The sequence below is a fragment of the Micromys minutus genome, assembly GCF_963924665.1.
Source record: "Micromys minutus genome assembly, chromosome: 11".
Lineage (NCBI taxonomy): Eukaryota > Metazoa > Chordata > Mammalia > Rodentia > Muridae > Micromys > Micromys minutus.
The window spans coordinates 1,342,366-2,495,798 of NC_137980.1; the positions used below are offsets into that span (position 1 = coordinate 1,342,366).

Here is a 1,153,433-nt window from a genome sequence, read left to right on the forward strand (position 1 = left end):
GCTTTGATCTTATGTTCAAAAAGTCACTGCTACAACTAATGTCTAGAAATTTCCAGAATATTTTCCAAGAGCAGGTTCTAATACAGGGAAAGCAAATGCTGGGAGATAGCAGGATTTATACTATCTAGGACTGTATAAATGGTATTAGTATAAAAAAAAAGCACATGAGCTACTTTATCGTGTATTCTGCATATGGTCCCAGAGTTCCAGTGCTCTAGCATTAGCCTGTGTTTGTGGGAAGAGGAGCTTCACATTTCTTAAATGATTAAGCAAAGCATTTGAATTGGAATAAGTTCTATGTCTCTGCCTCCTTGACCTTCTCCAAAAGGAAGCCCATTCATGCTGATAAAAGTTTTCAGTGAACTTAAGTGGAATAATGCAAGGGGAAAGAGGTCCAATCCTCCAGTGCCCTCTGAACAGAGGTTAAATTGTTGTGTAACCATCAAAGTTTCTTCAGCTTCAGAGTCCCTCATGAGTATGAGTCCTGGATGTGTCTTAACAAGGTTTTGGGGAGCTTATTGTGTGTAATAGAACAAGTTTGGAGTTGTAATTCTGCAGGGTCTGTGCATGATATAGAGTCAAGAGATGAAGGGAAGAGAGGAGAAGAGAATATTTAATAGATGCTTCCAAATTACCCTTAATTCAGGTAGTAGTTTATAGGCTCACACATGCTCAACAAGAGCTTTCCCTTCTTTCTCTCACATGTCTATGCAGTATTATTAACTAACTCATTGTGTGCCAACCTGAAGATGGTATCCAAGCCCCCTTGATTTTTTTGAGAGCAAAGTTGGACATTTTTCATCCTTCCATTGCTTATTATAGTTTTAGTTGCTTACCTAGTCATATCTGTGACCATTTTGAAAACAAAAATTTGAATATATCATTTTCTTGCTGATTTACAAACATTTGTGATTACATGGAGTATCAGATCTTAATCCTTAGCGTGACAATTGGTTACAAGAAGACACTTTTCTGTTTAAAACTCTTAAATCTACTATGAAATTCCCTCGCTACAGAACTAATGATGCCATGTATATACCAATAACAGTAAATAGAGATGTTTTACATGATTAAAAACTTAGCAAAGTAGGTGAAATATTTGGGTGTTAAAATTGCTTTATTATGGGAGAAATTGTTACTGTTTTTAGAAATCTATGAACTAATGCTAAATGAAAATTGTTAAAGGAGATGTTTTGCATTAATGGACAAAATTCATGTTAGCAACAAGTTTTAACCACATCGTGGCTGTTATTTTCAGACATCACCAGTCATCTAGTGGGTCTGCCATAAACCTGAACTTACTTTATTCATCTGGTACACGATACAGATTATGCTTTTCTTACTCGTGGGCAAGTAAAAATATAACAAAACATGCATGAAAACAAATTTCTCAATTTTTCATTAAGAAATTAAAGGCATCATGAAGCTTTTTGATTTATTGTGTGTTTCCCCCCTGAAATGTCAATTTCCTTTAAAGACAATAAGAAACACCAGAAGAAGTATCCTAAAGATACTAGTTTTCTTCTTCACAACTTTTCCCAACAAACCATTGCACCAGCCGCTGGAAAAGAAAGTGCCTTCAAAGTTACACTTCTTGGAGTTCCACTATTTTACGCTGTAATTTCTTTAGGTCTTTCTGTACTTTATATTTCTCTAAATCCATTTTTGTTTTCTGTATTTGTTGGAGAGAATTGAGGGAGTCATGGATTGATTTAAATCCTAGAAGAGGAAAGGAGAACAGATATACCAAAGCAATGCATTGGACCTCCCCCACCCACAAATGTGCTCTTCAGCAGTACTTCCATAATTGATCAACCTTTAATTCAAAGAACATTAAATTCCATTAAGACAAACCTAAAAATATACAGATGAATTAGCTCATAATAGCCTAACTGGATCTGACTTTATTAACTGGATCTTTCCCCTTTTTATAATCATACTAGCTAGTAAAACAATTCTTTCAGAACTTTAAAGTATTTTATTCTCTTTATAGGCTCTGAAAAAAGATTTGTGGGCTTCAAAAAAGGTTCTTGTTACCCCCTTAAACAAGTGAGCAGCTTGGAGGAGCTAAAGAGTGACTGCCTGCTCCCCTCATCCCTCTTGTTCCTCTTGGAGCTTCCTACCTGTTCTTATATCTTGTCCCTCATGGCCACAGGCCTGTCAGGCCATAAGCTCAGACCCTGCATCCTGAGGTCTTCCACATAGTTGCTTAACAACATCTTTTTATTCAAAGTATAAAGGAGTACTCATCTGTAGTCTCTCTTCCCTAGAACTCCCACTTAGCAAAGTTAAAACAAAGACTGAAAAATTCTCTTCAACTCATGCTAAGCAACAATGAGTATAATTGAATAGGAAATGGATACTGCAATGAAATAGGAAGAGGGTCCCTTGTTGGAGGAGTCATTTGAGTCTGGGATATGATTCCTGGTCACAGAGTTTAGTATTTTAACTTGGCTGTAGGAGGTAGGGGGTTACTCTCTGTAGGCAGCACATTCACTCATGTGCCAGGAACACTGGGTGGAAGGAGGCTTCTCCAGAGCATCTCTGTGGGGCCAACATTTTGTGGAATTTACACATTTTTCTAAGCCCTGGAGGACACAGCACAGAGTAGAGCTTTCTCTAATAAAGGAGTCTTGCATTGTGACTCAAGGCAGATGGCACTTCACATCCCCATTCCTTTTCCTTAGATGACTTAGATGAGTCTTTCAAATCAATTCTCTTTGAAGGCAGCTCAGCTGGATACTGCTGCCTTTAGCCTCTTAAGAAAAACAGTCATTACAAAGACTCTGCTAACTCATCTCTTCCTCACTTGTAAAGGTCAAGTTTATGTTGCCAGGCTGACATCTGTCCAGCACCACCATTTGACTTAGTCTCCTAAGTTCATAATGGAGCCACAAGTCAGGCTTTGTGAGCCCAAGAACTTGCCATCTGACAGATTTATGATCCAAAGATCTTAGAAAGTAAAAAGCATTTCGCACAATGGCAAGCATAAGACGTGGTCAAGTAGAAATGAAGAACATCTACTCACGTAGGTACCTTCAGTATTATTCTGACCTTCTGTAAGATCTTTCGTGCTGCCAGATTAAATGCATGATGATGTCACTAATGACCAGACCCGCTGAAAATTGACACTTGGGAATGGAAGGGGAGGGAAGGAAGGGAAGGGAGGGAAGGGAGGGAAGGGAGGGAAGGCTTGTATTCTTTGCTCACCTGTTTGATAGTCATTTTGTATTTTCTCTAGTTCCCCCCAGATCCGCTTCTCTATTTGGCTCATTTTTTTGGACACTTTATTTTCTATGGCCTTCACTTTATTTACTTCTTCCTCCTGTTTCTGGGAGTTAATAAAATTCTCCAACTTGCTTGAAAGTTGCAGCATTTTTTCTTCCATCTTATTCTCAGACATTTCCTTAAAAAGAAAAAAATATCGGGGAGGGGGGTATCATGTGATAACACTTCAGACAAGAGCAGCAGAATGGATTTATGATTCAGCTTAAAGAAAGCGTTGTTTTCCTCATGGAGAACATGAACACTGTATGTCTCTAACTGTGCTCCTAAGTATGAGAGCCAAATGCTTAGTTTGACTTCGTCGTTTCTTTTGTAACACGACACATTATGCAGAGGGACTGCTATTGATGATGTGCTTGGGAGGTTTGGAATTTTAGTCTGATGTTTAAAGAAGTACCACAAAGGAAGATAACAGACACTTTTTCCTCTAAGCTCCTTGGATGTGCTCCTAGGTGTTATAACTAATCTTTACTCTCTAGAACCTCACATTTCTATGTGGACCCCAATCAATAAAAATGGTGACTCTATACTCTGTTTTTTTTCGGGAGGGGTTGTTTGTTTTTTTAATATTCTAAGTCAAACCCTTCCCCTATGAATTCTAGTTTGATTGGTAGATGATGGAACTCAGGACTTAGTACAGTAGAATGCTCACCAAGTGATCCTAGGGCAAGTGTAGGTGCAGTGACAGCCTTAGATTTGTGGGCTTTCCACAGAGAATCAGGGAGGAGAGACTAGGCACAAATGTCATGTCTCCTGTGAGTCTATTTCCTGCTGCTTGCTTTAGGAATGGTGGCTTCAGTCTTTCTCTTCCTCCCATGATGGCCTAGGCTTGCCCACTACTGCTTATAAATGGTAGGAGGCTTTGAGTACTTAGGGAGTTGAAGAACTAGGAGGTTCACTTGGCAGCCATGGATCTAACTATACAGACTTTGATAGTCACAGCAAAATTAAAGCTGTTGTTTGTGCCCAGCTCTTGGCCTGTACCTCATTCAGTTATGTACAGATTCAGGTGTGGGCTAGAGACAATGTTTACTGTGTTGCTGGCAGTCCCACTGAATGAAGGTCTCAAGACATCTTAACTTGTACAATCTCTGCATGGCAGGAAGCCATGGGCTACCATCATGGCTGTAAGCTGCCCTTATTGGAAGACTTGGGGTCCCAGCAGCAATGAGAGAAGCAAGCCCACACATAGGTGTGTTTCTATATGCAGTGTCGCTCTGAAGACTTGAACTTGCTTCACATGGTGTGATCAAGAAAAGAGTTCTTAAAACTTTGGATCTATGCCAGGCATGGTGGCACACACCTTTGATTTCTGCACTTAGGAGGTAGAAACAGGCAGATCTCTGTAAACTCCAGGCCAGCCTGATCTACACAGCATGTTCCACAACAACCAGCTACACATAGTAGGAGCCTGTCTCAAAAACAAAGACAAACAATAACAAGGAACTCTGCATCTGGTAAGAGATCTCAAATAGGGCCATTTTCTTGTTTCCCAGAAGCTCTCGAACTGTCATGAGGTCAAGTGTCACCTAGCACACTCATCCAGAGCCTCAGATTCCTAACGGAGAACCCCAGAAAAGATTCTTCAGTTTGGGCCGAGAGTGCTTTGTTGTTGTTGTTGCTGCTGCTGCTCTTTTTCCTCCTCTTGAAAAAGAAAATTTCTTTAAATTATTTTGGTACAGGGAGAGCATATTCTAGGAAATGTAGGTTCCCACATCTGGAGAGGAGATTCCTGGACCAGAGGCAGGCACCTCTGGACCTCCTACAGAGGTGTAAAACACAAGCTCTCCCATGCCACAGAGATTGCTGTCACGCTGGGGCAGCCACCAGCAATGCTGTTAACCTCAGTAGCGCCTTACCAGCTTTTCCTGCACAACCTTCAGACACTCATTTACGTGGCCCAGGTGGTCTTTTCTGTACTTGATAAACTGGTTTTCTGTCCACTTTTGATTGTTTTCAACTTCTTCGTATATGTTTGTAGAAAGTGAGTTAAATCTAAGGAAAAACGTTTTGATGAATGAATTTTATAAATCTATAAATAAATAAATGTAAATGTAAATAAAGTTAATAAACTAAAAAATTTAGCATCAAAAAGATACAGTAGGATAATGTCCCAGGGTCTGAGCAGGTACTTATGAGGCATTTTGGAGATGTGGATCCTGCCCTAGGCTGGAGTCCAGGCCAGTCATGGTCAGTAGCCCTTTATGTACCTCAGAATGTAAACATACATGGTGGCAAGCATATGGTAAGCTTACTGATAACTTTATCATACAGAAATGCATGTTATCTATGTGGAAATCCCCCTCAAGGCTTGAGGTTCTCTGTGTGAGGGAAAGAAAGGCTCAAGTTACTTTACAGTGGAGACTGACACATTTTCTGTCAAGAGCCAGACTGTGAGTGTTTCAGGCCCCGTAGCTTGAATGCTTTTACTGTACCACACAAATGGTATAACTCTGCTCTGACCAAACTCTGAATACCCAGAGCTGAATTTACAAAAAATATTTACAGGCCATGTAGAATAATGTTTTTTTAAAAATTACTCAAAAGTATAAAATGCATCACCTTTGATCAGACTCAGCTGCTTGAGTTTGCTCGTCCTTGCTCTACAAGATCCATCTGAAGCAAGGAGAAGAGCAAAAGGGACAGACAATTCCATTATAGGGAGATGTGGGCAAGCCCCAAAATGTACCTCAGCAGAGCAATGTCTGAGGTTTGGCTTTGGGTAGTGTGTGCCCTGGGGAAATCATCATCAGAACCATCTCCTCTGCCACTGGTTGATCTGAGTGGATGAATGTACAGAAAGGAACTGCTGCTGTCACTATGAAGTATAAGATGGTTAAATAAATAAGAAGGTTTTTACAAATGGGAGTGAATGTTTTTAGAAGTTAAAAGCATTGTAAGCAGGCAGAATTAATAGAAAATGTCACCGTGGGGTGGCTCAGGGGCACAATGGGGGATTATATTTTAATTGACAGAGATGTAGATCTGAGGAGAGAGAGGAAGTGTGGAGGTATGTGAGTACTCCCTGAGATGGCAATTTAAAATTCTCGCTGGAACAGGCCAAAATATTAGACTGTCAGGGATGATATGTGCTGTCACTGTTGATAAAATCCTTCTCGATGAGTAGTGTTGAAGTAATAATTGCTCCAATATTCTTCTGACAAAGTTAGGTTCAGATTATGGTATTCTTTGAGATCACTTAAGATCTGAGGGACACATGGCACATATGTATATCTTTCTAGCTGCCATGAGAAGTATTTGGATTCATAATTGTAAAAATGGGAACGCCAGCTGAGTGCCTCAGCATACAACTAAAATGCTAGCACTTGCCTGTAGCTGCAGGATTGTTCACAAGGTCGAGGCAAGTCTGACCTACTGTAGACTAGGCAGGGTTGCAGACTGAGATGTTGTCTCAAAGCAAAAGAGAGAAGCAGGGTGGAAGGAAAAGAGGAAAGAAACAACAACCTCAAAACGGGTGCTATAAAATAATCACTATATAGTCCAGTGGCTGTGAACTACAGAGGATATTGGTGTCTGAAGACAATTTTCATAGTCAACACTTGGGGGCGCTATTGGCATTTAGTGCACAGAGACTATGGCTGCTACTGCGAATCCTCCTGAGGCATACAGCCAAGGTCATGCAACCAAACCATCAGTAATGTTAAAGGTGATGAACCCTGACTTGCATCACAAAGGCAAGGAACAGGGAAAGTATGTTAATTAAAGTCTGATCTTCATCACATATAATTTTTTCACATTAGTTTTTGACACTCACAGAAACTTATCTTGATTTAGCTGAGTTCCTTGGCATTGAAGGATATGAAACCAGTTTCTTTTCTTATTCTTAACAGTGTCATGATTCCCAAGCAGGCGTGCAAATGTCTGACTGCTGTTAGCTTCAGACAAATAGGTTCAATGAGAGTTGTGTGGACAGCACCATTTGGGCCAACAGTTTCCTCTTTGTGGATGGCTCCTTTGGTTGCTTCTACTTTTGACTCTCCAGACGTTCTTCTCTGTTAATAACACCCTTTTCACAGAAACCTCTTTTCTGATCACCCTGAGAAAGAAGATGCTTAACCTAAAGGGACATCCACTTGCTCTATGCCTTCACTGTTTTATTGTTATGAAAAGACACCATCCATGGCCAATACAAGTCTTATAAAATAAAGTATTAAATTGGGGGATTGCTTACAGGTTGAAAGGATTAGGCCATTATCATTACGCCAGGGGACATCATGGTGGCACACATGGTACTGGAGCAGTAGCTAAGAGTTACATCATGATTCATGGGCAAAGAGGGAGAGCGAGAACTTGGGCCTAGTGTGGGCTTTTGAAAACCTCAAAGCCCATGCCTAGTGACACACTTTCTCCAACAAATCCACACCTTCTAATCCTTCTCAAATAGTTCCACTAACTAGAGACCAAGTATTCAAACATTTGAGCTCTTGAGCCATCCTCATTCAAATGATCAGACTTTATTTGTCAATAATTAAGTGGGCATAGCTTTGCCATTTTATTTCTAGGTCCTATTTCTACTACAATGGTGCACTGGTCCATTTTTATATCAAAACCAAGCTGTCTTTATTGCTATAACTCTGTGTAGTATTATATGACGTCAGGTAGTGTAATCTCTCAAACATCGTTTTCATTCCTTAGGATAGCTTTGACTATTTGTGTTTGTGTGTGTGTGTGTGTGCATACGTGTGTGTATGTGTGTGTATTGTGTGGTTTTGTGGTTCCATATGAGTTTTTGTATTGATTTTCCTATACCTGTGAAACATGATGTGGAAGTTTTGAATTGAATATGTTTGATATTGATTTAGGTATTATAGATGTTTTTATAATATTAATAATTCTACCTACTCAGGAGCATGAAATAGTTTCTCATCATTTAGTAGATGCTGTGATCTCATTTTTTAATATCTTGACATTTTTTCTGTAAAAATCTTTTACTTCTTCAGTTATTTTTCTAAATACTTAATCTTTAGAGAAAATATTTTAAATTAAAAAAAAATCCCATACAATAAATCCTGACCATAGCATCCCCTCCCCCAACACCTTTCAAATAATCTCCACATTTTCATCCACCCAATTTCATGTCCTCCTCTCAAACAGGCATCAAACAAGCAAAACAAAACACAACAGCAACAACAACAAAACCCATAACCCTTCCATGCACAAGAAACACACACAAATTCCACAAAAACACAAATTTGGAAACCATATTACACAACCTAAAGTTCATGAGAACATAAATAAAACAAAATGTTCAAATAAAGCAATGTGGGACAAAATTCTAACACAGTGCCATTTTCTTGTTGACCTTCTACTGCTGGGCACAGGGCCTACTACACTTACATGTGGATAACAAATGCATCCAGGAAGTTTTCTCCAATGGAGAATAACTCACTTTTCCTTTGCAAGTGTATACTGGCTGGTTTTGTGTCAACTTGACACAAGCTGGAGTCATCACATAGAATGAAGCTTCCATTGAGGAAATGCCTCCATGAGATCCAGCTGTAAGGCATTTTCTTAACTAGTGATCAAGGGGTGAAGGGCCCAGTCCATTGTGGGTGGTACCATTCCTGGGCTGGTAGACCTGAGTTCTATAAGAAAGCAAGCTGAGCAAGCCAGGGAAAGCAAGCCAGTAAGTAACATCCCTCCATGGCCTCTGCATCAGCTCCTGCTTCCTGACCTGCTTGGGTTCAAGTCCTGGATTCCTTTGGTGATGAACAGTGATATGGAAGTGTAAGCTGAATAAACCCTTTCCTCCTCAACTTGCTTCTTGGTCATGATGCTTGTGCAGGAACAGAAACCCTGACTGAGGCAAAGTGCTAGTCAATTAGAGAAAACGTCTTGGTTAGGGATGGGAACTGTGTCTACTTTCCCTCTCAGTGCTGGGACCATGTCTGAATTGAACCTGTACAGGCCCTGTGTAGGTTGACATAGTATCTGTGAGTTAATATGTGTGTCATTCCTTTTGTATCTGGAAGATACTGTTTCCTAGTGTCTTCCATCCCCTCTGGCTCTTACAATCTTTCTACCTCTTCTTTTCCATGCTTTCCTGACCCCTGAGATGAAAGGTTTGATGAAGACATCCCATTTAGAACTGAGTGTGCCAAGGCCTCTCACTCTCTGTATATTACCCAGTTGTGGGTCTATGCATTTTCATCTTACTGAAGGAGAAAGGTCTGTGATGATGGCTGTCTGATGTACTGGCAGAGTAGCAGCAGATCATCCAGAGTCATTTTATTTCTATGTTCCTTTAGCAGAATTGTAGTATTTGGTTTATGGGGGGAAGCTATTTTCAATGGAACGTTTTCCCTAATTTCTTTTTCAGAGACTCATCTATTAGTATATATGAAGGGTCATTTTGTTTTGTTTTTAAAATACATACTGTTTCTGTATCCTGCAAGAACCTTACTATAAGTGTTTATTATAAGATCCCAAAATTTTCTAGTTGACTCAATAGGGTTTCCTCAGTAAAAGATGTCTCTGTAAATAGGGATATTTTGAATTCTTCCTTTATTATTAGTGTCTCTTTATTTCTCTTATCTAATTGCTGTAACTAAGACTTTGAGCACCATCTCAAACAAGAGAGGGGAGAGTGAATGAGCATTCTTGTATCGTTTCTGATCTTAGAGAAAATGTCCTTGACTTGTCTCCATTTAATATAATGTTGGCTGCTGGTTTGTAGCCTTTATTATTTGAGGTATGTTCCATATATTCCTGCCATATCCAGAACTTTTATCATAGAAGCATGTTGGACTTTGCCAAATGCCCTGTTTTTGTCTTGGGGGTTGTTTGCATGGTGTATTACATGCATTGACTTACATGTGTTTCTTGCTTTTCTGAAATGAGGCCCACTTGGCCATAGTGTGTAATTCCTGATATGTTCTTGAATTCTGTTTACAAATGTGTTGTTGAGAATTTTTGAATCTCTGTTCATCAAAGAAACTGGTCTGAACACTCTGCTAGCCCATGGCCTGCTCCTGCTAGAAAGACAAGTAGGCTGACTGTGGGTCTACATTCTCCTTTTGCTCCACCAGATCCATTGCCCCTCTTTCCTTCAGCTGTGTAGCAGAAAACTCTTTCCTTTCTGATCCCATCCTCACTGGATCACAAACACCTCCTCCAACTTTATTTCCTCAACTCATTCCAGAGTTTCAGTCTCTAATACCAGCTGGTACTCTCTTTGAACAGATCAATGAAGCAGCCAGGAAAAAAGGCAGCACACAGCCATCAGACTCTCTGAAAATTCTGATAGTAAATGAAAAGTAAAAAAATTTACCTACACAACAAACTCAAATCCAGAAACCATTAATTAGATCTATAATCATTTTAAACTTAGCTGCCTAGATGCCGATATAAGAAGATAGTCAATAATAGCCAGGGAAATAATTTATCTACTAGAGTCCAACCAAAGCAGGTTCTGAATACTCCAACACAGGTGAAATGCAAGAAAAAGATCTTACAACAAACTACATAAAGATGACAGAGGTCTTCAAGAAGGAAAGACTCTAAAATCCAGAAATGTGTTAATAGAAATGTTGCAGACTACAAGAGATCACAGATGGGAATTCAGATTACTATATGAAACAAAACTTTCAACCACCATAAATGGATAAAATAAGATATTCCATAATAAAATGAAATGTAAGCCATACTTATCTACAAATATATTCCTACAAAGGGTGCTAAAAGGAAAGCTCCAACCTAAGGAGGTTAAATACATCAATTAAAAATACAGGAAATAATCCCAGATATCCCAAATCAAAGGAAGACACACACACAAGCACCAGCATCACCAAAAATAAAAAATGAAAAACAGATATCATTTGTTATTGATAGTTCTCAATATTGATGGCTTCAATTCCCCCAATAAAAAGACATAGAATAAGAGAATGGATGTGAAAATATGACCCCATCCTTCTGCATCCAAAAAAAAAAAAAAAAACAAAAAAACAAAAAAACCAAAAAACAAAAAAACTCTCAACATCAAAGACAGACACTGACTGCATTAATAAATGACTGGAAAAGGATATTCTAAGCAAATAAGCCCGAGAAACCAGCTGCCATCTAACAAAATAGACTTCAAAACAAACCTAGCCAGAAGAGATAGGAAAGAACACTTCATAATCATCAAATGAAAAAATCAATCAAGATGACATTTTAATTTTTATCATTTATGCTCCAAGCACAAGGGCAGTGAATGAGATATTACTAATACTTAAATCACATGTGGATCCTCACACCCTGAGAGTGGTAGACTTTAATATCCAACTCTTAGCAATAGACAAAAACTAAACAATGAAATGTTGGCATTAATAGACACTATTAATCAAATAAACAATTCATAGTATAGAAGATCTCATACTAGCAACTTAACAGCACACCTAAAATCTCTAGACAAAAAAGAAATCACTCCCAAGAAGAGCAGACAGCAAGAAATAGTAGGCAGAAACTATAACAGAAATAAAGAGAATAATACAAAAAGTCAATGAAAAAAGAGTTGGTTCTTTGAAAAAAGAATTAAGATCAACAGAACCTTATCAAAATTAATTAAAAGACACAGAAAAAATATCCAAATTGACAAAATGACAAACAAAAAGGGGGACATAACAGCAGACACCAAGGACATCGAGAGAATCATAAGGACGTACTTTAAAAACCTGGACTCCACCAAAAATCTAAACAAAAAAATGGATAATTTCCTTGATAGATATCACTTGCCAAAGTTAAATCAAGAGCAGATCAACAATCTAAATAGACCTATAACCCTAATGAAATAGAAACAGCCATTAAAGATCTCTCAGTCTGGCCCAGGGCCAAATTGTTTAGCAGAGAATTCTATCAGACTTTCAAAAAAAGTTAATGCCAATCCTTCTCAAGTAAGTCCACAAAAATAGAAACAGGAGAAGTATTGCCCAATTCATTCTATGAGGCCACAGTTAACTGGCAGGAGCCGGCCTGGACCGGAGTGGTTTGAAGTAGGGCATAGAGTTGGACATAGAGGTAGCTTTAAAGACTGATGACCTCTGGCCTTCTAGCTCTCTAACTATACTGAATGCTTGCTGATAACTTCTTAAAAAAATCCCAAAAATGTTTTTGTTTATTCTATGGTTAAAAGCCACTGGCTTTGGTGACTAACACCTATTGCCTAGCAGCAGAGAACTAAGTAAAAAATTTATTGCTATCGCTTTCTTCTCTGTTTAAGCAACCAAAAGCCTTTCTGGCTAGGCTGGTTAATGCATTGTGAACCAGAGAGGAACAAAAGGGAAAGAATTAAGATGCTTTATTCAGGAAGATATGCACAGACACATATACATTCATTTACCCACACTGCTGGGCCCTACTATCTGTCTCAACTCCACAAGTATTCATGCATGCTTACATACATACCCATATACCTACACATATACATATATACAGACATATACATTTGGATGTATGGATAAAGCAGAGACCCCCCTCCAAGCCAAACCATCCAACCAACAATCTTATTTCTTTCCTCTAGACCTTTTATACCTTCTTAGTAAAAAAGTTCTTTAGGAAATTACCTCAGAGATACAATGTTACGTAAAATGGGAGTTACAAAAGGATGTTAATATTATTTTCAAAGCACTGTTTCATACTGTAAGCTATGAAACATAAAAGTTCAAAGGAAGTTTTTACACGGCCTTGCTTCATCATAGTTCACACCTATGGGTTTATCATTGGACTTAGATGTTTTCCCTTGGACATAAATTTGTCCCAAATTTATTTCTATTTTTAGTATAATTATGAAAGTTCATTGTATCTCTTCTTATGCCGCCTTTACTTAATATATGAGGAGTGGGCACACTATATTCTTGATTTTACTTTTATTACATCTTTCTAGCAAAAAAACTCAGACCATCTTAAAAAATTTCCTTCCTAAAATTATTTGAATTAAATCATGAATTTTATGAAATCATTAATTAATCTAAATAGTGTTAATTCATGAACGTTCATCTTTATGTTGATTTGTAGGAAATTTGATCAATGGGTTAATGCCCATGGATTATTATATTAATTTAATGATGACAGAAAAGGGATATCAGCTGTCAGCTGTAAGAAGCAATCCTGAGATGAAGTCTTTTTGAAACCCATTGTAGAACATGCAAAAATGGCAGGCCACCTCCAGGAAGGTCACCTGCTAGATTTAGATGGCTCCTGACAAGTTACCCTATGATACATTTTGGTGTCAAACAAAGACCCAACAAAAAGTAAGGAAATTACAGACCAATTTCCCTTATGAACATAGATGCAAAGACCCTGAGTAAAATACTTGCAAACCAAGTCTAAGACTATTTCAAAACAATGACCCACCATGATCAAGTAGGCTTTATTCCAGAGATGCAGGGATATACAGAAATCAATAAATATAATCTACCAAAAAAAGTGGATGAAAAATTACATAATCATCTTATTAGATGACAAAAAAGCCTTTTACAAAATCCAACACTGTTTTATGATATGGGAGTTAGAAACTCCTACAGCTGATAAACACTTTCAGCAAAGTACTTTGAGTTGAGTTTTGATATAATTATGTCTTGTGCACTAGTGATTGTATTACACCAGGAAACTGTTTTCCAAATTGTACTGTGTTTAAATAAATTGGCACTAAACTACCTGTCACCCAACTCCCAAAGTTTAATCCAGGCCAAGTCAGGCTGAACAGAGTTATTATTCTTACCTATTTGTGGATGTTTCCCTGCCTGTCATGACACCTGTAGGAACTGTTTCACAATGACACTTACTAAACCAGGTTTGTGCTGTTGTCTTCCTAAGAGCTAGCAGTTGAAAACAATCTATATGCCCCTCAACAGAAGAATGGATAACAAAAATGTGGTCCATTTCACAATGGAGTATTACTCAGATATTTAAGAAAAAAACCATGAAATTTGCAGGCAAATGGGTAGAACTAAAAAAAAAATCTTACTAAGTGAGATATACCAAACCCAGAAAGATAAATATGGCCTGTATCCACTTATATCTGGAAATTCACTATTAAATAAATAATAACTAAACTACAGTTCATAAACCCAGGGAGGATAAGCAGAGAGGAGAAGGCTAGGCCAGCATCTCTCCTGGAGATGAATAGATTTTATGGGTGAAATAGAGCCTTGAAGGAGGAGGATTGATAGGGACAAGAAAGGGAGGATCTCGTGAGAAGAGAGAGAGTATTGAGGAATGGACTGAGATGAAGGACATTTAAGAGGCTATATGGAAACCCAGTAACAATAAAATAACTCAATTATATTGTGCTATACTCATAAATTGGTGCTCTAAAATAAAGTTAAATTTTTTGCAGGAAGATTGATGAATTTAGAATGTATATTATTAAGCAAAGGTACACAATCTCTAAAGAAATAAACTGCATGTTCTCTCTCATATTTAGAATCTAGCCAATTATATATATATATATATATATATATATATATATATATATATATATATATATAAACAAACGTATATATGGGTACAGCACAATATAAAAAAAGAGCAAGAATGTAAATATACAGGGAATAAGGAAGAACAAACTGCAGGTATGAAAATAAATTTTGGTTTTGGTAGTAGATTAGTGCGTAAAATACATTCAACAATGAAAGTGCAAAAATTAATGCTTAGTCCTATAGTTTCCGTTCTGCTTGCCTATCCAACTGTGCTGCAGTCCACAGCTTCAGGTCCACTCACCTATCCTAACTGTGCTTCGATCCACAACTTCCGTTCTGCTCACCTATCCCAACTGTGCTATAGTCCACTTAGGGTCTGGTTAATTTTGGTGTGCTATACTTTTACTTATTTGCAAGTTCTTTTTAAAATAAGGATTATAAATTAAAAGGTAAAATACAAATGGTCAGTGAATGTCAAGCTATTTAAAAACCTAAGATTCTTTGACTTTTATCTCCTTTTTCTCCATGTCTGGGGAAGTATTGTTATGGCTTACGGAGACAGTAAGTCCCAGGTAATCTATAGCCTTCCAACTGAGAACTGAGACTTTAAGTTCACCTTTGCTTGTAATAAATGTGAGCATTTGTTCCCTTATCACATATATAGTATGAATGTCTTTCTGAACAAGAAAACACTAACTACGCCCAAATAACATCTTCTGGGAAGGTGTGTTGCTATTGAGTTTCAGAAATTAAAATAAAGTCAGAAACGAAATTACTACTGTAACCCTTTCATTACAAGACCAGTCTTCAATTAGAGAATGACTTTCTTTTATCATTGGAAATCAGACTTCATCTGCTGGTAATATATTAAAACAAAAAAAAATTTTTAAAAAGAATTTTTCTTCAAAGAAAAAATAAAATAAGATTGTGTAAATCTTTGCTTAGAATTCTCTCTATGATCATGGACATGATTCACCCTAATTCTGTAGATTATAGAACTAATAATTGAAAATCATAATATTAATTTATTTTATGCCATCTACAGTTTACTTACCAGATCATCAGGATAGGTGGGTAGGTAGATGATAGATAGATAGGTAGGTAGGTAGGTAGGTAGATAGATAGATAGATAGATAGATAGATAGATGATAGGTAGGTAGGTAGGTAGATAGGTAGATAGATAGATAGGTAGGTAGGTAGGTACGTAGATAGATAGATAGATAGATAGATAGATAGATAGATAGATAGATAGATAGATGATAGAGTGAGTGAGTGATGGCTTGTATATTCTCAGCTTAGGAAGTGGCACTATTAAAAGGTGTAGCCTTGTAGGACTGTGTCACTGTAGGCTTGGGCTTTAATGCCCTCTTTAGAGCTGCCTGGAAGCCAGTCTTCTTGCAGCCTTCAGATGAAGATGTAGAGCTCTCAGCTCTTCCTGCACCATGCCTGCCTAGATGCTGCTATGCTCCCACACTGATGATAATGGACTGAAACTTTGAACCAATAAGCCAGCCCTAATTAAATGTTGTCCTTTAAGGTTAAGGTTGCCTTGGTCTTGGTGTCTATTCACAGCAATAAAACCCTAACTAAGTCAGATAGATACCAAGCAGACAGACAATATGTAAGTAAGTTGGTAGACATTTAAAAAAATTTTTTTAAGACAAAAACCAGACTTTTCAGTTATGGTCAGAGTCTACAGTAGGACAATACAGGCTATTTATTCATTTCAGTTTTGTTTAATATTTTTAAATTGAACAACTTTATTTTAAAAAACAAAGATAAATGTACAGATTTTAAAAGCATTTTTGCATAATTGTATATGAATACATTTTTGTCAGTACTTGATTTTTTTAAAGGTTTGATAGTATGTCTTAAAATCTTACTAGTTACAATGAGCATAAAGTACATGTAAAACAAGATGTAACCTGGAAATAGTCAAAGATTTCTTGGTGTGTAAAGATTAAGCATAATGATTTTTCATTTTTTTGGTCTTTGTTTTTCTTGAACTTTATATATTCTATAAGTTGTTTCTGGGGTGTTCAGAGCTTTCTGGGGTTAGTATCCAATTATCAGTGACTGCATATTATGTCTGTTCTTTTGTGACTGGGTTATCTTGCTCAGGATGATATTCTCTAGATGCATTCATTTTATTAAGAATTTGGTTAAGTCGTTGTTTCTGGTGGCTGAGTAGTACTCCATTGTGTAAATATACCACAATTTTTGTATCCATTCACCTACTGAAGGACATCTTGGTTCTTTCCAGCTTCTGGCTATTAATAAATAGGCTATTAATAAACTATAATGTCATCTGCAAACAGTGATGTTTTTACTTCTTCCTTTCCAATTTGTATCCCTTTGATTTCCTTTTGCTGTCTAATTGCTTCAGCCAGGACTTTCAGTACTATGTTGAATAGGTAGGGGGAGAGTGAGCAGCCTTGTCTAGTCCCTGATTTTAGTGGGATTGCTTCAAGTTTCCCACTGTTAAGTTTGATGTTGGCTGTTGGTTTGCTGTATATTGCTTTTATTATGTTTAGGTATGGGCCTTGGATTCCTGTTCTTTCCAGGACTTTTAACATGAAGGGGTGTTGAATTTCGTCAAATGCTATCTCAGCATGTAGTGAGATGACCCTGTGGGTTTTTTTTTTTTTTTTTTTTTTTGAGTTTGTTTATATGGTGGATTACGTTGATGGATTTTCATATATTAAACCATCCCTGCATCCCAGATATGAAGCCTACTTGATCATGGTGAATGATTGTTTTGATGTGTTCTTGGATTCAGTTTGCAAGGATTTTGTTGAGTATTTTCACATCAATGATCATGAGTGAGATTGGTCTGAAGTTCTCTTTCCTTGCAGGGTCTTTGTGTGGTTTAGGAACGAGGGTTATTGTGGCCTTGAAAATGAGTTAGGTGTTGATCCATCTGACTCTATTTTGTGGAATAGTTTGGAGAGTATTGGTATTAGGTTGTCAATAAATGTCTGATAAAATTCTGCACTGAACCCATCTGGACCTGGGCTTTTTTTTGGTTGGGAGGCTTTTGATGACTGCTTCTATATCTTTAGGTGTTATGGGATTATTTAGATGGTTTACCTGGTCCTGGTTTAACTTTAGTATCTGGTATCTGTCTAGGAATTCTTCTATTTTCTCCAGATTTTCCAGCGTTGTTGAGTATAGACTTTTGTAGTAGGATCTGATGATTTCTTGAATTTCCTCAGTTTCAGTGGTTATTTCTCAACTTTCCTTTCTGATTTTGTTAATTTGGATACTCTCTCTTTGCTCTCTAGTTAGTTTGGCTAAGGGTTTATCAATCTTGCTAATTTTCTCAAATAACCAGCTCTTGGTTTTGTTGATTCTTTAAATGGTTCTTTTTGTTTCTATTTGGTCAATTTCTGCTCTGAGTTTGATTATTTCTTGCCATCTACCCCTCTTGGGTGTATCTGCTTCCTTTTGTTCTAGAGCTTTCAACTGTGCTTTCAAGTTGCTAGTGTATGCTCTCTCTAGTTTCTTTTTGGAAGCACTCAGAGCTATGAGTTTTCTTCTCAGTGCTGCTTTCATTGCATCCCATAGGTTTGGGTATGTTGTGTTTTCATTTTCATTAAATTCTAAGAAATTCTTCATTTCTTTCTTTATTTCTTCTTTGACCATGCTATTGTTTAATAGAGCATTGTTTAGTTTCCATGTGTATATGGGCTTTTTGTTGTCTTTGTTGTTATTAAAGACCAGCCTTACACCATGGTGATTTGATAGGATGCATGGGAGTATTTCAATCTTCTTATATTTATTGAGGCTTGTTCTGTGACTGATTATATGGTCAATTTTGGAGAAGGTCAGTGAGGTTCTGAGAAGAAAGTGTATTCTTTCATTTATTAAATGTTCTGTAGATGTCTGTTAATTCCAATTGGTTCATAACCTCTGCTAGTTTCACTGCGTCTTTGTTCAGTTTCTGTTTCCATGATCTGTCCATTGATGAGAGTGGGGTATTGAGGTCTCCCACTATTATTGTGTGGGGTGCAATGTATTTTTTGAGCTTTAGTAGGGTTTCTTTTATGAATATGGGTGCTCTTGTGTTTGGAGCATAGATGTTAAGAATTGAGAGTTCCTCCTGAAAAATTTTTCTTGTATTGAGTAAAAAGTGTCCTTCCTTATCTTTTTTGATAACTTTTGGTTGAAAATCTACTTTATTAGATATTAGAATGGCCACTCCAGCTTGCTTCTTGGGACCATTTGCTTAGAAGTTTTTTTTCCAACCTTTTACTCTGAGATAGTGTTTGTCTTTGTCTCTGAGATGAGTTTCCTGTATGCAGCAAAATGCTGGATTCTGTTTATGTATCCAATCTGATAGCCTATGTTTTTTTATTGGGGAATTGAGTCCATTTATGTTAACAGATATTAAGGAATAGTGGTTGCTGTTTCTTGCTATTTTTAGAGGTAGAATTATGCCTGTGTGTCTTTCTTCTTTTGCTTTTCTTGCTTAGGTATTTACTTGTTTTTACTAGGATGTAGCTTCTCTCCTTGTATTGGGTTTTGCACCTATAATTCGTTGTAGTGCTGAGTTTGTGGTCAGATATTGTGTAAATGTAGTTTTGTCCTGGAATATCTTGGTTTTTCCATCTCTGGTGATTGAGAGTTTTGCTGGGATTAGCAGCTTGGGCTGACAGTTTTGTTCTCTTAGGGTGTGCATGATGTCTGTCCAGGATCTTCTAGCTTTCAAAGTCTCTGTTGAGAAGTTGGGTGTGATTCTGATTGGCCTGCCTTTATATGTTACACGACCTTTCCCCCTTACTGCTTTTAGTATTCTTTCTTTGCTTTAGGCATTTGGCATTTTGACTATTATTTGTCAGGAGGACTTTCTTTTCTGGTCCACTCTATTTGGAATTCTGTAGGCTTCTTTTATGCTCATGGTCATCTCATTCCTAAGGGTAAGGACGCTTTCTTCTATGATTTTGTTGAAGATATTTACTGTGCCTCTCAGTTGATATTCGTTGCCCTCTTCTATTCCTAGTATCCTAGGTTTGGTCTTCTCATTGTGTTCTGGATCTCCTGGATATTTTGGGTTAGGAGATTTTTGGCTTTTGCATCTTCTCTGACTGTTTTGCCTATGTTTTCAATGTTCTCTTCGGCCCCTGAGATTCTCTTCCATCTCTTGTAGTCTGTTGGAGATGCTTGCATCTGTGACTCCTGATTTCTTTTTTAGGTTTTCTACCTCCAGGGTTGTCTCTTTTAGTCTTTTCTTTATTGTTTCCATTTCCATTTTAAATTCCTTCTTCAATTCCTTTATCTCTTTGGTTCTCTTTTCCTCTAGTTTTTTGATTTGAGTGTTTTTCTTGTTTCCTCTTTAAAAGCTTTCATTTCTTTATGCTTTTCCTCCTATTCTTGTTTAAGGATCTGTATCATCATTTTGAGGTATGATTTTGGGTCTGAGTCTTCTTTTTCTGGAGTGTTTGGCCTTCTGATTTTTGCTGTGATCAGATAGCTGGGTTCTGGTGTTGCCAGGTCGTCTTGGTTTCCATTGGATAAGTTTTTCTCTTTCCTCTTGCCATCTTGTTGTCTGTGTTTATATGTGGTCTTGTTGTCAGTGATTTGTTCCTGTCTCTCTCTTGTACCTTGCCTGTGTCCCTGGATCTCTGCTGTTCCTGGTGGCAGATGGCTTGAGCTTTTGGTCAGCAAGCATGGGCCCTCCCAGTGGAAACCGAGTCCCTTTGGCAGAGTTACTGCTCCCTTGAACCAATGGGGGGGGGTTGGGGAGGTGTGCTTTCTGCATGCTAGGCCCAGACCTCTCTGAGCCCTGGCTACTTGCAGTACAGTCTTATCAGGCCTGTGTACTTGGATCTCCACTGTTCCCGCTGGCAGTTGACCTGAGCATTTGGTCTTGTTTATTTTTTATATAGATGAAACAAGGCCAAATTTCACACCCAGGGAAATTCTAGGAAGACTTAATTGGAAACTGAAAGCACAGCAGAGGCTAGCACAGAGCTGTGGTGAGGGCTAATGCCTTCATAATGCAAATGGTGCAAATGCCTTGGTTGGCATACTTAAACAGCTCCATTCTAAATCAGTATTACTAGACCACTTATGACCCAAGTGCAATTGCATGTCCTAATTATTCAGTTTATGGTTTTAGAAGACTTAAAGATTTTTAACACTTAAGAATATGGCTTTGACAAATTGAATGTAAAAAAAAATTAAAAAATAAAAAGGAAAGGGAAGGAAAAATATCATGGATTGCCATGAACTTGTAAGTACATGAGATAATTTTATTTTTATAATAATGTTTTTGGTGCATATGGTAGATGATGTGCTTTTGGGGGCGGGTTGAGTCAGTTTTGAACCTCATGTCAAAAATGAGAAATTAATTCTAATATATTTTCTACTAACTTCATTCCTATGAGTTTTCTTAAATTAATTTATGTTAAGGAGTAGGGATGCATGAATAGAATATCCATCCAACATGTATCAATCCCTGGGTTTGATCTTCAGCACTGGACCAAATAAAAATGAATGAGTGTCTTAGAGGATGTATGGATAGTAACTACCTGAGCTACTCAAGCTTTCCAGTTAAGCATGCACTATTTGTGTGATTCAGGCAGATCATTTACTCACAATAATTTAAAAAATGCCCTGTCTTGTGTATAATGATAAGACTTGAGATGCAGGCCTCGCATCACTTTGAATCTTGAGGTCTCTAGGATTGTTAGGTATGTAGCTGCCATGTTTGTGTTTTTATTTCTGTCTGTGTCTGTTGAACAGTTTTACTCTTGCTTTATGTCTGTTTAGCTTCTTACTTACCTATGCTTTCTTTCCACTTGTTTGTGTTTAGGATAAGTGACATACATAAATTCTCAATGCTCACCCATTTACCAGCTCTTATTTGTGTTTGAATGTGTGGCATGCCAAGTATACAAAGATGGACACTTTTCTACCACGATAATCTTTTCAAAGCTAGGAAATAAGATTAGATTTTATACTTTTATGCCACTGACCTAACATCCTTTTTTCTTTTCTTATAAATAATTATCTGCTAAGCAGTACCAGCCATAGAAATATTTAGGTAGTAACATGGGCTGCCACTGTCAAACCTTTATTAAAAGATGGCTGGTTTTCATGATATAAATATTCTTACTATATGAGCATTACATGTTGACTTAGGATATCACTTAGCTGGCTAAAAAAAACCCCAGGAAGGTGGTGGCTCCATGGAGAACTCCAATGCACATGTGTGCTGTTTGGCCTAGTAATAGATGTCAAAACAGTAACTATCACACCACCACACAACATCAAGGTTTCCAAGTTCAATTAATGAACAGTGGCTAACTAAAGTCTTTAAATATGAAGATGCTTATTTTATTTATGTGAGTCCATGAAGATGTGAATTCTATACATAACTCACTTAAAATGTAAATTTATGTCTCAAAGTGCAAATATCAGCAGTAACATACTTTTGGAACATTGCAGAAATACTTAACTGTTGTTTAAAAGCAACTTTGATAAATGTTAAAACCTAATGTGCTAGGTTAAAGCATAGATACTCTGATATCAACCTACTCACTAGACTTTGTATTTATTCGAAATTCATTTTTAACATACATTTCATTCCAAAGATGAACAGCCTTAATGGAAAGAAATCCTACAATTGTTAAGAAAATGACTTTAATATTTGATACAAAGTTAGACAAATGATAAAGACTAGGCAAATCACAAAAAGGAAGGTAAAGTAGTGAAGTGAATGTAAATTACAACATGTCTGCTTTTCCATCTGGTAGGCTTCTAACATTATACAGGCTACATGCCCAGGTCTGGAAAGTCTATGTTGCTGATAAACTACAGACTTCTAAACTATTTAAGAAAGAACCTTACAAAAACCAACCAGTTAACCATGTAAAAGTTCATTTTATAGATATATAGACTTTAGGTCTGGTTAATTTTTCTGTGTGTCATTTTATTATTTACAAGTTCCTTAGAATAAATTAAAAATATGCTCTTTGACCTAGAAATTATTATCTTATGCTAATTAAAATGTAAAGTTGGCATGCAAAGTAATAATAGTCTTTGCTATGGCATTCTGATGCTCAAATTGGTCATTAGATTTTGTTCTTTTTGTTTTATTTCAAGACAGGGTTTCTCTTTGTAACACTGGTCAATCTGGAACTGGCTTATAAACCAAGCTGGACTTGAACTCAAGAGATCTGGCCTCAAACTCATATCCATCTGCTCTGCCCCCTCCCCTCTGCTTTCCTCCAGTGTGGGGGATTAAAGGTGTGTGTCCTTCACTCTTCTTTCTTCTCTATGGTCTCTTTCCTCCCGTGGATAGTCTTCTGCCTTTACATCACATGGAATCCACTGCCTTCTCTCTCTGTCCATATGGACATCTTTTTCTTCCTATTGTTACTTCCTTCTGACTTTCTGATCTGAACATATTACGTACACATGCACACCCACATGCACACATGCAAAAGCACACATACATTTAGGTTCCATACCCTTTGGTTGTGAGACCAGCCTTTAATGGCTGAATCACCTCTCAGCCCAAGATTCCACACATAACAGAAAACCTGAAATACTTGTCTTTCTGAGAGGTGTTTTATTTCACTTAACATAATCATTTCCAATTCCACTTTCTCATAAATTTCATGATTTCACCTTTTCTTTACGGGTGAAGGAAATTCCACCAAGTATGGCCTACATTTTCTTTACCCTTACATGTATTGATGGACATCTAATCTCATTGTATATTTTAGTTGTGAAGAAAACAGTGACATCACTGATGTGCATGTGTCTCTGTGATATCCTGACTGAGTATGCTTCCGACATATAGTCTCAAGAGTGCAATAGTAGGGTCATATGGTAGCTGTATGCTAACTTCCATGGTAGCTGCAAAAGCTTACAGTCTAAATTATATATCTTAAAATGTTTGCATTTTCACTTTCTCTTGGAATATTTTTGTCCTAAATATAAAAAATTGATATGTTTCCTTTACTTAAGAAATTCTTGTCTCCAAAATTTAGCAATGACATCATCTTTTGGGAAACATAAATTTTCCATTTTACTATGACTGAAGTATACATTATGTCATACTGTGGTTTGTGAGCTTAGTGTCTTTGAGGTACAAATATTATGGCGTCTTTAGTGGTCAGTGAGAATTCAGAAGAGGTGTGGAAAATGGAGAAAACATGGTTTTACCCAGGAGCTGGGGGACAGAGAGGGAAAAGAACAAGACACAAGGAATGCTAAGATCACAGTATCCTAGTGTCTTTGTGCTGTATTAAGTGGTCATTTAAACAAGAAAGGGAACCTTGAGAATGGTGGCAGTCATCCAAACATTTGTTCAATCCTCTTTATTACTTTCTCCTTCAGTAGGAAGAATCCAGTTTGGAAAGGTAAAGCCTTTCAGAAAGGGTAATGGAAAGCAGCATGGGCAAAGCTGCAGAGGAAGTAAACAAAAAATCTACTAACTTAACATTTTAAATTTGAATAATATAAATTATGTTCAAATTAGTATTCACATTTATTCCTTATGAACATTGTATAAATTACCTCAGTGTGAACTGTCCCCTGGATTGACTTGCTACTTTATGTTTTGTTCAGGCTCAAATGTCTGGAATAGGTTTTATTTATTGCCAGTGTTTTCATTATAAAAAAAACCTTTGACATTCACTTCACAAAATTAAAAATCATCTATTTACTTACTTGAATTCCAAGAGGTTCATTTCATGCCGATAATCTCCTTGGACCATCTTTAAATTTGAGGTGTGCTCAGAGGTGGAAGCCTCTATCTTTCCCAAGAGCTGCATTATCTAAAGGAAGTAAAAGTGTTCATGTGTGAGAGCAAAGCCTCTAGCATGTTTGCACTAAGACTTTATTTCTGAAGAAGACTAGAGAACTTCTGTAGGCTACCCTCAGACCTTCCTCATCCCTCTGTTATCCCAGACACAATTCTCATGGTTGCTTCTAACACTGGAACAGAACATGAAGGGCAGCTTTTCCCCACCCCTGCCTATAGCTCCTGTAATCATCCCTGCCTATACCTCCTGTACATCACCTCTGCCTATACCTCCTGTAATCACCCCTGCCTATACCTCCTGTACATCACCCCTGCCTATACCTCCTGTAATCACCCCTGCCTATACCTCCTGTATATCACCCCTGCCTATACCTCCTGTAATCACCCCTGCCTATAGCTCCTGTAATCATCCCTGCCTATACCTCCTGTAATCACTCCTGCCTAAACCTCCTGTACATCTTCCCTGCCTATAGCTCCTGTACATCTTCCCTGCCTATACCTCCTGTAATCACTCCTGCCTATAGCTCCTATACATCACCCCTGCCTATACCTCCTGTACATCTTCCCTGCCTATACTTCCTGTACATCTTCTTATTGTCTTCTCTTCCCATAGCTTCCAGTACCAGCAAGTATCCCTCCAGTCCTCACCACCATTCCTGTGAACAAACCAGCCTTACAGACAAGTAAAATAGGCAAAACTCAGCCAATAAATACACTATGAAAATGTAGAGAGAATACAGAAACCAGGGAATAAAAATGTCACACAACCAAGACAAACCCAAAAATCAACACCTAGACCTTTAAGCACCTTAACCCAGATGCCAAGACACCAGCATAGAAAACATAATAGCAGCCAGAACAATATCAGAGCCCAGCTATCCCTGGGTATGCAAACATAGCTGAAACCCAAGACAATGACCTTAAAACCAACTTTATGAAGTTACAATATCTTTCATGAAGAAATAAATAAATATAGAAATCTAGGAAAACACAACCAACAGTTGGAGGAAATGAATAAATCTCTTTTTAAAAAAAAGAGTAAAGAAAAAAAACAAATTAAGGAAACAAACAAACAAAAAACTGTTCACGACTTGAAAATGGACATAAAAGCAATAAAGAAAACAGAAACTGAGGGAATTCAAAAAATGAAAACTTTTAGGAATTTAAAGAGGAACTACAGAGGCAAGTTTCACCAACATAGTACAGGAACTAGAAGAGAGAATCTTTGTTATTGAAGATACCATAGAAGAAATAATACATCCATCAAAGAACATATTCAATCTGAAATATTCCTTACACAAAACATCCAGGAAACCTGGGAAACTATCAAAAGACCAATGCTACAAATAATAGGAATAAAAGAAGGTAAAGAATCTCAAAGGCCCAGAAATTATTTTCAACAAAATCATAGAAAAAAATTTCCTAACCTAGAAAATGAGGTGACTATAAAGAAACATGCAAACACCAAATACAATAGACTAAAAAAGAAAGTTCCATTGCCACATAATTATAAAAACACTAAACATACAGAACAAAGGACGGATATTAAAAACTATAAATAACCAAGGAACATATAAAGGCAAACCTATTAGAATTATATCTGACTTCTCAATGGGGACTCTAAAATCTAGATAGGTTTTGACAAATGTTGCAGATGCCAAGAGAGCACAGATAGGAGCCCAGATTATTATACCCAGCAAAAATTTCAATCACCATAAATGGAGAAAATAAGATATTCTATAGTAAAGTCAAATTTAAACAATATATATCTACAAATATGGTCCTACAGAAGGCACTATGAGAACAAATCCAAACCAAGAAGGTTATTTACATACACAAATATGCAGAAAATAATTTCACATCAGCAAAACCAAAGGAAGGAAAGTATAAACATAACACTACCACTACCACCACCACCAGCAGCAGCGGCAATAAAAAAACCCAGAAACCAATAATCATTACTTACTGAGATCTCTCCATATCAGTGGTCTTAATTCCCCAATAAAAAGACACAGACTAACAGAATAAATGAATACAAAACAGGATTCTGCTGCATATAGAAACACCTCAGCATCAAGAATAGATATAACCTTAGGGTAAAGTGATTGAAAAAGATATTCCAAGCAAATTGACCTGAGCAAACTGGTGTAGCTTTCTTATTATATAATAAAATTGACTTCAAACCAAAACTAACCAAAAGAGATGGGGAAGGACACAGCATATTCATCAAGGGAAAGATCTGCCAAGATGACATTTGAACTCTTAACATCTATATCCTCAAGGGGGTACTGGTTTATAAATAAACACTACTACATCTTAAGTCATACCCTAGCCCTCACACAATGATACTTGACAGATGAATGTACCAACTCATGATGTTCACAAACACTAGCACTGGCTCATTCTTTCCCAATCAGTGAATAAGCAAGTAATCACTGTGATCAGGGGGAATTTCAAACTGCCCCAAATGCAAGAAGAAAAGCACAGGCTATGTGTCTGAACTGTGCTAAGTGGAAATTGATAGAACAGAGTGTATATGAAGAAACCAAAGCCCAACTATTTGAATATTAGAAATGTTTTTTAATTCTAGTATCTCACATACCTCTGAGAGTTACTATGAGAGACATACTTGGCCCAAAGTCTCAACTACTGGGCTTAAAACCAGTAGTGCTGTGTGTGCCTTGAGCATCCTTCCCACCCCCTTGGTCCCAGCACAAGGAGTGCCATTCCTCACATGGGTACTTTTCATTCATGGAACTTAATAACATGTTCTTCATGGCATCCCACAGATGTCTGTCTTCCCTTCCTTCCCTATCTGTGTCACAGGAGTCTAGTTCTATTTCCCTGTCTCATCCAGCTCTCTGTCCACCATTCCTCACAGATGTGCCCTTGTGAGACTTTTGCTCATCTGATTTCCTTCATTATATTTGCCTCTCAAAGGTCTGGACTAATAACAAGTATCAGTGAGAAAACCCACTCTGCAAACAGTTTTCCCAGGAAACAAGGAACCACTGAAAGGACATGAACAAATCTAGTCTATTAGTGATTTGTAGGTAGCTCAGTATCACTGGGCCGAGAAGGTGAGTCCAGTTGCTCAGGTACTAGGCACGTCAATTAAAGAAGCAATGTTTATGATCCAGATCTAAGGGTGTTTATGCTTTTCATAAAAGATCCAACCCATCTCAGGGTTTAAATATATATATAACATTATCAGCAACATGAATGTTGGGTTTTAAGTAATACTGGCTCCCACGAGAACTGCTTGTGTGAGTGTGTGTGTGTAATCCTGGGCTCCACAGTGTTAAAGGGATTCAGAAAGTGAGCAAATACAGCAACGATGGAAGCAGCCCATGCTCATGGTGGAAGTCTATGCTGGGACACAAGAGGCACTCATTAAATGTCTGCTGGTTCAACCAACTGAACTAATGTATATGAATAAGCTTCGGGTTAAATATTTCAAGGCAAAGGTTTCTCTTTTTGGTGTAGGCCTTACTGCTGACAGTAGCTTATAATGCCCTACAAATCTTCTTTCCAGTTACCTTCACATCCAAGTTTTTGGAAATGGTTTCTAGTGCAGAAACGAGTTCTTGAACTGATTTCTCAATCTGTCGGCACTCATGCCTGATGAACTGGATGTCTCCAGAAAGCTTCACAATGCTTGAATCACATCTAGGGTCAAGATGGAAATCTGTGTGAGATTATCAGGCTCACAATTTGTAAAATCTACAGTAGGATCTAGGCATTCACTTAACATCAAGTTTCATGTTGGCAGATATGATAAGGGGCATGGAGAGACAGAGAAAGGCTAGCTTGGTCACAGTCACAGCACTGAGGTGCTGTGGGGACACCATGGTGAGTGGAAGGAAACTGCATTTCAGCTTCACAAAATTGTCTTTTCTTTCCCTCCCCCTCTCTCTCCCTCCCTTCCTCCCTTCTTTTCCATTCTTTCAGCTCTTTCTTCCTTCTTTTCTCTTCTCTTCTCTTCTCTTCTCTTCTTTTCTCTCCTCCTCCTCCTCCTCCTCCTCCTCCTCCTCCTCCTCCTCCTCCTCCTCCTCTTCTTCTCTCTCTCTCTCTCTCTCTCTCTCACACACACACACACACACACACACACACACACACAAATACACAAATATACAGTAAGATCTTACTGTGTACCTCTGACTGGACTGGAACTCAATGTGTAGAACTGGCTGGCCCTGAACTCACAGAGATATATACATGCCTTGTCTCCTCTGTGCTGAAATGTACTACCACACCTAGATAAGCAAAGTGACTTTTATTGATTTCAGTGCTTGGGTAATATATTCTGCTACCTATGATAATTATGATAATTTTTCCTTTCCTCTATCAAGTTCTGAATCTGCTTTCCTTTCTCAGCTGCCAACTGCCAATTTCCCATTTGGCTAAAAAAAAGTCATAATCAAACAAAATTTTCTACTCTATCCTCAAAAACCAATGTCCAATTCTCCTTGCTTCTAACTAAACTTCTCTTCCTGGACTGGTCTCAAATTTGTGTTGCCTCATGGGACAAAGGCAATTCACACTGCCACCTGAATGCACATTGGTCCTTAGGCAGCACTGAGTGTTTTAGGGAAAAATTCTGGTGAGAGAAAGGGTTTGGCAGAGAAGAAGACACAGAACCACCTACCTCTACATTGTGCCTCAAGCCTCTCTTGGAGATGCTACCTGCTGCCTTAAGGAACAATTTCAGCTGGTGCTCCTATTTGAATGAATGTGAGAAGAGAGCACCAAGGAATAGCCCTTCTATAAGACTGAGCTCCTAGAAACTCTCAAACATTTTCATTCTATAAAATAACTGCTTTTAATCACCATTAATAATAGGCACTTACTAGGAACTGCAATTTCATTTTTGTCACGCCAAATAACATAAATGTCTTAGGATTACTAATAGTTGGTAAACCACAGAACTACATTTTTTTTTAAGATTTGTGAAATCCTTCTGGTTTTCATCATACCCCTGAGATAACCCTGTGTGTGCTACAACTCTCCATACAAATCCTGCCTAAAGATAGCTGGTCTCCCAGGAGTGCTGACACACCTTAGATCACAGCTCTCCTCACCCCATTACCACACAGAGAGAGCTAGACCTCCAAAAGTGCTGACACACCTAAGATTACAGGCTCACAGGCTTACAGCAGGGACAAGCTTTAGTCAGAGACAGAAAGACCAGCTAACACCAGAAAGAACCAGATGATTAGAGGCAAGTACAAGAACCTAAGCAATAGAAATCAAAGCTACTTGCTATCAGCAGAACCCAGTTTTCGCACTATGTCAAGTCCTGGATATGCAACACACTGGAAAAGCAAGATTTTGATTTAAAATCACATCTCCTAATGATGATAAACTACTTTAGGAAGGACATAAATAAATCCCTTAAAGAATTACAGAAAAACACAATTAAACAGGTGAAGGAATTGAACAAAACCATCTAGGATCTAAAAATGGAAATGAAAACAATAAAAAATCACAAAGGGAGGCAACCCTGGAGACAGAATACCTAAGAAAGAGATCAGGAGTCACAGATGAAAGCATCACCAACAGAATACAAGAGATAGAAGAGAGTATCTCAGATGCAGAAGATACCATAGAAAACATTGAAACAACACTCAAAGAAAATACAAAATGCAAAAAGCTCCTAACCCAAAACATCCAGGAAATCCAGGGCACAATGAAAAAAATCAAACTTAAGAATAATAGGTATAGAATAGAGCAAAGATTCCTAACCTAAAGGGCCAGTAAATATCTTCAACAAAATTATAGAAGAAAACTTCCCCAACCTAAAGAAAGAGATGCCTATGAACATACAAGATGCCTGCAGAACCCCAAATACATTGGACCAGAACAGAACTTCTCATCATATAATAATAAAAACACCAAATGCACAAAAGAAAGAAAATATATTAAAAACAGTAAGGGGAAAGCATCAAATAACATGAAAAGGCAGACCTATCAGAATTACATGAGACTTCTCACCAGAGACTCTAAAATCCAAAAGATCCTGGGCAGAAATCCTAGAGACCTCAAGAGAACATAAATGCCAGCCTAGGCTATTATATTCCGCAAAACTCTCAATGACCATAAATTGAGAAACCAAGATATTCCATGGCAAAAAACAAACAACCCCCCAATTTACACAACATTTTCCCAAAAAATTCAGCCCTACAAAAGATAATAGATGGAATATTCCAATACACACCCTAGAAAAAGCAAGAAAATAATCTTCAGTCAACAAACCCAAAAGAAGGTAGCCACACAAGCATAAGTCTACCTCTAACCAAACCAAAATAAAACAAAGAACAGGAAGCAAGAATCACTGGTTCTTAATATTTCTTAACATCAATGGACTATGTAAACACTGCATATTATATTTCACAGAAGTACCACACATGGTGAATTTGTATCTTTATGAGGGTGTTTTGAGTATAAATGGTAGCATTTGGGCAGGAGAAGGCTGTAAAAACAAGACTCTGGTAACTTCCATTAGAAGAACAAAACAACTGGGCATTCTATGTAAGGGGCCATGGGATTGACAGTGAGCATCAGACTTTCAACTTTTTGAGACACTTGTCAACCACAGGTCACCCACTTAGCTTGATGTAAATTGATAGCTAGTTTTTTTTTTTAATATAAAATTCTTCTGGGAGATGTTCAGTAGCCAACAGCTAGCTGGCAAATGTGTGTTAAACATGCTTGTTCTCACCTGGCTACTCTTCCCCTAAGGTCTCCAACTCCTTGTAGGTGTTTGATGTTTAGATCCTGCACTGCAAAGTTAGTTCCTGTGGCCGCCTGGTCTCGGATTCTTATTTGGTCTTCTAGGAGCTGTAATTTTATCGTAAGACCATTATTAATTTCCAAATATTCACGATAAGAGAAAATCACTAAAATCTATATTAAACCGGTTAAACAGATGGGATGAGAGGGAGAAGGATAGAGAAAGAGAGATAAAAGATAGAGAGATAGATAGATAGATAGATAGAGAGAGAGAGAGAGAGAGAGAGAGAGAGAGAGAGAGAGAGAGAGAATTGAATTTTGCTTTTAGTGAGGGAAGCTGATGCAGTTTCAGATGAATACCAGGGACAAATGAGCTCCCAATAATTTTGAACACTAGCCATAATGCCAGGCTTTATGTGGAATATCTCAATTTAAAAATATTGGCATTTACTATGTAAGTAAGTACAGGCAGTTCATCAAGAAACTGGGAACATATCTACCTTAAGATCCAGTTGTACCAATCTTGGGCATGTACCCAAAAACTCTACATCTTACCACAGAGACACTTGCTCATTCACATTCATTGATCCTTAATTTATAATAGCAAGAAAAAGGGAACAGCCTAGATGTTAACCAACATATGAATGGGAAATGATTAAGTGATACCTTTACATAATGGAATATTGTTCAGGTATTAAATAAGAAACAAAATTTTGAAATTCTCATATACATAGATGGAGCCAACTCAGACCCCAAGAGAAATGTGTGTGCACTCTCTTATACATGGAGAGTAGCTTTTATATGTTCAGTAGGCATGTGGTAATCCATATAACCCAGTTTAGAAATAGAGAGAGTTTAGGGGGTTTGGGAAAATCTCTCAAGGAAGAGAAAGTTTATAGTTATGGAGAGATGTGACAGAGACAGGCACAGGAGTTTTAAATAGAAAAGAGGCAAGAGGGGTTAGAAAGGGAATATGGGGGAGGTGCAGATAATACTAAGGACCGATTGAGGGTCATAGGCACATTTAGTAACATGGGGGCTTCTTAAAACACATGCACATAAGAAAGAAGTATAAAAGGAGTTACCCAATAATGGAGGAGACAAAACCCAAACTAGACATCATTCTGAAGATCACTCTACATTTTATAGTGATTATAAAAGACTTGTGTCATATGTGCCTTCAGATTTTATCCTTATTAGTCACATCTCAGTTGAATCCTGGATTTCCCTATAGTACCAAGTTGGTGTGCCAGGAATAGTGGTTTGAAAAGTGTTTTACACCAATATGTAACTATTAACTTAAAAATGGAAAAAAAAGCCTAACTATTAAATGTAGATTTATGTTAATGTGATACATAGTTGGGCAGTGGAGAGATTGGTGGGGGAAGGTCGAAGAGCAGAAGTGGAGGTAGGAGGCAGAAGGGAGATTCTTGGAGGGATGAAGATGAAGCTCTAGAAGGAGGATCTAGATCCAGGTGGACTTAATTGGTGATAAATAGATATGGATATTTTTAAGGGATTCTATAGGTCTTTTGATCTCATATAGAAGGGCAGTTTGTATCTTTGTCCATTGGATGTAATCTTATTGTATAGAGGGCTTGTGGATTGAGAATTTAATATATAAACCTGCTTGAAAAGCTTCCAGGCTTCGGAGTCCTGTTTGTGCTGGGCAATGGAGAAATGGAACTTGCTGGGGGGGTTGTATCCACCTGGGACAGAAGCAACAGGGATGATGGAGTGAGCCATGGTGCCTGGTTCTTAGAGGTGCCCTGGAGTGCCAAGAGGTATGGGGACCGAAGGTGTGTGCTTGGCTCCATGCTGAAATGGCGTCCATGGGGGCTGATAAAAGGTTAAGCCATCCATTTAATTTTATCACAATTAAAAGTCATGTTTTAGTTGACAAACAACTTCCGTGTTTGCTGACAAACAAAACATTTAGCTGAGGAAACATGCACAGTACTTAGGGAAAAACAAACAAGTTTAGTGACATCTGAACAATGCCCGAACTGTGCTTAAATTTGATAAACTTTACAAATCAAAAGGAGTTTTTAAAAGAGTGAGTGCTAGAAATGAAAAAAGCCCATTATATACAGATTTTCCATATTTTTTAAGCTGATGGACTAGAACAATCTAGGAGCATGGAAAACCTGAACATCAGACACAGACTAGAGGAGGCCTCTGGAGGAGGATGGTCAGGTTTCTGTAAGGCTGTGGCCACCCCATGCCATTGAGTATCACAACTGGACTCAAATAGGGTTCAAACTTTTTAAAAAGGGTGTTGAAACATTGGGGTGGGATGAGTAATGGGAGTGATGTGGGATGATGTGTGTGGAGAAATGTGAATGAATTAAAATTGATTACACGTGTAAAACTGAAAATCTAATAAAATAGTGTGTATGTTTTCAAATGTAAGCATTAAAGCATAGTTTTGGAGTTGCCTTTTGCATTGCTTTTCTTTTAGTAAAGGCCAGAGTTGAGCCAGGTGTGGTGTGTAAACCTTTAATCCAGCATGGATCCCAGCACTCTGGAGGCAGAGGCAGGGAGATTTTTGTGAGTTTGAGGCCAGGTTGTTCTAGAACAGTCAGAGTGACATAGTGAAACTGTCTCAAAAAACAAACAAACAAACAAACAAACAAACCAACCACCACAGAGATGAAATAACTAGCCCTGCTCAGTATGGACTATTTTCCAGGACAAATCCAAGTAAATCAGTGTAACAATGACATATTGCAGACAATGCAACACCGTCCTGTGCTGTAACAGCGATGCATTGAAGATGTCTGTAACCCTCGGAAAGGGAAAGCTACACTAAGACATGAGTGTTCATGTGTGTGTACATATGTGTGTGCATGTGTGTGTGTGTGTGTGTGTGTGTGTGTGTGTGTGGAGAGGGAGAGAGAGAGAGAGAGAGAGAGAGAGAGAGAGAGAGAGAGAGAGAGAGAGGGAGGGAGGGAGGGAGAGAGAGAGAGAGAGAGAGAGAGAGAGAGAGAGAGAGAGAGAGAGTGAGAGAGAGAGAGAGAGAGGAGAGAAGTACACATTTGAGCAGAATCATGACTTTTTAGTTGCTATGCAGAATACTTAAGTGTTTAACTTTATATAAAACCATGTAAATGCACTTTAAAAACAATTAAGCTATAAAAGCACAAGGAGACATGACAGATGCCATTGCCAAGGGTTTCGATGATGTCATGAAGACAGCATGTGCCTCTGCAAGGATGGACTGCACAGGCCTTTCCATCTTTGTGTGTTGTAGCCCCTTAATGGTTGGTTGAAATCATAGTGAAAACACTAATAAAAATGTGGAGCCAAACCACAGGGGCATATAGGGAGCTTATTGTTAAATGTTTAGTAATGTGCCCCTGGCTGTCACTCTTAGTATATGAAATATCTTATCATATTGCACATAATTAAAAAGTGCTAAAAACCTCCAAAGATATATTAGCATATGGCAGAAGAAATATAAATTATCATAGGAAGATTAACAAGTGGATTCAACATCTTCAAGAAAAAAAACAGCACTTCATTTCTGTACATTAGCAATGATTGAAATAATAAATCTTGATGTTGGCGAAGGCTCAGTGTAAAACATATCATATAATACCAATGGAGTGTAAATTAGCGCAGAGCTTGTGAAGCCAATTTAGCAACATATATCAGGAGCTTTAATAGTGTCTACACCCTACTAATTCCATTTCTAAGAATATACGTTGTGGAAGTAACTCTATACTCAAGAATATTTCAATATTAAGAAAACAATTAATGATCTATATACACTTATGTAAAGAGATTTTAGTGATGTGAGTTTATTTTACACTAAAGATTGTGCTTGGATTGATAGTCTGTCTCCTAAGGGGAATGCTTGCAAGGATTGAGGAAGGTTTCTCTGGGTGTTTGTAGAGACAGCATTTGATGGTAGAATTTCGAGAATATTTTTCCAAGTTTCAACTTCTCTTCCTGAACTTTCAAATGAATTATGATGAAGAAACATTGCTTTTTCCTACAATAAGCCATAAACATTTCCTTTACTGAGTTAAAAATAAATTAATTTTGAAACTTACAGTGAATTCCTGGTTAAAAACCTTTTGTTTGTCTAGGTTTGGTGGTACAAGTCTGTAACTCTGGTATTTGGAATGCAAAGGCAAAAAGAATCACAGGTCAGCGATTCTTAAAGGCCAGTATCTATCTCTCTCTCTCTCTCTCTCTCTCTCTCTCTCTCTCTCTCTCTCTCTCTCTCTCTCTCTTTTATTTTTAAAAGGAACAAGCCACTCACTCTGCTGTTGCAATTGTGGTAAGATACCCTCCACCAATTCTTTCAAGGACTCGAGTTAAGCATTATTTCATATTTCAATATCTCTTTAGGTAAAAAATGCAAATGGGCTGGCTGAGTTGATGAATCCAGTTTCCTTTAAAATATTGGACTAGCAAATTTCATCCACTTCCCTATATAATGTTCTTTAACTAAGTTCTTTACCAATGCTAGCCTAGTAGTTTCTGCTTTGCAATGTTTAGATTCCCTTAAAACTTTGGATGCAGGTTTGTGGTCCTTGGAACAGTGTCAGGACTTGCATATGCTAGGCTAGGCTAATGTTTAACCACTGAACTGTGCCTTCAGCTTTTGATTTTGCAGTACAAGGCCTCACACAGATGGTCCTGGAGCACGTGATTTCCCTGAGTCTTGCCTCCAGCTGTTGAGGTTACAGGCATGTGTCAATATGCCCAGGAATGGAAACAGTGTTCACACATTCAGTTTTATGACTTCATGGAGAGTTTTACATTTTCTCCATCCTCTCAGTGGCATTGTAGAGTCCACTAGACCTACATGCAGACTTACAGGAGCTCATGAGCCACTTGTACTGAGTTTTCATGGGCATTGTCTGGTTTCTTTCTATTAAAAATAAATCTATTCCAGAATTTCACTGGTACTTGATGAGGGGAAGTGCAGAGCAGTACATTGTTGTCAGTTTTCATAGTTGTACAAGTTCAGAACTTTTGCCTGGACTATACTTTCTGGATCCCTTGCCCAAACACCATTTGTGTAGACTTATGATGTGTAAGCACCTTAGAACTCTTAAAAAGAAGGTCTGTAATTGAAAAGTGTTTTATTTAGTGTACAATTTTTATTTGACAAAAAATAAAAAATCATTTTTAGACAAAGCTTCACAGAGAAACCCTGTCTCAAACAAAACAGAAAGAACATTTTTTTTGGGGGGGGGTGTCTGGTGTGTGACTTCGTAGTGAACTAAACTAAATCTAAGCCTCGTGGAGATTATACTGTGGAAGGAAAACAAACATATAGTACCAGGCTAAGTTGTGAGAACTATGGATAAAAACAAAGTTTAAGAGAGGCTGTGACTGTTGCAGTGAGCATGGAATACTCTGGGGTGATGGAAGTGCTAACATACAGGGTGGCATTTGAGCAGAAACTTCAAGAAAATGCAGAACATTCATAGGGCTGTCTACAGAAAGATAGTTAGGCTGAAGTTAGCAGGAAGGTTGGCATGGGCAGAGATAAGAGAAGACTGGGCAGTGGACCATTGTTGGATTGTTAGTTGATGCACCCACAAAGCTCTACTTCAACTTATGTCAGCCTTATGGACTTAGACTAATAAAACCTATGAGCACAAAATTTGACATATTAAGTCTTTACTGTCTCATACGAGATATACAGTATTTTCTAAGGAAAGTTTTGCTTTCATTACTTTTTATCATAGCAAGCTGTCTAAAGTTTAACTCCTCTGCATCAATAGCTGCAGCACATTTCTAATTGAAAAAAATAATTTTGACGGTCAGTATTCTTTGTTGGGTGGTGATGGCAAGACATGGAAACAGATGTACCTCAATGTTTTTGTTGAGTTTCTTGACGATGCTGGTGATGGTCTGTATGTGACTTTCTAGTAACTTCCTGGCAAGTGATTCTTCTTTTCGAAAGCCCTGGCTTCCATGGAGGCAAGCAGTGATGTCCTCCTTGATGCGGAAGGCCTGCTCAAGGAGAAAGGCTATGGTGTGTTCCTGGTTATTCAGCCTGTCTTCTAGTTGACTTGTCTGTTTGCTTGGCATGGCAGGAAGAAAGGGTAAACCCCTAGTCAGAAGAAGGACACACCATAATGTTACTAGAGTGAACATGGTTTTGTCACAGTCATCATTCAATTGCTATGAAGAGGCACCTTGGCCAAGATGAGAAAAAGCCTTCTTCTGTGAATTATGACTTTATATACCCTTGTATACAATTCTATTTTAACCTAAAAATTCAAATTTTTATATACAACATTAAAAATACCAAATTGGGAACATAAGAGATCACCCAGTAGGTAAGATACTGGCCATGCAAACATGAGGACCCATGCTCATATCTTTAGAACACCCATACAAGACCAGACACAGTGGGATGCACCTGCGACTTTAGCCCTGGGGAGAATAGAGAAAGGCAGATCCCAGCCAGCTTAGCCAAATCTATGAGCTCCATATTCAGTGAGAGATTCTGTCTCAAAATATATGGGGGAAGATGACTGAGAAAGAGAACTTATACCCACACAGAGAGAGCTGGTCTCCCAGAAGTGCTGTCACTCTTAAATTCACAGGTGAGACGAATACTTTTGTTCCAATAACTAGACAAAGAAGGACCCACCAGGAGACCATAGGGCTCAGGAACCAAAAAGCAACTGGAAACAGGATCCTTCCAGCCTTCATATACTCCCCGGAGTTCACACTGTGGCACAGCTATCCAGACCCAAATCCTGCCCGGAGAGAGCTGGTCTCCCATGAGCACTGTCACTCCTAAGTTCACAGGCCCATGTAGATACAGACTCCAGTCAGAGATAGCAAGACCAACTAACACAAAAGATAAAGAGATGGTAAGAAGCAAGCACAAGAAACTAAGCAACAGAAACTAAGGCTATTTGGTGTCATTACAACCCAGTTTATCCACTACAGCAAGTCCTGGATACCCCAATACACTGGGAAAGCAAAGTTTTGATTTAATATAACATCTAATGATGATAATAAAGGACATTAAAAAGGACATAAATAACTCCCTTAAAGAAATACAGGAGAATACAGGTAAACAGATAGAAGCCCTTAAAGAGTAAACACAAAAATCCCTTAAAGAATTACAGGGAAACGCAACCAAATAGTTGAAGGAATTGAACAAAACCATCCAGCATTTAAAAATGGAAATACAAACAATAAAGAAACCACACAGAGAGATAGTCCTGGAGATAGAAAATCTAAGAAAGAAATCAGGAGTCATAGGTTCAAGCATCACCAACAGAATACAAGAGATAGAAGAAAAAAAATCTCATGTGCAGAAGATACCATAAAATACATTGAAACAACACTCAAAAGAAAATGCAAAATACAGAAAGCTCCTAATGCAAAACATCCAAGAAATCCAGTATACAATGAGAAGACCAAACCTAAGAATAATAGGTTTTGAAGAGAGCAAAGATTCCCAACCTAAAGGGCCAGTAAATATCTTCAACAAAATTATAGAAGAAAACTTTCTAAGCTAAAGAAAGAGATTCCATGAACATAAAAGAAGCCTACAGAACCCCAAATGGATTGGACCAGAACAAAAATTCTTCTCATCATATAATAATCAAAACACCAAATGCACAAAAGACAGAAAATACATTAAAAGCAGTTAGGGGAAAAGGTCAAGTAACATATAAGGGCAGACCTATCAGAATCACATGAGACTTCTAACCAGAGACTCTAAAAACCAGAACATCTTTGGCAGAAGTCCTAGAGACCCTAAAAGAACACAAATGCCAGCCCAGACTACTATACCCAGTAAAATTCTCAATGACCATAGGTTGAGAAACCAAGATATTTTGTGACAAAACCAAATTTATACAATATCTTTTCAAAAATAAAGCCCCACTAAGGATATAGATATCCTTTAGATAGAAATAGATAGAAAACTCCAACACAAGGAGGTAAACTATATCTTAGAAAAGGCAAGAAAGTAATCATCTTTTCAACAAACCAAAAACAAGATAGCCACACAAACATACTTCACCTCTGAGAACAAATATAACAGGGAGCAACAATTACTTTTCCTTAACATCTCTTAATATCAATGGACTCATTTTCCGAATAAAACACACAGACTAACAGACTGGATATGTAAACAGGACCCAGCATTTTGCTGTGTACAGGAAACACATTTCAGTGACAAAGACAGACACTGCCTCAGAGTCAGAAGAAGAAAAAAAATTCCCAGGAATTGGTCCCGATAAAAATGCTGGAGTAGCCATTCTAATATCGAATAAAATCGACTTTCAACAAAATGTTATCAAAAACACGAGGAAGGACATTTCATACTCATCAAAGCAAAAACCTATCAAGATATATTCTCAGTTATGAACATCTGTACTCCAAAGGCAAGGGACCCACATTCATAAAAGAAACTTTACTAAATCTCAAAGCATACATTGCACTACACACAGTAATAGTTGGAAACTTCAACACCCCACTCTCATCAACACATGGAAACACAAACTAAACAGAGACACAATGAAACTAACAAGTTATAAACCAAATAGATTTAACAGATATCTAAGAACATTTCATCTTAAAACAAAAGAATATACCTTCTTTTCAGCACCTAATGGTATCTTCTCCAAAACAGACTTAATACTATTACTTTTCAAACTACTCCACAAAATAGAAACAGAAGGAACAATACACAATTCCTTCTTTGAACCCACAATTGTGCTTTTACCTAAACCACACAAAGACCCAACAAAGAAAGAAAACTTCAGACAAATTTCCTTTATTAATATCATTTCAAAAATACTCAATAAAATTCTTGCAAACCAAATCTAACCATACATCAAAACAATCATTTATAATGATTGAGTAGGCTTTATCCCAGGGATGCAGGGATGGTTCAATATATGAAAAATCCATCAATATAACCCACTATATAAATAAACTAAAAAAAAAATCCACATAACCATCTCATTAGATGGTGAGAAAACGTTTGACCAAGAACAACACCCCTACATGCTAAAAGTCTTAAAAAGATCAGGAATTCAAGCTCATACACAAACATAGTAAAAGCAATATACTGCAAACCAGTAGCCAACATCAAACTAAATAAAGAAAAGCTGGAAGCAATCCCACTAAAATCAGGGACTAGACAATGCTGCTCATTCTCTCCCAATCTATTCAATATAGTACTGGAAGTCCTATCCAGAGAAATTAGACAACAAAAGGAGGTCAAAAAAATCTAAACTGGAAAGGAAGAAGTCAGAATATCACTATTAGCAGATGATATGATAGTATACTGGAGTGACCACAAAAATTTCACCAGATAACTCCTAAACCTAATAAACAACTTCAGCAAAGTGGCTGGATATAAAATCAATTCAAATAAATCAGTAGCCATCCTCTACTCAAAGGATAAACTTGCTGAAAAAGAAATTAGGGAAATAATACCCTTCACAATAGTAACAATGTAAAATACCTTGTTGTAATTCTAACCAAGCAAGTGATAGATCTGTCTTACAAGAACTTCAAGTCTCTAAAGAAAGAAATTGAAGAAGATCTCAGAAGATGGAAACATCTCCCATGCTCATGGATTGGAAGGATCAACATTGTAAAAATGGCCATCTTGCTGAAGGCAATCTACAGATTCAATTCTATCACCATCAAAATTCCAATCAATTCTTCATAGAGTTATAAGACCAATTTGCAAATTTATTTGGAATAACAAAAAAACCCTGGATATCAAAAATTATTCTCAACAGTAAAAGAATTTCTGGGCTCAAAAAGAGCTTCCCAACCTCAAGCTGTATTACAGAGCAATTGTAATAAAAAACTGCATGGTATTGGAACAGAGACAAGGGGGTATATCAGTGAAATAAAATTGAAGACACAGAAATGAACCCACACACCTATGGTCACTTGATCTTTGATAAAAGAGCTGCAAACATTTCAGTGGAAAAGAACAGTATTTTCAACAAATGGTGCTGGTTCAGAGGTCAGCATGCAGAAGGATGCAAATCCATTCTCATCTTCTTTTACAAAGATCAAGTCCAACTGGATCAAGGACTTCCATAAAACCAAGTACACTGAAACTAGTAGAAGAGAAAGTGGGGAAGAGCTTAGAACACATAGGCACAGGGGAAAATTTCTGAACAGAACACCAATAGTTTTTGCCCTAAGACCAACAATCAAACAATGGGATCTCATAAAATTGCAAAGCTTCTGTGAGGCAAAGGACACTGTCAATAGGACAAAACTGCAAACAACAAATTGGGAAAAGATCTTTACCAATACTATGTCTGATAGAGGGCTTATGTCTAATATATACAAAGAACTAAAAAAAAAACTGACTCTACAGAACCAAATAAGCCTATTTTAAAATATGGTATAGAGCTAAAGGAAGAATTTTTAACTGAGGAATACCGAATAGCTAAGAAACACCTAAAGAAATGTTCAACATCCTTAGACATCAGGGAAATGCCAATCAAAACAACCCTGAGGTCCCACCTCACACCAGTCAGAATGGCTAAGATTAAAAACTCAGATGACAGCAGATGCTGGCGGGGATGTGGAGAAACAGGAACACTCCTCCATTGCTGGTGAAATTGCAAGCTGGTACTAACACTCTGGAAATTAGTCTGGTAGCTCCTCAGAAAATTGGACATGGTACTACATGAGGACCCAGCTATACCACTCCTGAGTATATAAACAAATGATGCTCCAACAAATAACAAGGACACATGCTTCACTATGTTAATAGCCGCCTTATTTATAATAGCCAGAAAAATCCAGATGTCCTTCAACTGAGGAATGGTTATAGAAAGTGTGGTACATTTGCACAATGGAGTACTACTCAGCTTTAAAAAACAATGACTTCATAAAATTCTTAGGAAAATGGATAAAATTAGAAAATGTCATCCTGAGAGAGGTAACCCATTCACAAAAGAGCATTCATGGTATGTACTCACTGATAAGTGGAAATTAGTCCAAACCTGGGAATCCCTAAGATACAATTCACAGACCACATGAAGCTCAAGAAGCAGAAAAACCAATGTGTGTGTATGCTTCAGTCCTTCTTAGAAGGGGAACAACATACTCATAGGAGGAAATACTGAGAAAAAGTGTGGAGCAGAGACTGAAGGAAGGGCCATCCAGAGCCTGCCCCACCTGAGTATCCACCCCATATGCAGACCCCAAACCCAGACACTTGCAGATGCCAAGAAGTGCATGCTGACAGGAGCCTCATATAGCTGCTTCCTGAGAAACTCTGCCAGATCCTGACAAATACAGAGGCTGGTTCTGGCAGTCAACCATTGTACTGAGCATTGAGTCCCGAATGGAGAAGTTAGAGAAAGGACTGAAGGAGCTGAAGGGGTTTGCAACCCATAGGAAAAACAATATAACCAGCCAGACCCCTCAGAGCTCTCAGGAACTAAACCACCATTCACCGTGTACAGATGAGCTCATCTATGGCTCCAGCTGCATTTGTACCAGAAGATGGCCTTGTCAGTGGGAAAAGAGGTCCTTGGTCCTGAGAAAGCTTGATGCCCAAGTGTAAGGGAATCCCAGGTTAGTGAGGCAGGAGGGAGTGGTTGGATGTGGGGGGAGCACCCTCATAGAAGCAGGGGGAGTGAGGATAGGATAGGGTATTTGCAGACAGAAAACCAGGTAAGGGGAAAACACTGGAAATGCAAATAGATAAAATATCCAATTTAAAAAAGAGAGGGGAAAAAAAAAGAACAGAAATAATCATAAAGAGAGAGGGAGAAACAAACATTATGTCAACCTCTGTCCAACTCGTGCTCGAGCGTGCGCGCGCGCGCACACACACACACACACACACACACACACACACACACACACACACACACACACACACACTATCACACACACAGGAGTGTTTGCAGGGTTTCTATGAAGATCTGTTTTGTAATAGTAAGTAAAATGGCCACTACAAAAGAATCTTATATCCAAACAAAACTGTACAACATTGTATACAATGTCTTTCTCTTGGTGACTTACATCATTCTTTACCTTATTAGTGTTTAACAGTAGTATATTAACTTCACAGAAAAGGAAAACAGCTTATAGAGTAGGTAAACAATTGCCCAAAGTCATTCTGGACACGTGACTACCTCACTTGATTATTTTATTCCTGAGTACAGGTCACAGATTTCTGACCGTTATCTTTAAAGGCTACAATTTCATTAAATTTATTTAGTGGAATTATATTAACAGTTAGCTAGTCTGCAATGCTATTAAATTTCCTGGGGACTTTCATTATGCTGAAGTCCTGTAAGGGGGCCTTATGTTCCCTGGGTCTTTTGTTTAACACCCAGAGCTTCTTCAAGAGCACTCATTTAGAGGTGTATTTCAGTGTGAGCTTGGATGAGTTCTGAAGACTTCAAGTGTCAGTTAGTGTTGTATGCAGGTGTGCATAGTAAGTACTCCAAAGAATAACATAAGCAAATAGTGATTTGGGGCTATGTAAGCAGAAGTCTAGCAGGACTGGCCCAGCAGTGATATATTAGACCGAAAAGCTCTCAAAGAGGCAGGCTCCCTTGGAATACTTACCACCATGGAGTATACCTTGACCTGCAGCCTGAAGGTACTTGTACCACCTTGAACTGTGTTTATATTTCAAACAGAAGAAACAGAGGGCAAAAAATGAGGTGTTTACCACATGAACTTGTCTATCCTTCCTTCTTTAAAATGAGAACATCCTGGAGGACTCATCACGGCACCCTGTCTCTTTCACTGACTGAAACAATGACAAATGGACAGATTTTTGTGATTTAAAAATAGTTTATATGACTGTGAAAAGACTGATGAATCAGGCAGCCTGGAACTGAGGGGTTTCCCCAGGAATCCATTAGTGAGATTATGCATGTCAAGAGAGACTTCCCAGCCTTTGGATGATAATCAACTATATAACCTTGTACGACCACCTGAGCCTAAATCACCTAGAGAACCACTCTACACTGCCAGTCTGCAGAAACTGTGGGGAATTATTTGGTGTTTTATGCTACTGTATTTTGACAGACTTTGCTACATGGTAGTAGATAAGAAATAGAGACATCGATGTATCTGAAACACAAGATTAAGGTGGTGATTCTGGACACAAGGGGAGGACAGACATCATAGAGATTGATCACTTAGAAGATAGAAAGATTGGAAATGAGTTTTTGAAAGGCAGTTATTTTACAGGTTCTAATCTGTGTTTAATAAACAATGGTTTCTTTAATCAAAGTTGCAATTAAGAAAACACTAGATGTAGGAAAAATAATTGAGATAGTGAATATACACACACACACACACACACACACACACACACACACACACACAGAGAGAGAGAGAGAGAGAGAGAGAGAGAGAGAGAGAGAGAGAGAGAGTTGCCCATTGGTTAGACTGAGATGTATCTAGAATCTAGATATAGAGCATTAGATGTTATCTGAAAATTTGGCAATAGATGACTTAGGGAGGACAGTATGATTGGGTGACATGATGTGTGCCATGTATGTGCATGCACATGTGTCATGGGAAGAAGGCATTTTCAGCATTGCTGAGTTTGAGGAAGGGGCTAACAAGACCACAGTTCCCAGCAACCTTATAGATGCCAGATGCATATAGGCACTCCATTGGGATTGTCTGTCAGCTACAGACTTACAGTGTCTCAGTAGGTATCTATGAAAGAGGGAGAAGAACCTGTTACAGATTCTGTGGTCTGAGCAGGTTATAGGCTGACATTACATCTTCACAAGCATCACTTACATAGAAAAGAGCTGAATTATCCATCTTGGCTCTACTCTACCCTACAGTCCACCTGGGCCTCTATTTTATTTCATTATCATCCTCAGCTCTATCCAATCCCAGATGCCTCCTTGCCATTGACTAGATGCCCAGGGACTGGCATATAATACAGAGGAATCTGGTATTCTGGAACAGCCCTTGGTTTTATGGAATATATTTTCCCTATATTCCATAAAATATATTTTATGGAATATATTTTTATGGAATATATTTATGGAGTCCCAGTGACTGCAGAATCACTGCTGAGGCTGCCCCAAGACCATAGTAGCTCCAGATGGGGCTTCAGTGACCCAAACAGCTTTAGCCACCTTGAGAACTCGAGATTTTAAAAGAGAAAGAACCTGGAGAACTAATGTAACCACTGCCAGATCCAAAAGGAACCCCAATTCCCCTAAAGGCAGTGGCTCAACCCAAAATGACAATCTTTGCTCTGCCAAAGCTGGACTATATGAGCAACAATTCTTAGAAACCAGTAAAATGGGAGTCTACCTGCCAGAAAGAACCACTTCCCTTGGTTATACCTGTGGTTACAAATCAAAGCCCATGCTGGCCTCCAGACTCCTTCACTGTCTATTCACTGTGCCTGGTTTCAAAGTCCACACTAGAATTCTGACCCTTCTCACTGCCTCTTCTGCCCTAAACCAGTCCACAGGTTCCTCTCCTGTCAGCTACATCTTTCTGCTTCATTCTCTCCCTGCTCTGGACTCTCTCTGTCTCTCTCTCTGTCTCTGTGTCTCTGTCTCTGTGTCTCTGTCTGTCTGTCTCTCTCTGTGTGTGGGAGGGCGCATGTCAGTGGTTTTCTCTTGCAACCATGACAGCTGATCTACCTCTGCCTTGAAGAGACATGAATCAGCTGAGACAAACAGAGCCAAAGGACCTGAATGATTCAGGTCTCTGGGGTGGAATTTCTGGGTTGATAATAGTTTTGACAGAAATGCTGCATTAGCATGATTACCCTTTTCCCAACCTGAGAGAGTTCCTATAAGACCTGGAGAGAGAAGCACACATCCTATGAGAAACTCTGGAGCCGTGTGTGTGTGTGTGTGTCTGTGTGTGTGTCTGTGTGTGTGTCTGTGTGTGTGTGTGTGTGTGTGTGTGTGTTGTGTTTAAGGCAATGTGTGAGTTTGTAAGTACACTGATGTTATAATGTACCTGCCACTTGTTCTCTTGGGAAGAGTTTATTCCTGGGCTGGGAGGGCTTCCTGTAGGCAGCAGGTGGCCTGCTCTGGGACTTGCTTTAGTACACGAAGGCCTTGCTTTGCTCTAAATGGCTTTGGAAGGCCATGTCCAGTTCTTGGGAGATGTAACCTGAGTCAGAAGGTCTCAATGGCTTAGGGTGAGAGACAGCTCAGTGTGTATGGGAGAGTAAATAGGAAGCAAGCATTACCTGTGGCTTCTCTATTGTCCTGGGAACAAACTACTCATAAGGAACTTGGGACTCATGGGACCTTTGAGAGGAACCAAGCAGAGCTGAAGGCTTCTGTGAAGTGCTGAGTCACAATAACAAGAAACAGGAAGCACAGTGACTGAACAGTTTTCTTTATGGGGTTCCCCTGCAAACAGCTTAAAGCACAATGACTTTCAACTTGCTTCTTGCCAAGCATCAGAAAGTAAAGACCTGACAGAGGGTTCTTTGTATGTCTGAGAGAGGTTGCCTGTGCCTCCTACCTCCAGGCTCAGGGTGAGAGAGACATATGATAAGTGTATGAAGCATGTGGCAACCCTTTCTTACCAGGACTATATGTAGCAAACAAAGCTTGTCTGTGATATGTGAAGAGAAGGTAGATCATATGTAAACAATCTACAAAGGACCAGAATTCAGCAGGCACATGTGCCTTTTACCTTTTACTGTGGTGAATGCCATTTTCTCTTTCTCTTTCTATCATGCCCCACATGTCTAATTTATTGTTCAGGGACACAAGAAACTGAAAAATCTCATTAAGCATGTCTTAGAAGTGAACCCATAACAAACTTCCTTGGCTCAGTGTGCTCCAGCCCTAGGATCTCAGACTCTGTCACCACACCTGGCTTTTATTTGTCCTGGGTTCTGGGAATCTGAGCTCTGGGCCCCACTAGTTAATCTTCCCATCCCCTAGGGTGATTTTTGTCTAAACTGTAAATAACAGCACTTATCCACTTAAAATCCTCTCTGTCTTGACTTATCCATTCTGAGAGTAAGAACCCTGCTCATGGCCCCCTCCCCGTTCCTACCCTTTTCCATTTTCCTGGGTTTCCTTTGACACCAAGCTATTGCAGATCCTTCTGCTGCATGCGATTTTCTTATAGTGACTGAATGGCTGCCATTCAATAGGTCTCAAAGACAGTTTTCCCAGTTCAGACTCCTTTCTGCTTAGTTGCTATCATGAGACCACAGTTCATTCTCTCCAAAGAACTTTATAAACATATCTTACCTTGCATTGGGCTTAACTTCTTTCTTTTAAAACACAGATTATTATTATTATTATTGTTATTATCTTATGTGTATAGACATTTTTGCCTTCATGAATGTCTGTACATAATATGTATGTAGTGTTTGTGGAAGCCAGAAGAGTTGTTGGACGCTCTGGAACTGGAGTTACAGATGGTTGTTGGCTTTCATATGGGTGCTTGGAACTGAACGGGAATCCTCTGCAAAAGCAATAAGCTGTCTCTTCATCCACTTCATTTATTTTCTGTCCTCTGTCACTAGAAATGAATTCTCTCACTTTCCACAGTATCCTCAGCACCCAGAAGGGCACATGGTACATAGTAGGGTGTTAAGTAATTATAGTTGACTAATTTCCATGTTCTGTCAAAGTTCAGTAGAAAACTATAAAGTTGTAGGTCAGTCCAGAGCAAAATAAAACAACCTTGGTCCAGGCAGCATTGGTCCTTTCTATTGCTTGTACATCTAAGAAAAAGAAGAAGGCTGTGCTAAGTCAGATTCAGCCTACTACTCATTTGGCTCAAAATGTTCTCCTGGAAAGTTACCAAATGGAATATAAGCACATTCCTCTAAAACTGCAGCACACTGACAATGCTCCCCTGAATCAGGTGTGTGAGTCAGGGACAGAGTGGGAGAGGATGCCAGGCCTGCTGATGGGGATGTGTAGCCTAGCAATGACTTGCTCATTAGCTTCTTTGAGCTAATGCTTCTTGCGGTCACTAGGCAATCTGCTACCTGGGTTGCCAAGAACAAAAGGGGCTTTCTAGTGTTCAGTTCTAGACAGATGCTTATAAATGATATCAAGCCCCCTGCTAAGATTACTTTTTTGAAGGGGGTGTTTTCATTGTGGTGGACATTGTTAAAAGCATTCCTAAATTCCTAATGTCCCTTGTGTCCTCTATGTTAGCCTTTTTATTTGGGCTGAGGTATGTGAGGTTTGATAGAAATATGTGAAACAATTCTAGGGAAGAAAACTTGCTTCGAGGACCCCGGCCTCAAGAGGAAGGATGGCATGAAGAAACATCCTTTTCTTCTGTCGTTATGCTGTGTGGTACATAAAACTATTGAGCTTACCTTGTGAACACGAAGCAAAGGGGAGCTCTGGAAAGAGGACAGGAAATACCTGGGTACTTGATGGTTTTGTTAGGCCACCAAAGCAAGCAAACTCTAGATTTCATTGCTGTTGCTACTGTGTAAGCTAATTTGTGCCTTTATATTTAAGCTTTTTTTTTGACTGGGGTTTCTGTTGTGTGCAGGTAAAAGCAATGTTTATAGATCTAGTGACTTAAAGATTACATCATTATTAATTTATTTTGTGTGTGCATGTAAGTATGTGTATATGTATGTATTTGCATTTGGGAGTATGGGGGCTATAGCACATGTGTGAAAGTTCTAGGGATCCAAGTCAAGGATCACTGGTAGCCAATCCTTCTCTGCTGAACTCTCTAGCCAGCACCTATATTAGTGATTTACAAATAAGCATGTAGCACTTATTAAATATTTACTAAATTTTTATTCTGTGACTTAGTGGAATTTAGTGTTTCTCATAAAGACATTTGAATTGGTGATATGGGAAGCCAGGGAGATTATTGAAATAGATTTGTTGGTTCTATCACAGACCTGTTAAAATGTTGGAGTGGGTCAGGGGAGCCATCATGTATGTATAAAGAAAGCACTTACATGATTCAAATGTTTCCTGAAACCTGAGCACCACAGTGTTGGGGTTCGTGCCAGGAATAAGAGAAGTCAGGATATAAAATAAATTGCTGAAGTGTGAAATGTGAGCTCTCATGTTCTGTAGACATTCAGAAACATACTGGCAAGTCAGAAAACATGATAGTTTGAGGGTGAACTATCATGTTTGAGGCTGCTTCAAAATTGAGGGTTGCAGGGCCAACAGGCATGGTCTGCTGTTTGGTGATGGGTGGTGTGATAGTGAGAAGCAGCTGTTAGGCCAACCCACGACAGACTAGTGTGCTTCAGTCCTGGGCTATGAGGGGCCCAAAGTGCCCTCTTCTTGGGAGATACCATAAGCTGTGATCAAAACTGTTCCTACACAGAGCATGCAGAAGCAGCCCTTTCTCAGCCGAGGGAGCAGTAGAGCAGGGCTGCCCCTCACCTCACCTGTTTCTGGTCCTGTGTGTCAGAGCTGACCGAGTTGCATTTTTACTCTGTAAGGCATGTTACTGCAGCCTCTAAATACTACCGTGCAGATATGTTTGCTTGCACCATAGAGACTCCTAAGGGCGTATGCAAATGCACAACTACAGTCCTTCATTTCCTGTGGTTTTTAAGGCTTCTTTTAATGGTATTTTCTCTCTAGAGAGCTGTCTGGAAGGTTTTATGTCATGCCTAAGGCTTTCTCTCACCTAGACATAATTATCCTGCTTGTTAATAATGCTCACCGTTTGTTAGTTTTAGTCACAGGAGTCTCAGATGGCAAAGGCTTGCTTTCTCCTGCCATGCCCACTGCTATAAGGAAAGTTCTTTTCTTACTTGTGCACTAACCAGAAGAACAAATTTATGAATACTCTTAATGTAAAGGACATTCCTAATGGTACTTATTACTCAAACCACCAGGTTACTCCCAAAGGAGATATAATCTGAGAACTTTCACTGGCAAAGTCTGACTATCCTGGTTTTATAAATACAGAAACAAATAAACCAGCTAACTCTTAATAATATGCTACATTAATGGGATTTCGTTTTTAAATTTAACCTTTGAAGGGAAGAAATAACTGAATATTCCAGACATATCCAGATGGAGTTACTAACCACAGGATAAAGAAATCCTGGGGCCTCTCCAGAGAGGCTTAGCACACACCACTGACTGTAGCTGAATCTGAACAGATTTTCCTAAGACTCGGAGTTCTGCTTCCCTGCTAGCTGGTGTGACTTACAGCAGCTGTGCTGTGGCTGGCAGAGACTCTGGTACATGGGCCCTTGCTTTGCTGCCTATTCTGTCCCTGTGAAGAGAGCACTAAATTTACTTAGGAACTTCAGATAACCATTTTGGAAACATGTAAAAGCCAGAGACAAAAACACTAGAGCCTAAATCCTCTTCTGAACACAATAAAGCTACACTGAGAAGATTTTTCTACATTTTCACGAGATCAACTTTAAGGATTAGTTATATTCTGAGTTTATAGCATCCTGTAAGAAAATGTAATGTAAAAAATGTAGCCACTATTCTGATGGCTTACAAAAATAATTCTATGAGCATGTGGGAATGGTGAATTAGTAATAAGTATTTGGTGCAGTTTCTGCATTTCTTTTCTGCCCATAACCAACTATAGGCTTTCTATTGTTTGTCTATAACCACTCATCTGGTGGACTTGGGAGTTGTGGAAGCAAGCTTCTGTTGCAGAGTGTTCTGAGAGGGACACAGGCAACGCAAATGTGGGGTAGAGTCCAGACAAACAACCTGGGACTGAGCCTGCATGTGGATGTGACTGGAAGAGACAATTCTAAGTAGTGCAAAGATCCACAACTAAGAAGAGACTAGGGACACTGGTTGTGGATCTTTGCAGTGAAAAACTGTGCCCTAAGATGTGAATGTCTCATATTCAATTGCAAAATTAATACCATATAGTGCAATGGGCTCTTTTTTGTGAAACTATTAGAGTGGGTAAAGGTTCTAAGCAAAACCCATGTGTTTGTAGAAACAGGGTGGACATCTGGATTGCACATACAAATAAAATGTATGCCAGTAGCAACAGTGGCGGAGGATGCTTAGAGTTCACATAGAGTTTGTAGCACCATCAGGACATCTCTCACACATGTTATTTGTGAGTCTATGTGACTTTGGTATTAAAAATCATTATATATCAAAGTGAAAGACCTGAGCTTGAATTCTTGTAATTTTTGTGTAGCACAATGATCTGAACTGTGACCCACAAAATATATGTTGAAGTCTTGATGGCTATTATATCATAATGTGACCTCATTTGGAAGTAGGGACATTGCAAATATTGCTAAGATGAAGTCACAATGGGGAATCAGAGGCCTTGAGACAATATGGCTGCTATTCTTATTCTTACATAAAGATGGCCTTGTACTATGTTGAATAGGTAGGGGAGAGTGGGCAGCCTTGTCGAGTCCCTGATTTTAGTGGGATTGCTTCAAGTTTCCCACCATTAGGTTTGATGTTGGCTGTTGGTTTGCTGTATATTGCTTTTATTATGTTTAAGTATGGACCGTGGATTCCTGTTCTTTCCAGGACTTTTAACATGAAGGGGTGCTGAATTTTGTCAAATGCTTTCTCAGCATCTAGTGAGGTGACCATGTGATTTTGTTCTTTGAGTTTGTTTATATGGTGGATTATGTTGATGGATTTTCTTATATTAAACCATCCCTGCATCCCAGGGATGAAGCCTACTTGGTCATGATGAATGATCGTTTGGATGTGTTCTTGGATTCGGTTTGCAAGGATTTTGTTGACTATTTTTGCGTCAATGTTCATAAGTGAGATTGGTCTGAAGTTCTCTTTCCTTGTAGGGTCTTTGTGTGGTTTAGGTACGAGGGTTATTGTAGCCTCGAAAAATGAGTTAGGTAGTGTTCCATCTGATTCTATCTTTTGGAATAGTTCAGAGAGTATTGGTGTTATATCTGCAATAAATGTCTGATAAAATTCTGCACTGAACCCGTCTGGACCTGGGCTTTTTTTGGTTGGGAGGCTTTTGATGACTTCTTCTATTTCTTTAGGTGTTATAGGGTTATTTAGATGGTTTACTTGGTCCTGGTTTAACTTTGGGATCTTGTATCTGTCTAGGAATTCATCCATTTCCTCCAGATTTTCCAATTTTGTGGAGTATAAGTTTTTGTAGTAGGATCTGATGATTTCTTGAATTTCCTCAGTTTCAGTTGTTATGTCTCCACTTTCCTTTCTGATTTTGTTAATTTGTATACTCTCTCTTTGCCCTCTAGTTAGTTTGGCTAGGGGTTTATCAATCTTGTTGATTTTCTCAAAGAACCAACTCTTGGTTTTGTTGATTTTTTCAATGGTTCTTTTTGTTTTTATTTGGTCTATTTCTGCCCTAATTTTGATTATTTCTTGCTATCCTCTCTTCTTGGGTATATCTGCTTCTTTTTGTTCTAGGGCTTTTAGCTGTGCTGTCAGGTTGCTGATGTAAGCTCTCTCCAGTTTCTTTTTGGAAGCACTTAGGGCTATGAGTTTTCCTCTCAATACTGCTTTCATTGCATCCCATAGGTTTGGGTATGTTGTGTTTTCTTTTTTTTTTGAATTCTAGAAAGTCCTTAATTTCTTTCTTTATTTCTTCTTTGGCCCTGCTATCGTATAACAGAGCGTTGTTTAGTTTCTATATGTACGTAGGCTTTTGTTGTTTTTGTTGTTGTTAAAGACCAGGCGTAGACCATGGTGATCTGAGAGGAGGCATGGGAGTATTTCAATCTTCTTATATCGATTGAGGCTCATTCTGTGTCCAATTATGTGGTCAATTTTCGAGAAGGTGCCATGGGTGCTGAGAAGAAGGTGTATTCTTTTACTTTAGGATGATATGTTCTGTATATATCTATTAATTCTAGTTGGTTCAAAGTCTCTGCTAGTTTTGCAGTGTCCTTGTTCAGTTTCTGTTTCCATGATCTGTCCATTGGTGAGAGTGGGGTATTAAAGTCTCCCACTATTATTGTTTGGGGTGAAATGTATTTTTTGAGCTTTAGTAAGGTTTCTTTTATGAATGTGAGTGCTTTTTTATTTGGAGCATATATGTTAAGAATTGAGAGTTCCTCCTGACACATTTTCCCGGTAATGAGTAAAAAGTGTCCTTCCTTATCTTTTTTGATAACTTTTGGTTGGAAATTTACTTTATTTGATATTAGAATAGCCACTCCAGCTTGCTTCTTGGGGCTGTTTGCTTGGAAGTTTTTTTCCCACCCTTTTACTCTGAGATAGTGTCTGTCTTTGTCTCTGAGATGAGTTTCCTGTATGCAGCAAAAGGCTGCATAGTACTGGAAGTCCTAGCTGGAGCAATTAGACAGCAAAAGGAGATCAAGGGGATACAAATCAGAAAGGAAGAGATAAAAACATCACTCTTTGCCTATGACATGATAGTGTACTTAAGTGACCCCAAAAATTCCACCAGAGAACTCCTACAGCTGATAAACAAGTTCACCAAAGTGGCTGGATACAAAACCCACTCAAACAAATCAGTAGCCTTCCTATACTCAAAAAACAAACATGTGGAGAAAGAAATTAGGGAAAAGGTACCCTTCACAATCGTCACAAAAACTATGAAATACCTTGGTGTGACTCTAACTAAGCAAGTGAAGGACCTGTACGACAAGAACTTCAAACCTCTAAAGAAGGAAATTGAGGAGGATCTCAGAAAATGGAAAGATCTCCCATGCTCATGGATTGGAAAGATCAACATTTTAAAAATGGCAATCCTACCAAAAGCAATCTACAGATTCAATGCAATCCCCATCAAAATTCCAACACAGTTTTTCATGGAATTGGAAAGATCAATGTGCAATTTCATATGGAACAACAAAAGACCTAGAATAGTTAAATCCATCCTCAACAACAAGAAAACATCTGCGGGAATCACTATCCCTGACCTCAAGCTATACTACAAGGCAATTGTGCTGAAAACTGCATGGTACTGGTACAGAAATAGGCATGTGGATCAATGGAATAGAATAGAAGATCCAGAAATGAGCCCTCACATATATGGTCACCTGATTTTTGACAAAGAAGCAGTAAACATTCAATGGAAAAAGGACAGCCTATTCAACAAATGGTGCTGGTCCAACTGGCACTCAGCATGCAAAAGAATGAAAATAGACCCTTTCTTATCTCCTTGTACAAAGCTCAAGTGTAAGTGGATCAAAGATCTCCATATTAAACCAGATACACTGAAACTATTAGATGAGAAAGTAGGGAAAACTTTAGAACATATAGGCACAGGAGAAAATTTTCTGAACAAAACACCAATGGCTCAAGCTCTAAGTTCAAAGATTAACAAATGGGACTTAATGAGATTGCAAAATTTCTGTAAGGCTAAGGACATTGTCAAGAAAACAAAACGGCAGCTAACAGAATGGGAAAAGATTTTTACCCACTCCACATCAGATAGAGGCCTAATATCTAAGGTATACAAAGAACTCAAAAAGCTAGACTCCAGAGAATCAAATAACCCTATTAAAAATGGGGTACAGAGCTAAACAAAACATTCTCAGTTGAGGAATATCGAATGGCTGAGAAATATCTGAGGAAGTGCTGGACATCCTTAGCCATCAGGGAAATGCAAATCAAAATAACCCTGAGATTCCACCTCACACCAGTCAGATTGGCCAAGATCCAAAACTCAGAGGACAACAGATGCTGGCGAGGTTGCGGAGAAAGAGGAACCCTTCTCCACTGTTGGTGGGGTTGCAAACTAATACAACCACTCTGGAAGTCAGTCTGGCGTTATCTCAGAAAATTGGACATAATACTACCTGAAGACCCAGCTATTCCACTTCTGGGCATATACCCCAGAGACACCTTAGTACACAACAAAGATATATGCACCACAATGTTCATAGCAGCTCTATTTGTAATAGCCAGAAGCTGGAAAGAACCCAGATGCCCTTCAGAAGATGAATGGATACAAAAATTGTGGTACATTTACACAATGGAATACTACTCAGCCACCAGAAACAATGACTTGACCAAATTCTTAAGAAAATGGCTGCACCTAGAGAATATCATTCTGAGTGAGATAACCCAGTCACAAAAGAACAGACATAATATGCAGTCACTGATAGTGGGATGCTAACCCCAGAGGCTCGCACTACCCCTGAAACAACTCACAGACTCTATGAAGTCCAAGAAATAAAGAAAACAAAATAAAACAAAACAAAAAAATCTTTATACAAGAAAACTTTGACTATTTCCATGTTACATTTTTTTTACATGTACTTTATGCTCATTGTAACTATTAAGTTTTCAATGCATACTATCAAACCTTTAAAAATATCAAGTACTGACTAAAAATATATTTATACAGTTTTATGTAAAAATTATTTTAAAATCTGAAAAAAGTACTGACAAAAATGTGTTGTATAATTTTATGCAAAAATGCTTAAAATCTGTACATTTATCTTTGTTTTGTAAAATAAAGTTGTTAAAAAAAAGAGATGGCCTTGTAAAAGACACAGAGGAAATGTGTATGTGTGTATGTGTGTGTGTGTGTGTGAGAGAGAGAGAGGGCATCTATAAACCAGGAAATACCAAGATGCATGTGGAAAGCTTGCAACAGATCTGCCCTTGGCACTCACAGGAACCAAATCTGCTGACTCTGTGACTTTGACCTTTTAGCTTCCAAGGTTGTGAGATACACATTTTTTGTTTAGCATCAACAGAGTGCTGGTGACCATGGCAGTCCCGGAATGTTAACATCAATGGTAAGCTGTTCTTAGCAAGTAGACGTTAAGGAGTTGAATCAGTGTCATCTGATTTCTATATAGTCTTTAGAGATAGCACATCACTCATAGAACTATATTTTAATTTTATTTCAACTTCATAGTGACATTTGTCACATAAACGTTTCTGAGACTTGGAAGTTAATAGTATCTCAGCTGAGAACTATCTTGCCCTGCTTCATCATCTTTCCTCCCTTGCTGCAGCATTGTCTAGGTGTTTAAAGCCTCTAATGCCTTTGCACCACCCTCAGTGTGTGTGTGTGTATGTGCTCCATTGCACACTTCTGAGTGTGGACTTTGCCTCCAACATTGTGCAGATTTCTCCTGGTCACCTTTTACAGCTTGGCTCACAGCTCTTCCTGTTGAAGCCTCACTAAGTCTCTCTAGGAAACTGAGATTGACTTTAGTCTGTGCTCCAGTGGGGTCTTGGTATTTCTGAGACATGCCCCAAACTGAGAACCTCCTGAGGCAGAGATAACGGTTTCTTCTGAGCAGCCTTTCTCTGATGGGTTTCATGGTCTTTGTGAGTAGTACATGATGCCTGTGGCTGTTGCCCACTCATCACCAGAAAATTGCCCATCATAGGCAAAGGTGAATATGGGCAGATTACAGAGAACCAAAGACTGCCTGTACTTCATGACAGGCCAGTCTGCCATGCCCCATCCAAAACTTGGCAACAGAGCCTTGCCTTCCATTCTTATGTATCACAATGTGAGGAGTCTGTCTTCTTCACATGGTAACAAGCACAGAGAATCACATCATTAAAGAATGCTTGTCACAAAGGGGAGATGAAGCAGAAACTGAGCGAATGGCCAGCTAATAACTGGCCCAACTTAGGACCCATCCCATGGGCAAGAGCCAATCACTAACATTACTAATAATACTCTTATGCTTGTCGGCAGGAACCGGTTGTCCTCTGAGAGATGCTACCCAGCAGCTAACAAATGCAGACACCCACAACCAAACAGTAGATGGAGCTTGGGGGACTCACAAAAGAACAGGAGGAAGGATTGTGGGTCCTGGAGGACTTGGAAATTTATAGGAAGACCAACAGAGTCAACTAACTTGGCCCCTTGGGCCTCTCAGAATCTGAACCACCAAACCAAAGAGCATACACAGGCTGGACCTAGGCTTCCCTGAATATATGCAGGAAATGTGCAGCTTTGCCTTCATGAAGATCCCAAAACACTGTAGTGGGGGGCAGGGGAGCTGTCTGAAAGCTGTTGCCTGTATGTGGGATATGCTCTACTAGAAGGGCTGCCCTGTGTGGCCTCAGTGAGAGAAAGCACCTAGCTTCAAAGAGACTTAAAGTGTCAGGGTAGAAGGATTCCCAGGGGCTTCCCACCCACTCAGAGGAGAAAAGGAGAGGAAAGGGGAGGGGAGGTGCCCAAGAGGGGGCATTGAGTGGGACTTAAAGTGAATAAAAAAAAAAAAAAGACTGCTGTCCTAAGAAGACCTGGTAATGACCGTCTTTAGAACCTGAATACCACATTCTCACAAGCAGACATTATTCTTACTCCACAGTGACCTCATCTTAGCAATATTTTTAGTGACCCTACTTTCAAATGAGGTCACATTCTGATATAATGGCTATTAAGAATTCTTGTGAGAATATGGGAAACAGCATCTGAAGACAGTTATTACCAGGTCTTCTTAGGACAGTGACAGGTATTCTTTTGTGATTTTATATCCTTTATTGTCTTATTTAATTCATTAAACATTTTATTTATTTCAATTTTAAATACTGACTAGCATCCAGACACTCCTGTCTCCTCAAAATGTACCCTGAAGAGAGTTATTGGCATATACCGTGACTATAAGTCGGAGACTGCTCACTATCAACTTTGCTTCTCAGGCCTCCTTTTGATTTAGAATTTTCACCTTAGGGAAGACAGACTGGAGAGTCCATGTATCTGATAGTATCAACACATGTTTATATTTCTAGCCTTCTTATTCCAACCATCTTCACCCCATCTGTATCCTGACTGAAAAATTTTGTCCTTGTGTCTACCTGCCCATATCGTGGTCTGCTCAAATACTAACCTGTAAGCAGAAATTGTCCTGGCAAGCTTACTAGCAATCTGTGCCTCTTCCTTCTCTGGAATCAAAGGTACGTGAAGTGGAAATCTTTGTCTAATTTGCTCACTGGTGACTGTGTAAGTAAGTGCCTAGCCCAGAGCTTACAGATACTAGTAAGTAAGTAATAATCAGCTTCTAAAGGGTTAGAAGGGACCTCCTCAGAAAGCATTTGATTCCAAGTTGAGAACAAAAATTCTCCCCCTGTGGGATAGCCAATTAAATAAAAATAAGAGATTCATGAGCACAGTTTGTTTTCCATTCAAAATTAAATCCTGTGAGAGGATAATACATGTTCTAAAATTTCAACCACCTAGTTTATTACATAGGAAGATGTAGATGAAAAATCATGGGCATAATTAATTGAAAAGTATCAAGAGCTCATCTTTGATCACTTGAAATCCTAGTCTCTTACACAGAAGGCAGAAAATGACTAGAGAGGGGAAGGGGACTTTCTTGATTACAGCCAATTGAGCTGATGCAGACTCAAGGTTCTCTAAGGAAGCTCTGGACTCCACTAGTGTGCCTTCTACCAGCAGGAGAAAGGCAAGGAGAAACAAGACTTTGGTGCTCTTCAGTTCATTAAGTTTAAATAAGCATATGTACAGGGTCATAAAGTCAGCATATCTGCTAATTGTGGATTAGCAAACCAATATGCACACAAGAACTATTTGCTGCCTTTAAAAGAATGACACAGGGGAGGAGGGAGGGGAGTGGGAGGAGGGTATAACATTTGAACTGTAAATACAGAGAATAACCAATAAAATTGAAAAAAAGAAAGAATGACACTGTCACCATTGTCCTATAAATACTTTCAAACATTCTGCTACCACGCACATATATCATTAAAATGACCTAACATGGATAGATAATTATGTGCATTTTACTACAATTGGCAGGCCAAGAAAGACTCCATGAATAGTGAGTTGGCCAGCCTTGTCAGTATGCCTTTCTCTAAGCTGAACTTTTTTATAGGTTAGGTATGATTTATGTAGATAAATGTCTATGAGAATGAATCCCGAAGCTGTGAAACGCACATTAAGGTACTTTAGTGAGTGGGCAATGACCTTCATTTGTCAAAGTGCCTTATTTGCATCCAGCACAAATGTTACCAATTGGTGATGTAGAGGGTACAGTTATTTAAAGAAAGAAAAGTTGAGTTTGTTTTATTAAATATGTCAATTCAGAATTCTGCAGTGATAGTTGCAATGTCTGAATGTCATTTTGTTTTTTCTGCTAGTCAGCAGCCCATAAGCACTTTTATTAGTATAGCTCATCCAACTCAGTCCCCTGCCCCCACCACCTGCCTTCCTCTCCATTATATCTGTCAACTTCAGTTCATCAAAAATTGATAGTCGATGCACCATGATAGACTGCTGCAGGGTTATTAAAAAGCATAAGGTTCCAGAGCCCCAGTATTTGAGGCTACAGTGTGAGAGAATAGAAGTGAAGAACACCATAGATCTAACCATCTGAAGTAGTAAATAAAATAGGCACCCAACTTAGGCATTGAGAGTTAGGATTCTGAGTGTGGATTGAGGTAGAAAAGAATGCTGGAAATGGGCAATCTTTGTCTTAGCTTTGCTGAAATGCATCTGGAGGAGAAAACTAAGCACATAAAGGTGTTTTCTGCCAAGCCTGGTGACCTGGAACCCACACAGGCAAAGACAGAACCAAACTTCCAAAGGTTGTCCTCTGGCTTCTGCACCCACACAATGACACACCTGCTCACACACATATACATATCAAGCACATACATAAATAAATGTAATTAACCTTTTGTTGTGCTGAAATCCAAGATAATGTTTTAAAACTTAAGGTTGTTATCCTTCTCCAGGAGTTTAGTCTAGTATCTCCTGGAATTATCTCATGAGGTCAGAGCAATGACTTCTAATTTCTATTTTTCACATGCAGACAGGTGGAAACAACTCTCCCTTCTAATAGGCTGCTAAGGTTAGCTAATGGGTCCTTTAACTAATTTGGGGAATACTACATTCATTGTTTCTAGTTCACTTATCTTAATGGCACACTTTAAAACACTAAGAAAAATAATTTCTCCCGGTTTGGAGCCCTACCCTCCCAGACGGTAAATCCATACTCAATGTGAGCAATTGCATGTATGAAAAGCAAATAAGAACCGAAACTCCAGAGTGCTGAAATGAATGAAATTTGTTTGCTGAGAACAGGGAAATGCATAACTGTAAATAGTGCAGTAAAATCAGAGTTTAAAATTTTCATCATCAGAGATGTCCTCAAAAATCAGTCTACCATTTATGATGCTTTTTCTCCTAGAGTCATTTTGTTTATTAGGCCACATCTCTCCCGTGGTTAGGATGCATATTATAGAATTTGAATCATTTTAAAGCTGCAGCACACACCAGGAACTTCCCATTTTTGCAAATGAAAAGAAAGAACTGCATTTCCCAAGTCTAGAGCTGAGAGCCACAGTGCAAGGAAGGGCCAGGACAATCCTGCTTTGAAGCTCTTAGTGGGAGTCCAGACAAAAGCATTTCATGAAGAGAAGACAGCTCCAACCCGGATATGGTGCTTCTGAAACTCCATGCCCAAAACATAGAATTCTGAGGTAGTTTTGAACAATATGCATCTACTAATAGTTGTGTGCTAAGAACCAGAGCTGTCCAATTTTTGTGGACCACTACAATGTAAGTGGGAATGTAACAGAATTTGATATTTTTAAAAGTCAAAAAAAAATTCTGATAATTAAGATTTCTTACATTTCCTAGTTTTTGCTTTGTTTTACATTACGGTGTCAAGGAATCTGTTTGGCTTAATTCAAAAGTCATAGCTATTTATCTGTTGTGCTACACGTCACTTGCGACCCCAGTCAGATTATTTTCCCACAGGTAGCACCAAGTGTTTAGAGACAGTGAACTTGTCTGAGGGTTTTAAGCTTTTCTGAGAGCAGAGAGCTACTTACATGATTTCAAAGGTTTCTTTCAGCCGTTCTATTCTCTACTGAGTCATTAAATGTAGCTTATAGACTTACTTGTCAACATATTCAACTAGATCTGTAGAGTTCTTAGTTGACATTTTGGCTGGAGATAATCTTACCTAAAACAAAGGTGACAGATTCAAAATGTACCCTGTGATAACTATGATGGGCTATTCTTCAAAGACCTTGTCTTTAAATAAATGTTTTGATTTTTAAATAAAATATATACCATGGTTTACCTGTGCCATGTTTGCATAGATACTAACTGGGGCACTCCTAAAGAGCTTTGCTTCATAGGTCTGCTAACACATTAGGAAAGGTTTTACAAGTTAAAGCCATATATCGTTCCTAGATAAAAATTGCTAAATGAAAGCTCCAGTGATTACTGACCAGGTTTTGAAAAAAGGCCAATGACAATGAATTGTACCTAACATAGTAATTTCCTAGGGGAATGAGCTGATTTCCAAAACAGCCCCACACAAGAAAGTCAGTTTAAGTAATTTTATATTCTAAAAACCCTAGATGTCAGGTTATTATAGATGTGAAATAAAAGCATATGGCAGCTACAGGTATAACTTAGTAGCATGAAACTAGTTGGCTCTATGAACACTTAGCTGAAAATCTCCAGTTCACTGTTTAGCTACTTCTAGAAGGGCCTATTTCCTTCCAAATGCTGATAATTTGCTAACATTTCTAGGAGGAAAAGAGATACCAAATATATTCACTATTTCTGTGTATGGAAAACAACTGAAGGTCTAATGCATTTTTTTTTTAAGTTTAAAAACACAGCAAGTTTTATTCTAATTTTAATCGCCAACCACTGAACTGGATTCAGCAGAGGGGATTTCAGTGATATTCTTCTTCAGTTAACAGATAAAGCAAGATATGTTTCTTGGATACTTATAAAAAAGCAGAATAAAATATTAATAAATTATTCAGAGTTTAAGAAAATACACAGAAATTAGTTCTTTAGCCTGTTTAATGGAATCAACCATTTCCTGGGTTAAGACCAAGACACTTAATTGTAAATCCCCCTTCTCTAAAAAAAATTGAAAACCAGGCAACTCTATGATCAAATGGCCATGTTGGTTTGATTCAGCACATTTGTCAGGAGGCTGTCACAGGCTCTGAGCTGCTCAGGATGGGGCCAGTGAGCTTCCTAGAGAGTGCAGTACACATGAACATACTGTGAGTTAGGGTCTTCAGGAGATTAGATGTGCCACCACTCAGACTTCCCCTACAGCATTGTTTCTCAACCTGTGAGCCATGACTCCTTTGGGAGTAACATAGCAGATACCTTGTATTAAATATTTACATTACAATTTATAACTACCAAAATCATAGTTATGGGATTGCAGTGAAATAATTTTATGGCTGGATGTCACCAGGACATGAGAAACTCTAAGTAAGGTTTGCAGCATTAGGAAGGTTGAGAACCACTGCCCTAGAGAATACTCTGGTACTTATGCACACGCTTGTGCTCTGGATACCATCCATTATCCCTAGAGGACCTGGCCAGATTTCTAACCTAGCACAACTTCTCACTACTGTTTCCTACTGCAAATGCTCTGTCTTGAATGTATCATCAACTTCACACTAGATATGAACTACAACAAACCCCAAGGGCAGTGGGAGTTTGGTCTTAGTATTTCTTTATCAACTGATTGGTCTTTAACTTATGAATTTAATAACCAATGATGTTGGGTAAATATTTGTGGAATGAGTGTGTCCAAAGTAAATGAATTACTAGGATACTCTCATCACATCTACTTTGGGGCATAGTGTCTCTGTATGTGTATGATTTTTCAGTGTATTCTTAGATGCTAAGATTTGACTGTATGTAAAAATTATTTCACAAATAACTTTCTTATTGAGGGATTTTTGCATGAGCCAATTTTCATCTGTTCACAATGTATTTTAAAATATTGTAATTCTTACCCTATGGAATCCTTTCATATATAGTGATTTTGTTGTTCTAATAGCTCTATGAGATCAGCATTATTATTTTCATCATATGTGACAAAAATTCCTTTAGTTAATTTAAGATGAATCTTTTTATAGGTTAGTTTTTGAGGCTTGGGGAAGCAATGGATCATGTGATCATTATACACTGAAGCTGTCCCCTTCTGAATGCTTAAGAAGCTCATTGGAATGCACAAGGAAAGCAAGGCCTAACTAACCTATTTTCTCTAAGAGGAAATTGAGGTTAAGCAGTCATACAATCTAACACAGAGACTTAAAGCCAGTACTCAATGCCATGCTGGATTTTGGGAACCTTTTTATAAGAAGAGACTATATATACCATTCAGGTGTTATTAGACCTACCTAAGTCCCCAAACACAACTTGTTTTGCATGATGCTTATCATTAATGAAAGCACAAGAAGTACTGAAAAGGGAAACACAGCATATGACTATTCTTTTGCTTAAAGAATCTTTACCATAATAAATCATCATCATGTTAAAAAAAAAACTCAGCCCCATATTAAAAATCAGTCCAGCAAAGAGATTTAGGAAACTGAGATTATTATTTTTTATGGTAACCTCAGTGTGCTCTGTCACTTTATCAAGACAGAACAGCAGGAACTGCAGGAAAACAAACAGTCATTCTTCTGGGATTCCTTCAAGCTTAAACAACCCCCAGCTTCAGAACAACTGAACAAAGTACTCCACTCTTAATATGAATATCTGAAAGTACTTGCTTGCTTTTCTCTGTCACTGGCTGAGCCAGGAAGGGGGCCATCAGGTGGATCAGGCTGTTCTTCAGCAGGCAGAGAGGCACTTCTGTTTACATCGGTAACTAGGCAACCAGAATGCAGAATCAGATCAGGAACTATGGCAAGTGAATTTTTGCATTGGTGGTATTTTAAGATTTGAAGCTAGTTTCTAAATAGGTGTCAAAAGTTAAAAAGAGGCTTCCAACTTGTTGACATGTGACACCCCCTCCCCCAGTTCCCTCACCTGCCAGAATCACATTTCTAGCCCATGAACAGAACAGATTTCCACAGGTACTTCCAAACGATCTAGCTTTGTTGAGGTCAAATAGACCTAAAATATTGGGAGATACATCCAATTGTGTCCAAGATAAGAGGTGAAGGCATATGATTTTTCTTTTACTTTGTTTATATATAGTAAGAAATGTAAGAGGGAAATAGAAATGTAAAGACTGAGTTGTCCGTGGATAGATACCTGAACTCATAAAGTAGATTCCTCAGCTTTACCACTACTTTTTGTTGACTTGCTTAATTTTTTTTTTTTTTATTTTGAAAGGGAACAGAACTATGGCTTTCTTCTTAAAAAGCCAAAATACTAAGGATTCTTGACTACATCAAATTAAAATCTCCATGCTTCTGAAACATCTTTCCAAGGGCAGTTGAGGAGCATTGTGACTTGGAGGGATCTGTGATGTCAGTGGGGTCCCTCAAGTACTGAACTCTCTAGAATTTATGAGTTTTTTTTTTTTTTTTTTTAAATGAACTTGCCTCCAGTTCCATCTACTTGCCTGTGAATTTTATAATTTTGTTTTTCTTAATAGGTGACTAATATTCCACACTGTAAATGTACCATATTTTCATAACCCACTCATCAGTTGATGGACCTCTAAGCTGTTTTTCCTTCCTGACTGTGGGGAACGTACATCAGTAAACACAAATGATCAAGTTTTTCTGTAGTAGGAGATAGCCTTTTGGGACTGTGCCCAAGAGTACTATAGCTAGATCACATCGTAGAATATTTCTAGCATATTGAGCAATCTTTGTGCTGATTCCCACAGTGTTGGCCTCGGTTTCTACTCCCACTAGCAGTTGGTAGCATTTACCTTTCCCCACATCCATCAGTATGTCTTGTTATGTTTAAAAAAACAATCAGGAGTAAAATAAAAATCTCAAAGGAGCTTTAGTTTTTTGAGGCTCCTAATCCATGTGGACTTGAGGTTTTTGCTGGGTAAGAGTTAACAATATAGTCTCATTCTATACACAGCTAGCCAGTCTGATCAGCATTGGATTTCATTATTTTTTGTTTTTATTTTATTTATATTGTTTAAAAAAATAATGTGGTCTTTTACTGGTGTGTATTTTTGGTGTTTTTGTAACAACAACAACAACAACAAAAATGAAAATAGGTGGGTGTAGCTGCATGGAATTATATCCAGGTCTTCAATTACATCCCTTTTTATCAGTGTTTCTCTTTCTATGCCAATATTATGCTTTCTTTATCACTATAGCAAAACTTAAAATCAAGGATTTTATCTTATTGTTCAGGATTATTTTAGCTAGTCTTTGTGTGTGTGTGTGTGTGTGTGTGTGTGTGTGTGTGTGCACATGTGCATGTGTATGTGTATATGAGTCCACATAAAAGGTGAAGTTAGTTTTTAAACTTCTATGAATAATTGCATTGGAATTTTGATGGACATTTTGCTGAATATAAAAATTATTTTTTTGCAGAATGTATATTGTCACAATATTAATCCCATGGATCCCTGAACCTGAGGGGTATCTTCTTCAGTATTTTGCTTGAATTTTGTATAATTTAATTATGTAAATCTTTATCTTAGTTATATTTATTCCAAGCATCTGTCTATCTGCCTTTCTCTGCCTCTGTCTTTCTCATACACACACTCACATGAACATAAATTTGAGGCTATTGTGAACGGGATTATTGGTTCCTTATTTTTTTCTTGGTATGTTTGTCATTTGTATATAGGAATGCTACTAATTTGTGTTAATTTTAAACACTGCTATTTTGCTGCATATGTTTATAAACTATAGGAATTTTCTAATGGAGTCTTCAGTATATTTTAAGTGTTGTATCATATCATATCATCAGCAAGTAGAGATAATTTATATACCCTTATCCCCTTCATTTATCTTATCCCTGTAGTTAAGACTTTCCAAACTATATTGAACAGGAATGGGGAGAGTGAACATCCTTGTTTTGTTCCTGATATTAGTGGAAATGTTTCAAGTTCTTTTCTGTTTAGTAAAACGTTGGAGTAGGTTCCTTGTATACTATATTTATTGTGCCGTAATATGTTCACAAGGGGCAACCTGAGTAAACTGCACAATTTTACTTTTCAACTTACAAAGTCAGATAGTAGTATTTACTAATTTTTCAAATAATAATTCATAAAATAAAGTAATCCAGTATATGAAGTTCTTAGAAATAGTTCATTGACCATTAATAGTTAAAAAGCATTAGTTCATGCTCTCTTATGTCAAACTTGTCAATTTTTTGGGATTTTCTAGGTGTAGTTTCTTACATGGGGGCCTCAATATATATTAATTGAATGAATGAAAGAATTCATGTTTTAGAATTAAAGATTAGAGGGCTCAGAGGGCTCTTCTTGGTGGATTATCTCATAAATGCCCTAGACTATGTCTGAATAAGTGGGTATGGCCGATCTCTTCCACACAGATGTGATTCTCAGAACTTCTACCAAGTACCTTAGCACTCAGAGAACCCTCTTCGGCTTTTGGAATCATCTGTTTAGGATTTTGCATTTTAATGATTGTTCTGGGGTTAATGTACATACAAAAATAGAAAAAGGAAAGAAATCAGCTGTGATTTCAAGGTGATTCCAGGACAGCCACTACACAGAGAAACCCTGTTTCAAAGAACCAAAAGGAAAAAAAAAAAAAAAAAAAAAAAAAAAAAAAAAAAAAAAAGGAAGACTACTACTGGATGGGGTGGGTAGAAGAGACGGATGGCCCTTCTTCTCCTGGGATGATACAATTGAAATATATCATACACTTTCAAGAAATGTCTTTGACACTCATCTCTGCATAAAGTAAATACATAGTAACTAAAATAGGAGGACAGGTGCAGTAGAACACACTGGATCCCAGCCCTGAGGAGGAGGAAAAAGCCAAAGACTGGTCATGGAACTTAGCTACTTCAATAGCTTCTCATGGTGCTGTCAGCAAAGCATGGAGCTTTCCTATTCTCCACTACTCCACTACGTCTCCACTGTCTGTTCCCCTCAGCTCTGTCCCTAGTTTACTCTCCTTTAGCCACCATGGTCACCTCGTGACTCTGGACTATCCCAGCATGATCTTTAATCTTCACTTGCCTCTTAAATGAATTTTCCCTAGAAAAACTCTGCTAAGCTTTGGGCTTTCTTCTGGTTTGTATTACTTTCTTGGAGAGGGATTCTCTGGCTATCTAAAATTATAGTTTCCTCCACATAAACACTTTCTATTACTGTTTCGTGCTAGAAATGGTATTGATCTATCATCAATCTGTCTCTGTTTATTTTCTTTCTATCTATCTATCTATCTATCTATCTATCTATCTATCTATCATCTATCTATCTATCTATCTATCATCTATCTATCTATCTATCTATCTATCTATCTATCATCTATCTATCATCTATCTATCTATCTATCTATCATCTATCATCTATATCTATCTATCTATGTATCTATAATCTACGTACATCTATCTACCTATCATCTGTATCTGTCTGTGATCTATCTTTTTGTGTATACTGATTATTTACTGTGTAATAATCTAAGCTTCATAGAATACAATGTGTGTGTGTGTGTGTGTGTGTGTGTGTGTGTGTGTGTGTGTGTGTAAGCTTCTATTTAGTCAACTGCCTTGTGTTGGAGGCTAACAGTATCTGGCATATGGTAGGTGCTTCCTAAACATGTTACCCTAAATGATTATTTTGCAGTGCTGAGGGGGAAACCCAAAGACTTAGGCATACTCAATGATGTATTAAAATTAAATATACACACAGACTCTCAAAAAAGTTGAATAAATTAAGTCCAGAAGACAATGAGAGAATTCTACAGAGGAGTTACAAAGTTCGGGGAGCAGGTAATTGTGGTGTGATTTGTAAAAAGGTATGGCGTTTTAATTAAGTGAAAAATGACACAACATCTTCCATTAAAGACAATTAATAATCCTGCGAGGGAGAAAGTTCAGACCATTATTCAGAAGCATCATTATTTAATAGACAATGCTTGAAGTACAAGTGGTCATGGGATGCTGATGAACTATACATGTCTATTAGCTCAGAGAATCATGACTTTTATTTCATTTTTAAATTTCCATCATGTAATGACTAAATTGGTATTTTTGTCACTGTGTTTTAAGAAGTTTTTATGAGTTGACTTAAAAACTGTGTTAAATTAAAAACAAGAAACAAATATTGATTGACCTTTCTCTCCAACCAAACAAAGTAGTTCTAAGTTCTATGTGTGTCTGTGCAGCAAAGGCGGGGTGAGGGGGTTAGGGGTGCACTCTTTATTTATTATTAATTTTTTATTAGATATTCTCTTTATTTACATTTCAAATGTTATCCCCCTTTTCCCCCCAACTCCCCTCCCCCTCCCCCTCAACTTACTTCCATGAAGGGACTCCTTCTCCCAACCACCCTCTCTCACCCCAATGCCTTGGCATTCCCCTACACTGGGAAAATGTGTCTTCACTGGACCAAAGGCTTCCTCTTTCATTGATGCCAGACAATGCTGTCCTCTGATACATATGCAACTGGAGTCATGGGTCTTTCCATGTGTGCTCATTGATTGGTGTAGAGTCATAATACAGATACAGTTGAGGATGCTTGCAGCTAACCATCGGACTGAACATGGGGACCCAAATGAAAGATCTAGAGAAAGAACTGAAGGAGCTGAAAGGGTTTGCAATCCCATGAGAAGAACAACATTATCAACCAATCAAACCCTCCAGAAATCCCAGGGAAGGGTGCGCTCTTATTGCCTAGGCCCCTTCCACTGACAATTAGGGACAGAAAAGTCTTCTTTTTCCAACATCATCTTGCTTATCCCATTCTACTCCTGCGTGATTTTCTCCTGTTTGTCCATTAGAAAGTACCTTCAGCATAAACTTCTTAAACTACAGGGATGTAGATAACAGCTCAAGAGTTTTAACAGAAGCTTACTGTCAGAGATCTAAGAGCCACACACTGAAAACCTCAGGGGAGGAGCTTTCAACCCCATAGGAAGAACAACAACATCAATCAACCAGACCCCCCTTCCTAAGCTCCCAGAAACTAAACCACAAACCACCCCCAACCTGGAAGGACCCATGGCTCCAGCTGCAAATTTAGCAGAAGATGGTTTTATCAGGCATCAAGGAGAAAAGAGGCTCTTGGTCCTGTGAAGGCTCAATGCCCCAGTGTAGGGGAATGCCAGGGCAGGGAGATGGGAGGGAGAACACCCTCATAGAGGCAGGGGGAGGAGCAATAGGGGGATTCAAGAGGGGAAACCGAATAATGCATGTAAAGAAAAAATATATATGTGAGAATTGTATGACAAAGCCTGCAGAGAAGGTAACTTTGGTTCTGAGATGTCTAGTGTCTTTTCTTTCATTTTTGGGAGGGAGGGAACAAAAAATTTTTCTTCCAAACACTTGATTGTAGTCAAGCTACAATCCCCACAGTTCTCTCTGCTGACTCCAAGACTTGTTATTTGACTTTGACTATAACATCCGACAAATATTTTGATTAACCAGTGCACTGAAACATAGAACTTCCTGTGATAAAATAAAAATGCCAAAGGGAAAACCTTCTCAGTTTGTAGCTACATCTAGCAACTAGCGGCCACACAAATTTCCATTTGTGCACAGGATCAAACAAAAGTCTAGGAGTTAACAAATCCCACACAACAGGGAATGCCGTGCAAAGGTTTGGAAACTACAGAGTCACACCCTGACCACTGGAGCAGCGACTCTGCCATGGTCTGCAGGACCCATAGGCTTTTATTGGAGTGACAAGGAAGCCTGTGCTTCTTTGTAAGTTAGTTTATAACATCTCGATGACACTGGTGCAGGAGTGAGTACTGGAGTACTGAGTCCAGCTGAAAGGTCTTCTTAATTGAACAGGTTTCTTGCTGAATCAGAGGTGTGCCACACATACCTTTGGATCCAGTAGTCCACCTGAAAGTTCCCAGTCAATTTTCCTTGACAGTGGCAGCCCAAGGGACAAGCTGGAAGTGGGCAGCCCCTTCCAACTCGCTGGCCCCCAGGAACTTCAGGAACTTGTTTTTGTTGAATCATAAGACTGGTGGCTCAAACCATCGAGCTTTAATGCACACTTTTATTCAAGGTCAATGTAGAACCCTGTTTGAAAAGCATAAAAATAGATTCTAGTTTTGAAATCAATGAATGCACTTTTGGCCCCAGACTGCTGTACATTTAGCCAAATGGCTGTAGGACAGATTTTAATATTTTATGCACTGGTACTCTGTCTTACAAATAGAAAGTGCAGTAAATGCCCTGGGGAGTGTTCTTGTGCTATTGGAATACCCCTGTGTCTGTTATTAAAACTCATGAGATTGTATTCCTCATAAGATATATAACTCTATATAACCTCCTTTTCCCAAGGAATGCTGGTTTCAAGCCATACCTTTTTTTTTCATTTATCATGGACAATTTAATTTTAAAACAATGAGATAATAGCAAAAGAATAAAAAGCATAAAGAATTAAAAGGAGTAAAGGTTAAAAATAATCATGTATAATAAAATATGTTTATTATGACTCCATTGTTTCATTGTACATGCATATGAGGATGAACATATATAGAAGAATGCATATGCAACATGAAAAATGTGATGAGGAACAAGAATATGTCCTCATGACCTCTTAAATTATCTTATATATCTTTTTTGCCAATAGCATAAACATCTATGTTTATAAAATTGTTTAAGACAAACAATTATCAATGTTTTCCATATATTCCAATGTGACTGAAGAATCTGAATTTTCAAATACAATTTCCACTTTATTCAAGGTCTGTTAGATTTGTCAGGACATATCTTTATGGTTACAATTTCTCATCTTTTAAAAAGTATCTTTTTATTTTGTATATGATTATTCTATGTATACATCTGTCCACAGAGGCCAGAAGATTGTCTAAGACTCTCTGGAATAGGGTTCCAGGGGTTGTTATACACTAATCAAGCTGGCAACTGAACCCTGTCTCTCTGCACGAGCAACTCGAGCTGGTAGCCACTGAACCACCAGTGTCTTCAGCCCCATGTTCCTTACCCTGTATGAGTTTCAGCATATTACCTTTGTACGACTCTCAAATCAAAGTAAAAATAAAATTGCCAATGCATTTTCCCTAGAAATTTGATTGACTTTTTCTTAAACTATTAAAAAAAACATTTGGGGGGGTTCATTTGACATTTTTTACATATGTATACTTTGATTTCTATAGATATAAATGAAGCCACAAAGGACCATGGTTGAGAAAAGTGAAGTGTCTTGCTAAGTGCCTTCAATGTGCAAGGCATTGTGTGTGCACGTGTGCATTAGTGTGCTCATACATTAGAGCGATGCTTAAAAAGAGGCTTATGAGAACATGAACATGAGTGAATGCAGGGCATTTGTTTCTACTTCATGGTGGAGAACCACTGTTTTTCAACCTCAGCTAAAGATTAAATGAACTGCAAAAGTATAATCAGAGTAAAAAACTCAATTATGTGTATTTTCTGGTTGTATAAAACTGCCATTGTGTAACCTGCTTAAACTACCTACAGCTGAGGTTCTGGGGTAACAGCTCTGCTCAGGTGTCAGAGGGACATTTCTCTGAGTCACATGGTGGCTCTATTCTCGTAACACAAAAGTATCTTTTATGTTGAAAATAAATTGGACAGTAAAAGAAAATGTTACTTACTTGAAAATGACTTGGGGGAACTGAAACATAATTTTTATTGCATTTTAAATGTTATATACATTTTTGTTTATATGCATGCACATGTAATTTTACATGAATACATAATTGTGATATCATACAGCTTACAGAAAGATTGATATCTTGAACATGTAAAAAATTATACCAAGATATGAAGAAAGGGTTATGTGGAGTGATTGCTTTACACATTAAATATTTTATTAAATATTATTTATTCTCTGTGAATTTCATATATGCATACAATGTATTTCTGTTGTACTCACTCTTTTTTCCCTGCTCAGCTGTGTCAGATTCTCTCCAACCTTCCTCCTCATGTCCCCTCAACTTTATTTATTCTTATTGTTTTAACCCATTGAATTAAATTGTTACTACCCACATGTGAGCGGGTGTGGGCCCATCCCCTGGAGCATGGTCAGTCTACTAGAGACCACAACTCTAAAGAAAACTGACCTTCCCTTAACTATCAATTGTTAAGAGCTAGGGATGTGGCTAATATGTCCCTCCTCTATCCATGCGGGCATATTGATTGGCTTGATTTTGTACATGTCTTATGCAGGCAACCATAACTCCTGGGAGGTCATGGGTGTAGAGTCCTGCCAAGTCTGGAGGACACTGTTTCCCCCAGTCCTCCCTAACCTTTGCTGCTAAAAACTTTCTGCCCCCTCTTTTTTTCTGAGTGTTAGAGTGTGATCTCTTTTTTGTTTGTTTTTTTGTTTTTTTATTGCATATATCTTATTTATGCAATATTATATTCCAAATTTTATTCCGTTTCCTGAATTCCCTTCCATATCCCCAATTTCATCACCCCTCCCCCTGCTTCTATGAGGGTGTTCACCCACCCACTCACCCCCTCCATCCTCCCCACTCTGACATTCCCTGCACTGCAGAATCAAGCCTTGGCAGGACCAAGGGCTTTTCCACCCATTGGTGCCCCCTCTTTAATATTTTCTGAGTCTTTCAGGAAGGAGTGTGATCTTGGTATCCCACTCATTGCCAAGAACTCTGCTGACACCTATTCTCTGCACGTTGACTCATCCTGAGTCTCTGTATTGACTGTGATTCACTATACAAATTTGGTTCTCTGTTGTGAATCAAGGGCTGTGCTAATGTATGAGCATAGAGACACATATTTATAAAGCAGTTTGATAGTATGTCCGCTTGGCAAAACAGAAAGTTCACTCACAGGCCTATGGGTTCCTCACCTTCATATTCTCAGCCAGATTTACAACTCAAGGATTGAGTTGCCTCCTGTCCAGTGGGCTTTAAATCTATCCAGAAAGTTGATGGACACTATTTTACTCATGGTCATATCTGGCCAGACCAGGCATTATTGTAGTTTGCAGTGTACACAGCTGGGTCAAGCTGTTGATGATTGTTTTTCTTTCCCAATACTAGCATAGCACCTTTTGATAGTATGAAAGTTATCCAACAAAAAAGAAACATCTCGACTTCTTTATATCCTATGAATCAGTGCATGATGTATTCAGCAACAAGGTCTTACTAATAAGTTCTGATGGTCAACCAAGAACAGCAGCAATACGTTGCATTGTTTTGAAGTGATCTCCTTTGGAATAAACACCGTATGCAATAACTCTTAAAAATTATGAACTAATTTTTATTATACTATTTATTCTTTAAGAGTGTTACACATGAATGCAATTTGTTTCTCTTGTGTATCTGGGAACCTCTAACCAGCAACTTGAAAGCCCACATATGACACTGGGATTTTTATTTGACAACATACAACTTCATCATATAGCATATCACTAAGGTTAAGTGAAAAATTTCCAGGTGCAAAATGATCCAGAATGATATGTGTATGTATAATATATATGTATATTATATATGTGTATAATAATATATGTATATATATATATATATATATAACCTCAATGTGCATGTGCATGTGTACATACATAACACATACTTATAGAAAAAGGCTAGGAAGTAGCATAGCAGAATTGAAACTCTATAATGAAAATGTAGCACTTATACACAGTGGAATTCTATTTAGCTGTAAAGAAAAATAAAATTGGCAAGTAAATTTATAAAACTGTAAAATATTATACATTATACGTGTGAGGTCACTCAGACCCAGAAAGTCTCAGTAGGAAGTTTTCATTTAATGATTTCTTACTCAGATGTAGATACTAGTATTGAATTATTAGATGTGTGTCTTTATTAGGAGCAGCTGTAAATGATCAGATACCAGAAAGGGGCCATTTTGGGGAACATCTTAAGGGAAGCAGGGTAGTGGAAGTTGCACATATTTGACATATTTCTTACTAGCTTTTTTCTACAAACACACACACATACATATACGCATACTATAAGATATGTATACATATAATATGCATATATGCAATCAGGTTTGCATGTACAATATTCTGGCCTTTTGCCTGCAATCACATATTTTTAGAACTGTTACTTTAATGGTGGTTTTAAATATGTTCATTGATTAATATACTGTTTTTTAGCTACTTTTCTATTTTTCAGCATTTGAATTGTGGCCAATTTTTTGGTGGCAAGAAGAATGCTACAATAACAAACCATTTCACATGCTGCTTTCTAAGGAAATCATGGGCTTGTAAGGATATTTATACAGATTGCCATACTATCTGATAGAATTATATTTTTAAACAAAAGCTGTAAATATACAAGAGATGTACAAGTTTTATGTTCAAATTCATTAATTATCTAAGTAACATAGGGAACTATTTTTTATAGGGAAATAAATTTAACTGTATTAGTCACAGTGTTTAGTGAAAAATTGTGATAACCTCAATATTCAATAGTAGAGAATATTAAATGTATCACTTCAGTGTGACTTAATTCTGACAACTACTAATACTGTTTAATAATTGTAATATAAATATTTATGATATAAAAGATATAATTTCAATAGTAATATTGGAATATAAAATACCATATGCAGTTTATTGTATTTTATTAATGTATTAGTTAAGGTTTTACTGCTATGAACAGACACTATGACCAAGGCAAGTCTTAAAGTGATAATGTTTAATTGGGCTGGCTTACAGGTTTAGATGTTCAGTCCAGTATCAAAGCAAGAGTTTGGCAACATCCAGGCAAGCATGTTGCAGGAGGAGCTAAGAGTTCTACATCTTCATCTGAAGGCCTGCTAGGAGAAGACTGGCTTCTAGGCAGCTAAGATAAGGATCTTAAAGCCAATTCCCTTAGTGACACACCTACTCTAAGAAGGCCACACCTCCTATTAGTACCACCCCTGGGCCAAGAACATGCAAACCATCACATTCCACTTTTTGCCTACTATAAGCTTGTTCAAACGCATGAGTCTATGGGGGACAATACCTAGCCATAGAATAATGAAACAGATTAAGTCTAACTTCCTAAGTCCCCATAGTCTATAGCACTTTCAACAATATGAGTTTCTGCATCTGTTTCAGTTAGCTGCTAGGTAGAGCTTTTCAGTGGCCAGTCACCTTAGACTCCTGTTTGCAGGTATAACAGAGTATCATTAATAATGACAGAGATTGGTGATTTTTTAACATCATGGTTACTGTTTTCATCTCATCTTAAAATCCCATGGAGTACAAATGGCACAAGACTTTGCTGTTGCTGTCTTGAGGTGGATGGGCTGTAATTGCCTGATGTTTTGAAAACCCTCTTACAGATTCCACTGGACAAGAGACTTAGGGCTTAGGATCAGGAAATCTGTCTTGGCTTCTGACTCACAGCTTTCCCAGTTTGTTGCTTGCATTAGAGAGCAGTAACAGGGAATTCCTGTGCTGTGTTACTGGTCCGTAGAGACTGCAGAGGCCACACTCAGGGAGAGAACACCAACTTTACACTGGAAAAGTACTTTTCAAGTGAAATAAAACACATTTTAAGGAGGATTCAGTAAGTTCTTTTAAAAACTCAGCACCAAGGTGCCTATAATATTTGTGTTTTAAATTGTATATTCAACCTGTATGTAAATACGCAAATGCATATGTAACTTTATGAAAATGAACAAAAGGCACACATTTTTAGTGATCCCGCCCTTCTATTTTTGTTTCTTCATTCCCGAGCTCTCTCATTTTTGTTAATTATCTGCTCTTTCCCTTAGGAGGAGACCGTTCTACCCTCAGAATATGCCAGGCAGATTGAAACACCCCTTTCCCACTCACATGCCTGGGGGTGTCACGCTTCAAATGCTAGCCTGGAATGGAAACCCCATGGCAACAGATTCATTAGTGTGTCATTGTCTCATGTACTAATCATATCCTAGGGAAGTGGTACCTGCCTGTGTGTGAAGACTCAAGGACCTAAATGCCATTAAGTAACATGTTTTTATGAGAGTCACAGTTCACAGAAGGTGTTTATCAGCTATAGAAATTTCTGTTATAATTTTTAGAGTCTCTTATGTATACTCTCATACCATCTGCAAATAAAGATATGTTGATTCCTTCCTTTCCAATTTGTATCCCTTTGATCTCCTTTAGTTATGTTATTGCTCTAGCTAGAACTTTTACTATATTGATATATATGGAGAGAGTGGACAGCCCTGTTCCTGATTTTAGTGAAATCATTTCGAGTTTCTCTCTATTTCACTTAATGTTGCCTATTCACTTGTTCTGAATCACCTTTATTATGTTGAAGTATACAAAGATCCCTTATATCTTTGATGTCTCATGGCTTTTATCATTTAAGGGTGTTGGATTTTTTCAAATGTTTTAAAATGAGATGATCATGTTTTTCTTTCAGTTTGTTTATATGGTGGATTACATTGATAGATTTTCATATTTAGAACCCTTCTTGCATCTCTGGGATGAAGCCTACTTGATCATGGTGGATGATCTTTTTGATGTGTTTTTGGATTTATTTTGTGAGTATTTTATTGAGTATTTTTGCATCAATGTTGATGGGGAAAATTGGTCTGAAATTCTTTTTCTTTGTTGAGTCTTTGTGTGGTTTGGATATCAGGATAACTGTAGCCTTATAAAATGAATTTGATAATGTTCCTTCTGTTTCTTTTCTGTAGAATAATTTGAGGAGTATTTTTATTAGCTCTTCTTTCGAAATTTGGTAGAATTCAGCATTAAAACCATCTGATGCTGGGTCAGATTAGGAGATTTTTAATGACTTCTTCTATTTCACAGAGGGTTGCTTAACTGATCTTAATTAAACATTTGCAAGTGCTATCTACAAAGAATCTTCTTTATTTCTTTTAAATTTCATTTAGATGTTTGGTGAAGTATTGGTTTTTAAAGCATGTCCTTACGGTTCTCTCAGTGTCCTCAGTGTCTGCTGTTATGTCCCCCTTTTTGTTTCTCATTTTGTTAATTTGGATATTCTTGCTCTCTGCTTTCTAGTTAATTTGCATAAGATTCTGCTGATCTTATTGCTTTTCTCAAAGAACCAACTCTTTGTTTCATTGATTCTTTATATTGCTCTTTTCTTTATATTGATTCTTCTTGGATGTGATTTCTTCAGTTTGTTCTAGAGTTTTTAGGTGTGCTGTTGAGTTGCTAGTTGAGAGCTCTTCAAATTTTTATATAGGAACTTAGTGCTATGAATTTTTCTCTTATCATTGCTTTTAATGTGTCCATAAGTTTGGGGTTGTTGTGCATTCATTGATCATTGAGTTCTAGGAAGTCCAATTTCTTTCTTTCTGCTTTGACCCAGTGAGTAGAGAGTTGTTCAGTCTATGAGTTAGTAGGCTTTCTGTTGTTTTTGGTATTGAAATCCATCTTTAATCTATGGCCATCTGGTGAGTTTATAAGACAATATTTTTATTGACTTAAACTCTGAACACTTTTTTTCTTTTTTAGTGACAGCATTGTTATTCATCATCCCAGTATTCATTCAACCTAAGGACATGTAACTTGGATGATTTATGTTCCTGGCCCATTAGCACAGGAAACAGTAGCTTTGCAGGTCATAGGCTATGACACTCAAGAAAATGTCATGACAGATGCTTACATTATGCCTTCATTCTGCCACAGAAGTAGTTCTTTGCTCTTTCAGAAGCCTTTTCAAGGTGTTATCAAAAGACACAAAAGGAGGTAGTTCTTGATTAAGTGTCATGGTTATATGCTCAGTCTCTCATTCATTGTTTATTCCTCCCTCTCCCTTTGTCCCCCTCTCTTTCTTTCAATATTTTATTAAATGTAGATCAGGCAGAGGGATTGCTACAAGTTAATAAAAGAGAGTTAATTCTGATCTAATCAATTCTTTAATAGTCTCTAGGAAGATTTGGTCAGAACATAATTGGGCCTTTTATTCAGGTTACTTTAATCAAGGCAACCAACAAACTACACTTCCAGCAATGGTTAGACATTGCATATCATGTCAAAATAGTCTTAGTTAGAAAAAGTGAAATGTGAACTGCAAAATTAGCAATGCAGACAACTGCATTCTTTTCACCAACACAACATTTGGCCTTATGATTAACTGTTCTTGAAGCTGTATGCGTTTAGTAAGACCTTGCCCTCCAATGCATGGTAAAGGCAGCAATGCATCAGACCATGTGTGATCTTTATGTGATGAAACTAAGTAGCTGAGAATTTATGGTAATTCTGGCCCTTATTTATTCAGTCAAAGCAAAGAAGCTGTGAAATCCAGAAGCTATAAAAAGTGTTCAAAAGAGAATTGATCTGAAGATTGCAAGGGTGCTTGTTTGTGAGCATCTAGGTGTGTGATCAGCCCAGGGGGAAAAACTGTACTAGCCAACATTGTCCATCACTTCCTCTGGAACATTTACTTCCTAATTTCTTCTTTCTACTTATAGCTAAAAGTCTATTTTTGAGATTTATTAGATAAATGGGGAAATAGTATTCACTTTTGGAAAGAGTTAACAGCAGTTTGACTGTTCTGTATGAAGAATAACCTGCATGTTTTGAATGAGTGAGCTTACCAACTGTATAGGAAGTATTTTATTTACATTCTTGTTGTTACGATAAAATATATCAACAAAGCAACTTAATGGATAAAAAGCTTATTTTGGCTTATAGTTTCAGAGGGATATGGTGCATCATAGTGGGACGCATGGCAACACTTGAGGAAGGCATGTGGAACAAGCAGGAGCTGTCTTGAATTTCAAGGTCTGTTTAACTCTCAGCCACTCACTTTTCTCAGTAAGGCTTTCTCTTGTCAAAGTTCCACAATATTTATCAGTAGTGCTACTTGCTGGAGATCAAGTGTTCAAACACATGTGCCTATGAAGGGTAGTTCATACTCAAACAAAACCAACAAGCAAAATTACGAAGAACAGCCAGAAAGTATTGTATAGGTAGAAAGACAGTTGCACAATGAACCATCATCAAGTCAAATAATTAGAGTGTCTTGGAGGAATGCCCAGGGAGGCTCTGGTGATTTTGCCAAACTGAAGTTTCTTATGGAGAGATTTCCGGGCACAGGTGAGCTTTCGTCTCCTATTCCCATCCAGGCATTGAATTTTAAAGTTTATGTTTGCTCACTGCTTCAGAGATTCAAACCTATTATCAACGGTCTCTGTTGCTCTAGATTTGTCTTGAGGTTGTAGATTATGACACAGATATATACTGGAACACTCCTTTTATCCTGTGGCGATCAGGATACAAGAAGAGAAAGAAAAGGGATAAAGAAAGTAGGCAGATGGGCATGTTCCCAATGACCTGGATTCCTCGTACTAGATCCCACTTCCTAAAGATTATATCATGAAGTAGAAATTTCTGGTTGTGTCACATGATGCAGAATCATGTGGTGTTTTTCTGAAGTAGGCACTGTGAGAAGGCACATGATATTTGGAGAGAGCGTATAAGTAGGACTCAATAGATAGTAAAAGTTCACTTGCATCAGTCTTCACTGATCTTCTTTTTATTAAGAGAGGTATGGTAGGGATCTGTTGGCAATCAGGCTGGTTCTAGTCACTCTGCTGGCTCCTGCCATTCTGTGAATGCCTGGTGGTTTCTTCTGGTACCATGGCTGGTTCATGTTTTGTGACACTTTTGAACTAGATCTTGACACAACTGAACTGGACTGCTGGTAACCTGAGATTAGAATTGCCCCCAAAGAGCTACAGGGCTACATCCCCTTGTCCACTCTGCCATTTTTTTCTCCCCTATTTTTGGATGGGGGACTAGTAAGAGGGGGAGTCAAAGCATTTGAGAAGCCTTATTAAAGTAGGTTTTTAAAAATCTAAGCCTATAGGTAGTATCCAACATGACGGAGGCATAATCATAGTTTTGCTTTTAATGTGGTAAAAGAAAAGGCAGGTTATGAAGGGCTTAGCAATGTTCTTTAAGGATCTTGACAAAATAGTAGCTGCAGTTACTGGGTGGCCTCCTACCTTGTTTCTAGAGGGTGTTTTCTGGTTTTTCTTCATGGTCTTCATGTATACTATTTTGAAAAAGATTCAAGGGAAAGCTAACAATTCTCTTATGCTAGAGAAAATTGCAGAGTTGGATTGGCACATAGAGAATTTGCAGATAGAAGAAGTGCTTGGGAAGCAAAAGGAACCAGTGGGAGGAGAACAACAGGGGGTCAGGCTTGGTGTCTGAGACTGGAAACATATCACATGATAAAAAAAAGGGATGCAAAATAGGCCAGAAGGTAAACTTCTGCCTCACCCTGCTCCACACACTTTCACTGCCAGGTGCCCAGAGAATGACCATAAAACTAGGGGCTGGGAAGCACAGGAGATGGTACCAGTACAACAGGATAGTGTTCAGCCAACTGCACCAAGAAGATTTACTTGGGGCTACACAGGTACCTTCAGTCTTCCCAGGCTTTGTGCAGCATATGTTTGTAATGATGATGGTCCTACTGTCTTCCAAAATAAATGCTAGATTTAAAACATTTTAATAAGGTTATTATATTATATGGTGTACACTCTCCACTTGTTAAGGAAATGTTAAATACTTGGGCTATGCAGAATAGGGTTTCCCCCAAGATTGGAAGAGATTGGTGTCAGCTGTTCTAGAAACTGGACAACAATTACAATAGCTGTCATGGTGGAGGCACAAAGCCACAAAAATAGAACAACATAATATAGTAAGGGGGATAAATGTTACTAAAGACCAACTGCTTGGTGAAGCTGATTGACATGAACAAATCCTATCTGGTGATGGCATAATGGAAAAAATGTCATGTTGTGGCTTTAAGAACCTGGGATATGATTGAGAAGCCAGAGGGAAAAATCTACCTCATTTATAAAGGTAATATAGGGACCTGCAGAAACATTCACTGATTTCTTACAGAGGTGGGGTTTAGTGGTAAGTAGAGCTATAATAGACCCTAAAGGACAGTACTTAATAGAAATATTGACCTTTGAAAATGTAAATACTGAATGTAAGAGAGAAATCAGACCATTGTAAGCACGAGGAGCCCCAACAGAGGAATGGATAAGGGTAACAACCAGTATTGATTTCAGAAGCATTATACTAATATAGGGAAAGCTATAGCCACAAGTCTTAGAAATCAAAATGCCTGATGCTTTAATTGTGGTGAATATGGCCATTTCCAAAGGAAAATATAATATTTGTAAAAGAATAAGGAGGTTCTGGCTGCTATGAATCACAAAGATTTCCAGGGTATTGTAGCTGCTGTATGGTCCTTCACCCTCAGGAACAGTGGGAATAATCTTGGAAAGAAGTGGGTTAACTTCTCAAGAATTTATTGTGGATCTTGATATAGTAGATGGGGATTTCAAGGATGAATTAGAATTCGGGCATATGTGAGAAAGGAGATGCAAATTGATGCAGGAAATAGAATTGCTCAACTGTTGTTGTTTTCTTACATTAATGACAAGGCTGCTCCATGAGTAATGACAGGTGCTTTTGGGATTAATGAAAAATGTATGTTTTGGCAAACAATTGCTAATGATCAGAGACCCAAATTATTGGAGAAAAAAATGGGGTTGACATAGAAGATTTGGTAGATAGAGGAGCTGATGTTAATATACTTTTCCAAAGTCATGGAATCCGGATTAGCCACTTCTGAAGGCTTAAACACAGTTTATAGGAATCGGTAAATTATGAGAAATAAGATAAAGTGTTCAATGGATTAACTGTGTGGGACCAGAAGGGCAATCAGGGAAGTTGAAACTTTATATGACTGACATACCCAGAAATTTATGAAGGGATCTTTTACAACAATGGGGTACACAAATTAATATTTCTGCAATTCCAGGGACATCAAATGAGGAAATTAAGTGTGATATGGTAGATGCTCCTGGAGAAGGTATTGATACAGGTAATTCAGAAACATTACAAGCTGTGCCCATGATCAAAAAACATCACAGGAATCAATTTTCCAAATTTATGAAAGGTGTCACAACTGACATACCAACAGCCTTGCCCCTGAAATGGTTACCAAACAGACCTGTATAGCAAGAACAGTGGCCTATAACAAAAGAGAAACTGCATGTGTTTGGACAACTGGTGAAAGAACAGCTGAAGGCTCAATATATAGAAGAGTCTACCAGTCCATGGAATTTCCCAGTGTTGTTGTAAAAATGAAATCAGAAAAGTAGAGGATGATAATGGATTTAATAGCAGTTAACAAAGTAATTCCAATAATGGGTCCTTTACAGCCTGAATGCCATTTACCATCTTTGTTACTGAGATCATAGTCTATAATAATAATTGATTTAAAAGATTGCTTTTTCACAATACTCTTGCATGGATAGGGAAAGGTTTGCTTTCTCACACTTACTTTCTCTTACTTACTTTGAATGGTAGTCTTTCACTAAAATACCACTGGAAGGTGCTTCCACAGGGAGTATTAAGTAGTTCACTTTTATGTCAGTATTTTGTGCAACGACTACTAGAACTAATTCATAAGCAGTTCCTTCAATATATCACTTTCAATATATGGATCACATTTCATTGGCTGATTCTGACAAAGACTTTTTAGAGCATGTTTAAGGTAACACAAAGAATTCTGCCATGCTGGGTGTTACAGATTGCCCTAGGGGGAAAAATACAAAGAGGAGGTTTACTTAGTTATTTGGGTGATAAAATCTATCAACAAAAAATTTGACCACAAAAGGTGTAGGTCAATAGGGACTAATTTCAGACAGTTAAAAGTTTTTAAAAAATAATAAAAGATAATAACTGGCTGAGGCCTATAATTGGATTAGATATATATAAGTTGACTAATCTATTTCAAACATTTTAAGGAAACTCAAACTGAAACAGTCCAAGATGACTAACAGCTGAAGCAAAAAAGTCTTAGCTCTTGTAGAACAAAGACTGCAAGATGAATATATAGATCAAATTGATCCAAAATTTGACTGTATTTTGGTCATTTTGTCTTCAACTCATCTTCCTACTGAGATCATTTTGCAAAGGGAAGATAGTATCATGGAATGGATTTTTTTAGTTCACAAACAAAGTAAAAAATTGACACATACAGAAATGATTATATTATTCTGAATTTCTTAACATAATTACTGATTGTTTATATGCAGAAAGCATTGCTTTGTATATAGAGACTACTGAATTTGTATGTGATAACTGGGAATTAACCTTGGTATTTATATAATTGCAATAAGTAAAAACCATCCATGTTTTATTACTCATATTAGATCTGATACAGGCTTGCCATATCTATTAGCTCCAGGAACTGATTAAATTTATCAGTTACTAATAGGAAATGTGTTAGAAGCCCCAAATTTTTATAAGAAACATCATATTAATGGGTAAGGTTTAAGGAAAAATTTTATATTACTTGACAACAAGCCAAAGAAATAATAAAAAGAAATCTAACATGTTCTCTATATAACCAAATTCCATTACCTAGTGGTTGCAACCTTAGGGGTACCAAAATAAATGATATCTGGCAGAGATATATGTATCTCATACTATTGACATGTACTCAGGGTTCCAATAAGCAACTTCTTTAAGTTCTGAAAAGGCTAATTGTGTAATTACACAGTTAATGGAAATAATGGCAATTATGGGGATTCCTGTACAAATTAAAACTGACAATGGTCCTGCATATGTATTCAATAACATGAAGCAATTCTTTGTATATTACAATATAAAGCATGTTACTGCTATACCACATAATCTCATAAGAAAATCAGTTATAGAAAGAGCCAAAAATACATTAAAAGAGATGCTTATTAAACAAAAATAGAGTAACCCCTCCCCCACCCAGGGACAAACTAAATAATGCTTTGTTAACGCTAAGTTTTCTTAATGTTGGTGAAAAAGGAACCACAGCAACTGAAAGACACTGGTTTATTGAAAACAACTGAGGAACGAAGCCAACCAATGTACTCTAAGGATGTGTTGACATTAGCATGGAAACAGACAATGGTTTTAAGATGGGGAAGTGGTTATGTTTATGTATCTACAGAGAATGAGATAATATGGTCATCAACAAAACTTATAAAGATTAGATCTGACTAGGAAAAACCTCTTATCTGAGACATGAATTTCTTCATAAAGCAAATAAGCCTGGGTGATACACTTTCATATCCTGCTCAGCTACTAATTTTTTCAAAAATGCATGCACATCAACTTCAAAAGTGTTAGCCCAAATGATCAGTCACACAGAGACTGGACAACACATAGACTCGACAGACAGCAGAGTGATTTTATAAACACAGAGACAAGATCAAGATAGAAACTGGGCAGTAAATGCTATAGCTAGATTTGTTTTGTTTTGCTTTCTTTCTTTCAAATTAACTATCTCCCTCCCTCCTTCCCACTCCTCTTAGGCTCCAAACAAGAATTCTTCATGCCAACTCATCAGGTTGCAATTATAAGAAGTCTGTCATCCTGATCCTTTAAATTGGGATGGATGGTTTTGGTTGTGTTTTGGTTATCATTATCTAGGGTAGTAGGTTTAAATTATTGTATATTGATAGAAATTTAAGGCTGTTTTGTTTGAATTATTGTATTTTATTATATATATGTATATTAATATTATACAATATTAATTATATTGTATAATAGAAATATAAGGTTGTTTTGTTAGACTGTATTGTATATATGCTGTTTATTTATAGTATGATGTAAAGTTCTAGTTTTATGGTTTTTATAATTATTTTTATTGTCTGTAGATTGTTAATCTTAGGGAATAAGACAACTTTTAAACAAAAAGGAGGTATGACATGGAAATTTCATGTGATGCAGGCCATGTGGTGTTTTGCTGAAGCAAGACCCATGAGAGAACACATGATGTTTGGAGAGAGAATAAGTAGGACTCAACAGACAGTAATGGGGGAAATTTCATAGCTAGCTGTGTAACGATTTATTGATCTTCCATCTTTGCTGATCTTCACTTTATTGTGATGGGCACAGCAGAGAACTCCTGGTGTGACAGCTGGTTCTGTTGCTCTCACCGACTCATGGTGATTCCATGGAGGCCTGGCTTTTTCTGCTGGATCATGCTGCTGTTGCTGACTCATGTTTGGTGACAGCTTTTGAAGTAGATTGTTGGTATCGTGACACTACTGAACTGAACTGCGGTTATCCTGACAAGCAGAGATTGGAATTGCCCCAAAGAATTACTTCTAAACCGATTGACATCCCCTTGTCTATATACTATCTTTTCTCCCCTACCTATGGATGGTGGGCTTAAAGTGGAGTTGTGTTTGAGAATCCTTATTAAAATAGAATTTGAAAATTTTAAATCTATTAATTCTTTTTCATGAAAAGCCACCGATCTTGTCATTTTTACATCCCCATCTCCAAGCAGTGTTGGGATCTGAGCCTATTTCAATTTTTCCCTCTGGCAACTCTTCATAATGCTGAAAATTCTCCTTCTTGCTTACTGAAGAATTGTGACTTGTATTTTTGGATCCTTGCCCTTGCAGCACATCTGTTTTCTTGTGTAGGTCTTAGAAATTTTTCTAAAAATGTGAAAAAATTGATGGAGAGTAGTTGACATGTGTACATTCTGCTTTCTCTAGTCTGTAAATGCCTTTTGATAGAGCACATATATCTCTGCATAAGTGGGAAAGAATGGGCTCAGAAAGTTGTGAGCTGCACAGTTCCAGAATAATCTATACAGACCAAGAAGATTCACAAGCAGGTACATAATGGAAAGCCAGGTCTTATGGCTGTGAGCCGAACCTTATAAATTATCTAACTGGGATGACTCTATTCAGATTTTTGAAAATAGAGACTCTGGCTCACTCTCTGAATCACAATGAGAGGCTAATAAGGCATGATGAAGGACCTGCTAAGCCAAATGGTATATTTTGTAAGCAACACTCAATAGACATAGGGGATATATGGGAAGCCTTAGAGAGCAACAGAGAACAATAACCAGGTGGTTATTATAGATTCTGTTGAGAAAGGAACTTCCAAGCAGGAAATGTGTGAAAGAAAGTTTTATTATTGAAGATTTTAACTCTGCCCTTACTTACAAATGATATGGCCAAAGACAGTTTAATAAAGAACAAGGTTACCAGTCTTACTTTGCTTAGGACTTTCTAGTTCTTGCACCAATGGCTCAGAAAACCCATCAGTGGAACCCTCATCCTGAGGAATCTCATGTGGCATTGGTCACTAAAGACCTTAAGGAAAGTACGCTTATAAATACATATTTTTGACCATTGGCCCTTCAAAAAAAGTCAAGACAAACATAACTTCCATAGTAGGTTTAAGTTTCTCCCAGTTTCAGAGTGATTCAAAAAAAGAAAGAGTAGATTTTTTTTACTGAGGTTTCAGGTCATTTTTCCAATATTTCTCCATGGTAAATAATGTGTCAGGAGACCAACAGCCCTGAGGTCAGAGACAGAGATACAGGGATCAAGACTAGGCTTTTCAGTGGTGGAAGTAAAACTGAATTTCTAGAGGTGGTTTCTTTTAATCCTCTCCTCCTCCACCACAGCAAGAATAAATAAAATTGCAAATCATTATACAATTAATAAAAATATCTGATGAATCTTCTTCTGATTTTAAGTCACACTACATGTATAGGTTTATGTTAAGGTGATACATAATTGGTCAGTAGAGAGGTAGGCATGGAAAGGTCTAGGAAAGTGAAAGAGTGGAAGGCAATAGGTAGAGATTGATAGAGGAGGAGATGGAAGCAGATGTGTGTTTCTCATGACACATCTCTAGCTTGATGAGGTTGTCATGATTATTTCTAAGGGTTCCTATGAATATAATTTATCTCTTATAGATGGGCAGTTTATATCTTTGTCCATTGGTTGTAAGCTTATTGTATAAAGGGTTTGTGGATTGAGAATTTAACATATAAACCTGTTTGATAAGTTGGTGGATGTGGAACCATTTGATCTTTTTTGAAATTATACACACTCAGGTAATGTACTGAGAACGTTGTATTTGTGTGTGTGTGTGTGTGTGTGTGTGTGTGTGTGTGTGTGTGTGTGTAAAAACAACTAAAGAAACAGAGGTCATGAATTTAAAGAAAAATGCAACTGCACACGAAGGTTGTAAGGAGCAAAACGGAAGTGGGGAAATGATACAGTTTTATAAAAATAATAATGATAATGATAAGCATGTTGGAAAAACAAAAACCCTAGTGGCACCCAGCCAACTCAGCTGCCGAAAAGGCAGCTATGAAAAAGGTTTTGTCACTTCCCTTACTGTCAGTCACTGCCTCTGGAAGAGGGCTTCTGTGTTCCTTTTGGTTCTTTTCTCTTTTGGAAGTGGTTTGAGTAGTGTACAGTCTCATCTCACTGCTTAGTTTAGTTGTTTGCTATCCCTCCTGTGTGGGAATTGACTTGGCTTCATCTCTGTCTCTCCAGCTCATCAGAAAATACCTGGTAAAGAACTGATGTTGAAAATAGGTCATGGATATTCACAGATAGGATTTTTATCTTTAAGTAAAGATCAATAAACAAACTGCAACAGTAAGCAATGTGTGAGCAATCTCCTCTGCTCTCTGATCTCAGGCTTCCTTTGTTACCCAGGAACTCCTAGCATCTGGGCCTCCCTCAGCTCCAGTGTCTACAGATGCTGTGGTGCAACTTTATTCTTATTTTAAAAGAATGAGTGATCTATTTTTTTCATTTCTCTACCCAGCTATTTAAACAAATATATTTGAATAATATAAAGTATGATGGTGGAAATGAAATTGATCTATTTTTTTTATCATGATGAGCTGTGAGTGACTTACTTTTTAAAACATTGTTTTTTATCATAATATTGATATTTTAAAATGAAATATATTATTTCAGAAGTGCTCTCCAAGATGACTTCTGTGTTTTATAAAAAGGCAAGGAGAAAAGGAATATGTTTTGCTAGATGTATAGTCAGGTGTGGGTTCCCCAGGGGTCGCCTCTTTGGACCTATGCTGAGGGACCAGCCACATGAAGACAGTATAAGTATAGAATAGAAGAAGGCAGGAGAGAGTGGAGGGGGCAAGCAGTCTCTTTTATAGTCAGTCTGGCACACCTGGCTATTGCAAGGTAACTGTGGGGCAGAGCCTAGACAAAATCCTAACAATGATTGATGAAATTCAGTAAGTACTTGAACTATCTCTTGCTTTCTCTAACTTTATTCCACAGGTTTATCTGCTCCTGTACAAATAGTAAAAACTCATACTTGTGTTGCCAAAGCTCAGAACAGAACAGTAAACCTGGCTTCATTGGTAGTGCTCAGTGGCTGCTGGATGTGGGCAGCTTTTCCATCTGTGTGTATAGAGCACTTGGGGGCGGGGGTGAATCTGAATCCATTCCAGGGAGGAAAGAGAGAAAGGCATGTCAGGAGCCTGAGGTGATTCTGTTTTCAGATCCAGTCAAAACATTGCTGTTTGTCTTGCTTTGCCTAATAGAAATGTCACTTCACTGATCGAAGAATAAAGAACATGGTGGTCAGGACCTGATTTTTCTTCAGTCAAGACAGAATGAAGAGTTGTTCAGAAACTTCCAGTGAAGAATACTGCCATTTGTTAAATATGAATGGCTTCCTCGGGCCTTGAAGCAGCTCTTGTGTAGCTATAGTAACCTTTTCTGGGACCAGGAAACTGAACTGGAAGTTTTTGGCTAAACCTTTTGGTGACAGGTATCAGATCACAGTATGAGCTGTGAGATGCATATCCTATGTGAGTTCCCAAATAAATATCCAAGACACTTTATATATTCAAGAATCAATAGGGACTAGTCATTGGAAATCTAAGAGCATCTATGAAGATGACTTCATTGGAGACCTAAGTTGGGGCAAAGTTCATGGTGAAGTCAAAAGAATTGGACTTCAATGGGGGACCTTGGAGAAGATATGTGTCCCTAAATTACAAAACATAGGAATGATATCCGGCTTCTGTCTAGAAAAAATATTCAGGTTGATTACCTGACATGGTCTCATTGAGTCCATGAAAGGAACAAAGAGAGATATGTCAGCTTTGAACAGGAGGATGGTGATTTTTGAAGCAGAGATCTATGGGCTCCTTGTTGGTTAGTGGCAAGATGTGCCTTTCTTAGGAAGTAAAATATGAGAGGAAAGCACTGACTGAAGTACATCCATGACCCGGGAACAACAGCCATGTACAGTCTAAAGGTATAAACCAGGGCTGGGTGCTAAAGGCAGGATGGGACAATAGGGTAGCTAGACTGCTGTTATAAGCTGTGTTAAGATTCATTTGGAATATGCTAGAATTATGGCACTATTTACTTCTGTTTTGTATATAAGCATTTACATAATTAATAAGGTTTTGTTCTTTCCCAGACAAGAAAGCAATGCCCTCAAGTTGAAATTAACAAACAATCATGGTGTGCAAGCAAGTGGTTAGTTACTGGGGAAAACTCATGAGCAATTATGTATCATTAATGTTCAGGAGTTTGAAAGAGTACCAAGTAAGTTTGAGAACTGGTAATTATTTTGACCTGGGGTACGCCTACATCATAATTCAGCCTTATGTATAGGAATCATGACATTTGGTTGTAATCTTATAATTTTCTCTAAGTAGCCATATGTCTTGTCTCTAAATATTACTTGCTTTATGATGAAAACATCATCAGGAGAGTTTGACTCTCAGTCTATAAAATTAAATCAGCTTTGGTTAGAAAGTATAACAGAAATTGATAGATTTCTTAGCAATTATTCATGAAGAAACAAAGCCAGTGAGAATGACACATGGCATTTGTGCTAAAACTATGGCTGATGAGGTGATTCAGCAGGTAAAAGCACTGGCCACCAAGCTGGATAACTTGAATTTGGGGTCTGGAATACACACAGTAGAAGGAGAGAATCAATTCTCGCAAGTTATCCTGGGACTTCCACTCATATGCCAATGTATATGTACATGAATACTAACACACACACACACACACACACACACACACATAAGGAAACAAATAAATAAATGTAGTAAAAATTAAAGAAGACTTTCCTGAGCCTTAGAAAGGCTAGTGTAAATATTCGTTTATAACTAAGCACTAAACCATCGTTTATTCTAAGCATCTTAAGCAGCCATGTCTAATCATCTACTGCTCTCACTGCAAAGAGAAGCTTTTCTGATTAAGACTAAGAATAGCATTTACCTACTGCAGTTTGGGGCCATGTTAACTTATCTAAACCTCAGAAGTTTGATCCACCTAAGGTTATATAATAACCTTTGTTGTAGTTAGGGTTTCTTTGCTGTGATGAAACATCATGACCACAGACAGATAAAAGAAATTTAATTGGATTGACTTACAATTATTCATTATTAATGTAATGGATATAGTCCATTATTGTTATGGTGGGATACATGGTGGCATGCATGCAGACATGTTGCTGGAGAGGTAGCTGAGAGTCCTACATCTGTATCTGCAGGCAGCAGGAAGAGAACTACTGGGCTTAGCTTTGAGATTCTGAGACCTCAAAGCCCACTCCCTAGTAATACACTTCCTCCAAAAAATGCTATACCTACTCCAACAAGGCCACATCTAATAGTGTCACTCCCTATAAACCTACAGGGGCCATTTTTATTCAAACTACCACATTCTACTCCCTGGTCTTCATAGGCTTGTAGCCATATCATAAATGCAAAATGTGTTTAGTTCAACTTCAAAGTTCCTTCATCTATCACAGTATCTGCACTGTTTAAAAGTCTGAAGTTCAAATTCTCTTCTGAGATTCATGCAATCTCTTAACTACAATCCCTTATAAAGTCAAAATGAAACCACAGATTACATACGTCCCATATATAATAGCACAAGACAGACATGATTGTTCTAAAAGGGAAAAAAGGGAACATAATAAGGAAATAGTGGACCAAAGCAAGAGAGGAAACCATCTGGACAAACTCTAAATACTGCATATCCATGTCTAATGTCAAAGCACTTTTCAGATCTCCAACTTCTCTCATCTTTGTTGACAACAACTTATTCTTTCTTTTGGACTGTTTCCATTCCCTGTTAGCTTTCCTGGTCAGGTATTCCATAACTCTGGCATCTTCTATATCTTGGGGTCTCCAAGGCAATCTAGGCTTTACAGCTTCATACAATGGCCTCTCTAGGATCACTGCTCCTTTTATTTCCTTTAAGTTCTCCCATCCATACAGGGACATTCCTGACACATGCCTGGCCACAGCAGCTTTTCTTAGTCATGGAGAGGAATTCCATAATCTTTTTCTCCTATCTTGATTCTAAAGTTCAAAGCTGTCAAGTTCTGCTGCTTGCTGGGGCTGAAAGTTGGCCCCCTGTTCAGTTGCATCGTCACCAGCCTTCTGGTTTTTGATGATTTCTTTCATTGCCTAAGGTTGGCTGTTTTGGAACTTGATCTGTAGACCAGGCTGGTCTTGAACTTAGAGATTCATCGGCCTCTATCTTCTGAGTATCTGGGATTAAAGGCATGTCCCACTACAACTAGACCTATGCTGCTCTTTAATTCTTTTTCACAAGTTTAAAGTTTAGCTGGGTGGGAGGGATTTTGCACTGAAGTTACCACTTTATTCTATTTAACATCAAGATTTTCTTTAATCAGGTCATCTCCTTGAACACAGAATTTAGCTCTATCCTACTTTCTCATGCCAGCAGCAGTTAGTTTGCTCTATAAATAGCTGTAGCACTATTGTGCCAGTGGGTACATATTGCCCAAGCAGGTTGTCATTCATAGTTCATAGGGTTCACAGCTAGGCAAAGGTGCTGATGCTTTATCATACTCAGCAACCTGCACACTAACTCCTGCTATGATGAGAGGTTGCCAACAGGAAGGAAACTCCCAACTTAGTGCCAACTTGCTTTCTCTCTATCCAGTGACCAGGGTGTGTGGTGTTTGGGGCAATAGGGTCTTATCCTTTTGCTCTGGTGAACAATAGTTTGTGTTGTTTTGTGGGCATAGGCTTTTTAATTGATAGGTGATACATCCATACAGTATGCAAGATATTCTCACTACACTAATTCTTTTCCCTAAAAGCACTACCTCAACTAATAGCCCATTTCTAGTTTCTTGGCTTCGATAGGTGTTCCAAATTAAATAATAAAGTCTAAAACTTGAGGCTAATTACATGTGAGAGAGACCATGTGGTGTTTGTTTTTCTAGGCCTGGTAGACTTCACCCTTTGTACTGACTAATTTTATGTCAATTTGCCACGGGCTAGAGTAATCTGAGAGGGAACCCTGATTGAGAAAATGCCTCTATAAGAGTGGGCTGGAGGCAAGCCTTTAGAACTATTTTTTTGTGATTTATATGGGAGAACCCAGCCCACTGTGTGTGAAGCTCTTTCTGGGCTGGTGGTCCTGAGTTCTAAAAGACAGCAGGCAGAGGGATGCATGGCCTCTGCATCTGCTCTTGCCTTTATGTTCTTGTACTAGCTTCCTTCAGTGATGAACAGTGATATGGAAGTGTAAGCCACATTAGCCCTTTCCTTCTCAACTTGCTTTTTTTTGTCATGTTATTTCATCCCAGTAATAGTAATCCCACTGAAAACACCTCCTAAGACTCAGAGAATATTGCAGAAGAGAGAGCAGAATGCATGTAGGAGCTGAAAGGCATTATTAATGTGATAAAGGGACCTTAGAAAGGAGTGGGGTGACAGATTGGGGAAGAAATAAGAAAAGATGGAAGTGTGTTATGCATGTGTAGAATTGTCAAAAGACAAGTTAAATCAATGAAAGAGACTTGGATCAGCTATTACATGTTTAATAGACATGGCTGAGATGGCAGATAGTTTCATCATAGTTATTATAAAATTCAAACTTACTTTATATCCTGTCACCAACACCAACCACAGGTATGGTCTGAGCAAACCTTCTTTCTTTGTAAAGCACTCAGCCACTGGTGCTTTCTTCATAGCAACAGATCAAAGCAGATGGCCACTAGCAGCTGTGGTTTTTGTATTAAAAACTTCATAATCTCAGTGGCAAGAGAGTTCTTTTCCAATATCTATATTAAAGGGTCTGACCCTGTGTGAGTCCATCCCAACAATCAGTATTTTGGAGATATTCTATACTCCAGGCGCCAAATCTGAAGCCATGTCTCTCCTTCCTTGTTAATAAGAAGAGGAACTGTGACCCGAGGGAGTGGATCATGTCTCCATCACAGCTAGCAAGCACTGTCCTGTATGGTCCTTCTTATTCCCTTTTCCTTGGTGGAGTTATCAGTGTGCACAACTGTGTCCTCACACCATACGATACAATAGTCCTCTCTCTTCATTTCACCCTCAAACTCGAGCCCTCTAGCTTTGTAACCCTACCCAAGTTACATGGCACACTGTAAACTAATCAAAAGTAATAGCATGATGTGTGGATGAAGCATTCCGATTCAGTTGGTCTAAGGTGGAACCTTTTTAGCTATGTGTTATACAAGTTTCATAGGTGACTTTATTTATAAATAGGTTGAGATGGTTGTCTAAAGCTAAAGGAAGGGAAATTTTAAGTTATCTTCTCTGGGGAATGCTAGATTTCTTTTAAGTTAGCATTTTATCCATATGTAGCACATCAACTAAGGACTTGTATGCACGAGGAACAAGGCACTAATGGTGACATTCTAGACACTTGGCAGGAAAGAAAGCATCCAGAAGAGCCCTGAGACATATGATCGGTCACTCTTGAGACAGTATCTGCTGCAGTAGCTCACTGGACCATTGTGTAATTAACCTGGCCAAGGTGACATATGACATGGATGGTCACTGAGTTTTAGGAAAAGGAGATGTGTCAGCATACATATGTATGTCCTTTACCAAACAGTCATTTCTTAGGGGTGAAGGAGCCTTCTGTTCTATTGAGGTTTTAATACTGATTTTTAAAAAAATTTCCTTTATCACAGTAATGAATTGTCATTTCTTGGCTCTCAAAACCCAAGCTGTATATTTTCTGCTGCATGAATCATGATAAACAGCAGCTTTAGGAAGGCACTCTAGGCCAATAATTATACTGATGAGACAGAAAGACTGTACTCCAAGTGAGGTTAATTTTAGCAGAAGTCAGACAAAATTGTTGTCAACTCACAGCAACATGCTGGCAATACAGCAAGATCCCTGGCAGCAGTGGCTGGCTGGTGGAGTTAAGCAGTTCTCAGGGTCACTGCAGAGGAACACTGCAGAGGAGCACTGTAGAGGAGCACTCTGGAGGAGCATTGTGGAGGAGAACTGTGGAGGAGCACTGTGGAACACTGTGGAGGAGAACTGTGCAGGAGCACTGCAGAGGAGTACTGTGGAGGAGAACTGTAGAGGAGCACTGCAAAGGAGCACTGTAGAGGGTCATTGTAGAGGGTCACTGTAGAGGAACACTGCAGAGGAGCAGTGCAGAGGGTCACTGCAGAGGAACACTGCAGAGGAGCACTGTAGAGGAGCACTGTGGAGGAGCACTGTGGAGGAACACTGGTGGAGCACTGTAGAGGAGCACTGTAGAGTAGCACTGTGGAGGAGCACTGCAAAGGAGCACTGCGGGGGAGCACTGTGGAGGAGCACAAGTGAACTGCCTGGCAGACCCAAGTCACTTTACAGTTTCAAACAGTCATATTGACTTAATTATGGAATAACCCTGAAAAAGCACAAATGGAACAAGATTGTAAGTTAAAAATGTGCCCAACTGTTCTCAACAATAAAAGAACTTCTGGAGGAATCATCATTTCTGACCACAAGTTGTATTATAGAGCAATCTTGATAAAAAAAAAAAAATCTGCATGGTATTCGTACAGAGACAGGTAGGTAGATGAATGGAATATAACTGAAGACTCAGAAATGAACCCACACACCTATGGTCACTTGATCTTTGACAAAGGAGCTAAAACTGTCCAGTGGAAAAAGACAGTATTTTCAACAAATGGTGCTGGTCCAGCTGGAGGTCAGCATGTAGAGGAATAAAAGTTAATCCATTTTTATTGCCCAGTACTAAGCTCAAGTCCAAGTGGACCAAAGACCTCCACATAAAACCAGATACACTGAATCTAATAGAAGAGAAAGTAGGGGAAAGCCTCAAACACATGGGCATAGGGGAAAATTTCCTGAACAGAACACCAATGGATAATGCTCTAAGGTCAAGAATAGACAAATGGAACCTCATAAAATTGCAAAGCTTCTGTAGGGCAAAGGGCACTGTCAATAGGACAAAACAGCAGCCAACAGATTGGCAAAAGATATTTGCACTCCTACATCCTGTAGAGAACTAATATCTAATATATATAAAGAACCCAAGAAGTTATACTCCAGAGAACCAAATAACCCTATTTAAAAATGGGGTACAGAGCTAAGCAAAGAATTCTCAACTGAGGAATACTGAATGGCCAAGAAGCACCTAAAAAAAGTATCGTTAGTCATCAGGGAAATGCAAATCAAAACAACTCCAAGATTCCACCTCACACCAGTCAGAATGGCTAAGATCAAAAACTCAGGTGACAGCAGATGCTGGTGAGGATGTGAGAAAAGAGGAACACTCCTCCACTGTTGGTGGGGTTGTAAACTGGTCCAACCACTCTGGAAATCAGTCTTGTGTTTCCTTAGAAAATTTGACATTGTACTACTCGAATATCTAGCTATTCCACTCCTGGTCATATACCCAAAAGTTGTTCCAACATATAACAAGGACACATGCTTCACTATGTTTATAGCAGCCTTATTTATAATAGCCAGAAGCTGGACAGAACCCAAATGTCCTTCAACAAAGGACTGAATACAGAAAATGTGGTACATTTACACAATGGAGTACTACTCAGCTATTAAAAACAATGACTTCATAAAATTCACAGGCAAATGAATGGAACTAGAAAATATCATCCTGAGTGAGGTAACTCAGTCACAAAAGAATACACATGGTATACACTCACTGGTAAGTGGATATTAGCTCCAAAGCTTAAAATACCCTAGATACAATTCATAGATCATATGAAGCTCAAGAAGAAGGAAGACCAAAATGTGATTGCTACAGTCCTTTTTAGAAAGGGGAACAAAATGCTCACAGGAGGTAGATGGTAGGAGGGACTTCGGAAAGGAGGGGCAAGGGAAAAGGGAAGCAGGATCAGGGATGAGAGAGACAGGGATGATATACAGAGGGTTAGAAATTTGAGCAGTGGTGTGTAGCAATGGTGAATAGGGAACTGAGGGTAACCACTAGCAAATTCCAGATGTCAGGAAGGCAAGTGGCTTCCAGGCCCCAACAAGAAGAAGGTTAGTTAAAATGCCCAACAGAGGGGAGGGAGAACATATAGAGACCATATCCAGAGGTTAGGCAAGGCCACCAGTTGGCTGATGGGCCCACCCATCCTTCTTAAAATTTTAAACCAGAATTGTTCCCATCTAACAAAAATACAGGGACAAAGAATGGAGCAGAGACTGAAGGAAAGGCCATCCAGAAACTGCCCTACCTATATGCTCCATCCCATATGCAACCACCCAACCCAGTCACTATTGCTGATGCTGAGAAGTGATTGCTGGCAGAGTTCTAATAAGCATGTGTCTTGAGAAGCTCTGCCAGAGCCTTACTGATACAGATAAGGATGCCTGTAGCTAATCTGAGCACAGGGATTCTAATAGAGGAGCTAGAGAAAGGACCAAAGGAGATAAAGGGGTTTGCAACCCTATAGGGAGAACAACAATATCAACCAACTAGATGCTCCTCATCCCAGAGCTCCCAGGGACTAAGCAACCAATCAAAGAGTATATATGGAAGGACCCATGGCTCCAGCTGCATATGTAGCAGAGGATGGCATTGTCTGCATCAATAGGAGGAGAGACCCTTGGTCCTGTGAAGGCTCGTTTCTCCAGTGTAGGTGAATGCCAGGGTGAAAAGGTTGGAATGGGTGGGTGGGAGGGGGAGCATCCTCATAGAAATGGGGAGGGGGATGTGGGAAAGGGTATTTGAAATGTAAATACATAAAATATCCAATAAAAATGTAAAATGAGGAGTAACTCAGAAAAAAAAAAGTGTGACCAATAAACCATCTCTGTCTCTCTGTTTCTGTCTCTCTGTCTTTCTGTCTCTGTTTCTCTCTGTCTCTGTCTCTGTCTCTCTCTGTCTCTCTGTCTCTCTCTCTCTCTCTCTCTCTCTCTCTCTCTCTCTCTCTCTCTGTGTGTGTGTGTGTGTGTGTGTGTGTTAGGGTTTTGAAAACTCATGTAATTGAGAAATGGCTTAGAATATTTCTTTCTTTATGGGATTAAACTATTCTATAAAGACCATAAAACCACTGAATGGAAATTAAGAATTCTATAGAATTTTAAAAGTCGTTAAGTGCTCATAAGAAAAAGCCTTATGCTTAAATTTTATACGGAATTGTGCTTTGCAGGAAGAAAAGAACTCAGTTATATGGCCAGTTGTTGATGTATGCATGGGGACTAATGCACCTGCCCAAGATGCTGAGTTTGATGTCCAGAACCACAAAGAGAGAAAAGAGGATTTGGGGGTGTGCTTCAGCGTACTGAGTCTGCTGCTCCTGTAGATGGTGTTGGAAGCAAGAACAGTCTCTGGTGATTTTGCCCTGTCATTTGCGGGATCCAGGAGATGTCATAAAAACCCATCTGTCTTCTAAATGTAGTTCATAGAGTGCCTGTGGTACTTCTTTGATACAAAAAATATAAATATTTGTCTAGTTCAAAAATCATAAATGCCCCTAAGAGATTCTGCAAAGCAAGCCTTGTCTAGGGGAACAAAAAGGCAGTTCCTCAACAGAGAACAACTTTGTACCGACTTTGCTCAAGCATCCCTTATAGGTTCCCTGATTGCTTTCTGATGAGTGCAGTCCCATTTCTTTATGTACCAAATATTTCAGAATCTTTAGGCTGAAAGCACAGGAACAAATTAACCCATCCTGCGCCAGGCTGGCTGCTTGTCTGAGCTACGCCATCAGGTACCGCACTTACTGCTTGTCTGTACATTCAAGATAATTTGAGACTCCAAAGCCCCAGAGCCAAAAGGAAGACTTAGGCTGCTCCTTTTACAGGGCTTATGTGGGAATCTTTCTAGGCTGAATGGGGAGCTAGGCTTTTGAAAGGTAAGCAGATAAATAAGCTGAAATTTAAAATTATGATAATGTCAAAAATGGTAGCCGGAAGGGGACAACTAGAAGAGATGAGTTTGTGATGAGCAGGCTAGATGGAGGGCAGAAACAAAGCAGTCCCAGCTGCCTCGTGGACAAGGTCTGGGTGTTCGTGGGGCCTATGTCCGATAGAGTCAGCTGCTTTGTGTAAATCTCTGATATTCTCAGTTTGGAATTCTTTTTAAAATAGTTTTTGAGAATTTCATACACCAGTGTTTTATATACAGCATTCCCACCCATTTCAGTACCTCTCAAATGCATCAAAAGTCCACAAATTCTTCAATTAGTCCCCCCTGACACACAATCTGTTGAGTTCACTTTATGTTTTAGAATTTACCATTTGGGATTGGATAGCCTATGGAGTCTTGTGTTTAGAGATAACTGATCATTCTCAATCTCTGAGCAGCCACTGACTGCTTGTAGCTTTTCTTCTAGATGTTGGGTCTCGTGAAATTTCTCCATCCATGCTGGCATGTTAGCTGTGTTTGACTGATGTCATCATTAGGCAACCACGTGGTTGAAATGGGTGAAGCCTCCCTGTATCTTTCCTTCTGAACAAGAACGCCAGCGTTTTGCCATTGCTTCAATCTTTACAATGTATGTAGCTAGTTTAGTATAAGCATTCCAATTAGAAAAAAACAGCAGGTGCTCCAGAGCTTGGAAAAAATATGCTGTGTATGAAGAAGTGAAAGACAGCCAAGAAAGGGGAGACCAAAGAGTGAGGAGTAGATTGGCGAGAGGTGAAGTCGGAGAAACAGAGACTTTTTAGCACATGTGGAAGTAGCTCTCTGATGTTACCGTTCACTCACGTGATTCCTTTGACCTAAGACCAATCCTTGGGCAGATTCTCTGGCATGGGCTTTCTGATGATCATCAATGCACCAATGGCAAAGCCTTGGGTCAGGCCAAGAAGACTTATGAAACAGTTGGAAGATCACTAGCTTACTGGAAGCTTCTTGTTGATGCTGTCAGGAAACTGATGGCCCTAACAGTAGAGCCACGGGACCAGTGCTGACATGACTCCAGGCTCATTATTAGAGGCTGAGGAAAGTGTGCTCATCAATAAAAGCGATCTACAAATGCCTTGGTATTATTATTCCTACACCGATGCTTTAAAATAAAGTCTCAAGTTTCATGATCCTCCGTTGAAGAAAATCTGGCATTTTAGGAGAGCATTTCATGTGAAGAGTCGATTGATAAAGCCTGACAGCTGTTGCTAGGTTATGAATAGGAAATAGCGCCATCAAGTGGTGGGTATCTGAAATCATTTGGGATGCTTATTTACTGTGGGAAAGGAAGCTACTGCCTTTTCTGTCTCTCAAAGCTTGTAGTTGAGGAACAGAAATCTAGTGCGGGATCCTTATAAATTTAAGGGAAGGAGGGCTGTTTTTATTTCCAACCTAGAAATCTAGGGGAAGAGACACAGCAGTAAGAAGATAAAGTTAGTATCTGTTAAGTGTTTTCAAGACTGTGTAAAACTTGAGCACTCTGTTCTTAGACAGCAGACACGGGTGCTTGTTGGGAGGAACTGGTAGAAGACAACTCTCCTGGGTTGTTGGTCTTTTACCTGCCCTTCATGTCTGCCAGATCGCGTTAAGGACATGAAGTTATGTCACAGGTAGTTGCTTAGAGCATCTGCTAATTAAAATGAATAATCAAAGTGAAGACTTTCATTCACTTTGCATTTATTCTTTTACTCAATGCTCAAAAAAGGTAAGAAGTTATACCTCTTTCTACCCTTGCTTAAAGTGATGCTGGAGAAATTGCTTAGTTCACTAAGGACTGAGGTTTAAGTCCATGAACGGGGTCCCTGAAGTTAGAGACCCTGCCCAGGACTATTGTGTTCTTGCTTTGGGAGCCCCTCCCCCTTTCTGCCATAACACTCAGAGCTACAACCGCAGTCAGTATTCTGTCCTCTTCAGGTTGGCTTGTTCCCAGTGGCCCCGTGCTGTTAGGAAGCAGATGGAGCCCATGCTAGCATCCTGCTGAGCTCAAAAGACACAGTCCAGCACTGTTCTCTCGGTTTTTCTTCACTGCATTTTGGTTAGATAGTTTGAAATAGGATGAAAACCAGTCATAAAAAAGCAAATACTGGCATGACTTTGTTAAATGGACATGAAACTCGTGACTGTGTTGAAATCAAGATTAGTTTCCCTGTTCAGAGAGAGAGAGAGAGAGAGAGAGAGAGAGAGAGAGAGAGAGAGAGAGAGAGAGAGAACAATGTAGCCAGTTCTTCACAATGGGTTTCACTTTAAAGACCAGATTACTACAAATAGCCAGCCAGATTCGCCCTGGCATGATGGATGTGTTGGCAATAACATGGATATTTAAGGAAGTGTGTTAACTCTTTCTCATCAGTGGAGTGGTAGTTGATGCTTTCAATATGTTAAGTGTCACAAGGAATCTCTCAAGTTTCCCCAGTGTTAGTGACAGCCTAAGAGAAATGAAAACTCCCCAAGTACATGCAACAAAATCAGCCAGCCAGTATGAAAGTTGTTTAATAGTTTATTATCCAGTAAACTCAAATGATACTAGGTTCAAAACACGGGGTCTGAGATATTAAACACTGGGTCTAAGATATTAAGCCTCTGGATTGGGTTTAACTGTGATAGTAAGTGAAAACAGTGGTCTGGCCACCCTGGAATCCTTTCTGCAGCATGGAAGAACATTGTGTGGCCTCTGAATTTGTGCATGTGTGTTTTTCCTTCTGCCTAGAAGGACTTTGCAGTCCAGCTGAACAGTGTGTCCATCTTGTTCTCCAAGTTGATCACAGTGGTTGCAGCCCCAGAAAGTGCCTTCTCTGTGGCTGTCTGTAACTCTCCGTCTTTGACTCCTTGGACAGCATTTTTCACAACACCACATTCCTGTTGGTGGTCTATGTATTTGCAGCCACTGCCCACAGCCCCTGTAAGAGCAGGACTGAGTCTGTTTGCCTTAGTCTCACACCCCAACTCCTACCAGGTGTGCCCAGCCTGTGCTCTGTGAGCCATGCTAGTCCTTGGATAGCTATTCTTGAATTCTCCCCACCTCTTTGTAGATAGATCACTGTTTCATATCATAATGGCACAAGATTATTTACCTGTGTACCTAGATGTTATTGCCTGAAACTTAGAAAATCAGTATGTGCTTGTTAAAAAAATTAATGACCGAAATCATTGATATTTGACAATAACCTAAAGTGTTAACTCTCTCTCATAAAGGAAAAAAAAAAAAAAAAAAAACCCCAAATTTTGTCTATCTAATTAATAGTCCTCCCAATAATTGCAAATACATCATTTCCCAAACAGAAGTTTGACATGTGTATTATAAAGCATTCCAACTAGTAATTGGGTGTGTAGGAGTGTGGGTTTTTTTTCCTTTGAGGGGAAAAAATGACAGTATATTCTTACATGGAGATTTAGATTCATAAAGATGATTGCTGCTCCTCAGATTTGCTTAAAAGGGAAGAGACAAATAGTTCAGTGGCAAGATTAATCCACAAAGGTATTGAGAAGCCATCCTGAAGGATTTGGCTGATAGCAGCCAACAAAATAGCCTGCAACAGGGACTAGAGAGCCATAACATGACTTTTATAAGACCAGGACTTGAAAATTCTTCATTGTCCAATTATTTCTGAAAGACGTATGCTGGGTTGCACCTTAGGCAATTTTAACTAGATTGTTGGAAATGGGAAAGTAAATTCAGCTGTTATAATTAGAATACAGGAGAAAAATCTGTCTGACGGTTCAGGTCTTCCAAAGAATCTAGACAAATACTGAATTCTATAGGACTCAGACTGAAAGTCTGAGATATCATATTTATTGGAGCATTTAACTATTTTAGTATTACAAAGGAGAAGTTCCACAAGATTACAAAAGGAAGAGATCACAGCTTCGATAATCCTGAGTGCTGACTGTCTTTAAGCATTTGCTCATATGGATGAAGCTAAAAGTGCATAAAATATAAAAGATAGAAAAAAATAAAGTACCCCAGATTTATCTTACTTTTCCATTTAATTCTAATAAAGGGAGCTCATATTTTAAACCAATAAGTTTTCTGAACTCCCAGGATTTGACATCTGCATATAAATAAAAGCTCATTTATTTGAGATACGCTGTATGCCTGATTATCATTCACTTGCTTTCAATCTTTAAACTGCTTCACTGGGCACTGATACTTCTCTTGTGGCTTGTTATAAATGCTTCTGAGAAGTTAGGCAGCATCCTTGCAGCATGTACGTCCCTGCAGTTTAATTGTACCCAATAAAGATCATTATCCCACAGGTTTTCTGTTCTTTTGGACTCATGGATCCCGTCTCCTTCTTTCTGGACAACAGAACATGCACAGTTCTTTGGTGTGGCTTCTGGGTGTGACTGTAGCCTGTCTGTCTGCCTGTAATGTTCTACTGGATGTGGGCACCTCTCTCCTGCTCCCTGGACTTGGAGCTATGGCCATGCTAGGAAAGCATAACCACCATTAAGCATGAGCTGGCTGGAATAAGCAACGCAGAAGGGCTGGCCCGGCTAGCAACTCAAGAGAGGCCTGAGAACCCTGTCAGAGCATGAGAATCTGACTTGCCACTGACCTGACCGTAGAGCCATCTGAGGAAACGAATAACTTAACAAATCAGGAAGTGTGTGTGCTCTAAGTTATCTATTCAACAGGAAGCAGTATTCCTGTTTCTACAATTGTAGTCTTTGTGGATTTTTGATAATAAATTCGTTGTCCTTTGGGATATAAGATGGTAATTTTTAATGTCTGTATTTGGAGTATATCGAGAACTAATGGCTGCCATAGTACTCAAATATCAAATGGGTTAGCCCAATACATTGGTGTGTTCCTCTAGTAGAAGCTGAATTTTGATAGTGTTCCTTGTGTTCTGGGGGAACCAGAATCAGAATACTGAAGCCATGTGCTCCCCTAAATCCTTAATTCATTTCCATTTAGGAGTTAATCATAGAAAAAGAAGCTTGTGGGAGGGAGGTTTTTATTGGACAGGGCTGGAAGCGGATATTAATTTCTTCCTATTCCTGTTCTACTGCTAAAACCTGCCATGTGGCCAACTAACAGCACATGAGCTGGAAATACAGCATAGCTGTGTGCCCAGGAGGAAGGAGCTGGCGACAGATTAGCTGGTCCTGCCCACACTTGGCAAAATTAACTTTTCAGCCGTCTGTTTTAACTCCTTTTGTTCTTTGAAAACATAATAGCCCACAAAATAAAAATAATTTATAACTACTTATCTATGCTAACGTACCTATTCATTTATGAATAAAACAACTTTACAGCAGATAATATGACATGCTCAAGGCAGCAAAACTATAAAGTGGCACATTTCTGCTTAAATGAACTGAAGCTGGGGCACACAGGTTCTCAAAGCCTGTGTAATGTGGACATTAGTCATTCATGTAGTTCTTTTATTACCACTGGACTTGTTTCTCCATGGTTTTAAATCCTCCAGTATCTCAGAATCGGATCTTATTTGGAAACAGGCTCTTCAAGGGTAACCAATTTAAAATTGGATCATTAGTATAGGCTCTAATCTAATATAATTGCTGTCCTTATCAAGAGATCTTCTGGATACAGAGACAGTTGCATATTGAAAGAAGATAGCAGGGGACAGAGAAAATGATGAGGGGGAAGGCAAAGGAATGCCTGGGACGACCAGGAGCTAGGAGAGTGGCATAGAACAGATTCCTGCTCTCCATCAATATGTCCTTGGTTCTTGAACATACATGCGGAGCGTGTTAGAGCTTCCTTAGGAACCAGGGTGACATATGGAGCCCGCAGAAGCAGAAGTTGTTGTGTGGTCTTCCTTACTCCCTGTTGGAGTTAAGTGTGGTTTCTCTATGCATGGGTAGTTTCTCACTGTATGATATAAACTGTTTTTCCTTGCATTAACTGTAGTTGCCTTTCTAACATTACAAGGTCCACGGTTGGAAACATTGTCTTAGGCACACGGCACTTTGGAGAGTGCTGCTTGGATCTTCCATCCACTGTGCTTCCATTTACTGCCTCTTCCACCTTGGACATCCTTGACATCCAATAATGTTTATTCCTTTATGAAGCCTTCCCAGGTCAAACATGGCCACAGTAAATCTTGGTGACCCAGCTATTGTTCTTGCTCTTACACTGCATGTCCCACCTGTCACAGTTATCATTTCATGTTTTATTGGTTCATTGGTGCATCTTTATATCCTCATAAGTGTTTTTTATGATAACGCTGCACATGCGCTCACACACACACACACACACACACACACACACACACAGTTGGCAGGGTCTTACTATTCATCTGTGGTTGTCTTGGAACTTAGTATATAGACCAGGCTAGCCTCCAAGTCACAGAAATCTGTTTGCCTCTGCCTTCTGAATTATGGGATTCAATGTTCCTGCCATCTGTCACCATTCCAATATATTAAGACTTCAAATAAACTTCAAAATAGTTCAGGGGCTGTTCAGTGAAAACTGCTTTTTGATCTCTGAAACATAAAAGCCGAGGTTAGCAACACACACCAGGAATCCAGTACTGGAGGGATGTGGAGACAAGTAGATCCCTAGATGATGGCTGGGTAGGCTAGCCAAATTAAACTGGTGATGTCCTGGTTCAGTGGAAGGACCTTGTCCCAGTAAATATGGCAGACAATAATAGAAGACACCTATTGTCAGGTTCTGACTACTCACCTAACCCTAACCCTAACCCTAACCCTAACCCTAACCCTAACCCTAACCCTAACCCTGCAAACACATGTGAGAGCATGTGTATGAGCATGTATGCATGCATATATCTCCTCTTCCCCCCAAATAAAGTGGTTCAGGTAAGGTCACAGGAGAGATTAAAGAAGACATGTAGTAATGAAAGGAGATCACTTTAGTTACATAGAAAGTTTGAAATAAAATTAGAAGTGTAGTAGAGTCAAATTACTCTATCCATCTTCCCAACGATGGCATATTCAGTCATTCCTTGCTTGCCTCTCTCCTTTCCTGGAACGTTTTTTTCTCTTGGCACTGCAATAAAGACTTTCTTTTCACTACTCCAAGGTGGATAGTGGTCAGGGATAGTGAGAAGGCGGAAATCACAGGGCTCAGGTAGTGCAGGAGGGACTTTCGGCTTTTCCCTGTTGAGAAGCATGAAGGTGTTTCCAGCTTGTTCTCTCATTTCCTGTGTCCTTTAACCCACTTGGGATTTGAAATCAACCACTGTTTTGAGGACCAGAACCTACGGAGATAATTTATTCACTGGTAACAACAAGAAGTATGGATTTAAAAAGCTAGCAGATTTTCCACTTACCTTATTTCAATTATAAAATTGAATATTTGAAATGGATGGATAAAAGGCATGTGCACAGGGAAGGTAGGAAGTATACACAGGGAGGTGTAAGGAGAGGTCCAGGGCATGCACCAGGAGGGTGCTCCCACCACACTCCCCCTTAGACATCATTGGTAAATTACTTAATTGACTTCATTATCAATGCACACTAGAACTGAATCCCTTAAAAAAAACAAACAAACATAGGTGAGTGGTCATGTGCTCCTTAGTCTTCCATGTCTTGCTCTTCACTGAACCTTGAGAACTACTCTACAGACATACACAACAACCTCCTCACCATATAATAATCAAACTTTTGGCTATACAATGTATTCTTAAAAATAGTTTATCATTTTATTAAAGTCATTTATGAGCCTTTATAATTATAATTTTGTGATGGAAAAGCATCCATGTGTTGTAATTTCTTAATTATGAGACTCTCAGTGTAATACATTTCTTAGAGTGCAGTTGTTTGTTTAAAGTATATCCACTTTAGGAGACAGATGTGGCCATATATCCCTGCAGTAGTTTAATCTTTCAACAACCCAGTGGGGCTATGCTTGTTAGCCCCCTTTTGCAGGTAAATAAATTGAGGTCCAAAGAAATAAGTGTAATAGCAAGTCGAACCATAATAACAACCTGGACCCAGGCCTGTCTGCAAAGCCATCTTCCCTCTTTATTCCAACCAGGATATTTCTGTATTGTTTTTGTTGAATTAGAAACACACACCCTTTTATGAATGTTAATTGCAAAATTTACACACTTACAATAAGTAATTATACATTTGGTGATACCCAACCTTAGCACCTAGTTCCAGACTGTTTTCGTATATGATAGTATTACACACACACACACACACACACACACACACACACACACACACAAAGCCCAGAGAGATAGACAATATGTGGTGGACATTTTGACACGTTTCTTAAAAAGAATGTATTTAGTTTAATATTATTTTAAAGAAAGAATCTACATTCATAGGGTCATACAGTGAGTAAATAATGGATCTGGGTCTATGATCTTGCATTTTGACCATTTAACACTCTATTAGACATGAAGTCAGCAGTGGCTAACTGCCTTGATGTCAAGTATTAGAACCCTCCTCCTACCTCCCCCAGGGGTGGCACTGTCTTGTCTTTTTGGAGGTTTAAAAATCAGCTCATGCATATATATTCAAGCAATATATGGCTTGGCTTTTGAGAAAGTATCATACTTCTTAGGCTTCTTTAAAGACTATGAATTTTTAGAAAGAAAGTAAAAATGAATGGCAAGCAAGGATTCTTAATTCTGTCTCTTCTGCCCACTGCAGAAGCTAACAAAGCTGTAGAGCATTGCTACAGGCCGTTTCTTCAACAGCGCTCATAAACAGTATGTTATGAACATTGCTGCCAAGAGAATAGAAAAGGTTCTTTCTATTAATAACCATCAGTAGCATGCAGGTAGCATAGTTCAGACTAGTGCAAGGCTGTTGGTTTGTGGGAGGATCCTTAAACTAAAAATAAACGGACTATATATTTTATGCATTGAAATCTTTTTTTCTTCTGACATATTTTTAAAGAAAAGTGAAGTTCTTTACAATAATGGAAGATTGCAATGCTTTTATATTCTCTGAATAAAAAAGAGCCAGTTATACTGTAAGCATATTCAATATATTAAACACAATATAATTCTAAAAAGAGTGGAAAGCTTAGGAACCACTAAAATCTGTAATGGACCCCAGGCAAGTAGGGCCACTTTGCTATGGTGTGCTCATAAGCCTGCAAGACAAGCTGATCAGAGAATTAACTTTCATGCGGTGGCATCAAGAACTGAAATGACTGTGTTTATTTCAAGGTCCTGGTTTCAAATGCAAAGTCACCAGCCAGGAGCACTATAATTAAGTCTTCAAGAAGTAAGAAAATTCTCTTTAAGAACTGTGTTAGTACAGCTTGTTCTAGCGAGTTAAAAACAAGCAAGTCGAGTTAGCTGCTCAAGACTAAGACACAGCATCCTCAGAAGGTGACTGAGCAATCAGGATGTTAGCGTGCTCACTATGCATTTGTCTTGGGCTCCTCAAACTGAGAAGGGAAGAACAGATGTGCTTTACAGGTAAAAAAATATCCTGATAAAAACCAGAGATAAAATTAATAAATGTCAACGATGATGTCAAGACACTAATTGAACACTTATTGTACATCTTATTTATTTGGGGTTTAATTCTCATTTAATTCTCATTTATATCACTTTACTCTTTTCATCTTGAATACTAAACAGGAACAAAGAGGATAACTTTCCCAAAGTCCTATAGGATGATCAAGACTTAAACCTTGAAATCTATATTCATTTTCCCTCCCTCTTTATTACTTTTCTTTCTTCTCTCCTCCCTCCCTTCCCATCCTGCCTCCCCATTTATCTTGCTGTTGTTTGTTTTTTTGATTAAAGGGTCTTGCTATATTGGTCTTGAATTGGATTTCTTGTAGCTCCTTCGATTACATTCTGTAAGCTTAATCCAAAAAATTTACATCACTGTGGAACCTAAATCTGATTGATACAGATCCTACTGAATAAAAATAAAGAGCCAACAAGCCACATTCTTTCCTGGAGGCTGCAGGAGAGAACCCATTTCTTTGCTTTGCCTGGATTCTAGAGGCTGTCACTCTTCCAGGTTCTGAAGCTTCTCTCAGCCTCGGAGTCAGGGAAGATGGGTTAGCAGCTTTCCACAGCATGGCTCTAGCCTCTCCTGATTTCCTCTTTTTACTCATAAGGATCCATGCAATTGAATTGTCCTCACATGTGAGTCACTTCTGCCATGTGTCTTCTTCACACCTCCAAGAGACAACTGTGGGAGCCATGTTTTGTTTGAAGTAAAATTTAAGATCATCTTCAAACAGTTGTAATGGAATGAGAGAAGAAATTAAAAAGCAAGTAGTATGTATTGTTACAATCCATTGCTGAGAACAAACACCCAAATTTAGTTCCTGAGAAAAAAAAGCACTAGCATATTTTTATTCATGACTTCGACACCTAGTCTATGCTCGGTCGGGCTCCCTTGTAGAGCAGTGGTCTTAGAGGACTCCCTTTGTAGAGTCTTAGAAGACTCACATTGCATGCACAGTAGCTGCCTAACTACCAGGCCCAGAAGTGAGCAGAACCCTCCCTTGCTTTATTAGTGATGGTGAACATGATGGTCAAACTCTACTGTTGAAGACAGACCACATACTTGAGTCATAGAACATAGACAAAAAAAGCTGGTACCTGCCTAGAAGCTTCATCCTTATTGGCTAGCTTTTGTAGTGCTAGAAGGTACTGTGAACACATGCAGAGGAGAAAAGTAATCATCTGCCATACCTAGGTGTGAACCCTGCAAACAACAGTAATGGCAGGTCTTGAACGACATCTTCATTGGTGCTGTAGTGGCATAAACATCCTGGAATAGTCAGTTATCTTCTGATTTGATTTAAGTCATGATCCATAAGATTAAATCCATGCCTGGCACCATTATGCCAAAAAACCTATACCTAGACAGGTCATTGACTAAAGGGGAGATTCTGATACTATTTTACTAAATGAACATAGTACTAAACCAACTTCTAATGACTGATTATTACACCCCAATATGTGTCTCTCAACCTTCATCAGAGAAACTTCTATTTTCAGTAAAGGGTGATTAGTAGAGAGACCCACAATTGACCATGTTCTGATAGTATGAGGTTACAGAATACTCACCCCAAGGCTCAGTAATTGTTTCAGAAAAGGGACTGAAAAGAGTGTAGGAGCAAGACATAATAGGTGATACAGTGTCTTCTGGACAGAACGGGACAGCTAAATATGTAAACTTACAACAGTTAAATTAGTACACATAAAACCTGTGCAAATTCAAGCCAGGTCAAAGACCTGTGCAGAGATGGGTGGTGGGTAGGAAGTCCCACCTCTATTTGCAAAACCATTGGTGACTGTTATTTGCTGGAAGAGGTAAAGCCAGTTTTCTCCAAGCATACAGCCCCTCATAAGTCTACCATATTCAATGGAAGGGCAGACATCCAAGAATATATGGTCAGCACACATTAGACTTTATTTTCCTTAAAGATGATACGTTGGGGTCTGCCACATGATCTCTCCAAACTGTTGGCGCATTCATGTATTCTATGCCACATGTTAAGGATGTGGGGATCCCACACGCTTCACAATTTATGAGAATGAATTGGCCAAAGAGCAGTAGCAAAGCATGCTAAGGAACTCCTAGGAAAATGATAGTGTGAGGTTCTGAGTCAAGAGAGAGAATCTCTTTCCTGTGCTGCCCACGGTTGTTTTGTATCCATCAGTACCAAGTCCCACTCTGCTCTCTCTTACAAAGCTTTTATAGGGAATCTCAAAAACTGCTGCAAATTAAAGACTGGTGGGTTCCCATTATGCAATGTTTACTTCTCCATCAGTACTCTAATCGTTTTAAGGGGAAATAATAAACTGAGTAACACAAACAACTGAAATGTATTTCTTATTGTTCTAGAGGCTGTGAAATCCAGGATGAAGGCATTGGCAGGCACGGTGCCTTCTGGTTCATCAAGCAGTCCTCTCTCAGATTGCCATTACTTGCTAAAAGAGGCCAGCTTGCTGTTTGGGGTTTCACTTATAAAAGCACCAATCTGCCTTTCATTATACTCACCTCGAAGGGTCATATCTTTTAAACCTAATTTTTAGGTGTCTGTGGGGGAGACAGAAGGGGAAACATGAACATTCAGGTCCTATCAGTTAGTAATAACTACAAATTGTATGCAGTCTGGTGCAATCAGTTTTGAAACTCATGGACATTCCTGCCCCAGATCACACACATGAGGGATTCTACATTGCTGAGAGTTTGCTGTGAGTAGAGGACTGATGAACTTCACACACAGGAATGAAAGTTCTTTTGCTGGATCTGATGTGAACGCTTCTTACAATGAAATGTTCTCTTAAGAGGGAATTCAGAATTTGACAGATGTTTTGTGAGGCACACAAACACCAAAAATCAAAACCAACCAACCAAAACCAAACCAAACCAAACCAAACTAAATCAAATAAACCAAACCAAACCAAATCAAACCAAACCAAACCAAACCAAACCAAACCAAACCAAACCAAACCAAACCAAACTAAACCAAACCTCCACTAGTTTTCTATAAATCTTTGTCAAGGTGTGGCCAAGTTTCCTTTCCACTGGACTGAATTTTACAGATACTTCTAGATTAAGGGTCTGACATCCCTGCTCTTAAATCAGTGGTTCTCAACCTGTGGGTCTCAACCTCTTTGAGGGTCTCATATCAGACATCCTACTTATTAGATATTTACATTATTATTCATAATGGTGGAGAACTCAGAGTTGTTATGGAGCAATTATATAATTTTATGGTTGGGGTCACTACAAAATGAGGAACTGTATTAAAGTGTCGCAGCATTAGGAAGGTTGATATCTACTGACTTAGAGCCTTTACTTGAATCCCTGTAATTGCAGAATTTCCCTTAGTGTCCATGGGATATAAATCTTTCCTTTAAAAGTTCTTTACTTGTTTTGCAGCCAGGGTCACTTTTCTAGGAGATAGACTCCCAGTTGTCTGAATTCCTCTGTGTGTGTGCATGTGTGTGTGTGTGTGTGTGTGTGTGTGTGTGTGTGTGTGTGTGTACTTGAACGTACCAATCTAACTTCCTGGTGCCTCTGCACCAAGTTGCAAAACTGACTCTACTCAGGAAGGCCTGAGAAACTGCTCTGCCTGAAAGTGAGGTCTAGTCTAATCATCTGCCCCCGCTGGCCATGGATAACTGTCTTGCTCTATGTTTTCTCTTCTATTGCTGGTAACCCATCTAAATGGCATAAAATGTTGAGCTATCCTATTTTCTTGTCCTAACTAGATCTGCAGGAGTCTCCAGAGGGTCTATGTGAGACTCCCCCTGCTGTAGAGAAGAAGGCAGGGGGTAAGCTATGACTGGGTTATTTGTCTACAGCCATCGGTGAAGACCTGTACTTTGGAATCAAGCCAATCAAGTGCAAAGTGGCATAATTAGTTTTTTATTATAGAAGGGATGCTGTGTTAGATAATGGGTATAGTTGTTCTAGGAAGATGTGACTGGTGAGTCTTGAGAATAAAGGGGTAGATTTACTTAGAGGGATGGGAATTCAGGTCTTAATTGTTAATGACAGAAATCTGACTCTAAAGACCTTAGGTATAATAGGAAACTTAGTGGTTCAAGTAATTGCAACTCCAAAAGATAATTCTGTATCTAGGGCTTAAATGGCATGTTCAAGACAGCGTGACCAAGGCAACTTATTTTAAGGTAGACATTTAATTGGGACTGGCTTACATTTTCAGAGGTTCAGTCCATTATTGTCATGGCAGGAAGCATCTCAGCAGGTGAGCAGACATGGTACTTGAGTTGCCAAGAGTTCTATATCTTAGTCCAAAGGGAGCCAAGAGAAGACTCTCTTCCACAGTGGGAAGAGTTTGAGCATATAAAACCTCGAAGCCCACCCCCACAGTGACACACTTCCTCCAACAAGGCTACACCTATTTCAGAAAGGTCATACCTTCTAATAGTGCCACTCCCTGTGGGCTAAGCATTAAAGCACATTTGTCTATGGGCATCAAACCTATTCGAACTACCACACCAATTACTGCCTGTGTTTATACCATTGTTGGTGGCCTTGAGGATACAAAGACTTGTCAGTAAACTTTATAGTGTTTTGGGAACCACTACTTAGTTTAGTGCCACTGCAGTGAAGGCCTCATCTCATCGTATCAGGGGAGTTTCACTCCATAGTTGGTTTCTTCTACTGAAGATTTTTGCATGGGAATCCATCACATGCTAGTGGACAAAGTAACTGTAAGAGTCACACTCTCATATTACTACAGATTCAGTCTAGGCAGAAAGAGGAAAAAGCTTTTAAATAGCTCTAGAGAAATTACAGAGTTACTGAGACTAGTAAGCTCAAGTCACAGATCAGTCCCTGGACAATCACTAAGGTAAGCAAAGCAAGAGGCTGTGCTTTGGTTGGCCAGGTCTGGGCCACATGTTCCACCTCCAGCTCCTGGGATAGAGTCATCCAAGGTCATTTGGACTGGACAGAAGGTCTGGGTCCCTACTCCTAGAGCCCTCAACCAATTAAGTGGACATTAACAGGTACATAGTAAAATACTGTACACATAGCTCCTATGACAGTGAAGGGGTCAAAAGACAGAAACAGGAATCAGGTTGCCTTGGCTTGAAGTACATTGTGTACTAGTCGTGTGTTCCTGGTTATGGGATTTAAACTGCTTGTGTGCCAACTAACTCACTATTAAGTGATAATTGTTTGGAGGTGGTATGAATTGTTGGGAGTGCAGAGGTGAAGATGCCCAATAGGGTCTTCATCTGAAAGGAAGGGGGATGGGATTGTCTGAAAGGGGATAACACCTGAAATGTAAATACAGAGAATATCTAATAAAAAAAGAAAAAGAAAGTTATCAGTGACTAGATTTACTCATGTTATTAAAAATTTTTAATTGAATTTTAAAAATTAAAATACTACTATATCACTTCCCTCTTTTCTGTCCTACATTCACCTCCTTCCAAATTCTTTCTTTCTTTCTCTCAAGATGATGGTCTTTTCACTCTTATTGTTAGATCTACATACAAAAATATCAATATAACCATTGATTTTCTATTTCCCTTTAATTAAAATATTGTTTATAATTTTAGTTCAGTTTACAATGCTGTGTAGCTATCATTCTCATGCTTCAAAGTTGTCATTGTCCCTAAAAAATAAAATTATGCATTCATGGAACAAAATCCTCTGGTGTTAGCGTTTTTATTGCTGTGATAAAGCACCATGAGCAAAGCAACCTGGAGAAGAAGGGGTTTATTTCATCTTACACTTCCAGTAACATTGTGGCGTAAGTCAGGGCAGGAACTAAGCAGGCAGGAACTAAGGCAGAAGCTTTGGAGAAACCCTGCTTACTGTTTTGCTTCTTGTGGTTTGTTCAGTTTGTTTTCTTATACCATTCAGGATCACTAGCGCAGAAGTGGTGCTATTCCTCATGATTCAGAACCTCCCACATCAATTATTAATCAAGAAAACGAACTATAGACTTCCCCGCAGGCCAATTTTATACAGGCATTCTCTCATTTAAGAAACCCTCTTCCCAAATATGTCTATGTTTGTGTCAAGTTGAGCAAAACCAACAATTGTGCCTACTTTTTATTCCCTAAAGACCTTGGTATCGTCTTTTTACTTTTTGTGTATATGACCTTTCTAATCTTAAGCACTTCATTTGTGTAGAATCATAATATACAGTATATGTTCTTCTGTATCTGGCCTATTTTCCCTAAACATAACATAGTCTAGATTTATCCATGTTGAGTCATATAAAAATGAGATTATTTCCTTTTAAAAGCTGAATACTCCTTGTTTGTATGTATCATGTTTGATTATCTATGTTCAATATGTTAATTGTCACTTGGATTCTTTCTATCTTTTGTATACTAGGAAAGACAGATGAACATGAACTGTCTACAAATGTCTTTTCAACTCTGTGCTTTGCTGCCTTCTCTTGAACATATACTTAGGATCTGAATTGCTGGATAGTTCCATAAGCAACTCCTGAGAAACTGCCCAACTGCACCACTGTTCTCAGTGGTGGGGCCATTTCATAGTCTCAGCTGCAAAGCCCCAGAGTTCTGACTTCTCTGCGTCTTTGTGACACTTGCTATCTTCCACTTTTCAGTCTCACAAGCCTCCTTAAGTGGAATCACAAGGAGGTCAATTTTTGTCCCTTTTATGGCAGAAACATTCACTTTGTTCTTTTACTATGAACTAAGACATTTTAATGGCATGTAAGGGGAACTTTGGTTTCACTTGGCTAGAATTTACTTGTGAGGTAATTTACTTGTGAGAAACCAGTGGAAAATGGAGTGGCAGTGCCTCAACCTAGAGCCAGGTGGTACAGGACCTCAAACCCTAAACAGAGATGCTAACATAATGGAGTGTGGGAGATGGATTTTGCAGAGAAGGGAACTTTGTAATGGGAGCTGGGAGTATTTAATTGCCCGTGTATTGCCACATAGTCAATGTATAAGGTACTAAATCTGTCAAAATGATCATCATTGTTAATAGAGATGCTGCAGTATTCTGTTTATTGGAAAAAATTGTGATTTAGATGTTTCTGGGGATTAACCTGGGAACAGGAGTAGATCGACAGAGTCTGATTTGAGTTTACTTTGAGGTATTTCACTCTCCAGTTGTCTCTTAGAGAAAGATATTCCATTAATATTTACTCACTTGTCAGTTGAAGTGATTTCAGATTATCTATAGACCAATCTTTGCTTCTCTGGGAAATTAAGATCCTTGCAAAACTGACTGCAGTTTATTCTGAGCAGAAATATGGCAGGCGATGTATCAGAGGAGCGTGTAGCACATCGCTGGGCTCCTGTCCAGCTCTGTTCTCTCAGCAAGAACAAAGTAAACAACAGGAGCGAGAGAGATGGAAAACGCCATTTCTTACCGTTAGTGGAGGGATGCAGGGGGCGGAAAGAATATTTTTAGCTCTATGTGGGGATTTGCTTAATATTTCTACATTGTATTTGCCAGAGTGTGTGGCATCCGACAGAATCACGAAGAGAAGCTAAAGTACTGCACCCCCACTTTGGCCTGCTGACTCAGCTTCTGGCGTTAGACATTGGCTAACATTGTTTAATGGTGCCCTCATTAATTTTTTTTTCCAATACCAATGGCCTTTGATTAATAATAGCAACAGCTACCGTTTGGCTAGTGTTTTGCTGGGTTTTGCATTTAATCTTCAGAACAACCATGTGAGGGAGGTGAGAAAAATCAAGGCTCATAGAAACTAATGGGTGTGTTCACATTTCCTTATCTATTATCATAAAAAGGAATAAATGTTATTTAAAGGATTAGTATAGTCATTTCATTAAACATCCAAACAGCAATATTATCAATTTTTGGGAAAGAAAGCTGATTCTTTGTCATGTAAAAGAACTACAACTACTCCAGGAGACTTTGATTACTAAACTGCTTTTCATAAAAAAAAAATCACAGATTTCTTTTTTGGATGCCTGCAAATCACACAAGGAGTTCTGGAAATCAGAATAAAATGGAGACACTTGTAGAGACCAAGTAGGAAGGCCATCTGGTGGTACGTGGTTCAGGGATGTTTGAAAAACATCTTGTCTGAAAGAGGAGTGAATGGTTGTTCTTCCTTATAGTAAAACTTGGTGTTGTGTTCTGTCTGGGGAGGCTGTGTTTACGGCACTATGTTTGGGGTGAAATAAGCCAAAGAAAAAGCAGCAGAAGTAAGAACTGAGAGTCAATGGAGAACAGCGCTCAGGTCAATAAGAAGCAGGACACTTGTCCGCTTCTCCTTCTAAGACCTTGGAGACAACAGAGAGCATGTGCTGCCCTACAGGTCTTGTTGCTTTGCCTGGAAGAATGTAGTCACCCAACCCTGAGCATCTGAGCAATGTCTTCTCCCTTACCTCATGTACTCTTTCTTGCTTTTCACTAAACCTTCTACGGTCAGCATTCTCTCAAGCACCTTCCCTATGCCACAGGAATTTCTATCAGAGAATAGGCAACATTGAAATAAAAAATAGTTAGATATGCTGGTTAGTTTATGTCAGTTTGACACACGCTTGGGTCATTTTGGAAGTGGGAACTTCCATTGAGAAAATGCACCCACGAGATTGGCTTCTAGGTAAGTCCGTGGTAAAGGTTTTGATTGATGATTAGTTCGGTAGTGCCCAGCTCACTCTGGCCAGTGCCATCCCTGGACTGGTGGTCCTGAGTACAATTAGAAAGCAGGATGGGCAAGAGATACTACAACCAGAGAAATGGTCTCTGTGGTGCTCCCCATAGGCTCAAGGAATCCTCAGTCACTGGGAAGGAGCACTGTTTGACAGGATTAGGAGATGCAACCTTGTTGGAGGAAGATCACTAGGGGTGGGATTTGGGGTTTCAGAAGCCTATGCTAAAACCCTTTCTGTCTGTGGATCAGGATCAGGATGCAGCTGTCTCCAAAGCAGCAAGCACAGGACCTACACAGGTCTGCACCAGGTCTCCTGAATGTATACTATAGTTTTCAGTTAGTACTTTCATGGGACTCCTGGATGTGTAAATGAGCCTTCTCTTAGGGCTTATTTGTCTGTTGACTTGCTTGCATCATGTCTGCCATGCTTGTGTCCAGAATGGATCAAATCTCTGAAACGGTAAGCAAGTCCCCAGTTGCATGTTTTCCATTTTTAAGAGTTGTCTTTTTGTCTTGCTGTCTCTTCATAGCAAGGTGAAGCAACTGACTGACTTTGCAGTGACTAAGACAGTGTTTCCAGATAGGAAACACTGAGTTATTTGGAATTTATTTGCTTGTATGGCGTCTGACTGTGTAGTTTCCTCCTTGGAGAAAGAAACTATTAGATTTGTTTTGACCTTACAAGTTGTGAGGCGTTGAAAAGATATATTTTAGAGACTGTGGATATTTTAGAGAAAGTATGAAGCTGGAAAGAGATTTTAATTGTCTTAAAGAGACTAAAAATTTTTAAGTGTTTGGATTTGTAAAGGCTACAGGACATTTAAAATTGGTATAATTTATAGTGTCATATTAATAATAGCATGAGGTCTTGGAGGGTAAACACCAAAGAAAAGGTGAGGATTTAATGGTGATGTGTCTTTGTGTCAAGTTGATAAGGAGTCAATTGCACCAGCCAGTTTTTAGGTCAGTTTGACACAAGCTAGAGTCATTTTGGAAGAGAGAACCTGGGTTGAGGAAAATGCCCCCATCCGATTAGCCAGTAGGCAAACTTGTGATGCATTTTCTTGTTTTATGACTGGCGTGGGAGTGACAGCACACTGTGGCCAGAGGCTGGTGGTCCTCTGTGCTAGCAGAAAGCAGGCTAAGAAAACCACGAGGAGTAAGCCAGTAGGCAGTGTTTCTCCATGGCCTCTGCACCAGCTCCCACTTCCATGTTTCTGCCTTGAATTCCTGCCCTGACTTCCCTGGAAGACAGACTATCATAAGGAAGTGTAAGCAAAAATCAATCCTTTTCTGAACAGTTGCTTTGGTCATGATGTTTTAGCATAGCAACAAAACCCCCAGCTAAGACTGGCATTAACAATCACACTGCCTTCAGATCATTGAAATTAGGCTTATCAGCTAATGGCAGATTTAGTGCATGAGAGAAATCTACTACCTTCCAGCTGAGCCCATTTCACATTATTTATAGCTGGGGAACTCTATTTCAGTTAAACAGGAAATGACTCTGCACAGTATAAAGTGGGTGGTCCAGAGGATGGAGATGGCATTGTAGGTGAGAATACTGTGGCTAATGCATTGTCTCATAAAAATAATTGTGATGACAAATAGGTTGAGTTCTATTAATTAATACCCTTTCTTTATTTCCCTGATGTCTCTTACATATCAGCGTCTCTATGGAGATGGATTCTAATAATTCCTTTAGTTTTATACTTATGTCTTAGACTACACATTCTCTCTGTAACTACTACTGTTATTTCTTGCTCTCTCACACCTACCATTTTGAAGCCCAGCTGGAAGGCAGAAGAAAAAGCAAGTAAAGCAACTGATTTATAAAAGGATATATCACGAGTCTTTGACTGTCAGCCCACAGGAAACGTCTCTTATGTTGATTAAATGAAAACACGAATTTAAAAAGTCAGTTGATTTTAAACATGGTTCTAATAATCTTATCTACTTACATTTTCTGGCTACAGTTAATTAGATGAATTTAGATGGAATTAAAAAGATTTGTAGAATAAGGTTATTCATTACATACAGGTAAACAACTTGGGGTGAATAAGAGAAGGGACAACTGGGAGCCTGGTGTCAAAGAACAAGAAAATTCAGAAGCAAGATTTGGGAAAGGCTGGGTTGAGAGTATAGCCCTGTAAAACAGTGCATATGAAAGGCCCTGTGTTGAATTCTCAGCACTGCAAAAGAAGCAAGCTTGTTCTAAGAAGATGGGTCAGCTTGTGCTCATATAATAAGCATGAGGGTATGGGTTCAATCTTCAGAGCCCATGTTAAAAAAAAAAAGCTAGGCATGACAACATGCATTTGTGACCTCAGTGCCAGCACAGAATGGATATAGCTGGGTCCCTAGAGGCCACTGACCAGCTAGCTTAGCCTTCGTGGCCAGTGCAAGATCAATTAGAAATCTAGTATTAAAAAGAAAGTTTATAGTGCCCGAAGAACAACACCAGAGGTTTTCCTCTGGGTGAGTATGTGCGTACAGACACATGGACACACACACTCACATACACACAGACACATAGACACACACACAGACACACACACATACACACATATACACACAAACACATACAGATACATACACATACACACATACACACACAGATAAACACACACAGAGACACACACACACACAGACACAGAGCATCCTCTCCACATATACACAAGTGGAAGAGAGAAGGAAGGGAGGAAGACTGGAGGGATAGAGGGAGGGTTAGGGTCAGTGTCTCCCATGGAACACTGCTACCTGTGGGTCAGTGTCTCCTGTGGGTCAGCGTCCCCTGTGGGTCAGTGTCTCCAGTGGATCAGTGTCCCCTGTGGGTCAGTGTCTCCCACGTAACAGTGTCCCCCGTGGGTCAGTGTCCCCCATGGATCATTGTCCACTGTGGGTCAGTGTCCACTGTGGGTCAGTGTCCCCCATGGATCAGTGTCCCCCGTGGGTCAGTGTCCCCCATGGATCAGTGTCCCCCATGGATCAGTGTCCCCCATGGATCAGTGTCCCCCATGGATCAGTGTCCCCCATGGATCAGTGTCCCCTGTGGGTCAGTGTCCCCCATGGATCAGTGCTCCCTGTGGTCAGTGCTGCACATCTAACTTTGTTTTGCTGACACATGGTACATGATGAAATCACAAAAGATGGAAAACCATAAGCAGAGAAGAGCAGGTCACCTCAGTGCTCATTCTATTAAGTTGAATGCAGACGAGGAGAAAGGAAATCAGACCATACTTGCCAAAGATGAATCGAGAGAATACTTGGAAATACAATTAGTCAGTTAGCATGCTTTAAGAAATAGCTCTAATATCAGCACTGTTCATTTGCAAAAATATTATGCAACCTGGTTAAAACCCTTTAAACTAATGTGTTAAATTCTTACCATATGTGTCAAGCATTTGTTTTATGTTTATCATTAGCAGTGTAATGAAAGTTCTGTATAGTACTTTGCAAAGCTAAGTAATTTTAAAATTCTAATACTTTGAAATAGATACTGATATCAGTACCTTTCCTATTTTGTTATTGAGGAACAGAGTCCTGTAATGTTTCCTTGACTTATCCAAAGAGTACACAACACATTCTAGTGTAATTATCATTTTAAACAGCTTGACTTAAGTGTCCAGCCTCTGTCCTGTTTGCACTCTGTGAAGTCACTTAAGAGAAAAATGCACACAGCCCTGCCCTTTCTGTTTTAAAGTATGTTTTAAACTGTAAAAATTATTGCAGAACTACTTACTGTTGCCCTTTTAGACAGCAGCTTAACGTAAACCGCAAGTTTCACAGGAATTGTTTCACATTATGCATATTTCTACAAATCATGTGTCTGGGTTTCATGGGAAGTGCAGTGTGAACCCTGATATCAAAGACAAAACCTATCCCCTTAGAAGACAAAGGGAAATATCAATAGTTTCTAATTAAAGACCCAGGAGGGGGCTGAAGAGATGGCTAATTTTTTAGGGCACGGGCGCCCTTTCAGACAACATGAGTTTGATTCCCAGCAACACACGTGGTGCTTCACACCTGTCTGTAAGTCCAGTTTCAGGAGACAGAAAGCCACAGGCACCAGGCATGTGCAGACATACCTGAAGGTGAAACAACCACACACAGAAAACAAACAAACAAACAAACAAACAAGTTCAGGAAGTCCAAAGAGCAACCTGGTCTTTTTAAAAAGACCACGGCACTAATTTATTAAAGACAAGAAGCAAACCAGGGGACATTTAGTGATCCTGTCTAATACATCAGGTTTAAGTTATTTTATCTCACACTTAATTGAAGTAAAATCCGGTTAGTGTAGAATAAATGCCAAGGCGGCTATTGTGATACATATTTTGTTATCACTTCTATGGACCCTTCACACTGCCTTAAAATGCTTTTAAAAGCTTAGAAACACATGTTTTCTTTTAGCCACTTTAGATTAGTCAGATAAATTTAGCAGTTAATGCTATTTGCCAGGGTTTCCAGGAATAACAAAGGAAGAATAATCGTCTTTCAGTTGTGAAGGGGGCACTAATCATTACTAATAGTGTTTGGGACAGACAGGGAGAGAGGGAACAGTCTGGGAATATTTGTTGACTTAGATTGATGAAATTTACATTCCAAATGAAGGGACCACAATCCAAAGAATTAAGCTGATATAATTATCCTGTCTTCTGATATCCCAATAGTATACCCCAGAAACCCCAATCTTTTTTTAAATTTTACTTATATTTATTACATTACTGGGTAACATTTCATATATACACATGTGTACATATATGCACACATAATCTTGCAATTTCTTTACTAAATCAAAACCTACCTAGGTAGTTTGATATTTGCATTTTAACTAAGTGTCAGCCCCATTAGGGAAGAAGAGGGTATCTTCATGGTAAAATTCATACAAGGACTTAAGGAAAAGAAAATGGCAAAATGGTATTTCATTTAAATGCTCTAGTTTCCACACTGACATGTAGGTGTAGGAAAAGAACCCACGGGAACAACTGAGATATTCACGGACTTACATGCAGAAACCCCAATCTTGCAAGCTGAGAACACACCTTTAATCTCAGATATGGATTCCTTCATGAAGATACTTTGAGCATGATTTATTTTCATAAACTCTGGCTGAATTTTTTTAGCATGAACTTGACTTTACAGAATAAACTAGTGTAACACAAAACTTTATATCCAATAAATTGGCTTCTGACCTTCATCTACTTATATATAAATGTTTTACAATGCATTTAATTTTTTTATAAAGTATTGTATCTTATCATTGTAAGTGGCTATCATTTTGAAGAACACTTTAATGGTTTCACATAGCATGTCCTGTATTTCAAAGTTTCAAATGAATGTCATTATGTGTACATATCTCCATGTACAGTGTTATCATAGCTTATACTTTGCAACCCTGATGAAGATGTTGTGTTTCAGTAGTTGATATATTGTTAATTGCTTATCTACTTTCATCCATCCCATGCTGTGCAGGCTTGGAGTCGAGACTAACAACCATCATTGAAAAAATGCTACATTCTTATTTTTAATTATCAGAAAATTTTCTCTATGCTACCTTACCAATGTACAACAGTTTCATAGAGATGACTTTCAAGAGCAAATAGGATGCTACTAGGTGTTCCTTTAAACAGGAAAGGTATTGTTTTAAGTTCTGAAACATGAACATAGCAGTGGGTCATGTGGCACACAGAAAGAAATAGAGTCTGAGTACAGTAACACCTTTAGGAACTATTTCTCAGAAGGAAACCGTCACATGCTAATGCTTAAGAGGGGACTTGAATTTCTTTGGGTGAAATCTATAGATTTATGTTTTGGGGAGAGCAAAGAACATTGTTTGTCCTCTCTTAAGTACATTTGAAGCTCATGATGATCTGTAACAGTGAGGAACGTCTTCAGGGAAGATGAAACTATTGGGAAACTTTTACGACTAACAAATAAATCAAGACAAGAGTTGATTCATACTTTTGAACATTAGGTAGCTTTGTCTCATTATTTATTTTTATTTTACTATCTGTTGACTACTCTATTGCATTTCTGTGTAGATGGATAAAGCAGTGCCATATTAAATTATGGGAAAAGGACTACCTTGTATTTGAAAATATGATATCCCCCCAGGGTGCATAGGTAATATTTGGTGGCTGAAAATAGTAGTCATTACCAAGGCACCTCTCAGCTCTCTGAGCCAGGGAAAGTATAGATGATTCATTCTCTTTGAGCAGAGATATCTGGCATCCTACACATCAAAAGGCCAAGACGCAGCAAGGGGGCACTAGGGAGGATAGCATCATTCTTCTCTGTCACTGAAATTTTTTCATCATTTGATACTATCTTCCCAACTTATTCTTCTCTCAGCCCCTAGAAACCACATGGTAAAATAGTTTGTTTCTCTGAATTTAGCTCTCTGATCCACACATGGTACTTGTCTTTCTGTGACTTGCTTATTTCATAAGTATTAAGGTACAAGTATTCCATAGGAGTGATCCCGAGAAGAGTCAAGAAGTCATATTATGCAGGACCCTTGTCAGCCCTTCCTTGTAGAGACTTTAGAGTTCTGAGCAAAGGAATGACATGGGTACTTTATATGTTAATAAGAACATTTGACTGCTCTGCTGTGCTTAGCATCAGCCATATCATGTGTAACAGTCAGTTTAAGTGTTTGGATTAAGGACTATCCAGAGAGTTGGTAAAGCATTGCTTTTGACTGTAATTATGAGACTGTTCTCAGCAAAGATTAGTTTGTGAGTTGGAATTCTGAGTCAGGAAGACCTGGCCTTACTATGGATAAATATTATCCAATTGGCTGGCTTCCCGATTACAGAGAAATAACAGAGAGAATATGGTGGCTTCTTAAAGCTGGAACAGGCCCTTTCAGCCTCAGAACAGGCTGGGGTCATGCTGCAGTATTATCTAACCATCTCTTTCTTTTTTAATTCTTGCTCCACCACTGGAGAACCTCGTTGACTGACTGAGCGAGCTTGGTCAGGTTGCACCCCAATGTCTGGATCCAGTAAGGTGGATACAGTAAAAGACATCTCGGGAAAGGAAGCATGTGCAGAGGAAAGTTTGGAAAAGTTTGGGCCAGTGATGAGTAAACAGAATGGGGCTTGGGAATGGCAGAATGCCATTTGTATATATGCTTTAAAATGTGCTAAAGGTTAGAGGAGCGAAAATAAGTCAGAAACAAATTACTCAGTTTCTGATTTTTATAGGAGAAATCTGTCCTTGGTTCCCTGAGGAAGGTTCTGTAAGTTTTCAGACATGGGAGAAAGTAGGAGAAGGAATAAAGGGGTACAATAAAATGCATGGTCCTGAAAAAATTCCTGTAGAGGCTTTTAGCCTTTGGACCTTAGTTAGAGATACTTTAGATCCTAGACATGAGAGAGAATGGGTTTCAGAAAAGCAGTCCTCCCCAGATATCTGTGGATGTTTGGGAGAAAGAGAAGGAAAAAGAACATAAGTTGTTTCAGAGCTCTCCTAGGGACAGAAGGTCAGGAGCTGTCTTGCTTCCTATTGCAGGAATGCTTAGTTCTGGTTCTGAGTCCCTTAGGTAGGATATCTTGTTCTTTTTGGTGGGACTTCTCTACTTCTCTTCCCGGTCTGTCTATTGTCAGTCTCTGGTGCACCAATCTGTCCATGTCTGTCAGTTTATGTCTGCATTTTGTGCTTTGTTGCTTGAATGTTGTTCTGTGTTTCATGTTCAAAAGAAAAAAAAATGATTAAAAGTTTATTTGCTGGTTGTTTACCCCTTGATTTAGTTTTAACTCTTTTCAAAAAAAAAAAAAAAAAAAAAAAAAGTAAAATAAAAAGCAGTCCTAATTGGCCGCTGCAGGCCCAAACCTGTAGTTAGGAGTCTAGTGCAGCTGAAGCAACCCTGCTAGTGACTGACTGTCTGCACAAGTGCTCTTAGAGGTCGCAGTAACTTCTCAGCTTCTATGGTAACGAAGCTGATGGTTATTTCTCCTAGAAAAATCTCTGACTGTGATTATTGGGTTCAACAAGTGACAAGGTGCTCCTCTTGAAATTACAGCTAGAAAAGTAAGAATTTTGTCTGGTTTACATAAGTAAATGTGTGTAGCAACTTTATTTTTGTTTCAGACTGGTTTTAAGCATATAAATATGTTCTGCCTGTCTTTTCTGTTGGCTTAAGTTATTGGGTATGAGTAAAAATTTGTAACATTGGTAACATAAAATTGGCTTACTAGAAACCAGACTTATAAAAGAGGATTTAGGGCACTGTCTCTTTGGCGAGGTATTGGAGGCTGTACTGTTGTGTGTTCATGGGCAGGAATTGGCAGCCAGATTTTGTAGCACAGAGTTGATGCACTTGGTGTTGATTTTGGAGCGACAGGATTGTTTGTTGGAGGTTGAGTTTTGCTTTCCAAAGTTAAGGTTGTGCTCTGGTGTTGCAAGGAAAACTTGAAAACTTTAATTAAACTGCCAGTGTTCTATTGGCTGCAGTTTGCAATTGGATCACAGGCTCGGGATTTTAACACACACACACACACACACACACACACACACACACACACACACACACACACACATTTGTAATTAAGAAATGATTGGCAGGTGGAGATTGTTGCAGGGTTTTTGAAGGGTTGATGAGGCTGAGGAACTTGTGGGGTCATTGCAGCCTGGCTTGTTTATTCCAGCTTCCATTCCATGAAATGCACATAGAATTATTATGGATTTGGAGGATTGTTTGTATACTGTTCCTTTGCATCCTGGTGGTTGTAAAAGATTTGCATTTAGTGTGCCTGTTTATAATTTTAAAGAACCCATAAAGCAATATTATTGGAAGGTTTTTGCCTCAAGGAATGGCCCTAAATTAGGTAAAAATTGTTGTTGCTGCTTCAGTGCAAGAGGTTAGGATCTTGAATCCATCCATTCATAATATGGATACTTTATTAGCTTATCCCTCTGAAGGAGTTTTACTGAAAGCTTTTGCTCTTATACAGCTTGCTTTAAAGTCTTGGGGATTAGTTATTGCTCCTGAAAAGATTAAAAAACAATATCCTTTTCAGTATTTGGGTCATTTGTTATATCCTAAACAGATTGTGGCACAGAAAATTCAAATAAGAAAAGATAATTTACTTACTTTAAATGAATTTCAAAAGTTGTTAGGTGATATTAATTGCATAAGACCTCACCTTAAGCTTATCACAGTAGAGCTTAAACCTGTTTGATATTTTTAAGGGGGATGGAAATCCTAATTCTCTTCAACAATTAACTGATGAGGGATGAATAGCTTTGCAGGAAGTAAAGGAAGATATTAGTCAATAACAGATACAGTATGTAGACTATGATCAATTATTGGCTGTTTGTACCTACAGCAGTCCTTTGGCAAAAGGGATCCTTGATGTGGGTTCATCTCCAAGTAAAGCTTTAATACCTTATTATGAAGCTGTTGCTGTGTTAATACAGAAGTGTACAATATAATCATGAAAATATTTTGGGAAAGAACCTGATGAAATGTTTATTAATTATTTCAAACAACAATTAAATTGGTTATTGGAGAATGCTGATATGTGGCTTGTTGCATGTGCAATGTTTTCAGGCAAAATTGATAATCATTATCCTAAGGACAAGTTGTTACAATTCACCTCTATGCATGCTTTTGTATTTCCTGTAAATTTACGCATGCAGCTTATAGAAAATGCGCTTACTGTATTTACAGATGGCTCATCTAATGGGAAGGCAGCATGTGTAATTGGATCACATGTTCATTTTCCTGAGTTTCTCCCTGCTTTACTACAAATAACCGAATCACTTGATGTAGCTGTTGCTTTTGAAATACTGAAAAAAATCAAGCTTTTAACTTGTATTCTGATAGCCAATGTATAGCTCATGGCGTACAATTGATTGAAACTTCCTTTTTCAGATACTGACAATTCTAAAATTTTGCAATTGCTTATGCAAATACTACTCAATTTAAGAGAATTACTGCCCCTTATTTTGTAGGAAATTTAAGAGCTCATACTGAATTGCCCGGACCCCATAGCGAGGGATATGCCATGGTAGATTTGTCCAGACCCCACAGTGAGGATATGCCACGGCAGATTTGTATACCAGGCAGATGATAGGCATTACACAGAAACAATTCCCCAAACAATCTAATTTTTACATCATCAAAATACTAATAGCTTGAAACAACTATTTGGTATTTCTAGAGAATGCACTTCAAATCGTTAAGACTTGCCCTGAATGTCCTCAGTTTTTACCTGTACAGCATAATGGTGTTAATCCTTGAGGACTCGTACCTAATAAATATGGCAGATGGATGTTACTCATATATCTGATTTGGGGAAATTAAAATATGTACATGTAACAAGTGACACCTTTTCAGGCTTTCTGGTTCCAAACTGCTTTAACAGAAGAAGCAACTAAAAATATAATTAGTCATTGAGTACATTGTTTCTCTGTGCTTGGTGTTCAAAATCAGATTGAAACAGATAATGGAACTGGCTATTGCAGTAGAACATTTGAGACTTTCTGTCAACAATTTAGTATTATCCATATTACTGGGATTCCTTATAATCCTCAAGAACAATGCATTGTGGGACAGGCCCATGGAACTTTAAAACTATATCTTCATAAAATTAAAATAAAATAAAATAAAAGTTATGCTCATACACCATACATTTATTTAAATCATCTTCTTTTTATTTAAAAATTTTAAAATTTGGATGTCAAGGAACTATTTGAGTGTCTATGGCACCTACAACTAGGCATACATATGCCTAGGTGAAATGGAAAGATCCACTTCCTGGCATATGGCATGATCCCAATCAGGTATTTAATATGGGGAAGAGGGCATGTTTGTGTTTTGACCACAGATGCTGCAGGATTGTGCTAGCTGCTAGACTGGTAAGACATGCTGACGCTGGGACAAAGAGTGATGCTGACCTGTGAGCTTGCTGAGTGCCCTGACAATGGTGACAATAAAGCTGTATTGGACACATGTTCCTGACCCAGCTTTGCTTGCCTCTATCCCAGATTGGACACAGCTGCCTTGCTTCAAACTTTTAGACCTTGTGGGACAGAGAACATGGAGACTGGAAACTGCCTTCAAACATTTAATCATAAAGAGAAGTTATAATGACTTTTCTCTTTCCTTTAATGTGACAAGTTATTCTGACTCAACCATGGAAATCAATCCAATATTGGAAAGAAGGAAATGACAGACTTTATTGGAAGGCTGGTTCTGGATATTTTCAGAGACATTTTTGGAAGTTAGCTGCAGCTCTTTGTGAAGATATGTTAGCAATAGACAAAATTGGAACAGGATCTGGACTTTGAACAAGTGTTAGTGTATATGTTAAGGTTTCAAATCTTTTATTAATTGGTCATGTTAAAATTTCTTCTGTTTCTTCTACAATATTTAATGTGAGTCATATTGATTGTATACTATCTAATTGTGTAAGTGTGTTGAAATCTGGCACGTTTGTTAAGGTGGTCTATCAACCAGCCTTCGTTTTATTGCCTGTGAGTCTTACAGGACCTTGATATTCTGAAAAAGACTTTCGAGTAGTAGGAGAAATGAGTCAGACTTTACGAAGAAGCAAGAGGGTAGTGGCCTTGGTTATTGCTGGTATAGTAGCTTTAATCACATTAATAGCACCGCTGCATCTGTAATCACTTTGACACAAGAAGTGAAGGCAACTGCTTTTGTTACTCATTTGGCAAAAAAAAAATGTTACTAATGTTCTGAGTATCCAAGAGGACTGAACCTCTGAACCTATAGGCCAGCCCCAATTTAATGTTGTCCTTATAAGAGTTGCCTTGGTCATGGTGTCTGTTCATAATAGTAAAATCCTAACTAAAACAACCTCAATTTTTTATTAACTTCAATACAAAACTCTCATCAATAGGAAGATCATACAGACAAAAATTAAACAGAGAAATGCTATAGCTAATGGACCTAACAGATATTTATAGAACATCTTACCCAAACTTCTCAGCAGTTTGTGAAATTTCTCCAACACTGACAACATACTTTAACACAAAGCAAATCTCAACAGATACAAAAAATTGAAATAATATTCATCCTATCTGACCATAGATAGCAACAGGAACAACAGAAAGCTTACAAACTCAGAGAATCTGGACAGCTGTCTACTGAATAAAAAAATGAGTCAAGACAGAAATTAGAAAATAAGTTGAAGTCTTTTTAAAGATTTGAATGCAAACAAAAATATAACATTCCTAAACTAATGGGACACAATGAAGGCGGTTCTAAGAGGATATAATTACATAGCACAAGTCTCTACATAAAAATATTAGAGAGATCTCATACTAGTAACTTAATAGCACACCTGAACTCTTTAGAACAGCAAGAAGAAATAACAGCCTAAAAACAGAAAGATGTATTCAAATTCGAGACTTAAATCAATTAAGTAGAAACAAAGACAATACAGATAATCAATGAAACAAAGCTTTCATTCATTCTTTTATTTTTGTGCCACCCAGCTGTTTTATTAACATCTTTAAACTATTGCCTCACACATTTTGTAGGTTTTTTACATACCAATTTGCTATAAATGGCATTTGGATAATTTCTTTATTTCATTTTATTTTTTAAGAATTGGTTCTTTAAGGAAAATCCATAAAATTGACAAAGCCTTAACCAAAGGCTTTGAATAAAAAGACACACAGAGAGAGGATCCAAAGTAACAAAATTATAGATGCAAAGGGGATAAACAACAGAGAACAAACACTGATGAAATCTAGAGAATCCCAAGACCACACATGTGCCCACCAAACTGGAAAAGAAATAATTAATTTTCTTGTTATATACCACCTAAAAGTTACATTGAGATCAGATAAGTGATTTAAACATATCCATAACTCCTTGTGAAATAGAAGCAGTCATTGAAAGTTTCGAAAAGCAAAACAAACAAAAAACTAAAAACTTTAGCGCAGAATTCTATCACACTTTCTAAGAAAAGCTAATGCATTGCTCCTCAAATATCCCACAAAATAGAAACAGAAGGAACACTGCCCAATTGAATTTATGAGGCCACATTAGCCCTGATACCTAAACTACATACCCAACAAAAAAAGAATTACAGACCAAGTTTCCTATGAATGTAGATCCAAAGTGCTCAAGAGTATACTCAAAATCTAATCAAAGGATATCTTAAAAAGATCATCCATGATGGTGGCTCAACATATGCAAATCAAATCCTCAAGTATAGAGATACAGGAATGTAGTTCAACACAATAAAGGGAATTTACAGTAATCCCACAGCTGATGTTAAACTAAGGCGGGGGGGGGGGGGGCTCAAAGCATTTTCATTAAAATCAGGAACAATATAAGGTTATCAATCAACTCTCTTCATAGCTTCAATATGTATTGCTTCAAATCTTAGCTAGAGCAGTAAAACAACTAAAGGAGATCAAGAGGATATAAATTGGAAAGGAGAAAGTCATGTACAGACAATGGAGTCCCCATTAAAATTCCAACACAATTCTTAACAGAAACAGGAAACAACTATTCTCAGCTTCATTTGGAAAGAAAACCCCTAAGAGTGAAAAAAAAATCTTAACAGAACTGCTGAAGGTATCTCCATCCTGAATCTCAAAATGTACCATAATATAGTAATAAAAACAGGGTGATATTAGCATAAAAACATACATGTTAATCAATGAAATGAAATTGGAGGCTCAGAAATAAGCCCACATACCTATGGATTTTTTATAAAGAAGGCAGAAATGCACACTGGACAAAAAGACAGCATCTCTAACAAATGGTGCTGGTCAAATTGAATGTGTACATGTAGAAGAATACAAATAGCTCCATATTTATCACCCTGCATAAAACTCAATGGCAAATAGATCAAAATATAAGCATAAGGCCAGATATACCGAATCTGATTGAAGAAGCAGGGAATAGTTTTGAACTCACTGGCAAAAGAAAGGACTGTCTCTACAGAGCACTGATAGTCCAGACATTAAGAATAACAATTACTTAATAGAAACTTGTAAAACTTAAAAGCTCCTGCATAGCAAAACCCACCATCATTTGAACAAAGCTACAGGTTACAGAATGGGAAATTTTTTTTCCCCAAATATACACACAACAAAGGGTTAATATCTAAAATGTGAAGAACTAAAAAGCAAACCAAAATGAAACACACTGGTCATCAAGAAAACAAACAACCCAGTTAAAAGTGGGGTGCGGTTTTATAAATAGAATGTGAACAAAGATAAAATACAAATGGCTGAGAAGCACTTAAAGAAATGTTTTAACATGCTTAGTCTTCAGAGAAGTACAAATCAAAATTACTTTGAGACTTCATCTTATAGCATTCAGAAAGACCAAGGTTATTTTATTAATATATTTTTGAGCAGAACAGGAGTATTTGTTCTCTCCACTAGATCCCTAGCATATCTATTTTCAGGTTCTTGGTTACCTGAGCAGTATCCAGGATGGATTCTCTCTTATGGAGTGGGCTGCAATACAATCAAATAAAACCCATTCTGGATGCTGATCAGGTGACCAGTGATTGCTAATGACATTCTGCTATGCTCACAGATCAGTGTCTTGTTCAGAGAAGCTTCCTTCTGCCCTAGATGGTAACACATGTAGAGACTAACAACTTGACAATGAGTGGAGAATGAAGGGAAATTTCCATCAAATCCCTGCCCCAGCCCCAGGCTTAGGGAACCCTGTGAAAGAGGAGGTAGAAAGATTCTAAGAGCCAGAAAGGATACAAGGATACGGCACACAAAAACAAGGCCTTCTAAACAGCAGGGACAACTTGCAAATGAGCTCAGGAAGATTGTGGCAGTATGCATAGGGTGTTTAGACCTCTAAGCCAGGTATATTCCCAGTGCTGAGAGGGGAAGTGGACGCTTGCCCTCATCCCCAACCCAGAAGCTATCTCCAATTGATTACCACTAGCTAAGAAAAAATTAGTTTTCTTCAATGGAGTTTCCATGCCCAGGAGTAGATGGAAAACACAAAACAAACTCAACCACATTTTTAAAGGGTCTTTGTATCATAATGCTTTGTCTGGACTTAAAAAAAAATTCTTATGGAGCTGGAGGAATGGCTCAGTGGTTAAGAGCACTAACTGCTCATCCTGTGGTGGCTCACAATCACCTATAATGGGAACTGATGCCCTCTTCTGTCTGCAAGTCTACATGCAGATAGAGCACCCATACACATAAAAATGCATAAATAATTCCTTTAGAAATTCTTATGTGTCTTTTGCTTATATATAATGGTTTCTGGCTTTGTGTGTGTGTGTGTCTGTGTGTGTGTGTGTGTGTGTGTGTGTGTGTGTGTATATCTCCAAAAATACATACATACTATCTACTCAGTCTGTATAATGTTACTTGTATACATATTTTGAGTCTGGCCATTTGCCATTGAAGAACCAGTTTGTGTGCTTTTCTCGAGGAGGAATATTTTTCCCATTCTCTTGCATTTATTCCAATGTATTCTGTCCTACACTAAATTCCTTCTTTATTACTTGAAATATTAAAGCTTTTCAACCTATGCTTACAGTTTTAGCTAGAATAAAACAACCTTTCTTTCTTTTTTGCATAAAGCTGACAAATGGTTATTGCAATGTTGCAAATATTGGACGTAATAAGCCATTCAGCCTCTAGCAGGTATACTTCCTTCCAGAGCCTACACAAAGGTGTAAGGTGTGTGGCACACCTTGTATACTAGTTATGGCTCTGCTCTCTGAAAAGCACTAGTGTCTTGACTGGGATCACACTGATTTAATGGAGTCATTTAAGTAAAACTGAATGACATTAACTGAATGTTGAATCTCCCACCCAGGCATTTTCTGTTTATTTAAAACTTGTTGCATGCCACACTATAAGGTTTTTTTTTGTTTTGTAATTATGCATTTTACTTATTTTTATTAAAATTCTTCATATAACATATTTTGATCATATTCTTCCCCTCTCCCAGCTCCCTCCAGTTCCTTCCAGCTCCTCCCAGCTCCCTCCAGCTCCCTCCAGCTCCCTCTAGTTCCTCCCAGCTCCTTCCAGCTTCCTCCAGCTCCTCCCAGCTCCTTCCAACTCCCTCCAGCTCCTCCCAGCTCCTCCCAGCTCCCTCCAGTTCTTCCCAGCTCCTCCCAGCTCCCTCCAGTTCCCTCCAGCTCCCTCCAGCTCCCTCCAGCTCCTCCTAGTTCCTCCCAACTCCCTCCTAGATCCTCCTAGCTTCTCCCAGCTCCCCCAGCTTCTCTCTATTTCTCTACCAACCCAACATCAGGTTCTTTCTAACATACTATACAGTTTGTTTTAATTGAATAGGAATGCATTTTAAATTATGCTAATTGTTTCTTATTTTTGAGATTATAATAAAATTATAATTTCTCACTTCCTTCTCCTTTCTTCCATGTTACCCCTACACCCACTTTGTTTTGAATGCATAGCCTAGCTTTTTAAAAAAACAGCATACTTCTGTCTGTGTGTGTATACTCCTAAATACATAAATACAACTTGCTTAGTCTATATAATATTACATTTGTTAGCAAGTCTTTAATTATTATATATTTATTAATATGCTTTAATAGTATTCTAATTACTCTAGCTTTGTAATAAATTCTGTTTTTATTCAAACATTCTCTTTCAGTTTTTATATATATTTTTATCTTTCATAGGTTATTATTCTCTTTTAACAATCATCTTGTTAGGTTCAATGAATAAATCAGTACTTTTAAATTTTTTTAAAGTGCATCATACCATGTATCTGTTTGATAATAATTTATTTAACAATTATGGTGACTTGTATAAGAATGACTCCCATAGGCTCATATATCTGAATGTTTAGTTCCCAGCTGGTGGAGTTGGTAAGGATTAGGAGGTATGCTCTTTATCAGGAAGGTGTGTTACTGGAGGGGTTGTTGAGGTTTCAAAAGCCCATGACAGGCCCAATCACCTCTCCCTCTCTCACTCTCTCCCTCTCTCCATCTCTCCCTTATGCCTGGGATTCAGGATGTAAAGCTCTCAGCTCCTGCTCCAGGATGACTCAGCCTGCATACCACCATGATGCTAATAAATTAAGCCTTTGAAACTGTAAGCAAGCCCCCAATTAAATGCTTTCTTTTAAAGAATTGCCTTGGTAATGGTCTCTTCTCAAAGTGATAGACTAGTATAAGACTGTAATAGAGGACATAGCTTTATTCATTCATTTATTTATTCATTTAATGAGGTCTCTGAATTGTGCAGCTCTGGTTGTCCTGAAACGAGCTATATGTATGAAACCAGGTTGGTGTCAAAAATATCACAGAGATCTACCTCCTTTGGCCTCCTCAGTGCCAGACCAGTTTTCTTTTTGAAAAGGCTGAATACAAATTATCAAAGGTGCAGCATATTCTGTTTATTCTAATCACTGCTTATGTGCTTTCACATCAACCTTAGCCTTTTGTTTTTAGAAAAGTGAAAATGTGTGCACATAGTGAAAAATATGTACATGAATTAACTATAATATCTGAGAAATAATTTGCCAGGACAGCCCCAGAAGTAATGTGTCTGAAGATAGTTTGCCTCCCACTTTGCTGATAATTGTTTCATTTTTATACTCCCATTATTAATTACATTGACTATTAATACCTTACTTTTGGCAGTCTACTAGCAAAACATATCACTTAACTTTCCCCCTTTTTAAATATTTTAGAAATCATAAGAATAAAAACATGCATTAGCTTCTGTTTATGATATTTCTCTTGTTATTTATTTGTATTCTTTGATGTAGGGAGTTTTATATATGAAGGGCCAGGAACCTGCCACGATTGTTGAATCCAACACTGACTATATTAGCTTTCTTTGTGATAAATGATCATAAACTGAGCACCTTAAACAACAGCAATATATTTTCTCCTTGTTCATAAAAGAGAGAGAAATACCATCAGAGCCTCACTCCCTCTGGAGGCTCTTGAGGGAGACACTGTCACAGCTCCTAGCAGCTGATGGCTTGCAAGAATTTCTTCATTTTCCCATTGCTTTAGCCTCTGATTGAAGATGGCTCTATCAAAACCCATTTTTCCACCTCTAATATAGACATTTATTATGGGATATGATGCGTACCAGGTAACCCATGATAGTTTTCATCTCAAAATTTTTAACTAAGTTATATGTAAATTATACCTGAAAAAACTTTTTCTTTCAAATAAGACTTCTTGAAAAGAATCCATTTGCTCAAGAATTAAAGCCAATGATTGGCAAGTGGGACCAAATGAAACTTAAAAGCTTCTGCAGAGCTAAAGAAACCATCAACTGGGTGAAGAGGAAGGCCACCGAATGGAAGAGGACCTTGTCTGGCTACTTATATGACAGAGGTTTAATATTCAGAATATAAAAAAAATTCAAAAACAGAGTCAACAAAACCAAATGACCCATTCAAAAAATGAGTGAGACCTAAATAGAACATTGCTTTCTTTTTTTTTAAATAGAGCATTATTAAAGGAAGTAAAAAAGAATGAACACAAAATATCTCAAAAAATGTTCACATCCCTAGAAATTGGGCAAATGCAGTGAAAGAAACTTTGAAGCAGAATGACAAAGATCATGGGAACATCCAACAGCAAATGTTGGAGGGGATGCAGGGTGGGGTGGGGTAGGAGGTGGAGGAGCAAACACACAATCACTGTTGGTCGGATTGCAAACTAGTACAGCCATTGTGTAATTCAGTGTGGATAATTCTCAACAATGCTAAAAATAAATGTACCATTCTTTGGCATATCTCCAAAGGACTCAACATCATGCTTGCTTAGTGACATCATTGCTGCTGTATTCAAAATATAGCTAGGACATAGAAACAGCCTATATGTACTTCACCTAACGAATGGATAATGAGATGTGTTGCATGTACACGGTGGAATACTATGCAGCTCTGAAGAAAAGTGAAATGATGAACTTTGCAGGTAAATAGGTAAAACCAGAAACAATATTGACTGAGATACCTGCAATTCAAAACAAAACCCACACATTCTTTCTTACTGGAGGTGTCTAACTCCAAACCTTCAGATGTCAGTGCACAGTTTGTAGTAACTACAGAAAGCGCTAAAGTAAAACAGGCCATTGGCAGGACACGGAGATTGGGAAGCAATAGAGAGAGGAATAGTAAGGCACAAATTATGTAATAAGAGAAAAGAGGAAGGGGGCCCTTTAGGGAGCTGAGCTTCCTTCAAAAGTCAGACTGCTTAATAAAACCCCAATGAGAGATGAGAAGCCATTGTTTGAGTTGTTGGAAAAGGCTAATACCCCCCCCCCATCATACAGCCGATTACAATTTCCCTTGGTTATTTACCAGAGGTGGAAGGAAGCCCCTTATTGAGAAGATGCCCCTCCACAGACCTTAGAAACAGGACCCAAAGGTCGCTGAACAGAAATAACTTGAATGTCCACTTCCTGAGGACCAGTTTTCATGGTGCTAAAAGGCAAACTTCCTAAGGGGACAAGTGACCCATAGTTCTACAGAGCTGGGAAGATCATGCCAGTAGGTTCCCAGGTGCTAAACAGTTATGCCCAGAAAACATGCAAGTAACATGTATGGACTCAACAGGTCATATTAGAGGACACACACACACACACACACACACACACACACACACACACGTGCAAGTGTGTGCATTGCAAGAACAATTGAAGAACAAAGAGGCCATGCATTTGAAAGAGTCTGGGGAGGCTTTGAAGGGAAGAAAGGGAAAGGAGAAAGGTTTCAACAATATAAAAAATAAATAACAAGCAAAGAATTTATGCATGGACTGAGGAGGTAGATTTGTGTAATACTTGTCTGTCTTGTGTGAGGACTTGTGTTCAATTCTAAATCGCATACATACAAGTAATCAGTGCAATATCCAAATCAGGGTCTTCCAGTTTCAGAAAACAAGTTCTATCACAGATTTTAAATTACCTAAAATAGTTAAACTGAAACAAATATTTAATATTTAAACTGTAGATAACCACAGTTTTGTGCAAAGAAATCAAACATCACTGTAAAAATCTGTGTTATCTCTCACTCTGTATAAAAAGTCAATTCAAGTTAGACCAAAGTCCTTAATATAAGACCTGGCCCTTTGAGACTACTAGAGAAAACATAGGAGAAACAGTTCAAGAGCTACATATGTGTGAGATCTGACATGAGTAATATCTAGACATGTGTGATATCTACCACTAGATCACGGTATAAGAGCAAGAATTGAGAAATTAAATTGGATTTAAAAAAGTTCTGCTATGGCTGTGTTGGCATATGCCTTTCATCTCAACACTTGGGAGGCAGAGGCAGGCAGATCTCTGTGAGTTCTAGGCCAGCCAAGTCTACACAAAGAAACCCTGTCTCAAAAAACCAACCAACAAAACCAACCAAACAAAAACCCAACCAACTAACCACCACCACCACCAAAAAACCCAAAAACAAAACACCTGTACAGCAAATGGTACAATTAGCAGAATGCATTCACAAGCTTCAGAATAGCAAAAAATCATCTCCACCTATTTAGTGGAGATGGGATTAATATCCAGAATATAAATAATTTAAAAGTTACTAAAGGGCAAATAGTTTAATTGATAAGAGAGAAAATTAAGCAATTGGCAATTTTTTAATGAAAAAGTACAAATGCGCAATAAATACATGAGAAAGGCTAAGAATCTTACCCTCTTAAGGCAATGAAAATCAAAACTACAATGGGATCCCTTTCCAGCCCAATCAGAATGGATATCCATCACAAAAGCGGATGCAAGTGCTGGCAAGGTGCCCAACCTTGCTCACTACTGGCTGGAATGCAGTCTTGAACAGCTATGGTGGGCAGTGTGGAGGCTCTAAACTAGAGCTACCATGTCATTCAGTTACACTGTTTCTGGGCATATATCCAAAAGACTCCAAGCAAACCAGAGACACTTGCATAGCCATTTTTACTGCATTAGTCACAATAACAGAGTTTTGGAACAGCCTAGATTCCCATCTGGCCATCAGCAGATGAATGAGTAAACATACTGTGGTATAGCCCTGCTTAAAGAGAAATGACTGTATGTCACTGTCAGGAAGATGTGTGGGACTAGAGATTATCGTGTGAAATTAAATAAACCAGTCTCAGAAAGACAAACATCTCATGTCTTCTCTCATATGTGGAGACCACGGAGAAGTGAAGACATAAGAATAAAAGGGTTGCCAGTTAGGGATGTGGAAGAGCAAAGAGAGGGAAGGGAGGAAGAGGTGGGAGAGGAGGTATGGCCACAGTGCACTACATACAGTACACATGAGATGCCACTTTAGTTGTCCAGTTAATGTATACCATGAGGAGTTCATGGTATCACGTTGACAGTGATCAACAGGGGTTTCGAATATATAACTTGAGTTTCTCTTTTGCCTTCACAAGTACGACGCCGTTTGTCTATGGCTGCTGTGAGCCAGTGAAGGCCATTGTTATTGAAGAATCTAGAAGATCAAGGAAGAACAAGGGAGTTTTAGAAACTGGTATCAGACGAAGGTTTCCTTGGGGAGAAAATTGTCTTCCTAATAAGGCATTGAAGATGTTATGAAAATTGTTATCTTTTTTTCTTTAAAATGTCAAGAGCAGAGTCTGAAAAATCTTCATTAAATCCACTATGCTTTGTACTCTCTGGAAGTAAAATCGACGTCCGGACATAATAGCTTTGACCTTTGTGCTTGTGTCGGTATGGTTTGAGTCTAATATTAAGGATTCATGTGCTGGGAAGTAGTCTCCATTGTGAAGAAAAAAAAAAAACTTATTTCAACTGCGATGTTTAAGGGGCTCTTGGAGATGATTAGAAATGAGGTGAGGTTATTAGATGGAGTTTTACTGGCTTCACAAAGAGCAGGGGGAGAGAAAGAAAATGAGAATTATTTGTTCTCAGGTACAAAACCATTTAGGATACAGCCACACTAACCAAAACCTGATGGTGCTCTATTGTGGGGGCAGGTGGGCGGTGAAGAGTACTCTGGTTCTCGGTGGAGATTAGTGAAGCCACAGGAACAATAACTGAAATGGTAGGAAGCTTCCTAGTGTCCTGAGACACTAACCAAAACCAGGAATGTCTAAATAATTAAACCGTAATGAGCGTTAAGATTAAATTGGCTATTTCACTAATTTTTACCACTAACTGGTGGTTGAGTGGAGTTAATTTAAAGGAAAGCCATATTAATTATAAAAAAGCAACAAGCAGTTATTTTTCTGTACATGTGCACTAATCCTTGAGCCCAGTACACTCACATTTGCAACACAAAGTTGGTTCTGTTGGTCATCAGATCCCTTGGCATTTATCCAACCTCATTCATGGTCAGAGGTCTTGTTCATAGACAACAGTTTCTTAACCCAACTGAGGGTACTTGGGGGCTACTGTCCTGTGCCAGCCATTCAACTTCAGAGCTAATGGCCCTCATCTTTGGAGTGTGCAGTGTGCACTATCATAGACATAATTCATGATCTTGGTTAAATTGTTGTTGGATCTAATCTATTCGATTACAGAATCAGATAGAGAAGCAGTGTGGGAAAGATGATGCCCAAACCTAAAGTCCCCTAAAAGATGCTCCTGCTCATTTCACATCTGACTTTATGACACTTTATCTAAGTCCCCCTAATCCTTTTGTGTCTCAGTCACTGTCAAAAGCGTCAAGCAAAGCTGGGCTCTCACCATAGTTCCAGGACCAGATTTCAGAGGCTGAACTGTGGACAGCGCTGCATTAAAAAGCAAACCCTGAAGATGGATTACAGGATACTGAGCTCTGAGAAGCATATCTGAGCGAATAAGGTTTTACAGAAAGTAACTCTGAATAGAAGACATTTATACCTGGTTTTATTTCCCCAAGTTCCCACACTGGCTTCTGTGTAATTCATTGCTCTGTTCTAACATCCATTCCTGAACCAATCCCCATGGAAGTGGGGAAAGCATCCAAGAGCAAATCTCTGTGGGAATTACTTCTCCTGTTCATATTTTCTGGGCAGCTGTTATTTTTTTTTGGAGGGGGAGGGCAGGTATTTTCAGAAATAGGGCTTTCTAGAAGGCAGCTAACATTTTAAGTACTTCCTTGAAGACAATACAACAGGTATGTTTTTTTAACAAAATAATTTGTCATATTCAAAAGAGTTATATAATTTGTGGAGTTGAGTATGACATAACCCAAAAACTGATTATTTGTGGGGTTTCCAAAAGCTATAGCTTTGGGAGAAAATAAGGGAGCAGGGAGAATGTAATCAACAAATACACAGATTCGAAACAGCAGCAAACCAGAGAGGTCTGCACTGATTCTTAGGTCAGTCTATCTTTGTCCTTTTATCAACTAATATGGGCCTGCCTCAATACCATTACCATGCCACATTGAGCTGGTTCTGCCGGCTTCAATACCCCACAGTGAAAGACCCAACAGGGAGGTACATTCATTCTCAGCTTCTACCAGAATGTGTCAGTCAGGACCCTTTGGGGGATAAAGTCCTTGTGAAAAACAGAATTAAAAAAATGTGCTTCTGTTATGGGATGTTTTCTTGGGGATGTGCACAGAAAGGCCTATTTACATCAATAAAACAGACAGACCACAGAAGATGACTCCATCTAAGTTCAACAGGAACCAAAGGAATCACATCACAGGAGCATGTGTGATTTTCGAGCACCTTCTCCACTGAAATATCCCCAGAAGGATGATAGATGACCCATGAAAGTTCAATGGTGTACCCAACCTTAGTCATTCTTTTTTCTGTGTATGTAGCACTTTCCCCAAGATCACATGTATAACTACCATCTTGTAACCTGAAGTCTGGAATCTCAGGGTCACCACAGCTGCTCTGATTACAAGATGGCTGTTACATCACAACTGTCCATTTCTTTCTACTTATTCTGCTGTGCACTGGTGTTGGTACAGCTGAGAAGGACCTTTATGGCTGTGGCAGCTCCTTTAGATAATCAATCTAAACAGTATCCTGACTTGTCTCAGTAGTTGAAATAAAACTTCGTGAATCTAGATGAAGAGTCAGTGGGGGGGGGGGGAGAGCAAAAAGGTGTGCAGTCTGAAAGACTGGAGGTGTAACAAGGATTTAATCTACTTTACTGCTATCGATCCACTTTATTGCTATTGTCTACTTTATTGCTGTTGGTCTACTTACTGCTATTGGTCTACTTTATTGCTATTGGCTTTGAAGAAAGGAAGTCTAGACTTCGAACCAAAAGAATTCAGATGGTCTCAGGGTATTAGGAACAGAGTGTGGAATGGAGATGTTGGCCATGTAACTTAACAATCTGAGTGATCTTGGGACTAGACTCTGCCATACTTTCTGGAAGGGAGCATAGACCTGCCATCAGTTTGATTTCTGATTTTGGAGACTGATTCTGAGGAAGCAGTCAAATTATCCTTTGCCCAGACTTCTGATTCAGCCACTGTGAGCTAATAAGTGTATATTAAACGAAACTAAAAAAAAAAAAAAAAAAAAAGTACCCTGGGGTGAAAGGCACAGAGGATTCCTATAAAACTCTTTGTCTTAATGCATTCTTTCGATCACCATCACCAACCATGTCTACTATAATTTATGAACCTACACATCCCTATTATTTATCTAGTACTGGTGGGTTACATTAACATTTGCTCCTGGCACTATACATGGTATGAGCTCAGACATATGTATAATGACATGTATCTGATATTATAATGCCAGACACAGTAAATTTGTTGCTCAGGGCTATTGTTATATGCAGCTAAGTTTGTAGGACTATCTTAAGGCATTGGTAGAAATTAACACAAAGCTCAATTAAATCTGGTTTAAAATCTTTGTAAAATAATTTTTAAATGACAGTAAAGAGATATTGATATGATAATAGCATCAGGATTAAGAAAACCCTCCAAGTTGACTGATTCTGCAACATCATAATACCATTGAGAACTGATATTGTTCCTATCTCTCTTCTCATCTTGTGATGTGGGCTTCATCCCCAGTGTCACAAACAAGATGGCTGTCAGGACCCAGGCACTGCAGGAAACACTTAAATATGTATGCAAAGGAAAGAGATTGCTTCTTCTTTTGTCTTTTTTTTTTTTTTTTGAGTGAAAAAAACCCCTCAAATGACCACTTCTCTATTCCATAGTTGCTTTTTGTTCTTCATTATCTAGCCTTTTCTTCCTCAAAATCAAAACTCAAATTATTGGCTGACACACTTGGACAAATATGTTATTTAATTTATTTAAAAATCAAGGTACAACATGGCCATATGCCTAAATTCTAACTTCTGGGTTATTCTTGAGTTAGGGAGTAACTTTAAAGAAATGGGTTCACCCACTCTTTCTCCACCCCTTTCTTGCTTCTTTTCTTCCTTCCTTCCTTCCTTCCTTCCTTCCTTCCTTCCTTCCTTCCTTCCTTCCTTCCTTCATCCATACCTCTTTCCCTCCTTCCCTCTCTCTCTTTCATTGTTACCAGCCAGAAGGCGAATGTCATGGATGGATCCACAACGGCTCTTGGAGCATAAGTGTGGAGTAAATGTAGAGTTACTGACATGGTGGCACATACCTTTCCTCCCAGCACTCAGGATGCAGAAGCAGATGGATCTCTGAGTTTGAGGCTAGCCTGGTATACAAAGCAAATTCTAGAACAACCATGGTTACACAGGGAAAGCCCCATCTTGACAACAAACAAGCAAACAAAGTCATGATAGGTTTAGGTGATGGACTTTTATACTTTGTGAATAAACTTCTGGTTTAGAATTAATTGACAATCATTGAATTCAATTTCTATAAACCAGTACAGTGGGCCACATGTCTGTAACAGGGAGGCATGATTATTGTTAGTGGAGTTAATTTTTCAAAGGTAAAAAGGCTGAGATGTCCACCCTGGTTTTTATTCTTGGAGAGCAGTGGGAATAAATTATAGATTAGTAGTCTGATCTTCAAGGGGAAGAGTATTTTTTTCAGAGGCATGGGATGAACTTTGTATGGTTCCTTATAAGAGAATTATTTGATCTAAAGAAATCTTGCTGGAGAATATTACTTTTGCTTCCATAGAATGGTCAGTTTTGGAAAGTCATTAATTAGGGGTTGAAATATCTTTTTTTTTCATGTTCTCCAAGAAGCTTACTTAGTGGCAAGGATTCAAACATTAGGGATTGTGTAGGGAGAAGTCATAGGGAAGTGAGGCACCACAGGAAAGGAAGCTTTCAAAAGCCATGTTTTCAAGCTGAGTACCACAGGGGTTTAAATATAAAATGATAAACTTGAGGGAGACATGGAATTCCTGCCAGCAAGTGGTTTTCCTTGACCTATGTTGTCAGATGTGATAGAGAATCATTGATATACAGCTACCAGTACTTGTTAAGTGCTTCTCCAGAGATGAGGAAGGTAGGTTAAGACATGCATTCTTAAACTGTGGGTAAGGCCTGTGGAATAGGAGCAGTTGCCCAACAACTTCAGCACCATGGCCAACATCCCTAGACAAATGTTTACAAAGTTAGCACCTTGTACTAACTTTCTCTACATAGTACTGAAGTAGAAAATCAGACTAGGGACAAGTGTTCTAACTGAAAGGGACATTACAATTATAGTGCAGGTATTTTCTCAGAGTTAAAGCATTTCCCTTTGGTAGAAGAACTCATAAGATTCAGGAAGTACATGAAAATTACAAGATTCTAGAAAATTCAGAAAATTTCAAGCTTCACAGGGCTCCTGTCCAAGAATAGCAAAAGCAGCAAACACTTGTTAGAAAGGAACCCGGTGGTGCCAGGAGCCATAATAGGACAGGCTAATAACTAGCAGGTGGTCTTCCTGAGATGGTCTGCTTCAGATTATAATATAATCGGAAACAGATTCACTTTTATTAGGCAAGGCTATAAGAGAATTCATTTCAAGAAAGATTCCTGAATCTTTTTAATTAATAGTCTTTTTCTGATATTATTAAACATATATAACAATTACTGTGTATTAGCCTACCCCTTTTGAGTAGATCTCTGCAGATCTATAAAGATGTACTGTCTTCTAGTGATGCTATATAGACAAAAAATGACTTCTTAATTCTTAATGATGATTTTATGAGAATTCCTAAAATTATATCAGTGATTATTAAGCTCTTTTATAATGGGACTGCTATGAGGCCTTTTCTGATAGTCAAAACTAGTGAGAACTCTGTCAGTCTCTCAAGTGTCACCAGTTAGTTGTCTTTTAGTCCGTAACCAGACTTTCTCCTACTCAGAGAACATTCCAAGAGGTTGTAAAACAATTAACCAAAATTCATGTGAAGGGAACTAGTGATTTATTATAGGTGTTAGGACAAAAGATAAAATATTGACTGGATTTATCTATACACAACTTCACTAATAACTTAGTTATGGTTTTCAGCCTTCAGTGAACCTGTGGAGCTGTGATAGGTGATAGATGTTTAGCCAGATAATTACTCCTAAAGGATGTATATAAACATTCTCTGTTGTAAACTTGTATTTCAATTTATAACTTGATTTTTTGTGTGAACTTGTGATAAACTTTTTAACATGTGATCATGTATTTTGAAAGGTGTTTAAGTGCTGAGGACAAAGAGAAGAGTCAGAACTGAGCTGAAAAGAATTGAGATGTGAGAGAGAACTGAGCTGAGGAGAAGTTTTTAGACAGAACTGAACTCAAGAGGAACTTAGAAGTTTAGTCATAACATTGGGACAAAAGGCATTGAAAGTAAAAGCATTATCGTGACATCAGAGCAGGAACAGAGAGAAATATTGGAAGGAGAATAGAGTGGAATAAAATACAAACTATAGGTAACAAAATCTAGGCGAGCAATGTGCAGAATACAGAGGAAAATAGGAAAAAGGAAGCTGCAGCAAGCAGAAAGAGCAGGCAGGCTTCTCCTTACCATGGGTCAGAACAGGCCCTCTCTTAATAACAAGGCAGGCTTAGTCTTATTAAGAGGAGCAAAGCTTTGTTCTTATAAACTTGGGTTTAATTCATTTAGCATTAAAAGGGTATAAGCTTTTTCTTTCCCTATGCAATAAAGATCGAAGCTCACCTTTCATCCAGAATGAGTGAGTTGTTTATGCATCTGTTCTTGGTCTTTTGCTCCATAAGTATATGTAAGTGTGGATATGTGTGTGTGTAAGTATGTAACTGTGAGAATGCATGCAAGCTGAGCCCAACTGGTCTGAGTGAAAATGTATAAATGCGCATATGTGGATCTGTATATTAACTTATGTGAGTTTACGCATATTAGCCCATGTAAAAGTTTTCCTTCGGCGAGTGTTATTCTCTTCTCCTAGTTCAATAGAAGTTTATTGCTCTAAACTTTCCCCTAGTCCCACAAGCAACAGGCATCTGGACAAAAGGGAAGAGGCTTGTAGATTGTCCCAAAGCTGTTTGTATTTTAATGTGAATTCCATTTCCCCAAGAAGGGCTGCCTAGTTATGAGACTCTAACTGAACCTTCTCATTTTAATTAGTAAAATAAAGGAAAGCCAGTGACTTGGTGGGGCAAGTGGGTGGAGAGAAGGGAGATCTAAGAGGTCTCAGAATGAAGAGGTCAGAGGTCGGAGAGTCTGAGGAAGTGAGCAGACGGAGAGGGGCTTTGCAACATGGAGCTTCCCAAGGACCAGCTGGACCCAGGTGATATTGATTGGTGTTAAATAGCTATGAACATTAAGGATTTTATAGATCTAATATCTCATGTAGAAGGGCAGTTTGTATTTTTGTCTATTTGATGCAGTCTTGTTGTGTAGAGGGTTTGTGGATTGAGAGTTGAATATATAAGCCTGTATGAAAGCTATCGGGCTGTAGAGTTTTCTTTGTGGGATTTGGGGTATAGAAACACCCAGAACAGAGGCAGAGAATAGGTGATAGAAAATCGCCAGGGAAGGAAGTTGCATGGACAAGTTGGACCCTGGTGACGGCTTGGACTGGGCTTCAGAGGTACTTGGGGCTCTGAACTAAAACTGGGCCTGAGGAGTGAGACCTCAGGGCCAGCAAAGAGATAAACCGTTGTTATTTTTTAGTATTTAATATTTACTGCAACAGAGGCTCTAGTAATTAATTCTTTACTTATTCTTCTGCTATTTGAGGGTGAGGTACTAAGTGCCAGAGACTACAGTTTCTGGCCTCAGAAGAGCACAGAAGGCAGGTCAGCTACATTAGCACAGTAATTTAGACAAGTAAATGTTGTGTTACTATACAACAACCCTAAATATCTTGCAAGACCAAGTCTTACCCTCCATGGATGCTCTTCCCCTTCAGCTGCCTCAAGAGGAACTGACAAGAAAGAAGACCCCCCTCCGGGGCTACCCTCCCCACTGTCCCCGAATGGTGGTTTTTGTGAGTCAACACCTGTGTTGTGGTGGGTTTTCCAGCATGGCAGCTGCTTTTACATAAGTAACTCCAATAAAATCAACAAGTCACTAAGCTAGACTTGTAGGAATCATCTCTCTGCTCTGTTAGCCATACCCCATCAGATGAGTACACCTTTGGCACATCTCTCCAGGAAAAGTCACCCAATAAAGGTAAATAGTAAGTTTATGACTTAAAAACTATGAGGGCCCCAAGAACAGTCTGCAGTTACAGAATACTTGGTAGCAACGCAAAGGCAAACATTCATGTCTTCTGATCTCATGTAAAAGTCAGGTTGAGAGCAGAAGTGGGTGAGTTAGGTTTTAGTTAGCCCCTTCTTGAAACTGCACAATTCATTTTTTTCTTTAAAATTATGCAAATTCAATTTTAGTCCTTCCTACTTCTAACCAGATAGACATTCCAAAGAACTGCCTATATAAAATGTCAGTGTTTGTTATGTGTAGGACTCTGAAAATTGTTTTAAATGTCAGGTTAATCAAGAAGGAAAAGTAAATTGTTTTAGGTTAAATAGAAGATATAGAAATAGCTCTTCTGAGGTTAAACATTCGACTGCATTTGAGGCTTCTGCCGAGAAAAGTTCAATGGAAGGAAAAAGTAGAAACTAGTTTATATTGGGACATAAGTTCCTTTTGTTGAGTTATTGTATAGTTAGCAGCCATTTTCAAGTGCTAAATTGTAAGGCCTGAGTTATTGGTTTTGAGACATTAAAATGCATCTTTCTATAAGATGGTGTTTCCTCATGAGAAAAAGAACTATTCAGCCTGTCAGCTTTTTTTTTTTTTTTTTTTTTTGCTTATGGTCAGAAAGTGATTATCAAACGTCTCTTTTAGCAAGGCTTAGGCCCATCCAGAATACAGTTTATGGGCTGGAGACATAGCTCAGTCACTAAAGTCTAAGTCTCACATCAATAGTGAGAAGTGCTGGGGTAGGGAGGTGCTGAGATACTAGGATTGGAAATGGTGGTTTTAAAGGCATGGTGCCCAGTGATGGGTGCTGGGACCACAGCCAGGTCTCCTCTGACAAGATGGTTGCTTAAGTGCCATTTAAAGAGGCCCTAAACTCAATTAGCCTCAGACTGCTGTTCCTTATGCTCAGATTTATGTCTTTGGTCTTACTGAGTGTGTGATTGTGGCCTTGTTCACCTAGGACTAGGACAGGGCATGGGTCAATTTAATTTTTGATGCTTCCCTTTTTTTTTGTTTTGTTTTTGTTTTTGTTTTCATATATGCATGTGTCTTAAACTTCATCAAACCATGTGGCTTTGGAATCCCTTGGGCCTGGGGGTTTCTATTGTTGGGTTTGGTGCTCAGAGTAGCCTGCCAAGTCCCATGAAACACCCAGACTTTGATTCTTTAGCTATAAAATGGTATTGCTAGGGGAATTGTAGACAGTCAGTAATGCAAAATCATTCAGCATTATGCTTGGTTACCCCATGTCTAAACTGGAAAATCCTACCACATGCTTCTTAATATGCAACTAGAAGAGCATGTGGCATAAGTTTTTAGCTGCTCTGCTTTATGCTCCTGGAAGGTTGTGCATTTTCAGTCACCTGTCCAGCAGCTCTGCCCAGGATCCGAAAATTAAACACACACACACAAAACACACCTACACACACATAAACACACGCACATACATACACACACAAGCACACACACACACAAACACACACACACAAACACACACACACAAACACATACACACACACTAGCTTATTTAGAAATGCTGGGCACTTTTAATCGTCCTCCTGCTGACTTAGGACCAAGTGGGGAATTGGCCAGTGGCCACTTAGCGGAAATCTCACATGGCTGGTTGCTGCTATCTCCTGCAGCTAATACATACATCCCTCAAGTTATGGCGATTCCCACTCTCTTTTTTCCCAGTTCCTAGCCTGTGCAATTCTATAGGTCCCATCCTGTCTTTCTTTGCCCAGCCACTGGCTGCTGGCATCTCTATTGATCTATCAAAAACCCATTGGGCACAAGGACCTTTAGTGTTTGAGCACACAGATTCCTGATTAGAACCAATTCCAAACAGCAATGATTCCCAACCTTCCTAATGTTGGGACTCTTTAATACAGATCTTCATGTTGTGGTGACCCACAATCATAAAATTATTTTTGTTGCTACTTCATAATGGTAATTTTGCTACTGTTATGAACCATAATGTAAACATCTGTGTTTTTGACGCCCTTAGGCAAACCATGTGAAAGGGCTGACCCCTAGTGACTCTGATTCACGAGTTGAGAACCACTGCTCTAGATCATAACTGTGTTCACCTTCTTCTCCTCTACCTCAGTTGAGTCATCCTTGTCTTGTCTCATCTTGATGGTGCCCCAAGCCTCAACTCTACTGTCAGCCTCTTAAATGCAGTTGGCTTAGAGAGAAACTATTCAAAAGCCTATGACAGCTCCCGATTTTACCTTTACCCAAAGTGCTCATTGCTGCCTGGAGTCCTACACAGTTGAGCCTTGAGCCATTGCTACAGTATCTTCTCTTTCTAAAGATTCTACCTTAAGAGGAACATGTTTCTGCCTCAGCCTCTTTACAATGAATACTCTCTTCTTGGTGAGTGGTGGGGAGGGGTGCCTTTAAAATCTGTACTTGGATCTTAAAGTACATTCCAAGTTTCCCATCCAGACTGGATGATTATACTCATTTAATAATATTCTAGAACAAATGTCCTATCAACATTTAAAATGCACTAATTGCAACAATGAAATCAATATGAAATAGTCATTGAAGTTGTTGTTGTTGTTGTTGTTTTTTTTAATGCAGCCTATATTTTGCTGTTTTCTCCCCCTGAGGACAGTCTTTTCCTCTGAGTATTTTCTGACCTACTATAGATCATAGCTTAGATGAGGTCTCAGGTATGATATTAAACATCTTCTTTGAGTATTCAAAAGTTATTCTCTCCTCCCTTTACCCCTGTATTTAATTAATGGTCAATGTATACCATTCCTTTTCTATTGCATTGTTTGTGGTGTGTGTGTGTGTGTGTGTGTGTGTGTGTGTGTTTAGGTATCACTCACCTTTGCTTTCCACCTTCTAGAGTCTCTCACTGTAACAGAAGCTCACCGACTGGCAAGATTGCCTGGCTCTGTGATTACAGGTATTTATTGCCACACCAGGATTTTTCATGTGATTTTCTGGGGATCTGAATTCAGTCCTCGTGCTTGTTCAACAAGCACTCGATGTAAGGAACACCTCATTTTCTGTCGATGTTATTGAATGCTTTGCTAGTATCATCTCCTAAGTATAATAAGACATTGTATGACATTCAGGCTGTAGGACAGGGGCATTTTATAATCTGCTTCAGGGTCTTCAGAAACTCACACATACTCTTTCAAACCACGTGAAAGAATTTATATCTCTAGATAAGTGTTATTGAGAATATATATATTATATGAATTCAATCTTGAAGTATTTTAAAATATTATTTTAAATGTATCCTTTCAAAATTCCACATATTTATACAATGTATTTTAATCATAGTCCTCCACCTCCATCTCCTTCCAGCTCTCCCTGGTGCCTTCCACCATGTTGATATCCCAATTTCATGTTCTTAAAAATAAAAACTTATTAATAAGAACTCTGACTTAGGGTTTTACTGCTGTGAAGAGACACCATGACCAAGGCAAGTCTTGTAAAGGACAACATTTAATTGGGGATGGCTTATAGGTTTAGAGGTTCCATTCATTAGCAGCAAGTGGGAAAGTATAGCATCATCTAGGTAGGCATGGTGCAGACAGAGCTGAGAGTTCCATATCTTCATCTGAAGGCTGCTAGTGGAAAAATAACCTCCTGGCAGCTAGGAAGAACGTCTTAAAGCCTACAACTACAGTGACACACCTATTCCAACAAGGACAAACTTTCAAATAGTGCCATTCCCTGGACCAAGCATATACAAATCATCACAAACTTCCTAATCCCAGCTAATGCTATCCACATGTGTATAGGTGTAAGGCTAGCCGCTGAAGTATGGGCAACATACTGGTAACTGTTGGGGCCCAGGAATCACCTCACAAACCACACAAACACTGATCCCAATCAGACAGAGATAGTTTATTGAGCATGCTCTCAGAACTGATGGACCAGGGCCATGGTCCAGATTTGGGAACTGAACTGTGACTCTGAGTTAAGGTCCTGCAGGTCTTTTTAAACTGGAGATCTGCAAACATCTGTGTTGAGTTATTCTACTAACTGGGATTTAGGGATAGGGGAACTTTCTTAGCAACATGTCTTTGCTGTATAATTATCCTGCTCCCATTGGTTGGGGTATTCAGTGGTGGTAGGGAACTTGCCTTCTCTAATGTTCATGTCTTAACTTGTCTACCAAGATGGGCCTTGTCTAACATCCAGGTTTTATCTTGTCAGCCAGGATGCCAGTTGCCCACATACATGCTTTTTTTCTTTTCTGCTAGTTCTCAGGGAGGTCTTGGGAACTTAAAACTTTACTTGACTACTACTTAAAGTGGAAGTCTTATTCCAAATAGTTCCTTATATTGGTGAAGGTGTCTCTCTTATACTAGGATCCATCTCAGAGGCAGCTTATACCATAAAGGCTTATACATGGGTGCAGGGGTGCTGTTGGGGGGTTGGTTCGGGCCCAAGCTTTTTGTGAGTAACTATGCAAACAAGTTCTACTGACTTCTATCACAACTGGATTCCAAGGCATAGAACAGAATATGTAATCAACTTGGGCATGAGAAAGTTTCCTAGAAATAGCAAAAACATGAGAGAGTTTCCTTATAATGATGGGCTAGCCAGAAAATAGTCACCTAGGCTTAACAGTAACCATGTTCCCAAAGGAGAGTGACTCTGTCCCTCAGCAGCCAAGAACTGCCTAATCTTCTCCACTGTAGGTAAAGATAAAATTAGGTAGAAAAGGAAATAGGAAAAATTAACCATAACATCCAATTAAATGTATAATTTAAAGACCATCAATATAAAACAACCACTTTATATTGTAGAGTTGTCTGTGGGCTACAACATGACAATTGTATGGAGTTCTGTGTAAGTTGCAGCTACTGTTATCTTATTGTCATTATTGATTTCTCCTCCACTGCCTCCTCTCTACCTTTGTCTTTATCGCAATTTTAATGGTTTATCAAAGTATAAACAGTCCTAGCAGTAAAAACCCTTCACTTTTGACTCTTAATATATACTTTATATTTTGAAATACTCAGATGAAGTTTCACATGTTCCCTTGTAAACATCATAATGCTGTCATAGGACAAACCAAAACTAGGAAATTGCAGCTGTTAAAACTCACTAATTTCATTCAGATTTCACTAGTTTTTATGTGCACACACATGTATGTGAATGTAGCTGCATTCATTTCTATTTCACGTGGAGACTCATGTGGCCACTTACTCAGTACATAGGTGTGACCCATTAGTATTCAGTGGGAACTTCCTACACCTTCATTTGCTCAACTGATACCTCCAAAAAAACCGTTGTTTTGGCCTTTTCCCCAAAGCATGATGTTCATAAACTTTGAACACTAATCCAAACTATATACAGGGCACCAGGAAGTATAGTAAATCACTTTATTTCCATGTGTAAAAATACTCGAGCAGACATGTCCAGCCTCTTGACATTGGGACAAGACATTGTTACTTGCAAAGTTTATGCTAGGAATCATGCAATCAACTTTAAAAGTCTTTTAAGTTGGGCATATTTATAGCTATCCTGGAGTACATGTAGTCTGTAGACCGTACGTTGGATGCACCCAAATGGTTCCCAATTGAATTTATAGCCATTTCAAATTCCTCAATGGGATGAACCCTACAAAGACAGTGCATTTCCAAATGGATCAGCTCCTTCCATCTTTTTTCACTCTCTTTGGAACAACATCTGTCTCTCTGTGAGAAAGCCTCTTTAAGCTGTTCCTCCCTTGGGGCGTTGACTTCAGCTGTTTTTCTGCCTGGAACACTGTATTCAGTGTTCAGTGGCTGGCTCTTTGTCCCTCTATAGTATCACCTCAAACTTTGACTTCTCACAAAGACTTTTTGGTTTTTTTTACACTAAATACAATCTTGTTAGATTCAGAAAAAGTATAAGATACCTAGTAAAATAAGACTTTGGATAAAATAACAACTTTTGGTCTTTGCTCCCTGAAATATGTGGGGTGTGCATATTATAAAAAATTATTGTGATTTGTCTGAAACTCAGATTTAATGAGATGCTCTATATTATAGCAACCCAGATTTACTGCTCTTTTATTATCTCTCTGGGCTGTTCACTGTTAAAAATTCTATTTTCTTACTCCTCTGGACCCAACTCAAGCACCCCTACACGTTCACAACTGTTTCTCCAGTGCTAATCCCAGTGCCTGGCACATAGAATATGCTCACTAAATGTTAGCCAGACAAGAAAAATTAAATCAGATTGATCACATCTTCAGGACAAATCACTGACCAGAAAGAAAAGAGAATGCCTACTTTAGGTAATCGATTGTGGGAGGTGGAGGGAGAGAGGAGACAGGGAGGGAGAAAGAAGAAGTAGGAAATATGGGTGGCAGTGTTAGGAACTGGAGAAGATGTGAGATGTACAGAGGGTCAGGAAATTGAACAAAAATATTTAAGAGGGGGAATGAGGAACTGGGGATAGCCACCAGAGGTTCCCAGACACCAGGGAAATGTGAGACTCCCAGGACCCAACAGAGATGACTTTAGCTGAAATACACAAAGAAGGGGGAGATCGAACCTGTTTGAGACCACCTCCAGCAGATAGGCATGGCCCCCAGGTGAGGGATGGGGCCACCCACTCATCTCAAAGTGTTTAACCCAGAAATGTTCCTGTCCAAAGGAAGAACAGGGACAAAAGATGGAGCAGAGACTGAAGGAAGGGCCAACCAGGGACTGCTCCACCTGGGAATCCACCATGTCTGCAGACACCAAACCTGACACTGTTTCTGTGGTCAAGAGACACTTGCTGACAGGAACCTAGTATGGCAGTTCCCCAGGAAGTCAGGTAAGGAACTGACCAATGCAGGTGTGGATGCTTGGAGACAACTATCAGAATAAGCTCCAGAATCCCAGTGGGAAAGTTGGAAGAAGGTCTGGAGGAGCAGAGGGCGATTGCAACCCTATGGGAAGAACAACATAGGCTGCCCTGACCACCCAGTTCTCCCAGAGTTTAGACCACCAACCAAGGAGTGCACCTGGAGGGATCCAGGGTTCCAGATACACATGTAGCAGAGGACAGCCTTGCCTGACAGCAAGGGAGGGCAGGCCTTTGGTTGTGGGGGAGGCTTGATTCTCCCCTACTCCCCAGCAATGAGGGATGCTGAAGCACTGGGGCGGGAGAGTGTGGGTGGGTGGGAAGCACTCACATATAGGCAAAGGCAGAGGGCAGATGTAGGATGTGGGGTTGATGGAGGGTTAACCAGGAAGGGAGATATCATTGGATTGGGGTGTTGATGGAGGGGGTAACCAGGAAGTGGAACGTTATTTAAGATTTAAAAAAATGGGATGAATAATAAAAAATATAAATAAATACAAAACAAACAGTAATGTGCTGAAGGTTCTGGGAAAGGTACAGTGGTGGAGGGAGGGCCACAGTGTTACCTGCCTTTTAGGACAAACCTAGTGGAATCAGAAGATCTTAGATGCATAGATTTGGGCAGAAGCAAAATCTAGACAGACGACCCCTTTAACTGAAAGTAATAACTAATGAAAAATCTGTTTGAGTGAAAGGAACAAGTCCAAGCTCTGAATAAGGTCACAGGAAGTAATTTTCCCATCTCTGTCCAAGTGAAGCGCCCCTGAGACTTACTTTAAGGGTTAGCTTTATTACCAGGTTCTGGGAACTGTTCCCAATTATAAGAAAAGTCACCGCACACAAACAAAGAGCTTGGAGGGTGAATGGTAATGAAGTCAAGACAGAAGAAATCAGACTCTCCTCTTGAGCCCGGGATGTCCAACCGGATGAAGGCAGCCTAATTTGGCCTCAGCATTTGGAGAGGTTTGCAGCCCGTGAGACCTGTATACTCGGTTTCCAGAGGGACCCACCAGGGGCGCAGAGGTGCACTCCACTTCATCTGATCCGCTCAAGCAGGGTTTGTCCGTCCTAAAGCAAGCTGTGTGTGCGACTGTAGATCCACACAGGTCAAGCAGGCTCCCGGCCCGATGCTGCTGTACCCAGCTCTTGCCTGCCCTCCCACCTAAGAGCTGGAGGATGGTTCTGGGAGGTTTAGCCAAAGCTGCTGGTCCCCGACGTCTACGGCAGGACGCGCCCTGTCGTGTGAGCCGCGTGCGCGCCCAGTTTGGAGACGGCCGCCTCCGCCGCTGACAGGTGCTGGCCTGAGGGCGCGGGTGTGGTCCCCAGTGCAGCTGGAGCCCGCGCGGGCCGCGCGCAGCTTTCCGAGCTCCTGCCTTCACGGAGGGGAAGCCAGGGTGCGGCCTGGGGGCGCTCAGTGGTCGGGAACAGCAGAGTTTCGTGCTCCAAACTTTGCAGACGCCGCGGACGCTCGCTCGGTGGCGACGCCAGCCCGGCCTGGCAGGTGCAGCGGGTAGAGGCGGCGGCGCCCCACGGCGGGAGGGCCTCGGCCGCGGCCGCTTTGCTCCGGGCTGGGCTGAAGCCGCTGGACGCTCCGGGCTTGTGCTGCTGCGCTGGCCGCCGCCGCCTCCACGCTCCCGGAGGAGGCGCAGCCCGAGAGGGAGGAGGAGAAGCAGTAGGTGGGGAGAGGTGCCCCGGTTGGAGGATGGAGCCCCGGGCTGCCTTGGCTGGCGAGCCGGAGCCGGTCGCGTCCCCCTCCTTCCAGGCCCGGCTCTGGAAGAACCTGCAGCTGGGGGTGGGCAAGGGCAAGGGCGGCGGAGGCGGGCGCGCTGGGGGCCCCGAGCGCCGCACTGCGGCCACTCCGACCCCGTCCCCGCCGCCGCCGAGGACCACGCAGGACGCCCTGGCCGGTGTGGGGAGTACTGGCAGCAGGTGGAGCGGCTTCAAGAAGCGGAAGCAAGTGCTGGACCGAGTGTTCTCCTCCTCGCAGCCCAACCTATGCTGCTCCTCACCCGAGCCCCTGGAGCCAGGCGGAGCAGTCAGAGCCGAGCAGGGGTCCACGCTGCGCCGCCGCCTACGCGAACATCTGCTGCCCGTGGCTAAGGGGTCCTCGACAGCCGCGGGGACAGCCGGAGTGACGCCTCCTGGCGGACGGTCTCCCGACTCAGCTCCTTCTTCTTCCACCTCATCTTCCCTGTCTTCTTCACCCCAACCACCCCCGAGAGGGGACCGCGTCCCAGATGAAGGCACACGGCGTGCGGGCCCCGGAGTGCACCTGTGCCACCAAAAGAGCTCCTCTCTGCCCGGAACCGCGTGCCTGGAGCAGTTGCTGGAACCGGCTCCACCTCCTGCAGAACCGTCCGGGGGTCCTGCGGAGCCCCAGGTTCCGCAGAAGGGCGAAGAGCTTGGCTGCAGCCAGGTGAGTGCCAGGTGGCCAGTCGCCGGGCCCGCGAGCGTGCTGGCCACGCCTCCAGCTTCAGGTGTGTGTGTGTGTGTGTGTGTGTGTGTGTGTGTGTGTGTGTGTGTCAGTGTGTGTGTGTGTGGGGGGGGTTAGGATCTCGTAGTAACAGTTCAGACTTGTACCCTGACTTGCCTTTGATATAAATGACACCTGTGGCCAAAAGCACTTTGGGTAGCTTAATACACAGCTAAAGCTTCAAGGTAGCTTGGCTGTTTTTGGAGGTGTCCTGCAAGATGTCAAGAAGCATTCTCTTGGCAAAAGAAAAAGCTATGGTCCCACCAAATTTACGAAAGGAAATCGCAACTGTCTGAAAGGGCACGGTCTGAAGCAAAAGGCTATCAATGGGTATAGGAGTGTAGAGAGGTGAAGTTATGGCTTAAATGGGGATTTACTGAAGAGATTTGCTAACTTCTCGGTATTCTTTTCTTGAAACTTTCTACAGCAGGTCTCAGAGGGGGGATGAACAGGGGGAGGTTAGAGCGGCAGGATAGTAAAACAGATATGTTTCTATGGCTCTAACGTTAGTAGTCACCAGAAGCACGTGCTTCTGAAACATGCTACTTTACACATCCTACTGACTACTCAGACAAGCGTTTTCCTTTTTTCTTTTTCATTGTTTTAATAGAAGCTTTAAGTCATCAAGGGCTGTGCTTGCTCCTACTTTTAAGAGGGAATCTTTTTCTTTTATGAATGTCTATCATATTTCAAATATTCAGTTCTATGAGGGAGCTAAACTAATTGTTTTCTCTTAATGCTGCTCGGGCTATTACACGCTCATCTCTGTGGTTCTGATTGTTAAGGGAATGATACTATATTAAAACTTTAAGTAGAAAAATAGCTAGCCAGAAAAAAAATTCGACCATTTGCTGAAACCTTTACACCTCGGTGATATGAGACAAGAGCTCAGAAAAACTGTAGCGTTTCTCCTACTTTTTAAGTCTAGTTTCTGTGGGGGGAAAAGTAGGCCAGAAATCAGTCAATTAACTTTTTTGTCTAGCAAATACTTGATGTTTCAGACAAAGCTTGTCATATCAGATTAGGTAGACACCATTGACAGAGAAAGCCTGAACAACTTCACCCTTTATTGTCTTAAACAGACCCGAATAGAACACTTTCTTCTTTTTTTTTAAAAAAAAAAAAATTCAAAATCAAGTGGAAGTGTTTTTTACGGTGATTAAAAATTAAGTGTATGTATTCGACAGAACTTATAGAATGAATAAAGGGAATCAGATGGCTTACAGGCTGTGGTCCAGAACGTCCAACAATGGCTTCCTGTTAACAGAAGGTCCAAGAATCCAGTGGTTGTTCAATCCAAGTGTTTCAGCTGTCTACAGTATATGTCAGAATCCTAAGGAAACAGGCTCCTGTGCCAGTGAAGGAATGGGTTTGCTAGCAAGATCAAGCAGGCAAAAAGAGACCCAGCTTCCTTCTTCCTTGTCCTTATATGGTCTGCCTGGGGAAGGTTTGGTTCTGATTAAGGTCTATCTTCCCATGGGAAAGATCCAGATTAAAGGGTGGATCTTCCCACATCCAAGATCCCAACTCCAAGTGGGTTTTCCCACTTCAAAGGATTTAATCAAGACAAGACCCTCACGGGTGTGCCCAGTCATTTGGCATCCCGGTTTTAGTTAATTCCAGATGTGGTCAAATTGACAGCCAGGAATAGTCAGTCTACTAATACCTGGAGTTCCTATATAGTCCTAGTGCATGTTTATTTTAATGTTGAGAGATTGATTTGGTATTTTATCATTCCTAACTTTTAGAGCAAACACATAATAATAGAAATATTTTTGAAAGGTTATATATCATGTTATATATGATATGAAAGGTTATATATCATGTTATAGTGAAAGTTAATTTATGAAGTTATTTTGCAGCCCATTGAACTAAGTAAGATATTTTTTCACAGCAAAAAAAAAAAAAAAAAAAAAAAAAAAAAAAAAAAAAAAAAAAGCAGAGTGCAGAATTTATCTTTGTGTATGCCCCCTCTGCTTAAAAAAAACATTTTGAAACTATCAGCTTTTCTTTAAAACCACAAATATGACTTTTGTGTAGGAATGATCTAAGTTGTTTTGGAGACCATGATGTTACAATGTGTGGGCGCTTTCATCCCGTGCTGGGCACACCACATAAGACTCGCTGTGGTGCTGGAGAAGTTCCTGTCAGCTTATGGATTAGGAGCTAAAACCCAAATTTGTTAAGTGACTTTTCCAGGATAGTGTGTGTTAGTAATCAACACAGATAGGTGTGTGGTTGTCGGTGTTCAGAATCTTTTCCCAGGATTTTCACCATGTCTGTGAACTTCTAAACCTTAAGTTTTGGGATGACTTCAAGCTGTTTAATAGTAGAGGCATACAAGTATGCGTGTGTTGACCCCCCACACCCACACCACACCACAATGCTACAACAGATCATCTGTATTAATTTCTAATTTGGTCTCTGATGCATTGTTGCACATCTTACTACATTTGAAAGTCCCATGTTAATCATTTATATTTCTAAAGCTTTTCACTACAAGGAATCAGTATTTCAATATAGACCTTAGAGGAGTGCTTTAATATTTGAAGCAAAACTAGGAAAATCAATAGGTGGACAGTGGAAGGTAGGCAGAGCAAACAGCCCTAAGAGGATGGCAGGCATAAACGGGTCCCCAGCCTCTGCTCTTTGTGGGGTCTTGTTCTCTGAGCACTGGAAGACGATCCACTGAAATGGCATAGATATGGTTCATAAACCCTGTGATCAGTGAAGAAGAGAGTAGCCTATAGTCTTTTAAATACCCTTTTCTTCAACTTAAAGGAGCTGAACCTTCCTCCAAATTGGAAAGAGAAGAAAAGGAGTTGAAACCTGGAACTGAATTCATTAAGGTGCCCAAGGGCATGCTTTGGTTTGTTGCATCCTGACTTTCCAAATATGTCTGAGGTGGGGGGGGGGGGTTCTTGCCTCTCAGCTTCTCATCTCTAGGACGCCTGGGCACAGGGAACTTTGTTTACTGGTCACCAGTATAGAAGGGAGCACATAGTAGAGAACACACTGAAAGCAGTTAAAAAGCAGCATCCAGATTACCACAGTTCATTGTAAAACTCGGCAAATTCTTGAAAAATTGTCATCTTTTCTGCTTGTTCCTGGCATCAGCTATGTTCTACAACACACTCCCCACTTCTCCACCCCCAGCCCTACATGAGGCCCCCCAACAACATCTGCGCCTACATTCTGACACCACTTAGAGATGTTAAGCAAAAGTGAAAGAATTGTTTTGGACTTGGGGGGAAAGATTCAGCAGCCACATGCACCTGATGTGATGCGCCCCCAGTGAGCCGCCATCTCAGCTTTTCTATAACACTAACAGAGTTAACAGCACCTCCTCCTAAATTATTTCAGATGTTCTGCTTTGACACAAGAGGGAAAGAAAGAAAGAGAGGGAGGGAAGGAAGGAAGGAGGAAAGAAGGAAGGAAGGAAGGAAGGAAGGAAGGAAGGAAAGAAGGAAGGAAGATGAACCCTTTCTTTTCACTGATTCTTGTTCTCACTTTGGACCATAGTCATACCAGATGTCTTCCATTTTCTGTAACACAGTTGGGAAAGATGCTTTCTCAATTTGTGTGCCCATCGAAAATATGCCAATTTTGTGTATTCTGTCTTGATGAGTTACTAAAATTATATTTTGCTAGAATCAGAATGTCAGTATTTTGAGAAGAACCAAGGAGTGAGTATGTTGAAATTTTTAGTATCTAAGTGAAAGCATGCAGTGTTTATAAATGTTAAACCTTTATTTCTCTTTTTCTTTTTTAAAGTAAAATTTTATTGAAATTGCTTACATAGAGGAGAGATTTTATTTTGAAGGGAGGTGGGTAAACTGTTCAGTTTGTAGTAGAGATTATTTGAAGCACAGAAAGAGGAGTCTTCGTGCCTAATTTAAATGAAGGTCCAACACATGTCAGAGAACATTTTCACGTCTATAGGTAAAGCACATCTGGCTTTTGAATAGCTTATATTAAATATTACCTGGGTTAATGTTTCATCAGGTATCTTAAATATTGCTTCAATGAACGTAGCTTTATCTTGAGGGAAGACACAGATTTTAAAACCAGTAATTTCTAATATAGATGACCAACCCCACTAATAAATCTAATAATATTAAAAGTCATATGTGGGTAGCTGGAGTCCCTGGCAAATAGCTGGATGGAAACCTGCAAAGGAAAGTGTTTAGATATATGAGACTGGCCTGATGTGCAGCCAGGGATTGTGTTTGTGAGTAATGCTGAACAGCCTGAGGCTTGTGGGTACTGCTGTTGCAATAAATGTGTGGCAGAAAAAATAATTATTGGGGATTCACCAGTTCTTATCTAGTTTGATATGTATGGGAAGTATTTCACTCGCAATGATTAAAAACGAAACTCCAGATAACTGAGGTAGTACAACTCCAGTTAACCGAGGTAGTGCTGGTGATAACCACAATTAGTCATAAAGAACTTGTAAGTTTTAGCAAGTGTGTGATCATTATCATAGACCCATAACTGAGCATGTGAAGGAAGGAAACAGAATTCATATATTAATTTAAAAAAATACCATCCCCACTTTTTAAAGGATGAGAATAGGGGATCACTGTGCATACAAAAGTCCCAACACCTTTGCTACTCCAAGGGGACACAGTGTGAGACTTTCATAAACCCCAAATTAATAAAGAGTAAATAGTATCTCTAGGCACCAGTGTATTGAACTGTGGGTCAAAACATAACTGAACGTGAGGGTCATGGAAATCTCAGCAACAATAGAACATGCAGTGGCCAAAATGATCTTAAAGTGAAGTGCATTATGGTCTGAGATATTTCTGGTAGCTATTGTCCGAATGGCATGGCAGGACCATTGCGACCTGGCTTCTGAACACATAGTCAAAGTACTTTGTACCGAGTGTCATAGCTTCATGTCACCCAGCACCAGTGTTTGCACCTGAAACACCTCAGCTCAGATCCAAGATTAGCTCTAGATGCTTTTGACATCAGATACTATTTGTTTTGACTTTTTCACTGGTTACTGAGGCATACTTAATTTTCTTGGAAAGCCAATTATCCACATAAACCAAATTCGTGACAGAGGGATTCCTTAATAACTGAGGCTGATTACTTGGATACTGGTTTGGGGAATCTGTTTTATATGAGTGAAATAGATTTTAACATCAGACTTTACCTTCACAGAATTACAATAAACTGTATACAGTGTGGCTACACCTCTTTAAAGTTATCAAATGAGAATGAGATAATCTTTTTGTGATCTTTTGTTTACTTTGCAAACATTCTTGACTATTTTTTTATAATTTGTTGGTACCATGGAAAATTCTGTCTCATTTCCTGCATCACTGGCTTCACGTGCCACTTAAAGTCCCCTGCCACCGCTGACCTTTTCTTCTAACTCATATTGCTTTCCGTAAATCTAGTGTGGGAAGTGATTAGTCTCCTTCAACAAATTTAAGTTTCTACTCAAAGATGTTTTCTTCTTTGAATATATAGCAGTTTGTTTTCGTTAGGATATTTTGGAAATTGTGTGTGAGTGTGTATATGTATGTGTATGTGTGTAAGAGTGTGTGAGTGTGTGAGTGTGTGTGTGTGTGTAAGTGTGTGTTTGTGTGTGTGTGTGTGAGAGAGAGAGAGAGAGAGAGAGAGACAGTGAGAGAGAGAAACAGTGTGTGAGAGAGAGAGAGACAGTGTGTGTGTGTGTGTGTGTGTGTGTGTGAGAGAGAGAGAGAGACAGTGTGTGAGTGTGTGTGTGTGTGTGTGTGTGTGAGAGAGAGAGAGAGAGAGAGAGAGAGAGAGAGAGACAGTGGGTGTGTGTGTGTGTGCACTTATGTGTATGCATGCCTACGAAGGTACCTGTGTAATAGCATGTGCTTGGAGGTGAGAGGACAGTCTTAGGTGTCAGTTCCCTATTTCTGCCTTGTTTATAACAAAGTCTCTTGTTCAGTGCTGCACGTGCCAGGCTAGCTGGCCTTTGAGCTTGCAGAGATCTTCCTGTCTCCACCTCTCACAGCATTGTAGGAGTGCTGTGATTAGCGTCTGCTTTTAAATGGGTTCTAGAGGTCCAAATGCAGGTTGTGGAAAATGTTTTCCCAATGACCTCTCTCTCCAAACCCTATAGATTTTATTATAGAAAATTAACAGGTTACAATTTTCTTCATGTTTCCAATGATTTGTATTAGATTTTACTATAGGATGAAAAATTGTATTTTCAATATAATGAAACTAGGAGATCGGGCACTTTCTTTTAAGGGGGGCTTTTTTTTCAATTGTGAAATATCGGTTGAGATATTTTATGTTAGTTTTGTTTCTCATTCCTGTGTAAATGTAAACAATTGTAGTAGATGATTATTGTAAAGGTCCTTGGGATAGTTTAAAGGTCATGGCATCTTCCTCCTGTCGCTCGCTTTGGTCACCATCCTCTTTATTAGGAACAAACAGAATTTAGTTTGCTGAAGCCCTAACTACCTCCCATCCCCTCATTAGCGCCACCACAGGATAATTTGGCAGCTCTTAATGCATAAGGCTGGCCTATAAATTGATATTACACAACAGTCCAGGGGAACGATTTTCTGAATGAAGGGATTAATGGACAGGCTGGAGCCATTCAGTGATTAGGTCTCTGGCCAAACTTCAGGATTACTTTACTGTTTAATGGGTACTATCCTCTCTGAGGCCAAGTCCTTTTAAACATGGAAGATATACTGGACATTCCTCTCCTTCAGACGGTATCTGCTTTGCCTCAGCTTGAATGTTATGTTGGCCACGTTGTGGCTCAGGCAGCATCTCCGGGTGCTGTCCCTTCATGTCTACATTCCTGATTTCTGCTGCTCAGCCTTCAGCTATGCTCTGAACAGTGAGCTCTGCTCAGACCTGCTCACTTCTGTTATTCTTCCTGAAACTTTTTCTGGGCTTCCTGTCTACTTAAAAGTCTTCTCTAGTTTCCATTCTGTCCTCACCAGTAGAAAGCTGTCTCTCTTTTAGAAATCTACATCATTTTCAACTATAACTCAGAGTAAAATCTCAAATTTGACTGCCAGGCCTGTCCTTCCAGCCCACTCCGCTACCTTTTAAAGTGATGGATGCTTGATGCATAAAGTGGAGGTCATGTGGAATTCATGCTACCCACAGTATGCATTTGTGAACCTCACTACAGGACAGCAAAGCCTCCCTCCAAAAAGTCTGCAGCATTTAATGGTTTAAGAATTAATCCCATGCAGGGATGAAAGGAAGTGGTTGTGTGGGTACAAATAAACACGACATTGGAAGACTCTGTCACTGGAAAAGTGTTGTTTAATGGGCATCACTTGTTTGGGTTGATGAGGTAGAGCCTGTGGAGAGGCAGAGTTTGAACATAAAAGAGAAGGTGGGTATAACTGATTTAAGTTTGTCCTTAAGTCTATGGTTTGGTGTGGTTTTCACAGACTAGTAGGAGGTTTCCGCAGTCAGTCTCAAGCAGATGGATCCCTCTTCCACTGCAAATGGACAGAAACAGTATGGATGTAAGGAGACAGGGAGCTTGTAGGCTCGGTGATAGCATTTTGAAAATGGTCTACTGTGCCTTATTTTTCAGTGTGGTTGGAATTTGGACATGGGGAGATGGTGGAAGTATATCTGAAGGGGCACAGAAGAGCTGGAGCAGAGCTTGAGTGTTTCATATATACCAGAACTAGACCATGGATATAGAGATCTCTTAGATTAATAGTGGAGCCAGAGCTTGGGATAGGGAAGGAGGATGAAGGAAGAAAACTAGGCTGGCCGAATGTGGGGGTGGAGAAATGAGTTCTACAGCACATAGAGAGTCCTGGAGATGTTGTGCAGGGAAGGATGTGGGTCAAGATGAGCCTATGAAGAGTGAGTCTGGAGGAAGTGGAGACCTCAGTGAGAGCCTGGAGTTTTCCTAAGGATGGAATATGGGGAGATCTGAGAGAGCAAATGTCTGTTTGAGCTTCCAGGGCAGAAAGGACTAACATGCCAGCATATTTCCCACTTCTTTTGTCATTTTGCTTTGCATTGTTCTCCTTAGAAATGCTTGTAATGAAAAGCTTTTTGGAGAGGAGAAAGGGTTTTTAGTTTGCATTCATACAGAATGGCTGAGGAAGCCAGGCCTTGGGCACTAAGCAGTCTGCCATCTTGTACTATAATAGCTCCTACTCCTTTTGCTTGCTGAGGCAGTCTTACCATGTAGCTAGTGTGAGCTACCCAGGAACTTGCTTCAAAGATTAGAGGAATTTGTACCATGTCTGGCTAATAAGAGTGTTAAGCACCGAAAGCATATGTTGTTTACAAAATCAGGCAAAACAAGAAAAGTCTATAAATATTCTAGTCACTTGAATGCTTAAGGTGTCTCATGGACAGATTGGCAAAGTATTTGGGAAAAAACAGCCATAGTTAAGGAGTTTTGAATGCAAAAGCTCTCTTGGAAAAATCTTATTTTTAGTTATTGTGTGTGCATGACATATGCTAAAATAGCATCTCAGGTAAAAGGTAAATGGCCAATTTCTAAGGCTTACCAATAGGTTTTCTTTCAGCACAGTAATAGTATTTTTCTAGACCCTCAAGCCATACTTGGCTCTTGTTTCTGTACAAAGATGTAAAATAGCTTTTCATAAAGGAATAATTCAGCATTTTTATAACTGCCTTTGAATAGTGTTTTCAATGCACTAAATTAGAATTTTGACTGTTCTCCAAAATGTCTTTGGGAGATCAGAATAGATCTTGGAGACAAGTCCTGTGTCACCACTGAGCTCTTACCACGCTCATCACCCTCTGGGCCAGCGAGGCCGAGAGCAGGTGTGGGCTGCAGCTGGGTCCCACTCTTTTGTTGGCTTTTACTTTTCTGCATTTGTTTCATTTTCTTAATTATAACTGTTTCTTGTTTAAAATTTGATACAGTATATAATAATGGTATGTCTATCTATCTATCTATCTAGATCTATCTATGTATCTATCTATGTATCTATGTTTCTATCTATGTATCTATGTATTTATCTATGTATGTATATCTATGTATCTATGTTTCTATCTATGTATCTATGTATTTATCTATGTATGTATATCTATGTATCTGTCTGTCTATCCATCTGTCCGTCTATCTATCCATCTATTTATCCATTTATCTATCTATCTATCTATCTATCTATCTATCTATCTATCTATCTCTATCTATGATAGACGTTGATAAATGTGGAAGTAAACAATGTATAATGATTAAAACCATTAAGATGGCTCAGGTACCTGCTTCCAAGTCTGACCACTTTAATTCCATTCCTGGCATCCACGTTGTGAAGGGAATAACTTATTTCTACAAGTTGTCCTCTGACCTCCTCATACATGCTGTGTAACATGTGTACTTACACACATGCACAGAACAGTGTGAAATCCCCTCCAACAATGTATACTGATCAAAGCATAGCAATTAGCATGTCCAACACTGTGAGCATAGATTATAGCTTTGTGTTGGGAGCACATCTCTTTTAGGGTGTCAGGAGTTTATTCTAACTATAGTCAGTTGCCCCATTGACTATCTAAAGTCACCTCTATCTTCTTTCTCCATCACCCTTCTGTAGCCACCATGCTACTCTCAGTTCTGTGAGTTAACTCTTCTTAGACTCAACGTGTGAATGAGATCTGAAAGCAGCTCACTCGCCAGTGGTGGTGTGCAGCTCTCATCATGCAGAGTCCCATCTGTTTTACATATTCCTTTCTTTCTTTATGATTTTTGTGATGGTGAGCAAGTCTACATGTTATGATGAGATCTAGCCATGATGGTGACTTGGTCCAATCCTGGCCCATTGCATATACACACTGCAGTCATGGTGACTTGGCCCAATCCTGTCCTGCTTCCCATAGATGGCAAACTGATGTTTTTCTGATGTCTTCACTTCCTTTATGGAAATAAGTTGAGTAGGACTTTGGGGGAATTGGAGAGATGGGAAGGGACCAGAAGATGGCAGTTTCCAATGCCCCATGTGCAGTGACTGGTTTTTTTGAGGGAGATGGGGTTGGGTAAAGTATTTTGACTCATTTTTCCCTATCTGACATTCATCAAGCTTTTCCTAATAAATACTTGTCAGGAATGAGGAAGCTCTGTGGAGCTTCCTGTGAAGGGACCTTGGTATGTCCTGCCCGTCCCTCCAGGCTTACCCTACAAACTTCTTCCTTCCCTATCTTCCTGCAAGCTTGTCTGCCAGCTCTTTCACTTCTTTGCGCTTGAGAAACAGGCAGAGGAAGTAAGGCAAAGGCACTGAGGCTGCTTTCCTGGTGAAGTTTAAACAGCCGGCTCTGGTGACATTGCTCGTTGCCGTGACAAATGTTTGCACACACATGCATGTGCACACAGACGTGCTTTCACCAGGGGTGTCCTTGCAGTTGATCTTCTCTGTAGTTTCTAAAAGTACTAAGTTTCAAATGGTTTTCTGCTCTGAGTACAGCTACGTAGACTAGTTCATTTAAGGAGAAAAAAAATGTGTCTGCTTTTTAGTAGGGGTATTTTCACAAAGAAAATGAGAATTCTCTCTCCAACCATAAACTGATGTGTAAGGAAAGCCTTTTCTTCAGTAGTCGTCATGTGCCTGTGAGGGTGTGCATAGCCTCGTGGTGGAGAGCTTCTGGATTATTCTCCAAGCCTTTCAAACCCTGATGCCACAGAAATGAATATGTTCCCAACAGCATTTTCAGTCTGAATGTGGCTTTACCTCACAAAATTATTCTTATAGATAAAAAACAAGGATGTATTTTGGTGAGACCCTGTATTAATATATAATTAAAGGAAAGCTAGTAACTCTAGGATTATAAAAATCAATTCACGTATTATCGGAGGCTTCTCCCTCTGAGCCTGAAAGTGAGGGTCAGTGAAGCACTGACTTCAGGCAGAATGACATGTATTATTTGCATGTGTACTAGAAAGTTTTACATGAACTAATATTGCACGTGATCAATATGGGAGGGCCCAGTCTATTGTGGGCAGTGCATCCTGAGTAAAACCATGGAAAGGAAGCTATTTAGCATTATTCCTTCATGGCTTCTGATCTAGGTCCTGCCTACAGGGTCTAGTCTTGCTTGCAGGGTTCTGCCTATAGCTTCCTGTCTGCAGTTCCTGACTTCAGGTCCTGCCTGTATTTTCTTCCTTGAATTCCTCATGAGGAAGAGCTGTCAAGCAGCAGGACTTGGGCATTACTTGCCATCCCGTATCTACCAAAGCCATTGCCTCTAGGGATGCCAGTGCACTACAATCAGTGAGGCTGCTTTACTGCACCAGAACCAAGTTCTGAACTGTTTCCTAATCGGTTGTTCCTGGTAGAGCCTGACCTCTTTTAACAACAGCCTGGCCAAGAGTTCCATGTCTCACCACATTGTCTTGGAGACACAGTTTGGAGAATGGGACATTTGTTTGTTGGAGGAAAGTATCTAATAAATGAAGATGGGTTGATTTATTTCTTTTTCAGGGTCATTTAAGAGGCTCAAGGTTTCAGACCACTCTTGTGAGTTACAATTCTGTTGCTAAGCCCCTATGAGAATGAAGCCTCCAGTGTTGCAGTTTCCATCTCTAGACAAAAATAATGTATTTTTCTGAGCATCTAGTTCTTTCTTGAAGATTTGTAGTCACATAGAGAAGGATGTGTATGCAAGAGCTTTTAACTTCACTTCATATGAATCAGGGGAGAGAAAATTCCTCAAGCAATCCCAGCTTCTCAGGGCAGAGTGTGGATTTGAATTTAGGCAGCCAGTAACAAAACTCAGGAGTCTAGTTATTACACTGTGTGACTTTCTTCAGCATTGAGTAGCTGCTCAGACTGCTCATTAGCATTAGCACATAGCTACTTTCTTGATGTGTTGGAAATAGAAAAACAATTTATTTAAAACTTTCTATATTGTGGATTAGTCATGTGTGTGTGTGTGTGTGTGTGTGTGTGTGTGTGTGTGTGTGTATGTGTGTGTGTGTGTATGGAAGATTATTCAATCCAATAACAATGGTTTTAGCAACTCATCTTTTCCCCTTCTACAAATATTTATAAAATGTCTAACTGATGGTAGATATAGCATCTTGGTAATACTTTGCTAAGTATATAAGACTACCGTCTGCTCTTATAGAGCTTCGAAAATAGTAGAAGCATCTGATACATCTTAAAAATTATAAAAATCATTTCTAATTACAGGTGTGGTTACTCATTCTGAAGGCAAAACCTATACTGATATATTGTGGAAGGTCCCCGCAAAAGTCTTAAGAGAAGAAGGTTTTCCCAAATGAGGAGTGTTTTAGAGAAGTAAGATGTTTGAGTGAAATGCAGAGTGTGAACAGGCCTTTGCCAGATGTAGGGCCAGAGGAGAAATAAGTAATTGTGGTAGGAGGTTCTGGGTTGGGGAGCAGTGTAGACAACAGCTGAAGGTACTGCAGGATGGCCGGGCAGCTGGAATTTGGTGAACATGTATTGATTGGTAGATGGATAGGGTTGGCAGAGACCACAGCTCTTTCAGCTGTGGAGAGATTTTAGACTTTCACGGGCATTCAAGCACGGGGAGCCCTGTTTGGCTGGGGTTCAGGAACGCTCATGACCTTGGCTTGAGACTGGAGTCCTATTCACGGCCACTCTTCATGTAGAACTGTTTGGCAGAAGTAGGCTGGGCTGCTCTCCTAATTAGAGTCTGACACTTAGAACTTGTATAAAACAAATGGAAAATCTGTATGGAGAACAGGGAAGGGCAGAGAAGGCAATCTGATGCCTCATTGTCTGTGCCTAGGGGACAGACTCCCCTCAGACAGCAGCATATTTCATAGCCTAAGGGAGCTGGAGATCAGATTTAGTCAGTGATCCAAGTGTTAGAGCTGTGGAACATGCAAACTTTTTTTTTTTTTTTTTTTAATGTACTTTCAGCTTTTCTCCTGATGTTAGCATAAAGGAAAGAAAGAACTTTGGCAAACAGGTTCTGTGAGGGGGTTATATTTTAAAGTACTATTGTTTGGCATCTTTGGAGGGTCCTTGTCTCATAATGTCTTGTCATTTCTTATTTTTTAAATAAAATTTATCTTAATTAAGAATATATATTTATTTTTAAAATCTTTTTATTGGGTATTTTATGCATTTACATTTCAAATGATATCCCCTTTCCCCCTCTCCAATACCCCCTCCCTCTTCCCCTTGCTTCCATGAAGATGCTCCCACTCCCACCCACCCACTCCTGTCACGCGCCCACGCTTCCTGCCGATAGGAACAGGCGTGCAACAAACAAACAGATTCTTCTGTGAACAACCTTTATTGTACAATACTCTGAGCAGGGGATCTCCCTGAGCAGGGGACTTCTCCTTTGAGCAGGGGACTTCTCCTTTGAGCAGGGGACTTCTCCACGTGGGAGAGAAAAGCATTGCTTATATATGCCCAGGAGACTCGTGTCGCTACCTGATTGGTGCACCCTCCAGTAACTCAATAGTATGCCCCGAGAGCGGACTATGACGTATATGGCGCATGCGCATTAAGTCTCTTGGCTGGGCAACAGCTCTGTTTGCCGAGTTCTCGGCGGGAAGCCGGCACCATGTGTGGCACAAACGGCTCCCTACACACTCCCACCTCATCACCCTGGCATTCCCCTACACTGGGGAAACGAGCCTTCCCAGGACCAAAGGCTTCTTCTCCTATTGATGCCAGACAATGCCATCCTCTACTAGATATGCAACTCCAGCCATGGGTCTCTCCATGTGTACTCAATGGTTGGTGTGTTAGTCCCTGGGAGATCTGAGGGGTTTGGTTGGTTGATATTGCTGTTCTTCCCATGGGGTTGCAAACCCCTTCAGCTCCTTCAGTCCTTTCTCTGGTTTCTCCATTGGGGTTTCCATGCTCAGTCCAATGGCTAGCTGCAAGTATCCTCATCTGTAACAGTATGGCTCTGACACGCTCGCGCGCGCGCGCACACACACACACACACACACATGTATATATATATATTTCTTTTTCCTCTTTTTTACCCTACATATCCTTTGTGCATATATGGTTTAGTGTTTTTATGGGAGTCCTGTCTGTGAATAAATTGGTCTTCATTTCCTGTGCCTTCTCTTGGGCTTGCTTTCTTCTGTTTGTTTATTTTTTCCAATCCCAATTTAGTTTTATCTTATGTTTTATTTTATTATTATCATTCCATAGAAACCTGCTTGTTTTCTCGTGAGAGACAGGAGGGGAGTGGATCCAGAAAGGGGGGAGGTGGGGAGCAGCTAAAAGGAGTATTGGTAGAAAAACTGTTAATTCGGATATATCATGTGAGAAAAAAATATCTGTTTTCAATAAAAGGAAAACGCAAGTGTTATCCACATAATTTTGGAGTGATTGGGTAGAATGCTCATGGAAAGGCTCCAAAGCACAGTGAAGAAGATGGAGGTTTTATAGTCTGTCTGTTTTCTCAGACATAAGGGCTAACTTCTGTATTTTAAATGGGAGTATGGTTGACATTCTCACTTACGAACCTGATTTGCAGGAATATTCCAAACTAGAAAAGGAAACCTTGAAGTACATAGGAGCTCACAATCACATTTATTGCACAGTGCCACAGCAAGGGAAGAGGGGACATAACAATTTCTCGTAGAGATACAGATTGCAAAAACGACCAAACCATAAGCTGTCCTGCCCACCACTTTACAAATGCCCAGTGAATGCATTCCAGCGGGTTCTGTAAGTCTGACTGCTCACAAACTGTGTCAGCAATGCCCAGCCTTCTGGTCTGTGTGCGCTGTGCTCTTTATAGCCAGCCAGCAGTCAGAGAACACAGGCTCCCTAACACTCAGGCATGAATGCCATCTGGGGTAGGCAATGGCTTCTAGTAGAAAGTACCAATAAGGCCATGCCCAAGTTAATAGGGTGCTAATAACTTACATAAAAGGAAGGAGTTTGGGCTACTGCTTGGTGGTGGAGTCTTTGCTTAGCTTGTGTAAAACCTAGATTTCAACCACTAGTGCCCCAAACTAAAGTGTACTGGCTGGTTTTATGTCAACTTGACACAAGCTGGAGTTATCACAGAGAAAGGAGTCTCCCTTAAGGAAACGTCTCCATGAGATCCAGCTGTAAGGCATTTTCTCAACTAGTGATCAATTGGGGAGAGCCCAGTCCATTGTGCCATCCCTGGGCTGGTAGACCTGGTTCTATAAGAATGCAGGCTGAGCAAGCCAGGGGAAGCAAGCCAGTTAGTTAACACACTTCATGGCCTCTGCATCAGCTCCTGCTTCCAAGTTCCTGTCCTAACATCCTATGGTGATGAACAGGAACATGGAAGTGTAAGCTGGATAGACCCTTTCCTCCACAACATGCTTCTTGGTCATGATGTTTTGTGCAGGAATAGAAACTCTGACTTAGACATGAAGTAACTAATTAGGCAACAGTTACTCACACTTGATGGATTTGTCTTTACAAGGATATATGAACTAGCCTCTGAAGAAAACATGCAATGTGCCTACCAATCAGAAGGCATCCATCCACTGTACGTTTTATGGAAAAGAGCAACAGGTAGAGCCCTAGTTTCACCACAATAGGAGGTTTTGGGTTTTTGTTTTTTTTTTTTTTTTTTGTCTGTTTGTTTTAAATTGAGAGTTCTGTTTCCTAGAAGGTGACTCTTGCTTCTTTCTTATATATTTTTTTTTACATAAAGACTGTTTTGGGGAGTCTGAGGACAATACAAGTGAGATTCCTTTATCGGAGGATGAGACTTCTAAGAAGGCCTTGTCAGCAAGTCTTGCCAGGCAGCAACATTCGCTGAGAGTCACACACACAGTGAATTGCATCTTCAATGTCTTGTCTCCTACTTTCCAGAGACTGTTCATCTTAGACACAGGACAGATGCTCTGCTGATAGTAAAACCAGAAAGGTTCCCTTTTCTCAGGAGATAAATACAGCAGCTTAATTACATTGTTTTTAAACACCAGCTGGCCCAGCTCCTCTGGTTTGCAGTACCACTGCGATGGATTTTTCTCATACAGCTCTCTGCTCATTACTATTTCATAGACCTTTTAGAAGTAAATTGCTAGGAAATGTGGACGCTTGCATGTGTGAAAAGGGGCATCATGAAATGAAGAGTTTTCAAACTTGAGAGGCAGGATGATTTAGTAGGGTGTGGATCTGAGTGTCTGTGCTCTAGGCGCTGACAGAGGGAAATGTAATTACTTCCTCAAAACAAGTGAACTAACCCTTGGCTTAGTCAGGCCTAACATAAGCCTGGGTCTCTGCTTGGGGTAGCAGTCTAGGAGTCAGTCCCTGAGAGGAGATGAGTGCAGACCTGGAAAGAAATGCTTGGTATGCTGGAGCTAGCACACTGGCCTGTGGCTGGGGTTGGCTGCATGTGTCCTGCCAGCTGAATGGAGCTCAGGAATGGAGGAGGCACACTGCAATTTTTATTGTGATAAGGGGTACATTTGAGAAGTCTTGTTCAATGGGCGTATTAGAGCCCAGCTATCAAGAATGGCATCGTTAATACTCTTTGCAGACAATGGAGGTCCAGTCTTCCTGGATTGGGCTTCATGGGAGGATGTGATGGTGACTCAGATCTGGAGAGGACAGAAGACTGGGTCCAAGGCTCTTTGTTTTGTCCCTTCAACTCCTTTCTTTCCTGGGAATGCTCTAGGCAACTTTGCTCCCAGGTAGGCTGTTTCTACACCATGGTTCCTGTAGTTACCATTTGCAGTTGCTTCCTTGGGCAAATGAAACTGTGATGAGATAGCTTTCTAATTTGCCTTTCGACCCTCCCCAGTTCAGGAAGTCAGGGGCTGCCTGTGCTTCCTCGATAAGTTCTCCTTTGTGCAATTTCTCTGCATCACATCTCCAAGGGGAAAGGTCTCACAAGATTCACTTGTGGTTATTTCCTTTGCTTTCTGTGTGCCTTGTGCATGGTGGGTACTTTAAGAACGTGAAATCGAGTTGAATGCTATACAACTTTCTCATAATGAAGGAAAGGCCTTAATTTCCAGATTATCAGATACAGTTGAATGGTATGACATAAGGATGTCCTCATACTCAATTTTACGTATTTACCGAAGTGGTTTACTGTTTCATCTTGTTAAAAGGATATATTGGGAGCCTAATACAATTGTAGTTTTAAATATTTTGTGTGCTTGAGAATTTTTCGAAATGTTACAACTCCTTTACAGAAATATTACTTTTAAAGTCTTAAACAGATAGACTTAAATATAAATACAAATATTCTAATTCAGCTTATGATTGTTCTAGCTGCCAGCCATTCACACAGTCCTGCACTGGATTTTTGTGCTGAGTACTGACCAAGGAGTCTTAATGTACTTAATATTATTTATATTTTATAGTTAATTTTTCTTCACGTTGTAAAAACAAATTGGGAATATAAAAAATAAATGAGAATATTAGAGCCTTGAGTATCTTTTTTATTTGATTGTTTGTTTTGAGACAAGGTCTTATGTAGCCCAGGGTGGCCTTGAACTTGATATGTAGTTGAGGCTTTGGACTTTTGTTCTCCTGCCTCAACAGACCAACTTCTTGGGTCACCATGCTTAGCTTTCTTTGGGGCATCTTTAAAGGTTTGTGTGTTTTCCAGAATTTCTATTCTATAGGAAGGTAGATCTACAAATAGAAGGTTCTTCCAGTAGCCGTTTTTGGACCCAAAGTAAATTATGTGCTCTCTGAAGATTGGATCATAGCATTTTTCTCTAAGGGATATACTTCTCTCAAATAAGATGAACTTGTAAAGGCATAGACTTACAGAGACGTGACCTTCAGTAGGATGGTGGTTGGATGCTCTGTTCACTTCCTCTTGCCCTGGTTCATAACTACCTCTTGGCTCTTCGCTGCGGGTCATGGTGGCTTCACAGATATTATGCTTCCACAGGGAATTGCCATTGGCCACAGGAAACCATCTGAATTTGATCTCAGGAAATAGCTTTAACATAGCTGTGTCCTCCAAGGGCCAATAACTGCATGACAGGTTTATAAAGGCCTAATTCTCAGCCTCAGTTAGGAGCAACTGCAGTTTCACAAATGGAGGATCTCCATGTCTCTGGGAAATCTCACCTCCATACCCATAAACAGGTCACACCACATTGTAGGTAAATTCTGAAAGGTTGGGAACTCAGTCGCTGACAATGTTGTTGAATTTCTTACAGTAATCTGTGAGTTTGGGGAAGAAACAATGAAATGTCATGGAAACAGTGGCAACAGTTGTAAAGAGCTTGGTGACAGATGGACATTTTGAAACAATCAAGGGAAGTTTTGTTGTCAGGGTTACACCCAGGCTTGAAATAACATCCATGGGAGGGTAAAGAAACACAGATATGACAGAGAAATTGAGCATTAGGTGGCACCAGAGTACAGAGAAGTAAAATGTGGATTCACAATACTAACAAAAGAATCATTAAACAACAAGAATTTTTATATTAGTGTTGTTAATAAAAGATTTGTAGGTATAAAATAATTCATGTTGATTGTACATAATTTGGAACAGGAGAACAGAACATCCCCAAAACTTCACAATCCCCTATGTAACTCTTATAGATATTTCTTCAATTCCGAGCAAGCATTTTAAAAAAGCCACGGAACACTAGTGTGAGGAGAATCCTCTTTTCTTTCAGCTATGAGATCAAACTGTAGCTGGAGAATCAAGGCTGTGGCTGTCAGAGCACAGGAAGTAACTAAAGCTCCCCATGCACAGGAAGTAACTAAAACTCACCATGCACAGGAAGTAACTAAAACTCACCATGCAGAGGAAATAACTAAAACTCACCATAGCTCCTTATTTCATTCCCCATGCAATGAGCAGGAAATGACCTTCAGTTACCAAAAATGACTTCTGTGAATTAAGGGCATTGTGTTAACCTCTGTTCTTTTATTGTGACTAGACACCATATTCAACACAACTCTGATAAGAGGAAGCATGTAACTCTGGGCTTGCTTTACAGTTACAGAGGTTAATCCATAATCATTGGGGGTGGGTGGGGTGACACCATGCAAGACAGGTGCTGGAGCAGTCACTGAGAGCCATATCCTGATCTTCAAGCCAAGAAAGTGATAGCCAGACTTTGCTTGTCATGGGCTTTTAGAAGCTCAATGCTCACGCCTAGATACACACTTCCTCTAATGAGACCACACCTAGCCCAATGAAACCACACCTCCTAATCCTTCTAATCCTTTCAAGTGGTTGCACTCACTCATATATGAACCTACGGGGGCCATTCTCATCCATACCACCATAGGAGTGGTCAGTGTCCCCTATCAAGGGTGCCAATTGACTACGTGCCCCTTTAAGCAGCACCTCATCTGATGCCCAGCAGTTGCTCAGACATTTATTTATGAAATAAGTGAATAATGGGCAAGACAGGAAGATCAATAGAACTTCTTTTTTTCTTTCCATTACTTGTTTTTGTGTCCTTCCTGGAAATTTTTTCTTTCTATATATTTTCCTTAATGGAATTTACCTCAGGAAAATGTCCCCAGTATTTCTGAATTTCAGTGGCTTTGAGTTGGCTACTGTCAGTAAGCATGTTTCAACTTAAAAACAAAAAGAGAAGAAGGTAGAATGGGCTTCTGAGTATCTAGTGCAGGACATGATCACACATGCAATCTAAAACACCTGCAGAATCTTTCCATGCCTGGAAAACTATTCACTGGGAAATTGGGAAGTATTTAAATTTCTAATAACTAGAAATACTTAAATAATTATAATAAATATTCCATTTATCACCTCAGTAAATATTAACATGTATATTTGATCTGTAAACAGAAGTTTATATAATGGGAAGGAAAATGTGAAAAATGTAAAATTTTCATTAATTGATGAGTTTGGGACCTTTGGGGTTTTAATATTTTTCTGATTGTTTTAACCCTATAAAGATCTGAAAAAAAAAATTGGTTTTGGTTTCGTAAAAACCAAATCAATTTTCACTTGTTTTTATCACCTTTTCTAGAAAATTCTATTTGCATAGTTGATGTGTATGTGTATGTGTGTGTGTGTGTGAGGGGGGGGGGAGAATAGAATTTTACAGACTACGTTTTAAATTGCATGTTTATTGTTTGACTACTTTTATGCTCTGTGTTTTAATGCTGTATATTTATTCTATAAGATGATGGGCTTAATGGTGACGTTTTCATGCATACATAGTTTTTTAAAATTATATATGCTTCTCTCTGCTACTCATTCTTTCTCATCTCTCTCTCTCTCTCTCTCTCTCTCTCTCTCTCTCTCTCTCTCTCTCTCTGTGTGTGTGTGTGTGTGTGTAAAATCAAGTGTCCGTAGATTTATGATGAAGCTTTGTTTTATACTAATAGCATGCTGCTTTTACTACTATAACTCTGTAATAAAACTTGTTCTATTATTGAAGACTATTTTAGCTATCCCCCCCCCCCCCGTGTGTGTGTCTGTGTGTGTGTTTCCTTATGAAGTTTAAGAGTATATTGTCAATTTGGAATACTTTTGATGTGGATAACACTGAATCTGTAGATTGCTTTTGGCAAAAATGGCCATTTCCACAATATTAGTCTTACTGATGAATGTGCATAGGAGAACTTTTCACCTTCTGCCGTCTTTTTTAACATCTTAAAGTTTTTATTAAACCAATCATTCACTTGCTTTCAAGCTGTTATTCTTTGAAACTGCTGCGAATGGTGCTGTGTCCTGGATTTGTTCTCAGTCTTTTTGGTCATTTGTACAGAGGAAAGCCACTGATTTCAATTTGTAGCTGGATCCTTTGCTGAAAGTGAATTTCAACTGTAGAACTTTTCTGGTGAAGACAGTAGGGTCTTTCATATATAAAATAATATCATATGCAAAATAAAGATACATTCACTTCTCCCTCTCCTATTTGTATCCCCTTGTCTCCTTATTGTTCTAGGCCAGGCTTCAGGTATCATACTGAATACGTTTGGAGGAAGCAAGCTTCCTTAATTGGTTCCTGATGTAAGTGGGAAAGCGTTTTTCACGTCATGCAACCTAATCCTACTCATCTCCCACAGCGTGCCCACCCTCCCCCCTTGCAACCTCCAGCCCCAACAGAGAAAAGAAATCCCATTGTAGAAGCTGTACTGTGTCACAGTGTGTCCCACAGTATGGTCTCTTGTCTGCAATTCTTTGCTTGCAAATATTAATCACAAGGACTTGGTCTGGTATGGAGTCTCTGGCTCCTGTCACTCTACCAACACTGAAACCTCACCGGGGTTCCTCCCGGTTCTCTGTTATCATCGCCTTGTACTGCAGATGGCTGAAGGCAGGGCAGGCTCTCCCAGGATACCCAATCAAGGGGTGGGGTGGTTCTGCACAGCCCTCACACATCCCTGGGTCACAACCCAGACCAGAGATTTCCACCTGGTGGTCCTTTGGTGGTCGTAGACTGATATAGACCCACAGACCACCCTGGTTGTAGGACAGGACAGGACTCCACCATGGTATCACTAGCTTTTCACATCAGGCTGTTCTTTACTGCCCTTGACTCTCCAGTTCCCTTCATTGTGCCCACATCCTTCCGTTTCTCTTTCTTTTCCAGTTCTCCACCACCTATGTGCTCCTCTTAGTGGCATCTAGGGTCTCTGAGTGTCTGGGGTCTTCTCAGGACTGGTCTCAGGAGTGCTAAACCCATTCATGAACTATGGCAGTAGTTCATTTCCAGCATGGTCTGCTCTCCAGGCCTGCTGAGCACCCGGGTGGTCGTCTCAGGCTAGCACAGTTGCAAAAACAGTCTATGGTTTAAAGTCTCAGCTTTACAAGACCGACAGAATCGTGTTGGGTAGTGGTGGTTCGTACCTTTAATCTCAGCACTCTGGAGGCAGAGGCTGCTGGATTTCTGTGAGTTTGAAGCCAGCGTGGTCTATAGAGTGCGTTCCAAGACAGCCAGGGATGCACAGAGAAACCCTGTCTTGTAAAAAGAAAAAAAACCCACAAAGAAACAAACAGACCTTATGACACTTTTCATTACTTACTGTAACTCTTGTGGCAGCATCTTCATTGGTAATATCTGCCAGTGAAGCATACAGAGATCTCCGAAGACTTTCGGTGACTCGTTCAGTACGAAATGTTGAATCCAGATCAACATATCGTAACATAGCTGGAGCATCATATGCACCGGTGCAAACACTACGAACCTTTCCCCAAAAGACCAATCTCATGCTCCTTAAGAAATAAGCCAATTGGGTCATGTACACAATGTGCAGAAGTCGTTTCAAGAGGTTTGCAAAAATAAGACTCGGCTTTAAAGTCTCCATCATTGATACACCAACAGCCGTGAACACTTTGTAACGTCTGTAGACTCAGAGAGATGCTGGATTCTGAATATTGGAAGTGGAGCAGATTTAATTACCTGGATTACCTGATCAAGAATATCAGCAGACATGTCACCTACTCTTCTGTGAACAGTGTCATTAGATAAGGAAGCTGCACGCAGGGACATAACAAATTCACCTTAGAGCACCACCCAATATGAAACTTCTGTGGCTGCTGTGTTGTTTGTGACACTCACTACCAGTGTCAAGATTGGCTTTTTTGAATCTGTCAGCTTTGCTTCTAAAATAGTTGGTATGTATCTGTCTTGGTGAGGGTTTCTATTCCTGCACTAAAGGTCATGACCAAGAAGCAAGTTGAAGAGGAAAGGGTTAATTCAGCTTACACTTCCACATTGCTGTTCATTACCAAAGGAAGTCAGGACTAGAACTCAAGCAGGTCAGGATGCAGGAGCTGATGCAGAGGCCATGGAGGGATGTCACTTACTGACTTGCTTCTTCTGGTTTGCTCAGCCTGCTTTCTTATAGAACCCAGATATACCAGCCCAGGGATGGCACCATCCACAATGTACTGTACCCTCCCACCTTGATCACTAGTTGAGAAAATGCCTTACAGCTGGATCTCATGGAGACATTTCCTTAAGGGAGACTCCTTTTTCTGTGATAACTCCAGCTTGTAGCAAGTTGACACAAAACCAGCCAGTATAGTTTCCTTATCCACAGAGCTTGAATACTTGCTATGTTTTAGTTTGTGTGGCTTCATAGATTCTGCTTACAGAATCACAACAAATAACATATTGTGGTTTCACAACTGTTGGTATAATTATTGAGGAAAAAACATACTGTAAAAATACTATTTTTTTTAATGTTATCTACATGGTTCATTATCATGGGATTGTTTTCTAATGAAAATACTATAAAAATGATAGCTTTAATAATACAAGATAATACATAGCACAGTTCAACATAGTCCACTAAAGTTTCCTATGATTTATCATTCTATTTCAGACATACCTGTTATTAACACAAGGGGGTAGTATTCACATCAGCCACATCTGAATATAAAATGACCATTCAGCACCCAGATTGAGTTCCCATGCTGTACACACACACACACACACACACACACACACACACACACACACACACACTCAAGCACGCACATTCATGCATGCACGCACTCACACACAAATGCAATTTTTTGCAGTACTTGATGATTTTACAATACATGACTTTCCATTTACCCAGTAACTATAATCCACGACTTGTTATTTTTACCCTCCAAACTGCTCCTTTCAAGAGTAGTACTGCTCTCCTAGATGTGTGACTGTTCCCATGAGGACATTATGACTCAGAAGAGCTGAATTGGTAGGTAAGAATTTCTAAAATTTGATTTTATTATGAAATATTCTTCCATTGATTGTGATAGATAATTTTGCAGGTTTTGGGCTGGTGTCATCTCTTGGAGCTTTTGCAACATCTGCCCTGGGCTTTCTTCTGTTGTTTTGGCTTCCAGAGTCAATACAGGTATCATACTAATGGTCTGTGTGACTTGGACTTTTTGGCTTGTAGCTTTTTGTTGCTTTCTTTGTTCTGCACATTCAATGTTTGATTATTAGTGTTATGGGAAGTTTCATTTCTGGCCCTATGCTTTTTGGTGTCCTCTATATTTCTTATCCCTTGATAGACATCACTTTCTTTAGATTGGGAAAGTTTCTGCTATGCTTTTGTTAAAGTTTTCTCTGGGTCTTTGACCTGCATTCTTCTTCCTCTATACCTATGATATATAGGTTTGCTCTTTATATAGTGCCCACATTTTCTGGATATGTTGTGCCTGGAATTTTTGTTTGTTTTAACATTTTCTCTTACTGAGCTATATCCATTTCTTCTACCCTGTCTTCAAGATTTGAATTTGTCCCCACCTTGTCTTTGGCTCTGAGGTTAATCTCTTAGGTTTTTGTTTGATGTACCAAGACTTTCATTTCCATTTTATTCTTAGTTTGGGTTTTATTAGTGGTTATATTTCTTTGTTAAATTTTACTTACTGTCTTAGGTTTTTTATTTTATTGAACAATTTGTGTTTTGACAGTCTTCATTAAGGCATTTTTTTTTCATACCCTCTTTAAGGTTCTTGAACGTATAATAAATGTTATTTTGAAGTCCTTGTCCCATGCTTGTTAAGCTGCCTTTCTCAGGGCCTATTATAAGGTTGCTAGCTTCTGGAGGAGTCACATTGTTTTGACTGTTCATGATTGTGCTTTGGGGCTGGGATCTAGGCCTCTGGGGTTATCATGCGGGAAGTATTTCTTGGTACAGACATCTGTCCTTGTGTTTGTTGAGTGTTTCATTTTGTTTGCTGTTGTCTGGAACCTAAGAAAGTGTGGTGGCTGTAGGGCCACTGGTAGAGTGTTCCTACAGGTAGGTGGGTGGGACACAAAGGCATGGAGATGAATAGGAGGAAAGGCTAGTGAGACAGAGAGAATGGGGTAGGGTGACTCTTGGCTGAACCATCCCAAATTCACAGGGCTAGCTGGTTTGTAGTTCTCGCAAACCCACGCTTTGCCTCCCTAGCTTTCTTTCTGGAACCCGGCTGAGTCACTGTGTGAAGGAAAACATCACACAAACTTAGTTTAGAGTCAACAGGTAACACAGTCGCTGGGTACAGCAAGTAGCATCCTCATTTTGTAAGCCATTCTGAGTTAGTTCCTCCTGTGGCGAATTCTGGTGGATCTGCCATCTAAACAGGCAGCCTCTTAGCTACATTTTTCCTTCAAGCTCTCCTTGTCCAAAAGCAAGTCACTTTTCCTGTCTCCTCTCTTCCCCTCTCTGATCTGGAAGTCCTGCCTATTCCTCACCCAGTGATTAGTCCCCTGAAATCTTAATTCATTAGGGGAAGGTTCTGCCAAAGCTTGAGCAGAAAAGCTGATGTGGACCATAACTCTCAAGCCCTGGCCCTGTGCCTCAGTGCCTGCTAGCTTGACCCCATGTCCAAATAGCCCCACAGCTTATACAGCCAGTGCACAGCTGTGAACACATGAGCCAAAGGCTGGCATTTCATGTCAAACCACACACTAAGGTAATGGAACCCAGTTAGGAGGTCATGCAGCTAAGTGGGTATGAAATACTTGTTTTCTCCCCACCAATTTCAATCATTGGTCAGACTGTCACTGTCATCTGAGATGAATAAGGGGGAAAGCAAGTTGTGGATGTCCTGGGGAACAAGCCCAGACTAGAACACTGTCATGCCCTTCCACTAGCAGAGTGTAAATTCTTCCTCCCAGAACCTTATAGGGAATGCTTAGTACCTGCCAGGAAAGAAAAATTCACTTAATTTTATTCTATTATTTTCTCCTTCTTTCTTCATTAATTTCTCAAGAAATATGAAAGAATAAATCAAGGAAGAAGGTAGAAGAGGAACAATATGGAATGACGGACCAGGTCCTCTCCATGTGGCTTTTTGTGAACATGTCTGAACATCAGACTTCCAAGTGTTGCCTGGCTTTTTAAGAGCATCTTTGCTTCTGGTTAGACATCAGGGCCCTAGGCACCAAATGAACCACCTTTGCTTGTGCCGGCCTTTGACCAAATGCCAAATGCTGACCTGGAAGATCCCTGAGAAGTTCATGTTCTAGAAGGATGACTGGGAATTAGCTTTCTTTTCCAATTCCTAGTTCTCCTGACTCTCCTTTTAAAGTAAGATTTGTTCTTTTGTTCTCTATTCTGCCTTTTAAAACACAAAGCCTGAATCACAATTCCTAATTTTATGTTTTCTAAGTAAAAGATGACCTCGGTACGTGGGAGGCACATTTTCCTGTGCTCACACACAGGAGAACCAGGATGTTAAACAGTGTTATCTCTTCAAATGTTTTATTCCGAGAAGGCTAGGAGCAGACGGGGTTGAAAGCCCAGTAACCTTTGTGGGCTCTCTGTTCCTGAAACAGCACTGGTCCTCCTCCATACCCGTATTATGACGTTACCAATTTATAGATTCTATCTCTATGAAAGATGTCATATGTACGTTACAAAGAATTTTGGTGTAGTCATGTCTTAAGGTTTCTTGGGTGCATGAGATTGGGTAAATTATTATCAAGGGGGAAAAAGGGCTGAAGGGTTGGCTCAACAGTTAAGAGCACTGGCTACTCTTCCAAAGGTCCTGAGTTCAATTCCCAGAAACCACATGGATCACAACCATCTATCATGGGATTAGATGTCCTCTTCTAGTGTGTCTGAAGATAGCTATGCTGTACCCACATACATTAAATAAATAAATCTTTAAAAAAACATTTAAAAAAAAGAAAAGGAAAAAATTCACCCAATTGTACTTAAATACACCTACAATAAACTTCTCAGTGTCAAACTCTTGAAATTTGAACCAACACTGGCTATTTAGTCATGTTAAACCAAAGCTACTTTCTTGTCTTTTTTTGGACTGTCACTCTGGCCATGGTGGTCACAAACATCCCCTACTCAGGACATCTTAACTCATTCAGTGTGCCTTCCTAGCCTCAGGTTCACACCTATGACCTCATGAGGCACACAGGAGGCAGTGGGACAGTGAGGGTGGGGACTTTGGTTTGTAAGGCTATTTACTTCCTTTTGTCTAGAAAGTTTGTGTGTTTTTGCTTTCCAAGCCTTTTCTTTTTAATGGACAAGAAGTTGGAGAATAAATCCTAATAATCTTCTTTTGAAGTTATTCAAGTCCTACCAATTTTTTCTTTTTTAAATTATTTTATTGTATATTCTCTGTATTTACATTTCAAATGTTATCCCATTCCCCCACACACTCCCATCCCCCCCTCCCATTGCCTCTATGAAGGTGCTCCCTCTTCCAACCACCCTCTCCACCTCAGGGCCTTGGCATTCCCCTACACTGGGAAAACACACCTACAGTGGGCCAAAGGCCTCTTCTCCCATTGATACCAGACAATGCTGTCCTCTGCTACATATGCAACTGGTGTCATGGATCTCTCCATGTGTGCTCAGTGGTTGGTGTTTTAGTCTATGGGAGCTGTGGAAGGTTTGGTGGGTTGATAATGTTGTTCTTCTCATGAAGTGGCAAACCCTTTCAACTCTTTCAGCCTTTTCTCTAGCTCTTTCATTGGGGTCTCCATTTTCAGTCCGATGGTTAGCTGCAAGCATCTTCAACTGTATCAGTATGACTCTGGCATAGCCTCTGATAAGGCATCCATATCTGGTTCCTGCCAGTAAGCACTTCTTGGCATCAGCAATAGTGCATGGGTTTGGTGGCTGTATATGGGATGGATCCCCAGGTGAGGCAGTCTGTGAATGATCTTTTCTTCAATCCCTGCTCCTTCTACTTGATCTTGTATTTTCTTCCATGAGTGTTTTGTTCTTTCTTCTAAGAAGAACTGAGGCATCCACATTCTGGCTTTCCTTCTTTTTGAGCTTCATAAGGTCTGTGAATTGTTTTTTGGGTATTCAGAGCTTTTGAGGGCTAGTATCTGCTTATCAGTAAGTACCTACCACATGTGCTTTTTTGTTACTGTGTTACCTCATTCAGAATGATAGTCTCTAGTTTCATCCATTTGCCTAGGAATTTCATAGAGTCATTGTTTCTAATAGCTGAGTAGTACTCCCTTGTGTCAATATACCATATTTTCTGTATCCATTCCTCTGTTGAAGGACATCTGGGTTCTTTCCAGCTTCTGGCTATTTTAACTAAGGCTGCTGTGCACATGGTGGATATTTGTGTCCTGGTTATATATACCCACTTACCTGTGGGTATAAGGATAAATATTGAGAGTATAGTTAGAGATGATACTGGTTTAGTAAAGTGGCAGTTACAGATTCTCCTCTAAGTTCCATAACTTTACTATCTGTGAGTATGTGGCTAGTTTTCCCATTCCAGAGTTATGATTTCTGTCTAGTTGAAAGGGTCTTGAGCCTAATTATGGAGTTGTTGGTTATCACCAATGTATGTGTGCCACTAATATATCCTTAGGACAACAATAGCAGACATGCTAAAATGGAGGGGAAAAAGCCTACTAGGTCTCAACCCTACACAAAACATTCTAGACAACTGAGAATGTCAAGAGTGTGAGAAACAGTCTTCCCCAGGGAAGAGCACAACAATTAGCTATCCAATTCCAGATGGCCTGCTCTGAAAACACACACTTAAGTAACATTGTACAGACTGAATAGTCATACATATTGGTGACATCATAGAGACCGAGTAGGTTATGTTTAAAAATATATGTGCATGCCAACAATTAATGAAAAGAAAGACATAAATTTCAAAGGGAGCAAAGGGGGTATATAGGAGTGTTTGAAGGGAGGAAAGAGAAGGGAGAAATGTTACCATAGTAACAAAAATAAAAGAAATAATTGAAAAAATATTCCAGAACTGCTGAGTGCCAGAGCCCATGGCAGATCATCTCCTTTCTCCCTTTGGGATGCCGGTGCCAGCATAAAGGTCACTAATTTGGCATTTGTGGTGCTGTGAGTTTTGAACTGCATTTTTTATTGTCTTTATTTCTTATTAAAAACTCTACCTGTCCTCTGTGTCTGCTCATGTTCCACTTGTGGTTCATCATAAGAGATGAAATGCTTCTTGTGAGCTCTCATCAGGTTACTCTGAGGATTAAATGCTCTTAAGACAGTGGGTGGTATTTAGTAAACCCCTGGTAAGTATTTATGCTGAGATTATTGCTGTCAACATTATTCTCATCACTTCTGGCTAACTCTGCACTTAGCCAATGGAGAAATATCAGTGGAAACTGTAGAGCCATGGATGTGGTATTAATAAGAATACAGTAAGGGGGGGATATTTGGAGCCTTGTTAGTTTGTAATGAATGGAACACTTTGGTGTTGTGGTTTGGAATACTAAATAATTGACATTTTTATTGAATAGGTTTTTCAGCAGTAGTAAACTTACCTGAATTGCATTTTTAAAATTTAGGAATTCATTGCTGAGTCAATAAAAATTTAATATGATAGGTATTTTGTGGCCAGACAACAAGTATATTTAGCTGTCACAAAAGCTACCAACATGGGGCTGGAGAGAGGACTCAGCAGGTAAGAGCTGGCTGCTCTTCCAGAGGATGCAGGTGCAGTTCCCAGAACCCACATGGTAGCTCACAACTGTCTGTAACTTCAGTAACAGGGCATCTGACACCCTCATGCAGGCACATATGCTGGTAGAACACCAAAGAACATGAAATACAATAAAAAGTAAATTATATACAAATCTCTCTGCAAACTTCACAGTTGGTTATCTGCTACTACAGACTTGTGCTTTTAAGACTAGCAAGTGTGAAGTGTCCTCTGACACCCACTACCCATCCATCACAGTTTTTGTATGTAATAAAATGAAAATTCTTCTTTCCAGAGCATCCAGTTGTCCTTTATTTTCATGTTAGGATGGATTTGCATACTTTTTTCCTTAGTATTGATGCCTTTATTATATTCTATGCCATACTGTGCCAGGGGTTACATTTACAATTGATGCTCCATTAGTAATACTTTGCAAATACTTTGGGAGAAGCAGAGGTTTATTGCAGGAAGGGTATATACATAATGCTTGTATTTGCAGTGTATTGCTTAGTTGAACCACGGGCATTTTTTTTATTACTTGGCCGTGTAATGGGCCTTTTATTGTTTTGTGTGGGCTTATTAAACTTCTTGTAATCAGAGGTTACAAGATATAAATCTCCAAATTATACCAAGTAGTTACCTTCCTCTGGTAATAAGTTTACAAGTTTATGGATAAAGTTGTTATTCAGTGTATGAGTAAAGATGAATATTTTAGAAATAAAGTCTTGCATGTCCAAGTCAGTTATTGGGAAAATATGCAATCAAGAGATTTCACATTATGTGTATTCTCCCAGCCTTGGCTGTGAATATGCTCCACGGGCTCCTTTGTCATCTTCTGTGCATCCTGATTACATGCTGCAGGTTTTCATGTGCAATGTGGGCAAGGGATGCTTTCCCTGAAAGATTCATACACTCTAGTCAGGATTGGTCCCAGGTCACATATTTGTCAAAATAACTTTGAATGTACATAAGGTGACCTCATTCTGCATAGGTATGTTGTTTAGTAGGGAGATTGGCAAGTTACCATCAGAATCGAACTATATTTCCCACAGTATTGAGTTCTCAGAATTAAATTAGCCCTGTTGACATGTGGGATGCCACATTTAGGACTTTATCTAGGTCCTCACATCTATTTATTATCTGTCTAAACAAAGGTAGAAAGCCATGAGACTTAGGAATGTGATTGTATGTGTGGGCAAACAGGAATGGAGTTTCTGTAAAGGGAAAACATGAACATAGAAAGATGGATGGAGACCCAGCTGTAGATGCTCAGATCGAAGCTGGCATTGAGCTTGAAGCAAACAAACACAGGTATAAAGCAAGATTTCTGTACTTTGGTTTGCAGCAGATTTCTCTCTTCTGGTTGACAGGGAGCCTTTGTGTCCTTGGTTCCGTCAGCAGATGGTCTCTGGGAGCCTCACATTTGCAGTGTGGCTACAGGTCTGTGATAATTCCACAATGACAAGTGGCAGGCTCCTTTCCTCACCCCCTGAAGCTATGGCCTCTATTGTCACAGTCTCCTAGGCTTCCTGAGCTTTTGCGAATGCTGCCCCTGGAAGAGCAGAATTCTGAATTCACTTCACATGTATTCCTTCTTCTGGAATCAGATAACTGGGTTGTCTAATGTCCTGAGCTGAAACAATATCAACTCAGGTCTCATTTTTATAGTTATTTTTCCCTTGCTCAGTATTCTACTCACCTCATCCTTTCTTATCAGAGATTTCTTGTGTGTGTGACATATTCATTACTTAGGCTGTGTTTTATTAGAGACAGATGTCTAGCAAAGCCAGATTTCCCCCTACACTTACAACAAAAAGAAGACCAAGGTCCCCATTCTTTGTCTATGTTGTATTTTTTGCTTATTCACATATATCTAATAGAAATGATAATTTTTACAAGAAATTAAAGGCCTTCTTTTGGAGAGAGAGAGAGAGCGAGAGCAAGAAAGCGAGAGGGTGAGAGAGAGCAAGCCTACAGAGACCAGAAGTACCTATCAGATACCCTGGACCTGGAGTTATAGAACCACCTGATGTGGGTGCTGGAAACTAAACTTAGGTCTTTGGAAGAATAACAAATGTTCTTAACTGCTAAGCCACCTCTAAGCTCCATGGAGGTGTGATTGTATAAACAGTCAGATTATTTATTTTTTACTGACTTATTTTTATCTGTACAGGAGTTTTGTCAAAGAGAAAAGGCACCATGAGAGCTCCAGTCCTTGAAGATTTAGCTAGGATTATGGGAGTATTTTAGTGGTTAGCATCTTTGGAAAGTTGTTTTCTTAGCAAGAGTCTCCAGATTACTACATTGTGAGAAGCAGAAAGAATGTTCCACTAGAAGGAATATTTTTAAAATTCTGGTCCTGTTCACAATAACATAAAAGTTAAAACCACCCAGCAGCCATTATGAGACAAGACTATGAGTGAATTGGAGTGTACTGGAACACTGATCAGCAGTACAAAGGGATGACCTCTAAATGAATCTGAATCATTTCAGTGACTGAAGACATACAGGCTCTCCCGTTTTATATATATAATATTATGTATATTATACATGAATATATATACTCTGTATATATGCAATGTATTATTTCATATTTAATAAATCAAAAAAACATACCTCTTGGGGTTTGGAGATGAATCTGTTCATTGTTTAGGTAAGATTTGCCTGAGGTTGTGCATGTTAAATGTGCCAGGGCAGCTGCGTTTGGCTGAGCAAGGGATAGCTCTCCTCTGGGACTTCTTCCTCCCTCCCTCCCAACCTTGAAGTAGGCGTTTCAATTCATGGAGGTGCCTCTGCACTTCACATTTATACTCTGTCCATTTATTTTCTCTGCCTATTTTCACTCAGTGAGAGACAGTGGTTGAGTTTCCTTTTTGGGTAAGTTAGTAACTTCCTAGCTTTCCCACTGTTTGTCTGTAGAATTGCACTTTAATCTTTCCCAGAAAAGGAAGTGACTCATTTCTAGATGGTAGCATGTAGGTGAGGGATGACTACTGCTGCAAGGTAGAAAGGAACCGTAATTTGCCGTCCAAGTGGAGCCGTACAGCTACTAGAACAGGGGAGGATTTCGTGTTTCTTCAGAACTTAAAGTGAATGAGAAAATAATAGCTGTTGCTAAAGACTTTGTGTTGTAAGGGAGAGCTCTGAGCAAATTAAAACCTACACGTCGATGGTGTCTGTTTTGAGAGGCCCTGACATTGGCTTGGGATTGTTCTTAGAGGCTAGAGTGGGGTGGCACTGGGGCACAGAGCAGGCCTGATAGGAGAGATCACATAGATGTGTCTGTAAAACTCCTGACCTGTGCTTTCATAGAACTCTACAGGCCTCTGTATTCTTTAGCCTGCTGTAGTGTCAAGGAACTAGGAAATGAGTTGCACAGTTATCAGCATCTGCAGACTTCTTAATGCTCTAAAAATAGTGGTATTGTCCTCAGTTTGAAGACTGAAAGAGAGAGAGACAGAGAGAGAGAGACAGACAGACAGAGAGACAGAGACAGACAGAGATAGAGACAGACAGAGACAGAGAGACAGAAAAACAGAAAGGGAGACAGAGACACAGTCAGAGACAGAGATAGAGAGACAGATACAGAGACACAGAGAGACAGACAGAGACACAGAGACAGACAGATAGAGACAAACACAGACAGAGAGACAGAGACAGACACAGAGACAGACAGAGACAGAGAGGTGGGGGGAGAGGGAGGGAGGCTGAGTTGCAGTGCATATTACCCTGCAAGCAGCTGCCACACTGAAGCATAGGAACTTTTCTTCCTGGTGTGGTAAGACTGTTGCCAACACTGTAGGTACAATTTTCATAGTGATAATCTTATTAAGTTTGAAGGCTGGTGTTAAGTAGAAAATAGTTATATAATTGAAATTTCCGTTTACTGATAGAGCCAGATCTCATGGTTCATGGGAGTACATGGAAAAGCAGCTAATATTAATGCATATTTAATGACGTTTACCAGAAGAGTAAGTTACAAACTATGGGGTAATTTTTATTACATTTAATATGTATTTAATATGGGGTAAATGTTATTACATTTAAAATTCTTCCCTGAGGTATGATTGCAAAGCTGTCCATATTTTATGCCTTGTAGTTATTTAAGTATTTGTCTTTTGTATATGGCTGGGATTGAATCCCCCTTGCATTTGCTAGGTAAGTGCCATACCATTGTATTCCAACCCTGGATCTTGAATCTTACCGGTGAATGTAGGTAAACATTCTAAATATAATCTGAAATGAAAATATCCTTATGGTTTCATCTTGAACAATAAATGCCAAAAATTGTAAGTGAAAAGGGAATGGATGGACAAATTGGGCATATATTAGAGATGACATTTTGAGCTGACAACTTTAAGAAGAACATCATATGCTTTGGATACACATAACTATAAAGCTAAAAAGTTATTCAGGAAAAACAGGTCCAGAGAAGAGGAAGAATAAAACTGAGATGATAAAGTTTAGTCTGCAGAGTTCTTCTCGACATAGGACAGACGCTCCTTGGGGGAACACTTCACAGTAATAGCAGGATCTGGGAGCAGTCCCCTCACTGGGGAATGAAAAAGTACCTGCCAGGTGTGCAGAAAGAAGTGTTAGGAAAGTTAAGGTGCTGCAGAGCTTGAGCTCAAGTATCACAAGTGTTCTCAGGTAGCACTATGTCCAGTTTTCTGAGGAACTGCCAGACTGATTTCCAGAGCTGTGGTTCTAGCTTACAACCCTACCAACAATGGAGGAGTGTTCCTATTTCTCCGCATCCTCGGCAGCATCTGCTGTCATCTGAGTTTTTGTCCTTAGTCATTCTGACTGATGTGAGGTGGAATCTTAGGGTTGTTTTGATTTGCATTTCCCTGATGGCTAGGGATGTTGAACATTTCTTTGGGTGCTTCTCAGCTATTTGGGATTCCTCAGTTGAGAATTTTTGTCAAGTCTGTACCCCATTTTTAATAGGATTATTTGATTCTCTAAAGTCTAAATTCTTGAGTTTTTTGTATATATTGAATATTAACCCTCTGTGAGATATAGGATTGGTAAAGATCTTTTCCCAATCTGTTGGTTGCTGTTTTGTCCTATTGATAGTGTCCTGTGCCTTATATAAGTTTGCAATTTCATGAAGTTCTTTTTTGATTTCAATTTGTTGATTCTTGATGTTAGAGCATAAGCCATTGGTGTTTTGCTCAGGAAAATTTTCCCTGTGGCTATGTATTCTAAGCTCTGGTACCTCACTTTCTTTTCTAATTGTTTCAGTGTACCTGGTTTTATGTAGAGGTGTTTGATCCACTTGGATTTGAGTTTTGTACAAGGAGATAAGAATGGACCGATTTACATTCTTCTACGTGCTGACTCCCAGTTGAAACAGCACCATTTGTTGAAGAGGCTGTCCTTTTTCCATTGTTTGTTTTTAGCTCCTTTGATCAAGTGAGCATAGGTGTGTTTATTTCTGGGTCTTCAATTCTGTTTCATTGATTTACTTGCCTGTCTCTGTACCAATATCATGTGGTTTTTATCAAGATTTTCTTTTTCATCCTGGAAGGTGAGTGGAACTTCACATCAAAGGTGTGGTGATATAGAAGTTGGTCAGAATTCAAATGGTTCAGAGTATAGAGGATGAAGTTGGAACTTCAGGCAGCAAGACTGCACAGGAAATGGGCCATGTGTACTATTCTCTTTTGAGTATGAGGGAGATATAGCTGCTCAGTCTGTACCATTTAGTTGTGGGCAGGATGGCTGTCATGTACAACACAGTAGAGTATCAGGAGAAGCTACTGATAATGAAGAAGTAAGGAAACTCTGGGCAGGAGAGATGGCTCAGATGTTAAGAGCACTAGCTGCTCTTCTAGAAGTTCTGAGTTCAATTCCCAGAAACTACATTGTGGCCCATGACCATTTATAAGAGTATCTGTTGCCCTCTTCTGGCATATAGGTGTACATGCAGCAGAGTACTCATGTATTAAATAAATAATACATGATAATTATTACTAATAAATACTAAATAAATAAGTAAATGAAAATGTAAACATTAAAAAAATAAAACTCATATTGCAAAGTTAGTAATATTGATGATGATTCTATTTGAAGGGAGTCTAAGATGTTGCCTAAGCTTTCCTGTAGGAGCACTCTGTGGTGCACTTAGAAACAAATCTTCAGCTTTATGTTATTGAGTTTCACAGGGCTTGGGCTAGGAGCATGTGGCCAGTGAATGAGTGCTAGGGCATGTGTCAAGTATGGTCAGGCCAACATGGGAAGACAGATATAGAGACCATGACGGGACTAGGAACAAATGGTGGAGAATAGTCACAGGTGGTAAGAGTGCCCTTGGGGAGGTGGTAAGGAACGAGGAGAATGCTGGGGTTAGGAGAAGATTTTAAGCAAAGGTTGGTAGATGAAGAGAGTTTTTGAGAAACAAAGGAATTGAAGCACTAAGGCATTAGGATGCCCTTTCTGATGTCAAAAGAGATGTGCATGGAGCAGGAAGAGCCAGAACAACAGGCCTGGCAGCTAGCTAGAGATGCGCTTTCAGTAGGCCAGTGGACCTTGTGTGGGAGAATGAGTGGAGTGGATATTGAACAGGGCATGAGATTACAGGGACCATACTGGGCCTGAGCCAGGGCAAAGGAATTGCAGATTTTAGTGGTATCACAATGTCTTCTGGGCTGGGATTTGCTTGGGGAATGGAAAAATAATTTAAACAACAGACCAAAGAAAGGCTTTTCAGCAATCCATAAGGAGTGCCCACCCTTCTCTCCTGCTAGTTAGGAGGTCATTGTACATGTGGATTTGCTTCATCTTAGGTCCCCATGCACGCTGAACTGCTCTGTGAAGCATCCTTCACTTCCCCATGTGCTGTTTCCTAGATAATCCTCCTTTCAGTTCTGTCCTGACCACCTTTCCACCTACATTAGCTCCCCGCTGTTCTGACCTCTCCATGCCTCAGTGGTATTTTTTTCCTCTTTGCACCTTGTCTGCAAAGGCATGAAATGACACTGTCAACAATCTGTACATGAAATGACCAGGACATATAAAGAAGATCCCTGGGGAATCTAAAACCCAAATGTCTACTCTTTGGTCTTTATTGCAGATGTCTGGAAAAGCCTATTGTTTATTTTTTTCCCCACAATTCTGATAATGTACACAGAACTGTAATCACTAACCATGTCTTAGGGTACCACATTTAACTCAACTCCATTTTAAAATATATAAATATGAAAATAAACTGACCATAGAAAGTACTAAGTAGATTTGAAAAGGTTTTTCTAGTTTCCATGGCTTTAGCTCTTTAGGGTGCCTGGATATTTATAACATTTTCATAATTTTACCACTGGAGGGCTCAGTGGGCTTTCAAATGTCTTTTCTGGGGACCATATTTTACATTTATACAATAGTGGGACTTTGAGACCAAGATATCTTTCCTCTCCTGGTTTGTATAGGGTAAGGGATTGTCATGGTCTTGTCATAATCTCAGGGTGGTCTTTTGAACTCTGAGCCCAAAGGAAGTTTTTCCCAAAGCTATTCAGGTTTTAAAGATGTTGAAATTTACAGGTTTTTGTGAAGATAGCTTAATGTTCAATGAACAGAATTTGTTGTGTAAGTCGTCACTTCTCAAGGGAGAATAGATGTATGCCCTCATTAGAGGGAGGGGCAGGCAGGTTTACAAAACCAGAAATACCCAGATCAGTTTTACTCAGTTGTCACTCTCACATCAGAGACACTTTCTTATTATATTTCTTATCCCAATGTAGCCCAATGCTTTCTAAGTAAGCCTATTGATCATATTTAGCATTAAATCTTGCTGTTTTTCTTGTCTTTTAATGATGGAAATGGTTTTACTCTGCCATGTGCTTTTAGCATGAGAACTATCTTTCCACAGGCCTAAAGCAATGGCCAAACAGTCATGGTTTAGAAGTTCCAACCCTATGGGCCAAAACAAACCTTTCCTTTTTACAAGTTAATTATCTCAGATATTTTATGATAATTATTGTACTGGCTAGTTTTATGTTAGTTTGACACAAGATAGAGTCATCAGGGAGGAGGAAGCCTCAATTGAGAAAATGCATCCAGAAGACTAAGCATTTCTATAAGAAATCAGGATGAGCCAGTTAGGAAGAGCAAGACAGTAAGCCACATCCCTGCATAGTCTCTGCATCAGAGTCTGCCTCCAGGTTTCTGCCCTGACTTCCTGTGATGATATTTGTTATATGGATCTGTGAGTGAAATAAATTCTTTCTTCCCCTAGCTGCATTTGGTCATGGTGTTTCATCACAGCAATATTAACCCTAACAGAAATGATATAAAAATGACTAACAAAAACCAGTGAGAACTATTTTAAGAACTAATGGAAAAATCATATAGATGATATCAGAAGGTCAGTGTTCATGGATAGCTCCAGGATTTCTGTCACATGCTTTGTTCTAGATTATGGTGGTACTTTTTTTTCCCTCCCTGGACATGTAATATGTGTTTTTGGCCAAAATCTTAAAGAATGGCACTGAAACCTATAAGTGGCAACCTATAAGTGACAGATTTATCTCATTTGCATAACTTCTGTGATGTTTAGGAAGCACTTGGGATAACATCAAAATTTTATGTTTCTGAAGAAGCATATGGGAAAACACGGTTGTCTCTGATCTGAAAGTATAAAGCCAAAATCAGGGGCATGGGACTGTAAAATGCCTCCTGGAATTTAAGGGCAAATCAGTTATCTGCTTCATTTGCTTTATGATTTAATACAGTGTAAGTATAAACCAACAGAAGAGTCAACACCTTTAGTAATCAATACCATGCTAATCAGAGACTTGCTCAGTCTAGCACCTACATGTTGTTAGGACTGAGCCTGAGAAAGATGCTCTGGAAGGCCTGTATGGGAAATCTCCATAAGCTGACATGTAAACCACAGTTCCTGTGACTCCTCACACTGATGAATGTTGTTGCCTCCAATTTTTAGTCATGAGGAAATTTCTTTGCTTTAATCTTTTCTTCTTCCACTGTTTGGTTTGTAACGTGTGCTTTCTTACACTGTCTACTGCACAAAGTGTACTTACAACGCCAATGTGAGCCTTCAAATGTACATCCAACCATGGTTTTCTGATTAGTGCAGCATCACCAAGTGAGGTTTAGGTTAAGGCTCTGACCATGAATTGTGAACAAGGTTCTAGGACAGGGTGAGTTTCTAAAGCCAAGAAACTGCATTTGTAGGCTGCTTTCTGTCTTTCAGTGAGTCTGTCAAGTGAAGCTGTCTACTGTAAACCTTCTTCCCGAGCTCTGAATGGCTCAATAGTCCCTAGTGTAAAACAGAAGAAGTCTGGGACCAGCAAACTCTACTTTTCAAAAGGTGATTTTGAATGTTATAATTAGTAATCTTCTCATAATACTTTAGTAATGAGTCAAAGGAGCTAATAAACATTTCCTGTGAGCTTAACATTTACTTCTGTCCCTCTTGAATTCTACTTCAGTTTGCCAACAAATAAAACAACACTTCTCCCTCTTCAGAAATAATTTTTTCTTTTTGCTGTTAGAAAACACTACAGCCTTCAGCAAATGCTTTCCAAAGAAGCAGAGACCAGCCAGAAGGGAGCCCAGGAGTGGGGCTCCCTACCTCAGTCATGCCCAGAGGAGCAGAAACAATTACTTATGGCCACCCTTAGGTTATCTGACCATAGTTGTTATCTTCTAGGTAAGCTTTGGGGTAGTTAGAATCTATCCCACATCATGATTGGCCCATTTTCCAGCTACTCTCAGCAGATATTTAAGGAGAGCCTCAGTCTAATCGTTGTTGGTTCTGGGGAAACGATCAGAGATTGAGATATGGCAGGAACTCTTCCTGCAGACTGTCTGTGTCATAGATATGTCTAGACTTTCTATTTTTGGTCAGGTAGAAAGCTACTTAGTCAGTTTTGGGGATTATGGCTCAAGGAACAGGTTGCTATGAGTGAGGTGCCTGAGATAAGAGAAGAGAGCAAGGGCCATGAGTCAAGGCCTCCCCAGGGAAGAGCATGCCATCAGTGTCCAGTGCCAAAGTCAGCCTTGCAAACATACGCACAAGTCACATTGTACAGACTTAACAGCTTATATTTAGGAATATCTCTTCATATACATATATGCATAAAGTGACAGGGAAACAGAGGCCAAGGGTCTGAAGGAGAGTGGAAGTGGTATATGGGAGAATTTGAAAGGAGAAATTGTAATCTGAGAGAGATAAAGAGTGTGTGTGTGTGTGTGAGAGAGAGGGGGGGGGATAAATTTTGTAGAAATTTTAATTAATGAAAGTGACTTAGACTGTTTTGGTAAATAAAAAGTAAATATAGCATGCAGTTCCTGCTCGGTTCACTTCAGGCTGAGCCATGACGTCTGCCAGCCAGAGTCGTGAACCACTCACAGACCCCAGCTTCCCCTGACCTAGGCAGTCTACTCTACCTGTTCTGGCTGCTCCTGACTTGGATGGTCCATGACCGCCCTAGCATGCCGCTTTCACTCACTTTCCCTTGGCGGGTTGTTGCCACGCCTGGCACACACACATCCCAACTCTGTACTGGGCTTTGCGCATCCCACCACTACACCCTTCTTTGAATGCAATTGAGTATCCACATCAAAAACACACCAAAATACTCTGATCCAATTGGTATGATATAATTTGTCCACTTAGATAAGTCAGATCATCCTGTACAATTCCATCTCTTATAAAATATTTATTACAATTGGTATCCATATAGAGATGTTCACAGAGGAACATCTACCTCTGTCTCCATGTTGCTTTTCCTCCTTTCTCCTCCCTCCTGCCTTACAAAAACTTTGACCCCACCCTACTCTCTACTGTCCAATCATGTATCAACCTACATCAGACCACAGCTCTAAAACTGTTCATTAAAACCCCACAATTGAATTTGGAGATTGGGAAAAATTGGCAACAGCAAAAGGTTTTTGAGTACAGAGCATCCAAAAATTAATTTAAAGTCAATACATAATGAGTACAGGATGTTTTTGACAGTGCTAATTCATGTACAATTGTGCAACTTCACTGTATCCTTGGTGAGCACATAATACACATGTGCTCGCGCGTGCGCGCGCACACACACACACACACACACACACACACACACACACACACGGGGGGGGGGATTGCTACACAATGCCAAGAAAAACTACCTGAAACTTCTCACTTTAGATTTGAGAATATTTCATATTATGAATTAGATCTTTTAATGTAAGAAGTATAGAAACAATAATTTAATTGTGGAAAACAAAGATCCTTACAATATTCGTGTGAAGTAGTGTTCTCAACAGTAAATGAGTATAAGATCAAAATATTGGTCAAGTCTGAAAAATATTGAAGGTGCTCTACATTCTACAAAATCAAATATTTAGCCAAGATTAATTTTTTATGCAAAAAGGAACAAATGTATCCATCTGATTAGCATGCAAATTTGCTTTAATCTTTAATCAATGGCAAAATTATGTATACCAAGTAACTTTTGAAATGCAATTTAAATTTTTTATCAGTAAATTTGGATTCACATACCTGTTGGATAAGTATGTCAATTAGGAGTTGAGGAAATATTTTCTGGGCAGAAATAGCTTATGAGCAGAGAAGTATCAGAAGCCCTGGTTCAGACTGCAAAAACTTGTAGGAAGTATTGTAATGCTATGCAAATGGCTTCAGTAAGGCCACTTTAAGTCCAATGTTGGTGGCCCACATGTTTAATCCCAGCACTTGGGAGGCAGAGGCAGGCAGATCTCTGTGAGTTTTAGGCCAGCCTGATTTACAAAGAAAAATTTGGGACAGCCAGGGCTACCCTGTCTTAGGACAGGGAGAAAGGGGAAAGCCATTTTAAATCTTAAATAGTGAGGGATTTTTAAAAAGGAAAATATGATCACATTACTTTCCTTTTTCTCCCTCCAATCCCCTTCATGTTATCTTACAAATTCACGACCTCTGGTCATAAATATATATTAATATATTAATACAATCTGCTCAGTGCATATAACATGAGTTGTGTGTATATGATTGTAGGGATGCCCACTTAATATTCAGCAATCTATTGGGAGACTCTTTTCTTCCACTGTTAGAATTACTAGTTATTTATAGTTCTTGATCTAGGATTAAGTTTCCATGAGATTTTCCCCTTCTGTGTTAGCATGCCTACTGGTGTTACCTCTGTTCAGATAGCCATGTTATTGAGACTTTGTGAATGTAACTTTTCTTTCAGTTCTAGAAGATGCAATCTTACAGCATATATCCTAAACTTCCAGCTTTTATAGCTTTCTGACCCTTATAAAATGTTCCCCGAGCTGGATGTGTAGGAGGGCTAGGTATCACACATCACTTGTCTTTGGTATTTTGATCACTTATAGTTTTCTATAATGGTCTGTTCTGAGGGGTGGAAGCTACATACATCTATAAGTATAAGGATAAATACTTAGAATTAAATTCAGTTAGGAAGAATTCCTGTTTAGTAGAGCAGTATGTCACTCTATATTCTTACAGAAATAGAAATGGTACCATACCACCTGAGGAGAAAGGGATATTTTCCTTTCCTTCCTCCCTTCTTTCTCTTCCACTTCCATATCTGAGTCTACTGTCATAGGAAGTCAAGACTGGAACCTGGGGGCAAGAGCTGAAGCACAGTCCCAGAGGAATTGGGAGTAGTATGTTCTCTGAGGTCCATGACCTCATGCGTCCATGTGGTTGGCAAGGTTTCCAACCTACGCCCCCTCCTTGAGCTGTCCTTACATCCAACAAGAGAACTCATGCTTACTCCAAAGATATGGGTGCTATTGTACCCTTAGGGTTAAGTTATTGTGCCATGCATGTGTGTGTGTGTGTGTGTGTGTGTGTGCGCGCGCGCACGCACGCGTATGTGTGTGTTTTAGGAAGAAGATAAATGGTAGCTTTATAAATTTCCTTTTTTACTGAAAAGGGAAGTCCTTCTTTGATTGTTCAACAGTCTTCAGCCTTGGAGTTTTTGGTCATAACTAAATTAGATGCCATCCTTTTATCCAATTAGTAACAGACTACAAAGCAATCTCTATGTAGACCAACTACAGTTGACCTCTTGGGACTAGGCACTTCACTGCCAGCTATCCTTGAAGGTTGCTAAGTAGCAAAGCACAGCATAAGGTGCTTCACTGATAATTACATTTTTCCAAGGTATGAGAAGAGAAACCCAGGTAAAATGATGATGGTGCTTGGCTGATAATTATATTTTCTCAGATCTGAGATGAGAAATCTAACTTAAATCACATGAAAAAGAATTTAGAATTGTTTTTAGAATGTTCAGACAAGATTGTGGTATTGTGCACAGTTCTTCTTATTGACATGTTTTATGCATAAATTTATGCATAAATTCCCTAAAGCTCTGAGGGTAGAACCAGTTTATATGGGGAAGGAAAGGATCTGGAGGATAATTTAGCCTTGTCAGAAGGTAAGCAAAATGACATTCAGCCTTTCCTTCTTCATGTTGATAGCAAGAAAGGTTTTTACCATGGAATTATCTAAGAACTTTGCTCAAATGGTCACAAGCTTTGAGACATGCATGTTCAAAAGTACAGTCAATTTATCCCATTTTGTGACCACACTCTTATTACTTGATATAAAGTTAAATGGATGCTTTTTAATCATCTAAATAGCACTTTTTGGAGAGGTTTCTTCAGTATGTATATCAGTTTTCTGTAACTGAGTAATGATACTAAAACATAGTGGTATAAAACCGTGTGCACACATTACTTTACAGTCCCACAGTGAGACATGGCTCAGCTCAGCTCCCCAGGGAAGTCTAGGTTCACTGAAGTCTGTCAGTAGGGTCAGGAGTTGTTGTGAAGGCTCTCAGTACTAATATGTGTGCAAGCTCAATCTACTGGTGGTAGAACTGACTATCTAGAGGTGATGAGGATGAGAAGCCCTGTCTCGGTAGCTGTCAATCAAAGGCTACTCTGAGCCCTACAGGACACTCCCAGGGATTTTCAGCATGACCACTGAAACATCAGAATTCTCCTTCACATCCAATCCCTCCCATGTCAGATTCCTCTCATTTCCCTGGCTGCTCCTAGTTTGGGAAACTGCTTTTGGAGTGTGCATGTAATTAGGTTAGATGGCACTTGGATAATCTAAAAGCCAAGAGATTCATAAGCTTAATCACAATGAGAATCCCATTTGCAATTACCACATATTTTATTATAATAGTGGGAATAACATGAAGACCATGAGGTAGATATTGGAGGGACAGCTTAGCATTCTCAGTATAGTGATGTCTGGGGTAGAACACATGTATGTTCATCTTTAACAAATTCCTCTAAGATTTTGGCACAGTGCATAGATTGACAGAGCTGTGAACTGAATAGAATCCCTTCACATTGAAAGAAATATGAGGGAATGTGAAAAGTATAATTGTGTAGAGCTTCTGTGAATTAAGTAAGTGGCCATAGGTCAATATAGGTTTTGAGAAGGGCTTTATTTATTATCTCTGCTGGAGATTAACCCTAGGCCTTTGTCCTAAGTAAACTCAATATTGCTGGGTTACACCCTTAGCCCTACTTCTGTTTTTTAATTATACTTATTTTAGTCTTTAAATGGCATTTAGGAAATGTGGGAGTACCTACTATGTGCAAATATAAATAAAATGTCTGAGAGAACATCTTTTGTTATTGGTTGAGTTCTTTTAGAAGCAGCAGCCAGATTTCTATTCCCTATCCCAATTTCCCACAAACAATTTGAAAGTTTGCTTCTATTAAGCTCAACATTTCCAAGTGACATTAAATCCAAGATATGGTAAAAGTTTTTTCATCACGTGTCAATAAAAAGTTATGAAGATTAAATATAGAATTTCAGCTTAGAAAAAGGTGTGTGGGGATGTTCTTACAGCTGACACTGTCAGTTTGCATCAAGTTCACTCCTTAAGTAAAATTTAAGATTTTAAAAACTGTGGGTTTTTGTTTTTGCACATATGCTGATTAGGAGTGAGATTTGGGTACTTTTATGGCCAGGACCTGAAGCTTCTGGTACTGTGAGTCTATCTTCTTACCCTGGCTCTGTGATAGTTTGAATGAAACTGGAGCTCATAGCATTTGTTCACATGCTCAGTTCCCATTTGTGAACTGTTTGGAAGGATTAGGAGGTGTGGTGTTGTTAGAAGATGTGTGGCCTTCATGGAGTACTGTGATAGTTACGGAGTAACTCTGGAACTGTAAGCCAGATGCCACGTGTAGCTAAAAGCATGGCTCTGGAGTAAGATGCCTGGTTTCTTCTCAACCCTGAACCCTACAGACCTTGGGCAAGCTCTAGCTTCCTTTCTTCAACTGAGATATGGACTCCATAGTAAAACATCCTGTATTGTATAACCAACAGGCTTAGATATGTGTCCTGCACATTCTCACACATGCTGAACAGTGAAACGTTCCAGATAAGTGTATGGTAAATTTTAAAAGGGCCTCTGCCTGTCTATAAGCTGTTGTACAAGCCATTTGATTGTGTCCGCTGTCAGCAGTCTTGGAGCTGTGGCTCACATCTGCAGATCCTGTTGCTTTCCCTTTTAATGGCAGGGTGACACTGACTAGTGTGGTGATGAACAGAGCTGGGTGAATGCCCTGGCAGAGAGAGGGAGAAGGATATGCAGGAGCCACTTTCTGAGGGTTTTCTTCCCGGGGAAGCAAGCCATCCCAGGTGTTGACAGGCTTTCTGAAGGGCCACCAGTAACCCTGCCCAATTTTATGTCTTATCAGTGAGGCAAAATAAGACCCAGAGAAAGAACTTGCAAATGCTTTGAGATTTAGGTTAGAGGAGCAACTGCAGATAGACTGTCAGGGATTTTGGCTGAGAGCTGACCAATGACTGCACCATACAGAGTGTGTGACTCCTTAGTGTTCTAGGTAAGTGGCCGGCTCTCAACCCCACCATCACTTCATTCCCAAGACTACCTACAGCCAATCAGAGGAGGCCTAGACCCCAAGTGAGATGCCCAGAGCTCCACACTGAAGTGGATTATAGTTTTGTAAGTCTTTTTCTGTGCTCATGTTGGGAAAACTTGCCCGCCCTGTTATTTGTCAGCTCCTGATAGCCTCTAAATTTCCAGGGCTTCTTGGCTCCCGTTTTCTCGAAGCACATCAGCACCCCGAGCACGGTGTCTGTTTTCCACGTCTGCTCCCGCATCTCCAACACTCAGCTTGAGGTTTGTTTTTCAGCCCAATAAAAAGCTTACTGCCTGTTGTACTTTTCCTCTCCCTCCTCTTCTTCCTTCTAGATGTTCCATTAGGGACATTTTTAAAAATTGTGTTTATTTTTTAAAATTATGTTTAAATCTTTCCTATTGTTCAAAAAATGAGATAAAAATAATTTTCTTTCTTTTTTCTTAGTTTTTCTTTTTGGTGAATTTCATACACTATATTTTGATTATATTAGCCTACTCCTCCAGGTTCTAATAAAGTGTTGCCTAATAAAGTAGAATTCCCATATGAAAATAGACAGAATCAAGTTTTCTGAGATTGAACCCTCCAGTTTATAAAGTGTTAATTTCTCCTTTTTTCTAAACTAATTAAATGAATCTGGTTAAATTTGTTTTGCTGGATTCGAAGACATGAACTCAGTGTGTTTGCACAAGAGGCAAGCATGCACAGACAGGCAGATACAGGCTGGGAGGCATACACAGGAAGGCAGGAAGGCAGGTGCAGACAGGCACAGACAGGCAGACAGGCAAAGGAAGGCATAGGCAGGGGCAGGTTGGCACAGGCAGGCAGGCAGGTATAGACCCATGCAGGCAGGTACAGGAAGGTTGGCAGGCACAGGCTTTGACAGACAGGCAGGCACAGACACAGACAGGCACAGGCAGGCACAGGTACTTACAGACAGACACAGACACAGTCACTGACAGACAGACAGGCACAGACACAGGCACTGACAGACAGGCAGGCACAGACACAGACAGGCACAGACACTGACAGACAGACACAGACACAGGCACTGACAGGCAGGCACAAACACAGACAGACAGACACAGGCAGACAGGCACAGACACAGACACTGACAGACAGGCACTGACAGACAGACTGGCACAGACACAGGCATACAAACAGGCACAGACACAGGCACTGACAGGCACAGACACTGATAGACAGGCACAGACACAGGCACTGACAGACAGACAGGCAGGCACAGACACTGACAGACAGGCAGGCACAGGCACAGTTTGGTACAGGCAGGCACAGGCACAGTTTGGTACAGGCAGGCACAGACACAGACAGACAGGCAGGCACAGGCACTGACAGACAGACAGGCAGGCACAGACAATGACAGACAGACAGGCAGGCACAGACACTGACAGACAGGCAGGCACAGACACAATTTTGTACAGGCAGGCACAGGCAGGCACAGGCAGGCACAGGTACTGACACAATCGGGCAGACAGGGTGCTCTATCCCTTCTCCCCTGCATTTGCTAACCTCATCCATGAGTGACCTGAAATTTCATTATACTTTTTTAGTCTACTATTTATCTGAACTTTCATAGCTGCTTTGTCTTGGAGAATGAAATGTTCTTTTTTGTCCTTACTTCAAAAATGACATTATATTAGTTTTTCTTTTGTTTCAATATCATATTGATATGAGAATATCATGAGCTGTAACTACTATGCAAAAGCATGCTTTTAGATTGAAATTTTGTTCTGAAAAGGTATGTCTCTACTTTAAAAGTAAATGTTTTCACAGAAGAGAAAGAAAGCCTCTAATCTATAAAGGTTAATAAACCCCCATAGACACTAGACAATGTAACCCAGTGATTTATTCCTTTTTATATAAATTATTATTTAAAATTTTTATTGGATATTTTATTTATTTACATTTCAAATATTATTCCCCTTCCCAGTTTCCTTCCATAAGCCCGCTATGCTCCCTATCCCTGCCTCTAAGAAGGTGCTCCCCATCAACTCACCCACTCCTACCTCAGTGTCCTAGCATTTCCCTAAGTTGGGTCATCAAGCCTCCACAGGACAAGGAGCTCTCCTGCCACTGTTGCCAGACAAGGCCATCCTCTGCTACATATGCAGCCGAAGCCACGGGTCCCTCCTTGTGTAGTCTTTGGTTTGTGGTTTAGTACCTTGGAGCTTTGAGTGTGTGTGTGTGTGGGGGGGGGGGTTGATTGGTTGATATTGTTGTTCTTCTTATGGGGTTGCAAACCCCTTCAGCTCCTTCAGCTTCTTCAGTCCTTCTTCTAACTCCTCCTCCATTGGGGTCCCCACTCAGTCCAATGTTGCATGCATTCACATCTGTGTCTAAGAGAACCTCTCAGGGGACAGCTATACCACTCTCCTGTCAACAAGTGCTTCTTGGCATCAGCAATAGTATCTGAGTCTGGTGCCTGCAGATGGGATGGATCCCTATGTAGGGCAGTCTCTGGATGGCCTTTCCTCCAGTCTCTGCTCCACTCTTCGTCCCTGCATTTCCTTTTGACAGGAACAAAAGAAGAAAATCAAGGTTTTCTGCAGGAGTGGGAAAGTAGAAGATCACTCATCTCTAGAAATGCACTTTATAATCCACAGGGACAAGCTAGGGCTGGCTGCTGTCTTCTGAGTTTCCTTCCTGTGCACATAGGTTATAGTGGATGTTCAGCTTCCTCTTCATTAGAGTCTAATCTTGTAGCTTTTCTGCAGATGCAAAGCTGCCAGCTGACTTTCAACCCAAAGAATAAAATGTCTACATATGTCACACAAAGCTTCTCCTCATGTTATTTTGCCAATCAGATAACCCACAGGATATTCTTTGATGTTGTTTCAATGCAACACTTGTTTAAAACAAGAAGACACAAAAGAGAAAGGGTTGCTCTCATCAATTACATTCCTATTTAAATGATATAACTCTGATAACTGATTTTAAAAAGCAGAATTAAAAAAATAACAATAAAAACAAGGTTTTTATCAACACACATCCTAGGATCTAGAAGCCAGTCAAATCAGAGAGGTGAGGGGAGAAAAGGGGGAGAAGAGGAAAGGAAGAGAGATCAGGCTCTGACTAAGACAATGAAGAGGAAGCAGGGCCTCCACAAACTATGAACTCAGGAAGGACATTCAGAAAGCAGCAGCCAGCACTAGTCCCTGTGGAATCTAGCGTGAAGACAGAAGGGGATATAGTCCTCCCACTTGAACCTGGGACATTTATTACTTCTCCAAAGATTGACAAGTGACAGTTCATGTATATGAAACCACACATACAGAAATGCCCATCTATGCATGCATTGTACTTTAGAGCTTTTGCTGCTAGCTGTGGGAGGGTTAGCAGCTAACCCTCTTAGAGCTGGTACCATCAAGTTTCTTGGATGGTATCAAATCCCAGGTCCACAACCATCTCTACTTTGCCGCTGGGTGCCGATGTCACACTTGTCATAAAAATGTGTGGTGGGAAAGTGAATGAACTAACTACCCAAACCTCTACCTTTATTGCTGACTCCAAGAGCAGGCAATGAATAATCTGGTGGCTGCGCTGTGTTCCGAAGGCTTTAAAATATAGCCAATGAGTAGATTGGCAGTGCTATTAATAGTAGGTTGAGTCTACAGAGAAGACAGAGGGAATGTAGCATGCAAGAACTCATTATTCCTCTAGAATGAGACACCAGTCAGCTATTTTTGCACATTTATCTGGGAAACAAAGGCATCTTTCCTTTTTTATAAGTTCTCTAAGTGATGGGTTTAATTTTGAAGTTTAGTTGTTATTTCCACCAAAAGCCTGCAATTGCCTTTGCTGGCATTCAGGGACGGGTTGTGACGCATGTTCCATTCAGGAACAGGGTCTTTTGTATGTTCTATTCATGAACAGGTTCTGACATATGTTCCATCCAGGAGCAGATTCTGATGTATGTTCCATCCAGGAGGAGGGTCTGATGTATGTTTCATCCAGGAGCAGGGTCTGACATATGTTCTATCCAGGAACAAATTCTGACATATGTTCCATCCAGGAGCAGGGTCTGATGTATGTTCCATCCAGGAGCAGGGTCTGATCCATGTGATCACCATTTATTAGCTCTGTGAACTCGAACAAATCACTTAAACATTTTGGCCTAAAACAGAGGTAATAATTAGTTCCCATGAGATTGTCATGGGGGTTGATAGGTACCGCCTGGCTGGTGTAGATGTGGCTCGTCAAGGTGAATGAAGACAGACAGTGATCTGTACAGAGACTGTTCATATTATTATCGTCTCACCTGTGAATGGAAGGAAACAGCGTCTGTTTTCACACAAATGCATCCAAACATGGACTTACGTTTCAGACTAGATGCCATTGAATCTGACCTTCTGATAGCCCTGTTTTGTGATGTTTGCTCAGGAAACTAGTGTGAGGATAGAAAGGCAGGGTCTGAAAGAATGTGATTCTTGCGAGGGTGTGATTTGTGTCTTAGTCACCGTTCTTACGCTGTGAAGAAACACCATGACCAAGGAAAACTCTTATAGAATAAAGCATTTAATTGGGAGTTGGCATTTTAGGCTATATTATATAATATACGTATATATCTTTATATTTTAAAGGTATATAATTAATATATATAAACTATACTTTAATGCTGCAGATCACTTTATGTAAGTGGGTTCTTTTGACTCCAGCAAATTGCCCTCTGGCCTCCACACACTCATGACTTCTCTGAACACACATGCGCATGCGCATCTACACACACACACACACACACACACACACACACACATACACACACACACACACACACACACACACACACACACACACAAGTCCACAAAGTTAGAAATGTTTTGTTCTTATTTTATTTTTACTACATCATTTCTTGTATAGTTCTTCCTGTCTTTGGTGAAATGATTTCAACACTTTTCTGTCCAATGATGAATCAGCTTGCTATTTATTTCCTGGCTTGATCATTAGGGGACATGTGATGGCAATAATGCCTTATCTACATGACACTTTCCCAGTAAGCTAAAAGTGTATCTGCAGGAGTCACTGTATAAAATGTGACACACCCATATTGAGCATGGTTAGAGAGGATCTCAACATTAGTGTGGCTTCTCTTAAAGAACAAAGAGTCCAGGCTCCTGAACTTCAGCCTTGAGCTTGAAGCTAGTTGTCGTTGGTCTGAGTCATTATAGATCCTGGGGGCTGCGAGAGGGGACGTGGCTTTTAGCTGTTTCATTGTAATTAATACTGATGCATATTGGCTTTCTGCAATTTTCTCAATGATTAAAACACTAGAAGGAGAAAGAAAAGAATCAGATAAAGTGAATTATCAAGGAAGATTTACAAAGTTACCAGGGTCTCCCTTAAAAAGATGCAAAATTGATGGTTTTCTTAATGTCTGTGCATGTGTTCAGAGACCAGCAGACTAAACAATGAAGAGTAATTCATATTCATTACTAATTTGAATGTTTTACATTTTTTGGATATTGAGCATATTCTTTATTTGTATTTCAAATGTTATCCTCCTTTCCCAGCGCCCCCCCCCCAGAATCCTCCTATCCCATTCCACTATTCCCCCTGCCTCTATGAGAGTGCTCCCCCACCCACCCACCCACCCAATCCCTCCAGCCTCACTTCCCTGCCCTGGTATTCCCCTACACTGGGACATTAATCCTTCACAGGACCAAGGGTCTCTCCTCCCATTGATGAACCATAAGGGCATCCTCTGCTACATATGCAGCTGGAGCCATGGGTTGCTCCATGTGTAGTCTTTGATTGGTGGTTTAGTCCCTGTAAGCTGGGGGTGGAGAGCGTCTGGTTGTTTGATATTGTTGTTCTTCCCATAGGGTTGCAACACCCTTCAGCTCCTTCATTCTTCCTCTAACTCCTACATTAGGGACCCAGTTCTCAATCCAGTAGTTGTTTGAGAACATCCACCTCTGCATTTGTCAGGCTCTAGCAGAGTTTCTCAGGAGATATCTATATCAGGTTCCTGTCAGCAAACACTTCCTGGCGTTGACAATATTGTCTGAGTTTGGTGACTGTATATGGGATGGATTCCCAAGTAGGGCAGTATCTGGATGGCCTTTCCTTCAGTCTCTGTCTCCATATTTCCTACAATGAGTATTTTGTTCCCCCTTTGAAGAAGAACTGAAACACCCATACTTGGGTCTTCCTTTTTTTTGAGCTTCATGTGGTCTATAAATTGTATCTTGGGTATTCCAAGCTTTTGGGCTAATGTCCACTTATCAGTGAGTACATACCACATGTGTTCTTATTTGATTGGGTTACCTCTCTCAGGATGATATTTTCTAGTTCCATCTATTTGCCTAAGAATTTTATGAAGTCATTGAAGAATGTCAATAGTCATGAAGCTATTAAAAAATAGCTGAGCAGCACTCCATTGTATAAATGTGCCACATTTTTTGTGTCCATTCCTCTGTTGAAGGACATCTGGGTTCTTTCCAGCTTCTGGCTATTATAAATAAGGCTACTATGAACATGGTGGAACATGTGTCCATGTTATATGTTGGAGTATCTTTTGGGTATATGCCCAGGAGTTGTATAGATGGGTCCTTAGGTAGCATTATGTCCAATTTTCTGAGGAACCACCAGACTGATTTCCAGAGTGGTTATACAAGCTTACAACCTCACCAGCAATAGAGGAGTGTTCCTCTTTCTCCACATGCTCGCCAGCATCTGCTGTTACCTGAGTTTTTGATCTTAGTGTTGTACTGGGGCCCAGAGAGGTGGCTCCACAGGTAATGGTACTGTTGCTCTTACAAAGGACACAGGTTCTGTTCTGATCACCTACTTGGCAGATCACAGCTTCCTGTAACACCAGTTTCAGGGATTCTGAAGCTCATTTCTGATCTCTGCAGGCTCCTGTGTGCATACGTATGGTACACATATATCTACTCAGGCTTACATACATATACATCAATAAGTAAAAAAAAAATTTTTGCTGTAGCAATTAGGTGTGCTTTGTCAAACAGGATAAAACCCCCTTCTATAATCAGGTTTGCTGTCTACTCAGTGACATTTGTAGTTTGCAATTGATCAAGGAACTCCAGCTTCCCCAAAGCCCCCTTTCCTGGTTTGAATAAACATGGAACAGTTATAGGCATTTTCCTCAACAATTTTTTGATGGATTTGGGGAAAGTACACTGTTTATTTGCTTTTAAACTGCTGACCAGGAAACAGAAAACCATGAGGATTTTAGATATTGCCTCAGGTGACTGTTGTAGCTTCTGTACATGAACTTGTCTAGGGCACTGAACCTTAAGAAAGGGTGACAGCTGCTTCGGTCTCCACTGTCTGCACTGCACTGAATAACGGTGAGATCTTAGGATAGTGCAGCATGCTGGCTTGCAAGGCAAGAATAAGGATTCACATGCATATGCGTCTGTATGCATACGCACACATGTGTGTATGTGCATGAGCACTGTAGCCCTGAATGCATATGTACATGTGCCTGCTCACCCGTGTAGGCATATGTGTAGGCCAGAGAACACTGATTTTTTTCCCCCTTCACCACCTTCACATTATTTCTTCGAGCCCATGTCTCACTGAAAGCAGAACTTGGCATTTCAACTAGATGAGTTCTCCAGAGATTCTATCCTACCCAGCACTGTGACTTGTAGATGCAAGCCTCCATGCCTGGATTTTACATGGCTTCTGGGAATCTGAGCTCAGGCCCTCACACATGTGTAGTAAATACTACCTCCCTAGTTTCAATTATTAATATTTTTACACATACACATGAATCTTAATTATTGCACTCACTGATTTTCTTTTAGGTCAACTCAACTTTGTAATTTAAATAATTTAAAAAGGAGATTAGAAAATCGGTATCTTTTCCTAAAATAGAAGCTATAGAAATTGACAGGACAGAAGCCAAAAATGACACATAGCTTCAGATGCTACTGTTGCCTGGAGGTTCAGTACCCAGGGATTTATCTTCAATTTTAAATTCAAATTGAAAGAGCTTACTTAATAAATCATATCAAACTGAAATTCTTCTCTTTGTTATTAGAACTTCCAAATGAAAAACCCTTGTCACAACCTGATTTTAGAGACTTTATTAAATTTGTTTACTTGCAACTTTAAAATTATAATTACATTATTTCCCACTCTCTTTTTACCCCAGCTCCCTTGCTCCTCCTCAAATTCACAGACTACTTTAAAAGTTACTATTGTTACCTATGTGTACAAGCACACAAATGTGTAAGTATAACCTGATGAGCCTGTTTAGGGGCCACTTAGAATAGCCTATCAGTGGGCCTCTCTCTGGGGAAGACTGATTTTTCCCTCTCTCTGTACTCCTTAATTACCTAGAGTTCTTTGTTTGGGGTTAGAGTTCTCCTTTCCATGTAGCATGTTTATTGGTGTAGTCACTGTTCAGGACTTCCCTAGGCAAGCATTCTTGAGATGTCCTAGGATAGATAGTCTTTCTGCTGTTCCTAGGGAACACAGAAACAGATTCTTCTGGGCCTATGACTATTGTATTCTTTCTGTCCCCTCTTCTGCAAGGGTTCCTGAGTATTTAAGTGTGGAGGTTGTGTTGTAGATATATAAGTTAAGACTGGAACCCCAGATTCTAAAGTGTTTTTTGTGTAAAGTAACTATCTAAAATGATGTCCCAGACGATCTATTCTTTGAGAAATATTACAAAGAAAATGAAGAAAGAGAATCAGATAATTTATTTTGTCTTACTTCCATTTTTCTCTCTTCCCTGTCTATCTTACTATGTATCTGAAATAGACTATGCCATTTGGAATATAAAGTGAGTTCTAATCAACTTAGCTGTTGATCACAGACTTTGTTTTTCAACCTGTTTGGTCACACATCTATGGTCTCTGTTTTAGATGTGGTGGTGAATGGACTTGATAAACACATCAGACTAATGTCTCATGCAAGAGTGAGCATTATTTGCAGCATCAGACAACTTATATTTTGAGGGTTTAAAAAGAGTTTCATAAATAAAGTTCTTGTGGGTTCAAGCTGTACAGAATCACAAGGACAAGCCTGTGAGAGAAATAGGTTTTTCTACAGAGACATATAAACAAATAACAGTAAGTAGTTGTAATGAATAAAGAACACTCCTATCCACTACATCTGAGAAGGGCACAAAAACACATACCAGGGATAATTCTGTGTTTTTGAAGAAACTGAAGTTACAAGGCTCTTGTGTTGTTTTCTTGGAGTGTTCTTGAAAGCACTCAGAGTTCCCCTCACAGGGCTCCATGTTTGAATTATGTTCAACAATTCTCAGGATTGTGTCATCTTTACTTTCCTCTCTGTTTGTCCCAGGTCAGGGTAACTGTTAGGGACTAGAAACTCTTGGAATCACTGTCTCTCTGGACATCAGACTATTATCCCCTTTGCCTGTTGTCCACTTGTATTGAAGAGCTATCACGTACCTCTGTCCTCCAGGTCACTGTGTGAGAAATGGAGCCAGGGGTCCCATCTAATGTCCTAAACCCTGATCATTCTGTCCCTTGTTTGGCTGCCAATTAGTGGCCTGCCTGATTTGGATTCTAGAGTGTGGTATATGACCCCATCCATCCCCTCATGGCCTAGTAGAACTGCCCCACTGAATGTGGTTGCTGCAGAAGGCATTTCTTCACCACTACTGTTGGGTGTACTCAAAAGTACTTTTTAAGGTTTCCTTGTAAAACAGAGTCTATGACACTACTACCAAGCCTCACACCTTCTTCAGAGATAATCCCTGTGAACGCCCCTGTTCACAGATAATTGCTCCCATTAATCACAGATTTATTGTGACATGGTTTGTCTGAAGGTAGCAGAGATTGAATTACGGATCATGACCTCATGCCCCACAGTCAGCCAGGGCCAACTGCCTTGAGAGCTCTCAGTTATCTCTTTGTTTAGCAAATACAAACAATTATCCTAGTGGAACAGTGAACTCCCTGGGTGTATTTATGGTTCTGATTAGACTTTGGTTAAATTATATCCAATTCTCTAATGTGGACTTTACCTCCTTTGTTACCATTCTAAATTTAGAAATTATATTTTCTTCTCCATGGGGAAGAAAATTCATAGAAACTCTCATGAAAGCAAAGACATAAACAAAATTAAAAAATAATGTCAACATTAAATTCCAAAACAGAAAAATTGCTATTTACAGTACAGGCTATGAATGTTTTGGAAACAATACCAGGAAATATGAATGTGCTAGAGTGTGTGATTAATAAGTATTTTTAAAGTTTATACATAGCATTTGTGACTGTGCATTAGATGTCTCACTCTTGTTCCTTTACTGTACATGTCTCCCATGGATTCTAATAGGATGCTGGGTGACCTTCAGCATCTGCTGGAGTCATGTACCCTCTGGGTAGTAATAAAAATGACATCTGAATAGAGTTGAAACCTCCTTTCTACTTCATCTCTTTTTTCTAGAAGCAGCCCTGGGAGAGATGACACTAGCTATGCTCTTGTACATTGCTAATGATAGTAATTTTCAGATGACATCTTTGAGGAACTTGACATGCGAGTCAGGAGAGGGCAGTTTCACAGTTTAGATAGAAAGCACAGTATGTGTTTATTTGCTGCCAGATTGTACACACACACACACACACACACACACACACACACACACACACACACCATCTTGAAGGACCTTTGTAGGTATTCAACTAGATAGGACAGCATGCTTATAAAAAGCATTTAAATTCTGCCCTTTCACTGGGTGAGACCTTGTGTCTCTGATATGTGGCTGGTTTTGAAAGTGCTGTAGTATCTGATTTTTTAAAACCTTTTTTCATGGGTTCTTCTTAAACCTTAGATGGAATTCAAGTAAATGGGTCAGGAGTTACCTGTCAAGCTTAGGAGACTTTGCCCTCTGAGCTGGAGAAATGCCAACAGCACATGTAATTCAAGAAATAGTTTCAGGATGATATTCTTGTAATTCTTATTATTACCCTTAATAATTCTCTGGAAAGGCAGATGGAAAGTTTTCCATCCAGTTCCTTGGAGCAGAGCCCAGGCTTCCGTGGATACATCATAGCCGGAATTCCTGGCATTACTAGTAGCTCCTGGTTGAGCCAGAACACTTCAAGAGTCACCTGTAATAGGAAGGACATTGACACAAGGGTATTTACAACTTTCATGTGTGCTCAGTATAGTTCTTTCGTTACTGGAAAAGGAAACTGCTTATCACAGTCTCTGTCAGTTTACCATGACCAAGAGTTTATAACAAAAGGCACAGTACTAGAGTGATAGCAGTTAACTGAATTGGGGGAAAGGTCTTCTTTGGGGATTGATTTTGAGATTTAGCTATAATTTGGAGTAGAATGTGGCATATGAATTCCAAGCAAAAGGAATGATCGAATCAAAGCCCGAATAGAGAAACAATCATGTTCCATATGGGTTTGTGGTTATGGCTATGGGTGTGAGCTAAGACATTTGGATTTATTTAATAGCTATTTCTTTGCAAAGTATATTATAAAGAGGGACTGTGTTGGATACTTAAATTTGATTATTATATAGAATTTTTGGAGAAGCATGAAGAATCTACATTAAATCCAAGTTAAGCTTTATACTTTAGGCTAAGAAAATATATAGCAAAGAAATTTGTCTCAAGCATTTCCTTCAACCATAGCTATTTAATGTACTACCTCTATTTTGGTGTAGCCCATCCAATCTGAGGCAGTCTTGAACTCTCTAGGTTCTTAAGATGATTTATATTTAACTCTCACACCAGACACAGGACACCCTAGTGCATTTACAGAATCAGATTCCATTCCATTTGCTTTTCTCACTGATACTTGGGAGTGGCCTTTTCTCCTACCTCGCATGAAAAGATAAGACTTAAGCAGTCACATGAGTTCCTCAGGGCATCTCTCTCTCTTTTTCTACCCCAGGCCATCTTAGACAGAGCAAGCTCATTATAGAATCTGAATGTGATGCAAAATATATTTTCTCAATAATTTAAGTGAAATATTTTCAAGAGCAATTTAGCTGTCAGGAGCAAAACCACCAGCCTGTGTGAAAATGGGGCCATGGATAATGTTAAAGGCAAATCAAAGTGCTGGGTAGGGGAAGATGACCTCAATCCAGGAATAGTCTCCAGACCCATCCCTGGAAAGAAGTTTACAAAAAGGCTAATGGGAGGCACCACTCCAGAGGCATCTATGTTTCTGGTCCCCAGAAGTTTCAGTGGACCCGACTTTTCCTTCCAGGAAGACCTGCAATGTTTCCAGGGCTTATTCTTTAACTTCTTTGATCTATCAGAAATCTCTAACAAAAGAACTGGTGTATCTGCATATATGTGGAGGACTGACATTAATATCCAGAATCATCCTTGATTTTCTACATTATTCATTAAGGCAGGCTCTCTCAGTCAAACCCAGAGCTCACCAATAAGGTTAGTTTTGCTATCCAGTTTGCTGCAGGGATCCCTCCTCTCTGCCCTCTGAGCCTGGACTTACAGCCAGGCATTCCTTTGAGGTTGTGGGTATCTGAACTCTGGCCCTTGGCAAGTGCCTTATCTTCTGAGCAATTTTTCTAAACCTGAAATCATTTAAGATTGACATTTGCCATAACCTCTGACGTTATTGCAGGTTATCTTAGTCTGCTAAAACTTAGGTCTCATCAGGTATACCAGCTTACATATTCAAGATGCTTTAGTAACACGGGAGAGGAAAGACAGAAGTGCACATTTTGGTAAATCAGGGATCTTCTTTAGGGATTCTTCAGAAAGGCTTCTAGCTATGGGTACTATAACTACGTGTATGGTTTTTGGGTTTGTCACAAATAACACCATATTGCCTTCATCTGCTGGATGAGAAGAACGTGGGAGATAAACTTGGCCTTAGATGGTTTGCTGTAGTGGGCCCAGAGGTGCTGCAAAGCAAGTATAAACCACAGGAAGCTGTTGTTACCACAGTTAATTCAAGAAGTTTTCTAAGACAAACAGTGGAGGAGAGCCCCTGCAAATGTCAAAGGAAATTCCATCACCAAGGGCTTATAATTTCATATTATCTTATGAAGGTTCTCCCTGCAATGGGAACATAGATCATTCCCAGGAAAGGGCTTATTTAAATCTGAGCTGAGGATGACATTTTTCATCAGTCTTCAACATCTGTGTTTTAGTCATAGATCCTTGGAAAGGTGAGGTAGATGAGGTTCTCTCATGTGATTGTATGGTTTAGAACAGTGGTTTTGATCTATAGTGTAGAATAGTGGTTTTCATCCCGTGGGTTGAGACTCCTTTGAGGGTTGAACAACCCTTTTACAGGGGTTGCCAAAAACTATAGGAAAACACAGAGATTTACATTATGATTTACAATAGTAGCAAAATTTCAGTCATGAAGTAGCAATCAAAATAACTTTTTAGCTGTGGGCCACCACAAAATGAGGAAGTGTACTAAAGAGCCACAGCATTAGGAAGACTGAGAAGTCCTGACCTAGAATATTAATAGCGCTTTATGTTCTAGGTGAGAAGAAGGAGACAAGATGTGAGGGTGAGAGGCTCTGGGTAGCATCTGAAAGGCTAGAGCTTGACTGATGGAAATGGATGCAGAGCATGCTGTGTACTAAGGAGATGGGGACTTGTAGGATTAAGAGAATCCTCCTTTCTCACATAGTCACCTCACTAATTTCCTTCTACCATGTTCTGCTTATTTTATTAAAGAGCCGTAGTATAACTGTTTACTGAGCACTAGCTATAATCCAGGCTCCACACAGCCACCTTCAGATCAATCCACTCAATGATCCTGAGGTGATTTGATACTGCTTCCTGGTAATATGGTCCTTGGTAGTCATAGTCTAATTGGTATGGACTCTGAGTATTCTAATGGTCATGGAATCAGAAAGCACATCTATTATGAGGAGTTGATACAGCATATATAAAAGTTGCTATTTACTGCAGCTGGATACATCTGTTTTGATAGCATATTATTATTATTATTATTATTATTATTTTTCTCCAAGCATACTTTTTAAAAGAGGGAAAAAATGAAATTCAGAAAATCTGGTTGCTGGGGAAATATTCTGCTAATGAAAACTGTATGTTTCAGGTTTGGGAGCTTTACAAGAATTGTTAATTATATGCTGCAAGTGGTTCTCAGGCTACAGTTGTAGCATCTCTACATGAGGGCAATCTATTTTCTGCTTCCTGGAATCTTGGTTGTTGATTAATTTTCATGACAATTTTGCATCAAGATATATGTGGGCTACCTTTGCATGTAATACAAGTGGGTTGTTTGAATACAGAATGTAGTAGTTCTGTCCATTTTGCTTGGAGACCAGGGACTTTATCTCCTCTTGCCAAATGCTGGTCTAGCACTGTACCCAACTTATATATGTGTGTGTTTACAACCAGAAAGAATCTGAAAGTGGAGCTTGAGAGCTTTGGTTCAAGTTGAAATTTGCTATAATTTTCTAGGCACAAATTATCATATGATAATGCCCTTCTTTAGATACATGAGACATAAACAGTAGTTCACTATTTGTACTGTATGTGTTTTGTTTTGTTTATATGGTTTTTGTTTTAGCCAATGTTCTAAATGAGCTATGAAAGCATTAATGTACTTTGTTGCGAGATTTAAGAATCTAAGAAAAACATTTTATTAGTGAACAGAGATTCTAGTTGTATAATTAATATTAAGATACATTTATAAATAAAAAGGATCAGTAAGTTTGATTTTAAAATAACTGAATATAATACTTCCCTAAATTAATCCTTTAAATTACTATATAATATTGTATCTTGCTATGTTATGAACTATGTATTATTTGGAAAGTAGAAAATGGTTGACTGACATATCAAGCATATGTGAAACACTAAGGTCAAAGGTAAACTTAAAGGCAGTGGATTTCATGCCTTTAGAGGAAAATTTCTGTGAACATAATCAGCTTCACTGGAAACTCTCCTCCATAGCTCTCCTTCTTCTGGTTGTGAGTTATTAAAAGACATCATCCAAGATTTCATCGATTCGGAAGAAAGTCATGGAATGCATGCCAGTTATGCCTTGGCATTTAATGTTCGATGCTATGGATATACGTGTTATGTGTCTTCACATTTCTTAAAAATTATTTTATTGTATATTCTCTGTATTTACATTTTAAATGTTATCCCCTTTCTCATGCTCCCATCCCACTTCCCCTCCACTTGCTTGCACAGAGGTGCTCTCTCTCCCAACCACCCTCTCCACCTCTCCACCTTAGCATTCCTCTACTCTGGGAAAACACACCTTCATTAGACCAAAGGTCTCTTCTTCCATTGATGCCAGACAATGCTATCCTCTGCTACATATGCAACTGGAGCCATGGGTCTCTCCATGTGTGCTCATTGGTTGTCCATAGGAGTTCTGGAGAATTTGGTTGGTTGATAATGTTGTTCTTCCCATGGGGTTGCAAACCCTTTCAGCTCCTTCAGTCCTTTCTCCAGCTCCTTCATTGGAGTCCCTGTGCTCAGCCTGATGGTTAGCTGGAAGCATCTTCAATGGTATTTAGATGACTCTGGCAGAGCCTCTGATAAGGCATCCATATCTGGCTCCTGCCAGTAAGCACCTCTTGGCATCAGCAATAGTGCGTTGGTTTGGTGGCTGCATGTGGGGTGGATCACTAAGTGAGGCCGTCTCTGATTGATCGTTTTTTCAGTCCTGTTCCTCTATTTGACTTTGTATTTCCTCCCTTGAGTGTTTTGTTCTACCTTCTAAAAAGGACTGAATCATCCAGATTCTGGCCTACCTTCTTTTTGAGCTTCATAAAGTCTGTGAATTGTTTCTCAGGTATTCAGAGCTTTTTGGGCTAGTATCCACTTATCAGTGAGTGCATACTGTGTGTGTTCTTTTGTTACTGGGTTACCTCACCAAGGATAATAGTTTCTAGTTTCATCCATTAGCCTAGGAATTTCATAAAGTCATTGTTTCTAATAGCTGAGTAGTACTCCATTGTCAAAATGTACCACAGTTTCTGTATCCATTCCTCTGTTGAAGGACATCTGGGTTTTTTTTTTTTTTTTTTCCAGATTCTGGCTGTAAATAAGGCTGCTATGCACATGGTGGAGCATGTGTCCTTGTTATATGTTGGAACTTAAGTGTATATGCCCAGGAGTGGAATAGCTGAGTCTTCAGGTAGTACTATGTCCAATTTTCTGAGGAACTACCTGGCTGATTTCCAGAGTTGTTGTACCAGCTTGTGGTCCCACCAACAATGGAGTGTTCCTCTTTCTCCACATCTTCACCAGCATCTGCTATCACCTAAGGTTTTATCTTAGTCCTTCTGACTGGTGTGAGGTAGAATCTCAGGGTTGTTTTGATTTGCATTTTGCTGATGACTAGGGATGTTGAACATTTCTTTAGGTTTTTCTTAACCATTCGGTGTTCCTTAGTTGAGAATTTTTTGTTTAGCTCTGTATCCCATTTTTGATAGGATTATTTGATATTCTGGAGTCTGATTTCTTGAATTCTTTGTATTTATTGGATATTAGCCCTCTATCAGATATAGAATTGGTAAAGATCCTTTTCCAATCTGTTGGCTGCTATTGTGTCTTCTTGACATTGTGCTTAGCCTTACAGAAACATTGCAACGTTATGAGGTCCCATTTGTGGATTCTAGATCTTAGAGCATAAGCCATTGGTGTTCTGTTCAAGAAAAATTTCCCTGTGTCCATGTGTTTTAAGCTCTTCCCATTTTCTCTTCTAACAGTTTCTATGTACCTGATTTTATGTAGAGGTCTTTGATCCACTTGGACTTGAGCATTGTACAAGGAGATAAGAAGGGATCTATTTGCAATCTTCTGAGTGCTGACTACTAGTTGAATCAGCACCATTTGTTGAAGAGGCTGTTCTTTTTCCATTGAATGTTTTTGGCTCCTTTGTCAAAGATCAAGTGACCATAGGTGTGTGGGTTCATTTCTGGGTCTTCAGTTATGTTCCATTTATCTACCTGCCTGTCTCTGTACCAATACCATGCTGTTTTTTAGTCAGGATTGATCTATAATACAGCTTGAGGTTAGGGATGATGATTTCTCCAGAAGTTCTTTTTTTGTTGAGAATAGTTTTCACTCTCCTGGGTTTTTTGTTATTTCAAATGGAATTTTGATGGGGATTGCATACAATTTGTGGATTGCTTTTGGTAAGATGGCCATTTTTACCATGTTGATCCTTTTAATCCATGAGCATGGGAGATCTTTCTATCTTCTGAGATCTTCTTCAATTTCTTCTTCAGAGACTTGAAGTTCTTGTCATACAGATATTTCCCTTGCTTAGTTAGGGTCACACCAAGGTATTTAATATTGTTTGTGACTATTGTGAAGGGTGTAATTTCCCTAATTTCTTTCTCCGCATGTTTATCCTTTGAATTGAGGAAGGCTACTGATTTGTTTGAGTTCATTTTATATCCAGCCACTTTGCTGAAGTTGTTGGCAGAAGTTGATTTCTGTTGTAGAATTTTTGTTTTAAGTTTTCCTAAACAGTTCTTTAAAACATCACTGAGTAGCAGAGGGTTTTGGTTTTTTTGACTGAATCCATCCACAGGGAGCCTAGAAGCTTGCTGCTTCTCTAAACAAAGCTTACCTCATTTGCAAATCAAGCATTTCTGGGTAGAACATTTGTGTTTAATGTTTGTGCTTTCATTTTTATCTACTGTTGAGATGATTTCTTGCACTTTTGGGACAAAGGGAGAAATTAACTGCTTTTCTTTATCCTGTTTTGTTGTTTGTTTTTAAAATGTTCTTTTTAGCAGCAAAGTGGGTAAACCAGAAAGATCTAAATTCATGTTTACAGAGTCTGTGACAAGTTTAGAAAACAGCTCTCAGCATGTGGGTAAGAAGCTGCAGGGTGTTTAGGGATAGTGAATTGAGGCCAGTTGAGCTTCTAGATCATAATAATAACATTGATCAAGGGTCAGAACTGGACTGAGGCTCTTCCTTTGCCCCGGTAGCTTGTGAATGCTGTATTGATTCATGCTCACTCATCATTTGAATGTCTAGAAGTAGAACAGACAAAGTTATTTTGTGGTAATGTAATAAAACATGAAATAATTGCTTTGTTTATTCTATTTCTATAATTTAACCTTTAACATTTCTATTAAGATATGCTTGATTTCTTATAGCTTCTATGCTAAGCACATTATCTAGCAGCTATATATAAATTTTTTCTGAAGTCAATCTGATGTAGTATAGATTCCCTAAGACACCTGTTTATGTAATGTTTTACGTTTTAAATGTGAAATGCCCTTTAGTAGGTAATAGTAAGATGCATTAAATATTTGTGCTGTCTTTATATGCTAAAAACTGTGTGGAATAAAAAAGAGACTGTAATCTAGTGAGAATATTATACTATAAGATAAACAGGGCAATAGATGCAATAGTTTTACAAAAAAATTAAAAAAAGGGAAATAGCATAGATTTTCACTGGAGCATTGACAAAGCGGTGATGTTAGAGGAACATTTTAAAAAGAACAATGTGTAAAATAGAACCTGAAAAGACAGTTAAGACAAGAGTGGGGTTTTTCCAAGTGTGCGTATGTGATGGGATGGTCTCACAAAGATTAAAATGTAACCACTGTCAAAATTGTAGGTATTTGGGGAAGTAGAGGAGAGAAGGAATGATGTATGAAATTAACAACTGATAACAACAAAAAGGAAGCAGAAGAAAAAGAAGGAGAAAGGAAATACAGAAAGGCCACACTTGTAGAAGACACTGAGAGCCCAGAGATAATGGCCCAAGTTGAGATAGTTAGACTTGGTCTAGAGTAATACTGATGGATTCTGGTGATTGGCTAGGGAACAGGAAAAGGAGACCGTTGATGGCACCTTTTGCTATGTCATTTCTATTATTTGCTAGTAACTCCAAGGATAGCACTGCTGTAAACTAACACAGGAAATGCTGGTAGACAACACTGAATAAAACATTCACATATGGCCATGTTTTAGGAAGGCGGGAATTGGTGAGTTTTGTAGAACAATCAAATTCAAGAGCTATGGTCAAAATAATCACCATAAAGGCTAGCTATATGAAGCGTCTTCCTTAACTCAAATCAAATGGATGCATATGAAGTGATTACAAATGAAGAAAAGCAAGTGGAGCCAACAGAGGGCACAGGCATGAGAAAAAAGTGTAAACAAAGAAATGAGAGACAGAGCAGAATGTTACAGATGGGATAAAACAGATTTACCAACTTGGGGTTCATTGGGTTTAAATGAAAGGAGTAATGGCCACATTCAAGAATGTAATCACTAAATGGATGAACAAAACATCTCTGTTTTGTTCTTGGTTGTCAACTTGATAAACTTGGATGAAGGAACCTCCAATGAAGAAGTGCCTCCATCAGGTTGGCCAGTGGGCATGTTTGTGTGTGTGTGTGTGTGTGTGTGTGTGTGTGTGTGTGTGTGTGTGTGTGTGTGTGTGTATGTGTAACATTTTCTTGACTGCTAATGGATAGAGGAGGGCCCAGCCCACAGTGGTCAGTACCACTCCTGTGTGGGTGTTCCAGTTTTGTATGAGAAAACTATTTGAGCATGAGCCCAAAGAAGCAAACCAGTAAACACCATTCCTTCATGGTCTCTGTTTCAGTTATATCTCCAGGTTCCTATCTCAGTTTCCTGCCTTGGCTGCCTTCAGTGATAAACTGTAACCTGAAATTACATGATAAAATAAGAACTTCTTTTCTCAAGTTGCTTTTTGTCATAGCGACAAAAAATGTAACTAGAACTTTTCATTCAGAGAGAATCAAAATTAATAACTGTGTATGCCATAACCTTTTTGGCTGTCCTGGCAATGACTGAACAGGTCAAGCCAGGATCTTCCTCTGTAAGACATGTAGTCATGTTATAACCATCCAAAGAAAAACAGAACCATGTGGCAAATATGTGATAAGAAACACATTAGCACTTGGTAATTATATATTTAGCATTCAATCATACAGACATTTTAACAGCAGCATTTGTACAGTTTTTTAAACTTTATGATCTATGAAATCATCAAGCATGCAGGAGCTTTGTCAATAATCTCCGAAATATATAATGTACAAGTAACACAGTGAGAAAATTGGGTTTTAGAGGTTTAACTCACATGAGTAGTTACATGTACAGGAGGTGAAACTTAACCAGTCCTGTAACTGAATACTTTTGCATGACATTTCCAAAACAAACAAACAAAAGCAAAACAACAACAACAACAAAAAAAAAAAAAAAGAGTGGGACACAGGAAAAGTATCAAGCTTGTTTTCCAGATGTATGTCTGGTACCCAAAGGAGGTCAGATGAGGGCATTGGCTCCCTGGAACTGGAGTTACAGACAGTTCTGAGTCATGATATGGATGCTGAGCATCAAACTCGTTCTCTGAAGCCAGTACCCATAACTGCTGAGCCATCTGTCCAGCCCTAGCACTTAAATTTTGTCACCGAGTAATAATCCACATTTTATTTATTTTATCGGTTGAAAATTATTTGAGTTATTGCAAGTTTCCCAGTCATGAGCAATGCTGCTCCGAGCTTCTGTTATTTGTACATGTGCTTTACTTTCTCTTGGGTATTGAGTTAGCTTCTCTGCCTGTTTCTGCAACAAGAAGAAAAACCTGACAAGCACTTTGAGGCAGAGAGGGTTTATTCTGACAGACTTCCAGGGGGCCACTCTTTTGTGGCAGTGGAGATGGCAGGAAGTAGAGCCCAGCTGGCCACCTGTCATCTACACTCAGAAAGCAGACTACACTGAATAGTCTTGCTCAGCTAGCTTTCACCTTTGTGTAAAGTCCAATATTATACCCTAGGAAACAGTGTGCCCACTATTAGAATGGGTCCTCCCAGTTAACCTAATCAAGAAAATTCCTTTATAGAAATGGCCAGGTTCTACCTTAAGTCTACACAAAGCCCAGAGTCTTGGCTCTTTGATGCTTTCATATTGACAGTATTAACCACCACAGCTACATACCTACTAGTGGAATTTCTAGATAATGTAATTCTGTGTTTAAGGTTTTGTGGAACCCTCAGCTTATCTCTAAAGCAGACAAGCCATACTTCATCTTCACCTACAGTGAATGAACGATCTTGACAACACAATCACTTGTCTTCTTGATGACAGCATATTAATAAGTGTGAGAATCTCACTGAGTATTTATTTGCATTTCATGATGGAAATTAGCTTGTGTTTCTTTTCAGGTGATTTCAGCCAATTCCATGTCCTCTGAGAAATGCCTGTTTATATTTTTATTGGTTCATTTGTCTTTTGTTATTTACTTTTAATCATTCATTTATAAATATCCTTTACTCATTCTAGATGCAAGTCCTTTATAAAATATGATCTGTCTTATATCATGGGCCAGGCTTTTAAAACTCTGGTTTGTGGCAACCTGCATGACTTTGAGATTGATCTAATTGGGGTGATAGGGAAAGAGAAAATGGCTGACACATGCACAGAAGGTGAGCTTGGGGGGAGGAACTGTGTGCTCTGATGCTGATGCAGGGGTAGCCTGGAAATTCAGAGTGTTTATTATATGGCGGGGGTAGTTTACATGATCTTGACAGGTCTTTGTAGGGAATCGGTCTCAAGTTGTGTTTGATACTTTTACGTACAGTGTCAATGTCCCTGCACAGATCCAGGGAAGACCTTATCATTTGCAGGAGTTTGAGGTCCTGGGGTCTTTGACAAGACTGTGCTCATGTTACAAATGTTCATTCAAGGAAGGATACGCTTATTCCCAGACTAGTCACTCTAAACAGCCATATCCCAGAGCTAAGAGAAAGCTGACCACACTTCCTTCCTTCTACACCTCAGACCCCTCCTTTGCTCCTGTTGATTTCTGGGACAGAGAAAGGCTTCTCAGCTTCTTATTTATGGTCCTTTCAAGTACTTAGGTCCACAACACTCTTTGTGATAGAAATAATTCCAGACAAAGCCATGGTGTGTGAGAATTCCCTCTGTCCATGAGAGTATATAAAAGTCACCTGTTTTCCTTTGGTGATTTTTCTGAACCTTTCCACATGTCCTGCAGCTGTCATCCTGTTCAGACAGCCATCTTACTTTCACTTTTTTAAAAACTTTAACCCTCCCTCTTTCCTCCTTCCCTCCACTCCTCCATCCCCCCCTTCGGTTTTGTTTGTTTGTTCATTTTGTGAGATAAAATTTCTCTATGTAGCCCTGGTTGTCCTGGGACTCTCTCTGTAGACCAGGGTGGCCTTGAACTCTGAGATCTGCTTACCTCTGCCCCCTGAGTGCTGGAATTAAAGATTTGCACCACAACTGCCTGCCTAAGCTTTTGTTTTTAATCTTGTTCCTCTTAAAAATTTGAAGGAATTCATCTTTCATTCTGTCTGATTTGATCTATGTACTTTCTCTTTGTAATGTTCTCTCATCTCAAGACCCAGTCATGGCTCTCATAATAAAACTCATCCGTGAAGAGTAATTTTGTGTTATCCCCATTCCTGACCAGTATTTCTAACAATTTACATTTCTCCCTACCCAGTGAATTTTCTTCCCTTTCCTGATAGAATCTCTGGAGCACAAAGGATTTTGAATTGGATGAAGGTCAGATGTCATCTGTTTTGGGGTGTGTGGAGTTGTGTACCCTCAAAGTCACGAGGGCTTGTAGCTATGTTTTATTCTAACAATGGTTAGAGATGTTACTCTTAGAAGCACAAAACTGATTTTTAGTGTTTCTATTCAAAGCTTTACCTTTTTTGTTTTTTTGAAAAATATATTACAGGAAAGCTAGAAAACTATTTTTACATCATTTTCACCCCTTCTTCTTGCTACTCTAACTCCTTCCATGACTCCCGAACTTCCTCTCAGATTCATGACCTCTTCTTTAATTACTACACACACACACACACACACACACACACACACACAGCCTTTATATTTTGATATGCCTAAAACAGTTCAAAGGCTAGACTACTTCCTAACCTCCATGCAGCTAGTCCACCTGCCTCTGAGATTCCTGAGCTATTACTTACTAAATCCTATTTTTGATCTTGGCTGCCCTGAACCCAGATGTGCATTCCACTTGGGCTGCTATTCCCTGGCTTCTGCATGGCAGCTATGCTCTTTGTCCTGCAACTTCTCAGGCATGGCATTGTTCTTTTCCTAATCCAGGCATTGCAGATCTTCTTCCTTCTCCCTAAGTCCCTTGCCCAGGAATCCTAAAGTCTTGCCTCTGTCTGCCATTCCCAGGCATTGGCTTCCAGCAACTTTATTTATCAATAAGAACCAACCAGGGGGAGGGGTCACAATCCTTCCATGTCTTATGTGTGGACATGCAGATTCCAAAACAAGCAATTTGGGGGCCCAAATAAACATAATACAAGCAACCACACACACACACACACCTCCTGAGTTAGTTATATTAGTGTGTTTATGTGTTTTGGGCTGACCACTTTAGACTGTATCAGGGAGTGAGTCTCTGGAGAGAACTTCTCTCTCTCACACAGTGGCCATTAATTGCCTGTAGCTTTTGATGCACAAGTGGAGCTGTGTCAATCCATGTTGTCATATCAGCCTGTCCTGTCATTGTGTTGTCTTGTTTAGCCAACTGTCTTGTTGAGATATCATGGGTGCAGCTTCTTTGATGTGTCTAGAAATTGTTATCTAGCATCAGCTCATGCTGCTCCCATGTTTTTAGAGTTTTCTTCACCCTCTTATAAAATTTTTCTTAAGCTTTAGGTGTTGGTGTTGTATTGTAGATATATCATTTGAAAATAAGCACCAGAGTCGGTTACTCTCTGCATTTTGATGAGCTATAGATCACTATAATAATCTCCATCAGCTGCAAAAGCAGCTTCCTGATAAGAGGTATTTTAGTTAATGGTTATTGCTAAGTGTCTTATTACTGTGATAAAACATCATCAAAAACAAATTGGGATGGAAAGGGTTTATTTCATCTTATACTTCCATATCACATCCATCATCAGAGTAACTCAGAGCAAGAACTCGGGGCAGCACTTGGAGGAGGGAATTGATTGATGCTGAGGCCATGGAGGATCACTGTTTACTACTTGCTCTCCATGACTTGCTCAGCCTGCTTTCTAATACATCTCAAGACTACTTGCCCAGGATTGGCACTGCCCACAGTGAGCTTAGTTAATCTGCTTCTAGCCACCCAATAGAGCCTACTGGATTTGCAAATGAAAGACACATGCAACTCAGCTTAATTTTGATATACCTTGACTAGCTCAGTAGTTGAGCACTTCTAAAACTCCCCCTAGCATTCCTCACTGGCCATTGGCTCTTCATTGATCAATCAAAAACCAGTTGGGGACAGGGACCTTCAGCATTTGGACAAGAGGATTTCCAATTTTTATTTTGGGGACCAAATTAAGACAAAGCATTAGAACCAGTTTCCAACCTACCTCCACATCAATTATTAATCCAAGAAAATGCCCCACAGTTTTGCCTACAGGTGACATTTTCTTTTCTCAAATGATTATAACTTGTGTCAAGTTGACAAAATACTTGCCAGCATAATTAGTGAGAGGTATCCTTATCTGTTAGGTATAAATATTTATATTATGTGACATTAACAACATGTTTAAAAATTATATAGACCTTATAAAAGAGCCTGCAACTGTCATTTTCCTAAGCCAGTTTTAAAACTATACTTTAGAGTCATTGATTTTTTGTGGATAATTAGTTTTCCCAGGACTATAGTTAGAAAGACTACTTTTACCTTTGTATTTTTCTAAGATTCCAGTAAAAAAATTTAATTGGCCAAAAATGTGAGGATTTATTTATAGATTCTCAATTCTAAACTGCCATAATTATTAAATCTTTGTGATGAGTTTTTAATATGTGTGAAGTACAAGGACTTCAGATTTCTTCTTCTTTCTCTAAATTGTTTTTGGTATTTGTGTTCCTTATAGTTTCCACAGAAGGTTTAGGAATAGGATTTTGATAACGACTGTGCAGAAACAAGCTTGGGAATGATTCCATATCAATGGCATTAATGTTTCTGGCCCCTGAAGATGGGATATCTTGTTTATACACAATTTCTTTCAACAACATTGTACAGTTTTCAGAGTGTGCAATCTGTTTTTGTTTTGCTAAATTTTTATATATTTATTTTTAATTCCAGGCTCTCTTAGGTGTTCTTAATGTGACTATCTAGGAATCCAGTTGGATTTTATGTATTAGTGTTTTATCTGGCAATTTTGATGAACTTATTCATTCTAATTTTCTTGCAGCAAATTCTTTCAGATTGTCTGCCTTCAGTATCATGTCATTTGTAAACAGAGATGATCTAATTTATTTCCCATATGGGCACTTTATATTTCATTTTCCATTTGTGTCCGTGACAAAAGCCTACAGCTCAAAGCTGAATGGTAGGAAGAGGGCAGACATGTCCCCTCAGCTTTTCCTGACCATCTCTTTTAGTCTGACTCACTGGCTGTTTCTTTCCTGGCTCGATCTGGAGTGCCACCCCTTCTTTTCTACACAATGTGGGGGATCATCCTCTTTCTTTAAGACCAGTTTAAATGCCTGGTTCTCAATAGTAAATATGCGACATCCTGCCAACTGAGCAGGGAATGTGAATTCTCCCATGCAGTGAGATGAATCTTTTGTCAAGATGTCATGTTAAGTGAGAGCTGAGGATTGATGATTTTTTTGCATAGTTATTAAGTTACAATTTTGCCTAAGATTCTTGTCGGATAGTAAAACCATTAAATATTTTGCTTTATTCAGAGAATTTAACTATGCTTTACTACATTTTTTAATGATTTTTACTTATGCACTCATTTACATGGACTTTCTTAAATAATATGCATCTATGCTAATTTATAAGTACATAAGTAAAGTTGAATTCATGCATTTGAATATTTTAGAAAAAAATAATATGTTTTCTAGTTCAGATTGGAAGCCTGAGTATATCAGATTCTCTTCATTGCAACATACACACAGTAGTAACATACACAGAGTAGTAACACATGCACACAGTAGTAACATATAAACACAGTTGTAACATATACACACAGTAGTAACACACACACATTATGGACGTGTTAGAAAGCCATGTCATATTTTGGGGTTCTGAATGGGTATCTTTAGGGAGCCAGCATTCTGTTTACTATAGAAACACATCAATAGACTGGGAAGCTTGAGAGCAAATGAGGTTAAGGACCCAAAGCATAAATTCGGTGATCCAACAATTTCAGGATCCTTAGACAATGAATTGGAATGAGTTCAGATTTATCAAAATGTAAGCTATCTAGCCATGATCATGGGGCATTTGGTTTCCTTTTCTGTAAGTACAAAATATAGATTTGAAAACATTGTTTGGACAAAATTAACTTTAATTTCTCTATTCTTGGTTCGGGATAAATAATGAAATGCCAGCAGCTGGTATAACTAATATTATTATTTTAACACAGAGTATGAAAAAAACTCTTAATAAGACCAAGAAAGATTTAAGTGTTATTTTGTATAAAATGGAATCAAAGGTCTTTTATTTTTCAACACAGGGAATATGTAACTTGATTAGCTTGCAACTAGCTGTAGCTCTTTTAATTATTCAGCATAAACTTAGGAACTCGCTGCAAAGTAGAGCCCTGTTTCCAAGATATTTGTCTGCACAACTACTTAAGGTTTGGCAGAGGGTGTAGCACTTACTCTTAATTATGATGAAGATATCCAGGAATGAACTGGCATGCTGAGTTCAGTGGTCTCATGTTTGGCTCCATGTACAGATTTTAAGGTAGGAGGCCAAACATGGGGGAAATAATTAGACATTTCTGTACTACAGTGTCAAAGTGTCACAGCTAGCTTTATCTTCTTCAGAAAACGACCATTTAATAAAATAAGTTTACGAGGACATCTACAATCTGGAATATATTAGAGGAATGTATTTTAATTCTCTTTTGGGAATCAATATACATTCTACTGTCCAAGAATATACTTACTCTTTTCTCTGAGAGGTGCCCTAATGCTTTTGAATTCTGAATTGAGGAGTCATCATTTGCCTTTAGCCTAGCTGTTGATGAGCCCTCTCCCACGTTCACAGATTCTACACTGTTCCAGTGCTGTATCTGTGGACATTTGGATTCAAACCACAACTTTTTATAGTACCTGGCTGTCAGCTGATACCCAGTGTGCTGTCTGTTCCTCAAACCCTTTGTGCTCCCTCCCTTTTCTCTCAGTTTCAGGTGCATCATTTATTTTATGTTTTCCTGTGGAAAAGTACAGGCCCCCAGCATCTGCTCTGTGAACAGGGTCTGGAAAGCTCCAGTGTTTGTACTGCCATTGCCACTTGAACATGCGTCTTTTCATTTTAGTGCAACAGTGCTGCCCTCACTTCCCATTTGTCTTGCTACCTTCTTGCCTAACTTCCTTTTTAGAAATAGATGCGAAGTGTTGCTTCATTCCTTTGCAAGAAGAAACTTTTTCTATTTTTAATTAATTTTTAAAATTAAATATCATTACATATTTTCTACCTTCTTTTCCCCCTCCCTCCAATACCTTCAATGCCTCCCCTCAAATTTATAGCCTCTCTTTTTAACCTTATTTCCTGATCTATGTGTCATATCTATTGCTATTTTGCTCATCCAGCTCTTGTTTAGACAGTCATATTGTTGTGATATCCTCGGTGTAAGCTTCTGAGTCATCTCTAGGAGACACACAGTCTCCCAGCAGGCTTTCGGTTCTCTGGCTCCAATCTTTCTGATCCCCTTTCCAGTGTCTCTGGCTTCAATCTTTCTGATCCCCTTTCCAGTGTTCCCTGAGCCTTAGCTGCCTGAATTGTGTTGTAAATGTGTTCAACAGGAATGGGCACTCTAGGGTCAGTTGGTCTCTGCAGTTGAGCAATTGTAGGCTTCTGTAGTGGTCTGAATATTCTTTGATGATGTGTGAGAGCTACACACACACACACACACACACACACACACACACACACACACACACACGTGCGCACAAACACATGCACATAAGGAAACATATTTAGGAAGCAGTTAAAGAGTATGCTGGTTTAGTAAAGTGGAGGTAATCAGGAAACTTATTCTCACAACCCCCATGAGCCTCTGAGTGTGATAGCAAATATTGTGTGGTAAATTGCCTTTTAAGGTTAAGCTGACTCTGAACCAAATCTTGAGGCTGCTGTCTTTCCCAGAAACACCCTGAGTAAGGACCCAGTTCCTGCTACTAATCCCTCAGACTTCCTGGTATGTGCCTAAGGATGGGCTGTGAGAGGTTCTTCTGCCCCGTCCTGTGCTTGGCTGCCTGCCATCACCCATCTCAGGACAAAGGCCTTTTAGGATTGGCTGGATTCCATGTCTTTCTCCTTCTGGTGCCAAATCAACCAGCCCACCTTTGTCCCTTGATCTTTCTCTGAAAGTTCTCCAGAGGTTTCTCACTGCCAAGATGTCTGCCCTAATCTCAAAGCCTTCCAGGCACGCCTTTCTTTCCTTTCTAGGATTCAGGTCTTTTCCTTTCAGTATTCCCCTTGCAGACAAGACTGTTATTGTGGATGCTGTTCTATGTATTTGAAAGCTACCACTCCATACACCCCTTTCTGCTTCTGTCCTCAACCCAGGTTAGAGGAAGCTCTGGGTGGGGCTTCAGTTAAGATACCATTCCGGACATAAAGTTGTACTTTTTTTTTTTCATGTGACTGTCAGAGAGTCGTAGTTATCCCAATGATTTTAGAGGAAAACGAATATTTGCATCTCGTATATTTAAAAAAAAAAACACTTCTAAAATGGAATATTCTAATTGAGGAAAACCAGAGAGATTCAGTACTGGAAAGTGGCCTTTGATGTGGTTTTGTGTCACATTACTCCATCCAGGGCCCAGAAGATCATAGGCTGATCCCTCTCTGCCACCCCAGCTTCAATTTCCTGCTCCCCAGGAGTACGGCATGTGTAGGTCGGACTGCAGAGTGTGGGGCTTCATGCCTTCAATACTGTCTACAGTCCTTGCTGATGTTTCTTTCTTTCTGCTTCTTTCTCTTTGTTCTTTCTTTTCTGTTTTTTGTTTGTTCGTTTGTTTTTTGTGTCTTTTTGTTTTGTTTTTGGCTTTCAAGGCAGGGTTTCATATAAGGAAGCATTTCTTTGCTTGTCCTGGAACTTGCTTTGTAAAGCAAGTGGGCCTCAAACTCAGAGCTTCTATCCCCCCATTGTTGGGATTAAAGGCATAACCCACCAGTCTTTGGTTCCTGTGTTTCTGGTATAGCAAATGTACTTAATAATGGTTGCCATTACAGATTTTGTTTATTTAATAATTATATAAGTTAAAATTTATTTTACTGTCCTGAAAGAAAAAAATTATGAAGTCCATTCATCCACCATTGCTTTAATATAGCGGGGCTTCAAATTCAACGGACCATTTCTTTTTCTTATTGTTATAAATACTTATTATGTCGGGTTGTTTTTTTATTATTTAATTTTTATTATTTAATTTTCACATGAATTGGTAATTTGTGTGAGGTGGAGTTACAGAGAATGTGAGCTGCTATGTGGGTGCTGGTAATTCAACCCAGGTCCTCTGGAATAGCCAGTGCTCTTAACCGCTGAGCCACCTCTCCAGCCCCCACGTTATTTTTAATATGCTCCTTGTGTGCAGTCTAAACCAATGGTTCATAAGGAATACCAAATCAGAACATACTACCCATGCGTTACCTAATATTGAAAGCTTTACAGTGAGCTGCTGATAAAGGGGTTGGATCGCCATCAGACTAAATTCAGTTTTCTTAGTCATATGGGCTTTTCTGTTTGATCTGTCTGTTGTGTTTGTGTCATGCTTTTTAAAAATGGGACTGTAGTCTGTTCTCCTGAGACAAGGGTGCAGTAAGATAGAAATCCTTTGAGAACTATGAAGTACCATGCAAATACATTATACTAAGCCACAATGGGCTCACAAAATTCTACTTTTCTTCAGGTAGAAATAGGGTTGCTGAAATTAGAGATTCACACAGTAGGGAAAACCCAGAACAGTTGAAGTGGGGGAGCTTGTGTCTCTGGCTTGTTGACTACTGTGATTGTTTGATATTTCCTCGGGTCTTACTTCCCCCCCACTATTGTATCATAAGAATTTCCAAAAACATGTTTTGTTTAATGAAGCATGTATTTCTTGCTTAATAAGACGTTCCATAAGGACTTCATAGTTTGGAGAAGCCAGGTGAAATGTGATTCTTGCCTCAGGTAGCACATTTTGAACTTTCTTACCTGCTCCAACCAGAGTCTAGCTTTACAGCCAGATCTCATTGGTAGACAGCAGACATGCCCTGGAGGAGTTCCTGCTGGTGGAGAACCTGAGAACAACACACTGGAACTGCATGAGTCCTTTATAAATGTTCTCTGTAATATCAGCAGCTACTGTGCTATTAAATCCTCCAAAAGCCTTTACTTAAAACCCCCAAGAGAGGCCTCAAGGTGTAAACATTCGAAATACTATCTTATTTGATGGCAGGTGGTTTTAAATGTTTTTGTAAGTTGTATAAAATGTAAACTCCTGATAATTTTAATTAACATTAATGCTTACTCCTTTCATCCTAAATATATATGTGCTTTTATTTCCCACCGCCTACTCCATAAAATAATAGATTGGCAAAGGTTATGTTATATAGCCTATACATGATAAAAATGAATGAATTACTACCAGACACCATTACTCAAGAAAGAAATGAAAACAAATTTTATTTTTTTAAAGAGGCTAATTAAATTGTGTGATACCCTCATAAATTTGACTCAGCTTCCTGGCATCCAGGGGAAAATGAACGGGAAGTTTGAATTCTTTGCTGTATTTAAGAAATATAGTATGTACTCGCTCCTAGTGTATTCCATTTTATAAATTTATATTTTAATCACTTTCCTAAGGTAATTTGATACATACTTGCCTTCCACAAGTTTGTATGCTCTCTTTGTACCTTGGGTAGCAGCAGTGGTCGGAGGAGTTCTTTCATAGAGAAAAATGTTGAAACCTGTGGGTACATCTAAACTTTAAAATATTGGTGGTGCTTTTGGGACCCTGACTGTTGTATGGTTACTAGCTCTTAGGGGGCTTGGAGGTAAAACTGAAAAAATAATTCAGCTTTAATCTTAAAATATCTCTAGGAAAAGAGCACCTGCGTCTTTGATATTCATTCCCAGGGTTCAGATGTGTTTATGTCTTAGCTTAGGAAAGTGCTTTTGTTTTTTGTCTTTATGTACAAAGGGAAGAAGATAAATGGATTCTGGAGCAATGGTAGTAATGCAATTTACTAAAGGCTGACAATCTAGCCCTTGAGAAAGAATTACAGGGGGAAGGTCTTTGAACCAGTCAATGTGCTTATTTTCACCTCAGAAAGTGTGGAAATATGAAACACAGGATTGTAACTCCTCACACAGGAGGGTCCTGAGGTGAAGGATAGAAAATAATACAAAATTAACATGGCTTGCTTCTTTAGGAGAATCAAGACATTGACCAACAATGGTTCCTTAACTCGGCAGCAGCATTCTCAGACTTACCCAGGACATGTGTGAGCAGACACGGTTGTGCTTCTATCAGAGTTACTGAATCGTCCATTTTGACAATTTGGGTGTTTCAAAGCTTTAAATTTCAATCTAAATGTGAATATTTTCACTGTCATCCATAAACAGTTATTTGAGTAGAATTCTCTTCCTGTTTTATTTTACACATAGATTTTATTTATGATTTAATAGAATAAAATGGGAGAAATAAAAAGTATGTAGATGATAATTTGTATTTGTTTTTATCTATAATATAATTTGATTTCAGTATTGAATAACTTATGAAAAGTTCCTAAGAATTTATGTGCTGGGATGGAGTTATTTAGTTGAGTTAGGTATGTGTGTTTATGTGTGAGTGTGTATATGTGTACTGCATGTCTGTACTTTCCTACCATATAACAAAGTATGCAAATGCATATGCAGATTATCTTTTAACCCCACTGGAATGTCAAAGGTTTTACTTCCACAGAGCTACCTTACATAGCTTTGTTTTGTTGCTTTGTTGAAAAAAAAGTTAATTTTCAAGCTTTACCAAGTATCTACATAATAAATCTATCCCTTCAGTTACGTTTTTCCAAATACATGTCAAACGTTTGTGTATCATGTGTAGTTTTAGGTATGGTCATTAATTTATTTATTCTCCCAAACAGCTTTGTCAGAAGATAGAAAGAAAATATTTTTTACCCCATTTTTGCAGTAATGACCCTGGGAAACAAGCTAGTAATGTCAGTGGACTTCTGGTTCCTACACTTCAGCTGATTCTTGGGTTGCAAATGGAAATGAACCACTTAGTTGACTTATTGTCCTATCAGTGTGAGAGGAGACTCAAAAGTTAGTATGTCTGCAATGGAAGTGGTTAATAAGAGCTTAGTATATATGAGGAGTTGATATTTTTATATAATGGTTTTGATAGTGAAGAATTATTTCTTTAAATTATATAACTGACCCCAGAATATTAAATGCTATTTTTTAGGTTCTTCATCTAAAAGATCTTCCCCCACTTTCCTTCTTTTCCATATTAAGATGGTAGTATACATCTATGAGTTGACATCCTGCATTTGAAGTAAAGGGTCCCAGTGCATGGGCATCAGAATTTAATGTCATCTCAGAAACTATAAGCACAGGACCTATGTAAATCCTTACCAAATTTCCCCTTCAGGCTGGGGTGTGTGGGGTGTGTGCCTTAGAAACACTCTGGGTAGGGAGAGTATGAGAGAATGGGAAAGAGAGTGGAAATGGCGAGGCAGTTGAGAGCTAGAAGCAGGAGGAATACTGTAAACTTGAGGCCAGCCTCATCTATGTAGAGATTTGCAGGTAAATGGATGGGAATTAGAAAAGATCATATTGAGTGAGGTATCCTAGACCTAGAAAGACAAACATTGCATATTCTCATTCATCTAAAACTCCCATCTCAAAACTATCAGATGTGAGTATATATCCTGGAGTAACAGCAGAAATCAGAAAAATAAAAAGGAGCCATTGTTGGGGTATCAGGTAGGGTGAAGAGCAATGGAGAGGAGAATAGTGGAGTCTGACTTGACTGGGGGAATGAAAAAAATCAGGGTGGGGCTTTAATTAGCAAAAGGAAGGTGTAGGTAAATGCAGAATAAGGAGATGGTAAAATAATAACAATACCTCAAAAGGCCAGAATGAATCAGAACATTAACCATCTACTTAAAAATACCTATAATCCTCTATAGGTTTTAAAGAAAAGATACAACAGAAATGTCCAGTTAGTTTTCAAATATAAAAATGGCTCTAGCTGTCTAACAGTTTGGCTAACAATATTAGGTAAAGAAATTCCTTCTTTAACATTTGAAGTCTTTTTTTTTTTTTAATATTGTGAGACCAAAACCAAAACAAATACCTCACAGGTTTGTGTAAGACCAAACAGAATCAAATGCCTTGCAAATTAATGGAAAACCAAAGCAGAAAATATACCTTATAGGTCAAGAGTTCTGTTTACAGCTAATACAGTTAAAAAGAAGTTCCTGTTCTGTGCTAAATCCTAATCAATGGGCAAGTCCCTGTTTGTCCTGAGTTAAGTCCCAGCTGATTAATGCATCAATTTGCAATCAAGATAAGTTACTGGTCTGATATAAACTACTTGTAACTCCCATTCCAGATTCCTTGCCTTTGTTCTCCCCATTTCTTCAAGCGGTCAGTGGGGATTCTCTAAAACCAAACCAAAACAAAACAAACCCTGACACAGGGAGAGACAGCCAGTTGAGCAGTCCTGGGGGCATCCAAATACAGCTTGCTTAAATTTGGACAATCAAAGAGACTTTTTCTCCCCCTTCCCCCGATAATCTCAGGATTAACAGTATTTCTCTGAAACGTACACATCATTTTAATTTACTGTTGGGTTAGGATTTTGAAATTTTGTGATAAAGAATGGTCTGGTTTTGCTAGACATGTGATGAGCTCGTTTGGAAGCTCCGCAGTCTTTATTTTGGGGAGTGTTGGTTTTCTTCCCTTGCTCCTGTCATTACCACTGTGCTTTTGGGGACACTCACTGATTTATTCTGTAGTTGATTGTGTTGTCCCTTCCTCGAGGCTTCCTGACTGTGCTGACGGGTGCAGCAGTGAACAGAACATAACACAGTGTCCTGGAATCTAACAACAGGCTGCTTTTATGGAAGACTGCCTTGGCTTCATCTTTTAGTTTCCTAACTGATTTGATTTTAATTTCTGTCTCTTTTTCTTCTTAATCTCCTGCTATACTTCTCTGTGCTCTGATTATTCCCTTTTCTGGAATCTTGCCTTTGATTCTTTTCTCTCTCTTAAAAAAAATCCCACCTTTTAAACACTTTTTGTATTATTTGCATAATTGATATACACCATTTGCTTATTGTGAGTGAGACTTTGTCATGTTGTTAGCTCCCCTAAATGCTTGAAAATCCTCAGATGTGTATCTGTGTTTAAGCACTGAAATTCTGCTTAGATACCTGTCTGTGTATGTGAGTTTATATAAGCTGTTCTATAGGCCAGGTTCAGGGTAGGGGACAAAAGAGAGGACTGAGCACATGTTCATGTCTGAGACACGTCTTTTGTAGCCGCTCCCTTCAGGCTTGAGGTGGAAAGCTCCTGTTTTTATTTCATTGTCTGTTATGTCTTCGTTTTAAGATTCATTTCACTTTTCATGACTTTCATTTGTCTGTTGCTTCCACTTGCTATATTCATTGCTAATGTAATTTCACTTTTTGCTTTCTGAATATAAGCATCAAGCCATAGCTCTAGCTAGTTATTCTTGCACAGTTTTAGGGGTTGTTGAGTTCTAATATCTTGAAGTCATTTGTAGCTCCAAAATGAGTCACTTGATACTGTATATCTCTAAGTGTTGGTGGTGGTTATATCATTATCTTTTTCTCCTCTTCCTCCTCCTCCTCCTCCTCTGTCTTCATCTTTTTTTTTTTTTTTTTTTTTCTTGAGTAATACTGAGATTTTGACAAAGAGCACATGGAAGAGGTGACTCACATGAAATACTATAGCTCTCCTCCACTGCTTCCTCTTACACTCAGCAAGTGTGTGATCTGAGTGAATTATGAACCAAAAGCCTCTGAGCAAAAAGGAATGCTCTCCTCTTAGTAAATCTCTGCAATTCTCTGGATAGCACAGATGCTGGTGCCAAATAAATTCTCACTGTGAAGAAGGTGATCTGAGCCTGGGAGGGAGTCTAGAGTGAGGTTTTTTTTTTTTTTTTTTTTTTTTTTGTTTTGTTTTTTGTTTTTTGTTTTTTTTTGTTTTGTTTTGTTTTGTTTTGTTTTGGGAGTACAGAACACTATACTTTTAAGAACCCTGCCAATGCTGAAAAGAGTTTTAGAGTAATTGGAATTACTATTGATAAGAAAGCAAGAGTTACAGTGGAATGATGTAAGATGCTCTTGAATGTTTTCATGCAAAGCACTGGAATTCTTGCTGCTTTGCTGTGGGGAAGGGATGCTTTGATCTGAATACCTACATGTTTAAGCTTCTGTGTTGGGGTAGGGGGCATTTAAAGCCCTTGGAAAGGAGGAAAATAGGGAGGTGAAGAAAGAAGGAAACACTTTTAAGTCAATTTTCCCTGCGGGGGGGGGGGGGGAAGTGTGGAAAGCCAGATCTCTAGTTGTTTGAGCAATTTTCACCTGTGTGTGGGACTGCAGAAAATAAAAGGCAGTTTTCTGCCATTTCCAATGTGTCAAAAGAATGTTCTTAAAGCAGCCCTGGGAACCCAGGTGCCAATTCTGGCCACAGAGTATGTCAGCTCTCCCAGGGACTGAAGCAGGCTTGTAAAATGCTCACACTAGGTTATTGGAACCTTGATCAGGAGTGCAGTTACCACAGGAGGATGTGCTCCAAGGTTATCACAGGTCCTATGGGAAGAGGTAAACATAGCAGAAGGGCAAAGGCACAGTGCTGAAGATTGTGGTTTAATAGGCAGCTGTCCAAGATGGACAAACACAGGAGGCAAACTGACCAAACTCAGGATTTCAGAACGCTGACTTTTAACTCAGATCAGCTATATCCAAGAAAGCAAGGAGCTAGAAGCCTGGACGGTAACATAGACCATGATGTGTATCCCTTTCTCGCTGAAATTCATACAGGCTTCAGAGCTGTGACATTCCAGAGTAAAATTTTTCTCCTGGAGGTCTTCACAGCAGACTGGAAGATCCTCTGAAGAATGCCAAGTCATATGTGAATTTCAATTTTATATGTACCTAGCACATAGATTTTTCTTTTTTTAAAAAACATTTTATTTATTTATTATATATAAGTACACTGTAGCTGTCTTCAGACACACCAGAAGAGGGCATCAGATCTCATAACAGATGGTTATGAGCCACCATGTGGTTGCTGGGATTTGAACTCAGGACCTCTGGAAGAGCAGTTGGTGCTCTTAACCACTGAGCCATCTCTCCAGTCCTAGAGTTTTTAAAGAAGCTCATGTTTGTGAATTTTGTTCTCATGCTATAAATTTGATGTAAATTTGTTTGGATGCATTATGACAGGCTTTTATTACTACGAAAAAAATGAAGGGTAGCCTGGGCTAAGAGCCTGGTATTGCCAGATTCGCTGGATTATATAGGGAAGGACAGCTGAAGAAAGGTCCGTGCCTGGGCTGGAGAAGTTTAGGGCAGGGGATGGGTTATGTCAGCCAGAAGGGCCTGTAACTGAGGGATTCCGGGAAACCTGGCAGCCAGGTCTACTTTGATTTGTAAAAGTAGGAAACTAGGCCATTTGTCTCAAGGTTTGAGAACTAACAAATCCAGGAAGCAGAAAAGAGAAGAGGAAGGATGATTCTCCTGCATTTTCTTCTTGCTCCAGTGTCCCCTGCTCTAGTTTGGGGGTCATTGCTACCACCCTGGTGATCAAGTCTAACACATGAACCCATGGGAGTCATTCAAGACTCAAACTACAATATTTCTCTTTCTATTATCAGCTGGATGTAGGTGAGTCCTTCTAAAATCCCTTTGCAAAACATAAAAAGGATGGGCCTGAGTCTGTGGGTGAGTGTGGAAAATACAATTCTGTCCACTATCAGCACTCACATTGGTGACCAACACCGCCCTGACTGATTTCTTTTACGTAGAAGAATTAAGGGGGACAAAAGTTAAGCCACCAATAGTGTGAGATGCCTGGATGGATTTGAATTATAGATCAATAGCATATAATAAATCTACTAATCATTTACTATGATAGTATATTTTATTAAGACATTTTATATTTTTATCTGTGTGCATGTTTTCTCTTTAGTGACTTCTTTATTGCTGTGTCAAAGCACTGTCACAAGGCCACTTATAAATAAAAGCATTTACTGTGGACTTGATTAGAGTGGGGAGAGAGCATGGCAGTGGTCAGCTGGCATGGTGTTGGGAAGTTGTCACAACAACCCCAAGGCAGAGACCAGTGGGGAATGCTGGAAATGAAACCTCAAAGCAGCCAGTTTACATAACTGTAGACCAAGTTTCATGCATCTGAGCGTACGGAGCCATTCTCATCCAGATTGTCACTTGTGTGTCTGAACACCACATGTATGCCTAGTGCTACCATGGCCAGAGGAGGCATCAAGTTTCATGGAACTAGATCTACAGATGGCTGGGAGTCACAAATGTGGGTGCTTAGTAACAAATCCAGCTTCACTGCAAGAATGCCAAGTGCCCTTAACTCTGAGCCATCTCTCCAGCCCCAGTAGTACACATTAACATATTTGTTACTCATTAAGGATGATGGACCCTGATTGCTAGCCCATTTTTTAATTGAGTCATTTTTTTTGACTTTTTGTGTTTTGAGTTCTTTGTATATTCTGGATATTATTCCTTTTTCATATGTACAGTTGGCAAAGATTCTCTCCCAGTCTTTGGCTTCTTCAATTAATTGTTTTCATAGCCAGGAAGAAGGTTTTAGTTTTATGAGGTCCCATTTGTCAACAGTTCACCCTCCCTCCTTGGCAAGTGCATTCCATTCAGAATGTTCTCTTGTGAGTCTATTTTTTGTAGGGACTGCCAATGGTGGTCTAGGTTTCTCATTAGTCTAGAACCCATCAGAATAGCGTGTGCTGGCCATGAAGCATTGGGTATTTTTTCTGTCTCTGCCTTCTCAGTGCTGAGCCACTGTGCCCAACCTGTCTGCTTGTTTTTTAAATGGGCTCTAGGGGATCTAAATGAGGTCATAACTTTCAAGGCAAGTAATTCAAAATGGAGTATCTCCTTTATCACACATGAATACTTTCCCTAAGGAGCACAAGTGTTTTTTTTTTTTTTTTTTCTTTTTTGCTAAGTTAATGTCATGAAAATATATTGGTAAAAGATACAGCTATTTCCAAAGAAATTTTTACAGAACATGTGAACATCACAACTGTATTATACCATATCTGTGTAATACCTTAGTTACATTATGTCATACTGTATGCACAGCTATATTAGTTTATTATGTCATTGTTGTAATGTACCATAGCTATGGCTCCTCTTTCTCTGTATAACCACAAAATCATGTATGGACTCAGATGTCCAAGCAAGTGATAGATGAATGTGAAGAATCTCAAATACCAGGTGGAAAATGTCTGTGTGAACCGGCACTGTGGCATTTTAACTAAAGTTCCTTAAAAGATATCCCTTTTTAAAATGAAAGCATGTAATCATGAGCCATACTTAAATATATTTTAAAAACATCTGTGACTGTAGCTGACATTTTATTACATTCTTTTCCTTTAAAGAGAAAGCTAAGGCCCCCAATGTAATGAATGTGTCCCAACCATGTGAACTCCACCAATCCCGCTCACATGGATTTCTTACATTCACCTCTTTCCCATCAGAAAGATTCTTGTATTTATAGAAAACTGGAGAGGAAAAGAAATCAAAGTCAGTTTCATTATTAAAAGAACAAGATGGATACTTAATTGCCTTGAACAACAACAACAAAGGAAAGAATAGAGCTCCCCAAGGTTATGACCCATCTCTCTGCTGAGAGCCAAACCAGTGTTTCAAGTAACCAAACACCTTATAGACTGATGTGTTGTCACCATTGCTCGAAACTGTAGGAATTTGTCGTCACAAATGAACCAAAAGAAGGTTTACAATACTTTAATGACAAAGAATGGATTTTTAAATGTCAAACTCATGCCGAGCCACAAAACATTTAACAAACTTTATGTAGGTAACCCAAAAGGTCACAGACTATGTCACCGAGGTTGACACCTGGTCTTGTTCATCTAGTCTTTTCCTGGGAGGCAGGCATTACACCAGGACTTGGCATCAACTGGGCATCTAATTAAAAATTACCCTGTTTCACTGTGCTAAATAGGAAACTCCTCTAAATAAATACAAATTTCAGAAGTTTCAGTCAAAACACAGGTAAATATTTTAGATAAATTCACATATAAAGAAAATGCAACATTTAAATTTTAAACACATTTTTAAGTCCACAAAATAAGCACCCGGATCTCTTGATGATATGAACTTCTTCAAAGATCATATTTGAAGAATAATATTTGTTAATTTTAATTTTCTTCCCAGTTTAGAATATTTTAACAATTGGATATACACAACTCCCAACAACAACACTGTATCTTTGCCAAGAGCCAGAAAGCACTGACAGATGACGTTTTATGTAACTCCAAGGAAAAGCACCAGAGTTAGCGAAGTCTTTTGCTCACAGGCTAATGGTGTAGCTGACACAGATTCTGGCAGGTACAGTGAAGCGGGTCGTAACTAAAGCGGGGAGCAATCCACAATTCTTTGCCACCAAATACTTGTGTCTTCAGCTTCCACAATGCCATGATGCATCAGGCACTGTTTTGTTACTATGGGTGACATGTCTGCTTGCAATGCGTCTGCTTCGGAATAACCCTTTAAGCCTGTTGGACAGACTTACTGACATTAACAGCTTTTTTTTTTTTTTAAATAAATATGGCCATATAGGAGGCAGCTTGACTTTGTGCCTCCCAGCTTTTACAAACCTGGACTGACAGCACACTCCTCTCCTATTGTTATTAAGACCGGTGAAGGTGGGTGGGGAAATCTTGGTTAATTTGTTATTTTTTTTAAAGCTGCTTTATTATCTCTACCAAATGAAGAGGAAACTCCCTTCCCTGAAGGAATGAAATCTTGCTTACAATGAGATGCATACAAGCCTACAGTGTAATACAGTTTATATTGTGATTAATTAGAACACATGGTGAACACAATGAATTTCCTTTCTTCTGAAATATCTTCAATATGATTTTCGCCCACTTAAAACTATACCCATTCGTGTAAAGTATCTTCTTTATATAAGTAGTAGTAAACTACCTGCATCCTAATGACTTCCAGTCTTCAACCAGGTCTTCCATCTGTCTGCTTAGCCTCTCAAACTTAACACCATCTTAGAGAATCATTGTATATAGGAGGAATGAGTTAGCTCCTGTACCCTGACTGGAGGCCCATAATGGCTCATGCATGTGCAACAGCTCCATCTATGCCGGGAGCCAGCCCCGGTAGGGTCTTCTTTCTTGTTGGTTCTTCTTGAGGCAGTGGAGGGGGAAATGTGGTGGCAGAAAGTAAGACTTGGTCTTGGGAGATATAGGAGTAAGACTCTATTACTAGATATTTAGGGTTGCTGTATAGTGAAAGGTTTACTTACCTAAGTCTAAGTTACTGCACTACTATAGCTGACCTGCCTTCTGTGATCCTCGGAGGCCAGAAAACTGTAGTCTTCTACACTTAGCACCTCTTCCTGAAACAGCAAAGGATTAATTAAATAGCCATTGTACTATCTTATTAAGAACTTTCTGGCCCTAACTTTCAACCTACTAGTAGGGAGTTAAAGGAAGAAAAAGAAGCACTTTGAAAAGTGATTGTAGAGTTTAATACTAAGTTATTAAAAGTTTCCTATCAAAGCTATCTAAGGGAAAAAAGCAGAAAGATCCTAATCAGGGAAAGGGAAAAATTCTTCTAAGGGGGAAAAATTCTTCTCTATTCTCTTTGCCCTTGGTACTTATACATCTTTCAGAATACATGACCACATGTTACAATGTTCATCATAAGTTCATACAAAAAAATCAACTCATAAATTGAAATAGAAGTTTATAACAGAGAATATTTACATGCAAATCCACTAGGAGTAATTATCTGGCTAAACATCCATCACCTGTCTCAGCTCCACAGGTTCACTGAAGGTTTAAAACCATAACTAAGTTATTAGTGAAGTTTTCTATAGATAAACCCATTCAATATTTTATCTTCTGTCCTAGCACCTATAATAAATCATTAGTTTCTTTTATGTGATCTTTGGTTAATTGTTTTACAACCTCTTAGAATGTGCTCTGAGTAGGAGAAAGTCTGGTTACTATCTAAGAGCAATTAACTGGTGACACATGGGAGACTGACAGAGTTCTCATTTCAGTTTTGACTATTAGAAAAGGACCTAATAGCAGCCCCACTACAAAGGAGCTTAATAATCAGTGATATCATTTTAGGAATTCTTATAGAATCATCATTAAGTCTTAAGAAGTCATCTATTTGTCTATATAGCATCACTACAAGACAGCACATCTTCATAGATCTGCAGAGCTCTGCTCCAATGGAGTGGGCTAAAACCTTGTTATTGTTATACATGTTTAATTATAACAGGAAAAGCATATTAATAGTAGGAATCTTTCCTAAAACTAATTCTCTTACAGACTTGCATAATAAGAGCAAATCTATCACAGATTGTATAATAAAATCAGACCAACTCAGGAAGATCACCTGCTAGTATTCAGCTTGTCTCATTATGGCTCCTGACACATCCACATTTTATAACCTTAAGATCTGCCTGGCATATGGAGACAAATGACACACGATCAGAACAACCAATCAGATGGTGCTAGCTACATGGTCAAGATGTCACAGACCAATAGGACATGGGTGGAGGACATAAAGGCATACCCCAATCTTGCAATGAATGAGTTTGCTTCCAATTCTTACCTGACTCTCAGAATCTGTGTTCTTGATTATGCACCTTCTTACTCTCTACCCACAAAGACCATCTGTATGGGCTGAGAGACAGGGCAACAACTGTATTGTTCCTATTAGCTAAATGGACTCATTCTAAATTCAGTCCTACCTCCATATTTTTCTCTATATAACACTATAAAAGAGTCAATTAAGAGCACTGACTGTAAAACCAGACAGCCTGGGTTCAAGTCCCATCTCTGTCACTTTCTAATTTGTGATTCTGGGCAAGTGACTCAGCTTTCCACGCATGGAGTTTTAAATCTGCCTCTTGATGTTTGAGGATGGAATTTTGGATCTCACAGAACATGGTTAATGTCCTAGGAATGTAATTAACTTCCAGCAGGACTGGTATCTGGGTGAAACTAATAGTTCTGATTCATCACTCAAACAGGCTGTTGGTGGTTCTTATCAGGCTTTCTGATCTGTCTTTCCTCCCTGATCCCTGTTTTATTTTATGTTCTACTAATTCCTCAGGTAGACATAGTGTGTCTACCTGGTGCCATCCAACTCTCCCTCACTACTTACAGTTTTATGTAACCATCTTGTTCACTTAACCACAAAGCTCTCATATGCCTCAGAGACTAGAGGATAGTTTTCCAGGAGCTTGCACTACATCCCTCAGAGTCTGGCTTATTCTACCTGACTTTCCAACTTCACTCAGGGCGACTTTTCAAAGTGCTCTCTGTCCATGGCTTGGCTGCACCTCTTCAAACAGATCAGGCTATTCCTGTGATTTCATCTGCCTCTACACAGATCACCACTATATATGCTCATGTGTGCTGTGGTTGCTTAACATGTATTAACGCTTGTTATCAAGGCTGTATCATCAGTGCATGTCTTTCTGAGCTCTCCAGGCAGAACTTGATGTTTCTCTTTGGCTTTATTCTGGTCTACTGGTTCTTATGGACACATTTCCTCCAGGGAGTCTCCTTGTTACTCTTCACAGTGCTTTGTAATTTGCTAGTTGGAACTGGGGCAGTTTTAAATGTACTGATCTTGTCTCCATAAATTATGGTTAACTGGATCTGAATGGAACATAAACATCTTTATGGTCATAAAATACTAATACAAACTGGGCACATAATTTTAGAATATTCTTATTTTGTTGTTTTTTTATTTGTTTCGGTTTTTAGTAATCATTTTATTTGTTTACATTTCAAACGTTATCCCCATTCTGCATCTCCCCTCCATGACACACCCCCACCCCCTCCACCCCCCCTCTAAGAGAGTACTCCCTCCCACCCACCTACTCCTGCTTCATCCTTCTAATATTTACCTTCTCTGGGACATCAAGCCTTCACGGGAAAAGTGCTTCCCCTCCCACTGACGGTTGATGGAGCAGTCCTCTGCTACATGTATAGCAGGAGCTATGGACCTACCAATGTATACTCTTTGGTTGGTAGTTTAGTACCTGGGAGCTCTGAGGACTTCAATTAATTGATACTGTTGTTCTTTCTAGGGGCGTTGCAACTGCAATCCCATTCGGCGCCTTCAATTCTTCCCCCAACATTTCCATTGGGGTCCCTGGGCTCAGTGAGTGTACTGGATGGTTTTGTGTGTCAACTTGACATAAGCTAGAGTTATCACAGAGAAAGGACCCTCCCTTGAGAAAATGCCTCCATGAGATACAGCTGTAAGGTATTTTCTCTTTAGTGATTAAAGGTGTGAGGGCCCATTGTGGATGGTGCCATGCCTGGACTGGTAGTCCTGGGTTCTATAAGAAAGAAAGATGAGCAGTCAAGTGGAAACAATCTATTAAGCAGCACCCCTCCATGGCTTCTGCATCAGTTTCTGCCCCCAAGTTCCTGCCCTGTGTGAGTTCCTGTTTTTATTTCCTTTGATGATGAACAGTAATGTGGAAGTATAAGCTGAATAAACCCTTTTCTCCTCAACTTGCTTCTTGGTTATGATGTTTTTGTGCAGGAATAGAAACCCTGACTAAGACAGTGAGTATCTGCATCTGTCTTAGAGTCAGGTGCTGATAGAGACTCTCAGAGGACAGCCATACAAGGCTCCTGTCTGTAAGCATATCTTGGCATCAGCAATAGTGTCAGGATTTGGTTTCTGGATCGAATTGGTTGCATGGTGGGGCTGTCACTGGATGGCTTTTCCTTTAGTCTCTGCTCCATTTAGGTATCAGTATAACTGTGGCTTCATAGAATCAATTAGGTAGTATTCATTCTCTTTAAATTTTGTGAAATAGTTTGAAAAGTATTGGTATTAGGTCTTCTTTGAAGGTCTGATAAAATTCTGCACTAAAACCATCTGTCCCTAGACCTTTTTTGGTTGGGAGACTTTTAATGACTGCTTCTATCTTCCTGGGAGTTACAGGACTGTTTATATATTATATGGTCCTGATGTAACTTGGATTCCTGGTATCTGTCTAGAAAATCATTCATTTAATTTAGATTTTCCAGTTGTGTTGAGTATAGGCCTTTGTAGTAGGCTCTGATGATTTTATTTTAAATTTTTTTCTGTATCTGTTATTTTGTCTCCCTTTTCATTTCCAATTTTGTTAATTTGGATACTGTATCTGCATCATTTAGTTAGTTTAGCTAAAGGTTTATCTATCTTGTTGATTTTCCTCAAAGAAACAGCTCTTAGTTTTGTTAATTCTTTGTCTCATTCTATTTGTTTCTACTTGGCTGACTTCAGCCCTGAGTTTGATTATTTCCTGACTCTACATCTCTTGTGTGTATTTGCTTCTTTTGTTCTAGAATTTTCAGGTGTGTGTCAAGCTGCTAGTGTATGCTCTCTCCAATTATCTTATGAAGGCACTCAATGCTATGAATTTTCCTCTTAACACTGTCTTTTCATTGTGCCCCATAAGTTTGGGTATTCCATGCCTTCAGTTTGTTAACTTCTAGAAAGTCTTTAATTTCTTTATTTCTATTTCTGGTGAAATGTAGATTGAACAGATTATGTACTTGGTACAAAATAGGTCATTAGCAAGTGTACAATGTTTACACGTATCAATTAATGAATGAACACATAGTTGGTAGGATAACTAAATAAAAAGAGCTTAGGAAACATCTACAGTAAACATAATAACTAACAGATTCATGTTTGATACTGCACATGACATGCATTTATCTGGGCATTGAACATGCAGAATTCAAATTCCATTGCTGGTCTTTCTGAAGATGTATTTGAAGACCTGATATTGTTCTTTAGACTCTGTTCTAAATTAGTGAGTAATCTTATTTTTTTTTCTAGTTATAACATTCCTTAGGAAAAGAAAATCAGGTACTTAGCTTGAACTTTTCTCTAGGCACTGTGACATTTTATTTTTATATGATTTTGTAAAGAGGAATGAGTAGCTTTAGACTACTTTTGTTTTCTCAAATAATAACTCATTAAAAATATAAGTAAATGTTGACTGTAAACTCAAAGATTCAAGAAAAGTATTGATTAAACTCTCCTTTGAATTTAGTCATCAATCAAACATTACTTATGATTTTTAACCAAATTAAATTTTTTTGAAAAACTGTAGGACTAGTCTTGATAGTCTTTGCTCTTATTTATTTATTTATTTATTTGTCTATTTATTTATTTCTGGCTCTTTGGTGGTACTATCATTACATTTTACATGTTAGACTACTAATTTTTGCAAAGCTATGCTTGAAGTCTAAAAAGCTGACAGAGGTATTTATAATTCTATTGTTTTTTCAAGAATGATGGTGAATGTCTATAATCTAGCACTTGGGAACCTCAAGTAAGAAAATTGCCATTGATTTGATGTCAGTTTAGGCTACCCAGTGTGACCCTGTTTCCACATCATTTTGTTCTAACATTAATGTTGATTCTAGGTATGTGTAGTTTTTTTATATTTGTGTTTATATGTATAGTATGTATGTGAATATATATGTCCATATGTACGCATGGAAGCCAAAGGTCAATAGTGTGTCTTCTTCTATTGCTTCCACATTATGCTTAGAGAGAATGACTCCCTAAAACTGGAGTCTCTCAGCAAGGTGCAGGATCCTCCTGTCTCTGCCTACCCATGTTGGGATTATAGGTATAAGCTGCCATGCCTAGCTCATTTTCTGCATGGGGTGCTAGGGATCAGAACTCTGGTCCTTATACTTGAACTCTGTGTATCATATAGTTTTATAATGCTGTGCTTTATGAAAGCATAAAGGGAAGTGAAATGCCTCAAAATGGTCTGTAATTAAAATCTCACGTTAGTGTTTGTTACAGGAGAATAATGATGTAGTGACAAAAAAGCAGTGGAATGTATTTACATTTTCAAAACATTAATAAAGGTTGTCACAATCATGTTCAAATGAATGTATTTGTAGAACCAACTTCCAGGCTTACTGTACAGTAGTAGTTTTCCATCATCCATAGGTAGTAAGTACCAAGTTCTGTGGCTAATGCCTAAACCATGAGGAAATAATGGACCCTACATAGCGTATGTTTGCCTTTATTTACATACAGTTCATTTATTAATGAATATTTTTTCTTCATAGCTAAGTTATTATCCACCTCATGCAGCTTGAGGTGTGACCACAAAGTTGACATGATTTTCCCCTTCCTTCCTTACAACCTTATGAATAAGGATTCATTCTTACCATAGATTTTAGCAATATTAGCATATGACTTTTTTCTTCTTAAATTGAAACTATATTGAATTTTCCATTAAATGAAACACTGTAAATTTCCTCTTGGCCTATCCAAGTGCTGAGATTAGGACTGAGCCATGATGCCAAGGTACACAACTTTTATGTCTTGCATAAGCACTTACTATTGCAGGAGAAAGCTTAGATTTTCCATCTTGGAACCTACATGAAAAAATGTTCTACAGTGAATCATTTAATCCACTTTCTTTTCTTCTGAACACTTGCTGTGGTGGCCATGAAGAAAGCTAATGAAAATTTGAAAACCTTCTGTAAAGCATAACAGAATATTATGCTATTGAGCAAGACCAGTTTGTATTAGGAAACAAGAATTGTGGCTTATATCGAAGCTTATCCATCCATGGTGCATCTAGAACAATTAAAACCAGTAACAGAGGTTTCCCAAACAGTTAAAGACACCATGGAGACTGGGTGTTTGTGTGTCACAAGTTCTTTGTGCTGGGTAAGAAGTTGCCATCAACTAGTCACATCTCAGTGTTCAACGGTTGAGTCAGGCCCCTGTCTTTAGGACTCAGTTGCAGTAGGCCCTGATCCAGCCCCCATAATTCTCATCCACAGCACATGGCTCTCTTCCAAGCGCATTCACACCATTGGCAGAATTCAGTTCTTTGTGACTCTTTTCTTGTTAGTCATTGGCCTGTGGCTGCTCTCAGTTTCCAGGGGTACCTCAGGTCTGAGCCACAAGGTCAGCACATAGTATGACAGCTGACATCTTCAAAGCTGGTGAAAAGGTGCCCTTCAGTCTACATACGAAGAATCTAATGAGAGAGGGTAACTGGCTCACCTCTGCTGCCATGAAGTGGAACCTGAGCAAGCACCTGTCCTACCCTTGTTATAGGTCTCTCTCACACTCACAGGAAGAGTGTAAGCAACATGGATGATGATCTCCAGGGCAGGTTAGAATTCTGCCTGCTACCACAGTTATTGTCAGTGTTGATCTTCTATAGCTGCAAGGCTACGATGTTTGAGGGATTCTGAGTATCTGCTTTTTGGCTACTTTCTTTTTTGCCTTTTAAAAAATTGGATATTCTCTGCATTTACACTTCAAATGTTATTCCCTTCCCCCAAATCCCATCCCCCTACCTCTCCTCTTGCTTCCATGAAGGTGCTCCCTCTCCCAACCACCCTCTCCCACCTCAGCACCTTGGCATTCCCCTACACTGGGAAAATGAACCTTTGCTGGACCAAAGGCCTCTCCTCCTATTGATGCCAGAAGATGCCTCTGCTGCATATGCACCTGGGCCATGGGTCTCTCCATGTGAACTCGTTGGTTGGTGTTTTAGTCCTTGGCAGTGTTCAGTCCGATGGTTAGCTGCAAGCATTCTCCTCTGTATCAGTATGGCTCTGGCAGAGCCTCTGAGGAGGCATCCATATCAGATTCCTGCCAGTAAGCACTACTTGGCATCAGCAATAGTGCTTGGGTTTGGTGGCTGCATATGGGATGGATCCCCAGGTGAGGCAGTCTCTGGATGATCTTTTCTCCAATCCCTGCTCCTCTATTTGTCTCTTTATTTCCTTTCTTTGTATATGATATTGACAGCCTCTGTCTTTGTTATCAGTTCTGTTTGGGGCTCAACATTAAACACATTTAAGAACTAAGGAATCAGAATGTAATGAAGATTTTCCATCATATGTGTGTGTGTGTGTGTGTGTGTGTGTGTGTGTGTGTGTATGTGTGTATGTGTGTGTGTGTATGTGTGTATGTGTGTGTGTGTGTGTATAATATACTTCTAGAGGGTTTTGATATTCAGAGAGTGTAGGTAAATCGAAATCTGGGGATCTTGTGAAGAATCACTCTTAGTTTGTTGCAATATGTTTTAGTTTTAGTTTCTATGGATAAGTTCAGTTCTCTGCTTTTTGAATATTATAATATGCCCTACAGTATGCCTTTAGTATCAGCTCAACCTTTGTCTCCTTGTATCCTTATATACTACTAATTCAATATTTTCTAGTTGTTATAATCATTGTAATAAATGTATAGATTTTTAAATAACAACTTTCTTTCTGTTAAGAAAAAGGCCTAAAAACAGAATCTTGATTTCATCAGTAATAACTAGTGTATTCTACATTTCTACACTGTCTGCTTTGTCTCTGCTCATACTCATTTCCAATTACCCAGATTTCTATTAACAATAACATAGTCACCATGGACTCACATCTATCTCAACACTTAGGAAACAGAGGCAGGGGAATTGCCACAAGTTCAAGGCTTACCTGAGCTGTGCAGAATGATCCTATTTCAAACCAAGAACAAACAAAACAAACACAAAATGAGCAATCCAACACAGCAGCAGGAATGGCTGCTGAGAGTGGTACCTCTACATAGTTGTCACCTCTCAGCTGCACAGTTCTCATGCTCACACCCTGACTACCCTTTACGAAAGGATGGAAGAAAGACATTGCTCCAGTAGCACATCAGCTAAGAGGTACGCTTACAGATCATCAGGAAGACAAATCACTGTAAGGATTGTTCACCAATATCTTCTTGTTTTAGTATTTAGTATTCTAATTAAAGACACAAAAATTATTCTGTTTGGTTGGGTGGTTTTGTTTGTTTTGTCTCTGAGACGGGAGACAGAGTTTCTCCATGTAGCCCTGGCTGTCCTAATCCTTGTGTACCACCACTGCTAGCTGAAAAGACACATATCTTAAACAGCAGTTATGACATTTTAGTTGCACCACTTTATTGCTATTTCACTTATTTTAAAAAATAGATAGTCAAGAACTGTGCCAAAGTTTGCTGTAAGATTAATAAGCATGTGTTGTCACGCTACAGAACCTCTCAGTCCCCATCCTAGGGTGAGCTGAGATTCTATATTATTTCATTCTCAAAATGTTAGCCTGTTAGTCAGTTCAAGCCAAACCATTCTTAATTAGCCTGTAAATGTGCTGGCCACTATTGACCTTGTTGTCTGCTAGATTTTCTGTCTGTCCTGGCCCTCACCATTTATCTCTTTCCATTTCTTGACTTCACAAAGGAGGAATGTGTATGACAGGAGTTGAAAGCTAGCAGGAAAGACCAGGACCTGAGAGTGAGTGGTTGGCCTTGGGTATAGTTTGTCACAAAGTTTCATATTGATACTTGTGCACCTTGAATTTTTTTCTTTTTTTCCCTCTTTTTACTTGAATATTTTATTTCTTTACATTTCAAATGTTATCCCCTTTCCCAGTTTTCCCCCTATATTGTCCCTGTTGCTTCTATGAGGGTGCTCCCCTACCCACCCACCCACCTACCAACCCACGCACTCTTGCTTTACCTCCCTGGCATTTCCCCACATGGGGGCATAGATCTTTCACAGGGCCAAGGACCTCCCCTTCCATTAATGCCAGACAATGCCATCCTCTACTATATATGCAGCTGGAGCCATGAGTCTCTCCATGTATACTCATTGGTTGGTGGTTTAGTTCCTGGGAGCTCTAGGTGGGTCTGGTTGGTTGATATTGTTGTTCTTCCTATGGGGTTGCAATCACCTTCAGCTGCTTCAGTCCTTTCTCTAGCTCCTCCATTGGAGTCCCCGTGATTAGTCCAATGGTTGGCTGAGAGCATCCTCATCTGTACTGATAAGGTTCAGGTAGAGCCTCTCAGGAAACAGCTCCAGTTAGCAAGCACTCTTGGCATCAGCGACAGTGTCTGGGTTTTGTGGCTATATATGGGATGGATCACCAGCTGAGACACAGTCTCAGGATGGCCTTTGTTTCAGTCTGTGCTCCACTCTTTGTTCTTCTATTTTTTTTTTTTTAAGACAGGAGCAAATTCTGAGCTAAAATTTAGGATATGAATGAGTGGTACCTTGCATTTTTTATTGCATTTCTGTTTTTTAATTGAACAACTTTATTTAAAAAAAAAACAAAGATAAATGTACAGATTTTAAGCATTTTTGCATAAAAGTATACGAATACATTTTTGTCAGTGCTTAGTTTTTTTAAAGGTTTGATGGTGTGAATTAAGATCTTACTAGTTACAACAAGCATAAAGTACATGTAAAACAAGATGTAACCTGGAATTAGTCAAAGTTTTCTTGGAGTGTAAAGATTAAGCATAATGGTTTTTCATTTTCTTTCTTTTTTTTTTTTTCTTGAACTTCATATAGTCTGTGAGTTGTTTCTGGGGTGTTCAGAGCTTTCTGGGCTTAGTATCCAATTATCAGTGACTGCATATTATGTCTGTTCTTTTGTGACTGGTTTATCTCGCTCAGGATGATATTCTCTAGATGCAGCCATTTTCTTAAGAATTTCATAAAGTCATTGTTTCTGATAGCTAAGTAGTACTCCATTGTGTAAATATACCACAATTTTTGTATCCATTCATCTACTGAAGGACATCTGGGTTCTTCCCAGTATCTGGCTATTATTAATAGGGCTGCTATAAACATTGTGGTGCATGTGTCTTTGTTGTATGTTGGAGCTTCTCTAGGGTATATGCCCAGAAGTGGAATAACTGGGTCTTCAGGTAGTACTATGTCCAATTTTCTGAGGAATCGCCAGACTGATTTCCAGAGTGGTTGTACCAGTTTACAACCCCACCAACAGTGGCAAAGTGTTCCTCTTTTTCCTCATCCTCGCCAGAATCTGCTGTCATCTGAATTTTGGGTCTTCAGTGAGTATGACACAGCTCATCCCACAGCACACATGAGTTCACCACTGAGGCAGGACATGGACTTACCTATCTCATTTGTCAAGTTGTGAAGTACGATATGAGCATAAACATCACTGATGAAGGAAAGCAAAAGCAACATGACCACAGCCAAACACTCCACAGTTTTTGTCTACACACCATTGTTTGGATGTCAGGCTATGTATGGGTAAATGGGAGTTGTATTATATCATTGTGTAGGTATCATTTTATCAGAACAATTCTTACATTGTGCAAAATTGCTAGGCATTTCCTGAGGGCATGATATTGAGAGAAAAGAAATAAAAGTATGCCCTTTTATTATTTCATTTTTAGAAGTACCATAAAGGCATTTGATTCTAGATAATCACAGATACCTTTTGGGGTAGGAAAAACAAAATAAACCAATAAACCACCTCCCAAACAATACCAAACACTTACAAACAATGGTTATCCCAGGAGGCCTCACAGTTTGGCAGACATTTCTGGCACAGAAGAGTTTTGTTTCTTTTTATGCTAGAATCTTTTGGCTCATTGCCCCCCTTTTATCTCCTCAGAAACTTCACCCCAAAGAGATGTAAGGACTCAACCTCTTTATTTAAGATAGTCTATTTACACCACTACCTTGGCTTTCAGATGTTGTAGGTGGTAGGAACATTTTCTCACTCTCTCAGCAACACACAGATCTGAAGACCAATTTGAGAAGTGTCAGAATTACACACTCCACCCTACAGTGCACATATCTTCATTCATTGTACATTTGTACATTGTACATTGGCTGCACTGGTATTGGCTCATTTTGGGTTTATTGAATTTCTTGTATATCTATAATGACTAATACAATGAAATACTGTTGGTCAGGGAAAATGTTATTGTTTTCTTTTTCTCCTAAATCAAAATGGGATTTATAATAGCACATATAGATGCACCTACTCTATGTCCTTGTGCCTTTTAAGATAAGAAAGGTGTATTTTCTGTCTAGACAGGAGACCATTTTGAACCAAGTTGTTGTCTTTGGTGTCTATAGCCATGTACTGGGCAGATGAGCCAACCATTGACAAAGCATATGCTGGTATTTCTCCCTGTATTTAATTAACTATGTGTTCATTTTTCCTGCTTTGGCAAATGCCACACACATTATAAATAATCAAGCCAGCACTTATTTTTCCCTTATCTGTTCTGCTCTTCAAGAATGTTTGGTAATACATCAAACAAAGTGATAGAACTTAATAATGAGGATCACTCATGAAACTGAGTATGTCTGGACTCACTTTCTGGATCCAAAGCTATTTGGTTCAAAGAATTGATATTTGTTCCCTTATTTGTTACTATTTCCTAGGTTTTGAATAGGAGAATTACACTAGACATCTTTTGTATCCTTTGGTGAACTTGCAAAAGCAAACAATCTGAGAGTAAAGTCTCAGGTATAAGAGTGATTTAGCTCCAAGACACGTAATACTTTTCTTTGGTTGTTGATTTTTAGTTTGCAAATGCCTAAAGCTTCTTGCCCAACCTCATTTCCATTGCATGACAAATTGAAGATACAAAGATAGTGAAATAGAGTCTGGAATGATCCCAGTGATCAGATTTAAGTTAGGAATAGATCCAAATCATCTTATCTCTCAGTTCTAAATTTCCACTGATACATACCAGGGCCATGGTGGAGAACACATGTGACTTTTATGTGTAGCTCCACTTTTCCTTAGTTTCTAATTTGACTAAATTATTTCAAATTTGAAAGGCTGTTTAAAATTGGATTTGTAACACTACACTACACCACACCCCAATGTCCAGGCACTTTTAGCATACTGTTTAGTACAAAGGAAAGATAAATGATCACGTTTTTCCTTTGGCTATAACTCAGAATATTCAATGGTGAAGCTTACATGTGCACATTTAAAACTGCTGGCTATCTCTAGAGGAGGCCATAAGAATGTTGCTAGGCATGAGAGAGAACAGAGACAGAGACAGAGAATGGGGGGCAGAGAGGAGGAGAAGGAGGAGGAGAGAGGATTTGGGGATCCTGGTCAGACATGGTGCTGAAAATGTTGGCTTCTCTAGTATAACCAAATAGACTAGGTAGAAATAGAAAAGGAATGGTCACTACCTGTCTATGTTTAAGAATTTAAACAGATGAAAAGTGGTGGGTCCTTTTTGTCTTAGATGTCATGCCTGATGGAAAGGCCAGTAATAAGGAAGCCCATGTGTTAGAGTGGAGATCAGCATTGCACAGACCAAAGGCAGTGTTAGTGAGGCTGTGCTGGTTTGGATCATGACTAAATCCTTCTTTGCGTCCAATCTATGAATTAATGGTCCTTTCATCCTACTGCAATATTTGCTTAACATCAATGTATATGTGTGAGCACACATATACTTATATACATTCTCAAACATAGGAAATAGAACTTGAATTTGAATGTTCCTTTTATTTTATTATGAGATCTGCTAAATAATTCCATTTATGATACCCTTATGGTATTATAAAAGACAAGATAACCATATTTCCTATTAGAGATATATTTAAATAAAGATATTTAATTTATTTATAAGGTATAATTGTTCTTAGTTTTAAGACTATTTAATTCAAAAGTACCTGGGTGAATGATAGTATGGTATAAAATTGAGTTATCTTTCCCCAAGATGATCAAACTCACCAATTTATAAGAAAGGTAATTCTGCTAGAAGCTGGTTGAAATGATAATCTAATGGTAAACAGAAGTCATAGTTTAATGCCCAGAGAAAATAAAAAGGATGTGGAAAGTGGAGACATAATTTTAGCATTAAGGAATAAGATACAGATGCATTCTAACATTGTTTCTGTCAGCAAAAGGTGATTATAACAGCTTATATTGGTGAAAGTTTATTTTAGAAACTTCCATCATAAATTAATATGATAGAAATAATCATTTCTTGTGTTTTCTATGGAGCTAAGTTTCTGTTTCCTGGAAAACTTGTCTCTATGTGTTGCATAGTTCATTCTTTGTGTTGCAGGTTTCCTTCTACCACTTTGTAGCAATTGTGTTTCTAATAGGGGGACTTGAAACTTCTGGAAATCGAAAATTGTTTTGTTGTTGATTTGTTTGTTTTCTGTTAAAATCTCCATGTCTCTTTCTTTGAAAAATAAATACAAGGAGATTGAACTGCATCTCATCCCAAGTGATATGGTGGGTGGTGTTCTGAGGAAAGAGATAATCATACTTGACACACCATGCTCTCTAGCTGTAATATGAAACATAGACATGGATAACAACCCCTGCTGCATTGTAGCCATAGAATCAGACATGGCAGTCAATGGCAGCTTGGGGTAGGCTCCCACCATGGCCTCAGGTGTCAGGGCTGGCCACTCATAGCAGGCTAATCTTCTCCACCTTTGAGTTTCCAGTTCCATCTCTTCAAAATGCTCAAGACACAACACTTTTCTTCTCTCCCTTCTGACTGCCACATAGCTGTACACTGTGGTGACTCCTGCTGCAGGCTGGCCACGGGGCCTAGTGGACCTCCATCTGTGCCATGCACAGTCTGGGCTAGCATGGCAATTCATAGGTTTCTGTCTGTCTTCCTCCTCCTGCAATCTGCTGCCTGGATTTGATTATTATGGCCCACATATAAAAGAGCTTTGGTCATGAAGCCAGTCAGTCATCAAGCTAGGACGAACAAAGGACTGCCATCTTCTCTGCCCTTGACTGATACAAAAACACCACCACCAACAAGGTCTCTCTTGGCCCATTGCTGGGGGGGGAGGGTCCTTCTTTTTCTTCTTCTTCTTCTTCTTTTTTTTAAAAATTTTTTTATTGGATATATTTTATTTACATATCAAATGGTATACACTTTCCAGGTTTCCCCTCCATAAAACTCCTATACCATCTACCGTCCAGCTAATTCTATGGGGTTGCCCCCTACCAACCAACCCACTCACACTTCAGCGCCCTGACTTTCCCCTACACTGGAGCATCGAGTCTTGGCAGGACCAAGGGCTTCTCTTTTGTCTGATGAAAAACAAGGCCATCCTCTGCTACATAGGAAGCTGGAGCCATGGGTCCATTAATTTATACTATTTCGATAGTGGTTTAGTCCCTAGGAGCTCAGGCTGATTGATATTGTTGTTCTTAATGGGGTTGCAAACCCCTTCAGCTCCTTCAATCTTTTCTTTAATTCCTCCATTAGGGACCTAGTTCTTAGTTCAATGGTTGACTGTGAGCATCCTCCTCTATATTTGTCATGATCTGGCAGAGCCCCTCAGGAGACAGCTATATCAGGCTCCTATCAGCATCTACTTCTTGGCCTCAGCAATATGGTGTGGGTTTGGTGGTTGCATATGGGCTAGATCTCCATATGGTACAGTCTCTGGATGGCCTTTGCTTCAGTATCTGTTTAAAATTTATCTCCATATTTCCTACTGTGGTTGTTTCCCCTTCTAAGATGGACTAAAACATCTGCACTTTGGTTTTCCTTCTTCTTGAGCTTCATGTGGTATGTGAACTGTATCATGGGTAATAGAAGCTTTTGGGTAATATCCACTTATCAGTGAATGCATACCTTATGTATTTTTTTGTGACCGGGTTACCTCACTCAGGATGATATATTCTAGTTCCATCCATTTGCTTAAGAATTTCATGAAGTCATTGTTTTCAATAGCTGAGTAGTATTCCGTTGTGTAAATATGCCACATTTTCTTGAAGGACATTTGGGTTCTTTCCAGATTCTGGCTATTATAAATAAGGCTGCTATAATCATGGGGGATCTTGTGTCCTTGTTATATGTTGGAGCATCTTTTGGGTATATGCACAGGAGTGGTATAGCTGGGTCTTCAGGTAGTACTATGTTAAATTGGCTGCTATAAACATGGTGGAGCACATGTCCTTGTTATGTGTTGGAGAGACTTTTGAGTATAAGCTCAGGAGTGGAATAGCTGGGTCTTCAGGTAGTACTATGTCCAATTTTTGAGGAAGCAAATTAGTCTGGCAGTTCCTCAGAAAATTTACCCCATTTTTAACAGGGTTATGTGATTCTCTGGAGTCTCTTTGAGTTCTTTGTATATATTTAATATTACCCCTCTACTGGATGTAGGATCGACAAAGATATTTTCACATTCTGTTGGTTGCTGTTTTTTCCTAATGACAGTGTCTTTTGTCTTAAAGAAGCTTTGCAATTTTTATGAGGTTCCATTTGCTGATTCTTGATCTTAGAGCTTAAGCCATTGGTGTTCTGTTTGGGAAATTTTCCCCAGTGCTTATGTGTTCAAGGCTCTTCCCCAATTACTCTTCTTTAGTTTCAGTATATCTGGTTTTATGTGGAGGTCTTTGATTCATTTAGACTTGAGCTTTGTAAAGGAGATAAGAAAGGATCAATTTGCATTCTTCTACATTCTGATCTCTAGTTGAACAAGTACCATTTTTGAAAATACTGTCTTCCCCCCCCCCACTGGATAGTTTTTTTAGCTCCTTTGTCAAAGATGAAGTGACCATAGGTGTGTGGGTTCATTTCTGGATCTTCAATTTTATTCTATTGATCTCTCTTCCTGTCTCTGTATCAATAATATACAGTTGTTATCACTATTGCTCTATAATACAGCTTGAGGTAGGTGTTGGTGATTTTCCCAGAAATTCTTTTATTGTTGAGAATAATTTTCACTATCCTAGATTTTTTGTTACTCCAAATGAATTTTCTAACTGCTCTTTTTAACTCTAGGAAGAATTGGAATTTGTTGGGGATTGCATTGATTCTGTAGATTGCTTTTGGCAAGATGGCCATTTTTACTATATTAATCCTGCCAATCCTTGAGCATGGAAAATGTTTCCATCTTCTGAGGTCTTCTTTAAGTTTCTTTCTTCAGAGTCTTGAAGTTCTTGTTATATACATCTTTCACTTGCTTGGGTAGAGTCACACCAAGGTATTTTATATTATTTGTGACTATTGTGATAGTGTCATTTCCCTAATTTCTTTTTTAGCCCTTTTATCCTTTGAGTAGAAGAAGGCTACTGATTTGTTTGAGTTAATTTTATATCCAGCCACTTTGCTCAATTGGTTGGGAGACTTTTGATGATGGCTTTTATTTATTTAGGGGATATGGGACTGCTTGGATGGTTTGTATGATCCTAATTTTACTTTGGTACTTGGTATCTGTCTAGAAAATTGTCCATTTCATCCACATTTGTCTGCTTGTTGAGTATAAGCTTTGTAGTAGAATCTGATGTTTTTTTCTGCAGTTTCTGTTGTTATGTCTTCCCTTTAATTTCTGATTTTGTCAATTTCAATACTGTCTCTGTGTTCTCTAGTTTGTCTGGTGTACTGGCTGGTTGTCAACTTGACACAAACTGGAGTTTCACAGAGAAAGGAGCCTCAGTTCAAAAAATGCTGCCATGAGATCCAGCTATAAGGCATTTTTTTCTCAACTAGTGATCTCAGGGAAGGGACCCAGCCCATTGTAGTTGGTGCCACTGGGCTGGTAGACCTGGGTTCTATAAGAAAGCAAGCTGAACAAGCCAGAGGAAGCAAGTCAGTAAGTGACATCCCTCCATGGCCTCTGCATCAGCTCCTGCTTCCTGACCTGCTTAAATTCCAGTCCTGACTTCCTTTGGTAATAAACAGCCCTGTGGAAGTGTAAGCTGAATAAATCCTTTCCTTCCCAACTTGCTTCTTGGTCAAGATTTTGTGTAGGAATAGAACCCTGACTAAGACATCTGGCAAATTGTTTATCTATCTTACTGATTTTCTCAACAAAACAGCTCCTGGTTTTGTTGAATCTTTGTATAGTCCTTTTTGTTTCTACTTGGTTGATTTCAGCCCTTAGTTTGAGTATTTCCTGCCATCTACACCTCCTGGGTGCCATTGCTTCTTTTTGTTCTAGTGCTTTCAGATGTGCTGTCAAGCTGCTAGTGTATGCTCTCTCCAGTTTCTCTTTGCTGAAGCAGTCAGAGCTATGAGTTTTTCTCTTAGCACTGATTTCATTTTGTCCCATATGTTTGGGCATGTTGTGCCTTCATTTTGGTTAAATTCTAAAATATCCTTAATTTCTTTCTTGATTTCTTCTTTGACCAAGTTATCATTGAGCAGCGCATTGTTCAGCTTCCATTTGTATGTGGGTTTTCTTTTGTTTTTGTTATTAGTGAAGACCATCCTAAGTCCATGTGATCCGATAGGATGCATGGGTATATTTTAGTCTTCTTGTATCTGTTGAGGCTATTTCTGTGACTACTTTTATGGTTAATTTTGGTGAAGGTACCATGAGGTGCTAAGAGAGCATATTCTTTTGTTTAAGGATGAAATGTTCTATAAATATTTGTTAAATCTATTTGGTTCATAACATCTGTTAGTTTTACTGTGTCTCTGCTCAGTTTCTGTTTCCATGATCTGTCCGTTGATGTGAGTATAGTCTGGAAATCTCCCACTATTTTATGAGGTGCAATGTGTGCTTTGAGCTTTAGTCACATGTCTTTTATGATTATCTTGCTTTTTTTAGGGTGTAGTTTCTCTCTTGTATTGGAGTTTCCCATCTATTATCCTTTGTAGGGCTGGATTTTGTCGAAAGATACTGTGTAAATTTGGTTTTGTCATGGAATATCTTGTTTTCTCCACTATTTTTAATTGAGTGTTTTCTTGGATATAGTAGGCTAGGCTGGCATTTGTGTTCTGTAGGATCTGTATGAAATCTGCCTATGATAGTCTAGCTTTCATAATCTCTGTTGAGAAGTCTGGTATGATTTTGATAGTTCTGCTTTTATAGGTTACTTGATCTTTTTCCCTTACTGCTTTAATTATTTGTTTTGTGCATTTGATATTTTGACTATCATGTGACCAGAGGAATTTCTTTTGTGGTCCAATCTATTTGGGGTTCTGTAGGATTCTTGTATGTTTACGGGCATCTCTTTTATTGGGTTAGGGAAGCTTTCTTCTATAATTTTGTTGAAGATATTTACTGGCTTTTTAAGGCGGGAATCTTCACTCTCTTCTATACCTATTTTTTTCAGGTTTGATCTTCTCATTGTGTTCTGCATTTCCTAGATGTTTTGAGTTAGGAGTCTTTTTGCATTTTGCATTTTCTTTGACTGTTGTGTCAATGTTTTCTATGGTATCTTCTGCACCTGAAATTTTCTATCTTTTGTATTCTGTTGGTGATGCTTGCCTCTTTGACTTCTGATCTCTTTCCTAGTTTTAATATCTCCAGGGTTGTCTCCATTTGTGATTTCTTTATTGTTTCTATTTCCCTTTTTAGATCCTGGATTGTTTTTTTCAATTCTTTCACCTGTTTGGTTGATTATTGTTTTTTTGTCTGTAAGGGCTTCTTTCTACCTGCTTACCTGTGTTGTCCTGTATTTCTTTAAGGGAGTTATTTATGACCTTCTTAAAGTCCTCTACCATCATCATTAGATGTAATTTTAGATCTGAATTTTGCTTTTCAGGTGTGTTTGGGTATCCAGGACTTGCTGTGATGGGTGAACTGGGTTCTGATGAATCCAAGTGGCCTTGGTTTTTGTTGTTTAGGTTCTTGGGCTTGCCTCCTGCCATCTGCTTATCCCTGGTGTTAGCTGGTCTTGCTGATTTTGACAGTGGTTTGTCCCTTTTGTGCTCTCAGGTATGTCCCCACTTTTGGGGGAACCGTCTCTCTCTCATTAGGGTCTGGGTACAGAGAGTTCTGGCACCAGATAAACTCTGGCAGCAGGCAGAAACTGGAAGGATCCTGTCCCAGACCCCCAAACTAAAATCTTAAATTTCATTAATTGTTTGGACATGAAGCAGCTCTTTACAGTAGGAGCAAATTGAGTATCTGAAGTAAATGGATTCCTGCTTAGTTAAAATTTCAAATCCTCCTGCTCATACATTGAGACTTTTGATCTTCATACACCAAACAGTTTTATCTTAGACATTTACAGTCCAACTACCCCAACAATGTTCAGCTGTGAATGAGATGTCCAAGAATCTAGTAGTTGCTCAGTCATAGGAAGCTGGGTTTTTTTTGGCTGCTCTTCTTTACAAGTAGATCCATCAGATGTGCTGGCAAGGCAAAGAACCCTTATTTTTCTTTAAGTACTTTTTAGTGCTATCACATGTGCTACAATCTCATGAGATCCACAAAGGGATTAATGTGCATGTTCCACTGTAGCTGTGGTCAGAGGCCAATGAGGTCTTTTCAGCACTGCTGTTCTATGCTGATAGATGCTGAGAGGCATTGACATAAGATTTTGTTAAATTTTGTGCATTAAAGAAGGGTTTCACTTATAAGTTAACATTCATGACTAATTCTGGGTCTATACTGCCTGCCCTTAATGCATTTCTCTCCTTTTTTCCCCTCCCACTGTGACTGGAAGAATGGGAAACACAGAATTTTTAGCTTTCTGGGAATTGGACACTTCATTTGCATAGGTTGTCAGGGAAAGGGAAAGGTGACAGGGCTCAGACTGGAATGAAATGTTTGATCCTGCCAGGGAATTTTTCCTTCTGTAGAAGTCTTACGTTTTAAGTCCTAATTATAAACTCTATTGTAGAAGGTTATTATGTTTCCTGTTAGTTTCATTTCTTGGCTGCCAGTTTGAATTAGTAATAACAATGGAAATACACGGTAAGGCATGACTCTTGTTAACTTGGAAAATTAGGACAACCATGTGATGTCTTTCTAGGGACAGTGACTATGGTGAACTCTGTATTTGAGAATAATTGAAGTTAATTTTGTACACAGCTTTCGGGTTACCCAGGTAGTGATTTTAAACAGCCAATTGCACAACAAGAGGAAGTGATGAGGAAACTTGTGGTGGCGAATCAATCTGCACAAAGGACATATGTTAATACTCTGTAAGGAGGAGGGTTTTTCTTTCTATATAAATCCAGTGCTTTTTTCTGTGTAAGCATTTTAAAACATTTATGAAACGATTGGTCATTGTTGCTAGAAACCGAAGTTAGGTATAAAAGCTTAATGTACATATTTAATTTGTGTTTTGCTAGAGTCCTTATTAATAATTTTTAAGGGAATTACATTCTTTGGTGGGCAACTTATTTCCTAATATAGATCTCTGAGCTGCCTCGGTAAAAATTCTAATCTCTGCAAATGTACATTCTACATCAAAGCTGTTGCTGACATATTAAAAGGGAACCAAAGTAGGAAGGAAAGGAGAAACAGAGAAAGGAAATTAAAAAAAGGAACCACGTGGGACCCTGTGGAAACAGAGCTGAGCTCCCAGGATCTGGGCTTGAATTCATTCTTTAGACACTTAGACATCCAGTAGCAAATAGGCCCAAACACAATGAATACTTTTAGGCCTTTCTTCTAAAACTATGGCCAAACTCAGGTTGTTGCACACTAATCACAGAGATTTAAATTCAGCCAGAAGAGCTGGGTTTGGTAGTATCCTGATTAACTTTGCAGGGATTTAGCAGTTAGTTGATTTCTAAATCACTGTTAGAACAGATTGTTGTCTTGGGTATCTGGCATATTCCCATTGTGTCTATTTGACAATTTGTATTTGGTTGGTCAAATCTTTTTAAAAGTCTATGAAAATGCTCAGGTTAACTTTCTCATAATAAATCCCAAACTTGCAGGAAGCAAGTTAATGAGATTTCTTTCAACAGCACTTCAAAATGTGTTCATTTATCGTAGATGCCAGGCTGAGTGAATGAGTACAGAGGTGGGTTCGAAGCAGGTCAATCCTGTCTTGGAGGATTGTGCGAAAGAGAAATGGCATAGATACTTGCTGTGGCCTGACATGGAAGGCTAAGATGTCCTGGTCAGGGCAGAGACACTGAATGCCCTGGAGGGATTACATTTTTCTTCTTTGGAAAGCAGCTCTGTCTGACACTGCAAGCCCTGGAAGAAGCATGCAGTCTTTGCTGGTATATTTTCATTAAGGAATCACAAGAACCTGACAGTTCACTATCACTACTGTTAGCAGATTTCAAAACAGAATGTTGTCCCCTCAAATGTGAGATCTTCAAGATTCTATTGGGTTTTAAAAGTTACTACTACATAAAATAGTGTCCTATGTGATGAAAATATCCTCTATTCTCTCAAAGTTCAAAAGTGCTTTGTTTTGTTATAGTATTTTCCCCCTTGGATTTCCTTCAGAGAAGGAATAAAACCACCTCGTGCTGTCCTGGCATGAACAGCTATGTGTTCCATAATTCTGTATGCCTTGGCTTGTATTCCAGATAAGTAGCTAAACATAGAAACTAACCTCTCATGAATACTGCATATCTTCCTGTCCAGCAGGAGCTTCATTTATCCTTTTAAAATTAACTTTTAACAAGGTAATTAAAGGCTGAGAAGTTAAGGCCGGTTTTTCTGACTAAAATCATTTTGTATGAGAAGTCAGAATGAGAAAGGAAGACTCTTGTCCCTGACTTGAGAGGCACAAGGCCTGTCAGGCAAAGCTTGCTCTCACCTGTGCTCATTTGCATTCAGCATGATGCAGTGTTTAGATCTTTTCATTTTCTTAAGCAATTTGCATTTGTCAGAAAGAAAACCATGCAAATATCTGCAGATCTGCAACCTACTTCCTCATGCTGCCTATATTCGAACAAAGCCTTTTTGATTGCAGAGTCCTTGGAAATAATACAATTCATGCCTGAGCTCTTTGCTTTGAAAAGCAGAGGCTCTTGCTCTTAGCATTAATCTACCAATTAACATTGCCATTCCTAAGACTTGCAACTTTTTTTTTAACTAATTGATTTTAAGGACTGCTTGGAAGGCAACTCCAATTACCTGATATAGCTAAGACATATTTTGAAATTGGAAGCTCAAATCATACTGGCATCTATTCAGCTAGTCCATGTTTGTGTGTCTATGTAGTTATATTCAAATTGATACAAAATCGATACAAATGTGGACTCTTATCAGTCCAATGTATCAAAAACATTTATAACAAATAATCAGTGTCCAGATATATTGCTACTGGTTAATAATTGCCTGTCCAGTTATGTGCACAGTCTGCCTCATACTTTTGTGATTAAAATATAGAGAAGATGACAATAACCTGTGCTGAATCCAAGAAGTGACATCATGGGAGCAGCTAGTGGGGGTCAGGAGAAGATGCTCAGCTGCTCTGTTGTACTGCCAAACATTTCTGTGAAGAGTTGTTGCCTGCTTCTTGAACTGATAGTCCAGAAGGTGATTCCTTTGGCCAGAGGACCTTTAGAGACCCTGCCAGTTCGACAGGCTCTAGCTACACAAAGAGTGCATTTAAAGTGGTTTATCGAATAAGACATTTCAGAAAGGAAACCACTGAAAGTATGGAGCGTTCGTTCTCTGTTTATGTGGTAAGTTGGTGCTCTGCCATTATGAATACTGCTTCGCAGCAGCAGTCATGGTCTGAAAGCCCCCACCAGCCTAGGAACCAAGTAACTTCCAAGACTTCTGGTAATTGTGGTTCTTAGAAAATAACAAAGCTTCATGAAAAGTATAGTGACCAACAGGTTTCTCCCTAAAAGCTCCTGCAGCACATGGCTGGAGACCATTAGCTGGGAAATTCCAGAGAATGGTCCTGAACAAAATACATCTCTTGGTCAGTATTTAATATTTAATAAAGCTTGCTTTAAGTTTGGCCCAAAATGGTGGGACTGGCTTTCTTCAGCAAATCTCAGGACTAATACTTCCCTTTTTGATCTCATCCTGACTGGTCTTCCTGTAAGTGAGCATGAATGGTCCACGGCCTTGGGAAAGTGTGATACCTAATTTCATCTAGGATGTAGAAAGCCAACTCCTAGAAAAACAGTCCAAGGGCTAGCAGCAATTCCATAAAAGACAAAGTTCTGTCGCCAGACCCAGAGAGGTCACGTGTGCATTTGGGGATCTTAGCAAAGGGTGCTTAGAGCAAACATGTTTGGATCTGCTTGGAAAAGGAGGAAGGGATGTTGAGGCACAGAAATGATTGTCATCAAATGTGAAAGGCTTACCAGTGTGCCAAGACGGCAGCAAGGTATTTGGGGGACAGGCTTTTGGCACCCATTTTGATTTTATTCAGATGTAATCTAATTGTAAATTTCCAAGTGGAAGATCAAGTCTGTCTCTGAATACATATGTTCTTCTTTAGAGTTCTTGATACTTGATAAAATGGTTTGAAACAGTATCAGTGTATGATAGTGTGCTTTATTGAACCAGAGGGATTATAGTGTTCATTTTGGGTACCATGTTGAGTTCACATTACAAACAACAATCTGTAATTATCATTAACACATTTAAACTTGCCACCATAACGTATGTTTCTGTGCTCTGAATATTCCTAGTCTCTACATGAAAAACTGAGAAATGTCAGTATTAGTATCATTTCCTATATTTTCATAGTTACAGATCCTATCAGTATTTGTTTTATACATATATTTTCCTTCAGTTTCATTTCTCCCTCTGAATATAGAAACTATGTTTGATATAATGAAGTATTTATTCTCATACATCTCAGTGTCTGAGCCTGACCTTATTTTCTAATTTTGAATAGAAGAGAAATTATATTTTCTTGGCCATCAGCAGAGCTAAAGCGAAATCTTAGAAAAACGGTGCAACACAGAGGTTGAAATAAAACCCTAACTGTGGTCCAAAGATTGTCTTATCGGCTCAGCAGCACTGACTACGGTAGCACTTTGAAGCGAGGATGGCTGTTTTAATGAATTCATTGTGGTCTGTAGCAAATCATGATAGTAATAGCTTCCACTTAATCAAGCCCACTTAGCCAATGAGCCTGATCATATGCCTTGACCAATAGGCTAAGAACAAAGCATAGCACTGGCAAACACTTTAGCACAGGGGTTGTCCTGGCTGGATTCAGAACAAGTGTTTTTTGTAAAGAAACCTCCAGCTAACTGTGAGAGCCCCTCTGTTCAATACTATCCAACAATACATAGTGTGAACACTTCTTAGACCATCTGGCCATACCTGAAAGGCTACCAGCTTGAAAAGCTTGGATGAGATCAGGAATTAAACCACTCAACTGAACCCAGCCAAAATGGCCAACCCACTGGAGTCTGAGATAAGAAAAAAGGTCGTTGTTTAAACTACTAAGATGGCCTGGGTTATGTAATACTGATTCACCAAATGCTATTCTAGCACTTTATATATAATCTTTCTGAGAGGTTATTTCTCTGCCAGTGAAATGAGCCAATTCAAGCCATATTAGAATATATTAAAAAACTCAAGTGCAAGTGGATCAAAGATCTCCACATTAAACCGGGTACACTGAAACTATTAGAAGAGAAAGTAGGGAAAACCTTAGAACACATAGGCACAGGGAAAAATTTCCTGAACAGAACACCAATGGCTTGTGCTCTAAGACCAAGAATGGAGAAATGGGACTTAACAAGATTGCAAAGTTTCTGTAAGGCTAAGGACACTGTCAAGGAAACAAAATGGCAGCCAACAGATTGGGAAAAGATCTTTACCAACCGCACATCTGATAGAGGCCTAATATCCAATATATACAAAGAACTCAAGAAGTTAGACACTAGAGAATCAAACAATCCTATGAAAAAAACAGGGTACAGAGCTAAACAAAAAATTCTCAATTGAGGAATAATCTAATAGCTGAGAAGCATCTCAGGAAGTGCTCGACATCATTAGTCATCAGGGAAATGCAACTCAAAACAACCCTGAGATTCTACCTCACACCAGTCAGAATAGCTAAGATCAAAAACTCAGATGACAGCAGATTCTCGTGAGGATGTGGAGAAAAAGGAACACTCCTCCACTGTTGGTGGGGTTGTAAGGTGTTAAAACCACTCTGGAAATCAGTCTGGCGGTTCCTCAGAAAATTAGACATAATCTTATCTAAAGACCCACTTATCTAAAGTTATTCCACTTCTGGGCATATACCCCAGAGACACTCCAACATACAACAAAGACACATGCACCACAATGTTCATAGCAGCCATATTTATAATAGCCAGAAACTGGAAAGAACCCAGATGTCCTTCAGGAGATGAATAGATACAAAAATTGTGGTATATTTACATAATGGAGTACTCCTCAGGTATTAGAAACAATGACTTTATGAAATTCCTAGGAAAATGAATGCATCTAGAGAATATCATCCTGAGAGAGATAACCCAGTCACAAAAGAGCAGACACAATATGCAGTCACTGATAATTGGATATTTGCCCCAGAAAGCTCTGAATACCCCAGAAACAACTCAGAGGCCATATGAAGTTCAAGAAAAAACAAAGGCCAAAAATGAAAGCCTCAGTCCTTCTTAGGAAAAAAAAAAGTGTATTTACCTCTCAGATTGTGGTGCACCTGGACCTTAAATTGTTAATAATTCAAGAGCTAAGAATATAGCCTTGTGGCAAATTTTGTTATTTAAAAATCATTATGTTTAATCTATACACACCAAGAAAACTCTATTTCCATGTTACATTCTGTTCTACATGTACTTTATGCTTATGGTAACTAGTAAGATGTCAATGCATACTATCAAACCTCTAAAAAATTAAGTACTGATAAAAATATATTCATATAGTGTTATGCCAAAATGCCTTTAAAAACCTGTACATGTATCTTTCTTTTTAAAATAAAGTTGTAAGAGAAAAAGAAAGGATATATTAAAGGCAGGTTTATTGGGGAGCTGCTCTCATGCAAGTTCACTGGCCCCAAGGATTGAGGCCAGGGGAGTTGGCTGGCAAGAGTAGGGGGTGGTGGTGGAGAAAGGACATACACATAGAGAAGAGAGGAAAGAGGGGAAGGAGAAAGTGGAGGAAGAAGAGAAGGGTGGGAGGGAGGGAGAGAGACACACCCAGAGAGAGAGAGAGAGAGAGAGAGAGAGAGAGAGAGAGAGAGAGAGAGAGAGAGACAGAGAGAGAGAGACAGACAGAGAGAGAGAGACAGGGAGGGAGTATAAAAATGAATAAGTATATAAAAATGTCTAGATTATGTAGGAAATAGCCTCTAGGGGAATTGTATCCCTGGCCCTGGAGTAGAAAGTTCAGGGTTGTAGGCAGGGTGTACCAGGCAGGGACTGAAGGATGCTGGGAGAACCTGGAGGCCTGGTCTGCTCTGATATATAAAATATGCACCTCAGCTTCTTGTCCAGGAGTCCAAAATTTAACACTTGCTTTTAAAATGTTTCATTGTACATATCAGAACTGAAGGCAGTTTAAGTTTCAAATATCTTTAGTTATATATATTTAATAAGCTATTTTAAAAATTGGAGTTTTAAAAAGTATCAATTTTCAAAAATTATCCAAACATTTAACACTGGAAAAATATCTAATATCTAATTACAGTCTTATTTAATAAATAAATTCAAAGTATCTTATAGTATAGAAACATTCATACCTAATATAATTAAAATATGTAACAAAAATTGGTTCAAATAATTAGAAACAGATGAGTGAATGCCACATATACACCAATTTTGTTTCAAAGAAACACAACTTTAGCTTTACCTTCTTGGTAACTAACAAACTAGAAATCACAGATATTTATCTGAATGACTGACCACTTCTCTTCTTCTCCTAAGAGAAACTCACTATATAGACCTTAACTGCAGGCAACAGATGATTAACATATATTTTGTAAACACTACTAAATATGATATCCTAGTGAGCTTTTATTATATTGATTCTCCCATAAGAAACTTAAATCACAGAATCAAATTAAGTCAGCATGTTTTTTAGGGGGACTGAGTAACTACGTGTGGTGATTTTCATACAAATTCCACCAATAAAGAAGGAGCCTGGTCAAATTCCAGAAATATTAAGGGGTTGTTCCGGTGCAGAGCCTGCATCCTGGAAGCTCCAACAGACTAAGCTTGTACTCAGTAGCCAATGCAAGGAATAGAGTTTATTTGATACAACCACACTGGGCAGAGGAACAAAGAGGTCCATCTCCCCAGTGTGACAGAGGGTTTAGATTTAAATGAAAGCAAGAGGGATCTGTTGTTAGGGGGTCCTGATCGATGTGCGATATCAGCCATCATAGCTCATCAGTGTCTCAGATCCATTTGCTTTTGCTGTATGGTTAGACAAGTTCTTAGAATTATATATAAAAATCTTTTTTCCCAAGAGAAAAGTTCCTTCTCTGAGCATGAAACTACCACTATAAAATTTCAATAGTATGCTGGCCAAAGGGAAAAGTAAAATTTCTCTCCTTAGAATATCTTCTACTCCTTCCAAGATGGTTACACACATAAACACACACACACACACACACACACACACACACACACACAGGAGGGGGAGACAGGGAGAGAAATTGTGTGTGTGTGTGTGTGTGTGTGTGTGTGTGTATGTGTGTGCACGTGTTCTGGAAGGTGTTTTTCCATAACTTGGGAAGTGAATGACTCACGAGTCAGTGTATTGAGTGCTTCTTTATACAGGGCTCAGCAACTGAGCCTTGAAGAACTCTGGTGAGTGAAATGCCCAGTCCCTGCCCTCATGTTACTTGAAGTACAATGGAGACAAATATGAACCAATGGCCACCCAGTAAAGAGCCAATAGCTGTGATAAGTCCTACAGAATCAGACCTCAAGAGAAGGCATATCCCTAGGAAATTCTAAATAATTATATAACTAGAGAGAGTACAGTATTCCCTGGGGTGACAGTTAAAAATATACTTTATATAAATTCTAAAGTGTATGCTCAAGAATCCATTTAGATTTATGGAGACATATCCATTCTTTCACAACTCAAACATAGCCACTGAAACTCCACCATTATCGATATAATCAATAACTGTGAGGACCACCTAGCTAATGTCTTCAGTTACCTCCTGTGCCTTTGTGTGACTCCCCCACGGACCCCATGCAATTCGGCTGCCATCCAGACAGAAGAGTGTTTCTTTCATTTGTTTTCCTCACTTTCTTCTTTGTTTCATCTCTGCATTAATTAATTAATTTTTACTCCCTTACACGTATTAAGAACAAGGTATGTGTCAAAGCAAAACAAAACAAATGCTCATGTTATTGCATAAATCAACTCTGGTCTTTTAAAGAGGAAGATATGAGAGAGAGAGATAGAGAGAGAGAGAGAGAGAGAGAGAGAGAGAGAGAGAGAGAGAGAGAGAGAGAGAGAGAGAGAGAGAGGACAAGAAAAGAGAGAGAGAAAGATATTTATTTTTTTTAATTTTATTGCTTCTTTTAATTTTGGGGGATTATAATAAAAATCGCACCATTTCCTTTCTCCTTCTGCCCTCTAAGCCCTCCCACAAAAGTCTCTCATTCTCTTTCCAACTCACCCTCTTTTCATCAGTTGTTACATCCATACAGGCACGGCTTAACCTGTATAGCATTAGTTGTGTGTACATTTTCAGGGTTGCTGATATTTTATTGGCTAACCCAGTGGTATACTCTGTGTGTATATTATGTTTTCTGTGCTGTTTACTAACAAAGTCATTCATTATGGAAAGTGAAGGAACTCTGGCTAGCTCCATCTTGGTGAGCATGGCTCTGGCTTTGCCTTTCTCCCCGTTCCTCTCCACCCTCTGCCTTCCTAAAAACTCATTAGATTACATTCTTAAATCTAGTCACCGATGTCTATTCCCTCATTTGGCCACTGCCTCCTCCCAAGACCGACTACCAAGGCTTAGCTATCAAAGTATTGAAGTCCAGAAGTCAAATGGCTTCATTGGCTCACCTAATGAACATGCCCAAACTTAAATGAAATATTTCACCCTAACACAGGGTTTCCCCATTTACCTTAATGGGCATGGGCTTAATTCCTCTCTATCCAGAGGCAGTCCTTTGTCCCCCAGTATAAGTACCCCTGTCCACTTCCCTTGGTTTCCTCTTCCATCCAGTTTTTGTCTCTTATTCCTTGCCCTCTATCCCTCTGGGGCAAATAAATCTCCCTTTTGCTGAGAACTTGGTCCTTCTCAGAGCTGATACTGATTTTTTTTTTTTAACAGAGAGAAAGAAGCCATGAGGGGCAGAGTTCTAGGATTTGAATTTAGCCCACTCATGGTTTAAACACTCTAAGGGGAAGAATTGTTTTATTCTCTAATGTGGCTCTGATGCAATGTCCTAGTTTTATCTTTATGTGTACAATACTGAGATATGTCTTGGCATTTTATGATGTTTTGTTCTTTAACAATGGAAGCCTAGTGAACTGGGTCTTGAATCCTATAGCTGTTGAAGGACAGTCAAAAGTGGTTTTAGGGTTTAACTACAGTCTGCTTCATATAAAGTGCTGTCTGATGCCCAGATGAAAGCACTATTAAATTCTAACAAAAGAAAAATTTTAAAAAAGTACACAAAGATCAAAGTCATCCAGTAATGAATGTCAGAATCTTTGAGGTTTCTACTATAGTTCTACTGAGTACTTTGACTAAGTGTTTTAGTCATTACAGAACCTCTTAGAGTGTGTTTATTTAGTCATGGGAGTTTATATAGGATGCATAAGCTAAAAGCAGGAATTATACTTTTTCTTTCTCACACAGGCTATGATGCCACACTGCCTTCTGTAGGACTTTTGAAAAAGGAGACAAAAATATCAAAATGAAGGTGTTGTGGTAAATATTAAAAATAGATGGCTTATCTCTTTATGGTCCCCGAGGTCTCACTCCTCGGACGCTGCTTTTAGTATGGAGCCATGCACAGTCTCTGTCACTTGGTCCGCAAGCTGCCCTTTCCACGTTATTCCCTTCCCAGGTGGTTCAGTCTGCCTGCCCTACTTCCTCCATCCCAGGTGGAATTACCGCCCCAGCGTCTTCTTTCCTCCACTGCCGTCACAAACATCACTTCAAAGCCTGGTAACTTTTCAAATGGGTTTATATAATAGACTCTCAACCCCAAAACCCTCTACACAGTAAGATTACATCCAATAGACAAAGATATAGACTGACCTTCCATATGAGAGAAAGACCTATAGAATCCCTTTAAAGATTTATATCTACCTATGTTCGATTACAGCCACCAGGATCTAAGCCTGCTTTCTTCAGTTCATCTTGATTTTTTCAATCTCAGTCTCTCTTCTGTCTGTCTCTCTTGCCTTTTCACAGCCTACCTCTCCACTGTCCAATCCTATATCACCTTAACATAAATCTACATGCAGGACTACAACCTTTCATATAGTCAAGTGAGCATTGCATTTTAGAAGCTAAATCTAACAGGCATTTGTATTACAGTTCTTCCTAGAACCAAACCCAATAGATTTCTGTCTCTATGTTGGGGATTGGATCATCTGATCACAGCAGCCCACAGATGTAATCCCCTATCTCTGAAAGTTTGAGAACCAAGAGCTTTGATGTTCCAAGCTCCTGAAAAAAGAGAATTCACCTCCTTTGAGACCAGGTTTTCACTCTTGGTACTTTCTTCTCCAATCTCCCGTAACTTCTCTCCAGGCAACCATGTCTCCAAATACAGAGAAAATAACATTTATCTCTATGTTACCTCATATTGGCACTGTTCTCGTCTATCTCTTCAACTGATTCTCCGTTTCTTCCTGTGCAATGTTTCTTCATCTCATAGCCTCCAAGTTCAGCTCAAGTGGTGTTTTTATTTCTACTTCAGTAATTAATTGGCTAAGATTAAGATGATTATTTTGTCAAAATAAAAGGAAATATCAACTGCAACATTAAAAACCTCCCTGAATCTCAGCTCACTATGTCTCAAGCACTGTTTCAATTGCTTGGTATGTGACAAGTCCTTTAACTTTCACCATCACTGTATAAAGCACGTACTGTGAAAACACACATCGTACAAATAGGGAAACTAGAAAGTTAAATGACTCGAGCAAGTTCTCACAGCTGATGAGGGGCAGAGCCAGGGGAGTGACTGGGTTTTCTTTAGCTCCACTCTGTTTTTCCCCAGCACCTACTTGTCATCTCAGCAGCATGTAACATGGTGGGCTGAGCAACCTCATGGTCTAGGTCCCTGTGACCCAGGGAGAGTTTTAACTCTTATTGTAACCCACTGAGTAATTTTGAAGTTTTCTTTATTTTATGTGTATGAATGTTTGCCTGGGTGAATGATGTGATCGGTGTGTGTGTGCATGGAGCTCACAACAGTGGGAATAGGGCATCAGATGCCCCAGGACTTGACTTGCAGATGGTTGTGAGTAGCTGCATGTATGAAGACTTAACCTGAGTCCTCTGCAAAAGGAGCAAGTGCTTTCAATACTGTCAACTTTCTAGCCTAATAATTCATTTTAAATCATTGCTTTGTGGGCATTCTTTCTGAGTCTCATTTGTGTGTTGTGATCCTTTCACTGACCTACAAAGGTTGGGATTTCCCAGAACTATCAGCTCTCTTGACCAGAACAAAGGCACTGCTCTTTCTTCTACCCACTTCTGCATAAATCCTAGTCTTCTAGGTGTCAATTAACGACAGGCATATTTGTAACAGTGTCTTTAAATTGAACTGAATCCTCTTTGGAGTGCTAATTTGGGACTGCATGGTCAGTTTTTAACAAGTACCCAAACCCTTCTGGAAACAAGAGAGCTGGTGAACTGAGCACCTCTTCCAGCCAGCTGCATGGCACAGACGATGTGAAAATGGAATTTTGGCCTCAGCTTCACAGCAGGGTGTTAGGACTAGATGGTGAATCATAAGTCGAAAGTAGCTTTTAAGGTGACAGGAACATTTTGAGGCATCCATTTGAGGTTTTTGTTGAATCTATACACCTTTGAGTCAGATTTTTCCATTTTATAAAGTACTTTGCCAGTTTTGTGAAGATAGTCTGACAGACAGTGTGCACTTTCCCACACAGATCTGTCAGCTCCTGTTCCCCACCACACCCACCTGCAGTTCACATCAGAAACTCCTGAACAGAACACTAGTCACCTGGAACCTGCTGGGTGAAACTCAGAAGTATAAATTTGACTAAATCCTCATATATTTCTGAGATTCTAACAGTGCCATGGTTGCTGTTCTCCAGACAAGGTCTTTATCCTCCAGGGTCCTTGTGGCACCTCTAGGCTCACGGTTAGATATGCCAATGTCATCGTAGTTGAGCCTTTGTTCAGATTTTCCTATGCAGATGTCTCTTATGTGTATAAATATCCAAGAATGTCTCAGATGATACACTTATTTGTATATTACTCATGGTTTTGTTTTTAAAAGAAACCCCAATTTTATTAAAATCTAAATGCTTCCTTGAAACATGTAGATGAACAGCTTACTCTGAGTTTTACTCCTTTTCTCCTGAGGAACTCAGTGATTTCTGCAGCAAGAGAGGGCAATGGGCATTTGAAATGCAGAGGGAGAGATTCCTCTTTGTAAAACAGAGACAACAGAACCAGCAGTGTCATTGAGGGTTGCCCCAGTCACTATGTAGCCCTGGAGGATGACTGAATTTTGGGTCCTCTACTACTTGATCTGGGCTTCATGCTATGCTTGGGATTAAACCTGCGGGCATGATGCATGCTGTGCAAGCACTCTACTAATTAAGCTACATTCCTAGTTCCTAAGGGTTACATTTGTAAGCATATACATTATTGTGCTGTTTTAATAGTTAACTGCATAGGACTTGGTGAAAAAAATCACTGTATGTCTAAATGTACATTCTGCTTTTAAAATTAGATAATTTTATGTAATTGATTTTAATTGGAAGCAAGTGGACATCACAAAGCAAAATATCTGTCTTACATTTCTTTCATTACATCCCATAAAGCATTTAATGCATCTTTCATGTTCTCCAGCAGATATATTATTTCATTGATTCTATGTTGATTCTTTTTAATTTGCAGTTTAGCATTCTATAAATTATAAGCATCATACAGTGAACTTGCAATGGTTTTATATATATATATATATATATATATATATATATATATATATATATATATGGCTTGTATATGCTTGGCCAAAGGAGTGGCACTATTAGAAAGTGTGGCCTTGTTGGAATAGGTGTGACCTTGTGGGTGTGGGCTTTAATACTCTCATCCTACCTGCCTGGGAGCTAGTCTTCCACTGGCAGCCTTCAGATGATGATGTAGAACTCTCAGCTCTGCCTGCACTATGCCTGCCTAGATGCTGCCCTGCTGCTACTTTAATGATGATGGACTGAACCTCTGAACTTGTAAGCCAGCCCCAATTAAATGTTGTCCTATATAAGACTTGCCTTGGTCATGGTATCAGTTCACAGCAGCAAAACCCTAAGACACACACACACACACATTTATATATAAAATCTTATGACTCAGAATAAATGTTTCTTAGATTAACCAAAGTAAAATATTCTGGTTTTGGATTAGCTTTTAAAGTTATAGGAGAACTTAGAAGGTTGCTAGCTTTCTGCAGAGAACTTCAAAGAAATTTGGAAATATTTTAAGACTTATTTCCAAACATTTTTTTTTTAAAAGAAATTTTAGGCCACAGTGTGATATAGTTAACATTTTAAAGATATAATGTTCTGATTTCAAATGTCACTGCATGGTATGTGTGAGAAAACAGAGAAAGCTTAGGCATGGTGTTTGAACAGCCAGTTAATATTATATACTTTAAAATACCAGAATGTAGGTATTTGTTCTAGGCGTAATTCCACTGACATTAACTCGAGAGCTGACTTTGGGCACCATTCAGAGAAGAGTGGAGTTATTGGGAGAGGACCAGGAGAACATATGTGGCAGCTACGGTATTATACACAGTGGAGAGGTTGCATTATTCTTGATATCTGAATTTTATTCCCTCCAAAATATTATAAACAAGATCGCTGTGGATTATGTTCTATAGTATGTATGTGTTTCTTTTAAAATATTTGTTGTGTTTTTTTCTTCATTTATTTTCATGTTTTATATATATAGGAGGGATCAAAATAATTCTGAGAAAGTTTTGATCAGGTCTTTGTCGACAGAAGCAGGCAGAATATAAACATCTAGAAGAAAAGAACAAGGAGTGCCATAAGACACATGGAAGTCTTCACAAAGGATATATCCCTATGAAACTGATTTAAACTGGCAGCAGAAGAAATGAATTAGTATTTTGGTTCCAATCACCAAGAAAGAGCATTTTATTTGCTCTCTGTCATGGCTGGTTTTACGCCAACTTGATAGAAACCTCAATTGAGAAAATGTCTCCATGAGATCAGGATGTAGGTAAGCCCGTAGGACACTTTCTTAATTAATGATTTATGAGGGAGGCCCAGCCCATTGTGTGTAGTGTCATCCCTGGGCTGGTGGTCCTAGGTTTTATAAGAAAACAGGCCAGTAAGCAGCACCCCTCTATGACCTCTGCATCAGCTCCTGCATTTCAGTACTGTCTGAGATCCTGTCCTGACTTCCTTCTATGATAAACTGCAATGAGGAGATGTAACTGAAATAAACCCATTGCTCCCATTGCTTTTGGTCACTGTGTTTCATCATAGCAATAATGGTTTTTAGTGTGTGTGTGTGTGTGTGTGTGTGTGTGTGAGTGTGTGTGTGTTTGTGTGTGTGTGTGTGTGTGTGTGTATGCATTCAAGTGCGTGCTTGTGTACATGTAGGGCTTTAAATGAAGTTTTGTCTGCAGTGAGACAAGTTTTAGCACTCTAACTTTATTATTTAATGAATCTAATGAAAAATTAAGACGTTTTAAACATTTTATGAGTCAAAAACCCAAGCTATGGAAACAGCATCTGGTATTTCACCATAGGCTGTGCTGGAAATAGATTTTTTGGGGGGGAGAGCATGAAGATAGCGAACCTGACCATTCTGTCTGCCACAAGCTGTAAATTTTTAAAAGCAAACAAGCAGAACATAAAAGAAGCAAACAAACATGGGTGGGACTCTGTACTCCACATTTATTTCATGGCTATTCTTCAGGGGGCCAGTGAGGGATGTCTGCCTTACGTCACATCCCCCAGTACACTCTTGGGCTAAAAAATATGGCTGATTTCTTCTAGGTGTTTAATTGTGAGAAGCTACATTTTAAACAAATGTAATGTAGGTGCTGAACACAAACACTCTCTTAGAGGATGGTTCTGCTTTCTTGCTCTGACAGATTTGTAACGTGTATGAAGGTTGGTACTGCGACCACAGCTTTCAATCAGAGCCGTGGAAAGTAGACTGTGTTTGAGGTATTTCTTTATAGCAGATTGTAAAGTGTCTCCAGAACACTCACACTCATACTAAGATTTGATATTTTCTTTTCTGCCTTACAAAATAATGAGTTATTTCACAGGGAGCTTAATATTTAGAAAGAAGACTGTTTTGCTAGCATCTTAAGAAAAAGTGTCCCATGGAAATACCCTTGAATTTCATGGACTTGCAGGGATGTAATTTATGGCAGAAATAGAAAGTCAGGTACACCTGCAGTAAGTATTATTATCTGCAACAGTGGTAGAATATAATGTCCTTTTCTTCTTTTAAATATTTTTATTGGATCTTTAAATTTACATTTCAAATGTCATCCTCTCTCCTCTGCTTCTATGAGGGTCCTCCCCCACCCACCCTCCCACCCCCTCTTGATTTTCAATGTTTTCCTTGAGGACAACAAATCCTGAATGTTATCATGCTTAGTTCTGGCATAGGACAGGATTATGTCTTGGGAGCATGATAAACAGTGGAGAAATTTAGTTATAAAATTGATATATTATATGCCATATTTATTGGTATCACCATTTAGACAGCCAGGACACTTTGCATGTAGACAGAACTAATAAACTCAGGGTGTTAATTGGGGTCTTTTCTAATAGTGATAAAAAAAGATAAACCCAAACTTCTAGTGACTAATACAGTGCAGGTTTATTTTTTATATCACAGCCATCTCAAGTTAAATTTTCCTAGAATCTGAGTTCTTTAGGGATTGTGCAATCCACAGCAGCTCCTGCCGTCTTAGTTCTCAGAGAGAAAAAAAGAAAGACAAAGAATAGAGAAAGCATAGCTTCTGTTTGTCCGTCTTTGCTGGTAACTGACTAAATGTTAATAAGAAGTGGTGAAAATGGGCAGCCGTCTGGCAGCCGTGTTATGGCAAAGAGCCCTGATTTCTGTTAGAAATTATCTCTCTCTGCAGTGACAATTGATCATGCCAAATCAGAAAGTGTTGTGAAGAATCCTTATAATTTGTTTTGCAAATATGTAGTGCTTGGGGGAACGCATTTCATGCCTCTCAGCAGGGTGTTTGTAAATAACATGAGGGATAACAGGGATGTTGGAAAGGATGCTCACACGTTGGTTGCTTTTATTTTAGGCAAAGTCTGGGCATGGCTCTGTCCAGTGAGTCTGTGAATCCAGCCAATGTACCAACTCTTTTTAAATTTAATTTTGCATAGCCCTTCTAAAAGGAAATAGGGACTTATGCAAAAGTACTTCTGTTTTGCTTTTGTTTGCAAACATTAGGCTGATACAGTATTGGCATAGGGAAACTACCTTCTGATATGATTCATTTATAGCAGAAAGTGATTATGGAACTGTTAGGTTCAGGGCCGCAGGCCGCAGGGCTGGCATTTAGGAAAGCTCCTCTACTAGTCAGTAGGCTGTGTTCTGACCCCATTCTGTCTCTGGTTAACCCAAGGCGGGACCGCATTGTTCTCAGCTTTACTGTCCAGCTCTGGTTCTTTAGCGTTATAAAATCTTAGAAAGTCACTGTAGGACAGACTAGAGTTTGCATAGTTGTTTATTATGTAAGGAGTGGCATGAAAGTTGCTAACATAACAAGCACTTTACTTGTGACCAATATGTTTCCCTCTTTAGAGAGTTTATATTCTGAGACTGTATGTGTGAGATCCACATAAATCATAAATCATACAATGATTTCGAAATTATCTTCCAGCTTGGAGAATTTTCTTTCTCTCTTTTCTTCTGAACAGTTATACTGACTAGTTTATAGAGTTCTTATCATTACATAAATACTCTTCCAGACTGGTGCTTGAAAGGCACATTGTTCTGTAGTGTAAGGTTGTCTTGGTGTTGAGTGAACCCCTACTAATCAGCTCTGTGGAAATGTGTCTCTGATCTTCCTGCACAGACTTTGGGAAAACTTGTAAGTGCACTGAGTTCATCTCTGCTAGGTGTGCTCATGTGTCAGGGATTGCTGTCATTACAACAGAAGCAATCTTCCTGCTCCTTTATACCGTTTTTCTTTTGTCTTTTCTTTGAGTGACGTTAAATATTGCTTGAATTGAAATTTAGCACCTGGCATATAATAATGACTGAACATCAGATAGCTATCCATTGTACATTTATTTTTCTCTACATCTTCATCTTTTCAAGACTGTGTTAATTCTTTTGGATTTATTTTCAGTCTAGGTCCAGCCCTTGTTACAAATATTTATTGGCATCTATGAGATATGGTAGAGTTTTTGGGTATGCTGGCTAGTTTTAGCCAACTTTCCATAAGCTATAGTCATCTATGAGGAAGGAGCCTCAACTGAGAAACTAAAGATCAGACTGTTAGGCAAACCTGTAGAGCATTTCCTCAATTAGTGGTTGATGTGGAAGGGCCAAATTTATTGTGGATGGTGCTACTCCTGGGCCGGTAGTCCTAGGTTCTCTTATAAAAGCAGGCTGAACAAGTCAGGAGCAAACCAGTAAGTAAGGTTCCTGCCCTGTTCAAGGGGCTATTCTGATTCCCTTCAGTGTTGAGCATGATATTTCATCATAGGATAGTGAGTTCTGAAGAGTTTTACAGCACTTAGATAATAGTATGAGATGTTGCCACAAGGAAATGTATCCAAGGCAGGTGGTTTACTAATTGTTGGTAAGGCCTACTTCCTTATGGCAACTTCAGTAAATGCTAGGAAGATTTGATTTGGAAGACACAAGTTGCTTGATTGATGTTTTATAATAATATTTCAACACTTCTGTTTTGTAGTTACTGCTTTAAAGACATTTTATACTGGCTTATACATGAGCCTGGAACACACCACCACACTGGCTAGCAATCATTAACACCTGCTGAGAGTTGCTTTGCATGGTTGCATCTGGTCAGTTAAGAAGGTGTTTAAGGCCTGGGACCCAGCAGGAAGCTCAGCCCCCAGATTCAGCAGTTCTTGCTTTGATCTGGTCCTTTTAAATGGCTGGTTGCTCTTCTGACTTTACAGGGAAAAGCATTTGAAGACAGTGAGAACTTCTCTTCCTTTCAGGAAGCCTAGGTAAGCCATGCTCTTGTTGTTAGGAGAGTGTAGGAAGATGAAAATCCTGCTGCATAGAAGGAAAGGGAGCTCAGAGCACACAGATCTTACACTCAGGTACACTGAGGTCTACACTCAGGTACACTGTTGATGACCAAATCACCAAATTCCCTATTTTGTTCTTTCTATAGCCTTAGTATTCTACCAGCTTTATTGATTTATTTTTATTTATTTTTTTACTTTTTTACTTGGTTTAAGATAGGCTGTGTTGGAACTCATCATACAAACTCAAACTCAAACTCAAACTCACAGAGTTCCGTCTGCCTGTCTCCAATATCCTGGTATTAAAGGCATGTTGCACCTGCCAGGCAGGTTTTGTTTCCAAAATACTGTATACTAATTCTTATTTTATCCTTTAATTATGATGTGCTCTAATCATGTTTGTAATAAAATGTGCTTTAAAATACTCTCTTTTTTAATAGTGAATATTAATCATATTGTTTATTACAGTATTTCTACAAATATCTGTAAGGTATTTTGTATTATTTTTATGTGTAAATGGTGTAAGTGATGCTGATATGAGATTTGGGGAAAATACACGTTTTTGATGTTTCTCATAAAATGAAGGGTGATGTCATGCAGTTCCTTTTCCTTCTTGCTTCCCTTTTGGAGAAGGGTTTTCCCTCTGTGTAGCCTTAACTGTCCTGAAACTAACTCTAAAGACCAGACTGCCCTTGCTCACAGATCCACCTGCCTCTGCCTTCCTACTGCTGGATTAAAAGATACTCTGCCATCTCTGCCACCACCACCACTGGCCATTTCTTCCTTTACTAAGAGCAGATGCCCTCACACACCTAGGGTGCTCTCCACCCTGTCCCAAGTACCCGATTCACAGCATGAACTAAGAAAATGTTTCCATCTGGAAAGGTTGATCTGCTTCCTTGGGTATTTTCAGACTGAAGATTAGTGCTGACTAATGGCCTCAGGAGTACATTATTCAAGATCTGGAATTACCAAACTGCACTGTTCAATTATTTTTGCAGCGTTTCATGCTGTCTCTGAGTTCATTTGTTTATCTACATTATAATTAGTACTCAGCCAAATAAGCCATTAATTAATTTCCACATTGTTATTTTTGGGACAGTGGGTTCCGAGTAAAGCATTTGCTATCTGGAAAAAAACACTTTCCTTTTCATTGAATACGTTCTCAAAGGTAGTCTCTGAAAACATCCAGGTCACTCTGTTTTAAACATGCTTAGTAATGTGGTTCCCCTTCTTTAACCTTCACAGTGACTGTTCAGGGCCAGTGAATAGGGACCATGTGGACAGCCATGAGCTGTTTAAACTACAAGATGTGGCTAGCCTTGCTTTCGGCTTTCTATCATGTTCACAATTTCCAGGAGACCAGAAATGCTGTTTCATTCACCTTTGAATCTCCAGATCTCAGTATCATGTCTGGTTTCCACTAGTCTTCAACCAACAGCTCATAAATTGAGATGAACAAAAACCTAAGTGCACAGAGCCATAGTTCTTTGATTTTTTCAAGCAATAGGGTAAACAGCACAAACCAGCCCAAGTGGCCTTGTACCTTTGGACTACATTCTCTTTGCTGAACTCTCTTCTCCTGTGCAGTGGTGGAAGCTACCAGAGTCTATAGATTTAGTTACTTGGAGTTACCTTCTTCAGCAAAGTTACATGGTGGTAGCTCCTGGGTAAGTCTGTGTGAGCCTTTGCATCTCAGTGGCTGGCTCCAGTGACCCTGTCCTCCTTGAATCCATACCTTTGTGTGAAAAGAGCACTGTGTCCAGACCTCTGCCAGGAATATATCACCAATGGTTATGTCTACCCAAACCATATGCTTTATGAAGGAGAATGCTGGATCCCTACCCTGGGGCCACATCAGATCACAAATACAAAACTCTGATATTAGATTAGCGTTCCTCTGTACTGTTATTCCTGATAGACTAGGCATTTTCAAAGACCACTAAAAGGTTCAAGCTGCCAATTGGAGTTAGGTTAGGCCATAAGTGGTGAGAAAACTGTATAATGTATCCTTAGTGTAGAGAACCTTAGAAGGCTTCATCATTACATTTGATTTGGATGTTATGGCCTTTGGAAATTGAGTTTCTCTTATCTTAAAGATGAATTGTGTAAGAATGGAAATTTGCCAGCACAGGTTGTATCTTGCCTTCCTGTCCTTCCCCTAAGGTTTGGAAAGGGCATACCATGTTTGCCTCTCAACACACTGCCAGGAATCTGCCCTTTAGGCAGAAGCTTCCATAATATTCCATTCCTTTTGAGGATCCTTATAGATTGGAGATATTATGGAGATTATTTTTTAAATCCATGCTCAAGTTCCCAGGCTAAAAGCTAAAGTTTTTAGTTTCTTATTTAGTGTATGGAGTTTTGTGTTATAAATGTTCACATGCTAATTCATTCCTATAAGTAGTTTGGTAGACCCTAGGGTTCCTCCAGATAAGTTAAAGGGGGTGTAATAATAACCACTGTGTGTTGAGTAAGTCTGTTTTGCAGTCAGCTCAGTCTTCTTACAGCTGTTATTCCAGTTGTGTAAGGAGAAGCAGAAAAGTGCAGACACCATTGAAAATGCCATTTCCTCCTCTCTCTTCTGTATGAGATGTACAAAAACCTTCATGATTCTTACATACCTGATGATCATGCTGTCATTTCTCTAACATCTGGGGAAATCTAGGCATATTGTATATACAGTGACTGAATTTATCCAAAACTTATTAACTTGGAAAGTTTTGCATAGTAAGGTATAATACAATTTTAAGAAATATTCTAATAAGTCTGTTTTTGACTTATAAGTCTAATAAGTCTCTAAGTAGCTCAGGCTGGCCTGCAACTGTCTAAGTATCTGAGAATGGCTTTGAACTCCTGATTCTTCTGCTTCTTCTTCATGTGTACTGGTCCTATAGGCATAAACTTGCTTATATATTTAAATTTTAATTAAATGTTAATTTTCCAAATGTCCACATATTAATTTAAATAGTAACACATTGGGAAAAGTCTTTTCACCCAGCTGATTTAGTAATCAAGAACCTCAGGCTTTATACAAAATATTGTTTGCAAAGTATACATTGAAGCCTACATATTATCATTTAATTACATACATGGATTTATGAAGACAGAGCTAAAGATAATGAAAGACATTGAGTGTGTAATGTTGGATCTGGCTCCTAAGGAAGAAAAGTCTCACTATTCCTTAATACAATTTTATTTTATTATTGTTTAATTTTCAGAATATTTCCTTAAGGGATACTTGAGATTCTATAAAATTTCATCTGTATATTTCTTTTACTGTCTATGAAAGTTCCAATTCAGACCCCAATTTATGGACTTTATCTATGGTCATATTGCATCAAGATTTACCAAAGCAAAGCAAAGTGCCATAACAGACAAAAGGAAATACACAGCCCAGTCTCTTGTAAGTTTGACTGTCATTCCAGTTTGAAATATATTTTGAATGTATGTTTAAATAATGTTTCTTCTTTGGTTATATTTTTACCTATTGTATTTAAATTTTGTCATATTTATCTAATCTATATGGTATGACTCTATCATATAGAAATCAATTGTGGTTTTAATAGATACATATACATCTATCTATACATATACATATACCTATATATACATATATACATACATACATAATCAGACATTATAAATAATGATATAAGACACAGTGATCATTAGTATGTCTTTTAAGATCTCATGTTGCTGTGTGACCTTTTCTGGCATGTGATATGGTGTCTAAGAGAATTGCTTATAGAGACCAACTTTCAGGCTTTCAGGGTTCAAATCCCAGCTCTACAGTTTCCTAAGTAGCTCGAAACTGCTGACATAGCTCCCATTCAGAGGCCATCCCAAGTATGAGACTCATTCAGTACACAGATACCTGTGGATTGGTATAATCTACTCTTAGCATCATGTTAGCATGGTGAACATACCAAGAAGGGCATATAAAGTATATAGCCCTGAATGCATTTTATTGCAGTAACAAATATCTTTGGAGGTACTCAAGGGATTCCAGTCACCTGAGGAAGCATGACAATTTTGTGTTATTGTTGTTTATCTAAGTGTGTGGTTGAGGAGAGAGGCTCTTCACAAGTCAGGGAAGAGTGATGCTGAAGATGATGGGTAGGTTTTCTCAACCTAGCCTGGGATTTGATATCTCTAATGACTTCGTCCTTCTGCGTAAGAAATTTCATGGTACCCTTTACCATGGATGTTCTTAGGAGAGATGTTGATGGAGCAGTGACATTGAAGACACTCACAACAAGTGTGTGATGTGGTAAAGACTAAGCACAAATACACTTAATAAGCTTAATCACTCATGATAGCACCTATTAAAATTTTTGTGTTAGATTTTACTTCTTAAAAGTTTTTACCGGGAATATCTACGTTTCTTAAATTTCATCTTTTTAAATGAGGCCTCTAATGCATTACCTTGCATTGAATAAAACCTCAATTTTTGAGATTTGAGACAAATGAGGGTTTCATATCAGCCTGAATTGATTGTCTATCTCTTGGGTTTAGACAGATATATGTTTGGGCCGCAGTAGCAGTTGAGAAAATTTGTTAAGTTTCACTTCTGGGGCTGGAAAATGAGATTAGTCTAAGTAAGCATATGTTATTTATGATCTAATTTTGTTGGGGCCAGTTATGTAATTTAAATAACTATATTATTCCATTGATGATTAATACCTTAAGAGTTCATGTTGGTAGTTAGAAGCAATGATGGAGGAGTAGAAATGCGCTCTGCTGTGATGGAGAAAGAGAGCCAAAGAGAGACTAGAACAGGCAGAAATAGACAGACTGGATTGTCTTGTATTCAGTACACCACTCATATTTTACTTTTAAGTCTCTGTAACTTTCTCTCTATCTCCCAGCACCAATACTTCCAACACTTTACACCCATAGCTCTTGATCCTGTTCTCATATTTACCAGGAGCAATTCCTTTTCAGCACTGTCTTACACATTGACCTAGAAACCCCGGAGAGCAGAGCCTGAATCTTGTTGCTTGGTGTCCATTGCCTGATGCCCCTTAGATGCTGCTCTATGAAAGAAAGGGACTCAGAAATTATTGTTAAACAAGTGAACTGCTGTTACCTTACTCTACTTACAGAGGACTTTATATTTTCATAGTTTTCTAAGACTGCTTTACGTGTTAATTAAAGTTGGGGTTAGTTGTGGCTCCCACTGTCCTTGGGAAGAACTCCAAGCTCTTCACAGATGTGCTTCCACTCCATCATCTGTCACACCTTGTCCTTTGAACATTCATTTTGCACACATGTGCCACAGGACTTCACTCTGTCCTTGTCTGTGCTATTCCTTCTGCTTAGAACTACTTTATTTTCTTTACATTAAAAATATTTGGTTATGCACATGAACAGAACACAGAATGCAAGAACTCAGGCATAGAATTGTGCTTGTAAAGAAATAGAAGGGGGTGATATAAAACTATTGTAGTGAAACCCACTATCTTAAACAATTATTGTTCATGTTAAATAACCTTATAAAATAGAATTTGTGCTCTCTGCAAACATTATATATGAATACGTCTGCAGAAATGAAATGTTTTTCTGAGATCCATGTGGCTGCTAAATAGGACACTCCTCTGTTATTTTTTTTGTTTGTTTGTTTTTCTGTTCTAGTTTTATAAGTGGTTAATTTGTAGCCTTTATCTACATCTCTACTGGTGTGATAATTGCCATGACTGAAAGCAACAGCAGGCAGAAAAGGTTTTCTTTTAACCTTATAGCATTCAGTCATGAAGGGAAGTCAGGGTAGGAACCTAAGGTAGGACTGTGAAAGCAAGAACTGAGGCGAGACCATGGAGGTATTTGAGGGTAGTGGCAGTTGTCTAAGGGATTGACAGTTTTGTTCCCTGGCATGAAGATTAAATAGCTGGAAGTCTGTTAAATAGTGATGGCTTGCATGTTTTTTTTTTTTTTTTCAAGTAAGTGACTTTTATTTTTTTCTTTGACATTTCATGTTTTATAGACTCCCTTAGTCTTCCCCTTTCCCATCTAGATACCCACTCTTGTGCCTTTCTCCCATTTCTCCTTGCAGAGACTTTCTTCTATGCTCCTCTAGCCCTGCTCCAGAGGAATGCTGCTTACTGCTTGATTTTAATGGCTTGCTCAGTCTGCTACTGATATTACCAACAACTACCTGCGCAGGGGTAGTACACACAATAACAATCTGGGCCATCACACATCAACCATGAATCAAGAAAATGATCCACAGAGCTGTCTATAGTCTGATGGAGTCATTTGTCAATTTGAGACCTCTCTTCCCAAACCACCCCAGCTTCTGTCAAGCTGACAAAAGCTAACCAAGACACCTTCTGCACCTACCTTCCTCTAAGTATGTACAGCATACACTCCAAGCACTAGTATATCCGCTGGCAAATTTTGCTCAGTGTTTAAAGGACCTTACCATCTTATTTCTTCTGGAAGAATTCATCATCTCAGCCCTTATTCTGGGTCTTGATCATCTCTCACATTATTCTTAATAGTCCATTAGGGTTGTTACTGTGCTGAATGTGAATATCATATCATTGTTTGTCCCATTTGCTAACTCCATAGCTCCTTGGGAACAGAGGACAATAAATTATTTCTCTATCTCCATGTTTGGCAAAGCAGTTGCACAAAAAAGGAAAATTATTAGATAAATTAACCTCTTTAACAATGTATTTTTAAAACTTGTGATGTGTTTGTAACATCTAGGGATGGTGACATATCTGTTAGCTTTCTTAGTAAACCACTCCTAAACTTTACAGTTAGAAACAACAACCATTAGTTTACCATATAACATGTTAGATGTTGACATTGTGGCAGGGCTGAGCTGAGTGGCTCCCTTAGAGTTAGTTATCTGATGGCTTTGCTGGGGCTGGCTAGACTTGAACAGTCTTCATTGCTTGTTTCAGAGTCAAGTTGCTTCTCTTGCTCTAGCTGGGTAGCCCAGGCAAATTAAGATCGAAATTCAGAGGCTCTCGAGGCTGCACAGAGCATTTAGACAGGAACTACAAATCAAAAGAAATCACAAAGTCAGACTCATCAAGCAGTGGGAAGATAAATTCTACCTCTGTAGTTTTTACAGGAAGAGTGCAAGGTCATAGTGATTACCTTAGTGTGAATATCAAGAGGGATAAACATTGTAGCCATGAGTATAATTTGTTATGATTGATAAGGAAAGAAAACTGGACTTCCCACCTTTAGGAAGCACATGGTCGAGTGGATAAAGTGCAGTACTACTTATAAATCCACCCAGCTTTAGCATGTCACAGTTTAAATTTTTATCCAGCTTGTGAATTATTCAGTTTCTCCAGTTCTTTCACCTTGTAGAACCTATGGTCAGCAGAGTGTATTTCTGCACATGAGTCCTGGGAATGACAGAAAGAATACATCCCTTATTAATGCATCTTTTAGCACACTTCTGTACACCCTGTCCCCCTACCATGTTAGCCATACCCTGTGCCCAAAGAACGCTCAGTGCCTGCCATGTACAGTATCTAGAATACAAGTTCACAAAAGCCCCATGTCAGGAATATTATGGTTTGGATCTCACATATGCTCCCTACCTCTGTGTGCATGTGCTGAAGGTTTGATCCCCAAGCAACAATGCTCAGAGGCAGTGACTCGGCATGGGATTGGATCATGAGGGCTCTAATTCATCAATTAATTTAATTCATTGATTCTTAGCTTAACAGGCTATTTGGGGTAGCACAAACTGTGGGGTTTGGGGGAAGGGCCGTGGTGCAGGCATTAGATCATCAAAGATATGATTTTTATTTCTCACTCCTTCCTCTTGTTCTTTTTGCTTTCTGGACAATATGAGATAGCTTTTTTTTCCCCCACCATATTCTTCTGCAAGGTAGTCTACCTTATTTCAGGCCTAAAAACAACTGAACCAGTTGATCATGGACTGATACATAGAAACTTTGAGTTCAAATAAAATGTATTTTCTTGGTTTAATTTCTCTAGGCATTTTGTCACAACAGTAGAAAACTGACTTACTTAATGAATGCTTAATTTAGTCTCAAATGGGTTGGAAAGGAAAAATGTCTTGGTCACTATTTATGACTGTTTACCTAGGAAAGTACTATAGACAACAAAGAAAATGGTGATAAATTTCATCATATGAAAAATACATTTGTACATCAGAAAACACTGAAAATGGGGGATAAATGAAAAATCTAGATTATACAGAGATTAAGGATTAATACCCATAATGTGAAAAGAATTTTTAAGTCAATGAGAAAACTTAACTCTAATGATTAGCTTTAGTTGTCAATGTGACACAACCTTTGTTTGTGCGGACTTCCTTAATTAAGTAAATTTGTGTGGGAAGACCACAACCACTGTGGGTGGCACCATTCTCTAGGCAAGGTGTCCTGCTATTGGCAGTTGTCCCTGCTAGGGCAGGGACTGTCACTTTACTTTGGGAGGGGGCTCTCATAAGTTGTCCATACCTTAGTGGATAACTTTAAACCCATGCACAAATGGGTATAACTGATTGGACTTAGTTAATAAGTTAAATAATTAGTTAATCGATTTTAATTTAAAGTACATGAAATTGTGAGGGAATTGTATTGGGAAGGTCTTGAAGTGAGCTGGAGTGGAGGGAGGAATGGTCGCGTTACATTTTGTACATATATGATATCTTCAAAGAATAATTATTTTAAAGTTAGATTGGAGAAGTCAAGCTAATCTCAAGTAAGGAAACAAGTGGACACGTGTGCATTCAGTGCTCTTCTGCTCTTGACTTTGGGTGTGATGTGGCTAGGTGTCTCACATTGTTTTCACCTGACTTCCCTCCTATGGTGAATTGTACTATGGAATTATGAGCTAAGGTAAACCCTTTCTTCCCTAAGTTGACAAAGCATGGTGTTTCATTATAGCAATTAAACTAGAACAGAAGTTTCTATCATGGGAGGTGAGGTCATTGTTGTGATAAATCTGACCATATGGCTTTTAACTTTTGAACTGTTCTGTGAAAGAGTTTGGAACTTTGGTCTAGAAAGCATTTTAGTAATACGAAGAGAGCTTAATGGGCCATTCTTTAGGGAGTTGTTAATGGTATGAGAAATGAGGGCTGCAGAGGCTCAGCTTGTGATGTTTCTGAAAGCAACAAGGACTCTGTCAGGGACTGATTTAGAGGCTACTTTGTGCTCTTTTGGCTAAGAATCTGTGTGCTGATTAGGGTGCAGTGGCTGAAGCAGCCCATGTGATTGTCAGAGAGATGGACACCACTGAAGTAAATCCCCCTATACCTCAATGGGACAACAGGAAAGGCTCCTCAGGGTCAGCACACAAGAACTGATATACCTGTGGTTTAAGGGGATCATTGGACTACATCTCCAAGTGGGACAGAACTTGTCAATGGATGTCATCTACATTGTACTAGCTTTGAGGACATAAAGGATGCAATTACAATCTTTACCTGATCTGTCAGCAGAACTATAGTTCCACCCATTCTTTATTCCACAAACACAAGCTCACGTTGATCTGTTTCCTTCTTCATGTTTTTAGTATTTTCATCCATGTAGATGGATTTGTAAATTAAATTTACGTCACCATTACCCCAAGTTGTAGATGGAATTTATAATCCTAAGAAGTCTGTATCAAAGACATACAACCTGGTATTTCATTTACAAGTCATAGCTTAGATTGGGCCAGATGTAGAGCTACATTAACTTATTCTCTGGCTACTGATTCCCTTGTTATTTGCTGTTTCTCCTGGCCACATGGTTTTAGTCCATGGCAGTTTCTTCTTCTGTCTTCTTTTCCTCTTTTCTCCCTTTCTCTACCTGCAACCCCCTCACTCTAACCTCCAGTCCTGCCTTTCTCCCTCCACTGTCCAATCACAGGCTTTAGCCTTTTCTTGACCAATTAAACTGGGGAGAATGTTCACATGGTATAACTTCAAGTGCATGAGGATCTCATGCCCCTGGGGGCAACTTAATCTTGAAGAGTCAGTATTTAGCACTGGACTACAAGCAGCATCCGACCAAGCCCCTGCACCAAGTATTTTCTGAATCTCATTTCTTCTTAATTCATTCATTCCTGCAGCAATCTCTTCACAGGTACATTTGCCTTTGCTGTTGTGTTTTCTAGGATCCTGTCTGTGTATAGCATTGCTTTCTGGATGAAATCATGTGACCCCCTTTATGGGAAAACTGCCAAAATAAAATAAAAGCTTCTTCCTGTTGTCTCCAAGACCCCCCAGGGTCAGAGCATGTTCTTCTCTTCAATCTTTTTACTCACCTCTAAAAATGTTGGCCTTGCTTTTGTCTCTTTAACACCAAACACTGGCTTCCCTCCAGGCCTTGTGCGCTGAATGTTGTTGCTGACATGGTTGGGAGCTCTTCCCCTGGATTCTGCCACTGGCTTCCTTGTGATCTCTTGTGCCTCTGCTTAGTTCCTTTGTCACAGTGATAGCCCTCTATGGCAGCTCACAGCATGAGCCACTTCTCTCCATTTTATATCAACCTCGTTTATTTCCTTGGTAGAACTTTTTACTGTTTATTATTACTGTCTTCATAGATGTATTTTCTATCCATCCTTCTGTTATCTCTATTTTAAACAAGGATCTAGCACTCGGGATTGGTCACAAATACATATTAAGGATAAAAATATGCTAACATTAATTATTCGCTAAAGGTGATACAGCAAGCAGTATTTATTTTTCTGATCTGCATTTTAAAGAACTCTCATAATATATATTATTGGACACAAATTGCTGCCATTATCATAAAAATTATTGAAAATTATATGTCATGGTAAAGTATCAGCCACATGTGGCTACTGGAGAAATTATGTATAATACATTTACATATTATTAAATACGCATGTATATGTATGTATATATGTATAAAATACAATAGATTGAGCTTTTGTTTTAGTTAATCAGAACAATATTAAACACATTGTGTATATTTTAGGATAATGATTTTTGATGGGAAGACAATCCTCTTAGAAATCTGTTTATCATTAGCTGAAGCTATATTGATTATAAAAGTTTTATTTCTTTCATGACTATGTAACTGTATCAAATTGCAGAAGCCATGGAAGATTTCCTTACTGTCTGCCTGAGAATGAGAAAAGTTTCGGTTTTGCCCAGCAGTCTAATGAAGTCATTAATATCCACTTACTGCACATTAAGAATCCATTGAAATTCCTTGCCTTCCTGTCAAAAATTAATGACAAAGAGCCATTTGTTCCCTTACACAGTCTCTTCCTCTCTTTCACTTCTTCTAAGACTCTTTCAATAAAAAAAATAATTCCAATATGGAAGTTCTGGGATTTTTTTTTCTTCTCTATACAAAGCTCCTGAAAACATAAAGCCATGACACCTTTGTCTCCATGACTAGCACTGTAAAGCAGAACACAGTATGGAGTTAGTCATCTTCCAGCTTCCTGTGTTCTAACTGATCCTCACACAAACCAGGCCCTCCTGGCTCTGGTGCACGTCCTCTGGTTCTCCTCTTCTGGCCTTTCCCCCCCAATTGTCCTCTTCTCTTACAGTATGTAGAAATAGTTGTTGAAACAAATAATACCCCCACAAACCTCTGCATGCTAAGTACCTTAAAACCCTGGAAGAAAAGTCTGTAAGAAAGCTATGACACAAATGCCAGACTAGTCTGCCCTAAACACCAATATCACTAAAAGATATACAAAAAGTGAGAACATCATGTTTGTTCTGTTTTGTTTTGAGTTTTTCATTTGTTTTGGGTGGGGAGACATTTAGGAATTTTATACAATATGATCAATGAAGAAACATCCAGGAATAAGAGACAGATGACAGTATTTTAAGAGAAAACTTAGAAATTGCAGAAACTTATAATAGCCTGTGGCATTACTAGAATTGGGGAACTGCTTAGAATTCTATATCTTATAGAAGTGGCAAAACAGATTTATTTGCACTTTAAGAATCTGGAGGCCTTTGGTCTAGGGATGGCACGTTTTCCCAATGTAGGGAATGTCAAGGCACTGAGGTGGAGAGTGTGATTGGGAGCCAGTGAAACTTTGTGAAGGTAAGTAGAGGGGAGGGGGAATGGGAACAGCAAAGGGGATAACATTTCAAATATAAATACGGAAAGTGTCTTTAAAAAAAGAATCAGATGGTTAAGGTTCAGCCAAACAGTTCAGCCTTGGCTTCTGAGAAGGCTTGCTGCTTTCTCCACAGCATGGTCCCTTACTCAATGCAGTACGGATGAAACTTGTGAATACACTTTCAAATTTTGAAGAAAAATAAAAATCCCTTAAAGGAAAATCAGCAATATTATTAATTTAGTAGTACAGATTCACAGAATTCACATGTTATGAATTAAGATTCCACTGTGGATCCTGTTAAAATCCTAGGGACAATATACTTGATAACATCCTTAATGCATTTGAAATTGTTCACAAACTCAAGATACTGAAAAGTTTCGTGGTAGAGAGTCAATGGGGGGAGGAAAAGGTCTAGAATATAACTTGAGCAGATTTGTCTTCTAAAAATTCATGAGGAATGAAGAGAAATAGAAGGCAGGAGATGAGAAAATTGAGTAATATAGTCTACTGCTGCTGATACCCTAGCTGGGGAACTTGACAATACCAAACATTTATTTCGTTTTAGTCTGCTGGGGGACAGCTGGCCTCTTCTCCATTTAAGCCTATCCTCTTCAGAGTGGTCTGTTTCAGTCTCTTGCTAGTTGGTGCTGTTCACTAGCAAGTCTAAGCTTGTACCTTGGGCTGAGGTCCAGGTTCTTCATATACACTTTCACATGTACTCTTGAGTTCCTTGTGACCTGGCAGTTGAATTCTAAAAACAGCCACCAGGAGAAGCAGGTGAAGACTGTACTAGCCTTTGGAAATAGCTTCAAATTCATATAGTATCATTTTGCCATAGTGACAATCGTGACCCCCCCCACCTCTTAAAGAAAAGGAATACAGAGAACTTTTGACAAAATGAATCAGTTACATTGTGATAAAAATACATGATGTTGGAGACATTTTTGGTGCCCATCTTTGGAAATTACATCTTCTATAACTAATGATGAAGCTATAATTTAACACTTCTCATATATTAAACCTCATTCTGCAAACTCTAAACATATTGAAATCTAGTATTTAAAATCTACAATCCAAGGTTACTTGGGTACAGGATGTTGGGTTCAGCTCCTGAGGAACTGGTCAAGAGAGTTATTACCAGTCGGTCCTCTTCCATTCCCAACTCTCTGGGGCAAAGCATGCATGGGAACTGCTACCCCACAGTTCTGACTCCTAAGCTTAGCCTTTGCATCAGCCTTCCGTTCCACTTAAGAAGAACATGAGCACATTCCCAAGTGTGCTCCTAAATATCCTTCTCAGCCTCCTTACTCATAGCATATTATGTGTTTCTCCATTTTGTTCCATTTCTTCCTTAATGCGGTATGATGGTTCTTGCATCCCACTCCTTAACGGTTTTCTTATTTAAGAGATATTTAACTATTTCTTAAACGTTTTCTAAAATATCTAGTGGTATTTCTGTAAGTTTCCAGCCTCTAACACCCTTACAATGAGTCCTTTTTTACTTTAGAGACCTCAAGATTGAGATTTATTGTCAAGTTAATTAGATATCCTAGAGTTTAATCAAGGGAATTTGTGACACATATTCCTATGAATCTGGGGGGTGGGCATTGGGGAGAGTTTCTGCCAATGTAAATAATTAGAAGAGACACTGGCTTAGATTCTTCTTAGTAAAAAGCCTTAAGAATGGGTGGTTGAAATCTTTGTCTTAAGGATGTTTCTGATGTTAAGACTAGTTTGTTGTCTAAGGAGGCTGGCAGTAAAGAACTGTCTCTATGTGTTTTAAATCCGGCAACCTTGTTTTTTTAGCTTGTCTTTCCTCTTTTATTTCATAACAGACAGAAGTAAAAGAACCCAGAAACAACACATAAAACTGTCTTCAGACTGCAGTTCTTTAGGTAATTGTCACATGTTCCCACCAGGGAATATTGCCAGATATAATGAGGAACCCTTTCCTTCTAGTCTCCTGAGCTTTTTTATTACTTTCTTTTGAGCCCTGGCAATCCTTGGGAATATGCAACAAAGTCCTGCTAATATCTGCTGGCACTCCTGAAAAGCCTCTGTAAGCCCCCTCCCTGCCTGTTCCAAAATTAATGACATAAGTCCCCTGGTTTTCTGTTATGGTAGACCTCACCTCTGCTTTACTCCTACTGTTTCTTTTAGCAAATCACCTGTAATTTAGAGGCTCAAAGCTATGATTACACTTTGCACTGAATCCTGGGAACCAGGAGTATCTGAAAGCTTTGCCCAGGAAACCCTAGCTTATTGCTCTCCATACAATTGAATTCAGATGGAGGCTGGAGCTTGAATTTTGTGGGACAAGCTAGGAAAGTTCCTGATGGCCTGTCTAAAGTGCCTCTTGCACTCTCTGATCTCTGGGATCCTCCATAAAGGTCATTTCAGTGAACAAGGCAGTAGCTGCAGAGCATTGTAAGATCAAGCCCTGGGCAACACATAGCAGTGTTTCTGTCAACCTTTACCAGTCAGAAGAGGAACAGAATCCAACTCCGTTTCAAGGGGAAGGAAAAGACATTGACGTCATCTCTCCAGGAGCATCATAAAATACCAGACATGTTTGTAAAGTCTGTAGTCATTCATGAAGGAAATTACGTGTGGGGAAGTATGAAGGACCTAATGTGAGCCATGAGAGTTAGCGGGATCCAGCTCATGGAAAATACAAACCATGGTGACTGCTTAGGTTTCTGTGGTAAGAGAGTGCTCTGGGTTAATTCTATTTGATTTGGGCTTTCCATAGAAATAATGAATTCCAAGGTAAGTTTGTTAATAGTAGAGAACTGTGGAGTAGTGCTGCTGAAAAATATAATTCCAGCCAGGCCTAGCTTGAGACACGAGGAGTACCTTCATATAGAGATGGCTAGAAAATAGCTTAGAGCTTCTAAATCCACCTGGATAAAGAGAACAACTGTTTATTAGTAAACTTTGAATCCTTAATGCCCAGGTTAGAGGGCCCAGTGAGTTTAAATGTGTGTATAGATGTACTTCCTATTTGGGGTAGAGATAGAAATATGGGAGTACTAACAGGGTAGTAATCAATACTGTCATGGATAGAATTTCACTGAGAGAATACAAAGAAGATGTCAGTTTAGACGGAGCTGAGTATGGACAATCAAAATATTAGGCCATTATGTTTTTTAAATTTTTTAAATTGAACATTTTTATTTAAAAAAAAACAAAGATAAATGTACAGATTTTAAGGATTTTTGCATAAAATATACAAATACATTTTTGTCAGTACTTGGTTTTTTTGAAGTTTTGATAGTGTGCATTAAGATCTTACTACTTACAATGAGCATAAAGTACATGTAAAACAAGATGTAACCTGGAATTAGTCAAAGTTTTCGTGGTGTGTAAAGATTAAGCATAATGGTTTTTATTTTTTTTCCCTTGACCTTCATATAGTCTGTGAGTTTCTGGAGTGTTCTAAGCTTTCTGGAGTTAGTATCCAATTATCAGTGACTGCATATTATATCTGTTCTTTTGTGACTGGGTTATCTCACTCAGGATGATATTCTCTAGATGCATTCATTTTCTTAAGAATTTCATAAAGTCATTGTTTCTGATAGCTGAGTAGTACTTCATGGTATAAATATACCCCAATTTTTGTATCTATTCATCTACTGAAGGACATCTGGGTTCTTTCTAGCTTCTGGCTATTATAAATAGGGCTGCTATGAACATTGTGGTGCATGTGGTTTGTTGTATGTTGGAGCATCTCTGGGGTATATGCCCAGAAGTGGATTAACTAAGTCTTTAGGTAGTACTATGTCCAATTTTCTGAGGAAACTCCAGACTGATTTCCAGAGTGGTTGTACCAGTTTACAACCCCACCAACAGTGGAGAAGTGTTCATCTTTATCCACATCCTTACCAGCATCTGCTGTCATTTGAGTTTTTGATCTTAGCCATTCTGATTGATATAAGATGGGTTGTTTTGATTTGCATTTCCCTGATGGCTAATGATGTCTAGCACTTCCTTAGATGCTTCTCAGCCATTCGATATTCCTCAATTGAGAACTTTTTGTTTAGCTCTGTACCCCATTTTTGAATAGGGATGTTTGATTTTCTGGTGTCTAGATTCTTGAGTTATTTGTATACCTTGGATATTAGGCCCCTATCTGATGTGGAATTGGTAAAGATCTTTTCCCAATCTGTTAGCTGCTGTTTTGTTTCTTGACAGTGTCCTTAGCCTTACAAAAACTTTGCAGTCTCATTAAGTCCCATTTGTCAATATTTGACCTTAGAGCATGAGCCATTGTTATTCTGTTCAGGAAATCTTCTCCTGTGCCTATGTGTTCTAAGGTTTTTCCTACTTTCTTTTCTAATAATTTCAATGTACCTGGTTTAATGTGGAGATCTTTGCACTTGAGCTTTGTACAAGGAGATAAAGAGTCTATTTTCATTCTTCTGCATGCCAAGTGCCAGCTTGACCAACACCATTTGTTGAAGAGGATGTCCTTTTTCCATTGAATGTTACAGCTTCTTTGTCAAAAATCAAGTGACCATTTATTTGAGGGCTCATTTCTGGATCTTCTATTCTATTCCATTGATCCATGTCCCTATTTCTGTACCAGTACCATGCAGTTTTTAGGATAATTGCTTTGTAATATAGCTTGAGGTCAGGGATAGTGATTCCTGCAGATGTTTTCTTGTTTTTGAGGATGGATTCCACTATTCTAGGTCCTTTGTAATTCCAGAGGAAATTGCACATTGCTCTTTCCAACTCTATGAAGAATTGGGTTGGAATTTTGATGGGGATTGCATTGAATCTGTAGACTGCTTTTGGTAAGATGGCCATTTTTACAATGTTGATCCTTCCAATCCATGAGCATGGGAAATCTTTCCATTTTCTGAGATCTTCCTCAATTTCCTTCTTTAGAGATTCGAAGTTTTTGTCATATAGGTCCTTTACTTGTTTAGTTAGAGTCACACCAAGTTATTTCATATTGTTTGTGACTGTTGTGAAGGGTCTCTTTTCCCTAATTTCTTTCTCTGCATGTTTGTCCTTTGAGTAGAGGAAGGCTACTGATTTGTTTGAGTTAATTTTATATCCAGCCACTTTGCTGAACTTATTTATCAGCTGTAGAAGTTCTCTGGTGGAATTTTTGGGGTCACTTAAGTACACTATCATGTCATCTGCAAACAGTGATGTTTTTACTTCTTTCTTTCCGATTTATATCACTTTGATTTCCTTTTGCTGTCTAATTCCTCCAGCCAGGACTTCCAGTACTATGTTGAATAGGTAGGGGGAGAGTGGGCAGCCTTGTCGGGTCCCTGATTTTAGTGGGATTGTTTCAAATTTACCACCGTTAAGTTTGATGTTGGCTGTTGGTTTGCTGTATATTGCTTTTATTATGTTTAGGTATAGGCCTTGGATTCCTGTTCTTTCCAAGACTTTTAACATGAAGGGGTGTTGAATTTTGTCAAATGCTTTCTCAGCATCTAGTGAGAGGATCATGTGTTTTTTTTTTTTCTTTGAGTTTCTTTATATGGTGGATTACATTGATGGATTCTGTAAATTACACCATTCCTGCATCCCAGGGATGAAGCCTACTTGATCATGGTGAATGATCAATTTGATGTGTTCTTGAATTCGGTTTGCAAGGATTTTGTTGAGTATTTTTGCATCAATGTTCATGAGTGAGATTGGTCTGCAGTTCTCTTTCCTTGTAGGGTCTTTGTGTTGTTTAGGAACAAGGGTTATTGTGGCCTCAAAAAATGAGTTAGGTAGTGTTCCATATGATTCTATCTTGTGGAATAGTTTAGAGAGTATTGGTATTATGTCGTCAATAAATGTCTGATAAAATTCTGCACTGAACCCATCTGGACCTGGGCTTTATTTGGTTGGGAGGCTTTTTATGACTGCCTCTATTTCTTTAGGTGTTTTGGGATTATTTAGATGTTTTACCTGGTCTGGTTCAACTTTAATATCTGGTATCTGTCTAGGAATTCATCCATTGCTCAAAGATTTTTCAGCTTTGTTGAGTTAGGCTATTGTAGTAGGATCTGATGATTTCTTGAATTTCCTCAGTTTCAGTCGTTATTTCTCCACTTTCCTTTCTGATTTTGTTAATTTGGATACTCTCCCTTTGCCCTCTAGTTTGTCTGGCTAAAGGATTATCAATCGTGTTACTTTTCTCAAAGAACTAGCTCTTGGTTTTGTTGATTCTTTGAATGGCTCTTTTTGTTTCAATTTGTCAATTTCTGCTCTGAGTTTGATTATTTCTTGCCGTCTACTCCTCTTGGGTGTATATGCATTTTTTTCCTTTTGTTCTAGAGCTTTCAACTGTGCTGTCAAGTTGCTGATGTATGCTCTCTCCAGTTTCTTTTTGGAAGCACTCAGAGCTATGAGTTTTCCTCTCAGTACTGCTTTCATTGCATCCCATAGGTTTGAGTATGTTGTGTTTTCATTTTCATTAAATTCTAGAAAATCCTTAATTTCTTTCTTTATTTCTTCTTTGACCATGCTATCATTTAATAGAGCATTGTTTAGTTTCCATGTGTATATGGGCTTTTTGTTGTCTTTGTTGTTATTAAAGACCAGCCTTAGACCATGGATATCTGATAGGATGCACGGGAGTATTTCAATCTTCTTATATTTATTGAGGCTTGTTTTGTGACTGATTATATGGTCAATTTTGGACTAGGTGCCTTGAGGTGCTGAGAAGGTGTATTCTTTTGTTTTAGGATGATATGTTCTGTAGATATCTATTAATTCCAAGTGGTTCATAACCTCTGCTAGTTTTACTGTGTCCTTGTTCAGTTTTTGTTTCCATGATCTGTCCTTTGGTGAGAATGGGTTGTTGAGGTCTCTCTCTATTATTGTGTGTGTTACAGTGTATTTTTTGAGCTTTAATAGGGTTTATTTTATGAATATGGTTGCTCTTTTATTTACATGTTAAGGATTGAGAGTTCCTCCTGACAAATTTTCCCTGTAATGAGTAAAAAGTGTTCTTCTCTGCTGTTCCTGGTGGCATATGGCCTGAGCCTTGGCCATTATGTTTTAAAACAATTTACATGGTCTTTGCCAGTGAGAAAATTTGAACAAATGGAACTTGTAATCCCACTGAACAGATGAACAGAGTGCCCTCTGATAGGCAATTGACCATCCTCAGATGTGCCTCTTCTATGTTTTTGTCTCCTAAACACCTCATATAGAGCTTCAGATTTCCTGCTTTCTTGCAAGAGAAATTGTGCCTGAGATCTCAGCACATGGGGGGCAGGAGAACCTACACTGAGAGTGAGAAGGAGACCCCAGAGAATTAGTGTTAAATATAATAAAATTAAATATAGAATTAAATATAGTATTTATTTTACTTCTTAATTTATTCTTCTCTTCCAGGTCACATCCCAAACACAGTTTCTCCTTTCTCCTCTCTTTCAAGTCCCCCTACCCTCAATTCCTTCCTAATGGTTAGAAAAGGGCAGGCCTCCAAGGGCTCTCAACCAAACAAGTCACATCAAATTGCAATAGACTAAACACCTCTTCTATTAAGGCTGGTCAACACAACTCAGTAGGAGGAAAAGTGCCCCAAACACAGGCAAAAAAGTCAGAGACAGCCCAATTCGACTGTTAGTGGTCCCACAAGAAGACCAAACTACACAACTATAACATACATGCAGGGGGTATGTCAGCCCCATACAGACCCCTACTGTTTTTTTCCCTCTCTGTGAGCACCCACAGGCTCAGGTTAGGTGATTCTGCGGGTTTTCTTGTGGTGTCCTTAACTGTTCCAGCTCCTGCAATCCTCCATCTCCCTCTTCTGCTGAACTCCCCTTTTTCCACCAAATGTTTGGCTGTGGGTCTCGGCACACATTTACGTTAGTTGAAACATAAGCTTTATGACATCTAAACTGCTTTTCAATCTGAGAGGAATGAAAGGAAGGATGGGAGCAGTGTAGGGGATGGAAAGAAAGATGATTATGATAATAGACAAAGTTGGACCAAGAATAACACACACCAAGGAAAGTAACCTCTGCTTTGACAACCAGGCTAATTGTGATAAACACTAATGGGCTGCTTGTAGTGGGCAGGAAAAAAAAGCATGGTAGATGTTGTGATTTAAATTTTATATCTCCTTAGCAGTGTAAACCAAAATAAACTCCCTTTTGCATGAGTTACTTTTGTAAGGTATTCTCTCAAAGCACTGGAAATGTACAGCGACCGTGATCCTGTATTACCCACCTCTGAGGCAAGTTGTATTTCTAACAGAATGGTGTCTGGAAGCAGCTGATTCCCTAAGCCAAACTGAAGTGAAACAAGCAGGTGGAAGGTTTTTTGATTGTTTGTTTGTTTTTGTTTTTTTTAACATAGAAGATCTTAGGGACCCCACTCCCACCCTGCAGCCCCTGGTTAGACCTGACTGGGTGGTTTTAGTGACCTAGGAACCAGGAAGGGTTTCCTCACTGCATAAGTAGAAAAGTCCCCTTCACATTTAAGTTTGAGAGAGAAAGTGTCGCTTTTACCAAGCTAGTACCAAAGAATCTTTCTTTATAAAAGCCAAGAATATATTGCTTTGATAGTTGAAATTTAATAGAAAATTCGGCTTAAAGTAGGAGGTGCCCATATCTTTTATATTAAAGGCATTTTTACTGTGAGATTAAACTTTCTTGGTTTGTAGAAGAAAATTACTTTTAAATTACTGTGGAACTTTTGCTTCATTGTAGATTTTTCAAATGTATTCTAATCATTACAGAATAACAAAAATAAAAAAGTTCCTCTCCTTCTCGCTGGAGGAGTGAGGGAAAAGTGGTGCAGACATGGATTTATCATTCTCCTTAGATACATCCCCTGAGCACAATTGCCTCCAGGCCTGTGCTTGTTTTATGGTGGATATCCCCAGTTAATAAATCCAGAAGAATTACAGTTTTCCTAATGATGTATAATAAAGATATTTCTTTCCCCAGTGTTTCTATCTATCCTTCTGAACAATTACTTACAAAAGAACTGCAATTAATATTTAAAACGGCAACCATTGCACGTCTATATGGAGGAGCACAGCGAGCCTATCCTTCAGGGTCCAGGCCCTCACTATGCCATCTACTGTCTATAGAAGTGTAGACAAGTTATTTTTCTTCTTGCTTCAGCTTCCTTGTCAGAATGGGGGATCTGATTTCTTAACATTAGTGTGGGTAATCAAGACGACAAGATTAGCAAAATGCCTATAATAACCTTTGGCATTTAAGTACGAAGTGCATATTTGATGGTAAAAGAAAAAAAATAAAAGTGAAATAAAGTATGATAATACGGTGGTACAGACTGGGAGGGCTAAGACACTGGCCAATGAGATGGTGCAGACTTGGAGGCTCTGGCACTGGCCAATGAGGTGGTGCAGACTTGAAGGCCCTGACACTGGCCAATGAGATGGTGCAGACTTGGAGGCTCTGACACTGGCCAATGAGTTGGTGCAGAGTTGGAGGCTCTGACAATGGCCAATGAGGTGGTACAGACTGGGAGGGCTAAGACACTGGCCAATGAGATGGTGCAGACTTGAAGGCCCTGACACTGGCCAATGAGATGGTGCAGACTTGGAGGCTCTGACACTGGCCAATGAGGTGGTACAGAGTTGGAGGCTCTGACACTGACCAATGAGGTGGTGCAGAGTTGGAGGCTCTGACAATGGCCAATGAGGTGGTGCAGACTTGGAGGCTCTGACAATGGCCAATGAGGTGGTGCAGACTTGGAGGCTCTGACACTGGCCAATGAGGTGGTGCAGAGTTGGAGGCTCTGACACTGGCCAATGAGGTGGTTCAGAGTTGGAGGCTCTGACACTGGCCAATGAGATGGTGCAGAGTTGGAGGCTCTGACACTGGCCAATGAGGTGGTGAGTTGGAGGCTCTGACACTGGCCAATGAGATGGTGCAGACATGGACACTGCTTGTCCAGTGTGTTCCTTTCACTATCTTACCTAGCCTGTTTAGATGCCCATTTTCTTCCTATGAAACAGAATAACTGCTCCAAGTAATACAAGCTTTGCAGGTTCCCAGGAAGATTTGTAGGGCGGTCTCTGCTAAGCACATAGTAGCATGCTATTATTATAAATACACAATTTCTGTGAGTTTTGGGACTCTGTTCTTGGAGACTTAGGCTTAATTCTTAACTTTCCATATCCAGGTCATTTTTGGACATCTTGAAACTTGGCTAAGGCTCTTTTGAAATGTATGACCCTAGGCAGGTAGAATAGATGTAAAGTAGACAAGCAAGTCCACAATGGGCCTGTAGAATTACTTGCATTAGTAAGTTTTACACTAGCCACAACCAAGTTGGAGCTAAAACCACACAAATCATCACTCTTAAGAACACAGCTTTCTACTCAAGCTGGGCTCGAAGGAACAAAGTTGACAGTTTTCATGGTCAAAATCTGAATTCCAGAGTTTCCTTCAGTTCAGGTGTTCCACCTGTAGACATGTCTCTAACCAACCTGCCCTCTTCTTAATTCATAACGGGAGGTTGTAATGTTGTTCCTCAAGCCCCTTGAGTGTCAAGCAAACCCTGTTTGAAGGCATCATAGAGGAAATCCCAGTTTCTTATAATGAAGCATGCTTAGTCTGGGGTCAAAAGGGGTGTATTGTTTTTGGACTCATGAATATTAGATTTAGAAATGCAGGTTCACAATAAGAAGGGGATACTGCCAGACTTAAGTGTCCTGTTCAGTATTTGAACAGCATGTGCTTCTGAGACTGGTCTTTGTTACATCTTTGCCTACACAGCCTGTCCCTGCTTGATACGTAAGACAGCATGTGATTACCACCCCTAAGGTTACAGACTGCCTACGGATATATATGTTCTTTAAAAGCTTTTGTGTTATCTTATATTTTAGAGGGACTGTGTTTTAACAACCACAACTGTTTACATAACATATTTTTAGTCTTTTTATTTTTTGTAAGACTCCTCATTTGGGTCCTTCCTACATGAGGTTAGCCATGCAGAAACTGAGTTGATATTGTCTCCTTTAAATGAGACTTGATTCCTGCCATCTATTCAGGCTACCATGACCCCCTCTGGGTCTGGGCCCTCATCTGCATTAGCCCTTATTAGTGTGTGTGCCTCTAGGCACTTGAGTTTGTGTTTCTCTGACAAATGAAATTGCATCTATTTTTCCACACTTTGACCTATTATATTTTATTTCAATGCTTAATTCTCAAGCGTGAGACTTATTTTCTCATTTTTAGGTCTACTTCACTGTCACTGCCAAGTAGGGAAAACACATTTGAGTCTGTAAGTCCTTGAGGGTTACAGTGCTATGAAGGCTGAAGTGTAAACCTCATAGCTAGCTCAAATGTCCTTTCTTCCTCCAGAACAAAAAATGTTAAGGATTCTCATTTTCTTGACTTTTGGAGACTCCATAGTCTGCTCTAGAGAGTCCTATTGTTCACATCTGTATTTACAAGTGTTGTGGTGGATGCATTGTCTACAAACATATTTTATCACATGCTTTGTTTCAGTTAACAAGGGTCTATTTTTAACTTTGGCTGTGAATTATTAATAATATGATATAGCAGGGTATGTATAAATTCTTTGAGTCCTGAGAACTACAGTTTTTATGAAATACTGTTTTCACTAATGAACAGTTCACTAATGAACTTGCAGACAGCTGGAGAAGTGGTTCAGCAATTAGCATGTACTGCTATGGTAAAGGCCCCAAATTCAAGTCCTAGCATTCAGGTTAGGCTCACAATTCAACCATTTACCATTTATAACACCAGCACCAGGGGACACAAAGCCCTATTCTGGGATTCTGAACTCCCACACTCAGCTATACACACACACACACACACACACACACACACACACACACACACACAAAATTAAAAAACAAAATAAATTTTTATTTTTATACTTGTACCTCAGGGAAACAGTTTATTTTCAAACTAAAAACATGTCTTCCCCTTTATTTCCTATTAATCTTATTAATAATTTAGGACTTATTTTTGAGTGACACAGTAGGTCTCAGTAAGAAAATATTAATTTTTCCCAGGTCTAGTGTATCATATGTACCCAAGCTACATCAAATATGACATGTGGGGATCTAAGTTATATCACCTCTCTCTGTACCAAGAGCATATATCTATTTTTCATGTAAGAATATTCTCATTTTGTGAAGAGACCGAGAGCAAACGGTTATGTGGTTCCTTGCTGTTGTAGCTCTGGTGTCTCGGCATAGATCTGCACTAGGAGAGGCATCTCTTCTCTCTCCTTCCTCTTGTGAGATTTTTTTGATCTTCAGCTACATTTTTAGCTTTGTGAGAAACCTTATCATCAAAGGAGGTGGCTAGCAATGTTACCAACAAGACAGATCCTCAGTCCATGAATTTCCGTGTATTCTTTGGAAATCTCAACACTCTGGTGGTCAAGAAGTCTGATATGAGGCCATCTTTTCAAAGTGTGGCAAAATTATGGTTTGCTCTGTGCATAAGGGCTTTGCCTTTGTCCAGTATGTTAATGAAAGAAATGCCCGAGCTTCTGTAGCTGGAGAGGACGTCAGGATGATTGCGGGACAGGTTCTCCATGCCTGGCTGCAGAGCCACAGAGAACTGAGGAAAAGCAGGAGTGAAACCTCCTGCAGCAGAGATGTGGGGGTTCTCATTTGACTTCCACTATGACTTTCAATGGGATTATGACAGAATATATAGTTACCCAGCATATGTTCTTCCTCCTCCTCCTCCTCTTCTCCTTCCTCCAATTGCTCGAGTGGTGGTGCCTTCCAAACGCCAGCACATGTCGGGCACACTTCACCAAAAGGTAAAAGTGGATTCCATTCAAAGAGTGAACAATGGGGATCCTCTTCTAAGTCTGGAAAGTTGAAAGGTAATGATCTTCAGCCATTAAGAAGGAGCCGACCCAGATAAAACAAAAATTGGATTCTCTGCTGGAAGGCCTGGACAAAACTGAGTAGGAACAAAGCAAACAGGCAGTAGAGATAAAGAAGGAAAAGTCTGAAGAGCAGAGCAGCGCCTCTGTGAAGAAAGAGGAGATTGATGTGAAGGCAGGGTCTGAGGCAGGCACAGATGACTCTGCTGAGAAGGGGGAACCGCTGGATGACGAGGACAATGAAGATTGGGGATGACCAGCTGGAGTTGAAGGATGATGAAAAAGAGCCCGAGGAAGGAGAAGATGACAGAGACAGCGCCAATGGGGGGATGACTCTTAAGCACATAGTGGAGCTTAGAAATCTTATCCCATTACCTGTTTACCTAGGTGCTTGTGAGAGATCAAAGTAACACTGGCTCATCTCCCCAACCCATAGTATTATTTTGTTGCTACTTCATAACTGTAACTTTGCTATAGTTGTTAATTATAATGTAAATGTCTGATATGCAGAATATTTGATATGTGATTCCCTGTGAAAAGGTCATTCCGCCCCCAAAACGGTCAAGACCCAAAGGTTGAGATTGCTGCTATAGACTGTCAGACAATCTTGGCTAGCTATATGTCTAATAGAGGGTTATTTTTAGAATCTAAAAAGAACTTATATAAATAATGCAAATCACAGCAAACCAGTAGGTAACTAGGCTGATGAAATGAGCAAATAGATAAATGTGAAGATAGCCAGTAAGCATGCAATTATGTTCAACCTCACCAGAATTAGAGAAATGCAAAATAAGATTGCATTTGGTCATAGGGCATGGTGGTGAACATCTTAATACCAGCAAGTAGAAGGAGTTTTAAGGTAGTCAAATCTATACAGTAAAACACTGTCTCCACCAGGAGCAGCAAGCACAGCATTTTGGTAGAGATGGTTCGGTGGCTTACTGCACTTAAATAACTTTTCCAGGATCTTCATTTGTCTCCCAGAAACCACATCAGACAGATCACCACTGCCTTTAGCTTCAGTTTCTGGGGATGTCACCACTTTCTGGCCTCCTCAGACATCTGCAAGCATCCAGTGCACCATATATACATCCAGGCACACGCATAGATACGCATCAAAGATAATAAATAAGGTCTGAAAGCATAAAACTGCATTGAAATTGTATGTCATCCCAGGCAAATTGGCAGTCAGTAGAACACAAATATCCCCATCCTTGCCTGCAGGGATGGGGACAAAGTGTGGATGCAGGTGCTCTGGGAATAGTGGACATACGTGTTGATGAAGAAATAGATGAGCGAACCTGCATTTGCTGCGGGTGGAAAGATAAACCACTCAGGGCCTATAGGAATCTACTATTCCTGGGTATTTTCCCACAGGACTCCAAATCAGCATTTCCTAGTGATAAGTCTGCATATTTTATCATCTCCTTTGTAGTTCCTAGATTTTACATAGAGAACAGAAAATCGTATATGACACAAAAGAGGGCAAAGGTGCCTTGGTCAACCAAGGGGACTAAAGGGTCAGAGAGGTATGCGATCAGGGACAAGTATAGGAGAGGAAGCTGCAAGTGCATTGTATTCTTGTGTAAAATATCTGCATGTCCCTCTGCTTGTTTTCCACTATAATCCCTGAGCCTTGCGGCAAGACCTCCATTGCTGCCTCTTTTCTGCATGTTGACCAGTTTTGAGATTCTACATCAACCAAGGAAATTTCCATGAAGGGGTCTAAGAGAAACACTTAGCTATGTATACATAGATTGAAATTTAGGAAGTAGTTTGATCCTATGTCCATTTGGCAAAATAATACTAATCGGTTTACTTCTGCTGCCCATGGGTTCCCCATCATGAGTACTTAGCATGAGTTTCCACTTGTGGAGCACAGTTGGTTATCCCCATAACATTTGAGCCATTTATGTAGCATTATAATTCACAAGGTAAACAGCTAGGTAATGTTGCTGCTAATGCTCCTTCCCTGCTCAGCATTTATATTACCTACTAGAAGACAGTAAAGGTTAGCAAGCACGGATGAAAATTCCTGGTCAGTACCAACTTGACTTCTCTGTGTCCTGTGCTTTATAATCAAGTTCTAGTGGGTAACTAGAGGCAAACACAGTAAGCCTGTGTTGTTGGGGTGTGTCAAGGATACCTCCGATCAATAACTTGATGAGGCTATGTCACACTTGGTACTAGAATATTTATTTGACACAACCTATGGTTCCTGGGATATATAGAGCACTCTGTAGGATAACTGCAATTAAACATTTTTATACCCTGTTTACCCTACACACTAGTGTATACAGGCAGCACAGGTTGGACTTCATAGGATAGTAAGGGGTGGGGAGGGAGGGAAGGGACAGGAGAGAGACAGAGAGAACATAAACTTGGTGGTGAGCAGGTGGGGTAGATTCTGGAGAAGTTTGAGGAGCAGTGGGAATGAAAATGATCAAAAAACGGATATATATTATATAATAAATTGCATATATGAATATATGTATATGTATACATATATAAAGTATATATTATAAAGTCTCAAAGAATTATTAAAATATTATGTTTAAAATATAATTATGTAAACCATACTATGTATAAAGAATATATAAAAATGAAACTTAAAATATTTAAACAAAATGTGAAGAGCAGCCAATAAATGTGACACATACAATGTTATCAGTGACCTTTGCATTGTGGGGATCTCTATGGTGATTGAGACCCTGTGACGGAGAGTTGTAATAAAGTAAGAGGTAAGAAATGGGAGGCATGATTTCTTCCAATAACAATCTGAAGATCTCTAAGGGAAGAAAACAAGGACAGTACAGTGAATTAATTTCTGTGTTCCCACCCACCAAATTTCTATGTTGAAATCCAAACATGTATGGTGGGAGAGAATGAATGTTTAGGGGATAAATAGCATTCATAATAGGTTATGATGTCAGGACCATTGTCGTGGGATGATTTACACTCTAAGAAGAGAGAGATTGTTGGCTTTGTGCCATGTGTAGAAGTTTTGGTGTTTTATTGAATGTGAGGATGACCATAGGTAGGATGTATTCCAAAAAGCTTGGAAAATACATTTTGAACGTGATATGTTTGATCTGATAACACTATGACTTGCAAGTATAAAGCCATCTCTCCTGACGTGGACATTATCTTCTCAGGTACGAGATCCCAATTATCGAACACTGACCTTATCTCCTGAGCGTTTGGAGTCTATTCAGGAAGTCCTTCTATATCTTGAAGCAGTCTCTCTACTTTGCCCTCTGATACTTTCAAAAGAATGTTTCCTGTTGAGTAGACAGAAGGGAAAAACTATATAGGATGATGCACAGATTGAACACAGATCCATGGTATTTTACTTATCTCAGAAAGTCTGAACTAGGCATGTTGTCAATAATTTAGGTGGTGGCAGGAGAATATCCACAGCTTACATAGAAGATTTAAGCAGTTAGAAGTTCTTTAAGAATAAAACAGAACAATATTTATATCTTGTCAACTCTACAAACATTCATCCATTGCTGGTAAACCAAGCAAGCATGGTGTCACACACCTGCAATACCAGCACTCACAAGGCTGGGGCAAGGGGATTTGAGTTATAGGCTAATGTGGATTGTCTAATGAATTCCTGACCACTGTCCCCAACCCAGTAAGGCTCAGCTTCAAACAACACAGAATCAGTGGACATGGTGGCAGACATCTGGAAACTAAGTCTGTAGGAAATGTAAGGAGGATAAATAGGAACTTCCCAGTCTTGCCTAGAGCCAATTCAAGACCAGCCTGGGCTACAGAACACCCTGCTTCTAAAACAGACAAATATTTTATTTATTTATTTTTCCCAATAAAAATCATAAGGCCTTCTACTGCCTCTTTGCACTCTTAAGCATATTTGCTGTGTAAACTTTAATAAGGAGATATTGTAGACATCAGAGGAAGTGGAGAATGAAATTCTGTATATGTTCTCAAAGATATTTGAGTTCTAGAAAAAGCCCACACAGCCAACAAAGTGTTAAAGTTTATGTTAATTAGAAAAGCAATTGCTGCCTTCAATTCAGAAACCTAGAAAAAATTTTCCAAATTGCTTCTTATGCAATTTTATTAGTTCTAACCCAAGGAATACTAATGTAAGAGGTATCACTCTGGAGGCTGGACTGGGCTGTTCTTGTATTTACAGTTGACTTGATCCAAGCCACATTTTATTAAGCCAGTAAAATTGCTTACAGGAGGCCAACAGAAAAATCAAAGATGCTGGCCAATGTGGGCAGACACACTGGAGAGTATAGCCAGCTGTCTTTCTCTCGGTCCTGCTTTTGCCTCTGTTATGACTTTGGCTTACCCTTTAGCCAGATGGAAAAATCAGAGAAAACATAAACTGGGGCTCATAAAAATGGGGATTGGTACAGAGAAGAGATCTTTGGTTTATGATATATTGTTTTGAAAAATAACAAAGGAGGGCCCATTTAAAGTGGGTATAATGTTGCAATATATGTAAGTTACAGTATTAAATTACTTTTTAAAGTAACATGCTCTTCTCGTTACCTATAGAATATATGGATTCATTTTTTATTTTATATGACTTATTCAATAATAAAACACTAAGCATATGGATTGGATTTCTCCCAGCATCCCTATCTTTCCCTTTAAATCTCCTTTTTAGACATAGCTACCTGTTCATAATTGATGTGGAGTGCTGTCACAATGTCTATGAGTTTGCATATGAATTTGTCTTGTACCTGAAATGATGAATTTTGCTGTAGCTTGTTGATTTCATTTAACACTTAAAGGAGCTTTGCCTATAGTGTATCTATAAAGCCTGATTATTAAGAACAAAGTAAGTACATACTATTTCTTAGTAGGCAGTATTGCTCAGATTAGCTCCGCATCAATTTAATCATTTCACTGTTCATAACCCACAGCAAAGCCTTTTGTATTACAGACAGTTCCACCATGAATACTCTAGTATGTCCATCTTTGCAGCAGAGAGTGAACATGACCTAATACATGACAAGATCTGGGAAATGTGATGGCAGTGGTGGCAATGGTGATGGCGGTGACAGTGGTGCTATCAGAGATTTGTCCTTTATACATTTACCTTTGCTTTCTTTCTTTTGCTTGGCTTACTTTTAGACAGCATCATATATTTCTCCAAATATGACAACCAGAAGTTCTAGTCTTAGATTCTACAAAAATCATCCTCTTTCTTTGTATCAGCAAAAGGGGGAGGCTGGTTTTCATTGATAGGTCATGTACTCACCCTTGATTCTAGTGCTACAACTGTGTACATAGAACATGCTGACTTTATGCTTTTGCAGACAGAATAAATGGACATCCTAAAATGAAGATTATGCCACAGCGCCAAACTATGTTTAGTATTGATCTTGGACAGAGTAATAGAAACTATGGCAATGCATTTACATATAAATGTCTCTTGCATTCAGAGCAGCTGGTACTTTTTCTGGACCTCACAGACAATTAATTATACACATTGAGATCACTTAAGACTTAGGACTGTCATCCTACTGTGCACTCAGACTGTCCATTTAACCTGCCTTTAAGTGAACAATGTAACCAGCAACCTTACTAGCCTTGAATTTCTCGTGTAAGCAATTTAAGCTAATGCACACCTACAACCTTAAATTATACACTCTTCTATACACTTGATCTGAGTAGCACATTCATATTTGTACATGTGTGATGCATACTCATTTGCTGAAAACAGAAAATATTAGGTTGAAAGCTGTCTTACCAAATAAATAGCTATTATAAATGTTGAAGGCAACATGGATATTGCTTGGTAAAGAATAATATTTGTAGTAGTGTTTCTTATTTAGGTCAGTTGGATTCATCGACTTAGTCCCTTGTAAACCTCTAGTAATGATTTCTGCAAAGTGTATCCTTTATTACTTCCCCATGTGACATTTTCTGTCTTGTTCTATAAAAGAGCGAGTAGAGCCTTTTGTTAGAGACAGATACTCAGACATGGAGAGAGAGCCTCAGGCAAGCACAAATTCATACCCAACAAACAGACAGGGGTGATAGAAGAAACAGGGAGAACAAAGTAGAGAATTCAAATATGGGCTCATTTTTGGTCAAGTGACACCAAGAAGTGGGTTATTGATTTTTGGGTAATAAGGCACCCATACATTATTGGTGACTTGGGGTTTAGCATTAGTGCATTTAGGTTGTGTACGTTATGGTGCCTTGTGTGAAGAATATTAAATACATTACATTTATGCATATTAGAGTCTTATGTGAGGAACATGTGAGGCTGTGTGAGAAACTTTAATACATTAGTGAAGCATTTTGGAGCACTAAGAATGAGGGGAGAAGAGCTTGAACTCTTATTAGTATATGGGGAAGATCCCAGAGACTCAGACAGACATTCACCCAAGACAAACACAGGGACACTTTGGGACACATTCGCAGCACAGCATTCACACAGACACAGATCCAGACTCATATAGAGGACAGTGAAAGACATGGAAGGATCAAATCTGGGCTCCATCTTGGTCAAATGATACCACAAGAAGTACTTCATTGATTTCTGTTCTAAATGCAAAACTGACATGTTACTGGTGAGTTTGGGTATAATACTAATGCACACAAACTGACCACAAAAAACCATTATACTGTTCTATAATTATATGTATAATATGTATGTATATGTATATGTAAGTATATATACATATGTATTTCAGATTGCTAAGAACACACACACACACACATACACACACACACACACAACCTCTTTGGAGAATGTCAAGTTCACATATCTTTAATAACATTAAATCAGTTAACTGCAAAGAGCCACTAATTTTTTTTACCATGTGTTATATGATTCTCATTTTTTTCCCTATGGCTTTTGTCATGGAGAAGAGGTTGATCACACAAGGTAAATAAAAATATCGGTAGTTTATAAAAATTTTTGGTTCCCCACAAATGATGTTTGTTATGTAATCTGTACTAACAGTTTGCAAAGGGAAACTCCCCCCTTACTGACTTGAGAGTTGAGTCATATCCTGTGAATCTGAAGCAATGGGTGGTATTTAAACCTCACTGGTCCCTCCTACTTTCACTCTAAGTCTCTGCAGTTTAGAGCAGCAAGTGCTCAGTGCTGAGAGGCTGTTGCTCTTCCCTGGAGGTGAACAGACACTCGGGCTGTGTTCTGTGAAGAAAGCCAAGTCTGGAGACGCAGCTCTGCACAGGGTGAAAGATGATTTGTTCATTTCTCAAGCACTATGCTAGATAGCTACAGGCTGAAAAGTTTCTGCCATTCATCGCTCATTTGCTATAAGGTAAGTGCAAGCTTTGCATTTACTCTTCGGGTTGTTGCAGCTTTAAATGCTTGTGGCAGTTTCAGGATTGTGCCTCAGAAAAATGTCCTCTCTCTGAGTACTGAGTATGGTATTTATGAGTCTGATTTTTTATTTTGGACTTAGAATGCATCCCACCTATGAAAGACCTAATTTAAGAGATCAGTATCCTCTTGGAACTTGTTTATGAAAAAGGCAGAACCTTGGAAATGTTGAGACTGTGTTAGCTTTTACATCACTTTAGACTTTAAGAATTAGTTATTTCAGGATATCAGTTTGGGGGTCTTTTTTCATTTTGTTATCCTGTGGTGTCTATTAAAGGATGATATTAATATTAAATTAATATTTGAATAAATAAAGGCTTGCATTCTTTCCTAAATGATTATGGCTCTTTACTGACGTAAAAAGAAGGTCTCAGTAACTGAAAAGTTAAATGTGAGAAGGTAGAAAAGGCCTGCCATTTGTGGGCTTGCACCTGAGTGAGGGGCTATGGACTTAGGCACTTCAGGTTGAGCTGTTTGTTTTAAAATGCATATGATCTTATTTACTACAGCCTACTTTTTCAGTTGCGGTGAGGCAATCATGGTACAGGTTGGTGCATGGAGAAATCTGCATAGAAAATGACTGGCAGCTTTGTTTGCTAATTCATATAAGCTGAGAGGTTGGGATTAAAGATAACCATCCTTTTGAATCAGATAACTGACATCATAGAATTTAGGGCAGGTGTCTTGAATGATTTAACTTCAGATGCTTATATTTAAAGCCGTTAACTTCGTTTGACATGGAAGAAGTAGCTAATTTGATTTTGGGAGCTCTAGCTATAAATTCGTAGGATAGTGATGAGTTGAGTTCTTAATGTACTAATGACAGTTGGTATTATACTTTCTTCCTAATTGACTCACTGTCAGACTAAGGAATGCTTCATTTCTGTTCAAATTTATATACACTATTAAATTGCTGATTTCTAACTAAAACATAGAAGTTACTTTTCACTAGAAATATGGTCAATAATTAATATTTTTGCAAAGGTCAAAGGATTAATAAGTTGATGGAAGGAAAATGGCTTTCCTCTTCTTTAGAGGATGAATTAAATTTAACTTCCAAGTATATTTGAAGGAGTTTTCTGTACTTGAGAACAAAAGCTCTATTAGAGAATGGTACTACGATGAGAACATTCGGGACCTTACATGGTGAAAGAAAAGAAAAAGAAAAAACACATATTCTCAAATCCTGATACATGTGATAAATAGAATATCTTGGTGCTAGAATATACATTATGCTCTGTTGTGTTTGTTTTTAACCTGGGCATGGAGGGATTAATTCCAGTTTATCAAACATTATGCTGGAAGCAATTCAGTTAAAGGAGCTTAACAAAATTCACCACACTAAAGCAAAAGAATGTCTAATTAGTTGTGCTTTGCCTTGCTTCTGAGTTCTCATTGTGGATTACAGCAGCCAAACAAACCCTTGGTATGAATGGGAACAAAGTCTGATGCGATGTTATCAGATCCAGAGTTTATAATACGCTCCTCCCAGCAGTGTTTAATAGTTCGTGCCATTGCCTGCTGTGGCTGACCACAGAGGCATGGTGGTTCACCTCATCCTCTCTCTTATCCCAGTGTTTGGCTGTTTTCCTGGTTCCCTTCCTCTGCAGAGGGATGGGCTGGTGGTGTGAACAGCACACAGAAACAAGGTAGTATTTCATTTCCCAACCCACATGCTGATTTAGTTGAAGAGATGGATGAAAAAAAGATATGGGCAAAATGAGCCTGAAAGAACATGCGGGGTTCAGGTGCAAGGAATCTCTTGAATCTCTGAATAAACAATCCATGATTTCAAAAGGGTTGTTTTCATGTTTTACTACAGTAGAGGAGATTGATATGTCAAAAACAGTCAGCACTATACTTGAAATTCAGTATATTTCTTATTAGGAATGAAGGTCTCATTTCTTTCCAATTTTTAATAAATTTTTATTATTAATCTCCAAATTGTATAAAATGTTTTGCAAAGTTAAGCTACAGGGGACCAAAAGAGTTCCCAATTTTAAGTCCCAGTGGCTTTTCAAATTTCAAATAACATAAGAAAAGTCATTCTCAAAAAAATGTATATTGAATGGCAATTAAGTGTTTTGACTAAAATCAGTATATGCTTTGTCTCTACTGGAAACTAAGTCATTAGATGCAAAGCATGTTTTTCTTCTCTCACTTTTTTCTTTTAATAAGACTTTGAGATGTTCTTAATAAAGTACCAAAGCGTAGGAAAAAAATTTACAGCATAATCCTTCAGATTCTTGAAATTTGAATTCTTATAGATGACACATTAGATTCTACTGTCTCTACTGAATCCTGTTGAAGGACAACATATGGAGTGTCAAACATGAGTAATAATCTCCATTTTACCATGAAAATTATAGTAGGCATCACACAGAGCACCCTAAATTATACTCACATAGCATCAGCACAGAGAGTGCAGCCACATGCTTGGGAAGAAACTTTAACATCTCAAATTTCATTTCAGAAAGTGGGGGTTAATGTTAGTGAGGGTTGAGAAGGCACCGAGCATCATCTAATAAGGCTCTGAGCAAAGATGTAGTGCCTTTCTGTTTGCCTGATAAACAAGAAGGAGAGGAAAACACCAGGTGTTTCTTCTGTACACCATTGCTCTGACTGCCATGCTTTGCTGTGTTTTAGTTGCTGTTGAGCTACTGTCTAATTATGGAGTCCAGGCTGGTCTTGAACTTGTAGTCTTCTCATCTCAACCTGCAAAGGACTATTCAGATCAGCTTCTTAAAGTTAAAATAACAACAACCACAACAATATTCTCAAAACCCTGCTGATCATGCCTTTAAGAAGTCGTTCTTACAGGGCTTCAGAGAGCTCAGTGCTTTCTGTACATTCAAGTTTTGTGTACTGAGGACTCTCTTTGATCTGGTCTTACAAGGCCTGGATCTATGGGATGGTCATCAATTATCTCTTAGTGATTTCCATAGTACAGTGATTTCCAATATTTAGTCCATGAAAATAGATATACTTCACCAGTATTACTGTGTATTTTAACTTTTAGAATTGTGGTTGATACAGTAGGCTGTTTGCTGCTGCCTTTGTTGAAAATAGCTACACAGTGATATTTTCTCCAAAGTCTTGCCTTTGAAAAAAGAAACAAAGAAAACTCTCAATAATAAGTAAATAAATAAATAATAAACAACCAATACACTTCTAACCATTTCTGTTACAATGAATGTGGGTAGTTTATATTTATAGATGTCTACTCGTATTAAGGCAACAGGAAAATATGGCTTTCATAATTACAGACGTTATTGTCATTCACTGTACTAGTGAATGCATTAGGTTTTTTAAAAAGAAAATTTAGCTCTAAAAGTCTATTTATAAGATTAAAAAGCAGTTACTTGAGAATTTTATTTAAAGGTTACTTCATGCCTCAAAGAATTCAAAACACAAAGACCATTTCTTTCATGGAAAGTATAAGTTAATGAAAAGTGTGAGGTGTCCTCATGGACTGGCCAGATAATGTCGTAGCTTCAGGGGATGGACGGACTTGATTGTGATGATATCATGTCAATATGGCCTAGCGATGCTTTGCAACCAAGCTCATGTTTGCATTGATAAAACCTGTGTGAAGGAGCAGCTCTGTGGCCAGAAGAGAAAAGAAAAATAACGCCATGAAGCCTTACCTTTGTCATTTGCGTGCACTGAAAACCATGGGGTCTAAGGAGGGAGACCTCAAATAGAAGAAGGCAGAAGACAGAAAGGAGTCAGTACCTGTTTGCAAGGTTGACTCTTGTTTGCAGGAGACAATGAAGTACACACACACACACACACACACACACACACACACACACACACACACGGTATATTTTTACATGTTGCCCACTGCACCCCTCTGGTTCACACTTCCCACAACCCTTCCCCCATACTTCTTCCCCTTCTTCTCTGAGAGGGTAGGGCCCACCCTGGCATATCAAGTCTCTGTGAGGCTAGGCGCATCCTCTCCCACTATGGCCAGACAAAGCAGCTCGGCTAGAAGAACATATCCCACATCCAGGCAACAGCTTTCGTAATAGCCTCAAGTCCTCTTATTTTAAAATTTATTTTCTCACATGTATTGACTGTATTTACCAAATGTCGATTAGTAATCCAGAGAACTCCAGGGTCAGCAAAGCAATTTGATCATAATGTTCAGGTCCACAGACATCTTTGTTATAAGCACCAACATTGTCTTGAATGTTCATTTGCTATAAGCCTACATAAACTGGAGATGCCCTGCTGAGCTTTAATCCCATCTTAATTTGGTAGAGATAAATTATTTATCCATAGCATTTTTTAGGGCACTGAACACAGCCATGCAAGCTGTAAATTCTTTGATTTACAAGTGTTTCTTCTCAACGCAATGATGAGAACATTCATGATAGAAGCCTTTTACTAGTTGTCCAGTTTATTATAACTGCCTTATAATTGTGGGCACCATGATAATTTTACCCCCCTTTTATAGCTAGGAAAAGTGAAGAATATACAAATCGAGTCACTTGTCCCTAACATCATACAAAGGGTGGATCTGAGTCTGGGTAGTCAGAATTCAGAGCAAGATACCAGCTCAACTGTCTTGATGTTGGGGAATTTGAATTGTGTGCTAGAAAATGGCACAAGGATGTTAGTACGTTTGCGATGTGCACACCTTTCCTAGTGACAGGGAATCATAGGCAGGGGTAGGGTGAAGTTGTTTGGGAATTTATGTAAGATGTGGTTAGCATTAGTGACAATATGCTAGGAACTAGCAAAAGTAATCCATTCTTCTAAGCGACATGAAAATCTTTTTTGTTGTTGTGTGTTTAGGTGGGGGTTGGCAGAAACTGTAGAATCTGTTTAAGTCACCTGATCAGCTTGTTCGTTAGCTCTGAGGGGAAAATCCCTGTTTCGTCTACACACACAGTCTTGATCCTTTCAGCAAATGTTGGAATGGCATTGTTCAGGGACTTTTTGAACTCTGTCTTTTTTATCCATGTGGCACAGAAATTTCAAACCATGATTTAAAGCATTGGAAGGCCCTACAAACAAAAGCAGTTTGAGGAACAATCTTAAAAATCATTTTCGGTGACTGGCAAAAACAACATTTGTTTCAAAGTCTGAGAGCAGAAGCCTCCCTGCTCACAAATCTCACTGGAGCTTTACAATCACATTTATTTGGCACAACAGAACACTTTCCAAAACGATGATGGTGACTAAGGGCTCGAGCTAAGAAATTGTGCAGGTTTCAGTGAGAGTATTAAGAGACTTATTGTTTCAAGGTTTCTAAGGGATGGGGGAAAATAAAAATTTTCCTGTAAAAATATTTGACCAAGCACAACTAAATAGGTCCCAATGTAGACAATGGAAACTACTCTACTAGGAAAATCACACATTTGGCCTTCAACCAAGAAAGTATTAAAAACAAAAAGAAAAAAAAAAAGATCATTTCAATCAGCACGTAATCACTGGACTGGGTTTCTTTTCCTTGGTTATAAACAAAACAGCACACAGTTAATTTAGGAAGACATTTCCTTCCTTGGTGTGGAATACTTTGTGATATGGAAGTGTGCTTGTTTCCTGCAGCTTGTTGTTTTGTGGAAGCAATTTCTCTATCTTAGAAACAGTGTGTGCGTTCCTTTCAGTTGAATAAAATCCTATTGTGTATCTGCATTCCATTTTCATCATCCATTTGTCTGTTGATGGAAATCCAGACTGCTTCTACTTCTTAGCCTTTATGAATGTTGTGACAGTCAATAGGGAGATACAGGGATAAGACATGGGTTTAGGGAACTTACTCTAGCATGGTATGGTTGAGTCATATGGTTGTTCCTGTGTTTAGAGTGTTCGGACCCCTTCATGCCGATTTCCACAGTGAAAACATCAGTTTACAACCCCATCAGCAGTGGATGATTCTTCTTCTTCCCTTACATTCTCTCCCTTGTTTGCTTTGGCAGGATTAGTCATTCTTACTAGGGAGAGATGGAATCTCAGAGTGGTTTTAATTTGTATTTCCCTGATGGCTAAAGATGCTGAACATGTTTAAAAATATTTGGTTGTCATTTGTGTTTTTTGGAGACTAGTCTGTTCAGTTTTTGATTAGTCCATTTATTAATGGAAAGAATTTGGGGTGTGTTCAACTCTTGAAATTCTTATATATGTTCTAGATATTTTAGTTAGAACTGAAAAGTAACTCAAACTCAGGGAGATTGATAGGTTTTGTCATATGCAGAAGATCTTAGAGTAACTTCTATGTGCAGCTGTTACATGTGTGAGTGTAGCATAGACCATGAGACTAGAAAGGGGATGGATGTGCAAGAGGGAGGCAGGAATAAAAGCAAGAAGCTGATAAAGGTCATGTAGCAGGGAAGCTACTGGGGAGAAAGGGACCTACAGGAAGGGGGCAAAAGGACAGAGTAGAGAAGGGAGAGAGACAGACACAAAGTATGAAAATGTCTTGTTTCCTATAGCAAATAAAAACAAAGCTTTGATAAAAGAAGATAGAAGAAAAGAAGGGAAGGAGCAGATTGTAACTGAAGGCAAGGACCTTCCTGGCTCTGGGAAACCTGGCTTTAGGTTGAGACTTGGCTTCACATCCCTAATCAGCTAATTCCTCTCAAAATTGTGCTTGTCTTGTTTTCCCATTTCACCTTTCCCAAAATGTAGCTATTATTTTTGCACAATTTTGTGGAAATTTACAAGAGATTTTTGATTGTGGTTTTATGAACAAAAAAATAAGGAGAAAGTTAAATGGTAGTTATGGTGGCAGATGCCTGCAACAAGAGCAACAAGAAGTCACAGAGAAGGGGTAGTTCAAGGCCAATTCTGGCTACACTGTAAGATCAAGGCCAGGCTAGGCTACATGAGACATTGTTCCAACGTTAAAAAATAAAAAATAAACAAAAGGGAGACAAAAAAAGAGGAGGACATTAATGAAGGAAACCCAGAAATCAAAGTATGCTTTGTTTTAAAATAACCCAAAAAAGTGGTTCCAGTTCCCAAAGGTTAAGGCCTGGTGAGTAGGAGATCAGAGCAGAGATCTCTGCTGAGTGCACAAGGAAAGCATGCCCCTGCCCTGCCTGATCCAGGGACCAGGAACCCAGCATTGTGACCTCTGTTCCCACCCGGCTGCTTTGGGGCGCAGAACAGGGCTCTGGCCATCTGCCACCTGGACCAGTGAAGATCCAGGGACACACACCAGGTACAAGGGAAAGGCAAGAACATATCACTGACAACAAGATGGCAAGAGGAAAGCGAAAGAGTATATCCCAAGGAAACCAAGACAACCTGGCACAACCAGTACCCAGCTCTCCCATCACAGCAAACAGCGGAATGCCAAACACTCCAGAAAAAGAAGATGCAGACCTAAAATCATACCTCAAGACAATGATAAAGATCCTTAAACAAGAACGGGAGGAAAGCAAGAAGAATCAGAAGCTTTTAAAGAGAAAACAAGAAAAACACTCAAAGAACTCAAAGAACTAGAGGAAAACAGAACCAAAGAGATGAAGGAATGGAAGAAGGAATTTAAAACGGAAATTGACACAATAAAGAAAACACTAAAAGAGATAACCCTAGAGGTAGAACACCTAAAAAAGAAATCAGGAGTCACAGAAGCAAGCATTTCCAATAAACTACAAGAGATGGAAGAGAGAATCTCGGGGGCAGAAGACAACATTGTAAACATAGACAAAACAGCCAGAGAAGATGCAAAAACCAAAAAGCTCCTAACCCAAAATGTCCAGGAGATCCAGGACACAATGAGAAGACCAAACCTAAGGATAATAGGAATAGAAGAGGGAGAATGAAATTCAACTAAGGGGTATAGTAAATATCTTCAACAAAATTGTAGAAGAAAACTTCCCTACCCTTAAGAATGAGATGACCACAAGCATAAAAGAAGCCTTCAGAACTCCAAATAGGTTGGACCAGAAAAGAAATTACTCCCGACACATAATAGTCAAAACACCAAGTGTCCAAAGCAAAGAAAGAATACTAAAAGCAGTAAGGGAAAAAGGTCAGGTAACATATAAAGGCAGACCAATCAGAATCACACCCGATTTCTCAACAGAGACTATGAAAGCTAGAAGAGCCTGGACAGACATCATGCAGACCCTAAGAGAGCACAAGTGCCAGCCCAAGCTGCTATACCCAGCAAAACTATCAATCACCATAGATGGAGAGATGAAGATATTTCAAGACAAATCTAAATTTACACAATATCTGACCACAAACCCAGCACTACAACGAATTATAGGTGGAAAACCCAATACAATGAGGGGAACTACATCCTAGTAAAAACAAGAAGACTCCTAAGCAAGAAAACCATAAGAAGAAAGAGACACAGACACAACTCAACCTACAAAAGCAATAATAGCAGGAAACAGCAACCACTATTTCTTGATATCTATTAACATAAATGGACTCAACTCCCCAATAAAGAGACATAGGCTATCAGACTGGATACATAAACAAAACCCAGCATTTTGCTGCATACAGGAAACTCATCTCAGAGACAAAGACAGACACTATCTCAGAGTAAAAGGTTGGGAAAAAACCTTCCTAGCAAATGGCCCCAAGAAGCAAGCTGGAGTGGCTATTCTAATATCGAATGACAGCAGATTCTCGTGAGGATGTGGAGAAAGAGGAACACTCCTCTACTGTTGGTGGGGTTGAAAGGTGTTAAAACCACTCTGGAAATCAGTCTTGCGGTTCCTCAGAAAATTAGACATAATCTTATCTAAAGACGCAGTTATTCCACTTCTGGGCATATACCCTAGAGAAGCTCCAACATACAACAAAGACACATCTACCACAATGTTCATAGCAGCCCTATTTATAATAGCCAGAAGCTGGAAAGAACCCAGATATCCTTCATTAGATGAATGGATACAAAATTGTACATTTACACAATGGAGTACTACTCAGCCATCAGAAACAATGACTTAACCAAATCCTTAAGAAAATGTTTGCACCTAGAGAATATCATCCTGAGTGAGATAACCCAGTCACAAAAGAACAGACATAATATGCAGTCAGTGATAGTGGGATGCTAACCCTAGAGGCTCGGACCGCCCCGAAACAACTCACAGACTGTGTGAAGTTCAAGAAAAAAAGAAAAGAAAAAAACAAAACAAAACAAAACAAAAATGTCATGCTCAATCCTTACACACCAAGAAAACGTTGACTAATTCCGGGTTACATCCTGTTTTACATGTACTTTTTGCTCATTGTAACTAGTAAGACCTTAACGCAGAGTATCAAACCTTAAAAAAAAGAAAAAAAAAAAAAAAAGCCAAGCACTGATACAATTGTATTTGTATACATTTATGCGAAAATGTTTAAAATTTTTTTCTTTTATTTTTGATTTTTAAAATAAAGTTTAAAAAAAGTGGTTTCAAATATTAAACCAGCCATAAATATTCCATAATTTTAGCTGACCTGAATCGTGAGCAATGCATTCTCACAAAATTTTGAATTAAAAAAATTAAAGGTGCCCTGGAGAAAAGCTAGTCATGTTTTCTGATTTTGCAAGTGAAGGTTATTTTGCTGGGGCCAGTCAAATGAGCTTTTGAAGGCTCTGCGTCCAGTCCCCCAGAGCACAGCTAAATGCAGGGTTCTCAGCTGCACCTTGTGATTACTTTGCTCGGTCAGTCATTAAGACCAGCATCTTAAATTTAGCATTTAAGTGGTGCTCCAAAGTTTCACTTTTTACTACAGTGTTAATTGTCCACACCTTGGAGCAACTTCCTTTTAACCAATAAATAATTATTTTGTATTTTTTAGGGGGTGGAAAACTATATATTTTTAAAAGATTTATTTGCTTCATTTTTATTTGTAGGGGTGTTTTTATTTTCAGTATTCTGCCTGGTACCTGCAAAAGCCTGGACAAAACATCAGATCTTCTGGAACAATTATTTCAGAGGGTTGCGCAGCACTGAGATGTGGGTTCTTGGGATAGAATTTATGTCCTTTGCAAGAGCAACAAGTGAGGTATCTCTCCAGCCCTTAAAAAATATATCTGAAGTTCCACATAGAAATACTTTCCCATGCCTGAAAATGTCATTGGCTTATTTACTTAGCACCATGGACACATTTTTTCATCAAAACAGCTCGTGTTTCACTGTGTCTTATATTAAAGACGTGTTATGCTTCCTCACCTCTTCCAATTCTTCATATTCTAAAAAGTCAATGTACATTCAAACCGACAAAAAATTTCATAAATGCTGAAGTTCTGTTAGGAAGCGATGTGCACTCAACCCTTCAAGTCACCTCAGCAAATGAGTGGCAGCCGAGGCTAAGCAACACGTTGTCGTAATCAACCACAGTTATTGAGAAAGGGACAAAGCTTCCTCAGCCAACAGCACTGCTGTGACTCTGTGTCTCCACCCAGACTGCAGCACTTCAAGGAACAAGGCTCTGGTGGACTGTGCCTAGAGATTCCTTGTAAGGCAATTCTGCGGCTTGTTCCACTGTACAAGTTACCCTGTGAGGCTCCGTGTGCTCAAGCCTCTGGGATTTGGACCCACTGGGTTGCAAGTAGAGACCAAGGATACACTTTGTTACCCTGGGCTCACCACACAGCACTGACATCTCATTAACCTGGGGAACCACCCGAGGGTGAGCATGGGTGTTTAGGAAGATGATGAGCAGAGAAAGATTTCTACAGGAGGCTTCACAAAGCACTGCTTGCCATAGATGTGCTCAGCCATGTTTCCACTCAGCAACTAAGGGTAAGAATTGTGTGCATGTGGCAGAGGTGCAGGGGGTGGGAGGCAGAGGAGACGCAATAGGCAGCTTTGCCTCCAATGCCCTGAGCCTCAAAGTATCAGCATCAAATGGGAGTTGAGCTGCGAGTCGGGATGAAGTGAAAGTAGATGCAGGAGGAAACTGAGGTTGGACTGACAAGGAATAGCTTTGTCGTGTTTCTAGGTGAGGGAATGGTTCGGGGAGAATCAATACGGTCACAGAGGAAGCCTGAGCTGGTGGGAAAAGGCTGTGGGTGGGCCTTCATAGTGGGATTAAAGGAAGAGAAATCCATGTGGCATGGGCATTACTACAGTTCACATTCTCAGCTAGAAGCACTGGGCTTAAACCCAGACATACCCGGGATGTAACTAAACGTTAGACACCCTGTGGTGGATCTCCAGGGCAGTGGGGGTACGGAGGGAGAGTTCTTCCAAATCTCTAGTTCACACATGCTATGTGGCCTTAAGAAATATTGTTTTGTTGTATTTGTCTTGTGTGTTTGTTTTACACTAGTCTTCTCTATTCAAAGTGAGAATGTGAATCCTCTCTATGAGATAAACAGCAGGAGGCGTCATCAATACCCTTACTCTCTGCCCATGATTGTAATTCAAGTACTCCCTAGTCTAGCAGCCTGTGGTGCTGTCGATCCATGTCAGAGAGTCAGGAAAAGACAAAAGGAAAATCCGACAGGTGGAGTGATTTTGGAGTCTTGCTTACAAGAGCCTGTTTGTATCTCCGCCATCTCTGTACTCAATTTCTGGGGTGTTTATCCAGCCAGGGTTAGTAGGGTAGGGCGTGGGGTCCTGCAGAACTGACAGGATGTTGCTTAATCCTGGTTTTTCTAGGGAGCAGAAACAGCTTGGATGGTTTACTCCTGGACAGGAAGGATGAATCCAGAAAGAAAGCATTGATCTGCCAACTGATCTATCAGTAAGCACAACACACACACACACACTGACACACACATACACTCACACACATACCCCCACACACAGACAGACATACACCCAGATACACTCACACACACACACACTCATACACTCTCACTCACACACACACATACACTCACATACACTCACACACTTACCCACACTCACACACACACACATACACCCAGATACACTCACACACATACACACACACCCATACACATATACACTCACATGCATAGCATACACACTCATGCACATAAATCCACATAAACCCACATACACTTATATATACATACACACACACTCACACATTCACAACTCACACACATACATACAAACACACTCACACATATATACATACACACATACACAATCATACACATATATACCCACATACACCCACATACACTCACATAAACATACACTCACACATTCACATACACATACTCACATACACATATACTCACATGCATACACACTCACATATACTCATACACTACACACTCACACACATACATTCACACACACACACACTCACATACCCATACACTCACACACATACACACACACCCACATACACTCACACATACACACACATATACACACACACTCATACATATATACATACACACTCACACACACATTCACATACACGAATACACTCACATATACTCACACACATACACACTCACACACACACATGAGGGAGAGCAAGCACTATAAAAGATAGCTTCATCTCTTGGATTTATTGACATTTCTCTAGTTTTCTAACGTGTGAATTATGGAAAAGGGTACAAATAGAATGACTTCCATATGTACATATTTCTACCTTATAAGTTTCTCAGAAGCTCAGCAGAGGAGTAAAATATATAACCTCACCTCTGCGATGGCCAGATTTTAGTAAAGCTCTAGTCAGTGTTATTATGGCTTACTTAAGAAAAGCTCGTTTGCTTGGTCATGGTGGTGTAATTTTGCCATCCTGGCTTTTAGAAATACTGGTCTGCATTGGCTAAATTTCCAGAGAGCTTTGCTTTCTTTTGGTTCCTCTGCACATCCCTTTTCAGCCCTTTCCCCTGGTATTCACAGGTTCATAAATGTTTACTCAAGAGCTTATATGTTAGAACATACGAGTCCAGAGGTTGAACCCAGAATGGACACAGTACATGCTCACAAATAACAAAATGTAAGGTAGACTGGGTAACAACAGTAAGGGTCTGAAACAGACGCACATGATATGAGAGTCAAAGAACGTTTATTCTGCAAAAAGGATTAACCATTCTTTGAAATGGCCTTCTTACAGAGAACTCTTTAGAAGGAATAGGTAACCTAAAATTTCATTGGTGGGTGCTAGGGGGGGTCACAGGTAGTCAGTGGCCCGAACTCCCATGTCATGGACATTTAACCATAGAGTGAGACTGGTCTGCTCAGCACAGACAGCCCAATCTGAGATAAGGTATTTCCCCATTTTTGTGATTATCCCCAGGCTGTTCTTTGGAAAGGGGTTTTATGATCGTGTTCTGGATTTTATGGTCTGTCCCTGGAACTGATGTCTCAGGACTTTTGATCTGTTCCTGGAACTGGTTCTTTACTGTTTTGTTTTGTTTTGTTTGTTTGTTTTTTTCAAAATAGGCCTGGTCCTTAAATGGAGACAAATGGGGTTTATGTTGTCCTTTCAACATAGGACAAAGCAGAAGACAATCTGGGGTGTGATAGAGAAGCTAGTGGTCAGCTTCAGAGAACTCTTCTATGAGAAAGCATCTTTAAGCTGAGACCTAAGAAATACGTAGAGTTATTTTTGGTTTACCTATTATTTGGGAAATATTAAAAACGAAAGTTAAGGAAATGGACGTGATGTATCTAGCACATCACCTAGCACAGAAGACGCAGTGACTGGCACTGCCTCTAGCTCTGCCTCAGTGAGGTGTCGGTTCAGCTGAGGTTAACTGAGGACCATGGTGGATCTCTGCCTTTCTGGCTGGCTCTCACTGACTGTTCTCTGTACATGGGTTTCTCCTCATTCAGTATTTTTCCACAGAGATGCATATGTTGCGCCTCTCCTATCTTGTGCTCTAGTCCCCCTCTGTTTCGCTCTGGTTCCCTGCTTCCACTGGGAGTGTGTACATTCATCTGGAATTCCAGTTTATTAACTTTCTCTTGTACATGACATTCCTGCCTCCCCAGTGATGGGTCAGACTCTGCTTTGTCCCTTCCCAGGGCATCTTGACTAGTCATGCCTTGCCTACAAGGTCCCTAGCTAGGATCAAAATGAGTTTTGTCTTCTCCCAAGGCTTTGTCCTTCCTACTTTTTCATTTTCTCCTCCTATCTCAAACTCTGGGTTTTTTTTTTTTTTTGAGATAAAATCTTGCTGTGTAATCTAGGATGGTCTAGAATACATGATGTAGGCTAACTAGCCTCTCACGTATGTACATTCCTCCTTCCCCAGAACACCATTCAGTGCTGGGATGGAAGGTAGACATCACAACACTCATCTTTGTGGTTCCTACTTTGCGTGCTCACTCTCAGAGTCAACACCAGATGATTCCTCCAACTGTACTCCAACTTGGCCCTATCAGCAGCCTCTAACCTCTGGTGACCCTGCCTTGTGGGTTATCAATGAGATTACAGTCTCTTGCTCCCTGGTGAAGCAGGTGTTTCTTCTACCAAGCCACCCACTGGCCTGTGGGTAGCAGGAAGCAGGAAGCTGGTCCTTCTAGAATAACCCATCCCTCCTCAGGTGTGAAGCAGGCTGTAGTGTATGACAGTGAAGCCGCAGCAGTGCAGACGAGGCTTAAGTCTGTAGCCTCTTGGACCCTGCCTGAACCTTTGTCAGGGAGACGTGTAAGAAGTGAACTCTTACCTCCACTGAATACTGTGGTGTGGGTGAGAGGAGGGCACACACCATCACTGTGATAGGAGTCTTCCTCTCTGCTCTGTAGTTCCTAAGGTTTGGGGGTGGAGGGTATGCAGGCTGCTGGGAGCTCTGAGGGGAAAGATGATGTATTACTTGTCATGTTGCTGTGACAAAACTCATAAGAAGGAGCAGCTGAAGGGAGAAAAGGGCTGTGTCAGTGTTAGGGTGACTGGGTATGATGAAACACCATGACTAAAGCAGCCTGGGAGGAAAGGGTTTATTTGGCTTCCACCTTGCTGTTCTGTCACCAAAGGAAGTCAGGACAGGAAACTCAAACAGGGCAGGAACCTGGAGTCAGGAGCTGATGCAGAGCCCATGGTGAGGAGCTGGCCACACTGTTCACAGTGCAGAAACCTAAAGGGATGAACGCTGGTATTTAACTCACTTTCTCCATTGTACCCATTCTGCTGCTCCATCCTGTAGGACCCTCTCTTCCCCGGGGTGTGCATCTCAGATGATTCCAAATCAAGTCAACTGGAAAGTGAATATTAAATACCACAGGCCTGCTTTTCTCTTGAACACACCTTAAACAGTGAGGGGTCACAGAATAGGGTTTTTGGAAAAGTGCACTTTGGGAAAGGCGTCCTTATTGATCTGGCATGCTTTCAGATCTTAGGCACATAACTGACAAAATAGTAGCTCCTGCCTTGCAAGACTGTCACCTGGACTTCGTTATCAAAGTGTGGGGTGTTTCTATACATCCAACTGTTGTACTTTAATGCTGTTATGTTCTCAATGCCTCTGCATTGACACAGGAAGGTACTTGTCTATTATATTTAATATTTGCAGTGTGAGTAACTTTTGTCATGGAAGATCTCACAAGCCACTGAAAGAAAGATGTAATATTTTCCATGTTAGGAATAGATAAAAACAGTTACACTATCTAGACATGAAGTTTATCTTCTGAATAGTTTCTTATTGAGTTTCCATTTGCAGGCCTACTGAGAAGCTGACAGAGTTCTTGTTACTGTATTGTTGCACAGTATCACTTCTTCTTGGCTTTCTGAACAGTTATGGTGGGTGAGGAGAAAAATAGGGCACATCTGAGAGAAAATAGGTGACTGCACAAAAGACAAGCACATTTTTTTCTGCTGTCGAAATTAGCAATGAAAATGAGGATTGGGAACATCTGCTTTAATTATGCCAGTGGCACAGGCTGCTCTGTTGTTTTAAGATTTCTTCCAGAAAAAAGGAGAAAAGAGAGACCTGCCAGTCTATCACCAGCTTCTCCTGAAGCTGTCTAATTTGTTTTTATTTCTATGAAAAAAAAAACCCTATGGCTCATATTAAATAATGCTTTATGTGCAAATAGCCAGTGGAGTGTTTAGAATTTCTTTCTCAGAACCAGAACTGTGACTTGGGAAAGCACAGGCAAATTGCAGTAAACTTAAATTTCAAACAGAAATGATTACCCAAAATGTGCTAGCCCAATGCTTAATTAGATATGGGAGCCTTTTTTAACCCAGTGGAAATGCAGACACTAAGAAAGCTTCTGGCAAGAGCAGAGGAGATGGCATAGAACACAGGCAGATGAAGCCTTGAGAGACTTACCAAGTGTCTCAGGATGTTAGAATCTACAGAAAATTAGCCCATAAAACCCCGAGGGCTTTTTACATCTGCCATTCATCACTGGGAAGATTGGTATGGAGGTTAGATTTTTCCTTTTATCCTACTAAATAAATATCAATAAGAGGAAAGAAACAGGGCTTTTAAAAGTTAGATTGACTGAAAGGTGCTTCTTGTCAGTTTTTGTTCTATGTAACATGCACTGGTGACCTGCTGTCATAGGAGACCCCACAATTATAGGCAAATAAAAAATATAAACAAATCTAAGCTTTCTTTCTTTTCTTTTTATTGAAGAACTTTATTTTAAAAAAACAAAGATAAATGTACAAATTTTAAGCATTTTTACATAAAAGTATACGAATACATTTTTGTCATTGCTTTTTCTAATCAAATGTTTAAGAATAGAGGCCTAAAGAGACTGGTCAGTAGTAAGAGTACTGGCCACTTTTGCAGGGGACTCGAGTTCATTTCCAACACTCACGTGACAACTCACAGCTACCTTTACTTCCAGTTCCTGAGATCTGACCCCTCTGACCTCCTGGGGCACCAGATACATGCATGGTGCACATGCAGTCAAAACACACACACACACACACACACACACACACACACACACACACACACACATATATATATATAATTGAATAATTAAATCTTTGAAATGTTAAAAGTACATTAAACATATTTGGTAAATTAATAAATAAATGTCAGTTAATAAATATATACAATGAATATATACTGTACAGCAATTCTAACAAGTTATAATACTTTTATTTTGGATTTGTCATAGAATTGATCTGTTATTTAGATAAAATAATCAATGTTCATACTGTTGTATTTCATTTCGATCTTTCCTTAGTTTGTGACTTGTGAATCAAATTGAATTAAAGTCATGGAAGTGGATTGTCTTTCTCAAAACCAAAGGGAAATGTTTTAATGTTTATTATAAAATGTGGTATTCATTTAAGGCTTTTAGCATTATTGAGATCTCCTCTGTCCTTATCTCATTGTGTTTGTGTGATATTAATCACATTAATTTTTTGAATTTTTAATTAACTTACTATGATTATTTTGTATGTGTAATGTGTGTGTATGTGATGTCTATGTGTGATGTGTATATGCATTGCTTGTGTGTATATCTGTGGTGTGTATGTATGTGTGTATGTGAGAAAGAGAGATGTATATATGATATCTGTATGTGATATGTGTGTGTATATACAATGTGGGTGGGATGTGGGTGGCATGTGGGTGTGTGTTTTGTATGCTTGATGTGTGTGTACAACGTGCATTGATGTGTGTCTGTGAGATGTATTTGTTTTGTGTGCATGTCTGTGTAAAGTATATATATGTGATGTGTGTGTGATGTATCTGATGTGTCATGTTGTGTATAATATACATTTGCTATGTGTGTGATGTATGTGTATGATGTGTGTATGTGTGATGTGTGCTTGATGTGTGTGTTGGGGGGTGATACATGCATGCCATGATGTATATGTGCCGATTCAGTGGAAAGCTTTCATCAATTGGTTCTCTTTTCTCTCCTTCTTGAGACAAGTCTCTCATTTCTGCCGTACTGTGTACTTCAGGCCAGTTGGCCCATGAACATCTGAAAAGCCTTTTGTCACCAAAGAATTCACTGTAGATGTGTCAAGATTACAGATACAAGCCATACATCTGGCTTTCTGTGCATTCTAGAGATTGAACTCCAGTCAATAGGCCTAAGTGGTGAGTAAGTACTTTTACTCACTGAGCCATCTCTCCAGATTGCAGGTGACAATTTTAGTTCATTGGGTTTGTCATTTTTAGCTATAATTCTCTCTGTGTATGCAGAGAGTATGTGTCAGTGTGTGTTTGTGTGTGTACATGCTCATGTATGCATACATATTCATGTATATTTATGTTCACAGGCAAAAAATACAACCTCAATGATCATTATTTCTTAGGCTTCTAATTTGGGATTTTTTTCCTTTCTCATATTTCATTTCTATTCTTTTATTGAAAAAGAAATCACACAATTTACTCTGAATACATTTTCCCCTCTGCAAGCTCTTCCCTATCTTTTAGCTTACCCAACTGTATGCCCTTCCTTTTTCTTGTTACTTCTATTTATTGGATAGGTTATGTATTTACATTACAAATGTTATTCCATTTCCCAGTTATACCCTTTCCTATTCCCCCCACCCATTTTTCTGTCTATATATTCTACCTCAACACCCTGGTTTACCCTACACTGGGGAAACAAGCCTTTGCTTCACAGGACCAAGGGCTTCTCCTCCTATTGATGCCAGACAAAGCCATCCTCTGCTACGTGTGTAGCTGGAGCCATGGTTCCTCCCATGTGTACTATTTGGTTGATAGTGTAGTCCCTGAGAGCTCTGGGGTCTGTTTGGTTGATATTATTGTTCTTTTTATGAGGTTGCAAACCCCTTCAGCTCCTTCAGTCCTTTCTCTAATTCCTCCATCAGAGTCCCTGTGATCAGTCTAATGATTAGCTGCAAGCACCTTAAAGTGTATCAGTAAGGCTCTGGCAGAGACTCTCAGGAGACATATCAGGCTCCTGACAGCAAGCACTTCTTGGCATCTGCAATAGTGACTGGTTTGGTGACTGCATATGAGACAAATCCCGAGGTGGGGCAGTTTCTAGATGGCCTTTCCTTTAGTCTCTGCTCCACACTTTGTCCCTGTATTGCTTGATAATCATGAGTATTTTGTTGCCCCCTTTAAGGACTGAAGCATTCACTTTTTGGTCTTACTTCTTCTTGAGCTTCATTTGGTCTGTGAATTATATATTGGGTATTCTGAATTTTTGGACTAATATCCACTTATGAATGAGTACATACCATGTGTGTGTGTGTTTTTTTTTTTTTTTTTTTCTGTCTGGGTTACCTCACTCAGGATAATATTTTCTAGTTCCATCTATTTGTCTGGGAATTTCATGAAGTCATTGTTTTTAAGCTGAGTAGTACTCCATTGTGTAAAGATACCACATTTTCTGTGTTCATTCCTCTGTTGAAGGGCAGTTGGGTTCTTTCCAGCTTCTGACTATTATAAATAATGCTGCTATAAACATAGTGAGACATGTGTTTTTGTTATATGTTGGAGCATCATTCAGGTATATGTCCAGGAGTGGTATAGCTTGGTCCTCAGGTAGTACTATGTCCAATTTTCTGAGGAACCACCAGACTGATTTTCAGAGTGGTTGTACCAGCTTGCAATCCAACCAACAATGGAGGGGTGTTCCTCTTTCTTCACATCCTTGCCAGCATCTGCTGTCACCTGAGAATTAGATCTTATCCATTCTGACTGGTGTGATGTGGAATCTCAGGGTTATTTTGATTTGCATTTACTCAATGAATAAGGATGTTGACAATTTGTTGAGGATTTCTTCTTGGCCATTTGATATTCCTCAGCTGAGAATTCTTTGTTGAGCTCTTTGCCCCACCTTTAATAGGATTATTTGATTCTCTAGAATCTAACTTCTTGAGTTCTTTGTATATATTGAATATTTGCCCTCTATTGGATATAGGATTGTCAAAGATCTTCTCCAAATCTGTTGGTTGCTGTTTTGTCCTATTGACAGTGTCCTTTGCTTTATAAAAACTTGGGAATTTTATGAGGTATAATTTGTTGATTCTTGATCTTAGAGCCTGAGCCATTGGTATTGTGTTCAGGAAAATTTCCCCTGTGCCCATGTGTTCAAGGCTCCTCCCCAATTTCTCTTCTTTACCTTCAGTCTATCTAGTTTTATGTGAAGGTCTTTGATTCACCTTGTACAAGGAGATAAGAATTGTTCTATTTGCATTCTTTTACATGCTGACCTCCAGTTTAACCAGCATCATTTGTTGAAAATGCCTTTTTCCCCACTGGATGGTTTTAACTCCTTTGTCAAAAATCAAGTGACCATAGGTGTGTGGGTTCATTTCTGGGTCTTCAGTTTCATTCCATTGATCTACCTTCCAGTCTCCATACCAATACCATGTCATTTTTACCATGATTACTCTGTAATACAGCTGAGGTCAGGGATGGTGATTCCCTTAGAAGTTCTTTTATTGTTGAGAATAGTTTTCACTATTGTAGTTTTTTTGTTATTCCAAATGAATTTGAAAATTGTTCTTTCTAATTCTATAAAAAATTGAGTTGAAATTTTGGTGGGGATTGCATTGGATCTATAGATTGCTTCCAGCAAGATTACCCCTTTTCCTATATTAATCCTGCCAATCCATGAACAGGTGAGATCTTTCCTACTTATGAGGTCTTCTTTGATTTTTTTCCTTCAGAGACTTTAAGTTCTATTCATACAGGTCTTTCACCTGCTTGGTTATAGCACAAAACAAAGAAAGAATATTAAAAGCAGTAAAAGAAAAGGTCTAGTAACATTTAAAGACAAACCTATCAGAACTACAGTTCTCAACAGATACTATGAAAGCTAGAAGATTTTTCGCAGATGTCATACAGATGCTAAGAGAACACAAATGCTAGCCCAAGCTACTATATACAGCAAAAATCTTAATAACCATAGATGGAGAAAGCAGGATATTCCGTGACAAAATTAAATTTACACATATCTTTCCACAAATACAGCCATACAAAGGATAATAGATGGAAAACTCCAATACAAGGAGGAATAGTACACCCTAGAAACAGCAAGAAAATATTCTTCTTTCAACTAACCCAAAGGAATATAGCCACAAAAACATAATTTCACCTCTAACAGCAAAAATAACAGGAAACAACAATCACTTTTACCTAATATCTCTTAACATCAATGAACCCAATTCCCCAATATAAAGATATAGACTAACTGATTGGATACATAAACAGGGCCCAGCATTTTGCTGCATACAGAAAATTCACTTCAGTGACAAAGACAGACATGACCTCAGAGTAAAAGGCTGGAAAACAACTTTTTAAAGAAAATGGTCTCAATTAACAAGCTGGAGTAGCCATTCTAATATTTTAAAAATTTTACTTTCAACCAAAAGTTGTCAAAAAAGATAAGGAAGGACACTTCATACTAGTCAAAGGAAAAATCTACCAAAAAGAACTCTCAATTCTGAACATCTATGCTCCAATGCAAGGGCACCCACATTCACACAAGAAACTTTACTAAAGCTCAAAAAAAGCACACATTGTACTACACACAATAATAGTGGGATACTTCAACACCCCATTCTCATCAATGGACAGATCATAAAAACAGGAACTAAACAGTGTAACTAATAGAGGTTATAAACCAAATGAATTTAACAGATCTCTACAGATATTTTACTCTAAAACAAAAGAATATATCTTCTTCTCAGCACCTCATTGTACCTTCTTCAAAACTGACCATATAATTCATCACAAAACAGGCCTCCACAGATACAAGAATGTAGGTAGATATCTATATGCTGGTGAGGGCTGGCACTACTTAGGTCAAGGAGATACATGATTAGAGAGTAGAGGATGAGTGGGTGGGTGGTGAGCACCCTCATAGAGGTAGGGAAGGGAATAGGGGAATTCCAGAGGGGCAACCATGAAAGAGGATAATATTTTAAATGTAAATAAATATTTTTAAAAAAAATCTAAAACCAGAAAAAAAAAGCCAAGGACCAGATGGGTTTAGTGCAGAATTCTATCAGACCTTCAAAGAAGACCTAATACCAATACTCTTCAAACTATTCCACAAAAACCTAGAAGAAACACTACCCAATTAATCCTTTGAAGCCACAATTACCTTTGCAAATAGAATACACAAAGACCCAACAAAGACAGAGAACTTCATACCAATTTCCCTTATGATTATTGATGCAAGAATACTCAATAAAATTCTTCCAAACCAAATCCAAGAACATAACTATCATTCACCACAATCAAGTAGCCTTCATCCCAGGGATACAGGGATAGTTCAATATATGGACACTCATCAATATAATCCACTATAGAAACAAACTCAAAGAAATCCACATGATCATCTCGTAGATGCTGAAAACGTATTTAACAATATTTAATACCCCTTCATGATAAAAGTTTTAGAAAAATTAGGGATTCAAGGCCCATACCTAAACATAGTAAAGGCAATATATAACAAACCAGTAGCCAACATCAAACTAAATGGAGACGAACTTGAAGCAATCCCACTAAAATCAGAGACTAGACAAGGATGCCCACACTCTCCCTACCTATTTGATATAGTAGTTGAAGTCCTAGATAGAGCAATTAGATAACAAAAGGAGATCCAAGGGATATAAATTGGAAAGGAAGAAGTCAAAATATCCCTCTTTGCAGATGATATGATAGTATACCTATGTGACCCCAAAAATTCCACTAGAGAACTTTTGCACCTGATAAACAACTTCAGCAAAGTGGCCGGATATAAAATTAACTCAAATCAGTAGCCTTCCCCTAATCAAAGGATAAAGTGGCTGAGAAATAAATTAGGGAACTGAAACCCTTCACAATAGTCACAAATAACATAAAATACCTGCATGTCCTTTCTTCCCCTTTCCCTTTAGAAAACAAACTATCTTGTTTTGTGAGAGAGGCTCTAACTGTAACTTAGAATTCCTTGATTCATGTAGGGTATCTGATTGTGAGATCCAGGGATTAACCAGTCTCAATCTCTCCCAATTCTGAGATTACAAGATTATCAATGAGCCAGGCTTGTAATGAAGTTCTGGGATCACACACTTCCCTCATCCTTGCTACAAACTTTATATGTGAACATATCTTCTCAGCCCCTGGTTGTTCTTATATAAACCACCATCAGTTGTAATTTACCCTCAATTTCATTTATTTTGGGTTGTCTGGTTAGCCCTGGAGTCTATAAAATGCATATACTTGGTGTTTTCATCCTTCCAATTTAACAAATAGACTTTATAATTAACATAGGTGCTGAAATGTGGAAATGATCTACTCAGGCGCTCAGATACCTGGCAGATATACTCACAATTTGATTTCACTCTGATGTTTTCCTATAATGGTATTCTTCATCATCCTCCCAAGAGGCATGTGGTCAGTGTGGTAGTTTGTATTGTTGTCTTTGCCCCGAGCAACACATGTATCTTAAGAGAATATAACGTAAATATTCCATGCTAAAATCTGCAATGACCATGAGTGAACATCCTGTATTAAACAAGTTGATCTTCTCTAAAAACAGGCTAAATAAATGTTTACTACACACTATCTTGAAACATGAGGCTTGTCATGGAATTAGCTGGTCAAGTGTTGTCATCTTTCAACTTGCACAGAGAAGCTAGGACTCTGAAATTTTAAACCTTTCTTCTTCTTTTTAAAAATTTTTGTTTTTGAGATAGTTCTCTCTATATATTCCCGTGACTTACTCTGTAGACCAGGCTGAACTCAAACCCACAGTGATCTACCTGCCCCTGCCTCCCAAGTGCTGGGATTAAAGGTGCGCCCCAGCACACCCAGCTAAAATTTCTTTTGAAAAAGGAAATGATGGTATCACCTGTACAGATTTGCTAATATTTAACTGCAACAGAAACATTTCACAGGACAGAGACCTCAACTAAGGTCTATATTAGAGGAAGAGAGACTTGCAGGAGCCCTGAGCTGAGACCTTTAAGGGTGGATGGTTCCAGATTCTTTTATGAGCCATACATCATGGAGTCAGCTTCCCTTTTTATCTGTAGAAGAATTCATCTCTCTGTGGATACTGGAGAGTCCTTTTTCAATGATCAGTTGCTAGGAGCTAGAGAGATTGCTCAGGAAGTGAGTGTGCCTGCTACCAAGCCTGAGGGGCCGAGGTCTATCCCCAGGACCCAAATAATGGAAGGAGGAAGGAACTTTCACTGATTGTACCTTCACATGTATTCCATGGCACTCACAGATTCAAACACTCAAAACAAGTAAAATATAACAAAATAGAGATAAATATCAGTTACTGGGTCTGTATTATAAGGAAGCACTGGAGCACATGGTGAATGGTGAACAGTAGACATTTGGATGGTATCTGAAGTCCTCTGGAAAGTGAGTATACAGGAGGAAAGTTTCTCAATGCAACTTTAATTGGCTCTGACCCCTAAAGGCAAGTACTGCCAGCCAAGAGTTGAGAATCACTACATATTAGGACCTAAATAACCCATTACCATATTAACATGTCTTTTTTCCTTGCCATGTTGTTGACTCTAGAAAAATAGTTTCAGATTATAAACATAAAAACATTTCTAGATTATAAATAAATGACATACATAATTACATACATAAACACAATTTAAATTTCATCAGAGGGTGAAACAAATCAGCCATAAATCAACTGTAAAAAGTAGCTAAGGAAGGGTCTTCTTCAAATTCTGCTTTAATAGTTGCTAGGTAGACCCACAAACTTCCAAATAGAGCAAAAGTAATTTAATTAGAGCAGAGGGGGAAGGGTGGAGGGAGGGAGGGAGGGAGGGAGGGAGGGAGGGAGGGAGGAAGGGAGAGAGCACCTCTTGATTGTTTTATTTAATTTTTTAAGCTTTAGTGCACCTACATAAGTGGCTAGTCATTAATTTTTTTCATTATCACATATAAGAATAATGTTCTGAAAAAATGTTTACTAGATACTAGGGATGTATTTTTATTAGAAATAGTAGCACAGAATATGTACAGTGTCCTATGAGACTCATAAATTTGTTTGAGAAAGCAATTACCAAGCATACTTGTAAGCCACCAAGAACCAGTTACTCAGAGGGTGAGACAAGTCCTGTATAGAGGGTGGTCCAATGTTTTTCACTTTCCTCAGTAGTAGGAATAGTAAGTACCTGGGGGAGCTATTCCAAAAAAAAGATTGTAATCTCATTTTGAAATTAAAGGTAAGATGGCTATTGCTCAAGAGATTGTGGAGCTAAATGTAGAGAACTAAAGAGCATCTGGAAGTGGGAGAAGGTCAGGGCCTTCAGGATCTGTTATCTGCTAAACGCACTCCACACTTGAAGAGATTCTCTGTCTCTTTTCTGTTTCACCAGGACTGTCTGGGTTTACCTTCCCCCTCTCTTTTTCCAGTGGCCTAATTGGTTGCTTCTTGATAAGCTTTCTTCTCACCAGGGTTCACAGAATAGAATAGTATCTCGTTTCCTTATTTCCCTTGCCTTGGAAACTAGTCCCTCATGAGAAGGTGTGAAAAGTTTGACTCCCAGGGAAGATAGAAAGCTGCCTAGAAGTATAAAGCATCTTCACAATGCTTAATTTCCCTCCCCTGAGTATCATTACTAGTCATAAGTTGACCTTTTCCAGATTGCCCCTTCTTTCCACTCTGATCTGGGAAACATTAAACTTTCTATGATATAATTTTTTGTAAAATGGATACAGTGGAGACTTCTCCATCTCCTTGTTTCAAGGAATAGTATTCATTCAAGCCCTGCACACATATGCTGTCACCAGCAGGGCTACAGCTTCTCAAACCTCTAGAATTCTGTGGCGGGTGTAAAGCCCTGGTGCACAGATAGGATGAGTTGCATTGTTGACTAGCACTGTGCCAGAAGCTACGGATTCTTACATTACTTGTCTCATCTCCTGGAAACCCAGTTTGGGGTTATTCTTTGTATAAGAGCAAAGCAAGGAAAAGAAAATATTGTGGGTGGTAGGAAGATCTGTAGCCGGAGACACAGGGAGAAGATACTCACAATCTTTCTAATGGAAATCTTTCTTCTCAGCCTTTGTGTTTATTTTTATTTCGGTCTGTGTTAGTGTAGTGTGATTTAAGTTTGAGAGGAGCTAACAGCTCAGAAGTGATTTTCCAAATAGTGTCTCCTGTGACCTCATCACAGCTGTGGAAAGTAGGCAGAGGATTTATAGGACTCTTTCTTTTATTGATTCAGAGGATGCCCTAGAAGGACTGACTTGACAAAGGTTGCAAGAGAGTGTCTGCAAGACTGAAATCCAATCATTGATCTTATCTACTGTATGCTGGTGTCTTTACTCAAGGGATTATATATATATTATACACACACACACACACACACACACACACATATATATGTATATATATACATATATATGTATATATATATAATACAGTAAGCCTTAAACATTTATATTCCTTGACAATTTCACACATGTAATATAGTGTATTTTGATCATATGTAACCCTCCATTACACTTTCCTATAACCTCTTCTCCCATTGAACACCATTTTCTTCCCAACAAATTTGCTCTCACTTCCATTGTGTCTTACTGGATTATATGAGGTTGCTATCATGACCATGGGTCTGCGCTATTTACCAGAGAATGTGGCAAATATAATTTAACTTTCAGTTTGCCACAGTATCTAGAATTGCCTTGGAAAGTAATCTCACTAACACATTATGCAGTCTATTGGCCCATGGGTTCCTATGGGGGGATGTGAATTAAGGTGGAGACCCACCCTGGAAGTGGGTAGCACCATCTTGGGCTGGACCCTGAACTGTGGGAGTAAAGAAACTGAACTGAGCATAAGCAAGTGGGCACAGTGTGTTTGTTTCTCTCTGTTCTTGATTGTGGACACCATGCAATTAGTTCCTGCCTTGACTTCCCTCAATGGTGGACGATAGTATTTTAAGCCAAAATAAATCCCTAAGTGACTTCTTATCAGAGTAATTATCACAGCAATAGAAGTGAAAATAAAACTCTGACTGCTGTGGTGCTAAATGCTTCTATTATTACACCACAAGGCAGTCCAAGGTGGATTTTTTCAAAACACAAACCTTTTTCTCAATTAGTTTTGACCTTTTATTTATTGTTTTTAAAATTCCTGTGTTTAAAGTGTTATATTTTTACCATTGCAGACATAATTTTAGCATAATATAAAAGTTTATTATTTTAATCTTATTATTGTTAATATTGGTATTATTTTTCTTTTAAGACTTTAACAAACCTTCTTATTAGTGTTTTCTTTTGTGAATTTCATATCATGCACCTCAATCCCATTTACCGCTTCCTCTCCTTGTACCCACCATCTGTGCTTGTAACCTCCCTTCCAACAGAGAAAAAACTTTCCTTATGGAAACTAGAGTGTGTCACAGTGTATCCCACACTGGATCATTTCGTCCATACCACCTGCAGGCTCTCCCTCTCATGCCCTCTGGTCCAGCTTCAGGTGCCGAGCAGGGAGGGAGAAGAGGGCATCTCTTTCTGTGCATGCCACCACACAGCAGAGCCATCTTTCCCACACTCACATCCACAGTGTGTGGGAGCTGACCTCCTCAGTGCTCCCTTGCTGCCATGCTCCCAGAGCCAGCTCTCTCATGACACCAAGCAAGGACTGGGACCAGTTCTGCATAACTGTCAGACATCAGTATGTTCCAGGCCAGCAGTCCAGACCGGGGACATCTGCCTGGCCTTTGGTGGTAATAAATTCCCACTGCTGCAGTGCCACAAGTGTGGCTCCCAGGGGCAGCACAGGCCAGGACTCCACCATGGTCCCAGGTGGCATAATTAGCTTCTCACATCAGGCTGTTCCTTACCTTCCTTGATCCTCCCGTTCTCTTCACTGTGCCCACATCCTTCTGCTTCTCTTTCTCTTCCAGCTCTCCATCACTTACTTACTTCTCTGAGTGATGCTTGAAACTTCTGTGTGTCTGGAGTGAACACCTCAGGAATGCTTTGACGTTAGGACACTAGGCAGGGGTCATCTCAGGCATGGTCTGCACCAAGCCCCCAGGATTGCACAGAGCCGAAATAGGGGTCATCTCGGGCTTCTTCTCTGTCCAGGCCCTCTAATGTTGGAGTGACAATTGACTATGGCTTGCTTTTTTCAGGGAGTGTCAGGCTACTTTTTGTTTAGATATTCAGAGGTCAGAACACTGAGTGTAGACATGGTGTCTCTCCTTTCTGCTACCTACTGATGCACGTGTGACACAGCAGCCACACCTGCAATGCATCTAGGTGCAGTACTCGATGACACTTTTAAAGTACAGAAAGTATTAAAAAATCGAAAACAACACATTTCTCTCCTTTCTGCACAGTTAGAATGGCCACAAACCTAACATTTTCCAATCTCTTTGTAATATCTTATGTAAGTGTGTGTGTATCTACATATTAGTATTATACATTTTTACTTAAAGTGAAATAATATAATCAGTTTATCTGGAATTTGTTTTTTTCATACTGTTACTTCTTTAGGACTGGTTAATAATGTGCATGTTTGTATGAGTGTGTGTGTGTGTGTGTGTGTGTGTGTGTGTGTGTGTGTGTGGTTTCCTTCCTAGTGTCTGCACTAGAGTAAGAAGATGGGGATTTAGAAAGGTCACTAAAATAGGAAGTTATTACTATCAAGGCAATATTTAGAACCTGGAGCCCGTGTTGGGATTTCAATGCCAGTTGTCAACAACAATTCAAAAGTTCAGAAAAGACCAGCTTCTATGCTGCCTCGTGCCCACTTCTTCCTGGGGTAGCCAAACCCATTGCACACAGAGCTGGACTGGAGGGAAGGAAGCTTAACCTAGTGTGGATGGGCTTGGGGCAGGATCTCATTTGGCAGTGAGTCCAGAGGTGGTGCTCACACCTGGAAACTGCTTTGGAGAACTGGTTCCTTTATTGGGGGAGAGAAAGGGATATCTATGACCTGGGAAGGTGGCCAGGGTCTCTGGGACAAGGTTTATATGGACATGCACCATTGGCCAGGAGCTGCAGGATTGGGGGTGGAGCTTATACCGTCAAACAAGGAAGCTTGATACCTGTCAGGGTAATACATTTTTTTCTGGCGTTGATGTTGGGAGAGCTGACTTTATGATGCCAGGTTTGGTGTGGAGAGGGGAGTGGAGAGGTAGCCAACTCTTGCCGTCCTTATGTTTGATTGTGTTTAAGGTATCAGCATTAAAGTTCCCCCTGCCCCTCCTCTGAAACCCTGTGCCATTATGGTTGTAAGTGGTGGCAATTAAGGAATTAAGAACAGAAATGCTAAGGAGAAAAAGAATACCTGTTATGAGTAAAGAAAGCTTTAATAGTTAAATTTGAAAGCTATCACATTCATTTTTCCTATTTTGAAATATGGCTGTGAGATGTCACAGTGACCCAGGTTTCATGTGTGTAAGTCTTATGGTGTAGGTGAAGAACCTGTGAGATTTAATTTTCAGGTCACTGACTGCTGTGATCTGGTTGTCCACAGTATTTTCTTCTTAAACATGTTCATAGCCACAAATATCTCTGAAGATAGTGAAATGTGCTTGCACTGAGAACATCTCGAAAGATGCATTGATAAGATTTTAATTAAAAGCATTCTTCAAGAGAATGCATTGAGTCAGTACTTTCCTCTAGCTGGATTGTGTCAGTCCAACTTCACAGCTTGGAGAAGTGGAGCCTGATGTTTTAAGTATCTGCAAGCACACTAGGATGTGATCAAAGAAAGACTCATGTGCACATCAGTCATATCTCAGAGCCAGCACACTGCCAAGCCATGCTACTTAGAAATACACAGAGGCTCAGTAGAGTGGCACTTGGAAAGCACTTTTAGTCAGATTTTATGGGCTCAAACACAAACTTAATTTTTTATTGACCTGAAAGAGGTTATTTATTTTTCTTACCTTGGTATAGAGATATTTATAAAGATTAAATTAGGCCACATTTTAGAAACTTATTACTACTGTGAACTATTTTTTTCAATATTTAATTCTTCTGGAGTTATTAAGGTCTTTTATATTGCTGAAGGCATAAACAAATAATTAACCATTTATTAATATATTACACGAAATAAAAGCTAGTAATATTGTTTAATTCAAAAGTACAATTACAAAAAGGGTTCAGTAAATTAAGTTAAAAATATTCACAAAATATGGAGTCTCCATTGTAAATTTAATTCTTCAAACCAACAGAAAATAACACCCTGATACCCATAGGCTTTTGTATCATTTGGAAACCACTTATTTGAACACATCAAAAGAAACACTGTCCTGTAGTTTATATTGTTGCTTGCGTCTACAGTGGAGCAAACATACAATGACGGCACAGAGTCGATGCTAATGACTGTACTTGGCTCACAGTCTGTTCTTTTAAACATTTCCTATAAGGTACTATTCCTGATTTCTATTCTCTTCTTCAAGGTGGTTTTGTGTTGTTCTATAGCTTTGACATACTGAGTCCAGGTCCTGGAGAAATGGAAGCAATTCTTCCTTGACTATTAAACATCACAAGCTAGCCACCCCCAACCCCCTGGTTTTGGGGACCTTCACGTTTTGTTTTTTATTCTACTGTGTTGTATTTTTTTGAGACTTTTATAGAATAAAGAAGATCACACCAAGCTTTTATATTTCTAAATTTCTCCAAAGCAAAGCAAAATAAAACCCAATATCCTCTGACCTTGTATATCAGAATGATCCAAATCTCAAAGGCTGATAGAGTTGCTTGCTGGGAAACATATGCTCTTTCAAAAATGCCTTCCTGCTGGAAAATTTAATCCTGGGTGTAAAGGACAGTTGACTTCTAGTCACTGCCTCATAGCACTTTTAGTCTTCAGTTCAATCAGTCTTGTTTTAAAAATGTTTGTGATCCTGGATGATCTTCAGTCTTTTGAGTTGATGGGCACAGCTGAACTGTATCATGTATCAGTCTAAAAGACTATACTGAGATTTGTGAGACAAGCCCATCCTGTACTGCTTGGTAACTAGCTGGTTCTCATTAAGCTCTACTGTGTTTTTTCTTTCATTTCTAATTTTTTTCTGGCACAAAAATATGAAGCTATGAGGATATCCTGGTGCTTAACCTCAGCCCACACAGCAGAGCTGGGTCGTCAATGTTTTCTGTGGGCTTGGGTTGGAACAGGAGTTAGTGACTCTGGGTGGGAATGTTTGCTCAGTCCTCATTGCTAGCCTAGGAGAACACTGAAGTTCATGACCTTTGTCTAGCCATAGTCGTCTATTTCTATGTGAACACACATTCTGTGCTATTACCATATCTTAACCTCTTTGATTTAGTGTCTGCTTTGAAGTACATGACTTCTTAGAAACTGAAAAGCTTTTCCTTTTGATTTAAGAGTCTAGAAGTTTGCTTATTCCAATCTATGAAGAAAAGTTCTTGCTTTATACATGCTTGGTAATTATATATATATATATATATATATATATATATATATATATATATATATATATATATATAATTTATATATAAAATTTCTAGCTTTGATCCTCATATCTCCAAAGTATTGTTTTACTTCATTGGTATGCATCTAAAACATGGAACATTCACAATATTGCTTTGTGCTTGAAAATAACTCCATTATAAAATAATGAATAATTTAGCACTGAAAGTATTTCTTTGGCATATTTTACTGTATTGTAATAGATTTCAAAGGTAAGCAAGCAAAGAGATATGAAATGATTTCTTGCTGAAATATTAGTTTTTAAATCAAGTGTTAAATGGAAGAATCTAAGAAAAGATGCACATTCACAGGAGTTCTTTTTCTTTAACTACTAAAACTAAAATTTAACAGGACATCGTTCTCTTGTTTTCTTTTATTAAACGAACACAGCTAAATTCTCTGCATTTATAAATCATATGTTAGAACTGCAGCCTGCCACCATAAATTTAACTTGGGGCTCTCAGCAAACTGGCTGCAGTCATCCTTCGTGTATCGGGAGCCTAACTCTTCACTCTGCTGCTCCAGACCTGCTGGAGGCAGGTGAAGGTTGACATGAATAAAGAAAGTCAGATTTGCATCTTGAGGTTGGGACCAGAATCTTGTGAAAATACATGGAAAGATTAATGGAAGATTATTTGGAGTTTTAGTCAACTACCAAAGTATTTAAATCACATAAAAATTGAGATTTTAATATAATACAATATAATATTATATATATATATATATATATATATATATATATCGCTGAGAAGGCTTGAGTTCACTACCAAATATGAATTACTTGGGAGCTCTAAGTTAAAGCCCAAGACAATGATTTGGAAACAATTTAAGTAAACCTTTTAAAAGCCACATTAAAATATAACTTATTTAAATAATTTAGAAGGAATCAGACTCTACAGTGAGGCTTACCCATAAATTGCCATTTTGTATTACAGCAACATCACAGGATGGTACTGAAACTTTTTTTCTCAATTTTCCCAAATTTCAGACAAAATTTACCTCAGCATTACATGCCAACACCTTGTCTATAGGCTAATCCTGTTTATTTATAAGACACATCGAGTCATTTGGGCAAGGGTAAGAGGTGGCTAAGAGTACTAGCTCATACACCATCCTTCATATATAAAAGCTCATGACAACTTTGGTAATCGGAGTTGGAGGGTACTTTATCCTGGCTCAAGAAGAGGCTCCTGGAAGAATGCTAGCATGGATGTCCTGAGATAGTAGACAGAATCATTGCCAGAGGATTAGCAACAGATGTTTCCCCCTTGGGTTTATGAGCTTTGCTGAAGCCTATAATAACTAGGACCCATGTCCAAGGGTACGGGGTAGTGAGAAGGTACAGAGCCTCTGGATTGATGGGCTGGGGTAAGACAGATGGGGATATATCAGGCCTTTGTCAAATAATTGGCCCAGGGTTCAATTCCATAGGCACTGAAAAACTAGTTTAAATAAGTGTATACAAAATAATGACAAGACAATGTTGGCTTGGTAAGCACAGCAGTCTCCTGGAACTGACCCAATAACATATCACAGATGAAGTGGTCTGAAAAATAGAAGTGTATACTCTTACTGATTTCAGACTGGAAGCATAATGCCTAAGTGGTCAGGGCAGTGTTCTGATGGATGCTGGGCTGGTTCTGCCCCATGCCTTTCCCAGCTTCTGTAGTTCAGAGGCTCGTGACAGCACATCTCTCACATCCACATGGTATCCTTCGTGTGAGCATGTCCTGGTATCCAGACTTCCCCATTCTTATCAAGACAGAAGTCTTCCAGGATTAAGGGGTGTCTTACTCCAGTGTGATCTTAGTTTAGCTACAAATTCATTTTTACCAAAAAAGAAACCCATTTAACTAGGGACTAGATTGTCACTTTCCTCAGAATGAAGTTCTTTCATAACTGCTATTTTTTTTTCAGTTCAACTTCTTTTTTTTTTTTTACAGATTTTAAGCATTGTTTGCATAAAATTATACAATACATTTTTGTCAGTACTTTTTTTTCAGATTTTAAAATAATTTTTACATAAAACTGTATGAATATATTTTTGTCAGTACTTGATTTTTTAAAGGTTTGATACTATGCATTGAAAACTTAATAGTTACAATGAGCATAAAGTACATGTAAAACAAAATGTAACATGGAAATAGTCAAAGTTTTCTTGTTATATAGAGATTTTGTTTTGTTTTGTTTTGTTTTGTTTCTTTATTTCTTGGACTTCATACAGTCTGTGAGTTGTTTCTGGGGCAGTGTGAGCCTCTGGGGTTAGCATCCCATTATCAGTGACTGCATATTAAATCTGTTCTTTTGTGACTGGGTTATCTCACTCAGAATGATATTCTCTAGATGCAGCCATTTTCTTAAGAATTTGGTCAAGTCATTGTTTCTGGGGGCTGAGTAGTATTCCATTGTGTAAATGTACCACAATTTTTGTATCCATTCATCTTCTGAAGGACATCTGGGTTCTTTCCAGCTTCTGGCTATTATAAATAGAGCTGCTATGAACATTGTGGTGCATATATCTTTGTTGTGTACTAAGGTATCTCTGGGGTATATGCCCAGAAGTGGAATAGCTGGGTCTTCAGGTAGTATTATGTCCAATTTTCTGAGGTATCGCCAGACTGATTTCCAGAGTGGTTGTATTAGTTTGCAACCCCACCAACAGTGGAGAAGGGTTCCTCTTTCTCTGCAACCTCGCCAGTATCTGTTGTCTGAGTTTTGGATCTTGGCCAATCTGACTGGTGTGAGGTGAAATCTCAGGGTTGTTTTGATTTGCATTTCCCTGATGGCTAAAGATATCGAGTACTTCCTCAGATATTTCTCAGCCATTTGATATTCCTCAACTGAGAACTTATTGTTTAGCTCTGTACCCGATTTTTTAATAGGGTTATTTGATTCTTTGGTGTCTAGCTTTTTGAGTTCTTTGTATACCTTAGATATTAGGCCTCTATCTGATGTGGAGTTGGTAAAAATCTTTTCCCATTCTGTTGGCTGCCGTTTTGTTTTCTTGACAATGTCCTTAGCCTTACAGAAACTTTGCAATCTCATTAAGTCCCATTTGTTAATCTTTGACCTTAGAGCTTGAGCCATTGGCGTTTTGTTCAGAAAATTTTCTCCTGTGCCTATATGTTCTAAAGTTTTCCGTACTTTCTCATCTAATAGTTTCAGTGTATCTGGTTTAATGTAGAGATCTTTGATCCACTTACACTTGAGCTTTGTCCAAGGAGATAAGAAAGGGTCTATTTTCATTCTTTTGCATGCTGAGTGCCAGTTGGACCAGCACCATTTGTTGAATAGGCTGTCCTTTTTCCATTGAATGTTTGCGGCTTCTTTGTCAAAAATCAGGTGACCATATATGTGAGGGCTCATTTCTGGATCTTCTATTTTATTCCATTGATCCACATGCCTATTTCTGTACCAGTACCATGCAGTTTTCAGCACAATTGCCTTGTAATATAGCTTGAGGTCAGGGATAGTGATTCCCGCAGATGTTTTCTTGTTGTTGAGGATGGATTTTGCTATTCTAGGTCATTTGTTGTTCCATATGAAATTGCACATTGATCTTTCCAATTCCATGAAGAACTGTGTTGGAATTTTTATGGGGATTGCGTTGAATATGTGGATTGCTTTTGGTAGGATGGCCATTTTTAAAATGTTGATCTTTCCAATCCATGAGCATGGGAGATCTTTCCATTTTCTGAGATCCTCCTCAATTTCCTTCTTTAGAGGTTTGAGGTTCTTGTCGTACAGGTCCTTCACTTCCTTAGTTAGAGTCACACCAAGGTATTTCAGAGGTTTTGTGACAATTGTGAAGGGTACCTTTTCCCTAATTTCTTTCTCCACATGTTTGTTCTTTGAGTATAGGAAGGCTACTGATTTGTTTGAGTGATTTTGTATCCAGCCACTTTGTTGAACTTGTTTATCAGCTGTAGGAGTTCTCTGGTGGAGTATTTGGGGTCACTTAAGTACAGTATCATGTCTTTGGCAAAGAGTGATGTTTTTATCTCTTCCTTTCCGATTTGTATCCCCTTGATCTCCTTTTGCTGTCTAATTGCTCCAGCCAGGACTTCCAGTACTATGTTGAATAGGTAGGGGGAGAGTGGGCAGCCTTGTCAAGTCCTGATTTTACTGAGTTTGCTTCAAGTTTCCCACCCTTAAGTTTTATGTTGGCTGTTGGTTTGCTGTATATTGCTTTTATTATGTTTAAGTATGGACCTTAAATTCCTGTTCTTTCCAGGACTTTTAACATGAAGTGGTGTTGAATTTTGTCAAGTGCTTTCTCAGCATCTAGTGAGATGACCATGTGATTTTGGTCTTTGAGTTTGTTTATATGGTGGATTACATTGATGGATTTCCTTATATTAAACCATCCCTGCATCCCAGGGATCAAGCCTACTTGGTCATGATGAATGATCGTTTGGATGTGTTCTTAGATTCGGTTTGCAAGGATTTTGTTGAGTATATTTGCGTCAATGTTCATAAGTGAGATTGGTCTGAAGTTCTCTTTCCTTGTAGGGTCTTTGTGTAGTTTAGGTACGAGGGTTATTTTAGCCTCAAAAAATGAGCTGGGTAGCATTCCATCTGATTCTATCTTTTAGAATAGTTTGGAGAGTATTGGTGTTATATCCGCAATAAATGTCTGATAATATTCTGCACTGAACCCGTGTGGACCTGGGCTTTTTTTGGTTGGGAGGCTTTTGATGACTTCTTCTGTTTCTTTAGGTGTTATAGGGTTATTTAGATGGTTTATTTGGTCCTGGTTTAACTTTGGGATCTTGTATCTGTCTAGGAATTCATCCATTTACTCCAGATTTTCCAATTTTGTGGAGTATAAGTTTTTGTAGTAGGATCTGATGATTTCTTGAATTTCCTCAGTTTCAGTTGTTATGTCACCACTTTCCTTTCTGATTTTGTTAATTTGGATACTCTCTCTTTGCCCTCTAGTTAGTCTAGCTAGGGGTTTATCAATCTTGTTGATTTTCTCAAAGAACCAACTCTTGGTTTTGTTGATTTTTTCAATAGTTCTTTTTGTTTCTATTTGGTCTATTTCTGCCCTAATTTTGATTATTTCTTGCCGTCTACTTTTCTTGGGTATATCTGCTTCCTTTTGTTCTAGGGCTTTTAGCTGTGCTGTCAGGTTGCTGATGTAAGCTCTCTCCAGTTTCTTTTTGGAAGCACTTAGGGCTATGAGTTTTCCTCTCAGTACTGTTTTCATTGCATCCCATAGGTTTGGGTATGTTGTGTTTTCGTTTTCGTTGAATTCTAGAAAATCCTTAATTTCTTTCTTATTTCTTTTTTGAGCCCGCTATCATTTAACAGAGCGTTGTTTAGTTTCCATGTGTATGTGGGCTTTTTGTTGTCTTTGTTGTTGTTAAAGACCAGCTGTAGACCATGGTGATCTGAGAGGATGCATGGGAGTATTTCAATCTTCTTATATCGATTGAGGCTCATTCTGTGTCCAATCATGTGGTCAATTTTCGAGAAGGTGCCATGGGGTGCTGAGAAGAAGGTGTATTCTTTTACTTTAGGATGATATGTTCTGTATATATCTATTAATTCTACTTGGTTCAAAGTCTCTGCTAGCTTTGCAGTGTCCTTGTTCAGTTTCTGTTCCATTGGTGAGAGTGGGGTATTAAACTCTCCCACTATTATTGTGTGGGGTGAAATGTATTTTTTGAGCTTTAGTAGGGTTTCTTTTATGAATGTGGGTGCTTTATTTTTGGAGCATATATGTTAAGAATTGAGAGTTCCTCCTGACAGATTTCCCCGGTAATAAGTAAAAAGTGTCCTTCCTTATCTTTTTTGATAACTTTTGGTTGGAAATTTACTTTATTCAATATTAGAATAGCCACTCCAGCTTGCTTCTTGGGGCTGTTTGCTTGGAAGTTTTTTTCCCACCCTTTTACTCTGAGATAGTGTCTGTCTTTGTCTCTGAGATGAGTTTCCTGTATGCAGCAAAAGGCTGGATTTTGTTTATGTATCCAGTCTGATAGCCTATGTCTCTTTATTGGGGAGTTGAGTCCATTTATGTTAATAGATATCAAGGAATAGTTGTTTCTGTTTCCTGCCATTATTGCTTTTGTGGGTTGAGTTGTGTCTGTGTCTTTTTCTTTTTTTAGTTTTTTTGTTTAGGAGTTTTCTTGTTTTTACGAGGCTGTATTTTCCCTCATTGTATTGGGTTTTCCACCTATAATTCGTTGTAGTGCTGGGTTTGTGTTCAGGTATTGTGTAAATTTTGATTTTTCTTGAAATATCTTCATCTCTCCATCTATGGTGATTGATAGTTTTGCTGGGTATAGCAGATTGGGCTGGCACTTGTGCTCTCTTAGGGTCTGCATGATGTCTGTCCAGGCTCTTCTAGCTTTCATAGTCTCTGTTGAGAAATTGGGTGTGATTCTGATTGGCCTGCCTTTATATGTTACCTGACCTTTTTCCCTTACTGCTTTTAGTATTCTTTCTTTGCTTTGGGCACTTGGTGTTTTGACTATTATGTGTCGGGAGGTATTTCTTTTCTGGTCCAACCTATTTGGAGTTCTGAAGGCTTCTTTTATGCTTGTGGTCATCTCATTCTTAAGGGTAGGGAAGTTTTCTTCTACAATTTTGTTGAAGATATTTACTGTGCCTCTTAGTTGATACTCTTCTCCCTCTTCTATTCCTATTATCCTTAGGTTCGGTCTTCTCATTGTGTCTTGGATTTCCTGGACATTTTGGGTTAGGAGCTTTTTGTTTTTTGCATCTTCTCTGGCTGTTTTGTCTATGTTTGCAATGTTGTCTTCTGCCCCCAAGATTCTCTCTTCGATCTCTTGTAATCTATTGGAAATGCTTGCTTCTGTGACTCCTGATTTCTTTTTTTGGTTTCTGCCTCTAGGGTTATCTCTTTTAGTGTTTTCTTTATTGTGTCAATTTCCGTTTTAATTTCTCTCTTCCATTCCTTTATTTCTTTGGTTCTGTTTTCCTCTAGTTCTTTGAGTTCTTTGAGTGTTTTTCTTGTTTCCTCTTTAAAAGCTTCTGAATCTTTTTGCTTTTCCTCCCATTCTTGTTTAACTATCTCTATCAGCATCTTGAGGTATGATTTCAGGTCTGGGTCTTCTTTTCCTGGAGTGTTTGGAATTCCGATGTTTGCTGTTTTGGGAGGGCTGGGTTCTGGTGTTGCCAGGTTGTCTTGGTTTCCTTGGGATGTACTCTTTCGCTTTCCTAATGCTATTTTGTTGTAAGTGATATGTTCTCACCTTTCCCTTGTATCTTGTCTGTGTCCCTGGATCTCCACTGGTCTAGGTGGCAGATGGGCCCAGCCCTCTTCTATGTCTCAGGGTCGCCGGGTGGGAACAGATGTTCCAAAGTTCTGTTCCTGGTCCCTGGATCTGGCAGGTCGGAGGGCACGCTCCGCATGCGCACTCCACAGAGATCTCTCTGCTCCCTGGCCGCCCAGATCTCCCACTCACCAGTTTCTCAACCCCCTCAGTTCAACTTTTTAGTTTTGTGACTTTTTAATCTCCGGATATTTTAGCCTTCACAACAGTCCAGATTTGGATTTGCTCATCTCAGGCCTCTTCTTTCTCCAACTCTGCTCTTATTGGTGGGCAATAATTCAAACTCCTGGAAATGATTTTGACATTAAACTGGAGGTTATCTTCTTTGAAAGAGAGCTGCTCCTAAGGAAGAGCATGCTGGGCGACTCATGGTAGGTGCTGAACCAAGTTTGCTTTCCTGGCACTTATTCTGTTTTATAGAGAAATGAGCAGCACCTTGAGGTAATGGGCTTGATGCTGATCAAGGAAGTAAAACCGGAGATTCAAATGTATCACTCTTTAATTAAAGAAGGTTCTATTAAATAAATGATGAGAGAGCACAATACCAATGCCACAACTTTGGAGCCTTGAATTCCAGTCTTTTGGAATCCAATGTACCTCATGCACTCAGTCTTCCCATGAGTGTTAAGATCTTGGCTGCATTCTTCTCTTTCTGATTGATGACTCTAGTGATATTTTTTGGAAGTCAAAGGAGCCCTCAGCAGGAATTCTTTGCATAGTGCTTGATACTGCTTTGCCTTTGTTCTCACTGTAAGGAGGAAAATGATCTTACTGGGCACAGTCCACCCCTTTAGAAAACGCTAAGCAGAGCTCAGAAGTCCATTTGTTATATTTGCTGAGTATTCTTCTTACTTACAAGATTTGTCCCATCTTAGCGCCCATGGGAATTGCCAACTTAGCAAGTCTAAACCTTGTGCTTGGTACTCCAGGTTTTTTGTTTGATTTTTTGTTTGTTTGTTTGTTTGTTTGTTGTTGAGGGTTTTTTTTTGGAGGGATTGTACTGCTAGTTTCTTTCTTTTTTGTTTGTTTGTTTGGTTGGTTTTTTTATGGTTTTTTTTTATTGGATATTCTCTGTATTTACATTTCAAATGTTATCCCCTTCCCCCCCCACTCTCATTCCTCCTCCCCCTCAACTTTTTTCAATGAAGATGCTCTCACACCCACCAAAAATGGAGGAGTGTCTCTCTTTCTCCATATACTTGCCAGCATCTGTTGTCACTGGAGTTTTTGATCTCAGCCATTCTGACTGGTGTGAGGTGAAATCTGAGGGTTGTTTTGATTTGCATTTTCCTGATTACTAGGGATGTTGAACATTTCTTTAGGTGCTTCTCAGTCATTCAGTATTCCTCAATTGAGAATTCTTTGTTTAGCTCTGTACCCCGTTTTTAATAGAATTATTTGATTCTCTGAAGTCTAACTTCTTTAGTTCTTTCTATATATTGGGTATTAGCCCTCTATCAGATGTAGGATTGGTAAAGATCCTTTTCCAATCTGTTGGTTGTCATTTTAGTCTTTTGACAGTGTCCTTTCCTTATAGATGCTTTGCAATTTTATGAGATCCCATTTGTTGATTCTTTATCTTAAAGCATAAGCCATTGGTGTTTTGTTCAGGAAATCCCTCCACCTCTGTACCTATGTGTTCTAAGCTTTTCTCCACTTTCTCTTCTCTTAGTTTCAGTGTACCTGGTTTTATGTAGAGGTCTTTGATCCAGTTAAACTTGAGCGTTGTACAAGGAGATAAGAATGGGTCTGTTTTCATTTTTCTGCATGCTGACTGCCAGTTGAATCAGCACCATTTGTTGAAGAGGCTGTCCTTTTTCTGTTGAATGTTTTCAGCTCCTTTGTCACAGATCAAGCGACTGTAGGTGTGTGGGTTCATTTCTGGGACTATAATTCTGTTCAATTGATTTACCTGCCTGCCTCTGTACCAATACCATGTGGTTTTTATCACCATTGATCTGTAATACAACTTAAGGTCAGTGATGGTGATTCCCCCAGAAGTTTTTATTGTTGAGAATAGTTTTTCCTCTCCTGAGTTTTTTGCTATTCCAAATGAATTGGCAAATTGCTCTAACTCTGTAAAGAATTGAGTCAAATTTTGATGGGTATTGCATTGAACCTGTAGATTGTTTTTGGGAAGATGGCCATTTTTACTATGTTGATCCTTCCAATGCATGAGCATGGGAGACCTTTCCACCTTCTGAGATCTTCTTCGATTTCCTTCCTCAGATACTTGAAGTTCTTGTTATACAGATCTTTCATTTCCTTAGTTAGGGTCATACCAAGGTATTTTATATTCTTTGTGACTATTGTGAAGGATGTTGATATCCTAATTTCTTTCTCAGCCTGTTTATCCTTTGACTAGAGAAAAACTACTGACTTATTTGAGTTAATCTTATATCCAGCAACTTTGCTAAAGTTGTTTATCAGGTTCAGTTCCCTAGTGGAGTTTTTGGGTCACTTAAGTACTATTATGTCATCTTCAAATAGTGATGTTTTGACTTCTTTTCCACCTTCTATCCCTTTGACATCCTTTTGCTGTCTAATTGCTCTACCTAGGATTTCCTATATTGAATAGGTAGGAGAAGAGTGGGTAGCTTTGTCTAGTCCTTGATTTTAGTGGGATTGCTTCAAGTTTCTCCCCATTTAGTTTGATGTTGGAGACTAGTTTGTTTAAGTATGGGCCTTGAATTCCTGATCTTTCCAAGACTTTTAACATGAAAGAGTGTTGAATTTTGTCAAATGCTTTATCAGCATCTAATGAGATGATCATTTAGGATTTTTTTTATTTCAGTTTGTCTATATAGTGTATTACATTGATAATTTTTCATATATTGAACCATCCCTGCTCCCTGGGATGAAGCCTACTTGATCATGGTGTATGTTTGTTTTGATATGTTTATGGATTCAGTTTGCAAGAATTTTGAGTATTTTTGCATCGATGTTCATGAGAGAAATTGACCTAAAGTTCTTTTTCACTGTAGGGCCTTTGTGTGGTTCAGGTATGAACATAATTGTGGCTTCAATGAATGAGTTGGGTAGTGTTCTCTCTGTTTCTATTTTTTGGAATAGTTTGGACAGTATTGGTATTAGGTCTTCTGTGAAGGTATGAAAGAATTTTGCACTAAACCCATCTGGTCCTGGGCTCTTTTGGTTGGGAGGCTTTTGATGACTACTTCTATTTCTTTGAGTTATGGAACTTTTCAGTTGGTTTATCTGATCCTCATTTAACTTTGGTACCCAGTATCTGTTTAGAAAATTGTTCATTTCCTCTAGATTTTCCAGTTTGGTTGAATATAGGATTTTGTAGGAGGATCTAATAATTTCTTAAATTTCCTCAATTTCTGTTGTTATGTCTCCACTTTCTTTTCTGATTTTGTTTATTTGTATTCTCTCTCTTTGTCCTCTAGCTAGTCTAGCTAAGGGTTTATCAATCTTGTTGATTTCTCAAAGAACCAGATCCTTATTTTGTTGATTCTTTCTATAGCTCTTTTTGTTTCTACTTGGTTGATTTCAGCTCCAAGTTTGATTATTTCCTGCTGTCTACTCCTCTTGGGTGGGTATACCTGCTTCTTTTTGTTCTAGAGCTTTTATGTGTGCTGTCAAGCTGTTAGTGTATGATCTCTCCAGTTTCTTTTTGGAGGCACTCAGAGCTATGAGTTTTTCTCTTAGTACTGCTTTCATTGCATCCCATAGATTTATGTGTTTCCTTTTCATTAAATTCTAAAATGTCTTGATGATCTGATAGGATAAATGGGATTATTTCAATTTTCTTATATCTGTTGAGGCTTGTTGTGTGACCTACTATATGGTCAGTTTTGGAGAAGGTTACTGTGAGGTGCTGAGAAGAAGGTGTATTCTTTTGTTTTAGGATGAAATGTTCTATAGATGTCTGTTAAATCCATTTGGTTCATAACTTCTGTTAGTTTCACTGTCTCTGTTCAGTTTCTGCTTCCAAGATCTATCCATTGATGATGTGGTGTTAAAATTTCCCACTATTATTGTGCATGGAGTAATATATGCTCTGAGCTTTAGTAGAGTTTCTTTTATGAATGTGGGTGTCCTTATATTTGGATCATAGAGCTTCAGGATTGGGAATTCATTCTGATAGATTTTTCCTTTGATAAGTAAAAAGTGTCTTTCCTAATCCTTTCTGATAACTTCTGGTTGAAAATCTATTTTATTTGATATTAGAATGGTAACTTCAGCTTGCTTCTTGGGATCATTTGCTTGGAAAATTTTTTCCCAGCCATTTACTTTGAGGTAGTATCTGTCTTTGTTGCTAAGATGAGTTTCCTCTATGCAGCAAAAAATGCTGGATCCTGTTTATATATCCAGTCTGATAGTCTATGTCTTTTTTATTGGGGAATTGAGTCCATTAGTGATTGTTGTTTCCTGTTTTTTTTTTTTTTTTTTTTTTTTTTTTTTTTTTTTTTTTTTTTTTTTTTGAGATAGAATTATCTTTTTGTCCTTTTTTTCTTTTGGTTTTGTTGCAAGAGGATTATTTTCTGGCTTTTAGTAGGGTGTAGTTTCCCTTCTTGTGCTGGAGTTTTCTAACTATTATCCTCTGTAGGGCTGGATTTGTGGACAGATACTGAGTAAATTTGGTCTTGTCCTGGAATATCTTGGTTTCCCTATCTATAGTAACTGAGAGCTTTGCTGGATATAGTAACCTGGGCTTGCATTTATGTTCACTTAGGGTCTGTATGATATCTTTCCAGGATCTTCTAGCTTTCATATTTTCTTTGACAAGTCTGGTGTAATTCTGATCAGTCTGTTGTTATATGTTAATTGTCTGTTTTCTCTTACTGATTTTAGTATACTTTGTTTTGAACATTTGATGTCTTGACTATTATGTGTCAGAAGGAATTTCTTTTTGATCCAATCATTTGCAGTCCTGTAGGTTTCTTGTATTTTCATAGTTAGCTCTTTTTTTTTTATTTTATTTTTATTTTTATTTTTTTTTTTAGGTTAAGGAAGTTTTATAATTTTGTTGAAGATGTTTACTGGGCCTTTTAGTTGGGAGTCTTTGCTCTCTTTTAGATCTATTATTCTTAGGTTTGGCCTTCTCATTCTGTCTTGGATTTCCTGGATATTTTGGGTTAGGAGCTTTTTAATTTTTGCATTTTCTCTGACTGATGTGTAAATGTTTCTTATGGTATCTTCTGCTCCTGAGATTCTCTCTTCTGTCTCTTGTATTATGTTGCTGATGCTTGTGTCTATGACTCCTGACCTCTCTCCTATGTTTTCTACCTCCAGGGTTGTCTCCCTTTGCGTCTTCTTTATTGTTTCCCCTTCTGTTTTTAGATCCTGGATGTTTAATTCCTTCACAAGTTTGCTTGTGTTTTCCTGTGTTTCTCTAAGGGTTTGTACTTACTTATCTGTGTTCTCCTGTATTTCTTTAAGGAGTTATTCATGTGATTCTCGAGGTCCTCCATCATCAACATGAGGCATGATTTTAAGTCCAAATCTTGTTTTTCTGGTGTTTTGAGATATATACTACTTGCTGTGGTCAGAGAGCTTTGTTCTAATATTGCCATGTTGTCTTGGTTTCTGCTGCATAGATTCTTGCCTCTTGCCATCTTCTTATTTTTGATGTTAGTTGATGTTGTTGTCTTTTAATGGAGCTTGTCTGTCCTGTGCATCTGTGGGTATGTGGGCTCCAGAGGGAGATCGGTCCTGGATGTTCAGCTCTCTGTAGGCTGTGAGTTTCAATGGCATTGGGCTGGCTCCAACGCTGGGTGCAGATGGAGGACTAAAGGGTACAGACCCAAGTGGTACCATGTTATCTGTGCCCTGAGAGTTCCTGGAGGTCTCTCCCCAGATAGTGAGTCTCTCCACAGTGGAGTGAGTGTGTGGGCTCTGGGCTGGGGAGGGGGGAGAGTGCTCCTGTGTCTTCTCTGGGTACTCAGCTCTCTGTGGTCAGGCTATGAGTCCAGTCCTGTTAGTTTCTCAATAAATTGAAAGACAGAATGTGTTTTGTATGGTGGCCAACTCTCCTGAAAATGATTTATGTAGATTAGAAGCTTCCTGTTCATAGTCAAAAGAGATACATGATGTTTTGACAAGAGTCTGTAATATTTACCAGAGTTACTTGGTGTTTTGGATGTCAATAGTGGACATATATATTCTTTGTGAAATTAATTTGGGTATCAATGAAATTCTCAATACAGTTCTCTACATTATACCTTTGGGCACAAATTCTAGAATATAATCAGTTAAAACAATACTTTTCTTGTAAAAATTTTATCTAATCCAATTTATTTTTGTTATCTTTAGTTAGGGAGAGCAATTATAACTAATGGCAGGTAAAGACTAAAGTATATTAGTAAATTATTCACATCATGACTCCCGAATATGTTGTTTAAAGCAACAATTCTATCCCTTTGTCTGATACTTTAGGGGAAATAACACTTATGTTCCCTGTTAGGGTCATCAGTTTGTTATCAATGCCCAAGTAGATAAGCTTTCTGTATTTCAAATGTTGTCATGAAAGCCAGAAGGTGATTGCCACGGTCCTTCTGAGAGAACAAAACACTCGTGGGAGGAAATAATGGGACAAATGGAGGAGCAAGGACTGGAGAAACGATCATCCACAGATTGCCTCACCTAGGGATCCATATCATATGCAGCCACTAAACCCACACACTATTGCTGATACCAAGTAGTGCTTACTGGCAGGAATCTGATATGGATGCCTCCTCAGAGGCTCTGCCAGAGACATACTGATACAGAGGAGGATGCTTGCAGCTAACCATTTGACTGAATAAGGGAACCCCAAAGAGGGAGTTAGAGAAAGGACTGAAGGAGCTGAAAAGGCCTGTAACCCCAGGGGAAGAAAAAATTATTTACTAACCAAACAAATCACAGCTCCCAGGGCCTAAAACAGCAATCAATTGAGTTCACAGGGAGAGACCCATGGCTCCAGGTACATATGCAGCAGAGGATAGCATTTTCTGGCATCAATGAGAGAAGAGGACTTTGGTCCAATGAAGTCTCATTTTCTCAGTGTAGGGGAATGCCAAGGAGCTGAGGTGGGAGGGGAAGGTTTGGAGAGGGAGCACCTTCATGAAGGCAATGGTAGGGGGAGGGGTATGGTATTGGTGGACAGGGGATAACACCTGAAATGTAAATACAGAGAATATACAATAAAAAAGAGTGTTAAAAAAAAAAAGAGTGTTTCTTTTGAAGTTATTGTCTAATTAAACAATATCTTCTTAGACATAGCTCCAGATTTATGAAATCCAGCATGGGTGGTGGGCACATCTTTATTCATGTTGGCTTATTCACTTTCTAGCCCAATACAAGGGCTAATACAGTAAGTAATCTGATGGTGAATGAAAGAGATGATTTATTGATAGATGAAAAACAGTTAAAAGATAGAGAAAAGGAAAATAGAGGATGGATAGACATGCAGATACTCAGAATGTAGTTATCTGATAATAATATTATGAATAGCTTGATCATATTTAGATTATTTAAAAGTCACCACTTTAACTTCATAGGATGAATCTGAAAATGTTATTCATAGGACGGAAGGACATAATGTAGTGCCTTCTTGATTTCTTTATACTTAGAAACGTGTGTTATATCATTGAGTTATAAGAGTTTCTACGGTTTATTCAAAGAGCCACATTACTAGCATTGCTCATTCTTATTAATGTGGTCACATGTTTTAGTCATTGTCATGTAGCTATGTCATAACAATTGCTACAAGTAAGAGGTTCAAGGAAGTGACTTGACATCACAGTACAAACCAGGAAACAATGAGAGTCAGCCAGGGAAACAGTGCCATGAGCCTGAATAGTGCCCCATGGAACACTGAACTGTGGTGATGTGAGGCCTTGCAAAGACACATGTCACAGTGGTCACCATGGTCACTTTGTAACCACATTAGACATATTTTCTGCAGAATGAAAATCAGCTCTGTAGCTGGTCTTTCAATAGTAATATTTAAGTTCTTTTATTCAGTTCATTTGGACTGTTGAAGAGGTCCTCATCAAAAGGATCATGATGCATGAGTTAATTCTCTACTCTTATGGGGTATTCGTGAATAGTGTGAGAAGAGAAAGTTATGCCACCTGTGCCTCCTCTATAACTACAAGACATCATCCTATGGGCTTAGTTGAAGGCTAGCATTGGTCTGTCCTTCAGGCTTGAGAACTGAAAATAAGTCAAGGCTGAAAACACTGTGTGCTTCTGAATTTTAACAGTCTGTGCAGGCACATTTCAGCAGGTACTTATATCTGTTCCCATGTGCACAGGGAGATGGAGACTAGCATTCATAGGAAAAGCAACCAGCCTACAAAGGTATCATCTATAGAACAACATTTTTGTTTCACTCTCAGGCCTTTAGGATTCAGGGAACATGAACATCTTTGGTTATGTATATATTCTTTATTTATTCATGTAATAGTTCTGTGTACCTAGCATGCATGTTTCTAGAAACACAGTTTTGTGGGTTGCCCTGGTGCTGCTTGTATTCTGATGTTAATTCTGCATTCTCAAGAGGGCCTGCCCTGATGAGGAGTGAACTGTGTACTCAGGTGATTTCACATGAACCTTCTCCCCATTTTAACTGGTCAAATAAAGGCTAGTGCCTGTGATTGGGTAATGGAAAGGAAATGTGGCCTGGAGGTTTTAGAGAGTGGGGAAAGAGAGGAAGATGGGGAAGATGGAGGAAGACAGAGAAAGAGAGGAGGTAAAGGAAGATGGAACAAAACCATGTGTCCTGGAGAACCCACATACCCTGTGTGTGTGTGTGTGTGTATCGATTCTATCTATCTATCTATCTATCTATCTATCTATCTATCTATCTATCTATCATCTATCTATCTATCTATCTATCATCTATCTATCATCTATCTATCTATCTATCTGTATGCATGTATGTATGTATGTATGTATGTATGTTTGATTCATGTAACAACAACTAATGAATAAAGTGCCATGATTTGGAAGATAGCAATGAGAGATATTGGGGCATATTTGGAGGGAATAAAGAGAAGCATAAATTATCTATTTATATTATAATCTCAAAAAATTAGAAAAAAAGGAATTTGAATCATTTTCTTAGGGTCTCAAAGCTGGAACATGTCAGACACAGGATTCAAAATCTGACTTGAGTAGTATTTTAAACCATTATACTTTTTCTGAAATAGGTAGTAAATAATCTAACATCAGGTTTTGAGAACTTTAAGTTTTACTATAATTTAATTTATAATTATGTCCCATGCAATCATATTTTTACAGTTACATATGTGTTTGAATATTAATCATAAATCCCATATCTGTGGTAAGGCCATCCTAGCCTTTGACTCTATTTGGCCTTTATATAAATGTTTTTCCTAGACCTCTTTTATTGATGCTGTTGCAGACACCTGACTCAAGCTCCAAGTCATGAATTCCTGAGTCTCTTTACCACACACTGAGACTTCTGAGCTTTTCTTGAGTATTTTCACCTCTCCTTAAGGGGTACTTATGTAATGCTCACTGAATCACAGCCTAGTCTGTGTTCATACAGAAGTTCACTGGAAGCAAGAGTTACACAAATGCACCACAAAGACATAAAGTCTAAAAACATGGTTAACTCATAGAGAATGTATTTTCAAACCATGAGGAGTTACATAAAGAAAACGGCAGATTACTATGTTACTTACTGGCTGGTATTAAGAATTTGATGGTAATAATGGGTGGTTTCTCGGAGAGGCAACAGAAGCTTACAGCTGAAGACTGGAAAGAGCCTACCCATCCAAATGCCCTGGAAAAGGAGGAAGCAAATAAACTATTAGCTATGAAATCTTCTATGGAATGAGAGTTTAACACACTCAGGAAACTTACACAAGGCCAGCAGAGCTAGTGTGCAAGGAGAGTGGGGGTGGGGGTAAATGGAAGAACTTTACTTACTGTCCCAGGCTTTGCAAACTGTGATAAGGGAATTTCAGTGCATAGAAAGCCACTTATGATTCTAAGCAGGGGAGTCACAGTCACTTCCGACTGATAACACATGATATCAGTTGCTTCGGAGAGCATGAGTTGTAGAGAAGCAGGGACAAAATGAAAGCAGAAGACCATTGTCATCATGCAGGTCAGAGATGATCCATGCTGTGACTCAGGAAGTGGCGACAGGCTTGTAAAAAATGAGGTTGGTGCATGCCTTGGGAGAGTCCCAGGGGATTTGTGGTTGGGTCTCATGGGAAGTTTCGGGGAAAGGAAGAGCAAACCCGATGCTGTGCTGCTCGGGGTACTCTGTGCTTCTCTTGAGTTAAAGTAGAAGGTCTGAGTGGAAGGGGTCTTGGAGACAAAAACAGAGAGATCACATGTGTACAAGATCTGGACATTTAACTTGACCATGAAGCATCTGAGCAGAGAGGTCAGATAAACAGCTTGCCGTGTGGTTTAGAAGTCAGGCCACCTGCAGACACAGAGAGTGGGTGTCACCAACACTGTATGAATTTATACACTAAGACCATGTCAAAGCACGGAGATCAGTGAGATCATGCTCTTCTTGATTCCTGAAGGGAGCTCATTCTCTGTTACCTGTGGCAAGGATGGAAATAGTTTCTCTTTGTTCCAGAGGCAGCATATGGCAGAACACTGGCTGTGTTCTCCATATGGCAGAAATCCATCCCTCTGTTTCCCCTCAGCCCTCTCTCCTGAGAGTATAACTTTCCCTCATTGTGACTACACTTTTGAGTGAAATAAATGCCTTTTATTCCTGAAACTCACTCTACAGTGTGTCCTCTCACCAATGAGAATAAAATACTTTGATTAGCACTGCCTCTCCTATAGAATAAACTAGCAACCCATTTGCAAAGAAAGAACATCACTGCACCACACTCTTTGGGAGAGCAGTAGACTCTGCTTTGCCATACTAGGAAGATCTACCGAACTGCTGTAGGAGAGAGACATTCGGATGCACATGTGACATGAATTGCAGTGAGAAAGTCCTAGAGGTTATAGAGATGGGCTTCCTGGTATCTGCTTCCAGCCACACAAGCCGCATCCTGTAACACATTCCTTGCTGATTCCCAAAGAGCAAATGCCAGCCAGTTAAACTAAAAGTGAGTCAATATTATGTATATGCAGTTCCTTAGAAATGTGTTAATAGGCAATAATCTCCTAACAAACATGTAAACACAGAAATTGCTCATTTCCAATTTTGTGATAGATCAACAATATTGAAAGTATAGCTTATAATTCCTTACCTGACACTGTAACATTTCCATGCCCAGTTTCTCTCTCTTCCTTAGCTACAAAAATGAAAATGACAAAAGCTACATGGAATGGTGGAGTAAGTGTTAGAATCTGAGTGGGGAGGGAGACTCAGTTCTTTGCCTGCAGGTGTGAGAACACTCATAGTGGAAAAAGAAATAGTGCTTCGTAGAGATGCTGAGTGAGAAGATCCGGGATGGGTCAGTGCAGAGACAATCTGGACAGAGAGAAGCAATTTTGATTAATGTTAAGAAGAGTGGTAATTTAAATTATTAAGGTAATTTAAAATTTGCTTGAGAAGTAAACATAAATAAATAATAAAACTTCCAAAACTGGGCATATTTGCACATGACCTCTGCAAAAGGTCAACTTACTGGAACTGCTTGATAGCATCTGTTCTCGGTGGTCAGAGACATGAAATATGACCAACCAACTACTGAAAGTTATAAACAAATGGCTGGTTAGAACTTTAAAATACTTTTTAACTACAACCACCACTACCATTTTCTTGTAAGGTTTTAGATAGTTAACTGTTAGAATTAAGGTTTTGGGGCATGAAAATAAAAACATGGTTTCAAATGTGTAATTCACTTAGCGATTTCCATTTTAACCTGTCAGAATTTCACCATACAATCTAAAAGTGTGAATTTTTGTGAAGGGATAGTTTATATTTTCTATTTTTATCTAATTTTTAGTTTCAAAATGTCTATAGATTAGAGTAGAATAAATAAACATTTCTTAGGTTGCTTTGTGCATGTGTATATGTGTGTTTTGAGGACAGAGGAGGATGTTGAGGTTCCTGGTCTATTATTTTCAAAGATTATTTTTATTTTAATTTTAAAATGATTTAGTTTTATTGTTTGTGTGTTTGTGTGTGAGTATATAGTACCTTGTACATGCAGGCACTAGAAGAGGCTAGAAGAGAGCATCGGATCCCATTAAAGATTGTAAGCCACCATGTGGTTGCTGGGAATTGAACTCAGGACCTTTGAAAGAGCACTCAGTGCTCTTAACCGCTGAGCCATTTCTCTAGCCCCCCACTCCTACCCCCATCCCTTCTTGGTAAGCTAATGGAAATTTAAAAATTCAATACTTAATCTCAGAGATGAACTCTCAGGCTGCAGTAAGCTTTGGCACTAGGAGAGTTAGATGTATGGTTAACTGGAGGCTAAATTATTAGTCAGCAGATCCATTCGTCCTAGCTTACCTCCCAGTTCTGTTAATTCCCTCTTGTACTAGATGACTTTTAATAACTGAGTGTAAAGTTTGAGCTTGACAATTCCTTCTCTTTATACTTTCTGGCCTGTTAGAATCCCATCACTCGCTAGAGCAGTAAGACCTTTCTTCAGTAAGACTGGCCATTCACAGGTGACTAGCTATTTCACCATCTCATCTTTTGTGACCCATTTTAAATACTAACCAGAAGATGCAGATGAGCTGAAGAGCTGTTGTTTGCATCTGCTTCCACCACTTGCTGATTTTTGTTGGGTTATAGAACATAATTCATTGCAGTCCATGTAAGCAGACAGGCAGGACAGGAGAACCAGCTTTGTATAGGAAGAAGCTCTAAAGGATCTGAGCCACACTGAACCTCTGCAGCTTCCATACCTACTTCTGATAAAAGGGACTGTAAACAGACTCTGTCATGGCTTTCCTGGAAGGAACCAGATTCTTTCACCATTTTGTGCTGTCAGAGGACAGCAGTGCTTGTTTGTGAGTGTAAAAATAAATATTTACTAAATAATAAAAAGACCTAATGTACACAACACAATCCTGGCAATGAAGAAAACTGGACAATAGAGATCTGAGTGTTACAATCACTCTGCTGAAAGGGCATTGGAATGCACTGAAGGAGACAACATTTTTCTCTTTGTTCAAAACTCTAATGCCAGTAAATAATTGAAGTAGATGGATTCAACTAAAGAAGAGAAATCAATCCCATAAAGTAACTCATGTCATCTCTAGCTTATCTGCTGGATGTGTCTTCTGGAACCCAGAAATCTAATTTTGAGAATTAAAAATAATTAAAGAGTGAGATAGCAGAAGGATCAACCAATGTCTTAGTTATAGATAAGTGAATTAGGAAATACTGTGGCTTAGGTGTGGTTTTTCCTCACACAAACTCATGTTGAAATTTTATTGCCAATGCAGTGGATGTGAGAAGTGGATTCTTTTAGGAACAATATTCCTCTCGTGAGTAAATTTTGCTTTTATGCAAGTGCACTGTTACTGAGAGACTAGCATGTTCCAAAGAGGTGACCTCCCTAAAGAGCTGAGCAGAAACCAGTGTTTTTCCAGGTTCCAGAACCATTAAACAAAACAAACCACTTTCCTTTATAAATTTTATACCCTGAGCTATTTTATTATAATGTTGGAGAACATACTCAATGGGTAGCATTTGTATGCATAGAAGACTTAATTTCTTTTTATTACAGGTTATTAATTGTAAAACCTAGGAGTCTGGATATGAGTTTTTAAATACAAAAATTCTTCTCATTGTAACTATTAGGTTTTCAATGCATACTGTCAAGCCCATGAAAAAATCAAGTACTGACTAAAAAATATATTCACATAGTTTTATGTAAAAATTATTTTAATATCTGAAAAAACAGTACTGACAAAAATGTATAATTTTAAGCAAAAAATGTTTAAAATCTGTACATTTATCTTTGTTTTGTAAAATAAAGTCATTTAAAAAAATTCTTGATTTTATTTATGTAATAATTTAAGAGGGAACAATGGGGGAGTTCTTTTTAGCTATTATCATCCTCCTGGTAACAAGTTCCAGCTACTTCTCATCAGAAACTCTTTTGTTGTTGTTGTTGTTTTTTATTAGATACTCTGTATTTACATTTGAGTTGTTATCCCTTTACTGGGGCACAGTGTCCAAAGGGGTTTTTCTGTTACCACTCTTCCTTAGTGTCCCCGAGCCTTAGATCCCGAAGGTGTATTATAGATGTACACAGTGTATGCGTATGTGGATGAATAACCACAATCAATTGTTCTCTGTACTTAGACTTGTGGTTTTCTGTTGCAAACAGGTTTCCTTCATGAGAGGTGAGTGCTTCATTTACCTGGCTGCATCCTGCCTAATGCAAAAGCATAAGCAGTTATTAAAAAATAAGTTATAAGAAAACACAAACAAATCCTTCCCTAATCATCCTGACAGCCTTAAAACTAGTGTACAAGCTTGTAGGGTAGTGCCTTTCTAGATCCACTGGAGCTTCTAATGTTCTTCTTTCACAGGGATGGTGAAATATGTGATCTAGGCCTGATGTGGTGGCCTAGATCAATCATGTTCCTTCCTTGACTTCTCTCTTTCACCACTCTATTCCATCCTTTCAGGAACTCAGCCCAGACTTCTGCATGACTCATCCATCTGCTTTCCACATCTGCCACATCGTGTCAGTTGGCAAGTTCAGCTGACTTCCTCTTCTCCATATCTCTCAGATCTATCTTTGTTTCTCTGAACATTGACCAGATCATGCTTCTGTGACTTCAACTGCACCCTTATAAACATATTAAAATAATTTCTATATCCACAGAATAACTTCACTTTCATCTATCCTTTTCTCCCTATTAAGGGTAAAAGCTGGAGGTTTCTTCATCTCCATAATCTAAGTATTTAGCTAAGAGCACAGATCAGGAAGTAATAAATGCTAAATTTTTGGTAAACGTGGTCAGTAGGTGTGGGTTCTCTCTCCAAAATTTCATCAAGGATTCTTCTTACTAAAGGGCTGGAATTCTTAGTGTGGCATCTCTGTACTCTAGAACTTCTACTATGTATTTATGAAGTTTTTAATCATTCAGCCATAGGATCAGGTATATTCTGTTCATTCTTCCAGTCATTTGTCCAAATTCTCCCTATCATTTTAGCTCCTGAACCTATTGTCTCTATGAGGCTTCTTCAGATTGTCTTCCCCTTTGTCCTGGTCTAAAGGCTGTGTGTCTCCATGTCTCAATCTTCTTTCCATATAGTTCCTTGACGAATTAACTTACATTTTTCACCAAGTATAAAACTACCCAAAGCACTGTACTAGGAAGAATTGTAAGGTCATAGTTAAGTTCCTTATGGAAAAATACATTAAGCCAGATATCACAGAGAAAAGAGAAAGCAAGCAAACTGCCCTGTGGGTTAGCTAACTTGGTTGCAGATATACATGTTTCTCTAAACCCAGCTTGATGCTGTGTCCTTGAAAAATATACCCCAAAACTACCATTGATATTCAGGCTCAGTTTATCCTTTACCACTTCAGATCTTTATATTAGAATTTCACAATCTAAGAATGATAAAATAGGTTTTTAAGATACCATATAACAATGGAAGATAAACATGTAAGTCCTAATCTATTACATAAAAATACTCCAGAATTTGTGAACGATAACAGTCAAAGGCACATTTACAAAGCCAGCTAGACTTATAATGTAGAGGCTGGGAATGCTTGATTAAGACTAGTGATTACATGCAAGTATGCTGGGTAAAGCCCATGATTTTGAATATAACTACAACTGTGTCAAAAAGAAGAAACAATGACAAGGGCAAGTAGAGTTTATCCTTCTAATATAGTGATGGTTCAATATTAGAAAAATTACAAACCAAAAGTTTGGTGTAAATCTATTGTAAAATTAATCAGTCAATTTTAAAAGCCCAAGAAAATTAAAAGTAGAATAAAAAGCTTAAATTTAGTGAGCACCATGTTATCGAAAGCTTGCTAGAAATCTATGAAAGACTAGAGGGAGGGAAATGGAGGAGAAATGATATGGTATTATAACCTAAAACATTTTGAAATTATTTTTAAAATCAGAAGCAATTCAGAAGTGCCCAAAATTTCTATTCTAAACAGCATTTTAGAAAAGCAACAATATTTAAAAAAATAAACAACTAAAATTTTACAAAAGAATAAAACACATATTGCATTACATATATAATATTATTTGTGCACTGATAACCCAAAACATGAGTTACAGAATAAAAGAATATAAAAATCATTGTGCAAAATACCATGTGTTCATTAGATAAGAAATAACCTGATAAAAATAGAAATTGAAAAAAAAATCATTTTATTTATAATAGTGAGGAAATGTTCTGTGAACATTTAAGAATAAAATTAGATAGAGGTAGAACCAATATGAAGAAAATAACATTGTATTACTACAGGTCACAAAACAGGACCTAAAAGACCTGGGAACTTATATTTCCTTCAAGAGTATGTAATTCATGAAAGTATAAACCTTTCTCATCTTGATATAGAAATTCAATGCATGTTATCAGAATATCAGGCTTTTATTTCACATGTAAAATTAATAAACTCAATGTCTTTGAGCGATTACTATATGTCAGATACCATTTTTAACATTTTTATGGGTATTCGAACTCACAATGTATTGTTATTAATGTAGTCTTATTACCTAAACAAGAAAGCCGAAGTAAAGGCACGTCACAAGGCTTGTAAGTGACAGAAGAAAGAAGTTGTATAGTCAGCCCCAGCCAGCCTGGTCCAGCAAACACAGAAAGAGTGAAAATACAACAATTATTCAGAAACATTTAGACAACAAAGGTGAAGACACATCCTAACAAGTATTAGAAGTCAAAGTCCTTTATGGAAATGATTTGAAATGAACACAGAAACAAACATTAGAGGGGATTGCATGAAGATCCAAGAGTACCAGGGGACTTATGGAAATTTACCATGCTCAGGTGGATGTCCCTATACCCAAGAGTACATGGGCAGCACATATTGTACTTAGTGAAGTATTTAAAAAGGATGGAGCATGGAAATGGAGGGATGAGGAGGTAAAGAGTGGGTCTGGGAGTTAGATGGTAAGTAGCAGGTGAATGTTTTCAAAGGAGATCATATAAGATTATCCAGTAGTCAGTAAGATATTATGTTTAAAAGAGAAAAACTTCCATTTCATAGAGTGTGTTTAAATTTTAATTTCGATAGCTTAAAGAACTACATAAAATAAAAATTGTAAGAATATATGAAAATAATTATGATGGTATGAAGAAAAGTAAAAAATTAGGATATGCAGAAACTACAGACAGACTAAAACAACTTTCACTGTTCAGTAGTCTAATGTCACATACAACACGTGCAAAGACCAAAGACAGAAGGCACACCCAGAGGAAATAAATATTCACAACAAAAAATGATTGCCATGTGCAGGGTTGAAAGGGGGGAAAGTTAACCAAAGCATAAAAAACCTTCAGTTATTAGAGGGATGTGTGTGTGTGTGTGTGTGTGTGTGTGTGTGTGTGTGTGTGTTTGTGTGTGTGTGTGTGTGTAGAAACAATGACTATGTAGCTTGATGGTAATACTGAATTATAATTTGAAATTTTATTATATGTTTTTACACAAAATAAAATATGTAAAACGATAAAAGATGAAGTGAGAACTGTAAGGACTGACTTAATTTCAATAATAAATACATGAAGATCAAATCATTGTGTGTCAGAAAGTAATAGGATTTTCTTTATTAATTACACATCAAGACATTGAGAAGGGGTATGAATGAGTGAGCACAGAAGGGAAAGGGAGAAAGGGAAATATGAGAAGGGAGGGGAAGGGAGAGGGAGCAGAGAGAAAGAGGGAAGAGATAAATATTAATTGATTGGTCAAAAAGTACCTGTAATATTTTTTCTTGAATAAACTATGAATAATAAAAAACTTATGCTAACATTGTTCAAGTTGGGAACTAAACCTGACACATATATGAATCACATGTGTCTTTGTGCATACTTGAGTAAGGCTTGGAAGAGTAGGAAAGGTTATTTTCCACACTGGTAAGGTGGTTCATCACTGGTTTGCTGTTTGAAGACTGGGCTTGATACTGGCTTGTAGGAATCGCAGGAAAGGCATCTGGATGATACAGAAGAACTCGAGAAATTAGGCAGCTATTTGGGTGTGAGTAGGAGGCAATGAAGAAGTCAAAGACAGCTCAAAATTTCCAGCCTGGGGACCTGGGGACTGTAGCTACCCTTTATGGAGGCACGGATATTATGGGAACAGAATGAATTCTTTTCATTGTTACCAGAGAGATGATGAGTTCAGGTGTCAATCAAAGCAACAGTGTGCCTTTTAAGTGATAATTGTTCCAAAATGAAAGCTTTCTACCCAGATCTTAAAACCTCAAATAAAGCATCGATTGGATTAAAGGATGACTTTGCAGTATGTGAATTATAGCTCAGTAAAGTTTTTTTGACACTGCTTATAATTGCCCTTCCTGTGAATTGTGGTACTGGGAGCCAAACTGCTCACTAATGTTCTTTCTTACCCATGCACGTTTTAAAATTAAAGCACATCCCTTTTTTAATCAGGAAAAAAAATATGAGGATCTTAAATAATCTCAAACCTGGGAAGAAAGTAAGTTCTTCAGTGGTATACAAACTAGTTGAGACTACAAAATATGAAGTGTACAATTTTTGTTAAGCATTGCTGTTTAACATATTCTATTAGGCAACTCTACTAAAATCTCCAAATCTATAAATAGTATGCACACTTTGATTCCAAAGAAAGAAGCATTAGAAATTGAGCTCCATTGAGAATTTGTTTCTTGCAAATGCTGTAAAAATGCTAGGGGAGTCTTATTTCCATATAATTGCATCATATTTTACATTGGATCTATGATAGAAGTATATAATCCACCAGCAAGAGACCTCTTGCATAAATGAATGAGCCAATACAATCACTGTAGTAAATTCTTTAAATTTTGTTTTCAGCTATGTATAAGTCAACATCTTTTGCACATCTTCATTTTCCATTCATCATTCATTGTACTTTTTACTTTACACACTATTTCTAGTTAATTTTCCTTAGCTGAATTATATAATCTTCCACAGGCAATGTTTTTCATACTGAAATTGCTATAGCTGTAAACAGTTAAAATTGGACATTTATGTTACTGTTGTGCTTTCATTTTGAGTCTAAAGACATTCATGAATTTTATATCCTTTAGACAACTGTGTGTGATTTGATTTTTATTTTCCAAATCTCATAATTTTGTTTTAAACTTTATGCAGTCTCCCATTGTTAGAACAAAGAAAATAAGCTTAGTACTTTGTGTATTTCTTATTTTCCAGAAGAAAAGTACAGTTGGAACCAGTAATGCAGATGTCCCTTTGGCTGATCCCGGAATGTACCAGTTGGACATCACACTGAGAAGGGGTCAAAGTTTAGCTGCCCGGGATCGAGGAGGTAAAAAGTTAAAAACAGTATTGTTCAAAGCTTTCTCTATGTGCTTCTGACAGAGTTTGCTTTCTTCATGATTGCCTATGTTTTAAAAACTTAACTGTAATACAGTTTCTAGAAATTTGGGACTCAGAGATACACTTTAATATGTCACTGACTCCTGACATGAGGATATGGGCTCCAATTTCTGACCCAGTTAGTGAGGCACCTGCCAAGTCTTAAACAATATAGATTCCACAGGCATGGCATCAGTAACAGGTGAGACATACATTCACATATTCAGGTATACATATACCTAGGGGAGCATACATTCAAATAGGTGAGATATACATAGGCATAAGTAAGCTTACATTCACATAAGGAAGATATGCATGTGCATAGGAGGGCATACAAAGAAAATGGTTGCATTAACATGGTTAAGGTATGCATTTACATAATTCATGCACACTTGCATAGAGAAATATAAATTTATACAAGTGAAACATAGTCTTACATAAGTAAGGCATACATTTACATAGGTAAGACACACATACATTGATGATCATACATTTACATAGGTTGATATATTTACATATGTGATTATACATTTACATAGGTAAGACATACAATTACATCAGTAATGACTATATTAACATGAGTGAAGCAGGCATCATTTACATGGACAAGGCGTACATTTATATGGGTAGGATGTACTTTTACACAGATGAAACAGACTTATTTTAGTCTACATTTATATAGGTTTATATACATGTTAGTGTAGATTGTATTATAATTATACATAATATGTCCTATACATAATATATGTATTTACATATAGTTTATATATATTCTCTCTCTATATATATATATTGTTTAAGTGACCATTTATACAAATAAGGCATTTATTTGCATAAGCCAGACATATATTTACATAGGTGAACATACATGTACATACATGAGGTATACAATTACATAGGTGACCATATGTTTACATTAAAAGCTGTGTCAAAAGTTAGCTTTTGGTAGAACAGTTGCTTAGTTCAATCTGCTATGAGGGTAAGATTTAAAACATCTGAAAATTTGAAAGCCTTAATCAGCAGCAGTCTGAAGCTCAGCTGGATTTCTTCTGGTGGAGTATACAGAAATTTGTAGCAACACTAAGGGAAAGTACTCTTTAGTTCTGAGATTCCAAATTCCCCTGAAATTTTTTGATGAATTAGTCTGGGGTACACAAGAGCTTCCTAGCCCCAGAATAGGGGTAGAATTATGGAAAGAGACTGGGTAGCATCCTGAGATAATGTTCCACACCTCCAATGCAGAATTACAGACTCCAGAGGTCTGGGAGCCCCACCCACACTTGTCGAAAACTAAGTTGAGATGTAACAGTGCGCATCATGGGGAAGGCATAATCCCTAAGCCTGTGCTCGCTCACCGTAAGGTGACAGAGAGGCTCCTGATGGTATGACACTTTTGCTTGTGTGCCTCAATTGATATCTACACATAGAAAGTCGAAGAAACACAGGCTTTCATTGCTATTCCTCGACTCTGAATGACAATTTATTTAATGTCATAATTAGTTTTCATAACTAGACACCATAAAATGGATTCAGTTTTAAATACAAACAAATATCATCACATTTTTTGATAATTGAACAGCGAGAAAGGTGTTAAAATGTAAGTGGATAAGGGAAACTTTCTTAGAATTAAATGTCTGCTCTCAAAGCTAAAGAAAAATGTCTATTGAATCAAAATAATAATCGCAGCAGTTACACTCAAGATCGAGAAACAAACTAAGATAAACACAATTAGCATCCTCTCACAGGTCATTTTTTATATTTAAAGTGATCTCAAGTTAAATTGAGTCGTTTCATCTAAAATAGAATTAGTCCAGAAAATACTATCAATCTTTTAATTCCAGGTCTGGTTCTTACATTGTTAAACACATAGACACATAACTATATACTGTAGAATTTACAGTTATGTAATTATTAAAACAAGATTAAAACCCACAAGAAAGTGACTAGAGAAACTATAGATCATCCTCACAAGAAGATAGCCTGTAATTGTGTGTGTGTGTGTTTGTATGCGTGTGCATGTGCACACACATGTGAGAGAAAGTTAATGTAGAATTTTTACAAGATAAATTGTTAAGTTTGTGTAACAAAACTTAAAGAGTGTCATTAGAATGCAATATTTCTTGTGAGAAATAAAGAACAATAAGAAATTAGGGATAGTTTACTAATTTGCGCAAAAGAAATACAGGAAGAAAAAGTCAGACACTAATGAGGTTGGTAAGAGTCCCACTGTACGTGAGAACAGGTAGCAAGAACGGGGACAAGAGCAAATAGGTGAGGAGAAAGGAACATTTCTCCAAGTAAATTCTTCTTCCAGTACAGTTCTCCCTAGACTGCAAACCAAAGCAGCAAGGTCAAGAGGAAGGACTATGCAGAAACATGCTTCAGAGCATGGCTGTCAATTTTGGCAGTGTGCTAAGTCGGCTATGTGTAAGTATGCTACAGGCCAGCTGGTAAATAAGTATCCCGGAGATGCTGAGACCTAAATATCTCACTGTTGAAAAATGATGTTTACATATAGAAAAGGAAAACGCTAGACTAAATCTTCATATGCCATGGATACCAATTTGCATTGTTATGTGTGTGTGCTGAGATACATAGAAATACAAATAAAAAATGTGTATAGGTGTGTTCTGTATGTCTGCTAAGGAGGCCTAGAAACAATGGCAGGTGTAACAAAAACATGTAATTAACACACCAAATGTCCAAATCTTTACTTCTAAATACAATTCTTCTAATGCAACTGATCAGGGCTTTTTGAGAAATGATTGATTACAGGTCTGGGTAGGAAAATTGTAACATTTTGGAACATTTTGCATTGACAAAAAGTAAAGATGCATTTTGTTTAAAAAAAATTGCTAGCAGGCTGATGTTTACAGGAGCCACTTCAAAGAAACCAGTGATGGCCACAGGTAAGACTATTTCAGAGAGTGTTGGTGCTGCTGATAGCATTTGAACGTAGGAGGAAGTTTATCTGCTACAGCAGCACATCAATGAATGAGTGCATAGTAGGGGGCTGAATTAGACCGCTTTCCTAAAGGTAGGATTGGGGTAGACGAGTGTAGGGTTAAAGATGCAAATAGTGAGCCACCATTTAAGAGCGTCACTGTCACAGCATTTCCTGGTAGAAACTATCAGTGGATACTGAAATTGTGTGCTAAAGTGTGAGTACTTCCAGCTATAACTGTGGAGAAGGCTTCTTGGCCAAGCTACGGTGTACAGGTAGTTGCCATTGGCAGTGAGCAGATATGTAGGCAGTGCTTGATTCAGATAAGATGCACCAAGAGATGCACATCATGTCTGTGGACATTTGTGTCAAAGGGCTCAACATACGTATAAATGTACAGCCTTGGAAAACTTTCATCATAGTTTGCCATCTGTTTGAGCATAATGGCCCCTGTCCTTAAGACTCTGTGTAGTCTTCCTCCTATCCCTCTTTTAAGAATGATTAATGTATATTAATTATACAGAGTGATAGATTTCATTATTATATTTTCAAAAGTGTATCATGTATACTAGCATTGCCCTTTATTAACTTATAAAATATACTAAATACATATTTAAATCTAGATTCTCTGTCCTACCAGACCCTGTTTCACTGTGGTTCCCAGTCCAGATTTCATGTGTCCATAGTACTGTCCTTAGAGTATCAGATTGTTTTCAGAAAGAAGCATGAAACAAGGTTTAAGAGAATGGTAATGCTTTGTATTGAAGGACACATTGCTTACCAGGGAAGAAGAACATACCATACCATATATTTTAAATGTTAATTTCAATTTAGCCCAGTCAGCTTTCTGTACTTTATTTAGAAACCATTTAAGTGTGTGTATACATGTGTGTGTAAGCAAGCACACCTTTGTGTTCATGTGCTTGCTTGTTTATGTCTATGTGGCATCTTATTTATATGCGTGAGTTGTATGTGTGTGTGTGTGTGTGTGTGTGTGTTTGTAAGTGTGTTTGTGTGTGTGTGTGTGGTTTGAAAGTCCATGAAGGTGATTATAGATTCAGAGAGAGTATCAGATTCCTGGTAGCTGTAATTAGGCAGTGTAGAGGTTTGATGTGGGTTCCAGGGATTGAACTATAGTTATGTGTAGTAGTAGCAAGTTCTCATAAATGTTATCCTATTTGCAGTCTATTACTATGACTAAAAGAAATTGGGAGAAGAAAGGGTTTATTTGATGTTCATGACTCAAACACATCCCACCTCTGAGAAAAGTCAAGGCAGGAGTTTAAACAGGGAAAGAACCTTAAAGCATGAACTGAAGCAGAGATCTTGGAGGACTGCTGCTTACTGCCTTGCTGTCCATAGTTTGCTGAACCTGTATTCTTACACAACCCAGGACCTGGTACTGCCACTCAGTGACCGAGAGAGTATACTATAGACTTGCCTACAGTTCAGTTTTATGAAAGCATGAATCTCAATTGAGATCCTCTTCTCAAATTGTCCCTATGTTGTGTCAAGTTGACCAAAACTAACCATCGAAATAGCTGAACTGAGCTACCATCAGATAAGATGCCCTCCCCCCACTTAGGTAGAAGAAAAACCTTAGCTAGGTTTATGATTGACTGTCTTAGGTAACAGATAATTCGACATTTGAATGGGCAGTGTCAAGTTACATTAGATTTGTAATATAATAATGTGTTTACTTGGATGGGCAACTAAATGTGGAGAACTTAAAGTGAGAGGGCAGCGAGAAGTACCACCGTGGAGGGAGATGGTTTAGATTAAGGACTTGGATTTTTTTTTATGTATTTGGGTGATTTGCTTGCCTATATATGTGTGCATTACATACTTGCAGTATCTCAGTAGACCAAATGAGGGCATCGAACCCTCATAGAATTAGAGTTACAAACTATCATTACCTGGCATGTGGGTGCTGGAAATCAAATCCTGGTTCTCTAGAAAAACAGTCAGTGCCCCTAACCACTGTGCTGTTTCTTAAGCTCTTTGAACTTGGATTTTAAGTGTGAAAACAAAAAAGAGGAATATGAGAGTAGGGTTCGAGGAATACCAACAATGGCATGGAATGTTTTGAAATATAGAGCAGAGTACAGGAGAAAAAGGAAGGGAGAAGAATTGTGGGCATCTTAAGGCACACCATGGCACTCATGGTGCCTGGGAGCCATGCAGAGATTGAAAAGGATGGTTATAGACACTTGTGTCACTGCTGGAATTAACAGAAATCATGCTTTATCAGTTATTACAATGTTGCCTTTATATACTGCCCAGAAAGACCCAGATGCATATATTCTCTGAACCTTACATCACTTATTCATAGAGTAAAAGAAAGAAAAGAATTGCACGTTCTCCATCACAGTCAGCATCCCCATAATGTTCGGACTTCATTTCTGTAGGATCCTTCACATGTGTCAGTCATTGAGGTAGGCTGGGTACTCTTGAGCTGGTCATTGTTCTTCCTTTTATTATCCCTGTTTCTCACCATAACCAGATGACCTTGGTAAACACTCCTTCCTTTTCCTGAGTTTTGTTATCTCTTCCTTGGGTGCCCTGATGAACTATAAATAGTGTGATCTTGAGACTCTTACACTTTAGCTGGATTTTGCTACTTTGTGGTTCTTTTCCCCTACCATTTACCCACATTTACTCCTAACACTACATAGGATAGAGGGGGAAGAGAGAGAGAGAGAGAGAGAGAGAGAGAGAGAGAGAGAGAGAGAGAGAGAGAGAGAGAGAGAGAGAGAGAGACCCCTGAATCAAATTTCTTTTCTTCTGTTTCTTTTTAGACCATGGCTACTAACAAACCATAGCTAACCTCCCTAAATGACCAATAACTACCCTACACACACACCTGTCAGGGCTCTAGCATTTATATACCCTCAGCAAAGTTCCTAGCAATCCAAATGTCACACAGTTGCAGAAACTATCAGCGACTGGCAACACCGCGCTTCTGTTAAAGATGAGGCAAATCATATCTAACTACTACAGTCTGAAGCAGCCCGAAGCCCTACACCTAGGGTTAAAACAAAAGCACATTCTCATACTATTTCTGTGGTTTTCTCTAAGAAGCCAATTCAAGACTTTTTCACCACATGCCATTCCCTTCTGCTTGAAGCCACTATGTAAACTGGGTACAGTAGGAAATTATAAACAGAGACATTCTTAATGAACTAAGTGCTTTTTGGGTCAGCAGCCAACATTTTCAGGAGAGCTCGCCTGCTGAATTCTAATCTTTATTAGTTTTGATGGTGTCCACAGATTTTGATTTCTGGTAGAAATATAAAAAAGTATGAATCCCCAATACAAAACTTTCAATGGCTTATACTCTATTAATATATCCTTATAATTCTACATTTTTATTATAACCCAGGTTCTCTCAGATGCTGTTGTTTCTTGATGGAAACAGCTCATAATTTTTGCTGCAAGGCCCTGAATCAGGCCCCTAAGGCCTTTTCTCACTGGGAAAGATTACCTTGAATATCTATTTGGGATTGGCACTTCTGAACCCACTGCTGGCCTTTGCTGAATTCTGTGCACACCCTGGGAAGCCAAGGAATTATTCCCTTTTAATAATCAGGGAAGCTTGCCTCTAGAAATGGTTCATTCGTTGTTTATCATGGAAAATGGGTGCATATGCCTTACTAAGTATGGACCAGAGATTAAATACCTTTTGCAGAAGGAAAAGTTTATTGGCTAAACCCTCTGGGGTGTCCTATATAGACAACTCATTGGCATAGCGAATTCTGTGCTATGTCACTTGTGGTCATGATTTTCCCATGGGGTTGTGACCATGTGACCCAGGAAAAGAGCCTGGGTCTGGTATAGGTGAAATTCTTACTGCCCTCATGTCTGTTGCCATTTCTGAACTTACTCAACCTCCCCAGTTTTTGTCAAGTGATATGGTTCCAGTTGCCCTGGTTGTCTTGGAACTCACTCTGTAGACTAGGGTGGCCTCAGGTGTACCTGCCTCTGCCTCTCAGGGGCTTGGATCAAAGGCATATGCCACCATCACCTAGATATTTCTGTGATTTTTAGAGATGTGAAGGTCAGTTGGCACAGTATCTCAAATCAGAATGAATCAACATTTTCGTATGAGTGTGTGATACAGCCAAACTTAAGTATCGATTAAGATTATTTTAAGAGAAAGTACTAATTTAGTCTAAATTTAGGGCTAATAATAAAGCCAAAACAAGCAAACAATAGGCTTTATTATGTGTTTTTTTAGGCAAACAACTGAAGCACAATATTTGAAACTAACCCCAGTGAGATGTGTCTTCACTGTCACAGACAGGTTTCTTTTTTGCTGGCCTTTCATAAAGTCATTTGCTCTTGAACACCGTTGCTCAAACTTCAGTTCACATTTAGAAAGTGTACTGGTTGCCTCCTCAACAGCCTTTTCATGAAGCTTTGAGACTGTTTGCTTCCAATGAGAACACTGTCCGTTTCCTGCACACATCAGCAAGAGCCTCTAAGCAGACAGTGAGGTGGGACTGAAAGCTGCTGTTGGTGACTGACTCCTAGTTGCATCATTACTGACAGAATGAAGAAGAACCACATTTCCCAGTGGAATTGGACACACAGGCAAACATCTGTAAATGAGGTGATGACAACCCTGAGGGAGGCATACGCTAGGGCAAGTGAAGACACTAACAGATGCCCAACGCTTTCTAGTCACTGCTGCAATGCGTGCCAAAGCCATCTCCACTTGATTGTAAAACCAAATCGAAAAATCTGCTAAGAAGTGAATTCCATGAGATCATTCTGCCACTTCTGTGGTGAAGGCGAGCATTCTTCATCTTACTCCAGTTAGAGCGGGCAGGATAGCAAAGATCACAGGCTTCCTATACAAGTGTCAGAATAAACTGGACGTTTCATTAGCTTTTACTTTTGCACAATCCATAAAGCAATATTTCATAGATCATACAGAGTCAGGATCCATCTAGCATAGACTAAGACTAGCAGATAGCTTTCCTGAAGATAACCCATCATCTTTGTGTGATCTGCAATGGGTAAGCTATATGAGGCAAGGTCCAAAAGAGATTTCATCTCAGGATTGCTCCTTGCAGCTGAGATAACTTTCCTGCCATTATTAAGTTAATATAATAATCCCTGGGTATTAGTTCACCACCCTTTTGATCAGATTTCCTGTGGATCAGTAGAAAGATGAGCTTTCATGAATTAATGCTGTTTAGATGAATTATTGATTTTACAGAATACCTGGTTTGGGGTCACTACAGCATGAGGAACTATATTAAAGGAACTGCATTAGGAAGGTTGAAAACCACTGGTATGTGTGAACATAAAGACATGTGTATAAAATAATGATAAATAGTACATTTTAAAATAAATGCATGACAGCTTTACTTCATAGATATTTAGCTTTATAACTTGAATATTTATTTACATTGTAAATATTCACTAGATTTCTAAATACACAAAGAGTACTTGGCAAATTCTAATATAAGCTGAGGACTTTCCTGATTAGGAAATGCCAAGGTAGATTTCATTAGCTATCACACATGTCATTTTTAGGGGTGAATTATAGTGGGGGAGCTTGTGTGTTTGGCAAAGTGGGTGTATATAGCTCTCCTTTCTGATCAGCTTTGCTACAAACCAACAACATTCACAGTAAAGTAAACCTATGAAAGAACACATATGTAACCAGCAGGTGTCTTTACTTTGTCACTACTTTAGTTAAAATACCAAACACACATTCCACACTAATTACTTTAAACCTCAGAGTTAGTTGTGAATCACAGAAAGAAAATTAGTTTTTACAGGCAAGAGAACCCCAGTTGGTATCAAATACTGTGTTATTTAGAGTAACAGTGCTCTAAAGTTTTTCTCAGAAAATCCAATCTAGCACCTTACTGCCTGATTATGAAATAACTTTACTTTGAAAAATTAAAGGTACAATTTCTTGTGTTCTACATGTTTCCATCCATCCATTCTTAAATTCGTAGTGTAACTGGTGATCCCTTACCTCCTATATAAAACAAATGTACTTTATTTTTTTTTTCTGAACAGTTAGTGCCAAACTCAGCATAACTTAGTCCTAGAATCCTGACTGGGGCAAAGAGGGAATAAATAAAAGACAGACACACCGATAGAAATACAGAAAACTTGGATGGGTGGGCACCAACTTCAATAGCAACGGTAGCCCAGAAACTTGTCACAGTCAAGGAGATGGTGTCAGTACACAGGTGATTCCACTGGCCAGCCTGCTCTCAGGACCCGGCATCGGCTTAAACTATCACCTCTGTCAGCAGCAGCAGGTGTGCACTGTGGATTAGAGGCCTCCTAGCCACCCCAGATTTCTCTCTCTGCCCTTGTGTCTCTCTCTGCCTTTTAGGTGACCTAACTGCACCTGAAAGGTAATTCATAATTAATGTTAATTAGCCATTGTAATGACGCCTTTCAATCTGGATCTACAGTTTTAAAAGGATCTCTTGAGGACAGATTATTAGCATATCTTTTGTCCTTCACCTTATCTTAGTAACCTAGACAGTAATTAAATGATACTATTCCCCTTTAAAGCATGTTTCCCTATGCTTGTAAGTGTGTGTGCGCGTGCGCCTGCGCGCATTTGTGCATGCATAGCTCTCTATTCTAAATTTATATGCACCTATCAATCTCAGGACCAACCAAAGCATGAACTTTGTTCCATTTGAGAGAGTATATAATCTTGTCAGCTTCCCTCTGTAATCAAGAAGTAAACTTTGTCAAGAAGTAAAATCTCAGTATAGTTTAAGGTCAGTTCTTTTAGCATAGCTTAGAACAGCTCCCTCTTAGCATAATTTAGGAATCATATTCAATCTTCTTTGTTTTTTAAAAGTAGATTTTACTCATTTAATTGGCTGCTTTATAAAATACATACTGACCCTATATTCAGTGAGCTCTCTGAGGAAAGTTGTCCCACATAGCAATCATTTTCAGTTCAGTAAAACTTACAAATTTGAGGTTTCTACCCCAGAACCATGAAATCATACTCTCCGGGGGGAAAAAGTACCATTCATCTGTATTTTAAAACCATCTAGCTGATTCTGATGCATTTTAAAGCTTGGGAATCAATGATGAAAAGGTTTTCCAAGATCCATACTCACACCTCCAGATAAACACACCACACAGTAAACAAAGGCTTACGGCCACTTGTGGACAAGCAAAGAGCCATTAGCCATGTCAGCTCTAACTGGTGAATAAATAAAACCATGGAAACAAAGCACAGGTAAATGAGGAAAAGCTCATGGGTAGCCAGAGGAGCTTTAGTGAAAGATTACCTGCTCCCCTAGACTTGATTTCCTAGAGTGGCTTACTGTACAGTAAGGCAGTGAACATGTTCCGCAAATATAGCACAAGCCACAGAATTTCTTGGGTCTAGAATAACCTATAAATGTATACAGTCAACCTTGGCTCCCCAGAATACCAAGTTCCTCTGCCTCTCGCTTGGGTCTTAGATCTAATTCACTCCCCACCCACAGGTCTAAGATCAAATGAAAAGACAAACCATAGAACATGAGTCCTTTTAGATGTCCTGTAGACTGACATGACAGTTCTGAACTCATGAGCGCCATCTGGCATGCCTTTAAAGTCTGCTGGCTCATATTATATCTATGTAAGTACATGTATTTTGTATGTTTGGGAGCACACTTGAGTGTTGGGAACTGAACTCATGTCCTCTGCAGGGGGAGCTGGCATTCTTATTCACTGACGACCCATTTCTACAGTTTGGGTTGCATGGTTCTGAATTGGGAGGGAAAAAATAAGAAAATGAAAGAAATTTCAAGTGTTCTTTTGTAGTTTGAGTAACCAATAGCCAACTGTCATCTTCTTAGCTTTGGTGTTCCTTGTAAAACACACAGTCCCTGAAGCTTCTAAAAGAATTGTTGCAAACAGTTGGCTTAGTTATCAGCATGTGTCAGAAGTTGATTGTATAGATTAAAAGGGTCCCTCTAGATTAAATGAAAAATTGAACCCCAAAAATATTTTATTGATACCTTTATATCTAATTTTCTTATTTCCCTTAATTGCAACTGTGGGCTTGGTTTCCAGATGAAAGAACAAGCATTGTTATTTCTAGTGTCAATATCACAGGCCCACTCTCTCCTCCCCTGATGGAGATGTTGGAAGCTGATGTCAGCTGCATTTACAGAGAGCCACACTACAGAGGAGGGTCAGTGTGTGTCTGGAACAAGTGCTTCACAGAAGAGTCACTTTTCCTCTGTTGAGAAAGGGAGAGAAATGTTGTCTTCCTAATGAACAGAAATTGTATCTTTAGGATAGAGAACAGGTTTCTAGGTGTTAATTACCCTTTAGAAATAAGGTTGTGGTTCAGAGCTCTCAACCTTAGAGGGAACTGGTTGAGACAAAGGGTTATCCTCAGTCTCCAGAGCTTGTAACTCCTTATGTACTCCCCAACACACTGTTCTCAATTGCTGCCAGACATGGATTCTGTGCATTGTTAATGTGTGACAATACTCTACAATTGTAAATTGAAGCAAAAAATCTCTTTATATTGGAGAATGACAAATTTGCTCTCCATAAAGATCTTTAAGATGAAGCCAAGTGGTTTAGAATTCTGAATATTATTATAGCAAAATGTAGCTAGAGGCAACAACTACAAAATTGTGCATGTGATCTTTCTCAAGTTCTTCTGCACCAAGAACTTACCACTTATTGAATAAGGTTAGTAGAGAAGAATTGCTGGTTAACTGGAAAGCCTTTGCTCCTCTTTATTAAAGAATGTGAGTGTAATTATAAAAGTAAAATAAATGGCCTTTTCAAGGAGTACTGGGAATCCTGAAATTTTGATTGGTTTTAATACTTTATTACTGTCATAGAAGAAAGTAATCACTTTTTACGCCCTAGGAAAAGAAACCCTGCTGTGGGAATGTGAGTTTCTTTGGCAGACAATTCCAGGAAGTCATGGTAAAGATAAGGAGGAAACTGGGAAGGGACAGATAGGCTTCAGTGTGAGTAAATGAAGGCACAGCTGACCTCTAGTGGTGGGTGCTCTTGGATTGTATAGACTTTATTCAGAATTTCTCTGAGAGGAATCAAGAGCACTTCCCAGTTTCTTTCAACTAAATGCTGCTACTATGGCCTGGCTCAGGCATAAGGCCCAGCAAGTTCTGGCTACAAAGCATTAGCAGCATGAGAGAAAGGAAGGGATGAAGAAAGCCTTCGGTGTTTAGTGGAGCAAGTCTGCCACAACACAGATTAGTCATCCGAGAGACAAGGTCTAAATCCCATCTGCAAACTGGGCATCACAAAAATATGGCCCTCCTAGGAACAAGCTGTTTAGGGAGTAAATGGGACCCTGCTTGTAAGGTCTTATGCAATATGCCAAGTAAACCCTTCTATTAGACCTTCCTTCTCCTCTATCTCCTTCTCTTTCTCTTCCTTCTGTTCCTCCTCTTCCTCTTCCTCCTCCTCTTCTTTCTTCTATTTTGGTTTTTCAAGACAGGGTTTCTCTGTGTTGCCTTGGCTATCCTGGAACTCATAGAGTTCTGCCTACCCCTGTCTCCTGAATGCTAAGATGAAAGGTGTGTACCACCACTGCCTGGCAACATTATTATTTTAGATTGACTAAAAAATGACAAGTAATTATCTGAATGGCAGCTCCAAGGGTCTTTTCTTTCCCATTGTTTTTAGTGTGATTTATAGATTCTAACAAGCTCTGGCATTTTCTTTTCTGTGTGCTTCTTTGGCATATCTCTGTTTTAGCCCTAACAGGTGACTGATGTTGTTGACACCCTTCTCATTGTGTCTCTGTACTGTGTACTCCAACGCACCAGCCCATCTTCTTATAGAGAAAGAAAAGTAGGATGCTGAAGGCTGGGGGGGAAAGCTACTATTCTTCTGATTTAAAGACAATGCCTACAGTTTTTAACCTGACTGCTTAAAGCATAAAGCTCCTATTTTCTTTAAATAGCATGTTAATCATCTGTGAATAATTTCAGAGTTGATCTTTGGTATAGTTTGTATTTCTGAAAAGAAATCAGTTTCGGGTCTCAAGCCTGCCAGAGAAGTAAAGCTACGTAAAACAATTAGGACTTCGGGGTATTTTAAGTGACTGGAAATTGCCTTCTTTTTCTGCTCCGTATTTTGCTATTTTGATACAATAATATTGATAAACACAGATATTCTTTGCTGTTACAAATGATAGATTCTACAGCAAAAGTCAGTGGCTTCTGCTTTTTTCTCAATCACAAGTCCAAAAAGTCAATAAAGTGAAAAGACAATATCTCAAGTCATCTGCTGTTGCTCCAACATAGGATATGCAGAAAACTGGAGTATTTAATTTTTTCACAAGAAAATAATGAACTGTTTTAAAAATTATGAGCAAAGGCAAAACATTTTAGATATATTGTGGTTGAAGAGTACATACTATAACCACACAGGGTTTAAATGTATGAGGCTTTTCTTTCTATGCTATTGATTTATAATTATGCATTAGATGTCAAAGCCCCAGGAAGAAAACACTCTGCACATTTTTATTAAGTTCAGTGTAATTGAAGAAAATGTGGTAGGAAATGTTCTGAGAAATCTCTACGGAGAGAGGCCTGGGCAAACCAACATAATTCTTTGATTATCTGTGGCCTGAGCGTCTACCTGGGGACCCTGTATTGAGGTCTAGAAGATAATGTAATAAATCACCCAGATAAAAGTGGATTTAGGACTTGCGGTGTAGGCAGAATTATAAAATGATTCCTAATGACCCAGGCCCTCATATCCTAAACCCTCAGAGAAAACTGATGGAATTGTGAGGATGTCACTCTGGTGGTGGCTGTGCTGCTTTTATACATGCAGTGCCCCCAAGACAGTCAAAAGATGGTGACCTTTGGTGGACCTTATTTAATCAGGTGAACCCTTGAAAGGCTCAAACTTCCAGCAACAAGACTAAATAGGGGTATTAAGAATATTTTTATTAAAAAATTAATTGGGAAAGCAAAACCTAAGTTGTTTCCTTTACACCTGTAGTGGACATGGATTGGGATAACCAAGGCATTTTATAGACAGGACAGTTCAGGGGAGAACCAGTTAGTGCTCCCAGATTGTTTAAAGCCATAAACCTATTACCCTGAGCAAGTAAGCTAGAGATGGCATGCGTGGTAAGGGTTAGCTCTGGTTAAGGAATGTGACACTGGCCTTTTCACTGGCTGACAGCTCCCTCTCTCTTCTCTGCCCTCTAGCCTTTGTCGTTAAATTTTGGGACAGCCCAGAGTCTAAGTGGTCAGGGAGAAAAGCACAGGGGAATGTCGCCTTTCTCTCCAGATTGTCCAGTGGTCTCAAACACTCTACACAGTGCTTTTAAAGTTTGCTTTCCGAGATATTAGACTGAACTGATAAAACCTTATGTTTTAACTGTGCCAAACTATAGGATAGCAAGTGAAACTGTGTAGGAGGGATTTCAGAATCCAAACTGTTTTCTCAAACCCACTTCACATTTAGACAAGCTGGCACAGTTACAGTCTTAGAAGTGGGAGGTTGCAAGTTCCAGGCTAGCCTGGGCTGATTTGTAAAACCCCACCCTCTTCCCTCCCCCAAAGGAAAAGAAATTAAAATTGAGAACAAAAAGTCAAGTCCCAAAAGTCACCATTTATGAATCAAATGAACAAGATTGCTAAGAAATGCTTTTTATGTCATTTAAACTTTTGGATGTGGAAACAGTCACCATTTCATGAAGTTTCAGTCTTGGGGTAAAACAGAAACAAGGCCTGCCATTTATAACTGGGAATGGAGACATTAAGCTGGATGGTAATGGCTCTCTGATGGCATGGAGCTGTTCTGAGGAGCCAAATAATCCATCCCAGCATAAAAAATGCCATTAACTCTGACAGGAAGGTGTTTTTAAAAATAGCTACGTTTATCTAAAGAGTAAACATCATCATGAACTTTCAATGCTTTTAGAATCCCCCAAAACTTGATTTTCTTCAGCTTTAATAAGTTCATAATGGCACATTAAAGAAAGCAAACTGAAATGTAAGCGTAAATGTCTCCTTGGCTTCAGGGGATGTGAGAGTTTGAAAAGTGAGCATGCTTTTTCCGCTTCCATAGAGCTTATTCACAAAGCCTGGGATGCTTGCTGACAGGATCGATATCTCTAATGGCAACGTGGAAGATATAAGACATTTGTGCTTTCTAGAGTTTACATAATTTTATGGAGGGAATATAAATTGTATGTGGAGGGTTAAAGCTAATAGAATGAACATGTAAAATTTCACCCAACACTAAGCAATCCAAGTCATGACATGGGTGTTAGATTCCTCAGGGTTATCAAGGACTGACTGGTTGAGAAACCTGTGTTCTCCAACAGCACACATCGATGGAGTAGAGCTCTTTCTGTGTTTGCACATTCAGCTGTCAGGTGATGCTGGAAGCGGAAGATGGTATTTGAGGAAATCTCAAGGTCCAAACTAAATCACCTTATTATCAAGTTCCTTCTAGTAGTGTTTTGCCTTGAAATGTTCACACTGTGCCAACTAAACCATCTCACACTTTTCCATTTGTATTCTTTTCAAAAGCTATAGCTTTGCCTCTCCTAACTTGTTGTTTTATATAAGACACAGAAATTTAAAATACCAGACATGTAAAAAGAAGCACAAGAAACCATGAAGAAAATAATTTTCTTTGTGCATCTACTTAGCATTTATTCTGTAATGTCTACCATATGGCTGATTGCAAAGAGACCCTAACACACATGGAGTGTTGGAAAACATCAGTGTAACAAAGCCCATGGTTGATAACAATTCTGATGGCAATGATGCTAATAATTCTGAGTATAAAACCTCACAGAATAGTGTGATATAGAATAATACAATAATAGAATAAAATCCTAGTTTGGTGAGGTATGTAAACTGACCAGCATATTGCCTAGCCTGAGTTAGCTACTTGAATAAAGTAATAGCCACAAATACACCTGAGTACATTTTGGTAGTGCACTCACATGAGACAAAAGAACGATGATAAGCCAGTATATGCACTTTGCTTCAAAGAGTAGAAAAGAGGATAGTAGTTATTTTATGACTGAGGACAGAAGAGATACAAGCAGATCATTATTTCGGGAAATATTTTTAAAAAGGCAACTGGTTCCTCCATGCCACACTGCCCCCAGGTTCTCTCTGACCCCTCTCCCAGGTTAATGCCGGGCCATGTGGAGCTAGCATTAATTCATCTCAGCTTCACCTGAGGGCCATACAGAACTGCCATAATATTTATCCCAGCGGCAGCCATTCCCCTCTGCCATCTCTCACCTGGCAGAGGGAAAACCACAAATTCTACCCACACTCCAACCAACCTGAAAAAGTCAAAACTCCAGAAACTTGTAACTTAATGGTGGCTTTCTCTCAGATTGACTCAGTAAATTTTACACTCCACAAAACATCCACACTAGAAACTCAGAGCCAAATGATATAATTTGCCCATCTAGACAAGACAAATCATCTGGTATAAACCCATCTCTTATAAAATACTCATAACAACCTGTATCCATGCAGAGAAATGCAGAGGGTCATTCTCCTCTTCCTGCATCTTGCCTCCTCTCTCTTTCAGACTTTTCCTCTCTTCCTTTCTAAAACTTTGTTCCTGCCTACCCTTCATGCTTGTCCATTGACAGGCCTTGTGCCTGCCCTCTTTTAACTTCAGCCACGGACCATCCTTGTAGGTAGGTGAGGGAGCAAAAGGCAACCATAGTAACAGTGATAGTCACATCCTGTACCTCTGTGTAAACCAGTTTTACTTTTGTACTTAAAGTTTTCATTCTAGCTATAGGGATTTATAAATGGCAGACCTACCCTACCTGCTTTAGATTAGAACATAACTTGGAAAATAACTTGGTCACATTCAGAAATTGGAAAATAGGACTTGGGAGTGGGTTTTGTTGTTGTTGTTGTTGTTGTTGTTGTTTTTGTTTTAGAAAAAATAAGAAACTTGAGAACTAGAGGCATTCCTAATGAACTGGTCACCCTTGAAAGGGAGACTGGTGGTTGCCATATTTCTGAGCAGGCCCCTTGATCCTCTGACTGTACTTCCAAACAGACCTTACAGGTGTGAATATTCAAACAAAAGAAGATGCAAATGTAGACTTTCATTTTGAGAAAGAAGTTAAGTTTAAAGTGTTATTGATTAGGACATCAAACCATGTGTTCCAGTCAGCAGTGCTGTGCCATTTGTATTCTCTGAAAACGGCACTGAGAAAAGTAAATGGTAAGCATTAACTATTAAAGGCTCTTCCTAGCTTGTGTCACTAAGGAGTGGTATATTTCTCAGTGTTTAAGCGTGAGGGCATTGCTCTAGCCATTTAACGGACTTTTCTGGTACCTGAATTATAGGCTCTCACAAGCACTGAAGACAACAGCTTTTCAGAAATGGCCACAACCAAAATCTTCCCATTAATACTTCCATTATTAGGAGAATTTGGAAATATTTTATTAGTCATTTTATTTGTCTACATTTCAAATGTTATCCCCTTCCTAGTCTCCTCCCACCCCATTCTGATCCCCTTTGCCTCTAAGAGGATGCTCTCCCACCTACCCACACACTCCCCCCTCACCCCTCTAGCATCCCTATCTCTGGGGCATCAAGCCTCCACAGGACCAAGTGCTTCCCCTCCTCTGATGCCAGATGAGTCATGGACTCATATGTAGCTGGAGTCATGGACTGGTTTGGTTGGTGGTTTGGTCCCTGAGAGCTCTGAAGGGTCTCGTTAATTGATACTGTTGTTCCTTCTATTGGGTTGCAATCCCCTTCAGCTCCTTAGGTCCTTTCCCTAACTCTTCCATTGGAGTCCCTGGGGCTCAGCCCAATCATCGGCTATGAGTTTCTGCATCTGTCTTAGTCAGGTGCTAGCAGAGCCTCTTAAAGAACAGTTATAACAGGCTTGTGTCTGTCAGCATATCTTGACATCAGCAATAGTGTTGGAGTTTGGTGTCTGTTGATGGAGTGGATCAGAAAATGGGCTGCTCCTTTTATGTCCCTGCATTTCCTCAGATAGAGACAATTCTGTGTTAAAATTATTTAAATGGGTGGGTGGCTCCATCTCTCCATGAGGGGGCCATGTTTATTTACTGGAGGTTGTCTCTAGGTTCTATCTTCCCGCTGCTGGGTATTTCAGCTAATGTCATTCCCATTGGGTACTGGGAGGCTTTTGAATTCCTGGCTTCTGGGTCTTTCTAGTGGTTCCTCGAGTTTTCCAACCCTCACTGCCTCTTATTTCTATTCATTTCCCTAGCCATCTGGACTGCTCTCCTGTCTCTTCCCATATGTGGTCCTGCTCCCCTTTTTTCTTCTCCCTCTCCCTCCCCTGTCCCACCCAGATATCTTCCTCCCTCTGCCTCCCATGATTATTTTGTTCCCCTCTCTAATTGGATTTGAAGCATTTAAACTATGGCCTTCCTTCTTGTTAAGTATCATATGGTCTTGAGTTATATAATTGGTATTCTGAGCTTTTGGGCTAATATTCACTTATCATTGAGTACATACCATGTATGTACTTTTGAGTTTTGTAACCTCACTCAGGATAATATTCTTTAGTACCATCCATTTACAGGCAAAATTCATGAACTTGTCATTTTTATTAGCTAAGTAGTATTTCATTGTGTAAAGGTACACATTTTCTGTATCCATTTTTCAACTGAGGGACATCTGAGTTGTTTCCAGCTTCTGGCTATTATAAATAACACTGTGTCTGGAGAGACTCTGCCAGAGCCTTACTGATTCAGATTAAGATGCTTGCAGCTAACCATCAGACTGAGTTCAGGGACCCCAATTGAGGAGTTAGAGAAAGGACTGAAGGACATGAAGGGGTTTGCAACCCCATAGAAAAACAACAATATCATCCCAGCAAACCCCCCAGTGTTCCCAGGGACTAAGCCTCCAACCAAAGGGTACATGTGGGGGGACTCATGGCTCCAGCTGCATATGTAGCAGAGGATGGCACTGTCTGGTATCAATAGAAGGAGAAGCCCTTGGTCCTGTGAAGGTTCACTTTCCCAGTGTAGGGGAATACCAGAATGGTTAGGTGGGAATAGGTGGGAGGGAGGGGGAGCATCATCATACAAGCAGGGGGAGGGGATGGGAGAAGGGGCAACCGGGAAAGGGGATAGCATTTGAAATATAAATATATAAACTATCCAATTAAAAATTAAAAAATAACACTGCTATGAACATAGTGGAGCATGTGTCCTTGCTATATATTGCGGCATCTTTTGGGTAAATACCCACGAATGGAATAGTTGGGTTTTCAGGTAGATCTAAACCAATTTACTTATTTCCACAGTGGTTGTACCACCTTGTAATTCCACCAGCAATGGAGGAGTGTTCCTCTTTCTCCACATCTTCACCAGTATCTGCTGTCCCTTGAGTCTTTGATCTTAGCCATTCTGATCGGTGTGAGGTGGGATCTCAGGGTAGTTTTAATTTGAATTTCCGTGATTGGTAAAAGTGTTGAACATTTCTTAAGGTACTTCTCAGCCACTGGAGGAAGATTCTTCAATTGAAAATTCTTTGTTTAACTTTGTACCCCATTTTAAAATGGGTTATTTGGTTTTCTGGACTCTAACTTTGTGAGTTCTTTATATCTTTTAGGATATACGCTCTGTATTGGATATAGGGTTGGTAAAGATCTTTTCTCAATCTGTAGGCTGCCATTTTGTCCTATTGACAGTGTCTGTTGCCTTACAGAGCTTTTCTGTTTCATAAGGGCCCATTTGTCAATTTTTTTTTTATCTTAGAGCCTGAGTCATTGGTGTTCAGCTCAGGAAAATATCCTCCTGTGCTGATGTCTTTGAGGCTCTTTCCCACTTTTTCTTCTATTAGATTGAGTGTATCTGGTTTTATGTGGAGGTTCCTGATTTACTTGAAATTTAGCTTTGTACATAGAGATAAAAAATGGATCAATTTGCATTATTCTACATGGTAGAAACTTGGGGTTCACTTACATATGCTACCATATCTTCTGCAAATAGTGATACTTTGACTTTCTCCTTTCCAATTTGTATCCCTTTGATCTCCTTTTGTTATCTAAATGCCCTACCTAGAATTTTGAGTACTGTATTGAACAAATAGAGAGAAAGTATACAGCCTTGTCTTGTCCCTGATTTTAGTGGGATTGCTACAAATTTGTCTCCATTTAATTTGATATTGGCTGTTGATTTGCTTTTATTATATATAGGTATGTGCCTTGAATTTCTGATCATTCCAAGACTTTAACATGAAGAGGTGTTACATTTTCTTAAAGGCTTTTGACATCTAATGAGATGATAATGAGATTTTTCTTTGAGATTGCTTATATAATACAAGACCATGGGTACCCATGGGACCACATGTATGCATCTGACCATGTGTATTCATAATTTACTTTTTGATGTCTAATGTAACAAAGGAAATTTTAGCTTTCATTGTAGGTTTCATATTTCCACTTACATCACTTCCTTTGTGTTGATTTGGTTACTCCACAAATCTTCAGTCTGACAGACTCCATATGCTCTGCTGAGTAATTTAATTTTCAGTCACAAGACACATTATCTACTTTAGTCAATACTGTTTTCATAACTGTCCTTCTGCTTGAGTGTATGTAAGCTCAACTGAGTGTATTAAGCTCTTTCCCCTGTTTCTTTGTCTTTGTTTATTTCTTTCTCCTTCCTTCCTTCTTTCCTTCTCTCCTCTTCCTTTTTTGAGATAGAATCTTACTATACTGCTGGCCTTCAAATCCTTAATCTTCTTGTCTCTGTTTCCTGTGTACTCAGAACAAAGGGTTGTGTTTCCACAACTACCTCAGTTCTCCACTTTAAATAAGCTGTTTACTTCTCGCTGAATAGTATTTCATTGATGAGTATGAACTTTATTGAAAATCAAGGGTTCTATAACAGTACAGAATGAGTCCAGACCAAATAAGGAAGCATGAAAAAATATAGAGACAACTTGGGCAAGGGTGAAGGCTATACCAAATATGCCAGGAAGTTCTGGAATATATTGGTAACCTGATCTAAGTATTTGGGAGACTTTTAAGTAGATGAGGATTCCTTTTTTTTGCTCCATGTCTAGAGTATAGGAGTAAGTATAGGTCCAGTTTGAAAGAGGTTTTATGAAAGACACACTCTGTGAAGCAATTAAATATTCTTGACATAAAATATTCTAAGCTCTGTTAAGTTTTGCCAGAGGCCAACCAATTGTATGCCCATGCGCTTATCTTTCAGAGCAAGGGCTAAATACCATAGATACACAGCATGGTAGACTTGTTTTTTTGGATCTGAGATGCCTGCTTCTGTACAGCTTTGCTATAAACCACAGTATTTTCTTAATTGTTTGGTAAGGGATCCTAGACAGATTCCTAACCAAGACTCTGTTGACTTTCATAAGAATTCTCTTATACTAAGATCCTTTCCTGCTTCTTTTCTTATTTTTCCAACTAAACCATTTTTAGGTAAGTTATTAGTATCATGTTCCTTTATGACAAACTTTCAGGAACAGAACAGCTTCGGACAATAATTTAATGGCTCATGGTCTATAACAACTGTGAATGTGGGCACAGTTGAGCAGGATTTTCTGCTTTGGACACAGTATTGTCTAGGATAAGCTTACCTGAATCCCAGGGTTCTCATCTTCTCATCCATATCCATTTGATATTTCCAGATTTTATTTTTGCTTTAGTTACCATGATAGATACCTCAATAAAAGGAAGTTAATGTACAAAGCATATATTTTAGCCCATCATTCATGGTTCCAGTCTGTCTGTAAAGAAGTTTCAGCAGTAGAAATTTGAGGTTGACATTTTTCACATTTTATTCATAATAAGCAGAGAACTAAGTTCTGTACTCAGCTAGTTTTGCCCATTTTATTCAGTCTAGCCCAGAGAATGGAACCACCCATAGTGGGCAGGTCAATCCAACTCAATTAATCTAATCAAAATAATTCCCCATAGGCATGCCAGGGGTCTGTCATTCAGATGATTGTAGATCCCATCAAGGTGACAACCATTACAGTGTCTTTATTGATATTATGAATATTATGAATATTTGTTGATATTCTGAAGGTGTTATGTTCTTGCTGCTGTCAGACAAGGGTTAATTTAAGCTCCCATCAGTTAGTCTGGGATTCATCGCATTGGTCCTTTTCAATCTTAAAGTCTTCATCAGCCTTTTAGACTACCTCATGCTTCAAGTCTTACCTTTTCTGTCAGATGCCTGGTAGAAAAATATCTCTGCTTTTTGAAGAAGTTGGATTTCATAAGAACCACCCTTTCCACATTTTTAAAGAGTTTATTTTTACTTCAGGTTAATGCTTTATCTTCATGAGTTTGTAAACAGTGTGTATTAAGTACCTGCAGGAGCCAGAACAGGGGTTCAGATCTCTTGAAACTGAAGTTAGAGATGATTGTGAGCCATTATGTGGGAGCTGGTAACCAAAACCCAACTTGTCTGCAAGAGTATCCAGTTCTCCTAACCACTGAGTCATTTCTCCAGATTGATTCTTGGGACCATTTGCTTGGAAGATATTTTTCCATCCCTTTACTCTAAGATAGTGTCTGTCTTTGTTATTGATGTGCTGGCTCTTGTTTGCATATCCAGTCTGTTAGCTTTTGTCTTTTTATAGGTGATTTGAGTCCATTAATATTGAGAGATATTAAAGACAGATGACTGTTCCTGGTTTTTGTTGTTGTTGTTTTTTTTTGGTTTTTTTTTTTTTTTTTTTTTTTTTTTTTTTTTTTTTTTTTTTTTGTAGGTGGCATTATATTGTTGTGGTTCTCTCCTTTTGGCTTTGTTGTGAGATTCTTACTACCTTTTCTTTGGAGTAGGTGCCTTTCATGTGTTAGAGTTTTCCTTCTAGGGACCTCTATAGGGCTGGATTGGTAGATAGATAGTTTGAATTTGGTTTTGTCCTGAATTTGGCTTTGTCCTGGAATATTCCTCCATCTATGTTGATTGAGAGTTTTGCTGGGTATAGTAGCCTGGGCTGGCATTTGTGTTCTCTTAGAGTCTGACCAGGCTCTTCTGACTTTCATTAGTCTCTGTTGAGAAGTCTGGTATAATTCTGATAGTATCAAAAAGTATCTACTTTTTGAGTGATACTTGGCCTTTTTCCGTTACAACTTTTAATACTTTTTCTTTGTTCTGTGTGTTTAGTGTTTTGATTATTATGTGACAAGAGGTTTTCTTTTCCGGTCCCATGTGTTTGGTGTCCTATAGGCTTCTTGAACCATTATAGCTATCTCTTTCTTTAGGTTGGGGAAGTTTTCTTCTATGATTTTCTTGAAGACATTTTAAGGTCTTTTGAGCTGGGAATCTTCATTCTCCTCTATTCCAATTATTCTTAGATTTGGTCTTTGCATTGTGTTCTAACTTTCCTGGATGTTTTGGGTGAAGGCTTTTTTATGTTTTGAATTTTCTTTGGCAGTTGTGTCAATCTCTTCTAAGTTATCTTCTACACTTGAGATTCTCTCTTCTATCTCTTGTATTGTGTTGGTGATATTTACATGTGTAAATCCTGACCTCTTTCCTAGGTTTTCCATTTCCAAGTTTGCCTCAATTTGTATTTTGTTTTTGTTGTTTTGACTTCCACTTTTAGGTCTTGGACCATTTGATGCAATTTCTTTACTTGTTTGATTGTGTTTTCTTGTATTTCGTTAAGGGATGTATTTGTTACCTGTTTATGGACTTCTACCTGTTTAACTGTGTTTTCCTGTATTTCTTTCTATGAGTTATCTATGCCCTCCTTAAAGGACTCTATTATCTTCATGAGATATGAATTTAGGTCAGCTTTCTGATTTTCATGGCTTTTGGAATATTCAGGGTTTGCTGTGGTGGGAGAACTGGGTTCTGAAGATGCCTGCATATATTGGTTTCTGTTGCTTATGGTCTTGCACTTGCCTCTTGCCATCTGGTTGTCTTTGGGTTTTTCTATTCTGGGTGACTCTGTCTGGAGTCTGCCTCTTTTGTCCCTGGGTTGCTTCAGGTCTACTGATAAACCTGCAACCTTGGCTCTAGCAGAACTCCTATGGGGCCTTCCAACTGGAGGATCTTCAGAGGGCAGTTTAGCTGCTGATCTGTTGTCTTGGCTGCAGTAGATCTCCTGGGAGGCCTCCAGACTGTTGGCTCTTCAGAGGAGCAGTCAAGCTGTTGTCCAGTGTGAAACTGTTCTCCATGGGGTCCTATGAACTGTGGTTTCTGTTTCCCTAAGTACAGCAGAACCCCAGGAGGCTTTTAATCTTTTTGGTCAGTTACCCTGAATGCCAGAGCCCCTGTGAGGTCTTCAGACTGTAGTGTTGGTGACCCAGTTGCCATACATACAGAAGAACTCCTGCGATGCCTTCAAGCTGTGGTGTCCTGGGTGCAGTGGATCTCCTGGGATGCCTCTGGAAATGGTGTCTTCAGGGGAGCAGACTACCTAGCAGTCTGTCCCAACAGGAAGGGCTGGATGGAAGGGGAGTGGTATGGATGGATGGTAAGGGGGTTGGGAGATAGTGGGTCCCCAAGTTCACTGGACTCCCAGCTGCACCTGTGGGACTTCTGGAGTGTTCTTACAAAATGATCTGAGTGGACCAAACACTCAGGCCATCTGCCACCAGGAACAGCGGAGATACAGGAACTCAGGCCTGGTGATACTGCACTGCGAGTAGCCAGGGCACAGAGAGGGCTGGGCCTAACCCACGGAAAATGCTCCCCCAACCCCCATTGGATCAGAGGAGAAGGAACTCTGCCATAAGGACTCAGTTTTCGCCCGGAAGGCCTGTGCATGCAGAACAAACACTCAAGCCATCTGCCACCAGAAAGAGCAGAGATCCAGGGACACAGGCAAGGTACACAGGAGAGACAGGAAGCAATCACTGACAAGAAGATGGCAAGAGGAAAGTGAAAGAACTTACCCAAAGGAAACCAAGACAACCTGGCAACAGCAGAACCCAGCTTTTCCATCACAGAAAATAACGGAATGCCAAACACTCCAGAAAAAGAAGACTCAGACCCAAAATCATACCTCAAGATGATGATAGAGAACCTTAAACAAGAACGGGAGGAAAAGCAAAAAAAAAAAAAAAAAAAAAAAAAAAAGAAGAAGAAGCAAGAAAAACACTCAAAGAAATCAAAGAACTAGAGAAAAACAGAACCAAAGAGATGAAGGAATTGAAGGAGAAATTTAAGAGGAAAACAATAAAGAAAACACTAAAAGAAACAACCCTAGAGGTATAAAACCTAAAAAAAAAAGAAATCAGGAGTCACAGATGCAAGCATATCCAACAGACTACAAGAGATGGAAGAGAGAATATCAGGGGCCAAGGACAACATGGAAACCAGACAAAACAGTCAGTGAAGATGTAAAATCCAAACAGCTCCTAACCCAAAATATCCAGGAGATGCATGACACAATGAGAAGACCAAATGTAAGGATAATAGGAATAGAAGAGGGCAAAGGATATCAACTAAGAAGCACAGTAAATATCTTCAACAAAATCGCAGAAGAAAACATTCCTACCCTTAAGAATAAGATGACCATGAGCATAAAAGAAGCCTACAGAACTCCAAATAGAGTGGATCAGAAAAGAAATTCTTCTCCATCCATAATAGTCAAAACACCAAGTACCCAAAGCAAAGAAAGAACACTAAAAACAGTAAGGGAAAAAAAAGGTCATGTAATATATAAAGGCAGACCAATCAGAATCACACCCAACTTCTCAACAGAGACTATGAAAACTAGAAGATCCTGGACAGACATCATGCAAACCCCAACAGAACAAAAGTGTCAGCCCAAGCTGCTGTACCCAGCAAAACTCTCAATCACTATAGATGGAGAAACCAAGATATTTCAGGAAAAACTAAATTTACACAATATCTGACCACAAACCCAGCACTACAACGAATTATAGGTGGAAAACCCAATACAAGGAGAGAAACTACGTCCTAGTAAAAACAAGAAAATACCTAAGCAAGAAAACCAAAAGAAGAAAGACACACAGGCACAATTCTACCTCCAAAAGCAATAATAGCAGGAAACAGCATCCACTTAATATCTTAATTATCTGTTAACATAAATGGACTCAATTCCCCAATACAAAGATATAGGCTATCAGACTGCATACATAAACAAAACCCAGTATTTTCCTGCATACGGGAAACTCATCTCAGACACAAAGACAGACAATATCTCAGAGTAAAAGGTTGGGAAAAAACCTTCCAAGCAAACGGCCCCAAGAAGCAAGCTGGAGTAGCCATCCTAAAGTCGAATGAAGTAGATTTTCAACCAAAAGTTATCAAAAAAGACAAAAAAGGACACTTTTTCCTCATTACAGAGAAAACTTGTCAGGTGGAACTCAATCCTTAACATATATGCTCCAAATACAAGAGTACCCATATTCATTAAAAAAAAACCCTACTAAAGCTCAAAATATACATTTCACCCCCCACAATAATAGTGGGAGACCTCAAGACCCCACACTCATCAATGGACAGATCATGGAAACAGAAACTGAACAAGGACACAGTGAAACTAGCAGAGGGTATAAACCAATTGGAATTAATAGACATCTACAGAACATTTCATCCTAAAACAAAAGAATATACCTTCTTAGCACCTCACGGCACCTTCTCCAAAATTGACCATGTAATCAGTCACAAAACAAGTCTTAATAGATATAAGAAGATTGAAATACTCCCATGCATCCTATCAAATCACCATGGTCTAAGACTGTTTTTTAATAACAACAAAGACAACAAAAAGTCCATATACACATGGAAATTAAACAATGCTCTATCAAACGATAGCATGGTCAAAGAAGAAATAAAGAAAGAAATTAAGGATTTTCTAGAATTTAATGAAAATGAAAACACAACATACAGAAACCTATGGGAAGCAATGAAAGCAGCACTGAAAGGAAAACTCATAGTTCTGAGTGCTTCCAAAAAAAAAAACTGGAGAGAGCATTCACTAGCAACTTTACAGCACAGATGAAAGCTCTAGAACAAAAGGAAGCAGATACACCCAAGAGGAGTAAACAGCAAGAAATCATCAAACTCCGAGCAGAAATAGACCAAATACAAACAAAAAGAACCATTGAAAGAATCAACAAAATTAAGAGTTGGTTCTTTGAGAAAAGTAACAAGATTGATAAACTTAGCCAGACTAACTAGAGGGAAGAGAGAGAGTACCCAAATTAACAAAATCAGAAAGGAAAGTGGGGACATAACAACTGAAAGTGAGGAAATTCAAGAAATCATCAGATCCTACTACAAAAGCCTATACTTAACAAAGCTGGAAATCTGGAGGAAATGGATGAATTCCTAGACAGATACAAGTTACCAAAGTTAAACCAGGACCAGGAAAACCATCTAAATAATCCAATAACACCTAAAGATATAGAAGCAGTCATCAAAAGCCTCCCAACCAAAAAAAGCCCCGGCCCAGATGGGTTCAGTGCAGAATTCTATCAGACATTTATTGATGACCTAATAACAATACTATCAAAACTATTCCACAAAATAGTCAGATGGAACACTACCTGACTCATTTTCGAGGCCACAATAACCATCATTAATAAACCACACTAAGACCCTACAAGGAAAGAGAACTTCAGACCAATCTCACTTATGAACATTGATGCAAAAATACTCAACAAAATCCTTGCAAACCAAGAACACCTCAAAATGATCATTCACAATGATCAAGTAGACTTCATCCCTGGGATGCAGAGATGGTTTAATATACAGAAATTTATCAACGTAATCCACCATATAAACAAACTCAAAGAAAAAAAACCACATGGTTATCTCACTAGATGCTGAGAAAGCATTTGACAAAATTCAACACCTTCATGTTAAAAGTCTTGGAAAGAATGGGAATCCAAGGCCCTTACCTAAACATATTAAAAGCAATATACAGCAAACCAATAGCCAACATCAAACTTAATGGTGAAAAACTTGAAGCAATCCCACTAAAATCAGGGACTCGACAAGGCTGCCCACTCTTCCCCTACCTATTCAACATAGTACTAGAAGTTCTGGCCAGAGCAATTAGACAGCAAAAGGAAATCAAAAGGATACAAATTGGAAAGGAAGAAGTAAAACCATCACTGTTTGCAGATGACATGATAGTGTATGTAAGTGACCCCAAAAGTTTCACCAGAGAACTCCTACAGCTGATAAACAAGTTCAGCAAAGTGGCTGGGTATAAAATGATCTCAAACAAATCAGTAGCCTTCCTCTACTCAAAGGACAATCATGCAGAGAAAGAAATTAGAGAAAATATACCCTTCACAATAGTCACAAACAATATGAAATACCTTGGTGTGACTCTAACTAAGCAAGTGAAGAACCTGTATGACAAGAACTTCAAATCTCTAAAGAAGGAAATCAAGGAAGATCTCAGAAAATGGTACTGGTACAGAGATCGGCATGTGGATCAATGGAATAGAATAGAAAATCCAGAAATGAGCCCTCACATATATGGTCACTTGATTTTTGAAAAAGGAGCTGTAAACATTCAATGGAAAATGGACATCCTCTTCAACAAATGGTGTTGGTCCAACTGGCACTCAGCATGCAGAAGAATGAAAATAGACCATTTATCTCCTTGTACAAAGCTCAAGTGCAAGTGGATCAAAGATCTTCACATTAAACCAGGTATACTGGAATTATTAGAAGAGAAAGTAGGGAAAACCTTAGAACACATAGGCACAAGGAAATTTTTCCTAAACAGAACACCAATGGATCATGCTCCAAGAACAAATATTGACAAATGGGACTTAATGAGATTGCAGTGTTTCTGTAAGGCTAAGGACACTGGTAAGAAAACAAAAGGCAACCAACAGATTAGGAAAAGATCTTTACCAACCCCATATCTGATAGGGGCCTAATATTCAAAGTATACAAAGAACTCAAGAAGTTAGACACCAGAGAATCAAACAACCCTATTAAAAATGGGGTACAGAGCTAAACAAAAAGTTCTCAATTGAGGAATATCGATTGACTGAGAAACATCTAAGGAAGTGCTTGACATCCTTAGCCATCAGGGAAGTGCAAATCAAAACAACCCTGAGATTCCATCTCACACCAGTCAGAATGGCTAAGATCAGAATTTCAGATGACAGCAGATGCTGGCTAGGATGCGGAGAAAGAGGAACACTTCTCCACTGTTGGTGGGATTGTAAACTGGTACAACCACTCTGGAAATCAGTCTGGCAATTCCTCAGAAAATTGGACATAGTACTACCTAAAGACCCAGTTATTCCACTTCTGGGCATATACCCTAGAGAAGCTTACAACAAAGACACATGCACCACAATGTTTATAGCAGCTCTATTTATAAGAGCCAGATGCTGGAAAGAACCCAGATGTCCTTCAGTAGATGAATGGATACAAAAATTGTGGTATATTTACTCAGCTATCAGAAACAATGACTTTATGAAATTCTTAAGAAAATGGATGCATCTAGAGAATATCATCCTGAGTGAGATAACCCAGTCACAAAAGAACAGACATAATATGCAGACACTAATAATTGGATAGTAACCCCCAAAAGCTCTGAACACCCCAGAAACAACTTACAGACTATATGTAGTTCAAGAAAAACAAAGGCCAAAAAAAAATGAAAAATAATTATGTTTAATCTTTTCACGCCAAGAAAACTTTGAATATTTTCAGGTTACATCTTGTTTTACATGTACTTTATGCTCATTGTAACTAATAAGATTTTAAGGCATACTATCAAACCTTAAAAAAAAATCAAGTACTGAAAAAAATGTATTCATATACTGTTATGCAAAAATGCCTTTAAAATCTGTACATTTATCTTTGTTTTTAAAAATAAAGTTGTTCAATTAAAAAATTATCTGAGTGCAGTGGATCTTCTTGGATGCCTACAGACATGGTGTCTTCTGGAGAGCAGACGAGCTACTGGTCTGTCACAGCAGAAAGGACTAGGTAGAAGGTTCAGAAAGGGCATTCTTTAAAATGCTTTTAAAATTATTCACTTTCTCTTCTGTTTTAATTCACTGGAATCAAACAACCCATATTGTTACTGAATAAAAATCCACACCATGATCTGTTGGCCTACAGAACTCTGCCTTCATCTCTTGCAACTCACCTGGCAGTCTTTCAGAGTTTGAAATTTCATATCTCTGTCAGGAATGCTCCTTCTTCCTCTTTGCTTTTGTTCCTCTTTTATTTCTTTCTCTTTACATTATTTATTCACTTTACATCCTGATAGCAGCCCCCCTCACATAATCCCCTCACACAGCCCTTCCTTTCATACCTCCATCCCCTTCCCCTCTGAGAAGTGGGAGGCTTGTTGGGTACCAACCCCCCTGGCACATTAAGTCACTGTAGGACTATGCACATTTTCTACAACTGAGGCCAGACAATGCAACCAAGTTAGGGGGAAAGGATCCACATGTAGGCGACAGAGTCAGAAATATCCCATTTGTTGTGGGACTTTCATAGAACCAAGCCGCATATCTGGTACATATGTGCAGGTGACCTAGGTCCAGGCAATGTATGCTCTGTGATTGGTGGTTTGGCCTCTGGGAGACTCTATGGGTCTAGATTAGTTGATTCTATTGGTCTTTTTATGGAGACCCTATTCCTCTGGGTCCCTCAATCCTTCCCCAACTTCCACAAAACTCTCCATGCTCTGCTAATGTTTGTTTGTGGATCTCTGTATCTGTTTCAGTCAGCTGTTTCATGGAGTCTCTCGGAGGACAGTTATGCTAGTTAGTTCCCCATTTAATATTTACCTAGAATCAAGGCACTCCTTCCTATCTGTACCCCTCCCCCATTTATACCAACACCAGTTCTCCTTTGCCAGACAGTATGTTACATCATGTCGCTACCAACACACAGCATATTAAATGCTAATATGTTTTTTGTTACCTAGTCCTCTCCACTGAAATGAAGGCTCCATAGGAACAAAAGTCTGGCTTTATATACTGCTAAATTCTCAGTGCCTAACATTTAATTGGCATCCAGTAAATATTGCTAGATACATGAATGTGTTTCAGAAAATGGAAATTCTGCCAGCTGGAGACTTCATTCACTGGGAAAACTAGAACAGATATTGTAAGAGGTGAGAGCTTTGTCTTCCTTGACAACATAATAAACCATCCACAGCAGAAGATGAGAGAGTGAGATAGCTGGGAGATGTAGCATTTAGGTTCGTTTTGCAGCTTTTTATCAAGCTTATAGATGCAGACTCATTCAACCACCAGCAGCAGGTTACAGGCAATACTGTGTTGGAGTAGAGAACAAGGACTCACAACACCTACCACTATACTATATCTGCCAGGAAGACATACCCTTTAGCAAGATAATTGCAAGTTTTGAAGTCACTTGTCACATTAAACACTTATTAACTGTTTTTAGCATGAGGGGTGAAGTTTGTTTCTTTTTTTTCATTGTTCTTCAAGTATTTTGGTTACACTGTAGGTGTTACATTTGCTTTTCTTGTCTACTTTCTTGATTATAAAATGTATATAACCTTTGACTATATCAAATTATCATTGAAGGGTCTATAATTAGTCATTGGGGAACCTAGAGGTGTTTCTAACCATCCTCTTTAAATTTGAATTTAAAAATAAAAACAAGTTTTCCCTCAGTTTTTATCTGTAATACTTTTAATTGGCACATATTAATTTACATGTTTAGGTACAGGTGATATTTCACTATATGTATGTAATAGATAATGATCATATCAGGAGAATTAGTATGTGTATTTGAAGTTCAGGTGTAAATGTCTTCTGTGATTGACTATTCAGCCCCAGATGCTGGTGCCGTTTTTGCTAGGATGTAGGACCTTTAAGGTGAGGCCTCATAGGAGGAAACAAGTCATAGGAGTCAGCCTTGTGTTTCATTCTGACTCTACTCTTCAGTTTCTGCCAAGATATAACAGCCTCTTTCCCAAACTCCTCTCACCAGATGTATAGCTTTCTTCATGTGATAAAATATAGCCCTTAAACCCTCAGCCCATCACAGCAATTAGGAACTTAACTAATACATCTTCATTCGAGCCATTGGTATTTCATTTGTTTTTCAGGTTTCTTGATAAGTTTTGTGATCAAACATTCATGTTAGACAAGCAGTCTGCTCTTGAAAGAAACTTCTAGTCCTATTAGAGTTTTATATTGGAAACATTCAAAGTCTTTCCTATAACATGCTATTCATTATGGCTTTCTTACTATATAAAACGTTAGTGAGCTCATACTATTTATTTATACCTTTGTACCTATCAACTGTACTTAATTCATCTGCTATCTCCCTATAATAACCTTTGCTCACTATTATTCTATATTCTACTTCTATGATACCAACTTCTTTAACTCCTACACATAAATATGAATATGCTATAAAAGTAACTTTAATTCCAATGAAGTAATTGTTGTTACCGAAGCTTACTTCCTCCATCTGCTAGCATAGGCGTAGTACTGGAAACTTCTAGCTTTGGTCCAATCTAATCTAGGCCTAGAATGTTTTCAGTCTCTGAGACTTACTGCTGAATAAGCTCACCCTTTCTTGTTCTTTCTGAGCTCTGACTGGCTGATTCAACTCAGCTATGTTCTGACTCAAACTCCTCTCCTAGATGACTGATTGAACCTGAATTCTCTCATTTTCTTACTGAATTGGTGTGCTTGGACTTTTACTTACTTTGGCAATCTGTTCTAATATTCTGGCTCTTTCTCATTCTCGGGCTAGTTCTGTCTTTTCCTGTGTTTAGCTTATCCACTCTTCAACCTGTCTCTGTACAACGATCCTGGTAAAACTGCCTGCTTTGTTCTCTGTCTCTGTCTCTGTCTCTGTCTCTGTCTCTGTCTCTCCTCTCTCTCTCTCTCTCTCTCTCTCTCTCTCTCTCTCCCCCCCCTCTCTCCTCCCCCTCTCCCCCCTCTCTCCCCCTGCCGTGTGTGTGTGTGTGTGTGTGTGTGTGTGTGTGTGTGTGTTCTGCTTTCTCTTCCTCTTCTTCTCTCTTCCTGTGAGAGTTGGGCATATCCTATTCTGTCAAATCTTTCTCTGATTTATTACTTTGTCACTCAAACAACCCATCAGTAAATGATCTGGTTTTTAAATGGAAAAATTATCTAAATAGATGTTTCCCAAAGGTGGATGGGCTCTATATCTCTTATCATCAGAGAAATGCAAATCTGAACAATAAGATGTCTTATTCCAGTTGAAATGGATTTCCTTTTTTAAAAAGACAAAATTTGTATCAAGATCCTGGAGAGGAGGGGACTGTCACAGATTATTACTGATATATAATTATTACTTTGTAAAAGAGCAAGAAGAGTCTTCACAAGTAATTTCTCCCTTTAATTGCTGATTTGCAGAAGTGAATTGTTAATAATTTCCTCATTGGAAATCAGTAAGTATGGAAGTATATAGCACTCATTTTTCACAGCCTCAGGTGTATAATTGTACTACTGTTTAAGTATATTTAGGATTGCACATATTTGGAAGGGTAACTAGCTTCCTTTTCAAAAATCTAAAGATTCATAGGAGGTAGATTAGCTAGATAAACATATACTCTAGCACAGACATATCCAGAATCAAAATACACCACAGCATTTAGCATATGGGCTCATCAAATATTGGATTTAATTACGAAGTGATTATTTGGAAGGATTCAAGCTGCATCTATATTCTGTGTGGCCATCTGTCATAGAGCACCAAGTTTAATAGTTGGAATCTTTATATTAGTTTTCCATATCTTTTTGTTTCTGTATGATCATTCAGACAGTATTAAGTTTTGCTGGATGTGAGGATGAGTAATACACATTATTAGACTTTTTATTTTGGAACTGTTATTAATTAAAGTACATGAAATAACCAAGAGTCTATCTGAAAGACATCTCAATACTGCTCTAAATGTGCTGAATTCCAGTGACAACATAAGCATGGTTCTAAGCCCTTAGAATTGTAGTTTCAGTGAAGAAGTAATTTAAATAATCTTGACCACCTTGTGGATTTTAAAAATTGGTCTTGAAAGCAGTTTTAGAACTAAATATTAACAAAGTTTCCTTGTTAAGGACTTTAAATATTATTTTTCACAAAACAGAGAAATCTGTGTTTTGATTTAATTTTATATTTGTGACCGTAAACAACTAAGCACAGAAGCCCTGGGAGTAAGAGACTGAGCAGAAGAAAGGCTGCACCCTGCTCTTTCCAGTGCAGTGTGTGTTGGGTGGGAGGAGGCCAGCTTTGATCCACAGTCATAAAAAGAAGTTATTTTTATGACTTCCACTTACATGCCTGTTATTGGCTACCAACTGGGGTCCAACTGTTAAAATGCTGTAGACTATAAGAAATGTCTAGTTTAGACCACCACAGGGTCCACAGATAACCACAGCTTCCGTCGGCTCATGGTGGTTCACTCTGCAGAGGACACTTTCACAGCAATCCTCTTCCAACACCTGAGATCTGTTGTGCTGCTCCTGCATGCCATTACCTGAACCTGTCAGAAAAAATTAATCAACTAACTATAGCAGTTTGTAACCTTGTGAATTACAAGTGTGCCTGCTGCCTTACCAATGAATGTGGAAACATTGGAGATAGAGCTGTTAGAACAGTTACTTATCCATCACAGCCCTGGGGTGCCAGCACTACTTGGGAAGAGTCAAGTTACTCCTTAGTCATGTTCTACAGGACAGTGTCTGAATTTTATAGATGTTGCTCTTCTCAGAGTTTGAAAGCTTTTGTATTTCCACTACCCATGTGAGGTCAAGAGCTCACTGAACTAAGTCTGTGCAATCAAAATCTCAAGAGGCTTCCATGTGCTGAAAAACACATCCAGTGTTCCTTTATTTTGACATCTGTTGTGGTGGTGAAAGTACCTAATGTGAGTTTTACTCTCTTACCAAATCTCTAAGTGCACATACATTCTCATAATTATATACACACTGCACCACAGTATACTCAACACATTCTGATTACAAAACCCAACTTCTGCTGCCAATCCTTAGGACACAGCTGATCCAGTGAGGTTACTTAATAGTAACTATCTCATATTCAAGAACTGTGTGAAAACATGTTTCCAGTTTGCCCTTTAAAAGTCTAAATAATATAATATTACAAGTACATACTACGTTTCTTTCTCCACTCAACTCTCATTACACTTCTAGGTGTTTTCATATCTTGGCTATGGGATGTAGTACTGTAATAACCATGGGTAGATATTTCTTTAATTACTCACTTTCAGTTATTCCAAGTGAGATTGCTAGGCCATATTTTTATATTGTCTCCTTCTCTTGTTTCTTTCCCTCCTCCTATATCATTTCTTCTTCCTCCTATTTCTTCTGTTGTTTTACATAGTACTACACCATTTTCATTCCTTCCCTCAGAGTTCTGGGGTTTCAGGCAGTAGTTGATAGCTACCCTGACAATTGTTATGTAGTTCTTCATTGTGCTTTAGATTTATGGTTTTCTGCTGATTAATAATGTTTGAGTTGGTATATAACTTTGCACATTTGTGTTGTCTTATTTGGAAATATTTCTATTTACATATTTAGCTGATTAAAAAATCAGATTGTTAGTGTTTGTCATCAAGTGGCAGAAACTCCTTATTTCTTAAAATACTTCCTCCTTATCTAATATACAGTTTACAAATGTCCTTTTCAATTCTATAGACTTTTTATTCTATTTATTGTATTTCTTGAGGTTCAGAAAATGCTTCAGTTTAATAAAGTTCCTCTGAATATTTTGGCTTTTATTGTCTGTGCTAGGACAACATTGTCAGGACCAAGAATATAATACCTTTTATCTTCTTCCCTAGACATCTTAGTATCTGTCTTGAGAGTCTAAGCCTTGAGTCAGTTTTAGTCTTTTTTATGTATGGCATAGGATAAAGTTTGACCACAGAATAGGAAGAGTCAAGTTAAAAAAAATGAAGGAGTGGAAGGACAATAAGAGAGGGAAACTGGGGCAAACCTGCACATAGCATTGTATACATGTATGAAATTGCCACATTTTAACATTTATTTGAAACAGAAGTCCCTAAAATCTTAGAGAACGGTGTAGAAACATGTCTTTATGGCCTTCTGTGTACCTAAAACAACAAAAATAAAACAAAAGCATTTTTTAAAGGTTGACTTCTCTTCTTTTGTATGGGAACATTGAGTTTCCAGAGCATCATTTGTTGAACTCCTTTCCCCATCTTATATCCATGAGCCCTTGTTAAAAATGGGCTCTCCATTCATCCCTGGGTTGATTTCTGTGTTTCCCCTCTGTTCCACTTGACTGTGTATCTGCTTCTACAACAGAATTGCGCTGTTTTAATTACTGTACTTGTAACTTACTGAAATAAGAATGTAACTTCCAGCTTTGTTTTTCAGAATTGCTTTGGCAATTGAGTCTTGGTGGCTCCATTTGGGTTTTAGATTATTTTTTTATTTCTGCTATAGAAATTTTGGTACAATTAGCATAGAATCAATTTATTACCTTAAGCAGCATAGTCATATTCTTATTGAAATCTTATTGAAATAAGATCAATTATTTCAATCTATCAACACAAAATACCTTTCCATTTGTATGCTCTTCAATTTTTTTTATTTGTGTTTTGTAGTTTCGCAGAGAAGTGATTTTAGTTTTCTTAGGCAAGCTTAAGCCTAAGTATTTTAATATTTGGCAATATTGGAAAAGGATTAATTTCTTATTTTCCTTTCAGATAATTAATTCTTAGTTATTCATAAAATGGTTAATGTAGAAATGCTTTTGAAATATGTATCTTGATTTTGTATCCTGTGGTGTTATTCAATTTAATGGTTATCTTTACTAGTGTTTTCATGGACCTTTGGGTTTTCTATGCACAAGATAATGCCATTCGTAGGGACAATTGCTTCTTGAGGAAGGGCTCTGAGTAGAGCTGCATTACTATGATGGATGAGGGTGATAAGAGGCAGCAGCACCCCTTTGTTCCTCAGGACATCTTCAAAACATCTGTGATTTTCTTTTATGCTAAAGCCATCATTCCTAATTAAGACTTTGGTCTCTTCATAAAAGACATTTTGTAAAATGCTTGTGAGATGATCATGCTGATGTAATGGGCAAGAATACACACATTCAGTTATTAGTGTGCTAACATATTTAAATTTCACCCATGAGAAGTCAATGAAAAGTAAAAGTGAAAAATAACAATAGATATTTTTTTGTCTGATAAGATGCTTAGGCATAAGATTTTAGAGAATGAAATAGGGAAGATGGGGACAGATCTAGTTTCCTTGCTTTTGTTTATTTGCTTGTTGTATATCTTTTTTAAAAATCAAATATGTGACTATTTAAAGAAATTACTTTTTTAAGAAATTATGGCTATTCATGGTATATTTGAGTTATATAATTGCTTTCAAATTATTCCAGCTAAAAATATCAAGCAATCATCATAGACTATTGACATTGTTATTAATTGATAAAAAGTTTATTTTCTTTCTAGGGTAATACTTTTGGTTTTGGTGTATGTGTTCTATAGTTCTTAGGTATTTTTCTATTTTTTAACATTTATTTATTGTGTGTGCTAGCGTGCCACTGCACATACATGGAGGTCAGAGGTCAACTTACAGGAGTCAGTTCTCTCTACCATGTGGGTCCCAGGGATTGAGCTTAAGTTATCCAACTTGGTAGAAAGTGCTCTTATCTACAGAGCTATCTCACTACCCCTGCAATTGTGAGCTTTTCTAATGGCACATTTTAGGATGCTTTTTCTATACTTGGAATTATTTATATATTGTTTATACTTAGTCAAAGATGTTCAATGCTTTAACTAATCCAGTAGAATTATTATCTCTATATAGCAAGAAGAGAAATACCTCAAAAATAATTTGCTAAGTATTTATATATACCTAAAAGATTAAAGGCAGTAGATAAATAGTAACTATCCCCCCCCAAAAAATAATTACTCAACATTCAAAATAAGAGTTTTGCTATTTTGTTGTGTTTGTTTTTTTTTAACTTCAGTTTAATTATATTGGCTCAGGCTTTTTCAAAATAATATAATATGTTTAATAAGACTGAGTAAGAATAATTGCTGGTTGAATATTTGCGTTGAGAACTATGGAACATACTTTATATGTAATTGAACTATCCCAATGACTTTAGTGGAAGGTATACGGTTTTTCACTAAGTCAAATGCTTTGTTCAAGTCTACTTTTGTACTAAGTACTAGAGCTGAGTCTAGTGCCATGTTCTCTAACTAGGAAGTTTATCCTTTATAACAACTTATAACAGAAAGAATGTAATTGGGGGCTTGTCTACAGTTTCAGAGGGCTAGTCCATGACTGTTATGCCAGAGAGGATGATGGCAGGCAAGCTTGGTACTGGAGTAGTAATCTGATGCATAGGCTTCAGGGAGATGAGTGCAGTAGAGGGCAGACAGATGGGCCTGCAACCTCAAAGGCCAGGCACACTGACATACCTGTCCCTCAACGCCATGCCTCCTAATCCTTCTAAAACACCTCCACTCACTGGGCACCAAGCATTCAAATATGTAAGCCTCATCCAAACCACCATACTGAACACCTGCTTTGGAGCAGCTTCTCAGATGCCTAAGTCATCTCTACCCTGGTGTTATTTTCAGTGAAGACAAAAACCTAAATAAATCTCGTCCAGTATACGTGAGCTTTTCTAGCACAGACTGTCTAGGCTAATGGTTTAAAATTAATCATTGTCACATGGACAATTATCAAATCTGCCACCTCCTGAAAACTTATCTCTAATGAGAGTTATCAGGAAATGTACTACGTAGGCTGAGCTCAGAAATAATAGTTTGAGTGATTAGCACAAGTCAATTTATTTGAAAAGCTGTAGGAGTTGGGTGCCATGCTACAGTGGAGTGAATTTGGAATTTAAACTCAAATATATCTGATATTATGATCTGCCATTGAGTAGTCATAAAGACAGGCTGTGAGCCTAAACTCTCTGAAGCAGTTTACTAATGTAAAATATTATATATAATGTAAAATATTATATATATATATTATATGTATATAGCTATGGGTATAAGTAAAGCCTCTAGTAACCAAACTCATTATTGCCTTTTAACTACTGGAGATTGAACCCAAGGCCCCACCACATTGTGATGATTTGATTATATATCCTGATAAAACTCATGAATGTATTTCTGAAATAAAACGTGGGAAATGGGTTTTGAATTAAGACTGGAAGCCCTTACAGTAGATATATGAAATGGTACACATGTAATGCTGTTAGGGCAAAATTTCTTGGACAGAGGGAAGCTTTAAAACCACTGGCTGCTCTTCCAAAACCCTGGGTTAAATTCCCAGCACCTACATGGCATCTTATTAATGTAACTTTAATTACAGGGTTTCTGACACCCTTATACAGACATACAGGGAGTCAAAACACAAATGTGTATAAAATAAAAATAAATTATGAAAACTGACTCTGAGCTAGAGTTATGGGACCTGAGTGTGCCCACCCAAGCACTTTTAGATATGGGATACAAAGGAGAGTCCAGTCCAAAAGAGCAAAGTATCCTGGCTTGAATGTGTTGTAGATGATTCTAGTAGCTTTTGGAGAATTTATTTAAAGAAATACTTAATCTGGTAAAGACTGAGAGGTTATGATAGTAAAAATGTATTTTAGAGGTATTGTATGAATTACAATTGAAGAAGCCAGGCCCATTATCAAGTGTTATAATAATTAGATTCCACAGGCTTTAAGGATATACAGTGATTAAGATGAGTTGAATTGGGAGCATAAACAGATTCCTTAATATTTAATGATTTAAGAGTAATACAAGTTTATTTCTCAAGCAGGTATTCTGGTTGGCAGGAGGGGGGTTGGGGCTCAGGCTTTTTCTGTCTCAAACCATTTTTATCTTGTATGTTAAGAATTACATTTTATTCTGTGGAAAACATAGTATCAGAACTAATGATTCCACTAAGTTTGTAAACTAGAGAGTATGAATAAAAAAAACCTAGTACATAATTATATTATAGAAATATCAATGAAGGAGTCTATGTGACATAAAAATATCTAATCTCTCAAAATAATCTGTTGGAAATTTAAGAAATAAATATTTTTTTCAAATTGTGTTTGTTTTCTAAGAGTTAACTTATTTTTAGTATAGGTTTGATGACATTTCCAAGATGAACATGTTGGACAAATAATGTTCTCCCCAATTAAAAGGACAAAAACAAAACAAAAAAGCCAACTGCATGTGTTATTAAAAGAGAAAGTGTAGTGAATTTTACAGTTTTTTCAAGTATTTTAATAATTGTTATAGAAAATTTTCATCCTAATCTGGGGTTTGTACCCCACCTTTGACCATTTAGTTCCTGGATAAAACACAAACAGCTTTTATATTTACAATAAGCCTTAAACAGCACAAGAGCTGGGCAGACATCTACCCTTTATGCTACTTCTATTGATAACCTTAAGTTCTTACTTACTATGTTTTATCTGGGCTGTTTTTAACTCCAATTGACCAGCCTTCGAGGCCAAGTTTTCATGACTAACCTAAGCCATGGAGGCTTCTCCACCATCCCTCACCTTCATCTTTCCATCATGGTCTCCTCAAACCCTCAAGCCCAGGAACCCTAAACTCTGCTTATGTAGCTTCTGCCCAGCTATTGGCTGTCATTGTTTTTATTTACCAATCAGAAATAAGTGGAGGGCAAGGTCACATCGCTCTCTTGGGTCTGTGTGCAACTTTCTCATCTTGGGGGCCATACTTAGCATTACAGTAACAGTAAAAGACCAAACCTCAACATTTCTCTCTTTTTAGTCCAAAAAATGCTTTTTATCTCAGATATAAAATGAATACAACTATAATAACTATGTATATTATAAGGTATGATGTACACTTATAAAGTCCAAGCTATTTCAAAATTTAGATAATTTTATCACCTATCCTGACTTAATGAGCTTATAATTTTATACCTAAATTGCCTTCTATTTTACCTTGTATTATTATCTTAAAATAATGTTTAGACCTAGCACATCTTTTAAAACCCAAACAACTTAAGTTTTATTGTGAGACTATAATTATCTAGGTGCTAACCCCCATCAGAGATTTGAGGAGGAATAAATATTTGAGTATGCAAGACGTGCAGGAATGCAGCTTCCAAAATTTGGCAGAGACAATTGGCAGAGCCAGATAACTGCCTAGATAGTCCCCAATATTTTCCATAATGTTGGAGAATCTAACTTCAGACTTTAGGCCCAGAGAATCTTAAGTGAAGCAGGAATTATAAAGAACTAGCTTACCCTGCCTTGGCAGATCTTAGCAGTCAGCTATCACACATCTGTTTGTTCTTTTTAAACAACATTTTGTTGCAGATAAAATTAGAGCATTTCTTGTCTAGTGGTTAACTTGCCATAATTGAAGCAACTGCCCATGGATGTATTGATGCTCATCTCTTAAAAGCAGAGTCAAAAGATCTTATAATAATGAAAGAACCTTACATGTAACATTCTGTGGATCTCTATCTCTTTTGAAGACCATCTATTCACAGCAAATCTGAACAAGCAAAGAATCCCTGCCTCCAGCTACCTATGTATTATCTGTACAACCCAGGTGTATATTTCTGTGATAATCCAGACCAGTATATACCATGACTATGAGTTTGACGACTTGCATTACTCAATCATCCTAAACAGTTTGTAATAGCAGCCATTAAAAGGAATAGGACTAACCCGTGTTTTCCAAATGAGCTGCAGAGCTACAATACATATCTAAGAATAACAAAATTCATCCTAAATGTTGTATCAGCATTTATAGTATGAAAACCTTAAACTTGAATCAGTATACAAAAAATAACCTTAACTCTTCATTACACTATGAAGATCTTTACCAATATAACATTATGGCTATAAAATGCTTTTGTTTAAAGATAAATTTGATAATCCATCCCTATTTGTCTGATTTCTTATAGTATTATTATATTCTTTTTCTCTTTAACCCTCTTCTCTTTACCTAAGAAAGAGGGGAAAGGAAAGATAGAAAGCCCTGAGTCTAAGCTCTCTATTTAGTTTCCTCCCTGGCCAAATCTATAATTATTTCTAAATTATCTCTTAAAATTACAACATATCTATAATTTATAAAATAACTAAAACCACTCATTCCAATTTAGTGGATTAGAATAATGGTTTTCTTATAATTGCTTTATGCTGAATTGGGTAGAAGAATTTTGGTTTGAGGCCCAAAAGGAAATTTGAAAGATGGTTAAGTCAAAATAAAGCAAGCTGCCATTTTTTTTTTTGTCCAAGTGGAGAAAGTTTAGAGCTTAGCTGAAGTCCTGATTGGAAATGCTGTATGAACTGAGGTTTTTTAGCATTATCATCCCTTTCTAAAGCTGTTCTGAAAGCATGTCTCTGGAAACAGAATTAGTTGAGGCAGGATGGTAGAACAGCAGGTCATTTTAGCTTCCCGGGGAGGAATCTTGTCAGAGCTGTACTTTTGGTGTTTTATCTGTAACATATAAACCTTACAGCCCATAATTAGTTTTATAAAGGTATTTCTATGGAATGTGCAAGGTATACAGCTCACTTAAAGATGAATGTTTTTCTTTGAGCAGGTAGAAGAAAATTGTCTTTTTTATGAGCTGGTTTGATCAATATCAAATTGTATATAAATTGTCATTCCTGTCATATGAAAGGATGGCATGTTGAATTTAAGGACTATGTAGCTAACAAGATTCATTGGGTATGTATAGCTGAAGGTTTGGCTAGAGACAATTTTAAGTTTTAACCAGTTCATGTTACCTGTCCCTTTTGGTCTTTGATTTTTTTTCCTTCCTATGTGCAGTCAAGATCTTCATGGGGGTCTTTCTCTGTTGCTGAAATTTTCAACCCCAATAAGCCCATATAAAAATACACAACACAGTTATTATAATTATAGGCTATGTTCCTTGATTTGGGCAGATCTAATACTATACTAATTTATTCTCTAGCTATAAGATCCTTTGCTACTTGCGGTTTCTCCTGGCTATGTAGTTCTGCTCCATCATGGCTTCTTCCTTGTCTTCTTTTATCTTCTCCCTTCTCTTCTCATTCTCCTCTTTCTACCTCCCCCATCTCAAAGACCTTCTATCCCACCTTTTTCCTCCACTGCCCAATCACAGGTTCTAGCCTTTATTGACCAGTATAAACTTGAAAGAAGGTTCACATGAGATCACCTAAGTAAGTGATTGATTGCTGGTCAGGGCAGCCACTCTTGAGGAAACATCATTAACATCAGCATACAGACAGCACCAGGACAACCCACATTTTTCCATCAGATCCTTATTACTTTGGAAGGAATCCAGAGCCTTTTTTTTTTTCTGTTAACACAAATACAAAGCCTCTCTCCCAAAATAGCATGTTCTTAGTCCAGCAACTCGAAGTCATCAAAAGTATAGATTGATTAAATTTAGCTGCCTCTTTTTTTTTTTAATTTAGGTTCACTCTATTTTGACTTCTCAAATAGAGAATTTGTAATATCATTATAACCATTGAACTTATAGCTACCATCATTTTAACAATTAAAATATTTAAAACACTTAAAAACAATTATTATTTATTGAGATAGAGTTTTCTTGTAACCTGAGGTGGCCCAGATTTACTTATAAATGAGATTGGCTTTGGACTCAAAAAAAAAAACTTAACTACCCTTGCCTTTTTCTCCTAAGCATTGAAAATGAAGGCCTGGATTTATTCATCCCTATATCCTTAAAACATTTATATCAGTTTTCACTTATTTTTCTTTTATCCTTAAAAACATTTATATAAATTTCAATTTTTTCTACTTTTCTTGGAGATTAATATCTCTGAGGATAAGTATACTTATATCCCCTTTCTTTGTATATATGTTAAATTAATATCCTTTTTTAAAAAAAATTTAACTTCAAGTCCCTTCTATTTATTGTATAAGCCTATTTTCAAGCCAACATATATGTGTTGTGTGTTAGGCCAAGCAGTCCCAGTATTTCCATGGATCCCATGTTGAAAGAAACCAGTTGCTTAAGATAGAGTTGACATATTAATTTACTTTATTTTCTATAATTGTTTTGATTGTGAGAAGCATAAAACCTTGCTTTTTTGCCTCTGAGCAGTAGGCCTTTGTTTCACTGCATAGCCAGGGCTTTTACATCTGTGCGATGAAGCTGATGACTCTCTAAAGCAGGAAAGCGCAACATTTCAGAAGACCCTGGCTGGAGTCTGAACTTGTTGCTTGGGGTGTTGTTTGGGGCTAGGTGCAGCTGTGTCTTAGTTTATGTTATGAACCCCAGAATTATGCATGCCAAATTAGCACACATATTTTGCCCTAGTTTGGAACCCAGAGCCGCTTGGGGGAAAACCTGCATGGCTAAGAAACAAATTTTTTTTTTATATCTTCATCTTAAAGAGAGTGCACGTGTTTTTTTCATTTGGAAAGCTATAATTAATTTAATTTTTTAAAGGGAGTTTTTGCCTCAGTTGGGCACTAACATGTTGTAGACATTTTTTAATCCCAATCCGGGGTTTCTATCCTACCTTTGACAACTTAGTTCCCAGATAAAAGACATACACAACCTATATATTTACAATAAGCACATGAGCTGGGCACATATCTACCCTCTATGCTATTAGAATCCACTTTCCTATTGATAACCCCGGGTTATTACTTACTATGTTTCATCTGGGCTGCTCTTAACTCCAATTGGTCAGCCCTCAGAGCCACATTTTCTTGACTCACCTAACTCATGAAGCTTCTCTTTCATTCTTCACCTTCTCCCATCATGGTTCACCTCTGACCCCCAAGCTTAGGAACCCTAAACCTCACCTATGTCTCTTCTGCCCAGCTACTGATTGTCAGCATCATTATTCATTAATCCGAAATATCTTGGGGCAAGGTCTCATAGCTCAGTAGGGTCTACATGCAGATTTCTCTCATCTTGGGGGCCACACTTAGCATTACAATACACAGTAGAAGACCGAACCTTCAACAATACTACTTCTTCATGTTTGGCACTGTAATCTTTGGTTTTCTAGGAAGCACGGAATGGCTGCTGTACTGTCACGGGCATGCATCAGAGAGCCTTGCCTCTTTTGGGGGTGCATGAGAAACATTCTCATTTTGTATATAAAGAACTATAGAGAAGAGAGGTGGAAAGACCTAGCTTGCACAGCTTATAACAAACAAACTTGGGACCTCAACCAATATCCTTCAACCTCAAGAGCACTGTAACTGGTGTTGTGGAATTTAGGAACGAAGCCTGGGGAGTCAGGATAACAACCTCTCACTGAGGCTCATACGTAGTTGTAGTTTCATTGGGTTAGTTTGTGACCATCACGGTGAAGAAGTGGCAGCAGGCAGGCATAGTGCTGGAGCAGTAGCTAAGAGACTTTTATTTTTATTTTTTAATTTTAATGGAAGCAGAGAGGGAGGGAGAGGGAGATAGAGAGAGGGGAAGGCTAGCTTGGGCTTTTGAAACCTTAAAGCAGTTAAGGCATACCTCCTCCAAGACTCCCATTCTTTTTTAAACAGAACATCATCTGGGAAACGAACATTCAAATATACCCACCTATGAGGGCCAATCTCATTAAAGCAAGCACAACAAGGAAACACCACTGGAATTGGATAATCTTAAGAAAGAAATGGGGCAGAAGAGATGGCTCAGCCGTCAAGAGCACAGGCTGCTCCTTCACAGGACCCCAGTTTGAGTCACAACCCCCACACAGTGGTTTGCAACCATCTGTGACTCCACTTCCCCTCCTCTGGGCTCTGTGATCATGACACAGTTGTGGTGGACAAATGTACATGCCAGCAAACCACCAGTGCATAGAGGTAAAAAGATTTTTATAGAACTTTTAAAACTCTTCTGTGACACATTATAAAACTATTTCAGAAAATATTGAGGTAATGAAGTAAAAAGAGGTGAGGAAGACAGACACTTGGAGTATTGCTTTATTAAATTTTCTATTTTTTATAATAAGAGAACAAGGGTACCTTTAAAAACTATTTATAATTTGTTTTATATATTTGATTATTTTTTGTCAAAATGGACCATGTTTAAAAATTCTAGAGAAAATGGTTTCCCTTAGGGTAAAAATGATTAATTTGTTATATTTTAGGAATCAATGTATTAATTCCTAGGCATAGGGGGACTGTCTGAGGCACCAGAGGTCATGGTGTTTGGGAAAATGACTTCTGGGACACCACTGCGGTTGTTTTTATGTCACAGATAATCTACAACTTGAATTTAGTATTAAAGCAATATTTGTCCAAAGCAATGTGGAAAAAAAACTATATCTCACCTCAAATATTTTAGTTTACTTAAATAATCTGAAGTTACCTTTAGATACTACCCACTGCTTATGCTAGATCTGCTCTACCTATTCAGGTATAGCAAGAGAATCCTGTGTGTATCCCGATTCTTTACTGAATAGGGACATTAAGCCTAAAAGTCTACTCTTAGAAAAATCATTTATGATTTTTCATATGATCTGTTTGACTTTCTTCTTCTCTTCAAAGAAAGAACTGTGTTTATCTCAGCTCTTTACTGAATTGTACTGAAGTACAATGTCCAACATGTCTCATCGTGATCTCTATACTTTTAAATTTTAAGTCTTAGCAATATTTATGCTCCTCTAAAGTTCTAATATCAAGGTTGGAGAGATAGCTCAGAGGGTCAGAGCACTGGATGCTCTTGCACAGGACCTGAGTTTGGTGCACAGCATCCACATGGTAGTTCACAATTGTCTGTCACATGTGGTCTGGGGGCTCTGACATCCTCCTAGGGCTCTGCAAGGCTCTTGCTGAAATATGATATACTCACATGGATGCCAGCACCCATACATGTGAAATAAAAACCAGCAAGTCTTTAGAAAAAGTTAATGTGCTGTATTTTTTTACTTTTCCACCCACTTTGTCACCCATGTGTTAGGCAGAGAATGGGCTGTAAGATGTTCAAGTGGGCATGGTATCATTAAATCTTTATGGGTCCCCAGAGTATGAGGAGCGCTTTATATTTTATTACATACTAAGTTTGAAATGATAATGATTTAAACTTGTTAACCAGAAATCTCATTTGTCCCTGAGAATAAAAGCCAGGGCTGTTGTGATTAGATACTGCTTAAAATTTAAATGCCTTTAAATACTGTTTTTGGGGAAGAGAGTGTGCCTTCTTGTGCCTGGCGATTTTATTGCTACATAAATGTAAATGTCCTCTGAGAGCAAATTAATTTTGTGTTTAAACTTAAAATACTTCGAACTGTCAATAATTTAAAAAATATTGTTTTCATCAGTGTTCTGGATCTTAGAAGGATGGAGGGTGTGTGCTTCTCTTTATAATGAGAAATCCTAGATAGAAACTATCCATTGTCTGTCTTTAAAAGAAACAATTGGATCCTGGAGTTAAGAAAAAAACACTAGGTATTCTCTAGGTCTAGACTATGCTGCACCTTTCAAAGTATATATCTGTAATTTTAAAATAAAATTAATGTTTCTAAAAGCAAACCCCTGAAACAAAAGCTTTGACAGCAGTATGCTATTTCCTATTAGAGTGGATGTAATAGGAAAGGCAGTCTGCTATTTCCTATTAGAGTGGATTTAATAGGAAAGGCAGTCTGGATTTAGTCTCCATATTCTCTGCCACTGTCGTTTCATCAACACTGTAAGCTGTCTTATACAAATAATAATAATTAAGCATATTTTGCTACCAAAAAAAAAAAAAAAAAAAAAAGCCTGGGAACTTCAGAAGCGTGGAGCACACAGCAGCACTTGCTTTTAACAGTAGACCGGACACAAATTTGGTAAATATGACTGCCACCTTGTGGTTTAATGAAATATTACAATGAAATTACACTCAGGCTTTAGTCATTTCCTGAGATTTAAAACACTGCTGTTATTATTGTCGCTTTAGTCATCATCATCACCAACACCATCACCACCATATCCATTTGCATTTTCTCAAGAGTTCTCCAATCATCATGAGTTCCAAAAGGTGCATCCCAGAAAAATTAAGTCCCGTCACTTCCCTTTTGACAGCACAAATCCTAAGGGCCCAAGCCTTGCAGACTAGGACATGATGTTCTCTTCTAATTGAGCATTTTTACATGTACCTGACTGTAGAGCTTATCTGAAAACTATAGTAGCTATTGATATTTCTAACAGCGTTTTGCTGAGTTAAGCCTCATCTAAACTTCCAAACACAGCCAATGAGCACGTTGTGTGTGAGTATTTTACTGAACTGAGCTAGAGAACGTAAGAAACCCCATTCTGCATATTGAACTCACAAGCAGTGAAGGTCTTGAACTATTGATACCTATCAATCACTTAAGGATCAACTAGATTATGGTCACAACCAAAAGATGAAGAGGTGATGCTCAGTGGTTGCTGAGATTATACATGGCATAATACTGTGGCTAAACATACTGTTGTAGGCCACCATGTGGATGCTAGGATTTTCTGCATCCAAACAGTGTTCTTAACAACTGAGACACCTCTCCAGATCCTAGTTAACTATATTTTAACAGTTCTTAAAACAGATTTTAATAGTCGTGGATTTTAGTAGTCTTTCAAATATTTGTTGCAGTGCCTCTCTGGGTACTCAGTACATAATTAGGATCTATCATATTAGTAATATCCATTTTAGCTTTTAACATTTTATTGCATTGACTTTTTCTAAAGAATATAGTTTAATATACTATACCAATATTTACATTACAAAAACAAAGGATTATATCTGGGGGTCAAATACAAATATAAACCAATAATTTACAGCTGTGATTACATGACGTTAAAATGCTCACATCAGAAAAGATTATCCAGAGACTGCCTCACCTGGCGATCCATCCCATATTCAGCTACTAAACCCATGCACTATTGCTGATGCCAAGTAGTGTTAACTGGCAGGAACCTGACATGGATGCCTTCTCAGAGGTTCTGCCAGAGCCATACTGATGCAGAGGAGGATGCTTACAGCTAACCATCGAACTGAACACATGTACCCCAGTGAAAGAGTTAGAGAAAGGACTGAAGGAGCTGAAAGGGTCTGTAACCCCATGGGAAGAAGAAAATTCTTAGTAACCAAACCACCACAGCTCCCAGGAACTAAAACACCAAGCATTGAGTATACATGGAGAGACACATGACTACAGGTACATATGTATCAGAGGATGACATCCTCTGGCATCAATGAGAGGAAAGGACTTTGATCCAGGGGAACGCTAAGGCACTGAGGTGGGAGAGGGGGGTTGGGACAGGGAGCACCTTCATAGAGGCAATAGAAGGGGGAGGGGCAATGGGATTGGCAGAAAGGAGATAACATCTGAAATGTAAATATAGACAATATCTAATAAAAAGAGAGAGAAAAATAAATAAAATGTTCACATCGGAGGGACAAGTAAATAATGAAGAGGCTGCCTGTAAATTGAGAGGAAAATCTTTGCTACCTACATATGTAATAGGCTTGATTCCAGATTGTGTGTGTGTGTGTGTGTGTGTGTGTGTGTGTGTGTGTATGTATGTATAGATAGATAGATAGATGATAGATAGATAGATAGATAGATAGATAGATAGATAGATAGAGTGGGGTGGGGTACCACACAACAAAATACCACAAAGAAACAAAAATCAACCCAATCAGTAAATGAGTTTTAATGAAAAGGGTAGAAAACTCTGAACAATTCAACTGCAACTGTAAATATATGGGAAAAGGTGTTCAGCATTCTTAGCCATGGCAGTTAGGGGAGTGTAAATTTAAAGTATGGTGAATCTTTTATCTTACCAAAGTGAGGTAGATGCCTATCAACTCCTGCTGTCAAATGAAAATTAGTTATGCCACCAGAAAGCAACCCAGTTCCTAAAACGCCAGGGCAAGTTTGCAGGGTTGTGCTTGAAAGGTAAAGTAGTAACATGGTGATGGTTTAGTCTTACTTCAATACTTAGAAAAGTTCCCCTCCCTTTCCTGTGCAGTAGATAGGTCTTTATTCATTTCTTTCCCCTTAAATTCCTCTGGTATTGAATTAACATCTTACTTCCATAGAAAGTCATGGCTGATGTGGATCGTGTGTCTCTTCAACAGGGACAAGTGATCCATATGTAAAGTTTAAAATTGGAAGAAAAGAAGTGTATAGAAGTAAAATTATCCACAAGAACCTCAATCCTGTGTGGGAGGAAAAAACTTGCGTGTTTGTCGACCATCTTAGAGAGCCACTGTATATCAAGGTGAGCCATTACTTTGCTTTTCCGCTATGATATCCAACACATACAGAAATCTTTATTTGATAATGGTTGTTTCTCATGTCTCTGAAGAGACTTTTCTCCAATGACTACTGCTAACGGTGGTTTTCATGCAAGATAAGAAGGGACAGTAAGGGGCAGGGGCACTGATTTGGAACATTTCTGTGGGTAGATATTTAGGAAGACTTGAAACCTTCCTCCTGATTTGTTTTGTCAACTGACCTATTATAGTTTCGAAGCACAGGAAAATATGTTTCCAAAAATAATCTCACAGAAAGGAAATCAGCATTTTTGTTTGTTTTATCTGCCTTTTTGTTTAATTGTGGTATTTAAGGTTTTCTGGTGGGAGCCACAGGTTATGAGGGCTGTGGCTTTCTCTTCTCACCACAGGCTACATTCACCCACTAGTATAATTTTTTTGCACTGACCAAAATCTAGCAGTGTTGGCATCTGACATCTTCTCTGTGTGCCAGCCCTGGCCTAGCGTTCATGGCTGTATCTAAAGGCCATTATCCTAAGAAAGTTCCCAAGGCTCCTTTGGTGGTAAATGATAAATGATAAAGCACCAGCCCCCATAAAAAGTCAGAAGTAGCTATATGCATTCTTAACTTAGTACATGGGGATGGAGACAGGCAGATCTCCAGAGCTCACAAGCCAGCCAGTGTAGCCAAGTCATCAAGCTTCAGGTGCAATGGAAAAACTATATCTCAAATACATACATAGATACATGATGAGGATGAACAGAATAAATACCTATGCATGTGCATGCATACATACATACATACATACATGCAGTAGAGAGATATGGAATAAGATATTCCTTGATGTCACCTTTGGCCTCTACAGGTACAAATATGGGCATGTGCACTCCATACACATACACACATGAGCAGTTACACATCCAATAGAATAGTAAAATACTAAAATAATAAAATAAATACATTCAAATTAATAAAAATGAAAAAGGAAAGAAACTTAAGGTCTGTAATGGTATCACAAAGGCCTATGCCTTCCAACAAATGAGATCTGGCAGGGACAGAATGAGGAATCCTCGTCTGCTCCAGTTCAGAGGACCATGTATGACCTACAATAAAGGTAATAGAATCACTAGCCCTTAGAAACATTCCTGGGATTTTTCTGCTTCATGTAAACAAACAATAATTTGAACCTGCTCATAGGGACGGCTCTGCATTAGACATGAAACCACTTGCCATAGGCTAAGTGAATTATGTAACACTTGGTACAGAATAATTTCCTTCGTGGTGACAAAACCTTCCCATGCTCACAATGTTCAATATAGACTTCAACTGAGTTTCAAAACAATCAAAGATCTCTCTACACACCACACAAGAAGACTTGCTGCAGAATCCTGGTGAAGAATGTACTTGTAAGCTTAGATTTTTTTTTTAAAAAAACCTACTTTTAATAAGGGGTTTTCAATGCTTTAATACCCTTGTTTCAGCTCTCTCTCTCTCTCACCCAGTACCATTTTCACCTCTATCCTGAGTGGTCACACACTTCTTTTTCTGTCTTTCCTATCTCTCCATCATATATTTGATCATCACAGTGGCTTCTTTTTATAGTAAAAAGAAGATTTTTATCTCATCTGATTGAGTTATAGAAAGTCAAAAAATTAAAGATGTTCTTAAGGAGCTTAAAGAATCACAATCTCAGCCATGAAAAGTCCGTGTTTCCTTGTTTCATTTTGGTACCTAGATTCCCTTTAGTCTATCTCTAGATGCACTTTTTTTTGCTGTGCATGTGTTATGCATGTCTATTTGGTATGCAATCTTTTCTCTGCTTTTGCCATGAGAGCTCACAAACCATTCTTTTCTCTAAATTGTCATGCCACATAAACTCTTAGTCTCATATAGTTGCTTAGTAGGTACCCGTTTTCCTCCCTCCCAGATATTTAATGTTGAATTAAATTATTAATTAATTAACTAATAATTAATGAAGGCTTCCAGTTGAATTCCTCCATGTCAGATTCACATCATCTAGCAATACCTGGGAAGAGGAAACCACAGCTAAGATGTTCCCCAATCAGATTGTTAGTGTTTATAAGGGATTGTCTGGATAAATGATTGTATTGAGAAGACCTGACCCACTCTGGGTAGCATTAAGTGCAGCAGGTTGGTCTGTGTACAGGAGAGAGCAGAGAACGAGTCACTGAGTGACTTCCTTCTATAAATTCTGCTTCAGTTCAGACCTGACCTCCCTAAACAACAAACTCTGATATAGAAAACTAGCTGAAATAAAGCTTCTTTCTCCCAGAATGTGGTCATGGTGTAATCACATAACAAAAACTAGAACACAGGAGAATATACAAGAATACCCCCATGGAGAGGAAACATAAGTAAACAAGATGTTATTAAAATACCAGTAACTTTATATAGCAGATGTGCGACTCAGTATTCATGAGGATCCCCTAAAAACTGGAGCAGGGCTATTCCTAAACTGTTTGTTGCCTGTATATGGAATACTCTCCCCTAACTGGGTTTCCTTGTCTGGCATCAGTGGGAGAGGGTGTACCTAGAGCTGCAGAGATTTGATGTGCCAGGGTGGGAGGATACACAGGAGTCTTCCACCCTCTTAGAGGAGAAAGGGACGGGGATGGGGGAAGAACTGTGTGACAGGGGAACTGGGTGATTGAGATGTAAAGTGAATAAATTAATTAATTAAAATGCTAGTAATTTAGTTTATGGTAGCAAAGAAAGGAAAACCATCAAAAGCTTAAAATCAATAGGTTCCTAGAATCCTTCATGAGGAAAATAGACATATTTTTGCATAAGAAAATGTCTGAAGTGGACACTGGTGAAAGAAAATCAGTGAAATAGAATTAGCAAGCTATGTCTTAACACACAGTTTATGGTGACAGAGTACTCATTACAGAGATGGCAGCCTTGCTCCACCTGCGGGGAAGCCCAACCTCCATTGTCAGAGGTGTGTCTCTCTCTCTGTTCCTCACTCTCCCCAGAGCAGGGAGAGATCATAGCTTTCATTATAAAGAGATAGAGGATGGTTGGGTTGTAAAGAGGTCCTGCTCTGAGGGAGTAGTGAGGGGTGATTGTGAAGAATGTAGTAGGGAAGGAAAGACCACGATGTGCGTCCTCACATTAATGTCACTGCAAATAAAAAGACAGCAAGGGAATCTATTTTAATTACTTCAGCAATACACTTATATTCCTTAATATGATAGTGTCAGTAACAATCATATAGGTCTCCAGTTGACATAAAGCCAAAAATGGATTTAGCAAAAGTATATTAGATGTGGGTTTTCTGTTCTTTGTGCTCAAGGAAGAGTACTTCCTATACATCCAAGCAAAATCAATTGTGAAAGGTCATATTTTAAAATGAATATGCTATTAAGCTCAAAGGAAGACAATAAATAATCCATCTCAACTATTCAGAAAAAAATGGTATAAAATTATTTTGGTTTGAGATGATTGGAACCTATACACAGGGCTGCTCTTCCAGAGGACATGAGTTTGCATCCACAAGATATTTTGCAACCAGATCCAGAGTATCCAATGTCCTCCTCTTGACCCTGTAGGCCCCGGGAATGCAGGTGGTATACATTTGGCAAAACTAAATAGAGAAATATTGGAGCTAGCAGACATTATTAAGCACATGGACCTAACAGATATGTACAGAACATCTCATTCAAACACAAAAGAATACACCTTCTTCTTAGCACCTCATAGATCATCCTCCACAATCACCTTGGTTACAAACTTGATTTGTTAAAAATCATACTTGGTTACAAAGCAAATTTTAACAGATACAAAAAATACGAAATAGCTCCCTGCATCCTATGAGACTACCATGGATGAAAGCTGTATTTCAATAACAACAGAAATAACTAAAGAACTACGAATTTCTAGGATACAAAAAAAGGGGGGAGGGTCAAGAAAGACATAAATAAATTAAAGAACAAAAAACTTTTTCCAGTTCAATAAAGATTACTACTCAACATACCCAAACCTAAAGGATAACATAAAAACAGTATTAAGAGGAAAGTTCATAGCACTAAGTGCCTTCATTAAACAATTTGAGAACTTTCTTGCTAGCAACCTAACAACATACCTGAAATCTTCAGAACAAAAAGAAGAAAGCACACCTAAAAGTAGTAAATGGCAGGAAATAATAAAATTGAGGGCTAAAAATCAATAAAATAGAAACAAAGAATCAATGAAACAAAGAGTTGGTTCTTTGAAAAAAATCAACAAGGTAGTCAAACCCTTATCCAAACTGACTAAAATGCAGAGACAGTATCCATTTAAAAAAAAATCAGAAAGGAAAAGGAGGACATAACAACAGAGACAGGAAATCCAGAGAACCATTACATGGTACTTCAGAAATATGTACTAGAATATGTAGAATATGTGTGGCTTCTGCCTGAACCTGGAGCTGAGCCTGTGCTATAGCTCTCTATATCCAGACCAGGCTGGGAGAGAGCTGGTCCCACAAAAGTGCTGAAACACCTGAGAGCACAGGTAAAATCATCATTTCTACTCTGTGGATCCCATCTGCAGTCCTCAGTACACAGGAACTGAGGAGCAGTCTGGGAAGGGATCCTTCCAGCTTGCACCTGCTCCTGGTGCTGATCTGGTGCCAGAGCACTCAAAACCAAGACCCTGCTGGGAGAGAGCTGATCTCATAGGAGTGCTGAAACATCTGAGAACACAGTTGAAACTACCAGCTCTGCTCAAATTTCTGGCCCAAGGAGAATACTTTTGGAGCCCTCAGGACACAGGAATCTAGAAACACTCTGGGATAGGATCTTTACAGTTTCTGTGTGTACCCTGTGCTGACCCTGTGCTACAGCTCTTTATACCCATACCCAGCTAGAAGTGAGATAGCCCCACAAGTAGTGCTGACACACAGGCTTACAGAAGAGTCAAGCCACTGTCAGAATCAGCAGGACTAGGTAACACCAGAAATAAGCAGATGGTAAGAGGCAAGTCAAAGAACCTAAGCAACAAAGAAACCAAGGCCACTTGACATCAGAACCCAGTTCCCCAACCACAGCAAGTGCTGGATACCCTAACATACCAGAAAAGCAAGATTCTGATTTAAAATCACAACTCATGATGATGTTAGAGGACATTAAGAAGATCATAAATAACTTCCATAAAGAAATAGAAGACAACACAGATAAACAGGTAGAAGCCCTTAAAGAGAACACACACCCCCACACACCCCACACACAAATTCTTTAGATAATTACAGGAAGATACAAGAAAACAAGTGAAGGAATTGAAAAAAAACCATCCAGGATCTAAAAATGGAAATAGAAACAATAAAGAAACCACAAAGGGAGACAGCCCTAAATATAGAAAAACTAGGAAAGAGATCAGAAGTTCATAGACACAAGCATCAACAAAAGAATACAAGAGATGGAAGGGAGAATCTCAGGGGCAGAAGATACCATAGAAAACATTGAAACAACAGTCAAAGAAAATGTGAAATGTAAAAAGGTCCTAACCCAAAACATCTAGGAAACCCAGGACACAATGAGAAGTTTAACCCTGAGAATAATGGGTGTGAAAGAGAGCAAAAATTCCAAACTTAAAGGCCCAGTAAATATCTTTAACAAAATTATAGAAGAAAACTTCCCTAACCTAACGAAAGATGCCCAAAACATACAAGAAGCCTACAGAACTCTAAATAGATTGGACCAGAAAAGAAATTTCTTCTGTCACATAATAGTCAAAAGACCAAATATACAAAACAAAGAATGAATATTAAAAACAATAAGGGGAAAAGGCCAAGTAGCATACAAAGGCAGACCTATCAGAATCACACTAGACTTTTCAATAGGGACTATGATCCTGAGTAGATGTCATATGGACCCTAAGAGTACACAAATGCCAGCACAGTCTACTATATTCAGCAAAACTCTCAATTAACATATATGAAGAAACCAAGATACTCCATGACAAAACCAAATTTAAACAATATCTTTCCACAAATCCAGCCCTACAAAGGATAATAGATGGAAAATTTCAACACAAAGAGGAAAACCATACCCTAGAAAAAGCAAGAAAGTAATATTTTTTCAACTAACCCAAAAGAAGACAGCCACAGAAACATAATTCCACATCTAATAACAAAAATAACAGGAAACAGCAATCACTGGTCACTGTATCTCTCAATATTAATATGCTCAATTCTCTATAAATAGACATAGACTAACAAACTGGATACATTGGAGGACCCAAAATTTTGCTGCATACAGGAAAAACACCTCAGTGACAAAGTCAGACACTACCTGAGAGTAAATGGCTAGAAAACAATTTTCCAAGCAAATGATCCCAAGAAACAAGCTGGAGTAGCATTTCTAATATCAAATAAACTCTGTATTCAACTTAAAGTTATAGAAAAGATAAGGAAGGACACTCAAAGGAAAAATCCACCAGGATGAAATCTCAATTCTGAATATCTATGCTCCAAATGCAAAAGCACCTACATTCATAAAAGAAACCTGACTAAAGCTCAAAGCACACATTGTACTTCATACAACAATAGTAGGAGATTTCAAAACTGTACTCACATCAATGGACAGATCATGGAAACAGAAACTAAACAGAGACACAGTAAAACTAACAGAAGTTATGAACCAAGTGGATTTAACAGATATCTATAGAATATTTCATCCTAAGACAAAACAATATACCTTCTTCTCAGCACCTTCTCCAAAACTGACCAAATATTTGGTCACAAAACTGGTCTCAATAGATACAAGAAGACAGAAAACATCCCATGCTTCCTATCACATCACCATGGACTAAGACTGGTCTTCAATAACAACAACAACAAAATGACAGCCCACATACACATGGAAGCTGAATAATGTTCTACTCAATAAGGAAGAAATACAGAAAGAAATTAAAGACTTTTAAAAATTTAATGAAAATTAAGGTACAACATACCCAAACTTATGGAACACAGTGAAAGCAGTGCTAAGAGGAAAACTCATAGCTCTGAGTGCCTCCAAAAAGAAACTGTGGAGGGAATACACTAGCAGTTTTACAGCACACCTAAAAGCTCTAGAACAAAAAGAAGCAAATGCAGCCAAGAGGTATAGGTAGCAGAAAATAATCAAACTCGGGGCCAAAATCAACCAAGTAAAAACAAAAAGAACTATAAAGAGAATCATCAAAACCAGGAGTTGGTTCTTTGAGAAAAATCAACAAGATTGATAAAGCTTTAGCCAGACTAACCATAGGGCACAGAGACAGTATTCAAATTAACAAAATCAGAAATGAAAAGGGAGACATAACTACAAAATCAAAGAAATCATATTCTACTACAAAAGCCTGTACCCAACAAAACTAGAAAATCTGGATGAAATGGACAATTTTCTAAACATATACCAGGTACCAAAGTTAAATCAGGATCAGATAAACCATCTAAACACTCCTATAACCCCTAAAGAAATAGATGTTGTCATCAAAACTCTCCCAACCAAATAATGCCCAGGACCAGATAGGTTTAATGCATAATTTTATTAGATTTTTATAGAGGACCTAATACCAATACTCTCTAAACTATCCCACAAAATACAAACAGAAGGAACACTACTCAATTCCTTCTATGAATCCACAATTATGCTTATACTTAAACCACATAGAGACCCAACAACGAAAGAAACCAGATCAATTTCCCTAATAATATTGATGCAAAAATAGTGAATAAAATTCTCCCAAGCAGAATTCAAATTACATCAAAACCATCATGCCAGGGCTTCATCCCAGGGATGCAGGGATGTTTCAATATACAGAACTTTATCAATTTAATTCACTATGTAAACAAATTCAAAGAAACAAACCACATGATCATCTCATTAGAGGTGAGAGATCATTTGACAACATTCAACACTGCTTCATGTTACAAGTCTTGAAAAGATCAGGAATTCAAGGCCCATACCTAACCATAGTAAATGCAATATGCAGCAAAAACAGTAGCTAACATCAAAAAAATGGAGAGATACTTGTAGCAGTCCCACTAAAATTAGGATGAGACAAGGATGCACAATCTTTCCCTACCTATTCAATGTAGTAATAGAAGTCCTAAACAGAGCAATTAGACAACAAAATGATGTCAGAGGGATACAAATTGGAAATGAAGAAGTCAAAACATCACTATTTGCAGATGATACAATAGTATACTTAAGTGACCCCAAAAATTGAACCAGAGAACTCCTATAGCTGATAAACAACTTCAGCAAGGTGGCTAAATATAAAATTAACTCAAACAATTAAGTAGCCTTTCTCTACTCAAAAGATAAACAGGCTGAAAAAAATAGAGAAATAACACCCTTAACAATAGTCACAAACAATATAAAATAGCTTGGTGTGACTTTACCCAAGCAAGTGAAAGAAAGATCTGTATGACAAGAACTTCAAGTCTTCAAAGAAAGAAATTGAAGAAAATCTCAAAAGATGAAAATGCTCATGGATTGGCAGGATTAATATAGTAAAAATTGCCATCTTGCTGAAAGCAATCTACAGATTCAATGCAATCCCCATTAAAATTATCTGGCCCTTTGAATTGGGAATCTTCACTCTTTACTCTTGCTATTATTCTTAGGTTCGGTCTTTTTGTTGTGTCCTAAATTTCCTAGAAGTTTTGGGTTACGAGCTTTTGCCCTTTTATTTATTTATTTATTTATTTATTTATTTATTTATTTATTTATTTATTTATTTTGGACTGTAGTGTCAATATCTTCTATGGTATCTTTTATGGTATCTTCTATGCCTGAGATTCTCTTTTTCTTCTTTTTTTAACCTTTGGGTGAAACTTTATTATATAAATAATCTATATTTCTTTTTAAATTTTATTTAATCTTTTTTTTAAAGTCCAGATTTTATTCCCTCCTGGTCCACCCTCTGAATGTTCCACATCCCATACCTCCTTCCCCAAATCTCCATAAGAATGTCCCCACTTTTCCAACCTACCAGTTCTCCCCACATCCTGGGGTCTCCAGTGTCTTAAGTGTTAGGAACTCTGACTAAGTTCATACCTAGCAGTCCTCTGCTCTATACTTGTTGGGGGCCTCATATCAGCTGGTATATGCTGCCTGGCTGGTGGCAATATCTAAGAGTTCTTGGGGATCCAAGTTAGTTAAGACTGCTTGTCCTCCTACAGGGTTGACCTCCTCTTCAGCTTCTTTCAGCTTTTCCCTAATAACACCACAGGGGCCAGCAGCTTCTGTCCATTGGTTGGGTATAAATATCTGCATCTGACTCTTTCAGCCACTTGTTGGCCCTTTCATGGGGATAGACCTCTTTTTGTGAGCACACCATAGCATCAGTAATAGTGTCAGACCTTGGGGGCCTCTTCCTGAGCTGCATCCAAATTTGGGCATGTGTCTTGATCTCCTTTTCCTCAAGCTTTTCTCCATTTTTGTTCCTGCAGTTCTTTCAGAGAAAAACAATTATGGGTTAGAGTTTTTGACTGTGTAATGTCAACCCCTTCCCTAACTTGAGTCTGTCTTTCTGCTGAAGGTGGGCTTTACAAGTTCCCTTTCCCCCACTGTAGGGATTTTATCTAAGGGCCCTCCCTTTGAGTCCTGAGAGTATCTTACCACCCAGGTCTCTGATACATTCTGGAGCACCCCCTGCCCCACCTCTTACCTCCCAAGTTTGCCGGTTTCCATTCTTTATTCTGGTCCTCAGGGCTTCAGTCCTGTCTCCCCCCCCCCCTCCAATACCAGATCATGTTCTCTAATTTTCTGTTGGTGATACTTTCATCTCTAACTCTTGATCTCTTTCCTAGATTTTCCATCTCCAGGGTTGCATCCCTTTGTGCTATTTTTATTGTTTCTATTTCCATTTTTATATCCCAAATTGTTTTATTCAATTTCTTCACGTGTTTGATTTTGTTTTTCTGTGTTTCTTTAAAGGATTAATGTGTTTCCTCTTTGCAGGCTTCTACCTGTTTACTTATATTCTCCTGTATTTCTTAAAGTGAGTTACTTATGTCCTCTTTAAGATTCTCTATCACTTTCATGAGATGGAATTTTAGGTCAGAATCTTGACTTTTGGGTGTGATATGGTATCCAGGGCTGACCTTGGTCAGAGAACCGTATTTTGATGGTGCCAAGTGGCATTAGTTTCTATTGTTTATATTCTTATTCTTGCCTCTCACAGGGTTATCCCTGCTGTTAACTGGCCTTGCTGTCTCTGACTGGAGGCAGTGCCTCTTATACACCTGGTTATGATGGGCTTCCTGGGAGGCAAGCTGTCTCTGTATAGGGCTGGGCACCCAATCTACCCCAAGGCACAGTTTTGGACCAGAAGTAAAATCTGTTGCTGGCCTGGCAGATAGATTTTGTGTTGGCTGGGCCCCATAGGAGTCCAATTTAGGCCAGGTATTAGGGTGTGGGTGACTTATCTGTGTGACAGGTTGTGAACCTCCTGGGAGTGAAGCTGTGTCTAAGTGTGGAGGGGATCTGAAGTACTGTTGCTTGTTTTGTGAAATTTTTGTTTCATTTTGTTTTGTTTGAGCTTTTTGTTGTTGCCTAATTGGTCTTCTCCATGTTTGTTTCAATTTCTGTGTGCTTTTATTATTTTATTTTATTGATAAAGAACAATAACTTGCATGGGTACAAGGTGGGGACGATCTGTGGGGAGCTGAGGAGGGGAAACATGACCCAAATACATTATATTTTAAAAAACTATTTAATAATTTAATGTTTAAAGAATGAATCCAGCACAGAACACAGGTTAGCCTTTTACTCAGTTCTGGGTCTTCAGTCAAGAACAGGCATGGGATGTGTGCTTCCCATCTATATGTAAACAGGCATGGGGCATGTGCTTCCCCATCTGTATGCACTGGGGATTCTTGGTGAGAATAAATTATAAAACAACTCATGCTTGCACACTGACTGGATATGAGTAAAGAATCATTCAACTCTGTAGCTCCTAGGAGGAGGTTCAGATCACAAGATTATTAACCCTTAGAAGCAACTCACATCTAGAGGTTTTGAAGGTAACTGGAAAATAGAGGAATTTTAGCCATGTACCTTTGGTTTGGTTATTTGCCATCCATTATGAAACCTTCCCAGGATACCACTACCTGAGCTCTCTTGCTCCTTTACTTGGTAATACTAGATACACATAGTTATTACATGTTTCATTAATCGTTTCACCACGACAGAAGCTTCTAGAAGTCAAAGATTTGCTTTCACTGCTACATACATTTTTCCTTTTTTTAAAAAATTGGATATTCTCTGCATTTACATTTCAGATATTATCTCCTTTCCCCAATCTTATCCCCCATCCCCTTCCCATTGCCTCCATGAAGGTGCTCCCTCTCCCAACCACCCTTTTCCACCTCAGCACATACACTGGGAAAACAAGCCTTCACTGGACCAAAGGCCTCTCCTCACACTTATTTATTTTTGAAAAGCTACTGAGTGAATTACTACCAGGTTCTGTTTAGGTACTTGAAATGTATGTATCAAGAGAGTGGGCAGCTTTGTCTAGTCCCTGATTCTAGTCCTTGAAGTAGGATTGTTTCAAGTTTCTCACCATTTAGTTTGATGTTGGCTACTCGTTTGCTGTATATTGCTTTTACTATGTTTAAGTATGAGCCTTGAATTCTTCACCTTTCCAAGACTTTTAACATGAAGAAAGGGGTGATGAATTTTGTCAAATGCTTTCTCAGCATCTAAAGAGATAATCATGTGGGTTTTTTTTTCTTTGAGTTTGTTTATATAGTGGATTACATTGATGGATTTCTGGATATTGAGCCATCCTTGCATCCCTGGGATGAAGCCTACTTGATCATGGTGAATGATTTTTTTTTGATGTGTTCTTGGATTTGGTTTGCAAGAATTTTATTGAGTATTTTTGCATCAATGTTCATGAGAGAAATAGGTCTAAAGTTCTCTTTCTTTCTAGGGTCTTTGTGTGGTTTAGGAATGAGCATAATTGTGGCTTTGAAGAATGAGATGGGTAGTATTCCCTCTGTTTCTATTTTGTGGGATAGTTTGGAGAATATTGGTATTAGGTCTTCCATGAAGGTCTGATAGAATTCTGCTCTAAACCTATCAGTTTCTGGGCTTTTCTTGGGTTGCCTGCCCAAGTTATACATGTTAAGTGTAAATACATTCTAGTTTTCAAACTCAAACAAGATTTGAATTTTGTTTTATCGTAGTCCTTAAATTTTATAATAAATATTTTTAATATCTTGCTAACTGGAATGTGCAATTTGCTTAAAAATTTTAAATCAATGCATTTAAAACATGATGTAACTCCAGTAATTACAGAGTAAACATTAATTATTCTTGATAATGCTGTACTGGGACATGCTTTTTCTACTTTATTCTATCTTTTAAGATACACACTCTGACAAATAAAATGCTACTTCTGACAAACAAATTTGTAGAACTTAGAACAAGTAGCAAAGCTAATAATTTCAATAATAAATGTTTTCATTTTTCCCATGTTTATGTCTTATTTGACTTATATAGAACTAATAATTGAAGCAAATATTTAATATTCCAATAGTAAAGAGACTGACATTGGAGTAAAGAGAGTTTGGATGTTGGGAGAAAGCCTATTAATCAAGTCACTGATATATATATCAAGGATGTTCTAACCAGTTAAATAAATTCCCCTGTGACTCTTCGAGTTTGAGAAGCCTTTTGTAATGCAAAGTATTTATCTTTTTGTTTAAAAATAAATTTCTTGCACATTTGGTGTGTGTGTGTGTGTGTGTGTGTGTGTGTGTGTTTTGTTGTTGTTGTTGTTGTTGTTGAAGCACATATGTACTAGGTGAAAAGACCAATAGACCCAAGACTCAGCTCCCCTTTACTAGGCTACTAATCCTCTCTGCCTCACAGTCTCATATTCTAAAACTGGGTCATCCATTCATAGACTTGTCCTTTTGTATTTATTCCAGTGCTCAAATGTTTCCTATTTAAAAAAGATTAGGCAACATAACTCTAAACTTCTCTGAGTAGCTTTATGGCTTATTTCATTTCACATGCTTTCCTCGATTTCCCATGTTGTTATTGTTGTTGCCTTGTTTAAAGCACATGAAAATATATAGTCACAAATCACCTGTATGTTTTCTTGCTAAACATTTGTCTCCCTCACTAAACTGTCAGTATCAATGATGTTATTTTTGCTTACCAGTGCCCTTCCCTCAGTGTTCTTCATATTGCCTGGCACACTGAACTGTACAGTGAGTATCAGCCGAGAATAAAGACCTAGAAAGTCACTAATTGGTCAGAATTTAGGCTCTTCTCCTTTACATAGTTTTTTATAGAAGGGTCTTAACTGACTGTGCATTGAGATATCTAACTATCTACTTCCCAGCTGTCCCATACTGACTTAATGGCATTGGCTTCTTGCTGATCATTAAACACTTTAGTCTGTCTCTTGTTGTTTTCTCTGACTGGAGAGTCTTTCCTTTATCAGTGTGACATTTGTTTTTTCTTTTCAATCAGGTCTATACATAAAACACCTCCTTAGAGACTGTTCTGGTCTTCTTTGATACAGTAGCCACACATGCCCTCTTAACTTCTGAGATTGTCTATTAATGCTCACCATTGAACTGTACCTATCTATGTATTTATTGACCATCTGAGCAATTTTTTCCTATGGAAGACTCGGTTTAATACTAGAAATGCATCCCTGCTGCATGCCTGCAATCTGAGTGTAGTAGTGTACCTTGAAATATGGTGATATGAGAAGCAGCAACAAGATCAAAAGCTTGGCATTAACCTAGGTCACATGATGAGTTCCTAAAGACAAGTCCAAGGCACAAGACACAACTGTCTCAAGCCTTTGTGCAAGACTGAGCAGACACTGAGGCAGGTTTGCAGATTTGTGGGACCAGCCTGGGCTCTACAGAGTCTCTATCCCTACCATACATTTCCAGCTGGGAATGCCAATGTGTAAAGTATGTGACTCACTAGTATGCACACAGCATACTAGTTGAATGTCCAGCACTGCACATGGTGATGCACTTCAGCACATAGGAAATGATGGCCCAAGGACCAGTCAAGCCCATTAACATTGAGCTAAGGAGAGATGAGGAGTTTGTGGGAGCCATGCTCTTCCTGGGGAGCTACTACTGGCAGTCAATGACCGCTAGAGCATGGAGAGCCATCAGCAGTAGTTTAGTTGCTGGTGAGCTGTCTGTGCACTGGTGAATAGTGCTGTATTCATGTCAGTGTGGGTGGCCCTGGAGGAGGGATCGGTGGGGCTACATCTTCAATAAGAGAAGACAGGGATGATGAGTGTGATCAGAGGGGGAAATGTCACATAATACATTTTTTAAAATTAAAATATTCAAGGCCAGCTTGTGCTACAAGAGACCATGTCTTGAATATACAAAAACAACAAAGTATCCACCAGTGTAGCATCAATTTATAAGGCCATCATGGACAATGGAATCTCGACATTAAAAAGAAAAAGAGAATCAATCAAGGACATGTATATTTCTCACATGCATATTGCTAGGTAGAAGCCAATCTGAATGGTAGCATAATACATAATTTCAAATGTATGACACTATAGATACACCTAAAGATTGTTTAGCAAAACCAATGAACTTTGTACTGTATTCTAGGCCACTAGAGTTAATACATGATAAAGCCTTAATCAAGAAAAAAAAACTTAGAAATAGTACTTTCTGCTTTCCTAATTTGAAACTGTTCCCAACCCCCTCCCCCAAAATAATCTATTAAAAAATTACAGCAAAACAAACCCACTAAAATAATATCATTCTCAGATAGCTAGGCATTAAGCAAAGCCAGCACAAAGCCATGAGGAGATGCCACAGATGTTAAGCTTCAGCAGGGTGTTATTAGAGTTATTATGCTGATTTGTCTGCAGACTCTCCATTCTGCTGGAAGAGAAAGGAGGAGGGGCTTCTGAAGACTGATGTTCAGGGGTTTTAGCCATTATAGGAATCACAGAATATTTTTCTTTGCTTCCATTCCCTTCAGATCAGATCAAAACCTTGATGTTGTGTAAGGCATCATATTGGGGGTAGGGCATTTTTCTTTGCTCAGCTTCTAATTTTAAAGCTCTTCATGATCTTCGTGTTGCTGTGAACACATTCAGAACATAGCAAATTATCTTCCACCCCTAGTTCCTGGATAATACAGGCTGGTAGCAGGAAGAGAAAATTCATCCTTTGGGGAGTGTCTGGAACCCAGGTCAGACCAGAATGAAATTGCAGGTGAACCCAGCCTTTCCTATCTGCAGGGCACTGCCTACCATGGACAACACCATCTGAGTCCAGTGGCTTGTGGCAGAAAGGCCTCTGCACAAGGGGGAGGAGGACAAGGATTTACAGACACTGGCTGAGCAGCAATCATACCAATTCTTTCCCAGGCTGCAAATGTGGACCCCTTAGTTAGAATTTCAGTACACCACTCTCCTGATTGCTACTTTGGCAGCTGCCTGGAGGCCTGAGCCCTCAGAAGACTATCTTGGGTTGCTTGGGACCCAGCTTCATTCTGGCCTCATGTGTTGGGAATATAAGATTCTTGTTTAGAATATGCATGTCTCCAAAGTTTCAGATAAGCCTCGACTTTCGTTCCATCCACATACATACAAGTTATGATAGTGACACCACTCCTGAAGAGAGTTCCAGGGACACATTATTAATAGGAGGCAAGGTGCCAGAGGACAGGTACTTGTTGTGGTTCTTGTTGGGTGTTTGATTCCCACACACCTCACCAGAGAACAGACTGGTGGTTTGCTGTTTATGGTTGAAGAAACATTTGATTCTGTAGAATATTCTGTGGTAAATGGGACCTCATCAGTAAATAGCTCCTCAGTAAAGGAGACCAGTGTTAAAAACCACTTTCTTGATCCAAGTCTTCCTCAGATTGGTTCTTGTTGTAAATCTCCTGGCGTATGACAGGAGTAAGTATGACATTTTCAGGCAGGCTTAGGAGAAGACAAAGGCAGCGATTGAATGGATGCTGACTTCTTTTATAGGGAAAGGCCTATCTTAGCATTTAAGTATATGACTTGTATGGACAGAGAACATTCTCTTTCTTTCTTTTTCATTTTAATTTTTTATTAGAATTGTCTCAAATAAGTATTTGCAAAATTAAAAGGTTAATTTGATATATCCTTAATATAACTTTACAAAATGTTTTAACCATAATATCTGTATCCTTATTTATTATAATATAAAAATTATCTTTAATGACCTTAAAGTATATTGTTACACCTTCTCTAAAACTTCTGTTGCCAATACAAATAAGATGAAATAATAAATAATATTAAATAAAAATGTAGTTTATTTGAATATTTTATGACTCTAATATTACAAAGGATCACAAATTTAAATATATATATATATATGTAAATCAGTTGTTTGGGTAGAAGAGATAACCAGTTTTTATAATAAGAATGCTTCATTTAAATATTTTCCAAAATTATTGTGAAATGCTTTGTCTCTTTGGCCCCTTAGGTATTTGATTATGATTTTGGACTGCAAGATGACTTTATGGGCTCAGCCTTTCTCGATCTCACACAGTTGGAGCTAAACAGGTAACTCTCAGATACTGTACTGTCACTGTGCTTCACTGTAGAGCTGGTGGTGTGAAGTAGACAACACCAGTCAGTACAGAGTCCTGCTGATAGCATGTTGTTGCCAGCTGGGTATCTTCTATCACACCATCCTGTTTCCTCAGCTCTATTTTTGAAAAATGTTTTCTTTTTTAAGTGTATGCCTTTTCTGTCTTTGCCAACTGAAGTTATGTGTATTCATGTTCATGCTTTCAGTTTAGTTCTATTGATCTACATTCTGAGAGCAATGTCATGTTGCTTTTTATTCCTATGGCTCTGTAGTTTATCTTAAGATCTGGAATTGCAATCACTTCAGCAATAAAATTTTTGAAAGAATTATTTGTTATATATTTTTTGTATATGAGTACACTGTAGCTGTCTTCAGACACACAAGAAGAGGACATTAGATCCTATTACATGTGGTTGCTGAGAATTGAACTCAGGATCTCTGGAAGAGCAGTCATTGCTCTTAACCACTAAGCCATGGCTCCAGCCCCTAAAATTTTTAAAATCAATTTGAAATATATTCTCTAAGGAAATTCCTTAATTCTCATTCTTATTTATTTATATGTAAAGATTAAACTAGTCTATAGTATTAAAGAAATTCATTAAAGGAATCCAATCAAATTACAACACCAAATGTGTATATACTGCACTGATACAATATGATGCCAAATACACATTTATTTAGAAAGAAAAGTTGATGTTGGGATATGGCTCAAGCAGTAAAGTGCTCATTGTACAAGCATAAAGGCCCCAATACTGATCTCTAGAATCTATAAAACAAGCTGGGGACAATGGTGTACAGCTGTAATCCCAGCACTTGAGAACTGGAAACGTGTAGATGGATTCCTGGTGCTAGTTGGCCAGCCAACCAAACTGTTGAGAGACCTCATTAGTGGTCCTGTGAGAAAACTTGGCACAAATAATTAGGTAGGAAAGTGATACCTAACATCTGCCCATAGCCTCTACTACATTCACAATAGTATTCCAGTAACCACCACCATCATCCTGCTAATACTGATGAACACAAACACACCTATATGCACATATATATGCAGAGATGAGTAAAAAATCATCGGTAGCTAACAAGTTTTAATGATTGCTAATAGCTAAATTAATGGTGAAAACAATTTGAGGACAGATGGTTCAATTAGATGTCTGACACTACAAAGAGGTTCACATTTTAACTTATCACACCTAAATATATTAAAATTATGTTATAAAATTTTTGCTACCATGGTGTTCAGATTAAAAACTACCTATGTTTTAATCTGGGGTGTGTGAAAAAAACATTTGGTAGAAAACTTCAGACACACAGACTTTTAATCTGCACCTTCATTCACAGAATCTTCTGAGGTGAATTTTAAGAATATGTACATACACACACACACAGCACTCATGCACACACACACACACACACACACACACATACATGCACTCATGCATGCACACAAACAAGAAACATGATAGGCAGAAAGGACTGAAAATTTTCACTTGGGTCATTCTTTACCCAAATGTCTCTTCAGAGTACCAGAACTAAACTGTAGCAAAATTGAAATTCTGTGGACACAGGAATCCCCTTGGTTTTGTTCTCTGGTTTTTATGAGAAACCTGCACATTGGTTTAATATGTTTTAGTACTCTCGTTTTAAATGCAAGACACAAGTAAAAGAATGAGTAAACAAGAAAAGATGCTTTGTTGTGAAGCATCCCACAATTTCTTTGTTTGGTGCTCCATGGTCTACAGAAACTGATTTGTGTTGGTTTTTAATAATCCTTTTCAATATTAATTAAAATAGGTAAGCAAGATGTTACCTATGCATTCTAACTTAAAAGATTATTTACTTTATTTCTTAAAAGTGATTGTGTATAATACTAAATTCTTTATCCTCTCTTCTTCAGAAATGCTGATCTATTCCAAACCTAAATCTAATGTAAATCTAAATCTAAATTCTCATTGTCCAATTCTAAGTAATGTTTCTATGTATTTCAAATTTAGAGACTGTTTTGGCAATAGGTTTGCACAACCCCAAACTGAAATCATTATTTTGAATATCAGCTGTTCTTTTAATTATTAGATTGCCTTAATATATGTCTATAAAATATGAGACAAATTGTCAGGAGCCATCTAGGAAAGACTAAGACTAGCAGGTGATTTTCCAGAGATGGTTTGCTATGGAACTGCAATAAATGAGTCCTTGGAGGCAAGGCCCAAAGAACAAATAGCAGAGTTTATTTCTGCTATTGGTCTGCTTTTCTGGTAATTATTAAATTAATCTAACAATTGCTGGGCATTAGCCCAACCTATTTAACATATTTTCTGTAGCTCAACAAAGATGTGCTATCTTATAGATGTTATACAGACAAATAGATTATTTCTTAATTCCTAATAATGATTCTATAAGAATCCCTTAAATTATTCTAATAATTATTAAGCCCTTTATAATGAGGACTGCAATTAGAGCTTTCTGTGATATGAAAGCTATAATTGGGACTTTGTAATTCTTCATGTGCAACAAGCTAATTGCCCTAGATAGAAACCAGGCATAAAAATCTACTATTTAGGAATATATTCTTTATGCCATAAAACAGTTAGTAAAATGCTGTAAAAAGGACAAATGATTTATTGTAGGTGCAAGGAGAGAAGATAAAATATTGACTAGGTTTATCTAAACAAAACTCCAATGTTAACTTAGACATAAGAATTATAGTTTTAGACTTTCAATGAACCTACTGATCTAGTGACAGATAATGAATGTCTAGCTAGATAACTAGTCTTAATGGAAACACATGTAAATATCTCTGCTGTAAACTTCTTCACTTTATGATTTGAATGTATGATTACTTTAAGTAAGTAGAACACAATGCAGAAAAAAAACTAGAAACGAAGTCAGAAGGTAGAGGGCAGAAGAAGAATGGAGAAAGTAGAAGCAAGACAGAAGCTTTACAGAAGCAGAACAGATAAAGAGAGAAAAGGGATAGAGTGGAATTAAGTAGGCAGGAAGAGAAAAGAGGCTGAGAAAAAGCTCCAGGGAGAGCAGAAGGCAGCAGGCAGGCTTTTATTATAACGAAACAGATTTCTTAATAAATTTAGCAATGAAAGGTAAGAAGTTTTACTTTATGCAATAAGGGCTGAAGATTATTTTTATCTAGAATAAGTACATTTTTATGTGCTGGTGCTTGTTCCATGAAACCTGCTCATGGAGGCTTTTGCTCTTTCTTACCAGTTTTATATGTAAGTATAGATATGTGTGTTTAAGTATATAAGTTACGTAAGTTTGATATAAGTAACTAAGCACAAGAGTGTATGAAGATTTATGAGTGGGTACATGAATGTATTTGTGTTTCTGCATATTTGCCTATGTAAAAGTTTTTTTCTTTTGCTAGTGTGTCTCTCTTCTCCTGGTTCCATAAAAGTTTTGTTGCTTCAGGCATCCCTCTCTCCAGGCCACTGAGGCTTCCAAAGAGAAAAAGAAGCTTCTTTCCTTTACTTAACCCACTGCATAAGCAACAGGTGTTAGTTCTCCAGACACCTGCAGCTTCTGCTTAGAGTAATTTAGAGCTGAGGTAGAGAACTGAAGTAGGGATTAAGTTTTCTAGCCCTCAATAAACACAGAGAATTAAAGTGAGACTTAAGTTTATAATGCTGACAAAGATTTGTGAAGTAAGCAAGAGTTGAGTTTTCTAGTGCTACTCCAGTACAGACATTTATAAAATAAATAATAGAGAGATACAGTTGAGCTTCCTCAGCACTTAGTGAAGCACAGAACAATAAGAAAGTTAAGTTTTTAGCACTGAACAGTAAGATTGAGTTAAGCAGTAACATAAAGCATAGAAGTAAAAGAGAAAAGAAGCCAGCGGTTATCAGCCACAAAATAAGCAAGAGATTCTAAGTCTCCAGAAGCCAGCACATGTTTGTTTGAAGACAGCACAGCTTTGGCATCCAGCACAGTTAAGTTACAATAGTTAAAAGTCAGAGATCATCAATATTTTTGGTTGCACCTGTCCAATATCTTTGTCCACTTTAGCTCCTTTCCCTATTGCCGGGCAAAGGACAACCAGCAGCAAAACACACTTTATATGTTTTCTCTTCTCACACCTTCCTATTCATTTTAAACAATATCCCTGCTCAATAAGAAGCTATAATACTAAGACCTTCATTCAGTTTCTGGGTTTAGATATATGGAAAACCAGCTAGACTTCACCCTGTGAGCTTACAGACCATGGAAGTGGGTTCAGAGATCATTGAATAGGGTTATTTCTTTCAGCAACTCTCTAGAAGCTCATAACGTGAAATTTATCCAGTGAACTCAAGCATCTCCATGGGCATGCAGGTTATTGAATGAATCCTACAATGGTAGTATTTTGATAGCAACAAAAACTGTACTACTACGAAATCAAAAGCGTAGAAAATTTCTTAAAGAATTATTGATTAAAATAATTTTGGAGTTATGCACTCAATGACTATTCCCAATTAAACATTTTATATCACAGGCCCACAGATGTCACCTTAACTCTGAAAGATCCCCATTATCCAGACCATGACCTTGGAATCATCTTGCTGTCAGTCATCCTTACGCCTAAGGAAGGTGAACCCAGGGATGTGGTAAGTCTCCCAGATTCCTGGGCACAGTAAAATCTCTTCTTGCTCTTACTTGCTCATGTGCTCAGAGTCCCCTTGGGATACAGAAGTGACAATAAAGAGCAGATGCACTTGAAATTCTAACCTGTTTTCATAAGTATCCTGTGTATCACCCATACGTGCTCATTGTGTCTGATTTCAAATTTCCTGACCCATGCTTCAGATCAGAACCTCTTGTTGCAAATAAATAGGTTTATGCCCCTTTATAATTTTAGTAACCAATTCGAGACATGTTATATTGTAGGCAAATATTAGTTTTCTCTTGGGAAATATGTTGATTAGTGAATTTGAATATTTGAAAGTTCATGTTGGGATATCCAAGACTCTACTCTCTTGACTGTATCACCAAATAGGCCATGGCAAGGAAAATAAGGTGAAATTATAAGAGTTTCTGCTCTCTGGTGGTTGTTTACTGGATAAGTGCAGCCTCTTCGTGTTTTCAATGGGTTTCCATAGTGATACATTCCATATCTCTACATAGCGATTTGTACTTCCTTGTACACCATGCTACTATGAGAAATAAATGAGGGCTGCAGAGGGAGCTGTGACTTCCACACTATTGAGGGAACCTGAGCAAGTGTCCGGTATGATCCATGTCAGTATTCTTGGCAGTGTACTTTCTCGCACAACCGGCCAGTGATGGTTTGTAGGCTCAATATTCAATTATACACCTGGAAAATACTATAGCTTGAATGCATTTTTATAGTAGATAAAATTTTTAGAAGTTACCAAAACACTCTTTCTGTAATACTTATATTCCTGTTTTAAAATAATGTATTATTCAAGTTAGTATAAATTATCTATTAAAAGATATTTTGACATTTTGATCAAGACTATAGGTTAAAAGAAAAAAAAAAACAAAACACAGAAAAATAAATCCCCAAAACTTCAAAACTGAAGGTTGTTTTTCCTAAACTCACCCCCCCAAATTCACTACTTTAAGGAGAATTCCTTTACATCCTTAAAAATTAAACAGTGGTTATATAAGTTTATGTGTCTTACTTAAAAAACCTTATTTATAGGAAAATCTTACTACGTAGTACCTGCTGTGAGAACTCAGTGTGGCTGAGTGTACCTAGTACCCACTCTATGTAGGGTGTGGCATGGTGCAGCTGAGTACACATGTGCATTTAGAGAGGCAGCTAAGGAAAAGCTTGTTCAAAGAATACTATCAATTATAGAACAAGCCCATCAGTTAGAAGTTACCGGTAGCACAAATCAAGAAGTAAATTCTATATTTCTAGTCCATAATTAGGAGTGCATTTAAAATTTTTATCTTGTACTTTATTAAAATAATTCAAGTGTTCACCAGAAGCCTATGGTAAGGCAACTCCTGTGCTGGTATTTAGGACACATTTGAAATTGTGTCCAGTGATTCACAGAGAGAAACAAAAGATGACAACTAATCAAGTGTGATGAAAGAAAGATACATTTACAAGAAAACAAAAACAGGAAATGTGTTTCTATTTGTGTGGGTCTGGGATTCTCTAAGGAAGTCAAGTCAATGCTGAGGTAAGAAATAAAATAAGAACTAAAAACCCAGAAGGAGAAATACGTAAGGTAGAGGAAGGAGCACACGAAAAGACCCCATGACCAAAGAAGCAGAGAGAGAGAGCCATGCTGCATGCTACAGAGGGAAAGACAGATGCCTATACTGTGGAGGGCCTGTTGTCCATGGTAAGATTCGTGAACTTTATTCAAACAGCAATGAGGAATTATGGCAAGTTCTGCAAAGGGAAAATGACATGATTGTATTTGCCTGTTTAAAAAAGTATCTCTGCTCATACATAGTAGAAAATTCATTAAAGTGATTTGGATGGCTACAAGGACACAAGTTACAAGACTGTTGAAAACTCTATTGAAAGATGATAAGGCTCTAAATAGGAGTCCTCAGAGGTAAAGGTAGGAGATTGGCAGGTTTGCCTGTAAGAGGTTAAATACAAGTCAGGAGAGTTCGGTGATACACTAATCCTGTGTTGGTTTTCTTTTCTAATTTAATTCAGGGCAGTACTTCATAAATGAAAATAACTAGCCCAATGTCCTATGTGTCCCCAGACCACCCACCTGCAGTATTATCAAACACTTAGATGCTGTGGCAGCTCTTCTGCTTATTTGGGAGTTTTGATAATGGATAGTCTAGAGAAAAGGCATTTGAAAGATCCTAGCATCAACCAGAGAGCTTAAGGGATGGAATTAGTTATCTAGATAATAAAGGAACTATTGAGATCCTCTGACTGAGAGGAAAGTGCGAGGTGAGCAGTGACAAAGATGCTTCTCACATTACTTATTTTCATCAGTCCTTTAAAAGACCTCCCAACCAGCTCAAATTTACATCATAGGCACAATGTATTTCTAAATAATTATATATATATATATATATATGTGTGTGTGTGTGTATATATATATATATATATATATATATATATATATATATATATATATATATATAGCGACCAAGAGGTGACCATCAGTGACTTCTTACATATGAATAAGGAGGTAACCAAATGAAAAAGTTATTCATCAAAATACCATTTAATTTGTCTCCTTTTCCTTCTTCTTCTTTGTTTATCTCCAGTCATATTCACCTTTTGACACAAAGATCTTTCTCCTAAAAGCTGCCATGCTATTGCCATAACTCAAATTACTTTGACTGTGTTTCAAGGATGTCCTTGCTGCCTGGTGTTCCTCATTCACATCCCTACTTCATGCCTTCTATTTTCAGAGTCTCCATCTGTGCTAGGTTATTCTGTTGCCCATGTAGGAGATGGTACATCCTTCCATGCTGTTATCAATTCCCTTTAGTCCCTCTTCTCCCCAGAGAAACAGATGACTCAGGCAGAGCTGAGCAAAGCCTCTAGAGCTGACCAGAACAGTCCTGGCTAGGAGCACTCCTGGACTTCTCATCCTAACCTTGGTCACACCCAAAGAAGGAGAGAGAAGAGTCACCCCCAGAGGCCATCCACATGGTTGTAGTCAGCATCAAGGTGCTTGGCAGTAGAGGAGCAAGTTTGGATAGACAGCAAGCTAAAATAGAGAAATGGAAAAGTCTACTAGGAGCTAGCGTTTCAGCTATTCTAATATCCTATATTATATAGAAATGTGAAATTCTAAGTATACCTATAAATGTAGAAAAGTTAGAAATTTTCGCTTTTTATTTGGACTAAAGAACTGTTCTGCTGATACCTTTTCAAACTATATCAGTCGTATTTATCAATAGTACTTTCTAAAATTTCAGATACTGAACAAAACCACAAGTAAACATTTATTTTTTAAAAGAATTACAATGGAATAAGTAGTCAGTTCCAAATAGCATCTTTTATAGCAATACAGGTGGAACTAGACAGTAAATTAGATAAGGAACACATAATCAATCAACAAAGTTCATCTCATAGAACTGGAGGGGAGATTGCTGATTGCATGAAACTGGAACCAACTAATGGGAGAAAGGAATGGGAAAAATACTGTTCAATGTGTAAGTTACAGTGTGAAGCAAATACTTCTGATGTGCTAGTACATAGTAGGGAGCCTATAGAAACTAATAATGTGCTAGTTATTTTAGAGGGCTAAGAAAAGGAATTTTACATATTTCCAATGGTAAATGTTTCCAGAGATAAATATGCTGATTTGAGCAACAATGTATACATGTTATATAAACATCCCAGCGCTTATAAATGTATGTAAATATAAGAATTTAAAAGAAAAATGCTTTTTCTATCTCCCAAAGTTCTGTAAGTCCCTTATATCGTTAGTTCAGCAATTTGCATCTATTCCTATAATACTTACAAACCAATGAGCAGAGTCCAACAAACATCATATATTCTCTCACTTGTGACTTCCCATCATATAAACTTCTCCACAGTTTACCTTTCAAGCCCAACCTATCACCAGGGTCATTTGTATTGCTGAGAGAAGGCTTTTATTTCAGCTAACCTCGAACCTATATGCTTTCCTCATGAAGAAAAGTATATGCACATGGGACATTTATTGTAATATATTTAATAGTACATTTGTAGGTCTGCATTCTATACCTAGTGGATGTTCCATGTCTTATAAGGAGGAAGTATTCTCATGTTGATTTTATTCTAGCTTTAACATTGAAATCCTTGAAGTTGCTACAAATACCATTATATCACAATTAAATAATGATCTAACTTTCTTTGGTAGATTCTTAAAATCAGTGTCTTAATTATTGGCTATATTGTTCTCCTCAGAGACTTCTAACTACAATGGATAGACATAGCATTTTCTTTTCGTCCTTGGGCAATACATCTAGTATTAGCAAAGTATGGTCTAGGACACATTAGACATTTCCTATCTAAGAACAATCAGAGATTCATTATATCTTCTTCCTCAATTTTCCTATTTTAAATATAGTTTCTACCACTAATGTAAAGATGGAGTACTGAATTTTTATAAATTGCCCAGGAACAACTCTTACTCAGAAAAAAATTGAAGCTAAAATATAAGTGATGCGGTGGTCCTTAGTCTCTGTCAGTGTGACTGATGTATAGTGAGGAAATTAGGATGAGGTTGCTCCTCCACACAGAACAGTATGAGAGGACATTTTCTGTTCTCTCTGCTTACTAGCTCAGAAATAATTTATTTTGGACTTTTGGGATTCAGACTTTAGGTCAACAACCACACAATCCTTATCTTTTTAAAATTTTTTTCTTACAACATTATTTTTTTAAAAATCAGAGATACATGTACAGATTATTAAAAGCATTTTAGCATAAAACTATATAAATATAATTTTGTCAGTACTTGATTTTTTAAAGGTTTGATAGTATGCATTGAAATCTTAGTATTTACAATGATCATAAAGTATATGTAAAACAAAATATAACATGGAAATAGTCATTTTCTTGGTGTGTAATTCTTTTTATTTATAAAACTTTGCTAAATATTTTACATGAATTAAAAGAAAACTGATGAGTTTCCAAAACCGTAGCTAGTGTGTCCTAATAATCAAGCAGGAAATAGAATATTAACAGTAATAAAGTGTGATGAAACTAGGAACAGAACTGGACCACACGGGACTTAGTAGTACAAAGCACTAAGTTTCCAGCTACTTTGTGATTTCCATATTCACCCCTAAATAGTGACGATGCACTCCATGAATAATGCACTTGTGTTGCAGTAAATATTAAAACATAGAAATCATTTATCTTTTTACTGGCCCTGAGTTCTCACTTCTCAGGCCCGGTTTTAGTTCGGAGCGCCATGCTTCTCTGGCGCCCGGTTCAAGCTCCCAACACGGCCCAACTTGTCCAAGCAACTTCCTTCCCTGGGCGGTTTTCTACCGCCTGTTCTCTGCCTCTGTCCTGGGGTATTTCTGTACCCCAAATCCCGCACAAACACAACTCTACAGCCCGATAGCTTTTTATACAGGTTTATATGTTTAACTCTCAATCCACAAACCCCCTACACAACAAGATTACATCAAATAGACAAAGATACAAACTGCCCTTCATATAAGATGCTAGATCTATAAAAATCCCTACTGTTCATAGCTATTTAATGCCAATTAATGTCACCTGGGTCCAGCTGGTCCTTGGGAACCTCCATGTTACCACAACCTCTCACCTCTCACCTCTCACCTCCATCCTCTCCCCTCTCTGCCTCTCCAACATCTGACCTCTCTAGTCCTTTGACCTCTTAGACCTCCCTTCCTTCCACCCCCTCGCCCCACCCAGTCACTGGCTTCCCTTTATTTTACTAATTAAAATGGGAAGGTTCAGTTGGAGTCAGGTGACTAGCCAGCCCTTCTTGGGAAAGTGGAATTAACATTAAAATACAAGCAGCTTCGGGACAATCTACATTTCTGCCTTTTTGTCCAGTTAAAAAGTTTGTTTTTAACTATAAGATGAATATAAGTATTACTATTTTACAATCTATAAAGTATAAGACAGCCTTAACATCTAGCCTACCAATTTTGTCTATTAAATAAAGCACCCTTTGGTCTATCTTGAAAGACTATAGTTTTATATTTGACTTATATCTTGGTTTTAGATTGTATGTCATCTGAGATAAGTTTTTTCTTATATGGATAGCTCTTCTAGAAATCAGCCAGATATTAAAATCTGCATTGGATATATGATTATATTTTAAAATGTTCAGATGTGAACATATGTATGTACTTCTATTTGTGAGTCCCCAACATTGTGTGTACAAGAAACCAAAGCTTCTGTGGCAACATGTGGCTATTCTGCATGTCACAACTGTTATTTCTGTTTTGACTGCATGTCCTCTCTTGAATCTAAAAAATTATGTAATGCATACATGTGTGTCCCATGGTATTTTTGTTTGACAGTGTGAGTTCTTTCTGGTTCTTTTTCTAGCCAAGTTCAATACACAGCTTTCTTCATTGGAGAATTTGTGACATAAAAGTGAGTTAATTTGTGTTACATACTCTCTTAGACAACATAGATCTACAGATTGCTTGGATAAGGTTGAAAATTGGAAAATCTCCAGAAACATATGAATTGATACTATGTGGCTTTATATGAGTTATAAACAACTTTTATACTTTGATTTAATTATGATCTGTCTTCTAACTTTTATACAATATTTAAAGACATATCTAATTGTGAAGTGTTGAATGTGTGTGTTTTATAAGTTGTGTATACTATCTGTTCTGTGCTTTTTCTATATGTATATCAGCAGGATAAACTATTAAAAGTATAACAACAAAAGAAATGATATTTTAAACCTTTTTAAAACAATTTCTTCTACAGTTCTATCATTGATTATATTCTTATACCACTTATCCTTTTGTTGGCTTCAAGGAAGGTTGACTTGGGAACAAAGAACCAGGATGGTGCTATGGCTATAGACTGACACCCTCAAACCCTAACTCGTATGTTTTTTAGCTAAAACCACAGCTACTGAACAGAATTTAAGCCATGTATTTCTAGAATGTACTTGGTCTTTTATCTTCAACATTACCCAACAGCTGTCTTCTTTATTAGTTTGTAAAGATGGCAATGCCAACAGTTAGTCTATTAAGTTCATTTGTGTTTTTTTTTTCACTTTCTACTGAATTACTGTAATTGAGGTTTCTTTTTTAACCCAAGTCTACCCTTCTCAACATTCCCACACCCTTGTTAGCCTAACACTTCTTTCAGAATGATTTTATAGGATTCCATAGATGTTTAATGATGCTGACAAATAACCACTAGTTAAGATATTTTAAACTTTTTTCTTTATTCTAATTGATTTCACTTGTTTTGACTCAAAATTTTGTCTACAAAAATTGCCATGTTCAAATGCATTGAAACTATTTTCTGAGAAAGTTGAATCTTTGTTACTGGAGTCTTGATTGAGGAACTCTTGTGGATATGCCTAACTACTGAAGAATTTTGTTGCAGATGACCTTTGATAATATGAAGTTAGTGATCATCAGGTGCAGATAATAGTCACTCATCTACCATCAATAGCAAGTGTCTATTTGGTGTCTATGATGTCTGTCTCTCCAACCCAGTGGTTAAATGTGTTGCTTCAAAATGAATTGTACCTTAGCACTTAGAAAATATTAACTCTCTTGTAGTATTGATAACAGTATTTTGCTGTTTCCTGGTTCTATTTGAAAACCAATGAGTAGGATTTTTATAACATTTGGAAATCTGTTACTCTTTCATGTTTTGGTCAATGGACTTTATGAAGACAAAAAATTTTAAAATTTTGCAAGGTCTTTGGGAATGTCACAATTTTTCTATTTTCTATTCTAAAGTTGCTGCATAATTCCATTCCCAACTTCCATTCCCTCTGTATTAGGTCAAAGATGGCATGGTCTTGTGTGAAAATACTTTCTATCCTCTATTTTATGAGGAATGAGTGCTTTCTAGAATGGGCTGTCTTCATAAGGATAAAAGTGATAGAGCTCTTGACATTGATGCAGTTCCCTAACACAGACAGAGCAAGCTTTTCCCTAAATATTCCCCACTTTCCTTGTCATCCATCTTAAAGACTACCTTAAGACACAGTAGGACAAAGAGGAAGGGTTATATCTATGTACTTAAGGGAAATGCTTACTAGTAAATAGAAGAATTATTTAAATTTGAGGGAGGCTTTATACTTTATGCAAAAGCAAGAGACCAAGTTTAAGCACTTATAACAACTCTCCAGAAGGTTAAGTAAAGCACTGAGCCAGACTGAGCCCTCACAGTGACTTAAACAGCATATTACAGAGGATGTATTTTAGTTAAAAAAAAAAAGAATTAACTAACCTTTTGCTGTGTTAGAAACATTATAGACAACAATAGAGTTAATAACTAACTAAATGCATAAGTGTTTCAAAAATGTGGCCTAAGCAACAGCTTTTGGTATAGATTGAAGGAAAAAAAAATGTTATATACCCAATTAAGTAAAGTGAATCCTTAACACTCACCTCCAAATGGACAATTTCATGCAACTCAATTTGTATTTCTGATTCACAATTGACTAATTCCAATTACATTATATTTAAAATGCACTGTCTCATTTTTTCATAGAAAGAATAATACAAGTGAACTGTCACCAGAAAGACTTCTTGAATGTTAAAGTTCTCTATTACATGCATGTATGTGTGTGCACGTGCGCTTGTGTGCCTGTGTGTGTGTGTGTGTGTGTGTGTGTGTGTGTGTAAAGCAGTTATTAAAAGGACCAATTAATGTTACACTTCCCCTCAAAAACAGTGGCTGCCCTCTTCGGTACTGGATAAAAGATAATGTAATACTTTATTTCATTTACAGACAATGCTAATGAGGAAGAGTTGGAAAAGATCCAGTAAGGTAATTCTTAGCATGTGATCTTCAGCTTTCCTTGTTGAGAAGACTCTTAGCTGCTTTTCCAAATTCCTTCCATACCCTTCCAAGCTCTATCACAAAATTTCATCATTGCCGGTTACTCTTTTTTTCTTCCCCATAATCTTTAATCAAATCATGCAGCACTTCCTAAGTCAGTAGGAACCTCACTGGTCCAGAGCACTCACACCATTCTCCTGCTGCTCTCCAATCGCTCTCCAGCCTCATTCGCAGCATCCAGTCTCTACTATGTGCACAACAGGGTCTACAAAATCACTCTTCTCCAAGATGGAAGTGATGGACTGGGGCAGGGGTAACTCCAGACAAAGGGGCCATGAAACATTCTTTCATGTCATAGAAAATTGAGTATGGGTTTTATAAACTCACAAGTCCTTGTGTCATGGCACCTTGAGGACAGTTTTCCTCAAGTACCTCACCTCACTTCCAGAACAAGAGCCATGGATGCTCCAGGAATGTCCTGAGCTTTCCATATACCTCTTAAAATATGTAAGGAACATACTAAGCTTTCTAGTACCTTTGGTGATGACACAGCTCTTGAACATAAATATCAAGATGAAACTGAACTTTTAGATGACTGTGCTTTGAAACAAAGCAGATTTTCTTGGTAAAAATGATGTTTACTCAAATTTTTTTTTACTTAGAAGATCAATATTGCTTTTAATAGTTCTGATTTTTTTAGACCCTGGAACATTTGCAATCTTTCTTCTTCCATTCTGATAAAATCATCCTTAATTTAATTTGTTATTCTATTTCATAACTTTCCTTTTCCTTGTGATTTAAGAAAAATGTATAATAAGTATCAATTTATGTTTGTTATGATGTCTTAATCTGTTTTATAAAGAACTTATGTACCGTTGGCCACTTTCTAGTTCTTACTGAACTTCTTGCTGGTGAGCAAGAGATAATACTCAAAAAGCACATATTAGAGAAAGTCACTGAATATTTTTGAGAGTTCATTGTGGTCTCAATAAACAAAATAAAGCTTCGAATACTTTTAAAGAAATGTTGTATTGTTTGTCTTTGTAACTGTGCTTTAGAATTAATAGTATATTGAAAGCATTTGATTTTAAAATATACATAAGACTTTCCTCATTCTATGTTTTTATGATGATATATTTATGTAAAACCTTTTAACCCACAAATAATAGCATTATCTCTCTCAAATAAGTTTAACTAGGACTGGATATTATATAGTATTTGGCATTAGTTAGTATCAGTAACCTATTTTATTGAAATATGAAAGAGAGAAGTGTTGTTTTGGACTGTGTATAATGATAGGCCCTGAGATCTCAGCACTTAAGAAGCTGAAAAAAGAAAATAAAAGGCCAGCATGGGCTTGAGAGAAAGACCCATTCTAACACATATTCAGATAGATGGGTAGGTAGGTAGGTAGGTAGATAGATAGATAGATAGATAGATAGATAGATAGATAGATAGATAGATAGATAGATGATAGAGTATAAGACATTTAATTTATTTAAAATAAACTTAATGATAAAGTAAAAATAAATCCACATAATTTTCTTTAATCTATAAAAATTTAAATGAATAACAAATATATTATTTCCATTATTTTATATTTAAAATTCTTAGTGCTTTATAATTAATTATTAATTTAAACTTTGGAAGTTTGCCTCTGTCTAATTCAGGACTCTCTTGAGTGCCTGACAGGTTATATTTTGTACAAGTGTTAATATTAGACTAAGGGGTTTTTTAACTTGGTACATTTTTGTAGAAATTTAAAATGCAAACAGAATCAGTTCACTCATTTTGGGTTTTTTTTTCTATGAGAATATAATGAGTACTTGGTAATTCATTCAAATTTTTACTATGCCCTAAAACACATTTCATGTTCACCAGACACAGTGTTATATTTTAAAAGCCCATGAAAAACATCTTGTTTGTAATTATTACTTCCTTCACTGGTCTTCACACACCCCCAGATTGATACTGTTACTGAATCCTTTCCTCTAGGCAGCTGCTTCTGAGAGCTAGGGGTAAGTGTGCAGGGTAGATGGGCTTAGAATATGTTGCTGCTTTACCCTCCTAACTCTTCACCTTAAAAGCTATGTGTTAGTAAGGAGAATTCTCCTTTTGTTGTTTAAGAGAATGTCTTTGAGCTATACTCAATATATACAAATACAAGTATTGATTTTATCATAGTTATTTTCATATTTTGCAACTATGCTCACCATTGTATTGTCCTAAAGGAAAAAAATATTTTTCTTTTCTGGAGTCTCAGTTTACATGAACAAAATCTCTCCTTCTCAGGCCAGTCTTTAATATGAAGCTTGTCTTTGAGCACTGACTGAGGGTGCAAAAAAATCTGAGAGTCAATGCTTCTCAGTAAAGATTTGCACATAGCCAGACGTTGTTATTTATAGTTATCTGTGGCTTGGAGCATTTCTGTCTTGTCTTGGTTTCTTTCAGAAGTAATTTAAATACAGATGCAGACAGGAGAGTACTAAGGTGGTCGCCCTTTTGTCAGACAAATGTCTTCCTTGTGTATGAGGTGAAATACTTGTAGAATTTCCCATCACCTAAATACCTGCTGGTCATTTCAATATCTCCATTTTATGTGATGAGTTTTTAATTGATATTCAGCTGACACGGGTCTGCCAGTACCAAAATCTCTCATGGGATATTTTGCTACTCACATGCTGTGAAACAGTATTTACTATTGAGGAGGACATGGGGCAGCATACATGTTATTCAAGACAAATTTCTCTATCATTGTGGGTACAGCTGTTAAGACATTATAACAAGTACGGGAAATGCAGCTACATGGCATGTGCAGAGCAAGATGAGAAATATGGGTTAGATTTTAATTACATGCAAATCAGTAAATAATAAATCCTGCAATACCTCCTTTTCTGTAGAGACATCCACCACTACACTCAGTATGTCTACCAAATCTACTTTCTACCAGGCAGTTTAAATTGTCTCTCACACATATCTGGGATAGAAGTGTTATCTGAAGAAGAAAAGAAAATCAGTGTCTTCCTAAACTCCGACAAGTAGGTAATTATCCAGGTCAAAGAGCTACATTTATGTGACAAAATACGTTTCGACAGAGAAAAGGTAGCACTTTGAGTTGCTTCAATACTTTATTTTTTTGAGAAGAAGCCTATCATTGATCATTTATTTATGGTTAAATTAATTCATCAAGAATATTCCATGAGCTTATAACATATATATATATACATTTTATATGGTCAAACCAATAAAATGGAAATGAAATAGTAAAATAACTGTCTCTCTCAAGCGGCTTGCAGTTTATTCAGCTCTGCATGTGCCCGTGTTCTAACCCAGAAGAGAAAGTTTATAGTTTAACTGTGGTTAGGATGAATAATAAATAAGCAAGGCACTACTAAGCATGTTTGTGGATGACGTAGAATCACTGTTTTCATTCGGCCCATACTACATAGGAAGACCTTATCCTTCTCTTAAACAAAACAAAACAAAAAACAAAGTATGTGTTCTCAATAAAGTACTTCAATTATCTAAAAACATTATGGCAGGGGCCACACCTCTAGCTGACTTTATAATGACAGTTGATGGCTTCTGAATAAGATTCACTTTTTTTTTGTGCATGTGGCTTCTGATAGGTTGCCCATACCCTAGTGAATGGCCACACCCTTGCTCATATGGCCAACAGTAATTGGAGTTTGTAAGCTATTAGGTAAGCAAACAAACAAACAAAATAAGCAGGACAGTTAGTTGGGAGGGATATATATGTGTTGGTGGGTTCTGGGAAGGAGCTGGAAGTAGGTAGATGGTACGGTTGGTAATGATCAAACTTTTCAAAATAATAAAACAAAACATTATTTAAAAGAAGAGAAAAAGCTAATCGTCAAAATCTTAACTGTAACAAATTTTAATTTTTTTCTTTAAAATTGAGTTATTTTGGGTGATATAGTGTAGGTTATTGTGGTGGTATCTCATTACTAGATCTGTTCTTTGACATCCTACATCTCTTTTAGCAATATATCTTTTCATAAAGATTTTATTATAATCACTTAGCATGATTTTAATGAAATATGAAACACTTTACCCATTGGTTGAATGAAGCAGTTTTAATAAGACTTCTGGCAAAGATATCATTAATTTAAACTAGGGAACACTGAGCTCTGTAAGACTCCAGGGCATAGTTAAACTGGCACCTTGCAAGACATATTAAAAATGCATCAGTGACTTGAAATTCTTTAAGTGAGGGGACAGAAACAGATTTTTAAACACATTTTTAAGTATCACACATAGATATAATAAAAAAGGTATTAGTTAATTATTATTGGGTTGGTTCTTCTAAGACCTCATATTCCAATAAACAGGTGGTTTTTAAGTAAGAGAACTGAGCTGTGAAATGAAGACCATGGTAGGAGTTTCTCACCTGTGAGCGATCACAGTACCTTTACTTCAGCATATCACTTACAGTTCTTGGTTATGTCTTCAGATACAATGTTTTTAAGGAAGCAAACAATTAAAATTTCTTACCTTGGAAAGATTTTTATGCCCAACTATTTTTAGAAAAACTATGAAGTAATACTCAGAATTGAATGTTCTGAGATTCTAAAACGCAGCAGTAAACAAATGGAGAAGAGTAAAACAGCAAAGAGAAGTTCTGTCACACAGCATGTATTTGGAGCTGGTTAGATTTACTGCTTGTGTATTTTATAAATATACACTAACATGACTTTGTTCATTCTTCCAACTACATAGATCCATGGTTAGTTCTTATATTGAAATGATTTCTGTGATGTCTTTACAATATTTCCCCATAGACATGAAATTAGATTTTATGTACTTTAATTCATAATGATAGAGATTTGCTATCATCATAACATTACATTTGAGTGCTTTTGTAGCTCTCTCTGGAGCAAACATGGATGATCTGATATAAAGTCAAGGGATAAAATATAATCCTGAGTACAATATGGACCCCACCAAGCTTGCATCCCAAGACTAAGATGTTTATTGCATGATTGCCAATTGACCTTTGCTTCGTGGATGTGTCAACCGAACATCAAAGGGTTTCTCCATGATTCTTCCTGAGCTGATTAGAAAGGGGAAACTAATATATCAGTGATGGGCTGACAGGTAGGTAGGTAGATGAATGGAGAGACAGATAATAGAAAGATAGATTTATTCATTTTAAGTATTTTAAATACTCAAGTAAAAATAAACAATTTATATTTTATAAGGACTTTATTTACAAAAGCCTATTTGGCATGGTTACTCAAAGACTTAATCAATATTCTAACTTTTTTCCCCTAAGAGGGAAGTATCCCATGATCCTGATTTTCATGAACAATGATTTTCTGACCAGGAAACTTTGTGCAGCTGATTTGCATATGAAATATTTCTTTCAATTACTTAAATACCCAAAATAGCACCTTTAAGAAGAAATTGTGCTCATAGATATTAAAACTGGTTCAAGTAATCTAGACAACTGACTTGATTCTAACCCTTGAATTTTAGGGTTACAAACTCAAATTTTTTCTGTTATGATTATTTTGATTTTTGAAGGTTTCCCACATTATAATAAATAAATTTATGTCTTTTTTAAAGTTTTGTTTGTTTGTTTGTTTGTTTACTTATTTATGTATGAGTCCACTGTAGCTGTCTTCAAACACACCAGAAGAGGGCATCTGATCCCCTTACCAATGCCCTCATTGTGAACCACCATGTGGTTGATGGGAATTGAACTCAGGACCTATCTAAAGGCAGCCAGTGCTTTCAACTGCTGAGCCATTTCACCAGCCCCATGAGTTAGGTCTTAAAATCTGTATATTGATCCAATTTTAAAATATTATTTTAAATAAAAGGTTGATTATTAATCCTCATTCTGATAACAAAGTCTTAAAAGATTTTATGATTTATTTTATATACAGTTTGAAAATTAGCATCATAGGTATTGTTTAAGGAAAACATGCACTTCACTTTTATTTTTATTAAAAAACTTCTATATTTTTCATTTTAAAAATATGATTAAGTTTTAGATTTGCAGTTTTATTTTTCATCTTTGAGTAGAAATTTACTTACAGTGAAAAAATACTTTGAAGGCAAAAATGGACCTATTTGTATTTTACCAATGGCTCTTGATTTAAGATGATAAATTAGAAATCTCAATAGAAGCAGTTCAGTCATTCATTATTTAGGATAATTCTGATGATTGTCTTCTAGTGTTTGTTCAGTTTTCTTTAAATGTAAATTTATAATTTAGTACTTTCCTACAGCTTGATTTCCCTTACTCTGCTCTCTTGGCTTGGTGAACACCCAAGTGGTACTTACTGTGTACATGATGATTTGACCCAAGGCTTCTTCAGAACTCACAAATTAAAATCAGTACTTTTATTTAGAACTCGTCATCACCACAGCGTCTTCTTGTTACTGAGGTCATGCTTATTGTTCTGATTGTTGTTACTTTTTATTGTTACACTTATAGTCTTTATTATTGTTGCTTTTTATTGTTGCACTTACAGTTTTTAATGTTATTGTTGGTTTTATAGTTTATTTTATAGTTTATTAGTGTTGATGATTATTTTTGTTGCTATTAATGTTGCTATATTTTGGTGGGGTTTTTGTTGGTACTGTTGTTACCATTATTATTAACTACCTCTGGGTTGGTCTAATGTAAAATTCATATTAATTCAGAGCAATAAATGGCACTAAAAGCCACGTGAAAATTAAACTGCTTAACTTGAAATAAAGGCCTAAACTTACAAAAGAATGTGGTTGCACACTGAACTACAAATTGTAGCTGATGAGTGATAGAAATAATTAGACATGGCATAAAAGGTACCAGCTGATGACTAGGCTGGGTCTTATATATTGGGTAGATTTGTTTTTCAAACCCACATCTTTGGCATTTAACCACCCCAACCATAAAATTTATGAATATCTTTTTTTAATACTAAGCCAATAACAATTAAGTAAATACCTCTGTTCAATCTTAGTACAGCTTCAGCAGGTCACATGGCACTATATGAAACTATACATGAGTTAAAGCTACTTTGAAATATTTTCTTTCTGCTGTATTTAAGAGTAAATGTTTTGTCTCCATCTAAGATTGAAACTTACTTGAATATACAAATTTTGATACTACCTCAACTTATATAAATTATGTATATAAACCACTTATACCATTAGGGTCCCAGACTTAATTATTTAAATATGAAATTGCAACGTGATATTTAAAATGTCTTTCACATGCTACTAAGCTAATCATTGTCTTAAAATATTTATATATCAAAATAAAGAAAAATAATTAAAAATAAAGCATTCAACATCTCTAAAATACAAAAGATTCTTTAGGTTAAAGAAAAATATAATGAGCAAAAGGGACGGTTCATTGGATAAAGGCACTTTGCTATAGACCTTATGACCAGATATCAATTCCCAGATCAGTAAGATGACAGGAAAATAATGACTCCTGACATAAGAACACACACACACACACTAAATCAATAAAGAAAGAAAGAAGAATTGATATGCAACATAAGATTTATTGTGATCTTTTTTAAAAAATATGGTATCAAGAAAGATGACAGTTAAAATGTAAATGTACTTTTTTAAAGGACTCTTTGGTTAATTAGATTCTACTATGATATTGTGTCACATGAAAACTATAAAATGTAAATATAAGCAAATAGTCCTTTATAACGAATCACATGCTATCGTATATGGAAAATCTGGTTTTGGTGATTTCTACCATGAGCAGTGCAACTTGGCAAATCATAACTGGTTGCATTCGGAATATATGTGTGAAGCATCTCTGTCTAGTTTAAGATTGTTCACTTTGAAACATACTCAAAAACGTGTTTGGTAAATATTATTTTCTACTTTATCTTTTTCTGTTTGGTGAAAACTAAGGCTTTAACCAAATATTACTTATTTAACAAAACTTAACGAGTATTTATTATGCCTTGGAAATAAATAGAAGATGCTGTGCCACTATAATCTTAGTTGTTGTCACAAAATGGCGGGAAAATAGCATTGTGAGATTGCTCCCTCTTCATGATAATGTCCGAACTGAACAGTCCTAAAACTCTTAACAGTACCCCATGACTTCATTATAACTGATACTACAGGACAAAACATAAAACTTTGTAGTCCAAAGTAAATGTAACATAAACCCGTTTAAAATGTAATTAGGGCTGAGGGTGTAGCTCAGAGCTCAAATTAATGCAATCAATTGTATTACATTTATTGTAAAATACTGGGACACTTAAGAAATTTTGAACAGACTTTAACTAGATACATGTTCTATTAGTAAGATTTCTGCTTTTGTGTCTTAAAACAATCTCATAAACTATGGTTAGCACAATTGCTCTATAAAAGAAGCAATGTTACCTTCTTGACCTTAAATCTTTCAATGTGTTTAACTACTTATATTTTCTGACTGAGAGATATGAATGAGTATTAAGAGCACAGAGGTAAGTGTGCTTTGAAATACAGAAGCCTCATCTACTTCACCCTCACTGCTGTAGGCAACGAAGACAGAGTCATCTAGTCAGAGAAGAACCTATAGTTTCCAATACATACCATGTCTGGTTGTATAACTCTTGCCTTTCAGTTTACTTTGATTTGTTTTGTTTTGATTTTGATAATCATTAAGCATTGTCAAAAAAGCATCTCAAAAGTTAGCTAAATGTTTGTTTGTTTTTAGGAACTCTCAGAAAATGAAGTGTTTGGATCTCACTGCTCTGTGCAATCTTTCTTTTGGAGGGTAATATTGAAATACTTTAATATTAATATTCATGAGTTTTCCATTTGGGATAGTTACTTAGAAAATTGAATGTGAACTAAGAATGCTTGCTCTTAAATCTGCATCGCAGATAGATGTTTTCGTTTTCCTTCTCTACTGACTTAATTTGAAGACATCTCAACAAGTCTTTTATGCCTTCACTTTAAAAATACTGAGACTCTTATACTTTTGAAAGCATGCCTTTAAAGCTTTTCTTTGCAGAGACAAGTTTCTTCAGGTTTTAAGCACTGCAGTTCCAGATCCTCTTCCAGAAATAGATGGTTCCTATAGGAGATGTACAAAGGTTCTTTGTCCCACTCTAGAAGATGGGATTCTTTTCTGCTCCATTTCCACTCATAAAATGTTTACTCTTATTAAAGTGACCATAAGCAACATTTGCAGGAGATATGCAGTCATTGCTGTTTATTTTATAACAGAGATCACAAGCAACATGTCTAGCATGTCTACAGCAAATATCCATTGGTATTTCTTTGAAAAACATGAGATTTTTATTGTTAACTGTGCTTTTGATGTAAATGAAAAAAATATACAATTTCCACAGGATTTGCTTTAAATAGCATCATAATTTGATCTAATCTTTGGTGACTTCATCGTGAGCTCTGTCATCCACTTGTGTCTCTTCTGTAGCTGTGCATTATACACAACATTTAGTTACTAGTTTAATGTCAGTACCCTCTAATGCTATCCCTTTAAGACTGTTCTTGAAGCATCAACATGAAACTTCTAGAAGCTTTTCTCCTATGTCCGGGAACACCTGTGGGTTACTCAACCTGGGTTATGTCTCATCTCAATGAGATGTTTTTATCTCCCTATACTGTTATTCCTGAACCTCTAGGTTTCATTTCTATCTTCTCTTCTCCATCTTTAACTCTGAACTGATTAGCTATATCTTTTCTATTGCTATTTAAGTGGATCTTCCAAAAAAAATCACAAAACAAGACTTCATTTTCCCACTCACAAAGAACCATACACAACATGCAGTCACTGATAATTGGATACTAGCCCCAGAAAGCTCTGAACACCCAAGAAACAACTCTCAGACCATATGAAGCTCAAAAAGAAGGAAGGCCAAAATGTGCAAGCATCAGTCCTTCTTAGAAAAGAAAAAGAAAAAGGAAAAGGAAATAAATTGTGTATTCATCATATATTATTATGTAACAAATTTTGTGAGCTATAATTTTATAAAATAAAAAAAGACAAAAGCTATAATAGTCAAAGAAAAGACTCCATTTTCACCTTTGATATTAACTCTCCATTATGTTGTACCTAAGCCCCAGACACTGTTTAACTTACACATCAGACTGTATCACCTCACTGACCTGGGACAAGGATCCAAATCAGTGTGTGAGGAGGGCTATACATCTTTGGGAGACTGTTTTCTCCCGGCTTTTGCAGCTTTATGATGGTGATACCATCATTCTAGGCTTCACATAGCATTCTCTTTATGTGTTCATCTCTGGGTCTAAGTTTTTATTTTCATAAAATAACCAACAAAACCACATTTAGCCTATGATTTTTTTTTGTAGCAGTAGACATTGCAGTGAACTTGTTACATTGTTAAATCTTTGCAATTTTCCTTTCTTGGGTTCAAAGCATTGATATTAAGGAAGTACATTTTTCCCTTCAAAATTTTTTAAATTTGTGGAAGTGTCTCTTCAGAAGCTGTCAAGTGCCATGTTAACTTAGGCAAAGAGCCACTGAGTCACATCTACTCATTCTTGCCTGCTCCAACACACACCTCTTTTTGCAGCCTTGTATTGTTATGAGCTTGTATGAATGACTGTAGTGTGCTGACTCCATATATTATTATCAAGAAGCAATGAGAGAAAATTTGAGGATGAATCCCAGAAGTTCCTCTGAGGTTTACAGTAGCTGTTAACCATCTTCAAAAGCAGTATTTGGATCTATATTATCAGGAAGACACTTTGTACCAGGTTACAAAGCTCACTAGAGGCTTTGATCAGATGATGACTACAGAACCAATCTGTTTGTTGGCTGCAATTCACTGGAATAAACTCTTTAGGAAGAGGCAAGGATCAAGCATGTACCCGAGTCTGGGGTTGAGGTGATAATTCCCCCACTCCCTAGTTTTTGCAACATGAGACAGTCATCCTAGGTTGGCCTTATCTTTTCTTTATTGTGGCCTGTGGACCATGTGATTAAATGAAAGCATGTGCTGGAAATAGAGAAAAGAGATGACTCTACACAAGACTCATCTAAACATACAAGCCGTATCTTTCTCTCCAGTCTTGCAGGGTCTGGGTCTCATTTGGAAGGATTAAGATTTACACACAGGTAACTCGATCAAGGTGAAAAAAAAAAAGCCAATGGTCATTTGTACGTGCCAGAGAGCAGATTGGACTGTTTGCTCAGTCATAAGCTACCTCTGCACAGATCAGGTTTGATTTTATTTTATTTCATTTGTCAGTCTGGATATAGACGAGGAGGATATTTCCTGGTACTATTTGGTATTTTAAGTACTGTAATTTGTAACTCTTATTAAATAGAGTGAGAATTTTTATATGTATGCAGTTTGTACAGTAGAGCTTTAGAGGACAATACAATACGCACATTACTGAAAATATTCATCTGCTTTACTGAATAATGTGTACTAAAGTGCCAGATAACTTCTTTCCTTTAATCTTCTAATTGGCCTTTCTCAACAGCCAGATTATATTCCATGTAACTGAAACCCAAAGCAAACTGGAAACCTGTAACAATAAGTCCTTTTGTATTATAAACGTTTTAGGGTCCGTCTTTAGAGGGTGAAGGAAGGAGGCAGGGAGGGAGAAGGCGAGGAAGGCAGGTGAGCAATTTCTAATTAAAATCTCAGACTTGGCAATCTCTACACATTTGGTATTTAGGTCCATGTGTTCTTCAGTTATTTTACCTTCAAAGAGATACACGTCATGAAAAACAGGGCATGAGACCCCAGCACCCGTAGGTGTTCACTGAGCTTGCTTTTCAATGTGATCTAACCGAGGTTTCAGACTGTCCTGATCGGATCCTTCCGGCGGTGAAATACCTAAGCTCCCCTCTCTTCACTCGCTGTTGCTCAGAAACCCGTCCAAGCAATCGTTGAAACCTTAAATGTCTCCCGGCTGCCCCACCCTCCCACGCCTGAATCGCCCTTCATCGGCCCTCTCTAGACCTGCTTTCTATTTTCTGCCCACGGTGTCATGAGAAAGTGATCTCTGTGACCCTTTTGTTTCCTTTGGCTGCTTTTGTGAATGTCAAAGCACAAAAATAAGTGGAGCAGACCTCCGCTTTTTTTTTTTTTTTTTTTTTTTTTTAGGTTTAGCACAGATATGAAAGCAAAATTAATTATTGGTGTCCATGGAACGTTTATTTTTCTTGAATCTGCCTCTGTTTTTAAATAGAAAAAAAAATCTCTAAAGTTTTATGGCAGCAGATTTGGGGTTGGGGGGTGTCTTTCTGATACACCTATTCATAAAACACTAAAACCATTAAACAGGCTCCATCTCCTTGTAATTCTTGCCAGGCAGAAGCACCGTACTTAAAACAAGTCACACACTCCACATTGGACTGGTGCTCATCTTCCCTGCACTACAAGAAAGGGTCTAGGAATTGCAGAGATTTAAGGAGATAGGTTTTGCAAGCTGGTTGTACATGCTGTTCAAAACAAGAGTTTTAGACCTCAGGCCATTTGTTCCCATCTAGATGTGCAACAGCCCAATCTCCCTTCCTGTACTTCTGCAAACAGAGCTCCAGAGGCCTTATTGTCAAAATGCACATGTGAGCTCCACAGATCATTTCCCAGGCTTGCTCTCATCTTCGACGAAGTTTGTATTCTGAGGCTGAGGTCCTGTACTGAGCACCACTTCCAATCCAAACATTTTAGACACATCAAAGGGAATTATATTCTTGATATTTCAAAAAAGTAAAGCAATATTATCTTTAAAGGGCCAACTAATTCATCTTAAATTCTTACTGAAGCTATTATTAACAAATTCCTTCACACTTTAAAATTCAGTGTTTTCTGACAAATTGATAGTCTATATTAGTTCTAAAATTAAATGAGTGTATCTGATGAGAATGGTCCTCAGATAGTGATAGGTAGGAGAATCACATGGAGGTACTTTTGATAAAAACTCAGTTCTTTAACACCCCTCAGAAACTAAATTATATCCATTTAGGATCAGGCAGGCAAGTTTAAATAATTTTACTGGTAAAACTTACAATCTAGTGCCTTAAAAGCTGAAGGATTATTTCCTTCATTAATTGTAGATGTTGGGTTTCCATCTGCATTACATCATCTCATTTTCCTCCTATTTTCTCTCTCTGCCAAATATAATTCTGATTTAACTAGTACTTATCAGAGAACTATAAATAGCCAGCTTCCCAGTGTAACCTGGTGAGGGCAACCATTCATCGCCTCTTTCCATTATTTTCTCAGTGGTTTTGGTTAAATGGTTGTTAGTACTTCGATAAGTTTGTATTATATTTAGATCATTATTGTCTTTAAGCACGTAAGACTGTCTCTATCCTAAACACTTATTTTGGAAAAACATCAAAATTATAACCCAGAGATTCAGGATTCTAGTCCTATATCTTCCATTTAGTAGTTCAACAATCTGTGCCTCAATTACACATCAGTGAACAGGGGCTGAGGCCTGGCATTTATGTGCATTTTGAGTTGAAGCCAAATGCTACAGTGGCCATAAGCACTTTTCAAACGTGAGGCTCTGTGTGAACCAGCAGCTATTGGCGCATGTTCTTTACTAACAAGATTGCCTTTTTACTTGTTCTCCACCTTCACCAATCATGCTTTTCAGCAAAGCCTTCATAGCCAAAGTTTAGAATGGGTTCTAATTGCACCATCTCAGTATCAACTGTCCCATCAATCACAAGCCAGTGACAGGGCAGTTCTGTGGTAGAATGCTTAGCAACAGGTCCCAGGTTCAATCCTCAACACCACTACAGCTCATCAGTTAACAGTAATACCTGAAGCAAACAAACAAATGGAAATCCTCAGCCATTGTTTGGTAAAATGAATTCTAAACAATTGATTTAAGAAATGCTTTGCTCAAACAAAATCCAGTGTAGAAACCCAGTATGGATGGAGGCAGAGTTCTGTGGAACTCGATGCATTTTCTGAGTCTTCTCTTAGCCTTCTGGAGTCACGGAAACACTGCTCTTGAGGCTCACTGGTCAAGTGTATGTTGATGTTAATAAGGCAGAGACAGCATCATGCCTGAAAGTTGCTGTTAAATAAGTATACCATATTATTTATGAGGATTTCAGTTGAAATAACATCCACACTAGAACTGTTGTCTTTTGAAGAACTTAAGTTTTTATTTTCCTGATAAATGCACCTTGAAATACATGACTTCTTATGATCACATGTAAAAATGGCATTAGCAGGATAGAATAGCTCTACAGGTCAGAATGGGAGGCAAGTGGACGAGGCGGGCTATAAGCTCATCAAGGTGATATAGATGGGATTCAACATCAAATAATGCTAGCCTATAACTTACATGTGGAGAGATGAATTTCTTCATGAAGCAGCTGTAAGCAGGACAAACACACTTAACAACAGAAGCAGTAACTCTGTGGTCTCTCTCCATGCTGACTCCAGTCGAACATGTTACTGTTACTATGCTTTCCCAGATTGTAAGTCATGTAAATATTGTAGTAGAGCTGATAACTTAAAAACATTTGAAGTTGCTCACTGGCCTGAGTCATGTGACTTAGAACTGAGCATATTAGAAATGACTAACAAGAGCGTGTTTGTGCCACAGAATGCAGGAAACATTTGGAGGCATACCAATATAAATTACATATTAGCTTAAAAATAATTGTAAATATTCATGATGTAAGTTTAACAGAAGAGCAAGGTTTCTGGTGAGCTGAAGTTTTGTGCTCTGTAGCTCCTTGGGTGGTTCTCTAGAAAGTCATTTATCGCCTAAGATAAAAAGACAGCTTTAAATTTTTCTAATGCTTACTTTCAACTAACCTTTTAGCTTAAAGCCATAAGAAGAACACATTTTAAACATAGAAAAATAACTCCTAAAAATTAAAACATTAAAAATTAAATAGTGGTCTCATTTCTCTTGTCTTGTTTTGACACAGGCATATATCTCTATCTTAATTTGAGGGTGTGAGAGGTTGCAGTGCTTGGGCACTCCTCGACATCACAGGAGCTGATAATTCATGACCTGTTAATAATTTTATAATTAATACATAACACTCCATAATTTTTTTAACCATAATAATTGACTAACTTCTATTCTTTGGAAAACTATGTACCAGGAAAAAGAGTGAGGCCAACTCGGAGATTACAGTTTAAAACACGATAAGCTAACTTATTTCTTCTTTGCCAAAGTTTCAGACCCAAAGTTTACGTCTGTCAGAGCAGCACAGGAAGTCACAGCTGTGGAGAGGAATAGTCAGTATCACCTTGATTGAGGGTCGAGACCTCAAAGCAATGGACTCCAATGGGTTGAGTGATCCATATGTGAAGTTCCGGCTTGGCCATCAGAAGTACAAGAGCAAGGTAAGCCTCCATCCATCATTGGTCCGACCTCTGCTGGGAAGGTTCTGACCAGAGACTAGCAAGACTTTAGGAGATGTGAATGATGGATGCCTTCTGAACTGAGAAATTTGGGACATGTCCGAAAGCAACGCTGGCTGATGGTCTGGGCACCAGGGGTCCTGGAGTGAACCACTCTTGTCTTTTCTCTCAGTGTCTTCTTCTCATACACAGAAGCCAGTGCTCAGCACGTTTGTGAGAGTTAAGAGAGAGAGACAGAAACAAACAAACAATAATATCTCAGAAAAAGCATAGCATACCTGTGCACAGAAAAGACTGAGGTATAGACATAGATTAGCTCTGATACATGCATTATTTCACATACAATGAAAGTCTTTCAAATTACTCTGAGTCATTTTATCCAATCTGAATTTGACCCTAAGAGACCAGAGGAGTTTTTAAAATTTTTTTAAATTTGTTTAGCATTTTATTTAATTATATTATACCTTCTTACTGGATATTTTATTTATTTACATTTCAAATGTTATCACTTTTCCCAGTTCCCCCTCTGGAAACTTCCTCTCCCACCCTTCCTACCCCTGCTTCTATGAGGGTGTTCCCCCACCCACCCACCTGCCTCCTCACTCTGGTATTCCCCTACACTGGGACATCGAGCCTTGTCACTACCAAGACTATCCTCTGCTACATATGCAGCTGGAGCCATGGGTCACTCCATGTGTGCCCTTTAGTTTAGTCCCTGGGAGCTCTGGGAGGATGGTTGTTGTTCCTACGAGTTACAGACACCTTCAGGTCCTTCAGTCCTTTCACTTAACTCCTCCATTGGGGACTCCATGTTCAGTCCAGTGGTTGGCTGTGAGTATCCACCTCTATATTTGTCAGGCTCTGGCTGAGCCTCTCAGGAGATAGCTACTTTTAAATTTTATATCATAGTTGGATAAAAATGAACTGCAATTAAAATTCACTTCTCTTCTTCCCCCCTCCCACTCCTGCCAACCATTTATTCCTTCCAAATTGACCCTTGACCCCCTGCCTACCATGTGTTCATGATTGCAAACTCCATGCCATAGCCAGGAGGTTTAGATGCTTCGAGGAAGCAAAGGTCCAAACCCCTGCTGCTGCTATGAGGCCTGGGCAGTAGCACTGCAGACATAGCGCTAAAATGATGCCTGCCTAAGCAAGCTGTTGAAGAGATTAAATGAATGTGTGACAGGCACAGAAAAGGCTTGGACTACTGCTGTGAGTGTAAGTACCCAGTACCTGCTAAAGGCAGGAGGAAGATTAGTGGCAGTAGTAATATTTGTAGAGCAACATTTTTATTTCCTTACTAGTAATATATTAGGTATTATTTTATATATAAGTAGTAATGTATTGAGCAGAAGCATGTTCTTTATCAAGCTAATGATAATGTCAAAGACTGTTGGCCACCTGGAACAATAGAGATCCAGGGACGCAGGCCTGGTTTGAGCGCACAGAAAGTGCCCCCCCCCCCGCATCTATTTGGTTCAGGGGAGCAGGAACTCTGCCAGAGGGACTCGTTTTTCACTTGAAAGGTTCTTGTGTGTGAACCAAATGCTCAGGCCATCTGCCACCGGGAACAGCAGAGATCCAGGGACACAGACCAGGTACATGGAAGAGACAAGAACCAATCACTGACAACAAGACCACATATAATCACAGACAACAAGATAGAAAGAGGAAATCAAAAGAATTTACCCAATGGAAACCAAGACAACCTGGCACAATCAGAACCGAGCTCTCCCATCACAGCAAACAGCTGAATGCCAAACAATCCAGAAAAAGAAGACTCAGAGCTAAAATCAAACCTCAAAATGCTGATGGAGATCTTTAAACAAGAACGGGAGAAAAAACATAAAGTAGAAGCTTTTAAAGAGGAAACATGAAAAACACTCGAAGAAATAAAAGAACTAGAGGAAAAAAAGAACCAAAGATATGAAGAAATTGAAGAAGGAATTTAAAATGGAAATAGAAACAATAAAGAAAACACTAAAAGAGACAACCCTGGATGTAGGAAACCTAAAAAAGAAATCAGTAGTCACAGATGTAAGCATATCCAACAGACTACAAGAGATGGAAGAGAGAATCTCAGGGGCCCAAGACAACATTGAAAACATAGACAAAACATTCAGAGAAGATGCAAAAGCCAAAAAGCTACTAGCCCAAAATATCCAAGAGATCAAGGACACAATGAGAAGACCAATCCTAAGAATAATAGGAATAGAAGAGGATGAAGAATATCAATTAAGAGGCACAGTAAATATCCTCAACAAAACTGTAGAAGAAAACTTCCCTACCATTAAGAATGAGGTGACGAGGAGCATAAAAGAAGCCTACAGAACTCCAAACATAGTGGACGAGAAAAGAAATTCCTCCCAACACATAATAGTCAAAACACCAAGTGCCCAAAGCAAAGAAAGAATACTAAAAGCAGTAAGGGAAAAAGGTCATGTAACATATAAAGGAATACCAATCAGAAACACACCCAACTTCTCAACAGAGACTATGGAAGTTAGAAGATCCTGGAGAGACATCATGCAGACCCTAAGAGAACACAAGTGCCAGCCCAAGCTGCTATACCAAACAAAACTTTCAATCACCATAGATGGAGAGACCAAGATATTCCAAGACAAAACTAAATTTACACAACATCTGACCACAAACCCAGCACTACAACGACTTATAGGTGGAAAACCCAATAAAAGGAGAGAAACCATATCCTAGTAAAAACAAGAAAATACATAAGCAAGAAAACCAAAAGAAGAAAGACACACAGGCACAATTCTACCTCTAATAGCAAAAATAGCAGGAAGCAGCAACCATTATTCCTTAATATCTGTTAACATAAATAGACCCAATTCCCCAATAAAAAGACAAAGGATATCAGACTGGATACATAAACAGAATCCAGCATTTTGCTGCATACAGGAAACTCATCTCAGAGACAAAGACAGACACTATCTAGGAGTAAAAGGTTGGGAAAAAAAACTTCCAAGCAAACAGCCCCAAGAAGCAAGCTGGAGTGGCTATTCTAATATTGAATAAAGTAAATTTCCAACCAAAAGTTATCAAAAAAGATAAGGAAGGACACTTTTTACTCATTACCGGGGAAATCTGTCAGGAGGAACTCTCAATCCTTAACATATATGCTCCAAATACAAAAGCACCCACATTCATATAAGAAACTCTACTAAAGCTCAAAAAATATATTGTACCCCACACAATAATAGTGGGAGACCTCAACACCCCACTCTCATCAATGGAAAGATCATGGAAACAGAAACTGAACAAGGACACTGTGAAACTAGCAGAGGTTATTAACCAATTGGAATTAATAGTCATTTACAGAACATTTCATCCTAAAACAAAAGAATACAGCTTCTTCTCAGCACCTCATGGCAACTTCTCCAAAATTGACCATATAATCAGTCACAGAACAAGCCTCAATCGATATAAGAAGATTGAAATACTCCCATGCATCCTCTCAGATCACCATGGTCTAAGGCTGGTCTTTAATAACAACAAAGACAACAAAAAACCCATATACACATGGAAACTAAACAGTGCTCTATTAAAAAAAATAACATGGTCAAAGAATAAATAAAGAAATTTAGGATTTTCTATAATTTAATGAAAACAAAAACACAACATTTCCAAACCTATAGGATGCAATGAAAGCAGTACTGAGAGGAAAACTCATAGCTCTGAGTGCTTCCAAAAAGAAACTGGAGAGAGCATACACTAGAAACTTGACAGCACGGTTGAAAGCTCTAGAACAAAAGGAAGCAGATACACACAAGAGGAGTGGTCGGCAAGAAATAATCAAACTCAGAGCAGAAATTGACAAAATGGAAAGAAAAAGAACCATTCAAAGAATCAACAAAACCGAGAGCTGGTTCATTGAGAAAATTAACAAGACTGATAAACCCTTAGTCAGACTGACTAGAGGGCAAAGAGAGAGTGTCCAAATTAACAAAATCAGAAAGGAAAGTGGAGACATAACAACTGAAACTGAGGATATTCAAGAAATCATCAGATTCTGCTACAAAAGCCTATATTCAACAAAGCTGGGAAATCTGGAGGAAATAAATGAATTCCTAGACAGACACCAGATACTAAAGTTAAACCAGGACCAGGTAAAACATCTAAATAATCCCATAACATCTAAAGAAATAGAAGAAGTCATCAAAAGCCTCCCAACCAAAAACAGCCCAGGTCCAGATGGGTTCAGTACAGAATTCTATCAGACATTTATGAACGACCTAATACCAATACTCTCCAAACTATTCCATAAAATAGAGTCAGATAGAACTCTACCTAACTCATTTTTCGAGGCTACAATAACTCTCTTTCCTAAACCACACAAAAACCCTACAAGGAAAGAGAACTTCAGACCAATCTCATTTATGAACATTGATGCAAAAATACTCATCAAAATCCTTCCAAACTGAATCCAAGAACACATCAAAATGATCATTCACCATGATCAAGTAGGCTTCACCCCTGGGATGCAGAGATGTTTTATTATATGGAAATCCATCAACATAATCCACCATATAAACAAACTCAAAGAAAAAAACCACATGGTTGCGGCGCGCTCTTCGACCAGCAAGGAAAGACGACCACCACCAGAATTCTTCTCAGATCACACTTTATTGTGGGAGCCTCTTGATTGAAGGGGAGAGCAGGAAGCGAGAGGCCCGAACTATCTTAGCTGTCCGCTTATATAGGGAAAAGCGCATACGGGCTTGTCATGATTGGTTGTCACCAGTCTGCTGACACCAGAGGCCTCAGGATTGGCCGGAGATAGGTTATGTACTGCGCATGAGCAGGGTGCAGCACCTTAGCTGACAAGAGCATTACTATATATAAAGTTGTTTACCTCAAACCGTGAGGGAGCCAGCGCCATCTTGTAATGGCGTCCACATTCGGCTCCCCACACATGGTCATCTCACTAGATGCTGAGAAAGCATTTGACAAAATTCAACACCTCTTCATGTTAAAAGTCTTGGAAAGAACAGGAATCCAAGGCCCATACCTAAATATAATATAGGCAATATACAGCAAACCTATAGCCAACATCAAACTGAACGATGGGAAACTTGTAGCAATCCCACTAAAATCAGGGACTAAACAAGGCTGCCCACTCTCCCCCTAGCTATTCAACATAGTACTGGAAGTCCTCACCAGAGCAATTAGACAGCAAAAGGAAATCAAAGGGATATAAATTGGAAAGGAAGAGGTAAAAACAACAGTGTTTGCAGATGACATGTTAGTGTTCGTAAGTGACCCCAAAAATTCCACCACAAATCTTCTACAGCTCATAAACAAGTTCAGCAAAGTGGCTGAATATAAAATTAACTCAAACAAATCAGTAGCCTTCCTCTACTCTAAGGACAAACATGTGGAGAAAGAAATTAGGGAAAAGATACCCTTCACAATAATCACAAACAATATTGTGTGACTCTAACTAAGCAAGTTAACGAGCTGTATGACACGAATGTCAAAACTCTGAAGAAGGAAATCAAGGAAGATCTCACTCAGAAAATGGAAAGATCTACCATGCTCATGGATTGGAAGGATCAACATTGTAAAATTGGCCATCTTACCAAAAGCAATCTACAGATTCAATGCAATCCCCATCAAAATTCAAACCAAATTCTTCATAGAGTTGGAAAAAGCAATGTGCAATTTCATATGGAATAACAAAAGACCTAGAATAGCTAAATCCATCCTCAACAACAAAAAAAATATCTGCGGGAATCACCATCCCTGACCTCAAGCTATATTACAAGGCAATTGTGCTGAAAACTGCATGGTACAGGTACAGACATAGGCATGTGGATCAATGGAATAGAATAGAAGATCCAGAAATGAGCCCTCACATATATGGTCACTTGATTTTTGACAAATGAGCTGTAAACATTCAATGGAAAAAGGACAGCCTCTTCAATAAATGGTGTTGGTCCAACTGGCACTTAGCATGTAGAAGAGTGAAATTAGACCCTTTCTTATCTCCTTGTACAAAGCTTAAGTACAAGTAGATCAAAGGTCTCCACATTAAACCAGGTACACTGAAACTATTAAAAGAGAAAGTAGGAAAAACCTTAGAGCACATAGGCACAGGAGAAAATTTCCTGAACAAAACACCAATGGCACAAGCTCTAAGGTCAAATATTAACAAATGGGACTTAATGAGATTGCAAAGTTTCTGTAAGGCTAAGCACACTGTCAAGAAAACAAAATGACAGCCAACAGATTGGGAAAATATCTTTACCAACCTCACATCTGATAGAGGCCCAATATCCAAGGTATACAAACTACTCAAGAAGTTAGACATCAAAGAATCAAACAATCCTATTAAAAATGGGGTTCAAAGCTAAACAAAAAGTTCTCAATTGAGGAATATCAAATGGCTGAGAAGCATCTAAGGAAGTGTTCGACATCCTTAGTCATCAGTGAAATGGAAATCAAAACAATCCTCAGATTTTACCTCACACCAGTCAGAATGGCTAATGTCAAAAATTCAGATGACAGCAGATGCTGGTGAGGATGTGGAAAAGGAGGAACATTTCTCCACTGTTGGTGGGGTTGTAAACTGGTATAACCACACTGGAAATTAGTCTGGTGGTTCCACAGAAAATTGGACATTGTACTACTTGAAGACCCAATTATTCCACTCCTGAGCATATACCCCAGAGATTCTCCAACATACAACAAAGTCACATGCACCACAATGTTCATAGCAGCCTTATTTATAATAGCCAGAACCTGGAAAAACCCAGATGTCCTTCAGTAGATGAATGGATACAAAAATTGTAGTATATTTACACAATGGAGTACTACTCAGCTATCAAAAACAATGACTTTATGAAATTCTTAAGAAAAATGTATGCATCTAGAGAATATCATCCTGAGTGAGGTAACCCAGTCACAAAAGAACAGACATAATATTCCGTCACTGATAATTGGATACTAACCCCAGAAAGCTCTGAACACCCCAGAAACAACTCACAGGCCATATGAAGTTCAAGAAAAACAAAGGCCAAAAAAAAAATGAAAAATCATTATGCTTAATTTTTACACACCAAGGAAACTTTGACTAATTCTGGGTTACATCTTGTTTTACATGTACTTTATGCTCATCATAACCAGTAAGATTTTAATGCGTACTATCAACCCTTTAAAAAAATCAAGTACTGACAAAAATGTATTCATATACTTCTATGCAAAAAATGCTTTTAAAATCTGTGCATTTATCTTTGTTTTTTTAAATAAAGCTAATTTAAAAAAAAAGACTTACTGTCCAGAGCTATGTCTTATTGTGTGTAATTTTAACAACTTTTCTACAGATAGCATTTATAGACAGCTTCAGGTGAGGGCTCCCAGCCATCCTGAATTACATAAAGATCACATTCCATGTTCATTTTTTAAAAAAATGCCTTTAGGGGACTCATTTGCATAAACATTTTGGGGGTCAACAAATGGTTCCCTTCTCGCACAGAAAATCTTCATCAGTATTTAAGTTAATTCAAAAACATCACAACATTGACTAGTTTACAGGCAGTGAGTATTGCTCCCAGACTGCCTGGTAATCTTCCAGAGGCCCACATGAAAGTTTTAGATATAACTTTTAACTGGAAGATTATGGGAAAGACAATCCTAATATCAAACACTGAAAAGTTAATCTGTTTATGATCAGATTTTTAAAAATGGACTACATTCCAAACTGCTATGAAAGTTCATCCAAGCTGACATTTGAATTACCACAGGCCCCATCTACAGCCATCTATGTTTGTCACCAGGAACTTAAGAACAAACTTTAAAACAGCTTCTATTTCCAAAGATAGGTATCTATGACCACTTCTGGTTTCTCTTAACACAATTCGCATGCTCTGCTAGACTTAGTTTTATAATTCTGCTCTTTACATATGAAATACGTACCTCACTATGGACATGTGTCTCTATTTGATCTTTTTCTCCTTGATTTACTGAAGATTAACTTCAGATTATGAACTTTAAAGTTGTCGGTCATTTGCATCACCTTTGCATACACGTACATCATTGCTTTGAAACTCTTCACATTTAAAGGTCTGTCTGCCGTATATTAAAAAAAGGAAAGGCCAGTAGGTTTGACCTTTTAAAAAGAAAGATGACAAAAGGAACAAATATGAGTTCAACCTAACCAAATGCTAAATGGAATGTGTAGAGGTTTAATATCGATAGCTTAGTTCATTGGTTTACTAGGTGTCTTCTCTGAATTTTTGAAATCACAAAATTTCAGTCTAGGTGTCCTGTTGTTGATGCAACATGAAGAACACACACATGTGTCATTTCCCTGTGCATGACGTGAAATAGCAATATCAAATACTAAAGGGGCAATATGTGTGGAGCTGCCCCAAGTCTACCCCCCTCCCAGACAGCCCACTGCCTGCTTTTCCTGCACTTTAGATATCCATCTGCATGAGAGCAACGGGAAACAGGAACTCTGGGAATTTTCATTTTCTTTTATTGTGAGGTTGCTGACTCTGTGTGCCTCCTCCACAATTCAGAAACTGTGACTGAATAAATGCCAGTATCTGAATGAGTTACCTCACAGACGGGTTACCTTTTCTTTGTATTTCATATTTTGTGTATGTTGGATAAATCGGCCAAGGGCTTACTTCTGATTTCTCTGGACATGTCCATAAAAGTCCACTGAGCAGCAAAGATGGTTTACTGACTGACATGCATGTACACCCGCAAGCTTCAGTTAAATGAACTACTGGCCTTAACAAGTCTTTGTATAGTGTCTCAAATTGGTTCTTAAATGCTGCGAATGATACAATAACTCCTTTGCTCTCCAGATTATGCCCAAAACTCTGAACCCTCAGTGGAGGGAGCAATTCGATTTCCATCTCTATGAAGAAAGAGGCGGGGTTATAGACATCACTGCCTGGGACAAAGATGCTGGGAAAAGAGATGACTTCATTGGAAGGTTTGTGCCAACTGCTGTTTCACTTACCTTAGAGATAGCAAGTTTCATTGAAAAAAAAAATGTTTTCTTTAAATTTGGTTGTTGTCAATGACGTTTTCAGTCTCAAAAGAAGGAAGCTATTTTTTTTCTAGAATTATTTTATTTTTGATAGGGTGTGGATTGACAGAAACCCGAAGGCTAGCATTTGATACCTTCTTCCTTCAACTGCAGAAGGGCACATCAAATAAAGGAGTGGGGTCTCCTTCCCAGCACGTTTCCTGGCAGTGTTGGGTACAGAAAGGACTTGATATTTTAATAACAACGTCATCCACAACTATTTTGTAATACTTCTCAAGATGGAGAAGGGTTTGGAACAATGGGGAAACATGACAATCACCAGCTACAACCATTACAGCACCACCTAGAACTGAAAAACTTAGATTCAAAGAATGACCAGTAGGTGGCAGCTTTGCCTAGTTGATGGACAGGCAAATTGATATCCAGAAATTTTCTCCAGATGTCAGAATTATTGTGCACAAAAGTTATGGGAGTTGAGAAAGAGGAATTTCATCTGATATGAGACACTTAGAGGAACAAAGAACACATTCAAGACTGGAAAGTAATCTATGATAATGTTTGTTTTTACAAAGCATATTGTGACCATGAAATGCATTATTTTCTACAACTCCCTACAAGGACCCTTGTACTCTCTTAGGAGTTCATAGCTCTGTAAGGGGTTTCAGAATTTTAAAAAAAGGAAGAACGCAACTGAGGCAGATCCATGTTAATCTGATAACACAGCAAACCGAATTCTGAAGCTCTATGACATTTCTCTACCAAGTTAAGGTTATTTGGGTCGACCACTTGAATGATAGAAATTGTGTTCTGATTACAAAGCCTATTTTCATGGTTTTTTGACAGTTGCATATGTGCATTGCAGCAAAATGTGTGGAAACTTGCCAGCACTGAAAACAGCAGAGTGTGCAGAGACTCTGTTGTTTTAAAGAATCTTCCTTCACTGTTGTTCACAGGCATTCCAAGTCACTGAATTTACAATCCAAAGAGAATTTATAACATTCCCAGAGTAAAGTGAATTTTAGTCTAAAAGTAAAAACAGGAATCTGACCCAACATACTATGCTCTTCACTTTTATTCAAATGATTCTGACAAACCCATTTAAGCAATAGTTTTCACCTTATGCTTGTAAAATGGAAGATGGGACTGAGTTTCTGTTCACCCTTAATACGTTCTGTATAAACAAAGGTAGTGGGCAGGGGACACCACTGTGGTCTAGGAATTGCATTAAATACTTCAATCCATTTGAAAGCAGGGACCTTTGTTGCACTGTGCCCTCAGAAAAATAGTACCGTCAGAGTTTGCTCAAAGTTGTTTTGTTCGCTTTGGTGCCCCGCTCCCCCACCACCACCACCACCGCTGCCAGCTTATGTCATGTGTATGCCTCGGAGTCTCAGAATCACTCCACTGTGGCTGTGTATTTGTAGTAATTTCCTTCGGCTGTGTTCTCATTCAGGAAGTTAGAATCTAGCTGCTACACTCAGTTCTTTTCATAGCTTCCAGAAACAGTTCTTGTCTCGGTAATCAGATAATCGAAGTGGAACCTGCTCATTCTCCTCCCCCTAGAATGAAGGGGCTGTGCTCTAAAACCCACTGACTGCTGTTCTGGCTGCATGGGATTCTTCTTTGCCACTTTCCTTTTGAAGTTATCAATTATGCATTTCTTTCTTTGGGAAGAATTTCCAACTTTGAATATTGTAAAAAAAAAAAAAAAAAAAAAAAAAAAAAAAAAAAAAAGTCACAGGCCGTCCTGTGCTATTCTCTCCGTTTCTAGAAAGCAGATATGGCAGAGAGGAGGCCAAGTCTCTACCCCCCCCCCTTCTGGGCTTGGGCTGCTCTGTGGTTTCTTTGCTGTGTCGTTTCAATGCTAGGCCACATACTTTTGAAACTGTTTTATAAATGTAAACTCAATAGTAAGTCTAGTTTGATCATGATGAAAGCAAGGCTGACTATCAATTCAAGCCTGGGGATGGTGAAGCATAAATATTTTAGCAGTGAAAACTTCCTCCCCCCCCCCCCCTGGAATCCATGAGGTCAGGCTTCTGCCCCAACAGCTGCTGCTATCAGACCATCTGTAAATGTCATGCAGCCCATTGGCCACAGTGCCCTGCCCAGCAGCAGAGCAGCAAGGAGCTGATTGCTTCCATACCTAGAGGCTCTCTGCCAGAGCCATACTGATACAGATGAGGAAGCTTGCAGCTAACCAGTGGACTCAGCATGGGGACCATAATGAAGGAGTTAGAGAAAGGACTGAGGGAGCTGAAAGGGTTTGCAAGCCCATAGAAAGAACAATAATATCAACCAACCAGATCTACCCCCCCCCAGAGCTCCCAGGGACTAAACCACCAATAAACGAGTATACCTGAGAAACCCATGGCCCAAGTTGCATATGTAGCAGAGGGTAGTATTGTTTGGCATCAATGGGGAAAGAGGCCTTTGGTCCAGCAGAGGCTCATTTTCCCAGTGTAGGGGAATGTCAAGGTGGTTGGGAGAGGGAGCAGTTTCATGGAAGCAAGGGAAAGGGGAAGGGGGAGGAGAGTGGGGGAAAGGGAATAACATTTGAAATGTAAATACAGAGAATATTCAATAAAAATGAAAGGAAGGAAAGATGGAAGGAAGGAAGGAAGGAAGGTAGGAAGGAAGGAAGGAAGGAAGGAAGGAAGGAAGGAAGAAAAGAAGGAAGAAACATACTTTTCACCTGACTCCCAACACACTATATCTCCTCCTGCTCTGGACACTCTCTCGAACCATAGTTCTAGAGTAAACAAGTCAGAATTTATCCCTCAGGCTCTGTCTCTGCCTGCACTTGCTCCTCCAGTGAGTGTATTTCTTCCTGTGCATCCTGTGCCACCTACAAGCTGAGAACTACAAGGTGCTAGTCACTCTGGTCTTCTTCAGCCCCAGATTCTCATAGCCAGCTGACTACTGTTACTATGTGGATAATTAAGTCCTCGATTCAGTGTAGACACCAGCAAGTTAGCCCCTTACTCCCAATGCCCGAGATCTTTTCTTTCAGGATTTTCCTTTATTCCTTGCTAACTCTGAAAATACCAGTCACCTTTTTATCTTCTTTTCCCTCACATTCATCAAACATACCCACAGTTCAGTCTTTGAAATGTAAAGTCTGTTGAACCTGTTTCTGCCTCTAAACCACTTAAGCTATGGTGTGAAATCCATTTGCTAAGTTATTTACTAAGGAGCTCCTGAAGGGCTGCCTTAGCTACCTAAACCTTCAGGTTCTTGGAATCCATAACTGGGGTTACAGTCAGACACTTCCTGGAACTCTAATAAAAGTATAATAGTATGATCAGATAAACAAGGTTGTTGGACTTGGCCCAACTCTGCCTTCTAGTCACTTCCTTCTAGACTTCCATGTGGGTGTTTTTCCCTTATCCCACTTTTCCATGTCTTCCTTCATGTTGTTGTGGTTATTGTTGTTAGCTGTTTTGTCAAGGCTCAAAGAGTGGTAGAGACTCTACTGCAACTTCAGTAAGATGTTGGTTATAAAGAGATTTAAAGTTTTATTTAATAAATTTGTATGCATGTTGTGTGGTGTGGGGTTACGTTTGCACATAGGCCACAGCACACAAGTCACATTCAGAGGACAACACTCTGAGATCTGTTCTCTTCCTCCATCTTCACATGTGTTCCAGGGCTTCCAGTTGGGTCCCCAGATGCACAGCAAACATCTTTACTTTTTGAACCATCTCTCTAGTCCCAAGAGGGGAAAAAACATAAATAAAATAACTTAACTCCTCTATTCCGAGCTCTTCAGTTGTCTCCTATGTCTGGGAGGAAGCAAAGTCCTTCTGTGAACTGCAGTGCTCTGTTCGATGTGGTCCCTTATCCTCCCATGAGAATGGACACTAGGCTAATCCCAAAGCGCACCAGACATTTCCTTATCTGTGACACCCTTTCCTTAAGCCATGTTCTTGCCTTGCTTCTCTACTGTAGTAGGTTTGATAAACTGTTTTCCTAATATCCCCTTTCTCCTAATCTGCTGATGTTTTATAGATGTAACCACCATACTGTGTATATTCCTTATTCTACTTGATCATTCACTTTGCTGTACCAGAATGTAAATTCCATGACAAGAGGGATATTTTAATGTCTGTTTACTGTGGCATCCTTAGAAAGTGTGTAGCACATACATATGCTCAGTAATTTTTTTAAATTTGAATACAAACAACTGAAGCTTGATTTAATATTGAAAATTATAATTACTCATTCTTTAAATAAAGAATGATATGATACCCACTGATACTATATTGTCACTATGAGCATAACTTGGTGGAAGGCACAAACAATATAATTGTGATAAGAGGTATTTTATTATGCAAAAGAGAAAATTCACTGAGTTAGAGTATAGTTGTGTATGATAATGCTCACACTTAAATGCTAAGCTCATAGGTTTAGAAGAAAAACATTTATCAAGATTCTTTCACTACAATATTTTTAATTGACAAGGTTGTACATATTTTATGGTATCATGTGGTATTTAAGTTATATCTAGTGCAATACTTAAATTAAGGTAAACATGTTTAATCCTCATGCATTTATGGTTAATAGAAGCATTCACTATCCTTTCATGTAGCATTATAAACACAGGCACACCCAACAGTGTCACCTAAAGTCACACTATTCTGCCACAGCACACCAGATTGTAACCTCTATCATCTGAGTCTTATACTGACCAGTCAGCCTTCCTCATCAGCCCTCCCTCTGATCCTCTGAGCCTCTCTAATCCTCTAATCTACTTGCAGCTTTTGTGAAGTCAGCCTTTTTGGACCATGGCACTAACTACTTTTTATGTGTAGATTAGTTTACTCAGTGTAATGATCTCTGCATACCCATAAATGATAGATTCCATATTTCTTGACTTTTGGTATTAAAAACAGAATTTCATTATTTCAGGAAAAATAAGATTCTACTGTTAGTATGTAGTATTTGTTGTTTATCTATGGATGGATGGACACTTTTTGGGTCTACTTAATGAATGCTGTATAAAACACTGCATTAAACATGACAGTAAAGAATCTGAGTATTTGTGTGTTTATTTTCTCTGGATGGTTTTGTAGTTTTAGGTCTTCTGTTAAAGTCTTTACTCTGTTTTGAGTTGGTTGGTACAGTGGGAGAGATCATGGTCTGGTTTCTGCAAGTGGACATTCAGTTTTCCTGAGACAATTCCTTAAAGAGTCTACCTATGCTCTGCTCCATATTTCTAGCACATTTGCTGAACACCCTTGGTTGTGAATATCTTGCTTTAGCTCTAGGCTCTGAATTCCAGTCCATTTGTCTAGGTGTCATTCATTGGTATATTTGGAAGTCAGGTAGTATAGTGAGTTTGGCTGTTTGTTTGCTTAAGAATGCTAGTTGGGGAATGTTGTTTGACTAGCTATTGACTTCGTCTATACCTGTTGTGTTCATAATTTTCATCTTTGTGATATGTGGAAGTTTCCATATTTTCTTGATTTTTGTTTACATAAGAGTGCATTCACAAAGAACAGGAATTAGCAACGGCAAGCATGTTAAAGCATGTAGGTCATCATTACATGCAGCTCAACATGAGGGCATAGAAAGAAATTTGTATCATGCCAATTCTGCTGATACAGAGAGTGAAGCCGAAGTATGTTCAGAGGCTTCTCAATAATAATCCTGGTGGAGTGACTGCTCCAGGGTACAAATCCTACTCTCCTGATTCTAAAGCTCACCTTCAGATTACCACAGTTTGTATTCAGCATGTCTTTTGGAAGCCTTAAACTCCTCAATAAAATAACAGGTAGTCAGTAAACCAGTTTAGATGATGCTCATCATATTGCAAGTTTGAACAACAAATCTTACCAAATTTCAGGTGAGGATGAAATGTTACTCCACATGTCATTTGTTAACTTTTCAATCACTTGCATTTTGGCAGGCAAGACAGACTTCCACCTTTACAGTAATCAGCTAATAAGTCCTCATGATTGTTACATTTTTATGCAGAGCATTGATCTGAACAAATTGGTTGCTGACAGCTGAAGTAAATTACCAAGAACAAGGGCTGTCAGAAAGCAACTTGCTTATATGTATGTAGAATAAGTAAGTCCTATAGCTTCCAAGTTTATTCAGTTGGAGTTACCTGTGGTCCAATATGGTAAAATCTATGGTATGATTTACTAGTGTGCTGAATGCCTTCATATATTTAAAGTGTCATTGGTTTGGGGATATGTTTATTTTGAGATTGTTGAATTGTTAGTTATCCATTGAGTGTTATAAGGATGTTGGTGTTGGTGCTCCCTTGTACAACAAAGAGTTGCCAATATAAGCTTGAATAGAAAGTTCTAAAAAGCTTTATTAAATGATATATAATAGCCAGAAGCTGGAAAGAACCCAGATGTCCTTCAGTAGATGAATGGATACAAAAATTATGGTACATTTACACAATGGAGTACTACTCAGCTATCAGAAACAATGACTTAACAAAATTCTTAAGAAAATGGTTGCATCTAGGGAATATCATCCTGAGTGAGATAACCCAGTCACAAAAGAACAGACATAATATGCAGTCACTGATAATGGGATACTAACCCCAGAAAGCTCTGAACACCCCAGAAACAACTCACAGACTGTGTGAAGTTCAAGAAAAAAAAAAAAGAAAAAGAAAAAACCATTATGCTCAATCCTTACACATCAAGAAAACTTTGACTAATTATGGGTTACATCCTGTTTTACATGTACTTTATGCTCATTGTAACTAGTAAGACCTTAATGCACACTATCAAACCTTTGGGGGAAAAAAAAGCCAAGCACTGACAAAAATTTATCCGTATACTTTTATGCAAAAATGCTTAAAATTTGTACATTTATCTTTGTTTTCTAAAATAAAGTTGTTCAAAAAATTATATATGATGGAATACTGACTCTAGATTGGCAAGTTCTAGAAAAAGAATGGTTTATATAACATGAAACAACTCTATAATTTTGGGCAGGATAAAACTGGAATATGAAATAAACAAGTGTGTCAGACTTTGACCTTGAATTGTCAGATCAGCATTTTTGCATATTCAACATACTATGATTCTGATTGGGGCATTTATTTGTGACAGCAAAAACTACAGTGGCCCTGGCTTCCTACACAACCTAGGCAAGGATGAACCACACTGCATTGTTAACAGGAAATCGGAGAGATGGAGAGACCAAAAATTGTAAAATAGTTATTTTTTTATTGCATGTTTACTGATTTCCTAACTGAGGGTTTATATAATAAAATGTTTCCTTAGGATGACAGCATTTTGATTTTAATTTTTTGTTGATGAGCTGTTGTTTTCTTTGGAAAGTTTTGAATTTTTGCTCATTTCAACATTTCCTAAGTAATGGGTCAAGTTTCCAGGATCATTTCTGGGTACCACAGAGTGAAGCTATATATACATACTGATTCTATATGTCAATAGTTTACCTTCAGGCCACAAATAAAGAAGATTGCAAATTTACAGAAGTGTGCTCTAATAGAAAAATCTCCCCAACACAGCTGAATTCTTGTAACCTTGGATAACAGAAATTCAGCCATGTTATCTCTCACTTAATGTCAGCACTTGAGATAACTCAAGCACATCAGTGACTGCATGCTGAACTCTCTCCATTACAAACGTCCCTTCCTTTTTAATATATTTTTATTTTTCTAATTTATTTTATAAAATATTATTATAGCTCACAACATTTGTTACACAATACTATATGATGAATACACTTTTTTTTCTGTTTCTTTTTTCGTTTTCTATGAAAGACAAAGGCTTCCACATTTTGGCCTTTTTTCTTTTTGAGCTTCATAAGGTTTGTGAGTTGTGGCTTTCTGGGGCTAGTATCAATTATTAGTGACTGTATACCATGTGTGTTCTTTTGTGAGTGGGTTACCTCACTCAGGATGATATTCTCTAGTTCCATCCATTTGCCTAGGAATTTCATAAAGTCATTGTTTCTGATAGCTCCATTGTATAAATATAGCACAATTTCTGTATCCATTCATCTGTTGAAGGACATCAGGGTTCTTTCCAGCTTCTGGCTATTATAAATATGGCAGCTATGAATGTGGTGTAACATGTGTCCTTGTTATATGTTGGAGCATCTTTTGGGTATATGCCCAGAAGTGGTATAGCTGGGTCTTCAGGTAGTACTATGTCCAATTTTCTGAGGAACTGCCAGACTGATTTCCAGAGTGCTTGTACCAGCTTACAACCCCACCAACAGTGAAGGAGTGTTCCTCTTTCTCCACATCCTTGCCAGCATCTGCTGTCATCTGAGTTTTTAATCTTAGCCATTCTGACTGGTATGAGGTAGAATCTCAGGGTTGTTTTGGTTTGCATTTTCATGATGACTAGGGATGTTGAGCATTTCTTTAGGTGCTTCTCAGCTGTTTGGTATTTTTCAGTTGAGAATTCTTTGTTTAGTTCTGTGCCCCATTTCTGAATAAAATTGTTTGACACTCTGTAGTCTAACTTCTTGATTTCTTTGTATATATTAGATATTAGACCTCTATCAGATGTGGGATTGGTAAAGATCCTTTCCCAGTCTACTGGCTGCCATTTTGTTTTCATGACAGTGTCCTTAGCCTTACAGAAACTTTGCAATCTCATTAAGTCCCATTTGTTGATATTTGACCTTAGAGCTTGAGCCATTGGTGTTCTGTTCAGGAAAATTTCCCCTGTGCCTATGTATTCTAAACTTTCCCCCACTTTCTCTTCTAATAGTTTCAGTGTACCTGGTTTTATATGGAAATCTTTGATCTACTTGCACTTGAGCTTTGTACAAGGAGATAAGAAAGGATTGATTTGCAGTCTTCTGCATGCTGACTACAGAAGTATGATCTATACTGATTCATACTAAAAGAATTTGTAGTATTTTATGGGCTGTTGATTATAGTAATATAAAATGGTTCTTGTATAGTAGGACATTTTTTAAAGCTTTCTATACCCTTACTGTAAATTGGGTTTTTCAAAAAGTGGACAAAATTGTTGTTGTTGTTGTTGTTGTTGTTGTTGTTGTTGTTTATCACATACGTTCCCCCCCCACCCCAAAGGAGATCCTAGATCTTTCTCTTCATCTTCTCCAGGTTCATTTTTAAGTATCTTACTAATTATGATGGCTTCATAATATCTAGTCAATACTTAAGGTTGTAGTCTACACTTTGAAATTCATTGTTAAAAAGCTGATAGAAATTTCTCTTGCAAATGTTCTACCTGATAAGTCAGATTGTTTTGGCTGAGTCTTTAAAAGGGCTGACTACACCCACAGTGATTCATGACTCACACTGCGTCTAACACCGACTGACTATAAGTAGGAGAAATGTCCTCACTCCAGGTTTCTGTCATAGATGTTCTCTTGTGCATGCTCAGTTAGCATTATCTTCAGTTCACAGTTATTTACAGGGGATTTTTAAACCACTTGTGTATTTTGTGAGGATTAGTTTAGTTAAAGCTAGATTATATAGTTCTTAACTCCCCTTTCCAGGGTCTGTATGAACTGGTTGGTGTTCAGTGTGCATAAGCATCACTGTCTGGTGCCTTCCACGTCTTCTCCCACTACCATTTGTCGAGGCCACCAGGGTCAGAGAATCCTGTGCTCTTGTATTTTAGTAAAAAGTGACTTGAAATAGCTCCAACACCTGCTTCTTGTATCCCTGGAGACTCATTCCAACACACCAAGGATGTGAAACAATCACAGGATTGTTTCATCTGGGGAGAAATCTTCATCAATTCAAGGGCAGCAGAGGCAAGACAAGAAAACGTGCCATGAGCCCAGTATCATCCTTCACGTCTCAGGGAAAATATTATTTCATTAAGATGACTAATCATTCTCTCATATGTTAAACAAATCTAAATGTATATATGTTACATATTCAAGTTCTGATATACATGGTAGGAAACTTGATCTCAGCTCTGTGATCTCTGAACCCCAATGTTCTCATTTTTTTAATGTGGCAATCTGTCTCTGAAGTCTCTGTCAGCGTTAATTCTGCTTTGACTATTATATTAATTGATTGACTGAATAATTGGTGAGTTGGGCTTGGGTACAGATAGTTCAGAGTGCAAAGTAAAGTGAAGGTAATAGTGTAATAAGAAAGCAATTATAACTTCTCAAAGTATCTGTGATTTTTTTTGCTCTCACAACTCTAGCTAAGAGAAGGCATTTTCCCTCGAATTTCTGTTTGATAAGTAAGGCTGAGCTGGGTGTGGTGGTGCTTACCTTACCCTAGCATTCTCTCAGTACACAAAAGCTGGTAGATCTCTGTGAGTTTGAGTCAGCTTGGTCTATATATCAAGTTCTAGGCTACCCAGAACTACACATAGAGACCCTGTCTCAAAATAAAATAATAAAATTTAAAAGTAAAGTAAATATAAAGCACAAAGAGCTTAAGTCATAATGCAGAAGGGTTTTTCAGTTCTGCATTCTGAACCCTCAGTAATATACTCTCAAGTCTAATAACCTTGCTTACTCTGACCAAATTGGTGCTATTCAGTGTTCTAAAGTAAATATACAAAAACTTAGTTTTAATATAGGCAACCCCTAGAAATCTAAGAGGATTGACCCACGGACACTCTGCAATGAGTCAGTGTGTGAGTGAGTAAAATGACTGGGGAAAATAAATCACAAAAAGAAAGTGGGAGAGAGGAAGGGGGAAGTAGAAGGGGAGGAGGAAGGGGAAGGGAGAAAGACAGGTAAGAAATAATATTTCATTATTTACAAACATGCCCTTTTTAGTTGTAGATTGTAGAATTGCAAAGCAGAAAAGACTCAAGTGTAAACATGGAGTAGAGTTATCACAAATCCTGAGATTGGGGACTCTGAAAATTGAGAGTTCATCAGTTCAATTAGCTCACAGCTGCTGATGAGAAAAGTGAAAATCAAGAGGGAAAGTTGTCTTGGAAAAGGTCATACAACTAATTAGTGGAGAAACAAGGCTGGAAGTAAGGAACTGTGACTCTGGCCTCTTCGTCTCTGTCAAAGTATTTTTAGAGTTCATGAATTTATATCAGTGCTTTTCTTAAAAAATAATTTTGCATTTTCAGTTTTGGTAACTATTTTTTCATGCCTGGGTCCCCTGGATAATCACTTCCTTCTATAGTTTGTCAATGATGAATCCTTCCTTTGTGAGGGGCACATCAATAGAGGTGAGACAAATACAGGCACTTCATCCCACACCAATTAGTACAATATTCACAGGGCAGTAGACTATGTCACAAGGGCTCTGTCTTTCTACATATTTGTTCAAAAGCTGAAAGGAAATGGAAGATTCTTTTGCTATACCCGATCCCAGCAGTCACTTGATTGGATACTCAGCAATGAAACTGTAATGCAAACTTTATCTTCAAGTTAACAAGACAACTTGGTAAAGTTTTAGCAAAATTGACAGTTAAAGAGAGGTCATGTTGCTGGGCAAATTTTTAGATTAATAGGAAGCCCAACAGGCACAGTGAACACCTGGGAACCACTTAACACTGTATGTCCAGAATATTGTTGTTCTTTATATTAAATTAGGACACTCAAAATGCTGAAGCAGCACACATGAACACTTAACTCTTCTTATGTGCATATTCAGTATTGACGTTTTAGTTGATGCAGAAAACAAATGTATTTCTCTAAATTTATCTTGTTTAAATTTTACTAGTGTCATGGTTTTTTCAATTTAAATTTGTGAAATGATCTTGTCTTGTTAGAACTTAGCTCATAGCTTGTTTCCCTAATTTATATATGTAGTTGAAAACATTGAAATAGGAACAACACATTGCTATACTTAGAAACTGAGATGTTTTCTAGAACCAAAATGTCTGGCCATCTCTGAGAAACACTGCTAACTGCACACACTTCACTCCAAGAATGTGGTTATTTGGTGACAGTTTTGTAGAGGAGAATGGTTGGATCATCATTCCAGGGGTCCAGGGACTGGTTCTGGCTCTGAGCATAAATGCATGTGTCCCTTTACGTCATGCAGCCCCGCCCCTGCCTCTCAGTTTTTCATTGGCAAATAGCAGGTTGTAGGACTCACACATCCTTACTACCTACTGGGATAAGGAGAGTAAGTAAATGGCTTACCAACAGGCAGAATTGGTGACATTTGCTAAATCAGGGAATATTTGTCCTGTATTAAAAAATTATTACAGTTAAATTTAAACTTTTTATTTGACATAACACACACACACACACACACACACACACACACACACACAACAAAACTACCGGGTCTGATTCCATGTGAAAGTTGCCGGTGTGTGATTTCTAGTGCAGATTATCTGCACCACTTTCCCCAACTCAGAGAGGAAGCATCACCTTCATGCAGCATGTGCATGGTTCTGAGCTTGAAAGGGGACTGTGCAGGAGGCTTTGTGTTCCCATGCCTTTCTGTGTATGGCAGTACTGAGTCCCTTGCAAAACTAAGGGAAGGACAGGCCTGGGAAGTACTTGATTAAACTGAGCTGGGGACTGGTTGGGGGACAAAATGACATAGAGTGAATGAAAGAGCCTTCTTGGTCCCAAGTGCACTCAGCCAACGTTCTGTCCTGATCACTGACTGCACGTGGTAAGGAACTATGGGCTAGGCGGTGTGCCCAGTGCTGGAGAGATCACTAACATTATTTTCCCTTCTCATTTTGATTACTTTTCCAAGTGATTATTTTTTACTGATGTGTTTTAGCTATTCAAGTTACTCTAAATAGTATTGAGAACTTCACTGTTATTATAATTAGAGTGATATATAAGGCATTTGATATGTTTTCAGGCTTTATTTTTTTTATTTTTATTTTTATATTTTTTACCATTGGGGAGAGTTAGTAATATTACTTTGAATTGAATGCTATATTACCAGAATCAGTGAGGTTTCTGGCACCTATTCTAGCATTTGGAAGGTGTCTTCCCAGAAATGTTACAAGCTAATTATGACCTCTCTTAATAATAACATTTAGCCTATAGCTTCTGTCTAGTCATAATCATTGTTAATGACTGTATACACACACACACACACACACACACACAAACTGTCAGACTTTGATGTTGTAAAATCTTTTAAGAGACACATTTGAATTCAGGTACAATCTCTGAAAACTTTAAATACTGTTGTACTGTTTTTTAAAAACAACTTTAAAACAAAAAATAGATGCTGTAGTAAAGAATGAAAAGAAATAATAATTTTATAATTTTACCTGTCCTTGATTTATACCTCTTTCTCATTCCATTCATGATATATTGAGAACATTGCTTTGATAATTGGCTATTTCTTAATGTCCAGTGCATTTTCTGGTATGTGTCACAGCACATGAGTTAAAGGATAATTTGTGTGAATTGGGTCACTCCTTCTACCATGTACATCCCAGAGTTTGGAACTCAGATGTCCAAGCTTAGCAGTCAGCAACTGCACCTACTGAGCAATCCTACCAGCCCTGTTTCTTGTCTGAAATGTCTTTTCTTTTTTCCCTGCCACCCCCATTCTCTCAGGTTAGTAGGCTTATAACCAGTTTATTACCTGCCTCCTCAGAACCAATTGACATGTTTATGAAAGAATGCAAGGTATTTAACTTGAAGACTAGTACATGCAGCATGTCTTGCCACATGATGGGAGGACACACTTAAGTTTAGTGAGTGTACTATCAATATGATTTGCAAAATGGAAAACTTCACCTCTTTATAGTAAATGCTCTATTTGCTTTTCATTGGCATTCAGGAATTGGGAGGAGGATCAGCCATAATGGAAACGGTGGCGTAGAAACCCAGGTTCTTGGTAATTTGCTTCAGCTTGCATTGGTCTGAGTAATTCCACCAACTAGTGAATCGGGTACCAGAGGATATTATAACTCAACTTCACCTAAGTCCGTACCTTACAGGAAATAAGAAGTTAACAGCCCTATAATAACCAAAGTCAGAATTTCGTGAAGAAAATCAGTTGAGTTTCTTCCACTGGCCCAGATGGTAATTCTATTGCTTTACCTTTCGCAGGACTCCCAACAAACCCCATTTCTGTTTGATGTGGTGAAAAATGCCACTTGCTAATTCAAAACATTTGTTTCTAGGTGCCAGGTTGACCTGTCGTCCCTCAGTAGGGAGCAAACGCACAAGCTGGAGTTACAGCTGGAAGAGGGTGAGGGCCACCTGGTTCTGCTTGTCACTTTGACAGCCTCGGCCACAGTCAGTATCTCTGACCTCTCTGTCAACTCCTGGGAGGACCAGAAGGAACGGGAAGAGATATTAAAGAGATATGTACGTATAAATGATCTTCCTTCCAGACCCAGTGTGACTACATGAGGTCATAAGCAGAGGACCCAGATAGATAAGATTACAGCGGAGGAGTTTGAGGGGCAGAAGGCAGGCCCTTGCAGATCCTTACTACTCTGCAGGGGCTAAAGTGGGCATTGCCCATTGATGTCTAAGCTTGGTCATGGCCAGAATCTATTGCAGAGTATATTATGGATTCTAAGGTTCTACTTTGTGATTTTTATCATATATATGTATATATTATGTGATAGATAGGTAGATAGATAGATAGATTGATTGATTGATTGATTGATAGATTGATATGATATGATAAAACTTTCCATAAAGGAAACTCAAATTTATACATCCCTTTAAGATTAATCCTTGATTCTGTGTAATTGCAAAGAAGACTTGTCTTTCTAAATCTAAAATGAGGTTATTGGCATGCTGAGAGGTTTGGGAGCTGGAGAATGTTTACAAGAAAAACCTGGCTTCACCCCTTCAATGTAAAAAGTCACTGTGAAATGCAATTAAAAAGGCAGCCTCCTTCCCTCTGATTGAGGGTGGGGTGGAAGGGTGGGATAGGGAACCAAGAAATAATTGCTTTCCTCAGATTTTGTTCCCTTCAAATTTTCAGTCCTGTCTTTTACTTCCCTGGGAACTTTCAGGATGCATTTTTTACCATGCAGTTGCCTTGAATCACCAGAGAGGGGAGCGCTTGCTCCACCATTGTTTCTCAATGAAGGCTTCTGTGCTGGGGAAGCTAGGGAAAAGCTTCCCCACTTAAAATCACAAAGCTTGCATTGTGCTGCACTGCCAGGTGTTTAGACTGCTCCTCTAGACACTCAGCCATGAAACCAAGCTCCGACTCACAAAGAATGGCTTTTTAAAAAATATTCCTATTTGCTGACTGACATCCTTTCAATAACTGAATTTAATAAAGATGTACCTTATCAGGCTGTGCAGATAACATGAAGTGCTGGTACTAATGCTGTACAATATTCTTCAAACAGATTAGCAGGATGTCCGCCTCAGCAAATTTATTCTGGCTATCTCCACCGAATCAGCTGTCTGCTAATGCTTGTACAACTCATCCAGCAATAGTGTTATCATAAACAGTTTAATAGAGGTGACTTCGCAGGGCTAAATAGTGTATATTTTTAAACCACCTAGAAGCCTAAGTTTTGTGTGTGTGTGTGTGTGTGTGTAGTATCTTCTAATATATAATTGCAATTATGAAATTTGTTTCACATTTTGATACTCCACTAAAATATATTCTTTAGTTCTGGGGAATGAGCCATCTGAATTAAAACTACTCTGAAGGAATTAATTGGCATATTAACATGAAAATTCATCTGGGCATTTCCAGTCTGTGGTTACTGGATCACTATTTGATACCATCCCATGTATGAAAATGATAGTGCTGTCTGCATAATTACAAGTAATCTACCTGTTATTGATTGTTTTGTTGTTGTCATTGAATAGCTTTACTTTAATCATCTATTTCCCTTCACAATGTGAATACTTTGTTTTCCATCTTTTCCAAAATGCTACTTGAAAGAATGAAATGTAAAATGTTTGACAGCCCAACTAATTCTCATGTTATACTCTGCCCAGTGCTTTATAAGGTAAATCCTGGTTAGATATGCTTTTTTGTAACCTCAGATTCCAGGCACAGGTCTTCCTCTCCCTCTAGAGACACTCGCTAAGAGGCGATAATGCAGAGGAGCGCATGCGCTATATTAGCGTTAACTCGCCACACTACAAGGACAAAGAAATGTCTTGGCAGCTTTTAAGGCTTTTATACTTTATGTATTATGAAATAAATGGATTTTGTATGAGGTCTAAAAAATCCCTTATTTTGAGCAAACATGTAGAGGAGATCACTTATTCAGTGTATTATTTCTGCATTTTTCATTAAAAAATGCAGTGTGTGTGTGTGTGTGTGTGTGTGTGTATTCATGCATGGTGCATGTATATTTAAAGTTGAGGTTAAACTTAAGAATTTGACTTCATTTAGATTTGGTACTGGTCAGGGTAGAGAAAGGAATGAATTGCCCCACTCTGATATTCAGTGGTTCTAGAGAATCTTGTCATTGCTCAGCAGGGAAACCCCACAAATTAAACAGACATTCCTGTGTGTGCTACTATTTGATCAGCACATTCTGAAAAGGTGGCTAATTCCATTTTCTTGTTCTTTTCGCCTTTGCAGGGAGGGGAAGAGGGAAGGTCAGCAGGGGTGGGTAGTAATGGGTAGTAGTCCAAGAGCTGCTGTTTGACCTTTTCAGCACGGGTTTGCTGAACCCCTGCTCCTCCTTGTCACAGTTTAAAAACCAGAGGAGCTGGTTTAGAGAAGAAGTTGTTAGCATTCCATTTTTATTATGACATTTCACAGTCATCTGATTTAATGTCCCTTGACCGGATTGTCCACCGTGAGACGCTGGGCTTGAAATGTTATTTAGAACGTTGATAAAAGGTGAACGGCTCTAAGATGACAGCAAGTCATAAGGCTGGTGCTGTGACATTAATTTTCTCCATAACAGAGATGGAATAAGACGTCATGGTGACAAGCTGTCAATCAGCTCTGGCCCCTCAGAGCATCTCTGTGCCATAGGATGGGGTATTGCCTCTCCTGTAATAGAGCCGAACCGCGATGCTCTCTCTGACAGCTGCTGCAGCCATAGAGAAAATATATTATACAGCCTTTCATTAAAAAAATAAAGAGGCTCCTCTCCAGAGCATTTCAATCTTTTCCCATCTATTGAGGGCTGAAAGGATTCACAGCAAATCATGGATTTCTGTGCTATGGAAATTTCTAGCTTCAAAAGCCGTACAGGTTTTGAGGCCTCCTAAAATATCCATAAATAACTATGTGGGAATAACCCTTTATAAAGCTTTTCATAAAATTAATTTTTAAAACTAATATTTATTTGCTTCTTCTTTGAGTTCTTGTTATGATCTATATGTTACTGGCCTAAACAGGAATTTCATAAATTGTCAAATGTCAGGTGACTTGGAGAATGAAACCTTCAGACTCCAATCCCTCCCCCTCCTCCCTCTCAGTGTGAACCTGGGACTAAGAGCTGAAGGCCCAGTCGGTGTGGCTATGACTGTCCCATCAGCATCACAGAGCAAAACGACTCTGGCTGCTGACATTTGTTTTAGTCACAATGAAATTTGGTTTGAATCACCCCTGGAAAAATTAAAGTGCCAAACCTGTCCAATGACACTATTTCCCATCTTTAGGGAAGAATCCTTACAGGGTTTAATATATTAAGTGAACTCTGAGATAAGATCCTGGCCAACTTTATCAGTGCTGTGGGACTTAGTGTTTCCTGGAAACCTCAGTCCTGCTACCTCAAGTCCCCATTGATAAACATTTGGTTTTTAGGGACTTAGAGAGACACAAGTGTATATGAACTAAATCTAGCCAAATGAGCCTTTTAAACACAGTTTTGGTGATAAACAGTTGTTTATAACAGAGATTGAGGTAATCTTTGTACTTAGCACTGTTTTTAGAAAGACATGCTATGAGATTACACATTTATCTGTCTTTCTTCCTCTCAGATACCAAGGGCATAGCTTCAACGTAAATAGTGACTGGCCATCCAGGACTGATTAAGTTTGTATTATAGAAGCTTTGGTGTGTGTGTGCCCTACATGAACAATACATTAATGAGACTGCTTTTATACTAGCAACATTTGATCTATACGTATTTATGCAAAAGCATACTAAACTGTGTACTGGTAAAACATTTTCAAGGAGGTGAGGAATTGAGTATCTTTAACATGCTCATTAGAGGCAGTAGCCTTACCAAAGGAAATGCAAACAAGATGTGTGCCAGTGTTTGGGAATTCTGTTGCGTTTACTCATTCTTTAGAGTTCTAGGTCATTTTATGATAGCTTTCCTCCTTAGGTCCCTACAGGCATTATGCTTACTAAGATATCGTAGCCAATTTTTGAAGTGAAATAGCTTTAACCATCTGGTTCTATCAAAACTTTCACAGTTCTATACATTACAGCAACTACAAATATAAACTTAAGAAAAGTTCCTCATCACCTTTGAATTTATTTTTTAACTTGGTTTATTTTTAAAAGTTCTTCCTTAAAAGTTTTAGAAAGCTATGTATCTTTGAAATAACTATTAGCAGCCTTTGCATAATTTGTCCCTCATCTAAACACTAAGAATAAAATAATAGAAAAAAATAATTTTAGTATTAACTTTCCCAATAACTCCCCATGTCTGAAAAGTGCCATGTAACCAAGCAGTTAAAAGTTCATATTACTTATTATAATCTTCAAACTATCAAATCTATAGATGAAAGGGTTTTTCTGAGGTGCTTTAATAAAAGAAATTGAGAGAAGCCATTGGAAAGATCTGCTTCGTAACTCATTGCTCAGCATCTACTGAGTGCTATTTATAGGTAGTACTTGTCATATTTTTGTTATTTATCACTAATTACATGATTGTGTGTGTGTGTCCTCAGGTACACATGATATGTGCACATTCCTGACACAGAAACTATAATTTGCTTTGGAAAAACACAAATGAGTCTTTGACTCCTGAGACAGCATGCTTAGAAAACATAGTGTTTTCTAAACATATTTTTGAGGCTTCTTTTTTTTCCCCCTAATGCCCATGCTTGTGTTTTTCAGAGCCCACTGAGGATATTTAGCAACCTTAAAGATGTGGGATTTCTCCAGGTGAAAGTCATCAGAGCAGAAGGTTTGATGGCTGCAGATGTCACAGGTAGGAAATGATGTAATTATCTTATTGTATATACCAAAAAGTGGGCTGTGTCTGTGCAGCCGAATAATCCAGCTCTGATTTTTATCTGCAAGAATCATTGAAGTCAATGGTTTAAGTAGGTTCAGAGTTGATCTCACAAAAGACTTGATAATCAATCCTCAGTTCCCTACACAGTTCTATATTTCAAACAGTGTGATACACTAAAAATAAACAACAAAAGTCAAAATAACTTCTGAACTGTTGCCCTTCCAAAGTTTAATCAATGTAGCAGGATTGCTATGTCCAGGGATTCTTATTTCTGCACACTGAACAACACAGACCCGTCTCCTGCCGGTTGTCACTAGCTTCTCTCAGAGCACAAACACTTGTATGTCAAACACACATGGAATCTGTTGCATCACTCACTGAAAAGGTCAGTGATGGAGTTCTCAGTAATTACTATGAATGTCTCTTATTTGGGTTGCTGCTACAATCTTCCAGTTGCACAAACTCTTTAGCACAATACAAAAATAATTATGTATCTAAACTTGGCCTATATGTTAGTTTTTCACCCAGAACATAGATGTGGAAAAACAGTAAACCAGTCTTAAGTCTTCTCTATCACTGTGTGTTCAACATAGTAACAAATGAGACCATGGCTCATGTAGCTGCAGTTAAGTACTTTGTGGCTGTGGTCGCTGGTCTGTCATGTGATTCAGTAAGGATCTGAGAGATGTTCATGGGACTATTGAGTTATCTATCTTACATCAGATTGTATGATAGAACTGACTTATCAGTTCCGTGGAAACTTCACTGTGCTAGAAAACAGTGGCTTATTATGTGTAGTAATAAGCACACGATTCTAAATGATAAGTACAATGACCCCTATAGACTTATTTGAGCAAACACTATACTCCTCTTACCATCCAACTGTCTGCAAATCTCTGCCCTTCTTTAATTCATTCAGTAGAACTGAATACAGATAAAAAGATAATTCCTTTGAAATTAAGCAGCAGAGGTTTGTTCCAAAATAGCAATATTTAAAATTGTAATATTCGTATATCATCAAATGAGTATACTATGTGGCAGGAATAAATAAAAATTTATCATTTCTTTGCAAAGGTGATCCTCAACTCATCTTTTTGAAAACAAAAGCACTTTAAAAAACATGAATGGAAGGCTGAGAATACTGGGACTAGGGGAGCTATAATCTCCGAGTGTGAGCTACCTTGACTGTTAGTAGTAAACAACTTGTGAATAGCGAGTTTATTCGTGTTCTTTCTTAAAACTTGGTTTCTGTATAGTTATCAGGGAATTAATCTGCACAATAATTTCTTATGGCGTGATTCATATTCCCTCTATTTCCAATGCTTACTGCCTGGCATTATTCAAGCTGAATGCAGTTGTATGAGTTTGCCTCCTCTTAGAAGATGTCATTGATTTTAAAGCCTCATGAATATGCAAACTAGGTTAACCTACTTGGCCTGTATGCCACTATGGAAGTTAAAGTACATGTACTTTCAAAGTTGGAAAAAATAGAGATATTTCTTTCCTAATGGTTCTGTATAAGTCAATGTGAGTAACAATAGCCTTTCCACTGGAGATTCAATGAAATATAATTTTATTTGATAAAGTGAACATTAATTTGAGGACTCCTGAATAACTGAATCTCAATTTTTTTCTTTCAGTTTTAAGGATATAAATCTAACGATTGCTCATTCCATGCTGACCTTATAATCTAATGGTCTCTGGATTGAGCAAGAGAGATGTTGAACTATTCAGGGGCAAATGGATAATTTAGTCTTTGACCTTGTTCACCCTTTGACCTTCTGTGGTTTTTATGACATTTGTGATGGTGACAAAAATTACGGGCCTTTTGTTTAAGTAAAAAAAAAAATCTGGATGCACTATAAATTAAAATAATCTTGATTTTGAAAGTATAAACAATTTTGGGTGCAAACAAGCTCTTCATGTGATTTGTCTTTTATATATAGAATTTTGAAAAGTTGAGGTCCATCTTAGTTCACAGCCAGGCTCTTCCTAATGTGAAACAAAAGTAAAGAGACAGGATTAAATGGTTTTTTTCCATCTTCAAGTCTTCAGCAGAGCATTCATTTAGAGCAGTGGTTCTCAACCTTCCTAATTTTAGGACCCTTTAGTGCAATTCTTTATGCTATGGTAACCCCCAACTATAAAATTATTTTCATTCCTACTTTATAACTATGATTTTCCTACTCTTATGAATTCTAATATAAATATTTTTGGAGATAGAGGTTTGCCAAGGGGATTGTGACCCATAGGTTGAGAATGGCTGGTCTACAATATTGTATGAGGATTTTAAAACCATGAGTAACTCTCTGTGCTAAGCCAGTAATGTTTTCTGACCTGCCACAAATAAAGCTGTAGCTAGAAGACATTTGTATTCTTTTTGAACAAACCTAACAAGACAAACTTACACACTATCATCCCTCATATGTTTTTTATTTGCTTTTAATTATTACAACACACAGTCGCATAACTTACATGCAATTTTAATTAGTATTCCAACATTAAATGAGCACAGGAAAGAAAGATTCTGTAATCTTTTAAAGTAGCCATCAATCTTACTACAATTACAAAGAATTTTTTTCCTTTCAAAATGTAAAATTTTTCTTTTGTTACAACACATTCATTGAGAAACATCGTAATACTGTATTAACTCTGTGCGAATAAAGAACAATTGAGACTCTCTTTGAATGAGTGAGTAAAAAGCACAAATTACTTTTTAATGAAACTCTCAATTCCTTCCCTTTCCACAAAAAGCCTATACTCTTGTTCAGCAGAACAGGACTACAGTAGGTCACTTCAGTTAAGCCCCTAATAAACTATTGATAGTCACGGGGAGTTTTTTCTTCTGTCTCAATAGCCCAGTGTTGGCCAGTGCACTTCAAATCATTAAGGTTAATACAGATTTAAGAAAGAGATTAACTCTGGTGGTTAAGGCCTCAATTTACAACTCCCACACATATGCACATTGAACACAGCACAAGAGTGGATTGAAATTTCAGTCAAATTGTGAACAGGCTTTTCACAGCCTGAGAAAGTGGCACTAGGATTTGAAACCTTGGTACACTAAATTCCTTTCAGCAAAAAAGTTTGAGTAACTGAAAATACTTCTAAGTACAATGTACTCACCATCAGCTACCCAGTGAGAGGTTACTGTATCTCTGTATCATCAAAGCAAAACTAGAAGCTGCCTGGTCCTGTTCACTGGAGAATAATCTTTCCAACAGGAAATCTCATGTTTCCTAAAACTGGCTAGATTATGAGACCAGAAAGGCCAACTGAAGAGTGTGTGTGTGTGTGTGTGTGTGTGTGTGTGTGTGTGTGTGTGTGTGTGTGTGTGTGTGTGTGAAAGGGGGGAGGGATAAATGAAATAGTACTTTTCTAACTATTGATTATTCTTTGTCCTAAGTAGGGCCTAATTTCTACTTGCAACAGAGCATTTCATGTCTTCTGTATTGAGTGGTGCTTTCTTTAAAGGAGATTTAGTGATCTGGTGATGAGTTCTTTCAAGTTTCAAAGCCCTTCCTCCTCCTACATGTTCCAGGTTGTGAGTTCTGCTCAGTAGCCCTTCTCTCTGCTTTGCCCTGGGCTGTGATGGTTCCTCACCCCCTCCTCATTTTACCAGGGTTGTAGGAGTTTTGGATATTATAGTCTGTGGGTTTTTTTTTTTTTTTTTTTTCTGTGTCTTGTTTTTCTCCTGAGGAAGAGGTCACAGCCTCTCTAGGGAGACCAGCCGGTCAGCTTTAGAAATGGTGATATGGGAGAACTATGAACCTTTGAGAAGCTGCTCAACCTTGCCACTATGTTAAAGCGTGCCCACACAAAACTGTCCTATCCCAGGTGAACTGATTTTGCAAATGAATGTACCATCTTTTTCAAGAAGTAATAGAAGGAGGAGAATGAGAGAGGATTTATGATTCATAGTCGGTGAAATCATCCCATTAATTGAACATTTCCCCCTAAACTAAACTATTCATAAAAGACTTGTAGCATGTCAGCCTCGTAGAAAACAAGTAGTTATTAAAGAGAAATGTTTAGTGCCCCCTGTATTTGCATAGACTTTTTTCATGTTTTCCTTTTGGAAAACTGTCTTCATTGTTGAAAAATATTTAAGTAACAGAACAGCAGAAAAAGACATGCTACAGTTTTTTTTTTTTTTTATCAGCCTCTGTGATGAGAGTCTTATTATCTTACAAAATAACAGTGAGCAACTCAGATTCATTAGCAGAGCTAAATTTAAGCCCCATTTGACAGGCTGCCTAGAAAACATTTTGTTTTGCTGTCTGTGGGCTTTAATTAAGATGTGTTCAATTGCAGTCCTCTTCAGTCTAGCCCCCACCCCCAGCTTGCTGTGTCACAGACTGGCGATCAGACACTTTTAGATGGTCCGGCCCATGACTTTGACCTTCTGCACAGCCCTGCGTTCCCTGGGGAACCGTTCAACTCATGAGGTCTGATTTCACACTTCCTGGATGCCTCCGCTCTCTTAACAATGACAGGGAGACAAAGCCCTTTAGAGCAGGCCACATGGGGACTTGTTTAAATTGGAAACCAGAGAGGAGTCAAGGAACAAGGTTAGGGGCTACAGAATAGTGCTTTTAATAAAGAGCTCACAGCTCTGGCTCAGCTCAAAGAGGTCTACCTCTGTACAATTAATTGAGCCATTTATCTGGAGCATCTTAGGCCTCTACTTTCTCACAGAATTGCGTGGTAAATATCAGCTAAGAAGCAAATGAGATATGCATGAAATGAATTTTAACACTTTGATTACTGTGCCTCCAGTCTTCATTAAAAGTAAATTTATTTGTATTTCTGACCTCATTATCAGTGGCTGCCTGCATTTTTATTGGTTCCTGTGATTTCCAGCTTGAGTGTGTCATGAAGGTATATTTTATGTAGAGATTGGGATTTATTATTCTTGGTATTTTCCCTGAACATTATGGGTCTATTCCAAAAAAGAAAATAAAAAGCAGGCTGTAGAGAAGAAAAAGCAAGTCAGTTTCTGGGAAGTGTTATGAAGAGTTGGAGAAATAGTAGCATGTGGGTGTACATATTTATAATGTACAAGTTGGAGAAATAGTACTATGCAGGTATATACAATGTATATAATATGCATATATTATATATACTAGACTGTCTTTAAATACTATACTCTCCTTAAAAATAACTTGTGAGTTTGTTTAGCAAATTGTACAAAACATATGTAGTTGTTGCACTAAATGCCTTTCTAAATCCTGTTGTCTTGTTGAAAGGAGGAGCCAGGTTGCTTCTTCTGTGGCATGGGAGCAGCATGTACCAGTAGTTACTATTGTCATGTAATAATACTGAGGGTTTCCCATAAGCATAATCTTATATTTTATGACCATTAGTTAAAATCTGTGTTGGAAGAAGAGAAAATATGCAGCCTTTAAAATCTACATCATTCCATTGAATGGACCAGATAAAAGGCTAGAGTAAAATAGCTCACAGCTAAAGGAAGATACATGAAGGCATTGGCAATATTTACTATTTTAAGATTATATCTGTTGAAACAAAAAATAAATATCACTAAAAAACGAACTGTTCCCAAAGTATGCTTTATCTCAATGATATAAGTTAAGGTCTCCATTTGCTTTTTAATATAACATATAAGTTTTTAGCAGTATACTTCGATTAAATATTTATGTAGTTCATAAAGCATCTAAAATTGGCATTCTTGTTATGATAATATGCATAATTTAGAGAATATCCATATGTGCAAACTCACGTGAGATAAATGCATTAATGTCCTTCAGATATTTGCTAAGAATGAAACTAGTCAACAAAAGCTTCACAGAGACAGCAGCTGCTTGGCCTTTCACACCCCTTTATGTTACACATTTACCCACCAGAAAACTTGCTCTCTTTTACTATTGTATTTTTAAAAATTCGGGTTGTAAATGCAGAAATTGGAAAATACTCCTTAACCACTCATCCATTCTTATCAAATATGTTAAAAACATAAAGGAAAGGCATAATTCAGCATGAATGCTGGACTAGCCTGTGTCTAAACCAGTGTTTCAGATGAATTAGAGAAATCATGTGTGATTCATATGCTGGTCACGTGGTTAAGAGAGTCTGCTCTGAAAGAATAGGTGTGATCACAAAGAGATTAATAATTGGGTTTGATATGCTCTAGAGGTGAACGACTCTGTGCTGAGAAAGTGGTGGTGGTCCCCTATCAATGGAAAAGGAAGGAAAGAGAAATACTATAAAATAATTAATCCAGTTCTGTGCAACCAAGATTACAAAATGATCCTTTGAGAAAAAAAAAAAAAAAAAAAAAAAAGCCTCAGGATCTCCCTCAGTGCTGAGCAAGTCTGTAGATGCTGCGATCATTTTAAATTAAACTAGTCTTTACATTTCTGTTACTCTAAGCTATATGAATAAGACATTCACTTCTTAGAACAATGGGTCTAAGAAACACTGCAGAGAAGATCTGAATTTATGAGAGTTTCTGAGGGTGGGAGAACCATTTACTATAGAAACACTTGAGATGTATAATCCTATAGTTAGAATCCTAAATCACTGAAAAGTCGAGCCCAAGAGAGTGATTTAAGGATTGATGTTAGTGGGGTACTGTGAGGAGAATCCATCTCTCTGTCTTAGGTCCACACTGTTTATTTACTAATAACTTTGACGACATAATTGACTGCTTGCTTATCAAACTTGCTAGAAGAGCATGTTGATTCATTTATATAAGACTAAAATACATATACAAAAAATATAAATATTTTAAGTGTCTCTCTGTGTATATATGTATATATACATATTTGTATAAATATTTTATGTCTCTCTCTCTGTATATATATATATATATATATTTGAATATATACACATATATGTTGCTATATTACTTTATATTGTTAATGTTTGTGGTATGTGTATGTATTTACAGACTGAAATAATATAGTTTACTCAATAAAATAAATATCAAAATATAACTCTAATGTCTTACATGGTTAAAAATGGAGATTTTTTTTTTGCTTTATGGTAGAAAATACAAAAAAATACTTGAGGCTTAGAGCTGGGTTTAAGCACTAGAAAAATGAATTATACATTTATTATTCCTTGTTATTGTGAATGAAAGTCAAATGTTGAGAACAATACTTGTCAAAGCTACTCGTCACAAAGAACATTGACAGACTGACTACGATGCATTTTCAGCTGAAATATACTTTAATCTTGGGATTTATATTGATGTAAATTGATTCAAGATAATGATACTAATAGCAATAATACTAACTAAAATTTTTGAGGCTCTATCATGTAAGATTTGTATTATCGTGTAAGATTTGAATTTGGCATAAAGGTTATAAGAATGAATCTCACAATAACATGAATAAAATTATTGCTACCCCAGGTTTTTATAATTTCGAAAACTGAACAGTAGAGAGATTGTAAAAGTAGCTAATTAATTCTCTCTGCTCTATCTCTGTTTCTTTGTCTGATTCTCCCTCCCTCCCTCCCCCCCCTCTCACACACACACACACACACACACACACACACACACACACACACACATACCCCCCACACACACCACACATACATGCACTCACACACACACATACATACACACTACACCACTACCACTACCACCACCACCCCACACACACTCCAGCTCATAAACAGAAGAGCAACCATGTACATCTGGGTCCTTATGTTAAGGCCAGTAGATAACTACACTACAGAAGACAGACACTGGTGGGCAGAGTGGGGGCAGGAGTGGGGGCATGAGAAATCTCATTGTTTTATAATTCAAAGCTCTATCCTGGGGAAAATATAGACAGAAGCTAGCCAAGTAGTAGCTGCCAAGGTTCATGTCCAAAGAACCTTCTTTCTGGTAAATCTCTTTTATTTTATTAAAAACAGATTTGTTTTATTACAGTACATTGTAATTAAGGTTTCTGTCCTCCAAATTCTCCTAGATTCCCATACCCACCAAGCCTGTACTCTTTTCTTTTTTTCTTTTTGTTTTTTCTTTTCTTTTCTTCCTTCCTTCCCTCCATTCTTTCTTCTTTCTCTCATTAGAAAACAAACATGCATCGATGATGATGATGATGATACAAAGACACCTGAATAGGATAAAACAAACAGAAAAAAAGAGCAAAAGAAAAAGCAAAATAAAACATAGACACTGACATACATTCACACATATAGAAAACTCATAAAATGAAATAGAAAACCATAATATATAAGCAAAATTTAATCAGAAGGGGATTTAATTTAGAGCATTAAGTGAGTCAGAGAGACTTAGCAGGGCAGAAAGGACCTCAGAACACAGACTCTGTTCTTGTTCTGTAGAGATTAGGATTGATGTCTTATGGAAGAGTGAGAAGTGATTTCTCCTACCACATTAACAAGTTTCAAAGAAACTGATAAGGGTTAATTTCACTCATACCTATTGTTCTCAAAAATAAGATGAACTCTACATGGTTACGGTTAACTGAGTTCTAGTAGCCAATCTTAGTTATGTACACATGATTCACACAACATAATCACACACACATAGACATATGTATATGCGTATATATGTATATATACATGTATGTATGTATGTATACATATGTATGTATCTCTAGCTTCAAGAGAGCCTAGGAATATCACTCTGGGCTTCAAGGCCTCTGTGTACTTCAGGAATAGAGTCTACAAAATGGTTAGAATTCATGCTCAGTGGTACAACCACTCTGAAAATTAGTCTGGCGGTTCCTCAGAAAATTGGACATAGCACTACCTGAAAACCCAGCTATTCCACTCCTGGGCATATACCCCAAAGATGCTCTAACATGTAACCAGGACACATGCTCCACCATATTCATAATAGCCTTATTTATAATAGCCAGAAACTGGAAACAACACAGATGTCCTTCAACAGAGGAATGAATACAGAAAGTGTGGTACATTTACACAGTGGAGTACTACCCAACTATTAGAAACAATGACTTTATAAAATTCCCAGGCAAATGGATAGAACTAGAGACTATCATCCTGAGTGAGGTAACCCAGTCACAAAGGAACACACGTGGTATGTAGTCACTGATAAGCAGATATTAGCCCAAGAAATCCCTGAATATCAAAGAAACAATTCACAGACTTTATGAAGCTCAAAAAGAAGGAAGGCCAAATGTGGATGCCTCAGTCCTTCTTAGAAGGGAGAACAAAACACTCATGGGAGGAAATACAAGGTCAAATAGAGAGAAGCAGGGATTGAAGAAAAGATCATTTAGAGGCTGCCTCACCTTGGGATCAACCCCGTATGCAGCCACCAAGGCCAAGCACTATTGCTGATGCCAAGAACTGCTTACTGTCAGGAACCAGATATGGATGTCTCCTCAGAGGATCTGCCAGAGTCATACAGACACAGTTAAGTATGCTTGCAGCTAACTGTGAGACTGAACACAGGATCCCCAATGAAGGAGCTAGAGAAAGAACTGAAGAAGCTGAAAGGGTGTGCAACCTCATGGACAGAACATTATCAACCAACCAAACCCTCCACAACTACCAGGGACTAAAACACCAACCATTGAGCACACATTGAGAGACCTATGGCTCCAGTTGCATATGTAGCAGAAGATAGCAGTGTCTGATATCAATGTGAGAAGAGGCCTTTGGTCTAGTGAGAGCAGTTTCCTAATGTAGGGGAATGCCAAGATGGAGAGGGAGATCGGGAGTGAGTGCACCTTCTTGGAGACAAGTGGAGGGGGAGGGGTGATGAGAGTAGGGTGGGGGAAAGGGATAACATTTCAAATGTAAATACAGAGAGTATCTGTTTAAAAAAAGAAAAAAATCATGCTCAGCCAGCCATATATCCATTTATCACCTATTGCCTGACAAAGGGTGTGCCCTTATTTTATACCTATCATTTTAACTGAATTTTTAAATTACTTCAAAGATAAATACAAGAGTCACTGATTCATAATTTTATTCTCAACATAAACATTTTCCAAAAATTACAATTCTAAAATGAGAAATTCCAGTTAAAAAAAAAATTCTCTATCATCGAAACTATTGAAACAGAGTCTGGCTGACTCCTGGTTACCAGGATGAGCTTTGTGACTTTTCCATACAGTGCCATTGAACCATCAGATTCTGAGGTAACAGTTACAAGCTAAATAACAGTACCGAATGAGCTTTTATCAGAATACAAAAAAAAAAAAAAAAAATCATTGTTAGAGCAGAGGCTTGACAGTGATAATTTTCATCTGTGTTTCCTTTGATTGAGAGAGAGGGTTTTTAAAAGCTTAATCTCCTAATACTATGCTAATTTTTAAGTTTAAAGGGTTTTATTGCATTATGAAAGGTCTCTGTAGCTAATTAATTTACTTATAGAGAAGCTAATCTGAAATGCCATAATTTCTACAGGAGAGTCTAATTAAGTACTAGAGGTCCTGAGATGTTTAGGAAGGCTGCAACGAGGAGTTTAATGTGTTTTCTACTAATTATAGATGGAGTAACTTACATGACTATATGCTTGTAAGATAAACATCATGCATATACTGTTATATCAAAATGCATTTTAAAATGAAAGTTTTCTGTGTAATGTAAGGTTGTAAGTACCCATGCATAATTTTCTGTAGGCTTTTTTAATTTTATAGATTCATGGCCGTCCTTGTCTTTGTGTTCCTGTTTTTCACGTTTCCCTTGCTGGTCTTTGGTTATAAATCCCAAACTTCTGGCGTCTATCAAAATGGCTCAGTTTTAGGATTCATCCATGCTTCTAGCTCCATGATGTCCCACTCCTCTCCATCTTGTTCTGGATGGCAAGGGGGATTACAGGGTTAAAAGCAACATAGCATATGTGTCCACTACTCTTAGTTTTGTCTAAAGTATGGTCTGGGAATTTCTAGAAATCTCCAAGATGCTGTCAAAGATGTATGGAGACCCTTTCTTTAACAGTGCTAACAGGTCACTCAGCTTTACAATCTTCTCCCCACCCCACCCTGGTCATCACACAGTATACCCTTCTAAAGTCTGCATTAAGGTTTGCCCCCTCTCCTGCTTATATCCTGTAGGCATATTTGTCATCCACATTGAGTTCATAACCTTTTATCATCTTCTAAATCTCTAAAACAATAATTTTAATGGTTATGCCATTCCTTAAAAATCTTTTGAGATCTTCAATAATTTTGAAAAAAATTTATGGCCAAATTATATAAGAACCACTACCAAAGGGCCATGCTTCCCAATTGATAAGAGGGTGATACTGTCCTGTGAGTGTTCATGTCACTGTTAAAGGAATTTCATTGGAAGCAAATTTGGGGAGCACTTTTGATGTTTAGGAGCTTGGAGCTGAAAATGCTGAACAACTTACAAAAAAATTCCACATGCTTATATAATAAACATTGTTCCATGTCTTGCATTATTTGTATTTAGTTTAAAAAACATGATTTAATCAAGCTTTGGAATGGCTGCCATCACATAATGCTGATGACCTGGTGTTCATGATTGCTGTTATCAATTACTTGACATCTTATATTAACCGTGCCATAAACTCATAGTGCAGCAAGCTTTTATTTTAGAAGCTTCTACATTCGAGACAACTTTTCTCATATGTCTACTTGACTTTTTTCCAATTCTTTCAATTCTTTACCCAAACTTCATCTTCATAGTCTTACTACAAACACTGAATTCAGTCTATAAATTGTGGTTCTCTTCCATACCCTTCTAACACAGCGTTCTTTATTTTTCTGTTTCCATGAACTTGTATCATTCTTTAACACATCACACACAACACAGCCTTCTAATTACTTATATTCACTATTTACCTCCACTGCCCCATCCTTTATACAATTAGATTAAGAAAAAGAACTCCCTGTCCCCTGGTTGTACGTTTTGGCACATAGTAGTCATTCAATAAATATTTGTTTAATAGCTCAGTGTATGGTTTTATTGTGAACCAAATTCTGTTTATTCTTCTTTTGTAATAGTTAAATTTCAAGATCATATTGCTCCACTTTTATTTTATTATAGTATAAAGAGCATTATAAAATTCAGTATTTTATAAAATTATAAAATTAAAAGTGTATTATGTCTAATGGATTGACAACATAACTCTAGATAGTAAATTTCTTTACCACGATGAAAAGTTGCTTGCTTCATAACTTAGAAAGGAAAAACCATGTTATTAATACGCAGTTCCAGATGAAGCCCCATAGGGATGTAGTAAAGAGTGTCAGTTAATGTAATTCTACCAATCAGATGCTTAAAATATGTTTAGGTCAGTTGATGAGAAAGCCTAGGGTCAAAGCTCCATTTCCAGTGGTAAGAAAAAGATTGGCAGAAATCTCAACATACGTTGCTTTTTGTTCTAAGAGACCCTGTGGAATTCCCTCAGCTATGACACTGTTACATGTCACAATTGAAATTCAAGTTTGCAGAAAGGACAGATGGCAACTTGATTATATATTTTAAGATTAAAATATACTCATTGCAACATGTGGCAACTGAGGAAATTAATCCAAAGTGCTTAATAAATGCAAGGGAGGTGCAAAATGAAGGCTCCCTCCCCATGGGCATGAATTGCTTTCCATGCTACTAAAAGCCTTCTGTGTTTTCAAAGACATGACTACAAAGAGATGGTCACTAGCTCCTCCCCACCCCCACATTTTTTTGTGACACACTACATCTAGCAAACTATGCCACTTGTCAGCAGTTAAATGACCCTGGACAAAGCCCACCACTGATGGATCAAGATTCCTGCCCTGCTCAGTAAGCAAGAATATCTTTCAGTATCATTTGGTGACTTTAATACTCAGACTACTGGTTTCAACAAACTGAAGTAACAATGTGACACAAAACAGCAGCTGAACAGTGCCCTGTGTAGACTTTCCCACAATTATTTACCAGTGTGTCAGGATTATGACCCTCAGGAGTAAGGACAAAAGTGAAAATTAGCCATTGAAGTCACTTTATTAATCCATGGTGTGGTTTTGAAGATTCCCAGGAAAGATGCCTACTGGAGCCAACCCTGAATCTCTTTTTTGTCATTGTTATAAAATGGATTTATTTTTTAAAAGAATGAAGTAATAGAATATGTGCTTTGAAGTCTGTTGCCAATTTAGTTTTATGATAAGGGGTAAAAGACACCCTAGTGTTAATTCACTTGGGAGATTCCTTTTCTTATTAAAATTCCATAGGAAAAGAAATGGCTTTTAGCATTTAACTAGATTATAGACAACTATCCAAGCATACTAGTTTAAAGTGTCTCTTTATGAGTTATGTTATTCATTTGTAGGTTTTTATGTAATAGAGACATTATTAAAGAGATATGTGAATCAATTTAAATGACATGTTACTGATTATAAATTGTCATGAAGTTCACTTTTGTGATGGTTCTTTACTTTTAAAGAAGCTGGTGGCAAACCTGCCCAATCATCACAGATTACGAGGTCTGCTCCCCAAGGAAAATGCCGCTTCCTCTTCCTCTTCCTGTCCCATAATTACGAATAATGTGCTTCCTTCTCATCGCTCCTTCTGCGCTCTTCACTCACCTTCATTACAGCGCTTGGAATGCTGCATAATAATTATGTATTTGCACGTTTATCATATCTGTGGACCTGTGCATGCCTTGAGAGCTCGGCTATGTCTTAACCATACTTATAATTCTGGGGTGAGCAGAGCAGCCACTCAATAAGTAATGAATACTTCAGAAGGCATTCACAGTTCTCTTTAGAAAGTTGTCAACATTGGAAATTGCCATGTTCTCAAGGAAGGCAAGATTCTGTTCTAGCTGTCGCTGCAGCTAAAGCAATCAACACCACATCTACCACACAGCACTGCTACAATTCCTGCCTCCCATCAATTCCAAGGTCTTCCATTTGTTACATTTCTAAGCAATGCGATTGGTATTTTTGTCACCAAAATATTAGAAGTTAATATTTTGGAAAAGACTATTGGTAGTTCACAGGTCTGCCTTGGGCACAGGACAAAAGTGAATAAGAGGTATGTAAGAGATTCTATGATCTATACATTAAGATTTTTTGGTTAGTAAAAAGTCAGAAGTAAAATTACATTTCAACGTTGGCTACTGAGTGCATGCTTCTAGCCATGTGTCATTGAAGAACAACATGCACTTTGCAGAATATTGTGTACATCCGTCCTGTGTCCAGAGGCAACCCACTCGGGTACTCTCAGCAAGCAAAGAAATGCTTTGCAGAGGCAAAATGGAATGATAAAAAGATTAAAGGAGTGAATCATTTTTAGATAATTGATTATGTGGTTCACCTCTGGTGTTTCTCACACTCTTTCCACTTGCTTAATTGTCAATAAACAAGCCTGAGCAGCTAAGGAGTCAAAAAGCCAGCATTTTAAAGCAGCATTCAGCAAGCAAAATCAACACACTACTTGCAACTACTTCTTTAGAAATAAAACAGTAATGCATGCTTATTCATGGATAGAATTTGGAACTGTACTTTGCTGTCATTGAAACTGATGGTAGTTTATTCTTGACCTTGAACACACAGCATTAGAAGGGTACTTTCTGAGTCAATGAAAATTAATAGTGGTCCAAGACTTAATATTACATCAATTTCTTATTAACATTTTATCAAATCCTCATATTATAAATGATACCTAAATAGAGCCTACTCAGTCTATACAATTCTATTCAGATACATGATCGGTTGGTATCAGACAATCGGGACGCTCTTTCTTGGGGAAGACTATTTCTCCCACTCAACATTCCTTGGTTGGTTGTAGTTATTTAAACAGACTTTCTTCTCTCTTCTTTCCCAGATTCTAGAGACAGAGAGACAAGAAATAAGACTTGTTGGTGTCTGTTTATCCACCCACAATCCCAAATAAAATGTGACTGGACTAAGCTTAGTGAACTGTTTTCCATCTGCAAGTATTACCATTTTGGCTATTATATTGCTATTACATTAGATAGGCGTATTAGAGTGTTCAGTTCTAACATTGATAAGGTTATGATGCCTCAGCGTCCAGTCACGATTTAGCACCTGGATCACTGGACTGGCTCCCACTGCTCTCCCCAGTGCTCCACCTTATTCTTCAGATAACATCGGCTCATGCCATCCCTCAACTCAAATTTCTCCTGAGCCTCTCCTGTAGAGTGCGTGGAACACTGCTGAGAGGCCACTCTCCTGCCTGTCATCTAGTGCACACGTTCCAATCTACGTCCTCAGTCACTCTGCTTTCCTGGGTGTTGCCAGCAAAGTGTTTCAGTAACTGTTCCTCTAGGCCAACACAGCCCCTTCCTCTATTACCTCTCCCATTACGTCATTTTTCCAGCAAGACATATTTTTCGGTACCCCAAGTTTCTGTTTTTATCACCCAAAACACACTGGAATTAAGTCATCTTCTTCAATTCAAAATCCATGAGCACAGGTTTCTCTAGCAAATACAATACTGATCACAACAGAAGAAATGAAGATTTGTCAACTATGTGAATCTATAATCAAACTTACATAAATCATCCTGTTTGTAATCTGGTGATGACTAAGGTGTGGCATTATTATTGGAGAAAATCTTACCTAGATGCTTGCATATAAACATTTTTCAAAAGCTTTTTGTGGATGCCTTTTTATGCTGGCATCAGAATTGTATGAAAGAAAAATGTTATTGCAGTGCCAAATGAAAACGATTATGATGTGTTTTAATGAACAAAATGTTTTCAACACTGTCTCCAACGGTGAGCAGGAGTTGGAGAAGAAGGCAGTGGAGGTAAGAGCCAGGATCTATAAACCAGGCAGCGGGAAACAAAGCGTGTAGTACAGTTTTTACTGGACCTTAAAGAAAACCAGTTCTCTACTCTTTGCTGAAAAGCATCCTGAAGACACCAAATTGACAAAACTACCATGATGTTAAATTGTGCCATTATGTTGGGTTATAAGAGACTACTGATTTAACACACACATACTAAATCTTTTTCAATATAAAATTAATAAATTAAAGGTGAGTTAAATCTGTACCTCTCGTTTATGTATCATCCTGTGAAAAATGAATATATTTCTCTGTGGGAATACATAGCTTCTCTGTCCCGGATAGCTAATAAATCCCTTTCCAAGGCAAAATTAATTGCAAATCTTGGATGGTATTTAAGCTTTCACACAGGTGTAAACTACTGTGGCTTCAGTTCACAATGCATTTAAAACAATTGTTCTTTATCGTTAAAGTTAATAATATGCACATTAACCTCTATGTAGTCTAAATCAATACTGTAGTTTAAGAGATATGACCTGTGGCTAGCATTGTGTAAATATTGACCCCATTTGTCATTTGTATAATGTATCAAACACATCACATGCCGCTTCAACACTGTTCTCACCCCTCACACAGGGCCAATCACTCTGTGACGTTATAACACAAGACGAGGTATGACAGAAATATCAAGGACACCCCAAGATGTAACTGTGGGGTGCATGATTTTAGTATGACAGAGCAGAGTGGTAAGAATGGATACCTTTCAAGTTCTTTATTTACAGAGAACATTAAAAAAGAAGAACGCGGCTCTTTAGCATGCAGATTGCCTGTTGATATTAAGTTCCAAACAACAGACATATTCAGCCTCATGGGCTCTAATTTACCTTATTGTGAATCCCACAGGTCTCTCAGGGGAAAGTAACCCAGCCAGAGACTTTAAAGTGGTATCATTTGGCAATATAGCCATTTTTTCCCACAATAAACATGTTTGGAAATCCTTTTGATGAGTTACTAGAAAATCAGATAAGTTCAAAAGTGTTACTGTAAAATTAAGTTGACTAAATAGTTAAAGTGATCATAATAGCCCCAAAGAACACATATAGGGCAGGCATGCCACACTCCCTCGTAACAGCCGTCACAGGAGAGTTTTGTTAAAAACACTGAAGATCGAACGTCAAGCTATTTACTTTGCTCTCAAGTTCTAAATCACCATAAATCATAGCAATTGCTAATATCTGGTGACACCTGTTTCAATGAGATTGCTTTTTAACTTGTAAGCTTTTTCCTTTTTTGTTCATGATAAGACGTTTTGGCGAGGATTGGGATCATAACAGATATGATCATGCTACCATCCATGCAGGGGCTTTCAGTGTTTTTACATGCACTCCAAATCTCTTGCAGGTAAAAGCGATCCATTTTGTGTGGTTGAACTGAACAACGACAGGCTGCGGACACACACCGTGTACAAGCACCTTAGTCCTCAGTGGAACAAAGTATTCACGTTGTAAGTGACTGTTACTATGTGCTTTGTTTAGAACTGGTATGAAAATATAGTTCACCCTAAGACATGTGTGTGTGAGTGTGCATGTGTGTGTATGTATGTGTGTGAGTGTGTGTATGTGTGTGTGCATGTGTAAGTATATGTGTATGTGTATGTGAGTATGTGTATGTGTGTGTGTGTGTTGTGTGTGTGTGTGTGTGTTCTCTGTTTCACAACTTGACACATCTGCCATGCCTTTGCTAATTATGGATTTTCAAACTCCCTGCCTCTGGAGAATGAAACTTGGGAAAGGGGGGGAAGGGATGTCCTTTTCTATGTTTTCACAGGACTATTTTCAACTGTGCTTTTTATGTGGCCTGACTAAGGTTTTGCTCCCGTCTCTGAATCTGCATACTGCTTCTTCCTTTTATTCTTTCTATTGAAAATCTTCCCAATTGCATTGACACCGAGAAGAACAAAGCTCTGTTTGTTCCATCTCTGAAATCAGCAAACAATCCAGTCAGGAACTTGACAGATGCTTAGATTGGGCTTGTCTCATTTCAGCACAATAAGGACATTAGCCATTGTCCGAGATCTCAAAACAACCTCTGAGTTAATTTCCCTTTTGTTTTAAAAAGTTTGTAAATCTTTTCCACTGTGTAAAAGCTGTGCCTGCTGCACTGTAGTATCCTCTGTGTCCCCTTTTAAAGGCTGGACTGTAGAGAACAGACTACACAAAAGAAAGCTCTCCAAACAGAAGTACTTAACAGATTTCCAACATGGTTTTATGTCTTGTACATGAAAAACTGCTAAATTCCTCATTAATTCCTTATAATGTCTCTGCTTAAGAGCCAGTAACTAATCAGCTTCAATTATCTGACCAATTTATTTTTAAGGAATTCCACATTTTTATGAGATGAAAGCCCAGGCAGTAGAGGAGGCTGACACTGCTAAGAGGGTTATAGAGAGTGTTTTCTCTGGAACGCATAATTGAATGAATAGGTTTGATTATTATCAAAGCGATTAATTGATTGTAGCCTGATAAAGCCTCTTTGCAAGTGTGGTAGTGGTGTTTCAATGATGAATATATTCTTTTTTTGTTTTCTTTTAACTCATATTTTCTTGGTAAACAATTTGATCAAAAAATAAATGCTGCCAACAATTGACACTTATTTTTCTTGAAACAAAAATAAGAACAACTCACATAGTCTTTGATTATCATTGTCTTTGGAATTTACTGGAATATTACTTCATTTCTAAATCCAAGGATAGTATTATACTTATGAATGTTACATTGTTCTCTATTCTGTTTTCTGTGTTTTGCTATGAAATTAACAGAAACTTAGTATATTAGTGAGAACTTTAAAAAATAGACATGTCATATTATTGTAAAAACAATAATAGTTCAAAAATCTATTGTGATACCTACTGTTATCAAACCTTGTAATGTTTTGTGTAGGAGTTATGAAATTGCATGATTTACTCCTGTAATGAGAAGAGACAAAAAAGCCTAAAGATTATTAGGGGTACTTAGCCATTTTTTTCTGTAATCTATTATTTTACATATTCAGATAAAAAAATAAGTCCTTAAGAATATAACTGAAAGTTGCAATAGCCTTCAAAGTTCCAGATGATATATGACTGTTGGTGTTATCATCTCAGATGTATTGTGGGAAATTCTATCAGCCTCTACTTTGTCCGGGATATGTCTGTCTACATGCAAACAATCCACGTGAAAATAGAGACACAAAACAACTGGTACTATTTCAAATTTCAAGAAGATCTAGCTTTGCTTCATACTAATGGAGTCTCCTTTTCTCCTTGGGTGTTTTTATTATGCAGCAACATTAAAGACATTCATTCAGTTCTTGAAGTGACAGTTTATGATGAAGATCGTGACCGGAGCGCCGACTTTCTGGGCAGAGTTGCTATACCATTGCTGTCTGTAAGTTTTATTCACCTGGCACACTCTTCTGTGTTGCTTTTGCTCAAGGGGAAAAAAAACTCAGCTCTGTGTCTGTCATCTCTCAACCAGGGTCTGTAATAAGAACACTAAAAATTTTTAACATACTCAATGCACGGCCATGTTGAATCCCATGATAGTTAATTTTTCTTGACAGACTTGATCCTGGTAATGAACAGGTACTTGTCAGAATTGCCACAGTTGTTTTGGGTTCTCTGTCAGTTTCAGCAGCTGGGGGTCAAAGGTCATTGGGGGAGTGTATTCAGTGGAGACCACGAGACAGACGGCTGTCATGTCCTTTTCCCGCAGATTCAAAATGGTGAACAGAAAGCCTACGTCTTGAAAAACAAGCAGCTGACAGGGCCAACAAAGGGGGTCATCTATCTTGAAATAGATGTGATTTTTAATGCTGTAAGTCTTAACTTTGGCTTTTTTGTACTGCTAAAGAGTTCAGTTTCATGAAAGCTTTTGTTCGTGATTTGTAGAGAATTTCTGTCATTCCTCATTTTCTCTAAACCTTGATGTATCCTGGAGAATATGCTTCTGGCACTGCCTGGCACACCCACGCTTTCTGTTAGAGTGGGTCCTGCTGCTGTTGCTGCTGCCGCCGCTACTGTGTGCTTGGCTGCTGCTTGCTTGCCTGCTTGAGAGAGGGACGTGCATGCATATGCAACTGTATACATTTATATTTTATGAGCACAGCAGCCAGGACTTTGAAACTTTAGAAATTATTGCAAATTGAACTGCGTGCAAAACTTGTAAACAGTTGTAATATATGAACCCATAACAGATACATGTGTTGATGCATAGGTGAAAGCCAGCTTACGAACATTAATACCCAAAGAACGGAAGTACATTGAAGAGGAAAACAGACTCTCTAAACAGGTAAAACCCAAAGAAAGATAAATCCCTCTGGGAAGAACTGATTGTATCTGTAAAACATCTAAGTAAATTCAAATAAACCTTGGAGGTCTGGAGTGGGGGAAGTCCGTGGAAATTTTCACCATCTACACATTGAAAGTGGCTTTTTAAAAATGACTATTATTCTTTCTTTTCCTCCCTTCTTTTCTTAAAAGGTTCAAGTAAGGGTAAAACCAAAATACTACATTAAGTGGGGGTGGTGAAAAAGAAGAGATACTGTAAGTCTAGCATCTGATGGACATGTGCTTATGAATTAGCCAGGGAATGATCATTTGGCACATAAACCACAATTTGATTGTCATGGAGTGTGTGACAGAGACCAAGAAGCCTGAGGTTCAGATATACACACAGACCACCCACAGGTATGATGCAGGTGTGCGGAGCATACAAAGCACTTCCCTCTAACTCAGTGAGGTGGCCATCTTTTAATTAGACTTTAACAACAATCAGCTAGAGGTTTTACTGACATCTTCTATGAACAGAAAGATCAGGAACTCGGGTATTTCCTTTATGAAGCTGTTTTTAACATAAGCTTGGTATCGATCAATAGTAACTTTAAATTTACTTTAATATCAACTCAAAAAGTAATACCTAGCCTTTTTTAAAAAAATGTGTAAGACACTTTACAGAACTAAGAAAGCAAAGGTACTTATTATGGCTACGACGTTACTAATCTTACTTTTACTGTGAAATATTTGCTAATATTCTGTGCCATGAGAAACTGTAGTCTTTCTATTTTTAATCTAATGAATTTGCCACAAAATGAGACTTTTGGTGTTCAATAATGTGTGTTTAAAATGTGCTGCCTATCTAAATATAGAACAGTATTATATTTCCCTATCATTATGGATAAAGATAATAAAAACTGTTCTTTAGAAAAGTGCTAGTAACCGAGAAGGAAAACTCACAAGCAGACTCTGCCTGAAGAGAATTTCAGTTTTAGAAATGCACTATAACTACCTTTCCAATGCACACATACCTTTTACATGTGTGTTTTACACTTATATAAAAATATATTGCCTTCTGAACTCAGTTAATTTTACCGAGCTGTTTCCTTAAAATACCAGATTGATACTGCAATGTATTTAGGATAGCAATATATTAATTTTCAGACATAGGATTAATTTATGTTTCAGTGTGCAGTTTTGTGATACTATTGTCAAATTTGTGAGCATTCTTTTTCCTGTTAAACTGTAGTTTCTGTTGTTTTAAATTCCATCCGTTATCATAAATACTTTTTAATAAGAGATTTTTCCAACATAGTTGGTTACTATAAAAGTTTTCTAAGTCTAAAATCATAGAAAAATAATGAAAAATGTAGAGTGGATTTAATATGTAGGAAGGGGTGATTCTAAGACAGAAGCAATCCTACTAAATGGTAAAAAAAACTTTTAAAATCATGGTGTTTTCTACAATGAGCAACATTAAGCAAGCTTTTCCCTAAGATTAAATAAAAACATTCCAAAGTATCCAATTTACTTCAAAACATCTTGAAATTTAAATATTTAGTTGACCTTAAAACAAAGAGTTCAAAATAAATAAAGTTCTGTGTTTTGTAAGTAGACGATTTTTGTGTTACAATCAAACATAGGCTTACTTGAAAACATTATTTTTAAATACATACTTAGCTACAAAATTTTTGTATCCCCTCTGGTCTTTCCACACTTGCTATTGACACTTTGTTTCTTTTTAACTGGTGAGCCAAATAGCTTGGTGGGTCTCTGTGACCTTCTTCCCTCTCAGGATCCTTTCTGAACCACTATGAGCTCGAAGAATCATATAGCACATCTGATCATTTTCTGTCTTACAAATTCTAATACTCTTTTTGTTTCCCTTACAGCTGCTTCTAAGAAACTTTATCAGAACAAAACGTTGTGTCATGGTGCTCGTAAACACTGCATACTACGTTAATAGTTGCTTTGATTGGGATTCGCCCCCCAGGAGTCTTGCTGCTTTTGTGGTATGATCATACTGCACTGCTTGTCCGTTGTTATGTTGTTATACGTCAGATTCGGTGATCCTAGCTCCCAGTCTCTGTGGCTTTAGTAGCAGTTATGTCGACAGAACCATTTTTTTTAAAAAAAAAGAACCTCCTATTTTGAGACTTGACTGGACAGATTTGCTGTGGGCAGGAACCTGATGGATTTGTTCAAGGTCTGAATCCAAGAATATATTCCTCAGATTTCCGGAACACAAGACATCTTAGCCAAACCATAATTTTTTTCTGACACTTACAAAGTAAAATGTTGCATATTGTGCAATTCCAGATCCCAATAGAAGAGCCAAAAAGAAAAAAAGAAGTAGTTCTGTGTGTAAAATCGTGGCAGTGGGAACAGCCTTGACCATCCTCATTTTGACTTTATTCATTCTTTGAGTATCTTGTCAGAATAAGAGCATCTCTCACTGTGGAGTGCGGGGTGGTAAGACTCCACTATGTGAGTCAGGCAGAAAGGGATGTGACCTACTTAAAAGATGATTCTCGGTTTCTATTTTTTAAAAAAGTCATAGTGGTAATGTAATCGACCCAAATACTCTCCTCACAAGGTTCACACCATACCCTTTACTCCGATTGTTTAATAAGAACTGAAGGCAGGACCCACTTGGCAGAGGCAGAAAAAGCTAAAAAGGCACTTCCTCTCCACCTAGCCAGGGCTGTCTACTCTCACGCTGTCCCTGTGTGCTCAGTGTTTCCACTCAGGTCTCTGTGGAGCCCATCTTCTGAGATTCTTTATTTTATTTTGCGACTGCTAGCAAGTAAGTGCCTTATGCTTCCTCGCCGCTGCCAGTTTTATATGACATTAGTGTAAGGCCTTACAGGATGGCTTTCATTGGGGGGGGGGGGGGTCGCGTTTTTTAGTGTTGCCATTGAAGTGAATGTATGTCTTCCTTATGGCCCCGGTATGGAACTCCCATTAATGTAAGAACACAGGAACAAAGACTGCATATGTCCCTTTGTGATGTAAGTTACCAGAAAGTTAGCAGCACAGACTTCCCATAGACACTTTGTTACCTCCTTAAAGAAAGTGGCTGCCATCATCATTGTTTAAAAACAAAAACAAAAACAGAACATCTTCTCTCCATGCTCTTCTAACACTGCTCACATAATAGACATACTGGGATATTCTAATTTTTCATTAGCACAGAGGCATTATGATTTTAAGTAAAATGATAGAAAATTTCTACACATACTTTAAATCATTCATTTCAGGCTCTATAAGGCTGTATAATAACAATAAAACCTTACTGGAAATGTCTGCTGCCATTTTTGATCAAGTGTCTTTAACACTACTCTCCAGGGCTGTTTGTGAAATTTGAAAACATTTTTTAAAAAGTATATATATATATAATTTATTCAGGAGCACGCTGTGAATTTTTTGGCATTACAGCATATTTTGTGAGTCTTCATAAACTTTTTCTAGGTTCCAAAGGTCATTTGTAAAATTAATTCAAGATGGTATCCCTTTTTCACAATCTTCTTTTGCTTCCTAAGAAAGAAGCCACTGAAACTCCGAGAGACAGGCACCTGCATGTAACCTTACTCCGGTGACCGAACTGGAAGGAAACAATGCTGTGCCGGAAATGAAGTGTCTGCCCTGGCCAGCAACTAGTTTGTAACAGATTGAGTCCTAGGAAACACTAGTGGGATAATAAAGGTAGGAAACAAGCTGGAGCCAAGGACGAGCATGGAGGCAGGAACAGAATAGTAGCCATTTCACTGGCGAAAGAAAAGGGAGTTGTACTTTAATGGAGTGTAACTGAAGTAATGAATCAGGAAACCACACTTCTTTGCGTAGACTCCAATTGGGTGTCCACAGAGCTGAGAATGAGCAGCCTTCGTGGGTTCTCCCGTCACCTGAAGACAGCTCAGCAGCTAGTGAGCTTCCAGTATTAACAGCCAACTAAATCTTTTCAATGAGGCCGCCAATCTGAGCATTTTTCTTGTGGGGAGAAACTCCAAATAAATAAGGGTTTTGCTATAATAAATATAGTTATTAAATTATGATAAGAGCATGTTAAAACCATCAAACTAATTTTCCTATAATTTCTTTATGAACCCAAAACTCTTATCAGTTACTTCTATTAATAATCTTCTTAAGCACAGATTGAATTGTAATATAAAAAGATTCATATGAATAAAACTTAATATTTTAGGTACTCTCTATGTGCCAAGTAATTGTTTACATATACACACACATAAAAATGCTCTTTTCTAAGAATTTAATGTTTTCAACAACTCCATAATGTAGATTCTACTATTCTCCTAGTATATAGAAGAAACTGAGTCATATAAAAAGTACCTTGCCTTATGTGGCATGGTAGACATTCTTTACTGTAAAAGACTTTGAGATGTATATCTTATACTTGTAATATAATGCAGAAAAAAATACCTTGTAAAAGACTTTTAGCCATCTTATAGAGAGTAAATTGGGTATTTATAAACAAAATGTTTCAAAGTTGTCATTGCATGTGCAAGTCCTTATTAGGACAATTTGTTGAAAAGAACCAGTTTGCATTAGATGAACACATAAGCAGGCCCACTGTTACAGATTCTCCCTCCCATTGCGCCCTGTTGACAGATCATGGGTCTGTTATAATAATTTTGGTTCCATTTGGCCCATTTCTTTTTCTAACTTCAGCTGCCTCATGGAGGGCATGAACTTGTATCATTAGGTACCTTAGTTTTAGACCCAGATCAGAATGCTTTTTGATGTTTAAATATTTTTCCTATTTAATTTTGGTTTCCTCTTCTAACTAAGTTCTCCAGTAAAAACAAACAACAGCAGAACAGAAAGGAAATGATATTTGGCATCTCAGTGTCAAGCAGCCTGCAAATACGGACAATAGTCACAGCTCCCAGCACTGCCTGTATTGTTGGGTTGCAGGCAACAGTGATGAAATCGGAGGGGAAGGACAGGGAAGGAATGGCAGAAGGAAAGCACACAGGCTTCTGGGAACAGCCTTGTTTTTGAGGGGCCATGAGTTAGGTTTTTAAATTGTCTGAAAAATGGTGTAGAAGACACTGCTTAAACTTAGGAATCCACTATTGTAGACCTGGAAATATCTCATAAGTTGGACTAATTTTCAACAGTCTCTTGACCAGATGTTTGTGTTCTTATAGATTTCAGTGAGTACAAAATGGAAAAGGGGGGAGGGAATGAGGGAGGGAGAGACAGACAGGAAGAAAGGGAGGGAGGGAATACACTGGTTCTTTTCAGTACTGCCATTTCTCACTGTAATGAGCACAAAAGTAATTGGAAGACTGAGCTATCAGTAGAAGGACACACTTGAGTGTGTGTCAGAGAACTGTTTTACAGGACAAACTTTCATCTCTAAATGCGATTGTAGATAATTTGTGGTACCATCTGTCCATTTGGAATTGTTTTAGCCTTTTCTGCCGTTATGGAGTAAGTGCGGCTGTGTTTAACATTAACATTTGATATTTTACACATTTAATTTCTGTTCGGCTGTGTGGTCCCTGGGGAATGAACCCCTGGTGCTCCACGGGAGAGACAAAGTATTGATCAGTTAACATTTCAGCTACATTTATGTATGTCGCAAAATTAATGAAAATGCCAGACCAAAAAATGTCAGAGTGCACAAAAAGGTAGAATTTAAATTTGCGACTTTAATGAAAAGTCTTAAGATGTGCATTATCAAAAATGTCCTCTTGCCTTTAAAGTACAATTTCACACAGAATAACTAACAGGAAACACATATTTTACTTAGAGGAACAATGAGCGTGAATTATGACAAGATATTGGCTTCTTATAGCACTTATACTGTGAAGTGTCATGTTTGAATGCATAACCACTGGCCATAAAATACATTTGTTTCTGTTCATATCTGAGGAGCTATTAGTTTTGATTTTTTCCTGACCAACCCCAGGCAGGCTTTCTAGTAAGAATCTAGATCTGGATCTCTCTCTCTCTCTCTCTCTCTCTCTCTCTCTCTCTCTCTCTCTCTCTCTCTCTCTCTCTCTCTCTCCCTCCCTCCCTCCCTCCCTCCCTCCCTCCCTCCCTTCCTCTTTTCTTCTCTCTCCTCTTCCTCCCGTGTGTGTGTGTGTGTGTGTGTGTGTGTGTGTTTGTAAATAAAATTCTATCTATACTAACTCACTGAAGACACTGGATCATTATGCATTCCTTTCTGGCATCTTTAAATGCCTGCTCCCCTTTGCTTCTAGACAATTTGTATTTCATCTTCAGTCAATCCCTGTTTTTGTAAAGCGGCATTGTGGGAGGTTTCCTCGGAGACCCTGGGCCATTGTGGAGGTAGAGAGAACAAACAGGGGTGATGCATGTGCAGAAATGAAGAATCCAAGAGCCAAGAGGACATGTACTTGTCTTCAGTAGCCTGAAGACAAGAGGCTGTCAGCAAGCTTCACTACCTGCTTCCTGTAGAGAAAGTCTATGGGTTGCCAACAACTTAAACGTTTTTCCAACAGTATTTACAGGCCATAAAAGCTTTAGAAGTGGCTTTCATGGTTAAGAACTGGAGAGGCCACATTAATCAAGGGGAAACGTGAACGTGAAAACACAGGTATCGGCTATCACTTGAGGTCCAAGTCTCAGCAGACACAGACGATGGTGCAGGATCACTCAGTGGATCTAGTGAAAACCACTTCACACTTACAGCTGAAATTTCCATTCGTGGACTATAACAGGCACCAGGAGTTCCACACCAGCAGAATTATGCAATTTTCAATTTATTTTTATAGAAGCACTATTGTTACTACAAATATTTTTTTAGAGAAAGAAAAAAAAATTAGAAATGTTCCAGGCACACATTTTGTTACTTTCGCCACAACAAAAAAGAAGAAGCCCTGAAAAGTGAAGAGGCATCACTTAGCATAATACACTGTGGGTGCAGCTGCCTCTGTGTGTGTGTGTATGTGCTAATTGATACTATGAGTACTGCTGCTGCTGCTGCTGCTGTGTGTGTGTGTGTGTGTGTGTGTGTGTGTGTGCTCATGAACTCAGTGGGTGCTGCTGTGTGTGTGTGTGTGTGTGTGTGTGTGTGTGTGCTCATGAACTCAGTGGGTGCTGCTGTGTGTGTGTGTGCTCATGAACTCAGTGGGTGCTGCTGTGTGTGTGTGTGTGTGTGTGTGTGTGTGTGTGTGTGTGTGTGTGTAGGTGTGCCCATGAACTCTATGGATGTTGCTGCTGCTGCTGCTGCTGTGTGTGTGTGTGTGTGTGTGTTTGCTCATGAACTCAGTGGGTGATTCTCTGTGTGTGTGTGTGTGTGTGTGTGTGTGTGTAAGTGTGTATGTGTGTGCTCATGAACACTGCAGGTGCTGCTGTCTGTGTGCTCATAAAGTTTTTGTAAATTATATATCTAAATTTTTAAGCCATTTCACCCACCATTCATAGCATATGTTCCTCCTGCAGTATATTTATACAATTTAGAAAATAATACCTATAATTTATATAAATGTTAAGTTATGTTAAACTTTCCTTCACTAATGTGTGAAGAAAAACACTTGCATAGAATTTCATTGGTTTAGGGAATTATATATATCTACAGCTAATTAAATTTCCTTTTGTAGAGTCAAAAATATTGACAGTAAGAAATTTCTAACATAAAAGAAGCCCTTGGTCCTGCCGAGGCTTGATGCTCCAGTGTAGGGGAATGTCAGGGTGGGGGAGAGGGAGGGTGGCTGGGTGGGTGGGTAGGGGAGCACCCTTAGAGAAGCAGGGGAAGGGGATAAAGTGTTTATGGAGGGGAAAACAGGAAAAGGGATCACATATGAAATGTAAATAAAATATATCCAATTTTAAAAAGGAATTTTTAACAGACCAAAAGCAAAATTCATATGGAAAATTGACATTCAAAATATACATCCCACCTTCCCCTTAACCTTATCTCAATTCCTGGCAAGAATTCTTCTTCAATTATTGCCCTTGATCATACAAAAAGTTACAAGTCAGGTGTATAAATTTCTACAGTTGCAAGAGCATCCTGGAAAAAGCAATCATGTAGAATATGTAGAGTTTCCGGATTGGCCATCATTGGCTAAAGCTCAGCCTAAGGTTTAAGAAGCTAGGAAACCAGTAATACAGGAAGAGGGCCCATCTTCGGATGCGGTGTGAGGAAGCAGACCCATCCATACACAGTCACTAACCCTTTGTTTTGGAGTATTGTGTATTATATATGGCCCAGCACTTGGTCAGAGCCATGCCTTCTTCCTTTTGAATGGGACTAGTACCCTTTCATCGCTTAAACCTTGGGTCTGCTGTGCTTTGAAAAGTATCTATCTCCTAAATGTAGTTTTATCTTTACAATGGCCAGAACTGAACTGTATGGAGAATTATCCGCAGGCTTTTCAGTCCGCTCTGCCTCCTTTATCCTACAACGTGAGCATCTGCTGTCATCTCGGAACGCTTTATTTTACGGGTAGGAATGGTAAAACCATGCCACTTTTGCCAAAGCACATATTGCTATTCTGTAAGTAAGCAATAACTACAAATTACCAGCAGAGGCAGGAGACTTTAGTAAGTACATGAGTTCTCTCCCCGAGAGCCTTAGGGTTGGGGTGGTGGAACACAGATGCCAAGACTCTCTCAGTGTGCTTTGTTCCTGTTTGGTGTTGTCCCATTTCACCTTGTATTAATTAGGAGATCCTTTAAAACTACTTATAACTGAGCTGACTACCAATCACAAAATATTTTAAATAATTAATTTTCAAAAAGTCTGTTTCCAGATTCCTAAATCAACATTTTTTTCCTTTAAGAATTTCTGCGTGCCTTCAAGTTAAATTAAATTGAGGGGCACTGTTGTTGAGGAAATCAGAAGTCCATTTGCATGGCAGTCCATTATTATTTAAAATGTTTCTCAAAGAAAAATGTTTAAAATAATAAACTAATTATAGGAGTTACTCCGCTTGATAAAACAACAGTAATACCTCTTCCACATGGAGGTAATATTACAGCCGAGAAAGATTCTAATTCACTTTAGTCAGTAAGTTAACTCTCCCTGTGGTTCCAGAACCCTTTTACATTAAGCAAACATTAGCAAATTAAAGCTCGATACCTTCCCCTACTTCTCTTCTCTGACCACTCGAGAGGGCATGCCTAAGAATTTGGAGCACATCATTTACTAAGGGAGGACCACGCATAAAATATGGCGGGTGAGCTTGTGCCTATTTTGTCATCCCTGCTTTTGCCATTATTTGACCACCTTTGAACGTAGCAAGAACTGAGCAGCCTTTGCCACAGCAGAGATGTGAGTTGAGGCTGCATTGCACTATCGCTGCTATTCTGATGGCAGAGTCCCTCCACTCCGCAAGGGGTAACATTTAGAGATCACTAGGATAGGAAAGGAAGGGTGTTCACACCAGTCATCAGAATCTCTAAGGGAACAAATCAGAGGATGAAGAAGGTAACACAGGAAGCAGATGAAATCTTAAATTGGTATTTAACTATAAGGGAAATATATAAAATATATAAAATATATAAAATAAGGGAAGTCAACCCTTATTTTAAGGGAAGGAATAAAAACTAGATGGCAAAACTTGGCTTTTATTTGGTCTCGAGCGCTTTACCTTTTTCATATCATCTTAAAGAGATTAAGCAAGAAAAATCAAAGGTAAAGTCCAAATTTGTCAGAGTACTGACCTTTAGAAATACTAAGATTGTTCCAGCCCTACCGAGAACAGTTGTGCATCCTCATAGGAACAGTGTTCCCTGAGATGCTCAAACAGGGCTTCAAGAATTTAGCTTCTGTGGGACCCGGGGTCAATACTCACTGCCTTTCTTAGCTTCCTTCTTTAACTGTGGTTACTTTTTCAGTGTTGACAATGAAGCCTTATTTGCTTCCTATAGTTTACAATATATTAGAGTTCATTTCACAGGAAGCTTTGTTTCATTTTGAAAAATGGGTTCCTGCCCTTAGACAAACTCACACAGGACTTTCTTCTACATCCAGCCCTACCCACTCTTTACTGAGTTCCATCAGCAGGGAGAAGTCTGTGAACATTATTCTGTCTCAAGTAGCATGGCCTTGCTCATGGAGGAAGTACCATGGGCTTTATCCACAGGTTGCATTATATTAGTAGCCATTGTCTTTCTTAGTTCCTCTCCACATTATTTTTGAGGTACGAGCTTTTGTTGAACCTGGAGCTCACCTATTGGCTAAATTGACATTTCAGAGAGCTCTAATGATCCACCTTTTCCAGCCACCACCATATTGGAGTTACAGATGTTCTCTGCTTCCAAAACTCTGTATGATTTTAGGCCGTCAAGCTTCTGCAATACCTATACCTACTGAGCCCTCTGTGTTCTTAAGAGATTTTAAAAGCAGATTTCATTATGTTCTCCCATGTAAAGGTGGGGAGGAAAGGTGAAGGAAATGAAAAATCATTTAAAAATAATTAGGATAGTTTTCTCTGGCATATATATATATATATAATTTTTTATTTCATGTCACTAAGCACAAATCATACTCTATTTTCTATAGTTAGTGTACTGTATAGCTCTTTCAAGGGAACTTAAGTCTTAAGCGGGTCTTAAGTGTTTGAAGAATATTTCATGCAGTTGTGCTATAAAATGCAAATTTAACAATCTCTCATAGTCAGTAGGAGAAAGGTTTTGAATAGAGGTTACTAGGGATAAATGTAACCCACTAGTTATCCACAAATTAGTGCAGCAAAAGTTTATCAAGAAAATTATATATTTTGAAGTTATAGTAATAGCTGATTCTCAGGGGAATCTGTTCCATTTATGTGGCCACATTTACATTTTCTAGGTGGGCAGGAAATATTGAGAGTGTTGAATTGATGAATGCCTTTCTCACATCTTCCACACAGAGTTTGGCTTTTCCAGTACAATGTTCTACAGTGCATCTCAGCCAAGTATATTGTATTTAGAGTATTTCTAACCTACTAACTGGGTTCATACCATCTCTCCACTCTTTCAAACACACAGATCATAAGCATCCTAGATCTTAGCTGATATAAATGCCTTTAATGTAGGCTTCCCAATTCCAAACAGAAAAGAGTATTCTGTGAGACAGGTCCTTACCCCTTGGAACACGTGTCTCCATTAAGGCAATGCCACAGATAATGACACAGTACTGAGCAAGTTCACTGATCCCTTCGAGGAATGGAGGCAACACATGGAGACAGTAGGGACTCATGCCTCTGTGCAGAAGGCGCCAGGGACACATCCCGTCCGATTCCACGCTGGATGGTGGAATTCCACCAGAATGGTATGCTGCATCATGGCAAGGGACTTTCAAAAGTAAAGAGTACGTGGACTCTCAGCAGTGTTATGAAGCCACCAAATGATCCATATGGCAGGGGACTTGGAGATGATTTCACAGTGCAGAAGCTGATTTACAGGCAAATCGGCAGTGGCAAAGCTCCTCGCTGCCAGTAATGGTAGTTTCACAGATAGCAGCAATAAAAAGATAAAAAGTGAAGTTGACAAGAGAAGTTGTCCTTGATTGAGGACAAACAGGAATTTGGCATTATCCTCTGGAAGTCTTGGGGTATAAAACTGGACCACAGACTTTGGAATTTGCTGTAAAGGAATGTGTTGGGTGGGACTAAATTCTTGATGTAGTAAATGAGCACTTGGTGTAGGTTATGTGTGAATTCATCCTCTGGTGAACATTTTAACTAATTGAGCTCACATGACACCTGAAGTCTGAGTAAGGGTATACATACAATAACAAATAACCCTGGGAGTTTACTCTGTGTTTCAGGTACAGTGGAGTTAGAACTATTATTATTTTGTCTCTAAGTATTAGGAAAGACAGACAGACAGACAGAAGAGATGGAGGGAGGGAGAAAAGAAAAGACGCATGCTAAACTTTCTTTCCATTGTTTCAAGTATGAATTATCTTTGAGTTAAGTACATAGCTCCAAGTATCTATACTGACAAACCTTGTCAATAATGGTGGTTAAAATAAAACTTACCATGGCTTAACTTTGCATTAGACATAATAAATGCTAGGAAAGAGCTGTGAATATTTTAATACCTTGAATAATCCAACGCCCTGGAGACCTTTAGTGCTTCATGTTTGCCCAGCATGTACAAGGTCCTGGTTCTGAATCAACAACAAAAGTCGACACTTGTAATTATAACAAAAATATTTCACACAATGTTAAACAGTATAACGTAACATTATAGTTCCTTATGCATTAGTAGCAGAACTGAAAGAAAACTCTGGGTACATTTTTAAGATCTGTGCTGTAGAGTGTGTGAAGCAGTGTTTGTTATAAACTTGGTGTGCTAAGTTATTGGAGTCACTGAAGTGAATACAGCTAAATTAAAGCTTTGAAGTTCTTAAGTAGAGGGACCCATGTATAAATTAGACTCGGATACCATTCATGGGCACAACACAGGTTTTTGTTTCTGGGGCCTATAGTATTACAAAATTTGTATCAGTATGGAAAAGTAATTAATAAAATGATATGAGAAAGTTTCCTACACTGGCCCTAAAATTAGGGACGATCGTCCGTCCCACCCTGCTTGCCCATGGCTTGGCTTGTCCTACAAAAAAAAAAAAAGAAATAGGATCAGTGGTGTATTTAAGACTTTTATTTATAGTTGACAAAGCACAATAAAGCTATGTGGGAGGACTGGCTCGGGTGACACTAGTGACAAACTTGAAGTTAAAGCTGTAGCAGCATAAGAGGAGGACCCATCAGATCAGATAAACTGAGGAAGAGTCAGTATGGCCAGCATCACAGGGGGATGGGGACATCTCTCTTTGTCTTAACTATCAGAAGGGGAGTGTGCCAGAATTCCTCCTCCTTTCTCTGACTTTGCTTTTCTCAGAGGGCAGAGTTGTTGAGTGAACTGCATGTAAAAGGATACATTCAAGTTTTCTCCGTGTCCTCTCTCCTCCCCCGCTCCCATCCTCTCATCCTCTCTGCCTCTGTTTCAATCTCTCTTCCTCTCCTCCTTTACCTCCTTTCTTTTCTCCTCCCTCTCTCTTACATGTTCTTTCTCTGTTTTGTTTTGTTTTACAGACTGTATTATCTCCTGTGTTTACCAAGGTGGGAGAATGGGGTCCTGGGAAGGAAAAGAGAAAACAGCTTCTTCTAGGGAAACAAAGTGCTCGTACCTGAGTGTTGAGTCAGCTCGTTACTCTCCTTGTCAAATCTGTTACCTCGACTAGTTTTGTTCACAGTTTTCTTAAGCCAGAATCTGTTCATGTATCAGGAAAACTCATGTCCAGCCTCAAACTAAAAAAGGTAAACTAGGCAGGGGGCCAATTTCTGGTGCCTCTCTTATCTACAAAAAACATTTTCAAATCTGTCAGGAAGCAGTCCCGTTACAATTAAATTTGCTAATAGATATTTTATAATGTTTTTATATTACAAACTCTCTTAATCTTAACTGTAAAAAGCAGAAATTGTAGGTGATGGTCTTACACACAGGCAGACTGGGTTTCGCTTTCATTGTAGGAGCTCCGGTGTTCCCTTTAACATGATTGAAGAATTTTAAAGTAGGCATTTTTAATATTTGCTGCCTTCTTAATTATTACTTGTTTGGTGCAGCACTGTTAGCACAGGGATTATGAGTTAATAAAAATGTCATAGTATTAGTGTATAAAACACTATATAATTTTCCCCAGGTAATGATTAATGGCATAAGGATAGATTAACAATACTCTTAGTGTATTGCCCCTAAATATATTTAATTCTCCTGTTTAGAAAGTAATTTATATTGAAATTCAGTAAGGACATATTTGAAGAATTTAGTTAAACAGTTTAAACCAATGGTCTTTGGGACATGGATATTTTCCAGTATTTTGTATTACGTTGGTAGACCAAATAGTCTACCTAAAAACTGATGTTGAATTTTAAATTTTAAATACTGTTTTTATACTTGCCAGCATGACATTATTGAGATTCATATCCATCACCCAGATCACTAACACAGCTGAAAAATAAAATTAATAAGCCATTAAGTTTTTATTACATAATAGTTTTTGTTCACATAGATAAAAATGGGTTCCTTTGGAAATGTCTCTCTGGCTTTGTTCTGTGGCGACTGCAGGCTGTTAGTGTGTATCTTTATACCATCCAAATGAATGAGAGGTATCTGTATAAATTATTGATTCACTTGAGCCTACCTCAGTAATTCAGAGCCGAAAACTCTGGCAGCTTATCTGATAAAATGCTATAACTAGCAGACTGGAGTTACCTACCACAGCAACAATCGCCCGTCGGGAGGTCAAATGCCCTTTTACCTTTAGACCTGAACACCTGCAAATTGAGCTGTATCCCATTCAGAATTTTAAGAACAGGTCCATTGTCACAGGAAGTAGAGTTTGTTTCTTGAGGAAAAATTACGCCGGTTCTGGTTCTGAATGAAAGACAAGGCTTTTATTACTCAGGGGATATTAGGGCTGACTGCTTTTTTGAGAAAACAAATTTGCTGTAACTTTATCTGTAATTTAGTCCTGAATGGGGGCAAATAGACAACACATTGTATGGGGCAGAAAGAAGAAAATGGGGGTTTGTTAAAGCTATACAGGGCCCGTGTAACTGTTATACTTCCAAGGGCAGACTTATCTGAATATTTTGGTTACAACGTTAGCACCAAGCACCTGTTTTGAATTTTAGCTCTACCAATACTGGGAAGTGAGGGGAATGACTAATCTTTCAGATGATAACATACCAATGCTTTCTGAAATTACTGTATAGAAGTTAGAGACTGGACCTGTCCAAAAACCATAGGAATAGGAGCATTTCTCATAAGACTGAACCCTGGACACAGCCCTAGTTGGAGCGTGTTGGCTGTTTCAGTTGTACAAGACAGTCAGATTCATAACCTTAGACTCATCTCAAGAGTCTGCTTTAACTCTACCAGAGCTAAGAGTAAAATGAATGTTATAAGTATGGGATGGGAAGGCATGTTTCTACTGCTGTGCCTCCAGGACACACAGTACAGAATACAGAAACAGGGTGAGACTCATTTCTCAAGCTGATCACTTGAGGTTCCTGATGATAACTCTCATGGAAATGCCCAGTTTTACAGTTTTGCAGTTGACCATGGGCATCAGACAGAATGAGGCTTTCAACCATTTTTAGTCATTTATGTATTCCAAGTTCCAACTTAGTCAGTCAACTGGCACATTTTCTGTTGATGTAAGAACGTGTAGCTTCTATGATTCAAGAGGTTATCTCAGTTTTCCCCTTCTTCATCCTTATTTTCAGCTCTTTTCCTTATCCAAATATCAAAGTGTATTCATAAGGCTTGCCTCCTGCAAGGTGTGATTTCTTCTCCCAAAACAAACTTGGAAAATTATTAGGGGTTCATTACTTAATTGCCCTTGCTATGTTTTAGCTTATACAAGTAGATATAAGCAGCCCTTTGTCTCTCTCTCTTTTCTGTTTGTTACCCAATGTCTGTGTATATGGTGGAAGGAAGTGAAATCTCTTGACAGGACACATGCAGCCCATGAGATGCTTCTCTAGCATGTGCCTGCCTCTCAGCCATAAGTGTCCTCTTGTTCTCTCAGCACCCACTGGATAGTCACCTGACATGCCAATCATATTAGCCAGTTGTCTGCATTGTGGTCCTAGCTACCTCGACTTGTATCTGCCACATGTCACTAAAGCTGACTTGTGTTCAGTACCCTTGAACTTTTCCATTGTAACAAACCCTCAAGGTTTCATCAAGATATCTGCTGATCCAATCTGTTGTCTAAGGATAGGAATATGATCATCCTTAAATAAATAACACACATCTATCGGTGGTGTGGTGGATAATGGGCTTCTGATTTTCTTAGACATCTGAGCGATTTTATACAAAGGTGCAAAGAAATCTATAATGAGATACTAGAGAGCAGAAAAAGTAATGGGGTTCCCTCAGATAACACCAGGCAAGAACTTTCTGGACCTAATACTCTCAGGGGTGCTCATGTTGGTGAAAATTATACACTTTTTTCATTTAGAAAATGATTAATATGAAATAATATTTCATATTATAAAATATGAATAACATCTAGAAAATATTTAGAAAATGATTAATATGATTAACATGAAATAACAGGGAAATGAATTGATTATAAAGGTAAAAAGCCTCATTGTGCTATTCTCTCTGTGAGGTGAACTAAGCAAACAGAGCCACCTTACCACAGTGGTCCTGTAGATATGTAGATGGCCAGTGCTGAGGCTTCTCTGCATAAGGAGGCCCCACAGGAGCAAACTTTAGCCATCAGAAAGATACCCAAGGGAGGAGGGCAGCATCTGAGCCACGCTAACCTTCCTGTTGTGCTCTTCCTAAAATGCAATCGAGCACATTCTTGGGGCACCGACCTTGTGGACCAAGTTTCTGAACCTGAGACATGTATGCTGGCTTTGATGTAAAACGATCAGTTATTTGAGCATGACTGAATACATATGGTTTTTCCCTCCCAAGTCCCCATGTTCACCTTTATAACCATTTTTTCAAACAGTAATGTGGTTTAAAAATCATTTTAAGTTCCCTAATATAAATGATAAAAATCAAATATTGGATTTACAAACAATAGCCTTTATTGGTTTGTGACAAGTGACCCATCTTTTTATTTTAGTAAAGCTTTCTGAACCAGATTGTTTTTCATAATTCATGATTTGTGAGTCATATATTTATTATCTGTTTTTTAGGCTCTAAAAAGAGTGAGTGATGCCAAAGATGCACCTTTGCAATGAGTGGATCTAATGCAGTTTATTGAGAGCATGTCGTTAGTAAGCTTTACAGAGACTGTAAGGTAAATTAAAAGTACCCCTAGCTGCAGAGAGGGAAGACAGATCTCCATCATAGACAGATCATGCCACTAACATGAATTTAGTTTTAGAAGTTTTTCTTTGTAGCATGAAAAGATAAAATATAGCAAATGAAAAGAGAGTATCAAGTAGAATTCTGTAAGCTGAGAAAAAATGGTATTGTTACACTCATGGACCATTTTCCTAGACACAGTCTATGTTTGGATGACAGTGTACCAGGCTACCAACATTTCCAGAACACTGTTCAGTGACTGACCATTTCACTTGATTTGGTAGCCTTAACATAAAAACTACCAATTATAAAATAGTTTTCATTATTCTGATTTGCATCTTGTTGGAAAGCCTCCCACTGTGAGATAGGAAGGCCTTTATCAGGGCTTTTACTTGAGTTTTGGAGAACTGAGTCTCTATACACTCATTTATATGAACCAGGTAAGATAAGAGGACCTTAAACACCTAGCTTGCCTAACAGAACAATATTAAAAAAAATGCTTAAACTTTTAATTACTAATTCACATGTCCTGAATAGTCTTAGAAAGTCTACCCTCAGTTGTACTAAATGAACACATTATGAATCAGTTGCAGGAGTAACAATCAAATTTAGAGATCTATTCAAGAAGAAAAGTATTTTTAGGTGCATTAAATATTCATTTCCAAGAAAACTTGTTAAGAATCTGCTTTTGAAAATGATAACACTGTCCTCAGTTTTATAAAATTTCTCTTGAACAATGTAATTATAGCGACCTACTTCTAATAAAAAATTAGCTATTTCATTAAAATAAAATTGAGATCATTTACTGATTTCATAATTATAGTATCGGTTATGATTATATACAATTAAATACCATATTGCAGCATTTACTCTTTAGGAAGCCTGATATGGGGTGGGATAGTGCAAATTAACCCTTTGTTGCTCATGCCTGTATAGACTGTCTCATACATTCCCCCATATAACAACTTGGAATTTATGCTTCAGCAGAAGGAAATGCTGAACACCATACATGCCTGCACATCGGAACAAACTAGAGTGCTTATTTTATTAGCTAATTAATCTTCCTGGACTCTTTTTCTTATTTGTTTGAGCTCTTACCAAGTGAATTTTGCCTAAGATTATTACTTATAAGTATTTCAAAGATATGTTGTACATTAGCATTGTAGCACTCAAAATGGGATCAAGTGTTCACGATGTACTCTTTAATACAACTTGCATATGTTCCAAATTGTGTTTAAAATTAAGGCTGTGTAGAACTTTCTTGGTAGACCAGCAAGCAGGAAGTGAGCTTTAGAAATAGAAGTAATATGATACACGGACTTTTCCAACTTACACCGATAATGTCATGTGGCATCTCTAACACTTCAGGAGGATTCACTCCACCTTTCACATGTTTTATAACATGTGGAGTGACATCAGCATATGTTTATTTGTACATATGGGTAACAGAATGTTGATGTGTTTTAACCATAATATTCATAATTAATCCATTCTGAAATAGACTTGAAATTCTTCATAATTGAAGGGAAGCACTTTTAAATACATTTCTAATAATCTGATGTATAGATCTGTATTTCTAAACCATTTTCTGCATTTCAGAAAAATGTCACATTTCCAAAATTTTCCTGAGAATGCAGTGTTAATCTGATATATTTTCCCGTGAAATACCAGATTTTTTTATTTCAAAACAGATGACTACCTGAGCGCTTTAGAATCAAAACAGTTGTCAGTTTTCTAAAACATAAATGCAGCTTAAAATAAAAATTGAATTATTCTAAGTATTATATATGATATATTGCACATAATTGAGCGAATCTGTTTTAAAGTCTTCACAGAGGGAGTTTAGTATGACTCACCCTTTTCTCACCTCTGCCACCGCATGAGGTTGCCTCAAACCATTAACCGTTGTGATCACTGCACCAAAGAGAAGATTATTAATATGGATTTTCTATGGAATCCATGTAAGTAATCCATACAGATTGGTAGTGTTACAGTACGTTACTGAGAATGTTTTCTCTATCAGAAAAGCAATTCACATTTGACTGAAGATAAAACTTGTCTGAAGGAAATGATGTAAAACCCTAAGACTCCATTCTAGCTTTAAATAAGAAAGTACCTTGCAAACCCCCATGTGCGTTATGAAATCTTTACATGCTTCTGAGCTTGCCTTCTGCTAGCAAATAATTTTCGTACCGTTCCATTAAATTGTTTACTTCGTCTGCCTCCAACAAATTGTCGTTCATGTCATTCTGCAGAATGGCCTGTAGGGAGCAGTCTTGCACCACAAAAAGCCCTTCAGCGACTCATTTAGTTCAGGCAGAAAAACTTGCTCCACTATAGACCTGTTAAAGACAGGCAGAGTGATTTCCATAAATCCCAGACTTCGGCGAAGGTCTGTAGTCTTGAAACCGTGACCTGTAGGTTTAGTATCCAATTGTTTGGCCTGAACGTTCAGGTTCTTATAAGGAAGTGGTTTTATTTTGCACCATGACCCCACGTGGACTGGAGACAGCTGAGAGGCTGGGAACATAACCTGGAGTCTTGGAAATCTGAAAGCCTGGGCATGAAATGTGGATCTTCCAAGTGATAGCAGAACACCGTAGTACTTAACAGAAAAGGCCTGAAGAGTGTTCCTAATGTCACACACTTTCTTCCATATGATGAAACTGTGCTGTTCTTGTGGCTATGAACGACTGAGACCTGTTCAACCACTTCTATAAAGAACAGTCAGAGATCAAAAGACACGCATCACTACCATGCTCGTCTCTTACATAGCTAATATAAAGTACAAGTACATATAAAGTACATATGTGTTTGTAAGGATAAGTAATTAGCTATGAGTAAGGATGCATGTCAAATACGTATGCAAGGACATCCATTGCCTTCTCTTTGAAGCAGCATTTGAGAATAATTGAGAGGTACATTAATTCAAGCACTGTGAAGCATGTGTTCTGTGCCAAAAGTGCACCTTTACTCCTAATTCGTGAGTTGAAAACAGTATATGATATTTTTAGAATCGCAGCTTTTGGTTTATTTTAGAATCATACAGGAAGCAGCTTCATTCCCTTCTCAGTGTATTGGCTGTGTCCACTGTGGTAACAACTCTGCTCTAAATTGGGATTCGAATTGATATGACCAGATCATGTAAAGCAGAAACAGAAGTAGGTTCCATAGAACAGGAGACAAGTGAGTTGGGTTTTACAGTCTAAGTAGGAGTTTGATGATCAATGAAGGCAAGAGAAAGATCTCAGATGAACAGGACTAATAAACATGTCTATAAACAACGCTACAAAACATTTCCTTAACTCTCAAACTTGTTAGCATCTGTTCCAGAATATTTCTATCTCATATGATTGCTATTCAAATGTTTACCAAGGAAGTACTAATAGAGATTTTACATTTCATCTCTTAATGAGAAAGAAAATTGATTTTTATTGGATATATTTTATTTACATCTCAAATGTTATCCCCTTTCCTGGTTTCCCCTCCATAAACCCCCTATCCCATCCCATCTTCCACTGCTTCTGTGAGTGTGTCCCATGCCCCACACCCGCTTCCACTCTCTGCTCTGATACTCCCTTACTCTGGGGCATTGAGCCCTGGCAGGATCAAGGGCTTTTTTTCCCATTGATGCCCAACAAGGCCATCCTCTGCTACATATGCAGCTGGAGCCATGGGTCAGTCATTTGTACACAAAACTCTTATTAAACAAGTATGCCTCACATTCATGAAGATCCATTCCTGTGTACCAAAGGACCTGTTGGTTCCATAGAGGGAAGCTTGGCTTCATTCCTCACTGAAAATGTTTTTGAATAGGGAAACCATTCTTAAGTGAAGAGAATGGCGGTTGCCTGTAAACTGTGTGCTGAGTTTCAGTTTAGGTGGTAAGCACAAGAGCAGTGTGTAGTTCTGATTTTGTAGAAATCATCCTTTATTTCTAGGGGTGGTACGGCATTAACTTCTATATTAGTTGATAAAACTGCAACCACTTTTTTGAAACATTAAAATAATGTAGTTACCACAGACACCTCATAATGATGGGCTGCATCTTAACCCTCATGCTCATGTCTGATGTCAAAGTCACAGAGTGTGGCTTTCAGAACAGGGACATTTCCCAACTGTGGTGGGGAACCTCTATTCTCAGGGATCAGTGTTACCTGAGCTGACTGAAGCCAACATGCCTCAGTGTTTGTAGCATAGAGAACCCCAGGGCTGTGGAAAAGGAGAGTATGGAACAGAAGCTAGACACACTTCTTAACTGCATGCTGTGTGTGTTACATGCATATTTTCCCAAGACTTTCAGGCTGGAAGATTCAATGACCTACCCCCTTTAAGGATAATTGATGTAGTGTTGGTGATAAGTAGTTTCAGGCATGGTTTTAAATATTTTTAATGTAATCTCTTCAACTTTGAAGGGTATTACTTCTTGCTACAAATACAGATTGTCTTTGTTTATATAGATACATACAGGTTTTCCCTCCACCCTCTCACCAACCCTTCCTGTAACCAATGTCAATACTAAGATGCCACAGTGGATGACCTGTGGTTCCATGAGTCTGGTTTTATCTGAGCTAATGACTCTGAAGTTGTAAAAGGGGAGAGCAGGTGCTTGAGTAGGTGGGCTGTGGTTTTTTGTAACCTGGCTCTCATGGAGCTAGACTGACTGACTGTAGGAAGCAGCAGCTACCTCTGTTACAGCCACATCTGGGGCATCTGCACAACAAGAACTGACTCTGAGCAGTGATAAACTTGACCTCCTAGGATGATATTTCTCTTTCTCCCTAATGTACCCCAGCTCAGTGTATACAGATGCACACATTGCTGCCTCTTTGTGGTGGTCAATAATGTTTTTTTCTTTACTTTTTTTAAACCCAAAAACCTCTTCATGTGTGTTTTTAAAAAAATGGGAAAAAAGCAAAGAATCTCTTATTGTTTTCTAGCAATCCCTAGACATTCTATATCCTGAGGAACGCCAAAGATATAAATTTGAACTAAAGAGAATGTTAAAACTTTACCCTTTATTTTTTAAATTTTCTCTGGAGATGAGAAAATATTAAAATAGATATTAAAATATAGAAATATATCTAGAGCTGGCAGACATCCCATAGGAAAATCAACTTTATCTTATAACACCTATAAAGATAAGTGGAGTTGGCTTTTGAAAAATGAACAATTACATTGTTGATTATTAAGGTCATTAAAGGTCATTTAATTGGCCAGTACACAGAATTTTGTATTAGTTTATAGAGAAGTGCTCAACAGCATTTGTTGTGTCTTACTAGGGATCATTCTCAAGCCAGGTTGACTCAATCCCGAAAGTACATTTCCCAGGTGAAGTTGATGGACCAAGAGTACAAAGATGCTGATTATGTAAAACCTAGGTTCTTACCTGGTGTATTTTGGGATCATGTGAAAGTTTCTTAAAACCTAGTAATCTGGGCTTTCCTGCTCAATTCTTGGTATTATTGAGAAAATATCAAAACTAAAAAAATTTGTGTATCTGGCCATTTGCGAAGTTGTGTGATTTGTGGTTATCTTAGGACCAAAATTTAAAAACCACAGATCTGCCGTCTGCTCTACTGCATATTTGTTAAAATTACTGACAGATAGACAGAGAGGGAGAGAGAGAGAGAGAGAGAGAGAGAGAGAGAGAGAGAGAGAGAAGCACATTGGTTCTGCCCCTTAATAATTTGTTTATGGGTCTTGGATAGGGCATTGGTGTGGGAAATAAAATCTAACTTCTCTCTTGTTATGTTAATGTGGACAGAGCCCACAAAAGGATTCCTTCCACAAAAAAACCCATAACAAATTTTAATAGGAGGAAATAAATTAAAACTAAGACCATATTCATAAAAGAAACCCTACTAAAGCTCAAAAAATACATTGCACCCCACACAATAATAGTGGGAGACCTCAAAACCCCACTCTCATCAATGAACAGATCATAAAAACAGAAATTGAACAAGGAAACAGTGAAACTAGCAGAGGTTATTAACTAATTGGAATGAATAGACATCTACAGAACATATCATCCTAAAACAAAATAATACACCTTCTTCTCAGCACCTTCCGACACCTTCTCCAAAATTGACAATATAATCAGTCACAAAACCAGCCTCACTAGATATAAGAAGATTGAAATACTCCCATGCATCCTATCAGATCACCATGGTCTAAGGCTGGTCTTTAATAACAACAAAGACAACAAAAAGCCCGTATACACATGGAAACTAAACAGTGCTCTATTAAATGATAGCAGGGTCAAAGAAGAAATAAAGAAATTAAGGATTTTCTAGAATTTAATGAAAATGAAAACACAACATACCCAAACCTATGGGATGCAATGAAAGCAGGACTGAGAGGAAAACTCATAGCTCTGAGTGCTTCCAAAAAGCAACTGGAGAGAGCATACACTAGCAACTCGATAGCACAGTTGAAAGCTCTAGAAAAAAAGAAAGCAAATACACCCAAGAGGAGTAGACAGCAAGAAATAATCAAACTCAGAGCAGAAATTGACCAAATAGAAACAAAAAGAACCACTGAAAGAATCAACAAAACCAAGAGCTGGTTCTTTGAGAAAATTAACAAGATTTATAAACCCTTAGCAAAATTAACTGGAAGACAAAGAGAGAGTATCCAAATTAACAAAACCAGAAAGGAAAGTCGAGACATAACAACTAAAACTGAGGAAATTCAAGAAATCATCAGATCCTACTACAAAAGCCTAAACTCAACAAAGCTGGAAAATCTGGAGGGAATGGATGAATTTCTAGACAGATACCAGATACTAAAGTTGAACCAGGACCAGGTAAACCATGTAAATAATCTGATAACACCTAAAGAAATAGAGGCAGTCATCAAAAGCCTCCCAACCAAAAAAGCCCAGATCCAGATGAGTTCAGTGCAGAATTCTATCAGACATTTATTGACAACCTAATGCCAATACTCTCCAAACTATTCCACAAAATAGAGTCAGATGGAACACTACGTAACTCATTTTTTCTAGGCCACAATAACTCTCATTCCTAAACCACACAAAGACCCTACAAGGAAAGAGAACTTCAGACCAATCTCACTTATGAACATTGATGCAAAAACAATCAACAAAATTCTTGCAAACCAAATCCAAGAACACATCAAAATGATCATTCACCATGATTAAGTAGGCTTCATCCCTGTAATGCAAGGATGGTTTAATATACAGAAATCCATCAACATAATCCACCATATAAACAAACTCAAAGATAAAACCACATGGTCATCTCACTAGATGCTGAGAAAGCATTTGAAAAAATTCAGCTCCCCTTTATGTTAAAAGTCTTGGAAAGAACAGGAATCCAAGGCCCATACCTAAACATAATAAAAGCAATATACAGCAAACCAATAGCCAACATCAAATTTAATGGTGAGAAACTTGAAGCAATTCCACTAAAATCAGGGACTAGACAAGGCTGCCCACTATTCCCCTACCTGTTCAACATAGTACTGGAAGTCCTGGCCAGAGCAATTAGACAGCAAAAGAAAATCAAAGGGATACAAATTAAAAAGGTAGAAAAAACATCACTGGTTGCAGATGACAGGATAGTGTATGTAAGTAACCCCAAGAATTTTACCAGAGAACTTCTACAGCTCATAAACAAGTTCAGCAAAGTGGCTGGATATAAAATTAACTCAAACAAATCAGAAGCCTTCCTCTACTCAAAGGACAAACATGTGGAGAACTAAATTAGGGAAAAGATACCCTTTACAATTGTCACAAACAATATAAAATACCTCTGTGTGACTCTAACTAAGCAAGTGAAGGACCTGTGTGACAAGAACTTCAAATCTCTAGAGAAGGAAATCGAGGAAGATCTCAGAAAATGGAAAGATCTCCCATGCTCATGGATTGGGAGGATTAACATTGTAAAAATGGCCATCCTACCAAAAGCAATCTGCAGATTCAATGCAATCCTCATCAAAATTCTAACCCAATTCTTTATAGAATTGGGAAGAGCAATGTGCAATTTCATCTGGAATAATAAAAGACCTATAATAGTGATATCCATCCTCAACAACAAGAAAACAACTGCAGGAATCACCTGACCTCAAGCTATATTACAAGGCAATTGTGCTGAAAACTGCATGGTACTGGTACAGAGATAGGCACGTGGATCAATGGAATAGAATAGAAGAACCAGAAATGAGCCCTCACATATATGGTCACTTGATTTTTGACAAAGGAGCTGTAAACATTCAATGGAAAAAAGACAGCCTCTTCAACAAATGGTGTTGGTCCAACTGGCACTCAGCATACAGAATGAAAATAGACCCTTACTTATCTCCTTGTACAAAGCTCAAGTGCAAGTGGATCAAAGATCTCCGCATTCAACCTGGTACACTGAAATTATTAGTAGAAAAAGCAAGGAAAACCTTAGAACACATAGGCACAGGAGAAAATTTTCTGAACAGAACATCAATGGCTCATGCTCTAAGGTCAAATATTGACAAATAAGACTTAATGAGATTTCAAGTTTCTGTAAGGCGAAGGACACTGTCAAGAAAACAAAAGGCAGCCAACAGATTGGGAAAAGATCTTTATCAACCCCACATCTGATAGTGGCCTAATATCCAAGGTGTACAAAGAACTCAAGAAGGTAGACACCAGAGAATCAAACAGCCCTATTCAAAAAATGGGGTACAGAGCTAAACAAAATGTTCTCAATTGAGGAATATCGAATGGTTGAGAAGCATCTAAGGAAGTGCTCTACATCATTAGCCATCAGGGAAATGCAAATCAAAACAACCCTGAGATTCCACCTCACACCAACCAGAATGGCTAAGATAAAAAATTCAGATGACAGCAAATGCTTAGGAGGATGCGGAGAAAGAGAAACACTTCTCCACTGTTGGTGGGGTTGTAAACTGGCACAACCACTCTGGAAATCAGTCTTGCAGTTCCTCAGAAAATTGGACATAGTACTACCTGAAGACCCAGTTATTCCACTTCTGGGCATATACCCCAGAGAAGCTCCAACATACAACAAATACACATGTACCACAATGTTCATATCAGCCCTATTTATAATAGCCAGAACCTGGAAAGAACCCAGATGTCCTTCAGTTAATGAATGGATACAAAAATTGTGGTATATTTACACAATGGAGTATTACTCAGCTATCAGAAACAATGATTTTATGGAATTCTTAAGAAAATGGATGCATCTAGAAAATATCATTCTGAGTGAGATAACCCAGTCACAAAAGAACAGACATAATATGCAGTCACTGATAACTGGATACTAACCCCAGAAAGCTCTGAACACCCCAGAAACAACTCACAGACTATATGAAGTTCAAGAAAAAACAAAGGCCAAAAAAAAAAAAAAGAAAGAAAATGAAAAACCATTATGCTTAATCTTTACACACCAAGAAAACTTTGACTAATACCAGGTTACATCTTGTTTTACATGTACTTTATGCTCATTGTAACTAGCAAGATCTTAATGCACACTATCAAATCTTTAAAAAAAAATCAAGTACTGACAAAAATGTATTCGTATACTTTTATGCAAAATTCGTAAAATCTGTACATTTATCTTTGTTTTTAAAATAAAGTTGTTCAATTTATTAAAAAAAAAAAAAAAAAACTAAGAGGGAGAAGGAGCTTGGACTTAAAAAAATGGGAAGGCCCCAGCAGTCAGTATGGAGGAAGGTAAGACTCCCTATTTTTCCATTGTGTAAAGTGAAGCCCGTGAGTGAAGGCAGTTCATAAAGTGCTCTGGGAAGCTGCCAGGATTTTGCTGCAGCTGACATCCTGACACCCTTCAATCCATCTCCTGCATGCTTCTTAGCTCCCTTAGACCCGGAAGGGAACGAAGGCTCTCAGCCCAGATAAGGGCAGCTGTAGACATTAATGAAATGGAGGAATATAAAACATCATGCTCATTTTCAAAACGTTGTTGCAATTTTTGAACCTTTTCTTTTCTTTCCAAACCTTTCCTTAAGAACAGATGCTGGCCTGTCCAAAACCTCGCCAGTAACAGTGTTGACAGGGAGCTATCAGGACGCAGTCTGGAGCAGGGTATAGGAGCAGGACTGTGATTGTTCACAACCACTCTTGGTATTTACTGTATTTTATTTATAATAGAATGATCAACTGCTCCCGGATAACATTCTGTGTTTAATACTAGGCTTTATTTTTGCAAGAGATTGACTTCTGCCTCCACCTAATAAGTCAGTTGGCTGGCTGCATCCAGATGCTGAGATTGGATTGCAAATTCTCAGAAGCCACAATCTCTTCTCTCCCATTCTATTGAGTTCAAGCCAATCTGTTGCTTTGTACCTACATGGCTCTACTAAACATCTGTAGCTTACATTTTACTATTGAATGTTTTTTTGGAGTTCTTACTTTTTACAGATTCCAATGTAAAACCTACTTAAGGAAGTGCAACAAAATGGCCTCAAATCTTTTAAGGATATCAAAATCCTCAGTGAGGATCAATGCTGGGAGAGCATGCAACTCCAGCCTGTCATCTGGACCTTACTTTTCTCTGTGGAGTATTTCCTTCACTCACGGTACATCTCACTTTCTAGGTCAGAACTAGCAATGCCTACACCCTACTACCTCTGATGCCTTGTGTCATGGCAGACATTAAAGATGGATTATAGTGTTTTGTCTGCATACCCATATAATTCTCAGCAAAGCACAAGTGTCAATCATTGAGCAATTAATCTTCTTGTTATTCTTGTTTGTCCTCACTGTTTTGCTTCAAGAGTTTACATCTAAGAAGATGCAGACCAGCTTTCCACGGTGATTTCATGTGGTAGACAGCTTCTATACACAGTAGGTGCTTTTTTTTTTTACACAGTAGGTGCTCAGTGTCAACGCATTTTGTGCATCTTATTTTCTGGCTAATATAAACATAAAAATTAATTCACAGAATATTTTTGCATATAGGACTGTTTATGTAGTATTAGGGTTGAGGTCAGGACTTTATGCATGCAAAACAAACACTGCAGCACTGAATTACATGCCTAGCAATTTTTTTTTTTTTTTTTTTTTTTTTGAGATAGTCTCCTACCAAGTTGCCCGGTTTGGCCTCAAACTTACAATTCTGATGTTTGAGCCTCCCATATGTCTGGTTCTACAAGTCTGCACTACTAAGCCTTGCTTATTTAATAAGCACTATGTCTGTTGAGAGAAGTTTCTGCAACCCTTTTTATGCTGTTATAATTTACTATACTCTCTTATAAGGAAAAGTAATTCTAACTCAAGTTTCTTTTACAAAGTCTGACTTAAAAGAGGTTTTTTTTTCTTACTAATCTTTTTTTTTTTCTTGTTTCAAAATCCAGTAATGAAAATAAATACTTATTAAAAGCATTATTTAACAAGTTTGATCTTCTATTATAGAGTATTATAAATAGTTCTTACTCATAAAATAGCCTCCATAATGTTTGCCTTTTCTAAACAGGCTTGTCCTACCTTCATTGTTTACAAAAGTGCTTAAAAGGAATTATATGAAGTCTTTTCTTCATTAATGACCTCCCCCTGATGTTATTAATCAGAAAGATTAATCAGAAAGGTAAACTGAGGCATGGACATGAAGCCCTAGTTGCTGTTTTAAGGTAGTATAAATCCATATGCTAGCATTTTGAGGAGAATATGTTGTTTATGAAGTAAAATGTGCCCTTCTTTGAGGCACAGTTATAGACCTTGTATGAGAGCATTCTTTTGATAGAAAAGGAAACATAATCGAGAGGCTCTCTTTCGCAGGACCCCAGTGCTTCCTCGGTGTGCTCCCTAACATTTTTGGGGATGGGACCTGGCACCTTTGGATTCTGCCGCTGATTTTACACTTTCATTTTCTTCTTCTTTCCCTCCTACACTCAACACCAAAACCTCTGGTCCCTTTTAAGCACCGCAACAACTAAATCAGCCCTGAGTGGCAACCACTTGTAATGGTGCTGGATGTGGTTGTGTGTTAATTAGCTCCAGTAGATTATCCCCGAGTGTACAATGGGGTGGTGGTGGGAACTCTCCGATGTGCAGAGAGTCTGAATTCCATGTTTATTTTCTTGTACTGAGGCAAATTCTCAGTATGTCTTCAAATTATCTCCTTGGGGGTGTTTTTCCTGAGCTAATCCTGACAGAATCTTCCTGTCAGATATGCCCATCATCAAGAACAGTAGAACGGTGCACATGCAGGAACCTCTGTGCTCGGGGCTGTATGCAAATTTAATGGCCAGTGTATTTCTGCTTCTCTTACATGGATGACAGACATTTTAACAATGTGTTCCACATTTCCTCTGGGAATCCAGTTAGATTCCTATATGAATAAGAGTATATATATAAATATATATATGCATATTTGGAATGTATCTTTGAATATAGTACAGGAACATATATGCATAAAATGTGTTTATATATATATTTATACATGTAAACACATTTATTATAAGAAGTATGTATATTGGGATGCATGTGTGAAGACAAGAAAGAGCTAAGCAGCTCTTGATAAGAGATGTGTCTACATCCCAGGGAGACTAATCAGCTGCTGAAAAATAGATGGGGGAAAGACCTGATAAACAAATCTATACCGCATCCAATTTCACAGCATTGTGGTGGGGGTTATGCCACTGTGAGATGATGCATAGCAACAGCATAGAAAATCAGTATTGTTTCTCGGCTATTTTTTAATGGGAAAAATACATCTCCTAAGAACTTTCCAATCTAAGTGCCAATCTCTATAGGCGACCATCAATTTGTGATTGACATTATCATTTGCCATTATTATATCTGAGGCTGCCTATACATTAAGACTTTTCTTTGCATGCTGCCCCCCCAACCCCAGTCCCAGTGGCATCTGGAGTTGTGTCTTTGAACCCCCATGCCCTTCTGAACTTAGTTGCCAATATTAAAAGGACAAAAGTGAAGATGGTCTACTACTTGTCATTAAGCCTAGGATATAGGCCAGGCATCCATCTCTGAATATTACCGTCCCTTGTGGTTCTCCCATGTCAAAGATACTTCTCATTATGGGTACCTACTCTATGCCAGGTATTTAGCTGTTTTATGTGAAATGGGCCAAACTAAAGGTGGTACTCCCCACCAACAATTCCTCCCAATCAAAAACAAAAACAAAAACCATACAAAAAAAAAAAAAACCAAAACCACCTTAAATAAATACAGATGCTCTGTTTAAAGCATCTTGCTTAATATTCAGATGCAACTTGAATCCTTCAGGCACCGCTCCTGATAGGTGAGCACTGCTGCAGCATTAGTAGCTACTTGTTTGTTAGCAGGGTACCTTCACAGCAGATTGTGTGACTATGGTGGGATTCCTTCCTGGGTATGGAATCCAAGCCCTGGGAACTGAAATCACTCACTAGCTCTCAAAAACCACTGTCAGTCCAGTTGCTAGAACAGAACACGATGCTGTTTTTCTTTCCTAACACAAAACTAGAGATGAGGAGAAGGCACAGATGTTGTGTTGGGTGGACAATGGTGGGGGGAATCAATGGAGGAGGCTAAAGGTCCCAACTCAGGGGTCGCAGGAGCTGTGTCTTTCTAGAGCCTTCAAGGCCTCTGTGTTGCAGCACCAGAGTGAGAAGCAAGAAGGGAAGGCGATCATTCCCTTCTGTCCCTCACTACACATTTCAGTCTTCCTAATTTTGTTGGTTCCCATCCTCATTTTCCTCTTCCATCATCAGACTTGTGAGGGTCCATGCATTTTTTCCTTCCTCTGAGACGTAGACAAAGCAGAATTTCCTGTCAGCGACACCATCTGAACTTCACATGGGTGTCACCTTGTACGTCTATAGCAGGTAGGATTCCAGGATAGCTTTGAAGGCTTCAGCTCTGTGTCCCCTGTGGTCTCACAAGCAGTCAGTTCTATTGCTTGCCTGAGGTCATAATTCTAGGTCTCCATCACTACCAGAGGACATAATTAGATAGAGTTGAGGACATGAAAAGCTTACAATAGTATTTGTGAATTCATTTCTTGCAATTAAGGGGAATGAATATTTATTGAATATATATATATGACGACCATATATTAGATACCAGGCAGTTCAAATGTTATTATGTGACCTTTGTAACCATTTTTAAGTTACTTTTATTTTTAGTATTCTTTTCAGAAGCAGAAGTCAAAAATCTGAAGAGATTATAAGGTTCAGCAGTGCCAGGCCTTGGCTTGAATTCATTGGTGGGTGGTGGTGTTCATATTTCCCTGGTAGCCCATCTTCAGTGGTAAATAAATCCCCAGAGGGGGAGGCTGGATGCGCTTCTTCGGTTGGGGAAGGTCATTCTGAAGGGAACTGTGGTGGGCAAGACATTTATTTTATATTCCCCTGTATTATTTTAAGATATCTCTGTGTCAGCTGTTATGTTCTGAAATTTTTTACACATCTCTTACAATCTTTTAACATCACTACAAAAACACAGCATTCCTAGTGCTATTCAGCTTTATCGCTATATGCCCTTGGCAAACTGCAGCCCTGAGTGCTGTTTATACTCGGTTCCTGGAAAATACTTTGTGGAGGATAGATGTCCATTGTTCTCTGGGTTAACATGAAAACCACATCTAAAGGTAATGTGATGTTTTTCGAAGTATGTAGCATTAGTTGCTTATACATTTTCTAGATTCCCTACTGTGATAGTTTTAACTAGACATATTCATTATAAAAGATCACAATTGTAAAAAAAAAGAAAGAAAGAAAGAAAGAAAAGGCCAGGACACATTTCAGAAAGTTGAGTTTTGAGCCTTTGCTGTTCAATTTTGTTTTGATTTTTATGCTTATTGACCTATACATTCATTTGCTTCATTTGTGTCCATGTGTGTATAGGTGTGTGTGCCATGGTATTCATGTGGAGTTCAGATATAAGAATAGCTTATATGATTTGTTTCTCTCCTTCCACCGTGTGGGTCCCAGAGGTCAAGCTCAGGTGATTGGGCTTAGCAACAAGTATCCTATTCCCCTAAGACATATTGTTAACTCCGAGGCTTTGCATCTCAGTGGAAGTTTCCTGCCTGTACAAATGGCATCTGAAGAAACTATCTGTCTCCGTGTCCTAGCATTTAGTGCTTGGCCTGTTGGTCAGATAATTCCTGAGTCTGTTGGTTTATAAAGTAAAAAAATACAAAAAAACAAACAAACAAACAAAAAAACATACATCTACACAACATTCTAGCCTAGATAATTTCAGAAACATTAGACGTGAGGTAATAGTAATATGAAGGTTTACGTAGAACCACCCTTTACTAGTTAGCGAATTTAACACCAATACCTGTCAGGATTCTTCTCAGTCCAGCCTGTCTAAGTCTCCCTCCAACCCACCACCCTCCCTGCTCTAAAACATCTTGCTTTTCTATATTCAGTCCAATACATCTGCTCCACACATCTATACTGCAGAACCCTGAGCTGCAAAAGATAATCATGCGTTTAATATTTTTGCTGATAACTTTATATATCTGACATAATACAGGATGCCAAGGAAAAGATATGGTTAAACTGATAGAGAACTTTGAGTTCAGATGTGCGAAGGCTGCTGGCCGTGTGCGGAAATTCCCTCATTGCTCAGGCACCTTGCATTCTACAGAATTTTCAGGAAATAACATCTCGGCCATTTTCCTGCCTTTCTAGAGCAGTGAGCGTGGTAGTTCATAAGGCTTCTCAAAGACCTGCCTTACCAGTTTGGACTTTGACGGCTCTGCGTGTGCTATTGTGAACCTGTAACAGACATCAAAGAACTCTTCTGCAGCTTGTCACAGCAAAGGGAGCCATCACACAGCAGCTAGGACTGCCCCTCTGCAGTTAGGGTGAACGTCTCTGCCTTAATGAAACTTTTATGACTTACATAACATTTTGGCAGGAGAGAAGCCGGGTAAGTGCAAAGTCTGATGATGGCTGCTGTTGCTTCTGTGGCATTTGGACAACTTAGACCATATGGCCTAGATGCAACTCTAGATAAGCGGATAATTTTAGGTTGATCTTGTTTCAGAGCACTCGGAGGTCTGTTTGATTTAGGAGCCAAACCAAATCCCAGAAACAGGTGTATTTCCAAAAAAAGGAAGGGGATATGTGTTGCTTATGACCCAGTTCCCAAACCACTGCCTTCCAGCACGTGGTGGCGTATAAGGGAATGTTTGAATACCATTGCCAAAGACCTGTCCAAGAGCTGAGCCCAGGATGTCGGCTTCTCTGACTCCTCAGAAGCTTAAAGTTGTATGTATATATATAAAGAAATGCTCAGTCTTCCATGAACATTAAGAGGAATCTTACTTGGGAGCCCCTGAGAAGGCTCATTCTGTTCCAAGAAGGAACAAAGGCCCCAGCCACTCGTCCACCTTTAACCCAGAGGGCTTTAGATTTCAGATTTCCCCCCTTTTCTCCCTCTGACATGAGAAACACTTAAGGAGAACCAGCTCCAGAGATCAGCTCTGCAAAGATCCCATTTGAACCCTTGGTTTCATCCTTGAACAATTGTTCCACCTATACTTGGCCTGATGCTACAGGCTGCAAATGGTTACCAACTCACCCCATGACTGTTTCACATCATAGCTGCTCTGTCTTCACCCCACAGATGAAGAGACCATGGAACAGAGAGGTACGGCAACCCCCTGAGGACTGTAACTCCTAGATGGTAGATCATGGGTTCCTACTCATGCAAGCTGTGCCGGTTCACTGTGTTTCTAACCTTTGTGCCTGACTTTCCATCTCCCACCCCCACCGTGGATCAGTCACTCCTATAAACCCGTAGAAAGTCAGGATTCAATAACAAAGTTTGCTGCTAGAGAGAAGATTGGCATGCTAATGATTCTGGGTGCAGCAGAACATGTTCTCAATCAAACCTCTTTTCCTTCTGGGATTCAAATGGCCTGGCAATTTTTAAGTCTGTGATTCTCTTTTTTTTTTTTTTTTTTTTTTTTTGAAACTACAGAGCAGAATCCAGTAATTACCTTCCTTATCTTACCCTTTTGTCTAAGAAAAGCAAAGATGGTATAAATGGGAAATTGCAAATTTTATCAGCTCCAGTCTTTATAAGAACTAATGTTGCTACTGAGGACAAAACCATGAGCAGTCGGGTGGGTCTTTTAAATCTATTCCAAAGACAAAGGCCCAGCCTGTGAAATCCTAAAATTACCAAGAAAAAAAGTGTCTCACAGTATAAACCTTCCCGCATTAACTCTCAACCCAGTGTCTTTATAAAGAGTCTGAGTTGATTTCAGCCTCCATAGTAACCAGAACTGCACAAGCAAGAAGGGTAAAGGAGCACTACAGCACACCATTGTGCTTTATGTATTCAATTGGTCCTATGTGTGTGTTTTCTTTTCCCAGCTAGTAAGTAAGCCCTCGGGGATCGGCTAGTCTGTATTCTGCAGCAGGTCTCCCTGACAAAATGCAGACATGCACTGACCTTCAGCAGCCTCCTTCTCTGGAATGGGGAAGCTAATACCTACCTACGTTGCATGACTTGGAAAGAATAAATAAATAAACCTAAGGGGAGAGTGGGCTGGGAATGAAGCTCAGGGAGAGAGTTTGCCTTGCAAAGATCAGGCCAGATGGCTATCCTGAGCATCATCACAAACAAGCACAAAAGGAAGCTATCACCAAACCAGCTCAGCTGGTAACCACCAACACAACAATAGCCATGTAGCTTCTCTATCAAAATTCCTGTCCGGCACTGAATTCAAGTCTGAGTACTCACAAATGCCTAGACAAGCAAGTTAGTGAAGAAAACCTACTCTTCACCCAGGCAGTAAATGGCTACTGAGAACAGACATGGTAATGATGTGGGAAGAGACCCCATTTACGAGTCCCCTCCACACAGCCCCCACCTCAGCTGTTAACTGCCTCCTGAGTGCCATGCAGTCTTATCTCTCATGCCAAGGGTTGATGTTTCCGGTTATTGCTTCCTTGTCCGCACATTAATTCACCTTGGCTTGCAGATTTTATAAACAAAGAGTCCTTAAAGAGTCTTAGTGTGTTGAAGTTGTCAGAAACTTTATGCGTGTTTACAGTAACACAAACGGTTCATTTTACCTTGACACTCAGAAACAGTGGTTTAACATCTGTCTGAATATTATGCAAAGAAATAGTCCTATGTACATATTGAAAGGGACAGCTTGGTCATGGGGAATGTTGTTTAAATAACAGGAAATGTCTTAGTCTTTGCTCTGTTTCTCTGAAGTTAGCCTGCATGCCTTCTTCATTGGGGAATTAAAGAGGCTGAGGACAAAAGCTTGCTAGGTTTGCAGAGGTAGAACACCACTGCCTAGTACCTGCATTTCTTCCTTTTACAAACTTGTCACAAACTTTTGCTACAGTGTCCAAGTCTCCCTCCACCCCCACCCATGAAGATTGTGCAAAGAGAAAAATCAAAATTCTTGCACAGCTTTAATGATGACATCAGTGGTGAGAAAGAGATTATGCACGCACATACACAAATCCAGCTGGTGCCTGAGCACAAATAACAGTTTGGTGACAGCGGAGACGTATTGACGTCTTTCAAATTTGATGTCTTTCCCTGAAGAAATTTGCTGATTTGCTGTGTTGAATGTAGGAGAGTTCTCTCTTTTCTTGATAAATCTATTTTTTTTCTCACTTCCTTAAGTTATTATGCATTTGGAAACTGCATCTTGAAAGAGCATTGCTTGTCATCGCCCACCCCAGTTGTTCTGGAGATGATCTGGGGAACTTTGAAACCTCTATTTTGGCACTTGATGAGCAGCAAAGATATTAATACACGACACAAATGGGAAAAGTAACTTTTAGGAAAGGAAAGTTTTGATAACAGAACTGGAGTAGTAATACTGACAATAATTTAGGAGCATACATACATTAGTAAGCCTCTCATTGAATACCTAATTATCTTTGTTTTCATTCTTAAAAACAAATTTCCCCCATTAAAAATAAAAATAGTTCCACCTTCTAGCAACTCCTTCATTAAAACTATGAGAATAATTAAAACAAAGAAATAAACCCATAATTGGGCCATATTAAACATAATGATTATACCTTTCCAAGTCTTTCGATGATGCCATTTATTTGTATAAATAATTTTCATAGTACTTCGGTGTTGTATAAGGAAGACACAGCCAGCGTTTAGGATGAAAGAAGCAGTGTGACTGTTTGATGAGGTGTTGACATTGCCTTTATTATTATAGCTACACAGGTTGATTAGCATCATAACATTAGAATAAATCTGCATACAATTAAAGGGAAATATATTGGGGAAGAAAAACACAGAGAACAATTGTCCTTATTCAATTTCTAGATGAAATTTTGTTTCTAAAAAACTGTTCACAGCTCTCTGTCTTTTATTCTATTTTGGGGGATTTGTTTTCTTTGGCTGTTCTCTTTACCTTTCTGAAAGGTATTTATATCTCTCTGGGGCGCAGCATTCCTGCTGAGATAACTGTGTTCTTAGATGCTTGAAGACTAAGATGAACAACTCACTTGTGGTATGTGGTTATCTCATTATCTCTCCCCACCCTGTTGCAGGGTACTGCGTGAGCTGCAATGAACTGTTTGCCCTGCTGGCAAACAAGCCCCTTGCAGCTCATGACACATGTTTTAGCTGTTATTTAGGCGTGTTCTTCTCAGTGAGCCTGAATGTGCCCTTAGGCTCCCAATGAAAAGGGAGCTTAATGGTGTGTCAAAAATTGCACTACAAGGGCCTACAATAAATCCAGGCTTAGTAAGTATGCGGACCAACAGGACAGCTTAAACTTAAGGTGTTGTTCAGAATGAGACCACTTATCATGAAGTCATTCTGAAGGAGAGGGAAAGGGAGGGGTAGGGAGAGAGGGGGAAAGGAAGAGAGAGAGAAGAGTTCAAATAGTCCAAAGCAAGATTTTTGAAAAAGCCTATCTCAAATCACTGAAGAAGAGTCAAGGATAAATTGTGAACAGAAAGTCAAATTAGTCAAATGCACTCTTATAAAGCAGTTCATGGAGGGAGATCTAAATGCTTGTCAGTCAAACAAATTGCAGACATATTTCCCCAGCAAAAACAACCTTAGGAGGAAATGGGGCTTATGAAGTCAAGGAGGGTTTAGCTCTGTCTTCATGCTGAGAAGGTGAGAATGATATGCAAACCTGCCTTTTCTTGTCATTTCTTTCTTCCCTCCTCCCTTTCTTCTTCTTTTTAAGAATTTAGCCTATTGAATCTGTCATATATATGATACAATTTGCTGGAACGTTTTACGTCAACTTAACACAAACTCATTTGAAAGGAGAGAACCTCAATTAAGAAAACACCCCCATACCGTGGAGATCTAGGCAAGCTTGTAAGGCATTTTCTTAATTAGTGATTGACAGAGGAAGGCCTAGCCCATTTGGGGTGGTGCCATCTTCTAGGCTGGTAGATCTAGATTTTATAAGAAAATAGGCTAAGGAATCCATGAGGAACAAGCCAGTAAGCAACGTCCCTCCATGGCCTCTGCACCCCCTTCTGCCTCCAGGCTACTCCCCCATTTAAGATCCTGTCCTGACTTCCTTCAGTGATGAACTACATGGAAGTGTAAGTCAAATAAACCCTTTCTGCCCTGCTTGCTTATAGTTCTGGAGGTTCATCACGGTAGTGAAACGTCTAACTAAAAAAAGATCAACCAAAACTAAGACATTGGAATTCGACAAAAGAAACAGATAGAAGGAACAGATTCTGAGGGAATGGAGGCTCACTCATTCACACCCACTGAAACACTGAACTGGAAGCCTAAGGACCTGGTGAAGACCTGTACAGGTCCTGTGCATACTGCTCAGTCTCTGTGAGTTCACATGATCATATTGATCTGTTGATCACACTGATTTAGTGGGCCTTGTTTCCTAATGTACTCCATCCCCTCTGGCTCTCAAACTCTTCCTGCTTTTTTTTCTTCAGTATGTTCCCTGGTCCCTAAGGGGAAAGATTTGATGGAGACATGCCATTTTGGTCTTTCATTCTCTGTATAGTGTCTGTCTCTGTCTCTGTGTCTCTGTATTTGTTCTCATCTGATGCAGGATCTCTTCTCTGATGGTTGCTGAACAAGACACAGATGCATGTAAGAGTGTAACAGGATGTCATTAAGTCATTTTATTGTTTATAGTACTGTTTGTTTTTACGTGAGGTCCACAGGATTTCTAGTCTCAGGTTCTTGGTCACTCAAGCAGTGTCAATTATGTGCTCTGTCTTGTGATGTGAGCCTCAAAGACAAATTAGAAGGCATATATTGGTAATGGTCACTCCCATAAGTTTTATGATACTGTTAAGTGGCATATCTTGAAGGTAGGATAATATAACTGATCCAAGTGTTTGTGGCTAGATGTAGATGTTTACAAATGCTAGCTGTAGAGGTGACAGCTCTTTCTCTCTATGTTTGGTGAGTTGTGGAGGGCACAATCTTCAGCAACAGGGCCTTGCTTTGAGTTTGTAGAGAGCAGCCTATAGTCTTGACAACAAAATGGGCTGTTTGGGACTCCCATGGAATCCTTTGGACAACAACTCTACTCAATGTAACCCAGTCCTAGTAGTAGAAGCTTATTTGATGGTTTGAGATGGCTCGCTGGACCTCTGTTCCATTATTTGATGATTTCATTTAGATTGGCATTGTACTTGTAGATATTTTAGGAAGCCTCTACTGAATTAGGTTTCCATACTATCCCTAAAATGACCCTTAATTTTAGCTGTCACCCCTCCCATACTCCATCCCTCATCCTTGTCTTCTCCTCATCCATACTTGATCCTCCTGTTGCAGACCCCATTCATCCATAACTATTTATTCTATTTTCCTTTCCTATGATTCTGTCTTCTCTAGTCCTTGACTCTATACCTAACCTCTGTGGATTTACAGATTATAGATTGGTTATTATAGACATAACTGCTAATATCTACTTATGAGGGAATGCATGCTATATTTGTTTTTCTGTGTGTGAGGTGTCTTATTCTGGACAATGTTTTTCTAATTCCACCTATTTGCCTGCAAAGTTTATAATTTCACTTTTAAAAAATGGCTGTGTAAATTGTGCAAATGTTACCTTATTTTTTATTAATTTTCCTGTTGGTAGACTTCTAGATTATTTTCCATTTCTGACTATTATAAACAGAATAGCAATAAACATGATTGAGCAAGTGTCTCTGTAGTAGGAGGAAGCATCCTTTGGGTATATGCCAAAGAGTGGTGCAGCTGAATCTTGAGGTAAATGGATTCCCAATTCTGAGATACTGCTATATAAGTTTTCATAGTGACTATACAAGTTTGTACTCCCATCACCAATGGAGGAGTGTTCCCCTTACTCCACATCCTCACCAGCATAAGCTGTCATTTGCTTTATTGATCTTAGCCATTCTGACAGGTAGATGATGAAATCTTGAAACAGTTTGATTTTCATTTCAGTGATGACTAAACATCTAAGGATGTTGAACATTTCTTTAAATGTTCCTCAGCCATTTGAATTTTCTCTTCTGAGAATTCTGTTTAGATCTGTACTCAAGTTTTAATTTTTGACATCTAGTTTTTTTTTTTTTAAAAAAAAACTCTTTATATATTTTGGATATTAGCACACTATCAAATATATTGTTGGTAAAAATCTTTTCCCATTGAGTTTCCTCTTTTGAGAATAGTTTAAACTGGTACTACAGTTATAAATTGTTTTTTTTTCCCCTTGTCATTTAGTTGTTTATATAGTTTGGATATTAGCTTCTACTGGATGTGTAGTTAGTAAAAATTTTTCTCATTTTATAGGTTACTGTTTTGTCCAAATAACACTGTTCTTTCTTTAGGGTCTAACTTCTCAGCTTTATGAGGTCCCATTTGTTAATTGTTAATCTTAATTCCTATTGGCATTCTCTCTAGAAAGTCTTCTTGTGTGCCAATGCATTCAAGGCCATCTCTTCCCTCAGGTTCAGTGTATCTGATTTTATGTTGAGATCTTCGGTGCATTTGGAGGTGAGTTTTATGAAAGGTGCTAAGTATGGACATGGATCCATACAGTTTGACGAGCATCATTTGTGGAAGATACTGCTTTCTTTCTTTCTTTCTTTTTTTTTTTACTACTGTGTATTTCTAGCTTCTTTATCAAAACAAGTTCTTCTCCTCCTCCTTCTTTGTTGTTTTTGTCCTCCTCCTCCTCTTTCTTTCTTTCTTTTAAAAAATCTTTTAAAGCAAAATGGCAGGCTTTTTTTTTTTTTTTTTTTTTTTTTTTACAACAAAGAAACAAAGGTAAACTGGAGAATTTTTTTCAAACTTCTTTGACAATGGAAGTAGCTTTTCATTGTATTTTATTTAATCTAGTTCAGAGCAAATGGCTTATATGAGGAGCAATTGCAGTATCAAACAGCTCTCAAGCATTCTTGTAGAGAGATGCAGGACTTTTATTTTCATACAGCAGCTGTCAAATAGTGATCTCAACATGAAGTTAATTAGGGACACCACAGAAACTGTAGAACCCTTGGGACTGCTCCATTTTTTTAGACATATCTAATACTCTAATCAAGCATCAGCTGGTTCATTAAAGAAGCTTATTCTGTGATCAGTAAAGACTTCATAAACAGAAATATTTCTTCTTCAGAATTTGCATTTTACGTCTTTCTGGCTTGAATATTATTGGTAGTAAGAAGTTTCTTCTCATATTTTATTAATATCTGAAAGAATAAACAAAATATTTTAAGTGAGAAAAATGTATGAATCCAGACTAAACAGTTCTCAAGATTTATTTATTTTCATTTTATATGCATGAGTGTTTTGTCTGCATGTATGTATGAATATCACATGCATGCTTGGTGCCTGTAAAGGCCAGATAGTATATCAGATCCTCCAAAGCAGAGTCACAGATAATTGTTAGTCACTGTGTGTATGCTGGGAACCTATCCCTGGACCTCTGAAAGAGCAGAAAGTGCTCTTTAACCACACAGTCATTCTCTTCCCAAGACTTAATAACTCTTAAAACACAAGAGTCTAAAATTTTACACTTGCCTCAGAAATATATAAACACTACATTCCCATAAAAAAGTCACTGTAGAACTGTATACTCTTTATCATGTTCATTCCAGTTTAATTTGTAAAGAACATTGCATGTAAAATTCATTATTATTTAAGCACCCCAAGGAAAAAACTCCCAAGAACAGAGTGTTGTAAACATGATGGAACACTGTGTTTAGTGGTTTAGATGCCAGGTGTCTGTCATCTAGGAGAAGAAAAATTTGTGTATGTCCTTAAAGGACTTTCAAAGATTATTTCTGACATTTGCATTTTACCTCTAAAACTCACAAATGTAAAACTTTTTTGTAAACATGTTTGTATATGGCTCCAAAGGCAAGACAAATGTCTTACAGCTTGTTGCAGTTGGAATCACATAGCAGTGGACTGTAAGTTCCTGGTGGATACCTAGTGACAGATAATTGGACACACTTAAATAAGTAATAGGTTAGCCCATGTTTTTACTTTCAAGGAATAGCTTTAACTTGATATCATGCATTGGTAGCTAATCAGACAAAGTATCTGTAACTGTTCCTGTTATTCCTGTCTGGATTTAAACATGTCTCCAATCTACTGCAGTGCTAATTTAATGTTGCTGTTAAGTTCTTGGTGTGACCACATCAGCTGCTGATACTTTAACGAAACCATTGATGGCACCCTGGGCTCTGAAAATGCTAAAGTCCTCCATTGAATGGCATCTAATTGTCATGAGTAGAAGGACAACTAAAAGTCTCATTCATCTTGACTGGTAGACCTAGATCTGATCCTCATTGTCTGGAATTCTCTAGTACTATACCATTTATAATGCTGATGTCCTTGTTGGGTTTCTACTATTATGAAAAGGACAATTATTAAAAGTAACCTGGGGAGGAAGGGTTTATTTCAGTTTACAAAGTACAGTCCATGGGAACTCAGAGCAGTACCTCTAGACAGGAACCTGGGGGCAGGAAGTGAGGCAAAGATCTTGGAGGAACAGTAACTGCCAACTCACTGCTCAAGGCTTGCTCAGCTTTCTTATGCAAACGAGGACCACTTGACCAAACTAGTAACAACTCTCAATGGAGTGGGCCCTCTGGCATCTCTTTTTAGTCAAGAAAACGCCCCATAGAAATGCTTATAGGCCAATTTTTCTAAGGCATTTTTCTCAGTTGTGATTTCCAGTTCCCAGATGATCCTAGCTTGTGTCAAGGTAATAAAAACTTAAACAGCTGATGAAGTTTAACCAGCAGTCTGCACCTGGTCTTCCAAGGAAAGAGGAATAACTAAAGTAAGAAGCCTATGAACTATAAAGTAGCATCCCCAAATAGAAATATAAAGACTATTTACTCCCAAATAAGAGTTTTTGCCATGAGGAACTTCATAAAAAAAAGATTTATTCATTCTAAAATATAGAAACCTCAAAGGAAATTCTTTGATTTGGGTTGTTGTGTTGAAAAGGACTTACAAATAGAAGAAATTCTTTCAAAAACCATTGGTATGACACATGTAAATTCTCAAGGTATTTCCAGTTGGTAAATTGATCAGCTCTCTCAATAGTTTCACGGTGAACTTTAAATTTCAAACCATTCCTTACTCTATAGCAAAGCCTTGACGTGTTAATGGACAAAGAAACTTTTTTATTGTTAGACAGTAAATTTAAAAGTAGCAAAGACTACATAAAAGTTTTTCAAAAAGTAATTATAAATTCTACATTCACGGAATATATATGTATTTGTATATACACACATACATACATATATACACACATATACACATACACACATACATATACACACACATACATACACATACACACACACAAACACACCTACACACATACACACACACCTACACACATACACACACATACACACATATACACATACACACACATACACACAAACACACACACATACACACATATACACATACACACACACACATACACACACACATTTGTATTCACCACTTGGTCCTCATGTGTGAAGATAATCCTAAAATGTGGTTGTTTTGGTCTGATGACAGTAAAGGAAATATTCCTTTTAAAGTTATATTACTTGCAGTGTCTTTATTCTTACTTCTATGGTTACAGGTATTTTTTTTAAGTTAAAAAAGAAGAAGAAAAAAATGTGGTCTTTCCCTTAAGTTCACATAAAGTATAATAATGAAAACAGTCTGCCATATTAGATGTTATCAAGAATGACCCGTATTTTCCGTTGGGCAGTAGAAGTACTAGAACTCAAATACAGAATAAGATGAACAGCCTACAAGCAACATGGAGTGGTGAAAGCCTTGGGGAAAGGGTACTTGTGAGTGCAGGTCACCTGTGCCCAGTCCCCAGTTCTCCTCTATCTTTCAAGCCCTTCCATCTATTCCTGCTCCCGTCCTTCCGGTTAGGATTCTCCCTGTCTTCTTGCCAGGTCTTCTTTATTTCTGTCCTATCACACCTGCCTGCTTCTGTTAAATGATACAACATGAAAAGACAGTTAAGAGCTGAGGTTCTGGGGCCAGCCAGAAGGCTAGTTCTGCTGCATGACTTTGAGCTAACATACAAGTTTCTCAGAACACCACTTTCAACTATTACAAATTATAATTATTTTTTTAAAGAAAATTTAGTATTGTGCCTTTGAACATAGTTTCTCCAACACATTCCATGTTTAATATGTATAGAGTTTGTATTTGGCTTTTCTTGATAATGGGAACGATTACAAAGACATATAGAGTTACATGTGTAAGTGGAAGAGTAACACCGAGGTTAGAGAATGGGCAGGTAGTGGTCATAATCATATCATGGAACAGTGAATGAAGAGAGAAGCTATGGGAAGCATTGATAAACATCTCATTAGTTTTTTTTTTATATCGAGCTCATTGTCTGCTAAATATAAACTCAATGATTCCCTACTTAAAAATCACAAAATCTCTTGTTCAAGTGCTTTCACAACCTCATACTGTACACTGTGATCTGTGTCCAGAGTTTACTGCCATGTGCTTTTCACAGAAGGCTTTCTTTGACTTCCCCAATAAGAGACTAAGGCTCTAACACCAAAATGCAGCTCACAAGGAAATAAAGGTGACTCCAGCTCCACACACAGAATTTAGAGCCAGACACATTTTAATCTGAACTGTCATTCTCTGGGGCCTTAAGGTGATACTATGATGACATGAAGTGTTCTGATCTGTAGGACAGATGCATTAACCCTTTATGTGCATGGCCACTGTAAATACTGTCACTCAGATTATGTACAACCTCTGTTTCAATGCTTGGTAAATAGCCACAGCAATCATTTATTCTAAGGTGACAAAGTTTTTCTTAAATGGTTTGGCCGGAACTCCCAAATAAACTTGAGAATATCTAAAAAAGAATGTATTTCCTTCAGGCAATATTCCATAAATATCACCCCCCCCCCAGTGATGCTTGATAGGCAGTCAGTGGGACCCTCCTTTGGCAAGTACTTGGAATGATCACAGTCTGTTGCCAACTAGGGACAGGCCATCCATGCCTTAAGCCTCGGCTGGGGTGGAAATACGGTTGACAACTCTTTTAAACGTTGAGAAGCCTAACGAAAACAGAAGTCTGTAACACGCCACCTCGCCTCCACATGGACATTGGCTGAGCAAACAGGAGCAAGATTTACTTTCCAGACTTCTAACTTCTATGCCAATGAGCATTAGTGTGATTATTTTAGCCTGCAGAAGTCTTAAAGGAAGGGGGCATCGTGAAGCTCTCACTGTGATGACAGCGATTAAGGTCTCTTTAGTGCAAACAAGAAATCAGCAACCTTATGCTTTCCAGGGTGTCCCCCAACCAGAAAGTGCCAATACCCGGTGACTATAGGTCAGGGGAGGGTATCAGCACCACCATCTACAATGATTGATCTTCGTTGTCTTTATGTTCTAATACTTTTTAAGCAGTAAAATGGTTGCTGTTTTTTTTTTTTTTTTTTTTTTTTTTTTTTTTTAATTGCACCTACTTTGTGAGAATAAAGCCTCTGTGTTAACTCACAAAGGAGTGTTTTTGGTTTTGTTTTTTATGTTCTCTTTGGCAAGCTTACAGCTCAGTCAATAGTGACAAGTCATTAAGGTACAAGTAAAAGAAGAAGTGTGGGACTATGTGAAACCAGTGGGGATTCTCATCCATCTAAAGAACTTTCCCACAAACTCCAAATGCAAGAGACACAACAAACAGGTGCTATGGGAGCCTCAACTAACAAACTCCAGAGAATACCAGGGAATGGCAGCTGTCCCAGACCTGTCCTGTTCGAAAGGCTCCAGAATGAACTATCTCTAAGCATGCTCTTTGTATGTCCGTTTTCTTCTTGTAGAGGCACAAAAATTAGTGATAAAACACTATGGCTTCATTCCATTTGCCCCTTGCACAGAATTGGGGCTTGAAAAGGCTCACTTGCTATTGGGGAAAACTAACTCAGATTGCCTTGTGATGTGGTAAGATTGGTGACTTCAGTTTACAGTCATGTCTGAGGAAGAGGGCAGGAAGCATGGATATACTTTATACTATCAGTGAGTTCCTAGATGAGGGGATAGCTATATGGTTTAGTGAGTGCACTTGCTATCAAGCTGTTTAACCCAAGTTCAACACCAAAGTCCTACAACCTACATAGTGCAAAGAGCGAAATCACTTATGCAGGTTGCCCTATGATCTACACACACACACACACACACACACACACACACACACACTTGAACACATACACACATACACATACAAGTACACACATGCAACATAATTTAAAAATTATAACAATAATTTACAATAGATAAACATCACTATTAGGAATAAAGTCTGCCCCTAGGTAGATGTGATAGCAGGGACATCTTTCTGGAGTTTTTTTGTTATTGCAGAAGTTTACTGAGTAACTGCCTCCTTGGGAGGAGCCTCCAGGGAGCCAACTGTGAACATAGAATAGTGAACTTGGAGGAGATTCTCACACTTCCTAAAACTGAGGAAGGGTGGGGACCCTGACCTGAATCACTCCACTTGAAGAACTTGGTTTCAGTTATCAGTTCTGACGAGGGCCATTGTGGAATCGGTGGTGTAGTTCACATACATCTCCAGAGCTTCCCAAATGACAGTCTATCAAGGCAGCATGGTGGGCATCACCCCTACCCATTTTTCATAAAGAAAAGGAGTCAGACATCGTGTCTGAAAGTAAGCCCATTTCTTAAATTTTAATGTGTAACAGCTCTGTTATGTCTGTGTGGTTTACTTGAATGCTCTAAGATGACACGGTTATTGAATTTAGGGAGAACTTGAGTGTTCTGTTCAATATTTAATTTTATCTAGTCATTGAGCTGACTGGCCCTACAAACACACATACTGGGAAAGGCATCCTGAGTTTTTCTAAATACACATGGGGTAAACGACAGTTTTAAAGTGCCAGGAGGGTATTAAAGAGGAACAAAGGAGAAGACTTCCTTTCATTGAAGTCTTTCACACATAATTGAAATAGCTCTTCCTACTCCCATCTATTTTTAAAAATTCTAGTTCTAGAGATTGAAGCCAGCAATTATTTGCAGATTCTAGGCAACTGTCTACCACAGAGCTACATCTCCAGTTTTTTTGCATTTTTGTTGTTGTTGAGACATGATCTTGTTAATTTGCACAGGCTGACCACAAACTTTCAATCCTCCTACGTCATTCTATCAAGTAGATGGAATATGTCACCATGCCTGGCATCTGTCCTTTCTTAAACACAGGGTAGAAGGGTTACCATCCATGTTGCTTCTATAGACTTCAGTATAAAGCCTATCCTGTGTGAACTGTACCACCACAGAGGATGATGTTGTAAAGTGTGAAAACCTTTGGTGCCTACTCACAATGGTCTCCCGTAGTATTTGATCACTAGCAACTCCAAAGGAGTAGGTAAACTACAGATTCCAGGACTCTGCCAGAGATTCTAAGTGTATCTGGTAGAGGACGAGGGTAGCTGGCAAACTTTATAGTTTTCAAAAGCCTAAGGTTTACACTGAAATGTTTAAATTGTCTTGTTACTATCTATAATATAGGTCAAAATATATTCATGCCTGTCTGGTTCTGAAGGCTCAATGATTCCACCATAATTTGGTTTATTGGAATGTTTTACTTCCACAATAGCATTGACTTTAGATTTCCATAACTAACACTGGACACCCATCAGGATTCTATTCTTCTTGCTGTTGATGAGATAAAATGCAGAGATAATAGTAATACCAAAGATGAATAGTTTAACCTGGTTTCCTGGCTTGCCCTTTCTTGAACCCACACTCTTGTTAGCCAGGCCAAGGTCTATGTTCTACCTAGCAGGAGCCAAAGGCAAAACCAGCTACACCAGACACAGTTACTGAAAAGGCTGAAGGATTTAGAGAGAGAAAATCAGAAAGAGACTATTATGGTTGGTATATGCTTGGCCCAGTGAGTGGCACTATTAGGAGGTGTGGCCTTGTTGGAGTAGGTATATCACTATTGGTGTGGGCTTTAAGACACTCATTCTAGCTGCCTGGAGGGCAGTCTTTGCCTAGCAGCCTTCAGATGAAGATGTAGAACTCAGCTCCTCCAGCACCATGCCTGCCTAGATGCTGCCATGTCCCACCTTGATGATAATGGACTGAATCTCTGAAACCTGTAAGCCAGCCCCAATTAAATGTCTTTATAAGACTTGCCTTGGTCATGGTGTCTGTTCACAGAAATAAAACCCTAACTAAGACAGAAACCAACAAAAAAGACTACTGCAAATTGGTGAATCAGTGGTTCTTAGGAAGAGCAGTGGATACAATGTATTTTTGGTCAAAAATTATATAAGAATAACAATAATGAAGTAATGGGCAGAATTTCTGTTGTGTAACTCCACTCACTACATTGCTGTGAATGTTCTGGTGTGACAGATCACATCAGACACATGTGACTGGAGTTTGCCTAGAATTGAAATGTAAGCCTTTAAAAATTGAACTAGACACTGTACTTGTAATCCAATGACACTAGAGAAAGGCTGAGACAAGAGAATCAGGAGATTGAGGACAGCCTGGCAAACTTAGTGAGCTCCGTATAAAATAAAATTTCAAAAAGCTCGGGGGAGGGGAAAAGATGTGTAAGAGGCTGGCTTCAATATGCTGTAGTGAAAAAAAACTGAAAAGGATAAAAAAACAAAGGAATAACTAAAAATACCTCAAAAATTAGCATTGTGCTATTTTGGAAAATTATCATGAGCTAAGAAGTTTTTAACTGTTACAAGATAACTAGGTATAATATTGCAAGTTTCAATCAATTTTGTGGAATCTTTGAGAAACATTTTGGTTTATGCCAACATGCTGAGTCTTGAGGATTTGAGAAGATTAAGGTTTTTAGTAAGATGCAGAAGTCATCAATAACATGTCTATTATAACATTTAATTCTTTGAGAATTTTATACATATATACAATAAAATATGATCTTACCCATCTTTTATTTGTCCCTGCAACCCACCTTGTGAGACCTTCCTATCAGTGAGACCCTTCTTTCAGCTCTACATCATCTCTTTCTAACTTTGATATTCCCTAAGTCCAGTTTGTGCTGTGGATATGTGCATGGGTGTGCAGCCATCCACTGGAGCATGGGCAACCTACTAGTGATCACCTTCGAAGAACAATGGTTCTCCCTCTCATAAGAACATGTCTTAACGTTGACACCTTTTATCTTTGACAAGAGCTTTGAATGAACAAAGAGATATTCTTATAACCAATTAATAAAATGATACCCTTAAATCATATAATAATATTCTTTTAAATTTTACAATCCTTATAATATATACTTAGTATCTTCCCACACAATCTGGATGAAAGAGCATAAATGTTGTTTAAAATAGTGTCTCTTTTAAACCACCTTATTTTTGGAATTAATACTTGGAAGTAGAGAAGTAGAATATTGTAAAACACCATTTTAAACTCAGGTTTTCCTGGCTGTAACATGGGAAGAAAAGTATACCAAAAGTTGACAAAAAGAATAAAATCGAATTGTCCACTAGAACGTAGAAAGAAATATAATTATTTCTCTATAATAATAACTTTGATTAAGATAATTTCAAGTGGCTGTGGGTTAAGAGACAGCTCAGTGGTGAAGAGACATACTTCTCTTGCAAAGGACTCGAGTATGGGTCTCAGCACCCACCTCCAACAGCTCACACTTTTATCACTGGCGCTAGAGGTTACATTGCTTCCTGGAAGCTTTGGCCCATCTACACACACCGACACAGATACAAACAAGAAGGAAAAGAATAAATCTGCAAGAAAACCATAACATTAAGATTATTCAAATTCAGCTTCATATTTAAACCTGATTTCCATTTTCCATTAATAAGATTCATTAAATATATTAATAATATTAGTATTGATCCTATATACAGTTATAAAATTGTTTCCCTGGAAATGAGACAAGCTAATCATCAGTAATACTTTTTGAACTTTTTTTTATCATAATTGAGTTGATATTTCCTCTCTACAATTAAAGGAATCTGTCCCATAGGTAATTATTTAGTGTTTATAAATATGTACATCCTATAAAATAGTTAATTAAAAGTTTGTACAGATTTGGTATTGTAGATTTATGTTAAGCCAATACATGAAGGACAGTGGAGAGGTAGGCAGGGAAAAGGTAGGAAAATGGAAGAGGCACAGATTTGAGAAGAGATCAAGATGGAGCTGGAGAAAGCAGACTTAGATCCTGGTGAGCATAATTGGCGATAGGTAGATATAAAAACATAGGTCTTTTATCTCATATAGTTTGTGTCTTTGTCCATTAGATGTAATCTTATTGAATAGAGGGTTTGTGGCTTGAGAATTGAATATATAAACCTACACAAAAAGCTAGCAGGCCATAGAATTATGTTTGTGCTGGGCGGTGGGGTAAAGAAACATGGAGGAGGGGAGCTGGGATAGGCCGGGTGAACTGTCTCGGGAAGGAACCTCATGTAGAGTGCAGCTCATGGAGCCAGTGACAGAGTCTGTGTGTTTGGCTCCAAACTAGAGCAGCATCTGCGGAGTGAAACCACAAAGGCCGATAAAGAGATAGCCATTCCATTTTAATATTTGCTGCAATATGGTATACATATGATTTATACCCATGCTAACATATCTAGGAGTGCACCTAGTAAATATATTTGCACATACCTATATAACCAGAAATGGGTCTATTGTCATTGATGAATTTTTCTATATGAGAAAGAACAGATTGGCTCCATGCCATTGCTCGATGTGATGAGTTATAGAAAATATCTCGCAGCTTGTTTACGTCATCTTTCGCCTGCATCCGTTTTAGGCTCCTCCTCCCAATTTGTGTCAGTTGCCTTATTTCTAAAACAAACCATACAAAATTCATTTCCTTTTTCTCTGATTTCAACTGATGCCAAGGTGAAGGCAAGACTTGGAGCCAGTGTTATTTTGATATTTAAGAGCCAGGCATCCTTCTATGCCTCCCCAGGACTGAAGTAAACCCAGAGAACAAACAACCACAGAATCTGGTTGCCTTCTGGTTGCCTTCGTTGGAGTAAAAGGGGTGGCCACCTTTCACATAGATGTTGACCTAATGCAAGCAGCGAAGTGTTCCCTCAGCATGGAGCTGGCTACAGGGAAGCTGATTCTTCCTTACAGGACAAAGCCCACTCGTCTTCGAAAACACGAATATTTCCATGTAAATTGATAGTGGCACACAAGAGCCCATGTAGATTGTAGCCACTGATAGAGAAAAATGGATGTGGAAACAATGGGAAATCTGCCAGGCTCACCTTGCTTTTCTACGCTTGATGTTTAGTTAACTTATAAATACACGTAGTACGCTCTATGGTGGGGTGCGGGAGCTGCAAGAAACACATTCCAGTTGTTATTGGAAAATGCAGGATTATCTTAGGTTTAGAAGTGCTCACATGAAAACGGTTGGAAACAGTTCTCAGATTCGTTTCACTCGCCCTGCTGTGTTCAGCGGTTTTCATTTCTATTTTTCTTGATGCAATATATTGAGAAAAACAAGTCCAGCCAACCGAAGGGAGTTGCTGACTGTTGCTGACCAGAAAAATAAAACAAATCCCTTCTAACAGTTTTTTCCACTCTATTTGTGGGTGGATATAGGGGGCAAATTTTATTTCCTTATAGGTGGTACTCTCAGTGACTTGGTAATTGAGATCACAGAGGACTGCAAAGAAATTCCAACTCTAGACTCAAAACCCAGCATGTAAGAAAACATCACATTGCCACCACAGTCACTGGAGTGCTGGCTTCACAGGAAAAGGGACCTTGCTAGCCTGTTGTGTAGGAGCTGCGGTCCTTTTGCCTTCTTTGACCTATTTTCTTCCAGGATGTTAAGTCAAGCGATCCTTCTTTATTTTTCTGATTCTTTTCACATTTCAGGCAAAATTTCCCCAGTCAGTTTTGTGGTGGTGGTATTTACAGCTCCCAGCTATGAATGGAGAAAGCTCACTGGGTTGTGTTGTTTTGTTTGTTCAAAGTTGATCACATTTTGCATGGAGTGAGTAGGCAGCCAAACACATTTCACCTGCCATGGAAGCACTGTATTGATACTTTTCCTCACCTGCCTATAGAATTTGGTTTTCAGGTTAAAATTAGCAAGACTGATATTGATACTTGTTTAGCTGTTCTTTCTGATAGTCCTCTGAACTCAAATGAGAAGCAAGGCCCCCAAGAATCATAAAAAAAGTAGTGTTATCAACTAGCATTTTAGACTTTATGAGACCACACACTCAGCTTTGTGGTCTTTTGTTACCTCAGCCTCCATTCTCTTAATTATGTATTGAGATTTAGCTGTATGAGATGTATAGTTTCGAGAAGCTGTAGACATGGCTCATCAGTTATGAGCATTTGCTTCTCTTTTGGAAAACTGGGTTCAGTTTCCACTCCCACAGTTTGCTCACAATGTTCTATAATGCTAGTTCCAGAGAGCCAATAACTGCCCTCTTTGGCCCTCATGGGTACCACACACACACACACACTAACATACATACACAGAGTACATATACCCACATGCAGGCAAACATTCATACACATAAAATAGAAATATATAATTAAAAATTTTCACATCAAAAAGATACATCTTATCTGATTACAGTTACTCTGTTCCCACCTCCAGTGCCTACCAACTGTTTTCTTTTTGTTTCTATCTAAAGTACTTTGCCTTTTCTGAACATTTTAAACAACTGGCTCATGTGTTCTTATCTGACTTAGTTTACTTAGCATATGTCTCTGGGTTCCTGACATTGAAGGAGCTAGTGCATGTTCGTTCATGTAATCATGGACCAGTTGGCTGTGTGTGGTGTGTGCATTTCTGACTACACATTTACCATGATAATCATCTTCACTGTTTCTGTTTGGAGACTGTTATAAATTATGCTGCTGTGAACCGTCATGGGCAAATCCAAGGCCTGATACACTCAGGTTTCAAGGACAGATACATAAGGGTTTTTTGGTTCATCTTGTAAATTTACATTTTAAGAAATTGCCAAATTGTTTCCACAGTGCCTGACAATTATACATCTCTATCAACAAGGTACAAAGGTTCTAGTTTCTTCATATCCTCACCAAATACTTTATAATTTTGTTTGATTATACACAAATTAATGGTCATGAATAGCATCTCATTGTATATTTCTTTAGTGATTAATGATGAACTACATTTATGTGCTTATGCATATACTTTCTTTGGTAACATGTTTAAAACATATATAATAATATATAATATATACATATTATAATATATACTATATATACACATCTTAAATATTAAATATGTGCATATATATGTTTATATATGGATATAAGAGAAAAGAGGGAGATGAAGAGAAGTGAATAAAGACAGAGAAATTATTTTAGATGCTGGGTCTGTGCATTCTTTCCTGCTTTAGGAACTATGTCTATAAATTCTTGTCTGCCCCAAGTATTTTCTTTTAGAAGTTTATTTCCATCATCTACTTTATTGACTTTAGAATATAGTGATTTATGATTTTTAAATATAGACTTATTTATGCCCCCTACCCATTCCTTCATGTAAATGTTCCCATTTCTCTGGGTAAGGCTAAAGGGCATGAAGCAGAAAATAACAGTCTTTTTATGACCTAACAGTTTCATGCTGTACTACTTGCTGGTTAGGATCTATACTCAGTTTTTAAAATAGTCACCTATTTGCTAACCACCTGTATTTTTCCATGAGATGATGTTGGGTACTGATGTGCTATAAAACTTTTCTTATGGCTAAAGATTAAGTAGGGCGGTCTCCAAGTCTAACAATGTATATCCAAAGTAAATCACCAGCAAGACACTGATGATTGTTATACAAGAGCTTAGTACCCAAGATACCCCCTCCCAAATAATACTGATCAATCTTGTTTAATATTCTGCAATTTTTAATCATTGAGGAAAGTTCATCATAGTAATATACTTATTGTAAGAGTCTGAAGCCTGAATGTTGGCTGAGAATCATATACCTGCACTGTGTATCTGAGGGAATAAGTCTGATCATGACAGGCCAGTTATAGAAATGAGATTGTCCAGGCAACCAACTACAACAACATAAATGCCTGAAAGATAGTGTGTGTCAGCATCTTCATGTCAGAGAAGTGAAATCTTCCCCCAAAACGCAGTGGCCTTCTCTTAGAACTATGAGATGTACAGCTCTAAGTGATTACAGGAACTATTTTGGCTGGAAATGACAGGAAAGATTTTTCTTTTATATAAGTTTTATTACACGGCAAATCACTTTTGTATTTCTAGCAGTTTGACAAGAGCTAATTACAATGCGCTCATCTGCTTGGCAAACAAAAATGAGCCATCGGGCATCAACACCAGGGCCATACAGAGCACGGTGAATGATACCCATGCTTCCTTTGCTCCAAAAATTTGTACTTTGCTATAAAAGAAAACAGATTTGGACAGCCCTGAAAAAAGTCGAGTTGGGTTTGAAGAAAACATTTCAGAATTACATTAGAGCTGGCCTACAAGAGAACTAAAAATACCTGCTCATCTCAGTGCTCTTGGCCGTGGGCCTCTCCTTAACTGTAAAAGTCAGGCTGTTTGAACAGTTGGAGTTCAGCTTGCTTGCTGTCTAAACTAGTGTTCTCTGATAACTTCTGTTACCACTGAAACACAAGCACCATTGCATTTAAGAAAATGTTCAGAGGTGTGGAAAATAGCCCAAAGAGATGTGTTCATAGTGTTCAAACCTTTAGGCTTCCCACGTGGTAACAAGAACACTAGGATCTGTTAAGCAGTAAGAGAAAGACATTCATCGGTAAACATTACACAGCAAGGCTAAAAAGATGGAATGGAGTAAAGAAGCCTGTTAGAGTCAGCCGAGGAGGATTATTTGAATTGCAAAGAGAGATGTTCAGACATAGCTGGAGCTGCTAAACATAACTCTTGAAGTTTTTCCAGAACAGAAAGATTGGGGGAATGAGACCAGTGAAGGAGAAAATTAGAAAATTATAAGACAGAATGGGAGATGAAGCTTTAGAAGCTGGTAAGATAGCTGGAATATATGATATTATTAGGTCTTAAATCTATTTAAGAGGGTGAGAATTTAAAAGCACGTTTCCCCCTGGCTTTGGCTGTGTAATTTTAGGAGTGGAATGAAGACATTAAGCGTGGACAGTGAATAATTAACAATAACTGCAAGCTGTAAGTGGAAAGGTTTAGAAAGAGAGATCAGAAACTGGTAGACGAGGAAAGATCACCATGATAAGCTAGATAAATTGGAGTGAAATCACTTGAGTAGAAATGAGTCAGAATGGCACAGAACCTGGCAGTGTGCTCCCCTTTGCAATCAGCTACAGCAGGGGCTACCACAGCCTGCTGTTCTAAAGGCATCCCTGTTCAGTGAGTTAGAAATAAGAAGGTAAAGACTGCAGGTTTAATTTTTAAGGGACCATGGATCACAGGCTTTATGAACACGTGTTTGGCTCGTTAGCACAGCATCCTACTTCCTGGCACGGTGTATCGAACAGAGGGAGTTTCCTTCCATGAGCAACTGAAGTGCCAGCTGTTGCCTTAAATATTGTACCTGTTCACGACAGAGATAGCTCCAGAGCCAAATCTTGAGCATAGGATAGACTGAACATTTTGTACATCAGCAAACATTGGTATAGAATGTACATACCTAGACACAGCATTTACATACACAAGAAGGGGGGTTGACCAACAACACGCTTCACAGAGGGCGATGGTAGCAAATTCATTTCCTTAAACCTTTAAAATATAACTGTGTGTAATTGAGTACTGCGGGACTTCACAGCACTTCTGAAACCTTAGAAACACAGAGGGAGGTAAACTGTAAACTAGATTGAGTTTATTCTTAAGTTCATGTTCACATTTAGGACAATTATGTCGTTTGCTAGTAGGCTAGTAACTTACAGGGTAAGAAGTGTTCTCAGAACATGATTTAATCAGTTGATTATCATGAAGACAAAATGACAGTTTCCCCGGCATGGGAGATATAAAAGTACAGCTAGAAAATGCTCAACTAAATCAAAACCAAATTCGAGAATGACAAAGAGAGAGCAGCGGATCTAAAGCTCATGTGTCTGGGATATGCCAGATCTCTGGATCCAACTACGTCTCCGAGGACCCATGAAAACCTTTAAGGCGTGGATAAGGACTATTTCAGATTTAACCCTTTATTTTTAGGTAAAGCCCGTTTCTGTTTTAACATTGATTCTCAATTTGCTTTAGTGTTTGGAGTAACTGATTCAATACCATAAGCCTTCAGGTGTGAAATAAGGTGTGCTTCCTTAGTTATCTATGATTGATTATTTTAAACTATGTTCATGGACATACCACCAGCTTCCCATAGCCTGGGACTGAGTGTCAAACTTCTGTGGCCAACACGAGTGAAAACCAGTGTTTGATGCTGTGGCAGACCTCATGAACCAGAAACTGGGATACTAACTCTCGTGAACAGGACCTCCAAGGATCAATATTACCCAGGAAACTATGAGCATTTGTCACTTCCATTCCACATCCATACTTTGACTAACATTAAATGTGCAAGGCTATCAATTGTGCATATATGATTAATGTGATGTTCAAATTGGACATACTCCCCGGCTTACCCATTGGAGTTGTTAGCATTCTCAAAGCAGAGCCAGGGATGTTCATCTTGGCCTTTGATAAAATTATAAAAACATTAGTTTGACTTATGGGAAAATCTTAAATAATAACCATCTAAACCTTCTATTGGTGTAATATCTCCATCCAGAAGCAGTGTACCCTTCAGTTGATACTCTTACTGAGGCTGCTTGGGTTCCTTCCGTTATAGACTTTTTCTATGGTTTTTATGTGACACATCTTTGGATGAGAGTCCTATCCAGATATCACATTTTAAAAGGGAGGAGGGAGGTGTTATCCAGTGACCTAAGCTTTAGAAAGACAGCCCTCCCTCCCTCCTTTCCTCTTTTTGGTTGCAAGAGCTGAAGGAGGCAACTAATGGGCCAGCTCACAAACATAACCCTTTCTAGCTACACCATTTCATCAAACTTCTAAACCACGAATTTTTATCCCTTAGCAAACCTGGTTAAAGTTATTTCAAAAAGAAAATCGAAGTGTTTTAGAAGTCACTTTACATCTGTCTGTAATGTTTTGTGTTTAAGTCAGGTTTTGCTGGTAGAGATGAAATAGTTTTGGGGTTTTTTGTTTTTGTTTTTGTTTTTTTAGTTTATCATTGGTTTTAAAAATAGACCTAAATATATGTATGAGACTCAAAAAAAAAAAAAAACACCTTCCAATATTTCTTTTCTGAGGTTCCTCTCACATGAGGGAATATTATCATCATGTCAAAAGTTGTCCGATAAAACAAAAAGAGTTGTCTGGGTTAATTCTTAAAAGCTTATAGGCATTTTGCAAGGTTCACATTCTTGCCTTCTGTATTCTTAAGTACTGAGAAAAGCCTTCAAAGATGAAGATGAGGTGGAGGTGGGCTATTACTGTAAAGACCTAAGTGTTAATGTATGTTTAGTTAGGAAGAAAAGTGAATTAAAGTTAGAGAGAAAGGATTTTCTAGAAAGGACCTGAGATAATTAATTGTTTTGTTGGAGACAGCCATTCCATATAGGCAGAATAATTTCTCCCACTTCTTTCTGAAGAGATAGTCAAATAGAGAATCTCATCTCTTAATTAGAAAGAAAAATACTCATCAAAAACATCCCATCATGGGAGAGCTAATGATCCACAGCTGTTAGTCTGAAAGGGCAAGCATTCTTCCTGAACAGTAGGAAGTGTTAATCATTTTGGATGAGATTTCTTTTTAAAATATACTGTAGTTTGCAAAAGAATAGGATATTCAATATTCCAACTTAAATGAATTTTTTGAAGTGGGCTCCCCCAGGGGTACTGTCATGTGTGGCGCTGAATGATCTTGGAACACGAGCTTCAATGCAGGCATCAATTGATAACATGGTGTGATGGCTCGGTCCGGCTCAAAGAAATAAAAATCAGACACATCAGATCTTCTGTAGAAACGGTGTTGCTATAAAATCCTAATATTCCGAATCATTCACTTGACTTGATATAATTTGCCTTGTTTAATATAAGGAGGTGCTTTGCCCTGCCTTCAGCTGGGGTTTCAGTAAAGCAGAGTTTTCATTTGTTTAATCTTCATGTAGAAAAGGGAGCATTTTCTTTCCTTTTTTTTGTCGCTAAAATGTAATTGACTCATTCAATTTCCAGTATTTGCCATTGCTGCCACCTTGCTAACCTTCTCTAAATATTTTGGACAGACAAAAATCCCTTTAATAGAAACATCATGATTATTTAGATCTGTAGGAGTGTGGGAAGGAAGGGGAGGATGGACCGTGCTCATGTGCTCCCTTCCTCATTTCCACCAGTAGTTTTTGACCCGTTTGCCTTACCAAACCTTTTCCACAGCACGTAAGAACTGTCTCTCTCTTTCTTCATGCTGATGCAAAAAGGTGGTTTTCCCAGAACAAAGGAGAGAGGAGGAACAGCATACAGAGTCTACACTGCACGGTTGATGTCTTCAAAGCCTTCGTCCTTCTCTTCCCCAAAGTCTGTTGGGCTTTGTGGTAAAGTTCTGGGTTGGCAGTCAGAATTCTTGGCTCTGCCATACAGTAGTAGGTGCCTCCTGTCAGACCTCAAAGGCCTGAGCTTCCGATTCCGCTTATGTAAATAATCTTTGCAACCTACAATTCATGGCATTGCTATAAAGTTCATTCCACATAACATCATACAGAGTACCTGTCAGGACAAATTACTTTTCTTTCAGTAAATTAAAAAATAAAGCTATTCTGAATATTTATGAGTAATATTTAGAATCCTTCTAAATTCTGACCCAAGTAGATACTGGGGATGAGTGATGCTGATATTGTAGACTGGAAACCATGGTTTAGATAAATGATGTTTAAATTTACAAATGAAAATGCAATATAGACATAGGTTAATATTCATACAATTGTTAGCTCAAACCAAGGTCTTTAATAAGAGAGGCATGAAGTTATTAAAAACTGTTAGAAATTTAGACTAGTAAGATGGCTCATTAGCTAAAGGAGCTTACTGCCAAGCCTCGTTTCCCAAGGTTTATCACTAGAATCCTCAGAATGGAAGAGAACAAATTCCCCCAAGTTGTACTCTAACCTCTACATGTTCATGTTCACACATCACACATACATACTCACTTACACACACGGGTGCACATGTACATATGCACACATACACTCACACATACATACATGCATGTATACATAAATATATACGCACATATAAACACACTTAGAGAAACATTCACACATGCACTCATAAATACATGCATACATACACACTCATACACACATTCATGGACACACATGCACATGGACATATATGCATACATAAGTGTATGCACACATATCACATATACACACATACTACATGCACACACATACATATTCACAGTCACACACAATGCACATACACATATTAACATATACATACATACACATGAACATTCATACATATACAAAATAAAGTAAAAATATTTAAAACCTATTTATTTTCATCTAAGTGAAATGTGAAAATAGGAAGTGTGTGCTATGTGATTTACTAGTAAAAACTTGTGTATCAGCTCTATATTTTTCTTAGAATACTAGTAAAAATTTGTAATATCTGTTTAATAAAAGAAACGCCTTCCCACACAATACAAACACCCTCTAAGAAACACCTCCTATTTGAAACAATTTCCTCTCTGAAATTTAGCTCTTAATGTGGTGATTCATACCTCTCCTCATTGGTGAGGGTGGTTTTCGTTGTTGTTGTTTTGGTTTTGTTTGTTTGTTTGTTTAGGTGTGTGGAATAATTTAAATGTAAAAGCATTGAGCAGATTAAGCTAGTAATACTTACATTTATACACTGTACTAATTAGTTTTCCTGATGCTATGTCAAAATACCAGACCAGAAGCAATGGTGTGGAGAAAACATTTGTCTTAGCTCACAGTTTAGAGAGATGGCTTTCTTATTTACTGGTAAATGCCTGGCAGCAGGCTGTCCATGAGGTATAAAGATCTACCTGCATGTGGGGTACACTCTACAGAGCCTGGGAGCCTGGCCTGAATCAAAAGGAGAAAGTGAACCTCATGTAAAGGTTTCTGAAATTCCCTCATAGACACACTCAGAGGATTGTCTTCAAGGTGGTTCTGAATTGTGCCAAGTTGACAATCAAGGTTATTACACATACTGTCTTAGGGTTTTACTGCTATGAACAGACACCATGACCAGGGCAACTCTTATAAGGATGGCATTTAATTGGGCTGGCTTACAGGTTCAGTGGTTCTGTCAAGGCAGGAACATGGCAACATCTAAGCAGGCATGGTGCAGAGGAGCTCTTAGATGCCTCTGGGTCTGATATGAATATCTGTGCGGTTTCTGTTTCCTCTCATATCTGTCCTCACTCCTCGGACATATGGTAGCCATAATGAAAGTACAAGGACGGGTGGGAAAGAACTTCTAGCATACTTACTACATACAGGGATTCTCGGTTTGCCAGTTTTGAGACAGGTTCTCATGTAGTCCAGGCTAGCCTCAAACTTGTTATGTAGCTAGAGGATAACACCCAACTCCTGATCCTCCTGCCTTTGGTTTCCAAGTGCTACAATTATAGGCATGCTGCCTAGATTTAGTACCCTTTTCTGCCTATGGAGGTTATAGGTGCTGTTATGATTTCGACTAATATCTCATTAAGATATTCTACTATGGAATTTTAATTATAAACCACAACCTTTTTTTTAAACCTATAGTTTAAAAGAAGAAAATCAAATACTTGAAACATCTTCAGTTTCTAATGAGCAGGGATAGTTAATGTTGTTGGATTTGGTGTCCTGTGTATAAATGGAGGCACAGATTCTAAGGATGTGAAATACCAAAGGCCCATGTTAAAATGTAGGCTCTGGGAATAAGATCTGGGGATGAAAAGGAAATGCTGCAAACTGGGAGATGGGGAAAGAGACTGGAAAAGTATTGTGACGTAATGGAATGGAATAATGTTAAATACTACATACCTTTCATTTTGGTCTGAGGTAATATTGAAACGTAGGACCTCCTCATTCTATGTCCTATAAAAGAAAGGGCAGTTCTAGAGTGAGATCAGGGCATGCCCAATACCATATGAGTTATATTTACAATTTGCGTGTGTTGGTTAAGTGGTTTTTATCCATTAATTTTTTCTTCCGTCTCATTATTGTATTGCTTTTACCCACTCTGAAACCTGTGGAAAAACTGTAGTAAGGACCAAGGACAGAGTCAGTGTCAGCTTGTCTTTGGGTTTTCCCAGGAGCCTTCTTTCTCCTAAGACCTTACTGGCACTGGAGGTGGTACCAGTGGCCCAGAGAAGATGGAGGAAACTGTAATGCAGAGAGAATGAGTTAAAAGTATTCTTCCACTCTGGGTCCTTTTTACTAGATGACCTTCACTGTCCTGTAAGAACTAGAATAACCAGTCATATTCTACTAGGTGATTGCTTTTTTTAAGTCATTCTTAGCTTCCTGAGGCCAAAAAGTATTTTATCCTACTTTTGAACACTTAGAAAAGTTTTAAGACTGTTTTTTGTTAAGGTATGTTCAATAGGGTTTTTGTTTTGTTTTGTTTTTGAAATTTTTATTTGAATGCTGAAAAAGAAAATGTTAATGATTTTTCATTTGGGGTTCATATGAAGTTCTATCATTTTCTTCTTTTAAAGATGCTTTCTTTAAAACACACGAGCTGCCTTCTCATTTTCACAAGTAGCTTTCCAATGCACAGACTGTAAGAAAGAAGACAAATCTTCTATTGTAAGCATCTCTAAAGTGAATATAATTTCTTTCTTGGTTTTTATTTTCTCTGCCTTCCCCTGACCCTTGCTCTGGTGACCATATACATGGAATACATCAGACCATATAAGTGTATAAGAAGTGTTATGCTGGTTTTGAGTGCTGTATTTTAAGAAAAATGAGTTTGTCTGCATATGAGAAGAGAAAGATGTTTATAGATAAAAATTATGTACAAAGAACATCATATTACAAACACTTGACACAACTGGTGATGTTGGAAGACTACAACAGTGTTGAAAGAAACTTCAAGCAACACAGTCACTGTGATATCAATGATCAGACGTTACAAAACAGAATATGTCTCCTCGTCAGCTTGACACTATCCTCGTAGAGAATATTTAGCAACAAAATGATCTGAATCCCAGACATAAGGGCTGTCTTAATTAGGGTTTTACTGCTGTGAACAGGCATCATGACCAAAGCAAATCTTATAAATGACAACATTTAATTGGGGTTGCTTCACAGGTTCAGAGGTTCAGTCCATTATCATCAAGGTGGGAGCATGGCAGCATCCAGGCAGGCATGGTGCAGGAGGAGCTGAGAGTTCTACATCTTCATCTGAAGGCTGCTAGCAGAATACTGACTTCCAGTCCGCTTAGATGAGGGTCTTATAGCCACACCCACAGTGACAGGCTCAGTCTAACATGGCCACACCATCTAATAATGCCACTCCCTGGGCATTATACAAACTATCACAGGGGTAGAAGCAGCTGAAGGGAGTGATTGTCCTCTGAAAAAGTGTGAGGAGGTCTAAAGGGAAAGACCAAGGCCCCACAACAGTACACCTCACCAGCACAGCAGGATGGAAGGGGAGTCTTCTCTGGGAGAAATGATAAAGACATATTTGCCAAAGAGAGAAGTCTCTAGAAGCATCCCACTTTATAACTGTGGGTGTGTTTTCCCCATGATGGCTAGTTTCTAACAATGGCTCTACAGTACTTTTATGATTACAAATAATTAAATTGCTGAATAAGTTGGGGGTGGTCTTGGAACCATTTACTCTAACTGGGAGTAAATGTTTAGGCACTGAACACTTACTTTGCCCCACTTCATGTTTTAAGTTCCAGATACAAAACAGTGAGCAAAAGAAAATGTTTACCCTTAAGTGGCTTGCATTCCAGTAATTATCTGAATGTTAAAATAAATGTATCAAGAATTTACATTGACTCTAATCAAAAGTAATTTTTCCTTTACATGTAGTTGTTACCTATCAAATTTATCTCACTTTTATTTCCTGAAAAAAATTATCTTGAAAAAAGCACATTTAATAATCCTAGGCATTGGGCCTGGAGAGATGGCTCAGTGGTTAAGAACACTGACTGCTCTTCCAGAGGTCCTGAGTTCAATTCCCAGCAGCCACATGGTGGCTCACAACCATCTGTAATGAAATCTGAAGCACAGGACAATGGACTCACATAAATTAAATAAATTAATCTGTTTTTTTAAAGTTCTAAACCTTCATTGTATGATCTTTGTACACATTTATAAATTCAAAAAATTAAATGGAAAGATTTTCCTTTTTTTTTCCCTAGAACTCTTCCTACATTTCTGTTGGAAATAAAAACTATCTCCTGTTTTATGCATTGAAGTATAATATTTGGAATAGTCCTTATTCTGAAATTCAAATCTATGTTATGTAACAATCACCAAAATGCCATTCTCAAGTTTCTGAGCGTTTATTTATGCTTCTTGGTGTCCATTTGAGCTATGTCTATCAGAAATGTAATAAAATACACAATTCTCAAAATATTGTACAATTTTGATAGAGTGTCTTATAGAATTTTGGTCATATTCCCCCTCTCCCTTCCAGTCCCAGACCTTACTCACCAAACTTTGTGTACTAAAAAGGCCCAAAACCTTCAAGACCTATTGACACTTCCCAATGTGTGCTCTTCCACTGGAGTCTGGTTGACCCACCCAGTGCTGTACTCTTTGAGAAAGCTGTCTCTCCCTCTTTCAGCTCCTAACCATTGCCAGCAGCCCACAGTCAGGGGTGGGATTTCATGCCCAGCTCACCATTCCTAGATGAGATTTGGTCTTCCCTCTGCTTGCACAGGTACATGTTGCAACCACTGTGAGTTCGTGTGTGCAGAGGACCTTCCAGAAGCCACTGGTTCACTATACTCAGCCACTGAAGTAGTATCACAAGGTCATCTAGATCTTAGAACAGGGATGTTAGAGGTGATTGTGTTTATAGACCCTGCTTTTAGATGTGAAACCAGAGGCAAAGTCACCTCTTAAGGCCTAGAGCCTGAGTTGGCTCACAGGTGGGTGTTCCTGTCTGCTATTTCGGTAAGGCCTGAGCAGATATTGACTAGGAAGGCCTCAAGTAGCACTGTTCCTGACATGAGTCTCATATGACTTTCCTAATTCTTGGTCTATGAAATACAGGCTGTGTGTGTTGCCCTGACCATTGGACTGAAATGCCCACTTACACTACTGCTCACCTACATTTTGTAGGCAGATGATGTTCTGATTTTCCAGCCAAAAATTAGCTAATTTTCTGAGCATCGGTTGCATGGGCACAGTAAAGGTAAGCAAGTGTATCTGCCCACATTCCAAGCACTGCTAATTACACCATTCTCACAACTCTAAAGTGAGACTTCATTGTTCTGATTTTATGGAAGAAGACATTAAAAACATGATATTGGCATTACAGAAAGGTTACACAGCTTCTCAGCATTACAGTTTAGGTAGGAATCCTGCTCTCCATCTGACCTACTATAAGGTGACCTTAGTCTGATGGAGGAGCCACAGGCCCAAAAGATCTAGATAGTCTGTTGACAACCTAAGTCTGGTGAGGAGGTAGCTGAGTCACAGTTGTGTCTCAAATCCTGTTGCTTTACAATGTAGCTGTACATAGAATGGCTCCGTCTGTCACCCCCAAGTTCTTTCTCTGACATTTGTCTTACAGTTAAAAATAGTTTGTTTGGTTTTCTTTTCCTTCCCCCCCCCCCAAATAAGTCGTGTTAAAAACTAATATGAGCAGGAATGTTGAATTTCTCTTTGCCAAAACTGCTCTTCACTTTCCTTTGCAAACCTTTGACTTTCTGGGTAATACAGAATGATAAGCCAACTTCTTTTAACACTCGTTGGAAGCAGGGCCTTTTTCCTAATGTGAAATCTTTGGAGTCCTGAGGTGTCAGCATGGTCTTTTCATCTGCCTATTGTATGTGTTCAATTGTGTTATCCAAGTGAGATTTGTGAAAATAACCCTGATGCTAAAATGGTGATTCATTCTTTGTGACTAAGACAGACAGGCCAGGCTATTCTGACAACACGGTGAAGCTCATTTAGCTGCCTAAAAAAAGCATGAAAGAAAAGAAAAAAAAAGGAATGAAAAACTTTATTTTGTCTAATCTTGCAATAATTTCAGCAGAGGAAGAAAAATAAAATTGCTTTGGACAAAATAATAACATTGAGTTTGCTTCTGCAGAAATTAAGCAAAGCAAACGTTTTGCTAGTGAGTTTCTGGGAGTTGGATGTGCCGTTAGCAAAATGCTTAATAAGTCCGTAGGGCTTTGTTTTCCTGTTCCGAAGCATTCAGTCTGTATCAAGTGAATGTGGATGATAATCTACCCAAGGAAATTCAGAGCTGACTCTTGCCTCTTTTTTCTCTCTCCCTCCTCCAGCTCTTCCTCCTAGTTGTCTGGAACTTTGAGCTCTACCTGATACCGCTGCTGCTTTTGTTACTATTGGCGTGGAACTACTTCCTGATAATATCTGGGAAAGACAACAGGCAAGGGGACACAGTAAGTCTCTGCATTCTCCCTGTGTTGGTCCTCTTCCCAGGCTCTCTGATGAGATGACGTTGAGTGTAGTTTTACAAACCAGAAACCCACCTGTAAACAGTCAACTCTGGAGAAAGGTTTCGGACAATCAAACCTAACAACTCTTTGCTCTTAACACAGTGCGTGGTATCCTCCTGTTTCTGGAATGATCGGTTTAGTAGAAACAAGGATGGGGAGCATAGGAACTGAGCTGAGATGTAAAGTTACTAATGCTGTGACTCCAAACCTTTATTACTTCCATCCTCCTGCTCATCCTTTGTCTCAGGAAATCCTGAATTAAGAGATGATGTCACAGGCTTGTTAATCATCAGACCGAGTTAATGTTCTCTATTTAAGATAGTTCTCTGTGTAAACTTTGTTGGAAGGGAATGTTGATGGTTGATGGTTCTTAGTCTGACATGTATATTAAATACCTTAATTCAGTGGCTCTTCACTAACACCCACAGTATGTGTTTGCAAGTCAGGTATATTATGGTACTGACTCACCCACTTAACCCAGGCTCACTAAGTCACTGCCTCACCTGCATGGGACATGTCATGTGACACAAGGAGCAGTGGCCTGGCAAGAGCTTTGTGCTTTGCCTCTCGTCATGTTCACATATAAAGTGACGGAGCACCTTCTCAGCATCTTCTCGGAGCTCAATATGTGTTTGTGGAACCTGAAGTGCAGCTGTTGAGAGAATTTAAAAGAAGATGAAAATCTACTTTCTAGTTACATTCCTTTCTACTATTCAAGTTTTGGATCTATTTGATTTATAATCAGGATTTTTTAAGGTAATTTTGAGATAGAGTTTTACAATTGGGAATATTTTTCCAATGACTATGTTCATAACAAAGAACAGTTATTTGGTCATCAATTAAGAATGTGATAGTATCATGCAAGACTTCATTGTGATGATAAATAGCAAATGAAATCACCATCACCGACTTACCTGTGACAAAAAAAAGTTCCTTCAAAATAACTTCCTTTATCATTAGAATAAATGTAAATACTCATATACAGCCACCAAATACATGATAGAGTTGTTTGCTTTCCTAATATATTGCTGTCTCTCTCACTAGATTGATTACAATAAGTTTGAAGAAACAAATTCTTTGCTGACCAGTTTTGAGCATATACCTCACAGATTAGAAGTGTTCCAAGTCTCTGTTGCCTACTTATTGACTATGTGGATTCATGCCCTGTGCCTGTGTATCTGGAGGCCAGAGGAGTAAGCCAGCTTCTTGCTCTGTTGCTGTAGGTTTCTTGCCCCGCGATGTGGTCTGTCACCATTTCCACTACCCTTTCTAGAAGAAAGAGAGTTCTCTGCATTCACCCATCTCTATACCCCAATCCTGGGGTGCCAGGAACACATATCCATACCCTGATTTTGCAGGGGCTGGGGATTCACAATCAGATCCCCAGCACATATAGCAAATGTTCTTAGCCCCTGAGCCATCTCTCTGGGCCATAAAACATTTTTTGTACACTCTGATAGAGGTACTGATAGAGATCTTAATGGTTAAGCAATATCAATAGACAAGAAGTAATTTTTATTGTTAAGTATATACATTTAAATTGCACACTAAGAGACAGGCCCCAAATGCTATAGGCATTACTGTTTGGGGGACCAGTAGATATTTTTGTCAATTAATCCTAATTGTTTTTTTTTAAAAGAAAATAGTACTATCTCAGACAATTATTATTATTTTTGTTCTGTTTATCTCGGGAGATCATTGAAAGAGAATACGTTTCATCGGTTGTCTTGAGGCATATTTGCAAACAAGATTATTTGCAAATAAGAAAAGTAGTACTATAGTTTTAGTTTCTACATCCTATGGGAGGAATTACAGTTATCTTAAAGAGTTAGTCATTGATTTGATAATTCTTTGTGGAAAAAAAAAACTTAAATTGCAGACTCCATTATTTTTTTTGTAGAGCATACTTGCCCTGTGTGGGAAAAGTCTAATGCTAGATGGAAATTTTTAATATATAATTTTGGTACTTAAAATTATCTAAAACTTTTATAAGCCTATAGAACAGTTATGTAATAGATCATTTAAATTGCATAATGTGCTTTTAAACTGCCCTTTATCTTTTATAAAATACAACTCTAAAGGGATCTTTCCTGATCTTCCTTCCCAGCACATCCATTCTTATAGTTTCTCTCTTTTAGTCCTGGACAACATCCTATTCCCCAGACAGCCCACTGTCAGACATTCTGTAGCTTAACCCATTTGAGATGTCAGCTACACTCTGTAACACCCAGTAATTACCTTTTATTTGCCCAGAACACACATATCCACATGTTCTATTCTTCCGAGGCACTGAGGGAGCAGTCACATAGTTCCTTTCAGCTTCTCATTCACTGGCTCCATCGAGGCCTTACATAACTCTTAAATCCAATTTGTCTAATTATGTGTTTTCTGGCATACCCAGCTGTGCATTTTGACTGCTTTATCCTTTTGAAAAATGACTTTTTCTGGTTACAGATTGTGTGTGTGTGTGTGCATGTCTGTGTATGTGTGAAGGACAAGGGCTTGTAGGCCTTGCTGTGCTGTGACCCACTGTTCCATGTGGTTTGGGAAGAATGGCATTTCACCCTGAGTCCTTACTGCTATCTAAAAAAAAAAAAAAAAAAAAAAAAAAAAAAAAAAAAAAAAAAGACCTTAGACCTCTGGGGTGAATTAATTGCAATGTTGGCTGGCTTCAAACCCAGAAACTTTCTAGAGAGAATGAGGGAGGGAGGGACAGAGGAGGAGAGAGAGAAAGGAGGAAAGGAGGGAGGGAGGAAGGGAGGGAAGAAGAGAGGAAGGGAGGTAGGGAAAGATTGATGAAGAAGAAATCTTATGAAATTTAATTAGGATGAAGACTAAAAAAAAACCAAGTTCAATGATTTTTACATCTATGTCAGAAAGAAACAAAGGTAAATGATAATTTCATAACATATGAAGTACATAGATGGGGAATAGTTTTCTCTTCAACATGCTGGCTGGTAGTTGATATTGTTATCCAACAGGAAAGGGCAGCCTCACATGTTTATTATTTGTTAAGCCTTAGCCAAAACCAAGCCGCTACCTTCTTCCCAACTAGTGCTTAAACAAGAGAGGAGACCTGACCTGACCTAGTACATTTAATATTTATTTGATAAGCAAAGTCTGTTAAGGGCTGGATGAGCAGGCAGCCATTTGTGAGGGTGGATCTGTGGCCTTAGAGGGAGCCCATGAGAAGAGGTGTGCTAGAAATGGTGTCTTTCCTGTGCCGTTTCCCAGTCAGGGTTGTTAAAAATAAACAGCCTTGCATCTGAATCTACCCAGTCTGGGACCATGATATGAAAATCTCCAGTAGAATTGCTAAGCTTTTCTAGAGGAGCTGATTTAATACATGCTTCCTTCAGAAATGCCCCTGGCATGAAAGAATATAAAGATAGAACTGCCACCCTCTTTTTGGTTTAAGCTGTCACTCCAAACGCTGAGGAAAACTTCTCCCCCACTGCCTATTGGCCTGGTCCCACGTTTCCAAACTACAGGCAATGCAGACAAAAAATGTCATCAGTTGAAGAGCTGACACCAGACAATACTTTTTATTTGGAATTTTAAAAATACCGAGCCTTTATTGCACCCCCAAATGCCATGTGAATCCTTCATAGGTGCTGTCTTACTGAGTCATCTCTCTGGAGAATAAGCTGATTTGGTTGGGTCTTCCTGAATCCTTCATCTGTAACAATGAAGGGGAAATGCACAGCTGCATGAGCCCTCCTCAGGAAAAGGGACCAGGCCCCAGAGAGTAAAGGAAATGAGTATATCGTGGGATCAAATGTTTATGATGCTCTATGGGCACCATTATTTCTATTTTACCCACAGGGAAACAGTTAAATAACTCACCTAAAGGCACACATCATTTGTGTTCTGAACCATAATCATGCTTCCTTTTTAGGCTGAATTTTGGTCTATTTCACTCTTCCCTGGGCAGTTTCTCTCCTGAGTTCTAACAGGGATAGTAGGACTAACTCTTTCTCAAAGCACACACACTCAGAGAACATTCATCGGCTCCCACTGCACAGCTAATTGGAGAAGTGGAACTCACTGCTAATCAGAGAAGTGGAACAGATATTTATTAAGCAAATTTTATGCATCAGGTATTCCAGTAAGCCTTTTGGAGACATTGCCTCTCATTCTCTATGAAAATTATATTAGATGAATTGTTCTCAATGTGTTTGTCACTAATCTACAAGTAAGGAAATGGAAAGGCAAGACAAACCATGAACTCTACAGAGTCAGTGTGTTGTGAAACCAAAGCTGCCATCTTCTAAAGCCTGGGCTGCTTTCGCAGTGTGTACTTGGGCATATCTTCCTCCAGGGGACCTCTTTTAGGTATCCAGGACATAACACAAAACCCCTGATTTATCAGGATTTCTGTGACTTCTCAAGGGACAATGCCAGTCATCTGCTCTAGTCCGAATGCTATCATTAATGTCAAATGTGCTTGTGGCCCGAGGTGTGACTTTCTAGTCACTTGTATGAGCATGGGGAAGACTAAGTAAAGCTGTGCATCCTCCACAGTTGGGTAAAGTCTTGAGATTTATTGGCATATGGACAGTCTTCCAGCAGGATTTTTTAATTACACTTTAAAAGAACATTCATCTCCACTGTCATGATATTCCTCCCACATAGCAGTCTCAGTTGCTAATCAATGGTGGCATGAAAAGCCGAAGAGTGGGGCAGATCGGTGCAATCACTCTGACTCATTGTATGATTGCATAAATTGAGACAAAGTCTGCCTTGTTAAAACACTAGTAAATACTGAAATGTTCAGTTAATTCCTCCCAATGACAAGGCATCAGATTCTCCTTCTCCCTTCTAGAATAGTACTGGGTTTGTTTTCAGATCTGCTTAAAACCAGAATACTTACTCCTTGTAAGCATGTAAGCTTGTAAGGAAAGAACTGCTGTCATACTGTTTGAAAATTTGGAATGGTCACCACAGAAATGTTTGGTCTGTCCTGAATCCCTGTCAGCCAAACACATTTATTATGTTTTCTGCCAGTGCCCTTGTCTGGAAGAACAGCCCTTTGTGGACCACTTGGATATGTGGAATAGTGAATAAGGGAGGCCAAGAGCATCTAAGGGGGGTCGTCCAAAGCCAAGCTGAGAGAGGAGAGGGCCTTTGTGTATACCCTTATATTCTACTTCAATAGGGTTTCATCGTTCACCAAAACTAATATAGACCACAAGTCTTCTGTGTTTGCGTCTAAGTACCAAAAAAGACCACATATTCAGTGCTCTTAAAAGAAGCAGCTCTGAGTCATGCAGCCTCTAAACACATCTAAAAATGGATGATCACTCTTTTTTCTTCTTTTGTGCTTATTTCAACCACAATTTCTCAACTTTTTCAGAAAGTTAGCAGCTTGCAAAAATACGAGGAGAACCACGAAAAGATCAGACCTCTAGTTCCTAAAGCAATACAGAGCATAAGGAGGTTAAAAGTAATGGCTACTTAGATGCCCTGTAAAACTGCCCCCCCCCCACCTTTAGAGACATCTGCCGGCTGTGTAGAGCTGTACTGTAACTCCTGATGTTTATTACACTTTCTACTCATTCCCGCTACCCACCTTGGCTACCACCATCACCATATCATCATTCCCCTTTCTCAGAAAATGACTAGACCTTCTCTTGGGCATATTTGCCTCACATTCTAGCCCTGAGGCCCAAAAGATTTATCCCAGAGTCACAAGTGATACATTTAGTAAATAAAAATACCCATGACCTGGGCTGGAGAGATGGTTCAGTGGTTAAGAGCACTTACTATTCATGCCGGAGACCAGGACTCAGTCACAACTACTAGCAACTTCAATTCCATGGGAACCGACACCATTTTCTGCCCTCCTCATATTCTTGCATACATACGGTGCACATAAAGGCACATAGGCATACACCCATACACAGAAATAGATAAGCCTTAAAAAGTCACAAATCAATCAACTCAGAATTTCGGGCAACAATAAAGTGTCTAGTAAAATTCCAACTTGTCAAAATGCCCTATAATCATCTGGCAACTATAACCAGATTGCACCATGTATTTTTACTTGAAGACCAGGAGGAAGGATATCATCCAAGGTGAAAATCTAATTGTGACAATACCGTATTGGTGGCCCCCCTAATGTCATAAAGAATGGCTTGGAAGTCTCCTCATGAGATGGATTTGTCTAGACCATAGATTTGTCTAGGCCATAGCTTCAGGCTTTTCTTCTGTTTATTTCTATAGGACTGCTTGCTTGGGTTTTGTCTCTGTTGCTTGTACAGCTGCTAGGTCTCCAGGACACAGATAGAAAAGCAGGAAGAAGGGTTAAAGAGGTGGCCCAGAGGCTGTATAAAGTATTACCATGCAGCCATGAGTCCCAGGCTTTGGGTCCTCAGAATTGATGTAAAATCCAGTGTGGGCATGTGTGACTGCAGTGCTCTTACAGTGAGATGGGTCATGCAACTAGAGAAGGTCCAGAAGCTGGCAGGCCAGCAAGCTGGCTGTACCCAGTGAACATTGAAGAAACCCTCCCTCACACATGCTGGAGACCAAGCTCTAAGACCAGAGATGTTCCCTTGAACTTTGCACATGTGCCCTGGAATATGCGGTACCCCCTCCCCCACACCGTAGTAACCTTTAAAGAAACAAGGGAAGAGAGGGAAATGAATAATGCTTTCTTCTTTGGTAGGTGAGGAAGCAGAGGCAAAACAAAATGGTAACTTCAGCAGAGCTGGTATACTTTGGTGGGATGTTCTATGTGGAAGATGTTCAAAGCACATAAATGCACATAAATGTGGTACCATCCACTTGGAGTCCAGGGAGCCATGTAGACCCCTTGTACTGATGTGTAGCCTTCTTGGAACACTGTGACTCATTGCCACAAAAGTCCACTATGCACTATGGCTTGGAAGCCAGAGGGAGTGGCACATACCCCGACATCTTAGCACAACCCAGCTCCTTTGCTCTGAGGCTACCCCTTGACTGTCTCTGTTGCAAAGCAACAAGTAGGGTGGAGCCCCTGACAGCAGGTGGGGTTTGGGGAGTAAAAGAACTTGGAGAAATGATGGGTCAATGTCCTCTTAAGACCAAGACCATGAGTCCACCATGTCTGTAGTATCCAAATCCCCAAGTACTATAGATAATGGCTCATTCTTTTCTGTAATATATGCACATTCTGTAAACATGTGCAAATTTTTGTTCTTCATCCTACATATTTTAAGTCATGTCAACTCTACTCTTAGTTCATCCACATTTACATTCTGCAGGATAGCTAGAATCATTCTTTCTACTGCTAGGAAGCCTTCTAACAAACACATGAATTTTAATATCAGCGTAATTTTTGTTGTGAAAATAAGAAACTTTTTTTTAAATTAAACACTTTTTAAAACTGTATTAGCTTCGATTTTTTTTAACATCTCAATGTAAGAAGATACCTACATGTGGATATTTGGGCAGTACCTTCTGGGAAAGTCCTCAAAGAATCCCTGGCTCAAAATAGATTCATTTTGAAGGCTTTTTGTATTTGATGTAACTTGTCGGCTGCTAAATTACTAACATCTTGCATATATGCTTCTGTACACATTCTGTATATCTGCCCATTCTCTAGGATATCCATGCTGACCTTTCACTCTTCCCCTTACTACCAGAACATTCTCCACTGTAACTAAGTGTGACTGAGACAGTGCGTCTGAGCTACCATACCTGTCACAAATTCTTCTGATAGACTTGCTGTCCAGCCCTCTCCTTTCAGACTGAAACCAAGTTATTTAAAACTCAGTGGTAGTTTTCAATAGAGCCCACTTGCTACTCATCCGTCTGCTGACCCTGAACCCAACATACCCCACAGCTGCTGACCAAATAAAACATAATAGTCAACACCAGAGTCAAACAAGTTCAACTGTTGCCAGTGGCTTCTTTAACCCATGAATAATTGCTTAACAAACAGATCATTGCCCCACCTCTGTCTGAGTGTCCTGTGGCTCTGGGTTGCTCAATTTCTTCTTAGTGCCTCTGATGTCCCTGAAACCTTAGGTAGAAATTTCTTCTGTTTTATGAATTTTATCTAACCCTATCAATGTGTCCACCTGATGATACATCTGAGCCTTACATGCATCCTGGACATGTGTGTGTCTACGTGTCTTCCCCCAGGATAGTTCTTCTAATGAGTACCTTTGGCTTGTGACTTCTGGCTACTCTTGTAGACCTCAAGACCAAACCATAAAACAACACAATGAGAAAAAAGAAACATCTCACCATTTGTAATGGTTGGTCCACTGTGAGTCTCTCTCACCACTCTGTGATGTTTGATATAATACTGTCACACAGGAAGACCTTTCAGACAGCAACACAATAGTTGCTCAAAAAAAAAAGTTGATGATTTCCAGATTATATAAATTTACACAATTTTTTTTAAAAAATTTTTTTTCAGGCATTAACTATCAAAGATGATTATGTTGTGTCCCTCTCCCGAGATAGTTTGTGGCATACTGTGTGAGCAACCAGCTAAATCAAACACTTGAATATTTCAAGCGTGTGTGAGAAGAATATTCAATAATGCAGGATGAATGTGTGTGAGGACATGGGGCTAGCGGTCTGTGTCTCTGCGGTCCTCCCTGCTCCCGCTCCTGAGCTGTCCTCATTGTTCCCTGACTCCGTGTTTACCTTTAATACTTCTTCCACTTATAGCCTGCTCTTTTCCTCGATCCTCCAACTGCAGCTGAACTTAAAATTGGAAAGACAAAACTGCAGAATGCTGGTATATGAGTGTTATCTGTACGTGACATGTACGTTCATCCAGAAAAAGATGTTAAGGAAATACTTCTATTTTTAAAAGGCAATTTTCTAAAGCTCTCCTTGCTGGAAAGCACGGTTCTTGCGTTAAATCTGTCTGACTCGGCCGAGATTTAAGAGTTTAAAGTCAGTGGGAGTTGTCTAAAAGATATCAAGATATCGTTGGTGTGATGTTTTAGCCTTTCCCACCTACCTGGCTGTTCTGCCTGCTGTGCTTCCGATGACAATAAGGATATAATAAGGCAGATGCGCTTACTTTTTTAAGAGAACAAATTCTTCCCTGAAACCCAGCTCTGGCTTTGACAAAGTGTGTTGACCCAGAAGGACAGCTGAAAACATTGCCTCAGTAAAGGGCAGGAGCCCTAGACAGTGCCTGGAGTACCAGGTCTCCAGAGCCACTCAGACCCTCTCAGGGGCAGAAAGAAGCGGCACTTCAGTGGTTCTTTTGTGTCTCACTCCATGTTTTGTTTTGTTTTGTTTTGTTTTGTTCTCATGTAAGCTAATTTAAAAAAATACCTGCACTTCAAAAGGCCTGTTTTCCAACTTTTGTCTTCTTTAATTGAGGAATGGAATGCCAGAGAAAAGAACAAAGGACACTGACTGGTTTCTCAGGTCTCAGGATGGATCACCTTGTCCTATTAGCCTTTCTCATTGTTTCTGGATGATTTTTTCCCTCGTTCTTTTCCTGAACACCAGACTGTATTATGATAAAGGAGGTGAGATGGAGACCACTTGCTCACTCCTGTTCTGTGGTTACTTCCCACTCTATGACACTCGACTCCTTACTACAGCCTGTAGTAGGAGGGATGGTCTTTAGAGAGAAGGGGAAGAGTGTGGGAGAGGGGATGGGAGGGTGGGATTGAGGGGAGAAGAGGGAGTAAGATGGTGAACAGAATGTAAAGTGAATAAGTAAATTAATGCAAAAACTATGCCTATGGGTCCTGCTTCCCTAACTGGCCTGCCTTGTCTAGCCTCAGTGGGAGAGAATGTACCTAGTCCTGCAGTGACTTGAGGTGCCAGGGTGGGTTGGTTCCCCAGGAGGGACCAGGAAGGGATCTTGTGAGGGGGGAGGGGAGCTGTGATCAGGATGTAAACTAAATAAGTAAATTTTTTTTTCTAGAACCATTAGGAGTTATACCTTTATTCACATAAACTGCTTTAAGAGCATTGTCTATAAGCAACTGATGAAAACATCCAGTATAACCCAGGTAGTGACATAAATATATTGCCAAACAGGATGAACTGTGTGATCACAATTCTGTAACATATATTACAATGTACACAAAAAGTAAAGAGAAATGTAACCCAAGGTTAGTCATAACCCAAAGGATAGTAGAGTCGGTTGCAGAGTGGCACAGCTGTGGGCAACTTCCTTTCTATTTTCCACTCTTTTATGATGACTTATCATAAACTTCTAATTTGTGTTAACTTGCAGATCACATTAATGCATAAGACATTTAAGATAGTTTGTAAAGCCCATGTGTCTTATCCTAACTTCTTTACAAATCCTTAAGGACTCAGATTCCATCTTGGGATTTTTGTCCCCTCTTCCTACATACCCTTGATCAACAAGTCTTTTCCCATATAACTAGTAATCAGCTTTGTCTTTCTCCAAACCCATTCTGTTCTCTTTTTTTCTCATTAATTTATTTATTCACTTTACATCCCAATATTGCTTCCTACCCCCATTCCTCCTCTCCTTCTTCTCTGAGCGGGGGGAGGTCCCCACTGGGTATCACCCAACCCTTGCATATCAAGTCACTACAGATCTAAGTACAACCACCAGGGCAGGATGTAAAGTAAATGAATAAATAAATGGGGGAAAAAAAGTTGGGTGGTCTTTGTGGAAAAGTTCATTTATATCAACGGTTACTTTTTGGTGGTATGTTGTGTGTGAAGTTGAGTTTGGTGTATGCCATGTACATATGTGGGTGGTTATGTGCATATGTGTGAGAGGACCACAAACTAACATGGGTTGCTCTCTGCCTTTATTTTTTCAGACATGCTCTCTCATAGAACTTGAAGCTCATATATTCAATGTGACTAGCTAGCCAATGAGCTTCAGGGATCCTCTTGTCTCTCTTCTCTATCCCTGTCCATAGGCACTGGGGACACGGCTGTGTCCCACATCACTCAGCTTTCACATGCTAAACTGGGGAGTCTAAACTGGGGTCCTCAGGCTGTGCAGTGGGTGTCTTAGCAACTGAGCCATGTGCTGTTAGATGCCCATTGCCTCTGATTCAGAAAGGTGCCAAGAACTTGAACACTTTCATTACAAAAGCAAAGGTGAACAACCAATGGTATGTCTATTAGCTTGTAGAAGATGCTTATGAATGAGCAATATTACTAGGACTCTAATCGCCTCAAATCCTTGCATTTGTTAAGTTTTGTGTGAGGCACATTTGTCAAGAACATACAACTTATAAGATTTTCTACCCTCTCATATATGGATTGTGAATAGTATTGATAGGAGCCAAAAAAAGGGACACTTTCAGTCAGTTGTTACTTAATATATGATAAGTATAATATAATATAATATACTTAATCATTATAAGAAAAGGAGAATAACACTTACATATCATCACTTCAAAAAGAGTTGAGTCTTCTGCTACTGTTGCTTTTATGAGAAGACAGTTTATTATACACTATTTCCAAATAATGTGTTATTTATATTATCAATGGCTAAACAAACAAAAAAATTTAAGAATTAAATTCCACACTCTCTACTTCTCAGCTACACAAATTTATTCAAAATTGTTCTACACTTTTTCTCTCCCAGGGCAATGAGAACAATAGCTACATTGTTGCTCTTCTAGAGATTGCTGCCAACACAATGTGTCAAGCACATAGTAAGGACTGAGAAAAAGTCCACTGTCACTTTGCCTTGTATATAACAGAATAAATCATTGTGATTATCAAGGGTGGTTTACACACTATAGGAGCCACAACCTTCTTGAAATGTTACCTTCTAAGTTCTATGGAAAAGGGTGGTTTTCACTGGAAATGGAAGTACATAACTGCACTCCCAGAACTATCCTAAGTTTAAGGCTATCTTTGGGTAGTTTGTAAATTTCATGTCAGCCAAGATATATGATAAGACTTTCTTAAAAAATACCTTTTCCACAGAGTTATTACACAAATTTTAGTTTCGAATGTGTAGGCAATGTAAAACCTCCTGTGTGCCAATCAACCTTTTGTGTGTGTGTGTGTGTGTGTGTGTGTGTGTGTGTGTGTGTGTGTGTGTGTGTTTGTGTTCGGGGTGCTTCAAAGATAAAAAAGTATATATCAATAAAAAGCATCAAATGATAAAAATTAGAAAATATGATGAAATTTGGCCAAAGAAAACTCCAGCAGATTAAAGGTTCTTAGAAATAGATTTCCATAGAGGACTATAAATGTATGGCCATGTTTCTGGTTATGTCAGAAAGAACTGTCTTCTGATGATTGTATGTCCATCTGCACTGTGCACAGACAAAGGCAGACACACCACAAGCTAACATGGGACATCCCTGAAAGCACAGTAGATCCACTAACATCCTAACAACCTCACACAGGGCATCTCGAGTAAGAGACTAGAAAAGGTACTATACCATGCCTGGAGACAGAAACAATTTCAATAAATCAGAATGGGACATGAAAATGTCAACTTAATCAAGCATTTAAATTTTATTAATCAAGCCTAATTTTTATGAGTGCAAATAATCACTGAAGCTGGACAAATTTGTTCTCGATTGCATCAGAAACATAATTTTAATATTTAATGGACTGATGAATTTAAATGGAGAATTATCTTTATGAAACATGCTCTTCATAATTTGCCATTAAATGAGAAATAAAAAAATCCACATAAATCTTACAAAAAGGTTATTTAACTAAATGTTGGTACTATAAATATTACAAATGCACTGTGCACTAATTTAGCAATCACATAGTACATGACATAAGCAGAAATGATGGGAGCACCAGGCAGGCTCAGCAAGGCTACCGAGCAAGCTCTGACTTACTGAGGGAGCTCGTGAGTATTAACAGGTAGCATGCGATTCTTTATACTCCAGCTTTTACACTGTAGTTTGTCATTCACTACCCATATTCTTTCCAATCCAAAAGCCCCGCTAAAGCTTTCTCCCGTGAAGATAATTCTTTTTGCACAAAGAAACATTAAAAATATTTTATCATTACTCATAGAAAAATAAATAAGCTAAAGACTTAGGACTGTGATTTATACACTGATATGATTCATTTTTAAAGTTGAATATTCTGACATAACGTTCTCAAGTTTTTAGAACATTGTAGGTGAAAATCATTAAAAAGAAAAACTCAGACTCTGACTCCTTTCCTGAATGCACAACCCATCCCACCTGCTCCACCCATGACTCAATGTATTCCTTAAAACAGAACACTCCCCTAAGAGTTCAGTAGATCCAAAACGCTGGCAATATTAATCCCTAAGAGAAATGCTTTATTTGCAAATGTTTTTCTTATAAAGCACAAATGTTTCAAAGGTGAAGTATTTATCTGTGATACTGTGTGTGAAATTACGCATTTACTACAAATAGGAATGGCCTCGAGTAGTTTTAGTGTTCTGGAGCATATCTGAATGAGTTAGAGCAAGGGAGATTCCTGTGAACAGGTCAAGGCATTCCCTGTAGCAGGCATCGTGCAAACCTCTCTTCTTCATTGCAGAGATTTTAAAGAGCACAGAGGAGCTTGCATGAGGCAGTCCAAAGGCATAAAAATTAGTAAGGTTGTTTTCAAATCCAAAAATTTCAGATTATATCTTTCTTTTTGTTTTTCCTTTTTTCTTTCTTGACAAGTGTCTAAAATCGATTTATTCCATGGCAATGGGAAACAAACCCATACTGGGTTTATATATATATATATGTATATGTATATGTGTATGTGTATGTATATGTGTATGTATATGTGTATGTATATATAATATATATTATTGTTTATAACAATATATATTATTGTTATCCCCTTTTCTGTTTTCTCCTCCATAAACCCACTATCCCATGTCCCCTCCCCTGCTTCTGTGAGGGTGCACTCCACCTCCCCACCCTGACATTCCCCTACACTGGGACATCAAGCCTTGGCAGGACCAAGGGCTTCTCCTCCCGTTGATGCCCAACAAGGCCATCTTCTGCTACATATGCATCTGGAGCCATGGTTCCATCCATGTGTACTTTTTGGATAGTGGTTTAGTCCCTGGGAGCTCTAGCTGGTTGGTATTGTTGTTCTTATGAGGCTGCGAACCCTTTCAACTTGTTCAATTCTTTCTCTAACTCCTCCATTAAGGACCCCTTTCTCAGTTAAATGTTTGGCTGTGAGTATCTGCCTCTTTCTTATATTTGCCATGCTCTGGCAGAGCCTCTCAGGAGACAGTTATATTAGGCTCCTGTCAGCATGCACTTTTTTGCATCAGCAATATTGTCTGGGTTTGGGGGCTGTGTATGGAATGGATCCCCAGGTGGGGCAGTCTCTGGATGGCCTTTCCTTCTGTCTCTGCTCCAAACAGAATATTTTTTGTTCCTCCTTATAAGAAGGACTGAAGCATCTGCACTTTGGTCTTCCTTCTTCTTGGACTTCATGTGGTCTGTGAATTATATTTTGGGTAGTCTGAGTTTTTAGACTAATATCTCCTTATCAGTGAGTGCATACCATGTGTCTTCTTTTGTGACTGGGTTACCTCATTCAGGATGATATTTTCTAGTTCTATCTATTTGCCTAAGAATTTCATAAAGTCATTGTTTCTGATAGCTGAGTAGCACTCCATTGTGTAAATGCACCACATATTTTGTATCCCTTCCTCTGTTGAAGGACATCTGGGTTTTTTCCAGCTTCTGGCGATTATGAGTGTGTCCTTATTGTATGTTAGAATATCTTTTGGGTATATGCCCAAGAGTAGTATAACTGTGTCCTCAGGTAGCACTATGTCCAATTTCCTGAGGAAGCACCAGACTGATTTCCAGAGTGGTTTGATCAGCTTGCAATCCCACCAGCAGTGGAGGAGTGTTGCTCTTTCTCCACATCCTCTTTCTTGTTAGAGTGGTATGGTTATGGAATGAAACTTTGGATTTTAATATTAAGATTTAATAAAACGACTCTTTTATATGAAGTCTATTACTTATGAACAAAATATTTTACTTCAAAAATGCTGTTTTTAAAAATAGATTTTTAATGAGCCCAATTTTATTTTTACTTGAAAGCCACATAAAACAATTAAAAACGCTTGGCCTTTTTATACATTACTATAATTTGGCAAATAATAATACTTTCAAGAAAATAACATTTTAAATGGTGTATTATACGTTAATGATAACCCTGTGATCCTGCTCAGCTGAATTAACACACAATATCGTAACAACACCAAATTTATTTTTTTACAAGCAAAAACTACAGTACACTGTGAGTCCCTTAGATGGAGACATACTTCAAATTCTCACAGTGCTTTGTGTAAATAAGGATGAACATTTAAGAAACCAAGAATGAATTATGAAGAAAAATTTGTTTAAGATGTTTATGTTGAATATAGAATTTGTATTCATTATTGTTTAGCATTTCTCGGTGGAAATGTTTTTCTGTATATTAAGTTAAAGCGACACTTAAGGAAATGAAAGGTTACATCTTTCTGGACAGTCAAGTAAATTTACTGTCCTTGTGCCTGCCAGCAAAGCGTATTATACTGCAAATAAGGATGGTGCAGAGCACAGGCTGTGAATCAGTGGCATGAATCAACAGCCATCTGATGGCCGCATTAAAGCCACACTTCCTATTAAGAACCAGACTAAATTACAACATGGCACTTCCCAAAATGAGCCACGGAAATGCATTCTCTGTGAACTAATTGTTTTTGAGTCTCTATTGAAAATCAGGAAGTCTTTTTAGCAATGAGTGCTTATGCTGTTCTTCCTAAGTTTGCCTTATTTTGTATTGCAATCCATTCAGCTACACTGGCAACCTACCACACCAATTATTATTACATCTACTGCCCCAGTTATCCTAATAACTACTGTAGGTGAAATGCTTCAAGGTCAAATTCATAATAACATGATCCAAACTAGGAGGTCATCATACATCCCTGTGCTTTGAGAAGTACTCCAGTGAAACACCTGCTTGTGAATATTACTATTTTTACAAACAAGTAATACATTATATAGGTAGTTTACTCTTGCATTCATTCTGTAAATGTTTCTTCTCAAAATGTTTGGAAGAGGCAGGTCCATCAGTGAAAGACATTCTGCCCAAGCACATCTATACTGTTCTTACTGATGACAGAAATCTTCAGCCAGAATTCTGGTGCTCCCGAGTTCAAAATCATTTGGGTGGTTCTATGCCTTCTCTCAATCCCTAGGCATCCCATAATTTCCTATTGCCTTAAACCTGTGATAAATCCAGACAGAGAAGTGATGACTCAGCTGGGTTTACTCATTTGTTTGATCTGAACACAATGTAGGCATGGTGAAGCCTTCTACTCTCTCGTAGTGTATGCACTAGAAACAGGCATGTGCTCTGGATGTTTCCAAAGACAAGAATCTGTACCCACGGGTCGTTTCAAATATGGCATGACATTCAAAACTTCTGACATTTTCATAAACCACTCCTTTGATTCAAAGATTGTCTTTAAGGAAACATAAACAAGCAAGAAACTGGTTTTTGCCAGCATTGACTTTGAGGGCAATTCAGGGTTCTATGTGTCTAACACTACTAAGGTTAATATAAGCCAGTTTCTGTTTTTTTTTTTTTTTTTTTTTTTTTTTTTTTTTTTTTTTTTTTTTTTTTTTTTTTTTATGTAAAGGGTTTTAAGTAAGGGAAAGACGTTATTCCTTTAAAAAATCGTAATTTCCTTGTTTCATAATTTTTAAGGGACTTTACATGTCCTTCTAATTGCCTTGGTTGTATGCACACACCCTAAGTTGGTTTTATAAAGTAATATTAGTAACTGCCTGCCCATGATGATTTTAATAATGGAGTTACCAAATCCACTGCTTTCTAGCCTTTCTCCAAATGCTTCAGAACTTCTACATGAACTCTTATTCTTGTTACCATGATCCTTAACAATTCAGCCAGATGAAATTTTATTTCCTTTCATTTTTTTAAACATCCCACTGGACTGTGTCACAGTGGCAAGCACAGGCTCTAAAGAACGCCTTTTCAACTACTTCAGTATAGATTCCATAGACACAACTTGGCTCCCTTCTGAAAAGAGACTTTTTACAAATTTACAGCCATATATTAAATTTTATATGCTAATGACCAATGTTTAGCAAACATTGGATTTGGAAGAAGAAATACATGTTACTAATAATGATATCTATGTGTTCTGTGGCTGTAATGTAGCCGGCACACTATGTTTGAGGCTGCCTAGATATGTCTTTTAAAATGTCATCTTTATTAGTATTACATTCAAGGAACAGTAGTGAGCATCAGTTTCTTTCCAGATCTTCCCCCAGTGTGTGGCTTATAAGTCTGTGCCAAGAGACATTACAGGAGGCCATGTCACTTCTAACTGCTTGTATTACAACTTTCTGATTTCCCTGGTGCCCTTCCTTTGTTTGATTAATACTACTTGCTATCACACAAGGTATCAGAAAGCATGATTTGGAAAAAAGAATTCCACAGCCTATCTTAGAAAATCCCCTTTTTAAAAAATGGGGAAAATCAACTTATCAAATGTGTTTTTTTCTGGTTTTCCCTTTTTCCCCTAAAGGAGTCTCTCTCTCTCTCTCTCTCTCTCTCTCTCTCTCTCTCTCTCTCTCTCTCTCTCTCTCTCTCTGTCTCTGTCTCTGTCTCTCCCTCCCTCCCTCCCCCCTCCCTTTCCCTTTCCCTCCTCCATCCTTCCTATAGCCCTACCTGTGTGTGTGTGTGTATTTAGTGACTAAATTATTGCTGACAAATTTTGTGCTACTAAACTTTAAATACATAAACAATGAACTATGGAACACTTACTTGGGTTTCTTTGAAGAAGACAGAGCTGGCATTTGAAGCAAGGGTTCCTGTTTTTTGTCTTCCTTAGTTAAGTGTTAAACTCCTACACTCCTTTGGCATAGCAGGTGTTGTCTGAAATCTCCAGGAAAGCTAAACTTTAGCATCATCATTAAATGTACTTCCATGGTATGGCTCATTTTTTAGCTAGACTTGGTGTTTCTGTGCTCCTTATGTTAGGCAGAGTGTGTCTCATAGCACGGCCCTGCTTATAGGCTGCATGCTGTCCATTTGTTTCCCTGAATCATTAATGCCTGCAGATCAGTCGTGAAACCACCATTGTCTCGATTCAGAGTCTTCATCTATGCCCATCCTATGCCTAATGTGTGTTTCTTAGGGTCAGTGAAGACACCAGAGAGAACTTTATGTCAATAAGAATATAGGGAGAAAGGGGTATAATTCAATTTTCAGAGTTAATGTTAAAAACACATTGACATTTTGTTTTTGTTATTAGCTAACATTTTTGAGAACTTATTTTGGTATAGGTGTTGCAGGATCTCAGTAGGTCCCCAACCAGTGCTGTGGGATGGGGTTCTTTTCAATATTTGTTTCCAAAGCATTTTAAGTTTCACCTGAAATACTGGTGGGGTACATTCTGGAGTGATATATAAAAATCAGTAGGAAGCCATCGTTTGTGTGATCAACCCTTGTGTGTGCATCAATCCTGTGATGTAGCAATCAAAAGGCAAACAGAAGATCAGGAAGGCCTCAATAGTGCACAGCACAAAGGCCTCTCTCAACACGATACTCTTCTGCCAAATTTAGAAGCAAATGGTTGTGTTGGGGAGATCTGGCTGCACATTTGTAGAGTAATTGCATGTAGCCAATTACCCACTCAGGCAGGGTAATAACAGTTTGGGTTTCTCAAGAGAAGAGCTCAATTCTGTAGGTCTCCTCAAGTCACACTTGAACATAATATTATTTGTAAAATGTATAAATTAGCCAAGTGGTTTGTTTTAGAGTTCAACTACATTTTAAAATTTTGGAAGTCAACTTGACAGCAAGGATCCCAGAGTCCTTACAGTTAGAAGCAGAGGCATGCCTTCTCCAAGCTCTTCCAAACGTTTCGATCACTTGCCTTTATTCACTTACATCACTGGTTAGAAATAACTCCTTCGTGGGAGCGAGGTCAGCGCTGTGAAATAAAGGACAGGTGCTACACTGCAGGGTTTATCCAACCATTTGAAGACCGAGAGACAGGAGCACTGAGATGCACTGTGTAATTCCAGTACTTGGGAGGCCAAGGCAGGAAAGATACTACAAAAACGAAAACAAGCCAAAGGGTATGACAGCCAGATGATGAATTTATCTATTTATCTGACCAGAAATATTTCTTGAACAACTGCTATGTAGCGTGCAATATGCAAAGCATAATTTGTCACATTTGCCTTGTGGGAGTGAGGCGGGATGGTGAGTGTTTCAGAGATGTGACACAAGAGACAGCTTGTATCTGGTGCTGACTACTGAATATTGGGTCACACACGCTAAGCAACCAATCTCAACCCTACAATCCGTTTTAATTGTTACTAGCTCATATATTTTTTGAGTTTATTTCCTTTTATATTTCATATGACTCTTCAAGGCCAACTTCAGCAAAACAGAAAGAAAGAAAAAAGTCCTTTATTTACATCTAAATTTTTGTAAGATAATCTTATACTTTTATTTGTAGTATAACGTTATCTTTTAAAAAAGAAAAAAAAAAAAAACTCTCCTGAGGATCAGTGACTTCTTTTGATGAAACCTAATCTGTATCACCAATAATCAATCAGTTCGAATGTCCTGTCATACTTCACCACAATTGTCACTGTTGTGTTCATATGCATAATGTGAATGCTTTAAATGGGTGAAAACTCAAAAGTCTGCTTGAAGGCTTATCTGATAGCCCTTCCTTTACTCCTATGGGATTCACATGAACACTGATGGAGTCTCCCTGTGCTACCTCATCTTTGTATTCAGACATCACCTATACTGTCCACCTTGGGCCAGGCGTTTATGACAAATACTTAGGAGCTGTTTGAGTATAGTTAGACTATAACAAGCACAGATTCCTTGCAGAAGCTGGTTGATTGCATGTTCCCAGCAACAGACTTTCTTAACACATATCATAAGCAGCACATTGTGTTCTGGGGCCCTTCTAGTGCACTCACTGTTCAGGGAATCCACAAGTCCTACTTTTCAACAAAAGATATGAAGTGTGACAATAAGTTAGGAACAGTTTTGTGATTCTTTAGATGTTCTTCATTATACACTGGTTCATAAAAACTGGAAATTGGTATTTGCATTATTCGTTAAAGTCACAGAAGGCTTTTAGAACACTTGATAAAAGTAACTGGGAATAGCACAGTGTCTCAGTTCACACAGTTCTCCAGCATAGTCTGGATTATTGGCATTTCCACCAGAATCTATTTCTGTTTGTATGAAAGAGTGCACAAAAGAAGGACTTGGTGCTGCCATCATCAAAACTTGGTGAGAGAGGCTTCAAAGTACCTGATAACTGCTTCAGCTAGTTCTATTTTGAGATATTCAGACTCTATTTTAAAAAGCAGCATAAGAATTAGAAATGATAAAGAATGTACATTCTATATAATTATTGTTCTCTGAAGCCTACCTGGAAAATAACTCATGGGTTTCTATTTTTAGTTTCTACAGAGGGCACACACATGGGCATGTTATTGTGGGTAAACTATTTATTTGAGATGTGAAATTCTAGTTTGCTTGTTTGTTAAGGCAGAGACTCTCCCTGTAACCCAGGCAGACCAGGAATTTACTGCATAACCTTACAGTTTCCAAACCCTCTGCGGGCCATCTGCCTCATGAAGCTACATTTATTAAGTCTATAATTATATATTGAGGAAAGGAAATAAAAATTGCTTGTCAAATCCAAAATAACTTTCCCACTTAAAAGTGTGTATATTGGGGCTGGAGAAATGGCTTAGAAGTCAAGAGCACTGGATGTTTTTCCAAAGACCCAGATCTGGTCCCCAACACCACATGGCAGCTCATAATCATCTATAACTCTATTTCCAGGGGATCTGAAACTCTCTTCTGGCCTCCAAGGGCACCAGGCATGCAAGTGGTAGATATATGTATATATATATATATATATATATATATATATATATATATATATATATATATATATATGTGTGTGTGTGTGTGTGCGTGTGTGTGTGTTAAACACCTATACAATACAATAAAATAAACATAAAATTTTAAAGTATGCATATTTACCAGTGTAATTTTTATTTACTATTCATATTTAATTATAGAATATATTTATAATTGGAATATATATTTATGATTCTTGCATGAAAAAATCACAAAGAATTAAAAGGGCTATTTCAGGTAAGCCACAAAATCGAAAAGCAGGGCTCAGAGCAAATCACTTGAGTTGATTTGATACATCAGAATTAAAATTAGGCACATTAAAGACATTTATTGTTGGTTTTATGCCAGAGACCACCAGTGTGCATCAATTAAATAAGTTTTTATCTTATAGTTGGGCGAAACTGTGAATTAGAAATAGAGGAGCTGCTTCTTGCTTAGTTATCCTGCTCTGTCTTTAAAATGCTTGAATAGAAACAGGCATCGGAAGAACTAGAAAGGAAATTTCATAATGCACAGCGACCTGCAGATGCATGCTATTTCACCTTCTGCATACTTCAAATTCTTTGACAACAAACCTTCCTTCCAGGAGGGTAGATTTCTCTTCACCCAGTTCCTCTTCCCCAGCTTTGATCAATGAAAAGCTGAGCACTTGCATAATCTTCCACTCTAGATAGAGCTTTGGCTCACCCAGCCTGTGCTTCAAATGTTAATAAAGTTTTCAATGGGTTCAGAAACAGAACAAAATCCCCTCTCCTCTAAGAGCAGAAAAACAACATGTGTGCATTTCTGTCTGCAGGTAGTGGAGGACATGCTGGAGGACGAGGAGGAAGAAGATGACAGAGATGACAAGGTAATTATCTTTCCTAGCGCTGGGCACCTGGGTGTGGGAGTTGCAGACGTGACACTGTTTTCACGGACAGTTACAAAAAAGGAGTTGAAGTGTTTTGAGTCCAAAAAAAATTGGACAGTGCTGTTTATCATCCTAACAATACCACTGCATGCAGCAAAGAAGAAGAGACAGCTATAAATCCTCTCTGCTTTTGTCCGGAGCTGGGTCAAATATTCTTCTGCCAGGAAAAAAAAATCAGCTTGTCTGGAACTTGATAGCTATTGTGAAGATCATGGCAGTGACAACTGTTTTTGAAGGGCAAAAATGTGTCCTATCTCGAATGTTACAAATCAGACTATGCTTTGGAGGAAGGAGGTGGGTATGAAAAAGTAGTAGCCTTCCTGAGTTGGACATGGGTATTATCATATATAGTTTGCAAAGAACATGTGTATGATGTGCTTACAGGGACATTTAAATAGCCCTGAACTCACTGTAATGCCCAGATCTATAATGGCCCATGTCTCCTTCATCAGCAAAGTCCTTTGGAGAAATTTGCATTTTGTTTGCTTGTTGGCTTGTGGATGGAGATCACAGTAAACAGCAGCTAATTTCTAGATTGTTTAGGTTGGTGGTTCCTGAGAGAAAGGGAGGAATTAGCATGACCTAGTACCACCACAGCAGTAGCTCGGTTTGGGAGAACAGCTCTCTCCAGCAAGTAGGATCCAACCCTGTGATTTCTGGGCATTTGTAGATCTAAAACTTAACATATTTTAAGATACGACCAGGAGGAGGCAAGGGAGAAAATATGAACTACTTGCACATTGTTTGGTCCATAAAACCAGATTTTGATCTCCACCCAAAACTGACCACTGTTACATAAAGAAACAATGTTTTCTGAAGAAAAACAAACAAACAAACATTGCATCTTAGTATGTGCCCTTGACCTTTTGAGTCCATAAAAGATGTACAGTTACATGTGGGGTAAGAATTTGTGTTGGAAGTAAGCATGGCAAGTGTCCACAGTAGAAAAAGTCACACTGAAAACTTTACCTCATGAATGATCATTGTTTCCTGACTGACTGATGTTTGCAGGAGAAGGAAAATACACATGCTTACACCCTGCTTCACTCTCAGGCTGCTTCAACTGCTTTTACGTTGATAGAGCTTTTATGTAGAATTTTTTATCTTGCACACCATTTAGTCATCAGCATCATGATCAAGATGAAGCTACAAAGTCTTGTCTGTAAACATACATGGGTGTGTTCACACATACTCACACACACACATGAACACACACCCCTGGCAATAGCTCATCAGATTTATTGTTAAGGTCAGTTGTAGAGCTATGGAGAGTCTGCACTTTAGCCATGCCAGCTCTGAGCCACCACTTCTCTGTTGATGAAGACTGAGCTGCCATCCATTTATGGCCACTCTCCCTAGCTTGTTGCTGCTTTATTAAAGTCATCATAAAGATCCATCCAAGCAGCCGGCATTTCCCTAGAAACACTAATAAATAGAAACTCCGGTGACATGGTGACATACTTCCATATCCCCCAGCTGAGAGCCAACCCCATGTATTTTCAGACAGTTGGTTGGTGTTGTCTGTCTCTCCTTTTTCTTGTTCATTTTTTTTTTTAAATAAAGATCTTAGGGGTAGTCAACAAATAGACATACCTGGTTAACCAGCTTACCAAAACACAGATGACTAAACACATGTGATTGGAAGGACCATCCATAGGCGCTGTTATGTACAGTGAGCTCATGTTGGCTTCCACAATTGACACCCTCGTTCTCCCACACTTTCAGATCCGTTACCAAAGTAGACTGAAAGTGAGGGCTTTGGTTTCTGTGTGAGTTCAGTTGAATTTGTCTGTAGCTGATCCAGGCAAGTAGTGTGTTTTTATTATGAGCTGGCTATTGCTCATAACCCAGCCCTTTATTTGAATGGTATATAAGGGTGAGGTCCTTCCCCCTTTCTTTCCACTGTAGAGAAATTGATAACATGGCTGTCATGTCTGAACCTAAAAGAACCTAAAACCCTGATTGTAGTTATTTGGAGTAGATCTCTAAGGCAAGGCATCTTGAAACATAAAGCCTTTGTTATGAAAGGAGTAGACGGATGGGCAGACAGATGCTGCAAGTATTCATTCACTTGCTTCTGTCCTTCAGCTTGGCTCTCACAGCAGTACAAACTGCAAGTTTAGCTATCAGTGTGTCTGAATGGGAAAAAATAGTCTTTTCCTATTCTAAAATTCTCATTGGTTCCTTCACTTAAAAGTTTGTGTGTCAAGTCACGCATAATGGAATTTCATGAGAAAACAAATGTGTTTTTCACTGTCTGAACAGGTACTGGCCTGTAAGTCTCATTAGTTCTGTGTTTTCTCATATGGCATAATAGTGGGGTCAGGTCAGTGGGTCCTCTTATAGGATAAAAGCAAAAAAATTAATAAATGTGCCAAAGCCTCACTTTAATTGAACCTGAAGCATATGTTGCGAGTATGTAAAATATGTCCCAGATGTTTCTCCAGGGCCAGTGTCTTGCTTTCCTGAATACCACAAGGCAGCCATTAGTCCTGTAACCTTTGGACTTGGGGGTAAATGGGGTATTACGTGGCACAGAGTGTGAGCACCTGCTTCCCATTCAGCAGAGACCCCTGGCAGGCTTCGCCTAAGTCTGTGCACATGCTTTCACTTAGCGGATTGTTGGGTGATTATGAAAAGTGTCTTTCTTTAGAACAGCAGTGACATTGCTCACTCACAGTGAAAGGGCAAGCCATTGGCTACTCAGCAAGATCCCGTGGCCATACGCCGAAGTCTTTTATCTCACTTGGGCATGTAGTCTTTTCCCTCAGCATAGAAAATACATAGCTCACATACACACATAGAAAAGATATAGCTCAAAAAGTTGAAACCTATATTATATATCACATACATATATATGAGGTACACTATGTGAAGTAATGTGTAACCTGTGCAATGGTTCTTCTTTAGTGTTGACTTTAGTACCTGGAAAGACATTGATAAAAATTAGTAGAAGCTCAATTGTAGTTCACCTGGATCATCAAATTTTGAAGCTTTTCCAGATTATGTCCTTTTAAATTTTGGTTGTTGTACTAGCTTTTTATTGAAAAGTTGTTCCTTATTCAGCAGAAAACTATGGTCCCACACTAACTCTTATTATAAAGGCCATTTGTCTACATTTCATCAAAATCTAGACTTAATTAACTCTCTCTTAACCCAGTTCCATGTTTTCACAAATGCAGAAAATACCAGTTTTAAATGGTGAACCTGACATGTGAGCGCTGCCTTCCAATATTTTTACGTGGCTGTGTGGTGTTAGAGCACTGTTGAGCTGTACTAGGGACAATATTATTTTCTGAATTAACCATGAAACATACTACAGTTCCTTTTCCATAGGGCATTCTTTCAACCCTCAACCACAAAGTTCCAGTCTTATATGTTTTTTTTTTTAACTTAACACCAACTCCTTTCTTTAATAGACTAAAAAATCAAAATGAGGTTTAACTAAATTTCCTAGGTGTTGCTATCAACAGGCATATAATAGTGTTCACACCACATCACATGCAATCATACAGTGGCCGATCTACATAACCCAGGCATCCAATTAACCAAGGTCAATCCTCTTTTGTACTTTAAAGTTTCAGCATGCTTCCCACAGTGTACCTTGCACCAGTAATAAGATCCAGCTGCAGCATCCTAAGCAGAAGTCAGAGTGCTGGGTTCCCCGAGCAAAGCGAGAATTCAAATGCATTACATTCTAGTAATGTTTATTGATAAAAGATATGAAAGTGTTTAGGCATTTATGCCTACACAGCTTTTCCCTTTTCTTCAGCTGTTTTGTCATGGCTCCTTGTTTTCAGATAGATAGACGCAATGAATGAAACATATTTGAGTCACTTCAACATGTACAGATTGTCGCTTTAATTCCTGAAATCTGTATCTTCTGGTTTGATTCTCCAACCCAAACATGTGTATACTGTACCCAAGATTCATACATCTCAGCATCTTAAACCAGCAGTGAGGGAGGAAAGAAAGAGATAATTCTAAATGATATGAGAGGAGATTTTAATCTGACAAAATTGCATTTTCCAGTTACATTCAGTGAAATATCTGCCTGGTGAGGAAGGCAGTCGAGGCTGTGGAGAAAGGCAGAAGGAGAGGAGGCAAGAAAATTCTTTTTTACAAAATCCTGAATCACATTCAACCGGGATACAATTATAATCCATTATTCATTTTCCGTTTCTGTTATATCAAAGTACCACAAACTTTAAGGCATAAAGACAATTTGCGGTTGTTGTATTTGGTATGTCGAATTCCAGGTATAGTCAACTGGCTTCTCTGCTCACAGTCAGACCGCGTTGTTGTCTGTTGCTTAGGAGAGAATCCACATCAAAGGATAATTTAGCCTGTTGGTAGAATCAGTTCCTTAGAGCTGTATCACCGAAATCCTTGCTTTGTTGATTTTTCTCTCTGATCCTATGAGCCAGCTTCCTTTAAATGCATCACAGAGAATCTCCTTTGGGTTCCCCACACTTCTGACCTATTTAAAGGCTCACACATTTATATCAGGTCCACCAAAGATAACTTCCTGTTCTTAAAGAAAACCATATCATGAAATATGACTTAATTGTGCAAATAATAACTATTTCATCTTACTCGTTAGCCACCACCATCCCTAAACAAAGTGGGGATTAAACTTGGAATATTGACTAGAAGGTGGGAACTGCGGCTTCGGTCTTCAAATCTGGTTCTGACAGCTCAGTAGACCTGCCCATGGTCTATAGTAAATGTGAAACAATGTCAGTATTCATTGACGAGATCTACTGCCAATTTGGGCAGCAGCTGCCACAGAATAATAAACAAGGGGAGCTATCAGACTAGACCTGTACTCGAAAAGGTTATAGGAATATAAAGTATTATAGAATGTGCATTTATTATAAAAATAGAGTGCAATGTGTCCAGCTTGCTGGTTATCTAATTCAATTTGTAGTAGTTCACTGGGCAGGCAGAGGGTTTCTCGTAGGCCACCTTTCTTCCTTTTCTTCTACTTCTTGGGAAGCAAAAAAAAAAAAAAAGACCAAAATGTTGGAAAGGCTACTTTGGGGTTTGGGGGGACCTTGGGGGCTATAGCCCCACTGGGCTGATGACCTCAACTAGAACCATAGTGACATTAAACTTCAAGGGTAACTAAGAAATAACCTAGTTCAATCTTCTTGTTTCCTAATACTGGGGGCTGGCTTACTATAATTCTGATGGAGTACTTGTCTAGTGTGCAAAAGGCCCCAGGCCTGAACTCCAGCATTATAAAATACATTATAAAAAAAAAAAAACAGTTAAAACAGAGCTGAGGAAAGGGACTTGGCCAACCCTAAGTGAGAGACACAGGCGACTCAGGAAGCAAACAGCGCTGTCAGGACTGATGGACAGGTTGTTTCCTCCTGTCCCAACTCTGGCACCCACACCCTGCTTTACAACCTGACTTTCCCAGGGAAGAGACAGGATTAAAGGTCTGGTCGGTTACAGATGAGCTGAGATTTCCTCTTCCAGTCCTTATATAGAACAATGAGGGATATACTGCTGCAGATTGCCGCTATTTGGTTCGAGACCGCCACCTCTTGGTGCTGCATAGGCAGCTCTTCCTCACTGCCCTGGCAGAGCTGATAGGGGTGGGTGGATATGGGAAGGTAGGTGGAACAAGACAAAGCATGTTCTTCATGCCAAACCCCCGAAAAGTATGGATGTGAGCACCACACAACATAAGGGAATGATTATAACAGATAAACCTGCCGATCACTTTACCTTCAAGGGGTGAGATTACCTATCCTCAGGATTTGAGTAGACTCCATATAATCACAGAGGTGCTCAAAGGTGGAAGAGGGCTTCAGAGCAAATGGCAAGTGGCAGCTATTGTACAGCTGTGGCCAAGCTCAAGGCTCAAGACCTTCACAGCAAGAAGAAAGCTGTGGTTGGCACAGATGGAGCATTTGAAGATTGGGTTTCCCCAGCAGTGTGACAGGTGGCCTGGGATCCAAGGTCTTCTAAAGCCAAGCTGGGCCAGTCTCTGTTCTCAGTGCCACTGAGAAGACTTGAAAGCAAGTTTCACAGGGGCAGACTCTGGGTCTACAACCAAACGGTATGCTGCTGTGGTGCATAATGAGCCAGCAGGAGGAGACTCTGTGAGCCATAGAGAAGCAAGTGCTTCCCCCTGGGGAACAAGGGCCAAAGACCTGAGCATTGAATCCATAAAACACATATTGGCTGTGGCAGAGCAGAGCACTTCAGTGGCTGCCCTTGAGTTTGAGATGGAAACACAAGCCAAGAAGCTCAGCGAGGAAGTGCAGGGACCATCCCCCAGCGCCTTACCCACATCTTCATTTTTTTGACCCATTCTGGACTTTTGAACTACATATAAATGGGGATAAATTTGTTTTCAGCTACTAAGTTTATGATAATTGTAGCTATTACAGCTACTCTAACTGTGTTTTCTCTACTTCAGTATAGATACTATATTGTAAAAGCAAAAAAATGCAAGTTTTTAGCTTTTCTTTATTGACTTGGTCAATGAGACTGTTGGGTTATTTATTCAATATGGAAATGAGAAAGAATTTTTAAAAAGCCCACCATTTTTAACCAAAATGCCTTAAGTTTTATTTCACACACACACAAAAAAAAATTACCAAACAACAGTGAGTCATTTTTCAGTTGTAGAGTATTGCTCCTACTTAGGACCTTATATATTAAACTGGTGAAGAAATGGGGTTTTTTTTTTTTTTCTTTGAGAATTTCATACATGTATACAATGATACTCATCCCTCATTTCTTCCCCTCCATATTTTTAACACATCTCCTTCGAAGCTTCATGTCTTTTGCTTTTATAACCCCTTAAGTCAGTTGGTGCTGCTCATGTGACTGTGAGGCATGGGAGTCCACCAGTGGTCACATCCTCAGAAAAGAGCAGCCATCATTCCCCAGCAACTACCCAACTACCCACAGCTTTTTCTAACAGGATTTCCCTCCTTAAAATAGTTTATCCTAGAGAGCACTGTGGCAGTGGACAATGCCCACATTTAGGTAACAAGACCTTTGAGATTAATAAGCAAAATATAGACTTATTCTCCAGAAAGAGAGAGAGGTATTTGACATCATTTTGAAACCATGGAAATGATGTTATTTCATAGAAACTAAATTTTCTTATCAATTCCTAACTCCTCACAAATTTCCTCTTAATATTCATGTCTGTTTCTTAACTATATAAGAAAATACAAGATTTTAAGTAAAATTCTAATTATATTCAGTTCAAGTTTCTGTTGAAAGGGCATTATTGCTGCAGGTGTTCACTTTAACTATGGCCTTTTCAGGTTTGTGGCCGTAAGTTATAGAACCCAGATGTCCTTCAGTAGATGAATGGATACAAAAATTGTGGTACATTTACACAATGGAATAGTACTCAGCTATCAGAAACAATGACTTTATGAAATTCTTAAGAAAATGGATGCATCTAGAGAATATCATCCTGAGTGAGGTAACCCAGTCACAAAAGAACAGACATAATATGCAGTCACTGATAGTGGGATACTAACCCCAGAAAGCTCTGAACACCCCATAAACAACTCACAGACTATATGAAGTTCAAGGGGAAAAAAAGCTGAAAAAAAAGAAAGAAAATGAAAAACCATTATGTTTAATCTTTACACACCAAGAAAACTTTGACTATTTCCAGGTAACATCTTGTTTTACATGTACTTTATGCTCTTGGTAACTAGTAAGATTTTAATGCATACTATCAAACTTTAAAAAAATCAAGTACTGACAAGAATGTATCTATATACTTTTATGCAAAAATGCTTTGAAAATCAGTACATTTATCTCTGTTCTTTGAAATAAAGTTGTTTAATTAAAAAAAAATAAACATGTAAATACAATGAAACATACATAATTTCAAGTATTATGTACTTGATCTTTTTGAGGATAGTTTCTCAATGCAATACTAAAAGTTGAAAAAAAATAATGAAATAGTTAATTGTGGGGGGGTGCTAATGTCACAAAACGGAAACAGTGACAAACAGAACAGGAGCTCCTGTGGCTTCAGTCTGGGAGGATTAGGGACAATTAGAGTTCTTAGAATTTGCCAGATTTCTGTGGAATTCATACCGTGTTCAACACCCTCACCTTCAGAAAAGCATTGTTTAGTAGAAGGATCCGAGGGGTTATACCCTTGGAGGTGGAAATGGAGGCCCAGGAGTTACCTATAAACTCCAGTTGTCAGACTCCCATGTGCAAACATGCTGGCTACCAGGCTAATTCTTCTTCAGGTTTGCTGATTTAAGACCTGAAGGGTTTGCATAGTTAGCTGGCCCTGATGTGCCTTTAAAGTGGCAGGTAAGTCACAATGAGTAAAGCAGAAATTTTTGCCTAGAAAATTTGGTAAGGATACTTATGCAGTCAACTATGAATGGGACTGTTTCCAGTCTCTGATCAGTGGATTTCTTTTGCTTCAGAAAAGCAGAACTTTCACTGGAAGGCCAATCCATACTTTAAGGCAGGTCCTCAGGAAAGTTAGCTAACTTCTGTATTGTAGCAACGAACTTCCTCTTCCACTCCTATTTCTTGACAAAAAAAAAAAAAAAAAAAAAAAATCTTAAAATAGCAGTGTGTCAGCCCTGGCTCTCAGGAGGTTGACAGTATACAGAGAAACAGACATGATTTTTTGGGACTGCTGGCAGAGTCGTTGACACCGGCTGACACCACTGCCTGTTGAGATGAGAAGAATGTCTCCTCACCAAAGCATAGAACCAGATGTGTTGCCAAGCATCACAGATGCTCCAACTGAGCCCATGGTGCCAAGGTTTTTTATTCTGCCTCAAAGTTTGTTTGGCAAAGAAATTCTCTACCTCGTTAAAGACATTGACTCTGCAAATTCTAAAAAGAGTTTACAAAGTAAGAACTCTTCCTTGACGGTAAGAACTTGCCCATAAGCATTACCTATACAAATACCTCTGCAAGCACCCATTGCCATGGAAACATTAGAAAGGAACTATTAATGAAAAGCTCAAGATTCAGAAGTACTGGGGGGTATTTGATGACCACACAGCTTAAGGAAATGAACAGTGACACAAAAAAAAAAATTCAGTAACATATCAGTTGTTTTTTTTTGGCCGTAGCATTACACACACAAAAAAGAGTTCATTACTTGTCTTTTTTTTCTCAAGGCATGTATCCAAAGCTAGGTAAATTCACAGTCTCTAAAGATTGACTTGCCTGATACTGTTGATGTGTCTCAGTTGGTGAAGTGCTTGCCTCACATGTAGGAAACTGAATTTATTCTTCAGAATCACAGACGAAAATACTAAAATTAAAATTAAAAAAAAAAACAGCATAGTGGCATGTGTCTGTAATCTCAGAGTTTCAGAAGTGGAGTCAGAAGGATTAGGGGATTAAGCTCTTCACCTACATAGTGTGCTGTGGGTCATCCTGTTACAAGAAAACCTATCTTAAAAAAAAAAAAAAGACTTGCTTTATATGAAGGAAATGATATTTTCTATTTAATACATTTTTAAAGTAGGCAGTTGAAGCTATTCCAGCTGATTAATTCTGTGCAGAATTCTGCTGCACAAAAGATACACTACCAGTTTTGTATATGTAAACTCCATGATTAATAGCAAATAAGTAAATATGAAATATTAGGGCTTTCGGGGTGCACAACAGGCACTTGGAACATCCCCACCAGGAAAAGCAGTGACCTAAACAACACAGGACTGGCGAGAACCGGGTGAGAAGGGATTCCAAATGTCAGGGGACAAAGAGATATCAGCAGAGCACACGGAAAGTGTGCACCTGCCCGCCCAGCGTGATCCAGGGATCCAGGAACCCAGCTGCATCAGGCCCTCTGTTCCCAGCTGACGGCTTCCTGGGTGCAAAACAGGAACTCACACCATCCACCACCAGGAACAGTAGAGATCCAGGGACACAGGCCAGGTACAAGGGAAAGGTGAGAACCAATGACTAACAACAAGATGGCAAGAGGAAAGCAAAAGAACGTACACAAGGGAAACCAAGACAACCTGGCAACACTAGAACCCAGCTCTCCCATCACAAAAAACAGCGGAATCCTAAACACTCCAGAAAAAGAAGACTCAGACGCGAAATCCTACCTCAAGACGATGATAGAGATCTTTAAACAAGAATGGGAGGAAAAGCATAACGAATTAGAAGCTTTTAAAGAAGAAACAAAAGTAAATAAATAAATAAATAAAACACTCAAAGAACTAGAAGAAAACAGAACCAAAAAGATGAAGGAATGGAAAAAGGAATTTAAAACAGAAATAGGCATAATAAAGAAAACACTAAAAGAGACAACCCTAGAGGTAGAAAGCCTAAAAAAGAAATCAAGAGTCACAGATGCAAGCATTTCCAACAGACTACAAGAGATGGAAGAGAGAATCTCGGGGGCCAAAGACAACATTGAAAACATAGACAAAACAGTCAGAGAAGATGCAAAAACCAAACAGCTCCTAACCCAAAATGTCCAGGAGATCCAGGACACAATGAGAAGACTAAACCTAAGGATAATAGGAATAGAAGAGGGCAAAGAATACTAAGAGGTACAGTAAATATCTTCAACAAAATCCTGGAGGAAAACTTCCCTACCCTTAAAAATGAGATGACCATGAGCATAAAAGAAGCCTACAGAACTCCAAATAGGTTGGACCAGAAAAGAAATTTCTCCCGACACATAATAGTCAAAACACCAAATGCCCAAAGCAAAGAAAGAATACTAAAAGCAGTAAGGGGAAATGGTCATGTAACATATAAAGGCAAACCGATCAGAATCACACCCGATTTCTCAACAGAGACTATGAAAGCTAGAAGAGCCTGGACAGACATCATGCAGACCCTAAGAGAGCACAAGTGCCAGCCCAAGCTGCTATACCCAGCAAAACTATCAATCTCCAAAGATGGCGAGACGAAGATATTCCAAGACAAAACTAAATTCACACAATATATTACCACAAACCCAGCACTACAACGAATTATAGGTGGAAAACCCAATACAATGAGGGGAACCACCTCATAATAAAAACAAGAAAACTCCTAAGGAAGAAAACCAAAATAAGAACGACACACAGGCACAATTCAACCTACCAAAGCAACAATAGAAGGAAACAGCACTATTTCTTGATATCTATTAACATAAATGGACTCAACTCCCCAATAAAAAGATATAGGCTATCAGACTGGATACATAAACAAAACCCAGCATTTTGCTGCATACAGGAAACTCATATCAGAGAAAAAGACAGACACTATCTCAGAATAAAAGGTTAGGAAAAAACCTTCCAAGCAAATGGCCCCAAGAAGCAAGCTGGAGTGGCCATTCTAATATCAAATAAAGTAGATTTTCAACCAAAAGTTATCAAAAAAGATAAGGAAAAACACTTTTTACTCATTACAGGGGACATCTGTCAGGAGGAACTCTCAATCCTTAACATATATGCTCCAAATACAAAAGTACCCATATTCATAAAAGAAACCCTACTAAAGCTCAAAAAATACATTTTACCCCACACAATAATAGTGGGAGACTTTAATACCCCACTGTCACCAATGGACAGATCATGGAAACAGAAACTGAACAAGGACACTGTAAAACTAACAGAGACTATGAACCAACAGGAATTAATAGATATCTTTAGAACATATCATCCTAAAACTAAAGAATACACCTCTTCTCAGCACCTCAAGGCACCTTCTCAAAAATTGACCACGTAATTGGACATAGAACGAGCCTCAATACAAGAAGATCAAAATACTCCCATGCATCCTCTCAGATCACCATGGTCTACGGCTGGTCTTTAATAACAACAAAGACAACAAAAAGCCCACATACACATGGAAACTAAACAATGCTCTATGAAACAATAGCAAGTTCAAAGAAGAAATAAAGAAAAAAATTAGAAATTTTCTAGAATTCAATGAAATTGAAAACACAACATACCCACACCTATGGGATGCAATGAAAGCAGTACTGAGAGGAAAACTCATAGCTCTGAGTGCTTCCAAAAAGAAACTGGAGAGAGCATACACTAGCATCCTGACAGAACAGTTGAAAGCTCTAGAACAAAAGGAAGCAGATACACCCAAGAGGAGTAGACAGCAAGAACTAATCAAACTTAGGGCAGAAATTGACAAAATGGAAAAAAAAAGAACCATTCAAAGAATCAACAAAACCAAGAGGTAGTTCTTTGAGAAAATTAACAAGATTGATAAACCCTTAGCCAAACTAACTAGAGGGTAAAGGGAGAGTATACAAATTAACAAAATCAGAAAGAAAAATGGAGAAATAACGACTGAAACTGAGGAAATTCAAGAAATCATCAGATCCTACTACAAAAGCCTAAACTCAACAAAGCTGGAAAATCTGGAGGAAATGGACGAATTCCTAGAAAGATACAAGATACCAAAGTTAAACAAGGACCAGGTAAACCAGATAAATAATCCCATAACACCGAAAGAAATAGAAGCCGTCATCAAAAGCCTCCCAACCAAAAAAAGCCCAGGTCCAGATGGGTTCAGTGCAGAGTTTTATCAGACATTTATTGATGACATAATACCAATACTCTCCAAACTATTCCACAAAATAGAATCCGAGGGAACACTACCTAACTCATTTTTTGAGGCTACAATAACCCTCGATCCTAAACCACACAAAGACCCTACAAGGAAAGAGAAAGTCAGACCAATCTCACTTATGAACACTGATGCAAAAATACTCAACAAAATCCTCGCAAACAGAATCCAAGAACACATCAAAATGATCATTCACCATGATCAAGTAGGCTTCATCCCTGGGATGCAGGGATGGTTTAATATAAGAAAATCCATCAACGTAATCCACCATATAAAGAAACTCAAAGAAAAATACCACATGGTTATCTCACTAGATGCTGAGAAAGCATTTGACAAAATCCAACACCACTTCATGTTAAAAGTCCTGGAAAGAACAGGAATCCCAGGCCCATTCCTAAACATAATAAAAGCAATACACAGCAAACCAACAGCCAACATCAAACTTAACAGTGGGAAACTTGAAGCAATCCCACTAATATCAGGGACTCCACAAGGCTGCCTACTCTCCCCCTACCTATTCAACATAGTACTGGAAGTCCTGGCCGAAGCAATTAGAAAACAAAAGGAAATCAAAGGGATACAAATTGGAAAGGAAGAAGTAAAAACATCACTTTTTTCAGATGACATGATAGTGTACTTAAGCAACCCTACAACTTCCACCAGAGAACTCCTACAGCTGATAAACAAGTTCAGCAAAGTGGCTGGATATAAAATTAACACAAACAAATCAGTAGCCTTTCTATATTCACAGGACAAATGTGGAGAAAGAAATTAGGGAAAAGATACCCTTCACAATCGTCACAAAAACTATGAAATACCTTGGTGTGACTCTAACTAAGCAAGTGAGGGACGTGTATGACAAGAACTTCAAACCTCTAAAGAAAGAAATCGAGGAAGATCTCAGAAAATGGAAAGATCTCCCATGCTCATGGATTGGAAAGATCAACATTTTACAAAGGGCCATCTTACCAATAGCAATCTACAGATTCAATGCAATCCCCATCAAAATTCCAACCCAGTTCTTCATTGAGTTGGAAAGAGCAATGTGCAATTTCATCTGGAATAACAAAAGACCTAGGATAGCGAAATCCATCCTCAACAAACAAGAAAACATTTGTGGGAATCACTATCCCTGACCTCAAGCTATATTACAAGGCTATTGTGCTGAAAACTGCATGGTACTGGTACAGAAATAGGCATGTGGATCAATTCAGAATAGAAGATCCAGAAATGAGCCCTCATGTATATGGTCACCTGATTTTTGACAAAGGATCTGTAAACATTCAATGGAAAAAGGATAGCCTATTCAACAAATGGTGTTGGTCCAATTGGCACTCAGCATGCAGAAGAAAAATAGACCCTTTCTTATCTCCTTTTACAAAGCTCAAGTGTAAGTGGATCAAAGATCTCCACATTAAACCAGGTACACTGAAACTATTAGATGAGAAAGTAGGGAAAACCTTAGAACTCATAGGCACAGGAGAAAATTTCCTGAACAGAACACCAATGGTTCGAGCTCTAAGGTCAAAGATTAACAAATGGGACTTAATGAGATTGCAAAGTTTCTGTAGGGCTAAAGACACTGTCAAGAAAACAAAACGGCAGCCAACAGAATGGGAAAAGATCTTTACCAACACCAGAACAGATAGAGGCCTAATATCCAAGGTATACAAAGAACTCAAAAAGCTAGACACCAGAGAATCAAACAACCCTATTAAAAAATGGGGTACAGAGCTAAACAAAATGTTCTCAATTGAGGAATATCGAATGGCTGAGAAACATCTAAGGAAGTGCTCCACATCCTTAGCCATCAGGGAAATGCAAATCAAAACAACCCTGAGATTCTACCTCACACCAGTCAGATTGGCCAAGATCCAAAACTCAGATGACAGCAGATGCTGGGTAGGATGTAGAGAAAGTGGAACACTTCTCCACTGCTGGTGGGGTTGTAAACTGATACAACCACTCTGGAAATCAGTCTGGCAGTTCCTCAGAAAAATGGACATAGTACTACCTGAAGACCCAGTTATTCCACTTCTGGGCATTTACCCCAGAGACGCTCCAACACACAACAAAGATACATGCACCACAATGTTCATTGCAGCTCTATTTATAATAGCCAGAAGCTGGAAGGAACTCAGATGTCCTTCAGAAGATGAATGGATACAAAAATTGTGGTACATATACACAATGGAATACTACTCAGCCACCAGAAACAATGACCTAACCAAATTCTTAAGAAAATGGCTGCATCTACAGAATATCATCCTGAGTGAGGTAACCCAGTCACAAAAGAACAGACATAATATGCAGTCACTGATAATGTGATACTAACCCCAGAACGCTCTGAACACCCCAGAAACAAGTTACAGACTGTTTGAATCTCAACAACAAAAATATTAATATATATATTTTCTAATTAAAATAGAACTGTATCCCCCTTTCCTCCCTACAGCCCTTCCTAGTCTCTCTCCTAACCCCTCAAATTAATAGCCTCTTTTCCTATATTATTGTTACATATATATGTGTGTGTATGTGTGTGTGTGTGTATGTACCCACAAATACTTAATTACAACCTTAAAAAATGTATCCAAAATAAATTTAAAAAAAGAAAACACTTTTAAAAATATTAAAGGTTCTGTTTTGTTTGTTTGTTTGTTTTCTTAGAGTTTTTCAACTTAAGGTCAGAGTAAATAGAGATACAGGACAGATGCTCATGCATAAGTAGGCGTTTTTCTAGAGACTGATCAATAAACTATTAGAGAGACCTTACTGGTTGTAATGCTCTCAGGTGTATTCCTGCATTCAGTAGCACCTCTGGTAGATTGCATCATGCTTACACTTTAAATCCCCATGCACTGGTGTCAGGCTTGGCCGCATGACTCATTATGGCTGACACATGCCATACTTGAAGCTGCCATCTTCTTTTCATTCTGCAATAAAGGTGAAACTCACACGATGGATGCTACTCTTTTCGTCCAAGTCAAGGAATAAAGAAAAGAAGCCATTCCTGATAGACAGGTCGTAGACAGGCAATGGACAGATTGTGGAAAGGTGATATACATATTATGGACAGGTGCTGGAAATGTGATGGACAGTTAGGTGTTAAACAGGTGGTGAAAGGTAGTGGACAGGTGGTAGAGAGGTGGGTTTCGTGCAACAAATAACCTTGCTTTCATAAGCCTGTAAGTCTTGTGAGGTTTTTGTTACAGCAACTTACTCTAAGTAGCAAACCAAACATCCCATCTTGTATAAGACCAAACATCCCATCTTGTGTGTGTGTGTGTGTGTGTGTGTGTGTGTGTCTATGACTTCATAATCCAGTTTGAAGTAGAACATGGAATTCATGGGTGGTGCATGCATGCAAATATGTAGGAAGTAGACAGATGTGTGCTGGTATACAGATAGATGCCCAAAGTTGATGGTAGGCATCTGCCTCACTCTCCCCACTTTACCTACTGTGGTAGAATCTTGTAACCCTGGAGCTTACTGATTCTTCCTACTCCACATAGACAGCTTGTCCCAGAGATCACCTGTGTTAGGATTAAGGTGGCACTATACATTTCTGGCTTTTATATGAGTTCTGAGACTCCAAACTCTGGTGTTTATGATTGCACATCAAGAAATTTGTCCACTGAGCCATTTCTCCAACCCTACAACATGGAATTTTAAAAATGGTAAGTCTCATAAGGGAAGTTAAATGTTTTTCCTCGTAAGTACACAGACCAACCTTTTCTCTTTACCAAACTTCTAAATACAACTTTAGGTACAGATAGAACTTTGAGGGTGTGCATATGTGTACTTTTGTCTGTGTACATGTGTATGTGCATAGATGCATGTGGAGAGAGAGGGAGACACACACACACACACACACACACACACACACAGAGAGAGAGAGAGAGAGAGAGAGAGAGAGAGAGAGAGCGCACATGACTAGGAGGACAAGATATCTGGCATAATATGAGCCCTTGTGGAGCCACTTAATATGGGATCTAAGCAAAATAATTACTCTTATACAATAAGAAAAATGTTACAGTAAAATTACAAGCAATGTTAGTGATAAAAGAGGGTAACTCCCCAAAATTGTTAGCACATGGTAGTATTTATTTATGTCTCAAAGATGCACTCAAATGCACTAGAAGATGTGGCAGAAAAATTAAGGTCTATGTAGTATAACAAAATATGAATTCAGTTCATGATACTAGCAATGTGCATTTTAGGTTCTGGAGGGTTTGGTCATCATCTATAGAGTTTGGAAACTATCTGCCAAGTAATTGTCCTTAAAGACAATTTTAAACTTGGGATTTTGTATTAAATTTATGCTTTAAAAAGAGATCTTTGTACCCATTAATCTTCCCAGCAAGGAATGAAGAAGAATTCTGACGCTGAGGATAAATTTACTTTAGCATCAAAATTATATTATTCAAAGTAATTAAGTCAGGAAACTATTTTTAAATGTTTTCATCAAGTAAATGAAAAGTGTCCAAGATGATGCAAAAATATAAGCATCGAAATCCATCACTACACCATGTCTAAGGGTTCCATAGCATCACCGTGTGCACCATAAAGATGTACAATCAGTCAGGCATACTGTCATGGACCTGTAATTAAGCACTTAAAAGACTGAACTTGAGAATGAGACAAGATTGAGGCCAGCTTTGGTCACAGAGTGAGTTTTGTACCTGTCTGCTACAGACTCAAGACCCTGTCTCAAAGCAAACAAAAGGCAGGACCTTGTTATACCAAGTATAAGGTTAAATATATCCAAGATTGAACAAATAGTTGGTGAAAATTTACTTATATAGCACAGTATGGTAGACAACAAAAATTAGCAGCAAATTAAAAGTGCTCATTAATATATATATATATATATATGAGAGAGAGAGAGAGAGAGAGAGAGAGAGAGAGAGAGAGAGAGAGAGAGAGAGAGAGAAAGAGAGAGAGGAAAGAAAGAGGTCTGATTCTTTGGAAACATGGCCACTGGTAGGTTGACCAATTTGGTCTCTCAATAACAAATACATAAGAGCCTGTGAGATGGGGGAGAGTGTATAAGAGAGTGGAAGATAAAAAACAAACCATAATTTTCAAGCAATCGAGTCCAATTGATATTCTACTTGGAGACTCATTGTCTAGAAAGAGTTTAGGTTCTCTCCAGAACACAAACAATGCACTTCAAATAAGTGAGCAAGAATCCTCAAGCCTTTTCATCTCACATATGTTTCTATTTCAGACTGGCTTACAAGCACTAGCTAAATATTCACTGAATTATCGCTTTCCTGTTCTCCACTAAAATACTGAAGGGACATCTAGCCTGTAGACAGGATCTCAAGCAAATACTCTCTTTCTAGTTGACATCTTACTCAAATTCAGTCGCTAGTTATGAATTATGAATTACAAAGAATTGGTCTTTTTTTTTTAACAGGTCTTCTGTATAACCTTAAACAGTCAATGTCCTCTACTGATAAAGTAGGATTGCCAGTATGCAATCCTGTAAGCCAGGATTTACCTAACTGGATTGGCTGCCAAAAAAAAAAAAAAAAAAAAAAAAAATACAGTGCCAAAGAAGAAAAGGAGATTGTAGAATCTTCCTTCTTTCAAAAACTGTGGTTTCTAATTCTTAGAGAAATGCAATTTGGGGCTGGCAAGATAGCTCTGCATGTGTCCCCAAGTCTAATGACCCAAGTTCAATCCCCAAGACCCATGAAGTAGAAGCTGAAAACTGATTTCATCTAGTTGTCTTCTGACCTCTGCCCATGCACACAATAATTATTTTAATTTCTTTTGTAAAAGGAAGAAAATATAATTTGAAACTTAAATCCATTTATATCTGGCTCTTTACTAATTTGTTCAAGAACAATTCACGGAGGACTGCAACAATTACAATATACCTGAAACCTTTGCTGTCAGAGGAATGCACAGCTCCACCAAGGCTCCTTTAAATGCCATTAACTACTAGTAAGCACTATCTGTACTGGCATTTAATGAGTGCTGGAATTACTACGTCTTTGCTGTAGGAAGGCACTATCATATTGACATTAAGACATTTTATATGTTACGAAGCATAAATGTCTACGTTGGCTCTAGTGTCATGGCCAAGTATGATCAGTGGTGTTTTGGGAATGAGGATATAGTACCTATACTCTCTGTTTCCACATGTGAATAGTTTGGAAACTACAGGCAATGTTATAACCAAATATACAGGTAGGTAAGTCCAATAATGTAAGAGTTCATTGACTAACCATCCACCGAGTAAACACCCAGGCATTAGCTTTGCTTGTCACAGCCTTCAGGGACTAGGGTAGTTGAGGACTCGTTTTTACATCTAGCTATCCTCAAAGTCAAACATTTCTAAATCAAGGTCTTCAGGTTTTATGCTTGGTGATTCCTTTCCATTCTAATGGGGTATATTATAGAAAATGTGTCAGCTTGTGCACCATGTAATACCAAATCAGATCAGAATTCATGCACAATTAATGTCTCTGGAAAGTAGTAGAGGCTGGCTTATCTCTAAATAACACATGGAAAATAAACTTCTACAACTGACAGATTTACTAGATTTTTTTTCAAGATAAGTTATTTGTAAGCAGTTGAGCTAAAGAATGAAACTGGATTATTTTTCATGTCAGTTTAAAAAACTTCAATAGTTAAATGCATTCTGTGTTTTTAACTTTTTAACTCCCCCCACAGTCCTTTCGCCAAAGTTTCTGGGTAATAAATGCAAAAAGAGATTTTTTGCACCAGCTACATTTATTAGAACTAAATCCTTTAAGGAAACAAAATTTACATAAGATGAGAAAATAGCATTCACTAGTAGTTAATGGCATTTAAGTAGCACAGGTTATGTGGTAGTTTCCCTGGGAATGGTATTAGCTGCCTAAAAAGCATTTGTGTTTCTCTTTAAAATGAGACAGAGCCAAAGCCCAGCTTTAATCTGAAGCCTTCTTGAGACCAATTAAAATAATTTCAGATAACTTTGTACTGCAAATGTGCTTTTTAAGTGTTTTAGATTTAGGGTATCTCAATGATGTTGTAACCCCTTTTAATGTGACTATTTATATAACTACCTTGTGTATAGTATTAAACCTTTAATGTACTGTATTAGCTGTCACTTGAAATTAAGTGCAGGCATGTTTTTTGTTGGCCTTCAATTTCTCCTACATTAAGTGGTTAAATACTGACATACTTAAAAGTGTAGGTAGTGTCTCTCAGTGGAAGCCAACTTCAGAATTTTGTGGGATTGATTTTGGGTTTCTTCATGAAAGATATCACAAAATTAGAATCTTGAGCCCACTTGGTATTGAGAACTCCACTTGATGTTTTTTTCTTGGGGGATTAGTAATAGTAAGCACATTTGAGAAATAGGCCTTATCTGTAGAAATTTGATAATTTTATCAGAATTTCTGCGTAGTTTTTGTGGTTTTTGTATGAGTAATCTCTACACAAACATTTTAAATCTGTGTGGTCAGAGCTACGTACTGAAATACATGATGCGTTACACTACACAAAAATTACATATTGTATCATGTAATAAATGAATAATAGTGACTCAGACTTCTCTGTCTTATATGTTAATCACAACTACCTTGTCGCACGGTGGCTCATATGCAGCAAAAGAGAGTTGTCTTTCAAATGATCTTCACTCTGCCACAGTTGTTATACTATTCTTTTAGCATGTATATACCTGTCCTAACTGTAATTGTTCCCCACAACTGCTGGGAGGTAAAACCTGCAGCACTGTATTCCCTGTAACAAACATTCCTATTCCACCTCATTAGTGAAGTTAGCCTACCAATGCCCATGTTAGGTAATGTTCTTAAGAGAGACAACAGTTCCAAATAGGGATAGATTTTAGAGGTGAAGAAAATTACTTTGGTTTCTTATATGTTGAGTTCAAAATGTCACCAGGCCATCAAATTTCGTATGCTTCTAGATGTTAGAAATAGAAATCAGTAGTTTAAAGAATGGGTTTTAGCTGTAGACTTAAATTTCTAGAAAATTTAAATTTTAAATTTAAAAAGAAAATTACTGGAGCAGAGTGTGTTGAGATTAAAAGAAGAAGAGAGCCCAGCAAATGTGTGTGAAGAAGAGGGCCTCGGACAAGTGTGTGGGAAAGGGAAGCCAGGGCAAGTGCATGGTGAAGAGATCCAGGACAGGTGTGTGGAGGAGAGAGCCCAGGACAGGTGTGTGGAGGAGAGAGCCCAGGACAGGTGTGTGGATAAGAGGGCCTGGGACAGGTCTGTGGTGAATCCTCTTTGAAGGAACTAAAAGGAGAATGATGGAACGTGCTGTAGAAGAGAAACCTTCAAATAAGGGAAGAATAAGAAAGATTCCCTGGTATAGAAATAAAGAGCTTTGAGAGATTTCACCAGAATTAAACATGGTCATGGAAGATGGCACTGAGATAAAAATGTCATGAATGTCACTCATAGTGAGATTGTCTGTGGCCATAAGGGCTTGTTTCCTAGCACACAGAGAACAGAATGGCAAACCAGAGGCAGCTGTTAGGCACAACAGCCTGACTCTGAGTGGGTCAGAGAAGGGAAGGAAGGAGCATAAAGAAGGATTTGGGACCTGCTTCAGAGACAGAGAGCTCATACAAGTTTAGCAGACACCAGTGGAGAAGGGAGCATTTAGATCTTGGAAAGAAAGGGGTAAAGGTGAAGATTTCAGAAGAAGTGAGAGGGGATGGAAGGGAGAATGTAAAGGGTGGCACCGTGAGGATGCTGGGTATCGAGAAAGCACTACCAAGGGGTGGGGAGGGAAGGGATGGCCTCTTGATGCAGGTCTCTTGAGAAAGGTGGAGAATTCAAAGAATAATAAAAAAAAGTGATAGCACAAGATGAACATAGAAATCTTAAAGCAGTTGTGACAGACTCGTCTGGGCTGGTTTCATAGAACAGGAGGCTGTAATTGGCAAAACCAGTGCAGCCCATGCAGTTAACCCCCTAAGTACAACACACAGAGACAACAGAGGACAGGTCCACTGGAACCTGTGCACCGCAACAAAAGAGGATGGAATGTTCCGTGTGTGTCTGCTGGGTCTATCAGGTTAGCGTAGCTTTATGAAATGTTTCTTTGTTGGTTTTTGGTGTGCATGCTTTGTCTGTGATTGAGAGTGAGCACCCAGTTCTTTGGCTTTTCCTGTATTGGTATCTATCTTCTCCTTTATAGATACTTGCTTTATCTATTTGGGAGGTTTGGTGTTGAGTACATAAATATATCTAATTTCGTGTGCTCTTGATGAATCCATCCCTTTATTGTCAGAAAATTCTCTTTAAAATATTTGTATATATTCATTGGCACTTCTACAATTATATACACTAGATGTTGATAATATCTACCTCAAAGTCTCTCCTCCAATTCCCCCTGCTCTTGTCAGTACATGACCCACACACTGCTCTGCTACCTTCTAGTTAACGCACTGAGTACAATTAGTGCTGTGTAGCCATACTGCCAAAAAAAAAAAAAAAAAAAAAAAAAAAAAAAAAAGCAGTCCCTCCCACTCCCCAGCGGCCATCACTTACCAATACTTCCTCAGCTAGAGGTGAAGCCTCATGTGACCGTGTTCTATCCATGTCAAACTTATTGATTGGACTGATCTCATGGAAGTCTGAAGGTCTTGCACAGGTACTCATGGCTGATTTTAGTTTGTAGGTGCAACTATCATGGTAGGTCAGACATTACCTGCACTCCTGACCAGCCTCTGCCTCTTACATTCTTTCTGCCCTCTCTTCAGTGAAGTTCTCTGAGCATTGTAGGAGTTAGTGTAGATACGCATTTAGGGCTGTTGTTCAGCAGCTACTTATTCACCCTTGCATTGACTGCTGCCCACTACACAAAGAAGCTTCTCTAACTAAGAATGACAGCATCACTCATACACTGATATCAAAAATCGGATGGGTATCTTACCTGGCAGGTTGGTATGGCGGCCTGCCAAGTCCATCACTGGTAAGTCATGATGATCATTCTACTCCAGTAACTAGCATAACCCTTTTCACCACTATGAAGCTAACTAGCAGGAAAGAAGTTTGTAGATAGGCTTCAGCCTGTTTTGTCTATATGATGCAAGCAAATATACCTTGAGCAACAGTCTTCTTGCCATCTCGTTTATGAGGACAGAGACCAACAGCAATAGCTTATGTCATTCGGAGAACCAAGGGACTCTCTCTTACCAACAACTTGTAGGGATGCAAACCACACCTGGCACAGAAATATTCATTTAATAATATTTAAGCAGGGCACCTGCATTCAATTTTATTTTAAGACTTAAAAAAAATTGCTTACCAGGTAGTAGGCTGCCACAGGCTTCTTAGTTTCAGTTAACCTGCCTTCTGTCCTGCCATTAGCTATTCCCTGACTCACATTCACACTAAATCTTTAAGCCAAGTATGACTCATCTACTTTCAGTCACATGTGTTTATCTGTCCCCTTCTGCTAAAGAATGCTCCCCATCATTTCTACCATGGGCCCTTCCTAGCTTCCTGGTAATGATAGATGCTTCACATTAAACATGCACATCTTGAAATTCAAAGCTAGCATGTCTTTTTACAATTTTATTTGAGTCTATTAAAACTAGTCAAAAAGGCAAATGAATCCTGGAGTTATTAATTTCCACTTACAATGAATAACCTTTCTATCTTTTCACTTTTATATCCATTTACATCCTTAGAAAGTTGTACACTTCTCTTTGTACATACATATGTATAGAAGCATGTATGTGTGTGTATACCTCACTGTGTAGCTCTTACTGGCTTAGAACTCACAGAGAGCCACCTAACCCTGAGTGTGAAGATTAGAGGGGTGTGTCATCACACTTGCTTCATATATAGTTGTATATAACCAGAGCATACAGTTGATGTGAAATTGAATTAATAAGCTTGGAGGATAATGTACTGGGATGTTTCTCAATCAGCGGGATAGGGGAGAATTCAAACCAAACCAAATATAAGAGATATAGCTATGAAATTGATGCTACTGACTTCAATTTTCTGTGTCTTCCTCACTTTTATTGTTTAGCTGTAGAAAAAAATCTACATATATATGAAAAATGGAAAGATACTTTAATGTTAATTTTACTTATAGAATATCTGAAAGTATCAGACTAGGAAGGAAAGCTGCGTTTTGTTTCTCCATGGGATTTTTTTTTTTAATCTCTCTTTTTAAAAATGTTTTAAAACTGTGGCAATCATTTTATTTTTTATTGGATATATTATATTTACATTTCAAATGTAATCCTCTTTCCCAGTTTCCCCTCCATAAACCCCCTATTCCATTTTCCCTTCCCCTCTTCTATGAGGGTGCTCCCCCACAAATTCCCTCCCACCTACCCACCCTGACATTCCCCTACACTGAAGCATTGAGTCTTCACAGGATCAAGGGCCTCTCCTCCCATTGATGCCCCAAAAGGCCATCCTCTGCTACATATGCAGCTGGAGCCATGAGTCCAGCCACATGTACTCTTTGGATAGGGTTTAGTCCCTGGGAGCTCTGGTTGGCTGGTATTGTTCTTATGGGGTTGCAAACCCCTTCAGCTCCTTCAATCCTTTCTCTTAACTCCTCCATTGGAGTCCCTGTTCTAAGTTCAATGGTTGGCTGTAGTCATGCTCTCTGTATTAGTCATGATCTGGAAGAGCCTCTCAGGAGACAGCTATATCAGGCTCCTGTCAGCATGCACGTCTTGGCCTCAGCAATGTCTGGGTTTGGTGGTTGTATATGGTCTAGATCTCCAGGTGGGGCAGTCTCGAGATGGCCTTTGCTTCAAATTTTGTCTTGTGAATATTTTGGTTTCCCCTTCTAAGAAGGGCTGACGCATCTGTATTTTGGTGTCCATCTTTTTTAATGTCTCACCTTTAGGTGACATATATTTAAAAAAAAAAAAAAAAAAAAAAAAAAAAACGTGGAAGGCAAAAAAATGTGAAAAGAGTTGTAAGCTGGAGAATGACGTTTACCACGTGGCTTCTCTGCACTAATATTGCTTACCATTCTGCTTTTTAAAAATAACAGTTATTGAGATTTAAAATCCCATGAATGCAGAATATATTTTGAAAATAAGACTCTTGATTATGCATAACCAATTACAGTCCACTGAGAAAATGATGTATCTTTCAATACATTTTTATTATGTGCTTAGCTGATGGACCTGACCAGCTTCTTGATAGGCACTCCCCTCCACCAACAGCTGTGGATAATACACTGCTTAGGAATCTACTTAAATTTGTCTTTACCTGTGAGGGTAGATTGGCTCCAGAGAACACAGTCCTCCTTTCCTTTAGTAAATTATACATATTTTAGAAAACTATCTAAAAGCATATTTATCTCATACAGAATTCTGCTCTCTGGGGTAATTAAGACCAGTTTTTGAAAGCATAGCCAATACGCCTTAACTCTCTCAGGTAACTAAGATGTATTTTATAATCATCTAAGACTGATTTCTTTCCCCTCCTTCTCTTCTCCTTCCCCTGTAGTCATTGCTATAGTCTTTTCAAACACATATTTAGTAATTATTTCAGTGTTCCCTTTGATGATGCTCTTCACTTGAGAGCCTGCACACCAGTGACAGTGCTCTTCCACCTCACGCACAGCATCCATACACAGAAGCAGCAGAGGCCTCCACACAGAATTTTCAGTAGAGAAGCTCCTTTGTGGAGATCTAGGTTCTTCTGTATGAACATGCTCACCTGCCTTCACATGTTCAGAAGACAATTCCAAGTGTTTAGGATTTTACAAAGCTGAGAGCATCTGTGTGTGTTCATCACTTAAGTGAACACTGTTCCTGGGATTGTACAAGAATGGAAGGCTACCTGACACTGAACAACACACAGTAAACACCACTGAACCTGTGTGCAACAGCACCATTGAGCCACAGGCATCCTTAGAGAGAAATACAATCTGCTGGGAGCCCTTTCTAACCACTGAGCTACCACACACAAACACTCTTTACATATGGATTTCATTGCATGCACTGAGTAGTAAACATGTATAACCAATTCTCCTCTGCTCAACAAGGATCGTGGAGCCTCCTCACTCGTCCAGAAGAAAGCAGCAGAAAACTGTATAGTACTAATCAGTAGTAGTTTATACAGACTACGGGAGGATAGAGCTCACAGCTTGTAGAATGGGTGTTTTCCAAAAACTGGAGGGTAAGGAGCAAACTAAACTTTGATTATTTGCCATGCTCCTGGTCTTTGAGAAGTAGTGTTGTATGTAAAGGGGCTCTGTAGCTGCTGTGGATAAATATCACCATTGTGTATTCTTCTTCCATGAGGTCACTTCTAGTCAAGTAATTGTGACTAATACTTCAACCGTGTCTACCCACACAGTGAGTCTCTCAACCAAAAATTCTATGGGCTCAAGGCTCATAAAACATTCCCTGTGCCGAAATATTCATAGCAACTACCAGGCTTTAAGGTTGGATGAGCATTTTCTACTGGAATGGTGATGTAAGTCCTAAACAACTTTCCAGCCCATAATATTACAGAAAGAACATGGGTGAGCACAGTTCCTAGTTTGAAGTATAAACCAAGGTTATGCTTATTATCTGGTTGAAATTGTTAATAGCATGACATCTGACATTCTACCTCAGTATGGAGAAAAAAAAATAAATGAAGTTACCTCTTTGCTTTATGGCCTGTTTTGCTTTGTTGGAGATTTTTGTATTGTCATTTTTATAGTTATGAAGGGCTATATTTTTTTACCTACTCAGATAAGGTTTAAAAAATTAAAAACAAACAGCAGCAAAGAAAACAACGAGCAAACAAAAACAGGTATGTAGGGAATGCCTATAATGCCAGTACTTAGGAGATCTAGGCAAAAAAAAAAAAAAAAAAAAAAAGAAAGGTAGTTCGTGGTCAGCTTTAAATAAGGCTGTGTGAACTACCTGAGATTGTCTCGGAGAAACAGGAAACACATACACACATCCCACCACGTTAAAGTTCATATTCCTTATCCCATGGCTTATGTACAGCAGGAAAGAATCAGGCTACAGATATTGTTTTAACCTGGTAAGTCTTCGGGTTTGTAGAGTAGCCTGTCTCCTTGACCGACCTCAGAACTGATGTGCACATGAGGAACATATCTGTTCCAGGGTCTGAACACAGGCTCAAGCAGTGTTCTCACTGTGTGGGACTAGCAGGATAGGCTACGTCTGCTGCAAAACAGAAGTACCACTTCCCAAGAAAGCCCAGAGTCTTCACCTTACACTCTTGCCATCACTGGAACCCTGACAGCATTTTTGAATAAAATTCAATCAAAACAATGATTCATAAAGTCTTCAGCCAGGCCCACAGGTGTTACTTCGTCCAGGTGGATTATTTCAGGAAGCCATTTTGAATATTTTATAAAGATAGCTGTGAAGTCAGTTGTGGTTTATTTTATTTGGGAAACAGATCCTAGAAGAAATGACAAATCGTCAAGTGATTCTGCTCAACCCTCTCCCTTCCTCATCGAAGCTTTGTGCACGGTCAAGGACACATGACACTGAGTAGCAGCTCTGCCTTGCTAACCCTCTCAGGCATTCTTTCCTCCTCAGCTATAAGAGCTCCACAATGTGTGCATTCCTTCAGGGCACTTGATCCTCCCATTCCACCAAGCTGGAGCGACAGGCACCTGAAGAAAAGGAAGCAGGGGCTATCGGCATCTTGAAGTTCAGGGCTGTCAGCCCAGGTCATGTCTATTAGTCTTTCAAGGGTCCCTGCATTTAAGCTTTCTTGGTTTTTCCTCAGCCTTCCATCTTTCTTTGTCCTTCTCCCTTACACTGCTGCACACACATAGGCTCTGTAGATTGTAGTTAGATTTGGTATGCTGTTACCTGAACTACAAACTACAATTTGCAACATGATTAAGTCATCACTATCATGGACTCCAGTCTCTTTCTGTTTAAGTCTGCATCACTCACTTTGAGCAGTGCTAGAAGGAGGAAGGTAAAGGAAATAAACACCCTTGGATGCTCTATTCACCTTTTTCATATCCATCAGGAAGTTAAAATATTACAATCTGGCTAAAGGCTTCCATTTTACCAAAGTAGTCAAAATGTCTAAATTGTTCTGAAGGTATTTAGACTCCTGTCTAGGAGCATGTGGCAAGGTCAGGGGCTTCTGGGATGCTCAGAGTAAGTTGAGTTGGTTACAAGCACCTGCTTCAGAGACTCCTAACCAGCCCTGTGTCTAGTTCTTTTAGAAACACTGGGGTATTTCCTGTCATCTGGCCGCCCGGCATCTTCATCGTCTTCTGCTGCAGTCACCATACCAGTGCTTGAACTGTGTGTGAAAACAAGCCATTCAGGATAGGCTAGGTTGCTGTAAAAATAACTGCAAAATCATGAGGGCTTAAAACCAGAGCGACTTCCTGTCCGTGAGATAGGGTCTTGTAGCTGGGCTGCCTTGACCGGTCTCGGAGGGAGAGGATGGGTGCAGCCCAGCAGAGGCCTAAAGTGGCAGGGTTGAGGAATACCCGGAGTATCAGAGGAGATACCGTCTGATACAAAGGGTCTGCACCCTGATACAGTGGCAGCAGGTAGAGAGAGGAAGAGGGACACACAGAGACAGAGACAGACAGAGACTAGGCCTGCCTTGGGCTTTGAAAACTTAAACATATCTTCTCTAACAAGAACACCTACCCCAACAAGGACATACCTCCTAATCCTTCCAAATAGTTCATCAGTAGGAAACTAAGGCATGCAAATATATTAGCATATTGCGTGTGGGGGTGGAGGTAAGAGTCATTTCCACTCAAATAACTGAAATGAATATCAAATTAGGAAAGGACAGAATTTCTTTTGTCCCCAGATAACTGACTCAAACCTCTAAGATGCAGGGTTTAATCTCTGCTTAAGTGGCATTACATTAGAAACAAATAGACTTTGGTAACTGTCTTAGTCAGAGTTTCTATTCCTGCACAAACATCATGACCAAGAAGCAAGTTGGGGAGGAAAGGGTTTATTCAGCTTACACTTCCATATCGCTGTTCATCACCAAAGGAAGTCAGGACTGGAACTCAAGCAGGTCAGGAAGCAGGAGCTGATGCAGAGGCCATGGAGAGATGTGACTTACTGGCTTGCTTCCCCTGGCTTGCTCAGCCTGCTTTCTTATAGAACCCAGGTTTACCAGCCAAGGGATGGCAACACCCACAATGGGCTGGGCCCTCCCCCCTTGATCACTAGTTGAAAAAAGCCTTACAGCTGGATCTCATGGAGGCATTTCCCCAACTAAGGCTCCTTTCTCTGTGATAACTCCAGATTGTGACAAGTTGACACAAAACCAGCCAGTACAGTAACTCTTGAGAAGAACACAGATGACATCCAGTGAAGGGCGGTTGTGGCTGGCACCATCCCAATAAGTGCTCTGTCGTAGACAATGATACCAGGTATCAGTGATCTGCAGGACAGATGACCGGAATATGATATTTCTCATGTCTTCCTTCTCACATAGTATATTTTCTACTAAATATAAAGGTTTTGGTATTTGTTGGTTTTATGAAGTTACTACAGTAGCTGTCTTCTTCAGCATAGTTTCCTGCTCCATCATTTGCTAGCTAAATGGTTGTGAATGGCGTCCCTGCTCCACAGCTAGTTTTCTTAACTGTATGCTGGACAGGCTGCCAGAACCGCCTACATGGCACAGATATGATGTGCTGAGAACTTGTGGTCTAAAGCATCTTCGTTACACTCAGCAGCAGATCACCTGATGCCTTTTTGTTCCCTTTAATCTAAATATTAAAGATTTCCAAATCTGAAGAAACAAGCTCTTATCTCATTACCTAACTATTTTTTGTCATGCAAATTTTAGGGCATGGGTGACAAGTGTCTGAAATTCTAAGCAGTAAGATACCCACCTACCCACAGCAAGTCATACTTTTGTTTCCTTGATGAAGATTAGACTACCAAAAATGTACAGGCTAGTAAGGATTCTGCTCTTCTCTCAAAGTTGATCTAAGTGTTTAGCTAGAACATGCATTGCCTAAATAACACGAATGCTCATATTCCAAATATAACCCTGGGTCAGAACATGTGTCAAGGATGAGAATACCCTGGGGCCACAATGGCAGCTGATATGAAAACTAACAATATTTCTTGACCTTTAAGCATTGGCTCATCTTTCAGCCTTCTGATTTTATGGAGCACTAATACCCAGGCTGACCAGCCTTCAGAGGTTTGTCCAGTGTGTACAGTGAAGGAAACAACACTTTCTTTTTACCCAGAAGGCTAAAATATATTAGGTCTAATTTGCCTCTCTGATTTTTTCTATTTGTTTCAGTACCTAAAGGAGAGCTGGGAATGTGCTACAGTACATCTAGCTTAAATTGGTCTTGACATTCATAGAATCCATGGAGTCCAGAGATACAGAAAGCTTAGAGTGCGGATAACAATGCTCATGATGTAAATGTGTGTGGGAAGGTTGGCTACACTTCCCTTGGCTCCCAGGGCTATTAATAGAAGGAACGACATCATTCAATACCAGCTTGCCCTGCAGAATTTCATCCTATTCAAAATTTTAGATCAACAACGCCTTTTTTTTTCCTTTGCAGAGCACAATCTAAATGGTCTAATAACCACAGGTCTTTGTCCAGTGACTATAAAGGGAGTAGCCTAGGTAAAACAGCAGGCCACTTCAGAAACCTGGCAGGACATCATATGTAGTCACAACTAGCCCAAGCAATCCTGCTGAAGTTCTATGGCCCTGATAACATGTTGGTAGTTTTGTGACATGAACCCTCTTTTAACGAGCACTGAGTGTTCATTATACATGTAGTCCTGGTATGTGTTTGACCAGTCCTCAAAATGCTCATCAGGAAGGAAGGAAGGAAACTAACTTCAAAAGTCCGTGAGCTGGGAAATATACTGAATTGAGTAACCCAGACCCACAAAGACAAACATCACATTTTCTTAAAGCTCCAAATTCTTAGATTTGAGTATATAACACAGAATAACTACAAAAGCCAGGAAATTAGAAAGGGTCCGTGGCAGAAAGAGAAAGGAGGTGCCCTAGAGAGAAGGTGAAGATTGAAAGAGAGAAAATGGGGTGAAGGGGACTAATTAGAACAGGGGAAGGTGGTAAAGAGAGAGAGGGTGAATAAATAATATTAAGGCTATTTGAAAAAGCTATAGGGAGACACGAGCTTGGAAGCTCACACATTAATGCATACTACTGCATAGTATAGCATATATACTTTATAATGTAATATATACTATTAAAACTCCACTTACTTCAGATCAATTGAATAGAATGAAACCCACAGTAAATCCCATGACTCTAGTCATCTGGGCTGAAATGGCATCATTCATGAAGCGTCTCATCACCACCTTTAGTTTGAAAAGCTCGTTAATTACAGAGAAATTGTCCCAATTCAGTAAGCAGTTAAATACCATCAACAGTCAGTTTGAAGACGTGGATTCTAGATCTGCCTTGGTTGCCATGGTTGGACCGTGTAGCTTAGCCTCTCATGAGCAACCTATGAACAAAGGTCAAAAACCTATTGTTCATGAGCCAAGCTATGCTTGTGTTTTGGCAAATCGGGTTTTAGAAGATAACTACACCTGATTTGTAAACATTTTCATTATAGTTTGTTTGCAGTGTGTACTGTATATGTGTGTGTGTGTGTGTATGTGTGTGTGTGTTTGTGTGTAGGTGAGAGAACAAATTGAGGGAGTCATTATCTCCTACCACTTTGAAGATTTCAGAAATCAAACTCGGGTCATCATGTTAGGCAGCAATTTTATCCCTTGAGCTGTCTCGCTGGTCTGATCCCAGTTTCTCATTTAGGACCTGGGACTGGTTTCATGCTTTGTGGCAGGACTACTTCCTGCAGAAACTGTATGGCCAAGGGAGCCTAACACATAAAGTAGGTATCCTTGTATCCCTGCACCCCCCAACATCACTGACTCCTGGATTGGCAACTTTCTAAAAAGGCAGATTTCCCACGTTATCTCACATGCAAAAATGTGAAAGTAAATATTACTCTGGGAAATAATAAGGACAGCTCTAAGTTCTTATCTAGTCAATGTTAGAAAGCATGTATATAGTGTTAACTAAAGAATGAGTGTGATCACCAGTCCAGATCTCACAGGCTTCCTCTCAGTTCACCACCGAGCGTGGCAGCCAGAGCAGTGCACCACTAGGTATGATATTGCAGGGGATGGAAAGAATGGCTGCTCACCCTGGGACCCAGGGACAGCTGGAGTAATTCACAATGCTAGCAGACAGTATGACACAGGCAAACCTTGGTTCCAGTTAATAATACTGCGCACCACGTAATCTGGTTTATAACTGAGCCAGCATTAGAAACTTAAGCCAAATCCACATCCACATATCCAGACAAGTAAAGAGCTGAGTACTCTGGGCCAAGGGGTAGATAATGAGAGAGAGACATTGAAGGGACAGTGAGCAGAATTTTCCAGAGAAAGAAGTTCTTATTTAAGATGGGAAGGTTGGTTTCTTGGTGCACCCCTGGAATCCCAGAACTCAGAGGACTAGGGTAGAAGAAGAGCATGCTCTGGAAAACCCAGGCAACACAGGAGTAATGTTTCTCAAAAGAAAAAATGTGAGTTGGAACCAAGTTGTATGATGACTTTTCTGGCCTGGTACAAGGAAGACAGAAAGTTTGTCAGCTTTGAAACTTACTATCGGTAAGATAATATACATGTCTCTGATGCAAAATATCCTAGAGGCCAAAGAAATAGAAAATCAGCTGCACTTTATGTATGTAAATTTTAGTCTTACCTGTGCTGCTACTACAGTTATGAAAATGTTTCCAGGCTATTGTTTGTACTTGTTCTGATTCCCTCATGAAACGTCTGAAGTCGACTTTACCTGATGTATATGACATCGAGTAAATGTAAAAGTGAGCTACTGTTTTTTTCTCCTTAACTACCTTAAAAGCATCATTTTACATATACTTTAAGAATTACAGTATTGTTAAGATGTACAATAACACCTATTGAGGGACCATGTGGAAAAGATAGGGGAAATGAGAAAAAAAAAAAATGAGTTTTGCATGTAATCTGAATGGGAAATGGAAAGCTAGTAAACGAATACAAAGCTGAGAGTGATTTATATATGTAGACAGAGAGTCGCACATCCAAACATGTGGCTGGAACTGCTAATTAATTCCCATTTATCCTTTAAAATGTTTTTCCCTGCCTTGGCAATAGAAGACTGACTTTGTACGTGATAGTGACAATCCTGGCCTAAAAATTCATCTTTAAAAGTTTCATAGTGTCTGAGGATGGCCAACCAGTATAATTCTGACTGAAATGTTGAAAGAGTACTTTCCCAAGAGGATTCTGCAAAATAAAAAAAATCTTTACTGTCTGGGTAAAAGGAGAACAGATCTGGCTGGTTCCATTCTTCCTCTTTGTAATCTTTTCCTTCCTTCTTCCCCTTCCCTCTTCTCCCCTTCCACGATCCTCCCTCCACTTCCTCCTCTTCCTCCTCCTCCCCCTCTCCTTCCTCCTCCTCCCCCTCTCCTTCCTCCTCCTCCCCCTCCTCTTTCTCCTCCTCTTCCTCCAACTCCCCTTCCACCCTCCTCCTCCCCTTTCACCCTCCTCCTCCCCTTCCACTCTCCTCCCCTCCTCCTTTTATTCCTCCTCCTCCTCCTCTTCCTCTTCTCTTAATGTAATGCCTCCAGCTGGTACAGCCATATCCCTACCAAAGCAAGCAAACAAAAGTCTTATAGAAAAATAGAAATATTTAGAGTACAAATGAAATCTTAAATATCACTTTTAACTTTTAAGCTTTTAAACTTCCTACTACATGGAAAGACTCTGCTAACTAAATTATTGTGGATAGAACCATTGTTGCTAATAGCAAAATGTCTTGTGTCCCTGATAGCCCCTTACTGGCATGTCCTCATAGAACATTTTTCATATTCATTTATCATCTTTCTCCTTACTAAGCTTGCAAGTTTGTTCTCTCTTAATTCTGTTGCCTCTGCTGTGTTTTCTCTCTTCTTAGCATGAAATCCATGCTTGGCATATTACAGAATCTCCACTGTAGTTCGGCTGAATTGGATGCCATTAAATTTATAAGCTTTTGAATACAGTCAACATTTAATAAATACTTCACCAAATCCAGATTTACAATTACTTTTAGTATAGTCATTTGTAACTTAGTCCTATTCATAGACAAGCCAGAATGAGGAACTATTGGATGAACAGCTCCCCCCCCCCCCCCCGTTTTCTTTTGGCATCAAATTGCATTGTTTCTGTTTGATGTCCCTGTTTCAGTACATTGGAAAATCATTTTTTCTCGCCTTTTCCCCAGTTAGTCCCCTCCCTGTCCCTCTCAGCCTCTACTATAGAATTTACCAGATAGTGTCCTAAGAATTTGTTTACCATCCTGATCCCCTGATGGGAGGGGCATCACTAATCTTCGTACCTCTTCAGTCTAGCCTCCTAGCTGAACAACTGGTGTTCACTTTGACTTCAGTGACTGGAGTGTTGCCTAAAGTAGGTATGCCCTAAAGGAATAAAGAGGAAGTATGATGCCCTCAAATCAGTCAGTGGTACAGGTGGTCTCATATATTTTTCTTTACGTTTTTTTTCTGGTTAAAAACTGAGTGTTAAATTTAAACAGCTCAGTCAGAAATGTTCTGCTGCCAGAACACTGGCAATACCAAGAGGTTTTGGCAGCTCCTAGCGCTTTCTTCTTTTGAACAGAATTCACGGGCAGAGATTCGATTCCTAGCTCACAATTCTTTTCCTACCCCCATCCCTGGTGAGCTTTACAATCCCACAGAGAGGTCCTGAGTGTGACCCAAGACTGAACTATCCAAGCCCCCAGTTCAATGCTAATGCTTCTTAAAGAAAACAGGAGGCAAGTATTGCTAAGCTCCAAATGGGAAGAAAATCTGTAGAATGTTAAAACTGTTGGGAGAACAGGGCAGGCTGCCTCTCTTTTCTCTGTTATTTTCTGTTGCTAACCTGTAGCAAATTAATTTCTTCCCGTAGTGTCCTCTTTGTGGAAAATTTGTTCTTACATTTGCCTTAGTGATAGTCAAGATGTGATCTTAATTTTCAAGGCTCTTTTGATGTCATTGGAACATGAAATAGGGCCCACATTTATTAAATATGTCTCTGGACCAAATACTGGGGTAGACATTGTAACAGAATCATGCATCTGAGCCTTACAATATCCCTGAGCCACAGGGTTTACTACTAATGGTGATCTTACTGAATAATCAGACTCAGGGAGGACAGACTCATTCAGAGTCACAGGAGGAAACCTCAGGGAAGTTCAAGTTCAAGTTAAATGCATGTGAGTATTCACCACTCCAATGTCCTGCTTTACTGATCATGCAGATAGTGTTTAGAAATTCCCATCTTCCCTAGAGCAGCAGGTTCCAGACCTTGTGCTGTTGACTTGCTCTCACTTCTCAGCTGTCATCAAAGCCCTGAAGAGGAAGCTAGATGCACATTAATGTTAAGTAGTGCACGGAAGGAGCCATCATGTATGGGCCGGTTATCATGGAATATCCCTTCCTGACCTTAGCATAACTGTTTGTATAATGAAAACACTGAATGGTCGTACTTATCAGAAGCAGGCATGTCTAAACACTGGAAATCAAAGTGTCTCCAAGCAATTCATAAGCCAGGTCCACCGCACAGTCACACTGTGATGGTTCATCATTTCCTTAACTTGAGAATTTTACTATTTTATTATCTTTTATTGGTTATTTTATTTATTTACATTTCAAATGTTATCCCCTTTCCAGGTTTCCCCTCTGAAAACCCCCTATCCCACCCACTGCTTTACACTGATTCTGTGTAAAGTGGTCTGGAAAAGCCACATATTGTTTGTAACATGTCTATAGAATTCTATGTTTGGCACCCCATCCTCGCACAGTGACTTGTGTGTTCTCACCTCCAGGATTCTCCTTTATTGACCCTGACACTCACGCCAATGGCTCCTTTGGTCAAAGTCTCTTCTACATTAGCAAATTCAAGTGTTGTATGTTTATGCAGATGTTTTAGGTGGGGTCTGTTAAATAACTCCAGGGTACAGACATCTTCTGAAACATTGTACACATAGTGAGAACAGTCCAGCATGTCCTCTGGATCACTGTACACATAGTAGGTACTAACTGGATAAATAAACAGAAGCAGAAGCTCTCCGAATGAAGCCCTGCACACCTCATATAGAATTGTCATGGTGTGGAGAATAGCATTTCCATTCATATTAAAATTATGAAACCTAACAGACAGAGGCCCTATTGCTTTATAACTCCACCAGATTTATTCCCGGGGCAGCTTGTTCCCTGGGAAACCCTGACTCAGCGGGTTTAAATTACTCCTTTTGAGCCACTTAACTTCTAAATTTTCTCATTCGGTGGCTTAAACTTGACTTTAATATTGCCTGCACTCAAAACATTTGCATTTAATTGCAACAGTAGTATGCTTTCCTGTTGGCATCTGAAACATATTCATTACCAGTGTCAGGTTTACACTGAGTTTGGTTATTTGTATCCAAAAAATCAAATTCAACAAAGATAACTGAAGGCATGTAAGTAGCTTTTTACTACTTTATATTGTAAGAATATGCAGCCTGTAGATACAGAAATTCAAATCCTTGGCAAATCATATTCTCACTGGCTATTTGTCTCGAGATAAATGGACATGTGAGGAGAAAGTTATTTTTAAGAATGATAAGTCAACACAATTTTTCTGGAAATGTGTTTGTATATATACTTTGAATATATGTACAACTCAAGGAAATATTGTGTCTGGTAATGTAGTTGCTGTAGTAGTTTACATGATGAAGATTTGAGCCTTCTACAAATTTATTTCCAACCATCTTAAATCCTATTCCAAATTAGAGAACATTAAGATCTCAGAGGCTTGCAACTACAGGGTTACAACAGATGTTTGAGACGCCCACTGCCATGTATGCATTCCTTGGTCATTCATCTTATTAAGACCAGCATGTGTCCTTATCACAACATCACGCCATTGAGGACTCAAGTGGGTAACTTAATACCTAGGCACACAAGTTATTGCTGCCGTAGTTTTAATCAGAATCAGAGAAATGGCATCTCTGTGAGCAAACATTGATTTCATGAACGTGTGCCTCTGTTGATCCAATCACATTCTTGTCCAGTGTGTTTATAAAGCATGGTTTCCATCTTCAGAGTAGAAGGTGACCAACTTAGGACTGGTGTGTTCTGAGGATGGATAGTGGTGACCTCCAAAAGGCATTCATTAATCACAACTGACCTGCAAAACTGAACTGAATGAACCAGACAAACCTTTGCTAAACTGTAACCCCAATTTTCACCTAAAATACTTAGGCAATCAAAGAGAACTGTTCTTTTGACCTAAATCACTAGAAAACACCAAGCTGCTTCTCCTCCTCACTGATTATGCAGATACGTGAACACGAAGCTATAACTTCTGTTTGAGAAGATCATGTGTGTTGTCAGTTGGGAGAGATAGCATGGTGATCAGAAACCACATGTAAGACATCTGCCAAGGATAAAAGTTAGGAGATGCTCACAGGGGCTGGACCGTGCCTGCACCTGCAAGGACATCTGTAATCTGTGTTCTTCTCTGAGTTGAGATCAGTGAAGAAAGAAGGGGCAGTTTTAAATATGTAAGGACAAGAATTATCCTTAGAGGTTTTCCCACACTCCCTCTTTGTCTCACAGAGAGATCATCTGCTAGTCTGTAAACACAATGGACCAATTAAGAGGACAATCAGATTATCCAGGAAACTGTCTTGGGCTACTGTCATTTTTGGAACTGAACACAAGGAAAAGATGAATCAGCTAATAGTCAGGGGGAGGATTCTTATGTGCAACCGGCTTGAAGAAGGGGCAAGAATTATGCCATGCTGGTGACAGGGTAGCAGCAGGGGACATCTGGTAGAGACCACCACAGGCCTAGAACCTGCAAAGTGTTCTCAGAGCTGATCACACCCGGCTCCTTGTCAGTCTCCAGCATGTTCAACTAATTCTAGAGGAAGCATTTGCATTTGCATCAGGTTCATGTATTCTTCCATATGTGTCATAAACAAACTTCCTCCATATTTCTTAGATAGAAGAATGGCATACATTTCAGTGTTATACAGGTATTCGAGAATCCAGTCAGGCAAGTACCACAGTGGCCAGATACAGTAGATGCTATCTGATCTAAACAGAACAGTAGGAATTGAAAGGGAATAGCAGGAGATACTAAACACCACAAATTATTTAGGTAATTGAAACTTCCATAAATCTTCTGGTGTTATCTATGAATTAAATTATCAGAATATACTGTAATGTACCCGCAGTTTACCACAAGTGCCACTAGGTGGGGAACGTGCATTATTCACAGCTTGAAATTGCCAGTTTCTCTCCTAGTGTTCACATTCTAATTAAATCAAATTAGATTTTCTGTTAGTGAAATATAACCTTATACCTTATAACTCTAGTTAGTAAAAGAAACTGCAATGTTACTCATCGGAAATTTCAACCATAAAAGGACCTGTGTGCAAAATTGGAGCTAACTAAATAAAACTCCTATGGGAGTGTCTATGTTATTGTTTTCTGGACAACTTGGTATTAACTAGTAACAAGTGTCTTTGCTAATAAATGACACCAAATCATTTGGAAGCTTGCATTTGAAAATGATGTTTTATTATACTATCTCTGGGTTAGAGCCCATTACTCCTAGCTCTCTGATCTCTCTGGCTGGAAATGTAGGTAATAGCAATCAGACATTACTCTCATCTGCCTTCATTTGCTGCTAGGCATCCCAACAAAGCCGTGCTGTTTGCACTGTTTGGCTCTGCACATCACAGAAGCAGGTTCCGTGCGCATTGTGCTTAGATTACTGTGCCACTGTGCCTGTTAAACTACCAAACAAGAAATTAGTCCACAGTTTCTGCTCATCAAAAACTAACTCAGTCTCCTTATGTAGGCTCTGCACACCAGTTATGACTGTTCTTTAAAAATCAAACAATCGGAGTTTACCCCATTACATCCTGAGACTGATTCAAGGAATTAGAGAGCTTTCACATCTGCTTTATTGTCATATTTCATTGAAAACATGTGTGTATGCCAGGGTGTCTGTGTTTGTGCACACATGCATGTGTGCAAGCATGTTTGCATGTGTGTCTGAGTGTTCAAGAGGCATTGAAATTTGGCATTAATCTTTCTACATTCAACCAGATTATAATTTATATTATGCTAAATTTTAGAAATAACCTGTGTTTGTATTGCTTAGACTTATCTAAATAAACATGGTTGGTTATGCATCTAACTTATAATTACACAGGTTACTTGAATTTGGAATAGTGCTGTCATAGAGACAGTATAAATGTTAGTAATTATTACATTCAGTTTAATCTTTCCAATAACCAAGTTCTCTAATCAAAACTTATAAATAAAAAAGCTTATGCTCAGTTTGGGGAGATGACGCTTGGGAGGTGACACTTGGTGATGTACAATTGGCCTATAGTTTACCATTGGCCTATAACCCTGGGTTCAAACACCTGCCCTTGAAGGAGAAAAGGAAGCTACACTTCAGATGATCTAAGCAAGGCAGTAAAGAGCACACAGATAGCAAGGTTGACACGGTCTGAACACCAGGCACCTGACTGATGCGTGTGTGCTTCAGTGGAAAGCCCCACTGCCTTCTAATTTTTGAAAACGTCCTACTTGAGAATACATTCAAAGTAAGAAAATGGGACTATGTGTTTAAGCACTTTTACAGAGTGGGACCTTCTGCACAGCAGTCTTGCTGAAAACTGCCAGTGAACAGGGGAAATTCTGGTCTATTAAGAGTTTAGAAATCACTGTGTAATGTTCAAAAGTTTTGTCCATTTCTCTATAGTGAGAGTCAGACTATCTGCCTCTCTAAAATTAGTGCATAACCAACGTACAGCAGAACAAGGAGAAAATGCAGTCAGAAGTCTAAAATCTGACCCTTAAGGTTTCCTAAACAGCTAGTGTGAGTCTCCAAGTCTTACTAAAAATACATGGCAGATAGGACACACATCCATGGTGTAGCCTGGCATGTCACCCAGCAGGGGTGGAAACTGTATAATCCCTCTTGGAAGGCAACTTGGCAATGTGCACAGAAACTACAAAAACAAATCCTTTGGCCAAGCAATTCCACTCACAAATAGTTTATCCTACAGATACAGATAGCCTACAGATGCCCATGTGCTAGCCCTTCATAAGCCCAGGATCCTTTCTTATTTTTGTAATCATAAAAAATTATTAAAGAACTTAAAGACTCAACACAAGAAAACTGACTGATTGAATCTTGGGACAACTATACCACCAGCCACTGTGCAACTGAAAGAACAGGTACATTTTTGACATTAATGTTGGAAAATGACATAGCAATGCTAAAATGTGTTGTCTGTGCCTTCTCAGGGAAAGAAAAAAAGTGAAATAAAACAACACACTTGTATTTCTAAGCATCTGTATCCGTGAGACTGTGTTAAAAAACTAGCTGTAAGAATATATTACAGCATTGGGCAGCAGTCATTGTGTCCAGGAGAGAAACAAACTTCTGGAAACCTGGGAGGAAAAGAGAGGCTTTTCTATTCCAACCTGAGCATGGATTATCTATGTTCTTAAACCCTAGCTTTTACTTTTAAACTTTTTCAAACATGTAAATCCTTTAGTCCTTCATTTTCAGTTCTCAATCTTTGGCTTGTAGTCACTATGAAAGAAATGCCAGGTGCTCTCGCTCAAAGATGTTCTTTGCAGTGTTTTTTAATGATATTTAATGACAAAGAAGGAAATCAATAGAATTTTCAACATTTGGTAGCTAACAGCAAGCAATGTGGGCACTTGTGTATTATCTGTATATTTGTGTGTGTATTATTTGTATATTTGTATATTAGTAAATGTAGCAAGTGTATAAAGGCCCAGTTCTTCACTGAATTCCAGTCTCTGACATTGTCCTTGACATATAGCCACTGCTTGATTAAAACTTAGAGAAAAATTAGTAAGTAGACAAGACATGATAGAATCAGAGGCATTAGCAGCAGACACAACATTGTTGATTTTTTCCTTGGGTATTTTTTTTATTTCCATTTTCAACAATAACATTGCTGTTTCACAGTGGGAAAGCATTACCAGCGAAAAAAGACTGCATCCTGAAAGATGCATAGCCTTCGAGCCAGGCTTGTCTAGAGAGGGACGAATAGCTATTTTAATGAGTACCAGTGAGTATTGCATCTGATCAGTGTTGCTCACGGAAATTCTGGGATGGATGGTTGTATGTAAGTGCCAACTGGTATGTCTAGTGAACATTGGAGAATAATTTGAATGCTGATTACAATATCACTCTGAAGATTGAAGAAATCGCAGAACATGGTTTTGAATTGTTTGAGAGGGCAGTTATATAACAGTCAAGATATTTTCTGAAACATTTGAACTGATCTTGTTTTGTATCTGAGGTGCTGACTATGGTCAGTTTCTTCCTTGCTCAGCCATCTCCACAGCCCTCGGCGACTGTGTATGCAAAGTTAAGGCTGAAAGGACATGTCCCTAACACACACAAAGGGTTAAAGCCTCTAGTGGCTATCAGGGTGGCTTGCTCATCTTTCTGTTTCTCCCACATGTATCACTGTATCCTGAGTATGAAGGGAAATATTGGTTTAGAAATTGGGAAAGGGCTTATTCTGTAATCAAGCACGAAACTTAATCATACTAATGTTTCCTTTTGTACGGAGTCTTTCCCGAACGGTTCTCCACGCGCCTGCCACTCAGCAATTAGCATCTACACTTACGCCAATGAGACAAAATGAGCACATTCAGCTCTGCTTTGTCAACCTTGGAATTTTGTTCTAAGCTAAGAAAGGTCCTGTTTCTATGCCTAAGAAAACTTAACACATTAAGATGGGTTTGGATATTTGTATGAAGTCACTAGCTTTTTTATATTCACTTTCTATTTTTAGAAATCGCCTCAAAATTTACAAAGCAGGTACATGAGAGAAAGATGCACTTTTGACAGGAAGTTCTTGGTCCTTCCTTGTTCTCTAGATGATTTTATAATTTCCCGACATGTAGTCTAAACAGCCTAACAACCAGCTTCCACGTGTAACAAAGTAGATGGAAAATGATCATATTCATCCCATTTAGAATAAGGAAATAACTATGAAAATTTTAATTTTAAATTATGTGTGCATGATATTTTACACATATAAATAACTTTCTAGCTGGGAACCATTCTATGGTCCTGTAATCATAGCATTTCAGAAGCTGAAATAGAAATACTATGAACTGAAGCTTGGGTTATACAGACTTTGTCTCAAAAATTCTTCTAAGACACACTTGGATTATTTGTCTAATTTTTGAAAATTCTTGGTTCGTTGGGCTGTTATGACAGAATTTTATCTCTCACGGTCCTGGAGATTTTCAGGAATCCCAAGATCAAAATAGATGCCTGAAAATTCAGTATGTGATAAGAGCTTGTCATGTTGTGTTGTATCTTGATATGATGCTCTGGAGTGGGAGCTCTGGAGATCTCTTATGAAGATGCTAATCCCCTTCATATAGGAAGAATTAGCATGAGCCACTCAACTCCTAAACAATGCCCCACAAATATTTTCTCACTGGTGATTAGATTTTGATGTGTATTCCCAGTAGGGGAATATGCATGTTTAGTCTATAGTGAGACATCTGAATGATTTGAGTAAAGTCAGTTAAATTACCAAACCAATGGAGCAGTAAGAAGGGTAAGATGAAAATCATACCATTCAGTAACATTAAAACATATTCTGTGATGTTAAATCCCTCCAACACTGTGACAATAGTGTCCTTTAATATTACTTAGGAACCTAAAAGAGTGACTACATTCTCTTACAGGGGACCCATAGTAAAATTTGCCAAGGAGTGGATCTTCACAAGATGACCTTACATGATGTTATATTTTAAAATGAATTTTGGGAAGCATCTCTGATAAATTGGAAGAAATATTTAAATGATTCTTAAACAGAGAAATAAAAATTAAAATCCAAGGGCTGTAGAGCTAGTATAGTGGTTAAGGGCATTTGTTGGTCCTCACAGAGTTTAGTTCCCAACACCTGTCAGGGGATGCACAACTCCAGTGCCAGGAAAGGTACACACATACCTACATTTTAAAGAAACAACAAAATATTGCAGAAGTAGAATAATAATTCTGATATTTGGTTTAATGTAATAAGTTTAAAATGTCAATTTGTAGCACTGTCTTTGTTTCCCCATGTGATGGCTCCGCCTAGAGAATACGGCTTTTACTTGTAATTCTGCACAGCAGCAGTCTGACTCAGATAAAATATGACATTCCCAAAGTCACACAAACCAGAAGGTTCAAAACAACTTCAATCACTCTGAGTGGTGAGGGAGAGAAGGTTGTCACGATTTTCAAGCTTACAATCAGGTATCATCATAAACGAGCATTAAACGCTTGTGTGTATTTGGCATCATCGCTGCATCAAAAATCAGGTAAGAAAGCTCAGTATTTGTTGTAGTCCTTCTTCTAGTACTCAGTGACAACTCCGTAACAACACTACTCATGAGATGGCAGTAAGCAACAGTTCCAGACCTTACTCTAAGCCACATGGTGGGCTCCTTTTTAACAATCCTACTAGTCCACCAGATTAGCTTCAAGGTAATCTTGAACAGCTCCAAGTCTACAAATGATTAACTCCGCAAGACAGGATACCAAAAAAGCTCGTCTTTTTCTTTCTGGAATATGTTCTCAAATGGAAGGACTAGAAAACCATTGTCTCTGGTTGTTACATGAGTTCCCGGAATCTCTTTAGAGGGGGTCAATTTTGCTTTTGTAATATAGACATGCGACTTTATATTAGTTACCTTCCTTCAGTTTTCAAGTAAGGTGCCTCATTGTTTATATAGCTCAAGAGCATCTAACTTTTTTTTTTCTGATAAATTTTTATGTAACCCAAAGCACATAAGTATATAAAATATGCATAAAAATAAAAACTAAACATTCACCGGTAATAAATGTCGATGAAATATATCTTAAAACAAGTCTTTGGTATATTCATAATTTTATCATTTATTAAAAGACTATAGGAAATTTGCAAAATGATAAGATTGATATGCTTATTTAACATAAAGAATTAAATCTTGGCTGAATATTTGATACTGCGGGATGTAGGGAGCCTTAGAAATGTTACTTGACACAAATATATAGTATAATGGCAAGAGTGTGTTGGGAATTCTCTCATAATACCAAGTAAGATAATCATTTAATAATTTTTGTGAGTCTGGAGTCAGAACCTCGTTATTTTATTTTAGTTTTGGCCATTGTATCCAGGCTGGCCTAGAACTAGATGTGTAGCCAGGGATGACCTTGAGCTGCAACTCCCTACCCTCCATCTACTGAGCAAGAGAGTTACAGGTGTACGCTGCCATTCTTGGCTTGCCTGATAGAGGTGATCAAACTCAGGGGCTCCTGTATGGAAGATAAGCACTCTACTAAATAAATAATAGTCCTAGCCTACCAAACAGCAAGTTCTAAAACTAAACATCCTAATTGTTATCATAATCCAAAGGTATGTCAACTTCATGTTTACATTTATAATAATGACAAGAAGAAAGGAATTTTTTATTTTGTCCCAAATGCTGCCCCTACCTGTGGGTCCTTCCCTCACACAACCCCTCCCCTTCTCCTTTGACAGGGTAGTGCCCTTCCTGCGGATACCCCTACCCTGGCACATCAAGTCTCTTTAGGCCTAGCTGCATCCTCTCCCACTGAGACTATACACATCAGTCCTGTTGGAGAATGGATTCCACAGGTAGGCAACAGCTTTGAGGAAAGCCCCCACTCCAGTTGTTGGGGGACCCAACTGGAAATTGAGCTGCACATCTGCTTCATATGTGCCTGGGTCCTGTGAATGCTCTTTGGTTGGTGGTTCAGTCTCTGAGTGTTCCCAAGAATCCAGGCTGGTTGACTCTGGAGTTCCTATCCCCTTTAGAGCCTTCGATTCTCCCCTTAGCTTCTCCCTGACCTCTGTTGTCTGTGGATCTCTGCATCTGTTTCAGTCAGCTGCTGGGTGAAGCCTTTCAGAGGACAGCCATGCTAGGCTCTTATCTGCAAGCATAACAGAGTATCATTAATAGTGTCAGGTTGGAGGCCCCCTCCCCGCACCATGGGATAGGACTGAAGCCAGGCCAGTCATTGGTTGACCATTCCCTCAACTTCTACTCCATTTGTGAACCTAAATCTCTTTTAGACAGGAAAAATTTGGGGTTAAAAGGTTTGGGGGTAGGTTGGTGTCCCTGTGCTCTACTGGGGGTTTTGACTGGCTACAGGAGATTGTGTCTTCTGGTTTTAAAAACAAAGACACCATAAACTTTGTAGGCAAATGGATGAAACTAAAAAATATCATCCTGAATGAAGTAACCCAGACCCAAAAAAGACATGCATGGGTATGTGCTTATTGATAAGTGGATATTGGCCCAAAAGCTCAGATACACTCCATAGAGCCCAAAAAGCTAAACAAGAAGGGAGACCCAAGAGAGGATGCTTCAGTCTCATTTAGTAGGGAGAATAAAATAGTCATGGAGGCAGATGGAGAGTGAGCTTTGTGGGAGAGGTAGGAAATGGGGGTCAGAATCTGGGAGGGAGGGCTGGAAGGCTAGTAGAATGAATGGAAATCTGCAGCTGCTAGAGGTTGGGGAGGTGGAGGAAGTCTTTAGAGACCTGGGATGAAGAAGCCAATGCTGGTTTTGGTGACCTTAGCCAAGACACATAACAGTGGGGGTATGAACATGAAGAAAATTGTTTATACTTTAATAATTTTGTATAATGTGTTTAGACCATAGTTGTCCCCTCTTCCCGATCTACCTATACATTGTGTCTGCAGTGCTGTCTTGCAGTAAATGTTCTTTCTGCTCCCATGGCTCTTACCACCTTCCTCCTGCCCCCTATTTTATGATATTTCTTAAGCCTTAGGCAGAATTTGTATTGTAATTGTATTCACTGACCAATTGCTCACCTTTTCTCTGTATTTTGAGCAGTTATGTTCTCTGTGTATTGCAAAATGAAAATGTTTTGATGATGGGTGAAAGATACACTTATCTGTGAAAGTAAAGACTTTAAGTTAGGAATGATACTTTCTTGGGAAATTGGCAGTAGTAGGGCCTTCTCTAGGTTCTGTGGCTTTTTCATCTGGCTAACTAGGTTTGAATTCATTCCTGCTGTGTAGGCCAGAGTTCAGTTAGGTTACCACTAGGATATAAGTGCCTCAGTTGTACCTTTTGGAATAGCTTGCCATTCTGGCCATTGTGGTCTGTATGCATAACAGCTAGATGGAACTATCAAATGCTGTTCTACCGTTGCTTCCATATTTCCTGATAACATGAGAGCTAGCCCTTAGGAGAAGGTTTCTATACCAATTCCAGCTTGATTCCTCCAGGTCCTGTGTCCATTATGTGTGGTGTCTTCAGCAATAGGATCTTACCTTCAAGCTCTGAGAAGTAACCAAAGCCAATAGTAATAACCTATCTTGTTTTGAGAGACTCTTGGATTCCCAAGACTAGTAACTTGATAGTACCCAGGTCCAGTACTGGGGCTTTTGGTAGGTAGGTAGACAATGGTTTCATTGGGAGAAGCATTATCACTTCAGCTGGAGCAACTTTAAACTAATTTACTGTCTTTCTTTCTTTTTAAACACAGAATCATATGACTCCCTGTAGTTTTTCCAAACATCTTTAGTGTTATTTATCCTTCCTACCATCTGTCTTGCTCTCTCTCCTCCCTCTTCAGGTAAGTCTGTCCTATCTATCTCTCCACTAGAACTAGAAAATACTAAACTGAATGAGGTAACCTAGACCTCTGAGTAGGGCCTTGTCTATCATCAACCCTTTCCAACTTCTTAGAAAACAGCCTGTTTTCTGGATTGAATGCTAAGATCTGCTACATGATCAAGACTAGGGTATGAGGCTCACACAGTGCACACACCCGAGAGATGTTTATTTGAAGAGCTACAACCAAGAAAACATACTTTACTAAACCAAGTTCCTTGAGACTAGACCACAGTCATCTTTCCCATTCCTTATGACCATTTGTTCCAGAACTCTACAGAGACCCTTCACAGCAACAGCAACTTAATTTTTAGACATGAATCCAGCCTCTTACCTCAGAAACTGATTTTCTACAGAATAATGAAACAAATTAAAGTCATCTGTGCCCTGGCCAAGTTCTAGATTGTTTATTCAGTTAGTTAGAAATAGTTTTGTTCTTCTCGGAAAAAAGAGCCAGGAATAGAAAGAAATAAAATGTTAAGAAAGGAGAAAATATAGAGCCCTACTTTCATGTTCTTTTTAAATTTTTTTAACTTAAATTTATTTTTTATGTATTCACTTTATATCACGCTCACTGTCCCCATTTTCATCACTTCCTCATCCCCCTACCCCCTCTCCTGTGAGCAGAACCAATGGGTGTCTCCCCTACCTGGCACTTTCAAGTTCCTGCGAGGGTAGATGTTCCTTCTCCCACTAAGTTCAGACAAGGCAGCCCATCTAGAAGAATATATCCCACACACAGAGACAATAGCTTTTGGAATAGCCCTCCACTTCAGTTGTTCAGGACCCACATGAAGATCAAACTGCACACCTGCTACATATATGTGAAGAGGCCTAGGTCCAGCCAATGCTTGTTCTTTGGTTAGTAATTCAGTCTCTGAGAGCCCCCAAGGGTCCAGATTAGTTGACTCTGTTGGTCTTCCTCTTCGGGGCTGCAATCTTTCCTTCTATTCTTCCCTAAGGCTCCCTAAGCTCTATCTAATGTTTGTCTCTAGGTGTATGTATCTGTCTGAGTCAGCTGCTGAGTGGAGCCTCTCAGAAGACAACATACTCCTGTCTGCAAGTATGGCAGAGTATCATTAATAGTTTTAGAGATTGATGCTTGCCCATGGGATGGGACTCAAGTTGGGCGGGTTATTAGTTGGCCATTCCTTCCGTCTCTGCTCCATCCCTGGTCTCTGCATTTCTTGTAGACAGAATACATTTTGAGTTGAAAGTTTTGTGGGTGGGTTGGTGTCTCTATTGCTTCCACGGAGTTCCTGTCTGGCTATAGGAGATGGGCTCTTCAGGTTGCATATCCCCAGTGTGGTGAGTCTCAGTGAAAGTCACCTCCATTGATTCTTGGACACCTCTCTTATCCCCAGGTCTCTGTCTTATCCTGAAGATCTTCCCACCTCCTCATCCCTGTCAGTTACAGATTCTATTCATTTTCATGGTCATCTAGCCACCTCTCCTGTCCTACCTGACACCTAATTATGAACACCCCACCATTCTCTTCCTCCATCTGTCTCTGATGACTATTTTAGGATTTCTTATGGTTATAGACATATACCACCAGTTTTCTTTGTGTTTTAGCCAATAATAGTTTTCTATAATAATCTACATCTGTTGCAGAAAAGTTTTTTTGATGACAGCTACACTTAAGTTTTATTTATTATGTATACAGTGTTCTGTCTGAATGCCAGAAGAGGGCACAGGGTATCATTATACATGATTATGAGCCATCATGTGGTTGCTGGGAATTGAACTCAGGAGTACTAGAAGAGCAGCTAGTGCTCTTAGTTCTAAGTCATCTCTTCAGCCCTGCTTTCTTGGTCTTATGTGATGTCTGCTAGATGTTTGGCGAGGGTATCTCTGAACTTCTGGAACAGGGTAGCAAAACATAGGGAATCTTCATTGAGAAAGGTTTTCTTTTCTCCATGTGGGAGCAATTCCTTGTCTGTTGAACCCAACACTCATTTAGACGTTTTTTTTTAACAACTTTATTTTACAAAACAAAGATAAGTGTACAGATTTTAAGCATTGTTTGCATAAAATTATACAATACATTTTAGTCAGTACTTTTTTTCAGATTTTAAAATAATTTTTACATAAAACTGTATGAATATATTTTTTAGTCAGTACTTGATTTTTTTAAAGGTTTGATAGTATGCATTGAAAACTTAATAGTTACAATGAGCATAAAGTACATGTAAAACAAAATGTAACATGGAAATAGTCAAAGTTTTCTTGTTGTATAGAGATTTTTTTTGTTTTGTTTTGTTTTTTTTTTTTCTTTATTTCTTGGACTTCATACAGTCTGTGAGTTGTTTCTGGGGCAGTGCGAGCCACTGGGGTTAGAATCCCATTATCAGTGACTGCATATTATGTCTGTTCTTTTGTGACTGGGTTATCTCACTCAGAATGATATTCTCTAGATGCAGCCATTTTCTTAAGAATTTGGTCAAGTCATTGTTTCTGGTGGCTGAGTAGTATTCCATTGTGTAAATGTACCACAATTTTTGTATCTTCTGAAGGACATCTGGGTTCTTTCCAGCTTCTGGCTATTATAAATAGAGCTGCTATGAACATTGTGGTGCATATGTCTTTGTTGTGTACTAAGGTGTCTCTGGGGTATATGCCCAGAAGTGGAATAGCTGGGTCTTCAGGTAGTATTATGTCCAATTTTCTGAGGTATCGCCAGACTGATTTCCAGGGTGGTTGTATTAGTTTGCAACCCCACCAACAGTGGAGAAGGGTTCCTCTTTCTCCACAACCTCACCAGCATCTGTTGTCATCTGAGTTTTGGATCTTGGCCAATCTGACTGGTGTGAAGTGGAATCTCAGGGTTGTTTTGATTTGCGTTTCCCTGATGGCTAAGGATGTCCAGCACTTCCTCAGATATTTCTCAGCCATTCGATATTCCTCAACTGAGAACGTTTTGTTTAGCTCTGTACCCCATTTTTAATAGGGTTATTTGATTCTCTGGTGTCTAGCTTTTTGAGTTCTTTGTATACCTTGGATATTAGGCCTCTATCTAATGTGGAGTTGGTAAAGATCTTTTTCCATTCTGTTGGCTGCCGTTTTGTTTTCTTGACAATGTCCTTAGCCTTACAGAAACTTTGCAATCTCATTAAGTCCCATTTGTTAATCTTTGACCTTAGAGCTTGAGCCATTGGTGTTTTGTTCAGAAAATTTTCTCCTGTGCCTATATATTCTAAAGTTTTACCTACTTTCTCATCTAATAGTTTCAGTGTATCTGGTTTAATGTGGAGATCTTTGATCCACTTACACTTGAGCTTTGTACAAGGAGATAAGAAAGGGTCTATTTTCATTCTTTTGCATGTTGAGTGCCAGTTGGACCAGCACCATTTGTTGAATAGGCTGTCCTTTTTCCATTGAATGTTTACTGCTCCTTTGTCAAAAATCAGGTGACCATATATGTGAGGGCTCATTTCTGGATCTTCTATTCTATTCCATTGATCCACATGCCTATTTCTGTACCAGTACCATGCAGTTTTCAGCACAATTGCCTTGTAATATAGCTTGAGGTCAGGGATAGTGATTCCCGCAGATGTTTTGTTTTTGTTGAGGATGGATTTCGCTATTCTAGGTCTTTTGTTGTTCCATATGAAATTGCACATTGATCTTTCCAATTCCATGAAGGACTGTGTTGGAATTTTGATGGGGATAGCATTGAATCTGTAGATTGCTTTTGGTAGGATGGTCATTTTTAAAATGTTGATCTTTCCAATCCATGAGCATGGGAGATCTTTCCATTTTCTGAGATCCTCCTCAATTTCCTTCTTTAGAGGTTTGAAGTTCTTGTCATACAGGTCCTTCACTTGCTTAGTTAGAGTCACACCAAGGTATTTCATAGTTTTTGTGACAATTGTGAAGGGTACGTTTTCCCTAATTTCTTTCTCCACATGTTTGTCTTTTGAGTATAGGAAGGCTACTGATTTGTTTGAGTTGATTTTGTATCCAGCCACTTTGCTGAACTTGTTTATCAGCTGTAGGAGTTCTCTGGTGGAGTTTTTGGGGTCACTTAAGTACACTATCATGTCATCGGCAAAGAGTGATGTTTTTATCTCCTCCTTTCCGATTTGTATCCCCTTGATCTCCTTTTGCTGTCTAATTGCTCCAGCCAGGACTTCCAGTACTATGTTGAATAGGTAGCGGAAGAGTCGGCAGCCTTGTCGAGTCCCTGATTTTTGTGGGATTGCTTCAAGTTTCCCACCGTTAAGTTTGATGTTGGCTGTTGGTTTGCTGTATATTGCTTTTATTTTGTTTAAGTATGGACCTTGGATTCCTGTTCTTTCCAGGACTTTTAACAGGAAGTGGTGTTGAATTTTGTCAAATGCTTTCTCAGCATCTAGTGAGATGACTATGTGATTTTGTTCTTTGAGTTTGTTTATATGGTGGATTACATTGATGGATTTCCTTATATTAAACCATCCCTGCAATCCAGGGATGAAGGCTACTTGGTAATGATGAATGATCGTTTTGATGTGTTCTTGGATTTGGTTTGCAAGGATTTTGTTGAGTATTTTTGCGTCAATGTTCATAAGTGAGATTGGTCTGAAGTTCTCTTTCCTTGTAGAATCTTTGTGTAGTTTAGGTACGAGGGTTATTGTAGCCTCAAAAAATGAGTTGGGTAGCATTCCATCTGATTCTTTCTTTTGAAATAGTTTGGAGAGTATTGGTGTTATATCCGCAATAAATGTCTGTTAAAATTCTGCACTTAGACTTTTAACAATAAAGCACTTGATACCTTTTAAGCTTTATGAAATGTGGTTTAAATGACAGACTGGTTAGGTAAGATTAATAAAACTTAATATCATGGCATCAGAAGACACTCAAAATGCAAAATCAATAATGCCTTCTAACTTCAAAGCCGGCCTGGATCCTGCTAATGATTTTTCCCTTCCATATTACTGAGAAAATTAGAAGCAATTAGAATTTCCAAGTTATAGTGTCATCCTGTCATTAAGAATAAGACCTACTTTATAAGGTCTGTTTTCTTCTCTTCTCACTGGTCACTGAGCAAGATGCATCCTTACTTCTTTTCTTTTTCCCAGCAATTTGCAAACATATCAGGGCTTATGCTTTTCCGTTACCTATCTTCTTCCCTATGCTAGATCATTCCAGCATCATATAAATGTGCTCTAGATGGGCCTATGCAAAACTTAATGATGTGAATCTCAAAGTGTTAAGATAGATCAGTGTCTTGGATACTTCCCACTATTTCAGAGAGACAGAAAGATGGACTCTGTATATGCTGTGCAAGTGCACTCTGAGAGTGATAGTCCCAGTGTTTTTTGACCATTTTTTATCTTAAAAAAGAAAACCTGTCTGGACTCCATAAAAATACCCTCAAACTGTCCTCATTTCTTGGCAACTCTTCTGAGCCAAACTGTTTGAGAAGACTCTACAGTGAGTGTGTCTTCTTTGGGTGTCTACAGTGAATGTGCCTATTTTAGGTGTCTGCAGTGAGTGTGTCTACTTTGTACTTTCATACATCCCATAATCCAAAGTTTCTTTCCCACCACTGGGTTGGAATTACTCTTGTTAAGATCACACAGCCTATGTGCCAGATCTATGGACACCTTTCTCAAGGCTATTCTTCATTTTCTTCATTTGCTTTCTTATGGTTTACTAGTGGTTTTTCCTAATTTTTCTTCTTCATCTCTGGTTTCATTCCATCCATTCCCATAATACTGTGGTTCTTAAATAGCATGGACTCTTCAAAAGTATACCTTCTGTCCTGATACATGTCTGTCAACATGGTATCAAACCCTACCTGTCCAACAGGTATCTTACTACTTCTTCATGATCCAAATACAACTCTTTGTCTGCCCTCTCTCCAACTATAATCTTTCTCTTCTTTGACTTCATAAAATCTTCTTCCTTTATCCATTTGCCTAAGACAAATAATGTAGGTATGTTGCAGTAAATATTAAATAGATCTGGCTTATTACTTTACTGGCCCCCCACGGTCTTACTCTGCTCTAGTGCAGAGCCAAACACACAGACTCTATCACTTGGTCCATGAGCCACACTCTCTATGAGATTCCCTTCCCAGGAAGTTCACTCTGCCCACCCTGGTACTTCTGCCCCAGGTGGAATTACCACCCCGGAGTTTTCTTTCTTCCACTGCCTGTCACAAACAGGCAATTGCTCTTTATGCAGGTTTACATATTATATTCTCAATCCATAAACCCTCTATACCATAAAATTACATCCAATAGACAAAGACCCAAACTCCCTTGTATATGAGATAAAATGACCTACAGAAACTCTTAAAATATTCATATCTACTTATTGCAGATTATATCTACCTGAATCTAGGTCTGTTTTCTACAGCTCCATCTTGCCTTCTCTCAATCTCTGTTCCTCTTCTGTTTTCCTACTTTTTGTCTGTCTACCTCTCCACTGTCCAATCATGTATCACCTTAACATCAATCCACATAGGTAACTCTTAGATTTAATTTCTAACCACCCAGATAATACTGTGTCTATTTCTAAACTATGAATCTATATACTTGGTTCTTAAGATCACACATCTGCAGAGTACTGTAAAATCTGGTTGATCTTTCCTTTCTAATATATTCTGTCTTAAGTGGACTATTTTTTCTAGTATAAAACAGCTCTTAGATTATGAAATTCTTCTTGTTGAAACACTCCACTGTATCACACTGTAGACAGTCCCCTATTTATCTGGCTTCCAGGGTCCTCAGTGTAGCATAGCTATTTCCTTGGCACCTTTATAAGCTGTTCTTACTTGACCTGTGACCAGCTCAGCCAGAGGAGCTGTATCACTGAGTGTACTCACAGCTTCCTGATAGGATTAATTAGTTCCCTGGTGAATTGAGCCTCATGGTATATGCTGTCTGCTTCCAAGATGGCCCTTACCACTCTTCTGCAAACACAAGGAGAAAAGAAGGAGGGAATGAGAAATAAGGGACCCTCCCACATCTTTCTCTATGCTGCCCCATGTCGCATTTCTTGAGAGTGACCAGGTTTCTGGGTCTTCTGATGTTCAACTGTTCACCGGACAGGTCCCTCCATCACCTCTAGTTCTGACATTACCTTTGTTTCACAGTGGTTTCTTACACTACTAACACCTTCTATATCCCATGATTCTAGGGTTTTCCCTCACTGTTGTACAGTTTCTTCTATTTAAATTCATGTTCATTAAACTACCTAGGATAGCTTTTGTTTTTCTGAACATAGATAGTCTCAACTGTAAAGCTAATAATCTTTGAAGCAGACACACTGACCATCAAGCCTCTTGATGGTACCTGCACAGACCTCTTTATTTCTTGCTTGTTTTCTTGCTTATTCGTGGGTTTGTTTGGAGCTATCCTACCTATCACTCTCTCCCTAGAATCTAGCATACTCAGGGACTATGACACTGACTGATACTCGTTAATAATCAACATTGATCAAGTTGATAAAGGGAGGAGACTTAGATAAATGAGTACTTCTTAAATGGAGAGGTGACACGAATTACAGGAACAATAAATATGGCTCCCATAGAAATTCTCAGAAAAAGACAAAATAAAAAGAAGTAGAAAAGCATACTAGTTTGGAAGAAAGGCAATTTACTGTTTATAAGAAAACCAATATTCATATAATGTATACTAATGGACCAGTTACTTTATACCCGATTTAATTGTCAACAACTAACATGATAGGCATTGCTAGTGATAAAGAAACAGTGTCTGAGAGCTTAATGTAACCTATAGAGAAGTCCACAGGGTTTGTAGTAGGATTCAAGTTTACAACACTCATCTGCCTGATAAGAATGGGCCCAGAAAAGTACATTAGAGCCTCAATCCACCCATGCTCATCGGACTTTAATTTTAAGAACAGATACATCAACTCCTGTTTCTGTGCTATAGTCTTATAACTGTGGAAAGATTTATTTTGATTCATGGTTCAGTGGTTCTAGTCCATTGTCAGCTGCTTCTGTTGTTTCTGATCCAGGATAAGGCAGGAAATTAAAGCAGAAGAATATGACAAAACAGAGTTGCTCATATCCCCCCAACAGTGAGGAAGGAGGGAGAGAGACAGAAATAGGGATGGATTCTGGCAAGATTAGTTTCCTTTGACCAGATAGTACTTTTCTCCACCTGCCTCAAATGCCAATAACATTTGCAGACTTTGTGAATGAAAACACTTTTCAATAACTGGACCCATCAGCTGAAGACCAGGCCTTCAACACATGAAATTGTTGGGGGATATTTGATTTTTAAACCAAAATAATTCCTAAAGAATATACTTTATAGTCTTAAACCATCAGCTGTCCCTGTGAGAGACTTTTTCAAATTGATTCCCATGTTATTTTTTCTGCCCTACTCTTTCCCATTCATCCAACCCTTAACTACCTGAAAGTGTATTATTCTGACCCCTAATCAACTAAAGACCATATCTATCAAAGTGAGGAAACAAAAAATGTTGCTGTCAAGTGAACAATGTGAGCCTTCAGTGTTCTCTGAATTCCAAGCACAGAATGTGCCTGGTGCTGTGATTTACTGGGCAATAAGAAAAAGTTCGAGGAGTAGGGCCCGCCCCATCTATCAGCAGCAAGTGATAGAGCTCTAGGCTGTTACTTGGGTATGTGCTCCATATGGCTCAAGAGAGAAAGACAGCCCAGCCTCCCCAGATCTGCCAACTGCTTTGTCCACCACTGTTGTGTCTGTTTTGTGGCAGATCACTGGATATCACTGTGATCTAAAGAATGATCAATCCCGTTTCTAACTTCCCACATTATACCACTAAAGATGCTTTTGGAGAATTGGAGAGGGAAAGGCCTAGAGCCCTACACAGAGAAAAATCACTGTGGATCCATGTCAGCCCATTAACACTACATCAACATTGCCTCCTTCCTGTTTTTTCTTAAGACTTTCCCTACCCCTGGACATCATATTCTCAGAACACTGAAAACATACAGGAAAAAAAATCATGGAAATGAAATAGCAATAAGGCTGTTGTTGGCTTCATTTTAAAAATATTATCCAGTATTTAAATGGCAATTATTTCCAGAAACTTGGCAATTGTAACCGTACAAATGATAAAATTGATTCCAGTCTCAGTCCATCTTTGTTTGGAAAGGAAATACCAATGGTGTTTGAAAAATGGTTTCTTAAAGACCTTGGTTTGCTGAAGATGGCTCATGTTCTATTTGCTAACATAGCATCTTGTTGGGCAAAAATAATAAGTGCTGCTTTTCTTTACCCCATATTATTTTCACTATGGATCTTTAGAGCAGGAAATAAAAAGCAGCTAATAGCTCATGGGGCATGTGGAATTAGTTTGTGCAAAGCCAGTTCCTCTCCTGCTGACTGCCTCCTCTTTCCTGTGCTGTTTTGTCTGTGCTGGCCTTACAACATGTCAACAAATCTCTTTTGAGCTCAGATGGGAGGAATGATGGTGGCTCTCTCTCTCTTTCTAAAAGGCAGTAATTTGTAACAGATGTGCTTTTTCAAAAAGGTACAAGTTTGTCTTGTAAAATATTTGTAAAAAAAAATATCCTCTGGATTTCACAAAATAACTCTTATTTATGTTTAGAGGTGTCTCCAAGAACATTGTTTTTACAACACTAACAGGGTTCCTTGTCACATAATTTCATTATAATTTGAGATTAGTTTTAAGGAACAGCAGAATTTAAACATCTCAAACAATATACCATATGTCCCTTGGCTTTTTAACATCGGCCCGAAGGAAGCCCAGTTTGAATTGAGACATTGCTAGAGATTATTGTCAACTAATAGTGATAGCTTAGCTTCTTTCACCTCTTTCACTGTCAGTGTCCTTATCTGTAAGTCAGAACAAACACCTGCTGTCTTAAGTGGGAAGATGAATTTAAATGCTTTAGAAGTTATAAAGTCTTGAAAATACGATTGTTTTCAAAAGTTAGCTGACATCAAGTATCTCCCTCCTTCTGTGTATATATGTCTGCCTTTTACCTGTTGAAAGGAAAAACCTTCTCTTACCAAACAAAACAAACAAACCAAAAACTGTGCTAAAAGGCTGGGGCCGTAGCCAGTGAGAGACTTCCTGTGTAGCATGCACGAAGCCCTGGTTCCATTACCAGCAGCACATAAAGGAAACCAAAGAAAACAAAAATAATACAGAGTAGATTGCTAACAGAGCTTATGCTGCTCAAGATTAAATAATTCTGTTCCCAATTCAGCCACTAGGCCTGTCGAACAAATTACTGGCTCTCACAATATCTGCCTTGCATTAGCACTGACAGATAAAATCATGTGATACACATGATAAATGGTGTGTGTCTTGCATGAGTATGACCAGTGGTCTATGGAAGACATACAACTTTCAGCAGGCAAGGAATATTGTAAACAGATGAACTTTCCATCCAGATGCCATTTTTCAAACCCTAAATCTCAGGTGAAAAGAAATGCATCTGGACAACTGAAGGCTGTAGTGAGGTAAGACTTCAATAACAGAACTTCAACCTGAGAGTAGAAATGGGAAAAATTTGTTACCATGGGTGACTATGATTAAGGAAAACCGGAAGTCTATAAGCTACAACATATAGTGTCTTCTAAGAGGAAAAACAGGCGTTCTTTTTATGAAAATTTGACATTTGAGTATGTGTATGTGTTAGGGGAAGGATGAAGAGAGTGGGGGGCATATGGCCCATGGAGGTGCAGCGAGGCCTGAGGGCAAGGGAGATGCCTCTGAGGGGTCCATGTTGGGAATCCCTTCCCTGAGGGACCAGCCACACAACAGTATAGTACGGAATAGAGTTTATTCAGGTCATGGGAGAGTTAAGAGGGTGGTAGAGGCAGAGAGAGAGAAGTAGAGGAGTAGAGGCCGGCCATGAGCACGTGGGAGAGAGGGGGGAAGGGAAATGGGAGAGCAAGGCTGCAAGAGCACAAGGGCAGGAGAGGCCAAGAGAGAGAGGAGGGGTCAAGCAGCTCCTTTTATAGTGTCAGGTCACTGGGGCAGAGCATACCTGGCCACTGCTGGGTAATTGAGGGGTGGGGTATACCTGGCTGTTGCTAGGTAACTGAGGGGTGGGGTTTACAGAATCCCAACAGTATGAGTATATGTGTGGGTGTAAGTATGTGTCTGAGTGTGTTTGTATGGGAATGTGTGTGAGTCAGTGTATATGAATGAATGTACATGTATATGTGAGTGTAAATTTGTGTCTGGGTGTATTTGTGAGTGTATGTGAGTTGTTTATATGTGAATGTGTATGTAGGTGTGCTTATGAGTGTGTATATGAATGTGTGTGTGTGCTTGTTAGTTTTGTGTGTGTGTGTGTGAGTGTATATGTGTTGTAGGTTAGAGCAGAACTTTATTTTTTTAGCAGAACTTTGGTTTCTTGCTCTGTCAGTCACCACCTTATTCCTTATTGAGAAAGGATCTCTTTCTAAACCTGGAACTAGGCTGATGGCCAACAAGCTCCACCCCTAACCCCCAACATAGGTAGGGTCACGGGCACATTGTACAGCCATACCCAGCATTTTATGTGGCTCCAGGCTCTATCTAAACCCAGGTTCTCATGCTCATGGAGCAAATGCTTTTCACCCACTGAGACATCTCTTCAGCCCCATATTTAATTTTGTAATAATTTCTTTGAAATCTCCTTAAATTATTAATATTACTGACTATATTTAGAAAATACCTTGGTTGTATTACAGATGTCTGAGGTAAATGCTTCAACAAATTAACTGATTTTACTTTAAAATAATAATCACAAATTACATCCCATTATTATCTTAATTTTACAGATGAAGTCAATGATTTCGTGTAGATCCTATAGCTAAGGCAATATTGGAGGCAGCATTAGAACCAAACTTAGAAACACCTAGTTATTTAGAATATAGCCATCTTTTAATAAGATTATGACCATCAGGATGAATAGATAGTTCTACATCTGAACTCTTGCACACATTTGGAAACAAAACAAATAATGTTGAAAGAAGTTTTGTTCCCTATATAAACACACACGCATTTATAACTTTCCAGTAGGTCAGATATAAGATTTCATCCACTTTTACAATGCTAGAAGGCACTGGGCTGGAGAGAAAAGTAAGTAACAGTCAGGCCCAACTGAACCCTGTGAGTTAACAGTAGTAAGTGGTCCGGCAAGATAAAGCTCAGTGGTGCAATAGTCACACAAATATTATGAAACACAGAACTACTTTTTGATTGTATTTATGATCCAGTCCACAAGAGCTCATGAACTAATGTGTAGTACTGTTGGTGGGATAGGTCACAGGCTCCGGGTGGGGCATGGGGGGCTGCTTCCATCATTCTGCCAAACAGATGCAGTGCCTAACATTAAACACACATCTGGAGCATCTCTGCTGTTTCCTCAGAGACGCTTCTTTATGCAGCTTAACACAGAGGTGCAACTGGTCAACTTACAGACAGACAGCGAGGGGGCCGCAGAGTGTTCATCTCTAAATGGGAGGTCCATACCACACTCCCCACTCCCACAGCTCAGGAGTCACTGCAGATGAGTGGTAGAAAAACCCTCAGAGCTATTGGTAGTGGATGACTATCAGAAAGTGTTTTCTGCACAGGGCACCTCCACTCACAGTGTGTACTCACAGTGACTGCATGCACAAGACACGCCCAAGGTGAAGCCAACCTCAGAGAAGGACTCAGGAAGCACCACCCCTAGTTGAAGAAGCTGGTGGCTTCTTGAAGAGGAAGTGTGAGGTTTTTCCAGGAATGTGGCTCTGGAGACAATACTCAGGCACATCTGGGCAGCAGGGAGAGTAGTCAGTGGGTTTTAAAAGAAAGTGGCAGGACACATGGAGCTGCAAGGGAAAAATGATGTGGAAGTAGGGAGGGATTTTCGGGAGGAAAATACTGGTATATTTGATAAAAACATACTATTTGCATTATTAAAGGCCGAATCAATTAAAAAATAGGAAGAGCAGGACAGTTTTCATCTAACAGCAGCCTTCTCTGAGTTTCAAGTGACTGTAAATGACAAAGGCCAATAACCTTAGCACTCTTACTATTTAAGAGAATTTACTATTCCCTAACTTTGGGGAGGGAGGCTTGGGGATTGAACCCTGAGCCTCGGGTATTATAAGTATTCTTCCAATGAGTTATATCTCCCAACCTTCCCTATCTTATCTTTAAAATGTCAATGTGCAAGCCAAAGGACTTTTACAATTCTCTCTCTCTCTCTCTCTCTCTCTCTCTCTCTCTCTCTCTCTCTCTCTCTCTCTGTCACAGCCCCTGTGTTTTCAAATTCTCAAGTTTTCCCCAGTCTGTCCATTTGAACTGTATACAAAGCCCCATGGGTGACAGAGATTCTTACTTCAGCACACGGGTAAAAGTAGCCTTTGATACTTCTTTCCCACTTGGTTATTTGGGGCCTGTCAAAGTTGGCCTAGATACAGACCCTTTCTGTTCATTCCAAGTCTTGAAGGCAGGACTTGTGCTAAAGTCCCATTCCAGCTGAGATGGAGGTTTGATAAAGGAAGGAGTGCATCCTGTCTGCTGGCAAGGAGAAGAAATGCAAGGATTTGATATCATATGTAGTCCTTAAAACACTTTTGAGTGCCTGTGAGCACGCAAAACGAGATTTTCTTAAATCATCAGGGTTAGGGCTGTTTACATCAACCTCAGGGTCTCTGTGATAAAGGAGGCCAAGCTGCAAGAAGTTTGGCTTCAGGTGTTCACCCTGTGTAGTTTCTGTCAGTTTTACCTTCGTTTATCTAAAGACTTTAAGTGCAGACTTTCATAAATAGTTTAATTGGGTGTGTGTGTGAAAATGGAAGATCACATGTTACTCATTGACAAAGCACTTGCTTACAATGCCTTTGGTTTGCTTTTTTCCTCTGCCACAGTAAATATCTGTCCTTAGCTGTTGCTAATTCCTCTGACACAAATTATCTCTATGCTTTCCAGTACAATGTGAAATACTATGGCTGTCAGCTTGCACAAGAAACTAAAGATTATTGTAAGCAACAAGAATTCAGACAAGAACATCACTTGGGCCACACAATTTGAAGTGGACATGTAGATATCAGACAGTAATCTAAACTTCATGATGGAAGCCAGGAGGGAACGAAAGAAGAGGGAAAGGGAGAAGGATGGTAATAGTGATATGTTCTGTAATGCCAGCCATGATGCAGCAGGAGGGGGTGCCTTATTGGGAACATGAGGAGGTACCCCCCACCCCGAGGTACCAGCCATATAAAGCTTATGTGGGCATAAGAAGGGAGTGGAGGCAGAAAAGGGGGACTGAAAAGGACAGAAAGCGGGAGGAGAGAGAAAGGGGGAAAGAGAGAGAGGAGGAGGCAGGGAGAGGCCAAACAGTTATTTTCTAGCAAGCCAGACTCACACCTTACTGTTGCTAGGTAACTGTTGGGCAGAGCGTAAAAAGAACGCTAACAAACAGAATAAAAAGGGATGGAAAGGACATTAAACTAAGTGATTAAGGAGAAGAATTTGGAGAACAAGACCCAGGAAGCTGTGGTCAGAAGTGAAATTAATTAATTAGTTATATAAAAAGTAAATCCAAAGCCAAACAGAAGACTCATTCAAATCAGAATGAAAAGAAATTATCTTCTCAATGTAGAATTGCAAAGAATCATTTTTAAAGAACCATTTAGTGAACTGTGACCTGGAACAGATCTTAGGAACTTCTGTTCCCACCCGAAGACGACTTCAGGACGCAGAGCAGAGCCTGGCCCAACTGCCAGCCGGAAAGGCGGCTCGTACAGGCTGAGCAACTGGTGAGTGGGAGACCTAGGCTACTGGGGAGCAGAGGGATCTCTGCGGAGTGCACACGGAAAGGGCACCCCCTGCCCTGACCTGCCCTGTCCTCCCCAATCCAGTGACCAGGAACAGATCTTAGGAACTTCTGTTCCCACCCGGAGACGACTTCAGGACGCAGAGCGGAGCCTGGCCCACCTGCCAGCTGGAAAGGCAGCTCTGAGAGGCTGAGCATCTGTGACCAGGAACAGATCTTAGGAACGTCTGTTCCCACCCGGAGGCGACTTCAGGACGCAGAGCGGAGCCTGGCCCAGCTGCCACCCGGAACCTGGGCTGCCGGGGAGTAGAGAGATGTCTGCGGAGTGCACACGGAAAGTGTACCAGGGACACAGACCAGATACAAGGGAAAGGCAAGAACATATCACTGACAACAAAATGGCAAAAGGAAAGAGAAAGAGTATATCCCAAGGAAACCAAGACAATCTAGCAACACCAGAACCCAGCTCTCCGATAGTAGCAAACATCGGAATTCCAAACACTCCAGAGAAAGAAGACACAGACCTGAAATCATGCCTCAAGACGCTGATAGAGTTACTTAAACAAGAAAGGAAGAAAAAGCAAAAAGATTCAGAAGCTTTTAAAGAAGAAACAAGAAAAACACTCAAAGAACTCAAAGAACGAGAGGAAAACAGAACCAAAAAAATAAAGGAATGGAAGAGGGAAATTAAAACAGAAATTGACACAATAAAGAAAGCGCTAAAAGAGTCAGAACACCAAAAAAAGAAATCAAGAGTCACAGAAGCAAGCATTTCCAACAGATTACAAGAGATCGAGGAGAGAATCTCGGGGGCAGAAGACAACATTGCAAACATAGACAAAACAGCCAGAGAAGATGCAAAAAACAAAAAGCTCCTAACCCAAAATGTCCAGGAAATCCAAGACACAATGAGAAGACCGAACCTAAGGATAATAAGAATAGAAGAGGGAGAAGAGTATCAACTAAGAGGCACAGTAAATATCTTCAACAAAATCATAAAAGAAAACTTCCCTACCCTCAAGAATGAGATGACCACAAGCATAAAAGAAGCCTTCAGAACTCCAAATAGGTTGGACCAGAAAAGAAATACCTCCCGACACATAATAGTAAAAACATCAAGTGCCCAAAGTAAAGAAAGAATACTAAAAGCAGTAAGGGAAAAAGGTCAGGTAACATATAAAGGCAGACCAATCAGACTCACACCCGATCTCTCAACAGAGACTATGAAAGCTAGAAGAGCCTGGACAGACATCATGCACTCCTTAAGAGAGCACAAGTGCCAGCCCAAGCTGCTATACCCAGCAAAACTATCAATCACCATAGATGGAGAGATGAAGATATTTCAAGACAAATCAAAATTTACACAATATCTGACCACAAACCCAACACTACAACGAATTATAGGTGGAAAACCCAATACAAGGAGGGAAAATACAGCCTAGTAAAAACAAGAAAACTCCTAAACAAGAAAACTAAAAGAAGAAAAAAACACAGACACAACTCAACCCAAAAAAGCAAAAATGGCAGGAAACAGAAACAATTATTCCTTGATATCTATTAACATAAATGGTCTCAACTCCCCAATAAAGAGACATAGACTATCAGACTGGATACATAAACAAAATCCAGCCTTTTGCTGCATACAGGAAACTCATCTCAGAGACAGAGACAGACACTATCTCAGAGTAAAAGGGTGGGAAAAAAACTTCCAAGTAAACAGCTCCAAGAAGCAAGCTGGAGTGGCTATTCTAATATCGAATAAAGTAAATTTCCAACCAAAAGTTATCAAAAAAGATAAAGAAGGACACTTTTTACTCATTACCGGGGAAATCTGTCAGGAGGAACTCTCAATCCTTAACATATATGCTCCAAATAAAAAATCACCCACATTCATAAAAGAAACCCTACTAAAGCTCAAAAAATACATTTCACCCCACACAATAATAGTGGGAGACTTTAATACCCCACTCTCACCAATGGACAGATCAGGGAAACAGAACCTGAACAAGGACACTGCAAAACTAGCAGAGACTTTGAAACAACTAGAATTAATAGATATATACAGAACATACTACCCTAAAGTAAAAGAATACACCTTCTTCTCACCACCCCATGGCACCTTCTCGAAAATTGACCACATAATTGGACACAGAACGAGCCTTCATCGATATAAGAAGATTGAAATACTCCCATGCATCCTCTCAGATCACCATGGTCTACGGCTGGTCTTTAACAACAACAAAGACAACAAAATGCCCACATACACATGGAAACTAAACAACGCTCTGTTAAAGGATAGCAGGGTCAAAGAAGAAATAAAGAAAGAAATTAAGGACTTTCTAGAATTCAACGAAAACGATAACACAACATACCCAAACCTATGGGATGCAATGAAAGCAGTATTGAGAGGAAAACTCATATTCCTAAGTGCTTCCAAAAAGAAACTGGAGAGAGCTCACATCAGCAACCTGACAGCACAGCTAAAAGCCCTAGAACAAAAGGAAGCAGATATGCCCAAGAAGAGTAGACGGCAAGAAATAATCAAAATTAGGGCAGAAATAGACCAAATAGAAACAAAAAGAACCATTGAAAAAAATCACAAAACAAAGAGTTGGTTCTTTGAGAAAATCAACAAGATTGATAAACCCCTAGCCAGACTAACTAAAGGACAAAGAGAGAGTATCCAAATTAACAAAATCAGAAAGGAAAGTGGTGACATAACAACTGAAACTAAGGAAATTCAAGAAACCATCAGATCCTACTACAAAAACTTATACTCCACAAAATTGGAAAATCTGGAGGAAATGGACGAATTCCTAGACAGATACAAGGTCCCAAAGTTAAACCAGGACCAAGTAAACCATCTAAATAACCCTATAACACCTAAAGAAATAGAAGAAGTCATCAAAAGCCTCCCAACCAAAAAAGCCCAGGTCCAGACAGGTTCAGTGCAGAATTTTATCAGACATTTATTGGGGATATAACACCAATATTCGCCAAACTATTCCAAAAGATAGAATCAGATGGAATATTACCCAACTCATTTTTTGAGGCTACAATAACCCTTGTATCTAAGCCACACAAAGACCCTACAAGAAAAGAGAACTTCAGACCAATCTCACTTATGAACATTGATGCAAAAATACTCAACAAAATCCTTGCAAACCGAATCCAAGAACACATCAAAACCATCATTCATCATGACCAAGTAGGCTTCATCCCTGGGATGCAGGGATGGTTTAAAATAAGGAAATCCATCAATGTAATCCACCATATAAACAAACTTAAAGACCAAAATCACATGGTCATCTCACTAGACGCTGAGAAAGCATTCGACAAAATCCAACACCCCTTCATGTTAAAAGTCCTGGAAAGAACAGGAATCCAAGGCCCATATTTAAACATAATAAAAGCAATATACACCAAACCAACAGCCAACATCAAAATTAATGGCGAGAAACTTGAAGCAATTCCACTAAAATCAGGGACTCGACAAGGCTGCCCACTCTCTCCCTACCTATTCAACATAGTACTGGAAGTCCTGGCTGGAGCAATTAGACAGCAAAAGGAGATCAAGGGGATACAAATCGGAAAGGAAGAGATAAAAACATCACTCTTTGCCGATGACATGATAGTGTACTTGAGTGACCCCAAAAATTCCACCAGAGAACTCCTACAGCAGATAAACAAGTTCAGCAAAGTGGCTGGATACAAAATTAACTCAAACAAATCAGTAGCCTTCCTATACTCAAAGGACAAACATGTGGAGAAAGAAATTAGGGAAAAGGTACCCTTCACAATTGTCACAAAAACTATGAAATACCTTGGTGTGACTCTAACTAAGCAAGTGAAGGACCTGTATGACAAGAACTTCAAACCTCTAAAGAAAGAAATTGAGGAGGATCTCAGAAAATGGAAAGATCTCCCATGCTCATGGATTGGAAAGATCAACATCTTAAAAATGGCCATCCTACCAAAAGCAATCTACAGATTCAATGCTATCCCCATCAAAATTCCAACCCAGTTCTTCATGGAATTAGAAAGATCAATGTGCAATTTCATATGGAATAACAAAAGACCTAGAATAGCGAAATCCATCCTCAACAACAAAAAAACATCTGCGCGAATGACCTCAAGCTATATTACAAGGAAATTGTGCTGAAAACTGCATGGTACTGGTACAAAAATAGGCAAGTGGATCAATGGAATAGAATAGAAGATCCAGAAATGAGCCCTCATGTATATGGTCACCTAATTTTTGACAAAGGAGCAGTAAACATTCAATGGAAAAAGGACAGCCTATTCAACAAATGGTGCTGGTCCAACTGGCACTCAACATGCAAAAGAATGAAAATAGACCCGTTCTTATCTCCTCGTACAAAGCTCAAGTGTAAGTGGATTAAAGATCTCCACATTAAACCAGATACACTGAAACTATTAGATCAGAAAGTAGGTAAAACTTTAGAATATATAGGCACAGGAGAAAATTTTCTGAACAAAACACCAATGGCTCAAGCTCTAAGGTCAAAGATTAACAAATGGGACTTAATGAGATTGCAAAGTTTCTGTAAGGCTAAGGACATCGTCAAGAAAACAAAACTGCAGCCAACAGAATAGGAAAAGATCTTTACCAACACCACATCAGATAGAGGCCTAATATCCAAGGTGTACAAGGAACTCAAAAAGCTAAACACCAGAGAATCAAATAACCCTATTAAAAAATGGGGTACAGAGCTAAACAAATCATTTTCAGTTGAGGAACACCGAATGGCCGAGAAACATCTGAGGAAGTGCTCGACATCCTTAGCCATCAGGGAAATGCAAATCAAAACAACCCTAAGATTCCACCTCACACCAGTCAGATTGGCCAAGATCCAAAACTCAGATGACAGCAGATGCTGGCGAGGCTGCGGAGAAATAGGAACACTTCTCCACTGTTGGTGGGGTTGCAAGCTAATACAACCACTCTGGAAATCTGTCTGGCGATACCTCAGAAAATTGGATATAGTACTACCTGAAGACCCAGCTATTCCACTTCTGGGCATATACCCCAGAGACACTTTAATACACAACAAAGATATATGCATCACAATGTTCATAGTGGCTCTATTTATAATAGCCAGAAGCTGGAAGGAACACTGATGTCCTTCAGAAGATGAATGGATACAAAAATTGTGGTACATATACACAATGGAATACTACTCAGCCACCAGAAACAATGACTTAACCAAATTCTTAAGAAAATGGCTGCATCTAGAGAAGATCATCCTGAGTGAGATAACCCAGTCACAAAAGAACAGACATAATATGCCGTCACTGATAGTGGGATGCTAACCCCAGAGGCTTGCACTCCCCCAGAAACAACTCACAGACTGTATGAAGTCCAAGAAATAAAGAAAACAAAAAATATACATATATTCACAAAACAAGAAGACTTTGACTATTTCCATGTTGCGTTTTGTTTTGCATGTACTTTATGCTTATTGCAACTAGTACGTTTTCAACGGCATACTGCCAAGCCGTTGAAAAAAATCAAGTACTGACTAAAAAACATATTCACATGGTTTTATGTAAAATTTATTTTAATGTCTGAAAAAACAGTACTGACAAAAATGTATAATTTTAAGCAAAAAATGTTTAAAATCTGTACATTTATCTTTGTTTTGCAAAATAAAGTCATTTAAAAAAAACCATTTAGTGGCATAATTTTATTGGCTGGGGAGACTAAGTGAATATCAAATTTTCCCTAATTTTATATTTCTTATTCACCTTACATACATCCCGATTACAGTCCCCTCCTCTCTCTTTTTTTCTCAGTTCCACCCTTACAAATTCTTCTCCCTATTACTCTCTTTTCCTCAGAGAAAAAGGAGCCTCCCCTTGGATACTACCCCACTCTGGGGCATCTAGACCCAGCAGGACTAGGCACATTCTCTCCCACTGAGATCTAAACATACAGTTCAAGTAGGGGGAGGGGACCCAATGACAGGGAACAGAGACTGAGACAGCCCCTGCTCCACTTGCTATGGGACCCATTGCAGGACGACATTTGCTATGAATGTGTCTCCTTGAGCCCTCCAACTTCATTTTTATTATTGCACATATGATGGGAAAGACAAATTTTGGTTTGAAGGTTTTGTGGGTGGACTGATGTTCCCATTCCTCCTCTGGAAGTCCAACTTGGCTCTCAGAGGTAGCCACCTCAATCTCTGTATCTCCCTCTGGTAGGAATCCCAGCTAGATTCCTGTTTCCCTCCAGTCCCATAGATGCCCATGCCCATCAGTGTTTATTCTCAACCTGAGCCTTCTCCGACTCCACCTCTCTCCATACCTGATTGTCCTCCCATATCCTCTTCCCTTCCTCTGATGACTATTTAGTTTCCCCTTCTGAGTGAGTGAGTGACTTGCATGTCTTCCCTTGGAGCCTCCCTATTATCCAGTTTTTTAGTATCTGTGGATTGTAGCATGGTTATCCTGTGCTTTATAGCTAAATAAAGATACATACCATATGTATCTTTCTGGCTCTGGGGTACCTCACTCAAGATGATATTCTCAAGTTTCATCCTACAAAATTCATGATGTCTTTGTTTTTAATAAATGAGTAATATTCCATTGTGTAGATGAACCATATTTACTTTATCCATTCTTCTGTTGAAAGACATCTAGGTTGTTTCTCACTATTGTGAATACAGGTGCTATGAACATAGTTGAGCAAGTATCCTTATTGTATAGTGGGGCATCTATATCCAGCTGTGGTATAGCTGAGTCTGGAGGTAAAACTATTCCCAGTTTTCTTAGAAACTGCCAGATTGATTTTCAGAGTGGTTGTACATGCTTGCAATCCACCATTAATGGAGGAGTGTTCCCCTTGTTCCACATCCTCTCCAGCATGTGCTGTCACTTGAGTTCTTAATCTTAGCTATTCTGATGGATGTAAGATAGAATCTCAGGGTTGTTTTGATTTGCATTTCCCTGATGGCTAAGGACTTTAAACATTTATTCAAGTGCTTCTCAATCATTTGAGATTCCTCTGTTGAGAAGTTTGTGTTTAGCTATGAACCCCATTTTTAATTGGATTATTTGGTTTGTTGCTGTCTAACATCTCGAGTTCTTTATATATTTGGGCTATTAGCCTTCTGTCAGATGTAAAAGACCTGTAGGGTGAAGTTATGTCCTACTGATAGTGCTTACAGAAGCTTTCCAGTTTCATGAGGCTCCATTTATTAATTGTTGATCTTTGAGCCTTAGTCATTGGTGATTTTTGTTCAGGATTTTGTCTCCTGTATCAATACATTAAAGGCTATTCCCCACTTTCTCTTCTATTAGACTGAGTGTATCTGATTTTATATTGAGATATTTTATCTACTTGGGCTTTTTACAAGGTGATAAATATGGATCTATTTGCATTTTCCTACATGAAGTCAGCCAATTAAGCGCCATTTGTTGAAGATGCTCTTCCTTTTCCATTGTATGGTTTTAGCTTCTTTGTCCAAAAATCAAGTGTCCATGGGTGTGTGGGTTTATTTCTGGGTCTTTGGTTTGAAACATAATCTTCTGACATGACATATGCAGGCAAAGAATAAGTTACCCAGAAAAATAAATAGATAAATACCACTGCATCCAGGAATTTTCTGTAACAATTTAATCTTTTAAACCCATAACAAAGGAAACAATTCATAGCACTACAAATATTAGTATTTATAGATAGTTTATTTCTGGCAGGATTGTACTAGGACCTTTATATGGAGTATCATATTTAATTAGTTCTCCATAAAACTCTGAAATACAATTTTTTTTTTACAACTGATATATTTTGGAGGCTTTAAGAAAAATGCTTAACGAGCACACTTTAAGGAGTAGTGGCCTGAACAGGAATCAGAATAGTGCCCACTTGCTGTTTATTTTAAGGAGAAAAGAAAATAGTGTCATGTAAAATCGTCTCCAGTCGCCCTCCTAACCTTAAATAAGCCTTAGATCACCTCAGTGTCTCAACAGAGAGCTCCTGGCTGTAAATAGAAAATATTCAGGCACAAGTAAACCTGGTGAAATGTGCTGTAGTAGGAGCTGAGGAAGACACTTAACTAAGATTTGGTCGCCAAGGGGCTTCGAGTTGCCAAGCTGTTCTCTGTGAACATTGCAGCATTCTAGATTTTGGGCTGAAACATGGTTTTCCACATCTAAAAATGAAGGAGATGTTGGCAGGGAAAAAGTATATGATCCCTTCTTTGTGTGCCCCTAACCAATGTTTATGTCCCACCCAATATAGTTTCCACAGGTTAAAGGTACAGACCTGAATAGTATCTTACAGTATTAACTGTGGAAAGTGAGGGACCAAACTCTCCTTAGCATAGAATATGGAGCAAGCAAAACATGACACACATTCTAAATGCTCAGACCCACGCTTGTCTAAAGAGTTTTATGGCAAACTAGTTATATCTTGGCGAACGTCAGCATTTTCGATGTCTTTTTGCCATAGCAATATAGCAAAACTTGAAAAGAGAAGGGGGGAAAAGTTAATTAAAACCAGTTTTTTGAGAAGGTATTCCTAATCTACATACTTTTTTTCAAAAAAACCAGTGTGACCATATGCCCTTGTGTGGGGCAGAGTTCTGTCTTAAGTTTGCTACCCAACATAAGACTCCCTTCCATCTTCCTCCTTTTTAATCTCTTCTCAATTTCCCCCTTCCTATTCTTGGTTCTATTAACACCCCCTTTTCTTCCTTTCTCTCCTGGCTTCCATCATAAAGCTTACATCACTAAATATCTAAAAGTCCATTTCATGTTGCACAGCTCTTGCCCGAGTTGTTGCTTTACAATAATCTTCACCATCATGTTCACATGCACAACAGTATTGTTTCAAATCGCACTAGAAATCATAAGGTTACTCTGCATCAAAGAAATGAGAAACAGCAAGGAAGAACAGATATTTATTCTGGAAGGGTGAAAATATAAATCAAAATCTCTTCCATTTTAAGACAGACACTTTTTCAAGTCTAGAAAGCTAAGTATCGTCAGTATTGTAATATTTGAAATATTTTACTTCTGCTGTGTTAAAGGACGGCATGAGCGGGCATCTGCCAGATTTATGTTCTATGATGTCAGTGAGGTTGATGATGACTATGTGGGCAAATCCCTTGATGCATTAGTGACTGGGGCAAATTGTAAGTCAGTATAAAGAGTGAGACCCAGAGTTCCTATCCCTGATGCCCATGACTTTGGCTTCCTGTCCTCATCCAGAGCAAGACCAGTGGAAGGGGAGCGTAACCTGTCATTGCACATGCCAGTCATGAGTGTGATTTGCCACATAGTTCAGTGCTACTGTTGAGTCTTTGGTTGGCCTTCCAGGTTTTCCTAAGTTCTCAAAACTAAGAAGTAGCTACTTTTTGAGAGAATCAAGATTCAAGTTTTACAATCATTGATGTTTTATGGGTCTGATAAACAAATATTGAAAATTACCCCATTACAGCCCATATACAGCCACCAAACAGACAATACTGCTGATGCCAGGTACATGCTGACAGGAGCCTGATATAGCTGTATCCTGAGAGGCTCTGCCAGAGCCTTAGAAATACAGTCAGATGCTCTCAACCAACCACAGAACTGAGAACAGGGTCTTCAAAGGAGGAGTTAGAAGAAGCTGAAGGGGTTTGCAACCCCATAAGAACCACAATACCAACCAACCAGAGGTCTCAGGGACTAAACCATTCTCCAAAGAGCACACATGGACAGACCCATGGCTCCAGCTTTTTATGTAGCAGAGGATGGCCTTGTTGGGCATCAATGGGAAGAGAAGCCCTTGGTCCTGCCAAGGCTCAATGCCCCAGTGTAGGGGAATGTCAGGGCAGGGAGGTAGGGGGGCACCCTCATATAAGCAGGGGGAGGTGGCATGAGATAGGAGGGTTATGGAGGGGAAACTGGGAAAGGGGATAACATTTGAAATGTAAATAAAATATGTCCAATAAAAATAAAAATATATAGAATCAGAAATAGTTAATGCAATTTAAATCACATTCTCAGATTTACAGGTATAACTGTTTTCTTTCTTATTATTTTAATTTAATTTATTTTGTAGCCTGACTGCAGTTTTCCCTTATTTCCCCATTCTCTCCCCTACCCTGCCTCATCCATTCTTCTTCTATTTCTCTTCAGAAAAGTGTCACCACCATGAATATCAACCATCAATGGCATATCAAATTGCAGTAAGATGGGGCACCTCCTCTTCTATTAAGGCTAGAAAAGGCAGCCCAGTCAGAGGAAAGGAAGCCAGTGACAGACACAGAGTCAGCTCCTGCTCCCACTCTTAGGACTCCCACAAGAAGGCCAAGTTAAACACTGTAGCATATTGTGAAGGGCCTAGGCCAGGCTCCGGGAGGCTTTCTGGTCGACAGTTCAGCCTCTGTGATCCCCTATTGGACCAGGTTAGTCGATTCTGTAGGTTTTCTTCTAGTGTCCTTGATCCTGCTGGCTCCTACAAGTCCCCAAGCTCTATCAGTTGCTGGGTGAAGCCTCTCTGATGTCGATGGGGTGAGGCACCAATGTAGGAGATTGGTAGAACATCACTGGGAGTCATTTCATTGACTTTTTTTTCCATCTGTGTTTTGTTCTTTCATGGTTCTCTGGGCTATACAACCTTTAGGTCCTGACCCTTCGGGAAGTATAAGGGGTGGGCTCTCTCTCACGGCACGGGTCCCAAGCTGGACCAGTTATTGATTGGCTATTTCCACAATTTCTGCACTGCCTATGCACTAACACATCTCATAGGCAGGAACAATTGTAGGTCAAAGGTTTTGTGCCTAGGTTGGTATCCTAGTCCCTCTACTGCAAGTCTTGTATGGTTACAGGTGATGGCCAGTTCAGACTCCATATCCTCCATTGCTAGGAGTCTCAACGAGGATTACTTTTTGATTTCTGGGAGTTTCCGTTGCCTTAGGTGTTGAGCTTGCTCCAGAGATGCCCTCACATTCCAGTTGTCTTTGCCAGTGTTTTCTCCCTCCATCTCCTGACACCTGATGCCTCCTATCTTATTCTCTCTCCCCAACTCTCCATGATGTCTATATTCTTTCTTCTTTTCAATGAGATTTTTGTGTTCCCCCTTTGAGCCTTCCTTGTCACTTTGCTTCATTGGGTCTGTGTATTGTAGCATGATTATCCTTTTATTGCTAATATCCACTTGTAAGTGAGGACATAACATATTTATCTTTCTGAGTCTGGGTTACATGCATCAGAATGATCTTTTCTAGTTCCACCCATTTGCTAGCAAATTTCATGATGTCATTGTTTTAATAGTTGAGTAATACTCTATTGTGTGAATATTTTCTTTACCTATTTTTTTTGAGGGACATCTAGGTTGTTTCCAGTTTCTGCTTTTTACAGATATGTTATGAACATAGTTGAATAAATGCTCTTGTGGTATGGTGGAGCATCCTTTGGGTATATGCTCAGAAGTGGTATAGTTGGGTCTTGAGATACCCAATTTTCTGATAGATTGCCATGTTGTTTTCCAAAATGGCTGTCCAAATTTGCGCTCCTATCAGCAGTAAAGGAGTTTTCCCTTGCTCCACATCCTCACCAGCATGAGCTGTCACTTGTGTCTTTGACCTCAGCCATTTTGATAGCTATAAGATGGAATCTCAGAGTAGTTTTGATTTGAATTTCTTTGATAGATAAGGATGTTGAACATTTTTTTTAAGTGCTTCTCAGCCATTTGAGGTTCCTCTGTTGAGAATTTTCTGCTTAGGTCTGTACCTCAGTTTTTAATAGGATAATTTGGTTTGTTAATATCTAGTTTCTTGAGTTTTTTAAAAAAATATATTTTGGATATCAGCCCTCTGCCAGATGTGGAGCTGGTAAAGATCTTCTCCCATTTTGTAGGCTGCCATTTTGTACTTTTGATGGTGTCCTTTGCCTTACAGAGCCTTTTAGTTTCATGGGGTTGTTAATTGTTGCTCTTTTTGCCTACATAATTGGTGTTGTCTTTAAGAAGTTGTCGTCTGTGCCAAAACATTCAAGAGTATTCCCCACTTTCTCTTCTATCAGGTTCATGTTTACTATGGGTAAGCTTTTTTTTTTTTTTACAGGTTGGAAAGAAATATTAATCATTCTTTAAACCAATGTCACTACTGAGCCTTTGGATGATTAACTACTCTGTGGTATTTCTTCCATCTAAAATGGCATATAAAAGAAAGCAAAAATGACAATAAAAGAAATGTGCCAATTTATTCCCTACTAATAAAGTATTGAACATTAGGGGGAATGTGTGAAATATTGGAATGCAACATAGAGCAATTCCATTACCCATTGCAGTTTTGGGTCATATACTGTATATAAAGAGTAATTACTTCATTGGCTGGAGACCACAGCGAAGGAATATAGAACCTGATGAAAGAGATTTTGCGATAAAGATTTTACCACAATGTATTTGCTTTCAAAAACTTTACCAACCTATGGCAAGCCCATTTTATTTTGTCTTCTGGTGGCAGGGTATGGGAGCAGCAGTGTGTTCAAAGTGCTACGAAAAGAAAGAAAACTGTGTGAGCTGCTTTTAAAGAATCTTAACTAAAAACTACACATCACCATTTGAATTTTTAAATTAACTATTTAAAATTGCCTCTTTTGTGGCCTAAATGATAATTGTATTGTTGTAGATCATGTTAATCCTCATATTCCTAACACGCTTTCACTTCTTAACCTTGAATGAGGCTTCTGCATTTCACTTTATTCCTGAAGAATTTAACTCTATGATGAGTCTCAAGGCTGGGTTATGGGTTCTATGAGTAAAAATTTCCTTTTCCCCTTTTACTTTTCCTACCAAGGTGTTGGAGAAGAATTGAAATCTCCCTCCTAGGATAAAGAAGCCATACAATGTATCATGGAGAGAAGACATTGAAGCTGGCTTGTTAGTCCAGCCAAAGTGCTGCCAGTTTTCTCAGCCTCAATTTCTATATATTATATACTGTATACTGCATACTATATACTATAGGATGGTTCTGAGCATTGACCTGGGGGTATGAGAACATTGTATAATATACCACTCACTGGACATGCATCTATATTTTTTCTTAAAATTAAAGCTTATTAAAATACAAAATATAGAAAAATCAAATTAAAATTATGCCATAACTCCTTCCTTTCTTCTTTCCTCTCTCTTCAATGTTGGGCAGGAATTTTAGTTTCATTGAAAGAATTAGGATTTATGTATCATATTAGTTTTTAAACAGAAAAATTCCAAACTTTTTAGTGTCAAAATTATAACCAAGTGTCTTCTGATTCTTCCCAGTGTGTTTGGTAAGAGCTGTGACCCTGTCGTAGGTATTTCTCCTCCTGCCTCTTTTGACAGAGAAGTGGTTTTAGGGGTTGGTTTGAGGGAACAGGTATCTGTCCTACCATGCTGCCTCTTGTTGATATTGCTTGTGTGATTCAGAGAATGGAGCAGTTACATTGTGTCTATTGTTGGGAATATTAAAATATTAAAAAGTAGTTCTAGCACTAAAAGAAATAGATCATATGCATTTCATTATTAAAAACTAAATGATTTCCAGAATAGTCCCATCCCATGTGTTAATGATTTTTTTGTTGTTAAATTTATAACAAAACTTCAGTGAAAATATTTATAGGATGTTATTGGGTGAGTACATTGGGAACATTAGCCCATAATTTCAAATATTTGTTGCTATTTTTTTAACCTAGCAAGTCTTTAAAAGCTCTTTTTGGTAGTGGTAGCTCAAAGGCCAGAGATTCGTGTGTGTTTAGACACAGATAGCACCAGCTGTATCCCAGCCTGAAAGTTTTAAATTTATGGTGACTTTTGATAGAGTTTTTATTTTTATAAAATCACTGTTATCACAATATTTTTCTGGGGACTAAAAAAATGCTTGCCTTTAGGAAATCCTTTCCTATCAATGTAAGTATATATCTATATTGTCTTTATATAATTTATATATAGCCTAAAGTTTTATAAATCAGTTTAGGATATTTAGAGCTATTTGATGTAGACTTGGACTATCTAATAGAATTGAGGATTTTATCATAGGGCTAAACATAGTTTTCACTAGGTATCATTGACAACCAACTTGTTCATTCAAAAGTTCCTTTTATATGTTGAAATTCTATTCCACTTTTTTGAGACAGCACTTTAAAATAGCCCAGACTGGCCTTGAACTCTTATGTCATCCTGCCTCCACTTCCTGAGTGCTGGGACTACAGGCATGCACCCAATATATAAAACATTCTCTCAATAGCTGTGTTTCATTTTAATAATTTGACCTAAAATGCTTTCTCATTATTTTCTTCCTTTATCGAAATATCTTGACTGCAGTCACATTTACTTTTCAAGCAAATTTAGTGACAGTTTATCAAATTCCCTCAATTTCTGTCTATTCTAAGCATATGGGTTAGGTTGAGCTTGCAAAAAATTAGTACATTCAACCTGTCTTAGTTAGGGCTTTACTTCTGTAAATAGACACCATGACCAAAGCAACTCTTATGAGGACAACATTTATTTGGGGCTGGCTTACAGGTTCAGAGGTTCAGTCCATTATCATCAAGGTGGGAGCATGGCAGCATCTAGGCAGGTATGGTACAGGCAGACCTGAGAGGTTTACATCTTCATCTGAAGGCCGCTAGTGGAAGACTGACTTACAGACAGCTATGGTGAGGGTCTTAAGCCCACACCCACAGTGCCACACCTACTCCAACCTCCTAGTAGTACTACTCCCTGGGACAAGCATATATAAGCCATCACACATCTGCTTCCAATATTCTACATTATAATACTGACATGCTTATATCAAAGTACTTTATTGTTACCTTGAACAGGAACCTTGTACTCAGTGGACTTTTCACTATGAAACAGTGCACTTCAACTTCCTTATTTCTCTTTCGTGTTGGAAATGGAAGCTATGGATATGTGTATGTTAAAAAAATTCAGTTAACCACTGACACATACCGCCACCCAGTCTTGCAAAGTTTTGTTTTTATAAGAACACTTTGCTACATGACATAAAAGACTTTAGCTGGTACTTTGAGAAGAACACTGTGGGTCAGGCCAACTTTGCAGCTTTGAAAACAACAGGAAGAACCACTCCTGGTTTACTTTATGTAAAGTGTACAATTACATAAGTTTGCATAGGTGAACTAAATGCTTTGTTTTGTTGAATGAAAAGGGAGAAAATATAATAAATTGTTGCCTTTCAGTGTGTCAGTGCCAGTGAAGGATGACTTTTGAATACAGTGGAGAATTATGCTGGGTATTGAATTGCTTCCCATATTATAAGGCTTTGAGTATCCTTTATCTACTTCTTTTGATAATCTTTTTGGCATGAGGTGACTAATGTAGAATATTTCTTCTATTGAAATTATATTTAAAAAAGAACTCTGATTGGTATCTACAATTATGATAAGTTATAAAATTGGTCTATATGGCCTTGGTCCCAGAGTACTGTGGAGTCCTTTGCACCTGTGATCCACTTGTCCTTGGTTTCTAGGCGTCAGCATAGCAGAACATCGGCCCTGGCCAAGCATTCACACTCCAGTGTTTGGACTCTTCTAAAATGGAAGTCACTATGTAAATGTGCAACATGACATTATTATCCTAGTTCCCTGGCTGCTTTCAGCAAGCACTAACTGCCACATGAGGTCTCAAGTGTTCTGGCATAGTACACAAGTGTTCAAGAGAAGTTAAAGTAATAAAATTGGATCTATATTTCCATAGACATTCAAGTTGGCATGGAGAAATGGAGTCATGGAATCAGGGTTGGATGGTCTCCACCAAACAACCTAGGCAAGTGTTTGTGATGGTAGGCTACTAAGCTGAATTCCATCGTGAAAGGCCACCACTATTTCTTCCTCTGGATCTAAAATTACAAAACTATGCACATTTCCCTAGGTTCACACCATGCACAGGACGTGTTATGCTTAATCCCCTCCCACCTGTTCCCTGGTATACAAGCATTGCTTGATTACAAGATTCAAGTTGAAGTATGTACAAAAAAAGGATGTGTTAGAACTTTGTCTATCAGTATATATGACTGTAGCCTATGTAAGCATTATTTTGAAGATTAGTGTGTGTCATATTTAGGAATGACCAGTTAATGCATCTTAGTACTTCTAGTTATTAATTGTTCAGTTACTGTCCCTAGGTATTCTTGTTCGTGTCCAGTAGTTTATGCCATTGAAGTATTTGTTTGGTCAAGTTTAGAGATATAGTTCTGTGGTAGAATTCTTCAGAGCACCCTTGGTTCAACAGAAAATAGAAAACATGTTCCTCATGTCACTTTTTTTCCCTGAGACTTTCAGGAGCTCTAAATATCCCGTTGTGTAAGCATGTAGATAAAGTTTACCTAACATTACAAATATGAGAGAGACAGTCCAAAGAATAAAGCAGGAACCAATATATACCTTTTACTTATTCAGAATTTCTTTTTTATTCCATTTTAGGACAATGAAAAGAAAGGATTTATCAATAAAATTTATGCCATCCAGGAAGTCTGTGTCAGTGTCCAGAACATCCTAGATGAGGTGGCTTCCCTTGGCGAAAGGATAAAGAAGTAAGTGGTGTTCGTTGGCACGAACAGCCTGGTCTTTTATGGGAGGGTCTCTTTGTCTCTCAGAATGACATGCTATAGTCTGTCAGGCACAAGTCTCTGTTAGGGTTCACTGTAACTTATTTTGTTTTCCCAAGTCTTTGTGTTTATGATAGTCCTATCAATTTCCTGTCTGAAATTTTGAACATATTGATTAGAAAGAAATCATGCTTGTAGCTTTGAAGAAATGACATGAGACTGGTCAGGTTCCACCTGTGCTCAGAGCCACAGGAGAGCAGGCAAACTGCCATCAGGACTCACTACCTGCCGGTAGATAACTGAGCACCTAGAAGAGATGCAGGATCGCTCTCCCTACTGAGCCCATGCGTGAGCTCACACTATCTCTCCACCGATTATCTGGGTAGGGACCTCCAGGAACTCTTAGGACTACTGCTTGGGTCTGTGCCCTACAAAAGATAATAGATGGAAAACTCCAACCTAGAAAAAGCAAGAAAATAATACTCTTGCAACAAAACTAAAAGAAGAAAGGCACACAAACATAATTCTACTTCTAACAACAAAAATAACAGGAAACAACAATCTTTATTCCTTAATATCTTTTAACATCAATGTACTCAATTCCCCAATAAAATGACAGACTATCAGACTGGAAACGTAAACAGGATCCAACATTTTGCTTTATACAGGAAACTCATCTCAGAGATAAAGACAGACACTACCTCAGAGTAAAAGGTTGGGAAAAAAACTTTCCAAGCAATGGTCCTAAGAAACAAGCTGGAGTAGCCATCCTAGTATCAAATAAAATAGATTTTCAACCAAAAGTTATCAAAAAAGGGGGGGCATTTTTTACTCATCAGTGGTAAAATCTATCAAGATAAATTCTCAATCCTGAATATCCATGCTCCACATTCATAAAAGAAACTCTACTAAAGCTCAGAGTGGGAGACTTCAACACTATCTCATCAATGGACAGATCATGAAAGCAGAAACTGAACAGAGACACAATGAAACTAACAGAAGTTATGAACAAATGGATTTAACAGACATCTACAGAATATTTCATCCTAAAACAAATTATACCTTATTCTCAGCACCTCATGGCACCTTCTCCAAAACTGACCATATAGTCAGTCACAAAACAAGCCTCAACAGATACATAAAGTCCACATACACATGGAAACTGAACAATACTCTACTTAACAATAGCTTGGTGAAGGAAGAAATAAAGAAAAAAATGAAATACTTTTTAGAATTTAAGCAAAATAAAGGCACAACATATCTAGACTTATGGGATACAATGAAAGCAGTGCTAAGATGAAACTCACAGCTCTGGGTGCCTCTAAAAAACAAAAAACAAAAACAAAAACAAAAAAAACTGTAGAGAGCACACACTAGCAGTCTGACAGCATACCTGAAAATTCTAGAACAAAAAGAAGTAGATATATCCAAGAGGAGTAGATGGCAGGAAATAATCAAACTCAGAGTTAAAATCAACCAAATAAAAATAAAAATAACTATGCAAAGAATCAACAAAACCAGGAGCTGGTTCTTTGAGAAAAATCAATAAGATTGATAAACCCTTAGCCAGACTAATGAGAGGGCACAAATTAACAAAGTCAGAAATGAAAGGGGAGACGTAACAGAAACTGAAGAAATTCAAGAGGTCATCAGACACTAATACAAAAGCCTATACTCATCAAAACTGGAAATTCTAGAGGAAATGGATAATTTTATAGACAGATACCAGGTACCAAAGTCAAATCAGGATCAAATAAACCATCTAAACAGTCCCATAACCTTTAAAGAAGTAGAAACAGTCATGAAAAGCCTCCCAACAACAAACAAACAAAAAAAGCCCAGAACCAGATGGGTTTAGTGCTGAATTCTATCAGACCTAATACCAATACTCTCTAAACTATTCACAAAATAGAAACAGAGGGAACTCTACCCAACTCATTCTTTGAAGCCATCATTACATGCATTCCTAAACCACACAAAGACTCTACAAAGAAAGAAAACTTCAGACCAATTTCCCTCATTAACATTGACACAAAAATACTCAATAATTCTTGCAAACTGAATCCAAGACCATTTCAAAGTGATCATTTACCATGATCAAGTAGGCTTCATTCCAGGAATGCAAGGATGGTTCAATATTCAGAAATTCTAAAAACAATGTTAATAAATAGGAAGAAAATAGAAATGTTGTGTGACCTGTAAAAGTATTTGTCAAAACAAATGGTTAAAGCAGCTGAGAATGCACTATGCTACATTAATATATTGTAAGATTAGTAGATTATAGAAGTAAAATGTGTAACCTTATCCATCCATTGAGATTCATATTCATTCAGATCCATAACTGAAAGATTAATTGTAAAATTAAAGGCTTCTCATAAACTGTGTTAAAAAAATACTCCATAAAATTCTTGCAAACCGAATCCAAGACCACATCAAAACAATCACCAACCATGATAAGTGGGCTTCATTCCAGAGATGCAAAGATCATCCAATACACAGAAATTTATCAACGTAGTCCACTATATAAACAAACTCAAAGGAAAAATGATCATCTCTTGAGATGCTGAGAAAGCATTTGACAAAATTCAACACCCCTTCATGTTAAAAGTCCTGGAAAGATCAGGAATTCAAGGTCCATACTTAAATATAGTAAAATCAATACACAGCAAACCAGTAGCCAACATTAAGCTAAATGTAGATAAACCTGAAGCGATCCAACTAAAATCAGAGACTAGACAAAGCTGCTCACTCTCTCCCTACCCATTCAATATAGTACTGGAAGTACTAGCCAGAGCAATTAGACAGCAAACAGAGGTCAAAGGGATATAAATCGGAAAGGAAGAAGTCAAAATATCACTCTTTGCAGATGATATGGTAGTATACTTTAAGTGACCCCAAAATTCTACCAGAGAACTTCTACAGCTGATAAACAACTTCAGCAAAGTGGCTGGATATAAAATTTACTCAAATCAGTAGTCTTCCTTTACTCAAAGGACAAACAGGCTGAGAAAGAAATTAGAGTATTGACACCCTTCACAATAGTAACAAAGAATACAAAATACATTGGTGTGACCTTAACCAAGCAAGTGAAGGACCTGTATGACAAGAACTTCAAGTCTCTGAAGAAGGAAATTGAAAAAGACCTCAGAATGTAGAAAGATCTCTCATGCTCATGGATTGGAAGGATCAACATAGTAAAAATGGCCATCTTGCCTAAAGCAATCTACAGGTTCAATGCAATCCCCATCAAAATACCAACTCAATTCTTCATAGAGGTAGAAAGAGCAAATTCATTTGGAATAATAAAAAACCTAGGATAGCAAAAACCATTCTCAACAACAACTAAAAAAAAAAAAAAAAAAAAAAAAAAAAAAATCAAAAAAAAACTTCTGGGGAAATCACCATCCCTGACCTCAAGCTGTATTACAGATCAATCGTGATAAAAACTGCATGGTATTGGTACAGAGCCAGGCAGGTAGATCAATGGAATAGAATTGAAGACCCAGAAATGAACTACAGTCACGTGATCTTTGACAAAGGAGCTGAAAACATCCAATGGAAAAAGGACAGCCTCTTCAACAAATGGTGTTGGTTCATCTGGCAGTCAGCATGCAGAAGAATGCAAATCGATCCTTTCTTATCTCCTTGTACAAAGCTCAAGTCCAAGTGGATCAAAGACCTCCACATAAAACCTGGTACATTGAATCTAATAGAACAGAAAGTGGGGAAAAGTTTAGAACACATAGGTACATGGGAAATTTTCCTGAACAGAACACCAATGGCTTATATTCTATGATCAAGAATCGACAAACGAGACTTCATGAAATTGCAAAGCTTCTATAAGGCAAAGGACACTGTCAAAAGGACAAAACAACAACTAACAGATTGGGAAAAAATCTTTACCAATCCTACATCTGATAGAAGGCTAGTATTCAATATATACAAAGAACTCAAGAAGTTAGACTCCAGAGAACCAAATTATCCTATGAAAAAATGGGGTATAGACCTAAACAAAGAAATCTCAACTGAGGATCATCAAATGGCTGAGAAGCACCTACAGAAGTGTTCAACATTCTTAGTCATCAGAGAAATGTAAATCAAAACAACCCTGAGATTCCACCTCAGACCAGTCAGAATGGCTAAGATCAAAAACTCAGGTGACAGCAGATTCTGGCAAGAATGTTAAGAGGGATACTCTGCCATTGTTGTAAGCTGGTACAACCACTCTGGAAATCAGTCTGGCAATTACTGAGAAAATTGGACATAGTACTACCTGAGGATCTAGCTATACCACTCCTGGACATATACCCAATAGAAGCTCCAACATATAACAAGGATGTTCATAGCAGCCTTATTTATAAGACAAAAGCTGGACAGAACCCAGATATCCTTCAACAGAGGAATGGATAAAGAAATTGTGGTACATTTACACAATGGAGTATTACTCAGCTATTAAAAACAATGACTTTGTTAAATTCTTAGGCAAATGGATGAAACTTGAAGCTCTCATCCTGAGTGAGGTAACCCAGTCACAAAAGAAAACTCATGGTTCATCCTCACCGATAAGCAGATACTAGCCCAAAAAGCTTGGAATAACCAAGAAACAATTTTCAGAAATTATGAAGCTCAAAGAGAAGGCAGGCCAGAAAGTGGATGCCTCAGTCCATCTTAGAACAGAGAACAAAACACTCATGAGAGGAAATAATTGGACAGGTAAGAGGAGCAGAGATTGAAGAAAAGATCATCCAGAGACAGCCTCACCTGAGGATCCACCCCTTATGCAGCCACTAAACCCAAGCACTACTGTTGATGCCAAGTAGTGCTTCCTTGCAGGAATCTGAGATGGATGCCTCCCCAGAGGGTCTGCCAGAGCCATACTGATACAGAGGAGGATGCTTGCAGCTAACCATCATACTGAACATGGGGACCCCTATGAAGGAGCTAGAGAAAGAACTGAAGGAGCTGAAAGGATCTGCAACCCCATGGAAAGAACAAAATTAACTAATCAAACCTACCACAGCTCCCAGGAACTAAAACACCACCCAATGAGCACACATGGAGAGACCCATGGTCCCAGGTGCATAGGCAGCAGAGAATAGCATTCTCTGGCATCAAGGAGAGGAGAGACCTTTGATCCAGAGAAGGCTCATTTTCCCAGTGTAGGGGAATACCAAGGCTCTGAGGTGGGAGACTGAGCACCTTCATGGAGGCAATGGGAGGGGGAGGGAGGATAGAATCAGAAGAAAGGAGATAATACCTGAAATGTAAATAAAGAAAATCCAATTACAAAGAAAAAGAAATGACACTGTCCTAATTTTAGCATGCCCTTTTCATACTAACTTTATTCTAAAGAGAATATGTAGTCATGATTTAAGAAAAAACAAACAAAAAAACCCCAACAATATGACGTAATCGACCTGTACTGTACGGGTCTAATTATATTTTTTACCAAGTTTAAAATCAAGAAATATCCACATTTTGTTACTTAAGAAATCATAAAAATTTTGAATTGTAGAATTATTTTAAATTAAAACTACTTTAAAATTTTATTTATTGTATGTGCCCATGGAGGTCCTGGGGGGCATTGGAACCCCTGGGACTGGAGTTGCAGCTGGTTATGATCCATCATGTGGGTGCTAAGGATGGAAACTGGATCCTTGGCAAGAACAAATGCTCTTTACCACTAAGCCAATGATTCAGCCACATTTATGCTTTGTTTGGTAGATTGGTTTTGTTTGTATGTGTTTTTTTCATTTTAGACAATATCTCACTGTGTGGCTCTGGCTGGCTTGGGAGTCAGAGAACCTCTGTCCCCAAAGTGCTGGGATGAAAGGCGTGTACCACCACACCTACCATTTGATGAAAAAATGAATTTCATTGACACAATGTACAATTAAGGAACACCCCACCACACACAAGGAACCAGATTTTTTGTTTTGTTTTGTTTTTAGTCAGGGTCTTACTGTGTAGCTCTGGCTGTCCTAGAACTATGTAGATCAGGGTAGCCTTGAACTCACAGAAATCCACTTACCTCTGTTTCTCCCATGCTAAGATTAAAGGTGTGAGCTATTATGCCCAGATAGCATTTATATTCTTAATCTTACATGATTATTTTAGATAATTTTATTTATTAATACTTTGTTTTTTTTCCCTTTTGGGAGTGTCTCATCTCAGGTTTGCCTTGAACTTACAATGTAACAAGGATGACCTAGAATTCCTTATTCTCCAGTCCCTATCTCAAAGAATGAGTTGAATTTATTGTGAGCTATGTATTGAGAGCCCCTCTCAACAAAAACAAATTTTTAAAATACCTGACTCCCAGAACAATCAGGTTAATTCAAGATTGGGTTTCCTATTAGAAAAAAATAATTTTTAGAAACAAAAAGGAGATCTGGGAACGTGGGCATGCACCACCATACTTGGCTCATAACACACCTTCTGAAGGAAATACTTTTTAAAAAAATACGTGAGTGTATTGATGGCAACTGATTGTTAGATCAAGATGTACCACGGCCTCATACTAGTCATCTATTTGATGACTGGCCTATAAAAATTTTAATAACTATTGAGAAAGGCTGATCTTACCAGTACAAGCCTGTACATTGAGTTTCATATCTACTCTTTATTATTCTTGACCAATAGTATTCTGCAGACCTATATCCTTGGACACAGAATTTAAAAGACAAATTATTTAACCAACAGTTTGAGTCATCATCTGACCTGTTCATGTTGCAAAGAGTAATGCATTTTACTTTGTTTATGTTTTTATTTAATGAATTTCCACTTATGCATTGGTGCTGAGTTTCATCTTTTCAATATATACTGGACAAAGCATCTCCTTTTCACCTCTGAATGGATCTCTATACAACTGTCTCAGAATTCTAAAGACTAAGTCATATCCATTTCTCTCCTCCAGTCTGTTATCTCTTAATCTTCCCATTTCCTATCATTGAAGTGCTGAATGAAGCCATACACTTGGGGCATAGTGTTATGAGTGTATGCCACAATGTACGTTGATACATGTGAACACCTCATCTGCACCAGAGTCTGCTCTCTTCTCACTCTTTATTAGCTTGCCGGTCTCCCAGAGTGAATATGGCAAATCAGTTCTTGTAAGTCCTGCACACTGCTCCAGAGTCTGTTTCTGTCAGCATCATATAGCCAATGCTGTTTTCTATGTTCTGTGCCCCAACCCTTCCTGTTATCAGTCAGCAGCAGCATGGTGACAATGAAGACACGTTAGCTCGGTCCTGCTATTATCTGCTTCCGGGTTGGACTCCTTCATAGCTCATCCCACAGAGTCACTACTGAATGTGCTTTCTTGTGCTAGAGGCACCAAGAGAAGAAAGAGCAGGCAGGCAGCACTGGCTTTATTTCTTAATCCCCCGTATATTTCTAAGTGAGGGCAGTGATAGCAAATGACATTTCATAAAAGCAGTTTGTCTTATGATTCCCAGTTCCATTTAAACAAAGCTGAGCAGAAGTTGAGTCTTCCTGAAAAGATTTGTAAAATTCATGTCTCACAGTGTTCTAAGGGTTGCACCTACAGACAGTTACTGTAAGCATCTAATCTCACATGGGAATATGGACTTTTTAGGAGGATGAATGGTGGGCCCTGAAACAACCTATCATATAAACATTAAAAAAAGACGCAAGTATTAGTTTTAATGGAAGAATAATACTTGTATTATATAGAAAGGTACCCAAGACTGTGAAATCCCTTGACAAGCTGGTGAGGCTGCTGGCAAGACCCTTTCCCTGGGCCCTGTGTTTGTGAGTTCAACAGGCTATGAGTACCCTATGTCCTCTGTTAGTCTAGACCACATTTCTTTTCGCCACTGTTTAGAAATGTGAAGTGTTCACATTACTGATTTCTTGCTTCTCCATTCAGTACTTTCAACTGGACTGTCCCGTTCTTAAGCTGGCTGGCCATTGTGGCTCTCTGTGTGTTCACGGCCATTCTGTACTTCATCCCACTGAGATACATTGTTCTTGTCTGGGGTAAGTAAAGCTTTTAAGCAACAACAACCACAAACATCTGTTCAGCAGCTTAAACTGTTTTTAAGAGGTGAGTTATATTGTCAGGAGTTCTCTGTATTTATGGTCATATAGCTACTCCATGATGAAAAGAGACAGTCAGTTAAAAATCACAGCAGCATAGAGATTTAGGTCCACCTGGAAAATGCATTTTTCTTATCTGTCACCATAGCCACCATCATATTATAAACATGAACTGGTAAAGATTCTTCATGTATCAAAGTGTAACTTTGTCTAGATATCTAGATTTATGTGATTTATTTTCACCATGTAAATACCAACAGAGATACTTTAAACCATGTGGTACTTTCTTTGACAATATATTTTTTGCTGTGGTATTTATCTTGTGGAAGTATCTGTAAACAAGTTACTAGATGCCTGTTTAAAATGTCACTTTTAGAACTCAGGAAAAGAGTTACTTGCATTTACAGGCTCCTTAGGAATGACAACAAAAGCTTGCTGAGTAAGAAAGCTTTTAGAAAAGTCTGCTGTAAAGGGATTTCCTCTTAATATTTATGTAACTTTGCTTCCAACAGTCCCTTTGACTCTAGAACCCACTCAGGAGTTCAGCATCCACTCAGGGTCACGATTGTGTAGAACTGAAACTGAACTTTCCTTTTCTTTTTTTCCTTTCTTGGTGAAATTTTTGGTTTAGAAAACCCACTCTTCAGTTCTTATAATTCACCACCATGTAGGAATATTTTCTATCTGTCCCTCATTAATGTACACACAAATCAAAGAATGCTAAACTTAAAAAAAATTACAAAGACTAAACATGAGCCTTACATTAAAAAAATGCTTATCTTGTAAGTAAAAATAACCAAGCATCATCATAGTCATGTGACTTGTAAACATTTAGCTTGCTCTATGACAGCAGCACCTTCTTCGACTAGAATACATACCTTTGGAAAAGAGGAAATCAATAAATTACCTAACAATCTCAATCCATAAATGTGAACAGAAAAGTCTCATTCTGGCTAAAGCTCAAAAGCAAATCTAGGGACTTTAACGCTAAGAATCTGGTAAAGCAGGACACTTAGTTCCTTCTAGGTACCCCTATTTATTTTCCCCAAATCTCCCTTACTGGAAGGAAGCCAATACAGTGTAAAGACAAAAAGCAAGCAGCAATTCAGTTGGGAAAGTTGAAGGAAGGTGGTGTACTAGGCCATCCCGTCAACGGTAAGGATTCGCATGTGGTTAATGCTTAAATCACTGTAATACTTTCTCCAGAAATGTGCTTTGACTAACTCCACACTCAATAATGAACTCAACGTTTAAAATATTTTTTTAGGAATCAATAAATTTACAAAAAAGCTTCGGAGTCCATATGCAATTGATAACAATGAACTGCTTGACTTCCTTTCCAGAGTTCCTTCAGATGTACAAGTGGTAAGTAAGACTCACTATTGTTCACTACAGTTTTCTTAGGTAAGCATGGCACTGGGTTTCAATGTTTAAACTCTTAGAGTCAAGTTAATAAAGCCCATTGTCGATTTTGGCAAGACTTTAGCCAACTTGGCATTAGTCTAGAAAAGCCTATAAAGAATGGAAAACAGGAGACTGAAAGTCATTTCACAAGGAACCCCTGTGGCTTTCAAAGAGAACCCCAACCCAAGTCCAGTTGCGTTTGTGAAGTGACGTGGGGAATTTTAGGTGTAGATGATGGTAGCAAAATGGGTGGTTAAACTATTTGTGTATATTGCATGCAGTCAATACATTTTAAAGATAAATGTTAATGTGCATTTTAGACGAGGGAGAAATGCCTACATTTGAAATATAACATGTCACACATTGTTTGGGGTTAATATGTGCTAAATGAATTGTTTCAAAGTGAAATTAGAAAGGTTTTAATCACAGTCTTGAAGACAGGTTTTGGTAACAGCAATTTACATTAGTTTCAGTTGCGTTTTTTATTTCATATATACAATGGGCTAGGTCAGTGGTTTTCAACCTTCCTCATACTTTTTACCCCCAACCATAAAAGTTACCTTGTTGCTACTTTGTAAATGTAATTTTGCTACCACTATGAATTGTAAAATAAATGTCTGATATGCAGGGTATCTGATATATCTGTGAAAAGGCTGTTAGATCCCTGCTCCCCCCAAGAGGTCACAACCCACAGGTTGAGAACTTCTTGGCTTCATAAGAATTAAGACTGTTTAATAAACAAACAAAAACTGCGAAGAACCATTTTTCAGCTCTTCAAAAATATAGATTTTTCTTTCATCATATTGTTATAGTCAGTAACAGTCATAGTTCATTAGCAAAGTTCACACTTTGCTTCAGGCAACTTCTGGCAGGATTTCCCTTCTGACTCTAGCCCTAGTCCAGGGTTGTTATGAACACCAGCTGGAGCTTCTTGCCCTTGGCTTCTAGAGCAGCCCTTTCCCCAGCCCCGAAGCAGTCTCTAATTCCTTAGCTTTTCCTTCTCTTGCCAGGAAGTGGCCACCTGACTGTTCTTTGTCTGAACTGTTTAAACAGGTGCAATACCAAGAGCTGAAACCCGACCATTCTCATAGCCCATATAAAAGGAAGAAAAACAACCCTGGCTAGCCAGCTCCCTGTACCGAGGAGACCAGTGTGTTTGGGAAGATAAAAGAATCATCAGCCTCTGAAGCACTTCTTCTCTTTCTGCTTTTTATTTATATTCCCCTTTTATCATGGTTGAGAACATTTGTAAATAGTGTAAAAAAGGCACATGTCTTTGAAAATATACTTCTATGTACAGACTCGACTTGATAAGGGACTTTAGCTAGTGGAGTGTGAAAGCCTTCTTAGCTGCAGATAATAATATAATGAAGTGAAATAAAATATGGTTATAAAACTGGAAGATATACATTTCTCCAATCACAAAAGAACCAGAATATCAGATTAAATGCTCAATTGTGCTCTGGTTAACCCCTCCATAAAACCTAAATGCTGATTTGATCTTTGGGATTTTTTTGTAATGTAACTATTTATCTAAAAAGTAATTCATTAGTGTTTTTCTTTTTATGTTTATACATTTCAAAAGGGGGAAACTCCAAAGTTTGAATAATGGAAATGTTGCACTTCAATTTAACATTCGCCTCAACTTTCACTCTTGTGTAAATAAATTATGTATGGCTAAGGCTGATTGTAAGCTACAGGTACATTCATATCTTTTCCTGTCTGCACACACACAATCCCTTAAGAGAATCTGAGACTCTGAATAAGACTTTTAAGCCTTCTATCATTCCATCTAAAACCTTAAACTCTCTCCAGAACTATATTAAATAAATACTGCCAGGTTTATAAATGATTTGAGTATCAGGATTTTTATACTTATCACTGTGCTTAGCAAATTATCAAGCCAATTGTCAAAAAAATACTAGCAAACTAAATCCCTACTGCATTTGGTGTCAAATTATGCCCTTGTGCATTTAAAAATGTAATATTTAAGTGTCCTCTACTGATACACTTAATGCATACTATGAGTTTTGTCTTGAGTTGTAATGGAGAATGCAGTTGGCCAAGTGAAAGGCCAGTGTTTGCATCACACCATTTATGAAGGAGAATCATTGGTAATGTGTGAAAACCTGTTTTGTAAAATAAACCGCTTAAAGGTGGTTTCCATTAAAAACGTTTCACTAACCCACATCCTATACTTCAAATTGCATTCCAAAAACTAACTCCAGGGTCTATCAAGGGACACACCTAAAAATAACTCCAGGGTCTATCAAGGGAACACACCTCTGCAGAGATAGTTTGGTTGGTGAGAATGTCTTCACTGACTTGTCAGAGGAATCAGACTCAAAAATTGCTGCAGACCATGTTTTGCACTATTTTATTAATTGCTATTAATTGATAACCAGGGTGAGGTGAAGGTGGGGTTGTACTGGAAAAACGTAGAAAAGCAGAAATATATATTTGAATTTAAAGAAAAATTCTTTAAATTTCATCAAAGTTGATTTTTAAAGTATTTTTATTTTAGAAATATGTTGTTAAATAGTATTTCTTACAATAGAACTATTTTGATGTTTATACACTATGCTTGGAAGAATGTTAACTAAATTCCCTTTCTACAGAGTTTGACCTCAATATGCTCTATTTAGTGTATCATGTTTAAAATGACATGCCTGCATTCCATCACTGTTTGTTGCAGAAACATACTTTATGAAGCTGACATAATACAGTTTATTGATGAGATCATTAGTTTGGTATAAATTCTGATTACACTTGTGAGATTTATGTTCTGTGCTGACAATATCTATTCAAATGCCTATAAGGCTGACATTCTATAACCTCAGTGTACCTAGTGGATGTAATCATTAACAGATGACTAATTTCTGTTTATTTCATTGTGTAAGATTTCAGATGTTTAGTCCAATAGTAATGTTGGCTACATATTCACTGCATTAAATACAAAAGAAAATAATCTTTTTTTTAATGTATAATCGTGCTTTTTTTCTGAGTTAAGGGATACATGATGGGGTCCTGGGTACATATACCCATTAATGACACTACACTTGGGGAATGTGTATGCACACACGTGTTTGTGTGTGTGCAGGTGCGCTTGTGCAAGCATGTGTGAGTGTATGAACACGTCTATTCACGAAACCCTAATTATGGTACAAACTGAGTACCTTTGACACGGTTGAGCATCCAATTCTTATCTAGAAGCATTTTTAGTGTATGCCTTGGTTTTCAGAGATTTTTGAAGGAACTATTCCAAGTTTGTAAGAAAAAAGCTTGGCTCAACATCTATTTGCACTGCTAAATATAAAATATTATATTTATGAATGATATTTATAGTTACATTCTAAATTACAGCCATTGTTGAATGCTGTCCTATGGGGAAAAGGCCTGCTATCTTCCTCAGATCAGGAAAAAGATCTTGAAAAAGACCATCACACTCATGCTTGTTGTTGACTGACATCCCTTCATGGAAGAAAAGGGTATAGATGGAGTCTGGGCTTGCTATTCCAGCATCTGGATGCAATTCTGCCCTCAACCAGGTGCTAGAGTTTATAGGTGGTGCAGGTTACTTGCAAAGGATCTGTATCCTTGCAGCCATGGGCCATGATTCATACTGACAAAGGCTTCCCAGAGCAGTTGCTCTTGTAGGCGATCCTTAGCCCATGCTCCCTGAGTACGCCAGCAGGATGTCCAGTGCACTCAAGTTTGCTCAGAACCAATTTAACATTTTCTAAGAAGTTTAGCACCTGATAATTTCTAAACCTGTATCAGAAAGTAAGAAAATATATCTTCCTCATGCAATTCATTTTAACCTGCAAGTTAGATTTCCTGATAACTATTAAATATAATAAATCAGATTATGTTAACTATTCCATGTCTAGTTCTCACACAAACTGGCACTTTCCAATAACGCTGCAACTGACCTTTCTAACTCAATCCACATTTGATTAAAACAAAAATCATTCTGGGTTTTTCAGGGTCCATCTCAGTATGCGATACAGTTGGTGAGGAAGCTGACTAGTAAATGCTGGAGGCAGTAAGTTCGTCATGCCAGTCAATCAAGACACCTTCCGGCCAACCAAGAGGCAGCACTGACACCTCCTACCTAGTTCCCACCAGCACATGGCTATGTGACCCCCAGTGACTCATTTTCACATAAAGCTATTCCTTTTCCTATAACCCTATCAAGAAAAGTACACATTTTCTAGAATCTATGGAAGTTTTCTAGCATTAATGTATTTATATTTCTCTAAGAATGAGCAGTAAATCTTCAAAAGCCCATCCACTGACTATTCGGAAATAAACGGTCACAGTAATACTTATCAAATGATTATATACATACTATCAAACACTGTATTTCAGTTTAAAAAGTAGGGTACACTAAAAATTCCAGAAACATACAAAACTAATTTTCTTCCCACAGCATCTAAGAAAACACCTCAGAATGTGTTTAATTCTAATTTACCTTCTCAATATGATAATCTTTTTCTCATTTGCTGTAGTCAGCCCTTGGGAAGTACACCGCTTACTAGTTTTTCAAAAAGTGTTGAATTCAAAACAGTATTTGCCATTGTTTTACACTAGAAGAACCAACTTTGTCTGGTCATTCTGTAGTAAACTACAGAAAATATATACACAGCACACTTTATTCTGTATAGTGGAACTAAAATTAAGAACACAAACTTCAAAAAGTTTTCTCCTAACAACTGCCAATAAACCACACTGAGGAAAGCCAAATCATAACTCAGTAAATTCTCTGATTTTTATAGCTACTATAGATGGGCTCTGGTTTTGTTTTTCTCTTCAGCAATCCCATGGAGCTGAGGTATCTACTCAGGAAGGACACAGGGAAGGATGGCAGAACTCAGCATTGCTTGCAGCTGCAACTTTGAAAAATCTATCACATGATCATCTCATTAGATGCTGAAAAAGCATTTGACAAAATACAACACCCATTCATATAAAAAGTATTGGAGAGATCAGGAAATCAAAGGTTATATCTAAACCTAGTAAAAAAGTAATATATATTAAATTAAATGGAGAGATACTTGAAGCAATTCCACTAAAATCAGGGACAAGACAAGGCTACCCACTGTTCCTGTATCTTTTCAATATGGTACTCAAAGTTCTAGCTAGAGCAAAAGACAACAGAAAGATATCAAGGGGATACAAATTAACAGAAAGATATCAAGGGGATACAAATTAGCAAAGAAGTAAAGGTGTCACTATTTGCTTATGATATGACAGTATACATAAGTAACCACAAAAATTCTACCAAAAAACTTCTAAGCTGATAAACAACTTCAGCAAAGTAACTGGATATAAAATTCAAACAAGCCATTGGATGTCCGGGCTGACTAGCCGGAGGGGAGGGGTGCAGGGAAGCTTCAGGAGAGATCTTCCCAAGGGACAGTGTTACAGCTCTTATGACAGAAGCTCTCAGGTGATGGAGTAATTACTGCACACCTTGAATCCTGGATAGGATTCTTAGATACAATTTTGTGATGGGTCAGGGCCTCACCACAGGTACTTCCAATTGGCTTGGCCTGATTGCTTGAGAATAACTCATCTACATATTTGGAGGTGTGGTCCTGCTTCTAAGTGACTGGTCTGTCAATGAGCCTACATCACATCCTTACCTGAAGGAGGGAATTGGGGCATGGCCTACAGGACTCAAACCTCTCCAGGGGGCTGTGGAGGGCTGCAGCACACGAGAGGGGCCTGATCTCTCTGGAGACTAGGAAGCTTAGGGTTCCCGGGGTTACAACATATCTCAACTGGGAATCAGGGTACCTTCCACAGGCCACAGCCCCACACCCATCACAATTTCAACACAGTTCATACACATGGAAAGAGCAATTCTCAATTTCATATGAAAACAAAAAAACAAACAAAAAAAAAAAACAAAAACAAAACAAACAAACAAACAAAAAAAGCCAGGACAGTGAAAACCATTCTTAACAGTAACTTCTGGAGAAACAAATTTCCAATTTAAAGTTAATACTCAGGACTTTAAGTCTTTAGAACTTCTTCCTTTTTGACCTTTAAGATAGGTTTAAGGTAACACCAATTTTTTAAAATAAAAATACAAGAAACAAAAGAATAAATACTGGAATGCTGAAGTGCTTCACTGTAAGTTAGAATGTACATAGGCTAGTCCCTCAGCATGGAACATAGTGCCCTGTGCTTGGGAAACAAACTGTTTTACAAGAATACACCTAGTAGGCATCTATCTCAGTGTGTTTCAGGACATTGCATCATAAATATTGCTTGATGAATATATACTTCCGTTTGATATATAAGAAAGTAAAAACAGAAAAAAGTTAAGGAAAAGTTGTTTGTGAGCAAACTTTGTTTGTAATTTGGTTAAACCAAACTAGCCAAAGATCAACATAGCCCGAGTCTTAGCCCCATTGTCTTAGGGTTTCTATTCCTGTACCAATATCATGACCAGGAATCAAGTTGGGGAGGAAAGGGTTCATTCAGCTTACAATTTCCACATTGCTGTTCATCACCAAAGGAAGTCAGGACTGGAACCCAAGCAGGTCAGGGAGCAGGAGCTGATGCAGAGGCCATGGAGAATTGTTACTTACTGATTTGCTTCCCCTGGCTTGCTCAGCTTGCTTTCTTATAGAACCCAGGCCCAGGTAATTGCACCACCCACAATGGGCTGGGCCCTCTCACCTTGATCACTAGTTGAGAAAATGCCTTACAGCTGGATCTCATGGAGGCATTTTCTCAACTGAGGCTCCTTTCTTTGTTATAACTCCAGCTTGTGTCATGGTGACACAAAACCAGCCAAAACAATTGACCCCTTGTCAACTTAACACACAAACACATCACTATTAAGCCTCAACCCTTACTTTCTTGTTCATCCCCAAGATCTAATAACTTTAAGAGTCCCACAGTCTTTATAAATTCTTACATATTAAAATTGCAACACCTTTAAAATATCCAGTCTCTTAAAAATCAAAGTCTTTATACAATGCAAAGTCTCTTAACTGTGGGTTCCACTTCTTCCTTCAAGAGGGAAAAATATCAGGGCACAGTCACAACCAAAAGCAAAATCAATCTCTAACCAACCAATATCTAGGAATCCACTTACGAACTTCTGGGCTCCTCCAAGGGCTTGGGTCACTTCTCCAGCTCTGCCCTTTGCAGCACACACCTTGTCTTCTAGGCTCTAGCTGGCCATTCTCCAATGGTACTGCTGTTCTTGGTGGTCATCTCAAGGTACTGGCATCTCCAAAACACTGCTGTCCTGGGGCATTAATTACAACTGAGGCTGTACCTTCACCAGTGGCCTTCTATGGCTTCTCAGTGCCAAACCTCACCTGCTCTCTATGATCCCTTCATTTCTTCAAAACCAGTACTACCTGGGTGACTCTTACACATTATCTAGTCAAGCCACAGCACCAGGTATAACCTTGGCTATCTCTTGAACACAGCCTGTTTTGTGCTCTCAGAAAGCAGTTCTCAGATTTCACCACAATGATGCTGGTCTCTTCTTAATCGCCACTACTTTCTTAGGTCCAGCTGACCAGCATCAATAGTCCCAGTAATGCAAAGGTTTTGCTTTAGTAGTTCTGGTATCTTATTAATCACAGCTGATTATTCAGCTCCAGCAAACCAAAAACCACAGAATCATTATAATCAAAATATCAACAGCCCTGATAAGAGTCTAATAAGAGTCTTTAATCTTCACTCTGAAATTTCACAAGCCAAGCCTCCATCTTTTGCACTGTTCTTAATTGTATCTTCCAAGCTCCTACAGAACATCCCACAGAACTCTTAATATCCCAATGGCTCTTCTAGCTCAAAGTTCCAAAGTCCTTCCACAGTCCTCCCCAAAGCATGGTCAGGTTGTCACAGGAATACATCACTATGCTGGTACTAATTTGTCTTAGTCAGGGTTTGTATTCCTGCAAAAAACACCATGAACAAGAAGGAAGTTGGGGAGGAAAGGGTTTATTCAGCTTACACTTCCATATCACTGTTCATCACCAAAGAAAGTCAGGACTGGAACCCGAGCATGTCAAGAAGCAGGAGCTGATGCAGAGGCCATGGAGAGTTGTTACTTCCCTGGAGAGAAGGTTTGCTTCCCATGGCATTCTCAGCCTGCTTTCTTATAGAACCCAGGTCTACAAGCCCAGGGATGGCACCACCCACAATAGGCTGGGCCCTCCCACCTTGATCATTAGTTGAGAAAAAGCCTTACAGCTGGATCCCATGGAGACATTTTCTTAGCTGAGACTCCTTTGTCTGTGATAACTCCAGCTTGTATCAAGTTGACACAAAACCAGTCAGTACAGCCATGCTCAGGTTTGTGTTAGTTTACTCATGTACATGCCTGTATATGTGAGATTAAATGGCTATTCCTGGTTCCTTTCTTTGCTCTCCCCTCCTTCCAGTTTGCCTCTTCTATGTCCTTTTTCTTTCTCTTGGCAGGGTCATAGTATAGTCTCGTCTGGCTACAAACTCAGCCACTCCCCAACTCAGCCTCCCAAGTGATTAACAACTCATGTTTTCTGATACTTTGGCAGATTAAGTAAATAACAAAAGCAAGGTTTTATGCAATTTCTTACAATATATATAAAATCATACAAAAGAATCTTAATTTTTATTAGAGTGAAAGAAATTAAGGCAGTTAATTTTTTATTTGGATTACAATAAATACAGTAACAAGATACTGAACATCTCTATCTTGTTGAAAGATCCTTTTGTGAAACAAACCTGTGCCTCCGTAACAGACTGATTGCTGTTAGATCAGTAATTATATTATATAACATCTAAATGTAAGTTGTAATATTTCCTCATGTGTAACACAATGTAACTTACTCCCCAGAGAAGGAACTACAATTTAAGTGGTTAATATTCACATTCTGTCTTTTAAGTTATAAACTAGTAGTTTCTATAAAAAATTACCTTATATTATATTAAAATTAGTTTATATTTAAAAACCAATACTATTCCAGAAATTCATACTGTATATCAAAATTTCAAATGCCTCTGATGTATTATTTCACTGCCAACTTAATAGTAAATTTTAATTATAATAGTTAGTAAAACTTAATATATGGCAAAATGTTCCCACCAATAGATTAAGTGAACAGAAACCTGTTTCATGCATGCTCTGCTAAAATACAACAGATAACAGACCTGAACTGTTAGACTGTGTAGTTCATTTAGCATTTAAAAAGTAAAGACTATGAAACATAATTTAAAGTTCTAGAAAGATTTATTTAGAAACACATAAAAGCAAATACACATTTAACACTGGCCTATAAAGAAGTAACCTTTACAAGTATACAGATGCACATTTGAGCGAATGTCCTTGCCATGATTTTAAGATCTACAGCACTCAGAGGAAAGGGCATTTGATTTGAAAAAAATACTTAAATTTTCTACATACACAATATAAATAAATATTTAAAGAATATTTTTTTTAAAAAAATTAGTGAGGCATTTTATATCTAACAAAACTACTTCATTTTATTATTGTATTTATCTGAGTGAAATCCTGAGCCTGCATTTTAGATCTGTAGATGTTTAAGTGCTGTGAGAATTTGCTGTCAGTGAATAACTTGACTTAGTATTTTCCATAAGTTATGGATATATTAAGTGACAAAGCATGTTGCATGTTTGGAAAGCTCTGATCCATACTTTCTGGCATCATGACACCTCTGTGACTGACTGACACATCATTTCCAGTGTCACCAATAAGGCCTCAGTATGAACTCCAGGACACACGTTTAGATTCTCAGGCAGTTCCTTCAGAACACTTGGGAGCTTCTTTAGTGTCTTTAGATTCCTGGCATAAAGATCCAGTAACCAGTCAGTATGTGTACTGGTAGGTTCTGCATCACTACTGCATGCCATAAGCAACTCATTTAGATGACTTAACCCTTTGAAAGCTAGGATGAATTCTGAAGATAAATCAAATATTGAACAAAAACTAATCAGCATCCTACTAAGTAAAAATGAACCAAATTCAAGCTGTTGGTGATAAAAATGTTTGTGTGTCTTAGCATGAAAGTTGTCCAGTGTATCGTCTATATTTGTAATAGCAAATAGTTCTTCCTTGTCTTTAGGGGATAGCACATAATCCAAGGGCAACTCCCCCTTAGAGTTCCTCTGCTGTAGAAGCTCTGGGCCTGTGAAAAAGAAAATGTAAAATGTTAAGAGCAAAAGACTTTTATTTTGCCATGTTAACTGCTGCTTTCTTCCCCCACACCAGAAAACTAAAGCCTCCCAGGACTGTTTATCATCATATTTGCTACTGATTAGCTGCCCACATATACTGTGACTGCCCATACAGACCAATAAAGGTGTGTTTACAAACTGAAAATTCTAGTCAACTGTCTAATGGAATTTTCTTAAACTTAGTCTATATGATTAGTAAAAACAGCTTTTAAAACTGTCCCTGCTGCCAATTAAGAACAAGAATTGCAGTACTCTGAGAAGACATTAATAAAAATGCATTAGACAGAAGCTTAGGAAAAGAAAAAAAAAAGTCTCTTTTCCATTACTGACTAACCACCTGGCAATGTAAAAACTATAAAGACCCTGCACAGATACATTACAGTTTTCATTTCATGCTTCTAATGTTTGTTGTCCATAAAGGCAAGGGAGTCATATAAACTTCAAAGTTAACTTTCTAAATCAAACTCAAACCAAAACCGAAAAGGCCTGACTATAGCTGGAGTCAGTGCTTGAGGAAGTACTGGAATGCTCAGGACTCAAGGTCACCACTGACAGCTGGAGGTGAGTGACAAGTTATAGGAGTGGTCTGCACTCCTGTGAAGCACAGCCTGGAGTCCCTTATGTAGTCACTCATGAAGATGTAAAAGGGATATGAAAGCATAGGAGACATATTGTACCACCAGAAAGATTAAGTGCTAAAACTCTTAATGATGACTATAAAAACACATATAAAGGAAGGATTACATGGCTAATGTATATAATTTGTGGGAAAAAAATTCCAAATGAAAATTGTATTATCTATAATTTTGTTTACATCTCGGGGGGGGGGGGGAAGTAAACTAGTTTAACTTATTTCTCCTTGGAAAACATTACAAGTGCCTGAAGTAAAAAAGTGTTAGCAAGGTATACTCTTGAAATTACTGCTTACGAGACTGGACGTCTTGAAATGAACAGATTATATAGCTTTCACAGTGATGTCAAACCCAGCATCTGACTGGGTACATCAGCAAATCAAACCCAACACAAACAACAACATAGATGTAATTTAGCTGATGAACCTTGACAAATCTAAGTACAAGTGGGTTTTCTCTCAGACCGGACACTAACTCCCACACCACTTCACTTTGTTAGCTACATCAGCACAGCTGACCTAATTCCACAAACCAGTCAGCTGCATTCCATTAAACAATACTTACACCACGTGTATCATTTGATACAGAAACAAATAGTAGCTTGCATGTCAGATTAAATCTTTGAGAAGAAAAATGAGAATACTTAACAGAAAAACCGTTGGGTTTATAAAACTAGTAGTATTTAAAAGGGAAGGTAGAAAAACTAAAACCACATCAATTATGAAAGAGTGTTTGTAAAACAGACACACTTGGGCCTTTAGGGGGCAGGAGAAGACTGTAAATGCCCAGGTCTCTCAAGCCATCACGCACACACCCATGTTTCCTTATATATTCTCATACACACACACACACACACACACACACACACACACACACACACACACACACACACACAAAATGCCTTTTGGTTTTATGCAGAATGAAATGCTTTATTTATAACATAAAACACATCAAACTCTAAGTTAAAATTAAACAAAACCAATAGGTTCACACAAATATATTTTTCATATTATAAGCTAGTTATCAGGGTTTCTTTTTTAAAAATACAAATTAGAGTATTCTGAAACAAAATTTTGTAATAGCTCAGATGCAGTAATGTTACTTAAAAGGGAGTTGCTGAAGATAAAACTGGAAGAAACAGAATTAGAAAAAGCAGTAAATAGGCATGGAGCTTAAGTTATGCACTTCACAAAAGCCTTGGACTTTAACAACACCTCAAAATCCAGCTTCGTTGATGGTACATATGAATGCAAATATCCTAGGCTATCTTTTCCACACTCTATAAAGAAATGTCTTATAAAGACAATATTACCTTAGTCAGTTATACATATACACACACACACACATACACACACACACACACACACACACACACACACACACACACATACATAGTACATGTGTATATAATAAAAAGAATGGAAAACGGAAGTGGTCACAAGAAGCACTGAATCCACTATAACAAGCTTTAAGAAATTATCAGTTCACAAAGATATCATATACGTTAAGTTAAAGGACTATTTAAAACCAACACCTTCAACTGCAAAACTATACTTTCATACATAAACCTTAAGAAATTTTAATAGTATATATTTGTATACATAGTATAAAATGATTCTTACAATAACTAATACAAATTGGCTATATTTTACGAGATTTTTTGTCTTTAATTTTTCATTATATTTTATATAAAATAGAAGCATCTTTCCTTACAGATTTTAAAATATAAAGCATTATCTGCCTCCGAGGGATTCATCAAAAGCCTAGATAATTTATCAAAACCCATTTAACACAAACACACTCACCCCCATGCTGTAGAAGCAGCTTGCCAATTTCTACATGTCCGTTTGACAGTGCATCATGCAAAGGAGTCACCCCATCCACTTGAGTGAGCAGATCTACCTCTGGACAGCGTTGCAAAATTTCCTTGACACACACTGTGTTGCCATAGTTACAGGCTTCATGCAAAGGCGTCCAGCCAGCATTGTCTAAATTAGAAATCAAGACAAGTTTTAAAACAGCAGAAGTAGTACCGCTGGTTGCAAAGTATTGATATTCCACAAGTCCCATCCAATTACTCTGTAGGAGCTTCATATATAAAAAATAGCATCGGTGAACGTGAACTCAGTATAGTCATATTTCTACTTAAAAATAAAAATAAGAAGCAATTTTAAAACATTAACTTTGGGAGATGACCAGAAAATTGCTACTAAAGTATTTTTTATTATTAACTCTAAATTATGACATAATGAATTATATCAGTTAGGCTGGAAACTATTTTTAAAGTATGTTTGGTAAATTTACTTAAATGATTTTTCTTAATATGATACTAAAAACTATTTTGTATAACAAATTGTAAGATGCTAAATGAAAGCACAAAGACTTAGTGAACTTACCTTTAACATTGATGTCTATTCCTGGCAAAGAGAGAAGAATAATCAATTTTTCCACTTGGTTTTTTATGCAAACTCTATGCAGAGCTGTTTCTCCTGCCATAAAAAATTAATAGATTATTCCAGAGAAGACAAGATAACAACTAAAGGAAATAAAGGCCATGAAGTAGAAGGTCTGGACCCATGCCAGACAGTCATTTACAGGGTTTCCCTTCCAACTGTTTTAAACATCGCTTGAGTTATAAAAAAGAAAAAAAAAAGTATAAGAGGTGGGGTGGGCAGAGCACCAGTGATCCAGAGCTTCTCTTCTGTCAGCAGTTCGGCAATGAAATTCTACAACGGAAAACACAGGCATTGTCTCTCCAAGTTCAAGGTTTAAAGCTTCAATTCTGCTATTAAATAAAACCCCAGATGATCAGAGAACACCAATACTTGGTTTTGTAGCAATAAAAGTTTTAAAGTGCAACTGCCCTCTTAAATTTATTCATGAATCTACACTGAAATGTATGGCTTTCTTATACAGCATTTATAGCTTAATCCAAATGGATGTTTCTGGCTAAGCACAAGTGCCTCTACAACTCAAGTATAATTCAGAACTTCACATCCATTAACAGATGGCTTGCTGCTTCTCAATAGGCTGTCTGGCTTGGCTACAGCCACACAGAGGGAGAAATGGAAGAATCTTAATATAAACACCAGACACACACACACACACACACACACACACACACACACACACGCTCACACACATACCCACATGCACACACATACCCACATGCACACACACACACACACACACACACACACACACACAGAATGGCAGTTTTTGCTTGGAGGAATGTAAGGAGTTGCTACTGGTCAAAATTATCTACTCCCAATTGCTCCATGAACTAAGATTAATAACATGTAAGTCATAATTTGACATGAAGAAAAGTGGTTTAAATACTTGTCAATGACTACATAGAAAACAAAATGCATCAGGGGCATTATTTGTTCCTAGTATACAAAATACTGAATAGCATATTTTTATTCTATTCAAACTTACAGATTATCTCTGCAACTTCTACTGAATATTTCTTCTACATGACTTCTATATGACTTCTATGACTTCTACAGTCTCTTCAAGTTTTTCCTCCATTTCTCAGTTTTCTTTCTCTCTCAACTCCTGCCTTTTAGCCTAAAGTCATTCATATTCATTTTACTTCTGAACAATAAAACAAAACAATAAATAGACACTAATCTTTGAAGTGAATATCTGAAGTTTCATCTAATAGTCATCATATTTTGAGCTAAGTGGGCTCAAAATATAGATGTCTGCCCCATGCAACAATTATAAAAGCTTTACTGTCACTGTTTTCAAGAGCTAATCCATACCATGAGTCAATACACATGGTATACTTTATAAACAGAGTAACTTATAAATCTAACAATTTAGTTTATCTAAGTAGAGATCCTTTGTAGATAACATATTTTCAGGTTATAAGACATCTAAGTAAAACGGGCACTAGAGAAAATTATTACAGCACTATTCTTATAATACCATCCATTAGGTACTTAGGCTCCAGTACAGTTAGAACCAAAAGCCAAACACATTTCAGTCTGGGCTCCGTGCCTAGAAGAAAAGAGCCCATATGCTTAACACAGCAATGTAACATAGCCTACTCCTCATTCTTTGTTCACAAAATGTGTATGACTGAAAAGAGAGGAAGAATAAATTATACTTTCAAATCAGAAGACACTGATTCTAAGCAGCACAGGTTGATGTGGAATTGCAAAGTAAGGAAGGCAAGTCTGGAAGGAGCTCAGTGAGCACCACTTAGCATCTGGAAAGGCAGGGTGAGAAAGGAAGGATTACTCTATGACATCAGCTACTAAATGACCACTTCTTCCATATACATAAGAGTTCAAGAGAATATTACATTGTCCATTAAGGTATTTCCTGGACCTAGTCCAATATTTAAGCTCAAACATTCATTAGAGCAAATGTGTGAGATTTCCAAGTACTACAAGTATGAAACATTCTTAGTATAAGTTAAGTCAGATACTTGAGGTACCTTTCAGATTAGTTTTATGAAAATTCATCTTTGTAACCAAAGAGGGGCAATTCTCCTTGGAACATGACAATTCTCCTTCTGACTTCTTTTTCAATTTTTTCAATGAAGAGGAACATTTAGCACGACTTAACTCTCTGAAAAGAAAGAAAACCAAGAAAAGCTTGTTTTTCAGTAAGTCATGCCAGCATACATAAGATAGTATTTTTTTCTCCTTTAAAATGTATCCTGCTTTGAACTTAAACCCACTTACTCATTCAATCACACTTCTTTCCAATTTTTAAAATGATGTCAACTACATGAGAACAAATTCTGATGCATTAATTTTTACTTTACTAGTCTATATCTCCAACTGCTCAGTAAAAAGGTAGTGAGTATAGAATGTTGGGCAAGGAGGAAACCAAGTCAATCAGATTTGTAGAGGAAATAAAGTTGAAAGTTATATTAGAGTGCAGGCCTCTAGAGTCATTCAAGAATTCTCTCATTTTGAGAAAGTATAGCATCTCATATGCATCTAAAACCTTATTTATATTATCTATAAAAAAGTAGTACTTTCTGTTTCAGAGCAACATTCTTATGAAACAGACATGATTAATAGTTTTATTTCTTTCAGGAAGCACTTAGTAGAAAGAATGTTTTTTGCATTACAGTAAAAGTGCTGACCTTATGTATTTATAGGTTCAAAATTGAGTTTCCTTTCAATCAACATATGCAGACAATACCCCAGACAGCCTAAAGTACCAGGAATTTCAGAGAAAAGACCACATTCCAAAACAAAGTGCAGCTGTAGAAACAGCACTACTCACAGGAGCTCTGGCCGACCGTCTGCTTGTTTCTGTTTTGCACCGTTCAGCATTAGTAACGCTCTTTGAGACTCTATGCAAGGCCGCTGGCAGATTTTTTTTGGCATTTGTATCTTTCCAGCCCCATGTATGTCCATTTTCCCCAAAACTGGCAAATAGGAATCTATCTGTTGCAAAACAATACTATATCATTATCACAACTACAAAGGCAGTAAGTAAAAGGAATTACTTCATCATTTTGAGGTTAAGTCTGGTTTTATTTTCTTGATTTCACAACTAGGTTGCTCCATAATCTTCCCCAAACATGACTAAATATTAATGTTGTCAGTTTTGTGTAATTATCTCTGTAATTATTTTGTCAATATCTTGTAGATGATGATATCTATTAGAAACTAATTAACTTTCCAGTTCACTTAATACTCATTTAGGGAAGTTCTTTTGGTTAAGTCTCATCCAATTTTTGATGATTTGCACACTTTTTACTTAAAACGACCTAATAGTGAAAAATGTTTTGTTATTTCTATTTTGCTAATGGTTTTCTTCGGTGTAGAATAAATAGGAGGAGGAGTGAGCTATTCTTCTACCGTCCTGTTACAAAGCAGTTTGCCAGCATTTCCATAAACAATGGACTTGGCATTTGCTGAAGAATCGGTAGGGCATTAGATCTTCGTAGCTAGCAAAGCCAACACATGCGAGAATGACAACAAATGCAGTTCATACATATACAAATATGTACCTATATATTCATACGTAGGATACAGCGTTCCAGGTTTTCCTTTTTAAATACCAAATCCAGAAAAATTCTGGATGTAGTTTTAAAATATATATTATGGCAAAAGTCAAACATCTTTTTAAAAATATTTATTCCCTCAAATAATTAAATCTATTTCTGAAAAGGTTTTATTTTTTATTTATTTAGAGTGTGTGTGAGAGTGTATGTATGTGTTTAGGGAGTAGAGGAACTGAAATTGGGTCCTCTGGAAGAACAGTAAGTGATTTAACCATGGAGCCATCTCTTTATTGCCTCACTAATGTATTTTTGAGGAAAACAAAAACAAAAACAAGAAACAACAACAAAGTACCCTAAAATGGTTCTTTAGTGTATTAAAAGATTTATGAGCTATTGTCTACTTATAAGAAATAACTAAGAATTAAAACTGAACTCATGAACTAACATCTTAGAGAAAGAAACAAAGCAAACAAACTGGAGTGGGGCAGGGCTTACTATTTTCTGGAGAGAGAGAGGCTCAGTGCACACACTAGTGGGGCCCTGTAGGCACAGCTTCTTAAAGATGGCTTCTGCAACAAACATCTGAAGCCAGGAAGATGAGAAGGAACAAATGAAGATCTCTAGTTCTTTTGAAGAAAAGTCTATAAAAACAAGTAAACAGTTATTGCTACATCATACACTTTTCTCCAGATCTTCACTGGGGATTATGTTCAGTTGACATCTTAAGCCAATAAACTTTAGTTATAATTTTAAACCACTACAGATGGTTTTATATAAACATATTATATGAAACACTTAACATTATAAATATATACTTATATATTATATATCATATACATCCACTACTCTTTATTTTTCAAGGGAAACTTTTACGGTACATACGCCAGCATTTGAAAAATAAACTATCTTTCTCAGGTAGCTGATTCCCATGCCATCCACACAGTGACACTAATTTTCAGCATACATTCAGAAGAAAAAGCCCTCCATCTCACCTAGGCAGCACAGTAGAGTTGCTCCCTAGTGGGGAAAATGGCCTACCCCTTGCTGGTGAGGAAGTACTGGCCTCAAGGGTGTGAGAGCAGATCTGGGTCCCTAGCAGGAGCAGTGCTGCAAAGCTGGCCCAGAGTGTTTGAGCTCAGGAGGTGGTAGAGTCAGTCCTGCCTTTGCTAGCAGCCACAAGCCTGAGAGCTGATGGGGTGAACAAGGCACAGCCACCACGAGGCTGTAAGTTAGCCTGCCCTAACATGGGCCCCGGCTATGAACTGCTGGAATGTATGAAGGGGCTGCTCTTCAGAACCTAAGCTGTAGGATTTTCATTGACACAGGGCAACAAGAGGATATCGAGAGGAGCCCAGGTGAGGACCCAGTATTGATAGTGTCAGAGGCCTCGAACCATATCCGTAATTCACTGTACTAAAGTAAAGCTGATGGGCAAACCTGTGTGACATACTGCCACCAGATTTTTTAAAATAGTAATTAATTAATTTACTTATTTATTTTTTGTTTTCTTTGGCAGGGGTGGTTAAAGGTCAGAAGGCAGATATGGAGGGATGGGTAGATAAGTGGGATTGAGGTGTATGAGGTGAAATACACAACCAACCAATAAAAAAGTTAAAACATAGTAACATAAATAACACAATGCAACGTCCAAGAATGAGAGCAACCAATAAGATACTAAAAAAGCTAACATTAAATAACAAGACATGATATAAAAAAGTTGTGATACATAGATCAGTGGAATATAAAAAGGCCCAGAAAGAAGTTCAGGCTTGTACAGTCAACTGGTATGTGACATAGATGCCCTCAAAAGCTGGTACCAGGAAAAATAAATACATACATGTAAAAGGATGAAATTAGATTCTTATCTTACATCAAACACCAACTCCAAATGAACATATACCTTAATGAAAGATTTGAAACTCTCAACTGTTAGGAGAAAAAAATTGACGATACAGGCCCAGGAAGACTTTCTGTGTACAACTCCTCTGCTCAGGAGATAAAGGCAACAAGTGACAAATGGAACCTCATGACATTAAAGGCTTCTGTACAGCACAGTGAAAAGATAGTCTCTCCTGACTGAGAGACAACTCATTCAAACTACTCCCTGGAAAGTCCTAAAAAATACTAGGCCATTTCTTTGTGTGTATGCTTCTCTATTATATAAAAACTGTGTACTTGAATTTCTGCTATAATATAAATAAAAATTTGTTGGGTGGTTGAATAAAATAAAAATATTCTAACTAAAATAATTAGTAAATATAAAAATTATTTAAGAAGTTTGAATTATTAAAAAATAGAGGAAAATAAAAACATAAAACATTAAAAAAGCAAAACATTAAAAAATATCAGGAAAATATATTGCCATATCTAAAAAGGGTACAAGGTTTATTAAGGGCTTCCTGTGATATAAAAGTTTAAGTTGTGATGTAAATTCACATATTTCAGTAATTCAGTTGGTTTTTGTCAATCTCATGTATATATAGAATGCATATTCTCCTTATTCCTAGTTCCCTCCTAGCTCTACTAGCTACTTCCTATCTATAAGTCACCATGGTTTTTGTTTTGTTTTTTTTGCATCCACTAATTTAACCAGGGCCGTCTGTATAACCCTGAGATTATTGGGATGACATGTTTTCTATTCCATCAAAACCATAAGAAATTGGTTTAACTCAAAGGTCAGCAATGGAATATGATCAAAATGTTATTGAAACACTGCCATTATATATAATTTATTTGTGTAAGGTTGTTTTCTTACTACAATTTCTTAGGCCTATAGAGCAAGAGATATTTAGATATTTTACATAAACGGGAAATCTAATCCCCAGTTAATGCTAGTCTCTCAAGAATTTCAATCACGATAAAAATTAAATTTCAGATAGCTGTCTGAAGTGTTATGAAAAAACAATACTATAGCTTTGAAGTGGAACTGACGGGCATGAGACCTAATGAAAAGAAGAAAGGATTATACCTGACTTTTGAAATATATACTGCCTTAATTCTCATAAAACAACTATAACCTTCAGCAATTATACTAAATGTGAATGTAAGGTGGGTGTGATGGTTTGTATATGCTTGGCCCAGGGAGTGGCACTATTAGAAGGTGTGGCTTTGTTGAAGGAAGTGTGTTACTCTGGGGGAGGACTTGGAGACACTCCTCCTAGCTGCCTGAGGATGCCCAGTCTGTTCCTGGCTTCCTTTGGATGAAGATGTATAACTCTCAGCTCCTCCTGCACCATGCCTGTCTGGATGCTGCCGTGCTCTCATCTTGATGGTAATGGACTGAACCTCTGAACCTGTAAGCCAGCCCCAATTAAATGTTGTCATTTATAAGACGTGCCTTGGTTATGGTGTCTGTTCACAGCAGTAAAACCCTAACAAAGACAGTGCATTAATATCTTAAAATGACATAATACAATGGCCAAATCATTTACCTTTACTAATGAGTCAGAAAATACAAATAAAGTATTTGAATTATAGAACAATGCAAAGAAATGTAGAAAACAAAACAAACCCAAAGAAAACAGGTAGGAATAACCAGAGAGAAATAACCATCAACAGTAATAAAAGAAACTGGGAAGCAATGATGTTCAAAAAGATTCTTCATAAAGATTTAAACAGAAGGACATTACTAAAATACATGGAAAATTCTGTTGTTCTAAAATCTTTATGATAAATACTTCAATTATATTTTGAATACAGAAAAGCTGCTTCTCTTGAGATTAAACCATTCACTTTATTCCTGTCTCTGGACAAATAGTAAACTAAACACTAAGCTCTCTTGAGCAAAAACCTAGGAAAACACTAACTTGGATAATTTTTAATATATATAAACCTTTAAGGTGGTGGTTTGAATAGGAATGGCCCCATAGATTCATTATATGTGACTGCTTGGTCCACAGGGAATGATACTCTTAGGAGGTGTAGCCTTGCTGAAGTAGTGGGTGTGGTGTTGTTGAAAGGTGGTTTTGAGGTCTCCTATGCTTAAGCTGAATCCAGTGTGGCATTCACTCTCTTACTATAATGTGGATCAAGATGTAGAACTCTCAGCTCCTTCTTTAGCACCATGTTTATTTGCACGTTGCTGTTTCCTTCCATGACAATGTTAGACTCAATCTCTAAAATTGTATGGAAGCCCCAATTAGATTTTTTTTTTTTTTTTAATAAGAATTGAGCTATGGTCACAGTGTCTCTTCACAACAATAAAACCCTAAATAAGCCAATACCTTACCCATTAGAGTCTGGATTACATAATATCTCTCTCTCTCTCTCTCTCTCTCTCTCTCTCTCTCTCTCTCACACACACACACACACACACACACACACACACACATTCGAATCTATGGATTATTTCATAAAACTTGTTTTCTTCTACCACGTGGATCTCAAGAATGAAACTCGGGTTATTTTGCAGAGTGAGCTGGTGTGTACACTGAGAAGAGTAAGGAAATTCTCTTCAAACAATGGCATCATTTCAACTTCATTTAGAGTTGTAAATTGGTGTATAGAGATGGAGATGGGTCCCTGTCACCAAATTAATGATTATGACCATAGTATTAAAAGTACCACCAAGGTTACATTATGGGTTAAATATGTCATGTGAGAACAGAGCAAATGCCCACCTCTGGAGTGAACAGACAGCAGAATAGGAGTAAAGAGACCACCTAAGCAGAGGCACTCAGATTTCCATTAATACAAGGGTTATTATTTCAGTCATTTGTCTAAAGTATAACTCACACTTCATTAAAGGCAAGTATCACACATAGGGAACAACACAAATGCTGACTAAAACTTTCCCTGAAACTTAAGGAGGTTTTGTTATTAGATGAAAACAAGGAATTATTAGCTAGTTTTGGCACTCTTCCTATTATGGCAAATTTGTGATTTTTTAAAAACCACTAACCTATCTAGTAGAAATGAGTGGAATGATAGAGGTTCTAAGGAAGAAGTAAATTTGCACTAAGCAATGTTTAAAAGTCACTCAACAAAAGACAGCTATCCTTAAAAAGGACAGCAATCACGCTCTAAACTAAATGAAAGAGAAACAGGAAAAATATGATAAAAATCTAACTTTAGTAGTATAAAAAAACCTCTCTTTGTAGAAGTTATTGAATAAACTGTAAACCTGTATTCCTATTACAGAATTGTTTTAAAGGAGTTAACATGATTAACAGTAGATTCAAGAACTTTTTCTTAAGAAAAAAAAAAAAACTAAAAACAAGATGCAGTGGAAAAATGTGTAAAATTATTTTCTTGGAAGTTCAAACCGTAGATGATTTGGTACGTAAGAAAACATGCTCTTGACTGTGAGATCACAAAAGTTCAGGCAGTTTAAGAGGTTAGAAATGTACCACCACAGGCATGAAGAAGGGAGCAAAGGAACATCTAGGTGTTCTGAAGCTGCTTACACAGGCAGGAAATGTCAGTCTCAGGGAAGCCTTCTCAGTTTGCAAACTGGGAAGATTAGATCAGATCTGATGAGAACATTTCCTGAGGTGCTTGCTGAAAAGAGTTCTTTTGGCAAACTGCCTAAATAATATCTTTCTTCCATTTATTTCACAAAACTTTAAAGCAAAAAGTAAATGATAGGGAACAGGAAGAATGTAGAAATTATGTATAATATTGTAGAGAATAGACCCAAAATAAGAGGTTGTTTTAAAATGCATATTAGGACAATTTCAAAAGTAATTAATACATGAGCAAATCTAATAACCAGTGAGGAAAAGTTATAATCAATGAGATAAGCCAAATTAATGTATGGATACAAGAAGCTATATGGTAAACATTCTAGCTCAGTGAATTTCATTTTAAATTCCATTAAGTCTTGATACACAAAAAGACCTTTAATAGATTCTACTCTCTTTGAATGGTAAGAAATGTTAAGGATATTGAAAACTCTTTTGATCATGTAAGATTCCGGTCTGTTTTTGTTACTATTGTTCTTTTTGAGTCCCTACCTCAACTACATCTAAGCGGTTTCCTCTGAAGACTTGCTTGCAGGATTTTTCAGAACAGCTAGCTCACTTGGTCCAGCCTTTGTTCCAATCATGGCTTCATTTAAGCCTGCACTTTCTCAGCATACAGACTGGACAACAAATGCTATACAGCTAGCTTTCTTAAGACTAACCATTTTTCAAATTTATTGGTACCCCCCAAAGGAATTTTTCATGCTAATTCAGCAGGAAGCAGTTGGCCACTGTTCCCAGTCCCTTAAGTTGGGGTGAATGGTTTTGGTCATTTTATGAATTATAGATATGTCATTTTAAGGGATGATTACGAAATAATTATGGTCTTTGACAGGGAGGAAACAAAATAGGGAGTTTAGACTCAGATATACATCCATCCATCCGTCCGTCCGTCCGTCCGTCCACCTACCCACCCACCCACCCACTCACCCTTTCTTTCTAAGGTAAGGAAAAGCAGGAATATAGAAATATTATAAGAAATTAGACAAATAGGGGTAGACCACTCTTATACCCAAAAACATTTTATAGCCATAATCTTACATTAGTACAGAATTTTGTATATTAATACAAAAATAAGGCTACACTTTGTAACAATGGTACATAATTTTGTATACTGATACTGGTTTAAGGTTTTCATTGGCATAAATCTTTGTATATTGATGCAAAATTTAAGATTATTTTTGTTACAACATAATACATGTATGTTTCAACTTTTAGATAGGCATTGTGCATAAGCAACTCATTTAAAAATACAAGGTTTAGTCCTAGCCCCTTTAATAGCTGTGATTACAAACTGTTTAGGATAATTAAGTAATGCAACAGTCAGTCAATCAAACTCATGGTCCATCTCCCCTCATGGCAACTTTCTCCTCCCTTCCAGTTCTTTCTTCTCCTCTCTCTTCTTTATCCCTAACCAAGTAACTCAAACACCACCTACCTCTAATCCCTCAAGAAATTGGCTGTAGCCAATTTTATTTAATAGTTTTAAATTAAAGAACAAGGTTTGTACAACAAAAGCTTGTAAGTAAGAGAGTTCACTTGTAGGCCTAGACCTTCAGGTATGGAATTTTGCATTGCAATATATAGCAACAGCCCAAACCTCAAGAATATTCAAAACACCTATCTTTATATCCACTGGTAAGAGTAGCTTTCACCCAGTGAGAACACCAGTTGTCATCCCAGGATGGATGGGAGAAATCTCATGAGATCCCACCCCTACATGAAGAAACTAATGGCTGCTAAGAAAGTCTTCTCCAAGATCCACTTGGATATGAGCTTTGTACAAGGTGAAAAATATGGATTTATTTTCTTTTTTCCATTGTATAATTTTGGCTTCTTTGTAAAAGATCAAGTGTCCATACATGTCTTCAATTCTATTCTATTGATTAACCTGTCTGTCTCTGTATCGATACCATACAGTTTTTTTTTTTTTAATAACTATTGCTCTATAGTACAGTTTGATGTCAGGAATGGTGATTCCTCTAGAACTTTGTTTATTGTTAAGAACTGCTTTCACTATCCTCCACATCTATAAAGAATTGAGTTAAAATTTTGATGGGATTGTATCCAATCTGTAGATTGCTTTTGGTAGGATGGCCATTTTTATTATATTAATCCTACCAATCCATAAGCATGGGAGATCACTCCTTTTTTGAAGTCTTCTTCAATTTCTTTCTTGAGAGACTTAAGTTGTTGTCATACAGATCTTTTACTTGTTTGGTTAGAGCCAAGATATATATTATATTATTTGTGACTATTGTGAAGGGTGTTGTTTTCCTATTTTCTTTCTCAGCACATTTGTCATTTGATGAGCCGTGATTTAACCCCAAGTGGCCATCCTAAATACACATATATATGAATAACATTAAATAAACTTAGCAAGTTGTATTTATAAATACATATGTGTGCATATATTTATAATGTATGTGTGCATATATTTATAACATGTGTGCTCACACATATATACATACATATGTAATAATAACAGAGAAAATAAATAAAGTGGGAGTGTGTGGGACTGAAATGGAATAAAATCAGTACCCATGAAATTTTCAAAAAAAAATGTTTAAAACTTTTAATGTAGTGCAAGTTCAACTATGTACAAATGCTTAGACATTATCAGTTTTTTGAAGCACTCTGTATGGGAACATCATAGAAAAATTTCCCATTCCTTTTTATATTGTCTCTGTGTATTATTTCAAAGAAAACTTTATATAAAATATATACTGAAAAATAGATCCCTTAAAGGTACTTGAAACTAATGTTCAGAATTAGTGATAAAAATATATCCATAACAAAAATATACTTACCATCACAGCAAAGGGAAATATAACTTCCTAAGTCTTCAGACATGTGTCGGATCACATTTCTACCCATCTGAATACCAAGGAAGATCCAATAATCTACTGCTGTGCCAAGAATTCCAGTCAATAAGTAAGACAGTTCATGTTTGAAGACCTAGCATCAAGATGGGAAAATGTTATTGAAACATTAAAAATACATTTTTTTTTTTCAATTTTTAATGCTTACGTTCACTATTTTTTTGAGAGGTCAATGACTAAAAATACAGGGTATATTAGTAGTGGAAATTTACTAACAAAATACCCCTTTCTCCATGTACCCTATGCCTCTCATTGTTAATATTAAAATATTTTTAAAGGTCTGGAGAGATGGCTCAGTGGTTAAGAGCACTGGCTGCTCTTACAGAGGTCCCGAGTTTAATTCCTAGAAACCATGTAGTGACTCACAATCATCTTCTGGAATTACTTCTAAACTTTTAATTAATATTATTGTATGTGTAAATATGGTGTGTGTGTGCATTCCACTTATGCACACGTAGATGTCAGTGGACAACTCTGTAGAGTCAGTTTTCTCATTCCCCTATGGAAGAATGCAGATGTCCTTCAACAGAGATGTGATATTAAAAACAATGACTTCATGAAATTCATAGGCAAATGGATGGAACTAGAAAATATCATCCTGAGTGAGGTAACCCAGTCACAAAAGAACACACATGGTATGTACTTACTGAGAAGCGGATACTAGCCCATAAGCTGGGAATACCCAAGAAACAACTCACAGACCATATGAAACTCAAAAAGAAGGAAGGCAAAAATGCAGATGCTTCAGTCCTTCTAAGAAGGAAGAACAAAATACTTACAAGAGGAAATACAGGGACAAATAGTGGAGCGGGAATTGAACAAAAGGCCATCCAGATACTGCCTTACCTGCGGATCCATCCCATATGCAGCCACCAAACCCAGTCATGGATGTCTCCTCAGAGGCTCTGCCAGAGCCATACTGATACAAATGAGGATGCTTGCAGCTAACCATCAGACTGAGCACAGGGACTCCAATAGGAATTAGAGAAAGGAATGAAGAAGCTGAAAGGGTTTGCACCCCAATGAAAAGAACAGTATCAACCACCCCCCCCCCAGAGCTTCCAGAAACTAAAACACCAACCAATGAGTACACATGGAGAGACCCATGGCTCCAGCTGCATATGTAGCAGAGGATGGCATTGTCTGGCATCAATAATAGGAGGAGAGGCCTTTGATCCTGTAAAGGCTCATTTCCCTAGTGTACAAGAATGCCAGGGTGATGAGGTAGGAGTGGGTGGGTGGGAACATCAACATAGAAGCAAGGGGAGGGAGTAGGGGGATATGAAAGAGGGGGGAAGGGATAACATTTAAAATGTAAATCCATAAAATATCCAATAAGAAAATATTAAAAAAATATTTTATGTATACAAGTGCTCCACTTTCATGTACACCAGAAGATAGAATTATTTAATTATAGATGATTGTGAGCCATTATGTGGTTGCTGGGAATTAAACTCAGGACCTCTGTAAGAACAGCCAGTGGTCTTAACCACTGAGCCATCTCTCCAGGCCTTTAAAAATATTTTAATATAAACACTTTTCGAAAATGATATTAAAACTAGTTGAAATGCCTATATTTCCTAGACAAGTTACATGTGTAAAAGTATCACTAAGTTACAGCTGGATAAGGCACAGAAATACCCTTTTTTCAATGTTACATTTGAATAGATTATAACTGCTGGGTTTAGTCATTACATTATGCCTAATAAGTTAGAGCCCTATGCATTTTGAGCCCTCAGTGAATTATGGACTTAGTTCTCCTGCCCTTGCAAACAAATTTCTTCTAAGTATAGAAGGCATTTTATTAGGAAACCATTTCTTAGCTTACATGAACACCAACCAAGCCACAAAACATTTGATCTACTGCCTGCTCTACTTGAAGATGTGCTGGGGCAATAGCAGCACAGAACATGTGGAAGAGGCCACTAATGTCTGATTGACTTGATGTACTCCACAAGAGGAAGCCCATGCCCAACACTGCTTGGGGGGCAGGAGCCAAAGACTAGACAGCAAAGAGACCTATTGTAGAACCAAACACAACTGGTCCAAAAGTATGAAACAAACAAACAAACAAAAAAACCCAACCAACCAATTAAACAAACAAAAAACCCAAACAAACAGAAAAGTCCAACACCAAAAACCAAACAAAAAAAACCCAAAACTAATTAACAACAACAACAAAAAAAATGATGTGATTTCTAACGATAGCCATGGATCAGTGCCTCATTTCTAACTATAGTCATCCTCAGAGTCTTCCTTTCATAGCAGATGGGAGCAGACACTATAGATTCACAGCTAGATATTATGAACAGCCAGATATTAAATGTGAGGTCTTCATTGGGTGCTGCCAATAGGAGTTCAGAGAATGCCATGGAAGAGGAGACAGAAAGATGGTAGAAGTCAGAAAGGATGGAGAATAGGAGGAGAACAAAGCCCAGTGAATCAATTAATCATTCAAGTTAGCAAAAGGATATGAAATTGGTCATGTTCATAGACATATAAGATGTTACTTCAACCACAATAATTTTCTGAATACTAGTAATGACAATACACAGAAGAAAAGGGAGGAAGCAGTGTATTTTGATATGTAAAATAGTAATTCAGGATCATGAGCCCCCAGATTCTAAAACTATTGAGTAAAAAATGTTTGTCTATGTAGTTAAGCTCCTATAGAAATCACAATCTAGCACTCTATCAATAATTAAAAAATACCAACTAGTTGAGACTTTCTTTTAATTTTACGTAAATCAACAAATACCTATATTTGAAACCTCAATTTAAAGTTAGTATTTCTCTATCTTATTTATTATTTTTACTCATATGAGTGTTTGCTTGTATGTAGATAAGTGCACCATGTGCATGCTTGGTGCCTGTGGAAGTCAGAAGACAGCACTAATCCCCTGTGACTGGAGTTATAGACAGTTCTGAACCCATGAGGCTGCTGTGAATTGAACCTGAGTTCCAGACAAAAGTAACAAGTACTCTTAACTGACGACTTAATGACTTAACCCTCCAGCCCTAAAGTTAATACTTTTAATGTAAAATTTACCTTAACACTAATAAAGATGGGTGAAGATCTCTAGCACAGACTTTGAGGAATAATTTCTGTAATTATTTTACTCTGTGCCAGTTGAATATGGCAATTTTGTATCCAAGATGGTAAAATTCTATACAAATTGACACTCTGAAGTCTGGACTTGGGTTCTTTCATACTATTTTTTTTTTAATGTGCATATTCATAAAGCAACATGGCCAAGAACAAGCAGGGCAGTGTAATACAATGCAACTTTTTTTCCCTTAATGCATTTAAAATTACATATATTAAATGCTTTTATTGTGTGTGGAGAAAGGGCACAGGCATGCCCAGAAAATGTGGTGTTGCCAGAGGACAACTTCCAAGAGCTGATTCTCTTTCTACCATTTGGGTACCGGAGACGGAATTCAGGTCATAGGCTTGTCGGTAAATGCCTCTACCTACTGAGTCATCTTGCTAATCCCAGTGCTACTGTTTTCTGGACTATGTATGTTTTGGAAATGGATTGAATTTTACTTAGAAGGGGAAATAAAATAGGAGGAATATGGAGGGAGGGAACTGGGTGGGAGAGGAGTGGGGAGGGGAATAGGAGGTTCAGGATTAGGTATGGGAAGAGACAAGAGAGGGAGGGGAGAATGTTTAGAAATCTGCAGTTGGCAGGGGTGAGGGACATCTTGAGGATATGCCAGAGATGTGGGATGGGGGAAGCTCGAAGGAATCAATGGGGGTAACCTTAGCTAAGGCTGACAGCAGTGGGGATATGGAACCTGAATATGCTACTTCCTATAGCTAGGCAGGACCCCCAGTGGAGTGATAGGGACACCAACCCACCCATAACTTTCCACCAAACATTCAGCCAATCTACAAGAAGTTCAGGGAAGGGAATGGAGCAGAGACTAAGGGAATGGCTAACCAATAACCAGCCCAACTTGAAATCCATCCCATGGGTGAACACCAACCTGACACTATTAATGCTACTCTGTTGTGCTTGCAGACTATCCTCTGAGAGGCTCCACTTGGCAACTGACTGAAATAGATTCAGAGACGCACAGCCAAATATTGGAAGGAGCTTTTATAGAAGAGTTGAGGAAAGGACTGAGGGCCTAGATGGGAATAAGAACTCCATAGGAAGACCATCAAAGTCAACTAATCTGGACCCTTGGGGGGTCTCAGAGACTGAACTACCAACCAAAGATCAAGCACGGGCTGCTCCAGGCCTCCGCATACATATGTATCAGATGTGCAACTTGGTTTTCCTGTGGGTACACCAACAACTGCAGCAGGTTCTCTCCCTAAAGCTGTTGCTTGTCTGTGGAATGGGCTGCCTTGTCTGGCTTTAGTGGGAGAGAATGTGCATAGCCCTACAGAGACTTGATGAGCCAGCTTCGGTGTTTAGGAGGGAGATAGTGTGTGTGTGTGGGGGGGAATCCAACCTCCCAAAAAAAAGGAGGAGTATGAGATGGGGGAAGGGGCCATGGGAGAGGATGACTTGGAGGATGGGGCCATGGGAGAGGATCCCTTGACAATAAGGATGAAAAGTAAATAAATTAAAAAAAAAAAAAAAAAAAAAAAAAGGACAAGAGGTAAGTAGACCATCAAAGCAGGATGCGGGGGTGTGGGAGAAGGCCAGTTTCAAATGTTGAAATGTTTGTAAAAGCTAAAAGACTGAATTATCCCAAGAACCAGCAAAGAAACAAAGACATGATTTATATTATACATCCACATACCCTTAGAATGTCTTTCTAACATGTAAAATTCTATTACTGTATATTATGTCAATACAATTCTCCTCTGTTAGAAGCAATCTGTTTATAAAACTTCACAATCTACTAAAGCTGATTAGTCTGTAACAAAGAACAAAGTACCAACTTGGCCTTTGGCTCTCTCTGACTTCTATTGCTATTTGTGATAAACTACTCTGCTGAAAAGATGCAAGCAGAATGTATGCATTTCTTTTTTTATACTCTGGCATTAGAAATATAAGAAAGCCTGTTGAAATAAACTTGGCCTGTAATGAAGGCTTGCCCTAACAGGCTAGGATATTGTCAGTAAGTTACTTAAAACTTTAACTTCAAACCAGTCATCTCTAAATACAAACTAACATACACTTCTACATAAATTGTAGGGTTATACTTAAATAGCAATTAAGGACATTGCAAAGAAAACTGGGACTATCTAACCCCCAAAGCTTTAGAAAACATGCATCTCATCCCTAAACTTGACTTGGCTCACCTCTGCTCTCTGCCAAGGAAAGCCCAAAGCTTTCTCAGATTAGTGACAATAAAATTCACTGCCATTTTGTCACTCTGCAATACTTGCTGACTGACATTATGACAAAACAGTATTAGCATAACCTGAGGACTTCTGTTTAGCTAATGACTTAACTTGAATGCTTCAATTCAGCAAATCAAGAAACAAATGCTTTATAGTACAGAAAACGATGTCTGTGAACATGCACAGATTTTTTGAAACTGGAAATTGCTAAAGATTATTTAATTAAGTATAAGAATGAATTCTAACAGTAAGGTATTACAATAAAAAATAAGTTAGCTCAAGAAATTTAAATGTTAAATAATAATGTACAAAATTTAAAACCAGTTTTTTTTAGAAGTGATGCCACTATAATTTGTTAAAGATTGCTTCTCAAATGTGTTGCATTTACTTATAAATTTGAACAAAAACTTTAAGTATGTACAAATTTATTTCTATTTCCTTATATGTTTGCTGAGTAATTTCTTATGTGTAGTGACTAGTGCTTTAGTAAAAATGTGAAAATGTTAGTTTCATTGTTTTCAGTCTTGAATAAAAAATATCATTTATGTAATCAAATGAATAAAAAGAAGCAGTTCTATAAGGAATATTTCCTATCCTAAATAATTATAGTGAATAAAAAGTAAACCAAACGACAAATTAATTGATAAGAATAAGCTTAAGATTACACATCCTTACTAAATTATCAGTAAGGTGTATACTATCGTGTACTTGGGCCAGTGACATTGCTTAGTGGATAGACATCTACTCCTAGCCTAACAATCTGACATTGTCCCCATTTCTACAATGCAGAAAAGGAAAACAAATTCTGACCTCCATGTGTGTGCTGTGGCATGTGCATACACATATACATCATGTACACAATATAAAGAAAACGTGGTAAATTAAAAATAGCTACAGTCACATAATAGGATTACTTGGTTACCATGAAATCTAGTTATACCTATAAAACTGTAGGACAAAAATAATTAATGTAAGTTTAACAAACTTAAATAATACTTAAACAAATCTAGTTGGTGACAAACTACTGGTTGGTCACTACAAACAGAACTAGTAGGTGACAGAGAATACTGTAAAAGTATAATAAAATCACATCCTTTCAACTTGATATCCTTTAGGGCCAAAAAAAAAAAAAAAATCACCAATAAATTCTGTAAATCAGAAAAGCACAATATTTCACTATAACTTACTATTAGGAATTATTAGACAAGCAGTCAACCAAACACTCCTAATATGTTACCATCCATTTGCAAATTGTAGAACACATGTCACTGGAGGACTGGTGAGATTGCCTGCTGTAAGACTGCTTGGCTTGCATAAAAAGAAGCCAATACCTAAACACAGTACAATCAACATACAGCAAACCAGTAGCCAACATCAAACAAAACGGTGAGAAACTCAAAGCAGTCCCACTAGACAAGGCTGTCCACTCTCCCTCTACCTATTCAATGTAGTACTGAAGTCCCAGCCAGAGCAATTAATCAGCAAACGGAATTCACAGGAATACAAATCGAAAAGGAAGAAGTCAAATATCACTATTTGTAGATGACAGGATAGTATACGTAAGTGATCCCAAAAATTCCATCAAAGAACTTCTACAGCTGATAAACAATTTCAACAAAGTGGCTGGATATAAAATTAATTCAAACAAATCAGTAGCCTTCTTTCACTCAAAGGATAAACAAGGTTAGAAAAAAATTAGGGAAAGGACAACCTTCACAATAGTTACAAATATATAAAATACCTTGGTGCTATCCCAACCAAACAAGTGAAAGACTTGTATGACAAGAACTTCAAGTCTCTGAAGAAGTTCAGAGGAAGACCTCAGAATGTGGATAGATCTCCCATGCTCATGGACTAGAAGGATCAACATAGTCAGGGTTTCTATTCCTGCACAAAATATCATGACCAAGAATCAAGTTGGGGAGGAAAGGGTTTATTCAGCTTATACTTCCACATTGCTGTTCATCACCAGAGGAAGTCAGGACTGGAACTCAAGCAGGTCAGGAAGCAGGAGCTGATGCAGAGGCCATGGAGGGATGTCATTTACTACTGCCTTGCTTCCCACTGACTTTAATCACAGGACATGGTAGTACTAAGAGACGCCCTAAGGGATCTCCTGCACTCCAGACATAATCCTTCTTACCTCCATTGTGGAGAGGCAATCCAATTTCTCCATGGTAATCTGGATCTATCACCCCTCCTAACAGTGTTATTCCCTTCTTAGCCTGTTGGTTTAATGGCATTAGAAGCCCAAAATGACCAGGGGGAAGTCTGAGCTTCCAATTCAATGAAATTTTTGTTCTAATAATTCAATGCAATCCCCATCAAAAATCCCAACTCAATTCTTCATAAAATTAGAGCAATTTGCAAATTCATTTGGAGTAACAAAAAAAAAAAAAAAAAAAAAAAAAAAAAACCCGAAAACAAACAAACAAACAAAAACAAAAAACCCAGAATAGTGAAAACTATTATTCTCAACAATAAAAGAACTTCAGTAGGAATCACCATCCCTGACCCCAAACTGTATTACAGATCAATCGTGATAAAACCACATGGTATCGTTACAGAAATAGGTAGGTAGATCAATGTAACAGAATTCAAGATGCAGAAATAAACCCACACATCTATGGTCACTTGATGTTTGACAAAGGAGCTAAAAACATTCAGTGGAAAAAGGACAGCCAATTCAACAAATCATGTTGGTTCATTTGGCAGTCAGCACGCAGAAGAAAGTTCAAGTTCAAGTGGATCCAAGATCTCTACATAAAACCAGGTACAATGAAACTAATAGGGGAGAAAGTCGGGAAGAGCTTAGAACACATAGGCACAGAAAAAAAATTCCTGAACAGAACACCAATGGCTTATGCTCGAAGATCTAGAATCAACAAATGGGACCTCATGAAATTGCAAAGTTTCTGTAAGGCAAAAAACACTGTCAAGAAGACAAAACGACAACCAATAGATTGGGAAAGGATCTTTACTTTTGATCGAGATACATTTGATCGAGAACTAATATCCAATATATACAAAGAGTTAGACTCCAGAGAATCAAACAATCCTATTAAAAAATGAGGTACAGAGCTAAACAAAGAATTCTCAACTGAGGAATATTGAATGGCTCAGAAACACCTAAAGAAATGCTAAACATCCTTAATCATCTGGGAAATGCAAATCAAAAGAATCCTGAGATTCCACCTCACACCAGTCAGAATGGCTAAGATCAAAAACTCAGGTGACAGCAGATTCTCACAAGGATGTGGAAAAAGAGGAACACTCCTCCATTGTTGGTGTGACGGCATGCTGGAACAACTACTCTGGAAATCAGTCTGGCAGTTCCTCAGAAAACTGGACATAGTACTACCTGAAGACCCAGCTATTCAACTACTGGGCATATACCAAAAAGAAGCTCCAACATATAACAAGAACACATGCTCAACCATGCTCATATCATCCTTATTTATAATAGTCAGAAGCTGGAAAGAACCCAGATGTCCTTCAACAGAGGAATGGATACAGAAATTGTGATTTATTTACAGCTATTAAAAACAATAACTTCATGAAATTTCTAGGCAAATGGATGGAAGTAGAAGCTATTACCCTGAGAGAGGTAACCCAGTCACAAAAGAACAGACATGGTATGCACTCACTGATAAGCGGATACTAGCACCAAAAAGCTCAGAATACCCAAGAAACCATTCACAGACCTTATGAAGCACAAAAAAGAAAGAACGGCAGGATGTAGCTGCCTCAGTCCTTCTTAGAAGAGAAATAGAACACCCAGGGAAGGAAAAAGAGGGAGAAATAGGGGAGCAGGGATGGAATAAAAGATCATTCGGAGACTACCTCACCTGGGGATCCAACCCATAGGCAGTCACCAAACCCAAGCACTATTGCTGATGCTAATAAGTGCTTACTGGCAGGAGCCTGATATGGATGCCTCCTCATAGGCTCTGCCGGAGTCATACAGATATACAGTTGAGGATGCTTGCAGCTATCAGCTGAAGGAGCTGAAAGGGTCTGCAATCCCATGGGAAGAACAACATTATCAACCAACCAAACTCTCCAGAACTCTTATGGACTAAAACACTAACTAATGAGCACACATGGAGAGACTCATGGCTATAGTTGCATATGTAGAAGAGGACAGCATTGTCTGGCATCAATGGGAGAAGAGGCCTTTGGTCACTGTAGGGGAATGCCAAGGTGCTGAGTTAGAGCATGTGGTTAGGAGAGGGAGCACCTTCATGGAAAGAAGTAGAGGGGGAGGGGGTATGAGATTCACGGAAAGGGGATAACATTTGAAATGTAAATACAAAGACTATCCAAAAAAAAAAAAAAAGCTCCTGGGTTCAATCCTTAGTACTATATATGAAAGGAAAAATCAAACTTAAAAAAAAAAATGAAACAGTATTTAAAGACCACTCACACACAATATTAAAGTATTAAATATATGAAAGGAAGGTCAATTGTATTCCAAAAAGTAATTTCTACTAAATATAAGTACTTGAAACCGAGACTAATAAGAAAATGATACAAGAATTAGAGAAGATAGATGAAAGAACAAAAGAAATGATTAAAAAGTATAAAATTATTGACATATTAAAATAACAGGCAATAAGGCACCAAAGGCAGATTATTCGGAAACACAATTGATGTTTTCTATGATGCACTCAAAATATAATCTTTTTTTTCTTTATATCCTCATATAATTGTTCTACACAAAATATTCGGCAATTTTCTTCCTCAATTGATCTCAGATAACAGTATATAATTAGTTCTCTAAATTCATCTACCAGTATCTGCGCCTTGGATTGCCTCCAGTATACATACCACAGATTTCAAAACGTACAGTTCCCCAAATCAATGGATGTTCGAGACTCTTATGTTCAATATTGTTTTTGGGGTACATTGTGTGAAGGCACATCTCTGCATATTCAATGTTAATTCTGTACCAGCTGGGAGCTAGCTGATGGCAGGATCTTGGTATTATTCCTTACTCTCTTGCCTAAGCAATGTAGATTTGTATCTGGCTGTGATAAAAGGGCTGACAGCCAATAGCTGGGCAGGAAGTGAAGGGTAGAACTTCTGGGGAGAAAGAGGGAGGCTGAGAGTATGTTTGACAGAGGGCATGAAGATGAAGGGAGAGACCAGAGCAGGAAGCTAGAACTAGACATATGGCAGAATATAGGCTAGTTAATCAGGCTAAGTTAGAGCAGCTGGGAGACTGCCCTAGCTAAAAGGCCTAAGCTATAAAATATTAAAAAGCCATCAGGTATGCATACTATAAACTGTGATGCCTACATATACTTCCCACCCTCCCATATGCTTCAAGTCCTCTATACATCACTTGCAGTAACTAATTTAATCTGAATGTTAAGTGCATTATTACCACAGCAAACTGTTGAGTTAGTAATGACAAGAAATTTGTTCATGTTCAGTAGAGATAAAACCTTTCCTGAACATTTTTATACGCACTCGATAAATCTGTATCTGTGAAACATACAGCCAATGAGAGCTATGTTTTTCCCATAAATTGTATTCTTCTGTATATAAATCCTACTTACATCATTAGACTTGAATTTTTCCTTGTGAGAATATATAGTCCATTCCAAAAGCATATTTACTGGTTTTGTCAAAAGTCCTGAAGTTTCACTTCCTGACCAAAAGATTTCATGAAGAATTGCCTTTTCTGCTACTTTTAGATTCTGAGAATCTGACCAGTCACATAACCTAATGAAAACATACACAAATATTAAATTATAAGGCCAATTTAAACATGGGAGCTATTAGACTTTTTTTGATAGGACCATATACTAATTGTTGAGAAAGGTGATAATATATAATGAACATGGCATAACACATGACTAAAATATTAAAAATGGCCTCATGGGCTGGGTATATCAATTTAAGCAGGCATTGTGGAGGCCACTTAGAGTCTCAGTGCTAGAAAGGAGAGGCAGGCAAGTCCTTAGGGCTTATTGGTCACTACTCTGTGAGCCCCAGGACAATGAAAGACCCCTGCCTCAATAAACAATATGGACTACTGAGAAATGACTCTCAAGATTGAACCTTTGGTTTCCATATGAATGTATGTGCACATATCAATAAAAAATGGTCTAAGCTAAATAAAACTCAGTAATATATACTCAAATGCCACACTTCAGTTTTAAGTACATTAAAATATATATAAATTCCCCAAAATATATATTTTATCAAATGAAGAGTAATAAAAATATGAATTGAAGAGAAAGAAAAACAACGTATTAGTAAACCTTCATAGCCACTGGGTTGTGTCTGAAAATGAAAACAAAATCTCTATAAAAACAAAGTAGGAGATTTCTCATATATATTTATCATAAAATCATAAAATAGCAAAACTGTAGAAAGGCATTTATAATTAATACTTACTTTTGACTCAAATGCCGCACTTCGCTTTCAAGTAAATTAAAGAAAAACTTGAGCAATGTGAGATGGACCACCTTAGAACCAATATTTTCTGATATTTGATGGCAGAAACCTTCATTGAAAAGACAAGACCTGAAAAGTATGAACCCAATAATGGATTTCATAAAAATAGTCACTGAATAATTTGTGGACAAGATTTTTCTTTTTTCAGACTACTTTTAAAATTTGAATGAGACCTTCAACAAAGTTAAAACTAAGTTCAAGAAAATTTTAAAGTATGCCAAATTTAAAAGATTTTGTTCTTAACACAGCAATAGTTTTTCTGGTCTCAATGTAAAATTTAACACCTACCAGTATTCTCTGCCCTTTCACAGATAAGAACGATGACTCTGGACTTTTATCAAGTCCTTTTGATGCAAATTATGAGCTATAACTTCAGTTTATCATACCAGTTACAGTATCCGATATCCATGATTATTTCATTTCTACTACGTAATAATGGAGGGTAATGGCTTCATAGTTTAGAGTTTTCAAAATTCAGTATTTTATTTGCATCACACACAACAAAACTTCAAAGATAATTGCTATGTTCTACTATACAGCTGAATTTGGCTTGTGCAGTTGAGTTGGTTAGCATAGTTCTATGATAAATGCATGCATGTACTTATTAAATAAACACATTTCTTAAATGTACGTGTGTGTGTTTCTGCCTGCATATATGCCTGTGCAACCATCTGTGTATTTGGTGCCCATGGAGGACAGAAGGTAAGGGCACTGGATCCCCTAGCAGTGAAGTCAGAGAAGATTGTGAGTCAAGTGCCTGAACTCATGGGCTATCATCTCTCTAGCTCCTGTAGTATGTACATATATTTATTTATCACTATTATTTATTAAAGTAAAGTCATTGCTCCCATCCTGGTCCTTCCTCCCACAATTCTTTTTGCCATTCTTCCTCCACTGACTCTAAGAGGATGCCCGATCCCCTGGCCCTGCCCTCCATGCGTCTTCACTCCCTAGGTTTTAAAGTCTCTCAAGGGTTAGGTACATCTTCTCTGAGTCCAGACCAGGCAGTAAACTGCTGTATATGTATCAGGGGCCTCATATCAGCTGGTATAAGCTGCCTGACTGGTAGCTCAGTGTCTGAGAGATCTCAGGGGTCCAGGTTAGTTGAGACTGCTGGTCTTCCTTTGGGGTCGCCCTCCTCAGCTTCTTCCAACTTTTCCCTAATTCAATCACGAGAACCCAATTTCAGTCCAAAAGCTGGTATCTGCTTTTGTCTCACTCAGCTGCTTGTTGGGCCTCCCAGAGAACCCACCATGCTAGGCTCCTGTCTGTAAGCACACCATAGCATCAGTAATAGTGTCAGGCCTTGCAGCCTCCTCATGAGCTGGATCCCAAGTTAGTCCAGTAACTGGACCCCCTCTTCCTCAATCTCTTTCCCATTTTTGTCCATGCAGTGCTTTTAAACAGGAACAATTCTGGGTCAGAATTTTGACTGTGGGATTACAACCCTATCTCTAGACTGATACCCTGTCTTTCTACTGGAGATTGACTCTTAAGTTCTCTTTCTGCACTGTTGGGCATTTCATCCTTGGTCCCCCCTTTAAGTCCCAAGAGTCTCTCATCTCCTAGGTCTCTGGTACTTTCTACAGGGTCCTCCTACCTCCCAAAACTTCATATTTCCATTTATTCTGCAGGCACTCAGGGCTTCACTCCTGTTCCCCTGCCCAATACCTAACCATGTTCCCCTTTTCACCTACCCCTGTTCCTCCCCTCTCTTACTTTCTCTGCCCTCTGCTTTCTTCTATCTCCCAAGTGGGACTGAGGCATCCTCACTTGGGTCCTTTATCTCATTAACTTTCTTGAGATCCGTAGATTGATTCCTGGGTATTCTGTATGTACTATTTTGGCTAATATCAACTTGTTAGTGTGTACATACCATGCATGTCCTGTTGGGTGAGAGAAACCTTCCTCAGTATATTTTCTAGTTCTATTCATTTGCCTGCAAAACTCATGATGTCCTAGTTCTTAATAGCTAAATAGTATTTCATTCTGTAAACGAACCTCATTTTCTGTATCCAATCTTCTGTCATGGGACATCTGTTGTTTCCTCTTTCTGGCTAAAAGGCTGATATGAAAATAGTGGAGAATGTCACCCTGTGTTATGATGGGAAATCTTTTGGGTATATGCCAAAAAATGGTAATCTACTTCCAATTATCTGAGGAACCTCAAGATTGATTTCCTGAATGGTTGTACAAGTTTGCAATGCCACCAGTTTTCTGGTGTTTTTGTTTTTGTTGTTTTTTTTTTTTTTTTTTTGGTCCATGCAGTACTTTTAAACAGGAACAAAACATATAGTTTTTCTTTCTACACATCCTTGCCAACATGTTACCTGAATTTTTTATTTTATCCAGTCTGATTGGGGTAGGGTGGCATCAAAGTGTCATTTGATTTGCATTTCCCTGATGAACGAGGAAAGAGAACATTTCTTTAAGTGCTTTCATCCATTCACGATTCCTCTGTTGTGAATTCTGTTTAGTTCTATATACCATTTTTTGATTTTCTTTTTTTGAGGCTAGCTTCTTGAGTTCTTTATATATTTAGGTTATTAGTCCTCTTCTGAATGTGGGGTTAGTGAAGATTTTTTTTCCCAATCTATAGGATGCCAATTTGTCCTATTGAGAATGTCTTTTGTTTTAAAGAAGCCTTTCAGCATCATGAGGTCCCATTTATCAATTCTTCATCTTAGAGCCTGAGTCAATTGGAGGTCTGTTTAGGAAATTCCCCCCTTACCTTCCCCTCCCCTCCACTGTCAATGAGTTCAAGACTCTTTCACACTTTATCCTCTGTTAGATACAGTGTCTTAGATTTTATGTTGAGGAACATTATCTACTTGAAATTGAACTTTGCGAAAGATGAGAAATATGAATCTACTTTCATTTTTCTACATACAGACTGCCAGTAAAGCTAGCAACATTTACTGAAGAACCTTGTTTTTGTCGACTGTATATTTTTGGCTTCTCTGTCAAAGATCAAGTGTGCATAAGTGTGTGGGTTTACTTCTGGGTCTTCAATTCTATTCCAATGATCAACCTGTCTGTCTCTGTACCAATACCATGCAGTTTTTTTTTTTTTTAAATCACTATTGCTCTGTAGTATACCTTGAGGTCAGAGATGGTGATTCCCTAGAAGTTCTTTTATTATTAAGAATTGTTTTCACTATCCTGGATTTTTTTGTTTTACCATATGAAATTGAGAATCGTTCTTTCCACTTCTGTAAAGAATTGTGTTGGGATTTTGATGGGAATTGTGTTGAAGCCATAGATTACTTTTGGTAGGATGGCTATTTTTACTATGTTAATCCTACCAATTCATGAGCATGGGAGATCTTTCCATTTTTTGAGGTCTTCTTCAATTTCTTTCTTGAGAGATTTGAAATTCTTGTCTTACAGATCTTTCACTTGTTTGGTTAGAATTACACCAAAATATTTTATATTAACTGTGACTGTTGTGAAGGGTATTGTTTCACTATTTTCTTCCTCAGCCCATTTATCATTTGTATAATGTATTGCTTGAATTAAGCTTGTATCTGGCCACTTTGCTGAAGTTGTTTATCAGCTGTAGAAGCTCTTTTGTAGAATTTTTGGGGTCGTTTATGTACACTATCATATCATTTGCAAATAGTGATATCTTTATTTCTTTGCCAATTTGTATGAAATAACTCTTTTTGTTGTCTTAACGCTCTAGCTAGAACTTTGAGTACTATATTGAATAGATATGAGTAGAGTGGACAGTCTTGTCCCTGATTTTAGTGGGATTGCTTCAAGCATTTTTCCATTTAATTTGTCACAAGCTTTTGGTTTGCTGTATATTGCTTTTATTATATTTAGGTATGGGCCTTGAATTCCTGATCTCTCCAACAGTTTTAACACAGAGGAGTATTATATTTTGTCAAATGCCTTTTCAGCATCCAATAAGATGAAAATGTAAAGTTTTTCCTTTGAGTTTGTTTAAATAGTGGATTACATTAATGATTTTCATACAGTGAACCAACCTTGCATCCCTGGGATGAAGCCTACTTGATCATGGTGACTGACAGTTTTGATGTATTCTTGGATTTGGTTTGCTAAAATTTTATTGAATAATTTTGCATTGATATTCATAAAGGAAGTTGGTCTGAGGCTCTCTCTCTCTCTCTCTCTCTCTCTCTCTCTCTCTCTCTCTCTCTCTCTCTCTCTCTCTCTCTCTCTCTCTCTGTTGAATCTTTGTGTGATTTATGTATCAGAGTAATTGTGGCTCCACACAATGAGTCTTCCTTCTGTTTCTATTTTATGAAATAGTTTAAGGAGTATGGGTATTAGTTCTCTTCTTTAAAGGTCTAGTAAAACTGCACTAGAGCCATCTGGCCTGGGACTTTTTTTGGGTGGGAAGTTTTAAATAACGTCTATGTCTACAGGGGATATGGGTCTGTTTAGACAGTTTATCTGCTCTTGATTTAACTTTGGTACAAGGTGTCTGTCTTGAAAATTATCTATTTCATCTAGATTTTCTAGTTTGTTGAGTATAGGCTTTTGAAGTAGGATCTGATAATTTTTGAATTTCCTCAGTTTCTGTAGTTATGCCTCCCTTTTCATTTCTGATTTTGTTAATTTGCATACTATCTATGTGCCCTTTAGTTATTTTCTCTAGGGGTTTATCAATCTTTTTGTTTCTATTTGGTCGATTTCAGCCCTGAGTTTGATTATTTCCTGCCTTCTACTTCTTTTTGTTCTAGGCTTTCACCATGTGTGCTGTTATGTTGCTAGTGTAGGATATTTCCAGTTCTTTATGAGGGCACTTAGCACTCTGAGTTTTCCTCTTACCACTGCTTTCATTGTGCCCTATAAGTTTGGGTATGTTGTGTCTTTGTCTTCATTGAATTTTAGAAAGTCTTTGAAATCTTTATTTCCTCCCTGACCAAGTTATTGACTGCAGAGTTGTTCAGTTTCCAGAAGTATGTAGGCGTTCTGTTTGTTTTGTTATTATTGAAATGTAGCCTTAGTGGTGATCTAATAGGATGCATGGGATTATTCCAATCTTCTCATATCTACTGAGGCTTGTTTTGTAACTGATTATATGGTCCATTTTGGAGAAGGTACCATGAGGTGCTGATAAGATGGTATATTTTTTTGTTTTAGGGTGAAATGTTCTGTATATGTCTGTTAAATCCATTTGGTTCATAACTTCTATTAGCTTCATTGTGTCTCTGTTTAGTTTCTGTTTCAGTGACCCATCTCTTGGTGAGAGCGGGATCTCCCATTATTACTGTGTGGGGTTCAATGTGTGTTTTGAACTTAGTAAAATTTCTTTTATGAATGTGTGTGTCCTTGCATTTGAGGCATAAATGTTCAGAATTGAGCCTTTCTCTTGGTTGATTTTTCCTTTGGCTAATATTAAGTTTCCTTCTACACCCTGGTTAATAACTTTGGGTTGAAAGTCTACTTTATTGGAAATTAGAATGGCAACTCCTGTTTGTTTCTTGGCACCAGTTGTTTGATACACTTTTTTTTCCATCTTTTTACTGAGTTTGTGTGCGTGCAGAGGTTAGAGGTCAATGTTGGGCATCTTCTTCAATCATTTACAACCGTAATTTTTAATATGGAGACTATTAATGAATCTAGAACTCACTGACGCAGTAAGACTAGCTGGTTAGCAAGTTTCAGTGATTCTCCAGTCTCTGCCTAACTAGGATTATCAGGAATCCAGCTTCTTTTTTTATTCTACACAAGGTTTGTCTGTGTAGCTTTGGCCATCCGAAACTCATTCTGCAGAACAGGCTGGACTCAGACTCAGAAATCTGCCTACCTCTGCCTCTGCCTCTGGAGAGCTAGGGTTAAAGCCATGCACTACCACTCTCTGGCCATAGCAGCATTTTAAAACTTAAGTTCAGTGGACTGAACACAGGACATTCTGCTCTTGTGAGAAGCACTTTGCTGACTCAGGGTCATCAAGTGTTTATAGCAAAAGGATTAATATTTAGATTATCTATACTCATTACTCTTTGAGATACTCTTCCCAATTATTTTGTAACAAAACCTGGGTGTGTTCTCAAGAAATTTACAAAGACCTAACCTTTAACTATCTTTTCTTTTCTCCCTTATAGAAAAGAAATTTGTGGATACATAAACAAAAAAGTTGTCCCAATAAATGACTACCAACTAAAGTTATGGTGGAAGTCATAAAATAATGAGTTTTGCTAGAGAAAATGAAATACAAAGAGTCCGGGAAACACTCAGAAACAAAGGAAGGCCTAGAGAGGTGACGTGTAGAATAAAGACATATCAGGAAAACAACAGGTCCTGGTTAAATAATCAAATGTCCATTTACAATAAAATAAACCCCTAAATAGATATTTTATATAATGATAAATATCTATGCTTTCATGACTAAACTTTGATACATATACTTAATAAATGTTCTTTGAAAAATATTCAGATTCAGGATTTTGGAAAAAGTTTAAAATTTGTTGTTAATTGGAGTCTATTTCATATACTTAGTATATTTAAAAAATATTATCAAACATGCTCAACATAATTTGTCCTGTTAATAAGTTTACACTACAAACCTAAGTATTCATAGTTTTCTAAAAGTATGAAAACAATTTTTAAAATTAATATCTATACTACAGTAAAGCACTTATTAGACAAAATGTCTTCCTATGAAATGGCATACCTGATGAGCACCTCCACAAGAGCCCAGGCTCCCTTCATACAAACTGGACACTGAAATAGCTCTAAGTAGTATCTTAACATGGCTGGTGACTTCCAAGGAGGATGCAGATGAAGAAGAGCTGATAATATGTGAAAGTATCGACCAGAAAATGTATCTATGTTATCCTATTATTTAAAATAAATAAAAATAAAATAATGTAGTTAATACAGTTTTATCAGTTAATTTATTTTATAACTAGAGCAGTATTTCTAGTCTAGCCTTGTGATCTACACATCAGAAAATCTTAACTGTTAGGATAGCACATATAAATTTCACATCATGATAACAATGATGACAGATCCCAAAGATCATGTTAAAATCAAAGTGGAAACTCCTTATATACCAGCTTTGCTCACCTTCAAAAATTTCTGCAGCATAGTTTATAGCTGCTGTGGTATAGGCCAGTGTCCTGCTGAGCATGACAGAAAGCCTCTTCTCCTTAGCTGCCACTAAGTACTCCTACAAACTAAGAGTCATTTAGCCTGTATACCACAAGTCGAATGACTCTTACTACAAGTATTTCTGATCACCACAATCCAGCATTTGTTACTTTATAGTAACAGAAAATAAGATCAGGTAACATTTATTTTTCTTTTTTATTGAACAATATCTTTTTAATACACTATATTCTAACCATTTGTTTTTCCTTTTATTTTTTTCCAAGAGAAAGGTTGCTTGGACATTTTGAGTCAATAATAAGGTAAGTCACACAGTGTTGTAATTGAATATAGTTAAAAATATAGAATGGAAAAAATGGGTGGAAAAAACATAAAATGTTCACAGTTTAGCATTCTTTGAAAAAAAAAAAAAGATCCTAAGCGTACAAGGTATCCTTACCTGCAAAACATTCTCTAGAAGGGCATGGAGAAGGCATACAGGAGGGACATAATGGGCTTGCAAAGAGGAAAGCTCTTCAATGGCTTCTTTAAAGAACTGTCCCTCTATGAGGCTTTCAATTAAGTTTAATATTCCTCTGGGGAACTCTGCATTTTTAACCTAAGGAAAAATAATTGTATGTCTGAAAGAAGAAAAGTTGAACTCTGAGATCAGATCTTGACCAAATAAAAGACTCTCAGTTCCTTATCTGTAATATAGATGACTCTTGTCCTTACTACTACTTGACAGGTTGAGTGACTTTAAAGTTTGCTGGTCCAAAACAAATAATATGCATCACTGTATTTTTAACTAGAAAACATGCAAAAATGTTATTAGCTGTTACATAATTTTTCAGTAAGACAAAATAGTCGTCTTTAAAAAAAATTCTTAAAGATCAAGTGCTTGCCTTCTATACTTCAGGATGTAAGTTTGATAACTGGAACACATATTAAAACAAATATTAAAACAAACAAACAAACAAACAAACCCAGAGTGGTTCATGTTTTTGGTTCTAGTGCTAGGTGTGTAGAGGTACATAGATTGTTGAAGTTCAATTAGCCAGAACATACGTTACAAGCTCAAAGCCACCAAAAAACCCTATACCAAATATATAATATAGATCTGGATATAGTAACAATTATGAAAGAATCACAAAACAATTCTATAGATTCATATAAATGTAACTCAAGTGTTTGAAAACACATTCTTCCTTGGCCAAAATATTTCTAACAATGGAAATAACTAAAGCTAGTAGCTTGTATATGTAACTGTGGAGCTTTAAAAAAGTTACAATGTTTAAATGTCATAATGACTCTTAAGTTTCAAAATTAAAGGTTAAAAATTTCCAAACACAATACGGAATAGAACAATCCATCTAGAAAAATGAATAGTAATAAAGAAAATAAGGTATTTTGAAAGTGTTAGAATAAGGAATTTACCGTAAAAGTAGTATTTATAAAAGTTATAAAACATAAAAAAAGAATATATGTTTTACCTGTCATGAACATCATGTACATTTTCATTTCTCAATACTATTGACAGCTATGTTGAAAATATTTGCAATAGTATAATGCTTCCTGACCCCATTTCTGATTATGAGCAATAAATTACCATTTCTGTTCTGCCTCAATCACAGTCCAACTCCAAGTCCCTTACCTCTGTATTGTATACAGGCTGTTTATCTACTCTGATGCAGTTGTATCGGACAGCCTACAAAACAACCATATAATTAAATTTGAACAGTTTAAGTTGAATATATATTCCTGCTTACAAAGCACAAAACCTTAGACAAACATTCAAAATAGATTCAAGAACAGATTAATAGCTATAATTAATCTGATACTCATTTTGACTCAAATTAGTAACTTTCATCATTTCAGAATAATAGCATTCTCAGAAATGGAAGAGTTCTATTGACTCCTTAATTAAAATAACTTCACATCATTTTTACCTTAAAAATCTGAAGTTTCTGTTTCCTGGAGCTGAGGCTGTCCTCATATCCAAGTCCTGCACAGAGAGAGCTGGTTTCTAATAAGTGTTCTCACTCCTAAGCCTACAGGAGAGACCCCTTTCGCTCCAGTGACTGTGAAAGAGTCCTGCCAGGAGCACACAGGCCATAGGAGCAGCAGAGCAACGTGGGACAGGATCCTCCCTATCTCCATCTGCACCCTGGAGCTGAGGCTGTCCTAAGGCCCTCTGTACCCAAGTCCTGACGGAGAAAGCTGATTTCCCAGGACTACTCTCACTCCTAAGATTGTGGGCTCACAGGTTCATAGGAGGGACGAGATCCAATCAGAGACAGCAAGACCAACTAACACCAGAGATAATTGAATGGCGGGAGGCAAAAGCAAGAGAACCTATTCAACAGAAACCCAGGCTACTTGGCATCATCAGAAACCAGTTCTCTCACCATAGAAAGTCCTGGATACCCCAACACACAGGGAAAACAAGATTTGGATTTAAAAATCATGATGATGTTAGAGGACTTTAAGAAGGACATAAATAATTCCTTAAAGAAACACAGGAAAACACTGGTAAATAGGTAGATGCCCTTAAAGAAAAGAACACAAAAATCCACTAAAGAATTACAAAAAACCACAACCAAACAGGTGATAGAACAGAACAAAGCCATCTAGGATCTAAAACTGGAAATAGAAACAATAAAAAACTCACAGAGACAAGCCTGGAGATAGAAAACCTAGAAAAATGATCAAGAGTCATAGGTGCATCACCTACAGAATATAAGCAATAGAAGAGACCTCAGGGGCAGAAGATACAGACACAATAGTCAAAGAAAATGCAAAATGCAAAAAGTTCCTAATGCAAAACATCCAGGACACACGAGAAGACCAAACCTAAGGATAACAGTTATAAAAGAGAGCAAAGATAAACAACTTAGAGGACCAGTAAATATCTTTAACAAAAGAAAACTTCCCTAACCTAAAGAAAGAGATGCCCATGAACACACAAGAAGCCTGTAGAAAACTCCAAAAAAATTAAACCAGAAAAGAAATTCCTCCCATCACACAATAGTCAAAACACCAGATGCACAAAACAAAGAAAAAATAATAAAAGCTATAAGAGAAAAAGGTCAAGTAACATATAAAGGCAGATGTATTGGAATTATAACAGACTTCTCAACAGGGACTATGAAAGCTAGAAGATCCTAGGTAGATGTTACACAGACCCTAAGAGAACACAAATGCCAGCCCTATCCTGGCTACTATATCTAGCAGAAAAGTAGAAAAAGAGGGGTGCCTACTTTAACACGAAAATGTACATCGTCTATTTTTAAATCCTTTTATTAACTCATCACAGATGAGTGCTGTAGTGCAGCAAACTAGACTGTCACAGATATCAGACTACAAGTATCCAATCTCACATCACAGCAGTTGCTAGACACCAAGTTTCTGATATAAAACAACCCTTCATTCAAACATACATACCAGTCACTTACATCTTAAAGAAAGCGTATTCATGTAATAAGCTTTACCTGAGCTCTAAATATGTCTCTGTATATCTGCTTCTTTAAAGCATTTTTTACTTCAATGAGATCCACATTTGTCTTGACAACCCGGGTCTCTGATTCTTTGGCACAATCAATTTTGGCATAATCAGTAAGAAGAGAATTCTTCATTTCTTTCTGCATAAGTAAAGAACTTTAGACACTGTACTAAAAACAGTAATACACATAAAAATCCAAGACTACAGAAAACCCACTTAAGTTTTGCAAAATATTACTTGCTATTTACATGTATGATTTCTTTGTGTGGTTTTTGTTCTCAGGACCTGAAGCATGTCAGAGGGCTGGACCAATGAGCTACATCTTAAGAACCTAAAAGAATCTTTCATTTGAAAAAACCCAAGATGAAACTCAACATTATGTTCTTTATACTTTTTATATACATAACCAAAGGTAACTTTATACACTTAAGTATGCCTAGCATGTTTTCCTTGACCCATAACATGAGGCATAGTTTTCTGCTGTGTATCAGAAGTTTTCAACATTACGTGTCACCAAGAAGCATTTGATTCTCAAGAATTTCAGGCTTTTGATTTTTGGATTTAGAAGGTTCAATCTATATACACATATTTTGGGTTGAAATATAAAGTGAAGTTATGTTTTAGAAAAACCTTATACTTTTATAATAAATGGTTCTGCATTCCACAGAAAAGAACAAGAGTAGAACAACATTCACATTTGGAGAGATTTTATAAACCTTGTACAGATGTAGTTTAAGGTAGTGTTTTTCATTTTAAAAAACAGCCACAATAGTGCTCCTCCAAGAGCCTGCAGATACCCAACAAAAACCCCAATTCAGACCTCTTCTGAGTTGATGGTCAGGGCTGTTCCAGAGATTTCCAAAACATACAACCTACTACTATTGCCCTTGGTCATCTGTACCCTCCAAGAGATGGATGGTAAGTCCCTATTGTTGAAGACATCATACACTTCAAAAATTCTATGATAGCTTCAAAAGGAGGGAGAAAATCAATAGTCCTGTCCAGCTACGAGGCCTATGAACTCCACCAATGAACAGCATCAGCATGGCACAATAATCTTAAGGATGCAGTAGTGGCACAAATATTATGGTGTGAACCAACAATTCTCTAATTGGACTTAAGATATCATTCAACAAGAGGAATATTGTGCCCAGTCCTAGAAACCTACATAACTACTCAGTGCTAGTGAAACCAGGGTAATTAGAGGAGAATCTAAACCTTTAATTTACTAAGTCAGCATAACTCCTACAGCAATTTTATAGCCTCAGACAGGAGTAGTTTTCACCCCTTATCAAGAAAAATTCTTTGTAACAGACAGGGACCACTGAAGAAAACCAAATATAACCAACATGAAGAGCTGTAGAGTCCAATCCCAATAGACACACCTATAAAACACTCAGAGAAGAGGGGTGGAAAGGGATTGTGTGAGACTGTCTCCTAGTGGGATCAGTAGCCATGCCCTCAGAGTCTCACCAACATGACTGGACAAGGAAGACACCAACAGATATGTCAAACTGGATGGGGGAGAGCTTCCCCAGGCAAATCACACATCGTCCAGTGACGAAATGTCAGTCCTAAAAGCATGTATGTAGTAAGTAAGATTATATGGAAGAGGTTCCATTTAGGAATATATACTATATATGTGCAATAATTAGTGAAAAGGGGGTTGTGAACCTGAAGCAGAATGGGTAGAGGCAAATGACAGGGTTTGGAGGCAGAAAAAGAAAGGAAAAAGGTACTTATTTCAAAATTATTTAAAATGTTAAAAAGGAAATTCACCCCTCTTCCAGTTATTTCTTTTCCTTTTGTTTAATTTATTAAAAAAAAAAAGCTTAATTTGAGAATCACGATTAACTCAAGTTTCCTTATATATTCATATAAAGACAATTTTACTATAAGTACAGTCAATTATAAATACTAAGTGTAAATCCTAAACTAAATCGAATTGTTCCTAAGTATATATACTTTAATACAGCAAGCAACTTTACTAATCAGATTACCTGCCTAGGTTATGAAGAAAAGTGAAAGCCACATACCCCAGTCTCACCTGGTCTCTGTAACGCACTCGCTTTTTTAACGTACTTCTAATTGTATCATGAGCATCATCAGTTTTGTAATAACCTTCTTTTTTGCTCTTTTTCCTCAAAATGTAACTCCTTTGGATATTTTTATCTTTTTTCTTAGTTTCTTTCTGTATTTTGACCACAATTAAACAAACCAGAATAAAATTATATGTTACAAAATCCAAGTAGGTTAAAACCAGAGCTGGGAAGACTACAACATAAGTACCATTATAACATGTTAATGATATATGCCCTGTGCAACAGGAAAAGCCTGTCCACTTGTAAGTGTGTATACAATAGCAAAAAACAAACAAACAAACAAACAAACAAACAAACAAAAACATTTGGGAAACCAGCTAAGCATCATGGATAACAGGTGACACACACTATCCTATGATCAATAACTTCATTCCTAAGAATACATTCTCACCTAGAGAAATCCCTGAACTTTGTACCAAGAGTCATACAAGAGAATATTCACTGCTCACAACAGAACTGCTTAATAATTTCAAAGTAGTCAATCAAATAAAAAAAATAAAACAAAACAAAAAGAAATCCAAATGCTTATGAACACAAAACTGGATGGAGTTTAATAGTATAACAGTCAAACAACATAACATGTCTGTAAGGGAAATGTCCATGAATAACTGACCTACATATATTCATTAAGTCATAGCTAACTACTGTTTGGCATTCACCTAATTGGGAAAGCTAAAATGAGAAACAAAGTAAAATAATACAAATTCTAAAGTAAGGGATACTCCTGGGAAAAATGAAAAATAAATAGTTAGGAAGTGACACAGAGCTGGCTTAGAAGTTGCTAAGACTGATTCTTCCAGGCTACATGAGTTCATAAACAGACATTCTTTCCTTTAAAAGCACACTGTATAAATTTTATACCTTTTTGGTACATGTATATTGTAAGAAATTTCATGACTCACATTGTACTTGGTGAATTTAGAAAGGATCTATAAGATAAAATGAATATTTCAATTTGTGAAATTTTACCTGATTTTCATGTACATGTCTTCTGAATGTATTTGTCTTTTTAACAGATTTCATATCTTTTCTGAAGTCTCTGAATTTTTTTTTGTGATGTGAACTCAGAACAAATCTATCATTGACATTTTCATTATGATTTTCCATTTTATTCTGCATGTGTATAAAAATAATTATACTCTGGGTTAAATACAGCTCCAACACAACTAATGGAGGTCACTATAAAAAATTCATGAAAGCAGGCTTATAAAACACACATGAGATTAAATTTAAAATGTAAGGTGAGTTTTAATAACAAACAGGCCATAAAACATATGCACAAATTTGCTACATTTTATAAGTAGTAGGTTACCAGATATACTTAGTAAACCTACTTATTTAATTCAGAGTGGAGAATTATAATTTTGTTTGAGATATGAGAAATTTATATTACTTTTATTTATATTCTAAATTTATCTTAATTATCTCTTTATCTTTTATAAAAAATGACCTATTTTCTTTTTTTGTTCAATAAATCAGAATCTTGATTAACTTCATTGGTTTACATGCTTAGCTAAATGTAAAAACTGCTCATATGAATTAAGAATGCATATTTCAGACACATCAATTTAAAAAGCCTCTTATGACACTTCCAAACATGATCACAGAAGAGAGTCTAAAAGGGCACACAAATACCACCATCTTCAGGAAGAGGAGACTAACATTTGAAATGTAAATAAATAAAATATCCAATTCAACAAACAGACAACAACAAAAAAAGAAACTGCAGAATTAAAAACTTTGAAATTTCCTAGCATGAATACAGTGAGTTTCTATTTACACATATAAATCTGTCAGTTTAGACTAGTAATTATTGAGTTATTGATTTGATAAAATAACCAAATAGACCTATTAGACATAGTATGAAATGAACATTTGCTTTTCTACAGAAGAACCAAAAATGCTTTGATACTGCTGCTTATCACTTATGTCTGAAACACTGGACAAGAGCTGCAGTCTTCCTGGTTTCTTGTTGTTGTCTGGTTTCCCATGTTAATCAAAAAATAATTTGTTTTAAACTTCTTGTTTCATGCATGCAAGTTCTACACTTGACTTTATATTGCTTATGAATACTGTTCACAGCTGAGAAAACATTTTATAAAGCATGTGCTATGTTAAGCACACAAAAATGTAAATAATTTGCATGTGCTAAGAATATATCATATTTGAGGAATTCTTTATTTTTATAGGCACATATGCATTATTTCAAAGAGTCCTAAAACATAGACCTACACAATTTTCCAACATGCTCAATTTATAGGCTAAAAATATAGGTTGACATGCTAGGTTTTAGACCTCAAAATTGTTACTAAGAACATGCTCTCTTCTATAATTCTTTAGGAAAAAAAAAAATCAGAGAATGTACAGCTCACAAAATTTTACCTGAGTTCTATACATGTTCTCTCCAGCACCTTTCATTTCAAAAAATCCTACGTCTTTCTTCAGATCTTTGCTTTTTTGTTGATTATTGTATTTGGTACAACCAGAATTGATTTGGGAATCTTCATCATTCTGAATTTCTTTCTGTATGTGATAAAATAACTTTTCTTAGGCCATTAAGTAAGTGTAATAATATTATTATGCATATCTCTTGTATATCATATGTAGACTTCAACTTAATATATAGTTGCATATTACTTTTTTAGTCAAACAAATTGTCCTAAAACAAAGGTTGTTAAACACTGGTAAAATATTGCAAGAGGCCAATACTTACAGCAAACTTTCCAAATATTGGTAATTTATATGTCATAAAAAGAAATAAACACTCCTCCCCTCAAAGAATACTTAGTCTACTAACTGGTATTTATTTAGAAATCAAGGGCAAAATATTTTATATACTTTGTAAACATTAAGATTATAACTCAGGTGTTAAAAACCACCCATTTATGAAGAGAATGTCTTGTCTAGTAACAATCCTATCTATGAATTGTCAAGAATGAACACAATTTACACAGTCCGGTGCTAGTTATAGTTACAATTCAGGGCTGGTAAGAAGTCAGTAACCTCTTGGGCATTTAAACATAGAGACCTGGATCCCATCCCTAGAACGCAGACATATGAAATAGCTTTGTCTGTTGACATACACACACAATCCCAGCACTGGAGAGGTGGAGAAAGACAGGTTCCTGGGGCTGACTGACTACTTGGCATTATTTTCTTGGCAAGGTCAAGAAATCCTGTCTCAAGTAACAAAAATCAAAGCAAAAAAGAACAGAAATAAAATAAAACAAAATCAACAAGGCTGGAGAGATGGCTCGGTGGCTAAGAGTACTCTCCAAGAGGTCCTGATTTCAAATCCCAGCAACCACATGGTAGCTCACAACCATCTTTAATAATATCTGATGCCCTCTTCTGGTGTGTCTGAAGACAGCTACAATATACTTAGATATAATAAACGAATAAATAAATCTTTAAAAAATAAACAAAACCCATAAAATAGACAAAAAAATAAAGTGGATGGTTCCTAAGAATTGTTATCCAAGTTTTTACAGCTAGCCCCGCCCCCCATACTCACAAGCTGTCCTTGACATTTGAAAGTGGACCTATGTGTACTTACTCATATAAGTAAGGTGCACTCTAAACTTTTCTGTGTCCTGTGTCCATCAGTCTGCCATTCTTTTGCTCCCCCAATGTCTATAGTGAGGTCCAAATCCCTGGAGCCATGCATAGATATGGCTTTCCAAGGGACAACACCTGAAGATAATCTCTTGCCCACACACATACACATACAACACACACACACACACACACACACACAAACACACACTCAGGCATATATGTGAATGTGTAGACCCAAGACCTGTCAAGCTCAAGCCAGACAATTATCCCAATACTGGGGTAGGCGTGGACATATAGTTCCCAAGCTTAGCTGAAGAACTAATAGTAATTATTAGCTGCTGATTAAAAAAGAGTAAGTTTTCTGCTATATCAACTCCATGGTAAGCCCAACACCAAGAGTAAATAGCCAACAAAATAGACCCAAGGGGTTGAAAGCGAGAGGAAGGAAAGAAAGAAGGGGTAAAAAGAGAGGGGGGCAGTGACATAAAGGATGGTGGTAGGGTGGGTAGAGAATGAAGCTGAGAGAAGTTGAAGATGTGAAGATGATCAATATACACCTTACAAAGCAAAAGCAGAATATCATTACAAGTTTATTCTTAAATGTAAAAGAAAAGATTTGATGTTAGTATGATGTTAGAAAAAAAAATGAGCAGAAGTTTGACTCCAGAAATATATGAAATAGAATTGAAAAAACTTAGCAAGGACTGGATACTAGAAAATTAGAGAAGGAAGGCTTTAAAATGATGCTGGGTCTCTGGCATTCTGTATAATTGACAAGGAATGGTACCCACTTAAGTGCTGATCATGAATTCCCCAAGTCCATGCTAATCCTGAGTCAGTCATGCATTTTCCACTTATCTACTAGGAGTTCTCTCTGGAGTTTGTTTCCTGTTCAAAAACTTGAGAACTGGTATTACATGACAAAGAAGGAAGAAGGAGGAACAGGAAAAAAATTATTTCTAAATCTTAGAAAAACTTCTCTTTCCCAAAAGAGACAGTTACCTCAAATTTATGATATGCATTTGATGCTACTTATTATAGTGTGACACTAAAAGAGTTAAAACTATTTTTAGTATACATCACTAAAGCATTTATGGGAAAGCAAACACTGAAATAAAACAAGTTTACACCTAAGCTTTCAAATCTACAACCACAGTTTTGGCTATTTAAGAAACTGAGAATAAATGACTTAAAACATACCATTCTCATATTTCTAATTATTACATTTTCAAAAACAGAATTCAGTTTTAATATAGTTAGTCCTTTATTTCTCTAAGTTCTAAATCCATGGATTCAACATAATGATTTTATCAGATCTCGACTAAACATGTTCAGACTTGTAGGTATTATGAAAAAAAAAAAGGCTAATAATTTCCCACCAGCCTCAGGGTGCTGAGTGACCCCTCCCTTCCAAGAGGTAGTGTTCCAGTCTTATCTGATCACAGTTCCTGGAGTACCTCCAATCCCCTCATCCCGTAAGAGGTATCCCAACCTTCCTGGTGTGGCCCAGTTGGCAGCAGCCAATCACCTTAAAAGCCAAATGCTTTTATGCCTAATTATCATTACTGTAAACCACCCTCTACAAAAATGTATAAAATTAACATATCACCCACCAATGGTTGTATGCCTAATCACCATCACTGTAAACCAACCTCTACAAAATGTATAAAAATTGAACCAACAGGGAGTTCGGGGCTGCCTCTCCTCTCAATGTAGGTCAGCCATAGCATGCTGGAACAATAAACTACTTGCATTTGATCATCTCATTCAAGCGAGCCTCCCAGTAGTTAAGGCTCTATTCGAGTCTTACATTATACCATATAGTGCAAAACCTGGTTATGAATATTTAATCTCTGCAGGCATTGTAATGATATAGAGATAATTTAACATATACAAAAAGATGTATATAGATGTCATGAGAATCCCATGCCATTTTACATAAAGGGTTTGAGAGTACAGAATCTGTGAACTTGTATCCAAGGAGGAGCTAGAACCTATCCCCTGGGACCTCTTCATTTGGTAGTCATTTCATAAAAAGAAACTAAAAAATGTCTAATACTTATTTTACTTACCTCTAAGAGAAAATCCCCTAAATACTGAATTGGATAGAATGGAGCCTTAAAGTTTTCTTGTTCTCTCTCAGCACTGATTCTTGCATTACTGGCAATCACATGGGTTATATCACTTGGAGAACTTTTTGGTAAAATGACATTTGCCTTTCCAGCCTCCAAAACTCTAAATAAAAATGTAGAAAGTTAAAAAAAAAAAAAAAAAAAAAAAAAAAAAAAAAAAAAGAAAAAGAAAAAAGAAAGGAGAAAAGCAAAGCATTAGAAAAATTGAGTTTATTCAGTCAATTACCAATTACTTCCTTAAGGGTAGGAATAAAATTTCTTGGATAAAAAGGTTATTCTTTAGGTCACTGAGAACAATGAAGAGTTATTACCTATAATAATTTCTTAAAACCTGAGATGTCTAGAACAAACATTTAAGAATCTCACTGTTCTTACTTTTTTAAAAAATGAAACATGAATATTGAAGTAGTTGACATAAACAAGTCACAGCAATAAACTAAAACATCAATGAAAACATTTAAGAAAACAGCCACCCAGGAAGGCAAAATGCACCTCCAAGGAGGTACACACACACACACACACACACACACACACACACACACACACACACACACACACACACACGATACCAAGACACTACTAAAAGTCTTTAAATGCCTAGTCTTTGGCTACAGTTTGTGGCATCTACTAGAATCACAGAATTTGAAGAGGCAGAGGCAGAAGAAGCTTAAATTTGAATTCACCCTGAGGTGTAAGGAATACATTTTAAGCTAATCTGGGATACAACTGAGATCCTATTTCACTATTCAAAACAAAATATAAAGATTACAATTTTACTTTTGCATAATAAAATAAAAACAAAAAAGAACAGAAGAAAAGAAAACAATGAGTTAAGTTTTAAATAAATTTAATGGCAAAGTATAGCTAGCCTGACAGTTCATTACACTGGCAAATTGTCACAGAAAATGTCTTCACTTGCATATTCTTAGTCACTGGTCTTACAAGAAAAAGGTAAATTCCAATAAAGGGTAAGTTAAAATCAAAGAGAAACTTCCTAGGTGAGTGTAGTGGGCCAGGGACTACTGTATGCCACTAAAATATAGGCACACACACACAAATCTCATTAAAAAAATGGCACTAATACCTCTAGAGTATGGAGAATGATAAAGCTTCTGCTTGTAGTCAGATGGAAAAAATAGTCTGCTTTTCTATGAAGAGTAGAAAGAAAACCCACTTGTTTTTAAAGAATTGGTAGAAACACCTATTGCTATGCACCCTGATAAAAGAGCCCATGATTTTAAAAACCAAGTAGAAGCTAGGAGGAACCAAAATCACTTGGTTCAGGATCTCACACCAATGTACGAGCAGCAATGTACTATTTCAGGGAACAACAGAGGGTAGAAGACAGAATCTGACTCATGTAAGCAATGGCAGGAGGATGAACCTGATGCTCCAACAACAGGAGTCAGCAATTTAGACATTCTCACCACTGAAGACTAACCAGCACAATGAAGAATTTACCCTTCCAGAGTAGTGATCTATAATAACGCAGGAGAAAAGTATGAAAGGGAATCTTTCTATGATGTGGTAGCAACTAAGTGACTGCTTAGAGCAGTGGTTCTAGGAGGCTGAACAGTTCTTTCAGTCATTCCATATTAGATACCCTGCATATCAGATATTTATATTACAATTGATAACACTAGCAAAATTACAGTTAGGAAGTAGCAACAAAATAATTCTATGGTTGGGGTCACCCCCCCCCCCCACACACACAACTGTATAAAAGGGTCACAGAATTAGGAAGGTTGAGAACCACTTACTTAGAGGCTAAAGTTTATTATATACAGCACTATAAAATCTACACCCTGTTCAACAACTGAAGAGATCATCGAAATCACACATACTAATGGGCTTACAGAAGATGTAGACTCACTTTAGGATTATAGTCACACGCAAACACATATAACTAAGGGGAGCTACTATTCACATAATAAGTGGGATAAAACAAAGTGCAGTTCCCTCTCTGTTTTCATTATCTGGGGACTCTGTCTTTTGGTTTAGATACAACTTAGTTCTTTCTTTTGGACACTCTCAGCCAAACATTTTATTTTTAATCAGAAACCACAAATTCCCCCATAGGACTGGGACTCAGGTGTTTTTCACTATCCTTTTTGTCCTCTATTTTGATCTCTTCAGCCTCACCTGCAGTCCTGTAGCAGCCTGTTGCCGGTACATCTCCTATCTGTCCAACTTAATTCAATGGAGACATAACCTCTTGGTATAGACCCAGTGTCTTAGGGTTTTAAAGGTATGAACAGACACTATGACCAAGGCAAGTCTTATAAAAGACAAATTTAATTGGGGCTGTCTTATGGATTCAGAAACAGTCCAGTATCATCAAGGTGGGAGCATGGCAGCATCCAGGCAGGCATACATAATACATGAGGAGCTGAGAATTCGATATCTTTATCTGAAGGCTACTAGCAGAATACTGGCTTCCAGGCAGCTAGAATGAGGTTCTTAAAGACCACACCCGCCATGCCACACCTACTCCAACAAGGCCATACCTTCTAATAGTGTCACTCCCTGAGCTGAGCAAATATAAACCATCACACCCAGGGTCTCCTTACCTCCAATATCCCTTCATTTATATCATACAACAGGAGCCCCTCCTCCTATCAGCCTCCCACTACTTGGATACTCAGCCACGCCTCTTGATATGGACCAGATCCTTAGCTCTTTTTCAGCAGTCCATGGCTGTCTTTTCTCCTAGCCCATTACTTTTCCTCCTCTGCCACACACTGGCAAACAGAATCTTACTCTACCAGTGACCCCAGATCTATAACTGCCTAAGATCCATCTTTCTGATGTATCCAAAACTCACATCTAACTAACATAATACTGACATCCAAACATAGTGACAGTACGTTACTTCTGTACTTCACTCTCCCCAATAGTTTCACTCCCCATCCAGACAAAAGTTAGACAGCGATATGCTGGAGCTAGATGACACCATAAATCAAATAGAACTAGCAAATATCCACATAACATTTTAAGCAAACACAAAAGAATACACCTTCTGAGGAGCTCATGAAACTTTTTCCAAAACTGACTATATATTTGACACAAAGTAAATCTCAAGATAACAAGAAGGTTGAAATAACAACCTTCATCCTGTCTGACTACCATGGACGAAAGCTGCGTGTATCAACACCAGAAATCATATAAATTCATGGAAACTGAATTCACTACTGAATGAAAAGTGGGCTAAGAAGCAACTCAAGAAGAAATTTTAAAACTTTCTAGAACTAAATTAAAATAAAAAGACAACAAACTTAAATTCATGAAAAACAATGAAGGGGTTCTAAAACACAAGTTCATAGATTAAAAAGACTGATAAGGTTTCATTAGCAACTTAATGCCACACCTGAAGCTTAGATACCAGATGGATTTCTTGATGTTCTGAAAAAAAATATAATATTATATATCTTATATATAATATCTTATATATAATATATAATAAGTACATAAATAAAAAATATAAAAAAATTATCAACATGAAAAATTAACTCGAGCTCTCAAAAGATGAAATACAAATGGCTGAGAAACAAGAAATGAAATTAAAATTACTCTTGAGGTTTTATCTCATACCAGTCAGAATTGCTACCAGGTGTAATCTTCAGGGTCTGCAATGGGATTTATTTAGTTAAGTCATTGGCCAAAGGAGCAAGGAAGTCCCTGGATATTTAAAGGTACTGCTGAGATTGTTGAATTTCTTCCCAAACTGATAGTAAGGCCCTGCTGCTGAAGATAATACTTATGTATCTCACAGAACATCAATATGTCCAGCTGGTATCTAAACTTTACCCCTACTGACTAGTATTCATGGTACAGGAAGGTATTCCTCATACAACCCAAAGTGAGAAATACCAACCTGGCTACAAACCCTGTGATGTCCAAATACAACTTGCCTGCAAGACAAGTTAGCACAGGAGTGGTATAAATGCAACAGTAACCAACTACTATGTGGTAGGGTGATCAAGAACCTGAGAGTAGATAGGCTATGGGGCAGTAGGGTAGGGGAAACAAATAAATACTATGTTTGTTAAAGAAGCAGTGAAATAAATTAACTCCTAATCATATTCTGCTATACTCATAGATTAGTGCCTCACTAAGACATCAATTTCGAAGCTTTTTCTTGTAGTAGATGAGAACACAGAAACCAACACGTAAACAACACGCAGAAAGTTAAGAGATTGTGGAATTAGCACTCCCGTTTTAAATGGGATCTCTGCATCAAATACCCCCTTAAGGGCTGAGGGATATGATATGAAAGAGGCAGCAGAATGGATAACTCAGAGCCAGAGGGAATGGATAACTCCAAGTACACAGTGATTTCAAGACACAGCAAAACTGACAGACATATTAACTGAGACTGTTATGCAGCACACATAAAGCCTGTACAGGTTTAAGCCATAGGAGATCCCAGTCCTAAAAGAGAAAAGTGGAAAAGAGGTCTCACACTTAATCAAGACACTTCCTATCACTGATTGATACCCATCTGCAAAGGTGAAATTTGTTTTCTCTGACAAGTGTCTCATAGGGCATAGTAACCACTCACTTCAGGGTAGGCCTCATGTCCAGTAAGTATTACAGAACATATCCTTTTAGGTTTTAGTTAACAGAGGGTTCATTACATAAATATTAGTATGTTCTTAACTACCATTGATAAGCTGCAATATATAAGGGAGGAACTTCTTAGTAGAATGAACACAACTGAAAAAAAAAATCACTAAAGTGAAGATAGATTAAAATACAAAAAAAATAATATTCTACAATACATATAAGGAAATTCCAGTGGAACAACATAGAAGGAAAAATATAAATGATAATCACTAGTAAAAACAAGTATCCACAAGCAAAATAACCAACATTACCCCACTCCCAACCACTGATTCAAACTGTTATAGCCAAGAGGAAAATCTTGAAGGAAAGCAGATAAAACATATAAAAATAAGCAAAGAATGACAATAGACTTCTCAAAACCATAGGAGACAGGAAAGAATAGATCAGAGCGCTAATTAACCACTGAAAGCCTGGGAGAGAGGGAGAGGGCAGGGAGGGAATCTCTGCATTTGCTCCCCAATAATTGCTCCTTGCCATGTGGGTCATGAACTAATTCTCTGAAACTGTAAGCAAGTCCCCAATAAATGCTTGTTTAAATTTTTTTTTCTTGGTTATGATGTTTCATCACAGCAATAGAATGGTAACTAAAAGATAAGGACCACACAAAGTGGATAAGCTTCCTGAGGTCTGAAATCTCTATCTGTGGAATGTGATGTTCTTATCAAATAAAGGTACCAAAGTAGTGTTTGCTGCTGCACAACTCTTGCTTACTCACTAGCAATCTCCATTCAGTCCAAGAGCACTGAGGCTTTATGCTTTGATTATTGTGGAGCAATGCAGGGTTGATGCATGAAGTTCTCAAAAAAATTAATTAACTAAAAATAAATGTCTCAGCTCTAAGAATAACTTTAAGCATCTCACTTTAATAATTGAGCATACCTATTAAAAGGTATTCATAGAAGCAAGATTCATTCACTGCTTCAGATTTAGGAAATCCATCCTACCTTACAAGAGCGTCACTCCGCTTATCTGCCCTAACAAGGAGGACAACTTTCCATCTGTGGAAGGCCCCAGGAGCACCAGTCCGTTTCAGCTCTTCACGCCATCTTTTAGGTGCAGATTGCATTTGAGGTGAATAATGGGAGTCTTTTTCAATTTTATATCCCCATTCATAAGTTGTTTCATCAAGCCATCTGCCACTTTTGGCACTATGAATTATGTAATCCTTTGTTAATACCCATTTTCCTAGAAAGCAAATGAATTGTCACAAAAGAATTGTAATTCTGCTAAATGATAAATAGAGATCAAATAATAACTAAAAGACATCCTTTTGGTACATAAGATTATAATAGACTGCCAAAATTATTTTTAAAATAAATAAATTTTAAGAGGCCTTCAATATCATTGAGCATTGTGTGTGTGTGTGTGTGTGTGTGTATGTATATATATATATATATACATATATATATATATATATATATATAATCTTTTCTATGATACACTACCATAATACTAAGTAGTATTAAGTGAACTATGAAGTTTTAAATAAAATTTAACATTACTTGAACTATTATTACTATTTTAACTTCCTAATTTAAATAACACTCACAGTATTGTCATATTAAATTTATTGAGTTGGTGAATTTTATAGGAAGCATATATATTATGTTTTTTTATCTGGGCACCAATGATCTTTTAAATATCGGAACAATGCATAGTTTTGTTTGTAAAGGTTAGTGATGAATCCAAATGTTTCTTTGGTAAGAAACAATTATCAATCACCACAGAAGAAAGCTATGTGTGTATCAGTGGTGAGAAAAGGTGAGATGAATAAACCAAATCTCAACTTGGGTATCTGAGAAAAATAAAGTAGATGACACTGCTTCCCAGCATAGTCAGAGGGAGAGCAGCCGTGAAGAAAAAACCATGCTTATCTGTAACAAGATATAGGGAAACAAAGGGGCTACAGGGCTGAGGTCTATTAACCTTTTAAAGTTTGGGCATTTTGTTCCAATCTTTTTGTTAAGATATATTTTTATACAAAACATCTAAACTAGAACTTAATCTTGAATAAGCTAATTTTTCTTTGTATTTAATAATTTTATGAGTTGGAAAATTTTAATCAGAATAAAGCAGAAATTAAACATATTTCTAAAAATAAGACATGCATCTGATATTATAAACATAATATATTTCTAGAGACTTAAAATGCTTCTTTTTCTAACATGAAGTCTTTCATGAGTTAGAGAAAAGGAAGGTCTACTTACCTGCAGCACAAGCTGCTAAAAACTTCTCACTCTTGCACAGGCGTTCAGCTATAAGATGTGTACAATTTTTATATTTCTGGGGGGGGGGAAGAACCCACATGAATCAATGTTACTACAGAGAGAATTTCTTAATAAAAACTTTTATTCTTACATTATCAAAGGGCATTTTATGGTTCTTAAGTCAATTTTAATTCTAGTAAATTCTATGTTGAACATTTTTGTAGGTTTCTATACTCACCTCACTCTTAATAAAAGTGCAATCTAGTTTTAAAAGCAGTTTGACTAGTGCTTCCTTCTCCTCCATCTTAAACCCTGTCATTTGGATGATGTGTTTTGTGGCACCATCTTCCATCTAGCACAGACACACACAGAAGACAGCAGATGTTACACATTATACATAAGGTTGCCTTACTTTTTCTTCATTGTGAGTCCTAAAAAGAAACTAAAATCACGAAACATTATGAATAAAACATTAAACTGTCCTTGTAAACAATGTTAAATATAGTTAATAGAATAAAAACCACTTTCAAGTTAATTTCTCAAAACCTTAAAAGTGAATTTTTGTTGTTTCACCACTGAAACCCTCCAGTATAATATAATTTCCATTAAAAACACACCATTGAATATGATTATTTATACAATAGAGGCCCTATGTAAATATGAGCACAATTACTGACAGACCCGTATTTCTACGGTAGTTATATTAAATAATTTAAGAGATGGGCACAAAGACTCCAACTCTTGTTCCCGATCTACATTTCTAATTTCTTCCTCTTTCCTCACCCTCCACAGTCTCCCTCATATGAGTGTGTGTATGTTCAATATACCACAATGTATCTCTGATGCATGTATTAATTTTATCAAAAGGTAAACAGAAAAACCACATGGTATTAACTTCATTTTCATGGGACCTCAACTCCTATGAAATATACAATTCACAAAGCACTCTGTGTTTTAAGGTGTTATCTAGTTCAGAGATCTAATTAGAACATGTTTGTTTGTTTAGTTAGGCCTGAAGGATAGACAGCACCTTGAGAAAATTGTTTGCTCTGGAGACAAGAACAGCATATAAACGGAATTCCAGTAACTTTCATTTCTCTGACATTTTTGTTGTAATATCTGCAGAATAGGATCTCAAATGATAGTTGGAACAAATATAGTTGCTATTCTCAACATTCAAAGGAACAATTGTTCCTCACAAAAATCAAAGTTACCTTTAATTATTGAGCATAGTATATTTACTAAGTAAGAATATGGCTCTGGATTCAATCAATGTACATCAGAAAAAAATGTTTTAAATGTAGTAACAAAGGCATAAGAAGGTACAGAATTTTATTTTGAAGGACTAAAACAAGGCCTTTCATACCCAAGAGTTCCATACCTGTAGAACAATTTGAGGGAAAAATCCCTGAATTTGAACTAATATTTGAAGGTTTTTTCTTCCCAACAATATTTCATAATCAAAATAGAGTAATAACTATTTACACAGTATACACACTACTTTAGTAATTTTAAGATGAGATGATTTAAAGTATGAAAGGGGATATATGTTTAGATGATCAAATTTTGGTACCTGAGGAGAGTCCTGGAACCAAAGCTCTGTAACACCTAATAGTGACTGTGTACATACATACACACACACACACACACACACACACACAGAGTTCAAAGACACATGTATGCACATTTACGTGTGTGCACACACACATTCATACACATACATCTACACACACACAACCCCCCCCAAACCCCCCAGGTTAAAATTCATTCTGGCCTAAGGCTGAAAGTTCCACTATAAACCATTTATGTTTAAAGTATTATGCAGGGTTAGGACTGAACTCTCTCTTTCCATGCTTAAGCTCCTAAGTGCAGAAAGGGTAAAACAATTACAGTTCCTCATTCTAACATTTCTCATGGCTGGAAGAAGCTCCTAGAGCATATGTGTATATCTGGGAAACAGCTCGTATTAATGAAGTCTTGAATTGCATGGACAGAAGAGTTCACAAGTCATATGATAAAGAGCACAGTAGAGCTGCACATCAAAGTCACCTCTCAAACCCATTCTCAGTCAACAAAAGAAGCTAGTACCAGGACCTCAACATAACCCTCTTCAATATTTGCCAACTGACTCCAAAAGAGGCAACAGGCTTACAGTGTCAGCCTCTAAAATACTGAAACCCAGATGCAAAACAAAGTATCTTAAAGAGTGAGTCTTTCAAATAAAGTTAATGCTTTAATATAAGTTTTAGGGTACTAATCTGGCTAGGACACAATTATAAAACATACATTGATGTGCATGTATTTCATGAAAAAATGTTTATAAAATTCTATTATCAATAAATAAGACAAATATTTCCTTGAGCAAGAGTCTTTTTACTGTGTTAATTTTAAAAATTATTTAAGGTTATTATAGGTAATGCTTGAATGACAATATCAAATGATGCAGACTAGCAATATAGATGAATATTACAAAGAATATTACTGTAGTTTATGAGAAAACGCTGTTTAATTAAAAAGTATCTAAACTCACACAGTGCACGTGTATTATAAAGCATATGCCTGTAACTAGGGAAGAAAGTTGCTTTCATTAATTCAAAGAAATTATTTAAGTAAATCTTTTTTTAGGCTTATTTATTTAATGTGTATGAGCATGCTGTCACTGTTTTCAGACACACCAGAAGAGTGTATCGGATCCCATAACAGATAGCTATGAGCCACCATGTGGTTGCTGGGAATTGAACTCAGGATCTCTGGAAGAGCAGTCATTTCTCCAGTCCTTAAGTAAATCTTTTAATAATTTTTGTTTAGAAAATGATACATTGTTTTAGAAATAACCAAGTAAAACTCAATGTATCTAAAACAATTGTTTTGGAATTTGATCAGTGTTTTTTTAGAGATCTCAAAAGCCAGTTATGAGAAAGAGCTATGATTTTTCAAAATAATGTTTTCCAAATTGTATTTTTAATCTATGTACTTGTAAGTAAAATTTTTCAAAACTGTTAGCAGGCTGTTTTTTTAAAAAGTATGAAAAGGAGAAGAGTCAGAGTAGTTTTTAGAACTTAAAATCTTACCTATTGAAAACATGAGGCATTAAAACTGTTATGGAATAACTGTGATTGGGATAGGAAAAGAGTGAAGCTTAGGATTCAAGCACTTGCCTACTATGAAGGGGACACTGCAGTCAATTCCCATGTCTTCCTATCCCAATAATCAAAATAGAGTAAAAATAAAATTGCTGTAACACTATTACCAACAAGTTGCTTTTAAATATTGCATTATTGCTTTATGAAAATTACATGTTACATAAAAAATAAGAATCTATCATACTCTTCTCTTTTCATATCAGCAATTCTACTTTAAATTTTGAATTAAGTGACATTTTAATATATTTAGTTTTGAGGTATAAATTGTTAAAGTATTTGATTGTATTGAAATTATATATATGTATATAAAATGCAGTTTTTACCATAAATCTTGTCTTTATAGTATACCTTTTGATGGCAATAATCACTTCCACATATTTAGAAACATTTTCTGCTAAATACTGTCTCATAATAATGGAAATAAGATCAACAGCAGCAGAAAAAACCAAAGTATTTTTAAAGTAATTTCCTTATTTTGAAAATAATATGAAACAGAAACTTTTCTTGTAAACCAGGAAAAGAAACTAAAATGATAAAACACAATATCCCGATTCAAGCAGTATAAACACATACATGTTTAAAAATAAATCAGAAAGCAAGACATTTATTTATGAGTTTATCACAAAAACAGGAAGTGTGTTAGTTAACTTTCAGAGAACTATAAACCTTGGACATACACAAAGTTAGCAGTTTTTAGAAAGGTAAGACAAATTTAATTGCCTTTTGTAACTGTGTTATTAACCTGAGGTATATCATAGCAACATTTTTAATATTATGACAAAGATTGATTGCCTATGACATTAAATATACATGGGACACTTAATGTATCCATAAACATGGCAATATAGACTATGGATGTATTTTATATATGAGTTCTAGTTTTCTAGTTCTTCTATATCCTGTAAGATTAAGAGAACAGTAAACAACAACCTGATATGTCAAAGAATTAAAAGAAAACACTACAAACATGTCCTTAGTGCAAGATACATTTGTATTATATAGTATATGCCTGTAAATAGGAAAGCCACTTTGCATAAACTCAAAGGAATTACTTATGTAAACCCTTTAATAATTTTATTTAGAAAATGATACATTGTTTTAGAAATAACCAAGTAAAACCCAATGTATCTATAAATACTGTCTTCATATTTAACCAGTGTTTTTCATAGATCTCAAGTCAGTTTTGAGAGTAAGCCAAAATTTTAAACTCTGTGTGTGTGTGTGTGTGTGTGTGTGTGTGTGTGTGTGTCTCAATAAGCAAGTCAATTGAAGTAGGATTAAATTTTATGTAGGTGATATGTTCTGAAGAATGTAGGACTGAAAGCTTACTTCTAAAGATCTTTGAATCAGGAAAGAACAAACATTCCATAACACAGTTAATGCCAGCAGCATTTCTAGAAAGATTACATATCTTTCCAGCTGAGGTGGGGGTAAGAGAGTAGGAGATATGAACCTTCAAGCACCAACACAGACGACAATATCACATAAAAGAGGAGAAGAGACCATTCACTTTTAGTAACTAAATGTTTATCTTTATAGTAATTTACATCACTACATTTCTAGTTATAAAAAGTTCTTTGCAGTAATATTTTGAAAACTTCCCACTAATAATTCTTTAAAATGTACTTACCCTGAATCATACAAAACACAGAACTAAGGAGACAGTGCCTGTGAACACAGCTGCCCTTTATACATAGTAAGCAACTGTCGCTGTGGTGTGGACTTTCTTAAAATATCTCTCACTATGGCCTATCCTTGATGCCTGAAATTCTTTGACAGTTGGTGTCAGCCAGAAGCACCAAGAAACCTACAGTTCTCATTACTGTGATCATGTTTATTCTATCCTAAGTTTTAAAATAGAACATTTGAATTCTTTACAATATGCCAACACTGGAACATGTTTGAAGAATGGAGCTACAATATGTTAAAAAGAAAATTTAGAAAGAAAAGTAGAGACAGTCAGCCATGGTGGAGTACACCTTTAATCCCAGCACCTGAGCGGCAGAGGCAGGTGGGTCTCTAATTTAATCCAGCTTGGTTGGTCTACATTGTGAGTTCCAGGCCAACAGCAGCTACAGTGAGATTCTGTCTCAAAACCACCACCACCACCACCACCACCAAAACCCTCAAAACCCAAAACATCAACAACAACAAAAAATCAAGGCAGGAATATAGGTAATAAAACAAAGGTTTCAGGCTGAGGCAGAACAATGACTACAAGACACAGGTCAACATGGAAACAGAGTGAGACCCTATGGACCAGGATAGGCAAGTGGAGTGAGTGAGACAGTACAATCAACAGTTAGCTAAAAAATTGTTTCAGAAAAGAGAAGCCAGGGTGCCTAACAAAGTCCTTGGAACAAGTGAAGACAAACCTTTCCTGCTATGCATTATGATGTTTTATAAACATACTTATGTATAAATACGTGTATATATGTACATATATAAGAACTAAATTTTTACTTCTAAAATTATCTTTACCAATTTTTTAAAATTTCAACAAATACTGACTATAGAACATTTCAAAGTACTACAAGCATATAGCAATTTAAATAATCTCTTAATTACTTTATAAAACTACTGTATTAGTTTTATGTGTGTATAAAAACAAGAATATAACAAAATTTGAATATATACTTTAATTTTAGATTAATTTTTCATTGTTTTAAGAACTCATGTTGAAAATTAGCAGTCTCTTTGTTTTCATTATAACAGGATAATATTTTGACCTAAAACCTTTTACTGGAGATTATTTGAACAGTCTTTTACAAAGCATATACAAGTCTCCTGGACAGTTAATTTCACTGCTTTGAATTCAAAATTTGAAAGATTTAACTGAAAAAATCAAATTTAAATTTAAAATTTTACAATGAAATAGCATATGACTAGAGCTCTGAATTTCTACTTGATAATATTACAAAGCATACACTCCTATCTTAGCACTCACACTATGTGAGCAATATTCTGCTGGTTCTGAATTAATTTTAGGGGGAGTGTTGGAATCCTGGTCTAGGAAATAGACCTTTGTTCTAATATCAGTCTATAGGTCTTTGTAATTTGTTTTAAAAAGTGTTTCTTTTTTTTTGTTTTTTGTTTTGTTTTTTGTTTTAGTGGCAAGGAAATGGCTCAGCAGGTAGCAGCTTTTGCCACCAAGCTTAAAGACCCAATTTAGCTCAAATACCCAGTGGAACATATATTCACATGCACACACAAAATAAATATGAAAAGAGGTCATTTTACTTCCTGTCCCACCTTTCTACAATATGACTAATTATTTAACCCAGGTCTGAAGGGATTGGGGATGGAGCTCAATGCTACAGTATCTATGCAGAATGTGTAAGACTGTAGGTTCAATCTATAAGCAACACACAAAAGATAAATCAAAACAAAAAACCCAAATTTCTATTGATAAGATTTCTGAAATATTCTTGAATCTAGGAAAAGGAGTAGTCATTAATTCCTTTAATGGAGAATTTGACAACAGAGAATTAACAAAATGTGATTGTGCTAAGAAAAAACATAGGAAACTGAAGAAAAATGTAGAAATATTCCCATCTATCTAACTTTATACATGGTGCTGGCTGGACTAAAACTTTTAATTTAGGATTAAAGGAGTCCTTAGGGAAGCAAACCGCACAAAGACAGCTTTCTGCAAGAAAAGCACAAGTCTAAGATTAATTTATTAAGATGATTGATTTAATTCTTATTAAGGACCTAGTGTGGTCTACAAGTCTACACATTTCATCTATTTATTTACTAAATCTACCTAAATATTGGTGAGAATACAAGATACTGGTAAAATGCTGAAAATTACACCTAATTTAAGCTAGATAAGGAAACAAACACTCAGTCAATCCCTAGTACTAAGGGCAGAGAAAGTCAGGGGACAGCAGATGCTGACTAAGATGTGGAGAAAGAACTTTCTTCCATTGCTGGTGTGACTGCAAGCTGATACAACCACTCTGGAAATCAGTCTGGTGATTCCTCAGAAAATTGGACATAGTACTACCTGAGGACTCCTGGGCATATACCCAAAAGATGGTCCACAATACAACAAGGATACATGCTCCACTATGTTCATAGCAGCCTTATTTATAATAGCCAGAAGCTGGAAAAAACCCAGAGGTCCTTCAACAGAGGAATGGATACAGAAAATATGTTACATTTACACAATGGAGTATTACTCAGCTATTAAAAACAATGATTTCATGAAATTCTTAGGCAAATGGATGGAACTAGAAAATATCCTGAGTGAAGTAACCCAATCACAAAAGAAGGCACATGGTATACACTCACTGATAAGTGGATATTAGCCCAAAAGCTCAGAATACCTAAGATAAAATTCACACCACATGAAGCCCAAGAAGAAGGAAGAGCAAAGTGTGAATGCTTCAGTTCTTCTTAGAAGGGGGTGGGGGGTGGGGGAGCAAAATACTCACAGGATGAAATAAGGAAACAAAGTGTGGAGCAGAGACTAAAGGAAAGGCCATCCAGAGACTACTTTACCTGGGGACAATATTGTGGATGCCAAGAAGTGCATGCTGACAGAAGCCTGATACAGCTGTCTCCTGAGAGGCTATGCCAGAGCCTGACAAATACAGAAGGGATTTTGTACTAAGAAGGGGTCCCTAATTTTGGAGTTAGAGAAAGGACTTAACCTTTTTGGTTTGCAATCCCATAATAACAACAATTCAACTAACCAGACCCCCAAGAGCTCCCAGGGACTAATCTATCATCCAAAGAGCACACATAGAGGAGCTCAAGGCTCCAGGGGTATATGTACCAGAAGAAGGCCTTGTCTGGCATCAATGGGAAAAGAGGCCCTTGGTCCTGTCAAGGCTTGAAGCGCCAGTATAGGGGAATGACAAGGGGGGGAGGAAGCAGGGGGGAGGGGGGATGGGATAGAAGGTTTCTGAAGGAGAAACCAGGAAAGGGGATTAACATCCAAAATGTAAATTAAAAAATATTCAAAACCAAAACAAAACCAAAAAATAAAACCTACCTTGATGATTCACATCTTTGCATGAACAGTGAAATCAAGACTCACAGATAAGCTTGTTACTTTGCGTTTTCTACAATGCCAACCTGGTTAAACTTCTAGTTTTAACCTACTTCTCTTAAACAATTTTATGAGGCAATTTTACAAAGCAATGTATTTTCTATCAGTACAACAGGAAGGTAATACCACATAAAAAGAGTCTATTATGTGGGCAAGGAGACAGAGAAACAAAATTTAAAAAAATTAAACAATTATTGTTTTCAAAAACATAATACCCATATTTAAACTAGTTACATATTTCTAGGAATATTCTGAAGAGTACTATTAACTTTTCTTTTGGCAAAAGTTTCTATTATTTTCATTCAAAACAGATTTGGATCAATTACTGAAAAATTTCATACATATTTTATTATTAAAAATAATGTATTTTGAATTTCAAAATAATCTTGCTATGATCGATTAAAAGAACAGGTGATGTTCTAATATAGTTCTGAAAGATTCTTCAGTCTCCTTTTACTTTATTATTTTATATTTTAACCTTACAGAGAACTGAAATGTATTCTTAACAGTTTTTAAAACAGTGGAAAGATTTGTAGACTATGGCCAAGAAACAAACTGAAAATACTATTTAATTAGTAAAGGTATACTACTAGTTTCCTAAAATCAAAAGAGGAATCCATGGAAATTGCAAATGCATGAAATGGAATTTTAACTGCTATTAATTTTGATTATGAAAAGGAATTAAAACAGACTACTATTTCATACGCGACCACGATCTAAGCTTTCTATTTTACAAAAGCAAAAATCCTCTAAATAATATAACTGATCTTCACCTAAGTCGATGAAGCATGAGAAAATCTCGATTTAGAAAACAGGTCTAATAGAAGTTTAGTTGCTTAGTGAAGAGTGTCTCACACTAGGACATATCTAAACATTTGAGTGTTTTAATACCCTACTCGTGAAAAGAAATTCTTAATTATTTTTAACAAATACTGAAATTTCTTCTTACACAAATCTACCCGAATGATCAGCTATGCTCTGAACACAGGGAATAAACAAGAAACATTCAATTCACAGGAATAGCTTGAAAACCAACACAAGACCTGGGTCGTGACAGAGAAATGAACATATGTTAACTGTGAATCCAGTTCAAAGAAATTTATTTTTCCTTTTTTTTTTTTTCCCTCTGTAGAGGATAGTAGTCATTTGTCACAAAAGAGCTTGGGGAATTTTAAATCAAGTTCCACCGAACACAAGTTCCAAATCCCGATTTGGAGTATTAAGGCAAATCAGTATCTGTCAACTTAGCCAGACCTTGGAAGTGGAATACATTTCTGCATGATCACTTAACAGTTGTCCTGGTGCTCTGGCAGCAGACAGAACCCCAGAAGCACAGACACTCCCTTTAGGAAAGGTGTGCGAGCGCTGTTGTTCAAAGCCTATATACAGTACTGCTGAGATAAAAGCTCATTTCTTTTCCGCGTGGAAAAACAATTCTACTGGAGAGAAAGAAAGTCTGGATTTTCCTCTTACTGGAAGGCAGGCCCTGGGAATCCCTGCCACCTTCAGAGGCTAAGGTTTGAAGGCATCCAAGAACTGGGACCGGGGTGAGGCATCCTAGGCGGTTCTATGGAAACGGGAGACGCGGGCGGCCTAGCGCCCGGAGCCCCGGCAGCAGGCAGCGGCCAGAGCGCGCTGCGGAGGTCGCCAGGAACCCGTCTGCCTGGCGGGGCCGAGCAGGCCGAGATCGGAGGCCCAGGCCACCGGCGCGGGCACCGGCCCCGAGTTCACCTTGAAGGAACCGAGGCTGTGGAAAGCGCGAGCCCCAAGCGCCTCCGCGGCCCAGCGAGGACGGCGGGGATGTCAGAGGCTCGGCCTGAGAACGCGGTAAATGGCGTCTTCAGGGCTGAGGCGCTTTACCTTCCCGGCCGACGGAAGCTTCTGGGCTGTTTTCTTTCGTCCGGCGCTGCCGGTAGCGGCGATAGGGGCGACGACTACCACCGTAGCACTCGCTGCTCCAGTAATCTGGGGACTAGGAAATAATTTCCCGCCGCGCGCTCCGCGTCACCGGAAGCAGTTAAGCACTTCCGGGTGGTTGTCAGTGACGCTCTCGAGCGGTCGCCAGGACTGTCTGAGCTGTGGACTACTTGGTTCTGGCCAGCGCATCAGGCCATTGCAGGATCCGCGCCTCAGACAGAGACTGGTAAGTGACTTTTCCCACTCTTCTTTTCGGCCTGCCAGCTACCTGCTGCATGCTGGTAGGAGCAAGAAGTGAACAGACGGGGGTTGAGCCCCTAAATCCCCATGCGTTCCTGTGGTGCCTGATCCTCCCTGAGGTTGGAGAAGGCCCTGGGATCCTGCCTACTTACTGTCTTCATTCCCTTGACCTATCTCCAACGTTGAAGTCAATCTTGAGTCCCCACATATTCCTAGGCGAGGCCGAAGATAACTGGTTCTGTGCCAGTGATCCAGCAGTGTTTCTACTGTCTCCCATTCCCAGGGTTTGAACACCTGGTTTCCCTTAACTGAACTCTGCTGAAATAGTTGGGGGTTCACTTGGAGTGCAAGCAGGCAGCTGAAGATGGTGTCTTCTGCATACATTCAGAACTGGGACATTTCCGATGTAAAATTATTTGAACTTTTCTCCTTCAGTTTTAATTTAAAAATGTTTTTGTTATGGGTGTGCATTACTGAAACGATACCATACCTATAATCCTACGCATCAGCTTTAGATACACGTTCCACTTTTTGGAAATTATTGATCCAGAATCAGGTATACTTTCAGAAAGGAATGGCTTGACTTTATTCAAACTCTTTCACTATAAATAATTCAGGACCATTTTGGATGGAGATTTGGAGTTACTCAGAGAAGTTGTGAATAGAAATTGCTTCTGACAAATGTCTAGTTTGAGAAAAGATGCTCATTTATTCAAAGACCCAAAAAGTGTCACATAATGAATCTTAAAAGTGTTACTCTTTCTTGACTGATGGAGTTTCCTCAGGGGAAACTCATCACCTTGTTATTTGTGGATCACTTTTTTCCCTATTTTTCCAAATAAGTCAATCCCCAAAGAGGTCTAGAGTCTGCCATAAAGAAAAATACAATATTGGGGCTAGAGAGATGGTATAGTGATTAAAGGGCACCTTGCTCTTCCAGACGTCACAAGTTCAATTCCCAGCACCCACATGGCAGCTATAAAAGTAGTAACATGGGATTCAATGACCTCTTCTGGTAAACAGGCAGACAAAACACCATATACGTAAACTACATGCTTAACAAATCTTTCAAAAGGAACAAACGCCATATATTCAACTAGAAGACCCTGAAGCATCAGACAAGTGCCCTTTTTAAGTCCCCGTTCTTATTTGTGACTCACATTCATATGGCACTTCATAAATGCTCATAGGTGTCTGTTCTCTGCCAAGCAGTTTATATCCACAGTCTAATGTGTACAAAAGAAAAATCCTCTTTGGGTACATTTCATATTGCAACTGAGAGGTTGTAACATATACATATGAAACTGTATACCTGACTCTGGAACTTGGCTCTGTTTGCAGTGTTTCAAAGATGGGAGCAGGAGCATTCGAAGTTCAAGGTCAATAGGTCACATCTTAGACTCTCAAGACCAGTTAGGGTCTTGAGGTATATCTTACCATTCTCAAAACCAGAAAAAAAAAAACAAGACAGAAAAAGCAAACAACAAAACCGGCAGTAGAGATGGAAGAGTTCTTGATATTCATTTAGAATTCTGGAGTTGTTTCTCTATACCCACATCTGGTGGCTTACAATGGCTCTAACTCCAACTCCAGGGAATCCAATGTCATCTTCTGGCTTTTGCTGGTATCTGCATATGTGATGAGTGTTAACTCTTTTATTTCTCTCTCTATTTCTCTCTCTCCTTATTTCTCTCTGTCCCTGTCTCTCTGTCTCTGTCTCTCTCCCCCACTCCTCTCTCTCACATACACACAGAGACAGAGAGACAGAGATACAGGAAGACACACATAGAGATATCTTTCAAAGAACACAGATGAAAAATCATTCACCTCTGTGTTGGGTACAATAAAACATTATATTAGAAGTCAATTAATGTGTACTTTAACATAATTAAACATGGTAAACTTTTGGGGATTACAAGATTTAAAGTGCATTTTTAGCTGTGAATAATATATCTGCTGATCCTTGGCCAATTTTATCATTTTAACCCAAACGTATATGAATTCTGGAGGGCCAGCTAACTCTAAAGGCAGCTATTCAGACATACATTTTTATATGTTTACGTATAAATGTCAGTTATTTATGGTTGCCTACTGTCTCCTATGCAATGAGATCTTTAGTCCTCACAGGACTAGGGTTGTTAAGCTTCTTTTACAGATGTTAGAGCTGAGGCAAGAGTAGCTTTGTACATTCTCAAAGTTCACAGGCAGTTATTAAGTACCAGACCTATGGTTTGAACCATTATCTCCAGGCTGTAATCTTCACAAAATTGTCATATTACCTCCAGTTAGTTTTTAATCCCTGCATAGCTCTGATGCTTATGTTTACTTAGTTTCAGAGAATGATCTATGATAGCTGTACTTTCAGATTTCAACGAATAGGTTTATTATTTATCAACCTAAACTAAAAGAATATACACAAGAGATACATTTGTAGCAAAATATCATCACACTAAGTCTTCAAAACATCTAAGCAAAGCTTACTGGGAAAGGCCTTTTAAGGCAGTCACTGGAGTTCCTGTTCCCCACTCCTTGAGTAAGTCTTCTAAGTAAAGCAACAAGTAGTAGCAGATAGAGAAGATCAGCAATGTGGGTTCTCACAGCATGCAGTGGGACCCACTGGAGAAGTCAAGGCAGTCAGCTGCTTCCAAGGATGAGCTTTCCAGGGCTAACCTTGTGGCTTCTCTTTCCCACTGTTACTGTTCTATATCATGAAACAAACGATAACATCTTTTGAAACCTGGAAGGGGAATAACATTTGAGATGTAAATAAATAAAATAAGGAGAGGGAGAGAGAGAGAGAGAGAGAGAGAGAGAGAGAGAGAGAGAGAGAAGAGGAGAGAGAGAGAGAGAGAGAGAGAGAGAGAGAGAGAGAGAGAGAGAGAGAGAAATTAAATAGTTTGCCTTCTATCTGTTCTTAAAGGCAATCTGTTGTTAATTTTAGGCCAAAAGGAATGTGGGTAATGAGCTTAAATTGCACATGACAGTTTTCCAATATAATATATATTATTGTATATAAAGGGGTTTTACACCCTCGTTGGATAGATAATATATTACTTGATAGCAGTTGTAGTGTACTAGAAAACCTTGGTCATTGGAGCTGACCTTGGTCTTGTGTGTACCATGTCATTCCCTGAGGAGCAACATGGACTCCTGGTTTTGTAATGAAACCGACAAGATTCAAGTTTTGGTCATTTTGGATTTTAAGTATGAGCCTCTTTATCTTTTTAAAACAGCTTCTACACAAGTAGTTAGGGGACCTTTGTGAGCTTCTGCTTCTGTGTGGTGGAGCCACAAGAATGCTTCAAAAATCCTGCGAGTTAGTGTATCTAAAGGCTCACTCACCCTGACTCACGGTAGACTTTCAAACAATAGAGATTTTTGTGTTCTCCCTTTGTCTTTTAGGGATTTAAGGTTGATGTAGGTGCTGGAGGACCTGGGCTTGGTTTCCACCACCCTTTACATCTTGTGATTTCTAAGTTTAAATATGATTAAATCTAATTACATTTAAATTATACAAAATTAGGTATGAGTGAAGTAGAAAGAGGCTAACATCTTATTACATATCCCTTTCAATTGTCTGACTTTAAAATTTTAAATATAATTAGTAAAAATTAATAATTTGATACTGTTTACTATATAAGTCATATTTATACATGACTCATGTCATCATTTATCATTTCTCTTTATTTAATTTGTTACAAGTGAATAGATATAAAATACAAAAAATTATTACAAAACATTTTGTAATAATTTTATATGGAATCAGATTTAATTATATTCAAACTTAAAAATCAGAAGATGTAAAGGGTACTGTATTAGTCTCTTTATACTCTTCTTATCCTCCCTAAAACAAACCTAAATAGTACCTTGTATAAATGAAAAAAGCACATTGTATACACAATGCAGTTTTAACTTTTTAGATGTGTTATTTGCTGAATGGATGGTATTTTTATAAGAGATGAGAAAAGGCAGGTGTTCTTGTACTGTGGTATGTGGTAGAGGGCACATGGCTAAACAACCAGAATATGAGTTTGAGCTCAACCCCTACTTTCCCCCTTTTTGGTCTACTTCTGCATACCTCATAGAGTCACCTGACCATGGTGGGTTTTTTCCCATAAACACCCAGTATGGCCAGTATTTTGTTTTTGAACCATTCAAAGAGATGAGGCAGCTATTTGTTAATCCATTTCTTCAGCTAAGCATCTTTCATCATGAAGTGTGCATTTGTGGGGTGTGTGTGTGTGTGTGTGTGTGTGTGTGTGTGTGTATAAATGCATGTATGTGGGTAGACTTAAGCTCATGAGTAATTGTTAACCTTCATGCTCTTCTAGAACATATGTGTTTAAAAAGAAAAAGGAGTGAAGTCAAGCAAGACTATGGAGCATTTGGCAAGCTTCCCTCAATACATATAAGCGGGACAGCCATCTTGGCTTTCTAGAGTCTTTTAATCTCCTACACAGTTCTGTGGGTTGACTGAAACAACTCATATGCACACTGTAGTTAGTTGGTAGTGAGGTGCAAAGGCTCAGCCAAGTGCCAGATGAGCTTCTAGGTCAGATGAGCATCATCACTGCTTACAGGTAACCTCCTACTCACACACATCAACTTACTGCTCACACCCATATCATTCCAACAATATGTTCAAGTAGCTATTTTACTGTTTGGTTTACAAAGGCTAGCACCAAAGCAAAATACAGAGACCAAGTACTACACTACAGTACTATATACTGTACCTCAGTGTACTACATAAAAGAAGTACTGGTATTTGTCTCTTTAATTAGGCCACACAGTATAATAGAGCTGATTTCAGGGAAACCCGAGTAATAATACATTAAATTCATTAAATTATTATCTAAAAGTGTTACTTAAGCTCCCTGAGAGCTTTCTCCATCTATCAAATAGTAATAAAATGGCCCTTTTATGGATTTTCTCAGTTAAATGTGATAATATATAAAATATACCAATCACCCTAAAAGTTTTTATTGGGGAGTCTATATGATTCTGCTTTTTAAAAACTAAAGTTACTGTTTTAAAGTGAGACAAATAATTGAAGTCATGGATTCTGATTCAAATCCTAACACTTATTTTCTTTTTGCTTGTCATCCTCATTCATAAAATGGAGATAACAGTGATGTATTCATACCAACCTTTGTGGAGGTTAAAAAAATGATGCACATGCAGAATTTACTATGGTGGCTGGTGGTGCAGGCACATTGTTGGAATTTACCTAGAAGCAGATGACAAGAAGGGTAACGAATTGTGACCTCAATTTCTGTATTTAAGTAGTCAAAAAAAATTCTTTTTTAGCCAGAGATGCTTCTCATACCTGTAATCTCAGGTTGTAGAGAATGAAGCAGGAGTCACAGGTTTGAAGCTAGCACAGAGGGTGTGGTGAGACTCTTCTCTCAAATGCAAAGCAATGAAATTGCTACAGAAAACTTTAATAGGAAAGTAATCAATTTCCATCATCTGAATAATAGTAGTATGCACATTACACATTTACTCCTGTACCCAGAGTAACATTTGCTAAAAATATAAAAATTACTATAGTTTTCTAGCTCTTGTCATTTTTTAAAGAAAGTAGTTGTGGAGCTGCAGCAGCACATGCTTTTTACATAGTAATTTATAACTGTTGCCTCAGAGAAGGGTAGCCTTTTGTCTTAGGTGAGTGTGTCTTCACAACTTAAGATGTGTTACTTCGAATCATGATGCACAGAGCTAGGGATTTATAGGAACCTCTTTATCTTTAGGAGGAACTGAAGAGATTCAGCCTGTTGGTTTTCTCTGGACCTGTAGCTGAAACAACACTAGCTCTTCTAAGTGAACATGTAGAACTCTGCTGGTTTACAATGTGCTTTCTGGAAGAGGCTTCTTATTTTTCCTAAGTGGTACACACCAGTTTGTGGGCATGACAAGCACTCCCCTGGAGGCCTGCATCATTCCAAAGAATTCTTCCCTCACCCTGGCCTCTGGGTGTCAGAGACACTGTAGATGTGCTTGTTCCTCCTAGTTGGTACCTTCCACCTGAGTCTTTCTGTTTTTCTCTCAGGGAGGCACAGCTAATCTAACTGTGCAAATCCAGAGTTCACCTATTTCTAAATGATTAGCTTTAGGACATTTTCAGGCTTGTTATGCTGAGGTCTAAATTTTTAGTAATATGGGTCTTTTGAATGATATGGTATGGTATTTATTTTGTAATTAATCATGTTATGACATTTCTTTACCTAATTTTCTTGCTTTACTTTTAACCTTAGCTCATCATACATTTTTACTTTTAGAATACAAGGTTTGCTTAATCACATAATACATTCTTTTAAATGTTGTAGATATGTTGTTGTTTCTTTCTCTAGTGTGTATTCATTCATGTTTGTCTGTTATATCTGTGAGGGATGCCATTGTTGCTTAAAGTAAGCTAATCTGTCTTCTGCAACTTGGGAAAGAGCTCCAATGTGGGCTGGTTGTGCAGGGGCACCACAATGCTTTGTTCCTGCAATGCCTTTTGAGCCCTGGTCTTCTGGCATGCCTGTGTTCATTCTTCTGATTAGCATCTCTTGATCCTGTCCTGGGACTTTGTCAGTTGTTAACCTAGCACAGCATATTGTTGTTGTTGGTGGGGTCACTTGTACTCAAGAATTACTAAAACCTTCAGAGAATGTTTTTTTGTTGTTTTATTTTTTGTTACTTTTTTGTAGTTATGCAGATATGCCTGTAAGAGGGTAGGTGAGGGTGTGTTTGTATGACGCACTTGTGCATGTGGCTGTGATGGAACATGTGGAAGCCATAGGTCAATGTTAGGTGTCTTTCTCAGTTTTCCTGTGGCCTCTCTCCCCCATAGGCTCAGTCTCTGAGTCTGGCACTTACTGATTTAGCTGACCTGATTGGCCTGCAAGCTCTAGGCATCTGCTTGTCCCTGCATTGTAACCCAGCACTGTGGTTACAGAAGTGAACCCTCAACTGTTCACCTGGTGTAAACTCAGGCCCACATACTCCTGTGACAGGCTCTTCTATTTCCCCAGCCCTGTTGTGTTACTCTTTAATGTAAGTTGACCTTTTTTAATACTCTTGTATTGACCTCTAAAGCCTGTCTTTTTAAAGTTTCTTTTTACTGAATCTTAGCTACATATTTATTGTAATATAATTTAAAAATAAATATGAAAACATTTTCAGTACCACATCATTAATGCAATATCCTTTAAAAGAAAACTTGTATTTTCTAAAACAAACAAAATGAATGTGTTCAGTGTCTGTCCTAATAGAAGGGGTTGAATCTCAGACCTGCTCCCATTCTCTGTGTGCTTTGATATGTAGCTTCAGCTAAAAGAAGTGAGCAGACTGTAGCCTTATATTCACTGGCAGTCGATCAAGTATTCTAAGAATCTGCGCATATAATTGTGGCTATTATGCATTGACCCTGCACCAAAATTTAGCAAACAAGTAGTAGCTTCTTACTGTAGCATGGAGACACATCAGCTCACAGCTTCCCACTGTTACTGTAAACTTGCTCTGTCTTATGCTTTTACTGATCATTTTATAGACATAAAATAAGGATTTTATTAAACAGACTTGGCATTAATATTTTTTCCAAATGTGGTGCTGAAGAAACAAGTCCAGTGAGTACCCTGGAAAACAGGGTGGGATTCTTCCTGGAACCTGGAACTACTTTATGGTATATTGCAAACAGAAAATTAAGTCCAAATGAAATTAAAGTTGCCAATCATTTTCCCTTACACAGTGGATATTTTCTGGGTTATATAGGTAAACTAAGTGCAGTGGTAAAGCTTTTCAGAAGTAGACCGACTAATAGAAGGAGAATTCTGAGTGATCAGTGTGGTGGAGGTGGAAGAGGTGGACCTCAAGCCAGGAGTGTGACGTTCACCTCTTACTGTCCTATTTCTGTAGTTAATACAGGCTATGTAGTCACTTCTGAAGATTAGGACTAGGAGCCTCCAATGAGAGAGACTTTGTGAAGTTTGTCTTTCTGTGTCTGGATTGCCTTACTCAATATGGTCTTTTCTAGTTCCACCCCTTGAACCAGGAAGTTCATGATTTCATTTTTCTTTATAGCTGTTTAGTATTGTACAGTGTACCTATAACATAGTTTGATTACTCATTTGTCTGTTGTAGGACATTTAGGTTGATTTCATGTTTTTTCACTGTTAGGAATATAGTGTTGAGTTCTTTTGGGTACATGCCTAGAAGTAGTGCAGCTGGTTTTGAGAATTCTTCATTCTCCACAGTTATTTCCATAGTGGCTACACCAATTTGAAGTTCCACCAACAGTGAATGAAAATCATCTTTCTTGTCCTGGTCTGTTTGTTTGTGTGGGTGCATGTGTATGTGTGTGTGTGTGTGTGCGTCTCCTATTCCATACCCTCTCTAGCATTTATTGTCAGTTTCTTCGTTGATCTTTGTTATTCTGACTAGGGTAAGATAAAATCTTAGTTGTTTTGATTTGCATTTCCCTAATTTCTAGGCACTATGGCTCTTCTTTTCCTTTTCCTTCTCCTTCTCCTTTTCCTTTTTCTCTTCTTCTTCCTCCTTTTCTTGTCTCTTCCTCCACCCCCTTGTCCCTTCCTCCTCCTTTCTTGTTTTGCTCTTCCTCCTCCTTCTCCTTTTATAATTATCTATTTATATCCCTGGTACATTTTATGAACAAGTCATTTGTTTCTATTCTTTGTGTTTTGAATTCTTTATATATTCTGTATATCAATCCTCTGTCAGATGGTAGCTGGCAAAGATTCCCTTCCTTTCTGTGGAATTCCTCTTCACTTGACAGATTGTTTCTTTAGCTGTGCAGAAGCTTGTTAGTTTTATGAAGTCCCATTTGTCAATTGTTGGCCTTAATATTTGGATATATCCAGTCCTATTTAGGAAGTCCATTCCAACTCCTGTGTAATGTAGGATACTGTGCATGCTTTCTTGTAGCAATTTTAGTGTTTCAGGTTTCAAGTCTAGGTCTTTGATCTATTTAGAATTTTTGTGCAAGGTGATAAATGTGAGTTTACTTTGTTTTTTCTATATGTAGACATCCAGTTTTCCCAGTGCCATATAGAGAAATGCTTTCATTTTCCAGCTCATGTTTTTGATGTCTTTGTCAAGTATTAAGTGGCTGAAGTTAGGTATGCTCATGCTTGGGTCTTCAGTTCAGCTTTGTTTCATGGTTTGCATGCTTGTTTTTGTGTCAGTGTGTCTGAGACCAGTTGGCTCAGACAAACAGGTTCCCGGAACCAGAGCGAGGATTTAAAGAAAAAAAAAAAAGGTTAGTCAAAATTGCAACATGACTTGGCCAGACTTGAGGCCGAAGCCTCTAGGCTGAAGCAAAGCCTGGTTTATTGAATCCTCTTTTAAACCACTTTAATTACATGCAGAAAGATAACATTAGTTGTGCATCTGGGAACAAGCAAGTTAACAACCAAAGATCCCCCGTAAACATTTTTCTGGAGGCCAGGTGTAAAGGTCAGGGACAAAAATGGGGTCCAAGGAGGCTGCTACACTGACATTCATGGAATCTGCCCGGCCCTGAGCTACATTCTTAAAGGTACTACAAATGTACTTCCTTCTAGGCTACATTCCTAAGGGTTCTGCCTTGAGCTACAGCTGCAAATGTAATTTCTTATAGCACTGAGGCCAGGTTCCTGCCTTTGGCCAGCTTCAGAATGTCCTGGTAAAGTAAGATTATCCACCATCAACTGTCCAGAGGTGCCAAAAATGCTCCCCACATCAGTGCTATATGGTTTTTATTACTATGGTCATATATTGTATCTTAAGATAGAAGTGAAGTCTCGCCAACTTTGTTTTTACTCAGAATTGTTTTAGCTATTCAGGATTTTTGGCAGTTTCATATGAATTTTTATATTTTTTTATTTTTGCAAAGAACAAGATGGGCATTTTGATTAGGATTACATTAACTATTAATAGATTTTGGTAGAATGCCCATGTTTGCCATTTGATTTTACCAATCCATGAGCATGGGATGTCCTTCTATTTTCTAGTTTCTGTCTCTAACTCCTTCTTCCAATGTTTACGTTTTTGCTGTAGAGGTTCTTCAATTACTTATTTAAGTTTATTCTTAGATATTTTGTTTTCTTTGAGGCTATTATGAATGGGAGTGTTTCCATGATCCTTTCTTTGTATGTTTGCTGTTTGGTATATAGAAAAACTACTGATTTGTGCAATTTGACTTTATATACTTCTACCCTGGTGAATTTATTGTTTCTAGAACTTTTCTGGTATAATTTTGGAATACTCTAAAGTATAATATTATGTCATCTGCAGATATGGATAGTTTACTTAAATTTCTTTAATTTCTTTCTCTTCCTTATTAATTCAGTTTAAAGAGCAATATTGAAAAGGACTGGGGATAGTGGACATCCGTAAATGTGAATTTAAGACCATCTGGCTCCCTCTCCCTCTCACACGCAGAGGAGACATGACCAAGGAGACAGCTAATGACTACATCTAAGTGTAAAAAACTGTGCCTTAGGCAGAGGCATCTCCAGAGTGTTTCTGCTCTTTTCATTCTGCGTTTGCTGCTCACTGGTTTGCCATGGAGACTGTGATTTCCTGGGGCTGGGGATTGAGTTTTAAATTCCATGTTTTTATATTCTGAATTGTCTTAGCTGTAAGATATGGTCAATAAAGGTACAAATACTAAATTATATAAAAAAAAGACCATCTGGAAGAATATCAGGTTCCTCTCCAGAGTCTGTAGACCATGTTCAGCAATCTCATTTTCACTTCATTTTTAGTGAGTTTGGCTGTCTGTCAGTCAGTCAGTCTGTCTGTCTCTGTCTCTGTCTCTCCGTCTCCGTCTCCGTCTCCCTCTCCCCCCCCCCTTCATTTCATTCATTCAGCTGTTTGTTTATAGTGACTTGTCACTATAAATGTCCTCCCAAGTATGTGCCATGATGCTGTAATCGTTTCTAGAATTCCTCTGAACATTTTATTTATATATCAGTACTATTTTTTTTCTTATTTTCCTAACTTAGTAACCCAAGTCTCTCTCTCTTTTTGTCCCCCTTATATTCCTTTTTTCTTCTAAAGGTCTGTTGATTTTGCTTTCTTTAAAGCATGTAGTTGAGTTCTGGCTGGTGACAGTTCAGTGGCAAAGCACTTCACAAAGAATTGTGACAACTGTATGTTTGATCCATGGCATTGAAAATAAGATTTGATTTGGTTTATTAATTTTTGTTATTTTAAAATGCTTAGCTTAGCCTTTATTGTTTCTCCTCTCTGTTTAATGTTTAACTTGGACTGGGCTTCTTTATCAAGCTTCTGGAAGTGGGAATTTTGCATATTGGTTTTAGTTCTTTTTCAGTAAGGAAGTTTCTCTCTCTCTCTCTCTCTCTCTCTCTCTCTCTCTCTCTCTCTCTCTCTCTAAAACGTTAGGATTTAAAATAATGATAATATTGTCATCATAAAATGACCTAGGAAGGTTTCTTATAATTCTTATAATCCTCTCGAGAGGCAGAGCATTAAAGCTTCACCGCAGAAGAATCCTATTTCGTGTGCCGCGTTGTTCTTGCTGGCGAGACGGCTGCGCGGGACAGTTGAGCTGCTGTTCTTGTTCTTAAAGCCTTGGATTGCAGACCTGTACTACTGAGCCAGCTTCATACATTTGTTAACATTGACCCCCAAATCTTACTAGTTCCAGAACACTTAGCCTCTGTTATGTGTCGCTGTTACTTGTTAGCGCCATTTTCTTTAGTATTTCCTTTGAAGCAAGGCTGCTAGCAGCTGTTTTTCACTCTTTATTTAGGATTATTACAAGGGCAATGATTACATTTTGCCTTCAGTTTGCCAATGGTTATTCTAGATTCAGAATGCTTGATACTTTTCTTTTGAAAGCTTTGAATTTTTCCTAGTATGGAGTTCTTGTTTTTATCAGATGAAGTTAGAGATTAATGATATTGATGTTCACCTTAGGTCATAGTTTTCCCAGTGTAGGTGAATGCCAAGGTGCTGAGGTGGAGAGGGAGGTTGGGTGAGGGAGCACCTTCATGGAAGTAAGGGGAGGGGGAGTGTGGATGGGATTGGGGGTAATTTGACATGTAAATACAGAGAATAGCCAATAAAAATACCTTATAAATTGAAAAAAATGTTCTTTTTGTTTTTGTGTAGCTTGATTATATCTTGCTATGAGTGTCTTTATCCTGCTTTGATGCTGAAGCTGCTTTGATAGATAAGTTAATGTTTATCATGAAGTTTCTTATTTTTTTAATCTATTATGGCCTCACATATTATCACATTATCTGTATTCCTTGTTAGAATTCCTTTTATTTATTTTTTTATATGCTTGCTTTTAATATTTGTGATTTCCTACATGTCCGAATCTTTGTTCATACTTTAAAAATTCTTATTTCTTTCTCTTATTAAGGTTGGGTAACTTATATTCATTCATCTTAAAGTATTATTTCTTTAGTCATATACTGACAAAGGCTTATAATGAACTGTTTTTGCAGATTCAAATTTAAAATTTCTGTGGTTGATATGCAGGGAAAGGCAGGCACAAAATAAGGCAAGGCCTGTGATTGGACAGTGAAAAAGCAAGACAGGGAGAGATGGGGAGGAGGGAGAAAGAAGCCAAGATAGAGAAGCAGAGGATGATCCACCCCCTTGTGGCTTTAAACAGCCACAGATAGATATGAATATTTTATAAGGGATGAATAATTACAAGACAATTTATCTTATCTAGGTGGGCAGTTTGTGTCAATATCAATTGGCTCTAAGTTTATTGTGTGGACATTTTGTGGACTGAGAATTTACTGATATAAATCTTATTGATAAAGAGCATGCTTCTAGAGTTCTGATTTTACTGGGTTGATGGGAATGTAAATAGAATATGCAGCTAGGAACTACAGGAGGGTGGCCGCTGCTGGGACCAGAAAGTAGCCAGCAGCTGACTGGGATGGAAATTTGGAACTTAGCAAGTCCGGTGGAGAACTTTTGCTGATTGAGATGAAAATACCCCACAGATGCCTTGTGGCCCTAAGGTGCTGGCAAGGGTTGGCGCTTCCCTTTTTAATATTTAATGCAACAAATTTCCATTTGGTGATTTCTATATTTTTATTGTTCATTCTTTGCTCATACTGACTGAGAACTTGCCATCCTCCTGCCTCTTCCGCCCAAGGAGCTGGTTTACAGGTGTCTATAAACATACCTGCCTGTTTACCATCTGTTTTCTATTGAATAATGCATATTATTAAAATTTTGAAATAGGGCCTAACTCTGAAGCCCTGGCTTTCCTGGAATTCACTGTGTAAAGAAGTCACTGCTGACCCTAAATTAGCAGAGATACGTCTGCCTCTGCCTCCCAAGTGTAAGGATTAAAGGTATATGCCATCATGCCCACCTAGAACATATTTTTAATATCTACTTTAAAGTCTTTATTTTAAGCCAGCAATATGAGTGTGTAGCCCATTGGTCTTAGCTTTTTTATTTTTTTCCTGTCTTTATATGTGTCTTTCTATGTTATTAAAAACTGACCATTTTAGGTCATATATTATAACAACACTAGATTCTGGGTTTTTATTGTTGTTGTTTTTTTTTTTTTCCACCTTAAGGTTTTAATGCCACTTTATTTTTTAAATTAATTTCTATAATAAATATAGTCTTATTTTTAGTTTTACATTTGGTTCCTAGGACGCACCCTGTGTCTGTGGAGTTTGATAGTGCCTGTGTTTAGAAGCTGTGATTAAGCTAAGTCAGTTATTATAATATCTAAGTCATGGTGCATCTCTCATGACAGAGGAGTGCTGTGTAAGACAGACTGGATTTTACTTCCTGCTGCCTCCGTGGCTGTCTTCTCTTCCCACATCCTAGCTCTGTGCTTCTCTGGTCTCCTTTTTCATGCTGTCCAACTCGGCCAAGCCCAGGCACATCCGTTCCAGTTCTAGCTGTGACCCGGAACTAGACTATGGCTGTCGCTGCCTGCACTTGCCCCCTTCCAGCATCTTTACTTCTACTGACAGCACGGTTGTGCTGAATGAATTCTCTTTGGCCAGTGCAGAGATAAACATGTGCACTGACTATACTGATGGCAATAAACATAGCTAGAATGTTGTTATCCACAAGTTATATTTTAATTTAAAAATAATTTAAAATATTGAATATTAAATGCTAAGATATAGTTAGCTTTAATATGAATATAACAAAGAAATGAAATGTATACTATAAACATGAGCTAAATAAATTCAGTAAACAAGATGTAATCTAGTTGAGCTGATGAAATTATGGTCCATGCCTTTAATCCTAGCACTCAGGAGGCAGAGGCAGGTGGATCTCTATGAGTCGGAGGCCAGCCTGGCCTACAGAGACTATTTCAGGACAGCCAAGGTTACTCAGAGAAACCCTGTGTTGAAAATCCAAAACTAAATGAAAAGGTTCAGAACCCTATTTGAACCTTCACGTCATTACAAGTAAAGCCTAAGCCGAGCTGCTCGCTGTTCCTCAGGTCTGCAAGGAGAGTATTTGTGAGTCATTCTTAACCACAGTGGGAGTCCTGCTTCTGGTCTTGCTTCATGGATACACTGTTTCTTCTCTTATTTTCCTAGTTTGATGGAAAATGTGCATGCTCTATTAATTATGATCTCTTGGTAATTTTTTATTTTGTCTAAATATGAAAGGTAGAGTTTTTTTCTCCAGAAAAAAAATAAGTACTTGGTGATGAATTAAAAAACTAACTTCTGCCTTTATGCTTGACCTTTTTCATTTCAGAAGTCATGATAAAGGGAAAAAAAGAGAGGTTTTTGGAAATATTTCAAATTAACTTGTGTTTGATGACCATGGGGGTGGAGGATGTTTTATTCTGGATAAACACACCATCACACAAATACATAAAATAATTATAACATTCAAAATGTAAAGTACATATAAATAAATCTAACAATCAATGGATACATGAAACACCCATGGGAAAAATAATAAAGCATTATTACATGAAAGTAATACCATGAAATGACATGTGGCACACATAGTTTAGAAAACAATGTGGCTGGGCAATGGTGGCACATTCCTCCAATACCATCACTCAGGAGGCAGAGGCAGGAAGATCTTTGTGAGTTCAAGGCCATTCTGGTCTTGTTCCAGGATAGCCAGGTCTGCAAAGAGAAACCCTGTCTTGGAAAAACAAACAAAAAACCCAAAACAAACCAAACACCAACTTACCCCTCCTCCCCCAAACCAAAACCAAACTCAAAACCCCTCAGTGTCATGGTCTGGAGTTATTGTTTAATAGATGGGTGCTTGCCTAGCATGCTGAATGTCCTAGGTTCAATCCCATGGAGAAAATCTCAGTGCTGTCCTGTTGCTCAATTTGACCAATGCAATCTCACCAGATTCCTTAGTATTTACTTTTGAATTATATGTGAGAACAAAAACTCCCTAGGCAAAAATAACATAATGTATTCATTGCAGACAAGACAGACTCACTGGTGATAACTTACTAGTGGAATTGTAATCATGGACCAGAGTCTCATGGATAGCCATAAATCAACTTAATCAGGATCCTTTAAAAAGGAATCCCAATTTTCTTGAGTATCTTTAACAGAGATAGACACTTATTAAAAATTGCTTATATTAGAGAACAGTTAAATAATATTGCAACACAAATATCAAATGACGGTGACAGGGCTTGTTTTTAACAGGACTGCCTAGTAAAGGGAGGCAAAGGTGGCTCTGCTAAGCTGCCTGGAACAATGGGTAACTAAACCGAAATAACAGTTGGGCTGAGTCACGTTGTCTGTTTTCCAAGGTTCAAACCAAAGATATCCTAAAGAGAAATAAATACTTGCTTCTCCTTTTAACATCACTACTTCAACAAACTACTGAGACCTTGAATGATTAAAATTTTCCCCTAGGAGAAGGAAAGGCTGAGGCCAGGTGCTTGTCAGTCTCCAGGAAAAAGACTTCGTGCAGTCTGACAGTTCTGTCAGACGGCCTTTCAAGAGAGATGGAGCTGGGACATGGATGGTCAGAGATGGATGGCCTCACATCTTGACCCGGACTGCTGGCTTGTGCTTACCTCTTGCTTTCTGTTTTATCCTAAACGTACTCTCAGGACCAGTGAAGATGGATTTGGGGTGGAGGGTCACTGGACTGCATTGTTTCTCATCCGAATTTGACCACAGTGAACACATCATTCTCTGCTTTTCACTAATTCTCTTTGAGCTATTGAAGATATTGAAGATGAGGGGCAGAACCTGACTCCTTGGGATGCTGGTGCCCAGGCTCTGACCCTAACAGCCCCAGGAATATCACTGGAACTTAATCTCTTTGAGCTGAAGTTTTTGAGGAATGATCAGTATTTAGAAAGTAAAGTTTTAAGTGCCTAAGTGCCACTGTTAATGATGTACCTACACTCTCTGGTCCTTTTTCAGTAGCCCATACTGCCATGCTGTTATTTACCCCAACACAACTCATTCAGCACTCAAACCTATAGGCATAACACCAAATTAGAAATTTTACTATCAGAGTACAGGGCTTGTGCTCGAATGTGCTCTCCTCCCCATGGTGTCAGCTATGGAGCGTTGTCTAACTCTTTTCTAGATTTGGAAAAGACTGCTAAAGAAGCCTTTCTGTTAACAACTCACAAGGAAATCTTTTTTTATGTGCTTAGGATTAGAAGACCAGCTTATTCTTAGAGTCTTCTGAAATAAAATCATGTAAGCAATGCTTTTCCTCATATTTTGAATAATTTCTATTCTGCCTACTCAGTTGCTTCAAGGTTTCTATAATTGTATTGCTGTGGCCTCTTGCAGAATACAGTTAGTGTATTTCTTTAGGAAGTTAGCATGCCAGCCAGCTGTCAGCCTTATGATATACCTGGTGTCTGATGTCAGGGGAAGCACAATTCAATTTTAAACCAAGTTTTCTGCATGACAGTGCAGATGGGCTGCCACAGTCTCTCTTATTGCTGCTTTCTTTGAAATTCCCCACTCTACAAGGTCTATTTTTATTTTTCAATCTTTTGTGTGAGATGAAACCATCACTAACTGACTTTGTCTTTAGTTAAAAATCAATGCATTGAGTGAAATAGTCTGTGCTTGCATTGCCCCTTCTCATTTTTACAGATAAAATACCACTGCCTGTGTAGCTTGTGACTTGTCTAAACATGTTGAAAGCATTCACTATACGGCATAACACTCAGGCTCTGAGAGAGAACTCTGACAAGTTCACTCAAAGGGAAAAGAGGAATAATTGATAAAAGGCACTGCAGATAATGATGCCAGCCAGTGATTGGAAATGCATCATCCCACCTTTTAATGAATTAGATTTGTCAACAGCCAATGTTTTATGCACTACTTCTAATAAAAGTGGCACATGAGGAATTGCAGTTCTTTGAGGGTGGCTTCTTCAAAGCTTTAGGGTATCTTCAATTTGAAGATATTTTTAAATAATAGATATTTAAAAGTATGTTTAAATAATATTAAGGTTATGACACAAACGCCAAATGACAAGATCTGGGAGTTTCAAAGCAGCAGCTGACATGCTGTCACTGCCTCACGGAGAACTGTGTTTAAATTAGAGGGTAGCAGGCTGATTTGGGGGTTTTCTGTCAGTTTAACTTTAAGTTCTCCTGTTGTTTTGGTTGGTGTCACAACCTTAATGTCAACTTTTCAAATAGATCTCTACATTTCCTTTAGTTTGGGGTCATTAAAAAATGCATCTGATAAATCTAAGTGGCATAAATAGGTCACACTGAAGTGAAGGTTCTTGCTTCCTGGAACTGAGTGACAGCTAATACCTACCATGTCAAGGAAAAAGTTAGCTCAGGAGTCTTTGTAAGTTTTGTTTTGCAGATGCATTTGCTTTAGAAAAACATGAAACCAAATAACAAGATATGATGTTGGTATAGTTTGGCATACTCTGTTTTCATTGCATTCCTAATCCTAGTGGTTTAATATTGGCAATTTTTGCTTCTGTTATTATTACTAAACATGAAACAGCAGGTGATCATGGAAGAGAGAAAGGTCTGGTGATTGAGAGATGCTAAGATATTTTTTCAGGTTGGAATTTTATCTTTATTTCTGTCTTAATTTACTATTTTTGACCCACTGGCTCTTGCCATTTATCATTTTTAAATCACCACAATTCTGAAGTTGTTTTTTTTTTCCTTAACCACAGTACTTAAAACATCAAGAGAGAATTTTAATTTTAAAGCAAATATAGATATTTCTAAATTTAGAGGAAGCTTTTCAATAAGTCAATTGGAACACACTGTGTACCTCCATTACATAAAATGTCTTCTGATATGGAAACGAATTGTGGTCTTTTAAATAGCTGAGACCCAGCTAGCTTTGTGCAAATTCATTCATACAAGTCTCAGAGGTATGTATTTAATAAAGACATGTAGTGCATCTCACTTACATATTTAATGTCCTTCGGTGTCAAATGATGTTCTGGTGACTGCTTGTGGAAGAATGATAGCATTGCCTTTGGTGTTTCTGTTAGATCATTTGATTCCAGAAATAGCTTTCTAATGGGATACAATATATACTTTAATATTTGTTCAATAATACCAAGGGATAATACTCACTGAGTTGTTTCTATATGCTATAGTCTTCAAAGTGCAATCTGTGGATTTTCTTGTGTGATCTTGATAGAAATGCTAGAGAGAAGTTTACATAGCTCCTGCGTACCTCAGATGGACTCAGACAGAAACACCACTTCAGGGTTCGGCCAGACCCACAGGGTTCATGCTGCTTTGGAATTTATTAGAAAGACAGAACCTTGGAACTACTGAATATCTGCATTGTTAACAATAATGACTGAAATCAGATAAATGATTTTAAGCTGTGCTGCATTTTTATGTAGAATATTAGCTATCTTTTAAAACAATTTTGAAGTTTAAGTATGGTAAGTACGATACTCACATTCTGTCTTTATGCTGATTGGGGGATTTGCTGTCATTGTAGTGCAGAGTTAAACACAGCAGAGACAGCCTAGGCCACAAGGATCTTGAACGGAATTGGATGAAGAACAGAATAAAATCTTCCAGAACACAAACAGTCCTTTCCTTCCATCCAGGTAAAATTTTTAGCATTTACAACTTCATTGAGTTGTTTCTAGAAGCAATCAGCCTGAGTTTATTCTTACCTCTGATTTCTAGTTTCAGGAAACTTATAACTCAATACCTTAGATTTCTTATCCAGAAGATAAAGGGTAAAGCCCGTACGTTACAGGTCGTAGGATAAATACATGCAGGTATATGAAAGATTCACTTCTCTCTTTTGTAATTAACTGGTATTTTCTTAGTTGTGGTTCCCATCTTTATGTGTGGGGGTGTCTACATTTACATGTACAGATGCACCTGCATGTGTGTGCATGTGGTAGTCATGGGTCAACATTCCAGTGCCCTTCCTTAAGATTGATTGCTCTTTATCTTTGTTTTTCCAGACAGATTGAACCTGGAGCTCTTTGATTCGGGGGTTTGTAGCTAGCTGTCTCAGCTGAGTTTCTATTGCTGTGATAAAGACCTCGAGTAAAAGCAACTTTGATTTATGTCAGTTTGTCATTGAAAGATGTCAAGGCAGGAAGCCCAAAAGTAGAAACTAAGGCAAATTCCATGGTAAAATGCTTCTTAATAGTTTTCTTTCCCTGGTCTTCTCATCCTGCTTTCTTATGCCTTTGGAGACCCCCTGCCTAAGGGTGGCACTGTGGGTTGGGCCCTACCATTTATTGTTAATCAATATAATGTTTTGCAGACTTGCCTAGGGGCCATCTGATGGCAGTCTTCCAGCTAAAGGCACCCTCCTCCCAGATGGTGTCACTGGTGTCAAGTTGACAAAAACAACCAGCACACCAGCCAGTGAGCTTTATTTATATTTACCTGTGTACATACCTGCATCCTGAACTGAAGCCCTCATGTATGTATGGAAGAAACTTTTCTGAGTAATCTCCCTACCACCTGTCTCCAGCTAATTTTTTTTTAAATGGCATTTTACTCTAGCTAGCCTCCCCACACATTTGTGCTCCTCCTGTGTCCACTTCCTGAGTGCTGTGTGTCACCACAGCCAGCTGTGTCCCACCCCTGAATATATTCACACTTCATACATGTTCTTTCCACTCTGTGATAAGTTATCAAATACTTTTTGTTAGAAAAGCTCACCACAAACCCCACAAACTGAGATATTTTCTGTTTGAGTCCAAACCACAAACTTTTGTTTTTGGGTTCTCTACAGTTATCTTCCTGTGCCAGCCTTGGCCCTGCATCCCAGTAGATGCCACGTAGATTGTATGATGTTTAACCTGCATGGTTTCAAATGAAAGTGAAGTAAGTGTGTTAATGTCATATTGCAGTTTTCAACTCCTGTGCTTCAGTGCACTGCCTCCCGCCACCACTGCCACCGTCCTGTAATCTCAGCTCCCCAGGAAGATAACAACTAAAGTCAGCCAGAATAGGACTATTTTTCAAAACTGCATAAAGATAATGTGATGTGAGGCCATTTGAAAAACCTCTTCCAATAAGCAATACAGAAAAATTAGGTGCGTAGAGCATGTTTGTTTAAATGCTAGAAGCTCAAGAACCTGGTTTGTTTCCTTCTGTGTGAACATAATTTAGACATAATTACCTGCGTCCTTGGAGGAATAGTGGCTTGGTATGCAAATGCACTTAACAATGAATGTTTCAGAAGCACATCTACAGTGGGAGGTTGGGAGTAACACTTTGCATGCTTACCTGTAAAAGGCATCAGGATAAAAATGCTTAGTGAGAAGAATACCCAGGGGAGCATTTATGCTTCCAGAATGGGTTCCTAAACTGAAAGCATTTAATTTGCCACATCTGGGGTGGCCCAGGTGTTTAGGTATTTAGCAAGTGTCTCCAGCCATTCACTTTTAGTTGGCTTTGAACTGTGCTTTTTAAAAAGCTTTGTAACAGGCAAGTAGTACTGGGTAGGAAAAAGGGGAGGGGGGGCAGGGAGAGGGGCTTCTGTTGGTTTATCTTTTGTAATATTGTGCTCTTTAATAATTTTTCGGCCTCTGAGCCTGCCTTGTTTACATTCTATGGCTTGTTGCCATGCCTACCAGTGCACCCCAGGCAAATCCTTACTCTTCTGCTTTTTGTTTTGTGTTTTTATTTTTCATCTTGTCTTAAAGGACCCGTTTTCTAAATCAATCAGTCTGTATATTTATAGGTAATCCTACAAAATGATCAAAAAATTCTCTTTTCAACAAAAACCTTAAACTAAAGCTAGGGGTTGAAGTTCATTTAGAATCTGTAGACAATATTTAAGAAAAAGGAAAATTACTAGGAAAGAGTAAAATAGGAAGTAGAAAGTATCAGTGTTGTGTTTATAAAAATGTGTGTTTATTAAAAATGCTCATTATACTATATTTGCAAATCTCAAAGTTATTTTAGCTACTTTTCTTACCTTAATGCTTTCAGCTTTGGAGGGAGATAATTATATTCCCTCCCTAAAGGATTAATATAAAACCTTCCTAAGTGGTTTACAAAAGGAGTTAAACAGGAATCCTCACAGATTAAGGCAAGAAGACAAAACAAAGTTAAGACAGACAAGCCAAACTTTTGTCCCTTTGGTGACCCACAGTGCACCTCTAGCCCCAAGAGAACAGCCAGTGTTTTTATTAACAGTAACTTCTAAGGCTGTCTTACAGTGTTCAAGATAGAGTTAGGGAAGCATGGATTGCCATTGGGAGAACAGTCAGAATCTGTCCTAGTCCTTTGTGTTTGTTCACCTTCAGGTGAATTCAGAAGTAGTTGGAGATCAAAGGGTGAAGTGAGGGTTTTTTTTATTTTCTCTACTTTATCTTCTGAGACAGAGCTCTCCCTAACTTGGAGCTTGCCAATTCTTCCAAAAAGACTTTTAATTTTTTGTCTGTTGATGTTTGGTCTGTTGCTATGTATTGTAATGCTAAATTCTGTGTGCGAGTCTAGGCTGTGAGTGTCTGATTTACTAGTCTTTGTTGTCTACACCTCGCTACTTAATTTAAAACAGTTGAGGGGTTGAGGATTGGTCCTTTGCTGTGTATTGTAATGCTAAATACTGGCCTGGTTGCCTCCGTCAGGAGGAGATCCTTACTTACACCAAGTACTGTTATGTAACCCTGCCTACCCCACCCCCTATGTTATCCCTGCTTGGTCACTAAAGATACCTACAGCCTATAGCTGGGCAGAAGTGAGATAGGTGGGGTTTCAGTTCCTGGGCTTGGGGTCTGAGTCAGGAGACCATGGGAGGAAAAAAAGATGGTGGGAATACTATGGGGTACGTGCATCATGAAAACATGGTTATGTGGGCTAGCCAATTGGGGCAGGAGTGGTCCAAGAGGAACTTGACAAATTGCAACAGGATTATTGATAGCAACTTAGATACTTAGATACTTAAGATAGCTTAGAGTGTAGATATTTGCTCAACTCTAGTGCTTTAAATGCTTATCATAAGTATAAAGATTGTGTGTCTTTTTATCTGGGAAATAAATTATCTAAGGCTGCTTTGACCCCCCAGATAAAATACTTACCATGACATGCTTTGTATGAATTTAGTTTAACCATCAGTGAATTAATTATTTTTTTTACTGAACTGTAGAATTAAAACATAAATTTCAAGGCTGTAGAACAAAATATTAAATATCAAGACAGTAGTTCTACAATTAAAAGCACTCACTATGGATGATCCTGTCTTCATTTTGCAGCTTGGAGGTGACAGGCATGTACCACCTCATCCCTCAGAAGCCCCTCAGCCCTTCATTTTTCACATTGATGCTGAATAGGTTCTGGGAAGTGCTTTACCCACTGAGCCATTTCCCTAGCTTCTATGTGATAATGTTTACTATGATTTTTTTTAAATGTATTTTTTACTGAGTATATAAGGCATGTTGATTATTAAAGAATGGCATTTTGCTAGGTTATCAAGGATGGTTTTCTGTAGTTATCAAGTAAAAGTTTTCTTGTAAGTTGACTTTTAGGTGCAGTCTCTCCTGAAGCAATTATTATTATTGTTATTTGTGGTGGTCCATTTGTTTTGCCCTGCTGGGGACTGAACTCAAGGCATAATGTATCTTAGGCAAACACTCTACCACTGAGATCTAGCCTAGTCCTCCAAAATGATTAGTCAAAGTTCTTTACTTCTTCCAAGTTTAGTTGTTATGGTTACATTTCAAAAACCTGTCAAGAATATGTTAGGTACATTTACTCTTCATTTAATAATTAAAGGCCCTAATATAGGAATCTCTACACACAACTCGTATATTTTATGTTCTTTAAGCTTTGGTGTGTGATTTCTCTCCCAGCAGATAAATACTGGGTGTAGAGCTTTCATCCCAGTTACAGTCATTGGTCTGGTAATCCTGTGAGTCAATCTACACAAAACAAGAAGCTCATATCAAACTCCTGGCAGGTTTAGTTCAAATTAAAATGCATGTTCAACTGTAGAGATTGTCAAGTGTGGAAATAATATTTGTCCAGCTGGACAGCTTTCTTTTGTAGTTGCTAAATGAAAGTTGAGATTCTGTCTGCTCTTTGAAAGCTTCTGTGTCAGGAACATAATTTGGACGGTTTGTGGTTTGACAGGGATTATTAAAATCAGATGAAGTGAAGGGAAGCAAGTCTGAGAGGGCGAAATTGACACTGACACTCCTATTATGTGCAGCTTGCATCGTGATGACTCTGTTGATAGGACGGAGTCACTACTGGGATATGTTGCACAGCCAATAAAGTAAAAAGCAAGTTTACTGAAGGATTTTGGATTTAACATGAAGACATCCAACACTTATTTCTCTGATTGCTTTTTAAATAGACTTTCAAGTTGCTTCTTATGAATTTGTTTTAACCATCAGCGAGTCATCCTGCCACTGAACTATACATTTAATAGTATAGTAGCAAGACTGTGTAACAGAATATTAATATTGAAGAAGCAGATTACATAATTAAAACCATAGAATTTTCAAATCAGACAAGTCCTTAAAGTTATTTCTTTCTAATTTCTAAAGAGGTATTACACTTAATTTTATTTGAGAGCTTAAGTCTTAAAATTTGACTTTTTATTATAGGTATATTTAAGAAAATAATGTTTAAAAATTTTTCTAGAGCTATCCGAATACTTTATTCACAATTGTAGGTAGCCCTTTCCTGTTAAAACTCAATACACAAATTTGTTACTATAATTATATGTTTTCTTTAAATGATATCTACATGGTAGGATAAATACCTTTTATAGATATAATTCTCTACTCAAAGTATCCTTATTATAAGTGGTCCAAGCAAGGAGACTGTTTTAAGGTATCAAATTGAGTTACAGTTGAAAAAATATCAATAAATATCCAGCAAAGCAAAGAAACTGGTCATGTTGCATATTGTTTGAAACCCCCAGGATAGTGAAACCACCAGATAAATTGTAAAATAAGAATCCAAGTGCCCATATGCAAAGTAGACTCAAATCAGGTGTCCTGCATTTCACTTCACTTTCATTCTAACATCAACTGCCTGAAGTTCAGCATGTGTCTTTAAGACTTTCCTTCTTGTTACTTCTAGGAGACACAGTCTCAAGCTGATTTCCTGGTCCTCAGCCTCTTATAATCTTGCCCTTCAGAGATGTTCCTTGAACTTCAGGTGCAGGATTTGTATTGTTATGGATATATAACAACTCAGCTGGTGCTGAGTATGACCAGTTTGTGTTTTAACCAATAATGGTTTTCTATAATGATCTACATCTGTTGCAGAGAAGTTTCTTTGATGACAGGTAATATACTTATCTGTGGGTAAATATATAAAATGCAACTAGGAATAATGCTGATTTAGTAAATTGGTTGAAATGGGTTCTCCTTTAAAATTGATAACCTCATTAATGCCAAGTAACTGGGTAGATTTCCAGTACCAGACATGATCTCCAGTCTGTTTACTGAGACAATTAGATAGCTGTTGGTTTTCACTAAGTTATGAGTACCACTGTTGTACCTGTAGGGATATCCTACCATGTGGGTCTTTTCTTCTTTTAAGTTTGTATGTGTAAAGGTGGTAGGACTACTGGCTTTTTTCTTCCTTTGGAAGCTTGTGTTGCACCTTCTGATCCTATGAAAACTAGTGATGGGGAAAATGCTTCCAGGCCAGATCCAACACAGATCCTCTAGTTCTGTCTTCAAAGTGTGTGGTATCTCCAGCAACCATGACTTTCCTCCAATATCTGAGAGCTAGATAAGGGCAATGGCAATTAGCCTATTAGTCCAGGAGTTTCTTGGACTTCCCTGCCCAATAACTTGAAAGGGAGTTCCTCAGACCTTGTTCTGGAGGGATTTTTGTTGTTGTTGTTGTTTTGTTTTATTTTTTTATAGCTCTTATGGGGAATCATGATTAGCACAAGTGACATAACTATTTAACTATGTATGTGTATGTATACACATACCCATTTTAATTTAACAGTGTGGCTGCCTAAACAAGACCCTAACAAGCACAACACATGCTAACATGAATGGTGGAAATCTCAGAAAGACTTACCTCTAAACAAAGTACTACAGTGAATAAAGGAAAAATAGTCTTCTCCCGGGATGAGCCCTCTAATTGGATTAGCGGATACTAATTGGTCAGCCCTGAAATCATATTCATCTAAGTAATACTAAATGGAGTAAATATGTTGTACTTATATATTTCTGCATATATAAATAAATATGTGTGTGTGTGTGTGTGTGTGTGTGTGTAGTGTGTGTGTGTGTGTAGCAGCAACAAAAAATGCTCAGTAATTTGAGAGAAGTCTCATGGCGGGGTGGATAATGAAAAGCAAAGGAGGGATGTGATGCAATTATATTTTAACTTAAAAAATACTTCCCTAATTTCAGTTGTTATCTTCAGGTTGTCTTTTCAAATTGCCTGTACCTCTGCACAGCTGTGGTGGTTTCAATATGCTTAGGTCCATTGGAAGTGGCATTATTAGGATGTGTTGTAGAGAGAACATCTTGTATATTGTATAGATGTATCATCTGTCAATTAAAAAAAAAAAAACACCTATGGCCTATGGCTTAGGTAGGAAATAGAAAGTTGGGGGGACATCAGGAGGAGAAAGAATTTGGGGAAAGAAGGAGAGCAGGAGATTCACCAGGCAGATGTGATGAGCAGCACCCATCCTACCAGGGCACAAGGAACCAGCTATGTGGCAGAATCTATGCTAGAATAAAGGGGTTATTCAAGTTATGTGTAGTCAAAGGAGAACCTAGCTATATGGCCAAGGGACTTGTAAATATATTTTGAATCTGACTTTTATTTCTGGAAATGTGGGACTAGGAGGAAGAACCATATTTTCCACAAAGTATGGCATTACTGGAGACCAAGTGGCCCTGTTAGAGGAAGCGTGTCACTGTAGGGGTGAGCTTTGAGGCTCCTATGCTCAAGCTCTGCCCAGTGTTGTTGAGATCCTCCTCCTGGCTGCCTTTGGATCAAAATGTAGACCTCTTAGCTCCTTCTCCATTACCAAGTCTGCCTAGATGCTGCCATGCTTCTTACCATGATAATAACAGACTGAACCTCTGAAACTGTAAGCCAGCCCTAATTAACTGTTTCTTTATAAGAGTTGCCTTGGTCGTGGTGTCTCTTCATGGCAATGGAAACTCCAAGACAACAGCCAAACTGATGCAGAAGATTTTATAATGCTTTCTCAAACGGAATGAGAAAATGTCTCATGAATGAACAAAGAGACACACATCAGGGTGTGTCTGTGATATCATTTCTGGAGAGATTTAATTGAATATGGAAGAACCAACTCAAATGTTCAGATACTCTCTATGAATGGGAACTGGAGACTGAATAACAGTAGACATAGCTGAGAACCAGCATTCATCTCTCTCTGCTTTCCAGGGATGAATGCAGTGTCCCGCTGCTTCATGTTCCAGCCTCTAGTCCTTCCTCACCATGATGAGCCATATTTCCTCGATCAAAAGTAAAGATTTCCTTCCCCTAAGGTGTGTTTATAAGATAATTTTTTGTATCACTGAGAAAAGTAACTAATTATTCAAAAGGATACAATGCTGGAATGGGCAGCTGAAAAGGGTATAGCCATGATAAATAAAGATGGGAATTGTGTTACAGTTTCTATGTGCTTTCTAGGTGTGCTACCTTCTCAAGACATGGAAGTCTTATTCACCTTGACAGCTCCCTGAACATCTATGCCACTATATAGGCATGGTTGATTAAATCCTTGGCTATGGGTGACTGAACTCAGTATATAATGGATTTATCTACATTGGAGATTGAAGAGAATATGAGAAAATGGGAACTGAATGTAGCAACCCACTTGTTTCTCTGCTGGAAAGTTCCCATTCAGAAAACTGCTATCAAGAATCAATCACCTTGTTGGAAGAAATTCAGGCACAAATAGCAAAAGACTCTTGGGAGACCCTCAGTATTTGAGCTCTGTGCCTGAAAGAAAAAGGAGAACAAAACCCAAATAATTGTGTGTTCTATCTAGAAGTATGAATCAGTGATGCCAGATGTGAAGTCCTTCCCTAGTTTTCAGCATGAAATAGCTGCTGGTATTTCTTTATTTATTTTATGTATAAAAGTACAATATAGCTGTTTTCAGACACACCAGAAAAGGGCATCAGATTTCATTACAGATGGTTGTGAGCCACCAAGTGGTTGCTGTGGATTGAGCTCAGGACCTCTGGAAGAGCACTCAGTGCTCTTATCCACTGATCCATCTCTCCAGCCCAGCAGCTGGTATTTTTATCACTGGAAGGAAATTAAGGGATTAAGTAATGAAGCCTTTGTTCTATCTCTGCAGGAACTGCTCAGCTCCCAACTTTCAGCCCTTTCAGACTGCTAGTTGAATTTGCAGGGGAAAAAAAGGTCCACTTTGAAAAGTGATTGAGGTGACCTATGAAAATGGTTCACTACTTTCTTGACCCAGAAAACTGCACAAAAATATCATGCAAATCAAGAGGTTCAAATCTTCATGTTCACTTTAAGAACACTCAGAAAACTTCCCAGGGCATCAAGAGTATGCATATGTGCAAAGCCACCAAGATTCTGAGGAATGTCTATATGCCATTCCAGAGATATAATGGTAAAGTCAGTAGGTGTGCCCAGGTCAAACAGAGAGGCTGGACACAGAGATGGTGGTCAAGAAAGAATGCTGGATTTTTGCTGCACATGCTTAACAATGCAGATTGTAATGCTGAAGTTAAGGGTTTAGGTGTAGATTCTATAGTCATTACACATCCAGGTAAACAAGGCTTCTAAGATGCACTGATGAATCTACAAAACTAATGGCTGCATTAACTCATACATCACCTCTCCCTGCCACACTGAGATGTTCCTCACTAAGAAGAAAGAGATTGTGCCAAAACCAGAAGAGGAGGCTGTGCCAAAGAAAAAGTTGTCCCAGAAGAAACTGAAGAGACAAAACTCATGGCACATGAATAATTCAGCATAAAATAAATGCAGATAAAACTTAAAAAAGAAAGAAAAAACAAAGAAAAGTGATTTTAGCATTTATTTCTAAGTTCTAAATAGATTCCTATGAAAGCTCTCTAAGAAAAAGGGAAAGGGTCTTATAAGAAAAATGGGCTAAGGAGTGCCAAGAAAAGGTGTATGAAGAGGATGTTCTCCTCTCTTTGTCCTCAGCACTTACACATCTTTCAGAACACATGATCACATAATAAAGTCCATCACAAGTTTACACATAAAATCAAATCATAAATGGAATAAGAAGTTTACAACAGAGAATGTTTATCCATTATGAGTAATTATCTGGCTAAATATTCATCACCTGTCACCAGCTCTGCAGGTTCATGAAGAATTTAAAAACATAATTCCTGTGACCAAGGTATTAGTGAAGTTTTGTATAGATAAACCGAGTCAATATTTTATCTTCTTTCCTAGCACCTATAGTAAACAGTTAGTTCCTTTTTTATGACCTTTGTTAATTGTTTTACAAGCTCTAGGAATGTGCTCTGACTAGTAGTTGCCTGCTTGCTATCCCAGAAGCAATTAACTTGTGATACTAAAGACTGATAGAGTTCTACATGCAGCTTTGAGTGTCAGAGAGAATCTAATAGCAGTCCCACTATAAGAGAGTGTAATAATCATACATATAATTTTAGGAATTATTATAGCATCATCATTAAGTATTAAGAAATCTTCTATTTGTCTATATAGCATCAGTTCAAGACAGTAAATACACCTTCATTGTTCTGCAGAGATGTGCTTAAAAGGGTGGGCTACAAGACTGATCACGAGGACCCCAATGAAGGAGGTAGAGAAAGGACTGAAGAAGATGAAAGGGTCTACAACCCATGGGAAGAACAAAATTATCAACTAATCAAACCCACCACAGCTCCCAGGGACTAAAACACTACCCAATGAGTTCTTATGGAGAGACCCATGGCTCCAGGTGCATATGCAGCAGAGGGTAGCATTCTCTGGCATCAATGGAAGGAGAGGCCTTTGGTCCAGTTAAGGATCATTTTCCAAGTGTAAAGGAATGACAATGTGCTGAGGTGGGAGAGAGTGGTTTGAGGGGGGAGAGTGGTTGGGAGAGGGAGCACCTTCTTGGAGGCAATGGAAGGGGGAAGGGGATGGGACTGGGGAAGGGAAATGAAAATGCAGAGAATATCCAATAAAAAAGAGGAAAAAAAGGGTGGACTAATACCTACTGATTGTTATATATATTTAATAATATCAGGAAAAGCATATTAATAGCAGGAATTTTTCTTTAAGTGGATTTCTCCTGGCCTTGCCTCCCAGAGCAAATCCATGGTAGACTTTCTTACAAGACAGACCCATCTCAGGAAGATCACCTGCTAATTTTTAGCTTGTCCCTGAATAGTTCCTGACAATTTCTCATATTTGCCTTTATTCCAAGCTTTGAAATTTCTTTACCAAAGGTATGATGGCCTGACACTGAAGCATTTGGTTACGAGTAGGAAGCTATTGGTAGCCAGCTATTCAAAGTGATGCTCCTTTCAGGAACTTGTGAAACAATGCCGTAATAGAGGAGAAGAGATGTAGGAGGGCACAGTGTTTAGCACTCTGAAGAGAAAAGACTCTTCCATTAAAGGAGTAGCCATTAGTGCCAAATAGATTAAGTATGGTAAGAACTGAAGCATATGTTGTCATTTTTGTTGTAAAAGTAGAAGCAGAAAACAGATTGCTCTGGGTTTAGAATGGAAAAAATAAAGGGTTTGGAAATGCTGATTTCTGGTTAAAAAAAAAAAATGAATGTGAAAAGAAAGGAGTCCCAAAGAGGAGTATGTTTGTTTCTTTGTTTGTTTCTAAAAGGCAAAGGATCTTGAACATCTTTATAATCAATTCAAAGGAGATTCAATGAAATCTCCTGGTGATAATTCATGAATCAAAGCTCTAGAAACCAGGAATGTATACTCACATCAGTAGATCTTTTTCATCAAACTAATTCTAAGCTAATTATTACTTATTATAAAATTATTAAAGCACTAGTGTTTTAATATTACCATTCTGAATAGCTAGATAATTAATATTATAAATAATTTAAGAAGAAAAATTCTGAATGGCTAGCTAATTAATGTTATTAATAATTGAAGTGAAAGCTTAAACCCTTAGAACCTATATAAGGTCCTACATCCTTTAGAAGTACTCATTTTGATACAAAGTATGTACTAAGTTCAAATCCCTGTTATTTAATTATTGAAACAAAATTCCTTTAAGACATAATGAATGTCTCAGAAGCTGATTTTGATTATTCCCAGTCATTCATGATACAACTGCTTTTTAAAGGTGCCCTGACTTAAGTTTTATATTAATTCAGATATACTTTTCTAAATTAATTTTATTGTACTTGAAGCAAATTCATTATTTCTATACTTCGTAACACTATTGGTCCTAATCATAAAATATATGACTTTAAAATTATGAGTGATTAAGAATGATAAAATTTAAATACATTTTTATATTATTTTGGCTAACTGTTCTTTTAAACCCAGAAAGAGCTGGAATTGCATATTGAAGAGTATAAAGAGCTTTAAAATAAAAATATTTTCTAAGAAGTACATTGAAAAATATCCAGCAATTTCCATTTTGGTGACTATGTCATATGACAATTAATTCTTTTTACAAAACTGCAGTGTATTTTTTGATAGGCCCTGTCCATTTCTCCTTCATATACATGTGCTGCCATTCCTGGCTTCTTGTCCTTTTTCTTTCTTTTTTTCTTTTTTAACACTGAAATGTCTTATATGGTTGTAGTATATTAACATGAATACTTCACCAGTTTTATATTGACATTTTAGATCATATATAATGATCAGCATTTCTTTAATTGTTATCAGAGCACATAACAACAGTTTGTGAAGGAAAATCTAATGTGTAGATAAGAATCGAGCAAGTTCTATTTATACATTTAGTAATATCTGTGTATATGCATATGTATGTATGTATATATATATACATGCATATATATGTAAGACAACATTTATATGTATGTAACAACAACTAATGAAAACAGGTGGGAATGGATTTGAAAGAGCAATGAGGAGGTGTACGGGAGGCTTTGGAGCAAGGATAAGGAAAAAATGATGTAATTATTTTATCAAAAGGTAATTTTTTTAAATGACAAAATAATTTGAATAGAATAATGAGTTATTTATTTTCTAATATAAGATTCCAATATATACAATGTAGATTTATGTTAAGTCAATATGTATTTGGTCACTGGAGAGGTAGGTGGAGAAAAGGTAGGAAAACGGAAGAGGAACAGGGATGGAGAAAAATCAAGATGGAGCCGGGGAGAGCAGACTTAGATCCTGGTGGCTGTAATCAGATAGGTAGACATAAATATTTAAAGAGATTCCATAGGTCTTTATCTCATATGAAAGGGCAGTTTGTATCTTTGTCTATTGGGTGTGATCTTATTGTGTAGAGGGTTTGTAAAATGAGAATCTATTATATAAATTCGTTTGAACAGTTACCGGGCGTTGAAGTGATGTTTGTGACGGGCAGTGGAGAAAAGAACATGCCTGGGTGGTAATTCCACCTGGGATGGAGGAAGTAGGGCAGCCGGAGTGAACTGCCAGGGAAGGGAATATTGTGGAGAGTGTAGCTTGTGGACCAAGTGACAGAGTATGTGTGCACGGCTCCACACTAGACTGTACTGTAACAATAAAGTGTTTCAAATGATTCAACACATTGATGACCACCTTAATCCTCTTTTAATGTTCCAAGGAGTTATAACATCAGAAATATCAACTCACACTTGTTAAAGAAAGGAAAGGAACTATGCTTTTTTTATGGGATTCTGACCTTTAAAGCATTTTGTTGTTGTTTTATGATTTTTATTTTAAATTTGATATTTTATAGTATAATAAAGAACATTTATGATAGTTAAAATTAAAAAAAAAATACCAAAATAAAAGCCTGTTTCAGGTTTAGGCATAATAACCTGGTCAAAGTTTAATTTTTCTATTTTATCAACCCAGCAATTCAACTAAATCAGTAAAAGAAAGAATGATATGCAGAGATTAGATCAAAGGTACACTATGGCTTCTTCAGACATGATGCTGTGAGTCACCCGTTTCTGTAGATAAACCTGCCAAAAGCCAATTGACTTCAGACAGGTCTGCCAAGTTAGAGTAAATCTGACTTGGGTTACTATACAGAATATTTGGAGAACTGAAGTTTTGGATGGTATAGATATTGTGCCTAGTTAGGTGAAGGTCTGTCTTGCTCCTCACAGTCCTTCTCACCCATTATTGTTTTTTAAGCCACAGTCCTATTACAGGTTTCTATGGCTAGGAAAGGAGGAAAAGAACTACTTGAAATGGCTATCAGGGAACAATAATAAATTCCTGAAGCTTCATCTCCTCTAGCTAAGGCACAAGGGTCATGTAAGCACAGGAGGTGGCAGCCTAGGCCTAGGCTAAACTTAGGCTAGGTAATCACTGGCCAGAAATTGCCTGTTTCATCTACAGACAACATACTGTTCAGAAAAGGACACATTTAGCAGAATAGGTGACTGATAATCTCTGACAAGTCAGAGTAATCAGTCATTCAAAATTCTCTGTTACAAAGGTCTGTCAGATGATCCTAGGCCAAAAGACTGAAGACTAATGCTCCTCTGTGTTGCTAATGGGATTATATTGTTAGGCAGCTGTCTCTATAACTTGTCTCAGTTCTGGAAGCCATATTAAGCTTCCTATATTTTCAGACAGTATTGGTCATTCTCAGATTTCTGATGGGGTTAAAGACTAGTTATAGTGTTATAGACTACCCATTCTGTTTGTCATTGAGAAAACATATTTAATTAGATAGTTTTCAGATAGTATACAAGCTTGCCAGGACATAACATATAGAGTTTAAGCCTTTCTTAAGGTAGGATAGGTAACAGAATATTCTATTTAATTAACAAAAATGGTGGACTGGGTATTAGGTGTATTTTTTACTCTGTAAATTACAGAAAGGTAATAGTTGTGCTTGGCTTATATTTGGGAGAAAAGTTCTTTTTTTAGTTAGAAAGGGTGAAATATGGGTTGGTATCTATATGCAAGTGAGGGCAGGTACAAGATAAGGCAAGGCCTATGGTTGGGCAGTGAGAAAGAATGGTGGGTGCAGCGTTTTTGAGAGGCACAGGAGAGAGAGAGAGAAGAAGAGAAGAAACCAAGATGGAGGAAGAGAAGAACAACAGGATCTCTGAAATAGCCACAGGTAGCTATGAATGTCTTATAAGGGATGGCTTATTACAGAACAATTTTTCTTATCTGGGCAGGAGTTTGTATTAATTGGCTCTGAGTTTATTGTGTGGACATTTTGTGGGGTGACAATTTACCGATATAAATCTGATTGATAAATTACAAGCCTCTAGAGTTTTGATTTTACTGGGTTACTGGGAATTATGACTATGACCACAGGGGGCAGATACTGTTAATGTAATCTGAGTCTACAACTAGAGAGCCGTGAGATAGACTAGCCATGGAGAAAGAGAGAGAGAGAGAGAGAGAGAGAGAGAGAGAGAGAGAGAGAGAGAGAGAGAGAGAGAGAGAGAGAGAGAGAGAGAGAGAAAAGAAAGAAAAGAGAAAAAATTCAAGGTGTACTGGCTGGTTTTGTGTCAACTTGACACAAGTTGGAGCTATCTCAGAGAAAGAAGCTTCAGTTGAGGAAATGCCCCCATGAGATCTAGCTGCAAGGCATTTTCTCAACTAATGATCAAGGGGCCAGGGCCCACTGTGGGTGGTGGTCTACAAGAAAGCAAGCTGAGTAAGCCTGAGGAAACAAGCCAGTAACATCCCTCCATGGCCTCTGCATCAGCTCCTGCTTCCTGCCTGAGTTCCAGTCCTGACTTCCTTTGGTGATGAACAGCAGTGTGGAAGTGTGAGCTGAACAAACCCTTTTCTCCCCAACTTGCTTCTTGGTCATGATGTTTGTGCAGGAATAGAAACCTTGACTAAGACACAAGGGGAAATGCTATTAAACAACCAAGCATTCAGGTCTATTGAAAGAATTGATTTGGGAAATTCAAAAATGTCTACTTTCTCCAATTACTAGTAGAATAAAGTAATTTCTTACCTAGAAGCCTTACAGTCTCCAAAACCTATGTATGTCATTTTAGAAGAAAGACCATGAACACTTCGCTTTTCAGAGATGAATGACATGTCACGTGGAAATGGGCTGTATCAGGATAAAATCTACTGATGTTGGTTTAATGATATTCTAAATTAGAATAATGCATCATGTGATACTCCTTCCATATCTATGGAACAGTTATTTTCAATTAATCACTGTACATTACCCTGCCATGTTCATTAACAATCTTTATTCTGTTTTAGACATGGCCACTGACGTGGTAGACATGGTAGGATTTTATGTCAGTCATAGACTGTGGGTACATTTGTTTGGTACTCTGACAACGGATCTGTAAATTTTGTCACTGCTTTTTCACAGAGGAATGGTTACAAGGCTGCTGTGCTTCTTTTCCTTCCTAGTTTGAGCCTGACTCTGTCCAGTGCTCTGCTTTTCTGTCCTCTTCCCTTCTGTACCCTCTACTGATATGTCCTAGGAGAACTGTGTGCTGGTGTTTAGAAGAGAACAGAAGAGAAAGGTAAAATAGTAATTCATGTCATCCTATAAGTTAAGAGAAAAATACTGTAGCCCAGAACAGTAGTTATTAAAGCCCAGTGAAGGACACATGGGACTCACCACTGTGTGAGCCTCTTCTAGGAAGTGTATGGCATGTCCTACTGTTTTATTACAGCACGCTGGCTGCTCATAGTCCCTGGGGAGCTGTTAGAACTCTTCCAGAACTAAAGCTTGTTCTGCACATACTGGCTTAGTCATTTGTCTTCAAGCATAACTCTAATAATTTAAACAGTAACAATTAATATAAAGTGACTATTAATTTTTGTTTGAAATAATATTCATTGCTATTTTAACTTAAAAGAAGAAAGGCCATGTTAGATGAAATTTGAAAGTAGTATATAGAATGGCAGTTCACAAAGTTGGTACACTTTGAAAGGTATGCTTTCCATTTCGGACTCATCTCTGACCAGCATAAGATGTTTTATCCTTCTTATATCAAAGTACTGTTTTTTCAGTGACAAGCCAGTAAGAATAGGCAAAGAAACATGGACATGGCTTGGTATGTATGATATATTATGCGTACAGATAATAACCTCCATCATAGTCTGTAGATGCACTCCCGTCCGTTTTTCCTCCTAAATCATAAAGCGATATGGGAATGTTCAACATACAATATGAAGCTGTATGAAGAATCATAAATAAATTCATTAAAAATAGTAATTTTAAAAACGAAGAAGATGGGGGCTGTTGAGATGGCTTGGTGGTTAAGAGCAGTGAATGTTCTTCGAGAGGACCTGAGTTCAATTCCTAGCACCCACATGGTGTTTCATAACCATCTGTAGTGCGACCCGATGCCCTTTTCTTGCATGGCTGAAGAGAGGCTCAGCGTACTCACATATATTTATTATATAAATAAATAAATATTTATTTATAAATGAATAGTGTTCATTTTGGAATAAATATTTTTATTTAGAATGACTTTTTCTTTATATAAAGTAGAATCCTTCTTATGTTAAACAAATAATTGTGGCTAAATGACTCAATATTTCTACTTTCTTTTTTTTTTAATTTATAAATATATATATATTTTAAACAACTTTATTTTACAAAACAAAGATAAATGTACAGATTTTAAGCATTTTTTGCGTAAAATTATACAATACATTTTTGCCAGTACTTTTTTTTCAGATTTTAAAATAATTTTTACATAAAACTATATGAATATATTTTTTTAGTCAGTACTTGATGTTTTTAAAGGTTTGATAGTATGCATTAAAAACTTAATAGTTGCACTGAGCATAAAGTGCATGTAAAACAAAATGTAACATGGAGATAGTCAAAGTTATCTTGTTGTGTAAAGATTTTTTTGTTTTGTTTTGTTTTGTTTTCTTTATTTCTTGGACTTCATACAGTCTGTGAGTGGTTTCTGGGGGAGTGCAAGCCTCTGGGGTTAGCATCCCACTATCAGTGACTGCATATTATGTCTGTTCTTTTGTGACTGGGTTATCTCACTCAGAATGATATTCTCTAGATGCAGCCATTTTCTTAAGAATTTGGTCAAGTCATATTTCTGGTGACTGAGTAGTATTCCATTGTGTAAATGTACCATAATTTTTGTATCCATTCATCTTCTGAAGGACATCTGGGTTCTTTCCAGCTTCTGGCTATTATAAATAGAGCTGCTATGAACATTGTGGTGCATATATCTTTGTTGTGTACTAAGGTGTCTCTGGGGTATATGCCCAGAAGTGGAATAGCTGGGTCTTCGGTTAGTATTATGTCCAATTTTCTGAGGTATCACCAGACTGATTTCCAGAGTGGTTGTATTAGTTGGCAACCCCACCAACAGTGGAGAAGTGTTCCTCTTTCTCCGCAACCTCGCCAGCATCTGTTGTCATCTGAGTTTTGGATCTTGGCTAATCTGACTGGTGTGAGGTGGAATCTCAGGGTTGTTTTGATTTGCATTTCTCTGATGGCTAAGGATGTCCAGCACTTCCTCAGATATTTCTCAACCATTTGATATTCCTCAACTGAGAACTTTTTTTTAGCTCTGTACCCCATTTTTTAATAGGGTTATTTGATTCTCTGGTATCTGGCTTTTTGAGTTCTTTGTATACCTTAGATATTGGGCCTCTATCTGATGTGGAGTTGGGAAAGATCTTTTCCCATTCTGTTGGCTGCCGTTTTGTTTTCTTGACAATGTCCTTGGCCTTACAAAAACTTTGCAATCTCATTAAGTTCCATTTGTTAATCTTTGACCTTAGAGCTTGAGCCATTGGTGTTTTGTTCAGAAAATTTTCTCCTGTGCCTATATGTTCTAAAGTTTTGCCTACTTTCTCATCTAATAGTTTCAGTGTATCTGGTTTAATGTGGAGATCTTTGATCCACTTACACTTGAGCTTTGTACAAGGAGATAAGAAAGGGTCTATTTTCATTCTTTTGCATGTTGAGTGCCAGTTGGACCAGCACCATTTGTTGAATAGGCTGTCCTTTTTCCATTGAATGTTTACTGCTCCTTTGTCAAATATCAGGTGACCATATACATGAGGTCTCATTTCTAGATCTTCTATTCTATTCCATTGATCCACATGCCTATTTCTGTACCAGTACCATGCAGTTTTCAGCACAATTGCCTTGTAATATAGCTTGAGGTCAGGGATAGTGATTCCCACAGATGTTTTGTTGTTGTTGAGGATGGATTTCGCTATTTTAGGTCTTTTGTTGTTCCATATGAAATTGCACATTGATCTTTCCAATTCCATGAAGAACTGTGTTGGAATTTTGATGGGGATTGCGTTGAATCTGTAGATTGCTTTTGGTAGGATAGCCATTTTTAAAATGTTGATCTTTCCAATCCATGAGCAAGGGAGGGAGACCTTTCCATTTTCTGAGATCCTCCTCAATTTCCTTCTTTAGAGGTTTGAAGTTCTTGTCATACAGGTCCTTCACTTGCTTAGTTAGAGTCACACCAAGGTATTTCATAGTTTTTGTGACAATTGTGAAGGGTACCTTTTCCCTAATTTCTTTCTCCACATGTTTGTCCTTTGAGTATAGGAAGGCTACTGATTTGTTTGAGTTGATTTTATATCCAGCCACTTTGCTGAACTTTTTTATCAGCTGTAGGAGTTCTCTGGTGGAATTTTTGGGGTCACTTAAGTACACTATCATGTCATCAGCAAAGAGTGATGTTTTTATCTCTTCCTTTCCGATTTGTATCCCCTTGATCTCCTTTTGCTGTCTAATTGCTCCAGCCAGGACTTCCAGTACTATGTTGAATAGGTAGAGGGAGAGTGGGCAGCCTTGTCGAGTCCCTGATTTTAGTGGGATTGCTTCAAGTTTCCCACCATTAAGTTTGATGTTGGCTGCTGGTTTGCTGTATATTGCTTTTATTATGTTTAAGTATGGACCTTGGATTCCTGTTCTTTCCAGGACTTTTAACATGAAGGGGTGTTGAATTTTGTCAAATGCTTTCTCAGCATCTAGTGAGATGACCATGTGATTTTGTTCTTTGAGTTTGTTTATATGGTGCATTACATTGATGGATTTTCTTATATTAAACCATCCCTGCATCCCAGGGATAAAGCCTACTTGATCATGATGAATGATGGTTTTGATGTGTTCTTGGATTCGGTTTGCGAGGATTTTGTTGAGTATTTTTGCATCAATGTTCATAAGTGAGATTGGTCTGAAGTTCTCTTTCCTTGTCGGGTCTTTGTGTGCTTTATGTAAGAGGGTTATTGTAGCCTCAAAAAATGAGTTGGGTAATATTCCATCTGATTCTATCTTTTGGAATATTTTGGCGAGTATTGGTGTTATATCCCCAATAAATGTCTGATAAAATTCTGCACTGAACCTGTCTGGACCTGGGCTTTTTTTGGTTGGGAGGCTTTTGATGACTTCTTCTATTTCTTCAGGTGTTATAGGGTTATTTAGATGGTTTACTTGGTCCTGCTTTAACTTTGGGATCTTGTATCTGTCTAGTAATTCGTCCATTTCCTCCAGATTTTCCAATTTTGTGGAGTATAAGTTTTTGTAGTAGGATCTGATGGTTTCTTGAATTTCCTCAGTTTCAGTTGTTATGTCTCCACTTTCCTTTCTGATTTTGTTAATTTGTATACTCTCTCTTTGCCCTCTAGTTGGTCTGGCTAGGGGTTTATCAATCTTGCTGATTTTCTCAAAGAACCAACTCTTGGTTTTGTTGATTTTTTTCAATGGTTCTCTTTATTTCTATTTGGTTTATTTCTGCCCTAATTTTGATTATTTCTTGCCGTCTACTCTTCTTGGGTATATCTGCTTCCTTTTGTTCTAGGGCTTTTAGCTGTGCTGTCAGGTTGCTGATGTAAGCTCTCTCCAGTTTCTTTTTGGAAGCACTTAGGGCTATGAGTTTTCCTCTCAGTACTGCTTTCATTGCATTCCATAGGTTTGGGTATGTTGTGTTTTCGTTTTCGTTGAATTGTAGAAAATCCTTAATTTCTTTCTTTATTTCTTCTTTGACTCTGCTATCGTTTAACAGAGCGTTGTTTAGTTTCCATGTGTATGTGGGCTTTTCGTTGTCTTTGTTGTTGTTAAAGACCAGCTGTAGACCATGGTGATCTGAGAGGATGCATGGGAGTATTTCAATCTTCTTATATCGATTGAGGCTTGTTCTGTGTCCAATTATGTGGTCAATTTTCGAAAAGGTGCCATGGGATGCTGAGAAGAAGGTGTATTCATTTACTTTAGGATGATATGTTCTGTATATATCTATTAATTCTAGTTGGTTTAAAGTCTCTGCTAGTTTTGCAGTGTCCTTGTTCAGTTTCTGTTTCCATGATCTGTCCATTGGTGAGAGTGGGGTATTAAAGTCTCCCACTATTATTGTGTGGGGTGAAATGTATTTTTTGAGCTTTAGTAGGGTTTCTTTTATGAATGTGGGTGCTTTTTTATTTGGAGCATATATGTTAAGAATTGAGAGTTCTTCCTGACAGATTTCCCCTGTAATGAATAAAAAGTGTCCTTCCTTATCTTTTTTGATAACTTTTGGTTGGAAATTTACTTTATTCGATATTAGAATAGCCACTCCAGCTTGCTTCTTGGGGCTGTTTGCTTGGAAGTTTTTTTCCCACCCTTTTACTCTGAGGCTGGATTTTGTTTATGTATCCAGTCTGATAGCCTATGTCTTTTTATTGGGGAGTTGAGTCCATTTATGTTAATAGATATCAAGGAACAGTTGTTTCTGTTTCTTGCCATTATTGCTTTTGTGGGTTGAGTTGTGTCTGTGTCTTTTTCTTCTTTTTGTTTTCTTGTTTAGGAGTTTTCTTGTTTTTACTAGGCTGTATTTTCCCTCATTGTATTGGGTTTTCCACCTATAATTCGTTGTAGTGTTGGGCTTGTGGTCAGATATTGTGTAAATTTTGATTTGTCTTGAAATATCTTCATCTCTCCATCTATGGTGATTGATAGTTTTGCTGGGTATAGCAGCTTGGGCTGGCACTTGTGCTCTCTTAAGGAGTGCATGATGTCTGTCCAGGCTCTTCTAGCTTTCATAGTCTCTGTTGAGAAATCGGGTGTGATTCTGATTGGCCTGCCTTTATATGTTACCTGACCTTTTTCCCTTACTGCTTTTAGTATTCTTTCTTTGCTTTGGACACTTGGTGTTTTTACTATTATGTGTCGGGAGGTATTTCTTTTCTGGTCCAACCTATCTGGAGTTCTGAAGGCTTCTTTTATGCTCCCGTTCATCTCATTCTTGAGGGTAGGGAAGTTTTCTTCTACGATTTTGTTGAAGATATTTACTGTGCCTCTTAGTTGATACTCTTCTCCCTCTTCTATTTCTATTATCCTTGGGTTAGGTCTTCTCATTGTGTCCTGGATTTCCTGGACATTTTGGGTTAGGAGCCTTTTGTTTTTTGAATCTTCTCTGGCTGTTTTGTCTATGTTTACAATGTTGTCTTCTGCCCCTGGGATTCTCTCTTCCATCTCTTGTAATCTATTGGAAATGCTTGCTTCTGTGACTCCTGATTTCTTTTCTAGGTGTTCTACCTCTAGGGTTATCTCTTTTAGTGTTTTCTTTATTGTGTCAATTTCCGTTTTAAATTCCCTCTTCCATTCCTCCCTCTCTTTGGTTGTGCTTTCCACTAGTTCTTTGAGTTCTTTGAGTGTTTTCCTTGTTTCCTCTTTAAAAGCTTCTGAATCTTTTTGCTTTTCTTCTTGTTCTTGTTTAAGTATCTCTATCAGCATCTTGAAGTATGATTTCAGGTCTACGTCTTCTTTTTCTAGAGTGTTTGGCATTCCGATGTTTGCTGTTATGGGAGAGCTGGGTTCTGTTGTTGCCAGTTTTCTTGGTTTCCTTGGGATATACTCTTTCGCTTTCCTCTTGCCATTTTGTTGTCAGTGATAATTTCTTGCGTTTTCCTTGTATCTGGTCTGTGTTCCTGGATCTCCACTGGTCCAGGTGGCAGATGGGCCCAGCCCTGTTCTATGCCTCAGAGTCGCCTGGTGGGAACTGAGGTTCCAAAGTTCTGTTCCTGGTCCCCAGATCAGGCAGGTAGGAGGGTGTGCCCCGTGTGAGCACTCCGCAGAGATCTCTCTGCTCCCCGGCCGCCCAGATCCCCCACTCACCAGTTTTTCACCCTTAGGAGCTGGTGGTCCGCGTGGTAGATGGGCCGGGCTCTGCTCCGCTTCCTGAAGTCGCTGCTGGGTGGAAACAGAAGTTCCAAATTTCTGTTCCTGGTCCCAGTTTTTCAGCCCTAAGAGCTGGTGGACTGCGCGGCAGATGGGCCAGGCTCTGTTTCGCGCCCTGAAGTTGCAGCTGGGTGGAAACAGTAGTTCCAAAGTTCCGTTCGTGGTTCCTGGATCAGGTAGGTCGGAGGGTGCGCCCTGCATGCACACTTGGCAGAGATCTCTCTGCTCCCTGGCTGCCCAGATCCCCCACTCACCAGTTTTTCACCCTTAGGAGCTGGCGGTCCGCGTGGCAGATATATTTCTACTTTCAAATGCAAGACAACTAAGACCAATTTTCAAAATTAAGTCCTCCCTTAAAATATTTGGTCTCATTTGTTATGAAGAATCACTGTTTTCATAGGACTAATGTAGCACATTGAATTATTTTTAAAAGTATTCTGGCCTTACATGATGGTACATGCCACCTCTCAGAATACTAGAGTTTTTCAGGAGGATTGCAAGACCAGCTTGAGCTACATAGCATGTTCCAAGGAACCTGTGCTACAGTGTAAACACCTATGCCTAAAAGGTAACAAAACCAATCTGCTATTAATCTATCAAAATTATAGAAGTGTATTCAATCCTTTTTTAGACTCCCCATTATTAAATGTGCCACATAAGATATTATAATCACCATGTTTATATTGTATTAAAAAACAAATTTGCCAACATTTAAATATATTTTATTATTATTTATTTATTATTTTATTTGTTGGGCTTGAATTTATACCTATGCACTGCCTTCATACTTGTTGCCTTTAAAAGCCAGAAAAGGGTGTGAGGTCTCTTAGGATTTATGAATGGGTACAAGCCATCATGTGGGTTCTGGATACTATGGAAGAAGAGCCTGTGTTCTAAACTGATGGGCCTAAACATTTAAAATGGGTATACTTAAATACATAGAAAATCTTCTCTCCTAATTTCAATAGACTACATATAAAATTTTAAGTAACCTCTTCATAACATTATTAATTCCATAATCATTAACCTCTCTGCTCATTTGTTTTTCTGAAAAATCTTGATTAGAACTAAAAAATCTCTCTTTCTATTCTTAGTCTATACTGATGTCAGAAATCCAAGTCCTCTTTTTTTGTTGTTGTTTTTAGAAGAATCTTGTTTTGGGGTTTTGCTGTATGTTTGGCAGGTTTTGTGGTCTAGAATAAACATTCCTTTAACTGCGGTGAATCCTAGAGCATAGCAGGAGAACAAAGCTGGGTGGGGACAGAGGCTTTATGTGTATATAAGGTTAGAAAAGTGATGTTCAAAATTAGATCTATTAGTCTCTATTAAGTACATAAATATTTTCAATCTAAAATAGGTTTTAGACTCTTTATGTCCTATAAATTCAATGTAGATTAAAGTTAATAGTTTAATACAACAAAGAAATAAATAAAACAGATTAGATCTAAGTAACATGCATGCTCAATATATGTTTTATTGACTGTAGCATTAATCTTTGTTAATTGGGCTTATGATTTCATATTATTTAATTTTAAATTTACCTTTCTGTCATAAGCATTTTAAAGTTTATGTCAAGTAACAACTTTGTTTATTACTAATTAACCCAATGCTATGTAGAAAGACTGCAATGGTTGTATTTTGTTTTGTTTTAGAGTTCTGGGGGCACTACTTTTTCCCCCTTTATTTACATCCACCATTGTACTCATAACTTTCAATATACTGATGCCATTGAACCTCCCAATCTTTCTCTTGCCTTGTATTCTTTCTGCTCTCCTACCCTTTGTCTCCCAAATATTTCCTCTTCTGTTTGATTGCCTGCTTAAAAATGCAGTCTTTGCATACCAGAGACCTGGGATGGAGCAGGCTCCCAGAAGTCAATGTGGGTGACCTTAGCTGAGACTCATAGCAGTAAGAATATGGAACCTGAAGAGGCCACCTCTTGTAGCCAGACAGGACAGGACTCCCAGAGCAGGGATTCCTACCCACAAACCCACAATCTACCCACAAAATTTTCAACATAAAATTTGCACAGGAGATGGAGCAGAGACGAAGGGAATGGCCATCCAATAACCAGCACAACTTGAGATCTATTCCATCAGCTACCACCAATTCTTGACACTATTAATAATAGTCCATTATGCTTGCAGACAGGAGCCTAGCACAACTGTCCTCTGAGAGGCTCCATCCAGCAGCGGACTGAAACAGATGCAGAGACCCACAGAGAAACATTGCTCAGGGACTCGTATGGAAGAGTTGGGGGAAGGATTGAGGGCTCTGGCAGCTTCACAGGACCTTTAACTAACCTGGACCCTTGTAGATTCTCAGAGAATGAACCAACAACTAAAGAGTGTACATGGACCTACCCTACCCTATATGGCAGATGTACAGCTGGGTCTTCATGTGGGTCCTCTAGCAGTGGCTATCCCTAAAGCTGGGGGTGGGTTGAGGTGAGAGAGGAACTATGTGAGAGAGGATTGGGAAGGAAGGAGCTGTGATGTAGAGCTAAAGTAAATAAATAGAAAAGAAATACAGTTCATGGACTTTAAAGTTAAATTTTATTTGTTTTGCATAACAGAGGTAATTAGTCATTGCAAGTTCTACCCATATTTTTTCAAATGCCATAATCTTCTTCTGTACAGCTAAATGAGTCTCCAATGTGCTTTATGTCTTATGGATAATCTCCTGATGAGCATCTCAGCTAGCTTTATATCTTGAGGATTCTGAATCTCACTTCAATACTAACTTAGATTCCTATACGTATACGTGTAGGATTTGACTTAACTGGCTAACATAAGCATATAATCTCACATAAATATAGAGTACAAAATGGCAGTACTGTGTTTTTGGTACCTTTGAAACTGTTTTAAATTTTGTCCTAATTCCAAGCCAAATTTCATTTGACAAATTTTTATAAAATTCAAGTCAGCAAGTGTATAGTTTTTATTATTGTTTTTATACTTATTTAGTGTGTGTGTGTATGTATGTATGTTGTGTGTGTGTGTGTGTGTGTGTGTGTGTGTGTGTGTGATAGCAGGAATGTGAAGGTCAAAAGTCAGCTTGTAGGAGTTGTTCCTCTCCTTTCACCACATGGATCCTGAGAATGTAGCGCAGCTCAGCAGACTAGGCTCTGCATGCATTTTCTTACTGAGACAACTTTCTGTGTCTTAAACATCAATTTGTAAAAATAAAAAATCGTACCACAGTACAGTTCAACGATTTGGTGATTTGTATATGCTAAGGAAGAGCAGTAGGAAAGAACTAATTTTTTTTTTTTTTTTGTAAGTAAGTTGTTTAGTTTCTGTAAGAGGAGAAAACTTTGTATACACAGCAGAGTCACTGCAGTTCACAACATACGGTAGTCTCTCATCTGAGCTGAAGTTTCAGGGAGTGCTCATTTCCTGGGTGCTGTGATGGAAAGCATGGAGTAAAGAGAATTGTAGTTCCAGCCCAGAGTGGCTCCGCACAGCCAACGCTGCCAGAAAGATCCTGGGTCTTTAGCCATTTGAGTTTAAGTCCCTGCTTGTTCACTTCGTGTTCAAAATCCTTTTACTGCTACCAGTTTTTCAAGATTCAGTGCTTTCAGTTGTATGGCCTGACGTTTAAGATGCTGGGATTTGGAAACAACAAATATAAAAGTATTGAAATGAACCAACGGAACTACCCTGACAGAAGGCCAGGTGACAAAGCTTGATGATCTCCATCTGCTTGTCAACTTTGACTGACTGTGACAGAGTTCTTGGTTAGACAAGTTAGGAGGAAAAGTTACTTTGGTCTACGGTTTTACTCTTTTAGCTGGCTCTATTGATTTGGGGCCTGAATCGCAGTGGGTACCATGTCAGTGAAGCAAAGCCATCCGCTGTATGGCATGTGGGAAGCAATGATAAAGTAATGTTGGTGTTTAGTGGTGACTCTATTTTCCCTTTTTGTGGCATACCTACAATGACCTAAATTCCTCCCACTGTGTCTCAACCCACATTCCACCACCTTCAAATCTTACTGCAGTCTTGCAAACAAGTCTTTAGCATGTGTGCCTTGGGAATGGCATTCAAGATCAAAACCACATCATCCATAGTTAAAGAGTCTCCTGGTGGGAGCTCCACAGCTAAGTGAGCCAAGTAACTGCAGTTCTTAGCCATATTGCCTCCAAGTTGGGTCATGTGACTCATTTTCATCAGAGAAATCTAACCAGATGTGATTGGATACTTTTTGAGCAAAATACTTAAGAAACTAATTTGTCTTTTCTTCTCTCCTCTTGCTTTTTCCACAGTTTCTTCAGTTTGTTCCTTTGTTTTTTTCTTTTAGACATGGGCCACTCCTTTAGAAATATGCAGTGATATTCTCAATTAAAAGAGCCCACAATTTATCTAGCTCTGCCTTTAATCTCACCATGCTAATATTTACATGAACTATAGCACTTCTTATAATGTAATCTTTTAAGAAATATTTCTTTGTGTTAAAATGAAAATTATTTTTCTTGCTAAAATGAAAATTCCTTAAGTGCAAGGACAATAACATATCCCATCTACATTCCACTGCATGTCACCCATCAGACATTTGATGACTGCATGTAGAATCAGTGAATGGTTAAAATGTTGATAGTCAGAACATGGGTTTTTTTTTCATACAATATATCTGGATTAGTTTTCCTTACCCCACTCATCCCAGATCCTCTCCACCTCCTCACTCATTCAAATCCACTCTCTTTGTCTCTAATTTAAAAAAAAAAGCAAGCATCTAAAAAATAAAAACAAGATAAAATGGGGGAAAAAAGACCAAATAGGACAAAACAAAGACACAAACCAAAGAGTGAAAGAAAAAGCACAAGCAGCACATACAGATGCAGATACACCCGGATTTGTACACAGAAAAGTCACATAAACATAAAACTAGAACCACAATATATATGCAAAAGGCAGGTGAGCTTACCAAAAATAAATAAATAAATAAATACAGCTGGGTTTGCTTTGTATTGACTACTGCTGGGCATGAGTCCTAACGAGACTCTGTTGGAGAGAACTAATTTTCCTTTGTAAACTGGATCAATGCTAGGTAGGAGTGCTCCAGGAAAATTTACATTTGTTTTCCCACATAGAAGTAAACCCAAGGTAGATGAAACCTCTAAAGGGTGGTATGCAGCTTGCAGGTCTGTGGTTAGATCCCTGGTTGCAGCTATGTAACCATTCTTACAAGTGGTTGCTATGGCTGTGGTTTCTTCTGTAGCTTGAGATAAACAACAGGATATTTAAGCTGTCTGTGGCCTGATGCAGTTTTCAGCTTTCAAACCACACACAAGTTTGAAAATTTATGACATTTAAGTATTAAAACTGAATGAGCTTTATAATACACCAGTTCTCAAACTCCTTTATTTCACTGAGTCTGATGTATGAAAATCATTGGTTTTCATATAGTATCAACTTGGGGGCGGTGTATCTGTTCCAGTACCCTGTTCTTCATTTTGTCATCACTTGTTTTTTTCTTGTTTCACAGAATGGATACATTACAGGAATATTCCCATAATTCATTTGACCTGCAATGTCTTTTAAATTCATTTCCTGGAGATTTGGAGTCTAAGCAGATTTTCAGTGACATTGGGGAACAGATGGAACAAAATGCTGCAAGGTGACTATTACTACTGTTTAAGTTAAGGTGCTTCCAGGGCAAGTGTTACTACTGTTTAAGTTAAGGTGTTTCTAAGGTAACTATTGCTACTACTTAAGTTAAAGTGTTTTCAAAGTAACTATTGCTACTGTTTAAGTTAAGGTGTTTCCAAGGTAATTATTGCTACTGTTTAAGTTAAGGTGTTTTCCAAACACTCCTGCTAGTGTTTAAGTTATTTCCATGTTTTCTTCACACAACAATTATCTAGTGTGGGTTTTGGACCAACTCTTATATAGTCATGTTTTATTACTATTAACTTCTTAAAAGACTGTATTCTCAAAATTGAACAAATTGTCTTCATCTGGTTAATTACTCTTGTGCACCTAAAGCTTCTCATTTCTACTATATTTGCTGGCCATAATCCCCCAGAATCTATCCATTTATCTTCTCCCCAAGTCCCAAACTCTAGGATTACAGATGTGTTCTACAATGCCCAAATTTGACATGTTTGCTGTAGTCTGAACACAGGTACTTTCTGAGCCATCTCAAGCCCCTGAGTACCTTTAAGAAGTTATAAAATATAAGCACTACTAGATGGATTCCACTTATTACACTGTTATTAATTCTTTTTAGAAATTTCGGTATCATCGATTTAAGTTTTTTCTGGGGTGGCAGGTGGTGACAGTGTTCTGAGGCAGGGTTTTCTTTTGGAGGTCTGGCTGTTCTACTTACTCTGCAGACCAGGATGGTTTTGAACTCAGAGATCTGCTTGCCTCTGCCTCTCAAGGTCTGAGATTAAAAGTTTGAGGCACCGGGCCCGGCTCCAGATTTTCATTAGTTCATTTGTAAGTTAACATTCTTGGCTTGTATGAAAAGGGCAAAAATTTAAATATGACTCTAAAGTGTAAAATAAAACAATGGTATGAGGTCACGATTGCTGAAAACAAAGCCTAAAAATATCAATTATTTTGGAGCAAGGGATGTACATACCTGTTATCCCAGCACAATTGAGGGAGAGGCAGGAAGTCCAGGGGCTAAACAGTGAACAGGGAGACCCTGATACAAAACAAGGCTAAAAATAAATACATATAATTGGCTTTCATGACCAATGCTTTATGAAAAAGGAAAACAGGGAAATATATATACACACACACACATTCCCACATATACATATGTGAAATATAAAATATGTTTTATATATGTAAACATACACTGTTAATTATGTTGAATATCAAGTAACTATAAGAATTTAATGAAATTTGTTTATGTAACATTTGTGTTATATTTTATATGATAACGTTTTCAACCTAAATAAATGAAAAGAACATAAAATAGATTAACAAATTACTTATGTAAATTGCAGAGTTAGTTATATTTTTAATAGAAATATTTTTCCTTTGTTTTGGCCCCATCAAAACAAAGTAAGACACTGAATAATGTTTTTGTTATATATTACTTTATTACTTGCTAAATCTCTCTCTCTATTTAGTTTCCTTCTCCCACTTGGTCAATAAAATCATATTTAAGAGTATCATAATGGTTAAATTTTTGCATTTATAAATTATTATTTAGGTTGAAATTTGATGTTGATTTTATAAGAAAGTATAGTATGGAAAACAATTCTTATATTATAAGCCTTTTATTGCCCATATATTACAAATGAACCTATAGCCTCAAGTGACCATTGATCTTCTCCAGGGATAGAAGAAGGGGGTAACTCTATGTACTGCATTCTACATTTAGAATCAAGTCTATTTTTCATCAAATTCAATTATGTTTTTATTATACTCTAGAGAATAAACATATATTTTCAAAAATAAAATACTGAATAATAACTATGATTCGCAGGAGTATAAATCATTTATGCACTCCTGTACTGCCTTCTAACAGAACAGGTGTTAGAAATCGTACGTTGAGAGCCCATTATGCCACTCGTGCTCTTCAGCAGTGAATTACCACCCTTGGCATTCCGTGTGTTAGTGCTTGTATTCATCTCCTGATGGTCCACATTGAATGAGTAATGAGCATCTGTGTGATGTGGGTTTCCCACATTACTTTTAGAAGAAAAAAGACATTAGCAATTCTCTCTTAAATACAGTATTTTTTCATATACTTGAATTATCCTAGCTGTATTTCTTACAGCGACCCTGACAACTTAAGTGTGAGTTCCTTTTCTCTCTTCCTCATTTCATCAAGTTTTATGAGCCACAGGGTCTTTCACCTTCCCACAGCAGTGATTCACCAGAATGGACCAGTATGCCCAGGTCACTGACCTTTGACCTGTCAAGAGGGCCAAGTATTCTCTCCGGCCATTCTCACGGGAAGTTCCTCATTTCCACTCAAGCTGAGCTGTGTGACATGTAGTTTTGAGGAGAGAACTCAGGGCAATGGTTACCTACTTCAAACACACACTATAACTGATAATAAAAGTGTAAATAACCCATTGTGGGTGAGTACTATGACTTGTACTCACAGTGAAATAAGTTGCATAAAGCCTTTGAAATGATTTTCGAGCTGACGGAAACTTATTAGTTTAATAAGGTTGGGGGTACAGAATTCCTTTGGGGCTTATAGTATGGCATGCAATGATTTCTGCCCCCACTTAAACGCATACTGTTATATTGTAAAACCTTATTTTATTCTTCTGTTTTCAAATTATAGACAACTTGTTTGTAGTTCATGGATCAAATTTTGCTGACAGTGATTAAATTTCTACTCTTTTCATCTCTGGGAATCAGCAGTGTTACCTGGGAAATCACCATGTCTTAGTCCAAGAGATGAGAGCTGTGACGGGCCGTGGTTGTGAGCGAGCATTGTATACATGCATCACATAATTTCACATGAGAGGGTAGAGATCCCATAAACTCACTTAAATTCCACATTGCTAATATTTTCACTTGCAAATTTTTCATGCGAGTTCCTTACATGCTACTTTACAGGACTTTAAATAGTCTACAAGCCTTGGGATTGTCATAAAAATCAATCTGATGATTTGCAAACACACGCAATTTGCATGTTTTGTCACCGTGACAAGTTGCATCATCTGAAATCATTTCAAGACATGCTGTATTGTATTATAGCTCTATAATTAACTGTAATTGTAATTAATAATGTCAAGAAGATAAAATTAGTACTTGCTTATTTTTTTAACTATGTGTGCAGTCTGGTTGGACTTTATACTCCATATAATACAGTCCCTGTTATGCCTCCCAGTGTACTCGCAGGACCAGGCTACAGGAAGAGAAAACAGAAAAGGCCTTGGCTTTGATTATCACTAAAACTCTTCAGACCTCACAAAGCCATATTGTCCTTATTCCTGAGCAGGCCAATTCTAGCACTGCTCTCCTGACACAGATGCTGGGCCTAAACAATGCAGTCAGCTAAACTTCCTCTGACCAAATTTATAATTCCTACTTTTTAATTTTGCCAGTTATCCTAGTGTTGCCTAGTGCATGGGGCATGGGGAGTTTTGGAGGGAGTGCTGGTTAGAAAGAGAGGGTAAGCATGAAACAATTTAAATTTTAAAAGTATTAAAAATACACAATAAAAATGAATAAATAAAGTTTTGTTTGAGCTTGCTAAATGTCTTCTACAGGATTTATGAAATAAAAGTTTCAAAAATATCCTAACATTCTGTGTTAATTGGCATCACCTGCAAAAAATATGTTTCTCTGGTGCGGTAACAGGTACCGTAAATTAGAAGTATAACAATGACTCATTAAAGGTTAGTTTAGTACTATGGCTACTTAACAGAGCTTCAGTAGTAGGTTCTCCTTTAGAGCCTATAACCACAGGATCTTGACCCCAAGGATACTGAAGGTATGGGCTTTGTCTTAAGGAGAGTAGGCCTCAACCCTAACAGCAAGTGGTTGGTTCCTCCCATGACATTCATACCACTGTTATACCTTACCTCTTACCACTTATCTCTTGCCTGGATTATAATTGGGTAATACTGGTGATTGCTTTTGTCCTTGCTAAGATTGCATAGCACCTTCTAGTACTATGGAAGCTATCCAGGAAAGCTGTGGCTCCCAGATAGGTTTATTTCTCAGGAAACAGTGTTTTCTGGACAAGGAAGCCTGTTGCACACATAATCTCACAGTGGTTATGACAACCTGCATAAGCCAGATGCAATCCCAGCATGGACCATTTGGAGGAGGTAAGAACAACATTCATCTTTTGCTAGCGAGCTATTGGCAATTGGTGGCTACTAAGAGAATGAGAGACAGTTTTCTTTAAAGGTCCTAGTAGGTTGACAATATTTTAGTGAAGTATATCAACAACACAAAATGTGCTTTATATGTTTAAAACAACAACAAAACACATACACAGGATCCTGGTAGGTTGACAACATTCCAGTGAAGTATACCAACAACACAAAATGTGCTTTTTGTGTTTTTCCCCCTTTTTTTTAAGAAGACATAAAGTGGGTGTGTAGGAAGGGTGGGGGTATATATGATTAAAATACATTGTATAAAAATCTCAAATAGCTAGTTAAACAGAAAAAATATTCTAAAAACTAATGAAATATGTATTCATGTGTTTTTAGCCATATGTCTGAAAGATTCTTTTCATAAGTGTTGCTTTCCTTTTTTTTAAAAACAATTTTAGAGTTAATTGAAAAGATTGGATTTTAAATGATATAGGAGCCATTACAAGAGCTCAGGCTTAGGTTTAAAAATTTATGTTGTAATTTCTTTCTCATAGTTTAGTATCTTTTATATAGTATCTGCTACCAGTATATACCATTCAATACTTTTTATAGGCATGCTCAGTGGCTCCTTTCTTCATACTTTTTTAGCACAATGTACACCCATTTACCAAATTTTATTGGAATATAGTTATTTACTTACAGGTTGGTCTACCTAGCTAGACATATTTTCTTTAGATAAGGAATGGTGTCACACTGTATGGATCTCTAAAATATATTACAGTTCCTGCCATATATATTCTACATTCAGCTTGAATCTACCAAATACAATATCTCCATTAATTAAGTCATTTTTATAGTTAATAAATCTAGGAGTGAATGTTGATTGAGACAATGCCTCAAAAGTTCTTTAAAAATCATACTCAAGGGGTTAGGAGAGATTGCTCAGCAGTTAATCGCATGTAGTGTTCTTGTAGAGTACCTGGATTTCATTCCTAGCACACATCAGATGACCCACACTGTAACCCTAGTTCTGTCTTTATTTGGGTTTTACTGCGGTGAACAGACACCATGACCAAGGCAGTCTTATAAGGTTCAGAGGTTCAGTCCATTATCATCAAGGTGGGGGCATGGCAGCATCCAGGCAGGCATGGTTCAGGAGGAGCTCAGAGTTCTACATCTTCATCTGAAGGATGCTAGAAGACTGGCTCCCAGGCAGCTAAGACAAGGCTTAAAGCCTATGCCTACAGTGACACACCTACTCCAACAAAGCCACGCCTCTTAATGGTGCCACGCCCTGGGCCAAGCATATACAAACCATAACATGTTCCAAGAGATCTGATGTCTTCTACCTTCCATGGACTCCTACGTATACATTGTGTATAGTCATGTAGTCCTACATATAGAACATAATAAAAACATTTTTGAAAAGCATTTTGGTGTTGCATCATTAAAATAGTTCATAAATTTATTTAGGAACAGCTTTCAGAAATACACCCACTTGTATACATTAATAACATGGATGATTAAATCATTGGAATTAAAGCACAACATTCAGATTTATTAAGAAGTATTGAAAAGGCTTCTTGATAAAATGGTTCAACAGGCATAAGTCTGATGACCTAAGTTCTATGTACAATACCCACAGTGGAAGAAGATTCCTAAAAATTGTCTTCTGATCTCTACATGTGCACTGTGACACAAATGTACTGGCACACACACACACACACACACACACACACACACACACATACACACGCCATAATAATAAATAAATTGATAAAACTGAACTGTAGAAACACATTTTGAAGTGTTAGACATTATCAGTGCAGCCAGTGACTGTACTGCTCTCCAGCCTCCCCTCCCTTCCTCTCCCTGCCAGCGAGACTGGTGGGGACCATTCCAGTGCACTTTCTCACATATCCAGTCCCCACCTCTGCAGCCCTCAGCACAATATGGCGTTGCATGGAACACTTTCAAATTATTACACAAACATTGCCATGCTGTGACCTTTCATACTTTCTCTGCATCAGGATCATGTTTGTTACGTATTTTAATATTGGTAAGTGGAATTCTACTTTAAATTTATGACCCATTCCTCACTTAGTTGTCCTATAGTCGGCATTTATATTTTTCTTGTGACATAAATATTACAAAAATATTGGTTTATTTATGGAGGCATGTCTAATATTTTGTAGACTCTTTAAATTTTGTACTAAAGTTTGGGTCCTAACAATCAGTGTGCTTATTGTATGACTATTGAATTATGTTGGTACTGTTCTTATAACAGACCAAAGGAAATTTGAAGTACTCTGCAGTTAGAAAATATTTAATTCAAAATAACAGCATAAGTTATTTAAGAAAACTTAGACTAATATCTATTGGAGAATATCCACATACTGGAAGGTACTTGAAATACAATCTTTTAAATTACTACCTTTAATGTGTTTAAAGTTAATTTTTTTTGTCTAAATTTGACATAAAGATGGTTTGTTAGGTTACATAATAGACTGGCAGCTTAAATCTTGAAAATAGCCTTTTATATAATAATTAGACATGAAATCAAATAATTGAGTTTTTAAACTAGATGCGTGATCTGTGAATGTGAGATTGACAAGATATTTTATTGGTGACTGAAAACAAAATCAAGTGAAAGGAAGTGCTGCTTTAGCTTGTGCACCAAGGGAGGTTCTTTGAAATGTAACTGCTTAATCCCTTTATCAGTGTTTGGACAAATTATTCAAACATCCAGCACTCTGGAGGCTTTGCCCTGTTTAGAAACAGTTGCTGGCCTCTGCCCAGATTCAGATGTTGGAGATAAGCTGACAAGCAGAACTTCTGCAGTCTGCAGTCTGCTGCTGTGCTGTGGGGCTGACTGCATGCACATGTGTGCAGGCTAGAATACAAACTTTTCATGAGGGTGTCTGGAGTTGGAGTGTGTGCCTCAAGCACCAATAAGGAAGAAAACGCATGCCATTCTTTTGTCAGACCTAGAACTGGTCTTTATGAGTAAGACCATCCCATCAGAAAAGTCAGGGGCTGTGACCAGAAGTACTGTTTTTCTTTTGAGTTCTTAGTTTTCATGAAAAGGCTCTTTGATATTCAGAATTTTATCTTTTCAAGGTGACATTGACTTTATTTAAATTTACTCATGTCCAGAGAAGTCTTCGGAAAAGCTTTGCTCTGCCTTTTACCATGTATTGAGCTTGGCTTCTAAACTCTACATGGTTCTACCATGTGGAAACTGTAATTAATAAGAATTATGTTTTCAAAACAGTAACTTTGTCTTTTGCTAACTATTATATTCTTGATAGTATTAAAAGAAAATGGTACAACTGTCAAATTTAGGCCAGTTCAGTGTTGAAAGCATCTGTTTCTATAATCATTCACATTTTAGGCATGCCACCATAGTGAGGTAGTCATGTCATATTTGTGTGGCACCAGGTGGCACTCTGCCTAAACTCACCATTTTTGCTCCTTAGAAAATTTATAAGCATAAATGTACAGAATTATATATAGAAATCAATATAACAGTACATCTATGAAGAGAGATTTTAAAACATACATATTATAATATACTATTTTAATTTTTGAAAACTTTTTTGGAAATAAGGAAACTCATCTTTGTGCTATAGAAACACTTAGAAAATAGAGAAAAAAAAAGATTTAAATTTCATCTCATCACCACACATGTATCATTACCATTACCATTCATTTTATTTTCTTCCAGTTTTTATGTGCATTTTAATGTATCTTATTTAGAATGTCGATGTCATAGAAATATTTAGCTGTACTAATATTGTATATATGACCTTATAAATTACAAGCTCTCTATGATTGCTTCTTGAGTTTTCACTTTTCCATTGATTGATGTGTCCCACGTGTCAACATTTGCCTTTGGCACAGAATATATGGTTGTGATCTTCACAGTCATCAAGTGTATACTCTGTTTTGTATCTACTGTCCATGGTTCCATTATAAACTATGTCTGTGCCTCATTAATGCAAAGGAACTTCTATTGCATCTCACAGTGTCTAGATATTTAATATTTCTTCAATTGCAGTATTTCTATAAAAATTTTGAACTCTGTTTCAAACTGAATTAAAATGAATAACACATTTCTTGTTACTTTAATATAGCATGAGTATTATAAGAAGTTATAGATTTAGATTATATATTATTACATAACATGTAAACATTTCAGAACCTATAATATTGTGAGATGCCATTGCTTACATTCTACCAAAATAATTATTTTTCTTTTTTGTAGTATAGAACACTGCATTGAAGAAATCCATTCTGAAGTGAAGAAGCTCTGTCCAGATGTACAGCTGCAAACATCAAGTGACTGCTTCAAATGGCTAACTAGCTATAATTATAGTTTATCTAAGTCACCATCCCTTCCCCATGGAGATCTGATAAACTTCCTCAAAACAATGGTAACAATTACTTGTTTTCTGGTAGAGTGGGGAGCAGGGAACACAACTGGATGAGTTGCTATTGGTGAATATTTAGTGTGTTGGTAACATAAGCATGTCCTATACAGGGGCTTTGGTTTTGAATATGTTTTGATGTTTGTGTTGATGATTGTCTTTCTTCTCCCCCACCAAATTCTTTGACATGTGTTAAAAAATATTTTTAGCACCAAGGTATGGAAATGAAAGTTAAATATTCTTCTTCCTAGGCGACTTATACTGTGATGTGTGGCAAACACCGATCGCCCTGATGTGATCTGCAGCTGTCTCTAAAGAAGTTCACACTCGATAGATGTTACGCTCTGCCCCAACACTAAATTTCTCTGTGTTCAGAATCAAAGCCAGCAAGTGTCCCTTAGTGGTGGTTGTCAGCTGGCTGTTCCTCCACTCTCTGCCTTCCCACTTTATAGTACTACCCTGCTTGGTCTGGTTTGGCTTCCCTTGAAGCAGAAATGTACACATGACCATTGTTGATGGAGTTCTTTCTTGTTGGACTCCTACCTGTGAAGTTTTTGTTAACCCTCTACAACAATAGTTATTATTATTATATTCTCATCTGTGGAGTGGCTCAGTTACAAAATCAGATTCCCATAGGAACATCACAATTTTTAAGAAGCAGAATTTCTGTGGATATGGTTTTAGTTTAAATCAGTGGGGAGAAAAGGACTGCTTTTTGTCTTAACATCAAAAACACTGACCAAGGCAGAAATGGAAAATATATTGCAGTTGTAGATGGTTTAGGATGATGGAATCAGATGAAAATAGCTTTTGTAAGTTGTTATTGTTACAGTTGTCTCTTTCATGCTTATAAAATATACAAAGAAGGCAAAGAAATACTGTATGCCCTAAAGCCTTAACCTTTTAAAAATTCCCTACCCATTATCTCTTGGAGGTGGAACCTCGAGGGATAAATATGAATATAGTTTTCCTTTAATTTCTGTCAGGAGCCATGATGTCGATGCAATAACGTGTTCTTATTTTATTAAAAGCAGCATCTTTCAGTTATCTTTTAATGTGCCACACAGAAGTCATTTTCTGCAAGGCAAAGGCTACCTTAGCTTTGCTGAAACTCATTTGTCTTCTGCTAGACCTAGGGGACATTGGTGTTGCTTTATTATTATTATTGTTATTGTTATTATTATTTGTCTTGTTACATAATTATTTTTGAAGAAATAACCACATTATCAAAACAGATTGAAATTAATACCTTGACAGGTTTTTGCATGCTACTGGTATAAGTCTTGATAACATCTTTATATGTCTTCCTTTCACAAAAAACATTAATTAGATAAGAAACTGGTTCATAATGTGATATTTGTACTGATGTTATTTTCAAAATTTAAGTATTCATCCAAAATATGTGTTTTAAAGCTCAATAGTTTATTACTCTGATTGATCAAATATTTGCACGTCTTAGCTGGTTTAGAGAAACATAAAGCCAAGATGCTGATAACATGACGGATTACCTCAGTGCTGCTGGGCCCTGGACTCTCTGAGAACATTTTCTTTCTAGAATTTGTAAAGAACTAGATAGTAGAAGAGATGACAGAAAGAGGAGAAAACAAAGTGCATCAGGCCCTGCCCTCAGAAGCTCTTATGGTGTTTGAAAAGTAGTTCTGTTGTGTGCCGTGTCAGACATGTTTATCCAGACAGCAGGGTATGGCGGTTTTTAGATATCAGTGCAACAGTTTTCATTATGAATAAACCAGAGAATGTGTGGAAAATTATTTATATAATGAAACACATATTTCCTATAATACTTGCATGTTAAATGTGCTCTGCAGTACTTAGGGTGAATGCCAGCCAATTCCAGGGATTTGTCTAGCTGTTCAGTTCTGAATTACACAAAACACCTGTGGTGTTTTCACCAATAAGAAATTTCAAAGCCAAACTAATTTTTATGCCACTTGAGCCTTGCTTCCATTTCTTTTCTAATCAGCTTGTTTCTACTTAGAGAATATGAACTAATTTCAGTATTGGCTGAAAATGGATATAATTAGGAAAGTCATCATGTGTGGAAAATGTGTGTGCAATTCAGAGTCCAAGTAGAAAGTGATTTTTTTTGTTCCTTTATTATTCCTAATTGTACCACCATTGTTTTTCACCACCAAGGAACACTAAAGGAATAATTCCTTATCACCTTTTGGAGAGCTTTTCTGGAAATTTCTTTATCCTATTTTGAGATAGTAATTTCATTGGAGTGAAAAGAAATATTCTTAGGTTAAGTTTTAAAGTAAAATCTTTCTTAACATGCTTCTAAGCAATGAATTTAAATGAAAGTTGAAATCTCCTAGTGTATTAAATTTTATTTCTCAGGATGGCAGCTATTAGGAACCCCTAGGCATCTACCATATTTAATGATTTCATTTGTAGAATAATCTTAAAGATCGTACTGGATGGGAGTTATAGTAAGTATATTAACTCAGGTATAAAAAATATCTGCCAGGAATTAACTAAGCCATGATCTTGAAATTATTTTGTCTTAGGAATTCCTTGTAATCAGTGTTATTCTGCAAGTCTGTATTTAGAAATGTTTAGGCTTCAGCTTTGCTAATACTCAGGTTAGAGGGCATATGTGGGGCTACAAGGTGCATTACAGCAACATAAGTGGATGGATAACTAGTCAGCTGGACTTTAAGTTGACTTCAGACTACAGACGTTATACATTGTTTACTCTCAGCACTGATTACATCACAAGTGCAAGACAAAAAGGTCTTGAGTATAGGTTATTCATTCTAAATTCAATCAACTATAAAATTGTGTGTAGAAATTATTTTATTATTCTTAGATTGAACCACACTTCTAATATTGTAATCTACTTTTATCAGCAAGATATACTGAATAATGAAGAAAGCCAAGAAGAAGTTATTCTGGATTTACTCTGGGACCTTTCCTGTCAAAGCAGTGTCTCATTCCTGTCCTCCCTGGGTGGGACATCCTTCTGTCACCTCTCCAGGACTTCTTTACACTCTGTGGAAGATTTCTCCTCCGTGGATGTAAAGTCTGTTTGGGATGATGTAAGACTACATCTTCGACGATTCTTAGTGAGCAAGTTAGAAAGGTATAATGAGATGTACAATTCACAGCAAAAAACTGAACTGAAAAAAGAATGTATAAAGCAATTCCTCCTGCTCTACTCAGAATCTGAAGTGCTTGTCAAGTACAAAAGCATCCAGAAGAGACTGCTGGATACATTTCTGCAAGACACCTTTCCTTCCTGCAACAGAGAATCAGATTTAGAAAGAATTGCTTGTGGTTACCAAAGTACAATGCTTGCCTTCTATGCAATGGTCAAGGAGGATTTTAACATGCTATGTGAAATTTTACCTCCATCATCAGTGGTGCAGTTCATTAATGAAACCTACCTGGATACAGTTACAGAAGAAATGACCAGAATTCTTGAAAATTTTTGTGAGTTGCAGTTCAAAGAAAATGCTGTTCCTGTAGTTAAAACAAGCAAGAGTTGCAGCAAGCACAGAGGAGCAGTGCATGCTTTGGGTTAGTGACATTTACATTTGTTTGATTCCACTTCAGCCTTTCAGGTCTTTAACTTTCAGGGTTTTCTGTTGTCAGAAAATGGTTACATCCCATTGCAAATCGGAGCAGAGAGCAAATGAGCAGACAGAGCTGTGTGTTCATGTCCTTTGTCTGGAAGCGAGGTCTCAAAGGCTCTCCTCTCTGTTAGCTTGCTAGGGGTCTGAAAATGGGAGCCAAATGAATTTCATTTTTCTGGAAGGCACGAAGCAAATGATAAAGTATTAACTAAAAGAAACCCATATATGGGTACATACAAATATAAACATGTGCAAATATATGTGCCACCAAAGAACATGGATTTTACTGTATTATGTTGTCCAAAGCCAAAACCTTATTACTTAAGAAGAGTTTTGTTCAAAGTTCATTTACATTTTCACTGACTAAAGCTACAAGTCCTAAAGTTACATTTAGTCAGCCAAATTCTAATAAATAGAAATTACAAATATTAATCACACAGTGTTTTTTTCATTGCTTGGGAGGTATAGCACTTTTTGAATAATTTTTAGAATCTCTATTTTATATAACAACATATAATAAAAAACTTTAAATTCTTAATTTTATTTAAAATATTAAAGAATAAAATACAATACTATAATAAACTTTCTTGTTATGGTTTTAGTTTCCTGGCAATGGAGAAAAATCAAAATAAAAACTAAGAAATACTTATTTTTCTTGAATGATAGTATTTAAGTATTTGAGAATTATTCCTTGATAAATTATTATGTGCTGTTGAATTTATTATCATTCACATTTTCTATATCACTACATATTTTACTTATTTTTCTTATAAAACACCAGAAGACCAAAATAAAGTGATAAATGAATTTTTACATAAGTTAATGTTGTACCAAAATTTTAGTCTTTTCTTTGGATGCCAACCCATACATTAGAACAGATGAGTTGGTTATTTTCTGGGTTGACAGTAATTTCTGACTCGCGTGCACTGTGAGTCTGTGCAGAGCAAACACACTCATACCCTCACAGCATTTCATTTTTATGCTTGCTTTTTCTAAAAAAATATTGCATTTTTTTCAAAATCTTTCCTACTTACAAAAGTGTTTTGTATATAAAAGTTTTGTCTTGGCTAAATACATTTTGTAATGAAGATAAGAGTATCTAACTAAAAATATATGTAAATTATTAATGAAAGTTAGAATTATTTAGAGACAAAGTTGGTAAGCCTATTCTAATGTTAGACTATGCTAGGGGCAACCTATTCCCCTTTATCCCAATTTTATATACAAAAATAACAACTTAGCTTAACTCACCCTTGGTTATTTGTGCCCAGTCAGGATTCATATTCACACTGAGGATTCATATATAGGCATGTTGTTTTGGGGTTTTTTTTTTTTCAATATATGATATTTTTTTCAGCCACAATACTATCAGACTGCGTCTCAAAGTATAGAATTACATGTTCTATCAGTAATAGACATTTCAAACTCTCTTGGTCAAGTGGACCACCTGAAAATCATTGACTGCAAGTCAAATGATTCATTTAGCAGAAGCCACATTTAAGATCCTGAGGCAGACACTGAGTTGGTAAGAAAAGCAAATGAGTCATTGCTGCCATATGAGAAGCACTTTGTACTTCATTAGGTTTGTCTTGTCTCAGAACAGAACTGGTTTGATCCAATGACCAAAATTTGTGGGTTAACAAATTATAAGTTTGAGACTAGCAACAATAATTAATATTTCTTTTGGGATAAAATCTGGATTGGCTGAGTAGCAAATTATTATCTTAAATATAATTATATAGCTTTATGATCTTTGAGTCATTGCTGTTTTACCCCATAGTATAGAAAGACCTTTTCTTACATTAAAGTTTATTGGTTCAAATAGGAATTTAAATTGTCTTGCTTAATCCTTCTGACCACTGACAAGATACTGCCAGTGGTATTTCCAATAAACAATGGCAAGAAAGTGAATCAAGACATTAAGCAATATCCTCGAGATCATAAAGTGAATTCAGGATTCAAGTGAGTGTCTGCCTGACTGCAGACCCCTTATTCTGATCACTCCACTGACCAAACCCATTGGAGAACATGTCTCTGAAGTTCTGTGTGCTCCTCATGGTCAATGTGGCCCTACTGAGTTACTCATTGCCTCTGCTTTTATGTTGTGATTGAACATTCTTCCCACAGTCATCCCAGAAATTTACTGACTCATCTCTTGTTAACATTTGTAATACTTTATTCATGTGAGTTCATTTAATCTTATAAATAGTTCTTCATATTTTATAAGGAGAAACTGAGACTTGGTAAGGTAATATTCCTATGGCTACACAGAATGGAGCTTCCTGGGTTTTCAATAATTTCTTCTACTTTTCTTCCCTCCCTTCCTTCCCTCCCTCCTCCCTCCCTTCCTTTTTTCCTTTCTTCTTTCCTTCCAGTTTTCTCTCTGTTCATGTGTTAGTGATATGGTACAAGACAAGCATTTATATTTGTTGCTATATAAGCTTATTTCTAGAGTTAAATTGATCATCTTGGTGGTGTTGGGTAAATTTTTTGTCTTTTACATTAGTACAGATTCCTTGGAGCATCTTTGGTTACTTTTTGTTATTTGAAGGAAATGATGCTAATATAAAGGTTTTAGAATCACTTTAAGCTAGTGATCTTTTCCAGAAAAAAGTAGTGCTTCACAGAGAATTTTTTATTTTTATTATAGTTATTATTATTAAATAGTAGCACCATATAGTCCATGCTGGACATGAACTTATATGTCTATAATTTACCTGTCTCAGTCTCCATAGTAAAGATTTGAGCCGTTGTATCCAATCAGCTGTTTTGTGTGCCTTGTTGTTTTGTGTCTTGGTGGTTTTTGTTTTGTTTTGTTGGTTGGTTTGTTTTTGCAGTATTGGAGTTAACCCAGGCCTTGTGCATGCTGGCCAGTTGCTCTATCACCAAGTCATGGGCCTTGCCTTTAGATGTCTTCACCCAGTTTCCATGGGATTTTAGAACCATGATCTCTTCAATAACTCTGCCTTGTTATTTTGTATGCTTCTACTTCTCCTTCAAGTATTATGAGGGAAATATTACTTAAATGTTTATGCTATAATGTTTTGTTTTTTAACGTAATTTATTTTGTACTTACCCACTTTACCACCTACTCACTGCCTCCCTCCTGGTTAACCAGCCTCCACATCCTTTCCCCATCCTTCTGCCCCTTCTCCTATGAATGGGTGGGGTCCTTGGGTGTTCCCCGACCCTGGTACATTGAGTATCCATGAGGGTAGGCTCTTCCTCTCCCACTGAGGCAGCCCAGCTAGAAGAACATATCCTACAGACAGGCATCAGCACTTGAATAGGCCCTTCTCCACGTGTTCAGACCACATGAAGACCAAGCTGCACATTTGCTACATATGTTTGGGGAGGTCTGTGTCTACCCCCTGTATGCTCTTTAGCTGATGGTTCAGTCTCAGAGAGCCCCAAGTGTCCACATTAGCTGACTCTGCTGGTATTCTGGCGCAGTTCCTATAGCTTCGGATCTGCAGTCCTTCCCCTATTCTTCCACAGGAGTTCCAAGCTCCGTCCGTTTGGCTGTGGGTGTCTGTATCTGTCTGAGTCGGCTGATGGGCAGAGTCTCTTAGAGGACAGCATGTTCCTGTTTGCAAGCATAACAATGTAACATGAAGACCATAATAAAAAGTTTCCAGAAAGCATTAGATTTTAAGTTGTCATTTTGATTATAACTAGATTTGTTCTTTGGAAGGTCAGATCATATTTATATAGTTTTGGATTTGATTCGTGTTTCAGGAGAATCATGTTTCTATATCTAAGTTTGGAATTATTAAGGAAATTAATTTTAATTTTAAAATTATATTACTTCTTCTACATTTAAAAGATACCTTTCTAAATATTTGGGGAAGATAGATATTTTGAGTAGTAAATTTTAGTGAAGTTGATGCTCTGTATTTTAATGTGGAAATATGTAATTAGGGGATTTAAAGTCTAGAATAAATTTTATAGCTCCCTCCATGTCTTACTTGAGTTCTCCCTAACGTCTTTGTTAGGTTATAAAGGAAAAAAATAAAGTCTGCGCATGCTCCTGAGTATTTGTAAAGTTTCAAAACTGCGGTGGGTAAGAGGTTGCTTTTTAGCTTTGCTAAGTTATTTAACCTTGGAGTTTTTGAAGGGATTGCATTGGATAATACCTAAGGATCCTTTGAAATCTAAACCTTTTCTGATTCTACAATGAGAGTGAGGCCTACAGTTTGACCCCAAGAATAACCAAATCTGTTCTCTCTATGGATGGAGATACATTAACTGGCCCAGTATATGTCCTTGCATGTCAGAGTAGAAGATGTAAAAGACCCCTTTAATATCTCTTTCTGGAGGGTTGCCTTTCCATAAGAAAGCCTAGGAATAGCAATGTGCAAACAGTCATTCTCTGACCCTTGTAGTTGTTGTAGGAGGAAGGGGAGGGGAGGAACAGGGATGGGCAGCAAGCAAAAGTAAGAAGTGCAGTTTCTCCATGTGCCTTACACCTTAAAGTATTACTAGTAATTTATGCTTGACTTCCCTTTTATCTCATAACCACATTTGTTTCACATTTAGTCTTGAAGATTTTTTTGTTTTGTTTTGTTTTGTGGAGGGTTTTTAAACAGGTAAATTAAAATTAGGACCATGTAATGTACAAGAATTAGGAACACAATTATTATTCCGTATCGTTGATTAGAAAGTATTTGGTATGCCTAAATTTATATAAAGTGCATATGCGCCTAAGTGCATATGTCTTTTCCCTGGCGTTATTTAAATCAGACAAGGTATGGATGACTAATGGCCTTCATTTTGTCCACAGAAGAGCCAGGTTTTTTTCTGCAAGGCTACAAATAGCAGGCAAGGACAATATTCTCACATGAAAAGTAACTCTAACTCTGTTTGTTTCTCTGTGAGTAAAAAGTAATTTCTCAGGACCAGGTCTTGTGAAAACAAACAAACAAACAAAAAGTGGCCTTATATGGTTGAAGTTGTTCTCTTGTAGTGTATTAGACTGGAGTGTCTTATGCTAAGGCTGTGGTTATGGGTTTGAAAAACTCCTTCAATACAGCAGTTATATGTGCTAAAGCTTACTAAGTAATCTCAGTCAGTCTTTTGGCATGTAAAGGAAGTAAGAGTGATGGGGTTGTCCCTACACTGTCCCTGTACGGCATGCCCAGTACTGTCTTCAGTTTTCTAGACTATCTCCATCAACAGGACAAGAACGACTGTCTTCCCTTCTTACTGTGAAACCCGTTCACCCGGCAACTCCATTCTGTACTGCTTATTTCTCCTCTGTGGACATTCTCTGAGGAGCCAATCTACATGCAAAGGGTGAAACTAGACTTAACTCTTACTTTTCTTTATTTTATCCTCTTTAGAAACATAGGATAAATCAAAATCTTCATGAGATTTACAGTAAGGTTTTTATCTTGCAAGTCACCCTCAGCTGTTCTTCATTTTTGATAAAGCACAAATAATCTAGAATATATTTTATAGAGTATAATTGAGTGAAGTAGGAGAGTGACAGAACATAAATATAAATAAATATGTTCTGTTGCTGTTTTCTCATTGACCATCCTCATTCTCCTCAGTGCCTGTCTGCAACATGCAGTCACTTATACCGTAAACACTTTTGTGTGGTTTGTATCCCACCGAGTGCAACACTGACCACTTTCTGTATTGGTAGAAAAGTTGATTCTTAGGTCGTTCCTAAAATGTTGAGTATTATCTATCCTAGATACAGAACCCAAGATGTTAACATGCTAATTACCTTGCTATAATATTCAAACACAGTATGGCAAAGCTGCTCTTCTTAAATGCTATGACTTCTTGAACTGCTATTACTTTTTGTCCTTTATTAAATGAGTTGATTTGTAATACTTTTAAATATGAAAAGTACTTCCTATTTTAACTACTTGTTTTGCAGTTCTTTGGGTAGTCAAACTTTCTGTTAATCTATGCACATTCATTTCTCCACATACAGTATTAAACATTGTGAATTTTGGAACTATGATGGTAATGATATGCCAGGACACATCATTAGCTTTTATATTTGGAAAATTTTAGAAAGAAAAAATAGTCAAAGTTTTGTGCTAAAAGAAAAATGTTACTTTTATTTTTTTAAGGTGTCTGTATAGAAAATCATTTTATTCCAAGAGATGTAAATAGACCATACCATTATACTTGAGATTCAATATTCAATCCAGAAATTTAGCTAAAATTAACTAATATGCTGAAGTAGTTGAGATCATTTGTTGTCAGGTTTGAGATTCATTTTGTCATTAACGTATCAATGCTACCATTGGTTAGCATTATATTTATAGAAGGCTTGAACATTTTTTTTTTCTGCTCTACAACTTGAAATTATAGTGTTCAGCAATTCCATCCATGTTTTGTGTTTAGAAAATGTTCAATTTTGCAAGACTACTAAAATCAGTAGTGAAACCTGCTCCTGGGATATCTCAAAGCTTCTTAAGAAACAAAGTTTTATTACACAAGAAGTTCTTACCTGAGAACGTACACAACAAGTTATGAGAGAAAAAGCCTCAATATCTTGTGAGTATGATGAGAAATGTGAGCCCATTTGGGCTACCAGAGGCAACATGTGCACTATAGACCTTAGTTCCTAGAAATCTTTGCTTTCTGATGCATGTATTCTGAATTTCTGACCTGGCTTTTGCTGCTCAGTGTTTTCAGGACTTTCAGTGGTGTAAGAACAAAAGAAAGAGATGGAAAGTACATTCAGTGAGCGATGTCTGTGAATCTTAGTAGGAGGCACACTCCTTGTAAGGAGGAATGAGCAAGCACTACGCGTCTTTCAGCTCTCTCTGCTCTCTCTCACTCTTTGGAATATGTTTATTCATCCTAGTGGTGGAAAGACCATTTCATCTTACATTTTTAAATTATGATGTTCAGTTACTATGAATAGAATATCGAAAACATCTTTGTCTCTTGGTTTCTTCTGAAGAATCACTTTCCACTCTGAGATTTGTGTACTTAATTGCAATTTAAAGTTTCTAAAAATGAAAACTTCTTTATTGTAATATACTTGCAAATAAAAAATTACATGACTAATATATCCACTCAAACACTCAAACTGTTAGTCTATAAAGCTAAATGATCTTCACCTAGGATTTTACAATTCCCATATCAATTTTATTCTTATATACATAACACACACACACACACACACACACACACACACACACACACACACCAAACAAACAACATGCACAAAAGAATCCTGACATAATACTAGATAAAGACATAGCTTCAGATCTTTACAATTTGTGTCTCTGTGCTCTCTCTCAGGACCTGGCTGATACCAACATTTCTTCTTCTATCTACATGTCATACTCCACCCACACGTACATTTATTTATATATACAAGTGTATATTGCAGGTCTACATATGAGGGTGATTGTGCAATTTTCTGTGAGATTGTGACAGTTCACTTAACAGTCTAGGATCATGAATTTCCTGCAAATTTAGTGATTTCATTTTTCTTCAGAGATGAATAATATTCCAATTTACATATGGACCAGTTTTCCATCATCTGTTGGTAAATTTTAGTGACTAGAGCACCAATAATCACAGAGTGCATTTTATGGTAGGACATAGAGTTTTCTGGAGTGCATATATCTCTATGGTAGGGTATAGAGTGTTCTGGACTGAACTAAAAAGTTGCAAAGGTTAATTACTGAAGATTTTGCTCTTGATTTTTGTGCTAGAGTTTGAACTCAAGACAATGCTGAGCATGTGCTCCACCACTGAGCAAGGCCACCACCAGTTTTCCTGGCCTACTACTGAGGTTTAAAGAAAAATCCTAATTTTTGACTTGAAGAAATAATATGTTTAAAATGTTGAATAACACATTTAAGAGCAGAGTGGGAATAATTGGAAATTATCATTGGAAAGAAAACTTTAAAAAAATACTTAAAAAGTTAGTAAATTTATTTTGGACCCATTCTGTTTTCGGTGAAGATTGTGGACAAGCACACAGGAGGCTGTCACAAGCCAGGGCACGGTGCTGTTCTGCTCTCTTAAAACTGTCCATTTTATTGCACTCAGTGTGTGAATGTAACGATTAATCTAGTTCTCAGTTCTCTGTCTTTTGTTAAATTATTCGCAGACCATGAATCTCTCAGTGAAAACATTTTTTTCCAGTGAGCCATTTATTATCACTATTACTACTAAACTAACATTCCTGGTTTTAAGGAAGTGAATTCTGGTCAGAATACTAATTAATAATCAGTGGTTAGTACCTAGAAAAGCTTTAAAATAAATATTCAAGAAGGAAATTTAATATGCACATAAACCCACATTTCTTTTTAGAAAGAAATCACTATAAATGGCCTGCCATTTTTGGTGATTGTCCTTGTTTCATAGCAGTCTTCCTCACAAAATCATATTTTTAAAGTATACATTATGTTATAATATTTCATTACAATTATGGTTAAGTATAAAAACCATAGGCCATCAGCATCACATCTGTAAAGTCAATCTTTTAATATAAAGCAAATCTGACTGAAAATAGTTGTTCATTACCATTCTCAACAAATTATTTTCACCTTAGCAAATGTCTTAATCCACCCAGATCACAAACACCAAATAACAAAACACTATAGATGTGGGGCACAGGATGGGGGTGGGGATGGGGGTCCATAACCAAAAAGTATTTGTCAGAGTTCCAGAGGCTGGCAAGTCTGAGAACAAGTGTCCAGCAGATACAATATCTAGTGGGGTCTTAAAACAGAATCACACTGCCGGTGTTTACACACAAATTTTAAATTCTAAATCACACACGTGAGGCCATGAAGGGTCCAAAGCTAATCGACAGCTTCTTCTTAACGTGGAATAAAAGTAGAAGAGTGAGGTTCACTCCACTCTTTCTTACAGCACGGAGGAGCTTAGGACAGCAGGGAGTCCAAGCCCAGGGTGAGGCTGCTGAGGTCACTGGAATTCTGGTATGTCAGGGAACATACAAGATGGGAGGAAATAATTTGACATTTTGTTTTAATTTCTGGAACATGGTCATGCTGAGGCTGACTTGAGAATAAATGCCAGTATTTTGTCCCCAAGGTAGAAAAACTTTAAACTTAAATTTTAGTGGCTGTATTAACATTAGCCAAAGGAATAATACACTGTGATCACTGATTGGATTGGCATCCAGGTTTGAGAAGTAATCAGTCCTGAGATACAACAGAAATTCCTTCCAAACACGATTGCTGCCATAGGACACTGTGAAGATGTTTAATGCTGCCTTTTTTCTTTTGGCTCACAATCTGCACTGACGCCAATTACAACTATCCTTGATAATGTTCTGGTTGTGATGCAGTAAGTCCTTTTTCTCTTCCGGGAGTGAATTCTTTGATCAGGCATTTGTGATAGGCATCATCAGTGCTAAAAGTGCTAAAAAGCTCTGGACTTGTGTGAGTGGTGCCTGGAACCTGAACTGGAATAAACTGGCCCAGCTACTGTAGCCACTTAAACTGTAAATCTAAAACCAAGCGTAGGAATAGCATATATGATATAAATATGAGGAAATTCTTGCTTGAATTTATGAACAGGATATGACAGATGGATTTATTGAAACTTTGCATTTAGTAGATCCCTTTGGAGAGGTTTATGTTGTTTTTATAATTTCTTATTATTTAGATATATGCACATTTATACCACCTTTCCATGTTTGATGAAAATGGATGTCTCTCATATTTTACCTTTTTAAAAAGGACTTAAAGGCAACAAACTGAAAAGCCTGCATCTTTTATGTTTTGAGGACAGATATTTTTAGTGACTTGGGTTACAGAAGAATATGACATTTATGTCTTTTATTTATTATTATTATTTTGAATGAGGACATTCCATAATGGTGGGAAAGGGAGGGGCTCAAGCAGAGTGCGAGCGGGTGGGTCAAGGTTCTGGGCTCCACTGCAAGTCCACTGCAAGAGTGTATTTCCTCCAGCAAGCATCTGCCTGCTTAAGTTTTCATCATCGCCCCACCAGCCGGACAGCAAGTATTTAAATATGTAAGCCCATGGGCTATATTTCTTATCCAAACCATCATAAGGTGTTTTATGCATTGTTTTTCCAGCATCATTTTAATAAGAAAAAATGGATAAAATATATTTATCAATAGAGAATAGCTAAAAGTGGATAATCCATATTTTAGCTCTTTAAAAGAAAAAAAGTAAATCCGCATCTGGAAAGATTGCATGTCCACCACAATTTTTTTCTCTTTCAATAAAAACTAATGGATTTTTTTTTTTATCAACAAAGTCTTATCACAGTTTTCCTCCCAAACCCTTCTAATTCCCTGCTACCTTTCCTCACATCTGGGTCCACAGCTTTCATCTCACTACAAACCCAGCAAGCATCTAAGGAACAATAATAAAATAAAACTACACAAAGCAAACGGATTGGAATAGGATAATGCAAACACACAAACTGGAGAAAAGGAGCCAGAGGAAAAAATGTAAGCAACATACAGATGCAGAGACTCACAGGAGACTCACACGTCCACATGTACAGGAGCCCCATACAATCACATCTGAGAACAGTGCAAGTGAATATGGAATCAAAGATTATTCAAATACAAACCAATGCGCTTTTGATTTTAATATTTTTAAAAGTTACACCCTGAGGTTCCTGGTACACAACAGCATACCAGAAGACAGACAGGCTTTTAAAAGCATTAACCACCCCACAGGCTTGCAGCCCTCCTACTTTCCTCCCCTGCTCTGAGAGTTCTGTGAGGGTCTGTCATTTTCAATCAACAGAGAGTGCATGTGATCAGTATATCTGATAAACTTGTCAATGCCTCTTTAAAGCAGGATTCCCCAACCTATTCAATTCTGACCTCGCTGTTTCATCCCGGGTATCATCTTGATAAGACAGAGCCATGTCACCGGCAGCTGTGTCTCAGCTCTGTCTACAACTAATTTGTGCAGGAAAAAATTAAATCATGAGGTAAATTATTTCATGATTGCTCATTCCCAACAGAGTTGGGCATCACTCTGAAGAAAATATCAAATAATTGGTTTCAGGCCGTGTCAGACACATGCAATTCCCTTCTCTAATGGCTGTGTGTAGTGGCACCAGGCCTCAGGGGTCATCGAGGAACTGGAAATAGCGTAGTGCCAGCCACAGCAATAGAGAGACAGAACACATAGGAAATGAAGTGGCAATAAGAGTAATCCATAGGGGAATGTGCTTCACTTGGAGTTTAATGTATTGGTTCAGAGTCTGGCAGGGAGCCACGCAACAATTGTTTACCTTTTTGTCGGCATCTGCATCCGTTCTGTTTTGTAAACATCACTTAACTCTCGGTGGGTAAATATTGGAATGGATAACAACTGCTTGGGGATTCTCCACCCCCCTTTCATATTCCTTAACAAATGCACACTACAAACAACATTTATCTTAGATTTAAAAGAAGCAGACATCAACAGGGTCAAAAGGATTTGGTTGGGAACACTTTATAGCTTCTCAGGTCTACAGTAATTATATCTGTGTGATTTGAACATATTTTGTAGCATATCTAAATTAAAATGTTAAAAATGCTAGTATGCAATAATGCAGATTTTTTTAATAATTATCTAAGTACTGTGTGAAGAAAGCTGCTAGCACTGTTTGTAATATTTTAGTTCTGCAATATTGTGCCTTATAGCTGCTGTGCAGAAATATTGTCTCTTGCAATTTTAGGAAATTAGTAGTTGCTATTATCTATCTGCACAAACATTTAAACAAGCAGTTACTAAAGAAAGATAAAAAGAACAAAAGAAAAAGAACTTTGCATACCACAGTAGGAAAAGGTCAGCTTGTGCCTAGTGCCTAGTGCCTAGGTGCGTGACTGGTTGGTGCACACTCACACACACCCCTTCTACCCTCCCCTTGTCCAGGAGTGCTGCCCTAAATGCAGGATGCCCACCATAGCTGCAGAGCCATGTCAAAGTCGTCTCACTGAGATCAGAGTTAGTTATTGCTGCTCATAACGGTGCATCTCCCCAGCATCTACTTGGCAAACTGCTCCTTATATTTTCCAAGCTCACAATTGGTACAAATCCTGTTCTTACTTTTTTTTTTTTTTTTTTTTTTTTTTTTTTTTTTTACTTTGGCCAATTTTGGGTTTCATTTTATAGGTAAGTGGATGCAAGTACATAAAAAGGGTTTCAGTTCCAGCGAACAGAAACCACTATCAAAATTACAAAGTGAACAAGTAGTCTGAATATTAATTTAAATGTTCAGGTATTTACTGGCAATATTTGAGAGTCACAGAGTCTTAAGTACTGGAAAACAAGAGGAAAAAAAATTCACGTTTCTGGATTTAGTTTGAAAGCAAGTGTTGCTGCACAGCCCAGGCTCACCCTGTTCTTACTTTATAAGAAACTACTTTATATCTGATTTACCCTAATTCTAATTACAATTTTTTTTCTTTTTCATTTATATGATAACCATTAAAGCTTGTCATTTTCATCAGTTTTTGTCATTTTTTAAATACATTTTGCTTAGACTTTGAGAGTGGTTTGTTTTATCATTTGTCACCATAAATACCAGCTGGCCTTGTACTTGCAGCTGTCCTCCTGTCTCAGGCTCCTGAGTGCCTCACCATACCAGTCTCCCTTTCTCTTTTTAAATGTATGTTAGATACATGCCTATTTAAACCTTTGACTAGATTATTATATACCACAAAAATTGAAATTATTTGACAGAGAAATAAATGGAGATTTTTTCTTCTCTTGTCTTAATCATTTTATATGTGTTATATGTGTATATGTTTGAGAATTTTTCTTTTCTTTTTTTCAAAAACCTTTTTTCAACAATTTTTGCAGTGCCAGAAGTAAAACCTAAGCCGTGCAATTACACCTGCTGTATACACACAAGGTTTCTAAGATTGAGCTATATCTCCAGTTTTTTCTCAGTTTTCTTAACCTCTATTTTACCATTTCACCTCTCTCAATTATTACTTTGGCTAATTTTGTACTTTCTCATTATGTCTTTTATCAATTTAATTAGAACAATGTTTTACTATTTGTGCTTTTTATCCCTGATGAAATGATAAAGGACTTTGGTGTTACATTCCGTTTTGTATATAAAATCCATTCATTTGATCTTATGTTATTGTGTATGGTATTAATTACTCTCTGTTACTCTGTATGAAACCTCAACGTCTGCACACACCTGAGCTTCGTCATTGTCACTTGACCATCTAGACTTGGGCCTTTCATCACCACAATCATAGTCTATGTTACACATAGCAGATTAACATAAATTTGTACTGGTCTAATAAAATAAAGGGTTGAAAAGTAGGAAGTGACTGTTAGTATCTTTATCTGTATGTAGACAGAGAACCTACTTTATTAATGTAATTCTTAGTGACATTTTCCGGACTCAGCAAAAAAGGAGGTAACATTAGGAGGTAACATTAGGAGTCTGGGGAAATAGCTTAGATGGTTGAATCCTGAGTTGAGTTTCTGGGTGCTAAGGTGTAAAAATGTGGGTGTGTAATGCATGCATAGTACCAGCCCTGGAAGCCCTGGAGGATACCTTGGGGCGTACTGGCCAGACAAGCTGGCTGATTGGTTGGAATGACTATTGGTGAGAGGCCCTGTCTCAAAAGTAAGGAGCACAGTGACTGAGGAAAAGATCCAGTGTCAACCTCTGGCATTCCTGCTCACGTGCAAACACACATGAACGCAGAGATAAGTGAACACATATATACACTTTAATGCTAGAATAACAGCTACTATAATTATTTTTAAAAAGAATTAACATTTAACATTATTATATTCACTCATGACATGAAAAGAAAGCATTTTCCCCCTCTTAATTGGAACAACATGGACAAAAGTCAGAAGCCAATATCGATCATTTGCAATGGCTTCCCTTGTCAAAGGAAAGTAGCTTCACACTGCTGTTCCTTCTGTACAAAGTTAATATATAATGGAAAAGATTTAACCACAGATATTTGTGTTTATCCACCTTAATGCCTTACAGGGGTATACACCTCACTTTTGTTATCAAATACTAAATATTCTGTCAAACTTTAATCATTTAGTATCTAAGTTTAAAGCCGCAACATTGAATTTCCCATCTCACAGGTCAAGATGTTTTTGTTTTGAAAATAATCAAGGTAGCTATGCTATTGTAGCATTAGGCTGAACTCTCTGTAGCATCTCTTTAAAGGACTGGGTAGATTGCAATGTGCCCTGATTACTGGGCTCTGGGGGGGATGGGACTCCATTGCTGTCCTTACTTTGAGACAGGCTCTCTCTCCCACACCTCCTGGCTCTGCTTCTACACTGGTATTACAAGCATGTATCATGTAGCCACGTTCTTACGCATTAGCACTCAGAGGTTCACCTATGGTTTACACAGAGTATTATTCTATGGATAATAAAAAATTGCCAGGTTAAAAAAAAATGGTTGTCAGAGGCAAAACTTTGCTGTAATAAGTGAAAGCAGTTGTCTCTCCTAACAAAGGGGAAATGAAGTGAACGGGAGTTAGTGCATGAGGGCTGTCTTCCAGTGTGAAGCAGTTGTGCCTTGGGGGCAATAGTCAACATATTTAAATGGTGGTAACTAACCAGAACTATTTTTTGGTATATACCAAAAGGGGTGTTAAATATTATAAGACTGAGTTATTCAACATAATAGCAATGACTTATGAATTTAAGTCTTAATCTTTAATAAAGGTAGAATGTTCTGGTAAGTTATTATCATTATATACTTTGTTCATGATCAGCTACATGCAGTATATAACAGTTTTATCCTTTTTCTCTAAGAACTTGCCTTCACTGTTTAGTTGTAGTCTTTTCCTATTTATTTATTTAGTATAAAATGAAGTTTATGTGGAGTATGAGGATGGGGTGAGAGGTTAGTAGAGGCAGAGAACGAAGACAGAGAAAGAGAGAAAGGGAAGAGACCAACCAGGAACATTTGGGGTGGGGGAGAGAGGGAAGGAGAGAGCACAAAGAGAACGAGAAAGACCAGACAGAGAAGACACAGAAAGAGAAAAGCCAGAGAACCTTTTTTTCTTTTAATCTAAGATGGTTTTAAAATTTGACGTAGCTGTCAAATGAAAATAGTTGTCTCTGTTCTCTTATATTGGAACATTTAATCTTTGGTGAAGTGGTGGTACATACATGTTTTATGTCCTTAGTTATCACACAATAAGTGTCTTGACCAGCCATCATCAAAGAAGCTTGCTCCTTCAGTAGATGGGAATACAGAGACCCACAACTAGACAGCACTGTGAGGCAAAGTGGACACCAGCCCTAACCTCTAACCCAGGAGCCATTTCCAATTGCTAGGCATTTGCAAAGGAATACTTTTCTCCAACAGAGGTCTCACTGTGTGTGCACACCACACTCAAAGGCAGGTCTTACGCCCAGCAGTAGATGGCCAACACAAAACGAAGGTTGTGGTAGTTTTTGAATGTTCTTTTTGTCTCATGATGCTTTGGGCATTAAAAAAAAAAAAACTTATAGGTCTTTTGCTTTTATATTATTTATGGCTTAGAGTTTTGTAATTTTTCTGTGTTAGGAATATGTGTGGCTCTGGATCTATATTTGTTTTTTATTCTTTTTTTTTCCAGTTTGTTTTGTTCTTTTCTTGTTTGTCCATTTTATTTTATTGTAGTTCTCTCTCTCTCTCTCTCTCTCTCTCTCTCTCTCTCTCTCTCTCTCTCTCTCTCTCTCTGTGTGTGTGTGTGTGTGTGTGTGTGTGTGTGTGTGTGTGTGTGTCTTTCTGTAGGTACCTGCCTGTTTGTTTTCTAATAAGAGAGATCAAGAAAGGGTGTAAATTTTGGTAGGTGAGGAGATGGGAGGAGTTATGTGAGGAGGAACCATAATCAGAATATATTATATGAAAAAAACATTATTTTCAGTAATAAATTTCTTTGTGGTGCTGGGAATGAAACCCAGTATAAATTTCTACTCACAGCCTTCCTTCATACATTTTAGGGTTCTGCTAACACTTTCTATACCTTTTTTGATGTAAGAACAATTTATAAGTGCATCTTTCTTCTTAGGTCTCTTTGCCTTTATAGGTGTATGCTTACTATTATGTTTCTTGATGCACAAGTTGGCATAATCATCTCTCACAGTGCGTGTTTCCATTTCTCTGCTATTTTTAAGTAAAGATTAAGAGTGCTGAGCTCAGTGGTAGAGTTATATTCTAAAGCTCTGAGTTATATTCTCAGCACCCCAGAGAAAGGATGTTGTGGAGAAGCTTGGCTCTGAGCAAACTGATCAAATCTCTAGAAAATAAACCCAGAATAGTAAAAACTATTCTTTACAATAAGTGAACATCTGGGAGAATCACCATCTCTGACCTCAAGCTGTACTACAGAGCAAAAGTGATTAAAAAACAACAACAACAACTGCATGGTATTGGTGCAGATATAGACAGGTATATCAATGGAATAGAATTGAAGACCCAGAAACAAACCTACACATAAGAAAGTCACATGCTCCAGTATATTCATAGCAGACATATTTATACTAGCCAGAAACTGGAAACAATTGAGATGTCCCTCAACAGAGGAGTGGATACAGAAAATGTGGTACATTTATACAATGGAGTACTACTCAGCTATTAAAAAAAATGAGTTCATGAAATTTGCAGCAAATGGATGGATCTATAAAATGTCATCTTAAGTGAGGTAATTCAGTCACAAAAGAACACACATGGTATGTACTCACTGATAAGTGGCTATTAGGGAAAGAGCTTAGAACACCCACAATATAGCTGATGGACCACATGAAGTTCAAATGAAGGAAGACTAAAAGAATAGAAGCTTCAGTCCTACTTAGAGGAGGAACAAAATAATCAAGGAAAGTAGAGATTGGGAGAGACTTGGCAGGGAGAAAGGAGGGAGAGGGTAAAAAGAGGGGCAGAATCAGGCATGTGAGGAGGTAGTGGAGATGTACAGAGGGTCAGAAAATTGAACAGAGGTGTGTAGCAATGGGGGATGCAAAACTGGGGGTAGCAACCAGAAAGTTCCAGATGCCAAGAAAATAAGAGCCTCCCAGGCCCAATGAGAATGACATTAGCTGAAATACCCCTAAAAGGGGAGGGAGAACCTGTCAAGACCGTATCCAGAGGGTATGCATGGCTCCCCAGTTGAGGGATAGGTTTACCTGCCCATCTCCAAAATTTTAACCCAGAATTGCTCCTGTATAAAGAAAATACAGGGACAAAGAAACCATCCAGAGACTGACCCACCTAGGGATTCATCCCACATGCAGACACCAAACCCAGACACTATTGCTGAATATCCAATTGGATATTTTAAAAAAATATTCAATTTTTTTTCTAAAAAAGAAAATATCAAAGACTGGAAGTCACAAATTGACCTCCTTCTTGTAACGAGGTACCAATGAGCTCCTGAAGCTAAAGTGATATTTTCCTTCTCAATCCTTGTGAACGGGTTTTCTCTAAAGATGCTTATGGATAGATTGAGGAGTGTTTAGGCATGAACAGACACTTAGAGGATGAAGTAATACTCTCAGGATGAAGTGGTACCCAAAGAAGGAAGTAGATTAGCTTTAGGTCATTCTTCCTTATTTGTATGGCAGCAGTGGGTCCCAGAGGCTCTCTTTACAAAGAAAAGAAAGAAGAAGAAGAAGTTGCATGATCATGAGAAAACAGCTGAAACCATTGACCACTGGATTAGATAGGCCCAATTCCAAAATCCATATCAGCAGTGTTTCTGGAGTCTTTGTTCAGAAGTTACAAAGTAAGGAGGCTGAAATATTTGAATGTCTCGGAATGTGTTTCTTCAGATTTAGCAACAGAAGTAAGTGATGAAGTTGATGTTCTTTAGATAGTTCTAGAAAATGCCAGAAAGATCTTGTTCACTCAGCAAAGTAATTACAAAGACTCATGGGTTGTGGGAAGGACAAAACCTAAGCAAGTGAAATCTATACTTAAAGTTACCTACTTTCTTATACCATTAAACATGTAAAGACCCATAGATACAATTGCAATTTCAGAGTTGTTTGTGTTGATTTATATATCGTTATAAAATAAATGTGAAATAGACATGAAGGCAAATGTGAACATCTCAATCTCCAGTGTCACCACTGTTAATAGCATTCTGTTTGTATGCTAGAAATCCTTAGTTTCTCAGATAATGATGACAAATACTTTTGTAATTTTTAAAATGGCATCAGCACAAGTATATTTTTCTGTATTGTGCATTTTTATTTAATATTTAATGACTGTTTTTTGTTTTAGCATAACTGAGTCTTTTCAACAGCACCTTGAAATTCCATAATAAAGGCATACCATAGTCATATTTGTATATGACTCCCTTTAGTCTTTTTAAATTTAGGCTCAATAGACATAGAATTATTTTTCTTTTTAAAAGTAATGCATGCCTACTACTACCAACTTATGTAAATAGACACATATTTACATGTGTACATATTTAAGTAAAATAAATATTTTTACCCTAAATTATTTATAAACATTTACATATGTGTATTTTTAAGTACAAGTCTTTTGTCCTAAATTATTATTATTTTAATATTTATGAATTCTTTGCATCCACGTATGTTTATGTTGTACCATATTTGTGCCTGGTATCCGCTGAGGCCCCAAGAATACTTTGACCTCCTGGAACTGAACTTATAAATAGTTGTTATCCATCAGTATTGGTGCTGGGAATAGAATCTCTGGCCTCTGGAGGAGCAGATAATGCTCTTAACCACTGAGCTTTCCAGCCGTCTTTTCCTCCTAGTCCTAGAATCTTAGGGTAATCTTAACAGTGCTCTGTACTTGCCCACATTTAATCACATGCGTTCTCCAAACTTCTGTGCTTTTATTTTTGCAATTATTATTTCATCAATTCAGAGTTGTCTGTATGAGTTTTATATAGGCTTCAAGTTATATGTTGTATATATCATATTTCAATCATGTAATTAGGTCAACTGATAAACATTGGGGTTTCCTAGTTTCTTTGTTTCTTATATTTTAGGAAGTTTTGTTCCTTGAAGTAATATTTCTGAGGCAGTGAATTTTTGACAGGCATGCACATGCGTACACACACACACACACACACACACACACACACACACACACACACACACCAAAGAGTTTAAACCATACTCAGTGGCATGGATTTCCCCAGAAATGCATAAATTCATTAAGTATGATTTCAACTAAGACACTAAATCGCTGTGCTCTCCTGCCTCCTTCTGGATTGAGAATGCTATTGCTGTTTTCCAACAGAAGGCTGGAACAGAAGGGACCAGGACTTTGTGGGGAAGGGTGTCCAATGCCCAATCTCCTGCTGTGTTTAGGGGCTTTGGAGCCACACTTTGCCTTGCATACCAGTTTTTTCATTTGGCAGTGGTGAGATCTTGCAGAGATTTCTTTTCATCAGTGAGTGTCTGCTGTTTACTCTAGAAGATAGAAATAATAATGGAGTCCTCTTCGTGGTGGCTTTGTATTAATATAGACGCCACACATGATATCTGGCACATGTTTTGTTATCATCTTTATTTAAGTATATGCCTGTATGTGTGAGTATCTACAGTAAGTGTTACAAGGTAACTTGCTGTCATATGGTAATCTGTTTACCAACACCTTTATGACAAGCCGATCAATATTAGATGTATTTTAATCAAATGCTATTGATCAGTCCCACGGTCTATGAACCTAGGGCCCTGCACATAGTAGGCATGTACTCTACCATTAACCTTTACTGCTAATCTTTTATTCAGTCTTTTGTTATTTTGTTTTGTTTTATTTTTTAAGGGTCTCCTGTAGTCCAGACTGGCATCAAACTCAACTTTGTAGCTAAATATGACGTTGAATTTCTGACCCTCCTGACTCCTTCTAGAGTGCTTGCTTGTATGCATGACCACCATAGCTGCTTTTATGCAGCACTAGAGGTTGAACCCATAGATTCGTACATCGCAAGTCAAGCACTCTACCAACAGAGCTACATACCAAGCATCCTTTATTTTATCTTTAAAGTATTGAATGTGTGTTTCTAGAAATACTATATTAACTTCTCTTTTTCCACTTCAAAATGCACACTAGTAATGAAACTTTCAGATCTTTTAGAAATAATTAATGCCATAATTGTCATTCGCCTCATGATTCTAAACATTTGTCCGAGTTGCTGTGTGTACTACATCGAGCTCAGCACCAGCATGCTGCTCTTGTGCTTCTTTGGATGGTACACAGGCTCACCTGGCTCTGGAGTAACCTCTTAATGCTGTACCTTTCCCCAGTCTAAGCTAATGCCCCTAGTGAGCACTCCGTACAGACTCCCTTTCTTTCCTTCCTTCCATCTCCCACTTCTCATGATCAAAATAAATCACGATTATGAATTTTCATCACCACATAAGTATTTCCATTTTCCTTCATTTTGTTCATGCCAGTTAGGCCTGGTTTAGGCTCTTATCACCTCTCATCCGAGCTGTTACGACAGTTTGCTCTTAATTGGATTCCCTGTGCTTATTTTTGCTTTCTTGTCATCTGCCAAGCATACTGTACTCTCCAGTTTACAGCTCTCTGGTGGTTGCTTGTCACTGTTGTGATAGAGCCACAGGTACACAGTGCTGGAAAGCCAGCCCTCCCTGGCCAAGCCTCTTTCCCCTCAGCCTCTAATACCTCTCTCTACTTTTCACTTTTCATCATTTGAACTGAATGCAAGCCCTGGGATTCCTCAATAGGCACAGACCCCTGTCTTCTCCCACCCCTTCCTTGCCCAGTCCCCTGTGGTGCTTTATGATGCTTCATGTCATCTCTTCTAGGAAGCTTTCTCCAAGCCAGAGCCCCTAATCCCTGTTCCCACAGCATCTCCATATGCCTGTCTTGATGCTTTTAGCATATTCTATTAAAATATCTAATTAGGGGTCTGTCTTCCCATATGGACTCTAAACACCTCAAGGGCAAGTATTATTTATTTTCTCCAGCAACCAATCCACTGACTAACACATGCCAGGAATCCAATGAGTATTTTTTTTCACTGAACAATTTTCTTAAAATAAATCAGTATCGGGAGGTATAATGGTCTACACGGGTAGCCAACTAATCAATTTATTAATTGAGCCCCTACCATTTAAAAAATATTTTTGCCAAGATAAATGGGGATTCCAAAATAAATAAAATCTTTGCCTCCCATCTAGATCAAGAAATAAAATATGAATATATGAAAAGCTACCAGGAGTTATGCAGAAAAGCAGTTGGAGAAATCTGGAAAGAAAATAATTCAACAGGTAGGGGTCCTTTTTGACTTCAGTTCAGGGTGATCAAGATGAAATAAAACTATTTTAGTTGCAAAGCGAGCAGGTCCTGGGGTCTCTGTGACAGGAAAAGTTAAGGAGCTGTGCCTAGTGTCTGTTGCTTTTCTGCAGTGCGGAGAGCAAGTGTGGTCTCTAAGCTTAAATGCCGCTGTGAGGGATGTATGCAAAGGCAGGGTTAATCAGGGCTGGAGCCTTACTGCTCAAATCTCCTTGGTTCTCCCAACATCCAAGCCTGGAGGTCTACCTAAAGGCTGATTTTGGAGCTCAGTTTGTTCTGACACCTACCTCCAACTACTCTGTGGTGATTGACTATTAATGTTTTATTTGGGGAAACTACTTTGGGCTACTTTCCCCTGGAACTTTCTTCTGAGATTTGAAATCAATTTGGTGCTTGATTCTGTGGGATATCTTAAGTGCTTTCAGCTCTAGGTGGGTCTGGGGATGGATACACACCAATACTCAGAGTAACCCAAAGGCAGGGAGATGAGTGTAGGACCATATTAAATAATTACTAAATGTTTTAATGTAAGGCCTCAAGTCCATTAGGAATTCCAGGAAGGAGAGCAGCCTAGACAAGGTGGACCAAAATCTTACCATCCATCCATCCATCCATCCATCCATCTATCTATCTATCTATCTACCCAAGAAAGGGTTTCTCTGTGTAGCCTTGGCTGTCTTAGAACTCACTCTATAGTCCAGGCTGTCTTGGAACTCACAGATCCACCTGCCTCTACCTCCCAAGTACTGGGATTAAGACCTGGGCTACTACTGCCTGGTGAGATTCTATTCCTTTCTTTCTTTCTTTCTTTCTTTCTTTCTTTCTTTCTTTCTTTCTTTCTTTCTTTCTTTTTATTGGATAGTTTATGTATTTACATTTCAAATGTTGTCCCTTTCCTGATTTCCTCCTTTCACACCCCCTCCCCCTACTTCTATGAGGATGCTCCTTATGTTAGTACACTATGCCTGTCTTCCTGTACACCAGAAGAGGGCATCAGATGCCACCTCAGATGGTTGTGAGTCACATTATGGTTGCTGGGAAGTGAACTCGGGAAGTCTGAGAGAGCGGTTGGTGCTCTTAACTGCTGAGCCATTCTCCTGCCTGGAGATTCTATTCTGGAGACACTGTGTAATCACTTTGTCTTCTCCAGTCCTTGGGTTACATTCTCCTTGGCAATTCCCTCTTCCTGCCCTAGCTGCTTGCTTGAACCTCAATTAAGAATGTTTCAGCAAAGGCTACTGATATGCCACGAAATTATTATGAGAGGAATTATTATTATAAGAGGAATGGGTACAGAAAAACAAAATAAAGCAAACTATAATATGTAGCCAAGGAAAAACAGAGCAAGTCTTGAAAGCAAGTGTTTGACACTTCAGCTACCAACAGTGTTATTGTTTACAGGCTTTTGAGCAGAAGTATGGCTTTTATCTCAGTGGCTGGACCCTTGGAGAAAGTCACATGTCAGCTCTCAGAACCAAAAGCTTTGTGTGCAGGCACAGAACTCTTCATGTTAGGTTGCTTTCCAGCTGATTCTCATGCCTATAATGTTCACACCTGACTGAACCATGGAACCCCAGGCCCATCTGCCTTCCTGAAAGTCCTGGCTGTTGCACAGGATGCTTACACAATGTATCTGATTCATTTGTGCCTCAGACATAAATGCTAAGATTAGCACTTCCCTAGCAGAGCAGGGAAACAAGGGGGTATGCTTGAAATGATATTCAACACATTGTAATTATCCTATAATTTTCTTCTATTAGTATTGCTAGATCTTGGTATTTTAAGAAAGGCTTTTGTATAAATTATAATGTGTGCACTCATACTGATTGATGACCAAATATTGCTCATATTTCCCTAAAATAGATCTTACAGATTTAAAACAGTCACAGAAATCAGCTTCTGTTTCCCATGCCTGCTCTTCACATGAAATCTGGTACTGTGGCTGGTTTATGCACAGGCTCTCTCCACATTGCCACTCAGCGGCCAGCCATTGCCTTTAGCTTTAGTTTCTTTGTTACTGTCCATACAGTAAGCTGTGAAGGTGAAAAGAAACCATTATCTATGTTCTTACTAGGCAACCCGTATTCAGTAACTTTTGTTATGAATTCCTCCTTCTCTCATTCAGAATCTTGCTCACTTTCAGCCATACGCTTGCAAGTTGAGCAACAACGGACCTGCGATTAGTTTTGCATTCTTATTTCTGGGGGGCAAAGATGGACGTGCAATCCCTCTGGCTGTCGACAGTGTATACTTTATGCAAGCCATAGAGCTTTCGTTTCAACCACTTAATTCACCACCAACAGTTCAGCAGGCGCAGTAACAACACAATGCATATTGTGTGTGCCGGAGACATAATGCACACTGAAGTGGTGAAACTGGAATTTCTTATCGTCTCAATATTGGGAAATATCCCTCTCCATTTGTGTGTTTTCAGACTTTACATTTATAAAGAGAAAGTTTTTGTCTTAGTCAGGGTTTCTATTCCTGCACAAACATCATGACAAGAAGCAAGCTGGGGAGGAAAGGGTTTATTCAGTTTACACTTCCACATTGCTATTCATCACCAAAGGAAGTCAGGACTGGAACCCAAGCAGGTCAGGAAGCAGGAGCTGATGCAGAGGCCATGGAGGGATGTTGCTCACTGGCTTGCTTCCCCTGGCTTGCTCAGCCTGCTTTCTTATAGAACCCAGGTCTACCAGCCCAGGGATGGCACCATCCACAATGTACTGGGCCCTCCCCAATTGATCACTAGTTGAGAAAATGCCTTACAGCTAGATCTCATGGAGTCATTTCCTCAACTGAGGCACCTTTCTCTGTGACAACTCCAGCTTGTGTCAAGTTACACAAAACCAGTTAGTACAGTTTTTATAATAGGGCATTCCAACCTGGGATCTGGGTCCGAACATCATAAGTGCTACAGTGCTTATAGTTTGAGGTATGGCAATGTGACTCACTCCACCCTGCTTTTGAATCTTACAATACAACTCTGTCACACACGGGCTATGTCCCATGGGGACTTGATGCATCCATTGCAGACACAAGGCAAATCTTAGTTAAATTACCAGGTGGAATCGATAAGAAAATGCTTTCTGTGGCCTTTTAGGAAAGACAATGGAAAAGATGGCTTCTGCCCCCAAGGTAATCCAAAGTCATATGTGAAACTGGAAGGAAATCTGACTTTACCTTTATGGTGGCATAAGAGTTTTCTAGGTGAGAAAGGCAGCTAAGAGGGTTAACTATAAAACGTACTAGACAGCAGGCCATCATACCTGGGAAATGTCTTCCCTACCTCCAAGGCCTGTGTGCTCTGACGGAATAATAGAATTGTGCGCAGCTTTCCAGGTGGGTACCAGATCACTGCTGTTATCTCTTTAGAGTAATTTTGACATACTTCCATAGGCACTGTGATTTTCTCCCAGAAAAAAAGTATGGAGAGAGTTTTATACTTTCTATTTTAGTATAAATGAAGGAAAGTGTTCAATCTCTTCTGAAAGCTTATGATTCAATTAGAAAATATGTCAGGTCATATTCAGGAGTCTCTTAACTTTAATCCATTTTTTATGTTGACATTATTTTTATTCACACACTAAATTTTTAAAATTAATTTTAACACATTACATTAAGAGCTGATAATGTAAGTTCTCTGCCATGGCATATTCCTTTAAAAGTGAATTATCAACTCTTAGATACAACCTGAGGCTACAGTAAAAGTGAATTGTTAACATACTTAAATTTTTTCTATAGGTTAAATTTTCTTCATAAGAGAAAGTAGCACCTATGATAAGAGGTGTAATTAACTGAACTCTAGAAAAACTTTAGACTGAGAAAGGGATATTTAGGGAGATACTTTTTTAATAATGGACCATTAGCATACAATACTTAAAATTAAAACCTATTTTATTATGTTAGAGGTGTCTTTTTATTATGATATTCTTTGAACGGATCATCTGGGAGTTCAAGTCCCTTAAAACAAAAGTCAGATTCAAGAATTGTTCTGGACAGAGTCCTGTGGCTTAGCCGCACTGATGTGCCCATTCTTTGATGTGCTCACACTGATTTCTTACCAGATCGTCTTGCTCCAGCTCTTGGACAGAAAAAATAAGCCAAACAAAAAAGATAGAACATAGAAAAGGGTAGCGTATCCTGCCTGGTCAAATAGCAAGAAGTCTGATCTCTGGCTAACGAAACAGCAACCGTTTCAGCCAGAGAAGGCAGAGTGGAGTGTGAGAGAATGTTGTTATCATTGTGCGGTAAGTTTAGGTAACCGTGCATGGAGCCAGTGTGACCTGAGAACCATGAAAGGGTAACAATAGAGGCAGTTTCTCTTCAGATTTTCTCACTGGCACACAAGGGTGGCTTCAGATGACTCTATCTCCACCCTTTGTTATGTCTCCTTGCCATGTGAAGCAACGTGATATTAGCTCTGTGGTCACTCTTAGGGGTGCAGAGAGGACCTCTTTGTCAAGCAGACTGGTAGGTTGAGCAGACGGATCCCAAACACTAGGATCCTTTCTATCCACACATGCACTTGGGTGATGACTGTCAGTCCGGACTCTGGGTGCAAAATTTACTCTAACACCTGTCTTGGCTCAAAACTATGAGGAAAGAAAAATGAAAGGCAAAATTGGTGAGATGGCTGTGGTCAGGTACCCACTGCTCAGTGTGGAGGACCTACTTTTGATTTCCAAGGACCACACAAAAAAAAAAAAAAAAACACCAGATGTGATAGTTGTGCCTGAAACTCCAAAGCTAAGTAGGTAGAAAACCAGAGATCACTGGGCCAGTCAGTGAACAGAAGTTTCAGTGAGAGACCCTGTCTCAGAAACCAAGGTGAAGAGGGACAGAGGAACATACCTAACATTGATTTCCAGCCTACAAGTGACCTCTCAGGCATGTATACAATGCACATACAAGCATACTGCACACACATTGCATGTACATACATATCAATAAATAGAATAAATATAAATGAAAGTGCAGATATGATCTATATTAACATTCTGATATAGAGCACTTTGGTTGTCATTTACCACCGTGAAGTCGGTAGCCAGTTGGCCCTGTAATGCGCTTATCTCAGCTCCTCAGAGAATTAGTGTCAGTTGTTCTGTCTTGGAACATTCCCCACCCAGCGCCCACTGCAGCAGTCAGTTGAGAGAGCTCTACTTAACTGCAGTAAGACACTTAGTTCTACAGCTTGAGGACAGCAAGGAGGAGGGATGAGGTAAACGCTAGACTGGATTCAGTCTTGCAAAGAGAAGTAGACACTAGTCGTGACTGCAAAGTCTTCATGGTGGGAACATCTGGAAAACTCTGACAAATCAATTCAGGAGGCCAAAAACCAAATGATCAATAGCTCGTGTCACTGTCTCTTAGAATTATCTGCCAAGTGTTGTTTCCATGGACATAGATGCACAAGTTACTTTGGAATCTAAAAAGATGACGAATACGCACAATAATAAACAAACCAGAGAGTACCGTGAAGCTGTGGCACCGTAGATCCGCAGACAGCACCGGCACTCACTGTTAGGGACACGTTCCTCCAGGACAGTAACAGCACACTAAATAGTCACAGTGAAACGCCATATGCTGTCTGCAATTATTCCTTTCAAATTTTCCTGTTAAATTTTACATGGGAATTAGCATGAAATAAATAGATAAGATTGGTACATAGCAATTAATATAAAAATTGTTGTATTATAGGTCTTATATGAATAAAATATAAACATTAAAGATTTTGTTAGTATGAATACACAATAATAAAACATTAGTATTTTATTAGCATATTTTAAATGAAATATAATTTCTTTAAAAGCTAAAATATAATTACATAATTTATGCCTTCCCTCTTCCTCACCCTCTTCCATGTCTCTTCTCCATTTACTCTTTCTCAAATTCATGGCTTCTTTTATTTATTATTTGATACATACACACACACACACACACACACACACACATGTATATATGAATCTGTTTAGTGTTGCTTATATGTATATGATTTCAGAACTGACCACTTGATATTGGATAATCAATTATGGGACACATCTCTGGAGAAGACTAACTCTCCCTTTACCTGCTATTGTTACTTGTTATTTGTCTATGGGTAGAGCCCTGTAAAGAATTTCCTCTTCCATGATAACATGTCTGTTGGTGGTGTCACTGTTCAGGTCTTGTCAAGCGACCACGTTGTTGGGGTATTGTGGATTTAGCTATTGTGTCATTTCTGAGAAACAGTCTCACAGCAGACTCCCTGGTCTTCTGGTTTTTCCAATCCTGCCTGCTTTTCAGTGATGTTCCCTGAGAACCCTGGGTGTCAGTTTTGTTGTAGACATATCTGTTATGACTAAGTACCCGACAGTCAGCTAGTTGTTCTCTGTATTTGTCCAACTGTGACTTCTTGTAATTGTCTACATCTTCTGCAAAGAGAGGCTTTTTTGATGAAGTGTAAAAGGTACACCATGTTTGTAAAGATGAGCATTTAGAAAGAAGTTAGGAATTATGCTTCTTTAGAAAATTGGCCATGGAAGGTTTGCTTCTAAAATTCATGACCTCTCTGCTCCAGATAGTTGCTACATTTCCAGTAGTGGCACGATTTCCCTCCCATTGAGTGTCAGCACGTGAGTGCCACCAGGGCACTTAGAGGACTCTCCTGCCAGAATGGACACTGTTGGGGTTCATAGGTGTTACCCCTGGTACAGCACCTTCTGGTACAATGAAAACTAGTTCTAGGAATCTAGAGCTAGAGAAGAGGCTAGATCCAGTTTAAGTACTCAAAATCCAATGGGCAAAGGCCAGGAAGTCTTCAGCAGTAGGGATATTTATCTTTAATCTCTAGGAAGAAGCAAGGGGCAACAGCAGTAGCCTGTCTTATCATGGGAGTCTCTCAGACGCCAGCCATTCCAAAGGTTTTTCATGCCTGGTACTGCACATTTATTAGATAATCTATGGCTCTTGTGGGTAGCATTATAAGCCCAAATAATATAACTTCATCCCAGCATTCAAGAGTCAGAATTCAGGGCCAAGCTGGTCTACATCGTGAGTATCAGGACAGCCAGAAACTATCTAGTGAGACCCTGTTTAAAAAAACCAACCAACCAACAAAATAAAAAAGGTACATATATGCACACTCACTTATATGCACTATATGTAATTTTTAGTAAATATAAAATAATGATTCCTTAGGGCATTTCGAAATCCTTAAGTGGCTTAAAAATAATTCATTTTCTTTTTGAAAATCACTAGCATCACTTTGAAATCATTCCTTTGTGAAGTCACCTGGCCAATAATAGGAATGTCGTTGTGGAGACAGAAAGATCTGGCTTTAGGTGTGGTTGGAAGTTGTAGGAAATAGTTCTCCCATGCATAGGTGCAATGTGACATGGTAAGGGACTGAATGAGAGTGGTGTGAGGTGAAACATGTACCGGACACTAGAGCACAGCCCAGGCTTTTTAGAGGAGGTGCCAATAATATGTAAAGCGTATGGCATTTTCTGCCTTCCAGCTGCTATGATACCTCACCTAAACTTCATGGGCCACTGAGCCACTGAGAGACGAAATAACAATTCCAGCATCACACAGTTAGCAGGAGGTGGTGCCTGGCTTTGAACTCAAGATTCCATATCTGAGTTCCTACCTGTACTTCCAATACCCATACTAGAACTGGCAGTAATGGATCTTGTAGTAAAACTTGAAGGGAAGCCAGCGAGGGAGGACGTTCTTGTTTACACACGTAAAAAGGACTGGACACGGGTCCGTGATGGTATTCCAAGCCACTGTCGTGAAAAAAAAGTTCTTTTCAAACTCTGAGCAGTGGTGTTTTCCTTCCGCTTCCCCCTGACGGTAGCTTCAAGGAACCCACTGGGCTCCGAGTTCCACCTGCTCGCCCGAGGGCCGTGGGTACTGCAAAAGCGCTGCTCATTTTTGGCCCCTGTGCAGGCCCCGCTGACGCTGTGTTCTAACGCTGTTTAAAAGTTTCCTTTGCTGGAACAAATATATTCCACTTGGATCATGTCATGAATATCAGCCAGGGTAATAAGACTTTCAGTAGCGTTTGTGCGTCGCCTCCCCTTACATCACTTGTCTGGTGGACTGAGAATTCCTGCTCGCTGAAAATGGATCCATTTACAGTCAATAACAGGGTGGCTAATGTTCCTTCTTGGGAGAACTGAAATGTGTGCCTTTCATCCTATTATCCTGATCCACCAGCCTCAGATTATCTGATTTTGCAGCTTCTCATTTTTCTCTAGTATCTTAATGCTATTATTAACAAGAATTCTGTTGCTAATGGTTTTGAAAAATAATATGTGCTTTCAGCCACTGCCTGTATTTCTATGGTTTCATCTGATGAAGCTGAAGTTTGATATTTTTCCAAAGTCTGCTTGTTGCAGATCAATGTGAGGAGCCCTAATATTTCTCTAGTTCGATTTCCACTGTGCTACATTTTACTAGAAAACTGCAGGAATAATATTCTTGTCTACTAGAGGGTAAGCAAAAGTGCTTTTAAATATGTGGTCTACAATCTACACTCATGACTATGCATCCACAGATATATTCATATAACTCTACTTGATATATACATCTATACATGTAAACACATTTAACTTTAGGGCAAGAATACCTTGAGTATGTCTTAAATAATCAGTTATTTTGTAAGAAATTATTAAATATTAAACATATAAAATCATGTTACAGAATCCATTTTAGTACTGAACTTCATATTGCATTGCAGTGATGTGTAGATCCTTTTTCAAACAGACACTACAGATACTACAAGATTCCATAGAGTGCGATCATTTATCTTTATTTACAAACTTAATTATTTATTGCTTTGAAAAATTCCTTTATTTTGTTTTCAACCAAATCTATCTATATTCTAGGACCCAGGAGATCTCATTCTTGTTTTTTGTTTTTATTTTTAGCAAGTTCTTTTTAGTTTCTGCTTTGTATGTATGATTGTGTTGGATCCTAAAACATGAATGAAGACACTGTACAGTTTCTAGCCTCAGAAAATGTAATTTTTTTTCTGAGAGTGTCTTCGAAGAACATGTGCTAAGAGTCCGTGAACGAGCCTAATCCATGCAGTTTTTGTCTCACAAGCATTAGAATTCAAGTTCCATTAGAGCCGATGATGAGTGTGGCTGCACAGGTTTGAACCCCCAACCTGGGGAGGCAGAAGCAGGAAGACATGGGGTGGCTGCTGGCCAGCAAGCCTGGCCTGCTTAGTGAGACCCAAGGGGGCAGACAGCACTCCTGGGGCTGATTTTACTCCAGGCTCTGTGTTCATGTACACACACACACACACACACACACACACACACACACATCTACAAATACTTAAACATTCATACACATGTATGCATGCACACATACACACTCATAAAAATAGGCCTCCTTTCTTTTAACAGGTTTTTCTGTGTTCATGGCAACTGCATGAAATGTTCTTATCAACTTTTTCTCCACCTGCATCACACTTTTTCCAGAAATAATAAAGACCATCATTTTAACATTAAGTTCTGGGTTAGCATAAAGAAGGAAGAAGTGGTTTTCTTTATGATGGTGTCATAGGTGTTCTCATTCTCCACTGCTTCCAAATATCTGGGCACAGTAGAGGCAGAAACAAGTGAGATGCTATAATGAAATCACTAACCTGTGCATGGAGATAAAGTGGAATTGCATGGGAAGTTATTTGTGTTTTTGTATGTCTCTTTTTCTGCTGACTTAGTAAAATCATAATCTAGGTGTGCTGATACCTACAGAATAATTGTCCAACACAACACAAAGCGTTCTGTTTGTTTATTGCTTTGACACAGGGGCTTGTTGTGTTGACCAGGCTGACCTTATACTTATCATAGTGGTTTGCAGGACTGAGTGCTCACCTCTGCTTTTGTTCGTGGTTAGTAGAATCCTGGACTCTTCTGTCCTTTCATAGCCATACATGGTCCTCAGATACTTTGCTTTTTCCCTCAAACTGATTTTGTGAATAATTTCCATGAGAAAATTTTAGGATCCATTCATTAATTTTCAAAGATGGCTCTTTACACATATCATGATGGTATTAAGACCAACAGTTTACAAGAGTTTGGGAAGAACATTCTCAAAATAAGCCACAAACACTGAGTGAAAGGTCTCCCAGGGGAGGAGAAAGCCACACTGCACACAGAGCAACTCATTGGCACACAAGGGTGCCCAGGGCTATTTTCCTGAAAAATCTCAAAAGTGAATAGATCTGTTGGTAAATTGGCTGATGTTCCTTGGCCAAAAAAATGTTTGAAAATCATTCAGTTTTAAAAGTTTCAGTTTACTATAGAAGTAAAGAATATGAGTTTAAAAATAAAGTATAGGATTTCATATTGTATTTAAGAGATGAATTATTAATATATCACAGGATTATAGCCACCTAGCCCTTTATTATTACTTGCAATCACTACTCATCAATGATAAAGTTTTGATCCAAGTTAAAATTTAAATTTTCCCCTTATAATATTAATATTTTCATTAGAATCAATGTTTCTTATATATAACATGTCTGAGCTCTTCACATAAACAAAATGATGATTATTAATTCAGTCAGCAATGGTTGGCAAATCAATTATTAATTGAATTAATTATTAATTATTATTTATTTATTATTATTGAATTAATCATTATTAATTCAATCAGTAATTTGGTTCCTTGTGTATAATCATGTATGTGTAAGCTTCATTGAAAGCAAAAAGCTTCATTATGATGTAAATAATTAAACAGACAAATAATTTAATAAATGAATAAATGAGTGAATGCTAAATTGGCTTGTTTGGAAAGGATGACAACTTCTGTGCAGATGAAGTTTTCTGGAAAGGTGTTTTGAAGGCAAATCAACTGGCATTGAGGGATGAGAAAAGATAGTAATAATGAATGGTACAAGCTGAATTTCTGCTTGAAGCCATCTTGTCCTGTGAGTGACAAGGCGTCAGGGAAGAACAGTAATAGAATTCCTGAGGTAAATTGTGGTGATTAGAGCAGTGGTCCTGTGAGACCGTTTGGAGAAAATAAGTAAGTTTGGGGAAATGCACTTCCATCCTTTGTGTTTAATTTTGTTTTAATTGGCCTTTCACCTAATGAATTTATCACAGAATTATTTTCCTCATAAATTAAGAGACCTCACAATGCCCTTTAGGTCTAATTCTGGTCTAAGAATGATAGGAAATAAAGACTACTAATTAGTGAGCCTCCTGAGTAAGCTTTGCTTCTTTGGGACAAAAATGATTAGATTCAGGTCATACATATTATATGTTCTTCTTTAATAAGTTATAAAGAGTCATTGAATTAAAATGGCCTTGCCTTTAATATTGTTGTTTGTACAATACAAGGTCCTTGTAACTCCAGGCCATGAGAATAAATCCTCATCTTAGAGAATCTACACTCTACCCACATCACTTTGGACAAGTGGCAATTAAGTTATAGTGTTTCAACTTCTGAAAATGTTTCTTAAGGTGCTTCTTTGCTATTCTGTAATCATTTGTAATAACTCAAACAGTCAGCTGGACCAAAATAAAGGTTTCTGAGTATGTTTAATTCCAGGTCACAGTATTGAGTTAGGCTGCTTAATGTAGCATTAGAAAAGATTCTTAAAGAATTTGCAAGTTCTTTTTAAAATATGTGAGGTCCAAAAGGAGCTTAGGACTTTAAAAGGGTACTGGCTCCTTATTTACATAAACCAAACTCAAAAGAAAGCTCTGGTGTCTTTAAGGACAGCTGGACACCCTGGCCTCATCTGAGAACCCCAAGTCCCAGTGAGAGACTCTACCTAAGCAGGGTAAACAGCTTCCTCGGGCACCCAAGGTTGGCCTCTAGTTTCCATGTACATATAAGTGCATAAACACACACACACACACAACACACACACATACACACACACACACACACACACACACATCAACACGGGCTGATAAACAATTGGCTTACGACTGTATGGGACATGCTGTGTTCCTTCATCTTTTCCTTTGAGAACAGCGTTTTTTGGAAAATTTTTGTTATATATACTGCTTGTGTACTTGATGTACTTGTGCATTTTTCTAGAGCAATCATAGGTAGAAGATGAGCTCTTTAGATATGGGGTTTTATGTATTATGGACTGTGGTCAATGTGGGGACCTGTTTTTGTAGGTACTTATAGATGTTTCTTTGCTTTTTAGGAACAGGAGTCAATTCCAAGATGGGGTGGGTAGATAACTTTCTCAGACTACCTGCATGGATGAGATGAGAGTTTTGGTTTGATTCCAGTGACTTAGTTTTTTAACTGAAGTAAAATGGATTACCTGTAAAGTCTCTGAAGCCTTCTTCTAAATCCATGTGAGGAAAGTAATGTTTTTCTCGTGGATTCATCAGCTCCCAATCCAGTCTCTGACTGGCAACTCTTAATGGTTTCTGCTAAAATTTCTGTCTGTATTGTACTGAGCAGTACAGATTTGATCATTACAGTTAATCCTTCTAAATACACTCTAAGAAGTGGAATTAATAAAAGAAAGATCCTTTGAATCCTGAATCATATAGTCAGACGTACCATCTGGTGATCTGTTTTTAAAATAAGAGCAATGAATTGAAACCCAAGGTGGCTGTGAGGGGTTATTCTCCATGCTCCTACATGTCTCGTGTTTTCTGATCTTATTAAATGGCACTGTGATTGGCTAGCACTGTAGTGAGGAGGAAAACCGCCAATCTTTGTTTAAGCTGTGTTTCTGTCTATAAACTGTGCATACCACACTAATTCACACAGGAGTAGGTTTTAAGCACAGCCTTAAGGATTATGTCGCTATTGTATTGTTTTTACCCATTTTCACACATTGTTTCTTTTTAATGATACAAAATAGAATACAGTTTGAGGAGTTCTTTAAATGTTTTCTTTTTATATTTTAAGTTTTAGAGAGAGATGTAAAGAATGCTGAATACCAGGGGAAATTCCCAGTTTTCTTCAAGTGCACAAGTATTATTAGTTTGCCATAACTCTACATTTGTGGACCTTCTCTTTCCTCTCTGCCTCTCTCCTCTTCCCCTCTTTCCTCAAAGCTATTTTTTTAAGTTAAGACTATACGGCAGATACTTATTCTCATATTCTCCAGAACGACCTCAAATTAGAATGTGTCTGTTTCATAGATAGAGTTCAGTTTGCATCAAGATATTAAGTAGCATGTGATAAGAACATTGGGTTATGGATATGATTATCATTTTGCCCCATACCACCCCATTGCTGTTCCTTATAGTCGAGCAAAGTGTTGATTGAATAATGGCTTCAGGTATTATGCCTTTGCCCTCTTCTACACTTATTATTATTTCTGAGGCCCTTTGGGAAAGCTAGTGACAATCTCTTCTGTAGAATGTCCTTTGAATTTGTCTGATGTTTCCTCATGATCAGAGTTAAAATTTGCTTGACAGAAAAAAGCTACAACTACATAATGTGTCAATTTTGGTTTATAACTGTGAGTCAGTCTAATTATTTGTCTTAATTACATCAAAGCTAATATTTATCTCTAGCTTCTTGGAAGAAGTGATTCTCCTAGGATATTTTTTTATACATTTCTTAATGAGCAAGCTTGCCTAAATTACAAAGCATCTTTTCAAATTTATGGTGTATAAGATCAACTAGATTGTTCTAACACTTTACAAAGAAATCAATAAAATGTCTAACAGTGTCCCTCTTCTCTTCCCAGTCAGCCCTGCATGCTCACAGAAAGAGAGACACCCTCCTCTATCCTTAGAAGAACTCAAATTCTTGTCACAGCTAACAGAGTCCTTTGTGAAACTGGAAAATGACATCTGGGAGCTGTTAGAAGAAACACTTCCATTGCTGAAGATGCCCGGGGCTTGTCCAGGTACATGTCCTTCAGTTAAGTGTGCCTGAACATTTCCTCTGACTGCTCCCTGCCACTTTGAATCTATACTGTCATTTGAAAGAAGGATGTTGTGAGGTTGTTTAAATTAATATTCAGCATGGTATACAGTGATTTTTTTTTTTTTTTTGTACGCTGAGAGTCCTTAATTTTAATGGGCACAAACATCCTAAATATGTTTTGGATAATTGGCCTTGACTAAAATCACACCTCACTCTGGCCCCAGAGAACCACAGCCAGACCTGTGAAAGGCAGATTGGTGGTGTTGTCCCCATGTCCCTGCTGCTACCAGTCAGCTGTTCATTCCCAGCGTCATCCTAGTCTCCAGAGGTTTACCTCTCCCATCCTCAGGGTAGCATGTATGAGTGCACTAGCTTCTCTTTCTCTGTAGGGCCAGATACTTCAGATTCCAACACATAAAATGAAGTTGTAAAAGTTGAATGGCTTAGAATACTAGGTCACACAAAGGATATTTAAGTTATACAATCACCAATCAATAAATGTGACTTATTGCAAATACTAATTGTAATTTTATATTATCTTGTTTCTAAGTAAATTGGAACAAAATCTTTTTGAAGAACGTTTTGCCTTGTAGGTTGAAGTAATGGTTCTGACAGTAACTGTAAATGTCGAAGGCAGTAGTCAGGGTGTGTCTTTTGTTGTCATATGTATATTTGTAAGGGTTTTCATTTTATTCTCAAAGGTGTACAAAGTTCTCCTTCACATATGGCATGCTAAGGGAATGGCTACATCCTCAAAACAAACTGAGGGAAACAGGAATTAACTAGCTAAAACTTTGAGCATGTAAACCATGATCTGTGAAAAGGAGCCCTCTAGTCTCCCTCTGTGTTGAGTTTTCTATTTCCTTTGGCTTACAAATTGGAAAGGATAGTGGAGTTGACATTTGTTTTGTGTTTAACATAGTTAAATGGCTTCCTGCCTTTCAGGTTAATGTTAGGTAGCACTGGTATAACGTAAGTAATTCAGACCATTGTATTTGTTCGTTTTCTATTACGGGAACAAAATATGTGATCCTGGATAATTTAGAAAGGAAGGCGGTTTATTTGCCTCATAGTTTTGGAGAAAGTCTAAGATGTATGGTGCTGACTCAGGCAAGGACCTTTACAAGGGTGTTGCTGCCAGGTCCCACCACAGCTTTGTCCATGTTCAGTGTCCCCACAAATAAGACTCATAACCTATGAGCTCTTATAGTGCATAATTCATTCATACCCAAGCTATAACCAACCTTTTACCAAACTTCAGCTTATCATAAAAAGGGTGTGTGTGCAGACTTGTGATGCTAGCAAACATGTAAGACAGAAAATGCTTTAAGCAGAAGACAAACAGGAAATGTAGACTTAATTAGGTGATAATGAGAACACCATCTGGTTATCTAAATGAAGCTGATTTGGACTCAGAGAATCTTGAGCACCAAGACTTCCAAATTATTGGTTAAGGCTTCAAAGAATTTATATTACCTGCTGGTACTCATCCATCATGCCCAGCCAAGGTAATGCTTTCTCATGTACCCATACACAGTTCATTTCAGAAGATAAGACAATGAACTTCAGAATGTTGAGGTCTCTTTCCTAGTTCAGCCCTGGACAGTACCTATCAATTATGAGAGAGAACTTTGGTCTTCCTTAAGTGCAATATGACTAAGATTATTGGAGCAGTAACGAAATAACCAGGAATTGAAGGAAAGATGTTAACAGTTAATTTTAAGGGAAAAAAAAAGGCTTATTCCACTGCCTTATATTAGGATTGAGTCTGCTGAGGCTTGCAGATACTGTACATTCAGGAGCAGGCATTGCTGTGTGAAATCAGAAACATGTTATTACATCATAATATAGTCGTTGCTAAATTGGTCAACAAATGCTGAATACTGATTAAAAAAACCTTTAACATTATGTTAACTATTTACATTAAAGTCATATTTTGAGTTAGTAAATTCAATATTTAGAAGTAATTTTTGGCTGATAGATATAAGGAAATGCTTCAATAATAGAACATCTCTTTGATCTATGTATTTTTTTTTAATTTTTCAAAATACTTTTTGTTCCAAAATATTTTTAACAATACTCAAACACTTAAACTAATTTTCATTAAACTAATGAATGAATGAGGCTAATGTATTAAAATTTCTCTAGTTCACTCTACTTTTACTTCATATTGATGACCTAGAATTGCTATTAAACAGTAATCTAAAATTCCCATGATATCTATGGTCCCACATTCTCGTTTCCTGCATGTAATCCCAATTAAAAATATTTGCTTGAATCAAAGTTTATTGCATTTATTTAGTGTGTGTGTGTGTGTGTGTGTGTGTGTGTGTGTGTGTGTACATGCACATATGCAGGTACAAAAACAGCTTTCCAGAATTGGTTCTGTCTTTCTACCATGTGGTTTCCAGGGATTGAACTCAGGTTTTCAGGCTTGGCAGTAAACACCCTCACTCCAAGTTGCCCTACAGGACCCTGTGATATATGTCTTCTTTGATATTAAAGTTCATGGGTTTTAGTTTTTGTCTTGGTTGTGTTTTAGCAAGAACACCAAGATTAATTTGATCCTACACAACTTTATGTAAATGACTGCAAAGAATGATCTTGAAGGAGGAAATTGTTGGTGGGAAAAACTTACCTTCTTTGAGTTTGTCAGTGTTAATCAGTTTGCATCAAAAGTATTGGCTTCTCAAGTCAGGAGAGAAAACATACCCTAAGCTGAGTGATTATAGACAGCAAAGGGTACCTAGTGGTGCACATTTTGGGAGATGACAAATGAAAAAGATAACAAGCCACATGGCTTGTTCACTGGACCACATTTTGTGAGCTTCAAAAAGCGGCTTTGTATGACTATTCAATCCAAAATATGTGAAGAATGCAAAGTTTTTTCTCCATTGCCCAGATGTTTTAAAAAGATCCATGTGTTTGACATCACAATGAATGAGTGAATGAATGAATGACTAAATAAAGCAACCTAACATTTTACTTTCTACTTTAATGCTTACTGTTACATTACAGGCTTAGCCAGATTGACACTTCTCTTAGTAATCTGAATGCGAACAAGATATCTTGTAGATACAAGAAAAATATTTTATGAGAAATAAAAAACTTGTACTTTTTTCCTTTGGTGAGATTTGCTGGTTTTCTGACTTTGTCATTTAGCAAGTGGTAGGACGTGATGTGGCTGTACATGAGTGCAGTCTTACAGCGTCTTTTATGTGGTGGCATTTTATGGGTTTGGTTTGGGGGGCATTTCTGATGCCCCTTCAGAATTAAGTAGTTCTCTGGGCAGTTCCTCAATTTTTCCAAAGGTGGCATCTGAGATTTATCTAAACCAAGAGCCTTCTTGGTCCTCGCTTCTCTTTAGTCCCAGCAACGACAAAGCACAATGGCTGCTTCAATTGGATGTGAGAAGAACACTTAGGGTTTGCTCAGAAGAATCAAAGATTTCAGATCTTCTGAAAGATTGTTTGTACTCTTAGGGGGTCTTAAGAGGGGTCAAATGGCTTCTAAGAGTTCCTTAGCTAGATGGTTAAGGGACTGTATTAGGGAGGCGTATGTAGTTAAGGTAAAGAGGCTCCTAGGGTTTCTAAAGCTCATTACTCTAGGGCTTTAGCTGTTTCTTGGGCAGAGAGGTCGAAGGCTTCCACATTGGAAATTTGCAAGGTGGCCACCTGGGCTTCTCTTCATACTTTGTTATGGTATTATCTCTTGGATGTAGTCTCTTCTACAGATTCAGCTTTTGGTGGGAGGTTGCTTGTGAACCAGAAAAGAGCAGTGAAGAAAAGAAAGACTTGCACTTCCCACTTAGAGCTGCCAACAAGGCAAGTTGCTTTGAAGTGCACACAATGGGAACCTATGAAGACCAATTTGGGTGTGAAAGTGGATGTTACAGAGAAGTACTGCCAACCTCCAGTCCCTGGGAAAGAAAGCAAAGCGGCAGTGTGCAAACTAGCCAGAAGTGTAAAATGACCCCTGGAGAACACTGTAGGGGTAGCTGGTGAGCAGCGGGCACTCTTCTGACCCTCTGCAGTCCTCTGAGGTTTGTAATCTACGCATATGCTTGGAGCAGCCACTGTTGATTTCATGCAAATAACTATGTTCTCATGTGGTGAGCCAAAAGTAGACAATGAAGTGTGTACAGAATTTTTAATAAATTTTAAGTAGGTAAAGTAATTCTTCAGTTGTTCAAAGAACTCATAGCATTTTATTTTGACATGTTTTGAAACAGACCAGTTGAATGTCATATATATATATATATATGTATATATATATATATATATATATATATATATATATATATATATATATATATATATATATATATATATGCTGCAATGTTGTTTCCATGAAATATTCTATTAGTTTACTAAGTGTTATGAATTCTACCTAAAAATGACCCGATTACTTTTGCACTTAAAGTTAAGCTTCTTAAGGGTTTTTTTTTTTTTTTTAATTTGGGGGTATTGTATTTTAAAGATTAATATAAATACTGAAAAGTTATTCAATCTAGAGTTATGCACCAGCAAAATGGCTTAGGAACAGTATATTTTTCTTATTTGTTTTGAGGATAAGCAGATGGTTTGTACTGTCTAAGCCCTTCGTTTATTGAATAAATGTCATGTATTCTGGAGTTAGTGTTAAATATAAGGTAGTCAATTCTTTCCCTAAGACTTGAACTGTAGCTCAACAATGGCAGGTGGTTATTTCCAGAAATGCTGCTATTCTTCCAGAGTAAGTAGCTTTTAGAATCAGTAAGTTTTATGGGCTTCTGTGGAGTCAGACATTAGTTTTGAAAGTACTATATGCATACCATAAAGTGTTTGACTAAACCAAAGGATATATACTTAAGATAAAATTACATCTTTTTTCTACTTGTACACATTCTGGAAACAACTATATCTACATATGTTCTTATATTAAAATAATAAACTGTTATTATATCCTATACAAAATAACAAACTGTTATGTATATCCTATACAGAAGTTCTACTTATTAACAAATAAGAAAATTCAGAGAGAAGAGAAGGAAACAAATTCTTAATCATTGCCTATAAAGAAACCAACTAGGACTAGAAAATTATCTCAGTCATTAAGAGCACTTGCTCCTCTTCCAGAAGACCTCAGCACAGTTCCTAGCACCCACTTTGAGCAGCTCAAATCAGCTAGTAATTTCTGTTTCAGGTAATCTACTGCCCTCTTCTGTATTTGGCAGGCCCTGCATGTATGTGATATACATACACACATACACTCTGGAATACACACACACTGAAAGAATAAATCTTAAAGGGAAAAGTAAGAGCCAACCATTGTAGATGTAATTGACCTATACAAGTTAAGGCAGGTTAAATCCAACTGTGAGAGAAAACTACACACACAGTAGAAGTATATACATAAACATATAACTAGATGAATATTCATAAGGAATATATTCAGTAAGATGTCGATCAATGCCAGCATTAGAGTGCTGCAGGCATATATAAGATACAGAGCTTCTATACATGCATAACTTGATGAAATGTATGTGCTCATCAAGTTCATGTTTCCTACACACACTGAAGCATCTTCCATTGATATATGTAGTTTAATCAGATTTTCATTGATGGACGTTCTGGTGTTCTGCACTTCATTTGTTAGCATGAGGTTATGGCAGATATAAGTGTCTTACACTTGGGCTGCTCTAGCTGGAAGATAAGTTTCTTATGTGCAGTGATTAATTAAAGCCACAAACTAAAGATAAGAATTGTAAAATACATGTCTGATAATGAATTTAGATCCAAATATGAAAAGAACCTTTAAAATTCAACAAGACAAGAAGCAAACTGATTTTAAGACACATCAAAAAGCTGAGCCGACATCTCACAAAAGATGACAGATGGTGACTGACTAAGCATATGAAAAGATTCAACAAAATAGTACATGACCATCGGGATGCATATTAAAACAAGACATTACTGTACACCTATTAGAATGGCTAAAATCCAAAAATGCCAAAATACCACTTTCTGTCATATATGTAGCACGGAAGTAACTATATTCATTGCTGTTAAGCATGTGAAATGATACAGCAGCATCTTTGCTAGTTAGTTTGGCGCTGTCTTCCAAAGCTAAACATAGTCTTACCATATGATCTAGGAAGAGCACATCCAGGTATCTATCCAAATGAGTTGAAAACTTATGTCCATACAAAAGCCTGCCTATGAATGTTTATGGCAGCTTTATTCATTATTGCCAGAAATTGGAAACAACTAAGTTCTCGAGTAGGTGAGCCGTTAAACAGTCTGTGGTATATCAATACAGTGGAATATTATTCATCAATAAAAATATGATTATCAAGACACAAAATGATATGGAGGAACCCAGGATGCGTATTGCTAAGTAAAAGAAGGCAATCTAAAAAGATTTCATACTGTATAATTCCAACTATATAGTGCTGCCAATAGACAAAACTATGAACATTAGGGCCTTCATTAACAGGGAAAGGGGGAAGGAATGGTGCATAGATTATAGAGGGAGATCTTTAGAACAACGAGACTTTTCCATGTGACATATTAGTAGAAGAGACATGAAAACACAGACTTGATAATGTCCACAGAATTGTTTGGCATAGAGACTAAATCCTGAGGGACACTGTGAACATACATAATATTGTCTTAGTTCGTCAGTTGTAGCAAATATAAAACATCATTGCAAGATGTTAAACATAGAAGAACTTGGGGGTGGAGAGATAGCTCAGTAATTAAAAGTACTTGCTGCTGAAAGAAACAAGAGACCTCAGGAAGTAGGAAGTGAGGAGTGTCCTCCAGAATGTACCAGAGATGTGGGAGGTGAGAAACTCTCAGGACTCGAAGGAGGAGACCCTAGATGAAATGTCCTACAGTGGTGAGAGGGAACTTGTAGAGCCCACCTCTAGCAGAGAGACAGGGCATCAAGTGAGGGATGGGGTTGCTACCCCACAGTCAAAACTCTGACCTGTAATTGTTTCCATCTGAAAGAAATGCTGGGATGGAAATGGAGAAGAGCCTGAGAAAAAGAAGGTCCAGCCCAAAGGGGGATCCAGCTCAAGGGGAGGCCCCAAGGCCTGACACTATTACTGAAGCTATGAAGCCCTCACAAAAAGGGTCCTATCATGACTGCCCTCTGAAAGACCCAACAAGCAGCTGAAAGAATGAGATGCAGATATTTATACCCAACCAATCAACAGAAGCTGCTGATCCTGTGGTTGAATTAGGGAAAATCTGGAGGAAGGTGAGGAGGAGGGTGACCCTATAAGAGGACCAGCAGTCTCAATTAACCTGGATCCCCGAGATCTTTTAGATACTGGATCACCAACCAGGCAACATACTCCAGCTGATATGAGGCCCCCAGGAGAGGACTACCAGGTCAGGGTGAGGGACCCTGAGGGCTTTTACAGTCCCACACTCTCCTTACAGCTTGCCCCTACCTCCTGGAGATAAGACTAAGCCATGTTCCATTCTCCACCCACAGTAATATTCTTGAGTAAAGAAATCCTCAGAATGTAATGATTGACCCTCTCAAAAGCCTCAGAGTTCAAATGTGTGCCATGTTTGCTAGCCAATAGATTCAAATGTCAATATGCTTAGCCAATAAGTTTGAATTGTAATCTTGCTGATGTAACCTGTGCCCCTAAAAAGTATAAAAACTGCTTGCTACAGCCATTCAGGGTTGCCTTCCAGTCACTCGCCATGAGGGGCTGATTGAGGGTTGACCACAACACACTGGAAAATAAAACTCTTGCATTTGCATCGATCCCTGATCTCTCGCCTTATTCAAGGGAGTCTTCAGGTAGTTAAAGCTTGATTCGAGTCTTACAGGGGTTCAGTCAGAGATGCAGCTAACTCTCAAGAAACTGGAGGCCCCAGGAAGTTTAGAGGTCTGGTGGGGTTGTTGGAGTGGGGACATCCTTGTGGAGTGGGGAGGTGGGGTATGAGATATGAAACACTTGGAGGGTGGAAACACTTGGAGGGTGGACCGGAAGGGGAATAAAATCTGGTGTGTAAAAAAAAAAGTAAAACAGAAAACATTGAATAAGATCTTTTGTATTTTCATCTTGGATAAAATAAAAATAAATGAATCAGAATTTAAAATAAAAAAAAAATACCACTTGCTGCTCTTGAAGAGATCCAATATGTCCTTCAAGGGAAGGCCTTGGTGACCTTTCTTTCAGTAGGACTCATCCATTAACTGACCTACCACATCCTAATAGCTCCAGAAGCTAGAAACCAAGGCTTGAACTTGCTGGTTATTTGGACACGTATCCAATCAGAAACGGAGGTGTGCTTACATAAATAGGTGTTTCTTTACCATTCAGGGTACACAAATGTTTAAATTAACTTTTTCATCAAACAAAACATATTTCTTTCTGGCAAACTCTATTCTTTAGAAAAATATTCATAATTAAATTCATAGAGCCACATTAAGGAGGAAAATGTTACCTATCTACGAGATGAATTTATTGGTCAGATTTCTACTGAAGAAACCCACCAATGTGGTTTGCTTAGAAAATACATAAAAACTAATGTTAGGATCCTTTACATGCTAAAGAAAACTGGGATTATAGTATGTATGCTAACTCCAAGCCACACAAAGGCTAGTGCTAAATTACTCATGTAATCAAACTATGATTAATATCTTGATGTTAAAGTGGAACTTTTTTTCTTGTATTTATTTACTACATTTTGAAGGTCTCTTCTTCCACCATGGGAAAAAGTGAGTTTCTTCATTACAAAGCATAACATTGTAAAAATAGTTCCATTTAAAGAGTTAGTGATTATGTCATGTCTGTCTCAGTGTTTGTGTTCTTCAAATTAACTATTGTTGGTAATTACTAAGAACATACCTTTTCTCCTGATATACTGTTATTTTTCTTTGCATTTTGTTCTTTACTGATGATGTTGATGTTGATGGTATGTGTATGTATTTCTGTAAATGTGCATGTGTGCAAATACATGTGCATGTTTTTATGTGCAGTTAGAGGCTACAAGTCAACATTGGGTGTCTTTCAGCTTCTCTCCAACTTACTTAAATTTTGCATTTGGGTTACATTTATTGTGTGTGTCTGTGTGTTTTTGTGTGTATGGGAATGCATGTGACACAGCACACATGAGAAACTGTAAGGGACAACTTTCAGGAGTTCTTTCTCTCTGTTACGTAAGGTCATGAGGACCAAACTTAGGTCATCAGATGGGGGCCTTTACTTGCTATACCATCTTTCAGGCCCACCAGATTATTTGAGACAGTCACTGAATCTGGAACTTTACAATTTAGCTACACTGAGACAAATGATCTTTGTTTATGTAGATTTATGTGCAGTTTTGTCAAATAATAATATAATTAGCATATACACTTCATTAAGTTGTATATTGAAAGGAATCTGTATCTTGTATATGTCTATATAATTGTAATACTGCCACTAACCTACATCTTATTGACTATATTCACTATGTATCCACGTATGTACCTGCTTATGTGTATTTATCACCTGTGTATGTGCTTTTCTATATAATAAATGTGTGAACCACATCTACAATAATTGGTTCGTTTTAAACGAGGTTTTTTTGTGTAGTATGTATATATATGCTATAGTATATGTATGCACGTCACATGAATGCCATGCCTGGGATGCATTCAGGGCACTGACCAGAGAGAACATCACATCTCTGGAACTAGAATTAGAGGCAGCTCGAACTGCCTGGAGTAGGTATTGGGGACAGAACCTGGGTCTTAATGACTTAGCTGTCTCTACAATTCTGTTTTTCTTGCTTTCTTCTTTCTTTCTCCGTTCTTCCTTTCTTTTGTTTTTAATTATTCCCTTTGTGTTTGCTTCCTTCTCTTTCCTTAGGAATATTGGAGAAATCTAATAGGGCCGTCACAGTAGGAAAACATATAGCAAAGGAAAACAGTACTCCACCAGAGCCATTACTTCCAGTAAAGGAGGTGAGAAATTTTATTTATATACAATATGATTGCCTTTTTGTGGGTCTATTGTGAACCAAAGTATCTACCTTTTCTCTTTTCCTCAAAATAAACTTGATTAAAATTTTCTCAGAAGTTTTAGGCAAAAATTTAGAAGTATTATTGTCAAGTAACTAAACAATAGATGCCAATAAGGATGTTGAGGAAATAATCCTTATCCACTGTTGGTGGGAATTGTAGTTAGGTCAGCAACCATGGAGATCAGTGTGGAATTGCCTCCAAAGAGTAAAGAGATGAGTGTATCCATGTGCACTTCCTGTGTCTCTCTTTGGTGTACACAAGGAAGAGTCTAGGTCCTCACACATTAGAGAGAGCCACTTGCTCATCTTCATTGCAGTCTCCATTAAAAATAGCCAAGTTACAGGGTCATCCTCAGTATCTGTCAGGTGAATGGGTGGATAGAAACAATGTGGGATATATGTTTAATCACTCATAAAGCAAAAGAATGCATATGCATGGTACATAGTTGTTGAATAGTTGTTGAAATGTGAGGAAATGGAGACGATAGGCTGAAAGGACGTGACTATTGACCTGATCTTTGTTTACTCAGTTTGTATGGAGTGAGATTATTATATCAAGTGAGTAAGTACGTAAGACTCAGACAAATAGATAGTTCCTCTCAAAGTGTGGATTCCAGATGAGTCAAGACTCAACAAGACTAGTGAGTGAAGTAAGGAGAAAAGAAAGGATGAGGGACAGTGGACATGATGAAAACACCATGGGTAAGGCTCCGGGGACCTCATGACAGAGCCCATTGATGCTTCCAAGTGATCGGAGCTAATAAGCTAAAAACACTGTTTGCAAACACAAAGTTGGGTCATTTTTCTCTTGCACAGTCAAGTTCATGAAATGCTATAAAAACAGGAGTCAAGGAATTTTTGTTCCCATATTGGCTCAGGACCTGTATGTTGAGAGTGTGAACCACAGATAATTATTGAAAAGAGATAATCATGTCTACCAGGTTGTCTTACTTTCTGGACTGTAGTAATGTCTGTATAATTTAAAACATTGATAAAATACTGGAGTGCAGAAGTTTTGGGAAAAAAAATGTAATTTCTTGCCCTTCACCTGTGTGAGGCTCTGGCCATTTTGTGACTTTTGGTGTTGCACTCTGACCACACCACATTCTGCATATGGCTGCAGTCCCTTCTGTTGACTGTGGTTCCCTGCTGGGCTGTGCTTCAGTTTCTGCTTAGCCTCTCTGGTATTCCTTCTCTGAAGTTGCCAGGTTTTTACCTTTGCATCACTGTAACAAATACCAGAGAGGAGGAACTTAATCAAGGAAGGAAGAACAGCAGCGCACTTGTGTTATGGTTTCACATTTCATCCTGTCCTGGAGTAGGAGGAGCAGGACACTAGAAGCAGCTCAGAGCCTGTCAGCAGGAGCCTGAGGAGACTGCTCACACCATTATGACAAATTGAGGGCAGGGAGTGACACAGGAAGCATCCAAAATTAGCACAACCCAAAACCATGTCCTCAGTGATCTGCTTGGTACTACTGCGCCCAACTTCCTAACCTTTTCACAGCCTCCCCAACAAGAGCGCCTTCGGGGAGCATGTGTGAAACTTGTGCCTGTAGATCAGTGGTTCTTCCTTTGGCAACCCCCATGTTGTGGTGACCCCAACCATAAAATTATATCCTGTCTACTTCATAACTGTAGTTGTGCTACTGTTATGAATTCTAATGTGAATATCTAATATGCTACCCCAAAGAGTACCACCCACTTATATAGCATATAATCATAACAGTTATCATTATATTCTTCCTTTTGGAATTCTTCCAGTGGTTTCTGCTTTCTCACTTAATCCTTATTCACGGTGTAAATATTTTAAAAGATCAGCTTCTGAGTAGCTTGACAACAGTTCCCCAGCTCAGAAAGCTTCAACCACAACAGAGCATCGGTGAACTCAGCATGCATCTAGCATTGGGTGACAGAAGATAGGATTAGGTAATTCCTAACTTGTGCACTGAGGGCATAGGCACTCAGTTCCTCCTTGTTTTCCTGGATTAACTCACAAATGTTGTTTATTTTAAGTGGAACGTGTGTGACAGCAAATATCAGATGGAAGAGAAGAAATAAACAACCTTTCATGAAAACAAACAGACTTTTAGAAGATGGTTTCACTGAGGACAGGTTTTCGGTTTTCTTTGTAAGAGCAGTGATTTATGTCTTTGTTTCTTATATGTTTCCACTTTCGTGTGGAGAATTCGTGTGGAGGAGCAGATTACAGTCACATATCAATTACCACAGGAAAGGATAGCCCTAGGTATGAGCAGAAGAGAGGAGGAGGAGGTGACTCTAGCCACAGCAACCGGATGCAAATTTTACCAAACATGTTCTTAAATGTACAAAAGATTTTAACGAATATCTGTGCTTCAATAGAGAAAGAAGCAAAAAAACAAATGAGGGCCTTTGTTTGTTTTTGTTTTTAAAGAGGTAGTTTTCTTTAAGGTTTTTTTTTTTTTTTTTTTTTTTTTTTTTTTTTTTTTTTTTTTTTTTATCATAAACACGCCCCAACAAGTTACTGTTATGTCACAGGAGGTAATTTTCCATCTCTAACGACCTAAGTTTGATACCTGCACCCCAGGTAGAAGGAAAGTTCAGATTCCTGAAAGCTGTGCTCTGACCTTCACATATAAGCAAGGAGATGACAGTATTGGTTAATTGTACTCAAGTATAATTGAGATATTGCTTCCTGCTCTATGTTGATAAAGGGCTAAGTAATATTTAGGCTATACATAGTTACATTCTTACTATAGTAAAACAAGAGCTGTTATTTTGGCTACTGAGTTGTAGACTCATGAGGTATATATAAACCACACTCATTATTTTCTATAGTTACAAAAATGTTTTAAAATTTTGTTAGATTGGATATACATACAAGTTAGGCTAATGATTTTGATCTCTGTAATTCATAGGTTGATTCTCACTCATTATTGTGTATGTGTACATGGTCATGCATATGTGTGCAAGTGAATATGGATACATGCCAGGATTCCAGTGGAGGTCAGAGGACAGTGTTGACCATGGGCTTCGGGCATCAAGGGAGGTCCTCAGGTTTGCCTAACAAGGCCATTTGCCATCTAGTTCAACTAAAATATCAAGAAAATAAAAAATTCAATCAGCGATACGGGGCACAGGATCTACCTTAAAATTACTTTTATTCGTTTTACTATATGTGAGTATGGGAGTGTTATGTACACATATGTGCAGGTGCCAGAGAAGGCCAGAAAGCAGAGCACTGGACTACTGGAACTGGAGTTAAACCAGATTGAGAGTCACCTCACCTGTGTTGGGAACTGAACTCTGGTCCTCTGCAAGAGCACTTAAGCACTCTCAACTGCTGAGCCATTTATTTAGTCCCAAACCCATGGTCTTCTGTAGCTGGAGTAGGTGACCAGTTACTTCTAACAAGGTATGCTAAAGGGAACTTGATTTCTAAGGATGGATTTAATCTGTTTACTACTCATAGTTTTAGAACTCTAGAGTACATTAGGGAATTTGAAAGGCATTTACATTCACAGATCTATTTCCACATGAGACCAAGATATAAAACAGAACTAAGGCAAGTATACCAATTAGTTTTTGCCAACTTGACACATGCTAAGATATTCTGTGTAGAGGGAGGGACCTTTAACTGAAGGACTGCTTTCATCAGACTGACCTGTAGGTGAGTCTGTGAGATACTTTCTTGGTTGATGATTACTGTTGGAGAACCCATCCCATTGTCTGTGGTGCCAACTCTGGTCCTGGATTGAATAAAAAACTGAGGTGAGCAAGACGGTAAGCAACACCCTTTCACGTTTCTGCTTATGTTACTGTCTCCAGGTTCTTGCTCAGCCTTCCCTCTGTGAGTAACTGTGATTGGTATGTGTAAGCGAAATAAACCTTTCCAGCCCTAAATTGCATTTGCTCACTGTGCATTATCACAGCAATGAATGCCAATCAGGACATCAAGATAACGACGTGCATTTTTTGTCGTGTTGTTTTAAGCAAGAGAAACAACATGAAGTTCTGTTGTAGACAGGCCTTGGGTTAGTGTGAAAAGAATATGATCAAGCTATATTGCATAGAAACCTTAAAATATAAGATAACGTAAGAAGAAGAAACAACACCTTGTGAGGGAGCTGCATATGAAAATGGACTATAAAATAAAAATGTACTGTGAAATCACTAAAGGAAAGAGTGATTATGGACCAGCGATGTTCCTTCCACACACAGGGCGTGCAGACCACGTTAAGTCCTCATTGCCTGGAATAAAACTAGCGGTGCCTGCCCTTTGTGGATGGAGGGAATCGATAAAAGTCTAAGCAGGTTAAATCCTAGAGAGGTGCAATCTCTGAGAAATTTGTTTTATTGCTGTTTTCCTTTTTAGCTTCTGTGTAAACCAGAGATTAAAAAAGAAATCAAAGATTGAATATTAAATACTAACTTACATTGCAATTCATGTTAACAATAAACTGTATAAAGGTTGTAAAAATCTAATCTAGAGTTTATTAAACATATTGAATTTAAAGGTTGTTTTATGTGGTAGGTTGTAACTGTAGCTTTCAGCTCTCTTTAAAGATGGTTTTATTGAACTATACTTAAAATGTTAAATTTTAAAAAGAGTTTTTGATTAAATCCACAGAGGAATTAAAGAGAAATGTCAGTATATTGCTGTGTGTAAAGAATGCATATGTTTTTGTATATTGCTTCATTCACCAGGTAACATTCTCCATGTTGTGAGAATAGCTTTGAAGAGTATATCAGAGGAAACCTGTATTCAAAATGTTGAAAGACAGTACTTCTCTTATATCTATAACTATTGGAATATTTGCTCCTAAGTTGAATGAATATGATTTTATATACAATTATATTTCAGGTGACGTTACTAGAGTTTGGCTGGAGAAATGCATTTAAAGAAGTATCTCTTGCTATAGCACACAGCATATCATCAGCCACTGAAGGTTTTTCCACAAAAGTTCTCCAACAGGAACAAACCGAAAGGACCTCAGCTGTAAGCTACACTATGAACCTTGTAAATGTCCCACAACTTGGGCAAGAGCGTCACATATTTCCAGAGGAGGAACAACCAAAGAGAGTAGCCAAGGCAAGTATCAGATGAGGGCTCTTTAAACTGCTGCCACCTGCCAAGGCATTGCTTCATATCTGTTCTCTTCCTTTTTGTAAACATAAGGGGGTTGTAACGGCAGCCTATGAGGAAAGCACATGGTACCCAGTCCACTGTTGGTTTTCTTCTCTAATGTCTCCAGTCCAGAACCTCAAAAAGGACCTGTGTCTCTGTTTATTCTGAGGCAACCTGAGAGGGGGTCTCCCTGGATTAGGAAGTGCTGGTGGGGCTCAAATGATTGAGAAGTTTAAGAGGTAAAGGGAATACCAACTTGTGTTACAGCATTCTTTAGACCACCAGAACCTGCCCAGGCGATGCAAAGCAATTCAGTACAAATACTCTGCCTGCCATATACCCACTGTAAACTCAGTAGTCAGTGGTGGGTGTTTGTAAGAGCTCCTGTGTCCAACCTATGAGTTTGCATGGAGAGACCTATGGCTTTGGGTGCCTACGCAGCAGAGGATGGCATTCTCCTGCAACCTGCATCAATGTGAGGAGAGGTCTTTGGTCCAGTGAACACTTGTTTTTCCAGTGCAGAGGAATGCCAAGGCACTGAGGTGGGAGAGGGTGGTTGGTAGAGGGAGCACCTTCATGGAGGCAATGGGAGGGGGAAGACGGATGGCATTGGGGAAAAGGGGATAACATCTGAAATGTAAATAAAGAGAACATATTTTTTTTTAAAACCTCAAAAAACCAACCAACCACACAAACAAAAAAATCCCAAAAAATGTTCCCTAGTTTTTAACATAAAAAAAAAAAAAAAAAAAGAGCTCTTGTGTCATCCCCTTTTGTCACTCTGAGTTTCCATAGCCCTTCCTTGGAAGCCCTGCTGACTAGAGAAGAGTCTGCAAGTTCAGCTCCTTTTCCCTAAGATCAGATACATATTAAATAGGAAAACCAGACACAACACTTGTGAAATATGCTGGCCTCTTAGCAATAAGAAGAGATTACATGAAATCATTCCTGATGCTTCTGGACTATTTGGGCCCAACTGATAATTCTATGTATGTTTATTAAAATGTTTATATGTGGAAATTTCGTAGAAGAAAATTAGAGGGAATTCGAAGAGTAATGTGAAATTAATATCAAGAGTACATACTATTTTGAATTCTGTTGATTACACATCAAAGTATTGTCATGTAAAGCTTGCCCATGAGTTTTTCATAATGTCTGTCAGGTGAGCATGAGGTTTGAAGGTTGTATATAGAGAGACATCATTTTGGTATTTCCTTATTTGACATGAAACATTTAACTTTTTACAACTGAGAAATTGATTGTTATAAAGCTGTGTCATTATATATATATATGTTTGATGCCAAATTCATTATTTAGGAATTTGGCTCCATTGTACATAAATTACATGCTGCTGTCAGGATGCACATAACTCAGTGCCACATTTATTTCTCCCTAGTTTTGTTCTGACATCATGGAAACGCTTGATACAGTGCTTCCACTGGCCCTGGCCTGCCGAGATGACTCTCCTCAGGAAATGAGAGGGAACCTGGTGGAGGCCTGCTGTAAAGTGGCAACAGCTGTCCTGGAAAGGCTGCAGGAGAGAGGCAGCGAGGTCCCCTCCAGAGCGCCTCTGAAGAACCTGCATGCCATCCTGTCCTCAGCAGTGTTCGTTGCACAACGACTGACACACTATGATAATCTGATGAAAGAGACAACGAAGAAGTGAGTGTCTTTAAATGAAGTTGGTGTTCATGCTTAAGGAAACACACACTCTTCAGATTTTACAGAATTTAAATGTTGACAATAATCACTGAGGAGTGCATAATAATGGTGGATCATTTTCATCTTTCTTTATTAGGAAATGTTTAAAAGGTCAAATATGGGTCATATTAAACAAATGTGTAGATACTAACAAAGGGAACCTCTTTGTAGTAACCAGAGACACTCACAAAGAGCAAGCAAGGCTCTGCATGGTTTTATGCCAAGACTGAATTTTACCCTATCCTTTTTCTAATGTACATTAAACTGGACACATACAAAAGGAAAAATCAAACTGGTTTCTGTCCTGCATATAAACACTCGTGAAGTATCCACTTCTTGCTTCTGCCTCCAATCCAACAGGCTTGGTAGGAAATGCTGGAGAGAATAGATGCATTTCAGTCCATCGCTAGTGCCTAGGGTAAACATATTGCAGGACTTCCATTTAGTAATAAACTATCCATAATATTTGAAGAGGAAGCATCTGCCAATCTTAATCCTCATACACTAGTCATCTGAAAATATGGTATGTTTTTAGTATAGAGATGAAATTGCCATGCGTGCTACCATCGGTCTCTGTGGTTATACAGGCGTTTTGTGAAGCCTACCATGGCTCCATGAAACATGCAGATTTGCCAGTCCAGTACATCCCAAGAGTCTATGTTATATTCTCTGTTCAGCCTTCATACTCTCCTAAGCTATGAAAGACAGAAGTGTGATATAAATAGCTGAAGATAAACATGAAACAAATTGGGCTCAGTATAGGATACAGTTCTGTTATTTCTTTAATTCTCATAAGTCGTCAGATGTTGTGATTCATACTTGAATTTATAAACCAACTATGGCAGAAATCACTTTATTTCAGTACACTATCCTAAAACGTTCATAAGATAATTGGCATCTACAAAATTACAATTTCTAAAAAAATAAAGAGAGTTTGTATGAGATGTGTGCTAGCTTTACAACAGTTCATTCTGACAAGTGTATGTTGTTCTCCAGGAATAATGATAACCTAATGCCTAAATAGTGCACTGATCAGTAATAACAGGCTTACAAAGAATACTTCTAGCCTTGAATGATGTATCGACAATGCAGTTTGTCTGCAGTTGAAGTGCGTATTTGTAGAAAGCAAATGCACATTTCAAAGGACTTGAAAAACAAAGACAGGCTCCCCCCACCTACTTCTCTGTTTGGAAAGTGAATGTGGATACAGCCTTCAGCTTCAGGAGGAAATGAATGATTGATATCTAATAATGAAAACCATTTGTAGTGCTGGGGGTTGTTACCTCCTACTGCACAGGCCTTAAATCTCTGTCTCTTTGATCATTCCCTCTGAACAGACCCATGTTCCTGGTGCCTGTCCAGCGATATCAGGAATTCATCAGCACTGTACAGTTTCAGGTTACAGACTACTGCATCAGAGTTTGTGCTACGAGCATTTTACAGGATGCTGAGAGCCACCACTGGGACGACTACAAAGCTTTTTATGAGGTGTGAAGTTAAGTTTACTATTCATCCTTTTTACACAAATATGTTTTACTGCCTACCTGCTTTCTGGCTAATTAGAAACATGAGCTCCATATTACTAAAACACGAAGCCTGTTAGAATAATATTTTTTAAATATTGAATTTGTATTTAGGAAAAAACACTGTCTTTAGAAACCTGAAATAAATTAGACATCCCCTTCTGCTTACAAGTAAAAATAACTCCATTTGAGTCTCAGGATTGCAGCACTGTCTGAACCAGGGTATAATGAGATTCAACGACAACTCAGAGATAACAAGACTGGCTTGAGCCTCTGTGTTTTCTCCAAAGCTACAGTCACACGTGTCCTTGCACCTTTCCGTGGTGTGCATTTTCATCCTGTTGGCCATCATAAATGCTTGTTATGAGCATCCTTATGCTTATGCTTAATTTTTACTTCTCATTCTTAGGATGCATCTCACCACTTTGAATTTCACTATTTCCATTCGGCTTGTTTTGAAATCCTAAACATCTACCAAATGATAGCCAAATAATCCCCAACATGCCGGAACCGAGGATCAGTTAAAATTTCCACAGCCAGTGTTCCCTAGTTTCCTTTTCACTAAATCCCACAGATTATCTATAGACCACATAATGTTTGAAATTAATTCCATACAAGGGTAACTTATTTATATATCTTTCAAATTTTTTTGAACGTTTTAAAGTTTCAATGACCAGCTCATCTTTCTTAGCTTTTCCATCACACCCTTTCTTCTGGATGACACCTTACGATTTTGATTTTCTTTGACCCTCTGAGCCACTGTGGAGTGTTGGGAAAAGGAGAACTTGCTTTCACCAGCAATCACTCTTGCCGTTCCTTGGCATGACCAGTATTTGTGAATGAGATGTTATAGGTGCTATTAGAACAGGGCACCCACATCTCTCCTCTCCTTAAAGCCCTTCCCGGTGACTTTTCCCTTTGCATAAGTCGTTTTGCTAACCCAGTATACTTGGAACATTAGTGGGAGCAGCAAGCAGACAGAGACGAAGGGGCAGCCCAAGATAAGACAGTCTTGGTCTCTCCTCTCCTGGCAGGCACTGCACACTCTACTTGCCGTGAGGTAAACACAGAAGCAAAGGGAAGCCATCCTGTCTCACACTGCTTCAATATGTCCAGGTTCTAATGAACAATTTTGTATGAAGTTTTCAGTGAGGAATAGATATCATTTTGGTACACACTCAGGATGTTTGTTTCCTCTTATGAAAATCAAGGACCAGAACAGTTGTGGCTGTAAATAATAAGTGTATGAACTGAGAACCTGTTATTGGAGTTACTGCGTATTTACAAAAAATTACCATGTAACAAACACACAGCTCTTATTAGATCTTATGACAAGACTTTAGCTTCAAAACAGAAATAAAGAAACTGTTACTCTGTGATTACATGGTACTTGAGCTTCCTTATACTTACATGGTCAGCAGTTACAATTTAATTGCAGAGTTAATGGTTGTCCTTTGTGTGTAGCGGGAAAATGAAGTTATCCTGTTTTCTATTTACCAAAAATAAGATGGTTTGGGAAGCAGCCCCAGTTTTCAGCTGTTTTGACAAGCGGTGTATCTGACATGGTCACATGTCATGTATTGACTCATCTTTTCCTCCTCTGCCCCATGTCAGACCATGTTGAAAAGGTCTCTGCTAGGATAAGCGAAATAATGCACAGTTGATTGGAAATGGAGGGTTGGACAGAGACCTCAGAGAAACCGATGCCCACATGCACACATGGAAGTAGAGGAAATGGAAAGATTCTACAGGCTAGGAAGTGATGCTTGCCTGTGTTTTATGATACCAAGTAAACTAGACACACGCATTTCTATATTGTAAACATGTCAGGCTGCAGGATCTAAAGAGCCAGGCCCTTTCCACTGAAATGTTGCTCAGACGGTACAATGGGTATTGAGATTGCGTGTTTAAAATTAAGCTTTCTGTGTAGTTGACATATGCTCAATTTTAGTCACTTGTATTTTCCAAGAGTCAAAGAGTAAAGAATTATCTGTTCAGAGATAATGCTGAGAGGCTTCCATAATAGAGCCCAGATGCCTGTTGCCTGATATATAATCTAAGCAAATGCTCACATCTGTTAGCATTATAATGGGTTTACAGTAACAGATGTTTACTACAGAATACTTTTGAAATGACAACAAGCAGGGAAACAGGTCAAAAAATAAAGTCATATTTAGCTTAACACAACCCCTGCTGCTCGTATACCCATATGGAAATTGTCTTCGTTCAGGGTGTTTTTGTGCGACCTCCACAAAAGCATGAAACACACAGTACGTCTTGAGCAGAAAACCAACCTCTGTGCTAAAGGATAGTTATAAAATGAACTGGTTTTCTGTATTTTAGAATCATGGCAAGTCTTGTTGATCACACTGATGCTGGGCCACATCTCTCACCGCCAGGCCCAGCACTAGCTGGGCTCAAGGGTCCCTTTCACTTAGATCACCCGAAGCTCTGAGTCTCAAGCTTTGAGACTCCTCTCTCAGTTTGACAAGAGTTCCTACATCATACCAGAAGCCAAATGGAGAATTAGGTTTGCTTTGATTTCCTATTCTTTAATTGGGTTTTAGCCCATCTAATTGGGAAGTCAGAAACCACCTACTCAAAGTTGCTTTCTGTTTGAACTTAACTCTGATGCACACCAAGAATAATAGTTCCATTCGGTTTTGTATCATCATCTGCAAATCAGTCACTACTGTTCTCATACCTACAATACTGTAGTGATCAGTGTACCTGCCGTGATGGTGCCATGTGAAGAAATGTCTGCGTGAGAATCTATGAATTGGGGTTAAAAGAAGAGCGGGCTCCTTTTGCCTATCTTATGAGACACAGAGGGGTCTGGAATTTGTTAAGTAGCTCAGCTGGGTTTCCAGCTCACATCAGTCCTTCCTCCCCAGCCACTCAAGCTCTGGCTTGAAGGAGAGACCCATCTCACCAGGCAGGAGCAGGTATTTCGTAGATCACATGTATCTGAAAACTCTGCTAGTGAACACAGCAGACTACAAAAGTGGAATATTTAGGTGTGAAATGGGAAATTTTAGTGCCTTATGTTTTGATATGTTAACATAATCCAAGTGAATTTGAAGAACCGATTCTGTTCTTCCTATTTCAGATAATCTTTTGGTCCAGTTTGAAGAGATGAGGTCGGCCAGTTATCACCGTTCCCCAAGAGCATGTTACTAATTAGTGCTTGCTGTGAATCCCTACCTTCCCTTACGGCCTGCTCCTTTTGGCCTGGCCACTGTTGGTTTCCTTATGAAGTCAGACAAAAGCTAGCATGTGGATAAGGTGTCTGAGGAATGGGAGAAATGAAAGTTTTACAGCTTAAAGTGTGTAAAAATGTTAATGATGACAATATGGGCCTACACTTTACAAAATGGAAAATTAGATGACTGTTTATCTATTGCTAGTATAATAATACTGTGTGTGTTAGCACCATCCATGAAACAGCCTGATGCTCTCCTCAGTAGTTAAGGACCACACCTGGTTTCAGGAATATGCCTAAGATTTGACACGTTTGTTTTCAGTCCTCTCGTTCTATGAGAACACAGAATCTGAAAGAACTGTAAAGTTAACTCAATAATACTGTCTCAGAGCAATGTGCCTCCATAAACAATCTGAACAGATTTTTAACTTCAGAGAATCATCAAGACTTGTTAAACGACTACAAAGCTGATACTTAAAAGTAAATTTTAGGAGGACAAGGTAGATGAAGAATGTACCAGGCTGAGTGCTTGTGGTCTGGATATACACTAGAATAACTGATTGAGAATTGAAATAAAACATATGTTCATTTGTCAATAAAATGTCTAAAATCTTTCTAGGTCATCTAGTATGGCAAACTCTCCGATGATTTTCTTTCAGCCTGAACTAATTAGGTTCATAGAAAGAACACTGATGTTTTGGAAGATGTTATTCTGTTGTTTAACGTGTGATGATTTTGCCAGGGGGAAAGATGTTCCTTCGCCATCCAGATGTGGCATTACTTCAGCTGGGCTCTGCGTCACGATCTGTGGACCATACTGCCCCCTCAGCTGGCTCAGGAGATTCTAGCAGAGGTGCTGGAGAAATCCTTGGGTCTACTTGCCTCCAGATATGCTCGGGCCCACCCCAGTCCTAAGAGAACTGCACAGATAAGGTAATGAAACATGCTGCTTCTCAAGGAGACTGTTTTGGAGACCGACAGTAAAGCAGGATATAGTTTTGATGCTTGAGACAAAACCTGTGTGTTTAGTGCATTTGTAGTATCCATTCTTAAATCTGAGCCATTTAGCTAGGAAAGTAGATCTTAGATCTCAATGACATCCCTGCTCCTTCCCCTTACAGTTGCATGTGAGCTCCTCTGTAGGAACTGTTCCCAGGTGTGACTAGGTCAGATATAAACAATAAGGTAAGGGCAAATTAAGGCCCTGTAGCAGAGAAGTCAGCAACTAAGCCACAGCGAAGACATAAGGTTGACTCCTGCTCCTAGGCCACTAAGGCATTTTAGCTTTTTTTTTTTTTTGTTTGTTTGGTTTTTTTTTTTGTTTTGCTTTGCTTTGTCTTTTTGGTTTTTTTGTTTGTTTGTTTGTTTTTGTTTTGTTTTTATTTAGTTGCTATACTTTTGCAACGGAGTGACTGTGTTTTTTAAAACCCACACTTTCCCACCGTTGTGGTGCACATGTTTAATCCCAGCACTTGGGAGACAGAGTCAGATTACTGAGTTTGAGGTCAACCTGGTCTACAAAGCACACCCCAGGATTTAGGCTACACTTGAAACCCTGTCTCGAAAAAAAAAAAAAGAAATGAAAAAAAATTAAACTGTTGAGGTAAAAATAAAAAATGGATCTGTGGCTACCTGTTCCTACGTGGAGTCTCAGGGAACAACACAGGGTCTGCTCACCCCAGGGGTTTCTCTACCACACGGTCCACGAGCCACCCTCTCCTGGCTGTCTCCCAGACAGCCGATCTCACACACTGTCCCCTAGGTGGCAGGTACCACGCCTGGCACACACATTCTGTTCTGCAGGCCGGATCATTCTCACTCCTCGAAGGCTCTACAGAGCCGGATCCGCACACTCCAGCTACCTCTCAGCCATTGCTTTCATACACTGTCCTCTTTAGCCCTGTAGAATCAACATTCTAGAAACGTGTCATTTAGCAATTAGATTGATATGTTAAATTCCCAGTCCACAATACATCTACACAATAAATTCTAAGACTTCTCCCTGCCTACCCTTCCTTCTCATCCAATGATAGGCTGGACCCGCCTTGCTGCATAATGACATCATCCTATAATAAACACATTCTAATTATTGTCCTGGCCTTCCCTTCATTTTCACTTTTGCCCCTCTCTATATTACTGAAAGCCAATTGAAGAAAATGAGAATTTGTAGAAAACGAGAAGCAAAAGGCACTGGGTTTAAAAGACTGAATAAGAGTTTAATTCTAGTGTTTTGGGAGTGAACATAATACAAAGGAGCTCAACAATGACAGTGAGCTACATGGAGGAAGCGTGTGTTATACACGCTCTCTCTAGTGTGGTTAAAGTGTGGGTTCACGCTGAAGTAATTGCTCAGATGTAGTTTAGAAGGACCCCACATACACCAGAGACTTCCTTTTGTCTTTATTCTTGGCAGAAGGACTCCTTTCCTAAAATCATGTTCTTGTAAAGCACACTGATTTGAGGGCATTAGGGCTCTGCCAGTGTTTCATAAATGTGGTACCTTGCACAGGCTGTTTTGAATTACTTATTGATCAAACTGTTTAGAAATAAAATGGAACTCAAAAAATAATGGAACTTTGAAGAATAGATATAAAATTCCTTTTTAGAAAAAAGGATACTTTCTCTTTCTAATGAACCATAAATCATGTTTGGCTGTTATATGGGCATTATATTTGTAATATCAAATTTTAATCTACTGTTAGATCATGAAATAAGTAATATTTTAATTAATTAATTAACTAATAGTACTATAGAGATTTTGGCTTATTTCTAAATGATTGTACAAAAGTGTTATGAAAATTTAGAATTATTGCTTCAAGTTTTTCTATGTAAAATATAAGAATATTTATATTTGAAAGGTTAATACAAAAGTATTATTGTAGAAATCAAAATGAGTCTGTGTGTGTATGCGTGTGTGTGTGTGTGTGTGTGTGTGTGTGTATCTTGGATTAGAAACTATAAACAAATGCAAATAAATAAAGCTAAAATTAAAACTTCGTAAGGTTATAATTACCATCAGTTACTATATTCTACCAGTCTCCATATAACATATATATGACTTATGCATATATATAAATATACATATATATTTTATATACTGTATTCATGGATTGAGATATTGGACCTCAATAATATGTACAAATAGTGTGTGTTGATTACAATAAAATGTACTTAAAATTTAAACAAAAAGTAAATGCGCAATAGAAATAAAAAGTTTATGAGTACAATAAATAAATAAATAACTATTCTTTCACAAATAAACATAATTTTAGGAATTTCTGAGTATATAGGCATTTCAATTTGTGCTTCATTTGTCATGCCTTCTTACCGCCCTCTCTCAGAGAGAACGTTACTCGATCTCATGACTTTTTTCTGAAGGTCTATGTGTGGGTGAAATGCATACAATGCACTGCTATCAAATATTGACTTACCATAAGTGTGTGTGTGTGTGTGTGTGTGTGTGTGTGTGTGTGTGTAATAGCACATTGTTCTTATCAACCAGCTCCTATTTTGCTCACAGTAATTTCAAGACCAGCTCTTGAGCTTTAGGAAGAGAATTCTGATAGTACAAAGTAAATACTTTTTATAGAATACTTCTATATATAACAATTATTAGAGAAAAGATCATAAATTTGGGAGGGAACACAGGACAAATTAGACCAGGAGGGAGATGCAGGGATTATTTTCATGCATCATTTGTGTATAAAGTTCTCAAAAAAAAAAAAAAAAAAAAAAAAAAAACCCTCAAAACATTGCTTGAATACCACAGTAGTTCTTGTCATTCTGAAAGTAAGGACATTGTGGGCCATCCATAGGCATTCAGTGGTGGGTTTTGTGCTTCTTGGTTCGGGTCTATCTATGTAGGTACCTCTGGTATCCAGACATTTCTTTCCATTCTTACATAAGCTTATAAGAGACACAGATTAGAATGTATACTGCAAGCAAAACCACTATTTTATTTAACATGATTTTTTTCCCTCTCTCTTTCCTATAGACTAGATGTCACGGCAATCTTAATATGCACTGAGAACATGTTATGGTCAGTTTGTACTTCTGGACAGGAAGTTTTGAATCCTCATAAGTATAACAACCACAAAATTTTAAAAATTCATTCTCATTGCAACAATCTTGTCACAACATTAGCAATTTTGACATCACCATTAACAGAATTATATAAGTAAGTATCAAATGCAATTTGTTTAACTGAGTTAATGTCATACTGCTTATTGAACTCTATATTAAATACCAATTAAGTACTCTGAATTATATTCTTAATAGCATAAATTGGAATATTTTATAAATTAAACATGAACCAACTCACAAAGCTATTTAGTCACTCTGATGTGTTTTGTGTCTGTAGGTCTCATTCAGTTAATATATCTTAAGCTTCATCTTTTTGATTTTCTGTTTTTTGAAACATTCTTGCTGATTTCAAAGATGAAATCTTTCTAGCTCAGCCTCCCTGTGCTGGGATGATGAGCTTGCACAGTTGTGCCGGGCAGTACCTTTCTTTCACCTTCTGAGTGCAGTCTGTCAGGCATGTGTGAATGTGTGTGTGCATGTGTGTGTGTGTGTGTGCGCAAACACTCCTGTGTATGCAGTCTATCAGGCACTCGTGAGCTTATTGTGTGCAGGGTTGTACACAGATGAGTGCTGGTGCCTATGAGTCCAGAAGTTGTCAGATCCCCTGCAACAGGGCCTCAGTAGCTTCCATTTTTATTTTATATATTATATATTTATACTTATATATAAATATTATAGGTATAAATATTATATTTTATATATTATAATTGGTTCCTATTTTAATACATATAATTTTAAAACTCTAAATATGCTCAAATCTGAAAGGTGATTTAATAGCCTCATATTTTCAGTAAATCTGGCATAGATTGTAATATTAGGTTTCAATGTCTTAAATCATAATGGCAAGTAGAAGTAGATAGCTAATTGTATTGGAAAATAAAATATTTTTCTTACAAATAAAAGTTAGTAAAAATAAAAATTTCAATCTACTTTTAATTTCAAGTTAGCTTGATTTTATTCATAAACTTTGGATTAGACCTTATGAGCAGACTTTAATGAACAAACTTCTAGAGTGTATACAACCAAAAAAATCACATTAAAATAATTCTTTATTTATTTTATGTATGCAAGTACACTATTGCTCTCTTAAGACACACAAGAAGAGGGCATCAGATCTTAATTAGATGGTTGTGAGCCACCATGTGGTTTCTGGGAATTGAACTCAGGACTTCTGGAAGAGCAGTCAGTGCTCTTAACTACTGAGCCATCTCTCCAGCCCAAAATCACATTTTTTAAGCATGATTTTTTTCCTATCAAAAAAAAAAAAAAACCTGTCCAATGTTTATTTTTATATTAAAAGATTATATCATTATATATTCTTATGTTCTTGAATAGTAAAAAGTTCACATAATGTTTTTTTATTTAGGTTAAAAATTGGCCATAATGTTCCTTTGATTAAACTGGGGTACACATTTTTATTCTGAATATCTTCTCAGACTTATATGATCTACAGTCTAAGAATAATTAACAACTTTGTTTCAGTTTCCCTACTTGAGCTTGAAGTAGCCATTGCTAAAACATTCTTTCTTCTTGGAAAGAAAAAAAAAAAAAAAAAAAAAGCCAAGAACTTGTTTTAGAAGCTGAGAACTCCTTCAGGGAGCAGAAGACCAGTGAGTAAAGCCACCATACGGTTGAGATTATATATAAATGGCTTATAAGAGAAAAAGCTTAAATTTGAAGCCCCTAATAAATCCGAGTGAAATAAACTGATTTACCATAGATGAGAAAGTCTCTACGCTCTCAGTTCAATGGGTCAGTTCATCTCAAAGAAAACGCCTCGTGAAAACCAGGAACAAAGCTGAAAATTTCATGGATTGGTCATGGTGAAGCAATATTGAATTTCATGGTTTGTCACAGACGAATTGAAAGAATATAGCCCCCAAATGCATTTATAAAACAAATAAATTATAATCACAGATTTCATATTTTAGTTAATAATAATGAAACATACAGTCATTATTTTTAACCTATGGCCCTTTTCTACATTTAAACTAAGTAAGTTCTCAAATCTCTGTGATTTGTGCATTTGTAACCTCACACAGCAGATTTAAATTGCTAATTTCAACAAGGATTATGGAACATATTTTTCTAAACACTGCCTCTTGTTTTTCTTAATTTAAAACATAGGCCTATGTCACTTTAATGGATGAGCAAAAATCTAAATGCATCTTCACGTTTTCTATAGTTCTCAGTGCGAAAATATTCACAACTTTTATCTTTTCACATTGATTAAGTCTGTATTGGTTTACTACAATATAAAGCAGATCTTTGAAATGTATTTTGATTTTTCTGACAAGGGAAATCTTTAAGGCAGTGTCTTCCTTGCCAAGGAGCAAGGCGTGTGTTCTGTAAAACCCTGTTGGCTTGTGAGCTGCTTTACACAGCTGAGAAATGAAGTCGTCAGGTTATGAACATTCTAAAAAGGCTTCATCTCTAGCTCATGGTAAAAATTAATCCGTATGCTTCAAGGACTTGGGGAGAGAAAAGTACCAATAAGCTACTGGAAATATAGAATCTCTCTGACCTGTGCCTGCCTCTGTCTCTTGGCAAGCATGCCGTGCCTTGTAAGAAGGGGACGACTGTCTTTGTTTCAAGTGGTTCTGACAGAGAAGCTGAAAGTGTGTTCATTCTGAGCCTAGTGTAGAATCACTAAATCCCTGGGCAGGAACATAGGGTTTTTAAAATCTTTTCAGGAAGAATAAAACCTAATAGAAAAAATGTGTGTTCATTTCTAGGCTTTTCCTCCCGATTTTTGGTAGAATGTGAAAAACGTACTTTAGATTTGGCCTCCAGGGAAAATGCTCTGCTGAAACAGAAAACACCTACATGAATTTCCAAACTGCTTGTTGGTTTGTTCCTTTGTGGAGGCTGTTATTCATAAGCATAGTCTCTTGCATACACACATTTTTATGTGGCTTTCTACATGAAAGTTCACTTGTAGACTATTTGTTTTAGTCTAACACATTAAAAATTAATTCCCAAAGAAGCTAGAGGTATGACACACAAGTACATATAAGCCTTGAGATCAATTCTCAGTTGCCTCCACTGTCCCACACCAAAAGTATTTATTCTAAGAAGTTAGACAAATGAACTTGAGTTCTCTTAAGAAAAAAACAAAACGCTGTTTCTTTCCTAGCCACCATGATTATGTGCAAGAGTCACAACAGTGAGCTATTAAGTTGTCCTTAAGTAATTTTAGGAACGATTGACAAGTTTTGAATGTTAGGATAAAATACTACTTATCGGAGATATTTTGATATGCCAGATTTTCTAATTGTAAAAAGTTGGCGTAAGTTGGCAGTCCCAACATGTAATAACATAAAGGGATGGCATTTTAGTAGAAGTGTTGTTAACATGCCAGTCAAAGACTAGCATTGTGAGAAACAGGGAAGGATATCCAACGCTAAGCTAAAGGATCGTAGATTCATGTTGGAGTTCATTTGAGATGACTCGTATGGCTTTTGAGTTACTGGATTTCAGAACTCGACCTTCTACGGCAGTTCCCCTAGCTCCACTTACAGCCATGCTAGTGTTAGCTCCTCTTAGATGATGAGCCTAGTCCACATACACTGTCCTATTCACAGTCCCCCATAGTAGGACATATTTCAATGAAAATTTCTTAATATCTGAAGAATGGATCACACAATTTGAAAAACTGGCAATGTTTTTAAAATATCGGGTGCAACACATGCTCATGTGCAATGCTAAGCACATGATCTTATGACCCAGGAATGAAAAGACATGTGTGCACCATAAATAAAAAATGTAAATATAAATTGTACAGGAGTGGGCATATTAACACTTTTCTCAGTAACACAAAGTAGAAACAACCCTCACATCCACAAACAAACAAGAGAAATACTAATCTGCAACAATGAACACAAAAGCATTATGCTGAGTACAAACAGATGAGACACGTGAAGCAGAGAGTGTGTCAGGGATCACTAGTGGTTCAGAGGAAGGTGGGATGAGGGGCTAATGGCTACAAGGGAAAAACCATTCTTGCACATGAAAGAGGGTAGTTGCATGTAAATGTGGTTGCAATTGAGTTATATATCTTAATAGCACTGCTAACATGAATCTAGGTTAGCCTGGCACAATTGCACATGCCTAAGGCTAAGCCAAGAGTACCGCAGATTTTTTGTTGGCCTGTGCTGCGTAGCAAGAGCTTGTCTTAGAAGGAAAAACAGTATTGAACAAGAAATAAAAAATATTTAATATGGGGGGGTGCCTGACAATGCAAATTTATTCCCAAAGACAAGTTTCTTATCCTAGCAAGTTTGTTTATAAGGTAGACCCATTTATATGCCTCCATCTAAACATTACTCGAAGTGTCATGTGTGTTCCTAGGAGACAGGCTGTGTGGCGAACCCTCGTCTAGCTAGCTCTGCTGTCCGTGGGTTTCTGTCTGCCCTCTCTTCTCACCAGATGACCTCTGTTCAACCTGCCCTTGCAGCATGTTTTTCCCACACATATAAATTCACACATAAACCATCTTCCCGTCCTCTAAGCACATGGGCTGACAACTTGTCCTGTTTCTCTACTCTGGACTCACTGGAGACTATGCATTTTGCTAGTCATTTTCTAACTTAAAGTCATCATTTTTTTAATATCAGGGTGCTATTTTTATTTGAAAAATACAAGCAGGTGGTCAGAGCGATAGTGGCAAACACCTTTTACTTTAAGGTCTTACTTTGACACTTAGTTTAAACATCATATGTCCCAGAGAAACATTTTTATTGGTTGGCTGTTTTTTTTTTTTTTTTTTTTTTTTTTTCCAAGATACGATTTCTCTGGATAACCCTGGCTATCCTGGAACGAATTAAGCAGACCAGGTTGACCTCAGACTCTGAAGTCTACTTCCTCTGTCTCCTCCATGCCAGGATGGAAGATGACAGCCACCCCTCTGGCTTGTTTTCCTTTCTCTTGAGGCAAGATCTTGCTAGGTAGCTTAGGCTGGCCTCAAACTTAAAATGACACTTAACAAGAAAGAGTAAAGCAGAGACTTGAATTCCATGTAAATCTCGAAGCGTTGGACCATATGGTGTCTGTTTGTTTGTGGTTGCTTTTGAGTGTAGGGCATCAGAAAGGCCCATGTCTTTAGTGGCCTATGTTATCACATAGTTTCAACTTAATTTCTAGTTCAGTTTCAACCTAATTCTAGTTCCATGATTGTGTTTTCCCCCCTTGGGTATTTTTAATTGAATATGTCTAATGGCCTAGGCACTCGGCTATGCACAGAAGATTGACCTGACACCTTCAACTTCGTAGAGCACCCTCTGTTGAAATGCCTTAATCCCATCCTGGGATCTGTTAACATCATAATCTGAGAACCTCTCTGCTGAGCCTTCAGCCAGATTCCAAGTGGCACAAGCCAAGCATAAATGCAGCTAAGTCTTTTTAGCTTTTGGCTGTTCTCACTTCTGGGGTGCCTTGGATTTATTTTTATCCCAGTTGCATAAGCCCAAGAGCAAGTCTATTTGTTGGGAAAGAAAAAAAAAACTGATAAGAAAGTAACATGCACGAGAATCAAGGAAGCAAAAGAAAATGGATCTTGGCTAGAGTGCCCAGGGTGATGTCCTGGCCTGTGCAAAGGCAGCATGATGGGAAGGAGAAGCAAGGGCCTGGCTCCTCGTGCTGCAAGGTGGACCAAACGTGTTTATTCCCTCAAACTAAGCTCTCTTTACATTCTGATAATCTACAGAGATGTGGAAGAGTAGGAGGAAGGGTTTTAGGAATGGGGAGAGGGAGCGTCAAGAACACCAAAGATGCACCACAGAACCAACTAGCCTGTGTTCATAGGGGCTCCCTGAGTCTGTACAATCGGGGAGCCTGCATGGTCTGACCCAGTCCTCTACTCTGTGTGCGGCTTGGTCTTCTTGTGGGACTCCTAACAGCAGGGTCAGGGTCCGCCTTTGACTCTTTCAAAGAGTTTTTGGAATTCTTTTCTTCCTTCTTCGTGGTCTTGACCAGCCTTAATACAAGGAGAGGTGCCTAGTCTTATTGTATTATGTATATCATGTTTAATTGATATCTGTGAGAGGCCTGACATTTTTTTTTAAAAATTTTTTATTAATTTTTATGTATATGAGTACACTGCAGCAGTCCTCAGACACACCAGAAGAGGGCATCAGATCTCATTGCAGATGGTTGTGAGCCGTCATGTGATTGCTGGGATGTGAACTCAGAACCTCTGCAAGAGCTTTGCTCTTAACCACTGAGCCATCTCTCTGGCCTGACCTTTTCTGAATAGAAATGGAGGAGGGGTGGGTGGGGGTGGAGGAGAGGGGAACCTGTGTTCTGGATGTAATACCTGAGAGAAGAATTAAAGGAATTATGTTTTGGAGAAAATGTGAGTTTACATGTTTTAGGGTTGTATTTTATGCTCTGATATCAATTATCCAGAGTGCCATCAGTTTTATCTATATACTGAAATGTCATTAGAGGTTATCTAATAGAAAATTCATAATCTCATCCCCCCATTGAGCTTCCAGACATATTTTCAGCCACTTATACTCTCCAGAATAATGAAACTAATTTGGGTCTTGCTGTGGAATTAAATGCTCACACAGATCACACCCCCTCTGAGACCATAAACATCTGCCATAACATCCTGTATAGTTAAATAACCTTACTACTGCCAGGCCCAAGAATCTGTGAGATCCTGACAGCAAACAACCAGCCAAATACTGTGTTTTCCTTGGTTTTTAATCTAAAAAAATTTGGCAACAGTTAATTATTCTACTATTATTAGATCCTATGACATTTTTTTCTGTTGTTGATGATAAATTTCAAGAGGGTAATTATTTAGACTATTAGGAATTTCATAGCAGTTTTGAGATGCTTGTGGGCCTTTGTTTTTCAATGTCACCTTGCAGTGTTTCTCTTAAAGGTACCTTGCCTTTTCTGAACACTTTTTGACACTGAAACACTGTATACTTGATAAGCATAAGCTCACAAATTCCACATTGTAATATCCCTGTTCTACAAATTGTAAAATGAAGGTTTAAAAAGTTGCCAAAATGAATCAATTACGCCTACACAGGATCCAAACTGTGGTCCATTTCTCCTATATATAACAATTAATGCTTCCAAATAGCCTTCAGCTACCCTCTCCTAGGTCATGCCTGATTCCTCTTCAGCCCTTTATCCTGCTCTGCCACATCCTTTTTTTAAAATAAACCTTAACTGCATTTTTTTATCTCCTTAGACAGCATCTTCTTCCTCACTCATTGCTGCACACGTGACCCACAACTAGATCATCACCTAGACTTTCTGTACATGCTGACAACTACTGAGTAACTCCTTCAATTGTTCTTAACTTTTGTCGACTCTTTGCCCTTTCCTCATTTTATGTTTTCTTAGCAGCCTGGTACTTCTCTGAGAAAACGTAGGCCACTATGCATTTCTTTTTCCCTCTCCTTTTTTCTTCTGATCCAGGAAACTTCCCAGGGTTTGGGTTTTTATGCATCTACTCCACCATTAGACTACATCCCTAGTCCACATACATTCTTATTTAATAGTAGTAGTAGTAGTAGTAGTAGTAGTAGTAGTAGTAGTAGTAGCAGTAGCAGTAGCAATAGTATTCTCTCAAATATTACATCCTGGCTGTAGTTTCACTTCCCTCCTAGTCTTTCCCCCCACCTCCCCTTTCTCCTGGACCTATCCCCCATCACCTCCCCTCAGAAAAGAGCATGTCTTCCGAGGACATCAACCAAACATGTCATAACAGCTACAATAAGGCCGCCTACATGTTCTCAGATCGAGGCTGGACAAGGCAATCCAGTAGGTGGAAAGGGATCCCAAAGGCAGGTAGACGAGTGTCACAGACACTGCTCCCACTCTTCGGAGTCCCACAAGAACACCAAGATACACAGCCATAAAATATATGTAGAGTACATAGGTGAGATCCACACGGGCCCCTGATCTCTGTGAACCCACTTGAATCCTAATAGGTTGATTCTGTTGGCCATGTTCTTGTGGTGTCTTTGACCACCCCTCTGGCTCCTCCAGTCTTCCCTCCCTCTCCTCCACAGAACTCCCTGACCTCCGCCTAGTGTCTGGCAGTGGGACTCTGCATCTACTCCCATCAGCTGTTGGATGGGGTCCCTGCACATCCTGCAGGCAAGACAAACTATAAGTGGGAGGTTCTCCACATCCTGCTTAATAAACATTTTCATCCCAGTTCCCCCCTACATCCCGTGATACGCTTTTGATCACTGTGTCTCTTTTCTCAGCTAAAGAACATCTTTTCAGCTATTCTGATAAATTTTATCTACCACACTGTGGCGTTGGTTTTTCAAGTATAACTTCTACCTGATCCCCAGGGCCCCTGACTTTCCCCCATATTAGAAGCCCCTTTTCTCCACTGTTGTGTTTCATTCAGATCCATTTAGTGTGTGACCTGCGGTGGCTCAATCGCTGCAGTTTTATTTCTCCCTCCATCCAACTAAACAAACAAGGACAACGGCGTTTGTATGCACGCCATGACTAACTCCCGTAGTCTCCTCTGTTTACCTCCTCTGCAGCTGTGGACGTTGTGAGCCGTGGTCTTACCCAGCCTCCCTAACATCATTTCCTCCTGGCTCTTTGCCTTTTCTCTGATTATCTTTTTTCTGTGGTTTTGTTTTGTTACTTCTTTTTCTCATGTCACACTTTAAATGCTGGTCCAAAGATCTGTCCTCCACTATCTTTTCATCTCTTGCTCCTTCAGTGGGGTGAATTCCTCCACTCATGTGTGATGGGTTCCACATGGGGAATCTTCAAATCGGACTTCTTTTGTATATGCTGGAGCAGGACACTCAAGTTCCTACTCTATGCCTCTCTTTAGATGTATTTCAAATGCCCACGGCCCTCTGGACTAAACTTAGGTGAGATTTCTGTGAGTTTCTTTAGGCTACCACATTACACTGACCTTTCTCTCCTATTGGCACCCTCATGCCATGTTAAACCCCTTGTCATTAAAGACTGCCTGTTGCTCTTTCTATGAAATTAGGGATTATTACACTTGTCTGCTAGTTTAGGCTCTTCTCACTGATCTAGTATCATATCAGTGCAGTTATCCGTGATCCTTCCCAATCTACACTCCTTACTGCTACTGAACTCTATGCTATAAGACACGAAACTCCAATATTCCGTGAGCTCCATCTAATGTTTGGCTATGGGTCTCAAGGATTCTTGTGGAAGAGTTTGGAGAAAGATTGAGGGATGTGGAAGGAATATGAACTCCACCTGGCTCCTTGCTGGGCTCCCCAGAGACCCAAAATACCAATCAAAGAGCAAGCACAGGCTGGACCTATGCCCCCTACAGATATGTAGAAGATGTGCAGGTCAGTCAGTTCCCCCACAACCAGGGCAGTCCCTAAACCTGTTGCCTGCCTGTGGGTCCCATAACTGAGCTGCCTTGTCTGGCCCACTGGGGAGAGATGCACCTAGTCCTGCAGTGACTTGTGCCAGGGTAGTGTGATACCTAGAGGTATCCTGCCACTTCTCAGAGGAGAAGGGGAGGGGGTAGGGGAGGAACTGTATGAGGGGAGACCAGCAGGAGTGGGGAGCTTTAAATTCTTTAAGGATTCCTCATTGCTGGTACAAAGGGGAGACTCCTTAGAAAAGCACACCCTGGTACTAAGCTAACCTCTGTCTGCCTTTTCTTTCCCTCTGTGGATTGCATTGAGCAAGTATATGTAACTGACTTTGACAACTATTTGGGGCATTTTTCTCTGATCTAAATCTAGTGAAACTAAAGCAAAATGGTTTTAAGGAGATGATGATACAGTTAATATCAAAAAAAAAAAAAAAAAAAAAAAAAAAAGAATCTCCAAGCAGATTTATTCAAAGATAATCCATTTCTGCAAGACGAGGGAAGAGAAAAGTCAAATTTAGGAAATATGAAAAGATGAAATGCAAGACAAAAGCGTGAGGTGATAGGAACAGCTTTTTTTTTTCCACAGCAAAGTTGTGTCCTTTTTTGTTTTTTAATCAGGTTCTACCTTTCCTAATGTGAATTTCTAAAATTAAATAATAATGACATAACTATACCTTCCTCTACATATCTATGCCTTGGTCTACAATGGTTCATTATGATCATAATTCTTGGTGTGTGTGTGTGTGTGTGTGTGTGTGTGTGTGTGTGTGTGTTTCTGTTGTTTTGGTGGATGAGTTGTCCTCAACAAAATGATACAACTTTATATAAAAATGAATTGGCTTGTGAAAACTGAGTTAGTTTCCAAAATTATTTTACTGTTCTTCATAGTTAATGTTTCCTGTATATTCCAAAACAATTATTTTTGTTTCCCCAGGACTTTTCAGCATGGCATGGATGAGTCAGCTTCAAATTCCTTAACTCCACTGTCTAATCAGCCATTGCACTGGATTTCGTGTGTGTCACAGCTCTTCCCTTCTCTCCTCAGGTGGGAACTTCCAAATTCCACACTCTCATTTTGTGACTCTTCTACACATTGTTCACATTTGCTTCATGGGTGTGATGGAGTCTTACAAAAGGAACTTGACAGTAACTGAGGAAATTGATAATCCCACAATTTTAAGCCCCCCCCATCAAAGCCACATTACTCATGATTGTTCTTCTAACTCATATTATGTAATAGAAAAGGTGGGTTTTGAGAACATCACTCTATTGACTCTAATTACCTAGCTATTTAAAAATTCATTCTTGATCTATGATTGGGGACTTGACAGTTGTGCAGCTAATTATGTGATATAGACAGCAAAACTATATTGTCAATTTAGCCTAACTCAAGTCTTGGCGAGAACTTGAGAGGAGTAACTTTTATAATTATGAACAAGATCTTTTATCTTTATTATTTAATTAACAACACTTAAAAGCCAGAAAAAGCATTCACAGTGTAAAATGTACTTTCAGAAAAAGTCTGATGACATTTTGTGGCATTATGTAGCATGACAGTTTGATTCTTTGAAGAATATATCATTGGACAAATGCCTCTCCTTTGTATCTAAGAATCAAATATCATGAATACCTAAAGGAGTCTTGATGGATGTTGCGAAATACACCATTAGCCATTACAGATTGGCTAGGGTGGGGTCCTGTGTCTGCCTGTCCCCTCAGTGCTATAACCTGTGCAGGTTCAGTGCATGCTGTCACCGTCATCCTGAGTTCATAGTGCATATTTTCAGCTTGCTTGCTCTCTCCTGTCTGGGCGTTTTCTCTGTGGGTGAGGCTTCATAATATTTTCACTTTCATCTCTGCTTAGTTCAGCTCAACTAGGGAAGTTATCACAGAAATGACTTTACCTTTCAGATAGTTAATGTTTATACTTAGTGTCTTTTTTTTCCCTATACCAATTGTAAATGAAAAAAGAAGTTTTTTTCCTTTGGCTTCTGTCATTAAACACTCTGACATAACGGTTTGGCTCTGGGATCCCATGTTCATCCTCAGTATAAGATGGTGTCTGGTGCCAGATCTCTGGGGCCATGTTAGTAGCCTGTGCTGAAACCTTAAAAAATGTCTTTGGAAATCCACTTCAGAAGCTCACTGTTAGGAATCAAGTGGAGATGCTAATGAAGTTTTATATGTAAGATATTTATTAAAGCATTGTTTACAAGAGAAAATAGAAAATTAATGTTCTATACTGCTACTGGAAAAAAAATCGCTTACAGGATAGATATAACAATAGATTAGCAAGGAATCAATAAAAAGATTGATTTTTAAGGATATATGACAACTATAAATCATTGAGAATTATAACTAATTGAATTTTTCAAGTCAGTCCGATTTAAAGCAATATGCGTAGCCTACATGGTGCCAAGTGCCTCACGCCTATCACCTCTTAGCCTCAGTGAGTCTTGGTTGGGTACATAAGCACTTTGTAGAGAGAAAGGTGCTGTCTGAATCAGGTAGCAGTTTCTTAAGAAAAAGAAGCTGGAGAGCAGGTCTACAAGCCAGTCAGTCCTATTCCACTTGAGTTAGTCTTGGCAAAAGTGCCTTCGCCTTTCAAGGGAAAATCGTTCAGAGTGGATGTCCATGTGTGTGCCTGAAGAATTCTCCACAACAGTCTTTCTGTTAGTCACTGGTAAAATGTCCTTTTGATTTCTCCTCTCTGCTTGGTCCCCTCCCATACTGGTTTACAGTGTTAACCTACTAAGGAGATTTAAGGTAATTGATAGGTGCCCTGAACTCCCTGGATAGGGCAAGTCTTGTTTCCCAGTAAGCAACCATTACTAGGAGGTTGGACACAACAAAGAAGCACTGGTCTGTACAATTCCATCACACACAAACCACTACAGAAAAAAATGCCATCAGATATCAGAGGGTTTAGGCCAAGGTGGCATTTAAGTTTTTATCTCCTGTGGGATTTTTACACATGATTTTGTTTATATCTGTGTCTTCAAAATTTCTTATGAGTACAATTTTACTTCTTTAAGATAAAAATAAATCAAGAAGGCAAGAAGCAGGGGAGTTGGGGGAGAAAAAGAAAGCAAGAAGCAAATCCGTTTTCTCTGATTATTCTTTGTTCTAATGGGTGGATTTACAAACTCTGTACAGATTATTGTACCTCTATAGCTCTGGCTGAGTGCTAGTGCTTTCCCCAGCATTTTATGTCCAGCTGTCCACATTTCTTGAGTTATCTACTGTGATAGTGGCTTGTCCTTTCTCCCCCTTACTTAGATCAACATATACAAGCATCAATCATAAATACTAAAAGACAGAACTTTTTGAGTTCTTTATTTTGCCTATTCTTAGTCTTTAGTCTTGTCTGGTCTTATCATGGCAAGTAAGCATTGTCTCAAAATTCTTCTCAAAGCCAGCCTTCTTCTGCAAATCGTTGTAATGAACTTTGTTCATTTTACTATTATTGAACATGTGTAGAGCAGGTTTTATTATGTGTCTTTTGTTTTAAGGTAGCTTGTTTTGCACCCCTTGGGCCCTGTTTGCCAAGCACCTGTCATTTTTCTCTCCTCAAGTTAGCTCACTGTCGTTATGCATGATTAAGGCTTGGCAATTGTTAACTTGTATTTGTTGATCATTCTCTAATTTAGACCTTTTTTTCCCTGTGGTTCATTCTTGTGGAACACCTTTGGTCTGAATTTCCATGCAGAGTATGATATGGCCACCCTTTCCCTGTCTCCCACTGGAGGAGTGACATTCTGACTACTGTCCTCTGCTGGGGCCATATGATGTACTGAGAAGGGTTTGGTGCTTATGCCTTTCAGCCCAGTGTGTTCAGAATAGAGATATAATCTGGGCATCAAAAAATGATTTCAAAAGAAATCACTATTGATTTATATTTGCCATGCGCGGCAATGGTGGGGGAGGGGGTCCTCAGCCAGCAATGTGTGGCCTCAAAAGTTGCTTCCTTTCAATCCTCTTTCCACACTTAGGCAAGCCTTCTCTACTTCTCCTTTACTCCAGATTCTTCCTGAGAACACTGTTCTGCAACAGAAATGTTCTAGAACATGTATGAGTTAGATGATCATACAAGAAAGTTTATTTAAATAAAGGAGAAAACTTAGGAAAGAGGTCACTGAAATTTTATGAATTTCTATAGTAATTTTATGAAATTGCATAGTAGTTTAATTTTGCTTTTATTTATTTGCTTGTTTCTTTATTATTGGAGGGGAAGGGACAGGTCACAACTTACTTGTGAAAGTCAGACAACTTGTAGAGTCTGTTTTCTCCCTCCTCCTCTCCATGGGATTCTGGGAATTAAACACGCCATCAGTCTTGGGGGCAAGTACTGTTCCTTGCTGAGCCAGTCAAACATCTTACTGAATATGACATCTATTTATCTTGTACCTATACATTATTTCAGAAAAGACTTGAATCAGCTTTCAGAAATATTAAAGATGCCTGATTAAATGTAGGCTAGACATTAGAAAAAAGCAATAAAACCAAGAAATTCTAAAAAGAGTAAAAATGCAGAACGTTATATAGAAAATAAACTTGTGTATAACATTACTGTGAGGGCTGTAATAAGTAAGTGAATATTATGCTCTCCTAGCATCTGGCAATACAGTTGTGAAGACCTACTTTTAGGAAAATTACTGTATTTCCAAAGCATTAAGTAAAATAAATTATGTTTAAGGTCCCTACCACTGGCATGAGCCAACACTGTGACTTAGAAAGAATACCAGTGTCATGGTAGACTGGACCAAATCAACTGATGACATGGATACAGTGATTTCATATAAACATTCAAAAAAGGACACTGTCTTCGTAATTGAAGCAGTTGGAGATCTCTAGAGGGACAGACCTGATAGAATGAATCAATATGTACTAAAAGGACTTATTATGGGTTTTATATAGACTATAGTCTGGCTGGTCTATTACTGCCTCCCAACAGACAGGCCAAGCATCTAATAGTTGTTTATTCAAAGAGGATTGGCTTCTCAGCTGATCTTCAGTCTCTGTTGGACTACAGATGAAGTAGGTTGTAAGGCCAGTGAAGGAGTGTCTCAGCAGCAGGAGAGATGAACTTGCCAGTGAGAGTGAAAGAAAGCAGGCAAAGAACAAAAGCTTCCTTCTTTTGTGCCATTTCATGTAAACTGCCATGAGAAGATATGACCCCGGTTTAGGATGGGGCTTTCCTTCTTAAATGATGCAATGAAGAGCAGTTCCTTACAAATGTACCAAGAGGCTTGGGTTTTAGTTGATTCCAGATATGGTCAAGTTGACAACCAAGATTAGCCATCATATTAATTTGTACTGTTTTCTTCTAATACTTTTTTATGCTTCCTAAACTTGAATCCTTATTAAACTATTTGAAAACTTGCAAGTAACTTTCAAATCTTCCTTTGCTAAGTAGGTCACAAGTACACTCTGAACATGAGTGGCACAGTCAGCGTGAATAAACATGGTGGTCATTTCTACTGTTCATTGTCTTCTCTGAGGACTCAATACTCTGATACCAAGCTTGGGGGGCGGGCAGCCCTGGCATGGGAGGGGGTTCTTCTTGAGGCGGTGAAGGGGGGAGAGCATCAGTGGATGTAAGACTTTGTCTTATAAGATAATTAGAGTGGCTGTATAATAAAACGTTTACTTACCTAAGTCTAAGTTACTATACTACTGTAGCTGACCTGTCTTCTGTGTTCTTCTAAGGCCAAAAACTAAACTGTCTGGCACTTAGTATCTTTTCCTGAAAATAGCAAAGGATTAAGTAAATAGCCTTTATATTATCTCAGCTGGTATTACTGGGCCCTAACTTTCAGTCTGCTAGTCAGAAGTGTCAGGAAGAAAAAGGGACACTTAGAAAAGTGATTATAATGTTTATTACTAAGTTATAAAAAGTTTCCTATGAAAGCTATCTAAAGAAGAAGAAGAAAGATTCTATGGGGGGGGGGGTGGAAATTCTTCTAAGTAGTGAAAGGGAAAAATTTTCTTCTCTAAGTGGAAAAGGCAAAACATTCTAGAAGGGAAAAATTCTAGTCTACTCTCTTTATTCTTAGTACTTATACATCGTTCAGAATACATGGTCACATGTTACAAAGTTCATCACAAGTTCACACAAAAAATTAAATCATAAATTGAAATAGAAGTTTATAACAGATAATGTTTACATGCATATCCACTAGGAGTAATTATCTGGCTAAACATCCATCACCTGTCTCAGCTCCACAGGATCACTGAAGGTTTAAAACCATAACTAAGTTTTTAGTGAAGTTTTGTATAGATAAACCAGGTTAATCTGGTTTATTTTATCATTTGTTTTAGTACCTGTAATAAATCATTAGTTCCCATTGGTTAGTTGTTTTACAACCTCTTGGAATGTGCTCTGAGTAGGAGAAAGTCTGGTTACTAAGAGCAATGAACTGGTGACACTTGGGAGACTGGCAAAGTTCTCATTGCAATTTTGACTATCAGAAAAGGACCTAATACCAGCCCCACTATAAAAGACCTTAATAATCACTGATATAATTTTAGGACTTCTTATAGGATCACCATTAAGACTTAAAAAGCCATCTATTTATCTATATAGCATCACTAGAAGATCTTTGTAGATCTGCAGAGATCTGCTCCTGAGGAGTGTACTATTAGTTAATGATTGTTATATATGTTTAATAATAACAGGAAAAAGCATATTAATAGCAGGAATCTTTCAAGAAATTAATTCCCTTATAGCCTTGCTTAATAAGGGCGAATTTGTTGCAGATTGTACAATAATCCGGGGCAGGCCATCCCAGGAGGATCACCTGCTAGTATTCAGCTTGTCCTGTCATGACTCCTGACAATACCAGGGCTACTCTTTGGCTGAAAAGCTTGTTTTGTGTGTGCATTTACTTGAGAGAACACTATTTAAGTTTATATATTATCTCTCAGTCTAGACATATTAAATAATATCTGGCCTCACTATATGATACTATATATATAAATATATATGATACTATATATATATACATATAATTGAAGATATAGTCACTTCTTTGATAAGCATATTTCACAGACTTTCTCCATGTAAGCTTTGTTGCTATGCAATACAGGTAATGGAAGAGGTGGTTAAGGAAAATTGAAACAAAAATCTCTCCTCAGGATAGAAATACAGCAAACTCAATTATGATACTGAGGTGACTACCACACAGTACTGTCGCTGACTTCCACCATCTTCGGACAGCTCACTAATTTCCTTCTTCCTTTCTTATTACAGTTTTTATGTCTCTTTTTATATCATGTCTGCAGACCTGCCCTGAGATATTAAATATCTTCAGTGTTCTATCATGTAACTTTTTGTTTTGTTTTACTTTGTGAAACACAGTTTCTCTGTGTATGGTTGGCTGTCTTGGTACTCACTCTGTAGATCAATGGAATAGAATTAAAGACCCAGAAATGAACCCACACACCTACAGTCACTTGGTTTTTGACAAAGGAGCTAAAACTATCCAGTTGAAAAAAGACAGCATTTTCAACAAGTGGTGCTGGTTCAACTGGAGGTCAGCAGGTAAAAGAATGCAAATCGGGCAACTTTTTAAAAGTGATGCTATGGATCTGTGGCCCACTGCACTTCTTTTGCACTCCATTCTATTAAAATTAGTTATAGTATCTCCAAGACTATGGACTCATAGATGTCAATGTATATAAGTATTTTCTTGAAGTATGTGCTTGGAGATTACAGACACTATCCTTTCCAAACTGAATCTCTTCTATCCAACCTTGTCTGAGCTGATGGTAAGGTCATTGGTTGTGTGGGCCACATCCTTAGGAGGGCATCTAGAGCCTCTTTTCCTCCTAGATTTCCACCCTACTGCTAAGTCTTGGTGATTTTAAACCTTTAATCTACCATCCTTAAAGCCACTTTTACCTTAGTTCAAACCAACATAATCTCTCTCATCATTACTGCAATGACTGCATTGCCATTCTAGCTTTTCTAGGTAATGCTGAGCCTGGCGAGCACTCTACCAACAAACTACACTCTGAACTTCAGTGCGCAAGCTTTCTGTAAATTTTTGTGTTGTGTTTTATTTCCATTATTTTCTAAACTACAGCCTGAATTTTTCAAACCAAACCAACTTTTTCTAATTAAGCTTTATTTTTTCATACCTATAACTTAAAGTCTTACAATGAGTATCACACACATGTTCATGTACCATACCATGTACATAGCATATCATGTACATGTACACACAGACAGATACACACACATGGATACACACACTTAGCATGATCTGCAAAAGTCATTTTTCTATGCCTCATCTCCAAACTCCCTGAGAACCATCACAATTGTGAAGTGTTCCTTCACAGTTAGCCTTCCCACCTGACTTGCCACCTCTTCATCTTTATTTAATGAGGGAGTGCCCATTTACCTTCATATCCCTGGCCCCACTGACTTCTGTAGGGAAGCCTTTTAACTTCAAAGATTAGTGTGATTTTATTGCTATATCTTAGTTTGCCTTTCCTCTGTTCAGCTTCTATAAGTATAATTTTTATCTTTATTTATATAATTATTTAAAATATGAACGAATCATTTTCCAAATCCCATAATTGCTTATTCTTCCATCTCCCTGGTCTAGAAGTCAGCTATAGTAGTTGGATGAATGAATGAGCAATCTAGTGCAAAGTACAATATTAAATATTTTTGAGATTTGATACAGGAGGATAAAAACTGCCTCTTAGGAAAGGGATGGGAAATTATGTATGTATATTTTCATATAAAATATTTTAAGAGTCTCCTAGCTATTGCTGGCAAGCTTTTACCCAGCACTGAGGAAACACATGGGAGAGTGTGTACTCTGAAATGCCAAGTGCAAGTGCAGAGCCATCCAGGGAAAGATCGCTAAGAACTTTTACATAGATGTTCTAGAAGATGGATGGACAGTATCTGGACCTTTGGAAAGATTTTCAGTGCCAAAGGCAGCATGTGTGATAGCTATTTAAAGAACTAAAAATGTCAGATGAACTAGGAATTTCAGATAAATTGATGGATGGATGGTTGGATGGTTGGATGGATGGATGGATGGATGGATGGATGGATGGATGGATGGATGGATCGATGGATGGATCAATGGATCGATCGATACATGGGTGGATGGGTATGTAGATAGACAGATATCACCAGTTGTCACCACATCCACTAGGCAGCCATCATAACAACTGGTCTGTAAAGAGGTTCAGAAACTGGCAGAGTTTACTAATTATCTAAACCTGTTAAAAGGATCTACTACAAGGCTGATAACAGGGAAAGAAAATTGAACTCAGTTCCCACTAGATGTCCACACTTACCACTTATAAGAAGTGTGATGTCAAAAACAAACAAACAAACAAACAAACAAAAAACCTGTCTGGAACTCTCAGTAGTAGGGTCTTATCTGATGTCAGGGACTGATAGTAGTCAATGTCTTCAGAAAGATAACTTAGTTCCTGAAAGGGGATGGCAATGACCTCTGGTCTCTACTGTCTTTCTGACTCATGGCTATATTAGGACTTCAGAGAGACCCATAAACTCATGACTGAAATGTTACATTATTAACAAAACTAAAATTAATTAACCTCAAAAATACTTGTTTCCTTTTTTTGTTTTTATCTCTTGGGCCATGCTGGTCCAAAGGGGAAGAGATGCTTACACCCTGAATTTCCCTAACACTTAAACCACCATGGACATAATGCTAAGGAATTAAACACCTAGGAAAGAGAGCTAAGGAATATGATTGGCAGAGTTTTTCCTAGCATGTGCAAACCTCCAGTTTAATTCTCAATACCACATACACAGGTGCGGGAATGCACAAACATAACATTTTTTCACAGGAAACATTTTTTTTTAAGAATGTAAATCTGTGTTAGTGAGCAAAGGTAGCTTGACTGTCAAGGCAGGTCTACATATGTCTGTGCAGCTGGGTGAGTGTCTACATATGTCTGTGCAGCTGGGTGTCTACATATGTCTGTGCAGCTGGGTGAGTGTCTACATATGTCTGTGCAGCTGGGTGTCTACATATGTCTGTGCAGCTGGGTGTCTACATATGTCTGTGCAGCTGGGTGTGTGTCTACATATGTCTGTGCAGCTGGTTGTCTACATATGTCTGTGCAGCTGGGTGTCTACATATGTCTGTGCAGCTGGGTGTCTACACATGTCTGGGCAGCTGGGTGTCTACATATGTCTATGCAGCTGGGTGTCTACATATGTTTATGCAGCTGGGTGTCTACATATGTCTATGCAGATGGGTGTCTACATATGTTTATGCAGCTGGGTGTGTGTCTACATATGTCTGTGCAGCTGAGTGTCTACATATGTTTATGCAGCTGGGTGTGTGTCTACATATGTCTGTGCAGCTGGGTGTCTACATATGTTTATGCAGCTGGGTGTGTGTCTACATATGTCTGTGCAGCTGGGTGTCTACACATGTCTGTGCAGCTGGGTGTGTGTCTAAATATGTCTGTGCAGCTGAGTGTCTACACATGTCTGTGCAGCTGGGTGTGTGTCTAAATATGTTTGTGCAGCTGAGTGTCTAAATATGTCTGTGCAGCTGAGTGTCTACACATGTCTGGGCAGCTGGGTGTCTACATATGTCTATGCAGCTGGGTGTCTACATATGTCTGTGCAGCTGGGTGTGTGTCTACATATGTCTGTGCAGATGGGTGTCTAAATATGTCTATGCAGCTGGGTGTCTACATATGTCTATATGGCTAAGTGTCACCCAAATTAAAAAATTGTCTCCTTGGAGAAAGAAGACAAGGTGACTTTAAGAGTTTCCTTCACTTCTTTTCTTTGAAAGATGCGTTACAGAAAATAGTCCTAAGCTGGGAGTGCTATGCTGCTGCTTCCCACCCCCACCAGGATTGCGGCCCTCAGCTTGTCTTGAGTTATGTTTTTGACTTTGTTCTCTGATTAATGTGCCTTATGCTTTCTGGTATAAATTTCTCCCAGTGATACATGCCAGAAACCATCTGGTTGAAATCATTTCCTATATCTTAAGTAACATGGCTCCAATTTGAGACATAACCTTAAGACCAAACTCAGTCTGGGGTTAAAAACTTGGTATCTTTAATTGGGGGGGGGGGGTTGAATGGAGCCAAACATCTTCTATACCAGAAAAAAATGCAACTTATCTACAAAATATTCAAGCTTAATGAGGGACAACATGAAGTAAAGGGAGGAGCATTGGTTTGAAATCAGAGGAACCTGGATTTAAAGCAGCCTCATCTACTAACTAAAGGACTTTGGAGTATGTGCTCGATATTCTCAGAATATGGATTAAGATATGCACTAAGTATGTTCATTCACGTTCCAAATAGAATATTCCTGAGAAAGAGATCCTAGCACAAAGATATCAAAGGAAATCATTTATTTTCTAAATGGGGGAGGGGAGACACTGGGAAAAAAGATAGATAGTGAAGCAAAGAATGACTTGGGCGGTCTTTCAAGGCAACCATTGAAAGACTGGCTGAACTTAAGCCTTCCAGATCTTTGGATTTTTGTTTTGTTTTGTTTTGTTTTTTGTTAGTTTGTTTTTTATATGTCAATACATTTTATTTTAATTATTTTTTATTTTTAAAAATTCAAACATAATTAGATAATTTTCTTTCATCCCGTCCTCTTTCCAGTATTTCTCATGCATGTTCTCACTTATTTTCTGTAGAAATAATTGACTTTTTAAAATTGTTATTGTCTCCTGCATGTGTGTGTGTCTTTGTCTGTGATTGTGCATCTCAACATATAAACACACATGCTCAGTCTATTTGGTGTTACTTTTATGATTTAGGGCTGACCACTTAGTACTGGATAAAATAAGGAGCCCTGCCCCAGGAAAGACTATTTCTTTAGCCCTCATCATTCCTTAATTGCCAGTAATTTTTTGTTTGTATGTTTGTTTGTTTGTCTGTGGGTGGGACCTGTGAGATTTGGAGTAGAAAACAATGAAAAATACTTTTTTGGTCCCAGTTCCAGTTACTAAACCAAAGAATAAGGTTTCTGAAACAGAATGCCTAAACAACTCTGACTGTCAGTCCTTAGTTATAGAGTTTTTTGGAGAAAAAAATCTCACATATCCTAAAATGACCCTGAACTTGCTATATAGCAAAAGGAAAGCATGAGTTTCTGATCCTCTCAAGTGCCAAGATTACAAGCATCACCCCCAGACCTGTGTGTGTGGTGAGTTTACAGGTGTCATCACCACACCTGATTCATGTGGTGCTGGAACTACATTGTGCTCTACTCACTGTACTATCTTCCCTAGCTCCTCTCTAGAAAGCTTTATTCTCCTGCATGCTCTACTCACTGTACCATCTTCCCTAGCTTCTCTCTAGAAAGCTTTATTCTCCTGCATGCTCTACTCACTGTACTATCTTCCCTAGCTCCTCTCTAGAAAGTTTTATTCTCCTGCATGCTCTACTCACTGTACTATCTTCCCTAGCTCCTCTCTAGAAACCTTTATTCTCTTGCATTATAGTCCATCTTGGCCCAAAATTAGAGAAATTAAAGCGTTCTCCTTCGATCTACCTCGCACGAGCCAAGAGCTAGAGAAAAGAAACCGTAGATTCCTAAATGGTACATCATTCAGTCATCGAGATCTCTTCCCATGTTAAGTTCTCTGAATCCTATCATGATTCTCCACAATGAAGACTAGTTGCAACTTCTAAAAAAGGAAAAGAAAAAAACGAAGAAAGGAAGGAAAGAAGGAAGAGAAAAATGGGCAAGGCACTCTCCTTTCAACCTACATTCAGGAGACAGATGTTGACACTAACCAGGTCCCAGAACAGAGCAAGTTCTGGTCCAGCCAAGGCTCTACAGAGACTCTGTGACTCAATTCTTCCTTCCTTCTCCCTCCTCCTCACACCCAATAAAAGGTATAACTACAGACTAGTACTTAAACAACTGGATTAGTTCCTGCTGTGGGTGTTTATCATTCTTTCTTTTTTTTTTCTAGTTTTCAATTGCTAGTCATGATAATCCTCATCACTTCCTTTTACTACCTCTGCTGACTTCCCGCTGTCGCTGTTGTTCATGCCTATTGACCTATGTTGCTTTCCCAGTGGAGTCACTAAGACCGTCATCCTCAAAGGCTGATCTGACAGGGACCATAAGGGAATGAAAAAAAGACAGACACACAGACATGTGTACAGAAAAGCTGGGATCAGGGGGGCTAGAATCTGATACACTGGTAGACTTGTAGGTTTATTTTACACATCTGGAGTGATGTGATAGGTATATTGTGTACAGCTGAACAAGGAGTCAGCTTAGGGAATCAGGACCAAGCAGTCTGAGACTTCCGTCATCTTGGAGGAGGAAGCTCTGGTTGATAGTTCTGCATACACTGTCAGTCTTTGCACTAAAACTGAGCCAGACTTTGGCAGTTCCCATTGGTCTGGGATGTTAGGTTCATTGTACTCCTATCAGCAACACACATTCACATGTAAATTCATCTGCTTCTCATACTCAGAGCTTCCTCTGATCCTACACCATGACATCAAAAAGTTGGGCTGTTTTTCCCACAAGAACCTGTGGGATTGGGGCCATGGGAATGTAAAGAAGATAATTTCCCAGTAGATCACCCTGAACTCAGAAGAGACTCACTCTTTCACCCCCTGGTGCCTAGGCCCCTGTAGTTTGTTGGGGACAACACCATAAAAGAGAGGACCTTAAGAGTACTGCATGTCTACACAGCATTGTATTTTATAGTTCATTCCACCATCTACTAGTAGTTTCTCCAAGACACATGTTTGGTAGGATATATTAACTTACAGTCATAAAACCTGAGCAGAAGGCCAGCTCATGTCATATCTTGAGTATGATGTAGAAGTTTCTCATGACCTGGACTTTACAGTTAAGTTGAAAGCTAGGAAAAGTGTGCGCTAGGGGTGAGTGAGTTCACTCATTCAGAAAATTCATGAGTACATATAAAAATTGGAGAAATTATAAATGAGCAATTTTATAGTCATACAGCTAAAGTAGAGCTAAAACTTTTCATTATTATGATATAATATTTTGTAATTTCCATAAGCTAATAAAGATTGAACCTTATTATATCAGGATTTGAGGAATTTGGGGGCCAACCCATGGCCTAGAATTTCCTGGAGTATAATTTCAGTACAATCCAACCATAGATTTATTCAGTTTTCCAGGACAAAGTGCATGAGTCTTGATAGATTTATAAATTTCTGTTCTCTACTCTATGTCATAGTAAAATTTGACACATACACATTGGTACACACACACACACACACACACACACACACACACACGCACAAATTTTCCCTTTCTGTCATTTTTCAGACTAATCTCACTTTCACAGCTCTACCAGCTTCAAGAAAGAGTGAACATATGCTTCCCCATATGCCCCACACAGACTCTCTAGTGCATTCATTACTCAGAGCTTGGGGACTGGGGAATGTTTGTACTACTTTATTTCTCTCCATAGTGATTTATTCTACTGTACATTTCAAAATCTGTGATAAGTTGAAAGATCCAAGAATTGAGGTGTATCTCATTAAAAACCCTCTGTTAAATGATGGTTTTTATTAATCATGAATTCTGATAAAGGGAAATGAAATGACATCCAATTATTTTGTTTTATGACCAAGGGACTCAGCTTAAAACACCAGTTATTTCTAGTCAACTTTGTACACCACCAGGAAAGTCCCCTGTCTTAAACTCATCAACAATACAAAATTCCACCTTGAAATCTCTGCCTTCCCTCATGATCTTGCTCCTGTTATGCTCCAACTGTCATTCAGAGATCCTGACTATAGTCTAGCAAAACAGGCCTTCAACAGTGACATTAACTCAAATATAATTCATACATAGGAAAGGCTGGCAAACCAAAGACACCTGCAACCAACTCTCATGAACCCCTGTAGGGCTTCCTAGAACCCAGCATCCAAGGTTCCAAGGTTCAGAAAGGAAGAAATGATGGCTACTGGGTCTTTTGGAACCACATCAGAAGCTCTTGTGAGAGCAGCACAGTGACTGGAGATTCCTGAGATGCTCACAGCTGTGACCTTTTCTCCTCTAATCTGAGAATTTGGCTGCTTGTCCAGTCTGTCCCAGCAGCCAGTCATGGTAGGAATTCCCCTACCTCACATTGCCCAAATGCCCAATGGGTTGCCCTTGATTCCAGTTGGATCAAAATTTAAGTATAGACTGGAGCATTTTGTGCACTGAGAAGCAGTGAAATGTCTTCGATGCCATGCCAAGGAGATGCTGTAAACTTTCTTTATCTCCATCTTTGATCCTTCTTCCTCTTTCCTCTTCAAGACACTCCTAAGTGCCGAACTGTGCAAGCTTGTCATAATTTTTAATACAGAGGTCACTCTGAAGAGAAACACTCAGTGAAGAGTATGCAGAGAAAGTGGGATTTTTATTAAAGGGTAATGTCTTATTTAGGGTTACTGTTATCAAATACCACAACCAAAAGCAAGTTGGGAAAGAAAGGGTCATTTGGTTTCTGCTTCCACATGATAGCTCATCATCCAAGGAAGTCAGAACGGGGATTCAGACAGGGCAAAAACGTGAAGGTAGGAGCTGATAGAGAGGCCATCACTCTTGCTCACCTTTAGGGAATCCAAATTTCAGGATTTTAAAGGGAAAAGTTCAACAATGTTATTGGTAAGTCCCACTTTCTGATGAGGTACTGATACCCTTGTCAATGAAAGCAGTTCTCTGGGCAAGTTGGTTTTCTGCTCAAAACTGATAACAGATTAGAAAACTGAAGCCTGTTTATCTTGGAATTATTTCTCTTTGATGACATTACTTAAGTAGGTCACTAGGTGAGTGGTAGCATTAATTCTGATAATTGCATGTTGATTTAAGGATTTTCTAATTAAGTAATCAGATTGTGGCTGGCCCTTCACAAAAGCTTTGAATTCCTCTAGTTTTACCAGCAAATTCAATGTAAAGCAAAGTTCCAAGTATTGAAACGCTCACTAGAACATCTTTCCCTGTATAAGACAAGAAGCTAATAGTATACAGCAGACAGTCATTATGTATCTAGAGAGCAAACAAATGAAGACACTCAAAATAAATGCATATGTAGTCATGCTCCACAAACCCTGTCTCTCTGTCTCTCTGTCTCTGTCTCTCTGTCTCTCTGTCTCTCTGTCTCTCTCTCTCTCTCTCTCTCTCTCTCTCTCTCTCACACACACACACACACACACACACACACACACATACACACACACATACATGTACTCACTGCGAGAGAGAGAGAAAGAAAAAGAAAGATCTGTAAAATATAGGCATAGTTATTTTGTATCTGTTTTAAATTTGGCAGGCTACCAAATAGTTAATTTGCTAGTTGAGATTAAATGTAATTCCTTCCCTGAGTAACCCTAAAGTAAACACTCATGAAAGCATTTACAGACTAATCTGGGAGAAATAGACATTTAAAGGAGTTAACTTTACATCTGGACTTTAAAGCTATTGATTTCATAGACAGATCAACTCTGTTACTCTGTCTTATCTTGCATTCTTGAAAGGCCTCCAGCAGAAGGAGGACTGACGGCCCAGGCTCAGTTGAAACTGCTCTTATCCCAGCCATGGTGTAAGTGGAGCCTGCTTCTGGAGACCTTACTTCATGATGATGGCCTCATTCCGAGAATCCTGTTGAAAAGCGCAAGTGAGTATGTATAGTTGTCAAAAAATGTCCTAAACACACAACAAAACAAACAAAACCAAGCAGGTCAACTGCAAACAAACATCCATTGCCAGAGGTGAATGGACCTTTTGTTCTACTTAAGAGTCACCTGGAGGGTGGAAACCAACCACATCTGCTGGCAGCCATGAGCATTCGCAGCTGAGGAACTGCTCTGTGGCCTGATTGATCTTTTTATTTCAGGAATTCTAAGTAAAAATATTTTTATATGATTGCTGTTCAGTCACAAGTGCCAGGACATAGAAATTATATTCAGTCTTTGAAAATCCTAAGAGAATTGGAAGGAGACAGTCATATTTCCAAAGCGCAAAGCTGAAGTAGATGATAAATTAGTAGAAATGACATTAGACCAGCACTCAAACTTTTAGTGTCCCTTTAAGAGTGCTTCAAGACAGCACAGCAGCAGCTGTGGCTTGCAGCTATCTACACTTTGGACAGAGATGCCAACTTCAAGAAAATTATGGCTGAAATTGAGCAGTAAGAAATTGTGTATGTTTTAACTATAATGTCTTCCCTGCCAGTAGCACACATGAGACTAGTCAGTTTCCTAAACCAGATCCATTCTAGTCTAGTTCCTCACCACATGCAGGACCACATCCAGGACCCTCAGCCACGTATTCCCTTACACATACCACAAATTCACCTAACCCTTTTCAGTGTGCTCTACACATAGGCTTCCTTTTCTAGAACCCCCAAGCAACTCTACTTTTATCAGTCTGCAAGAGCTTGTTGCTGTTTTAGATGCTTAAACATTCTTCATCCTGGCTTCTTGTTTCTCTACAAGTCAGTGTTTACCACTCTGGCTTCTTTATTTGTACTTACTATTGCTTATATATGAACAATGAATATATCCCTACATACCTACATGCCATGCTGAGGCCCAAAGCATTTCCTCGTGCAAACTGCCCCAGTCATCCAATCATGTCTGGTAAGATTTAGGTTTTCTCATTGCCATCAGCAACCCAGTCCTTCTGTGTTCAATAATTCAGATAAGATACAATGAATATTATTTAGATAAGTAAGATTCCTTATAGAGTAAAGCAAGGCTCTTATGAGGTGATAGTAAACCAAAAGTACTGTTGTGCTGATCTAAACTTTGTATAGACTTTATACAATTTGTAAAATTTCTGCAACAGCTTCCCTGAGGATTTTACTCCTGTCCAAATGATTAATTTGTATTGGCCCTGAAGGGCAGAGGGCAATGGTATTGTTCTTGTTCATGGCCATCAGCTTCTAGGTAGGAAACCTGTAGAGTTTAGAATTTTGCTCAGCCTGTAACCAAAGATGTGTCCCATTCTTATCCTTTTGATCAGTCGTCAGAGCCCTGTCATTTCAATTGCTTCTGTTTATGAGGAAAGGTCCTATTTACAGTTATCTTCCAGCTTGCAGAGAGATGGAAAACTAGGAAAGAAGCCAACAGAATACAAGAGATGAAAGAGAGAATCTCAGAGGCAGAGGATACCATAGAAAACATTGATACAACAGTCAAAGAAAATACAAAATGCAAAAAGCTTTTAACTCAAAACATTCAGGAAATCTAGGACACAATGAGAAGACCAAATGTAAGGATAATAGGTATAGAAGAGGGCAAAGATTTCCAACTTAAAGAGCCAGTAAATCAACAAAATTGTAAAAGAAAACTTCCCTAACCTAAAGAAAGAGATGCCAATAAACATACAAGAAACCTACAGAACTCCAAATAGATTGGACCAGAGAAGAAATGCATGTTACATAATAGCCAAAACACCAAATGCATAAAACAAAGAAAGAATATAAAAGCAGCAAGGGGAAAAGGTCAAGTAACCTATAAAGAAAGACCGATCAGAATCATATCAGACTTCTCAACAGAGACTGTGAAAACTAGAAGATCCTGGGCAAATGTCATACATACTCTAAGAGAACACAAATGACAGCCCAGGCTACTATATCCAGCAAAAGCCTCAATAAATGTAGATGGGGAAACCAAGATATTCCATGACAAAAACAAATTTACACAATATCTTTCCACAATCCCAGCCCTACAAAGGGTTATAGATTGAAAGCTCCAACACAGGGAGAGAAACTACACCCTAGAAAAAGCAAGAAAGTAATCATCTTTTGACTAACCCAAAGGGCAGCCACACAAACATAATTTCACCTCTAATAGCAAAAATAACAGGAAACAATAATCATTGGTCCCTAATATCTCTCAACATCAATGAACTCAATTCCCCAATAAAAAGATATAGACTCACAAACTGGACACGTAAAGAGGACCCAACATTTTTATGCATACAGAAAACACACTTCAGTTACAAAGACAGACACTACTTCAGAGTAAAAGGCTGAAAAACAATTTTCCAAGCAATTAGTCCCAAGAAACAAGCTGGAGTAGTCATTCTAATATAAAATAAAATCAACTTACAACAAAAAGTTATTTAAAAAATTAAGTAAGGACACATCATACTCTCCAAAGGAAAAGTCCACCATGATGAAAACTCAATTCTGAATATCTATAATCCAAATGCAAGGGCACCTACATTCATAAAAGAAACCTTACTAAAGCTCAAAGCACACATTGCAGGATTAATATAGTAAAAATGAACAGAGCTTGCCAAAAGCAATTTACAGATTCAATGCAATCCCCATCAAAATTCCAACTCAATTCTTAATGGAGTTAGAGCAGTTTGAAAATTCATTTGAAATAACAAAAATCTCAGGATAGTGAAAACTAGTCTCAACAGTACAAGACCTTCTGGATGGATCACCATCTCGGACCTCAAGCTGAATTACAAGGCAATAGTGATAAAAACTTTATGGTATTGGTACAGAGACAGGAAGATCAATAGAATAGAATTGAAGACCTAGAAATGAACCCACATGCCTATTGTCCCTTGATCTTTGACAAAGGAGCTTAAACCATCCAGAGGAAAAAAGACAGCATTTTCAACAAATGATGGTGGTTCAACTGGAGATTAGCATGTAGAGAATGCAGATCTATCCATTCTTTTTGCCCTGTACAAACCTCAAGTCCAAGTAGTTCAAGGACCTCTACATAAAACCAGGTACATTCAAACTAATAGAAGAGAACGTGAGGAAAAGCCTCAAACACGTGAGCACTGGGGAAATTTTTCCTGAACAGAACACCAATAGCTCAAGCTCTAAGATCAAAAACAGACTAATGGGATCTCATAAAATTGCAAAGCTTCTATAAGACAAAGAACACTGTCAGTAGGACAAAACAGCAACCAACAGATTGGGAAAAGATCTTTGCCAACCCTACATCTGATAGAGGGCTAATATCTAATATATACAAAGAACTCAAGAAGTAGACTCCAGAGAACCAAATAACCATGTTAAAATGGGGTACAGAGCTAAACAAAGAATTCTCAACAGAGGAATCTCTAATGGCTGAGAAGCACCTAAAGAAATGTTCAACATCCTTAGTCATCAGGGAAATGCAAATCAGAGTGACTCTGAGATTCCACCTCACAATGGCCAAGTCAAAATGGCCAAGATCAAAAGCTCAGATGACAGCAGATGCTGGCTAGGATGTGGATAATGTTTCATTGTTGGTGGGATTGCAAACTAGTGCAACCACTCTGGAATTCAGTCTGGAGGTTTCTCAGAAAATTGGTCATAGTACTACTTGGAGGCCCCAGATATACCACTCCTGGACATATGTCCGAATGATGCTCCAATATATAACAAGGATACAGGCTCAACTATGTTCATAGCCACCTTATTTATAATAGCAAGAAGCTGTAAAGAACCCAGATGTCCTTCAACAGAGTATTGGATACAGAAAATGTGCATTTACACTGTGGAGTACTACTCAGCTACTTTAAAGATTCTTAGGCAATGGATGGAACTAGAACATATCATTCTGAGTGAGGTAACCCAATGACAAACAAACACATGTGGTATGCACTCAGTGCTCAGTGGATATTAACCCCAAAACTTGGATTACCCAAGATGCAGTTCACTGACATGAAGCTCAAAAAGAAGGAAAGACCAAAGTGAAGATGCTTCAGTCCTTCTTAGAAGGTGGAACAAAAATTTCCACAGAAGTACAGAGACGAAATGTGAAGCAGAAACTGAAGCAAAGGCCATCCTGAGACTTTCCTACCTGGAGATCCAGCCCATATACAGCCACCAAATCCAGGCAATATTGCTGGTCCCAAGAAGTACATGCTGATAGGAGTCTTCTGAGAGGCCCTGCCAGATCATGACAAATAAAGAAGCAGATGCTCACAGCCAACCATTGAAATGAGAACAGGTTCCCCAATGGAGAAGTTAGAGAAAGAATTGAAGGAGCTGAAGGGGTTTGCAATCCCATAAGAACGATACCAAGCAACGAGCTTTCAAGATCTAAACTACCATCCAAAGAGTACAAATGGGCGGACCAGGTGCATATGGAGCAGAGGATGGCCTTGTTGGGCATCACAGGGAAGAGAAGTCCTTGGTCCCACCAGGGCTGATTCCCCCGTGTAAGTGAGAGGGTGGGGACTGGGGAGGGGTCAGTGGGGGTCACCCTCATGGAAGCAGGGGGAGGATGGGATGAGGACTTATTGAGGGGAAACTGGGAAAGGGGATAACATTTGAAATGTAAATAAAATATATCCAATAAAAATATATACCATAACAATTAAATTATGTTCAATGCTACTCTGTCAACATTAACCTTGTGTCCCTCTATCATTGAGTGCCAACAAAAATACATGGGTCTCCCCGCTTCCCAAAAAGAATATAGTTGAAGAAAAAAAGTGAATCCATAGTGAGTTTCCTCTGAAAGGATTTGGGGAAATAGCAGAAGAAGAAACAGTTTTTATAGATATACATACAGGCAAACACCCATTCTCATAAAGTTAAACAAAAATTTTTAAAACCACTGAAAGGCTGCTACTATCACTTATGTCTGGACAATAGACACAAGCAGGAAGGACAGTCACAAACCCTGTCCTGTGCATATTACAGTATCCTATGCATAACATATAGTAAGAATTCTAATTTTTTGAGAATTTTATACATGAACACTATCATTTTTCACAACTACCTCTCATATATAAGTCTTCCTATGTCCCACAACTGCCTGTTAAATTCAAGATATATTATATATATCCATATATATAATATCCGTATCATTATATATACATACATATATACATACACACATACATACATACATACATACATACATACATACATACATACATACTACTGAGGGCAATTAGTACTACTCATTTGTTCAGGTGTTTAGAGCTGACCATTTGGGATGGAATAACTTGTCAGGGACCTAGATCATCTTGGAGAAAATGGACTCTTTTTCTCAGAAGCCATTGATTGCCTATAGTTTTTTCATCTAGTTGGGGTTTGTGAAAATTCCCCCATTCATGTTGGTACGTGCCCAATGTTGCAGTTGTGCAGATCTTGTGTAGGTAATGTATTAGTCTGGGTTCTCTAGAGTCACAGAACTTATGTGTAGTCTCTATATAGTAAGAGAATTTGTTGATGACTTATAGGCTGTAGTCCAACTCCCCAACAATGGTCAGCAGCAGCTGTGAATGGAACTCCAAGGATTTAACATTTGCTCAGTCCCACAAGGCAGGCAGGCAAAGAGAAGAGTGTCTTCCTTCTTCCAGTAGGTCTCTAGCAGAAAGGTGTTTACCACCATGCCTGGATCTGGGACTTTCTTTGTCCCAGATGACCTTGAACTCAAAGATCTCCTTGTCTTAGTGTCCTGGGATTCATAGCCACTATGCCTCAAGATCTCCATGCCAAGATCCAAGTCAGAAACTTGTATCTCTCAGTCTCAAAATCCGGATCACAGGTGAGCCTTCCAATTCTGGATTGTGATTCATTCCAGATATAGTCAAGTTGACAACCAGAAATAGCCACTACAGTCTACCCCTTATCAATGTGACACAAATAATATCTCATGTCCACATGAAACAATGACAAGGTCATGAATACGCATAACATGATATAACTATTCCTAGTACAATTGTAAACACATTTGTAAATTTACTATGTGGAAATATCCCTTAGGAACATTCTTTTAGTACCTCAGCTTAAATACCAATTGATGTTAAAGAAACTCGAAGAAAATACAAATGTGTTCTTAAGCATTCATAGTACTTTATAATCCTCATTTCCACTGATTACGTAGCCTTAGCTGGTATTTATAACTACCTTCCTCTACTACCCATTCTGTATTTCCTCTATCCTCTGCAAGCACCTCAGGAGGTCTTGACTATTTTCCTGGAGGCGTGACCCATACCTTCATTCCTGATGGGTCTGTCCTTTGTCATCTTGCTTGGATTAGGCTGTTGTAGTTTACCATTGACTTTAATCATAGGACATGGTAGTACCAAGAGAAGCCCTAAGGGATCTCCTTCACTCCAGACATAATCCTCCTTATCTCCATTGTGGAGAGACAATCCAGTCTCCCCATGGTAATCAGGATCTATCACCCCTTTTAACAGTTTTAGTCCTTCTTTAGCCTGTTGGTTTAAGGGCATTAAAAGCCCAAAATGACCAGGGGGAAGTTTGAGCCTCCAGCTCATTGGAATGTTTGTTGTGACTCCTGGTAGGAGCACTCTCTCCTCTGGAACCAAAACTTTTAGGCCAACAGAATCTACAGTTGTGAGGACAGAAAGCAAAAATTTTCCTAGAAAGTCACTAGAAGTGACAGTGAGTGGAACTATTCCCTTTTCCACCCCTTGATTCCTGGAACCATGAATCCTGGCTATGGGAGAAACTGTCCCATATATTGGATGCTGATTCAAAGCATATACTACCTTCTGAAGAACTCTGCCCTGGCCCTCCATGCTACTGCCACCTAATTGGCACTGTAACTGCATCTTCAAATGGCAATTCCGTCTTTCAGTCAGTCCAGCTGCTTCAGGATGATAGGGAACATGGTAAGATTAGTGGAATCCATGATCATGGGCCCACTGTTGCACTTCTCTGGCTGTGAAATGAGTTCCTTGGTCAAAAGCAATAATGTGTGGAATACCATGACAATGGATAAGGCATTCATTTTGTAGTTCTATCGATGGTGGTTTTGTCAGAAGCATTACATACAGGAAAAGGCAAATCCATAACCAAAGTAAGTATCTACTTCAGTAAGAACAAAGCATTGTCCTTTCCACAGAGGAAGTGGTCCGGTGTAGTCAACCTGGCACCAGGTTGCTGGCTGGTCACCTCAAGGAATGGTGACATACCTAGGGCTCAGTGTTGGTCTTTGCTGTTGGCACATCTGGCATTCAGCAGCAGCCATAGCCAGGTCAGCCTTAGTGAGTGGAAGTCTGTATTGTTGAGCCCAAGCATAACCTCCATCTTGGCCACCATGGCCACTTTGTTCATGTGCCCATTGATCAGTGACAGGGATGGCTAAGGAAAGGGGCTGACTGTCATCTTATCCACTTGGTTATTAAATTCCTCCTCAACTGAAGTCACCTTTTGTCGAGCATTTACATGGGACACACATATCTTCACAACCGTTGCCCATTTGGAGAGATCTATCCACATACTTCTTCCCCAGATGTCTTTCCCACCAAATTTCCAATTATGATCTTTCCAAGTCCCTGCCCATTCACCAAATCCATTGGCTACAGCCCATGAGTCACTGAATAATCATACATCTGTCCATTTCTTCTTCCAAACAAACTGTAATACTATGTGTACTGCCTGAAGTCCAGCCCACTGTGAAGATTTTCCTTCACCTGTACCTTTCAGGGTTGTCCGGGAAAGGGGTTGTAATGCTGCAGCTGTCCATTTCTGGGTGGTACCTGCATAATGTGCAGAGCCATCAGTAAACCAGGTCCTAGTCTCCTCTTCTTCAGTCAGCCAATCCTAAAGAATACCCTTGAGGCTATAGGCACATGCTTGGCAGCAGATGACATTGTATCAGGAGTAGAAACTATAGACATTTGAGCAACTTCTTCATGTAACTTGTTTGTGTCTTCAGGACCTGCCTGGGCCTGATCAGATATGTACCACTTCCATTTGATAACAGACTGCTGCTGTGCACGTCCTACTTTATGGCTTGAAGGGTCTGATAGCACCCAGCTCAAGATGGGCAGTTCAGGTTGCATGGTAACTTGGTGCCCTATTATCAAATGTTCAGTTTCCACTAAGGTCCAATAGCAGACCAAGAGCTATTTTTCAAAGGGAGAATAGTTGTCTGCAGATGATGGTAGAGCTTTGTTCCAAGTTCCCAAAGGTCTTTTCTGTGATTCACCTACAGAGGCTTGCCAATGGCTCTAAACAGAATCTCTATCTGCCACTGACACTTAATTGTTGAGACTTCATGGGTGCAAACTTGCCTGTCAGGATTGGAAGACATATCTGTGAGTAGAGCTGCAGTCTCCTGGCTCTTGCCATGTCTCCCCCTTCTGTGATGTTCCCTGAACCGTGGGTGCAGAGTTGTATTCTAAATGTACTCACGGGCTGGGCACCCTGCCACCTTTTTTTCTGCATTCTGATTATCTGTGGCTCTTTATAGTATCCAACCTTCATCTGTATAGTAAGAAAAAAACTCTTCTTTGATGAGTTATCTATAGATATAAAAGGAAGTTTGTGTGGTAATGGGGTAGTCTATGCTCTTTGGAGTATTAACACCATGTACCGTGCATGTGGGGAGGGGGATGTTCCTATGTAATGCCCTGTAATAACTGATGATTGAGAAGCCCAGTCGTTTATTATTATTCTTTATCCTTTTTTACAGTCCAGTCTTTATCCTCCTCCCAGTCCAATCCTGATCACTCCCCACCATAACTTCTCTCCCTCCCCTGCCTCCAGGAGGACATCCCCACCCATCCACCCCCACCCCACCAGACTTCCACACTCCCTGGGTTCTCAAGTCTCTTCTCTCACTGAGGCCAGACCGGGAAGTCCTCTGCTGTATATGTGTCAGGGGCCTCAGACCAGCTAGTGTATGCTGCCTGTTTGGTGTGGCTCAGTGTCTGAGAGATCTCAGGTGTCTAGGTGAGTTGAGACTGCTGGTCTTCCCATGGGGTTGCCCTCCTCCTCAGCCTCTTCCAGCCTTTCCTTAATTCAACCACAGGGTTCCTCTGCTTCTGTCTATTGGTTGGGTCCTAGTATCTGCATCTGATTCTTTCAGCTGCTTGTTGGGGAGAGGCCCAGTCTTAAAGAGGCCCAGTGTAAATGGTTGATGTGGGATCATTATTTAATGACTTTGCAATAATGCCCTGAAGATATCATTTCACAGTCCTTGAGAGGACAACATTCTAGATGGATGAAAGAAAAGGCAATGGGAAAGTACATTTAAATGACCCAGGAAATGAATCTCTGGGTTGAACAAGATGCTTAAGAATTGGAAAATAATTTTAGAAAAAAAGAAAAGGTCTTATTTCTGGATTTTTTTAACTGTAGCACATTAATTTTCAGTAACATTCTTCCCTAAATAGTCACCCAAAGCATCTTCCAGACTACTCTATCAGCTTATCAAAACAGTCAAAACTCTACAGCAAAACTCTTTAGGAAGAAAGAGGTTCCTATTGGTTATATGCCCATCTATGAACTAATCATAGGGATGAGTGTGGTAGCAGGCCTTAGCTGCACGTCCATCCCAGGTAACAAAGTCAGCATCAAACAAACAAACAAACAAACAGTTCATATTGCAGGGAGAGGACAAAGAAGGTGGACAACAATGACTAGTTCAATAAAACTAATTGGGTTAAAATTGGTATTAGGAAGAAAAACTAGCAAGTGCTCACTGCATAAAATTCATGGTATTTTTAAAATTGAGCCCAATAAATGAAATTATTAAAGATTTTTAAAGAAATGTCCTCATTCCCGATGAGCCTAGATTATATTAATAGAAGTCAATAAAAAGTATATAAGACATGATTTGATATAATCTTAACTCAATTAATATTTTGTTTATTATAATATAGTAGTTTATTTTCAAGCAAAATAGAAATTATTTCTCAGTTCCATGTGCCATATAAATTCGGTAATGCCTGATCGTCTCATTACTGCTCTGTAAAGGAGGCCATAGTGGAGTCAAAGTGGGAATACTGGGAGTGATAAAATGACTTTGTAGTTGAGTAATTAATTACTCATGAGGAAATTACTGATGAAAAACTTGCCTCATTCTGAAATGAGGGTGTCAGTATACTTAGGAAATAATCACAATTTGGTTTTACAGAATTGATTCCATGATTCAAAGAACATATGAATTTTCTCATGCTACACTTAGTTGTCTGAGCTATCTTGGCTTAAAAACTATTTCTTGAATATAAATTATTTTTAAATGAAAATTTAGACAAAAAAAATTTCCTTTGGATAACAAAAGAATTCTGACATACAGGAAAACTGGTCCTGCCTCTTGAAATATCATTGCGGTTCTTCTCACAGACAAGTTTATAATTGCTACCCACTGATGCATCTGAAACAGCGATTCTGAATGATTGTATCTCTCAGATATTGTGGTGCTTCTCAATTGTAACTTGATAAGCAGGTGTGTGCCATAGCTCGAGGCTGAGGGAATCGGCAAAATTCAGGTCTCACACCCTGATCTCCACACTTACTCTTTTCCAGAACAGTCTGCCAGCTTGGAGAGCAAGCAGAGTTCAGGCCACAGCGTGGTGGGCGCCATCTGTGAAGTTCTGTACCATTGTCACGTGTCCCCACAGACCTTTGGAAATGTTCTTATGAGCCACATGGAAGAAGAACAACTCTGGGACTTTTTATGCAACATTCCAGGTACAAGAAACTCACTGTTTATAAAGTAAATGCTTTATCGATATTTAAATGGTCTTTAAATGTGTCTTCAAAGTTTGATGAACACAAGTTTTGCTGACTCTTGTCTGTAAAAATTTACCTTGCATCTTTATTATTATAAGGGCTTCTGTTTGAAATTATTAACCTTTTATCTCCTGCCAAATGTGATATATTTGGGATAAGGTAGAGTTGGGAAGGGAAAGATTATATAATGAAGGTTATCTTTTTTAATTTTAAGGTAGTGTCCGACTATAATACTTCAGCTCTTATTTAGCATATGCTATATTTTGCATTTTTAGAAAATAAGATGTTTGTGAGATATTACAAGTATTTTGTGATACATTGGTCCATGTATTCTATAAACTAATTATCCTAACTAGCGCCACTTGACATAAGCTAGAGGCATGAAGGAAGACAGACCTTCAACTGGTAAGCCTCCTCTATGCAGATTGCCTGTAGGCAAGTCTGTAGGGCTTTTGCTTTTTCAATTAAAAATAGATTTTTATACAATATATTCTAATCACAGGGTCTCTCCTCCTCCATCTCTTCCCAGATTCTCCCTATCTCCTCACTCTTAAAAACAAACAGGCAAAAACAAGCAAGCAAACAAAAAACCAAAACCAGAATAAAACAAATACTGAAAATGAAAAAAATTAAAGAACACTCTTGAAAACTACATGTACCCAACACACACACACACACACACACACACACACACGGGAAATCCATAATATACAAAATCAGAAGCCATGATATACAAGCAAAAATAATTTAAGGTTAAAAAAATGCCCAGATAAACCATGACAAGAAAATATATCTCCCAAACTACCATTGAGTTTTGAGTTGGCCATCCACTGCTGGGTATGGGGCCTTCAGTAGATGAATGTGGTTTGTACACTCAAGAAACTGCACTGAAGAAAACTGTTCTCCTTTGCAAGCAGTTGTCAGTTGGATAGTTTCTAGGTTAGGGATGAGAGATCATGCCTCCCCTCCCACACCACCCCCAGCATTGTGGCCTGACCTGGCCTGGAAGTATGCAGATCCTGTGCTTTCTGCCACAGTCTCTGAATTCATCAGTCCTCTTGTGGCAAGAAAGCATTTTTCCATTGGTGTCTTCCATCCGTCCTGGCTCTTAGAATCTTTTTGCCATGACCCTGATGGGAAGAGTTTGATGGATATATCCCATCAAGGACTGACTATCTCAAGGTCTTTCGCTGTTAGCACATTGTGGGTCTTTGTATTTATTCCCTTCTACATACTTCTATTGCAGGATTAAGCTTCTGGGGGCGATGGCTGAGCAACACACTAGAGTATCAGAATACATTCAGGAGACATTTTATTGCTCTATCTCTTTAACAGAACTATTGTTCTGTTCTGAGCCAATGCCCTATCTTGTCCCAAATTCGTGGCCACCTGAACATTGTTAGGTATGGGTTCCATCTCACCAAGTGATACTTAAATTGTAGGTAATTTCCTGGGTTGATGATTGGTGTATAAGGGCCCGGCCCTCAGTGGGCAGTACCACTCCAGGGCAAGTGCTCCTAGGTGGTATAAGAAAGCAAGCCAAGTAAGACCAAGAGAATCCCAGTACCTATGTTCCACCATAGTCTCTGCTTCATTTCTTGCTTCCAGGTTTCTGCCATGCTAGCACCTGTGTTGACTTTCTAAGGGTAGTATAATGCCTGAAGTGTGAGAGAATACACCCTTTCCTACCCACATTGCTTTTGGTCACAGTGTTTTATCACAACAATAGAAAAAAACTAAGCAGCAATAGACAAAACTGTCAGTCATTTTTCTTTAGATATATGGGCATTTATCATTATGAAAGGAATGCTTTTCTCTTCAAAGTTAATATGCTTCATGTGTGTATGTGCATGTGTTTGTGTGTATGTGTGTATGCATATATACCACTGTGTGTATGTGGGGGGGGGGCGATGATAAGAAAACATCTGTTGATTTACCCTTGCACCTTGTTTTAAGTCAGAGTCTTCCTTGTTCTCTGCTGCTATGATGATACTCTAGTCTCCTTGGCCCTCAAGCTTCCAAATGATTCTTTCGTCTCAGCCTCTCATCTCACATGTAATTGCTGAGATTCTAACATATGCTACCATGTTATAGCTTCATGTGTGCTCTTGGATTAAAGAAACTCCTGGCTGACAGGCTTCTATGGTTAGCGTTTCTACCCACTAGAATGACAATAATGTGTTTCCACGTGTACTGTTATACCTTCCTTCACCAAAACAGAATGTTAACGTTAGGGTGCTGTTACCTTTAGGCCAGGTAATGGTTGGCACATTGCTTCATCCTTAATATCCCAACCTTTAGTTTCCTCTATTTGGTATCTTGGGGAGAAAGAGGTGAAAACTTAGAGGCTAATCTCATTATTTTTTTTCCACTTCTCTTTGACATCATTTGTGTTTGTTTTCAGCCTATGTGCTTTCATATGCCCAGCATTGGTGTTATTTGACGATGTCTTTGGCTCCATATGGAAGCAATGGTTGGCTCAGAGCCATGCTGTTTCCAGACTTCCTGGACTGTGACTTTGGCTCTCTTATCAGCTGTGTTGAAGCCATTGTTTTTCATCTTCTCTGTTCATTATCTTATGGCATTGCTGAAGATAACTTCATATGATGGGTTCAAAACTAGGATCTGTCATGGGAAGATTCTGTGACAGTTACCCTTTCAAAGCTTTATCTCTGAATTGTCTTTGCTTTCTCACACTGCTTCTCATCTCCCAAAGAAGATGCATATTAAAAATTTTTATTTGATTATTGTGTATATATTCTTCCGTCTGCTTGTAAGTCTGCAGACCAGAAGAGAACACCAGATCTCATTATAAATGGTTGTGAGTCATTATGTGGTTGCTAGGATTGAACTCAGGAGCTCTGGAAAAGCAGCCAGTGCTCTAACCACTGAGCATCTCTCCAGCCCTAGATGGAGATTTCTCAATACAAAACTAACATAGAACTGATTTGCTTCAGATTTGGTTGTTAAGGAATAGGAATTAAACAACCATTAAAGCCCACAATTCCCTGCTGTTTTAGCTCCTTTTGAATTCTCTTGAAAGATGATAATCAGTTAGCCTCATGCTTCGAATGCTATTTATTATTCTTCATGTATTAAATTCTTGATTGTTATTCTTGATCACATAAAACATTTTCTTCCAACATGCATGAAAATGCCTTAATTACTTGTTCTTATTCTTTGAAATTAAGGAAAAATTAAGTAATAAAGTTTCTTTTGTTTTGTATGCTCTGTCAGGTCTGAGATAACAACTTTTAGATTATTCCTATAATAATTAAAAATGCTTGTTTTCTTAACCCAAATACCAATGTGCACAAAGTGTTTATCTTTGTTGTTGTTGGTTTTTTTTTCTTTTTTCCCTTGAGGAATCTTTGCTGTGAACCTGAGGCTCACCTGAGTTACAACATCCTTCAGGCCCCTCCTAAGAGCTCCTCAGTGTTACATTGTGAGGAAAGTAGTGATTTTCTTACATACTTTGCTGTGAAATATTTGTAATTTTCCTTTAAAGAGTCTTAAATAAAACCATAAAAAGTGAAAAGTAAGAAAAACTATAAATATCTTCCTGTCAGTGGGCAGTGGTGACGCACGCTTTAATCCCAGCACTCAGGAGGCAGAAGCAGGCTGATCTCTGTGAACTTGAGGCCATCCTGAGCTACCTGGGTTATAGAGTCAGTTTCAAGACAGCCAGAGTTGACAGACAAAGCCTGTCTTGAAACCACCCAACCAACAAGCAAACAGGAAACCTTGTCCAGCCCTTTCCTTTCAGTTTTTGTAGATAAGAACAGAGGCTCCTCCTGTATTAAATGGTTTTTCATTTGGTGGCATTGATTTGAAATACATAATTAATTGATAATAAATTCTTTAAATTGTGTCAGACACAACCTAAGTTTTATGTTTCTTTATTTCTATTTCAGTTCATTTAATATGCAAATTCTGACAGAAAATTCAAATAAGAAATTATTACTAATCATTACTGAGTGACACTTCTTTTCTGTTTTACTCTTGTGTGTTGATTAGATAGAATTAATATATGGGTCTATAGCAACCGAGAGCTGGGACTGAACGCATTCACACTATACTGTGACTCTTGCAAATCTAAGTACCTATTTTGACATTTTTTTACATTTTATTTGAGTGTGTGTGTGTGTGTGTGTGTGTGTGTGTGTGTGTGTGTGTACCTTACTCTAACCTGCTGTGTACTTTTAGGCTTTTTTGTGATTGTGAACATGCAAGAGCTAATTGGACTTTTCTATGGTTTCTCATATTTCTTTAGGTCTTTACAGAGTCTCAGTTTATTAGTATTTAGTTTCATGGAAAAGAGTAAGTGAGTGAATGTTTGAGTAAAATGTTAAAGCTTTGTGGATTTTGCTCCTGCTATGGTTTTTTTTTTTTTTTTTTTTTTCTCAGCGCGTGTGTGTTGGGTTGAAGCCCTGGGTCTTACTCTCCCACCAAAGCTTCAGCATCTTAGAGACGTTAGTATCATCTACAAGTGCCCTCTATAAAGGTTAGACAGTTCAAAGCTAGAAGTCAGCTGCTGCTTACCATGGTCCTAATTGGCATTCTGTCATTACCAGGTAGGGGAAATCTCCATTTCAAATGGTTTATGAGCTGATTCTCCATTATATGATTTTCTAATTAAATCCAGCTCTCATCTTCTATAGATTAAACTAGGTGACTAAGAGTCAGTATTCCCAGAGGAACGAGGCACAGCTGGTGACCAGGCTCTGCTAACCATGACATGCTCTTTGGTTTTAAAGTCTCGGCGTTCACAGAGTCCCAGCCAGAAGTTATCCGCTGTCTGAGGCTGGCACTGATGGAGTCTGTCAAGGACACTGTGCAGCACGTAATATCCATGGTGAGACATTGGAGAAACAGTGAGACAAAGCTGAACAAGTCCCGTGTTCCTGATCGCCTGCTTCAGAGCATTCCAAGAGAATGGAATTATATTCCAAGAGATTCCAAAGGGAATGAGTCGAAAAGAGGTAACCACATTACTTCCTTATGAGCATGTCCACTAAAGAAACACCCCTTAGGCTATTCAACTAAATAAACTTCTAAATATTATAAGACCAACGAATGGCATTAATTTTCATTTCAGCATGTGCATGGGGCCTTCCTCCTCGTCTTGCCAAAGGCCACACAGGGAAGATGACCAAATGCTGACCTTTTTTATTAGTATTTCATGGCTTTTTGGAATTTTCTTTATTTCTTTATTTCCATTTTAGAGAATATAATTTGATCACCACATCTCACCCTTCCTTTTCCTTCCTCCAAAACCTCTCATATACCCCTCCTGACTCTTCTTCATGGCTTTTTTTTTTTTTTTTTTTTTTTTTTTGGTCTTTTACTAATAGTTATTGCATACATAAGCATTTACAAATATATTCCTAAATATAACCTGTTCCATCTGGATAATGCTCCCCATGTGTACAGTTTCAGGACCGAGCCCTGTACACTCAGTGGGTGAATAGCCTCTTTGGGGAGGCTCCCTTTCCTACATTGCTGAGCTGACTAAAAGTATTCTGAGTTAACATCTTTTATTCTTGTGTTAGCATTTACAGAAGTCACATGACATTGCCTTACTTTAAGTCTAGATAATAACCTGTGTGCTGTCATGGTCACTCATTCAGTTTAACTGGTTATTTCATACAGCCATCTGGTTGTTTTCCTGCAAACACCAAGTTTCACTACTTTTTTCCCTTAACACACCTTCAGATGAAACATTTAGGTACCAAATAGCACCTAGTTGGGTATTACACATAAATTTTGCATAGGCTATCTATTGGCGCTTCCTGTGGCTCTGTGCTGAATGTATTGGTCTGTTGGAACAGTCTTTCCACCAAGTGTCCCTAAGCATCCTTGTTCATCTCCCCACTCTCATTTACTTCATTACACAACCTTTTCTGCTTTGTTCCATTGTCACTAAATTTTCAACAGTCCCTTTGAATGTGTATCATCTATGTGAATGTTCCCTTTTATAAAGTGAAACATCTCATATTCATTTTTTAAAAAGAATCTTTTTCAACTTCAAGGAAAAGCACCAGGCACTCACAAAAGGAGTTAAGGGGTCCAGCCTTTGTTTTATTCCTCTCTGTGGAGATCCTGAACAGTGTGGCTCTCATTCGTGAGCTTTCTATCACAAACACAAATCAATACTCTATGGGCAAACTTTCATGTAATGTTTTAATTTTGTCTATGTCCTATCAAACTGCCTTTGGATCTAGTAAAAGTATTTAATTGAATTTGAAAAGTGTCATCTTTTCAGAAAGTGAGTGAGCTCTTTCTCATGTAAGAGTTGTTCCCATAGTTTCTACTTCTACTTCCATACAGCTTTTGGATGCCTTTTTCTACATGTAACGTACTATTCCACATCATGAGCACTGTCTGCTTAGCTGTACTATCAGAAGCAGTTTCCTTTCTGTTTTTCATTACTTCCTTTACTTTATTACAATTTTAAGACTTATGCTTATATAATGAAGCCTGCAGACTATAACTGTGTCATTTCGCTCAGTCTGTCATACAAAATACTCCTTTGGTCTCCTTTTTTTATTTTAATCTATTCTCTTTTTTAGTGGATAATTTATGTATTTACATTTCAAATGTTATCTCCTTCCTTCTCCCTTCCCCCTCCCCCTGCTTCTATGAAAGTGGTCCCACTCCCACCTCAACACCCTGGTATTCCCCTACATTGGGAAAACAAGCCTTCACAGGAACAAGGGCTTCTCCTCCTATTGATATCAGACAGTGCCATCCTCTGCGATACAGCTGGAGTCACGGGTCCCTCTATACATACTCATTGGTTGGTGGTTTAGTCCCTGGGAACTCTGGGGGAGACTGATTGGTTGATATTGTTGTTCTTCCTATGGGGTTTCAAACCCCTTCAGCTCTTTCAGTCCTTTCTCTAACTCCTCCTTTGGGGTCCCCATGTTCAGTCTGATGGTTAGCTGCAAGCATCATCAACTGTATCAGTAAAGCTCTGGTAGAGCCTCTCAGGAGGCATCCATATCAGGCTCCTGTCAGCAAGCACTTCTTGGCTTCAGCAATAGTGACTGGGTTTGGTGGCTGCATATGGGATGGATCTACAGGTGGGGCAGTCTCTGGATGACCTTTCCTTCAGTCCCTGCTCCACTCTTTGTACCTCTATTTCCCCCCATTCGTATTTTGTTCTCCTTTCTAAGAAAAACTGAAACATCCACATTTTGGTCTTCCTTTCTTTTTGAGCTTCATATGGTCTGTGAATTGTTTTTTGAGTATTCTGAGCTTTTGAGCTAATATCCACTTATGAATGAGTGCATACCATGTGTGTGGTTTTGTAAGTGCATTACCTCACTAAGAATGATATTTTTTAGATCCATCCATCTTATTTCATAAGGTCATTTTTTTAATAGCTGTTTAAGTGCACATTTTCTGTATCCAATACTTGGTTGAAGGACATCTGGGTACTTTCCAGCTTCTGGCTATTATAAATAAGGTGTCTATGAACATAGTTAATCATGTGTCTTTGTTATATATTGGAGCATCTTTGGAGTATATACCCAGAAGTAGTATAACTGGGTCCTCATGTAGAACTCTTTCTAATTATCTGAGGAGCCAACAGACTGATTTCCAAAGTAGTTGCACCAGTTTGAAATTCCAGCAACAATGGAGGAGTGTTCCTCTTTTTCCACATCCTTACCAGCATCTGCTGTCACCTGAGTTTTTGATCTTGGCCATGGTGATTGATGTGAGGTGGAATCTCAGGGTATCTCTGATTTGCATTTCCCTGATGACTAAGGACATTGAACATTTCTTTAGGTGCTTCTCAGTCATTTGAAATTCCCCAGTTGAGAATTCTTTGTTTAGCTCTGTACCCAATTTTTACATAAGATTATTTGGTTCTGTGGAGTCTAACTTCTTAAGTTCTTTGTATATATTAGATATAAGCCCTCTATCAGATATAAGATTTGTAAGATCTTTTCCCAGTTTGTTGGTTGCCATTTTGTCCTAATGGCAGTGTCCTTTGCCTTACAGAAGCTTTGTAATTTTATGAGGTCTCATTTATTGATTCTTAATCTTAGAGCATAAGCCATTGGTATTAATGAAAGATCGGCCTTGCTCACGGATTTTAAGGATCAACATTGTAAAAATGGTCATCTTGCTGAATGCAATCTACAGATTCAGTGCAGTCCTCATCAAAATTCCAACTCAATTCTTCATAGAGTTGGAAAGAGCAATTTAAAAAATAATTTAAAATAACAAAAATCCCAGGATAGTGAAAATATTTCACAACAATAAAAGAACCTCTGGGGGAATCATCATACCTGACCTCAAGCTGTATTACAGAGTAATCGTGATAAAAACTGCATGGTACTGGTACAGAGACAGGCAGGTAGATCAATTGAATAGAATTGAAGACCCAGAAATGAACCCACATACCCATAGTCACTTGATCTTTGAAAAGGGAGCTGAAAACATTCAATGGAAAAAGGACAGTATCTTCAACAAATGGTACAGCATCTTCAGCTGGCAGTCAGCATTCAGAAGAATGCAAATCGATCCCTTCTTATCTCCTTGTACAAAGCTCATGTCCAAGTGGATCAAAGACCTCCATGTAAAACCAGATACACTGAAACTAATAGAAGAGAAATCGGGGAAGAGCCTTGAACACATAGGCACAGGGGAAAATTTCCTGAATAGGACTGTTTCCTTTCTAAGAAATATTTTGGGAAATATCTCCAAAGAGGTTCTGACCCACAGAAGTGTTCAGTTTATTCATACCACTTGTTGGGTATTCCTAACTAATTAATATTCTTCATAACATAAGTTGGTGTAGAATTGCATTTTATGAACAGTCACAGAGAGGTGTGAGGAAGTGAGGCCACAGATCAGTCTGCATCCTGTGTGAATGACAACAGACAATACCACTATTTTTGTTCCGTGTTCTGAAATGCTTCTTGGAACCATTGCAGTTCTTGGCTCTCTCTCTCTCTCTCTCTCTCTCTCTCTCTCTCTCTCTCTCTCTCTCTCTCTCTCTCTCTCTCTGTCTCTCTCTCTCTCTCTCTCTCTCTCTCTCTGTCTCTCTCTCTCTCTCTCTCTCTCTCTCTCTCTGTCTGTCTGTCTCTCTCTCTCTCTCTCTCTCTCTCTCTCTCTCTCTCTCTCTCTCTCTCTTTCACTTTTAATTATCACTTTACCTTCTCTGGTTTCCATTGACCTGACTCAACTTAGTTCTTTAGTTCTTTCAAAAGAGAAAATCCACATTCATATAATTTTTATTACGATGCCTTGTTCAAAGTGGTTCACCTTACAATTTTGCTGTTAACCTATTATTGTTCTTAATTTACATATTAAAGTTTCATATGTATATGAAAAAGAACTGGGTTGTTTTCCACTCTGTTTTTAGACATTCACTGGAGGTCTTAGACTGCCTTCTCCTTAGATAAGGACACCACTAAAGCCAGATGGTATTATGTGTTGGCATTCAGTCAGCCATTGATTGAATGAATATGTACTGAGTGCTACATATCATTCAATGTGTTTAAGATCGCAGACATTTGATCTTATACATTTATTCTGTCCTCCTAGTGCCAGTAGGCTAGTATAATTAAGTGAGAGCAGACCCCCAGAACATGAGCAATTCTGGGAAGAAACAAACTAAACTTTTTATAAAATTCTCTATGAAGATTGTCATAAGAACTCTTTCTTGGTCTGTGGGTGAGATTGTTTTGTGTTGGAGCCAATATGTGAGGAAGTTTAGAGGGAGGAGTTTGATAGTGGAGGGAGTGGGGGGGGGATGGGCCTGGAGACCTGATTCCTTCTTTAGCTTCCTGCATGGATCAATGCCATGTTGTCAAATTGGCTGTTAACAAAATGGATTTCCTCAACAGATGCAAGTGACCCTAACATGAAACTGCTCTGTTCTTTAGTATTGGGAATACGACATAGAGTGCACGTGCCAGAGTGGGCATGCTCTCATGGGTCTCCACTGAAGTATGAGTGCCTTCTCAGCTACACTGTAAAGAAAAACCATAATTTGATCAGATTTGGGGGGTGGTGTGGGAAAACCATGTGAGTGCCCACAGGCTTCTATTGAATGTGAGTTCCATGAGCTCTGTGCTTATGGAAGGTATATTGAGCTGCCAGTCAAGCTGTCTTTAGCAAAAGATCCCAAAACTAAGTCTGTAAAACATTGTACATTTCCTGTCTCTTCTTCATCAGCAATATCTATAATATAGAGAAAAAGAGAAGGTTTAGGGAAACGAGCACCAGGAAATATTGCACAAGGCAGGAGATCAAGAACACGGGTGCTCCTCACACATAGCTCAGCTTTTTGATATTTCTCTCATTGTGTTTCAAAGAGTAAATGCACAAAGAGCTAGTTGGACTTAGCTTTGATTCTTTGACAGCAGTCAAGTAAAAAAAAATTCCTTGGCGGTAAATTATAATTTTTAATGAAAAGGATGCTTTATGGGAAAATATTTGGTTGCCGCAATGCCTTCCACTAAAACAATGGCATTCTGGAGGGAGAAAACTTAATGTCACAAGGGAAATGCTCTCAGACAACTGTTCACAGGGAGATCTTTAAAAAGGATCCCAGTGGCAGAAATACATGAAGTGTGACAGAGTTATAGTTAAAATTTTTCCTCAAAAAACAAATTCTAGTTTCATAAACCCAGCATCTCCAACAAATCGTATCTATACATTTACAAACTTAAGATACAAATTTTCCACTCTATAGTAAAGTATACCAAATAGTGCCTTGGTGAGCATTGTGTATTTATCTTACATGTACAAAAATGCGATGTTTTCCTGTTTGACTCCAAAGACAATGCATTGAGTTCATGGATGTTGGGTATTTATTGGCAAGATGCAACAACAGGTTTATCTGTGCTATAGTTCAGGCTTAAACAGCAGAGCCTAAATTTTGAGAACATTGCATGGGTCATATCTATGTTCTTATAGTGCCTTTAAAAATACATATAACAGACAATGAAACTAAGTGAGCTTAGAACTTGAGATTTGTACCATGAAGTATTAAGCTGACATTTTAAAATTAATTATATATTCATATCCCAAATGTTGTCCTCTGTCCTATCGCCCTCCCCAACACACACAAGTCCATCATCACATTCCTACTCTCCTTCCACTCTGAGAGGATGACCCTCTTGGCATCCTACTTCTCTGGGGCATCAAGTCTCTACAGGAGTAGGTGCATTCTCTCCTACTGGGGCCAGACAAGGCAAGTCAGTCCACTGCTACGTATGTTTTGGGGGTCATGGACCAGCATGTGTGTGCTCTTTGTTTGGTGGCTTGGTCTTAGGGAGCTCCCTGGGGTCCAGGTCAGTTGACACTATTGCTCTTCCTATGAGGTTGCCACCCCCTTCAGATCCTTAGTCTTTCCCCTATCTCTTCCATAGGAGTCCCAGACCTCAGTCCAGTGTTGGCTATGAGTATCTGCATCTGTATCAGTCAGCTGCAAGTAGAGCCTCTGGGAGGACAGCCATGCTAGTTAAGCTGGCGTTTTAAACACAACATATTAAGTTACACATTAGCATCAATAATCTATTGATATGTGATAGTGATAATTAAAATAAACATTAAACAATCTAAAAACATTGATACATCTTTTCTTCATTTTACATTTTTAGGAAATATGTTAATATAGTATTGGCTTAGAAAGAAAGATAACATAAACACAAATCTAACTTCCATAATATAATTACCACACAGTCTTTTCAGATAATACATTATTTTAATAGATGGCTGTTTACATGAAGACAGATGGATGAGTGTGCTACCACTACCAACCCCTTCCTTGGTGCTGCTAACCTCCTCACTGACTCATTAACTTCATGGTTAGAATGAATTTATTTGGCAACAACTTGAAGCTCCTGATCGGAGTTTGCCTTAAGCATTAATGATGTAGTTAAGGATTTGAGTTCCTGGGGTCTTTACAGTAAGAAATCTCAGTAGAAGTTCAGGTGGAAAGAGAATTAGCAATATACACTTGTTATGGAGTTGTTTACGATTTGTGTTTACACCCTCTTTTGGATGAGGAAAATATAAAATAAAATGTTTTATTTTATATATATATATATGTGTGTGTGTGTGTGTGTGTGTGTGTGTGTGTGTGTGCATATATATGTGTGTGTCTCTGTGTGCGTATATGTTCGCCTGCATGTATCCATGCACACCATCTGCATGTCTGGTACCCGTGGAAGCTAGATGAGAGTATTAGGTCCCCTGAAAATGGATTTACAGGTGATTCTGGGACTCAGTGTAGGTACTGGGAGCTGAACCTAGGTCCTTTGCAAGAGCAACAAGTGTTCTTAACAGGGAGCTAGCTCTCCATCCCTGCATAATAAAATCCTTTAAGGAAACTACAGAGAATAGAAGAGTAATACACAAACACTTAAAAATAAGGCATTTAAAATGGTTTGGAAATACAAAATGCCATGTTAATAGGGGGGTTGTTTGCCATTTTCACAGTACCATTTCTAAGAATGGGCTTGAACTGGGTCAACACCTCAGGTAAGTCTCAGCAAGAAGTTGAGTATCAGAGATGATAGGTGTGAAAATTGACAAATACTCATCCTTGCCTGGTGCAAAGGAACAGGAAGCAGTGAGGAGGAAAGGAGGGAGAGGGGGAAGCAGGAGGAGAGGCACTGTTTTGGAGGGATGTGATTCTCTGTGGTAGTATCAAGTTGCATGCTGAAAACACAGAGGAGTGGGAGTCTCAGCAAAGAGCTTGTTTGTAGCATTGCAACCCCAGAGGAAGGCCAAGAAGACACATTTTGGAATCATCTAAAGGAATAGATGAGCTGGGGATATAGTGCATGAGTGCTTGCTTAGATTGGAGGCCCAGAAACTCATAAAACCAGGCCTGGTAGAGAATGCCAGCAGCACATGCACTCAGGAGTAGAGGCAGGGAGATGCAAAGTTTGATGTCATCCTTAGCTATATAAAGAACTTATACCCAAACTGGGATAAATGAGTCTCTATCTTAAAATGAAACGAAATTAAATAAACAGGATAGCACAAAATCAGAATGAAAAGTAGTTTTTAGCTAGGGTCAGATAGGCTTCCATGCTCCCAGTAGATATATTTCTGACTCATACCTTAGGTGGGATGCTACTGGCCATATTGCGGAATTACTATCCCATTATAATGGAAACCATAAGTGCTTCAGAAAGCCCTCCAGGTACAGAACAGCTTTACCCAACAAAGAATTACCCACCCCTCAGATGTCCACAGTAGGAAATTGACCAAGACCTCAACATATCCTTCAGAGATGTATAGCAAAAAGAAAATGGCATCTTATAGAGCCCTCAGACAAAAACCAAGGACTGGTATGAAAGTTCCACATCCAAGAGTTGTTGGAAGATAGTGTGGAAGAAGAAATGAACACAAGGCACTTAACTCGTGTATTCAGTGGTTATTTATTGAGCAGCTCTGGCCTGTAATATGTTTTAGGGGTGGTCACAGATAAAGAATGAGTCAGCAAATGATGGTCACAGATAAAGAATGAGTCAGCGAATGAGATAATTGTTGGATGTTGACAGGCACTTTAACAAAGGCCTTCAAGGGTTTCCCATGAAAGCAAGAGACTGGGGTCTGAGAAGGGAAGGATGTGGATGGGGTGGCTAAGGATGCATTCTGAGGAGGTGACATATCTGGTAGGAATGAAAGAAGAGGAGCCCTTCAGTCTGTAGGAGAGCTGGGAAACTAAAACTGTGAGAGTCAGTGGTGTCAAACGTCATATGGGGCTCTGCTTAATTCATTACCCATATCCCAGTACTTTAAAACTTAAATCTTCAATAAATAAACCTATAAACTATAATTCTAAGTTTTATAATTTTCATTAATAGAAGGAAAAAATCATGCTTGAAATTTCTGAGAATTTCAGGCAGTTGCACAGGAGTTTCTGGTGGAGCTCTGTTGGGAAGCATTAAAAGACTGTTCATCTTAAGAACTTCCTTGGACTGGAGACATGGCTCAGTGGTTAAGAGCACTGCTCCCCCAGAGGTCCTGAGTTCAAATCCCAGCAACCACAGGGTGGCTCACAACCATCTGTAATGAGATCTGATGCCTTCTTCTGGTCTCAAGACAGCTACAATGTACTCATATGTAAAATAAATAAACATATTTAAAAAATAATAATTTCCTCCACAAAAGTTTGGCATTCCCACCCAGCAGAAAGCCGCGGTGTGATGGCCTGAGAATGCTCACAGTAATCATAGCTTTTCTCCCCTTTCTTCCCAGGCTTCACAAGGCTTGCTGCTCAGGCAGTATCTATTGTCCTCAGCAAGTTACCTACGGTGATTGCATGCTTGCCTCCCACAATTAAATACTTCTTTTTTCTGTCTGAGAGAAAAATGTCAAAAAACGTGGCTGAATTGAAGAAAGCTGGCCTGCTTGTCTGGAACTTGATTGTAATTATATGTCGGATACTTGAGGATGGGAACACCGTGGAACGTTTAACAGGTTCCTCCCTTGACAGATGGAGTAAGGAGAAACTGGGTTTAATTTGCTTGTGTTTGGAAAGTATCCTGGGAGAGCAAAGCAGTCCTAGCCAGCTGACCCAGAAGGTCATCCTGAGCATCGAGCAGCAAAGATCCAACTGGATGGAGCACCAGCTTCAGAAAGCAAAGACACTGAGCTTCAAATGGTAAAGCCGTGCCTGTCTCTTACCCAGTGTCACCAAATAATTTCTCCTTACCAAAGTCACCAACACTCAACACCAACAAAAATCTTGTCAGATGGGCAGCAAATGATCATTTGGCAAAGAAAAAAAATCAGAGGACCTTTAAGGAGCCCAGAAAATAATAAATACCCTGCTAAACACTGGGTTGCTAGATGTTCCTTGTAAAATCTGAACCCCATTGATAGGCAGGAACACTATACTAGTTTAGGTTCCATCTTGAGGTTTCTGATTAAAAGGGTGTATCTCAGCTCAGTGGAGTTTAGTTTCACTTCTTTTCAGTGTGCAACTGGGTATCCAGTGCATAGCCAGAGGCATTTTGTAAATGGAGTGGGCACAGATTGAATTAAAAAAGAATTAATGGATATAAAAGGCTTTTTATTGCTTTCTGTGTACCTGATTGTCAAAAAGGTACACATTTTTCATCTGGTAATGTAAGACTCCCAGAGGGCAACTGAGGCATATCACTCACAAGCTATAAACACATCCAGCTCTTTCAGTGGTGAAATGTCAGCTTTCTCATAGGTTTGTCACCAGCAGCTAAGTGATTTGTGACTCTGAAAAGAATTTTAAGGGTCCCCAATGAATTCAAATATGTGTGTGTAGAGTTCTCCTGTGTTGAGGTTAGTCTCTAGGCAAGAAGCTGCATGATATTGGTGAAAGGATTCTGGCTCAGGTGTCTGTGCATCACCAAGTCAGGCCATTGTTTGAACACCCATGCACACTGCACACTGTCCCAGCGACACTCTTGGAAGTTTCTGCCTGTGGTGATAAAGAACTCGGGCTTGAGAAGCAGAAAAAATGAGAAAATGAGTATGCATTCCTTGTAAATGGACCCTTTTATGTCTCTCCCAAAACTTCAGTTTCAAGGATGATTCCATGCTGGCAGATGTGTTTTGAATAACGAATTAGCAAAATGTTCAGCATCCAATGGAAGAACTGTAAGCTTTTTTTACTTATAACCTCTTGTTAAAATATGTCATATGTTGCCAGGAGTGGTAGCATGCACTCAGGAGGCAGAGGCTTGCTCTACAGAGTGTGACACTATCTCAAAAACAAACACAAACAATCGAAAAGGCAAAACAAAACAAGACAAATATATGTTGCATTCACTGGTTAGCAGAATGGTAACCAGTATGTTTTGCTTACCAATCTTAACCCATGCCAATATGTTGAGTATGAAGAAGCCCTGGTTTCCTTGGTCTAGTCATACAGAAAACTAGATAGTCTCTTTTGGTGTGTTAATGGGAAGGAATAATAATAGAAGCCAAGAAAATCCTTAGTAACATTGACGGTGAATGACCCTCTTCATCTTTATATTTGTACCCAATACCAGATTACTGGGTAGAAGCCAGTAACTAAAAGATGAAGGTCAAATGTTACTATTCGCAGCGGTGGATATGAAGAAAAAGAAAGGCCAAACCCAGGAGATCCGGTTATGCTTACAAAGTAAAACTTACCATAGTGCTGGTTAATAACTCCCAGGAATGAGGCCTATTTAAAGTAACACTTCTGGTCATTCCTGAATTATTTTTCCCTCAAAGGCTAATTCTTAAGCTCCAAAAGGAACAGCAACACATTTGGTATCTCCTGCAGTAGGATATCTATCACCTGGGTAGTTAGCCAAAAGTTTAGTTAGCTGTCTCTTACAACATGCAGCAAAAATGAGGATATGCTCATTTTAAAAACATTTTCTAGCCCTCATGGATTCTGAAAAGCTGCATAACTAGCACACATCATGCCTTTCTCAGTTTCATAAATGGCATTAATATACAAAATGCACACTTAAAGTTATTTGACATATATATTTGAAATAGAGTTAAATTTAAATCATCCTAGATAGCGAGCTCACTGAGCTTGTATGCAATAGATAGATTTCTTCTTAACCTTGATTTCAGATTGATTATCCACGGTGTGTATGTCCCTCTCTTCTCATAAATTAATCTCATAGCTCTCCACTATACAGAAAATGTATAAATGCATTCCATATCGGTATGTCTGCAACAGTCCAAGGTTGCCTTAGCTTTACCATGGCTTTTTTTTTTTTTTTCTTTAAAATAGAAAACTGTATACAACAACTGAAAATATTTTTGTTAAATTACTCAAAAAGATTATCTTGGATATATGTAATATTCAATTATACTTTTCCCATTTGCGTCCAGATTTAGCTTTGGTTTTATGAAAATAAGTTCGGAGGGAAGGAAGCTGTAAGTGTTCCTGTCCTGCGCGCTGTCTGAAAGCATTACTATTCATTAAAATAACCTTCACTTTGTAATAACTCTCAAGCTGTAAACAGTCAACTCAGATTCTGAAGAACACACAGCCGCAAAAGTAAAGAAATATCTGCCTTTGCAAAGTAATTTGTCGAGTTGAAGACTATTGTTTTTCATCATGGTGACCCTGACTTGGCTGGCTGGGTGCATATACAGATTAAGATTAATGTAGTTATTCCTTGGCTAAGGTCTGCCTCTTTCAGGGCACATTCTCCCTAATGACATGATTGATAGGCAGTCCCAAATCCAGAGAGGAACTCATTAATCATAGCATTGACTGAATCCAATCATTTGCTTCACCTGCACAGTGACGGACAGGAAAGGATACACTTCAGGGGCTGACACTGAGATACTCCTTTGTCAGAGGGCCCCAACTTTTTCAATGTCATCCTCTGCAAAACCTGACAAGAATTTTGCCTGAAACATGTGTGCAGCTTCAAAACGATACGTGCAAATTTATCTCCGTGTGACAATGTCTCTTAAAAATGTGCTTTGGCTAATGAGCATTTCTAAGTCAGTAAAGCCACTTTATTTGCTATTTCCTTAAGCAAGTCTTAGGTAGTCTTAAATTTCCTTTGTGTGTGTGAAAGAGAGAGGGCTGTTTTGAAGCTGCATGTGGAAGCAATAGCAAAGTTAATGTCCAGCAGCTGGGCATCATTTGGAGTCTTCAGGTCAACAGCACTGACTCTTAGCAGAACTAATTTTATAATCATGGCAAAATCTCGGCAATGAACTGCAGTGTAGAGCTGATTAGCACACAGTGAATTTCCTTTATCCTGGGAAACAGTATAAAACCAGGAACATGCCTACAAATACTTAGATCACAAAGCCTAATACAGTCTAATAGCATTTATAGTAAGAAAGTTCACATGGAACACGGTGCGAATGACTGTCACATGTTTACACTAGCATGGTTGGAGGTGCCTCACTCTTTGTCATTTCTTAATAACACGGAAATAATTCTCAAACCCAGAAAAACTTCAAAAAGAAACACTTCATGTTATAAAATGTCTCCCCATTCCAGGTAGGATGATAGAGAGCTGGGGGGGGGGGTTGGTAATAACCAGAATAGTGATTTTCACTAAGTGTGTGTTATAAGAATTAAGTAGGAGGTGTGTGTGTGTGTGTGTGTGTGTGTGTGTGTGCGCACGAGCGCGCGAAGCATCCAGCAGACTCCCCATTTCAACATGTTAATTAGTCTTTACTGTGTTTCGCACAGGTGCAAAGAATGTACAAAAGACACAATACTAAAATGTTGCTGCCCTAGGTAATTCTTTTTGTCTTCAAAGAGAAAATACAAATTATTTCTTACACGTTCTTAAAAAGAAATGTTTTGTTTTCATCCCATGATTAGAGCAATTTCAACAATTGCAGTAATGGGAAGCATTTTATAGATAGGAGTACAGATTCAACAAAGAGTTCTTTTTGAAAGAAACGATTCAGAATTTTAAAATGCTTTCAGGTGCTTTGTTCCCAGGCCCTGTGTAGTGGAGCTTAGGTGGTTTGGGAAGGCTTATCTGTTTGAAGAGAATTTTTTATGGGTGCTCTAAGCACAAGATTGCTCCTCACACTCAATCTCTGATTCTTTCCATCTTTACAGTACTTCATCGCTGATACATGTTTGTCCTTTGTATTTAGTGCATTCATGACAGCGGAGGGAAGCTCGGGCTCAGAAGGAGATGCCACTCTTGAACTGATTGTGCAGAAAGCAAATGCGATGGTCCTGGATCTCTGCCACAAACCAGGTGGCAGCGAGTACCTGCAGCAAATTTATCACATCATTCGGCTCAATGAGGTAGGGAAACGGCCTTTTTACCGAGCAATTAGGTGTGTACTGGCCTGAGGCAGCGTCTGCTGGCAGCTAAGGGTTAGTCAAGGAGGTGATAATACTTCTTAACATCAATACTAAACTCAATATTCCAGTATTAATAAAATCTTTTTAGCCCTGGCTGTTCCGCATGTTTAGAAAAAGGCTTGAAACAATGTAAGTTTTATTTATATGATTTCAACAATTAACATGGCTCATAAACTCAGTTCACTTCTGAAATATAGAGATGAGAGTTGTAGTTTGGGAATTGTGTGTTTGTGGCCCATTCAGCCAACAAATACCAGGTGAAGTCTGGTATTTGAAGAAATGAAGGATGTTTCTAAAGAGGCATAGCTTTTTTCCTGGAAGCATCATTCTTGGGTTGGTACAGTTGTATGTAATAATAAAAAAGCCTCAAGTAATCAAGAAAATATTGAGCTTATGATTTTCTTCTTCTTCTCCTTCTCTCCTCTTCCTCCTTTCTCTTCCCACCTCTCCTCCTTTTCTACTTTTTACAAAACAGGCTCTCACTGTTTAGCCTCCTGGTCTGAAACTTGGTTTGTAGAGCACACTGGCCTTGAAACCACAGAGCTCTGCTTGCCTTGTCCCTTAGAGTGTTGGGATTGACTGGCATCACAAGCTCTAAAGAGTGTAAGAGGATAAAGAAGTTTGTTAGGAGATTGTCCTTTAAGTGTGTTAGAGCCACACCCATAGCCCTGAGCTGAATGGGGACAGCTCAGGGACAGTTTTCTGCCACAGTGGCTTCAACCCTACACAAAGAATATAAGCAATTCAACAATGCTGAGAGAGTGGAAGAAACAGTCTTCAGGGAAGTAGCAGTGAAAATTATTGTGTGGCTGGGGGTCCCCACAATACGAGGGAGGGACCATAGTAAATTTAGGTTTTCGCACTGGGAACCACTGCTTTAGAAAAAAATCTCTCACTCAGTCTGCTGTCACCTCCACCTTCCTAGAGACCCGTTGCTATGGGAAAAGCTGCATGGGGCCAGTACCTTTTATATAGGTACTGCCTTCTGAATCTGGGTCTTGGTTCTGTGTAGCAAATGTTCTTGCCCACTATGCCTTCTCTACAGACCCAAGACACTATTGTTATTTTATTATCATATGTGTACCTGTATATGATGTGTGTAATACGTGTGCACAAGGAAGTCAAAGGGGACCTTTGTGGAGTCTTTTCTCTCCTTCACTTGTATGTGGATTCCAGAGATCAAGTTCAGATCACCAGGTTGTGTAGCAAGCACTTTTATTAAATGAGCCATCTAGCTAGCCCTAGAAACTGATTTTTAAGGAGCACTGATGACTATTAATATAGCAGAGAAAACACAGGAGAATTAGAGCTGACAGTAAATTTGCTTTTTTGTTAGAGTAGAAGCAGGAAAGTCTAAATATAGCCATGACAATGGAAATGCGTTCAGAAGCATTGCTAGTAGCCAAAGCAAGTCATTCTTTCTAATGTGAATTTTATTCCTTTAAACAAACGTGTGTAAGTCATGATAGAGAGACTTTTGTTTTCTGTTATATACCATAGTCGTAAAATTATTTTTTCATGGATTTGTCATTACCTAGTCCTGTTTAATAAAAGTCAGTGTGTCATTATAGAAATGATCTATCTAATGAGATGTTGCCTAATTAGAAAGCTTAAGAAATCACTGTTATTGATTTATCTATAGCTTACTGCATAGGCCCCCAGGCCTGTCTCTGGCTTTCAGAGGCAAACATTGAGTATGGTGTTGGGACAGAATGTTTCAAACTTTCAACTACTTTCCCACCTCCAGAACTCCAGCCAGTGAAAGACTGGGCAATGGCTGGAATCCTAACAAGCTCCCAGGCGAGGCACTGCTGTCCCCTGTGCAGCACACAAGGCAGCAAGCCTTGTAGACGAGTCCTGCCATCCTTTGCAGCTGTAACATTCTGAAATGTGTGCAAGCCAAGAAGCTGGCGAGGAAGAATAGACTATGATAAACATCGGGCAAACCTCTTGTTTATCTATTAAATGACTGTATTAATAGCAAGCATTTATTAGGTTGATGGAATTCCTCTAGTAAATTTAATCTGTTGCCTCCAAGAAGCAGCCCCATAAAACAGACTAGGGATATTCACCTTAACTTATTTACGGGCAGAAAATGAGCTATACTGCAGGAGACTGTCTTTTCTTGGTCAAGACTACACCAGCACTTAGATGATTAGAATTACATATTTTGACTTTCTGTTTAGCCTTGATAGGTTTCAGTCCACAGCATGGGAATGAAGTGGTAGGAATTTGCATTATAAATAATCCCACACAGAATGAGACTCCCTGCAGCAAAATCAGGATGCTTACTGCTCAACTGAGCCTGGAGTAGGAGGCAACTGTATCTAATGAACGAACAAGCAGTCTTTTCTGTGCACAGCCATGCACTGGAGATATGTTTTGGTAGCCAGATATTGTAACATATAAAGTCAGTGACCGTTCAGAAGATTGTGACATACTGAGTGCTCATTCATCTCGTGAGGATTCGTTAAATGTTTTTGAAACTATGCAATACATTAGGTTTAACTTGGTCTTGATAGGTCTATTGTAATAGTGATGTGTACTCTGCTGTGTGTCTTCTGAGTGTGTGTTTTTCCTGAGGGGAGCAATATCTAGATAACCTGCTGGAAGGGTAAGCCAGAAGAATATTGACCCCTTTATTTTAAAGAGAATGTACTGCTCACCATCCTGACCAGAGTGCTTCTCCTTGAAGGAATATTTAAGAGAACAACTGTTTGCTGTGAATGGTTCAGAAGAAAAGCCATTACCCATCCCACCTTTGAAGATGGCCTTGAGAAATGAAGATCAGCCTCCTGCTTTTAACCCTTTCCTGGTGCACAAGGTTTTCAGTGAAAGCATGATAGATCAGGTGTGTAGAGATTAAGTGTAAAGTGTGACTTTAATGAATGGCTTCTGCATGTCAGAAGTAAGAGAGCACAACCGATGTTTAAGTATGCACAGTCTCACCTCACTTTTTTGCTTACGGAGCAAAAATTCACGTTTATGTGACCAGTACAAAGCATTTTGGGTTGTTTTACCTCATTTCCATGTTAAGCTGATTCATATGTTTGATCTATAAAATTTAACTTTTGCTGGGTCATTTTGTTGTGGGTAGAGGCAGTATCTCTTTGGCTGTGTCTACAGAAGGCCTGAAGAGCCAGGCAGCTTGTCACTCTTTCCTCCCCTGAGAGTCTGATCTCCCTTAGCACACATGTGTGCACAATATTGCTCTGCTTCTGTGGGTGTATCAGGTAAATGAGAAAGCACTTTAAATGAACTATAAAGCATTGAACCCCTAGTATAAATGGCATGAGATAAATTTGGTTTTTATAACCTTAGACACATCCCCAAATTTAAAATGGATTTCCTAATGACTATGAGGCAAAAACATTAAAAGTAAAGCCAGCATGATAAATACAGTTTATTTTTAAAAGTCAGATTTTGTCATTGTTTGTGCGTTTCAGTAATTTCATTAAAAAGATCATCTTTCTACAAAATATGTGGATGGAATCGGTTTTGCTTTGGCTGCTCCCTCCCCTCTCCTCCCCCCTCCCTCTCTCCTTTATTTCCCAGACCCATTCTTGATAGACAACTTGAACTATCAGGGCAGAGAAGGATTGCTTGACCTAGAGTGCTGATGAAAATAAGAATTAAAAGAGCAGCCTAATTTGGCATGCAGGTAATACTTTAACCACACTGGCACAGCCTTCCTCCACCCTCATCAATACTCTAGTAGAATAAGACCTTCAAATGCTGACAACCTGGGGCGAATTCTCCTGCTCTGTGACAGGGTTGTAGCGCTCGATTTATCAGCACTGACAAGGGATAGCTCTAGTTACATTTCAAAGATCATGCTGATGTCTTATTATCCAAACCGTTTAATTTAGCAGAGCATTAAGCTTCCATAAGACTTTGAAACCTCGTGTATAAAGGATGGTTTATTGGCTTCTTTTTTACACTGCACATGAGATTCCTCTAAATCATTATTGTATCTACTGTATCTCTTACTTCATTTAAATAAAATACCATGCTATCTCATGGTAACCAAGTTCTGAGTTATGAGATTACTTTTCACAGCAATTTTTCTCCTGTCTCTACTGTGAAATTATCTATTAACAAGAGGCAAGAATTATGTATGTTCTTTACATTTGGAAATCCTTATAATTTTCTCTTCAAAACATTTTAACAACAACAACAATAGTGTTCCATTCTAATTAACCCATGTCTTAGTTTAAGGAGTGGAGTGTAGCAAGTTCCTTGAGTGGTCCACTAGAAAGCAAGCTGTGCCACTGTGCCACTGTGTCGCGGGTGACCAGAGAGTGAGCCACTGCTTCCTTCTCTGAGTCACCCTCCCAACAAAACTTGTGGAGCAAGTACTGTTAACACTTGGAAAAATATCGAATCAAGAAATTGATTTATATTTTTATAAATAATGACTATATCCCCAAACAGATTTACAAATTAATCGCTGTCTTATTGGAATAAACACCCCTTCTGTGGACATGATTGATGTTATCCATCGGGGTCCTTGTTCTGAGCCCCCTCCTTTCTAGTTAGTGTACCACAGCTGGAGCTTTAATTTACTGCTCATATTAATTTTGATTAATAACTAACAACAGTGTCTTCTCATTTATGAGCAGGCAACCACAGCAACATGGTCCTGGGACTGGTCAAACTTGCTGCCAACTTACCTAGGACTGGATAAGATGACCTTCAGCGAGATACTCAAAAACAGGTAATAAGACTGAGCTCTGGGGCGGAGTCTGATGAATGTCGGTCTTTAGAGAAGAGAAAACATTTCATTGGCAGGGTAATCTCTCGTTTTGTTTCTCACATTAGAGGATCTGACTATAGGCTATAGGTACATCTTCCAAGTTCTGTTTCCCATCACGACTAGTTGTAAAATTAGTAGATTCTGTGTTAATTTTAAGTATTTTTACTTTGTATATTGAGTAGTTCACTATTGTAAACACAAAAATTAGTGACCAGCAAGTCATTATCAAGGTAAGCCACTGTTTATAGCAACTTCATGAATGCATGCAAAACTCCAGAGCAAATCAACTAGTGTAATCAAGGTAAATGGAAATAAGGTTGTCAAGACTGAGGTTTTTTTCAGCCAGTTATTTCAGAGCCATCTTACTGTGCCTTTGCTTGCATGTGGTTTTAAACAAACACAGACGTGCACACGCTTTTCTTGTTCATATGTCATCTTTAGGCTTATAGCCAAGTATGGGAATCAATTTGTTTAACCTTTGTGATGTGTATATTGCAGAAAATATTAAATACCACTTCGGTAAAAAACACAATGACAAGAACATAGAAGTGTTGTATGATCCTTCAGAAATCTGAGAATGTATAAGAGAATATCTAAGAGGGATTGAAGTCGATCCCAGATGAGAGTTCATAAAAAAAAAAAAAACAAATCAACAAAAAAGAAATCACCATTATGTGTACTATGAGTAAAACTCATACTACAGATGTATAGTGACAATAGTATTCTAATATTTTGCCTGTAAATTAAAGTCATTCACCTATTAGGACAACGTTGCAGAAATGACTAGCTTCCTCTTGAAGGACAGAGCCTTTCACCCAACACATAGCCTGATGCCATCCCCCTGTAGTATTTGAAGGAAGTATGGTATATGTGGAAATGAGAAGTGGGTTGGTCAAACAAAGAATACACATGGAGGGACCCATGGCTCCAGCTGCATATATAGCAGAGGATGACCTTACCACTGGCAGGGGAGACCCTTGGTCCTGTGGAGACTCGGATGCCTCAACATAGGGCAATGCTAGGGAGGTGAGGCAGGAATGGGTGGGTGGGGAAGCTCCCTTGTACAATGGGGGGAGGGAGATAACATTTGAAATGCAAATAAATAAATAACCAATGAAGTTAATTAATTAATTAAAAGGAGAGAGAGAAGTAAGTTAGTGAAAGGAGACCAGGTAGGTACCCTGTTGAACCAAATTATATGGGTGTGTGTACAACATTACATTATTTTATTTAGAAATATACTTACAAACATAATCTTTTCCGCCTGCTATTTGGAAAGCTTTGAGTTTATACAGATTAACCACTATAATTTCTTATTTTTCCCTAAGTTATGAATTTCTGCTTCTAATCAGCTACATGGTACTGTAGGTTCAGTACATCTTTCAAAACTTAGCACATTGTATAATATCTGAGTCTAAGGAATTTCTGTTTTAAAGGAAATGTTATATTGCTGTCTGTATTTAATAAGTATATTGTTTAATAATATATATCAGTTACATCACTGGATACTAAAGTCTATTTCCTTAAAATATGTACAAGAGGGAGTAGGAGAGAAAACCCTACAAGTTTACTCTGGAATAACAGGTCAAAACAATTGTCTTGAAAAAGACTCAGGAATCTTTAATAAAAGCAACTAGAATCTCATGTTAGTGAGAACCTTGGGTTTTTAAAGAATGATAGGAACAGCATTCTACTGAAGACTGTGAGCCACCACAACAATGAGCCAAACTGATTCACCCTAGGATGGGGAGAGACTCCTAGGGTCTCTCAGCTGTCACATCAGCTATTTTAAGAATCTAATTTATGAGTTTGGATTGATACTGAGGTAGTAAAGAATTGGTTTCTCTTTTTTCTTTAAAACTTTGAAGTAATCTCTTTTGCCCTATCTGAAAATAGTGACTTTTTAAGGGTGTTTTGAGTTTTTGATAGTGTTGATGATCTGAAAGGTGCGTCGTTGAAAATGAGACAGCAGAACCATGAACCTTTGGAATGTGGGTTATGTACCTGTCTAGTGTCTACACAGTGGTCCTGTTTGCTTTCAGTGCAGTCTCAGTGCTAGGCAATGCCAAAGGGAAGACTCCAGAGCAGCTCGGCTGTGTACCCTCCGTTCTTTGCCAAATCACTAACTACACAAGTGACTTGCTCCCTTTTTGCTCCTTTTCTTGGTAATAACATCGTCCTGACTGTGCCTCATGAGCATAAAGGAGACTGTGAGTGTTGTCTACAGACATAATGCTATGAATCTAACTGAACTCACGATACAAACATCAGCAATGTTTAGAAGCACAGCTCTCACACATGACTCCTCTCTAAGATGCCTTTGTGACCAGGACAGACCTACGCAGGAAAGCTTCCAGGAGTACATCTTTGCGTCTGGGTTTCCATAGGGATGAAATGAAACTATGGAGCTACTCCATAGAGTTGACGTGCCTAGAGTCTTAAAATATTTGTAAGTCAGGATACATTTGCAGAAAGGTGTCCAGTGACAGACCTGTCAGGTGAGAAAACCAGGGTGACAGTGACTACTCTTTTCCTGTATGAGGCCCTTTGTTTAATTCTTTCTAAAATGAATAAATACATACATACAGAAATAAATAGTTGTGAAATGAAGCTGCCAGACCACCAAGTTTATGGTAATTCCAGGCCAAAATCTATAGTTCAGACTAATTCTGGCTTTTATTGTATAGGCTGGTTCTATGCTGATGCCAAAGGCAGAATAAGGCTTAAAGTGGCCACCTCAGTCCTTGTCAGGGACGTGCCCTATGCCTCTGCCCCATCAGTAGCCTCACATGGAAGGGGCTCTCTCTAATCTACGATGCTCCACAGGTTGCCTTCCTCAGGTACCTGGGACACTATCTCTCTATTATTTGCCATAGCGAGTCTCCTCAGCACTTCACAGGAGCACCACCATGCCATCCCGGGCAATCACCTCCTGAACAGTGACTGTTCTTTCCCTGCCACCCACATTAAAAATCCCTGGGTCACCCTACATCCTGTGTTTCCTTAACTTGTTATAATCTGAAATCTAACATTTATTCATATTATTTGAATCTTTTCTCTACAATAAAGCATAAGTTTTATGAGATTAGCACTGCAGGTGCCTTGTTTCAACACTGACAGCAATGCCTGGGACAGTCCTGGCACATAGTGGGCTCTAGGCAGGACTGGCTGAAATAATAATTAATAAATGAGGACTAGGAACAAACAGGAACAAGTTGGCTCCTGACAGGCAAGCACAGGATGAGATGTCCCTAATGGGATCCTAGAGAAATGGCCATGGAGGTCTGCAAAATGTTCTCTGCTAAATATCCTCCACACTTTCAAAATTAGGATAGCAGTCAGTTTAGTTATAGTCTTTCTGCTTAAAATGTCTGCTTTATTTTTATTATGTGAAATTTGGCTCAGATTAAAAGAACAGGAAGCGTCTCCTTATTTTTAATTAATTGGCCTACTATGAGCCACTACCCTGTCAGCAACAAAGCCTGTCATTCACTCTCTCTGTCATAAGCCTTTCAACATTTGAGTGAAAGGGTCTGTGTCTGTTAAATGACACCAAACATGGGAGGTGAAAACTGTAAGGTGGAGTTAGCTGCCAGCAGCATCTAGTCTAGCCTTTGCATATAAATCATGAGTATTTTGTTTTCCGAGGCATTTAAAAAAACAAGTATCTGAGGTCCTACCAATGATATACATGTCTTAACTTAGCAAGTTTGCCATTATGAAGAATAAAAACTTTTTGGAGGTTGAGAAACACAACACATAGATCAGTTCTACACATCCTCTAATGCTCTGGAAGAGTAAGCGCTGCGATTCTACACTGATCTTTTGAAATAATAAAGGGTCTTATGGCTGCCCCTTACCTTTCCATTCCTGCCTTTATTCTCTCTCTCACTTTACAATAAACCCAGAGCTCGGAATCAAGGCCAAGACGGCCTTTCTGGAGCCTGCATGGGAGGCGTGCTCTGTTCCTTCCTCTGTCTCAGAGCTCCAGTTGGTCATTTGATGTTTGTGTGTCAGTGGGACAGATTCATGTTGCTTCTTCTATCTTTACCTTATTTACTCGGACAAGGTCCCAAGAATTGTGTTGAAAAATGTCTGTGAATACAATAGATTGCTGTGCTATTTTAACTGTCTAAATATACTGCATATGAGTTTGGCTTCAAGTTGAGCAAACACAATTAAATATGATGGCAGGAACAGCCGAAGGGGTGGTAGTGGCAGATTTCTGGCTATCACTTTGGGGCCTTTCCAGGTGGACAATAACCATGCTTCTGAGAGAACGGCGAGATTAGAAAATGTGTTAGAAAAGAGCTGTTGATCCATGGAGTTGCTTGCCTGTGATAATAATTATTAAGAGATTTTACCCTGTATCAAACGATAGTGTGCCCTACCATGGGTAGAGAAGAGGAGTTATCGTCTCTGGCCTCGAAGTGCACAGCCTGCACTCCCAAATGGCCATTAGTAGGCATTGCTGCCATTAACACAATGTTTACAGTGGCTTAAAGCAGTAAATTTCTGGTGCAGCAGCAGGCTGCTTGGTTTTAGAGAAGTGGGTTTAAGGAAAGGGGAGATGCAGGTCTTCTGAATATACATCTCGCAGTGCCTACATGCATTACCTATACCATGGCTTTCAGGTTTGGTGTTTGACTATCTGCTGCTGTTATTGCTGCTGCTGTTGCTGTTTCTTTCCTCTTTGTGTCATGTTTCTACTCCACAGAGGACCAATTTCCTTCACCTCCACCAACAGGCTTCAGTCTCAGTTATTCCCACTTTGTATTTCTTTACAGAAAACGGTGCTCCCATCCAGAATTCCTATAGCAGCATGGTGTTTACAGAGAGACTGCCACATATATTACTAGGATGAATAAATTTATCTCTGAAGTTGAAGGTACACTAACCAAACAGACCCATGAGTACACTGTTTTCTCATGAGAAATGTGTATGTCTGTTCTTTGTGGTATACAAAATGGTCTCCCAAGACTATTCTTTGACCCTTACTACAACATGTAGTAAAAGACAGGTATGAAGGATATTGCAGAACATTAAGTAACATGACCAAGGTCAGAGATATTAAATGGCAACTGGGACTCAAATGGAACAATACTTACTTCTATCTGGTGGTTTATGTAGTATTTCCTGCTCCTGGTCAGCTTTGCTGTCCTCTCCTCCTATTTTCTCTTTCTCCTTTTAAGATGCACACTACTTGCACTTATGCTAGTGAAGAAAATGGAGTGAGCATGGCTTGAAACATTGAACTTATTTACAAACACGGGTTTACCTATAATCCTACAGTAATCTTATAGATCAATGCCAAGTAATGCAATGAGAATGCCAGGGCAGGGAGATGGGAGGGAGTGGGTAGGGGCTGGGGAGCACTCTCATAGAGGCAGAGGGAGGGGGAGAGGATAAGGGGAATCCAGAAGGGAAACCAGGAAAGGGGATAACGTTAATTTGAAATGTAGGTAAAGAAAATATCCAGTAAAATATTACTATAAATGGGAAAAAATAAATAAAAATATAGGAGTTCAGCCAAAAAAAAAAAAAAAAAAACGATTCAAGTTACTTAATAAGAATCTTCTGTAGTTCCCAACAAAAGTCCAATTTTGTTTTTATTATCTATAATGCTTTCGAGAAAGAGAGCCCTCTCTGTTGAAACATTGGAAGGTACTTGACACGACTGGGCTGGCCCCAGGGCTATGGCAGGACTTTTACCAGTGATTTGAAAGGATCACCAGTGTCTTAATGACACAGTGACAGGAACGTCAGACTATTTGAGGACATTAACGACTTTGAGGTAGGGGGACATAGCAGATAGAAAAACAGGTTCTTATAATAAATAACTGTGAATTATGTAAGTTAACAAGTATGTAATTTAAACAAAGTTTCCATTACTTGAGTGAGAAAATAGACAACCTAAATAAATATGTTAAATGCTACTGACAAAAATGCCGAATTGGCAACATTTTGATGAAAGGAAGGTATAATAATTTTCTCAAAAGCAGCCTTGGGAGAATTTTTGCTTGTCAGATTGAACCAAAATTCACTTTGTAATAAATTTTCGCCTACCTAATTATGCACTTACATGCTGGCACTTTTGGGTTCTTGCAATGGATCAAATCTATTTAAAAACCTGCCTGCACAGAGCACATTCTCTTTTCAGTGACTCCTCTTTAAGTATTTCCCAGTCAAGTACTGTTCTGACTTCAAAGCCCGTTATGTTCCCTATAAAAAGTCTTAACACAGGTTGCATCAGGAGTAGTTGCCGTAGGCCTGATTGATAGCATTGATTCAGTCTGAGTGCGGATGAAAACATCGTGGGCAGCTTGAAGGTGTATTAATCGTCAATCACATTTTCTTTATGTTGTTAGTAACACAAATGAGGATATGACAATACCTTTGAAGATATTTCTCTATAATATAAATTTGAGATAAAATTATGCCTAGTAAATATGATTAAATATTATAGCAAATATGAACAACTCTTAATAATGCTGTTCATCTCCTTTATATAAAATATACTGCTGATTTTCCAAATATACTGTAGGACTTTCAAGGCTCACCGTGAGTACAGTGCTTAGAACTGTATTACCTCCTTTTTCTGTAAGTGCCATTTCTACCCTAATGTACCTAGGGATCCATTTCTAAATCTATTCTCCTCGTTCCATACTGTGAAGTCGGTGGGACAGTCTTTCAAAATCAAGGTAATTTAGTACCCTGGAAATTTATGTTAATGTTGAAATTTACTTTGTTACAAAATATAAAATATATACATATGTTATTTCAAATGGTAAAAGTAATCAAATATGGAATATAAAATACCTCTCTCTGGCTCCTCAATCACATAAATTTCTTTCCACTTGTAATTTTGTGAAACTTTTTTTTGGCTTTATTAATTTGGGTTTATAAGCCATCTAAGGGATATTGCACATTTCTGTTTTTACAAGTTTGTCAGCTTAAAATTATAATATTGGCTCCTTGTGGTGAAACACATGGAATTTATATTATCAGTTCACTTCCCTCTTCGCTATGCTCTTCTAGAAGCAGAAGCTAAATTTCATTATTTGCTTAGTGATCCTCACACAATATATTATAGCCATGGCAGTGTGTGCCTCAGCTACAAGACGAATCACTGTATACTGACCAGCCCAGAGGCAGAGCGGAGGCTACTGATAAAGGGACACAGCAGATAACAGAATGAAGGACTACTGGGATTTGAGCACTTCCTAATGTCTGCAATTGAGAGCTCTGTGTAGATCAAAGGGAAAGAAAACGGAAACGGAAAAGGAAAGGGGAAAAAAGGAAAAGAAAAGGAACTAGGCCCATTCTTCTGCTCCCCTCACTGGCCTTTCTCCCAGTTCTGCTCATCCAAGATCAACTCGGGATCATCAAGTCTTTCTCCTGTCCCCAGAGCTCTCACTCTCCCCCACGTGGCCCCATTTTCCAAAATCTCAGGGCATCTATAAATGAAGTGATTCATCCACTAGTACTTTTGATACCTGCCACTCCTGGGAGGAGGGATCTCAGGTGCCTCCTAAGGGTTACTTGCACCATAAAGCAGGTCCTCAAAAGAATGACTTCCTGTTCCTCAAGCAGGTCCTCTAGAGAATTCACTTCCTGTTCAGGTTCCAGCCTAAATGTGTTGTATTGTGATGTAGATTGTCCTGAAGCTGTTTGTATTTTAATGTTAATTTCACTTCCCAAAGAAGGGCGGCCTAGTCACTCAGGAGGTGACTTCATCTGGACCTTCCCATTTTAATTAGTAAAATAAAGGAAAGCCAGTGACTGGGCAGGCCCAGGGAAGAGAGGAGAAGTCTCAGAGGTGAGAGGACAGAGGGTGGAGGTCTTGGCAAGATGGAGGTTCCTAAGGACCAGCTAGACCCAGGTGATATTGATTGGCGTTAAATAGCTGTGAACATTAAGGATTTTTTTAGGCCTAGTATCTCATATAGTTTATGTCTTTGACTATTTGATATAATCTTGTTGTGTAGAGAGTTAGATATATAAAATCTGTATTAAAAGCAATGGGGCTGTAGAGTTATATTTATGTGGGGTTTGGGGTACAGAAACACCCCAGGACAGAGGCAGAGAACAGGCTGTAGAAAAGCACCAGGGAGGAGAGTTGAGCAGACAACGTTGGGCCGTGGAGGTTGCTCGGGTCGAGCAACAGAGGTGCTCATGGTTCCATATCAGGGTCAGGCCTGAGAAGTGAGACCTCAGGGCCGATAAAGAAATAAACCAATTTATATATTTTTTTAATATTTACTGCAACATTAAGATGACTTTTTTTTGTTTCAAAATATACCTTGTGATCTCACCTGAGGCAACAAATACTTTTTATATACTTATTTTCATGCAAAACTTTATTCTGGATCTTGTTTTAAGTGAGAAAAAGGACAAATGTTGAGATTTAGAAAAATAGATAAGAACATATAATATTCATTTTTTTTTCTATATAACAAAACTTTTCTAAAGCTACAAAGAGAGGCTTTTTGTTTTCTCTATTGCCTGGAAAGCTTACAAGTCACTTCTTGTAAAATGACTACTCAGGGCTAAGGAATTAAACCTAGTAGGTGTTATGTGGCATTCCAGCCAGATGTGTAATGGCACCAGTAACTGGAACAAGGCTTTGCTGTTCATCAACCATGTGTCCAGAAGGCTTTCTTCGCAGTATTATGTCTTTGCTGTACATATCAGCTTCTGCCCAACACCAGAGACGAGGAACTATTTGTCTGTGTCTACATGTCAAACTAATGGCTTATGGACTCTTAGGATTCCCTACAAGTAAGTTTGGATGAAGGAGTCTAGATTCTTGGTATTTTATTATTCAGGAATAAGAGAATGTTACCTGGCAGGCATGAGAGGACTGACTATATGACCCACAAAAGTAGAGCAGGCTGCTTTAACAACTTGTCCTATCCTTCAGTGCAGCAAGAAAGACAGTGGACAAGGAGATGTGAGGCTGCGTTTGTGCATCTATCGGACAGTCACTGGGCACAGCAGATAGACAGAAAAAATCAGCAGAGTTGAACACAGGCAAATGTCTTCTAAAACCAAAGCAATGGTTGTAACTATCAGAAGGGTTCCTCAAGTTTCTATAGAGCTACAGTAGAAGATTACAAAAGAGGGATGATTCAGACAGTGAAGAGGACAATAATTGACAATGAATGTTGTGTGTGGGTCCACATCAGGAGACTGTAGTATTTTAGAAGGCTCTGGGATGTTTGGGGCATGGGATACAGTAGGCAGATGGAGGCTAAGGGTCAAGCTTGCCGGGGACCCCATGTTTGGTAGTAACCTGAAGTGTCTATGTGTGGGAATGAATGCTGGTACTATGGATTGCACCTAAAACGTCCCTGGAAGGCTCACGAGTTAGAGGCCTGCTCTCCAGCCTGGAGAGCTGCACCGAACGGCGGTAGAACCTCTAGGAAGCAGGGCCTAGTGGAAGGAATTGGGTTCCTGGGGGAATGTTCTAGAAGGGTACATTTAGAGCCCAGCCCCTGTTCCTTCCCCTCTTGCTTTCATGTTTCCTGGAGGTAAGAAGCGTTTCTACACCATGTATTCCCTTACATAGCGTCTTTGTTTCTCCACAGGCACCAAACCAACAAAGCCAACTGGGTATGAACTAAAGTCTCCAAAGGCAGGAGGGATAACAATCCCTTTATGTCATTAAGTTGCCTCTCTCAGGTCGTAGTGACAGGAAGCTGTGGGACACAGGTGGACGTGGCATAAAAGCCATTTTAGCAAAGCAGGGTATTCTTCACCATGTTTTGACTGCTAAATTGGTTCTATTCACAACAAAGAGACAAGTGAATGAACACAGACTGTGTGGGACAGAGTTCCATACTGACTTGAGGAAGGAGGGTGGGGTGAGGAAGCGGGGCGTGGTCCTTTCAGGCCTTTTACTGAAGAATACTGAAAGAGCACGATTCCTTCCTTCACATCCTTGACTTAATCTGAGCCTGTAGCTTGTTGGACACGAGTAACGCAATTGCCGGGCCTGCGCACTGCATAGATCAAGTGGCCTTGGAGTGCGCTCCGAAAATCCAATCTGCCTTATTCCGCGCAGCGTCAACGGGACGCACCTTCGTAAGGACACTTTTGGCATGTGATTGATGACTCCTGTGTCAAGATGTGCTAGTTTAACAGTGGCCTTGGTGAGGTAGGAGAGGTGCACCCGATTTGTCTTGCTCCTCGTCACTCGGTTCTTGCAGTCTGCTGTGGAGTGGTGCTGTCTTCTACTTAGTGCATAAGTGGGAATGCCCGGGAGAAGTGGAGCGGTCCACATCAGTCAGCATGTTTGGGTTTCTGCTCCAAACTGACTCTTCTCAGGTCACTCAAAGATTAAATTTATAGTTTCCAATAGGTCTCTGAAGATAAGATGACGTAAAATTGTTTACTGATTAATTGTTGTGTTTTAGCTTTTAGCTAAACCTAGCAAAGATTTTAAAGCCAAAGTTGTGTTTCAGCAAATGTATATGCATATAGATGTGCCTTCATAACAAATCTACAATCCTTATTAGATGTGTGGTTTCAATGCACTCATTGGAAATAATGCTATTTTACAAAGTAAAAGCATCGTAATTTCACTACAAGGAAGAATATTTGCTTCCCCTTGCACATTTTATTTAATAATTTTACTTCGTTAAAAAAAAAAAAAAGCACACAATTTGAAAATGCAGTTTTCCTGAAGTGTTCAGTTCGCTGATGTGTTTTTCATTTTCTTCATTATGCGGTGGTGGAGAGTTGCCATACTTGGAAGTGTGCAGCTTCTCTCCCCAGAGGCAGCAGATGGTGTAACTAATGTGTGCTTTGGTGCAGGATTTACCGTGAGAGATGTTATCTAGGACTGCAGGAGATGGGAGTCCTGCCCTCACAAAGCATTGACTCTCATCCCATTTGGATCATTATGACATTCAAATTTAATTATTTTAAAGTATAAAGAACTTGAAAGTTTAAAAAAGGTTTGGGTATGTTTAGATGCTTCACTTTTCTTTCTCTTTAACTTTTGTGCAAAAATATTTCATCTAGAAACCATTTGGTTTATGTGTTACCCAATCTTTTGTTATTATAACAAAGTACATTAGATAATCAACTTAAAATGAGAAAAGGCTTGCTTTAGCTCACAGTAGGTTTCACAATTCTCTTTGAAGGAACATTCCAATGACCCCAAATCTTCCTAGTACCCGCCCATCATTTCTCAATCACCCTCTTCCCTGGGTATTTCTAATGCAAGCCTTACAGTTCTTTGGGAAACTTTAGGTCCTGGCTATAGCAAGTTATTCCACGTGTATATGCAAATGTTTTGTTTCTGGTTACCTCATTGTTGGAAGATGAGCCAACCCCTTAACAAGATATGATTTGGGGCAGGGGGCTTTCTACCCAAATCTATGAACCATAGACTGGTTTATTCATACACCCTAAGCAAGCACTGTACTTATAAAACCAAAACTAGAGTCCAAGTTTACTAACCTACTTTTAAAAAAATAAGAAAAATTTCACTTGAAGCATGTCTGGAACCTTCTCCTTATACAGAAAAAAAATCATTAGTTGTACATCCATTTATAGTATTTCACTCTCTAACGGGACTGTAATGATATGCTGTGACTTGTGATGTCCTTGTTCTGGTGACAGAGAATAACATCTCATCAGTTACTCAGTATTATTTTGAATCTCTTTAGAAAGACCCTTTATGCTCTCCATTTTCAAACAGAAAGGAATTTGGAGTTGTGAATCCAGTATAGTAATATTTCTCTAAAGCTGTAATTAATTAACAGACAGCTGTAGAAGACAGTGACTTAGCACCTTTGTTTGTTTGTTTGTTTGTTTGTTTGTGTGTCAACCAGAAAAGAAAACATTTGTATCTTCAGTGAGTGTAATCAAGAAATCACCTTAATGTTTAATAGCATTCTCTGTTCTCAGGAGTTCTCTTAAAACATGATTTTCTTAAGTGGAGAGAGATCTTAAATCTCATGTTATAGCTAGAAAACATGTCCCTTGATAAACTCCATGAAACTGGAGTTGGGGACAGAGCTTGAGCCCCAGGGACTTGGGACCTAAACCACAAACTCGTGGCTTTATTGTCTAGCTTGAAGTACCAGTTTTTGATGGCATGAGTTAATGTTTTATTCTTTGAGGTCATCAAAATAAACATGAAGACCATTATATAGACCAAGAGTAGTAGCCAATGGTACCTTAGAATAAATTGGGAAATGCTGTGAGTCCTTACATAATCCTTGTTGATGTCAAGTTAAGTTCCTGAATAAGCCAGTATTTTTACCAGCCAAATATCTACTCTCAAACCTGTTCAAATAATAAAATTACAAACTGAGATTTATGAATTATTATATTTTCATTTCCTAATTCTTAGTTCAGACCTCAAATAAGAAACTGGGGGGGGGGAGTAATGATTATGTTAATTATAAAGAATTTTTATTTTACTCTGACATGATAAAGCGGAAGAGAATGTTTGCTTAGTGAGTGGAGGGACATGTCTACAAATAGTACTTCATCTGTATTCAGTCGATTTCAATTTCAGGGAATGGGAAAATGGCAGTAGAGCACTGAGCAACTGCAAGAGTGTATCTTACAGACTATCTTCCAGCTCTGGGGCTGTTCACCTATAGCATTACAATGACACAAAAGATGTGTTAATTATCATAGCTCAGAAAATGGAACTTGATGAATGGAAACCTTAGGCTAGCTGATGCTCAATTGACACACATGGTATGCACTCACTGATAAGCTGATACTAGCCCCAAAAAGCTGAGAATACCCAAGAAACAATTCATAGACCTTATGAAGCTCAAAAGGAAAGAAGGCCAGAATGTGGATACCTCAGTCCTTCTTAGAAGGGAGAACAAAACACTCACAGGAGGAAATATAGAGATAAATAGAGAAGCAGGGATTGAAGAAAAGAATCATCCAAAGACTGCCTCACCTGGATATCCTCCCCATATGCAGCCACCAAACACAAGCACTATTGCTGATGCCAAGAAGTGCTTGCTGGCAGGAACCAGATATGGATGCCTTATCAGAGGCTCTGCCAGAGTCATACAGATATAGATGAGGATGCTTGCAGCTAACCATCAGACTGAACTCGGGGAACCCAATGAAGGAGCTAGAGAAAGGACTGAAGAAGCTGAAAGGATGTGCAACCCCACGGGAAGAACAACATTATCAACCAAACAAACCCTCCACAGTTCCCAGGGACTAAAACGCCAACCAATGAGCACACATGGAGAGACCCATGGCTCCAGGGGCATATGTAGCAGAGGATGGCATTGTCTGGCATGTATAGGAGGTGAGGCCTTTGGTCCAGTAGTGAAGGATGTTTTCCTAGTCTAGGTGAATGCCAAGGAGCTGAGGTGGGAGAGGGAGCACTTTCATGGAGGCAAGAGGAGGAGGAGGAGAGATGGGAGTGGGGGAGAAGGGGATAACATTTGAAATGTAAATACAGAAAATATCCAATAAAAAAATTAAAAATATTATGACCTATATGAAAAGAAAAAAAGATACTCCATAGCATTGTGCCCATCTCTCTCACTCTCTCAGACATGTAAATATAGATTTTCCTCTCCATAGTGACAGGAAACTGCTGGTCTTGAGTATAGAAAGCATATAATAAGTGTTTACCTTGAAGATAAATTTTAGCATTCACATGCATGTTGCTGATGCTTTGAAGCTACAAAGGTGCTGCAAAGGGAATCTGTGGTGTTTACCCTTGAGCCAAGATCCCTGTCTTCTTTATCTTCTGAAACTGGGCTCCTCACTGTTCTCTCCCATCAGCCTCTGCTTTTGCTTCCTCTGTGATTGTCCTCTCCTTTCCCTGTCTGTCTCCTCACACATTTTCTTTTCACACTTCCCTTTAGGACAATGAGGAGAGGTGTGCACACTTTTAATCTTTTAAGGTTCTAAAGCAACTCCTGGGGGGAAGGAAGCAGCCTTGGCCTCTAGTCACCAAGAATGTCACCTGCTGTTCCTGTGGACCAGGGAAGGGGTCTTAAACAAGACCAAATCATTTGTAGAAATTTAGAGCTGAGTGAGTATCTCCTGGCAGATGAGAGCACTCTTCTTTTGGAAATAGTGTGTACAGCAAAAGCGATGACATTGAAGAAGTCCCCCTGTAGTGCCTGGAATTATCTTTCTAAAAGTTGACACTATGAAATATGTCATTAAGGAGTGCTTTTTTATGTTACTCTTTAGATTGGCAAGTTATGACAAAGCCACATTCATGTTACTTGAATACACCTTTTGTCTAGTTTTACATGCTTTTTGACTTGTCTGGAAAATGACACATTGAGGTTTTCATTAGCTTTAGCCAGGTGTGGCTTTCCTGTGGAAGATGCCCTGGCAGGACTGCGGTTTAAGGGGAATAAACCAGTGAAGCTCAGAAAGGCCACAGCCCCTTCTCAGATGGTAGCAATGAGCTGAAAGACTCATTAATCAACCATGGAGGCACAGGTGTGATGGCTTGCCTACAAACTGCCACCAGACTGTGAAAGTCACATCCTACAGGCTGAGCTGTCAACTAGCCCCATCCATAAACACTCCACCACAGCAAATTTCAACTCCTGTGTTTAAGATGTGATCTCTGAAATGTTAAATTTCCCCCAAAACTTTCATAAGACACAGATTTTTTTAAACAAAATCCATCTCAACATGATTTTATCTTCTAAAAATATCTTAATGTCTTTTCTGTATGCCTTCTATTATTTCTTCCTCATGTTTATTTACTTTCCTTTATCCTAAAAAAATCTGTTCTCCTACATAGTTTTTTGGATTTATATTTCTTTGAAACATTTAAGCAATTAAAATTTTGTACTGTTCAGTTTACTAACATTTTTGCATCATCTAAAGTAGTGAAAAATAACTTGAAGATGGCCATGTGGCTTCTCTGAAGTTTTAGAGCACAGTTACAGTCATCTGATTTACTAATGAATGTGTAATTTGAAGTTTCGGGAAGTTTTTGATGAAATTTAGTAATATGTATGTGATAGCCTTAAACAAAGCTGAGGTTTCCAAAGCTACTACTGTGACTCCCAGGGGAACTTCTATTTTTGTTTTTTGCACAGTAAAAGCTAAGACTGAGTCTGTCTGTCTGTCTGTCTGTCTGTCTGTCTGTCTGTCTCTCTCTCTCTCTCTCTCTCTCTCTCTCTCTCTCTCTCTCTCTCACACACACACACACACACATACACACACACACACACACACACACACAGACACACACACAAACTCATATATATGTTAACACATATATATTTATGTTAAAATTATATTTGTATATTTTCATGGCTATTTTCTTAATCTTGATTTTTTTTCTCTATGTGCCCATGTACCTGCCCCAGGCATTCACAGAAGCCAGAAGAGGGTGTTGGATGCTCTGGAGCTATAGGTAGAGGTAGTTGTTAACTGCCCCAAATGGGTGCTGGGATCCAGACTTAGGTCCTCTAGAAGAACAGCAAATGTTTTTAACCACTGAGCCATCTCTCTAGCCACTTATTTTGTTGGTTCACTACACAGGAGAAATAAAGTAAACACTTTGCCCTCAAAACCCCAGGGTGTTCAAACCTTGGCCTTCATTTCCCTCACTTAGAAGTTGCCTAAGGCTGCACCCAGAACTCTCAGGCTGACTGTACAGGAGGGAAGGCAGATTCCAACACTTCTTCATCTTACTGGATTTTTTTCCTGCTGGTTTACTTTAAAAGATTCAATAATGAAAAGCCTCATATAAAACACATTTCAAACTCTCATTTAATAATCTAAATGTGTAAGCAATATCAGATATAATGAATAGGAATTAAAGAACATAGAATATGCCAAAACCAATCACATGGTATCAGATTTTCTATTGAATGATGCGGTATGTAGTTGAGTATGGAAAGGATGGGAAGAGGCAGGGAATATATATATATGTATATGTGTATATATATGTATATGTAATATATATATTGCCTCTGTTTACACAAATCATACAAAAATCTTCAAACACTATAAGGCGGTTTGATGATAGAATTTTAGGGTACAAATATGACCTCATTTTATTCTCTAATGTTTTAATACTATTGAAAACAGGTATTTTCTTTAAATTATCAAAGCATCATGGTGTCCATTTTGCGTTCCATTACTTGAATCATTTCCTTTAAAGTGTATTTTGATTATAAACTGAATAAAATATGTAATGATTTCCTACTGTGAAGTTGTTTCTCTGTATATTGTAGAAACTATGAATAAATATTTATAATAAATAGACCCTAGAATGTCAAAAAAAAGAATTTGAAATCATAATTTATGTCTATATGAGATGTCCATACTCTAACTCACATTCTTTGTCCATATTTTCTTGCCAAAATAGTGTTAGGTTATATATAAAGTACAGTGATTGGGAATGAACACTGACCTGACACTGATATTAGAGGGTTACCTCAGAAGAACTGGAATTTCAGAACTTTGTAACTAGAAGTTAATTATGTCCTATTTCTTGGTAATGAAGTTCAGCAAAATGATTTATTTATAGCAACGCGGATACCCGATTACCTCTGGGACTTTGTAGGAAGGAGGCATCTAACTGGTTTCCTCCAGGGAAACTCTTCAACAGTGACTTGTATTGACTTGTAGTGACTTAACAATGGAAGATCAATAGCCATCTGAAAACCAAAAGAAAGAGACTAGAAGAGACCAAATGTACATCCTGAGAAGGTGATGAATTCCCACACACTCTGTCTCTTCTACACCTTCCTTGAAATACGTCAGCTGTATGGAGAAAAACAAATGTTACTGTGTGAAGGATTACAAAGTTGGCAGTAACGTAATAGCAAAGGTGCCAATTCCAGTGAAAAGACACACACTTAAGATTGTCATTGACACAGAGCACCCAATATTAGCCCAGTGTACTTGTGCAATAATCCTTGTGATTCCTCCAGCATTTTGCTCTCTCCACACTTCTGTACATAACTTATGCCCACTACTCTCACACTGACAAAGACTGCCCAATCACAGTCTCATTTCTAGGTCACTATGATCACAGAAAAGAAGGCCTCCATGAAAATCAGGTAATTTCCCCTTTCTCCACTTGTTACTTACTAATAACTTCCTGCTGTCTTCTCTTAATTATATGTTCTTTAAAATAATATGGATATAGTCCTTTTAATTATTATAATAGAAAATCTGAGACATACATTAAAATATATCCATATTCTAACCACTAAGGTGTGAATGAAATTATCAATTAAAAGGTATGATGATTTTTACTGGTATAATCACATGGGTGGATTTGGGCAAAACTAGAAGCATTTGTATCATATACAGCTAAACCTCTAAATGGTTTGTGGAATATCAGACTTGCATTGTCTTTTGGATACGAAAGGGATCTCTAAAATGTTAAGTAGAAAAGTTTTTAAAGGGTAAATTTTATCTTACCATTCTGCTGATAAGTGGCTCTGTAAAATACTTGACTAATTGTTTCTTCACAACTCTATTGTCTTTCACATATGAAAATTATGATATTTGATGTAACTTTTAAATTTACAGCAAAGTAAGTAATCCAGTCTGCTCATTGATTAGTTTGATCAATTAAGGCAACGGAATGAGCTGTGGCTTCTCCCCAATAGCTTATTCATGGTACTTTTCCATACTCTGTTCCCCCTCATGCTAATGCAAGCATCCCTAATTAAGCTCCATGGTCACAGAACTGAAGACAACAGCCGCTTCATTGAAGTGGGAAGCTCTTCAGCCATGGTTCTCAACCCGAGATGTCACATAGTAGACATCCTGCATGTCAGATATTTATAATATCATTCATAATGGTAGAAAGTCGCAGTTATGAAGTAGCAGCCTAATAATGTTATGGCTTAATACAGTTGTACAACGTGCCAACTGTATCGAAGGGTTGCAGTGTTAGGAAGGTTGAAAACCATTGACCAAGAAGAAAGAAAGGAGCCTAGCAGGGATAACAAGACAGGGTAATGGAGAATAGATATAGTCAAAATATATTATATGCATGTATAGAATTTGTCAAAAAATCAACACCTTCAACTATCCAATTTCAAATAAGTGTGAAGGCTTCTTTCTAATGGAAAGAACCTGTAGCCCAACATGTTTAGAGTATGTACTCACCTTTGATACACTATGTATACCTATGGAAGTCTTTCATTCTTAAAACTCTTCTAGAAACAATAGCTATATGCTCAGTTATGGAGATAAGAAAGCAGACTGAAGGAAGTAAGGCATTTTAATGTCCTGTGGTGAAGCTGATATTTAAGGTCAAGGCCACAGGGAGGTACAAAACCTGTGATCCTTTTAGTGTAGACTAATAGAAAATACAAATTCTAATGGGACTTGATACAGGTAGTCACTTTTCTGTGAACATGAAAGCAATTGATTTTTGTATCTTTAAAAATTATACATCAGGAGTTTAAATAGATTGTGACACTTCATAGGAAACCAGAAAGCAGATAGATGTTCTTGACTATCTATGCCCAGGAATGGAGCACACAAAGCATAACAGAAAAGTTCCACCTCCAAAGAGCAAGCACTAAACCTTCTCTACTTCTACAAGCACAGAGTGAAGTACAGTAATGTATATAATATATAGATCAGTGTCATTAAATACATTTATGCTTTGAAAAATCACTACCACCATCTCCAGATTTTTACATCTACCCAAAGAACTTTGTATACATCACACATTAATTTTTTTTCTCAACTCCTGACAACCTGCCTTCCAATTTCTGTCAGTCTCAAGCTGTGCATTCTAGGTAGCTCTTATAACTGGAATCCTCTTAGCGTAATGTCTTCATGGTATACCATGTTGTTCCATGTGTAATGATTTTGTCTATAATGTATCTATTTTCATAAGGCAAGTTAGTCTGTAATTTTTCTATTTGTAAACTTAGAAGGAGATTAGAAAATGTTCCTTCTGTTTTTATTCTGTAGAGTATTAATTCTTTATTGAAGGTTTGGTGTGATTCTGTCTTGAAATACCCTGACTTTTTTTTTTAATGTGTGTGTTTGTGTGTGTGTTTGGGATATTTTTAACTATTTACTTTATTTCACTAGTATTTATAAGTTTATTTAAATTGCTTATCTGGTCTTGATCTAACCTTGGTAGATCTTCTATATCAAGAAATATATCCATTTTCTCTTGGTTTTCTAGTGGTGTACAAATTTTCTTCAGATTTTGTGGTGGAGTCTAGATTTTTAAAGTGTGTCTTTAAGATTTTCTGGATTTCTTTGGTGCCTATAGTTATATCCCCTTTCATATTCAATTTTATAAATTTAGGTCTCCAGTGTCTTTTAGTTAATTTGGCTAAGAATTTATCAGTCTTTCTGATTTTCTTAAAGAATCTATTTTTTCTTTTATTGACTCATTATATTGTTTTGTTTTGGATTTTTTTTCCCCCTGATTTAGATGATTTCATGCCTGCTATTCTTTTCTGGTGTTAGTTCTCTTTGTGTTTTGGAGGTTTTAGGTGTACCATTAAGTTAGTAGTATATTATCTTTCCATTCTCTTTTTTTTTTTTTTTTTTTTTGATGTAGGCACTTGGTGCTATAAAATTGTGTCTTAGAATCACCCTCCTCATGTCCAGTCATCCTCATGGATTCCAACATTTCTCATCAAATTCTGCTCAATGTGGATAACTTTTCCATTCAAAATTAAAGTCCTCATAGTAAAAACTGACTGACCTCTAAATGTAATCAATAATCTTAATTATAGAAGTATTTGATATGATGAACAAATTTAAATAACCTAATTATGTTTATCAATGCCCTAGAAAGCAAGAACAAATCAGATTCAAAGTTCTTCCATGATAGCAGACTAACAATTGTAAACAATAGATAGACTTTAAAGGAAATCATAAAATATGTATTTAAATAAATATTTAAGATTAATAGATGAATTTATAATTCTCATAGGAATAAAATTAGCTTATTACCATTCATGCAATTCACAGTATAACAAACAAACAAACCAAACAAAAAAAAAACTTAGAAGAGCAAAAACATAACTCCATAAATTAAAAGATTCACACAAGTTCCAAGCAAAAATTATTGGGTTACACAAATCACAGGACATTTAAGTACAGTTTATATTGTAGAAAATTTGCCAGCAAAGATATACAATTTATGAATTACCTACATTAGTTTCCCATTCATCCATTCTCTCATCCTGAGCCCTGCTTTGCTTCTATAGAAACTTCATTTTTCATGAATATTTTATACAAAGTGAATATTACAGTATCTATTCTATACATTTACTGTATAACAGTGCACATTTATCATAATAGTAGTTTATTGATATTGCTAAATAGTGCATATATAAATAATGAATGGTCTAATATAAAACCTATCTTGAACATGTTTCAGGTGTTCTTCACGTGAATGTATATTCTAATGTCACTAGATATTCTTTTCTGTAAATATATTATGTCAAGCCAATTGATAACACTGTACAGATATTCTGTGTGCTTGATGATTTTCTGTCTAGTTCTATCAATTATGAATAATAGGAAAAATTTTAAATGAACAAATTTAAATAACTTAATGATGTTTATCAATGCCCCAGAAACCAAGAACAAATCAGATACAAATCTTCAAAAGCAATACTTCGAGCCAAATAAAGTATTGGTTCCCTGAAAAGATAAATGAAGTTGACAAATGTTTAGCCAACTTAACTAAAAGAAAGAGAAAAAAAACACCCAAATTAGTAGAATTGGAGATTAGGGGGAAAAAATGTTACAATAGACTCCAATGAAATCTAAGGTATCAGGTCATCAAGATGGCTGAGAGGGTGGATGGGTCTTGGTGCACAAACCTGATGAACTCCACCCCTGGAACCAACAGTGAAATGAAAACTAAATCCTAAAACTTGTCTTTTCTAAATAAATATGACCTAACAAAATTAAATCAAGATAATATAAACAACTTAACAGGCCTCAAAGAAGGAAATTTATCATCTTACTTAAAAATATTTCTTTCAAAATAATATCTAGGACCATACAAAATTAAGTGCTCAATCCTACAAGACATTTAAGGACAAACTAAGGTCAGTACTTCTGAAAGTTACACTCAGAATGGAATTACGAGAAACAACCACCAGACTCATCTTTAAGGTCAGTGTTACTCTAATACTAAAACTAGAAACACACACAGTGTTCGGTGGGGGCTTAAAAGGAGGGTAGCAAGCACTCTACTGATAAACTGTCTCTCCAGCACACACCATAACTCATTCCCAGAGAAGTGAACAAATTAAGTTGGGGAAAAGGAAGTAATGGAATGCACCATATGATAGTAACACAGAAAGTATGCTATTTGGTAGAGGGAAAGAGCCAGCAGCAGGGAGGCAAGGGAGATGGGATGCAGGGGAGGGATAAATAAGACTGAAAATGAACCCTATCACTCATGTATGACTTTAGAAGCTACTTTAACAGGTACGTACAGATCAAAATGTAGACAAGTTATATTAATAACACGAGCAACTTAAATACTGCAAAATCTCTTCCCCTCCCATATCTCCCTCCCTCCTTCCTATCTCTCCCCTCCCTCCCTCACATCTCTCCCTCCTTCCCATCTCTCCCTCCCTCCCATCCCTCCCTCACATCTCTCCCTCCTTCCCATCTCTTCCTCTCTCCCTCCGTCCCTTTCTTCTCTTTCTGTGTGACATTTTAATGTGTGTGGATATTGTCAACAAAGCATTAGATTTTCTACCAGTTAAAAAATGAGATGTTACTTGGCTTCATGTAACTTCAGCTTTTGTTTTTATTATTATTATTATTATTATTATTATTATTATTATTATTATTATTATTATTATTATTATATTTACATTGTAAATGTTGTCCCCTTCCCACTCTTTCCTCTGAAAATCCCCCATCCCATCCCATTCCACCTCCTCTTTGCCTCTAAGAGGGTACTGTGTGAACTGCGGCCCTACTCCTGCCTCACCCCTTCAGTATCCCCATTTGCTGGGTCAATAAGCCTTCACAGGACCAACCGTCTCCCCACCCATTGATGCCAGATAAGGCTCAGTCCAGTGGTTGGCTTTGAATGTCTGCATCTGTCTTAATCAGGTGCTGGATGTCTCTGAGGACAACTCTACTGGGCTCCTGTCCTCAAGCACTCCTTGGCATCAGCAGTAGTGTAAGGGTTTGGTGTCTGCGGAATGGATCCAAGAGTAAGGAAGTCTCTGAATGGCCTTTTTTTTCAGTCTCTGCTCCATTTTTTGTCCCTGCATTTCCTATAGACAGAAACAATTCTGGGTTAAAGTGTTAGAGATGGGTGAGAGGCCCCTTCACTCAGCTGGGTGCCATGCCTATCTACTTAGGGTGGTCTCTTAGGTATCAGTCTCCCCTTTGTTGGATGTTTTGGTTAATGTCATCCCTATTGGATCCTAGGAGTCTTTTGCATGTTTAGTGTTTGGAACTTTCTAGTAGTTTCTCCACAATTCCCCACCTCTGCTATGTATTTCTATTCATTATGTGGCCCTCTAGATTTATCTCTTATCTTCCCATACCTGAGCCTGCCCCCTTTTTCCTCCCCCTCTCCATTTCCCTCCCAGGACCCTCCCCTGCACCCTCCCCAGCCTCCAGTGATTATTTTGCTCCCCCTACTAAATGGGATTGAATCCACATATTGGCTATTTATCTTGTTAAGCTTCATGTGGTTTGCTGGTTGTATTGTGGGTATTCTGAGCTTTTGGTATAATATCCACTTATTAGTGAGTACTTACCATGTATGTTCTTTGGGCCAGGCTACCTCACTCCAAATGGTATTTTCTAGTTCCATCCTGCAAAATTCATGGAGTCATTGTTTTTATTAGCTGAGTAAATTTCACTGCATAAATTTACCACATTTTCTGGATTCATTCTTCTGTTGAGGGATATATGGATTGTTTCCAGCATCTGGCTATTATAAATGAGGCTGCCATGAGCATAGTGGAACATATATATAACATCCTTGTTATATGTTGGAGCTTCTTTTGGGTATATGCCTAGGAGTGGTATGGGTCTTCATGTAGAACTATTTCCAATTTTCTGAAGAACAGCCAGACTGATTTCCACAGTGGTTGTACCAGCTTGCAATCCCACCAGCAATGAAGAAGTGTTCCTATTTCTCCACATCCTCTCCAGCATCTACTGTGCCCTGAGTTTTTAATCTTAGCCATTCTGATTGGTGTGAGGAGGAATCTCAGGGTCTTTTTGATTCGAATTTCCCTGATGACTAATGATGTTGAACATTTCTTTAGGTGCTTCTCAGTCATTTGACATTCCTCAGTTGTGAATTCTCTGTTTAGCACTGTACCCCATTTTTGAACTGGGGTTATTTGGATTTTTTGGAAGTTAGATTCTTGAGTTCTTTGTATATTTTGGATATTATCCCTCTATTGCATGTGGCATTGGTGAAGTTTTTTTCCCAATCTGTAGGTTTTCGATTTGTCCTATTGACTGTCTTCAGACTTTCTGTTTCATTTATCAATTCTTGATCATAGAGCCTGAACCATTGGAGTTCTGTTTAGGAAATCCTCCCCACCACCACCACCCCATGACAGTAAGTTCCATGCTCTTCCCCACTTTTTCTGAGTTGTATCTGGTTTTATGTTGAGATCCTATATCCAGTTGGACTTGAACGTTGTGGAAGATGATAAATATGGATCCATTTTGATTTTTCTTCTGCACACTGCCAGTTGGACTAACATCATTTATTGAAGATTCTTTCTTTTTTCCATTGTATATTTTTGGCTTCTTTGTTGAAGATTGAAGTGTGTGGGCTTATTTCTGGGTCTTCAATTATATTCCATTGGTTGACCTTTGTACCAATACCATGTGATTTTTTTTCTCACCATTGTCCTTTAGTACAGTTTAAGGTCAGGGATGGTGATTCTCCCAGAAGTTCCTTTATTGTTAAGAATGGTTTTATTGTTAAGAATTCCCTGCATCCCTAGGATGAAGCCTGTTTGGTCATGGTGAATGATGGTTTTGATGTGTTCTCGAATTTGGTTTGCCAGAATTTTATTGCATATTTTTGCCTTGATATTCATTAGGAAAATTGGTTTGAAGTTCTCTTTTTTTGTTGGGTCTTTGTGTGGTTTAGGTATCAGAGTAACTATGGCTTCATAAACTTGGCTTTTTCTGGTTGGGAGGTTTTCAATGACTTCTATTTCCTTAAGGGATACAGAACTGTTTAGATAGTTTACCTGCTCTTGATTTAGCATTGATACTTGGTGTTTGTCTAAAAAAAAAATCATCCATTTCATCTATATTTTCCAGTTGTGTTGAATAAAGGCTTTTGTGGTAAGATATGATGATCTTTAAAAATATCCTCAGTTTTTGTTGTTATGTCTCCCTTTAGTTAGTTTGGCTAAGGGTTTATCTATCTTGTTGATTTTTCTCAGATAAACAACTTGGTTTTCTTGATTCTTTGTGTCATTCTCTTTGTTTCTAATAGGTTGATTTATCGCCAAGTTTATTATTTCCTGTAATCTTCTCTTGGGTATTTTGCTTCTTTTTGTTCTAAGGCTTTCTGGTGTGCTGTTAAGTTGTGAGTGTAGGATCTCTCCAGTTTCTTTATGAGGGCACTTAGTGCTATGAATTTTCTTCTTACCACTGCTTTCATTGCGTCCCATAAGTTTGGGTATGTTGTGTCTTTGTCTTCATTGAATTTTAGAAAGTCTTTGAAATCTTTGTTTCCTCCCTGGCCAAGTTATTGACTACAGAGTTGTTCAGTTTCCAGAAGTATGTAGGCTTTCTGTTGGTTTTGTTATTATTGAAATCTAGACTCAGTGGTGATCTGATAGACTGCATGGGATTATTTCAATCTTCTTGTATCTACTGAGGCTTGTTTTGAGACCAGCAGAGTGGGAGGAGATCTTTACCAACCCCACATCAGATAGAGGCCTAATATCCAAGATATACAAAGAACTCAAGGAGCTAGATACCAGAGAATCAGACAACCCTATTAAAAATGGGGTACAGAGCTAAACAAAACGTTCTCAGTTGAGGAATATCAAATGGTTGAGAAGCATCTAAGGACGCGCTCGACATCATTAACCATCAGGGAAATGCAAATCAGAACAACCCTGAGATTCCACCTCACACCAGTCAAATTGGACAAGTTCAAAAATTCAGATGACAGCAGATGCTGGTGAGGTTGTGGAAAAAGAGGAACACTTCTCCACTCTTGGTGGGATTGTAAACTGGTACAACCACTCTATAAATCAGTCTGGCGATTCCTCAGAAAATTGGACATGAAGACCCAGTTATTCCACTTCTGGGCATTTACCCCAGAGATGTTCCAGCATACAACAAAGACACATGTACCACAATGTTCATAGCAGCTCTATTTATAATAGCCAGAAGCTGGAAAAAACCCAGATGTCCTTCAGTAGATGAATGGATACAAAAATTGTGGTACATTTACACAATGGAGTACTACTCAGCTATAAGAAAAAAATGACCTTATGAAATTCTTAAGAAAATGAATGCATCTAGAGAATACCATCCTGAGTGAAATAACTCAATCACAAATAACAGACGCAATATGCAGTCACTGATAATGGGATACTAACCCCAAAAAGCTCTGTACACCCCAGAAGCAACTCACAGACTGTGTGAAGTTCAAGAAAAAAAAAAAAAGAAAAGAAATAAATCACACACCAAGAAAACCTTGACTAATTCCAGTTACATCCTGTCTTACATGTACTTTATGCTCATTTTAACTAGTAAGATTTTTTTTAAGAGTTGAACTAGTTTATTTTTTACTTTTTTTTAAAGGTAAAGTAATGTAATTTAATTATAACTTCAAAAGAAAAACCAAAAAGAACAAAAAAACTTAAAATTTTTCATATGGTTCTTTGTTGCATTTTTTTCTGATTTCTTCTGTATCAATTTCTCAAATTAATTTTTTTCTAAAATGTTCTTATTATAATGCTGGATGTTTGAAGTGTGGCAATAGACAATTTTCTATGACAAAATATCAAAGGCAATTGCGAAGAGATAAGGATTATTTTTGCTCTCTGTTTTGTGTATCCTACGCTATGATCAATATGCCCTATCCTTTGGGCTTCTGAGGACATCAGGATGTTGCAATGTAAATGGCTGGCAGAGAAAAGTGCTCACAGGAGTCAGATAGTGAAGACTTGAGAGTCAGATCTTCTAATATCCTTCAAAAGGGACTTCCTGTCCTCAGACCACTGTCTGCTCAGTTCCTAAAGATTATCAGACCATACTTCTTTTTTTTTTTTTTTTTTTTTTTACAAATTTTAAGCATTTTTTAAAGGTTTGATACTATGCATTAAGATCTTATTAGTTACAATGAGCAAAAAGTACATGCAAAACAGGATGTAACTCGGAATTAGTCAATGTTTTCTTAATGTGTAAGGATTGAGCCTAATGTTTTTTTTTTTTTTTTTTTTTTTTTTTTTTTCTTGAACTTCACACAGTCTGTGAGTTGTTTCTGGGACAGTCCGAGACTCTGGGGTTAGCAGCCCACTATCAGTGACTGCATATTATGTCTGTTCTTTTGTGACTGGGTTATCTCACTCAGGATGATATTCTCTAGATGCAACCATTTTCTTAAGAATTTGGTTAAGTCATTGTTTCTGATGGCTGAGTAGTACTCCATTGTGTAAATGTACCACAATTTTTGTATCCATTCATCTACTGAAGGACATCTGGGTTCTTTCCAGCTTCTGGCTATTATAAATTGAGCTGCTATGAACATTGTGGTGCATGTATCTTTGTTGTATATTGGAGTGTCTCTGGGGTATATGCCCAGAAGTGGAATAGCTGGATCTTCAGTTAGTACTATGTCCAATTTTCTGAGAAATCGCCAGACTGATTTCCAGAGTGGTTGTATCAGTTTACAACCCTACCAACAGTGGAGAAGTGTTCCTCTTTCTCTGCAACCTCGCCAGCATCTGCTGTCATCTGAATTTTGGATCTTGGCCAAACTGACTGGTGTGAGGTGGAATCTCAGGGTTGTTTTGATTTGCATTTCCCTGATGGCTAAGGGTATGGAGCACTTCCTTAGATGTTTCTCAGCCATTCGATATTCCTCAATTAAGAACGTTTTTTTTAGCTCTGTATCCCATTTTTTAATAGGGTTGTTTGATTCTCTGGTGTCTAGCGTTTTGAGTTCTTTGTATATCTTTGATATTAGGCCTCTATCTGATGTGGAGTTGGTAAAGATCTTTTCCCATTCTGTTGGCTGCTGTTTTGTTTTCTTGACAATGTCCTTAGCCTTACAGAAACTTTGCAGTCTCATTAAGTCCCATTTGTTAATCTTTGACCTTAGAGCTTGAGCCATTGGTGTTTTGTTCAGAAAATTTTCTCCTGTGGCTATGTGTTCTAAGGTTTTCCCTATTTTCTCTTCTAATAGTTTCTGTGTATCTGGTTTAATGTAGAGATCTTTATTCCACTTACACTTGAGCTTTGTAACTAGTAAGATCTTAATACACACTATCAAACCTTATTTTTTTAAAAAAATCCAAGCAATGACAAAAATGTATTCGTATACTTTTATGTAAAAATGTTTAAAATTTGTACATTAATCTTTGTTTTTTTTAAAATAAAGTTCTTCAATTAAAAAAAGAAATGGTTCTTTTGAGCAAATTTTATCTGTGTTGTCAGGAAATCAGCAGTTCAGTTCACAGTACAGCAGTGGCAGATTGATCCACTTGCAAACACTTTAAGAATGTCCCAACCATCCAATTCAGATAGAAGCAGTGGTGTCTTGAACTAGCAGTGACATTCAAGCCTTTGTGGAATTGGCACAAGTCAGCAGGAGGGACCAGGATCAAAGGGGAAGCCAGGAGAAGTTTCTTGCTGTGACTGTTAGGGTTTTCCTGCTGTGAACAGACAATATGAGCAAAGCAAGTCTTATAAAAGACAACATTTAATTGGGGCTACCTTACAGATTCAGAGGGTCAATCCATTATCATCAAGGTGGGAGCATAGCAGCATCATGGCAGGTTGCTCAAGGAGGTAAGAGTTCTACATCTTCATCTGAAGGATATTTACGCAAAGACTGGCTTTCAGGTAGCTAGAAGTAGGATCATAAAGCCCACACTCACAATGACACACTTCCTCTAACAAGACCACTCCTACTCCAAGGCCACACCTACTTCAACAAGGCCATACCTCCTAATAGTGCCAATCCCTAGGCTAAACATATTCAATCCACCATAACAGAAGTGTTATAGCAACCTCGACAAGAAAGCAAAGCCTGTGTCCTCCATGGGTCTTGGCTGTCTCAGCTGACATCACTCTACCAGTTGGCCTGAGCCCTAGGAAGTGGTAAGAAGCTGCAGCGCACCACCAGAAGTTTTTGGTGAGTTTCTCTCTGTGGAGTCCCAACCAAAGCAGTTGAGTATGTAGTGTGAGGAATACTAACACACGCATGCCGTTACTGAAGAATCCTTCATCACATGCCCTTTCGTGTGCTTACATTAGAAAAGCATTCTTTCACCTTTGTCCTCTTCAGCAAAATTTTCCTTCATGTGTTTGCCCCAGCTGGCTCTTCAAAGAACCTTTGTTTCCCCTTCACCTCCCCATCCCCTCTCCCACCCAGTTCCCTCCATCTATCTGCCTCCTTACCATTACTGTTTCATTCCACCTTCTAAGTAAGATTCAAAATCCTCACTTAGATAGCCTTTCCTTCAGTCTCTGCTCCATGCTTTTTCTCCATATTTCCTTTAGACAAGAACCTTTCTGGGTTAAGAATTTGGAGATGAGTGGGTGGTCCCATCCCCCATTCAGGGGCCTTGCCTAAAGTCTAGATATTTTCTCTACAGGTTCTCCCTCCCTTTTGTTAGGCATTTCAGCTAATTTCATCCCTGTTGGTTCCTGGGAGCCTGTTTCTTTTCTGGCATCTGGGACTTGCTGGTGGCTATTCCCAGTTCCCCATCCTTCATTGCTACACACCTCTGTTGAAATTCCTGGCCCTCTGTATATCAAGCTCCATATATAAACACCAAACCCAGACACTATTGCAGATGTCAAGAAGTGATTGCTGAGAGGAGCCTGTTATAGCTGTCTCCTAAGAAGTCTTACTGAGTTGGAGGCTCACAGCCAACCACAGGACTGAACATGGGAACCCCTATGGAGGAGTTAGAAAAAGGACTAAAGGAGTTTAAGGGGATTACAAACCCCATAGGAAGAACAATAGCAATTAACCAGACCCCCCAGAGCTCCCGGGGAATAAACTAGTATATACATGTAGGGATCCATAGCTCCAGCTGCATATGTAGCAGAGGATACCATTGTCTGGAATCAGTGGGAGAAGTAGCCCTTGGTCCAGTGAAGACTTGATTTCCCCAGTGTAGGGGAATACCAGAGCTGTGAGGTGTAAGTGAGTGGGTGGGAGGGGGTGCACCCTCATAGAATCAGGGGGAGGGGAATTTGAGAGGGGGGCTCTGCAGGGGAAACCAGGAAATGGGATAACATTTGAAATGTAAATATATAAAATTAAAGAAAAATAATAAAGATCTTCACTTGGACCTTCCTTCTTGATTAGCTTCTTTGGGTCTGTAGAGTATAGCATGGATAATATCCTCTTGTAAGTGAGCACATGCCACACATATAATTTTGGTTCTGGGTTACCTCACTAAGGACAGTATTCTCAAGTTCCATCCATTTGCCTGAAAAACTCATGATGTTTTGTCTTTAATATTTGAATAACATTCCATTGTATAGATAGTTATACCATGTTTTCTTTATCCATTCTCCAGTTGAAAGACATCTAGGTTGTTTCTAGTTTCTGGCTATTATGAATAAAGCTGTGGTGGACATATGGGAGCATGTATCCTTGAGGGTATAGTGAGGCATCTATTATGTATAAATATGCCTGAGAATGGAATAGCTGGATTTAGGGTACAATTTTCTGAGAAACCATGTGTTGATTTCCAAAGTGGTTATATAGTTTGTACTCCGATAAGCAGTGGAGGAGAGTTCTTCTTGCTCAACATCCTCACCAGCATGTGCTATCACTTGAGTTTGTGGTCTTAAGCATTCTGACTGGTGTAAAATGGAGTCTCACAGTTTTGATTTGCATTTCCCTGAAGACTAAGGACTTTCAATTTTTCTTTAAGTGCTTTTTGGCCATTCAAGAGGCCTCTGTTGAGAATTCTCTATTTAGTTTTGTACTCCAATTTTTTTGGGGGGTGATATTTGGGTGGTTCGTGTTTAACTTCTTGAGTTCTTTATAAATTTTGGATATTAACTTTGTCAGATGAAGTGTTGGTGAAGTCCCTTCCCTAGTCTTAAGGCTGCTGTTTTGTCCTATTGACAGTGTCCTCTACCTTATAAAAGTTTTTCATTTTATGAGGTTGAATTTATCAACTGTGAATCTTAGAGCCTAAGCCATTGCTGTTCTCTTCAGAAAATTGTCTCCTGAACCAATGCAGTCTGGCTATCCCAGACTTTCTATTCTATTAGATGTAGTGTGCATTGAAGTCTTTGATCCAGTTGGAGTTGAGTTTTTTGAAGGTGGTTAGTATGGATCTAAAATTTACATTCTTCTACATGTAGAGATCCAGTTAGACCAGCACCATTTGTTGAACATGCTTTCTTTTTTCTATTGTATGGTCTTCCTTTTTTGTCAAAAATCAAGTGTTAATAGATGTGTGCATTTATTTCAAGGTCCTCTATTCAATTCCATTGACCAACCTGTCTTTTTGAATACCAATACCATGCAGTTTTTATTACTATTGCTCTGTAGTATAACTTGAGAACAGGGATAGTGATACCTCCAGATGTTCTTTTATTGTAGATGGTAGTTTTAGCTATACTGACATTTTTGTCTTTCCATATAAAGTTGAGGATTGCTCTGTAAAAGTTTGCAGAAGATTGTGTTGGAATTTTGATGGGAAGTACATTGAATCTGTAGATTGTTTTTTTCACAAGATATCCATTTTCATTATGTTAATCTTACCTCTCCATGAGAATGGGAGATTTTTTCATCTTCTGATATTATCTTCAGTTTATTTTTTCAGGGACTTGAAGTTCTTGTCATACAGATCTTTCATTTGCTTGGTTAGAGCTATATCAAAATATTTCATATTATTCTTGACTATTGCAAAGAATTTTGTTTCCCTAATTTCTTTATCAGCCTGTTTATCACTTAAATAAATGAGTGCTACTAATTTTTTGAGTTGATTTTGTATCCAGCCACTTTGTTAAAGGTGTTTATCACCTGTGTGAGTTCTCTGATAGAACTTTTGGGATGCTTATGTATATGAGCATATTATCCACAAATAGCAGTACTTAGACTTAATTTCAAATTTGTATCCCCTCAAACATTTTTAGTTGTCTTTTGCTCTATCTAAAATTTAAAGTACTACACTGAATAGATAGAGAGAGAGTGGGCAGCATTGTCCTTGATATTAGTGAAAATGCTTTAAGTTTCTCTCCATTTAATTTGATATTGGCTATTGGTTTGCTGTATATTGCTTTTTAGTATGTCTAAGTATGTACCTTTTAGTCTTGATCTCTGCAAGGGTTTTCACTAGAAAAATTGTTTGTCAAAGGCTTTTTTAATATTTAATAAGATGATCATGTGACTTTTTTCTTTCAGTTTGTTTATATGGTGGGTGGTGGGTTATGTTGATGGACTTTCATGTTTTCAGACATCCCTGCAGCCCTGGGATGAAGCCTACTTAATCATAGTGGATGCTTTTGGTGTGCTTCTGGGTTCAATTTGCAAGTATTTTATTAAGTATTTTTGCATAATAATAGTGCTTATAAGTGAAATTGGTCTGGAATTCTTGTTCTTTTTTGAGTCTTTGTATGGTTTAGGTATCAGGGTGACTGTGACTTCATAGAATGACTTTGGCAGTGTTCCTTCCATTTCCATTTTATGCCATAGAATGAGGAGTGTTGACCATTAGTTCTCCTTTGAAAGTCTTGTGCAATTTTGCAGTAAAACCATCTGGCCCTGGGCTGTTTGTTTGTTTGTTTGTTTGGGAGACTTTTAATGATAGCTTCTATTTCCTTAGAGGTTACAGGGCTATGAAACAGTTTACCTGATCTTGATTTAAGTTTGGTAAGTAGTATCTGTTAAGAAAATCATCCATTTCATTGAGATTTTCCAGTTTTGTACAATAAAGGCTTTTGAAGTAAGACCTAATGACTTTGAATTCCCTCAGTGTCTGCTATTATGTCTCTTTTTTTCATTTCTGATTTTTGTTTATTTGGATACTGTCTCTTTGCCTTTTGGTTAGTTTGACTAAGTGTTTGTCTATATTGTCTTTGATTTTCTCAAAGACCAACCCCTGGTTTTCTTGATTCTGTGTTTTGTTTTCTTTGTTTCTATTTGACTGATTTCAGACCTGACTTTGATTATTTCTGGCCTTCTACTTCTCTTTGGTGTGCTTGCTTCTTTTTTCCCCCAGAGCTTTCAGGTACAATTTTCAATTGTTGGTATGAGAACTTTATAATTTTTTTAATGGACACTCTTAGTGATATGCATTTTCCTCATAGCACTGCTTTCATTTTGTCTCATAAATTTGGGTATGTTATGTCTTTGTTTTCATTGCATTTTAGGGAGTTTTTCATTTTTTTCTTTATGTCTGTCTTCCCTGACTCCGGGACCACTGAGTAGAGAGTTGTTCAGTTTTCATTTGTGTTAAGGCTTTCTTATATTTCTGTTGTTGTTCAAGACTAGCTTTCATCTGTGGTGGTCTGATAAGATACAAAGCTTTTAATTTTCATGAATATGTTGAGGCTTGCTTTGTGAATGGCTGTATGATCATTTTTGGACAAGAATCCATGAGATGTTGAGAAGAAGGTGTGTTCTCTTGTGTTTTAGTGAACACTCTGTAGATGTCTGTCCAGTCCATTGGTTTCATGTCTGTTGGTTTCCTTATTTCTCTGTTTAGTCGAGATGGCCTGCCAGTTGGTTGTATTCAATAGGGTATTGGAGTTTCCCACTACTAATGTGTGGTATTCAATGTGCAATTTAAGCTTTGACAATGTTTCTTTTACAAATGTGGGTGCCCTGGTGTTTGGGGATAGATGTTCAGAGTTGTGATATTATCTTAGAAGATTTCCTTTTTTCTTTCCTGAGTATGAGGTGGCCTTCCCTGTCTCTTTTGATCAATTTTTATTGAAAGTCTGTTCAGTTAGATTTTAGAATGGCTACTCCAGCTTGTTTCTTGGGTACATTTGCTTGAAAAACTTTATTCTACCTCTTTGCTCTGTAGTAATATCTGTCTTAATTACTGAGGTATGTTTCTTGTGTGCAACAGAATGATGGATCCTGTTTTTATATCTGTTTTTCTTTTAGCCTCTGTCTTTTTATTGGGGAATTGACCCCATTAATGTTGAGAGATACTAATGACCTGTAATTGTTAATTCTTGTTATTTTGATGTTGGTTGTATTTGTGTGTGTGTGTCTGTGTGTCTTTGTGTGTGATTTCCTTATTGTTGCTGGTATGGAATAACTTATTTCCTATGTTTTTTTTGGGGGGGTGTAGTTATTCTTCTTGGGTTGCTGTTTTCCTTCTAGTGTTTTCTGTATGGCTGTATTTGTAGATAGATATTGTTTTACTTGAATTTGCCTTGAAATATCTTGTTTTCTCCAGCTATGGTGATTGGGAATGTTGCTAGGTAGAGTAGTGATTTTTTTAGAGGTTGCAAGATATCTTTCTAGGCTCTTCTAACTTTTAGAGTCCCTGTTGAGAAGTTGGGTATAATTGCTATAGGACTGACTTTGTATGTTACCTTGCTTTTTTCCCCCTACCTCTTTTAATATTTTTTCTTTGTTCTGTAGTTTTTGTCTTTTGATTATTATATGGCAGAAGGATTTTCTTTTCTGGTCCAGTCTAATTGGTGTTCAGTACACTTCTTGTATGTTTATTGGCATCTCATTCTTTAGGTTGGGACAGTTTTCTTCTCCAACTTTCTTGAACATATTTTCTGGTCCTTGAATCTGGGACTCTTCACCTTCTTCTGTTCCTATGAATTTTAGGTTAGGTCATTTCATGGTATTCCAGATTTCCAAGATGTTTTGTGTCAGGATTTTTTTAGCTTATCATTTTGTTTGACTTATGTATGAATTTCTTTCCTTTTAAAAATTGAATATTTTATTTATTTACATTTCAAAAGTTATCCCATTTCTTGGTTTCTCTTCTGCAAACCCTCTATTCCATCTCCCCTTACCCTGCTTCTATGAGAGTGCTTCCCCACCCACCAACTCTCACCTCACCACCCTATCATTCTTCTACGCTGGGACTTCAAGCATTCACAGGACCAAGTCACCCCACCCTTGATGCCAGATAAAGCTCTTTCAGATCCTTCAGCCCTTCCTCTAACTACTTCGATGGTGTCCATGTGATCAGTTCAATGGTTGGCTTCAAGCATCCACATCTGTACTGGTTAGGATCTTGCAGAGCCTCTGAGGAGACAGTTGTATCAAGCTCCTTCCAGCAAGCACTTTGTGGCATCAGCAATAGTGTTTGGGTTTTGTTTCTGCATGCGGGAATGGATCCCCAGGTGAATCAGCCTCTGGCTGCTTTCTTCTTCAGTCTCTGCTCTACTCTTTGTCCCTATATTTCCTTTAGGCAGTAGCAATTCTGTAATTAAAATTTTGGAGATGGGTGGGTGTCCCCATTCCTCAGCTGAGAGAAGGTCCAGGCCTAACCTTTGGATATGGTCTCACCAGGTTCTCCCTCCCTTTGTGGGTTATTTCAGCAAATTTCATCCGTGTGGGCTCCTGGGAGGCTCTTGATTTCCTGCCATCTGGGACTTTCTGGTTGCTACCCCCAGTTTTTCATCCCCCATTGCTACACACCTCTGTTCAATTTTCTGGTCCTCTGTACATCTCCTCCATCTCCTCTCATACTTGATTCTGCCCCCCCCCCCTTTTTTTTAAATCAGTTTTTTCTATTGTATCTTCTACACCTGAGATTCTCTCTTCCATCTCCTGTGTTCTTTTAGTCTTGTGTCTGTCGTTCCTGTTCTCTTCCTTAGGTGTTTCATCTCCAGGATTCCCTCATTTTGTGTTTTCTTTATTGCTTCTATTTCTATTTTAATGTCTTGAACAGTTTTATTTATTTCCTCCATCTGTTTAATTGTATTTTCCTGTATTTTTAAGATATTTATTCATTTCCTATTTAAAGGCTTGTATCATTTTTTATAAGGCTGGATTTAAGGTCATTTGCTTGTGTTTTGGTTGTGTTGGGTCATCCAGGGATCACTGTAGTGGGGCAGCTGTGTTCTGACAGTTTCACATTTCTCCGTCTTTGGTTGATTGTGCTCTTTCAAGTTTTCTAGATGGCTTTAGTCCCTGGATGTTTCTGTTGTAGTAGGTATTGGGTGGGGGCCTAACCTCGATAATGGTGGTGTGGCAGGCCTCTGATGGGTATCCTTGGGCGGTATGGTTCCAAATCAGTAGGTCTGAAGGAAGTTTATGAAAAGGTAGCAGAAGAATGGGAGTCTAGCAGGGGTAGCAGGGTGCTCACTCAGCAGGTAGGGAAATGGATTCGAGAAGGAAATTTAGTCTCTATGGTTCTGGATCCATAGGTCTGATAAAAGTGAGCGTAGAGTTGGCATAGTAATGGAGGTTTGGCTGGGACAGCAAGCTGATCAGGGCAGCCGGGAATTTCCCAGAAGATTCAGTAATCAGGGAAGATGGGTGCAGGAAGGCCATACATGTATCTACATTATATCATTGGGTATTTTACTCACTACATTCATTTAATTATGTTTAGGAAGGTAAATTATGCTTATATTTGGATCTCCTTCACTGTCTGCTAGAACCAATGTCTGTTACTTTTAGCTATTCATTCATTTTTATTTTATATTCCAATTTTGTTAGACCTTCATCTATTCTAATTTTCACTGCTTCCAACTTAACAAAATAACTTTAATCAATACATAGGTAATATAACAGCTTTCTATTTCTTAGTGTTAAAAGCAGAAGACAAAAATTACATTTTGATAATTTTTGGCATGACCCCTGAAAGCTGCATAATATTTCTTAGAACACCCTGCAAATCTGTGTCTTAAAGACCTCAAAACAACAAAATTTTCTTTAACATTTAAACCTTGTTTCCTCATATTGTCATGTGTAGTCATGTTTGAAATGTATTTTCAGTTCAGTACTTCTACATGTAACTTCAGGTTTTAACACCATGTAACAAGGCAGGTTTTCCACCAATGCCTGTGAGTCTGTCTCTAATATTCTCTTTTGGATCTGGTAAATTAACATGTATGTAAACCAAAATGTATGTATATATGTACACTCACAGAGACACACATCTTCACACAAATTAAAAATTGCTAAATAATGCAATTGATAAACATTGTTGAGATTGAAAAAAAAGTTGCATCTTTCAAAAAAAAACAAGATTGTGTGTTTAATAATATCTTTATTCTAAATTATTTCTTCCATTTAGTATTTGAGGGTGTGTTCTTACATTTAGCTTTTCTGGCCTTCACTGCAATGTTTACGGTGTCAGATGACATGCATTTGGAGCAAACAAATGCTGTTGGACTAAATGCCAGTATCTTACTCAACATATTTTTTTAATGTGAACTCAACTCATGAAGTTATCTAGCAAGACCAGAAATATTAACAAATACTATAGCAGTAAAGGATTGTGAATTCTTTCTTAGGATTTCTTTTGAAAAATAATGGACACTAAATCTTTTGAATCAGACTGCTTTCTCAATTAAGGTTCTTTTAACCTTGACAAAAAGATGAATCTTTTCAATTTATATGATTTACACAGAAAAAGTAGAATAATTTTTAAAGGGAAATGTACTTGTTTCAGTTTTAGCCTATATATACTGTCAGATGAATTTGTAATCCTAAGAGCCATGTGTCTTATGTAAGCCATCTGAGAACTACAGACAACATTTTTATATTTTCAGTAACCTAGCAGTCATTTGGTTTTGTTGTTGAATTTGAAGGTGAGTCCCCTATTCTGTTCAGATTTTTCTCCAGCTCTTGGTCTCATTTGGCTCCCGAGTCTAAGGAAACAGATACTCCTCTTCATGCCTAGCTTTAATAGATTACTTTAAAGAAAGTATGTTGGTTCAATTATGACATATAAAATGTACTTCACTGTAAGATGTAAATGCATGCTTAATAATTTTGTAGTGACTATAAAGATAAAAAGGACCAAAGATAAAATATTATTGTAAATATGGATTGTAGGGACTTGTGAAATTTCTCAGTTGGTAAAGTGCTTATTATGACAGCCAAAGACTTGAGGTTGTCTGATCTCCCGCAACCTCATAAAACGTTGAGCATAGTGGCATATGTACAAACTTGCGTTGTAGACATTCTGACGGGAAGATTGATCTTTGGAGTTCATCGATCAGCCAGTCTAGCCTAATCATTGTGCACCAAATCCCAGTGAGATATCCCATGGCGCCCATGAAGGCCTAACACCCAAGGTTATCCTCAGATCTCAAAACACAGGTGGGTGCAAATGCAGCTCTCTCTCTCTCTCTCTCTCACACACACACACACATGCACGCACACACACACACACACACACAGAAAGGGCGGGGTTGGAGAGGAGAAAGAAAGGGAAAGGAAAGAAAGTCATTTAGAAAACACAAGTTATTTTCTTTGAAAGAAATTTTATGAGATGCTTTACTTTATAGCCAAAATAATACAGATTTATGGAGGCAAATGTTTGAAATGATAGTTGAAAATAAGGAATCAACACTTTATAATTGTTTTTGTTATTGCAAGGTGTGCTACCTCACCAAGACTCAGCAAAATTGAAAGACCCGATGTAAAACACATGTAATTTTCTTATGCTTAGCAAAGATTTACTGAAGTCTTGACTTCTCAGCAGGGACAACAAAAGTGCTTTAGAGAATGTGACAAAAAGATGGAAACAAAGTTTCCCTTCTGTTCGTGCTGAATTCCTACACAACAGGGATAAAAATACAAAGGAAATATTTCTGGCCTCTTTATCAAATAATATTCAAGTCCTATGCTGTCCTGGAAATAGAAATGACAGAGAACATGTAGAACAAGCCTCAGTGTGAGCACATTAATAATTTGCAGGACAGCTGCAGAGCATAAAGCCACACCCCTGCCGTTCAGCCACTTCTCACTGAGCCTTAACCTGTAACATAATAAAGCAGCTCTTAGATCATCTAAAGCCGCCTCAGTGGAAATTCCTGGGTAGTCGTCCTTAAGTGTGAGAACTATAGGTACCCTCAGATGCAAGTGTTCAGCTTCTGCTTGGAACACTTAGCATATTTCTTTTTTCTCTATGGTTTGAAATGTGTGGGAACATGTGATCAGGGTCCTTTTTATATTCAAAATGGGTCAGCTTGTGTCTAGAAAGTGTCTTATTGTCATGATGTCACCACATCTCAAGATTTGTGACCTTTTGCACCATATGGATTCATGGTAGCCCACAACTTAGTTTGCAGGCCAGAGTGCTTTTGTACCCCCACTAGGGGGAATCAAAGGCTTTTGGACTGGAATTTCAAGTACTGATCGATTTGGAAAAACAAAAAGTAATTTTTATATATCCTAAGGACCGCCAGATGTCGCAAAGACATCATTGATAAAGCCGGTTTTCTCCAAAATGTGGCTCTTATATAAGGAGTACTATCATTGTACTTGAGAGTTGCAGAGGCCATAACAGGTCAGTGAAATGTCCTTCAATCATCTGATTTTTACATTCAAGATTGGGCCAATTTGAAAAGACAACCACATATCTGACATTGACATTACTACCATTTAAACAACCAATTCAGTTGCCTCAGTCAGTAGGATCAGTGGGGCCTTTAGTACTTTGAAAAATCACAAAAACGATATAATTTTTTTTTTTATTTAAAAGTGAAGATTTGGAGCCATCACCTACCACTTCGCCTTAGCTGTAATGGGCCCTGCTCAGTGGAGGCATGAGAAAACTTTCGAAGCAATCCCTCCCCCATGAGTGTAAAGCATTTTATGAGATGTACAAAATTATAATAATGAAAGAAGTGGTGCTGAGTGGATTCTGCTGAGCCAAACTGTACGCATAAATTGGCAGTTTAACAAGTAGAACTTGGAAGCAAGCATTTGATGATTGATTTTTTATTGAGACAGAACAAGCGTGACAGTGAGTAAAGCGATTTTCCTTATTGAGAGAAAAATATAGTGTTTTTCAACATGTCTCCAGGATGAATGGGAGCCTTGTCAAAAAAAATGGAGCAACACATAATATCTTTTAAAAGGTGAATTAACATAAGTATATCACTTATTTTATGGAGCAAATTTTATACTTGTCAGTTTTGTTCATAATGCCATAAAGTTTATGTCATAAAGGTAGGATTAGTACCTTTGTTATGTCCTTTAAAAACTCAGATATTAACTGCTTTGTAAGTAGATTATAAAATATATTCATGTATTCAATGCAGTAATAAAAATTAAGTTCAAAATATGTATTTATGTGTAGATCTTAGGCAAGTCCCTGGTAATTTTAAACTACTTGAAATACATTATTCAACAAGTAACCTGCTGTATATTTGTTTGTAATAGGCTCTGCCTGAGAATACAAGAACTGTCAAGACAAAAATAAGGAACATATATCATTCTAACTTAATTGTAATCCATCAAAAACATTCCCATTGTCTGTGTTCCAGAATGACATAGAAACGTTCTTGTAAAGACAATTGTAAACTAAAGTTAATTGAGGTCATTTATACATAGACTTATAATACTTAAATAACGTGTGTGTATATATCAACATGTATGTACACATACCATCTGATTTATTGCTCACTTTTCTGTGGCTCATTTATAACCACATATGGAAACATTTTAAATAACAAATATAAATTGTTTATAGAAAGTTCTTTTCAAGAGGATTATACATTTTTCTACTTGTGTTTTCTGGGTATAATTTTTAGTTCTAGTTAGTTGTAGATATGTGATTTCCATTGAATTGAAATGCATTGCGTCCTAGGAGGACACAGTCTTGCTGTTTTCCTGGGTTTAAACAGGAGGCACCCTATGAATCCATGGCTCCTGATACATTTGACTGTGTGTATCACAGATCCATGTTCTATGTAAAAGATTACCTGTATTTTATTTTAAGACTTTATGTATATTTAACCTTTAATTTGACTAGCAGGTTATATGATTTACATAAAAAATAGATCAGCTCTGCATTCGCAGAATGCTGTTGGTGTGCCATGATCAATCATCTCTAAATGTTAATGGTGTTAAGAGAGCAATGAGAGCATATGTCTTCTGTCTGCAGGCCTGTGGGTTTGTGGAATTACTTGGGATGTCTACCTGCATTAGATCATGGCTTTCTCTATGGTAAGGACTAGAAATTTTGAATGGTAGATACCATTATAATGAAGTTGGGGAATTAGGTAAGAATAAGTACTTCAGACACAATCGTCGCCTAATACGCACCTCGATGGCCGTGTCGTTCCTGCGAGGAAAGTTTAATAGACTATTCTGCATGGCGGTGGGAGTGCTGAGGTTTCGTCTCATTTTCTTTTTACCATGTTTCAATAAAATATGGCTTTCCTTGTGATGTCCTCATTACAACATGCTCACAGTTCCTCGATGAAATAAAAAGTCAACATGTAAAAGGCAGAGAAGTAAGGGGAAAATTGGATTTCAATGGTGAAAGCCTACTCTGTAACAAAGCTGTGTAGCCCCTTTGCCGTGCCTCTAAAAATGATTTTAACAAAGAATATTTATTGCTATGTAGTTGTAGGATTTCTTTTTCAGTACAAATTCTAATTATGAAGGAAACTGCATTATTTTTATCAGAAAGAAGGACATACTAAATCAGCAGATTTGGATATTGGAACTATAATATTGTTACCTTGCTTGAAACACATGGTCTCTCCTGATATACAAGGGAGAAAAAACTGAATCCATTTCAATAAATTAATAGGGATGAGAATCCCAATCCATCCTTCTTTTCAGAGGTTCACATACATTGTAATGAGATGCATTAGGAGTTTTCTTCACTTGAAATCCAAATGAGACCCATTTTGGCTCACACCCTTGACAGTCTCTTTCATATGCGTTGCTGTCTCCTGTTCTTGTGTGGGCCTGGTAAAATGCTTCCTTTGTGAGATGCACAGAGACAATATAATGCCACGAAAGACGAAGGTGTCAAAACACAAAGTTAGAGGCAATCTAATCAATGCCTCCTGATTTAGCCTTTGAAGGCTCTCTTCATTAAAACCCTTTAATGCTGAGGCTTATCTTGAGGTAGAGCTGTTACTTAATATTTTTCAGTGTCATTCTTTGGACAGTCATTTGCACCTTTTAAATGTATTTTCAGAATTCATTGTTTAGTAAATTGGATGTCTTGTTAGCATGGCTGTGGTATGAAGGACTTGCATCGAAATGATTGAAGGTAATACTGTACAAATTCTTGGTAAAAATTTTCCCTACCCTTCAATCCTTATCTTTCCCTCCAACAAAATACAAATCTTAATTTATTTTTTTCCAAGTATCAGCTATAGATGTGACAACTTACGTGCCAGAACTGGACCTTTAGGTACTTTTCTATATCCAAAGATCTGCTTGTAAATCTAAAATTAATTCAAAGCAATTAAAATTTCTACTTAATAGGAATTTCTTTCCATCACTATCTTTTTACTAAGTACACCTTGTAAGTTAGTTTTTGTTTTTTTGTTTTTTTGGTTTTTTTTTTTTTTTTTTTTTTGCCTTGAGCTTTTGAGAAAAGAAATGTGAATCAGTCTAACCCTTAAAATTCTCTGTACTTAGTCTTTCTTACTGAGTATATTAGGGATACTGAGAGAAGGCACACTGCCGACTTAATTCTAGGCAGGTTTGTGGACTGAGGAACTGTGGCCATAAAAGACATTCTTTAAAAGGATCATATTTTCCAAAGTGTGAACAAAAGCATATAAAATGGTTTTGAATCTTGAGTTATCTCGTCTCTCCCCCCAGCAGCGCATTCACATAATAAATAAGCAGCTTATCATTTTGTACTTTTTTCAGTATGAGGATAAGATTATATAGCATGTGAAAACATCTAAATGCATTTTGTTAATATCGTGTATGTGTCTGTACTTAGGCGCAGACTTTACAGATACAATATATGTTGGAAGGCCTTATATGTACACCAGTGCACAAGCTTCAGATTTGTTTGTGTAGTCACAGAATTTGTAACACTTGCTTAAACAGATATAGCAAACACATGAGCTTTGATCAGAGCCATCACAAAAGGCTTAAAATAAACTCTAAGAAATCAGGAGCTAATTTGTTTTTTAATATGCCCAGCTTAATCAGAAGAAAAAGAATCACAAGAGGCTGTTACTACCCTTTCCACCTCAATCTGTGGTTATCAGGAAAGATAAATAATACCTTAAAATGAGAAAAATAGAAAAGAATAATCGTCACAGAATTTATTCTCAGGGTATCTTGAAAATGGAAAAGAATTCAAGCAACTTTGACCTGATTTTGAAATGCGTACTGTGGTGACTACAGCTGCTCTGGCCTAGTGATTATTTGTGACAGGCTGTTTTTAGTCCCATATGTATAGGAGCTCCAGGCCCAGCTATCTCATTTGCTGGCACACAAACAGATTCTTCCAGGTGCTGAAAATTAAATTTTAATATATTATTTAAATATTAAGAGAATTACTGCTTCGGTAATTTTACTGCTACAGCTGGAACACAAAGCTTGCCTGTGGAATGCGGAGGATTGCACAATCTAATGTATAGATGTTTATGGGGACTTTAAAACAGTATTAGTTTGTGCATTTGATGAATGGGTATTATAATTGGCAAGTGCATTACATACGGGTACACTTGGCGTAGTTTCTAGCCATTTTGGTACCCTTTACATTAGTATGATCAATGAGTGTGATCAATAGGTTGTATTGGGTTGTCTAGCTAAAAAAGACACAATGATAGGAGTGAAGGAAAAATTTCAGATATTAAACGCGCCTGCCTTTAAATGACTGTATTATTCTGTGCTGAAGGAGTTTTGATATCTAGATTATTATGGTTTATTCGTTTCTACTTTCCAATGAGAATAATCTCAAAGTTGTTGAAAATCAGAGGTGAAATTAATAAGAATGTAGTCTTGGAGACACTAAAAGTGGGATTCATCACTACCACGCCTTTTGGGTGTTCTGCCTGCTCAAATTAAGTAAGAACAATTTAAACAATACTTCTATGATAAGATGCCCATTGTTGCTTAGGATTCATAGTAGTAAGTCTAGTATAGAGCCCATAGGTTATAATCATTTGTAACAATGTCATGATTTTTTTATAAGCTTGATTTCTAGGAAGTGCTTGTGATGTTGTTTCCTGTTTGCCCACTCAGGACCCAGATGACCTAGGTTCTAATCTCAGGTCTACTACCTTCCAGTTGTGTGATATTGATTGACAGCCAGCCTTTCAATATCTCTACTTTCTGACCCGTAAAATGAAGCAGTTTTGTGATATTATTTCAGTAATGTTGTGGATTATTAAAAGAATGAATCCAAATGGAACCTGGTGCACAGACAATACTCTGTAGATGTTGGGAATTTGGTCACTCATAGCTGCATAATAGCCATGGTACAGTGGAGTACATGGTACAGTGGAGTACATGGTACGGGGCAGTGGAGTACATGGGGCAGTGGAGTACATGGTACAGTGGAGTACATGGTACAGTGGAGTACATGGTACAGTGGAGTACATGGTACAATGGAGTACATGGGGCAGTGGAGTACATGGGGCAGTGGAGTACATGGGGCAGTGGAGTACATGGTACAGTGGAATACATGGTACAGTGTAGTACATGGGGCAGTGGAGTACATGGTACAGTGGAGTACATGGTACAGTGGAGTACATGGGGCAGTGGAGTACATGGGGCAGTGGAGTACATGGGGCAGTGGAGTACATGGTACAGTGTAGTACATGGGGCAGTGGAGTACATGGTACAGTGGAATACATGGTACAGTGTAGTACATGGGGCAGTGGAGTACATGGGGCAGTGGAGTACATGGGGCAGTGGAGTACATGGTACAGTGGAATACATGGTACAGTGTAGTACATGGGGCAGTGGAGTACATGGGGCAGTGGAGTACATGGGGCAGTGTAGTACATGGGGCAGTGGAGTACATGATACAATGGAGTACATGGGGCAGTGGAGTACATGGTACAGTGGAGTACATGGGGCAGTGGAGTACATGGGGCAGTGGAGTACATGGGGCAGTGGAGTACATGGGGCAGTGTGAATACATCTGACAATGTAAGTACTGATCTAGTGTGTAGAATATGGGATATAGTGTGTGTACTTGAGATAGAGTGAATACACTGGAATGTGAATACGTGATATAGTGTGAGTATGTGGGATAGCGTGAGCATGTCGGACAGTGTGAGTACATGATGCAGTGTGAGTACAAGGGATAAGTAAATACCTTGCACTTTTATAGTTTTTAAAGGATCGTTGTACTTTTTCACAACTGCTATGCTTAGACAGTTGTAGTATTTAACCCATTAGTTAAATAAACTCCTAACCCTTAGATTTGCTACTCGAAATAATTTATAGTTTACTTCATAACTCCAGATATATTGGGGGAAACTGTAAAACAAACTGCCAAATGGTGAAATATTTAACAAGCTCTGATGAAGAGTTGCACAGTTACTTCTTAAATCACAGAGCACATTTCAAAAGTACTAATAAAGAATTTGTCAGCCTTTTCATTTTTTCCTCTTCTAGAGCACAATTCTGGAAAGTACTTAATTTGAAGTTTTAGCTGCTTTTGGAAAGGAAGGCCTAACTGGTTTTAAAAATCACTTTATGAAACACAAGTGTGCAAATTAAATTCTCAAATTTAAATTCTAGCTACAGTAACACCCTTTTGTTGTAAAGCATGCTTTTTATGTATCAGTGTGCATGTGACCAATATCTTTATAAAATTTATAATCTCAGAACTCAGAAATGTTAATATAATATCAGGTAGTAATAAAAAGTATAAAGTAAAGCAAGGCATAGAAGACGGGCATGGTGAGTGTGTGTGTGCATTTGTGTACTTGCATGTGTGTATGCAGTTTTGCACATGTGCATGCACTTGTGTGTGTGTGTGTATGTATGTGTGTGTGTGTGTGTGTGTGTGTGTGTGTGTGTAAGCAGATTATTTAAAATAGAGTAACCAGGGAAGGCATTGATGAGCAAATATGTAACCTCAAAAGTAAGTCTCTGAAGTCAGTTCCAGATAGCTCTATATCTCTAATTGTCTGACTATGACTGAGTTCTAGTGGGAGGAGAGAAGGTAAGGAGACAAGAAGAGGACAGATTGTGAGAACTCTGTAGAAGAGTATTGGACCAGAAGGGATGTACTCAGACTTGCAGTTCAAACACTGTCTCTAATCTCAAAGATCAGGCTCAGGGTGTGAAGAGTGGAAATGAACATCAGAAGACTGTCATTATCTCAGCTGGAATTGGGCTGATGTTAGCTGGGTAGTTAGTTGTGAATCTCTATTGATGATACTGAGCCAAACACTATGAAGGGTGGGAGATTATGGAGAGAGAGGTGTGAAGCAGAACAAGAAGGATTTCTCATGATCTCCGCTTAGCCACATTAGAATAATTGTGATTTACAGAGATCAGGCACCTGGAAGGAGGTTGTGGTGGTGGTGGGACAAGAATTGTCTTTTGTAGATGGTACTCTTGATACGGGTTCAAGGCAGATAGTGGAGCAGGAGTTTTAATTGGAGGCAGTGGACTAAGGCACTGGGAAAGCATGGTCAGTGACCTAGAGAGCAAACCAAGAAAAGGTGGCACCAGGAGAGGCCCTGAGAAACTGAAGGAGTGATGACTTGCAGGGTTGCATCCTTGAGTCTCATCCATCACCTACATCACTATACACATCCATATACATACATCACTATGCACACCCATATATATACATCACTATATACATCCATATGCATACATCACTATGCACACCCATATACATACATCACTATATACATCCATATACATACATCACTATACACACCCATATACATACATCACTATGCACATCCATATACATACATCACTATACACACCCATATACATACATCACTATGCACATCCATATACATACATCACTATACACACCCATATACATACATCACTATACACATCCATATACATACATCACTATACACACCCATATGCATACATCACTATACACATCCATATACATACATTACTATATACATCCATATACATATATCACTATACACATCCATATACATACATCACTATATACATCCATATACATACATCACTATACACACCAATATACATACATCACTATGCACATCCATATACATACATCACTATACACACCCATATACATACATCACTATACACATATACATACATTACTATATACATCCATATACATATATCACTATACACACCCATATACATATATTACTATACACATCCATATACATACATCACTATACACATCTATATACATACATCACTATACACATACACACATCCATTCTCTGGCTTTGGGGACTGTTTTCTTTTCTCTCATTCTCTTTACATTTTGACTCCACATTGTCAACCCTGATATCACCATCGGCTGACATACACTTTTTCCTCCTCCTGGTTTCTCATGGTGTTTCTCCCATGACTCTGAGTTGATTCAGGACTGACTCATCATAAGCTTTGTGATAACTCACAGAGAAACACAGAGATGGAAGCCGCCTCTCAAGACGCTGATCTTCTCTTTTCTGTGCTGCATACCACCAGTGCTTTCTAGATTGTCTGGGTTTACCCCAAATCCCAGCCTGTATACTTCTTACACCTAATGTTATTGTTGATAGTAACTGTTGACTTTCTTACCAGATGAGGGAGGTGGTGGTAGTGGTGGTGGTGGTGATGGTGGAGGTGGAGGTGGTGGTGGTGATGATGGTGGTGGTAGAGGTGATGGTGGTGGTGGTGGTGATGGTTATGACAAAAATAACATGTAGACCCACCTGTCATTCAGTCTGTTCCTAATCTTTGGAGACTGTTTTCCTCTTAAAGTAAAGGAATTTGTGTCTCTCCTCTCGGAGTTCAGCCACCCTTATTCCAGTTGTCCAGCCATCGAGGGAAGGGCTTGGGATCTTTTACCTGGGTTTATCAAAATCATATGTGTATTTTTATAGGTCATTTTTATCCAGGTACATTTATTAATTTTGTGATTAAATTATGAGACAGATAAATTTGGAAGTACTTTGGGCTCTTCGTGCCATATTAAAGTTGTTTTCAGTGATAAAATGTATTCTAAGTTCTTAATAAGTAGTTTCCTTGTTAAATTTTTAGGATATAGCCTGTTTTTAACTGAGGAATAGCTTTGGGTATTTTTAACTATCTTTTGTAACTATATATCTATCTTATAATCAGATATAGTCATAAATGCTTATATATCATTGAGAATAGACACAGTTACTAATCATGAATCTATATTTAAATTGCCCAAAATATAAGTATTTGTAACAAGATAAGTTATTTTATATTTCTTTTTTATTATACTTTATGAATAGTATAATAGTTAAGTCTTGCCTGTGACTAATGCTTTGTAATTTCTCTTAACTTTTTGAATCAGTATATCCAAAAATATATTCCAGTGTAGAAAACAGTGCTACATAGAAACTTTTTCAATATTTTATCAAAAATTTATATATTTTCATGAAGCATCAGTGTGGTTTTAAAAATGAATGTTTCAAATTTAAGATTGAAACACCAGACTGAGTGCTGTAAAATTCAATTAGCATGGTGTGTAAGGATAATTTGAAGGTTTGTAATGGAGAAATGATACTGACACAGAAAAGTCAGTGTGTGTGATCATGACTTAAAACGCAGAGAGTGCTCGCTCAGCTCAATCCGTGTTTTAGAAGCACATTCTTGTTTGTTCTGTGCTTTCACTAGGTCACCATGAGGGGCTCACACTGTGGTCCCTGTCTCACAGATGAAGGCGTTATGGCTTAGGAAGGTCACTGAAAATCTGGATGCTAGTGAGAAATGTCTGACCCTGTCATTCTGATTCCAAATCTGGGTCTCTTCTCCCTGAGCCACATTACCTTCAAGTTATATTCCTGTTGTTGTGGGACACAGCATAGATGTCTGGAACCATATGCTTTTAACACTCATTTTGGCTTCCTGGACACTTAACGGAGCCGGTTTATGCCTCTGTGACCCACTCTACATTTGGAGATCTGTGAAGTGCATGGGACAAACAGAAACTTTTCTCTGTATTTCCCAAATACTTTCCCTCACCAACTCGGCAGTCTGGTGCTGTGCTGAGCAGTCAGAGCTGAGTGCCATCACCTCTGAAGCTCACATCTGGGAAGTGGGCACAGCCTTGAACACAGGCAGGGTTCTCAGGACTTCTCTGATGGCACAAGGAGCATTCTTAACTCATTTCCTCCCCACCCAGGTTTAAGTCTTGGTTCCTGAGAAAGAAAACTTAGTCTTTTCTCGTTTCTCACTAATTTAACCATAGGAAAAAGAAGCAGAGAAATGTTCTTCTTGTCCTTGTCATGCACTTTTCACTGTAGATCCTAAGGTAGTGCAGCTCAGGTGTGGGCTGGCGAAATGGCTCAGAGAGTTAACTGCTGGTGACAAAAGTGTGAAGAACTGAGTTCAGGGCTTCAAGCTGAAGCAGAGCAGAGCAGAGACAAAGTAGATTGCTGGCCAGAAAGGACAGCTTACTCACAAAGGTGCACATGCATACACACACACACATACACACACATACACACAAACATACACATACACACATACACACACACATACCACACACACACATACACATACAGACACACACATAAACACACACATACCACACACACACATACACATACAGACACACACATACACACACAGACACACACACACATACACACACATACACATACACACACATACACATACCACACACACACATACACATTACAGACACACACATACACACACACATGCACACACACACACACACACACACACACACACACACTAATGGCCTTATCCAGTTATCCAGGCATGGTGCCCCACACCTGTAATCTCAGCACTTGAAAGCAAGGCAGGAAGGAGGGTTACTATTGAGGCAGCCTGGTCAACATAGTAAGACCCCATCTCACAACTATAATACAACCAGGACAACACAAAGTGAGGCTTTTCCTACAAAGAGGTCTAAGGGATGTATAGTCGGATGATGAGTGAAAGATGTCTTCTCTACCCCCACATCGAATGTTTTCCTTCCTTCCCAAAGGCAGTACCTTTACTATGTGCTTCTTTCAAAACTTATTTTTTGTCATCTCAAGAAAATAAATAAAGCATTCTGCTCTACCTCACAGGCAAATAAGACCTCCATAAAGAAAGTGGAGAGTGAAATTTGTGTTCTTTCAAACCGCACCCGGGGAGCATTTCTGGCGGCACCCCCAGGAGATGTTTGGGAGGCTGCTGCCATTGAAGTCTGAGGTCAATGGGATCTGTGGTCTTCACTGTAGGTTATTCTGATGAACAAGGTGGAGAACAGCAAAGGGAAGCAGCAGTCCCTTCTTAACAGTCCCTTGCAGTGTCCCAGTATTTGTTTTTGAAGGTTCTTATTAGTGTGTGTGTGTGTGTGTGTGTGTGTGTGTGTTAGAAAATATTATACTCATTTCTAGTGAAAAAAATTCAAGTTGTCTAGTAGCAAATTCTGAAGTAAAGTACAAAATTATATATTAGACTAGAATAACAGTTATTATATAGAAGAAGAAGATTAGAAATTCATAACTGCTCACAAATACACACTATGTCACTTTAATATTTTATATTTTACTTTCAATACAAACTTTTTAATGTGTGCAGTGTAGAAGTCATATCCATCATGGGAAGAGAACATGTACTCTGGACGGAAGATGGCGATAGTTTTCACTTTAATGTCATTCATGTGTATGGTGACATCCTAAAAATTTAGAACCATTTCCTTTAAAGAAACCCAAAATATCCATCTCTTTGGTCAGTCTTATCACTAGATTTATAAAGTAGTGCGTTTACCAGTGACTATGAGAAACCTAAGTGTACTTTGACATACAGCAGGGAGTCAGATACTAAAAGCCTACTCAGTACCAACAATAGAGTCCAGGAAATTAAACAACGTGGCATGTATTTAATGGTCTTTAAAATGTGAGGATACATTCCGTCAGGTCTTTGAAAGTGTCCGATGGTAGAGAACCATCCATTGTCCTCTGTGCCAGACGTGGTGTGATGCAGGAAGAAAAACAATTAATACAACTGGAATAATACAGTCACACACTGAAATATTTATATTTCCCTTGTATTGCAGTGGTTTAGTCAAGGCTTGAACGCCACAGAGCTCTGAGACAGTCGTGGAATATAACAGTTATGTTCACCGGCCATCCCTCTCTTGCACGAGCTCAGTAATTAAACATGGCTATGGGCATTTTTATCCACAGAGATTTACCAACTGCTATAGCATTCAACATTTATAGAAAGGCTTCTACACCTGCTTTTAAAAAATGAAATAACCACATATCGCAGCAGCTTGAAGTATTTTCTTTAAAAAAAAATAATAAAGTTTACCTCTAGGCCTTTGGTTTTAGCAGATACAAAGCCACTATCATTAGCCTACCATCCGTTTTAATTTGAAATCCTAAGAACAAAAGTCATTAATAAGTCCTTTGTTATGGATTTTAAAAAGAAGACGCCTTTTTAGTATTTGTATGTCATCATGCCAGGCCTAGAAAATTAGGCTAATTTATTATTTAAAACACTAGTGGGATCCCTAATTGCATTCATCATTAGATATGACACGTTTAGAACTGAGAACCATATCCAGTGAGAATTTTCTAGTTTGAATTTTGAAATAAAAATATTTTTCAAGAGATCCCTCGCTATTGCTTGTTGCCATGGTAACAGTCCTATTTGTCTGAGAGCTCTGTCCGCTGCCAATGAGAGAGCAACGTCAACTAAACATACGAGTACATCAAAGACAAATTCATATGCTCAATCTGATCAGCTCAATTAATGTAAGAACAGAAGCTGAAGGGGGTTAAAAGAGGGCACCCATTCAGGAGAGATGAAGCCCCTTTTAGCAGAATATACATGCCGGCCTTTTGGGGGAGGAATTTAGCACACTGTCAAAAACATTATCAGAGAAAGAAAGTAGTAGGGCCTCCTACACCTAACAGATATGAAGCTGTCAGACAAAGAATAGTGCTATTCATTAAATGACACTTATTTTCTCCCACTTTACAAGAGTACAGCGAACAAAACAAGCAGAGAGCAGCTGAGAAAGACACTTTTTTCTTTTGCTAGTGATGATAGACATGCAGCAATTATGGTGCTAACTAAGGAATACTAAACAAGAAGCCAGCCCCACTCTGTTTATCACCTTAAATTCTATGTTACTAAATTTGCACGCATCTCCTGTTTTATTATTTATGACGGACAGAAATTAGATGCCTTTGTTTTTAATCTCATGCCTGGAGTTCGGTGTAGCACCCCCTCTAAACTCCGAATTCTCCCACTTTTCTTGTTAAACGGCCATATCTGGTTGAAATGCTTTGGAAGTAAGACTTCACAATAACACAACACAACCACGGTTATTCATGTGAGGTGTACACAGGTCCTGGGAGGCTGCTTCATTAGTGAGAAGGGAGATATTGGATGTTATGTTTTATTGGATGGCAAAGCTGTGTTCCTTGCTACCTTTGCCCCTGCTTCTTTTTACAGAGTGCACTGGGCATCTGCCAGCGCTCACCACAACCACGTTTTCCTTCTTTTGCGATTGTAGGTGGTACGTAGTCGGAAAACCATCTTCTGGGGTTTCTAACTGGTGCAGTCAACTAGAAGTCCCCCTGGGATCCTTGCCTTTTAAGACTCTTATGCTTAAGCTGTGATGATCTGATTTAAGGCCCATTATCAATAGCCTGCTACTTATATCTGCATGATCACGGACTGATTGATACTGACTTTGTAGCCATGTGCTCTGTAATGTGCTGTCAGGAAATGCTGACAGATGCAATGAAAGAACAATAAATGTGGGGCAGCCTTAATGCGAAGGTCCAGCTCGGCGGGATGAAAACGGATAGCTAGGATATTGGTTCCTATGTTACGGATACAGCAGCCCCGCTGAGGTTCCCTGGTGAGTGAATTAAAATGGTCTCCTGATACCTGGAAGGGGCAGGGGAAAGAAATCTTCATTTAAGGAATTGCCGACTTTGCCAAAACATTGTTTCATAAGAAAGAGCCAAGATTAAAAACAGAAAATACTCTTGTACTAAAAAATCTGGGCAGCCTGTCACATCTGAGAAAGTATTGATTAAAAATCAATAACACAAAAGAGTACTGTATCCACTTTTTAAGACACTTAATGCATTCGTATAAAATTACATGACAAGACATTTTATTAGCATTCTTCTGTACAAGTATGACAGAAGATACTTTTTAAAAATATTCTTGATCTTCACCGTGCTCCATGAATCTAGCTGGCATTTTGCCCATACAGGTTTGTTTTTTCTCCAAGAGCTGGATGAGCAGTCAGTCTCTTCCTAGCTGCTTCTCTTCTCTAACTTAAGATGGAGCTATCAACAGTTAGCTCAGGCTGTAATTTAGTTCTTTATCTTGATATTTCTTATTTACATGTTAATTTATACATATCTTTTCTATTATTATGTAACCACCTCATAAGTCATAGCATTTAAAGATATAATCAACATTTCAAGATTGATGTCTCAAGTAAGAAAGAAATCTTACTGCATTCTAACATCATGTTGTCCCAAGTGTGCAGTAATCAAGTATTACATTGACTTTGAGATGAATGCGAAACCTGGTGTTTGTCTTTAAGTTTTATTTACCTAGAGATACATAAGATGTAATAAGTATTTATACATTTTAAAATGTTGAGTCTCTGCTGGTATCTGTATGTATGGATTGGTATGGATCTGTATGTATGAATCAAGGTGAAACCCTCCTTAAAATTTTGATTCACACCCTCTATAAAAGAAGCAAACAGTATCTCCTTTGTTTCCAAATTCATCTTTGGGAGATACTGGAGACTAATTTGATTTTAAAAAGAAAGTAGTATTTTTTTTAAAAAATGTGATGAGATAGATTTAGTTTTGCTTCAAATATTTTCTGGTACTAATTTAATATATTTAATATGGCATTCAAAAATAGAAATTTTAAATAAAACGGTTTAAATGATATTCAAAGGATGTTGTCTTCTGGGAGTACTCAAAGAGTGTACTGAGCAAATCATGGATTAAAAACTTCATAACTATAATTGTATAAATTCAAGAACATGACAAATACTACTGTATCGTCGACAGAACAGCTGAAGGCCTCATTATGATGTGATGCTCTAGGACCCGGTTTAGAAGTCTTTTGTGGATCCTGTTTAGCATGCAGAGTATTAACACAGTAGACAGTAATCCTGTCAAGGTATGTTCAGGCTTTTCTTAGCAGGTAGTATATACACACTTGACATGATAAATCATGACAAGTCCAAAGGAATGATTACCACCTAACAGATTATAACATTCTTGGGAATTTCATAATTTATAATTTATTACTTTGAACACATTATCACCAATGTGAATTTCAAATAATGCAATGATTTATGCTATTATCAATAAGCATGTTATGCATACGTGTGCCAAATTACATTATAGACCATGTAAACAAGTTAGATCATACACAGTTATTCATACATTTTCCTGTCTAGGAACTCAAGTCCATATTGATTTTTATGAATATTCATAAAAGGCCGCTCATTCTGAGCCTTATACCTTTTATACTCAGCATCAGCCTAGAGCAAATTTTCTAACATGCATAGCATAGACATTTGGAAGTAGGTGCTCCTGATGGAATGACACGGACCAAGGCAGGCGTGCTGGTGGGCACCCATCTAATTAGACCTTTTGTGTGGTCTGCTTAGCTAAGGCAGAACTCTCGGTTTGTACTAATGAAATCTTTTCAAAGAAACCTCATTCTCCTCAAAGTTTCAAGTAGCCTTTTTTTTTTTTTAATTTGCAAAGAAAAATTTTGTGGTAGTTAGAGATAATTTCTATCACCTGAATCTAAAGGAATACGTGAATAATGTTGGATTGGCCTTGTGAAGAAAACATCACACTTTATCTTTTCATGGGATAGTTTTACTGTGTTGAGATTAGAGACTAATAGAAATTGTATTATTTAGCATACAAAACCATTAGCCTTTTGGAAAAATATATTATGCGTAGTGAAAGGTTTTGGTTTTGAGGACTTACTGAAAAACTCACATTCCGTTTTTGTGGTTATTAGTTTTGCTATTTTGTGGGTCAGTAGCTGCGCACAGGAATTCTGTCAAATAGTTTTACTGTTTTATGTTACTGTGAGACATTTAAAGAACACTTCTTTGGAATTTTCATTTCAAATTGTATAAATTCAGCTTATTCCTCAGAGCTTCCAAAAAATTCAAATCCCAACCAGATCATGCAGAAAGGTTTTCAGCAGTTTTCCAGCTTTCACTGGCCACCAGTTTAAGCCCCCTGGCCTTTCGTGATTTTGGTCTTAAGCAATACCATAAGCTTCAAAACTAACTAAAACTAACAAAAGGAGCAGAGCAAAGTCAAGGAAAAGGCGTTGCTTTGAGCTTACAAACTCATTCTGACAAGGAAATTTTCTTTCTTCTTATTGTTAGCAACTCTCAGAGACCCAGAGTAGGTCAGAGCAGCCTCTGTGACTGGAATGCTTCAATGGCATAACCGTCTTGCACACTGGAGGTCACCCTTGCTACTTACAAGTATTCTGCAATTTCACAAGAAAGTGAGTGTTGCGTATTTTCAATGTGCATGGCAATTTTCAAGATATTTTATATGAATAAATATATGGATAGTATGTGTCTTCCATGTATATCTAGTCATGTTAAGCTCAATTAAGAAACCCATTGTGAGAATCTTATGGTTGTCTGATTAAATAAGCAAATGACAAGAACCTTTTCAAAGTGAACCCAGAAGCTTACATTTTATATGACATATGGATTTTGAAGTTTATTTCAGATTGTCACAGCAAAATTCTAGGAATATGATGCATGTTTCTCATTCAGTTTTGTCAGCTAATATGACCTTATCCTTTGACACAACCCTAGTTAGGGCTTAGAACTTAATGGTAGATTATCTCCACAGTAATTTTTATCAGATAGTTTATCATAATATGCTGAATGTCTGACAATGCTCTACTCTTTTTTTTTCATACATCAGTTTTGTTTTATGCCCATTGCAAACAAAATATAATGATATAATATCATTAAGATGACAGTTTATTTTTAAACTCTAGCTATTAATAAAGTGTATATGTAACTTTTTAATAAGTGTATCACCTTGTATAAGTGTCAATATAAACTTACTGATGAAACCGTGGCTTGCACATGTTAAGTCCACAGGGAAACATGAAACTGAGAACTGTACATTTGTCTGCATCCTGAAGCAATTTAAGCTAAGGTCAAAGACAGACTTTGATTGCATTTTGGCAAGAAGACTGGGAAAAATAGGGCATTTGTCATCTGGCACTGTAAAAAAAAAAAGAAAGAAAATAACAATAACAAGAGACTATGGGGCAAAGTTTCAGGTGCTTTTTGTCGGCAACAGGAAAAGAGAATAAGAAAGAACAGGAAAAAAACTTCATTTTAAGTGTTTCTCTGAAATTCGGAATAAGAAAAATATGAATTTTTGTAATGCCCATTAACTTATAAACAACAAATTTTCTTTCTCATTTAAATATGTCATTAAAATACATACACCCAATTTCATCAAAGCTTAGCAAAATATAACTTGTTTTTCACAACGGTCATAGGTCAGACTTAAGATAAGACTCGAGAAGATGGCCTTAAAGCTTTCTATGAGGTGACATCATAGCAGAGGGCACACCAGTACAGGCCTTGGCTAAGCAGAAGCCTGAAGGTATCCAGGGACATTTTTCCAATAACAAAGCAGTTCAGCCTCCTGTGCTATTTACACTGTGTGAGGTCCCATCTACTCCCCTGGTCGATCTCTGTTTAGGGTTCATTGGAGAGAATCAGTGTGCTACACAAGGTCTGGATGGCCAGCTTGTACAAAGAAAGGCAGCCTTTGTAAAGCATCATTCTCTCCTTCAGTCAGAGACTGGTGTTCTGCCTGAATCCCTCTTTTCATGCTTGTCATTCTGACCTATGGAAGGCTGAACACTGTTTTCCTGAAGCCTTTCCTAACCATCCCTGCATTCATACATGTCTCCTTTTTCTAAACAGTGCCAGCACCAAGCTTATCACTCATTTAGATTTAGTGTGAACATTTTTGAGATCTTAACCAGAACTGAGTCTTTCATTTTTATCAGCCATTGTGTCTGTGGCCATTTGCAGCAAGGGCTGTCTTTTCATCCTGGAACGTCACTGCACTGAGGATTCTAAACTTTGACCAGCTGGAGATAACCACTCCCTCCTTCCCACGAACTCCTGAGAGCCTCCTTGTTATACATTCTATGACACTTATTACTTCATAGTTTTTGTACAGGTATCGGAGGATGCATTACTTCCTCTACTAAGATGAAAGTCTCTTTGACACAGAATTATGTCTCATCATCTACAACATCATCACTAGAAGTCCTAGCCTGTCTCGAACTAAAGGTTTGAGCATCTTGGGGCTAGAAATGTACCTTGGGTGGGAGAGTACTGGCCTAGCACACAGAAAGCTTTGGGTCCAATCTAAGAGCTATATATACCAGGTACAGTGCTGTGCGCTCTTAATCCCAACACTGAGGAGACAGATGTTCAAGACCATCCTTGGCTACTCAGTAAGTTCAAAGCTAACATGGCATATATAGAACTCTGTACCAAAAAAAAAAAAAAATTAAAAAGACTCAGCAAATTATTTATTAAACATCTTGACAAGCATATGGTGATAATTGCCGAGAATGCTACAATAGAGAGTGTCATGCCTGTTCTACCCAGGAAGCCACAAGACAGCGGGGTAACGGGGGATATGCATGAAAGATACCCAGGAGATCTCAACAGACTGAACACAGAGCGCAATTGCAGAGCTCCCAGTGGAGACTTAGCAATGTAGTATATGTTCCTTTAACTCAAGTCTCAGTGCAGTCCATTGCAAGGGGTTTCCCTCTGGGTGTAGGGAAATCTAAATAGAGATTTTTACTGAGTCCCTTCCCACAAGAAGGAGCAGTGCTTGAATGACTTCTTCTGCTAGAGCTCGAGAGTAGAAGTCAGATGAAATGGAAGGAGACACTGGGCGGGGCTGGCTCTCAGGCTGAGTGGAGGAATGGAGGACTGACAATGGTGTTTACTCTTCTGAATGAGCAAATCAAATAATAAAACAACTTCACACTAAACACAAACATTCTCTACATTCTGCTGAAAACTTTGAATTCTTATTTAGAATTATTTCCAATGATTTCTAGAGAGTGTTAATGTGTATATTTGTGTACCTGAATCCATGCACTAATAAATACTCTTTCAATATCCACATCAGGAACAACAAAATAAATTCTGTTCAATTCAGGAATTTACTATTTATGTTCACTCTAACTTTATGGCTGCTTGATCTTTTAAACTAAAACTAGATTTAATGCTCCTTCATAGATAGGCTGCATCTAACACCCCAAAAGCATTTACATCCTATTTTGAATTTATTTTAGGTTAGAAATAAGTTTCCATGTATGATAGCTATAAAATGTTGTGTTAAGTTCCAAGAAGTTCTAGACTATTTTTATGGTTTTGGTGGTCAGAGTAGCTTACCTTTAGCAGATACTCTTTGTAATTGTTGAATTTCACTTCACTCTCCCATAAACAGGGCCCGGAAGTGTCTGCATTGAGTGATAGTGAACGATTTACTACAGAAAAATCCCTTGAAATCTCCACTCACACACTCCCAAATAATTTTCTATAATGCTTATGGTACAGTCAACCGTAACTTTATTCTTAGATACTTATTAAAGAAGTATCTCTAGAATATAATCAGTAAGATCCCCTAAAAGTTGGATATCCAAAAAGCACAATAGGAAACTTTAAAAAGTGGACAGGATGGATCCTGGTTCTTGTGTTACCATCACCACTGTTTAGGTGTTGTACATGTTTGTCCCTCAATGGTACAGGTGTTAAAGATCCTTCATCTTTAACATGACAGAGTGATAGGCGGTACAACCTTTAAAGGGCAGAAAGGGTTTTGCATGATACCTGGGTTATTGAGCTTTACTGCCTTTAGGGATGATTAACTTCTTTCTAGTAGGTTTCCAGATAGTTTCTGCAATAAAGAATTATTACAAAGAAAATTTTCTATCTTCCCACTTCTCCACTGGATTGTTCTTATATACAATCCTACCACAATATTATCCAGCACAATGCCACCCCTATGGCCAAAGCGACCATCACTAGAGCTGAGTCAAAATGGTTCCATGTTCTTTGATATCTAAAACTGTGAGCTAAGAGAATCATTGTTTGTACACAACACAGCACTCTTATAATAGCATAAAGACTAACATGCTATCCTGGACATAGACTACCATACTATTCTGGACATAGACTAACATGCTATCCTGGACATAGAAGATGATGAAACTATCATCTACCCACTGCAAAAACTAAACCAACCCAGACTCAATACAGCCTTAAAAAGAACCAGTCTCTCATTGGTGCTGGAGTTAGTATGATCTGGAAACTAGAATAGACCTAGAATTTGTGGAATTTGAAACTTCCTCCAGATAAGTGAAGATTTTAGGGGCTGTTTCTTAGCACAGAACAATGGTATGAAAGATTGCACTACTGGAAAAGGTCCTGATCCTCTAGAAGACCATCAACCAAACACTAGAAGTAGCAAATAGGGCTGGAAAGGCAGATTAGAATCAAATTCCAGAGCCTGATGTGTGGTAGCATATGCCTTTACTTACGGCACTGAGGACGCAGGGGCAGACAGATTTCTGAGAGTTGGAGGCCAGCCCGGTCTATATGGCAAGTTCCAGGTCAGCCAGAGCTATGTAATGAGACCTTATATCAAAAAAAATACAATTAAATAAATAAACAAAAGCATAAAGACAGATAACAAAAAGAACCAAGTCACAGCAGGACTTGCCATTCACAGTAAAAATTGTTCGCTTTAGTCCATAGATATTGTGGCACAGTGGCCAGGCAAACAGCCTTTTTGAAATCTGAATTTAGAACTCTTATCAGTTTCAGGGACATCATGTAAGAAAGGGGTGAGGAGGGCTTTGCAGAGATATTTTAATAGTGCCACGGCTCCAGTGAGGAGCAAAGTCAAGAGATGGCTTCAGCGTGTGTGTCCAGCCTGGGGAAGAGGAAGTGTGTCTCCAGAGCAGACCCATTCCTCTCCTCACTTCCCAGGTCCGCAACTCTTTGCTCCTGTTTTATGTCTGTGAATAGACGGGGGAATGGGCCTGTAGCCCTGAGTAGTAAACACAGGAATACTCTATGGAATTTTGAGGACATGTCATCTAAGGTACAAGAGATATGTTAAACTCTGTATCTGAATTGCAAGAGAGTGAATAGCACATGCCACTGTCACCTATAAAAGTAAATACGGATACACAAACCATAGCCCCACCATGAAGAACCTAATTCAGGATACTTAGAATGAGGTCCATTAGTAATCACCTTTGTATACGGATTTGAGTGCAGAATGAAGTCTGAGACTCTTCCTATAATTTTTCTTCCTATTGTGCTTTCTTTCTTTATCATTCAGACAATTAATCACATGAACAGTTTATGGAAATTAAGGTATTTGGCCTTAATTATTGGAATCACTATTGTTAATGTGTTTCGTAATTCCCCTTTAATTTTTCTGAATTTTCTCAAAATTATCCAACAAAGGATATCAAGAGGGGAAATAGTTCCTGTAAGTAACTTTCCTGTGTTGAACTGAGGGTCTGCTGAGAGCACTAAAGGAAGGTAACTGGAGACTTGTCTGGACAGGATTCCTCGAATTCTGCATAGATCAGTTATCCCAAATTCCCCTATGAAGACAATTTGCAAGTGAAACTATGGCAAATTTTCTGATATCTTATGGAATTTTTTTTCTTTCCTCTTATTTTTTAAAAATTTTATGTGCACTAGTATTTTGCCTGCATGTGTGGTTATGTCAGATCCTGGAGCTATAGACAGTTGTGAGCTGCCATGTGGTTGCTGGGATTTGAACTCAGATCCTCTGAAAAAGCACTTAGTGCTTTTAACCACTGAGCCATCTCTCCAGCCCTTATTGGAATTTTTCAAGTCATTTTTTACACAAAATAATTTTTAAATTTTTAAGTGATAGAGGCATGTAGAAAAGAAAGAAATTCTTCTTCCTCAATTTATTTGCTGTCTTCTGGGCTCAAGATTTTATGTTGTATGATGATTCGCATTTTTATATTATATTCTTTGTTATACCTATTGGTGTGGGCAAGTTGAAAAGGCAATAAAATCCAAGCATGTGTTTCATTGGGGGGGGTGGTGATCTTGTGAATTTTCTAGAAAATAAACCTTCAAATCTGATGTCACATTGCCTGTTCTTATTTATCTTTAAATGTAAACACTGTAAGCCAACATATATAAAATCAGTCATGTGACCATATCTATCTATCTATCTATCTATCTATCTATCTATACATACATACATACATACATACATACATACATACACACACACACACACACACACACACACACACACACATATATATATATATATATATATATATATATATATATATATATATATATACGTGCTATTTAAATTTTACCACACTTTTGTTATGTTCATTATTTTGTTTTCTACTTTGGGATTTTTGTTTTTTAAGCATTAAGCTATTGAGGCTGTTGGGAGGGTGAAAGATGATTCGTGAGGGAGGTAGTAATACTCACCTCTTCCCAACAGGCTAGCTATAGCTAACCATATAATAATTTCATTATGACAAGAAGTAGGAGCGATGCCAGGCTTTGCTATTAGCTGTGTTTTGAGCACCATCTAAATCTCCAGTGTCCTCAGTGCCTCCTATGTGGTACTTGCATAATCACCTTTCACGTGTGCAAGTAAGTCACTGAGTCTTGCCAGCAATACTCGTGAAAACAAATTTTAATTGAGTTTGGCATGTCAAAACCCTTTCTTGGGTTTTATGTTTGATGTACCCTGTCACATTTTCAATGAATAAAAAACGGCCTTCTTGCATATTTACTACACGTTCTCAGTTAGTGCGGTTTTGTTACACAAGCAGTTGCCTTATTATTTTTTACACCTGCACTTTGATACCGCAGTGGTTCATTGTCAATCAGCACAATGTATCAGAAGTGGCACAGCTAATGAGCACACCGTTGCCTTCAGTTCATTTTACACAGCATACGAGGGATTAGACTGTAAAAGTTGGGGGAGGGGTTCTGACATTTTATAAATGTCATATGTCAATCCTACATTGTGGTGTCTGTGAGACACTGCATCCTAGTCATGTGACAGAGCATTTTCACTACCAGGCTGTGAGATACGTTTGCACTCCTATAGCACTAAAAATAAAGGCATGCACTTATACGGAAGAAGGAGAGAGGGGAGGTTGGGGTGGGGGGAAGGAGGAGAGGATTGTTTTAGAAGTTAATGCTCAGAATCTGGAAATATTTATCATGACTCTATTAAGTTAATATTAAACATAACTTATTTATTATTCCTAATTCATGAGGGTTTCAACTTGCGAATAATTTTTTATTAGCAATTGCAGAAAAACAAATATATTTTAATTTTTCCTGTTGAGTTTGTGTACCATCATGTACTAACCACAACTCTGAATTCAGAATTTAATGGCAAGGACTAAGTCAAGTATTTTCCTTTCTGAGTTAGCCTGTGGGACCGGCCCGAGGGCGGCGAAAAGCACTGCTTCTCCTTCTGATTCACAGCACACAGGGGATGCTTCATGTGCATCTGGAGTTGCAGTCTCAGGGGACTGGAGGCCCTCTTGTGGCCTCCTCGGGCAATAGGCACAAACATGGTCCAATAGGCAGCAAAGGCATCCAAATAATAAAATCCCCCAAATTAAAAAAATTTTTTTAAAACTCAACTAGTTAATTTAATATTAAGCATAACTTAATGTCACTGAAAGCTGCTTTTCAGAAAGCAAGGAGAGAGAAAATATGCAGGAGAAGCTCAAAGACTGGGCTCTGGAAAGAACAGGCAGCGGAACCAGTGAGACCTCAGCCTACCAACCCTTTCTGTCAGAGGTCCATGTTGAGCACGTCAGGCCCTTTCGCTGATCTCTCCTGCAGCTGACACAGGCCCGGTGATCACATGTTGTCCACTCAAATCAGGCCGGAGCAGAGGAGTGCCACCCTATCAGTCTGGAGTGTTGTAACCCAGTGGCATTATTTTACCGTTTCTGTGGACCATACCATGCATTCATGGGTGTTGGCATCTCCAGGCCAGTTTGCTCTTTCTACTACACTATAATATTTACATTTTCCCCAGGCAGAAATGGCTCTGAGCACTATGGGAGCACCTCTCCTCTTTAGACAGGAGCGCTGAGGGGCATCATCACAGAAAACCCTTCCTTCCAGGATCTGTGTCATCTTTGTATAAAGGACATTAAAAGTATGAAACCCAATGGGAAGGATAATGGGACAAATTAGTTACTTCTGAGGAGTTCCTTACCTGCCAACACAAATATTACTATTCCACTTTGTAAAGCTTCAACTATTTTTCCAATTTGAAAGAAAAATCATTTTGTTTACTTACTGTGTGGGGGGTGGTGTCTCATTATATAACTCAGAGTCAAACTCACAGTGTTTCTCTCTCAGTCTACTTAGTGTTGGAATTATAGACAGAAACTACCACAGCGACTCTCAACTTTTCTTTATAATGAAACAATATATCCTTCCTATTTTAAAAATTACCCCTCCCCTCCCAAAAAATAAACTTGGCCTTTTGGAATTTTACTGAAAAGGCCATTTCTGTAGAAAATCCAAGAATCATGATTGGTGCTGGACACATTTGTCTGCCTACTTTTTTTACAGTAGGAATCTGATATCTTTTCATTAGAAATATTAAAAAGCATTTCAAGGCCTAGGTATCTTTCTTCTTTGTGCATCTCTCTCTCTCTCTCTCTCTCTCTCTCTCTCTCTCTCTCTCTGTGTGTGTGTGTGTGTGTGTGTGTAGGGGAATGGGCATGAGCATGCAGGTCAGAGAGTGACCTGTGTCAATCCACACCGTTCACTCTGAGAGTCTCTTGTTAATCACAGCTGTTGGCTGGCCCACAGCCTCCAGGATTCCCCACCAGCACCCTGACCCACACCTGCCCAGTAAGGAGATGCTGGAATTACAAATGTTTGCCTTTGGCCTTCCCTAGCCTTCTGGAGATCCAGACTCAGACTGCCTCAGCCAAGAGCCATTTCTGTGGCTCTCACTAGACATTTTATGTTGATTTTCTCTTTACCGAAACCAAATTTAGAGATTTCAGCTTTATATTTTAAATTGCTTTTATGTTGGATTTGAGAGATTTGACGTGTTTTTAAAACACACAAGTTGAAAAGAAAAACTCCATTTTTAGCTAAAAAAAAAAATCAAGCAAACAAACAAAAACAAAACCACTGATCGTTATGTTAACCTTAAGAGAAACTGAGCAGCAGACGTTGGACTTTCTCTTGCTCGTCCTTGGTTGTCTGGCTCCCTCCCTAGAGCCCTTGCACACATTTGATTGTGTGTTTGTTAAATTTGTGGTTTTAACTTTGTCTAGCATGGCAATGTTTCACTCGAATGCCTTCCTTTCAAAACTTAAGGGTGAAATTAGTTTTACTTCAAATGCGTTTGTCACTGTAGTCAGTCTGTCATCCCACCATCCGTAAATAATTATAAGTGATAACTTTCTTGTCCCTTAAGAGAAGGTGGAAACAATTTGAAAATCTCTTCTTTTATCTTTTTTTTCATGAAATCTGAAAATAAGAACTTTGGTTTGGGCAGTATGTTTATAAGTACTCTGCCTAAACTATTAACTGCAAATGCATTGCTAGACACATGCCAGAACTGGACAACCCACTAAATCTTCTTTGTTGAAAGCTACCCAGCCCTGTTGCTGGTAGGACAATTTATTCATACAATCATATAAAATCATTTTTAATAAAGAAAAATTCAAGGCAAAGAGAAAAATGTCTTTATCCATAAGCAACCAGTTGAGAAATGGATTTTTATCCAGTCAGATGCGTTTAGTCAATGAAACAGCATTTTCATGCATATTGCACTCAAGTGATAATTAATATCGTCTAATTCCAGACATGATGCCTGAATTGATGTACTGTCAGCGATACCCCATGTTAAAAATCGAACCTTGACAGGGGTTTAACACCCTGGAACAGGTCATCATATGATAATACTCTTTGCCTCTCAGTATTTGTCTTCAACCAAGCAAAGTATTACAAGATGGGGTAAAGGAGGGGAAGGGAATAATTACAAATGAAGAGTGACGGCAGCTGTGAATAGAACATATGTTAGGCTAGGCAGAGGCAGCGTGAATTATATCACTTCATGATGAAACGGCACTGGGGCTGAACGGGCCTATTTTAAACCTTGATGTATTTTATCTCTACTGTATCTGGACTGTCATCTTTGGAGAAAGACTTGGTATAATTGAGAGTCAAGTCCAATCTGCATGACTTGAACCTGAAGTGGGGGCCAGATGAGCAGAGCTGTGGAGGCCAGAAGAGCTTCTAATAAGATAACATGAACAGTCACCCTTTAGGCTGTACTGTTACAGATGCACTCTGACTACAGTTTTCAGAGTTATGGCTTCCAAGTGTCACTCACACTGCAAAGTTTGAGACGTGTTCTAATAATTACAGTTGAAGAGGAGGCCAGTATATTTCAGTGATCATTTTCGGGGTACAGAACCTGTTTTATATTAGACTCTCCTTGTGAAAACATATTAGATGCAATCAGCATAATTTGTTCATAATGTGTTCTCATTATGTTTGATTCTGTTTGGCTGTTTCACCAAAAATCCTTGTCATTTTTGCATATATTAAGCCAAATACCCTTTACATGCCCCTTGCTTTCTTGAAATTTATCTTGATAACTTCCACTAAAAGAAATCCCTCACTTATTGCTGACGGGTTTCTGCAGCCAGAGTTCTGTATTTCATCCTACTTTCTGCTACAGCATGCGTGTAGAGGCACTGTCTTCCTACTGAACTTTAAGCTTGTCAAGACAAAAGCCACAAATCGTGATGCCACAGGGGAATTCTGTGGTGTAACAGGGCAGCCGTATGGCTTGCTCCATAAGTAAGTCATTTGGATGTATGGCTCTAGTAAGTACATGCATAATATATACTGACTTTGAAGCTAGTCCAGGCTTTTGTACTTATATTCCTTTCTAATTAATCAAGCAAGATAGTCTTGTTGGAAAAAGACGCTAAATGTTTCTTGATGCTAAGTTAAAGACTAGCAACAAATCATCATTAGTTATCTACGTAGAGTTTATGCAGTTTTTCTTCCTAAATGAAAAATATTCTTCCTGGAGAATACCTGCAAATTAGGAAGTAGCTTGGATTCTGTCTCAAGTTTCTAAGGAGTGGCTCAAACTAGAACCCCATTGTACAAAAACATTAATAGCAAAGATAGTGAGGAACAGGGAAATGCAACAATTCAGTATTAGCAACGTTGCTTGTGCATTTACTATTCACAATTAATCTCGTAGGAAGAGTAAAGCCTGTTCCTGCAGGCTTCTCAGCCTCCACTCTAGTCAGAAGCAGATGCTGTGGACATCTTCCCCCATGAAGGCAGTGTTCCCTCTTTGCATCCTACACCCTTTCTTTCCTTCATTTAAGAAGGGCCAGTTGTTTGCTAGCCTGCCTGCAAGAGAAAAGATGGCTTCTCTAGCTAACACCTAGAATACCCCATGGCAAATCCAAAGGTTTTGTTAAATATATGGTCATATCTCTGTTAGCCACAGCCTTTGAGCATCATCCCTTGCATAGGGAATGCTCACAGATGGTGCTCTTATTTTCAGAACTACAAAGATTTTACGTGAAGTTAATCATAACCATAAAATAGTAATGTTTCTTGTTCTAAACAGTTATTTTAATATTTTCAGAGAGAAACACAGAGTCTGCAATCTTACTGTAGCAACTGGGTCTGGAGTGATTTTAGTCAAAGTTCCAGGTTACAGAGTGTCTATGATGGTGAAGGGCAGAAGTTTGAACTGGGCTTACCCATATCCACCAACAGAGAGAGTGAATGCTTGCGTTCAGTCACGTTCTCCACTGTTTACACAGTTCAGAACGTGCACGGGAAATCATACTGCCATTAGCAAACGGAGTCTTCCCACATTAATTAACTTAATTTAGATAATTTCTCACAGACATCTCACAGGCCAATGTAGACACTGAGACCCTCCTCCCAGGTAATTCTGGATTGTGTCAAGATGATTAAGCCAACGATCAGCATTAACTAACACCCAATATGTTTAAGCTACTTGAAATATCCTATGGGAGATATGTGTACTATTTCAATATGCAAATTCTCTGACTTAAACTTCAGTAATATGGTCCATTTATAATATTTTCTAAGGATTCAGGGGAATGTGTGTGTGCTAATTAGTACATAATGAATTTTTTCAGCAGTTGTCTATTCTAAAAATATTTAAAAAGCCATTCTAAAATAATTCTTAATATCTTTATTTCTAGATAGAAAACATGTATACATATTTTGTAATTTTATCAAAAACATCTGAATGAAGTATTGAATGGTTCTAGCAAGGAAATTCATGAATGCTGATATCCTAATACTTGTTATAAAACATTGAGAAATAAATTATATTTTTTCGAATACGCTCCCCAAAGTCATTTAACTTCTATAATTGTTATTAGTGGCATATCTCTGCCTTCAGCATTGAAGTTTAAGTGTAAAAGTTCACATTAGGAACACCAAGTTAAAGAGTGAAATCCATCGTAACAATTTCATAGTTGTGAATTTGAGCAATGCTGTATCTAGACCTGAAAATGGTGGAAGATAGCATCGGCACGTAGCTGCCTTGTAAGGCTGAATCCTTGTTTTCATTTCCCTCCTCGAAACGAGGACCACTGGAGTCCACACAATAAGCACTGCCATCGAATGGCAGGCATTTGTAATCTTGGCTTCCTCGGAGCTGTAATGTGAAGACATCAGCAGTTCTCCCACCCATCCGATGCTTACATTTTTATCTTACCCCGATGGCGTGGCAAGGAGCTACAGACACAAGAAAAGGCACCAACAGCACACTTCACACCTGGAGCCAATGAGTCCCACACCTGCCATCATGCCCCAAGAGACTATTCTCATCACCAGGCACTGAGGGACGTTAATCAGACTCCCAGGTGATGATATGCACACTGAAACCTTAGCTTGTAGTATCAGTAAGATGTTAAATAATAATGATCTGTCAGATAAGAAGATAGAAATAATGCTTTTTGGTTATATTGACTTTATGCATGCGAAGCCTATGCAAGACCCTAGTTTTAATTCCTTGAACCACAAGGGAATAAAACAAAATACATTTTAAGTTTTGAAAACAAACAGAAGCCCACATGGTTTTCTGGAAGAGATGGAAGAACATGAGTTCTCCTTGTTTACCCTGCTGAGCTATATTGTTCTTTTTTTAAAATTTTTTTATCCTATATTCTCTGTATTTACATTTCAGACATTATCTCCTTTCCCCCCACTCCCATCCTTCCTCCCCCTCCTCTTGCCTTCATGATGGTGCTCCCTCTCCCACCTTGGTGGATTGGTATTACCTTACATTGGAAAAATGAGCCCTCACAGGACGAAAGGCCTCTCTTCCCACTTATGCCAGAAAATGCTATCCTCTGCAGCATATACACCTGGGGCAATGGGTCTCTCCATGTGAATTCACTGGGTTGTGTTTTAGTCTCTGGGAACTGTGGTGAGTTTGGTTAGTTGATAATTTTGTTCTTCCCATGGGGTTGCAGACCCATTTAGTTTCTTCAGTCCTTTCTTTTCTTTCTCCCCCCACACACTGCCCTCTCTCCTCCCCCTCAACTTGCTTCCATGAAGGTGCTCCCTCTCCCAATCACTCTCTCTACCTCAGTGCCTTGGCTGGTTAATGATGTTGTTCTTCCCACGAGGGTGCAAACTTTTCATCTCCTTCAGTCCTTTCTCTAGCTCCTTCATTGGGGTCCCCATGTTCAGTCTGATGTTTAGGTGCAAGCATCCTCCTCTGTATTTATATGACTCTGGGGAAACCTCTGTGGAGACATCCAACTTCACAAAAGGTAGTCTACTTTTGTGATTTCTTCATTTCTCCACTATGTACATAGCAGCCTTATGTATAATACCCAGAAACTGGAAAGAACCCAGATGTCCTTCAACAGAGGATACAGAAATTGTGGTACATTTACACAATAGAGTACTACTCATCTATTAAAAACAATGACTTAATTAAATTCTTGGGCAAATGGATGGAACTAGAAAATAACCTGAGTGAAGTAACCCAATATCAAAAAAAAAAAACAAAAAAAAAAAACAAAAAAACAAAAACAAAAAAAAAACCTCATGATATTCACTCACTGATAAGTGGATATTCAAAAGATACAATTCACAGACCCCCATGAAGCTCAAGAAGAAGGAAGACCAAAGTGTGGATGCTTCAATCCTTCTTAGAAGGGGGACAAAAATATTCACAGGAGGAAATACGGAGACAAAGTGTGGAGCACAGACTGAAGGAAAGGCCATCCAGAGACTGCCTTTTTTGGGGATCCAGCCTATATATAGTCACCAAACCCAGACAATATTGCTGATGCCAGGAAGTGCATGCTGACCAGAGCCTGATATAGCTGTCTTTTGAGAGGCTCTGCCAGAGCCTGACCAATAGGGATGTGGATGCTCACAGCCAACCATAGAACTGAGAACAGGGTCCTTAATGGAGGAGTTAGAGAAAGAATTAGAGTTGAAGGCGTTTGCAAACCCATAAGCACAACAATACCAACCAACCAGAGCTCCCAGGGACTAAACTACTGTCCAAAGTGTACACATGGACAGACCCATGGCTCCAGCTGCACATGTAGCAGAGGATGGCCTTGTTGGGCATCAATGGGAAGAGAAGCCCTTGCTCCTGCCAAGGTATGGTGCCCCATTCTAACAGAATGTCAGGGCGTGGAGATGGGAGGGGTGGGTGGGTGGGTGAACACCCTCATAGAAGCAGGAGTCGAGGGGATGGGATAGAGAATATGGAGGAGAATCTGGGAAAGGGGATAACATTTGAAATGTAAATAAAATATATCCAATTAAAAAAAAAGTACAGGTAGTAACATTGCCCATCCATGTAACTATATTTCAATTAAGTTAAAACTCAAGATAGATATCTATATATGTATATATTGATATTATATCACTTTATTGATTATTAATATCAAATACTGAATATTCATATCAGTTTACATTAGATATTTCAATTAATTGAAAACTTAAGGTTGATAATTATATATTGATGTTAATGTCATTATAGTAGTTAATTGAAGCAGTTTATTGTCATGTCTTCTATCTTCTCTCTGTCCTATATTTATCACTTCTAATGTTTTACTAGCTCTGTATAGTGTTGCTTTTGTACACATGACACTTTGATATTCCTCCAGCTTATAACTGAAGAATTGTGTTTCCTTCACTATATAATACTATCCCATTTATGGCTAGCAGTATTTGCCACCCATTCTCCCTTTGACACACACTGGTTTGTCTATAAATTCCATTAGATAGGAAATTCTTTCTTTGAATATTCACTCAACTTTACATTTGCTTGGAGCAGAGCCCTAGGTATAGAGCTAATGAATCACATGAAGAGTTTACATATTTTAAATCAAAACATATGACTTCTTCGTTTGCTTATTTGCTTGTATTGCAACATGGTTTTAATACAGCCTACCTGGCTTAGACTCTGATGCATAGCTGAAGGTTAGCCTCCTGTTCCTCCAGCCTCCATGGCGCCAGTGTTGGGATTCCATGCATAGGAACCATGCCTGGCTGACAAAGTACTTTATAGAATGTAGCTATCCTAGACATAATACCAACATTTTATGAGTATTCTAATTTCTCTTGCTTGAAAACTGTGTGGGGCACAAATATCCAATGTGCCATGATAAATGTGATATAAATATTTTAAAAGAAAGAGCAAAAAGTTCATAAATAATAATAATAATAAATGAACTAATTTGAAGCTAATTTATTAAAAATCCAACTGTCCCTGTCAATAGTTATTAGTAATTTGCTACTGATATTTCAGACTGAGTGGTAACATGCAGGCTGCCATGATGGTTATGGCATAACTGTCCCTGAGACCTTCTGTCCACAGTTCCATTGATTATTTCATGCTTTGCTTATCATCATCATAAAGCTTCCGAAGACTCTTCTCCATTAGAACAGTGATCCTTCTTGTTTTCTTTGCCTACAGATGAGTTTGCATTATTGGAGTTGTCTATGAAATATAGAAAACACTCCTGTCTTTCACACTGTTTGTTTGTTTGTTTGTTTGTTTAGCAAGTAATTGAAAATATGAAAAAAGGTCCCTCCCCAAATAATACATTCATGGTGCAGTCCCACACAGAAGAGGGGCGGTGGGGTTGTAAGTGGGCAGGAAGGAGAGACATGTGCTACAAGATGTGTCTTAAGGAGAAAAGTGGACATGATAGGAGACATGACAGGGTGGGGGGAGGGCGGGGTCTGGGGACCGCTGGCAGTGGTGACAAGTATGATGAGATACATTATGTGAAAACTCTCCAAAGAAATGATAAAATGTTTTATTAAAAATAAACATAAAAAAGTCAACTACGGGGCTGGGGAGATGACTCAGCATGCTGTACACATGAGAGTGAGTTTCCCTCAGCATCTGTGTGAGATGTGCTGGCACATGTCTGTAACCCTCCAATGTCTGTGACAAGGGGGCAACAGCAGGCCAGTCTCTGGAGGTCACTGGGCCAACAGTTTGGTGAGCTGTGGACTTAGTAAGAGACCCTGTCTCAAATATATATATTGACAAGAACAATTTATCTAAGCCATCAGCATCCTGGAACACACACACACACACTCAGACACACACATACACACACACACCAGATAATGAATAAACAAGTCAGCTAGAAGTAGCTTTCTTATTGGCCATGTATCTTCCCACCACACTGTTACACAGAAAGGGACCGACTAAGATAAAGGACTGGGATTTGGACTTTGTAACCCTGCCCCTATATGATGTTAGAGCTCAAGGGAGAGGGGTTAAATAGTGTATATCCCTCATAATGGGGCTGATCACAGTAAGAGAGATTCATGGACCAATGCAGTTCGCACGTGGCTTTTTATACAGGTGCCTTGTTGTAATGCCAAGGAGTGGCTGATGGAGCTGTAATTCTTCTACTTCAGTCATCTCTGGTGACTGTCAGAACAGTCCAAGTTCTACACCTCTTGATGAGCACAAAACCTGTAGCAGCTTTCACAGACTTGGCACATTGTTGGGCTTGGCAAATGGGGTGTTTAAAGCTGTTTTTACATTAGTTTACATTATTTTTACAAAAGCTGCTACAGAATTTAAGCCTTTTCTTTCACATTCAAACGTATGTGTGTTTGTTTATGGACACATAAAAACCAAAGGGAAAATAAGAAAGCATCCCAGGTTTTTGTGCTAAGTTTTTACTGAAATAAGTGCTAAATTTATACTCCAAAGGCTTTACTACTATACCTGTAGATAAATATGTCTATTTAAATTAGCCAGATTGACCTCTGGTGTCTTTAAATCAGTTTCCTTTCTCCACCTCCTGCTGAGCTCACCCTCTCCAAAGCAGGTGCCTCCTAAGTCACCTGAAATCCAACCTGATTATACTTTTGTTTCTGTTTTGTAACCTTATCCTTAATGTATCCCTTATGTTGTTTTTAACACAGTAACCTTTAATTGAGAAATTAATGTAAATCAGAGGTGGGAGGAAAAAATCTGTATTTCTTTTCAGGTCTGTGAGTTAGGACATCAACATTTGAAGAATTTGGAGACACACTATAGCTCACCCTGCACTGAGACACTTACCTGCAGACTCGGTTTCCCTTTCCACTTCTATCTAGAAGTTCCTTTATTCTCATCACTTTATGCATTTCTTTTCACGGTCTGTGTGAAAATGGAGCCAGGGTGACTACTAGGCTTTGATTTGTGTTCCCTATAAGAAAACGTGTTCTAGGGAGCAGAAACAATAGACGTGTGTTCTCTGTGCCTTTGTCCTCCTAACATTGGCTAGACTTAGGAAGATGGAAGGTCTGAGTCACCAGAATCCTCTTTTGGAAGCTCTGAGCTAATCAAGTGTCTCCACATCAAGAGTATCCTGAGCTCTTCTGATGGGCTTGAGAGAGAGTAGTTGCTGGGGCACTGCAGCAGGTGAAAGGCAAGCTGGCCTCACGACACAGCAGCTACCACTAAAGGTGAGGAATGTCTAAAACTCACTATCGAGTGATGAGTATTCAGTGTTTAAACTTAGCATGTATTTCTACAACTTTGGTAAAAGAGAAACTGACATTCCAAAATCCTCATATTAAGATGTTCTGAGGGAACTTGTTTTTAATATAATAATTTTCTTCAGATTCTAAATAAAGAAAATGCCTTTTATAGTTCACTTCTCAGGCACTTGAAATTTTAACAAGAGTAATATAGACAACTCTTGTATGAATACATAGTAATTTTCTTAAAAGTCTTGATTTGACAAATAAGGTTATCTCATTTTCTCAGGATAATTATACTTGTTTTCTAAATATAATGAAGACAGAGCAGCTGGATTACTCGCCTATTTTTATTCATAAAATTATAATTAGTGAAGCTATAAGATCTTGGAAGAGAGGGTTCAGAAAAGACATTTGCTCACTTTAAAAAATTTGGTAAAATACTGATTGTCTTCATATTTCTAGATCTTCTTTAGATGTGCCTGAAAAGGCTTGTAGGTGTTATTTTTATGGCTACATTTCCTATCTAAAACCTAATGCTTATTTTATGTGCAGGAGGAGGTAATGGTGGGGACACACTTCAATAGTAGGGGCCACTTACTTCAATAGTAGCACTAGTGACAGTCATTGTTAGCTTCCTCTTGTTCCTGCATGGATAGGCAGTTTTAGTCTTATTCGAGATCCAGGAAATGGAGACCTCGAGAATCTAAACTATGTGCTAGTTCAGCAGCATAGTGAAAACCTTTCCCCACCTATCCTAAACCAATGGAAGCCAGAGCTGAAGACGAGTTCAGGGATGTATGGGAGGGACTGTCATATGCATCAGTCAGAGCCAAGGGTAATGCCATACAAGAAGCAAAAGGACCCACGGGTCCCCCCACACACCCCCGTAAATGCCAGCTGTCACACCAGTGAAGTAAATGTCACTTTTATTTCCTCACCAGAAGTGATGAGAGCCATACCCAAGCAGAGCAGATAGATAGACATTCTGGCAGAGCCTAGAGCCTTTCTCTCGATGTTCTAACCAGCCCTATGCTATGCTGCTCACCCCACCCCTCTATGGGTAGGGCCAGGGCGCTGCTTCCATGCCCACTCAGGGGAGGCACAATGAAGTCTGGAATGTCAGTCCACGTCTTGTGTCTTCCTTCCAGGGACGACTAAGGGAAAGTGCAGAATCTGGGGCAGAAGCTCTGGTCCCTGCTCTGCTCTCTGGCTTCTCTAGTGCTTCTGGGGTCCTCTCTGCTTTCCCTTGTGGTGTCAACAATGAGGAAAGACTGGGAAGACAGGGCCTGGGATGAGTGGAATCTGTCGAGAGCACCAGTGGAGCTGTGGGGGAGAAAGTCTTCCTTGGGAGTTTTAGACCAGGCACTTTAAGATAAAGGCCTTCCCTGCTCAGAGGTCCACAATAAAGCAGCTCTCTGAAACAGACGATCCTTGCTTGTTCACACTGGTTTATTTGATGGTGGATGTGAATATATACACTTTATTCAGGAATGAAATGCCTTTTGTGGGAAGGAATGCTCAGGAAGGGAAGCTCATTGGCCAAATACTCTGGGGCTGTCTAGATACCACCTTAGCACGGAGGACTCCAAGTGTTCATGCTACATGACCAGGGCACAGTCCTCGGTGGGGTGTCGTACTTACATGTTCCAGATCAAGTAGAGGCAGGTGGGGAATGGCTCCACTCCTGACATTCTCCATTCCGAGATTCCCAGGGTTTGAGCTCACTCAAACTTACCATTTCTTATGCCTATCTGGTAACAAGGTCCCTACATGCCATACATCCCTAGGTCTAGGCTTCTATCCTCCATACACCTCCAAGACAACTGATTCAATTCAGCTTGTCCTGGGCTGAAATGCTCTGCCTCACCTCATACTAACTTTGGCAGTATGTTCTAATCTTCTGGGTGAAGAGTCCTATTCTTTGTTATTCTCTGGCTACTTCTGTCTTCATCTGTGTCTAGCTTGTTCTTTCTGTCACCTGTCTCTGTAAAACTGGCATACACACACCACAGGAGACCACCACCCTTTTCCTCCCTCACTGCTCTTAAGTAGCCTCTTTTCCACTGCTGTTCTTATGTGAGTTGGGCATGTGCTATCTCAGACTCATCCTGTCAAATCTTTCTCTAATTTGTCACTTTGTCTATCCCTCATTAGGCTTCAGTCTTCGACAGGGTTGCTTTGTTCTACAAAATAACTTTACCTTCATTGTTAGAGATGAAAGGTGTATACTAAGGGCATGTCTGTATTCCACCCAGGTCACCTTTGGATATGATCTATTGCCAGAGCAGCCATGTTGCTAGAATAAAATCCCTCTATACAATGCACAGACCCCCACAGATAAAACCACAATTTTAGCCCAGAAACAATTAGCTGAAAAGTTCCTGTTACTCTTCATGAAAATTCAAGACATCTAGTAGATGGCAAGTACCATGGCTTCCAGAGGAGAGTCGAGCGTGTGTCTGTCCTGAGACAGCCTGCCATCCAAAAGAGCTGAGGGATGTGTGAATCAATCTTAATTGTTAATCATATTGGTTGTGGCAGGCATGGGTGGAATCACCAAGAACCCCTTGGGGAAAATTGAACAGTTAACAGGTTCATCTGAGCTGAATCTCTCTCCCTCCCTCTCCCCTCCTTTTCCCTCTCTCTCCGTCCTCCCTTCCTGCCTCCCCTCTGGTCTCCCTCTCCCTCTCCTTCTCACTCCCTACCCCCCCCACACTGCATTCACCTTGCTATGTCATATCCAAGTCTAATCAGAAAGCAACAAGAAACAGTGATGTTTTAGAGCTCACTGCTCTGCTTGACTCTGTAAGCATGCTGCCATTACTTCTGCTCTCACCCCGTCCTTAACAACATGCTGACTTCTAGATTAGGGGTTTCTCTTTTGTCATCAGTACATCAGCCAATGTGCCACTTAGGTAGCAGAACTTGATTACAGTTTTCAGCAGTGTTTTCTGAATTGCTATGGGTTCTCTCTGGCATTATTTGGGATGTGACCTTTGCAGTTTTTTGATTCAGAAAAAGTTTCCTCAGGAAGAAACAGGGTAGAATGACCCTTAGCTCAGGCTCAACTTCTGTTGTATTCTTCCTGGCCGTGGCTGTAAGTGCTGTTTAAGGCTAAGCCTATGATTATAGGGCTGCTTTAACAAAGAGCTGTAGGCGGTGAGTCAGAAGCAATGCTGGCAGCCCTGGCAATGCTGGTCACTACCTAATGAACTCTTCACTCTTCACAACCTTCTCAGTCCTGAACCTAAGAAATAGCCCCAAGATGCTGAATCCTTCTTACAAATTTAACGTATGTACAATAACTTTTCCATCGTAAAAAAAAAACACATTATCTTTTCAAGAAAGTTCAATTCTCTCTTTTCTTAGTGAAGCATTTTGATATGTAATATTCACACTTATATGCAGTTTATGTTATCTTAAATATCTGTTTACATATATATAGAGATATTCAAAGAACTGTATATTCAATAAAATTGGGTTATTTTAGGTATTTCCTTCTCATACGATCTAGAAAGTGTAATTGACTATTATTCGAACCAGTTCATAATGGAGCCACACAGGCAACAATTCCTGTGGACATTGTTAAGCACTCCAGCCTCCATCTTACTTTCAGAACACAATCCTGTCAAAGCGTCGGCAAAGAATGATCACCTGCTTGTGTTCAATATGCAGTAAAAAAAACTGTCTGGTTTCCTTATTTTGAAACCTATATATTTAGTAATGCTTACAAGACCTATAAAACATACATGTGGTTATCACTTTAGCCATTCGGGAGTTTTGTGCTTAATTAAGAACAGCTCTTGTTGTCTAAGTATTTTATACATCACACACACACACACACACACACACACACACACACAAACGTGTTGATTTTGAATAGTCAAACTCTTTTAGTTCAGAAGTAATTGCATCTGAGAATAATAATATTTCTAGTTACTAATATACACCAAGATCACAGTTATATGACTATCAGGGAACCACAAATCACACATAAGATGTTGAACTGGCCGACCTACGTGCAGGCTACAGAGCCTCAGCTCTGCTGAGTCCAAGGGTACTCTGCAGCCAGTGAGACCTGACTCACTGCCCCCAGCACTTGTATCTTAACAATCACTGTGGAATTTACCATAGCTATATCAGTTTACTTGTTTTTCTGAGAATTTTAAAAATTCTAGTACTAACGGTCTTATTGGTGCTATAGTATGAACATTACCCTACCAAGGTTTTATGCTGATGATCTCTTCTTAGAAATCCACTTTATTCCTGTGGAAAGTTCATAACAAAGCATTTACCATGGGACAGAAAACAGCCCTACAGTGGATAACAGAGAAGCCTTCAATTTCATCTCCAATATTAGCACTGATTAATAGAGACAGTGAACTTGGGCCCCATGCCCCTCAATTTATTCCTGCCCTAAAAGGACATCACACCTGTCACAAGGTATTTGCAGAGCACTTTGGAATCACAGGCAGAAAGAAACTCAGTAAAGCAAGAGCAGAACTCATGTACTAATCCAAATGTAACACATGAGATCTTAACTGTAGAAACCATTCAGCTTGGGTTTAAGGATAAATTTAGATTCCTCTCTCCTAAGTTAGTCTTGAATGTTTATATTATTTCTGTCGAGCTGCAAGCTGCTAAAGGTAATTATTGAATTCTTCTGCTTTACTGAGAATCATTTTATTTTATGGCTTCCCTTAGTTTCTATTTTCAGAGTCTTCTTTCTCATTTTACACACCCCACCTCCATCTCCAGAACCTGTATGCCTTGTGTCTCTCTTCTAATTTATATATTTTCATGTGGAAATATTCTCCATGACATTCACCTTTCCCTGGTCATTGCTATAATCATTCCTTACAATAGACAGACAGTTTGTACTTTTTTTAAGGACTCACATAAAAATCAATCTAATCTTATGAATGATGCTGGCAAAATATTAGAATTAAAATTTTTATAAAATAGAATAGTAACTCTAAATTCTGGTATTTTCCTATCAAGATCATCTGTCTACCATTTTCTTGTCTATTCTCTTGTTGTAATAAAATAAGATTGATTCGTGAATCTCTGTCTGTCTGTCTGTCGGTTTTATCTCCCTCCCTCTGTCTCCCTTCCCCTTCTCCTTTTTCCTCTCCTCTCTTGTGGTGCTAAGTGTCAACCCAGTACCTTACAAATGCTAAGCAAGCAACCTGCAACTCAGCTGTATCTCTAGCCCTCTCCTCACTGATTTTTAAGTTTATAATTACCTTATTTATTTTCATTTAAATATAATATATAATGCAAAATAAAAATCTTAAACACATAATTCAATTATTTTTTCTGAAAAAATTATAAGAAATAAAAGTCTTTTCTGTCTGCTCATCATCTAGTCTGGTTTTTTCTTCACTCAAATATGACTTTCCATGCTATACAGGTGTTAATATATGGGAATATATATACTTCCTTTTTAAAGTATGTGTAGTTATATGTGTTTGTATATTTCTATATGTAAACTTTAAAGAAAATCTTAATCCTTGTTACTGAAATTTAGTTTGGGAAAAATTAACATAGTATTAAGTTAAATATGGCACTACTACACACTGGTGAGTCAAAGAATTTAAAACCTTTACCATGAAATTTTCTATGGTTCTAACATAAGGAAAAGGCACATTTCTTTATCCCAGTATTAGCTTTAGAATTTAATAGAGGTCATTTTCCAAAAAAGGGCAAGAGGAGTATTTACAAATCTGCTTGCAACTCCAGTAGCTGACAAGAGATGTTAAGTCAGATCAGAAGAGACAGGGTCCCAGGAATACCACTTCACAGAGTTCATGGTTAAGTCAGATTCAGACGGTGGGAGAAAGTCGAACAGAGGAGATGGGCCGTTTGGCAGAGAATAGATAACACTGTAGAGACTGTAGACTGGCCCAGGGTCGGAGGACCAACGATCAGAAAAGCGGCTTAGAATATTCAAAATATCTTATATAAAAACTTTCATTAGAGACAGTGAGCAACTCTCAGAGTTCAAAATGCTGGTCTCACAAAAAAGAACGTATCCCTTTGTGTAACCTACATGTAATTAACCTGACCCCACAAGCTGAATCATGTTTACCATAGAATTACATATTTTGCTTTTAGCACAGTAGAGAGAGCTCTGAACTACATATAAAGAAACCTGGGGTTTGATGGTTGATCTACTGGGTGTGTTGTTTAATATTCTCTACAATCACCAGGGATTAATCTCTGCCCACCCAGAATCCTTACCACTCTCCTGCCAGTGGGAACCTTCTCAGCGAGAACCTTCTAAAATGGAAAACTGGTCCTGTCACTCTCCTGGCTGGCAGACTGAGTCCCTTGGACAGATACTTTTGATGATTTCCAACTGCTGGGTCTCTGCTCATATTCTTATGTCTGCTAAACTTTCTCTATTCCTTTTCAGTTGTTAATTCTGTTCATGCTTTAAGATGCTTTTCAGAATCCCCTACCCAGTGAGCCTGCTGATTTCAGGTGTCTTGAATCCTGGTTTGCCGTTACTTCATTACAATCATCATGTGAACAAGTGAGAGCTGTTCGCCCCTCCTATATAGATTGTGATAGGCTCCTAATTACCTTCCCTTGACATCCAGCACAGTTACTGGGAAAGAATAGACATAAGCAGGTTATGGAAAAGAGGAAGAAAATAAACAGAGACATAAAAAGGCAAGGAGGGACAAAATTAAAGTATATAGTGGAGCAAGACTGGTTATGGAGTAGGATTACACAGATGAGCAAGGATAGTTAATGGAGTAGGATTACACAGATGAGCAAGGCTAGTTAATAGAGTAGGATTACACAGATGAGCAAGGCTAGTTAATAGAGTAAGACCAATACAGTGGAGCAAGACTAGTTAGGAGCGTAGGCTAGGGAGACAGGACAGACGAAGGCATGAGGTTTGAGATGGTACGAGGTCTATTCTGAGTTCTAGGATAAAAGCGACTGTTAGTGAGTGACTGTGCATCCTAACTAACAAAGCACCCTCTTTACATAGATACTTGCAATTTGTGTCACAACATGATCCTTTCCATTTGAATAGATTGTCTAGAGCTAAAATTTTAAACCTTGAGTTTTGCTTTTTCTAATAATAACTTCCTTGTTTTATTTTTGTTGTGGTTCATATTTCTTCATGCCAACAAGGCAGCTTACTTGAGTATTATACATCATGTATTGTACGAGAAGAACTTGGGAATATGTAAATGTATAAAAATGGTAAATTATTTATTAGTGACTTCTATTAATTATACTTTGTGATCTTTTGTCATTGTCTAAATATTGATGCTTTATTCAACCTATTCTAAGTCATTTAGGTGAAAGGATTTTATATTTATTGTATAGAAAGGATTCCTTCATTTTTTATTGCTTTTTTATTGTTTTTTTTTTTTTCCACTCCAGAAGATTTTATTCTGAATGTTTAGGATTTGGAGTCAACAAATTATATGTTTTAAATATATTTTTAAATTATTTTTAACCATTTCAGAATATGGAATTTTAGCAAAAATTATGGGTACCAAATTTTAGGATTAGTTTATGTATAGGATTAAAGTATGTGGTGGGTTACTACCTATGATCAGACATACCAAGCTTTTTTCTCATCTTCGTGAAATTGCAAAACATTATAGAAGCTGTCAGTCAGACATGTTTTTAGAATAAGGATAGTTTTAGTTTCTAAGTTGGATGTCAATCAACTTAGAAACTGAAACTATTTAAATTTATTAAAATGAAATATTTTTTCAAAAATAAATTTTTGTTTTCTTAACCACATTTCAATTTCATAACCTTTAATGATTGCTTTCACTTCAGCATAAAAGAGAACACTTCCTTTGTTATAAAATATTCCAAATGATATGGTAATCTCTATACCTGGTACTTGATTCTATAAAGCAAATATTGAAGTTTTACCAGTTAACTTGTCTTATATTAGTTACCATTCCATTTGCTGTAATAAAACACCTTATATAAGCTACAGAAGAAAGCTTTATCTGGTTTACAGTTGAAAGGTATATATTACACCATGGCAGGGAAGATAAGGCAGCACAGACAGTGCCTAATAGCAGAACCTGGAGACCCGATGGACCCATTGCAACAACATGGGTGGGAAACTGAACAGATACTGGGCTTGGCTATCAGATATCACAGGCCATCCGCAGTGATGCACTTTGTCTATCCAACCTTTGCCTCATGACAAATCACAAAAGCTTTCTAAACAAGTGAGGACACATTGTTCAAATAGATGTGTCTGTACAGGACAGTTTCCATTCAAATCATAAGAGGAGAGATTCTAATACTTTGTCCCAGGAGTATAGGAATACAGATGGGTGTAAGTGATTCTTTCCTACTGTCTCCTGTTTGATGCTTTTACCTGAGAATGGGCTGCCATTATTTCTTTTTTTTTTTAACAACTTTATTTTACAAAACAAAGATAAATGTACAGATTTTAAACATTTTTTGCTTAAAATTATACATTTTTTGTCAGTACTTTTTTTCAGATTTTAACATAATTTTTACATAAAACTATATGAATATATTTTTTAGTCAGTACTTGATTTTTTTCAAGGTTTGATTGTATGCCTTGAAAACTTAATAGTTACAATGAGCTAAAGTACATGTAAAACAAAATGTAACATGGAAATAGTTAAAGTTTTCTTGTTTTGTAAATTTTTTTTTGTTTTGTTTTCTTTATTTCTTGGACTTCATACAGTCTGTAAGTTGTTTCTGGGGGAGTGCAAGCCTCTGGGGTTAGCATCCCCCTATCAGTGACTGCATGTTATGTCTGTTCTTTTGTGACTGGGTTATCTCACTCAGGATGATATTCTCTAGATGCAGCCATTTTCTTAAGAATTTGGTTAAGTCATTGTTTCTGGTGGCTGAGTAGTATTCCATTGTGTATATGTACCACAATTTTTGTATCCATTCATCTTCTGAAGGACATCTGGGTTCCTTCCAGCTTCTGGCTATTATAAATAGAGCCGCTATGAACATTGTGGTGCATATATCTTTGTTGTGTATTAAAGTGTCTCTGGGGTATATGCCCAGAAGTGGAATATCTGGGTCTTTAGGTAGTACTATATCCAATGTTCTGAGGTATCACCAGACTGATTTCCAGAATGGTTGTATTAGTTTGCAACCCCACCAACAGGGGAGAAGTGTTCCTCTTTCTCCACAGCCTCGCCAGCATGTGCTGTCATCTGAGTTTGGATCTTGGCCAATCTGACTGGTGTGAGGTAGAATCTCAGGGTTGTTTTGATTTGCATTTCCCTGATGGCTAAGGATGTCGAGCACTTCCTCAGATGTTTTTTGGCCATTCGGTGTTCCTCAACTGAGAACGTTTTGTTTAGCTCTGTACCCCATTTTTTAATAGGGTTATTTGATTCTCTGGTGTCTAGCTTTTTGAGTTCCTTGTATACCTTGGATATTAGGCCTCTATCTGATGTGGTGTTGGTAAAGATCTTTTCCCATTCTGTTGGTTGCCGTTTTGTTTTCTTGACGATGTCCTTAGCCTTACAGAAACTTTGCAATCTCATTAAGTCTCATTTGTTAATCTTTGACCTTAGAGCTTGAGCCATTGGTGTTTTGCTCAGGAAATTTTCTCCTATGCCTATGTGTTCTAAGGTTTTCCCTACTTTCTCATCTAATAGTTTCAGTGTATCTGGTTTAATGTGGAGATCTTTGATCCACTTACACTTGAGCTTTGTACAAGGAGATAAGAAAGGGTCTATTTTCATTCAGTGCCAGTTGGACCAGCACCATTTGTTGAATAGGCTGTCCTTTTTCCATTGAATGTTTACTGCTCCTTTGTCAAAAATCAGTTGACCATATACATGAGGGCTCATTTCTGGATCTTCTATTCTATTCCATTGATCCACATGCCTATTTCTGTACCAGTACCATGCAGTTTTCAGCACAATTGCCTTGTAATATAGCTTGAGGTCAGGGATAGTGATTCCCGCAGATGTTTTGTTGTTGTTGAGGATGGATTTCACTATTCTAGGTCTTTTGTTATTTCATATGAAATTGCACATTGATCTTTCCAATTCCATGAAGAACTGGGTTGGAATTTTGATGGGGATTGCATTGAATCTGTAGATAGCTTTTGGTAGGATGGCCATTTTTAAGATGTTGATCTTTCCAATCCATGAGCATGGGAGATCTTTCCATTTTCTGAGATCCTCCTTAATTTCCTTCTTTAGAGGTTTGAAGTTCTTGTCATACAGGTCCTTCACTTGCTTAGTTAGAGTCACACCAAGGTATTTCATAGTTTTTGTAACGATTGTGAAGGGTACGTTTTCCCTAATTTCTTTCTCCACATGTTTGTCCTTTGAGTACAGAAAGGCTACTGATTTGTTTGAGTTAATTTTGTATCCAGCCACTTTGCTGAACTTGTTTATCAGCTGTAGGAGTTCTCTGGTGGAATTTTTGTGGTCACTCAAGTACACTATCATGTCATCGGCAAAGAGTGATGTTTTTATCTCTTCCTTTCCGAGTTGTATCCCCTTCATCTCCTTTTGCTGTCTAATTGCTCCAGCCAGGACTTCCAGTACTATGTTGAATAGGTAGGGGGAAAGTGGGCAGCCTTGTCGAGTCCCTGATTTTAGTGGGATTGCTTCAAGTTTCTCGCCATTAAGTTTGATGTTGGCTGTTGGTTTGCTGTATATTGCTTTTATTATGTTTAAGTATGGGCCTTGGATTCCTGTTCTTTCCAGGACTTTTAACATGAAGGGGTGTTGGATTTTGTGGAATGCTTTCTCAGCGTCTAGTGAGATGACCATGTGATTTTGGTCTTTGAGTTTGTATATGGTGGATTAAGTTGATGGATTTCCTTATGTCAAACCATCCCTGCATCCCAGGGATGAAGCCTACTTGGTCATGATGAATGATGGTTTTGATGTGTTCTTGGATTCGGTTTGCAAGGATTTTGTTGAGTATTTTTGCATCAATGTTCATAAGTGAGAATGGTCTGAAGTTCTCTTTTTTTGTAGGGTCTTAGTGTGGTTTAGGTACGAGGGTTATTGTAGCCTCAAAAACTGAGTTGGGTAATATTCCATCTGATTCTATCTTTTGGAATAGTTTGGCGAGTATTGGTATTATATCCTCAATAAATGTCTGATAAAATTCTGCACTTAACCCGTCTGGACCTGGGCTTTTTTTGGTTGGGAGGCTTTTGATGACTTCTTCTATTTCTTTAGGTGTTATAGGGTTATTTCGATGGTTTACTTGGTCCTGGTTTAAGTTTGGGACCTTGTATCTGTCTAGGGATTCGTCCATTTCCTCCAGATTTTCCAATTTTGTGGAGTATAAGTTTTTGTAGTAGGATCTGATGATTTCTTGAATTTCCTCAGTTTCAGTTGTTATGTCGCCACTTTCCTTTCTGATTTTGTTAATTTGGATACTCTCTCTTTGCCCTCTAGTTAGTCTGGCTAGGGGTTTATCAATCTTGTTGATTTTCTCAAAGAACCAACTCTTTGTTTTGTTGATTTTTTCAATGGTTCTTTTTGTTTCTATTTGGTCTATTTCTGCCCTAATTTTGATTATTTCTTGCCATCTACTCTTTTTGGGTATATCTGCTTCCTTTTGTTCTAGGGCTTTTAGCTGTGCTGTCAGGTTGCTGATGTGAGCTCTCTCCAGTTTCTTTTTGGAAGCACTTAGGGCTATGTGTTTTCCTCTCAATACTGCTTTCTTTTTTTTTTTTTAACGACTTTATTTTACAAAACAAAGATAAATGTACAAATTTTAAACATTTTTTGCTTAAAATTATACATTTTTGTCAGTACTGTTTTTTCAAACATTGAAATAATTTTTACATAAAACCATGTGAATATATTTTTTTAGTCAGTACTTGATTTTTTTCAAGGGCTTGACAGTACGCATTGGAAACCTAATAGTTACAATAAGCGTAGAGTACATGCAAAACAAAACGCAACATGGAAATAGTCAAAGTCTTCTTGTTTTGTAAATATATGTATATTTTTTTGTTTTCTTTATTTCTTGGACTTCATACAGTCTGTGAGTTGTTTCTGGGGGAGTGCAAGCCTCTCGGGTTAGCATCCCACTATCAGTGACTGCATATTATGTCTGTTCTTTTGTGACTAGGTTATCTCACTCAGGATGATCTTCTCTAGATGCAGCCATTTTCTTAAGAATTTGGTTAAGTCATTGTTTCTGGTGGCTGAGTAGTATTCCATTGTGTATATGTACCACAATTTTTGTATCCATTCGTCTTCTGAAGGACATCTGGGTTCCTTCCAGCTTCTGGCTATTATAAATAGAGCCGCTATGAACATTGTGGTGCATATATCTTTGTTGTGTATTAAAGTGTCTCTGGGGTATATGCCCAGAAGTGGATTAGCTGGGTCTTCAGGTAGTACTATATCCAATTTTCTGAGGTATCGCCAGACAGATTTCCAGAGTGGTTGTATTAGCTTGCAACCCCACCAACAGTGAAGAAGTGTTCCTATTTCTCCGCAGCCTCGCCAGCATCTGCTGTCATCTGAGTTTTGGATCTTGGCCAATCTGTCTGGTGTGAGGTGGAATCTTAGGGTTGTTTTGATTTGCATTTCCCTGATGGCTAAGGATGTTGAGCACTTCCTCAGATGTTTCTCGGCCATTCGGTGTTCCTCAACTGAAAATGATTTGTTTAGCTCTGTACCCCATTTTTTATAGGGTTATTTGATTCTCTGGTGTCTAGCTTTTTGAGTTCCTTGTACACCTTGGATATTAGGCCTCTTTCTGATGTGGTGTTGGTAAAGATCTTTTCCCATTCTGTTGGTTGCCGTTTTGTTTTCTTGACGATTTCCTTAGCCTTACAGAAACTTTGCAATCTCATTAAGTCCCATTTGTTAATCTTTGACCTTAGAGCTTGAGCCATTGGTGTTTTGTTCAGGAAATTTTCTCCTGTGCCTATGTGTTCTAAGGTTTTCCCTACTTTCTCATCTAATAGTTCCAGTGTATCTGGTTTAATGTGGAGATCTTTAATCCACTTACACTTGAGCTTTGTACAAGGAGATAAGAAAGGGTCTATTTTCATTCTTTTGCATGTTGAGTGCCAGTTGGACCAGCACCATTTGTTGAATAGGCTGTCCTTTTTCCATTGAATGTTTACTGCTCCTTTGTCAAAAATCAGGTGACCATATACATGAGGGCTCATTTCTGGATCTTCTATTCTATTCCATTGATCCACTTGCCTATTTCTGTACCAGTACCATGCAGTTTTCAGCACAATTGCCTTGTAATATAGCTTGAGGTCAGGGATAGTGATTCCTGCAGATGTTTTTTTTGTTGTTGAGGATGGATTTCACGATTCTAGGTCTTTGGTTATTCCATATGAAATTGCACATTGATCTTTCCAATTCCATGAAGAACTGGGTTGGAATTTTGATGGGGATTGCATTGAATCTGTAGATTGCTTTTGGTAGGATGGCCATTTTTAAGATGTTGATCTTTCCAATCCATGAGCATGGGAGATCTTTCCATTTTCTGAGATCCTCCTCAATTTCTTTCTTTAGAGGTTTGAAGTTCTTGTCATACAGGTCCTTTACTTCCTTTGTTAGAGTCACACCAAGGTATTTCATAGTTTTTGTAACTATTGTAAAGGGTACCTTTTCCCTAATTTCTTTCTCCACATGTTTGTCCTTTGAGTATAGGAAGGCTACTGATTTGTTTGAGTTAATTTTGTAAACGGCCAGTTTGCTGAACTTGTTTATCAGCTGTAGGAGTTCTCTGGTGGAATTTTTGGGGTCACTCAAGTACACTATCATGTCATCGGCAAAGAGTGATGTTTTTATCTCTTCCTTTCCGATTTGTATCCCCTTGATCTCCTTTTTCTGTCTAATTGCTCCAGCCAGGACTTCCAGTACTATGTTGAATAGGTAGGGAGAGAGTGGGCAGCCTTGTCGAGTTTCTGATTTTAGTGGGATTGCTTCAAGTTTCTCGCCATTAAGTTTGATGTTGGCTGTTGGTTTGCTGTATATTGCTTTTATTATGTTTAAATATGGGCCTTGGATTCCTGTTCTTTCCAGGACTTTTAACATGAAGGGGTGTTGGATTTTGTCGAATCCATCTAGTGAGATGACCATGTGATTTTGGTCTTTAAGTTTGTTTATATGGTGGATTACATTGATGGATTTCCTTATGTTAAACCATCCCTGCATCCCAGGGATGAAGCCTACTTGGTCATGATGAATGATCGTTTTGATGTGTTCTTGGATTCGGTTTGCAAGGATTTTGTTGAGTATTTTTGCATCAATGTTCATAAGTGAGATTGGTCTGAAGTTCTCTTTCTTTGTAGGGTCTTTGTGTGGCTTAGGTACGAGGGTTATTGTAGCCTCAAAGAATGAGTTGGGTAATATTCCATCTGATTCTATCTTTTGGAATAGCTTGACGAATATTGGTGTTATATCCCCAATAAATGTCTGATAAAATTCTGCACTGAACCCGTCTGGACCTGGGCTTTTTTTGGTTGGGAGGCTTTTGATGACTTCTTCTATTTCTTTAGGTGTTATAGGGTTATTTAGATGGTTTACTTGGTCCTGGTTCAACTTTGGGACCTTGTATCTGTCTAGGAATTTGTCCATTTCCTCCAGATTTTCCAATTTTGTGGAGTATAAGTTTTTGTAGTAGGATCTGATGATTTCTTGAATTTCCTTAGTTTCAGTTGTTATGTCACCACTTTCCTTTCTGATTTTGTTAATTTGGATACTCTCTCTTTGCCCTTTAGTTTGTCTGGCTAGGGGTTTATCAATCTTGTTGATTTTCTCAAAGAACCAACTCTTTGTTTTGTTGATTTTTTCAATGGTTCTTTTTGTTTCTATTTGTTCTATTTCTGCTCTAATTTTGATTATTTCTTGCCGTCTACTCTTTTTGGGTATATCTGCTTCCTTTTGTTCTAGGGCTTTTAGCTGTGCTGTCAGGTTGCTGATGTGAGCTCTCTCCAGTTTCTTTTTGGAAGCACTTATGGCTATGAGTTTTCCTCTCAATACTGCTTTCATTGCATCCCATAGGTTTGGGTATGTTTTCTTTTCGTTTTCGTTGAATTCTAAAAAATCCTTAATTTCTTTCTTTATTTCTTCTTTGATTCTGCTATCCTTTAACAGAGCATTGTTTAGTTTCCATGTGTATGTGGGCTTTTTGTTGTCTTTGTTGTTGTTAAAGACCAGCCGTAGACCATGGTGATCTGAGAGGATGCATGGGAGTATTTCAATCTTCTTATATCGATGGAGGCTCGTTCTGTGTTCAATTATGTGGTCAATTTTCGAGAAGGTGCCATGGGGTGGTGAGAAGAAGGTGTATTCTTTTACTTTGGGATAGTATGTTCTGTATATATCTATTAATTCTAGTTGGTTCAAAGTCTCTGCTAGTTTTGCAGTGTCCTTGTTCAGTTTCTGTTTCCCTGATCTGTCCATTGTTGAGAGTGGGGTATTAAAGTCTCCCACTATTATTGTGTGGTGTGAAATGTATTTTTTGAGTTTTTGTAGGGTTTCTTTTATGAATGTGGGTGATTTTTTATTTGGAGCATATATGTTAAGGATTGAGAGTTCCTCCTGACAGATTTTCCCGGTAATGAGTAAAAAGTGTCCTTCCTTATCTTTTTTGATAACTTTTGGTTGGAAATTTACTTTATTCAATATTAGAATAGCCACTCCAGCTTGCTTCTTGGAGCTGTTTGCTTGGAAGTTTTTTTCCCACCCTTTTACTCTGAGATAGTGTCTGTCTCTGTCTCTGAGATGAGTTTCCTTTATGCAGCAAAAGGCTGGATTTTGTTTATGTATCCAGTCTGATAGTCTATGTCTCTTTATTAGGGAGTTGAGACCATTTATGTTAATAGATATCAAGGAATAGTTGTTTTTTGTTTCCTGCCATTATTGCTTTTTTGGGTTGAATTGTGTCTGTGTTTTTTTCTTCTTTAGTTTTCTTGTTTAGGAGTTTTCTTGTTTTTACTAGGCTGTATTTTTCCTCATTGTATTGGGTTTTCCACCTATAATTCGTTGTAGGTTTGTGGTCAGATATTGTGTGAATTTTGATTTGTCTTGAAATATCTTCATCTCTCCATCGATGGTGATTGATAGTTTTACTGGGTATAGCAGCTTGGGCTGGCACTTGTGCTCTCTTAAGGAGTGCATGATGTCTGTCCAGGCTCTTCTAGCTTTCATAGTCTCTGTTGAGAAATCGGGTGTGAGTCTGATTCTTCTGCCTTTATATGTTACCTGACCTTTTTCCCTTACTGCTTTTAGTATTCTTTCTTTACTTTGGGTACTTGATGTTTTTACTATTATGTGTTGGGAGGTATTTCTTTTCTGGTTCAACCTATTTGGAGTTCTGAAGGCTTCTTTTATGCTCGTGGTCATCTCATTCTTGAGGGTAGGGAAGTTTTCTTCTATGATTTTGTTGAAGATATTTACTGTGCCTCTTAGTTGATACTCTTCTCCCTCTTCTATTCCTATTATCCTTAGGTTCGGTCTTCTCATTGTGTCTTGGATTTCCTGGACATTTTGGGTTAGGAACTTTTTGTTTTTTGCATCTTTTCTGGCTGTTTTGTCTATGTTTGCAATGTTGTCTTCTGCCCCTGAGATTCTCTCCTCGATCTCTTGTAATCTATTGGAAATGCTTGCTTCTGTGACTCCTGATTTCTTTTTTTGGTGTTCTGACTCTAGGGTTATCTCTTTTAGCATTTTCTTTATTGTGTCAATTTCTGTTTTAATTTCCCTCTTCCATTCCTTTCTTTCTTTGGTTCTGTTTTCCTCTAGTTCTTTGAGTTCTTTGAGTGTTTTTCTTGTTTCTTCTTTAAAAGCTTCTGAATCTTTTTGCTTTTTCTCCCTTTTTTGTTTAAGTATCTCTATCAGCATCTTGAGGTATGATTTCAGGTCTGTGTCTTCTTTTTCTCGAGTGTTTGGAATTCCGATGTTTGCTGTTATGGGAGAGCTGGGTTCTGGTGTTGCTAGATTGTCTTGGTTTCCTTGGGATATACTCTTTCTCTTTCCTCTTGCCATTTTGTTCTCAGTGATATGTTCTTGCCTTTCCCTTGTATCTGGTCTGTGTCCCTGGTTCTCCACTGGTCCAGGTGTCAGATGGGCCGAGCCCTGTTTTATGCCTCAGAGTCGTCGGGTGTGAGCAGAAGTTCCAAGGTTCTGTTTCTGGTTGCTGGATCAGGCACGGCAGGGCAGGGCAAGGCAGGGGGTGCACTTTCTGTGTGTACTCCGCAGAGATCTCTCTGCTCCCCGGCAGCCCAGGTCTCCCACCCACCAGTTGCTCAGCCTCTACGAGCCTCTGTTCCGGGTGTCAGATGGGCCATGCTCTGCGTCCTGAAGTCGCCTCTGGGTGGAAACAGAAGTTCTAATTTTCTGTTCCCAATCGCTGGATCGGGCAAGGCAGGGCAGGGCAAGGTAGGGTGCGCACTTTCCGTGTGCACTCTGCAGAGATCTCTCTGCTCCCCGGCAGCCCAGGTCTCCCACCCACCAGTTGCTCAGCCTCTATGAGCCCACTTTTTTATTGTTTTACATTTCAAATGTTATCCTCCTTCCCAGTTTCCCCTCCAATTGTCTATCAACTCCTCCATCCCCCTGCATCTATGGGGGTGCTGACCCACCCACACACTCATTCCTGCCTCAGCCCCCTAGCTTTCCCCTACCCTGGGTAATCAAGTCTCCACATGACCAAATGGCTCCCCTACCAGTGCTGCCAGACAATGCTGTCCTCTGCTACATATCCAGCTGGAGCCATGGGTCCCCCCATGTGTGCTCTTTGGTTGGTGGTTTAGTGCCTGAGACCTTTGAGGGATCTGATTGTTTGATATTGTTGTTCTTCCTATGGAGTTGCAAACCCCTTCAGCTCCTACAGCCATTGCCCTAACTTCTCCATTGGGTCCCCACACTCAGTCTGAAGTTTGGCTGTGTACATCTGCATCTGTATTGGTCCTGCTCTGGCAGAGTCTTTCAGGGGCAGCTATACCAGGCTCCTGTCAGAATGCACTTTTTGGCATCAGGAATAATTTCTGGATTTGGTGTCTGCAGATGGGATAGATCCCTAAGTGGGCCTCTCCTTCAATCTCAGCTTCACCCTTTGTCCCTGAATTTCTTTTGACAGGAGGAATTCTGGATTAATATTTTTTAGGTGGGTAGGTGGCCCCATCCCTTAATGGGAGACCATGCTGATCCACTGGGTATGGTCTCTACAGGCTCTATCTCCCCTTGATTCGGTATTTCAGCTAATCTCAACCCCCATTGATTCCTGAAAGCCTCTTGCTTTCCTGACATCTGGAACTTTCTCGTGGCTACCCCAAATATTCCCTCCCTGACAGCTGCATGCCTTCTTTCAAATTCCTGACTCTCTATACTTCTCCCCCATCTCCTCCCATATCTGAACTGCCCCCCTTTCCCTCCCTTTCCTCTCACCCTCCGAGATCCCTCTTTCCCTCTACTTCCCAGAGATTATTTTCTTCCCTTTTCTGAGTAGGAGTGTAGCAAACACTCTTTGTTATGATCTTCTTTCCTCTAGGGTTTCATATGGTCTGTGAATTGTATCATGGGTATTCCAAGCTTCTGTTTGGCTAATTTCCACTTATCAGTGAGTACATACTATATGTGGTCTTGTGTGTGTGTGTGTGAGTGTGTGTGTGTGTGTGTGTGTGTGTGTGTGTGTGTATGTGTTATTGGACTACCTCACTCAGGATGATATATTCAATTTCTATCCATTTGCCTAAGATTTGATGAAGTCATGGTTTTTAGTAGCTGAGTAATACTCCATTGTGTAAATGTACCACACTTTCTGTATCTATTTCTCTGATGAGGGATATCTGGGTTCTTTCCAGCTTCTGGCTATTATAAATAAGGCTGCTATGAACATAGAGGAGCATGTGTCCTTGTTATTTGTTGCAGCATTTTCTAGGGGTTATATACCCCAGAGTGATATAGCTGGGTCTTCACTTAGAACTATTTCCAATTTTTTGAGGAGGTGCCAGACTGATTTCCAGAGTGGTTGTACAAGCTTGCAATCCCACCAACAATGGAGGAGTGTTTCTCTTTCTCCACATCCTTGCCAGCATCTGCTGTCACCTGAGTTTTTGATCTAAGCCATTCTGAATGGTGTACGATGGGATCTCAGGATTGTTTTGATTTGCATTTCCCTGATGACTAAGGATGTTGAACATTTCTTTAGGTGCTTCTCAGCCATTTAGTTTTCCTTAGTTGAGAATTCTTTGTTTAGCTCTATACCCCATTTTGAAATAGGGTTATTTGGTTCTCTGGTGTGTGACTTTTTGAGTTCTCCTCTGTTAGATTCACCATATCTGGTTTTATGTGGAGGTCCTTGCTTCACGTGGATTTGAGCTTTGAATTAATTGTTCAACTTGTTGTTTAAGTGGTCTTCATTGGAGACAAGATGTTATTTCTGACAATAGCAATCTATAAATAAAAGCTGCCTGCCTGATAGACCTACAGTGTTATAAGAAATGCCTTTGTAGCTCTCTCTATCTTGGGGTCTTGACATCAAGATAAAGGTCAACTAAGAAATCTAAGTTAGTATTGACCATAGTTTAGATTCTTGACTGTATGTCACAACATCATAGTTAGATCTTCCCTTTCTGGGCTCTTGAAAAATATAGTTAATATTCAGTAATTGCATTTTCATATTTCAAATTTCTAGACATTAGCAGGACTGCTTTAAGTATACTTATTATACAGTAAGAATTTCTTAGGAGCAGTTAACTCATGAGCTCCATTAAAGCTCTTTCTTAGAACTTCAGTTCTCTCATTTGTATATTTGGACTATTAATAACACACTATGTCTTGCTCTTCGTATGGACTGATGCTCTAATCATTACTAAATTAGTTACACATTTCGGGATTCCTTTTCAAGTTCAGTATGCTTGGACTGATGGATAGTATCAGTTGCCAAATTCACATAATCTAGAAGTACCTGGAGACAAAGTCTTAATAAGGTGGTATTGAGATCAGGTTGTTCTGTGGGCATGTTGTCAGGGAGACCTGTCGTGAGGACTCTGGGCTGTATGAGAGTCATCCATGCGTCATTGCTACCCACTGGACTGGAAATGCACTGTGTGTAGGTGCTTCAAGTGCATTCTGCCTTGTCTTCTCTGCAGAGATCCACTGTAACCTGGAAATGCTTTTGCCAAGGTATTTTATCACAGCTCCTAAAACAAATAAACAAACAAAACCAAAAACAAGACAAAGACTCTAGTCACACATATCAGTTAAACCTCTCAGAAGCTAGGCTTGTGATAGCTCAGAAGCTCCCTTCACACTGGTATTAGATTAAGTTTCGGTTCCATAACTTCAAATGCTGACTGTAAAATTCAAAGCTTTTTTATAACTAAATCACATTTTCTTCCATTTGCAGAATTATGACAAGTAAAGAAAATATAAAATAAATACAAAGAACAGTAAAGTATATACAGCTTTATTCCTACCTCAGATCCTGAAAATGACACAAAAGAATTCTTATGAATTACTGGTGCATGAAGACTGCTTGTGTTCAACCTTGTGATTTTTGGTTCAGTTTTCTGAAAAAGAATGCTAGGTTTCACATTCTTTTTTTTTATTATCTTCCCTCTAAGCCAGTATCTTCCTTTCTGCTTAAGCTTCTTTTTTCTTAATCATCCTAATGTGTCTATAGCTTACAAAAAGTTGATAATCTTAAAGAAGCCGATAGTTTGTTTGCAAGTTAGAGTGCTTTCCTAACACATCCAGAGTTGTTGCCTAGGTGTCAAGGCTATTTGATAGAAGAATCTGAAAATGCCTCTTTCTTACTTTTCTGGATAACAGTGCACCTGATATCTTCCAATCCTTTCTCTTGTCTGAATTACCCAGATCCTGCCTTTGTTTCTTTCAATGCAAATCAATCCATTCTTATCCTCTTGTACAAAGGTCAAGTCCAAGTGGATCAAGGACCTCCACATAAAACCAGATACACTGGAACCAATAGAAGAGAAAGTGGGGAAGAGCTTGCAACACATTGAAATTTCCTGAACAGAACACCAGTGACTTATGCTTTAAGATCAAGAATCAACAAATGGACCTCATTAAATTGCAGAGCTTTTGTAGGGCGAAGGACAGTCAATAGGACAATACGACAACCAACAGGTTGAGAAAAGATCTTTATCAATTCTACATCTGATAGAGGACTAGTATCCCAGTATATACAAAGAACTCAAGAAGTTAGACTTCAGAGAACCAAATAACCGATTAAAAAATGGAGTACAGAGCTAAACAAAGAATTCTCAACTGAGGAATATCAAATGGCTGGGAAGCACCTAAAGAAATGTCCAACATCCTAAGTCATCAGAGAAATGTATACCCAAACAACTCTAAGATTCCACCTCACACCAGTGAGAATGGCTAAACTCAGGTGACAGCAGATGCTGTCAAGGCTGTGGAGAAAGAAGAAGACTCCTCCATTGTTGGTTGGATTGTAAGCTGGTACACCCACTGTGGAAACCAGTCTGGCAGTTTCTTAGAAAATTGGACTTAGTACTACCTGAAGACCCAGCTATTCTACTCCTGGGCATATACCCAAAAGGTGCTTCAACATATAACAAGGACACATGCTCCACTTTGTTTATAGCAGCCTTATTTATAATAGCCAGAAGCTGGAAAGAAACCAGCTGTCTTTCAACAGAGGAATGGATACAGAAATTGTGGTACATATACACAATGGAGTACTACTCAACTATTAGAAACAAGGACTTAATAAAATTCTTAGGCAAATTGATGGAACAAGAATATATTATCCTGAGTGATGTAACCCAATCACAAAAGAAGAGACATGGTATGCACTCACTGACAAGTGGATCTTAGCCCAAAACCCAAAATATAATTCATAGACCACATGAAGCTCAGAAAGAAGGAAGACTAAAGCATGGGTGCTTCAGTCCTTAGAAGGGGAAACAAAAATGCTCAAGGGAGGAAATACGTAGATGAAGTTTGGTGCAGAGACTGAAGGAAAGGCCATCCAAAGACTGCCCCAGCTGGGGATCCATCTCATATACAGACACCAAATCCAGACACTATTGCTGATGTCAAGAAATGCTTGCTGGCAGGAGTCTGATATAGCTGTCTTTTGAGAGGCTCTGCCAGATCCTGACAAATATAGAGGTGGTTGTTCACAGCCAATTATTGGACTGAACATGGGGTCCTAAATAGAGGAGTTAGAGAAAGGACTGAAGAGCTGAAGGGGTTTGCAACCCATAGACAGAACTACAATATCAACCAACCAAATCTCCCCCAGAGCTCCCAGGAACTATACCACCAACCAAAGAGCACACATGGAGGGACCCATGGCTCCAGCTGCATATGTAGCAGAGGATTGCCTTGTTGGACATCAGTGGGAAGAGAGCCCTTGATCCTGGGAAGGCTCGATGACCCAGTGTAAGGGAATACCAGCTCAGGAAGGCAGGAGTGAGTGGTTGGATGCGGGAGCACCATCTTAGAAATAGGGAGAGGGAAGAAGGGATAGGTGGTTTCCAGAGGGGAAACCAGAAGAGGGAATAACATTTGAAATGTAAATAAATAAAATATCCAATAAAAATAATATCTGACTTTTTTATTTAAAACAAAGGTATTCGTGGAAGATTGTCAATACCCAGCTCAAGTCACTCTGGCTTTCTCTATCAAATATGCTGAAACAGATAATGTAGTTGTTTCCTACTCTGTGTAGAATAATTACCCCCTTTCCCACCAATCCCGTGCCTCAGAAAAAAAACAAAGTTTGTATTCCTTAAGTAAAAGAAAATAAACCTGGACAGATGGGAAGCCAGCCAGGTCATAGTGCAGGAAGCATCTAAAAACTCAAATACAACTTATCGAATAAAGTACACAGGGCAGGACATTGAGCTCTGCTTGTCATGCCATGACTACCAGTGTTCTCCAATTTCCTTCTCTGGTTTGTGTTCTTCCATTAGACTCTGAGTTAAACGTCTATACATTGCTGCAGACTTAATAAAATATTTCATTTTTTTCTGGTATGTGTCCAGAGACCTAGTATGCAGTGAAGGTTTTATGGTGCTGTGCGGTGTGGCAGATGTCATCCCATTGGCCTAAGTCCTACTGACATTTGGAGATGTGGATTAATTGAGCTACAGAATGAAATTTAATTAAAATTAAATACAGACTTGGCCATTGTATCTGTTCATTTCCTGTACTCTAGCATGTGTATTTGCAAGCAGTGCCATAGTTAATTTGTTTAATCAGGATGCTCTGTGGGGGAAGTGGCGCATTGTTTTACATGGAAAGACCAAGGGCTTGGTGGATGCCAGGTCCAGTTTCATTGCACACAATGCAAGCTCTGCAAATGGTAACTGATGAGCCTCAGAGGGCTACCTGAGAGAGCATGGCAGCCCCTCAGTAACCCAGAGAGAGACAACTTGTCATAGACAATGTTTGGTGATGTCTCCTAAATTGGCATTACATGACCACAGGAATCTCATCTATTACCCATTAGTATGGTGCTATAGTATTTTTTCCAACCAAATATTCATTCTTGTTATTACTCAACCAACATTTTTTTAGTACCAATCATGTGCCAATGCAAGGGAAACATTATTACATAAACATAGTAAAAATATAGTAATCATATTATTCCTGCCAATAATCCCCATTAGGGAAGTTTGGCATTTCTTAAAATAACAAGATTGGCCTTTAGAATAAGTTACTGCAGGTTTTTTTTTAAGTTTATCTCTAGGATGAGGAGAAACAATGCTACATTTAGTTCAGATGGGATTGGATTGTGCTAAGTGGGACCTGTGAAAGCCTTGTGCTGAGAACCATTTGAAGACGTTCTGGGGGAACTTGCCTGATTATCAAAGTGAAAAATGAACTTTGTTCCAATAGCTGTCCATTCATATATCTCCCTCTTTCCTTCTCCGTATGTTAAGCTTCCATTTGAAAACACAAAGACAAATAAATCTCCAGAATACATTAAAAGATTTCTATTTGGAGTAGACTGGACATTCACTGTTTGGGAAATCTAATGTCAAGCCTTTGGAGGTACCACTATGACTCGCTTCTTCAGGGAACCATATGTGCACCTTAGGTGAACGTGGATTAGCTGGGGAGGGAACTAATTATTCTATTGCTAGTGGCCACTGTAATTGGTTCAGAAGGGCACCTAGTCATCCAGTAATGCCACAGGCTAAGATCTGATTCCTGTGAGAGTGCAATTCACAAGTCCTCTTCTTCCCCAGAGGGGAAAGTTTCTGAAAATGGTGAGAGCTCAACAGAAGCTCTGGAGTAATATGACAGTGCTCCTACCATGTCTCTACCATCTTGTGCTATCTCAGCCAATGAGTATTTCTTCGGGTTGGCATGCATTGACTCTGGATGCAACCCTCAACGGAGCCAAAGCTGCTAAGCTTTATCTTTATCCCAGCATCCATACAGGGCTGTAATCATAAACATCACATTCCCCACTCTGCATGCTGCTTAACAGAGCTCAGCTTTCATCACCAATCAGCGCAGTATCTGGAATGTGTGCCTTCAAGGCTGCTTTGCTGAAGTGAGACAAGTAAAATAGAAATGGATTATAAGACCATTTAAATGAATAACCCTTTGTCTCTTGGTAAGTCTCCTTAACTTTATCTGCTCAAAAATGTAGTTACTACCTTTTGACACAGCATTCAAGGTCACCCAACAGTTTCAAATGATGAGAGAGGGCAGGAGAAGGGGGGGTGAGGGAGGGAGTGAGGGAGGGAGGGAGTGAGGGAGTGAGGGAGTGAGGGAGTGAGGGAGGGAGGAGAGTGTGTTTTAACTATCTTATATAGACATAGCCTCATATAATTGTCCCCCAAGAAAGACCATGACCCCATTCTGTAATACGTGCTCAAGTTAACTGTCTTAGCACCTAGAAATTATTCTTTGTTTTCCATGCATAGTACATGAAGGATGTGAGTTCCTGTAAATTACAATGTAAGCTTTTTTCTCCCTCAGATGAGTTATGTTGCTTCTAGCTATTGACTCAAATTGACTCAATATATAGGCACACCATGTATGTTTCTGGCATACATTTTCTATTCTGTATCAGATATACTTGCTTTATATAAACAACATCCTCTCCTGTGTTCATTTCAAGGATCACTTTGAAGTTGTGGCAATGAAACCCTATTAGCTTTCTTCCTACTATTCTTTTATGAATCCTGATCTCTTACATTTTAAAACCTTGTATTTATGCTTCTTCTTCTTCTTTTAGTACTAGGATTGAACCCATGACCCCACACAGTCTAGGCAAGTGTTCTCCTACGGAGCTATATTTCTGACTATAATTTTGACCTTTTCCAACTCTTCTCATTTTTATAAACATAATAACTTTAATGGCAAAATGTCATTTAAATTATAATTATTGCATAAATGACATGGTATTTGTTGAACCTAAGTTCTACGTTGTCATAGGCTTGTCATATCATTACCACATCAGAGATGATTTTTTTTACTCATTGATCTAATTAAAGATATTCAAAGGAATTACTGTATTAAGGAAAGAAACACTTATTTTATTTCTCCTCACTTCTAGACCTTGATGACATTAACAAAATGAGTTCAGTGAGTAAAAGAAGAAAGAAAAAGAAAATACTTAAAAACATAACTCTTGGTTAAGAAGACTAGTTTTCACCAGTGAACTCTGGTGGCTTTAGGGGAAGGAGCCATGTCTGTCCTGTCTTATCTTACCACAGTCAGCGCCACCTCATATCTGATCCCACATGGAACACAGGCCCAATAAGGAATCAGTGGACAACTAAGAAGCAGCTTTGACAGTTTGTGATGTACTTATTCAATAATATGCACCGTACACACATTGCACATAACACTGTGCTGTGGACTTTAGGATGAATGGATGGCCTGCAGTAAGCTTAGCATGAGATAATGCAGCTTTACAAGAATATCTGGAATGCCATTCTGAGAACAATGTATTCCACAGACAACACTGGTAAAATAAGAATGGGACCCAAGGACTGCTGAGAGCAGAGAAATATTCTTTCCCATGGGAGTGGATACCAACTGCTTATCCAGTAACTAATGGTCATCCCCGAAAAATATACCTATAAGTAACTTAACAGGTGGTATTCATGGACTTAGAAATATATATATATATATATATATATATATATATATATATATATATATATATATATATAAACCACATACCTATATGCATGTAGCAACTATTAATAGAAAAAAGAGGCCCTGAATTTGACAGAGAGCAAAAAGGGGAATATGGGGGAGTTTGGAGTGAAGAGGGAGAAGAGAAAATGATGTCATTATATTAAACCTTGAACTTAAAAGAAATCTTTAAAAATATGAGTGGGAACGTCCTGAGGAAGGAATGGTTAGGAAGAAACTGGGTTTCATCTATTTACTGGAGTACTTCAGCTCACAAGATTATGTTTCTGAGGACTACTGGACAGGTGCAACTGAATAGTTAGGAAGAGAATGACCAACCATTCTTTTCCCTAAAATACAGCGTAGAGTCTATTTTCATTTGGGACTGAAGCTACTGACATCCTCTTATCTGGCCCCGTGCCTATAACAAATCAGTAAGTACTCTGGCTTTTCATTAGTAAGCAATCTTGCCGAGTTTTGCTTTGGAGACTGCAATTCGTTGCTCTCTTGAAGTGTTGTGGACCCTCTCCCATGATTGATATCTCCTGCAGCAGTGACTTAGAGTTCCACCATGACCAGTCTCACTGCTAGCCCACCCACAGGAGTTCTGTGACCAGCACAGGTTCAAAGCTGCCTGCAGCATTGTGCACTTCAGAAGCCAGATGCCCAGGAAATGTTCCATGACAGTTAGGTTTGTAGTTAAGGTTTGAAACCAAATGAAGAAGTGAGAATTGTTTCTGATATTCAGGTCCAGAGCGAGGTGACAAAAATCTACAGAGTCTCCTTCCGGTGAAAATTAAAGAGAATAATTACTCTCCCAATTAAGATGCAGCTTCAGTGGACTGATCTCTGCAGGATGCCTCACAGATGTCTGGATTATATTCAGTCCTTACATGTGTCTAAAGGTGCTGGCAGGTATGGTAACAGCCAAGTGGTGGAGACAGGGCTCCAGGGGAGCCGCACTTTTCTGCCTTCTCTTCTGCTCCGTTTGCAGTGTTCCATGGGCTCATTAAATGCAGGATAGTGAGTATGTCATGTAGCTTTCAAATCTCAGGATCCTTACTATTCCTTATAAGTATTGAAGAACCCAAATGTTTCATTTAAAAAGCATACATTTTTCCAAAGAAAATCTAGAAACCGTCATCGACACATACCTTTGCCTTATCTTCATGTGTCTCTACATATATAACCAGAGCTAGATTATTTTTTTCTGCTCTTCATTGGCTCCATGTTTAAAAATCACCATTATTATTATTACTTGTTTTCTTGTATACGGTCTCATGTAGTTCAGGCTGGCCTTTACCTTTCTATGTAGCCATAGCCAAGCTCAAGCTTTTTCTCCTGCTTCTAGCTCTTGTTTACGTACTAGACACTCAGCATTGAGTTTGGTTAGGTTTGTTACTTTGGTTGAAGTACAGAAAGACACTTGGCACCACATGGACATATAATTGGAAAAGAAAAATATCTTTTATTTTTATTGGATATTCTCTGTATTTACATTTCAAGTGTTTATCCCTTCTGCCAATCCCATCTTCCCTCCCCCTCCCATTGCCTCCATGAAGGTGCTCCCTTTCCCAAACTCCCTCTCCCACCTCAGTGCCTTGGCATTCCCCTACACTGCCAAAACTAGCCTTCTCTCAATCAAAGGCCTCTCCTCTCACTGATGCCAGACAATGCATATGCACCTGGCGCCATGGGTCTTTCCATCCAAACTCATTGGTTGGTGTTTTATTCCTGGGAACTGTGGAGGGTTTGGTTGTTTGATAATGTACTTTCCATGGGGTTGTAGACCCTTTCAGCTACTTCAGTCCTTTTTCTAGCTCCTTCATTGGGGACCCCATGTTCAGTCCAAAGATTAGCTGCAAGCATGCTCAGCTGTATCAGTATGGCTCTGGCAGAGCCTCTGAGGAGGCATCCATATCAGATTCCTGCCAGGAAGCACTACTTGGCATCAGCAGTAGTGCTTGGGTTTAGTAGCTGCATATGGGATAGATCCCCAGGTGAGGCTGTCTCTCGATGATCTTTTCTCTAATCCCTGCTCCTCTATTTGTCCTATTATTTTCTTCCATGAGCATTTTGTTCTCCCTTCTAAGAAGGAGTGAGGCATCCACCTTCTGTCCTTCCAAAGAAGAATATCCTAATCATCGCTTTAAGTAATTCTGGACATTCCTTTTCAAGACTACACCAACACCCTAAAGGCAGTAGTTTCTCTTTTCTGCAGAAACATTTTTTATTGGAAACAGATTCTTTTCTCATACAATATATCCTATATTTCCCTGTCCCTTTACTTTTCCCAGTCTCTTCCCAGATTACCTCCCCTCCAGATCTGCTCTCTTTCTGCCTCTCCCTAAAAGAAGAGTGAGCTTCTGAGAAATAAGAACCAAATGTGATAAAATATAAGACAAAAAGCAACACTTTCAGGCTGGGTCAAAGGTAAACTTCAACATTACAAGGTAAATGGAGAAAGGCAGCAAATGTGAAGTCCGTACGGATAGCAGTAGACCCCACCCCCTGCTGACAGTGCTGACAATGTATATATACGTTTAGTGGATGAAGAAAAGCTCTAGCAAGCTCTAACATTTTACATCATATATACACACACATGCACCTATACACATGTACACATACATATATCATTTACATATATATTTATATACATAGATGTGGACATATATAGACATATGAAGATATACACATATGAATACATAGATAGATATACATACATATATATGCCTAAATACATATATAAACATGTACATATACGCATGAGTGTATAAAGATAAATATATACATTTATATACACAAATACATATATACATATGCACATATACATATGTATATATGCTGACAGCAAACAATCCCCCCCTGCTGACAGTGACAGGTGATTAGCACTGATAGTGCTGATTGGAGCATTATGTGTATACATGTATACATACTCATATATACATATAGAGACATATGAACTCATATATACATATATATGTATATGCACACATACACAATTGGTGGGTAGAGCAAGCTGTAACTTTATTTTTTCTTTTAGCCTTTTTATACTTCCCCTAAGACAAAGTTCTCTACATAAGGAAAATAATCACCTCATTCAAAAACAAATGAAATGTTACACAAGAGGGAGTTATAGCAGGAATGTTGGTTATAAGTTCAAAGTAGTAGTTTTATCTATCCTTCATTCCATAGGTTCAAAGCAGTATTTTCTATGCAATAGAATTACCCACTCTGTTTTTCATAACCTTTCATACCATTGTGCACATCTCTGGCTTCATCCATGGACCTAACCTAGAATGAAAGTTTTCCTTGGTCATTAATTTGTTCCAAGCCTATTTTTCTTCCTAGTGTAATTTACATGCCTGTAACTCATGAAAGTTCTCTGTATGCCTTTTCCATCCTATGCAGCCTTTACTTAATACTCTATGAGGAAGGGTCACATTTTATTCTTGATTCTAACTGGCAAAGCAACGTAAACCATCTTCTTAAATGTTCTATCAATTACTCTAACTTCCTAAGACTATTTAAATCAAACTAACTTCTTAAAATTATTTAAATCAAATAAGGAATTCCATAAAATGATTCATACATCTAAACAGCATTATTTTATAAGAGTTGATCTTCATACTTATCTTCAGGAAATTTTCCCAGTAGTGTGGTCTAACACCCAGGAAGCAATCATAACAAACTATAGGCAGAAAGGGGTCTTCATTGCCCAATCACGCCTGGTCAGAGAAATGAGGAATACAGCAATGACAAGCATGAGAAGGCACAGCAGCAAGAGGCAAGCCTGGGATAAATGGGCTGCGCCTCCCCAGGGTTCACCTACTGTAGCTGTGCAAAGCTGTGGGCCATCTCCAGGGAGCTCACTTGCCCACTGCATGGAGTCCACCAAGGATGAACAGCAGGAAAAGAGCCCCAAGACTAGCACAAGAATCAAAGAGCCATTCAGCCCCCCCCTCTCGTGTGTGTGTGTGTGTGTGTGTGTGTGTGTTTTCTTTGATTTTGATTTTGCTGATCTTAGACTATTTATTCCCTGTGTTTTCATGGGTATAACTATCCTTCAGTTGACGATTTCCTTCTAGCACACTCTGTGGGCCTGGATTTATAGATTGATATTATTTAAATTTGACTTTGTAATGGAATATCTTATTTTCTTCCTGTCTGGTGACTGAAATTTTTTGCTGCATATAATAGTCCAGAATCTGTGGTTTTAGAATATGTGACACATCTGACCATGCCTGTTTGCCTTTTAGAGTCTCCATTGAGAAGTTAGGTATAATTCTAATACATATGCCTTTATATGATATTTGGTCTTTTTCCCCTACAGCTTTTAACATTCTTTAATACTCTTTCTTTGCCCTGTATATTTAGTGTTTTTGATTATTATATATTGAGGGGTTTTCATTCCTGGCACAGTCTATTTGCTGTTCTTATGCTTCCTGTATCTTTATTGACATCTTCTTCTCCAGCTTGGGAACATTTTCTCCTGTGGTTTTGTTGAAAATACTTTCTGGGCCTTTGAAGCTGGGTTTCTTCCCCTTTCTCTATTCCTATTATTCATAGGTTTGGTCCTTTCATAATGCCCCAGATTTCGTGTATGTCTCATTTTAGAATCTCTTTCCGTTCTCTCTTTTGTCTCATGTATTCTGTTGTCGAAGCTTCTGCAGGTCTTGTTCCCAAATTTTTATTTCCAGAATTCCTTCAGTTTGATTTTTGTTGGTTTTTGTTGTTGTTGTTGTTTGTTTTGTTTTTTTATTAATTCCATTTCATATTCAGGAACTTTAACAGTTTTACTAGTTTTCTTCTACTGTTTCCTTGTTTGATTTCCTAAATTTTCCTCAGAGGTCTATTTATTTCCTTGCACTGTTTGTGTTTTTCTGGACTTCTTTAAGGAATTTATTAATTTCCTTTTTAAGGACCTCTATAATTCTTATAAAAAAAAGTGTTACAGCTTTTTCTTTTTCTTATGCTTTAGCTATGTTGAGTCTTCTGTTCTAGGGTAGCTGAAGTTTAGTGGAAACTACCCTGGCTCTTGTTGAGTGTGTTTTTACACTGTCATCTAGGCATCCTGAATTGGGATAATCAAAGGTGCTGATGTCTGGGTTTGTCTTTGTTGTCTGGGAATTTTGCTTCTTAATTTGTTTCCTCAGTGGATTTTTGTGATTGCGATTGCTGTGAATTGGCAGGTAGAAATTTTTCTTTGGACCTGTAAAGTGTGCACACTAGGGCTTCCAGGTCAACTGTGTTCAGGAATGAAGACAGACTAGGGTTCTGAAGGGGTTCACAGAAGAGAGGGGAGCAGACTGTTCAACCACTATCTACTTATCTTGCCTCCTTAGAATGGGGGAATTCAGTGAAGGAAGATCACCCCAGGAATGAGGTGATGGTTGGATCTAGAGCAGCAGTTCTCATCCGGTGACTGCAACCCCTGTTTGGGGGGTCAAGCAACTTTTTCACAGGGGACACAGCAGATACCCTGCATATCAGATATTTACATTATGATTCCTAACAGTATCAAAATTACAGCTATGAATAGCAACAAAATAATTTTATGGTTGGAAATCAATCAACATAACATGAGGAACTGTATTAAAGATTTGCAGCTTTAGGAAGGTTGAGAACCACTGAGGTAAAGAAACAGAAGGAGAGGGGAGGATCTGCAGACAGCTTACTTGCTTCCCTGGCAAGAGCGATCTGTGGATTATCAGGGAGTGTCTGTTGGAGTTGGGGGCAATAGTGGGGTTATGGATGTCAGAAGAAGGTCTGTGGGATCCACAGAGACGAGGGCCAATATGGAAGGAAGAATACAGTTGATGGTCTATTGCAGAGATAGAGACAGGACTAAGGAATAAGTTGAGGTTGGTGAAAGTCTTCAGTTGGCTTACCCATTGCCTGGGCTGCTCAGCAGGTCTGTTCCCAGTGAATGCCTGCTGGTGTTGGAACCTGGGATACTGGGCTGAGTCTGGGGAAGGAAGGTTGGAGGAGAAGATCTTTGTAATTCTTTGAGGATGAGGTCAAAGAAAAGAGGGAGACCATAGCAAGTATTCTGCTACCAAGTTGAAGATGAGACTGGGGGTATGAGGACTGGGAGTACAAAAGGAGATGTAGAGATCTGCAGTTGCCTATATGCTAAGGTAGCAAGGTCTTAACACTGAAATGTAAAGGAACTTCATCTTGCTCTGTAAATGAGCCTGTTACCATATACCGCCTGGTAGCATCAGGTCTGATTGACTTGGTGGTAGGTGGTTTGGGGGTTGACCCAACTGGAGTGTTATGGAAATGAATGAAGGACAGACACAGACACAAGTGGAAAAGCCCTGGGATCAGCAGGCTGAGCTCACTGCTGGAACACCAACTACTGCAATGATCAGGGAGCTCAGCAAGTCTCCCATGCTGTTTCTCTGTATAGGAAGAGGAGTTAGGCTCAGTCTGAGAGCTCCGTAGGAGAGCCCTTCATTCCTCAGAGGGGCTAGTTTTCTACACTCGGAACAACTGTTAGTAAGCACTCATATTTGCATTCCCTGTCAATAGTCACACTAGGAATAAAGGCTTTGCCACATCTGAGGCCTTGGTTCTTATCAATTAAACAAACCACCCCAGGACTCCCCCTGTTCCTCACACATTCTTTCATGACTTCCTTTGTTCCCTATAACATGTAACATATTAGCTAAGTTAAACAGATCTTAAAATGTGAATACATTCTCTTATATAATGCCAAAGTAATAATTTTAATAATACCACTTATCTTAGGAATATACTTAAATATTATGAACCTGTCATTTTTTGATATCAGACACAACTTTTCTAAAAATTCTGACTTTACTTAAACATCCAATTTAATACTAGTAACAAATACTGTCAATTTTCCATAAAATGACAACTACACTGTTCATGTTTGAAAAAATTTCAAGCAAAGACCCCATATAAAAATATGATTTTATGACAAATGTAGCTAGTTCCATCTGTGCCCCAATTGCATGAGTGCCTTGCTCCTTGGCAGCTATTATACAAGAATGTGAATGTGAGAAGCTTCCTGTGTACCTGGTGTTCTACTGAACTATTAAAAATACCTGTATGTCAGACAAACATTGGACGGAGGTCAAGGGACACTGTAGAAGTGTTAGGGGAAGGATTTAACACTCTCGAGGAGATGGCAACCCCGAAGAAAAGACCAACAGTGTCAACTTACCTGGATCCCTGGGAGCTCCTGGAGACTGGGCCACCAACCAAAGAGCACACACATGCTGGTCCATGGCCCTCAACACATATGTATCAGAAGGACCGCCTTGTCAGCAGAAGATGTGCCTAATCCTATAGAGACCAGGATGAGATTACACCAGGATAGTAGGATACAAGGGGAGAGGTGATTCTCTCTCAGAGGAGAAGGGGAGGGGAGAAGAGCTGAGGAACTCTGCAGGGGGGACTGGGAGTGGAGATAACATTTGGGAAGTAAATAAATAAATATGTGTTTATGCAAGGACAAGGATTTAATAAGATTGTATAGGAATTGTGTCTATTTTATCAAGAGCATTCTTAAATAAAACTCAAGGGGTCTGTGTGTGTGTCAATGCATGTGTGTGTCTGTGTGTGTGTGTGTGCCTGTGCATGTGTGTGTGCCTGTGCATGTGTGTGTGCCTGTGCATGTGTGTGTGCCTATGCATGTGTGTGTGTCCATTTATGTATGTGTGCCTGTTCATGTATGTGTGTGCACATATACCTGAGTGTATGTATGTATGTGTGTTATGAGCACAACTGAAATTTGTTGTTATTGCACGGATGCACACACAGGCACAGGCGGCCTTGCTCATCACTGTTTTAGCACCTTCTGTGCATGTTTCATTGCTGTGAAAATAGCAGATTTCATTTCACTTTTACTTTCAAACGTATTTTCATTTCATGGCTATCTGAATATGTCTTGGGGCTCAATGGTGTTCACAAACCTCCTTTGAAAACCACTTACATATTGTCTGCATAAAATTTTGCCAATGACAAGTTTGGAAGTAAACCAAGTAGTAACAAAGATAATGAATAATAAATTAATAGTAAAAAAAAGATAAAAGTGAGGCTGAACTATGTGAATTTGCCATCCTAATACGGAAGTCTGAATTATAACAATTTACATAGCTGAATGAACCTATTATGTGTTTATCTGAGATTATTCATGCCATGCAAATAGTCTAGATTCAAAATTAGGAATGCTAGTACATACATGTAATCCCAACACTTAGGAGATAAAGGTATGAAGATTAGGAGTTCCAGATCATCCTAAGCTACAAAGTGAGTTTGAGGGCAACCTCACATATAGCAGAGTCCACCTCAAAACTAAAGTACAGATTTAATAGAACACACACTTAGTATATAATTACCCTTAACCGCGGGTGAGAAAAGACAGGCCCTCTTCCTAAAAGGAGTAATAGTATAGGCACAGATTCAGAAATGTACATAGCAGCACATGACATAGCTGACCTACATGAAACTGAAAACCTTATCTGTGGGGCTTGGAAGATACATAGAAATGGAATGGTGAAGACATAGACAATTTGAAAAACCCCCAAAAACTCAAAGTTAATCATTGAAGCAGGTGAGCAGTGTGTATACCCAAAGATACATTATAATAAGTTACCACATATATATAGTTAATATACTATCAGAACACAGCAGAGCAGGTGACTTAATTCAGTTGAAGCCAGAAAAGAACTATTGTATATAAGAGATGACTTTGTAAGAGTGAATGAAAGAAGTAATTGGTGCTGGCCAGATGAAGTCGGAGAGGCACATGCTGGGCTGAGGAAATTGCATGGCAATGATGCAGAAGTGGGGAGGGGGCTGCACTGTTTGAAAACAGTTTCGTTGCAGTGCAAGGTAGGAAATATACAAGGAGCAGTTCCAAGACTGGAAACATCATTTGGATTTAGGTAGAATGAATGTGCACACCAGTTGGCCTGACAACTCATTAGAAAATTCTTGCCCTGCTATATCAGAAAATGGTGCTAATATACAGATGAGATAGACCTGCAAAAGAGGAGGAACAGACAGGAGCTTAGCCCAGCCAGAGATGCCAGAGGGTAAAGCATAGAGCAATGGGACTCAAGAGACTGCAAGTAACCTTGAAAACTTCGACAGCACTGATAACTGCACAGCCACGGGACAAACAAACAAAGATATGCAATCTCCTTAGCTTGGCTCTCTGACACCAAGGTGATGGCATTAACAAAATGAGACACAATGGAGAAAAAGGTCTTGGCTGAATGTCGTGATTCTGTTCTGGGGCATGTTGAGTTTCCTGCTGGAAAAGTTGGGATAAATTGAGGAGTGATTAGTGTTCATGGCTGTTAAGCAAATGGGTAGAAATGCTCCCCAATGGAGAGAACATATGGGTTACAAAGGGAATACACTGCCAAGGCACAAGAACCTTCTGCTGGCAGATGTGAAGGGAAAATGGATATTTAAGTGGAGGAAAAGAATTTGTCAGAAAGCAAGTGACAGGGTTACACTCACTAGATGACTGGGGAGAAACAGTGAAAGGTGCAGGCAGACAGACCACGTACTAGACTTGGGTACAAGAAAGAGAAGTAAAGTATCAGCTGCAGCCTCTTAGTGTTGCTACAGATAAGAAAGACAAGCGGGCCTTTGATACCCTGATTCCAGCGGGCCACTATGTGTGTTTTATGTGTTCCATGAAGATTCAGATTCGAAGTACTTACTGGCCTAAGATCAATCCCTATGAGATGACCAGTTGGGGGTCCTTTGTGTGGCTCAGCAGCAAGACTTCCTTCTGCCCAAGGTCGATAAAGGTCAATGGCTGCCTAGTCTAGTTAGTGCTTGAGGATCCCTGCCTGCTGAGTGTAGTAAGTCTACACTGGGTCTTGTGGGGTTGGCATACAATCCAGGACTATGAAAGCTCTATCCCTTGGGACACAGAAAACAAACAAGCAAACACTGTGCTGTTCACATTCCATACCTGGCCTGGACCTGTTCTGTTGGTTAGATTTTAAATATTCACCTGTCACAGTTCCTGTGATTTTGTTTTTTTGTTTTGGGGGGAGGAAAGGGTTTACTCATCTTACACTTCCACATTACTGTTCATCACCAGAGGCAGTCAGGACTGGAAATCAAGCAGGTCAGGAAGCAGGAGCTGATGCAGAGGCCATGGAGGGATGTTACTTACTGACTTGCTTCCCCTGGCTTGCTCAGCTTGCTTTCTTATAGAACCCAGGTCTACCAGCCCAGGGATGGCACCACTCACAATGTGCTGGGCCCTCCCACCTTGATCACTAGTTGAGAAAATGCCTTACAGCTGAATCTCGTGGAGGCATTTCCCCAACTAAGGCTCCTTTCTCTGTGATAACTCCAGCTTATGTCAAGTTGGCACAAAACCAGCCAGTACAGTTGACCACTTTTCAATTTGACACACAAACACAGCACTATTAAGCCTCAGCTCTTACTTTCTTTTTCATCCCCAAGTTCTAAATAACCTTAAGAGTCCCACAGTCTTTACCAATTCTTACATATTAAAATTGCAATACCTTTAAAATATCCAGTCTCTTTTAAAAATCAAAGTGTTTTTACAATTCAAAGTCTCTTAACTGTGGGTCTCACTTCTTCCCCCAAAAGGGAAGAAAAACAAGGGCACAGTCACAGTCAAGAAAAATCAGTCTCTAATCATCCAATGTCTAGAATCTACTTACAAACTTCTGGGTTCCTCCAAGGACTTGAGTCACTTCTCCAGCTGTGCCCTTTGTAGCACACGCCTTGTCTTCTAGGCTCCAGCTGCCTGTTCTCCACTGCCGCTGCTGTTCTTGGTGGTCATCTCATGGTACTGGCATCTCCAAAACACTACTGTCCATCCTGGGGCACTAATTGCAACTGAGGCTGCACCTTCACTGATAATTTTTAAGTTTCAGTTTTCACCTCCAATTAACTACTTTCAGCTCATTCTTTACCTTCTCTTTTACTTTCAAAGTATTTATTGTATTTCAGTCAAATTTTAGCCATCCCATATTAATAGGAATACAGAATGGTCTTTGAATTTGTTCTGTTGATATAGTTCTAGATGCTCACGTGAGCACAGCCCTATTGCTAGTCTGTTAACCATGAAGGTGATAATTGTTATCTAAAGGATTTGGTACTTTTTATAAACACTAACTATGGTATATGCTGTAAAAAGAGACAGAAAGGCCTCCTTAGAGAAGACTTAGCTAGGCAGTTCTGAAGACTGTGAAAGAAATGTTTCCACATGCCTTTGGGAACCTGAGTAAGTTTGTTAAGACCAGAGGTGAAATCTAAGAGCAAGGAGGAGTGAGAAGGAATTCACTATGAGTGTTACAAGCCACAAAGCTTCACTTATCATGATGTTTGTGTAATGGTAATTAAGTCACTGAAGTTTTAAGACAAGAACAATGTGGCTGTATTTATAGTTTTATAGTTAGCTATTTTTAACCATTGAAAGTAACACAGAACATCTTAGCACAGTAAGCCTTCCTGAAACCAATTCAAGAGATCATTTCTTACAGTTTTTTAGTGGGAATCCCTCCTGTGTATGTGTGTGTGTGTGTGTGTGTGTCTGTCTGTCTGTCTGTCTGTCTGTCTGTCTCTCTGTCTCTCTGTCTGTGTGCATGAGAGACGGGGAAGGGGTAAGGAGGGGGAGGGGGAGAGAGAGTGAGAACTTCTGTGCACATGCCATGGCACAGATGTGAAGGTCGGAGGACAACCTTCATTGTTCACAGCTACAGGACATTTGCGAGGCTCCGTGGTCTGAGACCTTCTCAGGGTCTTTTTATCTCTGCCTCCTAACTTCCCACAGGAGAACAGGCACTGCTGTTACTATGTCTGCCTGACATGGTTCTGGGAGCCCAGCCTCCAGTCCTCAGGCTTGGATGTTAAGGCTTTATTCATGGAGTGATCTCTCTCCATAGCCCTTTCTGAAGAATGGGCTTTGTATGTTCTATATAAGCATATACATAGATGTATATGTCCTTTTTAGATACAAAAAAAAAAAGGAATATTTTAGAAACGCTTCTGTCTTTTCCTACCTTACCTTGTAACATAGTTATTTTTCCATATCTAATTTATTTTTAATTTTTTTCTAATAATCTATAACATAGATTTTTTTTATAAATTATCTAACCACAAACAAGTTGTTAGGTATTTACTAATGTTTTACTTTTAAATTATTATAAAATCTGTGGCAATATATGGTTTATGTATGTATCTTTGCATTGACATATTATAGTTCTAAAAGATATGTATCTAAAACTATGAAAATTGATTAGAACTGCTATTATCTAAATACTTATGTGTTAAATTATTTATATTTAACAAATGTCCCAAATTTCCCTCAAAACAAGTTATGCTAATTTACATTTCCATCAACAATATATAATAAAGCTTATTACGCACATCTTCAAACTCCTTTTTTTCCTTTAAAAATGTTTAAATAATATTTATATTAGTTCTTTGAGAATTTCATACAAGATATTTGGGTCATATTGAAGGTATGTCGCTATTGCTGAAGGTCAGCACACATTTCAGACAGAGGACTTTGCATTAGTGCCTACAGTACTGGAAGATCCTATGCAAGCTGCCAATTGATAGAAATCAATCAATAATCCTACCAGCTGAGCCACCCATGAGGCACAGTGACTATCACAGAGGTGCTCCCAAATGTATAATAGCGGTACCTATGTCTTAGGGATAACCAAAGATGTCTAATTGGACTTAAAGCTGGCTCTACCAGGTGAGGGGGAGGGGGTTCATGGCCAGCACTACCCATGATTGCTGAGGCCATGAAACCTGAACCAAATCTACTGCTGACACCTTCATACTTCCGATTTTAACTGGAGCGTCTGTTTCCTTGAGTTGAGGTTTTCTTTGAGTATGCTAGAAACTAGCACTTTTTCAGATGTGTAGATAATAACTTTTCCATTCTGTAGGCTTGCCTCTTCCTTGCACAATGATCTCCTTTGATGCCACACAGAAGTCCTTGGAACAGGAATAGAGCGAGTCTTCTTCAGGGTGTGGGGTACACATCTAGTCTTACTCTATTGCACACGGCTGTCCAGTTTGACGAGCATCAGTTTTTGAAGATGTATTTTTTCCCTCTAGTTTGTATTTTCTATTTTTTGGGAAAAGAGAAGTTGTCTGTGACAGTATGTCTTTAGTTCTTTCTATTAATCACTGAGTTTGTTTTCACTCCCTGCAAGCTATTCCAGTAACTATGGCTCTGTGGCATAAGGCTAAAGCAGGGCCAGTCACTTCTGAGCATTTTCATCGTTTGCTGTTGTTTGGGCTATTTTGAGTCTTTCATGTTTAAATATAACTTTTGAGAATATCTCTCAATTTATATAAAGAATTGTGTTGAAATTTTGATGGGGAGTCCATTGATGAAGAAAGAAATGAAAGAAGGTACCAGAATATGGGAAGATTTCTCATGTTCATGGATTAGTAGGATTAATATTCTAAAAATGGCTGTTATATCTAAAGCAACAGATTTAACATTTATGTCTCAAAAGTAACTCAGAATAAATCTAACCATAGAAGTAAAAGACTTGTACAATGAAAACTTTAATACACTGAAGAAATTGAAGATATCAGAATATCGAAAGTTTTGAGGTTCAAATTAGATAATTTATTTGAAAACTGTTTAATGATCTCATTGGATTGTTTATAGGTATTGTTTATAGGCACAGTACCAGTGCTGTGACACATTTTAAAGGTGATTGATCTGTCTGCCCCCACCATTGTACCCTTCAACGTTTTTATGTGTCTTTATCTTTTCTGAATTTGGCTAAGATTTTTGTTGTTTCTAACAGATAAAGTTTTAAACAGAAGTTCTTTGATAAGAATAACATTTAATATTTCCTAAAGATGACAACAATAGCTTTGTGTATTTGGATAAAAACATTATTGAAATGTTACATATTACATCATAATTTAATTATATCATTATAAAACATTCTACTAGATTAGATGAAATGGACAATAATTGAAACAAATATGTGATATTCTAATTAAGAAGTAAATAGAATTATAATCTTTTGAATTTCTGTTAGCTTCCTCTACCACAGTGGTAATTGCACCTCCTTCAGATGTGCCACACCTCACTGACTTACTCTGTTGAATTCCAGCCCTGTCACTGTTGAGATACTGGCATGAACTATAGGTATGTCGTCATTCAAGGAGTATGACTTACAGTCAGCAGTGGACAGCAATTTAATTTGTCCTTCCTCTTATACACTCTATTTCTGTAAATAAGAAATGTACCAGTGTTAAATGTGTCCAGATTTCAGGAAGTTACAATTTAAAATTGGAGACCTATAGAACTCTTTGGAGAGACTTTGTAACCTGGACAACTGCATGCTGTTATGAATGCTGGCTCTGCTTTGGAGCTGCAAGAGGGAGATTTTATGTAAGACTGTTCTTACGAGAACCTGCTTTACACAAGGACATACTTAAAAAGCTAATTTCTTTTCTCCGTTTTGCACCGCAATCCACAAAGTGTGACTAATAATAGATTTAAATTTGCTAAGTGCATTCAGTCCTTTGTACCATCATAAAGAGAATCTATTACTGTAAAATTGAGGCTTAGTTCCAAATTGCACCATTATGAAGTTTTCTTGCAGCAATGTTTTGTCTCTAATACACTTCCCTCATTGTAATTCTATTGCAAACCTGATGTCTAGCATCAAGTCTCACAATAATTATTTTAAATTGCTACTAGGAACAGTAGTCCTGGTGGGATATATTACTACCATTCTAACAAGATGAATTTCAATGCACTTGTAACCATATTATAGTAGATTATGAAAGAAAGAAAATCTTTGAGTTTTATATCCACAGACATGTATATATCGTGAGAAAACAATTCTTAGAAGCTTCTAATTACTTTATGTTGGACTTCAACTCAAACTAATTATAAATCACAGGGACAAATTAGGATATCCAAGCACACCGACTGCATGATTAGCATGCATGCCGAGTGACACAAAATGAATACATACTTAAGATAAAAGAATACTACTATTTAAAATAACTCTAACTGATAATATGTTTACATTATAGATTCCAGAGATTGTATAAATCATGTAATTTAGGAGAAGGTCAGCAGATAGGCATTTTAAATGAAAGTGACATAAAAACTTATTCTTAATTTTGTTTTCCAAAACATGGGGGTCTCTTAAATAAATGAACTGTCAAATGGTATATTTAGAAAATGTATAATTGAAACTTCAAAAGATTGTTTTCAGGATTAAAACCAGAGTCGACTCTGCTAATCTAGCACCGGTGGGACCGCAACTGGAGGGTAGCACTATAGGTCCTGGAAGACACTTAATCACCAGAAACTTTAGTGTGTGGGAGTGTGTGACTCATGAATTATTGCACATTCTTTCTAAGGGTGTCTAAACCATATGTTACTTGACTATTGTCTGCAACTTACAAATAACTTGAGAAAACAATAATTTTAGGCTCACTGAAAGTATAAAGCTTGAATTTGAAACACCACAAAAGTATTGTGAAGACATAGCAGCAAGAAGCCTTGTGTTGTAGACGAAGCGCTCATTACATGATGGGTGGACATTGAAACCCATTCCACTTCAATAATTTAAATTGGTTCGTGCGGACAAAGTACAAGGAATCTCAAGTAAAAGTTCTATATGTGCAAACATACACCCAAACGAAAATCAGTTAGATGGCTAATGAAGTTGAAAGTTACTCCCCAGAGTTGATCAAATGGGAATAGTTAATCTACGTGCCCAACTAAAATGATTATTTAAATTGTACTGTGTATTTGGTATTTCACCATAAGTAATTACTTGATTAATATCACACACCAGCAAACATGAAGCTGCTGGTTGAGAAACTCAGCCCACATCAACATGGCAGCATGGCTTTCTATTAATAATATAAAGTTGATGATGTGTTACACCCAAACAACCATTCAGCCATGCTCCTGCCATATAGAGTAACATAGACTTCAAATATTTTCTTAAAAGACAGACTAGCAAAGCATAACCTTTGTTTTATGTGATGTGTTTGATTGACAGCCTCAATGAAATTAATTTTTTGATATCTTCTAGAAATGCATGATAAAGAGAATTTAAACCCACAAAGAATATTAAATCTTCTAGCCTGGCATATGACATCTAGGAAGGACTCCATCAAATTTCTCTTAGAAAGTAGATTTTTTTTATGTCTTACATTTCAATGAAAAAAAAAAAATTTGCTTCCCACCGTAATCTCTTCCTGTGTGTCTTCTTTTCTCTTTTGATAAGGAAATACAGCATTTTTCATTTATTTGAGTATTTCATAGGTTATAGAGTGATTAAGTTGAACTAGAGAGCTCTTAAATTGTTATAGAATAATTAATATGAACTTCTTACAAGTAAGCATGAGCCAGAGACCCAAATTATTGGCTATTCCCTCTTTTTGGCAACAAGAACTCTTTTGAAGTTCTAAGTGTTCTGTGACCAGGAACATTGGCATATATGAACTCTGCATCTACTTCTAGGCAGCTTTTGGATCTGATGCCTCTAGGCTTTATCTGATAGGGAAAGGCTGTTTCTGAACAGATCAGTGTTGCACAGTACCAATAATCCATGATTAGAAGCATATTCTCTCCTACTTTGTTTTAAAGCAATTGGAGAAAGTTGGATATTGAAGAAAACAATATATCATCAAAGCTCAGATAATATAAAGCATGTATTCATTAGTGAATGAATGTTTTATATTCAAAGTCTAACATAAAAATTAAAAATCAGTAAGAATATTCTATAAATATAAACAACATACAATTGAGTGCTATATTTTACCTGAAATTAACATTATATAAAGTAACTTATATTTTTATCTAGTTCATCACAATTGAGCAATGAAGTCATTTAAATGAATTAAATTTCTAAATTATTCATTTAAAATGAATACATGTTTAAAATGTTCTTCAGGATATTTATATATAAGAAAATAGTAGTTATTATGAACTACCATAAGAGTTAATGATAGGACAAGTCTGTGAATTTCAAATCTTTAGTCTCTGATGTATTCCACAATGCCCAAAGATGTAAGGTAGAGAGATGTGAACAGGGATGAAGGGAGTGCATTGAAATAAAGACCTTGTGGTAATTATCTCCAGGAATCATGCACATTGGACCTCAAGCGTGTGTCAGGGCTGCAAATGCCTGTGTCCTAAACAGGTCCTCATTTTACCGAGTCCTCAGCAACTCACTTCATCCTTCACTAATAGATTCAAACTCAAGTCAATCCTCAAGGGAAAATCTTCCACTTTCACATTTTTACAAGACTGTCATATTTCTGGGAAGTTGGAGGCAAATCAATTCCATACCAAATAAGATCTTTTCAGGCATGAGTATAGCAAAAATCTTTAAAGTATCTTATTAATAGTAATTTCATAAATGAAAAGTACCACCAACATCATGTGCTTCTCTTCTAGAGCACTGAGCAGCTAATTTCCCACTCTAGCTTCCATTGACAGAGAAGCGCTGTGTTACACACAGAAATCTCCATCTTCCACAGTTGCCCCCAAGCTGCCTCTCCTACACTGCTGCTTACACATTCTCCCCTTTCCTTACAGGTATCAAGAGTTTCTTGGCAAGAATTAGAACATGTTCTTTGCTGAGTCCCGAGAAAGGCAGTAAGGTGAGAGGGGAGATGCACTAGATAGATAGATAGATAGATAGATAGATAGGTAGGTAGGTAGGTAGGTAGGTAGGTAGGTAGATAGATAGATAAATTATATATATATAGATTAGATATAGATTGATTAGATATAGATGATATAGATATAGAAATAGATATAGATACAGATATAGATGATAGATATAGATTCATTAAGTTGTATATATACATATATGCATGCATACACACATGCACACTGGCACACACATATAGACCTGTGCACATGCACAGACACACACACACACACACACACACACACACACATACTCCTCAGCTCTGAGCCCACCTGTTTACCTCCTAGGATTGATTGATTATGTCTGTTCACTGAGAACATGAAGCAAGCTTAATGAGGAACTGATTTGAAGTAGGGCCATTTTGGTAATTCTTAGTTCTTTGAACTTCTAGGCAAGGTTAATGTACATGCTATTCCATGGACTAAAAGAAAATGTATGATGTTAAAGAGTCTCTTTCTAAAAATATGAGCATAATAGACCTCTGCGGTGCTAACCTCGTAGCATCTAAATCTTAGAACGCGTACTGCAGATTGCAAGTGGAATGGATGGCCTATATGGCCCAAACTAGCCAAACGTGAACTTGGCAGAGATAAAATACTGAAAAATTGCCTCCATGATGTATTAGCCCAAATAATCTTATTCCTGGTGTAAAAAAATGATGGAAATTAACCATCTAGTTATGAATCCCGCGTCTGCACATTGTGCTGCATGCACTGCATGTGTTAGAAGTTCTCCTCGGTTCTTTTTTTAATCTTTTATTCATAGCATTGCAGGTGATGAAAAATTTATGCCTTGAGTCTGGCATTGAAATTAAATGCAAAATGAAAACAGAAGCAGTTTACACCGACAGCTTAAATATCTTTATCGCGCACAGGGTTTCAACGTGAAAAAATCACGGGGTGACTTTTTAAAATCTCCCACACGTAGAAACCAAGTTAGACGATAATGAAAAAAGCTATGCATCTAAGTCATCAACAGAAAAGTTGTGTTTTATTAGCCCTTTTTGTTAGCTTCATTTTGTTCTGTTTGCTGTTTTCCTTAAAAGGGCACCACGGTGAGCATCAGCTTAAAAACCTGTACAACTTAATCACTAATATCAGTTCCCTACAATGGCAGCTAATGACTGACTTCTGCGGTGTTCTTACTGAGCACAGTTCTGTTAGACTTATGCCTTAAGTTGAAAAGAAAACATCAGTCTGCACAGAAGGTAAGGCTACAGTAAAGGTTAATTATCCAGGTGAATCAGTTTGTTCATCAATATATTAATCTGGGTGATTTTTGGAAGAATGACAGTCATTTCGATGATACCCACAGGCACCAGGACTGTGAGTTTTCAAGTGTTCTTTCATTAGAAGAGTTGTAATGATTTTATACATACTGTTTTAATAGTCACAGTTCTATTCAACAAATGAGACTCCTTCTTTAATGGCCCCTATTTCCTGAAGATGTTGAGTCTTTTGTCCTTTGCATGTCTATATGAGCTATGCTGCACTGAAGTCTTCACTGTGGCTTCTGTTAATGAACTAATGTGGAAATTCAAGCAGTTAGCTAGGGAAGTAAGTTAATTGAAAAGAATAATTGCCTCTTAGTTTTGTGAGTAAAGCGCACAGATTTAAAATACATTCTGTGTGTTTTATATGTATGAGAATTCTTTAAATGTATGGAGTTATTTGGCATTTAAATAAATAAAGCTTTTTAGAACCGTGTGCTGTTATGCTAAGGAAACAGAACTGGGACAACCACTTAGGTTTCCATATTTAGAAGACTTCAGCACATAGCCTAAAATATTTTACCCTCAGCCTCTGGTTTGCATCCTTCCCCCATTCCTTGTATGTAAACAACACTGTGTATAATTATGCAGATAATTTTATAGAATATTAATTTCTCTAAGAGCACAGCAAAAGTGTGTTTAATTCAGCAATTCATTTACATTTTAATGATTTTAATAGCATAAGATTACCAAATCAAATCACAGTATCTGACCACTGTAGCTTGTTGTGCAGAGCCCAAAGTCACATTATATCATTCAAAATATATTTATCACATCTTGATGATGACAGCCAAAAATAATATTTAAAAGCCTGTGTTAAAGATGTTTAATGTTTCAACATGTTGCCAGATATAACACTCAATAAAAAAAAAAGGTTCCTAAGAGCTGTAGCCTAACAGGGACTCAGTTTTAAGGTGCATGTAGCACCGGTTCAGTACAAGGGCTATCAAGCTGGTCAGCGTCTTTGAAATATAGTTGAAAGGCAGTAATGAATGCTTTTAGGACAGCCTATACAATAAAAAGAGCCAAATACATTTAATCTATTTCTCCTAATGTGGGAAGAACAGCTCAGGATATTCATTGTACACACTGAGAGAATCGCTAAGTCTCCATGTAAAAGAGCATCCGAAGCCACTCTCCAAACAAACAAGTTTCAGTTGCATTCAATTCTTTTTTATTCCCTATCATGTGAAGATTTAATATCATCAGGAATAAATCTAAATTGTTTGCTTCTTTCCCCCTAATTCCTGAAGCAATGTGAAAGTCTGGGGAGGGTTGAAATGACAGGATTACAAGTAGTCTTTTGCATACACGGCCTATGGGGATAAGCAGCTACCTTGCATCTAATAAACAAGAAAGTGGAGTCGCTGAATAATGAATTAAGTGGCATAAGTTGTGATAACAAGAAGCAAATGTAACTTCAGACGAACAGTATTTACTTTGTGTGGGGTTATCAGAGAGGGCCGACGATCCGCCAGGGGAGACCGAGAAGCCTCATTATATTAAGACGTTCTTTTACAGAACACAGCCTAAAATGATCTCGCAGTTTCCCCCCATTTGCTGAGCTCCTTTGTGCACTTCCGTCGTATCGAGCACCTCCACCAGGGGATAACTAAGGTCATCTCAGACCGTGAGTGTTGTTTAAAACGAAATTCCTAGTGAGTTTTAGATGGGTCACCCAACAATTAAAAAGAGACATCTAATTGGTTCATCCATATTAGGGTCAGCAGCTGGTTACAGAATAAAAGGGCTGTGGTACCCTACTGCCCAGTTCTGAGCCAAATTGAATTATTAATCTACTCTTTGCTGCAAAGTAGCTTCACGGGGATTCCTAACCTGCCATGCTGAATAAAACTGAACGACTGCTTTACATTTTCATTATGGAGAATAATATTTTAAATTGCAAATGTTCCTCTATGTAGCCTTCGGTCTCATGCCTTATTGAATATGTGAAAGTGTCTTCAATAGCCACTGCTTTTACATTGTTTTGTTAATTTCCTTCTTAAGTATGTTTTTTAAATTGAAATAGAATTACATCACTTTGCCTTCCCTCCCTCCCCTTTTCCCTCCCAACCTCCCTTCCTCCAATTCCTTTAATACACCTCCGTTCTCAAGTTAGTATACTTTTTGGATTATTATTCTTCATACACACATATGTGTGTGCTTTGTATACATGAATGCATAAATATATTTAAATACAACTTGCTGAGCTTTATTTGTTTTCTAAGTAGAGTAGTTAGTGCTGAAATGATATACACAAAATCATTTTCAGCAAGTAATTTGTTTCTAATTGCAGGTAGGAACTATGAAACTACACACACACACACACACACACACACACCAGGTGATCTGCATAGAGTAAGAACCCCTTTGCCAGAAGTGGTTAAGGGGCCCCCAAAAGGCAAAATTACATCTTATAGAGTCATTATTTTGGACTCTTGCATTTAGAAAACAGAATAAAGATGCAATGGGAGGCTTTGTAATCTAGCATGAGCTTTGGATTAATTCAGCCAAACCTATTTTCAGGATAGTGGAAATTGCAAGGACTTGGAATAATTTTGTAACTTTGTTTAATTACAGGAATCTTGTTTAATTCTACAGGAACCTTGTAGAAATTTACAAAGATATTCATGTTTCCTTATAGTATTTAGAAATACCTTAATAATTCTGTTATCAATAGTAATTATAGTGACTATAACAAGATTTAATACATATTTTCCCTTTGAGAATTTAATACATGAATAATGTATTTACATCATTTGCACCCCTGGCTTTTCCCACCCAATTCTTCCCCCACTCCATCTTGAATTCATGACCTCTTCTTCTATAATTATTACACACACACACACACACACACACAGAGAGAGAGAGAGAGAGAGAGAGAGAAGAGACAGAGACAGAGACAGACAGAGATAGCATTGAATGTTGTTGCTGGGATTGAATGTTGGCATCTGGGATTGATAACCAAGCAAATGCCCCAGGAGAAAACTGATCCTCTCTCTCTCAGCAGCCATTCATTATCTGTGGCTCCTCCTTAAGGAGAGGGGCTTTGTGAGACTTCCTGGTTACACTGGCAAGGCAATATTGAAGTCGTAGTGCAGGTCTTATTTAGGTAACCATTGGGTTGCTATTTTATTGGGGCAGCTCTTGTCTTATTTAGAAGACAGCATCTCACAGCAGAAATCCTTATCTTCTGGCTCTTTCCACAACCCTTCCAACTGCTCTTTGATGGTATTCCCTGATTTTTAAGTGCAGGGATTGTGGGCTGGAGAGATGGCTCAGTAGTTAAAAGTGTTGACTGCTCTTCCAGAGGTCCTGAATTCAAGTCCCAGCAACCACATGGTGGCTCACGACCATCTGTAATGAAATCTGATGCCTTCTTCTGTCTGAAGATAACTATGGTATATTTATAGGTAATACATAAATAAATGTTTTTTAAAAGTGCAGGGATTGTATCTTAGGTGTATCCACTGGAGCTAGGCACTCCATGGTTATTTATTCTCTGTATTTCAATAAGTTCTGGATCTCTGTAATAACCTCTGTATTCTGGGGGGGGGGGGGAAGCTTCTTTGTTGAGAGTTGAGAACAGCACTTATTCACAGGTATAAGGAGAAGGGTTTAGATTGCACTCAGAAATTATACGGGCCTACAGAAGTGGCAGCAGTGGGTTTTCATCTAGAGTCCAGAGTCTGCGTCTGCACCAGTCACAGGAAGTTGGCTAGGAGGAGAGTACCTCATATTAAGTGGGCCCTACATCCAGTTAAACAGCTATTGGTTACCTCCAAGATAAAAGTACCTCTATTGCACCACTGGGGACACCTTGGCAACACAGTCACTGTTGTGTCTGCAAGCTGTACACCTCAGTAGGAATTTGATTGGTTTTTTCCCCATGGCAATTTGCATAATGCCTTCTAATGTTTTGAACCATTTCCAATACTTTGCAAGTTAAAGCCTCAGGAGTGAGACTTCCAGGTCAGATCCTTCTCAGTTCCCTCAAGTGCTACCTCTGATGTGTGGTGACTTCAACCTTTAGGCTCTGAGAGGCGACAAAGTGCAATAGCAATAGTAATAACCTACACTGTTTGGGGGATCGCTTGGACCCCACTGACCAATGGCCTGAAGGGAAGTTTGTCTCATGTACCAAGTAATTTTCTGTTACGAAAGTCACATAGAATGAAGATTCTTAGAATGTAGTATCAATGCTAAAGATAAGTCACTTGGTAAAACACTGGATAAGACTGTCTTTAACATACAGTATTAGCTGCACTTTGGATCTCATTCATTGGTTTATTTGTGTGTTCATGTGCACATGTGCTATATTAATTGAATCTATTAGAGCATACAAATTTGTAGATTGGTAAAGCCTTTATGTATTAGAAAAACCCTACGGTAATCTAGCTTGTTCAGTAGTTTGTCAAAACCCTAGTTGCTAGAAACCTAGTTATTCTGAGTTCTGTTAGAGGAGCCACAAGGACAGGAAGAAACAAATAAGATAAAGTGGCTTTTGCTGAGAGGCTTACAGTCTAGTGGGCAGAAACAAGACATAGTTATTTCTTCCAAATAAATTAGAAAGAAAACAATTGAGAAAAATACTGGGAATCAGCCAGCACTATAATAATCAAGGGAAGCTCCCCAAAAACCCTTGGTGTGATGAGGTAATTTGGGCTTCTGTAAAATGGGAGAAGTATGAGTCAGGATAGGAGGACTCAAAGCAGACAGTAGCAGGTCTGAAACCCTGCTACCAAAAGGAGGCAGGACTGGCTTCCTTGATATGCAGCTTGGATTGTTCTGCAGTTTCATGCTTAGATGTATCCCAGTTCATTACCTGCTGTCAGTCCTGTGAAATTCTTAATTTTTAAATATGAGACTCCACACTGGTCTTGAAAATTATGTATCAATTTCTGAAGAAAACAAGTTAGCAGAATGAGGTAGGAGGAAATGGGAGGAATACAAAATAATCATAGTTCTGGTACACACAACAAGGACTGTATGTTCTCAAAGATGAGCTGTACTCTCAGAGAAGCCACTTAATATACACATACACACATATATACATATATTCATAGTATCCAAGTCTTCATACAGAAATATTAAGTTCCTCAAAGGTAGTATAATTTTTTCTATATTCTATATAGACTTCATGACAGTATTGTGACGAGATATTCTACAAATACTAATTGCAACTCACAGAAATTCAATTTATCACTTAACCCCTTAGACTTTACATTCACAACTCAGTCCTTGCTTTCTTCCTATAGTCAGTTTTACTATGTTGCCCAATCTGTAAGATCAACAGGAATAATCATATGTACAACCATAGAAACTGTCAGTTTCAAAGGCTCATTAGAAATCTTGTAATCTTATTTGCTAGTCCAGCAGGATTAATTTACAGAAGGTTCTACAAACAATTGCACAGGCAGGTTCATAGAGTGTCACAGCACACAGCATGGTTGGGTTCTTACTGGTGGTCTCCTTGGAGGTAAACCCACATTTCTGTCCATCACCAACTGCTTTCTTGCCCACCCCTCCTCAGGAAAGGAGGCTAAAGCTGACACCCGCTTTTTATTTTCTGTAACAAATGTTAAGTTTCAGTAATTGCTCTGCGAGTGACTCAACTAACTCCATTACCACAGGAGTTTGACCGTTATTCCTTGTGGTGAGTTTTCTTCTAGGCAAATCTATTTTCATTTGATAGTGATAGTGAGAATGATGATTTGTCCAATGACTACTGAACTGAATAAATTAAGCTGGCCTTCAGAGATTTGTGACAATGTAGAATACCATTTCTCTAATCTAAAGGTGATCAGATAACTTGGGGAGCTAAGTTTTCTGACAGTCTTTCAAACAGAGAACCCGGAGTGGATGTTTGTTTCTTCCTATGGAAAGGCTGTTGCTCTTGAAGTCACTGCCCAGATCTTCTTTCTGGGTGCTTCCATGTCCCTTAGCTCACCTCAAAAACCAAATGCTTAAGGTTCTCACTTGTATATTCCATTCCTTCACTTTATCAAATTCTTCACTTTTCTGATATGTACCACATTTTGCACTTCATTCTTGTGTGTGTGTGTGTGTGTGTTTGGGTCCCTAGTGGGATTATTAATCACATGAATTCATGACACAAAACAAACAAACAAACAAAAAAAACCTTCAAGTAGCGTTTGTCTTCTTTCAAAAAAAAATGTTAAAATACATGTATTATTCCTGTTCACATTTTTCCATTCAAGACTTTCTACTAAAAGACTACACATCTACTCAACTCTAGCAAAGCATGTGTTTGACTTCTTCCATGTATAAGGTACAAAGGACTTCCAATTTAAAAGTTTAAAAACAGAAGGCTTTGGACATCAGAGTCTATATTTATTTTCTACAAACCTTTGGGCTTACTCTTATCATTCTTAAAATAATGTGCTCACGGAACTTATCACTTAATGATGGGGTTGGACAGCGAATGACAGCAGGTTATGATGAGGACTCGTGCCTGGTCTTGACTGGTCAGGGAAGGTCCCTGTGATACTGTTGTCAACTTGACAGTCTCTTGGCATGGCTGTGGATGGTTATCTTGAGTGTGTTGATGCAGGCAGGAACACTTGGCCACCAGGGTGTTAAAATTCCCTGGTTGGGATCCTGGGGTTCATAAGAGGAGAAAGGCACTACACAGAAGCACCCTCTTTCCTAATTGGGAGTACAATGTACTAGCTACCCCACGCTCTTGAAAATGGGATTTCCCTAACCTGATGGATTGTAACTTGAATCATGAGGCAGAATAAATCCTTTTTCTCTTAATTTTTATATTTAGAGTATGTTTATCATAGCAATATGAAAATAAGACAGTTCCCTAATGTCTAAAGGAAGAACACATGACTGTCTTTCCTTCTGTATTTCTTCCAAACTTGATTTCTATCTCTCCTTAGAATAAATATCTGCCTTATCCCATCCACCTGAGACAGCACAGCATGACACAGGGGAAGGACAGGCTTTGTGTATGTAGAACTTTTAGGTTGTATCTCAGTTTCCTACTTGTTAATTACATGATCTTGGAGTCATCTTTCCTGAACCTCAATTTAAATGTTAAAAATCTGTATTTTCTCACAGAGCAAAGACCTCAGGACACTGAGATTATGCTGTATAAATGTCCTATCATTATGTAGTCAACACCTCAAGATGAAAATCTATAGGAGTCCATAAATAAAAAGAATGACCACTAGAAAAAGCAAAGAAATAATGAATTTTAAACATAGTCTTTGAGAAGTCTTATGACATTTTTTTTTTTGCTGGTTTATTGGATGGTATTGTAAGGCATACACCAATGTGATTCAATTCATATTTAGCAAATTAAAAAACTCAAAGAGAAGGAGCTTGTCATAATCACCTGACAGGTAGTAATATTCTAATACAAAAGGTAGATTATTACTACCCAGCATATGGAGGAAGTTATTGCTGTAGAAACCCCCACCTAAACTGGACAGTACACAGAAAAGAGGCTCCTGTCCACCACCATTTTGAAAACAATTATGTTTATCCTTCTGCTAGAAAAAAGGAAAAATAGCTCTGTGTTATTGCTATATTTTACTATCGCGTCAAAACAATACAATGTCTCAGACGATTGTTCCAGGTCTGCTTTTTTTGACAGATGGGAGAAGATGTCATCATTGAACTGAAATACTATTACCATCCTATTATTCCAATGCTTTCCCCAAAGATTCAGTTTCCAGAAGAAAGGTCCGACACAAAGGCCAGCTGTACAGTATAGGTCTAAACCCTTTGATGGCCCAAGGAGCTGGGAAACTCACTGACCCAGAACTTCTGCACAGCCTTGGATTCCACCCTTCTCTCAGGAACCAGTGATCAGTTTCAGCTTCACACTCAAAGGTGCTCCCATTCGGAGAGACGTGTCTCCTCCGTCTCACGGGATAAGCCATCACCTTATGTGCCATTGGATCTGCAGTCCTCACTGTGCTTTCAGTATGTTCAGAAAAGTAGTTTACACCCTGTATCCTAATCCTGACCTACAAGGCAGGGTTATTTTCTGGAAAGATAGCAGACTTATCAAAGAACAGCCTAGAACTTGGCCATCTCAGACTGTCAAAATTGAGCATGGTGGATGATGCCTATAATACCAGCACTAAGAAGGTTGAGTTCGAGGTCAGCCTAGCATATGTGTGCATGTATATCCAGACAGAGATAGGCAGGCAGACAGGCAGACAGACAGACAGAGAGGTGAGGAGAGAAGGGGAAAGAGGAAGGAAAACGAGGGATGGACAGAGGGATGGAGAGAGGAGAGGGGGAATCAGTTCACTGCTCTGTATTTTTGTCTTTAATCAAGTGACTCTTTACTCTGTGCCATATGTGTGGGAGGGGAGCTTATTCCATTGAAAATTGGTTTCCTGTATGAATCAGCTCAGAGCTACTGACACATTTCTGAAGGGAAAAGAAAAAGGAGAAAGGTTATAAAGGAAGAAGGGAAAAGGATAGATGGGATAAAGCATGAAGAAAAGGATAGAAGGAAAAGGAAGATGAAATTGAGAAAACTCAAATTATTTTTTTATTTGAACCCAGAAATTAGACGTTTGGTTTCTCTATTCATAAACTGCTTAAAGCACTCCTCTCTTATTTCTTGAGCAAAATATGGACCTAGTAGAACAAATATTTTTTGAGGGGTTCATCAAACATTTACAGGCAATTTCTGCTAAACCATTTATCAAACTTGAGTATCAGTAATTGTGACTTCTCTTGAGGAAGTTTCACCAGATGTCTTGCAGAAACCAGTCTTGATGCCTTTGAAATCAAAATTGGCAAAACAAACTATGGGCATAGTGTGCCCAGTGCTGTGCATTTTATCATTAATTAGTGCACTCTTTATTCTTTGACCTGAGAGGAAAAGGGGTTTCATTTGAAAGGTAACTTAGTATTAACTAGCTCTGAGCATCTATTAAGTTTTGAATTCTATAGATTTCATGGCAAGCATTTTGCCGAGTTTGCAAATATTAAAATTAATGTAGATGCTACTACTTCTGAAGATTATTTGATGAGAGTTATTAAGTGAAAGTGTAAGTTTCTAATAGGAATATAAATCAATATCATAGTCATGATTTATTAATGTTTATGTACAATCAAGACAGAATATAGTTGTTCTTCATATGGCTTCATAATCATTGGAGGGTTGAGACACCTAAATTTTACTTTCTATTTTTGTCAAGCAATTCATATAATGAAGAGACATATCCCCTATAACTTTTCTGTGGATTGGCTATTGAACTTTTGGACCTGAACAAGACTTAGGTGCTCAAAGTTAATGAGAAACCAGTGTTTAAATCCAAAATTCCAAGACTATTCTTCCTCTATAAACATTGTTCCACTCCAATCAGGTAAGACAGCCTGAAAGAAGACATCATTTGTCCTAAGAAAAGACTTAAACTTAGTTTAGAAAGGAAGATAATCTTGGCAAAAAGCCTTGAGGGGCACGCCAACTCCATGGATCCCTGCAGGAAGGAGAGAGGCAAAAGGAAAAAATTTAAAAGCGTCTGTGATAGAGCAAGCTTTGTGTGTGTGTGTGTGTGTGTGTGTGTGTGTGTGTGTGTGTATGCAGCTTATATTCTGATTATAGTTTCCCTTCTCCTGGATCCTCCCCCACTTCCTCACTCACCCAAATCCACTCACTCTTTCTCTCTTTTTAGGGTATAACAGGCATCTAAAATAACAATATTAATATTAAAAATGATACTTTCAAAGATGGCTGCAAGTATAATGCTAGTACAATGCTAAACTTGACACGAACTAGAGTCAGTCTGGAAGCAGGAGCCTCGACTGAGAAAGTATTTCCACTAGAATGGCCTATGGATCTGTGGTACATTCTGTTGAATGATTATTAATTAGGGAGAGCCCAGTTTACTCTTTTTGATGCCACTCCCACGCTGGTGGTGCTGAATGCTTCAAGCAAATAGGATGGGCAAGCCATGAAGTGCAAGGCAGTGAGCAGCACCCCCCATAGCCTCTAGGTTCCTGCCCTGATTTTCCTCGATGATGGAGTGTAGCCTGAAAGTTGTTAGAAGAAATAAGCTCTTTGCTCCTCACTTGCTTTTGGTTCTGGTATTTTTATCACGTCAATAGATGCCCTAACTAAAGCAAACGCCAAGCCATATTTATGGAGATCTTACTATAGGCCCAGCACTCTGCCAAGCATTTGCTTATCACCTACTCTTAACAACTACCTAGAAGAATAGAAATATCGCTTTGTTTGTTTCTCATTTATTTTTAAGTGTGTTTTTTGTTTGTTTGTCAGCATGTGTATGTGTGCACTATATGTGTGCCTGGTGCCCCAGAGTCTAAAGAAGAGGTCAGATGCTCTGAAATGATAGCTAGAAATGCTTATGGATACTAGAAATCAAACCTAGGTTCTCCAAAAGAGAAACCAGTGCTCTTAACCAGTGAGGCACCTTGTCAGCCCCAGAATAGAAACGTGTAGTTCTCTAACTGCCCGCCTTTAAAGTAAGTAAAACAAAGCTAACTTAGTAAGAGTTAAAGGGTAGAAAATGAAGGCAGGCGGCACAGCTGCAGACCAGGATGCCGGACCCTACCCTGCCTCCAGTCAGCTCGGGTGTTGTCATGCTCAGCAGGACTTGGACGTGTGTTCCTTCTGTGTCCCAGCACTGCTCTGCGTTCTCTGGAATACTCATACAATGTTTGACAACCAGTGGTCCTCAGCCTTCCTAGTGCTGAAGCCCTTTAATACATTTCCCCATGTTGTGGTGACCCCAGCCACAACACTGCTTTTGTTGCTGTTTCATAACTATAATTTTCTACTGTTAAGAACTGTAATGTAAATATAGATGTTTTCCAGTGGTTTTAGGGAACCCCTGTGTAAGGGTTGGTAAACCCTAAAGGGTTGTGACCCGCAGGTTGAAAACCACTTATGTAGACTAATACCCCAAATTTTAGAGGTGAAATGGAGGCTTATACAACCACAGTCCCACAGCATCTGAGTGGCAGCAGTAGAATTTCTATCAGGTTATAAGAAGGGAATTAGAAAATCGTCCAAGATGTAAGAAGTTACAAACGAGTAAGGCAATGTAGCACATGCAAAGTCATCGAAATGGGGATCTGGAGGGAACTAAGATGGCGGAGGGCATTTCAGATGACGGCCAAGATTTTGGGTGGGAAGAATAGTAGAAAGATAGAGATGGGCAGACCCCCTCATGTTGGGCTCTCCAGAAATCATTAAATAAGGGAATTTGTTCATGCGGGAATATCTGTACTAAAGATGTAGCAACTTGCCAGGACTTTGGAAAGTAGGAACAGGGGAGAGAAGGTTCAAGATTGGACAAGTTGAGTGTGAAAAGACTTACCATTTGGTATAACACAATGAAACACTATTCATTGGTTAAAAACGAGGATATCACGAAATTTGCAGGCAAATGGACAGAACTAGAAAATATCATCCTGAGGGATGTAACTCGGATGCTGGTTACATCAACAAGGACATGCCTGGTGGTAACACGCTAATAAGTGAATATGAGCCATAAAGTTCAGGAAAACCATGTTCTCTATAATCCACAGATCCAGAGAATCTAATAACAAGGAGGGGCCAAGGGAGGACGCTGGAATCCCACTCAGAAAGAGAAATAAAATAGCCATTGGAGGTGAATGGAGAGAGAGAACAGGATAGCAGAGGGGATGGGAAAAGACATAAGGGGACAGGAATCAGTTATAGGGACACACAGGGAGAGAGGGCCAGGCAAGTGAACAGAAATCAGAATTGATAGGGATATAGGTATGTGGAGGCATCTAGGATGTGCCAGAGACCTGGGATGGGGGTGCTCCCAGCCCAACTTGAGACCCATCCCATGGGCAAAAACCAATCGCTTACCCTACTAATAATACTCTGCTATGCTTTCAGAAAGGAGCCTAGCATAACTGTCCTCTGAGAGGCTCCACCAGGCAGCTGACCAAAACAGATGCAGAAACAGTCAAACATTACATGGAACTCAGGGAGTCTTGTGGCAGAGTTGACGGAAGGATTCAGGGATGGGGGGGCGGAGTGGCAGGGGGAAAGGGGGAAGGGAGATAAAGGGAGATAGGGACTCCATAGGAAGACCAACAGAGTGAACTAACCTGAACCCCTGGGGACTTCCAGAGACTGAACCACCAACCAAAGAGCATACATGGGCTGGACCTATTCCCCTCCCCCTACTCACATATGCAGCAGATGTACAGCTTGGTCTTCACTGGGTCCCACAACAAGCGGAGTGCTGGCTGTGCCTGCCTGTGGATACTGTTCCCCTAATGGCTGCTTTGTCAGTCCTCTGAGGGAGAGAATGTACCTAGTCCTGCCAATGTGGACTGTTACCTAGGAGGGGGCCTTCCCCTTCTCAGAGGAGAAGGCCATGGGATAGGGGCTGTTTGAGGTAGGGGAGTGGGAGGATGAGGTCTGCAATTAGGATGTAAAGTAAATAAATTAATTAAAAAGTAGTGAATGGCACCTGGAATTTATAAATAAGACCATTATGCACACCCTTAAACTAACCTGCTTTCTGACTTTGCAAACAAACAAACAACAACAGAAAAATTTTAATTGACTTTAAAAACATGTTGAACCAGTATTTTGTACACTGAGGAGATATTCAGTTACCTGATAACAGGAACAGTACTTTATTTCAATGAAAGATTGTGTATGTCTTATACAGCTATGTTCTGCTAGGGATCCCTGGTATTACATACCAAGGAAATGATGACTCAGCAACAGAGAGTTCATTCAGGCCAATTAGTACATTTCTTGTCAATGCTGAAGTTCTGGGAAACTTTTACATGAAGGGGAAATTGGGGTCATGTTCTAGAAATGAGGGACGGAGCTTTTCAGCCTCAGTCTTTGAAAGAAATGAAATGATATACATGGAACCCAGTTTATCTCTCAAACTTCCCAAATGTAGACAGGGATTTGGGGGTTTTGTTTGTTTGCATTTTAACTGCTTAAAATCCTTTATAAAATCCACTGGAAAAGGAATAAAAGAGAGTTTGTTAAAATGAAATACGTTGATTTGTCACCAGGGAAGGTGGTCTTTTCCTGGCAGGCTGTTCTCCTTCCACTCCCCCACCCCACAGGCTAGGTGAAGAGAGAGTCTGCAACAGTCCAGGGTGCGGCAGGCAGGGAGGGGGACAAATGGGAACGTTTGGCAAGGCGAGGCTTTCAGCTGGACCGAGTCCAGTAGCTGAGGTTCTGTCTCAGTACAAAGGTTTCAGATGTTAATGCACCGGTAAAGCAGTCCAGTGTGGAAGCACCTACGATAACATTCTTTCGAGTTTCTGGTGAGGGAACTTAAAACTCGATTCAGTCCGTGGCAGCAATTTTTATGCCAAATCAGAGGCACTTTACTTGCTCCTTTTTTTTAAATAGAAGGACCAAATGAGATAGGTTGAAAATATGTCCCTTAACAACCAGGCAGCATCCCAAGGAGTTTGCCAAATAAGACTCCAAATGTTTGGGAAAGAAAGGCTGGGCTCTACAGATGCTGGACGGACTCCACCAGCCCTCTGTGGAAAGAGGGACTCCTATCTAATCAGCCAGGAGCTACAAAGTGACACTGCGCTCCCAGCAATGACTTCATTGTTAAATGGTCCCGTTTAACAGGTGAGCCCCAGTTTACAAAGAGAATGTAACTGAATGGTCGCTGCTGTTCCCGAGAGAAACAATCAGGTTGTCCAGAAGTCTTCAGAAGTCAAGGAGTTTCAGCAGCCAAACTGTTCCCTCGGTGCTGAGTTGCCTCCGCAGTTGAAGGAGGCAGATTAATTTACTTATGGTGAGCTGAGTACATTCTTGGCTTAGACGGGGATCCATTTGCTCCCTTCATCCAGAGATCCCATTTTTGACGGTGAATGTCACTGCCTGGATTTCCCTTTAACAGTCTGGCAACCCCACACCCCTGTTATAGTATCCATTTATTTGTCTTGTTTTCAGCCAGATTAATCCATTCTGTTTTGACAAGAAGACTGATGGGTAATTGATAACTGTGATAGACACAAACAGAAGAGTTGGTTGCTGAATAATTCAGCACTTTTCAGTATCAATAAGAGAACAGGTTGAAGAATTTGTGTCTCTATTTACACTTAAACTAAACTAAGTCAGCCCAGACATTTATGCTGCCAGTCTATCAGAAAACCAAACAGTGTACATTCGGTTTCCACCCGACAAAATGTTTTATAAGCTTGTAACAATATGTGTGAAGCTGCCAGAATAATAAATAGGTACAGCAGCCCATGCATGCTAATGTTCTGTTGTAAGCAGTTTTGTTGACAAGTGCTAATACTTCTTTCATACCATCATCAAAAGCAGCTAATACAACAGCCATTATTTGCTGGCTTTCCAAGCAAGACATGATGGATTGTAACCTTAATATGGGTTAGCCGAGTTTTGAAAGTTAAACAACTTGCAATAAATCATAGAATTATTACAATGCAGTTTAATTGGTTAAGGACTGTTTATTTCCTAAACAGGGTGAAAAATTTCTGTTTCGGCACTTTTAATTTGCAAAGTGCATTTTCATTATGAATGGCAGTTTAATATTCTGCTCCTTTGTCATGCAAAATACGCAACACACAGGCCATCTATTAATTGGACAAAAATGCATTGCAAGCGTAAATTATCCTTTATATCATCACTTGTGAGCCTTTGCATCTATTAAACGTGTTAAATGGAACATCGTTAGAGACCGTACAACTTGCAGGCCACTTCTGAAATTTAAGTCCAGCTTTAAGATGATTTTAATGACCTTTACTTTTGGCAAAATGAAGTAATTAAGTAATTGTGAATAGAAATGGCGATTTAAAGAGTCACGGCTTCCTTGGGGCACTGGCACATAGTTTATTGATTTGGCGGCTCAGGAAACAGACAATAGCACTGGTTCATGTTGATAAGTCTGGAGAAATGGAACTCAGTCCCTCATACTCACTTTTTCTTTTCTGTAGTACAGTTTCTAGAGCAAAGCCTTCTGCTGGCAGGTGTGTAGAAACAGATGCGGAACCCTCACAGAATGGCGCTGCAGCATAGCTCAGGGTAGCCGGAAAGCCACCTCTCCCTGTTCCCCTCAGTGAGGTGCCTTTGACCTGGACTACTCAAGTCAAAGGTACCAATTGTCACCAAAGCAAAGTTAAAGTTAAATATCGGTTCCTTATAGTCAGTCCACTTATTTTTCTTGAAATTAAAAACAAAGGCCATGAAAGAGTATTTATTCTGTTATTTTAAAAGAACAGTTTATCACTTACTAAAGGAATATAAAATAAACGGTGTGGAATTTCAGTGATAATAAGATAGATAGAACTCACAAGTTGTGTAAATTAACAGAGGCTGTTCACCTTTACTTATGTTACATAGAAGCAAATTGAACTTAAACATTTCACTGTAAAAAATATGTCAAACCTAGTTCTAGAGTTTTAATCTCACATTGATGCTGGCAAATCCAATCTAGAACCATGCTTACCTAAATCATGTAATTCTCTACATAAACAAAGAGAGAAACAGGAAAAGAGGGACTGGCCAGACAGAGACAGAGGGACAGACAGAAGCAGCTGCTGTATTTTGTTGGTTGGTATTATATAACATAAAACACTAAGATGAAGACCAACTGTCTAATAAGAAATATGTAATTTTCAAATTGGTTACTATCAAGTTTAACAGAACACTGACTTTAATGATTTAGTATTTTATTTTCTGAATTTTATAAGTAAACTTTTATCAGAGATATGATAACTATTTGGAGAATATAACCAAAATTCTTAACTAATGAACTCAAAGGAAGTTAAATTAGCTGCCTACCCTCTAGATCACTCCTAAAAGTCATGTCATTGGATTAACACTCCAAATTATATTATTAAAAGCTTAAACATACAGTTAGAATGACATCATTTGACATAATATACCCAAATCTCCAATCATTCAACATTCTACAATTTATCTGCACATACTTACCTCTCTGTCAACATTCCTGTCTACTATGATTTGTGTTGTTTTGATTCACTTTAAGTGAGTTTCATCCTCCAATTTTTTCCTAATTTATTACCGACTTTTTCATTTGAGGACTGCTTTGCATACAGTGGCATGTGTGACTCTAAAGCACACACTCACTGCGTTCCTACAAACTTTTAGTGAACTTCAGCAATGTTAATGAATCTATTAAATATTGACATAAGCTTACATCCTCTGAATATAGTGTTTTCAGAGCCCTGCTTTCCAAACGCTGTTGCTGTAAGTTAATCTTCAGGGTCGCCTACTACTTTCCACTACAGGAAAAGGAGCACTGTTCTACGCAGGTCTGAATTTTCTTCTGTTTTGTTTGGAAAGGTAGTTTATATAATTGAATTCTATCATTATATGCCTGGAAGTGTACCTACTCTGTGCAAAGTATCTCATTGTCATGGAAAACACAAACTGGTCTTGGTAAATTTGAAAAACAGAAGTCCTTTATAAAAATGTGTGCTTTACACTCAGAATGAAACGATGTAAGATGTAATGTAATAGGTAAGACATAAAGTCAAGTGTGTAAAGGGGAAAAATACAAAGATAATTCAAAGGAAACATAAAGACGTCTAGAATATTTGGGGAACTCTTCCCTGTCATCCTCAGCCTCATTGCCCACTCTCTTCCTTCCTCCAAGTACACCGAGCGTTCTGCCTTACCGTAGGTTTGCACTTGGTCGCTCCGCTTTGCTCCCCCGACTCCCATCCCACAAAGCACAGGGTGTGGAGGCAGTGTTACTTTGAGTTCATTTGTGTTTCGGTGTCTGTTTTTTTATTGTTTGTGGAAACTTTTTTAATAAATGGATTTGGTTTGCCTTTTCATCAACTGAGGAACATTCCAGACAATGTTTCCTGAAATACTTTCTGTTCTTGGAAGGTTTCAGAGATCTATACAGTGTGAACTAAACTTCTCCCTGTACTACTGTGTGTCCATCTCCCTATAGTGTCTTCCTTCCCCCTCACAACCTCATGAGTGTTGTCCATAAGCACAAGGGACTTAGGACACTTCCTCAAAGAAGAATAACTCTCCCTCTCAATGTAGCCATCAACTGCAGTAGCTCCACAGCCAGGGGTGGGACATCAGAGATCCTTGTCCTATGCCTGCTGGAATTTTGACTGGCTTGACTGGTCTTGTGCAGATAACCACATCTTGCTGGTTTGGTGCATGCAGAAGTCAGCATTCCATAGCTTTCTGATGTAATTGCCATCTCAGAGGCTTGCTGCTAAATAAAATCACCTTTTCTATCTCTTTCTGGACTCTGGCTGACTAGTTCAACTCAGCTGTTCTGGCCCAAATTCCTCTCCAAGCTGACTCAATCTGGTTTTTCTCAGCTTCTCAATAACTTGCTGTGCATGGCTTCAAACGAATTCTGGCAATTTGTTGCAATCTTCTGTTCGTTCTTATTGTCTGGCTTCAACCACCTCTGCTGCATGAATGGAACAGAACTGAACTCAACTGCACTGCACCAGCCCCTGCACAAACTAACCAGAATTGAGCGACTCAACAGCACTCAACCGAACTTGTTTAACTCAAGTCTAACTGACTGGAACTCAGAGATCGGCACGCTTGTATCCTGGGTGCTGGGGTTAAAGGCATGGACCACCATACCTGGACCTAAGCTTGCTTCTTTTTCTTCTTTTCTTTTTAAACCTTAAACATGCTCTATACCAGACTGGCCTTGAACTCACAGATCTGCTTACCTCTATCTCCTGGGAATGAAGGTGTGTCTGTATTCCAGCCAGATCACACAGGCCTAGAAGGTCTTTGGATAAGAGCTGTTGCCATGTTGCTGGATTAAAATTCCTCAGCAGCTTTCCTCCCTGTTCACAAGCCCTTGCATTCTTTCTGCTTCCTCCTCCATGAAGTTCCCTGGTCTTTGGCTATGGAAGGTTAATATAGATTTACAACACAGTTGAACACTTAGAGAGTTCTTTGTACTCAGCACATTGACCAGTTGTAAGTCTCTGTATTAACTACTACTACTCACTGCAAAAAGAGATTCCCCTGAACAAAGTGTATACATAAATCTATGGATATAAACACATAATTAGAATATGGTTTGATGTCATGACTATCTTTCAAAATAGGCTTTTTCCTGGAGCCCCTGATCTCTCAAAACATTGATTTTGGACCAGGTTTTCAGTAGTAAACATGAAATGCCTCCTGTGGAGCAGGCCTCATATCCAATCAGAAAATGGATGGTTACCCACATAACCATCATGCCACTACTGGACCAGTGGGCACATCTGCCCAGTCAGTATTCCACAATGCAAGGTCCAAAGATGCTGAGAACATTAGGTTTTTTGTTTTTCTTTTTGTTTGTTTGTTTTTTTTTTTCTCTCCAGCAGCCTGCATAGAACCTTCTGGAACTATGTGAGTTTGGTAGAATGCAGAGGTTCTAGTACAGTTCACGGCTTCTTTGTGCTCACCTCTAGACACCGTGGTGTCATTAACAATAGGGTCTCACCATCTAGTACATGGTGAACAACCAAGAGCAATTGCAATAACTTCTGTTGCTTTGGGAGCCTCTTGAGGCTCACTGACCAGTAAGTAACTTGATGGGGAGCAAGTCAATACTACTTTTATAAGGCATGGGTTTTTTCCACTCATTTTAAGTTATGGGATAATATATACAACATGAAATTTACCAGTATAATATGTTTTGTTTGTTGTTGAACAGTATAAATTACATCGCTGTACAATACCAGCACTCTCTTATCATCCTAAAGTGAGAGTTCCTTCTACACATTAAATCATAATCCACCCCAGACCCTGCTACTTCTACTTTGTGTTGTATTGAGTTAGGCTACTTCAGTCACACATGGAAATGAGTACACCCACATAGCACTGGTCATTTTATGTATGGAGTATTTCAGTTTGTACTGTACATATGCAGTTCATCTGTGTAAGCATGTGTAAAATTACCCTTTACTATGAACATGTCATATATGATTTATGCATTCCTTTTATGATAGATCATTGGTTTGCTTCTGATATTTATTTACATGATGCTTCTCTTGCACCCATGTTTGGTAAAATGTGAATCCCCTTTCATGATGTAACATTTCTCTCTTTAGTGTATCCATCACACCTGGACAGTTTCATTATGTGACTCCTTACAATAATCTCACAAAATGTGAGCCAGAAATTTTATGGATACATAGGCAAATAAATGATACATGGATGGATAAATGATAGATAGTAGATACTTACAGGAATAAAACCAGTAAGATTTAGCTAGTGACCAGTGATTTTCTTTCTCCAAAGCATTAATACAACTTTACAAATATTGCTTGTTTTCAAGAGTCAAGACAAATCATTAACCATTGTAGCAAATTACTAAAATTCCCACATTCATCACCTTCCTGCTTATAAACCTACCCCTGCTATAACCATTCCTCCAACAACCAAGCTAACACTTTATCCAAAAGTATAAACTTTTAAAAATTTGTTACCAGAATTTTGACATCTTGATAAAAACTGGGGATACTGGGCTAAATGTGCAAGCATTTTAAGAGGTTCCAAATCAAGAAGTGTGAGACAAATATATACCCCTGTATTTTCTTAAGTGTTACCTCTCCCTCTGAGGAGTCTATCTCAACATCATATTTCTATTACTGCTTATCATTCAAAAGTATTATCCAGCAATACCTCATCGCTAGTCTGGCATTCCCAATATCTCTCCTTGGGAATAGTGTCAGAGTTATGGCTGATGCTGCTGATATTCAGTGGCAATACGTTTAACTTGATCAGAGCATTGGGTCTTTTCAAAACTGTTGGTAAATGCTACCCAGGAGAGTAGTCACAGCATGCTAACTTGTGGATCCTCGGATTCCTTGTACCCGTGTCTTCTGAGTCCTTAGGCAGAATTCTGTCTTTTATCAAAATGATGTCTGTGTCCAAATTCCCACTCTTCACTGTTAACAACATATAACTTTGGAAGTTAAAATAATATACTTTCTTATGCCAGATTTGAATCCAACATATCTTAACTACCTATTGCTAATGTATTTTAAAGACATCTATTATTTCTTGATCCCTAACTACTTTATATGAAAAGTCAAATAAATTTATTCAGGGAAAAATTTTTATTTGAGTTACACAGGAATCTCTCTCTCTCTCTCTCTCTCTCTCTCTCTCTCTCTCTCTCTCTCTCTCTCTCACACACACACACACACACACACACTTATCTGTATGAATATTTTCACTGCAACTATGGAATTTCTCACAATATTTTAGTAAACTACATTCTCATTACTTTTTATTCCCTAAGGTTGGAAAGAATATGCTTTCCCTTTTGGAAAAACAAATAAACTCTCTGAGTTGGTAAAAATATCAATTACAAGAGTGTCTACCCTAAAAGTCACATTCATTTTGTTTGTTATTGCAAGTTATTAAAAGGCTTCCAGGCATGCATATAAAACCTGAAAAACAACAGTTGAATCTATCATATTAAATTAAAATCCCTCCATAAAAAAAGTAAACGCACATAGTTTATCAGTGAAGAAAGCCATTCTGCCCCAAAAGTCAATACAAATAAGACTTTATTAAAACATAACTAAGACGAAGTTCCACATGAGCCCTCCGTGGAAATTGCTCAGCCTACAATTCAAATGTATAGAAGAAAAATCTATCAGCTGAACTTAATTCCTTTGAAGTAACAAAAAAAGAAGAAGGAAAAAAACCCAAATAAGTTCTGTGGCAAACAGCAGGAATTATACTTCAGAAAGAAAGTATGGTTTCAGGAAGGAAATGGAGAGCAGGGCGCATTAACTGAGGACGGATCTTACTTCCAAAGCCGACGAGGCCTACATCTAAGCCCTTCCTTTAATTCTGCACAGCCATGAGTGGGGGCCAGCTTATGTTCTTGTCTCTAGTCATCCTTTAATTTTTATCATATCACTAAATATTCATTTCACGATAGTTCTCTATTTCCAAATCAAGTCCTGTGTTTACTTGCAAAAAGTTGAAGGGATGTCTTATGATCTTGACCATCGGCCATGCAACTGAGACAAGACAGGCTTCTGGAAACACCCAGTAGAAATACCCAGATAACTGATTGTCATCACAGCTGGACTGAAAGTGTGTGCTGTGCCCTTTTACATGAAATGACTACAACAGATCTCAAAGAACAAATGTCTCAAACTATACCGTATGTTTTATCTGTCACTGGACATTTATTCAACCTCACTGTTCCATCTGAGTAATGGCATCATAAGAAATTTTGAACCTTCCAAATAAATATCCTTCCAAATAAACAATGAACAAGGTACTGATATTTTAAGTATAAAAAAACACATATTAGTAGCAGTGTCCAGAGTTACTAGGGAAAGCAATTATCAAGATTTTAAAAGCTTTATGTATGTGGATAGTGTGTATACATCTCTCTCTCACTCTCTCTCTCTCTCTCTCTCTCTCTCTCTCTCTCTCTCTCTCTCTCTAGAGGGATCTAGAGGATCTAATTTAGTTCCTAGCACCTTTTCAGGTGGCCAGTGATTGTTTCTTCGTCTCCAGAAAACTGAGCACATTCTCCTGCCCTCTGTGAACATCTGTGTGTTTGTGTGCAGACACAAAGACACACAAACATGCACACACAATTAAAAAAAAAACATCTTTAAAGCAATTTAAGGGAGGAAGGATATATTCTGACGCACAATTAAAAGTGGGTAGACCTGAGTAGGAGCATCTTCATAGAAGCAGAGGAGGGGAGGAGAGATGGGGAGGAGGGATAACATTTTAAAGGTAAATACATAAAATATCAAATAAAAATAAAAATAGAAAAATCACACAAAAAATAAAATAAAAATGCAGTACATCCTGGCCATGAACTCAAAGCAAGAGTTGGAAGCCTCGGCCACATTTTATGCACAATCAGGACACAGACATCGAAATAAACGCACACTCTGCTCAGTCACCGTTCTTCGTTTTTATAGTCAGGATCCCAGGCATGGCCACACCTGGGCCTGTTTTCTCATCTTTACTAAAATGAGTGAAGTAAACCAACAGGCCTGCCCAGAGGGTTAGTATCTTCAGAATTTTGTTGGGTTGATGGCACTGACCATTGCACTGTGTACATGTACAGGCATGTATCTGCATGTGTTGGGAGTTGCCTGGAATAGACACTAATGATCACGCATGCATGTGTGTGCATCTGCTCATACAAGTGATAGGACCAGACACTGGGTTGTTCCCCTGTCACTCTCCACATTATTTTCTGAGACAGAGTCTCATACTGAAACTAGAGCTCATCAATCCAAATGTGAACTAAACCATTCCCCCAGTCCCAAACTTCCAAATATTTATATTTAATGATGTTTCATCATTAGATCTTCAAGTAATATTTTTTACTATAATGCATTTCTACTTGCTTCCTTACACATCCACTGACTCTCAGGAATCAAACTAATACCAACAATTTTCTTAATTGTCTTATTAGTTCTTTTTAAATAGCCTCCTTATAAACACCACACAACCTCCTGTATAATCTACAGTCCCCAAATGAGGTTCTGTATTCATGGTCATGAGTATTTGAAGACATACCATCTTGATGCTTGTGTAAACTTATTTTGGCATTTAGCTGAGAAATGAGTGTATCTGGAGCAGTTTCGTTCAGTGCCATAATGTACCTTGGAGCCCCACTGAGATACAAATGGCACAAATTCATGTTATGGTATTATTTTATGTTAAAAGAAGAATCATTCCCACCTCTTAAAGAAGTATAAAGACTGAAGTTTTCCCTCATGATGGCAGTAACTATAACATCTTACATGGAAACTTTTGAGAATCTTTTATGGCAATATTTACTGTGGGCCGTAGTGAAGACAGATTCTTTCCTGGCTTATTTATACGTGGAAACAGTTGGAACTTCGCACTAGGCTGTTTTGCCTTGTCCCTTTCTCCTGGACACCTGTGGATACGTAGCATGGGTGGGCATCTGTTTAGAGGCTTTTGCAATGTAAACCAATTCAGAACGAGCAAAATCCGGATCTCTTCTGCTGTGTGTAACAGTGGAGACATCAGGAATGCTTGAGAGCACTGAGCAACTGCCAGAGTTCAGTGCACAATGCCTGTCAGAGCCTCCAAAGTGTTTCACTAAACTCAGGAGGCTCACCCAGCTGTAGAAGACACTCTAGGGAGCATACACATACATTTGCATTCATTTGAATAATCATTAACATTTTGTTGAGAATTGTTTGTTAAATTAGGCAGGTTCTTAGACAGGGCAGATTCTTCCACCTTCTCAAAACATGCCAGTAAAGGTATTTTGATAAAGGAACTCGATAAAAACAAAGGAAATGAATGAGAAGAGAGTAGTATTGAGAGATGTCAGCTACATGGGAAATATACAGTACTAGAGCAGAGGTAATCATCCAAAACAGAACCATGTGAAGCAGGGGTGGGGTTCCTCTAACAGAACTCAGGAAATCATCAGCAGGATCAGGAAGAACAGTATACTGCTGGAAATGTCTGAGTCCAGAGTTGTCTCCTTCAGAGCAGGCAGAAAGTTTATTCTGTAGAGAAAGTTTAAAGAGGATTATGGAAGACAGCATATGGCCCCCAGAACTGGGAGGAAGAGTGGAAATGAGGACTACTCCTTACTCAGAATGGCATCTACTGGTCACCACCTCCCTCTTTCTGGAGGAACCAGTCTACAGAGAAGCATGTCAGAAACTGCAGTAGGAAGTTTTTCAATAAAAGTTTTAGGTCAGTGGGCAGGATCCTCTATCCACCCACATATGAAGGACACCCTCTCTATCCACCCACATATGAAGGACACCCTCTGTATCCAGCCCACATATGAAGGACATGCTTCTATCCACCCACATATGAAGGACATGCTTTCTATCCACCCACATATGAAGGACACCCTCTCTATCCACCCACATATGGAAGGACACCCTCTCTATCCACACATATGGAAGGACACCCTCTGTATCCAGCCCACATATGAAGGACACCCTCTGTATCCAGCCCACATATGAAGGACACCCTCTGTATTTAGCCCACATATGAAGGACACCCTCTCTATCCACCCACATATGAAGGACACCCTCTCTATCCACCCACATATGAAGGACATGCTCTCTTTCCACCCACATATGAAGAACACCCTCTCTATCCACACATATGGAAGGACACCCTCTCTATCCACAGATATGGAAGGACACCCTCTCTATCCACCCACATATGAAGGACATGCTCTCTCTCCAGTCCACATATGGAAGAACACCCTCTCTATCCACCCACATATGGAAAGACACCCTCTGTATCCAGCCCACATATGGAAGGACACCCTCTGTATCCAGCCCACATATGGAAGGACACCCTGTCAGAGAAATGTCAGTGCTTTGGCTTTAAGTGTAAGTTGATAGGCAACAATATTCTAAGTAGTCTAGGTCCTGAGGTTAATCTCTACCACGAACAAGGCAAATCACTGAAGGAAAATAATCATTAAAAACATTTGAGTCCCATAGGAATTAGAGATGTGGTTTCTCTAACAATCTATAAGTTTATTTATCTAGAGACCACTTTGCCTTGAATGGAAGAAGAAAACATTGGTGGAAAAGTAACCTTGATAAATTCTCAGAGAGTTAAAAATAGCAACTGAAGTCTGGAGAAATGGCCCAGCAACTGCTGAGCACTTGCTGCTTTGACAGAGGACACAGATTCAGTCCAGTTTACAGAATCCATATTAGGAGACACACAACAATCTATAACTCTAATTCTAGGAGACCCAAGGAAGTCTTCTGACCACAGTAGTCAATGGGCAGGAACACACACACACACACACACACACACACACACACTGGATAATACTCATATACAAATAAAAATAAATATTTAATAGAATAGATATTGAGTTCCTCTAACAAGAACAATGCAATATATAAAACAGCACTTTTGAAAATATGAAATTTATGATATATGTTGTAGTGGCACACATAAGTACTTCCAGCATTGGAATGGCATAATATGGAGAAGTTGATGTCAGAATGAGCTATAAGATAAGACCCTGTCTCAAAAATAAATATGAAAACAAGAAAGTTCAACTTCAATACCCATCAAAGAAATTAAAATAAAACTACATTGATATTTAATTTCATAACAGTCTTAAAAAATATTCAAACAATGATATAGACAAAAGAGATTCTTACTACTCATGGAGATGTGAAGTGTTCCAGCTACTATGGAAATCAATATGAGGCTTTGTTAGAAAAGTAAAAATAGATCTACCTTCCTACCCAGGTATTTACCACTACAGAACATTTACCCAAAGAAGTCATCACAGAGATATTTACACTTCAGTACCTACTGCAGTGCTGTTCAGGACAGATGTCACAGATCCAAACTGGCTGCCTGACAACAGAGGGACAGAGTTTTAAAAGGTGACATCATACGCTGTTGTCCAAACAAGAGCAATGTGACACTGTCGGCAGGAAAATGGGGCAACTGAAGATCATTAGTAAGCGAAGTAGGCCCGTCTCAGAAGGACAAACACTGTGTTTTCTCTCATTTGTGGTTTCTGGATTTTATATAGATACATAACATAACATGCATGTATATACCATGACAGTAGAAGCAATCCTGTGTAGTGAAGTAAAGAAAACCCCTGAGAAGAACAAGGGATGAGACGAGGAGAGAAAAGGTAGGAACTCAATGTGTAATATTTGCTTGCATAAAAATGACCATGTATAGCATGACCAAGTACAATGAGTATATTCAAGGAAAATAGTTTCATATACACAAATACAGGAATATAAATTAATTAAAGAGAAACAGGAAGACACTTAAAATTCAATACAAGTTAAAACCACAATGCTAAAATGTTGCCATAACTTCAGAAGGAAAAACTGTGCTGGCTCAGCACTCTAGGAATGTAGGCTGGCTTAGTGGTAGAGTACTTACCAGCATGCATTAGACCCTGGGGTTTAATCCCTACTACCTTAAAAGAGAAAACAAAAAAATTAAGTTGGAAAAGTAAGAAAAATGCAAAAAAAAATAGAATAACATTTTCCAGTACATTTTCATAATCCAGATAATAGGAATAATGTCCTAACAATAAAGAAAACTCAAAATTTTCCATGGATGGAAGTACCAAGTATCACCACATTGCTCAGTGTGAACAAGCAGTTCCATAGGAACAGGGTTTACCTTGGTACTGCACATGAACAAAGACATATATGAATTTAAAAGGGCATTTTAATGTATTTCTGAGTCCCAAATTCTGCACTGTCTCACTGTGACCCTTGGACTCAGTTGTGACCAGTGCAGTGCAGGAAAACTACTGCCTGGAGCTTAGGGCAAGACAGATGCTAGGAGCTACAAAGACAAGGCTCATGGTCCAGGGAAGAGGAGAGGTTTCAAGGGTTCCTGAGCTCCGTGACAGTACTAAGGAGTCCTGTTCTGAAGTTTATATGGACCCTTCAGCAGACCAAAGAGTCAACAGGCAATACCTAGATCTGATTGAGTTGGGATTTATTGATATAGAACCTTCAGAAATATGGAGGCTAAGGGTAGAAGAAATAGATCGTTGTATTTAGTGATTTCCTCTGAGACACAGGGAAAAGGCAAAAACATTTTATGCCTTCTATTTCATATTATCTAGGCATTTAAAGTCATGGAATATATACCTTAATAAAATTTAATATCCATTCAAAGTGCCCAAAGGTACAAACCTGGCAAGATAGGATGATATTGAAATGATATCCCAAGGTCAAGGGCTGAAAAATGGAATTTGTATTTGGGTTAGGACTTGTCTACTGTGAAGAGGGTTTTCAAGTCATACTGGTTAAATAAAGAAAGGATTGTTCATTAGACAAAAAACACCTGATTTCTCCTTTCTGCATGTAGTTTGTGCCAATAGTGTTTAAAAATCCTGAATGCTTAAATAATATGCCTGTATTATTTGTTGTTTTAATTATTCAGCTAAGTTTCTACTTCAGAAAGATGTCTTATTTCTTCTGAAGGTACAATAAATTAACATGGTCAGGTGACTCAAATAGCAAGCATCAATCTCTCACAGTTTTGAAGGCTAGAAAATCCAAGACCAAGCTGTCACAACCTGGTGTCGGAGAGGGCCCTCTCTGTAATGTGAATTTGTGATGGGACATAAACAGCCAGTTCATAATAGGGTAAAGCAAAGTTGAAAACTTAATTTAATAAAGAACAATGCCCAGGTCCTAGTTAAGCTGGGACCAGCTTTCTTTTCTGCAGCAATAATAGCAGCATTTCTCATACATATTTTCCCCTTCTATGTTGCGAGTCCCTGGAGTATCTGCTATTTCCAATGATGTTTCCCCCTTGTTTGTGCATTCTGCTCTTTAAGCTTATCTGTTCTCTCGAGTCTAGTAGAATAGTTTATGCCACACACAGTTGGTATCTCAATTTACTTGTACATGGTGGAGATGCTCAATAAACACGCGTGAAAACATTGTGATGTAGAACAGATATTTATAAGGCAAATTTGGGCAAATGAGCAGCACGCCATCCTAGGAAAGGTATCAAGGTTGCGTACCGATCAGAGGAAGACTAAGTGGTACAGAAAGGGAAAACATGATCCTGGCTTAGAGACTGAGAAAGGATGGTGACTATTAGTCAGACTACAGGGAAAGGAGCCACATCAGGAGAAATAAAAGTAGGACAGCCTTAGAAGGGAACGCAGCCAGCTCAGGACCACTGAACACGCAGGGCAACACAGTTCATGCAGAGTGCATCCCAGGTTATTGTTAGCCTTTAGACACCACTTGATCTTGTTTGGTTGCTATATAGCCCTTCTTTAAGAATAGAGCAAATGGTTTGCTTCAGTAGACTTGACAATAAATCTTTAGGAAATTATCAAGAACACTTATAATTATCACATCATGAACAAGTTTGCCCTTCTTGGGTCTAAACTAATTGAAGTAGAGAATCATGAAAGTTTATTTGGTAGATAGAGTTTCATGCCATTTAAAGAAAAAAAAAAAAAAACCTCTTTTTATGGAAATTTGCATTCTGATACTATTTTATTTGTATGTTTTTCACTGTCATGACAAGAAATGAATTTGATTTTGAAAAGGAATGATTTTAAATAATTAGCCATGATTTAGTCTAATTAGAAGAAAATGATTATAGGTTGGATATAAGCTCTTTGAATATGAAGAATAAAGTAAAAGACCATTAGAAAAATAATAGCACCTGATAGATGTTGGTGTGAATCTAAAAGAGAACTTTTCTTTGATTTAATCTTTAACTAAGCCATTTTGAATGCCTCCCATTATAAAACATTCATAGGTTTGCAAGACAAAAATTATTAGTAAGCATATGTCACCCGTTAGAAAATCTTTAGTATAGTAATTAAGACATACTTAACCCAATCTAAGTAAGAAACTATGGTTTCTCTCATCTTTTTCCAGATAGTTCCTACTTCAGAAGTAAGTACATTCTGTAGATTCCATGTATTGGTGCATTGTAAAATTGTGTGAAGGATTTGGAAAATGTCAGATTGCTAACATGCCGTGTTGTTTTTGTGGCTGCTATTTCCTGAGGGGATAGACCTGGGCCAAAAAAAAGGGGTTACAGACAGAAGCTATTTACAGCCAACTTCTGCTTTGTGCAATTCATATGCCAGATTTAAATGATTAAAAACAAAAAAAGACAGCCCATGCAAAGTAGTATCAGGGTTCAAGACAGTCCAGGTTCAGAATACGTGAACTAGATTCTCAAATATGACAATGGCCCGGTGTGGGTGGGAATAGCAGGGGTAAGATACACAAGACATTGTAGCAGATAATTTCCTAATTCATTTCAATATTCCACAGAAGTGTGAATATGTATGCGCATGTGCATGTGTGCGTACACGCACATATGTTTCAGAATACAGTAAGATTTCATTAGAGTATGGCAGGTACAGAAAAGAGGACCATATTGTCATTTTTAAGTGAGCACTTGTCTAACTACTGGATAATATCTGTAGCTGTTATCACCTCCATGATTTGTCTGAGCACCTCACCCCATAGACCACACCATTTTTTCCATCCTTTGTCTAAAGACCTGGGATCACTAGGTGCTGAAAGCTTAGCCCACTGGCTCTGGGTCCTCTCTGAGGCAGCTGAGGGGGAAGAGCATTGGTGGGGGAAGACTTGGACTTGCTAGAGATTAAGGTTGCTTTCTATCTTGTCTTTCTATCCTGTCTTCATTCTAAGTTACTCTGAAGCTAGAAGCTTCAGGCCTCTGGGTGAATTAATACCTGTTAGTTAACAGCCAGGGATTAAGCAAAGGATTAATTGCTAGGGCTCCTTTGTCTCTTGCCCAGAAACCTTCCTTCTTACTAGCCAGGCAGAAGGGAGGTTTGGGACAATTAAGTTTTTTAATTTATTTATTTTATAAAATATTATTAAAGCTCGCAAAATTTATTATATAATAATACATGATGAAAGCATGACTTTTTTTTCTAAGAAGAACTGAGGCTTCCACATGTTGGCCTTTCTTCTTTTTGAGCTTTATAAGGTCTGTGAGTTGAGTATTCAGAGCTTTCTGGGACTAGTATCCAGTTATCAGTGAGTGCATACCATGTGTGTTCTTTTGTGACTGGGTTACCTCACTCAGGATGATAGTCTCTAGTTCCATCCATTATCTGCTACAATGTTAGTATGAGGCACACATAATCAGAATCTTGCTGAAGCCTTCCGGAAGGACAGCTGCTCGTTGACCTCTTACAGATGCTGTTATCAGAAACAAGGATGAAGTGACTTTTGACCCCCTGACAGTCTGCCTGTCAATTCACAGTATTGTTCAGTGGGCTGAGATTTGATTTTTTGTTTATAAATAAAGATTGTTGGTTTCTATATCCCTATAATAAATACTCAGAGTAATTTTTTAAAAAATATGCACGGGACGACTCAGTGTGGGTGGGAACAGCTTTATCATGTTCATGGACGTATCATGTTTACCAGGTATGGTGGTGCTCTCCTGTAATCTTAACAAGCAGAGGCTAAGGCAGAAAGACGACAGTTCAAGGCTACACTGGGTTCCTCAGTGAGATCCTGACTCAAAAAACCCTTCCTAAATAAACACCACGTTGTACTTCTTCAATATGTACAATAAAATGTCTCTTACATTTTTGCTGATAAATATATTGATGGTGTAGAAAATGAAAATATATAGTTTAGTAAAGATAAATTTTCTTCATAGCTATTATACAGAAAAAAATATGGCCTTATTATACAAAAGCATAATTTTTGTGATTGTCAGAAATGAATTAGGCAAGAATGTACCTTATTTAAAATACATATTAATATGCCTTTTTGGTATTTATCCTTAATTTTTATTTATTTAATTATTTACATTTTTAGAACACATACTGTACAAAGTTCAGCTAAAAAACTCAGTTCTTTGACAGACATGGGGCTTTATTGTTTCTCTCCCCCATCAGCTCTGAGCTTACGCTAGGAGAGTAGTCTGTTCTTTGCAACCTTTGGGTCCGTTTTTGTTCTAAGCATTTCTTCTAGCGCCCAACTGAAGGGAAGGTTCAGAAGAATGCAGGTACATTTCCCTAAGAGGCTGGATCTACCAGACCAGCGAATGAACAGCAACAACAAAAGCAATAAAAAGTTTGATGAAATGCACAGGAAACATGGAATGGGACCTTACATAAGGACAATATGGTGGTTTGAAAAGTCATGGCCCCAGACTCCTGCGTTTGAATGCATAGGAGGTGTGACCTTGCTGGAGGAAGTATTTCACTGTGGAGGCGGGCTTTGAGGTTTCCTATGCTCAAGCCACTCCCATTGTGGCACACAGTCTCTGTCTGCTGCCCGCAGATCAAGACCCAGAACCATTCTCTAGAACCGTGTCTGCAGGCACGCTGCCAGTAACACGCGTATTATTAAACAATTAACTTTTTTTCTGTTTCATTGTGATTTTCTGTGTAGGGTCCAATTTAAAGGACAATATACGTGCTGCTTAAGCTGCTTTGTCTTAAAATTGTTCTGCCATCGTTGAGCACCTTGGCTTTTCTGAATGATCCAAACGATAAATGGGACTGAGGTTTCTATGCGGGGGTGGGGGGGGGGAAGTAACCGTGCCACTTAGTCAAATAACAACGCCACCTTAGTCCTTCAATACCATCCCCTCTTCATTTCTTTCTTCTTAATTAAAATATTGAGTGAATATTATATTCAAAAATAAATAAATAAAACCACAGTTGCATTTTATGTTGCTTGCCTGGGAGAGAAAAAAATAAAACTAAAAAATCCTTAGTCTCTCCATAGTCACCACCGTGGATTCTTTTATCAGCAGGTGGGTTTCGGGTTTCCGGACAATCTATGAAGCATTATAACAGACGATAGTTTTAATTTTTAAATGTTTTTAAGACAGGCTGTTGCTTATGTACTTTTGCTATACTTAACAACCTAGCCTCAAATTCATAATCCTCCTGCCTCTCGGCCCCTGCCACCTGAGTGCTGGGATTCTGGTGTGTGGTGCTTGCCTAACTGCGGTCAATGACTTGTGGGGTTACTTTTGACTATAAAATACCTCATCACAACTAGTCCTACATAGTCAAAATAAAAGGTGAATAAAGGAAGGAAATATAATAAAAGAAAAAGTGCACATTTCACAGTAGAAAAATGGATAATAGGACACAATATCAGCAAGTCATGACTACCACAATGTCTAAAGTAACTTCGGGGTGAGGGATGTCTGGCTGTTAAGGAAAGAAATGAAGCCCAGTGCATTTATTTCATAAGATATGGCAGCAATTACCAAAGAATAAAGAAATAAATGTCCTATTCTCCAAACTAGACTTCCTAGAACCTAGAACTTCCAGAAACATTCATTTTGACCATCTTAGGGACTTCTATTGCTACTCCAATACTGTTTTGTTTTTTTTTTCCGTGTGATAAGATTGTAGTTCTGTGGGTTCCCTCATAAATTCTACATCCATTAACCTTGGAATTACAGAATTCAGCTCCAAGGAAATCTCCATGTTTTTTTTGTTGTTATTTTATCAAGTGATGCTTTTATGACCAAACACAGCATATAGCCAGTGGTTTGTTGGTGGTGGGCTTGGGGGATTTTTTGTTTGTTTGTTTGTTTGGTTTTGATTTGGTTTGTTACTTTGACTCACATTCACAATTCTCGGGTATTCTTTGGTGTATACAGTGTTAAAAGAATATTTAGCAATGGCAGCCATTTCAGGACTGCCAAGAAGCTTCCTTAGTTTTCTACCTTGTGCTTTCCTCTCTGCTGTTCTCTGGATTTTGCCCAGAGCTCCGCTGGGACTTTGGGGTTTTCTTTCTTTTCTGTAAATAGCACTAAGTTTATCTTCACAGAACATAACATGTTCTGTGTTCATGGACTTCCACTGTTCTCTTTCTCACTCGATCCCAGGAACCCATATCTGCGGCCATAGGCTACTTTTTTTTCTCTAAATTCTATATAAGTGGAAACATAGAGACTAAGTTTATGCAATGAAAATGTTTTATATAAGTTTATAAACAGTACTATATTGAATTTTATACATATATACACTTAGTTGTGAATATACTCAGATACCCTTATCTTGTTATTCTCTTTCCTTTCCCTCTGAAGTTCGTTCCAACTTGTCTGTCAGGGTTTATGCCACAGCAACCATTAAGAGTTCTAAGCTCCTCGGGAATGGCAGGGGCTTCCTCTGCCTATGGTACAGTGTTAAAGGGCACGGCTTCAGCTGTGTTCTTGCACACAACCGTGTATGGGTATCTGTCAGTTGCTGCGACGCACTCATGACGGCAGTTGTGCCACACTCAGATGGCAGTGTTTCATGGAACTTTTCCCTGTCTTCTGGGTCTAACAACTTTTTCTGCATCACCCATGATGTGCTCTGGAGTCTGGTGATTTTGATGTCCCATTTGGGAATGAATGCTTAACAGTCACTTGTTCTCATATTCTCAGCGTGATGTTCACACTAAGTATGACTTTCACACATTCATTGTTCCTCTTATACAATAAATATATCCTGATAAGTTTGCTGTCCCTCTGCTCTTCCCACTCCCCCTCATATCCCCTCCTCTACAGACCTATTCCCTTTCTATCTCCCATTAGAAGAGGCTTCTAAGAGATAACAACCAAACAAGACAAAATATAATATAATAAAACAAAACAAAAGACTAGCATAATAAAATTGGATCTACCAACCCAACAGAAGGAAAAGAGTTCTGAGAGCAAGCACAAGAATCAGAGTCTCATAAATGGGCTCATAGAGATCAGAGAGCCCGGTGGGTCTGACCTAGGTCTTCTAAACATGTGTTACAGTTGTGTATCTCAGTGTTTCTTGTGTGAGTCCTAACAGTGAGAGCAGGGTCTGTCTCTGATTCTTTTGCTTTTCTTTGGGACCCAGCCTTGATTCGAGAATATTTCCTGGTCTTGTAGTTTGTTGTGCTGTATCTGGTTGATGTCCCTGGAAGGTAATCAGTCTCTTTTCTCACGGAAGGTAAAAAGAGGTGGATCTGTGGTAAAGGGAAAAATGGGAGAGAGACTGGGGAAGGGAAGGGTGAGGAAACTGCAGTCAGGATGTAATATATGAGAAATAATAAACAAAAAGGAAAAAATAATAGGAGACCCACTCATTCTGACACTCAGGAGTCTCATGAAAACACTAAGCTAATAGCTATAAGATATGCTCAGAGGACCTGGTGCAGACCCATGCAGGCCCTGTGCCTGCTGCTTCAGTCTCTGTGAGCTCATAGGTTCCTTGCCTAGTTGATTCGCAGGACCTTGCTTTCTTGGCCTCCTCCACCCCCCTCTGGATCTTACACTTTTCCACCTCCTCTTCTGTGGGGTTCCCTGAGTTTGGAGGTCAAGAATTTGATAAAGATATTTATACTCTCCATGTAATGTCTGCATCTTTTCCCATCTGCCGCAGAAGAAAACTTCTCAGCTGATGACTGAATAAGGCACTAATGTATGAGTATGGCAGAATATCCTTAGCAGTCATTTTATTCACACACACACACACACACACACACACACACACACACACACACACACACAGTGTTTGGTTTTACCCTAGGTCTGTAAACTGTCTAGTCTCTGGTTCTTGGTTACCCAAGCAATGTCATATATTGGTTCTGTCTCATGGAGTGGACCCTAAGGCATGTCAGAATTGCAGAATTACAGCTTAAATCACATAGTGATCTTCACACACTGATAGTGGGAGACTTCAATGCCTCATTCTCATCAATGGACAGATCAGAGAAAAATGAAACAGAATTACTGGAGCTAACAGAAAATTGTAAACCAAATGGACCTAACAAATATTTACAGAACATTTTGCCAAACACAAAAGTATTTACCATCTTCTCTGTACCACATGAGACTTTCTCAAACTTGACTACTTACTAGGACACAAATCCAGTCTCAGCAGATACAAGAAAATTGGAACACCCCCATGTCCTGTCAGACCACCACAGGTTCTTTCATTATTTCTCTAAAGTTCCCCTCCCTGCCTCAAGGCTGCTTCTCTTCCTTGCGGCTGACCTCCATGCCCAACTCAGGTAGTGTGGTTCGCTGTCTCCCTCCTAGTCTTCCACTTACAAACAAGCTCATCAGTGAGAGGTTTGTGCTATTCTTACCTTGGTGTGCTCATATGTATGTGTGCACGTCTGTGTAGCCTAATAGTTCATAACATTTCTTTAAGATGATGTGCATCCCATGTGTGTTGTTATAGTCTCATAAACAACACATTGAATCTCCATAATACATATTTTAACCCTCTAAAATAACTCAAATATACTATGTGTATATATGTGTGTACCATAATTCTTTATCTTGGTTTAATAGTATTCTATCTCTGCATAAATTTTAAGAAAAACTATTTAGTTCAATATTACAGTTTTAAAATGCATGCCTAAGTATGGCACGGTATGAGCAAAGGTGCTGTGTAGTGCATGGGGGTCCTTGTGAGTTTGGATAGTGTGTACCACATCATGGTCTCTTTCTCTCAGTGCTGTTCTGTGGCAATTTGCCTCCTCCTTTGTAGACCTCTACTCACCTGTCATGGAAGCAATATCAGACACTAATGACAATGCGTATTTTTTAATAATGAAGCCTTTTATTCTTACCAACTTCTTTCCATATGTTATGTCATTTACACCAAATATAAAATAATATAAAAATAATGTACAGTTACCTGAAGTTGCATATATTCTCACCAAACAAAGTAGAGAATTATAAATATATGAATAAGTTTTAAATATTTTGGTCAGATATTAACATACTTTAATTCTGGAAATGTTGTGGCTGGTTTTGTGCCAACTTGACACAAGCTGGAGTTATCACAGAGAAAGGAGCCTTAGTTGGGGAAATGCCTCCATGAGATCCAGCTGTAAGGCATTTTCTCAACTAGTGATCAATGGGGGAGGGCCCAGCACATTGTGAGTGGTGCCATCTCTGGGCTGGTAGATCTGGGTTCTATAAGAAAGCAAGCTGAGCAAGCCAGGGGAAGCAAGCCAGTCAGTAACATCTCTCCATGGCCTCTGCATCAGCTCCTGCTTCCTGACCTGCTTGAGTTCCAGTTCTGACTTCCTTTGGTGACGAACAGTGAAATGGAAGTGTGAGCTGAACAAACCCTTTCCTCGCCTTCTTGCTTCTTGGTCATGATGTTTGTGCAGGAATAGAAACCCTGACTCAGACAGGAACGTTTGAATAATTGCTTCATACTCCACTCCTTTGTGTATATATAGTAAAAGAGGGAAAAAAACCTTTGAAATGTTCATATTTTCCTCTTGTGTCAACATGGTAATGTCATAATATTTTTTTGTTTTATGGGGCTCATTTCCAGTTAATGCAGAATTTTAAAGTGAAGATAATCACAATAATTAAGGAGTAAATGTGTAAATGAGAGCTGATTTGAGTTATTTAATTAACATAGATTCATGGAAATTTGGCAACTAGAGAATTAAAATATGGATTTTAATTTAATCTGTCTCTGCTTTTCAGTCCTCCTAAACTATCACCAAATAAAGGGCACTATCAGCAAATTAGCAATGTGTAAAACATAAATAGCCAGCTATTTCCATGGCCTGTGTAGCCCAATATTACCATATCAAGAGGATTCTAGATATTCTTCTCATGAATCTTTTCTGCATCAGGGAAGTGAGAAGATGGAAAAAGGATGGTTCCCTTCCTCAGTGACCCCACAGTGTTGACATTAATCTGCTCAGTATAGAGCAAGCTCTCTATAGTAGAGAGGAATCTGGGGTCTCCTGGCAGGGAGTAGGGTAAGGACAGTACGCACTAACTGCCATGTATACAGTTACCACAAATTAGTCACTTTATTTCTCCTAGCCAATGTTAAAATCCAAGTACAAAAATCTACCTAACAGCAAGTAAATATACATGCCAATCCTGGTGAGTGGAATAGGCTTCCTTCAGCCATCTCCTCAGCATATCTTCAACAGATATCCTTCTTATTTCTCTCATTACCTTTACGGAATCTCAGACTGATTTCTGTATACTTCTACAGTGGTCTTCCAACAAATTGCTTTTACTGTATTCCTCCCTGTTCTCTGCTCTGTACAGGTGGAGAGACCCAACAATGTGTGCTTAAAGATAAAGCAAACCAGCTTCTCTATATTGCAAGCTGACAGGATAATGTTAAGGTGATTTTGAGAGAGCCCCTTTCCAATATTAACCTTGCCTTCCCCAAATTTGCTAAAATTCTAAGAGAAGAGGTTTACCTGAATGGCAGCCATGAAGGATGGGCAGGGAAGGATATGCAGCCACAGGAAGAGGATTGGGGTCAGTGAACTGTGTGCCAGGGCATGTCAACAACCAGTAGGAAAGATTCTAGCACATCTGGGAAGAGAATTTCTGAGAGGGGTACTTGTCTGATTGATCTCGTGAGGGCAGCCGGACTATGACCAGAAAGTGCTCTGAGTTAGACCAAATACATTACAGTGGCCATAAGCTTTGTTCACCAACAACGCTTGCCCTGTCCAAGACAAATATTCAGGTGATTTTGAGATTTGAGAAGAAAAGGAGTTAAAACAGAAATAGAAAAATAAGTCAGGGGTGCACAAAAGGCAGCCAAGAAAGTAAGACCTGGAGTGATGAACCCAAAGAGGCATGGTTGTTACAAAGATTCATCTGGGAAGATGGGAAACAGGATAACAGAAAGCTGTCTTAGTTACTTTTTTATTTCTACAAAAAGATACCATGACCAAGTCTAGTCACTGGAGGCTCATGTACAGTTTAAGGTGGTGAGTCCGTGAAGTTGTGGCAGAGAGCATGGCTGTAAGCAGCAAGGCATGGAACACTAGCTGGGATCCACAAGCAGGAAGCAGAGGGTGAGGAGACTGCCAAGCATGGGCTTTGAACCCTCAAACTCACCCACACCCAAGTACCACAGTTCCTAATTCTTCCCAAAACAGCTGCATCAACAAGGGGCCAAGCATTCCCTCATATGAACCTGCAGGGACCATTCACATTCAAACCAACACATAGGTTAATAGTTACATATGATCAGCAATAAAGAAAAATAAGTAATTTGCATACCTCAATCTTGCTTTCTATTTTCATCCATTTCATTCTAAAAAGCAAGCTTTCCCTATATTCTTTCTCAATAATTTTTTGTCTATTAAAAATGTTTAATGTCCACAGTTCTCACCTTAAGTATAAACACAGGTCCTTGTTTTGTCCTGTGGTCTGTTCTTCCCTCCATCCCCATGAGTAATCCTGTCTTTGTGTTGATGTGATGCAGCTGCTAGGGCATGAATGAACTCTCGTGGGTTTATATAAAATGTATCTGTCAAGTATTTTTGCTTAACTCACACTTACTGCATTTTCTTACTGCTTTAATTAGCTTCTGTGCTTTGCAGTCTGTTAGGATTTCCCTCCACTACATCATTCTCTCTCTCAAACTGGCAATTTTAATCATTCTTTTCTATGTCCTTCCTTGACATCAAATCATGCTTTCACCAGCTGATCTTTTGGCTTTTAGACCTGCAAAATTCTCACTCCATTTCTGTTGGTCTTAAAAACTACCAGACTGGGTCGACAAGATGATTTGGCGGGTAGAAAGCACATGCCATCCAGCCTGATGATTTGACTTCCGTCTCTGTATCTCACAGGGTAGGAGAGAACTGACTCCCACAGCCATCTTCTGCCTCCACACATACAACCTAGAATGAATACCACCATCCAATACACACAGAGTAAATAATAAATGAATATGATACCTGGATAAGTTGCTTAACTGTTGTGTTTCATTGATAGAGATATGTAGACCACTTAGTATTAGCTTAAATAGGCTGTCATAGAATATTATCCCCTTAAACACACCTTACATTTCATGTGTATAATTCAAAGCACATCAATGACTCTTCTTTGTCTAAACTCATGCTATGCACTCATATGTTTATGATTTGGTCACTTACTTGAGAAAGATAGAAACAGAGAGGGGGCCTTTTGCATCATGTACCTATGAAGCACTCAGGTAGGATCAGGGGCCACATTTTCTCATCTGTGGAATGCAAATAAAAGTATGTATCTTACAAAGACATTTATAGAATTGCTTACATACACATAATTTTCACAGAACTACCTTGGCCACAGAAATACTCAAAATGTTTGTCAGCAATATTTAAAACTTTATTAAGGTGGTGGCTTCTCATACCACTTCTATGTATCTTGTGGTAGCTAATGCTCTAATCTTTTGAAGGGTAATTTTCAAGCAAACAGTCTTGTGAGACAGAAGTAGTGACTTGCTGTAGGTAGAAATCAAATTTATTTCTCTGATTGGATAATAGAAATAGCAGCTTCCTTCAGGGTGAAGGTTAGGCTGGACTGCCAGGGAGAACAAATGTTTTTTTGTCTCACCATGAGTGAAACTGGAAGTTTCCTTTACCTTCTCTCCTGTGCTCTTACTTTTCCCAGTCCCTGACAAGCCTCCAACTTCTGACTGCACTTCTGTCGAACAGGCTCCTTCTAAGCTGAGGGTCTTTAGCTGTGACACCATCAGTGCTCACAGAACCTCCCTTGGCCACTCACCAGGGGCTCTGTGGGATAAGACATTTGAATGTGAATCTCCTGTTCTCAGTCTGGACACTGAACACTTTTGTAATTCTCATTGTGGATGGTATATAAGGAAGACAAGAATGTCCAGCTTTACTTTGAAGAATTAATTTTTATATGACTGTGAAACGTTTAGGAAATGCAATATTCCTTCACATTTAAAAGTTTTAGTTGTCCAGATACAATGAATGTATGCTGTATAAATCATTTCTGTAGAATATTAAGTATCATAAATACATTCAAGCCACGCATTAATGCTTAGTATATCAATCATTTAATAGAGAGCATAAGGTTAATGTAGTAATTGACTAGTAAAAGTGTTAATGCAAAGCAACATTGTAAATTTATCTATGTGACACTCAGTCTCTCTTGTGACGTCTCACAATTTCTACTGATGTGGACACCTAATTTCAAAAGGCACCAATTCTTGTCTGTGTATGCCCAAGGTTTCTAGTCGCATTTTAGAACCTAATTAAGAGACTAGTTAAGAAAACATGATCTAGTGGTAAGAGTTGGTGAAGAATGTGTTATGTGGGTCAAACGAGAGCAGATGGAATCAGTACTAAGCATGTTTGTGAACTAAGGGTAAACTGAGGAAACTGGGTAAGATGAAAGAAAAGTGAGGTGCAGGTAGGACTCAACACAAAATGAAGGAGTTGGATTTTACTAAGAAAAATAATGTTTTAGAAGAAGAAACAATAGCTCCCCGAAAGCTCTGAATACCCAAGAAATAATTCACAGATCTTATGAAGCTCAAAAAGAAAGAAAGCCAGAATGTGGATGCCTCGGTTCTTCTTAGAAGAGAGAACAAAACACTCACTGGAGAAAATACAAGGTCAAATAGAAGATCAGGGATTGAAGAAAAAAATCAATCAGAGACTGCCTCACCTGGGGATCCATCCCATATGCAGCCACCAAACCCAAGCACTACTGCTGATGCCAAGAAACACTTACTTGCAAGAACCAGATATGGATGCCTCCTAGGAATCTCTGCTAGAGCCATACCCATACAGAGGAGGATGCTTGCAGCTAACCATTGGTGAACACGGGGACCCCAATAGTGGAGTTAGATAAAGAACTGAAGGAGAAGAAAGGGTTTGCAACCCCAAGGGAAGAACAACATTATCAACCAACCAAACCCTCCAGAACTTCCAGGGACTAAAACACCAACCAATGAGCACACATGGAGAGACCCATGACTCTAGTTGCATATATTGCAGAGGATAGCATTGTCTGGCATCGATGGGGGAAGAGGCCTTTGGTCCAGTGAAGGTCCATTTTCCCAGTGTAGGGGAATGCCAAGGCACTGAGGTGAGAGAGGGTGGTTGAGAGAGGGAGCACCTTCAAGGAAGTAAGTTGAGGAAGAGAGGGAATGGGAGTGGGGGGATGGGATAACATTTGAAATGTAAATATAGAGAACATACAATAATTAATTTTAAAAAAAGAAGAGGAAACAAAATACCAGTGTGCTGTAACAAAATAAAGGAAGAGAGAAATCAAGCCTTGGGCAGACAAGGATTCCTTGTGCAAAGACCACTAGCCATGTAGCAGATGAATTGGAAAGTATAATTCAGAGATCAACAAGTGATTTAGGTGAGGGCAAGCTCAAAGCCTTATTCTTCCAAACAACATTAGTACAAACAGAAACATATTGAAAAGGAGGTCGGGGGTCTTGGAAGCCAAAATATCTCAGCTACAGAGAAAAGCCTCCTTGTATTTGCAGGTGACTCTGTGACATTTTAGCCCACAGGTGCCACTAGGTGTGGTGGGGATGAACCAAAGCTAAGTTCGATGACCACACGACCATACACACGGTGGTTCTTAACTGTACAACACTTAGATATTCAGTCGCACTCTTGGGCTAAAGAATGGACAGTGAGCAGTAATCCACAAAAAAGACCAGAGACAAGGGTAGCCAGAAACTCAAATTTTATAGTTTACTGTCAGTACTATTCCTGTCCCATTCCTGGGTAAAAGTAGACAAGAAGATGCAATGAAGAAACGAAAGCCTTAGTTTAGGAGACGTAGCCAAAATCTAAATCACGAGCATGTTTATGAAAAAGTATCAGGTAGGTTCTCACCTGCGCTCCACCTAGGTTTATGATTCTGTGACATAAACCTCCTCTCACTACACTCCAGGCAAAGCTGTTAACAAGGAAATTCAGGAAATTCAAACCTGAACCTAGCTTAATTTCTTAATACTATTTTCTCTTTGATGCATACATCCCTGAGTTCAGTGGCGGGTCTGGTTTGATGCCCCACCACTGCATTGTGGCTTCCGTTGCTCTGTGCGTGCTTTGTTTTTAAAAAGAGGACTTTCTCAGCCTAACGCAAGATTAATTTTAGTTAGTCCATTGAAAGGTGTCACCTTTTACTTCTGTTGCTTCTTGGATCCTCTAATTCTTTGTCTCACGAGCAGGCACAATTACTGCCTCTACATTCTGAAAATATAGCTTGCAGGATGCGTTTCCTGGACATATAATTTCGAAAGAGCCAGATATAAGAATGACTGACTCTAAAGCCATTCGATGAGTTCTCTGTTACGTCTCCTCGTTTGCTTCCTTCCCGAAGAGATTTTTGATTTTTTTTCTCAGAGCATGCTTATCAGCTTAATGCTCTGCAGCATCCTTATGGCGTGAAGGTTTGCTTCTGCAGAGGCAAGTGCGTGGGTCTTGAGTGAAGCGGTTGCTAATCATGTTGCACTAAGCAAATAAAAGTCAGAACCGACCTAATATTGCTTGCCTAATATCAGTTTCTGCAGACTTCAAGTGTAATGTTCTAATCACTGGCGCAAAACAGCCAATTAATTTGCTTTCCCCATGCGCTTTTACTAGCCAAGATGCATAGGGGAACAGTCAGTTCGGCCATAATCACGCTCCACAAAGATGGGAAATGTTCCCTTTGAGCTTCCAATCATTAGGCCAGCCGAAGTGAAGACAAGCCCATTGACAAGTGAGAATGGCAATAATTTATTTTCTATTGATGGGTTGTGACAAATCATGTCGAAGCAGTGGCTGCATACTGTGGGCTCTCCTAAAGAAGGCTGTGATGGGCAAAGATGAAACCCTTCACAGCTCATTTAGTCCAAATGTAGCCACCTGGGTGGTGAATCGGTTCAACATACCAGCCCAGGCATTCCAGCACAAAATTAGATCGCTAACAGGCAGGCCATATAGGGGTCCCTGGAAGGCATTAATCAGCAGGGTTGAGCTGTCAAAATGCAGACTCTGAAATTAAGAAACACCAAAAGGATGAAAATGTGGCAATGCTGTCAAAAAAATCAAGAATGTAATTCCTACTGCAGGATTCTAGGCACTGTTAAAAAAAAAAAAAGCGTGGAAGAAAAAAAAATTGTAAAAGGGTAAAGAGAGGCATTACCCTCGATGACAATGTTCCTAACAGTTTTATGCCTTTTAATTAGTACAAGCAGCATGAAGATTCATGTAAGCATGAACATACCCTTTTTCAAGTCCATACTGACAGGTCAGGTTATACCAACTCCTCCTTAGTACCCTATAGCATAGTTCATCTCTTATTCAAATTTCCCTTCTACCCAGACCTACCAATGTGTGGAACATTTGGTATCTCAGCTGCCTCTGAATACCAACACTTCAAATCACAGAATTCTTAGGCTTGCACAACCTATTTTCTTAGCACTGTTTTTAGTAGAACAGAGATTTCTTGAATTTGGTATTCTGAATCGGATTACGTGAGTGGGTTTGTGTGCCTAATACAAGTGTGCTTCTGGGGTTAAATTTTTATCAGCATAGCATTAAGGGTTTATTATCTATTTTCATGTTATAAAAAGTATTTAATGCCATAAATAAATCCACACAACCAAAATTCTGCTAAACAAAAGATATATTTTATTATCTAATAAATAGTTTAAATCCTGAAGAGTAATCTTCTGTGAACACCATTTGCATGTATCTCACAGGGTAACCTGTGGATCACACACATCAGAAGGGCCTAAGTCTCACTGAAAACACGTATGTACACTCCCACTTTCCACCAACCCTGGACGAATGTCTGGGCTAAGCCCAAGAACAAGAAGACTAGAAATCTGAGACCATTACACTTACAGACTCTTTTCTTCCTTTAGCAACGAGCTCTACTGCATTTCCTACTTCAAGCGTTTGTTTCTTTTCAGCATGTCTAACACAACTCTTCTCAGACACATCATGTCCTGTCTTTTACAGTTCTGTGCATTTGACTGTGCGGGGGCCCCTCCTGTAGAATGCTTCCTGAACCTCCAACCTCCAAGCCACACCCCATCTTTCACATACTCTGATTTTTGACTTAAATGCTCATTCCTCTGTTAAGCCTTTGTGTAACTCTCAGCGGAATATAAAAACCGTGGCCTCTGTGACTCTGGGTTGTTTGTGTCTTTGCCAGCATCACCGCCTCACCAAGGCAGTTAGTTACCTGTATACACACCTCGTCTCTCAAATGCCAAGGATTTCACTCCTTCGGGCTCATGTTTTACACGTCTTTTAATAGCTCATTACACATACCTCATTGCCTTGTGATATATGCATAGTAAATGTTTGTGGAATTGAACTGTTGAATAATAGATGTTAGTTCATTAAAATCTAAGCTTTAAACTTCCAAGTCATTCATGAAAGTAAGTGTTCTTCTTTACCGTGTGCTCAGAGTTCTCATTAAAATCTTATGGTATGTCTTCCTGTGAACAATATGTTGGGTGGGTATATGTGTGCTTGTGAGCATGTGCACATGTGCATCTGAATGTGTATATGTGAGTGTGTGTATGTATGTGTGTATATGAGTGTGTGTATGTGAATGAGTGTATATGTGAGTGTGTATCTATCTGAGTATATGCGTGTGAGCATGTGTGTCTGTGTGAGTGTGAATGGATATGTGTGTGGTCTGTTATTTTACTTGTTTGCTTTACTTACCTATAGCTTGTCTTTGCAATTTGCTTGCCTTTTATTTCTCATTAGCTGTAGAGGTATGTTCTCAGAGCACATGTAAATATTTTTAAGTCCTTGGCTGATGCACATATGTGGTTCATTAATTATGTTGAAAAATATAAGCTACTATCATATCCTGTTTATTTTGTAAATATTTCCTATATCAATGATAACAGAAAAGCAGAAACCATATGCCCTTAAGTATTTAAGAGTTTAGTGTGATTTAACATACACTGGCTATGCCTGACATGACTTAAGTGGATCATAACAGAGCATAAAACACAGGAGCCAGGCTTGGTGGCCTGAGAAACAAAAGTGGCCTGCTTGGGAACAAATATGTTTGTTGCTTTGCTCCTCTGCAGTCAAGAACACTTAGAACACGCTATCGGCAAATGCCATCTGTCTCATCACTTTTAAAAGCATTTTCTCCTCAGCACCCAGTGTACAGTTTTTAAAAACCCTTTTATCTTGATTAATGTTGTGGGCTTTGAAAACACAGAAATATGTGAAAAGAATGTTCATCACATGTATGAGAAAGACCAAACAAGCAGGCTAACCCTAGGCAAATCTGTTCTGATAGAATAAATATCTATTTGCATGGGTCTTTAATGACAGACACCCTTAACTGAGCAAGAGATGGGGTGATGTCCATTTGGGTTCAACGACTATTCAAGCAGAGTAGAACCAGAACCAAGAACCGGAGTTCTAGAGCTGTGGTAATGTATCCTTTTACGGCAGTGTTCTTGTCAGGACAAGCTTGTTGGTGTGGGAAGAGCTTCCCGGGGAGCACATATTGCACAAGTGTCTCTGTCTCCACTTGGTAGGCAGCTCAGTGGGGTTTGCTCTGAATCAGTTGATAATTAGAATAGAGTATACTATTGCATTTTTACTTATATTAGATTTCTTGTCACAGGCATCTAGAGAACTCCTAGGTATAACTAAAACCTAACTTAGAAGAAAAGAACATTGCTGGCTCAATTTCCAAATTGAAGATTAAAACATATAATAACAATAATTCCTGACATAGCATAATAATAATAATAATAACACAATTTCAAAATAAACACCTGGTTTGGATGAGTGTTCTCCATGTCTGCAGACATCTGGACAGCAGATATGCCTTCTGTAGATCAGGTTCGATCCTCCAGCTATTTCTTCTGTTGCAGAGGTATATAACCTCCAAAACCATTTTCATTGACTTATGTCATCTGAGAATAGCAGATTAGTACAAAACAGTTGTAGTGCGAGAAGACTTTACGTAGGAGACCAGAAGGAATAGGATAGTTAGAGCTGAAGACCAGAGAGGGAAGAAGGGAGCCATGGTTTGAGTATGCAAAAGCTTTGAAGTAGGAGAAATGTTTAGGCTCAACATCAGTTCACACCATTGACCTCATGACATTTATGATACAAAGATTATAAGGATTCTTCAAGGAGATACCCAAACAGGATTCTTTGAGAGAGCCACAGGCACAAGTAAACAGAAATTAAGCTGCCCCTTAGAATGTACTGTGCCCACTCCATCAGCAGAAACGCATCAACTCTGACTGACCCATAAAACCCAAAAGATAAAAGAAACATAATCAAAGCTAGATGGAAAATTAGGACATCAAAAAAGACATACAGAACCATGAAGTGTTGAAAGAATAGTTCTCTGGGGCTGCAAAGAGCAGGAATGCAGATAGCAAGACTGTAGAGATGATTTTAAAATTAGCTCAAAAAAGAGACCTAGAGCAAGTGAGATGACCCAGTGGGTAAAGGTGCCTGCTGTCAAGCCTGACAACCTGAGTTCAGTTCCCAATCCCTGACCACACACAGAGTATGAAATAAACATTAAATGGGACACAGAAGAATGATATAGAATAAAACACAGAACCGGAGAAAATTAGGAAAGAAATTAAAGAAAATGAGAAACTCTTATGGACATGCTACACCCACTGACAGCAATAAAATACAGAATATACATTCCTGAAAACATCAAGGTCTAGGTTGAGGAGATGGCTCAGTTGATAAGGTGCTTACAGCCAAACCATGGGGACCTGAGTTGGATCCCTACACACATGTAAAAAGCTGGGTATGGCAAAGGATGTCTAGAATCCCGACACTGGGGAGGCAGAGTCTGGAGGATGCTGGAGGCTTGCTGGCTAATTAGTCTTGCCAAGGTAGTCCTGGGTTCAGAGAAAGACACTATCACAGAAAACAATATGAAGAGCTATGAACACACTCGACATTGACTTCTGGCCTCCACCTGCACACAAAGTTGTATATGCCACATGTGTGAACATGCACACACACACACACACACACACACACACACACACACATAAATGGCATAGGAGAAAAATCTTATGAAGCATTTAACAAAAAAATTATACAATAAATGTTACAGAGGTGATGGCTGTCTAGAGAAATATAAAATTGGTGTTTTAAAGAAAGTTAAAATGAAACAAAAGTCAAAACAAAACAAACAACAATAGTCCCAGGAAAAAGATATAAACTGTATAGCTTAGGACAACTATAAAAAATAATTAGCACTGCCACAACACCAAAACAGATGCGAATACAATTTTTAGACTTGAAGAATAAAACTATTTGACATTCTAGCTGGGATTGTAAACTATGAAAGAGAGACAGCATGGGGGTGTGTATTAAGCTTTGTAAAGTAACATCTAATGCCATAGAGAAATTTTCTTAGAGTTTGGAACTTAAGGGCAAGAAAATGTGCATGTATATGTACCCAAACATATCAACTAATGAAGGTTACAAATACAGGGACACAATGAAAAAATGTGCTCGCACAACTTTGACAACTAGCTTTCAAAAGATGCTCCTTTTAGGACTGATTTTCACTAATTAGAATTTATTAAAATTTTTTCATAGATGTATATAAATATATAGTTTACATATAAATAAGTATATAAACACATGATATCATTTATATGCAAATATAGTTATTTTTATATAAACTATATATGTGGGTATCTGTATATGTGTGTTCATGAATTTTAACAGCACATCAACACACAATGAAGAAACATGTCTCCAAATTTTGACAATATTTTTTGCACCATTTTTTCTTGACTCTCTTCCTGAAAAGAGATCTGCTCACATGCCTGACGCTCATATCTGGGAGGATGACAAAAGGCATGGAATAAAGGCAATTTCCTTGAAGAGCTCCCAGGTACCTTGGTGTCTTTGGTTCATATAAGTTTGAATATAGTGCCAGCTCTGTGGGAAAGAAAAGGGTTTATAAGGAATCAAGCTGAGATATTTTTATGTAGCTCTTGTATCTCTTCCACAGATAATCCAAAGCTCTCCCATCCAAGTCACTAGTCATTTTCCATTTGGGGATTATTTAACATATGGTATAATGCCACTAGAAACTACATTAACTTTGACTTAAACTCTAAAGGGGTAATGTGGGTCCATACTATTATTGCTGCATATGTTTTAGTTTATGCCAGTTTTGGGTTAAAGGAAGTCTTTGCTTACATTTGTGGTTATTAGAGAGGCACAACATCCTTATATTTGCATAAACTACTCTCCAACTACAAAATGAAGAAATTAGGAAAATGAATGACTAGATATATTTACTGTAGCCGACGTTTTATAAAATCATTTGTTCTGCTATAAGAACCTTTTAAGTTGTCCACAGATGTACTTGTTAATCCAAATGCTCATGTAGACTCGTGGTCTGACTTTCTTTCCTGAGGTTCCACTGTGTCAGTGAGTCTCTGACATGTGGCTGTGACAGGATTGACTCAAGTTCACTAAGTTTTCTGGGATAAGAGTTGTACATGTGAAGACTATCAGTCAACGTTCCCACTTTGGTATATTATTTTTCAAGTTTATCCAAAAAGCAAAGTATAAAAGTGATGGTCAGTTATGAATATGTGAGGAGATGAGCTATATTTAATATGGTTAATTTACAGGTAATTTATGCTATTGTAGACACTAGATCCTCAAATATCTGCTAAACAGGCGGGCTTCTGTCTGTACTTGCTTTGCAGTCTAGTTTACCTCTTTTTCATATAAATTTAAACACCCTATTATTCCCCCTGCCAGGTCTCTTTATCGGGGATATGTCTTTACTTTAATTTCCCACTGGAAATGCTTTTCTGAAAAATACAACTTTTTGTTTCATAAAATTAATCATGATATAATCTCCTAGCTGCTCATTCAAAGTGTGGACCATCAACACTGGAAATGGCTACTAACAAACTGCTCACTGTAGTTGCTTTTGCAACTTTTAGTTTTGTGTATTATTTTGCCCTCCAAGGTAAAATGACAGAGTGGATGTAGTGCATAAAAATCAAGATCATCAGTCTTCCACTGCCGATCACCTTGTTTATGCTTAACCAAGCATTTATTTATTAGTTCTTAATGGTAAGGGCTACAAGGTTACTACACCTGAGAGAAAAATCTGTAAGACAGGCTTTAATTAATCACTGGGAGGGTTCGGAAAGGTCTAGCTATTTCTGTAAACTGAAGCATTTATGCACCGAATTGCAAGTGTTGATCATGAAAAAAAAAGCACATAATGTCTATTTCTTTCAATTCTATAGTTCCATTAGGAATAATGAACCCCTTGCATACCTCTCTGTGTACATGAATGCCATATTAAAAGCATGGCATTCGGGGGCAAGCAAAATGGCTCAGAGGATAGATTCCCTTGCCACAAAATTTGACAGCCTTGAGTCCACATGCCAATCTCTGGCATCTACCTGATAGAAGAAAGCTTAAGTGCACAAGTTGTCCTCTGACCTCCACGCTGTGAGACGTGTGTGCATGGACATATATGCAGACAAATGTGAGGCACACTTAATGCATTTGCTCGCGTGAGGACATGGTGCTAATCCTGAGTTCCCATAGTAACATCAAGTGTGGATTAGTAACACTAGAATGGCACCCACAATGGTCATCTCACAACTAAAGCTCTAAGACAGAAATTGATAGCCACTCCTTATGTCCACCTGAAGTTCACATTTCCATGGTTACTGTGGCACACCTCATCATACAGAGCATGTCCCAGTGGTTGATCTACACAGAGAACTGTGACTCAGTGTGGTAGTGATTCTGATGAATACTAGCTTTACCGATGCTACCTCTTTCCAGACTGTCCCCAGTAAGGATGTATTACAAACTCCAGCCATATTTGCACATGTATTTGGGGGACTCACTTTTACCCCAAATTGTCACCTGTTCTAACCTGTTATGGGGTACAGTCGAAAGCTGAGTACTTAAGAGATCTGCCAAGTCCTTTCTTCTTACTGCTGGGCAGGTCTCTGACATTAAGATGTTTGCCACACTGCTAGAATATTTGAACAAGTAAGCAAAGTAGAGTACATGCAATCAACAGCCTGCTCTTCCTGAGTGCATGTCCTAAACTACAGCACAGGCAAGGACACCCAATCCTGCAAACATGACCCTTACAAGCTTTCTTTCCTTTCTCCTCGTCACCCTCTTCATTTCTATGACCCTTACATTTCTACTTCATTTACAGAAAATGCAAAAAACAGTGTCTTTTAAGTGTTCAGGGACTTGCCAACTCCTCACAAAGTTAAGCTAAAGGCCATGGGTACTGAGGACACACTTCATGTTTCTAACAAAATGTGTCTTCCATGTTTTCTCTCTATATATTAGCCAGGGACTCGGAATCATTTTCAGAGCCTCATGCATTGTTTCTTCCAGTTCAACAACAACAACAAAAAGAAAAATACTAGAAATAGTTCTTTGTAATAGTAAGTGTCCAAAACTATCTGTTAGAAAGAAATTTTAATATTTTATTTTGCTTCTTGAGATTATAATGACATCATTTCCCTTCCCCCTCAAGAATCCTCCCATGTACACTTCCTTTCTCCTTTTAAAATTTATGACCTCTTTTTTTTTAATAGTTGTTAAATACGTACATACATACATACATATACACATACATGTATGTGTATATGTATATGCAAAGCCAAAACTAATATATCCATGAGAACCAGTAGGTGAGAGGAAGACTAGGTGATAATACTTGCATGGAGTAGGAGGGTTCTTTCTCCTCTGTGGGTTGATTTAGTTTGGTTTGTTTTACTTTCTTTTAGCAAAAGTAAAGGCAGCCAGAAAAATGGAAGCCATGCATTTTGCAGGTCTACTGTCAGAAGTCCTAGTGCTGCCTCTATGTTATTTGGACTATTAACAACCCTCTAATATTTCCATTTGCTCTTCTCTTAAGCATAAAACGGTAGTGATAGGGAACATTGCAGTGTCAGTAGGGTCCTGTGGAGGTTGGCATGCAAATGTGATGACCTGAGTTTGAGTCTCAGAGCCTGTAGTGAAAGTAGAGACCAGACCCCCAAAAGTCGAGTTCCACATGGCATGGACACACACCTGTGCACACACACCAACAGCAAACAAAACTAAGGCAGAAGAGTTTTAGTAGTAGAAAATAAAACAACAATGAATTGAGTAGAAAAAGTGGCTACAGTTAGAAAAAAATTGTTCTGATATTGGCATTTTTGTATTTGGTAGAAAGTTTGTTGGGTTATTGAGTTAGTTTGCTTCCACATGAAGTGGACCTGAGAGGAGGAACAAGGGCATATGCTTATTTGAGATCTGTAGGCACACACATTAACAGAGAATTGCTACGAGGCAGTAAGAAACACACAGTTAAGTCAGGTTCATGACAAACAGAGGAAGGCTCATGCCAGGAGGAAGGTCAGAGAACAATTTGAACATAAGAACAAATCCTATAACAAAATAAAGGGAATGACAGTCTTGTCTTAATGACCATATTTCTAGGCAAGGGGTACCTCAAAGGGACAAGGACTTTCATGGCACGGCAGATTCCAGAAGCCCCCAAACACTCCTTCCCTGAGATGCAGGTGTCTTGTCAAACAGAAGAGCATAGAGATGGTACCCAGAGAGCATGGACAGATGCCTGTTAGTATCATTAGCATAGGTCACTGTTAACATTGTAGCTGATCCATGAGTAAAACCACCAAAGAATGAGCCAACATATTCTGATAAAGAAGAGAAATGTGAGTTATGACTGTGACTGGCAACAAAAATTTATCTTACTCCTGTATTATAATACTTGGTTGTATAAAACATATCTGGGCTTTTAAGCATTCAGTATCTATGACTTATATACATATATAAAATATCTTTTGTGCTCTCTGTTGATATGAAATCATAGTTTTAAATTTTGCATTGGAATTTATTGAGTGGGTTACACTAAAGAAACCCTAAGTGTAACATCGGTATAGTTGTTTATACCTTCTCTTGTTTGGAAAAGGATTTAAAATTATAAGTGTGCAAATCACTTCTGATTATAGCACAGATTTCTTCATGAGAAAATAAATCAACTGTGAAAATGTTTTTAAAATTAGCTTTAAGGAATTAGATCTAGACAACACAGGGTGAGGAAAGATGACTGATTTGTAATCTGTATAAATTCTACCTCTGCTGTTTTGCTCCATGGCATAAAATCATTTCGTCTCTTTGTTTATGATTACTTTTTTTCCTACTTAGGAGTATTGTGAATGTGTGTATGAGTAAATGAAATCTGTATGCAGGTGCCCAGGCACGAGTGCTAAGAACCCAACGTGGCTGCTCTCAGTTGCTGAAGTGCATCTCTCCAGTTCTTTCTTTTTTCTTTCTTTCTTTCTTTCTTTCTTTCTTTCTTTCTTTCTTTCTTTCTTTTTTTCACCTTCTCTTGGTATCTTTGTCTCTAGCCAAGAGAACATCAGACAAAGCCTGTGTTCCCATCCAGGTTAACTGAAATGATTTGTGGCATTAAGTGCTCTGGTGCCCAGTGTGCCATATAGTCAGCCAAGGTTAGCCTAGAACCTCAAGTCACGCATTGAAAAATAGGCAAAAGCAACTGGATGCTATGCTCTGGTGGTGAGAACTCAGTAAGAACTGATTGGAAGAAAGGGGGTAAGAAGATGAAGCTCTGTTAGTTGAAAGAGCATGAAATCAGGGTAAAGACTGACCTTCAGTGCAGTCTGAGAAGGGCATTGTGAGGTGCGGCCCATCCTCAGACAGCTAGCTCCTTGCTTAGCAGAATGAAAACTGAGTCCTAGAAAGAGGCAAAGTGGCCAGCTACTTTTGGGTAAGCTACTGTTTCCTTTTGGAATGAGGATGATTTTGCACCTCCCTGTTTCTCACATCCACATCTCCTGCCACTCCACCTCCTCATGCCCAGACAGCACAGATTTTGACAAGGCAGTCTGCTTTCCTTACCCTTCCGGTGTGTCCACACAAGCAGCCCGTACCTTAGGAAGCCTCACAAAGCACTGAGGGACAGCAGCAGAGAGCAAGAACAGCAAGTCGCACATACAGTACTCTCAGACCTACATACTAGACTAGAATCCAACCTCTCTGTGGCTCAAGTTCCTAGTCTAAAAATGAAAATAACAACAACAACAACAATAATAATAAAGCATAGTTCATGGGTTGTTGTGAACATACAATGCAATTGATATATTCAAGGCTTTCAGATGAGTATCTAGCACATTATGATTGCAATGTAAATAAGGTATAATAGATGAGCACACTATATAAAGAACTGTAAGAACACTCAACATGGTGATCAAAAGAATGGATGCTGGAGCTGAGTTCCAGTCCCAGACATGCTGCTTACTACGGAGTCACCCTGCTCAGTCCCTCTAGATCTCGAAATCTCCACCTCACAGTCATTATCATTAGCTTGTGGCTTATCACTGAGGCATCCGAGGCCTCACACAGGCACTGCCCTCCCCCCATCACCTCTATAGGCTGCTTTCAGCCAGTCGTTTGAATACAATCAGCGGGGCTTCAGTGGTATAGCTTATCCACAATAAAAGGAAGATAATGTAGACCCTGCGAAGGAGAGATTCAGACCTGGGTGCAAAGGAGAAATTGCTCTGAGGACATTATGGCAGTAACTGTAGGCTGTCACTTGTAAATATCTAGGGAAGGGAAGGTTTTCCCTGCATATAGCTATGGTCTGGGAGCTAAGTAGAGTGTACCACTGAGGAAATACAGTTTCCCCAGATCCCCCTCTCTCCTCGGTGATCCTTGTGGGATGCATGTGGGTAAGCAAGCCTGACTTAACCCATCACCAGACAAAAACAAAACAAAACAAACAAAAAAACAAAAAACCTTTGTAACTAGTGTCAGCCCTGGATTGTTCGGAGAAAGTTCTTGTTTACTGGTTAACTATTTGCCTCAGCCACCAGATGCCTCACAATCAGCAAAAGATACTTTAAATATCCATACTAAAAGATACTTTAAATAATCATTTCCTCAAAATAACAATCTATAAAACATAAACAGTAAATTTCTTTTTACCATAAAAGAAAATTAGATTATCATAAATAGAGGCTATAAATCATGTGTGATATGTCTGAGCTTTTTATGTACCATAATAACTAATCACTTGGCTATCAGGGCACTGGGGAAATTACAATAAATTATGTTTGGTGGGATATGCACCACATGAATGAAGCCCAGGATATTATAGAAGTGACCTTCACCTTGCATGATGTCATAGAAAAAAATGATACCGCCCTTATAACTTCATAGGGTTAATTAGTTTCGGAGAACACACAAGAAGAGGCGATGTCACCGGGCTTTTTTAAAATTTTCTTTCCCGTGGGAAGTTGGGCTAATAAAAATGAAAAATATTTCAAGTAGCTGAGCAAGAAAGCAAAGGAGTTGCACGCGGCTAGGACTGCTTTGGCGCCCCTCAGAGGGCCGGTCTCTTTCTCTGAGAGCCGCGGCTCTTTTGTTTTTCACCAGTCTGTCTTTTCCCAACCCTTTGTGGGAATTTCTGAAATAACCACCGTTTCCAGAGCCGGCTCTGATGATGATTTTTTTTTTAATTTGCCAATGAACATAAATTTATTTAATCAGATAGGGAACTCACTCGGATAAGGAACGTTAGTCTGCATAAAGCAGGCGGCTTTGTTTGGTGGCTCCACTTGGAACCCAGTGGGGGTGGAGGTAAAGTTTCACAGTCATGCTGATTTCCCATGAATAGGTTTGCTGGTGTCAAAGGCTGGCGGTAGTCCTGCCCTGGCATCTGGGGTACAGAAGGCTAATTCTTCTGAATAGAGCCATTGATGATTACATTTTGGAAGACCTTAATCATAGAGTAATTAGGCTTTAATTCTTACAAAAACTTACAATTAATTGGATCTTTTATACAACTTTTTTGTTTGATTTAAAGTACTGTGTAGGGTAGTTATAGAAACTTAGTTTAAATGTGGTTTTAATTAGAATTGTTTTATGATTTTAATGAGTCTTAAAAAGTCTCCTGATGAGCAGATTGTATAATTATGGTATTTCAAATGATTGGGTAAATGCATACTTTTATAATTTACGTTCTAGGAAACTGTATTTTTAGGGGAACTTTTTTTTTCATGATAGATTGTTTCATTTTGATTTCGGGTTTTAGTGGGGATGAATGCTTAGTCTCACCCTAATCGGGCAAATGTTTTCTTTCTGGAGTGGCATTGAACTTTCATGAAACCGAAAGCATCAGGCAGTAGCCTAATGCCACAGTTTAATTTAGTCATAAAAATATTTCTGATTTAATAACAAAGGAGTCTGAAATTTTTTGCTAAGAATTTAAAATTCTACATAAGTTGGCATAAATAAGTCACTTGCAAACAGTATAGCTTCAGTAGGAAGATGCTCATATGTGACTTTAGGCAGGGACTTGAAGTTTTAATGGAATTTAATATCAAGTTATTTAATGTATTGTCATAACAACTGAAAGTGCGTAATTTCAATAAACATGGGGAACATTTAAATCAGAAAAGCTAGGAAAATAGTACAGTCTTATTTCCTTTCCTGAGTATGTCTCGTGCCTGCCCATAGTACATAAAATATCCAGCACTTACTGGTTTTCTGCAGGCTTTTAAAGACTGGAATATCCTAAGAAATGAGTTAACTTCTCACTTTCAAGAACACTGTTACATTCTACCCTCTGTATCTCCTTCCATTTTTTTTACAGCTTAGGCCAAATTATTTGCATGTGCCCCAAAAGCAACCAAAGCAGTTCACCATCTCAAAAGAATGGGGGAGGGGATCTGGTCATAGTCAGAGATCTAGCAAAATAGAGCATGTCATACCATGGCAAAAACGCAATAAACTAGGAAAGAAAAGAAACATACTCAATTTGATTAAGGGAATCTATGAGATTCCCAAGGTTGACTTGATATAGGAAGATCTGGAATTAGGCAAGGATCTCTGTCTTCTCTTACTGTTACATTCAATACTGTTCTGAAAGTATAAAACAATAAAACAAGATTCATGAAGTGCATGCAAGAAGGAAAGATGGAAAAGTTGTTTCTATTTGTAGATGACCCAGTTGTATATAAAAAGCTCCAAGGAAACACAAATAACTAAGAAATGTAATAAATTTAACCATAATAAAGGATATAAAGTCAATATAAAAATTTACCTTTACACACCAGCAAAAGGCAATTTACAGTGGAAAATTAATTGTACATTTCCATGTATAATAGCATGAAATGCTCAGAAATAAAAAATCAAAACAAAACAAAACAAAAAAAAAATATGTGGATTGTAGGATGATGTCATTCTGCAAGGAGGCAGGTCCGAAGGTGAAGCCTATCATTAGATGAGAAAGAAGGGTAGGTGCGGGAAAAGTCTAGGAAGGAGAAGAAGCAGTAGATTCAAGATGGAAGATGAAGATGACCCATCTCCATCCTCGAGGTTCTGAGTAGCCATGGGCAGTTATATATACTTCCTAAGGGATGGATTTCTATAAGTCAATTCATCTTATCTTAGGCAGGTGGTTTATATTTTTGCTAACTGGTTGTAAGTTTATTGTGTGGATGGATTGTGGATTGAGAACTTAACATATAAATCTGTTTGATAAGCTATTGATTGCTGAGCCATGTTTTTACTGGGCTGTGGGGAATGTGAGCTTAGTTCTTGGCTGGTAGAGAAGCAGCAGGAGGGGGGGGCTAACTGTAGCAGACCACCTGAGTCAAAGGAAGCCTGGGTCTGTGAGTACTTGTGGGTGGCATGGAGTCGCTAAGATAAAGATACCCCACAGGGCCACGTGGCCCTTTGGTTGCCAGCATTAGCGCAGGATAAAAGGTTACTACTTTTTTATTTACCAGAACAGTGGATGACCTCCCTCTACACATAAAACCATAAAATCAGGGATAAGGGGATGACTTAATAGATAAGATCATTCACTGGCTGCCCCAGAGGACATATTTTGATTCCTAGCACCTATGTGGTGACTTGCAACCATTTGAAACTCCAATCCTCAGAGATGTGAAGTTTTCTTCTGGCTTCCTAGTACATCAGACACATTCATGGTGCAGTGTCAAGCATATAGACAAAACCTTCAAACACATAAAATAATAATAGTAAAACTAATTTAACAACCTGTAAAATATGCCTAGCATGTTGATGTATCTCTGCCTTTAATCCCAACACTCACTAGGTAAAGGCAGGTTGATCACAGGGAGTCTGAGTCTACCCTGGTCTTCTAAGCATTTTAATCTATAGAATATTCAAGACAGTGCTACATAGTTAGAGCCTATGTCAAAACAAACAAGCTAACCAAAGAAAATCCTTAAAATACTATAAAAGACATTAAAACATTTCAAAGTAGAAGTAAAAATAAATAAATTGAAAATACTCTGTGATCAGAGATTCCATTTTTATCAAATTTTCTTCTTGACATTTTCAAAAATTTTCAATATGACATTTTCAAAACATACATGCTTGAGACTCTTGCCCCTGCAGCCCCCTTCCCATCTCCTTCCCACTCTCAATCCTGCTCCTTCCTATGAATCACTCTCCTATGGTCAGATCTGTTTGTTCTGTACTGTGGCCCACTAAGTTTAACTTCTATTGTCTACGTGACCATAGGTTTAAAACAATTTTTAAAGATAATAATCCTTTCATACAGTTTTGGCTAATATCCACTTAGTGGTGAGTACATACCATGCATGTCCTTTTGGGTCTGAGTTACCTCACTAAAATATTAAAGAATAAAGAGAGAGAGAGAGAGAGAGAGAGAGAGAGAGAGAGAGAGAGAGAGAGAGAGAGAGACCAGTATCACTGAGATGAAATCTTCTGGGAAGTGTTTTCTGAGAGCACACAGAAACTATGTTCCCAATATAGCCAAGGTTGTACCTCATGCTGCAGCTGTACAGTAATGTGTAAGAGTCACCCAGGTGGTACTGTTTTTAAAGGCATGAAGGGGTCAAGGAGAGCAGCTGAGGCTTGGCACTGTGACAGGCTATGAAAGGTGAAGTTGCAGCTTCAGTTGTAGTTGACAGCCCAGGACTGAAGGGGTCATGCAAAGGATCTGAGGCTTGCCACCATGAAGAGAGCCTATGAGAGGCTATTGATGAAGCCTAGTTGCAGAGGAAGACCACAGCATATTGGAGATGCCAGTACCTTGGGATGATTACCATGAACATCTGCAGAAATGGAGTAGATCAACCTTATCTTAGAGTGCTACAAAGGGAAAAGTTGTAAAAGGGATGCCAGCCCTTTGGAGGAGCCCAGAAGATCCTGTGTGGATCCCAGACATTGAAACAAGAAGCTGTAACATTGAAGTTGACTTGAAGACCCCAAGATGTTCAAGATGCCAGAGCCATCTGCAGAGGAAAGCTGCTAACAAGGAGTAGAACCAGTCCAGGAGAAAGAAGTTTGTTGCCATCATCAACAAAGATGAAAAAGGAGTTGTAGTTCTGAAGACCACTTTGACCTCAGACATAGAGATACAGAGTTATAGTGTGTCCCACTAGTTCCCTGTCTTGCTTTGAATATTATAGTTAAGTGATTGGATGGATCTCAGAAGAGACTGAACTTTGGACTTTTAACATTGTTGAGACTGCTATAGACTATGGAGACCTTTGAAGTTGGACTAAATATATTCTACATTATGCAATGTTTAGGTATGAGTCCCATAGATTCAAGTCTTTGAACAAGCCTGTGGAGGCCCGGGAGTAGAATGTGCTGGTTTTATATGCTCAGCCTAGGGAGTGGCAAAATTAGAAGGTGTGGCCATGTTAGCGGAGGTCAGGCTTTGTTGGAGTGGGTGTGTCATTGTGGGTGTGGGCTTTAAGACCCTCACCCTAGCTTCCTACAAGCCAATATCTGCTAGCGGCCTTCAGATGAAGATGCAGAACTCTCAGCTCCTTCTTCACCATGCCTGTCTGGATGATACTATGTTCCTGCCTTGATGATAATGGATTAAACCTCTAAACCTGTAAGCCAATTAAATGTTATTATATTTTTAAAAAAAGATAAAAATCCTTCCAAAATATTCTATAGAGGTATACAACCCCAACCAAAACCTAGACATTGACCAGATACTGTGACACATGCCTATAAATCTGTCTACTCAGGAGGCTTGAGTGGGAAGATTGCAAATTCAAGGCAAGGCTTGCTTGAGCTACCCAGTAAGTTCACAGTTAGCCTGGACAATTTCATAAGACCATGCCTCAAAACTAAGAAGAAAGGGTCTGGAAATGTAGCTCAGTGGTAGGCGGCTTCTTTACCATGTGAAAACACTAGGTCCAGTTCTCAGTACAGAACAGAGACAGAGAGATAAGTAGAGAGAAAGAAACAGAGATAGAGAGAACACATGCTAATCAGAATCAATCTGACAGCAACCTTACCTCACTAGATTGAAAATAGGATAATTCTATCCTAGATAATTTACCCACATTTCACAACATGTGTCCATAGAAAATGCACGTGTGTGACCGATACACACTTGTTTCTTCATCTGCAACCTTTCAAGGCTTAATTCCTTCACAAAGCTTCCTTTGACTCCTGTCCATGCCAAGCTGCATTCTTTCTCCATTTCCAATACATGAGGAATGCCTTGCTGAGAAGAGTGACCCCATAGGTAGACCAGCAGTCTCAACTACCCTGTACCCCAGAGATCTCCCAGACACTGAGCCACCAACCAGGCAGCAAACACCAGCTGGTCCAAGGCTCCTGACACATATACAGGGGAGAACTGCGTGGTCTTGCCTCAGTGGGAGAAGATGTGCCTAGCCCTCAGGAGATTTGAGGCCCCAGGGAGTGGGGAACAGATGTCTACATTTACCACTTTCTTATAAAGGGTATTATATGAGGCAGGAACAGCCACATGAAGACATCCAGAGTAGTCCAAAGCTTAAGATCTCCCAAACCATGGAGCAGGTGTGTAGCTCCATCCCAGAACACCGGTCTTCACCAACTTGAGGTTTCCTGTCATCTGTGAGTTTTATGTAGTTAAGAGCTATGTCAGGTAGTAATTATATAAACTTTTCATTTTGTAGGCATGATTGATTTGATCATTAGCCACTGGTATGTAATTCACTTCTCAGCTCCCTCCCCTTTATGTATGTCAGGGATGAGACTGAAAATTCTGATCCTTGTAGGGAAAAAATGGATAACTTTCTAAAGTGAAGGAAAGAAAGAAACTGGAAGTGGAACAGACAGAGAAAACTTGCCAGAAATAGCCTAGGCCTTTGAGTTAGGTTGGAAAAGATGGATGTTCACAGCTAGACTGGCTGGTTTTGTGTCAACTTGACACAAGGTGAAGTTATCACAGAGAAAGGAGCCTCAGTTGAGGAAATTCCTCCATGAGATCTAGCTGTAAGGCATTTTCTCAACTAGTGATCACGGGAGGAGGGCCCAGCTCATTGTGGGTGATGACATCCTGGGCTGGTAGACCTGGGTTCTATAAGAAAGCAGGCTGAGCAAGCCAAGGAAAGCAAGCCAGTAAGTAACATCCCTCCATGGCCTCTGCATCAGCTCCTGCTTCCTGACCTGTTTAAGTTCCAGTTCTGACTTCCTCTGGTGATGAACAGCAATGTGGAAATGTAAGCTGAATAAACCTTTTCCTCCCCAATTTGATTCTTGGTCATGATATTTTTGCAGGAATAGAAAACCTCACTAAGGCAACAGGAGAGCATCAGCTCGACTCTGGCATGAATAGCTGTCAGGGATAGCTAAATCTCAGCAAGCAGAGTGTACAGGGAAAAACTGAGGCCTTACAGAATGGTGGGATTGAAGAAGCATAGGAGAAGACAAGGTTAGACCTTAAATCATGGCATGAACTCATTCCAGATCTATCTGCCCATGCCACTGGGTAGTTCAAACCCTCTGTTAGTAGTGGCATTCCTCAATAACACACCCTTAGAAAGTCTCAACTGGAACTTAGACTATACAGAAAAAGGTGGCTTTTTGCAGCTAGTGACCAGAAGCCAGAGAAGCCATGTTAAATATTCCTTGGAGACAATGTGTCCCGCATCAAATGTCGATTGGAAAACCTTTAAAAATCTCTTAAGAGTTTTCTACCCTTCAGTCATTGCAAAACTATAAAGTATAAAACTGATGTATTAGAATTTCTTCCTGCTTTTGATCGAAGATAGCTTCTTTTCTCATACAACACATCCTGACCATGGTCTCCTCCTCCCTGTGCTCTTTCCAGCTCCTTCCCTGTCTCCCCTCTTCCCCAGGAGAAATGAGCAGGCCTCCAAAAGACAAGAGCAAAACAAGAGAAAATAAAAGATATAATAAGAGAAGACAATAGCCCTCCATTGGCGGACTGGTGGGAGAGGAGAGCCTCAAGAGCAGGCAGGGGAATCAGAGATGTCCCAGCCTCCAATAGATGCTCCATTCTCTGCAGACCGAATGTTTAAAATATGCTATTCTCCAATCTCTTCACCTTGAGGCAGCTCTCCTTTTTCCAAGCTGTGCTTCAGGCTGTTTGTTACACCACATGGTGCATTGGTAATGCATTAGGTTAATAGAGCAATTATTTAATTAGCTGTAATTTCATTGGCATTCCGATTAACTAAAGGAAAGTGGCTCAATCTCTGTTTACATTTGCAAAGCCAATATTATGGTTCAAATTATTGCCTTTGGATGAATTTGAAAATGAAAGCCTGATAATCCTTAAAGCAATATTTACAGAGGACTCTTTGTCTTTGTGAAGAATAAAAGGAGTGGAAACAAGAACACATTAAATCATGGGGGCTTTTAATATTCATTTTGCAATCAGCTTCATGGTTTCCAGGCCATTATCTAACTTCCTAATTCTTGTGGAGAAAGCCAATTCTCATGTTTTCATTTTCCTATGAAAACATAATCTGTAACTTTACATTCCCCTTTCTGATTCTGGTGTGCAGGAATTCCAGATAAAATTGCACTGCTCACAATGCAGATGGTCTCCCCCCAGTACAAACTCAACTAAAATCGTCAACGTCAAATGCAGGCAATTTTTCATTAGCAGCTTCTGATGTGAAACAGTCTCTATGCAGCAGTGTTTCATAAAATTACTGGAAAAAACTAAAACTGATTTCCGAAACTCCTCAGTTCTGAAGACAATATGTCAGGAAACCTGTTGTCAATAAGTTTTTTGTGAGCTACAAGACGCTGAAATGGTCTGGTATTGTTTCTCTTACATTAAGATGAATAACCCAAAGTATCCAAACAATGCTTGTAAAATAAGCTGTGGCTTAAAGGTAAAGCATAACACACACACACACACACACACACACACAGTCTGCAACTTGCTTAACAAAATATCTCAAACAATAATATGAGAATATGTAAGTAAGGCCTGGATAATTTCAAGAAGGTAGAAAAGGGACTTCCCAGGCGAGGGGAAACAAGGAATAAAATGTATAAAATGTAGACTGGATTCAAACTTCTGTGACGTGTTAAGTCTATACAGTAATATGGAAATAGCCACAGCCTGTTTAGCACCATAGCTTCTTGTTTGACTGACAAATGAGTGTTAAAACAGTACGTGGGTTTACCTGCACCTTCATAAAAGATTTATCTCATGTTAACATCTCACATAGGACCTTATAAAATGAAAGGACCTTAGAAAACCTCAGAAATGCCTTGAGTGTTGGTAGCCCTGTTGTGTAAAGTATGGGCCTTAGTCAGAACCCACCAACTTTTCCATAGTGGGCCCTTGTTGCTGAGGAGCTCACTTTACACCTAGTTGTCCTTTTTACATTTTGTCATCCCCAAGCTGTGTCAATTTCTGCCTTTGTTATGGTGTTCCCTCTTTTGAAGGATACTCAGTTGTACTGTAGACTGTGCCTTGATTCTATTTGGTTGGATGCTTTCTCCTGATTAGATTAAGATTATCTAGTAAAGAACCATTGCCAGGGAATCACCAGGATCATGTAATGTTAGCATGGCTTATTAACAGTGATGTTGTGTTTGATTACTTGATTAAGCTGGTGTGTTTTGAGGACCCTTCAGGGTAGGGTTGATGTTTTTCATTTATGATGATTACATACGTTATAAGTATATGTACCTGTTATTGCCTACTAATTTTAGCATGCATTAAGTGCCAGCTGTTCCCGTTCTGTGCTCATGACTGTGGCGTCCTCAATCCTTAGTATTTCTTCATTGGAATTATGGTTGAAAAACGGAGCTGTTGTTTTTCCTCAATTTACTCATTTATTTACATTAGTATGGATCTCTGAATCACTGCTTTATTAGTTGATTGTGGTTATAGTCCAATGCTGTAATTATTATATTGATCAAGTTTGTCAATATTTAGCCGTTGTTAACTTTTCCAGAGTAGGTTCTATGTTTATTTAATATGCTGGTCTCTGTTGTAGAAATTTTCAGTCCTCATGGCGGGTTTCTACTACACCCTTGACCACTTAGTTACCAGATCAACAGTCATCTTTTCTTCTTTTCCTTCACTCACTTACCTTACTTTAAAAAAAATAGTGTGTGTGTGTGTGTGTGTGTGTGTGTGTGTGTGTGTGTGTGTATCTGCCTTCCTGTCTGTATTTGTCTATCTGAGTGTCTGAGTGTCTGTTCACAGGATGATTATTTCCTTCTACCATAAGGGTGCCAGGACTTGACTCAGGTTTGGCAGAGCACACATTTACTTGCGGAACCATTTTGCTGGTTCTGCTTCCTCACATTCAAATGTTGCAGGTGTATTCTGTGTTTTTTCTATACCTCCTTCTATAACCATTTCTCTCCAAAGAGGACAGATTTCTGTTGGTTTTTAAAATCTATCATTTTTAATTGCCTTTAAGAATTTAAAGGCCAATTTGTAGGTGCAGAGTATGCTCTTTGCTGCTGGAATAGCTCTTACCTCTTCTGAATAGCTAAAATCAAGAAATATATGTGATTACTGTCTGATACATGTACATATACCAAAGCAAAGTGGTTTTGTGACTAGTTCTTTTTATCTTTAGCATTTAAGAGTCTTGTCAACAATGTTCTCCCCTGGATTTCTTAGATCCTTTCTCTCTTCTTGCATTCAGTTTGATTCACTTATAGTTTACTTATATTTCTTTGTTGCTGTGTTCATTTTAACTTTTCACTGGCTGCAACAGATCACTTGGGTGACTTGTGGGGTGTGGAGAGGGGCAGAGGCTCCACTCTGCCCCACCAGAGATGCAGACCAGAAAGGAGATAGGGTTTGCATGAAGGGGAGGGTTCCCCTGTCTGCTGGTCTCCGTGGGGATCCCAGATGCTACAGTTATTTGGGTGGGTGTCTTACCTGTTGCCCTGGCTGCAGTACATCTCCTGGAAGACCTGAAGGCTGTAGATTGTTGAGAGGGACAGACATACTGATCAAAATAATAATAATTAATAATAATAAAGATGGATTCATTTGTTGCCTTGTTTTTGGGAAGATCCTTTTAAGGTACACTCCTAGTGTGTGTAGAAATCAGTATTTTGTACATATTTATGGCCCAATGATATTCCATTGTAAAGAATAATTTTAAAATATTTGAACCAGTTTAAAAAATAATTCCTAACAAATTCTTGAGGGGAAAATGGATACTGTAGACAATAAAAGATAAGATTGTCCATGATTTATAATACTGAATCTTTGATTAATAGTTTCATTTTATAATTAGGTTAATGTGTTCCTCATAAAATTTGATTGATAATACTTTTCTACATTTTGAAAATAATGGAGTGAAACCAGGCATAGTGATTCCTGTCTGTGAGCCAACATGGTTCTCCAGGCTGAGGCAAGAGGATTGTTTTAAAATCAGTGCAAGCCTGAACTACATAGTGATTTTCATGCAAACAAAGAGTTCAATGCTGTCTTGTCTTATGAATTGTTTTTAAATAAAAAAAAAACCAGAATGATATCATAATGTTCCTTTGGTTAGTCATATAATCTCCTGATACTTTCTTACCTGCAGTAGTGTGCATGTATTTGTATTTTTTTCCTATTATTTTTGAAATTACAATATAATCGCATCATTTCTCCCTTCTGTTTACCTCATCCAAACCCTGCCATAAAACTCTCCTTCCCTGTTTCAAATGTGTGGCCACCTTTTTCATTAATTGTGTCTTAGTGTTTGTTGCTGTGAACAGACACCATGACCATGGCAACTCTTATGAAAGAAAACATTTAATTAGGGCTTATTTAAAGTTTCAGAGGCTTACCCCTTTATAATTATATCAGAGAACACACACATACTAATATTATATGATGCTATATAAATAAATAATAAATATTTATATTCTTAAATATAACCTGGTCAATCTGTATACTGTTAATTGTAAATATCTTTTTAGGACTGACTATCTGCTGCTTTAACTATTGGTATGCTGTTCTGTCTGGAGGTTCACCTTACCTTTCCCCAGCTTTTCTCATTTACTTCTTCATGTAGGGTTGAGACTTCATTCTCTCAGCCACTTTCACATATCTGTGTTGTTGTTGTTGTTGTTGTTGTTGTTGTTGTTGTTGTCCTTGTTCAGCTAATGTTAGGCAGCCATGCTGGTAAAACTATGAGTGTAACTTCTGATGTTACTAAGAGACAGTTTCACAGTAAACTTCCTGATCCTCTGGCTCTTACAAGTTTTCTGCCTCCTCTTCCACAATGTTTCCTGAGCCTTAGGTGCAGGAGTGTTTATACACGTGTCCACTGAGACTGGGTCCCACAAGTCTGCATCTTAGTCATTTGATTGTCGTTTTCCATATGGTCTCTATCTATTGTAGAAAGAAGTTTCTTTGGTAAGAGGTGAAGACTAGACTTATCTGTGGGTATAAGGATAAATATTTAGAATGTATCTAGGTATTATGCTGGCTTGTTAATAGTGGTTGTAGGCTCTCCCTTAAGATCCATGATATCACTAGCCCTGGGGAGTTGGCTAGGTTTCAGTGCCAGGCATGTTTTCATTGTTGCTGAGCAAGTTGTAAGTCCATTGAGAGAGCTGTTGGTTACTGCCAAGTAATATGTACCACTGGTGCACACGTGGGTTATGTACCACCCTGGCCGTTGTTGGGGCTCATAGGTGCCTTATCTGAGTAGACTGTTGTTTGATTTCTTCCCTTAGACGCTTGCATCTTACACTCTGATACCATGAGAGATAGTCCTCAAAGGAGGAATTCAAGGCATTTTCAGAGCATGGGGTCTCTAGGTTGTGTGTCCATCTGAGGTGCATGCTGTATGGACTTACTTTGTACTTCTGGGAAGTAGTCAAGAGCAGCAGCAATAGGCTATGTTTCCATTGATCAGTGTACTTGCTTTGTGCAGATTCCATGCTGCTTTTATCACAATGGCTTTGTAGTAAAGCTTGATATGAGGGATCGTGACACCACCAGCATTTCTCTTATTTTCCAGGAGCTTTATCTTACCTGGGGGTTTGTGTTTCCATATGAAGCTGAAAATTGTTTTCTCAAGATCTGTGAAGAATTGCGTTAGACTTGGGATGGGGATTGCTATGCATCTGTAAACTGTGTTTGGTAGGATGGCTATTTTTACTGCTAATCTTATTGATCCATGACCACAGGTCACCTTCCAATTCCAGGAAATTACTCTCTTCCTGATGTTTTTCTTTGTCTTGTTATCATTAAATAGTGAATTATTTAATATCCATGAGTTTCTGTATTTACTAAAGATATGTTCGCTATTTAAGTTTTACTGCATTGTGGTCAGATAGATATAAGACGTGATTTCAGTCTTTTTGAATGTCTAAGGATTTGCCTTGTGTCCCAGGATGTGGGTTGTTATAGAGAATTTTTCATGTACTGCTGAATGTATTCTTTAGTAGCTAGGTGGGATATTTTGTAGATATCTATTAAGTCATTTGATATATGTCTTTGATGGTGTTAGTATTGTGATAAAACACAGTGATCAAAAGAAACTTGGGGGGCTCAGGATTTATTTGGTTTATTCACCTTATACTCCATATCACAGCTAATCATCAAAGGATGTCAGGACAAGAACTTAATCAGGGCAGGAACCTGAAGACAGGAGCTACTTCAGAGGCTGTGAAGGGGTGCTGCTTACTGGCTTGCTCCTCGTGGCTTGGTCATCCTGCCATTTAGCACTAGTGATGACATAACCCATAATGAGCTGTGCCCTCCTTCACCAGGAATCTTTGGCTAGGGTCTTTTTACTTTTAAGTTTTTTTTTCTTTTCTTTTTTTTCCCTCCTTACTGGACTTCTTTTCCTTCTTGCTCTTTGGGTTGCTCTGTTCTCCACTCAAGCTTTATCCCTGGCTCTCCTTCAGGCTTCTCCTTGGCTCTTTGTGGGCCAAGAGACCCCTCCGCCTTGCCTCCAGCACTCCCTTTGTCTAGTTTTGATTTTGCCTTGGAAGTCCTGGAGGTCTTTTCTGGGGAAACAGCACGCCCAGCCACCAGCCGCTTCTTCTATTTGTTCTTGTTCTTTGGGGCCCCAGCTTCTTGCTGGTCCCAATAGCTTCAATTCTGGCCCCTTTCCCCAATCTCCTTGGTGACCTCAGCCTTTCCTGCTCCAGCAGTTCTGTGAGGACCTTCATCACAGAGACCTGCACCTGTACCTTACCCCGGGGCCAGGGCTGCTCCGGGAGGCTCTGGGTGACGCTGTTCGGCAGCATCCGTACAAGGGCTGGAGAGCTCAAGGCGACTTTCTTGGGCTTCTTGGGCTTCTTGGGCTTCTGAGGTGTAGATCCTGAGGAGGCCTCTTTCTTACCGGTTTTAGGGAACGTGGTGTCTGCTGAGTGTTGGAATTTCAATTTCTGCTTGCCATCTGGGTTATCTTTGGTGGCTGGAGCAGAGGAAGCCAAGGGGTTGAAGAGTGGCCTAGGAACGGCTTTTGAAGGCTGGGAATTAGCCACAGTAAAGCCGGGAGGCACATAACCTGAGAGGACAGACTGTGACAGGGCCACCACCTCATCCTTGGGCCGACTTGTACATCTGGGGTCGCTTGGCATCCTCCTCACTCTCTGAAGAGGTGCCACTGCTGTCCTCTGAGCTCCTGGGGACTTTGGGGTAGCCTGGAGTAAGCTGCTGTTTCTCAGCAAGTTTGGGTTTCCTGAGCTTGTTGGCAGCTCTGACCTGAGAGGTCTTCCCCACAGGTTTTATCTGGGATGGCGACTCTTCTTCACTGCCAGACTCCTTCCTCTTCACTGCTGCTCTCCGAGTCCTCCCCTGCGCGAGCTACGAGGGGAGAGGGATGCTTTCTGTGCTTGATTTGCTGGTGCCCTTGCTTTTCCCATGGCCAGCACAGACCACTGGCTCCTTGCAGAGATGGTGCTGTTCTGAACAGTACACCAGGGTGGTTTTCCCTTGGGTGGTACAACTACCACGGTCACTTTTCCAGATTCAGACGATAAAGGTGTCTTAGTGGGAGGTGGGTTGACTTGATCCCGAGAAAGCCCCACGGGCGTGGCCTGTGCCGGGGACTCCTCTTCTTCCTGGCATTTGGATTCCTCCTCGCTTTCTGTTCTCCGAGTCTTCCTGAACCATAGCTTTGACCTGGGCAACTAAAGGCCCTGTTTTGTGAGTGTGCACAGGGGCCATCCCTTGTCTCAAGGCAGCTCTCCCTTGGAGGCCCTTCCTCCCAGGCTCCCCCTGTACACTGGTAGTACCAGGAGCAGCTCCTTCTGACTCCCACTCACTGGAAGAGTTGGCCTCTGGGTGCCCTTGGCCAGAGCTAAGGATGACAAACTGGCTGAAGAAGTCATCGTTTACCATAGGACAAAAGCGCTAGCTCCCGTAGTGGACGCAGATGTGCCTTTCCTAGGGCAAATTATGGTCACTGTGCTGTTGACTTTTTGTGTTGTGTTCTTGGTGGTACATTGTATTTGAATCAGTATATTATCAATATAATAAGTATTGTTTCATATTTCTTCCCATGGTCTCTCTGTTATGTTCATTCTTCCATGAAACCCTAAAAGATGCTTCCTGAATTTTTTTTAGGTTTGGTTTGTTGGAAATAATTTTTAAGCCGTTTATATTCTGAAATGTTCTTCTTTCTCCTTCAATTATGACAGATAGTTTTGCTTGGTCTCTGGATACCAGAACCTTTTAGGACCTGGAACACATTGTTTGAGACTATTCTAGTTTTCAAAGTTCCATTGAGAAATCGGCTGGATTTTCAATTAAATACAATTTGCAATTTCTTCTCTTATAGCTTTCAATAAACTTTCTTGGTTCTGTACACTTAACATTTTATGTATGATATGCTATGTGGATTTATTTTCTGATGTTTTTGTCTATTTGATGTTTTATATGGGTTAATTTTACTTAGTTTGGGTTTTTTCTTATTATATTGCTGTAGATGTAGTCTATGCCATTGACTTGAGATTCTTTTCCCTCACATGTGACTATAGAATTGGTTTTTTGTTTTGTTTTGTTTTCTTTTTTTATTCTCTGCTTATTCATTCTGGACCCTTTTCTTTATCTTTACTCTCACATTCCATCTTCTTTTGATTCTACTTGTAACACTTTCATTTGTGTTTTCTAAAATTGAATTATTGGGGTTTTCAACATCTCCATTTCAGCTTGAATCCTCTTTGGTGTTTCTATCTACTGACTCAGTACTGTTCTCAAGACTTAGATTGTCTGCATCATTACTACCAGCCTCATATGTGTGTTTTCTTGGGCATCTCTTAGGTTTTAATTCTCCTGAAGCTCTTTCTCCTTGATTTCATCGAACTGCTTCTTGTTTAAAATACTTGAATTTTTTGGTGAAGTCTATGGCTGTCCTTTTAAATTCTGTAACCTGGGATTCATTTAGGTAATTCTCATTACCAAGTGTTTCTGCAGAACTGGTCGGTTTTGGAGAGAAGGGACTGGATTAATCTTTCATATCTTTTTTAATGAGATCTGGGCACATAAATTTCTTTTGTTAGTTCTGAGTCTGATTTGGACACAGTAGGTTAGTGCAGGAGAGGAACATACGAGCAAGTGTGGCCTAAAGTTTGCATGGAAATAACATGGGTAAAATTCTTCCTGGTCCAAGCCTGTAGTGTAGGGAGAAATCTGGCTGAGTAGAAAGGTTGGATATAGTATGAGAGGGCGTTTGGGTTCACGGATTATAAATTCCAAGGAGCCCTAGAGATTTTGGCAGAACAAGCAGGGAGACCGAACTAGCCTGGAGCTCTGGACCCGAGAACTAATGGCTAACATTGGCAGATTGGGGAGAAGGTAAGGAGGGGTAAGTCTGAAAGAGTCACTGGGCTAGACTCTGGAGACCCAAGCGGAAAGTCTGGCTGTGTGGAGAGGCTGGTGCTAATCAGAAGGGGCCTCTGTGGTGGCAGATAGGGAAGGTCCTGGCAGAATTCTAGAGGTTGGGGTTTTGTTTGTTTGTCTGGTTATTTTGGTAGGGTATTGTTCTTTGCTTTGCTTTATTTTAAAGAAATTAGAGATACAATAAGTCCCAGAAATAATGAGTGTATTTGAATTGTATAAAGGCATCATAAAGCTGAGCAGTAAAGAAAAGAAGAAATTTAAACTCAGGACTTTTTGGCAGTCAGGTGTTTGGTCCACTGGCTCATTAATGTGCTATATTCCCAATGCCCTTCTTTATCATTCATATTTTACTTGGTGTTAAGGAAGAACCAGTCTGTGAGAGGCTCTTTACACTTTTTTTTTTTTTTTTGATGATTCTGAATTGTTAGGGAAGGCCCTCGTGAGTATGTGTTGTTGCTTAAAAGTGGAAGGTTTTGCAGAAGCCTTGTTATTAATGACTCAACTTTCAATGAAGTTGTTAAATGTCAATGGGCATTGTCATTCCTGGTGCATACTCTTTGACCAAGAAAGGTTTTAACATAAAAGAATTTTAATAAATTAGTATGGAAATGTTTTAGCTGCCTATAATTAAATTCTATTTCCTGTGTTTGAACCTAAATTTTAGGTGGTGGCAAATAGGCTCCGGAACCTGGAATAACAATTTTGTTTACTAAACATCTATTTATCTTAATTTTTTTAACTTTTGCTTTTGACTTTCTGTTTTGGGGATGCAGTGTCCTAGATAACCCAGGATAAATTTGAACTTGATTATGAGCCAAATTGACCTCAAATTCATGATTTTTCTACCTCAACCTCCCAAGCATTAGGAATAGGTACCTGTTACAATATTCTGCTTCTTAGTGGTTTGTTTGTTTGCTTGTCTTTATCGTAATTCCAAGTCAACTGTAAATTTACATGGTTAAAAGTTGTTCTGAGACAGAGTATAGATTCACCGTGTATGAAGTCTTGGACTTCATCTTTAAATGAGCATCCCGCGTTTGCGCACTCACACACATGCTATATGATATATACGTATAAGAAGATAGGTCTCTATCTACTGGCTGTTATATTTAAAGTATGAATTTAAATTAGAAGGAAGGCTCAGAAGAGGGAAATAAGAGCAGTCTTCAGGCTGTGGCAGTTGGAACTTAGCTCTCTAAATAGCAAGACATTTTTAATGATAGCAAGTAAATGTGTTAGATTATTCTCTTGGGGTTTAAGATGTGGTAATATTGTACTTGGCTTTCTCTGGTACCAAAAACTTAGGAATTTTCAGTTAGAATTATTTGTTTATGCTTATGGAAAAGATAAAACATTATTAAACATAATCACACCTTAAGCTGTGATAGCAGATGTTGACTATGAGAATCTGAAGAGAAAACAAGGTTACAGAGAGAGGGAAATAATGAGACAAGATTATGTCCAAAATCATGTAGTCTCTGGAAAATGATAGAATTTTAGAGTATGAAAAGTAATAAGGAAGAGAAGTGGGAGAATCCACTATATAGCCAATGTCTAATTAAACTGACAGGTTTTGTTTGTGGGGAAAAAACAACCATATGAATTGGGCCATTGATTAGTGCCCATACCTCTGCAATAAACATGCTACTGAAACATACCTCACAAAGAAGACTGGAATCCCAACCTAGCATTTGAGCTTTGGGGAGCAAGACTAACTTTGCTTTACCTGTCAAAATAAATGTTATCCTGATGATGTGTTCATCCACACTATGGTAATGCACTAGAAAGAGGGCATGTAGGGTGATCGCTGTGGGAGTTACTTAGACTCAAGGAAGGAGAAAAAATGTTTATATGTTAAGAACTGAAGTATGAACTAGGCTCATGCTGCCTTCACATTATGACACTCACTCAACCAAAGGAAAAATCAAAAGGAATGGACCCATAGGTTGGTAATCGGAAGTAGTAAGGCGGGAAACACTGAATAAATGAGCAGGAGCAGACTTTTACCTAAAAAAGATTACAATTTTCAGATGTTGCTCACCTCTTAAAGCTGCATAAGATTGATGGGTTTTCTAGCAATACTCACATCTGAAATAGTATCACGTACATTTTTAGCTAGTACTCAAACAAGTTTCTATACAAATAGGGAAAATGCAATTCATAATTGACAAGGTATGAATTTTTTATACTCCGAGCCATAAGGCTGCCACATCAACAAATGTAATTCCTTAGCAAATATGTCTTGTGTTTATATTTATGAAATGTACACAATTGACACAGAACCCGAAAGGGAATAAGTAAGCATTTTAAATACACTTTGATTTGCAAACTCCATTCTGGGAAACATTTATTAAATTAGAAACAAGGAAACTGTGCAAGCAGCATGTTCTGGATTTCAGTTTACCTTGAGCCTGATGCTCCTTTTGTGGATTTTACCGGAGCTCAGCTTCCCATTGGCTGAGGTGATAGCTTTGCACTGTTTTGTTTACTGTCTCTTTACACATATGATGCGGTGCTCTCAAAGTGAAAGTGATAAATTATTAAAACTTTAAGGCTGGTAATGAAAACCAGCTAGCTGTGAGGGTTTCAGGCAAGTTTGTGAGCACATTCCGGAAGCCGCTCTGGGGCCGGCTCCCTTCCCCCAACCCCCACACCACTGTGTATGGTTGTATTTTACAGAGACATATGAAACTTTATGTCCAGTCTCCTATTCTAGAGCTGTCCTCCTCCCCAGACAAATGATGGATCCTGGTTTTTTACTTATGATCCCTTTGTGATTTTTGCACACCAAGAAATAATGCCAAGTCTTCTTCAAGGGTAGGCCATAGAAGGCAGTGTATGGTTTCTGAACTGAGACAGCCATGTTAGAAGCCTAAGTTGCTGTAGAAACAATCCTGAGACCTAACGACTGCCATTCTATGAGGAAGCCCAAGTCTCATGACAAAACCATGAATGCTTCTGAGGATCATGTTACCTGAAGACCTTCAGATATATGACATCACCTCTAGGACTGTAAATAAAGATGCCACAGATGAGTGCCCCCCCCTCTACAGTTTTCAGAGCTGAAACCTCAGAGCCCATGGATATTCCTGTTATTACCATTTATTTCACTGATGCTATTGAACAATAATTATAGCTGGAACACTAAGACAAGCGTTAAGCCACAATCCTGAGACGTTGGTAAATCACCATCCTTTTCCTATGGTATTTGCTCTGGTAACTAAGGAGTATGACACCAAAATGGTTACTGTTTTTCATGTGTATTTAACCTATTTTTATAGATAGAATGATATTTTTCTTATTTGATAGTGGAATTTTAGTATTATATATAATAACTATGTCAAAAACAATGATACAATGGAACACTTCTTACATGCAAATTACAATGCCAAAGCCTTTTTCTAAATCAGCTTGCTATTCATAATAATCTTTAAAAATTACACATTACCTTCCACATTTGGAGGTAAAGACACTGAGACGCAGTCAAGTTTAAGGCATTTAGTAAAAGGCAATGAAGTGAATCCTCTGTGAGTCTCACATGCTTCTAAAGCTTTGTGCACTTTTTATCAAGCATCATTGCATCTAAGTAATGAAAAAGCAGATCTTAAGTAATAGGTCCATATAAGTTAAAGACCAAAAGTATTAACAGATCACAATAGGTTTTAGAAGTAATCACTTATCGTGTGTGTGTGTGTGTGTGTGTGTGTGTGTGTGTGTGTGTGTGTGTGTATTTTGTCCTCTTGCCCAGACAACCCCCACCTATTCGGTTTGGAAGTGTGAATATGGATCATTTTATCAATAGCTGTATGAGAGATGCTAAGCCAGTATTAAACCAACTAAATGACCACATTTCTGCACTTGTGTGGAATGACAAACGCCACCTCACAACGTGTTGGTAGATTCATGACAATTGTCTTCAGGCTCTCTCCAGACAAACAGCTGTTCTGCTCTTTTGAAATCTGTCTCTCTGGTGCATCTTCTAGATATTTTGTAAAAAAACAAACAAACAAACAAAAAAACATCTACTTGATTCTGAGCCATAAGCAAATCAATGTGCCATAGTGCCTACAACCATATGCAGAGAACAAAAAGCTCCTGACCCAGAACACCCAGGAGATCCAGGACACAATGAGACCAAACTAAGGACAATAGGTGTAGAAGAGAGAAGCTCCTGACCCAGAACACCCAGGAGATCCAGGACACAATGAGAAGACCAAACTAAGGATAATAGGTGTAGAAGAGAGAAGCTCCTGACCCAGAACACCCAGGAGATCCAGGACACAATGAGAAGACCAAACTAAGGACAATAGGTGTAGAAAAGAGAAGCTCCTGACCCAGAACACCCAGGAGATCCAGGACACAATGAGACCAACCCTAAGGATAATAGGTGTAGAAAAGAGCAAAGATTCCCAACTTAAAGAACCAGTAAATATCTTCAGCAAAATTATAGAAGAAAACTTCCCTAACCTAAAGAAAGAGATGTCCATGAACATACAAGACACCTGCAGAACTCCAACTTGACTGAACCAGAGAAGGAACCCCTCCTGTCACATAACCAAAACAGTACAAGCACAAAACAAAGAAAATTAAAAACACTAAGGTAAAAAGGTCAAGTAAGGTATAAAGGCAGACTGATTAGAATTATAACAGATTTCTCACCAGAGACTCTAAAAGCCAGAAGATGCTAGGGAGATGTCATACAGACCTTAAGAGAACACAAATGCCAGCTCAGGTTACTATATCCATCAAAACTTTCAATTTCCATAGATGGAGAAACCAAAATATTTCATGACAAAAACAAATTTACATAATATCTTCCCACAAATCCAGCCCTACAAAGGATAATAGATGTAAAACTCCAACACAAGGAGGGAAACTACACTATAGGAAAAGCAAGAAAGTAATTGCCTTGCAATAACCCCCCCCAAAAAAAATATAGCTACACAAGCATAATTCTAACTCTAACAACAAAAGTAACAGAAAGAACAATCACTATTTCTTAATACCTTTTAACATCAATGGACTCAATTCCACAATAAAAAGACATAGACTACCAGACTGGATGCACTCACTGATAAGTGGATATTAGCCCATAAGCTTAGAATACTCATGATACAATTCACAGGCCACATGAAGCTCAAGAAGGAGAAAGACCAAAGTGCAGATGCTTCAGTTCTTCTTAGAAGAGGAGACAAAATGCTCAAAGGAGGAAATAGAGACAAAGCGTAGAGCAGAAACTGAAGGAAAGGCCATCCAGAGACAGCCCTACCTGGGATCCATTCCATATACAGACACCAAACCCAGACAGTATTGAAGATGCCAAGAAGTGCATGCTGACAGGAACCTGATAAAGCTGTCTCCTGAGAGCCTCTTCCAGTGCCTGACAAATACAGAGGTGGATGCTCACATGAACACATGGTCCCAATGGAGGATCTAGAGAAAGAACTGAAGGAACTGAAGGGGTTTGCTATTCCATAGAAAGAACAAATCAACTAACCAGATCCCCCAGAGCTCCCAGAGACTAACCCATCAACCAAAGAGGGACCCGTGGCTCCAACTGTATATGTAACAGAGGATGACATTGTCTGGCATCAGTAAGAAGGGAGGCCCTTGGTCCTGTGCAAGCTAGATGCCCCAGCCTATGGGAATGCCAGGGTAGTGAGGTGGATGTGGGTGAATGGGAGGGGGAGCATCCTCATAGAAGCAGGTGGAGGGGGGATCGGGTATGGGATTTCTGGATGGGAAACCAGGAAATGGGATAACATTTTAAATGCAAATATATAAAATATCCAATAAAAATATAGAGTTTTTTTAAAGACAAGAGAAACAAATCTAGTAAATATATATTTTATAAAATATCTTCATGGCTTCAGGTGTATTTGTAGGGCTAGGTGCTTGCTGTGTGTGTGTGTATGTGTGTGTGTGTTTTAGACAGGATCTTATGACATAACCTAGACTGGCCTTGAGCTAGTCACATTAATATTGGTTTTTCTTTGGAGAAAAATAAGCTCTACTGACATTTTTGCTGAATATAAGCCTTTCATTCAACAAACATTTAATTGGTACCTAATACATGCCAAACTATGTCCCTGGATACTGTGAGGAACATGATAAATTAGACCTTCATCCTCAAAGAACTTACATCTAAATGCATCTCAAAGTTATACCAAAAACAAAAACAAGCAAACAAAAAAACCTCAGAGGTATTTGCTTTGCTTTTAAGAGTTCATAGTCAGGGCCTCTGATCTGTAGAAGCCCTTTGTACCAGGGACATCAGGGACATCAGCAGCCACACTGACTGGCACTGAGGTCACTGTCTCACTCAGCTCTTATCAGAAAAGGTATTATAAAAGATTCTTCTTGTAATAGATGGAAACCAACACAGAGACCTATAAATGGACAAAGTAAGGATCTGGCATCTTTTCGGAAGAGGAGACAATGGATGTGAGAGTCAGCAGGGATTGAAGACACCAAGGAAACAGTATCTTAGATACAACAGGACCCACAGATTCTGTAGCAGGTTCAAGTTAGACATGGTCCCAGCACTGAAGTGCAGTGGATACATGCTGGCAGGAGAAAACTGCATCCCTCCAGCACATTCTTGCTGGGTATTTTTCCACACTTGCAGGCAGGCCCAGTGTCCAGAACTGTACTAACATGCCATAAACTCAGCAGTACCTGTAGATGTTCCCTCTCATTGCACATTGTTCGCATTTTTGTTTTATTGGTCTATTGCTTGTTTTGCTTTATGGTTTGGTGGTTTTTGTGAGGGTGGATTTTTTTTGTGTTTCTTGGAGTTTTTATTTTTAGTTTTTTGTGTTTTTGATTCTGTTTGGCTGATTGGTTTAAAGAAAGAATATAAGGTTGGGTAGGTAGAGCTATTAGAAGGGTCTGAGACTAATTTGGAAGAAGAAAACATGAGCAAAATTTATTATATGATAAGAATTTAAACCAAAGTCACTTGACATTGGCTTTGGCTTTGCGTAACAGTTTTAATTTTATAAATTTTAGATAATTTCAAGAAAACCCTGAGTCAGGACTATATTCCAGCTTCTTTGGAAAAACATCAGACTGTTAATCTCAATGACTAGGTTGGCAATACACTTTTTTGGCTGGTGGATAATTTTTACATTGTAAATATATATTATTTTCTCCCTTGGTGAAAAGGGATTGCTATTTTTCACATTACAATGAAAATATGACCATTTTGCACGGGCTAAGAACCGCTTAATATAATACTTTAACATACGATGCCACATCCATCATGTGTCCAGGGATGGACCAGACTGGAGCTGAAAGGGAAGGAAGAAACGACGGACAGGCATTTAGACTCACAGGAAGTCAGTGAGCAGGTGAACCATGCTCTCTGTTGGAGAAGCTGCAGCATCCGGAAGCTCAGCATGTTTACTATATAGAGCAGAACAGGGAGGCAGGGTTGTGGTGTACAGCTGAGCAAGGAGGTTATTAAATACAGATAAACCAGGAAGCTGCTAAGCAGAAGGGTCGGATGGCTAATCCCCGTAGGAGCAGTCTCTGTGTGGGCGTGGTCTTCCAGCTACAGCTATCCAGAGTAAGAGAGCCATGGTGGGCAGTTCTGCACTCAGTGTCCCAGGATTTTACTCCCTCACAGTTCCCCACAATCACCTCAGTATAAAATAGACTCCCTCTCCCGCTTCCCCTCCCCCTCCTTCACATGCGCGCGCGCGTGTACACACACACACACACACACACACACACACACAAACGCACGCCCGCGCAAAAGGGGGGAAGTCCATAAAAATTCCAGAAATACCGAGTTTAAAACACCTTTTTTTGATACATTACATTACATACCTGTTGGAGGAATGGTTATGGTCATGGAAAGATACAGTAGACAGCGCTCTACCTTGCCACTAAAGGCTGGCCAGAAAGTGTGAACTTGGCTCTCTGTGTAAACTGTTACAATCCTTAAAAGTCTGGAATTGGAAACAAAGTCCCTGTAGAGATATTGATGATTTACTATTAACAGCAAAGTTCAGATCCCATTACCACTGACAGCTACGCTCCCATTCACATTATTCTTACACCATAACTATTTAAAGTGTTGCAGTTAGCATCCTTACTTGTCCCATTTGTTAGCATATAACTCTGCTATTAAATATATAGAACAAATCATATTAATTAAAATAAATTGCTTGGGCAGTTGAGCTGTGCTGCAGATGTCTCCAAAGGCTATAAATTCAAATTAATTAAAGGCTGCTCATCCCTGGGCTTAGAAAAGATTCCTTTTAGTGCATTAATAGTAAAGAAATCAACAACCTTGCAAAAGAAAATTCAGTTCTTGAAGAAATAGCTAGATAAATGGATTTTTACATGTAGCAGGTTAACATAATCATGTAACAAACTCTTGTCTGAAGCAAACAAATCACCTCACCATAGCCAATGTGGATGTTCCTTTGTAGTGAATGTGGATTTCTGTTGGCATAACAGTTTCTAATTGTATGTATCTAGTTCTATTACATTTAGTTCTATGTTTATATATGTGCATATGTAGAGTTCCAGAAAAAATATATTCTATGTTAACAGATATTTCATAAGATAAACAAGTAATCTTTATCTTCTGGATATTAAAACATTCAGTTAGATGGAAATAATGTGGAGCATTACGTAGCTTAGACTAAAAAATGCACTTGTATTACAGCTTCCAAAGACAAAGATATGATGATCGTGTATAGAATTCTGTAAATTTTTCATGTTTCGTGCTCTTTCAATTTTATGGAACTCTTCATAATATTAAAAACTCTCCCTAAACTAACACACCCTAAGAGACGTGTTAATAATCAAGCTTATGAGATCTCGGATGTGATAGTATTGTGACCCTAAGGCCAGCCATTGCTCTGTAGAGAACTGAAGGCAGCCTGGAGTTAAGCAGGGAGAAGCTCTAACAAACAAAACCCATCTCCAGTCATTATCACAGGGCAGTGTGTTGTTCCACTCACTACCCTAAAGGCCCGAGTGGAAAGCAATGATCGAGGAGTTATAGATTCCTTACTGTTTGACTGTTCCAGATTCAAAATGAAGTCCAGAAGAAAGTACAATTTCAAAGTATTAAAAGTTATAGCCTATAAGAATGTTTTAACTGTTGGGTGTGTGTATGTGTGTGTGTGTGTGTGTGTGTGTGTGTGTGTGTGTGTGTGTGTGATAATAAGGCTGGTCCATAAATCAACTGTTTTCACATTACATAAAGAGATGACTGACTCTGTTTCTAACTAACTGTAGACTTGAAAAAGTGGAACAAAACTATGCATGTTGCATGTTTTTTGAAACCTGGGTTTTAAGACATTAAGCAAATGTGACTGCAGACGTTCTTCATCCAGAGAGCATATTGGACATAATCAGAAATATTGGATCTTACCTCTTGAGCCTCTGTCTCAGACAAGACATTAATCTGCTGTTCCGTGTGGAACATGACAGAAACACTAAAGCAAGTCACTATGCCACATGATGCACATGCCTCCCATGCAGTCTCAGCACCACATACAACCAGTGCGCACCGGAATCCCAGCACTAGGAAGTGGATGCAGGAGTTTAAAGTATTCTATAATGAATCGGGTCATAGGAACTATTATTTAAATTCCAACAAATCTTTCTGTTTCAGAATGATTTTCTCAAGCACAGGAAATCTTTATACCTGCATGTCCCCTCCCTGAAGTTTATCCTTTGATTCTCAGGATTCTTCAGAGTCAGTTTCTGGCAGAACTGCATTCTGAATCAGTATCAAAAACTCTCATTTTCCAATGTCCCTATCATTTAAAAATGACTCCACTACTCAAAAGGCTCAGGATGCTTTCCATCTTAATGTAGGTGCTTTTCCAAAGGGAAAGGGGAGCCATGAATGATTCCCTAGAGCTACTTCAGACTGCTCCATGAGTCAAGGAAGAAATGGCTGAATTATGCCTTCCTTGTAGACAATTACTAAGATAAAGCCTAAGGAAATGGCACCAGAGCCTTTCATTACTACTGACATTTCATACCTACACTGAAATACTATGGGACGTTGTTATGAGATTCTGTGGGTGGATCTGGGATAATTATCCAGCCTTGCCCATGTGATAGATCCTCAGTCTGTATAAGCAATGTTAGGACAGCCCTGCTGACTTCACCACCTACCACAGTGTTCTGGATTCAACACGTGCTCAGTGAATGCTTTCTGAGTGGAAGGGTAAGTTAATTATGTGCACTAAAACTCTTTCTTGAAAACATGACTCCTTGTGACTTATTTTAAATAGACCCATAAACCAAGAAGATCACTCAGCCATAGCCCTATGTCTAAAGCCCAATAAAACAGCTAATTTATAAAGCCCCTTTGTTTCTGTCTCTTCAGAAGAATATACTACACTTTTTTTTTTTACCATCACCCCTCATTGAAACAGATGTGAAATTTTTGATTTTTTTTGGTGGCTTATAAATGAATTTATTCTGGTATGTGAGTTAAACCTTTTAAAGGTTTATTTATTTCTACTTTATGTGTATGAGTGTTTTGTTACAAGTATGTCTATGCACCACCTGTATACAGTGCCCTCAGAGGCCAGAAGTGGTCATCAGATCCCCTAGAACTGGAGTTCCAGTTACCTGCCAAGTGGTGCTGAGAATCCAACCCTGCTCTGACCTGCTGCACTATCTTTTCAGCTCCCAATGATTTAAACAGTGCTAACCTCACTTAAAGATGTTTTTGCATTGGCAAAAAAAAAATGCTACTCGAGTGTCAAAATAAAATAATTTTTAAATAAGTTTTTTTTTAAAGATGTTATCAGTGTAAGCATGCATGCAAGTGTGTGTGTGTGTATGTGTGTGTGTGTGTGTGTGTGTGTGTGTACATGTGCATGAAAGTAAAGGTGAGGATAACAAATACCTTTGGACAAGCAGAGGCCAGAAAAGGGTGTCTAGTCCTCTGTAACCCAGGTTTAAGGTACTTGTGGAACCAGAATCTTATGTGGTTGCTAGTTTCTGAATTCCCATGATCATGACTGCACAAGAACTCCTCACCATTGAGCCATCTCTCTATAGCCTAACTGTCTTTTCTGTATTCAGAATGATTTCATTTTTAGAAGAGTGTGGGTATGCCCATATCCCCAATAGATAAAGGAATTTTCAGGATGGTGTGTGGTGTAGAAACAAAGTGGGGGAAAAAGATTTATTTTAAAAGCTGGCTTTTTATTCTCTGTATAGCTAATTAGTAATGCCCATTTGAGACAGCAAGTGCTACCTGTTGTGTTACTAGAACTTAGAGGCAATTTCAAACATCTAAACAACACTGTAAGATCTGCATTTCTGAGATAACAACCAGCAGCTGCTCTGTGAGTTTGACGTGCAGAGAGTGTAGTGTCCAAACGCTGTGTTAGAGGAAGTATGCTCTCTGAGCCAGCCTAGCATAGGCAATGTGCAGCGTCATGGTAGAACACAGGAGCAGTTTGTGTTTGCCTGCCTGCCTGCTTGTTTCAGAGAAGAAATAACAAAGTTTGGCTCATCTTTTAGAAAACAGAATCCATGGGCAATTCCTCTGCATTATGGGTAGCCAAGTAATATTTCTACTTCTCGGGCATTAAAAGGCATAACCAAATATTCTGTGAATCTGTTCCAGAACTAGGCAGTTGGGATGGACCACATGAAAGGTGGACTATGGGCATAGTCTGTGGAAGGAGCTGGTTCGGGGTGAATGGGAAGGGATTTCAGGTGGATAGAAATCAAAGCGAGGCATAGAAGCACAGAAAACAGCAGACAGGCAATAAGGGCTACCATGACGGTGAGGACGGCAGGGATGGTGAGGACGGCAGGGACAGCAAGGACAGTAGTTCTCTCCTTGTGAAAAGGCAGCAGAAGCCAAACAGAACCATGAACCGGCTAGAGGAGTAGGAGACTTCCAACAGTCTGGTCAGGGTGGTCCCTAAGGCTTCATTGCCACAGGGTCCTGAAAGTGAGACGGGAGCTGCTCTGAAAGTGTGAACTCCTCAACTAGTGAGAGGTGTGAGAACGTCTTCAGAATGCGGTGTGCTGCCCTCAGAGCTGACATGCACACAGAACAGGGAGGGGAGATGTCAAGTGCTTCCTGCCGCACAAACCCTGTGTGCTTAGTGAGGTCACAGTCGACTTCTACTCACACAAATGTCTTTGTATAAATAATATCAATAGACTTAACGTAAGAATAAAAGTGATTGTCAAGAAACTGAATGTAGAGAACTTAGGGTGAGGCTGAGGAACAGTCTGTTACATCTCAGGGTGCAAATGAACTACAGACGAAGAGAAAGTGTGGGAGGGAGTGTGAGATGTCTAAGCCTGTCCCTGAAAGAGGCTCATGTGTACAAAGCATCGCATAAGGAAAATGAAGACTTGCTATGCTGTGCAGAAGTACAAAAAGGTGGGGTTTCCCCTAAAGGAATAAAATTCAATATGAGCTCACCATCCACTGCTCAGCTACCAGCTGGGTAGGACAGTTTCAAATCATTAATTGAGCCAGATGGCTAATGTTTTTAAATGGCACAATTAACTAATAAATAACTGTAAAACACTTTGTAAATAGACAGAGTCACATAAATGTTTAATAATCACATAAAGTTTGGAGGCTTATTTCAAGTTATATTTTCATATCCCAGAGTTTTATTGACATTCCAGAGAAATGCCAATTAATATGATCAGATGCCATTTTCTAACTGTTTCTAAAAATACAACAAAGAGATAGTGGGAAGACAGAGCAACTTCAACCAGAGTGGGCAGAAAAGAGTAGCTCAGCCTGCAGTGATCCTTCACAGAAGATGAGAAGGGTGGGTGAGATGTGGCAGTGTACAACAGCACCAGGAAGACCGTTGCCCTCCATGGTAACCCCCTCCATGGTAACCCCCTCCACAGTAACCTACTCTGCCTGTGTAGTTAAAGGAGAATTTGCCAGGCATAGCATGTGAAAACCATGAGACCAGAGGAAGGACATGGGTGCAAGGGCTCTGAATAAAACACTACATCTTAGGAAGCACTTGGCATCCACCGCTCACCTACTCTGCACTTGCATACATACTGGCAGCACTGCCTATTTTAAGACCGATGACACCCAACTCACTGAAAGTTTAAATACCTGCCCAGTGTCACATTTTAGTATGAAGTAGAATCAGGCTTCGACCCCAAACAACATGGCTTCAGTAACTTGTATGAGGAATCTGGGATAAATCATGTACTCTGATTCTATGAAACGGCTGCCCTGACTGGCTGGTGTCACCATGGCCATCTAGGAACCATGGTAATGTAAAAGGGAAGAAAACCACAGTGACAGCAGCTCTGTCATGGGTATACTTAACCAATGCCAGGAGTCACTTCCATTAGGGAGGAGGAAAGTAAGGCCCCATCACAGTCAGATTTGCCCTGACTTGCAACCAAGTGCCATGTGCCAAAGAGTCTTGGAGACAACAAAAGCATGTCACCCGATGAATGCTTGCTAGAAACAGGGCACTGTTTTGCTTTATTTTCATTTTATAATCACTGAACTTGTGTGAGTCCCCGTTTTATAGATAGAAAATTAGCCTCAGTACTAATCTATCCAGCCTGAATTCACAGAGGTTATAAAGGATTCAAATTCAGGCTTCATCCTGCCTCCTCAGCAGACAGCCTTCTGAGGAGTAAGACACTTAAGCCATTTCAATTTAAATGAGAAATTAGGGATCCTTTCTATTTTTAACATTCTGATCACCGTTTAGCATGGTTGGAGCTTCTAGAACAAATGAACCTTGTTGAGGTGAGATGAAGACTTCTGGGGAAGACATTTTCCATCTTGTTCCCTGGGCCCCACTAGAAAACACTGAACATCATTCCAGGAAAAAGCACCCTGCACATTTCCTAGCATCTTTCCAAGATACAAGGGTCTTTCCGGAACAGAGACTGGCAATATTTCTTTGTGGAAAAACTCCAAATGGAAATTATTTCAGGGCTTGTGGGATGTGGCATTGCGGGAGGGCTGTCTCCATCACAGCTACAGACCCCTGTGTTGTGCAAGATCACAGATCACACAGATAGAAGCACATATTCTACCCAAACTCCTCTGTCATTTTCTATAAGAAAACACTGAGACTGAAAGGTTCAGTTATCAAGTGGTGGGTCCCAATTCAGTCCAGGTCAGAGTGATTCCACAGCTTAGGCTTATATGTCAGACACGATTGATTTCCAAAATTGTAGCTGTTTCTTCCTCCTGGCAGAAGGCTGTCCCAAACTTCTTACAGTCCAGACTGTGGTCCGCTTCCTCCGTCTGGGGCTGGTTGCTCTTTCTTGCCTGAAGGCCCTACCACGACTTATCTTTGATAACCTGGACTGGTTGTCATTAACCTTCATCATCACAATTGATGTGTTCACAAGCTCGGCGCTACCAGTTGGCTCTGACACATGACATTGCACAAAGTCAGTCACCAGAACAGGTATTCACCGAAGTGTGACTTTTATTTACCATGCCACAGGTGTTCATAGGGACCACAAGCCAACTATTGCCCATTGAAGGGAGAAGGAATAAAAATTGCTAAGCTGGTGTGTCTGACACATTTGGGATCCATAAGCAATGACTCGTGTTAGGATAGTGAGTGGTAACCGGACACTGCCGCTGGCCCTGCTGTAACTATGCAAGTGAATGGGGGATTGCAAGAAGGCTTAGAACACCCAGGTCAATCAGAATGGAGTTGATATCCAGGTTGTGACTACTAATACTGTAGAATATCTCAATAAAGGTTTTGTTTAGAGTCCCCTCTTTATTAGATAAAAAAAGACCCATAGTCAAAACTGGCCAAGCTTCTCTACCCACCCACCCCCAGGAAACATATGACTGGAACTTCTCCCAAAAGTAGGGGTACTTAGCATATAGATCAGTGGGATATTATGGGATTCATCCATATATGAGACATAGAAGAAAGGGTACAATGTTGAATTCCTTAAACCATAGTGGGCAGGTAGGGGATTTAGTGCAAGAGGCAGGCTAACAAGTCAGGATGAACAAAAATAGTTACCACATATTCACCATGAAGCTCTTCAGTAAATACTAGAATACGTGGTTCTGATAACTTCAGATTTCTGTTGGAAAATGTTTCCAGCCCGGATATTTCCTATATTAGAGAAAACTGCAGATAAAGATTTTGAACACATTGTGCATTGGTATCTGACAAATTAGTAGATAAGTTTCTCTCATGGTAATTCTTTTAACAAAATAAATTATTGCATTGTATTAGCAGAGACAAACCTCTCTTAGCAGTTTATGAGTGTGAAATGTAGTGTGCTTGTGATAGAAATTTAAAGTATCTAGTGTTTTTATTTAACAAGAATAAAATAATTAGAAAATGTAATCTATTACCTTTTACCCTTTGATATTACTTCTTATCCTCATATAAAATGATTTCTCCTTTATAAACTGAAGCAGATATAAGAGGGCTATGGTAGGTAAATAATTTTGTCTAGTGTCATTAATTACTAACAGCTCAATTATACTATGAAGTGCTATAATTGTCATGAAGCTTAAGAATCCTTATCACGGATTCTATTACATATATAATTCACTTAAATTACGTTAATTATACAGATTTTTAATGAAGAAGAGAGACTGCTTTTAATCTTCACAAGTAGAAACAATGATCAAAATATTTATGTGTGGAATACATATTTTGTTCTGTTGACATTCTTAAAATAATTCATCTGCTTAGGCAATATTAGCACTTTTACATACTGGGAACTCAAGAAGAACAGACATGTTTGGATTGCACATAATAATATATGATGCTTAGTTCTTGTATTTAATATCTAAATTTAATGAAATATTGAAGCTTTTGTTTTGTTTGTACTTGGAATGAAACCTAGTTCTTGCATATTCTAGGCAAGTGGCCATGATTGGGATAAGCTCTAGGTAGGTTCTTATTGGACTTGTGTGATTGTGTGTGTGTGTGTGTGTGTGTGTGTGTTGTCACATGATACGTGTGTAGGGCAGAGAGTGACATGGAGTCAGTTCACTCATTCTACCATGTATGTCCTAAGAATCAACTCAGGTTGTCAGGCTTGGTGGGAAAGACCTTGATCTACTACGCCATCTTGTCTACCCAGGCCCCAGCTATTTCTACTGAGCCATCTTGTCTAGCCAGGTCCCAGCTATTTTGAAGATTAGCAGTGTCTATAAAGTTTTTCTAAGGTCACGAATATGCTTGTTATATCTCTCAGCCCAATTTCTAGAGTTCACATGCAGGTAATTTTAACTTCGTGTACCTCAGTTCATTGTCATCCACGAAATTAAAATGCTAACATTGAGATCTTAAATAGGATTGTGTAATGTTCTTAAGACAACCTGCAGCTAGTACTATATAAATTCTCATTATTTATCTGTCCACTGTAGAGTTCAATATAAATTGTGTCTATTATATTGAACCTTTCTAGGCTAGGTGGTAGACATGTGTTAACATTGAAATTCCAAGGAAGACAAGGCAGTATACACATGTAATCCCAACACTGAGGAAGGTGGGGTAGGAAGATAAAGAATTTTAAGCCAAGGGTTTGGATGGAAGGGTCAGCTCTTAAGAGACTACTTGCTCTTGCAGAGTACCCTGGTTCAACTCCCAGCACTCACACAGAGTAATTCCTTTTCCAGGGGATCCGATACCATTTTCTGTCCTATTCAGAGACCAGACACACATGTGGCAAATGGAACTGCATGCATGCAAAGCACCTATACAATAAAAAAAATGAAGATATAATTTTTAAAAATTCAAAACCAATCTGGGCTACATAGAAAGTTTAAGGCCAGCTTGGGATACCGAACAAGATGCTGTCTCAAAGCATTTAATAAATAAAACAAACAATATAAAACTAAACTTCTGTGATAGTAGCACAAGGTGGCCTTGTGTGATGAATTATAAACCTCCAAATAATTGACTTTAAGAGTATTTGCTCAAATGATAAGATTTCGAACAGCACTGTAGTACAAATTGTTTTCATTTTTAAGTTATTTTAAAATTGTTTCTAGATGGTGATCTAATTTCCAACCATGAGGGATCAGATGAAGGACTTAAGGAGGCCCCAGATATGGAAGTTTCTAAATCCACATGTGACTAGACACAGACAGTAAGGAAAGCCATGTATAGGGTAAGGAAGGACTGTAAACAGCCTCCAAATACATCTAAGCCTCCCCTCTCCAGACATGTCAGCAACTGCTCATGACTGATCAGGTTGCAGAAGCCCTTATTTCAACAGGAAACCGAAAGTGTCTACAGAAATCACAACATCAATGCTTTCTCTGCACTGTTCTGACAGAACCAGAAAGCTGCATCCTGCACTCATGAGGTGTGTACACCTTTGTGTTAACTGGAGGCCCTGGTTCTGAAAATACAGAGGGTGTTGGGATGACGATCAGCTAGGAATTATTTTTCCCTTGCCATGGGGACTATCAGTGAGCCTTTGACCACAGGTCTTTAGGATATGTCAGCACTAGGTTTCGCATCTCCTTTAAAATACCGTGTAATAGAAGATGGTTCGACAAATGGTAGAAAAACTAAAGAAGAAAGAAGAATGGGATACAACAGATTCCCCACCCTGTTGGAATATTAGATGCACAGTGTCCCAGCAAGTTCTGCGAGATGCTGTCTCTTAGGAGTCAAGGAAAGAAGCAGCAAGGATGAATAGGTTATTATGTTTACACCACAGGCTTATATTTATACAGAAATAGGTTATAGAAATGTTCTAGTCTTTGCTTGTGTTCCCGAGGCTTCTCTTGATCATCCCCGATGGAGAGGTTGCTGTGCCTTCGGGTCTGTCTTCTTACTGCCAACCTCGGTTTGACCTACCGTCTGCAGTGCAATAAATGTCAGATATGCACTTTCAAATGGAATACACAGAAACTACACTTGACACAATACTTTAAAACTTAAGTCAGATGCACTCTTAGTATGACTTTATTTTCCTTCTCATTCCCAGAAGCCTGTGAATGCTTGACCAAGAGGCAGGTAGAACAGAATGGCTTAGGAACACAGACCCCTCAATAAACCAGTCCAGGTTATATATAAAAATGATTATTGGTTAAAGAGGGTGTGTGTGTGTGTGTGTGATTATTGGTTAACTGTTATAAAAACACTGGTTTTATTTTTTCTTTTCTTTTCTTTTAGGTGGGAAATGAAGGAAGGCGAAACACTGGACGAGGGAGAAAAACTGATGCTCGAACATTTGAAACAGATCTGTACCACCAAAGACGCGTCCACATCAGACAGCACCAACAACCAGCAATCTGCCAGAAAACAGTGACACCTTTATTTTGGGAAATAGTCTTATACAGTGGAGGCTTTTCGCCATCCTCAGAAGGAGCCTCACACAGCATAGAGAGCAGCCTTGAGCCTCTGTACCGAAAGAATCCCAGGATTAAGGAATGAGAGGCTCCACGTTTCTTATTTTAAAAATAAGTTCAAATTGTTTTCCTTCGCAACCTTCCTCCTTCAATGATAAAGCTGCTGCCATCTTGTGTTCCCTTTGAATTATGTGAGTTTTTTTTTTTCTTTCAGTACTGAATATCTATGACAACAGACGAAATGTTTGCACGTATTTTCCTAGGGGTTTCTTATACAATATTTGGATGTTGGGTTGATTGGAGCCCCCCTGGAAGTCATCTGAAAATTACAATTTAATTTTGTAGCTGTAGCCCAAACCTGGATCTTAATTGCCTTTAATGCGTACAACTGAGTCAGTCCCCACTTCCCACATAACCTTTTCCCATCCGCTCTAAATCATTACATCAAAAGCACTGTCTAGCACTGGCAGTGTCAGTCACACGCCTGCATGCGATGTTTGTTGCCTGCCTCCGAACTCTCACTCCGTTCACATGCTTCCACATTCGGCGCCAAGTGGCTCTAATTCAGGCGATCCCTGGAATCTTTTTGGCTCAACCAAAAAAAAAAAAAAAAAAAGGTACCTTTTTTTTCCAACCAAAAACCACCTTCCTTTCAAAACTATGTTCAAAAGTTATTCTTCTCTACCCCTCACTATCTGCCACATCTGTTAATTTTATTATTTCCACTGTGTATGTGCGCGCACACGCACACTTGAGCACACACACACATGGGGGAGGGGGGAGTTATGTAGAGGGTGTGTTCTATTACCCTGTCTGCCAAGTACAATTGTATGTATTTTGTATGTCCTTCCTATCACTGCCTGATACCGGGTTATAAAGAACCCAGTGGTATTAAATATGAGGTGTCCCCTTATTAATCTGAATATGGTGCTGTGGGATGCTTCCAGTGTGTGAGCAGTCAGTGAACATGACTGGTTAAGGAGTCACCATAGAAAGAACTATTGACAAAGTGCCCTGAGGACAAATGGGAGAAGCCTCACTGGGGATCATAGAACATCTGGCATCAAACATAACATCTTCTGATGTCATGAACGTTATAAAGTGTGTGTGCTCCCATGTTCTTGGATCTTTATGAAATGTCTGTAGCTATACTACTACTTCCTATAGAACGTGCTCATATATGTTTCAGAGGCTAAGTTTGGATGCAAAGGAGGCCACTGTAGAAGTCTTAAATTTTTTAAAATTAATTAATTATTTAATTTATTTACATCCCAAATGTTGCCCCCCCATCCTGGTCCCCTTCTCACAGATTTCTTCCTCCCATTCCCTTCACCTCTGAGAGGTACCATGCCGGGACATCCTATGCTGCATCAAATCCTACAGGGTTAGGTGCATCCCCTCCCACTAAGGCCAAACAAGACAACCGTCTGCTACATGTGTGCTAGGGACCTAGGCCCAGCCTCAGTATGCTCTTTGGCTGGTGGATCAGTCTCTGCAAACTCACAGGGGTCCAGGTTAATTGAGACTGTTGGTCTTCCTGTGGGGTTCCTTTAATCTTTCCCCTAATCCTTCCATAACAGTCCCTGACCTCCATCCAATGCTTGGCTGTGGATATCTGCATCTGTCTCAGTCAGCTGCTGATAGAGCCTCTTAGAGGACAACCATGCTAGGCTCCCATATAAAAACACAACATAGTGTCAGCAATAGTGTCAGGGTTTGGTACCTGCCAATGGGATAGATCCCAAGTTGAAATGAACACTGGTCAGCCATTCCCTTCAGTCTCTGATCTATTTTTGTCCATACATTTCTTTAAGGAGCAATTTTGGGTCAAAAGTATTATATATGGGTTGATGTTTCCATCCCTCCAAGAGAGGTCCTGTTTGACTACGGGAGGTTGTCTCCTCAGGTTCTATATCCCCACTGTTAGGCATTTCAGCTCAGGTCACCTACACTGAGCTCTGGGTCACTGGGACATTCTTGAAGTTCTCCCAACTCCCCCACTCTGCACCTGCACATTTCCATTAATTATCCTGGCTCTCTGAGAATCTTTTCTGTCCCCCCCATACCTGAGCCTGTCCCCTACCCACTCCCCCTCACCTCTCCTTCCCAGGTTTATTCTTCCCTCTGCCTCCCATGATCATTCTCTTCCCCTCTGAAGTGAGATTTAAGCATCCTCACTTGGCCCTTAATTCATGCTTCACTTCTTTGGCTCACTCTGTATGGTGTATCATGGGCATTCTATTCCTTTTGCCTAATATCAACTTATTATGAGTGTGTGCCATGAATGCCTATTTTGGGTCTGTATTACCTTATGCAAGATGATATTTTCTAGTTCCATCCATCCATTTGCCTGAAAAATACATGATGTCCTTGTTTTTAATAGTTGGGTAGTAGTCCATTGTATAAATGAACCATGTTTCTGTATCCATTCTTCAGTTGAGGAATATCTGGGTTGTTTCCAGTTTCTGGCTATTATGAATAAGGTTGCTATGAACATAGTGGAGCATATGGTTTTTAGGTCTAGGTGACCATATTTTAGGTATATGCCCAGGAGTGGTACAGCTGGGTCTTCAGGTAGAACTATTTCCAATTTTCTAAGAAACCATCAGATTGATTTTGAGAGTGTTGTACCAATTTGCAATCCCACCAGTGATGGAGGAATGTTCTTTCTCCACATCCTCGCCAACATGTTCTATCACTTGAGTTTTGATCTTAGTCATTCTGGTTGGTATAAGGTGGACTTGCAGGGTAGTTTGGATTTGCATTTCTCTAATGTTGAACATTCCTTTAAGTACTTCTTGGCCATTTGAGATTACTCTCTTCAGAATTCTCTGTTTAGATCTGTACCCCATTTCTTGTTTGGATTATTTGGGTTTTTTTTTAGGTTAACTTCTTGAGTTTTTTTATATATTTTGAATATTAGCTCTCTATCAGATGTAGGGTTAGAGAAGATCTTTGCCCAATCCGTAGGCTACCTTCTTGTGGTACTGACAGTGTACTTTACCTTACGGAAGCTTTTCACTTTCATGAGGTCCCATTTATCAACTGTTGATCTTAGCACCTGCAGCATTAGTGTTCAGCTCAGGAAAATTTCTCCTATGCCAATGTGTTAAAGGCTACTTCCCACTTTCTTTTCTATTAGATTCAGTGTATGTGGTTTTATGTTGAGGTTCTTGACGACATGGACTTCAGTGTTGTTTGTGTAAGGTGATAAATATGGATCAATTTGCCTTTGTCTACATGCAGACCACCAGTTGGACCAGCACCATCTATCTGCCCCACCTCAGGATCAAGCCTTTATGCAGCCAGTAAACCCAGACAATATTGCTGATGCCAAGAAGTACATGCTAACTGGCGCCTAATATAGCTGTCTCCTGAGAGGCTCTGACAAAGCATGACAAATACAGAGGCAGATGTCCACAGCCAACCACTGATCTGAGAACAGGTTCCCCAATGGAGGAGTTAGAAAAAGGACTGAAGGAGCTGAAGGTGTTTGCAACCCCACAAGAACAATATCAACCAACCAGAGCTCCCAGGAACTAAAACACTATCTAAAGAGTACACATGGAGGGACCCATGGCTCCAGTCGAATATGTGGCAGAGGATGGCCTTGTTGGGCATCAATGGGAAGAGAAGTCCTTGGTCTGGCCAAGGCTTGATGCCTCGGTGTACTAGAATGTCAGGGCGGGGAGGCAGGAGAGGTTAGGTCGGGGAGCACCTTCATAGAAGCATGGGGAGGGGGAAGGGTTTATGGAGGGAAAACTGGGAAAAGGGATAGCATTTGAAATGTAAATAAAATAAATCAAATAAAAAATTTTAAAAAGCAAAAGAGGGAAAGTCATTGCACTAGTGCCTTCATAAAGAAATTGGCTCTAGGACAAAAGAACAGAACACACCCAAGATAGCAGGAAATAGTCAAATTCAGTGCTGAATTCAACCAATTAGAAACAAAGAGGACAATACAAAGAATCAACAAAACCAAGTCAACAAGATAGATAAACCCTTAGCCAAACTAACTAAAGGGCACCAAGACAGTTTCCAAATTAACAAAATTAGAAACAAAAAGGGAGACACAACAGAAACTGAAGAAATTAAAAAAAAAAAATCATCAGGGAGTAGCCAGGGAGCAGAGAGACCTGTGCCGAGCATGCGGAAAGTGCATCCCACCCCCATTGGTTCTGAAGAGCAGGAACCCTGCGTGAGGGTGTCTGTTTCCACTCAAGGCCGGTGCGCACAGAACAGGCCCCATCTATCACCAGTAACAGCGGAGATCCAGGGACACAGGCCAGGTACAAGGGAGAGACGAGAACCAATCACTGACAACAAGACCACATATAATCACAGACAAAAAGGTGGCAAGAGGAAAGTGAAAGAATGTACCAAGACAACCTGGCAACACAAGAACCCAGCTCTCCCATCACAGCAAACATCGAAATGACAAACACTCCAGAAAAAAAAGACTCACAACCGAAATCCTGCATCAAGATGATGATAGAGATCCTTAAACAAGAACAGGAGGAAAACCATATAGAAATAGAAGCTGTTAAAGAGGAAACAAGGAAAACAGTCAAAGAACTCAAAGAACTAGAGGAAAACAGAACCAAAGAGATGAAGGAATTGAAGAAGGAATTTAAACGGAAATGGAAACAATAAAGAAAACACTAAAAGAGACAACCCTAGAGGTAGAAAACCTAAGAAAAGAAATCAGGAGTCACAGATGCAAGCATCTCCAACAGACTACAAGAGATGGAAAAGAGAATCTCGGGGGCCGAAGACAACATTGAAAACATAGACAAAACAGTCAGAGAAGATGCAAAAACCAAAAAGCTCCTAACCCAAAATATCGAGGAATAAATAGGAATGCAGAAGACCTCCCATCCTCATCTCTGGGACTGCAGCCTACTCTTTATTGGTGGGTCTTTTACTAAATATGCCCTTTATGTATAAATAAAATATAATTTGGAGTAAAAAAAACCGATCATGTTTCACTATAAAAGTTTATACTCCATAACTCTATTAAATCTAAATAAAATGGATGATTTTTCTAGACAGATACCACTTTCCAAAGTTACATCAAGGTCAGGTAAACCATCTAAACAGTTCCATAACCTCTAAAGAAATAGTAGGAATACTACCTAATTCATCCTATGAAGCCACAGTTACCCAGATACCTAAAACACACAAAGACTCAATGCAGAAAGAGTACTTCAGACCTGTCTCATTTATATACATCAATCCAAAAATATTCAATAAAACTAAATTAAATTAAGAGAGACTTGAAGCCATGCCACGAAAATCAGGGACAAGATAAGACTGCCCACTCTCTCGTATATAGTCATTATAGTAACTGACGTTCTAGCCAGAGCAATAAGACAACAAAAGGGGGTCAAGGGGATAGAAACGGAAAAGGAAGATGTCAAGGTATCACTATTTGCAGATGATATGATAGTATACATAAGTGACCCCAAAAATTCCACCAGAGAACTCCTACTTCAGATAAACAACTGCAGCAAAGTGAATGAATATAAAATTAACTCAAATCAGCCTGTTTTTCTCTACTCAAAGAATAAAACAGGCTAAGAAAGAAATTAGGGAAATGACCCCTTCACAATAGTCACAAATAAAATATCTTGGTGTGACTCTAACCAGTAAGTGAAGGATCTGTATTACAAGAACTTCATGTCCCTGAGGAAAGAAACTGAAGAAGACCTCAGAAGGTGGAAAGATCTCCCGTGCTCATGAATTGGCAGGATTAATATAATATAAATGGCCATCTTACCAAAAGCAATCTACAAATTCAATGCAATTCCCATCAAGATCGACACAATTATTTTTATAATCAGTGAAAGAGCAACTCTCAAGTTCATATGGAAAAAGAAAAAAAATCCTAGGATAGACAAAACAACAAAAGAACCTCTGGAGGAATCACCATCCCTGACATCAAGCTGTACTACAGAACAATAGTAATAAAAACTGCATAGTATTGGTACAGAGGCAGAAAGGTTAATCACTAAATAGAATTGAAGACCCATAAATAAATCCACACACCTACAGACTCTTGATTTTATGACAGAGACACCAAAATCATACAGTGGAAGTCTTAGATTTTTCACTCTCAGTGAAATGAGTGCCTATGTATCCAGATCCCTCCCAAATAAAACATTAAAAAAAAAAAAAAAAACTAAACTAAAAAAAAAATAACAGGTCAGGAATTTGAAAGAGAGCAAGAAGCACGTAGGGTAGAGTTTAGATAAAAGAAAATTAGGGAAATTTGAAGTTTTACAACATCAAATGTAAAAGAAACATTTTTTAAATCTTGTTTTACTGGATAGTTTATATATTTACATTTCAATATTATCCCCTTTCACAGTTTCCCTCCTCCCATCCCCTTCCCCCAACCTCTGTGAGGATGTCCCCCCTCCCACCCACCCACTCCCACCTCCATACCCTGGCACTCCCCTACACAGGAGAAATGAGCCTTCACAGGACCAAGAGCTTCTCCTCCCATTGATGCCAGACAATGCCATCCTCTGCTACATATGCAGCTGGACCCATGGGTCTCCACGTGTGCTCTTTGGTTGGTGGCTTAGTCCCTGAGAGCTCTGGGGAATCTGGTTGGTTGATATTGTTAAAGAAACAATTTTTTAAAGCATGTACCTTAGTTAGCCTATGTAGTATGAATCAAGCGTTTTCAAATATGTCTCAAGTAATTTTTAAATATTCTATGGAAGTTAGTTAAAAGTTAGACAGTCTACAAAAACTGAAGATTCCATTTAATGTTCTCAATAGCAAAGACAAAAACTCAGCATAAAACAAAAGTTAACTGTTCCCTCCAGATATCTGGTTGGCTTATGCATTTAGTCTACATAACTATAGCACAATGAACGATAACTGATATTCAAAACTAAAGTTAATTGACCTCAATAAACCAAATAAAAATGTTACAGCAGATTATATTGAAGTTGTCCTTAATAAGGTGATGCATTAAAGTTATTTTACTGCATCTGTGCATTTGTATACCAATCCTGAGAGTTGATTTTGCTTTTTGAGAAAAAATTCCTCATCTGTCATTTAAAGGAAAAATTGAGATGAAAGAAACCTTGCAGCTGAATTCCCTTTTGTGCTTGATCATAGAAATTTATATAGCAATAAATTTTGAATGGTTCATAATTTGAAATGGTAAATTATGTAATTAATTTGTCAGATAATGTTGACTTTCAGTGTTTATAAGAATATGATAAATAGTGTGTCAAAGCAGTTGTTTCTCACATTTAGTTTTGTGTTTCTATGAACTGACAATAGACTTGAAACCTAACCATTTGTAACTCTTCACATGCTTATTACAAAAAGAACGTCTGCTGTCTTCTATGTAATTGGAGAGAGTTCTCTATTTCATTATTAGATTAGCAATTTCTCTATAGAAATAGTATAAATCATATTTTAATTATAATGTCTATTTCAGATACTTTATATTTATTGTCTCTATAAACCTTGTAGGAATACTAACCAAAGAATCGGAGAAATTAGTTGTTTTCTCTACTAACATACTGTCATCCACATATCCTCAGACCGAAATGTTCAGGTAGTTTGTCAGCAGCTGTCCTAATTTCCTTTTATACTTGAAGAATTTTACAATGCAAAATATTTTTTTAAAAAATGAAGTAATTCCCATCACATACAACAATATAGGTAAACTTGGCAAGGAGTGTGTGTGAAAGGAAATAGACCAATAAACCAGGAATCTAAAATAGTAGTATGGAGCTGGAGAGATGTCTGAGTGGTTAGAAGCACTTGGTGCTCTTACGGAGGAGCAGGCGCTGACCCTCAACACCGGTCTAGCAGCCCTCTGTGACATCAGTGCAGGGGAAGTGATACCCCACGGGGGCACCGCATGCCCATGGCAGTGCTCACACACACATGCAAGATGAGAACATTAATACATAGAAAACAATTTTCAAAAATGAATGTGTGATTCCACTTACATGGGTTTTCTAAAATAGTCAAATTCACTTAAGGAAAAAAAAAGAATAGTGTTTCCTAGGGAGGAGGAGGAGGAGAAAGGGGGCTTGTGCTCAGTGAGTAAAGAGTTCCCGATTTCTAAGTTGAAACATTGTCGAGATTGATTTACAATGATGACTGTAGTTAATACAATACTGAATTTATTAAAACTAGATATTATATTTGTATTTAGTCAATTTGATATTAGATTATTAACACTATTTAAACAGAATATGCATCTGGAACATCTGTTGACAGTCCTTAACATGGTACATGAAAGTTCTTTCATCTGAGCAGAAAACTATAAAAAGCAGCATATGTAAGTAGCATTGTTCTACATAAGAAGGGAAATATGTGCTTTGTATTTGAGAAATGCATTAAAAGGCATTGTCTTATTGATTGTCCTCTTGCTGTGAAGAGTTGTCATGATAAGGCAACTTATTTTTATAATAAAGCATTTAATTGGGGGCTTGCTTATAGTTTGGTAGATCAATGTGAAGGGGACCATGTTGGAAGGCAGACAAGCATCGCACTAGAACAGCAGCTGAAACTTTACATCTTACTGGGAAAATGGAGGGAGGATGGGAGAGAGGGGGGAGGGAAGGAGACTGTCTGGTCTCAAGAGACATCCCCAGTGACACACCTCTTTCAAAAAGGCCATTTCCTAATCCTTCCTAAACATTCTACCAGCTAGAGACCAAGCATTCAAAGTATCATAGGCACCCTTAGTAAGGCAACAATCTTTTTCAAGGATCTAAAGGGGCAGAACTCCCTGAGTCTCCTCTGATGAAAATACTGAATGAATTTGGATGTGATATTATGCATCTATAATACCAACACCCCCATTGGCTGAAGCAGATTCCTCTTTAAAGAAGGGAGAAGAACAACAAGGAGGAAAAGAAGATTAAAGAAGTTGTAGTCATAGTACCAGGGCCAAGTAATGGTGCCTGCTTGCCTGTCAAACTTGACAACTTGAGTTTTAGTCCAGGAGCCTACATGATAGGAACAGAAAACCAACTCCTATAAGTTGTCTTCTGACTTGCACCTTCCCACTATAGCATACAGGCATACATGCATAAACACTTGAAAATAAGTGAACATAAAAGATGAATAAAAGAAAACATAAATATTATAATGAACAATAGTGATTTTCAGGAAAATAAAACTATGGATTAGTTACTTATTGCTACATATTAATATCACAATTTAGCAAATTAAAAACAACCCATCTACTATGTCAAAGTCACT

The 1,153,433-nt window shown here is 38.4% G+C and overlaps 4 protein-coding genes and 2 pseudogenes across 9 annotated transcripts; 3 read left to right on the plus strand and 3 right to left on the minus strand.

The window, feature by feature from the left end:
- Nucleotides 1–1,585: 1,585 nt before the first annotated feature.
- On the minus strand, nucleotides 1,586–63,680 carry FAM81B (family with sequence similarity 81 member B; the record flags this gene model as incomplete). Its single annotated transcript, XM_080925339.1, has 9 exons — nucleotides 63,591–63,680; nucleotides 60,945–61,009; nucleotides 37,048–37,291; nucleotides 31,202–31,320; nucleotides 28,020–28,149; nucleotides 24,387–24,493; nucleotides 5,145–5,280; nucleotides 3,211–3,406; nucleotides 1,586–1,719 (listed from the first exon to the last, which is right to left on the minus strand). The coding sequence occupies exons 2-9, from the start codon at nucleotides 60,986–60,988 to the stop codon at nucleotides 1,586–1,588; spliced, it is 1,110 nt and encodes a 369-aa protein (XP_080781465.1). The 5' UTR covers nucleotides 60,989–61,009; nucleotides 63,591–63,680.
- Nucleotides 63,681–153,892: 90,212 nt separating this feature from the next.
- On the plus strand, nucleotides 153,893–687,199 carry MCTP1 (multiple C2 and transmembrane domain containing 1; the record flags this gene model as incomplete). 4 transcript variants are annotated; one of them, XM_080925321.1, is made up of 22 exons in its annotated part: nucleotides 153,893–154,606; nucleotides 368,813–368,927; nucleotides 418,894–419,036; nucleotides 435,507–435,586; nucleotides 440,101–440,212; nucleotides 448,981–449,019; nucleotides 457,721–457,780; nucleotides 464,166–464,336; nucleotides 473,195–473,325; nucleotides 487,413–487,599; nucleotides 492,251–492,344; nucleotides 509,448–509,550; nucleotides 511,369–511,471; nucleotides 511,799–511,900; nucleotides 512,300–512,374; nucleotides 514,251–514,370; nucleotides 576,987–577,106; nucleotides 598,825–598,878; nucleotides 676,418–676,527; nucleotides 684,434–684,543; nucleotides 685,871–685,968; nucleotides 687,061–687,199. In XM_080925321.1, the coding sequence occupies 22 exons, from the start codon at nucleotides 153,893–153,895 to the stop codon at nucleotides 687,130–687,132; spliced, it is 2,913 nt and encodes a 970-aa protein (XP_080781447.1). The 4 variants fall into 4 exon arrangements, with proteins under 4 accessions (XP_080781447.1, XP_080781448.1, XP_080781449.1 ...); XM_080925322.1 differs by lacking the exon at nucleotides 457,721–457,780; XM_080925323.1 differs by lacking the exons at nucleotides 448,981–449,019; nucleotides 457,721–457,780.
- LOC308427046 (heterogeneous nuclear ribonucleoprotein C-like) lies at nucleotides 302,506–304,107 on the plus strand (annotated as a pseudogene). The gene is made up of 2 exons: nucleotides 302,506–302,518; nucleotides 303,135–304,107. The product of its transcript is annotated as a heterogeneous nuclear ribonucleoprotein C-like (transcript).
- On the minus strand, nucleotides 434,055–435,097 carry LOC308427047 (developmental pluripotency-associated protein 2-like; annotated as a pseudogene). Its single transcript has 2 exons — nucleotides 435,059–435,097; nucleotides 434,055–434,934 (listed from the first exon to the last, which is right to left on the minus strand). The product of its transcript is annotated as a developmental pluripotency-associated protein 2-like (transcript).
- An 8,051-nt stretch (nucleotides 687,200–695,250) lies between the features above and the next one.
- Nucleotides 695,251–758,312, minus strand: SLF1 (SMC5-SMC6 complex localization factor 1). Its single transcript, XM_080925153.1, has 21 exons — nucleotides 758,203–758,312; nucleotides 748,379–748,492; nucleotides 748,141–748,216; nucleotides 746,878–747,118; nucleotides 741,248–741,410; nucleotides 738,000–738,140; nucleotides 736,587–736,730; nucleotides 735,563–735,706; nucleotides 733,505–733,654; nucleotides 731,668–731,721; nucleotides 730,474–730,632; nucleotides 729,598–729,761; nucleotides 722,889–723,017; nucleotides 722,045–722,210; nucleotides 711,101–711,248; nucleotides 703,324–703,469; nucleotides 702,102–702,265; nucleotides 701,299–701,432; nucleotides 699,248–699,340; nucleotides 698,657–698,839; nucleotides 695,251–696,170 (listed from the first exon to the last, which is right to left on the minus strand). The coding sequence occupies exons 2-21, from the start codon at nucleotides 748,490–748,492 to the stop codon at nucleotides 695,689–695,691; spliced, it is 3,195 nt and encodes a 1,064-aa protein (XP_080781279.1). The 5' UTR covers nucleotides 758,203–758,312; the 3' UTR covers nucleotides 695,251–695,688.
- Nucleotides 758,313–758,393: 81 nt separating this feature from the next.
- KIAA0825 lies at nucleotides 758,394–938,973 on the plus strand (the record flags this gene model as incomplete). Its single annotated transcript, XM_080924848.1, has 20 exons — nucleotides 758,394–758,485; nucleotides 777,414–777,525; nucleotides 805,634–805,765; nucleotides 814,165–814,333; nucleotides 817,198–817,867; nucleotides 852,830–852,991; nucleotides 862,874–862,968; nucleotides 867,874–868,101; nucleotides 869,534–869,799; nucleotides 871,176–871,326; nucleotides 875,306–875,496; nucleotides 878,558–878,740; nucleotides 888,945–889,055; nucleotides 904,517–904,664; nucleotides 915,234–915,405; nucleotides 920,205–920,429; nucleotides 929,686–930,091; nucleotides 934,036–934,192; nucleotides 936,948–937,103; nucleotides 938,875–938,973. Exons 3-20 carry the CDS (start codon nucleotides 805,635–805,637, stop codon nucleotides 938,971–938,973), a joined length of 3,720 nt encoding a protein of 1,239 aa, XP_080780974.1. The 5' UTR covers nucleotides 758,394–758,485; nucleotides 777,414–777,525; nucleotide 805,634.
- Between the last annotated feature and the right edge of the window lie 214,460 nt (nucleotides 938,974–1,153,433).

Excerpts from the sequence above, each read along its gene's own strand:
- SLF1 (XM_080925153.1), bottom strand. The coding sequence starts at position 748,492 with ATGGAAGATGGTGCCACAAAACACATCATCCAAATGACAGGGTTTAAG. Across the intron at positions 741,411-746,877 it reads CGGAGTGACGCTCTTGTAAG|AGTTTTGGAGGCTGGAAAGG; the intron begins GTAGGATGGATT and ends ATTTTTATTTAG. Across the intron at positions 698,840-699,247 it reads AATAGACATCAATGTTAAAG|ACAATGCTGGCTGGACGCCT; the intron begins GTAAGTTCACTA and ends TTTCTAATTTAG.